This window comes from Bufo gargarizans, chromosome 8 (assembly GCF_014858855.1).
Source record: "Bufo gargarizans isolate SCDJY-AF-19 chromosome 8, ASM1485885v1, whole genome shotgun sequence".
Lineage (NCBI taxonomy): Eukaryota > Metazoa > Chordata > Amphibia > Anura > Bufonidae > Bufo > Bufo gargarizans.
The window spans coordinates 68817310-69970742 of record NC_058087.1 but is presented as its reverse complement, the minus strand read 5'-3'; the positions used below and the strand labels follow the sequence as shown (position 1 = coordinate 69970742).

At 44.0% G+C, this 1153433-nt stretch overlaps 3 protein-coding genes across 5 annotated transcripts; 2 read left to right on the top strand and 1 right to left on the bottom strand.

The window, feature by feature from the left end:
* Window positions 1–232817: 232817 nt before the first annotated feature.
* Window positions 232818–282447, top strand: LOC122945611 (ras-related protein Rab-5B-like). Of its 2 annotated transcripts, none has more exons than XM_044304723.1 (6): window positions 232818–232936; window positions 247229–247487; window positions 262762–262913; window positions 277597–277719; window positions 279487–279580; window positions 281449–282447. In XM_044304723.1, the coding sequence occupies exons 2-6, from the start codon at window positions 247328–247330 to the stop codon at window positions 281559–281561; spliced, it is 642 nt and encodes a 213-aa protein (XP_044160658.1). In that variant the 5' UTR covers window positions 232818–232936; window positions 247229–247327; the 3' UTR covers window positions 281562–282447. The 2 variants fall into 2 exon arrangements, with proteins under 2 accessions (XP_044160658.1, XP_044160659.1); XM_044304724.1 differs by having other exon boundaries at window positions 232918–233055.
* Window positions 282448–310834: 28387 nt separating this feature from the next.
* ARMC8 (armadillo repeat containing 8) lies at window positions 310835–430452 on the top strand. Of its 2 annotated transcripts, XM_044303100.1 has the most exons (23): window positions 310835–310915; window positions 335283–335359; window positions 335531–335602; window positions 337751–337893; window positions 337992–338089; window positions 345695–345787; window positions 345878–345958; window positions 347022–347097; window positions 349652–349742; window positions 350594–350654; window positions 352089–352289; window positions 354595–354744; window positions 357335–357430; window positions 387291–387373; window positions 392059–392140; window positions 392479–392565; window positions 407904–407996; window positions 408069–408218; window positions 409489–409584; window positions 410961–411056; window positions 426286–426358; window positions 427871–427964; window positions 429718–430452. In XM_044303100.1, exons 1-23 carry the CDS (start codon window positions 310862–310864, stop codon window positions 429749–429751), a joined length of 2181 nt encoding a protein of 726 aa, XP_044159035.1. In that variant the 5' UTR covers window positions 310835–310861; the 3' UTR covers window positions 429752–430452. The 2 variants fall into 2 exon arrangements, with proteins under 2 accessions (XP_044159035.1, XP_044159036.1); XM_044303101.1 differs by lacking the exon at window positions 354595–354744.
* A 16973-nt stretch (window positions 430453–447425) lies between these two features.
* Window positions 447426–1135065, bottom strand: LOC122945020 (potassium voltage-gated channel subfamily H member 8-like). The gene is made up of 16 exons (XM_044303816.1): window positions 1134990–1135065; window positions 888828–889061; window positions 735210–735302; window positions 708791–708811; window positions 649070–649206; window positions 553894–554140; window positions 549793–549950; window positions 548852–549044; window positions 534194–534463; window positions 529123–529322; window positions 527571–527820; window positions 522953–523167; window positions 507008–507345; window positions 468594–468700; window positions 453106–453152; window positions 447426–448175 (listed from the first exon to the last, which is right to left on the bottom strand). Exons 1-16 carry the CDS (start codon window positions 1135063–1135065, stop codon window positions 447426–447428), a joined length of 3336 nt encoding a protein of 1111 aa, XP_044159751.1.
* Between the last annotated feature and the right edge of the window lie 18368 nt (window positions 1135066–1153433).

Sequence of the window (1153433 nt, the reverse complement as noted above, 5' to 3'; positions counted from 1 at the left end):
ACTCCACGCTGAACACAGGAGGGAAGGGGAACAGTAACTGGGCCTGGAAACTAGGGAAGAAACAGGTCACCTCCTAACCAACCCTAATCCGGGCCCTAACTATCAAGATGAATAGACCCTCAAGGTAGGAATATTCATATGCAGTATACCTAGGCCTTTATATCCCTATAATGCCCTGTAAAAAGGTTAGGACCAGAGACAACCCATTCCCACCAAGATGGACGAATGGAAGTCTCTGTCTCAGGCCCAGATACAAACAACAGGGAATATAACAAATACAAATAAACGTGACACTTAACTTCTGTAGAGACGGACGAGCAGGAACACCTCAAACAAACAAGACAAACTCACACCAGCTCAGCCAAACCCAAATGTAGCTATCTACCGCATAAACAGAAGGGTGGGGTCAGACAATAAAGGGTAGAAGTGATGACCAGAAGACGAGAAGCCAAAGTACATATTTATGGGTCCGCGCTAGGTTTCCACAGGCAGGATTTCACTCACAGGAAGATTCTATGGAGATTCCACGATGTTAAAGGCACATCTCCAATAACAATCCCGATACCGACCAGAAAAGTTTCTTTCCTCCTCTCCTTCAGGAGAAACAGAACATAGTGCAATACCCAGGGTGTTTAATATTAAGTAAGGTTTATTGTACTTATAAACATGAATAGGTACAAAGCGTGTGTAGATGCCCGACCCGGGTTTCGCCCTTACTTAATATTAAACACCCTGGGTATTGCACTATGTTCTGTTTCTCCTGAAGGAGAGGAGGAAAGAAACTTTGCTGGTCGGTATCGGGATTGTTATTGGAGATGTGCCTGTAACATCATGGAATCTCCATAGAATCTTCCTGTGAGTGAAAGCCTGCCTGTGGAAACCTAGCGCGAACCCATACATATGTACTTTGGCTGATTTTCTGGAGAAGGGACTTACTCCAAATTCTGGGACTGCTGCTTCCACAGAAATTTTCTTTGTGTCTTACAGAAGATGAGAAGAGAAATCAAGGAGGCTGTTAAATTCCTCCACGCTCCGCCAATCTCCTTGATTTCCTGACATCAGTCACCTGAGGTACCGTGACAGCATCTGGGAAGAGCGCAGTTGGCCTTTGCCCTCCCCTATCTTCTTGTCCAGAGCCTGACTCCTCACAGGCTACCCCAGCAGAACCTCTTGCATCCAGGCAGAGCGCCGCTGGCCTCTGCCCCACCTGTCCCTTTGTTACAGGGCAGGATTACGCACCAGTTTGCCCAGTTGAAGCGCTGGCACAAGGGCAGAGTACTGCTGATCTCTGCCCACAAAGCAAGCTCCACTCCCAGCCAGAGAGCAACACAGAGACCGGGAGTACCAGTTACCAACACAACCTTGGTGGACTCACTGGACAAAGACAGGCTACAAAATTCAACAGGTCCAGTATTTGGTTGTGGGTGGGCTGCCAGACTAACTCAGGTATCGACCAGCATGAGGTCAGGTACCTGGTTAGTCTTCCCTGGAAGGGGAGTTGTGTGGCAGAAATAACCTCGCCACTGGGTTTTGGAGAGGTCTGTTTGCCAGCCTTTTGCTTCAGGATTATGGCCCATATACTAAAACTTTGAAGGAGACCCCTGCTCAGATCTTGGTGATTTTTGGATATGTTGTTTGCCCAGATCAGAGCTATCCAGGAATGTATAATTTATGGGGATATGTGGGGCTTTGGTGTGTTTTCTGTGTTTTGGGGGAAAATGTGTGTTTTTGCCTGTGAGTGATTAAGTTAGCCCATTGTGTTTGTTAATTGTATCACAGGCAGAGCCCATTCTGTTTGTTAATTGTATCACAGGCAGAGGGGGGGTTGTGTACAGTTGCTAGGAGTCTTTCCATACTGTAAATGCATGTGATTGGCTAATGTAAAAACTGTCTCAGTCTTCCACAAGGTCCCCACGGAAGTGTCCCTTGCTGGAAGACCTGTATAAAAGGCTGACATGAAGCCCCATTAAAGAGTTCCTGTTTTACCCTCAACATAGAGCCTCGTCTCATGTGTATGGGGAAAAGGCTGCATCTTCACAGGGGAATGCTATACGCTGTATACTCCCCTGGCTATAATCCCTGAGCTCTTTTAAGAGCTTGCTCCTGCATCGCTCTCCGAAGGAAAAGAGGTTCACCCACTGGAACCTGGAAGCCTTGTCGTAGGTCCAGGGTGGGTACAAGACGGCGAGATCCCAACCAAGCTGCGGCGGTTCGTGGTGTCGGCAGTGATTACAGTGTAAAGTGATTACGGTGGAGTGCTTGGAGCCCTCGGGAAGCACTAGGAGTATCCATCAATGGAGGTTCCCAGTCGGGGTGCCAGGAAATCCATTACATGTAGATCCTGCACATTCGTAGGTTGCTGAAACTGGCATCCCAGCCGGTCCCATAAATGCTCGATTGTTCAAGGAAGTGTGCAGCCCTTGGATGTGGGCGAGCATTATCCTGCTGAAAAATGCCAGTTGAAAGCCCTGACGTGGCACTGACATTTTTATCAGGGTGCATAACTTTTTTGTCAGTGAGTGTACCTGGTCCTCAATACTGAACTTCCAGAAAACCCCTTTAAGAGTTTAATATGCAAGACCTTATGAGTGAACTACATTATGTGCACATTCTTAATTCCGAAAGTCAGTCTCTATTACAAATATAGTTAAAAGTGTCCATTCATATGTAACATACTGTACACACTAAGGCTTCTTTCACATCTGCGTTAGTAGTCTTCGGCAGGCAGGAGATTCAGCCAGACAAAAATGTGCAGCAGATTTTTTCCAGTTGAATCCTGCAAGTAGCGTCCGGATCTCCTCTGGATCTCATTGCAGTCAATAGAGGATGGTGGGCACACGGTAATATTCAGCTATACCAGATCTAGAGAGCTCTGGCAGGCTGTTCTTTAAAGGACAGACTGCTGAAGACATCTAAGGCCTCCTGCACACGAACGCAATTTGCGGTCCCCAATGCACGAAGAACATTCGTGCGGCCTCCGGGACGGATCCAGACCCATTCAACTTGAATGGGTCCGTGATCCGCCCGTTCCGCAAAAAGATAGAGCAAGTTCTATATTTTTGTGGAACGGAAGTACGGAACGGAAGCCCCCACAGAAGCACTTCGTAGTGCTTACATAGGGTTCCGTTCCGTGCTTCCGTTCCGCACCGTTCCGCATTTCCGAATTTCAAGTGAATGGGTCTGCATCCATGATGCGGAACACACATGAACGGTGTTCGTTCATTGCGGATCTGCATATGCGGTCCGCAATACAGAGACGGAACACATACGTTCGCATGCAGGAGACCTAACACTAATGTGAAACTAGCCTAAAACAGCTACACAGAGGGCCCTGGCTATTTTACTGCTTGGAGACCAAAAATTTGGTGCCAGGTATATAATTACACAAATATTGTGTCAGAAGTCACTCTGCATCTTTTATGTTTTAATAGAACTATGTTATAATCTAACTCAAAGGTCAATAAATGCAGATCAAAGGAGGGTTATTAACTCTCATTTTTACCTTTTGTATGACTTACAGACAGATGGGTGGTTTAGCAAAGTTTAGGAAGATGAGCTGAGGACTGCGGGAGTCGGGGCTGCTTCAGAGCTGCACTCTTGACTAATGGCATGAGGGCTATTTTCTGGCGTCAGCGGTAATAAACAGAAAAGACTTGTGTTTACACACCTTGATTTGTTGCATGTGATTTGTCCTAATTGACAATGTAAGCCATCATAAAACAAGAAAGAAACATAAAGTCCGGCACAAACAGGCAAGACTTAAAATTGCTAACTGTCTGAAGGTCAAATTATAATAAGTGATTAAAGGGAAAGCAGAATTATAGCAATTGTGTATACAAGAGGCTGGCAGTCTGGAAAAGACATTTAAATTTAAATCTAAAAATATAGTTTGTATCATGTATTGCAATCATTAAATAATATATAATAATATAACTAATATTGGCTGACTCTTTTTATAATAAAAATATATTTTTTTAAATTAAAAATATTCTATACATGTTGATGGGCTTATTTATGATTTTTAATAACATTCAGCCAGGTTTTGGAAATTACATGTAGCTCCTAGTTCTGCTGTTACATATTTGCCAAGCTGACATGCAGACAGATATACCAAGATAAACTGAGAAAACACCCAACACTCATTTCAATCATTACTACAATCTATAAGAACGGGTCCATTCACACATCCCACCGTGTGCTGTCCGCATCCGTAGTTCTGTTCCACAGCCCCACAAAAAAAGATAGAGCATGTCCTATTCTTGTCCACAATCACGGATAGGAATAGACATTTCTATCATTTGCCAGCAATTTGCAGTTCACAAAATACGAAATGGACATGGGGGGTTTTCAGTTTTTTTCCAGATCCGCAATTTGCAGACTGCAAAACACTTACGGACGTGTGAATGGACCCTTATCAGCCATTTGAAAATAGTTACACTGGAAACATCATGTTCGTGTGCAATGTTTAACAACAAGTTCACTTTATAATTGTGTCTTTTACATTTCTGTTGAGGAACTTTACCTCTCTGATCTTTAAATAACTGTTTAATTCAGATACCCTGGTAAGTTTCCTTTCAAGATGGTGTTGTAACGGGGTTCCGAAGGCGCACTCAGTCTCCCATCAGCTGCAGACCTGCTGCTTAGCTTCAGGAGCGAGGATCTGTGTTTGACCTCGTTCCCAGGGCGGCTTTGCTAGCTGGGAGGCTCCCTGCTCCTAGGTCTGCCTTGAGCGCCGAGCTGATCACTTGGTGCTCGACTGGTTGGTCTATCGGTCATGTGACGCTGGCTACGTCATATGACCCTCACTCCCCACTATAAATACAGGCAGCCTGCTGGCCACAGGTTGCCTGTTTATTTAGGTTCCTGGCAGTTGTTGGATACCTGTGTACTTACCTGATCCTGTTCCCTGACGATCCTTTGCCTGCCCTCCTGTACTGCGCATCCTTCCTGGTATATTGACCTCGGCTCCCACCTGACTATTCTTTGCGGACTCCTTTGGTACTTCTCGACTCTCCTGGTATTTATGACCCCAGCTTCTCCTGACCTTTCTTTGCTTATCCCTCTGTACTGTGTTGTCCTCTTGGTTTTGACTCTGTCCGTTCACTATCCGTTATTTGTCTTGTCTGTCCTTCCCGCACGTATCCTAAATTAGGGACTGCCGTCCAGTTGTCCCCTGTCATCAGGACTCGTGAGGCAAGTAGGCAGGGCCAGGGGTGAGGGTGGAGCGCAGTGGTCACTATCCTGCCCCCCTGTGTATGTGTGTACGTGACCGTTACAGGTGTCCTTTGCTACCATAGAAATAAATTATAAAATTATTTCTGGGTGCAGCAGCCACTAGGGGGATCCTTTCTACTAATGATTTATACAGCTAGCATTCAGTTCAATGGGAGCTGTAAAAATCTGTATGTAGTCAGTTACCCCTAGTGATGGCTTGCTTCAAGAGCAGTAGTCATGAGAACAAAATATTAAAGGGAACTTGAAATGGGGTCTGATCTGTTGATGTAGGAAAAGATTCAGTAAATGTATTTTATTAATTTAAATCCATGCCTATTTGATCCGATTCAGGGATTGACAACTGTCTCTTGTATGCACAGTTACGGGTCAGACAGTCACTGAATAGAACCTCCCACTAGACACCTAAACATAAAAAACACAGTTATTAAATGAATAAGGAATAAGTTATACAGAATTTTTGAAACATATTTCAATCTGTTCAGCATCTCCTGCTCTATGATATCACACTTATTCAAAAGCATTTTACAAGTGAAATATTGCACCTTTATTGGTAACTAGGGATTAGGAACCTAAAGGCCAGGCACCCTCCCACTAAAGAATGTGTTTTATATTCCCAGGGACAGCCAGCCATAGGCTGGGGAAGAATTTAGATGTGCATGCCATTTAAGAGGCTGAGAGCAAGTGCCCGCTCACTAGGGACAGACTAGTCAGAGGAGCGTAGGTCTTAGCCTGCAACAGAGAAGAACAGCAGTAGGCACTTGGAGCGCCAGAGGCCAGACCACTACAGATAACAGAAGAGAGTGTGCATGTTTGGGCCACTGGTAAAGCATGCAAGGCTGGTTAGCTCCAATGCCTGCTCGGGAGGGTGGGGTAGTGGCAAGCTCGGGTTGCCATTGCAACACAATGGATACAATTGCACTGTAATTAATTATATGTTCTGCAAAGTGCCTGGCAGTGGTCTCTAGCAATGGTCTCTGGTCATGTGTTGCAGGCAGGAGCATTGTGTCTCACGTTATCAGCTGCTGTATATAGAAGACATTTTGGCATGACTGGTCTTGTATAGTTAGCCACTAGTGTGTGTAGAGTGTTGTACAGGGAGTCTAAGTGCAAGAGCATTGTGCATGGGACTGACAGCACAGCAAAGACCCATAGTAAATCTATGGAGAGAATCTCTGGAGAGAAGTGAAGCCCTGCCAGCCAACATCACTGTCAAAGGTAGTGGCCCCGAGAATTCTGCTGAGTAGTTGCAGATCATGTGCAGTACCTTGAACGTATTATATTGCTGTTACTACTTGGGCATAACAAGGAGAGCATGTGGAGACCATAGGAAAAAGCCCTTCCAGGATGTTCCTTAACAAGATGGGTGGTAGCCATGCTGCCTCAAACTGTGAAAGGGACCAGAGACCAAGGATGCCCTGAATAGGCTTGTACTGAGAGTTGCTCTAACTGTAACCACTAGCCTGTGTACCCGTTACAGCCTGTAACCAACAAGCTTTGTGCCTAAACGAGACTGTAAAAACCAATCTGCTTACCAATACATATAACCAGCAAGTTCTGTGGTCAGTTGTGACTATAACCACCAAGCTCTGTGCCACGGTTTGTAACCATTACGCTTGTTGTCCTAGCAGGATTAAAGTCATTTTTTTCTGTGAACTCTAATGCAGCAGTTTCTGCTCTATCCTTGAGTACAGTACCAAGTCAGGGTCAAAAGTCTCACATATACCCGACCCTCTTTTGGTGCAGAGTGCAGGGGTTGAGGCAGTTGCAGAGAAAGCTGAGCCTCTATGAGTTACAGCAACGCCACCACAGCATCTAGAGGCTGATTTGCATATATTAAAGCATCATCTTTCTCAGCAATGCGGGCACATATGAGCATGAAACCAACACAGATGCCTTCAGCTGCCAAGGGCACATGCAACAGGTCAACCAGGTTCATAGGTACAAATCTGCGGACAGATGCCCTTTAAAGCGGTTTTCCAGGCTCCTGACATTGATGATCTATACTCAGGATAGGTCATTAATATTTGATCGCTGAGGGTCCAACACTTCGCTCCCTCACTCAGCTGTGCCCTGCAGCCAATTAAAGTGAATGCGAGCCTAACTGCAATAACCCAACACAACCATTACACTTTGGACAGAGCTGTCCTTCCTGTTCAATTCACAGTGTTTATTCCAGTGCCGAAGGCTGCAGGAAGCAGCTGATCAGTGGTGGAATCGGGTGCTGGACCCTCACTGATTGGATGTTAATGACATATCCTGAGAATAGGTCATCAATGTCAGGAGCCCTCTAATAGAGATGAACGGTCTGTGACAATTTCCTTAATTCAGTTTAAGACAAGAGAAACTGATATGGAAAATGTCAGCCTCCATTGTTTTAAGTGTTGGTAATATTGCTCTGTTGTAGGAAATTTGCCCGTTGGCAAAATTGCAGTGATGTTGCACAGATTCACTCATTTTAAATATTTAGCTTTCTATGCAGTTTTATTTCTCTTTTCACTAATATATTCTGTTTCTATGTTGCATTTGTTCTTTTCAGATCACAAACTATGCACGGAATTATGAATTTCTGTTAAAACACGTATTTTACTCTTTGATAAATAATAGAAAACTTACCAGCTCTTAGTCCAAAGTAACCTTATCCTCTGAAAAGTTACAGTAACTCATTTTCTGAAATCCAATATTTTAACCCATTTCACGCTTAAACAATCATCCACGTAAAAAATAGTAGCCAACCCTTGCAATTTTTTTTTCTGCAGAGGAGTTAAATACACTTAATTACGCATAACCATAGTGATCTGGCCTGTATTCATGTATGAGGATTACCGACACGTTGCAATGATTAACCCATTTTAAATATGAGTGAGTGTTATTTTTTCCACTTTCCAGAAAATTGCGTAGACTAAAACACCTTAGGTTGAAAATGCTTATGTATTGAATTTCCTTCAAAAATACCATGTTGATTTTTTTTCTTAAATTACCTTTTTAAAGAAAATAGTTAAGAAAAGAAACTCTTAATGCTAAAAACCCTTCTCCTAGAAAACAATTATGCAGAAGCATATGGTTGCATGGTGGTCAAGAAAACAAGTTTCTGCGTATATCTAGTTGCTGTAAGAACCGATTTATCTATCAAGGATGTCTCTTTCCAGCTGCACCCTACATTAAAACACCTTCCTAGATAACTTACATAGGAGATTATTTTATTTACATCTGGTATACACATTTTTGGGACATTTCTTTCTATTAGCTTTTTTTTTTCTTTTCAAAAACAAAGATAGAAATTCATCATTCCCCCTGGCTTTGCAACTTTTTCAATGCTATTGAAACTTTTTTAGTCGCAACTGGAATTTTATGCTGCCCTTACCAGGTTTATAAAATGGGGTATAGTAAGGGTGGGATGTGGGCAGTGCCATCGGCCCAGAATATGACATAAATAATGATTGAAAACTAAGGAGATTTCATTCTGGAGCATGGACTGCCATGTGTCTCGTCATAAATGACATGCCTCCTCCGGCAGCACGGGCCTCCGGTCTTGATGAATCGCAGTGCAGTAGACTCTGATATTGATTAATCAGGGCATTAGTGTTCTGTTTAAAAGGTTATCTTGGTCAGAGGAAAGCGATGGTTGCCATGCTCACTGAGTACAAACTACCACCCATGACCCTAAAATACATTGCATATGATTTTATCTAAGTTCATATCTCCTATTTTTCTTAGGTTTAAAACATCTTCAGCAAGAATGTTCATCGATTTCCTGTCCTGCTAGGGCTGACTCTGACTGACTCAACTGTAAATGCTCTTAAGATGCCCACACACCTTCAATAGGTGTCAGCCAAATGCTCCCCCAGACAACAGCTATGTATCTCTCCTGATTCTCTCACACACATCCATAATCAGTTTGACTAAGAGTCTATGTGTTCTCAGAGGGGAGAGAGAAGAAGGCCAGACAGCTCTAGCAGCCACATGTCTCTTTGGAGAACAAAATAATAGGGTGTTGAAATTCAATGCACCTGATCCTTTTCTTTTCCAACATCATTTGTTGTAGGAGAGTCAGGAGCTCCCCATACACTAATCCTTTAGATTGATGGCCAGTCTCAACAAGAATTTTGGGTTTGGCCAAAATTAGTCTAATGTGTATGGGGGTATTTACTGTAGCTTAGAGAATGGGACTGGTAAGTGAGCATGCCTTTGTAATACCCCAGAGTAGTATTACCATTCCTTCACCTCTAATGGGCTAACCATAATGTAATCTGTGTATTTATTTCAGGTCCTCTTACACTGTGCATTCATAATGTTGTTATGAAACGGTTATGTTCATGTAATGTGCCTGGTTCACCAGCAGGTGGCAGCATATATATGGCAGAGAGATCTTAAAATAGAATGGAACTTACCATTCCATTCTCTCCCTTTTGGGCAGAAGTGGGCTAATCCTATTTCCTACCAAGGGAGGGGCAGCAGGAAGTGTCTAGTCAGTCTTAGATAAGCTACTGTTGGAGGTAGATGTGTCAAAGATGTAGCAGCGAGGGGAGGCCCCCCTCCTCCAATGGGAGTCCCTCCAGAGGGAAGCAGCTCACAGAGCATCGAGACTCCTTTTCGATTTACAGAAAGAATATTGTGAGGGGTGTGAGGGGTCAACAGCCAAAGGCACCCCACTCTAGAGGTACCAGAATACTCCTAAAGTCCAGCTGCCAGACTAAAGCTGAGTTTAGCACAGCAGAGACAGAGATAAAGCAGAGTACTCAAGTCTGCCTGTCAGTTTATGCCAAAGCCTGCTGCAACGAAGAGAAAGACTGAATATTGTCTGGATACAAGTTGATGCAAGTAAAGCTGTGAACTTTATAAAAGCCTGAATTTGACTTATTCTCCACCTCCACCATTACTCCCTCCTTTATTGCTTCGGAGCCAAACCCTGGGAATCAATGGTATCCAGGTAGGAGCACCATGACACACACAGAGACTATTAGACCGCACCACACCACCCGGCATTCCTAAAGACCTGGGACACAATTGGCCTTGGGGGGTGGCACGTTGCACCTTCTCTGTGCAGTTAAAATGTGTTTGCTTAAGTGTTAAATCTATACCAAATAGCTTATGAATCTGGAGAAAAATGCACATGGGCGCCATTTACCAGGTGTTGGGCCCTGCAATAAGACTCCTACCCCCACCTTGGACACGTCAACTTCAACAATGAAAGGATGTGATACATCCGGCTGCACCAATATAGGGGCAGAAGCGAAGCACTCCTTAACCACAGAAAAGGCTCGCAATGCGGAATCAGACCTCACTGAAACATCCGACTCTTTCTTAGTCATGTCAGTTAACGGTTTCACCACTGTCGAATAGTTCTGAATACTGTTTCTGTAATAGTTGGTGAACCCCAAAAACCACATAAGAGCCTTCAGATTTAGGGTCAATCCCAGTCCAATACAGCACAGACTTTCTCTGGATCCTTTCAAAAACCCGAGGATGACAGCAGGTAGCCCAAGAATTGCACCTCATGTACAGCAAAAACACACTTCTCTAAATTGCGTACAATCTATTATCTCTTAGGATCTGTAACACCTGTCTAATGTGATTCTAATGAGTCTCCATGTCTGGAGAATAAATTAGTATGTCATCCAAATACATGACAACAAACCTTCCCACAAGGTGATGAAAAATGTCATTCACAAAATGCTGGAAAACCGCAGGAGCATTAGTCAACCCAAAAGGCATGACCAGGTTCTCAAAGTGACCCTCTGGGGTATTAAAAGCTGTCTTCCATTTATCCCCTTCCTTGATCCTGACCAGATTATATGCCCCCCTTAAGTCCAACTTGGTGAACACCTTGGCATCAACAATCTTGTCAAACAAATCAGGAATCAAAGGAAGGGGGTAAGGATCACGGACAGTAATGCGATTGAGCTCACGGAAATCCAGACATGGCCTGAGTTCCGTCCCTTTTTTTAACAAAGAAAAACCCTGCTGCCACTGGAGATTTGGAAGGTTTTATGTGTCCTTTAGCCAAATTCTTGGAAATATACTTTCTCATTGCCATTATTTCGGGTCCAGAAAGGTTATACAACCTAGATTTGGGCAATTAAGCTCCGGGAATAAGGTTGATAGGACAATCATAGTCCCGATGCGAAGGTAAATCCTGTAAAGTTGAGGGAACCCGAACTGTAGGTCACCGCAGGTTCTTTTGCAGGTCCTGAAGAAAAGATGATACCGGCTGCCCAATAAAGTGGATGAGGTGAGTATATTTTATTTTTTTAACCTTTCAGTAGACATTTTATTTAGCATTCTGTTTTAATAATGCTATTATTTTCTGTTATAACCCCATTGACTTAAATAGGGGCCGGGTTCGGGGTGAAGTTCGGGTCAAGTTCTGGTCCCGAACCCGAACTTTGACCTGAAGTTTGGCCGAACCCGGCTCAACCCTAAAATCCTGGCATCCATTTTTAGAAAATATATCGGCAAAGTCAGATATAAAAGAGGGTAATGTTTTAGTGGTTAAAGCAGAAAAATATGTATTCAGACAATTGTCAATAATCACCCCAATCCAGAATCTGTCTAACTTGCCAATCGATGGTTGGATTGTGCTTGCTTAACAATGGTAAACCCAGAACCAATGGTGCAGGGAGACCCTCCAACACAAAACACAAGATGAATTCCTGATGAAAGTGACCCACTCTTAATCGGATGTCATGCACCATCTGAGATAAACACTTCTGAGTTAGAGGTGCAGAATCAATAGCAAAAATTGAATTTTTTTTTTCTAATGCACTTGGAGACAACCCGTGCATACGGATAAACTGAGCATCAATCAAGTTCACCCCTGCCCCACTGTCGATAAACACCTCAATCCCCACAGTCTTTGACTCTGGCACCACCTCGGCAGTCAGGAGAAATCGGGTACTACCAGTCAAAGACAAATGGACGTTTTCTGATTCTCCTCTCACCCCTCCAAGAGTCAGATGGGAATTAGACTTCCTCTTTTTTTTTCTTTTTGACGTTGAATGCATGGACATACATCGATAAAATGTTTCTTTTGTCCACAGAAAAAACACACTCCCTTCCTATGACTAATACGCTTAAAAGCAGATCCAGGAGTAGCTCCCCCTAATTGCATGGGTTCATCTCCAGACATAAACCCAGAAGTATCTTCACCCAAAGTGTCAGAGGAAGACGATACATGTGATAATGCGTTCTGAGAGTGGGGGCCCCTAGATCTCTCTCTCAGGCATCTATCAATGCGTACTGCAAAAGATATAGAGACTCAGGATTCTCGTGAAATGCCAAAGCGCCCTTTAGCCTCTCTGATAATCCCTGACAAAACTGACTACAGAGAGCCGGATCATTCCACTCAGTATCCATAGCCCACCTCCTAAACTCAGAGCAATAGATCTCAGCAGAACGCTCTCCCTGACGAAGGCCACATAGATTGGTCTCAGCCAGGGACATCCGATCCAGGTCATCATAGATGAGACCCAGAGCTTTGAAAAATTCATCCACCGCAGAGGAAAAAGCCCATGACTGAGCATCCCATTTAGGCAACTAAATAACCACATCAACTCTCTGATTCTCATCCTCAGATGAGTGCGGACGTAGTCTAAAATACAATTTGCACGCCTCCCTAAACAAAATTTAATTATCACTTCCCCCAGAGAATCTGTCCAGGAGGGCAACTTTAGTGTCGAGACAGGTCTGGTAACCACCACCACCACTAGGACCAGCAGCCTGTGGTCCCTGGATCTGCGAGACGGTCTTGCTACCTGCAAAGTCAGCCCCTGCAGCTGTCTGGCCAGTGCAGCAATAGGATCCATGGCTTTACCGAAATAAGCTAAAAAAAAAAAAAAAGAGACGGTTTTGTCGGGTTATAATGTCACGTTCGGGTGTGGGAGTGAAACACCACACCAAACATAGGACGGAAAGGGGTGAGGGAATAAGGCCTGGAAACTAGGGAAAGGAGATGGACACCTCCTAGTAAAACCCTAATCAAAGTCCTGACTAACTACCAGTATGAACAGACCCCAGAGGTAGGTGATTTCATACACAGGAATACCTAGTGTCCTAACTCACCCTATAGGACCCTGGTACTAATGTCAGGACTGAGACAACCTGTTCCTCCAAAAGGAAAGACAAGCAGGAGTCTTCCACAGGCCTTAACTCCTTAAGGACACAGCCTTATTTCACCTTAAGGACAAGGCCATTTTTTGCAAATCTGACCAGTGTCACTTTAAGTGGTGATAACTTTAAAACTCTTTGACTTATCCAGGATATTCTGAGATTGTTTTTTTCGTCACATATTGTACTTCATGACACTGGTAAAATGGAGTAAAAAAAAATGACATTTTTATTTATAAAAAATACAAAATTTGCAAAAAATTTAGAACAATTAGCAAATTTCCAAGTTTAAATTTCTCTACTTCTATAATACATAGTAATACCTACAAAAATAGTTATTACTTTACATTCCCCATATGTCTACCTCATGTTAGGACCATTTTGGGAATGACATTTTATTTTTGGGGGATGTTACAAGGCTTAGAAGTTTAGAAGTAAATCTTGAAATTTCTCAGAAATTTTCAAAAACCAACTTTTTAAGGACCAGTTCAGGTCTGAAGTCACTTTGTGAGGCTTACATAATAGAAACCACCCAAAAATGACCCCATCCTAGAAACTACATCCCTCAATGTATTCAAAACAGATTTTAAAAACGTTGTTAACCCTTCAGGTGTTCCACAAGAATTAATGGAAAATAGAGATACAGCCAAACAAAACTCAATATCTATGGTCCTGGTTCTATAGTTTACAGAAACACCCCATATGTGGTTGTAAACCGCTCTACGGGCACACGGCAGGGCGCAGAACGAAAGGAATGCCATACAGTTTTTGGAAGGCAGATTTAGCTGGACTGTTTTTTTTTGACACCATGTACCATTTGACGCCTCCCTGATGCACCCCTAGAGTAAAAACTCCATAAAAGTGACCCCATCTAAGAATCTACACTCCTTAAGGTATTCAAAACTGATTTTACAAACGTTGTTAACCCTTTAGGTGTTCCACAAGAATAAATGGAAAATATAGATACAATTTCAAAATTTCACTTTTTTGGCAGATTTTTTTATTTTATTATTTTTTTTCCAGTTACAAAGCAAGGGTTAACAGCCAAACAAAACTTAATAATTTATGGCTCTGATTATGTAGTTTACAGAAACACCCCATATGTGGTCATAAACTGCTGTATGGGCACACGGCAGGGCGCAGAAGGAAAGGAATGCCATACGGTTTTTGGAAGGCAGATTTTGCTGGACTGGTTTTTTGACACCATGTCCCATTTAAAGACCCCCTAATGCACCCCTAGAGTAGAAACTCCCAAAAAGTGACCCCATTTTAGAAACTACGGGATAGGGTGGAAGTTTTGTTGGTACTAGTTTAGGGTACATATGATTTTTGATTGCTCTATATTACACTTTTTGTGAGGCAAGGTAACAAGAAATAGCTGTTTTGGCAGCGTTCTTCTGACAGGTTAGATCATGTGGTATTTTTATAGAGCAGGTTGTCACAGACGCGACAATACCTAATATGTATACAATTTTTTTATTTATTTAAGTTTTACGCAATGATTTCATTTTTGAAACAAAAAAAATCATGTTTTAGTGTCTCCATAGTTTGAGAGCCACAGTTTCTTCAGTTTTGGGGCGATTATCTTAAGTAGGGTCTAATTTTTTTGTGGGATGAGATGTCGGTTTGATTGGCACTATTTTGGGGTGCATATGACTTTTTGATCGCTTGCTATTACACTTTTTGTGATGTAAGGTGACAAAAAATGATTTAGCACAGTTTTTATTTTTTACGGTGTTCATCTGAGGGGTTAGCTCATGATATATTATTATAGAGCCGGTCGATACGGACGTGGTGATACCTAATATGTATACTATTTTTATTTATGTAAGTTTTACACAATAATATCATTTTTGAAACAAAAAAAAAATCATGTTTTAGTGTTTCCATATTCTGAGAGCCATAGTTTTTTCAGTTTTTGGGCCATTATCTTGGCTAGGGTATGATTTTTGCGGGATGAGATGACGGTTTGATTGGCACTATTTTGGGGTGCATATGACTTTTTGATCGCTTGCTATTACACTTTTTGTGATGTAAGGTGACAAAAAATGGTTTATTTAGCAGTTTTTTTTTTTTTTTTTTACAGTGTTCCTCTGAGGGGTTAGGTCATGTGATATTTTTATAGAGACGGTCGATACAGACACGGCGATACCTAATATGTATACTTTTTATTTATTTATGTAAGATTTACACAAAAACAGCTTTTTTGGGCGATTGTCTCAGCTAGGGGCTCATTTTTTGCGGGAGGAGGTGACGGTTAGATTGGTACTATTTTGGGGTGCATATGACTTTTTGATCGCTTGCTATTACACTTTTTGTGATGTAAGGTGACAAAAAAATGGTTTATTTAGCACAGTTTTTTTTTTTTACAGTGTTCATCTGAGGGTCATGTGATATGTTTATAGAGGCGGTCGATAAGCAAGCGGCGATACCTAATATGTCTTTTTTTATTTTTTATTTTACTTTATTTGGAGAAAATGACGTTTTTGTTTATTTTTACTTGAAACTTTTGCGGGGGGAAACTTTATTTTTTCAACTTTTTTTTTCACTTTTTTTTTTTTTGTCCCACTTTGAGACTTCAACTTTGGGGGGTCTGATCCTTTACAATGCATTCCAATACTTCTGTACTGGAATGCATTGGCTGCATGATTGATACTGTGTGTATTACACATACAGCTTCCGGCCTGTGAGATCCAGGGGGCTGGATCTCACAGGCTCGTCACCGGAAGGCAGCGCGATGCCTTCCTTAGGCATTGCGCTACCTTCCATGCCATCGGGTCGCCCCTACAGCCGCATGGGGACCCGATGGCACCGCTACCCGCCGCCACCGCAATAGGTAAAAGCCGCAAACCGCAGGTCTGAATTGACCTGCGGTTTGCAGTGATTTCTGACATGGGGGATTCACGGGACCCCCCGCGCATTTAGACGAGGTGCCTGCTCAATGATTTGAGTAGGCACCGTCTTCCGATCACCGCCCGCCGCGCGGCGGTGATCAGAAATACACAGGGCGTACAGGTACGCCCTGTGTCCTTAAGTATCAGGGCGTACCTGTACACCCTGTGTCCTGAAGAGGTTAATACAAATCACAGGGAAATGCAACACACAAAATAACCCAAACAAAATACAAAAGGGAAAGAAAAAAGTGGCTATGGCAGCACCACGAACTCAGCCGAGATCCACATACCAGCTATCCACAACTCCAACAGAAGCTAGAAACCGCATAGCATAGTGGGAGAAACAACAATAAATAGAGAAGGTTAAATGACCATAATAGCCACACCTGGGGAAAGAAGGTATGGCAAGCACCAGAAACAACACAGATGTCATTTGATCCAAATGGAAAACATGTCAAATCAAACCACGTGTGGCCAGTCTTACTGATCTTCTGCCACCTGTCGTGGGAATGTCTGTGACACTGGATGCCAAAAGACACATTTCTGTCTCAATGTATGGGACCAATTGTAAACTTTGCTGATGAAGCAATGATGATGGTGGGTTGTTTTTCAGTATTTTGGCTGAACCCCTTGAGTCCAGTGAAGGGAAATGATATGGCAACACAGGGATACATGCAGCTCTCATCCATCCCTGGCTGAATATGACATGTGGCCCTTTGGTGAAATTGGGGGCTGTATTTGCGGCCATCACTATGTCAGATTGACCACCACTGTCTTGAAGAAGAATGGATAGCAGCTAGGTAAATAAAATAAAAATTCTCTATGGGATTGCTAGGGATTGTACTCATCAATTTCCAGCAGTTACCTAAAGAATGAATGGAGTTGCAGCAGACCCCTATAATTGTGATCCAACCACTGGGATCACAACAGATGTGTGTGTAACCTGTAGTGAAAGTAAACTTAATTCTAAGTCATACAAGTTACTGATAAGCACAGTGATGGATTCAGCACTGCTAGGACTGTAAATTCTTGAGATCCCAAAACGGAGACTTAGATTCTGAGCCCATCTGCCTATTTAAAGGATAATTCTGAGCCCATCTGCCTATTTAAAGGACAATGCCAGAAGATGCCAGTACCACAAAGGTTAAGAAATGACAAGCTCAGATTCTTGTCTACAAATGCTCGCAGTTTAGGGAATAAGATCAATGAACTTGTAGCTATAATGGCATCAGAGAATATAGATGTAGTGGCTGTTACTGAGACGTGGTTCAATGGGAGTAATGACTGGGATATAACTATACCAGGGTTCCCTCTATACAGGAAAGACAGAGAAGGCAAGAAGGGGGAGGGGTGGCCCTGTATGTGAAAGATAGCATAAATCTAATTTGATACAAGTAAGCGAGAACAATTTAGAGTCAGTTTGGGTTACCCTGCAGCTTTATAATCATAAGGTAACTTGTGTAGGTGAGATATATAGACCACCTAGCTAAGTCAAAGAATTAGATGATCTACTAGTTGAGGAAATAGCTAAAATGACATTGAAGGGGGAAGTTAGCATTATGGGAGACTTCCTGATGTAAACTGGAAAACCAAAATAGCTAGTTCTGCCAGGAGTACAGATATTCTAAATTCCCTACTGGGATTATCTCTACAACAAGCAGTTGAAGAGCCAACCCAGAAGGAAGCCATTTTAGATTTAGTATTCACAAATGGAAATTTGATATCTGATATTACTGTAGAGAAAAGCTTGGGATCTAGTGATCACTAGTCAGTGTGGTTTACTATAAGTACAGTGACTGAGTCACACCACACAAAAACAAAAGTTTTACATTTTAGAAAACTGACTTTTCTAAAATTAGATTAGTGGTATACGAGTCCCTATCAGATTGGAACAGTTTCATTGGAGTCCAGGAGAAATGGGACTACTTAAAAGTGGCACTATTGAAGGCAACAGAAAATTGCATTAGGCTTGTCAGTAAAAGCAAAAAAAAGGGAAGAGACCACTGTGGTACTCAGCAGAAGTGGCCAAAATCATTAAAAACGAAAAGATAGCATTTAGGAATTATAAAATAAAACAAAACGAGGATGACAGGCAAATTTATAAGATTAGGCAGAGAGAAGCCAAACAAGTTATAAGAGCTTCTAAAGCACAGGCAAAAGAGAAATTAGCTCAGTCAGTGAAAAAAGGCGATAAGTAGGGATGAGCGAACTCGAACTGTATAGTTCGGGTTCGTACCGAATTTTGGGGTGTCCGTGACACGGACCCGAACCCGGACATTTTCGTAAAAGTCCGGGTTCGGGTTCGGTGTTCGTCGCTTTCTTGGCGCTTTTGTGACGCTTTCTTGGCGCTTTTTGAAAGGCTGCAAAGCAGCCAATCAACAAGCGTCATACTACTTGCCCCAAGAGGCCATCACAGCCATGCCTACTATTGGCATGGCTGTGATTGGCCAGAGCACCATGTGACCCAGCCTCTATTTAAGCTGGAGTCACATAGCGCCGCCCGTCACTCTGCTCTGATTAGCGTAGGGAGAGGTTGCGGCTGCGACAGTAGGGCGAGATTAGGCAGATTAACTCCTCCAAAGGACTTGATTAACTGATCGATCTGCAGCTGTGGATCATTGAGCTGCTGATCCTCAATTGCTCACTGTTTTTAGGCTGCCCAGACCGTTTGTCAGTCACATTTTTCTGGGGTGATCGGCGGCCATTTTGTGTCTTGTGGTGCGCCAGCACAAGCTGCGACCAAGTGCATTTAACCCTCAATGGTGTGGTTGTTTTTTGGCTAAAGCCTACATCAGGGTGAAGCTGTCACACCAAGTGCATTTAACCAGCAATAGTCTGTTCATTTTTTGGCCATATACAAAATCAGGGGCAAGCTGCGCCTGTCACCAAGTGCATTTAACCCTCAATGGTGTGGTTGTTTTTTGGCTAAAGCCTACATCAGGGTGAAGCTGTCACACCAAGTGCATTTAACCAGCAATAGTCTGTTCATTTTTTGGCCATATACAAAATCAGGGGCAAGCTGCGCCTGTCACCAAGTGCATTTAACCCTCAATGGTGTGGTTGTTTTTTGGCTAAAGCCTACATCAGGGTGAAGCTGTCACACCAAGTGCATTTAACCAGCAATAGTCTGTTCATTTTTTGGCCATATACAAAATCAGGGGCAAGCTGCGCCTGTCACCAAGTGCATTTAACCCTCAATGGTGTGGTTGTTTTTTGGCTAAAGCCTACATCAGGGTGAAGCTGTCACACCAAGTGCATTTAACCAGCAATAGTCTGTTCATTTTTTGGCCATATACAAAATCAGGGGCAAGCTGCGCCTGTCACCAAGTGCATTTAACCCTCAATGGTGTGGTTGTTTTCTGGCTAAAGCCTACATCAGGGTGAAGCTGTCACACCAAGTGCATTTAACCAGCAATAGTCTGTTTATTTTTTGGCCATATACTACATCAGGGGCAAGCTGCGCCCGTCACCAAGTGCATTTAACCCTCAGTAGTGTGGTTGGTCAAGCTGTGACACCAAGTGCATTTAACCAGCAATAGTCTGTTCATTTTTTGGCCATATACTACATCAGGGGCAAGCTGCGCCCGTCACCAAGTGCATTTAACCAGCAATAGTGTGGTTATTTTTTGGCCATATCCCAGTCTAATTCTGTCACTAAATCCATACCGGTCACCCAGCGCCTAAATACTAGGCCTCAAATTTATATCCCGCTAAATCTCTCATTACCGCTGTCCTGTTGTAGCTGGGAAAGTTATTTAGTGTCCGTCAAAGCACATTTTTTGTTCTGGGTTGAAGTACAATTCCCAATTTAGCAATTTCATAATTTAGTGGTTTCTGCTATATCAGAGCTATTTGAAATCTATCCCTAAAAGGGTATATAATATTCAAGGTGCACATTGGGTCATTCAGAATAACTTCACACACACCCGCTACTGTGTATTTTCAAGTCTAATTCTGTCACTAAACCCATACCTGTCACCCAGCGCCTAAATACTAGGCCTCAAATTTATATCCTGCTAAATCTCTCGTTACCGCTGTCCTGTTGTAGCTGGGAAAGTTATTTAGTGTCCGTCAAAGCACATTTTTTGTTCTGGGTTGAAGTACAATTCCCAATTTAGCAATTTCATAATTTAGTGGTTTCTGCTATATCAGAGCTATTTGAAATCTATCCCTAAAAGGGTATATAATATTCAAGGTGCACATTGGGTCATTCAGAATAACTTCACACACACCCGCTACTGTGTATTTTCAAGTCTAATTCTGTCACTAAACCCATACCTGTCACCCAGCGCCTAAATACTAGGCCTCAAATTTATATCCTGCTAAATCTCTCGTTACCGCTGTCCTGTTGTAGCTGGGAAAGTTATTTAGTGTCCGTCAAAGCACATTTTTTGTTCTGGGTTGAAATACAATTCCCAATTTAGCAATTTCATAATTTAGTGGTTTCTGCTATATCAGAGCTATTTGAAATCTATCCCTAAAAGGGTAGATCATATTGAAGGTGCACATAGGGTCATTCAGAATAACTTCACACACACCCGCTACTGTGTATTTCCAAGTCTAATTCTGTCACTAAACCCATACCTGTCACCCAGCGCCTAAATACTAGGCCTCAAATTTATATCCCGCTAAATCTCTCGTTACCGCTGTCCTGTTGTAGCTGGGAAAGTTATTTAGTGTCCGTCAAAGCACATTTTTTGTTCTGGGTTGAAGTACAATTCCCAATTTAGCAATTTCATAATTTAGTGGTTTCTGCTATATCAGAGCTATTTGAAATCTATCCCTAAAAGGGTATATAATATTCAAGGTGCACATTGGGTCATTCAGAATAACTTCACACACACCCGCTACTGTGTATTTCCAAGTCTAATTCTGTCACTAAACCCATACCTGTCACCCAGCGCCTAAATACTAGGCCTCAAATTTATATCCTGCTAAATCTCTCGTTACCGCTGTACTGTTGTTGCTTGGAAAGATATTTAGTGTCCGTCAAAGCACATTTTTTGTTCTGGGTTGAAGTACAATTCCCAATTTAGCAATTTCATAATTTAGTGGTTTCTGCTATATCAGAGCTATTTGAAATCTATCCCTAAAAGGGTATATAATATTCAAGGTGCACATTGGGTCATTCAGAATAACTTCACACACACCCGCTACTGTGTATTTTCAAGTCTAATTCTGTCACTAAACCCATACCTGTCACCCAGCGCCTAAATACTAGGCCTCAAATTTATATCCTGCTAAATCTCTCGTTACCGCTGTCCTGTTGTAGCTGGGAAAGTTATTTAGTGTCCGTCAAAGCACATTTTTTCTTCTGGGTTGAAATACAATTCCCAATTTAGCAATTTCATAATTTAGTGGTTTCTGCTATATCAGAGCTATTTGAAATCTATCCCTAAAAGGGTAGATCATATTGAAGGTGCACATAGGGTCATTCAGAATAACTTCACACACACCCGCTACTGTGTATTTCCAAGTCTAATTCTGTCACTAAACCCATACCTGTCACCCAGCGCCTAAATACTAGGCCTCAAATTTATATCCCGCTAAATCTCTCGTTACCGCTGTCCTGTTGTAGCTGGGAAAGTTATTTAGTGTCCGTCAAAGCACATTTTTTGTTCTGGGTTGAAGTACAATTCCCAATTTAGCAATTTCATAATTTAGTGGTTTCTGCTATATCAGAGCTATTTGAAATCTATCCCTAAAAGGGTATATAATATTCAAGGTGCACATTGGGTCATTCAGAATAACTTCACACACACCCGCTACTGTGTATTTCCAAGTCTAATTCTGTCACTAAACCCATACCTGTCACCCAGCGCCTAAATACTAGGCCTCAAATTTATATCCTGCTAAATCTCTCGTTACCGCTGTACTGTTGTTGCTTGGAAAGATATTTAGTGTCCGTCAAAGCACATTTTTTGTTCTGGGTTGAAGTACAATTCCCAATTTAGCAATTTCATAATTTAGTGGTTTCTGCTATATCAGAGCTATTTGAAATCTATCCCTAAAAGGGTATATAATATTCAAGGTGCACATTGGGTCATTCAGAATAACTTCACACACACCCGCTACTGTGTATTTTCAAGTCTAATTCTGTCACTAAACCCATACCTGTCACCCAGCGCCTAAATACTAGGCCTCAAATTTATATCCTGCTAAATCTCTCGTTACCGCTGTACTGTTGTTGCTGGGCAAGATATTTAGTGTCCGTCAAAGCACATTTTTTGTTCTGGGTTGAAATACAATTCCCAATTTAGCAATTTCATAATTTAGTGGTTTCTGCTATATCAGAGCTATTTGAAATCTATCCCTAAAAGGGTATATAATATTCAAGGTGCACATTGGGTCATTCAGAATAACTTCACACACACCCGCTACTGTGTATTTTCAAGTCTAATTCTGTCACTAAACCCATACCTGTCACCCAGCGCCTAAATACTAGGCCTCAAATTTATATCCTGCTAAATCTCTCGTTACCGCTGTACTGTTGTTGCTGGGCAAGATATTTAGTGTCCGTCAAAGCACATTTTTTGTTCTGGGTTGAAATACAATTCCCAATTTAGCAATTTCATAATTTAGTGGTTTCTGCTATATCAGAGCTATTTGAAATCTATCCCTAAAAGGGTATATAATATTCAAGGTGCACATTGGGTCATTCAGAATAACTTCACACACACCCGCTACTGTGTATTTCCAAGTCTAATTCTGTCACTAAACCCATACCTGTCACCCAGCGCCTAAATACTAGGCCTCAAATTTATATCCCGCTAAATCTGTCCCTAGTGCTGTAGCTGGGCGAGTTATTTAGTGTCCGTTCAAGCACATTTCTTGTTCTGGGTTGAAATACAATTCCCAATTTAGCAATTTCATAATTTAGTGGTTTCTGCTATATCAGAGCTATTTGAAATCTATCCCTAAAAGGGTATATAATATTCAAGGTGCACATAGGGTCATTCAGAATAACTTCACACACCCGCTACTGTGCATTTCCAAATCTAATTCTGTCACTAAACCCATACCTGTCACCCAGCGCCTAAATACTAGGCCTCAAATTTATATCCCGCTAAATCTCTCGTTACCGCTGTCCTGTTGTGGCTGGGAAAGTTATTTAGTGTCCGTCAAAGCACATTTTTTGTTCTGGGTTGAAATACAATTCCCAATTTAGCAATTTCATAATTTAGTCGTTTCTGCTATATCAGAGCTATTTGAAATCTATCCCTAAAAGGGTAGATCATATTGAAGGTGCACATAGGGTCATTCAGAATAACTTCACACACACGCTTCTGTGCATTTCCAAGTCTAATTCTGTCACTAAATCCATACCGGTCACCCAGCGCCTAAATACTAGGCCTCAAATTTATATCCCGCTGAATTTGAATACAATACATTGGGCCAAATAATATATTTGTTGTTGTGGTGAACCATAACAATGAGAAAAACATCTAGTAAGGGACGCGGACGTGGACATGGTCGTGGTGGTGTTAGTGGACCCTCTGGTGCTGGGAGAGGACGTGGCCGTTCTGCCACATCCACACGTCCTAGTGTACCAACTACCTCAGGTCCCAGTAGCCGCCAGAATTTACAGCGATATATGGTGGGGCCCAATGCCGTTCTAAGGATGGTAAGGCCTGAGCAGGTACAGGCATTAGTCAATTGGGTGGCCGACAGTGGATCCAGCACGTTCACATTATCTCCCACCCAGTCTTCTGCAGAAAGCGCACAGATGGCGCCTGAAAACCAACCCCATCAGTCTGTCACATCACCCCCATGCATACCAGGGAAACTGTCTCAGCCTCAAGTTATGCAGCAGTCTCTTATGCTGTTTGAAGACTCCGCTGGCAGGGTTTCCCAAGGGCATCCACCTAGCCCTTCCCCAGCGGTGAAAGACATAGAATGCACTGACGCACAACCACTTATGTTTCCTGATGATGAGGACATGGGAATACCACCTCAGCATGTCTCTGATGATGACGAAACACAGGTGCCAACTGCTGCGTCTTTCTGCAGTGTGCAGACTGAACAGGAGGTCAGGGATCAAGACTGGGTGGAAGACGATGCAGGGGACGATGAGGTCCTAGACCCCACATGGAATGAAGGTCGTGCCACTGACTTTCACAGTTCGGAGGAAGAGGCAGTGGTGAGACCGAGCCAACAGCGTAGCAAAAGAGGGAGCAGTGGGCAAAAGCAGAACACCCGCCGCCAAGAGACTCCGCCTGCTACTGACCGCCGCCATCTGGGACCGAGCACCCCAAAGGCAGCTTCAAGGAGTTCCCTGGCATGGCACTTCTTCAAACAATGTGCTGACGACAAGACCCGAGTGGTTTGCACGCTGTGCCATCAGAGCCTGAAGCGAGGCATTAACGTTCTGAACCTGAGCACAACCTGCATGACCAGGCACCTGCATGCAAAGCATGAACTGCAGTGGAGTAAACACCTTAAAACCAAGGAAGTCACTCAGGCTCCCCCTGCTACCTCTTCTGCTGCTGCCGCCTCGGCCTATTCTGCTGCTGCCGCCTCGGCCTCTTCCTCCGCCTCTGGAGGAACGTTGGCACCTGCCGCCCAGCAAACAGGGGATGTACCACCAACACCACCACCACCACCTCCGTCACCAAGCGTCTCAACCATGTCACACGCCAGCGTTCAGCTCTCCATCTCACAAACATTTGATAGAAAGCGTAAATTCCCACCTAGCCACCCTCGATCCCTGGCCCTGAATGCCAGCATTTCTAAACTACTGGCCTATGAAATGCTGTCATTTAGGCTGGTGGACACAGACAGCTTCAAACAGCTCATGTCGCTTGCTGTCCCACAGTATGTTGTTCCCAGCCGGCACTACTTCTCCAAGAGAGCCGTGCCTTCCCTGCACAACCAAGTATCCGATAAAATCAAGTGTGCACTGCGCAACGCCATCTGTGGCAAGGTCCACCTAACCACAGATACGTGGACCAGTAAGCACGGCCAGGGACGCTATATCTCCCTAACTGCACACTGGGTAAATGTAGTGGCAGCTGGGCCCCAGGCGGAGAGCTGTTTGGCGCACGTCCTTCCGCCGCCAAGGATCGCAGGGCAACATTCTTTGCCTCCTGTTGCCACCTCCTCCTTCTCGGCTTCCTCCTCCTCTTCTTCCACCTGCTCATCCAGTCAGCCACACACCTTCACCACCAACTTCAGCACAGCCCGGGGTAAACGTCAGCAGGCCATTCTGAAACTCATATGTTTGGGGGACAGGCCCCACACCGCACAGGAGTTGTGGCGGGGTATAGAACAACAGACCGACGAGTGGTTGCTGCCGGTGAGCCTCAAGCCCGGCCTGGTGGTGTGTGATAATGGGCGAAATCTCGTTGCAGCTCTGGGACTAGCCAATTTGACGCACATCCCTTGCTTGGCGCATGTGCTGAATTTGGTGGTGCAGAAGTTCATTCACAACTACCCCGACATGTCAGAGCTGCTGCATAAAGTGCGGGCCGTCTGTTCGCGCTTCCGGCGTTCACATCCTGCTGCTGCTCGCCTGTCTGCGCTACAGCGTAACTTCGGCCTTCCCGCTCACCGCCTCATATGCGACGTGCCCACCAGGTGGAACTCCACCTTGCACATGCTGGACAGACTGTGCGAGCAGCAGCAGGCCATAGTGGAGTTTCAGCTGCAGCACGCACGGGTCAGTCGCACTACAGAACAGCACCACTTCACCACCAATGACTGGGCCTCCATGCGAGACCTGTGTGCCCTGTTGCGCTGTTTCGAGTACTCCACCAACATGGCCAGTGGCGATGACACCGTTATCAGCGTTACAATACCACTTCTATGTCTCCTTGAGAAAACACTTAGGGCGATGATGGAAGAGGAGGTGGCCCAGGAGGAGGAGGAGGAGGAGGAGGAAGAGGGGTCATTTTTAGCACTTTCAGGCCAGTCTCTTCGAAGTGACTCAGAGGGAGGTTTTTGGCAACAGCAGAGGCCAGGTACAAATGTGGCCAGCCAGGGCCCACTACTGGAGGACGAGGAGGACGAGGATGAGGAGGAGGTGGAGGAGGATGAGGATGAAGCATGGTCACAGCGGGGTGGCACCCAACGCAGCTCGGGTCCATCACTGGTGCGTGGCTGGGGGGAAAGGCAGGACGATGACGATACGCCTCCCACAGAGGACAGCTTGTCCTTATCCCTGGGCAGCTTATCCCTGGGCAGCCTGGCACACATGAGCGACTACATGCTGCAGTGCCTGCGCAACGACAGCAGAGTTGCCCACATTTTAACCTGTGCGGACTACTGGGTTGCCACCCTGCTGGATCCACGCTACAAAGACAATGTGCCCACCTTACTTCCTGCACTGGAGCGTGATAGGAAGATGCGCGAGTACAAGCGCACATTGGTAGACGCGCTACTGAGAGCATTCCCAAATGTCACAGGGGAACAAGTGGAAGCCCAAGGCCAAGGCAGAGGAGGAGCAAGAGGTCGCCAAGGCAGCTGTGTCACGGCCAGCTCCTCTGAGGGCAGGGTTAGCATGGCAGAGATGTGGAAAACTTTTGTCAACACGCCACAGCTAACTGCACCACCACCTGATACGCAACGTGTTAGCAGGAGGCAACATTTCACTAACATGGTGGAACAGTACGTGTGCACACCCCTCCACGTACTGACTGATGGTTCGGCCCCATTCAACTTCTGGGTCTCTAAATTGTCCACGTGGCCAGAGCTAGCCTTTTATGCCTTGGAGGTGCTGGCCTGCCCGGCAGCCAGCGTTTTGTCTGAACGTGTATTCAGCACGGCAGGGGGCGTCATTACAGACAAACGCAGCCGCCTGTCTACAGCCAATGTGGACAAGCTGACGTTCATAAAAATGAACCAGGCATGGATCCCACAGGACCTGTCCGTCCCTTGTCCAGATTAGACATTAACTACCTCCCCATAACCATATATTATTGGACTCCAGGGCACTTCCTCATTCAATCCTATTTTTATTTTCATTTTACCATTATATTGCAAGGCTACCCAAAGTTGAATGAACCTCTCCTCTGCCTGTGTGCTAGGCCTAAATATATGCCAATGGATTGTTGCAGTGGTGGCTGACGTGAAGCCTCATTCTCTGCTATGACATGCAGACTGATTCTCTGGTGACATGAAGCCAGATTGTCTGTTACGGGACCTCTCTCCTCTGCCTGGGTGCTGGGCCTGAATTTATGACAATGGACTGTTGCAGTGGTGGGTGACGTGAAGCCTGATTCTCTGCTATGACATGCAGACTGATTCTCTGGTGACATGAAGCCAGATCCTCTGTTACGGGACCTCTCTCCTCTGCCTGGGTGCTGGGCCTAAATTTATGAAAATGGACTGTTGCAGTGGTGGGTGACGTGAAGCCTCATTCTCTGCTATGACATGCAGACTGATTCTCTGCTGACATGAAGCCAGATCGTCTGTTACGGGACCTCTCTCCTCTGCCTGGGTGCTGGGCCTAAATTTATGAAAATGGACTCTTACAGTGGTGGGTGACGTGAAGCCTGATTCTCTGCTATGACATGAAGACTGATTCTCTGCTGACATGAAGCCAGATCCTCTGTTACGGGACCTCTCTCCTCTGCCTGGGTGCTGGGCCTAAATATCTGACAATGGACTGTTGCATTGGTGGCTGACGTGAAGCCTGATTCTCTGCTATGATATGAAGACTGATTCTCTGCTGACATGAAGCCAGATTGTCTGTTACGGGACCTCTCTCCTCTGCCTGTGTGCTAGGCCTAAATATATGCCAATGGATTGTTGCAGTGGTGGCTGACGTGAAGCCTGATTCTCTGCTATGACATGCAGACTGATTCTCTGGTGACATGAAGCCAGATCCTCTGTTACGGGACCTCTCTCCTCTGCCTGGGTGCTGGGCCTAAATTTATGAAAATGGACTGTTGCAGTGGTGGGTGACGTGAAGCCTGATTCTCTGCTATGACATGAAGACTGATTCTCTGCTGACATGAAGCCAGATCCTCTGTTACGGGACCTCTCTCCTCTGCCTGGGTGCTGGGCCTAAATATCTGACAATGGACTGTTGCATTGGTGGCTGACGTGAAGCCTGATTCTCTGCTATGATATGAAGACTGATTCTCTGCTGACATGAAGCCAGATTGTCTGTTACGGGACCTCTCTCCTCTGCCTGTGTGCTAGGCCTAAATATATGCCAATGGATTGTTGCAGTGGTGGCTGACGTGAAGCCTGATTCTCTGCTATGACATGCAGACTGATTCTCTGGTGACATGAAGCCAGATCCTCTGTTACGGGACCTCTCTCCTCTGCCTGGGTGCTGGGCCTAAATATATGAAAATGGACTGTTGCAGTGGTGGGTGACGTGAAGCCTGATTCTCTGCTATGACATGCAGACTGATTCTCTGGTGACATGAAGCCAGATCCTCTGTTACGGGACCTCTCTCCTCTGCCTGGGTGCTGGGCCTAAATTTATGAAAATGGACTGTTGCAGTGGTGGGTGACGTGAAGCCTCATTCTCTGCTATGACATGCAGACTGATTCTCTGCTGACATGAAGCCAGATTGTCTGTTACGGGACCTCTCTCCTCTGCCTGTGTGCTAGGCCTAAATATATGCCAATGGATTGTTGCAGTGGTGGCTGACGTGAAGCCTGATTCTCTGCTATGACATGCAGACTGATTCTCTGGTGACATGAAGCCAGATCCTCTGTTACGGGACCTCTCTCCTCTGCCTGGGTGCTGGGCCTAAATATCTGACAATGGACTGTTGCATTGGTGGCTGACGTGAAGCCTGATTCTCTGCTATGATATGAAGACTGATTCTCTGCTGACATGAAGCCAGATTGTCTGTTACGGGACCTCTCTCCTCTGCCTGTGTGCTAGGCCTAAATATATGCCAATGGATTGTTGCAGTGGTGGCTGACGTGAAGCCTGATTCTCTGCTATGACATGCAGACTGATTCTCTGGTGACATGAAGCCAGATCCTCTGTTACGGGACCTCTCTCCTCTGCCTGGGTGCTGGGCCTAAATTTATGAAAATGGACTGTTGCAGTGGTGGGTGACGTGAAGCCTGATTCTCTGCTATGACATGAAGACTGATTCTCTGCTGACATGAAGCCAGATCCTCTGTTACGGGACCTCTCTCCTCTGCCTGGGTGCTGGGCCTAAATATCTGACAATGGACTGTTGCATTGGTGGCTGACGTGAAGCCTGATTCTCTGCTATGATATGAAGACTGATTCTCTGCTGACATGAAGCCAGATTGTCTGTTACGGGACCTCTCTCCTCTGCCTGTGTGCTAGGCCTAAATATATGCCAATGGATTGTTGCAGTGGTGGCTGACGTGAAGCCTGATTCTCTGCTATGACATGCAGACTGATTCTCTGGTGACATGAAGCCAGATCCTCTGTTACGGGACCTCTCTCCTCTGCCTGGGTGCTGGGCCTAAATATATGAAAATGGACTGTTGCAGTGGTGGGTGACGTGAAGCCTGATTCTCTGCTATGACATGCAGACTGATTCTCTGGTGACATGAAGCCAGATCCTCTGTTACGGGACCTCTCTCCTCTGCCTGGGTGCTGGGCCTAAATATATGAAAATGGACTGTTGCAGTGGTGGGTGACGTGAAGCCTGATTCTCTGCTATGACATGCAGACTGATTCTCTGGTGACATGAAGCCAGATCCTCTGTTACGGGACCTCTCTCCTCTGCCTGGGTGCTGGGCCTAAATTTATGAAAATGGACTGTTGCAGTGGTGGGTGACGTGAAGCCTCATTCTCTGCTATGACATGCAGACTGATTCTCTGCTGACATGAAGCCAGATTGTCTGTTACGGGACCTCTCTCCTCTGCCTGTGTGCTAGGCCTAAATATATGCCAATGGATTGTTGCAGTGGTGGCTGACGTGAAGCCTGATTCTCTGCTATGACATGCAGACTGATTCTCTGGTGACATGAAGCCAGATCCTCTGTTACGGGACCTCTCTCCTCTGCCTGGGTGCTGGGCCTAAATTTATGAAAATGGACTGTTGCAGTGGTGGGTGACGTGAAGCCTGATTCTCTGCTATGACATGAAGACTGATTCTCTGCTGACATGAAGCCAGATTGTCTGTTACGGGACCTCTCTCCTCTGCCTGGGTGCTGGGCCTAAATTTATGAAAATGGACTATTACAGTGGTGGGTGACGTGAAGCCTGATTCTCTGCTATGACATGAAGACTGATTCTCTGCTGACATGAAGCCAGATTGTCTGTTACGGGACCTCTCTCCTCTGCCTGGGTGCCGGGGCCTAAATATCTGAGAATGGACTGTTCCAGTGGTGGGTGACGGGAAGCCAGATTCTCTGCTATGGAACCTCTCTCCAATTGATTTTGGTTAATTTTTATTTATTTAATTTTTATTTTAATTAATTTCCCTATCCACATTTGTTTGCAGGGGATTTACCTACATGTTGCTGCCTTTTGCAGCCCTCTAGCCCTTTCCTGGGCTGTTTTACAGCCGTTTTAGTGCCGAAAAGTTCGGGTCCCCATTGACTTCAATGGGGTTCGGGTTCGGGACGAAGTTCGGATCGGGTTCGGATCCCGAACCCGAACATTTCCGGGATGTTCGGCCGAACTTCTCGAACCCGAACATCCAGGTGTTCGCTCAACTCTAGCGATAAGGCATTCTTCAGATACATAAATGAAAAATGGAAACTAAATAAAGGAATTGCAAAATTGAAAACAAAAGAAGGAAGGTATATGGAGAAAGATATAGAACTAATTGACTGCTTCAATGAATGCTTCTGTTCAGTTTTTACAAAGGAAAATGAAGGAAATGGACCTCAGTTAGGAAAGAAGACTAATGAATATTTTGATGCATGTGTCTTTACAGAGGAAGAGGCTCTAAGTCAGCTATCTAAAATTAATACAAACAAGTCACAGGGGCCTGATGGGATACACCAAAGCTATTAAAAGAGCTCAGTGGTGAACTAGCAAAACCATTAACAGGTTTAGGCGAACTAATCACTGGCAACAGGAGTCGTCCTAGAAGATTGGAAATTAGCAAATGTTGTGCCCATTCACAAGAAAGGTAGTAGGGAGGAATCGGGCAACTATAGGCCAGTAAGCCTGACATCAATAGTGGGGAAATTAATGGAAACCATACTTAAGGAGAGGATTGTGGAACATCTAAAATTCCATGGATTGAAAGATGAAAAACAGCATGGGTTTACTTCAGGGAGATCATATCAAACTAATCTTATAAATTTTTTTGATTGGGTGACTAAAATAATAGATGGAGGAGGTGCAGTAGACATTGCTTATCTTCACTTTAGTAAGGCTTTTGATACTGTCCCACATAGAAGGCTTATCAATAAATTGCAGCCTTTGGGCTTGAACTCCCATATTGTTGAATGGATTAGGCAGTGGCTGAGGGACAGACAACAGAGGGTTGTAGTCAATGGAGTATATTCAGACCATGGTCTTGTTACCAGTGGGGTGCCTCAGGGATCTGTTCTGGGACCCATATTGTTTAATATCTTTATCAGCGAAATTGCAGAAGGCCTCGATGGTAAGGTGTGTCTTTTTACTGATGACACAAAGATTTGTAACAGGAGGGTTGATGTTCCTGGAGGGATCCACCAAATGGAAAAGGATTTAGGAAAACTCGAGGAATGGTCAAAAATCTGGCAACTAAAATTTAATGTTGATAAGTGCAAGATAATGCACCTGGGGCGTAAAAACCCAAGAGCAGAATATAAAATCAGTGATACAGTCCTAACCTCAGTATCTGAGGAAAGGTATTTAGGGGTCATTTTTCAGAAGACTTAAAGGTAGGCAGACAATGTCATAGAGCCAGTGGTGTAGGGATCGCCATAGCAACCATAGCAGTGGCTATGGGGCCCTACGCCACTGGGGGCCCGTCCTGACCGCATTCATTTTTTATTTTTTTTTATTAACACAGACAGGCAGCCAGGCCCGACTGCCCGCCCAGTGTAGTGGGTGGGGCTTGGGCGGTCTGCGGCTTGGGCCTAGCTGGGGGGAAGCCAAGGAAGGAGTAGTCACTGTCAGGTCAGGACTGGAGCAGGCGGGGGCCCGGGGCGCACTGCCACACAAGCAGAAGATGAGGTAGGCGGTGGAGAGGGGGCCAGAACGGGGGCGTACCTGTGGGTTGGCCACTCTGTGAGCTGGTCTGCTGTAGACTAGTGTGAAGGACCTGTGAGGATGTCACAGTCATGTGATCAATTACAAGAGGGGCGGAGTTTTGTGTGGAGGCGGAGCCCTGTGGGGATACTAAAGACTGTGAGTGGAGGACCTGTGGTGATGTCACCCGGAGGCGGAACCAGGCACCAGCACTGCAGGGCAGGAAAGATTATTTCCAATTCCTCCTATGCCTCCTCACACAGCCAGAAAAAGAGCTCGGGAGCCTCAGCCTTGAGTGAGACTTGCAGAAGGAGGGGCCGGGTCCCAGGAAAATAGCCCGATCATTGCCTCCTCCTTCTGCAGTCCTCCGTGCTCCTAACATGCCCCACGTTCTTCTGTGATCACCAGAGGGTGACCACTCAGTATGGCTACTCCTGCCTTTCTACCATCACTGCAGAGTTGCTTCCTGTCCTGCTTGCTGCTGGCCTGTCTTCAAACTAGTAAGCTAGTTAAGGTCCTTTTTTTTTTTTTTCCTTCTTTTGTCCAGTTGTTCAATTTGAACCCCTTGAGACTCATCCATGTCACAGTGACTGAGCTTTTTCCATTAGCCAAATAGTGAGTCTCAGCCAGCACCACTCCCCTCCCATGATGTCTCATTTACTTATAATTAGGACACGCTGTAAGATTTAGCATGGAGAAGTAGTACTTGTCATGCTAAATCTTTAGAGCGTGTCCTTAGTAGGTGTTGTCAGTAGTTGCTGTCACTCAGCGCTGCTGTCACCACCAAGTATCTCTGATGACCCACCTTTAGGGTCCAGTCACACGACCGTAATTCTGGGTCTGCCTCCGTGCGACAATTTTGTGTGCGGACCCATTCATTTCAATCGGGCTGCAAAAGATGCAGACCGCAACAGTTGTCAGTGTTCCCTGTACAGAGAGAGAAGGGGGCCCATATAGAAAGGATCAATATGAGGCTTCTTTCACATCACCGTTCAGCCATTCTGTTCTCCTGCTCAGTTTAGGAGCAGGAGAATGGAAAGGACAGATTCGGAACATAACGGAGCCAAACGGAGCCTACGGACCCCATAGACTATAATAAAGTCTGTTAGGTTTCTACTCAGAAGATGATTTTGGAGCAGAAACAAAAGTAGTGCATGCAAGACTTTTGTCTCCGCTTCAAAAATCTTCTTCTGAGCGAACACCTAGCAGACCCCATTATAGTCTATGGGGTCCTTAGGATCGGTTCGGCTCAGTTATGTGCCAAATCCGTCCTTTCCGTTCTCCTGCTCCTAAATGGAGCAGGAGAACGGAAAGGCTGAACGGTGATGTGAAAGAAGCCTGAGCTGTCACTGGGTTTTCACCGCTGTCTCAGGCGGCTGCCTGCATGGCCCAGCTTATGATAAGCCGGGCCATGCAGGCAGTGTTGTGCTCCACTCACTATGCGGTGCTGAGACAATGTATGGAGCCGACTGCGGCGGTGAGCCTGCCCCATACACAGCAGGTGCTGTGGCGATCTCACCATCGTATAAGTGTCTGTCCATATGTATGTGTCTGTCCCTGTGCGTGTCCCTGTGTGTGTGTCTGTCACCTGTGTGTGTGTGTCTGTGTGTCTCTCCCTGTGTGTGTGTGTGTGTCTGTGTGTCTCTCCCTGTGTGTGTCACCATCACCATGCCCACAGTGTTCCTATGTCTTGACGCAGCTGCATCAGACGTTCTGTGCGGGGCAAGAAGAAGATGGAAGCATGGAGTCCCATGGGAGAGGCACAGGGAGGCACATTAAGGACGTAGGTAGCACTACCACACGATCTACACTAGTGTTATCTGTGGTTTTACATAGGACTGCAGGTAACACTACCACATTATCAGCTCTAGCGTTATCTGTGGTTTTTACATAGGACTGCAGGTAACACTACCACATTATCAGCTCTAGTGTTATCTGTAGTTTTACATAGGACTGCAGGTAACACTACTAAAATTTCTGTACTCAGATAGCCAGTACTGTGTTATCTGTTTTGTTACATAGGGCTGCAGGTGATATCTACTACATTATCTATACTCAGAGAGTTATCACTATGTAAGGGGACCCACTGAGACTTTATCACCCAAGGGCCCACAAGGACGGATCCGGCATTTTTCCCCATAGGAATGTATTGGTGTCGGATCTGTCCTTCCGGCCTGCGCATGCGCAGGCCGGTAAAAATGTGAAAATAAATACAAGACGGATCCGTTCTTGCAATGCATTTGGAAGACGGATCCGCATCTGGATCTGTCTCACAAATGCTTTCAGTCACATCAAAATCAGCGGATCCGGCAGGCAGTTCTGATGACGGAACTGCCTGCCGGATCACACTGCCGCAAGTGTGAAAGTAGCCTAGGTGGCTGTTTCTTTGCCAAAATGCCATTAACCATTACCACACCACACTATTAAATAATGCAGCTGCGCCTGCCAGGCTTGAGCAGGTATATGTGTGAATAGGGAAGATGCTGAGATCCGGCTGTACCTCACAGTGACGTACAGCCAGATCTCAGTATCTTCCCTAATCCATATTCACACATATACCTGCTCAAGCCTGGCAGGCGCAGCTGCATTATTTAAAGGCATTTTTTTTGCTATGGGGCCCAGTCATTTCTAGCTACGCCCCTGCATAGAGCAGCAGGAAATGCTAGCAGAATGCTTGGGTGTATAGGGAGAGGCATTACCAGTAGAAAGAGGGAGGTGCTCATGCCGCTCTACAGAGCACTAGTAAGACCTCATTTGGAGTATTGTGCTCAGTACTGGAGACCATATCTCCAGAAGGATAGTGATACTTTGGAGAGAGTTCAGAGAAGAGCTACTAAACTGGTACATGGATTGCAGGATAAAACTTACCAGGAAAGATTAAAGGACCTTAACATGTATAGCTTGGAAGAAAGACGAGACAGAGGGAATATGATAGAAACATTTAAATACTTAAAGGGAATCAACAAGGTAAACGAGGAGAGAATATTTAAAAGAAGAAAAACTGCTACAAGAGGACATAGTTTTAATGAGAGGGGCAAAGGTTTAAAAGTAATATCAGAAGTATTACTTTACTGAGAGAGTAGTGGATGCATGGAATAGCCTTCCTGCAGAAGTGGTAGCTGCAAATACAGTGAAGGAGTTTAAGCATGCATGGTATAGGCATAAGGCCATCCTTCATATAAGATAGGGCCAGGGGCCATTCATAGTATTCAGTATATTGGGCAGACTAGATGGGCCAAATGGTTCTTATCTGCCGACACATTCTATGTTTCTATGTTTTTATATAATACATATTGATGATTGTGATTTTTTTATGCAAAATGTTGGAATGAATTATACTTGTTCTGTCTTCATACACGTTCACACAGTGCGCAGTCTGACATTCAGCATAAACCATTCCTGTCTTCCAAATAAGAGGACTGTTATTTGGAGTCTAACTTGTTTATTGGTAAAACAGGATGGGCTCAGAATCTGAGTCTCTGCTTTGGGATCTGAAGTATGGTGCTGTGCTGGAAGGCTGAGAGCCGCATGAGGGCTGCACGCTAGAAAGCAGGCCCCCTAAAGCCTGCTGTGATTTGCCGGGGATAAAATGGCTAGAAAGGTGACGTGTCTGTTCTATGGACTTTTCATTGTGTGAATTAACAGCAAGACTGCAATAAGTAATTCATAGTATTCAGTATATTGGGCAGACTAGATGGGCCAAATGGTTCTTATCTGCCGACACATTATATGTTTCTATGTTTTTATATAATACATATTGATGATTGTGATTTTTTTAATGCAAAATGTTGGAATGAATTATACTTGTTCTGTCTTCATACACGTTCACACAGTGCGCAGTCTGACATTCAGCATAAACCATTCCTGTCTACCAAATAAGAGGACTGTTATTTGGAGTCTAACTTGTTTATTGGTAAAACAGGATTATTTGATTGGTAAAACTACAAGAATACAAATAGCATGTATAAGTATAAAGCATAGTATAGCATGTACTATAGATATGAAGAAAAAAAGGATTGGTTGGTCCAGCTTGTATTCGTGGTAATCCAAAGCTTTATTCAATATTCAGTAAAATCCAGGTACAGGAATGCAGGTCTACATGTTTCAGGCACAATAAAATCCTAGCCCTTACTCATGACATTTTCCAGTACACTGCAGGAAGTTTTTATAGAGAGGAGGGAGGGACTGACTTTCTCACCTGAGGTGATCAGGCTGAGGTTCAACCACTCCCATCCCATCCACAACTCAACACTCAATTAAAAGCATACCATAAATTTATGTGATTTATAAAAACATAAAAAGAAATAGCAATGACATATTCAGAAAAAAATATATAGTAATGGTGACGGAACTAGGTGAGGAAAATGAGAAAGGAGGAATACTATATGATCAATAATTTGAAGATCAATATTGTAGGATGAGGTCAAGTTTTTTATTCAGACCATGGGGTTGGCGACTTTCTAACTGGAAAATCCAGTAGGATTCTCTATTCAGAAGTTTGCTTTTTCTGTCACCACCTCTTAAAGGTTTTTTGACTTTTTCGATACCTTGTGCTGACATATATGAGACATCCCCACCATGCACTGTGGCAAAGTGGAGACTTGCCGCAGATACATTGCGGTTTGCATGGTGCGGTATGTCTGATATATGTTTTCTAATGCGCGTTTTTATGGCATTTGTTGTACATCCTATATATTGCAGCTTGCATTTGGTACATGTTATGCAGTAAATGGCAAAGGTAGGCTTTTATTGTGCCTGAAACATGTAGACCTGCATTCCTGTACCTGGATTTTACTGAATATTGAATAAAGCTTTGGATTACCATGAATACAAGCTGGACCAACCAATCCTTTTTTTCTTCATATCTATATTTCTCCTACTTCGGGTGAAGGAGCCGATCCGCGCTATATCAGTGGAATCCTTGGCATGTGAGAGCTGCTCAAACCCCTGATTTTTACAGCATGTACTATAACATTTGCATTAACACTGAAGCACATGGTAAAATGGCTGCCTGTACATAAGATAGCATGGCTAGCTAACAGTGATAATAACTCCCTGAGTAACAATTACAACTAGCTAAACAGCTCTGCATAACATATTGTCCCTGAAACAAAGGTAGATCTCTCACCAGATTTGCTTTTGCAAGGATGGTAGAGTTTGAGAAGGAGACAAGCACAGCTCTGCTGATGAATCCTGGTGACTGAAGACTTCTCTGTCCCAGGATGCTTTTCCCTCTGTGACATAGCAAGTTTTTTTTGGAGGGGGGGAAGGCAGGTATTTTCCTCCCAACATGGGCGGCTGGGCTGATCTCCAGCCAGGTGAGGTCAAATACTAAACCGGAGTTTAAGTGCCGGTCCGGGTTTTGGCAGCACCTGGCTGTCCTTTAAATAGGCAGATGGGCTCATAATCTGAGCCTCTGTTTTGGGATCTAAAGTATGGTGCTGTGCTGGAAGGCTGAGAGCCGCATGAGGGCTGCATGCTAGAAAGCAAGCCCCCTAAAGCCTGCTGTGATTTGCCGGGGATAAAATGGCTAGAAAGGTGACGTGTCTGTTCTATGAACTTTTCATTGTGTGAATTAACAACAAGACTGCAATAAGTAATTTTTCTTTTGCCTTTTATGTGAATAAACACTGACATTTTGATTTACGAACTTGTTTTGCCTCTGTACTGCGTCCGCTTACCCTGCCTACCAGAGAAAATCCTCCCACCTCCCACAATGCAGTAGTATTGTAACAGGAAAAACAAAGTGTAATACAACTAAAAAAAAATCTAGATGGTGCTATAACCACACTAAACATTTCAGAATTACCATGACCCTGTCAGAATGAAGTAGAATCATTTTGTAATCCTGCTGAGCAGAACACTCCCTGTCTGGCATCACCAGATGCCACTACTAGGTCCTTCATTCTTAGCAATCCATTTTGGTCAATGGTGGGATGAAGCGCTATCCTTGGAGACTGTTTGGCCTTTGCTGAGGTAGTCTAATTCTTTAGCATAACATTCATGTTGTATAGGGCAAATTATTATACTCTTGGACCTTTCCATATTGGCAGCAGTAAAGGCGTGTTTGCAGTGATGCCAACATTTGCAGGGTTTCTGGCTCACAGGTAATGTCGACATGTAAGACTGAGCTATATAAACTACACAGGAGTTGGTGGTCAGAAGTCACTGTACGTAGAACAGATACTTCAGGTCGGACTTCTTTATCGGCATCTGGGTCTTCCGATTCAAACGTGTCAGATCAGATACTGCAAGTAGAGATGTCCCGAACTATTCGCCGAATATTGTTCGCGTTCACCGCGGCGGGCGAACATATGCGATGTTCGATCCGCCCCCTATTCGTCATCATTGTGTAAACTTTGACCTTGTACCTCACAGTCAGCAGACACATTCCAGCCAATCAGCAGCAGACCCTCCCTCCCAGACCCTCCCACCTCCAGGACAGCATCCATTTTAGATTCATTCGGGAGCTGCAGTGTCACAAATTTGACAGAGTTGTAATCGCAATGCGATTAATACAGGTTATATTAATTGCATTGCGAATTCAACTTTGAGCTGGGTTCCTAATGGTTGTTGTATTGCAAGAATATAACGAAGATTGAGAATATAGTGCTATATTCGTTATATTCGTCAATTCTAACAATAAGACCATTAAGAACTCAGATCTAAGTTGTAATCGCAATGTGATTAATACAGGTTAGATTAATTGCATTGTGAATTCAACTTAGAGCTGGGTTCCTAATGACCCTGTACCTCACAGTCAGCAGACACATTCCAGCCAATCAGCAGCAGACCCTCCCTCCCAGACCCTCCCACCTCCAGGACAGCATCCATTTTAGATTCATTCGGAAGCTGCATTCTTAGTGAGAGGAGGGACAGTGTAGCTGCTGCTGATTTAATAGGGAAATCGATAGCTAGGCAAGTATATTTAGTGTCCACTACAGTCCTGAAGGACTCATCTGATCTCTTAGGGCTAGAACATCAGTCTGCTTTTTTTTTTTTTTTTTTTTCCTGTGTAATCAAATTGCAGTTGCCTGCCTGCCAGCGTGTGTCAGGCTCACAGCGTATACTGTGCCCACTTACCCAGTACCACCACAATAGCAGTCAGTTGCACACACGTGTTTGTGTGTTAAAGGTCCAGTGCAGTGCATAGTGTCACTGCAGCGCAACTCATATCTGGTGTCACATTCGATTCTATTTAAAGAAAAACAACAATTTTGACTGAATAAATAGCAGTCAGTTGCACACACGTGTTTGTGTGTTAAAGACATAGCCGGCGCCACCACCCGGCAAACCTGGGCAAGTGCCGGGGCCCCCTGCTCCTGGGGGGGGCCCACTGTGCCTGCTCACTACTGCAGCTGTGTCCTGCCTGTTCTGAATTCTAGGGCAGCTTACCCCAGCAATGCAGACAATTTTCGCCATGTGCACTGCTGGGGTAAGCGGCCCCAGAACTCAGAACAGGGTAGATGGAGTTGTTTCGGTAGATGATCGATCCTATGCTATAATGTGGTTGTTAGAAGGAGGTCTGTGACATCACTGGTCACATGCTCCTTCATAGTCACATGACAAACCCTGATGGCAGCAGCAGCTTGTGGAAGGAGGAGGGGCTGTGCTGTGTGTCCCTGCAAGATGCAGAGTGAGGTAGGATGTGCTGCTGGAGAACATAGAACTAAATAGCAGATGGAGCTCAGCTATGAGGGGCAGGTGGAGCACTCAGGGGCAGTGGGGTTCAAGTGGAGTGGAATCTGGTACAATTAAGGGGGTTTATCATACAGATCCAGGTGTATTCTGAGGGCCATGATGTGTGTCTGTCTGTCCCTGTGTGTGTCAGTCAGTCTGTCCCTGTGTGTGTGTGTGTGTGTCCCTGTGTGTGTGTGTGTGTCAGTCTGTCTGTCCCTGTGTGTGTGTGTCAGTCAGTCTATGCCTGTGTGTCTGTCAGTCTGTCCCTGTGTGTGTGTGTCAGTCAGTCTGTCCCTGTGTGTCAGTCAGTCTGTCCCTGTGTGTGTGTCTGTCCCTGTGTGTGTGTGTGTGTGTGTGTCAGTCTGTCTGTCCCTGTGTGTGTGTGTGTGTGTGTGTGTGTGTCAGTCTCTCTGTCCCTGTGTGTGTGTGTCAGTCTGTCCCTGTGTGTGTGTGTCAGTCTGTCCCTGTGTGTGTCTGTCCCTGTGTGTGTGCCCCTTTCTGTGTCTATGGCCTCATGCACACCGGCCGTTGGCATCACGGATGCAAACCTATTCACTTGAATAGTGCTTCCATGGTGTTTCCGTCCATGCCTCCGCACCACAAAAAAATTGAACATGTTCTATTTTTTTGTGCGGACGGATCATGGACCCATTCAGGTTGAAAGGGTCTCAATCTGTCCCGGCCACCGCACGGACATTGCCAGTGCATTGGGGATTGGGGACAAATTGTGGTCCCCAATGCACGGAACGGACGCATAACGGCAGTGTGCATGAGGCCTGAGGCATTGCTTAGACTCCATCCCACAGTCTAGCCAGTGCCTAATGGGTTACGGTTTAGACCACCTTCTGGTACATGTTGATAATTCCCTTTTAAACCTCAGTCCATGTCCCCTCAGTCCTGGGAATCAGTGGGAGTCATATTAGAAGGTAACAAAAGGTTGGAGCATAACTAAAGGTGGAATTCCCTTTTAATGTCCCCTAAAGGTGGCCACACATTAGATAGAAGTTGGTTGATGATCGCACAGGTGTCTGTCCCCGTGTGTGTGTGTGTCTGTCCCCATGTGTGTGTGTGTCTGTCCCCGTATGTGTCTGTCTCCGTGTGTGTCTGTCTGTCCCCGTGTGTGTGTCTGTCTGTCCCCGTGTGTGTGTGTCTGTCTGTCCCCGTGTGTGTGTGTCTGTCTGTCCCCGTGTGTGTCTGTCTGTCCCCGTGTGTGTCTGTCTGTCCCCGTGTGTGTGTGTCTGTCTGTCCCCGTGTGTGTGTGTCTGTCTGTCCCCGTGTGTGTGTGTCTGTCTATCCCCGTGTGTGTCTGTCTGTCTATCCCCGTGTGTGTGTGTCTGTCTGTCCCCGTATGTGTCTGTGTGTGTCTGTCTGTCCCCGTGTGTGTCTGTCTGTCCCCGTGTGTGTGTCTGTCTGTCCCCGTGTGTGTGTCTGTCTGTCCCCGTGTGTGTGTCTGTCTGTCCCCGTGTGTGTGTGTGTGTCTGTCCCCGTGTGTGTGTGTGTGTCTGTCCCCGTGTGTGTGTGTGTGTGTGTGTCTGTCCCCGTGTGTGTGTGTGTGTCTGTCCCCGTGTGTGTGTGTGTGTCTGTCCCCGTGTGTGTGTGTGTCTGTCCCCGTGTGTGTGTCTGTCCCCGTGTGTGTGTCTGTCCCCGTGTGTGTGTGTCTGTCCCTGTGTGTGTGTCTGTCCCCGTGTGTGTGTGTGTGTCTGTCCCCGTGTGTGTGTCTGTCCCCGTGTGTCTGTCCCCGTGTGTGTGTGTGTGTCTGTCCCCGTGTGTGTGTGTCTGTCCCCGTGTGTGTGTGTGTGTCTGTCCCCGTGTGTGTCTGTCCCCGTGTGTGTGTCTGTCCCAGTGTGTGTGTCACCATCACCATGCCCACAGTGTTCCCCTTGTCTTGACGCAGCTGCATCAGGACATTCTGCGCGGGCAAGATGAAGATAGAAGAGGAGGCAGCACCGCCAGCATGGAGTCCGTGGTAGAGGCACAGGGAGGCGCACTAAGGACGCAGGTTACACTACCACATGATCTACACTAGTGTTATCTGTGGTTTTACATAGGACTGCAGGTAACACTACTACATTTTCTGTACTCAGATAGCCATGACTGTGTTATCTATGCTGTTACATAGGACTGCAGGTGATATCTACTGTATTATCTGTACTCAGACAGTTATCACTGTGTAAGGGGGCCCACTGAGACTTTATCGCCCAAGGGCCCACATGATCCTGGAGCCGGCCCTGGTTAAAGGTCCAGTGCAGTGCATAGTGTCACTGCAGCGCAACTCATATCTGGTGTCACATTCGATTCCATTTAACTAGCAGTCAGTTGCACAAACGTGTTTGTGCGTCTAAGGCCCAGTGCCAGTGCATAGTGTCACTTCAGCGCCATTCATATCTGGTGTCACATTAGCTTGCACGCATAGTACAACTTAACTAATCTAAAAAAAAATGACAGGCTGAGGCAGGCCACCCCGCAGGGGCCGTCGTGGTGCTGTGATTCCCTTTGGCCCTAGAATAATGCCCAGTGTTCAGACGCCACGTACCCTGAACTCGAAAAGTTCTGAGGACATAGTTGATTGGCTAACACAGGACACCCAATCTTCTACAGCTTCCGTTCGGAACCTTGACGCACCATCCTCCTCCAGCTCAGCTTTGGGCAAGTTACCACTCGCCCGCTTGCCGCCAACACTAGCACCACAGCCGCTTCACTTGATCTGTCAGAGGAATTATTTACACATCAGTTGGAAGAAATGAGTGATGCGCAACCATTATTGCAAGAGGATGTAGATAACAGGGATATGTCTCAGTCAGGCAGCATTACACAAATGGACGTAGGGTGTGATGATGATGATGTTGTACCCGCTGCTGCTTCCTTTGCTGAGTTGTCAGATACAAGTGAAGCTGTGAATGATGACGATGTGTCCATGGATGTCACGTGGGTGCCCGCTCGAATAGAAGAAGAACAGGGGGAAAGTTCAGATGGGGAGATGGAGAGGAGGAGGAGACGAGTTGGAGGCAGGGGGAGGTCGTCGCAAGGAGCTAGTGGCACAGTCAGACAGTATGTATCGGCACCCGGGGTCAGCCAAACAGCACGCCAATCAACGCATGCTGTTGCCACCACCAGAATGCTGTCATTGCAAAGCTCAGCAGTGTGGCATTTTTTTTTGTGTGTCTGCCTCTGATAACAGCGATGCCATTTGCAACCTGTGCCAAAAGAAACTGAGTCGTGGGAAGTCCAACACCCACCTAGGTACAACTGCTTTGCGAAGGCACATGATCTTACATCACAAACGCCTATGGGATCAACACATGAGTAAAAGCAGCACACAAACTCGAAGCCACCATCCTCATCCTGGTCCAGCATCTTCAGCCACCTCAACCACTGCTGTCCTCCTTGCCCCCCCTCAACCACCCGCCACTCCGCCTCTCGCCTTGAGCAGTTCCTGCTCATCTGCCCACAGTCAGGTGTCTGTCAAGGACATGTTTGAGCGTAAGAAGCCAATGTCACAAAGTCACCCCCTTGCCCGGCGTCTGACAGCTGGCTTGTCTGAACTCTTAGCCCACCAGCTTTTACCATACAAGCTGGTGGAGTCTGAGGCCTTCAAAAAAAATTTAGCTATTGGGACAACGCAGTGGAAGGTACCTGGCCGAAATTTCTTTGCACAAAAGGCAATCCCCAACCTGTACTCGATTGTGCAAAAGGAAGTCATGGCATGTCTGGCACACAGTGTTGGGGCAAGGGTCCATCTGACCACTGATACCTGGTCTGCAAAGCACGGTCAGGGCAGGTATATCACCTACACTATGCATTGGGTAAACCTGCTGACGGCTGCCAAGCATGGGATGCGTGGCTCTGCAGAGGAGTTTGTGACACCGCCACGACTTGCAGGCAGGCCTGCTGCCACCTCCTCTACTCCTCCTACTCCATCCTCTTCCATAACCTCCTTGGCTGAGTCCTCTTCTGCTGCTGCGTCTTGCTCCACATCAACGGCAGCTCCCCAGGAGCTATTCCACATCCCGGATACGACAGTGTCACGCCGTCTTGGGGTTGACTTGCCTAAAAGCAGAGAGTCACACCTGGCCAGCACTCCTGTCCGCCCTGAACGCACAGGTGGATCAGTGGCTGACTCCGCACCAACTGGAGATCGGCAAAGTGGTGTGTGACAACGGAAGCAAATTGTTGGCAGCATTGAATTTGGGAAAGTTGACACATGTGCCGTGCATGGCACATGTGTGTAATCTGATCGTACAACACTTTGTGCATAAGTACCCTGGCTTACAGGACGTCCTCAAGCAGGCCAGGAAGGTGTGTGGCCATTTCAGGCATTCCTACACGGCCATGGCGCACTTTTCAGACATTCAGCTCAGAAACAACATGCCAGTGAGGCGCTTGATTTGCGACAGCCTGACACGTTGGAATTCAACACTCCTAATGTTCAACCACCTGCTACAGCAAGAAAAAGCCGTCAACAAGTATTTGTATGACTGGGGTGCTAGGACAGCCTCTACGGAGCTGGGAATTTTTTTGCCACGTTACTGGACGCTCATGCGCAATGCCTGTAGGCTCATGCGTCCTTTTGAGGAGATGACAAACCTAGTCAGTCGCACCGAAGGCACCATCAGCAACATCATCCCATTTGTTTCTTCCTGGAGCGTGCCCTGAAGAAGGAGGACCAACCAAGCATCTTTTTTCATCTCCCAATTCCCAAAATCAATGCCATATACACGTCCCCTGATAAGGGACGTAACAGGGATTAAACTGATAAGAAAAGTACTACTTAACACACCGCTCCTATCTGGTGGCACAGTAGATTGCACGCGCAGTGCCCCAAATTGGAAGTAGGAGGACCAACCAAGCATCTTTTTCCATCTCCCGGTTCCTAAAATCGCTGCCATATACATGTCCCCTGATAGGGGACGTAACAGGGATTAAACTGATAGGAAGAGTACTACTTAACACACCTTATAATAACGCAGAGAGAGGCAACGCAGAGAGAGGAGTCTGAAGAAGACGAGTCAGAGGAGGAACGTGGCTTTGAGGAGGTAGAAGACCAACCACAGCAGGCGTCCCAGGGGGCTTGTTGTCACCTTTCGGGGACCCTTGGTGTTGTACGTGGCTGGGTGGAGGAAGAGACCTTCAATGACATCAGTGAGGACAAGGAACGGGACATGGCTAGCTTGGTATCCAACCTTGTGCAAATGGGGAGTTTGCGGTTGTGCAAATGGAATGTTTGTGGTTGTTTGCGGTGCGTTAAACGGGGAGTTTGGTCTGTCAGTGTTTGGTCTGTCACTGTGAAGTTGACATATGAGTATATATTCAGATATATAGACATATTCGTCAATTCTAGCAATACAACCATTAGGAACTCAGATCTAAGTTGTAATCGCAATGCGATTAATACAGGTTATATTAATCGCATTTCGAATTCAACTTAGAGCTGGGTTCCTAATGGTTGTATTGCTAGAATATAACGAAAATTGAGAATATAGTGCTATATTTGTCAATTCTAGCAATACAACCATTAAGAACTCAGATCTAAGTTGTAATCGCAATGCGATTAATGCAGGTTATATTAATCGCATTGCGAATTCAACTTACCACACTCTGCGTCAACTACATAATTTTCCATGGGAGTTTTGCCATGGATCCCCCTCCGGCATACCACAGTCCAGGTGTTAGTCCCCTTGAAACAACTTTTCCATCACTATTGTGGCCAGAAAGAGTCCCTGTGGGTTTTAAAATTCGCCTGTCTATTGAAGTCTATGGCGGTTCCCCCGGTTCGCACGTACGCAAACATTTGCGGAAATTCGGAAAATGTTATGTTCGCGACATCTCTAACTGCAAGACGTTGAACAGTACAGGAATGCAGAACCATATTGTATCCTTAACCACTTCCCATCTGGGCCATTTGCCCCCTTCCTGACCAGGCCTAATTTTGCAAAACTGACATATCTCACTTTATGTGGTAATAACTTTGGAACGCCTTTATTTATTAGAGTCATTCAGAGATTGTTTTCTCGTGACACATTGTACTTCATGATAGTCATAAATTTGAGTCAAAATATTTCACCTTTATTTATGAAAAAATCCCAAATTTACCCAAAAATTTGAAAAATTAGCAATTTTCTAAATTTCAATTTCTCTGCTTTTAAAACAGAAAGTGATACCTCATAACATATTTATTACTTAACATTCCCCATATGTCTACTTTATGTTGGCATCATTTTGGAAATGTCATTTTATTTTTTTATGACGTTAGAAGGCTTAGAAGTTTAGAAGCAATTCTTCCAATTTTTTAGAAAATTGCCAAAACCCACTTTATAAGGACCAGTTCAGGTCTGAAGTCACTTTGTGGGGCCTACATAGTGGATACCCCCATAAATGACCCTATTGTAGAAACTACACCCCTCAAGGTATTCAAAACCGATTTTACAAACTTTGTTAACCCTTTATGCGTTCCACAAGAATTAAAGGAAAATGGAGATCAAATTTTTAAATTTCACTTTTTTGGCAGATTTTCCATTTTAATCCAATTTTTTCTTTAACACATCGATGGTTAACAGCCAAACAAAACTCAATATTTATTACCCAGATTCTGCGGTTTACAGAAACACCCCACATGTGGTCATAAACTGCTGTATGGGCACACGGCAGGGCGCAGAAGAAAAGGAACTCCACATGGTTTTTAGATGCCATGTCCCATTTGAAGCCCCCTGATGCACCCTTACAGTAGAAACTCCCAAGAAGTGACCCCATTTTGTAAACTAGGGGATAAGGTGCCAGTTTTATTAGTACTATTTTTGGGTACATATGATTTTTTGATCATTCATTATAACACTTTATGGGGCAAGGTGGCCAAAAAATTGGTTGTTTTAGCACAGTTTCTATTTATTTATTTTGACAGCGTTCACCAGAGGGGTTCAGTCAATTTTTATAGAGCAGATTGTTACGGACGCGGCGATACCTAATATGTATACTTTTTCTCATTTATGAAAGTTTTACACAATAATAGCATTTTTGAAACAAAAAAATTATGTTTTAATGTGTCCATGTTCTGAGAGCTATAGTTTTTTTATTTTTTGAGAGATTTTCTTATGTAGGGGCTCATTTTTTGCAGGATGAGGTGACGGTTTTATTGGTACCACTTTGTGGGACATACGCATTTTTGATCACTTGGTGTTGCACCTTTTGTGATGCAAGGTGACAAAAATTGCTTGTTTTGACACATTATTTTATTTTTTTTTTTTTACGGTGTTCATCTGAGGGGTTAGCTCATGTGATATTTTTATAGAGCTGGTTTTTACGGACGCGGCAATACCTAATATGTATACTTTTTTATTTGTTTCACTTTAACATAATAATAGCATTTTTGAAACAAAAAAAATGATGTTTTAGTGTCTCCATGTTCTAAGAGCTATAGTTTTGACAATTTTTTTTTTTTTACAGTGTTCACCCGAGGGGTTAGGTCATGTGATATTTTTATAGAGCTGGTTTTAACGGACGTGGCAATACCAAATATGTCTATTTTATTTTTTCTATTTTTAATTTTATTTTTTTATTCCTTACTTGGGGACTTTTTTTTTTTTTTACATGTGAAACTTTTTTTTATTTTATTTTTTCAACCCTTTATTTTTTTTTTTTTTTACACTTTTTGTCCTTAATTAGGTCATACAAGACCTCTGGGGGACATTTGCTTAACTTTTTCTTTTTTTTTTCACTATTGATTTCTCCTGTAACTGGGGCTGACATAGTAGCCCCAGTTACAGAAGAAATGCACCCCCCAGAGAGGCTGTACAGCATGATTCTGCGCTGTACAGCCTCAGAGCAGGGCTGATCGAGGTCTCTGAAAGACCTCACACAGCTCCTGCACTATCCGGTCCCAGCGGTCACATGACCGCCGGGCCGGAACAGGAAGCGCACAGCGCTTGCTGCTCTGCATACACAGCGCTCGGTGAGCGCTGTGTCTGCAGCGATCCGGAAGGCAGGGACACCTGGGAACTGTCCCTGCCTTATCTCTGGGTTGCCCTGCTGTCACTGACAGCGGGCGACCCGATCAGCAGCTGCACGATTAGCGTGCAGCTGCTGTTTCTGAAAGGACGTTTTAAAACGTGCTTTCAGAAATAGAGGTCCACCCATAGGATGTTTATATCCTATGGGCGGACGGAAAGAGGTTAAGGTGGCTCGGTGCGAAAGATCTAGTTGCGTGGTCCGCAGGATTATGGTGTGTGGGAACATAGTGTCACTGTTTAGGACAAGTGGATCTCCTGATCCTTAGCACCCGAGTGCTTACGTAGACGTAAAAGCGTCTGGTTTCATTGCAAAAAAATCTTATGACTACCTTGCTGTCCATATAAAACTTAACTTCTTCGATTTCCAGGTTCATTCCTGATGTGATAAGTTCAACCAACTCCACTGCAAGCACAGCAGCGCAGAGCTCCAATCTTCGAATCATGTGTTCACGTAGTGGTGCCAGTTTGGTCCAGCCCATGACAAATCCTATATGGTATTGTTCTTTGATGTATATGGTCTTTAGGTATGCTACGGCTGTAATCGCCTTGACTGAAGCATCACAGAAGATATATAGTCTTTGCATCTGGACTTCAGTTAATGGCACAGAAGCATAGGGTAGTGCCATGTGAAGGCTGGTCAAAGCTTCAAGAGACTTCTTCCAACCTGTCCACAGGTCCTTTTTCTCCATGGAAAGTGCCTCATCCCAATCAGACGTTTCGGTGGTGAAGTCTCTTAACATCATTTTACATTGGATGGTAACTAGGCAATAAGAATCCCAGAGGATCATATAAGCTGTTTATGGTGGACAGGACTCCTCTGCGTGTGAAAGGCTTTTCTTCCTGGCTGATTTGGAAGGTGAATGTGTCTGCCTTTAAATCCCAGAGCAAACCGAGGCTCCGCTTCATGGGAAGGGCGTCGGTGCTAAGACCCAAGTCCTTTAGATCATTTGAATGGTCTTGGGGTGAGAATGCCTCCATTAACTCACGGCTATTGGAGGCGATTTTGTGCAACCTCAGATTAGATAGGGCAAGTATCTCTTGAGCCCTTTTCAGGAGACTGATTGCGGTCTCATTTGTGGGTGTGGATTTCAAGTAGTCGTCCACATAAAAATCTTTTTCGACAAAGGATCTGACATCTGACCCATACTTTGCTTCACCCTCTCGGGCTGAATGCCTGAGACCATAGATAGCAAATGCAGGGGAAGGACTGTTTCCAAAGATGTGCACTCTCATTCGGTACTCTACAATGTCTTCATTGGGGTCGTTGTTGCGGTACCAGAAGAACCTCAAGTAGTTTCTATGTTCTTCCTTGAAGAGGAAGAAGTGGAACATCTGTTGTATGTCGCCCATAAATGCTACAGAATCTCTACAAAAGCGGAGACGTACCTCTAGAAGTCTGTTGTTGAGGCCTGGACCAGACAGTAAGACATTGTTTAGCGAGAAACCTTCGCACCTGGCGCTTGAGTCGAATACTACTCTTATCTGTCCTGTTTTTTAGGATGATACACGCCGAATATGGGTAAGTACCAACACTCCTCGGAGTCTTGTAGCGCGGGGGCCATTTCTGCATGGTTGTTCTGGAATATTCTTTCCATGAAAGTAAAGAAATGTTCTCTTGTCTCTGGTGTCCTCTGAAGTTTGTGCTTGAGGAAGATAAATCGGCTGTAGACAAGTTCTTTGTTGTTAGGTAAGCGATGTCTCCGGGGTTTAAACGGTGAAGGTGCAAGCCAACTTTTTGACTTGTATTTTACTATTCATTGATCCATGATCTCCAATAACAGCCTGTCTTCTATGGACATTGCGACCCTGTTGTCTTCTCTTGTCCTGTGGAAGACTGTGCAGCCTAAGTGATCTTGCTCACCATCGCAGGCGTGGTCTTCACAGGAGGGATCTGTGAAAAGACAAGGCACAGGAGCGCTGTGTGGCAATTCTTTTATCAGGAAACTGCTCTGACATGGCTGGAATAGGGAAGGACGTCCATTTTCAAGTGTGTTGGTGAGCATACTGTTGACTGAGGTCGGCTTGTGTGCTCCTCCTAGACAGACGTCTCGTATGATGACCCATTCTATGTCAAGTCTCTGGGTGTATGGAGTGTTTTGGGGACTGTTAATCTGTCCTCTAGCCTTGTAAACTCGTAGTATGTCTCTTCCAAGGAGTAAGACTATCGGGGCTTTTGGGTGTAGTTCCGGTATCAGATGAGCTATAAGCCTCAGGTGGGTGGGTATTCTGCTACCTCTGGTGTTAGTATCTCACACCGGTTGTCAGGAATGTGATTGCACTCCAGTATTTTTTGCAGGGACAAGCAGGTCTGGCCATCCATGGACTCTACCTTGTACCCAGTTGCTTTCCTCCCAGTTGTCTCAATAGTACAAGCACATCTCCTTAAGGGCTCATGCACACGACTGTATGCTCTCTGAGACATACGGTCTGTGAGCGGGCCATATGTCCCGGAGCGGCATACATCGTGCACACGAAGCGCACAGCATTATAGGTTACTATGATACTGTGCGCATATGGCCACCCGCGGGACTATTGTCCTGCACTCATATGAGTGAAGGACAATAGCCCCGCGGGTGGCCTGATGCGCACAGTATCATAGTAACCTATGATGCGGTGCGCTCCCGATGCTGTGCACACGATGTATGCCGCTTCGAGACATATGGCCCACTCACGGACCATATGTCTTGGAGGGCATACGGTCATGTGCATGAGCCCTAAGGAGTAGGGAGAACCGTGCCCTACGATGTTGAAAGTGTTGAAGAAGGTGGATTTAGCTAAAGACCTGTTGCTTTGATCATATAAGATTGCATATACTTTGATTGCCTTATCTCGGTGGCCGACCGGATAAACTCTAACAAGGCAGATTTTTTAGCAGGACTTCCCTTCTGCAAGTCCTTTACAGATCTCTGTACAGTGAGTGGCTACTGTGGTGTCTATGTGTCACAGCGTGGTGTGGGTAGTAAACTCCACACCGAACATAAGAGGTAATGGAAAAGGTACTAGGCCTGGAAACTAAGTAAGGGGAAAGGTCACCACCTAGTGAATCTCTAAACCGAACCCTGACTACTATCAGTATGAACAGACCTCGATGGTAGGAATGTTCATATGCAGGAACCTACAGCCCTATCTGACCCTAAAGGGCCCTGTAAATAGTGACAGGACAAAAGATGACCTGTTCCTTCCCAGCTGAAGGAACAGGAGACTCCCTCAGGCCTAATACCAAACGATAGGTGAATACAACAAACAAGAAATAGGGAAAAAACACTTAACTCCGAAGTACGCAGACGAGAAGGAACTCAGAGGAAAACCAAACACCAGCACTTCCACAAACAGAAAGGGGCTATCAACTGCATAGCATGATGGGTGAGACCAGACTAAATAGAAGAGTTGGAATGACCACTTAAGATACACCTGAGAGGTGTGGTCATAACCAGCAACAACACAGAAACAAGTGAAACCAAAGAGGCTGTCAGCTCACATCACGTGCAGCCAGTCTCTTAGATCTTCTGACCCCTGTCACGGGAGAGACTGTGACACTATGTCAGGGTCTATCTGCTTCCCGTAATGCTCCTCTGCTTGGGATGATACCAGAGAAGGTGGTCCAGAGTGTAAAGCCGTGTTGTGTTCTTTGCTACCGCATTCTGTGCATGTCACATTGACCTTACAGTTCCTGGTGGAGAGCGATGTTGTAGGGCAGCACCTGAAGCAGATGTTGTTTTCTTTGAGTAATTCTTTGCGGTCCTCTAAAGACTTTTCCCTGGAGGCTCTGCATTTTAATAGAGGATGTGGTTTCTTGTGCAGGGGGCATTGGTAAGATCTTTGGGTATGTTCTCTTCTTGAGAAGACTTAAACGGCCTGAAAGGAGAACCTGTGGAGGCAACGTTAGTTTTGTGGACTGCCACTAGATTTTTATGAGAAGAAACAAGAAAACGGAGCTCATGGTACCAAAAAGTAAAAATGTATTTTTATTAAATTATTACATATTAAAAGAACATACATATAAAGAAAGAAGTAAATGATATGCCATTAAAAAGTGAATAGGAGCAGAAGAAAAGCGCCACCCTGGGATAGCACACGTATCAATAGTAAGGATTAATATATTGATCAATGGAATATGCATGGTAAAATGACTGACCAATGACCAAGAAAAAGTGTGGTGGATACATTGCACAGGTTAGTCGGCAGTCAAAAAGGAAGCCACATGGCAAGGTTTGTGTTGCAAGTGCAAAAAAAGGTAAGCAACAAACTACCATAAGAACCAGGTATAGTAAAACCTGTACTGAATGCCGTATGGGTAAAAAGAAGACGGAGAGTCACCTGAAAGAGACTGTGTGCTATATCACCCAGGATGGCGCTACCCCAACGCGCGTTTATAGAGCATGCTGTGATTTTTTACGCAACGCACAAGTGATGCGTGAAAATCACCGCTCATGTGAACAGCCTCATAGAAATGAATGGGTCGGGATTCAGTGCGGGTGCATCGCAACTTACGCATCGCATCCGTGCGGAATACTCGCCCGTTTGAAAGGGGCCTAAGTCTCTTATGGTGTTTTGGAATGAGGCTCACCATGCCCTGTATTTCTCAGGGTGATCAGTGAACTTTATAAGTCCTTTGGTAACCGCTCCCGTTTAGCGAATAACTTTGCGAAGTCCATGGTGGCCTAGTTAGCGCCATTTACTACCCGGTGTGTTGTTGTTATGATGCGTGTGTGGTGTATCACCATACCCTTTAGGGGTTTCTGGCTTAGGGAAGTCTGTATAGTACTGTTCTGACGCAAAGGTTGTCCCTTTAAGTCGAAGCAAAGTGTGTAGCTTTCGTTCTGTAGGGCAGTAGTTGTGGTCAGCATCGTTTTGTTGCATACCGTCCTGCTCAAGGTACTGTGGTTCAATGAAGGATCTTTGACACTGTACAGGCTGGCTGATATTCTAGATCATAGTCATCATCTGTCTTGGGATGCTGATGGACGTATTCTGAGACACACTGTGTTGGATCCTGTTCATCTAGGTCTGACCCAAGTACTTGGCTGTGTTTCTCGGATTTGGGGAACTCCAAGGCTTCTAGGAACTCTGCTTTGGCCACTGCGGCTGCCGCTTCTTTCTCTGTGGTGAGTTTTACCAGTGACACTTGCAGTCATGCTGTCACAACCAGACATCTGAGAAGCTCTGACAGATGCCTTTCAGAACCTCCTCCTTGAGCTATCTTTGTTTTGGTTTTCAGTTCCTCATCTCGTTAGCCTCTCTCAGCTGTCATGTAGTTGGACTGATTGCATCCCTTTAAATTCCTCCCCATAATGCATTAGTGTGCGGTTTATACAACTTCCTGGAGTGTGTGTGCATGCTGATCCTATTTTCCAGTCTTCTACAAGATAAGTGTTGTACATTCATTTGTGATTTTCTGTTTGCTGGATCCCAGGTGACCCTGACTCCCTCCGTGTCTAGTGTAGGGAGCCGGTGGTCGTGTCCCCTCACTATTGTAGGGTGTTCAGGTGTTATACAGTCGAGGTACGAGGATATGCGATCATCTACCATTGGGATGTTCGCATAGGCTGAGCAGTCAGGGAGAGTGCCAGGTCTTATGCAGGGGTCTCCCTTTTTTTTCCTTAGTTTTGGATCCAGTGAGTCATATATTCATTTTGTATTGTCTTGTTTCCTGTACACCTTCCGTGACATTAAAAGGCATCTGTCAGAGCTTCTCAGATGTCTGGTTGTGACACATGCAGTCTCTTCTTCCGGTGACGCTCTCTCTTTTTCCTTTGATGCTTGCAGACATGCGCGCTCTTTTTCCTTTGATGCTTGCAGGCATGCTGTCTCTTTTTCCAGTGACACTTGCAGGCGTGCTCTCTCTTTTTCCCATGATGCTCTCCCTTGTGCAGCAAAGGAAGACCTTACTTTTGTAGCCTCAGCTTCTGCATGGGCAAGAGCAGCCTTTTCTTTTATTGAGGATATACTAGAGCACCTTGCTCACGACCTGGTCCTGTATAATGATGCCTGGCTATCAAACATTGTGTGCCTTTTGCTGACTGTTTGACTCCATGTAGAAACTGACTTAAGCGTGGTCTGGATTGTGCTAAACTTGCTGGGGGCTGCACTCTCACTTCTTGTGACTGTATGGCAGCCACTGCAATCTTGAACGCAGGACCGCGTGTGTGTTGGCAGCTCCGTATAGTCAGATCCATTATCGCTGGTGACTAGCTTCTGTTTTACTGTTCTGTCTTCATATACGTTCACACAGTGTGCAGTCGGACATTCAGCATAAATCATTCCTGTTTTCCAAATAAGAGGACTGTTCTTTGTAGTCTAACTTATTTATTGGTAAAACAGGATTGCTTGATTGGTAAAACTACAATACAAATAGCATGAATAAGTATAAAGCATAGGATAGCATGTACTATAACATTTGCATTAACTCTGAAGCACATGGTAAAATGGCTGCCTGTACATAAGATAGTATGGCTAGCTAACAGAGATAACAACTCCCTGAGTAACAATTACAACTAGCTGAACAGCTCTGCATAACATGATTAGTGATGAGCGGCAGGGGCTATATTCCAATTCGCGATATTTCCCGAATATTTAGGCAAGTATTTGTCATATATTTGCAAATTCAGGATTATTTTCTTGATTGCGAAAAATTGGCAATGTAATATTTGCGTGATGCGCGCAAAATACAGGCATGGGTCATTTTTGATACATTTTCAAAGCTACTAGAAGTTTCCTGAGACTGGAGAAAATGGTTGGCGCGGTAGAACATTAACCCCTTAGGCCCCTTTCACACGGGCGAGTTTTCCGTGCGGGTGCAATGCGTGCGGTGAACGTATTGCACCCGCACTGAATCCGGCACCATTCATTTCTATGGGGCTGTGCACATGAGCGGTGATTTTCACGCATCACTTGTGCGTTGAGTGAAAATCGCAGCATGCTCTATATTGTCCGATTTTCACGCGACGCAGGCCCCATAGAAGTGAATAGTAAGCGTGAAAATCGCATAGCATCCGCAAGCAAGTACGGATGCGGTGCGATTTTCACGCACGGTTGCTAGGAGACGATTGGGATGGAGACTCGACATGGTACATGGTTATAAGGGAAAATAATAGCATTCTGAATACAGAATGCATAGTAAAACAGCGCTGGAGGGGTTAAAAAAAATAAAAAATAATTTAACTCACCTTAGTCCACTTGATCGCGAAGCCCGGCATCTCCTTGTGTCTCCTTTGCTGAACAGGACCTGGGGTGAGCATTAAATACAGGTAAAGGACCTTTGATGACGTCACTCCGGTCATCACATGGTCTTTTACCATGGTGAATCACCATGGTAAAAGATCATGTGACGTACCATGTGATGACCGGAGTGACGTCATCAAAGGTCCTTTACCTGTATTTAATGCTCACCCCAGGTCCTGTTCAGCAAAGGAGACACAAGGAGATGCCGGGCTTCGCGATCAAGTGGACTAAGGTGAGTTAAATTATTATTATTTTTTTTAACCCCTCTAGTGCTGTTTTACTATGCATTCTGTATTCAGAATGCTATTATTTTCCCTTATAACCATGTTATAAGGGAAATAATACAATCTTCAGAACATCAATCCCAAACATGCGCGATTTTTCTCACGCGAGTGCAACGCATGACAATGTTTTGCACTCGCGCCGAAAAATCACGCATTTTCCCGCAACGCACCCGCCTCTTATCCGGGCAAAAAAACTGACGCCCGTGTGAAAGAGGCCTTAAGGACCCATGACGTCATTTCTTTGCGGGACTTAAAGACCTGTGACGTACATGTACTTCATGGGGATCGGACGGGAGCAGGAGCTGCGCCCCCGCCCGATCCGCAGCAGGGGCCCAGCAGTCACTGATAGCTGGACCCCTGCTGCATGCGCCAGCATCGGTGAAATGACTGATGCCGGAGTATTAACCCTTCATGTGCCGCGGTCAGCGCTGAACGCGGCACGTGCTATGTCTGGCGGGGATCGGCGCTGCCATCGGGTCCCCGAGCAGCTGTGACGGGGACCCGATGGCATGGAAGGCAGCCCAATCCCTTCCTTAGGCATCGGGGCTGCCTTCCGGTAGAGAGCCTGTGAGATCCAGCCCCCTGGATCTCACAGCCAGGAAGCTGTATGAGTAATACACACTGTATTACTCATACAGCCAATGCATTCCAATACAGAAGTATTGGAATGCATTGTAAAGGGGATCAGACCCCCAAAAGTTGAAGTCCCAAAGTGGGACAAAAAAATAAAGTGAAAAAAAAAAAAAAAGAAAGTGTTCCCCCCCCCCCCCCCAAAATTAAAGTTTAAAGTAAAAAATAAAAAACGTAATTTTCCCCAAATAAAGTTAAAACAAATTTGAAAATAAAATTGGGAAAAAAAGAAAAATAGACATATTAGGTATCGCTGCGTCCATATCGACCGGCTCTATAAACATATTACATGAATTAACCCCTCAGATGAACACAATAAAAATATAAAAACTGTGCTAAATAAACCAATTTTTTGTCACCTTACATCACTAAAGTACAACACCAAGCGATCAAAAAGGTGTATGCCCGCCAAAATAGTACCAATCTAACCATCACCTCATCCTGCAGAAAATGAGCCCCTACCTAAGACAATCGCCCCCCAAAAAAATAATATGGCTCAGAATATGGAGACACTAAAACATCATTTTTTTGTTTTAAAAATGCTGTTATGTGTAAAAATTAAGTAAATATAAAAAGTATACAAATTAGGTATCGCCGCATCCGTAATAACCTGCTCTATAAATATAACACATGACCTAACCCCTCAGATGAACACCGTAAAAAAAATATGGTGTGAAAAAAGCCATTTTTTGTCACCTTACATCACAAAAAGTGTAATAGCAAGCGATCAAAAAGTCATATGCACCCCAAAATAGTGCCAATCAAACGGTCATCTCATCCCGCAAAAAAGGTACCCTACCTAAGATAATTGCCCAAAAACTGAAAAACTATGGCTCTCAGACTATGAAGACACTAAAGCATGATTTTTTTTTTTTTCCAAAATTAAATCATTGTGTAAAACTTACATAAATTAAAAAAGTGGACATATTAGGTATCGCCGCTCCATAATAACCTGCTCTACAAAAATATCACATAACCTAACCCCTCAGATGAACACCGTAAAAAAATAAAAACTGTGCTAAATAAACCATTTTTTTGTCAATTTACATCGCTAAAAGAACAAAACACCAAGCGATCAATGTGTATACTTTTTATATTTACTTAAGTTTTACAGTATAACAGCATTTTTAAAATAAAAAAATGATGTTTTAGTGTATCCATATTCTGAGCCATAGTTTATTTTTATTTTTGGGGCAATTGTCTTAGGTAGGGGGTCATTTTTTGCGGGATGAGGTGATCGTTAGATTGGTACTATTTTGGGGGGCATATGCCTTGTATGCCCACCAAAATAGTACCAATCTAACCGTCACCTCATCCCGCAAAAAATTAGCCCCTACCTAAGATAATTGCCCCAAAAATAAAAAAAACTATGGCTCAGAATATGGAGCCACTAAAACATCATTTTTTTTGTTTTAAAAATGCTGTTATTCTGTAAAACTTAAGTAAATATAAAAAGTATACATATTAGGTATCGCCGCGTCCGTGACAACCTGCTCTATAAAAATATCACATGAACTAACCCCTCAGGTTAACACCATAAAAATAAAAAATTTAACCGTGTAAAATAAAGCAATTTTTTGTCACCTTACATCACAAAAAGTGTAATAACAAGTGATCAGAAAGTCATACACACACCAAAATAGTGCCAATCAAACCATCATCTCATCCCGCAAAAATCATAATCTAACTAAGATAATCGCCCAAAAACTGAAAAAAACTATGGCTCTCAAACTATGGAGACACTAAAGCATGATTTTATTTGTTTCAAAAATGAAATCATTGTGTAAAACTTACATAAATAAAAAAGTTGGCATATTAGGTATCACCGCGTCTGTAAGAATCTGCTCTATAAAAATATCACATGACCTAACCCCTCAGGTAAAGACCGTAAAAATATCTAAATATAAAAAAGGTGTAAAAAAAAATTTTGGTCATCCTACATCACAGAAATTGTAATAGCAAGCGATCAGAAAGTCATGCACACCCCAAAATAGTGCCAATCAAACAGTCATCTCATCCCGCAAAAATCATAACCTAACTATGATAATCGCCCAAGAACTGAAAAAACTATGGCTCTCAAACCATGGAGACACTAAAACATTATTTTTTTTTGTTTCAAAAATGAAATTATTGTGTAAAACTTACATAAATAATTAAAAAGTAGACATATTAGGTATCGCCACGTCCGTGACAACATGCTCTAGAAAAGTACCACATGACCTAACCCCTCAGATGAACACCGTAAAAAAAAAAAAAGTGTCAAAAAAGCCATTTTTGTCACCTTACATCACAAAAAGTGTAATAGCAAGCAATTTAAAAAGTCATATGCACCCTATAATAGTACCAATCAAACCATCATCTCATCCCGAAAAAAATGAGCCCCTACACAAAACAGTTGCCCAAAAAATAAATAAAACTACGGCTTTCAGAATGTGGAGACACTAAAAAATATTTTTTTTTCAAAAATGCTTTGTTATGTAAAATTGTCATATTTGGTATTATTGCGTCCGTGACAACCTGCTCCATAAAAATACCACATGATCTAACCTGCCAGATGAATGTTGTAAATAACAAAAAATAAAAACAGTGCCAAACAGCTACTTCTTGTTACCTTGCCTCACAAAAGTGTAATATAGAGCAACAGAAAAAATCATATGTACCCTCAAATAGTATCAACAAAACTGCCACCTTATCCCGTAGTTTCCAAAATGGGGTCACTTTTTTGGAGTTTCTACTCTAGGGGTGCATCAGGGGGCTTCAAATGGGACATGGTGTCAAAAAACTAGTCCAGCTAAAATCTGCCTTCCCAAAACCGTATGGCATTCCTTTCCTTCTGCGCAATGCCGTGTGCCCATACAGCAGTTTATGACAACATATGGGGTGTTTCTGTCAGCTACAGAATCAAGGCCATAAATATTGAGTTTTGTTTAGCTGTTAACCCTTGCTTTGTAACTGAAAAAAATTGATTAAAATGGAAAATCTGCCAAAAAAAGTGACATTCTGAAATCTCAATTTTCTATAAATTCTTGTGGAACACCTAACGGGTTAACAAAGTTTGCAAAATCAGTTTTGAATACCTTGGAAAAAAAGACCCCATTTTGGAAAATACAGGATAAGGTGGCAGTTTTGTTGGTACTATTTTATGGTACATATGATTTTTGGTTTCTCTATATTACACTTTTTGTGAGGCAAGGTAACATCTGACAGGTTAGACTACTTTGTTTTGTTATTTGTTTCAGTTTTACATAATAAAGCATTTTTGGAGAAATTTTTTTTTTAGTTTCTCCACATTCTGAAAGCCGTAGTTTTTTTGGGGGGCGTCTTATTTAGGGGCTAATTTTTTCGGTATAAGATGATGATTTGATTGGTACTATTTTGGGGTGCGTATGGCTTTTTGATCGCTTGGTATTACACTTTATCTAATACCTAATATGTCTACTTTTTTTTATTTACTTAAGTTTTACATAATAACAGCATTTTTTTTGTTTTTGGCGATTGTCTTAGCTCATTTTTTGAGGGATGAGGTGACGGTTAGTATGGAACTATTTTGGGGTGCATACAGCTTTTTGATCGCTTGGTATTTGCACTTTTAGTAATGTAAGGTGACAAAAAAAAAGTTTTTTTAGCAGTTTTTATAAAAAAAATGTTGATGCTGTTCACCTGAAAGGATAGGTCATGTGATACTTTTATAGAGCCAGTCATTACGGTGGCATTAACTAATCTGTTAACTTTTTTTTATTTATTCAAGTTTTACACAATAATATAATTTTCAAAACAAAAAAAAATCATGTTTTAGTGTCTCCATATTCTGAGAGCCATAGTTTTTTTATGTTTTGGGTCATTGTCATTAGGTCATGTGTTATTTTTATACAGCCAGTCGTTACGGACGTGGCAATAGTTAAATATGTATACTTTTTTATTTATTTAAGTTTTACACAAAACTATAATTTTTTTAACAAAAAAAGTTTTATTTTTCTCCATATTCCGTGAGCTGTAGTTTTTTTATGTTTTGGGTGATTGTCTCAGGTAGGGTATAATTTTTGCGGGATGAGTTTACGGATAGATTGGCACTATTTTGGGGTGTATATGACTTTTTGATTGCTTGCTATTACACCTTTTGTGATGTAAGGTGACAGTAAATGGCTTTTTTGACACCTTTTTTTTTTTTTACGGTGTTCACCTGAGGGGTTAGGTCATTTTTATAGATCATGTTGTCACTGACGTGGCAATACCTAATATTTATCCTTTTTTATTTACTTAAGTTTTACACAATAACAGCATTTTTTAAACAAAAAAATAATGTTTTAGTGTCTCCATAGTCTGAGAGCCATAGTTTTCTAATGTTTTGGGCGATTGTCTTAGGTAGGGTATCATTTTTTGCAGGATGAGGTGACGGTTAGATTGGTACTATATTGGGGGGCATACGCCTTTTTCATCGCTTGGTGTTGCACTTTTAGCGATGTAAGGTGACAAAAAAAAAGTTTTTTAGCAGTTTTTATTTTATTTTTTTGACGGTGTTCATTTGAGGGGTTGGGTCATGTAATATTTTTATAAAGCCAGTCGGTACGGATGCGGCAATACCTCTACTTTTTTTTTCTATTTTTGACACTTTTATTACTTTATTTTGGGAAAAGGACGCTTTTTTTTTTTTTTTTACTTGAAAGTTTTAATTTTTTTTGTAAAACTTTCTTTTTTTCCCACTTTATTTATTTTTCCTACTCTGGGACTGGGGTCTGATCCCTTTTACAATGCATCACAATACTTATGTATTGTGATGCATTGGCTGCAAGTGTATTACTGAATGTAATACACTTCAGCCTGTTTGCCTGTGAGATCCAGGGGGCTGGATCTCACAGGCTATCAGGGAAGGCAGCCACGATGCCTAAGGAAGGTCCCCATCACAGCAGCACAGGGATCAAATAGTTGCTCTCTACCTCCCTCGCACGTGCCGCTGTCAGCACTGACCATGGCACATCAAGAGTTAATGCGCCGGCATCTGTCATTTTACCGATGTCGGCGCATGCAGCAGGGGTTCAGCTATCAGTGACTGCCGGACCCCGCTGCTGATCAGGCGTGCGCAGATCCTGCACCCGCCCGATCACAGCGCCATACATGTATGGCGCTGGCCCTTAAGTCAGATATATCTGTGCCGTACATGTACGGTGCAGGTCCTTAAGGGGTTAATGCACAATGCTGTATCACTTAGCAGTATAAATCACCATCCTGTAAAATAATAATTTTTGAAGGTAACTGTAATTTTTTTGTAATATATTTATTTTACCTTTATTATACCTTTCTTCTATTCTAAGCAGTGGTCACATGACCATGTCCATGCAGCTCTTTCTTATTTCCTGTCATGTTATGTCCATGGGCATGTCAAAGCAGCAACAGGGCCAGTGATAGGGGAGTGTCTATGTAACTTCCTGGGGGGGAGGAGCTATACACTAGTTGGGCATTGTTATGGGCAGTGATAGGAGGGTGTCTATGTAATTAGCTGGGTGGGAGGAGCTATAAACTAGCTGTGCATTGTTAGGGGCAGTGATAGGGGAGTGTCCATGTAACTATCTGGGTGGGAGGAGCTATAAACTAGCTGGGTGTTGTTAAGGGCAGTGATAGGGGAGTGCCCATGTAACTATCTGGGTAGGAGGAGCTATAAACTAGCTGGGTGTTGTTAGGGCAGTGATAGGGGAGTGTCCATATAACGATCTGGGTGGGAGGAGCTATAAACTAGCTGGGCATTGTTAGGGGCAGTGATAGGGGAGTGTCTATGTAACTAGCTGGATGGGAGAACCTATAAACTAGCTGGGCATCATTAGGACAGTGATAGGGGAGTGTCTATGTAGCTATCTTGGTGGGAGAGGAGCTAAAAACTAGCTGGGTGTTAGGTGCAGTGATATGGGAGTGTCGATGTAACTAGCTGGGTGGGAGGAGTTATAAACTAGCTGAGCATTGTTAGGGGCAGTGATAGGGGAGTGTCTATGTAACTAGCTAGGTGGGAGGAGCTATAAACTAGCTGAGCATTGTTAGGGGCAGTGATAGGGGAGTGTCTATGTAACTAGCTAGGTGGGAGGAGCTATAAACTAGCTGAGCATTGTTAGGGGCTGTGCTGGAGCTGTGGCAGAGAAAGGAGAAGTGTATTATGGGTTTGGGTGTATAAAGCAACTGGAAGTGCTATATACCGGATAAAAACATGTTTCAGATGGATCAGGAGAATCCAAGTTGAAAAAATAGCAACGGGAAATGTATATGAGATAAGCAGCTACATGAACATGCCTTTTAAAAGCCAAAGTAATCCCAGAAAAATCTATTTAAATTCAGTAAATCAAGTTCTGTATTCACTTTGTTTTATCCCACAAAATGAATGGTGATTGTTTTCCCGTATGACTCTTTTTTTAGGGGAGAAGTCCTGCACATGTGACTTTTAAATGGCCAAAAGCTAGCATTTATGCCAGAAGGTGGTTAGATATCCATTGGACCCCATAGCAGTCAAAGGGAATCTGTCAGTACACTGCCTTATCCGGCTATGCGAGATGTGAACATAGCCTATTTAATAGCACTTTTATAGCAACCTATCATATCACTCACACCAGTTTTGTACGCATACAGTAGCTTGTAAGAAAGAAGTAAGAGATAAATAAAAATACGAATATAGCATAAGGATTTATTTGTCCATGGATAAGGAGTCGCATCAGTCTGCATAGGGGCTGTATACACAAAAAGGTAAAATAGTTTTAATCATGACTATTTACAAATTGTTGTCATTTTTATTTCAGATGTATTAATAAAAACTGAACTGCCAGCAGGCATGCCCTCCATGCTTCTCAAGACCTTGTATTTCTCCATTGAATTGCTCCCTTCTGCATGATTCCTGGAAATTGGCTACAGATTCTCCACAGACCTTATTTATCCACAGGATCCCCACAGGATAGGAGATAACTATAAGAACAGTGGAGGTCCTACCTCTGGGACTCCCATCGATCACAAGAACGGGGGACCCTTACCCGATGGAATCCCTGTGAAATAGATGAAGAGTCTGATCAGAAAAGCATGCCACCACTCCATTCATTTCTATGGGAGTGTCAGAAATAGCCAAGTATAGCTCTCAGCTATCTCTAGGGTGGCTTGCTTTTCTAACCAGCCACTCTGCCGATTTCATGGGAGCTGCATGGGGTCTGTTCTTGTGTGGGGGTCCCAGTGGTAGGGATCTAGACAGAATAGGGATTTATGAGTCCGATATTTTAAGTGCAGTGTTCCCTGGGGGGACATGTATCACAATCTATTGGATTGCCCAGTGATTCAGGTTTTATGGATGAGGGTCATAACATTTTAAAATACTCACCTGATTTCCTTTATCCCTCGGGATCCTCTGTAGGTAATGTTTGGGTATGTTGGCCCTGATAAATTTAATTGTACCCCTGGCTGCCCCAGGCTCTTGCATTTTGCAGCTGCTGCAGGGACAAAAGTGATCCGGCAGACTTGGTTGCACACCTTGGCCCCTCCACTAAAACTTTTATTATGCGTATGGAATGGGTGTAGACCTCCCTCTACAAAGCGCAGAGAGTTAAAAAGTTTTTTGAAATGTGGAATAGTTAAATTGCTATTTTGTATGGGTAGGCATTAAAGGGGTTTAGTGTTGAGCGAGCACCAAAGTGCTCGTGTAGAACACTTTGCGATGCTCACGTGTTTTACCGAGCACCCGAGCATAATAGAAGTAAATGGGAGAAACCCAGGCACCCCCTGCTCTGAAGAGGGGAGGGTGTCGGAACTCTAGTTCAGCTTAGGAGTTCCTGCTCTGACTCCATATATATAGCTATGTCCATATATGGAGTCTGTGCTTGGAGACACCCCAGTGTATTTAAATCTAATTTAGCCTGTATTTCAGAAAACTTTCTGCCAGGATTTGAGCTCACAACCTTCTGTATTAGAGGCAAGGCACTTAACCACTCAGCTATAATAGCTGCATAGCCAGTTACTTAAAAAAAAAAATATATATATATAATACAAATTAAAAAAATTATATATATATATGTTATATGTGTATATATATATATATATATATATATATATAGTTAAGGCTGCGTGCAGCCTGGAATTGTGGGTGGAGCGACCTCCCCTACTTAAACCCCCTGGTCCAAGCAGGAGGGCGCCCGTTTTCTTTGCCTAGCGTCACCTGCGCCTGACGTCACTTCCGGTCGCATCTTCAGACGTGTCCTCATCGCCTCCCGCCGCATAGCCTCCCGCCGGTTCGCCTCCCACGAGTTTCACCGCTCTGCGGCCGGGCAGACGCGCCTGCCATGGGCACCTCGTGTTCCCCCGGTTCACAGCCCGGCCGGAAGCTCCACACTGGCTCCCGGCCTCACGACTGCTACCGGAGCATGCACCACCCAGACGCCTCCCCCCTCCAGCTTCCGGTCCCTCCGGCGCACGCGCCGCAAGTTGGTGCGGCGCAGCTCGGGAGAGAGGGGGGCAGGCGGGGACGGCGCCGCAGGTATGACTGACGGGGTTGTGGTCCGAGGCGCTGTCCGGCGGCACCTTGCAGACGCCGGCCAGCAAACTAAGTGCCTCGAGTGCACCACAATTCAGAGGCATTGGTTGGCCAGTTCTGGGTGGTGGCTGCAAGGGAAGGTCAACACCGTGATGTTCAGGCCATCTTCCTGCATGTGTTGCTCAGTGCGGGGGGCCGGGCGGCAGGACCAGCAGCACAGCCGCCCTGTTTGCAGGGGGCTCCGCTTCTCCGTGCGGGCAAGTCACTGGCTGGCTGCCTGGCTGTTGGCCTGCTGCCTCGTTTAACCCCCGCACTGCTGTAAGGAAGAAAAAAATATATATATATAAATACAAATAAATGTTGTGCATTAATACCAGTTGCAGGCCCCGGTCAGCCCGGGCTCCTAGGCCAAAGCATGCGGTTACGTTGTCATATACTCATCCCCTGGGGGTCTGTGGTATTCCGTGAGGTCAGGGGTCAGGTTCCTGAACCTCTCAGGCGTCACGGCTGCCTTCAAATCGCCCAGGGTCCCGTCTTCACTGAATCGCTCAGGTTACGTCATTCCTGATACCGCCCAGGTGTCAGTTGTTCCCCGATCCGCTCAGATGTTAGGTCGTCCCTGTAACCACCTGGCGTCATATGTTCCCTAAAGCGCTCAGGTGTAATGTCTTCCCAAAATCACGCAGGTGTAATGTCTTCCCTGAATTGCTCAGCATAAGGTCTCCCTGAATCGCTCGGGTGTAATGTCTTCCCTGTATCGCTCAGGTGTAATGTCTTCCCTGAATCGCTCAGGTGTAATGTCTTCCCTGAATCGCTCAGGTGTAATGTCTTCCCTGAATCGCTCAGGTGTAATGTCTTCCCTGAATCGCTCAGGTGTAATGTCTTCCCTGAATCACTCTAGTGTAATGTCTTCCCTGAATCGCTCAGGTGTAATGTCTTCCCTTAATCACTCTAGTGTAATGTCTTCCCTTAATCGCTCAGGTGTAACGTCTTCCCTGAATCACTCTAGTGTAATGTTTCCCTGAATCGCTCAGGTATAATGTCTTCCCTGAATCGCTCAGGTGTAATGTATTCCCCGAATCGCTCTAGTGTAATGTCTTCCCCGAATCACTCTAGTGTAATGTCTTTCCTGAATCGCTCTAGTGTAATGTCTTCCCGGAATCACTTTAGTGCAATATCTTCCCTGAATCGCTCAGGTATAATGTCTTCCCTGAATCGCTCAGGTGCAATGTCTTCCCTGAATCACTCTAGTGTAATGTCTTCCCTGAATCGCTCTAGTGTAATGTCTTCCCTGAATCGCTCTAGTGTAATGTCTTCCCTGAATCGCTCAGATGTAATGTCTTCCCTGAATCGCTCAGGTGTAATGTCTTCCCTGAATCACTCAGGTATAATGTCTTCCCTGAATCGCTCAGGTGTAATGTCTTCCCTGAATCGCTCAGGTGTAATGTCTTCCCTGAATCGCTCAGGTGTAATGTCTTCCCTGAATCGCTCAGGTATAATGTCTTCCCTGAATCGCTCAGGTGTAATGTCTTCCCTGAATCGCTCAGGTGCAATGTCTTCCCTGAATCGCTCAGGTGTAATGTCTTCCCTGAATCGCTCAGGCGTAATGTCTTCCCTGAATCGCTCAGGCGTAATGTCTTCCCTGCATCGCTCTAGCGTAATGTCTTCCCTGCATCGCTCTAGTGTAATGTCTTCCCTGCATCGCTCTAGTGTAATGTCTTCCCTGCATCGCTCTAGTGTAATGTCTTCCCTGCATCGTTCAGGTGTAATGTCTTCCCTGCATCGCTCAGGTGTAATGTCTTCCCTGCATCGCTCTAGTGTAATGTCTTCCCTGCATCGCTCAGGTGTAATATCTTCCCTGAATCACCCAAGTGTCAGGTTTCCCTGAATCGCTCAGGTAGTATGTCTTCCCGGATCCCTGAATCACTCAGTGGTCATGTTTTCCTCAGGTCGCAGGGGTCATGTTCCCGGAATCACAGGTGTCATGTCTTCCCTGAATCATTCAGGTTGTCTTCCCTGTTTCGCTCAGGCGTCAAGTTTTCTCCAGATTGCAGGTGTCATTTTACCCAAGAACTGCATGTGTCATGTCTTCCCTAAATCACTCAGGGTTATGTTTTCTCCAATTCAGGTGCCGTATTCCCAAAATCGCATGTGTCGTTCTTCCCTGACTGACTCAGGGGTCGGGTCCCTGATTCGCTCGGGTGTCATGCCTCCCTTAGTCACTTAGGGGTAAGGTCCCCTGAATCACTCAGGTGTGGTGTGTTCCCTGAATCGCTCAGGTTAGAGTGTTCCCTGAATCACTCGGGGGTGGTGTGCTCCCTGATTCGCTCGGATTTCATGTATCCCCTGATTCGCTCAGGTATCATGTTTTTCCCTGAAATCACTCAGGTGCCATGTTCTCCCTGATTTAGGTTTTGTTTTCCTTCCTCTTCCAGGTCGATTGTTCCCAGGGTGCATATTTTCCTGAACAGTCTGGTTATGTATTCCCCTGATTCACGCAGGTCAGGTTGGCCTGATTCGCTCAGGCTTCTGTTTTCCCGGCACTCCCAGGGAGTAGGCAGTGGCCAGGTCCAACCAGATTCAAGGTACTGCCCGACCCTTCTAGATGTCTGTCATCTTCATGAAGGTGCATATAATTGCCTGCGTTGCTTAGGATTCCATGTCGCCTGAACCGCTCAGGAGTCAGGGCATCGCCCGATTTACGCGGGTTCCATGAATCAGCCTGTAACGCTCAGGGATTTGTTCAGCAACGTCCGGCTGATTCCTGGTTACCCGATTCGTGTCCTGTGTCTGGATTTTGTCTCCGCAGGTTTGTGGCGTGCGGCGCAACTTCGGGCTCTGATGCCGGCTGTCCAGGATCACCCAGCAGTTGGCCATGACGCCCAGGCTGCATACCGGTTCTCCATCGCCCCTTTCCAGTGCCACCAGAGCGCACCTCTCTCCGGGTCTCGTACCGACGCAAGCTTATTTTTCTTGTAAGCAGGGCCTCAGGCCACCGGAATGTCGATCCATCCTCAGTTATATCGCAGGGCTCCTCCATGCCCGGTCACTCCACGGTGCCGGGTTTCAGGTAAGTTCCAGCCGAGTGGCGGCATAACGTTTCTCCGCAGCTCGGAGCCTTCCTTCATTTATCACGAGCCACCATTCCTAGGTCTTCATTATCGCCGGAGAGTTGGCGGCGCTGTCCGTCGATTCGGTTAGGTGGCGATCCTTTCTATACCATGTTCATTTCTGTTCCTTCGGATTCTCAGGTTCCACGTATTTCCCGGTTAGCTCGTAATGCCCATTTTTTGCCCATTTTCCCAGGTCTAATTCCCGGAGTTGCGCGGGTCACGTGTTTCCTGGATCGCTCGGGTCCATGCATTCCCCTGGGTCGCTCGGGTTCATGTATTTACCTGAGTTCCTTGGGTTATGTTTCCAGAATCGCCCGGGTTCATGTTCCTGGGTCGTTCGGGTCATGTGGGTGCCCAAGTCACTCAGGTTCTACAATCCCTTGAATCGCTCAGGCAGGTATTTCCTGAATCAATCAGGTTTAGGTATTTCCCTGAATCGCTCAGGTTGTGTATGTTTCCTGTCTTTCAGGTTGCCGGTATCTCCAGGTGGTATGTTTTCCTGATTCACCCAGGTTACGTATTTTCCGGGATCACTCAGGTTTTGTCTCCTGTCTTCAGGTTGGCGGTATTTCCAGGTTGTGTTTTCCTTGATTCACTCAGGTTGCATATTCCCTGAATCGCTCAGGTCTTTTCCCCACAGGTGGTTCGCGTTTGTCTGAATCGCTCAGGTCTTTTCTCCCACAGGTTATACGCAGTTGCCTGAATCGCTCAGGGTCCGAGGTATTTGCCTGGCGCACTCAGGATTTCCAGCAGTATCCAGTGGCTTTCATGGCCTGCTGCCACACGCACCGCCACCTGTTATTCAACACCATCAAGCTGTATTGGCCGGCATTCAACACCAGTGGATGCTCGGCGACCCCTCTGCCAAATCCATTTTCATATCAGGCCATCAAGCCACCCTCAGGGTTAGCACGGCGGTCCAGATGCGTAGACAACCAGTGCCAGGCAAGCTTCCGCAGGTTGGCAGGTAGCCCCAGACAGTCTCCCCTTGGGCAACCAGCAAGCATCATCACCAAGCAGCCATGTACCTAGGGTTCTATGGGCTCTAAGACCCGGGGAGGTTACCTGCAGCGCGGTCAACCGAGCGACCCTCGGTCCACTTCATTCGGTCCATCCCAGCCACCGAGTCCAATCAGGCTGATCCTCCCACCGAGGTAGAGTTCTTCCCTACGGCCAACTGTTGGTGTCCCGCCAAGGCGCTCCAAGAGCTCCTGGCCTCACTCCAGTCTCCCGCGTTAGACGACCCGTCACTCCCAATTAACGGTAGGCCCCCCTTCTTCGGCCCAGTTGTCTCCAATGTCCGCACTTTGACGGCAGGGTTGGGGTCCAACCCTAGCACAGCATCCGGGCGCTCCTCTCACGTAGGGGCCGCTTCCACGGCATCCAATCATCAGGTGCCGGCACGCGTCGCCCGCGGGTGGTCGTTGGCGGTCGTCCTGCTGCGCAGGGTACATTCACCATCCGCGAGTTGAGATTGTCAGAGCCTTTTGTTCTTTGGGCTTTATGGGTCCCATGATGCTCCATAAATACATTGCACCCTACTCCAGGCCGGTTTCTCTTTGCCCACTTATCTAGGCCTTACCTCGTCGCTGGCACCGGGCACACTCCAGCCAGTTGGTTCAGGGCAGTACATAGGCATGCCTACTCTGTTCCTCGATTAGCTCCTCCCACAAATAGTTAAGGCTGCGTGCAGCCTGGAATTGTGGGTGGAGCGACCTCCCCTACTTAAACCCCCTGGTCCAAGCAGGAGGGCGCCCGTTTTCTTTGCCCCTCCCTCCCATCCCCTTTTTCATTCACTCCTCCTGGGTGGCCCACTTATCTAGGCCTTACCTCGTCGCTGGCACCGGGTACACTCCAGCCAGTTGGTTCAGGGCAGTACATAGGCATGCCTACTCTGTTCCTCGATTAGCTCCTCCCACAAATATATATATATATATATATATATATTTAAGTGACGCAGCTATATAGTGTAGTGGTTAAAACACAAGCTGTGAGTTCAAATCCTATCACAAACTTTTTCAGAAATAGAGACTAAACTTAATTTAAACATATATTTATATAAGTTTTTTGCCATAATATATTTACACATATTATTATATATTATATTATAATATATGTAAATATATTATGGCTAAAACATCAGTAGTAGTTTCCCACAGTATGATTATATATATATATATATATATATATATATATATATATATTAATTACACATTTGTTTTGTGCCATTCATTTTTTACAATTACAAAAAAAATATATAAAATATATAAATTTTGAATCTAGAAGAGTTGTAGTTTAAAGACCATGAAGCAACGCTTCCGCCTCCTCGTCAGACAGCTGATTGGCAGGGGTGCCAGGTGTTGGAACCTGCAGTTCAGATACTGATGACCTATTCTGACAATAGGTCATCAATATTAATGGCTGGACAACCTCTTTAACATATTGCAGAATTATATACATTTTGTAATATAGATAGTAATATGGAAAAACATGACACATTCCCTTTAAACTTTACTGACTTTATCATGAGCTTGACTTTGATATTTTGTTTTTTAGTTTGCTTTTTGCTTTTTTCTATAGTCAATAAAAACAATTAGAAAAAAAATCATTTGCTTCAAAGTCATACCTACCTTTAAATACCTTTTAATACATAGCCCCACTTGGTGAACATTTGTTCCGTTTCATTGCGTTCCCATGACACACACAAAAGCGCAGAAAGCTTTTCAATGGTTTTAGAGACGGATCCGTCTTGGCTACAGTATGTTAAAGATAATACAACCGGATCCGATCATAACGGATGCAGATGGCTGTATTATTATGACAGAAGCGTTTTGGCTGATCCTTGGCAGATCCAGCAAAAACGCTGGTGTGAAAGTAGCCTAAATGAAAACCTATAATACTGTGCTGTACAGTAGCTGGTTTATTCCAAAGAATCCAACTTCCCGTGTTTCAGGGATGCAGACTAGGTGGGCTAAGCTCTGGTATCTGATATTCCAGTTGTAGCATCTAAGGAGTTAATGTTAAAACGAGCAGCAAACAGAACTGCTTTTAATGCCTTCAAAGTATAGTATATGTTGTATACTTTTTTTTCTCTGCAAAATCATTCTCAATTTTCATCATCTGTACATGCCGCAATCATACAGTAAGGTGGTCAGCATTACACGGAAAGCTTAACCAGCATTGAAAAATGCCAAATATTACGAAATGCTTAGTTTGAAAGGAAAAACAGACAAAGTTCCGTTTTTCAGACTGCTGACCTTGGTGAAATCCAGATCTGTAGTCTCTTGCAGGAATTAAAAAAATATATATACCAGTCCTGTCAATTTCACTTAAAATTTGTATTGTTTTTCAAATTTCACTTGAAATTTTCAATTAGTTGTTTTTCATTTCCACCTAAGATGAAAACAGTTAAGATTGGATAGGCTGGAATAAGAAGTCAAGCAATTCATTCCATTTTTTCTTAGAAGCCAGAAGCACATAATGTTTATTAATAAAGGGACAAGGTTTACAGAGATTTTATTATTATTGAACATAAAACGGTTTATAGTACAAGCAAGGGTGAAATTACCAGCTAATTAGGCTGCGAGGATCAGGTTTAATGGAATATAAATCTAGATTCTTCACAAACCTTTAGGGCCTCATTCATTAAACATTTATATATACAACGTTTATGGTAAAGTTGGGTAGAGGGGGGGGGGGGTGTTGCACGTACAGATGGTAGATCCAAGGTCAAACAACTCATTTCAAAATGCAAATCAGTCACTGAGATATTAAAGATTCTCTTAGCAGGAAAAAGATGAATCTTTTGAAAGGAAGAAATGCTGACTACCGATGACTCGTCTCAATAGCATTGTTTTTTTCACATTAAATGTTTGCATTTTTATTATATTGTGATGTACCTGTTAAAGGGGCTGCTCGCATTTTGGTGAAATAAAGCCAAATTGCCAAATTAACAAAAGTGCTCTAATATATATATATATATATATATATATATTATATAAAGCTGAGTGTATGTGTGTATGTCTGCTAAAGGAATCCGCACCATTGCATTTACAATCACGATATATTCCAAAAAAATGCATTAGCCAATAGAAGCTTGGTCACAAGTGATAAGCTTATCACCCTATAGAAGCTCGCAGGCCGTTAGCCTCCACATACATAGTTTTACTCCAGGTTTCCATAACAACCCAGCCATTTTTCTTCACTGCTGTAGGAGAGCTTTAAAGGAATTCTGTCACTAGGATAATCACTATTGAAGTAAAGCCATGGCCTAATAGCACTTAGTACCTTATTTCAAGATGTGCCTTTGGTCCAGCAATAGATGTTTTTATTCTCTGAAAATCCAGTTTATTTGGTATGCAAATGAGCCAGTAAGGTGCCCAGAGGGGCGTCACTCTTGCAGGAAGGAGCCCAGACACGCCGCCTGCCACAATGTGTCCACCCTCAAAAGACAAACTTAAAACCCCACCCCAGGTCCCGCTAAGCCACGCCACTGTTTTGATTAGGCCAGGCCTCCTACCACTCCTAAGCCGACAGGGATTCAAAAAATGAAGTTAAAAATCAACTTCTGTCAGCTGCAGAGGTGAGAGGGACAGTGACTTTCTCCATGCAGCTCACACTCAGACAGCACAGTGATGCTGTCTTAGAGTGAGCTGTTCAAAAGGACACACCCCAGGTCTGATTAGGCCACACCTCCTCCCACTCAGCCGACAGTGATTTAAAAAAATAAAGTAAAAAAATCAACTTCTAGGTCCCACTAAGCCACCCCCCAGATCTGGTTAGGCCACGCCCCCTTCCACTGCTCAGCTGACAGGGATTGAAAAAATGAAGTTAAAAATCAACTTCTGTCAGCTGCAGAGGTGGGAGGGAGGGTGACTTTCTCTCTGCAGCTCACACTCAGAGAGCACAGTGCTGCTGTCTTAGAGTGAGCTGTTCAAAAGGACATGCCCCCGATCTGGTAAGGCCATGCCCCTTCCACTGCTCAGCTGACAGGGATTGAAAAAATAAAGTTAAAAATCAACTTCTGTTAGCTGTAGGGGTGGGAATGAGGGTAACTTTCTCCCTGCAGCTCACGCTCAGAGAGCACAGTGTTGCTGTCTTAGAGTGAGCTGTTCAAAAGGACATGCCCCCGATCTGGTTAGGCCATGCCCCTACCACTCCTTAGCTGACAGGGATTTAAAAATTTTTAGTTAAAAGTCAACTTCTAGGTCCCGCTAAACCACGCCCCCGATCTAGTTAGACCACACACCCTCCCACTCCTCAGCCAACAGGGATTGAAAAAATGAAGTTAAAAATCAACTTCTGTTAGCTGTAGGGGTGGGAGTGAGGGTAACTTTCTCCCTGCAGCTCACGCTCAGACAGCACAGTGCTGCTTTCTGAGAGTGAGCTGTTCAATAGGACATCCTTGTGTCCGTCCAGGTCCTGTGCCAGACGGAGGACAGACAGTCTGAAAGCCAGACTCTCTGGCCTAAAACCGGACCTCTGGCCATCCTAGGGGCAGGCTGCTGTGGAGGTCACAGTTAAGGGGAGGGTCCCCTATGGAGGTCAGTGTTAAGGGGAAGATTTCTGTAAAGGCCACTGTTAAGGGGGCAGCCCCTGTGGAGGTCATTGTCAACGGGGTGGTGTGCTGTGAAACTCACTGTTAAAGGGGCAGGCTGCTGTGAAGGTCAAAGTGAAGGGGGTGGACTTCTGTGGAGGTACTATTTTAAGGAGATAAGGTCACTGTGGGTTGTCAGTGTTAAGGCATGGGGGGCTGTGGATGTCAATGTTATAGTGGATACTGTTTATATCTTTTAACGACACACACAAACATTAACATAAATAGATGAAATATACCTGTGCGAAGCTGGGTCCTTCAGCTAGTGTGTATATATATATATATATATATATATATACAGTTGTGTTCAAAATAATAGCAGTCAGACATCACTAACCTGATCAATCACTGTTTTTGGTAGAAATTATATTTCTACATGGCAAATAATTTACTAGCAGGCGCAGTAGAGTAATAGAAATCCAACAGACCCAACAGTCATGACATGCATGCTGATGATTCTGTGTAATTGAATCACTAATTGAAAGGGGCATGTTCAAAATAATAGCAGCGTGGAGTTCAATTAGTGAAGTCATTCATTCTTTGAAAAACAGGTGGCAATTATTGACCTTATTTAAGAAAGGAAGGCAGCAAATGTTGTACATGCTGGTTACAGCGCATTTCTCTCGGAAATTCTGGGGAAATTGGGTCGTTCCAGACATTGTTCAGAAGAACAGCGTACCTTGATTAAAAAGTTGATTGGAGAGGGGAAAACATATAATGAAGTGCAGAAAATGATAGGCTGCTCAGCTAAAATGATCGCAAATGCTTTAAAATGTCAACTAAAACCAGAAAGACGTGGAAGAAAGCGAAAAACTACCATTCGATTGGATGGAAGAATAGCCAAAATGGCAAGGACTCAGCCAACAATCAGCTCCAGGAAGATCAAAGAAGGTCTAAAGTTACCTGTGAGTACTGTTACAATTAGAAGACGCCTATGTGAAGCCAATCTATCTGCAAGAAGCCCCCTGCAAAGTCCCACTGTTGAAACAAATGTGCTAAAGAGGTTACATGTGCTGAAGAGGTTACAATTTGTCAAAGAGCACATTAACTGGCCTAAAGAGATATTTTGTGGACTGATGAAAGTAAGATTGTTCTTTTTGGGTCTAGTGGCCGGAGACAGTTTGTCAGATGACCCCCAAACACTGATTTCAAGCCACAGTACATCAAGCATCATGATATGGGGATGTTTCTCATACTAAGGTGTTGGGCCTATTTATCACATACCAGGGATCATGGATCAGTTTGAATACATCAGAATACTTGAAGAGGTTATGCTGCCTTATGCTGAAGAGGAAATGCCCTTGAAATTGGTGTTCCAACAAGACAACGACCCCAAATACTCCAGTAAACGTGCAACATCTTGGTTCCAGACCAACAAGATTGACGTTATGAAGTGGTCAGCCCAGTCCCTGGATCTTAATCCAATAGAAAACTTGCTGTTTCTGAGGCAAAACCAAGAAATAGAGAAGAACTGTGGAATGTAGTCCAATCATCCTGGGCTGGAATACCTGTTCACAGGTGCCAGAAGTTGGTTGACTCCATGCAACACAGATGTACAGCAGTTCTCAGAAACAGCGGTTATACAACTAAATATTAGTAAAGTGATTCAAAGGAAAGCAAAATCTTCAAACATTTTTCAGTTTATATAGTGAATGTTTGAGCTTGTAAAGAAGAATACAAACACTGCTATTTTTTGAACAGTCTAATATTCACATTTCTTAAAAAAAAAAAATTAAGGAACAACACAAACTTGATATCTTTTTCTTCATGTTTTGATTTAGAATAGAATGTGTTGTGTTCCCAATGCACTTGTGTGTATGGAAATAAAAGCTATTACAAGGATTTTGAGCTTTATTCACTTTTTTAAACACACTGCTATTATTTTGAACACAACTGTAGATATATATATATATATATATATATATATATATATAATTTAGAACTACAGTATTTTCAGTGATGATATGGTCCCCACAGAGCCATGATCTCAACATCATCGAGTCTCTCTAGAATAACATGAAGAGAGAGAAGGATTTGAGCAAGCCTATATCCAGAGATCTCTAGTTAGTTCTCCTAGATGTTTGGAAAAACCTCCCTTCCAAGTTCCTTCAAAAACTGTGTGCAAGTGTACCTAGAAGAAGTGATGCTGTTTTGAAGGCAAAGGGAAGTCCCACCAAATATTGATTTGATTTAGATTTCTCTTTTGTTCATTCAATTAGCATTTTGTTAATTGATAAAAATAAACTATTAACTATATATTCAGCCAAGAACACTGGTTTTGGGGTTATGGCTACGGACCCCATACACAGTCGAGTCCCATTATTATGACCAGCAGCTAATATCCAGAGTAACTGCTGTGTGTAGCACAGACAGCAGCTAGATGGTCTGGGAGCGACTCAATAAGGTCCTGGTAGCTTGTCGCAGGTATCTGGAGCCATACTGACTGCAGTGCATCCCACAGCTGCTGGAAGGGGCATGGAGAAGAATCCATAGACAGAACACGATGATCGAGGTGGTCCAACAGATGCTCAATTGGGTTCAAATCTAGGGAATTTAAGAGACTGGGTAGTAATTTAAAGTCTTGGTCATGCCAGAAATTTCTAGCCATATGACATGTCGCATTATCCCATCTTTCCCTGGGAAAACAATCAGAATGTAAAGGTGTTTGTGATGTGCAAGGATGGATTCATACCCAACTCGGTTGAGAGTGCCTTCTACATGGATGAGTGAGCCCAGAGAATGCCACCAAAATATTCCCCATACCATAACACTGCCACCACCAGCTTGTGTTCTTCCAGCAATGCGTTGCAGGGTGTTTCTTCTCTGAAGAATACATAAAGCGACACTCACTGGTCCTTTTTTAATAGCTTTATTCAATCCATGCCAAATTATAGATAAAAGGGAGGACAAAAAATTCTTGGCCTACAGTCGTTTCATGTGATGTTTAAATAGATTTTTATATACCAGTAATTGTTTATGTACTTTTTAATGGGTAAACACTATTAATAGGAAGGGGAGGGGATATGCCATGAGGCCAAAAGGAAGCGTGACATGACATGAAGCGGTCGTAGGTCAAGGATTTTTATCCTCCCTTGTTTATCTGTAATTTGGCATAGATTGAATAAAGCCATTGAAAAAGGACCAGTTAGCGCTGTTATATGTATTTTATGGAAGATGATTGTTTGCAACTGATTTTGTAAGAGAGCACCATGGAAAGGCTGTTTGACTACCCAGGCAAATGTGGATTGCTATTAAGGGTTAATGCTGTTGCAAAGGAGTGGTGCTGGTGCATTGATGGTTTCGTGAGGTGAAATGTTTCTTGCCCGACACACCAACGTCCATTCATTTGATGAAGCAGAAAACGGGACTCATCAGAGTAAGCAACTCTATGCCAATCAGCAGAGGTCCATTTCCAAGAGTAACACAAAAATTGAAGCCTTTTCTGCCGAAGCAACTTTAATAGCAGAGGTGCAGAGACCCATACCCATAACTGTTGTTTTACACACACGTCTGGTAGCCCCGTGGATAATTTTGGAGATGAGCTGCCCCACTGTTGTAAGTCGGTTCACCTACGCCCATCTGCATAGCCGATGTTCACCTCTCACATCAATTATTTCACCTGGGACAAGATAGGTTCAACGCCTGCATAGGCATCTCTAAATACCCTCTCACATCAATGGCACGCTGTGCTCTGCAGTTTCCATGTCGCTTTTCACAATGGTGCCATTTGTCCACCCACGATACACTTTCACCACAGCAGCAAGAGAGCAGTTCACAAACTGTGCAGTTTCAGAAATACTGCTGAAGTGCCCTGGAGCAGGAATACTTTGAAGTCTGAATATTTGTGGACATTGGCCTGTTTTCCCTATGCAAAGTCATCAACTCTTTACTTTATTTCACTTCAAAGGGTTAAGTTGTCTTGACTTATACTGTTTAATATTGTGTAACTGCATTTTATATATGTTGTCATATATCCTGCTCATTTGCACAGCAATGTGGAAAGGATTAATGAGCACTGAGAGACTTTTGGGACTTTCTAGCTAATAATAAGACGGTGGTAATTTTCCACAACAACCATAGGGTTTAAAGAAGAGCATGTTTTGAAGGGAAAAAGCCAGACTTGTTTATCACCAAACCAGGCAGACTGACCTTTTGAATGCCAGGTACTGCTATGTTATTATGTCTGAAAGCCTGCATTTGTCTAGAAAAACTGCTGTTATTGCCATTGAGTATCATTGAAGCTCTAATGCAATGAGAAACGGAAAGTGTTACATTGTATTTTTTGTGCTGTGCTTCTTCACTCCACCTCTTCCGCTAAAATCTTCTGCTTCAGCCAGAAAAGGTTTATAAGTAGAGCAGTCAGAGCCCCTAGTGTTCTGCAGTTAGGGATCGGTGCTTAGAAGAAGAGACTCCGCCATACTATTTGAGTGACCAGAAGAAGACACTGTGATGAGGATACTCTGCCACTGACCCTGGTTTACCAGCCTTTGTCCAGGGTAACAGCCTTTTGAGAGAGAGGTGGAGAATGAACTCAGGTATTTTCTCAGCATCAAACCCTTCTTCTGCCAGGGAGGACACTGGAGATGTCAGCCCAATGCCTCACCTGTATTGTTTTGAATTCCTCCAGTAAAGAAGCACATTGGTTTACTGCAGACCATGACTCTCTGGACTTATTTCCTGGGTGCGCCATGCCTGACCATCCCCTCCAGAAAATAGCTGGGTGATAATTTCAGGCAGCATAAGCAGAATCATACCCTTGGCAGGGGTGCAGCTACAGTGGAAGCTGCTGCTGCGGGGCCCAAACTCAGAACGGCTTGCCCAGGAGGAGAAATAAAAGATTTTATTGTCAGATTCCCCTCAACAGCACAGTACATAGGTCAATACACTGGCTCAGTGGTTAGCACTAGTCCTAGATTCCAATTCAACCAAGCTCACTATCTGCATGGAGTTTGCATGTTCTCCCTGTGTTTGCGTGGGTTTCCTCTGGGTTCGCTGGTTTCCTCTCACACACCAAAGACATACTGATAGGGAATGTAAATTGCGAGCCCCAGTTGGGACTGCAAAATATGTCAGCGCTGTAAAAGTGAGTAAAATAAAATGAAAATAAAGTATTATGCAGCGACAGTGTATTAGGGCTGGTTACAGCCTGTATTTGTGGGCGGGGCTGCTGGCTATATCTTTCCACGCGACCTCCCCCTGAGGACGGTCGCTTCATGCAGGCTTTCTCCGTTCCGCCCCGTCACTTCCGGTTCGCGGTCGCGTCACTTCCGGTTCGCGGTCGCGTCACTTCCGGGTGAGTCTCGGCTCCCTGGGCTGCCTCGGCTGGGGGCAGCGTTCGTCCATCGCCCGGCCGGGCTCGGCCGGTCTCTCTCTTCCCTCCAGCTCCGAGGGAGCCTCCTCTTGTCAGGTCTGTTTTGGTCCTCAGCAGGGTTCGGCGGGTCCGGCGCCTGCAGCGCTTCAGGTGGGGGCGCACTGTTCCGCTCGGCTCCCCCTGCGCCTCAGGTCTTCAGCGGTGTAGCAGAGCTGGAGTATGTTAAAAAAAAAAAAATAGAGCACACACTGCTCTGCTGCCCGTGTTCTATTTTCTTATGCTTTTGTTTTATCCAGCAGGTTCCTCAAATGTTATGTGGTTCCCTATATGCCATAGGCATGTTCCCAATGCCATCCCCATCTGACTCTCTTTGCCATGTCCATGACACCTGTCGTGCCGCCGCGTGCACCTCCGCATCCCTTGCGTATAGCTCTTAGTCAGGGTCGGCAGGACGGGTGGGGTCCGGCCTGCGGGTCTCCCCCGGGTCCCTCATCCCAGAAGCATCCTGTCCGGGCCCCCATGTTCCGGGCTTCTTGTGGTCGGATCGGCGTGCGTTCCAGCGTGGAACGCACGCCGATACCTGCTCCTACATCTGGGTCTCCTGCTCTCCCTGCGACTTGGGACGGGGGGCCCTGTTCCCCAGTCCACCCGTCCACATGGTCAACCCCCCACCACAACTACAATCGTGGGTACAACAGGTTAGCCTCTGTAATTGATGGATATAAATGGCCGGAGGTAACTGACATGGAAGAGTGTGAACGCCCCTTCTCGGTCCATTAGTCACAAGAAGGCTAAATCGGCCTATAAAGCAAGCCATATTGGGATAAAACATTTCCTGTACTGATAATAACGTTGCATTTTTATTTATTTTTTTCATCCCGTCAGTACAGTAAGTAATTGAGTATTGAATAATACATTCATATTCTAGAAAAGGGTTTCTGATTCGGAGTCAAGAGTTTATTTCCTTAAAGATTTCCTTCTAAATGTTTTCTTTTAAATTCAACTGCTCTTGCGAATTCTACCTTTGTTCCGTGCTTGTGCATCACTCCATATGTTTTCCGCCCCGGGGCATTGGTTTATGGCACGGCAGCGTGGTGCCGCCCTCCTGTGCACACAGGTCTGGCGGCTGTGTCTGCCGCCCTCCTAGGCGCATGCGTCTGGCACCATTGCAGTGCCGTCCTCGCATGCTCAGGTTTGGCACAAGCTGCCCCGCCGCCCTCCTGTGCACATGCGTGTGGCACCGCCGTGTTACACCTGGGTGCTGATTATTGCTTGTTGTCTATACTTGGGTCTGTTTTCCTTGCTTCTTATCTCGCTCGCCCAGGCTTATTCTGCCTCCGTCATCCTGGATCACCCAGGCCCGTTCTGCCTCTGTCATCCTGGATCACCCAGGCCCGTTCTGCCTCTGTCATCCTGGATCACCCAGGCCCGTTCTGCCTCTGTCATCCTGGATCACCCAGGCCCGTTCTGCCTCTGTCATCCTGGATCACCCAGACCCGTTCTGCCTCTGTCATCCTGGATCACCCAGGCTCGTTCTGCCTCTGTCATCCTGGATCACCCAGGCTCGTTCTGCCTCCGTCATCCTGGATCACCCAGGCCCTCGCTGCCTCTGTCATCCTTCCTCGCTCCCCGCCCGGTCCTCCGGTCCCGCATCTTTTTTCTCTTCCCTGCTCTCCTAAAGCAATGTTTAAGAATAATGACATATTAAAGCTAATTGGTACAAGTTCTTCTTTAGTTCACCGGACCTGGGGGTATCTACAACTGTAATCAGGTATAATTGTTTTCTTGTATTGTTTCTATTTTTCATTTATTTTGCAGTACATTCCAGCCGAGAAGCCATGGTTAGCAGGCACGGGGCTGGCCGGCCTGTTTCTCCATTCCACCCTCCTGAGCACTTGGTTATAGCTCAGTGGTGTGATGCCACGCTCCTGTGCACACGTGTGCGGCACCCCTATCTTATGCCACCCTCCTGGGCGCATTACACGGCTTAGCGGTGTTGTGCCACCCTCCATGCTCCGGTACCTGGCACAGCTGTCTCGTGCCGCCCTCCTGTGCACATGCGTGTGGCTCTGCCATGTTTTTCCGCCCTGCCACATGTATGGGGGAGGGCGCGATAACCCTTAAACGGGCCCTTCCTTTCTCAGGTGCAGCGGCTGTTCCGGTTGTCTTATGTGCCATTTCGGGCTCGGGGCTGTCTTCATGAGCTTGTTGTCTTCATCTAGGTGCTGATAAATTTTTCCAAAATGAATAGGGCTGCAGTACCGTCTGATATCCAGTCTTCCGGTTCGGCCAAGTTGCTGCTCAGCTTCCCGAATTTCTTCAGGTATCACGCACACGTCATTTTGTCAGTTTTCCATGCTTCTTGTCTCACTCTCACACTTCATCTGTAGTCTCCCTGGATCACCCAGGCTCGTTCCGTCTCTGTCATCCTGGATCTCCCAGGTACACGCTGTCTCTGGCCCACGCTGCCTCTGTCATCCTGGATCGCCCAGGCCCACGCTGCCTCTGTCATCCTGGATCGCCCAGGCCCACGCTGCCTCTGTCATCCTGGATCGCCCAGGCCCACGCTGCCTCTGTCATCCTGGATCGCCCAGGCCCACGCTGCCTCTGTCATCCTGGATCGCCCAGGCCCACGCTGCCTCTGTCATCCTGGATCGCCCAGGCCCACGCTGCTTCTGTCATCCTTCCTTGCTCCCTGTCCACGGCCCTCCGTTCCCCCATCTTCCTTCTCTTCCTGTCTCTCCTAAAGCGGTGTCTATTAAAATAATAAGAATAAAATCTAATTGGTACAAGTACTTCCTCAGTACACCGGACCTGGGGGCATCTCCAACTGAAATCAGGTAGAATTGCATGTATTGTTTTCTATTTTTCATTTATTTCACAGTGCATTTCAGCCGAGGAGCCATGGTTGGCATCAGTTGGCAGGCACGGGGCTTGCCGGCCTGTTTTTCCATTCCGGTGGGAGTGGGCTGGTCCTGCTTCTGCTGGGGGGAGAGTTCAAGTATGAAGACAGAGAGGGGAGGGAGCGTATGCCAGAGCTTCTATTCCTGGGAACAGAACGAAAAAAAAAAAAAAAAAGTGTAGCTTACCCCATGAAGGTTGTCTTAGTAGTGGGGTTCAGTTGCCGTGCTATTTTCCGGTTTCCTAATGTACCATTTTGGGCACTATTTTCTTAAATCAAACACGGCTGCGGTTCTGTCTGATACTCAGTCCTCCCGATCAGCCAAGTAGCTGCTCATCAGCTTCCCGAACTCTTCAGGTATCATGCATACCTCTTCTGTCTGTCTTCCCTGCTTCTTGACACACTCTCACGTCATCCGAAGTCCCCTGGCGGGTCCGCCCAGGCTCGCTCTACCCCTGTCATCCAGGATCGCCCTGGCCCGTTCTGTCGTCCTGGGTCGCCCAGGCTCGCTCTGTCTCTGCCATCCTGGATCGCCCAGGCTCGCTCTGTCTCTGCCATCCTGGATCGCCCAGGCTCGCTCTGCTTCTGTCATCGTGGTTCGCCCAGGCTCGCTCAGCTCCTGTCATCCTGGATCGCCCAGGCTCGCTCAGCTCTTGTCATCCTGGATCGCCCAGGCTCGCTCCGCCCCTGTTATTCTGGATCACCCAGGCTCGCTCTGTCTCTGCCATCCTGGATCGCCCAGGCTCGCTCTGCTCCTGTCATTCTGGTTCGCCCAGACTCGCTCCGCCCCTGTCATCCTGGATCGCCCAGGCTCGCTCCGCCCCTGTCATCCTGGATCGCCCAGGCTCGCTCCGCCCCTGTCATCCTGGATCGTCCAGGCTCGCTCCGCCCCTGTCATCCTGGATCGCCCAGGCTCGCTCCGCCCCTGTCATCCTGGATCGCCCAGGCTCGCCCTGCTCCCGTCATCTTGGTTCGCCCAGACTCGCCCTGCTCCTGTCACCCTGGATCGCCCAGGCTCGCTCTGCCCCTGTCATCCTGGATCGCCCAGGCTCGCTCTGCTCCTGTCATCCTGGATCGCCCAGGCTCGCTCTGCTCCTGTCATCCTGGCTCGCCCAGGCTCACGCTGCTCCTGTCATCCTGGCTCGCCCAGGCTCGATCTGCTCCTGTCATCCTGGATCGCCCAGGCTCGCTCTGCTCCTGTCATCCTGGCTCGCCCAGGCTCGCGCTGCTCCTGTCATCCTGGCTCGCCCAGGCTCGCGCTGCTCCTGTCATCCTGGCTCGCCCAGGCTCGCGCTGCTCCTGTCATCCTGGCTCGCCCAGGCTCCCTCTGCTCCTGTCATCCTGGATCGCCCAGGCTCGCCCTGTCTGTCATTCGGCATCGCCCAAGCTCTGCCCTTGTCATCCTGGATCGCCCAGGCTCGCTCTGCTCCTGTCATCCTGGATCGCCCAGGCTCGCTCTGCTCCTGTCATCCTGGCTCGCCCAGGCTCACGCTGCTCCTGTCATCCTGGCTCGCCCAGGCTCGATCTGCTCCTGTCATCCTGGATCGCCCAGGCTCGCTCTGCTCCTGTCATCCTGGCTCGCCCAGGCTCGCGCTGCTCCTGTCATCCTGGATCGCCCAGGCTCGCTCTGCTCCTGTCATCCTGGCTCGCCCAGGCTCACGCTGCTCCTGTCATCCTGGCTCGCCCAGGCTCGATCTGCTCCTGTCATCCTGGATCGCCCAGGCTCGCTCTGCTCCTGTCATCCTGGCTCGCCCAGGCTCGCGCTGCTCCTGTCATCCTGGCTCGCCCAGGCTCGCGCTGCTCCTGTCATCCTGGCTCGCCCAGGCTCGCGCTGCTCCTGTCATCCTGGCTCGCCCAGGCTCCCTCTGCTCCTGTCATCCTGGATCGCCCAGGCTCGCCCTGTCTGTCATTCGGCATCGCCCAAGCTCACTCTGCCTCTCTCATCCTGGATCGCCCAGGCCCACGTTGCCTCTCTCATCCTGGATCGCCCAGGCCCACGTTGCCTCTCTCATCCTGGATCGCCCAGGCCCACGTTGCCTCTCTCATCCTGGATCGCCCAAGCTTGCCCTTCCGCTGTCATCCTGGACCGTCACTTTACCAACTACCCAGTGCCTTCCCGGCTCGCTCAGGTCATTTAACAGCCCAGCTCCTGCCTGAATCACTCTGGCCCTTGTTACTTCCCGTGTCAGTCGGTCCAATTAACTATTTCCCTCCTACAGCGTGGGTAGTCTTTTTGCCCACTTATTCAGGCCTACCCCGCACTGGCTCCGGGCACAGTTCAGCCAGATGGATCATGGAGGGTGATAGGCATCCCTCCCGACTCCACGCCAATGTACACCTCAGCCCCTGCCACAAGTATTAAGGCTGGTTACAGCCTGTATTTGTGGGCGGGGCTGCTGGCTATATCTTTCCACGCGACCTCCCCCTGAGGACGGTCGCTTCATGCCCCACCCTCCCGACCCTTCTTTCTTTCATTTCACTCTCTTGGGTGGCCCACTTATTCAGGCCTACCCCGCACTGGCTCCGGGCACAGTTCAGCCAGATGGATCATGGAGAGTGATAGGCATCCCTCCCGACTCCACGCCAATGTACACCTCAGCCCCTGCCACAAATATGTAATGACATACAGTATATATGTGTAGGAAACACACGGAGGAGCTGCCTGGCTTGGTCTGAGAGAGCTATCTTGACCAGGAGTGAGTGTTGCATGGGAAGAGAGGTTGCTGAAAATGGCATAGAAAAGCCCCACATTTTAGTGCAAATTTGTGCAAAAATTTGTAACTTTTTTGGAGGTTTGCGCCACCCTTGACATTTTTTTTAAAAAGTGGGTGGTTCCTAGGCAGCCTGGAACATTTATAATAATTTACACCAGAAATCAGGTGTAAATTATATCTGAAATCTACACCAGCTCTTAGCCGACATAGACTTCAGGTCTTGCACATGGATAGCCTGCAACCCATCACAATTCAGATTCCAGCAGACCATAGATTAAGGCCTTATTCACACAGTCAGTGTTTGGTCAGCGATTTCCATCAGTGCCTGTGAGCCAAAACCAGGTGGGGGTCAAAAACACAGAACAGGGGCAAATCTTTCCATTATGATTAGGCTCCACTCCTTGTTTTGGCTGCTAATGACTAATATCAGAATAAATCACTAAAGTGTGAATTAAGCCTTACACTGACTATCATACAAAATATATAAATCACCAGTCTTAGTAACCCCCCTAACGAGTCACTACAGGTCCATATAAGGCCTCATGTACATGACCGTATAGATTCTGCGGTCTGCAAACTGCAGATCCACAAAATACGGATACTGGTCGTGCGCATCCTGCAATATCCGTGGGCCCCATTTGTCAAAATGCCTATTGTTGTTTGCAAAACAAACAAGAATAGGACATGTTCAATTTTTTTAGGGAACGGACATGCAAGCATACTGATGTGGACAGCACACGGTGCGCTGTCTGCATTTTTTGCCCATTGAAATGAATGGGTCTGCAAAAGATGTGGATCAGATGTGGAAAAAAATATGGTAGTATGCATGAGGCCTTACAGGGATGAAGACAATGTTTTTTTTTAAGATCTACAGAGAAACATTTCAGTTTCTAAAATTTACTTGAGGCCTGTGTAAGTAACTCCAACACAATTAGGACACAGGAAAAGCATTCCAGAGCATGAGTGCAGCTCAGGAGATGTCTTTGAGAGGTTGAGATTAGGAAGTTATTATACCATTGTTCATGTAGAGAGAACTAGGAAGATAGAGAGAGGGCATGTAGGAAGGTGATAAAAGAGGAAGTGAAGTTATAAAAAATTCAATTCAGTTGCTTTTCATAAAGAAATTTGATTCCTGACAAATTACTTTGTCACGAAGCACATTCCTTTGTATGTAGCAGTTGCAATGACGGGGAACAGTGATCATGTCGCCCCCATCATTGAACCCCTCAGATGCCATGTTCATTGCTGATTTCAGCGTCTGAGATTAAAATTCGGGAGTCATTTACGATCAGAAATATGCCTATATTAGGTGTATTTCTGGTGCAGATTGCAACGCAAAGGTTATTTGCACAGTAATCTGCAACTTTTCCTCACTCACAACAGGTTTAAAAAAAAGTGGGTGGGGAGGGGAAGGAAGCGGGCTGTCAGGCCCATCTCATTCATCATTTTCTACGCCTGTTTTAGGCATAGAAAATGGTCTAAATGTAAGACAGCAAGGAAGCGGCAGTGGATACACCGAAGTTATGCAGGGGGTGGCGCCTCTACATAACTTCGACGGATTCACCACTAGCGCAGGGGCTTATTAAATTAGCGTCTAAAACGCTGGTCTTAATAAATGACCCCCTTAATTCAGTTAAAGATCAATAAATAAATACTCACCTTATCCATTTGATCGTGGAGAGGTCATCACGGCCATATAAAGTGTAATTGTTATCAGGGACAATAGGATACAATCATCTGGGTTTTATATGAATTGAAGTAGACTCAGTTAGTCATTCAAATATTTGAAGTTAAAGGTTAGCAAAACTGAGCATACTGTATATACCATTGGCAAACGCTACAGCTGTTTATTAAAGGGTTTTTCCAAGACGAGTGGGCCCCACAAACCTACTTTAATAACTATAACTTGCCTGTGGAAGAATGTTTCTAATATACTTACTGTCTGGAAGGTGCATGGATTGGTAACTCAGGAACCGGGTCACCTGACGCCCCTCATCTTGAAAATCCTACTTCCGCTGAAGTCACATATTTTACTGAGTTTCCAATCTGGTAGATGGAGACGTCACTTCAGTAACCCAGGATAAGGGAGGTGCTGTGGATAGGGCCAGAAATGTTCCTCTCACTGGGGCATGAGCAGATGAAATAGGTTCGGGAGTTCACACATGCGACATGGAGAGGAATTCTGGCCCTGTCCATAGTGGAAATAATGTTCCGTCCGTCGACCAGACCCAAAATTTAAGAAAGGACGTGATGTTGCTGAAAGCAGGATTTTCAGAAGAGAAGCATCATGTGACTGGGTTTCAGAGCAGCCAATCCACTCAACTATTAGATGATGAATACATCTACTTGAATAATCCCTGAATTCTTTTTACTAATATTCTCAGATCCATACTGCATTATACCCACAAGGAATTTACCTGAGAGCAAATTCTAACAAGATCTGTGGTTAGCAGTCTTTACCTAAAATGTCCTTACCTAAAATATTTTTGGCAACAGTTTTTAATATCAGTACTCCTCTCTGAAATAAAGCATGTTTAACACTTTTTCCCATTTTAGTTCTGACATGTAGTTGACGGTGGTGCTGAAAGACCATGTTCAGACAACCCTTCTTTTGTCTATAGTAGTTTTATTCAGTGTGTTTCAGACAAAACCAAATTCACAAAGGAATATAGGAGGGTAGGAGGGAAACTAAATTAAAAATGAGTGAGAAAAAACAGCCGAAAAATTTTCAGGCTTTATATACTGTAACTTACTAAAAAATCTTGTGGAATTGTGGTAGAGATTACAGGGGACCATCTTCAGAGCTGAATCAGCTGATGGATAGGGCTTTGCTAAAGGAAGCAAATTAGCTTGTTAGATTTCTGATAATAAAAAGTGTGTGTGGGGGGCAGTCTAAGTCTATGTGCACTTTAGAGCTCAGGGGGATCTTATCTTACTTCCATAATCAGTTACCAAGAAATAGGATAGGACATTGGGATATGGAAGAAGGGAAGCACTACCAAAAACAAATTTCCAGTCCATTGTGCATGCAGCTTTAGGTGTCATACACATGTGTAACAATCAGGGGGTGTCAACTATCTGGTTTGACTTTGGGCTAATCTCCCTTTAACCACTATATAGGGATCTGGACTTTGCTGCAGGGGAGCCACCAGGCTTCTACCTCCTGGATTAGTCCCAGTGTGGTTGAAAGCTCACCCAGGGGGGTCAAAGACACCGATGTTGGGTATTGAGGTATAAGGCTATACTTATAGTCAGAAACAGGCCAAGGTCATACCAGGCAGCAAAGGGTCAATATGGTAGCCAGCGACTGGACAGGTCAGGCAGCAAATGGTGAGAGCCAGAAATCATGCAGAGGATGGTGCACAGGCAGAGAAACTGAACATCCCATCTTATACAAGGACTAGCAAGCTAGATACACTTATTGCTCAAGCACCTTCCAACAGGGGAAGGTGCCTAAATACCCTGGAGTAGCCAGCCAACAAACGCTGGGGAAGAATTAGGGTGCGCACACTGGTCTTTAAGATTTGGGAAGCATGCATGTGACCTATGGGCAGAATAAATATATTGGTGGAGGGTACCCCAAGAACATACTGTTAGCCTTTATAACAGTATGTGCTGTTTGCAAGTATAACTTCCATAACTCCATAGTGTAAAGTGTATACTGTGTATACTGTGCGGTGGAAGAAGATCCCTGCTAGTGCCATGATTATCATGGATTTGGAATTCAATTTCTAAATTCCAACCGCTTGATTTAATACAGACTATGGATTTCAGGACCAAAAAAGTACCTTCTGCAGATCAGATCATCCTGTTGATTTGACCTGAAGAAGGGATCAGTAGTCTGTATTAAAACAACTAATAAAGCTGTTATAACAATCGTGCCGCTAGCAAGGATCTGCTTCTTCCACTGCATAGTATTCATCCCAGAACTGGACCAAAAGACGATGGCTCCATAAAAAAAATATCCAAAGCTGCAATCTGATAGCAAATGCAACCAAAATAAGCTCTGCAAGGTGTTCTGCCAACCGTACAACTGCCAAAAGTAAGTAAAAAGTTGACACGCCTCTATATTCACCTTATAGTAAGCTCCTGCACATGAAGAGCTCCTCTGGCTTTCCTTTTTTTTATATTGAACTCACCTTATGCAATGTAAAAAAAATTGCACACCAATTTCCACAAAAGAGGGTTTATGTAAATATATATTTTTTCGTCACAGTGGCTTTAACATAAATACCGGTACTTGCCATAATATGATATGACCAGGACTAATGAGTGAACTTAAATTTCACACTGTTTTGCCACTCACTTTAAACGTCTGGTCACTTAAGTGTTAACCAAAGCAATGAAAAGCAGCCTGGTTTATTAAAACATCATTCATATGAAGGGTAACATTACAAGACACAGCGCTGCCCCTGTAATTCTAGATCCTGCTTGGCCAGGTTTTGAAGTTTATATTTTAACATTTATTCTGGATATGACATACTGAAAGGCCACGTTCTCGCTCAGGAATTGAGTGCTTTGTACCAAAAATCTGCTATGTATCAAGGAAGGAGACGTCATTAATTCAATAAAGCTAGTCAATTATTAATCAATTATGTTCCGAATGGAGGTTTCTTGTTTTTTTTTACTTTGACGACAAGTCAGCTTGTTTAGTTCTGAATGAAAATGATTAATGACTGTTAGTATGATATAAAGAAATTGATAATAATCAGCAGGCTGTAATAAAACCTTTCGTAAACTGACAAAACTTGTGATAATAAGATTGTGTATAATTAGTTCATATACAGAACATTATCCAGAATATTTGGGGTATGAGCTTTTCCAGATCAGATTTATATTTTTTGGAACTTGGACCTCCAGGTGTAACATCAACAAATAACAAACATTTAAAACTGACCCCTGTTTATTTTGGCAAATTGTCTGATATATTCCATATTATACTTAAGCAGGTTGGGAGGTTGGGTTTGGCTTACATCTCCTAGGGTGCTCCTTCCCCATTGAAGAGACCTTTAGAAATAACCAATTTGCTATTGACCCCTTCTCTGCACAGGACTACCAGAACATTTACAATAACCCTTTCCATGCCCAAGAACACTAGAGATTTTGAGACATCTATCATCATCATCATCATTGCCCAAAAAAGGCAAACAAAAGATCTTCTCTATTTCCTGCCAATGGCTCAATTTTGTAAATCGCCCTGAGCAGGGCTCTTACAATGCAGTTCTTGGGTCAGCTTTTTAATTTTAATTTTTGTTTTTTGTTTAAGGCAAAACCCACAGCAGATCTTAAAGGACCAAAAATGGTAAAAAAAAGAACGTTATACTTCTTCTTCCTTTTGTATCCACATAACCAAAGTATCCGCTAAAAGCCAAATACAATACCTGTACTATAGCTCTATTGAGTGAATTCGGGCTTAAAGGGAACCTGTCATTTGTTTCATGCTGCCCGACCCACAGCAGCATGAAATCCAGACAGGGTCCCTCATTATAGATAGCTGTGTTTTACTCTGGAATATTGCAGCATTTCAGATAGCATATTTTTGACAATGGGCTGGACATGGTATAATAATAAGCTACGGATATGAAGATCATAACTTGCCTAGGATCTTGTGGTCAGTGAGTGGTGTATGTGGGCTCCCCATTCAAGGTTGTAAGAAAGAATTAGGTAGACACAATTGTAACTTAGAACAGTATTTTTACTGAACTCACATGGGGCAACAAGTTAGGTGGTTATATGAGCCTCACAAGAGGCTATTGGCTTAATGGTTGCAATAATTTCACAGCAACTGGCTTGCAGTTACTATAGGCTTACTTTCCTAAAATTGCACTAAACGTAATGGGTGATGACAACTCTGTCCAGAAGTTTCCCTCTAGAGGCAGTAATAAACACGACTGACTCATTGCTGCTTGGTGTTCTGCAAGGTGTGTCTACTTTTCACATGGCACACAGTGTACTGGTATTGACAAGAGGCCATGACTCCTCTCCACATGGCTCACACACACATGCTCACAGTCCTCTAGAGGTATGACTCCCTACCAGTCACATCTACCTGCCTCTTTTAAAACACTTCTGTACGTCACTCTTTTCACAGTATGTTCCTTCTGACCAGCTTATAATTGGTCCGCTGAACACTCATGGGTATAAGGGCTAAGGAACACTGCTGACAGTGCTCAAATGCTCAGTGCTCCCTTCATTCACAAGTCTCCATGCTCCAACTTCTAACATACAAGTGACAGAAAAAAAAAAACTTCTGATGTATACAGCAACCTCACTATTGAAGTCCAATTAGTACTGAATTTATGAATTACTCTGTCTGAGTTGAAGCACTCCATCACTCACAGATCAACAATCACCTATAGTCCTACTTCTTGTTCTTGCTACAATCTTTCTGAGAACTCCTCCATGTTTTTAAATAGACCATCCAAAGACAAATCTCATAAATGGAGAGCAAGCAAGACAAAGCGTTTCAAATAATCTCTATGATGAGAGGATAATGAGGATTTTATACTGTTTGCAGTTTTGGCAGTATGAAACTGATGACAAATTCTCTTTAAAAGGGTCTACACTATGATGAAATGGCATGGAGCCCACATACTGGAGTACGTGGACCTTTCTAAAACACACCATGTTATGAGTCTATGTTTCTGCCTTGATGGCATCGCTTGTGTGGGAGGAAGTGGCAGGTAGGTAAGAACACATCTTGGATATCTCCTCCCAAACGTGTTCTACTGTGCATGCATAGGAATATATTAGTTACAAAAGAGACCTCCCAGCTCGTGTATGACGTTTCTAATATTAGTCATTTATTACACTTAGTCATCTGACTATAGAACATCTTTTTACATGTGCTCCAATAGTTAAATGTGAAGATATGCGTATTGTGTGGCCTGTAATTGTACCATGTAATTTGTCTATGGGGTAATTTTCGTGGGTTTATTGTCTGGAGATGTACTATTGGTTGGTTCTTGCCTCCCCCGGGGAAGCCCCCCCCCCCCAGGGGGTACAGTATAAATACAAGTTCGGGTCAATAAAAACAGAGTCTTCTTACACCCTTCATCACGTTTCGGCTGTTGTTTGGGTACCTGTGATGTGTGTGGGAGTGATACCGCTGGCAGTTACACCTTGGGAATCTACCGAACCAGCACCGAACGGAGGGCTATACTCACTGCGTGCTTCTCTGTTCGGGTAAACCAGACGAACCAGACGCTATTACTAACGGGGTTCGTTACATTAAAATATAACTTTTATTCCTAAATCATATTTGAAACATCCAGGTAAACATAAACTGTGAGACTTATAAAAAATCTCAGTAGTAGGAGTTATGTCCTATATTCCATTTAGTGTATGAAGGGTGAGCTTAGTCACTGTTTATTTCTCTACAGCAACACCATGCTTAACCACTTCATGACCACCCATAGACTATAAACGTCCTATGGGTGGTTGTTTATCTCTGAATGGACGTTTTAGAACGTCCATTTAGAGATCGCAGCTGCACACTAATGGTGCAACTGCCAAGCAGGGGGCCTCGGTCAGTGACAGCAGGGCACCCCAGGAAGAAGGCAAGGCCAGTTCCCAGGTGTCCCTGCCTTCTAGATCGCTGTATACACAGCGCTCTGCGCTTCCTGTCCTGGCCCGGTGGTCATGTGACCGCCGGGGCCGGGAGAGTGCAGGAGCTGTCGGGTCTTTCACAGACCTCGATCAGCCGCGCACTGAGGCTGTACAGCACTGTATTGCACTGTACAGCCTCTCTGGGGGGTGTATTTTCCCTGTAACTGGGGCTACCATGTCAGCCCCAGTTACAAGAGAAAACAATTGTGAAAAAAAATAGTTACATTAAATGTTCCCCAGAGGTCTAATATGACCTTATGGGGGATGCAAAGTGTAAATCACTGCAAAAAATGCACCAAAATGATACACAACTGACAATACTAGCTAATTCCTCAGGCCGATGTTAAAAGCGGAGAACTTTGCCAATATCTTCTAGTCAGGAACATATCAGAGTCCCTCATGCACCACGTCACGGTGTCTCAGCACGCATGGGGTCCTACCACTCAACTGCCCGTGGTGTGTGAACAGGGTCTGAACAGTGCTAGAAACCAACTCACAGCCAGACTCTCACATGCCTCCATAGTGGTATCACCAATGCACTGTGAGGTAGGATAAAGCCGTGAGCCGCACCCACAACAGGCCATGTGACACAGAAGCCGCACCCACAACAGACCATGTGACACAGAAGCTACCAGCTGCAAAAGAACGTTACCACCAAGATGAAGTGGCACATTCCATACACATAAAGACAAAAACTCACAGAAAAAAGTGGCCTAAATGGGTGAAAATGCTCCAAACCCAGACACTGTAGCGTGCAAAGTAGTAAAATAAAAAACAAAAAAATTAAGTGTTTTACAAAAAAATTTAAAATAAGGTTTCACATGTAAGTGATGAAAAAAATGTTAAAAAAATAAATAAAATAAAGATATTTGGTATTGCTGTGTCCGTGACAGCCGACTCTATAAATATATCACATGATCCACCCCGCCCAACAAAAAAACATAAAAAAATTCAAATAAAAACTATCAAAAAAAGCCATTTTTGTCACCTTACATCACAAAAGTGCAACACCAAGTGATCAAAAAGGCATGTCCCACAAAATGGTACCAATAAAACCGTCACCTCATCCTGCAAAAAATGAGCCCCTACATAAGAAAATCGCTCAAAAAAATAAATAAATATAGCTCTCACAACATGGAGACATTAAAATATCATTTTTGTGTTTAAAAAATGCTATTATTGTGTTAAAGTGAAATAAATAAAAAAAAGTATACATATTAGGTATTGCTGCGTCCGTAACAACCAGCTTTATAAAAATATCACATGATCTAACCCCTCAGGTGAACACCGGAAAAAAATAAAAAATAAAAACAGTGCCAAAAAAGCCTTTTTTTTTGTCACCTAACATCACATAAAATGCAACACCAGGCGATCAAAAAGGTGTATGCCCCAAAAATAGTACCAATCAAACTGTCACCTCATCCCTCAAAAAATGAGACCCTAACTAAGACAATCGGTCAAAAAATAAAAAAGCTATGGCTCTCAGACTATGGAGACACTAAAACATCATTTTTTTGGTTTTAAAAATGCTATTATTGTGTAAAACTTCAATAAATAAGAAAAAGCATACATATTAGATATTGCCACGTCCATAACTATCTGCTCTATAAAAATATAACATGACCTAACCCTTCAGGTGAACGCTATAAAAATAAATAAATAAAAACTGTGCTAAAACAACACATTTTTTGTCACCTTGGCCCATAAAGCTTAATAATGAATCAACAAAAAATTATATGTACCCAAAAATAGTACCAATAAAAATTTCAACTCTTCCTGCAAAAAACGAGCCCTTGCGCAAGATGATCGGCAAAAAAATAAAAAAAAATATGGCATTCAGAAAATGGAGACACAAAAACATAATTTCTTTATAAAAATGCTTTATTATGTAAAACTGAAACAAACAAACAAAGAAAGTAGGCATATTTGATATCATTGCGTCTGTAAAAAACAGCTCTATAAAAATAGCACATAATCTTCCCTGTCAGATGAATGTTGTAAAAATTTAAAATAAAAACTGTGCCTAAAAAATTATATGTACCCCAAAATAGTACCAATAAAAATGGCATCTTATCCCTAGTTTGCAAAATTGGGCCACTTTTTGGGAGTTTTAACTGTAAGGGTGCATCAGGGGGGCTTCAAATGGGATATGGCATCCCTATAAACAATTCAGCAAAATCTACCTTCTAAAAACCATACGGTGCTCCTTTTCTTCTGCACCCTGCCGTGTGCCCTTACATCAGTTTACGACCACATGTGGGGTGTTTCTGTAAACCGCAGAATCAGGGTTCAGGGTAATAAATATTGAGTTTTGTTTGGCTGTTAATCCTTGATGTGTTAATGGGACACTGACAGGCCCAAAAGCATATTTAGGGGTATATATGACAGTATAGGTCTTATAAAGGGTATTAGAATCATCTAAGTATCCCCCCTGTCCGCCTCATAAATACAGTAATCTGAAGTTTTATAACCTGCTTTCCTGGTGTTCAATCTGCCCAAGGGGCGGTGCTTCATATCAACTTGCGCTGTGCCCGGCGCATGCGCATAAAGCAGACGCGCGATGCGATCCCGGCCAGTGAGGGTGCCGGGCGCATGCGCTGAAGATGGCCGGGGACACAAGTACAGCGCTTCAGAGTAGCCGCCCAGCTCAGTGAATATTGATGAGCTGGGCGGCGCTTCAAACGGCAGTTGTGGCAAGGCTGGCTGGGCGCAAGTTGATATGAAGCACCGCCCCTTGGGCAGATTGAACACCAGGAAAGCAGGTTATAAAACTTCAGATTACTGTATTTATGAGGTGGACAGGGGGGATACTTAGATGATTCTAATACCCTTTATAAGACCTATACTGTCATATATACCCCTAAATATGCTTTTTGGGCCTGTCAGTGTCCCTTTAAAGAAAAATCTTTATTAAAATGGAAAATCTGCCCAAAAATGAAATTTAGAAATTTGATCTCCATTTTCCTTTAATGGGGTCGTTTATGGGGTTTCCACTATGTAAGCCCCACAAAGTGACCAGAAGTGAACTGGTCCGTAAAAAGTGGGTTTTGGAAATTTTCGTAAAAATATTTAAGAATTGCTTCTAAAATTCTAAGCCTTCTAACGTCCTAAAAACTAAAATGACAGTTAGAAAATGATGCCAACATAAAGTAGACATTTGGGAAATGGTCATTTATAAATATTTTATGAGGTATTACTTTCTGTTTTAAAAGCAGAGTAATAGAAATTTGGAAAACTGTGAATTTTTCTAAATTTTTGGCCTGAGGCAGCAGAGCGTTTAATGCGCATGCGCCGGCCCGTACACCCCGATCTTGCGGCAGTTTACTTCCGCCGGCTAGATTGGGAGGTACGGGACGGTGCATGCGCATTAAACGCTCTGATGCCTCTGCCCAAGTGGGTAATGGAGTGCGCAGGCGCGAGGATTATGTTGAATGGCGCAGGCGCCGGATTTATCAATGACGGGGGGATGGAAACTGAAGAACCTAGGGCGGGCCAGAGGGGTGAAAGGGGAGGGATTTGATTTGAACAGCGCCATGGGGCATGGGCACCGGCCACATGAACGCTGCCCCTGGGCACCTTCAGAACCTAATTAGCATATGGAATAAAAGTTTTTAAGAGAAAAAAGGCGATGGACAGCAATATGAAAGGTAAGATTATAATATGGGGAATGTAATGGATATCATGATGTTTGTGGTGTATAATGGTCATTTTAGGTGAAAGACTCCCTTTAAGAAAGGCATAGTAAAGGTTAGGAGGATAATCTGACTCATACATGAAACCAGGGCATCTTTTCTGGCGGAATGCACTGGAACAGCTCCAGCATCGCAGGCTGCGATGCATCAGCGGGGAGGGACTGGGAGGAGGAGCTGGGGGCCGGTGCGTTCACTGTGCTCCGGCCCCCAGCTCCAGTACAGTTATAAAATGTGTAAAATGAATAATGATTCTATTTATGCTGCCCCCTCTGTAGTAGTAGTACTGTACAATATTCAATATATCCATCCTACTCACAGGGCTAGTACTGGTATCGTAATGCAGGCCGGCCGGGCAGACGAGCGGCAGCATCACTGACTGACGTCACGTGCCTGCCCGGCCTACTTTATGAATGAAGCAGGCGGTGCAGGCACGTAACGTCAGTCAGTGACGCTGCCGCTCGTCTGCCCGGCCGGCCTGCATTACGATACCAGTACTAGCCCTGTGAGTAGGATGGATATATTGAATGTTATACAGTACTACTACTACAGAGGGGGCAGCATAAATAGAATCATTATTCATTTTACACATTTTATAACTGTACTGGAGCGGCAATGGGGGGGTCTGTGGATGGCACTGTTATGGGGTGGGGGGGTCTGTGGATGGCACTGTTAAGGGGGGGGTCTGTGGATGGCACTGTTATGGGGTGGGGGGGTCTGTGGATGGCACTGTTAAGGGGGGTCCTGTGGATGGCACTGTTATGGGGTGGGGGGGTCTGTGGATGGCACTGTTAAGGGGGGTCTGTGGATGGCACTGTTAAGGGGTGGGCGGTCTGTGGATGGCACTGTTATGGGGTGGGGGGTCTGTGGATGGCACTGTTATGGGGTGGGGGGGTCTGTGGATGGCACTGTTAAGGGGTGGGGGTCTGTGGATGGCACTGTTAAGGGGGGTATCTGGATGGCACTGTTATGGGGTGGGGGGGGTCTGTGGATGGCACTGTTAAGGGGGGTCTGTGGATGGCACTGTTATGGGGTGGGGGGGTCTGTGGATGGCACTGTTAAGGGGGGGTCTGTGGATGGCACTGTTAAGGGGGGTCTGTGGATGGCACTGTTAAGGGGGGTCTGTGGATGGCATTGTTATGGGGTGGGGGGGTCTGTGGATGGCACTGTTATAGGATGGGGGGTCTGTGGATGGCACTGTTATAGGATGGGGGGTCTGTGGATGGCACTGTTATAGGATGGGGGGGTCTGTGGATGGCACTGTTGTGGGGTGGGGGGGGTCTGTGGATGGCACTGTTATAGGATGGGGGGGTCTGTGGATGGCACTGTTATAGGATGGGGGATCTGTGGATGCACAGATCCCCCATAACAGTGCCATCCACAGATCCCCCATTAACAGTGCCATCCCCATCTGGGGGGTTTCTTTGCTGGGCTGGACTTTTATAGCCCCCCCAAATTATACTTGCATCCCTGTTCTCTAAAGGGGCAGTTTTAGGGGGTCCTAGGGGTGGGTAGGGGCGTGGCCAGCGGAGGGGGGGTGAGTTCCACTACCTTTTCTGTGAGAAAAAAAGCCCTGCATGAAACTATACTTTGCTAAATTGTAAAGATTTTCTCATGTAGAAGTCTAGTAGAATTTATCATTTTGTTTCTGCATTGACCCAAATATAACAATTCTAAGCTGAAAATATGCTTGAATGATGTAATGACAGAAAGCAATCAAATTTTCCCAAACACTCTTACAAAAATAAGCAGAATTAGGCCTCATGCACATGACTGTATTTTAAGTCCGTGTCCGATCCGCATTTTTTTTTGTAGATCTTACACAGACCCTTTCCTTTCTATGGGTCAGCAAAAAAAAAAAAACGGACAACACAAGGATGTCATCCCTATGCTATCCGCATGTGTCCAGCTGCAAATTATAGAACCTGTCCTATTCTACACTTTTTTACAGTAGGCCCTGCAGAAATTGCAGGATGCACAAGGACCGCTTCTGTATTTCACGGATCCGTGATTTGCAAACCACAAAACAGATACGGTCGTGTGCAAGAGGCCTTATCCTTAATGTCTATGATCAGATCTGTTGGCCTATGTAGGCTGTTTCTGCTTGGAGTATAGCAGCAATGAGAATAATGAGGTCTGAAAATGATCAATTAAATTATAATTAATAAAACTGATTTTGATTCATCCAATGCAACTGAGTCTTGAGCAGAATTATTGTACCATAAATGATCTGACTTTATATATGTTAAAAACCTGTGAGATTATACGACGAATTGTCATACGTCATCATATCAAACGCTCTATACATTTTCCTAGACTCTTAGTCATAGGGCCCTGTACCCATGATTTTAATGGTCTTTTTTCCAAGGCCAACCTGTTAATCTAGCACTTTTGACTTTACATATACATGACTAGAGTACACGCTGAATTCCTTAATCATAATGTATATAAATGTTTATGTCTCCACCCACTTATTTCCTGCTAACTGGGCATGTTAAATGTCTTCTGATATATCCAGCTATATTTCGTGACACACACCATGCTCCCATTAAACTGTGATTAATGTCTGTGCCACATAACTAATATTCTTTTACTAAAGTTGCCATAGTGTGCAGCTTTCCATGTGATTAGTGGAAGAATAGCTCCATCTACTGGTCAGAAAGCCTTCCTGAAACTTTACCTAACATCTTGCACACTATTTGAATTTCTCGCTAAAACCTAGAAATAAGTTAACAGTAGAGATGACACAACAGCATATACACAGCTAGTAAATGGATGAATAGAATTTTTTATCTTTTATGTACATAATTGTACGTATAGTGCATTTCTGTCCGTAAATCCACATGGGACTGATACCTACAGAGGTACCAATGTGAATTTTACTCACGGAAAACCTGCAACAGTATCAGCAAAGGGAATGAAATTTTAATAAATCTCATCTACATGCTATGAAAAAAGAAATCTGAAATGTACATTTCTCTTCAGCGTGGATTTTAAATCTGCAGCATGTCTGTCTATGCTGCAGATTTCCCTATGCAATCAATGCATAGGGTGAAATCTGTGCAAATCCACAGCGAAACTTGCAACAAATCCACATACAGCACAGCAGAAACTCTGACCCTGGTGCCCGTACCCTTGGACTTCATTCATGCATGGGCCAACAGGAGTGATTTGAGAACGGCACCACTATCGTATCAAGAAATGGCAAAAAGTTTGTTCTTGGCATTCAGGTTTTTTAAAGGGTCACTGAGTTTTCCAAAAACTTTTGTTATGTTATAGAGACATATCAAAAGTTTTGATCTGTGGGGGTCTGAGTGCCAAGACCCCCGACCGATTGCTTGAAGGAGGAGAGAGAAGTGCTCACATACCGCGCTCTCTCTCTCCTCACTGCAGGAGACATATTCAGTAGAAGTCTATAAGCCTGTCCCGATTCCGTCCTCTCACTTCTCTCTCCTCGTTCTAGTGATCAGCGGGGCTCTCAGCACTCAGACCCCCACTGATTAAAAGTTTTGATATGTCTCTATGACATATCAAAAGTTTTTTTTAAACTCAGTGACTCTTCTACTGAAAACACATGTGCAAGAACTGCCCATATATCTTCCCCCATTACATTCAATGGAAAAAGGCAGCAAAATACTGCATGCTCTAAAATGAGGTGGTCAATCCCACATTACATAGGCCTCAAATGCAGCCCTTGACCTCCACCTGCGTTAGCTGTCCCGCTACCTGCATGTGACATGGAAGGAAGGCTCTTCTTCATTTTTTTTCCTAACCAAACAAATTGCAGCTCTATAAAGTGTCTGGTCATAGACCCAATGGTGACCACAGTGTTTCCCCCCTCAAGGCTGAGAAGACTAAAGTGACTGCCAGTGAGGGACCCCAAAAATTTCTCCTCCTGGGCCAGTTTATTTGTGACAAGGTGGGTGCTGTTGCCTCAGGATAACTTGCATTTTTACATCTGAGTACATTTACATTTTAGAGGACCCGTCAGCAGGATCAATCCTATTAACCTAGACAGAGCCTGGTAGGATTGATCCTGCTAATTAAAATGATGCCTGAATGGCAAAAATCTGTTGCGCCAAGTTTAATTCCATATGGAAATAAAGGCATTAACGCAGCAAGAGGCAGGACCAAGCTTCTCATGGGCTGCTCTGCCGCCTTGTGTTTGTCACGCCCTTCTCCCCGTGCACTGAAGCCCTAATTTGCAAATGGAATTAAGGCTTAGTTCACACGAAAGTGTGTGATCTGTGGCCGTGTGCATTCATTTCAATGGGTCCGCAAATCCGGAATCGCGGAACGGCCAGCACGGGACGGGACCCCTCGGAAGCACTACGGAGTGCTTCCGTGGGGTTACGTCCCGTACCTCCGTTCCGCAAAAAGATAGAACATGTCCTATCTTTTAGCGGAACGGGCGGATCGCGGCCCCATTAAAGTGAATGGGTCCTCGATCCGATGCGGCTGACCTACGGCTGGCGATCGTGCATTGCGGCCTGCTATTTGCGGGCTGCAGCACGAGCGCGGGTCACACACATTCGTGTGAACTCGGCCTAAACTGTTTTCTCTGGACCTGTGCAATGGATATTCGCCTTCCAGGTCTCCTTTTATGCAATATATCTGGTTTCATAGGGTCCTCTTTAAATGCTGAGTGCACTTTAGCAATCATTTTTAACTGGACTTATATATTATAATACAATATAAAGCAAATGTCCAAAATGTCTTTGTCTAGAAAATATGCTACTGTTTTGTGCATGCAGTTCCCATACAGATCTATGCGTCCCTACGGCGACATGTGAAGCTCTCATGTATAAAACATCTCTCACACATGAGAATATAACGGAGCGTATAAACCACTTCACCACACTTGAGAAATATCTCAGACTACTCTGCTTCATATTTAAAGAACGAGGTACATTTCCCGTTAATGGTGCTTTTAGATGCGTGCATGGGATATTTTTTGGGGTAGCCACCAATGCTGTGATAAGCAGACATTGCAAGAGAAGGGTTAAATGGCATCAGGACTCGTCTTGTGTATAAGGCAGACCTTTCCACTTGTACTAAATTACAGACCACACAAAATGTCCTAATAGAAGCCAGCTGCTATCGGCACTGTCACCATCAGCATCAAGGCTCTGAGATCTGGATATTTCTATTTCAAGTCCTACGTCTCAAAGCCACAAGTCGTTCACTGCCCATGACAGCGTTCCCTCTTAATATGTCTGAATTTACAGAGCTATTCCTCCTAATATAGCCATCTTCTCCCTGGCTTACATTCTCCTGTATATAGCTGGATGCGGGGGCACCAATGAATAGTGTTTCAGTAGTTAAAATCTTGGCATATTTTAAAGGGGTTAAATAAATACTCGGAAAGCCCTTGCAAATGTGGTAAAATAAAATAAAAAATTAATACTCACCCCATTTCTTCTTTCTTCCAACGCTGAACTCCGGCCACTGACTTCATCTACCTGGCTGCACCAGTGACGTTCCATGCAGACAGGTCACTGCTGCAGCCAATCACTGGCCTCAGCAATACATGGGGCGTCACCACTAAAGCTAGTGATTGGCTGCAGTGGAGAACTTTGTACATAGAACGTCCCCTCTGCAGCCAGGAAAACAAACAGCAGTGGGAAGGATTGGAGATCAGCGCTGGAAGAAGCAGAGGAGAAATGGGGTGGGTACTGACTCTTTAGTTGGTTTCTATTCAATTTAGACAACCCCCTTAAGCCTTGGTCAAGCATTTTTTTAAAAATTGGGGTTGAAGTGGATGGAACCTTCAAGCATTTCTTCTAAGAGACATTGCCTTCAAAAAACAGTGGTGTACCGAAGAACCATACGGCAAACATAGGGGGAGATATATCAAGACTAGCGTTTTTATTGATATCCCCTGAACCACCAGAGGATGTGGCTAATTTATGAAGAGGCTCACGTCTATTCATAAGTTAGGCGCATCCTTCAGAAGTCCATGTGCCTAGATTAAACTGTACACCAATTCTTGGCTGGTGTACATTGCAGTCAGCATTTAGACCAGGAAACGGAGATGAATGGCAGCGCTAAAACCATGCCCCTGCCAACCTGTTTTTTGGAAAATGGATCTGCAAGAAAAAAAGACCACACATGGACACCATTAGAGTACAGTCCATTTTAAAATTTGGTCCTGTTTAGGGTGCATTCACACGACCGTAAGTGTTTTGTGGTCCGAAGTTTGCGGATCCGCAAAACACGGATACCGGCCGTGTCCATTCCGCAATTTGCGGACCGCACATGGCCAGCGCTATATAGAGAATGCCTAAGGTTGTCCGGTTGCGGACAAGAATAGGACATGCTCTATCTTTTTTGCGGGGCCACGGAACGGAACAACGGATGCGGACAGCATGCGGTGTGCCATCCGCATCTTTTGCGGCCCCATTGAAATGAATGGGGAACGGAACGGATGCGGATCCATTTATACGGTCATGTAAATGCACCCTTACCAGATGGAAAATGGACCAGTTTGAGATCACCTGTGTGAATGAGCCCTTAATGAGTAACGTTCTGGCTGCTCGTGAGTCACAGGTGACAACACAAGCCTCACACTGCATTTCTCCAGAAACTAATACATTGAAGGGAAAAAAAAAACGGAACTCTCTCTTAACATATAAAAGATTTTTTGAAATAATGTGTATGATAATGTGCCTGAGAATGGCAGTGTTTAGGGATGCTTCTGAAATTAGCAATGAAAATGATGATATCAATGAGGGTTAATGGAGCTGGTAGACCATAACTGACTTCCTGAAGTGGAAAATAATAAGGCATATATTGTATTTCGTGCGACGCGATAGAATGACAGGTCTGCAATTCCTAATGCAATCCCATTAAGTCTCCGAATTGGCTCTAGGGTGAACTAAATGTTAAAAATAAAAGAAAGAAACATGCTAATATCATGAATAATTAAGCATCACAACAGCCGCTACAACAAAACAGCATTAACAGAAACGAGTTTTCTTGCTTACGAAGTGCAGCAGGTCATTTCTAATTAAGTGCCCCATGCGTCCATAAAAACAATTACATTTTTAACACAGTCTTATTAGCTTTTTTCTGGAGTGAAATTTTCAGCACCAAATGAGGACATTTCTGCTGGTGAATAAACAGAGTAAATAGAATTATTTAAATGCCACAGGGTCTTAATTAAATAAGTAAACAATGAGATATACGGGAGGGATTATACCTCGCTGCTATTTAGATAGAAGAAGATTTATATTAAAGGGGTTATCCAAGTTTAAAATTTGCCTGCTGCCAGATTAGACCCACTTACAATATGGGGCCACTTTTAGATTTTTTTCTATGGCTACTTTAAGTTCCTAGTCCACCCCTTAATAGGTTCATACCATAGCCTTCAAATGTCAAATATAAAACTGTGTGGAGGATAAAGGGGTTGTCTAAGTTTAAACTTTTTTTTTTAACAGACCCTTTCAGAGTGGCAGACCCACAATGGATTTCATACTGACCTGGTCCCCGCTGCTGGGTTTCTGCTCTATCCCCTCATGGCTGTCTTTATGTGTCCTGTTAATGGGGGCCATGTGACTGCTGCAGCCAATCACTGGCCCCAGCAGTGACCTGTCACCTGTGCAGCATGTGACCCAGTGATGAAAAGCATAGGTGGCATGTCAGCGATTGGTTGCAGAGGTCACATGAACACCCCCCACCTATAGAGATCCGAGATCTCCGGAGGTGGCCGTGGAAGGATAGAGCCAAAACCCAGCATCGTGGACCAGGTAAGTGTGAACCCCACCACAGGTCCACCACTCTGAAGGATTCTGTTAAAAAAAAATGTTTAAACTTGGATAAGACCTTCAACTTCCACATTGTTTTATATTATGACATCAATTATTTGGAGGTTATGGTATGAATGAACCTATGAAGGGGTGGACTGGGGACCTTAAAGAGGCCCTGGAAAAAAAAAAAAAAAAAAGTAACCTCATATTGTAAGTGGATCGAAACAGGCAGCAGTTAGGACCAATGCAAATAAGTAGGTTCAGTAAACCGTGAACCATAGCCACATTGGTGGTGGGTGGAGCTAAGGAAAAAATACATTGGGATACCCATTTAAGATATTAGGGCAGAGCTACGTGACCCTTATATGCAGATTTGTACTCAAATATGGAGCACCATCATTTTATATACAGCTCCATTGTGATATCTGGAGTCCAGTCATTATATACAGTCATGTGAAAAAATTAGGACACCCTTTGAAAGCATGTGGTTTTTTGTAACATTTTTAATAAAAGGTTATTTCATCTCCGTTTCAACAATACAGAGAGATTAAAGTAATCCAACTAAACAAAGAAAACTGAAGAAAAGTCTTTTCAAGATCTTCTGTAAATGTCATTCTACAAAAATGCCTATTCTAACTGAGGAAAAAGATAGGACACCCTCACATGTATTCCCTCTTAAATTGGCTCAGATCTCACACAGGTATATCACACCAGGTGCACATAATTAGTAGATCGTTACTCTGCATGTTGAATGAGGCTTGCCCTATTTAAACCTCAGACATTTAGTTTGGTGTGCTCCTGACTGTTGAAGTGAGAGTGAACACCATGGTGAGAGCAAAAGAGCTGTCAGAGGACTTCAGAAAAAAGATTGTAGCAGCCTATGAGTCTGGGAAGGGATTTAAAAAGATCTCAAAAGATTTTGAAATCAGCCATTCCACTGTCCGGAAGATAGTCTACAAGTGGAGGGCTTTCAAAACAACTGCCAACATGCCCAGGACTGGTCGCCCCAGCAAGTTCACCCCAAGAGCAGACCGCAAGATGCTAAAAGAGGTCTCCAAAAACCCTAAAGTGTCATCTCGAGAACTACAGCAGGCTCTGGCTACTGTTGATGTAGAAGTACATGCCTCTACAATCAGAAAGAGACTGTACAAGTTTAACTTGCATGGGAGGTGTGCAAGGAGGAAACCTTTGCTTTCCAAGAGAAACATCGAGGCCAGACTGACATTTGCCAGAGATAAAGTTGACAAAGACCAGGACTTCTGGAATAATGTTCTTTGGACAGATGAGTCCAAAATTGAATTATTTGGACACAACAGCAGAGGACATGTTTGGCGTAAACCAAACACAGCATTCCAAGAAAAGAACCTCATACCAACTGTGAAGCATGGAGGTGGAAGTGTCATGGTTTGGGGCTGCTTTGCTGCAGCAGGACCTGGTCAGCTCACCATCATAGAATCCACGATGAATTCTACTGTGTATCAGAAGGTGCTTGAAGAACATGTGAGACCATCAGTTAGAAAATTAAAGCTGAAGCGGAACTGGACCATGCAACATGACAATGACCCAAAACATACTAGTAAATCAACCAAAGATTGGCTGAAAAAGAAGAAATGGAGAGTCCTGGAATGGCCAAGTCAAAGTCCAGATTTGAATCCCATTGAGATGCTGTGGGGTGACTTGAAAAGGGCTGTACGTGCAAGAAACCCCTCAAACATCTCACAGCTGAAAAAGTTCTGCATTGAGGAGTGGGGTAAAATTTCCTCAGACCGATGTCAAAGACTGGTAGATGGCTACAAGAACCGTCTCACTGCAGTTATTTCAGCCAAAGGAGGTAACACTCGCTATTAGGGGCAAGGGTGTCCTATCTTTTTCCTCAGTTAGAATAGGCATTTTTGTAGAATGACATTTACAGAAGATCTTGAAAAGACTTTTCTTCAGTTTTCTTTGTTTAGTCGGATTACTTTAATCTCTCTGTATTGTTGAAACGGAGATGAAATAACCTTTTATTAAAAATGTTACAAAAAACCACATGCTTTCAAAGGGTGTCCTAATTTTTTCACATGACTGTATAGTCTTATAGTGAGAAAAGGAGCCCCATTATTCTGTAACCGATGTACATGAGCGAAGTCTATGATGAGTAAGTGGCAATCTCTTGTACAAGCAATAGAATATAGTGAACTCGCTATAATCATTCCCCTAGTGATACTAGTTGCATGTCGAATTCCAGTGAGTGAGATGCAATGGATATGCCTTTAGGTAATTTATTGAATTTAACTTGAGAAATGATGATAGAGGTCAAAGGAAAATCCTCTCTACATCTCTGTGATACGTGTCTGACAAACAGGAAAAGACTGCAAGACACAGGATATGAGCTTGCAGAAGAGGAGGAGTTACAAGATGAATGACATAATGGATTACAACCATAGATAACCTACATAAACTAGATATAACAAGGGCCACTAGATGGTAGCAAAGTACAGTAAGTAAGTGGATAACAAATATAACATAGAATACAATTAAGTGAATTGTGTGACAGCACACCTACAACTATACATAGAGTCCTATAGTGAGATATGGCACACAAGAACTATATATGCAACCCTATAGTGATATATACAACACTATTATTACACATACAACCCTATAGTTAAACATAGCACCCTATATACAAACCTATCAACCAATAGGAGTAGAACTATTATGTTAATTGTTGTTGTCCCTGCTCTGGGGTACTGCTCCACCAAGTCTACTAGTGTTTGCATCTCCAATGACATTCAGGCCTGGAATGTAGAGCTACTCAATAGTTTTTGGAGGCAGCTGGCCTCATGACATAATACCCTAAATGGTCCACTGTGATTTTTCCCTGTAGAGTCAATGGCCAATCCACGCCTAAGCTGTATGATCCGAGTGTGTTTTTTAAGTCTTAACCTTTAACCTGGACACATACAGTAGACTAAGTAGTCATTTTACAAGGAATTACTTACCTAATAATGAGATGCCCCTTAGTTAGTAAAAGCCATCTTGATTTAAATAGTTATTAAAAGAGCAGAATAGCATTTTCATGATCATCTGATCTTACTATTATTGCAAATAGCTGGTGGCTTACGTGACCCTTTTTAGCAGTACTTTACATAAAATTTCAGGCATGTGCATAAGTATGGAAAAAAATGGTGGCAGCAGGCTCAGAATGAGTTTTAAAAAAAGTGATACTCACCTAACCCATTCTGATGCTTTCAGGGTCCCAATCTCTATTTTGTGGCCCTGTCTTGACACACAGCGTTGGCTGAGGCAGGTCACCACGACAGCAAGTGATTGGCAGAGCGGGCAGTTCCAGGTATTTACTGTGTGTCAAGGCAGGGCCAGAAAGTAGAGAACAGTGGGCACCTGTGCAGGATCAAAACAATAGGGAATCAGTGAAGTAACTAATAACTATTAATTATTTCATTTTTTAACCCACTCTGATCCCACTGCCACCAATCTTTTTTCCTGCTAGAAACCGCTTTTATTAAGGATGAGTCATGAATTTTAGCTTGTAGAAGAGAAAATAGTGTACTTGTTTAATGTAGCTGTATGTATTCATTTTTAAAAGCTTCCCTGAGGGCAGCCATATTGGAGGCACACACTTTCTTACTACTATCTGAATAGACAGGGCAGTGTGATATCTGCAGTTTCTGATAACTACAATGAATGGAAGTGTGAGAGAATGGTTAGAAAAATGTTAATAGACTAACACAGTATCCAGTCAGACCATGGAGTGTCAGAAGAGATGCATAAAGGGCCTTACCTTTGTGTAAAGTGTTACTATCCTGTTTTAAGCAGTAAATAAGAGCTGACATCTATCCTTAAATCTCTTGTCCTCTAATAATGAGATGACTCTGTTGGCCTAACTCCAGCCTACACAGAAAAGCTGACAAGTGAGCTGCAGAAATCAGGAAATATCAGCCTCCTGTGTGTGTGTTCCAGTGGTTGGTGTGAAAACTATAATTTCAGGATTTGTTGGATAGTCACACAAAAAAAAACACTACCAACTTAAAAAAAAACTATATACTTAATACAAAAATCTGATTTAAATAATATTTTCTGACATATTTCCTTTAATGTAATTAGTATTAGAAAACAGATACAAATTCCTGGAGTGATTTTAAATCTCCAGAATTATTTACAGTAATATCAATTAGCAAACTACTGTATAAAGCACTACTTCTCACCCAGGCTGGCGGCTTACTAATGTAGGGGGTTCCCATATTTTACATTGCATTGTGGTATTTGTTTGGCACCGCTGGGGGGGTACTTCACCCTGCATTGTGCTATCTGTTTGGCACCTTTAGCGTGGTGTTTTGTGCCGTACTGTTGTATTTACCAAGGCTTCGGAGGTGTTTTGAGCTGCACTGCGCCACTTTGGAGGTCTTTTGTGCAGTGCTACTGCAGAAGAATCACAGCCCTATAATATTTGCCGTTGAGGTGCTTTTACAAATAGATACATTTTGAAAAGCCCTCCAACCAAGTACAATTTAAAAGTGTCTATGAACTGCAGGTACGATGCTGGACTACCTGTATTTTGCTGTATTTGCTAAGTCATCAGCTGTAAGTATAGCATTCCCTGGCAGACCGGCTATACTTTCAGATCACATATGTACCACAATTCATATGAAGTTTTATTCTGTCGGACTCTGTATGAAAATAAATTGTGGCATGTTCCATTACACGCCATATGGAAGTACTCTTTTCTAGAAGAGATACAGTATGACAACTGAGGGAAGATCATGAGGTGACACAGTAGTCTCCATATGTGGCCATATAGGATCGTGACCATGGCTGTGTCTCAGACATGAAAACAATTCAACAGCCCATGGCCTGTGATACGGTTGCACTCGCTCATAAGATAGCAGCATTTCCATCCCATCATCTTGGTAGTGCTTGATTTTATCATGTTAATTATTTCGATGCTTTTTAAATAAATGTGGTTCAAGCAGTACCAGTTGTAATCATGTTTGTTCATCCAAAGGTTGATAAAATTTTGCCCACAAGAGCTGACCCTCTGGAACTAGGAGCATTCAAATGGACAACATTATCAGGCACAAGATCTCCACTGCAGAACAATGTGATTCCACGGTATTGAAAGATTTCTATGCTTTAGCTACAGATCAGCCAAAATTAAGAAAAATTCAATGGGTACTTCAAAGGATGCTATACTTTATTTCTGAAAACAGCAGAACCTAAAGCAAAGTTCACATTAGCATTAAGAAATCCGGCAGCCTGTTATGGTAGGCTGTTCCGACATAATGCTGGATGTATGCAGTTTGCTGGAAACTCGCCTGATCCCAATATAGTCAATGGGGATCCAATGGTCAGAACAGCCTGCCGGATTTCATAATCCTACTGTGAATGTAGCCTTAGGGCTCATGCACACGAACGCATTTTCTTTCTGTGTCCGTTCCATTTTTTTTGCGGACTGTATGCGGAGCCATTCATTTCAACGGGTCCGCCCCCAAAAAAAGAAAGTTACTGCGTTTGCATTCCATATGTCTGTATTTCTGTTCCGCAAAAAATAGAATATGCCCTATTAAGGATAGGACCGTTCTATTAGGGGCGAGCCGTTCTGTTCCAAAAACACGTTTCGGGGTTTTAAAAGAATGACCCCGTCTGGTATTAATCCCCCAACTTGGAAAAAGGATATTGCCAGACTGAGGAGGCCTGGACACCATCGTATGAATAGCAAATTGCCAAAGTAAGAAATTACCATTACACGAAAGATATCAAGACCACGTGTATCCAACAACTTCTTTGGCGCCAAATTTGAATCTGAACAAACAGCCCTTGAGACCAGAATCCTAAACTTCTAAAGAAAGCAGAACGAGTCGAGGGCTTACAGTCCAGTGAAAAGACCTCCCGGTAAGACTGTGCATATCCCATCTGAAATTAAGCGATCGCTTTCCAGACAAATACAGCGGGACGCCGCTCTGCGTATGAGCAGGTGAAACATTGTTTTACAAACTATCGAATGCTACATACGCTTTGAACTTTGGCTATTACAATGAATGTGTGTTAAGGACTGGCCACGAGTCGATATTTATCTTGATTATTCGGCAGAAAGCGATTATTCGTATCATTGAATATTTTCTATTGGAAAAACGCATCAAATTATTGCCATCGAATATTATTGCCGAATCTCTATGACCACCTTCTCTCGATTATTCTAATCGAATATTTTACCTTATTGTTTTTAAAGTCATCTGTATATTGGGATCTATGTCGATTTTATCGTTTTAGATTTTAAATATACTATTTGAGCTCAATATCATTACCATTTAATATCACCATCATTGACTACCTATTTCTGCTGATTTTTACATTATTGCTGATTTTTACTATTACTGTGATATTCTACTGTTAATCCTGTTATTTTCAATAAAGATCCCTTTACTTATAGAGAGTGCCCCACTTCCATTTTCTATTACATTTATCCTTATCAGACTGGGTGTTGTCTGTTAGCGGGAGCACCTCTGCTGGATCCCCCCCCCCCCCCCCACTCTAGTGCGACATTACCTCATATTTAATATATAGTATATGCAAGTGCCAGAACCTAGTGTATAGAGAGGCCTCATCCCCCTGAGACAGCTCTGCAAGTGGAGGCAACCAGTTCTGCTCACATTCTAGGACAGGTTGCTCGCAGCTATTTTAAATCATTCCCGGAGAACCCCTTTAATGAACAATCAGACACTATAAAACTTATCAGAATTATTAATGGCACATGGTAGATGGTGGCCTTGGTACACATTTTTTATTGGGGTCCAAGAGCTAATAGTTACGTCACTGAATTTGATACATGACATAAAAAAGATATGGCTGGTAGCTCTATAATTTATAGTCAAACAGCTCTTAAATGGATATAATAGCATTAGTTTACTGGAGCCTGTACTATATATTATTCTCATTAGATATCTGACGTTTGAAACATACACCATACTCAGGTTTATTCCCCAGTGTAGAAATGTTTTCCACTTTAACGAAACCAGCACCCAACTTCTACACTCATTTGCCTGTCAAGTTAAATAGAGAAATAATTATTTGGGTGAATAAGGGATGGAGAATAACAAGCCTCTCGCCGCTGATTTATTGGGCATGATTTATTAGATTACACATCAGTACACAACCAAGGGAGTGAGGGTAATTGGACACGGCGCACTCTGACTCGTGGTTTCTTAGGATATGTATACAACGCTGTTAATACATCCTCATCAAGGATCCAGATTACAGCTTTGGGGATGATGTGATGTCAGAAAAAGGAACAGGACTGCTATAGACATTGCATGAAAACCACAAAGAGCAAGACATGAAAGCTACGGCTACCAACATAGAAACAATCTTAAAAGCTATGTGGATTTTAAAAGTTATTCTAAAAAAATAAAAAGATAAATAGCTAATCAAAATATATAACTAGGTCCTTCTATAATTCTGGAACCGCCATGAAAATGTAATTTTTATTTTTTTTAAATAGCTTTCTACTGTCATATCCCTTTATACAGTGAAGGAGTTTAAGCATGCATGGGATAGGCATAAGGGCATCCTTCATATAAGATAGGGCCAGGGGCTATCCATAGTATTCAGTATATTGGGCAGACTAGATGGGCCAAATGGTTCTTATCTGCCGACACATTCTATGTTTCTATGTTTCTATAAACAGGTATTCCTTTAAAAAACATAAATGTTTGCTCATGGGGGTCTGATTGCTGGCACCCCCATCAATCATGACACTCGAAATCACACAGGGCAAAGAGAAGTTCTGTTCTATCACTCTCCATAATATCCTAGTGTCACTAGAACTTCACTTTCCCACCAGTCTTACATATTGGGTGGTATGCATGGTGAGTAGGGGATGTGCAATGAGCAGGACCGTGGTACGGTGGCCAACTATGCAGTGGGTCAGGATAGATGTATATAAGTCTATGGTTTGTTTGTGACGCCAATTTCAATGTGCGCAGGGTACTGTTCCAGGGCCCTTTAAGATGTTATAGCTCACGTACAAGGTGAGGAATGCCAGAGTGGTGATAGTGTCTCTGTGTAATGTCAACGGTGTCTCCTACCTGGGTACGGCTGGACTACTGGATCCTGGCTCACTTGCAATAAATTGAGTGTTGCTAGTAGGAGTAATTGAGGAACTTGGTAGCAGTAAATGAGATCCAGACTTGTGATATAATTCAGCTTGTCTTTACTGAATGGCAGCATAAATCCATACGAGTTACAGCAATAGTCCTTTAGGTCCCAGCAGGTATTGGCAATATGTGGCAGGGATCAATATCTCTTCTGCTTCTTATCATATGCCTGGAGAATATGGCAGGTATCCATCTTTTGCTCTGTCTATCTTCTGCTTGGCATGGGCCTGACTAGCTGAGGAGGAATTTGGCTTCTCCTGGTCTCTGGATATGTACTCACAGCTATGCTCACAGGGAATGGCTCTTCCTGGAGGACTGTAGGTGCTGCTTGCTTGTCAACCAGCTGAGGCTGATGGCTCAGGCTGGGAATGTTCTCTGGTCTCAGCCGAGACAGGGTCCTGGTTTGGGGTGGTTGGTACACTAACTAGAACTTCCTCTCCTCCCCATGAGACAGGACATTGGACCGGCCCACTTCTGCTCACAGAGGGGGGACTAAACTGGAATGTACTATTCCAGTTTAGATATACTAAACTGTCTAAGTTCCTGGTCACACATTGCTGCCACCTGCTGGTGTACATGGAAATTACAGCAAATGTATATAACAAGCTTAGAAAATGCATATAATAACAATAATGACAATATAATTACACTTAACATGTGGTAGCAGGGGAAAAGAGTTTGGTAACATACTCCGGGATGTTACAGATGCTAATGCCTCCCTGCACCCAAGTGTGTTTCATGACATTACATAGATTCATTGAGAAGTGTCATACACATGTGCAGCAAGCTTTCCAAACTCATCTTTCCCTCTGTCACTAGGTTGTATTAGGTGCAGCGAGCCTCAGTTTAAGAGCAGAGAGGATGGGAGTGGTGGTTGTGGCCATGAGGGATAGCAGTACTCACGGTGGCAATGCTCCCTTTGGCACTCCCTGGGGCCGTGCAGTGGTTGAAGGACGCATCCTTAATCCTTCTGGGCACATCCTGGTATTGGAGTTCCTGCCTGGTGATAGCTGGGTGCCCTTGATGAAGGATGTTTGGCTGGGTGCAAGGCAGGAGAATGGATGCAGGGCCAGCAGATGGATGGTGGAGTCAATACCTAGATCCAGTTTCGTAATAACAAGGAACAATCTCTTTTTTGAGGATGATGAGCATTGCAATATAAACAACAGCCACACCTCCAAGGTATCTCACAGTATAGTCTTCTCCTCATAGCTGTGTATAGGCAGTAGTGATGGTAGGAGTGTACCTTAAGCCTCACTCTAAACACTTTGAAACTTTCCAAGATGATCATAAGTAACTGTCACAATCAATACTGCAGTTCCCTCGGGCTAAGGGGTGCAGATCATCAAACAGGCAGCCAATCCATTATATAATGTAAGTGTGGCAATGTTCGCGAACCGTGTGTTCGCAGCGAGCCCCATAGACTTGAATGGCAGGTGAACCTAAAAAACCTTCCGGTCATATTTGCAGCCACCAAATAATTACTAGACGTGCACAAATAGTCCATGGGCAGTGACATACCAGATGTATTATTCGAATTTGCTCTCCATTCATTATTGTTTTCAATTCGAAATATCAGCAATGTAAATTTCGCGTATGTGCATGCGCAAAATAGGCACTGCCTACTACAGCAACTGGTTTCCACCAGACCGAAGTTGAATGCGATCAGAAAAGATGGTTGGCAACAATTTTCGCAATGTTGAGGAAGAACGTCTCACTGTAAGGCCTCATGCACACGGCAGTTGTTTGGGTCCGCATTCGAGCCGCTGTTTGGCGGCTCGGATGCGGACCCATTCATTTCAATGGAGCCGCAAAAGATGCTGACAGCACTCCGTGTGCTGTCCGCATCCGTGGCTCCGTTCCGCGGCCCCGCAAAAAAAAAGTAACATGTCCTATTCTTGTCCGCGATTTGCGGACAAGAATAGGCATTTATAATGCCGGCAGAAGGCAACACAGGCGCCTTCCATTTTTTGCGGACCGCAAAAAAAAACGGCACGGTCGTGTGCATGAGGCCTAAGTAATTTGACATTAAAGCAGTGTATTTGATTACATTTCACATGCATGTTAGAACAATCGCTGTATATGCAGATTTAGTGTTTAAAAAAAAGTGCCATTGCGAAAATCCCTAATAATGCGATTTTTTTTTTCCGCAGTACACACAACTTCACATTTATATGGTCTCATGAGATATTAGTGATTGGTGCAATAAGTATTGTTGTGAGAACTTGCCAGTACAGGCCCCAAAAATTAGCCAATAGGCATTCACCTGACAGCACTCAACTTTGTAGGGTTCTGTGGCTGGAGGGACATTAGGCAGTCAGTTTTTTTTTTTTTGGGGGGGGGGGGGCAACTGGTAAATCACACCAGTAGAAATTATAGTGTTTTTCACTCTGTGTAGATGCGGTAATGCAGCAAAACCGCAAACAAATGCTGCACTACCTAAATGCACTATATAGAAAGTATATTATTGGTATATAACACCTCTGCCTCAATCAGTTTTTTGGGGGGCAACTGGTATATCACACCATTAGAAATTATTTATTCCAATAGAGTTTGGTACTATAAGTATATTACACTCCTCAGTATGTCACACCTATCGATAGCACACCTATACCATTCCTTAAAAGGACTTTTGTGGCCCTATTAGCTAGCGTTTGCTGTCCCTAACAGCCTGTCCCTGCTCCACACAGCAACCTCTCCCTACACTGGCAAAACACTGAATATAAAATGGCGACCAGATTAGGTTTATTTATAAGGTAGGGGGTATATCCATGTGCTGAAACGTCTCAATTGGCTGTCCTGTACCACCTGATGGATGTGTCATGGGTCAAAGTTCTTCACAATGTAAAAGAATATGGCGGGCGCGAATATCACCATATGTTTGCATGCTCGGCGAATCGCGAACGCGCAAAGTTTGCCGCAAACCGACCCCCAGGCGAACCGCAAGGCCATCTCTACTCTTTTTCTCAGGTCTACCCTCCTGGCACAATTGCTGTTCTTTTGCAGCTTCTCACTCCAATGATGTCTTTTTCCTGGAAAAAACTGCCATTTTCTGACTTTAGCTTCAAACAGGCCCAAATACATCTGCCTCTCTCAGAGGTAGAGCCAGATTGACTTGGCTGATGTAATCCAACCAAACAAAGGGATGCAAATGAGTTTTTAACAAGCTCTGCCGCTAATCCCACCGAATGTAAGGCACCTATCCTATAAGTCAATGTTCGACCCTTTACATAGGCCTTGAGACATGATTTGGATATTAAATAAGCCAGCACCTCATCTGCAGACAGCTATTTCGGTGTGATTGTCCCTCATCAATTCAGAGCAGAGAGTACTGGCTTAACTGGGTGAGAGGCCTAAATCAGGATTTGGGGAGTTCTATCTCTCCTTGGGGAGAGAGTGCCTTAATCAGAGTGAGGAGACTAAGGCGCTCTCTCCCCAAGGAGAGATGGAACCTGTGATGAGACCTGTTCAATCTGCTGATCAAATCCTCAAACTGATTTATCTAGTTAGTTTTGTTTACCCAGTGCTGGAAGGAGGGAGGGACCTCTGGTCTCCAGTGTAGAGGAATCTGATATTTTGCCAAAGCTAGTAGGTGCACCAGTAAATTTGTTTTAGAGGGATTAAAGGCTGTGCAAAAACTATTATACCCATTGATATAGTTATATCAGAGGCTCAGATTTGTCTAATAGTAGATTAAACTTGTTGCCAATAGGGGTGAATTTGGGGGCACAAAATTAACACTTTTTAGAAGTGGTCTGGGTTAGAGTTGAGCGAACACCTGGATGTTCGGGTTCGAGAAGTTCGGCCGAACATCCCGGAAATGTTCGGGTTCGGGATCCGAACCCGATCCGAACTTCGTCCCGAACCCGAACCCCATTGAAGTCAATGGGGACCCGAACTTTTCGGCACTAAAAAGGCTGTAAAACAGCCCAGGAAAGAGCTAGAGGGCTGCAAAAGGCAGCAACATGTAGGTAAATCCCCTGCAAACAAATGTGGATAGGGAAATTAATTAAAATAAAAATTAAATAAATAAAAATTAACCAAAATCAATTGGAGAGAGGTTCCATAGCAGAGAATCTGGCTTCCCGTCACCCACCACTGGAACAGTCCATTCTCAGATATTTAGGCCCCGGCACCCAGGCAGAGGAGAGAGGTCCCGTAACAGAGAATCTGTCTTCATGTCAGCAGAGAATTAGTCTGCATGTCATAGCAGAGAATGAGGCTTCACGTCAGCCACCACTGCAACAGTCCATTGGCATATATTTAGGCCCAGCACCCAGGCAGAGGAGGGAGGTCCCGTAACAGAGAATCTGTCTTCATGTCAGCAGAGAATTAGTCTGCATGTCATAGCAGAGAATGAGGCTTCACGTCAGCCACCACTGCAACAGTCCATTGGCATATATTTAGGCCCAGCACACACACAGGCAGAGGAGAGAGGTCCCGTAACAGAGAATCTGGCTTCATGTCAGCAGAGAATCAGTCTGCATGTCATAGCAGAGAATGAGGCTTCACGTCAGCCACCACTGCAACAGTCCATTGGCATATATTTAGGCCCAGCACACACACAGGCAGAGGAGAGAGGTCCCGTAACAGAGAATCTGGCTTCATGTCAGCAGAGAATCAGTCTGCATGTCATAGCAGAGAATGAGGCTTCACGTCAGCCACCACTGCAACAGTCCATTGGCATATATTTAGGCCCAGCACCCAGGCAGAGGAGGGAGGTCCCGTAACAGAGAATCTGTCTTCATGTCAGCAGAGAATTAGTCTGCATGTCATAGCAGAGAATGAGGCTTCACGTCAGCCACCACTGCAACAGTCCATTGGCATATATTTAGGCCCAGCACACACACAGGCAGAGGAGAGAGGTCCCGTAACAGAGAATCTGGCTTCATGTCAGCAGAGAATCAGTCTGCATGTCATAGCAGAGAATGAGGCTTCACGTCAGCCACCACTGCAACAGTCCATTGGCATATATTTAGGCCCAGCACACACACAGGCAGAGGAGAGAGGTCCCGTAACAGAGAATCTGGCTTCATGTCAGCAGAGAATCAGTCTGCATGTCATAGCAGAGAATGAGGCTTCACGTCAGCCACCACTGCAACAGTCCATTGGCATATATTTAGGCCCAGCACCCAGGCAGAGGAGGGAGGTCCCGTAACAGAGAATCTGTCTTCATGTCAGCAGAGAATTAGTCTGCATGTCATAGCAGAGAATGAGGCTTCACGTCAGCCACCACTGCAACAGTCCATTGGCATATATTTAGGCCCAGCACACACACAGGCAGAGGAGAGAGGTCCCGTAACAGAGAATCTGGCTTCATGTCAGCAGAGAATCAGTCTGCATGTCATAGCAGAGAATGAGGCTTCACGTCACCCACCACTGCAACAGTCCATTGGCATATATTTAGGCCTAGCACACAGGCAGAGCAGAGAGGTCCCGTAACAGACAATCTGGCTTCATGTCAGCAGAGAATCAGTCTGCATGTCATAGCAGAGAATGAGGCTTCACGTCACCCACCACTGCAACAGTCCATTGGCATATATTTAGGCCTAGCACACAGGCAGAGCAGAGAGGTCCCGTAACAGACAATCTGGCTTCATGACAGCAGAGAATTAGTCTGCATGTCATAGCAGAGAATGAGGCTTCACGTCAGCCACCACTGCAACAGTCCATTGGCATATATTTAGGCCCAGCACCCAGGCAGAGGAGAGAGGTCCCGTAACAGACAATCTGGCTTCATGTCAGCAGAGAATTAGTCTGCATGTCATAGCAGAGAATCAGGCTTCACGTCAGCCACCACTGCAACAGTCCATTGTCATAAATTTAGGCCCAGCACCCAGGCAGAGGAGAGAGGTCCCGTAACAGACAATCTGGCTTCATGTCAGCAGAGAATTAGTCTGCATGTCATAGCAGAGAATGAGGCTTCACGTCAGCCACCACTGCAACAGTCCATTGGCATATATTTAGGCCTAGCACACAGGCAGAGCAGAGAGGTCCCGTAACAGACAATCTGGCTTCATGACAGCAGAGAATCAGTCTGCATGTCATAGCAGAGAATCAGGCTTCACGTCAGCCACCACTGCAACAGTCCATTGTCATAAATTTAGGCCCAGCACCCAGGCAGAGGAGAGAGGTCCCGTAACAGAGAATCTGGCTTCATGTCAGCAGAGAATCAGTCTTCATATCATAGCAGAGAATCAGGCTTCACGTCACCCACCACTGTAAGAGTCAATTTTCATAAATTTAGGCCCAGAACCCAGGCAGAGGAGAAAGGTCCCGTAACAGACAATCTGGCTTCATGTCAGCAGAGAATCAGTCTTCATATCATAGCCTAGAATCAGGCTTCACGTCACCCACCACTGTAAGAGTCAATTTTCATAAATTTAGGCCCAGAACCCAGGCAGAGGAGAAAGGTCCCGTAACAGACAATCTGGCTTCATGTCAGCAGAGAATCAGTCTTCATATCATAGCAGAGAATCAGGCTTCACGTCACCCACCACTGCAACAGTCAATTGTCATAAATTTAGGCCCAGCACCCAGGCAGAGGAGAGAGCTCCCGTAACAGAGGATCTGGCTTCATGTCAGCAGAGAATCAGTCTGCATGTCATAGCAGAGAATGAGGCTTCACGTCACCCACCACTGCAACAGTCCATTGGCATATATTTAGGCCTAGCACACAGGCAGAGCAGAGAGGTCCCGTAACAGACAATCTGGCTTCATGTCAGCAGAGAATCAGTCTGCATGTCATAGCAGAGAATGAGGCTTCACGTCACCCACCACTGCAACAGTCCATTGGCATATATTTAGGCCTAGCACACAGGCAGAGCAGAGAGGTCCCGTAACAGACAATCTGGCTTCATGACAGCAGAGAATCAGTCTGCATGTCATAGCAGAGAATGAGGCTTCACGTCACCCACCACTGCAACAGTCCATTGGCATATATTTAGGCCTAGCACACAGGCAGAGCAGAGAGGTCCCGTAACAGACAATCTGGCTTCATGTCAGCAGAGAATCAGTCTGCATGTCATAGCAGAGAATGAGGCTTCACGTCACCCACCACTGCAACAGTCCATTGGCATATATTTAGGCCTAGCACACAGGCAGAGCAGAGAGGTCCCGTAACAGACAATCTGGCTTCATGACAGCAGAGAATCAGTCTGCATGTCATAGCAGAGAATGAGGCTTCACGTCACCCACCACTGCAACAGTCCATTGGCATATATTTAGGCCTAGCACACAGGCAGAGCAGAGAGGTCCCGTAACAGACAATCTGGCTTCATGTCAGCAGAGAATCAGTCTGCATGTCATAGCAGAGAATGAGGCTTCACGTCACCCACCACTGCAACAGTCCATTGGCATATATTTAGGCCTAGCACACAGGCAGAGCAGAGAGGTCCCGTAACAGACGATCTGGCTTCATGTCAGCAGAGAATCAGTCTGCATGTCATAGCAGAGAATCAGGCTTCACGTCAGCCACCACTGCAACAGTCCATGGTCATAAATTTAGGCCCAGCACCCAGGCAGAGGAGAGAGGTCCCGTAACAGACAATCTGGCTTCATGTCAGCAGAGAATTAGTCTGCATGTCATAGCAGAGAATCAGGCTTCATGTCAGCCACCACTGCAACAGTCCATTGGCATATATTTAGGCCTAGCACACAGGCAGAGGAGAGGTTCATTCAACTTTGGGTAGCATCGCAATATAATGGTAAAATGAAAATAAAAATAGGATTGAATGAGGAAGTGCCCTGGAGTCCAATAATATATGGTTATGGGGAGGTAGTTAATGTCTAATCTGGACAAGGGACGGACAGGTCCTGTGGGATCCATGCCTGGTTCATTTTTATGAACGTCAGCTTGTCCACATTGGCTGTAGACAGGCGGCTGCGTTTGTCTGTAATGACGCCCCCTGCCGTGCTGAATACACGTTCAGACAAAACGCTGGCTGCCGGGCAGGCCAGCACCTCCAAGGCATAAAAGGCTAGCTCTGGCCACGTGGACAATTTAGAGACCCAGAAGTTGAATGGGGCCGAACCATCAGTCAGTACGTGGAGGGGTGTGCACACGTACTGTTCCACCATGTTAGTGAAATGTTGCCTCCTGCTAACACGTTGCGTATCAGGTGGTGGTGCAGTTAGCTGTGGCGTGTTGACAAAAGTTTTCCACATCTCTGCCATGCTAACCCTGCCCTCAGAGGAGCTGGCCGTGACACAGCTGCCTTGGCGACCTCTTGCTCCTCCTCTGCCTTGGCCTTGGGCTTCCACTTGTTCCCCTGTGACATTTGGGAATGCTCTCAGTAGCGCGTCTACCAACGTGCGCTTGTACTCGCGCATCTTCCTATCACGCTCCAGTGCAGGAAGTAAGGTGGGCACATTGTCTTTGTAGCGTGGATCCAGCAGGGTGGCAACCCAGTAGTCCGCACAGGTTAAAATGTGGGCAACTCTGCTGTCGTTGCGCAGGCACTGCAGCATGTAGTCGCTCATGTGTGCCAGGCTGCCCAGGGGTAAGGACAAGCTGTCCTCTGTGGGAGGCGTATCGTCATCGTCCTGCCTTTCCCCCCAGCCACGCACCAGTGATGGACCCGAGCTGCGTTGGGTGCCACCCCGCTGTGACCATGCTTCATCCTCATCCTCCTCCACCTCCTCCTCATCCTCGTCCTCCTCGTCCTCCAGTAGTGGGCCCTGGCTGGCCACATTTGTACCTGGCCTCTGCTGTTGCAAAAAACCTCCCTCTGAGTCACTTCGAAGAGACTGGCCTGAAAGTGCTAAAAATGACCCCTCTTCCTCATCCTCCTCCTCCTCCTCCTGGGCCACCTCCTGTTCCATCATCGCCCTAAGTGTTTTCTCAAGGAGACATAGAAGTGGTATTGTAACGCTGATAACGGTGTCATCGCCACTGGCCATGTTGGTGGAGTACTCGAAACAGCGCAACAGGGCACACAGGTCTCGCATGGAGGCCCAGTCATTGGTGGTGAAGTGGTGCTGTTCTGTAGTGCGACTGACCCGTGCGTGCTGCAGCTGAAACTCCACTATGGCCTGCTGCTGCTCGCACAGTCTGTCCAGCATGTGCAAGGTGGAGTTCCACCTGGTGGGCACGTCGCATATGAGGCGGTGAGCGGGAAGGCCGAAGTTACGCTGTAGCGCAGACAGGCGAGCAGCGGCAGGATGTGAACGCCGGAAGCGCGAACAGACGGCCCGCACTTTATGCAGCAGCTCTGACATGTCGGGGTAGTTGTGAATGAACTTCTGCACCACCAAATTCAGCACATGCGCCAAGCAAGGGATGTGCGTCAAATTGGCTAGTCCCAGAGCTGCAACGAGATTTCGCCCATTATCACACACCACCAGGCCGGGCTTGAGGCTCACCGGCAGCAACCACTCGTCGGTCTGTTGTTCAATACCCCGCCACAACTCCTGTGCGGTGTGGGGCCTGTCCCCCAAACATATGAGTTTCAGAATGGCCTGCTGACGTTTACCCCGGGCTGTGCTGAAGTTGGTGGTGAAGGTGTGTGGCTGACTGGATGAGCAGGTGGAAGAAGAGGAGGAGGAAGCCGAGAAGGAGGAGGTGGCAACAGGAGGCAAAGAATGTTGCCCTGCGATCCTTGGCGGCGGCAGGACGTGCGCCAAACAGCTCTCCGCCTGGGGCCCAGCTGCCACTACATTTACCCAGTGTGCAGTTAGGGAGATATAGCGTCCCTGGCCGTGCTTACTGGTCCACGTATCTGTGGTTAGGTGGACCTTGCTACAGATGGCGTTGCGCAGTGCACACTTGATTTTATGGGATACTTGGTTGTGCAGGGAAGGCACGGCTCTCTTGGAGAAGTAGTGCCGGCTGGGAACAACATACTGTGGGACAGCAAGCGACATGAGCTGTTTGAAGCTGTCTGTGTCCACCAGCCTAAATGACAGCATTTCATAGGCCAGTAGTTTAGAAATGCTGGCATTCAGGGCCAGGGATCGAGGGTGGCTAGGTGGGAATTTACGCTTTCTATCAAATGTTTGTGAGATGGAGAGCTGAACGCTGGCGTGTGACATGGTTGAGACGCTTGGTGACGGAGGTGGTGGTGGTGGTGTTGGTGGTACATCCCCTGTTTGCTGGGCGGCAGGTGCCAACGTTCCTCCAGAGGCGGAGGAAGAGGCCGAGGCGGCAGCAGCAGAATAGGCCGAGGCGGCAGCAGCAGAAGAGGTAGCAGGGGGAGCCTGAGTGACTTCCTTGGTTTTAAGGTGTTTACTCCACTGCAGTTCATGCTTTGCATGCAGGTGCCTGGTCATGCAGGTTGTGCTCAGGTTCAGAACGTTAATGCCTCGCTTCAGGCTCTGATGGCACAGCGTGCAAACCACTCGGGTCTTGTCGTCAGCACATTGTTTGAAGAAGTGCCATGCCAGGGAACTCCTTGAAGCTGCCTTTGGGGTGCTCGGTCCCAGATGGCGGCGGTCAGTAGCAGGCGGAGTCTCTTGGCGGCGGGTGTTCTGCTTTTGCCCACTGCTCCCTCTTTTGCTACGCTGTTGGCTCGGTCTCACCACTGCCTCTTCCTCCGAACTGTGAAAGTCAGTGGCACGACCTTCATTCCATGTGGGGTCTAGGACCTCATCGTCCCCTGCATCGTCTTCCACCCAGTCTTGATCCCTGACCTCCTGTTCAGTCTGCACACTGCAGAAAGACGCAGCAGTTGGCACCTGTGTTTCGTCATCATCAGAGACATGCTGAGGTGGTATTCCCATGTCCTCATCATCAGGAAACATAAGTGGTTGTGCGTCAGTGCATTCTATGTCTTTCACCGCTGGGGAAGGGCTAGGTGGATGCCCTTGGGAAACCCTGCCAGCGGAGTCTTCAAACAGCATAAGAGACTGCTGCATAACTTGAGGCTGAGACAGTTTCCCTGGTATGCATGGGGGTGATGTGACAGACTGATGGGGTTGGTTTTCAGGCGCCATCTGTGCGCTTTCTGCAGAAGACTGGGTGGGAGATAATGTGAACGTGCTGGATCCACTGTCGGCCACCCAATTGACTAATGCCTGTACCTGCTCAGGCCTTACCATCCTTAGAACGGCATTGGGCCCCACCATATATCGCTGTAAATTCTGGCGGCTACTGGGACCTGAGGTAGTTGGTACACTAGGACGTGTGGATGTGGCAGAACGGCCACGTCCTCTCCCAGCACCAGAGGGTCCACTAACACCACCACGACCATGTCCACGTCCGCGTCCCTTACTAGATGTTTTTCTCATTGTTATGGTTCACCACAACAACAAATATATTATTTGGCCCAATGTATTGTATTCAAATTCAGCGGGATATAAATTTGAGGCCTAGTATTTAGGCGCTGGGTGACCGGTATGGATTTAGTGACAGAATTAGACTTGGAAATACACAGTAGCGGGTGTGTGTGAAGTTATTCTGAATGACCCTATGTGCACCTTCAATATTATATACCCTTTTAGGGATAGATTTCAAATAGCTCTGATATAGCAGAAACCACTAAATTATGAAATTGCTAAATTGGGAATTGTACTTCAACCCAGAACAAAAAATGTGCTTTGACGGACACTAAATATCTTGCCCAGCAACAACAGTACAGCGGTGGGTAACGAGAGATTTAGAGGGAATTAAATTTGAGGCCTAGTATTTAGGCGCTGGGTCACCGGTATGGATTTAGTGACAGAATTAGACTTGGAAATGCACAGAAGCGTGTGTGTGAAGTTATTCTGAATGACCCTATGTGCACCTTCAATATTATATACCCTTTTTGGGATAGATTTCAAATAGCTCTGATATAGCAGGAACCACTAAATTATGAAATTGCTAAATTGGGAATTGTACTTCAACCCAGAACAAAAAATGTGCTTTGACGGGCACTAAATAACTTTCCCAGCTACAACAGGACAACGGTAACGAGAGATTTAGAGGGATTTAAATTTGAGGCCTAGTATTTAGGCGCTGGGTGACAGGTATGGGTTTAGTGACAGAATTAGACTTGGAAATACACAGTAGCGGGTGTGTGTGAAGTTATTCTGAATGACCCTATGTGCACCTTCAATATTATATACCCTTTTAGGGATAGATTTCAAATAGCTCTGATATAGCAGAAACCACTAAATTATGAAATTGCTAAATTTGGAATTGTACTTCAACCCAGAACAAAAAATGTGCTTTGACGGACACTAAATATCTTGCCCAGCAACAACAGTACACCGGTGGGTAACGAGAGATTTAGAGGGAATTAAATTTGAGGCCTAGTATTTAGGCGCTGGGTCACCGGTATGGATTTAGTGACAGAATTAGACTTGGAAATACACAGTAGCGGGTGTGTGTGAAGTTATTCTGAATGACCCTATGTGCACCTTCAATATTATATACCCTTTTAGGGATAGATTTCAAATAGCTCTGATATAGCAGAAACCACTAAATTATGAAATTGCTAAATTGGGAATTGTACTTCAACCCAGAACAAAAAATGTGCTTTGACGGACACTAAATATCTTGCCCAGCAACAACAGTACAGCGGTGGGTAACGAGAGATTTAGAGGGAATTAAATTTGAGGCCTAGTATTTAGGCGCTGGGTCACCGGTATGGATTTAGTGACAGAATTAGACTTGGAAATGCACAGAAGCGTGTGTGTGAAGTTATTCTGAATGACCCTATGTGCACCTTCAATATTATATACCCTTTTTGGGATAGATTTCAAATAGCTCTGATATAGCAGGAACCACTAAATTATGAAATTGCTAAATTGGGAATTGTACTTCAACCCAGAACAAAAAATGTGCTTTGACGGGCACTAAATAACTTTCCCAGCTACAACAGGACAACGGTAACGAGAGATTTAGAGGGATTTAAATTTGAGGCCTAGTATTTAGGCGCTGGGTGACAGGTATGGGTTTAGTGACAGAATTAGACTTGGAAATACACAGTAGCGGGTGTGTGTGAAGTTATTCTGAATGACCCTATGTGCACCTTCAATATTATATACCCTTTTAGGGATAGATTTCAAATAGCTCTGATATAGCAGAAACCACTAAATTATGAAATTGCTAAATTGGGAATTGTACTTCAACCCAGAACAAAAAATGTGCTTTGACGGACACTAAATATCTTGCCCAGCAACAACAGTACAGCGGTGGGTAACGAGAGATTTAGAGGGAATTAAATTTGAGGCCTAGTATTTAGGCGCTGGGTCACCGGTATGGATTTAGTGACAGAATTAGACTTGGAAATACACAGTAGCGGGTGTGTGTGAAGTTATTCTGAATGACCCTATGTGCACCTTCAATATTATATACCCTTTTTGGGATAGATTTCAAATAGCTCTGATATAGCAGGAACCACTAAATTATGAAATTGCTAAATTGGGAATTGTACTTCAACCCAGAACAAAAAATGTGCTTTGACGGGCACTAAATAACTTTCCCAGCTACAACAGGACAACGGTAACGAGAGATTTAGAGGGATTTAAATTTGAGGCCTAGTATTTAGGCGCTGGGTGACAGGTATGGGTTTAGTGACAGAATTAGACTTGGAAATACACAGTAGCGGGTGTGTGTGAAGTTATTCTGAATGACCCTATGTGCACCTTCAATATTATATACCCTTTTTGGGATAGATTTCAAATAGCTCTGATATAGCAGAAACCACTAAATTATGAAATTGCTAAATTGGGAATTGTACTTCAACCCAGAACAAAAAATGTGCTTTGACGGACACTAAATATCTTGCCCAGCAACAACAGTACAGCGGTGGGTAACGAGAGATTTAGAGGGAATTAAATTTGAGGCCTAGTATTTAGGCGCTGGGTCACCGGTATGGATTTAGTGACAGAATTAGACTTGGAAATACACAGTAGCGGGTGTGTGTGAAGTTACTCTGAATGACCCTATGTGCACCTTCAATATTATATACCCTTTTTGGGATAGATTTCAAAGAGCTCTGATATAGCAGGAACCACTAAATTATGAAATTGCTAAATTGGGAATTGTATTTCAACCCAGAACAAGAAATGTGCTTGAACGGACACTAAATAACTCGCCCAGCTACAGCACTAGGGACAGATTTAGCTGGATATAAATTTGAGGCCTAGTATTTAGGCGCTGGGTGACCGGTATGGATTTAGTGACAGAATTAGACTGGGATATGGCCAAAAAATGAACAGACTATTGCTGGTTAAATGCACTTGGTGTGACAGCTTCACCCTGATGTAGGCTTTAGCCAAAAAACAACCACACCATTGAGGGTTAAATGCACTTGGTGACAGGCGCAGCTTGCCCCTGATTTTGTATATGGCCAAAAAATGAACAGACTATTGCTGGTTAAATGCACTTGGTGTGACAGCTTCACCCTGATGTAGGCTTTAGCCAAAAAACAACCACACCATTGAGGGTTAAATGCACTTGGTGACAGGCGCAGCTTGCCCCTGATTTTGTATATGGCCAAAAAATGAACAGACTATTGCTGGTTAAATGCACTTGGTGTGACAGCTTCACCCTGATGTAGGCTTTAGCCAAAAAACAACCACACCATTGAGGGTTAAATGCACTTGGTGACAGGCGCAGCTTGCCCCTGATTTTGTATATGGGCAAAAAATGAACAGACTATTGCTGGTTAAATGCACTTGGTGTGACAGCTTCACCCTGATGTAGGCTTTAGCCAAAAAACAACCACACCATTGAGGGTTAAATGCACTTGGTCGCAGCTTGTGCTGGCGCACCACAAGACACAAAATGGCCGCCGATCACCCCAGAAAAATGAGACTGACAAACGGTCTGTGCAGCCTAAAAACAGTGAGCAATTGAGGATCAGCAGCTCAATGATCCACAGCTGCAGATCGATCAGTTAATCAAGTCCTTTGGAGGAGTTAATCTGCCTAATCTCGCCCTACTGTCGCAGCCGCAACCTCTCCCTACGCTAATCAGAGCAGAGTGACGGGCGGCGCTATGTGACTCCAGCTTAAATAGAGGCTGGGTCACATGGTGCTCTGGCCAATCACAGCCATGCCAATAGTAGGCATGGCTGTGATGGCCTCTTGGGGCAAGTAGTATGACGCTTGTTGATTGGCTGCTTTGCAGCCTTTCAAAAAGCGCCAAGAAAGCGTCACAAAAGCGCGAAGAAAGCGACGAACACCGAACCCGAACCCGGACTTTTACGAAAATGTCCGGGTTCGGGTCCGTGTCACGGACACCCCAAAATTCGGTACGAACCCGAACTATACAGTTCGAGTTCGCTCATCCCTAGTCTGGGTCACTGCATAAGCAATATGGGACAGAAATATTTTTGTCATACAGCCTCTTTTAAAAATATACCACGCTTGCTGGAGTTGCCAAAAGAGACAAGCAGGCTGTATTTGGTGCTTTCAATAGCCCTCATAGACTTAGAGAGGTGTTCCCACAAGTCACATTTATCATCTATCCTATGGATAAGTGATAAACATCTGTTCACTGGGGGACCCACCGTAGGCTTCCTCACATACCTCACTAGTACATTTATTTTCAGTTCACAACTGCAGTTAGGACGGGTTTGAATGGAGTGGTGGTCGAGCATTTCTATGGGACTTATGGAAACAGGGGATCCCGGTACTTTGTCGCTCTGCCAGCTCCATAGGCAATGAATGAAGCAGCAGAGTGCATGCTTGACGACCGTTCCATTCAAGCTCATTATGAGGAAGGGGTGCTCAGACTCCTATTCTAATGACAAGTGGGGTTCCTAGAGGCACACTCAAGCTTAGCCATCTATCAACGGAAGCCAATACAGCTAGTGGCCACTGTGCCTCAGCAAATGAGGTTCTAGGGACCCTTTCTGTGGCAAATACCACTTCTGAATCTGAAATAACAGATTCCATTTATGTGGAAGTTTCCTTTAAACCTGGTAGTGTGTCGTAACAGCATTAGTTTTCATGGTTTTTCAAGTTATATGTTGGGCTTAATTACGATCTCCACATAGACCGTTTAAAAGTTATGAAAACTTTCTGGGCATTTTTATTTTTTCGCTTTCACTGTATCTGAAGGCTGTTGTTTTTACATTGAGTCTGTCAGGGAGCAGCTCTGGTGACTTGATGTGTAGCACTTATCTCTGAACTCCTGACAGCTCATTAACAATCATTATAGCTAAACTATCAAATTATTATCAAACTAATAAGAGTATTGTTTACAAGCCATCAGGAGTTCAGAGATAAGAACTACACATCGTGCCGTCATAGCAGTTCCCTAGCGGATTAACTGTAAAGAAGAAAAAATGGTCTGCAGATATAATGAAAGTGAAAGCTGTAGAACAAAAACTGTTGAAGTATTTAAATTCCAACTGAAAAAATGATTTTTAGCCCAAAATGAGTAAAATAAAATGATACAAATGCCCCCAAAGGTATCCATAGGCTTTAATCCTGAGACTTAAGAATCGCAGTCCATCAGCTAGTACAGCTGAATATAAATTATTTAGGAGCTCAGTGAATCTAGGGATAAGCTCCTCGTATATAAAGATCTTCAAGATTAATTTTTTTCATGTCTCCAACCACTCCTACATTCCTGAGATCTTCTTTAAACTTCTTTCCAAATCTTTGACACTTAAGCTATGGGATTCATTACTATGTCTAGCACAGTGAGCTGTCCAATTTCCTTCTGGTTTAGTAGCATGTGGTTATGGAGCGCGGAGGACTATTGTTGTGCTGTGATGTGTTCAAGATGGTAGCACTTACAGAAGCCTGTCTATAACTTAATGTATACCCTAGGGGCACAATTCATAAGATAATAGGGGTGTCTCAGTCTGTGGTTCTGGCACTAACCCTGAAAGCATTACCAGAATATTATTAGCACACACATTGTACAGAATAATGTATCATTATGTGTTTTATCTCATGTCAATATCAATCTAAATTGTTATTTCAATAGCACCAAGTTACTGCCAGGTCCGTCTTAGTTAGTTTTACTAAGTGCTATATACAGAACAAAGCTAAGTAAATCGTAGTACATGCACAGTAAATGGAGATCTTATAAATGCTGTAGTGGAAACCTGCCACAGCTCTCACCACCCTTTAAAGCCACTCACTTAATAGAGTATTTCAAAAATGTGCCTAGAAAGAAGTCAACTTCTGTCACTCCCTTTCAGATCTCCTTCATTTCTAACTTTTACTGCTTGTATGAAAGCAAACTATACTCATACACATAGCTACTGTATATGCATTACATGGCGAAAAGCAGTGTATGTGGGCACCAGAATATCAACTCCACATGTGTTTACTGAACATCTCATTCCAAAATCTAAGGTAGTAATAAGGAGCTGATCTCCTTAACATGGATCTGATCCTCCACTGCCTCCATTTCAATGGGATGGGACCCCTCAAAATTTTGCTAAATGGCTGTGAGGAGGCATCTATTTCATCACACAAGACAGGGCCCTTTCCCAACTGTTGCCAAAAAATTCTAAGTACACAATATTCTAGAATGTATTTCTCTATATACTGTAAGAAGGTACCTGAAATCATTGTGGATGGAAGGTATATGTCACTGAGGTTCCTGGCCTCAGTGAAGTAAGAGCCGGTATTTTATGGTCAGCAGCAGCTATTGCTAATTGACACCGCGAGATTTAGCATGGCTGTCATAGCTGATCCGGGACGGCTCTTACTGGGAGTAGTCAAAGTGCTGGGTGGGTGACTACTCCCCATGTTCCAGGCTGGGTTTTGCCAGGCATAAAAACCAGCCATCACTGCCAGGTGTGTGGATTTACCTCCCTCTGACAGTGGAGCGCAGGAGTCTGTGTGCTGTGAACTGAGGGCTGTGCTGGGATTTGAGGTTTACGCTGGGCTGGAGGACTCAGGCCCCTCTAAAGGCAAACAGGCCACCTATGGACTTGATGAGGCTGAACTGCTAACAGAGTTTGAATTAACACCCAGGAGAAAAGTTGACTTTTATTGTTTATGGACCTGCATTTTGTGATACACCTTATCTGCATTTTGTTATACACCAATGTGTGAATAAACACCGCTGTTTGATTCAAGAACGTGCAGATACCAGACAGATCCGCACCTAAACGGAGGTGTGAAAGAAGCCTAAGTTGTATTTTCTAATGGTACCATTTAATGTACCATGTCTTGTATTGGAAAATGGGAAAAAAATTATTTGTGGGGTGAAATTAAAAAAAGACACAATTCCGACAAGGTTTTTTTGGTTTTAATATTACAGCGTTCACTGAACGCTAACAATAACATGACGTCCTTATTCTGCAACTCAATATGATTAAGGCGATACCAAATTTGCATTTTTTTTTGGTTTAATATAAAAACTTTTTTTTTGCATCGCCATTTTCTGACAGCCATACATTTTTTATTCTTCAGAGTTGTATGAGAGCTTGTCTTTCGCGGTACGAACTGTAGTTTTTATTGGTACCATTTTGGGGTCTATACAACTATCACTGATATTAAATTTTATTGGAGGGATAAGGTGACCAAAAAATTGGGAAAATTTGAGTGTTTTTATTTATTTTTTCTGTTACAGCGTACACCACGCAGGTAAAATATTTTTACATTTTAATAGTTCAGACTTTTTTGTATGTTTATTTTTATATGTAAAATTTGGAATTGAATTTAATGTTTTTTATTTAACATAATAACCTTTAGTCCCCTTAAGGGGATAGAACTTTTGATCCCTTGCCCCAAACATCATAATAAAGAACTATTATGGTGAATGGGATTCTGCCACTCTGCCTGCTGAGCTGTGCCTCATGCACAGCTTCACAGGCAGATTGCCATGACAAGCTTGGGAAGCTTAAGAAGGCCCCAGACTGTCATGGTAACCAATTTCACTGTGAGTACTCCAATCCGAAGGCAGAGGTGGCTGAACGTGTTAAATGGAGCTATGGTCACACATGGGCACTGCAACTCTATAAAACAGCTAAAGAAAGCTGAGTACAAGCATTCAGATATCTCTGGCAGTCCACATAGAGATGAATGGACCTCCTCTAATTGGTGGGGGCTCCAGTGGTTGGAGAACAAACGGTCAAACTAATGATCATTAATTTCCTATACAGTTTGTGTCTGCCTATGTAAACAAGCACTGATCAACTTACATGGGTTAATGCAAACTGAAAGAGGGCAACAATCATCTTGAGTGCTACAGCCCCTTCAAAGAGCTGATTAACAGAGTATTAGTCAGACTCCCACCAACCAAAATTGATGACCTATCCTATTGTTAGGTCATCAATATCTAAATGGGGTTATCCTACAAATTAAAAACTCCCTTTTACACACTTTTCTGCCTATCTGGGTGACTTTCTTCTCTTTCTGTGGGTGGGCAGAAGATCATCAAACACCTGCACCTCCCAGGATGCATTGTAACTAGCTCTTGTTAAACCCTTTCCCCCTGTATATAAAATAGTCCTTCACATAAAGCCCTATAGATACATATGGAATGTTATGCCCCAAAAATTTCCTTCTCCACTGTCTAGAGAGAAATATAGCTATGTACACCTATAATTTTCGAAGTAGAGATGAATGAAAGTTGTCAGTGCTGCTTCCAAAGAAGAAAATGTGCATTCAAAATATTTTTATTGCATGTACAGTATATTGCAATAATACTTACCGTAATTTAAAATGTTCTATTGATTATATAGTCATGTTTTGGGGCGGAATTGGGGAAGTGATAACTCCTTTAAGTCCCGGAAAACCACTTTAAATTCCATTTTGCCCTCTGATTTCCAGTCAGCTATATAGTCACTGGTTGCTACAGGCAATACCGTAGACACTGGTGTCATATTTCAACTGCCCATTTACTGTACATACAGTACTGTTGAAACGTTTTAGGATACTTTCATACCTGTGGTGTGAAACTCTGGCATGGCTGTTTCGGCAGACAGAGAATCGGCTGGACACAAACTACAGCATACATCGGTTTGTGTCCGGTCGGTACAGATCTCCATCAGACCACATTATACTTAATTGGGCTGGTGGACATTCCATCCACTTCTGGCAGGCTGTTCCGGAAAAGAACAGCCTGCCGGAATTCAAATCGGATGTGTGAAAGTAGCCTTAGGCAATGTCATTAAGAAAAAATGTTGCAAAATAAGAATGCTTTGAAAAATAGAAGTGCTAATAACTTATTTTTATCAAATAAATTGCAAAGTGAATAAACAAAAGGGAAATCTAAATTAAATCTATATTCAGTGAAAGCGTGCTATGCCTTAAAAAAGCATCAATTCTGCTCAGAGTTTTTGAAGGAACTCGTCAGGGAGGTTGTTTCAAATATCTTTGAAAACTAGTCACAGATCTTTTGTGGATGTGGGCTTGCTCAAATGCTAGCTTCTTCTTTTTTTGTAGCCAGACAGACTTGACGATGTTGAGATCGGGTGAGATCAGATAGTTTGATTCAAGGTTCCATGTAAATCTGGGACTGTTTTTCAGCAAACAGTGTTGGAGATTTGGTCAGGATTAATGGTGACCTCTATACTGAGAAATACAGGCAGATACTTTTCCATCCTGCAATACCATCAGGGAGGCATCTGATCCAAACCCACTCATACAACCAATGTCATTAAGAACTATCTCCAGCGTAAAGAAGAAAAATGAGTCCTGGAGGTGATGATATGGCCCCCATAGAGCTGATCTCAACATCATAGTGTCTGGGATTACATAAAAAGACAGAAGGATCTGAGAAAGCCTACATGCACAGAAGATATGTGATTAGTTCTCCAAAATGTCTTGAACAACCTCCCTGCTGAGTTGCTTCAAACTAAAAATGTGGGCAAATGTACCTAGAAGAATTGGTGCTGTTTTGAAGGCAAAGGGTGGTCACACCAAATATTGATTTGATTTAGATTTAGATTTTGTTCATTCACTTTGAATTTTGTTAAATGTTTACTTTGCCACTAGAGTTGAGCGAACACCTGGATGTTCGGGTTCGAGAAGTTCGGCCGAACATCCCGGAAATGTTCGGGTTCGGGATCCGAACCCGATCCGAACTTCGTCCCGAACCCGAACCCCATTGAAGTCAATGGGGACCCGAACTTTTCGGCACTAAAAAGGCTGTAAAACAGCCCAGGAAAGAGCTAGAGGGCTGCAAAAGGCAGCAACATGTAGGTAAATCCCCTGCAAACAAATGTGGATAGGGAAATGAATTAAAATAAAAATTAAATAAATAAAAATTAACCAAAATCAATTGGAGAGAGGTTCCATAGCAGAGAATCTGGCTTCCCGTCACCCACCACTGGAACAGTCCATTCTCAGATATTTAGGCCCCGGCACCCAGGCAGAGGAGAGAGGTCCCGTAACAGAGAATCTGTCTTCATGTCAGCAGAGAATTAGTCTGCATGTCATAGCAGAGAATGAGGCTTCACGTCAGCCACCACTGCAACAGTCCATTGGCATATATTTAGGCCCAGCACCCAGGCAGAGGAGGGAGGTCCCGTAACAGAGAATCTGTCTTCATGTCAGCAGAGAATTAGTCTGCATGTCATAGCAGAGAATGAGGCTTCACGTCAGCCACCACTGCAACAGTCCATTGGCATATATTTAGGCCCAGCACACACACAGGCAGAGGAGAGAGGTCCCGTAACAGAGAATCTGGCTTCATGTCAGCAGAGAATCAGTCTGCATGTCATAGCAGAGAATGAGGCTTCACGTCACCCACCACTGCAACAGTCCATTGGCATATATTTAGGCCCAGCACACACACAGGCAGAGGAGAGAGGTCCCGTAACAGAGAATCTGGCTTCATGTCAGCAGAGAATCAGTCTGCATGTCATAGCAGAGAATGAGGCTTCACGTCACCCACCACTGCAACAGTCCATTGGCATATATTTAGGCCTAGCACACAGGCAGAGCAGAGAGGTCCCGTAACAGACAATCTGGCTTCATGTCAGCAGAGAATCAGTCTGCATGTCATAGCAGAGAATGAGGCTTCACGTCACCCACCACTGCAACAGTCCATTGGCATATATTTAGGCCTAGCACACAGGCAGAGCAGAGAGGTCCCGTAACAGACAATCTGGCTTCATGACAGCAGAGAATTAGTCTGCATGTCATAGCAGAGAATGAGGCTTCACGTCAGCCACCACTGCAACAGTCCATTGGCATATATTTAGGCCCAGCACCCAGGCAGAGGAGAGAGGTCCCGTAACAGACAATCTGGCTTCATGTCAGCAGAGAATTAGTCTGCATGTCATAGCAGAGAATCAGGCTTCACGTCAGCCACCACTGCAACAGTCCATTGTCATAAATTTAGGCCCAGCACCCAGGCAGAGGAGAGAGGTCCCGTAACAGACAATCTGGCTTCATGTCAGCAGAGAATTAGTCTGCATGTCATAGCAGAGAATGAGGCTTCACGTCAGCCACCACTGCAACAGTCCATTGGCATATATTTAGGCCTAGCACACAGGCAGAGCAGAGAGGTCCCGTAACAGACAATCTGGCTTCATGACAGCAGAGAATTAGTCTGCATGTCATAGCAGAGAATGAGGCTTCACGTCAGCCACCACTGCAACAGTCCATTGGCATATATTTAGGCCCAGCACCCAGGCAGAGGAGAGAGGTCCCGTAACAGACAATCTGGCTTCATGTCAGCAGAGAATTAGTCTGCATGTCATAGCAGAGAATCAGGCTTCACGTCAGCCACCACTGCAACAGTCCATTGTCATAAATTTAGGCCCAGCACCCAGGCAGAGGAGAGAGGTCCCGTAACAGACAATCTGGCTTTATGTCAGCAGAGAATTAGTCTGCATGTCATAGCAGAGAATGAGGCTTCACGTCAGCCACCACTGCAACAGTCCATTGGCATATATTTAGGCCTAGCACACAGGCAGAGCAGAGAGGTCCCGTAACAGACAATCTGGCTTCATGACAGCAGAGAATCAGTCTGCATGTCATAGCAGAGAATCAGGCTTCACGTCAGCCACCACTGCAACAGTCCATTGTCATAAATTTAGGCCCAGCACCCAGGCAGAGGAGAGAGGTCCCGTAACAGAGAATCTGGCTTCATGTCAGCAGAGAATCAGTCTTCATATCATAGCAGAGAATCAGGCTTCACGTCACCCACCACTGTAAGAGTCAATTTTCATAAATTTAGGCCCAGAACCCAGGCAGAGGAGAAAGGTCCCGTAACAGACAATCTGGCTTCATGTCAGCAGAGAATCAGTCTTCATATCATAGCCTAGAATCAGGCTTCACGTCACCCACCACTGTAAGAGTCAATTTTCATAAATTTAGGCCCAGAACCCAGGCAGAGGAGAAAGGTCCCGTAACAGACAATCTGGCTTCATGTCAGCAGAGAATCAGTCTTCATATCATAGCAGAGAATCAGGCTTCACGTCACCCACCACTGCAACAGTCAATTGTCATAAATTTAGGCCCAGCACCCAGGCAGAGGAGAGAGCTCCCGTAACAGAGGATCTGGCTTCATGTCAGCAGAGAATCAGTCTGCATGTCATAGCAGAGAATGAGGCTTCACGTCACCCACCACTGCAACAGTCCATTGGCATATATTTAGGCCTAGCACACAGGCAGAGCAGAGAGGTCCCGTAACAGACAATCTGGCTTCATGTCAGCAGAGAATCAGTCTGCATGTCATAGCAGAGAATGAGGCTTCACGTCACCCACCACTGCAACAGTCCATTGGCATATATTTAGGCCTAGCACACAGGCAGAGCAGAGAGGTCCCGTAACAGACAATCTGGCTTCATGACAGCAGAGAATCAGTCTGCATGTCATAGCAGAGAATGAGGCTTCACGTCACCCACCACTGCAACAGTCCATTGGCATATATTTAGGCCTAGCACACAGGCAGAGCAGAGAGGTCCCGTAACAGACAATCTGGCTTCATGTCAGCAGAGAATCAGTCTGCATGTCATAGCAGAGAATGAGGCTTCACGTCACCCACCACTGCAACAGTCCATTGGCATATATTTAGGCCTAGCACACAGGCAGAGCAGAGAGGTCCCGTAACAGACGATCTGGCTTCATGTCAGCAGAGAATCAGTCTGCATGTCATAGCAGAGAATCAGGCTTCACGTCAGCCACCACTGCAACAGTCCATGGTCATAAATTTAGGCCCAGCACCCAGGCAGAGGAGAGAGGTCCCGTAACAGACAATCTGGCTTCATGTCAGCAGAGAATTAGTCTGCATGTCATAGCAGAGAATCAGGCTTCATGTCAGCCACCACTGCAACAGTCCATTGGCATATATTTAGGCCTAGCACACAGGCAGAGGAGAGGTTCATTCAACTTTGGGTAGCATCGCAATATAATGGTAAAATGAAAATAAAAATAGGATTGAATGAGGAAGTGCCCTGGAGTCCAATAATATATGGTTATGGGGAGGTAGTTAATGTCTAATCTGGACAAGGGACGGACAGGTCCTGTGGGATCCATGCCTGGTTCATTTTTATGAACGTCAGCTTGTCCACATTGGCTGTAGACAGGCGGCTGCGTTTGTCTGTAATGACGCCCCCTGCCGTGCTGAATACACGTTCAGACAAAACGCTGGCTGCCGGGCAGGCCAGCACCTCCAAGGCATAAAAGGCTAGCTCTGGCCACGTGGACAATTTAGAGACCCAGAAGTTGAATGGGGCCGAACCATCAGTCAGTACGTGGAGGGGTGTGCACACGTACTGTTCCACCATGTTAGTGAAATGTTGCCTCCTGCTAACACGTTGCGTATCAGGTGGTGGTGCAGTTAGCTGTGGCGTGTTGACAAAAGTTTTCCACATCTCTGCCATGCTAACCCTGCCCTCAGAGGAGCTGGCCGTGACACAGCTGCCTTGGCGACCTCTTGCTCCTCCTCTGCCTTGGCCTTGGGCTTCCACTTGTTCCCCTGTGACATTTGGGAATGCTCTCAGTAGCGCGTCTACCAACGTGCGCTTGTACTCGCGCATCTTCCTATCACGCTCCAGTGCAGGAAGTAAGGTGGGCACATTGTCTTTGTAGCGTGGATCCAGCAGGGTGGCAACCCAGTAGTCCGCACAGGTTAAAATGTGGGCAACTCTGCTGTCGTTGCGCAGGCACTGCAGCATGTAGTCGCTCATGTGTGCCAGGCTGCCCAGGGGTAAGGACAAGCTGTCCTCTGTGGGAGGCGTATCGTCATCGTCCTGCCTTTCCCCCCAGCCACGCACCAGTGATGGACCCGAGCTGCGTTGGGTGCCACCCCGCTGTGACCATGCTTCATCCTCATCCTCCTCCACCTCCTCCTCATCCTCGTCCTCCTCGTCCTCCAGTAGTGGGCCCTGGCTGGCCACATTTGTACCTGGCCTCTGCTGTTGCAAAAAACCTCCCTCTGAGTCACTTCGAAGAGACTGGCCTGAAAGTGCTAAAAATGACCCCTCTTCCTCATCCTCCTCCTCCTCCTCCTGGGCCACCTCCTGTTCCATCATCGCCCTAAGTGTTTTCTCAAGGAGACATAGAAGTGGTATTGTAACGCTGATAACGGTGTCATCGCCACTGGCCATGTTGGTGGAGTACTCGAAACAGCGCAACAGGGCACACAGGTCTCGCATGGAGGCCCAGTCATTGGTGGTGAAGTGGTGCTGTTCTGTAGTGCGACTGACCCGTGCGTGCTGCAGCTGAAACTCCACTATGGCCTGCTGCTGCTCGCACAGTCTGTCCAGCATGTGCAAGGTGGAGTTCCACCTGGTGGGCACGTCGCATATGAGGCGGTGAGCGGGAAGGCCGAAGTTACGCTGTAGCGCAGACAGGCGAGCAGCAGCAGGATGTGAACGCCGGAAGCGCGAACAGACGGCCCGCACTTTATGCAGCAGCTCTGACATGTCGGGGTAGTTGTGAATGAACTTCTGCACCACCAAATTCAGCACATGCGCCAAGCAAGGGATGTGCGTCAAATTGGCTAGTCCCAGAGCTGCAACGAGATTTCGCCCATTATCACACACCACCAGGCCGGGCTTGAGGCTCACCGGCAGCAACCACTCGTCGGTCTGTTGTTCTATACCCCGCCACAACTCCTGTGCGGTGTGGGGCCTGTCCCCCAAACATATGAGTTTCAGAATGGCCTGCTGACGTTTACCCCGGGCTGTGCTGAAGTTGGTGGTGAAGGTGTGTGGCTGACTGGATGAGCAGGTGGAAGAAGAGGAGGAGGAAGCCGAGAAGGAGGAGGTGGCAACAGGAGGCAAAGAATGTTGCCCTGCGATCCTTGGCGGCGGAAGGACGTGCGCCAAACAGCTCTCCGCCTGGGGCCCAGCTGCCACTACATTTACCCAGTGTGCAGTTAGGGAGATATAGCGTCCCTGGCCGTGCTTACTGGTCCACGTATCTGTGGTTAGGTGGACCTTGCTACAGATGGCGTTGCGCAGTGCACACTTGATTTTATCGGATACTTGGTTGTGCAGGGAAGGCACGGCTCTCTTGGAGAAGTAGTGCCGGCTGGGAACAACATACTGTGGGACAGCAAGCGACATGAGCTGTTTGAAGCTGTCTGTGTCCACCAGCCTAAATGACAGCATTTCATAGGCCAGTAGTTTAGAAATGCTGGCATTCAGGGCCAGGGATCGAGGGTGGCTAGGTGGGAATTTACGCTTTCTATCAAATGTTTGTGAGATGGAGAGCTGAACGCTGGCGTGTGACATGGTTGAGACGCTTGGTGACGGAGGTGGTGGTGGTGGTGTTGGTGGTACATCCCCTGTTTGCTGGGCGGCAGGTGCCAACGTTCCTCCAGAGGCGGAGGAAGAGGCCGAGGCGGCAGCAGCAGAATAGGCCGAGGCGGCAGCAGCAGAAGAGGTAGCAGGGGGAGCCTGAGTGACTTCCTTGGTTTTAAGGTGTTTACTCCACTGCAGTTCATGCTTTGCATGCAGGTGCCTGGTCATGCAGGTTGTGCTCAGGTTCAGAACGTTAATGCCTCGCTTCAGGCTCTGATGGCACAGCGTGCAAACCACTCGGGTCTTGTCGTCAGCACATTGTTTGAAGAAGTGCCATGCCAGGGAACTCCTTGAAGCTGCCTTTGGGGTGCTCGGTCCCAGATGGCGGCGGTCAGTAGCAGGCGGAGTCTCTTGGCGGCGGGTGTTCTGCTTTTGCCCACTGCTCCCTCTTTTGCTACGCTGTTGGCTCGGTCTCACCACTGCCTCTTCCTCCGAACTGTGAAAGTCAGTGGCACGACCTTCATTCCATGTGGGGTCTAGGACCTCATCGTCCCCTGCATCGTCTTCCACCCAGTCTTGATCCCTGACCTCCTGTTCAGTCTGCACACTGCAGAAAGACGCAGCAGTTGGCACCTGTGTTTCGTCATCATCAGAGACATGCTGAGGTGGTATTCCCATGTCCTCATCATCAGGAAACATAAGTGGTTGTGCGTCAGTGCATTCTATGTCTTTCACCGCTGGGGAAGGGCTAGGTGGATGCCCTTGGGAAACCCTGCCAGCGGAGTCTTCAAACAGCATAAGAGACTGCTGCATAACTTGAGGCTGAGACAGTTTCCCTGGTATGCATGGGGGTGATGTGACAGACTGATGGGGTTGGTTTTCAGGCGCCATCTGTGCGCTTTCTGCAGAAGACTGGGTGGGAGATAATGTGAACGTGCTGGATCCACTGTCGGCCACCCAATTGACTAATGCCTGTACCTGCTCAGGCCTTACCATCCTTAGAACGGCATTGGGCCCCACCATATATCGCTGTAAATTCTGGCGGCTACTGGGACCTGAAGTAGTTGGTACACTAGGACGTGTGGATGTGGCAGAACGGCCACGTCCTCTCCCAGCACCAGAGGGTCCACTAACACCACCACGACCATGTCCACGTCCGCGTCCCTTACTAGATGTTTTTCTCATTGTTATGGTTCACCACAACAACAAATATATTATTTGGCCCAATGTATTGTATTCAAATTCAGCGGGATATAAATTTGAGGCCTAGTATTTAGGCGCTGGGTGACCGGTATGGATTTAGTGACAGAATTAGACTTGGAAATGCACAGAAGCGTGTGTGTGTGAAGTTATTCTGAATGACCCAATGTGCACCTTGAATATTATATACCCTTTTAGGGATAGATTTCAAATAGCTCTGATATAGCAGAAACCACTAAATTATGAAATTGCTAAATTGGGAATTGTACTTCAACCCAGAACAAAAAATGTGCTTTGACGGACACTAAATATCTTGCCCAGCAACAACAGTACAACGGTGGGTAACGAGAGATTTAGAGGGAATTAAATTTGAGGCCTAGTATTTAGGCGCTGGGTCACCGGTATGGATTTAGTGACAGAATTAGACTTGGAAATGCACAGAAGCGTGTGTGTGAAGTTATTCTGAATGACCCTATGTGCACCTTCAATATTATATACCCTTTTAGGGATAGATTTCAAATAGCTCTGATATAGCAGAAACCACTAAATTATGAAATTGCTAAATTGGGAATTGTACTTCAACCCAGAACAAAAAATGTGCTTTGACGGACACTAAATATCTTGCCCAGCAACAACAGTACAGCGGTGGGTAACGAGAGATTTAGAGGGATTTAAATTTGAGGCCTAGTATTTAGGCGCTGGGTCACCGGTATGGATTTAGTGACAGAATTAGACTTGGAAATGCACAGAAGCGTGTGTGTGAAGTTATTCTGAATGACCCTATGTGCACCTTCAATATTATATACCCTTTTAGGGATAGATTTCAAATAGCTCTGATATAGCAGAAACCACTAAATTATGAAATTGCTAAATTGGGAATTGTACTTCAACCCAGAACAAAAAATGTGCTTTGACGGACACTAAATATCTTGCCCAGCAACAACAGTACACCGGTGGGTAACGAGAGATTTAGAGGGAATTAAATTTGAGGCCTAGTATTTAGGCGCTGGGTCACCGGTATGGATTTAGTGACAGAATTAGACTTGGAAATACACAGTAGCGGGTGTGTGTGAAGTTATTCTGAATGACCCTATGTGCACCTTCAATATTATATACCCTTTTAGGGATAGATTTCAAATAGCTCTGATATAGCAGAAACCACTAAATTATGAAATTGCTAAATTGGGAATTGTACTTCAACCCAGAACAAAAAATGTGCTTTGACGGACACTAAATATCTTGCCCAGCAACAACAGTACAGCGGTGGGTAACGAGAGATTTAGAGGGATTTAAATTTGAGGCCTAGTATTTAGGCGCTGGGTCACCGGTATGGATTTAGTGACAGAATTAGACTTGGAAATGCACAGAAGCGTGTGTGTGAAGTTATTCTGAATGACCCTATGTGCACCTTCAATATTATATACCCTTTTAGGGATAGATTTCAAATAGCTCTGATATAGCAGAAACCACTAAATTATGAAATTGCTAAATTGGGAATTGTACTTCAACCCAGAACAAAAAATGTGCTTTGACGGACACTAAATATCTTGCCCAGCAACAACAGTACACCGGTGGGTAACGAGAGATTTAGAGGGAATTAAATTTGAGGCCTAGTATTTAGGCGCTGGGTCACCGGTATGGATTTAGTGACAGAATTAGACTTGGAAATACACAGTAGCGGGTGTGTGTGAAGTTACTCTGAATGACCCTATGTGCACCTTCAATATTATATACCCTTTTTGGGATAGATTTCAAAGAGCTCTGATATAGCAGGAACCACTAAATTATGAAATTGCTAAATTGAGAATTGTATTTCAACCCAGAACAAGAAATGTGCTTGAACGGACACTAAATAACTCGCCCAGCTACAGCACTAGGGACAGATTTAGCTGGATATAAATTTGAGGCCTAGTATTTAGGCGCTGGGTGACAGGTATGGGTTTAGTGACAGAATTAGACTTGGAAATACACAGTAGCGGGTGTGTGTGAAGTTATTCTGAATGACCCTATGTGCACCTTCAATATTATATACCCTTTTAGGGATAGATTTCAAATAGCTCTGATATAGCAGAAACCACTAAATTATGAAATTGCTAAATTGGGAATTGTACTTCAACCCAGAACAAAAAATGTGCTTTGACGGACACTAAATATCTTGCCCAGCAACAACAGTACAGCGGTGGGTAACGAGAGATTTAGAGGGATTTAAATTTGAGGCCTAGTATTTAGGCGCTGGGTCACCGGTATGGATTTAGTGACAGAATTAGACTTGGAAATACACAGTAGCGGGTGTGTGTGAAGTTATTCTGAATGACCCTATGTGCACCTTCAATATTATATACCCTTTTTGGGATAGATTTCAAATAGCTCTGATATAGCAGGAACCACTAAATTATGAAATTGCTAAATTGGGAATTGTACTTCAACCCAGAACAAAAAATGTGCTTTGACGGGCACTAAATAACTTTCCCAGCTACAACAGGACAACGGTAACGAGAGATTTAGAGGGATTTAAATTTGAGGCCTAGTATTTAGGCGCTGGGTGACAGGTATGGGTTTAGTGACAGAATTAGACTTGGAAATACACAGTAGCGGGTGTGTGTGAAGTTATTCTGAATGACCCTATGTGCACCTTCAATATTATATACCCTTTTTGGGATAGATTTCAAATAGCTCTGATATAGCAGAAACCACTAAATTATGAAATTGCTAAATTGGGAATTGTACTTCAACCCAGAACAAAAAATGTGCTTTGACGGACACTAAATATCTTGCCCAGCAACAACAGTACAGCGGTGGGTAACGAGAGATTTAGAGGGAATTAAATTTGAGGCCTAGTATTTAGGCGCTGGGTCACCGGTATGGATTTAGTGACAGAATTAGACTTGGAAATACACAGTAGCGGGTGTGTGTGAAGTTACTCTGAATGACCCTATGTGCACCTTCAATATTATATACCCTTTTTGGGATAGATTTCAAAGAGCTCTGATATAGCAGGAACCACTAAATTATGAAATTGCTAAATTGGGAATTGTATTTCAACCCAGAACAAGAAATGTGCTTGAACGGACACTAAATAACTCGCCCAGCTACAGCACTAGGGACAGATTTAGCTGGATATAAATTTGAGGCCTAGTATTTAGGCGCTGGGTGACCGGTATGGATTTAGTGACAGAATTAGACTGGGATATGGCCAAAAAATGAACAGACTATTGCTGGTTAAATGCACTTGGTGTGACAGCTTCACCCTGATGTAGGCTTTAGCCAAAAAACAACCACACCATTGAGGGTTAAATGCACTTGGTGACAGGCGCAGCTTGCCCCTGATTTTGTATATGGCCAAAAAATGAACAGACTATTGCTGGTTAAATGCACTTGGTGTGACAGCTTCACCCTGATGTAGGCTTTAGCCAAAAAACAACCACACCATTGAGGGTTAAATGCACTTGGTGACAGGCGCAGCTTGCCCCTGATTTTGTATATGGCCAAAAAATGAACAGACTATTGCTGGTTAAATGCACTTGGTGTGACAGCTTCACCCTGATGTAGGCTTTAGCCAAAAAACAACCACACCATTGAGGGTTAAATGCACTTGGTGACAGGCGCAGCTTGCCCCTGATTTTGTATATGGCCAAAAAATGAACAGACTATTGCTGGTTAAATGCACTTGGTGTGACAGCTTCACCCTGATGTAGGCTTTAGCCAAAAAACAACCACACCATTGAGGGTTAAATGCACTTGGTGACAGGCGCAGCTTGCCCCTGATTTTGTATATGGCCAAAAAATGAACAGACTATTGCTGGTTAAATGCACTTGGTGTGACAGCTTCACCCTGATGTAGGCTTTAGCCAAAAAACAACCACACCATTGAGGGTTAAATGCACTTGGTCGCAGCTTGTGCTGGCGCACCACAAGACACAAAATGGCCGCCGATCACCCCAGAAAAATGAGACTGACAAACGGTCTGTGCAGCCTAAAAACAGTGAGCAATTGAGGATCAGCAGCTCAATGATCCACAGCTGCAGATCGATCAGTTAATCAAGTCCTTTGGAGGAGTTAATCTGCCTAATCTCGCCCTACTGTCGCAGCCGCAACCTCTCCCTACGCTAATCAGAGCAGAGTGACGGGCGGCGCTATGTGACTCCAGCTTAAATAGAGGCTGGGTCACATGGTGCTCTGGCCAATCACAGCCATGCCAATAGTAGGCATGGCTGTGATGGCCTCTTGGGGCAAGTAGTATGACGCTTGTTGATTGGCTGCTTTGCAGCCTTTCAAAAAGCGCCAAGAAAGCGTCACAAAAGCGCGAAGAAAGCGACGAACACCGAACCCGAACCCGGACTTTTACGAAAATGTCCGGGTTCGGGTCCGTGTCACGGACACCCCAAAATTCGGTACGAACCCGAACTATACAGTTCGAGTTCGCTCATCCCTATTTGCCACACCTGCCTAAAACCTCTTCACAGTACGGTGTGTCTCCTTCAGACTTGTCTGTTCGCCTTGTACTTGATGAAATTTAATGGCTGAGCAAAAAATTTACAAATGATGAAAGGGCCCAATAGCTGATGCTGAATATACTTAAAATGATCTGCATTTCTACTATCAAAGAAAAAAAGCTGTCCTCCTAGTTGAGTTCAACTGACTTATTTCACTTTGAAAGGCTGCGAGAACGTCTGATCTAGAAATAATGCAATTACACACATGACTGCTGAGCCTGCGGCAACAGTGATATATATACTTGCATACTCACACACAGCACCAATGGTGAAATGGGCGCCAGTTTTTTATTTATTTTTTTCAAATTATTAAGGGCTGCGAAACTGGCACAACTGAGTTGTTTTTCAAGAGAAGACGGAGTTAATATATATAGAAAAACATGTCAGGTCAGGGGTTTCCATTATACCGATAGTAAGGCTGATTTACACTACCCGACACTGACTGCTTTGGCTTCGGACAATGTGTGATGTGGTGTGGAGACACAAAGAGAAAGACAGCTATACATATGCAACTCATTTACAGACATGGGAACCGCGTGTTCCTGTCTTTGACTGTTGTGTCATATGTTGTTCTTGTCCATATTTCAGAAAAGCAATGCTTGGAATGGTGGAAACACTGGAGGGGTTGCTGGCAGTAGAAAAGAGAGATAGTAGACTTCATGTTTACTACAGTGATTTTATAGTTGGTAAGGATTTAGACTATGAATGCTCTTCAACTATTCAAAGTAGGACCTTACTTTACCGCTTCTTATGGTGGGATGGAAGTGAGAGTGAACAGAGTGGTGCTGTAGTAACCAGACATGGCCACTACACATTGTACACTGCGTTGTGTAGTTTCACTGCTGCATCTCCTGCATTGATCTGATATTGATGAATTATCTAAGGATAGGTCATCAATAGTCAAAGGGTTTATTCGAGATTTTGTAACAGATGACCTATCTGTCTGCAAGACATATCTAACCATATGTGGTCCAATGGAAACTCATAGATGCTTGCTAGTGGCTCCCGTCAGCTGTTGACAATCCTTCATCTGCACATTTTCCCTCCCCATCATTTTTAACCTTTATTTTTCTGCATATTACTTGTTCCACTATGGTATATATTTCTATATACTTTCTTTGATAACTGACCTACTTTGTCCTTCTATATTTCTTCTTCTAGTTTGCTGTTTTCTGCAGAGATATCATACCCATCTGTTGTATGCACTGTTTGTTCTAAACATAAAGGGGATGCATCACCTATAATTTTTTTCTGACAGTTAAAACCAGATAGTAACACAAAGCCTTTTTTCTAATTTGTTTTTGCATTCTGAATTTCGATTTTTTTCATCTTGTCTGAGCTGTTAACAGCATTTAGTGATATGTTTTGCAGCAGCCACCCTGGGTCATAGACACAAAGGACAGGAGCTGAACTCATTGACTTCTGTTGGAAAGATGTGCAAGCATGCTCTGTACCCTGTGTCAGGAGGGAGTAGATAAGCTGTGATATCACCTACTGTGAATGGGGAATCCTGTGTTTAGTGCCCAGGGCAAAAACTGCAAGACTTTAGGATTTTTTTTAAATATTGATAGCGACATGGAAATTTTTTTAATGAAAATTTCTTTAAACAGGACCTAAATCTTTGATGAACCCAGTGGCACTTCTCAGAATGCTGTCGGGTTTCATTGGTTCTGTTCTGCGTTTCCAGCATGCTGAGATTGGCACCACAGAAAGTATATGAGGTCCATACTCCACACTTTAGAATGGAGAAGGTGAGCAAAGCAGATAAAATCTAACAATGCAGAATGCCCTGAGAAGAGCTGCTGCATGACTGTGCTTTCCCCAAAGGTTTATGTCCCCTTTAAAAATATTTTTAACCCATTAAGGACCTCCACCGTATATGGATGGCGGAATTCCGGTCCCCAAACATGACGCCCACTCGCACGTGCTGCGGGCGCCATAGCCGTGGTGTTTTTGCTATTTTAAATAGCAGAGACCCGTGGCACATGTATGAGATCAGACAAAAAGCTGATCGGATACATTTTACGCTTCAGATGCCGTGGTCAAATGTGACCATAGCATCTGATTAGTCCGGAAGCGGAAGTCGGACGCTTCCACTCCCGTAGCAGCTTTCCCCGACTGAGATCGGGGAACCTGTTACATCACTGAAATACACCGAAGCTTCAAGCAGGCTTCGGTGTCTATTTCAGGAATATACCAATACAGGCCACTAGGTGGCAGCATTGCATTGGTATAGTGCAAATGAAGTGTTCAATGATGGCTATTTAGCACAATGGGCAATCTAATGATTGCCAGTTATTGTCACCCAAGGTGACTTTAAAAAAAAGTTTAAAAAAAAGTTTTTACAAATGAAAAAAAATAAAAAAGTTCAAATCACCCTCCTTTCCTTAAAATAAAAATACTTAACCAGTAAAAAAAATAAACATCATGGTCATCGCCAAGTGCGAACATGCCCATACAATTAAAATATAACAATATTAATGGCATGCAGCAAATGGCGTAACAGGCAAAAAATAAAAACAGCCAATTTGCCATTTTTTGTCACTTCAACCACCCAATATTTTTTTTTTTTAAAGTGATCAAAAAGTCGCGTACACTTCTAATTGGTATCACTGTAAAGAACAGATTGTCCCGCAAACAATTAGCCCCCACACAGCCCCGTACACATTACTACAAAAAAGTTATAGGGGTCAGAATATGGTTATAAAAAAAAATATTCCACAAAGGTTTTAATTTTTTTTCAGTATTAAAACGCAAGAAAAATTATACAAGTGTGGTATCGTTGTAACCGTACTGACCTGGAGAATGAAGATAACAGGTCAATTTTACTGTATAGTGTACAGTGTAAAAATAAAAAGTTATCAGAATTGCGTTTTTCCCCAATTCTACCCCATTTGGATTTTTTTTTCCGCATCTTACTAGATGGTATGCAACCGTAAATTGTGTCATTAGAAAATACAACTTGTCCCGCAAAAAATAAGCCCTCATAAGGCTATGTGAATGGAAAAATAAAAAGTTATGACTATGGGAAGGCGGGGAGTGAAAAATGAAAATGCAAAAATTGAAAATCTCAGGGTCCTGAAGGTGTTAAAGAGGACCTTTCATGGGTTTGTAGTAAGTGAGATAAATATCTGTACCTGCAGGGTACCCCCCGCTGATGCTGCCACCCTGCCTGTTTTTTTACAATAGCGCTCCTGCGCCCTGTTATGGCCCCCCGTAAATTTCACTATTGACCTATTGTTTAAATCAAGTTCTTATGCTAAAGAGGACCTCTCATGGGTTTGTAGTAAGTGAGATAAATTTCACGCTCAGTATGCTAATACTGAGCATCAGAGCAATGGGGAGGAGACGCAGTCTTTCTCTGTGGGCGTCTCCTTCTCCCTGGCTGTAGTGCTGTCCAATCGCAGCGCAGAGCATCACTGCCAGGGAGGTTTTTTTCTGGCTGTGATGCTCTGCACTGCGATTGGACAGTGCTACAGCCAGGGAGAAGGAGACGCCCACAGAGAAAGACTGCATCTCCTCCCCATTGCTCCGATGCTCAGTATTAGCATACTGAGCGTGAAATTTATCTCACTTACTACAAACCCATGAGAGGTCCTCTTTAGCATAAGAACTTGATTTAAACAATAGGTCATTTTCTGATGACACATTCTCTTTGAAGAGGATCTGTCACCTCCCCTGACATGTCTGTTTTAGTAACTACTTGCATTCCGAAGTAATAAAAATTCTGGCACACTGCTTCTTCTGACTCCATGTTGCTCTTTGGCTCTGTTATAGCTTGTAGAAGTTTATGAATGAATTGCCGAAAGATCCAGCTGGGTTTCACTGTTTAGGGCTGTGTCCCTGCACAATCGGACATTAACCAATCAGTGCTGCCAGTGTCTGACAAACCCATAACTGGTAACACCCAGATGGAGCTTTATTGCACACTGTTGGAAATTCACTAATGAACTTCTAGAAAGAATAACAGAAGAGAGGCATATAGTTATGTGAAAAGAAGCTTTAGAATAGTTATTACATGAGGAAAAGCATGTAGTTACTAAAACAGTCATGTCAGAAGAGGTGACAGGTCCTCTTTAAAGAACTCTAAGCACAGAAAATGTAACATAAATTTAAAAATATCCCAGTACTTCCAACTGAAATCTCCTCCTTTCCCTTAATCATATTTTGTCTCATATTATAGTTAAAACTGAGAAATACATAAAAGAAATCTCTTTGTGTCCCAGGAGATTGTCCATGTCTTCCCTCCTCCTCACAGTCCTGTGACAAGCAGAAGCCTCTCTGATGTGTCTTGTCTGAATTAGACAAAAAGATTGCTAAGAACTGCCCCACACATTAAAGCAGCTCCGTCACCAGGATCAACCCTACTAAACCAGACATACTGGCTGGTAGGGCTCCTCATGCAGATTAAAACTATACCTTTCTTTTGTCTGTATGATATACAGCTGCAGAGAAATCTGTGTATTTATGCATATGCAAATGAGAAGTTAAAGCACCAGGAGGAGGGGCCGAATCCTTTGAGCACTGCTTTGTAACACCCTTGGTGCTCTGCCTTATTTTAATTTCCACCGAGGCAATAACATCTAGCACAATTAACCCCTTCAAACCCTGTGATGTACTGGTACATCACGGTGGTTGAGGGAATGTATGGAGCGGGCTGCTGAATGTATCATACAGAAGGCACCTGGCAGCACTGACGAGGAACGGTGATCATGATGAACCCCGTCATTTAACTTCTCTGATGCCATGATCAACACCGATCACGGCATCTGAGAGATAAAGCAGAGGGATGCGGCTACCTCTGCCTTCCAATCGGAGCCTCTGTGGTGAAATTGCGGGGTTCCACTCGGTTATCGTGGCAGCCTGGATGTTTCTGAAGCTTACCAGGCTGCCATGAAAGTGCAGCTCAGCATGGAGTGTATCAAAATCCAAAGACCTCTATTAGGATAAATAGGATAAGGGATCAAAAGATCCCAGGTTCTAGCCCCCTAAGGGGCTTAAAGTTATTATTGTAAAAACATTAAAAGTTCAAATAAACAATATAAAAATAAACATAGACACATAGAAACATAGAATGTGTCGGCAGATAAGAACCATTTGGCCCATCTAGTCTGCCCAATATATCTGAATCCTATGAATAGTCCCTGGCCCTATCTTATATGAAGGATAGCTTTATGCCTATACCATGCATGCTTAAACTCTTTCACTGTATTTGCCGCTACCACTTCTGCAGGAAGGCTATTCCATGCATCCACTACTCTCTCAGTAAAGTAATACTTCCTTATATTACTTTTAAACCTTTGCCCCTCTAATTTAAAACTGTTCTTTTAAATATGCTCTCCTCCTTTACCGAGTTGATTCCCTTTATGTATTTAAAAGTTTCTATCATATCCCCTCTGTCTCTTCTTTCTTCCAAGCTATACATATTAAGGTCCTTTAACCTTTCCTGGTAAGTTTTATCCTGCAATCCATGGACCAGTTTAGTAGCTCTTCTCTGAACTCTCTCTAGAGTATCTATATCCTTCTGGAGATATGGCCTCCAGTACTGCGCACAATACTCCAAGTGAGGTCTCACCAGTGATCTGTACAGCGGCATAAGCACTTCACTCTTTCTACTGCTTATACCTCTCCCTATACATCCAAGCATTCTGCTGGATAAGAGGTATCGCACTGTCCAAAAATGTCTGAACTATGAAAAAATATTATTTTTTTAATTCCTGTGTAGTGAATTCCATAACGGAAAAAAATTACTTTGCCCCGAAGCACATTTTTTTGTAAGTACCGGGTGCAATAACAGGGAACTGAGATTGCGCCGCCCCCGCCATTGAACCCCTCATTTGCCGTGTTCATAGCTGATGGTGGCATCTGAGTACAATATTAAAGCTTTTTAGTTGCTGTTCATAAAAAATTTATATATAAATAAATTTAATTGTACTTCCCTCATCCATTTGATCACAAAGAGGCCGCCGTGGCCCTCTTGCTTGAAGATCTAGTGCAAAATCTCACGGATGACATCCATGTTGCATCCATGGCTTTCACGGACCCATTGACTATAATCATAGACTATAATGGGCGCAATGGATCCGTGAAAACGGACAAAATAGAGCTTGCATCTGTGCTAAATACACAAACCCATGGACCGTGCTAAAACACTGATGTCTGATGTCCTAACGATATGCCACCAATGTCTCAAATGAGACAATCTCTTTAATAGGACCACCTCCTTCACACAATGGATTTTATAGTGGTATTTTGGTGTGGACAACCATGCTGAAATTCTGCCCAAAAAACACCGGCAACCACATCCTTTCTGTCTCCCTAGCATCTCAATGGGAGGCAGCACTGAGGATCACGATCCACTCCTCAATCCTCAGCACTACCTCCGGGCACTACCTACCTCAGCGCAGAATGAGCAGTAATCTAAATGGATAAAATGCAAGTTTTACTGAATCTTTTCTCACAGAACTGTATATCCCTCTGCTCAGCTCCATAACATGTGTAGTACCCCAGAGCAGGCACTACCATTCCTACACCCCGCTACTGTCTCTAATGGCTAACAATGTCATCGGTGTAATTCCAGGTCCTTTGATATTGTGCCTTAATAACATGGCTATGTAACTTATGTATTGTATTACAGGTGATGTGCCTGGTTATCCAGCAGGTGGCAGTGTATCTGGCAGAGGGAAAGATCTATAGATTTAGAATGGAACTTACCACTCCATTCTCCCCCTTTTGAGCAGAAGTGGGCTAGTCCTGCTTCCTACCAAGGGAAAAGTTGCAGGAAGCTACAGGGGGAATTGAGAGTAAGAAGGAGACAATACAACATGGAGCAGTGAGGTTAACACCCTGCAGCGGGAGCCCAGGGAAGTAGCTTGGAAAGCAACCTGACTCCTTGCAGTACATGGACTGAGTATTGTGAAGCACCCCACTCAAAGGCACCAGACCTGTTATAAAGTCCAGTAACCAGACTGAAGCCAGAGATTAGCATAGCAGACGGATAAAGTCTGCCCCAAAACTTGCTGGAGCAAGAGACAGGCTAAATATTTTCTGGATGCAAGTTTATTCAAGTAAAACTGTTAACCTTTATCAAGTATGGACTTTACTTATTTTCCACCAACTGCAACTCTCTTCTTTGAGTGCTACAGAGCCTAACCCTGGGAAGCGACGGTATCCAGGTAGGAGCACTGTGACACACAACCTATTTAGGCCACATCACTGCTCGGCATTCCTAACATTGGTACCCGATTGGCCCTGGTGGTGGCACATTGCACATGCTGCCTGCAGATCAGACACCTTGTTCATTGTGGCAGGTTCCCTTTAATACTGGGTCAGTCCACCCTATTGAGGTCCCCAAAATATGGGATTACACTTACCGGTAATCGTTTTTCCTTGAGCCTATGACAGCACCCATGGATAGCATCCGCCCCCTTCCTCAGGACAGGAAACAGGAAGCACAGCCTCTTCAAAAGGGAGGTACAACCCCCATCATGCCAGTCCTATTCCAAGAACTAAGGAGACAAAAACACTACACCACAAATCCACAACAGAACAAATGCTCATCTCGTGTGCAAACACACGTATATATCTCTCTATATATTCTAAAATTCTCTCTTTTTTTTTTTTTTTTATTGTAGGGGAGGGAATTAGGCGGGTGCTGTCATAGGCTCAAGGAAAAACGATTACCTTATTTCCCCCCTCGCCTATGACAGCACCCATGGATATCTAGGCGAGATCAACCTAGGGTGGGACAACTGCTTGGAGGACTTTACGCCCAAATCCCAAACCCTCCTGTGAAGGAAGCTGCAGCCTATAGTGCTTAAAGAAGGTATGAGCAGAACTCCAAGTAGCTGCTCTGCAAATCTGGTCAATAGAAGCGGAAGCTCTTTCTGCCCAGGATGTAGACACTGCTCTTGTTGAGTGTGCTCCAAACCCGGCAGGAGGAGGAACCCCCTTAGAGGAATATGCCAGATAGATGGCTTGTTTTATATACCTGGCTATGGACTGAGAGGAAGCAGGGGAGCCCTTCTTCTGTCCCTGAAAGGAAACCACCAGCTTAGAGGACAACCTCCAGTCCTGAGTGGCCAAAAGGTATTGGATTAGACACCTTCTAACATCGAGGCAATGAAATTCCCTTTCCCTCTGATTCCTGGGTGAGGAACAGAAGGAAGGTAAAACTATATCCTGAGACCGATGAAAGGATGATGAAACCTTTGGAAGAAAGGCATGGTCAGGAGATAAAATAACCCTATCTTCTAAGATATTGAGATACGGTTTTTCGATAGAGAGGGCCGAAATCTCACTCACTCTTCTAGCGGAAGTAATAGCTAGCAAGAAAACTAATTTAAAGGTCAAGATTTTAATAGAGATGTCCTCAATGGGCTCAAAGGGATCTCCGGTTAAGGCAGACAGGACTAGGTTCAAATCCCAGGGGGGAACTCTGGATTTCTGGACGGGAGCGAGTCTAGAAATTGCAACTACAAATCTCTTAATCCAGGGGTGGTCTGCTAACTTATACTCAAAGAGAGCACTTAAGGCAGAGATATGGACCTTTAAAGTACTGGGCCTCAGCTTTTTATTCCAGCCTTCCTGGAGGAAGCTCAGGACTAGAGGCAACTCCGGGGGTTCCAAGACATTAACTGGCTTGTTTGCAAATCGAAGGAAGGCCCTCCAAACCCTCAAATAGATTTTAGAGGTAACAGGTTTTCTGCTGGATAAAAGGGTGTCTATCACCTCCCCGGAAAGACCCTTCATCTCTAGGATCTGCCTCTCAACAGCCAGGCTGTCAAGTGCAGGCTCTCCAACTGTGGATGAAGTAATGGCCCCTGAACTAGTAGCCCCGGGAAGACGGGAAGTACCCAGGGGTCTGCTACCGACATCCTCCTTAGCCAGGAAAACCAGACCCTCCTGGGCCAAAAGGGGGCTATAGTAATTACTAGGGCCTTCTCCTCCCGAATCTTCTTCAGGACTCTCGGGAGTAGCTTTATAGGAGGGAAGGCGTACAGGAGGCCTACTCTCCATGACTGCGCCAAAGCGTCCACTGCCGTGGGCCGTTCTAGTGGGGATAGAGAGAAGAACCTTTTCACTTTTCTGTTTCCCCTTGTGGCAAAGAGATCCACCACCAGGAGACCCCAGAGAGCCACGATGTCACTGAAGACCTGTTGATCTAGGGACCATTCCCCCTGCCGAACACAATGCCTGCTCAGAAAGTCTGCCTTCACATTCCCCCTTCCCTTTAAGTGTACCGCCCTGATTGATGGAAGGAAATCCTCTGCTATCTCGAAAATCTCTCTGGTGAGAGACATTAGATCTGGAGATCTCGTCCCCCCTTGACGATTGATATAGGCTACTGCCGTCATGTTGTCGGAGTAGATTAAGACGTTTCTGCCTTTTAAAAGGTGGAGGCACTTCTTCAAGGCCATGAGGATCGCCAGGAGTTCCTTGAAGTTGTGAGTTCTGGGAACTATCTCCTGATCCCACTGTCCCTGCAGAAGTAGAGATTCTGTGTGAGCTCCCCACCCCCAAGGACTTGCGTCTGTAGTCAGAGAGAGGGGATCCTGCCTTGACCAAGGGACTCCTCTATGAAGGTTGGAAGGTACTGTCCACCACTCTAAATCTTTTATTGTACGAGTTGAAAGGGAGAAGAGGGAATCCAAGGATAGGGGATCTTTGTCCCAAACTCCCAGGATCTGCAGCTGAAGTGACCTTGAGTGGAAGTGGGCCCATTCTACCCCCGGGATTGCGGCCGTCATTAGGCCCAGAACTGACATAGCCTCTCTTAGAGAGATGGAACGGCGAGTCACAATGTCCTGAACCCTGGAGACTAGCAGAGAAACCTTTTGTGTCGGGAGAAAACACATCTGCTTCTGGGAGTCCAGGAGCAGCCCCAGAAAGGTGCATATCTGGCTTGGTACGAGATTGGATTTCTGGAGATTTAGCTCCCAACCCAACTTTACCAGCACCTCCCTGACCCAGGCAATCCCTTCGGATAATTGTCCCGGTGTCTGAGAGAGAAGGAGGAAATCTTCTAGATAGGGAATGACAATCAGATCCTTCTCCCTCAGATGAGCCATCATCTCTGCTACAATCTTCATGAAAAGCCTGGGTGCCTGAGACAACCCAAACGGCAGGGCCCGAAACTGTACGTGTAGGAGTCTGTCCGGGAACTGAACTGCTACTCTCAGGTACTTCTGGTGACTGGGATGGATTGGGACGTGGTAATAAGCGTCCCTGAGGTCCAGGGTCGCCATGTAACAGCCCAGGAATAAATTCGGAATTATGGAACTGATAGTCTCCATACGAAACCTCTCGTACACCAGGTATTTGTTGAGCAGCTTCAGATTTATTATGGTTCGGAAGGTGCCATTCGGCTTCTTTACAAGAAAAAGTGTCGAATAATAGCCCCTATCCCTCTCTTGAGCTGGAACCTCCTGCAGGACCCTCTTCTTTAGTAAATCTGCCACTTCCAGACGCAATGCTTCTAGCTTCTCTGGGCTGGAGCGATAGTCCGTCAAAACGAACCTTTCTGGAGGAGTTCTCAGGAAGTTCAGGCAATAGCCCTGTGAAATGATTGAGAGGATCCAGGGGCTGTTTGAGATCTTCCGCCATTGATCTGCGAAGAGGGAGAGACGACCTCCAACCGGGCATCTGGCGTCATTGCGGAGGCTTCTTAGAGGCCTCTCCACCTGAAAAAAGAAACCCTTTGCTCCTTCTGGGCGCATTACCAGACTGCCTGGGAGTTTCTCTTCTCTTAAAGTTAAATCTGGCCGACTGAGAACGAAAGGGCTTCTTAGGAGGCTGCTGATGAATAGAAGGGAAACCCTTTTTTCTGTCAGAGGCCTTTTCCAGCAGATCATCCAACGTGGGCCCGAAGAGAAATTCACCCTGACAGGGAATAGCACACAATTTTGCCTTCGACCCTGCATCTCCCTTCCAGTCTTTTAGCCAAATCGCTCGACAGGCGGAATTTGAAAGAGCTGCGGCTCTTGCTGACAGTTTCAGGGAGTCCACTGAGGCATCCGCTAAAAAGTCAATGGCACTGTACAGAGTTGGGAATGACGAGAGGAGTTGTTCCATGGGCGCTCCTTTCTTCATCTGCTCCTCCATCTCCTTCATCCAGACCTTTAAGGACCTGGCCACAGAAGTGGCGGCTATAGCGGGCCTAAAAGAACCAGCCGTCGCCTCCCAGTTCTTCTTTAAATAGACCTCTGCTCTTCTTTCCATAGCATCTTTAAGAGTTCCCGCATCTTCAAACGGGAGGGCTGCTCTCTTAGAGATTTTTGCTACCGGAGCATCCAACTTTGGGGCTCTATCCCAATCAGCAGAGGCTTTGTCCTCAAAGGGATACTTCCTTTTTAAGGCAGAAGGCACGAAAAATTTTCTGTCCGGCCTGCTCCATTCATTCTTAATAACCGAAGTTATGTTCTCGTGCACATCAAAACATTTCAATCTTCTGGGACCTAGGCCCTCGAACATGGAATCCCTCATAGAGTGGGGTTCTGCTTGATCATCAAGCCCCATAGTTGCCCTGACAATCCCGACTAGAGAATTAATGTTCTCTGGGAGGAACAAGGGTCTCCCCGCCAGCTGCTCGTCCTGCGAATGATCCGAGGATGGAAGTTCTCCCTCCTCCTCTAACCCAGATAACAGCTCCTGATCGCTTGAAGCGGGAATAGAGACCGCGGCGGAAGTACTGGGGCGATCTTCAAGCAGATTACTCAAGGATTCTTTAACTGTTTCTTTGACTTCATCCTTGATAATGCAGGTTTGCCCCAACTGGACGGTAACTTCCTCTTGCAAATAGCACAGCCCCGCTCCTTGGATCTTGACCCCCTTCTCTCTTCAGAAGTCTAAACACATAAGCAAAGACAACCATCAGGTACTGAGATAAATGGAAAATGCAGGGCATTCGCCCCTCTTACCCCCACCGGTACCGAGGATTCGTTGGTGGTTTCAGTGGGTTCTGCGCGCTGTGTGGGCTCCATTTTCTGCCACTGGCTCTCATCCATGGAGATCACTGCAGGCCAAAACACCAGCCTGCAGTGAGAGCTGGCTGGTTTTTGAACTTACCGGGCGCGCACCGGCACCCTCCGCTTCCGGTCCAAGGCCCTCCTCCTCCCACTGCCAAAAGCCGGAGGCCAAGATCCGGCGCCGACTGATGACGTCAGCGCCGGCCTGACCTACCCGGAAGTAACCGCGCCGCGCCCGCGCGAACGCCAGCGGCAGCCGAACATACGGCACGGCCGCAGAGGTTCGCCAAGCCGGGGACACCGAAGCAGCCCCGACGGGGGAGTGACCGGACTAGAGGGAGTCCAAAGGGGCTAGACTTCAGCAGCGGCTTCCGAGGAAGACTTACGCCGCTCGGGTAGGCCCTCCTCCCACGGGTATCAACCAAGGGGCTCCCGCAGCTCTGCTCTTTAACCGCTGTGCATCCACCCTGTCCCTTAGGACAGGAAACAGAACTGGCATGATGGGGGTTGTACCTCCCTTTTGAAGAGGCTGTGCTTCCTGTTTCCTGTCCTGAGGAAGGGGGCGGATGCTATCCATGGGTGCTGTCATAGGCGAGGGGGGAAAAGCTATGCTCAGTTAGCCTCATTTATAAAAGCTACCTAACAGGAGATGTTGCCCATAGCAATCAATCGCTGTGCAGCTTTAATTTTCTAAACCGCTCAGGAAAGCAAAAGCTGCGCTGTGATTGGTTGCTATAGAAAACAGTGTCAGTTTTTTTTCTAATCAGATAGTTTTAATAAATATTTGCCAAGTCCAAAAACAGGATTTTAGTTTTTTTTTTAATGTAATTTGCTTGTTGCTAAAAAAGAACAATAGACACCTTGGAACCTTTCAAAATCTGACTCTTGAAGATGAATTGACCATGGCATGTCCTAATCGTGTTCCCCATGGCTAGTCAGAAACAACATGTCCCCCATCCTACTATAAATAAACTCACATCCTTCCTGTGTGGTGGAACAGAGGACGCACAAGCATGTGGAGCTAATCTCATCATCTTCCATGGATAAAACGTTGCTTATTCTTTTAATTATTTAGCCCTGATGTACAATTGATTTTGATAGTGGGAGATTTTGTTATGAGGGGACAATAAAAACAGCATATTTCGATGTCTCCAGGCCCGACCTTCAGCCTTCTGTTTCTGGTTGTGTTCTTCATCTTTGTTTTGTCTTCCTCTGATTCTGTGTATATGACTCCAATAATAATCTGCACCGCAAACATCCTCAACATAGATGTTAATAGCATAACGGCCCATACTGGGGTCCTTTCTGGAGAAGCACTTGTAAACAAAATCCAGATCTAATCATTATATGTCTAAGTGTTTAACCCATTACCAACCAGAAGGCCCCACTACTCCACAGATTTGCATTCTGGTAACCTCTAAAACCTATACCAGCTTTGGGTATCTTATCTTTTAATTGCATGTATTTTTGACTAAGAAGCATTTTTGGAATTATTTAAAAAAAAGTTGCACTGTTCAGCTTCTGCGGTTTCTATGTATCACAATACATAGCAGGCTACAGAATGCTGTTCTCAGTCAAATCCATCAGGAGAGCTTGTCTGATGGCTTACTAACACATCCTCTTTCTGGAGAAGATCAGGTGGCACGGTTCAACCAACAGGTATTGTAGAGTTGGAAAAGCGACCAGGGCTACAGGAACTACAGGTGCCGCTCAGCAAAGAAAATGAAGATCCAAAACTACATATATAGTAGGAAGGCAGGGACAAATATAGTGACACTCATCAAATTCATATGGTCTATTTATTTCAATAGTCCATAAAATAGGAAAGCGGGTAATGCTCAGTTCTTGAGATGACAGCTGTATCTTTTAATCCAGTAGGGATCTTTCAGAAGGACTAATGGTCAAGGGCTAACGGCGTGCATCAATATGCCCCAGCAACAATATACAGTAGTGAGAGGGATAGACCTCCACTAGTTCCCAGGACTAGAGTGTGCACATCTCCGCACTTCCCTAAGGCCTTGTGCACGCTGTGCAGTATGTGGCAGTACATTGACTGTAATATAAGTTTGCAGTATGCACTTGTATTGCTGTGCCTGTGTGTAGGTCCTCCATGCACTTCCCTGGGGCACTGTATTCTCCCTCTCATCGATATGATATACATTGAAACATGAGGGGGAAAAAAGTCTTTGTATCCGCGTAGGGGTTTTACCTAACCAACCCAGAGATGGCCTTCTATCTGCTTTCCTTCTCATCTCAGGTATGTCTGCAGATATCCTGGAAAGTGTGTGACCAGCTCTTCAGCAGTGCCTTCACCCAGAATCATTATTAGTGACCCTTGGCTGTGTAATTCGTACATATACTCCTACAACCACATGTAAAGTTATAGTGAAGGAGCAGTAAAGTGGTTCTGTGAGATACAGGCAGAGCTAACAGTTTGTAGTATAAATGGGCTTCATGTATATGCTCAAAGCATCATAATGATATTTGACATTTTTCTATTGCAGGTTAAGTAAGGCTAGGTTCCTATGTCCGTTTGGTAAATCCGGTAATTGCCTGTTCCAGCAGAGGAGCAGACTACCACAATTACCGTATTAGACATAGATGGACACTGCCGGATTCCCATTCACCATAATAGGATCTGGCGGCTTTTGATGCAGCAGCATTTCTACGGCAGAAGGCCAGCAATTATGCCCGAAACCTGCCGGGTCCCATTATAGTAAATAGGTGCCCGCCAATGTCCAGCTATGCCGCATACGGTAACTCCGGTAATCTGCTTCTCTGTCGGAACAGACTAATGGATTTACCAATTTCTCGGCATCACATACAGTTAGAGCTCATGGAACACATATGTCCAATGACACAGCATCCCGGCATCACATACAGGTAGAGCTCATGGAGGGCTGCCCTGTGCAGGAGATTTGCCAGCTGTTCAAGAAGCCTTGGAGGTCTCTCCTTTTCTGGGATTACAGACAAATAATCTGCAGCATTTACAGTAGCAGCAAAATGGATAACATTTTAACAAATCTCACAAACCCAACTCTGAAAAAAATCAACTTGGAGTCCATGTGGAAATCCACAGTATGTCAATTGCCAATTTTACCACATGTAATACATAGTTTGAGACCCACGGCAAATACACTGATTTTTCTGTTGCTTTTTACGCCACTTACGTGTAAACGTGCCCATCGTAAGACCTCACAAAAACATTGCTGGCTTCAGGATCCAAGCTCACAACTTTGCTGCATGCATCATTGAGCCTGAGCAAAGTAGCATCAAAATCAAACTACGATATCATTATTTTTATTTTCCGGAGGTAAATTAATAGTTTTATTTTGCTATACCTCAGTTATTTCAGTATACGATAATTTTATTTTAATTATTTTGGTTTACTATAGAGCAGCAAACAATTATTTGACTAGCAGAGCTTCGGCTTGATGGTAGCTTTTACAGCTAGTAAGTACTAACTACTAGTGCTCATTAGAGCACTTGGCCTTGTGTTATGTCTGGATTAATTCTGTAGGTAATTGCCTCTCTGCTAGACATTCAAAGCTATCTGTATACAAAGTGGATACTAGCAGAGATACAACACTGACATCTAGTGGCTAAAGGCTGCATGCAGCGAAAAATACCACAGATTTATTATACAAATAGCTAGTTTTGGAGAACACACTGTAGCTCTTGCAATTTTACCACCTTCCTCCTGTGCCACAGCTGATAAGGGATAGGTGGTGTGGGGATTCGCTCTGGTAAACAGGATAAGCGGGCACAGTACAGAGGCACCAACCAGTTTGTAAACCAAAAGTTCAGTGTTTATTCACAGAAAGTTCACAGAACAAAAAAAACACTTTCAAGCAAAAAAAGTCACCTTGCAGTATTGGTGTCAGTTCACACCATGCGGCCTGTTCTGCCAACAAGAGTCCATCAGCAGTGTTCAGTCGGCCTGTTTCCCCTCACATGGGTCTCAGCCCTCCACCCCGGCCACAAGCCTCAGATCCCAATACAGAGATCCCCTCTGCATGAACCCAGCTGTCTTTTAAAGGCAGATAGGTGTTAACAAAAACCCGGACCGGCACCTGCGATCCAGTCCGGTGTTTGACCTTACCTGACAGCTAATTAGTCCAGCAGCACACACTGGGAGGAAAATACCTGCCTCCACATACAATTCCCTTTACTGTGTCACAACCCCCCACCCCCCTTTATTCAACTCTGAGGGGGTGAACACATGCATAAACAGTGTACTCGGGACAGTGCCTCCGCATTTCCCTGCAACCGGCCTGCTCTGTGCTCTACCGTGAACTCAAAGTTCTGCAGTGACCAGATCCATCTGGTGACCTGGGACTTCCTCTCTTTGTCCAGGTGGTGGCAGGCCGCGGCCGACCCCGTATCACTCCTTCAAAGATGGCTTGCCGCCGAGCCACGGGCACCCGGTACAGCTTTAACCAGACTTTTGCCTGGGGCTCAGTGACAATATCACGGTGGGTTATGGAAGGGCATTCAGAGAGGTCAGAGAACACATCTGTGTTCCAACTAACAAACTCTGTGGCCCCCTGAGTCTGTTTAGCGGAAAAGGCTGTCTTTTCTGTGGCAGCCGCTTCCCCTGTAGCAGAGGGACCGGAATCTCTTGCCCTAGGTAAATCGGCTGTGGGCTGTTCTCAGTACAGGTCTCCCTAACCTTCCAAGGTTTTAGTAAATTGACATGGTAGACCTGCCTCGGCTTTTGCCGACCTAGCTGGCGTACCTTGCAATTTGTGTCTCCAACTTTCTCTGATGTTTTGTAGGGCCCCTGCCACCTAGCGAGGAACTTACTGTCGACAGGAGGCCCAAAAACCAAAAACGGATCTCCCCGGCTACAGTTACGGACCCCAGATGCTGGGCTCGCTAAACTATCTACCTATGCTCCCTACCTATCCTATTCAGTGGGATTGTCTCCCCCTCACCCACCGGACCTACCGTGGGCCCCTCCGCCTTGGGTTTCTGGTGTTCTAACACCTCAACTGGGCCAGGCCTTGCTACTGGAGCTTTTCCTATCTCCCGGGGATCAGTATGTATAACGGCCAGCCACAGGGCTGGGAACAACGGAAAGTCTCTTCCTAGTATCACTTTATAGTGCATGCTGGTGGTTACGGCCACCTCATGAATCCGCCTGCCAGCACACGTGCTTGGGACACCAGAGCAGTGGAGTACTCTTTTAAATTTCCATGTATACTGAGCACCCCGTCTTTCCGGCCCGTAAACTCGGTGGGTTGCACCAGTGAAGCCCTCACAAGGGTCAACCGACTCCCTGAGTCAAGCAGAGCCACCACGGGAGACTCCCACCTCCACCTGACACATAGGTTCGTTATTGAGAGTTTCTGTAGTGTCTGAAGCACCGACCCTTCTGGCATACCATGACTGTCGATACCCAAAGTTTACGTCCATGGGCTCGACCAGGTGGGGACAGTACATGGCCGAGCTCATGACACCACCAGCAGATTACATAAATCTCAAATAGGCCAGCACTACTCACTGTTGTTGCAGTAACTCCAATATGTGGTGGTGCCCGTAGCGTTGAATCCTGGTCCAAGGATTCCCATAATAGCCAAAAAATAAGTAGAATAAGCCACGGCACTCCAAATGGATCCCATTAACTTCTTTATTACACCTTGTGCAGCCTGATCTCCAAAGGGCACATCCCGTGCGGTCTTTCTCAGCTTAGGCCACCGGGTCTGGGGTGGGGATTTTCTGGATTTTGTTACACCCTTCCCCAGAGATCCCCCCTGGAGTTGCTCAGTAGCCCCATACTGTTCGACCAGGTCCGCCATCTCCAGGGCACTAGTAGGAGACGTCTGGTCAACCTAGCGCTGGAGGGGTGGTGGCAATGCCCTTCAGAATTTGTCAGCTACAATACGGTCCAGCATAGCAGTGTGTCACGAGGGTGTCAAGAGCCACGCCTGACTCCGTTATACCCGGGGTCAGGAAGTCGCAGCGGGTGGCTGCGCGCTCTATGTCTAAAGATCACGGTGTTTCTTAGTGTTTGTTTTCTGTGTTTGCCTTGCTATCCTTTTTGTCTCACTCAGGGATCCGTAGCTTCTCCTCCTCAGCTGTTTCTTGTCTGCCACTCCCAAACTCCTTATATTCTCCTCTCACACTTCTCTTGTTGCCAGTTATAGAGCTTCCTGCCTGGACATCTATGCTGACCCACTGGAGCTGAGAATCTGGTTGTTGTTCCAGAGTGCTACCCTCCGGATCCCTGTTGGGCTTTTGTTGTCTCCTGTTGTTGCCCACCTGGGATTATATGTTTAGTTTGTATTGTCTGTCCTCCCCTTGGTGTTTTCCTCTAGAGCTAGTGGTGCGGACTAGTGTTCCCACCGCCCTGTTCACTATCTAGGGCTCATCCTAGGGAAAGCCAGGGTTTTAGGCACGTGATCGGCGTACGGGTGAGGAACCCGTCTAGGGACGACAGGGCAGCCAGGTGCCAGACGCAAGGTGAGTCAGGGGTCACCACCTTCCCTCTCACTAGGGCAGGGCCTCCCTCTTTTCCTCCCTCCGTGTCACGTATGTGACAGTTACGCCGATCGTGATATTATAACTGGCCCTTATTTTTTGAGAAAAAAAAATAAATATATATATATTTAATTTTTTTTTCTCTACTTAGAATCCAATATGGATCCTATTGCTGCTTTGGCAAAACAGCTTCAAGGCCTGTCTTTGGAGGTGGCAGGATTGAAGGCGTCTGTCCTCCAACAGCAGCAGCAAATGCAGCAGACCATAAGCCCAGCGGTTGCTCTGGGTAACCAGGTTTTTACAGAACCCAAGGTTGTTCTTCCTGACAGATTCTCTGGGGGAAGGGACAAATTTGTGTTGTTCCGTGAGGCCTGCAAATTATATTTTAAGCTGCGCCCTTATTCCTCAGGTAATGAAGAACAGCGGGTGGGGATTGTTATTTCCCTGCTTCAGGGGGACCCGCAATCCTGGGCATTCTCGTTACCCCCTGGTTCCCAGGCTCTCCGGTCAGTGGAGGGATTTTTTGGGGCTTTGGGTCTCATATATGATGACCCTGACCGAGTCGCCCTGGCTGAGTCGAAGTTACGGAGACTCCTACAGGGAGATCGGCCAGCAGAGGAATATTGCTCAGAGTTCCGCAGGTGGGCTACGGATACTCAGTGGAACGACCCGGCTCTCAGGAGTCAGTTCTGCTCTGGGTTATCTGAAAGGGTTAAGGATGCGCTGGCGCTGTATGAGACCCCCCTTTCCCTTGATGCTGTTATGTCCCTCTCTATCAGGATAGATAGACGTCTTAGGGAGAGATCGAAAATTCCTGAGCAATCGGTAACCTCTCCCAAGCAGCAGTTAGTCTGTACGGACTTGGATGAGCCTATGCAGCTAGGAGGAACTTCTCGTCAGGTCCGTCCTCCTGAGGTTCGCCGTAGGTGGGGGGCTTGTTTTTTCTGTGGGGGGAAGGGTCATTTCATTAATGTCTGTCCCTCCTTTCCCAAAAACAAAAGACCGTCGGAAAACTACTAACCCCAGGCTGTGCGGAGGATGTCAGCCGGGGGGTATACGTTTCCTCCATACGAACATCTCAATTTGTGTTGCCAGCGGTTATTGTTTTTGGTGTTAAGACGGAGTCTATTTCTTTTTTCCTAGACAGTGGTGCAGGGGTAAATTTGATAGATGCCCATTTTGCCCGCACTATGGGTTTGTCTCTCTGTACGCTGCAGAGACCCATTCCCATATTCGCTATTGACTCTGCTCCTCTGTCTCAGAGAAACCTCACTCACGTTGTCCATAACTTACATCTTCGGGTAGGGGACCACCATAAGGAGCGTCTTTCATGTTACGTTCTGGAGGGCCTTCCCTCTCCTGTGGTATTGGGTCTTCCCTGGTTGGTAGCGCACAATCCAGTGGTGGATTGGTAGGCCAGGGAGATATTGGAGTGGAGTGAGCATTGCAGAGAGAATTGCTTGAATAACAATTGCTTAATCGCCTCCATAGCTTCCCTACCTACATTTATTTCGGACTTTGAGGACGTTTTTTCTGAAAAGGGTTGTCAGAAGCTACCACCTCATCGTCCTTATGATTGCCCGGTTAACCTGATTCCCGGTGCAAAATTACCCAAGTCCAGGTTGTATAATCTTTCGGGTCCCGAGAGACAAGCCATGAAAGATTATATCTCCGAGAGTCTGGCCAAGGGACACATCAGACCCTCTTCTTCACCCGTGGCTGCAGGGTTTTTCTTTGTTAAAAAGAAAGATGGGGGCCTGCGTCCTTGCCTAGATTTCCGTGAGCTAAACCGAATAACCGTCCGAGACCCATACCCTCTTCCTCTCATTCCTGACCTTTTTAATCAGATTGCGGGTGCTAGGTGGTTCTCCAAACTTGATCTTAGGGGGGCCTACAATCTGATTCGTATCAAGGAAGGGGATGAGTGGAAGACAGCTTTTAACACCCCTGAGGGGCATTACGAAAATTTAGTCATGCCTTTCGGTCTGACCAATGCCCCTGCTGTCTTCCAACATTTCGTTAATGATATTTTTAGTCATCTCATCGGCAGGTTTGTAGTCATATACCTAGATGATATCTTAATTTATTCGGCTGATCTGAAAACACATGAAGTACATGTCAGGCAAGTACTGCAGGTCCTACGGACGAATAAATTATATGCGAAAATTGAAAAATGTGTCTTCGCCGTTCAGGAAATACAATTCCTGGGATATCTATTATCTGCTTCAGGTTTCCGTATGGATCCTGGGAAGGTCCAGGCAATTTTAGATTGGGATCTTCCTGAGAACCTTAAAGCTCTACAACGGTTTTTGGGTTTCGCAAATTTCTACAGAAAGTTTATTAAAAATTATTCAGTGATCGTTAAACCCCTTACTGACATGACTAGGAAGGGGACTGATTTTTCTAAATGGTCTGACGCCGCTAAAATTGCATTTTCCTCTCTAAAAGAGAGATTTACCTCGGCACCTGTTCTAATTCAACCTGATGTCTCCCAGCCTTTTATTGTTGAAGTTGATGCGTCGGAGGTGGGAGTGGGGGCTGTATTGTCTCAGGGTCCGTCTCCTGGCAAATGGCGTCCTTGCGCTTTCTTTTCCAAAAAATTATCTGCAGCGGAAAAGAACTATGATATTGGAAATAGGGAACTGTTGGCGATTAAACTGGCGTTTGAAGAGTGGCGTCACTTCTTAGAGGGAGCAATCCACCCCGTCACGGTAATTACGGATCACAAAAACCTTCTGTACCTAGAATCGGCTAAGCGTCTCACCCCTAGACAAGCTAGGTGGTCGCTATTCTTTACCAGATTTAACTTTGTAATCACCTATCGTCCTGGGGCAAAAAATACCAAGGCAGACGCATTGTCTCGTAGTTTCCCTGGAGGGGGTAATGTTAGTGATCCGGTACCTATTTTACAAAGAGGAGTGGTTGTCTCTGCTGTACACTCTGTTCTAGAGGGAAAGGTGTTAGAGGCCCAGGGGGACGCCCCGGCCTCTTGCCCCTCAGAGAAATTGTTTGTACCGTTGAACCTGCGTCTTGAGTTATTGAAGGAACATCATAATTCGGCACTTGCTGGGCACCCAGGTAGTAAAGCAACCTTGGAGCTATTGTCTCGTCGTTTTTGGTGGCCAAGGTTGCGTCAGGATGTAATAGATTTCGTGTCTACTTGTTCTACTTGTGCACGCGCGAAAGTCTCTCATACACGTCCAGCAGGGTCTTTATTGCCACTTTTCATCCCCAATAGACCATGGACACATCTATCAATGGATTTCATCACTGACTTACCTTTGTCTGCGGGTAAAACAGTTATCTTGGTAGTAGTAGACAGGTTTAGCAAAATGGTACACTTTATTGCGCTACCCGCACTTCCTAATGCTAAGACTCTTGCTCAGGTGTTTATCAGTGAAATCGTGAAGCTTCACGGGGTCCCTTCCGATGTGGTTTCGGATCGGGGAACCCAGTTTATTTCTAAGTTTTGGAAAGCTTTTTGTACCCGTTTAGGGGTACACTTATCCTTTTCCTCAGCTTTCCATCCTCAGTCGAATGGACAGACTGAGCGTACCAACCAAAACTTAGAAACATACCTAAGGTGTTTTGTGTCTGAAAACCAAGAGGTGTGGTCATCATATTTACCGTTAGCCGAGTTTGCCATAAATAACCGCCGTCAGGAATCCACTGGCAAGTCACCATTTCTTGGTGCATACGGTTTTCATCCCCAATTTTGTACTTTCAAAGAGGGGGGGTCTTCTGGGGTTCCCGAAGAGGAACGGTTTTCTTCATCTCTTTCATCGGTATGGCAGAAGGTGCAAGCTAACTTGAAAAATATGAGTGGTAAATACAAATGCATGGCCGATAAGAAACGGTCGCCAGGTCCGGACCTAGGAGTGAATGACTATGTGTGGTTGTCTACTAGGAATATTAAGTTGAAGGTTCCCTCTTGGAAACTGGGTCCTAGGTTCATTGGTCCTTATAAAATTGTAGCCGTCATTAACCCTGTGGCTTTTCGCCTGGAGCTACCTCAGACTTTTAAGATCCATAACGTCTTCCATAAGTCGTTGCTCAAGAAGTATGTTCCACCTCTAGAACCATCACCGCTGCCACCTCCTCCTGTTGTTGTGGATGGTAATCTGGAGTTTCAAATATCCAGAATTGTTGATTCTCGTCGGGTCCGCCGCTCTCTTCAGTATCTGGTGCATTGGAGGGGTTACGGTCCCGAGGAAAGAATGTGGGTTCCAGCGTCAGAGGTAAACGCCAACAGGTTGATTCAGGCTTTCCATGTCTCTCATCCGGAGAGACCTGGTCCTGAGTGTCCGGAGGCCCCTCGTGAAAGGGGGGGTACTGTCACGAGGGTGTCAAGAGCCACGCCTGACTCCGTTATACCCGGGGTCAGGAAGTCGCAGCGGGTGGCTGCGCGCTCTATGTCTAAAGATCACGGTGTTTCTTAGTGTTTGTTTTCTGTGTTTGCCTTGCTATCCTTTTTGTCTCACTCAGGGATCCGTAGCTTCTCCTCCTCAGCTGTTTCTTGTCTGCCACTCCCAAACTCCTTATATTCTCCTCTCACACTTCTCTTGTTGCCAGTTATAGAGCTTCCTGCCTGGACATCTATGCTGACCCACTGGAGCTGAGAATCTGGTTGTTGTTCCAGAGTGCTACCCTCCGGATCCCTGTTGGGCTTTTGTTGTCTCCTGTTGTTGCCCACCTGGGATTATATGTTTAGTTTGTATTGTCTGTCCTCCCCTTGGTGTTTTCCTCTAGAGCTAGTGGTGCGGACTAGTGTTCCCACCGCCCTGTTCACTATCTAGGGCTCATCCTAGGGAAAGCCAGGGTTTTAGGCACGTGATCGGCGTACGGGTGAGGAACCCGTCTAGGGACGACAGGGCAGCCAGGTGCCAGACGCAAGGTGAGTCAGGGGTCACCACCTTCCCTCTCACTAGGGCAGGGCCTCCCTCTTTTCCTCCCTCCGTGTCACGTATGTGACAGTTACGCCGATCGTGATACAGTGGGACTCAAGGAGTAGCCATTTTTGCAAGAGATGCAGCAAATTATAATACTGGGGTCTCGCTGGCATAGCCGGGTTAAACTCCCCTGATGCACCCACTGGACCCGGACCAACACATTCACCCCCAGTCTCACCAGGATCTCACCCTTGATCTTATAGTAGTCTGCCACTTGCTCGTCTGGTAAATCAACGTAAACATGTTGGGGTCCTGATGCCAGAAACGGAGCAATGACCTCAGCCCACTGGTCTCAGGGTAGACTCTCCCTCACGGCCACCTTCTCGAACACCGCCAGGTAGATTTTGACGTCATCCATCTGTGCCATCTTGGGGATCGCCGTGCGAACCGCTTTTCAGGCATCGTGGACTCCCTGAGATACTCCTGTCTTCTCTAAGGCCATCACGTGTTGCAGCAGCCGCTGGTTCATTTCTTGCTGTCACTAATTAGCCTCTAGCAGTTATCTGTTAGTCTCCTGCTGCTGCTCCATGGCCTGTTGTTGCCTTACGTTGACCTGCACCATCTGCTTCGTCATGATGCTAGTTGCAACTTAGCAGGCTTAATCCAGGACATACAACAGAGCCCGAAAAAAATGCAACAAAAATAAGTCACCTTGCAGTATGGTGCGGCCTGTTCTGCCAACAAGAGTCCATCAGCAGGCTTTAGTCGGCCTGTTTCCCCTCACATGGGTCTCAGCCCTCCACCCCGGCACAAGTCTCAGATCCCAATACAGAGATCCCCTCTGCATGAACCCAGCTGTTTTTTAATTGCAGCTAGGTGTTAACAAAAACTCAAACCGGCACCTGTGATCCAGTCCGGTGTTTGACCTTACCTGACTGCTAATTAGTCCAGCAGCACACACTGGGAGGAAGATACCTGCCTCCACATACAATTCCCTTTACTGTGTCACAATGGGTACAAGATTGATGGCACCAAGACAGGGATGTCCGTCGTCATATCGCGAATACAGGAAAACACAATAGACTAAGGCCTCAAATCTCCGTCAATCACATCTGGCAGGCTGTTACGGCAGAGAATTCTTATTTTATGGGATTTTCTAGTTCTTTGCTGGATCCTAATTGACTGTAATGGGGTCTGGCGGTGATCCGCCCGCTTTCTGGCATAAATGCCAGGTTTCGGCATGACTTTGCATGCCAGTTTTTTTGTCTGGCTGACAGCCAGCATTTGTGCCGTATCAGGCAGCCAGATCTGCTTGACAGAGATGTGAATGAAGACTTATCTATATAACTGGTAACTAACATACTTTCCTGCTAATAAAAGAATTGCTTTACGGCAGTCCCGTGGGCCATAGACACAATGGTCAGGAGGGGACCTCGTTGACTTCTATGGGAAAGTCCTCTAGGCTGCTCTGTGATCTGTGCAGAGGTCATTGTACAAGGAAAGAATAGAGAAGATCTGACAATCACCTATTGTGAATGGTGGACACTGCCTTATCTATATACAGAGGTGATATCATTACAGGCAGGATTAGAATGAGTTAACTGCAGTAAAGTAATCTGTACAAACCTAAAGGTTGCACCAATTATTAGACTTATTGGCCATTGCAAAAACTGCATCATTATTGGTTTTAGTTTCAATATAAAAAGCAACATGGAAAATAAACATCATCCAAAAAAATTCAAATATGTTAAACATAAAAAAGTGATTTAAACAGCAGGTCATTTTCTGTTGACACATTCCCTTTCATCTAAATTCTTATTAGTTTGAGATTTTTTTTTTTACATCTTTTGTGCATTTTTTTTATTTGTTATACTCTTTTAAGTGATACTGTATATTTGACCATATACATAGATTTTTCACAAAACTCAATGTCAGGTGACATGAAAGGCCAATTAGTTGTAAATTCATTTTCACAGAAATAAGTAGAAGGTGAAGTCAATTACACTATCTTATTATATATAACGTATAAAATATCTTATCAAATATAATGATCTGACTTTGAAAAGAGCCAAATTGTGATGGCTAGATGACTGAGTGAGAGAATCTCCAAAACAGCAAGTCTTGTGGGTTGTTCCCAGTATGCAGTGGCTAGTACATACCAGTGGCTAGTACAGTACATACAGAAAGTGGTCGATGGAAGGACAACTAGTAAACCTGTGACAGGTTCATGGATGCCCAAGCCTCACTGATGTGCATGGGGAGCAAAGGCTAGCCTGTTTGGTCCAATCCCACAGAAGAGCTACAGTAACACAAATTGTGGAAAAAGTTAATGCTAGCTGTGATTAATGGTGTCAGATATAGCCAGGTGTCAGATGGCTATATCACCACAGGAGAAGTTGCTGACAACTGTTGATCACCGAAAGTGCCTACAATGAACATGTGAGCATCAGCACTGAAGCAAGGAGCAATGTAAGAAGATTGCCTAGTCCAAAGAGTCATTTTTTTTTACATCATGTGGATGGCCGGTTGTTATGTACATTATTTACCTAGACATCAGGTTGCACTATGGGAAGAAGGAAAGCTGGTGGAGGCAGTTTGATGCTTTGGGCAATGTTCTGCTGGGTAACCTTGGGTCCTGGCAGTCATATGAAATAGTTTAACCAGTTGTGGGCCACCCATAGACTTTATACATCCAGGTTGTTCGCATGTATCTCTCCAAGGACATTCCTCAGTGTCCAAGAAGAGTTAGCATCTGCACAGACTGAGCAACTGTTGGAGCCAGTGGCAGAGAGCTCTTCATAGAGAAGCAGAGACATCTTTTACTTTCCCTGCCTTCCCCATTGCTGTATACACAGCGCTCAATGAAGATACATATACTTAAAAAAATGGAAAATGTTTCTGGTCAGGAAGGGGGGTCTTGAACTAGTTAATGAACAAGACAAAGAGTTCAAGGAGTTGAGTTGTTCTCCAAATCTTCAAATTTGGTCTCCCTAAATCTCAATCTGTCCAAGCATCTGTGGAGTGTACTGATCCATGAAGGCCACAACTACACAATGTAAGAACTTAAAGGAGTCCAGCGGGAAATACATTCTAGAAAAGGGCTCAGAGTTAGAGACCCCACCTAAGCCAGTGATGAGGTGAGTAGGCATCTGTGCCAACTAGTCCAGGAGGATTAGAGATAAAGATGAGAGTGGTAGTGGCTGTGGCTTCAATACTTATTTACAGTGGCAATCCTCGCACCAATGCTTCCAAGGGCAAGGGCAGTGATAGGAGGGAACACCCTTACTTCTCTTGGGGCACACCTTGATGTTAGGGCTACTGCCTGATGGTAATTGGGGTTAACATTTTGTATGGGTGCAACGCAGGGTGTGTATGTGCAGGGGCTGGTGAATGCTGCTGGAGTCAGTAACCAGGCCAGTTGTAGAAAATAAATACAGTCCTGATCAAAAGTTTAAGACCACTTGAAAAATGGCAAAAAATCATATTTAGCATGGCTGGATCTTAACAAGGTTCCAAGTAGAGCTTCAACATGCTACAAGAAGAAATGGGAGTGAGACAAAACATTTTTTGAGCATTCAATTTAATGAAAACAACGAATAAACTGAAACAGGCTGTTTTTCAGCTGATCAAAAGTTTAGGACCACACCTCAAAAAAAAAACTAAACCCCTCCAAAACAGAAATCCAACTTCCAAACATGAACTCAGTAATGAGTAGCTCCGGCGTTATTGTTTATCACTTCCAAAATTCGTTTCGGCATGCTTGATGCAAGCGTTTCCATGAGGTGAGTGGGAACATTTCTCCAAGTGGTGAAGACAGCCGCACGAAGGCCATCTACTGTCTGGAACTGTTGTCCATTTTTGTAAACTTCCCTTGCCATCCATCCCCAAAGGTTCTCAATTGGATTTAGATCAGGGAAACACGAAGGATGGGCCAAAAGAGTGATGTTATTCTCCTGGAAGAAGTGCCTTGTCCTGCGGGCATTGTGTACTGTAGCGTTGTCTTGTTGAAAAACCCAGTCGTTACCACACAGACGAGGGCCCTCAGTCATGAGGAATGCTCTCTGCAACATCTGGACATAGCCAGAGGCCGTTTGGCGCCCCTGCACTTCTGAAGCTCCATTGTTCAACTGAAGGAAAAAGCACCCCAGACCATTATGGCGCCCCCTCTACTGTGGCGCGTAGAAAACATCTCAGGTGGGATTTGCTTGTCATGCCAGTAACGTTGGAAACCATCAGGACCATCAAGGTTACATTTTTTCTCATCAGAGAATAAAACTTTCTTCCACCTTTGAATGTCCCAAGTTTGGTGCTCTCTTTCAAAGTCCAAACGAGCAGTTCTGTGGCGTTCAAGGAGACGAGGTCTTTGAAGATGTTTTTTGTTTTTGAAGCCCTTCAGTCTCAGATGCCGTCTGATGGTTATGGGGCGGCAGTCAGCACCAGTAAGGGCCTTAATTTGGGCCGAGGATCATCCAGTGTCTTGACGGACAGCCAATTGGATCCTCCGGCTCAGTGCTGATGAAATTTTTTGGGGTCTTTCACTTGACTTTTTTGTTCCATAAGCCTCAGGATCATTTAAGAAATTCCAAATTACTGTCTTACCGCGTCCCACCTCAGCAGCGATGGCGCGCTGTGCAGTTCAACAACCCGACCATGTTCAAAAAGGGAGAGTTTTTTTGCCTTTTGCCATGCACAGATTTGGCCTTTTAAAGGCATGTGGTCCTGGAATTTTGATCAGCTAAAAAACAGCCTGTTTCAGTTTAATCGTTATTTTCAATTAATTGAATGCTCAAAAAATGTTTTGTCTCACTCTCATTTCTTCTTGTTGCATGTTGAAGCTCTACTTGGAACCTTGTTAAGATCCAACAATGTAAAATATGATTTTTTTGCAATTTTTCAAGTGGTCTTAAACTTTTGATCAGGACTGTATCTGTCTTTATTAAGTGCAGAATGGAACTTGTAGTACATCCAAATATACCAAAACACAGTTCTAAACGATTAACAGTGCAAATCTTCCCAGATGGCAATGTATAGATTTGAGCAGAATCTAAGTCTGGCAATTTCACTCTTTCAATGGTGACTTTAATTCCCACCAGAGGGGTACAAGACTGAGATACTGTATGACTGGACAGATTGTTTCCAAGTGTAAAGGGTGTTTTAACAATGTCCCTCTGACTGCAGTAAAGTCTTTATCAGCCTTAAACAGTAAATACCTTACTGACTGACTTCAGTGCTCGGCCATGCAATTCTGGACCTTCTTGGTTCTTTTTCTCTCTTTTCCTGGAGTACTGTAAATGTAGTGAGGTCTTTCTTTCAGTAGATAACCCTTAGGCCTCTTTTACATGGGCGTCACGGATTTGGGCCAGATAGGATGCAGGTGCGTCGCGGGAAAATACTTTGATTTCCGCGCGAGTGCAAAGCATTTTAATGCGTTTTGCACGTGTGTGAGAAAAATCATAATTTTTTGGGGTACCCAAACCCGAACCCGGACTTCTTCACAGAAGTTCGGGTTTGGGTTAGGTGTTGTGTAGATTTTATTATTTTCCCTTATTACATGGTTAGGAAGGGGATAAGTGAGGTTTGTATGGCGTCTTTTATTTTTAACTTACTCTGAGTCCAAAAACCATATTCTGGGCTACTTCACAACTCTTCGTGTGTCAATACGGGACAAGGAAGCAGAGACCATTCTGCTAGGAAGGTTGCTAGGGGATAGGGGATAAGTCAGGTTTGTATGGCGTCTTTTATTTTTAACTTACTCTGAGTCCTTTACAAAAAATTATTCCTTGATGGACAACCCCTTTAAAGGTCCTGCTGTTAACATCTACTATACAACAGGATACACTCCTCAGAGGTCCATGCCTCAATGGGTCTGTGCTGTTTTGGGGGCATGAGACTTACACAATATTAGGCGAGAGATTTTGTTATTTAATGTTATGTGTCTGTCTAACAGTGACACATACAGTTACAGTAAGTCATGCTACATCTACACATCTTATGGAAGTAAAACACCTATGCACACATAAATCATGTGTACATGACAATACAATTCTGTATCCTTGTCAATATTAGGGTTAACGCAAAAATGTAAAATAAAAAAAATACATGAAGAAATTCATGTGTCCAGACAAAGCGTTAAACATTTTATAGGCTGTTCATTTCCCTCGCAAATGAAGTAATTTAATTAACAGCTTTTTTAAATTCCCTTGGGATCTCTTTTTCACTTGCTCAGCTAAAATAATGTTCACAAATGATGTTGAAATCTTAAAGCAACAGCGAGCATATTTATTAAATCATGGGATGTCATGAGGCCTTTTATGGCCTATTCATTATATCTTGAGGCTTTTGGTTTGCTCAGTAAGCAAAAGCCATTATTCTACAAAAGTGTAAGGTGCCCTTGTTGTATCATGCAAGATGTTGCTTATGTTTACAGATCTGAGTGGAAATGTTATATATAGATTATATATATATATATATATTTATATATATATATATATATATATATATATATATAACATTTTTATTTCTTTTGTGTACTGGCAAAATCCTGTGATGATCTATTGTTCTGGGGTCTTGGACTTTCCAGTACAGGTTTTATGAACAGTATGCGGTATGATGGGTATGATGACCATGATATGACCATATAGAAATATATATATAAACGTTCGGTGACATATCACCATTTTCATTTATTTAACGACAGATACCGACTGTGTTATGTTAACCCTTTCAGCCTCGGAAGATTTTCTAATTTTGCATTTCCTTTATTACTCCCTGCCTTCCCGGATCCTTAACTTCTTTGTTTTTCAGTTTACATAGCTGTGGGAGAGCTTGTTTTTTGCGAACAAGTTGTACTTTCTAATGACACCGTTTAATATTGCATAGAATGTAGTAGGAAACTGGAAAAAAATTGCAAATAGGGTGAAATGGAAACAAAAAAATGCAATTCCACCAGTTTTATAGGTTTTGTTTTTATGACGTTCCCTGTGCAGTAAATCTGACCTGCAACTTTCATTCTCCAGGTTAGTACGATAATGGCAATATCACAGTCCTATAGTTTTTCCTGTGTTTTAATAAAAAAAAAATATATATTTGCCATATTCTGACCCCCATAACTTTTTACATGTATGTCTATAGAGCTGTGTTAGGGCTCATTTTTTGCGGTGTGATCTCTAGTGTTCAGTGATACCATTTTGGGGTGTGTCTGACTTTTTGATCACATTTTATTTAATTTTTGGGAGGAGGTGAAATGATTATAAACTATCGAATCGACCATTTAGATATTTTTTTTTTCTGTTACGGAGTTCACCATACGGGACAAAAGTTAATAATTCAGGCATTTTTGGATGGGATGAAGCCTATGATGTTTATTTTTAATAGTTTATTTATGTTTATATTAATTATGGGGAAAGGGGATTAATTAGAATATTTTTTATTTTTACCTTTTTATGTCACCCTAGAAGTAAATATTAGATTGGTTCTCCTTTACATTGCAATGAATCTGCCAAATTCACTATGTTCATTGCAGATTCACTATGCAGGTGGCAGGGCTCCATAGAAACTACAACTGCAATAGCATGGGTTACCTCAGAGAGACGCAGGCTATCGCAGAAAATTTCCATTTTTTTTGAAAAGAAGGGAATGTCTTTAAAAAATATCCATTTAATACCCTGCCGCCGGTTTAGTGGTCCCCACTGGTTTCAGTTTACTTGTCTGCAGCTGATCACATGCCGACTAACCACATTACCACTGCAGCCAATCTCAGGATTTAGTGGTTCTGCGTTTATGTACATCAAGACAGCTGAGACCAAAGATTGACTGCAGTGGTCATGTAGTATTCAGAAAATCTCTGCACTTCTTCTCTTTTGGGTGCTCAGCAGTCCTTGACATTCCGTTGCCCTATTGTTCGGGCAACCAGCTGCAGCCCACCATAAATATGCTATGTCACAGGCTTTGGAAAACTGGAGTGAGCAGTTTAGATATACAACAGGTGTTACTTAACTTGTTAATTAGGTCTCCTTTAAAACAATAGAAACAGAATAAAAGATGTGCTAAGTCGGGTACACAGCAGAATGAGGGAGGAGTGTTCGGAGGCTGCAGGGTGGGTAGGCTAGCACAGTTATAAATGCTCTAATTTTATGGAATCTAACATGTTAAACCAGTGGCTGTACAGCACTTTTATTTCATGTAAATCGGCTAGACTTTTATTAGTTTCTAGTTATTATATCAACTAAGACAGATGAGAAAACAGTTAAAAGGGTTTACCTAGAATCAACATTTATCGCCTATCCATGATGATCATTTTGGATTCCACCACAAGGACCTTCAATGATAATGAGAACCTAGGTTCCGGCTCATGGGCCCTGGTGCAAGAGTTCAGCCTGGGACCCCCTTCCCTCAAACTTCACCCCCCCCCCCCCTCCTCCATACCAAATTCTTAACCTAACCCCTTCTGTCCAGCCAGAGGTGTAACTTGCATACACTTTCTATAATACCAGTGTCTTCTTATGTGGCACAAGGGTCTTTGGGCCCCTCAGGCTCCTGGGCCCGGTAGCGACTGCTACCTCTGCAGCCCCTATAGCTACGCCCCTTTTACTGCTCCTCTTCAATGCATGACAACAATGAGGAGGAGTGTGACTAGAGGGGAATATAAATATGAGCACTGAATGGAGACAACCGAGCAATACACTTATCATATCTTTGTCAGTCCTGTAGAATTTGAAAAGACTGGCAGTGGACATTCTGGACCACAGCTCCAATCAAGCGCCTTCTCACTGTGGTTGTTCACAGAAGAAGATTGGAGCACATGGAACCCCTTTTCTCGTGAACAGGCAGAGTCCCAGAAGTGCGGTCCCCACTGGATAGGTGATAATGAACATTTCACTTACTTATCTGAGCACTGGAAGAGATGAGGCTAAGAACCGACCTGTTGTAGTCATAGTTGGAAAACACATTTGGCACAGATGTGTCTGGGTGTTTCTGACCTGTCATAACAAAATAAATGACTTTTCTCCGGGTACAATTTTCAAATAATGATAGTTAATCATGTAAATCGTGTGTGCAATCATTAGCCAGTTAATTAGCGTACAGTGCTCAGATCTGGGAAGCAGATTTCCAGAGCACAGGCATTGTAGACATGGAGCAGAACGAAAGTTTTGAATTATATAAACTAGTAAAAGACAAAAGCAATTCAGAGCCCGCTATTATTACAGAACTTGTCCAATACAGTTCTGACATACTTCTCCTAATCTGACCACTTCCTTATGGCCAAAGCATATTGAGCTCATGGAGGTGCATAGAATTCCCAAAGCCAAAATATTACAGGTCTTTCTAGTAATAAATGTTATTGATATTTGGATGGCCGACCTGATTGTGTATATTTATGTAGAAGTTAGGAAATCTAATATGTATGGAATGGACAGCTTTAGGCTTCGTGCACATGGCCATATTACGGCTACATGTATAGCACCATAATAAGGCACCCTAAGGCTTCTATGGGACCCTACTGGACCTCTTTGCCTCCAATACAGAGCATTTCATATGAATTGATGTCTATTAAAACCTCCAGTCTCGTTTTTCATCTGTCTCTCAATTAAGCATACCTCTAGATTCACTGGCAAAATATCATTATGTTTACTGAAGCTTTTCACAATTTTTTTGATCATTACAAGCAGGGTCGCACCGCCAATTAGGCGAGTTGAGGCAATTGACTCAAGCGGGGTGGCCCTGGTGACAAGTGGGAGGCGGCAGGGGAGCAGGAGTGGTTATATTGCAGTACAGATTTCCTGTGGTCTATGCTGCAAAGTGCTGAAACTGAGACAGAATGCACTTTATCAAGCATGTACTTTTGTTCCTTTTAAGGGTACGACCACATGGCATGGTTGTGATACAGTCACAATGCGGTCAAGTACTGTGCGGCCTTATGAGCTGCAGTGGGCTCAAATTAACTAATTTGGACTGCATTGTTTAGTCGGTCTGCATTGTTAATGGTTGTGCAGCATCCACAATCCCGAGTGGCTATTAACAATACAGACTGACTAAACAGTGTGGTCCTATCTAGTTCACTGGAGCCCACTGTGGCTTGTAAGGTCACCTAGTAATCGACCACAATGACACTGCATTGCAACCGCAGCCCGACCACACCATGTGGTCCTACCCTAACATGTTCAATGCAGCAAGGCTACCATTCAGAATAATGAAGCAACATTGCTGTCTACATTTCTGTAGTGTTGACTGCATGTACAGCCTAAAACATATGAAGCCTACATATCTGAGCCTGTGCCTACTTGGACTAGTGCACAGGAAAAAATAATACTCTTACCTAAATGACAACTTTAAACGTAAAGCCCTCTTCTTCAGGTTCATTTAGTCTAAGTTTTCAATATAAATATATACATACATATACAGAGAGCCCCTGAGGAGCCGGTGCAGAGGATGGGAGTGGTAGTGGCCCTGATTGTATGTTATGTCATGGTGTACTCCCTGAGGCATTTCTCCCTGAGGATCAGTGCAGTGGAAAGCTAGTTTGAAGAATCAGTCCACAAGTAAACGTATACAATTCTTTCTTAGTGCTCAGTGCTTAGTGCAAAATATACAGCAACCTATGGCACATCCAGCATGAGGAGGTATGGTGGCTGGTTGTGTGCACTTGCAGATATAGGTATCTGCTGGGGGATACAGGCTTGATGTTTTAATAGCCTAGTGGTTTTTTGAGATGATGGGTGTCTGGCCTGTTTTCCCTCACCTGCAGCAGGGTCTGTAAAGGTGTGGTCTCATTGATCACTCTGCTGTCTAGGTACACCAAAGATTCTTGAAAGCAGTGTTCTTGATTCTGATTTTCTCTCTGGAGTGTTGGTCTCACAGAAGAATGGAGTAACAAGCTCTAGGAGTAATAGCTGTGGCATGTGCTTCCTTCTTTCACTCTGTCTACTCTGGGACTCCCCCTCCTGGCAGGAAGTAGGACCAGCTCACTCCTACCAAGAGGGGCTGAAAAGGGTGGTTAGCTCTGTTACTGCCAACCATAGCTCTTCTGCTGGAACACATTGCCCAACAATGCAAAACATTTGCAGATACCTCCAGGTCTGGGGTACTGCGCATACATATTTCAGCCTATAAGGGTCTATAAGGGTCTATGGACACATTCAGCATATGTGTCCATAGACTTCTATAGACCTGAAGGACAGCAAGAGAGTGTCCTTTTGGCATCTGCCAGACTGGTATACAATTGTACACTTTTTGTTTAGCTGGATAAAAAAAGCACAATTTGCTGTGCTCCTCTTTGCAGCCATGCAATGCAATAAAGAAAAAAATAAATAAAAAAAACACCTAAATATTACATATAACCATAGTAAACATCCAATATATAATAGAACACCTTTATATTTATTAGGTTATCAATAACAGAAATTACCACCAAAAATAATCTTTATTGACAAAATAAATTACACAATTACCCAAAACTCATAAAATCTCATTTAAAATAATTCTGGAATGACCAATACATAGCCATAGCATTGATATAAAATATGTATCAATTGTGTTTTACACTATAAGAAAATAGATATATTATATTATGCCCCACTGAATAATCTAAACTCTCTTAAATCACAAGAATAAAGTGTAAGTGCATTACAAAGGTCACATCGATATCAACCGGTCTAAATCATACAGCAGCCCTAACACCCTATATAACACTGACCAGTGTATTTAAAGTATTATTCACATATAAAGTGCAATTACTACATTATAAAAAACATACCGTAATTCAGATCAGCCTGGGGAATAGAATAATGAAAATATCATCCATTGATCTCACCATATAAATTGAAACGGCTAAATAATGGTTATAAATACCAAACAGACTTTCTAAAGCCCTACGCGTTTTGCCCACAAGACAGCTTCCTCGGGAGGTATACAATATTAACTTAGAGGGAGCTTTATATAGGCGTCCTATTAATATTAATAGATAGCAGATGTTACTTACTAATACGGCATTTGAGCACTGTATCAACGCCACAGCACCCACAAGGCAGAGAGAGGTGTGAAACCTAGAGCCATGGTGCCTGATGACGTTGGCACTCTGCCTAAGCACGCCCATCATCCATCCATCTTAGGAAAAGCAAAATGCCATTCTCATTTTTAAAAAAAATTGATATATTAAAGGATAACTGTCACACTTAGACCCTAATTTTAATTTTCATATATGTAGTTACTAATAACATGATATTCCAGAATCAGTTACTATTAGACTGACTTACCCCATATTTAATAAGATTCAACCCTTAGCAACCAGTCTGCATAAAACTGCAATCTCACTATTCAGTTAAGATGGCCGCCACTACCCTCACCCTGAGGCTAATCCCGCCTGCCCTCACTAGCCAGTAACAATAGCCCCCCAAAAGTGTCAGTAACCAGAGCCCTCCCCCTAAAGGGTTAATCTCCTGCAGCACAAAGGGGTCCTCTTACCACATGTTGCTTTCATTTATACACTGAGCAGACGGCAGATCTCCCTTCCCTGGTCTGCGCTGCTTCCACTCTGCATTCTCCAGCTCTGCTGAGTGAGGAAGCGTCTGCCAAGCGCAGGGACAGGGAGAAGTGCACACAGCCCAGGCACTGTTATCAGCTGCTGGGGAGGACCTGGCTCTAATCATTTACTTATTAATCATCACAATCCAATACTCCAAAAAAAATATATATGACAGTTATACTTTAAATAATTTTCTATATCAATAATTAATAATGTACCACTAGTGAAATCTGTGCCAGTGTGATGATAATATATTAATACACATATTATTAATATTTAATTGCGTGATATGTAAATCATAATCAAATATATAAATTAATACTGTGTAAAACTGTAATACTGTGTAAAAACACAAAGTGAAAATAAACCAAAAATGAAAAAAATAAATAAAATATAACAATATAAGAACAAGTATTAAATAGTTAGGGAAAGTGCATTAAGTGAATCAAATATATGCATTAAATGAAAGTTAATTATTAATTAAAAGTTTAACTAATGTGATGTATCTGATACCATACAATATAAACATGAATAAAAAAAAAATACAATTAAATAAATAAAAGCTATATAATTCATATAATAGAATAACAAATAATTAAATCATAATAATAAAATATAATAACACCAATACATAAATAAATAATTAAGATATATATTTTATAATGTCAAATGATTCCCAATCTTCAACCATATGGTCGATAATGGACCAGATAACACTCAGTTCAAGCAAGAATGTAAAAAAGTATACAATGTTTTTTTTTTTTTTTTTAAATTAGTCTTTATTTAATTTTCACACAAGGAACAAATCCACAAAAATCAGGTAAACAGAGATCCACCAGTCCTAATTAATAAGTACAGTTCCTCTTTTTTTTTTTTCTTTCCCTATCTTCTCCCGTTTCCCATCCTACACCCCCCCCCCTCCGCGTAGGGACGTGAAAAAAAAAAAAAAAAAAAAAATATATATATATATAAACACTAAAGTAACCACTTTTCCCACACTTGGTCGAGATTTATTGACCTTTTTATATAGTTCTCCATCACTCGTTCTTCTTTAATTAAATTGTCTACCATTTTTCTCCATTGTCCCACTGTCGGTAGATCTACTTTTATCCATTGCCTAAGTATGAGCAGTCTGGCCTGAAACAGTACTTTATTCAAGACCAGTCGAGTTTTTTTATTTAGTTTCAAATGTTCAGTTGCCCCTAGAATACCAATTATTGGGTCATTGGGCAGCCGGACTTTCAGGAGCAAGAATATGGTTTCCATTATTTCTGTCCAATATCTATGGAGCTTGGGACATCTCCAAAAACAGTGTATTAAATCTGCTCTCTCCTCCCCACATTTTGGACACTTATCTGTTGCTTTCACACCCATTCTTTTCAACATCCATGGAGATCGATGTAATCTATGCACTATAAAAAATTGTGAGATCTTATGAGAGCCCCTATCGGAGATTGTAGCATAGTTTCTAAGGGCATCTTTCCAATTTTCTTCTGTAAGGGATCCAAGATCTTTTTCCCATTTTCCTAGAGCTAGCATTGTGATCTTTTTTCTCTTCCCACCCATCAAAAGCCTATATCTCCTTGCTGTTGTTCCTACTCCTTCCCCTACTGTAATGAATTTATCCAACCTATCTGATTTTTCCCTTCTATACCTATCCTCCTGTACCACTGTCCGCAATGCATTCCTAAGTTGGAGATATTTATACGTGTCAGTATGGGGGATCCCAAATTCCAACACCATTGTGTTGAAATCTTTCAACTTGTCTTCCTCAAAGATCTGGTCTAGATATTTCATTCCTTTTTTCTGCCAATCTATATAGTCCCTTATTGTTTCTAATTCTTTTAAATTAACATTTTTCCATATCGGTGTGTATTTCAAAAACCCTTTAATCTCCAATATCTTCTTAATTTCCCCCCATACGTATTCTATTAAGTTTAATATTCTATTCTCTGAATTTTTTTTACCCAGAAAACCTGACTCCAACACCTCTAAGTGATTCCCTCCCTCTTTCCAACCCCATCTATTTAATTCTTGCCTACCCACTTGAGTGTCTAAGCTACCCTTTATATTCCCGTATTGAATTATTAAATAATAAAGAAACAAATTAGGAACCGCTAGACCTCCATCCTGCACTGGGAGCTGGAGGACTTCCTTCTTTATCCGAGGAATCGCGCCTTTCCAGATGAGGTCCCCCATTAGTCTTTCTAATAATTTAAAGGTAGTCTGCGATATTCTCACTGGAGCATTTTGCAATATATAGAGTATCTTTGGGAGAAAGACCATTTTTATTAAATTTACCCTACCTTGAATTGACATTGGCAGTTTTTTCCATATATGTATTTTAGTTCTTAATTCTTTAATTAGGGGGAGGACATTTAATTTTTCATATTCTTCTATATTTCCGGAGATTTGTACACCGAGATATTTAAAATTTTCGTGTTTTTTTAAAACCTGCACCCGTGTGTCTCCTAGTAATTGTCTATCTCCCAATAATAACATATGTGATTTCCCCCAGTTTATCTTCAAACCAGAAAAAAACCCAAACTTATCTATTATCTCTATCGCTCTATTAAACTGCTCCCTAGTGTTTTGCAAAAAAAGTAAAATATCGTCCGCATACATCAACAACTTTTCTTCTCCGCCCGCATATTGAAAACCTTTAAACTCCCTATCACTTCTTATTATATTTGCCAAAGGTTCAATTGCCATAGCAAATAGCAGTGGGGAGAGAGGGCATCCCTGCCTTGTGCCACGAAATAGGGCAAAAGGCAGGGACAAGCTCCCATCCACCGCCACTCTAGCCCTGGGATTTAGATATATTAGCTTAATCCACCCTATGAATCCCTCCCCTATACCGAATCTCCTTAACACTGCCCATAGATAGTCCCATTCAATGCAATCAAATGCCTTTTGGGCATCCAGTGAGAGTATCGCCTTCTCCCCTGTATCCAATCTATTAGCCTCCATATTGAGAAATGTCCTTCTTATATTAGAGTATATTGTTCTTCCCGGTATAAATCCTGTCTGATCTTTGTTTATTATCCCTTTGATAACCTTTGAAAGCCTATTAGCTAAAACTTTTGCCAGAATTTTAACATCCGTATTCAACAGAGATATTGGTCTGTATGAACCGGGATCTGTTTGTTCTTTTCCCTTTTTTGGGATTAGCGTAATACATGCTTCTTTCATAGAGTTCGGTAGGTCACCTAATTTTCGGGCCTCGTCCAGTGTTATCTTTAGTTCTGGTACTAACACCTGGGAGAAGTTTTTATATATTTCAAAGGGAAGCCCATCCCCACCTGGTGCCTTCCCGGCTTTAACCTTCCCCAAAACTAGATTTATTTCTACTACCGTTATTTCTTTTTCCAGGTATTCTTTTTGGGGCTTAGATATCCTATTAAAGGCGATATTGTCCAGGTATGAATCTAGCTCTTGTTTTGAGTATTGTACCCTGGACTTATAAAGCTCTATGAAGTATTCCCAAAACACTTTTTTAATGCCTTCGGGTGTAGTAATTAATTTGCCCGTTTTATCTTTAATTGCCCCTATCCATGATTTCTCTTTTTGATTTCGCACTATATTTGCTAATATTTTACCAACCTTTTCACCCTCCGAGGCTAGTTGGATACCTTGAAAGAGCAATTCTTTCCTACCTTTCTCTAGTTGATAAATCTTAATCTTTTCCTGTTCTTCCTCCCAAGCTCTCTTATTAAGTGCGGTAGGGTACCTCATACTTGCCATACCTGCCTCTTGCAGTTTTTTCTCCAATACCTTCCCGTTCTCTCTAGTTCTTTTTTTCCACTGATTTACCTTTTTGAACAATACTCCCCTCAAAAATGCCTTGAAAGTGTCCCAGACCACTAATCTACTGGCGGACCCATTATTTTCCCTAAAGAAGTGTTTTAATTCCTCGATTATGCTCTCTTTATCTGAAATCAATGACAGCCAATGAGAGTTGAACTTAAACATTGGCAGAGCATTGTTCTTATTTAAATCCAATTCGACTGTCATTGCATTATGGTCTGACAAGGCCATGGGTATATATTTTGTCTTAATCCTATTTAGGGACATTAAATTTTTATTTCCAAAAGTCATATCTATTCTCGACCAAGTTTGGTGTGTTTTTGAGTAACAGGAATATCTAATTTCATCCGGGTGTTGAGCCCTCCAGACGTCTATCCAGTTAAATTCGTGAGCCACCTTACATAAGTCTACATTTTGTGCTCCTCCCCCTCTGCTAGATGTCCTGTCCCTGAGTGGATCCATAACCGCGTTATAGTCCCCCACCGCAATCAATATACATTCCTGCTTATTCAACATAAATCTATACAGTTGGTACAGAACATCTGGTTTATATGGTGGTGGAATATATATATTTGCGATTACAGTTTTAACCCCATCCACAAAACAATGTAAAAAGAGGTATCTGCCGTGGTCATCGGCCTCACATGCCAAAGATTCAAATTTAATCTTATTATGTACCAAAATTGAAACCCCTCTAGAGTAAGTGGTATATACCGAATGATATCGCGCCACCACCCATCCCCTCTCCAACCATCTTACTGATTCTTTGTCCAAATGTGTCTCCTGGAGGCAGATGATGGCTGGCAGAAACCTCTTCATCCACTCAAGGATAGCATATCTTTTAACCCTGTCTCGGAGCCCCCTCACGTTCAATGAAAGGATCCTAGCCATCTAGCAGAGGGGGAGGGAAAAAAAAAAAAAAAAAAAAATATATAAAGTTTCTCCACGTCCCGGTCCCCACCCCCCCCCTATATAACCCCCCCTCTATATAGTCCCCCCTTCTGCTATCCAGCAGTCCGGGCGACTCCATAACTTAGCGTGACTCCTTTCACCCCCCCCCCATCCCCCGCCAGCCTCAAAAACCCTCTCCATCCGCCCAGTCACTGACTTCCTCCGGAGTCTGGAAAAAGGAGATCTTGCCGTTATATTCCACCCTTAATTTCGCCGGAAAAAGTAAACTATACTTTATGCCGGCCTCTCTTAATCTTTTTTTAACGGATATAAATTCTCTTCTTTGTGCGTTAGTACTAAATGAGTAGTCTGGGAAGAGTTTGATCTTTACACCCTGTATATAATATTTTTCTGAAGTTCTTGCATCAGCTAGTATTCCGTCTCGATCCTTAGATAGTAAGCATTTCACCAGTATAGGTCTGGGGTAATCCCCTGGTGCTCTATTTTTTGTGGGGACCCTATGTGCTCTTTCTATAGTAAATAGGGGGGAAAGAGTACCTACTTTGCTATTTTCCCTCAACCATTTTTCCATAAATTCCGTACAATTTCCTCCCTCCGCTCTCTCTGGGACCCCCACACATCTTACGTTAGCCCTTCTTGATCTATCCTCTTGGTCTACCAGTTTTTGTTCTATTTTAACATTTGTTTGTTTTAGGTGGGCCACCTCCTTCTCTAGTTTCTGCACAGATTTCTCTAGGGAGGGAATCCTTTTTTCCATCTCTTGTAAACGCTGTCTTACTTTTTCCATCTCGGCTCTAATAACCATAACGTCCGTCTGCACTGCCCCAAGCTGGGTTACTAAATTACCCATTAAATTTTCCATCCTTGAGACAGTGCAGAGTATATCCTGCACCATTTTTACGTCCGTTTCTGTATATAACGCTGGTGCTCCCCTATCACCCTCACCCCCCTCCACTGGGGTCTCATGTGTCGGCTCCTGTACTCTGGCCTCCGCTATTTTTTCTTTTTGTGGGGATCTGGGCCCAGGGGAATTCGGTACCAGGTACTTATTTAGACCCACTTGTTTAGGCCCGCTTTCAGGCCCTCCTGCTGATCGCCTTGTGGTACTCCCCATGGGGGCACGCTGTTCTTCCCTTTTTTTTGGTGACATTTTAATATCTCTTCCCTCTTATCTTAATCCCCTTTCGCCTGTAATATATAAAGTATATTCCCTTTTTTTTTTTTTTTTCCCCTTTTTTTTTCCCCTTTTTTTTTTTCTCTTTTTCTCTCTTCTTTTTTTTTTCATTTTTTTCTTCCCCCTCCCCCACTTTTCCCCCCTTTTTTTTTTTTTTTTTAGTTTAGTTAGTCACATAAAACTCAATACAGCCAATGGGTTACATCCATAGTCAAATACAAAAGTTAATACAAAGAGGGAAAAGAAAAGGTCCGTAATAACAGCGGAATCTCGCCGAGGAAAGAGAGGGTTCTTATAGGGTTAAGGGACGGAATCCAGACGTATAAAGGATATAGTCAGTTAGTTGATAAATTCAGAAAGATATAAACCAGTTAAGTAGCTTGAGGGGGGGGAGATAAGGCTTTCAGTCGGGGTTATTAAAATTAATAAGCGTTATGCTCCACATCCCAAAACACTCTCCCCCGCTCTCTCTTTTTTTTTTTTTCTTTTTTTCCTCCGTTTCCCCCTTCCCTTTTTTTTTTTTTTCCCTTTTCTTCCTTTCTTCCTCTTTAACTTCGCTACCGTTCGCACTGGTTCATTCCACCCTTTATATCCTTTATTCTACGGCAGCTTAAGTCTGCACCCCCATCGTCATAGCCACATTCGCGCTAGTGGACTAATCCGGTATCCGCTGCATACTCAGGGGTACTTAGCAGGGGTATGCCGCACCACCACAAGAACCTGTGAACAGTCCTCCTTAAATTTTTCGCGTCCCAGTAACTGAAATGTCCGCCCTTCAAGATGTTACAGGCGGACTCCGGCATTTAAGAATCAGTAAGTATCGGTAGAAATCGATAAAGCAGGACTTCAGAGACTGAGAAGGTACCCCCCAGATATCCACTCTGTGAGTGCCATAGTTTTAAATTTTATAAACAAATGTCAACCAGGGCTCTCCTTTAACCTTTATGGTTAGTGCACCTGTACTCTGGGCCCACCGACCTTCATCACACCAGCATTTTTTCTTTGTCAGCCAGATGCGCAGATTAATACTGTGATAGCTCACCCTCCGGCTGCTCCAATCTTCCAGGGAACCACAAAAGGTCCAGATCCAGGTCCGATTTCCAGACTCGAGCTCTGAGGTAGACCAAGCGACGATCGGATCAGGCGCAACTTCGGCACATGGGCACAAGGGCTGCGATGGATGGCGCAGTATCACGGGCAACGGCGGGCAGGCATTCGGTGGCAGCGGCAGTCAGGCATTCCGGGCGGTGGTGTTACGATCAGCCAGCGGCCGACATGCAGGAGAGGCGGCGTGCAGGAGAGGCGGGGGGGCGGAGCCCTAGCGTCCCACGTCAGACGCTCTCACGCATCCTGGGTGTTTGTCAGACTGCCAAAGTATACAATGTAGTATATGTTTTTTTACAAAATAGCTATAATTCTCATTAGTAATAGTGCCCCATACAGTGCCCTCAATAACGGTTCTGCTCCCCAAGAGTGCCCCTGTTAATAGTAGTGCCCATCATAATCATGCCCACCCAGTAGTGATAAGGCTTTCTATAGTGCCCCTAGTATTTAAAAGGCCCCCTGTAGTGTCCCAGTAGTAAGGCCCTCTTATAGTGCCCCCAGTAGTTATAATGCCCCCTATAGTACCCCAGTAGCTACTGTATAATGTACCCTTAGTGCCCCAGTAGCTATAATGTCCCCTGTAGTGCCACTGGTAATTTAATGCCCCCTATAGTGGTCTTGTAGTTAAACTGCCCCTACAGTGCCCCAGTAGGTATAATGTTCCCTAAAGTGCTCCGAGCAGGTATAATGTCCCCTGTCTTGCTCTCAGTAGTTATAATGTACTAGTAACTATAATGTTCCCTACAGTGCCTCCAGTAAGTATAATGCCCCCTATGGTGCACGAGTAGTTCTCTGTGTGCAAATTAGAACCCATAAATTCTTAAAGGGTGCAGTGGTTGGGCTTGTGGTGACATCAACGTTATACTGGCCTCTGGTGAAAGAAGGTTCTGTGCTGTGCTAGCTGTCCCTTTCTCTCTTAGAAAGTTTGAGCCCTGGACAAAAAGCTGGTAGTGCAGGGTCTGTGGCTCAGTCGTCCGGGGGCTCCTTCGTCAAAGGTCTGGTGACCCAGGGTTTGTGGCAGAGTGTCCTCGTGTCAGCATTTTCTTCTGGTCACTCAGGCAGTCTAGCAGAGTCTCTCCTACTTAACACTGGTCCCTATGTGCAGACAATGAGAGGCTCTGATTGTTCTCCTTCTATACAGTTTCTAACTGAACTAGAACCTTTTAATGGGAGGGACAGAATGGAGAAGCACAGCCTAACAGAAACAATGTTGCAATTTCAGTCTGCCTTGTATTGAGCTTTAATACAATTCACTGGGGATGACTAAGCTGTTTCCAGACATAAACAACACTCTAGGCAGAGCTTAACCAGACTCTGCATATACTCTGCATATACTCTGCATATTTTCTTATGGTAGCTGTGGAAACTTACTAGCTTCTCAGTGCATCGGTAGAATGTCTCAAAGTCTCTTAGCATTAGCTATCAGCTGGCTGTGCATTAACCCTTTCCACAGTGCAGTGCCTACAATAACAGTGCAGATTAACAGGATATATTACAATAAACATACAGGGAGTGCAGAATTAATAGGCAAATGAGTATTTTGACCACATCATCCTCTTTATGCATGTTGTCTTACTCCAAGCTGTATAGGCTCGAAAGCCTACTACCAATTAAGCATATTAGGTGATGTACATCTCTGTAATGAGAAGGGGTGTGGTCTAATGACATCAACACCCTATATCAGGTGTGCATACAGTGGAGGAAATAATTATTTGACCCCTCACTGATTTTGTAAGTTTGTCCAATGACAAAGAAATGAAAAGTCTCAGAACAGTATCATTTCAATGGTAGGTTTATTGTAACAGTGGCAGATAGCACATCAAAAGGAAAATCGAAAAAATAACTTTAAATAAAAGATAGCAACTGATTTGCATTTCATTGAGTGAAATAAGTATTTGAACCCTCTAACAAAAAAAGACTTAATACTTGGTGGAAAAACCCTTGTTTGCAAGCACAGAGGTCAAACGTTTCTTGTAATTGATGACCAAGTTTGCGCACATTTTAGGAGGAATGTTGGTCCACTCCTCTTTGCAGATCATCTCTAAATCCCTAAGGTTTCGAGGCTGTCTCTGTGCAACTCTGAGCTTGAGCTCCCTCCATAGGTTTTCGATTGGATTAAGGTCCGGAGACTGACTAGGCCACTCCATGACCTTAATGTGCTTCTTCTTGAGCCACTCCTTTGTTGCCTTTGCTGTATGTTTTGGGTCATTGTCGTGCTGGAACACCCATCCACGACCCATTTTCAGTTTCCTGGCAGAGGGAAGGAGGTTGTCGCTCAGGATTTCACGATACATGGCTCCGTCCATTTTCCCGTTTATGCGAATAAGTTGTCCTGTGCCCTTAGCAGAAAAACACCCCCAAAGCAAAATGTTTCCACCCCCATGCTTGACGGTGGGGACGGTGTTTTGGGGGTCATAGGCAGCATTTTTCTTCCTCCAAACACAGCGAGATGAGTTAATGCCAAAGAGCTCTATTTTGGTCTCATCAGACCACAGCACCTTCTCCCAGTCACTCTCTGAATCATTCAGGTGTTCATTGGCAAACTTCAGACGGGCCTGCACATGTGCCTTCCTGAGCAGGGGGACCTTGCGAGCCCTGCAGGATTTTAATCCATTGCGGTGTAATGTGTTTCCAATGGTTTTCTTGGTGACTGTGGTCCCTGCTAATTTGAGGTCATTAACTAACTCCTCCCGTGTAGTTCTAGGATGCTTTTTCACCTTTCTCAGAACCATTGACACCCCACGAGGTGAGATCTTGCGTGGAGCCCCAGAGCGAGGTCGATTGATGGTCATTTTGTGCTCCTTCCATTTTCGAACAATCGCACCAACAGTTGTCACCTTCTCTCCCAGCTTCTTGCTAATGGTTTTGTAGCCCATTCCAGCCTTGTGCAGGTCTACAATTTTGTCTCTGACATCCTTGGACAGCTCTTTGGTCTTTCCCATGTTGGAGAGTTTGGAGTCTGCTTGATTGATTGATTCTGTGGACAGGTGTCTTTTATACAGGTGACTAGTTAAGACAAGTGTCCTTAATGAGGGTGACTAATTGAGTAGAAGTGTCTAACCACTCTGTGGGAGCCAGAACTCTTAATGGTTGGTAGGGGTTCAAATACTTATTTCACTCAATGAAATGCAAATCAGTTGCTATCTTTTATTTAAAGTTATTTTTTCGATTTTCCTTTTGATGTGCTATCTGCCACTGTTACAATAAACCTACCATTGAAATGATACTGTTCTGAGACTTTTCATTTCTTTGTCATTGGACAAACTTACAAAATCAGTGAGGGGTCAAATAATTATTTCCTCCACTGTAATTATTAGGCAACTTCCTTTCCTTTGGCAAAATAGGTCAAAAGAAGGACTTGACAGGCTCAGAAAAGTCAAAAATAGTGAGATATCTTGCAGAGGGATGAAGCACTCTTAAAATTGCAAAGCTTCTGAAGCGTGATCATCGAACAATCAAGCGTTTCATTCAAAATAGTCAACAGGGTCGCAAGAAGCGTGTGGAAAAACCAAGGAGCAAAATAACTGCCCATGAACTGAGAAAAGTCAAGCGTGCAGCTGCCAAGATGCCACTTGCCACCAGTTTGGCCATATTTCAGAGCTGCAACATCACTGGAGTGCCCAAAAGCACAAGGTGTGCAATACTCAGAGACATGGCCAAGGTAAGAAAGGCTGAAAGACGACCACCACTGAACAAGAAGCTGAAACGTCAAGACTGGGCCAAGAAATATCTCAAGACTGATTTCTCTAAGGTTTTATGGACTGATGAAATGAGAGTGAGTCTTGATGGGCCAGATGGATGGGCCCGTGGCTGGATTGGTAAAGGGCAGAGAGCTCCAGTCCGACTCAGACGCCAGCAAGGTGGAGGTGGAGTACTGGTTTGGGCTGGTATCATCAAAGATGAGCTTGTGGGGCCTTTTCGGGTTGAGGATGGAGTCAAGCTCAACTCCCAGTCCTACTGCCAGTTTCTGGAAGACACCTTCTTCAAGCAGTGGAACAGGAAGAAGTCTGCATCCTTCAAGAAAAACATGATTTTCATGCAGGACAATGCTCCATCACACGCGTCCAAGTACTCCACAGCGTGGCTGACAAGAAAGGGTATAAAAGAAGAAAAACTAATGACATGGCCTCCTTGTTTACCTGATCTGAACCCCATTGAGAACCTGTGGTCCATCATCAAATGTGAGATTTACAAGGAGGGAAAACAGTACACCTCTCTGAACAGTGTCTGGGAGGATGTGGTTGCTGCTGCACGCAATGTTGATGGTGAACAGATCAAAACACTGACAGAATCCATGGATGGCAGGCTTTTGAGTGTCCTTGCAAAGAAAGGTGGCTATATTGGTCACTGATTTGTTTTTGTTTTGTTTTTGAATGTCAGAAATGTATATTTGTGAATGTTGAGATGTTATATTGGGTTCACTGGTAAAAATAAATAATTGAAATGGGTATATATTTGTTTTTTGTTAAGTTGCCTAATAATTATGCACAGTAATAGTCACCTGCACACACAGATATCCCCCTAAAATAGCTAAAACTAAAAACAAACTAAAAACTACTTCCAAAAATATTCAGCTTTGATATTAATGAGTTTTTTGGGTTCATTGAGAACATGGTTGTTGTTCAATAATAAAATTAATCCTCAAAAATACAACTTGCCTAATAATTCTGCACTCCCTGCATATAAAAGAGTGTAAGTGTAAACAACGACATAAATAAGAGTGCAAGCTAACCTTTCATAGTGTAACAAGGTTACGTAAACCGTCATGCAAAACACAGAAGGTGCAGCAGCTCTTGTCAGAACAATCTGCACCTGCTGCTTGCATTGGCTCTGCCCTTCTCCTGCTGCATGTAGTGTACAGATTATATGTACTTTCTATAGGTCCATACTCTGCATGCTGCAAATGCAGAGTCAACACAAGTGGACGGTGCAGCTGGCCCTCAGAAGAACTGCTACATTCTCCATGTTTGGCATGAAGGTTTAGGTACCCTTTAAAAAAATCTAGAATATAGTCAAAAACCTAACGTTACCGCAAAGTGTGTGCTGAAATTGAGTCTGTGGCATCAGTGACGGAATGTACCCTTGTGATCACTATACAATGCTATCCACTTCTAGCAACCTGCTTTGGATATATTTTACTTAAAATCATGAACAAGGTATCCTGACCACTAAGGACCACTAGACATATTCATAAACTGCACGACTTCAGTTTATGATGTGCTCAGAGCAGTTTCCGAGAAAAGAAAACACATTTTCTGACAATTTCTTCAGGTTCCACCCAGGAAAAAGAAGAAGAATGAATAGAATAACTGCAGGCGGAATTTGCTGTCAGCGTGATCCTCTGCAGAAGTAAATTGTTTTGTCTGCGTAATGGAGTATAATAGCTGTAATTTCACTTGAACCAAAGCCACTAATAAGACTGCAAAGCGTTTATCTAAGGCCCAGGGTATCCCACCAGCACACGGCTGGCAGATTGCTGGGTGCAATCGCTTAATCACTAGGCTGATAAACTAATCCCATTAAACCACTAAGGAGCCAAGGAAATAAAAGATTGGCCTCCACTTATTCGCCAGGCAGTGAAGTTGTGTTAAGTAAACTACAAAATGTAATGAATAATATGGCATGTTGTCGAATGCCCGAGGTGTATTCAGCTGCCAGCCAGACACACTTGAAAAGTTGTCCAGCGCTATTATTCCTTGGGTAAGATTTTTTATACTGCTCACTAGTGTAATCTAAGCATACTTCTATAAATCCAAATCCACATGGTGTGAATGATGAAAACATCTGCGCGCCTTGTCCAACTTTTAATAATTCAGCTTTGATATGCTTTCAGATACCAATGCCAGGACAGTCCTACTGATTCCAGCAATCATATAGCTCATGATTTTCAGAAAAAGATAATCATAAGCACCCACTGTCTGGCAAGATATTTGTATGTGCATATTAAACACAGGTGAGGATAACCAAGAGGCAATGAGGCAAATGTACCGTGTCCTAAGGCTGAGTTTCCATGTTTAGATTTCTGATGCATTTTTTGGAGCCAAAACCAGGAGTGGCAGGGGTAGACTGGGATCTTAACCACTTCACATCTGGGCCATTTGCCCCCTTCCAGACCAGGCCTAATTTTGCAAATCTGACATATCTCACTTTATGTGGTAATAACTTTAGAACGCTTTTACTTATCCAAGCCATTCAGAGATTGTTTTCTCGTGACACATTGTACTTCATGCTAGTTATAAATTTGAGTCAATATATTTCACCTTTATTTATGAAAAAATCCCAAATTTACCCAAAATTTTTAAAAATTAGCAATTTTCTAAATTTTTATTTCTCTGCTTTTAAAACAGAAAGTGATACCTCATAAAAATATTTATTACTTAACATTCCCCGTATGTCTACTTTATGTTGGCATAATTTTGGAAATGTAATTTTTTTAGGACGTTCGAAGGCCTTGAAAGTTTAGAAGCAATTCCTAAAATTTTTAAGAAAATTGCCATAACCCACTTTTTAAAGGACCAGTTCAGGTCTGAAGTCACTTTGTGGGGCCTACATAGTGGATGCCTCCATAAATGACCCCATTGTACAAACTACACCCCTCAAGTTACTTAAAACCAATTTTACAAACTTTGTTAACCCTTTAGGCATTCCACAAGAATTAAAGGAAAATGGAGATCAAATGTTTCAATTTAACTTTTTGGCCAGATTTTCCATTTTAATCCATTTTTTTCTTTAACACATCGATGGTTAACATCCAAACAAAACTCAATATTTATTACCCAGAGTCTTCGGTTTACAGAAACACCCCACATGTGGGGTCATAAACTGCTGTATGGGCACATGGCAGGGCGTTGAAGACAAGGAGAGACCCATGGTTTTTAGATGCCATGTACCATTTGAAGCCCCCCTGATGCATCCTTACAGTAGAAACTCCCAAGAAGTGACCCCATTTTGGAAACTAGGGGATAAAGTGTCAGTTTTATTGGTACTATTTTTGGGTATATATGATTTTTTGATCACTCATTATAACACTTTATGGGGCAAGGTGACCAAAAAATTGTCTGTTTTAGCACAGTTTTTATTTATTTTTACAGCGTTCACCTGAGGGGTTTGGTCAAGTGACATTTTTATAGAGCAGATTGTTACGGACGTGGCGATACCTAATATGTATACTTTTTCTTATATAATTAAGTTTTACACAATAATAGCATTAATAGCATTTTTAAAACAAAAAAAAATATGTTTTAATGTGTCCATGTTCTAAGAGTGAGAGCTATAGTTTTTTATTTTTTTAGCGATCATCATCAGACTTTGCATCTATCATCATCAACTGTGCATAACATCATCCGAAGATTCAGAGAATCTGGAACAATCTCTGTGCGTAAGGGTCAAGGCCGTAAAACCATACTGGATGCCCGTGATCTCCGGGCCCTTAAGCGACACTGCACCACAAACAGGAATGCTACTGTATAGGAAATCACAGAATGGGCTCAGGAATACTTCCAGAAACCATTGTCAGTGAACACAATCCACCGTGCCATCCGCCGTTGCCAGCTGAAACTCTACAGTGCAAAGAAGAAGCCATTTCTAAGCAAGATCCACAAGCTCAGGCGTTTTCACTGGGCCAGGGATCATTTAAAATGGAGTGTGGCAAAATGGAAGACTGTTCTGTGGTCAGACGAGTCACGATTCGAAGTTCTTTTTGGAAATCTGGGACGCCATGTCATCCGGACCAAAGAGGACAAGGACAACCCAAGTTGTTATCAACGCTCAGTTCAGAAGCCTGCATCTCAGATGGTATGGGGTTGCATGAGTGCGTGTGGCATGGGCAGCTTGCATGTCTGGAAAGGCACCATCAATGCAGAAAAATGTATTCAGGTTCTAGAACAACATATGCTCCCATCCAGACGTCATCTCTTTCAGGGAAGACCCTGCATTTTTCAACAAGATAATGCCAGACACCATTCTGCATCAATCACAACATCATGGCTGCGTAGGAGAAGGATCCGGGTACTGAAATGGCCAGTCTGCAGTCCAGATCTTTCACCTATAGAGAACATTTGGCGCATCATAAAGAGGAAGGTGCAACAAAGAAGGCCCAAGACGATTGAACAGTTAGAGGCCTGTATTAGACAAGAATGGGAGAGCATTCCTATTTCTAAACTTGAGAAACTGGTCTCCTCGGTCCCCAGACGTCTGTTGAGTGTTGTAAGAAGAAGGGGAGATGCCACGCGGTGGTGAAAATGGCCTTGTCACAACTTTTGGGGGATTTGTTGACACCATGAAATTCTGATTCAACATATTTTTCCCTTAAAATGTTACATTTTCTCAGTTTAAACTTTTGTTCCGTGATTTATGTTCTATTCTGGATAAAATATTAGAAGTTGGCACCTCCACATCATTGCATTCAGTTTTTATTCACGATTTGTATAGTGTCCCAACTTTTTTGGAATCCGGTTTGTAATAACAGCAGGGCCCTTGCTGTGATGAGTCAATTGATACAATGTAATAAAATAAGTAAAATATGTCACCTTTGGACATGTATTTAATGTTTCTGTTAGTCCATTAGAGAGAGAGAGAGAGAGAGAGAGTGTAGTGTCTCCTATTAAAAGTTCATATTCTCACCATGTGATAGCTTCTCGATAGATAGTTATTTGGTAGAAAATTGTAGCAGCTAATGCCATACAATGTTGCAACACGAATCGGACTTCATTGGAAAAATGGCTGCATATGATGCGTATTCTTACCACCCTGGGCAGCAGCACAGTCGATACAGCTGTGATGCTAAGTGATGCCGATCAGGTCTGCTTGGAGCTTTGCACGGTAAATATTTAGCGCTTGCTCCTTATTATCAATATGGTGGTGGAGGAGGATATGTATCTCCGGTGACAGCCGCTTCAGAGTGCAGGAGGCTCGTGTCTCTTCTCTACACCTTGCGGACCTTCCGGTCCAGGTGGCAAATCCACAGCGTTTTAAACCAAGCTGAAAGAAATCTGCAGTGTAAATTGACCTGCGATGAGGATTTTATGTCCACAGCATGCAAATTTCTGCTGTCGATTTCCACCACGGATTGCAATGCATAGGGTGAAATCTGGAGCAAATCTGCCCCATAATTTGCAACAAATCTGCAGCGGAAATTCTGCTGGGAAAAAACACTATTTGTGGCCGTCCCTTAGAATAAAAAGTCGGTCCTCTAAGTTTTCTGGGAATCATATGCTACAAGACTTTCCATGTTATAATTGCGACAATGTGATAAAAAAAATTATGCTCCACAGGCTCCCCTGGCTGAGATCAGAGAAGCTGATATATTACAGTGATAGGGCTCATGCACATGACCGTATGGCTTTTTCAGTTTTTTACGGTTGGCTGGGCATAACATTTTCAATAGATGGTTCCGCAAAAAGGGAACGGATACGGAAGACATATGGATGCATTTCCGTATGTGTTCCATTTTTTTTTTGCAGACCCATTGACTTGAATGGAGCCAAGCACAGTGGTTTGAGGACAAGAATAGGACATGTTCTATCTTTTCACGGTACGGAAATACGGAAATACTGAAACGGATTGCACACGGAGACACTTCCGTTTTCTTTGCTGAACCATTGAAATGAATGGTTCAGTATATGTACCGCCGTATACTGAACGCAAAATACTGTCGTGTGCATGAGCCCATAGGCCGGAGTCTGCTTGAGGCTCTGATACCTATCAATGGTATATTCCAATACAGGCCTGCTGGTGATGGCACTGCATTGGAATACTGAAGGCTGTATTCTGTAATGGATAAATATTCATTGCAGAATGCAAGTAGCAATCTAATGATTGTAAAAAAGTAAAAAAAAAGTTTAACAAATTAAAGAAATACAAAATTTGAAATCATCTCCCTAAAATCAAAATAAATAAACAAAAAAAAAGCATCATAAGCATCACTGTGTCCAAAAACACCCATACTATTAAAATATTTATCCCATACAGCAACTGTGTAATGGAAAAAAAGTCTAAATGGCCAATTTTCACTTCACCTCCCCTCAAAAAATTCAATAAAAAAGCGATCAAAAAGTCATGCACACCATAACAGTATCAATGAAAAGTACAGATCGCCCCGCAAAAGATGAGCCCTCACACAGCTCTGTAGACATAAAAATATTCTTTGAAACAGTTTTTATTTTATCAGTATTAAAACACAAGAAATACTATACAACTGTGGTACCAATGTAATCGTACTGACCCAGAGAAAGAAGGGCACAGGTCAATTTACTGCAAAAAGAGGGACCGCACTGCTCTTTTCCTTTCCACAAACAAACCGAGTCGGCACAGAATTCTTGTTAAAAAGACAAAAGGCAGAGGCCCCCACAGGTCACCAGGAAGGGGTTGTACCGCTGCACAGGATGACGACTTTCTATGCAATGAAAAGTCGTCTTTTCCGTGCAAAGAAGCTTTTTGTTGGCAGATAAAAGGAAGTGACTGCCGCAAAAAAATGCAGACGCCCCTGATGAAGCGGTGGTGAAACCTAGGTTGGGCGAACCATTGGCAACTGGATTTTTAAAACATTGATGTGTTTTTCCTTTTTTAATCACCCTTGTGAGTATGATAAATCTATCGTCTTGTACGAGTATCTGCGGTTTCACGATTCTGAGCCCGATTTCTGATTACAATAAAAGAACTGAGGAAGCAAAAAAGTATGAAGGTTATACCGCGAGCGACACAAGGGGCAGTGATTGGCTACATGAAAGGGAGAAAAAAGAGAGAGGTTTAGATTCCTGCCAACTCTGTATGTTTGTGAAAAGTAAAGGAGCAGCGTGGTCCGTCATTTTGCATTTTATGTCTGGTGTGAATTGAACCACTTGACTAAGGATCCTGCAGAGATCAAAGTAGGAGATGCAACTTAAGGCTGGGTTCACACGGGCATTGCAGGTGCATTGCAGGAAAAGATGCGGATGCGTTGCGGGAACATGCACGATTTTTCCCCGTGAGTGCAAAGCATTTTAATGCGTTTTGCAGGTGCGTAAAAAAAAATTGCAATGTTTGGTACCCAGACCCGAACCCGGACTTCTTCACAGAAGTTCGGGTTTGGGTTCAGTATTCTGTAAATTGTATTATTTTCCCTTATAACATGGTTATAAGGGAAAATAATAGCATTTTTTAATACAGAATGCTTAGTAGAAGGTCAATGTTACATGTTATAAGGGAAAATAATAATGATCGGGTCCCCATCCCGATTGTCACCTAGCAACCATGCGCAAAAATCGCACCGCATCCGCACTTGATTGCAGATGCTTGTGATTTTCACGCAACCCCATTCACTTCTATGGGGCCTGCGTTGCGTAAAAAAAGCACAATATAGAGCATGCTGCTATTTTCACGCAACGCAAAAGTGATGCGTGAAAATCGCCGCTCATCTGCACAGCCCCATAGAAATTAATGGGTCCGGCTTCAGTGCGGGTGCAATGCGTTTACCTCACGCATTGCACCCGCGCGGAAAACTCGCCCGTGTGAAAGGGCCCTAAGACTCTTTTTCATTAATTTACAGGTCAGTTTACTGTATAGGGAACTCCATAAAAACAAAGGGGGAGATTTATCAAACTGGTGTAAAGTAGAACTGGCTTAGTTGACTATAGCAACCAATCAGATTCCACCTTTCATTTTCCAAAGGAGGTGTCAAAAATGAAAAGGTGGAATCTGATTGGTTGCTATGGACAACTAAGCAAGTTCTACTTTACACCAGTTTGATAAATCTCCCCCAAAATCTTTAAACTGTGGCAAAATGTTTTTTTTTTTTTCAATTACACCCAATTTGGAATTTTTCTTTTCAAAGCTTCCCAACTTGTCCCAGATAAAAACAAGCCCTAGCTATGTAAGTGGAAAAATAAAAAAATTATGGCTCTAGAAAGATAAAAAACAAAATGAAAAAAATGGACAATAGCCTGGTCCAATGCAATTCTTTCTCTGCACTGGGGTAAAATCCAAGGTTAATCTGTTCAAAAGATGAATTTGCAGCAAAATCTGTATCAGATATGTTCTGGATCATATGAACATACCAAAAAGTGATATTTAAGATGATTTTAAACTATCCTTTCATTCCCCCATAGACATTGTATTGGAGCAGGATTGACTGAATAGATAGATGGCCAGACCTTGGGATTTTAGCATGTCACACAACCTATATTAGCACCTTAGTTCTTTGTAGTTCCCAGCTCAGGGAAACAGAAGCCTGTTACCAGTGAGCAGGAATTTGCACCATTAAGAAAAAAATTGTTAAAATCTAAAAATTAAGAGCCTCAGGCATTTTCCAGCAAATATTCTTTATGATGTTTCTTTATGTTCTAAATGAGAGGATCTAATTTGTGAGTGATGAGGCAATGATTCTGTCAATCTGGCTCCCATAAAAACTTATGGGCAATACAAAAGTTCAACACAATAGCAATAAGAAATCGCTTAGTGAGGAAGGAAGTCATTATTCCCGGTTCACACTACAGGAAAAGAGGGAACAAATATCATATAGCTTTTTTTTTTTTGTAAATAAATTACTCAGGACTAGTACATTGTAGAAATAAAAATTGCTTTTCAAAAAAAAGGTATTTGAACAAAATATTGGTCATATCTGAACTGGAAATGTGACACAATAAGGGAGAGCTCACATCACTGTTATTTTTCAGTTCTTCTGATCCATCAGAACAACAGAAAAATAAAGAAAACAAATAGTCTGTAAAAAAAACAATACACATTTGGCATCCGTTATTTTAGACAGAAAAAAGTCATGCATACAGAAAAATAACTGATCTCTGGCGGAACTGACACACACTGACCATAACTGATGCGCAAAATACCTTTTTTTTTTTCTGTTCTTCTGACAGATCAGAAGAACGGAAAGCTAAATGGTGATGTGAACTCTGCCTAACCGTAAATGGGTTTTCGGGTTTCTAAATATTAAGGACCTATCCTCAGGATCAGATTGGTGGGGGTCCGACACACCTTCGTTCAGCTGTTTCTGAAACACATGGGCGGAACCGGAAAGCACTGTCTACTCTGCAGTGGTTATGCCTGCTTACTGCAGCTCAGACCCTATTTTGTGGCTGCTGAAAACACCTGATCGGTGGGTCGCGAGTAGTGTCACCAAAGTGCTTGGCTCCTCTGGTGCTCGAGTAGAACACTTTGCGATGCCAGGGGGCTCTACAGCAGTGTTTCCCAACCAGTGTGCCTCCAGCTGTTGCAAAACTACAACTCCCAGCATGCCCGCACAACCAAAGACTGTCCAGGCATGCTGGGAGTTATAGTTTTGCAACAGCTGGAGGCACACTGGTTGGGAAACACTGCTCTACAAAGCACCTGAGCACAATGGAAGTCAATTAGATAAACCGAGCATTAAACCAGGCACCCCCTGCTCTGAAGAGCGGAGGGTGCCGGGTCCACTGAGGTCTATGCAGATCGCTGTACAGTGAGGGAATCCACCAATGTGAGTCCGCAGCTTAGGAATCTCTGCTCTGACTCCATATACAGTCAGGTTCATAAATATTAGGACATCGACACAATTCTAAAAAAAAATTCTCTATACACCACCACAATGGATTTGAAATGAAATGAACAAGATGTGCTTTAACTGCAGACTGTCAGCTTTAATTTGAGGGTATTTACTTCCAAATTAGGTGAACGGTGTAGGAATTACAACAGTTGGCATATGTGCGTCCCTTTAAGGGACCAAAAGTAATGGGACAGAATAATAATCATAAATCAAACTTTCACTTTTTAATACTTGGTTGCAAATCCTTTGCAGTCAATTACAGCCTGAAGTCTGGAACGCATAGACATCACCAGACACTGGGTTTCATCCCTGGTGATGCTCTGCCAGGCCTCTACTGCAACTGTCTTCAGTTCATGCTTGTTCTTGGGGCATTTTCCCTTCAGTTTTGTCTTCAGCAAGTGAAATGCATGCTCAATCGGATTCAGGTCAGGTGATTGACTTGTCCATTGCATAACATTCCACTTCTTTACCTTAAAAAAACTCTTTGGTTGCTTTTGCAGTATGCTTTGGGTCATTGTCCATCTGCACTGTGAAGCGCCGTCCAATGAGTTCTGAAGCATTTGGCTGAATATGAGCAGATAATATTGCCCGAAACACTTCAGAATTCATCCTGCTGCTTTTGTCAGCAGTCACATCATCAATAAATACAAGAGAACCAGTTCCATTGGCAGCCATACATGCCCACGCCATGACACTACCACCACCATGCTTCACTGATTAGGTGGTATGCTTAGGATCATGAGCAGTTCCTTTCCTTCTCCATACTCTTCTCTTCCCATCACTCTGGTACTAGTTGATCTTGGTCTTATCTGTCCATAGGATGTTGTTCCAGAACTGTGAAGGCTTTTTTAGATGTCGTTTGGCAACCTCTAATCTTGTCTTCCTGTTTTTGAGGCTCACCAATCGTTTACATCTTGTAGTAAACTCTCTGTATTCACTCTGGTGAAGTCTTCTCTTGATTGTTGATTTTGACACACATACACCTACCTCCTGGAGAATGTTCTTGATCTGGCCAACTGTTGTGAAGGGTGTTTTCTTCACCACGGAAAGAATTGTTCGGTCATCCACCACAGTTGTTTTCCGTGGTCTTCCGGGTCTTTTGGGGTTGCTGAGCTCACCGATGCGTTCCTTCTTTTTAAGAATGTTCCAAACAGTTGTTTTGGCCAGGCCTAATGTTTTTGCCATCTCTCTGATGGGTTTGTTTTGTTTTTTCAGCCTAATGATGGGGGTGGGCGGGGGTTAGGGGGTGCTAGTCGGCGCTGACTGATTCACGTGCATAACACAAGGTGCATATTCAAATATATTACACTATATAACGACTATATAAACTGACTAGGGTCTCTGCTGCACTTTACCATATTTTTCGCCCTATAAGATGCACCTAGGTTTTAGAGTAGAACAATAATAAAAAAATATTTTTCATTACACCTCAGGTCAGACCAGCAATCAGACCCCCAATGTTAATCAGGCCTCAGATCAGACCCCCAATGCCTCAGATCAACCCCCCCAACCTTTATCCATCTATCAGCCCCCATGTCAGCCATCAGCCCTCTATGTCAGCCATAAGCCCTCTATGTCAGCCCCCTGCCTCCCACGTCAGCCCCCAGCATCCCACGTCAGCCCCCAGCCCCCCACGTCAGCCCCCAGCCCCCCACGTCAGCCCCCAGCCCCCTACGTCAGCCCCCAGCCCCCCACGTCAGCCCCCAGCCCCCTACGTCAGCCAACAGCCCCCCACGTCAGCCAACAGCCCCCCACATCAGCCAACAGCCCCCCACATCAGCCAACAGCCCCCCATGTCAGTCTCCAGCGCAAATAAAAAACAAAACAAAACAAAAACACTTACCTCTCCTGCTCCTGGTCACCATCGCAATCCTCTTCATCCTGCTGTCAGCTGTGTATCACAGCGCACAGTGTGAGGTCACAGAGCGACCTCACGCTGTGCGCAGCCCTGCACAGCCGATAGCCGAGCCGAGGACCAGGAAGCAGTGAGTACAGATCCTTCACCACTTCCTGGTCCTTCTGTACTAATGAAGCGCTTCCATAATGAAAGCTCTTCATTAGTACCGCGTTAAAGACGGCCCTGATCACCGCGGCCCGGAAAACAATCTTCCAGGGCCCGGTCCTGGGCTGCGGCCCAGCAATTAGGGACCGCTGCTTTAGATAGATCATCAGCATCCCAGGTGTCGGACCCCCGCCGATCAGCTGTTTCAGAAGGCAGCGGCACTGGCAGTAGTTGCACGGCCTTTTTTGCTGTTTACCGCAAGCCCAGTGATGTCACGGCTAGTATCAATGGCCTGTGCGGGGCTAAGCTCCATTCAAATGAACTGAGCTTAGCCCCGCCCAGGCAATTGATACTAGTCGTGACATCACTGGGCCTGCGGTTAACAGCGAGAAGGCCGCGGCGCTACTGCCAACGCCGTTGCTTTCTCAAACAGCTGATCGGCGGGGGTCCCTGGTGTCGGACCCCCGCCGATCAGATGCTGATGATCTATCCAGAGGATAGATCATCAGTTTACAAAAACTGCAGAAACCCATTAAATTAAAATTTAGCCTCTATTTCTGAAAAGTTTCTGCCAGGATTTGAACTCACCACCCTTCTACATTAGAGCCAAGAACCTTAACCATTACGCTATACAGCTCTATGTTAACCTGCAGTGAAATATGAAATGATACTTCTGCTGTATAGGAATACTTACTACATGACAAACTACTATGAGGTTTTTCTGACACAGTTTATCATTCAGATTTATAGCTGAGTGGTTAAAGTCCTTGCCTCTAATGTAGACGGTTGTGAGTTCAAATCCCGGCAGAAAGTTTTTAGAAATATTGGCTAAATTTGATTTAAATACACTGACTCGAGCATCGCACACAAGGTATTTGTCACGGTGGGAAGTGGGGGAAACTCCCCAACATATAGTGGGAACTGTTACTAGGCCAGACTACAGTAAAGGGAGCAGGCCACAACCTACAGCCGCCCTAATCCTGACCCTGATCTCCTGACTGCATGAGCGAAACCTGAAGGTGGGAGGGCTCATGCACTGGAACCTGGATCCTGCTGACCCTGACGGTCCCTGGCATAGGGATCAGGAATAGAAGACAACTGGTTCCTCAGGGAATCAGATGAAACAGAGTCTTCAGCTGCCAAGAAACAGGTGGAGGGAAAAGACGATTTGCAGCAACTGAACGGCAGATAAGTACACAGTGTAACAACAGAACACTAGCAACAACCAACACTTACCTGCTGCAGCAGAGATGGAAAGACGACACCAAACATCTACCCGGACCTCAATGCGAACGCCAGATGCACGGAAGCTCCAAGCATCGCTGCATACAGGCTTATGATACAACAACAGACTGGGTTAAATGTCAATCATCCATGCAGATCACAACACCAAACAGACCTGACATGGAACACCAGACATGACATAAACAACTAAACCCCAACATGAACCACACCAAGCAAAATAACAAAAATGTCCAACTAGGATACCCTCACACAGGTAAGATAGACATCCAAAAAGGAGCAGAGCTCCTACACATATGCAGACAAACAACAAACTGACCTTCAGGCTCACAACACAGTATAAAAGAGCCAGAGGCCACAGCCAGCTCCACCAAGCACACATCTTAACCCTGAACACACCAGGATAGGAAGGGACACACAACTTAAAGGAGAAGTGTCAAAACATGCAAAGCAACATGTTGCCACCAGCAACAAGCATGCACGGCAAAAGTGTCATGGTCCACTACACCAGACCACGACACAGCCGTGACAGTATTCGGCCGAACACTGTGATGTGCCTAGCATCGCGATGCTCGAGCCGAACTGGTGTTTGGCCAAGCATGCTCGCTCAACACTAGTCGCGAGGTGTCAGACCCTCAGTGATCTGATATTGATGACCTTATCCCAAACTGGCATACCTCTGAGTGATACACTACTATGGAATTTTAGTATAAGTGACCATTTTACTGTATTAACTTGGCTCACTGTAATTGGAGAATACTATCATTTTACTGAGAAAACTGGTGAAAATCTATAATAAGTCATTTGCAGTATAACATCTTCCTAGCAGTTAATGAAATTTTTTTATGTTTCAGAGGGGTTTTGAAATATAGCACATTGCTTTAGAGTCCAGTTATGTAAAAAAAAACTGATACCATTGCATTAATACATTTCATGAAATACATTGATGCCCTAGAGCGATTACATAGTTACATAGATTGAAAAGACCTAAGTCCATCAGGTTCAACCTTTCTCCATCACTTCTATGACATTATTGTTAGATTATAATTATATCCCTAAATGCCATTCTCTATTAGATAAGATAAGAATCTAGCTCTTTTGCGAATGCTGACATAGTACTGTATCTGCCATTACTACCTCTGGATATCCCATAGTCTGACTACTCTTAGGCCCCTTTCAAACGAGCAAATTTTCCACGGGGGTGCAATGCGTGAACGCATAGCACCCACACTGAATCCTGACCCATTAATTTCAAAGTTCTATATTCTGCTTTTTTCACACAGCCCTGGCCCCATAAAAGTGATTGGGGCTTCAGTGAAAAATGCATTGCATCCGGAAGCAAGTGCAGATACAATGCATTGTTGCTAAGAAATCCTTTAGTTCTTTATCACTCGCGTGAAAAATGCATCAAAACGCATTGCACCCGCGTGGAAACTAAACAACTGAACGCAATCACAGACAAAACTGACTGAACTTGCTTGCAAAATGGTGCGAGTTTCACTGAACGCATCCGGAGCCAATCCGTATTGTTCGTGTGAAAGAGGCCTTACTGTAAAGAATCATTTCCTGTAATGATATCTAAATAGATTTTTCTCCACACATAATGAATGACCTTGGTCCTAAGTAATTATATGACCTAAGTGCTATCCCCATCTAGTGGTGGGATGTATAAATTACACCAGACCAGCCAGGTGTTGTAGTACAAAATGACATGCAATATGATAATGCAGTTTCACAGTAATTTTGCAGTTCCTACGTGTCCTGAGTGGGACGGTGCTAAATGACCTGTGATGCTAGCTTCTCTCCCTGCTTTGATGATGCTTTGTGCACAAGCCTGGGGGGCAGGTCTGTGTCTGTGCACTTACTGTGCTGGCCACTCCCCCCTGCACTGCAGTCTGTTGCTGCCTGCCCTGTGTTCCCCTCCCATTGGATTCTTCAGGAAAGATTAACCCCATCTGCAGCATACACTCAGGGCTGGAGGCTTTGTTGAGTAGCTGCAGGCATCCTCATCCTGCAGACACAGAGCTAATAGACTGAAGAAGTTCTGCAGAGCATTGCACAAGAGCAGGTAGGGGGAAGATCCTGTGTGAATCAGCAGTGTCACTGTACAGCTGGGACTTGTAGTCCTACACATACAACAAGCTGCTAAGTCTCCCAGCAGGCAGACATGTCACTCAGGGCAGCACTTTTTTATTCACTCCCTTTGCAGAGCAGGGGGAAGGGCACAAATATTCATGAGGAAAACCTCAGATATTGTTGTTAATGCAGGTAAACATTGGGCCAGAAGAGAACCAGGGAAATTAGGAAATTGCCTAAAACTTGCTTAGCTTATGTATATATTGCTGACCATCAAATTTACAGTGCTATATTTATTTGTATATAACTCGGACAACCCCTTTAAAATAAGTTTTCAACATACTAGATTATTTTACATACAAGATTTCTATAGCCATTTTTTAGTTGTCATATGTGGTGAGAAATTCCCTATTACGGGATTATAATGGTTTCCTCTCGCAAACAGGTCCAATAGAAGTAATTGTCCAACTGGACCAATTCCTTTACGAGCTTATTTACACGTTCGTATTCAGAATCATCCTTGTTGTGGCTGCAACACAGAAATTATTTTTATTACAGCATGTGAAATCCATATGTTCACGTAGGACACAGACCTGGTGACCATGGAAGGTCTGTGTCTTAATATTGATGATTTTGGCATACAGCTAATGAAAACCCAAAATTCCTATCTAAAAAAATTAGCATTCTTCATCCGACCAATAAAAGAAAAGTGTTTTTAATACAAAAAAAGTCAACCTTCAAATAATTATGTTCAGTTATGCACTCAATACTTGGTCGGGAATCCTTTTGCAGAAATGACGGCTTCAATGCGGCGTGGCATGGAGGCAATCAGCCTGTGGCACTGCTGAGGTGTTATGGAGGCCCAGGATGCTTCGATAGCGGCCTTAAGCTCATCCAGAGTGTTGGGTCTTGCGTCTCTCAACTTTCTCTTCCCAATATCCCACAGATTCTCTATGGGGTTCAGGTCAGGAGAGTTGGCAGGCCAATTGAGCACAGTAATACCATGGTCAGTAAACCATTTACCAGTGGTTTTGGCACTGTGAGCAGGTGCCAGGTCGTGCTGAAAATGAAATCTTCATCTCCATAAAGCTTTTCAGCAGATGGAAGCATGAAGTGCTCCTAAATCTCCTGATAGCTAGCTGCATTGACCCTGCCCTTGATAAAACACAGTGGACCAACACCAGCAGCTGACATGGCACCCCAGACCATCACTGACTGTGGGTACTTGACACTGGACTTCAGGCATTTTGGCATTTCCCTCTCCCCAGTCTTCCTCCAGACTCTGGCACCTTGATTTCCGAATGACATGCAACAGTCCAGTGCTGCTTCTCTGTAGCCCAGGTCAGGCGCTTCTGCCGCTGTTTCTGGTTCAAAAGTGGCTTGACCTGGGGAATGCGGCACCTGTAGCCCATTTCCTGCACACGCCTGTACACGGTGGCTCTGGATGTTTCTACTCCAGACTCAGTCCACTGCTTCCGCAGGTCCCCCAAGGTCTGGAATCGGTCCTTCTCCACAATCTTCCTCAGGGTCCGGTCACCTCTTCTCGTTGTGCAGCGTTTTCTGCCACACTTTTTCCTTCCCACAGACTTCCCACTGAGGTGCCTTGATACAGCACTCTGGGAACAGCCTATTCCTTCAGAAATTTCTTTCTGTGTCTTACCCTCTTGCTTGAGGGTGTCAATGATGGCCTTCTGGACAGCAGTCAGGTCGGCAGTCTTACCCATGATTGCGGTTTTGAGTAATGAACCAGGCTGGGAGTTTTTAAAAGCCTCAGGAATCTTTTGCAGGTGTTTAGAGTTAATTAGTTGATTCAGATGATTAGGTTAATAGCTCGTTTAGAGAACCTTTTCATGATATGCAAATTTTTTGAGATAGGAATTTTGGGTTTTCATGAGCTGTATGCCAAAATCATCAATATTAAAACAATAAAAGGCTTGAACTACTTCAGTTGGTGTGTAATGAATGTAAAATATATGAAAGTCTAATGTTTATCAGTACATTACAGAAAATAATGAACTTTATCACAATATGCAATTTTTTTTAGAAGGACCTGTAGGTGAATTAGGTTAAGTAAATACGCATTCTCATTGGTCAGTCTGTGCCATTGCCTGCAATTGGATAATCTGGATGGGGGCGCCACACTTGTTTTTACAAAAAATTTATGTATGTAACACAATGTGAGTAGGCTTGACAAAGGCTGTGTATCAGCCGAAAAGTTGCCATTTGTATTATTGCTAAACCTGACAGGGCACACCTGTGAAGTGAAAACCATTTCAGGTGACTACCTCTTGAAGCTCATCAAGAGAATGCCAAGAGTGTGCAAAGCAGTAATCAAAGCAAAAGGTGGCTACTTTGAAGAACCTAGAATATGACATATTTTCAGTTGTTTCACACTTTTTTGTTATGTATATAATTCCACATGTGTTAATTCATAGTTTTGATGCCTTCAGTTTGAATCTACAATTTTCATAGTCATGAAAATAAAGAAAACTCTTTGAATGAGAAGGTGTGTCCAAACTTTTGGTCTATACTGTATATATAATCTTTTTTTTTTACACAATAAAAGCACTGAGAGCTACGGGGAATGTATATTGCGTATATGTCTGCAGCTCTATAGGCACAATCTAGGTGACAGAATCCCCTTAAGGCCGCAATGCACGAACACCAACCGCGGGGCAGCCGCAGCGGAACGCGGACCCGATCGGCCCGTTCTGCAAAAAGATAGGACATGTTCTATCTTTTAGCGGAACGGAAGTACGGGACGAAACCCCACGGAAGCATCTCCGGAATACCCACGGAACGGCGCCCGTGTATTGCGGGTCCGCAAAAGCGGTCCGCAATACGGCCACGGAGCGCACACATTTGTGTGAAAGAGGCCTAACTGACATGTTAGGTTTATTGGGCAGGACAGTGTAAGTATGGAGATAGCAAATTTACATCATTTTATTATTAGTGTTGAGCGAATTGAAATTTATGAAGTGGACTTGGATCCAAATTTCTGAAAAATTAGATCAAGCAAGATGGCTCCGGTGGCCTCCTCGCGATCAAATGAGGTAAGTACAATGTTTTTTTTTTTCATTTGCAAACACTAAAATGCTTTAATATGGATCTCAGATGTCGCGATCAGCGATGAACACAGCATCTGAGGGGTTAAATGATGGGGGGGGGGGTTAGGGGTAGCGCTATCGCCCTTCCCTGTCATTTTATTGCACTAGCTATTTACAAAGAAATGCTCTTCGTGGCAAAGTAATTTGCCACAAAGCGTTTTTTTTTGTAACATTCGGAGAAGCAGCGGAATAATTTTATAACAAGACACGGAGGCGAGTATTGCATCAACTCTCTTTACTGTCCACCATAGCAGCAAAGAATGAACAGTACAATCATGAAGAAAAAACCATAGCAACCAGCTCCACCCCTACATTCCAGTATATATGGGCTCAACCCCCTGGAATCCTCCTCTTTCTTTGCTGCTACCATAGCAGATAAGTACCTAGCTTCCTCAGCTGTTGATTGTGATATATGTACAGTTGGGGTTTATTCCAAACATTTCTGTGGTTTCTGTTACTCTAGGGGTTTGCTTCTGATTATTTGAATGGTATTATGTTAACCTCCGGTCGTTCCCTTATTACTTTTGGTGACTGTTCGGGTTTTATCCCCTTCTGGGGTTAGTTTTCTCCTTAGGTTCTTTTCCTCCCTCTTACCGCTCGTCGGCGGTTCTCCCCGGCGCTCTTGCGCTCACTGTGTGTATCTTGTACGCCTCCCCCCCTCCCCTCTCACCTCTGCTACCTCGGCGTTCTTGCGCTTGGCCGCTCGGCCTCTTTTCGCGCTCCGTCCTTGCTGCGCCCGAAGTCTCGCGATAGCGAGATTTCGGGCGCCATCTTCGTTCTGCCCATTACCCACGTTCTTGCGGCTGCGCCTTCCCCCCGATTCGGCGCAATCTCGCAGGATTTGCGGCGCTCGTTATTTTATACCTGACCTGACACCTCGTGGGTTCGGGACGCCATTTCTCTGCCGCTCATCAAATCTTGCCATTCGGCTGCGCTTGAGCTGGTGAGTTTTTTCCTTCACTTGGCTGCACCTAATCTCCTCTTAGCACCTGTACTTAGCCCAGTTTTTTCTCTTTTATTTGCAGGTTTTTGACTTCCTTCTGCTGCTCTTACTGAGGTCTGGGGTGACTTACTCCTGCCGCAGTTCTTATTCTTATTCTATCATGTCTACTTCTGCCCAGGATAACCTCCCAGCCCCCCAGGTGCCCCCAAATTTAGACAGTGGTATGGATGTTACTCATCCTGTAATGCAAAATGCGACCCTGCACCAATCTATATCTGATGCGATTGTCGCAGCGATGGGATCCATGTCCTCGGCCTTAACACAATCTATATCTCAGGCCATCTGTGCGCAGGCTGGCATGTCAGCTCCTAATATGGGAACACTCTCAGCCTCCAGAACACCTCAGACTGATGGTTTAACTCCATCCCAAGGTAACGCGGTTGTCCCGCGGAAAAGAGCCTGTCCACGCCAGGCAGAACACTCTCGTGCGTGGAAGTCGGCCAGGACCCTGCCTGAGCCAGAGTCTGATTCCGAGAGGGAATCCCTTGAGGAGGCATTTGACGAGTCAGCATATGACTCACATGGAGAATTGGCTGATGTGAGGGTAGTTCCGTCCCCTTCAGGCGTACTCTCAGCCGCGGCTACTCCGTTAGAGGAGCAGACTGTTCAGGGGGACCTCCTTATGGACACCTTAGGTGAGCCGCTCTTTAACCCAGAGGAGCTCCATCACCCCCGTTCCGCTGAGTAGCTCCCGGCTACTCATGTGGCACAGTATTTGGAGTCCAAAATACGCGCTCCTTTAACCAAGGAGTCTCGTAATAAGCTGCGTGCGGAATGTCCACGACCGTTGATACCGCACAAGGTGTGTGAGACGCCCACAGTGGATCCCAAAATGGTCCAATTTCTCGCTAAAACAGGGTTTAACCCGAAAAAGGGATTGGATTCTGCCCTTAGGGCCGTCCAAGATAAACTCCTGGACCTTACTGGTCCGCTTACAAAGATCTTTGATATGGCGGAATCCGCCAAGGCCGAAGGCAAGCAGGTAGACCCTGTGGAGTTAGGAGGCTGGATCCAGAGGGCAATTTGTCTGACGGGAAATGTTAACACTTCCCTGGCCATAGAGAGACGCAAGGCCATATTAATGAAAATAGAGCCCAAGCTCTCTAATCTGGCTCTTTCTGAAGCGGGCAAAGAGGCCCAGGGCTTATTATTTGGTGAACCCTTTATCAAGGAATTAGGGAAGTATGTCGGCGCTTTTACAGCGTTTGACAAAGCCCAGACCGCCATGAGGAAGGTATTTACCCATCGTTTTTCTGGAAGGGCCGGCAGTTCCAGGGGCCGTTTGTCCGGCCGATCCAACTTCCATTCCCGCGGCTCGGGAAGAGGCTCCTATACTAACCGGTCCTCCCTTCAAGATCAGCGGTACCAGCCGTCGTTTTTCCCCTCAAGAGGCTTTCCGGGACGGTCTAGAGGATTCCGTGGAGCTCCAAGCTCAAGAAGACCAGTGGGTAAGTCCCTATCTTCTGCCTCTGTTACCTTCTTTGACAAGTTTTGTGGGGGGCAGACTCCGTTTCTTTTTCCAAGCTTGGTTAAAGATCACCTCAGACCCTTGGGTTCTGGACACCGTCAGGGGTTTTGTGATAGAGCTAACGGACGTTCCGTCACACCTTCCCCCTCCCCCTCCAATTCGTTTGTCCAGGCCGACTTTACATCCCCGGTATCTCCGGTTTCCAGAGACCTGCTCCGATTCAAGTGGGGAGAGGAGACGTGGCGGTTTACTTGCCTGCCTTTCGGCCTGTCCTCCGCCCCGTGGTGTTTCACCAAGGTGATGAAGCCGGTGGTGGCCTGGCTCCGCAGCAGAGGAGTCCGCATGATAGTCTATTTAGACGACATTCTCATTATGGCCCAATGTCGCTCTATGCTTCGCAGGCACCTCTCCATGGCTGTCACCCTTCTTTCAGATCTGGGATTCATAGTCAATCAGGAGAAGTCTTGCCTGATCCCCTCCACTTCAATGGAGTTCCTGGGGTTCAGAGTAGATTCGGTTGCCCTTACGCTCAGTTTGCCCCTCACCAAAGTGCGCAGCATCCGCAAGGAGCTTCGCCATGCCTTGCTTCGTCCATTTTTGTCCCTTCGCCATCTGGCTCGGTTGATTGGCCTTCTAGCTTCCTCCATCCAAGCGGTGTTCCCTGCCCCCTTGCATTATCGGGCCCTTCAACAGCTCAAGATCGCCCACCTTCATGCGGGTGCCTCCTATGCCGACACCATTTCCTTGGACAGGGAAACGAAGGACGAGTTGCGATGGTGGATCCAGAATCTCTCGATCTGGAACGGCAAGGCGATCTTTGGGCCTCAGCCCGACCTGATCATAGAATCGGACGCCAGCCTACACGGTTGGGGGGCACACTGCAATGGAGTGTCCACAGGGGGTCCTTGGTCTCCAGAGGAGACCCGCCTCCATATCAATGGCCTGGAGTTGTTAGCGGGTTCGCTAGCGATTCGCAGTTTCGCCAACGGGGTTGTTACTACTTGTATCAGGCTGCGGATGGACAATGTCTCCGCGGTTCGATATGTCAACGGGATGGGCGGGACACGCTCCTCAGTTTTAACCTACCTGGCGAAGGATTTCTGGGAATTTTGCCTCTCCAGGGGCATTATGGTGGTGGCGGAGCACCTTCCGGGTCTCCACAACGTGTTGGCGGACTGGAGTTCGCGTTACATTCGGGATTCCAGCGATTGGAAGTTGGATGGCACGGTGTTCCAGGTTTTGTCATCTCGTTGGGGTCTTCCATCTGTAGATCTGTTTGCCTCCAGGTTGAACGCTCAGGTTCCCAAATTCTTCAGTTGGCGGCCGGACCCTCTTGCAGAGGCAGTGGACGCGTTCCTGCAGTCTTGGGAGGGGGCTCTAATGTATGCTTTCCCTCCATTTGCCCTCATTCCACGAGTGCTGCTTCAAATACGGCGTCAGTCTGCGGAGGTGATCCTGGTACTTCCCCTGTGGAGGTCTCAGTCGTGGTTCCCCCAACTGTTGGACCTGTTGATCGATTTTCCTCTTCTCCTTCCAGATGTTCCGTCTCTACTTCTGGACCCGGCGGGGGACCCTCATCCTCTCTTGCAGTTGGGTACCCTTCGGCTTCTCGCATGCAGGGTCTCGGGATCTCCGGTGAGATGTCAGAGGTTTCAGAGACGACTGTCTTCCTACTGGAGAGCGCGTGGGCCCCGGGAACTCGACGTGCTTATAGAGCCGCTTGGGACTCTTGGGCACGTTGGAGCGGAGCACGCGATGTGGATCCCGTTCGAGCGCCTGTGAGCTCAATTCTATCCTTTTTATCTTCGCTCTATGATGCCGGTAAGGCCTATCGTACTATAAACCTGTACAGGTCGGCTATCTCTTCTCAACACAAGGGTTTTGAGGGTTGTCCTGCGGGTCAACACCCCCTCGTGTGTCGTTTGTTACGGGGGTCTCGCCTTTCCCGTCCCCCCAGGCCTAGATTCTCGGCCACCTAGGATGTGTGTGTGGTTTTAAATTTTCTTTCCGACTGGTCGTCTAATTCCCAGTTGTCCCTCCGCCAGCTATCCGCTAAACTTGGCACATTGTTTTGTTTGATCTCTTGTAAGAGAGTTTCGGACGTGCGAGCTTTAGATGTGGACGCTCGTTCGTTTACCCCAGAGGGCGTACACTTTAATATTTCCAGGCGGACTAAAACTAATATCCGCTCGGTGAGATATCCTTACTTTCCGCACTCGCCTCAGCTTTGTCCAGTGGCCTGCTTGCGGGAATATGAGTCTCGCACTTCTGCGTTATGTTCTCCTGGGTTTCCCCATTTGTTTGTGTCGTTTCGCAGGCCTCATTCCCCGGTTACCAGTGTTACTCTCTCGCGCTGGGTGAAGTGGATTCTCGGCCTGGCTGGGGTTGACACGGGTATTTTTACGGCACATTCGGTTCGCGGTGCGTCGGCTACTTCTATGGCGGTTGCAGGTGCCCGCCTTGAGGATGTCATGCGACTGGCAGACTGGTCTAGAGCCTCCACGTTTCGGGAGTTTTATTTCCGCCCTCAGGCACACGCTTTTGAGACTGTAATTTCTCAACTTTGAACTTGCAATATGAGCCTCCGTGTCTTGTTATAAAATTACATGATTTCCCTATTCTATGACGTAAAGTCATGATTTTATTAAAGACACGGAGGCGAGTATTGCCCTCCCTTTCCCACCCTGGGTTTTGTGGGATGTCTGGATTACTATTGTTTGCATAGTATTGTGTATTACATATGTAATATGTGTTGTGACTATGTCTATTGACTGCGTTTTTTCTAGCATCTAGTTGCTTTTTATTCCATTTGTTTCTGCCCTCAGGTTGAGACGAGCGTACGCTGGGAGGTGTTCATCCCTGTTCCTGTTCAAGTTGGTTGCCGTCACTAGTTCGTGGCCTTTTTTCCTGTTGAGGAGGTCATTCAAGAGTCGTATCCTCGGTCCGGATCCATGTCGGAGTTCCAGTTTCAGTGGGCTTCGTGGTGTTGCAGTCGCGCAAAGAAAGAGGAGGATTCCAGGGGGTTGAGCCCATATATACTGGAATGTAGGGGTGGAGCTGGTTGCTATGGTTTTTTCTTCATGATTGTACTGTTCATTCTTTGCTGCTATGGTGGACAGTAAAGAGAGTTGATGCAATACTCGCCTCCGTGTCTTTAATAAAATCATGACTTTACGTCATAGAATAGGAAAATCATGTAATTTTAGAGAACTTTGCTCATTTATATTTTTTATATTGTATCACTTTTGCATGAAAAAAACATATTCTAAGAATCATAATTGTGTAGGGATGATTTTTGTGGAACTGTAGCTTTTTTTTCTGCATCATTTTGGGGTAAATCCAACTTTCTGATCACTTTTTATTATGTTTTATGAGACATAGGAGGAATTATGGCACTTTTATATTTATTTTTTATACTAATCCCTGAATAGGCCAAATGACATAACATTATAGGTCAGGCCATTACACATGTGGCAATAACAAATTGTGTAAAGTTTTTTTGTTTCATTTTCTCCAAGTAAAACTTTAAAGGGTTTCTGTCACATGAAAAATGGGTATTAAGCTGGCTGACATTAGCGATGTGCTATCAGCTGAACAGAACTATATTAGTGCCATCTCACTGCCTGAAGTCTTTATTGAGAAAAACGAACTGCCGTGTCTACAGTGTAAATCTCGCGCCATTCAGTATTTGGCGCAGGCACAGTGAGTAAGCCAGCAGCCACCGAGCGTCCTTCCCTCACTGCGCCTGTGTAGTTTTAGGCTAGGTCTACACGACAACATTTGTCGCGCGACAAATAGGGCGCAACAGTTGTCGCGCGACATTTTGTTGCACTAATGTTGCAATTTTTATAATGGCAGTCTATGGTGTCGCACTGCAACATGCGACATGTTGTGACTGCGACGCGACAGTCGCAGAAAAATCCATCTTGCGTCGCAGTCGCATGTTGCAGTGCGACACCATAGACTGCCATTATAAAAATTGTCGCGCGACATTAGTGCAACAAAATGTCGCGCGACAAATGTCGTCGTGTAGACCTAGCCTAACACTGCTGGCACGGCCGGCGGGAGGAAAGCAGCGCTGCCTGGCCCTGTCAATCAAGAGAAGAAGGGCGTGAAAAGAGGTGGGCGAACGGAGCCTCTAGGAGCAGGTGCAACGCCCCCCCCCCCGCCGGCTCCTAGAGGTTAATTAGCATATTATAAAAGTTTGTTTCTCTAAATAACGGTGGCAGGCAGTGAGATGGCACTAATATAGTTAGCTACTGAGGAAGGGGTGACCAGATACCCCGAAACGCGTTTAGCCAGGACCCCAGTGACCGTGACTAGCCTGCTGTTGACTGCAATACCGTCTGCTGCGTGAATGGGAAGGTGAATCACACAGCGTAAGACCAACCATATCAGCTGGAGTCTAGCTGCACGTGGCTAACAAACCACCATCGCGGGAGAACGGAGACAAGAGACGCTCGTGTTGTGAGTATTGGCCTGACAAATACAGGACCACCGAGCCGAGCACCTTCGGGACATTCACTTACATGGTAAGATCGTCCTGATTCTTCTGGCAGGCAGTCATAAGGAGCACGAGAAAGTTTCTTTCCCCAGTGGGACACCCCTATCTCTCTGAGTGTATGGATTCATTTCTATGGGGCCTGCGTTACGTGAAAAACGCACAAAATAGAGCATGCTGCGATTTTCACGCAACACATAAGTGATGCGTGAAAATCACCGCTCATGTGCACAGCCCCATAGAAATGAATGGTGCCGGATTCAGTGCGGGTGCAATGCGTTCAACTCACGCATCCGTGCGGAATACTCGCCCGTGTGAAAGGGGCCTTATAGGATCCAGTTTGTAATACCACACCAGGAACATTCATTAATCCTCGCTAGGAGATTTTGTCAATACCGATTATATTTGGGACTATATATCAAGTGCGATTATATATTAAGTGCAACTCATCTACCTCATTGACAGTGCTGTTTTCTATTCTGCAGCGATATTTTGTGACTTGTGGCCACTTGTTTATTTATTTATTTATACTTGTATTTTAGGGTTCCTTGTTGGCATGTATATTCTTATCCTTAGGAGCATTTATTAGCATGTGTATGGATAGCGGAGTTTTATGAATTTGCATTTATCAATCTGTATTTTATTTATTTGTGTAGTAATAAACGTTTTATGGTCTGATTATCTTGAGAGTGCCCAGATGTTCATGTGTTACATGTATCTGACCTTTAGAGGATAGGGTGAGTCCTCTTATCTGAGAGTGAATACTGTGCGCCACATCCATTACTGTTTTACTAATATAGTTCTGTTCAGCTGACAGCACATCGCTCATGTCAGCCAGCTTAGGCTACTTTCACACTTGCGCTTGATCGGATCCGTTCTGAACGGATCCGATCATAATAATGCAGACGGAGGCTCCGTTCAGAACGGATCCGTCTGCATTATATTTGCAAAAAAAAGCTAAGTGTGAAATTAGCCTGAGCGGATCCGTCCAGACTTTTACATTGAAAGTCAATGGGGGACGGATCCGCTTGAAGATTGAGCCATATGGTGTCATCTTCAAACGGATCCGTCCCCATTGACTTACATTGTAAGTCTGGACGGATCCGCACGCCTCCGCACGGCCAGGCGGACACCCAAACGCTGCAAGCAGCGTTCAGGTGTCCGCCTGCTGAGCGGAGCGGAGGCTGATTGCCGCCAGACTGATGCAGTCTGAGCGGATCCGCATCCATTCAGACTGCATCAGGGCTGGACGGAAGCGTTCGGGTCCGCTCGTGAGCCCCTTCAAACGGAGCTCACAAGCGGACAGCCGAACGCTAGTGTGAAACTAGCCTTAATACCCATTTTTCAGGTGACAGAAACCCTTTATGGCTGGGTTCATAAGTGACTGATTCAGCTGTGGTTTTTGCTGGGTTTGTGCTGCAGCAAAAAAAAGCCACAAAACCCCATGTATTCCATTGGAAAGGGTGAAATCTTCAAGCGGAGAAGAGTATAAATTGACATGCCACAGTTTTTCTGTTGATTTTTTTTATTTTACTCCGCATGTGGATGAGAATTCAGAAATCCTCATCCACTTTGCTGGTAATGTACAACGCTGCGGATTTGCCGCACGAAAATATGTGACGGCAAATCTGCAGCTAATCAGTCACGTTATGATGCCTTCACAAATAGGTTGTTATTGGCGGTTTTCTGAACTTTCATGTTTGTTTGTTTTTTGCTAGTGTTTTTCTGAGGAAAAGAACCTTTCTGTATAAGATTCTTTACTGATAAAGATATTTTTTTTACTATATCACAGGGCAGGGTATAATAGGCTTCTTTACTTGGTGGACCCAGAAGCCATAGCCCGCTTCCTCTGTTCTAATCACTTATATGTTGCGGTCGATATTGACTGCGGCATATAAGAGGTTTAAAAAAAAGTTAAAATATAGCCAGGTCTGCTGCCAATGGCGTGGGCTCAACTGTACGTTGAGTTGCAGGAAGTTGGTCTTCATCTTGATGCACAGTTATGTTGTGGTGCGTGAAGGGGTTAAAAAGACAATATTCTTGTGAGGTATAATGGAAATCCATTCTCCATGCACAGACTGAGTGGACAGTGTAGGGACACACCACATTGACACTCAGTTGTCAATTTATTCACACGTTGCCAGGAGGAATAAAAGAGGAACAGCGCAGTGTAACGTTCTAATTAAAGATGCTCCAAAATGGTCACATGGAAAATGTCCTAATACAGACAAGCAATAGACCTGACAGGTCTCTTTAAGGGGAGTCTGTCAGGAGTTTTGGCAGTGCTATGTGGGGGCCAGGAAGCACGTGACAAACATACCATTTGCAGAGCTTTTATCAGGAGTAGTGTGAATATGAACTTTTATTCTGCTAGGCACTGCTCCTTCAAGTGTCATGGAGGTGTTTCACAATGAAGTTCTCTCCTGAGGAGCTGCCACTCAGAACAGAGCGATGCAACAGGGGATGCAAAGAGCACAGCACAGTAAGCTCCGCCTCCTTGACTCTTTCAGGAGCAGTACTTGGCAGAATAAAAGTCATATTCACACTCCTGATTATAAAAGCTCCAGAAAAGATATGTCTGCTCTGCTTTCCCCAGCCTCTACCTAGCGCTGTCCGCAGTTTTGCATTAGTTTCTGAGTCACTGAGCGCTATTCTTGCCAATTTTTTCATATTTTAAGCCCATGAAATAGTCTGTATTTTATCTGGACAAAAGATTTTGGTATAGCAGGTCTAACGCTCTTTAATTCAGCACTATTTCTGGCAGGTTCCTAACCCACTAAAGGGACTACAAGTCTCATCATACCTCACTACCAGGACAAGTGCAGCTGCGGAGTCACCGGTTACATCAGAACACATGATATAAGCAATCATCTCATGCTGAGTGCATTCAGCCAGTACATCGTGACAGTGCACTGGATCAGGAGAAGAAGGCAGCATCCATTAGAAACGTCTTAATCATTCATAAGAAGAGACTTTACCTCTTCCTCTGCCAGCAAAGTCCCTGTACTAGTATGGCAAGTCACACAGTCCAAACCTATGTGCTACCACAGCGCCACCTTGTGTCAGCAAAGCAGATTTTTTTTCACAGCCCATAAACCCAATGTATAAATAACTGAAAATCTCTTCAAAGTAGCTGTTATTCCTAAAAGTTTTGCAAAACTTTTGACATCATTAATTTTGATTGGGTGCTGAGAACTCTACTAGTTACTGTAGGGACAGTCGTGCCATTGGTGCAGGTGCACAGGGGCACTTTAGGCAAAAGGGATCCATACCATTATAAAAAGGGTACCAAGGTTCTCTTTTCTCAAAATGACTAATGGATTCTGATTGATCAGATAGAGGATTGACTGAGAGTACTCTGCACTGCCAGGGTATAACTATAGAGGTAGCAGGCATGGCAACTGCTATGGGGCCAAACAACTAAGGGGGGCTCTCCACTCAGCCATAAGGTGCAGTTACTAGTAAAATGTATATAAGGTGCTGTGGAAATTTGGAATCAAAGTGACAACCCTATTTTATATTTTACTAAGGAGTCTCATAGTTACTTCTGCTGTTTGCATTTCCCCTACTTTTCACCATAACTTTTTGTTGCTGTGACATCACTGTGTGCATTATACTTGCATGTGATGTCACCGTTCCCATCATTGCAGTGTTGTAACATCACTGTGTGCATTATCCCTGTACTGTGGCATCACTGTGTGCATTATCCCTGTACTGTGACATCACTGTGTGTATTATCACTGTAGTGTGACATCACTGTGTGCATTATCCCTGTACTGTGGCATCACTGTGTGCATTATCCCTGTACTGTCACATCACTGTGTGTATTATCACTGTACTGTGACATCACTGTGTGTATTGTCCCTGTACTGTGACATCACTGTGTGCATTATCCCTGTACTGTGACATCACTGTGTGCATTATCCCTGTACTGTCACATCACTGTGTACATTATCCCTGTACTGTCACATCAATGCCTGTCTTAGGCTACTTTCACACTAGCGTTTTTGTTGGATCCGGCAGAGTTCAGCAAAAACGCTTCTGTTACTGATAAGGGTCCATTCACACATCCGTAGTGCATTGCGGATCCGCAATACACCCGGCCGGCACCCCCATAGAAATGCTTATTCTTGCCCGCAATTGTGGACAAGAATAGGACATGCTCTATTTTTTTCCAGCGCTGCGGACCAAAAGATCGGGGCCGTGCTCCGGAAATGCGGATGGGGAGAGCCCATAGTGTGCTCTCCGCATCCATTCAGTCCCCATAAAGAATTAATGGGTCCGCACCCGTTCCGCACAATTGTGGAACGGGTGCAGACAACACTTGCGGACGTGTGAATGGACCCTAATACAACCATCTGCATCTGTTATGAACGGATCCGTTTGTATTATCTTTAACATAGCCAAGACGGATCCATCATGGACTCCATTGAAAGTCAATGGGGGACGGATCAATTTTCTATTGTGGCAGAGAAAACGGATCTGTCCCCATTTACTTGCATTGGGGCTAATGCCGGATCCGTCTTGCTCCGCATCCCAGGACGGAAAGCAAAATACAACATGTTGCAGTTTGCTCTCCAGTCTGGGAACTCAACTAAACAGAACTGCACATAGATCAGCTGCTGTATAGGGGGCCCTCTACTGTCTGAATGCTGAAGTGCAGGGGCAGTCGGCTGAGCGCTGTGCCTCTTTGGCTTTGATTGGTACACCGGCTCCAAACTCTCCATTCTGCTGGGATCCCAGCTGGAAATAGGCCCTGTTCTCAGCATCTATACCCCCCCCCCCCCCCCCCCCCCCCCCCCACACACACATAAGGCTTCGTTCACATCACCGTTCAGCCTTTCCGTTCTGCTCCGTCTAGGAGCAGGAGAACGGAAAGGACGGATAAGCACATAACTGACACCAAACTTAGTCAAACGGAGCCTGAGGACCCCATAGACCATAATGGGGTCCGTTATGTTTCCGCTAAGAAGATGATTTTTAAGCGGAGACAAAAGTTGTGCACGCAGGACTTTTGTCTCCGCTTAAAAATCATCTTCTGAGCGGAAACATAACAGACCCCATTATAGTCTATGGGGTCCTAAGGGCTCCGTTTGGTGTCAGTTATGTGCTTATCCGTCCTTTCCGTTCACCTGCCCCTAAACGGAGCAGAACGGAAAGGCTGAACGGTGATGTGAACGTAGCCTAAGTGTCATGGTATATAACTTTAAAGACTTCTTAGAGGGGTATTCCAGTTATGGGTAGTTATTCCGCATCCACACGATAGGGGATAACTAACAGATCAGTTGGGGGCCTGTCGCTGGGACACCCACCGATCACGAGAACAGGGACCCTGTACAGCTCCAGGGAATGAATGGAGTGGCCAGTCAAGCACATGTGCAGCCACTCCATTAATTTCAGGGGGCTCCACAGAGTATGGCATCCCCCTTCTCAGTTGAAGTCCCAGTAGTAGGACTCCCCACCTTCCCCGATCTAATAATAAATCAATACTCAGCATTTCACCCCCTGCTGTTTCGGTCCTCACCTCTGGTCTCTGTTCACAGGCTGCAGTAAATGGCACAGGGCCACTGCAGCCTGGAAACAGGAATCAGGACCAGCGCTGGAGACGGTGGGCGAATCAGTGGTAATTATACATTCTTATATTATCACCTTTGGGGGCACAGTGGGAATTTTCTTTTTATAACTCAGGCAACCCCTTTGACAGGCAGCACGGTGGCTCGGTGCTCAGCACTCGTGCCTGGCAGCGCTGGGGGTCCTAGTTTCAAATCCAACCAAGAACAACAACTGCATGGAGTTTGTATGTTCTCCTCGTGTTGGGGACATACTGATGGGGAACATAGATTGTGAGCTCCGCGGCAGACAAGCAATGAGAATGTCTGTAAAGCGCTGCGGAATATGTCAGCGCTATATAAGTGAGTAGCATAAATACATATTACTAGAGATGGGACGGGGGATTCGTCGAATCCACGAATCTTGTGGGATTCGTGGACTCAGATCCCGATGTAATTTACCGGATACGAATCCGACTAATCCAGGTGGGGCCCAGACTGGTGGTGGCGGCGGCAGGGCACAGCATGAGATGAGCGTTTCGCTGCTGCAACAGGGGAGGGAGAGGCGTTTCCTTTCCCTGTTCCTCTGATAGGCTGCCGGCACAAGGCTTGATGGAAAAGTAGTAAACTAAGATTTTTTATTTTTTTCGTCAAACTGCAGAGACGAAAAATGGCTGAAAAATGGTGGTCTGGTCTGAAGGGAGAAGATGAGGAAAGAGAACATCTACATCAAAGGAGACGTCACTGGATGTAAGAGGTATGTGTGCTGTATTACCATGTATTTCTGTAGAGATAGGAGCAGGGGCGTGACGATCGCGGTCATAGAGGGTGCAACCGTGACGGGGTGGAGGCGGAGGTTCAGACAAACTGATGCGGTCTGACTGTTTCTTACACCGTTCACACAATTATGTACAGGATTCGAGATTCGAAAGATTCCATATATTCGAGAACCTTTTCGGATTCGGATTTGAAAAAAATTGGATTCGTCCCACCTCTACATATTACCATATGGCGGTGCACTGAGTGTGTGCGTGTGTAAGAGGCCTCACAGTAGTAGTACAGCAGGCCGCCAAACCGTTCACCTGTACCATGGATTCAGGATCACAGGAGCAGATTTCCATAAGGATGTTGTACTCTCCCCTTCAGTACATGGCGGTATGTCTAATTTTGAAACAGACTTTGGAGGTGACAGACTTCAATTAAGGGGAACCCGTCACAATGAATATGGGGTCTGGTCTGCAGGCAGTAGATGAGCTGATTGATATATGGTTTTGTAGAACAAAAGATGTAATTTTATACTGATTGAAATCTGAGCTCATTCTGGGCTCAGGAGTCCAGGGGGGGTCTTACATACAGAGACAGGTGTCAATGACTAACCAGGCCCACCCAATAGACTCCTAAGCCCAGGACGCCCTTATCCATGTCTGATGTTGCAGCTCATGCTCAGCAGCAAGACCCTGAGAGGTAACAAACTGGAGCCCTATGACTGATGAGATGGACGCCTTATGTCCACCATCATCTATGAGGGGGTAGATGAAGCTTAGAGAAGAGGCGGCACATGTTCTGGGTGGACATGGATACAGCAGAGTGCTCCACTGCAGACCTGAACCCACACGTCCGGCCGCCCCTCTGCACTTCTTTTTATTACAGTTTGTATAAACTACAGAAAAACAAAACTGGACAATGAAGTTTAGTGAAAAATCTCTTTTAATTATTTTGCATGTAAATCAGAAGAAAACATTATAACACAAACCGGCCGGACAGAATAAATACGGGCCGGACAAAGACTGCTGTATGCATCAGTATTTGTCCGAAACTTGCTATTTATGCCGCAATAGGCTACCAGACAGATTCAAAGCGCAACTATGAACGGTATTCACTGACCCTTAGCAGGAGTACAGCTGGTACATCCGGACGTAGTTTAAGGAGGTTAAAGTAAGTCCAGATTGTACAGCACCAGGTTCTTCTATTCTAAGAGCCGACAGCCCCTGACTTCATACCCTTTGACTTGGGCCCCACAGTGACCGCACCACGCTCCTTGGCGTTTCTTTCTATGTGCCTGGACAGCCCACTGGTTAGCCAGCACCTGCGGTCCTGTTTGTAGGATTTTTTGTGGTCCGGTCCCACTGGCCTGGCCACTGTACCCGGAGTTTGAATAGGCCCCACTGGACCATTCTGCAGTATTCTTCAGCCATCCTCCTGGTTTACTGACTTAGCTCCCATATCTGTGGCTAGTCTCTGTAGCAGGTCTAGCCACCAGCATTGTTCGTTTTTCAGGCATTAATTTGCCTGCCACCCTGTATTTTTGACGTCCCCTGATGAGTTTTTCTAAACGGAAACGTGACACGTCGGGACACTGTTAGGGCTTATTAGGGACACCGGCCCGCACCAGGGTTAGGTATCCGGACGGGGTCGCTCCTTGCGGAGCAAGCACTCCGTATAGGTAGGTAGGGTCGACTAGCCCCCTCCCCCCTCCACCAGGGACTTAATAGGGACTAATTATTCCCGACCTTACCTACCGTCCAGCATCTTCTGGTACCATCCTTAATGCACGCGCTCCAGTGACCAGCACCCTTCATGAACCGGACTCCTTGCCTGTGGCATCACCACTCAGGTTCCATCCACACCAATCGGTCCGTCCATCAACCATCCGGGTGAGAACGTTCTATTACTCACATTGGTGCCATTTGGGCTTGTCTATATAATTTCTGTGTATCCTTTTTTGTGCCATTTATTCTAATTTATTACCATTAAATGTTAAGTTTTAATCCCTTTGATCCCCAATAAGGGATCAGGTCATTTAATTTAATTTATTCTAAGAGCCACCCAAAAAAATAACAACACATGTTTTATGACTTTCAAAAAAGGCACCATCCCATGTAACAACTATGGAACAGGCCCTCACACATGACCCCACCACCTTGCCACAACAACACAGACTGCCATCCCTATCATCTCCCCCGACTGCTCCCCATGTCCCCAAATCTCATACGTTGCTCCATGTGAGGAACAGCAGTGGATACCAAAGACGTCCTCTATAGTCCCCTTTCTCCAACAGCCTTCTCAAATCTCAAAAGACCGCTCTCCATACATCCCCCCCCCTGCACAGACCGCTCTCCATACATCCCCCCCCCTCTGCACAGACCGCTCTCCATACATCCCCCCCCTCTGCACAGACCACTCTCCATACATACCCCCCCTGCACAGACCGCTCTCCATACATCCCCCCCTGCACAGACTGCTCTCCATACATCCCCCCCTCTGCACAGACCGCTCTCCATACATCCCCCCCTCTGCACAGACCGCTCTCCATACATCCCCCCTCTGCACAGACCGCTCTCCATACATCCCCCCCCCCTCTGCACAGACCGCTCTCCATACATCCCCCCCCCTCTGCACAGACCGCTCTCCATACATCCCCCCCCTCTGCACAGACCGCTCTCCATACATCCCCCCTCTCTGCACAGACCACTCTCCATACATCCCCCCCTCTGCACAGACCGCTCTCCATACATCCCCCCCCTCTGCACAGACCGCTCTCCATACATCCCCCCCCCCTCTGCACAGACCGCTCTCCATACATCTGTAATACCCCAGAGTTGTGTTACTACACTCCTCTCCCCCGCTATTATCTTCTAAGAGCCTTTATACGGTTATCTGATATAATTTATATTATGTCTTTACAGATGTGCATATAAAATCATGTTAAATGTCATTGTTCCTGTAATTTTCCTGGTTACCAGTAGGTAGCAGCAACAAGTTGGCAAGGTACAAGTCCCAGTTTAGTGAATCTAAGGGCTCTTTCACACTTGCGTTCTTTTCTTCCGGCATAGAGTTCCGTCGTCGGGGCTCTATGCCGGAAGAATCCTGATCAGTTTTATCCTAATGCATTCTGAAAGGAGAGAAATCCGTTCAGGATGCATCAGGATGTCTTCAGTTCCGGAACGGAGCGTTTTTTGGCCAGAGAAAATACCGCAGCATGCTGCGCTTTTTGCTCCGGCCAAAAATCCTGAAGACTTGCCGCAAGGCCGGATCCGGAATGAATGCCCATTGAAAGGCATTGATCTGGATCCGGATCCGGCCTTAAGTTAAACGTCGTTTCGGTGCATTGGCGGATGCGACGTTTAGCTTTTTCTCAATGGTTACCATGGCTGCCGGGACGCTAAAGTCCTGGCAGCCATGGTAAAGTGTAGCGGGGAGCAGTATACTTACCATACGTGCGGCTCCCGGGGCGCTCCAGAGTGACGTCAGGGCGCCCCAAGCGCATGGATCACGTGATCGCATGGCACGTCATCAATGCGCATGGGGCGCTCTGGCGTCACTCTGGAGCGCCCCGGGAGCCGCGCGGACTGTAAGTATACCGCTCCCACTATGGCAACCAGGACTTTAATAGCGTCCTGGGTGCCATAGTAACACTGAAAGCATTTTGAAGACGGATCCGTCTTCAAATGTTTTCAGTACACTTGCGTTTTTTCCGGATCCGGCGTGTAATTCCGGCAAGTGGAGTACACGCCGGATCCGGACAACGCAAGTGTGAAAGAGGCCTAAGCTGGAATGATTTATTCCAGCTTGGCTCCCCCTCTGTGAGAGAGTGGGCAGTTCCCACATCCTGCAGCATGGGTGGAGAAGGAAGTTAGAGTCAGTCTGCTAGGGGAAGGCTGTGTGACAGCGTTCAGTTTACCCCTGTATACGGAAGACAGCAAGGACCTGGTCATATCCCCAGTCTGAGCACTTTCAGCCTCAGCTGGATGAAGAAGCAGAAACCACAGACAACCTCCAGAGTTCCAGGAAGAAAGCATCCCCTGAGAATCCATCTGTGAGATAAGGCCAGAGTCCTAAGGAGAAGCCAATTCCTCCTCAGCTAGTCTGTCCCCATACAGCAGAAGTTACAGAAAAGTGCAGAAGATTAAACCCTGCCACAATTACAGAGCTACCAAGCAGACAACTTATCCTACAAGCTTAAAATTTAAAGCAGATGTATTTATTCCTGCCAACCATTGCTAAAACCTGCTGGGACCAAGAGCTGTATACTATTTGGATGCAAATTTCTTCAAGTTAAGCAACGTTTGAACTTCATCTTAAAAGGTCTGGACATCATTTACTCTGCAAAATCCCTCTATTACTCCTATCACTACACTCAAATTTATTGCAAGTGAACCAGAAGTCCAGCCGTACCCAGGTAGGAGACACCGTGACACAATTACCACTACCCTACAGAGACATTATAGGCCATTACACCACTCTGGCATTCCTAATCTGGGCCGCACGTTATAACACCTTGGAAGGGCACTCGGATAGTACATGACAAATACAGACTATTATACACCTGACCTGGCCACTGTATTAAAGTTGGGTCAGCGTACCCCGTTCCTGGCCATTGTATAAAGTGGCATCACGAACAGAATCGGATTGTGTGCCTATCACTGCTACAACAGGATCGGATTGTATATCTAACACTACTGCAAGGCAAGAATTGTGTCAAAAACCCTCAAAATGGACTTTATTACTTTTGTTGCGGGACCAAAAAACGCTGCCCTGTGCGCGTCAGCACTTCAAGGGTTAATCCGCAACTTTGAAGATGACTACACCCTCCTAGACGCGGGAAAACTAAAGCCTGCCCACCAAGAACTTTGCAATGTGAGCCAAGGGAGTGAAGACTCCTCCCCATGGGCTCCACCCTCACTTCCTGCATTGATCCTGACTGAGGAGCAGATGAAGATGGAGCTCCCAAAGCCCAAGTGGGATCAAATGTCTGTGCGACTCACCCATGGGAGATTCGGGTCTCTCAGCTCTTAAAGAGAGCTAACCCTAGTACCTTCGGATTGCCCCCGGAGGCCGTGGATTCCTTGTCCGCGACCGCCCACAAGCCTGAACGCGCTCCCGCGGAAGATTACGTCCATACTGCAGTCCAGACCCCGGAGGCTGTGTATTCATCCACGACAGCTGAACAACTAGACCAGACGTCCTCCAAGATGGCCACCACGCTCAAGCCTGCTCCTGCGGAAGTCGTTGAGAAGGCTGCACAAGTCCCAAAGACATCACCGTCAAGCGCTCTGTCATCATCACCAGCGACCGACATCCCGGCCCAGGAACCAGCTGCATCCTCAGAGAGTTGACCAACATTCCGAAGACAGCCGCGACCGCCCACAATGACCAGCAGGAGGCACCGGAACAAGCCGCAACATCAGGTAGTAGCAGTCCCGCTCCCTGAGTACCAGGTCCAACCCGTAGCTGCCCCTGCACCACGCCCAGTGGTACCCGACTTACCTACTAGGCCCAGAGAGGCCCCACTCCGCATGCCTGCTGGAGTTTCCACTCCGTCACCCAGCAGGACTGAACCCAAACCGAGTCATCTGAACCCCGAAGTCTCCCTCGAAAATCACTAGCCATGCCCAAAGTCAGTGGGAATATAAAATGGTAGTGGAGAAATCGGTGAAGTAAGTCTTGGACAACTCCCAGCCCGGCGATCCTAAACTCGCCCGGCGCACCGGAACGGTGCTATGGTTTTCTGTAGAGAGAGGAGTGGGCTTCCTGCAGGACAATTATTCGGGAGCTGAGTTATTTGTGGGCTGCCGCTCTGTTAAGCGGAACTATCTGACCCAGGCCTGCCACAATCTCTATGTCGGGGATCAGGTAGAATATACCCCGATGCGGTCCGTACAAGGCCCCTTTGTCGCAGGAGTGACCCTTTTGGCCAAACCATTAACCCCTGCTTCTATCCCAGAGACCTGGCAGGAAGACCCAGGCTTTGCTGGGAGAGTACAGTGCTTACAAGAAACCCCGGATGGACAAATGTGTGTTAGGGAACGGATACAACCTGAGCCAAAGCCCCTCATCCCTGACCTGGCCCACCCGTAGTGTTGGGAGTGCAGCCAGATCAATAACTCTGTCCTAACTTTTAATCCCAGGGTGCAACCCTATGTTTTACCATGGAAGCTCCCACAGGCACCCCCAGTTTGCCTTCCAGAACCCCTTCAGCCAGAGGTTTTGCCCGCCTCTAAACCGGCTAGGGGTTCCGGCTTGCAGCATGTTGCAGCTGCATTCTCTAAACTAACTGCTCAGCCAGTACCAAAAAAAACCACAAGAGGGCAGTGGCGCACAACAGCTGCAACATTGAATTATCAGAAGCAGGAGCGCCCTCGAATGAGCTTCAGCAGCTCAAGCAGTGAGGAGGACGTGCAAGTCCTTCTCTAAATTTCTCCTTGTCCTTAAAAATAAAGACTACTGGGAGCCACAACATGGACTGCACTTGGGTGAAGATCTGTTGGCCATTTGTTCTGTGTGTTGCTATTGTTTGTTGTTCATCAGGAAGGACATGGTTTGTAAGGACTCCCCCTCCCCCCCCCCCCAATCTTCTAGACCTGTTTACACCCCAGGTTGTGTATTGTTTTACCCCCTTTCTCAGGTTACTTGAGAGCCTCATGGAACGTTGGTTCTCATTTTTGCTATTTTATGTGCTTTTATCTACTGTTTTATACTGTTCCTTGGATTACAAATATACCTTCTATTGGATTCCAATTAACTCGATTGTCTCCCGTGGATTACAAGTGACGTTTGTTTCCAGAGGATTCCAACTTTAAAGCACTTCTAGTAAAAGGACTCAAGTCATATTTGAGCGTATTATTGAATATTGATTGCACTAATAAATGCCTAATGTTTTTGTACCATTTTCCCAACAAGTTTACAGGTTAAAGCAACATTCAAGTACTCATGCCCATTGCATGGACTCTTTTACAGATGCCGCAAAGTGAATTTGTGCACTTAACTTTTGCCTGTAGTCAGATCAGTAGCGCCTTGCTTTTGTGTCACTTTGCTTTACAGCTCTGTTCTCTTTATACGGACTGCCTCTGCGGACACTAATGGCCTACTCTTGGTGCACGGGTAGGACAAGTGGTAAGTCCCAGGCAGGTCCAGAAACTACAAGGGTAACCCCGCCGCTTCGGGAATGGCTAGGGGAGTAATAGACCCCTCCTTCCTGTTTGTTATATGTCCCAGGATTGGTAATGGGACTACTAAACCCCCATCCTGGGTTGTCTTCCAGGAGTTCCATGGGATTATTATACCCTCCTCCTGTGACTGCCAGAAGCGTATACCTCCCCCTAAGGTATGGCGCCTCCACCTTAGAGCCATTTTAGCTACCCTTAGTCACCATAGTCATTGTGCTATAACCCTTAATTTTGACTTTGGTCCAGAGAAGGGAATACAGGATAAAGCCACCCTTCTATTTGCGGGCATTTTATTACACAATGTGGGATTACAGAGTAAAGACACCCCCCATGCTTCAAAGTTAGTCAGTAGTGATTGCTTAATGCAGATCGTTGGTTCACTGGGTATACCGAGAGGGAAACTGTCAATAAGACGCCCTACTCATGAGGGCAGGAACCTTAGGGTAGCCGTTATGCGTTTGTCTTTGTATGTACTTCATGCAGCACTTTGTATTTAATTGGGTACCCAGAGCCAATTCCTCTCCTCATAAGCACAAACCGAGGGTGGTTTAACTCAAAGTAAGGGGGAATGTAACACCCCAGAGTTGTGTTACTACACGCTTCTACCCCACTACTATCTTTTAAGAGCCTTTATACCATCATCTGATATAATTTATATTATGTCTTCACAAATGTGCATATAAAACCATGTTAAATTTCATTGTTCCTATAATTTTCCTGGTTTCCAGTAGGTGATAGCAACACATTGGCAAGGTACAAGTCCCAGTTTCGTGAATCTAAGCGGGAATGGATTATTCCAGCTTGGCTCCCCCTCTGTGAGAGAGTGGGCAGTTCCCACATCCTGCAGCATGGGTGGAGAAGGAAGTTAAGAGTCAGTCGGCTAGGGGGAAGGCTGTGTGATAGCGTTCAGGATTTTACCCCTGTATAGGGAAGACAGCAAGGACCTGGTCATATCCCCAGTCTTAGCACTTTCAGCCTCCGCTGGATGAAGAAGCAGAAACTGCAGACAACCTCCAGAGTTCCAGGAAGAAAGCATCCCCTGAGAATCCATCTGTGAGATAAGGCCAGAGTCCTAGGAGAAGCCAATTCCTCCTCAGCTAGTCTGTCCCCATACAGCAGAAGTTACAGAAAAGTGCAGAAGATTAAACCCTGACACAATTACAGAGCTACCAAGCAGACTTATCCTGCAAGCTCCAAATTTAACCACCTCCGGACCGCCTAATGCAGATGTGCGGTCCAGGAGGCGGCAGCCCTGCACAGAGTCACGCATATATACGTCATCTCGCGAGGGCGGTAAGCGAGTGGATCTCCAGCCTGCCAGCGGCGATCGCTCGCTGGCGATCCGAATTTTTTAACCCCTAACAGGTATATTAGACGCTGTTTTGATAACAGCGTCTAATATACCTCCTACGTGGTCCCTTTTGTTAGGATCGACCACCAGAGGACACAGGTCGGTCAGTAAAGTCGCACCAAAAAATCAATATCCACTAACTTATGCAAAAAAAAAAAAAATTCTAGGAACTCGCCATGCCCCTCATTGAATACCTTGGGGTGTCTTCTTTCCAAAGTGGGGTCACATGTGGGGTATTTATACTGCCCTGGCTTTTTAGGGGCCCGAAAGTGTGAGAAGTCTGGGATCCAAATGTCTAAAAATGCCCTCCTAAAAGGAATTTGGGCCCCTTTGCGCATCTAGGCTGCAAAAAAGTGTCACACATCTGGTATCGCCGTACTCAGGAGAAGTTGGGCAATGTGTTTTGGGGTGTCATTTTACATATACCCATGCTGGGTGAGAGAAATATCTTGGCAAAAGACAACTTTTCCAATTTCTTTTATACAAAGTTGGCATTTGACCAAGATATTTCTCTCACCCAGCATGGTTATATGTAAAATGACACCCCAAAACACATTCCCCAACTTCTCCTGAGTACGGCGATACCAGATATGTGACACTTTTTTGCAGCCAAGGTGGGCAAAGGGGCACATATTCCAAAGTGCACCTCTCGGATTTCGCAGGCCATTTTTTACACATTTTGATTGCAAGGTACTTCTTACACATTTGGGCCCCTAAATTGCCAGGGCAGTATAACTACGCCACAAGTGACCCCATTTTGGAAAGAAGACACCCCAAGGTATTCCGTGAGGGGTATGGCGAGTTCCTAGAATTTTTTATTTTTTGTCGCAAGTTAGTGGAATATGAGACTTTGTAAGAAAAAAATAAAAATAAAAAAATCATCATCATTTTCCGCTAACTTGTGACAAAAAATAAAAAGTTCTATGAACTCACTATGCCCATCAGCGAATACCTTAGGGTGTCTACTTTCCGAAATGGGGTCATTTGTGGGGGTTTTCTACTGTCTATTAGTGAGAAGAAAAGGAGGTAAAATTCATTTGGGTGGTAAGTTGCATGACCGAGCGATAAACGGTGAAAGTAGTGTAGTGCCGAAGTGTAAAAAGTGCTCTGGTCATGAAGGGGGTTTCAGCTAGCGGGGCTGAAGTGGTTAAAACAGAAGTATTTATTCCTGCCAACCATTGCTAAAACCTGCTGGGACAGACCAAAGCTGTATACTGTATAGATGCAAGTTATTTCAAGTAAAGCAACGTTTGAACTTCATCTAAAAAGGTCTGGACATCATTTACTCTGCAAAATCCCTCTATTACTCCTACTATCACTACACCAATTTATTACAAGTGAGCCAGGAGTCCAGCCGTACCCAGGTAGGAGACACGTGAATAAACAAAGAACGGAGCTCCCAGTACCGTTTATAAAAATATAACTTTTATTATAACACTGCACACATCAGAAAAATAAGACGTAGCGAAATGTAATATAATTACCAAATGTTTAAGTATATAGTAAGTTGTACATATAGAGGATGAGTCTCAATCATAATGGCCACACGGCTAAAGGATTAGGGACCACATGCGCTAAGCTGTATAGACTAGAAAGAATTCACAGTGATGACCAAGTATAGGAAAACACCTATATCCAATGCCAATAAAGCCAAAAGACAGGGACTCACCTAATAGTGATAGTGTGCTATACCAACCAGGATGGCGCTACCCCGACGCACGTTTCGGCGTGCCTTCGTCCTGGACATCATTTACTCTGCAAAATTCCTCTATTACTCCTACTATCACTACACACAATTTATTGCAAGTGAGCCAGGAGTCCAGCCGTACCCAGGTAGGAGACACCGTGACACAATTACCACTACCCTACAGAGACATTACACCACGCTGGCATTCCTAAACTGGGACGTGCGTTATAACACTTTGGAAGGGCCCTGGGATAGTACCCTGCGCACGCTGCAATTGGCATCACGACAAATACAGACTATATGACCCTGCCACTGCATTAAAGTGGCATCAGCGTACCCGTTCCTGGTGACTGCACATACCCCTCTACACAGACCGCTCTCCGTACACAGACCGCTCTCCGTACACAGACCGCTCTCCGTACACAGACCGCTCTCTGTACATCCCCCCCTCTCTCTACACAGACCGCTCTCCGTACACAGACCGCTCTCTGTACATCCCCCGCTCTCCGTACACAGACCGCTCTCCGTACACAGACCGCTCTCCGTACACAGACCGCTCTCCGTACACAGACCGCTCTCCGTACACAGACCGCTCTCCGTACACAGACCGCTCTCCGTACACAGACCGCTCTCCGTACACAGACCGCTCTCCGTACACAGACCGCTCTCCGTACACAGACCGCTCTCCGTACATCCCCCCTCACAATATGCTTCCTCTCCGGTGCACGGGATTTATACACCACCAGACCTGCAGCCGCAGATTTCTCCTTCCCCATTGGGCCACATCAGGAGTAGGCCCCTCCCAGGCCGGTCACGTGGCCTCTGCACTCTCTCCGACCATTTCCTGTGTCCGGAGGATGTTCTTCCCCCAGCAGAGGCAGACGTCCTGACAGCAGTAGGAGGAGCCCCGGCCATAGCGGGACCGAGCAGAGCCCAGCGCCTGGGGACCGGTAACTATCCGCCATGCCTGTCAGTGACCGGGGCGCCGGGTCTTTACGTTCTGGGAGAGGGCTGCCCTGTGCCCGGTAATGGTGCTAACACTGGCCTGGGGAGAAGATGCCAGGTGCTGGTATGTTTACTGCTGTCAGTGGAGGAGCTGTGGGGCCACTGGGCGAGGTACCCACCGCTGCCACTTACTCAGGGAGTGGGTGCCCCTGTGCCCAGTCAGCACCCCCACTGGGCAGGGTGTAGGTGCCCACTGCTGAATGCCAGGCTGCCAGGTATGGACTCCAGAGCTGATGCCAGGGAGTAGAGTAGGGCATGGTGCTCTCTGGGTGGCTGGTTGTTTTCTTGGTGACGGGCGGTGTAAATGGTGCGCCCAGTATTATATACCGCTGACAGCTTGGTACATATGGCGGTTTGTTGCTCCGTCAGTATCGGTGACCGTCTGGAGGACTCCAGTGCGGACCAACACCCGTACACAAAGCCCCTGATCACTCCTGTGACACCTCCACCTCCGGTTGTCAGAGATCTCTGCATTCTCTGACCTTTAGTACGTGGCTCCTGTATCTTCAGTAATACGGCGACACGTCGTGTGAATCCAAGTTGCAGAAAAGTCGTCGTGCGACGTAAAAGTATGTGCGATTCTTTTTCTGTGATCTTGCTGCTGTCCCGCGAATATTTTAGGTCTGCAAAAACACAACCAAGTCGCAGGCGAGTCGGTGTCGCGCACAATTTACATTAAAGTCAGTGGAGTAAAAGTTGCAGACGACAGTCTACCTGCTATAGGAAATCTGACATGGCGATCCCTGGCGCTCCCATAGAAATGGATGGAGCAGCGGCGTGCATTTCGGACCAGCCACTTCATCCACAGGGTACGGGGCCCTCATAATCCGTGGGGTCCCGACAGAAGAACTCCCAGCAATCTTATAGTTAATCCCGATAGCTGTGATGGCTAACCTCCGGCTGTCCAGCTGTCCAGCTGTGGTAAAACTACGACTCCCAAGATGTACACTTGCTTGGCTGTTCCCAAAACTCAATTGAAATGAATGGAGCATGGTGAGAGTCGTAGTCTCGCCACAGCTGGAGTGCCGGAGGTCAGCCTTAACTGCATAACATTCTCGAAGCAGAATAGCCCTTTAATGTTATGTACTATGGCCTCCTGCAAGTCCTAAAATCTCACTTTTGTGTACACTCGTCATAACTGGAGTAAAGGAGAATTCTATTCAGTGACTGGTTGCTGGCACTGACGATAAAGTACGGATATACAGATACCCACCTGTTTCTTGTGATGGGGAAGATTGGGGTCATTGTGTAATACTATGGCCGCCATACACTTCCTTAGCTGTCTCAGCCGATCAGCTATCCCAATACACTTGCATGCTGTGCTTGGCCGAGTGTGCATGTCTTCTAAGTGGTGAGAATTGAGGTACCTGCTGTCAAACACCTCTATCAGCAGGTAATCTCTACTGAGAACAAGTAGATTGGCCATGTTCCAATCCAACAGCCCAGTACTCCAGACCCCCCCCCCCCCCCCCCCCCCAGACATCTGCCGCAGAGTCAAGATACCCCCCCATACACATTCATTTATCGGCCAACATTCTGGGGGTCATTTATCAAAGTAGAACTGGCTCAGTTGCCCATTGTAACCAATCAGATTTCACCGTTCCTTTTCCAAAGGAGTTCTAAACAATGAAAGGAGAAATCTGATTGGTTGCTATGGGCAACTGAGCCAGTTCTACTTTACACCAGTTTAATAAATGACCCCCTTAATGTATTGTGCATGGCCAGCTCAAGACATCTGTTGTCGGAGGTCTGTGGAAATGAGGTTTAAGCACAGTGTCAGCTAACATTCTGCAACTGTATAATCTCCGCTGTGGTTAAAGTACTCCCCGATCTCTAGATATTTGCTTGCTGTCATTGAATGGAATACATTTTTTGCCCTATTTATGCAGAATTTTTAACAATGTATCAGTGCTTTGATTTAAAGGGAATGTGTCATTGGAAAATGACATATTGTTTAAAACACATTTTTATGTCAGGGTACCTTCACACTAGTGTTTATCTTTTGCGTCATGGAGTTCCCTCCTAAGTTATCAGCCATTTCAGGCTAAGGAGAGGGTAGAGCTTTGCCCCTCCTCCCCTTCCTTCCCATGATCACTCCTTTATCTCGCATTTCTTCAGTTTTGAAAACTTGCTAAAACATTCACAGACACACGTGTGAATAATATTAACTTCTTCCTGCAAAATGCTGTATGTACGCGTATTCCTGATCGTGCGGGATCAAAACAAAAGTAATAAAAGATAAAAGTAATCATGCTGCAATGCAGAAAAATAAAACAACACATTTTCTTATATAAAGAAATCAATTTTATTTAATCAAAGTTAGAAAAACATAAAGTATGCTTTTTATATAACTCAGCAAAACAGATGTAGCATCCAACCACTTCACAGTAAATCTCCATCTCCCAATATGCTTGCAGGGACAGAACCTGGCAGAATAAAACTTCATATTCTCACTACTCCTGATGAGGAAAAACTCCACAAAAGGTCAAAACTGCTGAAGACTCTGTATACATGAGAAAAAAGTTATAGCTGACAAAATGCAAGAGGAAAAAAAAAAAAAATTCTGTTGACCCTGAGGCCACCTGCACACGTTGCGGAATATGTGTGGATTTTCAGCGCGCGTTCCCGTGTGAAAAAACTGCAGTGTACCACAGTACCAGCAAAGTGTATCGCATTACACAAATCTCGTGTACACTTTGTGGATTGTTTCTGTGCAGAAATTGACCTCCTGTGCGGATTTCCAAATCTGCAGCATGTCAATTATTTTTCTGGTTTTAGCTGCAGATTTTACCCTTTTTCAATGAAGAGCAAGATCTGCGGCAGAACCACATAAAATCTGCGCTGTCAGAATTGCGGATTAAAGGGATTTCCCAGAATCAAAGTGTATCCACTGGATATCGGATACATGTCTGAACTCTGGGGGGCGTCTTACCTCTGGGACCCCCACCGATCACGTGAACAGGGTTCCGGTCTCCCTTGTTTGAACGGATTAGTGGTTGATTAGAGACACTGCTGCTCCATTCAAAGTCTGTAGGACTGATGGAGGTAACTGATTACAGCGCTGTCTATCCTGCAGGTAAGGAAAAGGGTTTAATTTGGGGAAGATCCCTTTAAGGGTCCATTCACACGTCCGTTGTTTCTTTCCTGATCTGTTCCGTTTTTTGCGGAACAGATCTGGACCAGTTCTGTACCCATTCATTTTCAATGGGTCCTGAAAAAAAATCGGACAGCACAATGTCAGATTTTTTTTGAGGACCCATTGAAAATGAATAGGTACAGAACTGGTCCAGATCTGTTCCACAAAAAACGGAACAGATCAGGAAAGAAACAACGGACGTGTAAATGGACCCTAAAGGGGTTGTCTGGTTTCAGAAGCAAACAAGACAACATATGTGATCCACCTCTATTAAATAGGTTGCCTGCGGCTCCCATGTGTTGCCCGGTTCCTTCCTGAATCTGGACAACCCCTTTAAAGTCAAAATGGCTCAATACCTTGACACTTGTAGCTACACAAAGTACAGATATTATAATCATTCATTTTGGAGCACCCCTTTAACGAGAGCATACACTAAATCCAGAGATTAGATGGCGGTATCTGTACCAGCCACTTGTGTCCACTTCACGGGCTGATACGCTGTAGAGGCTTTATGTTAACACATGGATGTGCCAAGATGTCACACCGCAGCTATGACCGGTATGTACTGTACTGCTGAGATATACACTCCCAATCACAAAATGACTAAAGCCCTGGGCAAACAGAGACCCTACACCATAGGCACTATATGTGCCACTGTGACGTGTGAGGTGTGACCCACTCCAGTGAGGCAACACTTAGGCCCCTTTCACACGAGCGAGTTTTCCGCGCGGGTGCAATGTGTGACGTGAACGCATTGCACCCGCACTGAATCCGGACCCATCCATTTCTAAGGGGCTGTGCACACGAGCAGTGATTTTTTACGCATCACTTGTGCGTTGCGTGAACATCGCAGCATTTTCTATATTCTGCGTTTTTCACGCAACGCAGGCCCCCAAATGCGGATGCGGTGCGATTTTTCACGCACGGTTGCTAGGAGACGATCGGGATGGGGACCCGATCAGTATAATTTTCCCTTATAACATGGTTATAAGGGAAAATAATAGCATTCTTAATACAGAATGCATAGAACAATAGCGCTGGAGGGGTTAAAAAATTAATAAAAAATAATATAACTCGCCTTAATCCAGTAGATCGCAAAGCCCGGCTTCTTTTCTGTCTTAATTTTTTGCTTTGCACAGGAAAAGGACCTTTGATTATGTCACTGAGCTCATCACATGATCTTTTACCATGTGATGAGTGCGGTGACGTCGTCAAAGGTCCTTTTCCTGTGCACAGCAAAAATGAAGACCTTTGACGTCACTGCGCTCATCACATGGTCCATCACATGACCCATCACATGGTAAAAAGATAATGTGATGGACCATGTGATGAGCTCAGTGACGTCATCAAAGGTCCTATTCCTGTGCACAGCAAAGAAGACAGAAGAGAAGCCAGGCTGCGCGATCAAGTGGATTAAGGTGAGTTATATTATTTTTTATTTTTTTAACCCCTCCAGCTCTATTGTATAACCATGTTATAAGGGAAAAATAATACAATCTACAGAACACCTAACCCAAACCCGTTCGGGTCTGGGTACCAAACATGCCGATTTTTCTCACGCGTGTGCAAAACGCATTACAATGTTTTGCAACCGTGTGGAGAAAACGCAAACATGGAACACAATCACATGGTTACATAATATATGCAGTTTTTCTGCGTGAATTTTTGTGCAAATTGTGATACTTGCAGATTTTGTCACTGATTTTGAAATGAATTTGCAAAGGGTGACTACTGCTCTCAAAATACACACAAACAGTTGACATGCTATGGATGTCCTAATCCGCACCACAGGTCCGTTTCCGCACAATGTACATAAGATTTTTGAAAATCTCACTTAACTGGTACTGTATTATGGTGTCTTTTATTTTTATTTTATTTTTTTCTGCACGAAAATCTACACGCAATACCCAGCATGTGCAGAACCCAGCCCCCCAGTGGGGTTTCCACTATTTTTGATGCAAAGAACACTGCTGTGCTGAGCTATTCTTGAAATCACCAATACTGCACGCTTCAACTGCAGATGTGATTGGTCCCTTATCTTGCATGTCTCTGTGCTCCCTAATTCCATATCTTTTGTACAGCTAGATGGAGGATGAGTGCAGTCAGAAACAGGTGATCAGACGGGTAAATAAAAAAACGGAACCTAGAGACGTTCAATGTGAAACAAGTATTTCCCTGGACAAATGGTATGGTTGTGGTGCAGCTGGCTGCGGGAGACAATGGGCGCACGAAAAATCTGTGGGTGTGGCCAACCACAGTGCAACAGGACTGTCCTCACCCTAAGGCCTCTTTCACACCTCCGTAATGATATCCATGACAAGATGGTCAGTGGTTCATTCATGAAGATGTCCACGATACAGTCTTGTTTGATGGGGGGTTCTGTGATTTTTTTCAGTCCGTATTTCAGGGACACTGCTAGACTGAAAATTAATTTGCAGAGCATATTCCAGCAACAATCCGTGAAAACCACAGACCAGATATGGATGACATCTTTGTTACATCTGTGGTTTTCCAGGTCCTGTAAACTATATTGTACATGAGGGATACGTCGTCACGGACTAAAATAGGGTTTGCTTTTGTGGAAAACCACTGATGTGGGAATACACACATTAAAGGCTATGTACACCTTCGGGGGGCAATTTTTATTTTATAATTGCATTTTACTTATTTTGGGTTGAATTTTTTTTTTTTTTTTTTTTTAATTGGTCCCAAAGGGTTAAAGGGGTATTCCCATCTGAGACAATTGGGGCATATCTCTAGTCAGCGCTCAGCTATTTTTGGTGACCTCATAGAAATGAATGGAGTGCTGCTGCGCATGCTCAGTGTATCCTCCACCACTTTCAGGGATCCGTTCTCAGTATTGTCTGGGACCCGCACCTATCAAACAATGGTGGCATATCCTAGTGATATGCCCCCATTGTCTGAGATGGGGAAAAACCCCTTTACCTGTCTAGCTGTGTGAATAGTACTTCAGTCATCTGATGAACACTTATTTAAGCCACATTTTTATCAGTAAGAGAAGACTTGAGCTTTAATGAGTGTTTAGGAGGTCAGAGATGAGGAGCCATCAGCTGAGCTGCCTGATGGAACAGAGTGAAAATTCTGAGCCTGCTACTAGAGAAACTCAAGGCTAGACAGAGACAAGGGTTCAACATTTTTTATAAAGACAATTGAAAAAATGTTTTTTTTATTTTTAGCTCAAAATGAGTACAATGCACAAATAAAAAATAAATGCCCCCAAAGGTGTACATAGCTTTTAAAGTCAATAGGTACGTGTCCCTGATTCGCTGATGTGTGAAAGAGGCCTTAGGGTAGGCCATACACGTAGGGGTTTCACCTCAGATTGCCATGGCGTGGTAAGCACTGATAACGCACATGGGGGGAAATTTATCAAAACTGGCTTAGTTGCCCATAGCAACTAATCAGATTCCACCATAAATTTTCCAAAGGAACTCTGAAAAATGAAAGGTGGAATCTGAACTAAGGGGGAAGGAACTAAGCCAGTTTTTCTTTACACCAATTTTAATAAATCTCCACCATGTTTTTTTTTTTTTTTTTTTTTTGTGTGCTTCCTTTGTATTCTGGTCCAATCATTTTCAATAACTATGGGTGGGAGAGGTTAAAAATAAAATAACGTGTGCACTCATACAATAGCAAACTATTTACACTGAGTATGGGTGTAAAACAGTACTGGAGCAGAAGGTAATAAAGGTCAGAGTGACACTTTCCAGTACGCAACTTACGGTAGTTAAATATTACCGCTCAAAACTAGTGTACAAACAATAAAAACAACAAATCACCTGTTTTCCAAACGCTTTTGAACAAGTTACTTAAAGGGAACCTGTCACCGGGATTTTGTGTATAGAGCTGAGGACGTGGGTTGCTAGATGGCCGCTAGCACATCTGCAATATCCAGTCCCCATAGCTCTGTGTGCTTTTATTGTGTAAAAATAATAATAATAATAATTTGCTACATATGCAAATTAACCTGAGATGAGTCCTGTATGTGAGATGCGTCAGGGACAGGACTTGTCTCTGGTTAATTTACATATGTATTAAATCGTTTTTTTACACAATAAAAGCACACAGAGCTATGGGGACTGGGTATTGCAGATGTGCTAGCGGCCATCTAGCAACCCACGTCCTCAGCTCTATATCCAAAATCCCAGTAACAGGTTCCCTTTAAAGGGGTTTTCCAGGATTTTAATATTGAGGACCTATCCTCAGTGGCGGATGGCTCTTTCCTATTCAAGTGTATAGGAATAAGCCGTCCCATTATAGTGAAAGGGGGGCTTGTAATTACAATGAAGGGAAGGCTGCGCTGGCACAGAGCGTGGCCTTCTCTTCAACCAGCTGATCGGTGGGGGTGCCAGGAGTCAGCCCCTGCTGATCTGATAGATAGGATAGATCACCAATATTAAAATCCTGGATAACCCCTTTAGGACTGGGCCATTTTCTGTTTTTTACTCCCAGCTTTCCCAGAGCCATAACCCTTTTTTTTTTTTTTTTTTTTTTTTTTTTTTTTTTTTTTTTTACCCTAATTAGGGCTTGTTTTTTGCGAGACAAGTTGTACGTTCTAATGGCACCATTTACAGTTACATACAATGGGTAACATTTGGGAAAACATTTCTAATGGGGTGGAATTACACAATTCCGCCACAGTTTTATGGGTTTTGTTTTTACAGAGTTTCCTGTGCAGTAAAACTGACCTGTTACCTTCATTCTCCAGGTCAGTTTCCACATTGATATAGTTTTTCATGCGTTTTAATACTGTAAAAAAAAAAATATATATATTCCCCAAAAAAAATAAAAAAAAATATATATATATTTATTTAATTTTTTTGCATTGCCATATTAAGACCCCCATTCATTTTTTATATTTATATCTACAGAGTTATGTATTATATATTTTTTTCATTATGCCATTCTCTGTATGGGCTAAATACTTTTAGATTTTAGTAGTATGGGCAGGATCTCCATAGAAACCTATCTGCCGCAGCCTTGAAACATTCAGGACGACCAAGGCTGCCATACACACTATCCGACTCCCCCGGTCCCCGCTAGGGGGAGCCATAGCGCGCCCGGGAGCATGCGCTCCCAGGTTTTTGAGTTCCCAGATGCTGAGGTCACATTTGAGGAATGCTGAGCCACATCCAGGAATCTAGATAATGTCACAGGTTTCCAAGGTTATGGTTAGGGATGAGCGAATTGACTTCGGATGAAAGATCCGAAGTCAATTCACATAAAACTTTGTTAGAGTACTGTACGGAGCAAGCGCTCCGTACAGTATTAGAATGTATTGGCTCAGATGAGCTGAAGTTATTACTTCGCGAAATCTTGCAAGACTTCGGGTAATTTCCCCAAAAAATTTTAAACATTTTATACTGTTAAAAACGTTGTACCGAACTCTGGTTCGGTTCCAAGGAACCACTTGGAACCGAACCAGAGTTCGGTAAAAGGTTTTAAATGGTAGACATTAATTTCTGAAGTTATTACCCAAAGTCTCGCAAGACTTCGTAAAGTGATTACTTTGGCTCATCTGAGCCAATACATTCTAATACTTTACGGAGCACTTGTTTCATACAGTGTTCTAACAAAGTTTTATGCAAATCGATTTCATCCGAAGTCGATTCGCTCATTGCTAGTTGTGGTATGTCACACCAGAATTGGGGATTGTATTGTAAGCTCATAAACATGATGCTTGTGCAAGGAAGCATAACAAAAGCGGAGCGACCGGTAAACTTTTCCACATCTGAACCGTTTATTTTTCTTTATTTTACCCTCTTCCATCCCATTTTATTTTAAATGATTGTACCAGAATATCCCTTTAAATTTAGACAGTGTAAAAGCAGAGATAGAACAGGCACCAAATTGATCTTAGTGGTGCAGGCTGTGTGATAGGCTTGACTATAAGTTAGACTTTTCTCAGGTGACGGAGGGGTCTCATTATGTGCCAGTGCAGGGTAATGGCTGAGGTGTATAGGCGCTGTACAGGTGGATAGGGTGCACTTTAGTGAGTAGGCAGAGAAGAATCACAGTCTGATGCGAAGACTCACTTGTCCTTCGAGACTTTAAATGAGCGGCAGGCTATGAGTCTGGAGAACTTGGTGGCATACATTTTAGTCAGTTCTGTCAGTGATCCATAATTTTTGACTGGGGAAAAAAGTCCTTTCGTTTTCTGTTCTGATAGATCAGAAGAAAAAAAATAAAAAAAATGGTGATGTGAACCTATCCTTACTCGCATGGTGCTGTTCTATGCCCCTACAAACTTCTTTGTACCTTCTCTTGGTTGCCTTACTTTAGACTAGGCATGCTCAACCTGCGGCCCTCCAGCTGTTCTAAAACTACAACTCCCACCATGCCCTGCTGTAGGCTGACAGCTGTAAGCTGTTCGGGCATGCTGGGAGTTGTAGTTTTGCAACAGCTGGAGGGCGGCAGGTTGAGCATGCCTGCTTTAGACCCTTATTTTGCGCCCCAAAAAAATGTCCCGTGTATGGCCTATTTTCAAAACGGCCTTGTGAGGTGCAAAAGTGTTTAAAGCATACTGTATAGAAATTTGGTGAATTTGTGCAATTTTCTTGAGATTGTTGGACAAGTGCTCATTCAATGAACATGTATCCCTCCCGATCCCCTCATCAGCTGAGCAAGCATTGTGTTCTCAGTAGGAAGAGGAAGCTGCTGCCAGATGACTCTGGCAGAGGCTTATCACCTCCAGGACAGAAGAGTCAGGCAGCTATAATCCAACTTGTCCGATCCTTGTTTCCCCTGACTGCATTGGAGGTGATTCAGGAGGACTTTCTACACAGTTGGTGGTCAGCAGCTTTGGATGACATACAGTGGAGTGCCGGTGCCTTCTCAAACAGCTGATCGGTGGAGGTCCCGAGTGTTGGACTCTCACCGATCAGATACTGATGACCTATCCAGAGGAATAAAATCTCGGAAAATCACTTTAACTTTCTGCCTTTTGGAGTAACTCCACAGTAACAGTAATTTTTACCAGGGGTGCCCAAACTTTTGCACACCACTGTGTAAAGTGAGTTTTTCTGAGACTATACCTACAAGTTATCTGCATATATTTACCTGTGCTACATTTTACCAGTGCCATTAGATTTTTTACTGTGGAGAATAGGAAACGTCTGCTTTATAAATGAGCAAACAAATCAATCAGTAATTGTTCTTACAGCATAAATCTGGATTTCTTATCACATGATGGATTTTTTTTTTCCGTGACGTCAGCCTGTTTATTCTTGATAGCAGACCTGATTATGGAAAGCCGTTCCTAGAAAAGTAACTTTCATGGTTCTCTGGGGTAGATTCTGCTAGAACAGCTAGAGAGACGGACCGTCTGCTGCAGGAGCTGCAGGAGATGGGCCCCGTATAGAGTCTGTGAGCCCATCTTGAATCTATTGCTTGCATCAAAGAGAGAGCTTTCGTCGTGAGCGCTTCTCGTTCTAGCCTTTGGCGGGATCTCGGCACTCAGACCCTCACTGATTAAAAACAATTCATATATTCACAGGTCAACTTCCTACTGTGCTGAGCTGCTTTTTCTCCCTATCCTTTACTAAGTCGAAAGAGGTTAGATAATTGATGGACTCTTCTTTTTGTACACATGGCTAAGTCTGGTGTGTGTCATGAATGAGAAAAATATATTAATGTTTTTTTATTGTACTTGTCAAAAAATTTCCATAAAAGTGTGTCTCGGCAAGACTGACTGCCGAGAAGATGTGAGAAATGTAGGGAAAAGACTGTGTGGGTGACCGGGTGACTTTCTGTACAATTGGCCACATAAGAGCCAATATGCCTGACAGTCATAGGTGTCCTATTTCATTCCTTAACTTGGGGATGCCCGGTGGTGCACTCCCCTGCCTTGGGGCCTCCATGTATGAGGTCCTCCTCCTTGATGCTGCTCTTCTGGGTTCTCTGCTGCCTCCGACCTGCATGTGCCTGCTTACTCTTGTTTCTTAAAGGGCCAAGTGCTTTGATGCACCTTCTTTCTAGCCAATGCCCAGTTATTGCCAGCTTCATAAAGACCATCCCCACTCTGGAGTAACATCTTTTTGGTACCTATAAGCTACACATATCTTGGTTTTGACCTGGTTCATTCACTTCCCTCGTCTACCTGTTTGCTGCCAATCTAGACGTTCTGCCTGTCTACCGTATTGCCTGAACTCTGCCATTCCTGGCCTTGGTGTGTGTACTGTTATGAACTTACTATTCCCTGCCCTGACTATTGCTCATCTGGCTACAACTTTTTACCTGCTGTCTTGATACCACAAATCTGCCTTCTGTCCATCCTCACATCAGCCATTGCTAAATGAAACTACTCCGTGATTGGAGATCTTAAGATCCCATGTATGAAGGTAAATACCTCCTTTTGCAGGCTTAAGGGTGAAGAACTCACAATCCCTTAGGCTACTTTCACACTCACGTTTGGTGCGGATCCGTCATGGATCTGCACAGACGGATCAGCACCGATAATACAACATGCATCCGTTCAGAACGCATCCGTTTGTATTATCTTTAACATTGTCAAACTGTTTTCTATTGTGTCAGTGAAAACTGATCCGTCCCCATTGACTTCAGATAATTGACAGCAGTGTAAAAGTCAAGACAAGTCTTGAGTTGGGGGTTTTGATACGGAAAACAGTAAAGATCAAGATTCAGCAAGGGTTGCAGAGTACGTGTTGATCTAGCGATCACCATTCTAGGTAGTGGAAGCAGATCACATTGGTGGAGACTGAGCTCCGGTCTCTTATTTCCAATACTTGAGAGCACCTCTTGGTAACACTTGGAAATGTTCTAGCACATTAGATGCCACATTCATCACACTGCCGTTCAGGTCAGTGGAGCTCTGGCACTGTGAGTAGGGGGAGTGATTTCTATTCATGCAGAATTAGATTTCTTAGGCCCCTTTCACACGAACGAGTTTTCCACGTGGGTGCAACGTGTGACGTGAACGCATAGCACCCACACTGAATCCTGACCTATTTTTTTTTTCACACATCACTTCTGCGTTGCGTGAAAAACGCAGCATGTTCTATATTCTGCTTTTTTCACACAGCTCTGGCTCCATAGAAGCAAGTACGGGTGCGATGCGTTTTTCACTGATGGTTGCTAAAAGATGTTGTTTGTAAACCTTCAGTTTTTTTTATCATGCGTGTGAAAAACGCATCATAACGGATTGCACTCGCGCGGAAAAAACTAAACGCAATTGTGAACTTGCTTGCAAAATGGTGCGAGTTTCCCTAAACGCATCCGGACCTATTCCATATTGCTTGTGTGAAAGAGGCCTTACTCAGTAACACCTACATCTGTTTCCTCCGTGGAAGACTCTTCGGACAGGTCTTTAGTAGATATGTTAGATAAACGTGTGAATTTGTGTTCAGTAAACCTGCGTGGGAGGTCTAACATCTGACTGTAGGACATCTGTGGTCAGCCATGTCTGTCTTCAACCAGCCACGTGTTATTACAGTAAGTAAAATGTCTTTAGGTGGTGTTCCCAGATCTTGTATATCTGACGAGATAAACCTAAGAGATGCAACAGTAAAAAAGATGGAATAGAGGTGGTGTTAACCCCTTACATACAAGCCCTCCTTATGAACAGTCATAAACATACAAGTATTTATTATGTCTGTGTGAGCGTTTTTTTTCTTCTGTCTCTTTAGCTTCAGCTCATTCTTTTAGTTACCGGTATGTCTCTTTCTAAATGAGCTGGATGACCACGTCTGTGACCACCAGTATGGATCTCATGGGGGTTGTCAGACGCCTTTTCTAGACTCCTGACTGTCAGATCTGTTTAGGTATGCATTGGTATATCAGGTTGTATCACTTTCATAAAGGGCTGGGCAATTCTGTAAAAAAAAAAAAAGACAAAAATTTGACCACAGTGTCAAAGGGTTTAAAGCGTCAAGATTGGACTTACTGTATTTCTGATCCAGATGTTACTGCGTTAGCCTGGCTTTAGTCAGTGGTGGGCTCCCGGCATGTTTGTGCCGCCCAATATTAGCTCCACCTGTACGGGAAGACCTAATAACAGTGTGACGATTTTGATAAAATCAAAAATGATATTCACTCAAAGGGTGATTAATTGGCTCAATTCAATTATTTGCCCAGGCCTACTTTCATATGGCGGCTTGACTGTAATGGCGGGCCATGTGGGTTGTCACACAGCTTTCATGATAGCTGGGTACAACGATGAATAGGGTAGGATATGCGGTCTCTTTATGCTGGGCCCCCTTCTGAGTTTTCCCTGCGCAGCGGCACCCACCATCCATCGGCACAGGGAACTGCAGCAGGCCCACTTGAGTCGATTGGGGACATGCTACAATTTCCTGCACAGTGGGGGGCTGAATCAACAACGTGTAGGTAATACAGTGAAAAGGGCACCACCCTAGATCAGTGCCCTTCATTCACAGGATCAATGGAGGTCCCTGAGGTCAGATCCCCCCCACATGATCATACACTGATGGCATATCCTAGCGATATTCCAATACTTTACAATATGGGAAAACCCATTTTATGACTTTATAAATTACTACCATTTAAAGACTCATGACAAAAATCTGTTCCATGCATGCCGGCGCATTATGTGGGGCTTTGCCTGGTTCTACAGCTCGGCCGTACTAATCTGGATGGGACTGATCTGCGATACCAGGCACAGCTGCATGAATGGGAGCACCATTGTGTTTAGAAGAACATTGAAGGAGCCACAGCCATCCAGCATGAACCCACCCGTCACACATTGGTGGCTTAATGATAGACCACCAGTGGAAATTCCTCTGCACTGGGTCACCATTGTGGAAATGTACTTTTCTGGTTTAAAGGTCAGGACAGTAATTGCCATGAGTTGTTACCAGTCTAGATTAAACTATGTCTGAATGTCTGGATTTCAGGTCTGTAGATTGTGCCTGGCTGAATGCCTTTCGTTTGTGTTGGCCCCCGTCCACTGTAACATTAAGAAATTCTGTTCATATTTATTTGTTAACCAAACATAGTTGTCAGAAGCACGGGGCCCGGGCGCTCGGAGGTGCTTGCATAGTTGGATAATCTAATTGGTAAGGTGATCAGAAAACTCAAGCTTGTTTCTTTTTCTTTCTGGCAGAGTGTTTCCTGAAGGTTACTTTGGATTTCACCTAACTGAGAAGCAAATATTAGCCATCAGAGGACTGGGGAGGACACATTACTGGAGACTGAGGACACCATGGCTAGCAGGGGAAGTACAAGGGCTAATGGAGTCAGCCAGACAAAAATCTGCCAGTTCAAACTAGTGTTGCTTGGAGACATGGCTGTAGGAAAATCCAGTCTTGTGCTGAGGTTTGTCAAGGGTCAGTTCGATGAGTTTCAGGAAACCACCATTGGAGGTAAGTAGAAACGATGAAACCTATCATTTGGTAGGTTAAAGGGGTATTCCGGTTGTTTGAAGTTATCCCCTATCCACAGGGTAGGGGATAACTATTAGATCAGTTGGGAGTCCTACTGCCGACCCCACAAATCACGAGACCAGGGGCCCCATACCCCTGCAGCCCCTCTGAAATGAATGGAGTAGCTGGTCGCACATTCGCGTGGCTGCTCCATCGATTTCTATGGGAGTTCCAGAGATGGCATGAATGTAGTGGCCGCACGCATGACCGACCGAGGATAGCATAAAACGAAACCTAGAACGCTCTTTACACACACACACATTTGTACTGCCATTTTTTGGGCTGTAAAACTTCCATATTAGCCGTATGTGGTTTTTGGACTTTTTTGGCAACATGTCTTATGACTAGCGATTTCTTATTGGTGTTTTTCCCTATAGCGAAGGTGGCATAAAAACGCACGCTCCTGCATGCTGCATTTTGAAAAGAATCCGGGAAAACAAAAAAATGCCCCTTAAATAACAAAACCGTCAGGAACAAAAATAAAAACCTTGTGTGCTGCGTTTCACATTTCCTGTACACCTTCTCCTAACATCTGGAGCTGGCGTTTCTACTAAAAACACCACTAAAAATGCAAGTGCAGGAAAGCGTCACTCTTATAGGTGTGCCCAGGCTTGTGGACCTTTGACTTCAAGAATGATGGGTGGTGTCATGCTATAAAGTCTAGCATCTGTGTTCAGTGACTGACAATTGTTGTCTCGACTGGGGTGTCCCTCTCCAATTAATAACTGGTTTGGCTATAGAAGTAGGTGGCGTGTAGAGGCGTTCAGCACCACTGCTGGAAGCACACTGACACGCCTATGGGGTATTTGATAGGCATTTGTATCTGTTAGTTCTACATGATTTTCAATCAGCGCTTCCCTGCAGACTCCAAGAGCCCTTCAGTTATAGATGAGTACAGTACTGAGGATGTGCCTTTACAGCTTCCTTTACAGCTGCATTGCCCTCTCTATCCCTTCCGTGCACTAGGACCAAACAGTCAACTAGATATGAGGTATGAATTCTGAACATGGACCTTGCCTGTAGCCCCTTCCCAGTCCTAGACCACAAGAGATATGTGCATAAACCTTTTGACTGCCCTAGAATAGCGTGGATGCTGCCGTTGACCTCATCATTGTCCTTAGTAACCATGGAAGTTACCCACTCGCTCTTCTAAACTATTATGGATATTGACAGTTACCCCCTCTATGCCCTAGATCAACAGGAATGCTGCCATTTACCCATTCTTTGCCCTAGACCACCAGAGATTGTAACTTTTATAATATATAAAATAAGAAAAAAGTAATGCCTCACTTTTCCCTTGCTCCTCCTGTTCCAACACTTCCTGAACAAAGACAATACTTTCTGTTCCTGGCCTTGACCCTTTGAAACAACTGCAAATGACGTAAATAGGTAAAAAAAAAATCCAAGGAAGAATGGGAGCTAGAGTAATTGGTAGAAATACACATTGAGAGTGAAAAGTAGTTTATGGCACAACCCATTTAAAGGGGTTAATTGGTTATTTAATACTATAAACTGCCGGGCCCCTCACAGGGAATATAATATACTTACCCTACTCCCTGCGTCGATCCTGGTCCCCGCACCACCGCTGCTGCTTCTCCCCGTGCACCGATAAAAGCAGCCAGTGGCAGGCGGGGGTGGGGATGAGCTTCCCTAGCGTCACCTGCGATGCTAGGGAGGCTCGTTCCCGTCCCTGCCTGCCCTTGGCTGCTCCCCCGACACAGGATGTTTTCATGGGCGCACAGGGAGAACCAGCAGCGGCGATGCGGGGTAAGTATTCCCTGTGAGGGGCCCGGCATATGGGGGGACAGTTTACCCTTTTAAAGATTATCCTTTATACATATTAGCACATATCAGCCAAACCAGAGACCGCACAGTTTTGGGGTTCTTACCCTCATCAGTACAGAACAGGATGTTAGTTGGCTGAATTATATGCCCTAGGGCTCATGCCCACAAACTTGCCCATATTGCGGACCACAAACGACTGGTCTGTAATATACAGAGGCATGGATCGGAAGCACTATAAAGCGCTATGTGTGCTTTTGGGTCCGTGCCTCCGCACCGAAATAGATAAGACATGTCCTATCTTTTACTGTATTTTGTGGATCGCAGACACATTCAAATCAGTGGGTCCACCTCCGCACCATGGAGTGCACACGCCCAGTTCCGTGCATTTCTTAGACTTTTCCTGCCGTTCATCAGCGCAGTGAGCACTGTGAATGGCACAGGCAGCGCAGCAATGCTACTGCTGCCTGAAACAACCAATAACAAAGCTCCTTACAGGCACTGCTTCTCCTCACTGCTGAGCGCGATGCTGCAGGTGGCCTCAATAGAAAGTCTATGGGACCGTCTTCAGTACTGCACTCGGTCGGCAGTGAGGAGAAGCGGCTGAACGCTTCAGACTCCCGGTTATAGAGGGAGGGGGGCCCATGCTGTGGCAGCAGAGCACCAAAAATAATAATACAAATACAGTCAGGTCCATAAATATTGGGACATCGACACAACTCTAACTTTTTTGGCTTTATACACCACCACAATGGATTTGAAATGAACAAGATGTGCTTTAACTGCAGACTGTCAGCTTTAATTTGAGGGTATTTACATCCAAATCAGGTGAACGGTGTAGGAATTACAACAGTTTGCATATGTGCCTCCCACTTGTTAAGGAACCAAAAGTAATAGGACAGAGTAATAATAAATCAAATTTTCACTTTTTAATACTTGGTTGCAAATCCTTTACAGTCAATTACAGCCTGAAGTCTGGAACGCATAGACATCACCAGACGCTGGGTTTCATCCCTGGTGATGCTCTGCCAGGCCTCTACTGCAACTGTCTTCAGTTGCTGCTTGTTCTTGGGGCATTTTCCCTTCAGTTTTGTCTTCAGCAAGTGAAATGCATGCTCAATCGGATTCAGGTCAGGTGATTGACGGCCATTGCATAACATTCCACTTCTTTCCCTTAAAAAAAACTCTTTGGTTGCTTTTGCAGTATACTTTGGGTCATTGTCCATCTGCACTGTGAAGCGCCGTCCGATAAGTTCTGAAGCATTTGGCTGAATATGAGCAGATATTGCCTGAAAAACTTAAGAATTCATCCTGCTGCTTTTGTCAGCAGTCACATCATCAATAAATACAAGAGAAGCAGTTCTATTGGCAGCCATACATGCCCCACGCCATGACACTACCACCACCATGCTTCACTGATGCGGTGGTATGCTTAGGATCATGAGCAGTTCCTTTCCTTCTCCAGACTCTTCTCTTCCCATCACTCTGGTAGAAGTTGATCTTGGTCTCATCTGTCCATAGGATGTTGTTCCAGAACTGTGAAGGCTTTTTTAGATGTAGTTTGGCAAACTCTAATCTGGCCTTCCTGTTTTTGAGGCTCGCCAATAATTTACATCTTGTGGTGAGCCCTCTGCATTTACTCTGGTGAAGTCTTGTTGACTTTGACACACATACACCTACCTCCTGGAGAATGTTCTTGATCTGGACAACTGTTGTGAAGGGTGTTTTCTTCACCAGGAAAATAATTTTTCAGTCATCCACCACAGTTGTTTTCCGTGGCCTTCCGGGTCTTTTGGTGTTGCTGAGGTCACCGGTGCATTCCTTCTTTTTAAGAATGTTCCAAACAGTTGTTTTGGCCATGCCTAATGTTTTTGCCATCTCTCTGATGGGTTTGTTGTGTTTTTTCAGCCTAATGATGGCTTGCTTCACTGATAGTGACGGCTCTTTGGATCTCATCTTGGGAGTTGACAGCAACAGATTCCAAATGCAAATAGCACACTTGAAAAGAACTCTGGACCTTTTATCTGCTCACTGTAATTGGGATAATAAGGAAATAACACACACCTGGCCATGGAACAGCTGAGAAGCCAATTGACCCATTACTTTTGGTTCCTTAACAAGTGGGAGGCACATATGCAAACTGTTGTAATTCCTACACCGTTCACCTGATTTGGATGTAAATACCCTCAAATTAAAGCTGACAGTCTGCAGTTAAAGCGCATATTGTTCGTTTCATTTCAGATCCATTGTGGTGGTGTATAGAACCAAAAATGTTACAATTGTGTCGATGTCCCAATATTTATGGACCTGACTGTATATAGGTGGCTTATTACAGCACCATGCAACCCTCCAGGTGTACAGAGTGGTATGAGGGTACGACCACATGGAGCGGCCATGATACGGTTGGGCTGCGGCTTTGCTGTTGTCAAATACTGCCTTTAACAATGAAGACCGCCTATGCAGTGAGGTCTTCATTAGTTAACTGTAACGAAGCTGGGGGCTTATTGACCGCAGCCCAACCTTATCACGGCTGCCCCGTGTGGCCGTACACTTAGGGCACCCACAAACTTTCAATAAGTCCTTCAGCATGAGGCCACATGCTGCCAGCTAAACTTCCTGATGGGTAGCCAATCGGGAGTCCGTCTGATGGCCCGTTTCCATCTCATGTCTGTGGCCAGCTGTACATATAACAATTCACATAATGAGATTTCTTGCGCTGCACTTTTTAATCCCTGCGTTTGTTTTGTGACTCCACCCCCCCCCCCCCAACTAAATTTTATATATATATATATATATATATATATATATTACAGTACAGACCAAAAGTTTGGACACACCTTCTCATTCAAAGAGTTTTCTTTATTTTCATGACTATGAAAATTGTAGATTCACACTGAAGACATCAAAACTATGAATAACACATGTGGAATTATATACATAAAAAAAAAAGTGTGAAACAACTGAAAATATGTCATATTCTAGGTTCTTCAAAGTAGCCACCTTTTTGCTTTGATTACTGCTTTGCACACTCTTGGCATTCTCTTGACAAGCTTCAAGAGGCAGTCACCTGAAATGGTCTTCCAACAGTCTTGAAGGAGTTCCCAGAGATGCTTAGCACTTGTTGGCTCTTTTGCCTTCACTCTGCGGTCCAGCTCATCCCAAACCATCTCGATTGGGTTCAGGTCCTGTGACTGTGGAGGCCAGGTCATCTAGCGCAGCACCCCATCACTCTCCTTCATGGTAAAATAGCCCTTACACAGCCTGGAGGTGTGTTTGGGGTCATTGTCCTGTTGAAAAATAAATGATGGTCCAACTAAACGCAAACCGGATGGAATAGCATGCCGCTGCAAGATGCTGTGGTAGCCATGCTGGTTCAGTATGCCTTCAATTTTGACTAAATCCCCAACAGTGTCACCAGCAAAGCACCCCCACACCATCACACCTCCTCCTCCATGCTTCACGGTGGGAACCAGGCATGTAGAGTCCATCCGTTCACCTTTTCTGCGTCTCACAAAGACACGGTGGTTGGAACCAAAAATCTCAAATTTGGACTCATCAGACCAAAGCACAGATTTCCACTGGTTTAATGTCCATTCCTTGTGTTCTTTAGCCCAAACAAGTCTCTTCTGCTTGTTGCCTGTCCTTAGCAGTGGTTTCCTAGCAGATATTCTACCAGATATTCTAAATGGTCCCACCCCCATTTATAAGGCAAGAAATCCCACTTATTAAACCTGACAGGGCACACCTGTGAAGTGAAAACCATTTCAGGTGACTACCTCTTGAAGCTCATCAAGAGAATGCCAAGAGTGTGCAAAGCAGTAATCAAAGCAAAAGGTGGCTACTTTGAAGAACCTAGAATATGACATATTTTCAGTTGTTTCACACTTTTTTGTTATGTATATAATTCCACTTGTGTTAATTCATAGTTTTGATGCCTTCAGTGTGACTCTACAATTTTCATAGTTATGAAAATAAAGAAAACTCTTTGAATGAGAAGGTGTGTCCAAACTTTTGGTTTGATCTCTCTCTCTTTCTCTCTCTCTTTCTCTCTCTCTCTATCTATATATCTATATCTATATATCTATATCTATATATATATATATATATATATATATATATATATATATATATATATATATATATATATATATATATATATATACCCCGACCGTATTTTTCGCCCTATAAGACGCACCTAGGTTTTTGAGGAGGAAAATCAGAAAAAAAATATTTTGAACCAAAATGTGTGCTTTTGGTGGGTTTTGAACTAATTGTGGACAGTGGGTGACACTTTTATGGGGGATCTGTGGGTGACACATATATAGCATCTTATGCTATGTGTCATCCACAGATCCCCCTCCATAAGTGTCCCTGTAATGAATGACCCTCAATACAGGGGGTGGGGGTCGCAGTAACTGTGACTGCGCAGTGACTGTATTCTACTACACGGGCCCCGCTCACTGTATAATCATATCTCTAATAGTTAATTGTTATGTATATACCGTAATCGCATAATCAGCGCCTGTATACTTACTTACAAGCGCTCGGTAGGTAGCAGAGAGGAGGGAGGAGGCAGGCCGGGAGGACAGGCGCTGGCAGCGTGAGTCACTACGTCATGCGCTCACACCGCCTGCTTCATTTATAAAGTGGGCGGCGCAGGCGCGTGACGTAGTGTCTTATAGGACGAAAAATATGGTATATATATATAGTTATATATTTATATTTTTTTCTTACCAACACTTCAGCACAGTCGCCTTACTAAACTCAACACACAATCTTCCAGCGTAGTACAATAACTGGAATATTACTAAAGTGTGCGTCCCGCCTAGAGACTGGAGTGATAAAGTACAGTCTGATATACTGGATCTTCCCCATACTTTATCGCTTAGCAATAGTATCCTGCTGTGCATTCGCTTTCCCCACAGGAGCTTACTGACGGGAGGGCGCGTTGACACACCGCCACTACTTATTTCTGTCGTTGTGCTCTGTTAGATGAGCAGAAGAAAATAACGGACGTGCTGGTTCGGGCACCTGTCAGGAACGGAGCTGAGCAGACTCCATTGGCTGTAATGAACTCCGTTCAGGATCTTGACTTTTTAACAGGCAAACGTATTATGTATTTGTATTACTGCAACTTTCGTACTACTCCTCCTCGGGTAAAAAATACTTTTCAAAAATGGTAAGAGGAGTATTTTTACTCTTCCGGAAAAAAATTGTTCAACCTCTGTTTACATGCAGTGCTTCATGGGGAATAAAGTATGCATATTGCCTCATACTCTTCTGTTGATTGCACTACCTCATCAGTAGCTTATGTGAGTTTGGAAGCTTTTGTTTTTGTCACTCCTGTGCCTGGAGCTGCCCTTCTAAAGCCCATTTCACCTTCTCATCAGCAAAGGATCGTGGGAAACTTTAGCTGAGATGTCACCTCTGTTGCAAAACATCACATGCTCACAGTCAGGAATAAGCTTGGCAGATATCCCGATTGCAGACAAGGGCGGCTGTGTTCACCGCCCCATTGAAGCTTTGTACTTTGCAGTTCACAAGTGCAGTCCTCGCTCTCCTTCTACAGAGTATGTGATTTGCCAATCTCTTGCAATATGACTGAAAAGTACTGCAACATCTCAGACGATACATGGTGTGGCTTCTGTTTTATTATAACTAAAATGACTAAAAATGCACAACCGATAGACTCTGGGAGACATGCAGCTAGTGTAGTGACCATATGGGCTGTCACATCAGCTTTTCAGGACCCTAAAAGTCACTTAAAGCTACATTGTTCTACAAGGTGACAAGTCTGTAATGTATGCTGTTGCCCTGCCTGTGTGTAGGACTGCCAGTTCTTTGGTTCTGGACTAGGAAGCTCAGGATGAACAAACTCTGATAAGACTAATGCTGGTGTACTTGGCAGATGATGAATTTATGACATGGGGAGTTCCTTTAGGTGTACTTAAACACAGGACAGTATTTGTGCGGCAGAGAGACGATTGTGGTCCGTGGCTAATCCACTTGTAAATGTGTAGGAGCTTAGATTTATCTTAAAGGGCTTCTACCACCAGAAATACTGTTATGTAGCTGACTGACATGAGCGATGTGCTAATGTGAGCACTACATAACAGTATGTTTGTTACCTTTCTCCCTGCAGCTGTTTTGGTAAAAAAAAAAACTTTTATAATATACTAATGAGCCTCTAGTTGCTATGTGGGCGTAAAATCAGCACCTAGAGGCTCCGTCTACTCACCCTTTATCCTGCCCAGGTCCCCTGTTCTGCCCGCCCCTCTCCTCTTGATTGATGTGACGGTTCGCAGCAGTGTTGACTAAATCCTGCACCTGCGCCGTTCACTTCTGTCTTCTGTGACGTAGTCGGCGCAGGCGCAGTGAGGAATCCGTTGAATACAGAAGCGAACAGCGCAGGCGTGGGATTTCGTCAACGCTGCTGCTAACCGTCACATCAATTAAGAGGAGCGGGGGGCGGGCAGAACAGGGGACCTGGGCGGGATAAAGGGTGAGTAGACTGAGCCTCTAGGTGCTGGTTTTACGCCCACATAGCACCTAGAGGCTCATTAGCATATTATAAAAGTTCTTTTTTTGCCAAAACGGCTGCAGGGAGAAAGGTAAAAAACATACTATTATGTAGTGCTGACATTAGTGCATCACTCGTGTCAGTCAGCTACAGAACAGTATTTCTGGTGGTAGAAACCCTTTAAAGGCTATGTACACCTTTTTGGAGGTAATGTATTTTTCCTATTGCAATTTTGTTTAATTGGCCTTTATAACAAATATGGAGCCTTTTTTTCTGTACAGCGCTGAGATTCTCTAACAGAGGAATCTGAATTATCTCTGGTCTGTCACCCAGCTAATCTGATGGCTCCTTATCTCTGCTCTCTGACATTATAAACACTTATTATAGTTCAGTGCTTATCTTACGAATGTGGCTTAAATAAGTATTTATGACCTTTTAGTAATTTCAGAGGTGAGGTTTATTAGATGATTTAAAAAGAATATGGAAGCGAGCACTCAATTCTATGGCACCACTCAGATTTTATTGTTTAAAAATCACTAATTAAAATGACATTAATAAAATGACATGAAATCAATAATGGTTAAAACAGTTGTAAAATATAAGACAATTACAATGGTCGACCGTATAGACACTGAAAGAATAATAGCTCCTACAGCAGAGATTAGGGATTCCAATAGTAGTGGGTGAATAATATTGGTGAATAAAAGAATAAATAAATACAATGAATTAGTTATCTAGTGTTGAGATATGATAATACATAAACGTGAACGTGATGAATCCGTGAAAAAATGGTGAAAAAAATGAGTGAACACTACTTGGAGTCCACCGCGGTATAGCGCAGTATGCTGAGTTGGTTCCTGTGGGGAAAATAAATGGGTCCGAGTCTATGGTGTTATACACCGCAACACAGAAAGCTTGGCTGTTTGGTAATGTAGTCCCATAGCACGATGGTTGTCTCGGCTATAATCTTACCTCTATCTGGAAGGAGCCGTCCAGGGTCTGGTCTCCTATGAGGTAGAGTTTCTTTAGGACGCTGAACAAGCTGCTGTGAACGCCGCTCCGTCTCCGCGGCTCACAAACTCTAACGATCTCGCCCAAATCTCGTGATAATTCAAGCGGGACTTTCGTCCAGTGACAGCGCTTACTCAGATCTCCCGGGCAATAGAGTCGACACGAAGCAGCAGCAGTTCGAAAATTAATCTTTAAAGCATGGCCATGCTAAATGTCCTTGTTACGGAGGTAAGTGCGGAGTATCTGTTACCCAGACGCGTTTCGGGATATTCCAATCCCTTCACTCGCTTCCATATTCTTTTTAAGTACTCTTTCAATTGAGGTGTGGCGTCCTCAACCTATAGTTTGTAGCACCATACCGTCCATTGTCAGCAGTGAGCCACTTCATTTAATTAACCAAGTTTATTAGATGATCTCACACAAAGTGAAAGTGAAAAGTACACACAGCTAGACAAATGGTTCACTCTTTGTGACAGAACTGGTCAATATTTTTAATAAAGACCAATTGGAAAACTATTTTTAGCCCAAAATGAGTGAAATGCAATGATAAAAATTTTTTTCCTCCGAAGGTATGCCTAGCCTTTAAAACCAGTCTTGTTACAGGTGCCATTAAAAACAGGCAGTGGGGGGAATTTATCAGAGACCAAATTTCAGAATTCAAATAGAAATAATTGGACTTTGTGACTTTTTTTGGATTTATTGGTGCAAAAGTTTAGCTTTTTTTTACAGCACTCCATTTTTGAAAAGTAGATTGGGGAAGTGGGTGTGGTTAGCCTGTCACACTGATTTAAAGGGGCATTCCATTTATTTCAAGTTATCCCCTAACCACAGGATAGAGAAAAACCATTAGATCGCTAAGGTCTGGCCACTGGGACCCCCACCAATCATGAAAGCAGAGACATGTATGCACACTGCCACTCTGTGGGACCACCAGACATAGTCGAGCACGGGGGCGTTGCCATTACACCTAGAGGCTCAGATGTCTCTGCAACTATTGCACCCTCTCCACTTTGACAGGACCAGGCAATGAAAACGTGATTACACCTGACCCTGTCAAAGTGCAGGGGTTACAGCAGTTGCAGAGAGAGCAGAACCTCTAGGTGTAACGGCAACGCCCCCGTTGCTCCTAAAGTCTCATTTGCATATATTAAAACACAATTGTTCTTAGTAATGTGGGCACATATGAACATGGGACCAACACAGATGTCTTCAGCTGCCAAAAGCACTTTTTTATTTTTTTTATTTTTTTAACCAGATAAACTGGTGTGCAAGCTTAGTACCACATTTAATATGTGTAAGACACTTTTTGGTTCACACTCGTGAATAGGACATAGCTTACAATGTTCCAGTATGTACCAAAATTGTGCAAAAATTTTTGGCATAAAGTAAGCCGACCTATAGATGATGTAAAGTAAGACAAGTGTTTCAAATTTAAATAGGAACTTTTAAATACGAAAACTAAAGTCTGTATTAGACAGTTCGTAGTAACACTCATTAGCGGTGATCTGGCAGTGTAATACTGCCGCCGATTACCCGATGAACGAGCATCGTGCAATCCCAATCTTTCAACAGGTTTAAAAATCATTGTTTGCCAGAGGCAGATGGTGGTGTCTTCCTTCCCGACTATCGCCTGCATAATCTGGAGGTCTTATACAGCCTTAAAGGGTTTCTGTCACCTGATTTAACCCTATTAAACTAGCTGACATTAGCAATGTGCTAATGTCAGCTAAATCTAACTAGCATATTCCTACTTTTATCTATGCCCCCGTTGTGCCAGAAATCTAACTTTTTCCCCTCCCCCCACGACAGCACCACAGAGAGAGGGATCCACCCCCAGGGACAGGAAACCTACAGAATAAAAAGGTGGAGCCTCTCTACCCTACAGTGGTTCCCTGTCCCTGGAGTGGGAGACCTACAGTTTTTCCCTTTTAGGTTTCTCTTACCGTCGGTCTATGATTCCTAGGGGAAATAACGCGGGTAAAAGACCAGTCAGAGATAAAGACCAGAGATTCAGATCCAAGAATTTGGGAGGGAGAGGATTCGTATTTGGAAACTCTTCCTCTACAAATAAGGAACAACCTCAACAATGACGCCAGGCCAAAAATGGGAGGAAGGCTAAAATTCTTCCTGTCAGCCTGGGAAAAAATTGAGGGCTTTGAGTCTTAGATGTCATTCGTTCAGGTCTAAAACCAGAATTCCTTTCCTTGCCGCCTCAAAGATTCGTTACTACAAAAAACATTTGTGTAAAAGGCTGTTTTCCCATAATAAAGGAAGTATTAGACCTTATAGAGAAAGATGTCCTGATTCCTGTTCCCCTAGAAGAGCAATTCGAAGGCTATTTCTCCCATCTTTTTTTAGTTCCAAAGCCAGACAGTTCTCAAAGGACAATCATCAATCTGAGGGATTTGAACAAATTTCTGGTGTACAAAAAGTTCAAAATGGAGACAATGAGGAATACTGTCCAGCTTCTTTTCCCTCCATTGATTCATGGCAGTAATAGATTTAAAAGACTCCTATTTTCATATTCCTATGCACCAGGAATTTCAGAAATACCTCAGGGTGGCAATTCCGATGGAGGGTCATATTCAACAATATCAGTTCCAGGCATTGCCCTTTGGCCTGTCCATAGCCTCAAGGATATTCACAAAGGTGGTAGCAGAGATGGTTTCATTCATAAGGATCAAGAACGTGTTGATAGTTCGATACCTGGACGATTTTTTGATCATAGCGAATTCCTGGCTCAACTGCAAGAGGGACATTCAGATGGTCGTGCAGACCAAATCCAAATTAAAACTGGTAAAAAAAAACTGAGGTTTCTGGGTCTGGTTTTGAATTCAGAAACACAGAAGGTATATCTTCCAGAAAAGAAAATTTCTAAAATTTGGAGTCAAATTAAGTGACTTTCCTCCACCTCTCTGACTCTTCGGAATGCAATGTCTGTTCTGGGATCTCTAGTTTCTTGCATCCCTGTGGTGGAGAGGGCACAACTTCACTCCCGCCAGTTGCAGATTTTAACAGCCTTCCAAAAATACAAGGGGGCATTGGATGTCAGAATAAAAATTTCAAATACAACAGTTAAGAGTCTATCCTGGTCACTGGACAAGGACAATCAAATTCAGGGAATCCCTTGGTCCTATACAGATCCTATTGCCCTGACCACGGATGCAAGCCTGGGTCTATGGTCCCCAAGTCAGAGATTGTTCTCTTCCAATCGGAAAGAATTAGTGGCGGTAAGACTGTCCGTGAAAGCTTCTCAGTCCCTTTTAGGCTCAGGTCACGTGAGGATTCTCTCAGACAATCAGGTGACCGTGGCATATTTGAATCATCAGGGGGGAACAAGATCGATAACCCTGGGGTGTGAAGCGAGAAGATTGCTAGGAATATTAGAAAAACAAGTCAGTCATGTATCAGCTCTAGATATAAAAGGGAAGGAGAATGTTCACGCAGACTTCCTAAGCAGGTACCCCTTGAAGCAAGGGGAGTAGTCCCTGAACAGTTCAATATTTACCATGATCACAAAGTCTTGGGGCATGCCGGTGATAGATCTGTTTGGTTCATGCCAGAACAAGAAAGTAGACCTATTTTGCTCGCTAAATCCCAGGGAGTTCTCCTATGGTGTGGACGCCATTCTTCTGAAGTGGAACTTCCCCCTAGACTATGCCTTTCCCCCACCCCCATCCAGTTGCTCCCAGCAGTCCTGAAAAAGATCAGGAAGGACAAAGTAAGGGTTATCCGTATCAGACCCCTGGATTCTACCAGACATCCCGGATCTGCTGTCCCAGGGTCCGGTTTTTCATCCAGCAGTAAGTGGTCTCCATCTGACTGCTTGGAATTTGAGCGGAACTTGAGTGGAACTTATTGATCAGGAAGGGGTTCTCTCAGGAACTCATTGAGACTTTGCTTAAAAGCAGAAAGCCTGTGACTATTCCAATCTATGCTAGAACCTGGAAGAAGTTTATAGATTTTGGTAATCTTAACCCAAAAAATTAACCTTTTTTATCTGTCCTGATTTCCCAGGTCCTGGAATTTTTAAGAAACGGTCTTTCATTGGGACTGGCAAAAAGTACTCTTAAAGTACAGATCTCTGCCCTGTGGGTACTATTTGAGCAAAACTTTGCCTCAAATCCATGGATGATTAGATTTTTTTAAAGCAGTTGATAGGATGACGCCAGTTTCGTCCCCCCGTGGGATCTTAATTTTGTGCTTAATTCCTTTGAACCCATTGATTCTTCTAGCATAAAACATCTTACTTATAAATTAGTTTTATTGGTAGCCCTCACCACTGCTAGAAGAATAAGCGAGTTGCAGGCTATTTCCATTAATCCTCCCTTCACTAGGGTTCTGGATGACAGTCGTCGTTCAACTTTTCACCCAAAGTGTCCTCTAAATTTCATAGGTCCCAAGAAATAATTATTCCTTCCTTTTTTTGTGACCATCCTAAAAATTCTAGGGAAATGGAATTTCATACTCTAGATGTCCGGAGATGCTTGTTACAGTATCTCAAAGTTACGGAAGGATGGAGAAAGTCTTCTGCTTTGTTTTGTTCTCTTTTTGGGATCAAATAAAGGGAAGAAGGCTACCAAGAGTACCTTGTCTAGGTGGCTTAGACTGGGTATTATACAATCCTACTTGGAGGAGGGTCTGTCTCCTCCAGTCTCGGTGAAGGCTCACTCTACTCGCTCTGTTTCCACTTCTTGGGATGAAAGGTCAGGGGCTTCAATTGAGCAAATTTGTAAAGCGGCCACGTGGTCTTCACCTTGTACCTTTTTCAGTCACTACCGTTTGGATCTGCACTCTTCCTCTGATCTATACTTCCGTAGAAAAGTTTTACAAGCGGTGGTCCCTCCCTAGGAAGGGTTCTATTACTCTGTAATTCTCTCTGTGGTGCTGTCGTGGGGGAGGGGGAAAATGATGATTACACTTACCGGTAATCTGATTTTACAGACCCCACGACAGCACCCTTCCTAATTCCCTCCCTTGGTGATGGGTTGTGTGTTTTCACATGGAGTAGCAAAAAAAGAAATAAAACAATATCTGTAGGTTTCCTGTCCCTGGGGGTGGGTCCCTCTCTCTGTGGTGCTGTCGTGGGGTCTGGAAATTCCAATTACCAGTAAGTGTAATCATGATTTTTTTAAATATGCTAATTAGTCTCTAGGAGCAGGGGCGGCGTTGTTCCTGCCTCTAGAGGCTCCGTTCTCCTACCTTTTGTCGCCTTCCTTCAAGTCCTGATTGACAGGGCCAGGCAGCGCTCGCATCTGTCTGCCAACCCTGTGCTCTGGTGAGTCTCACGCCGTTCAGCGCGGTGAGGAAGCTGGCAGCCTGCGAACATCTTTCCCTCACCGCGCCTGCGCGGAATGCTGAACGGCGCAAGATTTCGCCAGAGCACAGGGCTCCTAGAGGCTAATTAGCATATTATAAAAGTTACATTTCTGGCGTAACGGGGGCATAGATAAAAGTAGGAATAGGCTAGTTAGGTTTAACTGACATTAGCACATCGCTAATGTCAGCTAGCTTAATAGGGTTAAATCTGGTGACTAAAACCCTTTTAAGGGTCCTCACATTGCCGGCACTATGATAGAAATGGTTGCTGCCAAGAATAGGACATGCTCTATCTTTTTTGCAGGGCTGCAGAGCGGAAGTGCGGATGCGTACAGCACATGGTGTGCTGTCCGTATCTTTTGCGGCCCTATTGAAATGAATGGGTCCGCACCCGTTCCACAAAATTGCGGAACGGTTGCGAAACCCCTTCATGTGGACGTGTGAATGGACTCTTTAGTCTGTGTTCAGACAAGGTATCAATTTATGTGCAAAGTGTTCTTTGTTGCTTATAATTTTAGTAAATTCTGTGATGTATGTCTCCTGCCATGGAACTAACCCAGTTCCCTTCTCCCATGTCACCAGCTGCTTTCTTGGCTCAGTCTGTATGTCTCGATGACACAACGGTGAAATTTGAAATCTGGGACACTGCTGGACAGGAAAGATACCACAGTCTCGCCCCCATGTACTACAGAGGAGCACAGGCAGCCATTGTGGTGTTTGATATCACTAAACCGGTAAGGATCTGCCGCTTTCTAGGCTAGTGATTTGCATCTAATTTGCCTCCTCGGTTTTCTTCTTCTCAGATCGTCTGTATTGATTTTGGACACCATTCCATGGTTAATATGTATTAATATACTTCATAAAAAGTTGGGTATTTTTTTTATTTATTTTTTTATAAATAAATTACATTACTTAGTGTAGATTTTACAGATCTCAAATTATATTCCAGAGCTGCATTCCCAATTCTGCTGGCTGTTATTGGAAATGGTTAACAACCTTAGGGTCCATTCACACGTCCGCAATTCTGTTCCGCATTTTGCGGAACGGAATTGCGGACCCATTTATTTCTATGGGGCCGCACGATGTGCTGCCCGGATCCGGAAATGCAGACCCGCACTTCCGGGTCTGCAATTCCGTTCCCGAAAAAAAAATGAATATGTGCGGAGCGCACATTGCTGGTGTCCGTATTTTGTGGATCCGCAAAACACACACGAACGTGTAAATTAACCTTTATTGTCATGCCACCACCCTGGCTTCCCAGCTGAGGTTCTGTAATATGGCGAGGTTCTGTTATATGGCGAGGTTTAAGTTTCCCACAGATTAATTACAGTACCTGGCATAAAGAGTGTGTGAATTTTTGCCAAGATAACTGGTGTCAAGGAGAAGTGGCTAAGGCTACTTTCACACTTGCGCTTGATCGGATCCGTTCTGAACGGATCCGATCATATTAATGCAGACGGAGGCTCCGTTCAGTACGGATCCGTCTGCATTAATACGGATCCGTCTGCATCAGTAAGTAGCCTGAGCGGATCAGTTCAGACTTTCAATGTAAAGTCAATGGGGGACGGATCCGCTTGAAGATTGAGCCATATGGTGTCATCTTCAAGTGGATCCGTTCCCATTGACTTACATTGTAAGTCTGAACGGATCCGCACGGCCAGGCGGACAGCTGAACGCTGCAAGCAGCGTTCAGCTGTCCGCCTGGCCGTGCGGAGCGGAGGCTGAACGCCGCCAGACTGATGCAGTCTGAGCGGATCCGCTCATTTCAGACTGCATCAGGGCTGGACGGAGGCGTTCGGCCCAAACGGAGCTCACGAGCGGACCGACGAACGCGAGTGTGAAAGTAGCCTTAGTTAGCCCATAGCAACCAATCAAATTCCACCTTTTTATTTTTCAAAGGAGCTGTCAAAAATGAAGAGTGGAATCTGATTGGTGGCTATGGTCAACTAAGCCAATTCTGCTTTACCCCAGTTTGATAAATCTCTCTTCCCCCCCCCCTCCCCTTTGAGTTACAAGGAATACTTACAGATTTCAGATCATATGCAGTTCTGGATTATAATACAGGCTGGCACTTAGGACCAGTACAAAGTATAGCCTGAGAGGAAAAAAAAGCCTCTCGGGCTATGAGCTGAGTGCTGCGATTGGCCAGCGCTACAGCATGGGAGAACGAGATGCCAGCCGGTTCCCCTGGGTGGAGCCTAACTATGAAGATACCGGAGGCTATACCGGGAGAACGGAGCGGCGCCCGGGGATAACAGTAAGGGCGCCGCTCTCCATGTCTGTATAGTGAGTTTAGATGTTTTATTCTAGTGACAGGTCCTCTTTAATTCAGACCCCAGATGTGCAATCACTAATCAGTGTGACAATGACCTGATGCAGCAACGCCATCCAGTGTCAGGATATTGCATTTGCACCACCACATACTACGCCTTCTTGATGGCGGACCCAGTACAAAGGCAGGCTGCTATGGATTGGATCCAGTAGATGGTGGCTGTTTTTTGGAGGGGTGTTTTTCTATATCTCCTCCTCCGGAACTGGGTGAAAAGTATCACCAGGTAAAGAAGGCAAAAATTAGAGCGACACTTAGTAAAACCAGGTTAGGCTACTTTCACACTAGCGTTCGATCGGATCCGTTCTGAACGGATCCGATCATAATAATGCAGACGGAGGCTCCGTTCAGAACGGAACCGTCTGCATTATTTTTAGCATATAACAGCTAAGTGTGAAAATAGCCTCAGACGGATCCGTCCAGACTTTCAATGTAAAGTCAATGGGGGACGGATCCGCCTGAAGATTGAGCCATATTGTGGCATCTTCAAACGGATCCGTCCCCATTGACTTACATTGTAAGTCTGGGCGGATCCGCACGGCCAGGCGGACACCCGAACGCTGCAAGCAGCGTTCAGCTGTCCGCCTGTCCGTGCGGAGGCGAGCGGAGCGGAGGCTGAACGCCGCCAGACTGATGCAGTCTGAGCGGATCCGCTCCATTCAGACTGCATCAGGGCTGGACGGCTGCGTTCGGGTCCGCTCGTGAGCTCCTTCAAACGGAGCTCACGAGCGGACCGACGAACGCTAGTGTGAAAGTAGCCTTAGTTGACATGTCTGGATTTGCTATGGGCAACAAGTTGATTTCCTACCCAATCACTCTACCCATGGCAGGGCAACAATTCCCAGCAAGCATCTGCATAGAATAATTATACAGATATCAAACATATCGGGGGGGGATTTATTAAAGACCTGTATTTTACGCCAGTCTTTTAAAATCTCCTGTGCTGCCAGAGGATGTGGCTAATTTATGATGAGTGCCTTCTCGTCGGCACGGTCACTTGCACTCTCCTTACTTCGCAGCTCATTCTCCACTAGGTATTTACATGTTGCCATCAACCAATCCAAGAAGTGATGACTTTGGTCTTCATCATCACCTTCAATGTCCTTCTGCTTGTTTACAGCAGGATGTTTACCTGGTTTATGCTGCATCATTGAATACAATGGGCTCATCACCTTTTTGCCCTGTAGGAACATCATCTTGACTTGTAGATATCCAGGATAGAATTTACCACTAGCAGTAAAAGAAAAGGAAATTAAAGGGACACTGACACAATAATCATATTTAGGTGTGTGTGTGTGTATATATATATATATATATATATTATATGACAGTACAGGTCTTCTAAAGTGTATTAAAATCATATAAGTATCCCCCCTGTCCACCTTATAAATACAGTAAGCTGAAGTTTTGTAACCTGGTAGAAGCATCTTCTTTCTGCCCAAGGGGCGGCGTTTCATCTCCACTTGCGCCCAGCCAGCCGCCCCCAACTGCCGTTTTGAAGCGCCGCCCAGCTCATCAATATTCACTTCGCTGGGCGGCTACTACTGTCCCCATCTGAGGTGTAAGAGGGCAGCGCTCTGAAGTGCTGCTCTGAACAGTGCCCGGCGCATGCGCATACCGCAGAGGCTGAAGTGGCCTCTAAGATGCAAACTAAACGCAGGCGCGATGTGATCCCGGCCAGTGAGGGTGCCGGGCGCATGCGCTGAAGATGAGACGGAGGCCGATGCCCATAGGATTGTATTGGGCATGCGCCGGATCTTGTGAAGTCGGGGACAGTAGTAGCCACCCAGCGAAGTGAATATTGATGAGCTGGGCGGTGCTTCAAAACGGCAGTTGGGGGCGGCTGGCTGGGCGCAAGTGGAGATGAAATGCCGCCCCTTGGGCAGAAAGAAGATGCTTCTACCAGGTTACAAAACTTCAGTTTACTGTATTTATAAGGTGGACAGGGGAGATACTTATGATTTTAATACACTTTAGAAGACCTGTACTGTCATATATACCTAAATATGCTTATTGGGCCTGTCAGTGTCCCTTTAAGTAATGCTCGATTAATGACAAGATGTGGGACATGGGAGTCCATTTAAGAGTTCTGAACTTTTATATAAAGTAACATCCTCATATTCCTGTGATCCTCTAACCCCATCCCTTAGCTTTAATATCGTCCTGCTTACCTTATGAATCTGAACCCGTACTCGCTAATGATAGTGTCGAGCGCCACAAATCCGAATTCGTAATGTAATACATTAATGCATGCGCCACTGCTTACAGTAACGGCACATGCACAAGACTACAGAAGCCTCGTGTTAACCGTTACGATCTTGAAAGAGCCTCATCGGAGGCAATATATTTTAAGGCATGTACGGAGCTAGGGATCGGGATGAACTAACTGGGTCCGTCCAAAGCAGGGCAAATTGTTTCACACATCACTGGTTCAGAGCATGTTATAGTGATGGTTGGTACACCACAATGCATATCATCAGTATAGTATAGTTCTCCCGATAAGTCTCCCAAATATATAATTGTGTAAACTTGACAATAAATGATGTGTCAGCCACGACCAGTACTGGCCTTCCTGGAATCACTGCGGTAAAAGAATAAATTAAATTAAATAAATTATTTCATTTTACAAAACGTTTAACTTAACAAAAAGTGGAAAAATTCCATAACCTGATTTCCAGATGTATCGGTAAGTCCTGATCTTGCAAAGGAAAAAAAAGGTATAAAATGAGAAGTAATCGTATATAGATTGAACTGCAAATTGGGGGTAGGGTATCTGGCAGAAAAAAGTGACACATTTTGGCACTCTAAATCATTGTGCAAAGTTTTGTGAATTTGCACATAACCTGAACTGATGTGCTTAAAAGTTATGTGCACATGGGCTAAAATATATGTTGGAAAAATCAGCCTATAGTCGTCGTGGAATCTGTGGCAGACCCGTGGATTTTTGCTGCAGTTTTGCAGTTTGTGTTAAATGGTGCTACACTTTTGCCTACGGACACTTGTAGCGGTTACCGAGCAGAAACTCCGCCAATAATGGACGTGGCCATTCTTTATTTTTTTAACTGCAATGTGGATTTCAAATCGGCATGAGAAAAAATATGCACCGTATAAATGATATGGTGCATTCCTATTGAAAACAACGTGAGTGCTGTCAGAATGTTTATACTGGTCTGATGAACCGTTTTCTATTTATGAAAACAAGCAAGGATCTGTAATGGAGGAGATTCCAACTTATTTCCACAAATCAAAATTTAACAAGAATTTGTTATCTGAGCTGAGTTGAAGACAAGAGGGAAACAATTGTATACAATATATATATATATTTATAAGCAATCAGTGCAAAATAATAATATATATAATTGGTGACAAGCAAAGAATAAATTAAATCAATTTGAGAACATAGGTAATATACAGTATAAGGTATAAAGGCAACCAATAAAATAACTTTTCATATGCAGTGGGTGGCTTATCCGTGTGGTTCACAGAATAAGGAAAGAAAAGGCTCAGAATTGACATGTGACTTCTCCCAGTCAACAGATCTGATTCATATTAAAGATAAACTTCCATCAATCTCAATCAATATATATATTAGACAGACCATTAACTAAAACTGAAATCCGTTTTTTGGAGAATATACAAATGTATATATTTATCTCCCAAGATTGACCGACATAATTTATACTGCAGTAGAAATTATCTCAAATCAATCAGGGGGGTGGAAATAAAAAAATAAAAAAAACTACTTGTCGAAGGACTAAAGCGGGGACTCGATCTACTTGTCCCTCATGACAATCTACTTGTCCTGATACAAAAAAATATTTTAAATCAAAACCATATTTCAATGCACCGCCACGCTTCCTTATGCAGGGAGGTGGCTGGCTTGCGTTCCAGTCTTTGTGGTGTGAAAGGACTCTAAGTTTAGTCCTTGTTCACACCAGATGATTGTGTCCAGAATGCACTACATTGCGGCCGGCTCACCATGTTGTGGGGCAGGAGGGGGTCGTGACGATCAATTGAAGTGAATGGCACCGTAGCCACAGCCGCAGGCGATCGGATGCATGGGATTGCAAGGCACAATTATGCCTGAGGTCCGATCAAAATGCTGCTTGCAGCATGTTGTTTGGACTGGACCGCAGGCATAATGTGCCTTGCGATCCTGTGCAGCCGATCGCATTGCAGCCGTTGGGCATGATTATGGTGCCAATCACTTCAACAGACCACTACGCCCCCTCTACAATATAGTTAGCTGGCCCCAATGTGGTGCAGTGCATTCTGGACAGAATCAGTCCGGAACGCACTGCCTGGTGTGAACGAGGTCTTAATGTGGTCACAGCAATTAGTTTAGTGCACACTCTTGCTCTTAGCACATTAATACCCGTACCTCTAGGTGGTTTAGGCAAATTAGCTGCTGATGTGGCATGGAAAGGACCCCCCTCACCTTCCCAGTTTAACACCTGCAGAAAGGGGGTTTTCTGAGGGCCGCTGGCAGAGTGGAGAGTTCTATCAATGCCGATGGCTCTGTAACTGCTCTGTCACTGCTCCTCCCCTCGAGCCGAAGACGTGACGGAACCTTTCATTGCTCCACCCCTCCAGCTCTGTCATTTCTTCTCCCCCCCCCTGCTCTGTCACCGCGGCTGCGTCACTGTTCTACGCCCACTGCTCGGTCACCGCTCTATGCCCCCAGTCGATACATATATATATAATTTGCCTAATATAAACATATAAATTTATACTTTACCAGAAATTTTACATTTAGTTGTCTGAAAGAAGTCTGCTGTCACAGTTCAGAAGCAAAGGATGGTCAAGTTCTCTTTAGTTCAATCTTCTTCCTGCCTTGTTGATGGATTGAACCCCCCTTGCTGGCTCCTGCTATCTTATATCCCCCCCCCCCCCCCCCCACCCTGCAATGTGGTCTTGGTTTGGTCTTCCATGTGACTAACGACATCAGAGTGCATCAATTTGCTACGTATCTCATCCTGACCATACTCCCCACCACCACAAAGGGACACTAGTGTTCTATATAAAAGTTTGGGTAATTACATTTATTTATAATATTTTCAAAGATTTATTAGAAAGATTGCCTTTGACATGAGCTCTGGACAAAGCTCTAAATATGGGGAAAAGGGACATTAATGGATACCAACTGTTAGACATATAGTCTGCTTATAGATATACTACTTTAAGGCTGGTTTCACACGGACATTGAGGGCGTGTTGTGAGAACATGCGTGAATTTTCCGCGCGAGTGCAAAACATTGTAATGTGTTTTGCACGCGCGTGAGAAAAATCTGCATGTTTGGTACCCAAACCCAAACTTCTTCACAGAAGTTCGGGCTTGGGATCGTTGTTCTGTAGATTGTATTATTTTCCCTTATAACATGGTTATAAGGGAAAATAATTGCATTCTGAATACAGAATGCATAGTACAATAGCGCTGGAGGGGTTAAAAATAAAAAAAATAATATTTTTTTTTTTTAACTCCACTTAATCCACTTGCTCGCGCAGCCGGCATCTCTTCTGTCTCTTTCTTTGCTGATTGCAGTCAAAGGACCTGTGGTGACGTCACTCCGGTCATCACATGGTCCATCACCATGGTAAAAGATCATGTGATGGACCATGTGATGACCAGAGTGACGTCACCACAGGTCCTTTGACTGCAATCAGCAAAGAAAGAGACAGAAGAGATGCCGGCTGCGCGAGCAAGTGGATTAAGGCGAGTTAAAAAATAAATAAATTAACCCCTTCAGCACTATTGTACTATGCATTCTGTATTCACAATGCTATTATTTTCCCTTATAACCATGTTATAAGGGAAAATAATAGAATGATCAGGTTTCCATCCCGATCGTCTCCTAGCAACCGAGCGTGAAAATCGCACCACATCCGCACTTGCTTGCGGATGCTTGCGATTTTCAAGCAGCACCATTCACTTCTATGGGGCCTGCGTTGCGTGGAAAACGCACAATATAGAACATGCTGCGATTTACACGCAACACACAAGTGATGCGTGAAAATCACCGCTCATGTGCACAGCCCCATAGAAATGAATGGGTCCGGATTCAGTGCGGGTGCAATGCGTTCACATCACGCATTGCACCCGCGTGGAATACTAGCCCGTGTGAAAGGGGCCTAAGACTATCTACCAAAGTACTTAATCTTCTTATTCCACATACTTTAAAAATGAGGTAATTAGTTCACACACTAGCTTTTTACACTTAACAAATAAATACATTGTATACACCACCTGATTCTATGTATTTCAAAAATATAAAACCATTGTGGTAAAATACATACTAATGTTTCCTTGGGTACACTCAATATATAATGAATATAGTTTGGATATGATAAAAGTACGGATTTATATTTGACTTCCAATTAGTCAATAAAATAAGCATATACTCATAATAAAATTGCCTTATTGCCATTATGATCACTACAATGAATATTAAAGTCACATCAGGCAACCTTTAAATAAACCCTTTTTCTATTCATTGGGGGGGGGGGGGGATCTTTAGAACACTGTCTTTTGTCCATTGTCTTTTTAGAGGCCTGAAGGATCTTTATGGTACCTGTCTGAGACCCCCCCACAATTTACGACATGAGAATATTTATCTTAAGATTCTTGACTATTCTTCGTAAGTCTTTGTCCAAAAAGAATAAACTCGCATTGAGCTTCTCTCAAGCAGACAATATGGTTATCACCATGCCTGTATAGCAATCTGTAAAGCAAGATGTATAAGCCTTTAAAAACTTGATTCCTTTCGGCCCAATATTTCTGACAGTGCCTTTCTAAAGATACCAGTAGTAAAAATGGCAAGTGGGAGGGGGGGGGGGGGGGCGGGGCTATTACAGATATTGCACTGGGGCCCAGTAATTTCACATTGTGGCTCTAGTGACCACAGTATTAAGGAATATTGGCATCCCTGGGGTTCTTGAGCCATAAGGGCTTGCTCACATGGCTGTTTTTCTGTGCAGATTTCTCTACTGTAAACTATGTGGAATCTGCCTCCCATTGTTGAGGATTCAATCAATCATTTAAAGAAAAAAAAAAAGCTTTTGAAAAATAATAGCTGGAATCTGACTGCTTTCTGAGGTACATTGCTCCACTTTCCCTTTGCAGCTGTTTTGATAAATTCCCCTAGGATTACAGTGACACAGCAGGTAAGTCCCTGTAGAGTCCCACATTACATGTCTATACTATGTGAGTGCTGGATCTCCAGTGTATTCCTACAAGCTGCTACTTCACACCCTACTTTGTCTGTGGAGCAATCATCAGGAGAAATAAAATGGCCGCCGTCCTATTGGCACAAACAAAAACCTGTCCTAATCACACAATAGGACAAGTTGCTTTACAACACTGAAGTAAAGAGCTGCCTCATCCTCCTTTCTGCTCTATGTCATGGAGTGTGATTCTGAATACAGCTGATAAGATCTTTAGCTGAATCTCTGTGGGAATGGAGTTCATGAGGAGACATGAAGAAAAAAGAGGACAGACTGTGGTAATGGGGACTGCATACAAGTGCTGCTGCTCATCGGCCTCACCCCACCTCCTCTATGTACTTCATGTCTCCTCATGAACTCCATTCCCAAAGAGATTCTGCTGAAGATCATATTAAACTGTATTCGGGATTATAATCCCTGAAGTAGGAGAGGAGGATGAGGCAGCTCTGAAGTAACTTGTCCTGCTGTGTAATTAGGACAGGTTTGTGTGTACTAGAAGGATGGCAACCATTTTGTTTCCCCCAATGATTGCTCCACAGACAAAACAAGCCAATATTGTAACAAAATATATTTGGCAATATACTTATAATGAAGTAATATTTAAGTGTGTTCATTTCCTTAATTCTCGGAGAACCCCTTTATGGGGCTGAACATGAGAACATTCTGCTCTTCTGTGTGTATGTCATCAACGCTGTATTAAAGGGATTCTGTCATGAGATTTTACCCCTTTAACCTAAACATATGCTCATCTCCGGAGTAATAATAAGAATCCTAAGCTGGCATTATTAAACTTCACTGTGGCTCTGTTTGCACAAAAAACAGGTTTTTATAACCTGTCAATCACTCACCGCACCCCTCGCCGTCCGGTGCTCAGCGCCGCCTCTGCAATCCTACCCGTCCCTCTGCCAGATCCCGTGCCTGGGCACTAGGCTCAGCCTGATGCACCGCGGACTCCTGGCAGCGGCTTTGTTCCTGATGCGCATGCGCACTGCTCAACTAAGCCGCTGCCAGGAGTCCGCGGCACGTCAGGCTGAGCCTAGTGCGCAGGCGCAGGATCTGGCAGAAGGACGGGTAGGATTGCGGAGGCGGTGCTGAGCCATGAAGGCGGCGCTGGGCATCAGATGGTGAGGGGTGCGGCCGGGCACCCTGTATTAACGGACCTCCCCTTGGGCACCTTAAGTGAGTGATTGACAGGTTATAAAAACCTGTATTTTGTGCAAACAGAGCTACAGTGAAGTTTAATAAGGCCAGCTTAGGATTATTCTTACTCCGGACATGAGCATATGTTTAGGTTATAGGGGTAAAATCTCATGACAGAATCCCTTTAATAGTGAATGTTATTATTAGAGATGAGCAACGTTCTAAAAAATTTGATTCTGCTGCTTCGCCGAATTTCACAAAGAAATAAATGTAATTTGTGACGAAGCGCATTTATTTGTATGTAGCGGGCTTAATGACTGGGAACAGCGATCGCGCCACCCAGTCATGGAACCCTTCAGATGCCACATTCATCGCTGATCTCGGCATCTGAGGCTATCAATTTGCTCACATAGAGGCCGTCCAGGCCATCTTAATTGAAGACACCATGCGAAATCTCGTCATACGTCAGTCACCCCGCTCAAGATTTCGTGCGGTATCTTTAACCACTTCAGCCCCGCTAGGTGAAACCCCCTTCATGACCAGAGCACTTTTTACACTTCTGCACTACACTACTTTCACCGTTTATCGCTCGGTCATGCAACTTACCACCCAAATGAATTTTACCTCCTTTTCTTCTCACTAATGGAGCTTTCATTTGGTGGTATTTCATTGCTGCTGGCATTTTTACTTTTTTTGTTATTAATCAAAATGTAACGATTTTTTTGCAAAAAAATGACATTTTTCACTTTCAGCTGTAAAATTTTGCAAAAAAAACGACATCCATATATAAATTTTTCGCCAAATTTATTGTTCTACATGTCTTTGATAAAAAAAAAATGTTTGGGCAAAAAAAAAAAGGGTTTGGGTAAAAGTTATAGCATTTACAAACTATGGTACAAAAATGTGAATTTCCGCTTTTTGAAACAGCTCTGACTTTCTGAGCACCTGTCATGTTTCCTGAGGTTCTACAATGCCCAAACAGTAGAAAAACCCCACAAATGACCCCATTTCGGAAAGTAGACACCCTAAGGTATTCGCTGATGGGCATAGTGAGTTCATAGAACTTTTTATTTTTTGTCACAAGTTAGCGGAAAATGATGATGATTTTTTATTTTTTCTTACAAAGTCTCATATTCCACTAACTTGCGACAAAAAATAAAAAATTCTAGGAACTCGCCATGCCCCTCACAGAATACCTTGAGGTGTCTTCTTTCCAAAATGGGGTCACTTGTGGGGTAGTTATACTGCCCTGGCAATTTAGGGGCCCAAATGTGTGAGAAGAACTTTGCAATCAAAATGTGTAAAAAATGACCGGTGAAATCCAAAAGGTGCACTTTGGAATATGCGCCCCTTTGCCCACCTTGGCAGCAAAAAAGTGTGACACATCTGGTATCGCCGTACTCAGGAGAAGTTGGGGAATGTGTTTTGGGGTGTCATTTTACATATACCCATGCTGGGTGAGAAAAATATCTTGGTCAAATGCCAACTTTGTATAAAAAAATGGGAAAAGTTGTCTTTTGCCAAGATATTTCTCTCATCCAGCATGGGTATATGTAAAATGACACCCCAAAACACATTCCCCAACTTCTCCTGAGTACGGCGATACCAGATGTGTCACACTTTTTTGCAGCCAAGGTGGGCAAAGGGGCACATATTCCAAAGTGCCCCTTTCAGATTTTGCAGGCCATTTTTTACACATTTTGATTGCAAAGTACTTCTCACACATTTGGGCCCCTAAATTGCCAGGGCAGTATAACTACGCCACAAGTGACCCCATTTTGGAAAGAAGACACCCCAAGGTATTCCGTGAGGGGCATGGCGAGTTCCTAGAATTTTTTATTTTTTGTCACAAGTTAGCGGAAAATGATGATTTTTTTTTTTTTTCTCTTTTTTTCCTTACAAAGTCTCATATTCCACTAACTTGCGACAAAAAATAAAAAATTCTAGGAACTCGCCGTGCCCCCCACGGAATACCTTGGGGTGTCTTCTTTCCAAAATGGGGTCACTTGTGGCGTAGTTATACTGCCCTGGCAATTTAGGGGCCCAAATGTGTAAGAAGTACTTTGCAATCAAAATGTGTAAAAAATGGCCTGCAAAATCCGAAAGGTGCCCCTTTGCCCACCTTGGCTGCAAAAAAGTGTCACACATGTGGTATCGCCGTACTCAGGAGAAGTTGGGCAATGTGTTTTGGGGGGTCATTTTACATATACCCATGCTGGGTGAGAGAAATATCTTGGCAAAAGACAACTTTTCCCATTTTTTTTATACAAAGTTGGCATTTGACCAAGATATTTTTCTCACCCAGCATGGGTATATGTAAAATGACACCCCAAAACACATTCCCCAACTTCTCCTGAGTACGGCGATACCAGATGTGTGACACTTTTTTGCAGCCTAGATGCGCAAAGGGGCCCAAATTCCTTTTAGGAGGGCATTTTTCGACATTTGGATCCCAGACTTCTTCTCACACTTTCGGGCCCCTAAAAAGCCAGGGCAGTATAAATACCCCACATGTGACCCCACTTTGGAAAGAAGACACCCCAAGGTATTCAATGAGGGGCATGGCGAGTTCCTAGAATTTTTATTTTTTTGCATAAGTCGGATATTGATTTTTTTTTTGTTTTTTTTCTCACAAAGTCTCACTTTCAGCTAACTTAGGACAAAAATTTCAATCTTTCATGGACTCAATATGCCCCTCACGGAATACCTTGGGGTGTCTTCTTTCCGAAATGGGGTCACATGTGGGGTATTTATACTGCCCTGGCTTTTTAGGGGCCCTAAAGCGTGAGAAGAAGTCTGGAATATAAATGTCTAAAAATGTTTACGCATTTGGATTCCGTGAGGGGTATGGTGCGTCCATGTGAGATTTTATTTTTTGACACAAGTTAGTGGAATATGAGACTTTGTAAGAAAAAACAAACAAAAAATTTCCGCTAACTTGTGCCAAAAAAAATGTCTGAATGGAGCCTTACCAGGGGGGGGGGGGGTGATCAATGACAGGGGGGTGATCACCCATATAGACTCCCTGATCACCCCCCTGTCATTGATCACCCCCCCTGTAAGGCTCCATTCAGACATCCGCATGATTTTTTACGGATCCATGGATACATGGATCGGATCCACAGAACGCATGCGGACGTCTGAATGGAGCCTTACAGGGGGGTTATCAATGACAGGGGGTGATCAGGGTGATCACCCCCCCTGTCACTGATCACCCCCCCTGTAAGGCTCCATTCAGACATCCGCATGATTTTTTACGGATCCATGGATACATGGATCGGATCCACAAAACGCATGCGGACGTCTGAATGGAGCCTTACAGGGGGGTTATCAATGACAGGGGGTGATCAGGGTGATCACCCCCCTGTCACTGATCACCCCCCCCTGTAAGGCTCCATTCAGACGTCCGCATGATTTTTACGGATCCATGGATACATGGATCGGATCCGTAAAAATCATGCGGACGTCTGAATGGAGCCTTACAGGGGGGTTATCAATGACGGGGGATGATCAGGGTAATCAGGGTGATCACCCCCCCTGTAAGGCTCCATTCAGACATCCGCATGATTTTTTACGGATCCATGGATACATGGATCGGATCCACAGAACGCATGCGGACGTCTGAATGGAGCCTTACAGGGGGGTTATCAATGACAGGGGGTGATCAGGGTGATCACCCCCCCTGTCACTGATCACCCCCCCTGTAAGGCTCCATTCAGACATCCGCATGATTTTTACGGATCCATGGATACATGGATCGGATCCGTAAAAATCATGCGGACGTCTGAATGGAGCCTTACAGGGGGGTGATCAATGACAGGGGGTGATCAGGGAGTGTATATGGGTGATCACCCGCCTGTCATTGATCACCCCCCTGTAAGGCTCCATTCAGACGTCCGTATGCTTTTTGCGGATCCGATCCATGTATCCGTGGATCCGTAAAAATCATACGGACGTCTGAACGGAGCCTGACGGGGGTGATCAATGACAGGGGGGTGATCAGGGAGTTTATATGGGGTGATCATGGGTGATCAGGGGTTTATAAGGGGTTAATAAGTGACGGGGGGGGGGGTGTAGTGTAGTGGAGTGTGGTGTTTGGTGGGACTGTACTGACCTACCTGAGTCCTCTGGTGGTCGATCCTAACAAAAGGGACCACCAGAGGACCAGGTAGGAGGTATATTAGACGCTGTTATGAAAACAGCGTCTAATATACCTGTTAGGGGTTAAAAAATTCGGATCTCCAGCCTGCCAGCGAGCGATCGCCGCTGGCAGGCTGGAGATCCACTCGCTTACCTTCCGTTCCTGTGCGCGCGCGTTCACAGGAAATCTCGCGTCTCGCGAGAAGACGCGTATATGCGTCCAGGAGGAATAAAGCAACCACCTCCCGGACGCATATACGCGTACAGCGGTCGGGAGGTGGTTAATTAAGATGGGCCGCGGCGGCCTGTTCGCATGCAAATGGATGAGGCGAGTATGTTGGGTTTTTTACCGCTATTTCAGGTAAAATTGGTTAGTTACCACAAAGCACAAGGAAATTCGGCTTTGTGGCAAATTGAATTTTTTCAGATATTTGGATGGAAGTCAATTCATTTGACTTTAATTCTCTCAACACTAGTTTATGTGTGTGTATATATTTATTATAGCAGAGTAAATAAGGGGTGAAATGTGCTACCAAATATCTAATATCTTTCATCTCTTCTAAAATCTGTCTTTATTTCCTGGTGTAGGAAACATTTGACCGGGCAAAGGCATGGGTTAAAGAATTACAGCGGCAAGCCAGTCCGAACATTGTGATTGCCTTGGCTGGTAATAAGTCAGACTTATCAGAGAAGAGGATGGTGGAATTTGAGGTAGGTGGCTTTGCTAGTTGTTTCTGTAAATAACCGAGAAGCCGGTGCAGGCATTTTAAAGGGACACGTCATATATAGATGATGCCCTCTTGTTATGCATAGTGCAGGTCACCCCCTCAGGCTCTGCCCTTGACTAAGCAGGTCTTAGTTCGCCATGAATGTTCCTTTAACAAAAGTTTAAACAAGTCCATAGCTGGGTCCTTATTCATGAATAAGGACCCAGCTATGGAGGTCCAAAACGCGTAGACGCTTCATGGAGAGTATGGATTTATTTGCACATTTTGTTATTCAATAAAATCACTTTTGGATAAGCTGGAAAGGTTTATACCAAAATGAACCCAGATAAAAGCCTTAGGGCATAATCTGTCTAGGTAATTTGACCTTTCCTAGCTGTGGATTTCACCTTCACAGTGCACAAGATAGGGGATAAGTATCTGATCAGCGGGGGTCTGATCACTAGAGTGATCGCAAGAATGGGAGCGTGTGCTCCCTGTTTGAATGGAACGGCAGACACGCGCTCTTGTCTGACACTCTATGGCAGTGCTGGAGATAGGAGTACAAGTGCTCTGCTATCTCTGGCAGTCCCATAGAGCTGATTGGAGCAGCAGCACGCATGTGTGACAACTGCTCCAATCAAATGGCACACTGCCGCTCCATGGAACTGACAGATAGTTAAAGGGGTTCTCCGGGTTCAGGACTGAATCTTGATATAAGCTCTTCTTTATTCATTGACTACATATGATTAGAGCATTTCCTTGCTCCGATCCCCCGTCTTGTCATGCTGCAACGTGCAACACAAGGCTCTGTTTATGGTTGGTGACGTACCGAGCTTCGCGTCACCGTGCTAAGTGGAGACTTTTGCCTAGCAGTGCGCCGGCACAAATGAGTGGTCTATAGCGCTGCTGGGTGCTGTTTTGGAGGTGGGTACTATGCTACTTTGCATAGTATAAAGAAGAGCTTATATCCATGTTCAGCCCTGAACCCGGAGAACCTCTTTAAGTAAAAGCGCTCGGCTACCTTCAGCATCCTGAAGAGTGAATCGAGTGGTACTACATGCTTCACCTGCCACTCCATTCATATGGTGGGCGTCCCAGCAGTCAGACCACCCATCCTATGGATGGGGGATATGTTTAAGGCTACTTTCACACTAGCGTTCATGGGTCCGTTCGTGAGCTCCGTTTGAAGGAGCTCACGAGCGGACCCAAACGCCTCCGTCCAGCCCTGATGCAGTCTGAATGGAGCGGATCCGCTCAGACTGCATCAGTCTGGCGGCGTTCAGCCTCCGCTCCGCACGGACAGGCGGACAGCTGAACGCTGCTTGCAGTGTTCAGCTGTCCGCCTGGCCGTGCGGAGGCGAGCGGATCCGTTCAGACTTACAATGTAAGTCAATGGGAACGGATCCGCTTGAAGATGAGCCCATATGGCTCAATCTTCAAGCGGATCCGTCCCCCATTGACTTTACATTGAAAGTCTGAACGGATCCGCTCAGGCTACTTGCGCACTTGCGAAATTTTTCTAAGTTATTAATGCAGATGGATCCGTACTGAACGGAGCCTCCGTCTGCATTAATATGATCGGATCCGTTCAGAACGTATCCGATCAAGCGCAAGTGTGAAAGTAGCCTTAGTTGTGGGGATATTATTTCAGTAATATAATGATATTTAATCAGTTATTCTAATACTAGAATGTAATGCTGAATTGTCGCTGTACCTCCGTACCCCGCAGTGTCCCCCACAGTAAAAACTCCTGCCATTTATTTTCCCGCAGGAAGCTCAGGCGTATGCCGAAGACACTGGACTATTATTCATGGAAACCTCAGCAAAAACTGCAATGAATGTAAACGAGTTGTTTCTAGCAATTGGTATGTCTTGTGTGTTCATATAGAAAGTGAAAGGTCACCACATAATTTTACATTTTTTATTCCATATTTAAATGGCAAACTAAGAAATTCAATTTGCTCTGTGTTATATTTAATAAGACAATGACCTTCATCCTACAAGGCTATGGAAATCCGTGAAATACTACATTGCACTCTGACCATTTCTGAAGTACAGTACTTTACATCTAATTCCTGGCTGCTGGTATGAGTTAAAGTGGCTGTACACAATAGACAAGTATTGGGCGAACCTGCAGATTTTGGCAGGACCGAACAACCATATAATGTGTATAGGGATACCCTGACTCTCTTCGAATGAACAAGGGTTTTTGGGGGCAGGACGGGTTGGACATGTTGAACTGTGACATACCCAATCCCTTTGTTTTCAGGGGAGATAAGCCACCAACGTTTTGAGGCTTAAAGGGGTTATCCAATCCCTATAATGACCCCCAGAATGCCGGGGCCCCTCCTCTAGAGCATACGTACCTGCTCCCCGACACCTGCGATGCTAGGGAGGTTGGTCACCGTTGCAGCCTGTATCTAGACCATCCCCCCAATAAACAATGGCAGCATTGCTTTTTTTTTTTTTTTTAGTTTCTCTTACAAAGAATTCTTATTCCTGTTTTTAGAATAAAGATATTGTAAATTTAAATGATGCAATTAAAAATACAACTCGTCCTGCAAAAAACACTAGCCCAAAAGATATGGTTCTTAGATGGATGGGAAGAGAAAAATAAAAACTCAAAAATGAAAGTTGGATGAGTCCTAGGGAGTTAAAGTAGTTATTTAGGCTATACTCACTGTTCAGCCAATCGCTGGTCTCAGCTGTTCAGAGGATGACAAATCTGAGGCCAGGGATTGGCTGCAGCAGAGATGTGATTGCAAGAAACGCCACCACTGCAGCCAGGAAAGCAAACAGTGGCAGGGAGAACCTGGAGCTCATTGTTGGAAGCGGCAGAGGAAAAAAAAGGGCGGCAAGTATCGCGTTTTTATTATTTTAAAACATTTTACAGCAGCTGGCCACATTTTTATTCCACTTTGACAGCCATTTGAAAGGATCTGCTGTGAGTGTCTTGGTGCCAGATACCACAGCAAACGTTCTGAAGACTCGAAGATGCCTCAACGGGCCAAAGTTGTGTTTGGTGCCACTAGGTGGTTTCAATGTTATGTTTGATGGGGGGATATATATATTACCTTAGTAAATGAAGGCAGCACTCCAGTTCAAAGCTTGGAGCCTTTGTCTAGCTAAAGTGACATGTGCATGGTGCAGCAACTTATACAAGTCGCGATCAAAGTGACATAATTACATCATTGATCAAATAGTTACCAAAATTCATAAAAAGTCAATAAAAAACATGATAGTGCTTGATTTGCTAGTGTCCATAATACTGTGATTCCTTCATTAAGTGACATGATGATCAATAAGTCCGTCCAGTAAAAAACATCCGTATAGTCCATGATTATTATATAATTAATAGTGCATAACATAATTATATCCAATGAAGAAATCAGGTGAAGTGGAATAAAATCAGAATACATGATTGAACAATCTCACTTGTAGCCGGGGACATGCAGGGGCAAATCAGCGCCCGGAAGTGCGCACTGCTGTCACATGGGCCAATAAACCTGTTTGTTCACTTTGAACTGGAGTGCTGCCTTCGTTTACTAAGGTTGTATTAAGTTCTTGGAAGGGATTGCACCTGTTTATAGTGTGCCGCTTTTTTGATTTGTGTGTGTATATAAATATATATATATATATATATATATATATATATATATATATATATATATATATATATATATAAACAAAGAGTAAAATATTAACTTATCTTCTTTGTGTTCTTCCCATACAGCAAAGAAAATGCCCAAATCGGATGCCCAAAACCCAAGTCATGCTGCCCGCAACAGAGGTGTGAATCTCCAGGGATCAGACCAGCAGCCTAGGAGTGGGTGCTGCAGCAATTGATCCCCAGAAAAGCCAGAACAAGCCTCTTCAGTATGCATTTTCTACGCAGATTATTGTGAACGCAGTCTAGGAAGCCGCCTCTGTATCTTTACAGCTGGTGGGAATTTGTTTGGCTTATGTTATATTTTTTTTCTTTTTATCATAGTGTTTAAAAGTTTAAAAAAAAACAACACAAAACAGTAAAAATAGAAATCTACTCCATTGTCGAAACACACAACTCTACAAGGAAACTGTTGTAGTCCCTTCCCTTGCTGGACGGTTGACAGTATGATGTGTTCTATGCTTTTCTCTAAGCATGTCCAGTTGACTGTTAATAACCTGCTGTCACCATAGTAAGTCTTTAGAATACACGGACCTCTGTTGTCTGCATCAAGAATACATCTGAAGCAATATTATACAAGCACTTAAGGAAATCCTCTGCGATCTGCATGTAGCTGAACCTGGACAGTTGTGAAGCTGATAGACTATTCAGCGCTAATAACCTGTAAAATGAAATGTACAGTTTTACAAAGAAAAATTCCTTGAAGCTGTGTGTATGATTGGCCTCTGCCGATTAGAAGACTTACTGTATTTCGGCATTCCCCCCCCCCCCCCCCCCCCCCCCCTTAATATGGCTGTTCTGTTACTTTGTGTGATTGGCCTCCCCTCCTCGGCGGAAGAACAAAACACTGTGGACCCCTTGCACTTTACCTTCCATCCATTTATATTTATCCTGAAAAAACAACACAGATTTTTCAGCCCCCCGCAAAACCCGTGTATATTATTCTCCACAAAGTGATAGAACATGCTCTGAACATAACTTTTGTATTTGCACCTTCAGATAATGTTTTACTTGAATCCTAAAATATTGATTTTTAATGTAACATTAAAGCAAAGTAAATCTGAAGTGTGGTCTGTGACTCTTGGCACTACTACCGCCATGTTTTAAAGAAGATTTAAAGGGGTTGTCGCATCTGAGACACTAGTGGCATATCACTAGGATATTCCTACCTCTGATACCCACAGCTATCTGCAGAACCGACCCCCGAAGTGAGCATGCTCTGCTGCCCTCCATTCGTTTCTATGGGACTGCTGGAAATAGCCAAGTGCTACCTGGGCTTTCTCTAGCAATCCCATGGAAGTGAATGAAGCAAAGGCTGCGCTTGCATGGTGCTCTCTCCATAAATTTTCTGTGGGACCTCCGAAAATAGCTGGGCATGCTCCTTCACTTTTGGGGGCCCGTTCTGCAGATAGCTGTGGGTCCCACTTCTGGGACCCACACCTATCTGACATCGGTGGCTTTTCCTAGCAATATACCACCAATGTCTTAAATGATACAACCCCTTTAACCAAAGAAATTTGTGAAAGGTGCTCTGAAAACCATTTGTTATTACCCTGGTTGTAGCTTGGATATGATTACTTGAAATTACTAGAGCATCAAGCTTTGGCCCTGTAGCAGATCTTTTACACAGTGGCACATGTCCACCCGTTGCACATCATATTATTTTTTTGTTGGGGGGGGGGGGGGTCTGCACAGTGTGAAAATGTCAGCACTGATTGGATAGAGTGCGACTGTGCATGTACACCTCCCCCAAATAGTAACCACCCCTCTGTACCCCTACTGCAGACTGCTAGCAATCCAGTCATAAGACGGCAGTTTTTTTTGCGGATTAGATGCTGTCCCATTCACTTCTATAGGGCCCTTTTCTTCCATTGCACGGCTCAGCAAAAAAATGCAACATGTCCTATTGAAGTCTATGAATCAGCAAAAAAATTGAATGCAATCCATTTTTTTGCGGACATGCTGAACTGTCCGCAAAAAAAAACGGATCCGCATTTTTGCGGACAGTATACGGCTGTCTGAATGAGCCCTAACTTCTAGTAGAAATAATACAGGAATGGCACAACATACAGACATAAGAATAGAGGCTCCAGAATTGTTACTACATGGGGAATGCAGGAGCGGTGAACTCAGATCGCTAATTTCCTTATTTTCCTACTGCTCCCCGTTCCCCCATTATCGGCGCTCAAAGCTATGCTGAAATACAATCAGGACTTGCACACTATAAAGAAAAGTGCTGGCCTATATGCGCTCCCACAATCCCGACCACCTGGTACTTTTTCCTATAGAGTGCAAGCACGACCACTGCTGCTGGATTGCAGGGTGGTCGTAACCATGGAAACGAGCAGTGTATAATGAGATGAAAAAGGAATCGAGCCAGCAAAGGAGGCAATACATTAGTAAGTGCCTTGTATTAACTTTCTCTTCATGATAAATGCCACTTGCGGAAGTGAGAGAACCCCTTTACCACCGACCATTTACCTGTAATTACTGCCTGTACCGATAACAAGAGCTGAGACACTGAGTGCAGCACGTAGAGCAGGAGTGAACGTCGGCGGCCCAGGTGGTTAATAGAAGTATATGTCATATCTCATGCTGTAATACAGAATTACACGTTAACGGCAGTCCTATTCACTGAGTATTTAGTAACGTGTGCATCAGTCATGTAGGAAGATAGCTGGGAATGTGAGAGCACAAGCTCCATGTGTCCTAAGGACTGAGGATTTACAATAATGGCCCTCATGTAGACAACTAAGTGTCTATGTAGCAACTAGTCACAGCACAGATTTTTTTTATTAATGTATTTTTTCCTTTTGATCTCGCCTATCTGGAGAATGACGGTCCGGTGACCCATGTTTCATGATGCTGATCCACTGCATTCACCATTATACTATGATATGTTTGGCAGACTTTAAAGCAGAGTAAGGCCCCTTTTACACGGGTGAGTTTTTCGCGCGGATGCGATGCGCGAGTTGAACGCACTGAATCCTGACCCATTCATTTCTATGGGGCTGTTCACATGAGCGGTGATTTTCACGCATCACTTGTGCGTTGTGTGAAAATCGCAGCATGCTCTATTTTGTGCGTTTTTCATGTAATGCAGGCCCCATAGAAGTGAATGGGGTTGTGTAAAAATCGCAAGCATCTGCAAGCAAGTGCGGATGCGGTGCGATTTTCACGCACGGTTGCTAGGAGACGATCGGGATGGAGACCCGATCATTATTATTTTCCCTTATAACATGGTTATAAGGGAAAATAATAGCATTCTGAACACAGAATGCATAGTAAAATAGCGCTGGAGGGGTTAAATTTTTTTTATTTAACTCGCCTTAATCCACTTGATCGCACAGTCGGCATCTCTTCTGTCTTTCTTTGCTGTGTGCAGGAACAGGACCTGTGGTGACGTCACTCCACTCATCACATGATCTTTTACCATGGTGATGGACCATGTGACGACCGGCTGCGCGATCAAGTGGATTAAGGTGAGTTAAATATTTTTTTTTTTTACCCCTCCAGCGCTATTGTACTATGCATTCTGTATTCAGAATGCTATTATTATAAGGGAAAATAATACAATCTACAGAACACCGATCCCAAGCCTGAACTTCTGTGAAGAAGTTCGGGTTTGAGTACCAAACATGCCGATTTTTCTCACGCGAGTGCAAAACGCATTACCATGTTTTGCACTCGCGCGGAAAAATCGTGCATGTTCCCACAACGCACCCGCACGTTTTCCCTCAACGCCTGTGTGAAAGAGGCCTTAGTGTGACCACCTCTCCATTGAATTCTGTGGAGTCTGATGAGGGTAGTCATTGGGAGTGAGGGTCCTCTGTTCCAATAAATGAGGGTCCCAGAGGGCAGATCAAGTATTTACGATGCATCGTGTGACTATACTATTAATAGTTAAATGGGTTTTTCAACTTCTAGATGTAGATGACCTCGTCTCAGGATAGGTCATCAGTATCAGATCGATAGGGGGTCTGACTCCCAGCCCTTGACTGGGAGCTGAGCTGCAGCACCCTGGCACAGCTGGTACACAGTGGACGGAGCCTTCTGCATCTCGCTCTGTCAGCGCTCTGAAAGAGGCGATTGGTGGGGGTGCCGATCCAATACTGGTGACTTAGCCTGGGGATAGGGAAAAAAAGAGACATTCTGGTGCGAATGCTACGCTTATTTTGCTAATTTGAGATTCTTGGCAATTACATTTTGTACATCTCTGTACGATGGGAACCTAACACTAAATCCTACCTGTTATGTGTCATAATGGCTACCATAAAATTCAGGGAGTGTAGGTTCCACATGCATTCTGGGTCTACTCTGCTTTTTACAATTTTTGGTGCCATAACGGCCTCCCAGGCTGCAGCTTTATACTGTAATTCAAATCAACCTATGGGGCAGACAGGCTAATCGGGGGTGCAAGACCAACAGGAATCAGCCACACCTCCAACTCCAGTACAACTGCAAAAAGGTGTGGCTGACTCCAGTAAGTCTTGCACTAACTGTTTTATTAGGCTACATGCACACGAACATTGTGTGTCCGTTCAGTTTTTTTTTGCGTATAGGATGTGGACCCATTCATTTCAATGGGTCCGCAAAAAATGCGGACAGCACACTGTGTGCTGTCTGCATCAGTATGTCTGTTCGGTAGCCCCTCAAAAAAAATAGAACATGTCTTATTCTAGTCCGTTTTAGGCATTGTTACAATGGATCTGCAAAAAAAAAAAAAAAACGGATGGCATACAGATGTTATCAATTTTCTTTTTTGCGATCCTCAATTTGCGGACCGCAAAACACATATGGTCGTGTGCATGTAACCTTAGCCTGGGAATAGGTCATCAGTAGGTAGAGTGGTAAAAACCGGGGGGCATGGCCTGATCGGGCATGTAAGTGGACGCGTGGTGTGGAGCACCTGGCTAAGGCTACTTTCACACTAGCGTTTTGGGTTTCCATTTGTGAGATCCGTCATGAGAAGGGAGTCACTTAGTTATTGACGTTAGTCTGTCAACCCCTTCACACAGATGGCACCGACCCTTCGGCCACTCAAGAAACTCTCTCCACAGGAGAACACAAGCCGGAAGTGGAGCTGCCAGGATCGGGGCTTACAGCAGGAGATCGGGGCAGTTCTACTAATTCAAGTTCAGTACTAAGTGGTAATATCCATTCTTTTATAGACATATTTACACCTATTTTTTCCAGGCTGACAACCCCTTTAAATGTACCCTAGGTATACAAATCCAACACTATAATATTGTTCCATAAGCATTACCTTTTTTTTATCCAACGTATTCCATCTTGATAAACGGCGGAAAAAAAAAAAATCTTATACCTGCTCCAGAAGCAATCCATGTCTCCTTTGTACAGAATTTTTTGTAATATATGCATATTATCTGTTCCCTGCACTGAGGGTGTTCCTGCTGCTTGACAGATCCCCTCCTTCACCCTCCTCGCTGCTCCCACTGGAGTCTGATTGAATGGAAGCGAAAGAGAGGTGCTCATAGGGCAAGTATGTTTGACCTTTCCCCAAGCTGGGTATATAGTGCACTCAATGATGTTAAGATTTTGTTCATTCAGTATGGGATGGTCGGTGCCGTTCTGATCCTTCGGATGATAGCCACCACCGAGCTGGGGGAGTATCACATGAACAGGAGAAGATGATTAGAGAAGGACCCGTGATGGTCCTATCACATTTAGTTTGACTCGGAGGCGCAAAGACACGATCAATAGGAACAGATGAGTACTTTATTAGACAGCGCGTTTTTGGGTTCCAGGACCTCTTTCTCAAGTTGTTGAGAGTGGAAGGTGTGGGACACCTGGGCTTTCTGCCAGCATGACTACCAGCTATGGTACAGTTAATAAATACCAGCTATTTACTGAGTAAATTGGAGTTGAGCTGCAAAGCCTGTCTCACATGTCTGCTAAGCCATTTTTGTTCAGGGGAATCAAGAATGACGAGTGCAGTGCCCATTTTTTCCTCTGAGCTGTGCTGCGGAGAATCTAATTTAAGCTACCTCATCAAATAAGGTACTTCACTTTTCCTGTTGGTTGTGGCCTTGCGCCTCTGAGCTCGGGTCCATTTCTTCTCTTCTTCTGTTCAGCTAAAGGCTGATTGACAGGGCCAGACATTAGCTACACAATCTTGCCATGTGATTAGACACATGACTTATTCTTGTCCCAGCACAGACTTTGGGCTCTACTGTGCATGCGCCGATTGCTAATCACATGGTGCTTGCCCAAGAAGACAGGGGCAGCCAAGATTGTGTTGTGTAGCTAATGCCCAGCCCTGTCAATCAAATTTGGAAGGGAGTGGCTAGGGGGTGAAGGAGGAGATTTTTCAAGCACTGAGTGCAGCAGGAACCCCCTCCGAAAAGGGAACAGCTAATATGCATATTTTAAAATGTGAAAATGCAGCACAACAGAGGAATGGGATTTTAAAACATATAAAGGGTTGGATTCGGGTGAGCAAAGACTATTTGAACATGTCCTTGGTTTATTACAGCTGCTGCTGCTTTAAGACTCCCTTTAAGGGCTCATGCACACAACCGTATGTATTTTGTGGTCCGCAAAAAATAGGGATGACTCCTGTGTGCATTCTGAATTTTGTGGAACAGAACAGCTGGCCCCTAATAGATCAGTCTTATCCTTGTCTATAATGCAGACAATTATATGACATGTTCTATTTTTTTGTGGAATGGACATATAGAAACAGAATGCACACAGAATAACTTCCGTCAGCTACGTACTCCTTCACCATCTTCCAAAATGTTTCCCTCCTTGTGACACTAGGCCGCGCATCAGGTTAAGGGTGCTGGCGGAGTGTCAAAAAACTGTCCCAGGCCTTCGAGAGTGTTGCCCTGCCTCTGTTGGAACTGCTGTGTGTTCCCCTCGTCTCCCTTCCTCGGTTGGCCAAGGAACTACTTACTCTGGAGCCAGCGTTGTCAGCTGGAAATTTTTGGAGCATTTTTTCCCACAAGGTCCTTCTGGTATTGCACCATTTTGCTTGTCCTCTCCACCACAGGAATGAGAGATGAGAAGTTCTTTGTAGCGGGGGTTGAGAACGGTGAACAACCAGTAATCGGTGTTGGCCGAAATGCGTACAATGCAAGGGTCACGGGAAAGGCAGCATAACATAATGTCAGCCATGTGTGACGGAGTCCCAACAGACAAGACTTCGCTGTCCTCATCAAGAGGATGACTCTCAATCTCCTTGTCCTCTTCCTCCTCTTCTACCCATCTACGATGAACAGGTGGAATAAAACTTCCATGGGTACTACCCTCTGTAGCGGAGATAAGAACAAAGAGAAAATGGAGCTCAAAACGCCAGAAATAGAAATTATTATAAATATTTATTTATGTCGTAAAAAAACACATCAGGGTTACATATAACAGAATGCAGTGATACAGGGACAAGAAGAAAACAGGGAGAAATGGCTAACAGCACCACCCTGGATGGGAGGCTCTGGTCATAAATGTAGAAAAACACAATCAGCGGAATAGATACACAATGGTACTAGTGCATAGTAATGGCATAATAGCGCCGCAGATGTCAATAAATACAATAATAGGGGTGAGTCCACAGGTATAAATAGAAGAAATGGGTCAAGATAGAAAAACCCATACCCCAAAGGGCAAGAGCATCCAGTTTACAAATCAATGCCAGACGGCACAATAGAAATCCATGTGAGACAAATGGGGTGGCGCCATCCTGGCTGGTTCTCTCTTGGTCTATTACTGTGGTGAGTCCCTTCTTATTATGTGCATTCCGGTTTGTCTCACATGGATTTCTATTGTGCCGTCTGGCATTGATTTGTAAACTGGATGCTCTTGCCCTTTGGGGTATGGGTTTTTCTATCTTGATCCATTTCTTCTATTTATACCTGTGGACTCACCCCTATTATTGTATTTATTGACATCTGCGGCGCTATTATGCCATTACTATGCACTAGTACCATTGTGTATCTATTCCGCTGATTGTGTTTTTCTACATTTATGACCAGAGCCTCCCATCCAGGGTGGTGCTGTTAGCCATTTCTCCCTGTTTTCTTCTTGTCCCTGTATCACTGCATTCTGTTATATGTAACCCTGATGTGTTTTTTTACGACATAAATAAATATTTATAATAATTTCTATTTCTGGCGTTTTGAGCTCCATTTTCTCTTTGTTCTTATTTATGCTCGGGAGCTTTGCCGAGTCATTCTCATTAGGGGTGTCATTTTGGGTATATTGGGGGAGCACCGGCCCCCCTGGACCCTTCTGTCCCCATTTGGACGCCCCTAGGGTCACCCCCCCCCCCCTTTTTCTGGCCTCTGTAGCGGAGGCAACAGTCTCCTGCTCCTCCTCATCATCATCCAATTTGCGCTGAGAAGACGAACTGAGGGTGGTCTGGCTATCACCCTGTGTACTGTCTTCCCCCATTTCCACCTCTTCCACATGCAAAGCGTCCGCCTAAATTGTGAACAACGAGCGTTTGAGTAGACATAGAAGTGGGATGGTACGCTGATAATAGCGTTATCGCGTTGATTCCTCAAAGTTGCGTAAAACCTCACCTAGTGAAGAGCAGAAGCTGAATGGAAAGGCGACGACCATGTTGCCGCTGGTATTCCACTACTGCCCTCTGCTGCTTACAAAGTCTGGCCAACATGTGGAACGTCGAGCTCATGTCGCACAACAGTCGGTGAGCTGGCAATTGGAAGCGCTGCTGCAGTGTTGCCAGACCAGCGGAAGCTGTCGATGATTTGCGGAAATGGGCACACACACGGCGCACGTTCACCAGTAGCTCAGGCAAATTGGGGTAGGTTTTGAGAAACCGCTGAATCACTAGGTTGAACACGTGGGCTAGGCATTGTATGTGTGTGAGCTTGACGAGCTCCAAAGCCACGACCAAGTTACGGACATTATCATACACAACCATGCCTAATTCTAGGTTGAGTGGCGAGAGCCACAGCTCAGTCTGGTCCCTTATCCCCTACCACAGCTCTGCGGCGGTGTGCTGTTTGTCACCTATGCAAGTAATTTTCAGCACAGCCTGTTGCCGCTTTCCCACTGCAGTGCTACATTGCTTCCAGCTACTGACTGATGGCTGACTGGTGCTGCAAGATGACAATTCAGAGGTGGAGTTGCAGCCACTAACGTAGGTGGCGGCGGAAACCCTGATGGAAGTAGGGCCCACAATCCTTGGCGTCGGTAGCACCTGTGCCATCCCAGGGTACGACTCGCTCCCAGCCTCCACAATCTTCACCCAGTGTGCCGCCAGTGGCCAAAAGCACTTGTCCATGTGTCAGTCGTTAAGTGGACCTTCCCAATAACTGCATTTGTCAGGGCACGGGTGATGTTACGGGACACATGCTAGTGTAAGGCTGGAACTGCACACCGTGAAAAATATTGGCGGCTGGGGACAGAGTACCGTGGGACAGCCTCAGGTTGTGGAAAGCCTCAGTGTCCACAAGCCTAAATGGCAATATTTCCAGGGCCAGCAATTTGGAAAGGTGCGCATTTAGAGCTATGGTCTATGGGTGGGTGGCTGGGTATTTGAGCTTTCGTTCAAAGGCCTGGTGTATAGACATCTGTAGACAGGTGCTGGGACACAGAAGTGGATGTGCTAGCTGATGGTGCTTGCGAAGGTCCAGGTGCATGGTGGGAGGCATCTGGGCCTGCGTTTTGGACAGGGGGTTGGCCAGCACGTAACAGGGAAAGAGGAGGCAGTGGTGTGACCCGCAGACATTGGTTGTGGACCCAGGCGTTCGGCCCACTATTAGGGTGCTTTTAAGGCATGTGGTGGATCATGCTGGTGGTGGTGAGGTTGCTAGTGTTCACGCCCCTGCTCATTTTGGTACGGCACAGGTTGCAAATCACAATTCTTTTATTGTCCGCGCTTTCCTCAAAAAAGATGGCGGAACACCTACCCCTTGGCAAGGGAGATGGCGCAAGGGGGAACAGTTGCGGGCCTGTATGGTGTGGCCCGCACTCTCCCTTTTTCCACCCCACTGCCTCTTCCAGCCTGTTGCGGTGTTGCGGATCCCTCCCCCTCTGTACTGCTGTCCTCACTCGGCTTGCCACCTTCCCAGGTTGGGTCAGTGAATTCATCGTCCAGCACCTCCTCTTCCACTTCCTCACTCTGGTCATCCTCCTGACTTGTTGACCTAACAACAACCTCAGTTATTGGCAACTGTGTCTCATCCTCATCATGAACCTCTTGAGACACTATTTGCGGTTGACTTATTGGCAACTGTGTGTCAACATCATCATCCACCTCTTGAAACACTAATTGCCATTCCCCACTGTGGCGGAACCCGCCTCGCCACTGGGCATTGGAGAGGACTGGCTGGCCGCCTCCTACCTACTGACTATGGCCCCTGGTGATTTGGTACGTTTGAATGCAATATTTGGGCATGTGCTATTTTATATTGCTGCTACTGGCCCTTTAATGGCCATCCGTGGACATGTCTGACTTTTAGGAGCAATGCCCCTTTAAGACTGTGTAGCAGATTGCATTCAGGCTGTCTTAAATACTATGCATGTTATTATGTGTTCAGTTGAATTGTATATGTGTATTCCAGGGTTCAAGTTAGTCCATTACGTTTGATAATTGTATTTTGTGGATTGCGTCTGAGACAATGCTATTGTGTTGGTAATTACGTCTCAGACAATGCTCATTGTGTTTTGTTTATTGCGTTACAGACAGAGGGAAGGGGATTTTGTGTACAATTGCTGGGAAGGTTTAAATACTGTAGATACATATGATTGGCTGTGGGTGGTACCTTGCTGGAAGATGTGTATAAATCAATGCTTGTGTTAAAATAAAGTCAGTTCCTGTTTTAAACCTCAAGGTGAAGTGTCGTCTCATCCTTGGGGGAGGATTAATTGCATGCTGTCCCAGTTTGACTGCTAGGAGTGAAAACCTATTTGTATGGTTCCTATTCAACTGCCTACAGCATTCATTGCTGGGAGAGGATTTATATGCTGGTTCGGTGATTGTGGTGTCTGCCAGAGTGCTTGGAAGCCTCAGGAAAACGCTAGGCGCATCCGTAAACGGAGGTACTCGGTCGGGGTGCCAGGAGATCCGTTACATTGGTGGCAAGCAGTGGGATGGCGTCCTAGTGCGAGGAGAAGCAGCTCAGAGACACCGGTAACGTGTGGAGTTACAAATTGAGGGCAAACGCTAGCACTCGTGCAGCGCCCCTGGGAGCAGAGGTATCCAGCGACTTGGAGCAGACAAGTATGGAAGGCTCTGAAGATGACTGGCTGGCCGAGGTGAGGCAGCGAGTGGAACAGTATGGAGATAATGTGTCCATGGATATATGCCAGGCCATCTGGAACCAGGTCACAGCCAAGCGACACGCAAGGATGGAACGAGAATTCCGACTGGCGAAAGAGAGAGAAATTGCCCAGCAGAAGGAGTGTTACAGCAGCCGAGCAGAGGCTGCATCCGAGGAGGTAAGCCGTTTCCCCTTGAGGTGGCCAGAGGAACCCGAAGTAGGGGTCCTCATAGACTGGTCCTGTGAGGAACCACAACAGGCAGGTGGAGACGGGACCGAGGTCTCTCCACCGGGATGCTGGGCAGCTGGCCCAGACCCTCAGCAGCAGCCGAAGTTGCCAGGTGTGGACGCAGGTGGTCCTTACTCGCAAATGTTGAGGGACCTCACAGACTGGTCCTGGGAAGACCCACAGATGGCAGGTGGAGATGGGACCGAGATCTCTCTACCGGCCCTACAGGGATACTGGGCAGCCGGCCCAGATCTCCAACTCCAGCAGCAGTACCAGGAGGAGGAGGTAAGCAACCCCTCCCCTCCACAGCCAACTCCAAACCAGGTACTGGGGTCAGTAGAGGAGTCGTTAGCCCCCTCTGGCCCCCTCCCAGTAGAAGAGCTGGCATCTGGGCAGAGCGCCGCTGGACCTCTGCCCTACTTGTCCCCTTACTACCCAGCAGGACTGTACTCCAGTCCCTCCAGCAGAAGAGCTGGCATCAGGGCAGAGAGCCGCTAGCCTCTGCTCCACCGACCCCCTTGTTACAGGGCTGGCTTGTACCCCCCTCGCCCCAGCAGAAGTGCTGGCATCAGTGCAGAACACCGCTGGCCGCTGTTCCCCAAGTAGCCCCAGCGGTTTGCCTAGCACACCAAGGGGAGACAGCAAGCCCCACAACAGTGCAGATGGGACCGTAGTCTCTGTACCTGCACCACTGGAGATATGGACAGTCTGTCCTGGTCCACAACAACAGGACAATGTATTGGAAGGAGAGGCAGTCTGTTTTCCCCTACAACAAGGGAGGGTGTCGCAGAGAGAGGAGCCTGTTACCCCTTCCCCCCAGCAACAGCTTTGTTCAACCAGGGGAGAGGGCACCCTGGTTACCTTCCCCCCAAGTCATGGATCTACAACTGGGCACAAGTGGCAGGGGGCCATAGGGACAACTACACCCTTGGAGAAAGGCCGGCTGACTATCAGAGCCCCAGACCGCCTGGAGGTCTGGAGTCTGGATAGTCTCAATGGGAAAGGGGAGAAATGTGGCGGAACCCGCCTCGCCACTGGGCATTGGAGAGGACTGGCTAGCCGCCTCCTACCTACTGACTATGGCCCCTGGTGATTTGGTACGTTTGAATGCAATATTTGGGCATGTGCTATTTTATATTGCTGCTACTGGCCCTTTAATGGCCATCCGTGGACATGTCTGACTTTTAGGAGCAATGCCCCTTTAAGACTGTGTAGCAGATTGCATTCAGGCTGTCTTAAATACTATGCATGTTATTATGTGTTCAGTTGAATTGTATATGTGTATTCCAGGGTTCAAGTTAGTCCATTACGTTTGATAATTGTATTTTGTGGATTGCGTCTGAGACAATGCTATTGTGTTGGTAATTACATCTCAGACAATGCTCATTGTGTTTTGTTTATTGCGTTACAGACAGAGGGAAGGGGATTTTGTGTACAATTGCTGGGAAGGTTTAAATACTGTAGATACATATGATTGGCTGTGGGTGGTACCTTGCTGGAAGATGTGTATAAATCAATGCTTGTGTTAAAATAAAGGCAGTTCCTGTTTTAAACCTCAAGGTGAAGTGTCGTCTCATCCTTGGGGGAGGATTAATTGCATGCTGTCCCAGTTTGACTGCTAGGAGTGAAAACCTATTTGTATGGTTCCTATTCAACTGCCTACAGCATTCATTGCTGGGAGAGGATTTATATGCTGGTTCGGTGATTGTGGTGTCTGCCAGAGTGCTTGGAAGCCTCAGGAAAACGCTAGGCGCATCCGTAAACGGAGGTACTCAGTCGGGGTGCCAGGAGATCCGTTACATTGGTGGCAAGCAGTGGGATGGCGTCCTAGTGCGAGGAGAAGCAGCTCAGAGACACCGGTAACGTGTGGAGTTACAAATTGAGGGCAAACGCTAGCACTCGTGCAGCGCCCCTGGGAGCAGAGGTATCCAGCGACTTGGAGCAGACAAGTATGGAAGGCTCTGAAGATGACTGGCTGGCCGAGGTGAGGCAGCGATTGGAACAGTATGGAGATAATGTGTTCATGGATATATGCCAGGCCATCTGGAACCAGGTCACAGCCAAGCGACACGCAAGGATGGAACGAGAATTCCGACTGGCGAAAGAGAGAGAAATTGCCCAGCAGAAGGAGTGTTACAGCAGCCGAGCAGAGGCTGCATCCGAGGAGGTAAGCCGTTTCCCCTTGAGGTGGCCAGAGGAACCCGAAGTAGGGGTCCTCATAGACTGGTCCTGTGAGGAACCACAACAGGCAGGTGGAGACGGGACCGAGGTCTCTCCACCGGGATGCTGGGCAGCTGGCCCAGACCCTCAGCAGCAGCCGAAGTTGCCAGGTGTGGACGCAGGTGGTCCTTACTCGCAAATGTTGAGGGACCTCACAGACTGGTCCTGGGAAGACCCACAGATGGCAGGTGGAGATGGGACCGAGATCTCTCTACCGGCCCTACAGGGATACTGGGCAGCCGGCCCAGATCTCCAACTCCAGCAGCAGTACCAGGAGGAGGAGGTAAGCAACCCCTCCCCTCCACAGCCAACTCCAAACCAGGTACTGGGGTCAGTAGAGGAGTCGTTAGCCCCCTCTGGCCCCCTCCCAGTAGAAGAGCTGGCATCTGGGCAGAGCGCCGCTGACCTCTGCCCTACTTGTCCCCTTACTACCCAGCAGGACTGTACTCCAGTCCCTCCAGCAGAAGAGCTGGCATCAGGGCAGAGAGCCGCTAGCCTCTGCTCCACCGACCCCCTTGTTACAGGGCTGGCTTGTACCCCCCTCGCCCCAGCAGAAGTGCTGGCATCAGTGCAGAACACCGCTGGCCGCTGTTCCCCAAGTAGCCCCAGCGGTTTGCCTAGCACACCAAGGGGAGACAGCAAGCCCCACAACAGTGCAGATGGGACCGTAGTCTCTGTACCTGCACCACTGGAGATATGGACAGTCTGTCCTGGTCCACAACAACAGGACAATGTATTGGAAGGAGAGGCAGTCTGTTTTCCCCTACAACAAGGGAGGGTGTCGCAGAGAGAGGAGCCTGTTACCCCTTCCCCCCAGCAACAGCTTTGTTCAACCAGGGGAGAGGGCACCCTGGTTACCTTCCCCCCAAGTCATGGATCTACAACTGGGCACAAGTGGCAGGGGGCCATAGGGACAACTACACCCTTGGAGAAAGGCCGGCTGACTATCAGAGCCCCAGACCGCCTGGAGGTCTGGAGTCTGGATAGTCTCAATGGGAAAGGGGAGAAATGTGGCGGAACCCGCCTCGCCACTGGGCATTGGAGAGGACTGGCTGGCCGCCTCCTACCTACTGACTATGGCCCCTGGTGATTTGGTACGTTTGAATGCAATATTTGGGCATGTGCTATTTTATATTGCTGCTACTGGCCCTTTAATGGCCATCCGTGGACATGTCTGACTTTTAGGAGCAATGCCCCTTTAAGACTGTGTAGCAGATTGCATTCAGGCTGTCTTAAATACTATGCATGTTATTATGTGTTCAGTTGACATTGTATATGTGTATTCCAGGGTTCAAGTTAGTCCATTACGTTTGATAATTGTATTTTGTGGATTGCGTCTGAGACAATGCTATTGTGTTGGTAATTACGTCTCAGACAATGCTCATTGTGTTTTGTTTATTGCGTTACAGACAGAGGGAAGGGGATTTTGTGTACAATTGCTGGGAAGGTTTAAATACTGTAGATACATATGATTGGCTGTGGGTGGTACCTTGCTGGAAGATGTGTATAAATCAATGCTTGTGTTAAAATAAAGTCAGTTCCTGTTTTAAACCTCAAGGTGAAGTGTCGTCTCATCCTTGGGGGAGGATTAATTGCATGCTGTCCCAGTTTGACTGCTAGGAGTGAAAACCTATTTGTATGGTTCCTATTCAACTGCCTACAGCATTCATTGCTGGGAGAGGATTTATATGCTGGTTCGGTGATTGTGGTGTCTGCCAGAGTGCTTGGAAGCCTCAGGAAAACGCTAGGCGCATCCGTAAACGGAGGTACTCTGTCGGGGTGCCAGGAGATCCGTTACACCCACCATCATCTTCTTCTGACTGAGGATGCTCTAGAGTTTGGGAATCAGGGCACAAGATCGCCACATGTCCCTCTTCAAGCGGGCTTGGCGAGAAGCCCAAAATAAGGAATGGCGATGAAAACAGCTCCTCGGAATATCCTAGTGTGGGCTCACTTGTTTGCCAAGACTCTCCATGGTGGGTGGAAGGAGTATCAGGGTAAGGATTCTGTTGACCAGACTCTTGGCTACTGAGACTGGACTTTGTGGAAGACAGGGTGGTGCTTAACCGACTGGAAGCATTATCTGCTGCAATCCAACCAACCACCTGGTCGCACTGGTCTGACTTCGAGAGTGGTGTCCTGCGCCGCCCTGCAAACTAGGACATGTCCTTAAAAGGACTTTTGGGTCTATAACAAGTATGAAAACTTAAATATTCCTATTTCACTCCCTACACTATCTCTCCCTTCTGCTCTCCAGCTCTCCCTGACTAAGACTGAGCCGAACACGTCATCGGGTGCTATATAGCACCCGATGACGCGTTCCGGCCAGCCAATCACTGTAATGCTAGTAGCCAACATGGCTACGGCATTACAGTGAATGGCAGTACACACCTGCATGTTTATTGGCTGCGTAGCAGCCAACAAACGTGCAGGGAGGAAACTTGAGCATCGCACTTGATCACACGCGGTATGTGCCAAGCATCGCGATGCTCGAGTAAAATTAGTGTTCGGCCGAGCATGCTCGCCCAACACTAATCTACACCTGTTCTGTGTTTAAAGCCGCACCTGGTTTTGGCTCAAAATCACTGATGGAAATCACTGATCAAATAACTGACATGCGAATGAGGCATAAGCTCTCATGCACATGACCGTATTTTCCATCCACTTCCACATTTTTCTGCAGATAGCGCTCAGATCTTTAAAACATGTCCTATCAAAAAGCCATTTCTACGGATGAGAAAAATGCAGTGTTTTGCACATAAGGTGTCTGTGTTTTGCGGACCGAAATCATGCCTCCAAAACCGTCCTGAATCCGGTTGGACAGTGCCAGATTTCAGTGCCTGTCCCGCGGTCCTAGAACAACTGAGTTATGTTCCGCTCCATGGCAGCTCCCTGCTTCATCATTTCTCCTACGCTGCCGGAGCTCCACACTGCTGGTCTGTGCGAGGGGCAGGGCCAGCAGTCAGCTGTGCTCCTCCTACACAGCCTAGAGCAGCGCAATATGTATCCTGGCTGCTGCTGGAAAGCGTAGATCATCGGAGGAACCAGGTGAGTATGTACTGTATTTTTTTTCACTTCCTGTGAGGGGGCACATACCTGGGCATAACTACTGTGAGGGGGCACATATCAGGGCATAACTACTGTGAGGGGGCACATATCACAGCATAACTACTGTGAGGGGGCACATATCTGGCATAACTACTCTGAGGGGGCACATATCTGTTCATAACTTCTATAAGTGGGCACATATCTAGGCATAAGTACCATGAAGGGAGCACACCTGGGCATAGGTACTGTAAAAGAGGCACATCTAGACACAATTACTGTGACGGGGGCACATATTGGCATGACTGGTGAAGTTGTCACAATGTGGGCATAAGTACTGTGAGGGGGAACATATCTGGGAATAACCTGTGAAGGAGGCACAATGTTGGAATAATATTGTGTGGTGGCATAAAGGGGAAATACTTACTATGTGGAAGCATTTACGTGACTGGGTGGGAATAGGTGTGTGCAGTTATGTTTTGAGTTAGAGGCATGGCCTATTATACAAATGTGCATAGTGTCCCTCTTCCTTCGTTTCAAAAGTTGGGAGGTATGTGAAATATAGATGAGGTTGCATGACTGAGGGCTAAGACAAATCTCTGGCAGTTGGCTTCCTCATGAGCCCCCACCATTGCTCTGATTGCAGATAAGCTAAGCCCTGAGGGAATATTCCCTGTGATCGTTGCTCCCTCTGTGTTTTCTAGCATAATATGCCTTCAAAGTGAACTTTTTGTTTAAAGCAGTTGGCCCAAGATTTAAACGTATCCCCAATCCACAGAATAATAAGTGTCTGACCAGTGGGGTTCCAAACACTGGCATCAGGAAAATGGTGGACCTGTGTCTTCTCATAAGAATCAAGTGGTCATTCCATTCAGCTATATGGGATTGCCAAAGATGCTTAACCCCTTTAGTGCATGTAGTGTTTGAACAGCCCACACTTTATTTTTTGGGCTACCAAAATCATTTTTACAGAAATTTTTGTGACCGCTAGAGCTGTTTATTAATACCTAATATGCCCCCCAAGACATCATAAAAGATCTTTATGTAACATTTCCTTTTTTTATTTTGCTGTTTCCCACTGTAACTGGCGCGACCCCAGTCACTTTCATTAGCAGCTTTTCCATATTGAAAGAATTTTTGTTCCTGATTGTGAAGCACTGCAGAATATGTTGGCGCTATACAGTATGTGGTTCTTCAGAAAAGATTTTTGTGCTGAAAAACCTTAGCATAAGGCCTCTTACACACGAACGTATTTTCATTCCGGTTTTTTTTGGCGGACCGTATACGGAACCATTCATTTCAATGTGTATGCAAAAAAAACAGAAGGTACTCCGTGTGCATTCCGTTTCCGTATTTCCTTTCCGCCAAAAAAAAAACCATGTCCTATTATTGTCAAGGATAGTACTGTTCTATTTGGGGACAGCTGTTCCGTTCCGAAAAATACGTAATGCACATGGATGTCAACAGTATTTTTTGCGGACCGCAAAATACATACGGTCGTGTGCAAGAGGCCTAATACAGTGTCAGCTAAGTGAATGAGATTTAACAAATCTCATGCAAACTTTGCTTTTTTTTCTTCTGTGCGAAAAATTCGCCTACTGTGTGGATTTTGAAATCCGCAGCCTGACAATTGTTTGTGAGATTCTGCACCCTATGTACAGCTGAGCTGTTTTCACCATAGATTACTATGGGGTTGTTAACATAAACAGAAAATCTGATTAAAAAGGGCACAAAAATTGCACCAAAACCACAATAAATAGTGCCGGTTTTCTGCATAAAAATCGGAGCTATGTGCAGGTACCCTTACTGCGTATTGTGGTGAAACAGACAGACGGACCCACAGAACTTCATATTAGGAAAAACATTTGTATCAATATAGATACTTTACAGTGGAATCAAATGTGCATATTTTCATTTCATCCACTAGGAGGTGCACTACGCCTATGTATATTTTTGGAAACTAGGCAGGAAACAGGTCTTCGAATAACTTTATTGTATTACACCCAGACAACAGCGTCAACCCGAAAAAATGAAGACGACCCTCTTGCTTGACAATATAATATGATATTAAGGGCAGTCAGTGTTTTCTCATTGATATAAAAAGGACTTAATGGAGGTCATTTAAGGCCCCTTTCACATGAGCGAGTATTCAGCGCGGGTGCAATGCGTGATGCGTACGCATTGCACCCGCACGGAATCCAGACCCATTCATTTCAATGGGTCTGTGTACATGAGCGTTGGTTTTTACGCACCACTTGTGCGTTGTGTGAAAATCGCAGCATGTTCTATATTCTGCGATCTTCACTCCAAGCTGGCCCCATAGAAGTGAATGTGGCTGCGTGAAAATCGCATCCGATGCGTTTTTCACTGATGGTTGCTAAGAGATGTTGTTTGTAAACATTTAGTTTTTTATCGCGCGTGCAAAACATATTAAAACGCATTGCACCCGCGCGATAAAAGTGAACGTGATCGCAGACAAAACTGAATGAACTTGCTGGCGAAATTGCGCATTTTTCACTGAACGCATCCGGATCTAATCCGCTCACGCTCGTCTGCAAGGGGCCTAAGGGACTTATGACTATTTTAGTCAGAAAAATAGCCGCAAGTTGCCGTTTTAACTGGCCGTGCGACAATATTAAGTGTAGAAACTTTTTTGACAGTTCAGCAGGACATTGGCCCTGGCAAATTTACTAACATGCATACCTGGAAACAGGTGTATATGTCGGGAAAAACAATGCCAGCCTGGGGTTGGCATAGTTTTTCTGCTCGGCGCACAACTGCCTAAGTTTAGCCAAATTTATCACGAAGAGCATGCCTCAACATAAGGCCTCTTTCACACAGGAGTGTGTGCCCCACAATGCATGAGCACAGTCCGCGGGGCAGTCCGTAGTGCTTCTGTAGGGTTCCGTTCCGTGCCACCGTTCCGCATCTCCGGATTTGCGGACCCACTAAAGTTAATGGGTCCGCATCCGTGATGCGGAATGCCCACGGAACGGCACCCGTATATTGCGGATCCGCAAATGCGGTCCGCAATACGGCAAAGGTAGCACACGCGCCCGTGTGAAAGAGGCCTAAGTTAGTCTAATCCTCCAGCTGTGCAAGGGGAAACAAAGATCGTTGTGAAAACGCGGGTCTTTGTAAATGTGCCCCATTCTCTTTAGGGCTCATACACAAGGATGCAGCCTGCACAGTATATGCAGAAGGAATGCTTTTAGGGGGGGAATACATCTGTACACATGGAATGGACTTGGATTTTTTTTTCTACTCTCATTTGTTAAATAATCAGAGAAAATCTCTAGATAAGGGTTAGAAGTGTCAAGTTCGGCTACTTTCATACTAGTGTTTTTGCTGGATCCGGCAGGGTTCAGTAAAAACGTATCCGTTACTGATAATACAACCATCTGCATCCATTATGAACCGATCCGGTTGTATTATCTGTAACATAGCCAAGACAGATCAATGTCAATGGGGGACGGATCCGTTTTGTATTGTGTCAAAAAACAGATTCGTCCCCATTGACTTGCATTGTAGGTAATGACGGATCCGTCTTGTTCCGCATCCCTTGAGGGATAGAAAACCGCAGCATGCAGTTTGTGCAACTTTTTTATGAAAAATTATTTGGGTAGTTGAAGTGACAAAAAATGGCAGTTTGGCTGTTTTTATTTTTTTTTCCACTACGCCATTTCCCCTATGCCATTAATTTTGTTATATTTTATTAGTATGGGCATTGTCGCACGCGGCAATGCCCATGATGTTTATTTATTTTTTATTGGTTAAGTATTTTTATTTTAAGGAAAGGGGGGTTGACTTTTTTTTTTTTTTTTTTATATATTTGTAAAAACTTTTTTTTTTAAGTCACCTTGGGTGACAATAACTGGCAATCATTCGATTGCCCATAGAATTCAGTGATGGCTAAATAGCCATCACTGAAGACTTCAATTGCACTATATCAATACAAGGCTGCCACCTAGTGGCCTGTATTGATATATACATCTAATTGACTCGGAAGCCGGCTTGGGGCTTCGGTCAATTAGATTGAGGTAACAGTTCCCCCCATCTCAGCCGGGGAACGCTGTTACCGGACTATTTCTTTCAGTGATATGGATCCTGACACATTCCATATCACTGAAAGAAATAGTAATCGAAAACAGAGCATCACTTTATCTACAAAGCTTCCTACAACTTAGACTGGCCAGGGCGAAACATTTTATCTGCAAAGTGACTGGGAGGACTGGTATGTACCGTATTTTTCGCTTTTAAAGACACATCCTGGTTTTAGAGGAGAAAATTAAGAAAACATTTTTTTTTCATCAGACCCCGAAACTACACCCTCAATCTTCATCTGACTTCAGGTCAGACCTCAGATGAGACCCTCATATCAAACTTCAGATGAGACCCTCTATATTACATCTTACCCCCCCATGTCAGACCTCAGATCAGACCCTTATGCAAGATCAGACCCCCATATTAGATCAGAACCCCATGGCAGACCCCAGATCAGATGCCCATCAGAGATAAAATAAATAAATTTACTTACCTCTCCTGCTCTGCCGTCAATTATCAGGTCTGGCGGTCTCTGCTGCAGTCACGCTCCTTTAGCTAACCTGGGCCTGCGCTGCACTGTCACCTGGCTGCGTGCAGCGTAAGGTCATAGTGCACCACAATGCAGTGCGGCACCGGGAGAGGGGAGGGCCAACAGCGCTTTGCTCCCTGCAACTCCTGCATACTAGTCATCCCTTCCACACTGCCATTTTCCCCCAACTTTTAGGGGAAAGCGTAAAATACGGTAAATATGTATCTATTATATCAGTATAAAATGTATAAAATGTCAGAGACAGAATGCTGCAAATCATCAACTGAATAGTTTTAATTGCAGCTTTACAGGTACAGGAAATGTACCGATGACACTGGCTGACCTGTTACATGTGCCCTTGGCAGCTGAAGGCGTCTGTGTTGGTCCCATGTTCATATGTGCCTTCATTGCTGAGAAATATGATGTTTTAATATATGCAAATGAGCCTCTAGGAGCAACGGGGGCGTTACCGTTACACCTAGATCTCTCTGGATCTGCTGCACCCTCTGCACTTTGATTGACAGGGCCAGGCAGTGAAAACATCCTCAAGCCTTGTCCTGTCAATCAAAGTGCAGGGCGTGCAGCAGATACAGAGAGATCAGAGCCTCTAGGTCAAGGATGGACAACCTGAAGCCCTCCAGCTGTTGCAAAACTACAATTCCCAACATTCCCAGACTGCCTACAGCTATCAGCCTACAGCAGGGCATGGTGAGAGTTGTAGTTTTACAACAGATGGAGAGCTGCAGGTTGGCCAACCCTGCTCTAGGTCTAACGACTCCTAGAGGATCATTTGCATTTATTAAAACATTGTTTTTCTCAGCACCGCAGAAACATATGACCATGGGACCCACACAGATGCCCTTTAACCACTTCACATCTGGGCCATTTCCCCCTTCCAGACCAGGCCTAATTTTGCAAATCTGACATATCTCACTTTATGTGGTAATAACTTTGGAATACTTTTACTTGTCCAAGTCATTCAGAGATTGTTTTCTCGTGACACATTGTACTTCATGACAGTCATAAATTTGAGTCAATATATTTCACCTTTATTTATGAAAAAATCCCAAATTTACCAAAAATTTTCAAAAATTCACAATTTTCAAAATTTCTATTTCTCTGCCTTTAAAACAGAAAGTGATACCTCATAAAATATTTATTACTTAACATTCCCCTTATGTCTACTTTATGTTGGCATCATTTTGGAAATGTCATTTTTTTTATTTTTAGGACGTTACAAGGCTTAGAATTTTAGAAGCAATTCTTAAAATTTTTAAGAAAATTGCCAAAACCCACTTTTTAAGGACCAGTTCAGGTCTGAAGTCACTTTGTGGGGCTTACATAGTGGATACCCCCATAAATGACCCCATTGTAGAAACTACACCCCTCAAGTTACTTAAAACTGATTTTACAAACTTTGTTAACCCTTTAGGCGTTCCACAAGAATTAAAGTAAAATGGAGATCAATTTAAATTTCACTTTTTTGGCAAATTTTTCATTTGAATCCATTTTTTTCTTTAAAGGGCTTCTGTCACCCCACTAAAGTCATATTTTTTTTTTGGGCTAGTTACATTCCTTATACTGCGATATATGAAAAAAGAATCGGCTGAATGAAAGTAAGTGACACCATTATATTTTCATATATCGCACTATAAGGAATGTAACTAGCCCAAAAAAAAAAAAAAAGACTTTAGTGGGGTGACAGAAGCCCTTTAACACATCGAGGGTTAACAGCCAAACAAAACTCAATATTTATTACCCTGATTCTGTGGTTTACAGAAACACCCCACATGTGGTCATAAACTGCTGTATGGGCACACGGCAGGGCGGAGAAGAAAAGGAGCGCCTCATGGTTTTTAGATGCCATGTCCCATTTGAAGCCCCCCTGATGCACCTGTACAGTAGAAACTCCCAAAAAGTTACCCCATTTTGGAAACTATGAGATAAGATGCCAGTTTTATTGGTACAATTTTTGGGTACATATGATTTTTTAATCATTCATTATAATACTTTATGGGGCAAGGTGACCAAAAAATTGGTTGTTTTAGCACAGTTTTTAATTATTTTTACAGCGTTCATCTGAGGGGTTAGGTCATGTGAAGTTTTTATAGAGCAGTTACAGACGTGGCGATACCTAATATGTATACTTTTTCTTATTTATTAAAGTTTTACACAATAATAGCATTTTTTAAACAAAAAAATTATGTTTTAATGTGTCCATGTTCTGAGAACTATAGTTTTTTATTTTTTAATGATTTTCTTATGTAGGGGCTCATTTTTTGCGGGTTTTATTGGTACCATTTTGTGGGACATACGCCTTTTTGATCACTTGGTGTTGCACTTTTTGTGATGCAAGGGGACAAAAATTGCTTCTTTTTTTTTTTTACACATTTTTTTTTACTGTGTTCACCCGAGGGGTTAGGTCATGTGATATTTTTATAGAGCTGGTTGTTATAGACGCGGCAATACCTAATATGTATACTTTATTTTTATTTTTTCACTTTAATAAAATAATTGCATTTTTTAAACAAAAAAATGATGTTTTAATGTGTCCATGTTCTGAGAGCTATAGTTTTTTTTTAGCGATTTTCTCATATAGGGGCTCATTTTTTGCGGAATGAGGTGACGGTTTTATTGGTACCATTTCGTGGGACATACGCCTTTTTGATCACTTGGTGTTGCACTTTTTGTGATGTAAGGTGGCAAAAATGGCTTTTTTGACACAGTTTTTATTTTTTATGGTGTTTATCGGACTGGGTGGATTTTTTTATTACTTTACTTGGGGAATTTTTTTTTTTTTACATTTACATGTGAATCTTTATTTTTATGGGGGTCCAGGCGAGGGGGGTTAGTTTTGTGGGTGTCTTGAGCTTTATCCCACAAAACACCCCCTTGGTGAAGTGAGTTCATTTTTGGGTCTATCTCTTTTTTTCCCACCACTATGTCTTTATAGTCGTCCTCCCACTGATGGATGTTATGATGATCTTATAAGTATTTGATTATGACTACTTTGATCATTTTATTTTGATTATATGATTTTATGTTACAGTTTAACCTTTATAAAAAACTCTTACCGCTTGTGAATATTTAGACGGGCCAGTATGAATTTAAACAACTAGCACCCACCGTCCCAGCCCTACCTACCTCTTCCATCACCACAAACTACCCTATAGAACGACAAGGAGACTGGCGCCCTGTGGCGCCCTGCGAGTTTTACCTTGGTCCCCTGGGAGATTACCCAGGGGTTCCTTTGATTAACACTCTTGCTTGGATACAGCACTTTGAACAGCCAGCTTCTTTAGCAATGACCTTTTGCGGCTTACCCTCCTTGTGGAGGATGTTATTGACTGTCTTCTGGACAACTGTGAAGCCAGCAGTCTTCCCCCTGATTATGTAGCCTACTGAACCAGACTCAGGGACCATTTATGGGTGCCTTCACTGCTTCACATGCAGCAGATTTTGTGGCAGAAAATTCCCTGAAAATCGATTCCATTCATTTGAGTGGGATGGCAAGCACATAGAAGGTGAGTGGAACTGATTTTCAGTCGCAGAATTTTTCTGCCACGTGTGAAGGCACCCTAAAGGCTTAGGAGACCTTTACAGCTGTTTTGTGCTGATCAGAGTGTGACACCATGAGTCTACAATATTGAACTTTTTCGCAATATTCAAATTTTTGGCTTTTCATTAGCTGTAAGCCATAATCGTCAGCTTTAAAAGAAATAAAGCCTTGAAATACATCTGTGTGTAATGAAGCTATGTAATATACGAGTTTCACTTTTTTCAGTTCAATTATTGAAATAAATTGCCTTTTCACTGATATTCTAATTATTGAGATGCACTAGCATGCCCATTTAATTTTTTATAATCCAGGTTTTATTTCTACGTCAGAAGCACGAAAATCGTGATCCTGTGAGTAGTGTTCAGGGAAGCGAGCTTTCGATGCTTCATTCGAAGTCGCTTCGTTCAAAGTTTCAGAATAATACTGTACGGAGATCCATCTCCGTACAGTATTAGAATGTATGGGCTCCGATGAGCCGAAGTTAGTTATTCACGAAGTCACGCGTAACTTTGTTGAATAACTTTGGTAATTGATTTTTAAAGTGTAAAACCACTTTAACCACCTCCGGACCGCCTAACGCAGATTCGCGTTCCGGAGGTGGCTGCTCTGTGCAGAGTCACGCATATATGCGTCATCTCGCGAGAGCCATGATTTCCTGTGAACGCGCGCACACAGGCGCGCGCGTTCACAGGAACGGAAGGTAAGCGAGTGGATCTCCAGCCTGCCAGCGGCGATCGTTCGCTGGCAGGCTGGAGATGTGATTTTTTTAACCCCTAACAGGTATATTAGACGCTGTTTTGATAACAGCGTCTAATATACCTGCTACCTGGTCCTCTGGTGGTCCGTTTTGTTTGGATCGACCACCAGAGGACACAGGTAGCTCAGTAAAGTAGCACCAAGCACCACTACACTACACCCCCCCCTGTCACTTATTAACCCCTTATGAACCCCTGATCACCCAATATAGACTCCCTGATCACCCCCCTGTCATTGATCACCCCCCTGTAAGGCTCCATTCAGACGTCCGTATGATTTTTACGGATCCACGGATTCATGGACCGGATCCGCAAAACACATACGGACGTCTGAATGGAGCCTTACAGGGGGGCGATCAATGACAAGGGGGTGATCACGCATATAGACTTCCTGATCACTTCCCTGTCATTGATCACCCCCCCTGTAAGGCTCCATTCAGACGTCCGTATGATTTTTACGGATCCACGGATACATGGATCGGATCCGCAAAACACATACGGACGTCTGAATGGAGCCTTACAGGTGGGTGATCAATGACAAGGGGGTGATCACCCATATAGACTTCCTGATCACCCCCCTGTCATTGATCACCCCCCTGTAAGGCTCCATTCAGACGTCCGTATGATTTTTACGGATCCACGGATACATGGATCGGATCCGCAAAACACATACGGACGTCTGAATGGAGCCTTACAGGTAGGTGATCACCCATATAGACTTCCTGATCACCCCCCTGTCATTGATCACCCCCTGTAAAGCTCCATTCAGACATTTTTTTTTTGGCCCAAGTTAGCGGAAATTGTTTTTTGTTTTTTTTCCTTACAAAGTCTCATATTCCACTAACTTGTGTCAAAAAATAAAATCTCACATGAACTAGTCACCATACCCCTCACGGAATCCAAATGCGTAATTTTTTTTAGACATTTTTATTTCAGACTTCTTCTCACGCTTTAGGGCCCCTAAAATGCCAGGGCAGTATAAATACCCCACATGTGACCCCATTTCAGAAAGAAGACACCCCAAGGTATTCCGTGAGGGGCATATTGAGTCCATGAAAAATTGAAATTTTTGTCCCAAGTTAGCGGAAAGGGAGACTTTGTGAGAAAATACAAAAAAAAAATCTATTTCCGCTAACTTGTGCCAAAAAAAAAAAATATTCTAGGAACTCGCCATGCCCCTCACGGAATACCTTGGGGTGTCTTTTTTCCAAAATGGGGTCACCTGTGGGGTATTTATACTGCCCTGGCATTTTAGGGGCCCGAAAGCGTGAGAAGAAGTCTGGGATCCAAATGTCTAAAAATGCCCTCCTAAAAGGAATTTGGGCCGCTTTGCGCATCTAGGTTGCAAAAAAGTGTCACACATGTGGTATCGCCGTACTCAGGAGAAGTTGGGGAATGTGTTTTGGGGTGTCATTTTACATATACCCATGCTGGGTGAGAAAAATATCTTGGTCAAATGCCAACTTTGTATAGAAAAATGGGAAAAGTTGTCTTTTGCCAAGATATTTCTCTCACACAGCATGGGTATATGTAAAATGACACCCTAAAATACATTCCCCAACTTCTCCTGAGTACGGCGATACCACATGTGTGACACTTTTTTGCCGCCTAGGTGGGCAAAGGGGCACACATTCCAAAGAGCACCTTTAGGATTTCACAGGTCATTTTTTACACATTTTGATTTCAAACTACTTTGCACACATTAGGGCCCCTAGAATGCCAGGGCAGTATAACTACGCCACAAGTGACCCCATTTTGGAAAGAAGACACCCCAAGGTATTTCGTGAGGGGCATGGCGAGTTCCTAGAATTATTTTTTTTTGTCACAAGTTAGCGGAAAATGATGATTTTATTTTTTTACTTTTTTTTCTAACAAAGTCTCATATTCCACTAACTTGTGACAAAAAATAAAAAATTCTAGGAACTCGCCATGCCCCTCACGGAATACCTTGGGGTGTCTTCTTTCCAAAATGGGGTCACTTGTGGGGTAGTTATACTGCCCTGGCATTCTAGGGGCCCTAATGTGTGCAAAGTAGTTTGAAATCAAAATCTGTAAAAAATGGCCGGTGAAATCCTAAAGGTGCTCTTTGAAATGTGTGCCACTTTGCCCACCTAGGCGGCAAAAAAGTGTCACACATGTGGTATCGCCGTACACAGGAGAAGTTGGGGAATGTATTTTAGGGTGTCATTTTACATATACCCATGCTGGGTGAGAAAAATATCTTGGTCAAATGCCAACTTTGTATAAAAAAATGGGAAAAGTTGTCTTTTGCCAAGATATTTCTCTCACCCAGCATGGGTATATGTAAAATGACACCCCAAAACACATTCCCCAACGTCTCCTGAGTACCAACGCTATAACTTTTACCCAAACCATTTTTTTTTGACCCATTTTTTTATCAAAGACATGTAGAACAATAAATTTAGCGAAAAATTTATATATGGATGTTGTTGTTTTTTTGCAAAATTTTACAACTGAAAGTGAAAAATGTCATTTTTTTGCAAAAGAATCGTTAAATTTAAATTAATAACAAAAAAAGTAAAAATGTCAGCAGCAATGAAATACCACCAAATGAAAGCTCTATTAGTGAGAAGAAAAGGAGGTAAAATTCATTTGGGTGGTAAGTTGCATGACCGAGCAATAAACGGTGAAAGTAGTGTAGTGCAGAAGTGTAAAAAGTGGCCTGGTCATTAAGGGGTTTCAGCTAGGGGGGTTGAAGTGATTAAAACTGAACTCTGCTTCAGTTCCAACTATTACCTCATAAACAGAAGCCGAGTTCGGTTTCAAGTTTTAGGCCTCATGCACACGACCGTTTTTTCGGGTCCTCATCCGAGCCACAGTTTTTGCGGCTCGGGTGCGGACCATTCACTTCAATGGGGCCGCAAAAGATGCGGACAGCACTTAGTGTGCTGTCCGCATCTGTTGCTCCGTTCTGTGGCCCCGCAAAAAAAAATAATATAGCATGTCCTATTCTTGTCCGTTTTGCGGACAAGAATAGACATGTCTACAATGGGCCCGTTCCGTAAATTGCGGAAGGCACACAGACGGCTTCCGTTTTTTTGTGGATCCACGGACCACAAAAAACGGCACGGTTGTGTGCATGTAGCCTAAAAGTGGTTTTCCCCTTTACAAATCAACTACCGAAGTCACACAAGACTTTGCAAATAACTTTGGCTCATCAGAGCCCATACATTCTAATACTGTACGGAGACGGATCTCCGTACAGTATTGTTTGGAACGGAATGACTTTGGATGAAGCAGCTGACGCTCCCTTTGCTCAACACTAACTGAGAGCGGGACAGCCACTGAAATCTAGGACTGTCCTGCCGGATCCGGGACGGTTGGGAGGTGGTAATAGGGCTGGCACCCCCATTGTTGGTGAATCCACAGCAGACAATATGAAGCATCATGCCTATGTGGAAGCTGCAGACAATCCGCACCTGTAACTTCTGCAGAAGCCGGTATTGCATTATGTTCTATTCCTATCCTGTGCACATCCTCCCTGATCTCACACCCTGTAGTCAGTGCACAGCATGAGGTCACCCCGTATATTTATCCCTCCCGCCCTGTCAGCCCTGGTTATGGTGCCAGGTAAATAATCCCCCGTCCGGGGCGCGCGCGGCGCTGTACACAGCAGCTGTCACTTCAGGTAAACCTGCGCTTGTTTTCAGCCCGCACTTTCCACACGGCTGAGGAGTCCCCTCCTTTATAAAATAAAGCGAGTATATCATTAAAAAAAATCCTTTCATTTTCTAAGCCAGCCAGTAATACGCTTACACCGCCATGTGTGCACAGAGGGCTCGTGGGTATACAAGTATCCGTCTGGAAAGTGCGACTGTGGGCGGGATGACCAAGATGGCGTGTGTGCTGGAGCCTCCGCTCCGGATGAGCGTGCTGTCTGTGAGTATGTCAACGGGGTCAGGCCGCACCCAGGTCGGGCAGAGTGGGCACCGACATGCTGCAGTGTGTGGGTACAGGGCGCCGGCCTGGCGGGGTGGGGTGCACAGTATTTGGGGCAATGGCCTTTGTGCACCTGGGGAGTTGTGACAGGCACCCTGCTCCTGTCGCCCAGTTACCCTGGCATTTAGTAAGAAGCCCCTTCATATTAGACAGCTGCCAGTACTACAACTCTCAGCGAGTTATTTGCACATTGGGTGACATGATTCATTGCCCTTCTGTGTGTGGCTGGGGTGCCACCTACTTACAGTGCCCGAGTGTGCAAAACTTTTTTATTCTGCACTTTGGGGCACTGTTGCGGGTTAAGGCTGCGCCATATTGTTTCCCTGTCTTCCCTATGTATCTGTAGGTGTGAGGCGATGCGAGCTGTGTGTGTGGTCCTTTATCCATGTGGTAGATATCGCTTTTTTAATGGCGCACACGTCTGTCAGCGCCATTGTGTTTTATGTGATTGCGGTTTGGCGGTACAAAGATTGTACGTTTTATGGTGCGTCCACCTGTGGCAGTCGTGCTGCAGATTTTTTGGGGGAAACAGTATTGCATGTGGACAGTCTGCAGCGTATTCAGGAGAATCTCGCCCGGGGGCGGCGTAAAATCTGCGCATCGGAATCGGCACATAGCTACAGATGCATTTTGGATTTTAAAGGGGTATTCCGGTTGTTAGAAGTGATAGTATATAACTAGTATATGGCACAGCGCTTGGCTATCTCCGGAATTCCCATAGAGATGAATGGAGAGGCTGCACGCATGTGTGACCGGCTGCTCCACTCATTTCAGGGGGTGTGGGACCCCTGTTCTTGTGATCGGTAGGGGTCCCAGTGGTAGGACCCCCATCAATCTGATAGTTATCCCCTATCTTGTTGATCTGTTGCAACTTGATTGTACTGCAGATTTGTTTCAGATTTTGCAGTTGGTCTGATGCATATAGTTATAGTATGGTGAAAAAAAAACAGGAGTCCATCAAATTAAACCGGAGCAAAATCCATGGAGGACTTTCTATGTGCATGTACCTTAAAGGGATAGTTCACCCCTGGGGTCTCTACGGCAGACCCCCTTCCCAGTGTGGCCCAACCTGTGGTGGGAATCATACATGGCTGATCTCCGCCGCTGGGTTCCGGCTCCTCTGCTTTGCAGCTCTCCCCAACTCTCCTCACTTCAACATCTGGTTTGTGGCTGCTGCAGCCAATGACTGGCTGCAGCAGTGAGGTGTCTCCCACGTGTCATGTGACACATAGGAGCAGCGTGACCCACTTCAGGCTGGATCTTGGCTCAGGGGGACCTGAGAGCTATAACAGCCTGGGGGTGGGGGGAGTGAAGGAGCTGGAACCTAGTGGTGGGCATCAGGTAAGTATGATTCTCTCAACAGTTTGCCCGGGAGGAGAGGGGGGGACACAACTGCTTTAACAGGGTTCACTACTTTTATATTGATGGCCGATCCATGGATGTAACCGGGCTCAGCAACCCTCACCCGCACCGATCAGCTATTAGGCCTTGTTCACACTTCAGTGTTTGGTCAGTGATTTCCATCAGTGATTTGTGAGCCAAAACCAGAAGTGGAGCCTCCACAGACATGAGGTAGAAGGGAAAGATCTGCTCCTGTTCTGTGTTTAGAGCAGCACCTAGTTTTGGCTCACAAATCACTGATGGAAATCACTGACCAAACACTGAAGTGTGAACGAGGCCTTACAGTCTAGCTCCGGCCCCAGAACTACACAGCCCTGTCCTGGAGCGCTGCCCCCATTCACTTCAGTGGGAGCCGCGCTGCAGTGACCACACAGTATACGGCGCTGTATGCGGAGTGTCACCAATCACATGTTGACAATCTATTCTGTAGCTAGGTCGTCAATAAAAAATAAAAGTGGAAAATCCCTTTAAGGCGGTATATCATTAAAATAAGGATAGGTAACCTATTTATTTATTTTTCTTTTGACTGACAAACCAGTGGAACCAGTCCAGTACTGGAATATCAGGCGGTTAAAAGAATGATACATAACACACTTGTCAGGGCAGGGAGCGCTATAAATCTGTTACTGGGACTTTCAGAGTAGACATTTCCATCTTGTTTTATTTCTGTGCTGGTAACAATCGCCAGGTTCAGGCTTTCTGGATTATTGGATGCCCAGAATAAAGGAATTTTACAGCCAATATGGTCATGGGCCACAAGGATATAGCGGGGCTCTCCTTGTTGCCCATGGCAACCATAGTTTTACAGCAGTTTCCAATCCTGCATTGAAAGTCATGGGGGTGAGAGGTAGTTATGACTGTGGCAGGTACAGATTATAAGAATACATTTCTATGTCTCGGGTGAGAAGATTCTGTGACTTCAGGAGATCGTGCGGACCCTCCAGGAGGCAGCTGTGAGTCACTAAAAATGTAAGGCTACACTTGTGGCAGAGTGATCCGGCAAGCAGTTCCGTCTCCGGATCCGGCAAAATGTACGCCAACTGATGGCATTTGTAAGGCCTCTTTCACACTTGCGTTGTCCGGATCCGTCGTGTACTCCACTTGCCGGAATTACACGCCGGATCCTGAAAAACGCAAGTGAACTGAAAGCATTTAAAGACGGATCCGTCTTCAAAATGCTTTCATTGTTACTATGGCACCCAGGACGCTATTAAAGTCCTGGTTGCCATAGTAGGAGCGGGGGAGCGGTATACTTACAGTCCGCGCGGCTCCCGGGCGCTCCAGAGTGACGTCAGAGCGCGCCATGCGATCACGTCATCCATGCGCGTGGGGCGCCCTGACGTCACTCTGGAGCGCCCCGGGAGCCGCATGGATGGTAAGTATGCTGCTCCCCACTACACTTTACCATGGCTGCCAGGACTTTAGCGTCCCGGCAGCCATGGTAACCATTCAGAAAAAGCTAAACGTCGGATCCGGCAATGCGCCGAAACGACGTTTAGCTTAAGGCCGGATCCGGATTAATGCCTTTCAATGGGCATTAATTCCGGATCCGGCCTTGCGGCAAGTGTTCAGGATTTTTGGCCGGAGCAAAAAGCGCAGCATGCTGCGGTATTTTCTCCGGCCAAAAAACATTCCGGTCCTGAACTGAAGACATTCTGATGCATCCTGAACGGATTTCTCTCCATTCAGAATGCATTAGGATAAGGCCTCATGCACACGACAGTTTTTTTTCACGGTCCGAAAAAACGGGGTCCGTGATCCGTGACCGTTTTTTCGTCCGTGGGTCTTCCTTGATTTTTGGAGGATCCACGGACATGAAAAAAAAAGTCGTTTTGGCGTCCGCCTGGCCGTGCGGAGCCAAACGGATCCGTCCTGAATTACAATGCAAGTCAATGGGGACGGATCCGTTTGAAAATTGAGCCACAGTGTGTCATCTTCAAACGGATCCGTCCCCATTGACTTACATTATAAGTCTGGACGGATCCGCTTGCCTCCGCACGGCCAGGCGGACACCCGAACATAACTTGAAGCGTCCCCATCACCATGGGAACGCCTCTACGTTAGAATATACTGTCGGATATGAGCTACTTCGTGAAACTCATTTCCGACAGTATATTCTAACACAGAGGCGTTCCCATGGTGATGGGGACGCTTCAGGTTAGAATACACTGCAAACTTGGTACAAGACTGCCCCCTGCTGCCTGGCAGCACCCGATCTCTTACAGGGGGATATGATAGCACAATTAACCTCTTCAGGTGCGGCACCTAAAGGGGTTAATTGTACTATCATATTCTCCTGTAAGAGATCAGGGCTGCCAGGCAGCAGGGGGCAGACCCCCCCCCCCCTCCCCAGTTTGAATATCGTTGGTGGCACAGTGTGTGCCCATCGCCCCCCCCTTCCTCCCTCTATAGTTAAAAATCGTTGGTGGCACAGTGTGTGCCCATCGCCCCCCCCCCTTCCTCCCTCTATAGTTAAAAATCGTTGGTGGCACAGTGTGTGCCCATCGCCCCCCTCCAACTCTCCCCCCCCCCCCCCATCATTGGTGGCAGCGGAGTTCCGATCGGAGTCCCAGTTTAATCGCTGGGGCTCCGATCGGTAACCATGGCAACCAGGAAGCTACTGCATCCCTGGTTGCCATGGTTACTTAGCAATAGTACAATTGTAGAAGATTCATACTTACCTGCCTGCTGCTGCGATGTCTGTGACCGGCCGGGAGCTCCACCTACTGGTAAGTGAAAGGTCTGTGCGGTGCATTGCTAAAGAACTGTCACTTACCAGTAGGAGGAGCTCCCGGCCGGTCACAGACATCGCAGCAGCAAGCAGGTAAGTATGAATCTTCTACTATTGTACTATTGCTAAGTAACCATGGCAACCAGGGCTGCAGTAGCTTCCTGGTTGCCATGGTTACCGATCGGAGCCCCAGCGAGTAAACTGGGACTCCGATCGGAACTCCGCTGCCACCAATGATGGGGGGGGGGGAGATGGAGGGGGGCGATGGGCACACACTGTGCCACCAACGATTTTTAACTATAGAGGGAGGACGGGGAGGGGGCGATGGGCACACACTGTGCCACCAACGATTTTTAACTATAGAGGGAGGAAGGGGGAGGGGGCGATGGGCACACACTGTGCCACCAACGATATTCAAACTGGGGAGGGGGGGGTCTGCCCCCTGCTGCCTGGCAGCCCTGATCTCTTACAGGAGAATATGATAGTACAATTAACCTCTTTAGGTGCCGCACCTGAAGAGGTTAATTGTGCTATCATATCCCCCTGTAAGAGATCGGGTGGTGCCAGGCAGCAGGGGGCAGTCTTGTACCAAGTTTGCAGTGTATTCTAACTAGAAGCGTCCCCATCACCATGGGAACGCTTCTGTGTTAGAATATACTGTCGGAAATGAGTTTTCACGAAGTGAAAACTTAGATCAGAAAAAGCTTTTATGCAGACGGATCTTCGGATCCGTCTGTATGAAAGCAACCTACGGCCACGGATCACGGACACGGATGCCAATCTTGTGTGCATCCGTGTTCTTTCATGGACCCATTGACTTGAATGGGCCCGTGAACCGTTGGCCGTGAAAAAAATAGGACAGGTTATATTTTTTTCACGGCCTCGAAACACGGGTCACGGGCGCGGTGTAAAAACGGTGCACAAGCCGAGTTTTCTACGGCCCCATTGAAAGTCAATGGAGCCGCAGAAAAAAACGGAAAACGGCACAACGGCCACGGGTGCACACAACGGTCGTGTGCATGAGGCCTTAAACTGATCAGGATTCTTCCGGCATAGAGCCCCGACGACGGAACTCTATGCCGGAAGACAAGAACGCAAGTGTGAAAGAGCCCTTAGACTGTTCAGGAACCTGATCAGTCAGAAAAAATGCATTGAAATGCCAGATCCGTCATCCGGCATTTATTTTTTTCGGTCTGTGCAGGATCCAGTATTTTGAATACACTAATACATTGCTATGGAAAAAAATGACGGATCTGGCATTCAGGCAAGTCTTCAGTTTTTTTGGCCGGAGATAAAACCGTAGCATGCTGCAGTTTTATCTTTTGCCTGATCAGTCAAAATAACTGAACTGAAGACATCCTGATGCATCCTGAACGGATTGTTCTCCATTCAGAATGCATGGGGATAAAACTGATCAGTTCTTTTCCGGTACTGAGCCCCTAGGACTGAACTCTTTGCCGGAAAAGAAAAATGCAAGTGTGAAAGTACCCTAAGGCTATTTTCACACCTGCGGCAGTGTGATTCGGCGGGCAGTTCCGTCGTCGGAACTGCCCGCCGGATCCGCCGATCTGGATGTGACTGAAAGCACTTGTGAGATGCATCCGGATGCGGGTCCGTCTCACAAATGCATTGCAAGAACGGATCCGTCTCTCCGCTTGTCATAAGGACAGACGGATCCATCTTGTATGTCTTTTCAAATTTTTACTGGTCTGCCGGACAGATCCGGTATTTTGAATGCAGGATCTGGCACTAATACAGTTCTATGGAAAAAAATTCTGGCAAGTCTTCTATTTTTTTTGCCAGAGATAAAACCGTAGCATGCTGCGGTTTTATCTTTTGCCTGATCAGTCAAAAAGACTGAACTGAAGACATCCTGATGCGTCCTGAATAGAATTCTCTCCATTCAGAATGCATGGGGATAAAACTGATCAGTTCTTTTCCGGTATTGAGCCCCTAGGACGGAACTTTATGCCGGAAAAGAAAAAACACTAAGGCGCCAATAGGAGATTTCTTCATTGTTGGCCAATCCCACCAAATTGATGTGATGTTTCTGGTCAGTTTAAAGGGGTTTTCCAGAATTTAACAGTTGGTGACCTATCACCGATCAGCTGTTTGGGAGTGGCACTTGGACTGTGACGTGGACGCAGCTGGTTACCACAGTGCTGCACCCATAGAAGTGAATGGGGTGACTCACCGCTGCGATGGCGAGCAGGTAAACAGTGAAGGGGAGGCTGCGCTGATTGACGGGGGTGTCGGACCTATCCTGAGGGTGGGTCATCCATATTAAAATCCCTTTAAGGCCTCATGCACACAACCATATCTGTTTTGTAAATTGCAAGTATGCAAAAGATGGATGCGGACCCACTGACTTCAATGCTATATGTATTTGGTAGTGGTTTTTATTGTACCGATGATTCTGGAAAAAAAGATACGGTATTCGTCAAGGGTGAATGAATTAGATTAATGGGCCAGCCCTAGTTGCCAGTATTCTCCATCGGATGCTGTGTATTGTACCATCTACTCCTGATAGAGGAGAGTACAGTGCGGTATAGTGGAATAGATAACTACAGCTCCCCCTCGAATTACGTTGACGCCTTTTCATCACGTTTCTTTGTCACTATTCAGACAGAGGATTAGTTCGCTAGAATAAAGAATATACTAGAAAGCACCGCTCTGGACTCGGCATTATCTAATGGGAGTGCATGTGACATTGCATAGACCAAGGATCAGCAACCTCTGGCACGCCAGCTGTGATGAGACTACAACTCCTAGCATGCACACTTGGCTGTTTTTGAAACTCCCATAGATGTGAATGAAGCATGCTGGGAGTTTTAGTTTCACAACAGCTAGAGTACTGGCAGTTGGATATTTTTACATCAGAATTTGGGTACTCTAGGGGCAAAACAAAGCCTCAGCGGCAGTGTGTCACCTAGCTGTGATGTGCAGAGTCTAGTCATTTGCTGCAGCGGCACACTTGGCTCTGGCCTAAAGTACACAGGCCGGGGACGAGACTATTTCCTAATCGAGCCCAGTGAGGAGCAGGTGGGTATGATTTTTTTTTATTTTTTTTTTTTCATTTGGTATCGTATCTTCTGAGGTCTAGTTAACCCTTTAATGCCCGGAGTGTTTTTTATTTTATTTTGTTTTTTGCGTTTTTGTTTTGTGCCCCCTGTCTTCCCAGAGCAATAACTTTTTTATTTTTTGTCTGTTCACATAGCCATATGAGGGCTTGATTTCTGCGGGACAAGTTGTACTTTGCTATCGTTTTGATAGCGATACAAAAATTAAAAAGTGGGAAAAATATAGTTTTATTTTTTTTGTTGCCATATTTTGACCCCTATAACTTTTTTTTTTTTGGTAGAAAATGAAGCGACCAAAAACGGCGGATCCGCCATTTGGACGATATATTTTTATACTATGGGCGTTTTCGCACATCGCAACACACCTTTGTGTATTTAATTTTTTTTTTTGAGTTCTCTTACTTATTTTTTTTATTTATAAAAACTTTTTGCATTGGAATCTATGATGAGTTTACTACTTTCCTATGGAGCCCTATTACAGGCAAGGGCTCCATAGAAAATACTATGCAGCAGCCTCCTGTCATTCACAAAGATCGCTGCACGAGGGAGCCGGAGCATCACGTGTTTTCACATGCTCCGATGCAGTGGTCATCTCTGCCAGCGCCGTAAGGGGTTAAAAAGGGTCATAATCCTGGAAAACCACTTTGAGAATTGAGAGCTTGGCCTACTTCCCTGTTTTTTTTTGTTTTGTTTTTTCTTCCCATTTCCGAATTTTCAAAAGCCATGCTTCCCCCCCCCCATTATTTTTGTTTTTCTCTTGTTTATCATAAAAAAAATAAAATAAATTGCCAGTGTCAAAAAAGAGCAATTCCATATTTTTTTTTTTTTTATGGCATTCACCGTGAAATAAGGCCAATATCAGACGATTGTGTGGAAGCGCAATTTCCCATTGTGGACACTTCTTACACCTACCTGAACCAGAAAATTAGGGCTCTTCACATGAGTTTTCTGTCCGGATGCGATGTGTGCAGTGAACGCATGGCTTGCTGATGGACTCCTGACCCATTCATTGTAGTGGGTCTGTGCACATGAGCATCATTCTACACCCATCATCTTTGCATTCAGAAAAAAATCGCAGCATGTTCTGTATTGTACGTTCGTACACGTAGCTCTGGCTCCATATAAGTGAATGGGGCGCCTGGATACAAAGATGGTTGCTGGAAGATGTAGATTTTTTTTTTTTTTTTTGTCATGCGTGTGAAAAACGCATACGATCCAGACGGAAAAACACACACACTAAATGCGATAGCAGAAAAAAATTATTGAACTTGCAGGCAAAACCACCAGTTTTTTTCCTGAACAGATCTTCACACAGTCCATATCGCTCATGTAAGACCTTAGGCTACTTTCACACTGGCGTTTTGGCTTTCCGTTTTTGGGATCCGTTCATGGCTCTCTCACAAGTGGTCCAAAACGGATCAGTTTGCATTCTAATGCATTATGAATGGACAAGGATCCCCTCGGATTGCATCAGTTTGCCTCCGTTCAGTCTCCATTCCACTCCGGAGGCGGACGTTTTGGTGTCCGTCTGATTAAACTGAGCCAAACGGATCCGTCCTGGCACACAATGTAAGTCAATGGGGACGGATCCGTTTTCTATGACACAATCTGGCACAATAGGAAACTGATCTGTCCTCTATTGACTTTCAGTGGTGTTCAAGACGAATCCATTTTGGCTATGTTACAGATAATACAAACGGATCCATTCTGAGCAGATGCATGTGGTTGTATTATCTGAACAGATCCATCTGTGCAGATCTATGACTGATCCGCACCAAACGCGATTGTGTGAAAGTAGCCTAAGGACTGTTTCACACAAGCGGATGCCGTGCGTGACATCCGCTCCGTGAATGACAGCCAAGACCCGCTGCGGACAGCAGAAGCACGGAGCAGTAACATGACTGATAATGCTCCGTGCCTCTCTGTGATCTCTTTACTTCTAAATCACAGTGACAACTTTATCTCACTGTGATTTCGTAGTAAAGAGGTCACAGAGAGGCACGGAGCATTATCAATTATATTAATGCTCCGTGCCTCTGCAGTCTGCATTGGGTCTTGGCTGTCATTCATGGAGCGGATGTCACGCACTGCATCCGCTCGTGTGAAACAGCCCTAAAGGTGCGGAAAATTTTGCCAGAAAATCTGCAACTTTAAGACTTTCCCTGGAGTGTATCTGTGCATGGATGGGGGTTTTACAAACAAAATTTCTGCGCTTATGATTCTATGATTCTTTGCAGATTTGCCCCGATCTTACACTTTGCTTTCCAGAGGGTGAAATCCGCACTAAAAATCCATAGAAACAATTGACAAGCTGCCGATTGCAAAATCTGCATGGCGAGAGAATTGGCGCACAGAGAATATACGCAAAGTGTGCGTGAGATTTGTCAAATCTCATTCTCTTAGCTGCCCCTGCATTAGGCTACATGCACACAAATGTTTTTTGTGTCCGTTCCGTTATTTTGGATGAGGACCCATTCATTTCAATGGGTCCGCAAAAAAATGCAGACAGCACACTATTTATATCTGCATCATGGATTCGGACCCATTCCCTTGGTGCACGGGTCCGCAATACGGAGCTGCCTCCACACCACGTAAAAACATGCTCAATTTTTTTTGCGGTGTGGACGGATCACGGACCCATTCAAGTTGAATGGGTCTCGATCCGTCCCGGCCACCGCACAGACATTGCCCGTGCATTGAGGATCGCAAATTGCGGTCCCCAATGCACGGAACGGCCGCATAACGGCTGTGTGCATGAGGCCTAAGGGGAAGATTTATCAAACTGGTGTAAAGTAGCACTGGCTTAGTTACCCATAGCAACCAATCAGATTGCACCTTTCATTTTTGACACCTCCTTTTGAAAATGAAAGGTGGAACCTGATTGGTTGCTATGGGCAACTAAGCCAGTTCTTCTTTACACCAGTTTGATAAATGACCCCCTAAGCATATTGTGCTAGAATTATGATGTAAAATGCCCCAAAAAGAATGGTGTTTTGATTTGTGCTAAACATATCAACTGTTTTCTCCAGAATTTTTACCATAAAGAATGCACCACAAATGAGTAATACATTTCATGGTGGGCGGGCCTATAAAATTGGGGCATATTTCGCCTCACTTATAATCCTCTCATCGGCAGAAATGGCTTAAATTGTTGTGAACAATTAAGCTAGCTTATGTGGTGGTGTTTTGTGTTGTATTTATGGCAGAAAGATGTGAAAAAGTCACATTTATGAAAAGAATAACCAGCTCGTCGTGGGAACAAGTGATAGGTAAGTATTAAAACAGGACGCAATTATTTTTATCTAATAGAAATTGGCTAAAATGCAGGGTTTTGTCAGTGAATTGACATTCGACAAAACAAGGTGACAATCTCAGAGTCTTGTCTACAAATGCTCGCAGTCTAGGGAATAAGATCAATGAACTTGAGGCTATAATGGCATCTGAGAATATAGATGTAGTGGCTGTTACTGAGACGTGGTTCAAGGGGAGTAATGACTGGGAAATATCAATACCAGGGTTCTCTTTATACAGGAAAGGCAGAAAAGGCAAGAAGGGGGGAGGGGTGGCCCTGTACAGGTCATTCTCAAAAAATTAGCATATTGTGATAAAGTTCATTATTTTCTGTAATGTACTGATAAACATTAGACTTTCATATATTTTAGATTCATTACACACCAACTGAAGTAGTTCAAGCCTTTTATTGTTTTAATATTGATGATTTTGGCATACAGCTCATGAAAACCCAAAATTCCTATCTCAAAAAATTAGCATATCATGAAAAGGTTCTCTAAACGAGCTATTAACCTAATAATCTGAATCAACTAATTAACTCTCAACACCTGCAAAAGATTCCTGAGGCTTTTAAAAACTCCCAGCCTGGTTCATTACTCAAAACCGCAATCATGGGTAAGACTGCCGACCTGACTGCTGTCCAGAAGGCCATCATTGACACCCTCAAGCAAGAGGGTAAGACACAGAAAGAAATTTCTGAACGAATAGGCTGTTCCCAGAGTGCTGTATCAAGGCACCTCAGTGGGAAGTCTGTGGGAAGGAAAAAGTGGGGCAGAAAACGCTGCACAACGAGAAGAGGTGACCGGACCCTGAGGAAGATTGTGGAGAAGGACCGATTCCAGACCTTGGGGGACCTGCGGAAGCAGTGGACTGAGTCTGGAGTAGAAACATCCAGAGCCACCGTGTACAGGCGTGTGCAGGAAATGGGCTACAGGTCCTGCATTCCCCAGGTCAAGCCACTTTTGAACCAGAAACAGCGGCAGAAGCGCCTGACCTGGGCTACAGAGAAGCAGCACTGGACTGTTGCATATCATTCGGAAATCAAGGTGCCAGAGTCTGGAGGAAGACTGGGGAGAGGGAAATGCCAAAATGCCTGAAGTCCAGTGTCAAGTACCCACAGTCAGTGATGGTCTGGGGTGCCATGTCAGCTGCTGGTGTTGGTCCACTGTGTTTTATCAAGGGCAGGGTCAATGCAGCTAGCTAGCAGGAGATTTTGGAGCACTTCATGCTTTCATCTGCTGAAAAGCTTTATGGAGATGAAGATTTCATTTTTCAGCACGACCTGGCACCTGCTCACAGTGCCCAAACCACTGGTAAATGGTTTACTGACCATGGTATTACTGTGCTCAATTGGCCTGCCAACTCTCCTAACCTGAACCCCATAGAGAATCTGTGGGATATTGGGAAGAGAAAGTTGAGAGACGCAAGACCCAACACTCTGGATGAGCTTAAGGCCGCTATCGAAGCATCCTGGGCCTCCATAACACCTCAGCAGTGCCACAGGCTGATTGCCCTCATGCCACGCCGCATTGAAGCAGTCATTTCTGCAAAAGGATTCCCGACCAAGTATTGAGTGCATAACTGAACATTTTATTTAAAGGTTGACTTTTTTTGTATTAAAAACACTTCTTTTATTGGTCGGATGAAATATGCTAATTTTTTGAGATAGGAAATTTGGGTTTTCATGAGCTGTATGCCAAAATCATCAATATTAAAACAATAAAAGGCTTGAACTACTTCAGTTGGTGTGTAATGAATCTAAAATATATGAAAGTCTAATGTTTATCAGTACATTACAGAAAATAATGAACTTTATCACAATATGCTAATTTTTTGAGAAGGACCTGTATGTGAAAGATAGCATAAAATCTAATTTGATACAAGTAGGGCTGCAGCTAACGATTATTTGAATAATCAATTAGTTGCCGATTCATTTCTACGATTAATCGTAAAAACGACAAAAACTCAAAATAATGGGATTATGTCATTTTACTTGAAAAAATATGTATAAAAGCCATATTAAAACAATTTTAAGAGTTACATAATTATAAAAATTTGGCATTACAATGTAAAAAAGACAACATATCCACATGGTCAGGGCTGAGGCTAGCTCTCTTCTTACACGCTATGTTGCCCGTTGCTGAGAAGAGGCCTTCCGATGGTGTGGATGTACTTGGGATACACAAGTATGATTTTGCAAGTTTAACCAATGTAGGATACCTGTCTTTGTTAGACTTCCACCAGCTCAAAGGGTTGCCATCATTGTGGAGAGGCTTCAAAGCAAGATTGGACTGTACTTCATTTCGGATGACTGTGTTAATATCCTCCTCCTTGATGGTGAAGGTCCTGGCTCAGCATCAGCTGTCGCAGTAGACATGCTAGTTTCCTGCTGCTTTTCCAGGAGCTCGGTTCTTCTTAGCGCAAGCAGCTCTGTCTGCACTTTTGCCTGCACATTTATAATTTGTTCAGGTGTCAGAAACTTCAGCTTCCTAAATCTTGGGTCCAGTGCAGCGGAAAATATGACAGGATTTAGAACCTGTTCTGATAGGATATCATGCCATCTGCTGTGAAGCTGGTCCTTTACTGTAGCTTGGAAGCTCCTCATGGCCGCAGTTTCAAAGGAAGCACGCTCAGTGGACCTCAACAACCCCTTGACAATTGCAGGAAGTGAAGATAGAGATGGATACTCTTGCCCACTCGTGAACACAGTGGCACACTCAAAAGGCTTAAGTGCCGTACAAAGCTCCTCAAGAACAGTCCACTGTTCTGGCTTTAGATCACGATAATGTTTGGCCTTTATAGTAACTGATGGGTCTGACAGGGTTGCAGTAACTGGCCACCTTTGCTCAAGGAGTCTGTCAGCCATATAGTAAGTGCTGTTCCATCTGGTGCTGACATCTTGCACAAGCTTATGATCTGCTGTACCCATCTGCTTCTGCTTCTCTTTCAACTTGGTGCTGGCTAATTCACTTTTTTTTTTAAGTGTTCAACCAGTCCTCTGGCAGCATTGACAGCTCTATCAATAACTGCATTTTTCATTGCACCATTAATAGCAAGCTGCAAAGTGTGGCCAGTGCATCGGATACTGGACCATCCATGCTTCTCCTCCAGGATGTTCGCAGCAGCCACCATGTTTGCAGCATTGTCATGGACAAGGGCAATAATTTTTTTAGGTGGAATTTGAAATCTCTCCAAAACCTCCTCTAACCAACCTGCAATGTGTGCAGCTGTGTCTCTCTCCTCCAGGGGCATGGTTGTCAGACAGATGGAATTCATCTTCCAATCATCCCCTATGTAGTGGCATGTTATGCCAAGGTAAGCCTCAGTTGCTACGCTGGTCCATATGTCTGCAGTCAATGCTATTCTGCTCTCATTATGGTTAATGGTATCTGTCACATGCTGAAAGGTCTCCCTGTACTTCCTCTCCATTAGTGTGGTGAAATGGGTTCTTGATGGGAGCTTGTATGAAGGATTTAGTGCACTGACCATGCTCTGGAATCCTTTGTCTTCAACCATGGACAGTGGTCGCATGTCAGTGACTAACATTTTTAATACAGCATCTGTGAGAACAGAAGCTTGTGCTGGTGTACATGGGGGATTTACATGCAGAAATTAACTTATGGAGCGCTGCTTCTTACTGAAAATGATTGAAAAAGAAATATATTAGTAAAAATCTATTTCTGTCTAACTTACTCACATAAATGAGTAGGTTTGACAGAAAGAGCTTTTTACCTGCATAAATTAATACAGATCATATTATTACTTACGGGGTTATTTCTTCCTCTGTGACGCCAACGTGTTTCCTTCTCAGGTGCTCGTTCATCGCGGTTGTGCTTGTTAGATGGATGTTGAGTGAAGTGCTCCCATGCCTTGCATGACTTTGCCTGCGCGATGATAAGACGACTGAGGGCAACAGCTTCAACAGCGTCACTGGGCTGTTGCCCTCAGTCATCTTATCATCGCACAGGCAATTGCCGGCACTGCGCCTGCGCGGGATTTCGGATGCGGGCGAGAGGATGATCGGGGGTGTTTGCCCCAGAGCGCGGCGCTGGGGGGGGGGGAGCACTTAGCCTCGCCTCTGAGAGGCGATTTAGGCGATCTTGGAGGAGTTCTTAGTTTTCAAATTTAGGCGGGCACGGCACTTCAGAGGGGCGTTCCTGGGCACCGTGGACAAAGAATAACGCTCCTCTGGGCTCCTTACAGCTTCATTAGAATATCATAAAAAGCGTTTTTTTGAAGAAATGACAAGACACAGAATAAAAAGAACAAGACATATGAAAATAAGGTACTTTATTACACATGGATTCATTAAAAAATTTTTTTTGCTAATATGCTAGTGACAGATTCCCTTTAATTAAATAGATGAAATATACTCGTGCAAAGCCGGATCCTTCAGCTAGTCTATATAAAGCTGAGTGTATGTGTATGTATCTCCGCTAAAGGAATCCGCACCGTCTCATTTACAATCACGAAATTTGGCACACAGGTATATCAGGTGTCCGGGAAGGTTTTAGACCGGGTCTCGGCTATCTAGGACATACCGTTCCTGAGAGAATCCCAAAAAATGCATTAGCCAATAGAAGCTTGGTTACATGACCCTTATCAGCCAATAGAAGCTCGCAGGTCCTCCAGCCTCCACATACAGTTTTACTCCAGGTTTCCATAACAACATAGCCATTTATCTTTACTGCTGTAGGAGAGCTTTTAAAGGAAATCTGTCACCCGGATAATCGCTATTGAAGTAAAGCCATGGCCTAATAGCACTTAGTACCTTATTTCAAGATGTGCCTTTGTTCCAGCAATAGATGTTTTTATCCTTTGAAAATCAAGTTTATTTGGTATGCAAATGAGCCAGTAAGGTGCCCAGAGGGGCATCACTCTTGCAGGAAGGAGCCCAGACACGCCCCCGCCACAATATATCCACAATATAAAACCCTCCCACCAGCTCCCGCTAAGCCACGCCCCTCCCACTACTCAGCCGACAGGGATTGAAAAAAATGAAGGTAAAAATCAACTTCTGTCAGCTGCAGGGGTGGGAGGGAGGGTGACTTTCTCCCTGCAGCTCACACTCAGCACAATGCTGCTGTCTAAGGCTGGGTTCAGACCTGAGCGTTCTGAAACGAGCGCTCTGTATGCGCGATTGTACGGGCGTTTACAATCGCGCATACAGAGACAGGCGTGCACACATTGTCGCTCGTTCCCGAATATCTATGTGCGGGAACGCGCGACAAACGCCCAAAAAAAAGCTCAAGCACTTGTTTGAGCGTCGGGCGTTTTACAGCGCGATCGTACGCGCTGTAAAACGCCCAGGTGAGAACCATTCCCATAGGGAATCATTGGTTCTTGCCTGTTGTGCGTTTTACAGCGTGTAGGAACGCGCTGTAAAACGCTCAGGTGTGAACCCAGCCTAAGAGTAAGCTGTTCAATAGGACATCCTTGTGTCCGTCCAGGCCCTGCGCCAGAAGAACAGGGAGTCTGAAGGGGTGGGGTGCTGTGGATGTCACTGTTATAGTGGATAGTGTTGATATCTTTTAAGGACACACACAAACATTAAATGAAATAGATTAACCCCTTAAGGATTCAGCCCCATTTCACCTTAAGGACCAGGCCATTTTTTTGCAAATCTGACCAGTGTCACTGGTGCTGATAACTTTATAACTGACAAGTGGTGATAACTTTAAAACGCTTTGACTTATCCAGGCCATTCTGAGATAGTTATTTTTTTTTTTTTTGTCACATATTGTACTTCATGACACTGGTAAAATGAAGTTAAAAAAATAAATTTTTAAAAAATTTAAAAAATAAAAAATTAGCAAAAATTTGTAAAAAAAAAAATTGCAAATTTCCAAGTTTCAATTTCTCTACTTCTATAATACATAGTAATACCTCCAAAAATAGTTATTACTTTACATTCCCCATATGTCTACTTCATGTTTGGATCATTTTGGGAATGATATTTTATTTTTTGGGGATGTTACAAGGCTTAGAAGTTTAGAAGCAAATCTTGACATTTTTCAGACATTTTCAAAATCCCAATTTTTAGGGACCAGTTCAGGTCTGAAGTCACTTTGCGAGGCTTACATACTAGAAACCACCCAAAAATAAACTACACCCCTCAAGGTATTCAAAACTGATTTTACAAACTTTGTTAATTCTTTAGGTGTTCCACAAGAATTAATGGAAATTAGAGATACAATTTCAAAATTTCCCTTTTTGGGCAGATTTTCCATTTTAATAATTTTTTTTCCAGTTACAAAGCAAGGGTTAACAACCAAACTCAATATTTATGGCCCTGATTCTGTAGTTTACAGAAACACCCCATATGTGATCATAAACTGCTGTACGGGCACACGGCAGGGCGCAGAAGGAAAGGAATGCCATACGGTTTTTGGAAGGCAGGTTTTGCTGGACTGGTTTTGACACCATGTCCCATTTGAAGCCCCCCTGACGCACCCCGAGAGTAGAAACTCCAAAAAAGTGACCCCATTTTAGAAACTACGGGATAGGGTGGCAGTATTGTTGGTACTAGTTTAGGATACATGATTTTTGGTTGCTCTATATTACACTTTTTGTGAGGCAAGATAACAAGAAATAGCTGTTTTGGCACCGTTTTTATTTTTTGTTATTTACAACATTCATGTGATATTTTTATAGTTGTCATGGATGCGGCGATACCTAATATGTATACTTTTTTTTAAAATTTATGTAAGTTTTACACAATGATTTCATTTTTGAAGCAAAAAAAAAAACATGTTTTTAGTGTTTCCATTGTCTGAGAGCCCTAATATTTTAACTTTTTGGGCGATTATCTTGGGTAGGGTATGATTTTTCCGGGATGAGATGACTGTTTTATTGGCACTATTTTGGGGTGTGCGTGTGACTTTTTGATCGCTTGCTATTACACTTTTTGTGATGTAAGGTGACAAAAAATGGTTTATTTAGCACAGTTTTTATTTAATAATTTTAACGGTCTTCATCTGAGGGGTTAGGTCATGTGATATTTTTATAGAGCCGGTCGATACGGATGCGGCGATAACTTATATGTATACTTTTTTTATTTTATTTATGTAAGTTTTACACTAACAGCTTTTTTAAAACAAAAAATAATGTTTTAGTGTCTCCATATTCTGAGCCATAGTTTTTTATTTTATTTTTTGGGCGATTGTCTCAGGTAGGGGCTCATTTGTTGCGGGATGAGGTGATGGTTAGATTGGTACTATTTTGGTGGGCAAACACCTTTTTGATCGCTTGCTTTTTGTGATGGAAGGTCAGTGCTCCAGACAAAAAAAAATTACCAGGAGCCATTGGCTCCTAAACTAAAAAAGTTAGGAGCCAAATTACATTTTTTAGTCGCCAAATTTAAAATGCATATAATTAAAAAAAAAGGACTTTGAGAAGATGAGACGCAGGTCACAGTAGTGAGCCAGCACTACATATAGGAGAAAACAGCACCACATACCTCTCACATCCAGTGACATCTTCTGGGGGACAAGGTGACTTAAAAATGGCGAATTGCGTGGTTTAGATTTTTTTTTTTCTGTTACGGCCTTCACCGAGCGGAAATATTTTTTTATATTTTAATAGCTCACACTTTTTGGGACGTGGCGATATGTAATATGTTAATTCTTTATTGTTTGTAAATTTTATATGTAAAACTGGGAAGGGGGCCATTTAAACTTTTAGTATTTTGGTGTTTTTTTTGTTTAACTTTTTACTTAATAACCATTTCTTCCCTTAGGACTAGAACCTGGATCTTTTCATCCCTTGTGCTATTCACCCTGATAGAGATCTATCAGGGTGAATAGGATCTCACACATCTCCCTGCTGCCCTGTGCTCTGTGCACACAGCAACAGGGAGCTGAACATGGCAGCCTGGGCTCCAGTATCGTCCTGGCTGCCATGGTAACGATCTGAGCCCCAGCAGTGTAATCTGCCACTGCCACCAATGGAGGGGATGGGACCCTGTGGCCACCATATAACAATGGGGGGGGGGGGGGGGACTTGTGGCCAGTGATAATGGGGGGGGGGGGGGGACTTGTGGCCAGTGATAATGGGGGGGGATGAGGCTTTGGGAGGGCGACACTGCATCACCAATGAATGTACGGTAATTAAAGAGGACCTTTTGTGGGTCCAAAGAATATTAACTTATTAGTAGCAGGCTGCATAGAGCGGCGCCCAGGGATCTAAGTGCACTTACTATTAGTCCTGGGCGCCGCTCAGTTCACCCGCTGTGGCCCCCGGTAATTTCAACATTCAGAGCAAGGAGGAGGAGACGCCAGTGTCTGTCCTTCCCCCTGACAGCAGCGCTGACCAATCACAGCGCAGAGAGAGGAAGAAAAAAACAACTCCCTCTCTCTGCGCTGTGATTGGTCAGCGCTGCTGTCAGGGGGAAGGACAGACACTGGCGTCTCCTCCTCCTTGCTCTGAATGTTGAAATTACCGGGGGCCACAGCGGGTGAACTGAGCGGCACCCAGGACTAATAGTAAGTGCACTTAGATCCCTGGGCGCTGCTCTATGTAGCCTGCTACTAATAAGTTCATATTCTTTGTACCTATGAAAGGTCCTCTTTAACTCCTGTCGGCAGCGGTATAACAGACCCGGCACCCGGCCTCAATAACAGGGCATGCGATCTGTGGCACCTGAGGGGTTAATTACCGCAGATCGCATGCCCTGTTATTGAGGCCGGGTGCCGGGTCTGTGATACCGCTTCCTACACTTATGTTTTACATTCATTGGTAGCGCAGTGGCGACAGCTCCTCCCCGCTATCTGCCCATTGGTGGTAGTGGCGGCCGCGTCACAGTGGAGAGGGAGGGACTCCTTCCTTCTCCACTGACTGTGCTACGAGAACATAGGCTGCACAGGATCGCGGCGGTACAGTCGCAAATGGCGACAAGACTAAAAAGTCTTGTCACCATCTGCAAATTTTAAGGCGCATTGGCGACCGTTTTGGTCGCCATCTGGAGCCCTGAAGGTGACAAAAAATTGTTTAATTAGCACAGTTTTTATTTTTTATGGTGGTCATCTGAGGGGTTAGGTCATGTGATGTGTTTATAGAGCTGGTTGATAGGGACGTGGCGATACCTAATATGTATACTCTTCCCCCCCCTACTTTTTACCAAGTTTTTTTTTAACTTTATTTGGGGAAAATTATATATTTGTTTATTTTTACTTGAACATTTTTGGGGGGGAAAACTTTATTTTTTTTTCACTTTATTTTTTGTCTCACTTTGGGGGTATATTCTTTTACAATGCATTCTAATACTTCTTCTGTATTGGAATGCATTGGCTGTATGAGTAATACTGTGTGCATTACTCATACAGCTTCCGGGGTCTGTGAGATCCAAGGGGCTGGATCTCACAGGCTCTTCACCGGAAGGCAGAGCGATGCCTTCCTTCTCCTACAGCCATCGCAACCGCAGGTAAAGCCGCAAACCACAGGTCTGAATTGACCTGCGGTTTGCGCCGATCGCCGATACGGGGGCGTCACATGACCAAAATTTTGCACAGCCGCCTCCTGTGACTTGGGAAACCCTGTGCTTTCCAATTATTTGTCAAAAAATACGCTTAGTAACCTAACCCCCAAACTACAGGAGCTGTTGGCTGTTGTGGCGGTTAGGCCTCTTTCACACGGGCGTCATATTTTGGGCCCGGATAAGAGGCGGGTGCGTTGCGGGAACACCCGCAATTTTTTGGGTGCGAGTGCAAAACATTGTATTGCGTTTTGCACTCGCGTGAAAAAAATCGCGCATGTTTGGTACCCGAACTTCTTCACAGAAGTTCGGGTTTGGGATCAGTGTTCTGTAGATTGTATTATTTTCCCTTATAACATGGTTATAAGGGAAAATAATAGCATTCTGAATACAGAATGTATAGTAAAATAGCGCTGGAGGGGTTAAAAAATAATTTAACTCGCCTTAGTCCACTTGATAGCAAAGCCCGGCATCTCCTTTGGTAAAAGATCATGTGACGTACCATGTGATGACCGGAGTGACGTCATCAAAGGTCCTGTTCCTGTAATTAATGCTCACCACAGGTCCTATTCAACAAAGGAGACAGAAGGAGATGCCGTGCTTCGCGATCAAGTGGACTAAGGTGAGTTAAATTATTTTTTATTTTTTTCAACCCCTCCAGCGCTGTTTTACTATGCATTCTGTATTCAGAATGCTATTATTTTCCCTTATAACCATGTTATAAGGGAAAATAATAATGATCGGGTCTCCATCCCGATCGTCTCCTAGCAACCGTGTGTGAAAATCGCACCGCATCCGCACTTGCTTGCGGATGCTATGCGATTTTCACGCTCCCCATTCACTTCTATGGGGCCTAAGTCGCGTGAAAATCGCACAATATAGAGCTTGCTGCGATTTTCACTCAACGCACAAGTGATGCGTGAAAATCACCGCTCATGTGCACAGCCCCATAGAAATGAATAGGTCAGGATTCAGTGCGGGTGCAATACATTCAACTCGCGCATCGCACCCGCACGGAATACTCGTCCGAGTGAAAGGGGCCTTAGCCTGGATATTCGTCACAATCACAGCTCAGCTTCTGTTTTGCTACAGGTCCATAATATAAGTTCTGATTGTCCTTTGTTGCCTATAGCAACCATTCTTAGTATAGGACAGCTTATGTGTGAGTCAACGCGATTTTGTTGTTGTAGAGGCTGATGTAACTCACAGGACCTTAAGGCCCCTTTCACACGGGCAAGTTTTCTGTGCGGATGCGATGCGCGAGTTGAACGCATTGCACCTGCACTGAATCCTGGCCCATTCATTTCTATGGGGCTGTGCACATGAGCGGTGATTTTCACGCATCACTTGTGCGTTGCGTAAAAATCGCAGCATGCTCTATAGTGTGTGTTTTTCACGCAACGCAAGCCCCATAGAAGTGAATGGGGCTGCGTGAAAATCGCAAGCATCCGCAAGCAAGTGCGGACGCGGCGCGGTTTTCACTCACAGTTGCTAGGAGACAATCGGGATGGGGACCCGATCTTTATTATTTTCTCTTATAACATGGTTATAAGGTAAAATAGCATTCTGAATACAGAATGCACAGTACAATAGCGCTGGAGGGGTAAAAAAAATAATAATAATTTAACTCTCCTTAATCCACTTTTTCGCTCAGCCAGCATCTCCTTCTGTCTTGTTCTGTGAGGAATAGGATCTTTGATGACGTCACTATGCTCATCACATGGTCTGTCACATGATCCATCACCGCTGCGCGAACAAGTGGATTAAGGTGAGTTAAATTTTTTTTTATTTTTTTTTTAACCCCTCCAGCCCTATTGTACTGTGCATTCTGTATTCACAATGCTATTATTTTCCCTTATCATGTTATAAGGGAAAATAATACAATCTACACAACCTTGAACCCAAACATGAACTTCTGTGAAGAAGTTCGGGTCTGGGTACCACATTCAGTTTATCACGCGCGTGCAAAACGCATTGCACCCGCGCGATAAAAACGGAACGCAATCGCAGTCAAAACTGACTGCAATTGCGTACCTACTCGCGCAGGTTTGCCGCAACGCATCTGGACTTTATCCAGACACGCTCGTGTGAAAGAGGCCTAAGTGTATACTAAGGCCCCTTTCACACGAGGGAGTTCTGCGTTGGGTGAAAAACGCAGCACATTCTATATTCAGCGTTTTTCACACAGCCCTGGCCCCATAGAAGTGAATGGGGCTTCAGTGAAAAACGCATTGCATCTGCAAGAAAGTGTGGATGCAATGCGTTTTTCACTGATGGTTGCTAAGATATGTTGTTTGTAAACCTTCTGTTTTTTATCACCCGCGTGAAAAACACATTGCACCCGCGCGGAAAAAAATGAACGCAATCGCAGACAAAACTGGTTGAACTTGCTTGCAAAATGGTGCGAGTTTTACTGAACGCATCCAGAGCCAAGCCGTCATGCTCGTGTGAAAAGGGCCTAATTCTGTGGGGTTTTATATACTATCAATTAAAGACCACAATGCCCCGTAAGAAAAAGAATTTGATTGGACGATTATCGGGCCACTGTGGAGGTCACTGCTGTGGAGGTCACTGTTAAGGCAGCGGGGTACTGTGGCAGTCACTGTTAAAGGGGCAGGCGCTGTGGAGGTCTCTGTTAAGGGGGCAGGGAATGATAGAAGTCACGGTTATGGGGACTGTCTCCCATGGAGGTCACTGTTAAGGGGTAGGGAGGTGTAAAGGTTACTGTTAAAGGGGCAGGCTGCTGTGAAGGTCAAAGTTAAGGGGGTGGGCTGATGTGGAGGTCCCATTTTAAAGAAGGTGGGACACTGTGGGGGATGGCTCAGTGTTAAGTGGCGGGGGGCTGTGGAGGTGACGTTATGAGGGAATACTGTTGATATCTTTTAACTACACAAACATTAAATGAAATACACCTGTGTGAAGCCAGATATATATTTTTGTTTCTTTGTGGACTTTGATAGTGGTTACTAACATGGAATAAAGCGGTGACCCTGGATTGCTTGTTAATGTGTTAGTTACGTGGAAATCCTTTAAAAAAAAACTTGAATTTCTTAAATGTTTTTTTGTTTTTTTTATTATTATTTTTAGTAGTTATACTAGTTAAAGATGAGCGAATTTCATATTATGAAATTCGTTTGCGCTTTATTTGGTGGTAAAAGCTGAATTGCATTATGGATTCTGCTACCACGGATCATAACGCAATTCTATGACGGAATGCATAACGGAATGCCTTTAAAGGCATTTCATTATTTATTCCGTCATAATAGAAGTCTATGGACTGCAAAACGGATCCGTCCAGTTTCCATTATGCAGGGGAGTCCTCTCCTGCATAACGGAAAAGGGACAGATCCATTATGCAGTCCATAGACTTCTATTATGACGGAATAAATAACGGAATGCCTCTAAAGGTGTTCCGTCATAGACTTGCGCTATGGTCTGTGGTAACAGAATCCATAACGCAGTTCACCTTTAACTAACAAACTAAGCTCATCTCTAGTACTGGTATTGTGTTTTTTTATTAGTATTATTATGATAATTAGTGTTGTTGTTATTTTTTTGGGGTATTATTGTTTGTAGTTGCACTAGTATTTTTTTATTATTATTATTTTTATTTATTATTATTTCCTATGACAATTGAAGAAGATGCAAAGTCCAAAGCAATATGTCAGTTTCGGGACACTATCATTTTAGTATTTGTACAGACTTATTTCAGTATACAGTCTCCATTATATGGAAAGAAGGAAATGGATTTGTGGTTTCCTATAAAGTTGCCATATTATCTGCTCTGCCCCATTAGGAAGTTTAGTAAATGTAATTTGTTTTAGTTTCTCATTGATTTGGTCCTGTCTTTGTTTAATTTCCTTTGCAGAGGAAAAATGTCTGTAATCGGCGTTAGTTGTCCGGGGTTATCATCGAGACCTCTGTGTGTGGCTCCTTCTGATGGTTCATTTCCATGTATGATTCCATATTTTGTAACCACAAGGCTGCAGCGCTTCCTATATGTACTGCGTCCTCTGCTGTGCTCCCCTTGTTAAAGGGCTTGTCCAGGAGTTTACTATTGATGCCCTATCCTCAGGATAGGCCAGCAATATCTGATAAGTGGGGGTCCGACACCCCTCACTGAGAGCAGCGCTACACTAGCCAGAGTAGTGGAACAGCTGATCAGCAGGGGTGCAGGATAACAAACCACCGCGCATCAGATATTGATGGTAGACCATTGGCCGTATAATCCTGGACAACCCCTCTAACATGCAGTAGACGCTGAATGCTGCGGATGTGTGATACCCGTTTGGTCTTTGTGCTGTGACTGACTGTATCCGTTCTTACTTTTAGGAGGTTACAGCCAGCAGTCGCCATTATGTGGACAGACTGTTTGATCCTGATCCACAGAAGGTTCTGCAGGGAGTTATGTAAGTATCTCTTTTGTATTCAGGTCGTTGCTATTACTTGTTTTTCTTGAGATCTCATGAGACTGACGTGCGGTATGGTGCTATATATTTGACTCTTACCTGTTTTCGGAAAACATTTGGTCGCTTTTTGGCCCATTTTGTGAGCTCACAATTGTCTGTTTTATTTTACAGAGATATGAAAAATGCAGTTATCGGGAACAACAAGCAAAAAGCCAACTTGATAGTTTTGGGTGCCGTGCCAAGGTATTAACAGAGTTTGATTTCTTTTCTTTTTTTCTTTTTGTTTGTGCCTACACCACCGGGCAGTCTACCCGTGCAGTTAGAACTGACTGGCAGTTTTGTACAGGGATTTTTAAGCTGTGAGATGTGCTAGCTTTGACAACTTCTTGGATAAGGCCATCTTGGTGTCAATGCCACTGGATGTTTCCTTATGAGGAAATAGGATTCTAGTTCACATTGTTTGTGCAGGTTGCTTGCATCTTTTTTTCCATAGGGAAATATTGAGGTGGGCCGCTAACTGCTGTGATACCCTGGCCATACATTAATGTCTGACACATTTTGGCAGTCCCAGATGGCGTCTAATTTGCACGAGGCTGTTTGACTGTTCTCGACAGCAGAGGTTGGGCAACGAAGGATCGGGCTGTTGGATTTCAACATGCCTAATCCTTTATTCCCTGGGGAGCGGCTTAGGCAGAGTTCTGAATCTCCCTAATGAGACCAGTCCTGTATGGAGACTTAATGGAAGCACTCCATGGTATGGAGACTTTTTGGCAATGCTCCATGGGAAATGAATAGGCAAAGGGGTATCTCCTAAGAACGAGAACCTATTGGAAACGGCTCCCAATGAGTCAAATCCCGGGGCTTGTTGGAAAGTCGGATCTTGATGTAGCCAGGCCAGATATCTATCCATAGATGGCTGTTTTGGGTTCTTGCCCCTCAACAGTATGGAGTAGGATTCCGGCTGGCTGAGTGCGATGCCTTGGAACTTGTTTAGGCAGGGTGCTGGGTCTCCTTATGGAGACTTACTAGAGCGACTAAATGGTATGGAAACTTATTAGCAATGCTCCATGGGAAACTAATATGCAGAGAGGTATCTCACAAGAATGAGTGCCAGCTATTGGAAGTGGCTCCCTATGAGTCAAGATCTGACTTTCCAACAACTTTGAGATTTGATTCATGGGGAGCCGCTTCGAATTGGCAGTGGTGAGATGGGTCCCCTCTATATATGTCCAGCATGAAGTAGAAAATGCTGTAGGGGACCTGAAGCTAGAACTGATCCTATAGTTTTCTATGGGATTGTTCTCATACATCAGTTGTGATGCCGGATGCTAGATGGCACCGGACAGAAACTCTACATAGTCAGTTTTTCTGTCTGGCGCTATCAATAGATAGATGGCTGATCTGTTCACTGAATTACTGTGCACATATACCAGGCCAGACACAACTGATATATGTTAAGCGGGCCTATCTAGTGTGTTTGGCCAGCTTAAAGAGGACCTTTCACCTTTCACCATTTTTTTGTTAAACTAAGTACTTTTACAAGCATGGTATGCTATAACTTTTCTTTTTTTCAAAGCTCCGCCGTGCCCCCATTCTGTTTTGGCGCCCTGTATGCTAATAGATGGCATCTGTACAGGAAGGAGGAGCCGTCAGCGCTTCTCGGTGGACATCTCCTTCTCCATGGCTGTTACTTGGACCGCGCCACAGCCAGGGAGAAGGAGATACCTTGTGAGAAGCAGCATCAGCAGAGTGTACCCCGCTTGTAAAGGTTAGTTAAACAAAAAAAACGGTGAAAGGTCTTCTTTAAAGAGGACCTGTCACCATGACCTGCAATGCAGTCTGCAGACAGTGTGTTATAGAGCAGGAGGAGCTGAGCAGGTTGATACATAGCCTTGTGGGAAAAGATTCTGTAAAAGGATACCATGCGTTTAATGTGCAGATGGTGTTCCCATGGACATGGATTCTGCGAATAATCCTACAAGCTATAATTTCAGTATGCTAGTTCATGTCTTAAATTCAGAGGCTAATTTTAATTCCATCATTAAAGGCTTTGTCCTGAGTTGAAATAAAACATAAGAAAAAGGCAGTAATGGTATTAAAACAATCGAAGAATTGTATACTCGGCCATTCAGTATCCTCTGCTCCAGCGATGCCACGCCGAATGGCTGCAGTGGTCACATAGCATGTAGCACGTCGTCGCTCTAATCAGGTCAATAAGGGGAGAGGGGGTTTGAAGCGGTGGTTATACGTTCCTTTTATTGTTTTAATACCTTCTTGCCTTTTTTCAGCTTTAAGTCAATACACAGATCACTTGGGAAATTGGAATATTGCATACGTTATTTGCCAATCACAGTACTTTTTGTAATCTATTATTATGATCTCCTTTGACAGATTATTATATTTACTCCAGCAAGAGACTTCCAGCGTAGAATTGAAGACAGAATGTGCTGTGGTCCTAGGCAGCTTGTCCATGGGCACAGAAAACAACGTGAAATCCCTTCTAGACTGTCACATAATCCCAGCCCTGCTGCAAGGTAGTGGTGACCTTACTCTGCGCCTCTCCGGCCTCATGTGCCTCACTGACCTGCCAGGCATTGCTCATTCTGACTGACACATTACTCTGCATTTTCAGGTTTACTGTCTGCAGACATCCGGTTCATTGAAGCTTGTTTGCGATGCCTCCGTACAGTTTTCACCAGCCCTGTCACTCCAGTGGAACTTTTGTATACAGTAAGAGCTTCCCTTTTCACTGATACACTATGAGCAAGGCTGAAGAGAGAAATCTGATGTAAGATGTCAGAATAAGGCCTCACGCACACAAGCGTTGTTTTGGTCCGCATCCGATCCGCAGTTTTTGCGGCTTGAATGCGGACCCATTCACTTCAATGGGGCTGCAAAAGATACGGACAGCACTCCGCGTGCTCTCCGCATCCATTGCTCTGTTCCGTGGTCCGCAAAAAAGATATAACAGTTTTGCGATCAAGAATAGGCAGTTATATTAATGGCTGTCCATGCTGTTCCGCAAATTGCGGAACGCACATGGACACCATCCGTGTTTTGGGGATCCGCAATTTGCGGACTGCAAAACGCACAACGGTCGCGTGCCTGTAGCCTAAGGCATGTGAACTTCCCAAATTCTTTATTTTCATGGAAATATCTTCGAGAAGAGGCAGAAATGTGTTGAACTTGGTTCCTATTTTAAGGGGGTAGTGTAAAGATGCCCATAACCTTCAATACCTATCAGTCAAATGCTTGTCTGGCCAACAACTATCTCCCAGCCATCTCCCTTGTCTGGCCATCTACCATCGCCTCCTTTTTTATTTATTTTTTAAGATGCCCCGATACCCCCATGATCTTATTTTTCCATCCAGTGGTTAAAGCAGTACACACACTTTATAATTGGGTGTAAATCTTTTCGAATTCTTCATTAGGCTACATGTACACGGGCACCGGCCTTGTGCATTACAGATCGCGGACCCATTCACTTAAATGGGTCCGCAATCGCGGAGATGCGGAACAGAGGCCCGAATCGGAACCCCACGAAAGCACTACGGAGTGCTTCTGTGGTGTTTCTGGCCGTGCCTCCGCACCACAAAAAAGTTGCGCATGTACTACTTTTTTGCGGTGCAGACCATCGGATGCAGATTGCGGACCCCATTCAAGTGAATGGGTCTGCGATCCGCATGCGGCTGCCCCACGGTCTGTTCCTCTGTTTTCCCTCCTGGAAGTGTATGAATTAATTGACAACTTGGTGTTACCAGTTGACACTATCAGGCCTGGTTCAAACGTCAGGTGCAGTCCAAAAACACAGAACAGGTGCAGATCTTTCCCTTATACCCAGGGGTGTAACTATAGGCGGAGCAGAGGTAGCAGTCGCTACCGGGCCCAGGAGCCTGAGGGGGCCCAAAGACCTTTGTGCCAAATAAGAAGACACCGGTATTAAAGAAAGTGTATGCTGCTTAAGTTACACCTTTGACTGGAGGGAAGGGAGTAAGTCGAGAATTTGGCATGGGAGGATGGCGTTTAAATTTTAGCCTCAGGCAGCACGAAGGCTATGAGCTGCCCTGGCCCTGGCCATAGAGCACTGAGGGAAGGGGGGCCCAAGCTGAACTCTTGCACCAGGGCCCATGAGTATTTAGCTACGCCCCTGCTTATACCTTATCTCTGAGTAGGATCCACTCCTGGTTTTGGCTTACAATCACTGATGGAAATCGCTGACCAAAATGCTGACATGTGAACTAGGCCTCTGTAGGGACAGATATTGTTGGTTAAGGAATGGTAAGGGTACTTTCACACTAGCGTTTTTCTTTTCCGGCATAGAGTTCCGTCCTAGGGGCTCTATACCGGAAAATAACTGATCAGGCATATCCCCATGCATTCTGAATGGAGAGTAATCCGTTCAGTTTGCATCAGGATGTCTTCAGTTCAGTCGTTTTGACTGATCAGGCAAAAGAGAAAACCGCAGCATGCTACGGTTTTCTCTCCGGCCAAAAAAACTGAAGACATGCCTGAACGCCGGATCCGGCATTTTTTCCCATAGGAATGTATTAGCGCCGGATCCGGCATTCAGAATACCGGAATGCCGGATCCGTCGTTCCGGCATGCGCATGCGCAGATCGGTAAAAATGAGAAAAATGTACAAGACGGATCCGTCGGTCCACATGACAAGCGGAGAGACGGATCCGTCCTTGCAATGCATTTGTGAGACGGATTCGCATCCGGATCCGTCTCACAAATGCTTTCAGGCAGCAGCAGATCGGCGGATCCGGCGGCCAGTTCCGACGACGGAACTGCCTGCCGGATCACACTGCCGCAAGTATGAAAGTAGCCTAAAACTGCATTGTCCGTTTATTCATAAATGTTCAGGAGGAATAACCGAGAACGACAACACAGAGTAATGAGAAAAGGTCAACCAGATTAGTTTTTTTTTTGTGTAAAATGCAAGTATTTACGAAGCCTACTTTTACATATGCGTTTCTGAGATCTAGCAGAGGATCTCAAAACCAGGCCAAAACTGTTCCATTGACTCCCTATGCATTCTGAATGGAAAGAGATCCGTTTTGCATTCCGTTTTGCGACTGTCATTGAAATAGGACAAACTGGATCCGTCACTAAAAACAATGGTGAATGGGAACGGGTTTTTTTGGGTCCTAAAAAGACTGATCCGGTTTGTTCCGTTTAGATTTCGCACAACTGCATCCTAACGAAACGGATGCATCCTGATGTGTAATCAAAACTGAACAGTTTTTGTCAGGTTTTGAGATTCTCTGCAAGATCTCAAAACCTGAAACCAAAAGGTATATGTGAAAGCAGCTTAAACTAGACATGCCAGGCGTGGAGATGGGTCTGACCTTTGTCTGTTAACCCTTTCGCTACAGCGCTGGAGCGATGTGTAGCGTGTTTCATACAGCAGAGACCTCTGGCTAATTATCATGATTGGCAATAAAGCCGATCACGGTTATTAAAGGCTTTAGATACCGTGATCAAGTGAGATCACGGCATCTATATGCGCAAAAACCTGGAAGGTCGCGCTTCCTACCGATGCCCCCTATGGCCAATGGGGGCATCGGTAGTTGCTCTAAACACTGTGTAAGCCTCGTTGACAAGGCTTAGGCCCCTTGCAGACGAGCGTGTCCGGATTAAGTCTGGATGTGTTGCGTCTGCGATCAGGGAAAATCATGCAAGTAGGTACGCAATTGCAGTCAGTTTTGACTGCGATTGCAATCTGATAAAAAGCTAACTGTGGTACCCAGACCGAACCTGAACTTCTTCACTGAAGTTCGGGTTTGGGTTAGGTGTTCTGTATATTTTATTATTTTCCCTTATAACATGGTGATGAGGGAAAATAATAGCATTCTATTAAAGGGGTTGTCCAGGTTCAGAGCTGAACCTGGACATCCCTCCATTTTCACCCCGGCAGCCCCCCTGACATGAGCATCGGAGCAGTTCATGCTCCGATGCTCTCCTTTGCCCTGCGCTAAATCGCGCAGGGCAAAGGCATTTTTCTGAGTTCCGGTGACGTACCGGGGCTCTCTATGGGGCTGACAGGAACCCCGGTGACGTCACCGGCACTGATGGGCGGGATTTGGCTCTGCCCTAGCCAGTAAAACGGCTAGGGCAGAGCTAAAGCCCGCCCCTCAGAGCCGGTGACGTCACCGAACACACTGCTGGGCGGAAAGTACCGCCCGGCAGTGTGTTATTGTAAACACAAGAGCCTGTGCCCTGCGCGATCTAGCGCAGGGCACGGGAGCGCATCGGAGCATGAGATGCTCCGATGCCAGGCTCAGGAGGGCTGCCGGAGTGAAAATAAGGGTATGTCCGGGTTCAGCTCTGAACCCGGACAACCCCTTTAACTCACCTCATCCTGTTGTTCGCGCAGCTGGCATCATCTTCTTTCTTCTTCTTTCAGGACCTGCCAAAGAACCTTTGACGTGGTGAGCGTGATTACGTCATCAAAGGTCCTTTGGCAGATATATACTTTTATATATTTTTTTAACCCCTAAAGCCACATTTTAGTAACCATTCTGTATTAAATAATACAGTAAATTGACTTTTATCAATTTACTTACATCATCTCCTAGCAACCATGCGTGAAAATCGCACCACATCCGCACTTGTTGCAAGTGATGCGTGAAAATTGCTGCTCATCTGAACAGATGGATTCAGTGCGGGTGCAATGCGTTCACCTCACGCAATGCACCCGCACGGAATTCTCGCCTTCTCGGGCCTTATAGTGTTCATGTCGCAATTCTTATTTTGGCCACCAGGTGGCAGGCCAGGATAAGAAATTAATAATCTGCAGTACAAAACTCATTTTAAAAATCCCTGATGAAAAATAAAAAAACAGATTTTATAGACTCATGCATTAGCTTCAAAATCAACACAAAAAGTTTTTTTTTTATGTTAAAAAGTATGTATAAAAAAACATAAATTTAAATATCCCCCTTTTCCATGTAATAGAAAAAAAATAAACTAAAAAACAATAAATATAAACATCATGGGTATCACCGCAACTGAAAACGCCTGTACTATTAAAATATTTAAAAAAAAATTCCAATGCGGCAAATGGCGTAATGGAAAAAAGGGTCAAAATGCCCGATTTTGCCTTTTTTTTTTCATTGCTTCTCTTACCCCAAAAAATTTAATGGAGTGTGATCAAAAAGTTACACACACTCCAAAATAGTATCAATAAAAACTACGGATTGTCCCGCAACAAATGAACCCCTATATAGGTCAGTAGACAGAAGTATAAAAAAGTTATGGAGTCAGAATATGGTAATGTAAAAAAAAAACTATTTTTTGTTTAAAGTTTTATTTTTAACACAATTTAGACTTAAAAAACCTATATATATGGGGTATCGTTGTAATAGGACTGACCCAGAGAATGAAGGGCATGGGTCAGTGTTGCCACAAACTAAATGCCATGAGAACAAAAGAATTGCTTTTTTTTTTCCAATTCCAACCCGTTTGGAATTTTATTTGTTACTGCTTCCCACTACATTTTATGCCATAATTAATGGTGGCATTAGAAAGAACAACTTGTCCCGCAAAAAATAAGCCTTCATACAGCTATGTGAATGGAAATATAAAAAAGTTATGGCTCAAGGAAGATGGGGAACAAAAATGACCTCCGGTAGTGAAAGGGTTGAGGGGTTTCATGTTAGGCCTTGGCTACACGGTGAGTTTTTGTAGTGCGGCTGATTGGTTTAAACTATTGAGTAACAGCTGCATTTGTTTTGACTGCACCTGTAGTTTAATAGTTGAAATGAATCCGTCCTGCTACAAAAAGTCACAGTGTAGTGGAGTTGGGACTTCCTGACAACCAGGCTAGAAGGCAGAGAGAACTGCATGCGCAAACCTGAAAAAAAGCCGTGCTCTTACCTCTGTTAGTTAGGACTCCTGATGTCTGTGTCATCGCCGGGACAAGTAATAAAAAAAGAACTTGGTAAATATTTGGTGGCCAGGAGGACTAGGTCCTAGGTCTGATGCAATTCCTCTAACTAGGCCATGTTATCTATCAAAGTAAGCAGCACATAGTAGTGGATCCAAATATAAATTCTATTTTAGGGTTTCAGGCAGGTGTCTTCTCTGATCATGAGACATCTGTTTCCTAATAGCTGCCTTTTATAACCCCCTCATAGCTTTGAAATCACGGTTAGGCCAACTGAACACGTGTATGGCCAGATTCCGGTGTGTAGTACAGCACCAGCAAAGTGTATGACCTTACACAAATCTCATGTACTCTGCTTTTCAGTGTGGAAATTTGCCTGCCTTGCTGATTACCAAATTCTCAGCATGTCAATTATGTTTGCGGTTTTAGCTGCGGATTTTACAGTGAGATCTGTGGCAAAATCAAATCTAGTCCGCACCACTGTCCGCAATTACAAATTGGGGAATTTGGTGCGAATATGCTACAGAAATGCACACAGATCCACATGGAAGTTCATGGAGATCTTGTGTGTTCACCCGCACCCTTGTGCAGGCTGCCTTAAAGGGAATCTGTCACCGGGATTTTGTGTACAGAGCTGAGGACATGAATTGCTAGATGGCCGCTAGCACATCCGCAATACCCAGTCCACATAGCTCTGTGTGCTTTTATTGTGTAAAAAGAAAAAACGATTTGATACATATGCAAATTAACCTGAGATGAGTCCTGTTCCTAACTTCTCACATACAGGACTCATCTCAGGTTAATTTGCATATGTATCAAATCGTTTTTTCTTTTTACACAATAAAAGCACACAGAGCTATGGGGACTGGGTATTGCGGATGTGCTAGCGGCCATCTAGCAACCCATGACCTCAGCTCTTTACCCAAAATCCAGGCGACAGGTTCCCTTTAAAGCTTTTTTTTTTCCTTTTACATTGACCTGCCTTCTAGTTACATGAATTAGCAGCTTCTTGGATGGCTTTAAGTTTATTTTCTGACTTAAAGAAGTTGTGCAAGACTTTTCATTAATTGCCTATCCTCAGGTGAGAACAAAAGAATACAGGTGTAAACATATGAGTTTGTGTCAGGTTAACTTTTTTCACGCTGCATGTCTGGTGTCCGGGTACCATATTTACTGGGAAAGCTTCTTCTGCGCACATTAAAGTTGTTGTGCGGTCAGTATGTACTGATGATCTAGGTCATCAATATATGATCATCCAGGGTCTGACACCCAGCACCCCTGACGAAGAAGAGGCAGTGCTCCTTGCCAGCGCTACTTCCTCTTCATTACACTGCCCGTCATCTCAGAAGTGAGTGTAATTACAAGTACTCGCTCCATTCACTTGAATGGCGCAAGTACTTGTAATTATACTACACCACTGCTACAGAGGAGACGACGAGCAGTGTAATGAAGAAGAAGCAGCGTGAGCGCTGCCTCCTTTTCAAACAGCTGATCGGCAGGGTTGCCTGGTTTCGAACCCCTGATGTTAATGACCTATTCTGAGGTCATCAATATAAAACCGCTGCACAATCCCTTTAAAGGGCATCTGTCGATTTGTACCGATGACACTGGCTGATCTGTTACATGTGCGCTTGGCAGCTGAAGACATCTGTGTCGGTCTCATGTTCATTTGCGTCCAACATTGCTGAGAAAAATGAAGCTTTAGAATATGCAAATTACCCACTAGGAGCAACAGGGGGCATTGCCGTTACTCCTAGAGGCTCTCAGCCGCCCCCTGCACTTTGACAGGGCCAGTCAGTGTAAATGTCATCATGCCTGGCCTTGACTTATACTAAAGTCAATCAAAGTGCAGGGGGCACGGCAGCTGCAGAGAGAGCAGAGCCTCTGGATGTAACTGCAACGCCCCCGTTGCTTCAAGAGGCTCATTTGCTTATAATAAAACTTCATTTTTCTCAGCACTCCGGACACATATGAACATGGGACCAACACGTGTAACAGGTCAGCCAGAGACCAAAAGAGTGTTCATCTGTTCACCAGTATCTTCTGTTTGCCCTGCAGACTGCTCTATTCTATACAGCAGAATCTGTTAAAAAAAAAAAAGTGTGCCACAACACAAAGGGTGCCTATAGGGTGATAAATGCCACTCGGTGGTATCTGTTAAAATTCCCTGGTGGAAGCCTCAGAATTGCCCTGCAGTGTGACATGAGCCGTTCGGCAAACCACTTGGATGGACAGGTGTGATATGCAGCAGCAGGCACGGCTACGCTCGTATGCACAATGCATAACTGTTCCGATCAGGTCAGCCAGGGTAATACATTGATGACCAGTCCTTAGTACAGGCCAATAAGTAAAAAAACTTCCATGAGCAACTCCAATTTTTGCAGCCCTGTATATCAGTTGGCCATGACTTTATTTTTCTTTGCCTTTTTTCCTTCCTCTCCTAGGATGCTACTGTGATCCCGCACCTTATGCTGTTGCTCGGCAGATCTCTGCACTCACAGGAATGCATCTGCCAGATCTTCGCTCACTGCTGCAAAGTAATTATCGCTTTCATTCTTTATTTTATTTCGGTGAATTGCTCTGGCGTTGTGCTGGTGCTGGTTGAATGCCTTTTTTGTTTGTTCCAGGCTCCAGATCATCAGACAATTTTGTTTAATCACGGTGTGGTCCAGAATATTGCACATTTGCTTACATCTGTGTCATATAAAGTAAGTTAATGGGTTTCTAATGCTGACTGTAGACACTTCTTTTCCTAGTGCTGAACATGTAACTCGTAATGATGGACTGTATTTCACATGAAGAAATGTGTTCATAGCGTCGACTGTAATGGAGCTGCATAGTTTTTCTTTTTGGTGGGCAAGGTTACATTTGAGTCTATGTCGCAACTTCCAGTTCACTTCCGGACTGGTAAAATGAAGCAGAAAGAAGATTAAACCATCCTCTCTTCCTTAATGTTTAAATACTGGATTAGTAACTTGAATTATGCACGTCAGAATTTGTTACATGTATGAATGTATAGTCCATGAGACATGGGATTTTCATGTTAATGGTGTTTTCTTGAACTGAACTATTGATGATATCCTTAGGATAGGTCCTCCAATATCAGATTGGGAAGGGGCCAACTCTCGGCCCCCTTTTCGTTCAGCTGTTTTGTAGTCGCTGCGGCAGCAGAACTACAGAGCCCCATCCTTTGAAGTGAATGAGCGCATCGCTGCAGGAACCAGCCACAATGCAGTAGATGGAACGATGTGGTTCCATGACCTGTTTCTGGCGTTGGAGCTACTGCAAAACGTCTCATTAGTGGCGATGGGAGCTCAAGATCTGATCTGATATTGATGACCTATAGGTCATCAATAGTTCAGTCCTGGAGAACCCCTTTAGATACAGATCCGAATTGGCTTCGGTCAAAACATTTTGTTTTAATGCTGTAAGGAGATCCGAAGTCTGCTTCAATACCGAGTTACCAGCCGGTACCAAAGCCAACTTTAGATCGAGGTTTTAACATTTTTTTTAAGTTTTAAAAATTGAGGGTCGCAGTTATTTACCGAAATCCTGCGAGACTTCGTGATGAGTTTCACCTCTCCGGAGCCCATACATTGTAATAAGGTACGGAGACGGGTCTCCGTACAGCATTTAAACGATTAACTTGGATCAATCAACAGATCCTGCATCAGAAGCTAGATTCGCTGAACACTAAATGTAATTCACTTCTGTGTGAAGGCCATCACCCTTTGCTGTTCACTTTTAAATTAATTGTTTGTTTCATCCTAGGTACGCATGCAAGCATTAAAGTGCTTTTCGGTTTTAGCGTTTGACAATCCCCAGGTATCAATGACCCTTGTAAATGGTAAGCCTTCATATTGTTCACGTGGCTTGCCCTCTGTTCATTTTCGTTAGCTCTTTAATTTTTTCTAACTACGCGAGTTCTGTTCTTACTGTACATTATTGGATGTGGACATACTTTTCACAAACATGCATTTTGATACAAAAAATAGTTTTTCCATAAATTAAAAAGAGATTATTAAAATGACCAGTAAATATACTAAATTGCCTTTGACAACCAATTGGGCAGCATTTTAAACCCTCACAGGGGTTGTTGCGTTGGTTTCTCAGACTCCTTAATCTATTGTGTCATGCAGCATTTACAGTAGAGAAAAGGTCACTGAATGGTTATATCCCCAATTAGTTAAGGGGTTGTCGCCTGTCCACGGTACCACCGTTGCATTGTTCCCGTTCACTGCTTTGACGTAGCGCAGTGTTTCCCAACCAGTGTGCCTCCAGCTGTTGCAAAACTACAACTCCCAGCATGCCCAGACAGCATTTGGCTGTGCGGGCATGCTGGGAGTTGTAGTTTTGTAACAGCTGGAGGCACACTGGTTGGGAAACACTGACGTAGCGTATAAGCCAGTGATTAGCCACAGAGGTCATGGGATGGGAAGCATCCGGGAGCAAAGCAGCAAAAGTGGTTTTTTGTTTGTTTTTTATAATGTTTTCAGGGTCAGGGGAGGACCCTAGGCTCTAAGACTGGACAACCCCTTTTAATGAAAATATAACTTTTATCTATCCAGTTAAGGGTATGGACCAGTAGCTCGGACGGTTGCATGTAGCCAAGCGGTCATTGACTACCATAGATGGATATGTGCTCAGCCACACAGTGTCCTGTACTCTAAAATTTCTACTTGATTTGCCTTTTAATCAAACCCCTGGATTCCGTGGCTTTTACTAGGCCATTTTGGTTAGAATGCTCATGTGAAAAAATTAAAGGGGTTTTCTGGGTTCAGAACTGAACCCGGACATATCCCGATTTTCACCCAGGCAGCCCCCCTGACATGAGCATTGGAGCAGTTCATGCTCCGATGCTCTCCCTTGCACTGTGCAGGATCGCAGAGGGCAAAGCCTCTTTTATTTACCATAGCACACTGCCGGGCAGAGGCTTCTGCCGAGCATTGTGTTCGGTGACGTCACCGGCTCTGATGGGCAGGCTTTAGCACTGCCCTAAAGCCCGCCTATCAGTGCCAGTGACGTCATGGGGCTCACTGCTGAGCGGGAGCCTCTGCCTGGCAGCGCCATGGAGAGCCCGGTTTGTCACCGGGACTCCAGAAAATGCCTTTTGCCTTGCACGATTCAGAATCAATATAAAAAATATATAAAGTTTATTAGACACACCAACAGACACATTAAAAATTGTATACAATTAGAACAAAGTGCAGTATGCAATAGATAATATGTAGCCAACACATACAGGTCCACTGAGTTGCCAAACCATAGGCATATATATTATAAACCAGCATACCGCACTTTGTTATAATTGTATACAATTTTTTAATGTGTCTGTTGGTGTGTCTAATAAACGTTATATATTTTTGATATTGATTCATTGTCGGATGTGCATTTATGGGGTGGTTCTGGTGACTCTCTCTTGGGTCAGGTGATATTGTTTCATGCTCCTTTCACCGCCCCTTGCACTCCGTATATTATTTGGTGTGCCCCCTGATTCTGTTACTTCAATATATTTTGATCGGAACACATCTGTGCCCGCCTACCAAGCACCAAGGTGTTTCAGGTCAGGAGGGTCCTACACTAAACCTACCTAAGCCGTTGGGTTTTTATGTTCAGTGACTAAGTGTCTCAGATTTTATCATATCAGAGTGAGGACTTTGTCCATATATAATGCTTGCATCTACTTTATGAAGTGCATAATTACCTTATTTCTGTGATTTCCTTCAATAATATGGCCAGGGACATCCGCACATTTACATATCATACCGTGCAGGATGTTTTTATCTTAGTTTTTTCTGTGATTTTCTTGTTTTCAGGGTAGTCACACATAATGTTCATGAATAAAAGGAGGAACAATTTTTATTTATTTTTTGAATCTTGTATTTACATTAAGTGGAACTCTCAATGGTGCATAATAATGGCTACACAGCAACATGAAGGTCATGAGGTCTCATTGCTACATTTCATTAGCTGATTTTTAGTTATTACTTTTGTCAGTTTCACGTTATTTCAGTGACCATTGTGGGGTTTTCTTTCTTTTAGGGTCCATTCACACATCCGCAATTCCGTTCCGCATTTTGTGGAACGGAATTGCGGACCCGTTTATTTCCGCACTTCCGGGTCCGCAATTCCGATCCCCCAAATAAAACCCGTCCCATTCTTGTCCGTAATAGTAGACAAGAATAGGCATATTTAATTAGTGCTGGCAGTGTGCGGATCCTCAAAACACACACAGATGTGTGAATGGACCCTAACGGAAGGGTACCGACAATTTTGTCCATGTATGATTTTAACCGAGAGAAAAAAAATATAGGTGACACATTCCCATTAAGGGGCTGTTTACATTAAACAATTGTCTTCATAAATAACAGATGACCCTTGTCTTTTTTTTTTGTGTGTAGTATTGGTTGATGGGGAACTGCTGCCACAGATTTTTGTGAAGATGTTACAGCGTGACAAACCTATCGAGATGCAACTAACAGCTGCAAAATGGTAATAATTGTAGACAAGAATAATTATGGGAAAAGGGCAAAAGCTTAGAAACTAAAGAAAATGATGCTTTGCACATGAAGGTGGAAGACTAGTGGTCACTGAAATACCTCATTTTAGTTTCATATTTAGCTTCACTTAGGTCTTCTGTCATGGACACTAGATCTGTCACAAATCTACAATGTGTGATCACGCCCTAATGGTGCAATTTTGTAGGTCTGTGGAGCAGGTTTTCTACTAATAATCCACAGTACAGTGAAATGCAAATATAAACTCAATTCACATGCTATGTAAAAAAATCACACAATTTGGAGTGCATTCTGCAAACATTCTAAAAGGGTTTTTCCAGGATTTTCATATAGATGGGCTGTCCTCAGGATAGGTCATCATTATCACATCAGCCAGGTCCAACTCCTGGAACCCCCATAACCAGCTGTTTGAGAAGGCCACAGCCAAGCCACATTTACTAAGCACGTGCCGTCCATTTGATAGTGTCTGTGCTTGGTATCGCAGCTGAGCCCCATTCAATTAAATGGGACTCAACTGCGCCTAGATCATGTGATTGTGCCGTCACATTACCTAGGCAGAGGCCTAAGCGCTGCCAGAGTGCAGCAACCTCTTCAAACAGCTGATTGGCAGGAATGTCGGGAGTTGTATATTTACCGATCTCCTTGAGGACCTATTCTGAGGATAGGCCCTAAATTAAACATTACAGTCTTTGGGTTCATCGGTCCCTAAGTCTTGGATCAATTCAATTTTCATCCTGCCATGCTCACCCCTCTGTTGGTTGCATTGCATGATTGTAACAAGTGCTACATTTTCTAAACATTTCAATAATGACCTTGTTCTTTCAGCTTAACCTACATGTGTAGAGCAGGCTCTATAAGGACAGATGACAACTGCATTGTGTTAAAAGTAAGTAATATGCAGAATCTTTTACATGATTGTGGCTTGACTCAATGGTTCAAGAAGAATTGATAGAATAAACTTTCTTTGCTTTTAAAAATGAGCATTCCTGTATTATTCCCACTAGAAGTTATGAATGAATTGCTAGCAGTCTGCAGTAAAGGTACAGAGGGGAGGTAACCAGTTGGGGGCGTGTCCCTGCACAGAATAAAAATGGCAGCACTGATTAAATATAGTGAGTCTGTGCAGGTACACCCCACAATTGGTTACCTCCCCTCTGCACCCTTACTGCAGACTGCTAGCAATTCATTTATAACTTCTAATAGAAATAATAAAGGAATGGCACAACATAGAGCCATAAAAATAGATGCTCCAGAATTGTTATTACATGGGAAATGCATGAAGCTATTAAAACGGGCATGTCCGGAGCGGTGACCGGTCCTCTTTAAAGGGTTTCTACCACTTGCATATCACATATTTGGTGATCAGACACTAGCGATCCGCTAGTGTCTGATGTAGCTTACAAGCTAATTATTACCTTAATCCGTTCGGCCCATACCTCAAAAAAAGCACTTATATATTTATGCAAATGAGCCTCTAGGTGCTATGCAGGCGTTTTTCCAGCACCTAGAGGCTCCGTCTACCTTGCAGTTTGCCGCCCAGCGCCTCGCTCCAGCACGCCCATCTTCAACTCTATTCGATCCTCCCCCTGCTTCTGCCTTCCGAAATCTCGCGCCTGTGCCGTTCGTCGCGGCATTCGGCGCAGGCGCAGTCAATGTCTGACCGCTCCGTGCTCAGACATTTCCACTGCGCCTGCGCCGATGACATCGGCGCAGGCGCAGTGGAAATGTCTGAGCACGGAGCGGTCAGACATTGACTGCGCCTGCGCCGAATGCCTCCGAATGCCGCGACGAACGGCGCAGGCGCGGGATTTCTGAAGGCTGAAGCAGGGGGAGGATCGAATACGGTAAGAGATGGGCGTGCTGGAGCGAGGCGATGGGCGGCAAACTGCAAGGTAGACGGAGCCTCTAGGTGCTGGAAAAACGCCTGCATAGCACCTAGAGGCTCATTTGCATAAAGATATAAGTGCTTTTTTTGAGGTATGGGCCGAACGGATTAAGGTAATAATTAGCTTGTAAGCTACATCAGACACTAGCGGATCGCTAGTGTCTGATCACCAAATATGTGATATGCAAGTGGTAGAAACCCTTTAAAGTGAATGTACTTCTGTGCCTTGCACATGGAAGGTTAATACTAAAGCACAAAAGACCATGTGAAGCAACGTTACTTGGAGTTTTTTAAAAAGTCCATACAAAGTCAATGCTACATCTACAGGAGTGTTAAAAGCATCTTCAAGGTACCTGATGTTGGCAGTACTAGGCTGATGTATATAAACTGGATTCTTATAAAAGCAACTGAGTGAACTCTTACTAAATCTTTCAGACTCTTCCATGTTTGGTACGAATGTGCAGCAAAGAACGTCTTCTGGAGGAGAGAGTGGAAGGGGCAGAAACCCTAGCTTATCTTATTGAGCCTGATGTGGATCTGCAGCGGATTGCAAGCATTACAGACCACCTAATCTCCATGCTGGCTGACTACTTTAAGTACCCCAGCTCAGTTAGTGCCATCACTGATATTAAGAGGGTGTGTATAGTCCTAGTTCTCACCTGATCTGTCTACACCATATAAGAACGTATATTATATTTTCTATTGTTTACAGCATTCTGTAGGATTCATATACAGCACAGGACTAGGATAACCCCTCTTAGAGATGGTCCCCATAATGCAAACAGTGTCTCCCACTCTGGAAGACTCGGCTTGGCAATCCTTCAGTGTAGTATAATGCAGCTGCTGCAGGCCTGTAGCTGTTCACATCTTCCCTAGTGATAACCAGAGGTTTGATCTGCAGGACTCACAGCCATTATGTGATCACTGAGGTGGCCCCAGTTAGAGACATGCTTGTCTATTTCGTGCCTATGGCCATATTTGCACTCAACTTATTTTTTTTATTGTATTGTTCCAGTGCTTCTAACATAAAGATGAACCGCCTTTGCAAGCAGGCATTGACTAAGGCCTCATGCACACGACCGTTGTTTGGGTCCGCAAAACGGCGGCTCGGATGTGGACCCATCCACTTCAATGGGGCCGCAAAAGATGCTGACAGCACTACACTGAGTCCGCATCCGTGGCTCCGTTAAAAAAAATATAACATGTCCTATTCTTGTCCGTGCTTTGCGGACAAAAATAGGCATTTATATTGCCGGCGCCCGTTCCGTTCTGCAAATTGTGGAAGGCAACACAGACCTTTTGCGGACCGCAAAAAACTGCACGACCGTGTGCATGAGGCCTAAGAGTGGTATTTTATGCTCCAGTGTTTAAACCTACATTATGCTGAAGTATGATGTGCCAGAAATCAAATCTACACCTGCTGTTAGCAGGTAGATTTGTGCCATAATGTATACCATGTTCCTGGTGTGAGTTATGGTACATCTGTCAATCCCCCTGCTGTTAAACCCCATTCACTTTTCCCTTTTAAACCGTGGCAGGGATTTGCAAATCGCAAAATTACAAATGTCACAAAATGTTTAACGCAGAAAACTGTCGTAAATTCTCCCTATATCTCATTTTGTGTGGTGTAATCCTGCAGTGATGGATTGCTTGCTCCCCCAGGGGTCTGCAGACTTACACACGGGATATTTGTAGCCTGTGTAACCATAGAAGTACGTAGTTCTGCATGAAAGCGGTAGACCCAAAACAGTACAATTTTATTTATTTTTTTAGTTGCTATTTATTTTATTTTTTTAAATATGTACTGGAGTAATACAATAAAAAAGATGATTTAGATGTTTAGAATTACTTCTGTTGGGGGACAGCTCCACAGTTCAGCCATGTTTTGGTTGGAACTTGGTTAGCTTGCAGCTGAGTACCGCACAACCGTGCACGCCGCGGCAGAATCGAATGAAATAATCAGAACTGAATTGTCAATTCGGTGTTCATTGTTACTACCTGCGTGGCATACCACAAAGCTGCGTGGCCACTAACCTTGGAAACTGAATAAACAATTTGGCTCTAATTTCTTAAGATGATGGGGCTGGTATGGCTGCGCGGTTAGTGGCTGCGTGCCTGTACTCTTATAGAAATGACTCCTTTTCACAAGCAGTACTAACTCGTAAGTTACAGCAGTCATGGAGAAACCAAATTCCCCACAGTTGCTCTCCCTGAGCGGGCAGCAGAATTTTATTTTTTTTGTTCTGTCAAAGTAATAGAGCAGAGGGACTTTCACGCTGTGCTGATGCCCCTCTACTCCAGTGGGCCATTAGTGGAACTATATAAATTTGATTTCCCTACCACTTTACTCCCCTTTTACCATACTTAGATATTGCTTACTACAGCCTTTCCAGAGGACATTCTAAGGCCTTATTCACACTAACATAATTTACGCTGTGTGCTGTCCATGTGTACAACGGATTGCACATGGGGCCGTGGAAATAAACAGTTTGAAATCATACCTCTAACTCAGGGCATGGACAATTCAGGCCCGTGTGCCACGGATCACCGTTCTGTTGTCACCAGATCTGTGTCCTGCCTGGACATGCGGTATTTACTCCGTATTAGAAATTGTGCTTGTGTTGCCAGCGCAACATGGAAGATTTTTAATTCAGATGTCTGAATAAAGCTTTAGAATTCTTGCCTGAGAATTATCGGACCATGGGCCGCACAGACTTGTATGTATACCCGCCTTCAGTAGCAGAGCAGTCCGCCAAAAATGACCTGTAGAGCACTAGATTTATTTATTCTATATATACCGTTTGCAGAGGTTTTCATTTATTTGTGCTTGTATGTTTAGACTGCAGTGCATAGAGGGTACACTTTAGTCCCCTGGGTTTCTGCTCTGTAGTCAGCACAAACCTGTCCTGTTTCCCCCTCTTCTTTCCCTGGTGTTTTCCAGCACCATGAAACAGAGCAATCTGACACGGAGGACGCAAACTCCAGAGGGGCTATAGATGAGTCCCAGTGCACTGCAGCCTTTCTAACCTTTCCACTGTCACAAATGACCCAGCAAACACAGCTTGTCTCAACACCGACTTCAGAGGAAAAGGTGCGTATATATTACTTGTACGGTTTGATAGGTAGGTGCTTGAGTGTATGTGGCATCTCTGCTGTGTAAGCTACGCACACAAAAGAACCCATTTCCCAGCGTCCAATGCCGTGCACGGTGAAGTGAGTTGAGCAGGGCACGTTGGAATTTGTTGATTTTGACTGATTTAATGTCAGTAGAAAGGTAAGTCAAAGTGGTTTTAGACCACGGCCCATGATTTTGCCATTGGAAGCTTCGACCAGCCCAAGCACTTCCCTCACATGGTGATTGCAATGAATGAAATGGATCCCTGTAGTACAATCGCAGCTCAAGCTGCTCTCAGTTTTAAAGGGGGTCCGAAGCCAGGAACCCTTCTCTGTCGTCCATGTGCCCTAATAGGATGTACGGACACGAGTTGTCTTCGTGGCATCAACTATTCAGCTTTTCCCTCCACTGTTGTTTGTTACACAAATAATGAAACAGCAACCTTCACTTTAAACTTTAATCGTATCATAGTTTGTATGCTACCAAAGACCTATGGTTAGCTCAACCTATTGTCCTGCAAAGTTAATCTAGAGAAAGTAAAAAAAAAAGCACCAGGTACAAGCCAATTTTTATCATCATTGGGGGGGAAAAAATTCCTTCTGGACCGTACTTTGAGCAATCCAAATAATGTCCTGGATCTACTGCCCATCTGCAGAAGTCTAGTATCTATAACCTGTAATATTGTTACTCTCTTGGAAAGCACCCAGGCCCCGCTTAAACTCATTTTTTTTTTTTTTTCCCCCATGAGTTCACCATCACAACTTCCTCTGGTAAAAAGCTCTGTAGTCTCACTGCTTTTACAGTAAAGAATCACTTAAATGAGTTTATATGGTCGCTAACTTCTCACACAACTGTGCATTAATCAATAGTATAGGTATTATATCTTTTTAACTATTTTCCACTTATCAGTGGTTTTACTCCTTCTTCCTGAACTAACATTCTTTGAAATGTGGCATAGCGTGGGTTGCCAGCACCCGGGGCAAGCCAAAAAGTGCGCCCCTACCCCAGGCACGCCCCTTTTAACAGATACTGTAGTAGATCACTAGCAGTCCTATGTAACACCACAGATAACACAGTGATAACTCTGAGTACAGATAATGTAATAGATGTTCCCTGCAGTCCTATGTAACACCCCAGATAACACAGGGATAACTCTCTGAGTACAGATAATGTAGTAGATCAATTGCAGTCCTATGTAACACCCCAGATAACACAGGGATAACTCTCTGAGTACAGATAATGTAGTAGATGGGTGTGAGGCCCCAGGATTCAGAACACCAACAGTGTGACCTGAAGTCTGGGGCCAGGATGCCAGGGCCATATTCTCAATCTCCTCCCCCAACCCTACCGTGAAACAGATATGTGCATAGATATTATTATTACAGTAGAATACAGCACCATACCTGTTACATCCAGTGATGTCTCTTGTGATGTAGACTTTCCTCAACGTCTTCATCCAGAGATCAGACCGCCATGATACTTTCTTTCAGCCGCTTCTCGTCTCTGCAGAGTTTCACAGAAAAAAATTTAGGTTCCTCACTTTACTATCATCCTCTCCTTCCTGGTGTCTCAACAACTCATCCTGCTGCCCCCCAATATTGTGCTAGAGCATGGTTATAACGGAATCCATAAGACAGAAGGACGGATCTGTTTTTCTGCCCATAGACTTGTATTGTGACGGAATGCAAAACGGAAGCCTTAAAAAGGCATTCCGTTTGCTCTCCTTCCTAATAGAAGTCTATGGGGATCAGAATGGATCCGTCTGGGTCCTGTTATGCAAGACGGAAAACCAAGTCCTGTCGACAGAACTTTGTTTTCTGTCTTGCATAACGGGACCCAGACGGATCCGTTATGTTTTCCCATAGACTTCTATTAGGACGGAAAGCAAATGGAATGCCTTTTAAAGGCTTCCGTTTTGCATTCTGTCTGGGTATTCCGTTATTTTCTGTTATAACTATGTTATAACGGAAAGCCGTAACGGAATCCCTAATGCTAGTGTGAACCCACCCTTACCTTGTTAAAGCCAGGCAAGGGACTCTCTTCTGCACTTTAGATTCACTGCCTCTGTTTAGCAGTGTATTACTGTTCCTCCAGGGTGGCAATATCTTCAATAAAATGTATATTTGAGAAAAACTAAGCTTTCTCGTTTCATCTACTTCTGAAAGATTTGCATTCTCTTATAGTCCAGATATGCTTATACTTGTGTGTGTGTATCTTTTTAGTGCAAGTGTGTTATTTGCTTTAGCTGATGTCCAGGCAACCCATTTTCTGCTGTGATGGTGTTTTAGTAGAAAAGCTCAATGTGTATTGTAAGCTTGACTTTATTTCACTAAAAATACTTTTTAGAAAGTAATCTCTGGAAATGTAAAAGGGCATTGAGAATTTAAAGTCTTTTTGTAATCTTGAGCTGGAACGGGAAGGAAAGCCCCCGGCAGACGCAGAACGCATGCCCTGTTAGAATAAACTGGCTTGTGTGGATGTCTTTTTGTGAGTTACTGGTTAGAATGGAGTTTAGCAGTACGTCTGACAATATTCTTCGTTATCCTTCTTTCTTTTCCAATATCAGCTTGACCATGATTTAAAACACGCCCACGAGCTGCGCCAGGCGGCCTTCAAGCTTTATGCATCCCTGGGAGCCAATGATGAAGACATCCGGAAGAAGGTGAGTCTGGGAGAGGGACGGCCTCCCGTTGTGTCTGCCAGCAGACAGGCTGTGACACCCACCTGAAAGTCTCCAGCAAGAGAGATCTAAGTGACTGTCATGTGTAAAGCCAAAGGCAGAGACTGTAAGGGTTAATGGAAGAATGAACTAACGAGGCCTTTGTTGTTTTTTTTTGCCGGTAGAAATGTAGGGTAGTGGGACGGTAAGAGGACAAGTAACAACTTGCGTTCTTTCCCAGTGTTAAGCTTTAACCCTGGACATGCCGCATGATCTAGTTCAACTGCGCCCTTCTGTAGAGGGTACAGTCTCCAATAACCCTAAGTAATAATTCTACAGTGTCGTAACTGTCCAAAGCTGCTGCCAGGAAAACCCAGCAGATGAGCCAGCTTAGTTATTATTTGTAGGCCATACCAATACCTGTTAGATGCGGTGAGATGATTGTGACATCCACACCTCTGTGTCTTGACGCAGATTTATAGTAAATAAGGCTTGAAGACTATGGGCACCTTTGATAGGGGAGATGGTGGTGGTTACCTTGAGTAAAAATGGTCACTCAAAGTTTTTCTGCAATCTTTATTCCTTCATTCCTTTTCATACCCCTGCAATGTCCAATCTGTTCCTAGTATGACTGTTCTCACCTGGACAAGTCTCTCCCAGTTAGGGTTGTCACGATGCCAAAATTTTTATTCGATTTCGATACCATATAAAAGCATTGCGATACTCGATACCACACGGAATAATAAAACGCAGAAAAAGCCGCGTGCATTCCGCATTTTATGGAACTTCCGGCCCGTTATAGAACAGTCCTATCCTATTTTTGGAGGGAACAAGGTTACTAAAAAATGATAAATCGTATTTTATTTTAGATTTTTTTTTTTTTTATATATATATTTTTTTTCTGTTACTTCGTTCACTGCATATGAGATATTTTTGAACCGTTCAGACTTTTTTTTTCCCCCGGATGTTTATTTCTTATTGTTTAGATATTTTTATATGTAAAATTGGGAAAGGGGCCTTTTTTTTCTTTTCTTTTTTTTTTTTCTTTTTCTCCACTTTGTATTTAATAACTATTAAAGGGCCAGAACATGGGATCTTTTAATCACTTGTCCTATTCACCGAGGGCGGGGCGCACCATGTCCTCTAAAAGATACCAGGCTGAGCAGCCTAGTATCTGAAAATAGCAAATTCCGGTATTTGATCGATTCGGGTGCAAAAGTATTGTTTGGGTTTGATGCAAGTATGCTCCCAGTATGGGTGCATTCACACAAGCGTATGTATTTTGCAGTCCTCAAAAAAAATATGGATGACTTCTATGTTGCATCCTTTTTTTTTTTTTTTTTTTTTTTTTTTTTTTTGCTGTAACAATGCCTATTCTTGTCTGCAAAACCGGCAAGAATAGGACATGTTCTATCCTTTTTGCGGGACTGCGGAGCAGCCATACAGATGCGGACAATACAGACTGCTGTCTGCATTTTTTGTGGACCTATTGAAATGAATGGGTCTCCATCCAATCTCCAAAAAATGTGTGTCAGAAGCAGACAAAAAATACGGTCGTGTGAATGGGGCCTAATACTTGCTGGAACGAAGTGTCCAGGAAACTGCCTTGTGTATTTTTTTTTTATTTTTTTTCTCCCTATCCACAGCTTGTGTGAGCTGCCCTTGGATGCCATAGGCTACTTTCACACCTGCGTTCGATCGGATCCGTTCTGAACGGATCCGCTCATATTAATGCAGACGGTGGCTCCGTTCAGAACGGATCCGTCTGCATTATAACTTCGAAAGATGTTCTAAGTGTGAAAGTAGCCTGAGCGGATCCGTTCAGACTTTACATTGAAAGTCAATGGGGGACGGATCCGCTTGAAGATTGAGCCATATGGTGTCATCTTCAAGCGGATCCGTCCCCATTGACTTACATTGTAAGTCGGAACGGATCCGCTCGCCTCCACACGGCTTGCAGCGTTCAGGTGTCCGCTCACTGAGCGGAGCGGAGGCTGAGCGCTGGCAGACGGATGCATTCTAAGTGGATCCGCCTCCACTGAGAATGCATTAGGGCCAGACGGCTGCGTTCAGGGCCGCTTGTGAGCCCCTTCAAACGGAGCTCACGAGCGGACACCTGAACGCAGGTGTGAAAGTAGCCTTACCTGCTGTCCACTTTTTGATTAATCATAAACAACCTCCTCCCTATCTCTGCTGATATCTCTAAGGGTCCATTCACACGACCGTATCCGTTTTTTTCGGTCCTGCAGAGCCTGGATATTGCCTGAGTCCCTTCCACATATTGTGAATCAGCATGCCGCGCCCTTTGTAAGAAATGCCTATTCTTGTCCGCAAAATGGAGAAAAATAGCACATGATCGATATTTTTTGCAATGCCGCAGAATGGAAATACGGATGTCGACAGCATACGGTGGCCCCATTGAAGTGAATAGGTCCGCATCCAAGCCACAAAAAAAAATGCGGATCAGATGTGAACCGAAAATACGGTCATGTGAATGGACTCTAAGGCCACTTTCACATGAGCTAGTTTTCCGCGCAGGTGCAATGCGTGATGTGAACACATTGCACCCGCACTGAATCCGGACCTATTCATTTCAATGGGTCTGTGTACATGAGCATTTTTTTTTTTCACGCATCAGTTCTACGTTGCGTGAAAAACGCAGCATGTTCTATATTCTGCGTTTTTTTTCACACAGCCCTGGCCTCAAATAAGTGAATGGGGCTTCAGTGAAAAACGCATTGCATCCGGAAGCAGGTGCGGATGCAATGCGTTTTTCACTGATAGTTGCTAAGAGATGTTGTTTGTAAACTTTCAGCTTTTTATCACGTGCATGAAAAACGCATCAAAACGCATTGCACCCGCGCGGAAAAAAACTGAACACAGTCGCACAAAAACCTGACTGAACTTACTTGCAAAATGGTGCGAGTTTCACTGAACGCATCTGAACCTATTCCGTATTGCTCGTGTGAAAGAGGTCTAACACAAAGAAATAAGAGAGGGGGAGGTCGTAGACAGGAGGAGGGACATATTTATGTCAAATTCAGCAGCAGCAGTAGGTAGGTGAGCGACTCGCACTATACAAATGCAAAATGGTAGGACATTTTTAGGGTCCATTCACACGTCCGTTTTGGTGTTCCGCATCCGTTCCGATTAAAAACGGAACGTTATGCGGATCCATTAATTTTCAATGGAATCCGCAAATAATCGGACAGCACTCGTGGTGCTCTCCGATTCCGTTCCGTGGATTAAGTTTATTCGGATTCAGGAAAAAAATATACCCTGTCCTACTATTTGTCCGATTTTGCGTTCCGTCATGCCATTCTAGTCAATGGATCCGTCAAAAATGCGGAAGACATGCTAAAAGCATCCTCATGTCATCCAGATTTTCAGATCCGCAAAAAACAGGGACGTTTATCTGGAAAGGTAAGAATACTGATGTGTGAATGGACCCTTAATCGGGTGAAGTTGTCCATGGCCTTTAAAGGCTCCAGTAAATTCACAATTTTTGTGTTTTTAAATGCTTGTAAAAAAAAAAAAAACGCTAGATTTAAGCATTGTTTGTACAACTGTATTGGGTTTAAAAAAAAAAAAAAACATGCAATTTTGATATTTCATAGAGAAGCCTATGAGAAAAAAAAAAAAATCACACCACAAAATACACAAGTAGACATTTCAATAATTTACTGTAGACTTTAAAGGTGTTGTGCGAAGATTTATACACCTCTTCTATCACAAGAATATAGGATAGCCAAACACGAGCGAGTACGGTCCAGCTTTCTCAGTCCCATAGAGATGAGTGGAGTGGCAGCGCGCATGCTTGACTTTAGCTCCATTTGTACGGGAGGGGTGAGCAACTCTGGACCCCTGTTCTTGTGATTGGTGGCAGCCCCAGTGGTAGGGGATACATTTAAATCTGGGCACAACCCTTTTAATGTAACTTCTGGCAATCAAACGAAAACTTTGGAAAAAATCGCCGCAAACCACTGTGTGTGAATTGAGCCTAATGTTGCTTCCATGTCATATTTTGCACAGTAAACGTCTGCAGAAATAGCAAATCTGTAATTGGCAATATACCTGAAACCTGAACTGGTGCATCACATGCTGAGTGATTCTGGCCTATTGGCTTTAAATGTAGATCAGATAGGGCTAGGCGCTCCATACTGACTGTCTTCCTACTGTTAACATATAAACGATTATAATGTCTGTTCTAGGTTAATATTATTAGTGGGAATGTTTTTTCTTTGTAGAGGAGTTTAATAATGAGGCTTCATGGCTTCACTCCTATTATGGTGAAGTGCAGACCGCCATTCACGTATTTAACATTTAACATGGGGGGGCTCCTTTTGCTGTGTTCTTTTTAAACCTGTGAAGTTGAACATGGTGTCTAAGCTACAGGCAGCATGTTATAGAGCAGGAGGAGCTGAGCAGATTGTTATATAGTTTTATAGGAAAAGATTCAGTAAAAAACGTAATTTATTCATTTAAACTTCTACACTTTTTATACATAGATGCGGTGCCCACATGACTCCAATGTAATGTATAAATTACAACTTACACTGATTCTTTTTCCATAAAACAATATATCGCTCTGCTCTGCTCCTCCTGCTCTATAACATGCTGCCCGCAAATTGCACTGCATTTTGTGGTGACAGGTTCCCTTTAAAACTACAAATCATTTTCCTCAGGATGAGGCTTCTTGCACATGAACGTGTATTTGCAGATCCGCAATACACCGGCGCAGTTCCGTGGGTATTCCACATCATGGATGTGAACCCATTCACTTGAATGGGTCAGCAAATCCAGATATGCGAAACGGGAGCACTACAGAGTGCTTCCGTGGAGTTTCGGCCTGTACTTCCGTTCCGCAAAAAGATAGAACATGTCCTATCTTTTTGTGGAACGGCCGGATCGCGGACCCATTAAAGTGAATAGGTCCGTGATCCGCTGCGGCTGCCCCACGGACGGTGTTCGTGCATTGTGGCCTGCATTTTGCAGGCCGCAGCACGACCACGGGGCGCACATGTTCGTGTGCAACTGGCCTGAATGATTATGATATCCATATCCTTCCAGAGATATTGTACAGCGAACTGTTGCACTGAGCCAGACTTTCTTGATTGCTATTACTAAAAGTACAGTACAATGCATGTGATTAGGATTTCCAAAATTCCATTCACACGTAATGGATTCCTACGCTCCAGATTTAAAAGCCTGCTGCGGAATTTCAAAACTGTGCCAAAATCCATGTATAACAGGTGGATTTTTCTGCAGCTTTGTTCTGAACCTTGATGAGATGGCCCATTTAATACTCCAAAGTGTATTACCCAGATTGCGCTTTTTGTAATTATGAAGGGATGTTGTGATGCAGTAATATTCCTGTGGCAAAAGTATTGGGACCACTGCACATTACATCTACAGGAGCTTTTATGACAGCCCTTCCTGAAGCCATAGGTATTAATTTGTAGGTGTCCTCATCCCCTTCCCTCCCTTTGCAGCCAATACAGTTTGGTAGGCTTTCTGCAAGTAATTTCCTGTAACACTGTGTATAATTGATTAGATTGGTGATACTGAAGGGGAATTTAACATCTGGAGTTTTCTGTATCAAGAGAAGAAAACATTTAAAGAGGTTGTGCCATAAACTACTTTTCAATCTAAAGTATATTTTTATCAATTACTCTAGCTCCCATTCCTTAGGTTTTTTTATGTCAAATTCTCATTTTCTCTTATCTCCCATGCTTGAATCCTACTTCGTGGTTTGTCATGTGTTGCTGCCCCATCATGCCTTAGGGCGGTGAGCTGTGTCCTGACATCAGCAGATCATGTGACCCTAACCACGCTCCTTGCTCTTACCAGTGAGGTTTCCTACATTCTGCATTACAAGGCTCCAATCCAGGACGTAACCTACAGCAACTGAATATCAAACCTGATTGGCCACATGGTGCACTGGTAGGCTAATAACTTTAGATTAAGGCAGCTTTGATAAATGATTGTATTTGGGAGAAGTGATATAACAGTGATAAATTTTAGGTGGGATATATTTATATTAGTGGCACAACCCCTTTAACTCCTTAATGACCACCAATATGTCTTTTTACGACGATCACTATGAGGCCTTAGACTGTGCCGCTTCAAAAAGGTGGCGGTCCAGTCTAAGTGCTGCACAGGGCTCCCATGCAGAGGCGAGCAGGGGCACAGCAATAGTGCCCACGGCATGTAAGCGGTTACAGAGGTAGCAGACTTTATTTCTCTCCTATTGCTGCTGATGTCGGTGCGAGCAGGCTGGGGCCTGGTGAAGGACCCAGGTTTGCCTCTAGTATATACCACTGGTAAATGTCAGTATGGCACTGATATTAAAATGCTTTGCTCTACAGGAGTAGTGCAAAGTATTTTAGAAGCGATTAAACGACCGCCTGTTATAGTCTAACAGGGGGTATTAAATGGTTTAAAAAAAAGTAAAAATAAATAAATTAATTACATAAGAAGATTCAAGTTAAAAAATACTCCTTTTTTTTTTTCCTTTGAAAAAATGCTTTTCAATGGAAAAAAAAATAGCAAAAATAAAATCTCCACATATTTGGTATATTTTGGCAACGACCTGCACTATGCAGTTACCATGTAATGTATCCCTTATGGTGAACTCTAAAAAATTATTTACCCCAAAATGATACCAATGAAAACTACAAGTCCTCCTGCAAATATCAAGCCCTCACACAGCTCTGTAGACAGAAAAATTTAAATGTTATGACCCATGATGCGGCGATGCAAAAACTTTTTTTTTTTTACGTTTTTATTGTGCAAAAGTAGTAAAACGTAAAAAAGTGTGTATTTGGTATCGCTGTAATTGTACTGCCCCAGAGAGTAAAATAATTGTCTTATTTATGCTAAAAATGAACTCTGCTAAATGTATAATTTAAAAACTCTGTGGCAGAAACGGTTAATAAAAGTTAATCAGTAAGTTATGTGTACCCCAAAATGGAGCCATTAAAAACTACAACTTGTCCTGCAAAAAAAAATAGCCCTCTTACGGCTATGTAGATGGAAAAATAAAAATGTTATAGCTTTTGGAAGGTGACAGTGGGAAAAAAAAATTAAAAATCTCCTGGTCTTTAAGACCCAAACCAGGCTGGTCACTAGGGGTTAAGCTTTCTTTAATCTTTGCCTCCACATAGATTCCCTAGCTTTTTTTAGGGGGGGAAAAAACAGCCCTGCATGCAGCATTATCTTTCATGTCAAATGCAGCTGTGAACAGAGAGTAATTGTTCCTGCAGTTACCTGGTCATGTTGTATTACTGGAGTTGCTCTACATGTGGTTCTTTAATATTTTTCTAATAGCAATACATCAGAGCGATGAGCTGCTAAACTGATGTCCTGTCCTGTTACAGTTGTTTTCTCCTAAAGACAACCACTATCCAAATGCTCTGTTAGGCCATAAGGATCAAGGTTGACCCCCCCCCCCCCCCCATTCCATTCTATGAGCAAGAAACGGAATTGATTACCTGAATTGATGTGATTCAATACTGCATCTCCCCTGCAGGGGCTGCTGCAGTGAAAATGAGTGGCCAGAATGCCTTTCCTCTGGTGATAACATCTCATCTGCAGGCTTTTGAAAAGTTGAACTGTATTTGAAAAAAGGATATCTTGGTTAGCCGGCCCCTTGACGATCGAAGCATAATCTGTACTAGTTGCCAGCATAATTTAACCAGGACATTTAGGCTCCACTGTGGGGATGGCCAAAGTAGCCACAAATCACCAATTTTGGGGGTTAATCTGCCTTTGCAGATCCTGCCCCCTTTATGGCATTTTCCGGGACTGTTGGCAACTACTTTAAAAGGAAACTGAAATAATCACTTCCCCATCACTAAAAAGCCTATGAACAGGGTAAATATGAGCACTGAGACATATTACAATGTACATGGATAAAGAAATATAGCACACAAATAATCACACAAATAAAATCAGAAGAAAAATACCATCACAGAAAAAGCCTCCCTGTTCTCACATGCAGCGGTATTAGACATTTATTAATTTTTTGCAGTGAAATCACCAACTCCAGATGTTAGTCTATGGGAAATATGAAATGCAGGACACACATGCGCTTTTTTGGTACTGCCATTTTTCATAAAGTGGTATTCCGTTTTCATGATACTGATGACCGTTCCTCCGTATCAGATCGGTGGAGGTCTGACTCTCGGCACCCCTGACCTTCAGCTATTTGAAGGGGCTGCGCCGATTTGTACGAGCGCTGCTTTCTTTCATTATTAACCCTCATGCTGTCTACAATGTAGTGGCGGTGAAGGATAATTATAACTTCCTCTCTTATTTACTTGAATGGGACGAACAGCTGTAATTACATTGCACCGCTGCTGCTAAAATGTAGAGGGACAGAAAATAATGCACTATAGCAATAGATGCAAACGCAACATATGGACTAAGCCCTCACTCTCTCCAATGATAAGATCTGAGACTCTTAGCCAATATATTTTGATCAAAACACATCTGTGCCCACCTACCCGCGCCAAGGTGGTCTCAGGTTCAGGCAGGTCCTACTCTATACCTACCTATGCAGTTGTGCATTTATGTTCAGGAGCGCAGACCCCGCACATATAGTGTGTTGCTCCTAGTTGCCTCCATGTGCAGCAGCAGCCGGTGGGAGGAGGAGCGCACACCTATAGGTACCACCATAATCAAGGTCGCCTATTAGTTAGGTGGGGCAAAAGTGCACATGAATGCTACTCCCAGGATAGAAGCGCATTCACACCTGAAGGTGCCAGTCCTTCAAGAGACATAAAAAAAATCACGGTAAAAAGATACAAAACATCCTGCACGATATGATAGTAAATATGCCGATGTGCATGGCTACATTTATAAAGTCACAGAAAAGAATGCACTATAGCAATAGATTCTATAGTGCATTATTTTCAGTGACTTTATAAATGTAGCCATGCACATCGGCATATTTACTATCGTATCGTGCAGGATGTTTTGTATCTTTTTTTTTATTTTTATTTTTTATATAATGTAGAGGGCGTGCAGGAAAATAATGCAGCTCTCGCACTGGCACTGCAGCAATCCCACAGTTGATTGGCTGGAGTGCTGAGATTCAGACATCAATGAGTCCGAAACTGATGACCTATCCTGAAGATAGGTCATCCATTTCATGCAACTGGAATACCTATTTAATTAAAGGGTGTTTTTTGTCTCTTAAAAACCAAGCGTGCTGTAGCTCTGGCATTTTTCAGGTGTCTTCTTTAAAGACCTATTTGCAACAAAAAAAAAGCCTGAAAAAAACCTCCACACAGAATGCAGCAGAGACCACAGGTGGCCAAAAGAAATGCAGGCTGTTATTCTGCTGTGTGTTTTTTTTTTTGTTAGTTTTTTTTGTAATTTGATGAAAAGGTTAAATGGGTTGGTATATTTAGAAATATGTGCTGTTAGGTCAGCAGCTTACACTGAGCCTCTATTAGGGACAGTGGAGAGCCTGGAAAAATCAGACCATTGGCTTGTGTAGATTTCAGCGTGATCAATCTAATATTGAGTTTTGTGAAGCGGATGACATATAATTCCTGCCTCCTGTACAAATGCTTCAAGTTAGAGAGCAGCCTATCTCTTGTATGCAGAGCGCCCATAGTTATCTTTTTATTATCGCATAGATATGTTTTTTTAGTTCTTTAATTCCAGCAGCCTTGGACAGTTGCGACCGTAGCGTTATTAAAGTTTTAGAAACTTTTTGTTAACTGGTGATCTGGATTGCTGACACATGGAGTATGGCTTCCATTTTCTGTACTAGGTGATGTGATAGGGCCATATCATGAGTTCTTTCCAGCACCGGCATACTGTCCGACCAGTGCTGCAAGAAGAGAGGTACTTTCTAATAATGCTGTTAGAGCTGTTTCACACGAGCGGATGCCGTGCGTGACATCCGCTGCGTGAATGACAGCCAAGACCCGCTGCGGACAGCAGAAGCACGGAGCAGTAACATGATTGATAATGCTCCGTGCCTCTCTGTGATCTCTTTACTACGAAATCACAGTGACAACTTTATCTCACTGTGAGATCACAGAGAGGCACGGAGCATTATCAGTCATGTTACGCTGGGTTCACACCTGAGCGTTCGCGATGGAGCGCTCTGTATGCGCGATTGTACAGGCGTTTGCAATCGCGCATACAGAGACAAGCAAACGCCCATTGTCGCGCGTTCCCGCTGAAGTCTATGTACGGGAACGCGCGACAAGACGCCCCAAAGAAGCTCATGTACTTCTTGGGGTGTCGGGCGTTTTACAGCGCGTAGGAACGCGCTGTAAAACGCTCAGGTGTGAACCCAGCCTTAATGCTCCGTGCTCCTGCTGTCCGGAGCGGGGCTTGGCTGTCATTCACGCAGCGGATGTCATGCACGGCATCCGCTCGTGTGAAACAGCCCTTACTGTGATATGTCATGACAAAAGAATCATTTCACTGTAAACTGTGCAGAAATGTGTTGCTTCTGGTCTGGCCAAATCTCTGCTGTTTGTGCAGTGTTAGATTTTTCTTTTGATATTTTTCATGTGCCAATAAAGCTCTTTATGATCCTGTAATGGAAATGGTTGTATGGGGGTTTGTAACACACCAAATGTGCATGATTAATTCACTTTTGTCATTTGCAAATCAGTTATACTTTTATGCAGAGTTAATGTTGCCACTTATACTTTCAATTAACATAAAGTGCTCTACCAACCGCCATCAGCTGTCTCAATAGGGATTTCTACAGACTAAGGCCTCATGTACACGGCCGGGACGTGGGTCTTTGATCCATCTGCACCGCAAAAAAATAGAGCATGTTCTATTTTTTTGCGGTGCGGAGGCATGGCCAGAAACACCACGGAAGCACTCTGAAGTGCTTCCGTGGGGTTCTGCGCCTCCGTTCCGCACCACAGTTACAGATTGAGGACCCATGCATCAAGTGAATGGGTCCGCATCCGTGATGCAGGGAGCACACAGCCAGCGCCCGCATATTGCGAACCCACTGTTTGCGGCCTAAAACCATGGCTCGGTGGTGACGTTTCTAAATGCCTTTTTTTATGTATGCCAGGCTGCAAGGGTAGTAGGGCATTGATTTTTTTTTTTTTTTTTTAAAGATTACTGTACATCCATATAACATTCTGCAGTGCTATTCTATACAGAGGCATCCAGCCTTTTCTTTTCAAAACTCTCTTTATTAGTTTTATATATAATACAATACAGTATATCGGCTTTACATCTGGGCACGGCACAAAAAACAATATAGGCACAAAGTTATATAATGATGAGAGCAGATGATCTTAAATTAGCATAAAGATATGGATTTCGAGTATTATTAGATCAGTTCATATAGAGATATAGCGCACATGCCTAATCAAATAAACAAGAAATATAGTCAAATATAGCACATGTGGCCCTGCTAAAAGGAAAAAAAAGGGGGTCCAATATAAGAGACATTTGCAGAGAAGAGGTCCATATATAGTCGATAGGTTGACATCAGAGATGTCAACACATGTAAGAAGCAGTACCAGGTGAAGTTAGGATAGAAATGTTATGTTATAGAAGTTAAGGCATGCGAGAGTGTGAGGATTGTAGTTACTGGGGGGATTCGTATTAAGTGGAAAAGTGTCTATGTCGAGCCCAAGGGTTCCAGATGGACTTAAATAGAGAGTGGGATCTAATTTCCCAGCTAGCTAGTTCCTCTAAGCGGTATAAGGAGTCTATCTTTCCCGTCCATTGAGGTGAACGTGATTTCCATAGCGTGGGGATTAAAATTCTAGCAGCGGCAAGAAGCTGTTTTTATTAAGACGAGTGTGGTTTGGGGAATTCTGTCTGGAAATAGGTGCAATATGCAGATTTCTGGAAGGAGAGGGAGGTTTAGTCCGGTGAGTCGGTTGACTTGTGTCAATAGAGAGGACCAATATGGCTTTATAAGCGGGCAAGTCCAGAGCAAGTGAAAGTACGTTCCTTTATGTAGACCACACCTCCAGCAACAGGGATCGTAATTGGGACTGTATTTAATAACACTGGCGTGAGGTGCCTTCTAGTTAGTATCTTATAACCACTTTCCTGCATTCTCACACATTTAGAGGACTGTTTAGGTGCAAGAAAGAGCCTCTATAGTTCTTCAGGTGGGAATTTCTGAGCTAGGTCGGATTCCCATGCCTTAATGAAGGTATGTGCCGTATCCACAGGTGGGGATAGTAGCAATTTACTGAGGGTTGATATCACCTTCTTGGGCGATTTCTGCTGACCGAGAAGAGATTCAAACTTTGTCATCGACCTATTTAGGTTTTCTGTATGTAACAGCTGTTTAAAAGATAGCTTAAGTATATTATATAGTAACAGTGACAAAGAAGGGCATTGTAGGTGCCTAGCCAATGCCTTATAAGAAGGAAATGTGCCTTGAGATAGTAAAGAGTCAACATTGGTGTTGTCTAGTTTAATCTCCTTCTGTAAAGTGCTATTATAGGTGTTATCTCTAACTTGCAATAGTTGAGATGGGAAGGGGGAGCATTTTGAGAGAATCTCTCCCGAATTCCAGTTTCTCCCGGTTTCTGAAGTAAATAGATTACAGGATCTGGGGACAGGTGGGCTCTTTAGCCCTGAAAAGACTATCTGCCTCAGTTGGAATTGTAGAACGTCTGTCTTCTTCTATAGATACCCACAGTTTTTGAGGGGGTCTCCTGATCCAATCAACTATTCTATTAAGGTGAACTGCTTGGGGCAGGTAGGTCAATGCCTCCGAATTGTCAAGGGAGTTGAAGCGTTGAATATTTATTTAATTCACGGTTTCTTGGAATTTCAGACATATTTGGAGAGAATCCTGTTGACCATTTATGTAGAAGGAGTTTGGGATATGTATAGGTAGTGCCTGTAGTAAGTACGTGATTTTTGGCCTTATGAGACACTTTGCTATGTTTTTGCAACCAAAACATGACCTTTACAGGGTTGGCCAGGATGATAGTGTTTTAGAAATCTCACGCAGTAAAGATGCCAAGTTATTTTTGTATAACTGGGTAGGGTCAGGAGTTATCTTTATACCTAAGAATTTAATGTTGGGTTGTGACCAAAGTGGGATATGCCAGAAAGCAAGGAAGATTGATAGCTAGGAAGAGAAATATTCAGAACTTGGGATTTTCTCATATTAATCTTAAAGTTCGATATCTTGCCAAAATCTTGGAATAAGTGTTCTATAATAGGGAGTGATTCTGATGGGTTAGACAGTAGCAACAACAGGTCATCTGCGTATGCTGTGGCCTTGTGTTCTCTACCTCCACAGCCAATGCCGTGTATACGGGTATCCTGTCTGATTTTGTTTGTAGCAAGCTCTCCATCATCAGTACAAAAAGCAGAGGAGACAATGGGCAGCCTTGTCTGGTGCTGTTGGAGATACAGAGCACAGGTTATAGAGTCGTTCACCATCACTCTAGCTGTGGGACCCTTGTACATTGAAAATGAATGCCCCGATAAGCAGAATGCCAAAGGCAGACAGTGAGGACTGGAAATAATACCAGTCAACATGGTCGAATGCCTTTTCTGCGTCTGTGCTGAGCAGTATCAAAGGTTTGGCTAAGAGTTTGGCATATTGAATCAATTGCAGAACCCTGTGTATATTGTCCTTTCCTTTTCTATTGAGCACAAATACAACTTGATCGGGGGCAATGAGAGAGGGGAGAATATTCTGCAGCCCGTTTGCTATTATTTTTGCAAAGAGTTTAAGGTCCGCGTTAAGAAGGGAGCTAGGCGGGTAGTTATTGCATAGGGCTGGGTCTTTCCGGTCAATGGGCCTGATTTATCATCAAGTCAGAATAATAGAGTGAAAAAGTCGCAGATTTTTGCGCAATCGCTTAAACTGCGCAAAAATTGGCGACTTTTATTGGCTCTGCACTATGCTCGCCAGTTTTCTGAAAGTGCGTGTGTTTTCTTATGTAAATTAATCTCTAGACAGGTTTACTATTGTGACAATTTAAAAAGTCGGCAAAAAAATGCGCAAAATCACTCCAGTGTGGACCATGCTTATCATATGCGACTTTTTAAAAGAACATGCAACTTTTTTGTAAAGAAGTGCGACTTTTTTAAAGCCGCTTACTGACGAATAAACTGCTATCGTCAAACCACATTTATTACAGTCTTAAAGGGCCGATCATAAAATCTGACTTGGCTAAAACTGACTAGCCATATGTGAAAGTGGAGTGAGCCGTCAGAGTCATGATAAATCTGTCCCTTTGTGTATTAGAGATTTGCACCATTAGTGTTTGTGTGTGGAAGGGGATTCCATTCAATGCTTCGTTGAACAATTTGCTAAGGTATGAGAGTAGGGAGTCCTGATATGTGGAATAATAGGAGGATAGGCCATCCGGGCCAGGGGCATTTTTTTTTAGGAGTATTCGCAATGGTGTCTCTGATTTCCTGGTGGGTGATAGGAGAGCAGAGACTTTGAGACTGGTCTGCTGTTATTTGTGGTAAGGTTAAAGAGGATAAGAAGTGGGTTGTCAGTTCTTTTTTGGTGTGTTGTAAGTCACCTGAGACTTGTGGTGACCAAGTTATATAGTTGGGTGTAGAAATTGCTAAATTCTCGTGCTATTTCTTCTGTTTTGTACAGAGTATTGCCGGAGGAATCTTTAAGGTTAGTGATGTATGATTTAACTTTCCTGCTCTTAATCTGGGCTAGAATAAATCTAGTTGGTTTGTCACCATGAGGATAATGTTTGTATTTTGCGTGGAGGTAAGCTTTTGCTCAGCGCAATTTAAGAGCATTTTTCAGTTCAACACGGAGAGAGGTCCAGTCGGCTAAGTGTGTTGCTAGTAGACATCTCTTAGGCAGACACTCCACTTTCGAAATCTTTTGCTGCAGTTCAGATACTTTCTTTGCCTTTTCTTTATTGGTATAAGTAGAAAGAGATATGAACTCGCCCCTAATGTGTGATTTGTGAGCTCCCCAAAGTGTCTGCAGAGAGCCCTCATTTTTGTCATTGATCTTGAAAAACTCTTCTAAGTGTCTCTTGATTTTTTTTGGGACATTTTGGGGGGGGGGGTTTAGTAATACGTCATTTAATCTCCAACGGGAGGTAGGAGGAGAGGGAGGGTATTGTGTATAACAATTTGACCAGAGTGTGGTCTGATAGAACTTGGGTCAGAATAGTTGAAGAGTGGCAGTTTTTGGTCTGAGTAACAGGTATGAATATATAGTCGATTCTTTAGTAGGAATTATGTGGCAAGAAATAATGGGAAAAGTCTTTGACCGATCGATTCAGTGTGCGCCAGGAGTCGAATAGGTGTAGTAGTTGTCGTTTGAGTTTCGCTAAGGCTCTGTAGCCAATCACTGATTTGCCGTTGGATGTATAAACTAATGGGTTTAAAGAGACATTAAAGTCACCACCTATGATAAGTGTTCCTTCAGAAAAAACGTGTCAGTATCTTCAGGGTAAAGATGAGCCAAGAAATTTTGTCTTTATTGGGGGTGTATACATTTCCTGTAGTCACTATAAAGTTACCTATCTTCCCCTTAATAAATAGATAACGGCTGCCCGGATCTATACATTTATCCAAAATGGAAAAGGCCATATGTTTACTTATCCCAGTGCTAACCCCTTTCAAGGCCCTACTGTCGGAGCCAGAATGGAACCAGGTAGAAAAACGCTGGCTATTCATCGTGGGAATGTGTGTATCTCTAAAGTGTGTTTCGTGTAGCAGACAGATATCAGCTTTGTGTTTTTTAAGAAAGTAAATCACCTCTTTTGGACGGAGAGTTCAGCCCTCGCACGTTGTAAGTTATTATTAAGTTGTGTCATTGGCACATGAGGAAAGATAGGCTGTACACGTGACCTCTTCCATTATCCAGGACCTATATAGAGGGAGTTATGAGCAAGGATAAGAGGGAAGTTGGGGGTATAAAATATGACAAAAGGTAACAAGTTAGTGCAAAGATAACAGTATCAAAATTTGGGTAAAATACACCCGCCAAATAACTAGAACAGTCAACAAAAGTAATGAACATTTCTTGCTTTATATCTTGTAAATCCCTTGAGAAAGGGTCTAGAGCAGGGATGGCCAACCTGAGGCTCTCCAGCTGTTGCAAAACTACAACTCCCAGCATGACCAGACAGCCTACCCCTATTAGCCTACAGCAGGACATGGTGGGCGTTGTAGTTTTACAACAGCTGGAGAGCCGCAGGTTGGCCATGCCTGGTCTAGAGCTTTGGCCAGTGCTTTATCCAGGGATATTTGAAAAAAGGAGTGGGAAATTGGGAGAGAGTCCTGGTGTGGTGGCATATCTGTATCCCTGTCCAAATCATCTCCAGTAACTACTTGGGACATAGGGAGAGAGACTTTGAACGGTGTGATCATTTTTTGAGTAGAAGAATTGGAGTTTTTTTTCTTTATGTATTTATCCATTTCTCCACATGGAGCATTACGTTTTTGGGAGTCGCTGGTGTCTTTTTATATATATATATATATATATTAGTGCCGCAATCTAGAGACATCTGAATTTATCATTTCCCCCTTACCAGTTTTCTGGTGCAAAAAAGTCGCAAACGTCATTTTCTCCGCTGCCCTCACCACCTTTCTGAGAAGGAGGTGCAGCAAGGGAGGGAGGCAGTTTTCTGACTTAAAAGAAGACTCTAATCTACCCCTGCTCTGAGCTGGTTTAGATTTCAGTTTAGACCCCCGGACTGCTGGAGGATGCGCCTTCTCCTTGTCATAAATGAGGCACAGCCTCCTGCAGCGCAGAGGGTATCATAGACCTGTGTAAAACGCTGGTTTATGATGATCTCCACCCACCAAAGACTACACAAAGTAATACAATCTTGTCTTTCAGAGGTGTCCTGTCTTTAATAACCTACCAGTAATATACAGGTGTCCAAATGACTTTGTTCCCTGTTAAATCAGTTTAAATCTTGTGCTGCTCTATGGAGCTAGCATCACTATAAAAGTATCAGAGGAAGTTGTGCACCTAAAAAGAAACCATATTTTTTTTATGCACAAGAATTAGAATCTGCCGTCTTGAGTAATGACTGTATGCCACATTAACTATTCAATTTTCTAAAACATGAGCAACATCAGCTCTGAAGCGCCGGTGGGACTTCTGGATCGTACGTTTAGTTTTGTGCTGAAACAATTTGTTCTGTAGCACGAAGACTGCATACATAGCCAATGACTGTATCTGGGGCTCATGTTTTTCTGTTCTGAGAGAGGAGAATTAACACAGTGCCAGATCAGTCATATGACAACCACCCAGCAGCACCCGACCATGCCCATTATTAGGCAGTCCGTCAGATTCCACCACCGTGTCTGTCACTTTGACAGGAAGAATAGCGCTGTGCTGCTCTTGCCTACCAATGTGACGGAATCCCCTGATGGAGGCTCCTGGTTCACAGTACATTCTGAATTCAGCATGTTTTTTGGGCTGTAAATAACAATTTCTAGTAAAGTAGACCTGTAGCGTAAAATTGTGTCTTAAACTAAGCCATCTAATAGTTGGGATAAAAGTGTCTAGCAATTCACCAAATGAATCGCCCAGCCTGTGCGCTGTGAGGAATTTGTCCCAGGTCTACACTGTCTAGTTTACGCCATCTATAGGTTTAGTAAATCAGTTGACCGATTTGGGTCAATTATCGGTTAACCTGCGTTCCTAAGAACTGCATCTGGGTGGTCACATCTTTCCTGTGGCACATTAAATCTTCCCCCAGATACCCCCCCCCCCCCCTCTTTTTATGAACTAGTTTTTATTAAGATTTAACCATAAAATGACATTCATACAAAACTGCTCCTGTGAACCCCCATCTCTCTTCCAATAGGAGTTAGAGAGTACCATGCATTACAAAACAAAATATGAAGCAAATAATCTTGCCGTCAGTGTCCATCCAAAGAAAACATAGCACATATACTTACGTTACAGATAAAAATTATTTGTTTCAAAAAGCCCTGTTTAATAAGGGTTTATATAGTGTGTCCTTTTCATTTATCCTATTGCACATGTTGTTTACATGTAGCAGATGGACTCAAACAAAAAGCAACTTCAAATCGCACGCCAAAGAGGATGAATATTCAGATAATTAATGACATAGAAAAGTGCAGCAAGTTTTTGCAGAAAAAAAGATCCAATTTATTTGGGAATACATTGGACAAATCTGTTCCAGTTCCTCACTCTTGTCATAACAAATCCTAAGTGCCCCTGGTAAAACATTTACAGTCAATGTCATTAAATCCTATAAAAAAAAAAAAAAAAAAAAAGGTTCACTTAAGGACTCCTGCACAGCTGCTGGGCCCGTGGGAGATTTAAAGATATTTTCATACGTTTATCAAGATAAGGAAAAAGAGAATGACATAAACATGCTAGATAAAGCCCACACCTATAGCGATACTCTGAGCAAATGCTGAAAGTACAACTATTGCCAAGACTAGTTAGGGGGGTACACAGGTGTTTTCTGGAAGCATGTTCTACTATCCAGATCCTGAACGTACATGCAGGTGCTGGAGTGGACTACTCCGCTTATCTGTGGGGTCCACATGAGTAAGGCTTCATTCACACAGTCAGTGTTTGGTCAGTGATTTCCATCAGTGATTGTGAGCCAAAACCAGGAATGGAGCCTCCACAGACATAAGGTATGAGGGAAAGATCTGCACCTGTTCTGTGTTTTGGACCCGCACTTGGTTTTGGCTCAAAATCACTGATTGAAATCACTGACCAAACACTGACTGTGCGAATAAGACCCTAGGCTACTTTCACACTAGTGTTTAAGTTTACCGGTATTGAGTTCCGCCATAGGGGCTCAATACCAGAAAAAAACGCTTCAGTTTTGTCCCCATTCATTGTCAATGGGGACAAAACTGAAGAGAGCAGAGTGCTCCAAAATGCATTCTGTTCCGTTTAGTTGCGTTCCCAGACTGGTGAGCAAACCGCTAAATGTTGCATTTTGCTTTCCGTCCTGGGAAACTGATCAAGACTGAGCTGTCATGACCCCCAATGCAAGTCAAAAGGGACAGATCTGTTTTCTCTGCCCCCGTCCCCTATTGACTTTCAATGGCATTAATGACGGATCTGTCTTGGCAATGTTAAAGATAATACAACCGGATCGGTTCATAACGGAGGCAGACGGTTGTATTATGAGTAACTGAAGCGTTTTTGCTGGACCCTGCCGGATCCAGCAAAAATGCTTGTGTGAAAATAGCCTAAGATTTTGAGATCTCCCCATTTATTGTTCTGCTAGATTTGTTTCAAGCTTGCAGCTCAGGGGACTTGTCCGTTTTCCCTTTTAAAGGTACAACCATGCGATGTGGTCAAGTACCACACAGCCAGGCGAGCTGCAGTCCACTGTTTAATTGGTCTGCATGTTAATGGATATTGTGGGTGCCGCACAGCCAATAACACTGCAGACCGACTAAGGCTACTTTCACACTAGCGTTTTGGCTTTCCATTTGTGAGATCCGTTCAGGGCTCTTGCAAGCGGTCCAAAACAGATCAGTTTTGCCCTAATGCATTCTGAATGGAAAAGGAACCGCTCATAATGCACCAGTTTGCCTTCGTTCCATCTCCATTCTGCTTTGGAGGTGGACACCAAAACACTGCTTGCAGTGTTTTGGTGTCCGTCTGACGAAACTGAGCCAAACGGTTCTGACACACAATGTAAGTCAATGGGGACGGATCCGTTTTCTATGACACAATCTGGCACAGTAGAAAACTGATCCATACTCCATTGACTTTCAATGGTGTTCAAGACGGATCCGTCTTGACTATGTTAAAGGTAATACAAACGGATCCGTTCTGAACGGATGCATGCGGTTGTATGATCTGAACGAATCAGTCTGTGCAGATCCATGACTGATCGGCACCAAACGTGAGTGTAAAAGTAGCCTAAACTGTGCAATCCTAATTAGTTTAATTAGGTTTAGCTTTTGCTCATACAGCCATGCCATTCTCGACTGCAGCTTAGGCGCTTCACAACCGTGCCATGTGGTCGTATCCTTACTGTCAAGGGTTCTAAAAGAAGATCTGGAACTGAGCATGTGTGTCCACCTCAGCATAGTGGACAGAGAAATAAGGAAAAGCACAAACAGCAGGTGGCAGTATAGAGACATATTTAATTGAATAACTCAGTGGCTATACTACATTTTTAATTACACGCTATGACAAAAATTATCAGATTCTTTTGCTGCTTTGAAAAATGTGGAATATCTGCCTAAAGTAATACCTGTTGATTTTTTTTATTATTATTATTTATTTTTTATTTTTTTGTGAGGGTGGCGTTTGAAATACTAGTGACTGAGTTCATATATCTACCAGATACCCCTACTTGAGACCATGTCAAAAGGTCTAAGCAAGTATTAACTTCATGAAATATTCTTTTTGGCCTGGGAACAAGGTGTACTGTGCCTCTAACATGACGTTGTCATAGAAACATCTTTGTTCTTACTTTTGCTTAATAATGCAATTTGCTAACAAATAACAGCAATAACACAGTTGTCGACTAAAAATGCATAGGTATTAACGCTTATTTTGCACATTGTGATTATTTTTTTCTTTTCATGCATTTTCCCATTTTGTAACTTGCAAAACCTATTTTGTTGTTTGATTAAATTTGTTCAATGTATGTCTGAGGAAAATGAAATAAAGAGTCGTCCCCACTGAATCACTCGCTGGATGTGTTGTGTTTTCTCAGTATTTTCCCCAGACATTTTCTGACTGTAAGGTAAAAATGATGGGTACAGCACACAAGCAGCAGATTGACTGTGAACTGATAAGCATGTAGATGCATAGACCACATACTAATACCAGATGAATAAACAAGATTTACATTTAGGGAGCTCCCTCTTAACTTAAAGGGATTCTGTCATGAGATTTGAGGCCTATAACCTAAACATATGACCAGGTCCCTACTAATACCCTAAATCCGAAACTGACCTTATTAAATGTGCCTGTGGCTCTATTAGCATATAAAACAGGTTTTTATAACCTGTCATTCACCTACCTAATGTGCCCAAGGGGACGTCTCTTCATACAGGGTGCCCGGCTGCAGCCATCTCCGTCAGGTGCCCAACGCCGCCTTCCCACAAGAAATCTCCGCCCTCCCTTTCAATAGAGCCGCCTTCCCCCTCACCTCAGCGCCGCCTCCGAAATTGTCCGCTCTCCTCAGCCAGATCCCGCGCGTGCACACTATGTATAACCTGGTATAAACACGCACGCACATGTTATAACCACGCGCGGGATCTGGCTGAGGAGAGCGGACGATTTCGGAGGCGGCGCTGAGGTGAGGAAGGCGGCTATATGGAAAGGGAGGGCGGAGATTTCTAGTGGGAAGGTGGCGCTGGGCACCAGACGGAGATGGCTGCAGCCGGGCACCCTGTATGAAGCGACGTCCCCTTGGGCACATTAGGTAGGTGAATGACAGGTTATAAAAACCTGTTTTATATGCTAATAGAGCCACAGGCACATTTAATAAGGTCTGTTTCGTATTCAGGGTATTAGTAGGGACCTGGCCATATGTTTAGGTTATAGGCCTCAAATCTCATGACAGAATCCCTTTAATACTTAAAGGTCTAATCAAGCATATGTACAGTCTAAATTCTGTCCTAAAGTAGTGATCTCCAGTAATGAAGCTGGTCATACACGTTAGATAAATGTCAGCAGAACCGGCTGCCAATCTAATGTGTACTGGAGTCCTCTGTCTCCCCCGTCAGATTTCAGCTGCCCATTCCCGACACAAGCACACTGAAATGATCCATTTGTGCATGAGGGGATCGGGAAAGATCAGTCATTAAACTTTTTCATAGTAGAAGTTCACCACTGTCCTTAGCGTTAGCCCAAAGTTTGTGAATGAAATAAGGAGAGCTACAGTATTGTTACGATCTGTGGATGTGGATCCATTTTGCCAGCCACCCTGGAGTGGTAGGCCCTCGCCCACAGGAATTAGGGATATGAGAGGGATCAGGTTAACTCAAGTCAGGAGCAGACTGAGGTCATAGTCCAGGAAGGCAACTGTCAGTATACCGACAGATAAAATGGATTATAGCTTAGATAGCAAGGTAAAGGGAGACTAGCAGGACCTGTGTTGGTCAGGCACAGATCAGAGGATATCTAAGGTCTGGCTGCACAGAGACATGTCACAGAAAAGTTGAGCGACTTTTTGTGTAGTGATAGTTAATGGTGTCGCAAAGCGACATGCAGCAACGACGGTCACAAAAAAATCTTTTCTACGACTGTCGCAGCGCATCTCTTCACAACACCATAGTGTGATTTTCTGCGAAAGGTCGCACGATACATGTCGTATTGTAGCCAGACCCTTATAGGGGAGCTGATGAGCTAGTTAGTAAGCAGCTGGACAGCAACACATTGAGCAAGGAGGGAAAGGGTGTAACCCTTGCAGTGTTGAACTTGAGGTGAGATACACTGAAAGAGGCTCCTGTTCACACCTGACAGACAAATAGCGAGTGACGTTTCAGACACAGGCCGATGGCGTGACTAGTATATACTCAACATATTCCACACCGAGATCAGTCTGTCCCCGTTAAGTTCTTTGGATAGAAAATTACGTACAATGATTAGGAAACATCTGTTATTTGACTCAACATTGTTACTTATGTTGTTTAAAGAGGTTGATTTTATGTATTTTTACATTTCCACACATTTTATAGAAATTAGCTGGACGCAGTTAAAGGGGTTCTCGGGATTTATAAAATAATGGTCTATACTGTAATGGCTACTGCAGAACAATTGATTGGAGCACCAGGAGTCTTACCCCCTCAAATCTGATACTGATGACCTATCCCAAGGATAGACCATCAGTGTAAAAGTCCCAGAGAACAATTTTTGTTTAACAATTACGGAAGAGGTAACGACATCATCCAAATTTCCTCTTTTTTTTTCAATTTCCAATATTACATTATATACGAGTTCAAAAACATACATTTTCAAGTAACAGTGGAAACCTGATTTTAGAGGCTTCACGAAAGTGTGACGATGAAACTGAAATTCGATCTGCAGTATGTTATAGCGCAGGAGGTGCTGAATGGATTGATAAGCAGTTGAGTTTGTTAGAAAAGTCCTAGTATAACTTCTCATTTATTCCTTTTAAATCTCTGCTCATTCTGGGCTTAGGAGTCCAGTGGGTGGTTCTATTAGTACTGAGACCTATGTCTGTATGCACAGCTATAGAGGAAAAGTTGTCAATCACTAAGGGACCGCCTGCTGGACTCCTAAGCATAGAGAGTGCAAATATATAGTTTTTGAGGAAAATATCTATCAGTCCGTTAAGCTCATTCTGCTCTATAACATGCTGCCTGCAGATTGCACTGAATTTTCAGTATGACGGGTTTGCTTTAACTAGAACTCCTGGACCCCTCCCTACCTATACTTTGCCCTTTTATATTAGTGCTGTCATATTTGGCAAGCATCGGTTATCACTGCTACATCTTCACTCCTATAGCTATGCCACTGCGCGTATCCTTTGTCTTTGACAGAGACTGCAAATAATTATAACTGAACACAAGATGTTGTAGATCTTGATTTTACCCTGGAGTACATAAAATGGGTAATTCAACTAATGTTACTGTGTAACATTTACTTATGCTTTTGTTAAAACTTTATAATTTGTGCATAGTGTTAGGATGTTCATGATTCTCATGACTACACAGGGTATACTATATAATAAAAAATATATTGCAAGTTAGTTTAATGTTCCATAAAAGATTAAAAAACAACTGTTTTGGGGGGGGGGGGGGGGGGTCGGAGTCTGGCGCACTGGAAGATGGCTGCATGAGTTAGTGCTCCTCTCCTATATCTTGCTGGCCTAAGCGTTTGGAGTCCTCACCCGCGGACATAATAGGCAAAGTTGGCAGAGACCGTTACAGAGATGCCACTGGCACCCCCAAAAGCTTGCAAAGTCAACCAGACATTGATAAATTTATGAGAGAGCCCCATGCAGCTCCTTCAGATGGACCATCCAAGATGGCCCCGCTTTCCGCTCTATACTTGGAACAAACGGAGGACAATATTGCGGGTGGCGCAGAAGACTCAGAACCGATCTCAAGGGCGTTTATCAAGCAGACCATTCTCCAAGCCATTTCCCTGGTCATGGAGAAGCTTCATGAAATAAAGTCTGACCTTGGTCAGATGGGGCAATGGGTTGACAACATCGAGACGGTGCAGTCTTTCATACTCGCCTTTGATAGAGTGGTCTGCCAAAAGTTCCTAGAGCAACAACACCAGCTGAACACTGCTTTTAATTATATTGTGAACCAGGAAAACTGCAGCCGGCGCCAAAACCTCTGCATCAAGGGAAAGTGCATGCTGGGAAGAAGACGTGGTCTGTCTCCTGTGGACTCCAGGTCAGCGCACTGCCAGGAAAGGTAAGTATAAAGTTCGCACTAGCAGTGGCCCGAATCTGGAGGGGAAGGGGGGGGATGATGTTGGTGATTTGAAGGGGCCACTTGTGATTTGAAGGGGCTGATGGCGCTGCGGGACATGGATGGCAATGGCATGGAGGGGCTGATGACATCTGATGGCACTGGGGGAGTGGGGGACATGGCATGGAGGGGCTGATATCTGATGGCACTGGGGGAGTGGGGGACATGGCATGATCTGATGGCAGTGGGGGACATGGTGGATTGCATGGAGGCACTGGGGAAGGGGGACACAGCAATGGATGGCATGGAGGCACTGAGGGAGGGGGACATGGCAATGGATGGCATGGAGGGGCAGATGGCACTGGGGGAGTGGGGGACATGGCATGACGGGGCTGATCTGGTGGGAGACATGGCAATTGGCAAAGGATGTCATGGAGGGGCTGATGGCACTGGGGGTGTGGGGGACATGGCATGGAGGGGCTGATCTAATGGGAGTGGGGGACATGGTAATTGGCAGTGAATGGCATGGGGGGATTGGGGGGCATGGCAATGGTTGGCATGGAGGGGCTGATACTAGTGGAGTGGGGGACATGGCATGGAGGGGCTCATCTGATGGCATTGGGGGAGTGGGGGACATGGCATGGAGGAGCTGATCTGATTGCAGTGGGGGACATCATATGGCATAAAGGCATTGGGGGAGCGGGGGACATGGTAATGGATTGCATGGAGGGGCTGATGGCACTGAGAGAGTGGAGCTGAAGGTATTGGGGGAACGAAGCTTATGGCACTGGGGGAACTAATGCACTTGGGCTAATCGCACAGGGGTGAACGAAGGGTGTTGGGGACTGATGGCAGGGGGTCTGGTGAGTTTCTATAAAGGAAAACGGTCTATTTTTTTCTTATTAGAGTACTCTATTATTTTGTAAAAATAATTGGTAGAATACTTGATTGCTAAAATAATCGTTTGCTGCAGCCCTACACCATACTGCGGCTGTCATCTTTGGATCCCTTTTGGGACCTGAACGTGCTCAAGGCATTATCGAGCGCATACACAGCGCCTTGAGACATGATCTGCCGGCTCCTTAATTACAACTATACCGCAGATCTCCTACGATCTGCCGGCTCCAAACCTGACCTTCTGCATGAGGGAGCTGCCGTGGCCCTGTACCAAGACATCCCAGCCACCACGTTGGCGAAACGGCACGCGCTGAGGCCTCTGCTACATGGTTGTTTCCCTTTGGAATCACGATACTGAAGGATGGCAAGTCGATCAAGATCCGAACGCCGGAGGACATTCAAGGGGTCTGGGTGAAACTAGGCCTCCAACCCATAGAGGTACCTTCTTGGCTTAACATCCCTATGGAAGATGATATTCCCCCATTGCCTGAAGCTGAGAAGTGGCAGCTGATCTCCAATAAGACCTGCTTCTCCAGGCGTCTGAGACGAGCTTCAGAAAATGAGGCCTTCTGACCTTCTTGAGAAGGTTCCTGCACTATCCGCAACCCGGGTGAGACTTATGCTTTTCTCTTTTTCTCAGATTTGCCCATTATGCCTAGATTGCTGTTACACAGATATCCTAACGAGGACTCTAATCTCCTTATCACTTCAACATTATATCTCTTTCTTTTTATTTTCTTTTATCTTTTTTCTTTCCCCTTTCTCTAATATCATAATGTAGCTGAATTGTTCATCAGCAATTTGAGATATTATGTCTGTCTAGGCTTGTATGTGCTGGAATTTGCACCCCCATGACCACTTCCTCTCTGCGACATGGCACTGGAGATGGCCAGTGGGTCTCCCTCAACAAGTATTGTTTCTGTCCCCAGTTTTGGGACAGGAGGCTTCCGATATATGTGCTGCTATGTACACTTTCACAACTGTTAACTCTGTTCTTGTTTTTGTTCCTATTTTGTCTAGTCAGGGTCGGTCCTCGATGGCAGTTTCTAACACGCATCCTTTCCTTCTTAATTGGTCATAGCTGACTTGGTAGTAAGCTCCTTCAATGTCAAGGGTTTGAATGTGCCTTAGAAATGCTCTTGGGTATTGTCGCTATTATGCAAAGATCAACCCATGATTGCACTTTTATAGGAGACTCATTTTAAGTCTCACCCAGCGCTCTCCCACCGTTATTTTGATAGATGGTACCACAGTTGTTGTGGTCCCCATGGCCCGGGGGGGGGGGGGGGTCAGGTCAGTATTGCCCTAAAGAGAGGGCTTCCTTTTTCTCTCCGCTCTGTCCAAACAAATGGTGATGGACAGTTTATATTCTTAAAGGGCTATGTAGGTAACACACTTCTTCTTTCCGTAGCAAATCTATATGCACACAATTCTTGTCAGGTTAGTTGGCTGGTTGCTACAGTACGCAAATTTCAGGCGTTCGGTGAGGGCGCCCTGATTGTGGGGGGTGACCTCTACCTAACGCTATATCCTCTTCAGGGCTCCTCCACTACGCGCTCAGCGATTTTTACTTTTTTCACCACCTTAGACAGCTGAAATCTCTATTGGCCACAATGCATTTGATAGATGCATGGAGGATAATGCACCCGAGTGACAGGGACTACACATTCTACTCCTGAGTCCACAGTAGCCATCCGAGACTTGAATACTTGCTGATCTCTCAAACCCTCGTACCCTCGATCTCTAGGGCTGATATAGGGAATATCACTGTTTCAGACCACGCATTGGTGACCCTGAGATGTAACTTGCTGGATTTGGGGAGGAGGGGGTATTCTTGGAGACTAAATGAGACCCGGCTGGGCAGCGAGGAGATACTCACAAGCTTTTGTTCCAAACTGATATTCTTCTTCCAAACTAACGATACTGGGGAGGTTCCTTTTCCTACGGTCTGGGAAACCCACAAGGCATATATTCGTTAAGAATTCATAGCTCTGGGGTCCTGAGATTGCTGCCCTGGAGAAAATGGAGAAAAAAATCCATGGCCCTCGGTCATCAAGATGATCTAAGGGATCTTCGCTCTCAATTGAAGTCTTTACTCAATGCCCGTACTGCTAAAAACCTGATGTATGCTAAACAGAAAGTTTGTCCACGGGGATAAAGGGAAGCGGGTACATGGCATTGGCAGCGTTGGTTAAATCTGCTAAATCGTCCACTACCATAGATGCTATACAGTTCAGAACGTTTTACAGTACCATTTACAACCTCACAGCCGAAGAAACAACTTCAGATAGACAAACCTGATTATCGAGTATCCAATCTTTCCTTAACTCACTCTCCCTTTCCTCAAGGGTTTGGGAGGTGCCGGTACTATACAGCCATTCAGATGTGTAGATGGTCAGTTTGTTCAACCAAAAACCCACTTACTCTCAACAGAACTGGAGAAATTCCTTCTAGATACCTCTGTTCATCATTTTGCTGTAGGCTACTACACATCTTCATTGCCTGCAAAATATCTCTAACCCTCTCACTAGAGGAATGCTTTCTGTTTGGCAGAAGCAACGCAGATCCCCAATGCTTGCTCCCTCCCCCTCGCCTCTTACCCCGGCCATGTACTTACCATATCTGCTCCCAGATTTGAAAATGGAATACTTGGCAGAGTTTTGGCGTAAGATGGAGCTACCCATCTCCCCGCTGCTCATTGATGGTATGATTCCCTCTCTCCCAGCCTTAGAAGAGATCTTGGGAGTCTCTTGGTTACAGAGATTGCATTACTACCCCCAGTTCCGATCGATATGTCACAAATTTCTGCTGACTTATTCCCACCCTCGGCTCCTCACCTGGTTCGAGCAAGCTATAGCTGATAAGCCACTTCAAAAATGAATATCCAGGACCTATAAAGCCCTAGTTACCCCAGCACCGTCAGATCCCCTACCTTTCATGCGAGAATGGGAGGAAGAACTAGGCAGAGCTTTCTCACCAGCGGAAGCTAAACAATAACTACTTAGATCACACAGATTTTCTTGCTGCATTCGCACACAAGAGAATTCCTATGAAATACTCACCGGCTGGTATAAGAACCCTGCTTTTCTATACTCCAGAGGATATAGCTCCACTAACAAATGCTGGAGATGTGGAAAGGCCCCTGGGACCATTTCTCTCATTTGGTGGGGGTGCGCTGGGATCCGAACCTTCTGGAAGGAGGTTGGAGACGTTATACGCCAGATTTGCTATAAGCGGATCACTTTATGTGGGAAGACGATTCTCTTATGGCTAGATTCTCCTTCACCTAAGCCTCACAGGAGATCCCTCCCGACTCATCTCATTACAGCAGCTAAATTACAAATTTCAACTAAATAGTGGCGCACAGAACCACCGACAAGGCGTCAATGGATTGGCAAAGTAGACAAGATATTCCGATTGTAAGAGATCACCGCATGGATCGATGACCACTTTGAGCGTCTGTAGCACCCCTGGCTATGCTTAAAAATATCCCTGCGCACACACACACACTCTTAACAATAACGCGCTCCTCTGATCAGGTCTAGAAATAGCGTGTGACCTCCATTCTCCACCTTCATAGGACAGGGCTGCTCATTCAACCAATGTGATCGTTAATACTGGCATTGTTACGCAATCACCTCTCATTATGTATACCCCTCCATCTATATACTGATTGATCTGTATCAAGTTATTATCTACCAAAGACTTTTATTTATCATATGCAAGCTGATGGACTGATTGATTGCCCTGACTATCTCTGTACATATTTACCATTTTCTTGTTTGTAAATGTTTATAATTTTAAACCAATAAACAAATATTTTACTAAAAAAAAAAAAATGTTTTGCAAAATCTGAAAACAATATTTCAATCTATGTTGTTCTCATATTGTGCTTCTGATTCACTATGTAATGCTAATTTCACACAAGCATATTCAATCCAGGAGACACGCTCTGTGTAATGGCCTGATTTCCCGGACCAAGCACTTCTCTTACCTGAACTCACAGCATCATAGTGGTTTATGATGCTGTGAGTTCCTGCCTGACCTTGGACTGCTCTACTGTGTTCGCATAATGCCATGAGTACACCAGAACTCACAGCATCATAAATCATTGGAGCAGTGTTCAGTCCCAGAAATGTAAGCATCACAGGGAGCGTTTCCCAGACCGAACACATTTGTGTGAAACCGACTTTAGTTTGTTTGGTTTTTTTTTTATTTTATTTTTCCCTCTTTCTGACCTTTTTTCAATGGTTTTCAGATTGGTGGGAGTCCAGTAGCTAGAACCTACCACACACAAACACACACGCAAAACACGCACACAGATCTTACTGCAGTGACTTGTGTAATTGAAAGGAAATCCCTTTTAATTATGAAATTACATTAGTGTTTGCGTATTGACTGGTTTATCAAGTATAAGTAGATTGTGTTTATTTTGTTAAACTGGCCAAAAAAAGTGAAAAAAAAAATGCCATAAAGCTGTAGTAGAGATCAGTAAAGGTAATTTTTGTGCGCCTTTGATATGAATTAATATCTTGAAATTTCATGCAATATCATAAGGTGGATAAGAATCTGTTGCAGGCACGCATGACATCCATGATGCTATTTATGCTGCATTAACATCTCTCTCCAGATCATTGAGGCTGAGCATATGATGGACCGGATTGTGAATGGCTTGTCTGAGACAAGTGTCAAGGTGCGATTAGCTGCAGTCAGGTATGAGTATGTACTCTATTGTGTCTCCACCTTTCCCCTTAGAACTTGTGAACTGTGTTTGAAAGTACAGTATATTCATTGATTAGGAAACTTTATTGTTGCATTCCCATAGATTAAGTATTATCAACAAATGCCATTACAAACATTTTTTTTTAGTGTAATAAGAATATATGTAAATCATAGAATAAGCTTTATAGAAAATATAAAACATGAATCTAAAACTATTTGTCTCGTTATTTGTAGAATTTTAGCCTCTTTGGATAATTTCTCAAGCTACTTTAATGTGTTTGCATCAATAACCTTTCAGAATACCTACAGTGGGGAAAATAAGTAGTTGATACACTGGCGGCTTTGCTAGTTTCCCACCCACAAAGAATGGAGAGGTCTGTAATTTTTATTGTAGGTACACTTCAACGGTGAGAGACCAGAATCTAAAAAAATAATAATAATAAATACAGAAAATTACATTGTATGATTTTTAAAGAATTAATTTGCATTTTATTGCATGAAAAACAGAACTTAATATTTGGTACAGAGACCTTTTATTTGCAATTACAGAGGCCAGACGTTTCCTGTAGTTCTTAACTAAGTTTGGACACACTACAGCAGGGATTTTGGCCCACACCCTCCATAAAGATCTTCTCCAGATCTTTCAGGTTTCGGGGTTGTTAATGGACTACATTGAGTTTCAGATCCCTCCAAAGATTTTTTATTGGGTTCAGATCTGGAGACTGACAAGGCCACTTCCAGGACCTTGAAATGATTGTTACGAAGACACTCCTTAGTTGCCCTGGCTGTGTGTTTCGGGTCATTGTCATGCTGGAAGACCCAGCCAAGACCCATCTTCAATACTTTTACTGAGGAAAGGAGTGGCCCTATCCATCCTCCCTTCAATACAGTGCAGTCCTCCGATGTGCAGAAAAGGTCTCGTGAACGCGAACGTGCAGTGTTTTCCGGTCCGCAAATTGCGGATCCGCTAAACACGGATGGCTCCGATGTGTGTTCTGCAATTTACGAAACGGGCGGGCCATTATAGAAATGCCTATTCTTGTCTGCAAAATAGATCATGTCCTATTCTTGTCCATCATTTTTGCGGGGCAACGGACGCGGACAGCATATTTTGTGGGCCAATTGAAGTGAATGGGTCCGCATCCGAGCCGCAAAAAATGCGGCTTGGATGTGGAACCAAACCACGTTCGTGTGAATGCGCCCAAAGTATGATGTTTCCACTCCCAATGCTTCACGGTTGGGACGGTTTTCTGGGGGTTGTTCTTTTCCTTCTTCTTCCTCCAAACACGGTGAGTGGAGTTAATACCCAAAAATTATATTGTGGTCTCATCTGACCACATGATCTTTTCCCATGCCTCCTCTGGATCATCCAGATGGTCAATGGCGAACTTCTAACGGGCCTGGACATGTGCTGGCGTGAGCAGGGGGACCTTGCGTGCCCTGCAGGATTTTAATCCATGATGGCGTAGTGTGTTACTAACGGTCATCTTTGAGACTGTGGTCCCAGCTCTTTTCCGGTCATTGACCTGGTCCTCTTGTGTAGTTCTGAGCTGATTCCTGACCTTTCTCAGAATCATCCTTACCCCATGAGGCGAGATCTTGCATGGAGCCCCAGACCGAGGAAGATTGACAGTCATCTTGTGTTTCTTCCATTTTCTAATAATTGCGCAAACAGTAGTTGCCTTTTCACCAACTTCTTGCCTATTATCCTGTAGCCCATCCCAGTCTTGTGCAGGTCCTCAATTGTGTCCCTGGTTTCCTTAGACAGCTCTTTGGTCTTGGCTGTGATGGAGAGGTTGGAGTGTGATTGAGTGTTTGGACAGGTATCTTTTATACAGGTAACAAATTCAAATAGGTGCAATTAATAGAGGTAATGAGTGCAGAGTAGGAGGGCTTCCTAAAGAAAAACTAACAGGTCTGTGAGAGCCAGAATTCTTGCTGATTGGTAGGCGATCAAATACTTATTTCTCTTGCAATAAAATGCAAATTAATTATTTAAAAATCATGCAGTGTGATTTTCTGGATTTTTTTTTTTTAGATTCTGTCACTCACAGTTGAAGTGTACCTACGAAATTACAGACCTCTCCATGGGAAAACTTGCAAAGTCGCCAGTGTATCAAATACTTATTTTCCACACTGTATGTAGGTGACAGATCTTTTACTATGTGTTCTAATTGCTTAAAATACCAATATGACTACAATGCCAGATGGGTTCTCAAACTGATAGACAAATCTCCATTGGTTTCAATTGGGTCTGTTGGTATTCCTGTATTTTTTATGGGGTGAGTAGTGTTGCAGCCTTTTACCAGAAAGGCCAATAGAAACCACTACTGAACACCAGAAGCTAGTGTTAACAGAGTTTTTTCGGAAATCCCAGTAAAATTCCTTCTGTGTAAAAGTAGGAGCATGGAAAACCTTCTCAGTGTCTTTCAACTTTGTTCTCAGAATGTAGGCTTCTATAAGTACGTAGTGGTTATTTCAAAGTAATGCCACCAAGGGTGCTACTTCGTGGCTAACACAGAGACGTTTTCTCCAGTGGATGTCAATCATCACCCTAGAATAACATGGGGATGAACTTGGTGCAGCAGGAGTCTCTGAATGTTTACTGCCTTGCGATCGCATGCATTCTTCATGCTGATATAGATCAGCAACATATACAGAGGTCTCCAAAACTTTTTATTTCGTATGGTCCCGGTGTAGCAGCCTTGAGGGCTCTACTCTGTGATTCCTATTTTTACATGATCCTTTTGCCTCATATGGTTCCATTGGGTGGATGGACTGGTGCTAGCCCACACTGCTTTTTGTATGTCCTTTATTCTCCAGACATCACATACTCAACAGCCATTTTAAAAGAACTTTACTAAAGCAATTCTTCTTTTAGGAGAGCATTCAAAATTAAAAAAATATTTCAATGATTCAAGTTAAAACATTTTTTAGTGTGATGCTATGTACACTGACGAGCAAAAGGGTAACAAGGTTTTGAACTTTTGACTTTCAGGCTCCACATCTCACCATCCGCTACAGCTTAGAATGACACTACCATCACTTTATAGACAATCATCTTGGCTATCTCATACATAAATTGGACTTGCAACTATTTAACATATTATTAGTTATGCAGATTATTGTCATGTAACTACATTGTAACAGTTTTGCTCCTGGTGGTATAACAATCTTCTTCTTGTATACTACAATTTACAACCTGTTCTTACATTCCCTAATAGCTCAGTGTGTTATTAGGTTAATTCCCAAATGAAAGGTCACTGGTTCGAATCCAGGACCAGAAGAAGATTTCCCAAGAAAAGAGAAATAGCATCATCCAGCTCATCAATAGCAGTATCTCAGCCAAACTGCGTAATGTGAGTGCCAAGACAGTTGGAAGAATACAAAATGAAGTCCGTCCATCGATTCCAAAGCCAAGAGGTGGATGTCCAGGCAAAATATCAACAAGTCGACTCATCACAAGGTCTATCCATTCTGGCGTGACAAATACAGCAGTGGAGGTGGCTCATATGCTTTGTAATAGTGAGATCACAGATATCCATGTAAGCTGCGTGCATTACATGAGTCTGGAATGGTGGCCTGAAAAAAGATGTAGAAGCCTTAACTTCAATATCGTCATAAGAAGTGTTGGCTTGAGTTTGCAAAAAAGTGGGCAGTAGAAGATTAGAAATGGATGATTTGGAGTGATGAGATGAAAGTCAATATACTGGGCTGGGTGTGGAAGAAACAACGGAAAAGGGGGCTAACGGATCGAGAAATTGTAGGAACTGTCAAGTTCAGTGAAGAAAGCCTGATTATATGGGGTTATTTCACAGACAAAGGTGTTGGCTACCTGACAAGGATGATGGTGGTCTCAATGCTGAGCTATGTGTGAGTATTCTACAAGATGAGTTACTTCGTACACTCGAGTACTGTGGGTATGAAAAGAACAACATAGTGTTCCAGCAGGACAACATCCCAAAGCATACTTCGGGATTTGCAAATAAATGATTTAATGACAATGAAGTAGAGGATCTGGATTGAAGAAAAAGCTTTATTCGTGCCCCAGTGAGTCAACCAGTATACACCAATATTGGGAATGTGTAGAAGAGACCCGGGAACAGATTTCAGTCAAGACATGCTTGAATCTGATCGAGAGCATGCCTAGAAGGATTCTGACAGTGTTGAAAGCCAAAGGTGGATTTACAAAATACTAACAAAATAATAAATAAATTTAGAATTTTAGGAGCAAAACGGCAACAATGTAGTTACATGACAAGAATCTGCATAACTGATCATATGCTAAATAGTTGCAAGTCTAATGTATGAGATAGCCAAGAGGATTGTCTATAAAATGATGGTAGTCTCACGTTCCAAGCTGTAGTGGATGGTGAGATATGGAGCCTGAAAGTCAAAAGTTCAAAACATTGTTACCCTTTTGCTCGTCAGTGTATATCCTGCAGGCTGTTGTCTGAACATTATGTGATACAGCGACTAACCCTGAGGTTAGTGCATTGAGAACGGCTCCTTTTGGACTTTGCAGTTCAGTACAAGTGTTATTCAGCTGTACTGAATCAGGTGTCTTATATTACAGCTAGGCGTGCGCTATATGCACCTTTTTATGTTGTGTCATAGGTTGGAAAATGCTTTATGCCTGAACCCGGGATAACCTGTAATTGCTTTTTTTTTTCTAGATGCTTACATAGTTTATCCAGATCAGTCCAACAACTCCGTACAAGTTTTCAGGATCATGCTGTGTGGAAGCCCCTAATGAAGGTAATTCACTAATGAAGTTGTGTTTTCTTTTGCCACTGTGCATCGTGACCCCCTTATACTGCTTTTCAATGAGGTTAGGACATTAATGTAAAATTCAGAAAAAGCTATTTTTGATTTTTATCTATGACCCAATCCTATGAAACATCTAAAGACTTTGCCCTTGGACATCATCGTGATGCCACACTTTTATGCAGAATAATCATTTTCCATAGTCCAGTTTACTGAAAAAAAGATTTTGCAGATGTACAAACATCTTGAATCCATGCATTTAAGCTTCGTTAACACAAAATCTGTTTGATTCTCTTTTAAACCTAGAACATATTAATTCTTTTCTGTAGGTCCTGCAGAATGCTCCTGATGATATTCTGGTGGTGGCGTCATCAACGTTATGCAATCTTCTTCTTGAGTTCTCACCTAGTAAAGAGGTTTGTTACTTTTCCCTCATTGAGAAGCAAAGGGGATTTGTCACATTAGAATTCTGTGCCAATCTATGGCTATCATGTTACAGAGTATAAGAAGCTAAACATTCGATAGATTGATAGATAGAAATACTCATTTGGGCTTAAAGGGGCTGTCTCACTTCAGCAAATGGCATTTATCATGTAGAGAAAGTTACTACAAGGCACTTACTAATGTATTGTGAATATCCATATTGCCTCTTTTGTTGGCTTGATTCATTTTTCCATCACCTTATACACCACCTGCTTCCAGGGAATACGACCACCCTGCAAATCCAGCAGCAATGCCCATGCTTGTACATTATAGGAAAAAGTGCAAGTTTGGCCACTGCTGCTGGATTGCAGGGTGGTCATCAGGAAAACAAGCAGTGTATAATACGATGGAAAAATGAACCTAGCCAGCAAAGGAGGCAACATGGTAAATCACAATACATTAGTAAGTGCCTTTGTCTTTATGATAAATGCCATTTCCTGAAGTGAGACAACCCTTTTAAGAGTCCGGGGGGGGGGGTGTTGATTGTCAATTTTCTGTATTCGTCAAAAAAGCTTCAAGGGCATATGTTAAACAGACCCATAAAAGGGTACCACAGAGCGGTTTCTATCGGACAGTTTAGCAGATGCACTTTGGACCTTTCCCAATGCATTCAGTAAACAGATGATCAAGGCGCAGTGTGAAAAAACCCTTACTAGATGGAAAAGGGGATCCGCATCTGCCCACATCTTTCTCCTTTGAAATCTACTGCAGTTATGTCTATGGGCTGCAAAACGGATCCGTCCCATTTCCGTTATGTAGGGAAGTCCTCTCCTGCATAACGGAAACTGGACGGATCAGTTATGCAGGCCATAGACTTCTTTTATGACGGAAAGAATAACGGAATGCCTCTAAAGGCATACCGTTATACATTCCGTCATAGAATTGCGTTATGGTCCGTGGTAACGGAATCTATAACGCAATTCTCCTTTTACCACCAGACAAAGCGTGAATTAAATTCATAACATGAAATTCGCTCCTCTCTAGTCGAGGCATGTCTTTTGGCACTGCACAATCACTTTGTGGTTGAGGGGATGAAAGAAGTAGCCCCCAAACAGCATTGAGTGAAGCATCTAAGGCAGGGCTTGACAAATTTTCTTGGAATCTAGGAGCCAGCTAAAAAAGTTAGGAGCCTTTTTTGTTTTTTTACCTTTTATAAAGCCTTTTTTTTTTTCAGCGACAAAAATAACACCTCTTAAATTAACATATAAAGAAGTCTAGACCCAAACAACATGGGCATTGTTTATTATAAGTGTGCTATGACGTCACTGTGTGTGTAATCCCTGTGCTGTGACGTCACTGTGTGTGTGTAATCCCTGCGCTGTGACGTCACTGTGTGTGTAATCCCTGCGCTGTGACGTCACTGTGTGTACAATCCCTGCGCTGTGACGTCACTGTGTGTACAATCCCTGCGCTGTGACGTCACTGTGTGTACAATCCCTGCGCTGTGACGTCACTGTGTGTACAATCCCTGCGCTGTGACGTCACTGTGTGTACAATCCCTGCGCTGTGACGTCACTGTGTGTGTAATCCCTGCGCTGTGACGTCACTGTGTGTACAATCCCTGCGCTGTGACGTCACTGTGTGTGTAATCCCTGCGCTGTGACGTCACTGTGTGTGTAATCCCTGCGCTGTGACGTCACTGTGTGTGTAATCCCTGCGCTGCAGCTGACTGAACTGAGATCCCTTCCCCAGGATGTTTGGTCCGGACTCATTCATCTCATAGAACTGCAGCTATGAAATCCACAGCGTATTGCAGCCAATACCAGCAAAATGGATAAAATTTTCCCAAAAATCCTCACACTTCATAAAATCCACACGGAAATGAACCTACTGTGCACAATTCAAATCTGCACTGTGGTAATATAGGATTTTACCACGTGTAACTGAATTCCACAGCAAATCCACACGCTACATGTAGAGTTTGATATAAATGGAGTTTGATATATCAGATGATTTAGCCATTTTGGAGTCTTATGGCAGCTCCTAGGAGACCTGTGTGGTATACAGCCTGTCACCCAGCTTTCCTGGAGACCTGTGTGGTATACAGCCTGTCACCCAGCTTTCCTGAGGAGAACATATCTCAGTATGGGAACATATAGAGAAGTCATCAGATGATTTGGCCATTCAGCATTCTTAGTTCTCATAGGAGCTGCAACCCGGCTTTCCAATACTCCTGAAGGGGTAAATCATATGATAACGTATCTAAATGTTCCTATACGGAGATATATTCTCTTCAGTAGACCAGGAAAGCTGGGTGACAGACAGCCTGTATACCACACAGCTCTCCTAGGAGCTGCCACCCAGCTTTCTGTGTGGTATACAGGCTGTCACCCAGCTTTCCTAGAAAGGGACAGAACTAAGAAGTGGCCGAATGGTAACTGCAGGAATGGCCACCAGTTGTGGCTAGCAGGAGCTCCGGCCTAATGACGGCAGCATGTGTGCAGCTCCCCCCTGGGTTCATGGCCGTAGCAGGCAGACATTACAAACTAAGTGCAGAGCTCCTCGTTTACAGCAGCAGAGCCGGCCGGATTGTCTTACCTCCACTTGTCCGCGTGTGCAGCGCCGCTAACTGTGCTCCCGCTCTGCCTCCCCTGCACTAACTCCTCTCTCCCCGCCGAGGCTCTCTGACCGGCACACGGGCTCTGCCATTTTTAACTGCCCTGGAGATGACGCACGCTGTGACCGATAGATGGCGAGAGAGAGTGGCCAAACCACGATGGAGCCGAAAGCTGAGGGGTCCGGGCAGGGTGGCAGTCCGAACCCGGGCGCACCGTGCAAGTAATAAAAAAAAAAAAAAAAAAGTTTCATTTTGCTAGCGGTCCTAACCCTCCAGTGTCTGCGCCCGGCTGCTGGGCCTATTTTCAAGCAGAGGCAAATAGGCGCCAGGGCAAAATTCCTAGTCGCCATGGCGACCTGGCGCCTGGGATTTGTCGAGCCCTGATCTAAGGTGCTGCACAGCTCCTGTGCCCATGCCAAGAGTGTGCTGTAATAGTATGGTGTTCCTTCCCGTCACAACATGTTATAACAGTGCAAAGGGGTTAGAGGGGTTGTCCAACCATAACTACATTACCTGTCCACAGGATATGTGATCTGATCAATCCCCTGCAGGAACCCCCACTGCTCACGAGTAAAGGGTCATCACAAGTACCCCATTTGAATGTAGTTGCAGCGACTTCTGCTGCATTCATTCTCTGCTGATGAAGATAGCCAAGAGCTGTATTCACCTATCTCCGTCAGATCCAAAGAAAATGATGGAGCACAAGCACAGAAATCTGTTATCCTGGGACAACCCCTTTAAAGGGTTGCTGTCCCCAGAATTAACCCTCTTAAACTGTCTGACATTAGCGATGTGCAAATGTCAGCAGAATCCAACTCTGCAATTTTTATGTTTATTGATGCCCCCCTTGCGGCACAATTCTTACTTTTGTAATATGCAAATTAGCCTTTAGGTGCAGGGGGGGCAGGACATTGCTCCTGCTCCTAGAGGCTCTGTTCTCTCACCTCATTCCATGCCCTGCCGTCCTTGATTGACAGGCCAGCGTTCGTCTTCTCCTGCCGTACCTGTAAGCTGGTTAGGCGGCACTGCGCAGGTGAGAGACTTACCCAGCACACAGGGCCGGCAGGAGAAGTCTCTCACCTGCGCAGTGCCGCCTAACCAGCTTACAGGTACGGCAGGAGAAGACGAACGCTGGCCTGTCAATCAAGGACGGCAGGGCGTGGAATGAAGTGTGCGAACAAAGCCTCTAGGAGTAGGAGCAATGCCCCCCCCCCCTGCTCCTAGAGGCTAATTTGCATATTACTAAAGTAAGAATTGTGCCATAGAGGGACATCAATTAACATGAAAATAGAGATGCATTCTGCTGACATTAGCACATCGTTAATGTCAGACAGTTTTAGAGGGTTAATTCTGGTGACAGCAACCCTTTAATGCATAATTAAATGTGGGAGTCGATATTCTTTGTCTTTTGAACTTCAGTAAAGTCTAGTCAGGCTCTTAACATGCCTTAGCTATTATATCACCCAGTCCTATGTTATTACGTGCTCCCCACACAGTGACTTCTTAAATTTATTTGTCTACATTGCTAAACGAATGACTGTGGGTTGGAGTCTTATGGAAAGATTAACTTTCCTTTCCCTCTATATATTTCCTTGGGAAACCTAATTAGCATTCAGCTGCTTATCTGTTTGAGAAATTAAGACGTAATAATTGCATTGCAAGTAAATGAGCCTGCACTACATCTGATCACTGCCGTCACTGGGATGAGCAGAATAAACGAACTTTTGGCCAAACTTTTAATCCCATAAATTATGTGAGGTTATATACGGTTCTTTCTCATTTTCAACGTCAACCAAGTCCTTCAAGACTGATCGTAGCAGTTTCCCATAGTTTTTTTTTTTACTAAAAGCTGTCACGTACAAATACCCATATTTTGTTACATTTCCCTGCAATCGCATTAAAGAGAAAAGTGGGTGTTGCATATAAAAGGGAGCTCCCACTATTATTTTTTTTGACCCTCTATTAATATTAACATAATTCTTCACTTTAAATCTACTCTATTTGCCTCATCATAAGACTTTGCTGGTTTCATTCTGGATAGAACACAGACTGCACAGTAATGTTGTTGTGAAGAAGACAAAATGTCATCAGAGGCTTTTGGCGAGAACCTATGTGTGAGCGCAAGGTCCCTAAATATAGCGTATGAGGCTAGGAGCAGCAGTGTCCGGGAAGGTTTTAAAGAGAGGGTATCTGCTATATTTTATTTTTACTGTTTAAAACCAGATAGTGAAACAATTTTGCCAAATCTGTTTTTTTTCCTCTTGATTTCTTATTATAGATTTTTTTTATACTTTTTTTTTGTACTTTACTGGAGCCAGCACTTTACTGGAGCCACACGGACAATAGGAACCTGTAAACTGGAGATTACTCATTGGGGGAAATTATCAAGACTGGCATTTTCAAACCACTCTTGATCTAGCTTGTTCTGTTGTGAGATGTGCCAGACTTATTAACCCCTTAATGACCAACAATACCCCTTTTTACAGCGTTCACTAAGGGGCCTTAGGGGCGTGAGGAGGCTTATAGGCCATACTTGCTCCTCACATTGATTAAAGCGCTCTTTCCCCATGGAGAGATTGTATCCCCAAATCATGACTTAGGCCTCTCACCCAGTTAAGCCAGTACTCTCTGCTCTGCACTGATGAGGGGAAATCGCCCCAAAACAGCTGTCTGCAGATGAGATGCTGGCTTATTAATTATCCAAGTTATGTCTCAAGGCCTAGTTAAAGGTTCAAACGTTGACTTACATCTGGTGGCATTAGAGGCAGAGCTTGTTAAGAGCTCATTTTCATCCCTTTCTACTTTTTTGTCTTCCTCTGGATCAACTTGGAGGATTTTTCTAGACTTATAAACTGTTACTATGAATCCTAGAGGAGTATGTATGGCCTATAAGTCTCCTTATGCTGATTAAAGCGCGGTCCCCAAGGAGAGAGAGTACCACCAAAATCCTTTCAATATCCTAAGCATAGTCAACTCCCTGCCAAACATCTGATAAGGAAGGGTCCGTAGGGGTTTTCCAGGATTGTGCAGGGTACTAGGGTACTACCGTCAGAGAAAACCCTTTTTACTACCCTAAATAGGAAGGACCAGAAAGTCTTTAAGACAGTTCAGGTCCACCATATATTAATGTAGGCATCTTGTTTTCGACAACCCCCTCCAAGACTTATCTGAATCTGATGGATTAACTTTACACATTTGCACAGGTGTTAGATGCAATCTAAGTAATATTTAGTGAGATAACTCTCTATGATTAACTTCCCTGGATATTGTTTTAGTCCAGTTAAAAGCTGAGGACCATTCTTCTAGACTCTTAAGTTTTTCCTGATTTTTTTTCCCAATTTTAGAATGCGTTTAACCCCTTCCCGACATATGATGTAATAGAACGTCATGGCAGCTGCATTTTGACATACTATTACGTTATGGTGATCGGGCGGGCACCCGATCACTGCAGGGGCCCGGCAGTCCCTGATAGCTGTAAAAGCCGATGCCGGTGGATTACCCCCTTCTATGCCATGGTCAGCGCTGACCGCGGCATAGAAGGTGCCTGCGGCGGGTGAGGGAGTCCATTGGGTCACTGCGCTTAGATGGCGGGGACCCGATGAGCGACAAGGCAGCCCGATGCCATGCACAGGCTGCCCAGTGCCTTGCACCGCATCGGGACCTGCCTTCTACAGAGGCCGAGGAGATCCAGCCCCAGGTCCATCTCCTAGGCAACCTGTTAGTGTATTACTCAGTACACATCTGTATTGTAATGCATTGCCTGTTAGTGTATTACATTACAATACAGATGTATTGTAATGCATTTCAGAGGGGATCAAACCCTCAAAAGTTGAAGCCTCAGAGTGGGACAGAAATAAAGTTAAAAAAAAAAGCAAAAAAAAAGTGATTTTTTAAAATAAAAAATCCCTCAGTTGAACACTGTAAAATAAAATAAATAAAAACTGTGCCAAAACAACCAATTCTTTGGTCACCTTGCCCCATAAAGTGTTATAATGAATGAACAAAAAATCATATGTACCCAAAAATGGTACCAATAAAAAAAAGTCAACTCTTCCTCCAAAAAATTAGCTCCTGCACAAGACGATCAGCAGAATTTTGTTTTTTTCCATTGGCGTTCAGAAAATGGAAACACAAAAACATAATTTTAAAATAGCACATGATCTACTTAAAAATCACATGTACCCAAAATTGAACCAATAAAACTGGCACCTTATCCCCTAGTTTCCAAAATGGGGTAACTTTTTGGGAGTTTCTACAGTAAGGGTGCATTGGGGGGACTTCAAATGAGATGGCATCTAAAAACAGTCCAGAAAAATCTGCCTTCCAAAAACAATATGGCATTCTTTTTCTTGTGTGCCCTCACATCAGTTTACGACCAGATGTGGGGTGTTTCTGTAAACCGCAGAATCGGGGTAATAAATATTGAGTTTTATTTGGCTGTTAACTCTCGATGTGTTAAAGAAAAAAATTGATTAAAATGGAAAATCTGCCAAATTTATGACCATCATGAAGTACAATGTGTCTCAGAATGGCTTGGCTGAATAAAAGTGTTCCAATGTTGTTACCACATAGTGACACATGTCAGAGTTGCGAAAACTGGCCCGTGTAGAAGGGGTATATTATTTGACCCCCATTTTTTTTAAAGCTCTTGTACAAAACAAAATAGTTTTTTTGTTTTATAAAAAGCCTATGAAGTTCAGAGCTTGTTTACTGAATGTTACAAATGTATCTGAAAGAAAATGGATTTGACAGTATAAAAAATTCACGACCAATGGCGCACCACATATCCCTGCACATTTTGGGCAGGAATGACGTGTGTAGAGACCTCTAATGACTCCCCAATGAGCACTATGACTGCATCACCATTGTTTTCCATTACTACTCGTAGCATTCATCCTGAAACATCCTGTACTTTTGTTTTTAACAGAAATTAAATTAGTGAATTGGGTAGGGAAAATTAATGGAAGCAATCAGCATGAGTCATCCTTTTTAACCCTTTGTATAGGATCTGATCATTTACTATCATCTGTTATTATGCAGAACAAACTACCATACATCTGTGTGACACTTCTTAGGAAACACGTACAGTCAGTGCCGCGGTTCTACCTCTGCTGTTCTTAGAAATGTGTGCTCACTGGTATGTTTTGTAGAAAAAAGATGGATTAAATTAATTATTACATACTGCTGTAGTCTGCTACTGCTAAAAACTACATCTACATGATCTGGTTAAATGCAGAGACTGAACCAGCAAAGAATGCTGGGAGATGTGAGGTCAGGTGCTGTGGATTCTGTGCAATATAAGAAAACCAGTAAGGTGTTGTTCAACATTATTTTAGATGGAAGCTAAATAATTCTCCTTTAGGCTTCATGCACATGGCCATGTCCATATTTCAGTCTGCAAATCACTGATGCCATCCGTGTGCACTCCATTTTTTTCTCACTCCCAGCAATAGAAGGGACCATTCTGGTCCACAGTGTGGACCAGAGATAGACATGTTCTATAATTCATGGAATGGCCAAAACCAACGATAGGTGCATGGCCCCATAGAAATGAATGTGAATATAACATGGATGAAAAATACTGTCGTGTGCATGAGGCCTTACAAGTGAGACAGGTACATATACTGTAATGCTAAGTCACCAGCAGTATTCTCCGCATGTCATTTGTTTTCTCCCAGCTCAGTTGCGTCCATCCTTTTTATTGTGTTCATGTAATGCCCTGTCTGACCACCAGTCCAGAGCATGATCTCCTGTTTATACCCCCTGTGTTTACTCCCCTGTGTTGCTGACTTCCTGTAAACTACAGCATTACATCGCCTATGTAATCCCCCCTGGTAGATCTGGTACCTCCACACCTCACTAAACTCTGTCTTCAAGGTTTCTCTGTATGTCCCCACATGTATAAATAGCTGCTGAAAATATCCTTTCTCGCCCAGTTTCCTTGGGGGACACAGAAGACCTTGGTATAGCTCATCTCCATAGGAGGCGTGACACTAAGTGAAAACTGTTAAGCCCCTCCTCCACAGCTATACCCTCAGCCTGGAGAGAGAGACTGCCAGTTTTTGCTTAGTGTCCAAGGAGGCAAGACACTCCCTGCTACTGCAGGGCTGTTTTCTCCTTTGTTGTTTTAAAATTTTTGATTTTTACTTTTTCTTTTCTTTTTGTTCCAGAATACGGGACAACAGAGACGCACTAGACCTCTCTGTTTCTCCCGGGGTTGAGCTGCGCCAGTGCCGGTCATCCGCACTGCTGCCTCCCCCACAGAAGGCAAGGTGGACCAGGGCAGCCCAGCTCCCCTGCATCCCGCCAGCGCAAGGGTCGCCCGCACGCCAAGCCCCTCTTCCAGCGTCCTGCCACTACGGTGCCAGTAGCTGAAGGGGCGACCCTGCTGGAACGGACCGAGGGTGAAGACATCTGTGGTGAGAGAGTGGCTTCTCCAGCCCTACGTCCCCTCCCTCCCCGGTCTCCTGCGTGACTGACCCCCATACTGGTAGCCTATCCGAGAGCGGAGAGGTGCAAGGTTTAGGCATTACCCATTGCTTTACCAAAGACAGATTTAAAATGTTTGTCTCTTATAGCAGAGTGGCTATAGGGTGGCCCTGCTGGACCTAGGGTGGTCCCTGGGGTGCCGCAAGGCGGCAATCTGCTCCTCTCTTCCCCGCCATAGATCATACCGCTGGTGCAGGACGCGCGCAAAGAGGGGGCGCTTACCGGTGCGCTGCTCAGGACCTGCTGCCGCTCCTGACGGCATGGGTAATCCTGGGCGCCGCCAAAATTTAGTCCAGGCTTCGCGGCCTGCTGGCCCGCACCATCCGGTGCTCCTTCCTCGGGCCCCTGACTCTTCCGGGCCGCGGGGTGGGCACCCGCGGTCTGCATTGCATGTGCGCACTATGCTCTAACTAGGCCGGCCGACCATCCGTCCGGTTGGCCGGACGCCGCAACTTTGGGCCCAGACATCGCGGCCTACTGGGCCGCACCTCCACGCTCCTCTCGGGTCCCTGATTCTCCCGGCTGCCGGGTGGGCTCCCGCAGCCGGCATTGGATAGCGCTGTGTTCCAACAGGTCCCGGCCGGCCGTCGGTGCATTCCGGCCGGCCGGGGCGCTGCATAGTTTGTTCAGGCTTCGCGGCCTGCTGCGCACTTCCGGCGCTCGGGTTGGGCACCCGCGACCGGTACGGGGGCTCCCGCGGCCGGCTTAGGCCCGGCCGATACTTTAAATACTTGCGGCCCCGGTCAGCCGGGCGACGCTAAAATTTAGGCCCCGGCTTCACGGCCTACTAGGCCGCAACATTCTGGCCTCTGGGGGGGGGGCGGGAACTCTCCAGGCGCGGATTCTTCCCGCCTGGAGGTTCCCCCACCCCCAGGGGTTCGCTGCGCCGCCCCCAGGCCAGATGCCTGTTAACCCTTTGGGTACTGGCCGGCTCCTGAGGGCCTGTACGGCCTGTGCCCCTGTATGGTGGCCCCCTTTCTGCCTCAGGGAGGCTGTAATATTAATAAATAAATAATAATGATAATAAAAATAATAATAAAAAAAAAAAATACTATTATTTTGTTTTAAATAACTGGACTTGTGGGCTGCGCAGGACGCGGCAGCCTCATCATTCAGTACTGCTGTCTGTATGCATGCCCCCCTCTCTTAGGCGGTGTGTCGTGTTCCCCGGCCGCGGCGCCTCCCAGGCGTTTTTTCTTGCCCTCTCCCGGGATTCGGCGCTGGCCAAGTGCATGCAGATTTTTTTCTGACCAGACTTCGTCACCCACTCCAGTTCTGGTGGCTGCAGGTGCATGACCCTCCTTCCTAGGCGGAATACTGCGAACTACTCTCCCTGGCTGCGGCCTGGCCTCGTGCATGATCCCCCTTTTCTAGGCGGACTGCTGCACTCTCGCCGGATGCTGTGTTGGCCATATGCACGACCCCCTTCCACAGGCGGGACGCTGCACTCACTGGATTCGCTGCCGGCTATGTGCATGAACCCTTCCATAGGTGGAATATTGCACTCTTACCGGATACGGTGCTGGCCATGTGCATGAACCCCTTCCATGAGAGGTATACTGCACTCTCCCCGGATAAGGAGGTATACTGCACTTTCCCCGGTTACGGTGCCGGCCATGTGCACGTTCCCCTTCCATAGGCGGAACACTGGATTCGCTGCCGGCCATGTGCATGAAACCTTCCTTAGGCGGAATACTGCACTTTCACCGGATACGGTGCCGGCCGTGTGCGTGAACCCCTTTCATAGGTACACTGCACTCTCACTGGATCCGTTGCAGGCCATCTGCATGACCCCCCCCCCCCCCCCTTCCGTGGGCGGTGTGCCGCACTCTCACTGGATTCGCTGCCCGCCATGGACATGTCTCCTTTCCTCAGGCGACATACGTGCACTCTCATCCATGGCGGCGCTCTCACTGGATGCGTGGCTGGCCATGTGCATGACCCCCATTTCTGGGCGGAATACTGCACTCACTGGATGCGTTGCCGGTCATGAGCATGCCCTCTAACTTGGGTGGAATGCTGGCACTTCCATTGGATACGGTGCTGGTCTTGTGCATGACCCCCCATTATTCCATGGGCGGCATTTTGCACGCTCACACGATCCACGGCTGTCCTTGTTTATGCTGTGCTGGACTGGTACACGTCCCCCTTCATTGGCGGAGTGGTGCACTCTCACGACATTCGGTGTTGGGTGGATTTTTGCACAATCACTTAATGATAGAATAACCTGTGCATGCCCCCTTTCACTAAAGTGGACCTTCCTGCGTTCTGCTGGATATGTGCGGCCATGGGCATGGCCCCCTTCTGGGCGGAGTATGGTATGCCCTACCTTTCCGGAGTAGGTACTGGCCTTGGCATCCCCCCCTTTTTTTTGGGCAGGCCTCTGCAGTGGTTGCCAGGTACATTTTCCCCCTTTTCTGGGCGGACTGTTTGCGTTCCATCGCATGCCGTACTAGTCTTGTGCATGACTACCTTTCGGGTTGCACTTTGCACTTCCATTGTTACGGTTGGACTCTGGCTGATTCTTCGCTGAGTGACTATTTTTTGCAGTGGGCGGACTTTCTTGTGCGCTCTATCCGTTGTTTGGGCCGTGTATGCCTTCTCCTCCCATAGGTGGGTTGGCCTTCTCACTGCTTACGGGGCTACTCGTCCGTATGCCCCCCTTTATCCTGAGATGTACTTTTTTCTCTTGGGATATGGTGCTTCCAGCAAGCCTTGCACTATTCTCTAAAGAGCTCATTCGGTCCAACTGTGTGGGCCTGAGGTGGTGTCCAACAAACAGCAGATGAATGCCCAATGTATTCAAGGTATATACCTTTTTTATAAGTAGACGGGCTCTACTTGTTCGCTACTGCACCTAGCTGGGTGGTACTCATTCCTTTCGTGGCCCTTCCGCCCGGGGTGTGTTCGTGGTCCCTAGATACGTACCCATTCGTCCTCCCGCGGCATTGTTCCCCTGCGCTAGTGGTCACATGCTCGAGAGTGCTGTTGTCTGCAGCGCCTCTCGAATTCTTCGTTGGCTCGTGCAGGACTGCGATTCCCTTGCCTGCTGCAATTTCCTCCTCTTCGGATGCAGTGTGGTATGAGTCCTTCCTCTTGGCGCCTCTGCGCTTCTGTCTGATCTGCTGCCAGGTTCGGCTGCTATTCTCTGGAAGGTCACCCAACTTCTCTTGGGTGCTCGATTACCCAGGTCCGGAGGACCTCCGCCTTGGGTTCTCCAAGGTATTCGCCTTCTGCGAGGCGGTGGACCGGGCGTCTCTCAGTGTAGCGGGTTCTGCTTTTCAGCTGGCCTATGGCTTCCCTGTTGCCCACCCCTCCTCCTTTCGGTTGGAGGGTGTTATGCCGGCCTCTGTCTCCACTGCCTTATCTCGCCGGCTTTGTTTGGCTCCCGCTCGGTACGGATCACTCCGATGTGGCTTCCCGCCGGACTTCAGAGGCTGTTCTTTCACTGTCCTCCCCTCTGGGGAGAGCATGGTTGTTCATGTGGATGGTTCCGGTGTTCCTTTTGGCCTCGTGCTGTCTCCCTGGTTCACACTGGCTGTATTAGCTGTGTGCCTATTTACCGAGTCTACCGCGTGCTGTCCTCCCGCTGAGTGCAGATTGCATGGTCCTGCTGTAGACTTGCCTTCTTGATAACTTGGGGGGACTACCTTTTTCGATCCAGATTGTCCTTTGATCTCCCACACCGGGGCTGTACAACGTGGTTACATCAGCATGGACTTTTGCCTGTCTTCTCCTGGTATCTGGCGGATCCTTTGGGTTCTTTCCATCTGTCCTCTGCTCCCCCACTCGGGTGGATACGGGACAACGTTGTTCGAGGGCCGACGGGGCTAGTTTTGTCGACCCTTCTGCCCGTGTTACTGGTCTGCGCCTGATCACATTGGGTTTTCGCCCGCTTGCCAGGCGACTCCAGCGGGTTCGCTACTGTCCACTCCTGGCTGTGTTTCGTCCAGGATCTGTCGTAAGGCTTAGGGTTTTTTGTATGGGGTTCTGTGGGAAGCTGTGCATTCCCCACTCTGAATTTCTCTCCCCATGGTTCTGTCGTTTACTTGGGGTGTCAAGTGTCGGCGCTGTTCTTCCTCTTCCAGCGTTCCCGGCCCTCTGGGCCTGCCAAGACCTTCTTCCTCGGAGTGGCTCTTTGGTTCCTCTGTACTGTCCTTCGGTACCGCCCTGGGACTATATACTGAGCTCTCGGCGCTCCAATCTTGTCCTTGGGGCCGTTACAGAGGTTCTCTCTACCCCTTCTGTCCGGTACGGTTGTGTTCTGTATCAGTCGTGTCTCTGACGGGTGCCGGAATGGCCCTTTTTTTGTTACGAGCCTTCTGTCTTTTCCAGGACAGGGCTGTTCTACATCCCGTTTTTCTTCGTTCCTTCCTTCCTTCCTTCCTTCTGAAGGTGGTGTTTGCCTTTCGCTTCAACACCTCACCTATTTGGACGTTGTTTGGGCCTTGCCGTTTTTTTACTTGGAGATCTCCGACTCTTGTAGATGTTCGGCCTCTTGGGTTTCCAGGAGGTCTGTGCATAGGGTTGACGGACTCCAGGGTGGTTGTCCTCCGCTTGCTCAGATTGGCTATTGCTGAGGTTTCCGCACCTAGGGCAGGATTCTGTCTTGGTGTCACCGTTCATTTCACCAGAGCGGTCGGTGCCTCCTGGGCCGGAGGCATTGGGCTTCGGCCATGCATTTGGGCAAGGCGGCCACAGGTCTACCTTGCACGCCTTGACAAGTTCTACAGGGTGCATACTCTGACTTTGGCAGATGCTGCCTGCCCCGCCTGGGTTTGCGGGCGGCGGTTCATTGATGCCTTTCGGGTGCTTCACCTTGGTGCTGTGGTCCCTCCCCCTTTTGGACTGCTTTTGAACGTCCCAAGGTCTTCTGTGTCCCCCAAGGAAACTGGGCGAGAAAACGAGATTTTTGTATAACTTACCAGTAAAATCTCTTTCTCGCTCTTTCCTTGGGGGACACAGCACCCACCCATTCATTGTTTTTCTCTGTACAGTTTCCGAGTTTTTTGTTACCCGTTGGGTAGTTGGCTTGTTGGTTCCTTGTTGGGCTTTGCCTTTTCTCACTGCTTGGACACGCAACTGGCAGTCTCTCTCTCCAGGCTGAGGGTATAGCTGTGGAGGAGGGGCTTAACAGTTTTCACTTAGTGTCACGCCTCCTATGGAGATGAGCTATACCAAGGTCTTCTGTGTCCCCCAAGGAAAGAGCGAGAAAGAGATTTTACTGGTAAGTTATACAAAAATCTCGTTTTCTTTCCTATCTACGGGACCAGGGGACAGTGATATAGTAGGTGAGACCATATAATGATTAGTTGTGGAGTTAAAACTCCCCTTGATTCACATTGTCTATACCTTCTGTTTCTGCTGTGTGCAGAATCTCAAGTGTACCTGTATTTCTACACAATGCAGCTTCACTACTTTCCCTTTCCTTCTCTCATTAAGAACTGACCGGGAGAAACCTATCACAAGCAGGTGGCAGGAGAGACAGGCTGAAGTTGCATCACATGCAACACACTGAGACTGTGCATTTTACTGGTCTATCACTTGCTGCACATAAATAGGAAGTAAAGTAGTGCGATTATAGTCTTACCCCTCTGTATCTGCAAAGCCAGAGGCATAGATAAATGTAGGTGTCATTTGAGGAACTGTGAGGGGAAGAAAGTATCAAGATTAGACAAACTATATCAACTAAAAGAGGCGTTAACGAGGCATAAAACAGCCTATATGCACTATATAGGAGATATATATATATATAATTTTTATTTATTTTTTGCTGGAATGCTTCTGTAATGTTAAAGGGTTTTTTGAGACTCCTGATATTGATGACTTATCCTTAGCAAAGGACCTGAGTATCTGATTGGTGGGTACCTTCACGATCAACTGTTTCCTGCAGTCTCAGACGCCGGAACTAGCACTTTAAAGCACAGCTCTGTTTAAAGTGTAGGGGCTCTTGGGTTACTGCAGTTCTACTGCCACAGAATTAAATGACAGCGGTGCTGCAGTAATTTGGCACGACCGCTACACCTTGAACTAATTCGGAAGCTCCGCTCCATTCAAAGCACTAGTGCTGGTATTGGTGAATTCAAGGAACAGCTGATGTCAAACCTCACCAGTCGCATATTTATGACCTATCCTAAGGATAGGAAAATAAATCAATATTTGGAGTGTGAAAAATGCCTTTAATGAAACGTTAGAAATCTCACTGTTACATTTTTCTGCTTTCAGCCTATTCTGGAATCTGGAGCTATAGAACTGCTGTGTAGTCTGACTGTTAGTGAGAATCCGGCTCTGCGGGTCAATGGAATCTGGGCTTTAATGGTAATGTTCTTCTCTAGACATAATTTTTTGACGATTCATGGTAAGCTTGTAACAGTCTGTTGTGTCTTCTAGAACATGGCTTTTCAAGCCGATCAGAAGATAAAATCAGACATCTTAAGAGGTTTGAGCACCGAACAGTTGTTTCGGCTACTTTCAGATTCGGATGTTAACGTGCTGATGAAAACGTTGGGACTTCTCAGAAACTTGTTGTCTACGCGTCCAGTAAGTTTTCTACTAAAATCTTTCATGTGTAACTGTCCCTTCATTCTAATCATCTGTGGGGTCTCAGCTCACAGACCTTTGTGGATACTATATTCTGGAATGGCTCAATGGCTTGGTAACCCCTTCAGCAACAATGACATAACTCTACATCATTGTGTCTGAGGGAATGTATGGAGTGGGCTGCGCTCAGCCCACTCCATACATTTTGGGTGCCAGCTATATAATGCAGCCGGCACCTGGTCATTTAATCCTGATGTCACGGTCAGTAGCCGTTGCGGCATCTGTGGGGGAAGCCGGAGGGGTGGGTATAGATGGGGCGAGGAGCAGCCGATTATCAAGAAGGCAGCATTCCTTCCTGGCAATTGCCTGCTTGTTAGTGGAGGTGAAGAGCTTAATTTACATGAAGAGATCACCTCCACGATATGAGAACGAGCGATCTGAATTGCGATCGCTCATCCTCATGCAGCTGCATTGTTTCTGGGCAGCAGATCCCTGTTTAGACCGCACAATCTGCTGCCCAGAAACAATAATTTACTTGCCTACAGGAACGACCGTTTCGCCAGATGAACGCAGCGTTTCCCTCGTTCATTGGGCAATCGGCTGCACCTTTAGATGATCAGATTGTTGGGAACGAGCGTTCACAGGGCTGTTTGTCCCCAATAATGTGCCCGACTATCGGGACGTATAAACCGAGCATCAGTGGCAATACACGGATCTCTGCAGTGTTCCATCGGCTGCTGTGGAATTGACAAGCCGTCCTCTCTTTAGTGTGCTGCATAAGTAGTGCGTAATACACAGTCCAGTTTATATATTGTGTATATCCAGCAATATATGCACTCCAGAGGATATGCATCTTTAACTCAAACGCAGTTGTAAATAATAAAATATTAAACTCCTACCTCATGCAAAATACATTAGTTTAAGTTTAATTTGGGTAATTATTTCTACTTGTTAAGTTAATTAAACATATTGTGTGCTGTCATTTTTACCCTCGATACAGACCCTTATTGTTTTTTTATCTTTAAGCCGATATTGAAATGTCTTGTAGATATTAATGCATGGAAAAAGCATCTGTATTCTACAGCCGGCACTAGAAGTATCTTTAGTTGCTTTGGAGGATATGCTCCCATAATCTGAGGGAAAAGGCTGTTATTCTAATGTTATCATCATGTAAATATAGATATAATGTAACCCTATGTCCTACACCCTTTTTCTTGGTAATATGATTCTTTTCTTTTTTCTTTTTCTTGCTTCCTTTCTGAACTTTCAGCATATAGACCAGATAATGAGCACACATGGGAAGCAGATAATGCAAGCAGTGACCTTCATTCTTGAAGGGGAGCATAATATAGAGGTCAAGGAACAGGTATGTCACCACAGCTTCCTAACAGCAGTACCCGTGCTACACTACATCTGATATTGATGACCTATCTGGAGGATAGGTCATCAATATGTGTAGTTTGGAAAAGCTCTGTGTGGTACAGAAGTTATTCATATTTCTCTATAGCCTTTAATGATGTCTACAATTCCACAGTGCATGTAGTAGCCCCCTTCATGTGTACAGTATTTGGCCTCATCATCGTTCACTGACTCCATTAAGCAAAAATATAAAATTGTTGAATTTAGTCAGAAGAGGTCTTTGATATTAGGCCTCCTGTGTATCATAATAGTATTCTATCTTTTATTTTAATGATATGTACATAATAATCAATCTGTCCGTCTTTCTTTTAATTTAATATGAAGAATCAAATTATTCATTATTAGCCTATTTAAAGGGTTTGTCCAGGGTTAAAATAAAAAAACTAGCCTAACAGCAAGCAGAGTGACAAAGTGAGAAATAGCAATTGCCCCCAAATCCCTGATTCTGCATGGACCCTAACAGTCTTTGTATACTTTTAACATAATAACATAGTTTATAAGGCTGAAAAAAAGACGGCCTGTTATCGAGCAAGTTGATCCAGAGGAAGGCAAAAAAAAAAACTGTGAGGTAGAAGCCAATTTTCCTCACTTTAGGGGGGAAAAATATTCCTTCAAGACTCCAATCAAAATAACTCCCTGGATCAACGACCCCCCTCTAGTAGCTATAGCCTGTAATATTATTATGCTCCAGAAATACGTCCTGGCCCCTCTTGAATTCCTTTATTGTACTCACCATCACCACCTCCTCAGGCAGAGAGTTCCATAGTCTCACTGCTCTTACCGTGAAGAATCCTATAATTCTATGTTTTTGTACAAACCTTCTTTCCTCCAGACGCAGAGGATGTCCTCTCGTCACAGTCCTGGGAATAAATAGATGATGGGAGAGATCTCTGTACTGACCCCTGATATATTTATACATATTAATTAGATCTCCCCTCAGTCGTCTTTTTTCTAAAGTGAATAACCCTAATGTTGATAATCTTTCAGGGTACTGTAGTCCATCCATTCCAGTTATTACTTTAGTTGCCCCCCTCTGGACCTTCTCCAGCTCTGCTATGTCTGCCTTATTCATAGGAGCCCAGAACTGTACACAGTACTCCATGTGTGGTCTGACTAGTGATTTACAGCAATAATGATGTTCTATACATCCACAATCGTCCAGTCATTGGCCTCAAAGTTATGTTTGCATGTATAGCACTAGACCGCTGAGGCCAGTTATTGGATTCAGCAGTCACATGGATGATACTGGCTGTGGTATTGCATTTTAACTCTATTGATGTAAGTGGCAAAAGTGATTCCTCACCCAAATTGTTTGTATTTCAGACACTGTGCATTCTTGCAAATATTGCAGATGGAACAACGGCTAAGGACCTAATTATGACAAATGATGATATCCTGCAGAAAATCAAGTATTATGTGGTGAGTAACAAACTCATACGAGGCATAGGAGGTCACAACATTTATGGTCTCATTATTGTTCTATAATAAATAGCTTATAAACAGAAATCCACCAGGTCTCTTCTCATTTTCTCCCTATGCTCTTCTTACAGTATTACTTTACCATGTGTGCTGCTTTATTATATAACTCTCATTAAATCACCCTGATATTTATAAGCAATTTCTCGCCCATTTTCCTTGGGGGACACAGACCTTGGGTATAGCTCAGCTCCCTAGGAGGCGTGACACTAAGTAAAACTGTTAAGCCCCTCCTCCATCAGCTATACCCTCAGCCTGGAGATAGAGGCTACCAGTTTTAGCTTAGTGTCCAAGGAGGCAAGACACTCCCTGCTACTGCAGGGCTGTTTTCTCCTTGATATTTTATTTTTCTAATTTTGTTATTTTACTTTTTCCTAGGGATACCAGAGACGCATGGACCTCTCTGCTCTCCCGGGGTTGAGCTGCGCCAGTGCCAATTTATCTGCACTGCTGCCTCCCCCACAGAAGCAATAGGAGGATCTGGGCAGCAATGGCTCCCCTACATCCCGCCAGCTAGGGGGTCGCCCGCACGCCAAGCCCCTCTACCAGCTTCCTGCCACTGCGGTGCCAGTGGCTGAAGGGGCGACCCTGCTGGAAGGAACTGAGGGTGAAGACGTCGTTCGGTGAGATGGCTATTCCAGCCCATACCCCGTCCCTATTTGCAGCACCTACCCCTCTGGGTAAGGGGGGCACCCGTGGTCGCTTATTCTGAGCGCTCAAGCAGACCCTCCCCAGCTCCCCTCAGGTTATCCTCAGCAGGGGGGCCGCCTTCCTCCACGCCGTTCCCCCCACGCTGCTTTCTTCAGCCCGGCATTCTCTCTCCCTCTCTCCCTTCCCGCCGCCGCCCGCTCCGTTCCGATCGGGGGGCGGGGCTTATGCCCGACATGGGCAGATCGCGGCGGAGCTTGTTTCTCGGCGAAACAGGGGACTTGGTGGCAGAGGGTCACTCACCTGGGCAAATTGCCGCACTCCAGGGGCCTGCGGGCCCTTATTTTCTGGCATCTGGCTTCTTCTTAGCCCTGAGAGCATTTTCGGCAGCAGGGGGCGTGGCTTACGCGCGCGTCCTGTTGGGGGCGGAGCAAGCGCTGGAGGGGGCGGAGCTTGTTTTCCCCGTGATTCTGCTGAGATTTCCCGCGCTTCCTCACTCCTGACAGGAAGCTGAGACACGGTGGGGGACTCTAAACTCCTGTGTACATCGCTCGGCTTCTGTGGGCGCTATCTGCTGGCTCACTGCTGTTGCTGCTCTCTGCTGCTGCTGATCTGCTCCATCTCTACTCCTGACATTCTTCTGAGGCACTGGTAGGACAGTTAACCCTCTCCTAACCCTCCTGGTCATAGCTGCTATAACCCTTTGTGGTCTCTGTATTAGAGTACAACCACCTTTCAGCATGTCAGATCCCACGGGTGCCCCCAAACCCTGGTACCATGCCTGTACCGCCTGTAAGGAACTTTTTCCGCGTGGACAATCTGAGCCGCATTGCCTTGCATGTCAGGCCCCGATGCAGGGCCCGCTTCCCGCTGCGACCCCCGGTGCCTCTGAACCCCCTGACTGGGCTAGGTCTCTGTCTCAGGCAGTGGAAAGCCTTACACACGTAGTGGGCCGTCTCGTGGATAGACCGCCTCTCCCGCAGGCTGCCACAATCCCTGTCGCACCCGCTGGGACTACCGTTTCTGCCGCCCCCACTGGTTCCCTGCCTCCCAGCGAATCTTCCAGGGCCCGGCATACTCAGAAACGTTCAAGGGTTGAGCGCACATCTTCTCCAGATGCTTCGCTCTCTCCGCCATGCGTGCGAGCTCAGTCGAGTCTATCCTCTCAAAGGGATACGCTTTCTGAGGGAGAACTGGCGGATTCGGACGTGGACATGGACTCAGAGCTTCCGTCCAAATTGGCGTCCGCGGTGGGGCATCTTATCGCTAGCATCCGTGATACCTTTCAGATACACGATGACCCCCCCAGCTCCGAACAGGCCGGCGTGTCCTTTCTCCGCCCCAGACAGGCCTCCAAGGTTTTTCCCATACACGCTGATTTTTCTTCTGTGGTATCCAAGGCTTGGACCCGGCCTAACGTCCGCTTTATTACACCCAAAAAGCTGGACATTTGCTATCCCTTTCCAGCGGATTCTGTGACCACGTGGACATCCCCGCCTAAGGTTGATCCTCCCGTGGCTCGCCTGTCCAAAAGCACTACTATTCCGGTACAGGACGGATCTTCCCTCCAGTCTGTTGAGGACCGTCGTACGGAATCCCTCTCCAAGGCCATATTTACTGCCTCTGGTTCGGCCCTTAGACCGGTCTTTGCCTCCGCCTGGGTTGGTAAAGCGGTCTCTGAATGGGGTTTGCAACTGGAACGGGAGTTAGGGTCGGACGTCCCTGTTCAGGACCTCCGCTCCTTAGCCCAACTAATTGTTCAGGCCGGAAAATTCGTCTGTGAGGCCTCCCTTGATGCGGGTGCCCTCATTGCCCGTTCCTCTGCCCTGGCAGTTTCTGTCAGGAGGGAACTCTGGCTGAAGGTTTGGGCGGCGGACGCCGCTTCCAAACGCTCTTTGGCCGGCCTACCATTTACGGGTTCCCGCCTGTTCGGGACCCGTTTGGACGAACTTATATCAGAGGCCACGGGTGGGAAGAGTACTCTCCTCCCCCAGTCCAGGCCAAAGGGCGCCCCCCGTGGTCGCGCTGGTTCGTCCCGGTTTCGGTCCTTTCGCAAGACCACCGGGTCTAGACCCGCGGCCAGTTCTTCTTCCTCTGGCCCAGCCCAAGATAGGCGCAAGAAGCCGTTTTTTCGGACGCAACCTACCTGGCGCAAGTCCCAGCCTGCACGGGCTCCCACAGGCCAGCAGCCCTCTGCCTGAAGGTGCGCCCCCACCCACCCGGGTGGGGGGCCGCCTTCTCCTGTTCAGGAACGTATGGCGGGCCCACATCTCAGATGCATGGGCGCTCGAGATTGTATCTTGCGGATACAAGATCGAATTTGCGTCCATTCCGCCAGACCGTTTCTTCCGATCCCGTCCTCCGCGGGATCCCGTACGAGCGGCCGCCTTCTTCGCGGCTATTCGCTCTCTAATGGACAAGGGTGTCGTCGCCCCCGTGCCTCCGACGGAAAGGTTCAGGGGGTTCTACTCGAACCTCTTTGTGGTTCCCAAGAAGGAAGGCTCAGTGCGACCGATCTTGGACCTAAAACGCCTGAACCGTTTTCTCCGACTACAGAGATTCCGGATGGAGTCTCTCAGGTCCGCAGTGGCCTCCCTGGAAAGAGGGGATTTCATGGTTTCGATCGACATTCAGGATGCATACCTCCACGTTCCGGTTGCTCCATGTCATCACCGCTTCCTGCGCTTCGCGGTGGGGGACGATCACTTCCAATTCGTCGCCCTTCCCTTTGGTCTGGCGACGGCTCCTCGGGTGTTCACCAAGGTCCTGGCCCCTGTCTTGGCCCCTGTCTTGGCCCTTCTACGTTCAAGAAGTGTTTTTCTTCTCCCATACTTGGACGACATCCTGGTCAAGGCACCCTCCTTCTCTCAGGCATCCGGCAGTGTGGACCTCACCCTGGAGACCCTGACGCGGTTCGGTTGGGTTATCAACCACCCCAAGTCTTCCCTTATCCCCTCCAGACGGCTGATCTTCCTGGGGATGCTCCTGGATACAGAGTTGGCGGAGGTCCGCCTCCCGTCGGACAAGCGTCTGGCCCTTCGCGGGTCGGTTCACAGTCTCCTCCATCTTCGCCGCCCTTCCCTCAGATCCAGCATACGGTTGTTGGGAAAGATGGTTGCCTGTTTCGAAGCGGTGCCGTTCGCACAATTCCGATCCCGCACCTTTCAGAGGGCAATTCTGTCGGCCTGGGACAAATCACCGGGGAGTCTGGACAGGACCTTTCTTCTGCCTCCCCTGGCTCGGGCTTCCCTCAGCTGGTGGTTGCATATCCCTCTAAGGGGGAAGTCCTTCCTCCCACTGAACTGGCTGGTGATTACCACCGATGCCAGCTTACGGGGGTGGGGGGGGGGTTTTCCCTCCCCGGTCCGTCCAGGGCGTTTGGTCTCTATCGGAGTCCAGACTTCCAATCAATATTCTGGAACTGAGGGCGATTTTTCTGTCCCTCAGACACTGGACCCATCTACTGAAGGGCCACCCTGTTCGGATCCAATCGGACAATGCCACGGCTGTGGCATACATAAACCATCAGGGAGGCACTCGCAGCGCTGCAGCGATGCAAGAGGTGACCCTCATTCTCCTCTGGGCGGAGACGCACGTGCCGGCCTTATCTGCGATTTACATCCCGGGGGTGGACAACTGGGCGGCGGATTTCCTCAGCCGGTCCACCATCGACCCGGGAGAATGGTCCCTGCACCCAGAGGTGTTCGAAGCCCTTTGTCTTCGCTGGGGTCGCCCCGACGTGGACCTCATGGCTTCCAAATTCAACCACAAGGTCCCCCTATACCTGGCCAGGGCACGGGACCCGAAGGCATACGGCGCCGACGCGCTCGTCCTTCCGTGGCGCGAATTCTCCCTTCTGTACGTCTTTCCCCCTTTTCCCCTCCTGCCACGGGTTCTTCGGAGGATCGCGGCAGAGGGCGTTCCCGCGATTTTAATCGCCCCGGATTGGCCCCGCCGGTCTTGGTACGCGACCTAATGTTGCTGTTGGCAGACGCACCGTGGCCACTGCCCTCCAGGGAAGACCTTCTCTCTCAGGGACCGATCTTCCACGAGCATTTAGGCTCGCTACGTTTGACGGCGTGGCTATTGAGACCGCCGTCTTAACGCGACGGGGTTTCTCCGCGGACGTAATCCGCACCATGATCCGTGCTCGTAAGCCTGTATCCTCTAGGATCTACTATCGGGTTTGGAGGTCCTATCTGGGGTTCTGTGAGTCCCGGAGCATCCCTCCTCTCCGATTCTCCCTTCCCACACTCCTGTCCTTCCTCCAGTCGGGTCTGGACCTGGGGCTGAGCCTCAGTTCTCTGAAGGGACAGATTTCGGCGCTGTCTATTCTTCTCCAGCGTCCCCTGGCCCCTCTAGGGCCCATTAAGACCTTCTTACAAGGGGTGGCTCACTCTGTTCCGCCGTACCGCCCTCCAGTTCCTTCCTGGGACCTGAATGTGGTGCTCTCGGCGCTCCAATCCGCCCCCTTCGAGCCTTTACGGGAAGTCTCCCTTCGTCTTCTGTCCTGCAAGGTCATCTTTCTTGTGGCCATCACGTCTCTCCGACGGGTGTCGGAGTTAGCGGCTCTTTCTTGCTCCGACCCTTTCCTGGTCTTCCACCAGGATAAGGTTGTGCTTCGGCCTGTCCCGACCTTCCTGCCAAAGGTGGTTTCCGCCTTTCACATCAATGAGGACATCGTCCTTCCGTCGCTCTGTCCCTCTCCTTCCCACCCCAAAGAACGGGAACTGCACCGTCTGGATGTGGTCAGGGCGTTGAGGATTTACTTGGAGGTCACCGGATCCTTTCGGCGCACGGACTCCCTGTTTTTGGTTCCGGAGGGTTCGCGCAAGGGTTTGGCGGTCTCCAAGGTGGCTATTGCCCGTTTCATTAAACTGGCTGTGTCTGAGGCTTATCGAGCCAAGGGCAGAGCTCCGCCTTTCGGCATCACTGCTCATTCCACCAGAGCAGTCGGTGCTTCCTGGGCGCAGAGGCATCGGGCCTCGGCTGAACAGTTGTGCAAGGCAGCCACTTGGTCCTCTCTGCACACTTTCACAAAGTTCTATAGAGTGCATACGCATGCATCAGCGGATGCTGCTTTGGGCCGCCTGGTTTTGCAGGCAGCGGTTTCCTGATGCTCTGGTGGTGTTCCGCCTTGGGTTTGTGGTCCCTCCCTTCTTGGACTGCTCTTGAACGTCCCAAGGTCTGTGTCCCCCAAGGAAAATGGGCGAGAAAAGGAGATTTTTGTATAACTTACCAGTTAAATCTCTTTCTCGCTCTTCCTTGGGGGACACAGCACCCACCCTTCTGTGTTTGGTTACAGGGTTATGGTTTGGCGCCCGTTGGGTTGCTGGTTGGTTGTTCCTGTTATTGGTTGTTTTCCTTTCACTACTTGGACACGCAACTGGTAGCCTCTATCTCCAGGCTGAGGGTATAGCTGATGGAGGAGGGGCTTAACAGTTTTACTTAGTGTCACGCCTCCTAGGGAGCTGAGCTATACCCAAGGTCTGTGTCCCCCAAGGAAGAGCGAGAAAGAGATTTAACTGGTAAGTTATACAAAAATCTCCTTTTTTTATCTTCCATAGTTTTCACCTCAAAAGGGTTCTCTAACCCCAAAAGCAATTTAAATTATGACCTTGAAAGTGATTAGCATAAAGCTATTCATCCATTCAGTAGTGCTTTTTTCCAGTGCTGAGGCTCTCACCCCTATTATTTCCAGTCCCCTGTGGACTGGAAATGTGACATCCTGCCCATTGTACACCACTGCAACCATTCACAGAACCCTCTATTTAAGTGCCAGTGACTAGATGAGTGAATTTTTTCCTTGATGGGTTGTTCAGTGATTTATATTGATGACCTATCCTCAGGATAGGTCATCAATATCTGATTTGGTGAGGGTCCGACACCCAACACCTACGCCGCAGCTGTTTGAAGAGAAGGTGGTGCTCCATGCAAGCGCCGCTTCTTCATTACACTGCACTTCTGACAAAATATTGTCTAGTACTCACTCCATTCACTTGAATGGAGCTTGTATTTGTAATTACACTATGCCGCTGCTCCACAGGAGACGATGGGCAGTGTAATGAAGAGGAAGCGGCGCTCACATGGAGCGCCACCTCCTCTTTAAAAAGCTGATCAGTGGGGTTGCCGGGTGTCTGGCCCCGCAGATCAGATATTGATGACCTATCCTGAGGATAGGTTATAAATATAAATTGCTGCACAACCCCTGTAATGCTAATCAGCCCCATAGTTTAAGGGGTTGTCCTCTGTCTGATATTGATGACCCTTACTCAGGATAGGTCATCAATATCCGATATCCCAGCACCCTCACCAATCAGCATTTTGAAAAGACCACAGTGCTCATGCGAGTGCTGTGTTCTCTTCACCATTTACGTGCTCGCCGTCGGCATTGCAGCGGTGATGCAGTATAATTACAGCGCCTCCATTTCTTTCACTTGAATGGGAAGGAGCAGTTGTAGTTAGGATAGGTCATTAATATTGGAAACCAGACAACTCTTAAAGTTGATTTAGGGGTGGGACCCCTTTACTTGTTAGCCCTTTGTTAAAGATATGTACTGGAATTTATAGACAGACACTTTAACCTTATTTCAACTATAGCTAGAATTCAAGGGGGCTGCCAAAAAGCTGTCACCCGTTTTCCACTATTGTTGGGATTACAGGGTTATTATTTGTACCCTGACAACTACTCCATAGCAAACAATATATTTTTGGTTCCTCGTGATCAGACCCATATTTAGAAAACCCTTAACAATGAATGATCTTCTCACTTTTATTTTCTTACTATATTTACTTGGTACTTAATAATGAAACAATAAATTAGAACAAAGGGTATAAAAAAATAACAATGACAAATTACTACAAATGATTTTGTATGCAGCTGATGCAGTTGGGTTGTTGCTTCCATTTATAACACAAACTTGTACCAGATCTGTAGTAGACTTATAGTCCCAATGACCAATAACTTGTGGTTCCATCATTTTGAGATAACAAATAAGAATGCATGCTTCACTGTCCTTCCTATTAAATCTGTGATGATGGCTCTGAACTTAGTGTCAGTGCAGATATAAGCATAGCCTAACCGTTATTCTACTTTTAATGAGCTTTGCTGCTGGGTAAGCAAATGGGGGAACAAAATAGCAGTGACCATTCTAGAATTTTTTCTGCTTCTTGGTAAAGGGAATTTTTAACCAGCGACTTTCCTATCCAACTGTTTAGTTCACCTGATTAAAATGCCAGTGTTATCCCCTTTACCCTCCACGACAGCAACTGACCATGAGATGATCCTCCTCCCACCAGGCAGGGGAAGGAAGCTTTAAAGAGCCCTTCTACATCTTCTTCCTTAGTATCTTCCTGTCCCTTCAAGGTGGGAAGAGGAGTGTCTGGATGACTGTGTTAGGGTCCTACCTTCGGCAAGTGGGTCTCCCTTTTATATGCCCTCTGTAGGGCTGCACGATAAATCGAAAAAATAATCGAATCGCGATAATCGGCAAATGCGATATGGCGATTTGGCCGACCCGAAAATGCCGCGATTATATATAAAGGGGCCCTGCACACATAACTGCCTTTGCGTGTAAAGTGTTTTACTAGTGTGTGTGTGTGGGTGAAACCATCTCTCTCCTAACAGGTCCGGCCTCTGTACTCACTATGAATGCAATGCGCGGCAGCGAGCTGGCCAGCCGGCGCGTGACTGACGTCACTTAGTAACGCTTCTGCTTCCTGAAGTGGGAGGAGCATTACTAAGTGACGTCAGTCACACCCCGGCCGGCCACCTCGCTGCAGTGCATTGCATTAATAGTGAGTACAGAGGCCGGACCTGTTAGGAGAGAGATTGTTTCACCCACACACACACTAGTAAAACACTTTACACGCAAAAGGCAGTTATGTGCCCAGTTTAGGACACATGAGGGGGACCAGCATAAGATACTATATGTCTTAAGCTGGCCCCCCTCATGGCCCTATGTGTCCTCCACACATCCCCTATAACAGTGCCATCCACAGGTCCCCCATAAGTGTCCTCCACAGATCCCCCATATAACAGCGCCCTCCACAGATCCCCCATATAACAGCGCCCTCCACAGATCCACCATATAACAGCGCCCTCCACAGATCCACCATATAACAGCCCCCTCCACAGATCCCCCATATAACAGCGCCCTCCACAGATCCCCCATATAACAGCGCCCTCCACAGATCCCCCATATAACAGCGCCCTCCACAGATCCCCCATATAACAGCGCCCTCCACAGATCCCCCATATAACAGCGCCCTCCACAGATCCCCCATATAACAGCGTCCTCCACAGATCCCCCATATAACAGCGTCCTCCACAGATCCCCCATATAACAGCGTCCTCCACAGATCCCCCATATAACAGCGTCCTCCACAGATCCCCCATATAACAGCGTCCTCCACTGATCCCCCATATAACAGCGTCCTCCACTGATCCCCCATATAACAGCGTCCTCCACTGATCCCCCATATAACAGCGTCCTCCACTGATCCCCCATATAACAGCGTCCTCCACTGATCCCCCATATAACAGCGTCCTCCACTGATCCCCCATATAACAGCGTCCTCCACTGATCCCCCATATAACAGCGTCCTCCACTGATCCCCCATATAACAGCGTCCTCCACTGATCCCCCATATAACAGCGTCCTCCACTGATCCCCCATATAACAGCGTCCTCCACTGATCCCCCATATAACAGCGTCCTCCACTGATCCCCCATATAACAGCGTCCTCCACTGATCCCCCATATAACAGCGTCCTCCACTGATCCCCCATATAACAGCGTCCTCCACTGATCCCCCATATAACAGCGTCCTCCACTGATCCCCCATATAACAGCGTCCTCCACTGATCCCCCATATAACAGCGTCCTCCACTGATCCCCCATATAACAGCGTCCTCCACTGATCCCCCATATAACAGCGTCCTCCACTGATCCCCCACAACACAGCGTCCTCCACTGATCCCCCACAACACAGCGTCCTCCACTGATCCCCCACAACACAGCGTCCTCCACTGATCCCCCACAACACAGCGTCCTCCACTGATCCCCCATATAACAGCGTCCTCCACTGATCCCCCATATAACAGCGTCCTCCACTGATCCCCCATATAACAGCGTCCTCCACTGATCCCCCATATAACAGCGTCCTCCACTGATCCCCCATATAACAGCGTCCTCCACTGATCCCCCACAACACAGCGTCCTCCACTGATCCCCCACAACACAGCGTCCTCCACTGATCCCCCACAACACAGCGTCCTCCACAGATCCCCCACAACACAGCGTCCTCCACAGATCCCCCACAACACAGCGTCCTCCACAGATCCCCCACAACACAGCGTCCTCCACAGATCCCCCACAACACAGCGTCCTCCACAGATCCCCCACAACACAGCGTCCTCCACAGATCCCCCACAACACAGCGTCCTCCACAGATCCCCCACAACACAGCGTCCTCCACAGATCCCCCACAACACGGCGTCCTCCACAGATCCCCCACAACACAGCGTCCTCCACAGATCCCCCACAACACAGCGTCCTCCACAGATCCCCCACAACACAGCGTCCTCCACAGATCCCCCACAACACAGCGTCCTCCACAGATCCCCCACAACACAGCGTCCTCCACAGATCCCCCACAACACAGCGTCCTCCACAGATCCCCCACAACACAGCGTCCTCCACAGATCCCCCACAACACAGCGTCCTCCACAGATCCCCCACAACTATGTCATACCCAGCTGCGTCAGCGGCTCATATGGGAAAATCCAAGCAAATAGACCTCTAGCACAATTCCTTTAAAATATTGCATCGCATATCGTTATCGCAATTTTTAGGGCCCTAATCGCAATCGCACAAAATTCCCATATTGTGCAGCCCTAGCCCTCTGCCATGTTCCGGGTTCCATAACTTACAAGCACCAGTTGAGGGGGCAACTGGAAACTCTAGAGTCCTTCCAGTATGCAACTTGCATCCCATTGCCTGAGAGTCTCTGCTCTGGAGGGTGACTTCACAGGGGGCCTGATGGCTCGGTCCCTGGGAGTGCCTATTTGTTTGGAGGTTGGTCCTGGTGGCGTTTTTGGCAGTATCATTGCTGTTTGGCTATAATTCTGTCGGATAGCTTAAGGCTGAAGTCGTCCTCTGACCCAGGAACAGGTACTCATTACATTTTAAAGACATGCTCAATGCTTCCTGTGGTCACAATATCTGAAGCTGGAGTTTGTGTGGACCCTGGCATTGATGTAGCAGTGAGTGTATTGTGCAGCATTGGAGTACTGTGGCTAATGATCTATCTCTTGTGTTTGTTAGAGTGGTAAGGATGATCAGTTAGACATAAGCCAGTGCAAATATCCTGTTCTACTACATGGGGAATATGTACTGTTAGATTTCCCCATAAATCCATTAAGAATGTATGTAAAAAATATTGTTAGAGAAGAGGTTCCTTCTTTAAGACATGAATTGAAGGGGCTTGTTTAACAAGAAATTCATTTAGCTATTGCAGAAATTTCTTCCTTTGCATATCAGCCTTCTACTTCCAGAGGAAGAAGAGGTACCCCTACTTCCCCCTCCTCTTCCACTGAGTCAGGTTCTAAAATTGAAATGAATGCTTCAAGATTGGATTTGGATATTTCTTCTGATGAGGATTTTGAATATAAAAGATATTTATTTTCATCTGAAGATACTAATGAATTATTGAAGGCTTGCAGAGTAGCAGTGGAGATAAAAGATGTTAAAGTTTAAAGGACAGTTCATAATCAATTGTTCAGTGGACTGGAGGAATGGAAGAGGTGTGTTTTCCCAGTGCGTAAAAGTTTACATTCCTTAATCAAACTTGAATGGAAAAGTCTAGACAGTTTTTGTACCTAGATTGTACATAGATTACCCTTTGCTGATCAGGATGAGAAAAATTGTATGGATTGTCCTAAAGTGAATGTATCATTATCCAAGTTCGTGCAAAATAACTCCATACCTTTTGAAGACATGCAATTCGTACAGGGCCCTATGGATAACGAGATTGATTTCTGTGTTAAAAAAAACATGGGACGCTGCATCAACTCACTTTAAGTCTAATCTGGCATCTATGTTGGTTACCAGGTCAGTTAAGAGAACATTGATGCATGAATCGATATTTGTGCCCACCGTAAGGTGCGCACATTTCAATATTTGTCCCTTACAGCTTTGGCAGTGGAACAAAAGAACAGATTCACCGGAGATTGTGCCCATTCCAGACCAGGTAAAAATGTCTCTAAATTGGTGGGAGTCGAGAACGAACTTAGAATCTAGTATGCCTTGGGTCAATTGACACCCTCAAATTATAACTACAGATGCCGGTCTCTGGGATTGGGGTGCGTTCAGCAGATGTCTTCCCAGAGAGCCTGGAGCCAAACACAAAGACGGATGTTGTCAAATTACAGAGAATTGAGGGCGGTGTGGGAAGCCTTAAGATTTTTTTACCCCAGACATAAGGAACCAGAATGTTTAGATCATTTAAACAACATAACTGTAGTCTTGAATATAAACTATCAAGTTGGAACCAGGAGAAAAATACTTCAAACCCAGGCAGACAAGATTTTTTGTTGTTGGGCATAGCATAATATAATACTTCAATCTACAATTTGCCTGAAGGAAACAGACAATGCAAAAGCAGATTATTTACGTTGAAAGTGGTTGAAGTAGATCGAGTATCAAGGAAGAAATATTCAACATTTTAGTTCAGAAATGGGGACTTCCACAAGTAGACTTTTTTGAATGTCAAGACAATGCAAAGCTTCACAAATACTTCTCTCTGGATCCAAGAGAGAAGCTCACTGCAGGAATAGATGCGCTGATTATGCCATGGAAAAAGAGAAAGCAAAGGTCATTTTAATAGCCCCAAACTGGCCCAAGAAAACCTGGTATCACCTTTTGGCCTCAATCAAGATATAAAATCCTTGGGTTATATCTTGGAGTCAGGATCTGTTATCCAAGGGACAGATTTGTCATCCTGAAGTACAAAGATTACATCTGCCTGGATCCTGGAAGGGTACTCCTAGAGACAAAGGGCTTGTCAATCCCTCAAGACAGTTAACAAAATTTTGTCATTTTCAGTAAAACAGCCTTTTTTGACTATTAGGGATAAAATTTGGCCATTCATTCCTTCCTAAATTGGTGAAGACTTTCATAGAATGGAAGTTGTTCGTATTTCCTTTTGTAAGAATCATAAAACTGGGTCAGAAAACATATTTCATAAGTTAATGTCAGGAGGTGCGTTCTTTAGTACTTAGCAGACACTGTATCTTGGAGACAATTCAATAGTCTTTTCATCCAGTTTCTATTGAACAGGAAAGGCCTCCAAATCCTCTATTGCTAGATAAATAAAGTTAGCAATATATGAAGGTTAGCAATATACTTTATGAGCCCTATAGAACTATAGGAAAAGAGCCACCAGAAAGATTGAAAGCTCACACAACTACAGCCATCAATAGTGTGGGCAGAGTGAGCATCGGCCTCCATTGAGCTAATTTGTAAGGCTGTGACTTGGATCAGGCCTCATATATTTGTGAAACAACAGAGTAGAGATTGGTTCAAAATAAGATTTTTCCTTTGGAAGAAATGTGATAGTCCCACTATAAAGGTGGATTTAGACGAGCAGATAATCGCTGTGATTCGAATTCAAGCGATGGCAGATGGACTAATCATGGCATGTAAATGTTTATAATGATTGAGCAATTTGACCAAAACCGCTTGTTCAACATCTGTGATATCGTTGATGCGAAGAAGTACAATCATCATTGGTCGTTAATGAATTGCGTTATGTAAATGTGCATCATCTATGTTCTTGACGATAGAGAGCCCTTTTGTAGGCAGGCGTATCAACGAATATACGATCGGGGGAAAAAACTAAATCTTACACAATAATACTTTTATTTAACTGCTAGTTGTCTGCTAGAACGTTCAGTTGGTAGTTGAACGTTCTACATTCACCTTAAATTGTTGTTGACATGGTAGATCTCATGGTCAAGTGCCGTCATGGAGGGCGAAGGCAAAAAAAATAAGTCCATTAATTCCTTTTTCACTAAAAGGAGGAATTTCCCATGGTCAGGTGCCATCATGAAGGTTTCGTGTTTTTTTCTTTTCTTTAGTTGATCCCAGGCTTTGTTCCTTAGTTATGATACTTTTTCTTAATGTGAAAATTAGGCCTTTGGTGCAATGAGGGTGTCATCATTGTTCTTGGTGTACCCAAGCTCCACTCATTTCTGTGGCCAGCATCTCCCTGGCTACTTTGAGTGGCGGGGCAAGGCAGTGTCAAAGCAGCCAGGGAGTGGCTGGCCACGGAAAAAGAGTGGAGCTCGGGTGCACCAAGAGCAATGGTAATGCCGTTATTGCACCAAATACCTAATTTGCATATTATGAGAATCATAACTCAGTAACCGAGCCTCGGATCAACAAAAGAAAAAAGCACTTTATTCAGGCTAACTACACGTATGTGTCTACGTAACAGTTGGATATGGTGACAGATTCCCTTTACTGTACCTTTTATCGTAGTATAGTAACTTGAGTATGTCACACAGATCTCTTATAGAACAGTTTGGGTAAATTATGTTTACGACCGTACCAAATATGCAAAAAATATTTAAAACACCATTTAGAAATCAACAGCTAAAAACACCTTTTTGGGCATTTTCTTATTGTTTTTTACTCATTTTCGGCTAAAAACATGGTCTTTATAAATAATTTCAACAGTTTTTATTCTACAGCATTCACTTTCAGTGTTATCTGCAGACTATTATTTTCTGTTTTACATTGAATATGCAGCAGCTCTGACAGCATTTATCTTTGAATTCCTGACAGCTCATAAACACTCATTTAGGGCTGTATTACACACACAGATCTTTTCTTATACACATCAACTATTGATCTGATTGGACAGATATTGGTGTAATACAACCCTTAACTCATATTCTTATCAAACTGGGCTTTGCTATAATGAGTGTTTATAAGCTGTCAGAAGTTCAGAGATGAGGGCTTCAGGCAGAGCCGACAGAGCAGGTCTCTGATGGGATTTACTGTGAAGGAAGAGCCTGCCAATCTGCAAATAAAAAGCTGTACAGGAAAAGCTGTTTCAAATATTTTATAAAGACCAATTGAAAAAAATATTTAATGCCCAAAATTTGTCAAATGCAATAATTTAAAAAAATTGCCCCAAAGGCGTTTAAAGCCGTTTTAGAGTAAGTTTTCAGATTTTCCCCAAGAGCATAAAATTACAGTTACATAGTTAATACAGTTGAAAAAAGCCATAAGTCCATCAAGTTCAACCAAGGGATATAAGAAATGAAAGACAACGGACGGACATTTGTTTGGGTGGTATTTTTGTTAGATGAGAGTATTTGATTTGTACTTTGTCTTAACCTCTGATTTATGTGCAGTTCTCTGCCGGTTCTTGTGACATTTGCCCACTTTAAGCTCAAAATGAGAGTTTGTCACAGCGTATAGCTGATATCTTGATACTTTGTTCCCTTTTCACAGGGTCATTCCAACCTGAAGCTGCAGCTGGCTGCTATGTTCTGCATAGCAAACCTCACGTGGAATGAAGAGGAAGGTACATATACCATAGCTTCTGACTTAAAGGGGACCTGTCATCAACTTTATGCTGACCTCACTGAGGGCAGCATAAAATAGTGATAGAAATGCTGATCTCAGCGGTGTGTCACCCATCAGCTAAAAGTAAGTGGTTGCTGAGAACCAGCATCATAATCATTGCAAGAGTCAAATCTACCTGATAAGAGTCCTGGTTATTCCTAATCTCCTGCTCTCTCACCCATCTGCTGATGATTAGCAGTGTCTCCTAGAGAGAAAGGGAGAAAACTAGGTTAAAGACTGTCAGTCATCGGCAGGAGAGCAGGAATTCATGAATAACCAGGACTCTTCTCAGGTGGCCGGGACTCTTTTCCAGGCCCAGTCTGCAAAGATTGTGATGTTTGTTCTCGGCAACCAACATAGTTTTAACTTATAAATGACAGACCGCTGAAATCAACTCGCCTATCACTGCTTTATACTGCCGTTAGTATGGGCAGCACTAAAGTTGATGGCAGGTTCCCTTTTAAAGAATCCTTTTGTGAACTAAAATAGCGCTTTTTGAGCTAATGATTTTTTAAATATTTTTTTTAGTGTTTTAGTATTATTTTATCCAACTGTTTTAAAATAGCTAAGTAGTTTTGAAAGAAGACACAGATCCAAAAATATATGGCATTGCGTTTTCGCTGTCATTAGGACTAGAGATGAGCGAATTGATTCTAACTAATCAAATTTGATCATAATTGGTCATTTGGAGCAGCGAGGTGCTGACACCACTGCTCAATAGACTCCCCTTGATTGACATCTCACTTGGCCCTGCCAATGTTGTTGGTGCTCCTGAGCAGCACAGATACCAACTGTACATGTGCCGCTGACAGCTGGGTACACCTGGGAGTGTGCAACAATTTGTCATTGTTCAATTATAGGGACCTACAGTCTGTATGTAGTCCCATGTACAATAACTTGGTGTAAGGGGTCATGCACACAAACTTACCATTTTTTTCCCGTGTCTGTTACGGTTTTTATTTCGGCCCGTATGCAGAACCATTCACTTCAATGGATCGCACAAGAAACAGCAATTTGCGGACCACAAAACATTCAACGGTCATTTGCATGAGCCCTAAGTGTCCGTGCCCTGTAAAAGTTACATATGTAGTAGGAAATTTGTCTTGCGGCACTCATTCTCACAGACAAATTTCCAAACCTGAGTAGTTAGTATCTCTCCAACATAACACAATGCTTGCTGGTAAAAATGCTGATATAATGCAGATAGCATGAAAAGTCTGACAGAATAGCCTGTGGTCCATGTGTATGTCTGAAATGTATAGAGATTTACTAATTGATGGCTGTCCAAGAAGAGACAAAAAAGCTGATGGCAACTGAAAGTTCACCAGGGACCCCATCTATATAAGTCTGATATTGCTTTGACATGTCTGATGTTAATGATTATTTAATTCTGCCTATGATTTGGTTATCAAGACCCCAGAAATGTGCAACAATATCTGCTGATATCTCATTTGTTTTCTTACACTGGAAGGTTCACAAGAGCGACAAGACAAGCTTCGTGAAATCGGAATTGTTGAAATCCTTCACAAGTTGAGTCAGTCAACAGATCCAAACCTCTGTGATAAGTAAGTGGCTCTTGCATAGTCAAGCTGTCCGAGCAGTAATCAGTATGTGTCAGTACACCAGTTTTATCACCTGTATAGTAGAAAGTACAGCACACTGCACTTTCCTGTACAGAGGACCCCCACAAAAAAAGTATATCGTAATGAATGTCATTGTAGGGCATCCATCACACTTATAGGGAATCTGTCACTAAACTAGTAACAGATTGCCTTAGCAAAACGTTTTCTTTAATTAACCCAGTCGTTCTATTAAAATCTAGTATTGAACAGTTCTAGCACTGGAGCTGTTTAGTACTGAGATAGATCCAATGTGTCCTGATATTCATGAAGACCCGGCTCTCCCGGTGCCAGAGCTATTCAATACACAGCTCAATACAATGTGTCCCGATATTCATGAGGACCCAACTCTCCCGGTGCAAGAGCTATTCAATACACAGCTCAATCCAATGTGTCCTGATATTCATGAAGACCCAGCTCTCCCGGTGCCAGAGCTATTCAATACACAGCTCAATCCAATGTGTCCTTATATTCATGAGGACCCAGCTCTCCCGGTGCCAGAGCTATTCAATACACAGCTCAATCCAATGTGTCCTGATAATCATGAAGACCCAGCTCTCCCGGTGCCAGAGCTATTCAATACACAGCTCAATCCAATGTGTCCTGATATTCATGAGGACCCAGCTCTCCCGGTGCCAGAGCTATTCAATACACAGCTCAATCCAATGTGTCCTGATATTCATGAGGACCCGGCTCTCCAGGCTCTGGAGCTCTTGAATACGAGATTTGTGAACCAGAGTTTCTCTAAGGGGAGGTGTTACTAGTTTGTTCTCCCCTTAGTTATGGAAGCAAAAAAAGTCTGACAGATTTGTAGCGCATTACCTCAGCCACGAACATTGCGCAAAGCCTAATATACACTTGATCTAATCATTGCGCCTTCAACATGGTTGCCAGATTTACAGAAATGGCCAACAAAGTGATACACAGTACTCCTCCTTCCTGGAAGCCCTTAAGTTGGTGTTTTTTGTAGGCAAGTTAGGTTGGCAAGCTTAGAAAATGGCACTATATTGCTCTTGCTGCCTTTGAGGCTTTGAACCGACTTTTATACTGATGACCTGATAGGTCATCAGTATCTGATCGGTTGGGGTCTGACACCAAAGACCCGCCCTGATCAGCTGTTCGAGGAGGCCTCGGCACTTGCAGCTTAGCTTAGGCCATGTGACATAACATTTATCTGCCACATGGCCTCCTAGGCGCAGCTCAGCCCCATTGACGTTGAATAGGGCTGAGCTGCTATGCCAAGCTTAGTTGCTGTACAATGTACGACCCTGTGCTTAGTGAGCGGCGAGAATGCTGCAGCACTTCTGTAAGCACCGGTGTCTTCTCAAACAGCTGATCGTCAGGGGTCCCAAGTGTCGGCCCACCACCGATTTAGATACTGATGACCTATTAGTATAAAAGTCTTGGAAAACCCTTTAAAGTGTAGAACCCATAGACAGAGAGGTCCAGTACAATTCCAATAATCTAGCACTCAGTAGGATTATAAAGAATGATCAGAATTCTTTTATTAAAGTCCTGTATCAGGATGCTCAGTATTGTTGATTCCTGTAATAGACTTGAAGATGAGACTTTATCTTATAAGCCTTTATACACATTAATGCAGCTAATCTGTTGAGCACAAATCAGTCAGGAGAAGCTAAGTCTTGTGCCGTTTTGGATGAACTTGATGTAAAATGTAATTTTCCCTTCTCTTTCTTAGGGCAAAAACGGCACTGCAGCAATACTTTGCATGATCTTGGAAAAGAAACTTCTCTGTTTTACGACTTCTTCCATCACCTCCTTTTCACTTCTCCACCTATGAATGTCTCTAGTGCACACAGTCACCTTGGACTGCTCTATGCAGCATGTAAAGCGGAAATGAGCTGCCTCAGAAGAATGGACTACTTTATAAATAACAGCCCTGCCCCAGATGGGTTATTAGTATTAATTTCCTTTTTGTTTTTTATTTCACCTTTTGGGATTTTCTGAGCTACTATGGATTTTTAATGCTGTTGCTGAAATCTCTTTGTGTGCGTGGCTAAATACCTCAACCCTTTAGTTTCCTTCCTCTACTTGCACACCTCTTGAGACTTAAGACACAAGAACGTGGAACCCTCCCATCATTTTTCTTTTTCACGATAATTTACCAGGCCAGAGAATTTGCTGTACAAAAAAAACAAACTTTTAAGTTCGATGCGGTTTGTAAAATGTTATTTAATAAAAATATATGTAAAAATATAAATATATATATATAAATATATACATGCACAGACGTGCAGGACAATAAGTGCCCCTAAAGTTTGTGTTAAATTTTTGAGCGTACAGATATTTGTAAGTAAACTATATGCATTTCTGACGTGAGTCTTTGTATATATTTTTGGTTTTCTACAGATAAATGGGTGACTGTTTGCCTGTTGAATCAAAGCTGAATTCATTAAAAAAAACTTCTTAAGCTCTCTTTTTTTATGATATATTTTTTTTTTCGATCTTGTCAGAATTGATGAATCGGTCTTGTGCTAGTTATAGTTTGTATGTAACAGCGCATAATTATTTACCAATTCACAACGTATCATTATTGACGTGCTTTCTGTGATTTATGCCTTCTTGCAGTAATGTTGAAACGAGCCATTCTAAACTGGCCACGGCCATCACTAGAGGCCAAATTTACCAGTTGGATCTTTGGGCCTCATTCAGACAGCCGTATGAATGAGTCCACATCCGTTCCGTTTTGCAGAAATTGTGTGGAACCATTCTGTTTAATGGGGCCACAAAAGATGCATCTGTGGTTCCGTTCAGCGGCCCCCTCAAAAAAAAGATAGAGCATGTCCTATTCTTGTCCGCAATCACTGACAAGAATAGGCATTTGCTATTATAGGTGCAGTCTGCAAATTGCGGAACGCACATGGCAGGTTATCCATGTTTTACAGATTCGCAAAACACCACAGTCTTGTAAATCCGCCCTTAGTCTCACATTTTAATCTCGTGATGTTTTGTGTCTAGCCGCCATTTCATACATTGCTCACCTTGAGTTTCATGGTTCATGACTATAGCCTAACCACCTGAACTATTTACACAGGCGAGGAGAGAAGATAAAGATGGGCAAAACGTGCAAGTGTGCAAAGTAATGCAGTTGTTTAGGGCCAGGTCCTGGTCTGCGAACTACTGGGTGACATGATAAGGTCAGGTTCGTATTTGGTGGACAGATCTGTAGCAAGTGAATGGGGGGAAACCTGTGCAGATTTCAGGGCATGCTGCAGACTTCCATGCTTTGATAAACATTTTCCCACAGAATTAATAGCAGAAAAGAGCTATTACAAGTGAATGTGGCCCAGAAGGACGATACACTTACAACTAGTATTGCCTAGTTTTGTTGGTTATGCAGTGTTTTATTATCTGTCTGCATCAGACACATTTCTGCACCCGTAATCCTTATATTATCTCACTGTACTATAATGGTCAGGTTGCCTGAAGCAATACATTCTGAGGGGCATTGAATGTGATCATGGAGTCTCAGCATTATTTGGATGAAGCCCTTTAACCCTTTCACTGTCGAGGACATTTGTAATATGTAAAATAAGGGCAGCAGACCCATTGTGTTCAGTATTGTGTCAGTGCTGTGATAGTAGTTAGTACTTTTAGAGGGCAGAACGGCCAAAGCCTGCAGTGAGCCGGCACTGTGGGAGTGACGAGTCCAATACTGCTCGCTGTTAAGGGAACAACCAGCAGCATCTGGCCCATCTCAGTGCTGCGGACCGTCATTACAGCAGAGAAAGACCATTGAACTCAGCGGGTCTGCTGCTACATTACACTGCCCTCAGTGAGGACAGCATCGTGCAGCTGACAGGCTCTCTTTGCTGTATAGACACAACACAGATGGAAAAGAGCACCATATTGTAGGCTCCCCTACAGTACAAACTCCCATAAAATAACCCAATTTTGGGAACTGCAGGATAAGGTGACAGTTTTAGGCTACTTTCACACTAGCGTTCGGCTGTCCGCTTGTGAGCTCCGTTTGAAGGGGCTCACAAGCGGACCCGAACGCTTCCGTCCAGCCCTAATGCATTCTGAGCGGCGTTCAGCCTCCGCTCCGCTCAGCAGGCGGACACCTGAACGCTGCTTGCAGCGTTCGGGTGTCCGCCTGGCCGTGCGGAGGCGTGCGGATCCGTCCAGACTTACAATGTAAGTCAATGGGGACGGATCCATTTGAAGATGACACACTGTGGCTCAATCTTCAAACGGATCCGTCCACCATTGACTTTCAATGTAAAAGTCTGGACGGATCCGCTCAGGCTAATTTCACACTTAGAAAATTTTATACAATATAATGCAGACTGATCCGTTCTGAACGGAGCCACCGTCTGCATTATATGAGCGGATCCGTTCAGAACGGATCTGCTCTGAACGCTAGTGTGAAAGTAGCCTTATTGGTACTATTTTGGGGTACATATAATTTTTTGATCACTCAATATTATGCTTTTTGTGAGGCAAGGTAACCCAAAAATGGCTGTTCTGTCAGTTTTAATTTTTTTACTGTATTTGCCAGGATCAGTTATTTTTATAGAGCAGGTCGTTATGGACGCGATGATACCAAATATGTATATATTTATTTATTTTTTGTTTCATAAAAAAGCATTTTTGGAGAAAAAAAAATCATGTTTTTGTGTCTCAATTTTCTATCTCTTTAATTATGGTTTTCCAATTTGTCCATAAAAAATGTTGGCTATCTGTGATTTTGGGATTAGGCTTTCACGTGTTTTTGTTGTCTGGTTTTGAGATCCGGCATGGGATCTCAAAACCACAGCAAAATGCAGCAGTTTGAATAATACAACTGGCTGCATCCATTCAGAACGGATGCAGTTGTATTATATTGAAAATGAACATGCTGGATCTGGCACCATTGATTTACATGGATTTTGGTCCCGGATCTGGAATGTTCAGTTTCTGTCCTGGTTTGTTCAGTTTTGCCCCATTAACAATGAATGGGGACAAAACTGAAGTGTTTTCCAACAGTTTTGAGATCCTATGACAGATCTCAAAACCGTAAAGGAAAATGCAGATGTGAATGTAGCTTAAGTTATCCATAAAAAAAAGAAAAATTCTGGTTGGCAACCCTAGTCCTGCTGTAAAATGAAGCTGGCATCTCCATAAGGTTTGTCAGCAGAGGGAAGCACGAAGTTCTCTAAAAATTTCCTAGTAGACGTCTGCTCTGACTTTGGACTTGATATAACACAGTGGATAAACACCAGCACATGACATGGCTCCCCAAACCATCACTGACTGTTGAAACTTTACACTGGGCTTCAGCAACTTGGATTCCTTGCCTCTCCCCTCTTCCTCCAGACTCTAGGACCTTGATTTCCAAATAAAAATAGGATTTTGGACCACTGAGCAACAGTCCAGTCTTTTTCCTCCTTAGCCCAGATAAGCCCTGATGTTCTCATGAGTGGCTTGACACAAGGAATGCGAGACTTGTAGCCCATGTCTTGGATATGACTGACTCCAGCTGCAGTCCACTCCTTGTGTGTATCCTCCAAATTCTTAGCCTTTTCTTGACAATTCTTTCAAGACTGTGGGTATCCCTGTTGCTTGTGCACCTTTTTCTACCACACATTTTCCTTCCACTCAACTTTCCATTAATATGTTTGGATATAGCACTCTGTAAATAGCCAGCTTCTTTAGCAATGACTTTTTGTGGCTTACCCTCCATGTGGAGGGTGTCGAAGACTGTCTTCTGGACAACTGTCGAGTCAGCAGTTTTCCCCATGATTGAGTAGTCTTCTGAACTACTGAGGGACCATTTAAAGGCTTAGGAAACCTTTGCAGGTGTTTGTGCTGATTAGTTGATTAGAGTGTGACCCGATGAGTCTACAATATTGAGCAAATTCACAATATTCTAATTGGGTTTTCATTAGCTGTAAGCCATAATCATCAATATTCAAAGAAATAAACGCTTGCAGTAAATCACCCTGTGTGTAATGGATCTATATACGTTTCACTTTTTGAATTGAATTACTGAAATAAACTTTTCGATGATATTCTAATTTATTGAGGTGCACCTGTAAGGACTAGCTTAGGCTACTTTCACACTTGCGTTCGGAGCGGATCCGTCTGGTGTCTGCACAGACGGATCCGCTCCTATAATGCAAACGATGGTATCCGTTCAGAACGGATCCGTCTGCATTATATTTCTGAAAAAAAAAAATCTAAGTCTAATTGTTAGTCAGACGGATCCGTCCTGATTTTGCATTGAAAGTCAATGGGGGGCGGATCCGTTTGAAATTGCACCATATTGTGTCAACGTCAAACGGATCCGTCCCCATTGACTTACATTGTAAGTCTGGACGGATCCGTTTGGCTCCGCACGGCCAGGCGGACACCAAAACACTGCAAGCAGCGTTCAGGTGTCCGCCTGCTGAGCAGAACGGAGGCGAAATGGAGGCATACTGATGCATTCTGAGCGGATCCGCATCCACTCAGAATGCATTGGGGATGTACGGATCTGTTCGGGGCCGCTTGTGAGAGCCTTCAAACGGAACTCACAAGCTGAACCCCGAACGCAAGTGTGAAAGTAGCCTTAGAATCTTAGCTTTCAATTCACACACTATTCTTATCCCAGTCTGTATCAGATTTTTATATAAACCCATGTGACAGCTTCTGTAACCACCTTGAACAATAGTGTTAAACTATTTACACAAAGAAAAAATAAATCTGTGTGAGGGAATTTAACTTATTAGTGACTATAGAGTAGGGTTTGATATGCGACCAGTGTTCCTATATGGGGAATGGGAAATTATATGCATAATGTCTGCTTTCATGAACACATGTGCCAGTAAATGTAGAAGTGTAGTATGTATGAACAGTTTGTATATATTTATTTTTATATAAGTTGGTGTCTCCGTGACCATTCTAGTCACAAACTTAAACTTTTGTCCAATTTGTGGTGAAACGGAAGGTAAGGACGCATTCACACGACCGCGCCCGTGTGCATTCTGCGATTTGCGGAAGGGAACTGGCAGCCCATTGTAGAAATGTAATTGCGGACAAGAATAGGAATTGCTCTATCTTTTTTTTGCAGGGTCGTGGGAAGGGAACAACGGATGCGGACTACACATGATGTGCTCTCTGCATCTTTTGCAGCCCCATTGAAATATTGCAGAATGGATGCGGACCTATTCATATGGTCGTGTGAATGAGCCCTATGGGTAAGGCCTCATATGGATTTGGCTTCAGATATCATCCTCTGCATTGCACAGGGTGAAATCCGCAGCATGAATTGACATGCGGCAGATTTAAAATCTAGACCAGTGGTCCCCAACCCAGGACCGGGCCCTGGATGATTGTTAGCCGAGCCGCGGCAATACAGACAAGGAGAAATGCAGGAGCTGGCATTCTACATACCAGTATGACAATCCGTCAGGCAGGTGCTCCCAGCCAATCCCAGTGCTTCTTTCATGTACACCTGATACGAGCAGCTATAACGGGCCCGCTGATTGGTTAGTGGTAAGACAAATGCTGATTGGCTATAAATGCATAGCATGAGACCACAGAGTGGTGAGGTGGCAGCAGCTTGAGGAGACCATAGAGTGGCCCAGTGACATAGTGGTGAGGTGGCAGCAGCATGAGGAGACCACAGAGTGGTGAGGTGGCAGCAGCATGAGGAGACCACAGAGTGGCCCAGTGACATAGTGGGGGGGGCAATACCAGTACCAGCTGAAGATGGTGGGTGGCAATAGGTGCACCTGACACCCTGTAAATAGCTGTAGTACAATGTAACTACACTGCAGAACGACAATTAAGACGTATTCTTTTTCCTATTAATACACCCCCCCAAAAAAATGTAACAATCAAAATTCACGGCCTAAAGTCCACACCCTCTATTAGGCCAATTGTAGCCGGAATCGGCTCATATTCAGAGAGGCTTTCTGAATGGGTGGATTCTCTCCTTCAGGCTCTGGTCCCCTTAATCCCTGGCTATTTCAAGGACACCAGATTGGTCTTGCAATCCTTTGCTGATTTCAAGTGGTGTAGCAATTATACATGGATTGCGGCTGACGTGGTGTCTATGTATACAAACATACCATACAATCTTGCGCTGGTGGCTTTACAGTGGTTTAGTAAAACCTATAGTGACTGCACTTTTGTACTTTAGGAATTCATTACGTTGGTGGTAGATTTCCTGCTTAAACATAATTTTTTCATGTTAAATGATAATTTTTACTTGCAGATTTCAGGTGTGTCGATGGGGGCTAGGTTGTCTCCCTCCATAGCAAATATTTTTATGGCATGGTGGGAGAGATACTTTCTTTTCATCGATTCACACCCTTTTATTCAGGATATTCGGTGGTATGGACGCTACATCGACAACCTGCTGTTTGTTTGGTCAGGGCGATGTGGCGGACATACCATCATTTTCCCTGTATCTGAATCAGTGCATTTAGTCTTTGTCATTTGGCTTCCAACATAAATCGTCTTCTGTTAACGTCTTGGGTTTGAGTCTGAAGGGTCTAGAGTCTGTACATCCACCTTCAGGAAAGAAACAGCAGGTAATACCATTCTCCTGGCTACTTCTTGCCACCCCCCCACATGTAATTCGGAATATACCCAAAGGGGAAATGATAAGAGCTAGACATTTGCTCTAGTAAAAAAAAAACTTTTCTACAGCAGGCAGAAGACATTGATGGCAGACTGAGTAAGAGATCATATGGTACACAAAAAATGCAGGGAGCAAAAAATTGGGCATTATCCTTGGACCGGAAAACTGTTTTCCCACAAAACAAAATCCATATAAAAGGAAAGATCGTGTGAATATGTCCAAGCTAAATGCAGTGACTTTCACCACCAAATATAGTAAGAAATATAGGGAAATATGTAAGATAGTGAAACAACATCTCCCGGTATTAAGTTACGATAAAGAATGGACTGGATTGGTGACAGGAGGTATTAGATGTGCGGCTCACAAAGCTCCCACTTTGGGGCAGATGATCAGCCCCAGCATGTTTCGGGATCGTCCTGATCTTAAACCCATGTGGCTCACATGTAAAGGTAGTTATAAATGTGGCCATGCGAGATGTATCTGCTGTGACCACATGAGTGTGAACAAGACCTTTAAATCTATGGCCAATGGCAAATGCCATGAGGTTAAATCTTACATAAATTGCAATACAAAATTTGCTATTTATGTAATTATATGCACAATTTGCTCACTACAATATTTGGGCCGCACAACTAATCAGATAAAAACTCTAGTGCATAAACATATTTCACATGTGCCGCACTACAAGACCTGTAATGTCTCTGCAGCCAGTTAACATTTTGCAACAGTTCATGAGGGTGATACGGCGGCGCTAATAGTCCAAGGTAGCGGAAAGAGTTACCCAACCTGCAAGAGATGGAGATCACAGAAGAAAGCTTCTAAATAGAGAAGCTTTCTGGATGTTTGAACTAGGAACCTGCTTTCCCACTGGTTTAAATAAAAAACTTGATCTGATCCTGCAATATTACTGACAAATTGCTTTGCAGCAAGTAAGTTTTTATGATGATGGATATGTCTTTGGTTTTTTAATGGGAATCTTCTGTTCATTTTGTACTTTGGAGATCACTTGATGTTGCAATCCCTAGGGATTTGTGTCATGGGGTATATACAGGTCCTTCTCAAAAAATTAGCATATTGTGATAAAGTTCATTATTTTCTGTAATGTACTGATAAACATTAGACTTTCATATATTTTAGATTCATTACACACCAACTGAAGTAGTTCAAGCCTTTTATTGTTTTAATATTGATGATTTTGGCATACCGCTCATGAAAACCCCAAATTCCTATCTCAAAAAATTAGCATATCATGAAAAGGTTCTCTAAACGAGCTATTAACCTAATCATCTGAATCAACTAATTAACTCTAAACACCTGCAAAAGATTCCTGATGCTTTTAAAAACTTCCAGCCTGGTTCATTACTCAAAACCGCAATCATGGGTAAGACTGCCGACCTGACTGCTGTCCAGAAGGCCATCATTGACACCCTGAAGCAAGAGGGTAAGACACAGAAAGAAATTTCTGAACGAATAGGCTGTTCCCAGAGTGCTGTATCAAGGCACCTCAGTGGGAAGTCTGTGGGAAGGAAAAAGTGTGGCAGAAAACGCTGCACAACGAGAAGAGGTGACCGGACCCTGAGGAAGATTGTGGAGAAGGACCGATTCCAGACCTTGGGGGAGCTGCGGAAGCAGTGGACTGAGTTAGGAGTAGAAACATCCAGAGCCACCGTGTACAGGCGTGTGCAGGAAATGGGCTACAGGTGCCGCATTCCCCAGGTCAAGCCACTTTTGAACCAGAAACAGCGGCAGAAGCGCCTGACCTGGGCTACAGAGAAGCAGCACTGGACCGTTGCATGTCATTCTGAAATCAAGGTGCCAGAGTCTGGAGGAAGACTGGGGAGAGGGAAATGCCAAAATGCCTGAAGTCCAGTGTCAAGTACCCACAGTCAGTGATGGTCTGGAGTGCCATGTCAGCTGCTGGTGTTGGTCCACTGTGTTTTATCAAGGGCAGGGTCAATGCAGCTAGCTATCAGGAGATTTTGGAGCACTTCATGCTTCCATCTGCTGAAAAGCTTTATGGAGATGAAGATTTCATTTTTCAGCACGACCTGGCACCTGCTCACAGTGCCAAAACCACTGGTAAATGGTTTACTGGCCATGGTATTACTGTGCTCAATTGGCCTGCCAACTCTCCTGACCTGAACCCCATAGAGAATCTGTGGGATATTGGGAAGAGAAAGTTGAGAGCCGCAAGACCCAACACTCTGGATGAGCTTAAGGCCGCTATCGAAGCATCCTGGGCCTCCATAACACCTCAGCAGTGCCACAGGCTGATTGCCTCCATGCCACGCCGCATTGAAGCAGTCATTTCTGCAAAAGGATTCCCGACCAAGTATTGAGTGCATAACTGAACATAATTATTTGAAGGTTGACTTTTTTTTGTATTAAAAACACTTTTCTTTTATTGGTCGGATGAAATATGCTAATTTTTTTACATAGGAATTTGGGGTTTTCATGAGCTGTATGCCAAAATCATCAATATTAAAACAATAAAAGGCTTGAACTACTTCAGTTGTGTGTAATGAATCTAAAATATATGAAAGTCTAATGTTTATTAGTACATTACAGAAAATAATGAACTTTATCACAATCTGCTAATTTTTTGAGAAGGACCTGTAGGAAGCTTTTGTAATGTTTGTCATGAGTAAGGACTGGTATAGCGTGGTCCGAAACGTGTAGACCGTTTACTTTGCATCTGTTTGGATTTTTATACCCCATAAAATAAAGGATTACTTGTTATATGGAGCTGGACCTTGCACCTTTTTCTTCAGTTCATCTACGGCTGTCTCCATGCTCCTAACAAGTGAAGCAGGTGAGAGCTGCCTTTTCTCAAAGCTTTTGATTACCCCGTAAATGGCTGTAGTACATTGTAACGTCACCAAAGAACAGCATTTAAGACTTGCACCCCAATGACAAGCAATGTTTGCTGGAATTACTGAACTATCATTTAGTGCAATTTGGATCCCGAATTAGTGCAGCAAGGTGTAATAGAATTGCTCCTATTACCCAGGCTATATAGTCCCCTATTGAACCCTGTTCTCCTTTTATAGTGTAGATAATGCCTCCCTATTATTTCCCTACACTAAGAATAATCTTTCCCTAAACTTCAAAATCCGTTTTTTCAGCACAGTAAAGTCTTTCCTAGCACTGTCCCTAGCGCCTGCTGACGTCTCTCTCTGCACTAAGTACACTGGAAAACGGCAGAATCCAAGAAGGCTGAGGCTATTTATAGAGCTGTGACATCACAGGCTGGCTGGCTGCTGATTGGCTGCATGCACGGCATTGTGGGTGATCCCTCGTTCCCAGAGTTCCTTGCTCCATGTCCTAACACGTGCAGCAGCCATTTTAGGAAAATAAGCGATTCATTACCTCGAAGCGTGAGGAAGTTCGGCTTCGATGCGAATAGAAATTTTCCTGAAATTCCACTTCGTCAACTTCGAATCGCTCATCTCTGTTTGTGCGAATGTAAACTATGGAAATCTGTGAGTGTAATGTTAAAGGGGTTCTGTCACCAAGTTTTAGGCTATAGAGCTGCGGACATGCACGGCTAGATCGCCGCTAACATGTCCGCAATATATCTGTCCTATAGGGCTGTGTGCTTTTATTTTCTTTAAAAAAGGATTTTATAGATATGTAAATGAGTCTTGTAAGGTGCCCAAGGGGCTATACGAACCTTCCTGGTGCCCAGCCGTGCCCACCTGTGAAGGAGCCCAGCACCGCCTATGTCCTCCGAATCTCCTCCTTTCATCAACTATAGATTGCTGTAATCTCGCTATGCGTGAGCTCGCGCATGAGCAGTGCCGGTATAGTGTTCCTTCCCTGTGCTGGCATCAGCCTCAGGGAAAGAACTGCGCATGCACAAGCTCGTGCATCGCGGGATTACGGCAATCTATAGTTGATGAAAGGAGGAGATTCGGAGGACATAGGCGGTGCTGGGCTCCTTCACAGGCGGGAGTGGCTGGGCTCCAGGAAGGTTAGTATAGCCCCTTGGACACATACAAGACTCATTTACATATCTACAGTATAAAATCCTTTTTTAAAGAAATTAAAAGCACACAGCCCTATAGGACCGGTATATTGCAGACATGCTAGCGGCGATCTAGCCGTGCATGTCCGCATCTCTATAGCCCAAAACTTGGTGACAGAAGACCCAAAGCACTTTATAGGACAGGTTGCCCAAGGAAATACATTTGGTTAGTGATTCAGGATGTGGGTGCTTACCTGGAGGACTTACACTTCATGAGAGCTAAACCATTTTAGGCATGTACAGGTGAAACTCGAAAAATTAGAATATCATGCAAAGTTCATTTATTTCAGTAATGCAACTTAAAAGGTGAAACTAACATATGAGACTCATTACAGGCAAAGCGAGGTATTCAAGCCTTTATTTGTTATAATTTGGATGATTATGGCTTACAGCTTATGAAACCCCAAAGTCACAATTTTGCTCAGGGGGTATGGATTAATTACTGACTAGAGTGTGTCACTTTGAGACTAGAATATTGAACCTTTTCACAAAATTCTAATTTTAAGCTGCATTAATGCAATTCCTTTAAAGTTGCATTACTGAAATAAATGGACCTTTGCACGATGTTCTAATTTTTCGAGTTTCACCTGTATATCAAGCTGCTGCTGCTGATGGTGATCCAACCAGAATTCTCAAGTGAATCTTGATTTTGGTGCTGCTCCTCAAAGACCACGTGTTTCAGAGCAGAACCCGCTCCTTCATTAGGCACAGCACTTCCAGTATCTCTGTTGGATACTTTTTTTCTTTAACAAATAGTTGGATTTGTTGCAAAATGGCATGAAGGTGCCCATTAGTGTAACGTGGCAGTGGATGTTTCACAATGTTCCAGATGTCTACCTTTAGAAAATAGGCATGACAGTATAATTGTTATTTTTATTTCAGAAGTTGGGTTTTATTGTTGCATGTCAGATGTGTGAAAATTGGCCACTTAGCAGGGAAAGGGTTAAAGTCTCAAATGTGTGTTTGATGCGTGTTGGACTTTCAGCTGTCTTGTAAATAGATAGTAACAACCGTTTCATGTTTGCGATTGTTAATTCTGTGCAATAGCTTAAGCAGCATGCAGCAAAATGTTTCATTAGGCGTTTGCTGAGATGTTTGGGCACACAGCGCCATCATAGACAGTAGCCATCCCAACCCAAAGCTGTGCAAATAATATGCAAAGCGCAGAGGAAGCGTGCTTTACTGACGTGTAAGGCGGAGGTGATTGTGTTCTGCGTTGAAAGAACAGGTGATCTGATCAGCCACCAGGTACTGCAATGCTAATTCATAATACTGTCAGAACTGTGCGCAGTATTGTATTTGCCCTGCAGGTGGAGTTGTCGAGCCAGTGCAAAACCCCTGGACAAGAAGTCTATTCATTATACCAATATATGTGGCTTTTAGTTCAGAGTAACTGAACAGCACTAGATTATTGAAGTGGATGAGGTAAGAGGTGGACAATCTACAGTTCTGTTTCCTAGTAATACTAAACAACTGCAGTACAAATGAATTCCAGCATGTATGCACCATGCATCATTTACACATGTCTGGTCATATTATGTGCGGTCTTGTGTCATTTTATTATTATTATCTTGGGGTCAGGGCTGGTTATGGGGAATGTGTTATTATTTGAATACTGAGTAGGTGGTATCTGGGAGCATAACAAATAAAATATTTGTGTTTAAAAGACATTTTTGCTGTTGACCTATCCTCCAAACAGGTCATCAGTATCTGATCAGTGAAGGTCCAACACTCGAGTTCCCTGCCAATCATCTGTTTGAGACGGCTCCGGTGATTCCTTGGTCAGATGGCTCAGGCGCAGTGATACCAAGCACATCTGCTATCAAATGGATGGCGCTTTGTGAGCAGAGAGGAGTAACCGCTGGTGCCTTCTCAAACAGCTGATCGGCAGGCGTCCCGGGTGTTGGACCACCATCGCTCATCAATAGACCATCAATAAAAATGTCAGAAAACCTCATACAGCTGATCGGGAAGGGGGGGGGGGGCATACCGATCTGATATTGATGACCTATCCTGAAGATAGCTCATCAATATCAAAGCCTGGACAATCCCTTTAAAACCGCCACTTTGTAATAATGTTTTTCTAACACGGGAGCTATATGCAGGTCTTCATAGAAAGGCAATAGAATAGGACAGCCGCCATGGTGCACTGACCTAACTACTCCTGCTTCTTGTCTGTCTCCTGCTGTGATCCTACGCGTTTAAGCATGGCAATATTTCATCAGTGGTCATTGTTATCAGCATCAAGCACAACCAAATGCATAGCCATAGGGCAATGGTTTTAGTCTAGCTTTTAAGAGAGGCCAACTCCTCTTCTGGTTGTGACCTGCCACCCCTCACCATCGGAATCAATCATTCGAATATAAAGGCATCCTATTGGAGGACCATCCAAGAGGTGGGGGGCAGGGAACCTCATTCAGTCACATTTAATATCACCATAGAAACCAGCATCCTGGATCCTTGCTTATGTCAAGTTCTCTGTGGACCTCAGCAGACATAATTATTATTTATACTTTTATTCATGTTAATAAAAAAATACTGTAAACTAATCCCTTTTAAGTACATGAATGTTTATGCACATTATTCCTTATAGTTAAAGGCTATGTACACCTTTGGGGTCATTTTTTTTACTATTGCATTGTCTCAATATATTTTTTAATAGTTTTTTTTATTAAAAATGTTGAACTACTGTCTATCTGCAGCCTGGAGTTTCTCTAGTAGCAGAATCTGAATTTTCACTCTGTTCCGTCAGACAGCTCAGCTGACCAGCTCCTTATCTCTAGAAAAAGAGTTAACTCTTTGTGATAGAACTCAATATTTTTAATAAAGACCAATTAAAAAAAAAATATTTATTAGCCCAAAATAAATAAAATGCAATCTGCAAAAGTGTACATAAGCCTTCAAATACAGAATATGTGCTACTATGTTTTTCTTACATACTTAGTACATAAAGTATCTAAAATTTTTATCTATTGAGAGCACAGATTGAGATTCAAGGAGCTATCCACCTTGTGAATGGACAAGTCCAAATGCTCATGGAATTACCATGAGCAAAGACTGAATGGGAGCACAGGCTGAGATTTAATAATGCGTCTGTGCCATTAATCTGTCTAATATGTGGAACAATTCGTTGCAGCTAGGGTTTCTACACTTTTTTCCTGACATTCAATAAGGGGGGTGCTTAGTGGGAAGAAGGCAGAGCTTTGTAGGAAAGGAAGCATGGCATAAATGCACATTTTGTTTTAAAATTGTGCCACAATTCTAGTATAAAAACCTGTCTTAAAGTGACCAACCCACAGCTGGTATAGAGTCAGAGAAAAGAGCCTATACTTGCACCAGAGTTATCATCCAGCTTGAGCCACCGTGATAAATCTGGTGCAGGTCTAAACGCCGTCTTTAGGATGAGTAAATCTGCAGCAAAGTCTTTATGGATCTTCATTACAGACCCATTCAGACTGTGTGTGCTGCCTTATTTTTCCAAGGAGCATTCCTATATCACTCAAGTATAGTGACCATCAAGCACACGTTTACAAAACGCATTAGAAAAAGCTATAAAAGGTTTATGCTTTACTCAAGATCCTCGGAGAGCTAGAGTAATTAAAATCTAAATGAGTAACTGTCTCTCAGCCACTCAGCACAGACCTGTCTGACACCTTCAAAGTGGATATTGGTTAAATAAGGCTAATTTCTTCACATCACATTGTATCCTGTCAATCTCCAGCTCTCTGGGAGATTCGTATTAAAATAAATAGAGGAGAAAAAGCAGCCAAGCATTTTGCCCCGAGGGAATTTTCAGAGTCTTCTCAAATCAGTTTGTTGTAATGACTGCATTTAGCTCAATGCTATAGCTTGAGACCGAGAGAACAGGAGCTCAGCGGCAACTTGTTACTTCTACGTCTGAAATAACTTCTGTTTGTACAACTTAACATCATTTAATAGTAGCAAGAAACTTAAAGAAACAATCCAACAGGAGCACAATGGGTGACAATACAGTGAAACCTCTCCAGAACACCACCTCTTCAGAAGACTGTGTCTAATCTACTCTTTTTTTACACCAAAAAACAGGCATAAGGAGAAGATAAATCTCCCCCTAAGTACCTAAATATTCTATCAGCCCTCAACTCTGATGATAATGACGGCTGATATCCAGCCTACAACGGCTGGCCCCTTGGTGCTCCAACTAGCTTATTAGTGTATTAATAAGAATGCAGTTCTCAGTCATCATACAGACATAAATAAGGTATCATTTTAGTCAGCGTGGCCAACCCAACTAGGCAGTATTCCTGGTTTAATAGGGCTGATCATGCTAACATATGCTCTGTAACCTTTTTTGGAAGGACCATCTCAGTTTTGAATGCATCTTTTTTAATGGTGTCATGTTTGGATTAATTTTTTGGGCACAAAAAAATTGCATGACGACAGCAAACCTAATGGGATTTTCCAGGATTAATACGTTTTCTTTTAGCAGATATGCTCATGTAGTTGCTTACCTCATTTACCATATTTTTCGCACTGTAAGACACACTTTTTTCCCCCAAAGTGAGGGGAAAATGTCAGTGTATCTTATGGGACGAATACTATTGAGCTGAGGTCTGAATAATGGTCCTATGTACATTGGGGTCTGAATAGGGGTCTTATGCACATAGGGGTCTGATCTGAGGTATGAATAGCTGTCTTATGCACAGTGGGGTCTGATCTGAGATCTGGTTGGGGGTCAATCACATTGGGGTTCTGATCTGAGATCTGATTGGGGGTTATTCACATTGAAGGTCTGAGCTGAGGTCTGATTGGTAGTCGTTTTAACACTGGGGGTCTGATCTGAGGTCTGAGTAACATTGGGAGTCTGATTGGGGCTCTGAGCTGAGGTCTGATGAAAAATATGTTTTTCTTATTTTCCTCCTCTAAAACCTAGGTGTGTTTTATGGTGCGTCTTATAGGGTGAAAAATACTGTACATTTTCTACTTTGGTTTGTTTCCATCCTGTATGTAACCCTTCCTGTTGCTGTACAAAACCAAACACATGATGCACTTCTCCTTGCTCCACCACAGTTCCAGCACTGCCCCTAATAATGCCCAGCTAGTTTCAAGCTTCTTTTACCAAGCTAGTTATATAGACACATCACTATCCTGCCCATGGACATAACATCACAAGAAATAAGTAACTGCTGCAGGGACATGGTCATGTGATGACCGCCTAGAATGGAACATAGGGGCAATAAAGGTAAAAAAAAGACATTACAAAATTAGAGCTATCTTCATAAGTGATTTTTTTTAAAGGATGATACAAAACGGAAAACTCATTTAAGATGCCCAAATTCTGTGGTAAATAGCAGTCCGCCTGCTGGAAGTGATGAAACATAAAGAAGCATGGCTGCTGATGACCGCTGAGCTTAGCACATTTATTTCATACTTAAAAATTGCTGTTGAATGTCAACAAGAAACACAAGATTTTTTTTTAATACATTATCTTTATTAAAGCAAAATAAATAGATTCTTCCAGTTGCTCAGGTATACCTCTTCCCAGAAAATGCTCCATGCGTTGCACAGCATGCACCTTAAATTTGATTCCTTTTATTTTGTATGTGTTTCCCTGCCAGAGGGTCCAGTCTCGTAGCAAATCAGTGTGCTTCATAAGCCCCCTCTAGCAATGAAAGGGTTGAATAAATCTCTCTGCTTTGGAATGACAAAGAAAAACTAAACAAAAAAGTTCAGTATAAACCTTCAAGTAGCAAATATAGAAAAATAAGCTTCTTTTTTTTTTTTTTTACTCAAAAAAGAAAAAAAGCAAAAGAAATTAAAACCATCCAGAAATGTTCCCTTTTAAAATATTTGGCTCAAATTTGTACTCTGTTGTCTGATAAGGGTACTTTTACACTTGCGTTGTTTGAACTGCCTGCTGGATCTGGCAATCTGTATGCAAACGGATACCATTTGTAGACGGATCTGGATGCATTGCAATACCGGATCCGTCTCTCCGGTTTTCATCCAGAAAAAAACGGATCCAGTATTTATCTTTTTCACATTTTTTCAAAGGTCTGCGCATGCACAGGCCGCAAAACCGGATCAGTTTTTCTGGAATACTTGGGGCCGGATCCGGCATTAATGCATTTCAATGGAAAATAATGCAAGCATTCAGGAATTTTCTCCATTCAAAAAACGTACAGGGACTGAACCAAAGACATCCTGATGCATACTGAACGGATTGCTCTCCATTCCGAATGCATTAGGGTAATATTGATCAGTTTTTTTCCGGTATTGAGCCCCTAGGACGGAACTCAATACCATAAAAGTTTAACGCAAGTGTGAAATTACCCTAAGTGTTAATATTAACAATGTTAAAATCATGCTATAAGAAACTTTTTTTTAATTCTTAAGTTCCAGGCGCATAGACAGCTTTGTTCCCCTTAACCATTTGTGTACTGGGTCTAGCCCCTTTTGATAGTGCTCAAGTAGCAATTATCTATAGTAGTTAAAAGTATCTTGTAAAATGTGTTAAACAGTAAGTCCATGTGCACAAAGTGCTAAAATGATGCTGCTAGTGTAACTATCAGCCAAAAGAACCAACTTTAGAATAGAAAGTGTTTTGTTTCACTATAAATTGCAAGGTTTGTAAAAATAAAATTGATGGGTTGTTTTTCTCGTTGCCTCATTAACAGTGTTGTGGCATTGAGAATGAACTCTGGCAGTAGTTAGACATTCTCTGTCAACAGGATAACAGTATCCTACAGTAACTTGGTCCAGCCTTGGAGAACTCCACTTTGGTTCACATCCCTGTGGTCAGTGCTTTGGTTTCCAAATCTTTCCACCATTACACATTAGTGCCCTCGTCATCTATGAACCTGATGATGTCCCCTTGTGAGTCTCCAGAAGAACTGCGGACCAGTTCCAGAGCTGCAGGAGATGTCTCTCTATAGTCTCGTGACATCAATCCCAAGAGGTCGGCCACTCTGTCTTTTATTGGGTCGGCATCTTTAGGGCTACAGAATGATCTGCTGGTTGTAAAACTAGGGCTGGACTTCTGCACTTCATTTTGCTTGTTAGATGGTTGAAGAGAAGCCATCACTGGGGATGAATTACTGTGCATTACCTGGCTTACATTGTTCATTTGTGTTTGGGGCGAATGGCTATGGCAAGGAGACAGTGTTTGGTTCACAGTCATGGGGCTGCAACTCTTGTGCTGTCTGTGATGAGTACATGAATGTCTAAGGAATGAATCCAGAGAAAGGGCAGGGTGAACATTTTTCCTGCATGAATTTTCTGTCTTGGCAGCCTTGATAGGCTGATTTAAGGCTTCCATCCAAGCTGTGTCGGGTTGTGCTACATCTGCCCTTGTCTGACCAGGACAGGATGTTCCAACAAGGCTAGGAATGGTAATTTGGGACTGCTGTCCACTGCAAAACCCACTGCTGTTGCTGTAAGTGTTATTCAGGGTAGGTGTAAGGAGACCTACAGAGGGGGACTGCATGTAGCTCTGGTTTAGGAGTACAGGCCTCATAAGCTGAAGCATCTCATTCAGGTCCTTACTTAACTGTGTGACTTGTTGAGAAAGGACGGTCATCTAAAAAAATCACAGACAACAATATGTTAAGAATAAATATGGAACATATTGTATTAACCATGTTCAACTATGCACTGGTCTATCAGCCAAGAACTTTCTATGGTTTCTGTATTGTTTCTTAAAGGGGTATTGCCATCTTACACATACATGGATTATCCACTGGACACAATATAAGTAAATATCTGATAGTAATGGGACCCTCAACTATCGTAAGCACAGGCTTCTGGTGAGCCCTTTTCTATGATTTTTTGACACCGCATTTTTCATATACTTAAACATACTCCATTGAAATCTATAGGAGTCTTGCGGAGCACTGAATAAGATGGAAATGCCAATTTAATTAAGACGAAAAACATACTTCATATTTTATTCTGCATATAGAATATTTAATCAACTTTCAAATTCTTAAAAGCTGTAGAACCCAGATATTTGGCATGACTGATGATACATTTCCTTAAAGATTAATGCATATTCAAAGCTGAGCCTGACAGCAGGGGTGTTGTTGGACTGCCGGGTCTCGCCGCCTGCAGGTGTTGTATTGCTGCGGAGGTGGTTGTCATGTAGCAGTGCGCCAATTGTGAGTATGGACCAACTTATTAGAGGCCACCTTGACATGGTGAGTGGACCTATGCATTTTGATCAAAACGTAGGATAAGAGCCTCATGCGCAGTTTATAAATGACTCTGAGAAGCAAAAGAGCAATGCACGGCATTTGGATGTACGAGCCATATCTTTTTCTCCACAGACTAATATAAAAAACTTATGCTAAGGCATATGTTAAATACAAAAATTAATGACAGAATTTCATTTTTTTCCATCACGTCCAGAAAGAGTTAATAAAATGTAATCAATTTGGATCCCAAAATGGCAACGGAAAGATAAAAAGGTGATGCCTTGTTGAATGCAGCAATGCAAAAAAAAAATAAAAAATGACTGTGGACCTTAAAAGGGGGTTGTGTCACTTCAGCAAGAGCCATTTATCATGTAGAGAAAGTTAACACAAGGCACTTACTAATGTATTGTGATTGTCCATATTGCCTCCTTTGCTGCCTGGATTCATTTTTCCATCACATTATACACTGCTTGTTTCCATGGTAATGACCACCTTGCAATCCATCAGTGGTGGCCTGATGGGTTGCAGGGTGGTCATAACCATGGAAATGAGCGGTGTATAATAAGATGGAAAAATGAATCCAGGCAGCAAAGGAGGCAATATGGACTATCACAATACATTAGTAAGTGCCTTGTGTTAACTTTCTCTACATGATAAATGCTCCCTAGCATCCCCGTCCCCGCCTGCCATTGGTTGCTCCCCCCGACACCGGATGTTTTTATGCATGTACAGGGAGAAGCAGCATCGGTGGTGCGGGGACCAGGGGCTGAGCAGGGAGCAGGGTAAGTATATTACCTGTGAGGGGCCCGGCACATGGGGGGGCAGTTTGAGAACTTGGATAACCACTTTAATGTCTAAATATACTTAATACTTAGGGGGACAAAGTGGTATTCTGGTGCAAAATTTTAAACAAAAATGGAGTCGGAGAGGGCAAAAATAACAAATGGGGAGTACTCAGCTTACTGATCCCTGCTCCTCCGATCTCCGCACCTCTTCATTTCCTTTTCTCTAGCTTTAAACATCAAAAACAAGTTGTTTTCATACTGAGCCAGTCACTGGCTGCACTGCTCACCCACCTCAGGCAGTAACTGGCTAAATGGGCCGTCCAAGCCATGGCCAGCATGTCGGACCAGAGAAGAGAAGGTGGTAAAGAGCAGGGGCCCGAGCAGCAGCATCAGGTGATTGATAAGGTTGTGACACGGGAATTCCCCTTTAAATTAGTTGTATGACATGAGAAAACCAGGGCTGCTTTCTTCCATAAACAGCACCACTTTTGTCCATAGTATTGGTGCTGAGTGGTGCTGAGGTACAATGCCAGACACAGACAATGAACATGAGTGGTACTGTTTCTATATATTTTTGTGAACCCTTCAGATTTGTTTATATTTCTACATAAATTTGACCTACGTTACCTTACAAATGCAAATGCTAGAAGTAGATAAAGATAACCAAATCAAACAAATGTGTCAAAAATATTAGATTTGGTCATTAAAAAAAAAAAAAAAAAAATGAAAATGATTCAATATCACATGTCCATGGGTGGCAAAAGTATACTGTATGAAGCCTTGCTTTCAGTATCTGGTGTGACCCCCCCCTTGTGCAGCAATAACTACAACTAAAAGTTTCTGGTAATTCTTGATTAGTCAAGAATTGGCTTGGGGGATTTTTAGCCCATTCTTCATACAAAACAGCTTCAAGACATGTTAACACAGTTAAAATGTACAGCAGAAATATAGGTAGCTCACGGACAGATGCCATGACATTTTAACTTTGGATCTGCTGGTATATTCCAAAATTAATTTTCCCTTCAATAATGCAGAGTTTTTATTTCCCCAAACATAACGGTTCTAATAGCTTTCTGGTTTGTCCAGGTGATCTTTAGCAAACTGCACATGGGCATCAATGTTCTTTTTGGAGAGAAGCAGATGATTTTTTCTTGAAATCCTGCCATGTGACCCCATTGTTGTTCAGTGTCCTCCTGATGATGGACCCATGAACATTAACATTAGCTAATGTGAGAAAGGCCTTTAGCTGCTTAGAGGTTACCTTGGATTCGTTTGTCACTACAGGTACAGTCCTGATCAAAAGTTTAAGACCACTTGAAAAATGGCATAAAATCATATTTTACATTGTTGGATCTTAACAAGGTTCCAAGTAGAGCTTCAACATGCAACAAGAAGAAATGAGAGTGAGAATTTTTTTTTTGAGCATTCAATTAATTGAAAATAATGATTAAACTGAAACAGGCTGTTTTTTATCTGATCCAAAGTTTAGGACCACATGCCTTAAAAAGGCCAAATCTGTGCAAAGATGTGGATTCATTGTCATTTTCTGTCAGGTAGTCACACGTTGTGATGGCAAAGGCAAAAAAACTCTCCCTTTTTGAACGTGGTCGGGTTGTTGAAGTGCATAAGCAGGGTCTCTCACAGTGCGCCATCGCTGCTGAGGTGTGACGCAGTAAGACAGTCATTTGGAATTTCTTAAATGATCCTGGGGGTTATGGAACAAAAAAGTCAAGTGGAAGACCCCAAAATATTTCATCAGCACTGAGCCAGAGGATCCAATTGGCTGTCCGTCAAGACACTGGACGATCCTCGACCCAAATTAAGGCCCTTACTGGTGCAGACTGCAGCCCCATAACAATCAGACGGCATCTGAGACTGAAAGGCTTCAAAAACAAAAAACGTCTTCAAAGACCTCGTCTCCTTGAACGCCACAGAACTGCTCGTTTGGACTTTGCAAGAGAGCACCAAACATAGGACATTCAAAGGTGGAAGAAAGTTTTATTCTCTGATGAGAAAAAATGTAACCTTGATGGTCCTGATGGTTTCCAACATTATTGGCATGACAAGCAGATCCCACCTGAGATGTCTAGATGTTGCAGAGAGCATTCCTCATGACTGAGGGCCCTCGTCTGTGTGGTAGCGACTGGGTTTTTCAACAGGTCAACACTACAGTACACAATGCCCGCAGGACTTCTTCCAGGAGAATAACAACACTCTTTTGGCCCATCCTGCGTGTTCCCCTGATCTAAATCCAATTGAGAACCTTTGGGGATGGGTGGCAAGGGAAGTTTACAAAAATGGACAACAGTTCCAGACAGTAGATGGCCTTCGGGCGGCCGTCTTCACTACTTGGAGAAATGTTCCCACTCACCTCATGGAAACGCTTGCATCAAGCATGCCGAAATGAATTTTGGAAGTGATAAACAATAACGGCGGAGCTACTCATTACGGAGTTCATGTTTGGAAGTTGGATTTCTGTTTTGGGGGGTTTAGTTTTTTTTGTAGGTGTGGTCCTAAACTTTTGATCAGCTGAAAAACAGCCTGTTTCAGTTTATTCGTTGTTTTTATTAAATTGAATGCTCAAAAAATGTTTTGTCTCACTCCCATTTCTTCTTGTTGCATGTTGAAGCTCTACTTGGAACTTTGTTAAGATCCAGCCACGCTAAATATGATGTTTTGCCATTTTTCAAGTGGTCTTAAACTTTTGATCAGGACTGTACTATTATATGTCTTTCTCTTGGCATGATCTTTGTTGGTCGACCAATTAGGAAGCATAATTATGTTCTTGATTTTCCTCCATTTGTACACAATCTCCCTGACTGTGGATTGTTGAGTCCAATCTCTTTAGAGATGGTTTTCCAGTCTGATGAGCATAAACAACTCTTCCTCTGAGGTCTTCAGAAATCTCCTATGCCCGTGCCTTAAAACATTTCCACAAACTTGTTTAAGTGAAGACCAGACTTTAATAGCTCTCTGTTCATTAAATAAAACAGGTCATTTCATTGATCGAAAACACCTGACACCTGAAAATCACCTTCAAAATATCTGCTAATCCCAAAGTTTGCATACTTTTGCTATTTACAGATAGATTGGATCATTTTCCTCAATACATAAATGACAGTGGTTAATATTTTTGACCCATTTGTTTAATTTGGTTATATTTATCTACTTTTTGGAATTGCATGAAAATCAGATGTAGTTTTAGGTCAAATATATGCAGAAATATAGAAAATTCTAAAGAGTTCACAGACTTTCAAACCTTTATATCTTGTGGTTTTTATTATACATACATACATTTACTTGTAACTTTGCAAGCCAGTCTATAGTAGGTTAATAAATGGTTCAGATCTTGGTTTAGATTTTTAATAAGTGGACAAGGTATCAAGGGCTATGAATAAAGACATTGTTAATATATCATTTAATTTTTAAATAAAGCAGAGCGCCATGCTAGAATGTGCGCAGAACTGGGTTTTAGTACGAGAGGACAAAAGGTTCAGCACAGATATTTCACTTAATATTTCAATGAACTCACCTCCTGATTCAATTTCACAATGCTTTTCCTGGTCTCTGCGTTTTCTGCTTTAGGAAAATTAAGAGGTAAGTTATCTTTAGTCAAAGAATCACATCATATTAGTGCAACCTCAGGATGTATCACTGTGGTCTAGAAATCTGCTATATGCATATCAACTTAGCTATCGGAATCTGTCATCAGAACAGACCCTTACATGTGGATATCTATTACATAACTTGTGGATACAATGCTACCCTCTAAAAGTATAGGTCTCTTGTAAGAAAACCAGTGGTGGTTGCTAGTCACATCAGTGGCCTAGATTTACTAATGTGTCATATGTTTAAAAAATGTTGCACACTGGTACAACATTGGCACAACTACAATTTTACTTGACTAGAATTAGATCTATCATAGTTGGTTTGGTCTTGGACACGAAAAAAATACAACATGTCAAATTGAGTTTCCCCAAAATGTCCTTATAGAAAATAATTCCATGTATAAAGTGTCAAAAAGAAAGAAAATAAAGTTTTACATTGTTAACCTGGAGTCATCTCATTGGGCCCCATAGCAAAGCTTAGTATGGTCTCCACCAATGGAGGAATTTATTAAATAAAAAAGTGTGCCACTTTACACGACTTCTATGTAAAAAAAAAAGGCAAACAGGTGCTTCATATAAAACTTAATACTCATTCTGAAAACAAAATTTCTCAGTGTATTTATTCCAGACAGGAGCATAGCTATAGGCAAAGTAGGGGAACCGGCTGCTTTGGGGCCTCAGGAGGAAGACTAAAAGATTTTGTCAGGGCCGCCTCAACAGTATTAGGCCAAAATGCACACAGCCGTGTTTCACGGCTGTGAGCGGTCCATGGAACCACGGGCTGGATTCCTGCTGAGAGCAGGAGCGCACGGAGTCATTGGTTGCTATGGCACCGTGCTCTTCCTGCTGCTGCCGTCGCAATACAGTAATGCACTGGTATGATCTATACCAGTGCATTATCGTACTGCGGCGGCAGCAGGAAGCACACTGCATGATAGCAACGAATGATGCCGTGCGCTCCTGCTCTCAGCAGTAGAGTTGAGCGGACACATGGATGTTCGGGTTCGAGAAGTTCGGCCGAACTTCCCGGAAATGTTCGGGTTCGGGATCTGAACCCGATCCGAACTTCGTCCCGAACCCCATTGAAGTCAATGGGGAACCGAACTTTTCGGCACTAAAAAGGCTGTAAAACAGCCCAGGAAAGGGCTAGAGGGCTGCAAAAGGCAGCAACATGTAGGTAAATCCCCTGCAAACAAATGTGGATAGGGAAATGAATTAAAATTAAAATAAAATAAATAAAAATTAACCAATATCAATTGGAGAGAGGTCCCATAGCAGAGAATCAGGCTTCACGTCAGCCACCACTGCAACAGTCCATTGTCAGATATTTAGGCCCCGGCACCCAGGCAGAGGAGAGAGGTCCCGTAACAGAGAATCTGGCTTCATGTCAGCAGAGAATCAGTCTGCATGTCATAGCAGAGAATCAGGCTTCACGTCAGCCACCAGTGCAACAGTCCATTGTCATATATTTAGGCCCAGCACCCAGGCAGAGGAGAGAGGTCCCGTAACAGAGGATCTGGCTTCATGTCAGCAGAGAATCAGTCTGCATGTCATAGCAGAGAATCAGGCTTCACGTCAGCCACCACTGCAACAGTCCATTGGCATATATTTAGGCCCAGCACCCAGGCAGAGGAGAGAGGTCCCGTAACAGAGGATCTGGCTTCATGTCAGCAGAGAATCAGTCTGCATGTCATAGCAGAGAATCAGGCTTCACGTTACCCAACATTGGAACAGTCCATTGGCATATATTTAGTCTCCGGCACCCAGACAGAGGAGAGGTTCATTCAACTTTGGGTAGCCTCGCAATATAATGGTAAAATGAAAATAAAAATAGGATTGAATGAGGAAGTGCCCTGGAGTACAATAATATATGGTTAAGGGGAGGTAGTTAATGTCTAATCTGGACAAGGGACGGACAGGTCCTGTGGGATCCATGCCTGGTTCATTTTTATGAACGTCAGCTTGTCCACATTGGCTGTAGACAGGCGGCTGCATTTGTCTGTAATGACGCCCCCTGCCGTGCTGAATACACGTTCAGACAAAACGCTGGCCGCCGGGCAGGCCAGCACCTCCAAGGCATAAAAGGCTAGCTCTGGCCACGTGGACAATTTAGAGACCCAGAAGTTGAATGGGGCCGAACCATCAGTCAGTACGTGGAGGGGTGTGCACACGTACTGTTCCACCATGTTAGTAAAATGTTGCCTCCTGCTAACACGTTGCGTATCAGGTGGTGGTGCAGTTAGCTGTGGCGTGTTGACAAAAGTTTTCCACATCTCTGCCATGCTAACCCTGCCCTCAGAGGAGCTGGCCGTGACACAGCTGCCTTGGCGACCTCTTGCTCCTCCTCTGCCTTGGCCTTGGGCTTCCACTTGTTCCCCTGTGACATTTGGGAATGCTCTCAGTAGCGCGTCTACCAACGTGCGCTTGTACTCGCGCATCTTCCTATCACGCTCCAGTGCAGGAATTAAGGTGGGCACATTGTCTTTGTAGCGTGGATCCAGCAGGGTGGCAACCCAGTAGTCCGCACACGTTAAAATGTGGGCAACTCTGCTGTCGTTGCGCAGGCACTGCAGCATGTAGTTGCTCATGTGTGCCAGGCTGCCCAGGGGTAAGGACAAGCTGTCCTCTGTGGGAGGCGTATCGTCATCGTCCTGCCTTTCCCCCCAGCCACGCACCAGTGATGGGCCCGAGCTGCGTTGGGTGCCACCCCGCTGTGACCATGCTTCATCCTCATCCTCCTCCACATCCTCGTCCTCCTCGTCCTCCAGTAGTGGGCCCTGGCTGGCCACATTTGTACCTGGCCTCTGCTGTTGCAAAAAACCTCCCTCTGAGTCACTTCGAAGAGACTGGCCTGAAAGTGCTAAAAATGACCCCTCTTCCTCCTCCTCCTCCTCCTCCTGGGCCACCTCCTCTTCCATCATCGCCCTAAGTGTTTTCTAAAGGAGACATAGAAGTGGTATTGTAACGCTGATAACGGCGTCATCGCCACTGGCCATGTTGGTGGAGTACTCGAAACAGCGCAACAGGGCACACAGGTCTCGCATGGAGGCCCAGTCATTGGCGGTGAAGTGGTGCTGTTCCGCAGTGCGACTGACCCGTGCGTGCTGCAGCTGAAACTTCACTATGGCCTGCTGCTGCTCGCACAGTCTGTCCAGCATGTGCAAGGTGGAGTTCCACCTGGTGGGCACGTCGCATATGAGGCGGTGAGCGGGAAGGCCGAAGTTACGCTGTAGCTTAGACAGGCGAGCAGCGGCAGGATGTGAACGCCGGAAGCGCGAACAGACGGCCCGCACTTTATGCAGCAGCTCTGACATGTCGGGGTAGTTGTGAATGAATTTCTGCACCACCAAATTCAGCACATGCGCCAGGCAAGGGATGTGCGTCAAACCGGCTAGTCCCAGAGCTGCAACGAGATTTCGCCCATTATCGCACACCACCAGGCCGGGCTTGAGGCTCACCGGCAGCAACCACTCATCGGTCTGTTGTTCTATACCACGCTACAACTCCTGTGCGGTGTGGGGCCTGTCCCCCAAACATATGAGTTTCAAAATGGCCTGCTGACGTTTACCCCGGGCTGTGCTGAAGTTGGTGGTGAAGGTGTGTGGCTGACTGGATGAGCAGGTGGAAGAAGAGGAGGAGGAAGCCGAGAAGGAGGAGGTGGCAACAGGAGGCAAAGAATGTTGCCCTGCGATCCTTGGCGGCGGAAGGACGTGCGCCAAACAGCTCTCCGCCTGGGGCCCAGCTGCCACTACATTATCCCAGTGTGCAGTTAGGGAGATATAGCGTCCCTGGCTGTGCTTACTGGTCCACGTATCTGTGGTTAGGTGGACCTTGCTACAGATGGCGTTGCGCAGTGCACACTTGATTTTATCGGATACTTGGTTGTGCAGGGAAGGCACGGCTCTCTTGGAGAAGTAGTGGCGGCTGGGAACAACATACTGTGGGACAGCAAGCGACATGAGCTGTTTGAAGCTGTCTGTGTCCACCAGCCTAAATGACAGCATTTCATAGGCCAGTAGTTTAGAAATGCTGGCATTCAGGGCCAGGGATCGAGGGTGGCTAGGTGGTAATTTACGCTTTCTCTCAAATGTTTGTGAGATGGAGAGCTGAACGCTGCCGTGTGACATGGTTGAGATGCTTGGTGACGGAGGTGGTGGTGGTGTTGGTGGTACATCCCCTGTTTTCTGGGCGGCAGGTGCCAACGTTCCTCCAGAGGCGGAGGAAGAGGCCGAGGCGGCAGCAGCAGAAGAGGCCGAGGCGGCAGCAGCAGAAGAGGCCGAGGCGGCAGCAGCAGAAGAGGTAGCAGGGGGAGCCTGAGTGACTTCCTTGTTTTTAAGGTGTTTACTTCACTGCAGTTCATGCTTTGCATGCAGGTGCCTGGTCATGCAGGTTGTGCTAAGGTTCAGAACGTTAATGCCTCGCTTCAGGCTCTGATGGCACAGCGTGCAAACCACTCGGGTCTTGTTGTCAGCACATTGTTTAAAGAAGTGCCATGCCAGGGAACTCCTTGAAGCTGCCTTTGGGGTACTCGGTCCCAGATGGCGGCGGTCAGTAGCAGGCGGAGTCTCTTGGCTGCGGGTGTTCTGCTTTTGCCCACTGCTCCCTCTTTTGCTACGTTGTTGGCTCGGTCTCACCACTGCCTCTTCCTCCGAACTGTGAAAGTCAGTGGCACGACCTTCATTTCATGTGGGGTCTAGGACCTCATCGTCCCCTGCATCGTCTTCCACCCAGTCTTGATCCCTGACCTCCTGTTCAGTCTGCACAGTGCAGAAAGACGCAGCAGTTGGCACCTGTGTTTCGTCATCATCAGAGACTTGCTGAGGTGGTATTCCCATGTCCTCATCATCAGGAAACATAAGTGGTTGTGCGTCAGTGCATTCTATGTCTTCCACCGCTGGGGAAGGGCTAGGTGGATGCCCTTGGGAAACCCTGCCAGCAGAGTCTTCAAACAGCATAAGAGACTGCTGCATAACTTGAGGCTCAGACAGTCTCCCTGATATGCATGGGGGTGATGTGACAGACTGATGGGGTTGGTTTTCAGGCGCCATCTGTGCGCTTTCTGCAGAAGACTGGGTGGGAGATAATGTGAACGTGCTGGATCCACTGTCGGCCACCCAATTGACTAATGCCTGTACCTGCTCAGGCCTTACCATCCTTAGAACGGCATTGGGCCCCACCAAATATCGCTGTAAATTCTGGCGGCTACTAGGACCTGAGGTAGTTGGTACACTAGGACGTGTGGATGTGGCAGAACGGCCACGTCCTCTCCCAGCACCAGAGGGTCCACTAACACCACCACGACCATGTCCACGTCCGCGTCCCTTACGAGATGTTTTCCTCATTGTTATCGTTCACCACAACAACAAAAATATTATTTGGCCCAATGTATTGTATTCAAATTCAGCTGAATATAAATTTGAGGCCTAGTATTTAGGCGCTGGGTGACAGGTATAGGTTTACTGACAGAATTAGACTGGGATATGCACAGTAGCGTGTGTGTGATGTTATTCAGAAGTACCCTATCAGCACCTTGATTCTGATATACCCTTTTAGGGATGTATTTAAAGTAGGCCTGATACAGCAGAAACCACTAAATTATGAAATTGCTAAATTGGGAATTGTATTTCAACCCAGAACAAAATATGTGCTTTGACGGACACTAAATAACTTGCCCAGCCACAACAGTACAGCAGTAACGACAGATTTAGCTGGATATAAATTTAAGGCCTAGTATTTAGGCGCTGGGTGACAGGTATAGGTTTACTGACAGAATTAGACTTGGAAATGCACAGTAGCATGTGTGTGAAGTTATTCTGAATGACCCTATGTGCACCTTGAATCTGATATACCCTTTTAGGGATAGATTTCAAATAGCTCTGATACAGCAGAAACCAATAAATTAGGAAATTGCTAAATTGGGAATTGTATTTCAACCCAGAACAAAAAATGTGCTTTGACGGACACTAAATAACTTGCCCAGCCACAACAGTACAGCAGTAACAACAAATTTAGCAGGATATAAATTTGAGGCCTAGTATTTAGGCGCTGGGTGACAGGTATACGTTTTACGGACAGAATTAGACTGGGATATGCACAGTAGCGTGTGTGTGAAGTTATTCAGAATGACCCTATGTGCACCTTGAATCTGATATACCCTTTTAGGGATAAATTTAAAGTAGGCCTGATACAGCAGAAACCACTAAATTAGGAAATTGCTAAATTGGGAATTGTATTTCAACCCAGAACAAAAAATGTGCTTTGACGGACACTAAATAACTTGCCCAGCCACAACAGTACAGCAGTAACGACAGATTTAGCTGGATATAAATTTGAGGCCTAGTATTTAGGCGCTGGGTGACAGGTATAGGTTTACTGACAGAATTAGACTTGGAAATGCACAGTAGCGGGTGTGTGAAGTTATTCTGAATGACCCTATGTGCACCTTGAATATGATATACCCTTTTAGGGATAGATTTCAAATAGCTCTGATACAGCAGAAACCACTAAATTATGAAATTGCTAAATTGGGAATTGTATTTCAACCCAGAACAAAAACTGTGCTTGGACGGACACTAAATAACTTGCCCAGCCACAGCAATAACCACAGATTTAGCTGGATATAAATTTGAGGCCTAGTATTTAGGCGCTGGGTGACAGGTATAGGTTTACTGACAGAATTAGACTTGGAAATGCACAGTAGTGGGTGTGTGAAGTTATTCTGAATGACCCTATGTGCACCTTGAATATGATATACCCTTTTAGGGATAGATTTCAAATAGCTCTGATACAGCAGAAACCACTAAATTATGAAATTGCTAAATTGGGAATTGTATATCAGCCCAGAACAAAAAATGTGCTTTGACGGACACTAAATAACTTGACCAGCCACACCAGTAACGACAGATTTAACTGGATATAAACTTGAGGCCTAGTATTTAGGCGCTGGGTGACAGGTATACGTTTACTGACAGAATTAGACTGGGATATGGCCAAAAAATAACCACACTATTGATGGTTAAATGCACTTGGTGTGACAGCTTGACCAACCACACTACTGAGGGTTAAATGCACTTGGTGACAGGCGCAGCTTGCCCCTGATGTAGTATATGGCCAAAAAATAAACAGACTATTGCTGGTTAAATGCACTTGGTGTGACAGCTTCACCCTGATGTAGGCTTTAGCCAAAAAACAACCACACCATTGAGGGTTAAATGCACTTGGTGACGGGCGCAGCTTGCCCCTGATGTAGTATATGGCCAAAAAAATAAACAGACTATTGCTGGTTAAATGCACTTGGTGTGACAGCTTCACCCTGATGTAGGCTTTAGCCAAAAAACAACCACACCATTGAGGGTTAAATGCACTTGGTCGCAGCTTGTGCTGGCGCACCACAAGACACAAGATGGCCGCCGATCACCCCAGAAAAAAGTGACTGACAAACGGTCTGGGCAGCCTAAAAACAGTGAGCAATTGAGTATCAGCAGCTCAATGATCCACAGCTGCAGATCGATCAATTAATCAAGTCCTTTGGAGGAGTTAATCTGCCTAATCTCGCCCTACTGTCGCAGCCGCAACCTCTCCCTATGCTAATCAGAGCAGAGTGACGGGCGGCGCTATGTGACTTCAGCTTAAATAGAGGCTGGGTCACATGGTGCTCTGGCCAATCACAGCCATGCCAATAGTAGGCATGGCTGTGATGGCCTCTTGGGGCAAGTAGTATGACGCTTGTTGATTGGCTGCTTTGCAGCCTTTCAAAAAGCGCCAAGAAAGCGACGAACACCGAACCCCAACCCGGACTTTTACGAAAATGTCCGGGTTCGGGTCCGTGTCACGGACACCCCAAAATTCGGTACGAACCCGAACTATACAGTTCGGGTTCGCTCATCCCTACTCAGCAGGAATTCAGCCCGTGTTACCACGGCCATGTGCATTTGGCCTTATACAAAGACATTATACACAGTGGAACTGTAGGAAATGGATGGAGTGGCTGCTGGGCCTAGTCTGAGAGTGTGATCTTGAAAAGCCACAGGTGTGGGGGTTGCAAAGAAGTTGCTGGGAAGGGGGGGGGGGGATTAAAAAAATTGCTGTGGGGCCCAGTCAATTGTAGTAATGTCACTGGTTGCGCAACTCATGTCGCCGTGTAGTTCTTCCCTTATACTATCTGAACAAATCTGTAAATACTGTATTTATGGTGTCCAAAATTTGCAAAGTTTGGGGAAATCAGCGCATTTGGCAATTCCCTGAAGTTATTTTACAAAGTAATCAGCTTCATGGAAGAAGTGTTAAATCATTATCTGTAGTCTGTATCTTATTAAAATTCAATATGGCCGCTCTCATGTTGAGACATGTTATCATTAGAATCCTGGCAGATGACTCACCTACTTGTGATGTCATAATGGGGTATAAAGTGAGGTGACGCACTGACCCAAGCCTCAGTCTCCCGGGCTGGCTCTCACCATTAGACGTCCTCTGACGAGAAGAACAGGACCAGATCAGGTAAGTTTGGCCACTTTTGTCCTTGTGTTTGGGAATAGTTTTGGCGATCTTTATTTTCTTTCTCTTCCATACAATGTAGGAAGAGCCCAGCCCCTGCCTGAGGTGGAACACTCAACCCCCTCCAATGGAAGAATTCCAGAAGAAAGTGAAGAAGGAGCCTCCACCTCACTGCAAGGGCCAGAGCCACAGAAATCCAAGACCATTTTATAATAAATAAAGATTTTTTGTGTGTGTTTCTTTAAAAAATATGATTGTTGTGTTTTTTCCTCTGAAATACTAAATTCTGACATTTCTCCTGTGCCCCTATATTCTATAGGTATCCTAGGGGTGTATTTATTTATTAATTTATTAAAGTGATATAGGGACATTTATGGCATACTGCTAGGTCAGTGCTGGCGAACCTATAGCACGGGTGCCAGAGGCGGTACTCAGAGCCAGTGTCGGACTGGGGTGCCTAGGGCCTACCCTACAGCTACCAAAAATAAATATTACTTGTTCATTTTTCAGGCTCATGCACATGAATATTTGCAGTTTAGCACATAATACAGGGTCCAAAACAGAACGGTATTGTGCACTGCTATAGATCAGATTGTTTCTCATTAAGCAGCTCATTGTAGTTGATAACCTAATCTGTTAAGGTCGCTTTACACAGGGCAACAGAGCAGGAGATTGTTCGGAAGGAAGCGTTCCTTCCTGACAATTGCCTGCTCTTTAACGGAGGAGAACACTGTTAGGGCTGCAGTAAACGATTATTCTAATAATCGAGTATTCTACCAATGATTTTTACGATTAATCAAGTACTCTAATAAGAAAAAATGAATTAATAGACTGTTTTCCTTTATAAAAACTCATCAAACCCCCTGCTATCATCCCCAACAGCCTTCGTTCCCCCTGTGTGATCAGCCCAAGTGCATCAGTTCCCCCCAGTGCCATCAGCTCCACTATCCCCCAGTGCCATCAGCTCCACAATCCCCCAGTTTCATCAGCTCCACTATCCCCCAGTGCCTTCAGCTCCACTATCCCCCAGTGCCTTCAGCTCCACTATCCCCCAGTGCCATCAGCTCCACTATCCCCCAGTGCCTTCAGCTCCACTATCCCCCAGTGCCTTCAGCTCCACTATCCCCCAGTGCCATCAGCTCCACTATCCCCCAGTACCTTTAGCTCCACTATCCCCCAGTGCCTTCAGCTCAACTATCCCCCAGTTTCATCAGCACCACTATCCCCCAGTTTCATCAGCTCCACTATCCCCAGTGCCTTCAGCTCCACTAACCCCCAGTTTCATCAGCACCACTATCCCCCAGTTTCATCAGCTCCACTATCCCCCAGTTTCATCAGCTCCACTATCCCCCAGTTTCATCAGCACCACTATCCCCCAGTGCCATCAGCTTCGTTCCCCTTGTGCCTTCAGCTCTCCCCCACCCCAGTGCCATCAGCTTGCCCCCCCTAAGAGCCAGTCCAAGTGATGAATGAGGCGACAGCGATCCAGAGTGCCCTGGACAGCAGGAGGTAAGTCATCCAGCCATAGAGCATGACTCGGTGACATATATTACAGAGAAGAAGCGGTGACCCCCCAACATGTCAGTCTTTACTGTAGTCCAGGCATTCTGTTCATGAAGGCACTCTCTCTCAGGTTCAGTCACAATCCGCCTGTGATGAGGACTTCACACCTGAGCACTGATTTATGGGGAGCTCTCTATAGTAGTTTCCATTCCTAATATTGCTGAGCCTGCAGCTCACACCCCTGTGTTTATTACATACACCCCTCCATGCTGACTGTGCCCTTCTGCAGACTCTTCAGCTTCTTGCTAATCGTCCCATTGACTGCAGAGTGCTAGTGCTGCTCGCTCGCGATCCCGCCGCCCAGTCAGGATGCTTTTCATAGATTGTCTGTCCAGGCTCTGGAAGCCCTGAGCTCAGCAGTAATGAAGCTCACAAGTGCGCATCACCTGCAGCTCCCGGCCAACCGGATCCTCCTTTCCCGCACCATGTCACCCCAGATCTCTGCAGTGTGCTCATGGCAGCGTCCTAATTCCTACTATGCTGTTTCTTGCAGTGAGGTTGTGGACATGGAGTGGCTAATACTTACCTGTCCTGTAGGGGGGCCGCTCCACAGCTCCTCCGTCTTCTTCTCCGTCTTCTTCTCCGCTCCTTGCACTGCTGTCCTGACGTCACACAGCGTCGGGTCATAGTGCGCACATACATGCACTATATGCTGACGATGTGTCAGGATACAGTGCAGCGCGCGGGCTGATGGGTGACCACGGAGCGGTGAGTAATAGCAAGCGCTTCACTCCCGCTCCGTGGTCACATGACACAAATGAATTTTCGATGCAAATCGAGTAATCGTTTCAGCCCTAAACACTGTATTTACATGCAGTGATCTCCATTGTATGGGGAGCAGTGATCACTACTGCCAATGTTCTTCCCCATACTGACTAGTTGTTTGCCGGCAGCAGATCGTGATTACACAGCACAATCTACTTCCAGTAAATAATCATTTTGATGTGCGCACAAACGATCGAATTACGGTACCCGATAAATGAGCATTTCATTCGTTCATCAGGTAATCAGCCTACACGGCATCCACTGCAGCCATTACACCCAAGAGCTACTAAAGCGAGCAACACAGTAACCTGTGAGCTACACTACACTGTCTATTTTTTTTTTTACATAATAAAACCTTTTTTTTTTTATCATGTTTCTTTTTCTGAAAGCCATATATATTTTTTTTTTCCTGCCAATGATCTTGTGTAGGGGCTCCTTTTTTGTAGGAAGAGTTGCATTTTTTGGGTGCATATGATATATTTTTTTTTGAGGGGATAGGTCATGTAATTTTTATAGAGCAGGTCGTTACAGACGCAGCAATGTCTAATGTGTCTATTTGTTTTTATTTCCATTAAAGGGATTGTCTCATCTCAGACAATGGGGGCATATTGCTAGGATATGCACCCATTGTCTTATAGGTGCGGGTCAAACCTATGCTGGGATCCACACCAAAATTAAGAACGGAGCCCTGAAGGTGGTGGAGGGTGCGCTGCGCATACGCAGCCGCATTCCATTTATTTTCGATGAGGCCGCCACAAATAGCCGTGCGCTGGCTTGGCTATTTCCGTCGGGCCCATAAAAGTGAATGGGAGCGGTGGCTGGTCATGAGCAGTGCGCTCACGTTTACTTCTATGGGGAGACCGATTGGTGGTGGCGGGACCGGAGTCCTCCAGCCACCACCTTGCGGGGCTCCGTTACTGATATAGGTGGGACCCACATCTATAAGAGAAGCCATATGCACCCATTGTCTGAGATAAGACAATCCCTTTAAGTTTTACACAGTGAAAAATAACTTTTTGTGTTACCATTTTCTGAAAGCCATATTTTTTAAATTTTTTGGGGCATTTGTCTTATGTAGTAGCTTGTAGGATGAGGTGACAGTTTGATTGGTACCATTTCGGAGTACATTCGATTTTTTTTTATTGCTCGGCATTAGACTTTTGTGGCACTGTTTCTATATTATATTTTTTTGGCATTCACCTAAGGGGATAGTTTGTGTGATATTTTTCTAGAGCAGGTCGTTACAGACGCAGCGATACCCAATATATGGGTATTGTTTTTTTCTGTTATTTATAATTTTATATGACTTTATTATGGGAAAGTTGAGTTTTTTTTGCTTGAAACCTAGGTATCCTACAGGTTAATAAAAAAAAACACAAAAAAAAAAAACAAAAGCACAAAATGAAACAAAAAATACTGTATTATTTACATTTATGTCGTCTACGGAGCTGTGCGAGGACTCATTTTTTCAGGGGCCGATCTGTGTATGACTTTTTTTTTAGCAATGTTTATTCAAATTTTTGTAACATGCAGTCATAATTGTGATATAAAACTACAGCATGTTGCAGGAGAACTACAACTCCCAGCAGGTCCTGAAGGTTTGCATCTCACAGGGCATGCTAGGAGCTGTAATTTCCAGAGGGGAATGCGGTAAAATGTGAAATTATATTTTTATTAAACTATAGATTTACCTATATTGTATATTTTCTTGGGGGACTAGCTGAAGCCTGTGATGTCCACCACTGAGTCACAGGCAGCTTCTGGTTCATGGGGGACACAGCAGCACCACCAGCACGTCTGCACACTCAGGAGCACAGTAAAAGCCCGCCGCCGCGATCTGCAGACTCTAGAATATGGGCGGGCGGCAGGGCTCTGCGAGGAAGCAGCGTGCGTGCAGCGCAGGGAGTAAGAAGGAAGCGCAGCCACCGCACCACATGTATCACTGAGAGATGGCAGTGTCAGCCACCAGCATCACTGCAGGGCAAGTAAAGTGGCGAGATGATCAAAATCATCTCGCCACCTTTTGTATGTCTGTGTAGCTCTGCTCTTCCTATTGAAGCGGCAGGCAGCGGCACTTGCCAGAAGGCCTGCCACTGCTGATTAATATTTAGACTAAAGGTCGCCCTACACTTTTTCCAGAAGAGTAAAAATACTCCTCCTAAATATTTGGAGGAGTATTTTTAGCTGAGGAGGAGTACAAATTTTGCGGTAATTCGTATATATAATGCATAGGCCCACATAATGTTATAAGGCTGATATTTCTGCAGGGAAACCATTGCTAGTCTCCTGTGCATAAGTAAATGTAGACAATTTCACATTTATCCAACATCATACACTAAACATAAGACTACTGCTGCCATACACAGCGCCCACCTGACGCTGCCATACACAGCGCCCACCTGACGATGCCATACACAGCGCCCACCTGACGCTGCCATACACCGCGCCTACCTGACGCTGCCATACACCGCATCCAACCTGACGCTGCCATACACCGTGCCCACCTGACGCTGCCATACACTGCGCCCACCTGACACTACCATACAGAGCACCCACCTGACGCTGTCATACACTGCGCCGACCGACGCTGCCATGCACAGGGCCCACCTGACGCTGTCATACACTGCTCCAACCGACGCTGCCATACACAGGGCTCACCTGATGCTGCCATACACAGCGCCTACCTGATGCTGTCATACACAGCGCCCACCCGACACTACTATATACACATTGCATACACAGCTCTGCTACATGTCCATTACACAGATAGAACTACTGTGTGCACATTACACACAGAAAACTGTACAATAGACTGGTTACACTGACATAGCCCTGCTTTATACACACCTTCCATACATGAAGTACCTCTGCATTCTACATCAGCACAGCCTGTTTTCCCTAATTCCTCCCATACACATGGCTGGCTGATCACATGACTGTGACATCACCACAGGTCCTGTAACCACAAAGTAGTGTTTAGTTCAGTCTCTGGAGCTGCTGGTGGGAGAGATGTCCGTGAGGGGTGGGGCTTCAACAAGGCAGGGGCCCACCAAGAATTTCCCCGGCTCCCTGGTGGGCCAGTCCATGCCTGCTCAGAGGCCTCTCTATGGGCACCCGCACCCTGGAAAAAGTCTATGGTGTACCAATATGTCTTAGACTTTTCCTGCCATTCATCAGCGCAGGGCTGACTATGGACGGCACAGGCAGCGCACTGAGTGTAGGCAGGCTATTATAGATAAATGATAAAGTACATGGAAGATATGCTATATTGGACTGCAGTATTCAGGTTAAATTGCCATTTTGGCACGTTGCGATAACTAAGTGGGTTTTGGGTTGCCGTTTGTGCACTTGGTCTCCAAAAAGTTCGCCATCACTATGGCAGAATATGGATCCATGGATTTCTGTGCGACTGTCGCGTCCCGGTCTCAACATGTTTCATGTGACAGTGTGACACCATTACCTACCATTGCAAAAAATGTTGTGCAACATTATTTTTGCAGTGTCTGATGTAACTTGGGAATTGACACATTGACATTGAAATCTTTACTCAGGGTATGTCGAGATTGGATATATGTAAAAAATTTAAATCAGACATAATATTATACATCACAATGGGGATAATTTACAATCAGAAATAAGCCTATATTAGGCATATTTTTGGCACAAAGGTTATTTGTGCCACAATCTGCGACTTTTTTCTGCTCACACCAGATCTAAAAACATGTGTGTGGTGCAGGCGGGGAAGGGGACAGGCCTGCAAGATCGTCTCATTTATGATTTTCTATACCTGATTTAGGTATAGAACATGGTCCAAATGTAAGCCAGGTTCAAATGTAGACTGGTGCTGGATGCGCCGAAGTTATGTAGAGGCCAGCGCCTCTACATAACTTTGGCGGATCCACTGCCAGCACAGGCGCTTATTAAGACCGGTGTCTAAAACGATGGTCTTAATAAATGACCCCCAATTTTTTTTTTTATAAAGCTAGAACAAGTCCTGTACCGGAAATGGATCCAGTGATCTTCCAATTCATTGCCTAGATTTTCCTCAGGCTGGTAGCTCAGGGGGGCATGCCCTTTCTCAGGGGAGTGTTCTTTCTGCTACAGCGCCCTCCCTATGACTTTGACACTTTCTACCAGTACATATGGTTGGTGGCAGCTAAAGGATGGAACTGAGCATGTGCGACCTAGCTCATTCAGCCTGGTAGTTGAACGTGCACATTGCAATACACCAGGGGGAATATCTCCCAATTGAAGCATTTTTGTAGCATAAAGTAAATTACAAAAATAACTATAACTAATTATATCAAATAAATAATGTTAGCACAACCCGTTTAAGGCTGCCAACAACTAACGTTTATCATATCGTATGCAAGTCAATTCGCTGTTGACTTCCACAGCTCACCACCACTGGACCATTATTAGAGAATTTTATGGGGAGGAGGATGCTTTATGATGAGCAATGAACAGCAGCTATCCTTGCACGGGGGCTCTTTGCACCCACACTTGGATTGGAAGAAGTGTTACATTACTTATGCACTTTATGTTCTTTCTTTGGAGAAATGCATGATTACATTTATGCATTTTACCTTACCTGAGTTGGAACATCTTGGTGAATTTTCCTGGCTTAGCTGTTTGGTGTTGAAGTCAAACGTCTGCATTGTGGGAGAGCTGCAGTCAGTCTCAATGCCATCCACAAACCTGTCAAAAGAAGACATTCATTACCCTTTAATGGTTTATTTTTTTCTATTTTGCTTATGTAAAGTGATAACCCCCATCACAGAAAGTAATGACCTATCCCGAGTTTGAAGGGGCCACAGTGTTGCCGTGGTCCTTTACACTGTTTCAATGTATGCCATTATGCCGTCACTAGAGAATACCGCTTTAACCTTCATCATTGTATAACAAAAACGGTTGTTGTCAGTGAAGGAAAACCGGGACACTGTCTTATTTACATCCAGATCCTGAAATCCTCTACTTACCTAATAGTGTTAGCAAATTAGAATACTCTATAACTAAAGATGAGCAAATGGATTTTAAAATTCTGAAATTTGACCCAAATAATTCTGTACCAGGCCCAAAGTTTGTGTGAGCGGTAGGGAGAGGGATGGAGAGAGGGGAGAGATCTTTTCTATGCAATCAAGAGTGCTTTTGAATCGGGTCAGATTTATCCCGACCTGATTGAGTCATACGGTTTATCAGCCAATTTGAATTTTAAGAAATTCGCTCATCTCTACCTATAACTGTATGCAATCTAGGCAATCATAAAGTGACCCTCTCGTTCAAGAAAAAAAATTAACATTAACCGGAGCCAAACAGAACACTTATATGGAGATCCACTTACTCTCGGGTTCTCTTCTGGCATCCAAGATGGCGGCACCTCTTCTCTCACTATCTGATGCACACTATGAATGGGCAGTCCAAGACACTTTCTACTTGTCCAGCTCTGCTCTGGGATTGGCCAGCACTGTCACATGAGCAGAGCTGGCCAATCCAAGGGCAGCAGAAAGTGTCTTGGGCCACCAAATGCACTGTATGCATCCGGCAGTGTGAGAATTGGTGTGGCCATCTTGGATGGCAGAAGGGTAGCCCAGGAATTGGTGGATCTGCATATAAAAAGGTGAAAAAGAGGGCATCATGTAAGTGTTCTGTTTAGGGATGAGCAAATTTAATATTTTGAAGTTCGTGTGCGGGTTCGTGTTGTGGTATTTACTGAATTGCATTATGGATTCTGTTACCAAAGACCATAAAGCAATTCCATGACGGAATGCGTTTAGAGGCATTCCGTTACTTATTCTGTCATAATAGAAGTCTATTCCCTGCATAACGGATCTGTCCAGTTTACGTTATGCAGGTTTACGTTATGACTCTAAAGGCATACCATCATGGAATTGCGTTATGGTCCGTGGTAAAGGAATCCATAACGCAATTCAATAAATACCACCACACTAACCCGTACACGAACTTCAAAATGGGAAATTCGCTCATCCCCAGTTCTGTTTATTCCACAGCTGAAGTGATTTTTTTTTTCTCATGAACCATATGGGCACTTTAAAGAAACTACAGGATCTTGGTACTATTTAATAAGAGGGCACAAGTTGGAGTCCACACTCTTGAGAATAATTCTGAGAAGGTCTCCGGTACGTCAGTAGACCTAAAACCTACAGCCAGTGCAAACTGTATAGCACTGGTATTTAGACACACTATATTGGTATTATTTAGGCTGTGTATAGCACAGACATGTCATCTGTAATCTTCTAGTACAATTTCCATCTTTACTTGTAACATAAGAGATCTCAGTTATTTTCTATTTCTCTACTTCACAATATACCTCCACAGGCCTTGATCCAGCCCTGACAACCACTTATAACTTGTACTGATATAGAAGCTCGATAAAGTGCATACTATAATAATAAAATGCTATATAATTGGATAAGAACTAATATTCCAGGCACAATTTCTGGTTTATGCCATACTTTGACAAAACCATATAAGACTATTATAAAGCTAAGCCAGGCTCTTTATACTAGTGCAGACACCCGTACTGTTTGAAAGGTGGCACACCTCTTTTGTTACTTTGTTACAAAAGAAAGTGAAAGTGTGTATTTATGTTGCGGTGCATTCATATCATCCTGCAACAAAGAAAAATGATTGTGATATTATCTGTAGAACATAAATAGTAAACTTTCCAATGGATAAAGCAATTCATGGAAAATTACTGCAATTCAAAAAAGAAATTGAAGGAGCTTGTCGAACTGAAGGGTATTGTATGCGGTAACATTATTATGTCTTGAAAATAGAATTCAGAGTAGTCAACCTACATTTCTGCTCCTTTAAGAAGACGCATCTATTAGATGATCTATATATTTTAGCTCTCCAGCTGTTGGAAAACTACAGTTGCAAGAAAAAGTATGTGAACCCTTTGGAATGATATGGATTTCTGCACAAATTGGTCATAAAATGTGATCTGATCTTCATCTAAGTCACAACAATAGACAATCACAGTCTGGGCAGGGCCCTCTCTCCTTCTGTACCAGTTTGTAACTCATTTTGTTTATGATTAGTGCAATTGTCTGTATTATGTATGTGCACCCCTTATCATATGTACAGCGCTATGGAATGAATGGCGCTTAAATAATAAATAATAATAATAATAATAATAATAATAACTAATAACACACAAAGAATTAAATGTTACTATGTTTTTATTGAACACACCATGTAAATATTCACAGTGCAGATGGAAAAGTATGTGAACCCTTGGATTTAATAATTGGTTGAACCTCCTTTGGCAGCAATAACTTCAACTAAACGTTTCCTGTAGTTGCAAATCAGACGTGCACAACGATCAGGAGTAATTCGTGACCATTCCTCTTTACAGAACTGTTTCAGTTCAGCAATATTCTTGTGATGTCTGGTGTGAATCACTTTTTCACGTTATGTTAGCATATGTCAGAGACTTTTGTAAGTCTTTAGCTGACACTCTAGGATTCTTCTTCACCTCATTGAGCAGTCCTGTGCTGTGCTCTTGCAGTCATCTTTACAGGACGGCCACTCCTAGGGAGAGCAGCAGCAGTGCTGAACTTTCTCCATTTATAGACAATTTGTCTTACCGTGGACTGATGAACAGCAAGGCTTTTGGAGATACTTTTATAACCTTTTCCAGCTTTATGCAAGTCAACAATTCTTAATAGTAGGTCTTCTGAGAGCTCTTTTGTGCGAGGCATCATTCACATCAGGCAATGCTTCTTGTGAAAAGCAAACCCAGAACTGGTGTGTGTTTTTTATAGGGCAGGGCAGCTGTAACCAACACCTCCAATCTCATCTCATTGATTGGACTCCAGTTGGCTGACACCTCACTCCAATTAGCTCTTGGAGATGTCATTAGTCTAGGGGTTCACATACTTTTTCCACCTGCACTGTGAATGTTTACATGGTGTGTTCAATAAAAACATGGTAACATTTAATTCTTTGTGTGTTATTAGTTTAAGCAGACTGTGATTGTCTATTGTTGTGACTTAGATGAAGATCAGATCACATTTTATGACCAATTTGTGCAGAAATCCATATCATTCCAAAGGGTTCACATACTTTTTCTTGCAACTGTATAACTCCCAGTATACCCTGAAAACTACGGACCCCAATAACATTCACTCTGTGTAAATAATGGTGCCTTTCAGTCAATCACCACGTCACTGCATCTTCAGCTAAACGGGGACAAAAGAGCTGTGAATTCAGTTATGTAATGTGATGGACCCTGAAAGACGATCTGGTAATAACCAAAAGGAGAATGGCATCCAAATAAAGAATGGTATGTCCTTCCAATATATCCCCTCCTTAGAATGCATCCTTAATTTTAGCAAAATAAACACTTTACCAAAGGGCATACTGTGAAAATATATTGCCTTAAGATAAAATTATTAAGGTTGATAAAGCCTTTGCTGCCATAGTCCAAAAGTCTCCTCTAAATCAAAATGTAGTGGAAAACAGTGGATTCTTCTGCAAATCCACTGCACATAGCATTGCACAGTAAAATCCACAACATCATATTGGCACCTGGTACCCGTCCTCTATAAATAGTTTATTATTCTTACCAATGAGAAAGCACTACTCTGCAGCTATATTCTCTGAGATGGTAAGGACTGTGAAAGGAAATCTAACCTCAGAAAATTACCTACTGTATTGTTTAAATCATTCTAATGTTTTTAGTTGTAGTTTTGCAGTTTTTAAATTGCCTGCTTTTCTCTTTCAATAGGTTAACACTGTCTGTCACTTTTACTGCCTTTGTATACTGGAAGAGGATTAGCAGTTCTCATTCACTGAGGACAGACCTGTAGCTGAGGAGACCTTGTATTATCATACATGTTGGGAACAGCTCACCTCCTCCTCCTCCCTGCACAGTGATATTTACAGTACGTCGCAGAGCATGCTCACACCTATATAGCATATGTCAATAGGTTGTTTTCTGACTTATATTCAGTAAAGTAATCCCCTGTAAGCATGAAAATATGGATTATTATAATTTAACCCCTTTAGGACCCATTTTTCACCTTATGGACCAGGCAATTTTTTTACAAATCTGACATGTGTCACTTTATGTGGTGATACCTTTAAAACGCGTTTATCCAACCCATTTTGAGATTGTTTTCTTGTCACATATTGTACTTCTTGACAATGGTACATTTGAGTCAAAATACTTCATTTTTATTTATAAAAAAAAATACCAAATTTACCCAAAAATTTTAATTTTCAAAATTTCAATTTCTCTGCTTTTAAAACAGATAGTGATACCTCCTAAAATAGTCATTATTTTACATTTCCCATATGTCTACTTCATGTTTGGATAATTTAGCAAATTACATTTTCTTTTTTTGGGGGACTTTAGAAGGCTTAGAAGTTTTGAAGCAAATCTTGAAATGTTCAGAAAATTTCCAAAATCCACTTTTTAAGGACCAGTTCAGGTCTGAGGTCACTTTGTGAGGCTTACATAATATACCGTAAACCACCCATAAATGGCCCCATTTTAGAAAGTACACCCCTCAAGGTATTCAAAACTTTTACCCGACCCGTTTGTTCTGTCGAATGGCACTAGACAGGGATGCCCCTTATCACCTTTAATATTTATCTTATCTCTAGAACCACTGGCACAAGCAATTCGCCAGACACCGAAGGTGTCGGGAGTACAGATTGGAGACAGATGCCACTGCATATCATTGTATGCGGATGACATGATCTTGTCCCTGACGAACCCCCAAGTATCTTTAATAGCAGTAATGGATATTATTCGATCTTATGGGGCCCTCTCTTACTATAAAGTTAATGAGAATAAATCGCAGGCTCTTTCCCTGGGAATTCCGGAATTAGCTTTAGCCCACTTGAAAAAGGAATTTCCGCTAGACTGGCAAGACTCCTCAATTCAATTCCTAGGTTTTAAAGTGACATCCACCCCACAAGAACTCTATGCAAACAACTTCCCCCCTTTTTTACGAGCACTCCAACCAGAGTTCACTAGCATAGCAAAAATTGAATTATCCTGGATAGGACGTATTGCAGCTTTTCAGCAGCACATACTCCCAAAGTTCCTATATCTGTTTCGCACCATACCTATCCCAGTCCCGAATTCCTTTTTTAATTTAGCAAACCGGATGTTAAATGCATTAACTTGGAACAAAACTAGACCAGGAATTGCCAGAAGCATTATGTGCAGACACAAAAGGCATGGTGGTTTAGGCTTACCGAACCTGTACGACTATTATCTTGCTTCCAGAATTAACCAATTCAAGGAGTGGTGGAAGGGAGATGTTGAAAAACATTGGGTTCACATTGAACAATCACAAGTCTCTGGACACAATTTGCGTGCCCTCCTTATGGCAGCACTACATGACTCCTATTCTGGCCTCCAGTCTGCTTTTTGTGTCTCCACATCTGTAGCTCAATGGAAAACATACCATGTGAGTGGACGGTCGGTTCCTACTTCGGTGGCCCACCTCACCCCACTGGAATCTCTCCAACATTTGATTCCGGATCTGAACATCAATGTTTGGAAAGATTGCAGTATTAACACTTTGACTGACCTTTTAACAAACTCAGAATTAAAGTCCTTCGAAGAGGTTAAGCGCTCCTTCAACATCCCCCAACAGGAGGCCTTCTCATACCTTAAGATAAGGCATGCGTTGTCTAATAATCCCTCCTTCAAGGTAAACAACAACTTCCAACTGTTATCACACTGGTCGATTGCGGGTTCAGTCTCAAAGAGGCTTAGGCCAGTATATATGTTTCTAGGGGAAAAAGACTGATTTCTCAAAACTGCCCCTTTATTGGCATGGGAGGCTGAGCTCCAAAAATCCTTTACCCTGACCCAATGGGCTACCGCAAATAAATTAGCTATCTCTACCCTAAAATGTGTCTCTCACCTAGAGTCACATCTGAAAATGACTCTTAGGTGGTATTACACTCCAGTTAGGCTACATGCTATTTTCCCAAATTCGAAATCAGACTGCTGGAGGGATTGCGGACACAGGGGAACAATGTTACATATATTTTGGGCCTGTCCGAAAATCACCTCTCTATGGTCCCAAATATTCAATAAGATATCGAGGGTGGTCGGTCATAATGTCCCTCCTGATCCAGCCCTGGCGTTATTGCTGGTAGGCCTAGACAAGTTTCCAACCAAATTCAGGACCAGCGTTTTACATATTTTAATTTCTACCAGACTGGCAATCGCGAGGAACTGGAAAAGCATTAGGGATGTGACAAAATTAAGGTAGGGTATGAATGTCGGAAGCTAGCTACCCTCAGCTATTAGGTAGCAGTGTTAGTCTCAATTGCAATCAGCACACTTGCTCTATGTTGTATTAATGACACAGCTCGGAGTGTTGTTTATTTCTCGTTAATTTATGTTTATAAATTTATGTTTATACATACTGTCTACATCAGACACTTATCATTCAGGTATCTTTGTACCTTTTTCTGTACTATGCTGTAAAACAGGAAAATCGGAGTATTGTGTGTATGATATATGCGAACCAATCCAACTTGTACCTTGTACTTTGTGTATTTTGCACATTTACTCTGACAATAAAAACTTATTGAAAGTAAAACAGATTTTTACAAACTTTTTTTTAACCCTTTAGGTGTTCCACAAGAATAAAAATTTCTGAATTTCACTTTTTTGGCAGATTTGCCATTTTAATCAATTTTTTTCCAGTAACAAAGCAAGGATTAACAGCCAAACAAAACTCAATATTTATTGCCCTAATTCTGTAGTTTACAGAAACACCCCATATGTAGCCGTGAAACTGCTGTACAGGCACACGGCAGGGCGGAGAAGGAAAGGAACACCATATGGTTTTTGGAAGGCAGATTCCACTGGGATAATTTTAAGTTGCCATGTCACATTTGAAAACCCCCTGATGCACCTCTAGAGTAGAAACTCCAAAAAAGACCCCATTTTTGAAACTATGAAATAAGGTGGCAGTTTTGTTGGTACTATTTAAGGGTATATATGATTTTTGGTTGCTCTATATTACACTTTTTGTGAGGCAAGGTAACAAAAAATAGCTGTTTTGGCACAGTTTTTATTTCTTGTTATTTACAATGTTTATCTGACAGGTTAGATCATGTGGTATTTTTATAGAGCAGGTTGTTACGGATGCGACAATACCAAATATGACAACTTTTTTGGTTGTTTGTTTCAGTTTTACATAATAAAGCATTTTTGAGTGTCTCCATTTTCTGAAAGCCATAGTTTTTTAAATTTTTTGGGCTATTGTCATTTTTTGTGGGATGAGATGAAGGTTTTATTAGTATGATTTTGGGGTGCGTATGACTTTTTGATCGCTTGGTATTACACTTTTTGTGATGTAAGGTGACAAAAAAATGGCTTTTTTGACACCTTTTCATTTATTTATTCTTTTACGGTGTTCACCTGAGGTGTTATATCATGTGATATTTTTATAGAGCAGGTCGTTATGGACGTGGAAATACCTAATATATATACTTTTTTATTTAAGTTTTACACAATAATATCATTTTTAAAACAAAAAAAAATCATGTTTTAGTGTCTCCGTAGTCCGAGAGCCATATTTTTTTTATTTTTTGGGTGATTGTCTTAGGTAGGGTATCATTTTTGCGGGATGAGATTACGGTTTCATTGGCACTATTTTGGGGTGCATATGACTTTTTGATCGCTTGTTATTACACTTTTTGTGATGTAAGGTAACAAAAAATAGCTTTTTTGACACCTTTTTTTTTGACAGTGTTTACCTGAATGGTTAGGTCATGTGGTATTTTTATAGAGCAGGTTGTTACGGACGCGGTGATACCAAATATGTAAACTTTTCTTTTTTTTTTTTTACATTTAACACAATAAAGCATTTTAAAAACAAAAATCATGTTTTAGTGTCTCCATAGTCTGAGAGCCATAGTTTTTTATTTTTTGGGCAACTGTCTTAGGTAGGGGATCATTTTTTGTGGGATGAGGTGACTGTTATAATGGTACAATTTTGGGGAGCATATGCCTTTTTGATCGCTTGGTGTTGCACTTTTAGTGATGTAAGGTGAAAAAAAATGTTTTTAGTTTTATTTTTTTTATGATGTTCACCTGAGGGGTTAGGTCATGTGATATTTTTATAGAGCCGTTCGTTACAGACATGGGGATACCAAACTTGTCTGTTTTCCTATTTTTTTTTCCCTTTACTCAGGACTTCTCAGCGCTTAGAGCCATCAGTCTTCTGGGGTAAGATCCCACAAGTAGTGTTCAGCGAATCGAAATATCCGAAATGGATGTCGATCCGAATTTCAGGGAAAATTCAATTTGCCCTCTGCTTCGTGTTAATGAATCAATTTTTTCCTGATGACGGTAAGAAAAAAAAAAATCATTCTCACCTTATCCATTTGAGCGCGAAGAGGCTGACGTGGCCATATTGGTTGAAGAGCCTGAGCAAAATCTTGTGCACTGTGACGTATGACATCACCATTCTGTCCAGCGTGATCACATCATCATGCACAGTGCAAGATTTTGTGCAGGATCTTCAATCAAGATGGCCGTGGCGGATTCTTTGCGCTCAAAAGGATAAGGTGAGTGTTATTTTTTTAACCAATTATTTTTTATCTCAGATGCTACGATTAGCGATGAACGCTGCACCTGAGGGGGTTTAATTATGGGGCAGTGTCCGTTCCCCATCATTGCGCCCACTGCTTACAAAGAAATGCGCTTTGTGACAAAGCAATTAGTCACAAAGAAAATTTCTTTGTGAAATTCGGCGAAGCAGCCAAATCGAGGTTTTGCTAACTTCGCTCATCTCTAGCCACAAGTTTTGTACACATGTATTTGGGGATTTTCTAACATTCTTCTCTGCAGATAATCTCAAGTCCTGTCAATTTGATGCGGATAGTCCAGTATCAAGTCTTTCCAGAGATGTTCAATTGAGCCCAGTCAATTGGGCCCAGTCTTAGGTCCACAGCATTCTGGATCAGGTTTTCATTAAGAATATTTCTGTACTGTTTCTGATGATATTGGGCAGGTCATGAACAGTTTCTCAATATCTTCTTATGATGCTTAGAACTGAGTCCAAAAAGTTCAATCTTGGCTTCATCAGGTGCTTTTTTTCCCCAAACTCCAAGCATACTTTCATGTCTCTTTTACTGAGAAGAGGCTTCTTTCTGGCCACTGCCATAAAGCCCCGATTGGTGGTGTGCTACAGTGATGGTTGACATTGTGGAAGTTTCTCCCATCTGCACACAGGATCTTTGGAGCTTATCCCGAGTGACTATTGGGTTCTTGGTCACCTCTCTTACCAAGGCCCTTCTCCCCCAATTACGGTACTTAGTTTGATGGGACAGCCAGCTCTAGGAAGAGACCTGGTTGTTCCAAAATTCTTTATGCTATCCTGTCTCTGAACTCTACAGGCTCTTTATGGCTCTGATTTGCTCAGCTGGGATATCTAGATATAGACAGGGCTGTGTCTTTCCAAATCATGTCCGGTCAAATTAATTTAGTGCTGGTGGACTCCAATCAAGGTATAGAAATACCTCAAAGATGATCAAATAGGAGGCCCCAGAGTTAAATTTCAAGTGTTATACTAAAGGGTCTGAAATGGACTCTGTTTTCCGTCTTGCATAACAGGAACCAGACAGATCCGTTATGATTCCCATAGACTTCTATCACAACTGATAGCAAAACAGAATGCCTCTTAAAGGCTTCCGTTTTGACTTCTGTCTTATTGATTCCGTTATTTTCCGTTATAACGAAAAACAAAAACGGAATCTATAACAGTGATGTGAACCTGCCCTAAGAGTGACTATTTTAATTTTATTATAAAACTAGCTGAAGGATCCGGCTTTGCTCGGGCATATTTAATCTATTTCATTTAATGTTTGTATGTGTCGTTAAAAGATATCAACACTATCCACTATAACAGTGACATCTACAGCACCCCGCTTCCAAAACAGTGACCCACCCCCTTAACTTTGACCTTTACAGCAGTCTTCTCCTTTAACAGTGACTTTCACAGCATACCAACCCCTTGACAGTGACCTCCACAGTGGCCCGCCCCCTTAACAGTGGCCATTACTGGATCGGGGGCATGTCCTTTTAAACAGCTCACTCTAAGACAGCAGCACTGTACCGTCTGAGTGTGAGCTGCAGGGAGAAAGTCACCCTCCCACCCCTGCAGCTGACAGAAGTTGATTTTTACCTTCATTTTTTCAATCACTGTCAGCTGAGGAGTGGAGGGGGCATGGCATAGCCATATCAGGGGCATGGCTTAGTGGGACCTAGAAGTTGATTTTTAAGTTCATTTTTTCAATCTCAGTTGGCTGAGTGGGAGGGGGCGTGGCCTAACAGGTTTAGGGGCATGTCCTTTTGAACAGCTCACTCTAAGACAGCAGCACTGTACCGTCTGAGTGTGAGCTACAGGGAGAAAGTCACCCTCCCTCCCAACCCTGCAGCTGACAGAAGTTGATTTTTACCTTCATTTTTTCAATCTCCGTCAGCTCGGGAGTGTGAGGGGCATGGCCTAACTAGATCTGGGCGTGGCTTAGCAGGACCTAGAAGTTGATTTTTAACTTCATTTTTTCAATCTCAGTTAGCTGAGGAGTGGGAGGGGGTGTGGCCTAACCATTTTGGGGGCATTTTGTCCCTTTGAACAGCTCACTCCAAGACAGCAGGACTGTGCTGTCTGAGTGTAAGCTGCAGGGAGAGTCACCCTCCCCCCCCTGCAGCTGATTTTTTCAATCCCCGTTGGGTCAGGAGAGGAGTGGGCATGGCCTAACCAGATCAAGGGCATGGCTTATATGGACCTGGCGGCGGGGTTTTATGTCTTTTGAGGGTGGACACATTGTGGCAGGGGACGTGTCTGGGCTCCTTCCTGCAAGAGTGAGGCCCCTCTGGGCACCTTACTGGCTCATTTGCATACCAAATAAACAGGATTTTCAGAGAATAAAAACATCTATTGCTGGACCAAAGGCACATCTTGAAATAAGGCACTAAGTGCTATTAGGCCATGGCTTTACTTCATTAGCAATTATCCTGGTGACAGATTTCCTTTAAAGCTCTTCTACAGCAGTAAAGATAAATGGCTATGTTGTTATGAAAACCTGGAGTAAAACGGTGTATGTGGAGACTGGAGGACCTGTGAGCTTCTATTGGCTGATAAGGGTTATGTGGCCAAGCTTCTATTGGCTAATGCATTTTTTGGAAATCTCAGGAACGGTATCTCAGGAGAGCTGAGACCTGGTCTATAACCTTCCTAGACACCTGTTATACCTGTGTGCCAAATTTCGTGATCTTAAATGCGATGGTGCGGATTCCTTTAGCGGATATACATACACATACACTCAGCTTTATATATTAGATAATTTATACCCCAGTTTATTGGGATTAGGATTGGTAGAGAGGCCACCTGAACCTACTAAACTAAGTAATCCTTTTTCAGGTTTTTCAGGGTTGCAAAAGCGACAAGCCTTAAAGGGGTTGTCTCATCTCTCCGTTACTAAGGCTAGATGAGACACAGTCCCGACCACCTCCCGGCCAGGAAATAGCAGAACGCTACGGCGCTCTGCTGGTTCTGTAGCCCTCATTGCAGTGCAATCAGTGCAGCACAACAAACTATGCTATTTCCCTAACTCAGAAACAGCATTGCTTGAGAAAGAATAAGATATAGTCGAAACGTTGCACTATCTTTGGCACTTTTCTTACATTCTTATGGACCCAATTTGAATAAAGAATCCTTGGAGGACATGCTGCTGTCTCCTCTGCTTGGTATTGTATATGGAGAGACTGCCGGGGGATCTATGGTTACTGACAGAATGCTGCATTTGTGCATGCCTAGACCAGCAGAGGGCAGCAAACCAGGGGCAATATCAGACCGGCCAGATGAAGTTTTATTTGGCTGGAGTGCAGATTAGCAGCAGTGATGGCCAGTTCGCATTGTTTGCCCCCGTACATATGTGGGCTGCCATCTTTTTTCACAAGTCTGGCGAGGCACAGGTAAGCCCTTACCTATGCCAGTGCACAAGCCAGTCTGAAAACAAGTGCGTTCAGCGGGAGCAGGCAGTTCCGAGAACAGCCACCGGGGGCCTTCATCGGGCTGTTCTCGGAACTGCCTGCTCCCGGTGACCGCATTTGTTTTCAGACCGGCTCGCGGCACAGGCAAGGGCTTACCTGTGCCTCGCCGGACTTGTGAAAAAAGATGGCAGCCCGCATATGTTCGCGGGCGAACAATGAGAACTGGCCATTACTGATTAGCAGTGCCTGCATAAGGTGAGAAGGACAGGGGTTTCCAGGCGGCAAGCCAAGCGCAGTGAATTGCTGGACTGTCTAAAACTCTCCGGGATGTACAATCCATACATCATATGCATGGTTGAACTGGCACATATCCCAAATGTGAACTGTAGCCAAGTGACGGAAAGTAAAAGTCCCCGGCAGTCCTTGTCTCCGTCCTGTCTGCAGAGCACGGTCATCCATTTACAAGCTTTATTTAGATGCCACCATTAAACAGTGCGTTGGTCATATGCAGGCAGCTTGCCCTCTGATAATGCCGCTCAGGATTGTTTCTATACTGGAAGTGCTCAGTCTGTTTGCTGACAATTTTCAGGATGGTCGTTATGGTAACCATCCACACGGAGTTCTGCCTTACTCTGCTGCTTCAGTAATTAGAGTTTATGGGTTTGTATTGAGTAATTAGACATTCATGAAATATTATATATTCCAGAGTCAAGCTGAAAGGCTTAGCATAATTAGCCCTGAAAACCTGTCCGCAGCTCTTTAAAGGGATTCTGTCACCAGCACCCTCCATATCCAGCTGTATGCATAGACACATAGCTATGGTTCACCTGATTAATATGCAAATAAGGCCTTTGGTGCAATGAGAGTGTCGGCGTTGCTCTTGGTGCTCTGAAGCCACACTCTCTTCTGTGGCCAGCTCCTCCCTGGTTCCTTTGATTTTCAGGGTCAGCACAGGGCTAAGACAACTGATGTAATGATATCTTTTTACTTAGTGATCTATCGCTTTAGTATGGAGAAAAAGTACTTTGAATTCATATGAAAATAAGCAGTTAAGTGCACCAAGGGTGGGCCCAAGCAACTCTGTGCACCCTTGCTCCTCCTGCTTTTTCTGCCAGTCTCTTCCTCTCCTTATTGATTGACGGGGTCAGTTACCTGCATAGTCATCCACTTTTAATCTAGGACTCTGATGAGTGATTACGCAGTGAGGTACTTCGATTTATACGTTCATTGGAAATTTAATAGGCGCATCCTCTGCAGTACCCTAGAACGGCCACTACATAGTGTATGGAGCTGTGGCTCCATACTGTACACTGTTTACTTCTGGGACCTGTGGTTGCTGCAGACTGATGAAGGTGTTGGATCTCCACACCTGTGGTACTTTGGAACTGAACCCGAGTTCGGGAAATTTATTTTTAAAGTACAAATTAATTTCTGAAGTTATTGCACGAAGTCGCGCGAGCCTTCGCAAAGCAATAACTTTGGCTCATCGAAGCCAATACATTCTAATACTGTACAGAGCTCCTGCTCCGTACAGTATTAGACCAAAGTTTTATGCGAATCAACTTCGGATGTTTCTTCCTAAGTCGATTCGCTCATCCCTAGTCGTAACTATGGAAATGAGAAGTGTATAATGAGATCGCAGGAGCAATATTTTAAAAAATCAGGCAGAGTGGCAGAATTTACCCCGCAAGTAAAGGTATTTATCTCAATTATTACAAAACCATGAAAGGTCCTTTTTAACCACCTTAGCCCCGCTAGCTGAAACCCCCTTCATGACCAGAGCACTTTTTACACTTCGGCACTACACTCCTTTCACCGTTTATCGCTCGGTCATGCAACTTACCACCCAAATGAATTTTACCTCCTTTTCTTCTCACTAATAGAGATTTCATTTGGTGGTATTTTATTGCTGCTGACATTTTTACTTTTTTTGTTATTAATCAAAATGTAACGATTTTTTTGCAAAAAAATGACATTTTTCACTTTCAGCTGTAAAATTTTGCAAAAGAAACGACATCCATGTATAAATTTTTCGCCAAATTTATTGTTCTACATGTCTTAGATTAAAAAAAAATGTTTGGGCAAAAAAAAAAAATGGTTTGGGTAAAAGTTATAGTGTTTACACACTATGGTACAAAAATGTGAATTTCCGCTTTTTGAAACAGCTCTGACTTTCTGAGCACCTGTCATGATTCCTGAGGTTCTACAATGCCCAAACAGTAGAAAAACCCCACAAATGACCCCATTTCGGAAAGTAGACACCCTAAGGTATTCGCTGATGGGCATAGTCAGTTCATAGAACTTTTTATTTTTTGTCACAAGTTAGCGGAAAATGATGATGATTTTTTATTTTTATTTTTTTCTTACAAAGTCTCATATTCCACTAACTTGCGACAAAAAATAAAAAATTCTAGGAACTCACCGTGCCCCTCACAGAATACCTTGGGGTGTCTTCTTTCCAAAATGGGGTCACTTGTGGCGTAGTTATACTGCCCTGGCAATTAAGGGGCCCATATGTGTGAGAAGTACTTTGCAATCAAAATGTGTAAAAAATGACCGGTGAAATCCGAAAGGTGCACTTTGGAATGTGCGCCCCTTTGCCCACCTAGGCTGCAAAAAAGTGTCACACATCTGGTATCGCCGTACTCAGGAGAAGTTGAGGAATGTGTTTTGGGGTGTCATTTTACATATACCCATGCTGGGTGAGAGAAATATCTTGGCAAAAGACAACTTTTCCCATTTTTTTATACAAAGTTGGCATTTGACCAAGATATTTTTCTCACCCAGCATGGGTATATGTAAAATGACACCCCAAAACACATTCCCCAACTTCTCCTGAGTACGGCGATACCAGATGTGTCACACTTTTTTGCAGCCTAGATGCGCAAAGGTGCCCAAATTCCTTTTAGGAGGGCATTTTTAGACATTTGGATCCCAGACTTCTTCTCACGCTTTAGGGCCCCTAAAAAGCCAGGGCAGTATAAATACCCCATATGTGACCCTACTTTGGAAAGAAGACACCCCAAGGTATTCAATGAGGGGCCTGGCGAGTTTATAGAAAAAAAAATTTTGGGCATAAGTTAGCGGAAATTGATTTATTTTTATTTTTTTCTCACAAAGTCTCACTTTCCGCTAACTTAGGACAAAAATGTAAATCTTTCATGGACTCAATATGCCCCTCAGCAAATACCTTGGGGTGTCTTCTTTCCAAAATGGGGTCATTTGTGGGGTGTTTGTACTGCCCTGGCATTTGAGGGTCTCCGCAATCATTACATGTATGGCCAGCATTAGGAGTTTCTGCTATTCTCCTTATATTGAGCATACAGGTAATGAGATTTTTTTTTCCGTTCAGCCTCTGGGCTGAAAGAAAAAAATGAACGGCACAGATTTCTTCATTCGCATCGATCAATGTGGATGAAAAAATCTCTACCAAAAAAAAAAAAAGGAGGGGAAAGGCGTCTGCCAGGACATAGGAGCTCCGCCCAACATCCATACCCACTTAGCTCGTATGCCCTGGCAAACCAGATTTCTCCATTCACATCAATCGATGTGGATGAATAAATCATTGCCGGGATTTTTGTTTTTTTTACATACAAAGTGTTTGCCAAAGCATAGGAACACCGCCACCTCCATAGGAACACCGCCACCTTCCTCAGCTCATATGCCTCGGCAAACGTATCTGTTACTGCAGAGAAGAAATCTCGTCTTGCATCGCCGCATACACCGACTTGCGTGTAATCTGACAGCAGCGCAATGCTTCTGTCAGAATGCACATCAGTGCTGCAGCTGGTCGATCGGTTGGTCCACCTGGAAGGTAAAAAAAAAAAAAAAAGAAAAAAACAGGCCGCAACGCAATAATTTTATTAACTTTGCAACAGAACATATAAACGTTAACTTTTTTAACTGAACATTAACCTTTTTGCTTACTGGTGTTTTTTTTTACCTTTATAGAACAAACCTCTCCTTCCCCATGGGTCAATGTGCAAAGCGCAAATCGCCCAAAGATGTGGCGAAGTGCGTTATGCACTTTGTCCCAGGTGAAAGGAGAGGTTTGAAGCAGCTGTGTGAGTGAATGGGCCCTAATAGCCCTGTGTGCCTGTCCTGGTGAGATGATCCCTATGCTAATAGTGTACCTGTGAGTGGTACTTCCGGAAACACTCTCCAAAGCATAGGGCAGGGTGGTCAGGACAGTCAGGACAGAAATAGCGGGTGTCACGCCTTATTCCACTCCTGCTACAGACACGACATCTTTTTCGGGGTGACGGTTGGGTTGAGGTACCAGGAACGACATTGGGGAAATGTCGCTCGTGTAGACGGCTAACTACACTGGTGGATGGGGCCACGGAACCTCCTGGATACAGGAGGTTCTCGATGATCTCTTCCTGAAATTTGAGGAAGGATCCAGTTCTCCCAGCCTTACTGTAGAGAACAAAACTATTATACAGAGCCAATTGAATTAAATATACAGACACCTTCTTATACCAGCATCTGGTTCTGCGTGAAACTAAATACGGAGACAACATCTGGTCATTGAAGTCCACCCCTCCCATGTGAAGGTTATAGTCGTGGACTGAGAGGGGCTTTTCAATGACACGGGTTGCTCGCTCAATTTGTATTGTCGTGTCTGCGTGAATGGAGGAGAGCATGTAAACGTCACGCTTGTCTCTCCATTTCACCGCGAGCAGTTCTTCGTTACACAGTGCGGCCCTCTGCCCCCTTGCAAGACGGGTGCTAACGAGCCGTTGGGGGAAGCCCACGCAACTAGTTCGCGCGGTACCACAGACGCCAATCCGTTCTAAAAACAAATGCCTAAAGAGGGCCACACTTGTGTAAAAATTGTCCACATAAAGATGGTACCCCTTGCCGAATAAGGGTGACACCAAGTCCCAAACTGTCTTCCCACTGCTCCCCAGGTAGTCAGGGCAACCGACCGGCTCCAGGGTCTGATCTTTTCCCTCATAGATCCGAAATTTGTGGGTATAGCCTGTGGCCCTTTCACAGAGCTTATACAATTTGACCCCATACCGGGCGCGCTTGCTTGGGATGTATTGTTTGAAGCCAAGGCGCCCGGTAAAATGTATCGGGGACTCGTCTATGCAGATGTTTTGCTCTGGGGTATACAAATCTGCAAATTTCAGGTTGAAGTGGTCTATGAGGGGCCGAATTTTGTGGAGCCGGTCAAAAGCAGGGTGGCCAATTGGGACGGGAGGTGCTGTTATCACTAAAGTGCAGGAAACGCAGGATGGCCTCAAAACGTGCCCTGGACATAGCAGCAGAGAACAAGGGCATGTGATGAATTGGGTTCGTGGACCAATATGACCGCAATTCATGCTTTTTAGTTAGACCCATGTTGAGGAGGAGGCCCAGAAAAGTTTTAATTTCGGAAACTTGGACTGGTTTCCCCCGGAAAGGCTGGGCATAATAGCTTCCCGGGTTAGCGGTTATAAATTGTGTGGCATATCTGTTTGTTTCGGCCACAACTATGTCTAAGAGCTCCGCAGTCAAGAACAGCTAAAAAAATCCCAGGGCCGAACCGATCTGAGCTGTCTCAACCCGAACTCCAGACTGGGCAGTGAAAGGGAAAACTACAGGTGCGGCTGAAGTTGGGGACTGCCAATCAGGGTTTGCCAGCACCTCAGGGATTCTAGGGGGTCTACGGGCATGTCTTTGCGGTAGCTGCTACGGGGTCACTACTGCACGTGCCACCGTACCAGCTTCAACTGCCCTTCTGGTGCTCGCTACTTCACCAGGTTGTACGGCAGTGCTGGTACTAGGTCCAGGGAGGGCTGGGCTGCTGGTGTATGCCTCACCACGTAATCTGACAGCACCAGCCCCACTCTGCTGCTCTTGAAGCGGATCCTGCGCAACCTGCGGTCTAGCGACACGGGGCCGGGTACGCCTGGTGCTATCAGGGACCTCCTCGTCCGAACTTTGGGTCAGAGAGCCACTGCTTTCTACAGGTTCGTATTCTGACCCGCTGGATTCATCAGATGAGGGTTCCCATTCCTCATCCGACTGGGTCAGAAGCCTGTAGGCCTCTTCAGAAGAATACCCCCTGTTTGACATGTGGGCAACTAAATTTAGGGGTATTGCCTGAGACTACCCAAGAAAAAAAGCAAGCCTGTCTTACAAAGGGGAGGCTAGCGAAGTACCGGAGGCCGCTGCGGTTGATAAAAAATATCAAAACTCACGCAGTGCGTGTAAAGTGAATGTGCAGCGATCAAAAAAAAAATTTTTTTTGTCACTGCGGTGGGGCGGGTGTGGGCGAACGCACGTGTGGGCGACCGATCAGGCCTGATCGGGCAAACACTGCGTTTTGGGTGGAGGGAGAACTAAAGTGACACTAATACAATTATAGATCTGACCGTGATCAGTTTTGATCACTTCCAGATACTATAAAAGTACAAATGCTGATTAGCGATACGCTAATCAGCGAATAACGGACTGCGGTGCGGTGGGCTGGGCGCTAACCGATCCCTAAACTACCTAACCAAGGGGCCTAAACTATACCTAAAACCTAACGGTCAATACCAGTGAAAAAAAAAAGTGACAGTTTGCGCTGATCACTTTTTTCCTTTCATTAGTGATTGACAGGGGCGATCAAAGGGGTGATCAAAGGGTTAATTGGGGTTCAGGGGGGTGATCTGGGGCTAAGTGTGTAGTGTTGGTGTACTCACTGTAAAGCCTGCTCCTCTGCTGGATCCAACCGACGAAAAGAACCAGCAGAGGAGCAGGCAGCCATATAACAGATCATATTTACTAATATGATCTGCTATCTGGCGCTCTGATTGGATTTTTTTAAAAACATCAGCTTGCCAGCCGCGATCATTGGCTGGCAAGCTGATGACGATTTACTCCCTGACGAAATGCCGGCCCGAACTGCGTATGCGCGGGCCGGCATAGCGCGTCATCTCGCGTCTCGCGAGATGACGCGTATATGCGTCAGTCTGCGCAGCGATGCCGCCTCCGGACCGCACATCTGCGTTAGGCGGTCCGGAGGCGGTTAAAGGGTTTTCCGAAATCATTAAAAATCTCGGACAACCCTACAATGTCTTAAAAAAACAAACATTATATACTCACCCCCATCCTCCAGCGACGTTCTCTGCGGCACTGGTTTGGTACTCCAACAGCAGCGGCGACATGCCTGGGTACAGCACATGACTGCTGCAGCCAATCACTGTCTTGGCAGTCTATAGCTGAGGACAGTGATTGGGTACAGTGGTCACGTACCGTATGGAGCACATCACCACTACTGTTTGAAAACAAACAGTATCTGGAGTACAAGACCCGTGCCACAGAGAATGGCACTGGATAATTGTGTGAGTATATAATGTATTTTTTTAAATATTGTAGGGGTTGTCCAAGATTTTTATTATCTTAGAGAACCCTTTATATTTGCTTTCGAAGTAATGGTAGTCGATCATCAGAAATATAAGGATACTTGGGTAAGGAAAACTCAATTGTATTTTACCTGAATAGGTATATAAAACATTATAATATCATTATATAATTTCCTAAGACAAGATATTTATACGCAGTCATCAGTAATAACTTTTGACAAACACAAAGGGGTTGTCTCACTTCAGCAAATGGTATTTTCCATGTAGAGATAGTTAATACAAGGCACTTACTAATGTACTAATGTATTCTGATTGTCCATATTGCTTCCTTTGCTGGCTTGATCCATTTTTCCATTTCGTTCTTTACGTCTTGTTTCCATGGTTATGACCACCCTGCAATCCAGCAGTGGTGGTCATGCTTACACATTATATAAAAAAGCACTGGCCTCTCTGGAGGCTGGGACCATAAGAGCGCACAAGGGCTGGCACTTTTTCCTATAGTGTGCAAACACTGCCACCAATAATGGATTGCAGGGTGGTCGTAACCATGGAAACGAGAAGTGTTTAATGTGATAGAAAAATAAATCCAGGCAGCAAAGGAAGCAATATGGATAACAATATATTAGTAAGTTGCTTGTAGTAACTTCCTCTACATAATCAATGCCATTTGCTGAAGTGAGACAACCCCTTTAAGGGTGGCGGTACATAGTGCATCCAGCTATGGGCTCCGAATGCAAATTACCACTAATAGCCAGGTCACACCTCCACTTGAATTTTGTAAACAATAGCAAGTACGAGTGCATCCTGGCAAGTATGGTCCAGTACGGTAATCCGCATGCAGATCCTGTGGCAAGGCCTACCTTGTATGGGCAATCTAATCGTCATTAATGGTGGGACAAGCTCTCTTGGTTCCAAAGGCAGAGGTTTCCAGAATGTGACAGATGTCAGACAACCATTTATTTACTTGCCCTCTGCCTCCCATTCCACACCCATCCCTAGTGTCCTTATTAACTATTAATACCCTAGCACATTCTGCATTATCCACAGCGGGGACAAAACACCCAACTGGTTAGACATTGGAAATTCTAAGGCACCTTTATCTTTTTATCCACAACTAAAGGAGTTACGCCATGATTGATGAAAGAATAAACATCAGACATCATATGGACATGAAAATCTTTTTCTAACAAAGCTAGAACCAGCCCAGTACCTCACAGGAATCAAGAAATTCCCACTTTCATTGCTCCAATTTCACTGCTAGGTTCTCTTCTGGCTGGAAGCTCAGGTGGTGTGTCCTTTCTACTGCAGATCTCTCCCTGTAACTTTCACAGCTTCTAACAGTAGATATGACTGGTGGCAATTAAAGAATGTATCTAAGCATGTGCACAAAAAAATAAATGCAATCACCTCACCGCCTTTGCCAGTCCTTGGTCACAGATCATTAGGAGAAGAAAATCCACATTGTAGAAACAAAGTTGCGGGTCAAGCACTCGGGTCTTGGAAACCATACATTTTTTATTTAAAATATCTTTTTTTTTAAAAGTCCAAAATGGCACGCAGCAGGACATCTCCCCACACCAGTCAACACGTTTCGGACTGTACTCAGTCCTTATGTATGACTGATCTGAGCATGTGCAACCATTTCAGTAGGTGGACATGCACATTATAATTAAACACCAGATTAAACACCAGGGACGTACCATAATAATGATGAAAAGAGTGCATCTCCCAAATGGAGCATTTTTGTAACAGTAAATTACAAAAGTAATAATGAATTACAATAAATTTACATTTTATGGTGGCACAAGCCCTTTAATGGTGCCATAGGTGGACACCTACTGTGCCTATACCTCGACCGGGCCCGGATATCAGTATACATTTTACTAAGATGAGACTATCACATGTTCAGTTGATGAGGGTAAAGCATGTCTACTATTATTTAAGTGTTTTCCATTCACATATGGATATATCAAAACTAATGTAAAGGAAAAGTGGCTTAGTTGCCAGTAGCAACCAATCAGATTCCACCATGCATTTTCCAATGGCAATTTGAAAAATGAATGCTGCAGTCTGATTGGTTGCTACAAGCAACTAAGCCAGTTTTCCTTTACATTAGTTTTGATAAATCTCCGTCATAATTTTAAATGTACATTTGCATCATTATTGGCCATGCCTCATGAAGTAGGAACATAAGTCCATCATCTCCTTTCTATATGGTGCACTCATGAAGATCCAGTTGGAAGGAAAGAATACTCATATAGATGCCAAACCCCCTAGGTATAACTTGTAGAGGGTATTAGAAATAGAAGTTCCAAGGTTGTTAATTAAATTAATCTAGATACGAATACAAATGAATGTGTGAGGTTAAAGTGCCTATTTAAAGTCTCTAATTAATGACTACATCTTGGATGGCAGATAACCGTGTGTCATTACATTGTGAAGAACACTTCAAGTGTCAAGTACTTTGCTGGTAATGAAGTAGTGACACAAGATCAGAAGTAAGTTACGGCTTCAGTTTCGGCTTTCCTACACCCAGTACAACCTGACATTTCTAGGAAGGATTTTTGTGAAGGACTTCTTGACTACTGTCAAACAGTTCAAGGTTGAAATGTTCCTAACACAAGTACTGTATCCATGATCCATTGTCCTTTATGTCTTTTTTGTACATTATCATGATCTGTTTTCTACATTTTCTCAGCTCTCCTCTTCAAAAGGGTGGTCCACTTTGACCAATTAAATTTTTTAGGAAAGTTCTGATGGTAAGCTCACCATAGAGTGTTCTGCTGCTGGAGAACCAATCAGGACCACCACCACAGGGAAAATGAAGCATTACACAATTCTCAATGGGATTAATAGACAAGAAAGGTCCCCCTGAGCTACTCTTTGTAGCCACTACTTGTTTTGGTTAATAGATTAAAGGAGTCATTTATCAGGCGCAGGTTGCAGCGCAACAGCTAGTTGTGTAATACCCCAGAGTGATATTACCATTCCCACAGACAGTGGAGCTGAAAAGACGTGACAAGATGTAGCAGCGAAGGGAAAGGCCTCCCTTCTGCACCAGGAGTCTCTCCAGAAAGAAGGAGCTCATAGAGCAGCATGACTCTTTGCAGATTTTCAGACAGAATATTGAGATGGGGTCACCAGCCAAAGGCACTCACTCCAGAGGTACCAGAACAGCCCTAAAGTCCAGCGACCAGACTAAAGCCGAGTTTAGCACAGCAGAGAGAGAAATAAAGCAGAGTACTCAAGTTTGCCTGCCAGTTTATGCCAAAGCCTGCTGGAACCAAGAGAAAGCCTGCATATTGTCTGGATGCAAGTTTACTCAAGTAAAGCTGTTCAACTTTACAAAAAAGTCTGGACTCGATTTAGTTTCCACCTCCACCATTACTCATCCCCTTTATTGCGTCGGAGCCAAGCCCTGGGGAGCAACGCTATCCAGGTAGGAGCACCGAGACACACAGAGACTATTCAGGCCACACCATACCACTCAGCATTCCTATAAACCTGGGACACGATCAGCCCTGGGGGGCGGCTCGTTGCAGTTGCACTGGAATCTGTGACTTCTCACCGCTCATGCCAGGTCTAAAAAAGTGGGCATGGTGTGGGCGGGAAAGGGGGTGGGCTGGCAGGCCCATTTCACTTAAAATTTTTCAGGCATAGAAAAAGGCCTAAGTGTAAGACAGCTTCCTGAGGCTCCTTCTAAAATTCCTTGTTCATTTTACCCTAGATTTATAATAAAGAAATATGCTCAAAGTCTTTCTGGTTTAGCTAATTCATATGTTTAATCTTTCAAATATAATATTATTTAGATAATGATGGTATGTGTCCCTCACTCTGTTTTCTTTGTGTTGTATGAAAAACACGACTTCATATCTAAGGTGGAACTAGTGGCGTACATAGAGAAGGAAGGGTCCCATAGCAAGGATCAACCCAGGCCTCCCACACAGGACAGAAGGATTTCTGCCTAACCCCTTTTCAATGGCTCTTGGGCCATTGTTCCACTGCTTCATTTGCTAAAAGTTGTTCCTTTAGAGGGTAGAGTCCTGCCCAAGTTTTCACCTCCAATAGAAGAGGGGATAATCCCAACTAAAACTGGGCCCCCTATTGCCCTGGGCCCCATAGCAGTCGCCTGGTCTGCCACTATGGTAGTTACGCCCCTGGGTGGAACATGTATTACAGTATGCTCAATGACAGGTGGCTGCTTCTATACAGAGCAAAAAGCTGCATGCAATGGAGAGCAATTTATTTGCATATATATTTCTTGATTTAGGTTATCAATTCTGGTCATCCATAGAATGACTTTTTGATAAAGATAATAAAATAGAAAGCTTTTTTAAATGTTATATATGTTTAAAAATATTATAATACCTAATTGCTTAATCAATGGTAGAACATGATAGCACATATTTTATTCACCAGTTACCATAGAGGCCCTGAAACAAGGCCCATAGCCACCGTGTTTCTGCTAGCAGAGACCAGGGGCTAATGTCTGCAATAGACGATACTGCTGAATGCAGACATTTAACCCCTCAGATGCCGTGGTCAGAGGAAAGATAGGGGAAGTTGTTCATTCAAATCTTTTATCCTGTGTGTCATGGCCACATTTCCCTGACCTACAGTGGCTCACCTCTGCCAAACTCACTAAATCATGGTAATCTATGTTCCTATAAAGAGTCACAGTGCTTTCACATAATTTCATTTCATTTAATAGAGAATGGTGTAACTAACAAATTTTAAAATCACTTCAGTTATAAAATCTGCCTGCATCCACCTGAAAAAAGCTGTCATGGCCACTAAGGATCTCACTTCCACCTATCTTGGAGTCCACCACCTGTTGTGAGGCAAGATCCATCCCTAATAACAGAGACTAAGAAAATGGCTTACAGGAAAATGGGGTGTGTCAGAGCTAGAAGAGATCCTGAGCCTGATAAAATAATTGCCTCTACCCAGCTTTTCAAGATCATAGGAGTGTTCAATGTGTCTGTAAATGTATTTCCCCCTCCTTATCTGTCTGTGCGCTCCGGAGATTAAAACAAACATAGTGGAAAGTAAGGGAAAGGACGTCACAGCAGAATAGTGCATGTAGGTTTCACAGAAGGTAGATGCCCCCTGCTTCTGAGCGAAATGCATCTTGCTGTGCAGCTGAAACAAGGAATAACATGGCTTAAAAAGACTTTAGGGAAGCCCAAAAACACCATCCCTTCGCAGTTATGATTGTACAAAGAAGTACAGCCTTTATGCAAACTTGTTTTTTGAAAACTCAGGTACACTTTAAGTTCTACCCCAACCATGGGTAAACTGTATATGTATCATGAACTATACACAGCAGTGTGAAAGCAGCTCATGGCTTCCTTTACTTATAAATGTCCTCGAATACCAAATTGAGTCAAGGGTAATTTAACATTATCAGCGTATGTAGAGAACCCTCTCATAAAATATAACTTTTACTAATAAAATAAACCTAAATCCCCCAAATAAAAAAGGCATAGGTAAAAACCCATACTCCTGATCACATATCAGTCTAAATACCTTTGTAGATACTGCAAGTGTATCACTAATTTCTCACAGACGGGACCAAAGTGTCACTACATCCTTGGTCCATCTTACTAAGGCTAGATTCTCACTAGAGTTTCGAGATCCGGCAGAATTTTTCACCCAGCCAAATCTCGGCATATTTGCTAGGTTGCTGCCGGATTTCCGCCAGTTATAGTTTAATGGGGCCAGCCGGAAATGCCGGATCTAGAGAGACCAGCCAACAGCCTGCCGGTTCTCACAACACTAGTGTGAAGCTACCCTTACAGTTTGTTAAACCGGTGGGGTCAGATGATGATGTAAAAGATTATACCTTGGTTGTGGCTGATGATGATGATATCATGTAGCCAGGAACACCAGCCCCTGTCCCTCCAGTGTCCCTGCACTGCCCCTGCCTATAGGCACAGCATTCACCCCAAAAAGAGTGGCCCCACCTCTAGGTGGTTAAACCCTCACCCTGCAATGTCCCTTCCTTAAGAGCTGGCCCTGGGTGTCCTTCACATAGGTTTTTATTTGTATACTTTACAGCAGGTAAATTAACACCATGAAATTCATTTTTTTGTGGCTTCTTTTGGTCACACATTTTTGCCATGCATTTTTGCAGGAGTTTTTTTTCACTATAGAGTAGGAAAAAAGCAGCATACTGACCACTGATTTAGAAAAGTGACATATACCCCAAAAATGCAACAAAAGTAAGGAAAACCACCCATAATAACACACCGGTCTTAGTGCATTTCGTAATCTTCGATTGACTTACAGCTAACATCTGGCCACTGCATTTTTCTGCTTAAAAAATGCTGCATTTCTCTAAAAAGCCTATGGGGGAAACCATCCTAAAACGACACCACTGCTGTATATAGTGATGGCACACTGAAGCAGTACACATGATTGGCTTGGGTCCCACTAAAAAATGCTGGCAGCTATGACTTGTATGTTTCTGCTTTGTAGTCTTGATAAATGAAATGATATTAGCTGCATCATGTAGATGCAGGGTGCTTTATGTTAGCAGACCTTCAGATCTGGCCTCATAGGCAAACAGTCTTATGAAATATAAAATATATGTACTTCAGTTGTAAAGTACAGCACAGGCATGTTGCTTAATACCCTGAAGTTATACATTCAAACTCAATTTAAATCCTAATTAACCAGGCCTTCTGATTTCATGTCACAGTGTGCACTTTTCAAGGTCCTTCTGCAATGTCTGAGCACTTTATAGGTCAGAGGCCATGGAAATTGGAAGGAACATACAAAAACAACCATAAATATTCATGTTTGCTTAGTCGCGCAGCTTCCTCCTTATGGACGATGCCGGACTGCACAGAGTGCATGCTGATCCTGGCAGCTGCCGGTAGGATCCAAGGCTATCTGGTTGCTGTAGGCCTTTTCTCTATTATTTCCTCAATTATTCAGAACCTTCTGTCAGGCCCTGCTTAGATGAACTATATCCATAACTCTCCTCTATTCTAATTCTTATGGGCCTCTGTCTTCCGCAATCAGTAATTATGCATAATAATGACATTTCTTGATTCTGATTTATTAAAAAAATAAAGAAGAATCTCTTAAGACCATTGCCTACTCATCTATATTGCTGGCAGCGCCTAGAAGTTAGTTTCACCTTTTTTCTTCACATTATATACAAAACGATCCTGACACTCGTCCATCCGAGCCAGGAAGGAACCAGGGCAGCAGCACAGCATCACTCTCCACTGGTAAGGGTCAAAGACCAGCGAAGCCTTCATAGCTGTTGTGACTGCTCTCAACAGTATCCGGTAAGCGCATATATTTGACTATATCTGAACACCTTTCCACTATACCGCACATTAGGCGCTGTATGTTTTTTTCTATATATTTGATTCTGATCCGTAGACATACAGTATTTAGAATTGGGAATTCCTTTTTTTTTAAATAGAACAAAACTGAATTTTTGTAAGGTTAGCAAACACCATAAAACATTAAGAGTATAGCTGCTGTCCTATTCTGCAGAGGATCAATAAGCGAGCGAGAAGATTTCAGTGCTTCAGCATTGCCAGAGGTGTGAGTGAGGACCTATGCTTCCCCTGTTCAATCTAAGCTTTCTTGTTTATGTTCTCAGGGCCGTGAGTAGCATCCAAGTGGAGTAATTAAGAAGAGAACAAGGCGCAAGGTCCAAGGGCTCGGGATGGATAAGTGACTTATCCGGGTAAGCTTGTATCAATAGCTGCAGCTTGTTTGTATGCGGAGTGACGGTTTTATGTATGTGATTTTACTGCCCCAGAGATGAAACGCTCATGATGCATATTTTGTGTCTGAGAGTGTACAACTTGAGCCTCTTCGTAGATGTCCACTATTTATGTCATCTCACAGGAGATTTTTATGAATGGAGTGGCAGGAGCGGCAGCGTGCATGTTCGACCTGTCAGGACTTTCATTTCAGTGGACCCTGTCGGGTAAGGGGTCCCAATTTTCATGATTGAGGGTTGGGAGGGGTCCCAGTGATAGGAGCCCCACCAATATAAGCATCCGATCCTGTAGATAGGGGATAACCTGCTACAACAGGAATGCCCCTTTAAGGCCTGTTTCAGATGGCGCTATGTCAATACAAATCATTACAGTTGAGGTTAGGCAGAGACACACAGCATTATAAATCATTATAACGCTGTGCAGTCCAGTCATAGGAGCAGAGTCCACTACAGAAATTCAGGCTCCCACACAGAGCGTGTTTCACTCACTGAACACACTCGTCTGAAACTGGTCTAACTCATAAAATTATGCTTTACTATTCAGAGCTTTCCAGTCACCATTAACAAGTACACTTTGAAGCCAGTTTATCATTTACCCCACACCAGTTTTTTGGCATTAAAAAGTTGCAAAACCCATTTTTTTGGTCACGTGGAATTTTTGTTTCTGATAAGATGGCATGGGGATAGCAGGATGCTGGCCGGCGCAATCAGCCCTGACACATTTATCGTTATGTACTCCAAAAACTGGCGTAAATAATGACTGATATCTGCATAAGCTCTGCGCTGCCTTAGATTTAAGTCTGAATCGCAGACTGCAGGAGGAGGCGTTTAAAGGCTATGTACACCTTTGGGGAATTTTTTATTTTATTATTGTACTTATTTTGAGCATTTTTGAAATTGGTCTTTATTAAAAATATGGAGCCCTTTTCTCTGCATGTGGCTGAGATGCTCTAGTAGCAGGATCTGAATTTTCTCTTTGCCCTGACAGCCAGCTCACCTGACGGCTTCTTATTTCTGATCTCTGACCTTATAAACACTCATTATAGCTCAGTTCTTACCCTACTGATAAGAATGTGGCTTAAATAAGTGTTTATGATATTTTGGCAAATTAGAGATAAAAGAAGTCATCTATGATGTCGAAATATGCCCATATTAGGCCCAATTTCAGACGCAGATTGCGGCACAGGGGTTAGATGTGCTGCAATCTGCAACTTCTCCCTGCTCATGCCTGGTATTAAAAAAGTGGGTGTGTCCGGGAAGGGAAAGGGGGTGGGCTGGCAGGCCCGTCTGACTTAATATTTTCTTGCCTGTTTCAGGAGTAGAACTGGCATAGGATCCTCTGAAGTTATGGAGAGGCCGGCGGCTCCTCGTAACTTTGGCGGAACCACTGCCAGCTTAGGGGTTTATTAAGACTGGCGTCTAAAATGCCGGTCTTAATAATTGTACCCCAAGGTTTATTAGCTGTCTGGCACAAAAGTAAAGTAAAAAGTACAATTCACACAATTAGACAAAAAGTTAACCCTTTTGTGACAGAACAGCTCAATATTTTTTAAAAAGACTAATTGAATAAATAATTTTTGGCCCAAAATGTGAAAAATGCAATCATAAAAAAAAACACAAATCAAAACACAAACTAAAGCCTCTTACACACGATTGTAGGTGTCCCATTGCCGTATTGCGGACCGCATTTGCGGATCCGCAATACACGGTCACCGTTCCGTGTGCATTTAGCATCACGGATGTGGACCCATTTACTTCAATGGGTCCGCAAATACGGAGATGCGGAATGGTGCAGAACTGAAGCACGGAACGGAACCTTACAGAAGCACTACGGAGTGCTTCTGTGGGGTTTCATCCCGTACTTCCGTTCCGCAAAAAGATAGAACAAGTCCTGGATTGCGGACCCATTAAAGTAAATGGTTTCGTGATCCGCTGTGGCTGCTCCACGGACGGCTCGCAGCACGACCACGGGGCGCACATGTTCGTGTGCAGGAGGCCTAAAGCCTTAAATACTAGGACTAAAATACTTTTTTTAGTTTTGTTTTTTTCACACACATAAGATGCTGACACTAATCACAAAAAAATAAAGCCTAAAACACTAGGACTAAAAGGCATTTTTTTTGTTTGTTTTTTTCACTGACAAAAGACGCAAATCGCTACACAAACTAAAGCCTAAAACACTAGGACTAAAAGACTTTTTTTTTTGTTTTTTTCCCCACACACAAAAGTTACAGACAGTAATCACAAAAAAAGAAAGCCTAAAACACTAGGACTAAAATACTGTACATTTTATTTTTTTTATTTAATTTTTTTTACTGACAAAAGACGCAAACACAAATCACTACACAAACTAAAGCCTAAAACACAACGACTAAAAGACTGTATTTTGTTTTTTTCACACAAAAGATGCAAACACTAATCACAAAAAAATAAAGGCTAAAACACTAGGACTAAAAAAAATATATATTTTATTTTTATTTTTTCACTGACAAAAGATGCAAACACAAATCAAAACACTAACTAAAGCCTAAAACACTAGGACTAAAATCCAATTTTTTTTCCCTAACTAACCTACACTATCTAGCACTAACTATATGCATTATATATTTAAGCTAACTAACTCTATAACCTACACTACACCCTGCACTGGACCCTATGTGCTACTATATGCCCTAACTAACCTACACTAAGGGTCCATTCACATGTCCGCAGAATGGGTCCGCATTCGTTCCGCAAATTGCGGAACGGGTGCGGACCCATTAATTCTCTATGGGGCAGGAAAGGATGTGGACAGCACACAGTGTGCTGTCCACATACGCATTTCCAGAGCGCGCCTCTGATCTTCTGGTTCGCGGCTCTGAAAAAACATGTCCTATTCTTGTCCGCAATTGCGGACAAAAATAGGCAGTTCTATGGGGGTGCCGGCCGGGTGTATTGCGGATCCACAATACTATCTGGATTATATATTTCAGCTAACTATCTCTATAACCTACACTACACCCTGCACTGGACCCTATCAGCTATTCAGCTACACAATTGCCTATTACTATCTAACACTAACTAGTAGGATTCTTTATATGCGATTTGGAATGTAATTTGAAAAAGCACAGCACAGTATTCAAGCTCCTCTCTCTCTCACATGAAATTCCACAAAATGGCTGCTGGGGAGTGTCTTCATTTATATAGTGAAGGGTTAGGCAACTTTTCTATTGGTTGCTAGGGATGTTGCTAAGCTGTGACAAAGCCTTCTCATTGGCCCACAAGTTAGAAGAAGGGAGGGATGATCACCTGATGTGTACTGTGTTAAAAAAAAAAAAATAATAATAATATTTGTCATTACGAATATATAGCACTGTATTCAAAATATTTGTGAATTATCAAAGTGCTGATATTCGCAATAAAAATTTGTATTACGAATATTCGTGCTCAACACTACTGAACAGGAAGACATTTTGGAAGAAGTAGAGATGCCTGCTTTCTACAAACATTTTGCCCAACAAGATGTTATCACCATCAAAGACAAAGGGAAAGAAGTCCTCAACTTCCAACAGCAGAGAAATTTCAGAACCCCAAGTTGAGAAAGAAAGGTGGATCAAGTTGCATGCAGAGAGCAGAGTATTAGGTGAGCTACAAGATTTCTTCACTAGTGGAAGAACACCAGAAAGAATCTGCAGAAAAAATGCAGATCCAGAGTTGCTCAAGCTATGGAGACACAGAAAGCAACTGTTTATGCAAAAAGAACTAATAATGAGATGAACCTTAGATCCCGTCACCAATGATCGGCTGCATCAAATTATAGTACCACGCCGAGATGCCAGAATTGTCCTCGAAATGTACCAAGACAGGTCAGAACACTTTGGTGTACAAAAAACAGAAGCTACCAACACAGTCTATTGGAAAATTACTATTAGACTCAGATCCCCTTCAGTGGTTCCTTACACCATGGCTTAACTTTGTTGTCCCCGCCAAGACTAATACAGCCCCCTTTTCAGCCAGAAGAACTACCTTGTGAAGGATCCTCAGAAGCTCAAGATGTACCAAGTTACCTTGAACCAAGGCCTATAGAGTCACAGCCACTTCGGAGATCCGACCGGACCACTAAAGATCAGCCGCCTCCCTGTTATAGGGAGTTCCAGCAGCAGCAGCAGCCGAGGAGGAGACTTCCAGCCCTTCCAGTTCAACTATGATTGCATTCTTGCTTCATTTACAGCTACAGAGCCTGAGTAAGAGACTCATTGCCTTGATTATTTGCCTTGCTCTAAGGACTCTCTAAAGACTCCTTTGCCCTTATTTTGCAAAGTTCAAGTCATGTGCCCATAAATGGACTTTGACGCACTAAATCCCTCCGTGATGTTCTGTAACCATCATACTTCATGCCCAGGGAAAATACTCATACCCTGTGAGCCTCCTGAGAAGTTTTCCTTTTTTTTTTTCACATTATGGACTATCCTAGTCTTTACTGTTCGCTGTGCCAAGTCAGTGCCCCAGATCCCCAGTTACAAGTGAAACTACTGCCCTTGTCACTCATTTTATATTGTGATGATCCTGATATATATATATGCCTAACCCAATTCTCTTATAGCCAAAGAAGAGAAACCACAAGAATGGGGTAATGGTATTGTGTATATGCATGCTCTTTTTATATTTTTCAGGTGATGCATCATCGTGGCAAGAGTGCGTCGAGGACGACTTACATTAAAGCAGGGGGGGGGGGGGGTGCAGTGTCCTGAAACACAATGCTTAATACTGTGATTGTGTTTCATGCAAATTGTGCTGGTATAGGAGTTCCAATAAAGTTTGCATAGGGAGGGGGAGTTTCTAACAAGCCTCCCAGGACTGACTCCGCCCTGCACATAGTACAGAGGAGAAAGAGAAGAAGGTCAGTGTGTGTGTGATGTCTGACCTCAGCAGCCATTTTGGAGAGTGTGACACAGTGAGAGGTTTGATCTGGGAAAACAGGTATTTTCCTCCCAGCATTTGCTGCTGGTCTGATGTACAGCCAGGTGAGGTCAAATACCGGACCGGATTTTAAATGCCGGTCTGGGTTTTGGCAGCACCTGGCTGTCCTTAAATAGGCAGCTGGGCTCAGAAGCCAGGTCTCTGTGTTGGGATCTGGGAGCCTTGTGGATGAGGGCTTGCTACCTGTTTGGCGTGAAAACAGGTTGGTGCTGCTATCAGCAAGGGCTCTTTGAGGCAGAATTGCCGCATTGTGTGAATTACCACCAACACTGCAAGGTGAATTTTTGTTTGAATATGACTGCTTGTTTTGTCACTTGCCTAAAGTGTGAATAAAACACTGAACTGTTTGGGCCAAAGAACTTGTTGTAATCCTGTCTACCAGAGCGAGTCTCCACAAGAGTTATCCAAACTCCATAGTTAGTTCCATGTACCAGCTTATAGAAGGAAAAGATTACAGAGGAACCAGGCAACTCAGAGAGGGAGTGAGGAAGGTAACTGTCGTTTATCAGGCTTTAGTCTCCTTTGCATTAGGTGGAGAGATTAAGCTACAAGCTACCCACCATAACCAAGGACAGAAAGGCCATCTGTCAGAACATAGTACTCCTAGAGAGGATACAGAAGTATATGATTATAAAGTACAGCAGAGATAGTACATCCCTCCAGCCTGGATAAACAAGGGAGAAAGATTGATTGTCATAGAAAACTTCTGGGAGCTAATCTGAATCACTGTAAAAGCTGCCTTGCTGTAAATGACTTTTGCATACATTGATGACCTTTGGATCAGCTTTAGTAAAGTACTGTGAGTTTTGTCAAGAGACTTGGTCTCCTTATTCCACATCATCTCCTAATTGCACCTAACAGTGCTGGTGTCACGGCCTATGGTGTACGCTGTGACACTGTTGCCACACTTGCGGTTGCCTGCGGCAACGTGTTGCTGGGAGAGCATGCGGTGGCAGTGTCTCGGCCTTCTGGGTGATTGCCGTGACATGGTTGCCACGCATGCTGTTGTCCAGTGGTTACGTGTTTGGTATGCTTGTGTGTGCACTTCCCCTTTATGTTGTAGCCTCCCTCTGTTCTGTCTGGTGCTGTAAGGGTTAACTCCATGACTGGGTGTGGTCACTAGGGTTTTATCCCCTGTGGCTCCCTGGCTGGAGTCAGTTGTACTTCAGCTGTCGTTGGTGCTGGAGCTCTGCTCCAGTCCAGGGCGTTGCATCTGTCCAGTGAGGGCCACCCTTGTGGTCATAAATGTTATCCTGGTGTCTCCTTCCCTTCCTGTCCCTATTTGTATGGAGTGGGTTATGCTCAGGGTGTTTGTATGTCTAGCTTGGTGTTACATGTCTGGTGGTGTTTGGTGTCCAACATGTTTACTAGACATTCCCCTGTCTCATGTTTATTGCAGCTATGGTTGTTCTGGGTTCCTGTGTGGGTTTGTGGTGTGTGCTGTGTCCTTTAATGTTGGTGTGGACAGCAGCACTAGTGCACGGGTTCCAGTCAGTGTGTCTGTGGCAGGTAAGTGCGTTATTGGTTTTGCTTACCTGCCATCTCCTTATGCTGTATGTATTCCCCTCTCCTTGCAGCCTGGCCTCAGATAGAGACTCCTGTTCCTCCATGACTGGGATGAACAGGTCGTCTCTTTCTGGATCCTTGGTGAGGGATTACCAGGGCGACTTAGGGTCTCTAGGAATCCAGAGTATGAGTCGTCCTACCATCGGGGTCCTCTCATACGGTGAGGAGTCAGGGAGAGGATTAGGGATGCTGTATGAGGTGACCTGCTCCCTTATTACTCCTTTTGGCCAGGCTGATCTCCTTTTACCCTTTGACACCGCACGGTGGGGGGTTTCCCCCACTCCCCACTGTGACAGCTGCCGTCACGAACACAGGGGCCCAGCCACCAAAGCACCCTAAGCATACCCACTACCATCAAGGGCACTTCAACTTCCATTTGGCTGGTGTTCCCTGCAATAGAGAGTGTCCCGGAGGATTTAGTGCTCTCTTCCTCATCACTGCACGCCGACCCAGGGAGCTGCAAAACTGTTAGTACGACTACTACCCCCATCAGCCCACTGTGCACTCACATACTGCCCCTGCGGTCCAGTTTGCTGCAAATGGCACCACTTTAGGAAGGCTAGACTCCCTGCCAGAGCATGGTATATGACACATGACTCTTGACATGTAGCGTGTGCTACTTCACAACGTCATATCTTCTTTTATTTTGCATGAGATTTTTCCGACATTGACTTCTTTAGAATCCTATTACCATTGTATATGATGTTGTAGGGTGGTTTAGGTTGTTGAAATGTAATGAAAGCTTCCCTTTAATGTACCCTTTCAGTGTCTGCCTAACAATGCCAATCACAGTAAAGTGCCTTTACAACAGCGCCACACTAGTCCCACAGCAAAGCCAGTCACACTGCTTCCACATTTACTATAAGTATTACAGGTATAAGCGACAACCAGTTTATTCACAGGTATCTATTCTACCATTTCATACGGAGTGACTGGGAGTTGTAACCAGAGTTTCCTGAGCTCGTCACTCTGCTCTAATGGAATCTGATGCTCAGTTTCAGGAACACATTTAGGGCGGGTTCGCATTAGTGCTAGAAATTCCGTTATGGTGTTCCGTTATTACTTGGGGCCCATATATTTTAGCAATTTATGTATGTGCTATTCAGGCACTATGTGTATACTGTACTTTGTGCCTGCATTATTTGGGGACAATATGCAATACATTTTTGGGACACATTAGCATAAGAAATTCCGTCATAGTTTTCTGTTATAACAGAATTCCGTTCTAAAATTCTGTTATATTCCGTTATAACTCTGTTATAACAGAAAACTATGACGGAATTTCTTACGCTAACGCGAACCCGCCCTACCAGTTGTATGGGTCCCAAAATGCATTGCATATTGTGCCCAAATAATGCTGCCACAAGTACTGTATAGATGTAGTGCCTGAATAGCACATACATAAAGTGCCAAAATATATAGAACCCAAATAATAATTACACAGTACAATACGAAGAACAATATTAAAATAACCTGGCCCATAGTAGCTCTCACAAGATATGGTGCAAACAGCGAAGCAGCAGATCTCCTGGCATGTAGCTACTAGTACGAGAGAGTACAGGTATGTCACATAGGCTGCAGCATGAATGGAAAGTAATAGCTCTCCGTGGAGTTATTCCAAGACAGTAAAGAGAGTTATTAAGAAATGATTATTTAAACTAGGGGGTATGTGTCTTGTAAAATGATGTTCCTTCTGGTTACAAATGAATGTATACTGACAGCACAGTAACTTTGTATATTAATGTGCACGTTCTTCCAATGTAATGTCTGTGGAGAATGTTGCGTGTACAGTACTTGCATACCCTGTAGCACATAAAAGCGGGAAACGACCTTGTTATGGTATCGTACCAAGCTGTGAGGATAATACACTCATTTCCTTTATTCCTTACACAGATTAATGTACCAGTGGCTTTGTCTTTCTGATTTGTATTCAGCCAGTCTTGTAGGAAACAGCGGCGTGCATGTTTCTTTCATCGCTGATTTTCCGGCTTTGTCTTAGATAACAATAAAACGCTCCTCGACCTGGCAGTATCCTCTAGGTAATGCACTTCAATTCATATCATAACTTGTGACTGAACACATTTCAAAAGGAATTAAATATACTGTAGTGGCTCTTAATGCAGTCTTCAAGAACTGGTATCCATAAGACTTAAGATAAATTAACCAAATGGAGTCAAGAAGACTAGATAAAATGAATTCAGGAAAGATTGATCAGAACTTCTGTATTCTTTTACCTGTAGGTGTCTCAATGACTTGTGATATCGCGCTTCCATTTTCCTACATTTTTTATGTCGTAAAATGTACAAGTGGGCAGTGGTGTCAATAAGGCTCTGCTCACATCAACTTTATGTCTCTGGCATACACACTGGGAAAAGCTCCTAACATATACATTTGATCAAGGCCTGTGTTGGATGTGGAATAGTGTAGTGCCTTTTTTCTCTGTATAATAATGCATTCTGTGTATAGTACACTCTTTTGGCCTCTATTGGTCAAAAGGAGCCCAAGAGATCTGCTTAGCCTGTACACCACACAGCGGGAGCTCTTCCTAGAGTATGTACTAGGTCAACATCACAAACATGATGTGAACATAACCTCCTTGAGACTCAGAGGTGTACTCAGCAGCAGCAGCGGATTGGCCATAGACCTTACAGGACAATTTACCGGTGGGCTGATGCCCGGGGGGCCACCTAAGCCCTCCTCACGGCGGCCAGTGGAAGTTTTTGGGGATGTATTTTGTGCTGATGGCAGTATTTTGTGATGGACTGTGGTATTTGGCTTTGTTGGTATAATAAAGACAATAGAAAAGCGGGCGGCACTACTAGACCACTCCTATGTGGTTACTCAGTCCTACAAACCCTGTAACACTCAGTGTGCGTTGTGCACTGCCTTGAATAGCAGTAGTGATACTCGATGAACAAATTGCAGAAATACAGGCGGCACTCACCGTAGGGCACAATCACACATACACAAGAAGAATTACTGCACCGCGATGGTAAAAAAAAGTCGCGATGTAGAAAATGAAGGTAGATTTGTGTTAACATTCAAATTCAGCCCTATGTCGGACCGGATTAAAAAGGTCATTCTAAATAATTGGGACATACTTAGAAATGAACAGAGTTTGGCAAAATTTGTGGAAAAGAGGCCAGTGGTCACATTTAAAAGGAGTCACACAGTAAGGATATGCTGGTTAGTAGCCTCTTTAAGGAAAAAAGAACAAAGAATTGGTTAACAGGTAGGAAACCATGTGGCAACTTTAAATGTGGTGACTGCTCTTTTTGTAGTTATAATTATCAAAAGAAAGCGCTCATCATTGGAGGTGTGAACCATAGGATAACCCAGTTTATTACGTGTAAAACTATCTTTGTGGTGTATGTTGTTAATTGCCGATGCGGGGCATTGTATGTGGGCAAAACCATTAGGCCTATGTACGAGAGGTTTAGAAAGCACCTAAACTCGGTAAAGTCAGGAAAAGGTTGCCCCCGCCTCATAGACCATGTACGCAGGGTCCATGGAGGCGATATTAAATGCTGGAGTTGAAGCCATCCCTCCAATGACGCAGGGTGGTGATAGACATCGCCTCCTGCTTCAGAAAGAGGCGTGGTGGATTATCCGCACAGACGCTACAGGAGCATTAGGATTAAATGAACGAAATGACCTTAACGTATTTATCTAAACTGTCTGTTATATTGCTCAGTGTTTGTAGGGGTCATGTTTTGGGTTATTAATTTTAATTGTAGTGAGACATGGGTCCGCCTATCTGTTTGAGCTTCAGCGTTATTGGTTGCTATGTCCACCTTACTTGACAAAGCATAAGAGCACATCCATGTCATCACTTTGGTAGCCGGAGGAAGCACAGGCGTCCGAAACAGCTGTCGCTATCTAGCGTGGTGTCGGTGGAAGGCCATCCGCCCCAGCCCTATTTTACCTGTATTGATGTAATCAAATCAAGAAGATTCTCCTTCAGTGGTGAGTGCCGCCTGTATTTCTGCAATTTGTTTATCTGTTGGTATAATGTGCCACAATATGGTATTGCTGGCCCTACCTTCCATCAATTAGGACCCGATTACAAAACGGGGCCACTTTTAATATTTTTCCAAGGGTCATTTTAAGTTCCAAGTCCACCCCTGGGTGTACCGGAAGCTTGAAACGCATTTGTCTTTATGCAAAATCTGAAACAAGGACTTTTCATGTCCTTTCCAGTCTTTACTGTTCTCTAATTGCTTTACACTGAGACTGTTCACTTAATTCGTACTACCATATTTAGCATTAAACCTACCAAGAGATTTGGCATTATAAAACATTACATTTTAATGGTATTCCATTTGTTTTATTGGGTCAAACCCACGCCTTGTCATCTTGCAGTACAGCATATAAAGTTCACTTACCTGGGACTCAGCACAGGAGGAACATTGAGATTAAAAGCAGGGAGCTGAAGTTTACAAGGTCTTCCCCCATCACCAACTGGGAATTTGCCCTTTTCACTTGATCCAAGGATGTCTCCGAAACTCTTGTCTACTCGCTTAGTGGGTGTTTTAAAAGAACGTGGCGTCAGAGGAGATAGCATTGGAGAATTATAAGCTTTAGGCACCTTTAGCGAGGATTCAACTAGGCTCACTTCTCGTGGGCTAACCGACAATGGACATTTCTCATCATCTTCAAATTCATCATCTTCCAGAATGGATGGAAGCTTCTGAATCAGACCTCCATTGCTCTCAAGATCAGGCTGATAAAAAGATATTGGACAGTATAAGAAAGTGTATTACATTTGGGTGCAACTTTCATTATTACATTAATATTTTTACACGAAAGGATCATTCATTATTTCTCTTGCATCCTGATTTCAATGTTTTCCGGTTCCAGCTTGGACAGTCAGCTGGAGGGAGCAGCAGCCTGGTTACCTCTGGAGAGGTCTCTTTACCATAACCCAGCATTGGCCCTGGCATTGCACAACCACTACTGAAAAGTCGGTCACTTATTGTGCGAGGTATTACTGTTTGTGGTAATGCACTAGGGCAGTGCCCCTATATTCTATTCCTTTCAGTCAGGTAAGGACCTGTGATGTCAGTCAGGAAAGTTGCTGTGACATCACAACTGTTTCAGTTTAACTGCTGTGAGATCACATCTGTTTCTGTCAGGTAAGAGGTTGTGACATCATAAATGGGTTTCAGTTAGGCAAGCTGCTGTGACATCACAAGTGGGTTTCAGTCAGGTAATCGGCTTTGACATCATAAGTAGGTTTCAGTTAGGCAAGCTGCTGTGACATCACAAGTGGGTTTCTGTCAGGTGATCCTCTGTGACATCACAAATGGGCTTCAGTCAGGTAAGCTGCTGTGATATCACAACTGTTTCAGTCAAGTAAGCTGTTGTGACATCACAAGTGGGTTTTAGTCAGGTAAGCATCTATGAAATCATAAATGGGTTTCAGTCAGGTAAGCAGCTGTGACATCACAAGTGGGTATCGTTAGGCAAGCAGCTGTGACATCACAAGTGGGTATCGTTAGGTAAGCAGCTGTGACATCACAAGTGGGTATCGTTAGACAAGCAGCTGTGACATCACAAGTGGGTATCGTTAGGCAAGCTGCTGTGACATCACAAGTGGGTATCGTTAGGCAAGCTGCTGCGAGATCAGAACTGTTTCAGTCAGGTAAGCTGCTCTGACATCACAAGGGGATTTCTGCAAGTAACTGCAGTGACATTACAACCATTTTACTCAGGTAACTACTGTGACATCACAAGTGGCTTTCTATCAGTTTTTTTTTACTTTTGACCTATCCTCAGGATAGGTCATCAGTATCTGATCGGAGGGGGTCCGAGGATAGATCCTCAGCATAAAGATCTCAGAAAAACACTTTAAGCTTTTATGACATTAAAACAGTTTCACATAGGTAAGCGATTGTGATCACGCAACTGTGCTTCTGTCAAGTGTCACTCAGGCCACTTACTCTGACATCACAACTGGTGTTAGTCAGGTAAACTACTGTATCATCTCATCTGTTAGTGTTCACCGCTGTCTGGTGCACTTTCCATTATTCAAAGAGTAACATTTCTATTACTGAAATCAAATACTTGTTTAGCAAAAAATTAAAATAGTAAGTAGATCTGGAGTCATTGCAATGGGATAGGGGTACTACATATATTTAGTAAAGCTATGAATCTCATAAGCCTATTTTTCTCCCGAATTGTGGGATGAATATGTTTCCAGATAACTTTTCTTTCTGGAGAGAATTCATCTTTACATTGAGATGAAGAAGTTTCATAGACTGATGGATGCCAGCTAAGCTTTGTGAGGAATATTGAGTAATGCATAACCAATCATGGTGGTACACATCCAGCACCATATGTGACAATAATCAGTGGAGCCAATCTATGTGCTGTACCACCAGGAAGCAAAAGGAGAATGCCTTGGGCCTTTATAACCCCTCTGCATTGATTAGTGCTTATTTAGTGGATCGGTTGACTCGTCTCTAAATAGTAACTAATCGTATCTGTACAATTACCTTCCTAACATAGCTCCCCGTTGGCTCTGCTCTAATAATTTTCTGTGCAGAGTCATTGTATATCAAGCAATTACATCCCTGCCAGCCCTTTGTGCTTCATTCTGGCAGTGGATCCATATCTTTGTTTAAGGAGCTAACTCTGAGAACACGGCAGCTTGATTGGGAAAGGGAAGTAACTGGTGAGGCCACGGCTGCTGATTGCGCTCTCCCAGCAGACTCCTGCTCAGGCCCAGCAGGGCTCCAGGAAACTTGCAATGCCAAATAACAGTCTCATGATTACTTCCTTGCAAGCCAATATATTATTACAAGCAGTTCATTCTCATACTTTGAAATGCACAAGTTCTTTGAAGCAACCATCAGACCTTTCCAAATAGCCAGCGCATGAACAGTAATACATAACGAATATAGCAAAAAATCACCATAAAACCAGATTTAACCTCTATATAGCCACCATGAAGAAATTATATCACAAGTAAGACTTCAATAAATTAGTGGAACTTTCAGATGCCCTGCATTGTAAGGTATTTTTAAGTACTGATTGGTTCTGTCCCCTTTAATTCTGTCTCTTTTATATTACTTTTAGTATTCTGTGTAAGATATTCCTTGTTATGTAGTGGGTTAGGCATAACCCCCCATTCTGTTGATAAGGCCACATTCCAGTAGTAATCTCAGAGACACATCTCAGGACATGCGTGATGCACACCAGGGAGGGGCCAAGGTGTATAACTCTGGTTACACAGACACATTAGTAGGGACTCCACTTGGAACTTCATCCTAGGTAGGATGTAAGTATTGATTTTCCATAGCTCTTGTGCACCTTGGGTGTCAGTCATGTGTTATAATGTGTTATAGCTATGAGTTATAGCATGGTGGACCGGAGCCATACCCCATATTTCATATTTAGGCTAGTGACTTTTATTTGCTTTTTATTATTCAGTATGTGATTTGTATCTTATATTTAATCACACTTAGTAGATATATTTATTTACTTAACCTGTGTAAGCTTATTCATTCTCAAATCTTTTGAATTCATGTTACATGCCCTAATAACAGTACCTATTGAATGTCACCTTTATAACGGGTTGTAAAATACAGATGTAGCAATCCGTAACTTGATTCTTAACAAGTAAACAATAGCAAGAAAGTTTTGAGTTCTTTTCACTGGCTTTTGTGATATGCTATAACACTGTGATGTAATATCACTCTAAATTTCAGAACTGCAACATCTCACAGTGACTAATTCGGAACACCTCACCAGCTCCATCATAACTTCTTCAGGAGTTGTCAGTTTATTTGCAAGCATCAGCTCCTACATGGGAAAACCCGAGTAACCGTACACAAGAATGAACATAGAAATTTATCAAAACGTATCTATATTGAATATTAAGACCAGAATATAAAATACATATATAAGTTGGCAAAGACAGACACATACACAAGTAGTGTGCCAGCAAAAGAAGAGGTAAAAAGTAATAGTACACGATAAGGTAATAAATACAAACTGGAAGGTAAAAAATAAGACCAAGTTGTCAACCCTCCTAATGAAAAAGTTATCAAATCCCAAAAATAAAATACAGACCCGATTGATGGCACTTCGAAAACCCTGACATGTAAACCCCAAAAGTAATAGTACATGATAAGGTAATAAATACAAACTGGAAGGTAAAAAATAAGACCAAGTGGTTAACCCTCCTAATGAAAAGGTTATCAAATCCCAAAAATAAAATACAGACCTGATTAATGGCACCTTCAAGGGATTTGATAACTTTTTTGGGTCCTCATTTGAGGCTCCTGTTTAGTTTAGGTCTGATTGGTTTTCAGTTTATTTGTAAGGCCTTGTGCCTTACAAATTTGGTCTGTGCAACTTTTCTGATGTAGTCACAAGATATGGCAGACACTATATTGGCTCTAAAATCTGCAACCTTCCTTGCCTATTGCAACTTTTTAAAAACAGGCAAAGTAGCCACGTTTAACTGGCCAGGGGGACTTATTTCTAAAAGATTTATTATGACTTTACCCAACAAAATACACAAATTATAGCACACATAGACATAACACCTGCTTATGTCTAGATTTCTCAAATTTATTCAGAGCCACATTCCCCTTTATGAATTTGATGCATTTTATTCTTAAAAAATCTGCCTTCCAGTGTTTTAACCTTATGCATGGCATTTTTTCATGTTGTAAATCTGATGTATTTTTTGGGGAATATTTTTTGATTTTAGCTTAAAACACAAGGACCCTTGACAAGGCTTGTGAGCTTGCGTATTTTGGCCTAAACATCAACTAATACATTGTGTTTAGCATTTTTACAGTATGCAGCCTGGCCTTGTCCCCTGTGATGTTAGGGGAGAATTTTAAGGAAGTGCTTGGAATCCCGCCTGATCTAATAGTATGGGTGTGAAAAGTATGATGTCAAGCCAGCATGGTGTACTACATCTCACTAGGGTAACAGCCTTAAGGTGGATTTACCAGGACCAATATCCGGGCAGACTATTGGGAATGGATGTTCCTGCAAATGCTTGTTTGTCCACAAAAATATGCAGTTACTCAAACCAAGCAAACACTCCAAAAAAGGCTATAAACTCACATATTGTTACATTACCCCCATAATCTTGTACCACATGAATCCTGAATACATAATGCCTATAGAATTCTATAGAAAAAACATCATGCCATGCTGCAATGTATGCCATATTAGGTTGGTTTCACCACGATGGAACTTTTTGAGCTAAAGCCTGAAGTGGGTATTAAAGGAGACGTATAAGCTTTTCTTCATTTATATTTCTCATCCTCTTTCAACTCACTTCTGCTCAAAAAAACAGCATCAAAGACTGCCACAAAAAGCTGTGTGTAATGCCACCCTAAGGGTATATGCAAATGGTGCGGAAAATCTTCAGTGTAATACAGTAACAGCTGAATAGATTAGATTTTCAAACTCCCAAGTACACAATGTGGCACAGAATTTGCAGTGCGCCAGCCCACCAGTGAGTCATGGTGGCAGTAGTTGTAAACAATGGGAGATTTGGCTGTGGCAATGAGGGTAGTCATAGTCCTCATGGTGGCTTAACCCTCTCCCTCTTGTGTTCCCTGGGCCGTGCATGCAGTGTGTGAAGGGCACACCCTTTCTTCACTTGGGACCTTTGGATGCTCCTGACTGGTGGTGGCTGGGGTGCCCTTGATGTTAGGTGTATGAGTAGCAGGGTGCAATGCAGGAAGGCAGGCATAGGGGCCAGTATATGTTGAAGGCATAATAAATAAAGTCTCTCTTTTTATTGAGCAGATGATGGAAGTTGTAGTACATACACAAGCAATAGGCTCAGTTCTGAGGTATATAACACAGCAGGATTCTAATAGTAGTCTTCCCTTAGTCTTCCTCAAAGTACACTTTGCAATCTTCCCAAATTAACCACAGGTGTGCAGTTCTGTTCTAAATAACACTTTTTGCAATGCCCAGTCTGGAGGATGTAGGTGCAGTCCTTAGAGTCAGATGACCAATCCATCTCAAAAGTGTTGTGGGTGCTGGGGGCAATTAACACTTTCCCCAAGCAGTAAAGTCTATTGCAATAAACGTGCGTTTACCTTTCTGTTTCAGTCCAGCACAGCCTTTCTAGTGGTTCTCAACCATCTGTAAATGTTCTCTTTCATTCAGAGGTCTCTCAGTTTAGTTGTTCTTCTGGCAGGTTTTCGGTATCAGGGATGAAGGTTCCCTGAACTAGGCTTAGTGGTAAGCAGCTAACATATACACCTCCTTTCTCTAGGCCTGCTCAGCAAAGACTCCTAACCATGGAAGTGGGGTGAGTCCATCACCCTGGCAACTGCACTAAGGAGCTGCCATTTAACTATTTTCTACCTATACCCAAGAAAAATAATGTTTTAACCTTCTAAGTGCTTTGGCAATAAATCACAATATGCAAAATTAACCTGGGGTGCAGATTTTGAGATCTGCATAATGTCAATTGTTTGTGCATATTTTCAGTGCAGATTTCAACCTTTGTAGTCTAAGGGAGATCTGGGACACATCCACATTAAAATCCACAAGTAACATAAATGCTGATTCTGGGTATTTGATGTGGAAATTCTGTAAAAAATGCATGAAATTTCATGTGGAAGATCCACATAAACTGCCGTGCACATGTACCCTACTGGAATTATCCTCCCATAGGCTAGGTTCATACATGACTGGCTAGCTGCAGATTTGCCGTCACAGATTTTCATGCGGCAAATCCACAGCATGGTACAGTACCAGCAAAGTGGATGAGATTTTCAGTAACTTGACCTTCAATGCTGATTTGCCATCTGCAGCATATCACCCTTTGCAATGGAGAAGGAGAAAGTCACTGGCATGTAGTTTTTGTCTTGCTTTTTTGATGAAACTGCTGCAAAAACCACCGCAGACCTGTATGTGTGGCCGTACCCTTTGAAGCAGTGCTTTCCAGGGATGAATGACGTGCCTGCAATAACACATTCTGGTGTCTATGCAAAGACTGCTGTGCTTTACAAAGGAGCGAATATGTGATCAGAATGAAATAACTGCCAATCTGTTATTCACGTCCATTACCTGGGCAAACACCTATTTATTTCTAGCTATAGTCAGCTGGACTAAGGGACACCTGCAAAGCTTCATTTTAAGTGCTCATGCACACGACCGTAAGTTTTTGCAGTCCGCAAATCGCATATCTGCAGAACACGGATACCGGGTGGGTGTATGCTGTCATTTTTTTTTTTTGTACTCCTGCAGAAATGTCCTACCCTTGTCCACAAAATGGACAATAATAAGACATGTTCTATTTTTTTGCGGGGCTGTGGGACAGACTTAAGATGCATATTTTGCGACTTCATTGAAATGAATGGGTCCGCATCTGATCCGCAAAAACGCTGATCGAATGGGCACCAAAACTATGGCCATGTGCATGAGCCCTAACTCTAATGTCTATGCAAAGAGCTTCATGCTGTCTTAAGTCAATTACTTGGGTAGTTCAAGAGGAAATCCAGCACATCAAGTTTTATTTATAGCATCTTCTCCCGGAGGGATTACACCAAAAGAGGCTGCCGCTCCGTGCCGCTATGAATAGATTCGAGAGCTATTTTTAGGATTAGAAGACATCTCTCTGAGACTCCGACCCCCCCCCCCCCCTCTGAGGAATAGTTAATTCAGCTTTATGCTCCGTGTACCGTGCTATTTACAGGTGAAAAGCGAAAAAAATAGAACATTGTGCAAAAGTCCATTTATTTCAGTAATGCAAATTAAAAGGAATTGCATTAATGCAGCTTAAAATTAGAATTTTGTGAAAAGGTTTAATATTCTAGGCTCAAAGTGTCACACTCCAGTCAGCTAATTAATCCATACCCCCTGAGCAAAGGGGACCTCAAAATTGTGACTTTGGGGTTTCATAAGCTATAAGCCATAATCATCCAAATTATAACAAATAAAGGCTTAAATATCTCGCTTTGCATGTAATGTCTATCTCATATATTAGTTTCACCTTTTAAGTTGCATTACTGAAATAAATTAACTTTGCACGATATTCTAACTTTTTAGGTTTCACCTGTATATACTGCACATATATAGACACTGGGATTCAATCTGAGGTATAGAACCGATGGGAAATGCTAAACCTACGAAGACTCCAGGCTGTCACCAAGGTAAAAGAGACTGTGCTTTGTGAGTTTCTTTTTGCTGATGATTGTGCCCTTAATGCGAAATCAGAGCAGGAAATGCAAGACAGTACGGACAAATTCGCGGCAGCATGTGACAACTTTGGCCTTATCATCAACACGAAGAAAACCAAAGTGATGTACCAGCCAGCTCCGATAGCCCAGTATCAAGAACCTACCATCACGGTGAAAGGTCAAAAACTGCATGCAGTGGTACAATATACAGGTGAAACGCGAAGAATATGAATATCATGCAAAGTTCATTTATTTCAGTAATGCAACTTAAAAGGTGAAACTAATGAGACTCATTACATGCAAAGCGAGGTATTCAGGCCTTTATTTGTTATAATTTGGATGATTATGGCTTACAGCTTATAAACCCCCAAAGTCACAATCTCAGGTACCCTTTGCTCAGGGGGTATGGATTACTGACTAGAGTGTGACACTTTGAGCCTAGAATATTGAACCTTTTCACAATATTCTAATTTTAAGTTGCATTACTGAAATAAATGAACTTTGGCACGATATTCTAATTTTTCAAGTTTCACCTGTACGTGTCTTGGCAGTACCCTCTCCCGTGCAGTGACAATTGACATCGAGGTCAACTGCAGAATTGCAAAGGCAAGTTCAGTATTCGGCAGACTGCGAACCATTGCGTGGGACCGCCGTGGAATAAGTCTTGCTACAAAGCTTAAAGTCTACCAGGCAGTAGTGTTAACCACCCTGATGTATGCTAGTGAGACCTGGACAGTATACAGAAGACATGCTCGACAGCTGAACCACGTTCACATGACTTGCCTCTGTAGAATCCTGAGAATCCAGTGGCAGGATAAGTTGCCAGATACAGAAGTCCTCTCCAGAGCAAGCTTACCATCAGTTTACATCTTACTGATGAAAGCCCAGATACGCTGGGCAGGCCACGTCGTAAGGATGCCAGACCATCGCATCCCTAGACAGATCTTCTATAGTGAGCTGTCCCAGGGTAAGCGATCACATGGGGGGCAAAAGAAGTGATACAAAGATACACTGAAAGCCTCTCTCAAGTCCCTGGGTATCAACATCACCTCGTGGGAATCTCTGACGCATGATCCTTATACATGGCGTTCCCTGATCTGTCAGGGTTGCCAGACATACGAATCCAGAAGGACAATCCTAGCACAGGAGAAGCGTACACTTCATAAACACAGAGCTGCAAATGCTGAAACAAAAACACCTATATTTGTCTGCTCAGTATGTAACAAGACATTTAATGCTAACATAGGCCTTATTAGCCATCTAAGGATACATCGCTAATGGCCGAAGATCTATCTATCAGATGTCAAGGTCCTCATTGAAAATGATGGACAAACATCAACTTGGGTAGTTCAAGAGGAAATCCAGCACAGCAAGTTTTATTTATAACGTCTTCTCCTGGAGGGATTACACCAAAAGAGGCTGCCGCTCCGTGCCGCTATGAATAGATTCGAAAGCTATTTTTAGGATTAGAAGACATCTCTCTGAGACTCTGACCCCCCAGAGGGATAGTTAATTCAGCTTTATGCTCCATGTACCGTGCTATCTATATACTGCACACAGCGTCATCTGGAATAAACAGCACAACAGTGAGACATGTGAGACTGCAGTGCAATGTAGTGCGGGAACTCCCATTAGATTTAATGTTAATGTAAATGAATGCAAAATACATTTTGCAATTCTTCTTGCGTTAAAGGTTGATGACTATGGGAGTTGTATTATTCCATATGTAAATGGGTTGTGCATCTGTCATACAGTGGTAAATGTTGTTTCTACTGCTATTGCATTTACATTTTCCTCATTGTAGAAAAAAAGAATTGCTGGCGTATTGCTGCCAATGAGCTGGGAACAGCACAATAGAGGGAACCTGTCACCTGGTTTGCACCCACTAAACCATCACTATGCAGCTGGGGTTTTGGGGTCCATGCTTGCCATGGCAAACCCATCCGTCCCAGCAAAAAAAAAGTAAATGCGACAATGGATGCTTCTTCAGCAGCATCAGACGCATGTGTACTGCACTGATGAAGCTGAGGATGGTACACCTAGCTTCACTGCACATGTGCTGCACATCATGTGTACCATCCTCAGCTTCATCAGTGCAGTACACATGCGTGTGATGCTGCTGAAGAAGAGTCCAAACTCTTCAACTGGTAGGTGTGAACTTCGTTTCTTTGTCACAGACTGATGTGTTTGCTATGGGTAGGTTTGGGATCCTAACCTCTGACTAGTAATAGACTGTTTATTGTGAATTACTGTAATAGACTGTGAATTACCATGAGCTGCTATTATGTTAGTGTCCTCAAAATGTGTTGTGGGAATAGATGGTTGACGAATGAAGGGCTGATCCACGCAAAGTATAAAGCTGATCACAGAGAGTCAGATGTTTATACCACAACTGATGCTGCTTGAGGCATCTTCCAGTTCTCAAAGCCTCTTAGTGCCACCATCAACATAGTCTGGACTTGGGCCTTACCTGTACTAGGAGAAAGTCGAAGGATTGCTCAGTCAAACACGTTGGATAATCCCTTTCTGTGATATTTGGTCTACGGAAGCTAGAAGCAATTTATATCCTGCATTAATTGCCCAATATTTATTGTGGTCACTGTGCATTCCTCTATTACACAAATGAACCATGTACAGTCAGAAATCATACAGCTCATTATCCAGAGATTTCCTTTATCATTGCTCTAATTACTCTTCTAGATTTAGTTCAGGCTTACAGGGGGTATGTCCTTTCTCAGAGGTTGTGTTCTTTCTCAGGGGGCATGTCCTTTCTCAGAGGTTGTGTTCTTTCTCAGGGGGCATGTCCTTTCTCAGAGGTTGTGTTCTTTCTCAGCGGGCATGTCCTTTCTCAGAGGTTGTGTTCTTTCTCAGGGGGCATGTCCTTTCTCAGAGGTTGTGTTCTTTCTCAGGGGGCATGTCCTTTCTCAGAGGTTGTGTTCTTTCTCAGGGGGCATGTCCTTTCTCAGAGGTTGTGTTCTTTCTCAGGGGGCATGTCCTTTCTCAGAGGTTGTGTTCTTTCTCAGGGGGCATGTCCTTTCTCAGAGGTTGTGTTCTTTCTCAGGGGGCATGTCCTTTCTCAGAGGTTGTGTTCTTTCTCAGGGGACATGTTCTTTCTGCAGAAGCTCTCTCCCTACACATTTCACAGCTTCTAACAGTAAACATAAACACTGCTGGAAGCAGCTGAAGGATGGAAATGAGCGTGTGCGACCACCCCAGTAGGTGGTCATGCACATCCATATACAGATTACAACACCAGGGGCGCCAAAATTATGATGAGAATATCAGCATTGGAAATGGAGCATTTTTGTAACAGAAAGTAAATAACAAAAGTAACTAGTTTTTCATGCTGAGCCCCTTTAATAGAGTTTTCCAATTTAATGTAAAAATAGATTACTGTATAATTAAAAGACATGTAATTTTTTAATATACTTTTTTAAATTTAAAATATATTTTCAAAATTGATGTTTTCTGTCAGTAAACAGAAGTATCTATGGTCTATAACCCCTTCCCGCAATATCATGTACATGTACGTGGGGGAATGTGGTGCCGATCCACAGCCCGGGCCCCTGCTGCATACACCGGCATTGCTGTATGCGGTGATGTCGGTGGATTAACCCTTTCACATGCGGCAGTCAGCGATGACCGCGGCACGGGACCGATGGTTGCCATGGAAGCCCCGATGCCTTACACAGGCATCGGAGCCTGCCAGCTATGGAAGCCTAGGAGACCCTGCCAGCAGGCTGGGTCTCCTAGGCAACATAATGTATTGTACTGAATTGAAACAGGGATCAAACCCTGAAAATGGCAAGTCGCACAGTGGGAGAAATATAAAAAGTTAAAAAAGTGTTTTTCTATAATAAAAAAATTAAAGTTCAAGTCAAAATAAAAAGCGTCCTTTTCCAAAATAAAGTAAAAAAACACCGTCAAAAAAATTACTTTTTTTTTCAACTTACATCACTAAAAATGCAACACCAAGCGATCAAAAAGGCATATGCCACCCAAAATAGTACCAATCTAACTGTCACCTTATCCCACAAAAAATTAGCCCCTACCTAAGACAGTTGCCCAAAAAATGTAAAAACTATGGCTCTCAGACTATGGAGACACTAAATGCTTTTATTGTGTTAAATGTAAAAAAAAAAAAAAAAAAAGACATACTAGGTATCGCCGCATCCATAACAACCTGCTCTATAAAAATGTCACATGACCTAACCCCTCAGATGAACACTGTAAAAAAAAAAATATTACATCACAAAAAGTGTAATACCAAGCGATCAAAAAAGTCATATGCACCGTAAAATTGTACCAATCAAATCGTCATCTCATACCACAAAGTGGCAAGGTGACTTAGTGTGGAGATGGCGGCAGTAGCATCAGGATACCACAGAGTGGCAAGGTGACGTAGTGTGGATATGGCGGCAGTAGCATCAGGATACCACAGAGTGGCAAGGTGACATAGTGTGGAGATGGCAGCAGCAGCAGCAGGATGATACCACAGAGTGGCAAGGTGACATAGTGTGGAGATGTCAGTAGCAGCAGCAGCATCAGGAGACCAAAGAGTGACAAGGTGACATAGTGTGGAGATAGCAGCAGCATCAGGAGACCACAGAGTGGTAAGGTGACATAGTGTGGATATGGCAGCAGTAGCATCAGGAGACTACAGTGTGTCAATGTGATATAGTGTGGAGATGGCAGTAGCAGCAGCAGCAGCTTCAGGATACCACAGAGTGGCAAGGTGACATAGTGTGGAGATGGCAGCAGCAGCTGCATCAGGAGACCACAAAGTGACCCTGTACTGTCCTCCTTATGTGTGAAGGTACATAGCTTGACAGACAGCTAAACCTTATCACGGCAATGAATTGATAATGGAGTAACATCCAGGTGAGGGCACAGGGCCTGCTCCCGGGCCATTCCAACTAAGGGTTGTGTCTGACGAACCCACCGACTGTTGGCTGGGGTGTCTGATGTCACTTAGGATGAAGTGGATGACTGAGTTAACCAATCAAGAACCGCTGGGTTGCTGGTCAAGACATGCCCGCTAGATGACACCGGGAGCTCAGGCCTCTCACTGTGACTCCTGCTGCCACACCCCCTTACTCTGCTGCGACCTCTGCCTGCGCCATAAACATTTATGCCTCTGCCACTCCTCTGTGCATAGCCTGGCACTTCTCTGTCTAACATACTTTCAGCTGAACTAAATACATTAAAAGCAAATTAAAACACAGCTAAAAACAACAAAGTATTTTTCTTTTTGTACTGAAATAGGCCAGTTAACGTTTTTAGCAGAAATAAATGCACCAGTGAAGTAGCGCATATGTTTTTCTTTCTCTACTGAAATAGGCCAGTAAACAATTTCAACACATATAACTGCAGCAGTGAACTGCGAATATATTTTTTCCTTTTAGTACTGAAATAGGACACTGAACGCTTTCACCACATATAACTGCAGAAGTGAAATGCGTATATATTTTTCCTTTTTTGTACTAAAATAGGCTACTAAACTCTTTCTACACAAATAATGCAGAAGTGGAATGCGTATATATTTTTCTTTTTCCACAGATATAAACCACAGAAGGGTTTTCAACATAGCACTTGCACCCCAATAACAAGAACAAATTGCAGAGCTTTATAATGGCTATTTGGATCCCCAAATAATGTTTCCCTGCACTTGTAAATCGCTTTTTTTTTTCACAATGAGGTTTTTCTAGCACTGTCCCAAGCGACTTCAGACGTCTCTCACTGCACTAAGATGCTGTGAAATGATTCCTCCCTATCCTTTCCCTGCACTTAGAAATATATATATTTTTTTTCACAATGAGGTTTTTCCAATTGCTGTCCCTTGCGCCTTCTCACATCTGTCCCTGCACTCAGAATGCTGGAAAATGTCTGACTCTAAGATGGCTGCCGTATTTATAGGCTGTAACATCACAGGGCTGGCTGGCTGTTGACTGGCTGCATGCATGGCATTATGGGTCAGCCCGCCTTCCCAGAGTTCCTTGCCGCATGTCCTCACACGTGTAGCTCTCATTTAGGAAAAATTTTGATTCGTTACCACGAAGCGCAAGGAAATTCGGTTCAAATTCCACTTCATCTGATTCGATTCGCTCATCTCTAGTTATTAACTACATAAAGTGATACATGTCAGATTTGCAAAATTAGGCTGCGTCCTGAAGGTGAAAAATGGCTGTGTCCTGAAGGGGATAATCAAAGTCTTAAAAGCAACTTGTCACCAAGAAAATGCTAATCTAATCTACTAGCCGGGGTGGATTGGCCATTGACTCTATGGGAAAAAATACCAGAAGGCCAATCGGGTTATGATGTCATGAGGCTGGTTGCCCCCAAAAACTATTTACTAGCTTAGGATTCCGGGCCTCTGTGTATGGTGCACAGGGGTACAGGTGAATCCCCCCAGTGGGCTCCTGAGCAAGGTAGGCCCTTAGTATACCACCCCCTGCACAAGTGACACATAGCACAGTAGACTTACTGCACTACATACATATATTCAATGTGCAGCACCTCAACCAGCCTATGTTCATATAAAAAACCTTAGCTGAGATGACTTCTAGGTATAAAGGAAAGCTGCCAATGTTCTCTTTTCCCCAGGACCTACCTTCTCAAAGTTACTGCATGGATCCCCATAGTCAATCATCTGGTAGCATCTTGCTGCTGTGTGAGCAGGTAATATTTGAATGTATCCATACGGTCGGCCCCCAAAATACATTTTACTGGTTGGCCCTAAGCACCCCAGTCCGACACTGTCCACATATCACTATAGGGTTGTATATAAAATGATGGTACGACTATAAATCTGCTTATAAAGTTTGCGGAGCTCTGTCCCATTATAGGAGTATTCCATTATATTCTTGCATTGGCCTCACCTACTACTAATGTGTCTATGGCTATGGTTTGCTGACCCCTACAATAACATGATTAACATTTCATATTGAAGGAATATTCCTAAATTGTGTGCAATATATTGTGTGCAACCTACCAGAATTGCTTATTGTGAATATTATATTAGAATGAATTAGCTAGAAATATAATTGTCTTACTTTTAGTGCATCCCCTGAATAAACTTATTGTGTACATAGAGAAGAGAGTAATCAGCAAAAAACAGAAGCAGTCCTACTCTTGATCCTAATTTTTGGCAGCACATCGTCCACCTCTGTTTCCAGTTCTTTGTTGTTGATGGAGCCAGTGTTTCTCACTGACCCTTCGAGGAAAAAATTGTGACATGCTGAAATTATTCTGTATTACTCTGCTTTCACATCAGTTATACCATTATAGGAGCAGAAGAATGAAATTGATAGAATTGCCGGATTTGGCACATAATTGACACCTACGGAACCTAACGGATCCCATTAATTATAATGGGATCCATTCGTTTTCTGTTTGGGAGAACATTTTTTTAGCAGACAAAAAGTCCTGCATGCAGAGCTTTTATCCCGGCTATTTTTAACTCTGTGATGGAATCCCCGAGCTGAGCCTTCCCTAGGTAAGCTAAATAATATTGCATGCATCACATCAAGGCACTATATGATGGCACATGTGCTTCATGTCATGATGTTCTGTGTGTATGAGGCCATATTACAGTTTCACGTAACTTGAATTGCCTTAAAATCGCTAAATTCTAACTTCCAGAAAACAAACAAGGACTATAGGATAAGAAATGAGATGGGCAGGGGAACAACATTCAACTACTGTACATAATAGATGTCTTTGTTATCAACAATACCCTTCCCATGGATTGTCACATTATTACGTAATTCTAAACTAGTCTCATTTTCTTTCTGTGAAAGAACCAACTTTCATTGATTTCTCTTGTTTCGCAATCTAGAATTGCTGTCTTTGTAAAGTAAGAGTTCAAGCATGAAACAGAATGTTCAAATTTGCAAAATGTACTTCAGATGTGACCCGATACCAAAATCACAACCATAAATCAATGTTTTGTGTATCCGTACATTTTTTGTTAACTTTCATTAACAAGTCAACTTTGCTCAAAACTGATATGGAAATCCGGCTGTGCAGAATTTGGCTTTTTTAGTCCATTTCCCTATAATTTGTAGTATATATTTTCATACATAATTATAATAACTGATGTAATGATTTATGGAACAGAAAATGATAGTAATAATGCCACCGCTTGACATGCAAACTTACATCTGCTTCACTGCCTTGCCGAAGATTGTAGGTGAGGTCATGCTGGATTTCAGTGATAAATTTATGAGAGTATTCTGGATAAAGCTCCAAGACCTCCCGAAGTCCCTTCAGACTGATGTACTGCAGGTCACAGTAAGTTAAGGCTTTCACATTGGCATTGGTCTTAATTACCCAGTTTTTGTTCAGATTGTCTGAACCAATCAGATCTCCTTTCCCTGGGAAGATCAGAGAGTTGGCGTTATACTTTCTCTATAAATATACTCACCAATGGTAAAATACATAACATTAGTGTACAAAACATTAGTTTTTATTGAGATGCTGATACATTTACAACACATTTTTACAATGCCCTATTCAATTTCAGACGTTTGCTACAGCTTGAACTAGAGAGGACCCTGCATGCTATATCTATACTATTGCCCTTAAAAACTGCTCCATATTACATGTCCATGTAATAAAGGTTGCTGTGCCTTGACAGAACCATTTTTTAAAAGGAGTCTGTTAGCAGATTTGACCATGCTAAACTGGTGACACCACTAGGTAGTGCCTGGGGATAGCAGTACAAACACAGCTTTTGCAGAGCTTGTATTATCAGGAGTGGTGTGAATATGACATTTTATTTTGCAAGGATCTGCTTTTGCAAGTGCAGTGGAAATGCAGCTTCACTGTGAAGTCATCTCTGCATTGAGTGGCTTCACAGCCCCTTCCCCCTACTCTTCAGTGACAGCTCCAGCATCCAACCAGGAGATCACTACAGCTGTCACTCAGAGCAGATGGCAGGGGCTGTGAATTAGTTTACTACAGAAAGCATTGAGAACTTCACAGTGATGCTCTCTCTCCTAGCACTTGCAGGAGCAGAATCTTGCAGAATAAAACTTCACATTCACACTACTCCAGATGATAAAAGCTCCACAAACTATATATTTGGACTGCTTTCCCCTGCCACCCCCACCCCCCCTGCCTAGTGCACCTAGCGCTGGAAGCAGTTTAGCAGACTTTCATTAAATGCATGTATAATTCATTTTAATGCACTATTTAATCAGTGAGTTTTTAATGTTATGATAGTTTTTAGTTAATTTACTGAGAATATAATCATAATGGCTGAACAACAATATTCTATATTGGTTAAACGTAAGGGAAAAATACAAACTCCACAGCTTACTCTCCTTATTTGGCTTCATGCACAGGACCATATTTTGTATCCGTGTCTGATCTGCATTTTTTTGCGGATTGCACACAGATCCATTAATTTCTATGGGTTCGCAAAGAAAACAGTGAAGGAGTTTAAGCATGCATGGGATAGGCATAAGGCCATCCTTCATATGAGATAGGGCCAGGGGCTATCCATAGTATTCAGTATATTGGGCAGACTAGATGGGCCAAATGGTTCTTATCTGCTGACACATTCTATGTCTCTATGTTTAAACCGGACAGTGCACAGTTTTCTTCTGTATGCTGTCCATATCTGTGTGTCCATTCTGCAAACTATAGACCATGTCCTATTCTTGTCCATATTGTGGATATGAATAGTCATTTCTAGTGATGGGAGTAAGAAAAGTGTGTATTGCACATGGAAGGTGTTCATAATTTGCTGATCCGTAGTTTGTGGACCACAATACAGACAGAGGTATGTGCATGAAATTTTTTGTTTTTCATTGCTAGCCATGCCCTTATTAGCGGCTTTCAAGCCCTGTGTGTCATATCCATGACATAATTATTCCCTTGGCTCTTTTTCTGGTATACTTGGACTCCCCCTCGTATCCCAAGCATTGCACAGCCTCCTCCCTTCTCCCTTGTCACTCACATTGCACTAGTCAATCATAATGAAGCATGTTATTCAACCTTCAGGCACTTTTCCCTACTTTCCAAATGTCGATCTTTATTCATCCCTTCCTTGTCAAACTTAGTATCAAAGTGGAAACACAGTCACAGTTGCAGTCTATGTTTCCATAAGAGCTGGTACAGCTTTTTCTGGGGAACACTAAGGTTAGAAATAGGCAGACAAGCAAACTAGCCCTTCTTCAGGCTAAGAAAAGCAGCTGTTGCTTCCATCCTGAACAGTGTGAAAATGGTAAATGAACACACTTTCTTTTCCTCATCTGGGAAATTTACGGTATATTGATAGGTTATGCCCTATATGTGAGTTAGGTTTAGGTCCAGAATGGGTCCCAAAGTGAACAGATGGTACTCTCCCATTCACTGCTATGGGGCTTCTATAAATAGCCAAGCAAATTCACTTGGTTATTTTTCGAAGTCCCAGAGCAGTGAATGGTGAGGAAGCCACGCTATTGCGACCACACCTCCACTGACCACTATGGGACTTTCAAAAATAGCCAAGCCAGTGCTATAGGAACCGGAAGCCTAATAGTGGAATGAAGGGTAATTGACCGTGCAAGGTTGGCTCTTTGCTCACTTAGGGACCCGTTCTGGAGATAGGAGTGGGTCCCAAAGGTAGAACCTGTTCCTATTGGGTATTCATGGCATATCCTATTGATATACTATAAATGTCCCAGATGAGAATACCCCTTTAATTTAAATACTCTCATTTACAACAGGAGGGATCCAAATAATTCCAGAAAGCTGTCAAAATGTCAGATTCCTCAAAGGTACCCATTAGCAAGCTATAACCTGCAACTTGCTACTACAGTTTTTAAATGGCATGCAGTCATATAACAACCTATTGCCTCTTATTTACTTTAATGGGAATGTGTCATCAAAAAATAACCTATTGTTTAAGTCACATTTTTTAGAATTTTTGGTGAGTTTTTATTTAAAAAAAATAACCTATTGTTTAAGTCACATTTTTTAGAATTTTTGGTGAGTTTACATTTTTTAGTTTTTTTATGTCGCTATATTTAAAAAAGATTATATATTCCTGCAATTTTCACACTGGCCACTAAGCCTAAAATATGGCGACTTCCCTATCAGCCACATGGGCCATATACACAATGGAGATGGAGGGGCCCCTTTGACTTCTATAAGAGAATTTTCTAGGCATGCTGTGTGTACGGCATACATATTAGGACATCCTCCGACATCATCCACAACTCCCTCCTCCATCTGGACAAAACTCCCTTCTCTGTCAGGCAAAACTCCATCAGTCCTCCTACCTCAACCCAAACTCTCTCCTCCGTCAGACTAAACTCCCTCCTCTGTCAGCCCAAACTCCATGAGTCCTCCTCCCTTAGACTAAACTCCCTCAGTCAGACTAAACTCCCTCCTCCATCAGTCCTCCTCCCTCAGACCAAACTCTCTCCTCCGTCATACTAAACTCCCTCCTCCGTCAGCCCAAACTCCATCAGTCCTCCTCCCTCATCCAAAACTCCCTCCTACCTCAGATGTCATCAAAACTCTCTCCTCCGTCAAGCAAACTTCCATTAGTCCTCCTCCCTCAGACCAAACTCACTCCTCCGTCAGCCCAAACTCCATCAGTCCTCCTCCCTCAGACCAAACTCACTCCTCCGTCAGACTAAACTGCCTCCTCCGTCAGCCAAAACTCCCTCCTCCCTCATCTAAAACTCCCTCCTACCTCAGAAGTCAGCCAAAACTCCCTCCTCCATCAGGCAAAACTCCATCAGTCCTCCTCCCTCAGACCAAACTCCCTCCTCCATCAGCCAAAAATGCTTCCCCCCTAACTCAAAACTCCCTCGTCCCTCAGACATAAAAAATACCTCCTCCATCAGCCCTCAGCCCAAACTACATCAGCCATCATGGGTCAGACATCAGATGTCAGCCCTCAGCCTAAACTTCATCAGCCGTCAGGGGTCAGACATCAGGTGTCAGCCCTCAGCCTAAACTCCATCAGCCGTATTAATGACCCCTGACGGCTGAGAGCTGACACCTGACAGCTTATGGAGTTTGGGCTTAGGGATGATGGAGGAGGTATTTTTTGACTGACATCAGAGGGACGAGGGAGTTTTGGATGAGGGAGGAGGGAGTTTAGCCTGACGGAGGAGGGAGTTTGGTCTGAGGGAGGAGGACTGATGGAGTTTTTCCTGATGGAGGAGGGAGTTTTGGATGAGGGAGTTTTGGCTGATGTCTGAGGTAGGAGGGAGTTTGGGCTGACGGAGGATGGAGTTTGGCCTGACGGAGGAGGGAGTTGTGGATGATGTCTGAGGATGTCCTAATATGTATGCCGTAGGTGTGACCTTTGTAGAGGTCAGGAGGGAGTAGATAAGCTGTGATATCCCCTATCGTGAATGGTGGATCCTATGTTATCTATAGATAGGTGTTACTTGTCATTGTAATTCTGCCTGTGGTGATAATGATAATGGCTTCTGAAAAGTTACCTGTGTAGAACTCATGACCTATTAGGCCTAGTGGCCAGTATGAAAATCGCAGGACTATATACATTTTTAAATATAGTAGACCCACAAAAAATTCAAAAAAATATGTTCAACATAAAAATTTGATCTAAACAATACGTTATTTTCTGATAATGCATTCCCATTACAGGTCAATACTATCAAATTGCTATTATTGCAATTCCCTAATATTTCCTGTCCAAACCCAATGCAGTCTTTTTGGATATTGCTGTAATTGATTAATCCCTGTCTAGTGGATGACCAATAGTTGGTCTCAGTAAAGAAGAATGCCTTATGGTCTTAAGAAAACCCACCTAAGATGGCAAGAACGGTATTGTCTTTCAGCACCTCCATGGATCCAGAACAAACAAAATATATGGCTTGTAAAGCGTCCCCTTGCCTAATCAGATATTCTCCTGGGGCGCAAAAAGAAGTTTTAATGCTGAGCGACAAAGAACGTAGACAGCCTCGACTGGCAGACTCGAATATTGGCAGCTGGAGGATCTCCTTGTTAAGATGCATGGCTATGTCAGCTCTTAGTTCATCGGGAAAATCCCTAAGAAGCTAAATAGGAAAAACAGACAGGGGTGGTTCAGACGTGAGGTAGATGTACAATGAATGCACTGACGATAATACAAACAATATACTCAGAAAACAAAGAGAATTCTACAAGTCAAATGTATATATAGCACAGTGTCAAGGGGACCATGAACTGAACATTACCAAAGCTATAATGTGTTTTATATTTTATGCCAAAACATGATGAGACTCATATACAACATGGCAGGAAACGAGTTTAAGTAGAAATTTAAGAAACAAGAGAAATGTGACAGGTGGATAAGTCTCTCAGGGACAATTACATCTATAATACAAAGGTGATTGCTGGTGTAGACTGCTCTGCATCAACGTGTTTCGAGAGAATGATAATGGTTGTTTCTATTGTACTGGGATTTTCACAGATACATCCAGCCTCCGGCAATTGAAGAAGCTATTGTGTCATCTTGAATACACACGGCGGAATTACATGGTCTCAGTGTGCTAAGCTTTTCTTCTTATCTGACAATAGGAGTCTTCTGTTAACAAGAAAAGGATTCATCTCGGGTAAAACCAAGTCTACTGTGATCTGATGTGACCTCATCCAGTCCAGGAGAGACCAGAAATGACCTGGCTAGTGGGACGCATTTTGAAATGTGCTTGTAGCTGGAATTGTGAAGCCACATAAAGGTCTTTGCGAAGATCATTCAAGTATTGTTATTCTTTTACTAATGTAATAAATTCTTTTTTTTTTTAACCAAGATCATGTGAAAGAACAAGGTGTCAATGCTGAGAGGGCTACCATTTTGTCAGCAAAATTTTGGAACTAAAAATGTTTTCGGTGGCTTCTTTTAATGTATCATTTCTTTTATGTTGCAATGATGACAATGCCTTCTGCTTAATAACTCCGATCTAGAATGAGGAACACATTTGGTTTCCTGCCTTGGTAATAATGTACAGTTTGTTTTATCTGTAGCTTTATTTTACTATCAGTGCTGGCACAGCTTGTAGTCCAAATATTCATCATGCCTTTCTGCAGTTTTAATAGAGTTACAATGGTTCATTTATTTTAGTACACCTATTACTACTTAGATTTACGATTTGTCTGTGATTTTTTACAAAGTCAGCTTTAGTTTGAGCTATAGTGATGTCCTTTATGCAATACATCCCATAGTGGAGTACTATTATATAACTCTTTTTTTTTATCACAGCTGGTCTATAAATGACCTAAAGAAGAAATGGACAACCACTAACATTCCATTGCCAAAAACCTACTGTGGCATTACCCATTTTGTGCTAATAAATGTCTTGTGCCACATTTATCACACATACCTCATTGGCATCAATGCCATTGTTGACCGACCATGTAGTCTGGAAACACTCCAGCATCCTCTGCTTTAGCGGCTTGGGCATACGATGCACTCGTATAAAGTCCTTCAGGTCCTTGGTACGGGTATGGTAGAGGGATCGTCGAGAGTACATCCTCTGAATGATGGCAGTCACATTACCAAATACAACTGCATGCATGAGGGCTGAACAAAAGACCAAGGCAAAAACGATTTAATGTAAAAATGAGCAGTCAGTAACATTAAGCAGCCTAACCTGCTGGAGACTCTCTGAAAATAAAAAGAAAATTAGGGCTATCATTTCACATGCCATTTTAGTCTTTTGATAGATTTTTGTTTTATGATTGCATTAATATATGAACTAATCTACATTATGTGACCATATTTTATATCCACTACTGGACTCGAAAGCTCTGTCAGTATGAAATTAGGACTTGTGGAATAAAATGTCTTAATCACTTAATTCCATTTTAATTTCCATCCGCACCAATCAGCTGTTCGAAGAGGCCGCTCCGCTCTGGTTTAATACCAAGCACAATGTCATACGTTGTATAGGGTTTAGTATTGCACCCCAGGCCCATTCACTTGAATAGGACTGATCTTCACATAAGCCATGTGACTGAGGAACGTGACATTACTGGCCTAGGAAGATGTAATAGCTGCAGCCTCTTCAAACAGCTGATCAGTGGATGTCCCATAAGTCGGACCCCCATCAATCAGATATGGATAGGAAAGGATAGGAAAACAGCTCCTTTGACAATAGGCAGATAGCCCAAAGTTTGTCCAAGCGGCGTCCCGCTATGTTGGGTTCTCAGCGGCGTCCCGCTCAAATACTTTAATGTGTATTTCCAACACACAAACGTTATTGAAAACTTCGAACAGTCTTACTATTCGATGTACCAGATGCCCATGCAATGCTCTAGATGTTGGTCTTTCAATGTATTCGACCGTAGTCTTGCGAGTTGTGCGAATTACTTCCGTCTGAATTCCCCACGCCGGCGGCTTGTTTGCACGTGGACTTTGATATTTGTGCACGATCTTTACTTCATCAAGCCTTAAATCGCCTCTTGCGTTAGCAGACAGTATTTAACGGGCAATTCCTTATGTCAATATTCCATTGCACTTAGTAAGTGATCCTTTGGGGGGGGGGGGGGGGGGGTTTGAACCAGACACGTTTCGGGGTATTGGATAACCCCTTCCTCAGTGGTACCACTGAGGAAGGGGTTATTCAATACCCCGAAACGGGTTCGAATATTTCAATAACGTATGTGTGTTGGAAATACACATTAAAGTATTTCAGTGGGACGCCGCTGAGAACCCAACATAGCGGGACGCCGCTTGGACAATTTTTGGGCAATTAATTCACCACAAGTTATATTCAGTTCTAAGAGACACTTTTGTTCAATCAAAGTTATTCATATGGGACTGAGATTTTTGTCTTCCTATATTTAGTTTGGATCAAAGATTCGAATGTCATATATTCACACCCTTGAATGTTGCTAGTGAATGCAAACATTTATATAGGCAATACAACTAGCGATTTTTATCATATATCGAATATTTATTGATTTTATTGTTATGATTTTATTGTCACGATTTTATCATGATTGTGTATGGTTGATTTTTTATCGTGCCTAGCACCCATTATTATATGGTAGTACGTAACATTTAATAAACTCAATATTGGTCGCAATATCAGAGAGTGCCCAGTGCATTTGTTGTTTATATTGTAATTCTATTGAATAGATTGGGTGAATCTACTCTACTGAGAGCACCTCACTTGATCCTAGGTTTATCCAGTGCGTCCCATTATTTTATATTTATTTTATATTGACTTATTGATATTACTTTTAAACCTTTGCCCCTCTAATTTAAAACTATGTCCTCTTGTAGCAGTTTTTCTTCTTTTAAATATTCTCTCCCCTTTTACCTTGTTGATTCCCTTTATGTATTTAAAATAAGGTTCCGACACAATTCTGAAAGTGCAACCTGTTGACATTGTATACTAACAGGGTTATCCTCAGGATAGGTCATCAATATCAGATCATTGAGGGTCCAACTCCTGGTATCCCTGTCGATCAGCTGTTAGAAGACGTTCTGGGACTCACGGAGTGCTGCGGCCTCTTCAAAGGCCAGTGACATCACCGTACATCGGTCTTATGGCCTATTTGCAGCTCAGTCCCATTCAAGGCAATGGGGTTCCGCTGAGAAACCAAGCACAGCTGCTGTACAATGCATGGTGCTCTGCCGCAGCTTCCTATGACAGCTGATCAGCGGAGGTGCTGGGAGTCAGTAGCAAGTTTATATTCTGTCACCATGCTATTAAAGGGAACCTGTCACCTTGGACCAGCCCTAATAACTACAGTAATGCATGAGTAGTACACCCAAAACTGGGTTCACATCACTTACTTTAATCTCCACACTCTCTCCGCTTCTTCCGCCTTACAATGCATAGACAGGAGTGGTCCGGTAGTCCTCTCCATTCTGTTCACTATATATTGCATGCAGGCTGATGGAGCACAGCAGAGCTGGACCTGGACATACTCATAATTTCACCCAAGAAGCCCCGCTGGATCTTGCAGGGCAAAGGCTCTTTTATTAACTATAACACCCTTCCGCCCATGAGTGTGTTCGGTGATGTCGTCGGCTCAGATAGGTGGGCTTTAGAGCTGCCCTAGTCGTTTTACAGGCTAGGGCAGCGCTAAATCCCGCCCATAAGTGCTGGTGACGTCACCGTGCTCACTGCTGGGCAGAAGCCTCCGCCTGGCAGCCCTATGGAGAGCCAGGTTCATCACCGGAACTCCAGAAAATGCCTTTGCCCTGCGTGATTTAGCGCAGGGCAAAGGAGAGCATCGGAGCAAGAACTGCTCCGATGCTCAAGTTAGGGGGGCTGCCTGGGTGAAAATGGAGGTATGTCCGGGTTCAGAGCTGAACCCCTGTAAGTGAATTACAGGTGTGTATACATGTATACTATTCATGCACTACTGTAGTTAATAGGTCTGGCTCAAGGTGACAGAGTCCAGTTGTAGTAGGGAGATACCTGCAAGATTTAACAAGACAATGTTTGCTCTGATCTCCACCAACATGCTGATGGAGCAATTATCTATGTCCTACCAAAACAACCAGGAATCCCCTCTGAGAAGAATAGCAGCAGAAACCTGAGAAGTTTCTTACTTGCTGCCTACAAGCTCTTTCGGCGAGCACAATGTAAGCGCATCCACTGTTTCAAAACATTGGCATCCAAATAGCGGGAGCTCAAATCGCTGCAGGCGCTGAAGGAACAATTTCTGCCTTTACTCTATATACATTAGGATTTGAAGCCCTTTATATTGCAAATTGGAAATCGTAGTCAGGCTCCGAACTGTTATTCACTGTGAAACATGGAACATTAAAATGTAATACATTCCATGAAGTGGAAGCTTATAGTCAAAAGTGGAGAAACTTTATGTCCCTGATAAATTGTTCTGAAATACAAACACCAAAAATATAGTAGTTCCTGGATATTTCTTTGCACTTGTTTGAACTGGAGAGCATCATTTTATTGCTGAAAGTCAAAGTTACCGTATATTATTTTGCAGTCTATAGAGAAAGAAAACTTGAACTTTAAACCTTCTATGGGAAAGAGAGAAGTGATTTTAGTTGGCTAGGTGGATGGATTAATATCGCCATTTAAAGTCCAGCTGTTTTTGGTCACAGTTAATTTTTGTTTTTATTCATTTTTAGGGTATAAGTATTTACTTTAAGTGACAATATATTTCACAGTTCTGCACACAGAGGGCCAGATTTATTGATAGTGTTTAAGGAACAGTTCTAGTGCTACTAGAAGTAGGGTGCCCCCATAAAGAAAGGCAGCCAGAGAGTGCCTCCATAAACTACCTGCGAACATATGCCAATAAAATGAAAATAAAATAGTAACATCAACCATACCATCAGGAAGTAAAAGAAGATTGTCTGGTGCAGATGTAGCAACCTTATCTTGACACGTAACGAGTTAAATAACAAATACCATTGGATGTCAAGTTTAAGTTTTCTGCAACAGTTTTTAATGCATTAAAGGGGTATTCTGATTACATTAAGTTATCCACAGAATAGGGGATAACTATTAGATCAGTCAAAGCAGCTGGTCGGATCTTGTGATTGGTGGGGGTATCAGCGGTAGAACCTCATCGACCTAATAGTTATCCCCTATCCTGTGCATAAGGGATAACTTAATGTAATCGGAATAACCCTTTTAAAAGGCAAGTTAACGTCAACTTTGCTACATCTGTAACTGCCTCACATATTTTGTGGAACGTGTGCCATAATAAGTTAAGAATCTGAAGGAAGACTGACCTACATCTTCGCTCCTATGTGACATGTGACACACAGGATTTTGTTAAAGGGGTTGTCCTATAACAGACATTTATCACCACAGGCAAGATAGGTGAATAATGCCTGATGACTGGGGACCCCACCACTGGGACTCCCACAGATCACTAGAAGCGGGATACCAAGCTCACTTATTTCCATCTACAATGTAGCAATTCAAACTCACTGTGGTTTTGCAGTAAGAAGTAGCAGGGGACTCAAGACTCCTATTCTAGTGATTATTAGGGGTCCTACTTGGGGGTCCCCAGTGATCAGACATTATCTCCTACCCTGTGAATAGTTTAGAACTGTCCTTTGTGTGAAAACTCCTGTAATGCTACAAACTTTCTTTTACAATCTCCTTTTTGACACCAGTTGTATTGTCAAACGCGCCAGCAAATTCTTTGTGAAATGCGTTCACAGAATAATTCATTTAAAAATCAGTGCATCCATATCACATGTATACCATAGATATCTAGTACAATTGGAATGATTTCTAAGAACCGTAGGGTGAGGCACATCTTCTACTTTGGATTCCTGCAATTTATTGTTAATTGGAGGCTGTCACCTGTTATTATGATAGTTCCTAAAAGAAATCTTGTAGAAGTCCCAACGCTCCACAAATTTTCAGTTCAGATCAGCATCTAAAATGTCAGTAACTGGTTTATATATTCTGATTTCCAAACCCTATTAACATGATCTCATCTTACCTCCAATCAGCATGGTGCAGATGGAAAAGATCTTTTCAGCATCTGTGTTGGCTGACACATTCCCAAATCCTACACTAGTAAGGCTGCTGAGAGCAAAATATAAAGACGTGATATAAGAACTCCGGAGAGAAGGTCCACCAGCTATTTCCAAAATTGAGTGGTTTAGCCCATGACTACTATTGGAGTGTGCGCTACCATTGAAGGATGGATCAAATCTTGTCACTTGGTGATATGGCAGTCCAAGACGTTTAGAAAACTCATATAACCATCCTGAGGAAAGAAAAGAAAATAATTGAAATATTCAGTCAAATATCCAGATTGTCATGTACTAATTAAAAATAAATTCAAGTCATTTCTCAATCTAAATGGTTTATACACACTTCTTCACAGTATCGACCAGAGATTGTCCCATACACAAAGCCTACCAGCAAATACCCCTGATAAACAGAGCCAACCAACAAGTACCTCCATACACAGAGCCAATCAGCAAGTACCCCCGTACACAGTGCCAACCAGACAATGCCCCATACGCAGAGCCAACCAGTGAGTAAACCTGAAACACAGGGCAAACCAGAAAGTACCCCCATACCCAGAGCCAATGAGCAAGTACTCCCATACACATAGCTATCCAACAAGAACCCCCATATGCAGCCAACCAGCAAGTACCCCAATACACAGAGCAAACCAGCCAGTACCCCCATACACAGAGCCATCCAACAAGTACTCCCATACACAGAGCCAACCAGCAAGTACCCCCATACAAAAAGCCAACCAGCCAGTACCCCCATACACAGAGCCATCCAACAAGTACTCCCATACACAGAGCCAACCAGCAAGTACCCCCATACAAAAAGCCAACCAGCAAGTAACCCCATACACAGAGCCATCCAACAAGTACCCCCATACACACAGCCAACCAGCAAGTACCCCCATACAAAGAGCCAACCAGCAAGTAACCCCATACACAGAGCCAAACAGCAAGTGCCACCATACACAGAGCCAACCAGAAAGTACCCCCATACACAGAGCCGACCAGCATATGCCCCCATACACATAGCCAACGAGCAGGTACCCCCATACACAGAGGCAACCAGCAAGTAACCCCATACACAGATCCAACCTAGCAAGTACCCCCATACACAGAGGCAACCAGCAAGTGCCCCCATACACAGAGCCAACCAGAAAGTACCCCCATACGCAGAGCCAACCAGCAAGTGCTCTTATACACAGAGCCAACTAGCAAGTACCCCCATACACAGAGCCAAGCAGCAAGTGCCACCATACACAGACCCAACTACAATGTACCCCAATACACAGTGCAGCTCAGAGAGTGCCCCATACATAGAGCCAACCAGCAAGTACCCCCATATATGGAACCAACCTGTAATGCACAGTATTGACCAGAGAGTGTCCTATACACAGAGCCATCCAGCAAGTACCCCTATACACAGCGCTGACCAGAGAGTGTCCCATACATAGAGCCATCCAGCAAGTACCTGCATACACAGTGCTGACCAACAAGTACCCCCATACACAGACCCATTCTGCAAGTTCTGCAATACACAGTGCAGACCAGAGAGTGCCCCATAGACAGAGCCAACCACAGAGTACCCACTATACACAGAGCCAACCAGCAAGTACCCCCATACACGGAGCCAGCCAGCAAGTACCCCCATACACAGAGCAAACCAGCAAGTGCTCCCATACACAGAGCCAACCAGCAAGTGCCCCCTTGCACATAGCCAACCAGCAATCACCCTCATACATGGAGCCAACCAGAGAGTACCCCATATACTGAGACAACCAGAGAGTGCTCCATACACAGAGCCATCCAGTGAATGCTCCCATACACAGAGCCAATCAGCAAGTACTCTTATGCACAGTGCAACCAGAGAGGGCCCCCTACACAGAGACCACCAGAGAATGCCCCACATACACAGTGCCAACCAGAAAGTGCCCTATACACAGAGCCAACCAAAGGGTACCCTACATACACAGTGCCAACCAGAGAAGCCATAAACTTCCAGCACATACTATCATCTCTTCAATAAATTACTGAGATAATTACAAAGAAAACTTTCCAGTATATATGTGCACTGTATATGGAGGCAGATTGTCTTTCTTTTCTCTTCCCAATAGACTGCTATTATACAGATGATGCAATACATACTGCATGCTAGCTATTGTGCAATATAAAATTCTAAGAAAATTACAGTATACCATATAATAGAAATGAAATCTGCCATGATTAAGGAAGGCCACAAATACTGTACTTCATAAGGTTATTCGCAGTTTGTTGTAGTATTTTATGTCGGTGGCTAGACTATTATATTTGTATAACAAACACCACAGCACTTTACAGGCATCACTTCTGCTTTCATGTTACACAGATCTGTCATCTATCCGCATGATGTGACTATTGTACAATTTGAATCTTGGACCTTTTCAATGTGTAACAATGAATTGGAAAAGTTATGATAAAGTTGCATCACAATCCAACTACTTCATGTCTCTAAATCACTGATGCATCGAGGCATAGGCATTATAGTCAAGATGTCGGCTTTCTGGAACAGACTGGAATTCATGAAGAACACCATATTTATCAAGCATACCCCCAGACATATCTATGAAAGACTTGTAATGGTTGAAAATTGTTGTAGCTTTCCAATTTACCCCGTATGTGAATGATTCTAAAATTTTCTGACCCTTTTCAGAACAGTGTTGGTGAACTACTCAATGGAGGCAGTAGTTTAGTCTAAAACATATGCAAAGTTATGACAATTTTATTTTTTTAAATCATATAAAATATATTTTTTTTAATTGTTTTTTCATTGTATTATTTTCTAAAGGCTGCTGCTACCAAAGGGATTCACTTGCTGTGCTTTCCCATCCTCTTTGTTGAAAAGACAACAGCTTTATGAGCATGTCATTAATATATTAATACATATTCAATGCTGAAGTGCTCGACATGAGCAGAACATGCAGACAGTCATTTAAAATTTGTAATAACACGGCAGGAATCCATATCATCCATTTAATTACTAGAGATACGAGGAAAGCAGTCACAGTCGTTTATATTTAGATTACATGCATAGAGGTGGCATTTTGATTTATAGATTTTCCTAATTTCCTATAAAGGATAATGCACTTTTACTTTACTGCACATCTATCAATGCGATTTGATGCACTATGGAATGGGTTCTGTGATATTGCACTGAATGCCAATGCTTAAATGCTCAAATGGGATGGGTTAGATTAGCTAGAAAAAAAACGAATAGACAGAATGAAGAGTTGATAGATAGACGGATGTAGATAGATATATAGATAGACAGGCAGACAGACAGATAAATAGATATATACTGCAGATAGATACATAGATACATTGATGAAATGCTATGAATGAGTGTGTGAGAGATTAGTATTTAGTAATAAATAGCAGCAATGCTTACTTGTTACATGAAATTGGTTAGATGGATGCATGGATACATGGATAGATAGATAGATACTAGAGCAACAAATGAGGCATCAGTATATATCAGCTTAGAACCTACAGTACAGTCTGGAGGAATTGCACCAAGTTTGACAATCTCTTTGACTAGCACTGTTGTTTTTTTGTTTCTATAGATAGATAGATACAATATAGTTAGAAAGATGGACAGATAGATAGATAGATAAATGATACATAGATATGAGATAGGTAGACGATAGATACATATATAAGAGGTGACAGAGAAATATTAATAATTTATTAATTGAATGGATTTTGAGTCTAGATATTGCTGTTAGATATTTGTTATGGAGCCCCCTGGTGTTATTTTGATTCCCTCTCTGAACATTGACCTATTGTGTCCAGTGCTGGTGGTCACACATGCTCAGTAGCTCAATCCCACCAACTGGATGAAACGGCAGTGGAGTGACTCCTCCTGCAGCCCAAAAAAAAATTACAAAGCATGAATCGCTGGTTTTGATATAGACGGCTTTGGGGGGCTAAATCCCAGCTAAATAAGGACATGCTGGTGGTTTATTTGCCACAAATCTACTGACAGGTTACCAAGTTATTTTAATTTGGAAGTTTCATAATTATTTCCTAACAATTTCCAAATGATGCCAGACTATAATATCTCCAGATTTCTGAAATTGGTAAGAGGCTTAGAGCATCTGTTTCTGCAGTAGCTAGCTGAACACCCGTTGCAGGCTCCCTTGGTGAAATAATACACTTGATTTGCAATGATGCACACTCTTTACAACCTTCCTGGGCTTCCCTCCAACACCACGCTGAGAATCTCTGCACTTAATTAGACAGTGATCTTCTGCCCATAGAGCCCCATGAGGTTTAACTTTGAAGTCTATCTTTCCTCTCACTTTTCAAATGACAGGAATAGTTTACAGCCCCTCAGGATAGGTCATCAGTATCTGATCGGTGGGGGTCCGACATCCGTGACCCCCCACCAATTAGTTGTTTTAGAAGGCACTCCTTCTAAGCGCTACGGCCTTCTGGCAGTTTGTATAGCGGCTGTGCTTGGTGTCGTGCTCTGCCCTATTGAGGTGAATGGGGCTAAGCGCGTTACAAAGTACGACGCTGTGCTTGGTAAGCATGGAGAAGGCAGCACCACTCAAAGGACTGCCAATGCCTTCTCAAACAGCTGACCGGCAGGGGTCTTTGGTGTCAGACCCCAACTGATCAGATACTATTGAGTAGCAAAATCTCGGAAAACCCCTTTAATATTTTCTGATGGTAGTCAACACTGAGGTATGAATCCATTTGCTCCAGCTACCTTCAAGACGCAGAAGACTTGTGTTACATCTTCTATTATTGTCTCCTTTTTATTTCCATGTGCATGTCATTTTTATTTTGTCTTTTTTTTAATAATTTGCAGACACTGTACCATTTTGTATTAAAGCTTCAAAACTTTAATATTTAGTCCTTGTGTACTCTATAGCTTTTCAAAGAGTGGCACCTGAAAGTGGCACAAGATTTAGCACCCCCCCCCCCCCCCCGAATTCAAAAACATAAGTTTAGCAAAACTACGATTTAAACAATAGGTCATTTTCTGATGGATTGCTTTTAAAAATGGTCGTGACACAGCATGATTTGGTGGGAAAAGGTCTCCTGCGGCATGGTAGATTTTCTATAACATTGTGTACACCAGATACAGTACTAGCGTAAAGTACAGCTTAAATCGATTCTAGCTCATAGATTTATAATTAGAGATGAGCAAACTTTTCAAAAATTTGATTCTGCATCTTCGTCAAGAAGTTCGATTTGTTATTAATTACTTTGTCACAAATGGATTTTCATTGTATGGAGTGGGCGCCATGATGGGGAACAGCGATCGGGCTGCTCTCGTCATTTCACGCTGATTACAGCATCTGAGACTCACATTCAAGTGCTCAGGGGGTTCATCCAAGGTTAAAAAAATATATAAAATTATACTCACCTTATCAACTTGATCGCAGAGAGGCTGTCCGCTGCAGTCTTGGTTGAAGAAAACCCGTCAAAGCACCTGCAGCAAGCACTGCTGGCCGCATGCAGTGACGTCATCACTGATGACGTTACCACGTGCACCAAGTGTGATCACATGGTGAGGTCTTCACTCTCACCATAGGTGAGGTTTTCTTCAATCAAGACGGGAACGGGCGGCTTCTCCATGATCAAGTGGATGCTTTGGATGCTTATTTTTGCTCAACACTACTTACAATCTTTAAGATTCCTGAGCATACTTTCAACAAAGGTGCTCATGCAAGAAGAAGTCAAGTTGGGGATATGACGAATTAAAAAAGAAAATGACCTGAGAGATTGTGTAGTAGAATTATTTTGGTAGAGAGAGAAGCTAAGCGTAAGCAATTCTGGGACTTGTTATTTCTTATTGTTGTTAGTTGCATGAAGTAAATGAAAGCATGTTCTTGAAACAAACTGTAATATCAAAAGGGGTTAAAAACGGAATAGTTGTGTCTTTAGCACCGGTAGTTTTGGTGTAAACATTTGTCGACAATGTAAGCTGGGGATCCTTAGTTATGGCATCCCTTATACTCCACAGCCCAGTCTAGTGGTCATGTATGTTCTGCTGGTACAACAAAGGACCAGATTCTTAGGATCTGAATTATATAAACAAAAAGTGGATTGTGTCTTAGAAGGACTCACTTATTGCACAAGGATTTCCTGATGCTCATTGACCGTTGCTATCTACCCATACACTGCCAGTTTCTTTCCTGGATTTACATCTGTGGTCATAATTAGAGATGAGCTAATCGAATCCAACAAAGTGGAATTCAATCTGAATTTCAGGATAAATTTGATTCACCACAAAGCCGAATTTCCTTGTGCTTTGTGGTAGCAAATCGATTTAACCTGAAATAGTGTAAAAAGATCACACTTACCTCCTCCATTTGCTTGCAAAGGGCTAGCTGCGGCCATCTTGATTGAAGATCTCGGCCGTGCGTGACGTCATCTCGGGCCACGTGAGATTTCGCGCCTGATCTTCAAGCAAATGTTTTTTTTCAGTTATTTTTACTGTGTTTTTACTCTCAGATGCCACGATCATGTATGAATGCAGCATTTGAGGGGTACAGTGATGGAGGGCGGCGCTATAGATGCTGCCTGTCATTGCACATGCTACTTACAAAAAAAATGCTGTTTGTGACCAACTAGTTCGTCACAAAGCACATTTTTTTGTTAAATTCGGGGGAAAAAACTCACTGAAAAAAAGTGGCCTAAACGGGTGGAAATGCTCCAAACCCAGACACTGTAGCGTGTCTATAACCGGGGGAGACACCGTGACGTGGTGCATGAGGGGCTCCGATATGTTTCTGACTGGAAGATATTGGCAAAGTTCTCAGCTTTTAACATCGGCCTGAGGAATTAGCTAGTATTGTCAGTTGCGGATCATTTTGGTGCATTTTCTGCAGTGATTTGTGTATGTAGATATTTTTTCATCAGCACAATGCATCATTTTGTGTAAGATGTCCTTGTGGTGCATGCGGTCCGCCCCGGCATCCTTCACTGTGGAGCATTTTTTGCTGGGGATTGCCGTTATCTGCGGACCGCATGCGGAGGAATTGGCTAGTATTGTCAGTTGCGTGTCATTTTGGCGCATTTTTTGCAGTGATTTGTAAATTCGGGGAAGCAGCCAAATCGAATTTTCCTAAACTTTGCTTATTTCTAATCATAATGTATGTCAGTGATGCAACTGAAGTAAGCAAATCTGTGAAACTCAACATGCCAGCTGTATGCCAACAGATAAATCTCCTATTACAGACTTGAATTTCCCACTTTTGAACAAAATATGGATCATTTTTTCAGGCACCTTTGTCTTTTATGTGAGAAGTGACATATGTGGCTCCATAATAGTAAATGTGCCTGTAGTTTTAAAGGGAACCTGTCATCAACTTGATGCTGATCTCACTGAGGGCAGTACAAAGTAGTGACAGAAATGCTGATCTCAGCGGTGTGTCACTCATGAGCTAAAAGTAAGTGGTTGCTGAGAACCAGCATAATAATCATTGCAGCACAGGCCTGGAAAAGAGTCAAATCTACTTGAGAAGAGTCATGGTTCTTTCTAATCTCCTGCTTTCCCACCCGATCTGATGATTGGCAGTTCTCTCCTACAGAGAAAGGGAGAAAACTAGGTAGAAGCCTGTCAGTCATCAGCAGGTGGGCAGGAGAGCAGGAATTCATGAATAACCAGGACTCTTCTCAGGTGGCCAGGACTCTTTCCCAGGCCCAGTCTGCAATGATTGTGAGGTTGGTTTTCGGCAACCACTTACTTTTAACTTATAAATGACAGACCGCTGAAATCAACTCACCCGTCTCTACTTTATGCTGCTGTTAGTATGGGCAGCATAAAATTGACGACAGGTTCCCTTTAAAGTGTATCTAAACTTACAACTGAGCTTTTTTTTACTGTTTTTACAAACCGGATTCCAAAAAAGTTGGGACACTATACAAATCGTCAATAAATACTGAATGCAATGAGGTGGAGGTGCCAACTTCTAATATTTTATTCCGAATAGAACATAAATCACAGAACAAAAGTTTAAACTGAGAAAATGTACCATTTTAAGGGAAAAATATGTTGAATCAGAATTTCATGGTGTCAACAAATCCCCAAAAAGTTGGGACAAGGCCATTTTCACCACTGTGTGGCATCTCCCCTTCTTCTTACAACACTCAACAGACGTCTGGGGACCGAGGAGACCAGTTTCTCAAGTTTAGAAATAGGAATGCTCTCCCATTCTTGTCTAATACAGGCCTCTAACTGTTCAATCGTCTTGGGCCTTCTTTGTTGCACCTTCCTCTTTATGATGCGCCAAATGTTCTCTATAGGTGAAAGATCTGGACTGCAGACTGGCCATTTCAGTACCCGGATCCTTCTCCGACGCAGTCATGATGTTGTGATTGATGCAGAATGTGGTCTGGCATTATCTTGTTGAAAAATGCAGGGTCTTCCCTGAAAGAGATGACGTCTGGATGGGAGCATATGTTGTTCTAGAACCTGAATATATTTTTCTGCATTGATGGTGCCTTTCCAGACATGCAAGCTGCCCATGCCACACGCACTCATGCAACCCCATACCATCAGAGATGCAGGCTTCTGAACTGAGCGTTGATAACAACTTGGGTTGTCCTTGTCCTCTTTGGCCCGGATGACATGGCGTCCCAGATTTCCAAAAAGAACTTCGAATAGTGACTCATCTGACCACAGAACAGTCTTCCATTTTGCCACACTCCATTTTAAATGATCCCTGGCCCAGTGAAAACGCCTGAGCTTGTGGATCTTGCTTAGAAATGGCTTCTTCTTTGCACTGTGGAGTTTCAGCTGGCAACGGCGGATGGCACGGTGGATTGTGTTCACTGACAATGGTTTCTGGAAGTATTCCTGAGCCCATTCTGTGATTTCCTTTACAGTAGCATTCCTGTTTGTGGTGCAGTGTCGTTTAGGGCCCGGAGATCAGGGCATCCAGTATGGTTTTACGGCCTTGACCCTTACGCACAGAGATTGTTCCAGATTCTCTGAATCTTCAGATGATGTTATGCACAGTTGATGATGATAGATGCAAAGTCTTTGCAATTTTTCGCTGGGTAACACCTTTCTCATATTGCTCCACTATCTTTCTGCGCAACATTGTGGGAATTGGTGATCCTCTACCCCTCTTGGCTTCTGAGAGACACTGCCACTCTGAGAAGCTCTTTTTATACCCAATCATGTTGCCAATTGACCTAATTAGTGTTAATTGGTCTTCCAGCTCTTCGTTATGCTCAAATTTACTTTTTCCAGCCTCTTATTGCTACTTGTCCCAACTTTTTGGGGATTTGTTGACACCGTGAAATTTTGAATCAACGTATTTTTCCTTTAAAATGATACATTTACTCGGATTAAACGTTTGATCTGTCATCTACGTTCTATAACTTTTTTTTTTTATATAGTTTTCCTAACAAAATAGCCACCTGAAGTACAAACCGGATTCCCAAAAAGTTTGGACACTATACAAATTGTGAATAAAAACTGAATGAGATGATGTGGAGATGGCAAATGTCAATATTTTATTTGACATTTGCCATCTCCACATCATTGCATTCAGTTTTTATTCACAATTTGTATAGTGTCCAAACTTTTTGGGAATCCGGTTTGTACATCAGGTGGCTATTTTGTTAGGAAAACTATAAAAAGAAAAAAAAAAGTATATAACAAATATTCTTATCAGCGCATATACAATAGGTTTTAATACAGATTAGTTGTAAGTTTAGATACACGGAAGCAACAGTTCGCTCTTTTCTAGAATTATGGTTATGGCTTCCCAACCTTGGAATCATCATGTTACTGAAAGTAAAAAGAATGTAGAGTTCTCTACCAGCTGTAATAGACATTTACATGAAAACATCATTATCATTAAGAACATGCAGCTGGCCTTTAAAGCCCAACAATACACTAAACTATGCCAGTGCCAGATCCACCGCTGCGGACACCACTACCGGGCAGAGCCCAGCATCCAGCTAGTGACAATATGGAAATTCGAATGTTTGCATTCTGTTAGCCTCTGATGTGCCCTCCCCGAGAACCTTCAAAGATAACAGGCTCAGCTTTTTCAGCTGTTTGAAGCTGATTTTGGCGTAATTGCAAACACTGTGCAGCTGTGTGTGCGGCAGTGATAGCCGTTCTGCTATTAGGGAGCAGGATTATCTTAGTCATTAAAATATATCTCTGGCCTTTTTTCCTAGTCCTTTCTAATTTGTGACTTTGTTCTACTTTCTGAAGTCAATGCAAAACTGGGCCATAAAACTCGAACTGGTATTGACTTCATACTGGGCAGCAGGATATCTCTTAGGATGTTTTATCCAGACGTCATGCATCAGTGCCACAGCTGGGCTTTATGTGTTAAGAAAATACTGCATAAATATATTATGACTGTAATATAAGATATGTCGTGAGAAATCATTAAAGTAAAATAATTGGTTGCCCTTAGAACAGTATGATCAAAACCTACAGTGATTTGATTACCTGTGATAGTATACATTGCCTGCTGCAGGAACGTAAAGCTATTTGACTTATTATTGCCAGGGAGTTAGACTATCTCTGCCATTATAGTTGGTTTTTATGTGGATATATTACAAAGTGCAAAAAGTTCCAGCCATTTTGCCTCTGACAACAATTTTCACTTACTAATATTTGCTCTTTCAGATTCATTGAGTTTATGTCCCTCCATCATGCATGGTCAACTTTGTGCAAAGCCATTTGACCAGCCATGAAGTAACCGAGAAAACCTGTATGAGCCGCTAGAGAATTGCATTAGTCTATGGCCCCATCATACAGTGTACATTTTGGCTTCTTAATAGTTTGTATGGGTGGCAAGAAACAAAGATTAAAACAGACAAATCATCGGGCACTGTGGATGTCACTGTTATTGGAGCACTATAGATGTCACTGTTATGGGGCACTGTGGTTGTAACTGTTACAGGGGCAGTGTGGATGTCATTGTTATGGGGGCTGATGTGGATGTCACTGCTATGGGGACACTGTTTATGACTCTGTTATGAGGGCACTGTAGATATCACTGTTATGGTGGCACTGTGGATGTCACTGTTATAGGGGCATTGTGGATATCAATGCTATGGGGGCCGCTTTGGATGTCACTGTTATGGGTGCACTGTGGATGTCACTGTTATGGGGGGCACTGTAGATATCACTGTTATGGTGGCACTGTGGATGTCACTGTTATAGGGGCATTGTGGATATCAATGCTATGGGGGCCGCTTTGGAGGTCACTGTTATGGGTGCACTGTGGATGTTACTGTTATGGTGGCACTGTGGATGTCACTGTTATGGAGCACTGTAGATATCACTTTTATGGGGGCACTGTGGATGTCACTTTTATGGGGGCACTGTGGATGTCACTTTTATGGGGGCACTGTGGATGTCACTGTTATGGGGGCACTGTGGATGTCACTGTTATGGGGGCACTGTGGATGTCACTTTTATGGGAGCACTGTGGATGTGACTTTTATGGGAGCACTGTGGATGTCACTGTTATGGGGCACTGTGGATGTCACTGTTATGGGGGCACTGTGGATGTCACTGTTATGGGGGCACTGTGGATGTCACTTTTATGGGAGCACTGTGGATGTCACTGTTATGGAGCACTGTGGATGTCACTGCTATGGGGGCCCTGTGAGGTCATTGTTATATGGGCAATGTGGAGGTAACTTTTATGGGGGCTTGGTATGAGTTATAGGGCTCATACAAATTATCGCAATTGGCCCAGGAATCACGGCTTGCTGATTCAAGCTGTTTATGGCACCGTGGAGATGGTGAGGGAAGAGCCCGTGGACTGTCAATGATGGGATTTAGATACTGAGTGAGAACTAGACTAGCATGAATCATGTATGTGCAGCGTCCCACTAGCTTATGTGGGAACTGCAAAAGCTTTTTGTCGTCTTCTGTAATATCATGCTGCATTGTACTACCATGTGAAATCTCTTTTTACCAGGCTGTCAGGTGCACTACATCCATCCATCGCTAGATGGGGTAGCACCACAGTATATATAAGGCAGTTCAGGCCTAGCTAGGGAGTCCTCTCAGTTTAGGGTTGGGAGTCGTTGAAAGAAGATGGAGTGAGGAGCTAAGGGGGGAGGAGAGGTCCCCTCTCCTCTTAGCTTTCTCTCTGGGGCTCCACGGCCCAGAGGAACCAGCTTAAGTCACTTTAGTAACAAAGTGTGGGAAGACAGGCAGAGGAAGATCTACATTCTGCTATTCACTCTTCAGGGGTAACAAGTGAATTTCTGTTCAAGGTTATTATCGGATCAAGACAAAGGAAGGACAAGGCCATTATTATAGGCTCTAGGCACCTTTGTATCTAGGTGAAGGACTTATCAGCTTCCGGCAGCCTCACCGTTATTCTAAGGACAGAAAAGGGTTTTGTTGTATCACTTGTGTAGAAGATCAAGACTGGAACTACCTCAGCTAAGACTGAAGCAAGGCAAAGAGCTGTTTATCAGTGAGTGCATAACTAACTCCCCTAGCCTGACACATTACTACCAGCACAGCCTGTTACTGGGACTCATCACATCCAACTTGCATGTGTGTCAGAGACAGTTTTATTACTGGATGTAAACTGTTATCAAAAACCTGGTTATAGTAAAGTTTACAGTTGGATTTAAACCTGCCTCATTCTTCTAACTTCATACCACCACCACTCTTAACATTTTGCACCATCAAGGTGCTGGTGTCACGACAATACCTAAGTCAGGGGCCCAGCCGCACAAGCACTCAGCAACCATTCACCATCAAGGGCACCTCAATCACCACCTGGCAGGTGTCTCCTGTAACCGAGTGTGCCCCGGAGAATCCAGTGCTGTTCTCCCCTTCACTGCACTGCTGGCCCAGGGAGGCGACTGCTAAACCGTGAGTAACCGATGAACTGTATGTACATTCCGGCCCACTGTGAACCTCACGTGTTCTACCCCTGTGGACTGGCATGCTGCATCTGGCTGTAGTAACACGGCCAAAGGAATCTTAGTATGTGTAGCTCCTGCAGACTGAGCAGTGGGCATGGCCACCCTGTGACTCACCACTGCAGTGCAGCCAGGCTTTATAAAAAAAAAGTTAAGCATTCAACAAAACAGGAAACTAGGAAAGTAAAGATCTGCTAGGATAGTCTGATGCTCAGACAAGGGGAAAGAAAGCTCAGACATGAAAAACTGGTATTGGGGGTGTATCTATGCATGGTGAGGGGTGTTAGGAGCACAATATTTTTTTTTTATCATGACTTCTCTAAATCATTTGATATTGTGCCCACATAATAGGTTGGTACATAACATGAAAATGCTTGGACTGGGAGAAAGTGTGTATGTGTGGGTAAGTAATTCTACTTGCATTGTTAATTAAACGGGTCTGTTTTGATTTTGCACATCAGGATACATCCGTTCCGTTGCGGTTGTGTGAAATCAAAACAAAAAAAAATTGATCTGTCACTAAACACATTGAAAGTCAATGAGTGACAAATCTGTTTTTTTTTATGACTGGACACAAAACTGCAACTTGCAGACACTAAGCTGTGTAAAGTAATTAACACGAAAGAAGACAGTTTACTGCTACAGAGGGATCTGGATAGATTGGAGGTTTGGGCAGATAAGTGGCAGATGAGGTTTAACACTTACAGATGTAAGGTTATGCAGATGGGCAGGAATAATACAAGTCACCAGTAAATACTAAATGGTAAAAAGATAATGGGTTTCATCAAAAGGGGCATAGATTCCCGTGAGGAGAACATAGTCCTACCACTTTACAAATCACTAGTCGGACCACACATGGAATGGAATACTGTGCACAGTTCTGGGCTCCTGTAAACAAGGCAGACATAGCAGAGCTGGAGAGGGTTCAGAGGAAGGCAATTAAAGTAATAGCTGGTATGGATGGACTACAGTACCCTGAAAGATTATCAAAATTAGGGTTATTCACTTTAGAAAAAAGACGACTAAGGGGAGATCTAATAACTAGCGCACGGCGAATGCAGGAGAAGAGCGCGGTCCCAGCATCATGGCAAGATGTCCATCACAATGTAGAGAGGAGGGGTAAGGGGCGGGCTTATTGTGCCTTGTAGCAAGGAGGCCGCTGCCCCCTTGACTTCAAGCCTGACTTGGAGAAGGCGCCAACAGACATTAAAACTGCGATTTTAACAAATATGAGGAGACAGAATGAGGAAAGAAAATCATGATTAGCAACACAACAAAATGTGTTTTCCAGGTGACAGGTTCCCTTTAAAGAGTAATTTCAGAGGTTTTGATGTGTGGAAGTGTGGGTGGTAAGATCCCCTCAAATAGCTTTACCATAAGGCCAGAAGCAATCATATGAGTGCTCTGACCCCTTGGTACTATGATGGACTCATAGATTTCAGTCTACCCTAGGAAAGCCGAGCAAAGCCAATCACTCTCAAGCATTTCTGCCCTTGTTTCAGCTGTCAGTGGGAGCAATTTCTGATTAAAAATACAAATTGCACATTGTTTTACATACAATACAGCCATTTCTGTCCAGAAAATAATGCAAAATTGTTCTTCTGTAAATATATCTCTATGATGTCATTGAGTACCTGACTTCTATACATTATGAACTGCTCTGCTTAAAGGTATAGTGCTCATTGCTTGTGCTTATTGGTACCACTTACCACCAATCTCATGAGCTTCAATTTCCTTCTGGCCAATAAAGTACCATATACAGGCCATCCAATGAGCAAGCAATGCAAACATAGACATAAGAAGTGTCAATACAACTGCACTGTACTGGGAGTAACGATCCAACTTCTGCAGCAAGCGAAGAAGTCGGAGTAGACGCACTGTCTTCAGGAGATGAACTCCAAAATACTAAAATACAAAAATAAATGAAATTATATCAATGTAATAAATGCATGAAATAGCTATTTACAACCTATACATATTACACTGTCATACCAATTATTTGAGATCAATTAGAAGAAAATCTGTTTTATAAATATTTAGGTAAAATTGGAAAATGAAATATAGACTATTCAATCTGCTTAGTGAATGGAAATTGAAGTATTCGAGCAGAATATGAAACAACGGTCTACTGTTTTTCAAGAAACAGCACAACTTTTCTCAAAGACTATCTCTAGTATTGTACCTCATGCCCTTTTAGATGAAGTGGCTGAGCTCAGGTTTAGGTAGGTCCACCAGAGTAACAGAGGATCCTCCAGTGAGCCCAGACTCTGATACCATAGTACCAAATGTCCAGAAGAAAAAAAATTCATTTGGCTGCCTTTGGAGTCAACAACTTGCCACTAGGGTAGTTTTCTCTGGTGGACCCAAGGATCCCCAGTCCAACACTGGCTGAGTTACATCCCAGAAGTAGCCTGAGGACAAGAGCGGTGCTGTTTCTAGAAAAAATAAAGGAAGACCTTTTTATAATCCTGGACAACCCTTACCACCCCATCAATGGACTGATGATATGTCATTAGATGGTGAACTAACATTTTTCTCTCTTAGTTCAGTAGCTGGCTCATTCTGATAATAAATAACCTTCTACAAAAGAATAAGGAATCAGTACATTTTGAATTTGTTTAATAAGTTAGCAAAAATGAACATATCCACTTACCACATTAACACTAAATGCATAGAGCAGGTCAAAGGGAAGGGCAGCAATGAGGTCCACAAAGAACCATGTGGTTGCATAGTGCACACAAATAGAGCGAGGGTCATACACAACCTGACCAGATTTGCTGACATATGTTGTTCGGAAATTTAAAAGAATGTCTGCAAATAAAGAAAGAATCAGTGTGATGATCTACAGGCGTATATTGTTCAATAAATATCATTTTTGCATTCTAATGGCTTCATTTCACATCACAGTATCAAACTCAGATCAGACCTCTGCATTCTACAGGGATAGCTCATTCATTTCCTATTTTTGTCAAAATCTGAAGCTCTACCTCGCTCTGAAGCACGCATAGGCCAGCACTTTTTCGTATAGTGTGCAAGCACGACCACCATTGATGGATTTCAGGATGGTCTGTAACCATGGAAACGAACAGTGTATAATGTGATGGAAAAATGAATCCAGCCAGCAAAGGAAGCAATATGGACAATCACAATACATTAGTAAGTTCCTTGTATTAACTTTGTCTACATGATAAATGCCATTTGCTGAAGTGAGACAACCCATTTAAGGGCTTTTCCTGGTTCACAATATTGATGACCTATCCTTAGGATCAACCATCAATATGAGATCGGTGGAGGTCTGACTCTTTGGACCCCTGCAGATCAGCAGTCTGACAGGAGCATGGTGCTGTGGCCTCTTCATTGTTCACACACTGTATGCCGTCTGCTTAGTTTGAGCTGTGCAGGGTATTGCAGCTTTGTCCTATTCATGCCACAACCCCTTCAAACAGCTTATTGGTGGTGGTCCCATGAGCCTAACGCCTTAGGGTCAATAGGAATTGCTAGCGAATGTTACTAGGTAGGGGCATAACATGAATTTGACTCCTAATGTAATATTTGTAACAGGAAACCAAATCACATGTAATTTCTGCTTTCTCTTTTCGAACTGAAGGTCTTTTAGGACCCTTATAGGGGTTGTCCAGGTTCAGAGCTGAACCCGGACATATCCCTTTTTTCACTCAGACAGCCCCTCTTACATGGGAGAATTTTTAATGCTTTAAAGCTCTGGGCAAAGGCTATTTTTGGATATCCGGTGATGTCCTGGGCTCTCCAATGATATAACCGGGACTAATGGGCGGGCTTTAGTGCTGCCATAACTTGATGGCGCTAAAGCCCGCCCATCAGTGCTGTGACATCACCGACAGCACTGCTAGGTGGAAGCCTCTGTACCTAGCAGTGTTAAAAATATAAACAAAAAGCCCTTGCCCTGCGCGATACAGTGCAGGGCAAAGGAGAGCATCGGAGCATGAAATGTTCAGATTCTCATGTCATACGGGCTGCCTGGGTGAAAACAGGGGTAAGTCTGGGTCCAGCTCTGAACCCGGACAACCCTTTGAAGCCAAAAACAAAGGAGGCAACTTAACATCTATACCCTTTCAAGTAGGAGTCCAGATATCAAATATAAGAAAGTATAACGGAGACTTCTCTTTTTGAATTCACTCCAGGTTTTGGCTTCCAAAACTGCATCAGGAAACCTGACCATGTGGCTGTACCCTAAAAAAGAAAAACTCTGATACTATTGCCCTAACAGAACAATATACATAGTATACTAGTACTAGCATACTGATCAATATGTCCCTGTTATATACACCTGAAGACATTTCTAGATGACACTCCCTCAGTTTTCCTCCACAAGCATATCCTTATATTTTTCATACATATGTCATTACATATGTGACACTTTTTGGAACCCAAAGTCAGTTTCTTCCTCCCACTGCTTTCTAAAAATGTAATTCGCCCTAGTAAATAATTAACAAGATGATTGGAAATGAATTCCAGACTCTGTGAAAAATAACTAGAAAATCTTCAATACATTTGCCTCCCCAGGACACTGGTTCCACAGCTCACAGACACATCGTCTTTTGTGAATGAATGTCTACCCGCTCCTCAACCCGGCTCTTAAACTGACAAGCTACAAGGACATCTCAGCAGGGTTCCAGGATGCCAGTGGAACAGATATTTAACACATGATAATGGTGTTTGTTTTTACAAAATAGAGTGAAATGAGCAGGCCTGCACTTCTATCTATCATTAGGAAAGATGCCCGGGAACCGATAAACATACAAGGAATCAGTTGGATGTGATATAGTAAGATAGTTGTTGGAAGAATATGCAAAACCTGTAGATGTATTTTCAAGGACTGCCAAAAGCATGGTTTCCAGTATCAGCACCACCTATCATCCTACACAGTAAAACGAAAGACACCATGGCGGCAAAGTGTCCCTTCCATTGCAGTGTGAATTTATGGAGAAGAATTACGGTAGATCTTGCACACTCAAACTGGATGTTTTTGTAATATAGCATCCATAAAAATCTAAGGGGACCTACAGTACCTTTCTATGCTTCCAGTTTCATACATTAACACATGGTGGCATGAAGTCCCAAAGAAAAATGTTGCACCATGGTCCACTGGACATGGTTGTATTCTCTGCTAGAAACATTGCTTCAAGGGGAGACTATTCCCATAACAGCCTGCTATGACTTGGCACTATATGCCACCACACAGAGTGTCTACAGTTCTGAGAGCTGCAAAGTGCCAATTAGCCAGATTTGCAGTTTACTCAGTTCAGTTTGCTGATTTTGGATGGGTTTCCACGTTCACGTTTTTTATGCAGTTTTTGAAGCCAAAGCTAGGAGTGGAGTTAAAAGGAGTAGAAGACCCGGGATTTCCTTAATATGTATCCTCCTTTATAGTTTCTGGCTTTGGCTTCAAAAACTGCATCAAAAAACCTAAATGTGAAAATCCAGTCTACAAGCCATAGTGAAATCCCCATAATGGAGTGTTTAAAAGAGAAAGATAACAATTCTTTAGAGAGAAATATATGATAGGGAGTTTTCTGTTAATAAAGCTTATTTTCTATATTTTCCACTTAATGACAAGTCACAGAGATTTTGAATTTTTTTGTTTTACAGTCAACAGGATTTAGTGACATGAAGCAAAAAATAATAATAATCTAACAGTCACTATATCATGCTGCTTTCTCACATACTATGGTTTACTTCCTTAACAGTTTACACAAAAAAAGTTGCACGTTATGGTGTGTACCAAATTTGCCTCCAAACTTGTGACTTTTCTTGATACTTCAGAACGTGCCTGTGGTCTCCAAGGTTTAGACAGAGTTATTGTGGACAGAATTAGCACATATTTTGGAGCAAATTTACCGCTGCTCATGACATGCAGAGTTTTTATTTCCTGACCTTATAGGTAGTCACAGATGTCAAATTTGGAGCGTGCATTTTAAGTTTGGTGAGACTCTAACTTCCTTTTTTGGGGGGGGGGGGACTAACTAAAGAAATTTGTAATAATCGATGGCCGAAGGTCAAGATCTCTGTTTGATCTCTGTTGACAGTGAATTGAAACATTTTTGTTTATATTCAGAGGCTCTTAATATAATATTCAGTATCATTGTCTTGAAGATGGTGATACAGTTGCATTCAGGAAGGCACCTGCGGCCTCTGACCAGGTGCATAAGTCCCTGATGCTCCTACATTAATTAATGCTTAGAGCATCAGATCATTATGTACCCAGCCATCAGCCATGAGTATGGCCCCATGGGCATCAGCCCACTGGGAAATTTCCCTGTAGGGTCTATGGCCAGTCCTCCCCTGGTTGTAACCATGTATCAGTCTAGTCTATTAAGTAGAAACATTAATAACCTTATTGTCTTTCTCCTGCCCAGACCTCCCACTGATAGCCCTTACCTACTGTACTTCAATACATTGTAAGAACACGCTGCTCTGGGTCAGGATGGGTTTGCTCTGAATATTAACAATGTTTCTATTCACTGACAGCAAAACAAAGTGTTGAAAAATTGAGAATGAGTAAGTTCTGCTAAATTTATAGAATTGAATATGTAATTTAAAACAGTGACTCATATCAGCAGCCTCCATCCTGCTTGCCATGACCTGTTGTCCATGACATATTTCCATATTTTGCAGATATTGACCAGGCCTAACGTAAGTGCTGGAATAAGGTCAAGAGCAGTTTGATCATTTAGCAGCTAGGGAAGAATACAAATAAAAGTTTGCTTTCTCATACCAAGCATGAAAAGGATCTCAACAAAGATGTCGCTAACACTCGGCGGGCTACGTGATGAATTGTAGTCATCTCGAGTGATGGCGAAGCACACATTGTAAGGAACCGTCACAGCGACATAGAAGGTGGCCAAAAGGATGAGCCAGTCCCAGCCTGCTTTAAAAGTGCCATAGTGCAGTAAAATGAAGCGTGACTTCTGAATTGCAGCAACCTTGTATTCTGGAATTGTGGGCTTCTCGCCAAACACGTTCTATGGATGAGAAAAAAAAGAAAAGGTCATATTTTTTAAAGTTTCTTTAAAAAAAATGAAATAAAAAAAATAAGCTGTTCAAATAACTGGGCAGAAAATGCATTGCCATATTTCTTAAAATCCATTTTCTCAAACACAGCAAAACCGCCGTTAGACATGAACTATGAGACACAAATGGGAATAAGTCTAGAGTCTGTCATGGCCAACCTTGAAATTAAAGGGTTTCGGTCATCAGAAAAATCGTTATGTAGCTGGCTGACATTAACGATGTGCTAATGTCAGCAGTACATAACTGTATAATGACTTATATCTCCTAGCCTGCCGCCATCCACGCTAAATAATGACTTTTATAATATGCTAATAAGCCTCTAGGCGCTAGTGGGGCGTTGCTGCAGCACCTAGAGGCTCCGTCCTCTCACCGCTTAGCACGCCCTTGTAAAGGTGATTGACATCCTCGTCTGCGTCGTCCAGTGAGTGAAGGACAGCAGCAGGCAAGCGTCCTTCACTCACTGCGCCTAATACTAAAATGGACGGCACAGGGCACGGAGGAGACGAGGATGTCAATCACCTTTACAGGGGCGTGCCAAACGGTGAGAGGACGAAGCCTCTAGGTGCTGCAGCAACGCCCCACTAGCGCCTAGAGGCTCATTAGCATATTATAAAAGTCATTATTTAGCGCAAACGGCGGCCAGCAGGGAGATAAGTCATACGCTTATGTTCCGCTGAGATTAGCACATCACTAATGTCAGTCAGCTACTGATGGCAGAAACCCTTTAAGTCTTGATCATCGCTGACCCATTACTAAATTAAACAGTTTACATTTCTAAGTTCCATAGACAGATCCTTGCAGACAGGTTTGAAGAAAGATTCCTAACTTTCAATACATTTCTGAGACACATCCTTCAGTTTTTATTCATTGCTTCTGATGGTAAAAATATAAAACAAATACATTAGGTAATCAGACAGAAGAAGAGAGTTAATGAACTCCATAGTCGTCACATAATGAGATGCAGATAGGTAATACATTCCATAAAGGTAACTTGTAAATGTCATTGTCGATTCCAATCACAGCAACGTTTTATATCTGAATCTGTAGAACGCTGACTGGTTACAATTTCTCTGCTAATCATGTTGAATCATAAATACCGTTACACAGGAAGAAGGCAATCATCTTGTTGACGATGTCATTTACGTCTTTTAAGCAACTCAAGTGCTGTATTCATTATGATAATGGCACTTCAGTAGCTTCCTTTTCTACTTCTGGATCCACCAGGTTCATATCACATTTGGGCTCTACCTTCAGGGGGTCTATGGAGAAATTCTCCTGATGCATACATCTAAACCTGCCCATGGCCTATGACTAATCAGACATATATGCATTGCATAGGGACTGGGAACGATGGGAACCAATTTTTATTGAAGATTTCTTACGCAGCATGTGGATGAGATTTATTTAAATCTCGTCCACTTTGGTACTACTGTAAAATGCTGCAGACAATTCCACAGTTTTTATGCCCCATGTGGCTGTACCCATATAATGTCAACTACAGCGGGGGAGATGTAGTCGTCTGGACATCTAATGTAGCCATAAATCCAATCATATGCTTGTAGCAAAAATTCTGTAGAAAAATGAAGTGTATAGGGGGGAATTCATACAACGTATTTTTTTTTTAAACACAGCTTTTTTCACCTTTTGTTGGTGCAAAAAAATCATCAACCAGATGCTACATATGGGCAAATAGAAAATTATTAAATGCGCTACATGTAGTGGCATTCAGTGATGGTCAGTTCGCAGTGTTCGCCAGCGAACACATACTGGCCGCCATCTTTAGTAAGGTAGACTCACCCGTCTGGCTATGCACAGGTAAGCCCTTACCTGTGCCTGTGCCAAGAGCTGGTCTGAAACCAAATGCAGTCACCGGGAGCAGGCAGTTCCGATAACAGCCGCCGGGGGCCTTCACCGGGCTGTTCTCAGAACTGCCTGCTCCCAGTGACTGCATTTGATTTCAGGCCGTCTCCCGGTACAGGCACAGGTAAGGGCTTACCTGTGCATCGCCGGACGGGTGAGTCTACCTTACTAAAGATGGCAGCCCGCATGTGTTCGCTGGCGAACACTGCGAACTGACCATCACCGGTGGCATTATTGGACAGTCTCCTGCTATTTATTGCTTTTTGCTTTTTGGATTTTTATCTTTAAATCGCAGCATGGCTTGGGTGTGGCATTTTTGAGACTTTTTCTCATAGACTTCTCTATAAGTCCATGCACCTAGATTTCAGTTGTCATTTACGCTAGTAAACTGACATAAATGATAGTCAATGTGCCAGGGCTGATTGCCCCATCCATACCCTGCCCCCACCATGCCTCAGTTTCAGGAACTGGTCAAGGCGGTGTAGAAATGCCACCTGTGCTTACATTTAGGTGCACAGGGGATATCAAAGGCCGGTGTTTTGGATAATTGGTCCCTATAATTGGTTTTTTTCTTGTTTTTCTGGTATGTGAAAAACACAATGAAATTCTGGCGTTTTTTCAAGCCTTTTTTTGGGGTAGTGTTTTTAGTCATACAATGTCCCACATTTACTAATGTTATAAATGGTGGAGGCTTAGATAGGCTGTCTAGACCTGCACCAGATTTATCACCGTGGCTCAGACTGGATGATAAATTTGACGCAGGGACATCTTTGTCTAGCTCTGGTTGGCTTATGCCTCGTCCACATTTCCATGTCTTTTTCAAGTCCATGAAAAAAAGCATCTGTGTTTCATCCGTGAAGATATCCATGAAGGATACTTTTTTTGTCCGTGTGTCCATTTTTACCCTCCGTGTGTCATCCTTGTTCCACGGACACAGCTCATCTGAAAATTCTCCTATCAGTCTACAGTGAGATTGTCCATGATTTTCATGAACCCATAGACTTCAATGGGCATGTTTGATCCGCATCATGAACCAAAGTAGTGCTTGTCTCCATGATTTTTTTTACTGACCCATGAACAGTAAAAAAAAATCTGAAGTGTGAACAGACACGTTCAAATCAATGGGTACATGCAAATGCAATGTGGCCGACGCCTTACTTACAGTTTCAGGCATAGGGGTTCATAGTAAATGACCCCTGCAGTGCTGCAGCAACCTAATAAAAGCATTTTTTGACAATCATAATTTTAATTCTAGCTAATTGACTGCAATACCTAGGCACCAGACTGTACATATCATCAGGCTATTATATCAGGAGAGCATTACATTTGCCACAGACCATTAATACCTATAATTACTACTTGTTAGAAGTGCCTGTGGACTTGTATTCCTTTAGAGGAGACATAAACTTCATATTGCTTAAATCTCAAGCCGCCAAACAACTTCTGGCCGTAATAACCATTTAAGCCTCCGCAAAGTTCTGAGAGGGCATACCCTAGTGAGGATAGAAAACCCTTCTTGGCAGGGATAGGGTTGAATTCATGCACACCGCTTGATAATTAAGCCCAGCGTGTTGTGTGCTTCTTACCAGCATGAAATGATTCTGTTTGGAAGAACAATTTGCAGAGTCTGATAACTGTTTCTGGTCCTCACCTTATGTCATCCCATAACACTAATGTACTTACCTTATTCCGACTTTTCTACCAGACCGCTGCTATTAAGAGAACTTCCTACCTGCTAAAATATGACACTATTATAATTCTACCTGTGCGGCACTTCTGTAGCGCCAACGTATTCTGTGGTGCATTGTGGACCCGGTATACATATAAGAAATGGCACACAATGCGAATACATTTAATACCTGAAACAAAGAATGAAACAGATTGAAAGGCAATTATGTTTATCTGATTTAGAATTTTTTTTCTATATAATTTTTTTTTTTTTACTGTTTTCAAGATCTACGGTTGCTGTTATTTAATGGGAAAATTCATTGCTTACTTCCAGAGGATAAAAATCTATCTTGAACATTTGATGATCACACAGGACAAGACATGGCACTGATACCTGAGGGTCCACCACACCACCTGGATAGGTGTTTATTCCCTGGAAGCAGGGGCGTAGCTATAGGGGGTGCAGAGGTAGCAGTCGCTACCGGGCCCAGGAGCCTGAGGGGCCCCAAAGACCCTTGTACCACATGAGAAGACACCTATTTTATAGAAGGTGCATGCTGGTCAAGTTACACCTCTGGCTGGAGGGAAGATGTTAGGTCAAGAAATTTTTGCCTCAGGCAGCAGGAAGGCAATGTGCTTCCCTTCCCCTGGCCACAAAGCACTGAGGGAAGGGGGGCCCAAACTAAACTCTTTCATCAGGGCCCATGAGCCTTTAGCTACGCCACTGCCTGGAAGGAAGCGATAAAGATCACCACTGAATGACTGCAAGCAGAGAACTTGAAAACCTTAAGGGCTCTTTAACACGAGCGTATGGCGTGCGTGGAATCCGTTGCGTGAAAGAGAGCCAAGCCAGCTCCGGACAGCAGAGACACGGAGCATTAACATGATTGATAATGCTCCGTGCCTCTCTGTGATCTTTCTACTACAAAATCACAGTGACAACTTTATCTCACCGTGATTTTGTAGTAAAAAGGTCACAGAGAGGCTTGGAGCGTTATCAATCATGTTAATGCTCCGTGTCTCTGCTGTCCGGAGCTGGCTTGGCTGTCTTTCACGCAGCGGATTCCACGCACGGCATTCACTCATGTATTCGGGAATTTGAGATTATTTTCTTGATCGCAAAAAATCGGCAATGTAATATTCGCATAATGCGTGCAAAATACAGTTGTGGGTCACTATAGCTACATTTTTCAAGCTGCTAGAAGTTGCCTGAGACTGGAGAAAATGGTTGGCATGGCAGAACCATACAATAGCTTTATAGGCGGATAGAGTGCTCCAATATATTCACGATTACGAAATCGGCAGTAATGATGCGCATATTTTTGCGCAATACGTGCAACTTCACATTTTAACAGGTCTGACTACTTATTAGTGATTGGTGCACTAAGTATTGTTGTGAACTTGTGACATCACAGCACTATGTCTGTAGCATGTATGTATGGATCAGCTACACTATATCACTATCTAACCTACACGGACTATCTCCCACTAACTATCTGTATTATATAAAAGCTAACTATCTAATGTAATGACAGGAAAGCAGAGAGCACGGCAATGACACTGCTGTCTCTCTTAGATCTGCAAAATACTGCATTCAAGGGCTGCTGGAGAGGTTCTTATATAGTAAGGGGTAGGCAGCTTTCCTATTGGTTGCTAGGGATGTTGCTAAGCTCAGACAAAGACATTGCAGCCTTTTCATTGGCCCACAAGTAAGAAGGGAGGTTACTGATGAAAAAAAAAATCTAGAATAATCGAAATTACAAATATATATCACTATATTCTAAATATTCGCGAATTCTCGCTATTTGAATATTCGCGCCCAACACTACTAAGGAGTTCTCTCTTCTACTGCAGTCCAATATAGTAAATGAGGCCTATAAAGCAGTAACATGTTATCCTGGTAGTTGAAAGCTATCAGTTATGATTCAATGAAGTGTCCAATGAGGACTATAAACATGATCTGCATTTTCTATGTCCTTGTTTTAGATTCATCTTCTTTAGAACATGTTCACACAGCTGATTTATCATGCACAAATATCAGCATTGGTATCCATGCCAGAAACTCAAGACTGACCCTTGGATTTTGGCCATGGGTTAGCAGTCTGAACTGTCACAGATCTGCACATGGATTAGCCCCATTCAAATGGAGATAATCCATATCTGACTACAAACCCTGGATTCCAAGTAGAATTCGCCCCAAAGAGGACCTGTTTCCTCACCTGACATGCCTATTTTAGTAACTACTTGTGTAGTAATCCAGACCCGGGGATACTACTATGGTATCTGCAATTGTTTACTGTTTTATATGCAATGTTAATGTAATGACATGTAATACACTTTGTACACGAGCAGAAGGGGTATGGTTGGCAATGTTTGGTAACAGTAATGGAACTTACCATTTCATTCCTCCCCTCTTGGTAGAAGTGGGTTGGTCCGACTTCCTGCCAAGGATGGGGGTGATCTAGGGAGAGTCAGTCTAAGAATGTAGAGAAGAGAGTGAGGAGTGAGGGAGCATGCAATCCATCTCCCACTCCTCCAAGCTAGGTGGACCAAAGAGGTGACTTACTTAGGAGGACATAATTGCCCTAGGGAGACTGCAGGGTCCTAAATCACAGAGGAATTGCAAACTACGATGTATTTATGTCAGCAGAGTGATCAAGAAATCAAGCTATCAAGACTCTGCAAGGTGGTGGGAAACACATCAAGACACTATCACCACAGTTACATACGTAGTTACATAGTTAATGCGGTTGAAAAAAGACATAAGTCCATCAAGCTCAACCAAGGGATAGGGATAGGTGGGGATTCGAATCCCAGAAGGAATTGAGACTCAGATTTCTACACGTTTTCATAAGCATTAATGTTGTTTACGTTTAAGAATTCATCTAAACCCTTTATAAAACTGTCCACTGTTCCTTCTGTGACCACGTCCGGAGGAAGTCTATTCCACAGATTCACAGTTCTTACAGTAAAGAAGCTTTGACGCTTCCGGAGACTGAACTTTTTCCTCTCCAATTGGAGGCAGTGCCCCCTTGTCTTTTGAGCGCATTTTACATGGAACAGTTTTTCACCATATTTTTATTTGTATAGGTTAATCATGTCCCACCTTAGACGTTTCTTATCAAGACTAAAAAAATTCAATTCTTTTAATATTTCTTCATAACTAAGACCCTCCATGCCTCTTATCATTTTAGTCGCTCTCCTCTGTACTTTTTCCAGCTGCAGAGCGTCCTTTCTATGGACTGGTGCCCAGAACTGGACTGCATATTCCAGATGAGGCCGCACCAACGCTTTGTAAAGTGGTAATATTACATCCCTGCCCCACGAGTCCATGCCTCGTCTAATGCATGACAATATCCTGGTGGCCTTAGAAGCAGCTGATTGACATTGTGTGCTGTAATTTAATCTACCATCCACAAGGACACTCAAATCTTTCTCTATGAGTGACTTTCCCAGTCAGAGACAGGGAATCAGAGACAGCATCAGGTGGCACACTTCTGAGTGTCATCTTCTGCCACATTGCCAGCCACTATATGTCATTATCTAAGAGGAGAAATTGCACTTTGTACAAACGGCTGCTGGATGTGCTGTTATCTGTTTTTTCACTCAGTAAAGAAAGGAGTTCTTTGTTCTAATATTTCTTCCTGGTTCCTCCATCATCACCTTTTTACTGCACTGAACCCCAGGGAGTGTGGCCTGAAGTATCACTTCATGACACAACAACATCTTATCAGGAGCCACTACCACTCCCATCCTCAGCACTGACTCCATGGAGGCTCACTGCACTTGTATTCCCCGTAATATAATAATTCTGGAGCATCTTTTCATATAAGTCTATGTACCTCAGTTACTGCTACTAAAAGTTTATTAATAAATCTGCAACTGGGTGTCACCAGTGTAGGAGGCATCCTTGAACAGTCTGATCCAGTCTAATCAGTGTTGCCAGTGTAGGACTGTGTTGGGTCACCCCTCCTGCACTAGTACCACCTAGTTGCAAATTTAGTGGTACTGCAATACCCTTTTTTCTGCATGAGAATCCATATAGAAAAAAGCATGTGTAATCCACAACGTGTGCAGGAAACCCTAAGACGAAACTGGTGAGATATATATGCGATATATAATACATAAAACCTTTAATTTGTACTTATTTCATAGTTTGTTCTTAAGTCCGTTCAGAACTTCTGTCAACTATTTAGTAATGTCTTTCTACTACCACATTTACCTCTTGGATCCCGTTAGTAAAAGGCCTCATGCACACGACCGTGCCGTTTTTTGCGGTCCGCAAACCGCGGTTCCGCAAAAAACAGAAGCCATCCGTGTTGCCTTCCGCAATTTGCAGAACGGAACGGGCGCCGGCAATATAAATGCCTATTTTTGTCAGCGGGGCCGCGGAACGGAGCCACGGATGCGGACAGCACACAGAGTGCTGTCCGCATCTTTTGCGGCCCTATTGAAGTGAATGGGTCCGCATCTGAGCCGCCAAAACGGCGGCCTCGGATGCGGACCCAAACTACGGTCGCGTGCATGAGGCCAAACTGTCCACATTTTCAAAATTTGGCAAAGGTAGGACATTGCTTAACTAGGCAAACAAGACCTTGTAGCCAAAATCTACCTTTAAAGGGAACCTGTCGCTTTGGAATTGGTGTTTGAGTTGAAGACAACTTATTATAGAGCAGGAGGAGCTAAGTAGAGTGATATATACAGTAACGGTACTGTGCTAAAGTTGGTGTGGAAAAAAATGCTGCAAAGTAAGAATGCTTTTAAATTTAGAAGTGCTAATAGCTTATTTTTATTAATTGACAGCATGCAAAGTGAATGAATAAAAAATAAATTAAATCAGTATTTAGTTTGACCACCCTTCACGTTCAAAACAGCACCAGTTCTTCTAGGTACACTAGCCCACAATTCTTGAAGGAACCTGGCAGGGAGGTTGTTCCAAACATCTTGGAGAACTAACGAAACGTTGGACAGAGTCTTGCTCAGATCCTTCTTTCTCTTAATTTCATCCTAAACAGACTGATGTTGAGATCAGGTCTTTATGGGGCCATATCATGACATCCAGGACTCCTTGTTCTTCTTTATGTTGAAGATAATTCATAATTACATTGGCTGTATGTTTGGGGTCGTTGTGCTTCTGCAGAATAAATTTGGAGCCAATCAGAAACCTCCCTGATGATATTGCATGTATTTCTCAGCATCGAGGTCACCATTTATCCTGACCAAATCTCCAACTCCATTTTCTGAAATGCAGCTCCAAACATGCACCGTGCTTCACTCACTATTGTACCTAGAAGAACTGATGCTGTTTTGAAGGCAAAGAGTGGTCATACCAAATATTGACTGGATTTAGATTTCTCTTCTTCATTAATTTCATTCTTAAAAATTCTATAAATATATATTTATTTACAGTTGCAAGAAAAAGTATGTGAACCCTTTAGAATTATATGGATTTCTGCAAAAATTAGTCATAAAATGTGATCTGATCTTTATCTAAGTCACAGCAATAGACAATCACAGTCTGCTTAAACTAATAACACACAAAAAAATGTATGTTACCATGTTTTTATTGAACACACCATGTAAACATTCACAGTGCAGGTGGAAAAAGTATGTGAACCGCTAGACTAATGACATCTCTAAGAGCTAATTGGAGTGAGGTGTAAGCCAAATTAAGTCCAATCAATGAGATGAGATTGGAGGTGTTGGTTACAGCTGCCCTGCCCTATAAAAAACACACACCAGTTCTGGGTTTGCTTTTCACAAGAAGCATTGCCTGATGTGAATGATTCCTCGCACATAAGAGCTCTCAGAAGACCTACGATTAAGAATTGTTGACTTGCATAAAGCTGGAAAGGGTTATAAAAGTATCTCCAAAAGCCTTGCTGTTCATCAGTCCACGGTAAGACAAATTATCTATAAATGGAGAAAGTTAAGCACTGCTGCTACTCTCCCTAGGAGTGGGCATCCTGTAAAGATGACTGCAAGAGCACAGCGCAGACTGCTCAATTAGATGAAGAAGAATCCTAGAGTGTTAGCTAAAGACTTACAAAAGTCTCTGGCATATGCTAACATCCCTGTTAGCGAATCTACGATACGTAAAACACTAAACAAGAATGGATTTCATGGGAGGATACCACAGAGGAAGCCACTGCTGTCCAAAAAAAAAATATTTCTGCACGTTTACAGTTTGCACAAGAGCACCTGGATGTTCCACAGCAGTACTGGCAAAATATTCTGTGGACAGATGAAACCAAAGTTGAGTTGTTTGGAAGAAACACACAACACTATGGACAGATGAAACCAAAGTTGAGTTGTTTGGAAGAAACACACAACACTATGTGTGGAGAAAAAGAGGCACAGCACACCAACATCAAAACCTCATCCCAACTGTGAAGTATGGTGGTGGGGGCATCATGGTTTGGGGCTGCTTTGCTGCGTCAGGGCCTGGACGGATTGCTATCATCAAAGGAAAAATGAATTCCCAAGTTTATCAAGACATTTTGCAGGAGAACTTAAGGCCATCTGTCCACCAGCTGAAGCTCAACAGAAGATGGGTGTTGCAACAGGACAACGACCCAAAGCATAGAAGTAAATCAACAACAGAATGGCTTAAACAGAAGAAAATACGCCTTCTGGAGTGGCCCAGTCAGAGTCCTGACCTCAACCCGATTGAGATGCTGTGGCATGACCTCAAGAAAGCGATTCACATCAGACATCCCAAGATAATTGCTGAACTGAAACAGTCCTGTAAAGAGGAATGGTCAAGAATTACTCCTGACCGTTGTGCACGTCTGATCTGCAACTACAGGAAACGTTTGGTTGAAGTTATTGCTGCCAAAAGAGGTTCAACCAGTTATTAAATCCAAGGGTTCACATACTTTTTCCACCTGCACTGTGAATGTTTACATGGTGTGTTCAATAAAAACATGGTAACATTTAATTCTATGTGTGTTATTAGTTCAAGCAGACTGTGATTGTCTATTGTTGTGACGAAGATAAGATCACATTTTATGACCAATTTGTGCAGATATCCATATAATTCCAAAGGGTTCACATACTTTTTCTTGCAACTGTATTTATTTTTTCCACACATGCTTGAAACTTTTGCATAATACTGGAGTTATTTGGGAAAGAAATTCAGCATAACATGTATTTCATTCTTTAAATTCCTGCTCAATAGGAGCTGGAGTTGGACCTATCGGTGACATGACTGTGCATACTGAAATAGCTATCAATTACTGCCGGACGGAGGACTTTTTTTTTCTTTCTAAAATAACGGATCTCAGGCAGAAATGGCTAAAATAGATGTAAAGTGGGCATAACCGGGCATAACGATCAGAAGAAAGGAAAACTTAATGGTGATATGAACCCGGCCTTATAATGAATCTTTTTTCCACAACACCATATATCTGCTTAGCTCCTCCTGCTCTATAACATGATGCCTGCAGATTGCAATGCATTTTCAACAAAACAGGTTTTGTTCTGGAAAACAAATGGGGTCATTTATCAAACTGGTGTAAAGTAGAACCGGCTTTTGCCTATAGCAACTAATCAGATTCCACCTTTCATTTTTGACTGCTCCTTATAAAAATGAAAGGTGGAATCTGATTGCTCTGTGCAACCTAAGCCAGATCTTATTCACAGCAGTTAAATAAATGACACATGGCCACCAGTAGATCAGACGTTAGATCAGCGACTAAATTCTGATAATTTCAGTATGTTTCTATGACTTAAAGATCTATTGCTATTCGGTTATTTAGTTGGGGCAGCCATTTTTACAAATATAACAGGAGCAGCCATATTGATTATCACTATTAGCAAACTTAACAAAATGGACAACTAATATGGCCACACTTCCTGTGGTTACTTGGTTGTTTCAGCAAAGATCAAACTGCCAGAATTTCACGCAGCAGCAGAAAAGATTCAGGGTTAGCACTGAGAAATTGAATAAGACATCATGTTTTCTAATACAGACTGGTTCAGTGCCACATAGGTCACACTAGATTGTTGGTCAATATAAGAAACAGTATTAAACAGCCATGCTCATTATATACTGCTATATTTTCCCAGCAGGCTTGTCTGACTATGTGTTCCCTCGGAATTCTCTGCCTTCAGAGATCGAAATGAAGACAAAGGGAGGTGAATTTAAAATATGATTGAGATACGGAGAAGGACGGAGAAACTAGACTTAGATACTAATTTCGGCATCAACAAACTATAACCTGCTGAGGATCCTACTGGAACGAAAAATATTGGACAAGTCTAGCACCGCAGGATATCAAAAAACCCAAACCTGAAATTAGTGTGAAGTTGGAAAGGGTGAAGGTAAATTGAGGTGGAGATGAAGTGGTAATCGGAAAATGTTTATTGGTACTTGGTTGACCAATGACTGCAATTTAATACATGGAAATTCTATGGTTATACATACAGGGCGGCAAAAGTGAAAGAGGGGCACAGCGCCCCAACGGAGCAACCTACATGAAAAAAAAATATTAGTGCACAAACATCTACTGATCTTGCCCTACACTGCCAAGTAGTTATATTGTAATGTCAGAACCAGTGAAAAGTCCTCTTAAGCAATTTAATTATGTGTATGTGGCTTATATTATGCGCAAATACGCTAGTTTTTTTTTTTACAAGTTTTCTTTTTCTCTTGAAATTACATAAAAAGTTAACACAATTCCTGTTACTTACACTGAACAAAAATATAAACACAAAACTTTCAGTTTTGCTCCCATTTTGCATGAGCTGAACTCAAAGATCTGAAACATTTTCTACATTCACTAAAAACCCATTACTTTCAAATATTGTTCACAAATCTGTCTAAATCTGTGTTAGTGAGCACTTCTCCTTTGCCGAGATAATCCATCCCACCTCACAGGTGTGGCATATCAAGGTGCTGATTAGACAGTATGAATATTGCACAGGTGTGCCTTAGACTGCCCACAATAAAAGACCACACTGAAATGTGCACAGTTTTGCCTTACTAGGGGAGGGGAGGGGGGGGGGGGGGTGTCAGAAAACCAGTCAGTATCTGGTGTGGCCACCATTTGCCTCACACAGTGCAACACATCTCCGTCGCATAGAGTTGATCAGGTTGTTGATTGTGGCCTGTGGAATGTTGTTCCACTCCTCTTCAATAGCTGTGCGAAGTTGCAGAATATTGGCAGGAACTGGAACACGCTGTCGTATACGCCGATCCAAAGCATTTCAAACATGCTTAATGGGTGACATGTCCGGTGAGTATGCTGGTGAGTATGCTGGCAAGAACTGGGACGTTTTCAGCTTCCAGGAATTGTGTACAGATCCTTGAAATATGGGGCCATGCATTATCATGCTGCAACATGAGGTGATGGTCTTGATAAATGGCACAACAATGGGCCTCAGTATCTTGTCACGATATCTCTGTACATTCAAAATGCCATCAATAAAATGCACCTGTTTTCGTTGTCCATAACATATGCCTGCCCATACCATAACGCCACTGCCACCACGGGCCATTTGATCCACAACATTGACGTCAGCAAACCGCTCACCCACACGATGCCACACATGCTGTCTGCCATCTGCCCTGAACAGTGAAAACCGGGACTCATCCGTGAACAGAACGCCTCTACAACGTGCCAGACTCCATAGAATGTGAGCATTTGCCAACTCAAGTCTGTTACGACGACAAACTGCAGTCAGGTCCAGACCCCAATGATGATGACGAGCATGCAGATGAGCTTCCCATAGTTTGGATGTGGCGGTAGCATCAGGAGGCCACAGAGTTGCAAGGTGACATAGTGTGGATATGGCAGCAGCAGGAGCAGGATACCACAGAGTGGCAAGGTAACATAGTGTGGATATGGCAGCAGCATCAGGAGACCACAGACTGGAAAGGTGACAAAGTGTGGAGATGGCTGTAGCAGCAGCAGCATCAGGAGGATACCACACAATGGTAAGGTGACATAGTTTGGAGATGGCAGCAGCAGCTACATCAGGAGACCACAAAGTGACCCAGTAACAGAGTGGAGTGAAGGGTGGCAATACCAGTACCCGCTGATGAAGGTGGGTGAAATAAGGAGCACTTGGCATCAGATGTGTGGCATCAGGGGTTTGCAGCATCAAAGTAGTAGCTTAGGCAGGTAGTCAGAAGAAACCAGTCTCTTGTTTCAAAGTGTTGGTGTGGCACCATGGATGATCTAGTCTGATGCATCAGGAATTGGTGGTTGGAAATCCTGGCTGATCCATGCCTAATTCATCTTGACAAAGATCAATCTTTCCACATTTTGGGTGGATAGGCGAGTTCTCCTTGGGATAACTATGGCCCCCGCCGCAGTAAACAGCCGCTCTGATGCCACACTGCTGGCCAGGCAGGACAGCTTTTCCAGGGCAAACTCTGCTAGTTGCGGCCACAAATCCAGTCTGACTACCCAGTAGTCCAATGGATCTTCAATGTGGGGTGGTAGGGTGCTGTCCAAGTATGCCACCACCTGCTGGTTCAGGTTCTGCTCAAGTTCTACCTGCTGTTGCTGGTGAGTAGCTTCTTCACTATGCGGGTGAAGAAAGCTACTCATCAGCGACTGTAGACCCAGGCTGCTGCGGATGGAGCTGGTACTGCTCCTGCCACCCCACCCCTCCCTAGCAGCCATGGCAGTGGAACGTGAGCACAGAGGGATCCCCCGGTCAGACCTGCGAGAGGATGGACGATGGCGCAGATAGGCAGCGGCCAACTGACTACATAGGATGCCTCTGTGATAGTTCAGTTTGTCCTCCTTCTTGGTGGGTGTAAAAAAGGCCCAAATTCTGGACCGGTAGCGAGGGTCCAAGAAGGTGGAGAGCCAGAAGTCATCCTTCTGCGAATGGTGACAATTCAGCTGTCACTATGCAAGCAAGTGATCATGCATCGTGCCATTTGTGCAAGTGACTTGGAAGGACTCCTTGCCTCCATCTCCACTGCATACTGCCACAGTGTGTTTGGGTCCTTTGTCTTCCTCATCACCCTGTAGCTCCTCTGGCTGCTCCTCCTGTCCTGTCAGCTGAGTAGAAAAACCACCCATTTGGCTACACATTGCCTGTGCTCCAATGTCCTCTTCCCCCTCTTCCTTCTCTTCCAGGGGCTCATGTCTCCGTGAGATCTAGGCGCCACGTCTCCAGTCCCCTAACTAGCCAGATTTACCAGCATCTGTTCCAGGACATAAAGCAGTGGAATTATATTCTTCATCCTGTAGTTACACAGTGGAGTACTCCTATCTTCTTGCATCATCAAGAAATCGTTGATGGCATTTCTTTGTTCGTATGGTTGGAATTCCAACGGGCGGAAATGTCGCATATCAGCCTATTTTGGGGGATGCCGTTCTGCCACTGCAGCTCAAAGAGGGTGTGTTTTGCGGTGTACGAGTGGCTCAAGTGCATGGAAAGTTTCCTGGCCAATTTTAGGATGTCTTGCAGATGGGTGGAAGACTTCAGGAACCGCTTGACTGAAGCACCAGCAACTTGGACAGGAGCACGTTCAGCTTCTGCGCCGTTGGATGCATGCACGCATACTGTTGTCTCTTGGCAATCGCTTCGGTAATCGATTGCTGACGAAATGACAGATGAAGAGTAGGAGCAGGCAGGAGCATCTGGACCAGCAGAAGAAGGGATTGACAGACAGCTCTCTTCAGCTGAGGTGGTGGAGCTTTGACTGGATGAAACTGGATGCGTGCCACTGGGTGATGTAGCGGTAGCTGCGGAAGACTGGACCACCACATCGGAGCCACGGTTCTCCCGGCCACTTTATGGTGATGCTGCATATGTTGACGCAGGGCTGTGGTGCCAACATTGGCACCCTGCCCACGCTTCACCTTCTGCCCACATATTCTACATATGTTGAAGTGAGAAATAATTCGGAGATCCGCTCACCCCTGCTCTTTCAGGGCAGGTGCACCAACCAAAATCTGAGACACCCCTCATAATTGGATTTAAATGTAGAAAAGTATGGATGGGCACTCATATACGGAAATATAGGACAAATGTATTATTGAGACATATAAATCTTTCGAGGCTTGTTTTATATTGTAATTTTATTATATGTCTCAATAATAAATTTGTCCTATATTTCCGTATATGAGTGCCCATCCATTCTTTTCTACATATTCTACATATGTCTATGTTGACCTCCTCCGGCAGCTTCACAAAAAACTGCCACACTGCCGAGTACCAGATTTTTCCCCCAAACACTATTCACTGGCTGGCTGCTACCGCCGCTGCTTCCGTGAACTTATGCACCACTCCTTTCCAGGCAGTTAGGTTGCTGCAAAGCGGGTGGGCTACCCCGTGCCCGTTTGACTCCCGACCTCCCACTACTGCCACCTTGCTGACTCCCGACCATGCTAGCGACTTGCTGGCTCAGCCGCTGTGACGCTGACACCCTCTTCTCCTGATGATGATGAAGCCCCTTCTTCAATTGGCTCCCAAGTGCGATCGGCTTCACCATCATCGAGTAGTGTCTAGACATCACTAATGTCCTCCTCAACGGTCTCTGGGTCAGGAGCCTGACCGCTCGCAACACAAGCTCCCGCGGCACTCTCCTCATCACTACTTGCCCACCTAGCGGAGGAAGCGGCGGATGTCTCCTCCAGATCTTGGCCGGGCAGTAGCTGCCGACTGTCCTCTAGTAGCTTTTACTCGCTGAAAAGTAGATTTGAGCACACAGCATATAGTACTTCTCGCGATGAGGGAACAGAAAAGGACAGAGGCAGGTTGAAGACAGGTGAGGGCACAGGGCCTGCTCCCGGGCCATGCCAACTAAAGGTTTTGTCTGACGAACCCATCGACTCAAGAACCGCTGGGTTGCTGGTCAAGACACCACCGCTAGAAGACACCAAGAGCTCAGGCCTTTCGCTGCGACTCCTGCTGCCATGTCCCCTTCCTCTGCTGCGATCTCTGCCTGTGCCATAAACATTTAGGCCTCTGCCACTCCTCTGTGCATGGCCTGGCACTTCTCTGCCTGACATACTTGTAGCTGAACGGAAATTCAAACACCCCTAAAAGCGACGAATATATTTCTCTTTTTGTACTGAAATAGTCCACTAAATGCTTTCACTATAATTAACTGCAGAAATGCACTGAGAGTATATTTTTATTGTTGTACTGAAATACGACCCTATATGCTTCGACCAGAACATAGGCGTGCACACGGGGTGTGCCGGGTGTGCCTGGGCACACCCTAATAGCCACCTTCGTGCTCACTGCCCGCCGCTGATTCCCCTGTCTGTTATGCTGGCTGCCGCCGCCCGCCGCACTGTAAATTAATTTACAATACCTGGCTGTGGGCGGGAGGCGGCTAGTATTCACATAGGGGGTGGAGTCCTGGACCCAGCGGAGGCAGAGAGGGAGCCGTACGGTGCGTGCTGTGCGGCGCAGGAGTTGACGTCATGTCACGTCACGTCACACTGCGTCTGTGTGCACCTAGCGCGCCTGCAAGTTGGTGAGGTGAGGTGGGGGTGAGGGCTGAGGGCACATAAAAAAAGAAGTATGTACCTTTGTAACCCCCTGTCCCACAGTGCTACGCCTCCTCTGTTGTCCCCTGTTTTACCCTGATACCCCTCAGTTATATAATATATCTGAGGGGTATCAGGGTATATTATACAGGGGGTAATATAACTAGGGGTATCCGGGTACATGAGGGGTAATATAACTGAGGAGGGCTAGGCTACTATCAGACATTATGCAGGGGTAATATAACTTATATTACCCCTCACCCCTGTATTATGTCCCTGATAGCCCTCCTCAGTTATATTACCCCTGTATAATGTACCCTGATACCCCTCAGTTATATAATATAACTGAGGGGTATCAGGTTAAATTATACAGGGGTAATATAACTGAGGAGGGCTATCAGGGACATAATACAGGGGTGAGGAGTAAGATAAGTTATATTACCCCTGTATAATGTACCCTGATACCCCTCAGTTATATAATATAACTGAGGGGTATCAGGTTAAATTATACAGGGCAGGGTAATATGACTAAGGGGTATCAGTGGACATTATTATACAGGGGTAACATAACTGAGGAGGGCTATCAGGGGACATTATACAGGGGTAATATAACTTATATTACCCCTGTATAATGTCATTGATAGCCCTCCTCAGTTATATTACCCCATGTATAATTTACCCTGATACTCCCTGGTTATATTACCCCATGTATAATTTACCCTGATACCCCTCAGTTATATTACCCCCTGTATAATATCCACTGATAGCCCTCCTAAGTCATATGTAATCCACAGGTCCCACATAACAGTGTGTCATCCACAGATGCCCCCATAACAGTGTGTCATCCACAGATCCCCCATAACAGTGTGTCATCCACAGATGCCCCCATAACAGTGTGTCATCCACAGATCCCCCATAACAGTGTGTCATCCACAGATGCCCCCATAACAGTGTGTCATCCACAGATCCCCCATAACAGTGTGTCATCCACAGATGCCCCCATAACAGTGTGTCATCCACAGATCCCCCATAACAGTGTGTCATCCACAGATCCCCCATAACAGTGTGTCATCCACAGATCCCCCATAACAGTGTGTCTTTCACAGATGCCCCCATAACAGTGTGTCATCCACAGATCCCCCATAACAGTGTGTCATCCACAGATGCCCCCATAACAGTGTGTCATCCACAGATCCCCCATAACAGTGTGTCATCCACAGATGCCCCCATAACAGTGTGTCATCCACAGATCCCCCATAACAGTGTGTCATCCACAGATCCCCCATAACAGTGTGTCATCCACAGATCCCCCATAACAGTGTGTCATCCACAGATCCCCCATAACAGTGTGTCTTTCACAGATGCCCCCATAACGGTGTGTCCTCCACAGATCCCCCATAACAGTGTGTCATCCACAGATCCCCCATAACAGTGTGTCATCCACAGATCCCCCATAACAGTGTGTCATCCACAGATCCCCCATAACAGTGTGTCCTCCACAGATCCCCCATAATAGTGTGTCATCCACAGATCCCCATAACAGTGTGTCATCCACAGATCCCCCATAACAGTGTGTCATCCACAGATCCCCCATAACAGTGTGTCATCCACAGATCCCCATAACAGTGTGTCATCCACAGATCCCCCATAACAGTGTGTCATCCACAGATCCCCCATAACAGTGTGTCATCCACAGATCCCCCATAAGTGTGTCATCCACAAATCCCCCATAACAGTGTGTCATCCACAGATCCCCCATAACAGTGTGTCATTCCCAGATTCCCCCATAACAGTGTGTCATTCCCAGATGCCCCCATAACGGTGTGTCCTCCACAGATCCCCCATAACGGTGTGTCCTCCACAGATCCCCCATAACGGTGTGTCATCCACAGATCCCCCATAACGGTGTGTCATCCACAGATCCCCCATAACAGTGTGTCATCCACAGATCCCCCATAACAGTGTGTCATCCACAGATCCCCCATAACAGTGTGTCATCCACAGATGCCCCCATAACAGTGTGTCATTCACAGATGCCCCATAACAGTGTGTCATCCACAGATCCCCCATAACAGTGTGTCATCCACAGATGCCCCCATAACAGTGTGTCATTCACAGATGCCCCATAACAGTGCACCTGCGCACTGAGGAGAGACTGAAAGCAGGGGAAGATCCGCGGAAGCAAGCAGAGGAAGGCACAGCAGACGACTGAACAGCTTCTTTTGTAAGTAAATTATTTTATTATAGTGATGAAACGCTTTAAACTCTAAAGAAAAGTTTTGGAGAGTGTTTCTCTCTTTCTCAGGTCTGAAGCAAAACCGCGGAAGAAAGGAAAACTCTTGAAAGCTTGTCTTTTAAGTATTAGGATAGTACAATAAAAAGGTATCCCTGCGTACCGCAATACTCTCGTATTTTGTAATCTTATTTATATATACTTATTTAGTTTTTTTCAGTAGTATGATTAAGTGGTAAAAATTATTAGTGACCCCCCCATTTTTGACTGTGGTATCTTATGTGCCCCCCCTATATATTGTTCCTAGGCGCAGAGGCGGAGTCACGACAACACTAGGGTGAGGCCCGGCCTGTGTGTGTATGTATATAATATATATACAGACGTGGACAAAATTGTTGGTACCCTTTGGTCAATGAAAGAAAAAGTCACAATGGTCACAGAAATAACTTTAATCTGACAAAAGTAATAATAAATTAAAATTCTATAAATGTTAACCAATGAAAGTCAGACATTGTTTTTCAACCATGCTTCAACAGAATTATGTAAAAAAATAAACTCATGAAACAGGCATGGACAAAAATGATGGTACCCCTAACTTAATATTTTGTTGCGCAACCTTTTGAGGCAATCACTGCAATCAAACGCTTCCTGTAACTGTCAATGAGACATCTGCACCTCTCAGCAGGTATTTTGGCCCACTCCTCATGAGCAAACTGCTCCAGTTGTGTCCGGTTTGAAGGGTGCCTTTTCCAGACTGCATGTTTCAGCTCCTTCCAAAGATGCTCAATAGGATTGAGGTCAGGGCTCATAGAAGGCCACTTTAGAATAGTCCAATTTTTTCCTCTTAGCCATTCTTGGGTGTTTTTAGCGGTGTGTTTTGGGTCATTGTCCTGTTGCAAGACCCATGACCTGCGACTGAGACCAAGCTTTCTGACACTGGCTAGTACATTTCTCTCTAGAATTCCTTGATAGTCTTGAGATTTCATTGTACCCTGCACAGATTCAAGACACCCTGTGCCAGACGCAGCAAAGCAGCCCCAGAACATAACAGAGCCTCCTCCATGTTTCACAGTAGGGACAGTGTTCTTTTCTTGATATGCTTCATTTTTTCGTCTGTGAACATACAGCTGATGTGCCTTGGCAAAAACTTCGATTTTTGTCTCATCTGTCCACAGGACATTCTCCCAGAAGCTTTGTGGCTTGTCAACATGTAGTTTGGCATATTCCAGTCTTGCTTTTTTATGATTCGTTTTCAACAATGGTGTCCTCCTTGGTCGTCTCCCATGTAGTCCACTTTGGCTCAAACAACGACGGATGGTGCGATCTGACACTGATGTTCCTTGAGCATGAAGTTCACCTTGAATCTCTTTAGAAGTCTTTCTAGGCTCTTTTGTTACCATTCGGATTATCCGTCTCTTAGATTTGTCATCAATTTTCCTCCTGCGGCCACGTCCAGGGAGGTTGGCTACAGTCCCATGGATCTTAAACTTATGAATAATATGTGCAACTGTACTCACAGGAACATCTAGTTGCTTGGAGATGGTCTTATAGCCTTTACCTTTAACATGCTTGTCTATAATTTTCTTTCTGATCTCTTGAGACAGCTCTTTCCTTTGCTTCCTCTGGTCCATGTCGAGTGTGGTACACACCATATCACCAAACAACACAGTGATTACCTGGAGCCATATATATAGGCCCAATGGCTGATTACAAGGTTGTAGACACCTGTGATGCTAATTAGTGGACACACCTTGAATTAACATGTCCCTTTGGTCACATTATGTTCTGTGTTTTCTAGGGGTACCATCATTTTTGTCCATGCCTGTTTCATGAGTTTATTTTTTTACATAATTCTGTTGAAGCATGGTTGAAAAACAATGTCTGACTTTCATTGGTTAACATTTATAGAATTTTAATTTATTATTACTTTTGTCAGATTAAAGTTATTTCTGTGACCATTGTGACTTTTTCTTTCATTGACCAAAGGGTACCAACAATTTTGTCCACGTCTGTATATATATATATATATATACACACACGTGCGCGGGGCGTGTGTGTTTGTGCTTTAGGGTGCACACCCTAATGCAGTAGGCTGCGCACGCCTATGGACCAGAAAAAACTGCAACAGTGCAGTGCGTATATATTTTTCTAGTAGTACTGAAATACGCCCCTATATGCTTTCAACAGAAATAACTGCAACAGTACAGTGCGTATATATTTTTATTTTTTTACTGTAATACGTCCCCATACACTTTAACAGAAATAACTGCAACAGTGCAGTGCGTATATATTTTTCTTTTTTTTATGAAATATGCCCCTATACGCTTTCACCAGAAATAACTGCAGAAGTGACCTGGGAATATATATTTCTTGTTGGAATGAAATAGTCCATTATACGCTTTAACCAGAAAACAATTAAATAGTGAAGTGCGCATATATTTTTCTGCTACTAATAAAAAACGCCCCTATATGCTTTTACCAGAAATAACTGAAACACTGCAAAGCGTATATATATTTGTCTTTTTTTACTGAAATACGCCCCTATACGCTTTCACCAGAAATAACTGCAACAGTGCAGTGCGTATATATTTTTCTTTGTTACTGAAATACGCCCCATACGCTTTCACACGAAATAACTGCAGAAGTGACCTGGGAATATATTTTTCTTGATGTACTGAACTACACCCCTATATGGTTTCAACAGAAATAACTGCAACAGTGCAGTGCGTATTATATTTTTATTTTTTACTGTAATACGTCCCTATACACTTTCCACAAAAATAACTGCAACAGTGCAGTGCGTATATATTTTTCTTTTTTTAATGAATTACGCCCCTATACGCTTTCACCAGAAATAACTGCAGAAGTGACCTGAGTATATATATTTCTTGTTGGAATGAAATAGGCCACTATACGGTTTAACCAGAAAACAATTAAATAGTGAAATGCGTATATATTTTTCTGGTAGTACTGAAATACGCCCCTATACGCTTTCACCAGAAATAACTGCAACAGTGCAGTGCGTAATGTACGAAGTCGCAAGGGTCTGTCGTTGATGGAAGGTATGTGTCACCGAGGTTCCTGGCCTCGGTGGAGTAAGAGCCAGTTTTCATATGTCAGCAGCAGTTGCTGTTTGACACCTAGCTATTTTCTATAGCTGTATAGCTGATCTGGGACGGTTCATACTGGGAGTAGTCAAAGTGGTGGGTGGGTGACTACTCCTCACGTTCCAGGCCAGGTCTTGGCAGGCTTATAAAAAACAGCCAGCACTGTCAAGTGGTGTGGATTGCCTCCCTCTGACAGTGAGCTCTGGAGATCTCTGTGCTGATGTCTGAAGACCGTTTGTCAGGCGGGCAGGCCGCCTTAAAGCCTGCATGTGGACTTTCTGAGGCTGAGCATTCCGCCGGTTGTGCAAACTGACAACCAGGATACCAGTTGAACTTTATTAAGTTTTTCTGTGTGTGAACAAGCACCAAGCCTGAAAAGTAACTGGTATGTTATAAGTGTGAATAATCACTGAAGAGTGATTTACAACCTGGTCCTTTGCCTCTATACTGTGTCCGCTAACTTGCCTACCAGAGTTAATCTCCACAGTATATATTTATCTTTTTTTTACTGAAATACGCCCCTATATGCTTTCACCAGAAATAACTGCAGAAGTGAAATTCGTACTGTATATTTTTCTTGTAGTACTGAATGAGATACAGACTTAAGCCTCTAAAGGCTTTTCAACATGAGACTTACAGCCCAATAACAAAAAGCTTGAATGACAGAGCTTTCTAATGACTATTTGGGTCCCCAAATAATCATTCCCTGCACTTGTAAATCACTTTCCTATCAATGTCCCTAGCGCTTTCTGACGTCTCTCCCTGCACTAAGATGCTGTAAAATGATTCCTCCCAATCCTTTCCCTGCACTTATAAATAGTTTGTTACGTCTTTTTTTTCCACAATCGTTTTTCCAATAACTGTCCCTAATGCCTTCACACGTCTGTCCCTCCGCTCTGAACGATGGAAAATCTCTGACTGTAAGATGGCCGATGTATTTATAGGGCTGTGACATCTCAGGGCTCGCTGGCTGCTGATTGGCTGCATGCAGGCATGTCAATCTGGGTGATCCCAACTTCCCCGAGTTCCTTGCCCCATGTCCTCAGTCCTCACACGTGTAGCCTCCATTTTAGGAAAAATGCGATTCGTTACCACAAATCGCGAGGAAATTCGCATTCGTTGCAAATCAAATTTTTACAGAAATTCTAAACAAATTCCACTTCATCAGCTTCGATTCGCTCATCTCTAGCTGTGGTTGTACTGCATACTAGTCTGGAAAATGAGGAAAACACTCCTCAACACATATGGATACCCATCCTGGAGAACATACAGATCACTACATAGCTACATATCTGCTCACTAACAAGAAGAAAAATGAAAGACCATGCCTCCTCTTAAAAGGTAAAATAAAAACACAAATGCTGCTCAGAGCTCTCTGCCCCTATGGCATTCTTCCATTCTGTTTGGCTTTTTGTGTGTGTGGTGTATGGATCCATTAGTAAGTATATGGGATCCTTGCTCCACATGCCCCTTCATGTTTTTTTTTTGTTTTGATTTTACAAAGAACTAGTTATCCTTGTGTTGGTAAAAATAGTGAAGGACCTTTATAAATAATAAGCGCCATTTTTTAATGCACTGATGCCACATAACTGGAGATATAGTGCTGCCCATAATTATTCATACCACTGGCAAATTTTGACTTAAAGTTACTTTTATTCAACCAGCAAGTAATTTTTTGACGGGAAATGACATAGGCGGCTCCCAAAAGATAACAAGACGATGTACAAGAGGCATTATTGTGGAAAAAAAAATGTCTCAGCTTTTATTTAGATTTGAGCAAAAAGTGTCCAGTCCAAAATTATCCTTTATTGGCTATTACAGCAATCAAATGCTTCCTATAATTGCAGACCAGCTTTTTGCATGTCTCCACAGGTATTTTTGCCCATTCATCTTTAGCAATGAGCTCCGAACCTTTCAGGTTGGAGGGTCTTCTTGCCATCACCCTGATCTTTAGCTCCCTCCACAGATTCTCAATTGGATTCAAGTCTGGACTCTGGCTGAGCCACTCCAAAACGTTAATGTTGTTGTCTGCTAACCATTTCTTCTCCACTTTTGCTGTGTGTTTTGGGTCATTGTCATGCTGAAATGTCCACTGGTGTCCAAGGCCAAGTTTCTCTGCAGACTGCCTGATGTTGTCGTTGAGAATCCTCATGTATTGCTCTTTTTTCATGGTGCCATTTACTGTGATTAGGTTCCCTGGTCCATTGGCTGAAAAACACCCCCAAAGCATTAGGTTCCCACCACCATGCTTGACAGTGGGGATGGTGTTCTTTGGGTTGAAGGCTTCTCCTTTTTTATGCCAAATGAAGGAAACATCATTGTGACCAAACAATAAATTTTTGTTTCATCTGACCATAACACAGAAGACCAGAAGTCTTCTTCTTTGTCCAGATGAGCTTTTGCAAAGGCCAAGTGAGCTTTTGTGTGCTTTAGGCCTCATGCACACGACCGTTGTTTCATTCCGGGTCCGTTGTTCCATTTTTCGTGATTTTCTGCGGACCCATTGACGTACCAGGCTCTCCATAAGAACTTCTAGGCGGAGGCTTCCATCCAGCAGTGAGCCTGGTGAAGTCACCGGCTCTGATGGGCAGGCTTTAGCGCTGTCTTAGCCTGTAAAACGGGAACATTGCTGGGCGGAATGGGAGCTACTGTATGCAAACAGCTTAGCACAGCAAGCTACGCTATGTCATGCAATTTGGGTGTCACATAAATATAGTACAGTAGCTTACTGTGATATACTGTTTGTGCAGCTCCCATCTACTGCTTTAGGATTTACTGAAACAGCAGAGTACCACCTCGTCTGGCCGACACTTATTATGGTTATTCCCATCTCGGCCATGAAAGGTCAAGATTAGAGTTGAGCGAACACCCGGATGTTCGGGTTCGAGAAGTTCGGCCGAACTTCCCGGAAATGTTCGGGTTCGGGATCCGAACCCGATCCGAACTTCGTCCCGAACCCGAACCCCATTGAAGTCAATGGGGACCCGAACTTTTCGGTACTAAAAAGGCTGTAAAACAGCCCAGGAAAGGGCTAGAGGGCTGCAAAAGGCAGCAACATGTAGGTAAATCCCCTGCAAACAAATGTGGATAGGGAAATGAATTAAAATTAAAATTAAATAAATAAAAATTAACCAAAATCAATTGGAGAGAGGTCCCATAGCAGAGAATCTGGCTTCACGTCACCCACCACTGGAACAGTCCATTCTCAGATATTTAGGCCCCGGCACCCAGGCAGAGGAGAGAGGTCCCGTAACAGAGAATCTGGCTTCATGTCAGCAGAGAATCAGTCTTCATATCATAGCAGAGAATCAGGCTTCACGTCACCCACCACTGTAAGAGTCCATTTTCATAAATTTAGGCCCAGCACCCAGGCAGAGGAGAGAGGTCCCGTAACAGACAATCAGGCTTCACGTCAGCCACCAGTGCAACAGTCCATTGGCATATATTTAGGCCCAGCACCCAGGCAGAGGAGAGAGGTCCCGTAACAGACAATCTGGCTTCATGTCAGCAGAGAATCAGTCTGCATGTCATAGCAGAGAATCAGGCTTCACGTCAGCCACCACTGCAACAGTCCATTGTCATAAATTTAGGCCCAGCACCCAGGCAGAGGAGAGAGGTCCCTTAACAGACAATCTGGCTTCATGTCAGCAGAGAATCAGTCTTCATGTCATAGCAGAGAATCAGGCTTCACGTCACCCACCACTGTAACAGTCCATTTTCATAAATTTAGGCCCAGCACCCAGGCAGAGGAGAGAGGTCCCGTAACAGACAATCTGGCTTCATGTCAGCAGAGAATCAGTCTTCATATCATAGCAGAGAATCAGGCTTCACGTCACCCACCACTGTAAGAGTCCATTTTCATAAATTTAGGCCCAGCACCCAGGCAGAGGAGAGAGGTCCCGTAACAGACAATCTGGCTTCATGTCAGCAGAGAATCAGTCTGCATGTCATAGCAGAGAATCAGGCTTCACGTCAGCCACCACTGCAACAGTCCATTGTCAGATATTTAGGCCCAGCACCCAGGCAGAGGAGAGAGGTCCCGTAACAGACAATCAGGCTTCACGTCAGCCACCAGTGCAACAGTCCATTGGCATATATTTAGGCCCAGCACCCAGGCAGAGGAGAGAGGTCCCGTAACAGAGAATCTGGCTTCATGTCAGCAGAGAATTAGTCTGCATGTCATAGCAGAGAATCAGGCTTCACGTCACCCAACATTGGAACAGTCCATTGGCATATATTTAGGCCCCGGCACCCAGACAGAGGAGAGGTTCATTCAAATTTAGGTAGCCTCGCAATATAATGGTAAAATGAAAATAAAAATAGGATTGAATGAGGAAGTGCCCTGGAGTACAATAATATATGGTTAAGGGGAGGTAGTTAATGTCTAATCTGGACAAGGGACGGACAGGCCCTGTGGGATCCATGCCTGGTTCATTTTTATGAACGTCAGCTTGTCCACATTGGCTGTAGACAGGCGGCTGCGTTTGTCTGTAATGACACCCCCTGCCGTGCTGAATACACGTTCAGACAAAACGTGTCTGAACCTCCAAGGCATAAAAGGCTAGCTCTGGCCACGTGGACAATTTAGAGACCCAGTAGTTGAATGGGGCCGAACCATCAGTCAGTACGTGGAGGGGTGTGCACACGTACTGTTCCACCATGTTAGTGAAATGTTGCCTCCTGCTAACACGTTGCGTATCAGGTGGTGGTGCAGTTAGCTGTGGCGTGTTGACAAAACTTTTCCACATCTCTGCCATGCTAACCCTGCCCTCAGAGGAGCTGGCCGTGACACAGCTGCCTTGGCGACCTCTTGCTCCTCCTCTGCCTTGGCCTTGGGCTTCCACTTGTTCCCCTGTGACATTTGGGAATTCTCTCAGTAGCGCGTCTACCAACGTGCGCTTGTACTCGCGCATCTTCCTATCACGCTCCAGTGCAGGAAGTAAGGTGGGCACATTGTCTTTGTAGCGTGGATCCAGCAGGGTGGCAACCCAGTAGTCCGCACACGTTATAATGTGGGCAACTCTGCTGTCGTTGCGCAGGCACTGCAGCATGTAGTCGCTCATGTGTGCCAGGCTGCCCAGGGGTAAGGACAAGCTGTCCTCTGTGGGAGGCGTATCGTCATCGTCCTGCCTTTCCCCCCAGCCACGCACCAGTGATGGACCCAAGCTGCGTTGGGTGCCACCCCGCTGTGACCATGCGTCATCCTCATCCTCCTCCACCTCCTCCTCATCCTCCAGTAGTGGGCCCTGGCTGGCCACATTTGTACCTGGCCTCTGCTTTTGCAAAAAACCTCCCTCTGAGTCACTTCGAAGAGACTGGCCTGAAAGTGCTAAAAATGACCCCTCTTCCTCCTCCTCCTCCTCCTGGGCCACCTCCTCTTCCATCATCGCCCTAAGTGTTTTCTCAAGGAGACATAGAAGTGGTATTGTAACGCTGATAATGGCGTCATCGCCACTGGCCATGTTGGTGGAGTACTCGAAACAGCGCAACAGGGCACACAGGTCTCGCATGGAGGCCCAGTCATTGGTGGTGAAGTGGTGCTGTTCTGTAGTGCGACTGACCCGTGTGTGCTGCAGCTGAAACTCCACTATGGCCTGCTGCTGCTCGCACAGTCTGTCCAGCATGTGCAAGGTGGAGTTCCACCTGGTGGGCACGTCGCATATGAGGCGGTGAGCGGGAAGGCCGAAGTTACGCTGTAGCGCAGACAGGCGAGCAGCAGCAGGATGTGAACGCCGGAAGCGCGAACAGACGGCCCGCACTTTATGCAGCAGCTCTGACATGTCGGGGTAGTTGTGAATGAACTTCTGCACCACCAAATTCAGCACATGCGCCAAGCAAGGGATGTGCGTCAAACTGGCTAGTCCCAGAGCTGCAACGAGATTTCGCCCATTATCACACACCACCATGCAGGGCTTGAGGCTCACCGGCAGCAACCACTCATCGGTCTGTTGTTCTATACCCTGCCACAACTCCTGTGCGGTGTGGGGCCTGTCCCCCAAACATATGAGTTTCAGAATGGCCTGCTGACGTTTACCCCGGGCTGTGCTGAAGTTGGTGGTGAAGGTGTGTGGCTGACTAGATGAGCAGGTGGAAGAAGAGGAGGAGGAAGTCGAGTAGGAGGAGGTGGCAACAGGAGGCAAAGAATGTTGCCCTGCGATCCTTGGCGGCGGAAGGACGTGCGCCAAACAGCTCTCCGCCTGGGGCCCAGCTGCCACTACATTTACCCAGTGTGCAGTTAGGGAGATATAGCGTCCCTGGCCGTGCTTACTGGTCCACGTATCTGTGGTTAGGTGGACCTTGCCACAGATGGCGTTGCGCAGTGCACACTTGATTTTATCGGATACTTGGTTGTGCAGGGAAGGCACGGCTCTCTTGGAGAAGTAGTGCCGGCTGGGAACAACATACTGTGGGACAGCAAGCGACATGAGCTGTTTGAAGCTGTCTGTGTCCACCAGCCTAAATGACAGCATTTCATAGGCCAGTAGTTTAGAAATGCTGGCATTCAGGGCCAGGGATCGAGGGTGGCTAGGTGGGAATTTACGCTTTCTCTCAAATGTTTGTGAGATGGAGCGCTGAACGCTGCCGTGTGACATGGTTGAGATGCTTGGTGACGGAGGTGGTGGTGGTGTTGGTGGTACATCCCCTGTTTGCTGGGCGGCAGGTGCCAACGTTCCTCCAGAGGCGGAGGAAGAGGCGGAGGTGGCAGCAGCAGAAGAGGCCGAGGCGGCAGCAGCAGAAGAGGTAGCAGGGGGAGCCTGAGTGACTTCCTTGGTTTTAAGGTGTTTACTCCACTGCAGTTCATGCTTTGCATGCAGGTGCCTGGTCATACAGGTTGTGCTCAGGTTCAGAACGTTAATGCCTCGCTTCAGGCTCTGATGGCACAGCGTGCAAACCACTCTGGTCTTGTCGTCAGCACATAGTTTGAAGAAGTGCCATGCCAGGGAACTCCTTGAAGCTGCCTTTGGGGTGCTCGGTCCCAGATGGTGGCGGTCAGTAGCAGGCGGAGTCTCTTGGCGGCGGGTGTTCTGCTTTTGCCCACTGCTCCCTCTTTTGCTACGCTGTTGGCTCGGTCTCACCACTGCCTCTTCCTCCGAACTGTGAAAGTCAGTGGCACGACCTTCATTCCATGTGGGGTCTAGGACCTAATCGTCCCCTGCATCGTCTTCCACCCAGTCTTGATCCCTGACCTCCTGTTCAGTCTGCACACTGCAGAAAGACGCAGCAGTTGGCACCTGTGTTTCGTCATCATCAGAGACATGCTGAGGTGGTATTCCCATGTCCTCATCATCAGGAAACATAAGTGGTTGTGCGTCAGTGCATTCTATGTCTTTCACCGCTGGGGAAGGGCTAGGTGGATGCCCTTGGGAAACCCTGCCAGCGGAGTCTTCAAACAGCATAAGAGACTGCTGCATAACTTGAGGCTCAGACAGTTTCCCTGGTATGCATGGGGGTGATGTGACAGACTGATGGGGTTGGTTTTCAGGCGCCATCTGTGCGCTTTCTGCAGAAGACTGGGTGGGAGATAATGTGAACGTGCTGGATCCACTGTCGGCCACCCAATTGACTAATGCCTGTACCTGCTCAGGCCTTACCATCCTTAGAACGGCATTGGGCCCCACCGTATATCGCTGTAAATTCTGGCGGCTACTGGGACCTGAGGTAGTTGGTACACTAGGACGTGTGGAATTGGCAGAACGGCCACGTCCTCTCCCACCACCAGAGGGTCCACTAACACCACCACGACCATGTCCACGTCCGCGTCCCTTACTAGATGTTTTCCTCATTGTTATCGTTCACCACAACAACAAAAATATTATTTGGCCCAATGTATTGTATTCAAATTCAGCTGAATATAAATTTGAGGCCTAGTATTTAGGCGCTGGGTGACCGGTATAGATTTACTGACAGAATTAGACTTGGAAATGCACAGTAGCGTGTGTGTGAAGTTATTCTGAATGACCCTATGTGCACCTTGAATATTATATACCCTTTTAGGGATAGATTTCAAATAGCTCTGATACAGCAGAAACCACTAAATTAGGAAATTGCTAAATTGGGAATTGTATTTCAACCCAGAACAAAAAATGTGCTTTGACGGACACTAAATAACTTGCCCAGCCAGAACAGTACAGCGGTAAAGACAGATTTAGCGGGATATAAATTTGAGGCCTAGTATTTAGGCGCTGGGTGACCGGTATGGATTTACTGACAGAATTAGACTTGGAAATGCACAGTAGCGTGTGTGTGAAGTTATTCTGAATGACCCTATGTGCACCTTGAATATTATATACCCTTTTAGAGATAGATTTCAAATAGCTCTGATACAGCAGAAACCACTAAATTAGGAAATTGCTAAATTGGGAATTGTTTTTCAACCCAGAACAAAAAATGTGCTTTGACGGACACTAAATAACTTGCCCAGCCAGAACAGTACAGCGGTAAAGACAGATTTAGCGGGATATAAATTTGAGGCCTAGTATTTAGGCGCTGGGTGACCGGTATGGATTTACTGACAGAATTAGACTTGGAAATGCACAGTAGCGTGTGTGTGAAGTTATTCTGAATGACCCTATGTGCACCTTGAATATTATATACTCTTTTAGGGATAGATTTCAAATAGCTCTGATACAGCAGAAACCACTAAATTAGGAAATTGCTAAATTGGGAATTGTTTTTCAACCCAGAACAAAAAATGTGCTTTGACGGACACTAAATAACTTGCCCAGCCAGAACAGTACAGCGGTAACGACAGATTTAGCGGGATATAAATTTGAGGCCTAGTATTTAGGCGCTGGGTGACCGGTATGGATTTACTGACAGAATTAGACTGGGATATGGCCAAAAAATAACCACACTATTGCTGGTTAAATGCACTTGGTGTGACAGCTTGACCAACCACACTACTGAGGGTTAAATGCACTTGGTGACAGGCGCAGCTTGCCCCTGATGTAGTATATGGCCAAAAAATGAACAGACTATTGCTGGTTAAATGCACTTGGTGTGACAGCTTGACCAACCACACTACTGAGGGTTAAATGCACTTGGTGACGGGCGCAGCTTGCCCCTGATGTAGTATATGGCCAAAAAATGAACAGACTATTGCCGGTTAAATGCAGTTGGTGTGACAGCTTGACCAACCACACTACTGAGGGTTAAATGCACTTGGTGACGGGCGCAGCTTGCCCCTGATGTAGTATATGGCCAAAAAATAAACAGACTATTGCTGGTTAAATGCACTTGGTGTGACAGCTTGACCAACCACACTACTGAGGGTTAAATGCACTTGGTGACGGGCGCAGCTTGCCCCTGATGTAGTATATGGCCAAAAAATGAACAGACTATTGCCGGTTAAATGCAGTTGGTGTGACAGCTTGACCAACCACACTACTGAGGGTTAAATGCACTTGGTGACGGGCGCAGCTTGCCCCTGATGTAGTATATGGCCAAAAAATAAACAGACTATTGCTGGTTAAATGCACTTGGTGTGACAGCTTCACCCTGATGTAGGCTTTAGCCAAAAAACAACCACACCATTGAGGGTTAAATGCACTTGGTGACGGGCGCAGCTTGCCCCTGATGTAGTATATGGCCAAAAAATGAACAGACTATTGCTGGTTAAATGCACTTGGTGTGACAGCTTGACCAGCCACACTACTGAGGGTTAAATGCACTTGGTGACGGGCGCAGCTTGCCCCTGATGTAGTATATGGCCAAAAAATGAACAGACTATTGCCGGTTAAATGCACTTGGTGTGACAGCTTGACCAACCACACTACTGAGGGTTAAATGCACTTGGTGACGGGCGCAGCTTGCCCCTGATGTAGTATATGGCCAAAAAATAAACAGACTATTGCTGGTTAAATGCACTTGGTGTGACAGCTTCACCCTGATGTAGGCTTTAGCCAAAAAACAACCACACCATTGAGGGTTAAATGCACTTGGTGACGGGCGCAGCTTGCCCCTGATGTAGTATATGGCCAAAAAATGAACAGACTATTGCTGGTTAAATGCACTTGGTGTGACAGCTTGACCAACCACACTACTGAGGGTTAAATGCACTTGGTGACGGGCGCAGCTTGCCCCTGATGTAGTATATGGCCAAAAAATAAACAGACTATTGCTGGTTAAATGCACTTGGTGTGACAGCTTCACCCTGATGTAGGCTTTAGCCAAAAAACAACCACACCATTGAGGGTTAAATGCACTTGGTGACAGGCGCAGCTTGCCCCTGATGTAGTATATGGCCACAAAATAAACAGACTATTGCTGGTTAAATGCACTTGGTGTGACAGCTTCACCCTGATGTAGGCTTTAGCCCAAAAACAACCACACCATTGAGGGTTAAATGCACTTGGTGACAGGCGCAGCTTGCCCCTGATGTAGTATATGGCCAAAAAATAAACAGACTATTGCTTGTTAAATGCACTTGGTGTGACAGCTTCACCCTGATGTAGGCTTTAGCCAAAAAACAACCACACCATTGAGGGTTAAATGCACTTGGTGACAGGCGCAGCTTGCCCCTGATTTTGTATATGGCCAAAAAATGAACAGACTATTGCTGGTTAAATGCACTTGGTGTGACAGCTTCACCCTGATGTAGGCTTTAGCCAAAAAACAACCACACCATTGAGGGTTAAATGCACTTGGTCGCAGCTTGTGCTGGCGCACCACAAGACACAAAATGGCCGCCGATCACCCCAGAAAAATGTGACTGACAAACGGTCTGGGCAGCCTAAAAACAGTGAGCAATTGAGGATCAGCAGCTCAATGATCCACAGCTGCAGATCGATCAGTTAATCAAGTCCTTTGGAGGAGTTAATCTGCCTAATCTCGCCCTACTGTCGCAGCCGCAACCTCTCCCTATGCTGATCAGAGCAGAGTGACGGGCGGCGCTATGTGACTCCAGCTTAAATAGAGGCTGGGTCACATGGTGCTCTGGCCATTCACAGCCATGCCAATAGTAGGCATGGCTGTGACGGCCTCTTGGGGCAAGTAGTATGACGCTTGTTGATTGGCTGCTTTGCAGCCTTTCGAAAAGCGCCAAGAAAGCGTCACAAAAGCGCCAAGAAAGCGACGAACACCGAACCCGAACCTGGACTTTTACGAAAATGTCCGGGTTCGGGTCCGTGTCACGGACACCCCAAAATTCGGTACGAACCCGAACTATACAGTTCGAGTTCGCTCATCCCTAGTCAAGATGGGAATGACCCTTTAAGCAGTTGGCTTCTCCTTTCATTTTTATGCAGTTATCTATGTGAAACTTGGTGAGCCTACAATAATTGCCATGCAGTAAGTGGACGTATAGCATCATAGAAAGCATGTAGAATAGTTCAGATTTCTGGGTCTTTGTAATCACATTGGGAAAAGTAGAGAAGTGTTGAGTCAGGTGATGAGATCAGGAGTATAAAAATGCTTCCTCATAAATTTTGAAGTAATCAGCACACTTGTCAGGATGTTTCTGAATTAACAAAGAGGAAATGTATGCGCTTGAAAGAGGAAAGCTCCCTTGATGTTAATGAGTTCCCTAGAATAGCACAGCACAAATACAACATAAATATCTTACTTACATTCAGCCTTGCCTATTAAGGCAAAATGGTGCTACTCGCTATGGGAAACAGCAAAGAATAACTGCAGAATAGCAATATTTAAAGTAAATCACAGTATGTACAGTATATAACTATATATAAATCTATACTTGACCAATATATACAATATACTATACTGTGTATTTATAAAAAATATATATAAAAAACTGTAGATGCGTAAAGGGTTGTTCAAGATATTTTGCATTAAGGGGAATTGCAACCCCTTTAAAAGTACTGTTCAGTTTTTTTCTGTTTAAAATGTCCCCAAGAGGCACGTGACCCAGTCGTGACTTTCCTCTTGGGGCCAGTCATTATCTGCAGTGGTGCAGGTGATCCTTTCCATGCAGAAGTTGACAAATTGGGACTGGAAGAACAAAGAAGAGAGCCAGGAAGCCAGAATGGAGTGGCAGGAAAAAGGTGAGTATGGGTTTCTACACAAGTAAAGCTGGCTGAGGGGTAAATTAAAAAGAAATAAAGCTGGACAACCCCCGAGGAGAGACTGTGTACACAGATTATGGCTATAAGGGCCTTAGTGCCAGAAACACATATGTGGGCTCATGTTTGTTGGCTCCACATGGAGGCTGTTAGTAGTGGGAACTGCCATGCCCTCCCCACTCCAGTACAACACTTTCCCCTAGCCCAAGGCAAACCCAGTTGTAGCTATTGGAATAATTACTGGGGAAATAAATGTAGGTGTGAGAGCCTTAATTAGGGTCAGAGCCTGGAAGCTGCATGACCCTCTGAGTGAGGAGAGCCTGATTGTGTGTTTACCCAGTGTCTAGGAGAGGAAAAAACTGTTTACTTAGCGCCCAGACAGGCAAGGACTTTATGTTGTTTTTGATGGTTATTTCTGCCATGGAACTATACAAATGACAGTTAAACTAGGATGCCACTGTATTGTTTGATGAAAAATAAAAACAGTTTTGGACTTTTAAATTGCGGAAGCCTGTGAAATCTGTCATCGAACCTACCCCATGCCCAGATCATGACTATATATATATATATACACAGTACAGACCAAAAGTTTGGACACACCTTCTCATTCAAAGAGTTTTCTTTATTTTCATGACTATGAAAATTGTAGATTCACACTGAAGGCATCAATCAAAACTATGAATTAACACATGTGGAATTATATACATAACAAAAAAGTGTGAAACAACTGAAAATATGTCATATTCTAGGTTCTTCAAAGTAGCCACCTTTTGCTTTGATTACTTCTTTGCACACTCTTGGCATTCTCTTGCTGAGCTTCAAGAGGTAGTGACCTGAAATGGTTTTCACTTCACAGGTGTGCCCCGTCAGGTTTAATAAGTGGGATTTCTTGCCTTATAAATGGGGTTGGGACCATCAGTTGCGTTGAGGAGAAGTCAGGTGGATACACAGCTGATAGTCCCACTGAATAGACTGTTAGAATTTGTATTATGGCAAGAAAAAGCAGCAAAGTAAAGAAAAACGAGTGGCCATCATTACTTTAAGAAATGAAGGTCAGTCAATCAGCCAAAAAATTGGAAAAACTTTGAAAGTAAGGGCTATTTGACCATGAAGGAGAGTGATGGGGTGCTGCGCCAGATGACCTGGCCTCCACAGTCACCGGACCTGAACCCAATCGAGATGGTTTGGGGTGAGCTGGACCACAGAGTGAAGGCAAAAGGGCCATCAAGTGCTAAGCATCTCTGGGAACTCCTTCAAGACTGTTGGAAGATCATTTCAGGTGACTACCTCTTGAAGCTCATCAAGAGAATGCCAAGAGTGTGCAAAGCAGTAATCAAAGCAAAAGGTGGCTACTTTGAAGAACCTAGAATTTTGACATATTTTCAGTTGTTTCACACTTGTTTGTTATGTATATAATTCCACATGTGTTAATTCATAGTTTTGATGCCTTCATAGTCATGAAAATAAAGAAAACTCTTTGAATGAGAAGGTGTGTCCAAACTTTTGGTCTGTACTGTATATATATATATATATATATATATATAAAAATATATATATACTCTGTATACAGTCCTCTGATAATGGCTTAAAACAGAGAACAACAGTGAGTGAGTGCTGTATTACATACTGTATATATATTCCTCTATATACAATCCTCTAGTGACTGATAACAGCAATGTGATTTAGAAAATTGTCCAATAAAATTTAGTCTGACTCTGAGTGACAGATTACTAATGAGGAGTAAACTGTCAGCTATCATGAAGGTGAGACATATGGCTGATTCAATATGGTTGCCTGTAAGAAGATATTAGAAGAAAGATTGTAATTGTGCTGGAAATAGTGCCCTTGTGACGCTCCTACTACCGGTGACGTCTGGCAAGATTGGGACCTTTATGAAAACCTTCCCAAACACACGATTTACCTATGTGCTAAATTTGGCTTCAGGTGTTTGGATGCCTATAGAGGACAGACAAACAGATTTTAATTTTTATAGTATAGATAATGAGTTCCAAATTTTTACCATTTTATACATCATATCTGCTACATTTCTTGTCTATCTTAGTACCCAAATCATTCATTAAAAATACATTTTATGAGTGCTTCATTGCTCCTATTTTATAGGTTGTATACCATTTGTTATGTGAATTAATACTCAGTGGGTGCAAGAAAATGGATCTCATATTCAGTTCCATTAGCTCACAACAGTATTTCTTCTTGACCTTTTAAGATAAGTAAGTAATTTGCAAGTGACCCCGAAAGCAGACTGAAAACAGCTAGGTAATAGCTGTGGTATAATTACACATCTATCTAATAGCCTGAAAATGTATGTGTGGAAATGAAACTATAGAAAGCATAAGAGCAATTGAATTGTATGGGGTTAGAAACGTGTAGAAAGGTATGGCGTATTAAGCCTGAAGTAATTAGCCGCTGCTTACTGGGTAAAATACTTTCTCTGTAGAGGTCTACGTTAATGCCTAATAATGGATCCTAATGTAGGATCGTGTTCATTAAACTTCCTACAAGCCCCAGCAATAATAAATAAAATCCTGGGTCAGGGAAGGGTTGAAATGCGTGGGTGGCTGAGTATTTTTCTGCAGGAAACCTAATGTAGGAGAACATTTCAAGTCAGAAAGCAAGAGGTGAGATGAGTGGATGACTTTTAAGTTTATGAGCAGTTGTGATGGCTTCAAGAGCCTTTCAAGATGATTTGATGATCAATATCACAGCATTACGGATGATCTGAGTGTTATCATCTAGAACCGCTGCATGTAAATGGCACGTTTGCGTGAAGCTGTAAATTTTGCTCTGAAAGTTATAATCCTTGGTCTTATAGATACTAATACTGTATGTAATTGATATTTGAATCAAGATAGAAGAGATACAACTCAATGATTCACTTAAACACAGGTCGTCTCTGGTCAGTGTTATGGCATGATAGTTACATGATGTATTATGCATGATGTGAGAAGATACTGGACATGGGATTAACGCAGAATTAGCAAATTAGCCTGACAATATGAATCATTAAGTGTAGGTATTGTACCGTTACGTTACTTGCAATGAATTAGTAATTGGAATTTGTAACTCTTGTGATCCTCTTTTAATTATTCTATGCATTATCATATGTATATTGGCAAATTATCATAAAGTCAAATTAACTACACAACAATCATTAAAATACTTAATGAAACAATAAAAAAATAAAATAAACTATCTGTACAATCCTTACATCGGGATATATAATATAAAAATTAGGCCCAAGTAATCGCTTGGGTAAGGCAGGGTTGCCAACCAGAATTTCTCTTTTTTCTGGACATCTAATCCCAAAATCACAGACAGTCAACATTTTTTACAGACATATTTGAATGATTTGAATAATGAGTGATAAAAATTATAACTAATACATGTCTGTAGCTCAATATACTGATAAGAACTCATTGCCACCAGCCTCAAATAAAATTATAGACACTTATATTTTTTTCACGGACAGGGAAAAAAAGTCACCTATTTTTATGGACTGTCCGTAAAATTCTGCATGCTTGGCAACCCTGGAGTACAAATGTTCTCTCATCCCAATTTTCAATATTCAAGTACATATTTACTTCCTTCTTTGCTATTATTATAGCACATAGAGGCTCTATACACCTATTAAAGGGGTTCCACGAAAAATATTCTACATTTTTCAAACCAGCATCTGGATCTGAATACCTTTGTAATTGCATGTAGTTATAAATTTAGTATAGCTGCTGAGTTATTCACTGAAATCTATCTGTATGGCGCCACCTGCTGTTTGCCCTTTTCCTAATTTCTCTGTCCTGCTCACTGAGATGGAAGCACGTGCCCAGTTCCATCCTTCACCTGCCATCAGTTGCAGAAGAAAGGACATGCCTCCTGAGAAAATGCATGCCCCCTAAGCTGCCAACTTGAAATAAATCTAGCAGAGCAATTAGAGCAATGAATGGGGAGGTCTCTACATCTATATCTCTGGTTCTAAGTCTGTAAGAGGCTGTCATGTACTGTACTATATGATATCAGATTTGCACTTTTACATTGATTATAGAAGAAGCCCTTTAATAGTGTACTTGTCCTACCTAGAATTGACCAGCTCTCTCCAGAGGTTCAATGGCAGCCATATGGACTGTGTCTATCTAATCCATGTATTTTTTTCCTATAGTATCATTCTTGTACTTTCTCTGTACTACTACTCTCCTCCTCCTCCTCTTCTCCTTGACAACTCTTAGGCTCCGTTCATATTTGTAATGTGGTGTTAGTTTAGAACACAATACATGATGCATAGCTGTATGCATCAGCTCCTCTTCGCATGACAAATTCCACCAGCACCTGAAAGACCCCAATGACTTGTGGTGAGGTCCATTCAGTTTTGATAAGGTTTCTGTTGTTTGGATGGGGAAAAAAAGCACTGAACGAAGCATAATTCCTCCAATCAAATCTAACAGTACTTAATTCATAGACTCTGAATGGACCCAGTGATTGCAGTGTGATCAGAGCCTTGCTCATATTGTTCCTTCTTCCCCTACCACAGTGAAATTTTATGAAAAATAGTAATTTACATTATAGTGGTTGTCTAATTTAATATTTTTTTTTTAATAAGCACCCCATACTCAGCTGCTTCCTACTGCTCTGTTCTTGCTCCCTGGCTCCCCTTCTTTCTTCACTGGTCTTCAGGTCCACACCTGTCAACTCCCATACAGACAGGGTCATGTGTGCTGCTGCAGCCAATCAGCATTCTCAGCAATGACATAATTCCAAATGACACGTGACCCAGCAGTGACGTCATATCTGAGGCCAGTGACTGACTGCAGTGGCGGATGTTACCCTGTCCGTATGGAAGTTTACAAATTGGTACTGGAAGACCAGTGAAGAAAGGCAAGGAGCCACAACAGAGTGGCGAGGAGCAGGTGATTATGGATTTCTCCACAGGTATTCCAGAAATAAAATTAAAAAATAAAATGAATAACCCCTTTATGCTCCTATAATGTCCCCCAAAACAACTTTGTGGCTGAAGAAGCACTATAACATAAGAAAGTCTAGCTTTATGGGAATATATTATAATGCATTCATTTACTGTATTTTTCGCCCTATAAGACAAAGGTTTTAGAGGAGGACAATAAGAAAAAATATTTTTCATTAGATCTCAGATCAGGCCAGCAATCAGACCCCAATGTTAATCAGACCTCATCTGACAGCCCCAATCAGACCCCCAATGTTAATAAGCCCCTTAATCAGACCTCAGATCAGTCCCCCAATGTTAATATGACCCCAGTAAAACCTCAGATCAGACCCCCATGCCATTTATGATCTCCCATGCCACTTATGAGCCCCCATGCCATTTATGAGCCCCCATTATTAGCCCACATGCCATTTATGAGCCCCCATTATTAGCCCCATGCCAGTTATAAGCCCCAGTGACATTTATGACCTCCCATGCCATTTATGAGCCCCCATTATGAGCCCCCATGCCAGTTATGAACACCCATTAGCCCCCATGCCAGTTATGAGCCCTCAGTGCCATTTATTATGCCCCCAGTGTCATTTATTATGCCTCCAGTGCCATTTATTATGCCCCCAGTATAAGCCCCAGTGCCACAGAGCAAATAAAAAAAACAAAAAACACTTACCTCCCCTGCTCCTGGTCACTGCCGCTCCTCACCTCCAACGCTCTGTTTTCTTCCTGCTGTCGGCTGTGCTGTGACCCGGCGCGAGGTCACAGTGCGACCTCACAGTGCGACCTCACATTGTGCGCAGCCTTCACAGCCGACAGCCGAGGGCCAGGATGTGGTGAGTACAGAGCCTTCACCGCTTCCTGGTCCTCCGGTACTAATGAGTTATTCCAAAATGGGGGGGGGGGGGGGGAATGAGTCTTATGGGGCGAAAAATACGGTACTCATCTTATTCTGTGATCTCTATAAAACTACTTAACCTGTAATCATTTTTATGGCCATAACCCTACTCCAAATTGTGACTTATTCTTTTACAGTAGAAATACAAATACCATATAATGTGCTGAATATTGTAGACTGGAATCCAACATATATGAATGTATGTACGGATTTATTTTATGCACTTATATAACGCTGACATATTCCACAGCGCTTTCCAGACATTATCTTTACTCACTGTCCCCAATGGAGCTCACAATCTAAGGTCCCTATCACTATGTCTTTTGAGCGTGGGAGGAAACCCACACAGACACAGGGAGAACATACAAACTCCATGCAGATGTTGTCCTTGGTCGGATTTGCAAGGCACCGGTGCTAACCATCCTTGTTAGAGTATGTTTAAATATTGCATTCTTCACATCCCCCTGTGAGTCAATGCTGGAGCAGGATATACAGAGCAGCGGGGAACCAGGCAGTGTTGAAATGGGAGCAGCAGGGATCCTTGAGGTATGTTATTTCTTATTTTTTTATATCATGATCTACGTTTAACATATATTTTTCCCTGGAAAACCCCTTTAAAAGTAAATTTTCAAAGATCAGTCCAACAAAATTAGTAGGTTAACCTTATCCACATGGTATAGTCTTTTTGTATAATTTAAAAATATCCACATTGCTATAGTTGATTTATAAGAAACATTATCTACCCATCTAGTAAAAACTGTATTTTTTCTCTTCTGTCTTGAGGGATCATGGTTTTTGTGGTTGTTATAATGTAGCTTCGAGAATATGAATACTTCCTTCTGTAGACTGAATAATTTAGTGAATTGTTATTGCACATCTCCTAAAGCACCTCAGTATTGTCCTGGTAGCTGAACTTTTGGGTACTCTCCATATCATGCTCTGCACTGATTAATGTTCTGTATCTTGCACTGATGAGGTTTTAAGAGACTGAATCAGACTGTCCACACTGTCTACTTTTCAAAATGTATCTATGCTGTATAAATACTTGCCAAAGGCAAATTCTAATACTGTTTATAAAACACCTTAGGGTACTTTCACACTTGCGTTTTTCTTTTCCGGCATAGAGTTCCGTCACAGGGGCTCTATACCGGAAAAGAACTGATCAGTTTTATCCCCATGCATTCTGAATGGAGAGTAATCCGTTCAGTTTACATCAGGTCGTCTTTAGTTCAGTCGTTTTGACTGATCAGGCAAAAGAGAAAACCGCAGCATGCTACGGTTTTATCTCCGGCCCAAAAAACTGAACACTTGCCTGAACGCCGGATCCGGCATTTTTTCCCATAGGGATGTATTAGTGCCGGATCCGGCATTCAGAATACCGAAATGCCGGATCCGTTGTTCCGTTATGCGCATGCGCAGACTGAAAAAAAGGTGAAAAAAATAAATGCCGGATCCGTTTTGCCGGATGACACCGGAAAGACGGATCCGGCATTTCAATGCATTTTTTCGACTGATCAGGCATTTTTAAGACTGATCAGGATCCTGATCAGTCTTACTAATGCCATCAGTTAGGCCTCTTTCACACTTGCGTTGTCCAGATCCGGCGTGTACTCCACTTGCCGGAATTACACGCCGGATCCGGAAAAACGCAAGTGAACTGAAAGCATTTGAAGACGGATCCGTCTTCAAAATGCTTTCAGTGTTACTATGGCACCCAGGACGCTATTAAAGTCCTGGTTGCCATAGTAGTAGTGGGGAGTGGGGGAGCGGTATACTTACAGTCCGTGCGGCTCCCGGGGCGCTCCAGAATGACGTCAGAGCGCCCCATGCGCATGGATGACGTGCCATGCGATTACGTCATACATGCGCGTGGGGCGCCCTGACGTCACTCTGGAGCGCCCCTGGAGCCGCACGGACGGTAAGTATGCTGCTCCCCCGCTCCCCACTACACTTTACCATGGCTGCCAGGACTTTAGCGTCTCGGCAGCCATGGTAACCATACAGAAAAAGCTAAACGTCGGATCCGGCAATGCGCCGAAACGACGTTTAGCTTAAGGCCGGATCCAGATCAATGCCTTTCAATGGGCATTAATTCCGGATCCGGCCTTGCGGCAAGTGTTCAGGATTTTTGGCCGGAGCAAAAAGCGCAGCATGCTGCGGTATTTTCTCCAGCCAAAAAACTTTCCGGTCCGGAACTGAAGACATCCTGATGAATCCTGAACAGATTTCTCTCCATTCAGAATGCATTAGGATAAAACTGATCAGGATTCTTCCGGCATAGAGCCCCGGCGACGGAACTCTATGCCGGAAGAAAAGAACGCAGGTGTGAAAGATCCCTTAGCATACATTTTGCCTGATCCGGCAGGCAGTTCCGGCGACGGAACTGCTTGCCGGATCTCTCTGCCGCAAGTGTGAAAGTAGCCTAAAGAGCCATGTAAAATAGGACCCCACATTTCATTTATGTGATTTCTAGTGTATGTAAGCCCAATTTCCAAAGGTCATAATACAGGCCCATTTAAGTGTTTCTGTATTACAGCCACAATTCCCAGACTTCCCATGGTTCTACTGAACTAGACTTAGGTCACCATAGAATCCTTACCATAGACTTGTTGCAGGTTGTGGCAAAACCAACGTCGCCACGGTGTTTTGGAGGGGGCTGTTTGAAGGCCTCTTGCCTCAGGATTATGGCCCATGCTAACTTTTGAACCCCTGAACCTATTCAAGTGAATTTTGGATAGGTTTGTCCCCCAAGTTATACTGTTTAAATTGATGTAAGTTATATGTATGGACAATGTAACCTCACGAAGTTGTAACAATTTATAATAAGTGTAACTTGTCAGCTTGGGAGGAATATGCTGGGTGTGGTTCTATTGTACCATCGTCTCATTGTGTGTTTAAATGGTGATGTCTGTCCTGTTGTCTCCACATGTGTATTGGTGACCTCCCTTTGTCCTGAGAGATAATTGGATTGCCCTCGGTTGTCTCCCAGGCAGAGAGGAGGAAACCATGATGCATTGTGGGGATATGTTGTATCTGTCCTGTGTCGCAGTCTCCCTTCTGGTCCTCTGGGGGCGTGAACGATTGGTTGCTGTATTTACATTGTGTGTGTTGTGAATTACTGATTGGTTGGATTTCAAAACCCTGCGGGCGTACTATGTTTGTTTTTTATGAATAAAAGAGGCTGTCTCTGAAGTACAGTCAGAGCACTGTTTGACCCTCAACACGGAGCCTTGTCTCGTTAGTGGGGGGATTCCCTGTATGCTGTTGGAGACTGATTGCCAGGAGTGTAAGCCGATTGTATGCTTTTCCTGTTCGTCTGCCGGCAGCTATTCGCGAGGTTCCAGTTTGGAGGGCTATTTTGTATCCAGTTCGGGAGGTTGGTGTTCTGCAGTAGCTGTGCCTGTCTCTCAGAAAGGGGCATATCGCCTAAACGGATTTTAACCCCTTGTCTGCTGAAACGGTCCGTTACATTGGTGGCAAGCAGCGGGATTGTTCCTACAGCCAGAAGGACAGCTACAGGAGACACCATTTCTGTGGATTCTACAATTTAAGGGCAACGCATGTCTCAGTACAGCGACCCTAAAAGCACCAGGATGGAACCAGCAGTGGAGTACAGATACTCTGTTGAGGAATTTGACCGTATGATGTGGTTGCGGCTGAACTTCTTCGGACCCAATCCAGCTGAGAAATACGTGAAGTTCGTGAGGAGTCTAGTGTTCAAGACCCTACTATACCGGGCAGAAGGTGACGGTCAGCTGCCACGTTGGGTGGACCACCATCGGAAGTTACAGTTGCGGGACAGAGGGAGCCCAGTCTCCATTCCCCAGCGGCAGTGTGAAGTGCAGGGAGGGGAGAGCAGCGGCCTCCCTCCCCAACGGCAGGCTGAGTTACAGGGGGCAGAGGTAGTTGTTCCTGCCCCCCAGCAGCAGAGTGATATGCCGGGAAGGCAGTGTGAAATGCAGGGAGAGGAGAGCAACGTCCTCCCTCCCCAGTGGCAGGCTGAGTTACAGGGGGCAGAGGTAGTTGTTCCTGCCCCCCAGCAGCAGCATGATTTTTTGGGAATTGGGAGCCCAGTCTCCATTCCCCAGCAGCAGGTGGAGTTACAGGGGGCAGAGACAGTCGGTCCTGTCCCCCAGCGGCAGAGTGTCCTACAGGGAATAGAGAGCCCAGTCTCCTTTCCCCAGCAGCAGGACACTGTATTGGGAGCGGAGGCGATCGGTCGCCCTCCCCAGCGGCTGGAAGTATGTATGGGAGAGGAACTCGTTACCCCCTCTCCCCAGCGGCAGCTTAACGCACCAGGGGGAGACAGTAAGCCCCACAACAGTGCAGATGGGACAGTGGTCTCTGCACTTACAGCACAGGGGGTAGGGACAGTTGTTCCTGTCCCCCAGCAACAGGGCTGTTTAGCCAAAGGGGAGACAGTCGGTTTCCCCCTCCAACAACCAGACTCCAACCAGGCTTCTTCCATGGTAGCGCTGGTACCAGGGCAGAGTCCCGCTGATCCCTGCCAACAAAGCAACCTCCACTCCAAGCCAGGGAGCAACTCAGAGACCGGGAGTACCAGTTACCAATATAACCTTGGTGGATTCACTGGACAGAGACAGGCTACTAAATTCAACAGGTCCAGTATTTGGTTGTGGGTGGGCTGCCAGACTAACTCAGGTACCAACCGGCGTGAGGTCAGGTATCTGGTTAGTCTTCCCTGGTGGGAAGGGGGGGGGAGATGTGTGGCGAAACCAACCTCGCCACTGTGTTTTGGAGGGGGCTGTTTGAAGGCCTCTTGCCTCAGGATTATGGCCCATGCTAACTTTTGAACCCCTGAACCTATTCAAGTGAATTTTGGATAGGTTTGTCCCCCAAGTTATACTGTTTAAATTGATGTAAGTTATATGTATGGACAATGTAACCTCACAAAGTAGTAACAATTTATAATAAGTGTAACTTGTCAGCTTGGGAGGAATATGCTGGGTGTGGTTCTATTGTCCCATTGTCCCATTGTGTGTTTAAATGGTGATGTCTGTCCTGTTGTCTCCACATGTGTATTGGTGACCTCCCTTTGTCCTGAGAGATAATTGGATTGCCCTCGGTTGTCTCCCAGGCAGAGAGGAGGAAACCATGATGCATTGTGGGGATATGTTGTATCTGTCCTGTGTCGCAGTCTCCCTTCTGGTCCTCTGGGGGCGTGAACGATTGGTTGCTGTATTTACATTGTGTGTGTTGTGAATTACTGATTGGTTGGATTTCAAAACCCTGGGGGCGTACTATGTTTGTTTTTTATGAATAAAAGAGGCTGTCTCTGAAGTACAGTCAGAGCACTGTTTGACCCTCAACACGGAGCCTTGTCTTGTTAGTGGGGGGATTCCCTGTATGCTGTTGGAGACTGATTGCCAGGAGTGTAAGCCGATTGTATGCTTTTCCTGTTCGTCTGCCGGCAGCTATTCGCGAGGTTCCAGTTTGGAGTGCTATTTTGTATCCAGTTCGGGAGGTTGGTGTTCTGCAGTAGCTGTGCCTGTCTCTCAGAAAGGGGCATATCGCCTAAAAGGATTTTAACCCCTTGTCTGCTGAAACGGTCCGTTACACAGGTCCTGCAGAAAAACATTTCTGATACGTGAAGATGATCTAACAGAATCAGTTTTTTAAGTGCCTAGAGATGCCCACGGAGCCAGTCACTGGCTGAGCTGGGTTACCACTGTAGCCAGTAACTGGCTGATTGGGCATCTCCAGGCATTTCCTGTGTGTCAAGACAGGACCAAGAAGAAGAGAACAGCGAGGACTCTGTAAGCACTGGAATGGGGGCGGTGAGGTAATGGTGAGGGTGAAAAACCTGGTGATGGGCTATTGGGAGAATTGAGCCATTTATAGCGATAAAAATCCGTTCTCTGATAATCTTTACTGGTATGGCAGGTACATCCACGACCTGCTGTTCATATGGCGGGGCGATGTATCTGCAATACCAGAATTTGTGGATCATTTAAATAGAAATGACTACAATTTGAGGATCGCTTACCATCAAGATCCGCACACTGTTTCTTTTTTGGATTTAACACTGTGTGGCATGGAGGAGGAATTAATTAGTACATTCACTCACAGAAAGTCCACGGCAGGAAACACAATCTTGCATGCTACCAGCTCACACCCAAAACACAACCATTAAAGCAATCCCCATCGGTGAATTGATACACTGCGTATCAGAGAAGGAGGCAGACATACTGTCTCAGAGGTTAAAAATGCGTGGCTATACAAATTCATCCCTACGTTATGCCAGACAGTTAGTCTCTAAAAATAAAACGTATCAGTCTTGTCAATAAAAATACCAACAAAAAGGCGAAAAAGTCAGAAACAGCACGATATAAAAGTAAACTAATGCTTATACTGCAGTACAGCAATCAGCTTAATCAAATTAAAGATATAGGGACAGATTTATCATGACTCTGACGGCTCACTCCACCTTCACATATGGCTAAAGTCAGTTTTAGCCAAGTCAGATTTATGATCGGCCATTTAACTCCTTAAGGACACAGCCTTATTTCACCTTAAGGACCAGTACATAAGGGCGTACCTGTATGCCCTGTGTCCTGAAGAGGTTAAGAATGTAATAAATGTGGTTTGACGGTAGCAGTTTATCCGTCAGTAAGCAGCTTTACAAAAGTCACACATCTTTACAAAAAAGTTGCATGTTTTATTAAAAAGTCATAAGATAAGCATTTTTTGCAACTTTTTTGTTACTTTTTAAATAGTCGCAATAGTAAATCTGTCTAGAGATTCATTTACATGCCCACTTTCATAAAACTGGCGAGCATAGTGCAGAGCAGAAAAAAGTCGCGAATTTTTGCGCAGTTTTAGCGATTGCGCAAAAATTCGCGACTTTTTCACTCCATTATTCTGACTTGAGCTAATGATAAATCTGGCCCATTGTATACAAGTACTTGCCTATATTGGAAGACAATGCCATGGTAAAGGGACTGATATGACAGGGATGTGATGTCATTTATAGGAGACCCCTATCGATAGGACAGATTTTATCACCGAGTTCATTCCAGTCCATAACAACACATAAGACTACTGTACTTGGCTACAAAGTATTGGCTTTTACAGATGTGGCTCACATCCTTGCCACACGTGAGTCGTAATGTAGTATTAAGTAAACAGTTTTCAAATGCAGATGATACTGTATTCTTTACAATCAGGAATTACATCAATTGTAATACTACATATGTCATTTACATGATCCTGTGGTCTCTTTGCAATAAAAAATATATAGGTTGCACGTCACGAAAACTAAAAATCCATATTTTAGAACATCTTAATGATATCTCTAATCCAAAAACAAATAGGAATATATCAAGTGTATCCAAACATGTTTACAGGCACATAAAGGATCACTAATGGGGCTGAAAGTGATTGGGATGAAAAAAAAAAAAAACTTTAGGCGAGGCAATGTCAAAGACCTGTTGCATATCAGGGAGGTATATTGGATATTCCAATGTAATACAATAGCTCCAAGCGGTTTAAATACGAAGCGTGAAATAAAGTATCACTACTAGTCCACTTAGCCTTTACAAATATAATATTTATAACATTCGTGGTCATATCATATGACATACATTGTGTCGATCAAGCACCCCCCCCTGACATCTCATCCCTAACTAAGCATAGACACCCTAACATCTGTAGTATATATAAGAGTGAAATGTGCTGCGGCAGCGGTTCGGTGCCGCAGACCAATCCTCGAGCTTGGCGTCAGCAGTTTGAACACAATATTGCAATGTACGCATGGGGTATAGTTGAATCGCTATAGTTGAATTAACAAAATATCATGATAAGACTTTTATTCATCTCAGTGCTGGACATCTCTCATTGTTTTCCTGAATTAGTTATGGACTGGACCAGGTCCTTGCACGAGAGGTAATATGGGGAGTGCTGGCTCCCCCTTTTGACTTTTAACCGTGAGGGTGAACATTGCGTATTTTTATTCCACTTTGAGCCCATTCGAAAGAATTTAAGAATTTTACCTTACTTGACAATTCTTTTAACCTCTTACAGACACAGGGCGTACATGTACGCCCTGATGTCCCAATACTTAAGGAAATCAATCAGCAGGCACCCTGGGTCAATTCTGAGGGGGGTCCTGTGACCCCCCTCGTATCGGCGATTGCTGCGGATTAACCCCTTCTATGCCACTACCGCAGCATAGAAGGGGTTTGTGTTTGAGGGAGCGCATCGAGTCCCCGCCCTGCAGTGGCGGGGACTCGATGTCTCAGAAGGCAGCCCGATGCCGTGCAGAGGCTGCCCAATGCCTTGCACAGTATCGGGACCTGCCTTCTACGGGTGCCGAGGAGATCCAGCCTCAGGCTTGGTCTTCTAGGCAACCTGTTAGTGTATGAGTGTAATACACTAACAGGCAATGCATTACAATACAGGTGTAATATAATGCATTGCAGAGGGGATCAGACCCCCAAAAGTGAACGTCAGAAATAAAGTAAAGGGAAAAAAAGTTTCAAAAAAGTGTTTTTAATAAAACGAATAAAGTAATAAAATTAATAAAGTAAAAAATAAAAAAATAAATTTATCATAAAAAACTGAAAAAAACCCCACACATATTAGGTATCACCGCGTCCATAATGATTGGCTCTATAAATATATCACATGATCCACACTGTCTGATAAATACCATAAAATAAAAACAGTATAAAAAAAACCCATTTTTGTCACCTTACACCAAGTGATCAAAAAGGCGTATGCCCCCCAAAATAGTACCAATCTAACCGTCACCTCATACCGCAAAAAATAAGGCCCTACCTAAGCCAATCGCCCAAAAATATGGAGACACTAAAACATCATTTTTTTTTGTTTAAAAAATGCTGGTATTGTGTAAAACTTACATAAATAAAAAAAGTAGACATATTAGGTATCGTCGCGTCCGTAAGAACCTGCTCTACAAAAATATCACATGACCTAACCCCTCAGGTAAATACCGTAAAAATAAAAGTGTAAAAAAAAAAACATTTTTTGTCATCTTACATTACAAAAAGGGTAATAGCAAGCGATCAAAAAGTCATACGCACCCCAAAATCAGCTTTTCCACCACTGCAGCCCATCTCTGATCTACTTCCCTTGCATCAGGTCAACTGGTCACGTGATGCAAGGGGAGCAGCGACATCAAAAGAGGATATAGACAGCAAAGGACCCGAGTGAGGCAGCCGAGAAAGGGAATCAAAGGAGCTGGGACCTAGCAGTGTAGGTAAGTATGGTAAGTATGCTTTCCTTTTGCAGGTCTGGCCAGGAGGGGGAATTGCCAAAAAAAGACTAAAGATGATCAACCCCTTTAAGACTCTTGGTAACATCATACGTTACCATTAGCATAGAGCTAATTTCTATAATTCCATAGGCAAGGATACAAAGGATTTTTCTTTCACATTTCACGTGAATCCAACATCAAACACTTTACAGTATTATGACATTCTCTGCTCCTACGTGAGAATATCATACCATATGGTGGCACACAGATCAACAACTTTTTCATATTGCTGTGCTAGACACTTTAATATGGATATATATGCATATGTGATATATCACACAATGGCTGGAAACTATAAGACAAGTAATAATACTTTCACCATGGCTCTCTATATGGTTTAAATGGGTTACCCCATGATTAATGTAAAAAATGAAAATCAGACATCATATAGTACATGACTATCTCTTTCTAACAAAGCCAGAACCAGCTCTGTACCTCACATGGAACCAAAGATCTCCCCATTGATTGCTCCAATTGTTCTGCTAGATTTATTTGTGACTGGCATCTCAGAGCGCATGTCCTTCATCAGGAGCTGTACCCTTTCTTCTGCAGCTTTCTCTTTGTAACTGCCAGGACTTCTAACAGTAGATATGGTTGGTCGGAGTTGATACAACTGAGCATGTGCGTCCACCTCAGTGAGGTACACAGAAAAATAAGAAAAAGAACAAACAGCAGGTGGCGCTATACAGATACATTTTATTGAATAACTCAGTGGGTATACTACCTTTTTAATTACATGCAATTGCAAATATATTCAGATCCAGGTGCTGCCAGTGTTGAATATTTTTGTGATACAACCCTTTTAAGAGGTTTTACCAGTTCAGAAAATCAGAAATATAAGATATTTAAGTAGTACGGTAATATTTTACTGTGACATTTATAACAGCTCCAGCACAGTGCAGGAGAACCTTTGGATACTACACTCAGAGCGTATAAAGAATAATCAGTGTTATTCTTTGCATCAGTCAAGCACAAGGTGGTGACATTAGATTTTGTGAGAGCAAAAAGGTATAATGTCAGTGCTTGAGCGGCATCAGGTTTATAATGCATCTGGAGGCCAGATCCTGACATTATAACACCTGCCTTTCACCACTACATTCACGTAGTCTTTATTACTCACTAATGGGGAACGGGTAGGATTTTCCAGGCTGTTTTTTCCCTTCACAGAAAACGATTGTTCTTTCCCATGCCTCACCAGACGCTTCTAAAGCAAATCCAAGAGGTAGCAGAGTGATAAAGAAAGACATAAAACTGGAAATTGAATAGTGCAATTGAAACGTACCCTTGTGTTTTCAGATTAATTGTTTTCCTGGAAACAGTTCAATTTATTTTTTTTTTTTTACAGAAAGTAGAAATGAATTTTAGAGACGATTTATTTTTCTTGTCTGTGTTCTGTATCTGTAGCTCAGCTCCATTTATTTTAGTAAGGGCTCATGCACACTAACGTATTTTCTTTCTGTGTCCGTTCCGTATTTTTCGCAGACCGTATGTGGAAACATTCATTTTAATGGATCCGCAAAAAAACTGAAGTTTCTCTGTGTGCATTCCATTTCCGTATGTCCGTATATCAGTTCCACCAAAAAATATAGAACAAGTCCTATTATTGTTCGCATTACGGACAAGGATAGGACTGTTCTGTTAGGGGCCTGCTGTTCCGTTCCGCAAAACACGGAATGCACACAGACGTCATTCGTATATTTTGCGGTTATGTGTTTTGTGTACCGTAAAATACATACAGCCTTGTGCATGAGCCCTAAGGCTGAGCTGCAATACTATAAGAGCGGGTTCGCATTTGCGTTATGAAACTCCATGATAGGTTCCGTTATAACTATTAACGGTTCTATTTGGTTCCATTATATATGGGGGAATTATTTTTCCTGTCGACAGGACTATTTTTTTCTGTCATTTATAACGGAACCAAACGGAACCGTTATTTGTCCCCATACTCATGTATGAGGACGGACCAAAACAGAATGCCTTTTAAAGGGTTCCGTTTTGCATTCCATCCTAAAATTCCGTTACATTCCATTACACAATGCGAACAGCCCTAAACAGTCCATGAAGAAGTGCGGCACCATTTCTGAAAAAGATAAGATGCTTATTTTTTCTCATTGAGAATCAGCACCAAACCCAATGGGATTTTTTGTTGTTTACAAGTAGTGGAAAGCTAACTTTTTATACCCCTATGGTTTTGTGGGAGATTGTCTGTGTTTCTCTGCCCGACTAAAAATCATTACAGTTGAGGTTGAGCAGAGACACACATACATTATTATAACGCCGCTGCGGTCATGTCAAAGGAGCCGAGTTCGCTATGGAAATTCACACTCCCACATGGAGCGTGTTTCATGCAGTAAACATGCTCATCTGAAACTGGTCTATGAAAAAATATACTCCAGAATTGTGCAAAAAATTTTTTTTAAACGAATGCCCCCTGTGTCTGTTTTGCAGTCCGCAAATCATGGATCCACATTTTTTTGCATAACGGACATACAGATGCGGAAAGAATAGGCATCATCTGTGTGTTTTCCACATCCGCGTGTCCGTTCTGGAAAAAGATAGACTATGTTCGCAAAACGTGGGCCATGGACCTATTGAAAACAATGGGTCCGCAAAGGCAGACGGCACACAGACCACATCCGTATTTTGCAGAACCGTGATTTACGAACAGCAATACTGATACAGTCGTGTGCATGGGGCCTAAGACAGACATATCAGGTGAGCAAACAGATCACTTTTAATTGATGATTTACTGAGGGTAATGTTTTTTAAATGAAATCCTCAATGTGTAAACATAGGCTTGTCCGACGGTTCGTCTAAATTCTACCCCACTCAGGCGTTTTTTCAGAAGCTGCATGGTCATCCACTGACTATAAAGAGCAAGTTTCTCAATATATGGTATATATACAGTACAGACCAAAAGTTTGGACACACCTTCTCATTCAAAGAGTTTTCTTTATTTTCATGACTATGAAAATTGTAGATTCACACTGAAGGCATCAAAACTATGAATTAACACATGTGGAATTATATACTTAACAAAAAAGTGTGAAACAACTGAAAATATGTCATTCTAGGTTCTTCAAAGTAGCCACCTTTTGCTTTGATTACTGCTTTGCACACTCTTGGCATTCTCTTGATGAGCTTCAAGAGGTAGTCACCTAAAATGGTTTTCACTTCACAGGTGTGCCCTGTCAGGTTTAATAAGTGGGATTTCTTACCTTATAAATGGGGTTGGGACCATCAGTTGCGTTGTGGAGAAGTCAGGTGGATACACAGCTGATAGTCCTACTGAATAGACTGTTAGAATTTGTATTATGGCAAGAAAAAAGCAGCTAAGTAAAGAAAAACAAGTGGCCATCATTACTTTAAGAAATGAAGGTCAGTCAGTCTGAAAAATTGGGAAAACTTTGAAAGTGTCCCAAAGTGCAGTTACAAAAACCATCAAGCGCTACAAAGAAACTGGCTCACATGCGGACCGCCCCAGGAAAGGAAGACCAAGAGTCACCTCTGCTGCGGAGGATAAGTTTATCCGAGTCACCAGCCTCAGAAATCGCAGGTTAACAGCAACTCAGATTAGAGACCAGGTCAATGCCACACAGAGTTCTAGCAGCAGACACATCTCTAGAACAACTGTTAAGAGGAGACTGTGTGAATCAGGCCTTCATGGTAGAATATCTGCTAGGAAACCACTGCTAAGGACAGGCAACAAGCAGAAGAGACTTGTTTGGGCTAAAGAACACAAGGAATGGACATTAGACCAGTGGAAATCTGTGCTTTGGTCTGATGAGTCCAAATTTGAGATCTTTGTTTCCAACCACCGTGTCTTTGGCGGCGCAGAAAAGGTGAACGGATGGACTCTACATGCCTGGTTCCCACCGTGAAGCATGGAGGAGGAGGTGTGATGGTGTGGGGGTGCTTTACTGGTGACACTGTAGGGGATTTATTCAAAATTCAAGGCATACTGAACCATCATGGCTACCACAGCATCTTGCAGCGGCATGCTATTCCATCTGGTTTGCGTTTAGTTGTATCATCATTTATTTTTCAACAGGACAATGACCACAAACACACCTCCAGACTGTGTAAGGGCTATTTGACCATGAAGGAGAGTGATGGGGTGCTGCGCCAGATGACCTGGCCTCCACAGTCACCGGACCTGAACCCAATCGAGATGGTTTGGGGTGAGCTGGATCGCAGAGTGAAGGCAAAAGGGCCAACAAGTGCTAAGCATCTCTGGGAACTCCTTCAAGACTGTTGGAAGACTATTTCAGGTGACTACCTCTTGAAGCTCATCAAGAGAATGCCAAGAGTGTGCAAAGCAGTAATAAAAGCAAAAGGTGGCTACTTTGAAGAATCTAGAATATGACATATTTTCAGTTGTTTCACACTTTTTTGTTATGTATATAATTCCACATGTGTTAATTCATAGTTTTGATGCCTTCAGTGTAAATCTACAATTTTCATAGTCATGAAAATAAAGAAAACTTTTTGAATGAGAAGGTGTGTCCAAACTTTTGGTCTGTACTGTATATATTTTTTATTTAGTTTTTTGGGTGAAGGACAATGGAAGCTGAAATTCTTTAAAGGGAACCTGTCACCATGATAATGCAGTGCAATCTCCAGGCAGCATATTATAGAGCATAAGGAGCTGAGCAGATTGATACAGTATATAGTTTAATGAAAATACAAGTTATACTGAATCTTTTCCATAAATTTAAATCTCTGCTCATTCTGGACTTTGAAGTCCAGGAGGCGGTTCTATCAGTGATTGACAGCCTTCCCTCTATGACTGTGTATACAGAGATAGCTGTCAATCACTGATGGGACTGTCTCCTTGACTTCAATGTGCACAATGAGCAGGAATTTAAATGATTAAAACACAAATTTTACTGAATATTTTCCTATAAAACTATAAATCAATCTGCTCAGCTCCTCCTGCTCTATAACATGCTGCCTGCAGCTCAAACACCATGTTCAACATGACAGGTTCCCTTTAATAAAGACCCTTCTTGCAGCCTCCTTTGTCTAAGATGTGGCTCCATAATGGGGAATGCTCCCATCACTAAGTGTTAGAGCTCATGCACACAGCCGTTGTTCAGCCGTGCCTGTATTACGGCCCGCAAACAGCGGGTCTGCAATATGCGGGCACTGGCCATGTGCACCCCACATCACGGATGTGGACCCATTCACTTCAATGGGTCCACAATCCTAAAGGTCATTGCGGAAAAGAGGCTTCCGTGGGGTTTCTCTCCGTGCCTCCGCACCACCAAAAAATAGAACATGTTCTATTTATTTTTGCGGTGCGGATGGATCACAAGCCTATTCAAGTTGAATGGGTCTGTATCTGTCTGCAGAATTACCCGTGCATTGGGGACTGTAAATTGCGGTCCTCAATGCACGGAACAGCCGAACACATGCCGTGTGCATGAGCCCTTAATAGAAGGAAAACCTCTTTAGAAGCAGCGGTGTTTGTTGTCACTGCTGCAGTACTCTCTGCATCACTGATCGCTGGCATATTTCTCTGTTGTGTTCATCCTTTCTATATGCAACAGATACAATAATAACTTGGTGAGAACATGATTAATGATAACATTCTATCATGATGCACCATGTTATTAAATAAATCAACCCCCTGCATTAATAAGCAGAGTTTGCCTGCAGTTTTCGACTGTTGGAAACATACCAGAAATTTCCCTTCATCTAATATTCAAACGTGAGGTCAGCTTACATTTTAATTTCCAGAGCATTAGTCTGGCCTTTCAGCAGTGTTTTTAAGTGGCACATTGGTACCCATAGAGTTGAGAGAGGGGCGAGCTGTCAATTTCACACAGCTGAACAACAGATAACAGTTTATATCTCAGACTGAGCAGTGCACAGAGATCGGCAGAGTTGTGTTAATGCCAAAGTATAATAGGCAGGTGAAAGGGGCAGACACACTGGTGAAGCTTCCCTTCACACTTATTTGCATTGCTCTAGTGTGTTAAGTATTTCACAGTGAAAAAGTTGAGCCTACAACTGCCCAGAAAGCAGCCATACTACCAGAGATTAGAAGGTCCAGAATCCACTAGGCCATACAATGGACCCAGACACAGGGGCGTAGCTATAGGGGGTGCAGAGGTAGCAGTCGCTACCGGGCCCAGGAGCCTGAGGGGCCCAAAGACCCTTGTGCCACATAAGAAGACACTGGTATTATAGAAAGTGCATGCAAGTTACACCTCTGGCTGGACAGAAGGGGTTAGGTTAAGAATTTGGTATGGAGGGGGGGGTGCAGTTTAAATTTTTGCCTCATGCAGCACGAAGCCCCAAGCTGAACTCTTGCACCAGGGCCCATAAGCTTTTTCCTACGCCCCTGCCCAGACAGGAAGGTATTGTGCTCGTTTATGGCTGAAAGGCTTTGCTGCTGTGGAAGAAAATATTGTTAATGAATTCCCCACACCCTGAGATGGATTGGCCACTAGTGATGAGCGGCAGGTGCCATATTCGATTTCGACTAAATTCGCGAATATTCAATAGAATATTCGCTTTATATTCGTCGAAATCGAATATTCGTCATTATTCTAGTTATCGCGATTAATATGCGATTTAAATAATCGCGTATTGCGATTTTTACTTAAAGGCTACTCTCCTTTTGAAAAAGGAATGCGATTAATTCAAGTTATAATAATCGACTTTCGATTTCAACTTAGCACTGCTATATTCCATATTCGTTAATTCCAGCCTAATATGGAATATAGCAGGTCCAAGCTGAAATCGCAATTCGATTAATTCAAGTTATAATAATCGAATTGCGATTTCAACTTGGACCTGGTTTACTATGGTCGGCTTGGTAGAATTAGCGAATATGACGAATGTATTCGTCATATTCCACAAAACGAATATAACAAAGTATTCGTCATATTCCTCAAAACGAAGATAACGAAGTATTCTGCATCTTCGTTTTAACTACCTATTCGTCAACTTCGCTAATTCTAGCAATCATATAGGAAAGTTTACTATAGAGACAGCTAAGTTTAATTCGCTATGCGATTATATTACTTTGCTTTTTTTATTTTTATAAATAGAATAATTATAATACCTGATAATTATTATAATTATTCTATTTATAAAAAAAAAGCTAAGTAATATAATCGCATAGCGAATTAAACTTAGCTGTCTCTATAGTAAACTTTCCTATACGATTGCTAGAATTAGCAAAGTGTTGGGATTCGAACCCGTGACCAGCCACATCCCAGGCAGTAGCCCTGCTTACTAGGCTACCATCCTCTCTGGACATTACTCCCTGAAACCTATTAGTTAACCTCAGTCTTGCCAAGCCTTGCTCATCACCCTTGATTCCCCACACCTGGTACTTCCCTATATAAGTCCAGCCCCTTGCACTCTAGCTTGCTGATTATTGAGCTCCTGAGCCTTGATCAAGCTTCTCCTCATTTGCTACTTGCTACTACTGCTACTACCACTGCTGACCAGGAATTGCCTACCGACTACTCTTCTGCTTTGCCCCTACCTGCTGAACTGCTACCACCGTTGCCATCCGGATTGTCTGACCACGCTTACTGCCGCCTGCCCTGACCTACTGCCTGCCTACCGACTACTCTTCTGCTTTGCCCCTACCTGCTGAACTGCTACCACCGTTGCCATCCGGATTGTCTGACCACGCTTACTGCCGCCTGCCCTGACCTACCGCCTGCCTACCGACTACTCTTCTGCTTTGCCCCTACCTGCTGAACTGCTACCACCGTTGCCATCCGGATTGTCTGACCACGCTTACTACCTGCCTGCGGTCCTTGCCACTGGGCTCCACTCCTACCTCCAGCCAGCTGTCCTCTGACTCAGGTGAGCCTGTAGGACTGTTACAGAATAATCAGCCACACTATGGAGTCCGCAATGGCCACTCTGCGTAAGCAGGTCTCTGAACTTCAAGAATTTGGTATTACATATCAGGAGAAATTTGCCCAGCTCCAAGTCGTAGTCCAAAGCCAACAGAGCGAGATTATTGAACTACAGAGGCAACTCCTGGACGTCCGCGGCACGGCTGCAGACACCCGCATGCCACTCCCATCAAGATTCGGCGGTGACAGACGCCAGTATCGGGGGTTTCTAAACCAATGCCGCATCTATTTTCAGATGTACCCGGCCCCCTTCACCACCGAGAAAAAGAAGGTGCTATTCATGGTCAATCTCCTGACGGATGAAGCATTAGCATGGGCATCACCATACGTGGAGACTAACAGTCAGCTCCTGAACAACCTAAACAACTTCATCACCGCAATGAGCCAAGTCTTCGACGACCCCAACCGCTGTGCGACAGCCGAGGCGCGACTACATAGTCTGCGGCAAGGGAGACGCTCCGTCGCCGAATACACAGCTGAGTTTCGCCGTTGGGTCACGGACACCACCTGGAACCCAGCGGCACAGAGGAGCCAATTCCGGCGAGGCCTGTCCGAATTAATAAAGGACGAACTCGCCAGAGTTGAGGCCCCGGACGATCTGGACGACTTCATTCAGTTATGCATCCGGATAGATCAAAGACTCTCCGAGAGGAAGAAAGAAAGACTCTGGTCCTTGGACCACAGACCCACTTATTCCTTCTCTTCCACCGCCCAGCGCGACCCCCGGTCAGCAACTGAACCTATGCAGGTCGACGCTCTACGTAGGTCTCTATCCACAGCTGAGAAGGAGAGACGGCTGGCCGAAAACCTCTGCCTCTACTGTGGGGAGCCGGGTCATTTTGCCATCAAATGTCCTCATAAGATCCGAAAGACTATTGCCATCACGGAACTAAAGGAGCAACCACAGACTCCAACCCCACCAGCAGCCCCTGAAAATAACAACACGGCGGCTCATGGATCCCACTTCATCGTCCCCATCCTCATCGAGATTGAGGGGCGACAACTCCCCTGTTCAGCGATGTTAGACTCCGGGGCGGGAGGCAACTTCATGGGTCTTTCTTGTGCCAAAATGGCCGGCCACCTTGGAGTCATGGTTGAGTTTGAGCACTTCGAGCCGTGCGATTTCTGGTACATATAGTTGTAGGTCCTGATGAAACCAATGACCGTTCTTAAACGTAAGGCTGACATTGCCTGTGGGGTGGGAGAGGAAGGGGTCATTTTCATATCCTTCTTTGATTGTGCCCAGGAGTTCTTTAGAGTAGGTGGCCCCTACAACCCTTCTCTCGGGCAAGATGTTATTTTGGCCCTTGTTACTCTGTGAGGGCTCGGAAAACATTCTGGAAAGGGCGTCAGCCTTGCCGTTTTTTGATCCAGGGCGATAGGTGATGAGATAGTTGAAGCGGGAAAAGAATAGGCTCCATCTGGCCTGTCTGGCTGAGAGTCTCTTAGCGCTGCGGATGAACTCGAGGTCAGTTAGTACGATTATGGGGTTGGTGGCTCCCTCCAGCAGGTGTCTCCACTCGGAGAAGGCATCCTTGATCGCCAGTAGTTCTTTGTTCCCGATGTCATAGTTCTTCTCAGAGGGGGACATCTGGAGGGAGAAATATGCGCACGGGTGTAATAGCATCCTCTCCCCTGTCCGTTGTGACAAAACTGCCCCCACCGCAGAGTCTGATGCATCCACTTCGACTGTAAATGGGAGCTCGGGGTTCGGGTGGATTAGGATTGGGGCAGAAGTGAAGAGGAGTTTCAACTTGGTGAAGGCCTCCTGGGCCTCGGGTGTCCAGGAGAAGGGGACTGCCTTCTTGGTGAGTTGGGTGATTGGTGCTATGACCTTGGAAAAGTTCCGGACAAACTTCCGATAGAAGTTGGCGAAGCCAATGAATCTTTGTATCTCCTTCTCGTTTTTCGGAACGGGCCAGTTCATCACAGCTTGGACCTTCCCCGGGTCCATACTTAGGCCCTCTGGGGAGATGATGTATCCGAGGAACTGAGTGGTGGTTCGCTCAAACTCGCATTTCTCTAGCTTGATATAGAGAGAGTTCTGTCTGAGCCTCTGCAGTACCCTGCGGACGTGTTCGCGGTGCTGCTCGAGGTCTTCAGAGAAGATCAAGATGTCGTCCAGGTAAACGACTACAAACAGATCCAGCATGTCCCTGAGGACGTCGTTAATGAAGTGCTGGAAGGTGGCGGGAGCATTGCAGAGTCCGAAAGGCATGACCAGGTACTCGAAATGACCATAACGTGTCCGGAAGGCGGTCTTCCATTCGTCCCCAGGGCGGATTCGGACGAGGTTGTAGGCCCCTCGAAGGTCGAGTTTGGTGAAGATCTTCGCTTCCCGGAGTCTCTCAAGGAGTTCGGAAATCAGTGGGAGCGGGTACCGGTTTTTTACGGTTATGTCATTAAGCTTTCTGTAGTCTATGCAGGGACGCAGGGAGGAGTCTTTTTTCTCTACGAAGAAAAAGGGGGCTCCCGCGGGAGAGGTGGAGGGCCGGATGAACCCCTTCCTCAGGTCCTCGTCCAGGTACTCTTTCAGAGCCTTGAGTTCAGGCTCTGAGAGGGAGTAGATACTGCCAAAGGGTATTTCGGCCCCGGGCAACAGTTCTATAGGGCAGTCGTAGGGTCGGTGTGGTGGCAGCTTGTCTGCGTTTTTCTTGTCGCAGACATCCTGGAACTCGCTGTATTGAGGGGGTAGCAGATCCTTGACAGATAGTTTTGAGATGGTGGTGTCTTCGGGTGGAAGGACGGGTTTGTGGGAGCAATTTAGCATGCAGAACTCGGGACGGGAATCGTATGCAGCGGGTTTCCCAGTCCACCGAGGGGTTGTGGGTGGCCAACCATGGGATGCCCAAGATCACTGGGAACTTCGGGGAGGCGATCAGAGAGAAGTGGATCTTTTCACGGTGATCTGGTTCTATGAGGAGTTGTAGTTCGGTGGTCTCGTGAGTGGCCGGCCCCGAGGAGAGTGGGGATCCGTCAACGGTTTCCAGGTCAACGGGGGCTGCCTTGATTGTCAGTGGAATATTCTTTTCGCGGGCGAAGGTTAGGTCCAGGAGCTTCTCTCCCGCTCCTTCTGGTGGCCAACATACAAGGAGGACATCAAGAGGTACATCTCCTCGTGCACGGTCTGTGCCCGCAATAAGACTCCTCGTTCCTCTCCCGTGGGTCTGTTACAACCTCTCCCGATTCCCTCCCGCCCCTGGGGCTCGATCTCCATGGACTTTGTGGTAGACCTTCCTCCTTCAAAAGGGATGAACACCATCCTGGTCGTGGTCGACCGTCTCACCAAGATGGCCCATTTCATCCCCTACAAAGGCCTACCCACAGCCAAACAGACGGCCGATCTTATTCTCAGAGAGGTCTTCAGGCTGCATGGGATCCCGGACGACGTGGTCTCCGACCGAGGTGTACAATTTGCCTCAAAGTTCTGGAAGAACTTCTGCCTGGCGCTCGGGGTTAAAGTGAACCTGTCCTCTGCTTTCCACCCTCAGTCAAACGGGCAGACGGAGAGAACTAATCAGACCCTAGAGCAATACCTACGCTGTTTCAGCTCCCACCTGCAGGATGACTGGCTTGATCATCTCCCCACGGCCGAGTTCGCCTACAACAATGCTGAGCACAGCTCAACCAAGCACAGCCCCTTCTTTGCTAACACAGGCTCGCACCCGGTGTTCATTCCCCACCTACCCGTTGCCTCCACCCTCCCAGCAGTGGCCGAACGCCTAACAACCCTACAGGAGGCACAAGAGAACATTATAGACAACCTCCAGCTTGCCCAGAGGCGCTTTAAACAGGGAGCAGACAGACGTCGCAAACCCACCCCGGGCTTCCATGTGGGAGACAAGGTATGGCTGTCCACCAGGAACCTCAGATTGAAGGTCCCCTCCAAAAAATTTGCCCAAAGATACATGGGTCCGTTCCGGATCACCGCACAAATCAACGAGGTCACGTTCCGGCTCGACCTTCCGGACTCCATTAGGGTGCACCCTGTCTTCCATTGCTCTCTCCTCAAGCCTTACGTGGAGAACACCTTCACAGGCCGCCACTCGCCCCCACCACCACCCGTGAGGGTACAGGGTGAAGAAGAATACGTTGTCGCAAAGATCCTCGACTCCAGGATTCACCGGGGAAGACTACAATACCTAATTGGGTGGGAGGGTTACCCTCCCGAGGATAACTCCTGGGAGCCAGAAGAGAATGTCCACGCCCCCAGACTGGTAAAAGAGTTCCACCAACGGCACCCCGGTAAGCCTGCCCCTGCGGTGCCCGGAGGTCACCTTGGAAGGGGGGAGTACTGTCGGGATTTGAACCCGTGACCAGCCACATCCCAGGCAGTAGCCCTGCTTACTAGGCTACCATCCTCTCTGGACATTCCTCCCTGAAACCTATTAGTTAACCTCAGTCTTGCCAAGCCTTGCTCATCACCCTTGATTCCCCACACCTGGTACTTCCCTATATAAGTCCAGCCCCTTGCACTCTAGCTTGCTGATTATTGAGCTCCTGAGCCTTGATCAAGCTTCTCCTCATTTGCTACTTGCTACTACCGCTACTACCACTGCTGACCAGGAATTGCCTACCGACTACTCTTCTGCTTTGCCCCTACCTGCTGAACTGCTACCACCGTTGCCATCCGGATTGTCTGACCACGCTTACTGCCGCCTGCCCTGACCTACCGCCTGCCTACCGACTACTCTTCTGCTTTGCCCCTACCTGCTGAACTGCTACCACCGTTGCCATCCGGATTGTCTGACCACGCTTACTACCTGCCTGCGGTCCTTGCCACTGGGCTCCACTCCTACCTCCAGCCAGCTGTCCTCTGACTCAGGTGAGCCTGTAGGACTGTTACACGAAGTTGATGAATAGGTAGCTAAAACGAAGAGGCAGAATACTTCGTTATCTTCGTTTTGTGGAATATGACGAATACATTCGTCATATTCGCTAATTCTACCAAGCCAACCATAGTAAACCAGGTCCAAGTTGAAATTGCAATTCGTTTATTATAACTTGAATTAATTGAATTGCGATTTCAGCTTAGCACTGCTATATTCCATCTTAGGCTAGAATTAACGAATATGGAATATAGCAGTGTTAAGTTGAAATCGCAATTCGATTATAACTTGAAAAAATCGAATTGCGATTTTAACGTAATTCTCAAATCCGACAGTACATTCTAGTATATGGAGATGTTCCCATGGTGATGGGGACGCTCCATGAGCATGGAAGTCGGCAGAAGCGGCAACGGGCACTGACTGGAGCAGCCAGGAATCCAAAGGACAGGTAAGCACTACTTTAGGGAAGTGGGAAAGAAAAAAATATAACAATAAAATAAATTAAAAAAAATTGAAATATCGAATTTATAGCACTATATTTGAAATATTCGCGAATTAGCGAAGTGCCAATATTCGCTAAAAAAATTTGATATTCGAATATTTGCGCTCAACACTATTGGCCACCTGTATCTCAGTTCTGAACCCTTCAGTTCAGGAACTGCAGAAGGACAAGAACTCTATTACAAGCCTGTAGTCCAACTAAGAGACCGCAAAGTACGTTTAAAGAGAGGGAGTTCAGCTATTGGGAGAATGTTGCACTGTGATATACACTGTGGAGCTCTGTCTTGCTGTGCTTTGTACTACAAGCTCTATCATCAGTCTAGTAACGAGAGACTATTACAACTAGAGATGAGCAAATTTTTCAGAATAAAGTTGTGACGAATTATGTTAAAAAGCGGCTATTTCCTGGCTGCAGAGAGCCTTTATAGTGGTGTAGAACATTATGCCTTGCAGTAACACGCATAGGGAGTCTGCTTTGGGAGTGAAATAATACTGTGAGTCCATATGACATGCAGATGACAGGCGTCACACTTAGAATCACTGCACACTTTATTTATTTGGGCAGTCACGGGGCCAAAACTGACCAAATAAATCAAGCATGACCTTAGCCTTACAAGTCGATGTTAGCACCAAAAAGAAGCGCATTCCTTTTACACCGTCGTCAGCTGATTCCACATAGATGTCTACAGAACATATTCTATTAAATGCTTATGCAAGTAGAGCCCCCTGACAGAGTGGAGAGGGTGTGAGCAGTAAGTATGTTTTGACGTTGCTGATTATTTTGCCCTTCCTCTGATCCATCAAAACAATAACCCACAAAAAACGGATCCTGTCTTTGGAGCATCCGCTTTCACTCGGTCAGCATTTGGTCGGTAATCCATCACATAAGTATTGCTAATGCCCAAAAAAACAGGAGTAGATCCAAAACAGAGATGACACTGTGAACGGAATAGTTACATGTCTTCTGTGTTTTGTACCCACTCCGGCTCTTCAATTGATACAATAACCCGTCCTGAAGGTCCTGAGCTATTGGTCTGCTGGCAAAGTTTTTCAGTATCTGCCTTTTCAATATCTTGCAGCCAGAGCTACACAGACAGGATCCGTTATGCGTCTAATTTTTCCTTCCTTCTGACAGATTAGAAGACGGGTTAAATAAATGATGATGCCAGCCAAGCCAAAAAGGCTAAATAGTGGCCCAGTCATGAAGTGGGGAGGGTGGGAACAGCATGAGCAGTCCACAGAGTGGTCCTATGACATAGTGGTGAGGTGGAAGCAACATGAGGAGACCACAGAGTGGCCCAATGACAAAGTCTGTAGGTGGCGGCAGTATCAGGAGGCTAAGAGTGGCTCCATGACAGAGTGTGGAGGTGGCAGCAGCAAGAAGGGACCACAGAGTGGTCCAATGACAGAGTCTGAAGGTGGAAGCAGCATGAGGAGGCCACAGAGGGGCTCCATGACAGAGTGTGGAGGTTGCAGCAGCATGAGGAGGCTACAGAGTAGCACAATGACAGTGTGTGTAGGTGACAGCAGCATGAGGAGGTCACAGAGTGGCACAATGACAGTCTGGAGGTGGCTGCAGCATCAGGAGGCTACAGAGTGGCAAGGTGACGTAGTGTGGAGGTGGGTGGCAATAACAGTACCCGATGAAGATGGTGGGTGAAAGAAGGAGCACTTGGCATCAGATGTGTGGCATCAGATGTATGGCAGCATCAGAATAGTAGCTGAGGCATATAGCCAGAAGAAATAAGTCTCTTTTGTCAAAGTGTTGGTGTGGCACCATGGATGATCTAGTCTGATGCATCAGATATTGGTGGGTGGAAATCCTGGCTGATCCACGCCTGGTTCATCTTGACAAAGGTCAGTCTCTCCACATTTTGGGTGGACAGGCGAGTTCTTCTTGGGGTAACTATGGCCCCTGCCACACTAAACACCCACTCTGATGCCACACTACTGGCTGGGTAGGACAGCTTTTCCAGTGAAAACTCACTAAAACTCACTGCTAGTTGTGGCCACAAATCCAGTTTGGCTGCCCAGTAGTCCAGCGAAACTTCAATGTGGGTTGGCAGGGTGCTGTTGTACTGCTCCTGCCACCCCACCCTCCCTAGCAGCCATAGCAGTGGAACGTGAGTGCAGAGAGCCCCCCCGTTTCAGACCTACGAGAGGATAGACGATGGCGCAGATAGACAGCGGCCAACTGACCACAAAGGATGTCTCTATAGTAGTTCAGTTTGTCCTCCCTCGGCGGGTGTAAAAAAGGCCCCCATTTTGGACCGGTAGTGAGAGTCAAACAAGGTGGAGAGCCAGAAGTCATCCCTCTGCTGAATGGTGACAATTCAGCTGTCACTACCCATGCAACTGAGCATGCAGCAGGCTATTTGCACAAGTGACTTGGAGGGACTCCCTACCTTCATCTCCACTGCATACTGCCATGGTGTGCCTGGGTCATCTGCTCCTGCTCCTCCTCTCCTGTTTCCTGTGTTCAAAATCCACCCATTTCGCTACACATTGCTTGTGCTCCAATGTCCTCCTCCTCCTTGTCCAGTTCAGCCCCCACAGGGCTCCTGTGTCCGTTAGATCTAGGCACCACGTCTCCAGTCCCCTGACCAGCCAGATTTACCAGCATCTGTTCCAGGACATGAAGCAGTGGAATGACATTGTTCATCCTGTAGTCCTGGCGACTGACAAATAACGTGGCCACCTCAAAGGGCCTGAGCAAATGGCAGGTGTCACGCATGAGCTGCCACTGGCTGACATCAAAGTTACACAGGGGAGTACTCTTGTCCACTTGGATCATCAGGAAATCGTTAATGGCCTTTCTCTGTTCGTACAGTTGGTCCAACATATGGATGGTGGAATTTCAATGGGTGGAAACGTTGCATATCAACCTATGTTGGGAGATGCTGGTCTGCCGCTGCATCTCAAGGAGAATGTGCTTCTCGGTGTACGAGTGGCTCGAATGCATGCAAAGTTTCCTGGCCATTTATATGATGTCTTGCAGATGGGTGGAAGACTTCAAGAAAAGCTTGACAATTAGATTGAACATGTGTGCCATGCAGGGCTCATGGCTCAGCCCATGGACACAATGTTCTTCCCATTGTCGGTCACCATGGTTCCGATTTTGAGATTTTGGGGAGAAAGCCAGGATTCGATTTCTTGCTAAAAGACACGGAGCAGTTCCTCCCCTGTGTGACACCGTTCGCCAAGGCAAACAAGTTCAAGAACAGCTTGACACCACCGTGTCCTGCATATGTGGTATGCTGGCGGGGCACTGTGAATTGTCCCTGCAGTGGAGGCTGAGGGCACGGTGGAGGATGAGGAGGCAGAGGCAGACATTGTCGCTGGACCAATAGTGTGGCAACTTGGGGGCAGACGCAGCGTCACCTGGCCAAGTTGCTGGTGTTGCGGTGCAGGAACCACATTCAGCCAGTGTGCTGTAAATGACATGTACTGTCCCTGACCGTAGTCACAGCTCCACATGTCAGCGCTGTCGTGCACTTTGGCAGACACCGACAGGATCAAGAACTCGCCCACCTTCTGTTCTACATATTTGTGCAGGGCTGGTACTGCCTTTTTAGCAAAGAAATTAAGGCTTAGGACTCTCCACCTTGGATCAGCACAAGCCATCAGTTCTCTGAAAGGTGCAGAGTCCACCACTTGGAAAAAGAGGGATTAAAGATGAGCGAATCAAAGCTGACAAAGTGGAATATGTTTAGAATTTCAGGAAAAATTAGATTAGCAACGAATACGAATTTCCTCGCACATCGTGGTAACAAATCACAATTTTCCTAAAATGGTGGCTACACATGTGAGGACAGAGGACATGGGGCATGGAACTCTGAGAAGACGGGATCAACCAGATTGACATGCCTGCATGCAGCCAATCAGCAGCCAGCCAAACCTGTGATGTCACAACCCTATAAATACGTCAGCCATTTTAGATTTTGCCATTTTCCGGTGTTCATAGTGCTGAGACAGGCGTGTGAAGGCACTAGGGACACCAATTGGAAAAACCTCATTGTGGAAAAAAAAAGACAGAAACAATTATTTATAAGTGCAGGGAAAGGATAGGGAGGAATAATTTCAAAGCATCTTAGTGCAGGGAGAGACAACAGAAGGGGCTAGGGACATTGATAGGAAAGTGATTTACAAGTGCAGGGAACGATTATTGGGGACCCAAATAGTCATTAGACAGCTCTGTGATTGCAGCTTTTTGTTATTGGGCTGCAAGTTTTATGTTGAAAAGCCCTTAGAGGCTTATATCTTAGTATCTTATTCAGTACTACAAGAAAAATATATACACATTTCACTTCTGCAGTTATTTATGGTGAAAGCATATAGGGGCGTATTTCAGTAACAAAGAAAAATATATACGCACTGCACTGTTGCAGTTATTTCTGGTGAAAGCGTATAGGGGCGTATTTCAGTAAAAAAAGGAAAAATATATATGCAGTGCACTGTTGCAGTTATTTCTGGTGAAAGAGTATAGGGGTGTATTTCAGTAAAATAAAAGATAAATATATATGCAGTGCACTGTTGCAGTTATTTCAGGTGAAAGCGTATAGGGGCGTATTTCCGTACAACAAAAAAAATATATACGCACTTCACTCTTCATTTTTTTTCTGGTCAAAGCGTATAGTGGCCTATTTCAGTCCAACAAGAGATATATATTCTCAGGTCACTTCTGCAGTTTTTCTGGTGAAAGCGTATAGAGTCGTATTTCATAAAAAAAATAAAAATATATATGCACTGCACTGTTGCAGTTATTTTTAGTGAAAGCGCATAGGGGTGTATTTCAGTACTGCAAGAAATATATATGTACACTTCACTCTAATTTTTTTCTGGTCAAAGCGTATAGTGGCCTATTTCAGTCCAACAAGAGATATATATTCTCAGGTCACTTCTGCAGTTATTTCTGGTGAAAGTGTATAGGGACGTATTTCAGTACTACAATAAAAAATATATTCTCACGTCACTGTTGCAGTTATAACTGGTAAAGCCTTTACTGGTGTCTTGCAGTAGAAAAAGAAATATACATTCGCCATTCGCTGGTGCACTTACATGTAAAAAAAACTTTATTGACATATATACTTAGAAAAAGAAATATACATTCGCCATTTGTTCCTGCACTCATATCTTGAAAAAACTTTAGTCATGTATATCAGTAGAAAAATAAATATACATTTGCCATTCGCTACTGCACTTATATCTTGACAAACCTTTATTGACTTATATCAGTAGAAAAATGAAAATATATTCAGCACTCACTGTTGCAGTTATATGTGGTAAAGCCTTTAGTTGCGCAATATATTCAGCATTCAGCACTGCAGTTATATGTGGGAAAGTCTTTTTGCGGTATGGACCGAATTACGTCGTGGTGAAATTTTGTATTTACGTTTCACACACTGCGCGCTTACGTGACAACGTCAATAAGAGCGGAACACCAATCCAGGTGAATACACTACTCTCTAACCCTGCATAAAAATGCTAACTAATTCACAACAGCCTGCATCTATCTGCGGCATTGCTTACTGGACACTACTGGGACTTCTCTGCAGCACAGAAACCGCATGAGGACTGCGTCTAGCTCTTCCAGCACGGACCAACTTCCTCCGCTACGTCCCGTTCACTTCAGATCACTCCGCCTCAGGCGCCGTTGTTTTTTTTAAACTGACAGCCTATAACACTCTGTTGAAAAGCCTTTAGTAGGGTATATCAGTAGAAAAAGATAAATATATTCGGCGTTCAGCGTGGCAGTTATATGCAGTAAAATCTTTTTTGAATTATTTCAGTGGACAAAATATCTTGTATTCAGCACTGCACTAGTGTTGATCTGGTGCTCAAGTAGAACACTTTGGGATGCTACAGAGCACCCAAGCACAATGAAAGTCAATGGGAGAACCTGATTTAACGACGGGGAGTGGGGGAACCCCCCCATCACACAATGCCCTTGGCTACCAGGCCGCAATGCAGGGAAAAGGGAGCTGGTCATCTCCTAACACTTCCCTCAACAGGCCCTAGTCTCCTAGCTGTATGAGCCCCCTTCAAAGGTAAGAGGACTCATACCCACGTGCTTAGAGATCTAGGAATCCCTGCATTGCCCTACAGATCATGACAGGGCAGAGAATACCTGTGCATCCACGACACGGATGACAGGCGTCTCCAGAGGCCCAGTAGCTGACAGGAAGCAAGACTATGGGTAAAACAGTACGGCAGGTAAGTTACACAGCAACACAACAAATGCTATCCACACTTACCTGCCTCAGCCGAGATGGAAGAACGGCTCCAGGCTGGGAAGCCCACAGTCTTGCAATAGCTTAAACCCCTCTGGGAAAGCAAGCCCCATTCAGAGGAGGCACAACACAACACAAACCTCCAACCAAGAACCACACCAACAAAACATACACCAGGTTGCAAAGCTCCAACACAGGCTGACTCTGACCTCAGGCAGCAACACACCAACATATAAAGAGGCCAGAGGTCACATCCACCACAAAACATTAACCCTATGCAAACCAAAAATGGGGAAACACCACAACCCAGGGAAAATGCCTCACATGCAAACACCGTTGCCAACGGCAACCGCACGTGTAGACACAGTCATGACTTAACCAAGGGTCGTGACACCCGAGCATTAAACCAGGCATCCCTGCTCTGAAGAAGGGAGAGTGCCGGGTCCCACTGAGGTTTATGCAGAAGATCACTGTACAGTGGGGGAATCCCCCAGTGTGAGTCCACGCTTAGGAGTCCCTGCTATGACCCCATATATAGCTATGTCCATATATAGCTATGTCCATATATAGCTATGTGCTTGGGGACAACCAGTGTATTTAAATCTAATTTAGCCTATATTTCAGAAAAATTTATGTCGGGATTTGAACTCACAACCTTCTACATTAGAGGCAAGAACCTTAACCACTCAGCTATAATAATATAATATATTATAATATATGTAAATATATTATGGCTAAAAACATCAGTAGTAGTCTCCCACATATTATGCATTCATATACACTCACCTAAATAATTATTAGGAACACCTGTTCTATTTCTCATTAATGCGGTTATCTAGTCAACCAATCACATGGCAGTTGCTTCAATGCATGTAGGGTTGTGGTCCTGGTCAAGACAATCTCCTGAACTCCAAACTGAATGTCAGAATGGGAAAGCAAAGTAATTGAAGCAATTTTGAGCGTGGCATGGTTGTTGGTGCCAGACGGGCCGGTCTGAGTATTTCACAATCTGCTCAGTTACTGGGATTTTCACGCACAACCATTTCTAGGGTTTACAAAGAATGGTGTGAAAAGGGAAAAACATCCCGTATGCAGCAGTCCTGCAGGCGAAAATGCCTTGTTGATGCTAGAGGTCAGAGAAGAATGGGCCGATTGATTCAAGCTGATAGAAGAGCAACGTTGACTGAAATAACCTCGTTACAACCGAAAGCATTTGTGAAGCCACAACACGCACAACCTTGAAGTGGATGGGCTACAACAGCAGAAGACCCCACCGGGTACCACTCGTCTCCACTACAAATAGGAAAAAGAGGCTGCAATTTGCATGAAATCACCAAAATTGGACTGTTGAAGACTGGAAAAATGTTGCCTGGTCTGATGAGTCTCAGTTTCTGTTGAGACATTCAAATGGTAGAGTCCGAATTTGGCGTAAACAGAATGAGAACATGTATCCATCATGCCTTGTTACCACTGTGCAGGCTGGTGATGTAATGGTGTGGGGGATGTTTTCTGGGCACACTTTAGGCCCCTTAGTGCCAATTGGCCATCGTTTAAATGCCACAGGCTACCTGAGCATTGTTTCTGACCATGTCCATCCCTTCATGACCACCATGTACTCATCCTCTGATGGCTACTTCCAGCAGGATAATGCACCATGTCACAAAGCTTGAATCATTTCAAATTGGTTTCTTGAACATGACAATGAGTTCACTGTACTAAAATGGCCCCCACAGTCACCAGATCTCAACCCAATAGAACATCTTTGGGATGTGGTGGAACGGGAGCTTCGTGCCCTGTATTTCCATCCCTGAAAAATCTCCATCAACTGCAAGATGCTATCCTATCAATATGGGCCAACATTTCTAAGGACTGCTATCAGCACCTTGTTGAATCAATGCCACGTAGAATTAAGACAGTTCTGAAGGAAAAAGGGGGTCCAACACCGTATTAGTATGGTGTTCCTAATAATTCTTTAGGTGAGTGTATATCAGAAGTATGATTATTTATATATATATATATATATATATATATATATATATTTTTTTTTTTTTTCTTTTTAGTAATTATACATTTATTTTGTGCCATACAATTTTTACAATTACAAAAAAAAAATAAGATATATAAATTTAATTTAGCCTCTATTTCTGAAATGTTTCTGTCGGGGGATTTGAACTCACAACCTTCTACATTAGAACCAAGAACCTTAACTCGAGCATCGCGCTCGAGCACATGCGGTGTTCGGCCGAACATGCTCGATCAACACTACGCTGCACTTATATGCGGTAAAATCTTTTTAAAATTATTTCGGTGGACAAAAAAATCTTGTATTCAGCATTAAGCGCTGCCCTTATATGCTTTAAAATCTTTTTTTTATTATTTGGGTGGACAAAAAATCTTGAATTCTGCATTAAGCGCTGCAATTATATGCATTAAAATCTTTTTTTTATTATTTGGGTGGACAAAAAATCTTGTATTCAGCATTAAGCGCTGCCCTTATATGCTTTAAAATCTTTTTTTTATTATTTGGGTGGACAAAAAATCTTGAATTCTGCATTAAGCGCTGCAATTATATGCATTAAAATCTTTTTTGAATTTGTGGAAATACAAATTTACACCTTCTTCATTAACTTCCTCATCTCTTCATTAGCATCAGACACACTAACTTTACACCCCCCCAGATATATATATAAGTGGTGCAAGCACCACCTAGGGGCGAATAAAGGTAAATTATATTGCCAGCCTGTTAAAGGGAATTACAGCATGATACCACAATACATTTGATATGACATTTAGCAAGAGTTTAAAGTGCCCACAAATAGCACATAGTGGGACACTGCATCAAGATGAATCAGGTGTGGATCAGCCAGGATTTCCACACCAATGCCTGATGCATCAGACTAGATCATCCATGGTGCCACACCAACAATTTGACCATTTTTGTTTGGGCTATCTGCCTCAGCTATTATTCTGATGCTGTTATCCACCTGATGCCACACATCTGATGCCAAGTGCTCCGTCTTTCACCCACCATCTTCAGCGGGTACTGTTATTGCCACCCACCTCCACAGTATGTCACCTTGCCACTCTGTGGCCTCCTGATGCTGCCACCACCTCTAGACTTTGTCATTGTGCCGCTCTTTGGTCCCCTCATGCTGCTGCCTCCTCCAGATTCTGTCATTGTATCGCTCTGTTGTCTCTTCATGCTGCCATGACCCTCAGAGCCTTGACTACCACTTCCATCCTCCACACACTCCTCCTGGCCTGCTGCACATGTAACATTAGTAATAATCACTGTAATTTTATAATTGCCAAACTAAGCACTCTCAACCCACAATTCTATATAAGATATGGAAGTGAAAGGATCTCATGGACAGATGCAAGTAATGAAAAAATAAGCTAATTCCCCACAAAATCAGCTCATTAGCTGAATATTTGAAAGCTTATGAAGTGCACTACATAGTTGTGTTTGCTGTTCAAATTATTTTTTTTAAATTAACTTTGTTAATTTACAGTGTAATAGCTCTGATAATTAAGCCTACCTAGTTGATATGACTAAATTTGAGATGAGAGAACGAGAGAGAGAAAGAGAGAGAGAGAGAGAGAGAAGAGAGAGAGAGAGAGAGAGAGAGAGAGTGAGCCTATTCACACCCACAAGGTAAGTCAACAAAGTAAGACAAGTCTCTCTTGATATATTCTGGTTCTCTTGTCCTTCTAGAAAGAGAAAACCTTGCATGTTTTATTGAGAGATGAATACATTTTGTGGGATGTTGTGATTCTCTTGCCTCACTTTCAGTTGAATATTACTTTGGAGGTCTCTGTGGTTCATATGATATGATGTTGAATCAAAATGGTGGAATAAAATTGTTAAAGGTGTGTTGTCTGTTTTTGCTATACAGGTGATGCATGCTTAGGTGGACAGTAGAGCGCTATAATATACCTACTTGCTACTGCACAGCAAGTAGGTAAACAGTGAGAATAACACAGCAGCGATATGAGTGCTGCATTATTTTCACACAGCAAACTGACAGAGATCCTTTGCTGCCTTTCAAACAAGCTTATGTAGCAAAACAAGAAAAATAGCTAAGTCAACCTTACATCTGCAAGTAGTTCTTTCACGACAAAAGCCCTTAATCAGAAAAAAGAAAATGAGAACAACATATCTAGGTGCAGAGGAGGAACCTCTGGATGGGTACTATTTCTATTATAGAGACCAATTCATACACATGACAACTATTGTAGGCTTAACAATGCTCTTCTGTATTTCTGGGTAAAATATATGCAAATGATCATGTCTAACATCCGCCAGTGTCGAACAGGTTTAGGAAAGCTAATGTGAAAGGTCAGCAACCCAGAGGGGCATCGCCTGGTCTACAATACAGTGTATGTATACTTGGATACTTGGTGTGCCATGGGCTCTCCATAATGATTTAGGGCTCTTTCTCACTTGCGTTCTTTTCTTCCGGCATAGAGTTCCGTCGTCGGGGCTCTATGCCGGAAGAATCCTGATCAGTTTTATCCTAATGCATTCTGAATGGAGTGAAAACCGTTCAGGATGCATCAGGATGTCTTCAGTTCCGGAACGGAACGTTTTTTGGCCGGAGAAAATACCGCAGCATGCTGCGCTTTTTGCTCCGACCACCGATGCGTCCGGGAGGTGGTTGATTTACTCCTCCTGGACGCATCGGCGCGTCATCTCGCGATACCTGAGATTTCCTGTGAACGCACGCAGGCGCGCGCGCTCACAGGAACAGAAGGTAAGCGAGTGGATCTCCAGCCTGCCAGCGGCGATCGCTCGCTGGCAGGCTGGAGATGTGATTTTTTTTTTAACCCCTAAAGGTAGTTTTGATAACAGCGTCTAATATACCTGCTACCTGGTCCTCTGGTGGTCCCTTTTGTTTGGATCGACCACCAGAGGACACAGGTAGCTCAGTAAAGTCGCACCAAACACCACACTACACTACACCCCCCCTGTCACTTATTAACCCCTTATGAACCCCTGATAACCCATGATCACCCAATATAAACTCCCTGATCACCCCCCTGTCATTGATCACCCCCCTGTCATTGATCACCCCCCTGTAAGGCTCCATTCAGACGTCCGCATGTGTTTTGCGGATCCGATCCATGTATCCATGGATCCGTAAAAATCATACGGATGTCTGAATGGAGCCTTACCAGGGGGGTGATCAATGACAGGGGGGTGATCAGGGAGTCTATATGGGTGATCACCCCCTGTCATTGATCACCCCCCCTGTCATTGATCACCCCCCCCCTGTAAGGCTCCATTCAGACATTTTTTTTGGCCCAAGTTAGCGGGAATATATATATTTTTTTGTTTGTTTTTTCTTGCAAAGTCTCATATTCCACTAACTTGTGTCAAAAAATAAAATCTCACATGAACTTACCATACCCCTCACGGAATCCAAATGCGTAAACATTTTTAGACATTTATATTCCAGATTTCTTCTCACGCTTTAGGGCCCCTAAAAAGCCAGGGCAGTATAAATACCCCACATGTGACCCCATTTCGGAAAGAAGACACCCCAAGGTATTCTGTGAGGGGCATATTGAGTCTATGAAAGATTGAAATTTTTGTCCTAAGTTAGCGGAAAGTGAGACTTTGTGAGAAAAAAAAATAAAAAATCAATTTCCGCTAACTTATGCAAAAAAATAATTCTATGAACTCGCCAGGCCCCTCATTGAATACCTTGGGGTGTCTTCTTTCCAAAGTGGGGTCACATGTGGGGTATTTATACTGCCCTGGCTTTTTAGGGGCCCGAAAGTGTGAGAAGAAGTCTGGGATCCAAATGTCGAAAAATACCCTCCTAAAAGGAATTTGGGCACCTTTGCGCATCTAGGCTGCAAAAAAGTGTCACACATCTGGTATCGCCGTACTCAGGAGAAGTTGGGGAATGTGTTTTGGGGTGTCATTTTACATATACCCATGCTGGGTGAGAAAAATATCTTGGTCAAATGCCAACTTTGTATAAAAAAATTGGAAAAGTTGTCTTTTGCCAAGATATTTCTCTCACCCAGCATGGGTATATGTAAAATGACACCCCAAAACACATTCCCCAACTTCTGAGTACGGAGTTACCAGATGTGTGACACTTTTTTGCAGCCAAGGTGGGCAAAGGGGCACATATTCCAAAGTGCACCTTTTGGATTTCGCAGGCCATTTTTTACACATTTTGATTGCAAAGTACTTCTCACACATATGGGCCCCTAAATTGCCAGGGCAGTATAACTAAGGCATGGCGAGTTCCTAGAATTTTTTATTTTTTGTCGCAAGTTAGTGGAATATGAGACTTTGTAAGAAAAAATAAAATAAAAATAAAAATCATCATTTTCCGCTAACTTGTGACAAAAAATAAAAAGTTCTATGAACTCACTATGTCCATCAGCGAATACCTTAGGGTGTCTACTTTCCGAAATGGGGTCATTTGTGGGGTTTTTCTACTGTCTGGGCATTGTAGAACCTCAGGAAACATGACAGGTGCTCAGAAAGTTGCATGACCGAGCGATAAACGGTGAAAGTAGTGTAGTGCAGAAGTGTAAAAAATGGCCTGGTCATGAAGGGGGTTTTAGCTAGCGGGGCTGAAGTGGTTAAAGGCATTGATCCAGATCCGGCCTTAAGTTAAACGTTGTTTCGGCGCATTGCCGGATCCGACGTTTAGCTTTTTCTGAATGGTTACCATGGCTGCCGGGACACTAAAGTCATGGTAAAGTGTAGCGGGGAGCGGGGGAGCAGCATACTTACCGTTCGTGCGGCTCCCGGTGCGCTCCAGAGTGACGTCAGGGCACCCCAAGAGCATGGATCACGTGATCACATGGCACGTCATCCATGCGCATGGGGCGCTCTGACGTCACTCTGGAGCGCCCCGGGAGCCGCACGGACGGTAAGTATACTGCTCCCCCGCTCCCCACTACTACTTTGGCAACCAGGACTTTAATAGCGTCCTGGCTGCCATAGTAACAATGAAAGCATTATGAAGACGGATCCGTCTTCAAATGCTTTCAGTAAACTTGCGTTTTTCCGGATCCGGCGTGTAATTCCGGCAAGTGGAGTACACGCCGGATCCGGACAACGCAAGTGTGAAAGAGGCCTTAGAGTACCACTTACACAACACATACATATTGTTCAAAAACACACATGTATACTAGGTGTGCTCTCTCTGATTCTAATGAAGTTCTGATTCAAATTTTTTTGAAATGGGAGGAAGGAAAAGATGGATAAATCATTTATTGTTGTGGATATTTTGTTAAGAAAATAGGCAAAAATACATATTAGGACATTGTAAATAATTAAAAGTAAACAAAAAACATGGTGATACATTCTCTTTAGCATAAAGAATGAGATATAAAAGTGCAATCAAATGTATAAAGTAGGTTCCTTACAGCTCAGAATAGACACCCCCTTCCTCCCCTGTTACTAAAATATCTCTCACAAAAATGTGCCCTTCCATTATTTAACACAGCTGAACTAGATAATTTATTGGTGAATAATTCAGTTGCCAGTTAGACACGAGCAACTTTTAACCCTCTAAATCAGGGATGCTCAACCTGCGGCCCTCCAGCTGTTGTAAAACTACAACTATGAACCACTATGCCCTGCTGTAGGCTGATAGCTAGCATGCTGGGAGTTGTAGTTTTGCAACAGCTGGAGGGCCGCAGGCTGGGCATCCCTGCTCTAAATTGTGATCCTACTGGCAATGCGAGATCAGTATATTGTAACAAAATGTCTGACAATGAAAAGCGGGTGTACCCTGCACTGTTTAATATTATTTGTAATATCCACCATGAAGCCATCATATTATCTGACTAAGGCCCCATTCACACGAGCATGACGGATTAGGTCCGGATGCATTAAGGGATGCGTTCAGTGAAACTCTCATCATTTTGCAAGCAAGTTCAGTCAGTTTTGTCTTCAATTGAGTTTCAGTTGTTCAGCATGAGAAGTCCACAGAGTGGGCCTATGACTTAGTGGTGATGTGGAATCAGCATGAGAAGACCACAGAGTGGCCCAATGACAGAGTCTGGAGGTGGTGGCAGCTTCAATAGGAGGCCACAGAGTGGCACAATGACAGTGTGGAGGTGGTGGCAGCATGAGGAGGCCACAGAGTGGCAAGGTGACATAGTATGGAGGTTGCAGCAGCATCAGTAGGCCATAGAGTGGCAAGGTGACATAGTGTGTAGGTGGCAGCAGCATGAGGAGACCACAGAATGGCAAGGTGACATAGTGTGGAGGTGGTAGATGCATCAGGAGGCCAAAAAGTGGCAAGGTGACATAGTGTGGAGGTGTCAGCAGCATCAGGAGGCCACAGAGCGGCAAAGTAACATAGTGTGGAGGTGGCATTAGCATCAGGAGGCCACAGAGTGTGGCAGCATCAGAATAGTAGCTGAGGCAGGTAGCCAGAAGAAACCAGTCTCTTTTGTCAAAGTGTTGGCGTGGCACTATGGATGATCTAGTCTAACGCATCAGGCATTGGTGGCTGAAAAACCTGGCTAATCCACGTCTGATTCAGCTTGACAAAGGTCAGACTCTCCACATTTTGGGTGGACAGGCGAGTTCTTCTTGGGGTAACTACGGCCCCCCCTCGCACTAAACACCTGCTCTGATGCCACACTTCTGGCCCTGCAGGACAGCTTTTCCAGGGAAAACTCTGCTAGTTGTGGCCACAAATCCAGTTTGGCCGCCCAGTAGTCCAGCGGATCTTCAATGTGGGGTGGCAGGGAGCTATCAAAGTATGCCACCAGCTGATGGTTCAGGTCCTGCTCTAGGTCTAGCTGCTGGTGAGTAGTTTCTTCACTAGGTGGGTGAAGGAAGCTGCTCATCAGCGACTCTAGACTAGGCTGCTGCTGATGAAGCTGGTACTGCTCCTGCCACCCCACCCCTCCCCAGCAGCCATGGAACGTGAGCGCAAAGGGCCCCCTAGGTCAGACCTACGAGAGGATGGACGATTTCCTAATGAAGTTCCTCCCCTGTGTGACTCTGTTCGCCAGGGCAAATGAGGTGCAGAACAGCGTGACACCACCGTGCCCTGCACATGTGGTATGCTGGAGGGGCACTGTGAATTGTCCCTGCAGTGGAGGCTGAGGACATGGTGGAGGATGAGGAGGCAGAGGCAGACATTGTCGCAGGACCAACAACGTGAGAACGTGGAGGCGGAAGCAGCATCACCTGGCCAAGTTGCTGGTGTGGCTGTCCAGGAACCACATTTACCCAGTGGGCCTTAAAAGACTTATATTGTCATTGACCGTAGTTACAGCTACCGACTAATTTTTCCAAAAAAGACTGTTTCACAAAAAAAATTCACCACTGAATGGCTATTCGACATAATTTGGTCCATACAGCAAAAGGAAGTCTACAATCACTCATTAATTTTCACAAAAAAGGCTGTTTCACAAAAAATTTCCCCACTACATGACAATGTAAATTCACTGCAGAACGGCTAATAACACATTTATTTTTGCTATTAATACAGCGCAACAATGTCTGTATGACAATGTAAATTCACTGCAGAATGGCTAATAACCCGTACTTATTTTTCCCATTAATATACCCTAACAATGACAGTATAACAATGTCGGTTCACTGCAGACCGGCTAATAAGACATATTCTTTTTCCTATTAATACACCCCAAAAAATAATAATATAATAATCACAATTCACCGTAGAACGGCTGATAGGACGTACGTATCTATCCTATTAATACACCCTGTAAATAGCTTTAGTACAATGGAACCGCTAGAGAAGGCCTTGCGGTTCGCGTGACAGTCGTTTCGCGGGGAACTTTGCGCGTTCGTGATTCACCGAACATGCGAACATATGGCGATATTCACGACCACCATATTCTTTTACATTGTGAAGAACTTTGACCCATTACACATCCATCAGGTGGTACAGGACAGTCAATTGAGATGGTTCAGCACATGGACCTACCCCCTACCTTATAAATAAATCTGATCTGGCCGCCATATTACATTCAGTCTTTTGCCAGTGTAGGGAGAGGTTGCTGTGTGGAGCAGGGACAGACTGTTAGGGACACTAAACGCTAGCTAGTAGGGCCACAAAATTCCTTTTAAGGACTGGTATAGGTGTGCTATCGATAGGTGTGACATACTGAGGGGTGTAATATACTTATAATATACTTTCTAACATAGTGCATTTAGGTAGTGCAGCATTCGTTTGTGGTTTTGCTGCGTTACCGCATCTACACAGAGTGCCAAACGCTATTGGAACAAATAATTTCTACTGGTGTGATTTACCAGTTGTCCCCCCCAAAAAAATTATTGAAGCAGGGGAGTTATATACCAATAATTTACTTTCAATATAGTGCATTTGGGTAGTGCAGCATTTGTTTGCGGTTTTGCTGAGTTTACCGCATCTACATAAAGTGACAAACTCTATTGGAACCAATAATTTCTACTGGTCTGAAAGAACGTTCAGCGCAGCAGGGGGGATCGTGACCGATAAGCACACTCGCATAGCTCACGGCAGTGTGGACTACCTCACATTTCTAAAAATGAATGATGCATGGATCTCGGAGGAATTCAACACGTGACGAGTCCACCACGTTTGATTGAATTTTCTCATGACAGCCCACACATATCCGCCACCACCCAGAACAAATCATGGTCCCTGTCTTAGGTAAATACAGCGGCATAAAAGGCCTTTTATGTCCGTTGAATGCCTAATTTTTGTGGCCTGTACTGGCCGACAGTTACATTTTTATCCTGTGACTGCCTAATGTACCTCCAGCCACAGAATCCTACAAAGTTGTGTCCTGTCAGGTAAATACCTATTGGGTAATTTTTGGGGCCTATATTGGCAAGTTCTAACAACAATACTTAGTGCACCAATCACTAATATCTCATGAGACCTTATAAAATGTGAAGTTGTGTGTACCGCGAAAAAAAAAAATAGCATCATTAGGGATTTTCGCAATGGCGCATTTTTTTAAAATACTCAATCTGCATATACAGTGATTGTTCTAACATGCATGTGAAATGTAATCAAATACACTGCTTTAATATCAAATTACTTACTTTGAGAAGTTCTTTTTCAACGTTGCCAAAATTGTTGCCAACCATCTTTTCTGATCTGGTGGAAACCAGTTGCTGTAGTAGACCGCACCTATTTTACGCATGCGCATATGTGCAAATTCCATTGCCGATATTTCGCATTGAAAAAAAATAATAAATGGAGATTCCAAATTCGAATAATACATCTGGTATGTCACTGTCCATGTTGTGGGACTATTTGTACACTTCTAGTAATCATTTGGTGGCTGCAAATATGACCTGAAGGTTTTTCAGGTTCGTCTGCCATTCAAGTCTATGGGGCCCGCTGCGAACACACGGTTTGCATACATTTGATTGCGAACGTGCATTTGCGATCACGAACTGTCCCGGCCAATGTTCGTCCATCACTATTCACCGCTGAACGGCAAATATTTTTTTTACCACTGATGCACACCAAAAAGGGCTTCAATTTTCTCACTTCACCACACAACGGCTAATAAGCCCTTTTTCTTTTTCCCCACTAACACATGCCAAAAATGGCTTTAGATCATATAACTGCACTACTGAACAGCAAATATATTTTACTTTTGCCACTAATACACGCCACAAAAGACTTTAGAACATATAACTGCAATGCTGAACGGCAAATATTTATTTTGCCACTATTACACGATAAAAAGGGCTTTAGAACATATAACTGGACCGCTGAACAACAAATATATTTTTCTTTTTCCACTAATACACGCCACAAAAGGCTTAAGAACATATAACTGCACCGCTGAATGGCAAATATATTTTACTTTTGCTACTATTACATGACAAAAAGGGCTGTAATTTTAGCACTTTACCACACAACGGCTAATAAGCCCTTTTTTCCCACTAATACAAGCCAAAAATGCTTTAGAACATATAACTGCACCGCACAAGGGCAAATAAGACGTAGATATATTTCCTTGTAATAAACCTTGTTAATACTTGTATCAAATAGCACTTGCACCCTAATAAGAACAGTTTGCTGGAATTACAGAGCTGTATAATGGAAATTTGGATCCCCAGTCAGTGCAGCAAGGTGTAATAGGATTGTTCCTATTACCCAGGCTGTAACCTCCCCTACTGAATCCTGTAGGGGAGGAATGATTCCTCCCTATCCTTTCCCTAAACCTTGAATAATCTTTCTCTGCTCTTGTAAATAATTTTTTTAGCACAATAAAGTTTTTTCTAGCACTGTCCCTAGTGCCTGTTGACGTCTCTCCCTGCACTAAGTACACTGGAAAATGGCAGAATCCAAGATGGCTGAGGCAATTTATAGGGCTGTGACATCACAGGGCTGGCTGCTGATTGGCTGTACGGATGGCATAATGGGTGATCCCGCCTTCCCAGAGTTCCTTGCTCCATGTCCTCACACGTGCAGCAGCTATTTCAGTAAAAAATGTGATTCGTTACCACGAATCGCGTGGAAATTCGGATTAGGTGCGAATCTAATAAAACCTGAAATTCGTATCGAATTCCACTTTGTCAACTTCGATTCGCTAATCTCTAATCACTTTATTCTGACCCCTAAAACTTTTTTGTAGTTATGCTTACCGAGCTGTATGAGGCCGTTTATTTTTGCAGGACGATCTGTACTTTTCAGTGATACTATTTTGAAGTGTGTGTGACTTTTTGATCACTTTTTATAAAAAAAAATTGAGGCGTTGAAGTGACAAAAAATGGCAGATTGGCCTTTTTTTCATTTTTTCACGCCATTCACCGTATGGGATTGATATTGTTATATTTACATAATACGGGCGCTTTTGTACACCGTGATGGGCATGATGTGTCTTTTTTATTGGTTTAGTATTTTTAGTTTTATTTTAGGGAAGGGGGTGTGATTTAAACTTTTATATTTTTAATTTGCTTTGTTATATTTTTTAAAACTTTTTTTCTTTTTTTTAAGTCACCCTGGTTGACTATAACTGGCAATCATTAGTTTTCCAATTTTGTTCATTGATGGCTATATAGCCATCATTGAACACTGTAGGGACTTTGACATGAGATCCTCTGATCGCTTCTCCAACAGACTGCAGCGAATTACCATTGCAGTCTATGGGATATTCCTTATATTACTATATAGCCCTGCCACAGATAGGGCTCGATAGGAACATTGTTATGGCAGACCTTCAGAGAACCCGAGGCTGCAATCGAACAGATACCTCAACCTCGGCACATTGCTCCAGGGGTTTCACTTCTCAGATGCCATGGTCACAATTTACCATGCATCTGAAGGGTTAAATGTCCATGATCAGTGTTACCGCCGATCACGGACATTGCATACAGGTGTCTACTGTGTAAAATAGCAGGTATCTGGCAGCTATGGCACTTGCTCAGTTCCTAGCTTAAAGGGTGTATTACATTGGCAGATTCTCTGCCCAATTATAGCTAACGTGCATTTGTATGAATGTTTGTTAGCGATCAGCTTGCAGTGTAATACTGCCGCTGATTGCCCGATGAACGAGCAAACGCTCATTCATCGGGCAGTTGTTATTTTTTAAGCATGCTTAAAAATGTTTGTTTGCAGGTGGCAGAGCGTGCTGTCTAATTACAATCTGCTGCCAGCAAACCATTAGACAGCACTAGATGGCATAGCAATCGCTCCTCCCCATACTGCAGAGGAGATCGCTGCATGTAATAGCAGTGGTCTCCTCTGATTGTGAGCAGACGATTGCCTGGAAGGAACGCTTCCCTCCTGACAATCGTCTGCCTGATCTGGGTGTCTAATACACCCTTAATCTCCGGACTTCTGACATACATGTATGGTGGTCGTCCTTAAGGGGTTAAGTATGTGTGCTTGTTCTTTAAACCCATTTACTAGCCAAAATAAAACCCTGCGTTAACCCTCTGTAATGCCTCATTCACACTTCAGTGTTTTGCTCAGTGTTTTCCATCAGTGAAATTGAGCCAAAACCAGGTGCTGCTCTAAACACAGAACAGGTGACTATCTTTCCCTCATACCTTATGTCTGTGGAGGCTCCAGTCCTGGTTTTGGCTCACAATTACTGATGGAAATCACTAGAGATGAGCGAATCAAATCCTACGAAGTGGAATTCGATCCGAATTTTAGGATAAATTCGATTCGCCTACAAACCGAATTTCCTCGTGCTTCGTGTCAGCGAATCGTTTTAACCTGAAATTATAAAAAAAACTAAAAAATTCTGACTTCCCTCCTCCATTTGCTCACGATGGGCCAGAAGCCTCTATCTTGCTTGAAGATCTCAGCCGAAATCCTGTGCGGTGTGATGACGTAATCTCGCGCCGCACAGGATTTCGTCCGAGATCTTCAAGCAAGATGGAGGCTGGCGGACTGTTGTGAGCAAATGGAGGCGGTAAGTTTGATTAAAAAAAAAAATGTATTGTTAATTTTACACTCAGATGCCGTGATCATGTATGAATGCGGCATCTGAGGGGTACAATGATGGGGGCGGCGCTATCGCAGCTCCCTGTCATTGCACCCACTACTTGTGCTTCGTCACGGAGCATAATTTTGGGGTGAAATTCGGCGAATCAGCTGAATCAAACTTTTAAGAAATTAGCTCATCTCTAGAAATCACTATGGGCTCATGCACGTGACCATATGTCTTTTGTGGTCTTCAAAACAATACAGATGACGTCTATGTGCATTCTGTATTTTGTGGAACGGAACAGCTGGCCCCTAATGCGGATAATAATAGGACATGTCCTATTTTTTTTGCGGAACAGGTATACGGACATACGGAAACGGAATGCACAAGGAGTAACTTCCACCATTTTCTTTGCGGACCCATGGAAATAAATGGTTCCACATACGGTCCACAAAAAAATGGAATGGACACGGAGAGAAAATACATTTGTGTGCATGAGCCCTAACCAAAACACAGATGTGTGAATGAGGCTTAAGTCACTAACATGGATGCATCCTTTAGTGTTAGTGGCTGCAGACACAGACACTTTCCCAGAATGTCTGGTGGGCTCCCAGAAAAAAATTTAGATCTCTTGTAAGTTCTGGAAAATCACCTGGTTGCTCCATGGAAAGAAAGCAGCCCTTGTGAACTTTAACTGTATGCAGTGCTGGCATGCTCCGTCATCAGACTCACCCCCAGCGGCCCAAACGTAAATTGAGGGGGTGTAGTGTGCCACCAAAGGGATCTAAGATAACGTATGTGTGGTCTAAGGTTGTGTCAATGCCCCACTCCCCTGCCTCCCAGACCCTATTTGTGAAAAGCTTGAAAATAAAGCAGTTTAAGGACACATCGTTTAGGGTCAGGTCCTTTTTATTGGTCCAAATGTTCTGCAATTTGGTTAATAGAACCAGAATACAGAAGACTTATTATTCTAGTGCTCATAGTGCAGTATTCATGACAGAAGCCTCTCCATCAGTGCCTTATGGCGGTTGTGTATCAGCATGTAGCGCGGCAGCCGTCACTGATTATATATCAGGGGAGTCAAGGATAGGTGGATGGAGTATTCTCCTCTTTAATTTATTATTCATTATTCCTTGAATTATGCTGTGGATTCACCGAAGATTTCATCCTATACTGTATGTTGAATATGTAAAATTTGTGGTGAAAATATCCATCTTTTTTGCAAGATAATAGGTAGGCTCCAGCATGCTCATTTTTCTGCACAGAATTTTTCAGGTATGGGTGGATAGGATTTTGAAACCCCATCCTCATATCTTGCACTGTAAATTGCTATGGATTACGCCATATCTGAACATAACCGTAGGGTCTGTTACCTGAATAATTTTATTTACTTTTTTTTAGCATTTTTAATGCATTTTAATAGTGCAGCATTAAACAGGGCAGCATTCAGCTGACAGATTTACAAAAAAAGGCCTCATGCACACGACCGTTGTTGTGGTCCGCATCCAAGCCGCATTTTTTGCGGCTCGGGTGCGGAATCATTCACTTCAATGGGGCCGCAAAAGATGCGGACAGCACTCTGTGTGCTGTCCGCATCCTTTGCCCTGTTCCGTGGCCCCGCAAAAAAATATAGCATGTCCTATTATTGTCCATTTTGCGGACAAGAATAGGCATTTTTACAATGAGCCGCCTGTTCCGCAAATTATGAGCTGCCCGTTCTGTTTTTTGTGGATCCGCGATTTTATGGACCGCAAAAAACAGAACGGTCGTGTGCATGAGGCCAAAATCATACAAAACGTATATATGTATCTGCCAACCATGACAAAAAAATCTCTAAGTGGTGACTTGTCATTAAGCGCTAAAATATGTTCTCATTGCGTAACGGATTTTATTGCAGAAAATTTATTTGAGCTTCAGTTGTTGTTGCTTCCCAAATAACCCCATTCAGATAAAGGAACAGATTTTCAGCCGCAGAAATTTCCTGCAACAAAATCCGCTGCATGTGAAGACGCCCTAATTGTCAAAAGCATGAAGCCCTTTCAGATCATAATTAGAGTTGAGCGAACACCTGGATGTTCGGGTTCGAGAAGTTCGGCCGAACATCCCGGAAATGTTCGGGTTCGGGATCCGAACCCGATCCGAACTTCGTCCCGAACCCGAACCCCATTGAAGTCAATGGGGACCCGAACTTTTCGGCACTAAAAAGGCTGTAAAACAGCCCAGGAAAGAGCTAGAGGGCTGCAAAAGGCAGCAACATGTAGGTAAATCCCCTGCAAACAAATGTGGATAGGGAAATGAATTAAAATAAAAATTAAATAAATAAAAATTAACCAAAATCAATTGGAGAGAGGTTCCATAGCAGAGAATCTGGCTTCCCGTCACCCACCACTGGAACAGTCCATTCTCAGATATTTAGGCCCCGGCACCCAGGCAGAGGAGAGAGGTCCCGTAACAGAGAATCTGTCTTCATGTCAGCAGAGAATTAGTCTGCATGTCATAGCAGAGAATGAGGCTTCACGTCAGCCACCACTGCAACAGTCCATTGGCATATATTTAGGCCCAGCACCCAGGCAGAGGAGGGAGGTCCCGTAACAGAGAATCTGTCTTCATGTCAGCAGAGAATTAGTCTGCATGTCATAGCAGAGAATGAGGCTTCACGTCAGCCACCACTGCAACAGTCCATTGGCATATATTTAGGCCCAGCACACACACAGGCAGAGGAGAGAGGTCCCGTAACAGAGAATCTGGCTTCATGTCAGCAGAGAATCAGTCTGCATGTCATAGCAGAGAATGAGGCTTCACGTCAGCCACCACTGCAACAGTCCATTGGCATATATTTAGGCCCAGCACACACACAGGCAGAGGAGAGAGGTCCCGTAACAGAGGATCTGGCTTCATGTCAGCAGAGAATCAGTCTGCATGTCATAGCAGAGAATCAGGCTTCACGTCAGCCACCACTGCAACAGTCCATTGTCATAAATTTAGGCCCAGCACCCAGGCAGAGGAGAGAGGTCCCGTAACAGACAATCTGGCTTCATGTCAGCAGAGAATTAGTCTGCATGTCATAGCAGAGAATGAGGCTTCACGTCAGCCACCACTGCAACAGTCCATTGGCATATATTTAGGCCTAGCACACAGGCAGAGGAGAGAGGTCCCGTAACAGACAATCTGGCTTCATGTCAGCAGAGAATCAGTCTGCATGTCATAGCAGAGAATGAGGCTTCACGTCACCCACCACTGCAACAGTCCATTGGCATATATTTAGGCCTAGCACACAGGCAGAGCAGAGAGGTCCCGTAACAGACAATCTGGCTTCATGACAGCAGAGAATCAGTCTGCATGTCATAGCAGAGAATGAGGCTTCACGTCACCCACCACTGCAACAGTCCATTGGCATATATTTAGGCCCAGCACACACACAGGCAGAGGAGAGAGGTCCCGTAACAGAGAATCTGTCTTCATGTCAGCAGAGAATTAGTCTGCATGTCATAGCAGAGAATGAGGCTTCACGTCAGCCACCACTGCAACAGTCCATTGGCATATATTTAGGCCCAGCACCCAGGCAGAGGAGGGAGGTCCCGTAACAGAGAATCTGTCTTCATGTCAGCAGAGAATTAGTCTGCATGTCATAGCAGAGAATGAGGCTTCACGTCAGCCACCACTGCAACAGTCCATTGGCATATATTTAGGCCCAGCACACACACAGGCAGAGGAGAGAGGTCCCGTAACAGAGAATCTGGCTTCATGTCAGCAGAGAATCAGTCTGCATGTCATAGCAGAGAATGAGGCTTCACGTCAGCCACCACTGCAACAGTCCATTGGCATATATTTAGGCCCAGCACACACACAGGCAGAGGAGAGAGGTCCCGTAACAGAGAATCTGGCTTCATGTCAGCAGAGAATTAGTCTGCATGTCATAGCAGAGAATGAGGCTTCACGTCAGCCACCACTGCAACAGTCCATTGGCATATATTTAGGCCCAGCACACACACAGGCAGAGGAGAGAGGTCCCGTAACAGAGAATCTGGCTTCATGTCAGCAGAGAATCAGTCTGCATGTCATAGCAGAGAATGAGGCTTCACGTCAGCCACCACTGCAACAGTCCATTGGCATATATTTAGGCCCAGCACACACACAGGCAGAGGAGAGAGGTCCCGTAACAGAGGATCTGGCTTCATGTCAGCAGAGAATCAGTCTGCATGTCATAGCAGAGAATCAGGCTTCACGTCAGCCACCACTGCAACAGTCCATTGGCATATATTTAGGCCTAGCACACAGGCAGAGGAGAGGTTCATTCAACTTTGGGTAGCCTCGCAATATAATGGTAAAATGAAAATAAAAATAGGATTGAATGAGGAAGTGCCCTGGAGTCCAATAATATATGGTTATGGGGAGGTAGTTAATGTCTAATCTGGACAAGGGACGGACAGGTCCTGTGGGATCCATGCCTGGTTCATTTTTATGAACGTCAGCTTGTCCACATTGGCTGTAGACAGGCGGCTGCGTTTGTCTGTAATGACGCCCCCTGCCGTGCTGAATACACGCTCAGACAAAACGCTGGCTGCCGGGCAGGCCAGCACCTCCAAGGCATAAAAGGCTAGCTCTGGCCACGTGGACAATTTAGAGACCCAGAAGTTGAATGGGGCCGAACCATCAGTCAGTACGTGGATTGGTGTGCACACGTACTGTTCCACCATGTTAGTGAAATGTTGCCTCCTGCTAACACGTTGCGTATCAGGTGGTGGTGCAGTTAGCTGTGGCGTGTTGACAAAAGTTTTCCACATCTCTGCCATGCTAACCCTGCCCTCAGAGGAGCTGGCCGTGACACAGCTGCCTTGGCGACCTCTTGCTCCTCCTCTGCCTTGGCCTTGGGCTTCCACTTGTTCCCCTGTGACATTTGGGAATGCTCTCAGTAGCGCGTCTACCAACGTGCGCTTGTACTCGCGCATCTTCCTATCACGCTCCAGTGCAGGAAGTAAGGTGGGCACATTGTCTTTGTAGCGTGGATCCAGCAGGGTGGCAACCCAGTAGTCCGCACAGGTTAAAATGTGGGCAACTCTGCTGTCGTTGCGCAGGCACTGCAGCATGTAGTCGCTCATGTGTGCCAGGCTGCCCAGGGGTAAGGACAAGCTGTCCTCTGTGGGAGGCGTATCGTCATCGTCCTGCCTTTCCCCCCAGCCACGCACCAGTGATGGACCCGAGCTGCGTTGGGTGCCACCCCGCTGTGACCATGCTTCATCCTCATCCTCCTCCACCTCCTCCTCATCCTCGTCCTCCTCGTCCTCCAGTAGTGGGCCCTGGCTGGCCACATTTGTACCTGGCCTCTGCTGTTGCCAAAAACCTCCCTCTGAGTCACTTCGAAGAGACTGGCCTGAAAGTGCTAAAAATGACCCCTCTTCCTCCTCCTCCTCCTCCTCCTGGGCCACCTCCTCTTCCATCATCGCCCTAAGTGTTTTCTCAAGGAGACATAGAAGTGGTATTGTAACGCTGATAACGGTGTCATCGCCACTGGCCATGTTGGTGGAGTACTCGAAACAGCGCAACAGGGCACACAGGTCTCGCATGGAGGCCCAGTCATTGGTGGTGAAGTGGTGCTGTTCTGTAGTGCGACTGACCCGTGCGTGCTGCAGCTGAAACTCCACTATGGCCTGCTGCTGCTCGCACAGTCTGTCCAGCATGTGCAAGGTGGAGTTCCACCTGGTGGGCACGTCGCATATGAGGCGGTGAGCGGGAAGGCCGAAGTTACGCTGTAGCGCAGACAGGCGAGCAGCAGCAGGATGTGAACGCCGGAAGCGCGAACAGACGGCCCGCACTTTATGCAGCAGCTCTGACATGTCGGGGTAGTTGTGAATGAACTTCTGCACCACCAAATTCAGCACATGCGCCAAGCAAGGGATGTGCGTCAAATTGGCTAGTCCCAGAGCTGCAACGAGATTTCGCCCATTATCACACACCACCAGGCCGGGCTTGAGGCTCACCGGCAGCAACCACTCGTCGGTCTGTTGTTCAATACCCCGCCACAACTCCTGTGCGGTGTGGGGCCTGTCCCCCAAACATATGAGTTTCAGAATGGCCTGCTGACGTTTACCCCGGGCTGTGCTGAAGTTGGTGGTGAAGGTGTGTGGCTGACTGGATGAGCAGGTGGAAGAAGAGGAGGAGGAAGCCGAGAAGGAGGAGGTGGCAACAGGAGGCAAAGAATGTTGCCCTGCGATCCTTGGCGGCGGAAGGACGTGCGCCAAACAGCTCTCCGCCTGGGGCCCAGCTGCCACTACATTTACCCAGTGTGCAGTTAGGGAGATATAGCGTCCCTGGCCGTGCTTACTGGTCCACGTATCTGTGGTTAGGTGGACCTTGCTACAGATGGCGTTGCGCAGTGCACACTTGATTTTATCGGATACTTGGTTGTGCAGGGAAGGCACGGCTCTCTTGGAGAAGTAGTGCCGGCTGGGAACAACATACTGTGGGACAGCAAGCGACATGAGCTGTTTGAAGCTGTCTGTGTCCACCAGCCTAAATGACAGCATTTCATAGGCCAGTAGTTTAGAAATGCTGGCATTCAGGGCCAGGGATCGAGGGTGGCTAGGTGGGAATTTACGCTTTCTATCAAATGTTTGTGAGATGGAGAGCTGAACGCTGGCGTGTGACATGGTTGAGACGCTTGGTGACGGAGGTGGTGGTGGTGGTGTTGGTGGTACATCCCCTGTTTGCTGGGCGGCAGGTGCCAACGTTCCTCCAGAGGCGGAGGAAGAGGCCGAGGCGGCAGCAGCAGAATAGGCCGAGGCGGCAGCAGCAGAAGAGGTAGCAGGGGGAGCCTGAGTGACTTCCTTGGTTTTAAGGTGTTTACTCCACTGCAGTTCATGCTTTGCATGCAGGTGCCTGGTCATGCAGGTTGTGCTCAGGTTCAGAACGTTAATGCCTCGCTTCAGGCTCTGATGGCACAGCGTGCAAACCACTCGGGTCTTGTCGTCAGCACATTGTTTGAAGAAGTGCCATGCCAGGGAACTCCTTGAAGCTGCCTTTGGGGTGCTCGGTCCCAGATGGCTGCGGTCAGTAGCAGGCGGAGTCTCTTGGCGGCGGGTGTTCTGCTTTTGCCCACTGCTCCCTCTTTTGCTACGCTGTTGGCTCGGTCTCACCACTGCCTCTTCCTCCGAACTGTGAAAGTCAGTGGCACGACCTTCATTCCATGTGGGGTCTAGGACCTCATCGTCCCCTGCATCGTCTTCCACCCAGTCTTGATCCCTGACCTCCTGTTCAGTCTGCACACTGCAGAAAGACGCAGCAGTTGGCACCTGTGTTTCGTCATCATCAGAGACATGCTGAGGTGGTATTCCCATGTCCTCATCATCAGGAAACATAAGTGGTTGTGCGTCAGTGCATTCTATGTCTTTCACCGCTGGGGAAGGGCTAGGTGGATGCCCTTGGGAAACCCTGCCAGCGGAGTCTTCAAACAGCATAAGAGACTGCTGCATAACTTGAGGCTGAGACAGTTTCCCTGGTATGCATGGGGGTGATGTGACAGACTGATGGGGTTGGTTTTCAGGCGCCATCTGTGCGCTTTCTGCATAAGACTGGGTGGGAGATAATGTGAACGTGCTGGATCCACTGTCGGCCACCCAATTGACTAATGCCTGTACCTGCTCAGGCCTTACCATCCTTAGAACGGCATTGGGCCCCACCATATATCGCTGTAAATTCTGGCGGCTACTGGGACCTGAGGTAGTTGGTACACTAGGACGTGTGGATGTGGCAGAACGGCCACGTCCTCTCCCAGCACCAGAGGGTCCACTAACACCACCACGACCATGTCCACGTCCGCGTCCCTTACTAGATGTTTTTCTCATTGTTATGGTTCACCACAACAACAAATATATTATTTGGCCCAATGTATTGTATTCAAATTCAGCGGGATATAAATTTGAGGCCTAGTATTTAGGCGCTGGGTGACCGGTATGGATTTAGTGACAGAATTAGACTTGGAAATGCACAGAAGCGTGTGTGTGTGAAGTTATTCTGAATGACCCAATGTGCACCTTGAATATTATATACCCTTTTAGGGATAGATTTCAAATAGCTCTGATATAGCAGAAACCACAAAATTATGAAATTGCTAAATTGGGAATTGTATTTCAACCCAGAACAAGAAATGTGCTTGAACGGACACTAAATAACTCGCCCAGCTACAGCACTAACGAGAGATTTAGCAGGATATAAATTTGAGGCCTAGTATTTAGGCGCTGGGTGACAGGTATGGGTTTAGTGACAGAATTAGACTTGGAAATACACAGTAGCGGGTGTGTGTGAAGTTATTCTGAATGACCCAATGTGCACCTTGAATATTATATACCCTTTTAGGGATAGATTTCAAATAGCTCTGATATAGCAGAAACCACTAAATTATGAAATTGCTAAATTGGGAATTGTATTTCAACCCAGAACAAGAAATGTGCTTGAACGGACACTAAATAACTCGCCCAGCTACAGCACTAACGAGAGATTTAGCAGGATATAAATTTGAGGCCTAGTATTTAGGCGCTGGGTGACAGGTATGGGTTTAGTGACAGAATTAGACTTGGAAATACACAGTAGCGGGTGTGTGTGAAGTTATTCTGAATGACCCAATGTGCACCTTGAATATTATATACCCTTTTAGGGATAGATTTCAAATAGCTCTGATATAGCAGAAACCACTAAATTATGAAATTGCTAAATTGGGAATTGTATTTCAACCCAGAACAAGAAATGTGCTTGAACGGACACTAAATAACTCGCCCAGCTACAGCACTAACGAGAGATTTAGCAGGATATAAATTTGAGGCCTAGTATTTAGGCGCTGGGTGACAGGTATGGGTTTAGTGACAGAATTAGACTTGGAAATACACAGTAGCGGGTGTGTGTGAAGTTATTCTGAATGACCCAATGTGCACCTTGAATATTATATACCCTTTTAGGGATAGATTTCAAATAGCTCTGATATAGCAGAAACCACTAAATTATGAAATTGCTAAATTGGGAATTGTATTTCAACCCAGAACAAGAAATGTGCTTGAACGGACACTAAATAACTCGCCCAGCTACAGCACTAACGAGAGATTTAGCAGGATATAAATTTGAGGCCTAGTATTTAGGCGCTGGGTGACAGGTATGGGTTTAGTGACAGAATTAGACTTGGAAATACACAGTAGCGGGTGTGTGTGAAGTTATTCTGAATGACCCAATGTGCACCTTGAATATTATATACCCTTTTAGGGATAGATTTCAAATAGCTCTGATATAGCAGAAACCACTAAATTATGAAATTGCTAAATTGGGAATTGTATTTCAACCCAGAACAAGAAATGTGCTTGAACGGACACTAAATAACTCGCCCAGCTACAGCACTAACGAGAGATTTAGCAGGATATTAATTTGAGGCCTAGTATTTAGGCGCTGGGTGACAGGTATGGGTTTAGTGACAGAATTAGACTTGGAAATACACAGTAGCGGGTGTGTGTGAAGTTATTCTGAATGACCCAATGTGCACCTTGAATATTATATACCCTTTTAGGGATAGATTTCAAATAGCTCTGATATAGCAGAAACCACTAAATTATGAAATTGCTAAATTGGGAATTGTATTTCAACCCAGAACAAGAAATGTGCTTGAACGGACACTAAATAACTCGCCCAGCTACAGCACTAAGGACAGATTTAGCTGGATATAAATTTGAGGCCTAGTATTTAGGCGCTGGGTGACAGGTATGGGTTTAGTGACAGAATTAGACTTGGAAATGCACAGTAGCGGGTGTGTGAAGTTATTCTGAATGACCCTATGTGCACCTTGAATATTATATACCCTTTTAGGGATAGATTTCAAATAGCTCTGATACAGCAGAAACCACTAAATTTTTAAATTGCTAAATTGGGAATTGTATTTCAACCCAGAACAAAAAATGTGCTTTGACGGACACTAAATAACTTTCCCAGCCACAACAGGACAGCGGTAACGAGAGATTTAGCGGGATATAAATTTGAGGCCTAGTATTTAGGCGCTGGGTGACCGGTATGGATTTAGTGACAGAATTAGACTGGGATATGGCCAAAAAATAACCACACTATTGCTGGTTAAATGCACTTGGTGATGGGCGCAGCTTGCCCCTGATGTAGTATATGGCCAAAAAATGAACAGACTATTGCTGGTTAAATGCACTTGGTGTCACAGCTTGACCAACCACACTACTGAGGGTTAAATGCACTTGGTGACGGGCGCAGCTTGCCCCTGATTTAGTATATGGCCAAAAAATGAACAGACTATTGCTGGTTAAATGCACTTGGTGTGATAGCTTGACCAACCACACTACTGAGGGTTAAATGCACTTGGTGTGACAGCTTCACCCTGATGTAGGCTTTAGCCAAAAAACAACCACACCATTGAGGGTTAAATGCACTTGGTCGCAGCTTGTGCTGGCGCACCACAAGACACAAAATGGCCGCCGATCACCCCAGAAAAATGTGACTGACAAACGGTCTGGGCAGCCTAAAAACAGTGAGCAATTGAGGATCAGCAGCTCAATGATCCACAGCTGCAGATCGATCAGTTAATCAAGTCCTTTGGAGGAGTTAATCTGCCTAATCTCGCCCTACTGTCGCAGCCGCAACCTCTCCCTACGCTAATCAGAGCAGAGTGACGGGCGGCGCTATGTGACTCCAGCTTAAATAGAGGCTGGGTCACATGGTGCTCTGGCCAATCACAGCCATGCCAATAGTAGGCATGGCTGTGATGGCCTCTTGGGGCAAGTAGTATGACGCTTGTTGATTGGCTGCTTTGCAGCCTTTCAAAAAGCGCCAAGAAAGCGTCACAAAAGCGCGAAGAAAGCGACGAACACCGAACCCGAACCCGGACTTTTACGAAAATGTCCGGGTTCGGGTCCGTGTCACGGACACCCCAAAATTCGGTACGAACCCGAACTATACAGTTCGAGTTCGCTCATCTCTAATCATAATGCAATGTAAAATATATCCATAATGAATGTAAAACATATATCTCTAATTAAGATTAGAGATGAGCAAATCGAATCCCACGAAGTAGAATTCGATCCGAATTTCAGGATAAATTAAATTTGCCTAGAAGCCGAATTTCCTCGTGCTTCGTGTCAGCAAATCGATTTAACCTGAAATAGCTGGTGGTGTGATGACGTCATCGTAATCTCGCGCCACACATTATTTCGGCCGAGATCTTCAAGCAAGATAACGGCAGCCGGCCCGTCAAGAGCAAATGGAGGAGGTAAGTTTGATAAAAAAAAGGAAAATTTATTGTTAATTTTACACTCCGATGCCGTGATCATGTATGAGCGCGGCATCTGAGGGGTACAATGACGCGGGCGGCTACTTACAAAAAAATACGCTTCGTGGCGAAGTTATTTGTCACGAAGCAAATTTTTGGGTGAAATACGATAAATCAGCTGAATCAAACTTTTAAGAAATTCGCTCATCTCTAGTTAAAGATAGATCAGATGAGAAGCTCCCGCTGCACACTTACATTATTCAGCTTGAGCTTGCTCTTATCCTGCTTTTGCAAATGTCCGGAGAGGTGATACAGTACGGCTCTGCTTCTCCTGCGGTTGGCGTTGAATCCAGGTGGCCTGGTGTCAGTGTAAACCTCTAAATCATCATCATCTGTAAAAAGAGAGGCATACAAGCAGACATTTTATTAACTTAGCAGATATGGAGATATGGTGTAACAGACAGCAAGTGCAGTGTAGGGCCACGTTCACATGGCACAGATTTCCCTATTTTTTTTTTCCGTATGCTGAAAACAGATTTCTGATGTGGATCCTGATGTGGATTGGTGCCTATCTGCACCTTTGTAATTCAGTGCAGGCAGAGGTGCACCACCAATGAGGCCAGGTGAGGTGCTCACCTCAGGCAGAACCAGGTAGGGACAAGAGGGGGCAGCCGAAGGGCCATGAGCTGAAGGGAAGGGGTTATGTTAAGAAATTGGCATTGGGGAGGGGGGGGGGGGGGGGGCGCTGTTTCAGTTTTCGCCTCAGGCAGCAGGAAGGCTAGGTGCACCCCTGAGTGCAGGTGATCCATGGCTTTTCAGCACGGATTTTGCAGCAATGACGAGCATGCTGTGAATTTTAAAATCTGCAGAATGTTCATTATTCAAGACATTCCCTGATGGCAAGAAATAATAGATATCAGAGTATTCATGTAGAAAGGGAGTGTTAGAGGGCAGTCAAATTGGGAAGTGATGTAGGGACAGGAGAAAAGGTAAAGGAGAAAAGTGGCAGATGGAGAATAAGGCATAGTGCAGGGGTAATTTGTTCCACAGGCTCCTACACTGGACAGTCAAACATATTATGGAGTCTGTTCAATGGGGTGAACATATGTTATCCAGGGTGCCTAATGTAAGATAGGTTTATCACATGGGGGTAGCTAGCTATAGGGGGTGCAGAGATAGTAGTCGCTATCGGCCCAGGAGCCTGAGGGGGCCCAAAGACCCTTGTACCACATAAGAAGACACTGGTATTATACAAAGTACATGCTGGGAGGGCTCTGTCATAGATTTTGCACTAGGCCCAGAATCTTCAAGTTACACTTCTGGCTGGAGGGAAGGTGTTAGGTCAAGAATTTGGCATGGGGGGGGGGGGGGGGGGCTGTGTCAATATTTACCTCAGACAGCATGAAGGATATGCCCCTGCCCCTGGTCACAAAGCTCTTAAGGAAAGGGAGGCCCAAGCTGGACTCTTGCACCACATGAGCCTTTAGCTACGGCCCTGGTTTATCATAACGGTCCATCAGTAGAGACATACAGTATGTCTTGACATAATGTAAGTCTACAGACACCTGTTCCCAGGCTAAGGTGAAGATTTAAAAGTGATTCAGAAGAAGGAAGAGATCAGTTGGCGGGTTGTATGGTGGAATTTTTTCTTTCTCCAGAGAGCCCTGCAGTTTATAGTACATCCTTCAACTGAACCATTTCAAGCTCTCTTACAAAGGGCAGTTTGGGGGATAACCCTCAAGTGTACATCCCATCAGAGATGGAGGTACAGTTGCTAAAACATGTGGTTGGATAAGGTAATATGGGGTGTATGATTCTGGTAGTCAAGTAACTCAACATCTCAGTTTCACATTTGGATATGTATATGTAAGAAAAAAGAAAGATTGTGCTTAGGATATAGTGATGATTCCAGTAAGTTCTTGAGTTCAGAGGTATTTTGCAGAGAGATTGTTGTTAGAAAGTTGGATATAGCAAAAATGCAATACCCTGTTAAGGCCTCTTTCATACGTGGCGTTGCGGGAAAATGCGCGATTTTTCCGCGCAAGTGCTAAGCATTTTAATGCGTTTTGCACACGCGTGAGAAAAATCTGCATGTTTGGTACCAAGACCCGAACCCGGACTTCACAGAAGTTTGGGTTTGGGATCGGTGTTGTGTAGATTTTATTATTTTCCCTTATAACATGGTTATAAGGGAAAATAATAGCATTCTTAATACAGAATGCTAAGTAAATTAGAGATGGAGGGGTTAAAAAAAATAATAAAAAAATTAAACTCACCTCATCCACTTGTTTGCGCAGCCCAGCTTGTCTTCTGTCTTCTTCTTTGAGGGCCTGGGAGGAAAAGGACATTTGGTGATGGACCATGTGATGAACCATGGGATGAGCTCCGTGACGTCTCCAAAGGTCCTTTTCCTTCCAGGTCCTCAAAGAAGAAGAAAGAAGACGAGCTGGGCTGCGCAAACAAGTGGATGAGGTGAGTTTAATATAAAAACATAATTTTTAACCCCTCCATCCCTAATTTTCTTAGCATTCTGCATTAAGAATGCTATTATTTTCCCTTATAACCATGATATAAGGTAAAATAATAAAGATCGGGTCCCCATCCTGATCGTCACATAGCAACCATGCGTGAAAATCGCACTGCATCCGCACTTGCTTGCGGATGCTTGTGATTTTCACGTAGCCCCATTCATTTCTATGGGGACTGCGTTGCATGAAAATCACACAATATAGAGCATGCTGCGATTTTCACGCAACGCACAAGTGATGCGTGAAAATTGCCGCTCATCTGAACAGCCCCATTGAAGTGAATGGGTCCGGAATTAGTGCGGGTGCAATGCGTTCACCTAACGCATTGCACCCGCACGGAATTCTCGCCTGTGTGAAAGGGGCCTAAAAGTAAAGTAAAAAAAAGGCCTTTTAATTTAATTTCATGAAATTCATCCTTTGAATTTTGTTGAGATCACCTGTCCCAGGTAGAGCATGTGCTTACAACAGAGGGTTGAAGCAATTGGGGAGACCGTTTCTCTGTATTACTGGTGCAAGAATATTTCATAGTATAGCTGAGGGCCTTGGTGTCACACTAGTAGGGGTCCACAATACAGTACACAGTCAAGGCTGATAGGTGCACAGTCTGCTGGCTCCAGGCTCAGCCAGAGAGGAAATTCTGATGGTACAAGGTGCTAACTGCACAGCTTAATAATATTGGAGACTTTTAGGACTCAGGTTCAGAAAAGAGCAATTAGTAGAAATTCTCAGGAATACTTGGGAAAATCACAGACATGTTTATATTTTTCGCAAGATAACAATAATGAATATTACATACAAAACAGTACACAGTGCTAACATGGTGAAGCCTGTAATTACCATAAGTATCACAGTCCACACTGATCAAGTTCAAGAGGAAGATTCTAAGAGTAGAATATTGAGGACTTATCCTAAGGACAGGTCACCATTATCAGATCGGTGGGGGACCAACTCCTGGCTTTCCAATCAATCAGCTCTTCAAAGAGGCCACCGAGCACTGGAGAGCGCAGTGACCTGTTCTCAGGCCAGTGACGTCACATTCATCGGTCACATAGCCTACATGCAGCTCAGTCCAATTCAAGAGAATGGGCCTGGGCTGTAGTACCAAGCACAGCCACTATGCCATGTGCAGCACTGTGCTTGGTATGTTGTAAGTAGGCCACAGAGCTCACTGCATCCTCTTCAAACACCTGATTGGCAGGGATTCTGGGAGTCGGACCCCCACCGTTCCGATATTGATGATCTATCTAATCCCAGAAAACCCCATTTAAAGGATGTATTTGATGTATTCTTTACAGATACACAAGTCTTCAGTGTTTGTTTTTTTATTGTACAAATAAGATGTGTTTCGGAACCGGACCTGTTCCTTGTTCAGTTACAACATAAGGTTTCATTCAAACGATCATATGAATGAGTCTGTATCTGTTCCACACAAAAGATGTGGACAGCTTACCATGTGCTGTCCTCATCCGTTGCTCCGTGCCGCGGCCCCGCAAAAAAAAAAATATAACGTCCTATTCTTGTCCGCAACTGCGGAATGCACATGTGCCGGGGTCCGTGTTTTTGTGGATCCGCAATTTGCGGATCTGCAAAACACCACGTTCGTATGAATGTAGCCTAATGCACACAAAACCAAGGAAACATCCTCAAACTTCGCAGCAAGTGGGAGGGGAAGCAAAAGGTAAGGGATACAAGCTAGCAAATGGGTCTAGAGACTAGGGTGAAAGAATCTATCAATACAAACCACACAGCACCAACCTAGCATATCACCAGATAAAGCACCGGAAGGCGGAGGGACGCTGTGTGGCACCGTGCTCACCTTTTGTTGTTGTGCAAATCAAGCGCAATGCTGTTAGGGCATAGTAGTAGTCCTTGACTGCAGCACAGCACAATGCGGGGGATAAAAGATCATTTCTGATGTTCAAATGCACGAACAAAAAAAACATACAATGGCCGACACTGTTCCTGCATTTTAGCGGATGTTAGGGTGACAAGGCCAGTAAAAAAATAATACAGGACTTAAATTTACTAAAGAAAAGAAAAAGAGGTTGTTTCATACACAAATTACTATGTGTAAATTTTTTATAAATCAACACTTAAAGGCGTACTCTCTTTCTCTCTCCTTGCAACAGTAGGACAATGGGAGATTTACCAGGTAATGGGTCTTTTGTTTTTTGTCGTTTAGTAGGGCCCCCCCTCTAGATTTTATCTGATTTCAGGCAATACCTTTGACACCTATTCTTCCTAAAATTATGACACTTTCTGCCACTATAATCTCAGTTTCGGGAGCATGTTATTTGTTCTATGTCACTGGGTAATGATGTTCTGTATGAAGAGAAAACTATTTGCACAATAAACATCCCTACAATATCTGATCTTTTTATCATGTGTCCATACTATTTTGTATAATGAAATATAAAAACATTGAATAATATAAATACAAGACATTACTTATCTTGTATGTTTTGCTCCAGAGCTGCATTCACCATTCTGTTGGGTGTTATTATAATCTGTGCATGAGCACGTTATTAGAAATACTGTCATGCAAAGTATTCTGCAGGCCCTGAACAAGCAGGGAATGCTGATATATTTCAGCTCTGATGCCTGTAGAATTGTGAATGCAGTTGTGAACTAGAATACAGAATACAATACAAGAAAGTAAATTCTACTGGAGGAATTTATTGTCACTTTTCTTGCATACAAAAGTCACAAACTTTTGTGCAAGCCACATTTTGTACAATAAATCTTTAGTGACAAGGAAATTGGATGGGATATAAAGGGAGGGGACGTGGCCTCTGCTGCCTGACAAATTTATCACAAATGAAGTAGAAATTGATGTAAATTATGGTGCAAATCTATAGCTGCTCATAAGCAGCCATTGATTTGCTTTTATAGTGCACTGCCAACCAACAGATGCACCTAATTTATGTACTCTTCGAGACTAGATAAACAGGATTACATTACTGATCATAGACAGTACACAGGCAGATTTGGCTCTGATTTAAAGTCCTATTGGACTGTGCGATTTCAAACCAATTATCAGGAATAGGGATGCTCATTCCAGATGATTGGCCCGAATAATTGAGCAGCCGATGGACAAGCAAATGCTTGTTCATTAGCTGATGGGCATCTTTTATCAGGATGAAAGATGCCCGATTATCGGCATCATACTGTGTGATCAGGGATGTGCTGCCAAACACTTATAGAAGAAAATGAGGCAGGAACAATTGCGGTAAGCAATCATTCCCCCCACATTCAAAGCTTGCATTGTCCTGTGTAATCACGCCGGTACAAATGTGCGGCGATGGAGGATTATCATCTGCACTCGCACTGCCTGAGGATCAGGCAATGCAATACCACCCTTACAGTGAAACAGAGAAACACTGCTGTATCCAACTCCCATAGCTCTTCCTAGTCTTGGCAGAAGAACAATACTCTTGCTATTGCTCATTACTTAACTTAGTCTTCATTCATTAAAGCTGATATACGGCAAAAAACATCCTGCTGTAACATTTGGCAGGACTCTTCCCCAAGTTTTTATTTCAATAAAATAGTTAGGGGCCATACACACAACTGTTCGGGTCTGTATCTGAGCAGCATTTTTTGCAGCTTTGATGCAGACCCTTTTACTTCAATGGGGCCGAAAAAGATGTGGACAGCACTCCGTGTGCTGTCCGCATCAGTTGCTCCATTCCGTGGCCCCACAAAAAAAAATAGAACATGTCCTATTCTTATCCATTTTGCAGACAAGAATAGGCATTTCTATCATGGGCGCCCGTTTCATTCTACAAATTGCGAAACACACACTGCCAGCATTTGCATTTTGTGGATCCGCAATTTGTGCATGAGCCCTTAACAGAAGTAATTCCAAATAAGCAAGAAAGCTGCCAATGTCTGAATGAGTTTTCTTGAGCCCACCAGAGGAAATTATTGTGGGGGTCCATACTCTGTGTATAGAGGACATATGCACATTCACTTTTAAGTACTGGTAATTTTTGTTGTCATTGCACATTCAAGAGAGTTATCATCGATAGGTTTAATAGGATATCTGCTGGTTATTGGTTCCACGTTCAGCTCCAAATTATATTCTGCTAGGCTTGTTTTGAAAGGGTCCCATTATTGTATCAGAGACAGGGCCCACCAGAACATCCTCTGGTACACTGATGTCCCAGTTTCAGCCTGAAAGCCACAACACTCACCCAGAAATGTCCTTTATTGCATATAAACATGTAAAACAGGCTGTCCATTGAGCGATGAATTATGCATTCCTAAAGGGGAAGCAGGGGAAGTATCTGCTTTGGGACCCAGACCCACAAGCCCCCCCCCCCCCCCCCCCCAGGAAGAAGACTAAAAGATTTTATTGTCAAGGCCCCCACAGTATTATACAGTGAGTTTATATACAGTGACACTGTAGAAAATGGACAGAGCGGATAACGGGTCTCATCTGAGAGCTCAATCTTGACTAGCCGAAGGGGTGTTGCATGTGAGTTGGGGGTTGCGAAGAAGTTGCTGTGGGGAGGGGCCAGTTCCAAAATTTGCTGTGGGGGGCCCAGTCAATTGTAGTTACGCCACTGCTCCACGTATTAAAGGACAATGCGCCCATTGGCATCTCATAAATAGCACTTACATAAAACAATTACACAACAAGTACAACATAGCCAATATACAGTATGATACTCTTTACAAGTCCATGGCAACAAGACGACAACATAACATAATAGTTATATAAAAAGTACTCAGATCGTTGCTATCATTGACGCCAGATGGACATAATGCATCACTGCGCTGGAAAGTTTAGAAATAATGCACATTTTACTTTTCTTCCACTTACTGTAGTTTAAACTAAAATTGGATTCATGATTTGCTGTTTTACACAGAAAAAAAAAAAGGATTTAAGGAAACTTCAATAAGTCCTTCCTTGTCTGTTTTTGCTAACTATTCTGCTGCTTAGAATTGCGCTTAGAAAAGTACAAGGAGAGAGAGGGAGAGAGCGCACTTCCTTTTCTGCCTGGTACTTTTTCCTCTCATCTTGAGAACAAAGCCCTCCTGTAATTAATCTACAGCGCACTTCTTTCATCTTGTCATGTACTTCTTAATACGATACATGCCCTTATTCTGTTTTGTAGACAAATTAGATAGAAGTTATATACATCCCTGCTGTGTAGTTGGCCCCCCCGGGGATATTTCTTTTTTAATTCTGCCATTTGGACTCGAACAGGCACTTGAATCTTTACACAATACACTTTGTTGCTTGAAACGTTATCATGGATACTTTACTGCTTTCTTTCATTCTATACATTCTGGGACCAGAGACTAATCATTTGTTTCTGGCTATCATTATTATAGAATTTACATTCGAACAATTGCAATCCATGTTTGCACTGTTATGAGAACTGACCATGACTGCAAGAAACATAAAGAAAGAATTTATCACTTAAAATGCACGATTGATATTGTAAGTCAATGTACAGTACATTGAGAAATCATCTATGCAATGGCTCTAGACAAGAGACACTATAACAATACATATAGAAATAAATAATAAAGGACCTAACAATTCATCTAATTATTTAAAAGTCTAGTTGCTGACAGATAAAAAGTATTTATATACTAAATCTGAGTTTACTATTACATAACACGCTTTCTACCATATCTCGATAAAAAGTTCAGATGGACTAAAAGAACCTTTTTTTAATTGTTGCAGAAAAAACAGGCCGTTGAGTCGCCTTTTTAACCGATGCTGAGGTATGCAAAGACTATGTCAGATTCTCTGAAACATGCACCCCAAGAAACTGTCGGGATTCGAACCCGTGACCAGCCACATCCCAGGCAGTAGCCCTGCTTACTAGGCTACCATCCTCTCTGGACATTCCTCCCTGAAACCTATTAGTTAACCTCAGTCTTGCCAAGCCTTGCTCATCACCCTTGATTCCCCACACCTGGTACTTCCCTATATAAGTCCAGCCCCTTGCACTCTAGCTTGCTGATTATTGAGCTCCTGAGCCTTGATCAAGCTTATCCTCATCTGATGCTCTTGCTACTGCTGGAAGTCCACTGCTGACCAGGAATTGCCTACCGACTACTCTTCTGCCTTATCCCTACCTACTGAACTGCTACCACCGTTGCCATCCGGATTGTCTGACCACGCTTACTGCCGCCTGCCCTGACCCACCGCCTGCCTACCGACTACTCTTCTGCCTTATCCCTACCTACTGAACTGCTACCACCGTTGCCATCCGGATTGTCTGACCACGCTTACTACCTGCCTGCGGTCCTTGCCACTGGGCTCCACTCCTACCTCCAGCCAGCGGTCCTCTGACACAGGTGAGCCTGTAGGACTGTTACAGAATAATCAGCCGCACTATGGAGTCCGCAATGGCCACTCTGCGTAAGCAGGTCTCTGAACTTCAAGAATTTGGTACTACATATCAGGAGAAATTTGCCCAGCTCCAAGTCGTAGTCCAAAGCCAACAGAGCGAGATTATTGAACTACAGAGGCAACTCCTGGACGTCCGCGGCACGGCTGCAGACACCCGCATGCCACTCCCACCAAGATTCGGCGGTGATAGACGTCAGTATCGGGGGTTTCTAAACCAATGCCGCATCTATTTTCAGATGTACCCGGCCCCCTTCACCACCGAGAAGAAGAAGGTGCTATTCATGGTCAATCTCCTGATGGATGAAGCATTAGCATGGGCATCACCATACGTGGAGACTAACAGTCAGCTCCTGAACAACCTAAACAACTTCATCACCGCAATGAGCCAAGTCTTCGACGACCCCAACCGCTGTGCGACAGCCGAGGCGCGACTACATAGTCTGCGGCAAGGGAGACGCTCCGTCGCCGAATACACCGCTGAGTTTCGCCGTTGGGTCACGGACACCACCTGGAACCCAGCGGCACAGAGGAGCCAATTCCGGCGAGGCCTGTCCGAATTAATAAAGGACGAACTCGCCAGAGTTGAGGCCCCGGACGATCTGGATGACTTCATTCAGTTATGCATCCGGATAGATCAAAGACTCTCCGAGAGGAAGAAAGAAAGACTCTGGTCCTTGGACCACAGACCCACTTATTCCTTCTCTTCCACCGCCCAGCGCGACCCCCGGTCAGCAACTGAACCTATGCAGGTCGACGCTCTACGTAGGTCTCTATCCACAGCTGAGAAGGAGAGACGGCTGGCCGAAAACCTCTGCCTCTACTGTGGGGAGCCGGGTCATTTTGCCATCAAATGTCCTCATAAGATCCGAAAGACTATTGCCGTCACGGAACTAAAGGAGCAACCACAGACTCCAACCCCACCAGCAGCCCCTGAAAATAACAACACGGCGGCTCATGGATCCCACTTCATCGTCCCCATCCTCATCGAGATTGAGGGGCGACAACTCCCCTGTTCAGTGATGTTAGACTCCGGGGCGGGAGGCAACTTCATGGACCTAACCTTCGCCCGCGAAAATAATATTCCACTGACAATCAAGGCAGCCCCCGTTGACCTGGAAACCGTCGACGGATCCCCACTCTCCTCGGGGCCGGCCACTCACGAGACCACCGAACTACAACTCCTCATAGAACCAGATCACCGTGAAAAGATCCACTTCTCTCTGATCGCCTCCCCGAAGTTCCCAGTGATCTTGGGCATCCCATGGTTGGCCACCCACAACCCCTCGGTGGACTGGGAAACCCGCTGCATACGATTCCCGTCCGAGTTCTGCACGCTAAATTGCTCCCACAAACCCGTCCTTCCACCCGAAGACACCACCATCTCAAAACTATCTGTCAAGGATCTGCTACCCCCTCAATACAGCGAGTTCCAGGATGTCTGCGACAAGAAAAACGCAGACAAGCTGCCACCACACCGACCCTACGACTGCCCTATAGAACTGTTGCCCGGGGCCGAAATACCCTTTGGCAGTATCTACTCCCTCTCAGAGCCTGAACTCAAGGCTCTGAAAGAGTACCTGGACGAGGACCTGAGGAAGGGGTTCATCCGGCCCTCCACCTCTCCCGCGGGAGCCCCCTTTTTCTTCGTAGAGAAAAAAGACTCCTCCCTGCGTCCCTGCATAGACTACAGAAAGCTTAATGACATAACCGTAAAAAACCGGTACCCGCTCCCACTGATTTCCGAACTCCTTGAGAGACTCCGGGAAGCGAAGATCTTCACCAAACTCGACCTTCGAGGGGCCTACAACCTCGTCCGAATCCGCCCTGGGGACGAATGGAAGACCGCCTTCCGGACACGTTATGGTCATTTCGAGTACCTGGTCATGCCTTTCGGACTCTGCAATGCTCCCGCCACCTTCCAGCACTTCATTAACGACGTCCTCAGGGACATGCTGGATCTGTTTGTAGTCGTTTACCTGGACGACATCTTGATCTTCTCTGAAGACCTCGAGCAGCACCGCGAACACGTCCGCAGGGTACTGCAGAGGCTCAGACAGAACTCTCTCTATATCAAGCTAGAGAAATGCGAGTTTGAGCGAACCACCACTCAGTTCCTCGGATACATCATCTCCCCAGAGGGCCTAAGTATGGACCCGGGGAAGGTCCAAGCTGTGATGAACTGGCCCGTTCCGAAAAACGAGAAGGAGATACAAAGATTCATTGGCTTCGCCAACTTCTATCGGAAGTTTATCCGGAACTTCTCCAAGGTCATAGCACCAATCACCCAACTCACCAAGAAGGCAGTCCCCTTCTCCTGGACACCCGAGGCCCAGGAGGCCTTCACCAAGTTGAAACTCCTCTTCACTTCTGCCCCAATCCTAATCCACCCGAACCCCGAGCTCCCATTTACAGTCGAAGTGGATGCATCAGACTCTGCGGTGGGGGCAGTTTTGTCACAACGGACAGGGGAGAGGATGCTATTACACCCGTGCGCATATTTCTCCCGCCAGATGTCCCCCTCTGAGAAGAACTATGACATCGGGAACAAAGAACTACTGGCGATCAAGGATGCCTTCTCCGAGTGGAGACACCTGCTGGAGGGAGCCACCAACCCCATAATCGTACTAACTGACCACAAGAACCTCGAGTTCATCCGCAGCGCTAAGAGACTCTCAGCCAGACAGGCCAGATGGAGCCTATTCTTTTCCCGCTTCAACTATCTCATCACCTATCGTCCTGGATCAAAAAACGGCAAGGCTGACGCCCTCTCCAGAATGTTTTCCGAGCCCTCACAGAGTAACAAGGGCCAAAATAACATCTTGCCCGAGAGAAGGGTCGTAGGGGCCACCTACTCTAAAGAACTCCTGGGCACAATCAAAGAAGGATATGAAAATGACCCCTTCCTCTCCCACCCCACAGGCAATGTCAGCCTTACGTTTAAGAACGGTCATTGGTTTCATCAGGACCTACAACTATATGTACCAGAAATCGCACGGCTCGAAGTGCTCAAACTCAACCATGACTCCAAGGTGGCCGGCCATTTTGGCACAAGAAAGACCCAGGAGATTCTCTCCCGCTCCTTCTGGTGGCCAACATACAGGGAGGACATCAAGAGGTACATCTCCTCGTGCACGGTCTGTGCCCGCAATAAGACTCCTCGTTCCTCTCCCGTGGGTCTGTTACAACCTCTCCCGATTCCCTCCCGCCCCTGGGGCTCGATCTCCATGGACTTTGTGGTAGACCTTCCTCCTTCAAAAGGGATGAACACCATCCTGGTCGTGGTCGACCGTCTCACCAAGATGGCCCATTTCATCCCCTACAAAGGCCTACCCACAGCCAAACAGACGGCCGATCTTATTCTCAGAGAGGTCTTCAGGCTGCATGGGATCCCGGACGACGTGGTCTCCGACCGAGGTGTACAATTTGCCTCAAAGTTCTGGAAGAACTTCTGCCTGGCGCTCGGGGTTAAAGTGAACCTGTCCTCTGCTTTCCACCCTCAGTCAAACGGGCAGACGGAGAGAACTAATCAGTCCCTAGAGCAATACCTACGCTGTTTCAGCTCCCACCTGCAGGATGACTGGCTTGATCATCTCCCCACGGCCGAGTTCGCCTACAACAATGCTGAGCACAGCTCAACCAAGCACAGCCCCTTCTTTGCTAACACAGGCTCACACCCGGTGTTCATTCCCCATCTACCCGTTGCCTCCACCCTCCCAGCAGTGGCCGAACGCCTAACAACCCTACAGGAGGCACAAGAGAACATTATAGACAACCTCCAGCTTGCCCAGAGGCGCTTTAAACAGGGAGCAGACAGACGTCGCAAACCCACCCCGGGTTTCCATGTGGGAGACAAGGTATGGCTGTCCACCAGGAACCTCAGATTGAAGGTCCCCTCCAAAAAATTTGCCCAAAGATACATGGGTCCGTTCCGGATCACCGCACAAATCAACGAGGTCACGTTCCGGCTCGACCTTCCGGACTCCATTAGGGTGCACCCTGTCTTCCATTGCTCTCTCCTCAAGCCATACGTGGAGAACACCTTCACAGGCCGCCACTCGCCCCCACCACCACCCGTGAGGGTAAAGGGTGAAGAAGAATACGTTGTCGCAAAGATCCTCGACTCCAGGATCCACCGGGGAAGACTACAATACCTAATTGGGTGGGAGGGTTACCCTCCCGAGGATAACTCCTGGGAGCCAGAAGAGAATGTCCACGCCCCCAGACTGGTAAAAGAGTTCCACCAACGGCACCCCGGTAAGCCTGCCCCTGCGGTGCCCAGAGGTCACCTTGGAAGGGGGGGAGTACTGTCGGGATTCGAACCCGTGACCAGCCACATCCCAGGCAGTAGCCCTGCTTACTAGGCTACCATCCTCTCTGGACATTCCTCCCTGAAACCTATTAGTTAACCTCAGTCTTGCCAAGCCTTGCTCATCACCCTTGATTCCCCACACCTGGTACTTCCCTATATAAGTCCAGCCCCTTGCACTCTAGCTTGCTGATTATTGAGCTCCTGAGCCTTGATCAAGCTTCTCCTCATCTGTTGCTCTTGCTACTGCTGGAAGTCCACTGCTGACCAGGAATTGCCTACCGACTACTCTTCTGCCTTATCCCTACCTACTGAACTGCTACCACCGTTGCCATCCGGATTGTCTGACCACGCTTACTGCCGCCTGCCCTGACCCACCGCCTGCCTACCGACTACTCTTCTGCCTTATCCCTACCTACTGAACTGCTACCACCGTTGCCATCCGGATTGTCTGACCACGCTTACTACCTGCCTGCGGTCCTTGCCACTGGGCTCCACTCCTACCTCCAGCCAGCGGTCCTCTGACACAGGTGAGCCTGTAGGACTGTTACAGAAACTTTGTACTCTGAACATTCTTGACCAAGGTACTGTTGATATCAATAGGCTCAAACCCAGGGCATTTCCTTCTAAAACTTCAATCACTAACTTGGGCAGCACGGTGGCTCAGTGGTTAGCAATCTTGACCAAGGACAACATTGCATGGAGTTTGTATGTTCTCCCCATGTTTGGTGGGTTTCCTCCGGGTTCTCCGGTTTCCTCCCACACTCCAAAGACATACTGATAGAGAACTTAGATTGTGAGCCCCATTGGGGACAGTTTGATGCTAATGTCTGTAAAGCGCTGAGGAATATACAGGGAGTGCAGAATTATTAGGCAAATGAGTATTTTGACCACATCATCCTCTTTATGCATGTTGTCTTACTCCAAGCTGTATAGGCTCGAAAGCCTACTACCAATTAAGCATATTAGGTGATGTGCATCTCTGTAATGAGAAGGGGTGTGGTCTAATGACACCCTATATCAGGTGTGCATAATTATTAGGCAACTTCCTTTCCTTTGGCAAAATGGGTCAAAAGAAGGACTTGACAGGCTCAGAAAAGTCAAAAATAGTGAGATATCTTGCAGAGGGATGCAGCACTCTTAAAATTGCAAAGCTTCTGAAGCGTGATCATCGAACAATCAAGCGTTTCATTCAAAATAGTCAACAGGGTCGCAAGAAGCGTGTGGAAAAACCAAGGCGCAAAATAACTGCCCATGAACTGAGAAAAGTCAAGCGTGCAGCTGCCAAGATGCCACTTGCCACCAGTTTGGCCATATTTCAGAGCTGCAACATCACTGGAGTGCCCAAAAGCACAAGGTGTGCAATACTCAGAGACATGGCCAAGGTAAGAAAGGCTGAAAGACGACCACCACTGAACAAGACACACAAGCTGAAACGTCAAGACTGGGCCAAGAAATATCTCAAGACTGATTTTTCTAAGGTTTTATGGACTGATGAAATGAGAGTGAGTCTTGATGGGCCAGATGGATGGGCCCGTGGCTGGATTGGTAAAGGGCAGAGAGCTCCAGTCCGACTCAGACGCCAGCAAGGTGGAGGTGGAGTACTGGTTTGGGCTGGTATCATCAAAGATAAGCTTGTGGGGCCTTTTCGGGTTGAGGATGGAGTCAAGCTCAACTCCCAGTCCTACTGCCAGTTTCTGGAAGACACCTTCTTCAAGCAGTGGTACAGGAAGAAGTCTGCATCCTTCAAGAAAAACATGATTTTCATGCAGGACAATGCTCCATCACACGCGTCCAAGTACTCCACAGCGTGGCTGGCAAGAAAGGGTATAAAAGAAGAAAATCTAATGACATGGCCTCCTTGTTCACCTGATCTGAACCCCATTGAGAACCTGTGGTCCATCATCAAATGTGAGATTTACAAGGAGGGAAAACAGTACACCTCTCTGAACAGTGTCTGGGAGGCTGTGGTTGCTGCTGCACGCAATGTTGATGGTGAACAGATCAAAACACTGACAGAATCCATGGATGGCAGGCTTTTGAGTGTCCTTGCAAAGAAACGTGGCTATATTGGTCACTGATTTGTTTTTGTTTTGTTTTTGAATGTCAGAAATGTATATTTGTGAATGTTGAGATGTTATATTGGTTTCACTGGTAAAAATAAATAATTGAAATGGGTATATATTTGTTTTTTGTTAAGTTGCCTAATAATTATGCACAGTAATAGTCACCTGCACACACAGATATCCCCCTAAAATAGCTAAAACTAAAAACAAACTAAAAACTACTTCCAAAAATATTCAGCTTTGATATTAATGAGTTTTGTGGGTTCATTGAGAACATGGTTGTTGTTCAATAATAAAATTAATCCTCAAAAATACAACTTGCCTAATAATTCTGCACTCCCTGTAGTAGTGCTATGTACGTGTGTAAAAGAAATATATAACTCCATTGTCTACATTACGTTTCTCCTTTAGGATACTTTCACACCAGCGTTTTTGCTGGATCCGGCAGGGTTCCGAAAAAACGCTTCCGTTACTGATAATACAAGCTTCTGCATCTATTATGAACGGATCTAGCCAAGACGGATCCGTCATGAACTCCATTGAAAGTCAATGGGGGATGGATCAATTTTCTGTGTCAGATAGTGTCAGACGGATCCGTCTTGCTCAGCATTCCATGGTGGAAAGAAAACCGCAGCATGCAGCAACCAAGCATTTTGTAGCATTCCATTCTGTTCAGTTATGTTATCATTCTGATTCATTGATTGACAATGATTCATTGTCAATGGGGACAAAACGGAAGCGTTTTTATCCATCATAGGATCTCAATACCGTAAAATAGAAATGCTAGTGTGAAAGTAGCCTTACTTGGTAAAGCAGGGTTTTCACTTTAATTTTAATGGGGTTACCCCATGATTAATGTAAAAAATAATATAAAAATCAGATATCATATACAGGGAGATTCACTTGAAAGAGGCCCTGAAAATTCTGTTGTAACTCCCGATAGGCTAAACACCTTGACATATTTGTAATCGATTGCATTACATGCAATGTTGAAAGTGATCCCCATTTTCTGTCAGACACATTTTGATGCAGCGCTCCATGCTCCTTACTATATCGGCAATCATATCAGGGGGAATATCAGCAATTTTACGCTGGATGTTTTACTTCTAATCTACCACAGTGCCAGACTTGTGCATACCCCAAAGGAAGAAGTGTGGTGGTGATAGATCCGGTGACCGTGGTGCCAAAACCTCTTTGCAATTACCCTGTGTAACGGGCAGTTGTTGAGGGCCCACTGTGCCAACTAAACAGTTTAACTTTAGGCTAAACCTAAGAGCATTGTTCTGGCGATTTCCTGATGTTTATTTAACCCCTGTACAAGGATCTGGACTTCTCTGCAGGGAACCAACCAGGCCACTACACCTCCTGAAGTAGTCCTGGTGTAGATGGCAGCTAACCCACTGGTTTCAGAGACATAGGTTAAAAGCACCAAGGGATCAGGCAAAAAGCGTAGTGTGAATACAGTCCAAGATCAGGGCAGTCTGAGGCCATGTGTATTCCAGATAGCAATTCCAAGGTCGGGGGAGTTGGAAAGGAGCAGAATCAATATAGTCAGGCAAGGTACAGTAAATGGGTAGTCAGACAAGAGATCACATTGTTGCTGGTTACTAGACACTATAAAACCCAATGCTCAGACCAGGAGGTTAATCCACAGCCCAGCAAAACAGGGAGGCTGATCAGTACTTTGGGCTCATGCCTGCGACTGTGTTTTGTTGTCTGCAATCGCAGAACCGCAAAACATCGATCCTGTCCATGCACCAATTTTTTTCCACTTCAATAGAAATATCCTATCATTGTTCGCAAAATGGACAAGAATAGGACATGTTCTATTTTTTTTATTTTTTTGGGGGGGGGGGGGGGGGCGGCATGGAACGGACATGCAGATGTGGTGGGGTCTTTTGCGGCCTCATTTAAATGAATGGGTCTACATTCAATCTGCAAAAAACGTGGATCGGATGCAGACCAAACATACAATTATTTGCATGAGTCCTTAGCAGCTAGACAGGGAGAAAAAAGGGAATAATTAACTCTATTAGTGCTGTAAGGAAGTTCACTGAGCACTAGTCCCCAATTACCCAGGGTGAGTGGAGCAAAGCCTGACTTGGAAAGTGAGATAGTGGCAGATACGTGCTGCTAGTGTAACACCTAGTTCCCAAAAAAGGACTCAATTTCTGCCATGCTCCTTTCTGATGTGTGACACGTTATTGTATCTTGCTGGAGGTAACCTTCTGTTAACTCACGATCATCCTGTCCATTCGCAAACTGTTAAAAATGGTCAGGTACGCATCACACTATGAAGATGCTCTGCTTAATATGGTACACCACCATCCTCCTGAGAAGTCCAGTGACTGAGTTAAGAGGAAGTCGCAAATGTCGCTCTGATGTGGAGGCATCCCAGCTTGTTTGAAGCTCAATATACTGAAGAGCACATTGTTTAGTTCAGATTGTTTCATACTAGCATCTTAACGTTATTACAGAATATTCAGGACCTCTTTCTAGTGAATCTTCTTGTAGTACACGACAATCTCTTGTTAAAAAAAATTCTGCTGCAGCTCGCTCCCTGCAACTGTCAAAGCTTCTACCAGTAGAAGTGCTGGTGGCAGTTGAGGTATGGAACTGAGCATTTGTGACCACCACAGTGGTATTACTGAGGTGGACAGAGAAATAAAGAAAAAAACAAGATTTAGGTGGTGCTATACAGACAGAATTTATTGAATAACTCACTATAAATTTTCATTAAGCACAATTAGAAAAGAATTTACATTTAGATGATGACTTGAAAAATTTAGAATATTTTTCCTTAGACAACCCCTTTAAGTGACTGTGTTATGAAAGCAAACATTAATGTAGCTTGTTGCCAGTGTAAAATTGTGCCAAATGCAATAATATCTATTAAAGGGGTTCTCTAGGAATTAAGAGAATGAAAAGACTTAAATATTACTTTATTATAAATAAATTTCCTAATACCGTTCATTAGTTATAATAGATTGTTTTATCTATAGAGCAATCATCAGGGGAAATAAAATGGCCACTATCGTATTAGTACACACAAAACCTATCCTAATCACACAGGAGGATGAGTTACTTCACATCATCCTTCTCTCTGCTCTACGTGTCAGGGATTATGATTCTAAATCTCTATAGGGATGGAGTTCATGAGGAGACATGAAGTACAGAGAGGACAGACAGGTCATACTTTGGTAATGTGGGGTTGTGGTAATGGAAACTGCATGTAAGTAAATTCCTACAGAGATTCAGCTGAAGATCATATTAAACTGTATTCAAGATCAGAATGCCTGACAAGCAGGGCAGAGAGGAGGATGAGGCAGTTCTTTAAGCTCAGTGCTCTTAAGTAACTTGTCCTGCTGTGTGATTAGGACAGGTCTTGTGTATACTTATCTATCAAAAGAAAAAAAATCGCAATACGCGATTAATTAAATCGCATATTATTCGCGATAATTGGAATAATTACGAATATTCGATTTAGACGAATATAACACGAAATCGAATATGGCACCTCCCGCTCATCACTAGCCACAGCCTCAACCCTGCTGCACTCCTTCCTCTTCCAAGCAGGGCCGGTTCTAGGTGAAATGGGGCCCTGGGGCGAAAAACAAGAAGGCCCCCCCCATGACACTTGATGACTTTTACAGAAGAAACTGTATATTGTGGGGCACAGTGTATGCTATATGTGTATAACAAACATATTTCATATGAAAACTTACAATTACTGGGCTTGACCCTTGGGGATCTCGGACACAACTTATCCTAATGAGAAACATTTCATAATAAGGATTTGGAGAAGGGACAGAGGGATAGCAGAGCAAGGAGAGGCTGGTGCTGCTACTAGGGGGCTCATACCATGGGAGAGTAATAAGGCCCACCATAATGCCCCCCCCCAGTAGTAGTAATAATATAATGCCCCCCAGTAGTAATAATTCTCCTTATAATGTGACAGTGCAAAAAATACCCCCTTATAATGCCCCCAGTTGAGCTAATGTCCCCATAGTGCACCCATAATGTGCCAGTATAAAATACCCCTATATAGTTCCCCCAGTAAATGCCCCAATAGTGCTCCTCTCCCCCCTCCTAGTGCCCCCCATAATGTACCAGTATAAAATGCCCCATATATAGTGCCCCAGTAGAGGCCCTCAGTGTCCCCCATAATTTGTAAGTATAAAATACCCCTTCTTAGTGCCCCCCATAGATGACCCCATAGTGCTCCTCTCCCCCTTCCCCATAGTACCCACCATAATGTGTCCAAGTATAAAATGCCCCTATACAGAGCCCCTATATAAAATAACCGTTCTTTGTGGCCTCAGTAGATGCCCCTATAGTGCCCACCAATAATGTGCCAGTAAGAAGTGACCCCATAGATGTCCCCCAATAATTTGCCAGTAGCCGGAGCCCCCCTATATCATGTGCCAGTAGCCAGAGCCCCCCTATATCATGTGCCAGCAGCCAGACCCCCCATATCATGTGCCAGTAGCCAGATCCCCCCTATATCATGTGCCAGTAGCCAGAGCCCCCCTATATCATGTGCCAGTAGCCAGAGCCTCCTATACCATGTGCCAGTAGCCAGAGCCCCCCCTATATCATGTGCCAGTAGCCAGAGACCCCCCTATCATGTGCCAGTAGCCAGAGCCCCCCCTATTATGTGCCAGTAGCCTGAGCCCCCCCTCAACATGTGCCAGTAGCCATAGGCCCCCCTATCATGTGCCAGTAGCCTGAGCCCCCCCCATCATGTGCCAGTAGCCATAGGCCCCCATATCATGTGCCAGTAGCTTGAGCCCCCATCAACATGTGCCAGTAGCCACAGGCCCCTCCTATAATGTGGCAGTAGCTATAGGCCCCCCTATAATGTGCCTGTAGCCAGAGCCCCCCTATCGTGTGCCAGTAGCCAGAGCCCCCCTTATGATGTGCCAGTAGCCATAGGGCCCCCCCATAATGTGTCAGTAGCCAGAGCCCCCCCTATAATGTGTCAGTAGCCAGAGCCCCCCCTATCATGTGCCAATAGCCAGAGCCCCCCTTATTATGTGCCAGTAGCCATAGCCCCCACCTATCATGTGCCAGTAGCCTGAGCCCTCCTCAACATGTGCCAGTAGCCATAGGCCCCCCTATTTTGTGCCAGTAGCCTGAGCCCCCATCATGTGCCAGTAGCCACGGGCCCCCTTATCATGTGCCAGTAGCTTGAGCCCCCCATCAACATGTGCCAGTAGCCATAGGCCCCTCCTAGAATGTGCCAGTAGCTATAGGCCCCCCTATAATGTGCCTGTAGCCAGAGCCCCCTATAGTGTGCCAGTAGCCAGAGACCCCCTTATGATGTGCCAGTAGCCATAGGGCCCCAATAATGTGCCAGTAGCCAGAGCCCCCCCTATCATGTGCCAATAGCCAGAGCCCCTTATTATGTGCCAGTAGCCATAGCCCCCCCCTATCATGTGCCAGTAGCCATAGGCCCCCCTATAATGTGCCAGTAGCCATAGCCCTCCCTATAATGTGCCAGTAGCCATAGCCCTCCCTATAATGTGCCAGTAGCCATAGGCCCCCTTCCTATCATGTGCCAGTAGCCAGAGCCCCCCATCATGTGCCAGTAGCCACCAGTATGGACCAAAAAAAAACAAAAAAAACACTAATACTTACCTCCTTTGCAACGATGTGATGCAGGCCTCTTCCGGCCTGTGTCCCGCGCTGTACGGCTCAGGGCTCAAGCGGCTCGATGACGTCATCGTGCCGCCTGCGCCGGCCTCTGATAGGCTGCCGGCCTAGTGCCTGCAGCCTATCAGAGGAAGGGGAAGGGACACACCTCTCCATGCCTTGCCCTGCTGCACAGCCATCTGTATCGCTGTCCTGAGGACGGCGATACAGATGACTGGAGATGAGAGCTTCCACAATGAAAGCCCTCATCTCCATGTGACTGTCACTGACTGTTCTGCCTATCGTTAGTTGCGGGCGCGGGGGGCCCCTAAGGACTCGGGGGCCATTGCCCCCCTTGCCTCTATGGAAGCGCCGGCCCTGCTTCCAAGGGAGGAGTATACTGGAGATTGTGAAGATTTTATCGATCTACATGCTGAAGAGGATCTTCAGGAAGAAGAACTATGGACCTCAACTGACTCTTTACAAGGAAAAAGATCAGGATTGCATCACAATGATAGAAGCTGAAGTAGGGACACCACCATCAGTCAAAGACACTCGTTTGACAAACCCACATTGGACTCTCTTTGTAGATGGCTCAAGGTATGCCTATGACAAAGGGAAGTTCCATACAGGCATGGCAGTAGTAATATGGAAAGCCCTGGATTACATCACAGCTGCAGGAACCCCAATCAAGAATGCTTCAGCAGTAGCGGGTCTAATGGCAGCAGTACTCCTGCCCACCCAAGTGGCAGTGATCAAGGTAAAGGCCCATACTTGAGCTGACACCTCTGAGGCCAGAGGAAACACCCTATCTGACCAAGCAGCCAAGAAAGCAGCAGTGGAAGAGAAAAGAGTCCAGTCAGACCAGATTATGGTAGCACAGGAATACCTGGAACAGAAAGAAGTCACATGGGACCTACTGAAACAAAAGCAAAAACAGGTCACTCCCATGGAAAAGGAAACCTGGTTGAAAGAGTCAGCCCTCGAAGAAGAATCTGGACTCTGGACACACGTAAAGAGAGTGTGCCTACCCAGAGCCCTCTATCCCTTAATAGCCAAAGTGGCCCATGGGCCCACTCTGGAGAGTGTGTGGTAGTCAAGAAACAAGTCAGAAGCACCCTCGGACCGCAATGCGTGGGACCCTACCAAGTGCTGTTGAATACCCCAACTTCCGTGAAACTCGAAGGGAGACCCACCTGGATCAACGACTCATGTTGTAAAAGGAACAATAAGCCATGAGGATCCACCTACTTATCATGACTTTGACCGTAGGCATATCCGCAATTTTCACTCCACTGGGTGATGATGAATGGGACAATTCACTGATATGGCACCATCAAATTCTAGTTCAGAGGGGGAATGAGACTGAAACTCTGAGAGATTGTTGGATCTGTACCCACAGTCCCGTGAGCTCAGCCGGTATGTCTTATTTTGAAATACCCCTGGACCTTTCTGAACTGATTGACCTGTCTACCTCTACTATCTTTCTCACTAACATATATCAGGTTAAATCCAGGAAAGCCAAGGACAGGGAAGTGTCCTTGCTTGTCGCAGGGTGGGCAGATGCACCATGGCTCATGATAAGCAGATCAGGACTCTTGATAGATAATAGTTCTACCCCCTGGCAAGAGGGATACTGGGCTAATGTCACATGTTCTCCTAGCTGGATACACTGTTATTGTCTCCAAGTACAAACCAAAAGCATAACATTTAGTCCACACATACACTCAGGATGCAATGACTCCAAAACAGACAGCCACATGCAGTGTATTGATGTAGATGCCGAGAACGGAAAAGACCTACCCTGTAACCACCGTACTGTACAGGATCTCCTGACAGGCACATTAGCTAACGACACCGAAGGTCAGTTAAAAGGATATGAGCTGGCGAAAGGGATAAAATTAGCCAAATTTATTACCCAATTATTTAATAGCACAGCAGTGGCAGTCCCAGAGGACATATACTTTGTTTGTGTACACAAAGCGTACAAATGGTTATCCGTGAATGTCACAGGACTGTGCACCATTGCCAGGCTTACTCCTGCCACCTTTATAATACCACACTCTAAAATATATGACATAAATGCCATTCCTAAACACACCTTGTACCGTAGGGCCAAAGATAACACACCCAGACCAAACAGTAAGCCACATGTTGTAAAAATTAGCATTCCCAATAAAGTTCACAGTACTCTTTTCATATATCCCATGGTAATGCAGATGTGGGGTCATTTGGTGGTATCAACTGATTATCTAGATGATCAAATATGGGAAGTGATGAGACTTATGAATACCTCGAACATCGTGCAGAACCAGTTGATCAATGTCATCAACCAACACACATTAGTTCTAGACTATGTTACAGCTAAAGATGGAGGTATGTGCCAAGTTGTGGGACCCGCTTGTTGTCATTACATAGACCCGCAGGGTAATTTGCAAGTTAAGGTGGATCTAAAGAAAATGGCGGATCTAAGGGATAAATATACATGGTGGTACGATACCTTCTCCGTCCTTAACCCCACCAACTAGTTTAAAGGTATTAGGGGTTGGCTCATGGGAATTGTCCAATAAATATTCCGGGTAGCCCTACTACTATTGGTGATATATATGGTAATTAAGCTTGTTCTTACTTGTGTGATGCGCCTTTCAAAAGGAATGAAGAAAACTGATGAACAACCTATCATGCTTCTCTATGATGAGGAAGAACAAAAGAAAGAACAAGAGGAAGAACACAGTTCCCCCTCCCAGCTATGATGCCGTGCAGAGATAGGGTAAGATGAATCCCGGGGTACTATCATAAACCCTGAAATCGGGAGCTTATCTATTAGAGATAAGTTGTCGCCAATGCAGGTGAAGAGGATAAGAAGGGTATTCCCAGTGGATTTGTTAGACTTTAGGGATAGCCTACAATCAAGTTTCCAAGGGGGGGGACTGTTATGGACTATTGAAACCGTATGGATACTTGCTTGTTTTATACACTTGCGTCACACTGCTCATACACTGCTTAGCAGAAACATCCTGCTTCCTGGATGTACCACCAGGCACGCACACAGCTTTCCCACTATCTTGAAGATGGGAGGGGGGAAGAAGCGCATTTCAAATCCCTAGGTTCATGTCAGTGAGAGGGGGCTGCGGAGCTGCGCTGTTAGCTGATTTCTTAAGTCAGCCTGATGGAAGGGAAGTGTAAGATGAACCCATTAAATGCTTGCTATTGTTTCCCAGTAACCAATAAAATGCACCACATTTAGTCACCTCTCACCAGGAGGGTATATTCTGTGTGAACACTTACAATAAACTAGAGATTTTTACTTTGACTCCAACTGGGTGGGTCAGAGTTTGATTTCTCTGTGCACGTTAAGACAATTGTCTACTAATTTGGAGCAGTACATCAACCTACCTGGTATCTTGACCAGATCCAAAACATATGAGTGAACAAATCTATGAAATTGTGATGCTTGAAATCCCTTGTTGTCAATGAAATAGCAATTGTGATAAGTTCATAGGAGCCAACAAAGATATGTGTAATCCTGTATATGTGAATGAGCGGTTTCATAATGTTCAATGTCCCTAGAGAATCTTTTATGTAAAGTCTGAGGTTACATGCCAACTCCTCAGGTGCATTTTATTTTACTGTCTAGGATTACCTGTGTTTTGTCACTGAGGCCAACAGATCTTCTCTTCATCTAATAGTGACAGGCAATGCCAAAGCAAGCCTTGTGTCTTATTAAGGAAGCAAATACTAGGTGAACAGTATCTTGTAGTCTGTGGGGAATCGATGGCTGTCTGTAAGAGCACATTAGTATCAAGCTACAGGACTGAGCTCTCTGCTGTTTGAATAAGCGAGCGGAGGGCAGGGCCCAGTGGGGAAATTCTTCTAGAGATACCAGTCACACTGAGCTTTAAATGAGGAGGATGTGTTTTCAGACATGTCTGAGCAGTGATCTACAGAGAGATTTACAAAAGAGTTGGGAAAGTATGTAACTCATTTTCAAGTGGTTATATATTTAATTGTATATCATTAATTACAATCAGGTTTAAAGGCACAAATTATATAATAGGTACCATTAACACCTTGACATCTCCACGTAACACCATAAAAATATCATACTGTTTAGGAAAACAGACTTATGACATCATCGCAGAAAAACAGTCTAACAATAAAAACAATCATCACTGTCACGCCACTACAAAAGGACATGGTCTAGTAATGACAACACAGAGGCATCACAATAAAACATAGTTTAGTAATAACGATGATCACTACTGTGTAGTGTTGATCGAGCACCAAAGCGCTCGGGTGCTCTGGCCGAACACATCAGGATGCTCGGGTGCTCGGTAGTCAATGGGAATATAATGGAAGTCAATGGGAGAAACCTAAACATTAAACCAGGCACCCCCTGCTCTCAAGAGGGGAGGGTGCCTGATTCATAGGAAAAGGTCATAAAGTGATGGAAACACCACCTAAATGGTTCGATAACAGCCTGGGGAGGATGCCTGGATGCATCTTGGACTCCCAGGTCGCTGCTGGGAACAATGTTGTCCAAGTAGTACACCACTTTTACAGACTGACAATAATACGAACCAAACCGAAGATAAATCGATTTTAGAGGAAAAATTGTTAGGAAACATTCTTTCCTGTATACTTACTTGTATATAAAGCTGGTGAGCTGACCCTGTAAAACATCATATGCGAAGGGCATATATGCGAGGGCATTATATGTGACGAATATTATATGTGACGAATAAGCATCTGTTGATATGATGGAAGAGGAGAAGGAGGATGAGAAAAGGAAGATTCAACCATATACACTTGTTTGTGCTGGAAGGGGTGCATGGGAATACAGTGTATTCAGTACATTATAAAACAACACATTTAAAGTGCCTTTATGTTCATCCGCTTTCCTCTGGTGGAGTCGAGAAGTCATGGTCAATCCAGGCCTTGTTCATTTTTATAAAAGTCAACCTGTCAGCATTTTTAGTTGACAGGCGAATATGCTTATCTGTTATAATGCCAACAGCAGCACTAAATACCCGCTCAGAAAAAAAGCTGGCAGCAGGGGAGGCCAGCACCTCCAAGGCGTAGAGCGCCAGTTCGTGCCATGTATCCAGCTTGGACATCCAGTAGTTGTAAGACACTGAGGGATTATTGAGGACACTGACAAGTTCTGCTATGTACTCCTTCTCCATTCTCCCGTGCATCAGGGTGAGGGTGCTGGCTGGGTGTCATGAAACTGTCCCAGGCTTTGGAAAGTGTTGCCCTGCCTCTGTTGGAACTGCTGTGTGTTCCCTTTGTCTCCCCTCCTCGGTTGGCCAAGGAACTACGGACTCTGCCACCAGCGTTGTCAGATGGATTTTTTCAACAAGGATCTTCTGGTATTGCACCGTTTTACTTGTTCTCTCCACCAGAGGAATGAGAGATGAGAAGTTCTCTTTGTAGCGGGGGTCGAGAAGGGTGAACAACCAGTAATCCGTGTTGTCTAAAATGCGTATAATGCGCGGGTCGCGGGAAAGGCAGCCTAACATGAAGTCAGCCATATGTGCCAGAGTACCAACAGGCAAGACTTCGCTGTCGTCATCAGGAGGATCACTCTCAATCTCCTCATCCTCTTCCTCCTCTTTTGCCCACCGGGGTCGGCGCAACCCATAAGCAGAGTAGGCCACCACATAGAGCGCTACTCTTGCTAGGGGCGCCAGCGCTCTGGAGTCTGGCCGCCAGTGGCGTTGCGAGGTGGGTGCGGCGGGTGCGGGCCGCACTGGGTGATACCAGTATGATGGACCCAAGTTCCCAACACCACTAGCACCCACCCCCTTGTACTTGTGTCGCTGATCTGATCCTGTACTTGCCAGCTGCGCGGGTATGAGTTCAGTGACTTTGGCGCGCAATCCCGCGAGACCCGTGACCTCCCGAGGTGGGTCTTGCAGGATCATGCGCCGCAGGACGGGATTGCGCGCTGAAGACACTGAACTTAACTGAACTCACTCATGCTCACGCAGCCGGCAAGTACAGACTGTACAGGATCAGCGACAAGTATGGGGGGGGGGGGGGAGCAGGGTAAAGTACATAATTGAGGGCAGTCTGGGGGCAAAATTAACTTTGGTGGGGCAAAATTACTTAGTGGGGGAAAATTACATAATGGAGGGCAGTGGGGGGGCAAAATTACTTAGTGGGGGGGCAAAATTACTTAATGGGGGGGCAAATTACATAATGGAGGGCAGTGTGGGGGAAAACAACATAATGTGGGGCAGTGTGGGGGCAAATTAATGTGAGGCAGTGTGGGGGGAAAATGACATAATGTGGGGCAGTTTGGGGGGCAAATTACTTATTGTGGGGCAGTGTGGGGCAAATCACATAATGTGGGGCAGTGTGGAGGCAAGTTACATAATGTGAGGCAGTGTGGGGGACAAATTACATAATGTGAGGCAGTGTGGGGGGCAAATTACATAATGTGAGGCAGTGTGGGGGAAAATTACATAATGTGGGGCAGTGTGGGGGGGGCAAAATACATAATGTGAGGCAGTGTGGGGGCAAATTACTTAATGTGGGGCAGTGTGGGGGGAAAATTACTTAATGTGGGGCAGTGTGGGGGGCAAATTACATAATGTGAGGCAGTGTGGGGGGCATATTACTTAATGTTGGGCAGTATTACTAAGTAGGGCATTCTAGAAGGGAATTACTATTGGTGGGGCTATGAGGAGCACTATTACTATGGGGGCACTTTTATTTCTTCAGGATAGTATTTGTAGTATTGGGGCCAGGACACGACGAGCAGCAGGATAACACTGTGAGGACTCCAGGTTAGGGGATGATTATAGAAAAGTGAGGACACTAAAATGTCTGTGTGTCACACTCTGCAGAGATGGGGCGGCTGAGAGAAGTGTCTGGACCGAATAGAGGCCCTGGATGTGAGAGGTATGTGCTGCTGTATATGTGCAATGCTGCTATTTTATGCTTTGCATATGAAATGTTTACAATTAATATGTTTTAAATAAATGTTCTATTTTACAATTTTTATTATTTGGTCAAAAGGCTGATTGGAGGGAGGGGGGATCGTAACGGGACTGCTGTAGAATAAAATTAGCGGGTCAAATAAAATGTTGCATGCAACAATCATAAATTAGGTGTCCAACAAAAAAGGGGCGGATCAAAGGACATGGTTAATGGGTGGAGTCATTGGGGTGACAAAATTAGCTTTTGCCTAGGGTGGCAAAAATCCTTGCACCAGTCTTGCTGCCCACCCACATTGAACAGATGGAATTAAACTTCCATGGGTATTACACTCTGCATCTGTCACGGCTGTTTAAGGGTAACAAGAGCATACACAGTAAAAAGAGCTACTGACCGGACCCAAACTAGGGAAGAGAAAGGGTGACCCCTGTCAGACCCTCAACACTCTCCCTATGCTGCTAAAGCACATGCCCGGATCCATGTGGTGGAACGAGGCATGCCTGTGTGCCTAAGACTGATGAGCCCTGTAACGCCTACAATAGTGGAAGGGGCACGGCCACCGATGCCCTGCTCAGAATATGGAGGGAACCGTGGCCACCTCAGATCCAGTCAGAAAATCACCAGGTACACAACAATGTCTGCACACTTAGCTGATGGAGCTGCAGCCGCAGAGAAGACGGATCCAAGGGCCGCTGGCAATATCCGGAGTGCTTGCAGCAACAGAACACAGGTCCAGAGAACTAATAGCTTAACAAGTGAAGATACTCAAGGCAGAGCTACAACTGAAAAGAGAAATATAATCCACGCCCTGCAATAGGAGGAGGGGTGATTTAAAGGCAGGGAAATCAAACGCAGGAGGAACAGCTGGGAGTAAAGACCTCATCACAGGGGCGGAGAAACAGAACAGTGAGAACACCTCCAAACTCTAAGTGACATCATCACAGGGGTGGTGACACAGAGCTGTGAGAACGTCTCAAAGCTCTGGTAGTGACAGTACCCCCCCTCTACGGGTGGACTCCGGACACCCAGGACCCACCTTCCCAGGATGAGCCCTATGAAATGCCCTGATAAGGCGAGTGGCTTTAATGTCCAACATTGGAACCCACATCCTCTCCTCAGGACCATAACCCTTCCAATGAACGAGGTACTGAAGAGAACCGCGGACAATGCGAGAGTCCACAATTCTGGAAACCTCAAACTCCAGATTGCCATCAACCAAAATCGGAGGAGGAGGCAAAGAGGAGGGTACCGTGGGCTGGACATATGGTTTTAAGAGAGATCTGTGAAATACATTATGTATCTTCCAAACCCGTGGAAGATGAAGGCGGAAGGCAACAGGATTGATGACTGACAAAATTTTATAAGGCCCAATAAACTTGGGACCCAATTTCCAGGAGGGAACCTTCAGTTTAATATTTCTTGTAGACAACCACACCAGATCACCCACATTCAGGTCCGGACCAGGCACACGTCTCTTATCAGCCACACGCTTATACTTCTCACTCATCTTTCTGAGATTACTCTGAATCTTTTGCCAAATGGTAGACAAAGACGAGGAAAATCTCTCCTCCTCAGGTAAACCAGAAAGAGCCCCTCCCGAGAATGTCCCAAACTGCGCATGGAACCCATATGCACCAAAAAATGGTGACTTATCAGAACATTCCTGACGACGGTTGTTCAAAGCAAACTCAGCAAGAGGGAGAAATGAACACCAATCCTCCTGGTTCTCTGCCACAAAACAGCGCAAATATGTCTCCAGATTCTGATTGAGGCACTCAGTCTGACCATTCGACTGCGGGTGAAAAGCAGAAGAGAAGGACAGCCGAACCCCCAGGCGAGAACAGACAGCCTTCCAGAACCTGGACACAAACTGCGTGCCTCTATCGGAAACAATATCAGAGGGAATGCCGTGCAATTTAACAATATGGTCGACAAAAGCTTGCGCCAACATTTTAGCATTGGGTAAACCAGGGAAAGGAATGAAATGAGCCATCTTGCTAAAACGGTCCACGACCACCAGGATCACCGACTTCCCCGAGGAACGAGGAAGATCCGTGATAAAGTCCATGGACAGACGGGAAGGTATGGGTAACGGGAGAAGGGAACCTGAAGGTCGTGAACGAGGGACCTTAGCGCGAGCGCACGTCTCACAGGCCGCCACAAAACCCTCCACAGACTTACGAAGAGCCGGCCACCAAAATCTCCGAGCAATGAGATCTACCGTGGCTCTACTCCCGGAGTGACCAGCAAGAACCGTATCATGATGTTCCTTAAAGAGTTTGTGACGTAGCTCAGGAGGCACGAACAACTTCCCGGAGGGACAACGGGCAGGTGCCTCAGACTGGGCAGCCTGGACCTCGGCCTCCAAATCGGAATATAGAGCAGAAACAACTACCCCCTCCGCCAAAATGGGACCCGGGTCCTCGGAGTTTCCTCCTCCCGGAAAACAGCGAGAGAGAGCATCAGCCTTCACATTCTTGATCCCAGGGCGGAAAGTAACAACAAAATTGAATCTGGAGAAGAACAGAGACCATCTGGCCTGTCTCGGATTCATACGCCTGGCCGACTCCAAGTACGCCAGATTCTTATGGTCGGTAAAAACGGTGATAGGGTGCCTGGCCCCCTCCAACCAATGGCGCCATTCCTCGAAAGCCAACTTGATGGCCAACAACTTCCTATCTCCCACATCATAGTTTCTCTCTGCCGGGGAGAGTTTTCTAGAGAAAAAGGCACGAGGTCGCCATTTGGCAGGAGAGGGGCCCTGGGACAAAACTGCACCCACACCCACCTCGGAAGCATCCACCTCAACAATAAAAGGTAAGGAAACATCGGGATGCACCAAGATGGGAGCAGACGCAAAACTCTCTTTAATCTTAGAAAAGGCTGCAAGCGCCTCCTCCGACCAAGAGGAAAAATCCGTCCCCTTTTTTGTCATGTCAGTAAGGGGTTTGACAATAGAGGAATAATTCAAAATGAACTTTCTGTAGTAGTTAGCAAAACCCAGAAAGCGCATCAATGCCTTCTGATTTTCAGGAAGCTCCCACTCCAGCACAGCACGGACCTTCTCCGGATCCATGCGAAAACCAGAAGCAGAGAGGAGAAAACCCAGAAATTGAATCTCCGATACCATAAAAAGACATTTCTCCAGCTTGGCATACAGTTTATTTTCCCGCAGTATCTGCAGGACCTGAAAAAGATGATCCTGATGGGTCTGAACATCAGGGGAAAAAATCAAAATATCATCAAGATACACCAATACAAATTTCCCCATTAAATGATAGAAAATACTATTAACAAAATGCTGAAAGACGGCCGGAGCATTCATCAGGCCGAAAGGCATAACGAGATTCTCGAAATGCCCGTTAGGGGTATTAAAGGCCGTTTTCCATTCATCCCCCTCTCTGACCCTGACCAGGTTGTACGCGCCTCTCAGATCCAATTTGGAAAACACCTTGGCCCCAACAATTTGGTTGAAGAGGTCCGGGATCAGAGGAAGGGGATAGGGATCGCGAATCGTGATACGGTTCAGCTCCCTAAAATCTAAGCAAGGTCTCAGAGAGCCATCTTTTTTTTTTAACCCAAAAAAAAAACCCGCGGCAACAGGTGACTTTGAGGGACGAATATGCCCCATCTCGAGACTCTCGGAGATATAGGTTCGCATTGCGAGTCTTTCCGGTTGTGAGAGATTGTAGAGGCGTGCTTTTGGCAGCTTGGCGTCGGGAATGAGGTTAATGGGACAGTCAAACTCCCGGTGAGGAGGTAGCTCCTGAACACCGCTCTCGGAAAACACATCCGAGAAATCAGAGAGAAATGATGGCACAGTTTTAGTAGACACCTCTGCAAAAGTCGCTGTGAGACAATTCTCTCTGCAAAAGTCACTCCACTCATTTATTTGCCTTCCTTGCCAATCAATAGTGGGGTTATGTCTAGTGAGCCAGGGTAGCCCCAAAACTAGAGGAGAAGGCAATCCGTTAAGGACAAAACAAGATATCTCCTCCACATACAATGCCTTTCAGAGATCTCTGCGAGAGTGGGGCAGAGTCAATAGCAAAAACAGGTATATCCTTTTCTAATGTACAAACCTGAAAACCATGCAAGGCTACAAATTGAGTGTCAATAAGATTGACGGCCGCTCCACTATCGACAAAAATCTCACAAGGAATGACTTTGCTCTCTAGCGCCACCCTGGCAGACAGGAGAAAACGGGAACTGCAGGTCAGAGGAATAGCATCAATTCCCACATCAACTTTGCCCAAAGTAGCAGATGAAGCAGAACTTGATGATCTACCTCTTGAGGTTTTTCCCTTTTTATCGCTCCTAGTACAGTTCAGGAATCTCCTAGACGGACAAACATTTGCCAAATGACCTATGCCCCCACAACAAAAACACACCATATTCTGAGGACTAAATCCTCTTTTATGAGGGGCAAGTCGGCCTAGCTGCATGGGCTCCTCCTCAGAGGGGAGCGAGACAGGATGAGACCCCTGCATACTGAATGAGTCTGCACCATTGCCCCTAGACTGACAATGGCTGGACGGAGAGGTCTTGTTTCTTTCCCTTAGACGCCTGTCAAGGCGTACCGCCAATGACATGCCAGACTCTAAGGACGTTGGTCTCTCATGGAAAGCAAAGGCATCTTTCAAACCCTCTGAGAGACCATGACAGAAGTGACTTCGGAGTGCAGCATCATTCCAGCCTGAATCAGCTGCCCATCTCCGAAATTCAGAACAATAAAGCTCCGCAGACAGTTTGTTCTGGCATAAAACACGTAAGTTCGATTCTGCCAGAGCAACACGATCCGGGTCATCATATATCTGCCCCAGGGCCACAAAAAATCTTTCCACGGATCGAAGGGAAGGATCCCCTGATGGCAGCGAAAAAGCCCAAGTCTGAGCATTACCCCTGAGCAGGGAGATGACAATCCTCACCCTCTGTTCCTCATTACCAGAGGAGTGGGGACACAAACAAAAATGGAGTTTACATGCCTCTCTGAAGCGAACAAAATTCTCACTGCCCCCGGAGAACGTTTCCGGAAGTGAGACCTTTGGCTCGCAACAGACTCCATGAGCCGGAGCAGAGCCCAATGCTTGTAGCTGAGTCACAGATTGACGGAGATCCGCTACTTCCAAAGAAAGACCCTGTATGCGGTCAACCAAGCCAGAAAGCGGATCCATTTCAACAAGGATGGTTTTGGTGGATTATAATGTCACGGCTGTTTAAGGGTAACAAGAGCATACACAGTAAAAAGAGCTACTGACCGGACCCGAACTAGGGAAGAGAAAGGGTGACCCCTGTCAGACCCTCAACACTCTCCCTATGCTGCTAAAGCACATGCCCGGATCCATGTGGTGGAACGAGGCATGCCCGCGTGCCTAAGACAGATGAGCCCTGTAACCCCTACAATAGTGGAAGGGGCACGGCCACCGATGCCCTGCTCAGAATATGGAGGGAACCGTGGCCACCTCAGATCCAGTCAGAAAATCACCAGGTACACAACAATGTCTGCACACTTAGCTGATGGAGCTGCAGCCGCAGAGAAGACGGATCCAAGGGCCGCTGGCAATATCTGGAGTGCTTGCAGCAACAGAACACAGGTCAAGAGAACTAATAGCTTAACAAGTGAAGATACTCAAGGCAGAGCTACAACTGAAAAGAGAAATATAATCCACGCCCTGCAATAGGAGGAGGGGGGATTTAAAGGCAGGGAAATCAAACGCAGGAGGAACAGCTGGGAGTAAAGACCTCATCACAGGGGCAGAGAAACAGAACAGTGAGAACACCTCCAAACTCTAAGTGACATCATCACAGGGTTGGAGACACAGAGCTGTGAGAACGTCTCAAAGCTCTGGTAGTGACAGCAGCGGAGGCAACCGTATCCTGCTCCTCCTCTTCATTGTCCAATTGGCACTGAGAAGATGAACTGAGGGTGGTCTGGCTATCACCCTGTGTACTGTCTTCCCCCATTTCCACCTCCTCCATATGCAAAGCGTCGTCCTTAATTGTGAGCAGAGAGCGTTTGAGTAGACACAGAAGTGGAATGGTAACGCTGATAATAGCGTTATCGCCACTCACCATCTGTGTTGATTCCTCAAAGTTTCTTAAAACCTCACAGAGGTCAGACATCCCACTCCTCGCTTGTGAATAGCGGAAGCTGACTGGAAAGGCGGCAACCATGTTGCAGCTGGTATTCCACTACTGCCCTCTGCTGCTCACAAAGCCTGGCAAACATGTAGAACATGGAGTTCCAGCGCAAGCTCACGTCGCACAACAGCTGTTGATGACTTGCGGAAATGTGCACACATGCGGCGCACCTTCACCAGTAGCTCAGGCAAATTGGGGTAGGTTTTGAGAAACCACTGAACCACTACGTTTAAGACGTGGGCTAGGCATTGGATGTGTGTGAGCTTGCAGAGCTCCGAAGCCGCCACCAAGTTACGGCCATTATCACACACACAACTATGCCTGGTTGTAGGTTGAGTGGCGAAAGCCACAGCTCAGTCTGGTCTCTTATCCCCTGCCACAGCTCTGCGGTGGTGTGCTGTCTGTCACCTAAGAATATCAGCTTCAGCACGGCCTGTTGACCCTTCCTCACTGCAGTGCTACACTACTTCCAGCTACCGGCTGATGGCTGACTGGTACTGCACACGGATAATTTGGAGGTGGAAATGGAGGAGGCGGAGGAGGAGAAGTGGGGGTTGGAGCCATTAACGTAGGTTCTGGCAGAAACCCTGATCAACGTAGGGCCCGCAATCCTTGGCGTTGGTAGCACCTGTGCCATCCCACTGTACGACTTGCTCCCGGCCTCCACAACATTCACCCAGTGTGCCATCAGGGAAATGTGTCCCTGGCCGAATGCACTTGTCCATCTGTCCGTGGTTAAGTGGACCTTCTCAGTAACTGCTTTGGTCAGGGCACATGTGATGTTACGGGACACATGTTGGTGTAAGGCAAACACAGCACACCTTGAAAAATAGTAGGGACTGCATAACGCGGGACGGCCTCCAAAATAAGGCTGCGGAAGACCTCAGTCTCCACAAGCCTAAATGGCAACATTTCCAGGGCCAGTAATTTGGAAAGCTGCGCATTTAGTGCTATGGCCTGTGGGTGGGTGGCTAGGTATTTTCGCTTGCGTTCAAAGGCCTGGGGTAAGGACATTTGGACACTGCGCTGGGACACGGAAGTGGATGTGGTCGCTGATGGTGCTTGCGAAGGTCCAGGTGCAGGGCGGGAGGCATCCATGCCTGCGCCTTCAACAGTGGATTGGCCAGCACGTAACATAGGGGAAGAGGAGGTAGTGGTGTGACCAGTAGACACAGATTGTGTACCCAGGTGTTCGTCCCACTTATTACGGTGCTTGGATGCCACGTGGCGGATCATGCTGGTGGTGGTCAGGTTTCTAGTGTTCACGCTCCGGCTCATTTTCGTATGGCACAGGTTGCAAACTACTAGTCTTTTGTCATCCGCACTTTCCTCAAAAAAGCTCCATACTGCGGAACATTTACCCCTTGGCAAGGAAGATTTCCGCAAGGGGGTGCTCCGTGGAACAGTTGTGGGCCTGTTTGATGTGGCCCACCTTCTCCCTTTTTCCACACCACTGCCTCTTCCAGCCTGTTGTGGTGCTGCAGAATTCTCTCCCCTCTGTACTGCTGTCCTCGTTTGACTTTCCATGTTCCCAGGTTGGGTCAGTGACCTCATCGTCCACCACCTCCTCTTCCACTACCTCACTCTGATCCTCCTCCTGATTTTTTGACCTAACAAGAACCTCAGTGATTGACATTTGTGTCTCATCCTCTTCATCCACCTCATTAAACACTAATTTCCGTTCCCCACGTTCGTGTTCTTCTGACTGTGGATGCTCAAGAGGTTGGAAATCAGGCACAAGATCTCATGTTCCTCTTCAAGCGTGCTTGGCGAGAGGGCCAAATCATGTAATGGCGATGAAACTGGGACTGGACTTGGTGGAAGACAGGGTGGTGCTTAACTGACTGGAAGCATTATCTGCTGCAATCCAACCGAACACCTGCTCGCTCTGGGCTGACTTTGTGAGCATTGCCCTGTGCCTCCCTGCAAACTGGGACATGAAGCTAGGTATCGTGGATGATTGTTTTTCTTGTACTCTGGCAGGAGGCACAGTTTCTCCGCGCCCAGGCCAACGGCCTCTGCGTGCACATCAGCATCACGGCCACTTCCTCGTCCCTTACTGCTCGCCTTCCTCATTTTAAATATGATATATGCTTGAAAGTATGTCACACGTACAGTAGCGTAGGATTTGGAAGTGTATGTGCCAAAAAATTTACAAAGGTATTTGTGATGAGGAACCGCTATACAGGACAGGTACCACAGTTTGCAGTGTCTACGGAAAAAGTACACTGGATGTCACAGATATTTTTTGCATGCACACACTTTGCATAGCAGCCAAGAAACGTGCAGGGAGGAGACTCCAGCATGACGCTCGAGCACATGCGGTACTCGGCCGAGCATGCTCGATCAACACTACTACTGTGCTATCATGACATCATGAAAATGAAACAGTCTTTAAATAAAGACAAACAATTGTGTGACATTTTCAGAACAGAACATAATTTTGGAATAGATTACTGTAAACTCATCTATATAGAACACAGCCTATAAATAAATATGAACACTATGGTAGCATTATCAATATAGTATATAGTGTAGGAATAAATACAAACACAATTTGTGAGATCATCAACATAGCATATGTATTAACACTATAGTGACATATTCACAATAAAGCACAATCAGTGAATAGAAGCATTGTTGTGACATAATTCATCACAGTCAAATACAGTCTAGACACTATTTTGACATACTTCTCAATAGAACACAGCACGGATTATCATTTCTTTCTGTCAACAGCTCAGAAGGGCATAAAAAGTTATACTCACCTTCACCGATTTTCCTCTACTTTTGCTCTGATGCTTTTTGGATTGGCCTCTGCTTCATGTTTCCTCTCGATACTCAGGAAATGCCAATCACTAGTGGGCATTATCTGTGTGTAGCGATGGGAACAGGAAGTAGAGACAGGTGGCAACCCATTGGAACAGGGACAGCAGGGGATCGATGAGTACTGTTCTCTTTATTTCCTTAAGGGTTGTATTACACTGCCTGATCTTAGGGCAAACTGAATGCTGAAGGAATGATTTGTTCCCTCATTCAGTTCTGTAGAATCAGAGATGTGCTGCCGATAATTGGGCATCATCCATCCTGGTGAAAGATACCCAGCAGCCGATAAACATTATATTATATTTATATTATATGAGCCAATTATCGGGAATGAGCATTCCTATGAATGCTTGTCCCTGATTATTTGCCCAATTATTGTGCAGTCTAATAGGGTTTTAAGTCCCTCTGAGGCCTCTGCCAACACTTTTTCCACATTGAACAACCCCATCCGCACAATAAAAATGAGGAATACTGGGCACTCTCACTTCTATGAGACCACAAGGAAGGGGTATTAACACCCCGAAACGCGTTTGGTGCAAAAGACCCCCTGACGAATGTCAGTTATACTTGCGGTGATACCTCTAGTGCCCACCTAAATCCCGAGACGCGCACTTACACAGGACTTGGACATAGAAGCACGAGTTTCCAACCATATGTGTAAACAAAGTCCAGCGCAGAGTGCCGGCTCTTACACCTACGGAGCGGCAGTCGGAAGGGATCGGGAGGAATAAGAGAAGCACGAATGAGGTCCGGACACTGTTATCCATTGTACCGGAACACCAGCAATACAAAGCAGCCATGGAAAAAGTCAACCAAGTTTGAGTAAAACAGTGAGTACAGCGGGACGCCGCATATACACCACTACAACCAAACCACAAACTGATACCCTCTGATTGTAAGAGGTTTGAACTGGGAGATCGTATATCTGAAGGAGATTGCATTTGGTGCACTTTATCCACAGATTTTGCCAATACCATAAGACTTCTTTAACGCTAACTATCTTCGTGGCATCATATTGATTTTAGAGTTAAAATATCCAGATTTTATATTGCATGTTATATGTGTTATTTTAGATATTGTATCCATTGTATGTAATATATGTGAAGGGTCACCTTTAATAAACCTTAATAAACTTCACTAAATGAGTACAACAAATCCCATTGAATTTTAAAAATTATATATAATCTTTATTGAACAATCATAATTGTAAACATGATTACACCATTATAACATTGAATTATACCAATAATAATAAGCCATTGTAATAAAGGAATCTAATAGCTAATACACCTATTAATTATATCAGACTGTTCTTATGGAAGGGACCATCAATGGTATATGTCAGCAGGAAGGTGGACTCTGTTAAACTATGAAGCTGGGGTGCACTAGCGGTATCATTCTAAATGCAATCACCCATATTAAAGTGTATAGAGACTATCACCATTCCTAAACAAAAGGACATATGCTGCTAGGTGAAAGAACTAGTATTAAAGACAGCTAACCATGGACAAAATGTAAACCTACCAATGAGGGTCAAAATAGGCGCTGGATCTCCCCGACGTACGTTTCGCCGTGCTGCGTCCTCAGGACGGTCTCATAGAAGTGAGAGTGGTCTCATAGAAGTGAGAGTGCCCAGTATTCCTCATTTTTATTTTCATGTTTTTTAGAGGAAGGGTGATTCCTCTATTACTGTGAGCACCTCCACCAGAGATTTTGTCAGCCCTGTGCGCCACATATTATTTATATCCTGTTGCGGAGCTTGAAGATATACCCTCAATATCTTCACTTAAATCCCCTTGTAGCTGAAGAAACAGGTCAATATTCAAGAGACAATTTCCCCAGTGACTGGACGACACACAGTTTGGGAGTCAACTGACTTTACTAGGCATGTGCACCTGCTTTCAAACCTCCAACAGCCTCATTTACATACAATACATAGATTACTATGGTACAAGGAGAGGTGGGGTCAGACAATAGCAAGGGCTGATGGGAGGTTGAGGGGGGAGGGGAAGAGGTACAGACAAGAAAGACATTCGATAAGTGGCGATGTTTGCCACAATGCTCTCCCAGAACCAAGCCGGCATACACAGTCTGATCCCAACGGATCGGCTTGGGGATGTCCGGAGGAGCGCTCACAGATCACTTTTCAAGTTCAGTTTGTCTGGATAACCCGTCGGCGTTGCAAAAGGCTGCAGCGCCAAACTCCGGCGCAGCAGACGGGCATTGTCTCCTGACACCCTGTTCAGCCACACCAGCGGGTTGTGATCTGTGAATAAGGAAAAGGGTTGTCCATACAAATAGGGCTGCAGCTTTTTAAGGGCCCACACCACGGCCAGGCATTCTTTTTCTATGGCGGCGTAGCTTACTTCCCGGGGTAAAAGTTTTCTGCTTAAGTAAGCCACTGGATGCTCGCCGCCATCTTCTCCGACTTGGCTCAGTACTGCCCCCAATCCAAACATAGAAGCGTCTGTGTGGACAAGAAAGCGTTTAGTTGGATCAGGGGCGGCAAGTACAGGTGCATTCACAAGAGCCGTTTTTAGTTGCTGGAATGCCTGCTCACACTCTGGGGTCCAGACTACTATCTTAGGAAGATTCTTGCGGGTCAAATCGGTGAGGGGTTTGGCCAGGGTACTGTAGTTGGGTACAAATTTACGGTAGTATCCTGCGGTACCTAGGAATGCCAGTACTTGAGTTTTGGTCCGAGGGGTTGGCCATTTGGCTACAGCCTCTACCTTAGCCGGTTCAGGTTTTTGTTGGCCACTCCCTACCCGGTGTCCTAGGTATTGGACTTCTGCCATCCCTATATGGCACTTACTGGGTTTCAGAGTTAATCCTGCCTCCCTAATACGGTCTAGTACAGCTCCTATGTGGGTCAGGTGTTCAGTCCAGGACTGGCTGAAGATCGCTATATCATCTAGATTGGTGGCAAGCGGCGGGATTCAAACCGCACAGCAAAGCAGCAGTTCGTTGAAACAGCCATTCGGATATACCGGAGTTCAAGAATATGTGCAGTCATTCGAACGAACGGTGAATGGAGACGAATTATGCAACATTGAAACGAACTACGTTAAAGGAATTATTGGAAGCAAGGGGAAGAAAAGCCAGCAACAAAACCAAAGCTACTCTTGTGGCCGAACTCATGGAGGGGGACAGAGCGACCACTGCGGCAACTCCACAGGAGACAGAGCCAACGGAATTTGCAAGAGAGCTCAATAGCAGGTTAGCTTTTTACCCAAACACCCCCTCCGTGGAGACACTAGAAAGACTGATAGCAGATGTACACGAGTACATTGTAGCTAAGCAAAACGCTATTCAGCGAGTTGGGGAAAGAGCCCCAGCGCCCACCAGCACTACCCAGGGAAAAGCTAAGATTCCCTACCAAGCTTTTAAAAATTACACAGAAGGAGAAAGTGATATTGACGAATACCTACAGGATTTCGAAAGGTTGTGCCAGCTACACGACATCAGCCCAGCCGACCAAGTACCCCTGCTGGCAGGTAGATTGTCAGGCCGCATCGCAGAGGCATACCGAACCGTCCCAGACGAAGACATCAGGAATTATCACAAAGTCAAACAAGCCATCCTAGCACGGTATGCCATTACCTCTGAGGCATACCGACTCAAATTCCGGGACATCAAGAAACAAACAAAAGACTCACACACTGAATGGGCACACCAACTACAACGAGCCGCCAAGGGGTGGATGGAAGCGACACGGGTCACCACTATGGAAGAGATGTTCCAGTTAATAGTAATGGAGCAGTTTTTTAATGGACTAACCACAGAACTGCAAAATTGGGTACGAGATCGCAAACCCCGTACCCTACCAGAGGCAGCCAAGCTAGCTGACGAGTAGCCGTAGACATAATAGGACCCCTAGCGAAACCCAGTCCCTCCGGTAAGAAATACATCTTGACCGTGGTGGACTACGCCACTAGATACCCAGAGGCAGTGGCGTTTACCAATGTACATGCAGAGACTATAGCCGATGCCCTTATGCAAATATTCTCCCGTATGGGATTTCCCTGGGAGATTATATCGGATAGGGGCACCCAGTTCACTGCAGAGGTCACCCACCAACTCTGGAAAGTGTGTGGGGTGAAACCGATCTTAAACTCCGCCTACCACCCCCAGTCCAACGGGCTCTGTGAACGGTTTAACGGAACACTTAAACAGATGATCCGCACGTTCATAGACACTCAAAAAGACTGGGAACGGTTTTTGCCCCACTTGCTCTTTGTCTATAGGGAAGTACCCCAAGAATCCACGGGATTCTCCCCTTTTGAATTATTGTTCGGGAGGAGAGTGAGGGGTCCCTTAGACCTTATCAGAGAACACTGGGAGGGAGGGGTAACTACGAATGGTACCCCTATTGTTCCATACGTGCTGGAGTTTAGGGAACGCTTGGAGGCTCTGACCCAGGCGGTATGTACTAACCTCCAAGCGGCCCAACAACGACAGCGCAGATGGTATGATAAGGGGCCAGGGACCGCAGCTTTCAGGTCGGGCAGAAGGTGTTAATCCTACGGCCAGTCCCTAATGACAAGCTGCAGGCCTCCTGGCAGGGCCCATACAAGGTGGTGGAGCAAATCTGTGATACCACCTATGTGATCGGCCCGTGCGCTGGAGCAGGGGGCAGACGCATGCTCCATGTGAACATGCTGAAGCCCTACTACGAACGCATAGAAGAGGTGACTGCTATTTGCGCCTCTGCCGCAGAGGACTTTGACAATTTACCTCTCCCAGACCTCCTAGAGAAAGAGGGCCAGAAAGAGGACCTGGAAGAGGTTCAGTTAGGTGAACGGCTGAGTCCCCAGGAAAGGGCACAGGTTCATAGTCTAATAAGGGAAAAAGGAACCACTTTTTCTAATATCCCTGGGTACACCCCGTTAGCCACCCACAGAGTAGAAACACCAGGGCAGACCCCTCTCCGCCAACCTCCTTACCGCATACCTGAATCTGTAAAGGATAATATGTGCAAGGAAATTGAAGAAATGCTAAAACTAGGAGTCATAGAGCACTCTGAAAGCCCTTGGGCCTCCCCAGTAGTTCTGGTGCCGAAGCGGGATGGGACTACCCGCTTCTGCGTAGACTACCGGAGGCTTAATGATAAGACCATATCCGATGCCTACCCTATGCCCCGGATAGACGAGCTCCTGGACAAAATGGCCAGGGGCCAATACCTCACCACAATAGATCTTTGTAAGGGGTATTGGCAGATTCCCCTAGCCGAAGACGCCATCCCTAAGTCGGCGTTTGTCACCCCGTTTGGCCTGTACCAGTTTAAGGTCATGCCATTCGGGATGAAAAACGCTCCGGCTACTTTTCAGAGGATGGTGGATCGGCTATTGGATGGGTTCCAGGAGTACGCTTGCGCCTATCTAGATGATATAGCGATCTTCAGCCAGTCCTGGACTGAACACCTGACCCACATAGGAGCCGTACTAGACCGTATTAGGGAGGCAGGATTAACTCTGAAACCCAGTAAGTGCCATATAGGGATGGCAGAAGTCCAATACCTAGGACACCGGGTAGGGAGTGGCCAACAAAAACCTGAACCGGCTAAGGTAGAGGCTGTAGCCAAATGGCCAACCCCTCGGACCAAAACTCAAGTACTGGCATTCCTAGGTACCGCAGGATACTACCGTAAATTTGTACCCAACTACAGTACCCTGGCCAAACCCCTCACCGATTTGACCCGCAAGAATCTTCCTAAGATAGTAGTCTGGACCCCAGAGTGTGAGCAGGCATTCCAGCAACTAAAAACGGCTCTTGTGAATGCACCTGTACTTGCCGCCCCTGATCCAACTAAACGCTTTCTTGTCCACACAGACGCTTCTATGTTTGGATTGGGGGCAGTACTGAGCCAATCGGAGAAGATGGCGGCGAGCATCCAGTGGCTTACTTGCTTTGAGCATGGAGTATATTCGCTCCCTCACCGACCTGCAGGAGCTGGAGGAGGCCTATGCGCGGCTGTGCGCCGAGGAGATAGAGGTGGAGACGGAGCTGGAGGAGCTGTTGGGACAGCAGGGGTCGGTAGAGAAAAAGATGTTGGCCTTACAGCGGATGGGGCCGAACCTGCAGCTGATAGAAGGAGACGCTCAGCAGTTGTCGGGGATGATAACCTTCACCTGTAACCTGGCCGAGAACGTCAGCAGTAAGGTCCGACAACTGGACCTCGCCAAGAGCCGGCTCTATCAAGCAATACAGCGAGCGGATGACATACTGGATCTGAAGTTCTGTATGGACGGTGTGCAGGGTGCGCTGAAGAACGAGTAGTACGAGCAGGCAGCAGCGCACATACACCGCTACCTGTGCCTGGACAAATCCGTCATCGAGCTCAGCCGGCAGGGACAAGAAGGCAGCATGATTGATGCCAACCTACAGCACCTGCAGGAGGCCGAGAAGCAGCTGAAGGTCCTTGTAAGTGAGAAGTTTGATCCAGCAACTACCTCCGGAGACTTGCCGCAGGTGGAGCGATTCTTCAAGATCTTCCCACTGCTGGGGCTGCATGAAGAGGTACAGACAAGAAAGACATTCGATAAGTGGCGATGTTTGCCACATATCCCATCCGCACAATGTATTTTATTTTATGTATCAAAACAGTATTCTTAAATGTTAATTCACCGTTATACTCTCAATTTATTTTATCAGCTATCATCTTAATATAGTTCAGCCTTGAGATGCTGAAGAGAATTAGTTTTAAATGTACTGGCTCCTTCCTTCTTGCCTGTCTATGCAATGATTTCATTAGGAACTATCTCCCACAAGCTGAAAGATTCAGCAGAGTAATAATGCAGCATTTAAGTGTAACAGATGTCTATATAAGAGCTGTTTATTTAGTACTGAAAATGCCATTGGATTTTGTTACGAAAAAGCATGGAACCTTTCCCCATGAAGCCATCCATGTGAATCTTCTGTGATATAAGGCTGTAGAAAACCCTCTTTATTTGTTTCCAAAAGCCTAGAGCATGCCCAATGTTTAAAACCTTTATCAACTAACTTCAGGACATTATCTATGTGGCCTTCCTGGTCTTCATCTTTTAACCCCAGTACAGGGATCTGGAAACAGCTGCAAGAAAACCACCAGGTCACTACCTCTTGACGTAGTCTCTGTTCAGTGACAGCTGACCCAGACAGGTCAAGAGATACCAGTGCATGGCATCAAGTTGAAAAGGCAAAATCGCAATTGTGGTAGATGAGCCAAAGTCATGGCATCCAGAGTACGTTCAATCTGGTTAATAGTCCAAAGATTTTGGGAGCACAAGGACAATTTGGGAGGCAGGCATAAGTCAGGATAGACAGCAGAGGGTTAAATCAGGTAACAGGCTAAGGTCCTGCATCGGAAATTAAAACAGAACAGCAGCGCATCTTTGCAGGGACTAGCAAGCTAGAAAACCTATTGTTCAGGCACCATAGGTGAAGAAGCCTTATAACACTCAGGAATAGCAGCCATTGGCTGAGGACAGAATGTGATGCATGCGCTTCCCTTTATGAGTCAGGGAGAGTGTGCATACCCTAGAATAAGCAGAGGAGAAGAGACCCAACAGTGCCTGTGGAGTAGAGAAAGGACAGAAGGCACGGACTTCCCTTATACCCAAATTACTCCATGGGTAAGTGTTCTGAAGGCCATAGCTAATGGGGGAGAGATGAGACACCAGCAAGTACAGACCACCAGTAAAACAATGGGTGATTAATGTATCATTCTGGAGGGACCGACCACTGGGACCCCTATGATTAGGGGTCCTAACAGATGTCCCTAATCTCCATGATTGCGGTGAGAATGAATTTGAATGGTGCATTAAAGAATGCATGCGGCTGCCTCATACAAAGTCTACATTTGGCTGTATGCATCATTCCTACTGACTCTGAAAAGGAATTCTCAAAATCATTGGAAGAGAGGGCTCCCTTTGATTTACTGCTTCATCATTTAATTTATTTGAATGATATTAACAACCTACAACCTACAACAACCTAAAATTCATATTTTAATATTCTATGGTGGATGAATGGCATATATTAGGAAGCAACTGAACACATTTTAATGTTCTATGGTGGGTGAATGGGAAACATGGGCAAATGTAAGATCTGAGTGACTTTGACAAGGGCCAAATTGTGATGGCTAGACACTCTGTAAGAGCATCTCCAAAATGGCAGGTTTTATGGGGGTTTTCCAGTATACTGTATAGTAGTAGTTACTACTTCTCAAAAATGGTCCAAGGAAGGGCAGCCAATGAACTGGCGACAGGATCATAGGTGTTCATGGCTCACTGATATGTGTATGGAGTGAAGGCAAGACCTTTTGGTTTGTTCAAATAGAAGAGTTACTCGAGTGCAAATTGTTGAAAACATTAATGCTGGTTATAAATTATAGTAGAAGAAACGGGCGGTACAGCTACATACTCCACTAAATATCCCTATATGCCGATAGTAAAATGCAGACGTCAAGTGCACCGTTTCGACTGGGTATTCTGCAGTCCTGTGGTGCCACGCCAATCAAAGGCAAACAAACATAATTTCCAAAGTAGAAAAGGTAATAAGGCAGCACTCACCCAGCAGTCACTTGCATTAATGCTGGTTATATTACAGCGTTACTCTGCCCAATTACTAATAGATTTTTGATACTCTGAGACCTTACCAATTGCCCCCTTTTTGTTTGGCGTTTCATTACATATGTTATTGGAATTTCAAGCAGAAAAGTTCTACAGAATTGTGTACTGACAAGAAAGTGAGCCTCCATAGTACCTTAGTCAATATCAATACAGTCATTTAGGCAAATTTAGGAAGAATCAATACAATACAGATTGGAACCATCAATCAGCTAAACCCAGTGTATGAAAGATATGTAATAGTATGAGCACAGCAGGCTCTATTTATTACTCTAACCAACATTGAAATTATACGCTATACATTCAGTCATTTCTCTGCTGATTTATGCTAAGCTGTGACCATAAATTATAATTTTATCCACAGTAGTTTGCTATAGAATGATCTGCAATGATCTGATTACTTAGTACATTGTTTTAATGAAACAGTGACCTCTGCCTCAGTGGCACGTAAGACGAATCATACAACAGTTTTACAAATAAATGAAGATTTTGTCTTTCATTTTGGAAAAGATTGTCCACACTGTTATTAACAGTCTAAGAGGAAGCTGTATATTAAGAGCACCATCAAATACCACACATATCCTATGACGAACATCACGAGGACATTAATGTTAAGATGGTTGCTGTATCAGAACGGAATTTAAATGTGCCAAATAGAAATCCACAGGCTCATAATTTCATATGAGGAAGCTACAGATGGATGTCTCCTACATTATTGCTGGTATCTTCATAAACCCCTACAAGTCTTAGAATTTGTTTCCAAGGAATGAGCCAAACTGCAGCATTTATTGTCCCTTAAGGATGAAGTAACACCCACATGCAACAACTAAAGGTTGCATGATTTTACCGCAAAATCGTCTGCTTATTAGCTGCTACAAGTGTGTGCGGCTTGGCCCCATGCAGCCAGTCACACAGTGGGGTCGTACACTAATATAGCTACCCAAGCTTTTGTTATACTGCTTAATAGTGTGCAATAACAAAGGCAAAGCACATAACAGTGAAGTTAAATTGAGCAACCTGTGCCCCACCCTCATTGTCCTATAGGGGGGCACAAATTACTAATATTTGTATGTTGTAGCTCTACTAGCAACGTTGATTGAATCACTACAATGTGGGTGTTTGAGTGTGTTGTATGTATTATACTTTAATAAGACAGGGGGAGGAGCATAGAATGGGGTTAACATAGTCAATAATCCCTCAGATACATCTGCCGGCAATTTCCCGTCATGGTCTTAGTGCAAAGCGCTATGTGGCGGAGCTGCACAAGCTCAGGCTTTGAATCTGTGCAATCTGCTCCAGATGTCAGCTGTAACATACAGCTAGGTGTACTGCTGAAGTGGCTCTGATCCAGCCATCTAAACCCTTAGATGCCACAGTCAATAGTGACTACAGCCTCTAAGTGCTCTATAGACAGAAGGGGCTCCCTCTGTATCCCATCAGGCCCCATGTAAGATGATTACAGGTTCCCAATGGTGGCTATGACAACTGATGGCCTAACAATGCCTTTGCGGTTGTCATGTTCATCAGCCTATTAAGTTCTTCCAGAGGTAGGGTCTCTCAGTGTAATATTGATGAGTAAAACACATTACAATACATAAGTACTGTAATATATTTTACCAGAGTACTGGAAGTTTAGGTTATCTAGTGTCCTACCTTCTGTCGATTTGGATCTGCTTATAATATAGGGCCACTTTTAGTTTTATTTCCAGGGCCACTGTTAGTTTCCAGTACGCCCCAGGCTGCCTTACTTTGTTTTATATTTTTGCAACTGGGATTTTGGTACAAAAAGTTTATTTTAGGCCACATCTTCTGCTTTTCTGCTAAGTAACACCCACTTATAGATGATAGTGAAAAAACTGTTTATAACATGAAATTCAACACTGTGTGATAAAATGTGTCAAATAGTGAATCTGAGCTGCTATGTTTGCATTTTCCCAATTCATTGAGCTTCCTGACTCAGTTCCAATAAACAGGTTGAATTTCTTAAAATACGATTCCCCTAGCAATCACCGTCATTAAACAGCAGAACCAAAAATGCAGAATATGTTCTTTTCAGGAAACTGTCAATCACATCCAACAAAGTGAATGGAGAGATGACTCACTTACTGGTTGAAGGCTCATACATAATGTCCCTGGCAAGGGTATGACCTTCATAGTCCTAAACTGGCCATACACATTAGACAGGAGTTGGCTGAACAGCAGCTGAACAATCAGTGACTTCTGTCTCCCAGATGCTCTCTAGGGAGCATTTCATATAAACAGCACTCTAATGTATTAGTGTTACTTATACTTACCATAACTCCTTCACTGCTTAGATATTCAGCGAGAAATGAGTGAAATGTAACCTACAGGCTGATGGCTGAAGATGTCCTGAATGATGCTGTTACATAATCTAATATCTACAGTAGTATAGGAATTTTAGTGAACAGCAAACTAAACTGTAGAAACCAGTGTCAGGCAGCTGCTGCCAAGGCCAATAAGATAATGGGTTGCATCAAAAGGGGTATAGATGCCCTTGATGAGAACATAGTCCTACCACTTTACAAATCACTAGTCAGACCACACATGGAGTACTGTGTACAGTTCTGGGCTCCTGTAAACAAGGCAGACAGAGCAGAGCTGGAGAGGGTCCAGAAGAGGGCAATTAAAGTAATAACTGGAATGTGTGGACTACAGTACCCTGAAAGATCATCAAAATTAGGGTTATTTATTCCCAGGAATGTAACGAGGGGAGATCCTCTGCGTCTAGATGATTCTTTACAGTACGAGCAGTTAGACTATGGAACGCTGCCTGATTAGGTGGTAATAGGTGAATTCACTAAAAGAGTTTAAGAGGGGCCTGGATATATTTCTGGAGCGTAGTAATATTACAGGCTATAGCTACTAGAGAGGGGTCGTTGATCCAGGGAGTTATTCTGATTGTCTAATTGGAGTCGGGAAGGAATATTTTTCCCCTAAAGTGTGGAAAATTGGCTTCTACCTCTGTTTTTTCTGGATCAACTTGCAGGATAACAGGCTCAACAGGATGGACAGATGTCTTTTATTCTGCCTTATAAACTATGTAACTTTATTTATTGTATGCATGCTCATTTTTATTTATTTAGATCAACATTACAGAGAATCCCAGGAAAGAAAAGCCAACACCGAAAAGGTAAAGTCAATCGCATTAATAAAACATGAGATTGTATCAGATGTATAAAGTATGAACATGTGTCTCAAAGGTCATTCAGCCAAAAAGTCAACAATGAAGAATTTGTATTCAGTGCAGTATGCAACTGTTGGCATTCCTTTTACAACTCTGTAGTGCAGTTTAATTATGGCACCTGCTGTTGTGCAAAACTAATAGTGACATGTCAGAAGGTGTTTTGATCAGTAGGGCACCTGATGCTCAGATGGTGGGGGTATCAGCTCTCAGACAGCCAAGGATTAAATGACAGAAGTCAGAAGTTTAGTGAAGTGACAACAAAATAGTGAGGGTACTTTCATATGGAAATTTTTTGTGGCATTTTTTCAGCACTTTTGATAGATTCGGCCTCCAGATGTTAGCTGTATGGCTTCTTTTCGAAAATGCTGTGCGCTGTAGCTTTTGGCGTTTTCCAGGCATTTGACACCTTCCCTAAAAGTGCTGAAAATGCCTTGAAGAAAACATAAACTTAGACAGACTGTCTAGACCTGCATAAGATTTATGACAGGGGGTTAGGTTGGAAGATAAATCTGGTGCAGGGAAAGACACTTTTCCCTAACTCTTTATCAGCTTTTGGCTGGCTTACCTTGAAACTAATTTTTAATTGCAGAAATGAACAGAAATTTGGGAGCAAAATACTGCATTATAGACCATGCCCCTTTCAAGTGAAGCTCTACCCAATGTATGCCAAACCTTGCTCTATTGTTGAGCATGTCAGAAAGTGTAGAAACCCTAGAGGCTCCAAACTGCCCCAATTTGTCCTACTTATTTAGACAGACACATTAGTAAATCTGGGCCACGGTTTGCAAAGAAAATGCATAAAATGCCGCAAAAAAATGCACATGCCAAAACAAACAAAAAACCACTTGGAAGTCTGATGATTAGGGTGGGTTCACATCATGTTTTATGCCTCCGTTTGATGTACAAGCTAGAAATAAAAGGATACAAAAATACAGCACACCACATTCTTGCATCCTGCACAGTCCGGTAAAACAATTCTATGCTTTTTTTTTTTAAAGGAACTCTATGGTGAACAGATGCCACTGTATGGCACCAGGCTGAGGCATCTATTTAACGTATATGTGTTTGTAAACGTGAAAACGGATGGGAAAAAAGTTATGTGAACCCAGCCTTAGTCTGGAATGCCAGAGCCAAATTTATGCTTGTAAGGAGTCAGGACCCTTTTTAATATACACACATTTTAGGCTAGGTTCACACAACATTGCATATGGTGGAAAATACATATTCATAGTACATATCCAAAACTGGACTCTACACATTGCCCAAAAAAGTCCATTGGTAAAGGATCAGCTGGTGCATAAGTCAGCATACATCTTTTTCAACTGCATAAACATTCATATGGAGGAGTTACACAGGATAGTTGTCAGCCAAAACATTCAAGCCTATTGCCAAAATTACCTATTGCCAGGGGCGTAGCTAAAGGCTCATGGGCCCTGGTGCAAGAGTTCAGCTTGGGCCCCCCTTCCCTCAGTGCTTTGTGGCCAGGGACAGGGAAGCACATAGCCGTTGTGCTGCCTGAGACAAAATTGAAACGGCACCCCCCCACCCCCACCTCATGCAACTTAACAAGCATGGACTTTCCATAATACTGGTATCTTATGCGGCTCTTTGGGCCCCCTTAGGCTCCTGCGCCCGGTAGCGACTGCTACCTCTACACCCCCTATAGCTACGCCCCTGCCTATTGCCCATATACAGAAACAATGCAGAGCAATAGCAGATATAGGCAGTAAAAACCCTGTCCATCAACCATCAATGACATATTCTTAGGTTATTATGGGGTGGTCAATGGGAGCATGATTTTGAAGGGAAGACCATCAAAATAATACAGTGTAAACCTGGCCAAGTTACATGTCTCAGCACATAGCTGCAATATAACAAAGTATCTTAAGAATTTTTTTCTGTAAATGAATGGCTTACGTCTTGGTGTAGGGCAGAAGAGTTTGGGTTCCTAGAGTACTGGTTCCAGGGACGGGGTCTGCTAGAAGAGAGAATTCTGGAAGGAGTGGAAGAGTATTTAAACTAGAAATGAGGGGGGAGTCTAAGGAAGAGTGTAAAGTGGTAGATAGGTCATAGAATGGTTGGTGAATGAACAAATGGATGATGGGGAGGGGGAGGGGTGTTTATTAGGGCAGTGGATAGAGAGATCCACATATTACAAACCAACTATAAAAAACAAGGTGCCCACAAAATCTCAAGTATTCACATTCTGAGAATTGAATGTGAAAAATTAAATATTAACTTAAAATGCATATTCGCAAATACCAGAAGCCTAGTAAGCAAAATGGGGAACTGGAATCTATTGTAAAGGAGGAACACATAGATGTAGTTGGTGTGGCATGGACTCACGTGACTGGGTTTTACATTCTTTAGACAGGACAGGGCCAATTGACAAGGAGGTGAATGTGTCTGTATGTTAGGAGTGATATGAAAGCAAGTGTGAATGAAGCAATTGTGGGTGAAGATGGTAAGGATGTTGAAACCGTATGGGTGGAATTACATAGGGGAACACAGAGGAGACATTCATCTGTACAACCAAAAATAGTGGGCAACACAGACTGGTACAGTGGTCATAAATATGGGGTCATGATTCTGCCTTAACTGCAAAGGGAAGAAAATTCCTCAACTTGCTGCTGTACCAATTTGTGACCAGTTTGTAGAAGATCCCACTAGGGATGATGCACTGTTAGATTTGGTAATTTCTAACAATACAGAGTTTGTCGGAAATGTAATTGTTCATAAAAACAGTTGGTAACAGTGTCCATAAAATAATTATATTTCGCCTGAGCTGTGAAAAGAAAATTCTGCCTGGGAGGACAAAAACACAATTTAAAAAAAAGTTAATTTCCCCGGACCGAGGTCAGCACTTTAGGACATAGACCATCATCACAGAATAATGCAGAGGATAAATGGGAGACCTTTAAATCTACAGTACTTTGGGTAATTTTACCACAAAAGTTATCCCTACAGATATTTAATATTAATGGCTAAATTTAAACCCAAAAGGGTGATTCAAAAAAGAGGGGTTAAAATAACCTTCTTAAAACCTGGATGCACATCCAGGCTATAAAAGAGATATAAAGATTTTGGCGCCAGTGGGGTGGCTCACATAAAAAGATAAAAGGTACCGTTACCAGGTGGGTGGAGGGGAGGGAGTGTGGTTGGGAGTGGAGGGTAAGGGGGGGGGGGGGGAATAAATTGGAACGTATCCAGGTAGGCTGCTCAGTGGTTACGTGTGTAGGGAACACGTTTTGGACAGTCATAGAACAATCGTAGCAAAAAACACTGGAGAGCGCCAATCATAGACACAGATCCGGGGGGGATGGGGAATTTGAATAATTAAACCATAAGCTAAATGGACAGATAGCGGTGTATCAATTTATGATATACCAAATTGTTATAAATCAAAGATGTTGTATCGTGAATAAAATGTGAATTAAAATATAAAATATAGAAGAACAATAAGTCTCCACTCACTTCACTGGGGGGGGCGGGGACGGACCACTAGGATAAGCTCAAGACATTCCCCCCCAGCCGGGATCGCCTGTAGTATTGTAGAAGTAGAGGTCAGCCTCACAGTCGTGCAAAAGATGTGGAACACAGCACTCGGATAAAACGGCTTCTTCTCACTTCCTTTATTTTATATATAAAGGGACATTAAGAACTCATGCACATGAATGTATCTTTTGGTCCGCATATGGTCTGCAATTTGTGAGGGTCGGATGCGAACTAATTCACTTCAGTGGGGCCACAAAAGATGTTGACAGCACACTGTGTGCTGTCCGCATCCGTATGTCCATTCCCCGGCCCTGCAAAAATATAGAACATGTCCTATTCTTTTCCATTTTACAGACAAGGATATGACTATTCCATTAGGGGCCAGACCTTCCATTCTGCAAAATTCGGAAAGCACATGGCTAGTATCCGTGTTTTGCGGATCCGTAATTTGCAGACTGCAAAACAGCCAATGGGCGTATGCATGAACCCTAACTTGATAACTGTCTCATACAAACAGTAGGGTGAACATTAGTGTTGAGCGAATTGAAGTGAAACTAATGGACTTAGTTAAATAGTTACATAGTTGTTAAGGTTGGAAAAAGACAAAAATCCATCAAGTTTAACCTGTAATCCTGCTATATCAATCCACGAAACAAATCTCTGGATCAATGTCCTTCTTTTTTCTAAAAAGGAGTTGGGCTAAAGGTAAAGGGTGTGTAGAACAATACTTCTATACATTGTCATAAGCCTCAATGTTATTTTGAATTAAAAAGTCATCTAAACCTTTTTTGAAGCCATCTACTGTATTTCCTGTGACCAGTTCCTGCTGCTATTCCAGAGATTCACAGACCTTACTGTTAAAAATGCTTGTTTCCTCTTATGACTGAATCTTTTTTTTCTCCAGGCATAGGGAGTGGCCCCTTGTTTTTTGAGGGGTTTTAACACAGAATAGCTTCCCTTGATATTTTTGTATGGTCCGCTTATATATTTGTATAGGTTAATCATGTCCCCCATTAGACGTCTTTTTTCAAGGCTAAACAAATTCAGTCCATTTAATCTTTGCTCATAACTAAGATCTTTCAGGCCGATTATGAGTTTAGTTGCTCTCCTCTGTACTTTTTTTTAACTCCAAGGCATCCTTTTTATGGACTGGTACCCAGAACTGAACTGCATATTCCAGATGAGGTCGCACCAGTGCTTTGTAAAGTGGTAATATTACATCCCTGTCCCACGAGTCCATACCACTTTTAATACAAGACAAAATTCTGTTGGCCTTAGAGGCAGCTGACTGGCATTGCATGCTGTTATTTAGCCTATGATCTACTAATACACCCAGATCCTTCTCAACAAGTGACTCTCCCAGTTTTACGCCCCCTAGGACATATGCTACATGCAGATTATTAGCCCCCAAGTGCATAACTTTACATTTGTCTATATTGAACCTCATTAGACAAGTGGAGGCCCAAACAGTAAGTTGGTCCAAGTCAGTTTGTAACTTATTAACATCTTCCATAGACTGGACTGTACTACAAAGTTTGGTGTCATCTACAAAAATGGACTATTAATCCCATCCTCTATGTCATTATTGAATAAGTTAAATAATAGCGGACCGATCACTGAACCTTGGGGTACACCACTTATAACCGGGGACCATTCAGAGTAGGAATCATTGACCACAACTCTACGATTGTGAGGCCAATTTTCAATCCAATTGCAAATTATATTTTCTAAACCAATAGACCTCAATTTACCCATTAGTCATCCATGTGGGACAGTATAAAACACCTGTGCAAAGTCCAAAAACACAATAATCGACAGCCTTCCCTTTGTCCAGGCTTCTACTCACCTCCTCATAAAAACAAATCAGTCTGACAACTTCTGTTCTTAGTAAAACTATGTTGGCTATCATTTATTATATTATTGACAGTTACATAATCCTATATGCGGTCCTGTAGAAGGCCCTCAAACATTTTGCCCAGTATGGATGTTAAGATTACTAGTCTATAATTTCTTTGTGAAGACCTGGCACCTTTTTTGAAAATGGGCACCACATTTGCCTCGTACCAGTCTCTTGGTACAATGCCTGTCATTAAAGAATCTGTAAATATTGTGAACCAAGGCAAAGCAATAACTGAACTGAGCTCCTTTAGAACTCTAGGATGTAATCCATCTGGACCTGGGGCCTTGTTCGCTTTTAATTTTTTAGTATATTAAGGACCATATGTACAGTCATCCAGGTTGTATATACAGAGCTAAAAAAAAACATTTAGGAGCTCTGCCTTCTCTTGATCCCCAGTGACCAGCACCCAGTTACCATAATTTGGGGGCCCTATTTGTTCTAACCTTGTTTTTTTTTTTTGCATTTATGTATTTGAAGAATGTTTTGATCTGATTTTCAGGAAAAATTTCAGTTGCCCCAAAGCCGAATTTTCTCACGCTTCATAACAAATCAATTTTTCCTGAAATGCAGGTAAATAAACTGATTTCATCCCTTTGCTTACGGAGAGGCCATTGCGGCCACCTTGATTGAAGAAATGGTGCAAAATCTCGAGTGTGTGATGACGTGTGACGTCACTATTTCAGCACGCTAGCTGGGCGACATCATCAGTGATTACATCATCTCGCCCTGCCAGTGTGATGACTACATCACCACGCAGGATTTTACGTGGTTTCTTCAATCAAGATGGCTTCAATGGCCTCTCCATGACAAATGGATAAGGTGAGTATGTACTGTATATTTTTTTTTACCCTGATTAACCCCTGAAAGGTCTCAATTTTAATGTCAGATGCCTTGATCAGTGATGAATGCGGCTTCTGAGGGGTTCAATGACGGGAGGCGGCGTGATCGTCCTTCTCCATCATTGCGTCTGCTACATAAAATGCAATACAATTCGTGATGAAGTAATTCGGAACAAATCAAATTTCTTTGTGAAATTTGGTGAAGCAGCCAAATCGAATTTTTCATAACTCTGCTCATCTCTATTTATGACTCTTGACTTTTCTTACCATTTACAAATGCTCCAAGTATCCTAATATCTGACAGCCGCATTGAACACATTCAGCTCACGTCTTTCTATCACAAACGGACACATAAAAATCTTGGCCCTATAAAACATGATAAACTAGCTAGAAAACCAGACTTTGTTTTGAGTGTATTTTATTGAAGGACCTCTGTGGATTTTACTTGGAGCTGAGATGGAAGTTTGGAAACCCTGTGTAGCTACTTCAGATCAAATGTACCTCTATTCAATCAACTGCAAAAGCAGAAAGGCAGACACTTAAAAATGGTACATGCAAAGAAGAGAGGAATAAAAACTGCTGAATAGAGAACACATGACAAAAGCTAACCCAGAATCTTTATAATATATAAGTGATCTCATGCTGGCTACTTGTGGTGCACAATGCTGAAATATAAAAACCAACTATTGATTTTATGTCTGGATTTGCTTTTGCAGGTGGTAAACTTGTAAGAGGGTTGAAAATAGCTTTACCTCTCCAGGCAGAAACCATAACTTTTGCTAACTTTAGTTGCTCTTGGCTACCGTTGACCAATAAATTGTTAAGTGACTGCTACCTAGATCATGCTATCACGATCGGCGTAACTGTCACATACGTGACACAGAGGGAGGGAAAGAGGGAGGCCCTGCCCTAGTGAGAGGGAAGGTGGTGACCCCTGACTCACCTTGCGACTGGCGCCTGGCTGCCCTGTCGTCCCTAGACGCGTTCCTCACCCGTACGCCGATCACGTGCCTAAAACCCTGGCTTTCCCTAGGATGAGCCCTAGATGGTGAACAGGGCGGTGGGAACACTAGTCCGCACCACTAGCTCTAAAGGAAAACACCAAGGGGAGGACAGACAATACAAACTAAACATATAATCCCAGGAGGGCAACAACAGGAGACAACAAAAGCTCAACAGGGATCCGGAGGGAAGCACTCTGGAACAACAACCAGATTCTCAGCTCCAGTGGGTCAGCATAGATGTCCAGGCAGGAAGCTCTATAACTGGCAACAAGAGAAGTGTGAGAGGAGAATATAAGGAGTTTGGGAGTGGCAGACAAGAAACAGCTGAGGAGGAGAAGCTACGGATCCCTGAGTGAGACAAAAAGGATAGCAAGGCAAACACAGAAAACAAACACTAAGAAACACCGTGATCTTTAGACATAGAGCGCGCAGCCACCCGCTGCGACTTCCTGACCCCGGGTATAACGGAGTCAGACGTGGCTCTTGACACCCTCGTGACAGTACCCCCCCTTTCACGAGGGGCCTCCGGACACTCAGGACCAGGTCTCTCCGGATGAGAGACATGGAAAGCCTGAATCAACCTGTTGGCGTTTACCTCTGACGCTGGAACCCACATTCTTTCCTCGGGACCGTAACCCCTCCAATGCACCAGATACTGAAGAGAGAGGCGGACCCGACGAGAATCAACAATTCTGGATATTTGAAACTCCAGATTACCATCCACAACAACAGGAGGAGGTGGCAGCGGTGATGGTTCTAGAGGTGGAACATACTTCTTGAGCAGCGACTTATGGAAGACGTTATGGATCTTAAAAGTCTGAGGTAGCTCCAGGCGAAAAGCCACAGGGTTAATGACGGCTACAATTTTATAAGGACCAATGAACCTAGGACCCAGTTTCCAAGAGGGAACCTTCAACTTAATATTCCTAGTAGACAACCACACATAGTCATTCACTCCTAGGTCCGGACCTGGTGACCGTTTCTTATCGGCCATGCATTTGTATTTACCACTCATATTTTTCAAGTTAGCTTGCACCTTCTGCCATACCGATGAAAGAGATGAAGAAAACCGTTCCTCTTCGGGAACCCCAGAAGACCCCCCCTCTTTGAAAGTACAAAATTGGGGATGAAAACCGTATGCACCAAGAAATGGTGACTTGCCAGTGGATTCCTGACGGCGATTATTTATGGCAAACTCGGCTAACGGTAAATATGATGACCACACCTCTTGGTTTTCAGACGCAAAACACCTTAAATATGTTTCTAGGTTTTGGTTGGTACGCTCAGTCTGTCCATTCGACTGAGGATGGAAAGCTGAGGAAAAGGATAAGTGTACCCCTAAACGGGTACAAAAAGCTTTCCAAAACTTAGAAATAAACTGGGTTCCCCGATCCGAAACCACATCGGAAGGGACCCCGTGAAGCTTCACGATTTCACTGATAAACACCTGAGCAAGAGTCTTAGCATTAGGAAGTGCGGGTAGCGCAATAAAGTGTACCATTTTGCTAAACCTGTCTACTACTACCAAGATAACTGTTTTACCCGCAGACAAAGGTAAGTCAGTGATGAAATCCATTGATAGATGTGTCCATGGTCTATTGGGGATGAAAAGTGGCAATAAAGACCCTGCTGGACGTGTATGAGAGACTTTCGCGCGTGCACAAGTAGAACAAGTAGACACGAAATCTATTACATCCTGACGCAACCTTGGCCACCAAAAACGACGAGACAATAGCTCCAAGGTTGCTTTACTACCCGGGTGCCCAGCAAGTGCCGAATTATGATGTTCCTTCAATAACTCAAGACGCAGGTTTAACGGTACAAACAATTTCTCTGAGGGGCAAGAGGCCGGGGCGTCCCCCTGGGCCTCTAACACCTTTCCCTCTAGAACAGAGTGTACAGCAGAGACAACCACTCCTCTTTGTAAAATAGGTACCGGATCACTAACATTACCTCCTCCAGGGAAACTACGAGACAATGCGTCTGCCTTGGTATTTTTTGCCCCAGGACGATAGGTGATTACAAAGTTAAATCTGGTAAAGAATAGCGACCACCTAGCTTGTCTAGGGGTGAGACGCTTAGCCGATTCTAGGTACAGAAGGTTTTTGTGATCCGTAATTACCGTGACGGGGTGGATTGCTCCCTCTAAGAAGTGACGCCACTCTTCAAACGCCAGTTTAATCGCCAACAGTTCCCTATTTCCAATATCATAGTTCTTTTCTGCTGCAGATAATTTTTTGGAAAAGAAAGCGCAAGGACGCCATTTGCCAGGAGACGGACCCTGAGACAATACAGCCCCCACTCCCACCTCCGACGCATCAACTTCAACAATAAAAGGCTGGGAGACATCAGGTTGAATTAGGACAGGTGCCGAGGTAAATCTCTCTTTTAGAGAGGAAAATGCAATTTTAGCGGCGTCAGACCATTTAGAAAAATCAGTCCCCTTCCTAGTCATGTCAGTAAGGGGTTTAACGATCACTGAATAATTTTTAATAAACTTTCTGTAGAAATTTGCGAAACCCAAAAACCGTTGTAGAGCTTTATGGTTCTCAGGAAGATCCCAATCTAAAATTGCCTGGACCTTCCCAGGATCCATACGGAAACCTGAAGCAGATAATAGATATCCCAGGAATTGTATTTCCTGAACGGCGAAGACACATTTTTCAATTTTCGCATATAATTTATTCGTCCGTAGGACCTGCAGTACTTGCCTGACATGTACTTCATGTGTTTTCAGATCAGCCGAATAAATTAAGATATCATCTAGGTATATGACTACAAACCTGCCGATGAGATGACTAAAAATATCATTAACGAAATGTTGGAAGACAGCAGGGGCATTGGTCAGACCGAAAGGCATGACTAAATTTTCGTAATGCCCCTCAGGGGTGTTAAAAGCTGTCTTCCACTCATCCCCTTCCTTGATACGAATCAGATTGTAGGCCCCCCTAAGATCAAGTTTGGAGAACCACCTAGCACCCGCAATCTGATTAAAAAGGTCAGGAATGAGAGGAAGAGGGTATGGGTCTCGGACGGTTATCCGGTTTAACTCACGGAAATCTAGGCAAGGACGCAGGCCCCCATCTTTCTTTTTAACAAAGAAAAACCCTGCAGCCACGGGTGAAGAAGAGGGTCTGATGTGTCCCTTGGCCAGACTCTCGGAGATATAATCTTTCATGGCTTGTCTCTCGGGACCCGAAAGATTATACAACCTGGACTTGGGTAATTTTGCACCGGGAATCAGGTTAACCGGGCAATCATAAGGACGATGAGGTGGTAGCTTCTGACAACCCTTTTCAGAAAAAACGTCCTCAAAGTCCGAAATAAATGTAGGTAGGGAAGCTATGGAGGCGATTAAGCAATTGTTATTTAAGCAATTCTCTCTGCAATGCTCACTCCACTCCAATATCTCCCTGGCCTGCCAATCCACCACTGGATTGTGCGCTACCAACCAGGGAAGACCCAATACCACAGGAGAGGGAAGGCCCTCCAGAACGTAACATGAAAGACGCTCCTTATGGTGGTCCCCTACCCGAAGATGTAAGTTATGGACAACGTGAGTGAGGTTTCTCTGAGACAGAGGAGCAGAGTCAATAGCGAATATGGGAATGGGTCTCTGCAGCGTACAGAGAGACAAACCCATAGTGCGGGCAAAATGGGCATCTATCAAATTTACCCCTGCACCACTGTCTAGAAAAAAAGAAATAGACTCCGTCTTAACACCAAAAACAATAACCGCTGGCAACACAAATTGAGATGTTCGTATGGAGGAAACGTATACCCCCCGGCTGACATCCTCCGCACAGCCTGGGGTTAGTAGTTTTCCGACGGTCTTTTGTTTTTGGGAAAGGAGGGACAGACATTAATGAAATGACCCTTCCCCCCACAGAAAAAACAAGCCCCCCACCTACGGCGAACCTCAGGAGGACGGACCTGACGAGAAGTTCCTCCTAGCTGCATAGGCTCATCCAAGTCAGTGCAGACTAACTGCTGCTTGGGAGAGGTTACCGATTGCTCAGGAATTTTCGATCTCTCCCTAAGACGTCTATCTATCCTGATAGAGAGGGACATAACAGCATCAAGGGAAAGGGGGGTCTCATACAGCGCCAGCGCATCCTTAACCCTTTCAGATAACCCAGAGCAGAACTGACTCCTGAGAGCCGGGTCGTTCCACTGAGTATCCGTAGCCCACCTGCGGAACTCTGAGCAATATTCCTCTGCTGGCCGATCTCCCTGTAGGAGTCTCCGTAACTTCGACTCAGCCAGGGCGACACGGTCAGGGTCATCATATATGAGACCCAAAGCCCCAAAAAATCCCTCCACTGACCGGAGAGCCTGGGAACCAGGGGGTAACGAGAACGCCCAGGATTGCGGGTCCCCCTGAAGCAGGGAAATAACAATCCCCACCCGCTGTTCTTCATTACCTGAGGAGTAAGGGCGCAGCTTAAAATATAATTTGCAGGCCTCACGGAACAACACAAATTTGTCCCTTCCCCCAGAGAATCTGTCAGGAAGAACAACCTTGGGTTCTGTAACAACCTGGTTACCCATAGCAACCGCTGGGCTTGCGGTCTGCTGCATTTGCTGCTGTTGTTGGAGGACAGACGCCTTCAATCCTGCCACCTCCAAAGACAGGCCTTGTAGCTGTTTTGCCAAAGCAGCAATAGGATCCATATTGGATTCTAAGTAGAGAAAAAAAAAAATTATATATATATATATTTTTTTTTCCTCAAAAAAAATAAGGGCCAGTTATAATATCACGATCGGCGTAACTGTCACATACGTGACACAGAGGGAGGGAAAGAGGGAGGCCCTGCCCTAGTGAGAGGGAAGGTGGTGACCCCTGACTCACCTTGCGACTGGCGCCTGGCTGCCCTGTCGTCCCTAGACGGGTTCCTCACCCGTACGCCGATCACGTGCCTAAAACCCTGGCTTTCCCTAGGATGAGCCCTAGATGGTGAACAGGGCGGTGGGAACACTAGTCCGCACCACTAGCTCTAAAGGAAAACACCAAGGGGAGGACAGACAATACAAACTAAACATATAATCCCAGGAGGGCAACAACAGGAGACAACAAAAGCTCAACAGGGATCCGGAGGGAAGCACTCTGGAACAACAACCAGATTCTCAGCTCCAGTGGGTCAGCATAGATGTCCATGCAGGAAGCTCTATAACTGGCAACAAGAGAAGTGTGAGAGGAGAATATAAGGAGTTTGGGAGTGGCAGACAAGAAACAGCTGAGGAGGAGAAGCTACGGATCCCTGAGTGAGACAAAAAGGATAGCAAGGCAAACACAGAAAACAAACACTAAGAAACACCGTGATCTTTAGACATAGAGCGCGCAGCCACCCGCTGCGACTTCCTGACCCCGGGTATAACGGAGTCAGACGTGGCTCTTGACACCCTCGTGACACATGCCAGCATTGCAAATATTATGTACAGTATAAGCTGTATACTCCATGTGTGACGTTCTATGTGACATGTAGCGTGCCTTTAACCTGAAGCGAGATACCAGATAATATGGACTAATGTGGTTGGGAGGCATACACTTTGTCGCTAAAACCCCCCCGTTTGATCCAAATTTCAGTGAGCATTTTAACAGATTAACCCTTGACAGCCCTCAATTGTTATCTCAGATGCCACGATCAGAGATGAACACGGCATCTGAGGGGTTCAATGATGAGGGGCGGGCGCAATCACCGGGAAGAGGGGGGGGGGGTTAATAGGGGATAGGGGGGGGGCACGTTACCTTTCAATAGAGGTGAGTGCAGTGCCTCAGAGGATCACTGCAAAGGGTGAATTACTGCTAAAAGGGTTTATATACTGCTAAAAGGGTTAATATATTGTTGCTGGGTTAAATGTTGTGATTTGTTATTAAACTATTTATGCACTATGTATACCTAATAGCAATGTATGGCTAATATATGGTTAATACTGGCAGACTGGTTAGGTTACTAGGGTGATGGGCTGGGTCCACCCTCTGGTTAGTGAGTAGAGTCTTCACAGAGCAGATCTACAGACAGGACCTACATTTGCAAGCTCCTCCAGGCTGGGCCGAAGGCCAGAGAACCTTTCTCTCCGAGACCACAGATGCCAAAAAAGCAACTTTATTATTAGAGCACTTCTGAAGGAAAGAGACCAGCCATCTCAGAAGGTCCAGAGCCTTAAAGGTTGTGCTAAAGGTAGCAAGATACTTTTTCATTTGTGACAGAAAGTCTTTGCTGCCCCCAGTAACCACCACAGTTTTGGGCCACTGGCCACCCAGATCTCATTCTGCACACCACAGTGGGAAATGCAGTCCTTATTGTGAGAGTTTTACATGCTGTGCTTCTTTGGAGAGACTGCAAAGTATCCTTAGAAAGAGAGTCAGGGATTACTATTGCCATCATTGCCACTGCCCATACTCAGATATTGGGATTAGGGATGAGCAAATTTCATATTTTAAAATTCAAGTTTAGGTTCAGGTTGTGGTATAATCTGAATTGTGTTATGGATTCCGTTGCCACTGACCATAATGCAATTCAATGACAGAAAATGCCTTTAGCTGCATTCCGTTATTCATTCCATCATAGTAGAAGTCTATGGCCTGCATAACGGATCAGTCTGGTTTCCGTAATGCTGGAGTCCTTCGCTCATCCCTAATTGGGAGGAGACTATATTGTGATATGCTTTGGAGCTGTGCCGTTTTCTGCTATTTGTACTGCTACTCCCATCATCAATTCAGTGATGAAAACTTTATTTATTGCAACCTCTGGATCTGGTCATGATTCCATCATCCACCCACTGGACGAGCATCTATACTCCTGCTTTGCACCCTGCCAACTATCTAACTTCAAGGGCAACCAAACTACCATCAGACAGGAGCGTGAGAAAGTCAGGGAAGAAATTCACTGTGTACAACCCGGGGAGCACCAGAGTGAGGACTGCGATGAACTGTTAGGGCTGATATCTATCTCCCATCCTCGCCTCCTCTCGGGGTTGTTGCTTATGCTATGTGATAGCAACTGTAGATCCTCTTTTTCTGCACAGATTGCTTGTTTTATATCAGTTTATAGTCGTAGGCTTTTTACATACCGTATATGTCTGTACTGCAGTGCATTATGTCAGTTACAATAAATCTGACATATTGTAGATGCCTATTCAGTTTATTAACAGGCCCTGGTTTCAGTCATCAAGCAGTAAGCAGTCATTGCATAAGAAAGTGATAGACCCTTGATTTATAATCAGACACCATCCAAAATATAATGGAGGAACAGATAAGGAAATATTACATTATTGTTTGAGGATAACATGCAAATATGCTACCATAATATACCTGCCATATAGTGATAGAATCATCTGCAGCTATAAGTGATTTCCAAACCTATTACTAGTGTTAAGTTAATCGAAGTGAAATGAATTGACTTTGATCTCAAAAAGTTTCCTCTCGCTTCGTGGTAACAAATACATTTTCCCTGAAATGCCGGTAAAAAAAAAAATACAAAAAAAACCGGACAAGAATAGGACATGTTATATTTTTTTTGCGGGGCCACGGAACGGAGCAACGGATGCGGACAGCACACGGAGTGCTGTCCGCATCTTTTGCGGCCCCATTGAAGTGAATGAGTCCGCATCCGAGCCGCAGAAACTGTGGCTCGGATGCGTACCCGAAAAACGGTCGTGTGCATGAGGCCTTACTTGCAGAGAGGCCGTTGTGGCCATCTTGATTAAAGAAACCACATGAAATCTCGTGGGTGATCAGCAATGAACGCGGCATCTGAGGGGTTTAATGGCGGGGGCGGCGCAATCGCATTTCCCTGCAATTACACCGGTTAAATACAATGGAATGCGATTTGTGACAAAGTAATTCGTAACGATTCGAATTTCTTATCAAATCAAATTTTTGATAACTTCGCTCATCTCTACTTATTGCCAAAGGGGGACCCATGAAATACAGGTCAGGTTCCGCATTTTTTGTTAGGGTCCATTCAGACCGAGATTATCCTTCTGTGGAACCTCGTTGTTTGGTATCACCTAAAAGCTGTCGTATCGTATCCTGATCAAGTCCTTTGAATCACAGCCAAGTGAGGCAGCGAGACACTTTCCTTTGAACTTAAAAGAAAATGCCTATTCTTGTCCGCAATTGTGGACAAGATTAGGACATGTTCTATTTTTTTTCGGGAACGGAATTGCAGACCCGGAAGTGCGGATCCGCAATTCCAGATCCGGGCAGCACATCGTGCTTCCCAGTAGAAATGAATGGGTCCGCAATTCCGTTCCGCAAAATGCCGAACGAAATTGCGGACGTGTAAATGGACACTTATACTGTTGCCAAGGATGAAATCAAATTGAAATTGCTTTATTATCTTTACTGTAAAAGCTACAAGCCTTGCTGCCATGTTCTTGGGTGACCCCTGAGGAACCTTTTGTAGGAATAGAATCGATTCTGATGTCTCTCTAACCTCAGAACTAGAGTTGAGCGAACACCTGGATGTTCGGGTTCGAGAAGTTCGGCCGAACATCCCGGAAATGTTCGGGTTCGGGATCCGAACCCGATCCGAACTTCGTCCCGAACCCGAACCCCATTGAAGTCAATGGGGACCCGAACTTTTCGGCACTAAAAAGGCTGTAAAACAGCCCAGGAAAGAGCTAGAGGGCTGCAAAAGGCAGCAACATGTAGGTAAATCCCCTGCAAACAAATGTGGATAGGGAAATGAATTAAAATAAAAATTAAATAAATAAAAATTAACCAAAATCAATTGGAGAGAGGTTCCATAGCAGAGAATCTGGCTTCCCGTCACCCACCACTGGAACAGTCCATTCTCAGATATTTAGGCCCCGGCACCCAGGCAGAGGAGAGAGGTCCCGTAACAGACAATCTGGCTTCATGTCAGCAGAGAATCAGTCTTCATATCATAGCAGAGAATCAGGCTTCACGTCACCCACCACTGTAAGAGTCAATTTTCATAAATTTAGGCCCAGAACCCAGGCAGAGGAGAAAGGTCCCGTAACAGACAATCTGGCTTCATGTCAGCAGAGAATCAGTCTTCATATCATAGCAGAGAATCAGGCTTCACGTCACCCACCACTGTAAGAGTCAATTTTCATAAATTTAGGCCCAGAACCCAGGCAGAGGAGAAAGGTCCCGTAACAGACAATCTGGCTTCATGTCAGCAGAGAATCAGTCTTCATATCATAGCAGAGAATCAGGCTTCACGTCACCCACCACTGTAAGAGTCAATTTTCATAAATTTAGGCCCAGAACCCAGGCAGAGGAGAAAGGTCCCGTAACAGACAATCTGGCTTCATGTCAGCAGAGAATCAGTCTTCATATCATAGCAGAGAATCAGGCTTCACGTCACCCACCACTGTAAGAGTCAATTTTCATAAATTTAGGCCCAGAACCCAGGCAGAGGAGAAAGGTCCCGTAACAGACAATCTGGCTTCATGTCAGCAGAGAATCAGTCTTCATATCATAGCAGAGAATCAGGCTTCACGTCACCCACCACTGTAAGAGTCAATTTTCATAAATTTAGGCCCAGAACCCAGGCAGAGGAGAAAGGTCCCGTAACAGACAATCTGGCTTCATGTCAGCAGAGAATCAGTCTTCATATCATAGCAGAGAATCAGGCTTCACGTCACCCACCACTGTAAGAGTCAATTTTCATAAATTTAGGCCCAGAACCCAGGTAGAGGAGAAAGGTCCCGTAACAGACAATCTGGCTTCATGACAGCAGAGAATCAGTCTGCATGTCATAGCAGAGAATCAGGCTTCACGTCAGCCACCACTGCAACAGTCCATTGTCATAAATTTAGGCCCAGCACCCAGGCAGAGGAGAGAGGTCCCGTAACAGACAATCTGGCTTCATGTCAGCAGAGAATTAGTCTGCATGTCATAGCAGAGAATCAGGCTTCATGTCAGCCACCACTGCAACAGTCCATTGGCATATATTTAGGCCTAGCACACAGGCAGAGGAGAGGTTCATTCAACTTTGGGTAGCATCGCAATATAATGGTAAAATGAAAATAAAAATAGGATTGAATGAGGAAGTGCCCTGGAGTCCAATAATATATGGTTATGGGGAGGTAGTTAATGTCTAATCTGGACAAGGGACGGACAGGTCCTGTGGGATCCATGCCTGGTTCATTTTTATGAACGTCAGCTTGTCCACATTGGCTGTAGACAGGCGGCTGCGTTTGTCTGTAATGACGCCCCCTGCCGTGCTGAATACACGTTCAGACAAAACGCTGGCTGCCGGGCAGGCCAGCACCTCCAAGGCATAAAAGGCTAGCTCTGGCCACGTGGACAATTTAGAGACCCAGAAGTTGAATGGGGCCGAACCATCAGTCAGTACGTGGAGGGGTGTGCACACGTACTGTTCCACCATGTTAGTAAAATGTTGCCTCCTGCTAACACGTTGCGTATCAGGTGGTGGTGCAGTTAGCTGTGGCGTGTTGACAAAAGTTTTCCACATCTCTGCCATGCTAACCCTGCCCTCAGAGGAGCTGGCCGTGACACAGCTGCCTTGGCGACCTCTTGCTCCTCCTCTGCCTTGGCCTTGGGCTTCCACTTGTTCCCCTGTGACATTTGGGAATGCTCTCAGTAGCGCGTCTACCAACGTGCGCTTGTACTCGCGCATCTTCCTATCACGCTCCAGTGCAGGAAGTAAGGTGGGCACATTGTCTTTGTAGCGTGGATCCAGCAGGGTGGCAACCCAGTAGTCCGCACAGGTTAAAATGTGGGCAACTCTGCTGTCGTTGCGCAGGCACTGCAGCATGTAGTCGCTCATGTGTGCCAGGCTGCCCAGGGGTAAGGACAAGCTGTCCTCTGTGGGAGGCGTATCGTCATCGTCCTGCCTTTCCCCCCAGCCACGCACCAGTGATGGACCCGAGCTGCGTTGGGTGCCACCCCGCTGTGACCATGCTTCATCCTCATCCTCCTCCACCTCCTCCTCATCCTCGTCCTCCTCGTCCTCCAGTAGTGGGCCCTGGCTGGCCACATTTGTACCTGGCCTCTGCTGTTGCAAAAAACCTCCCTCTGAGTCACTTCGAAGAGACTGGCCTGAAAGTGCTAAAAATGACCCCTCTTCCTCATCCTCCTCCTCCTCCTCCTGGGCCACCTCCTGTTCCATCATCGCCCTAAGTGTTTTCTCAAGGAGACATAGAAGTGGTATTGTAACGCTGATAACGGTGTCATCGCCACTGGCCATGTTGGTGGAGTACTCGAAACAGCGCAACAGGGCACACAGGTCTCGCATGGAGGCCCAGTCATTGGTGGTGAAGTGGTGCTGTTCTGTAGTGCGACTGACCCGTGCGTGCTGCAGCTGAAACTCCACTATGGCCTGCTGCTGCTCGCACAGTCTGTCCAGCATGTGCAAGGTGGAGTTCCACCTGGTGGGCACGTCGCATATGAGGCGGTGAGCGGGAAGGCCGAAGTTACGCTGTAGCGCAGACAGGCGAGCAGCAGCAGGATGTGAACGCCGGAAGCGCGAACAGACGGCCCGCACTTTATGCAGCAGCTCTGACATGTCGGGGTAGTTGTGAATGAACTTCTGCACCACCAAATTCAGCACATGCGCCAAGCAAGGGATGTGCGTCAAATTGGCTAGTCCCAGAGCTGCAACGAGATTTCGCCCATTATCACACACCACCAGGCCGGGCTTGAGGCTCACCGGCAGCAACCACTCGTCGGTCTGTTGTTCTATACCCCGCCACAACTCCTGTGCGGTGTGGGGCCTGTCCCCCAAACATATGAGTTTCAGAATGGCCTGCTGACGTTTACCCCGGGCTGTGCTGAAGTTGGTGGTGAAGGTGTGTGGCTGACTGGATGAGCAGGTGGAAGAAGAGGAGGAGGAAGCCGAGAAGGAGGAGGTGGCAACAGGAGGCAAAGAATGTTGCCCTGCGATCCTTGGCGGCGGAAGGACGTGCGCCAAACAGCTCTCCGCCTGGGGCCCAGCTGCCACTACATTTACCCAGTGTGCAGTTAGGGAGATATAGCGTCCCTGGCCGTGCTTACTGGTCCACGTATCTGTGGTTAGGTGGACCTTGCTACAGATGGCGTTGCGCAGTGCACACTTGATTTTATCGGATACTTGGTTGTGCAGGGAAGGCACGGCTCTCTTGGAGAAGTAGTGCCGGCTGGGAACAACATACTGTGGGACAGCAAGCGACATGAGCTGTTTGAAGCTGTCTGTGTCCACCAGCCTAAATGACAGCATTTCATAGGCCAGTAGTTTAGAAATGCTGGCATTCAGGGCCAGGGATCGAGGGTGGCTAGGTGGGAATTTACGCTTTCTATCAAATGTTTGTGAGATGGAGAGCTGAACGCTGGCGTGTGACATGGTTGAGACGCTTGGTGACGGAGGTGGTGGTGGTGGTGTTGGTGGTACATCCCCTGTTTGCTGGGCGGCAGGTGCCAACGTTCCTCCAGAGGCGGAGGAAGAGGCCGAGGCGGCAGCAGCAGAATAGGCCGAGGCGGCAGCAGCAGAAGAGGTAGCAGGGGGAGCCTGAGTGACTTCCTTGGTTTTAAGGTGTTTACTCCACTGCAGTTCATGCTTTGCATGCAGGTGCCTGGTCATGCAGGTTGTGCTCAGGTTCAGAACGTTAATGCCTCGCTTCAGGCTCTGATGGCACAGCGTGCAAACCACTCGGGTCTTGTCGTCAGCACATTGTTTGAAGAAGTGCCATGCCAGGGAACTCCTTGAAGCTGCCTTTGGGGTGCTCGGTCCCAGATGGCGGCGGTCAGTAGCAGGCGGAGTCTCTTGGCGGCGGGTGTTCTGCTTTTGCCCACTGCTCCCTCTTTTGCTACGCTGTTGGCTCGGTCTCACCACTGCCTCTTCCTCCGAACTGTGAAAGTCAGTGGCACGACCTTCATTCCATGTGGGGTCTAGGACCTCATCGTCCCCTGCATCGTCTTCCACCCAGTCTTGATCCCTGACCTCCTGTTCAGTCTGCACACTGCAGAAAGACGCAGCAGTTGGCACCTGTGTTTCGTCATCATCAGAGACATGCTGAGGTGGTATTCCCATGTCCTCATCATCAGGAAACATAAGTGGTTGTGCGTCAGTGCATTCTATGTCTTTCACCGCTGGGGAAGGGCTAGGTGGATGCCCTTGGGAAACCCTGCCAGCGGAGTCTTCAAACAGCATAAGAGACTGCTGCATAACTTGAGGCTGAGACAGTTTCCCTGGTATGCATGGGGGTGATGTGACAGACTGATGGGGTTGGTTTTCAGGCGCCATCTGTGCGCTTTCTGCAGAAGACTGGGTGGGAGATAATGTGAACGTGCTGGATCCACTGTCGGCCACCCAATTGACTAATGCCTGTACCTGCTCAGGCCTTACCATCCTTAGAACGGCATTGGGCCCCACCATATATCGCTGTAAATTCTGGCGGCTACTGGGACCTGAAGTAGTTGGTACACTAGGACGTGTGGATGTGGCAGAACGGCCACGTCCTCTCCCAGCACCAGAGGGTCCACTAACACCACCACGACCATGTCCACGTCCGCGTCCCTTACTAGATGTTTTTCTCATTGTTATGGTTCACCACAACAACAAATATATTATTTGGCCCAATGTATTGTATTCAAATTCAGCGGGATATAAATTTGAGGCCTAGTATTTAGGCGCTGGGTGACCGGTATGGATTTAGTGACAGAATTAGACTTGGAAATGCACAGAAGCGTGTGTGTGTGAAGTTATTCTGAATGACCCAATGTGCACCTTGAATATTATATACCCTTTTAGGGATAGATTTCAAATAGCTCTGATATAGCAGAAACCACTAAATTATGAAATTGCTAAATTGGGAATTGTACTTCAACCCAGAACAAAAAATGTGCTTTGACGGACACTAAATATCTTGCCCAGCAACAACAGTACAACGGTGGGTAACGAGAGATTTAGAGGGAATTAAATTTGAGGCCTAGTATTTAGGCGCTGGGTCACCGGTATGGATTTAGTGACAGAATTAGACTTGGAAATACACAGTAGCGGGTGTGTGTGAAGTTATTCTGAATGACCCTATGTGCACCTTCAATATTATATACCCTTTTAGGGATAGATTTCAAATAGCTCTGATATAGCAGAAACCACTAAATTATGAAATTGCTAAATTGGGAATTGTACTTCAACCCAGAACAAAAAATGTGCTTTGACGGACACTAAATATCTTGCCCAGCAACAACAGTACAGCGGTGGGTAACGAGAGATTTAGAGGGAATTAAATTTGAGGCCTAGTATTTAGGCGCTGGGTCACCGGTATGGATTTAGTGACAGAATTAGACTTGGAAATGCACAGAAGCGTGTGTGTGAAGTTATTCTGAATGACCCAATGTGCACCTTCAATATTATATACCCTTTTTGGGATAGATTTCAAATAGCTCTGATATAGCAGGAACCACTAAATTATGAAATTGCTAAATTGGGAATTGTACTTCAACCCAGAACAAAAAATGTGCTTTGACGGACACTAAATATCTTGCCCAGCAACAACAGTACAACGGTGGGTAACGAGAGATTTAGAGGGAATTAAATTTGAGGCCTAGTATTTAGGCGCTGGGTCACCGGTATGGATTTAGTGACAGAATTAGACTTGGAAATACACAGTAGCGGGTGTGTGTGAAGTTATTCTGAATGACCCTATGTGCACCTTCAATATTATATACCCTTTTAGGGATAGATTTCAAATAGCTCTGATATAGCAGAAACCACTAAATTATGAAATTGCTAAATTGGGAATTGTACTTCAACCCAGAACAAAAAATGTGCTTTGACGGACACTAAATATCTTGCCCAGCAACAACAGTACAGCGGTGGGTAACGAGAGATTTAGAGGGAATTAAATTTGAGGCCTAGTATTTAGGCGCTGGGTCACCGGTATGGATTTAGTGACAGAATTAGACTTGGAAATACACAGTAGCGGGTGTGTGTGAAGTTACTCTGAATGACCCTATGTGCACCTTCAATATTATATACCCTTTTTGGGATAGATTTCAAAGAGCTCTGATATAGCAGGAACCACTAAATTATGAAATTGCTAAATTGGGAATTGTATTTCAACCCAGAACAAGAAATGTGCTTGAACGGACACTAAATAACTCGCCCAGCTACAGCACTAGGGACAGATTTAGCTGGATATAAATTTGAGGCCTAGTATTTAGGCGCTGGGTGACAGGTATGGGTTTAGTGACAGAATTAGACTTGGAAATACACAGTAGCGGGTGTGTGTGAAGTTATTCTGAATGACCCTATGTGCACCTTCAATATTATATACCCTTTTAGGGATAGATTTCAAATAGCTCTGATATAGCAGAAACCACTAAATTATGAAATTGCTAAATTGGGAATTGTACTTCAACCCAGAACAAAAAATGTGCTTTGACGGACACTAAATATCTTGCCCAGCAACAACAGTACAGCGGTGGGTAACGAGAGATTTAGAGGGAATTAAATTTGAGGCCTAGTATTTAGGCGCTGGGTCACCGGTATGGATTTAGTGACAGAATTAGACTTGGAAATACACAGTAGCGGGTGTGTGTGAAGTTATTCTGAATGACCCTATGTGCACCTTCAATATTATATACCCTTTTTGGGATAGATTTCAAATAGCTCTGATATAGCAGGAACCACTAAATTATGAAATTGCTAAATTGGGAATTGTACTTCAACCCAGAACAAAAAATGTGCTTTGACGGGCACTAAATAACTTTCCCAGCTACAACAGGACAACGGTAACGAGAGATTTAGAGGGATTTAAATTTGAGGCCTAGTATTTAGGCGCTGGGTGACAGGTATGGGTTTAGTGACAGAATTAGACTTGGAAATACACAGTAGCGGGTGTGTGTGAAGTTATTCTGAATGACCCTATGTGCACCTTCAATATTATATACCCTTTTTGGGATAGATTTCAAATAGCTCTGATATAGCAGAAACCACTAAATTATGAAATTGCTAAATTGGGAATTGTACTTCAACCCAGAACAAAAAATGTGCTTTGACGGACACTAAATATCTTGCCCAGCAACAACAGTACAGCGGTGGGTAACGAGAGATTTAGAGGGAATTAAATTTGAGGCCTAGTATTTAGGCGCTGGGTCACCGGTATGGATTTAGTGACAGAATTAGACTTGGAAATACACAGTAGCGGGTGTGTGTGAAGTTATTCTGAATGACCCTATGTGCACCTTCAATATTATATACCCTTTTTGGGATAGATTTCAAATAGCTCTGATATAGCAGGAACCACTAAATTATGAAATTGCTAAATTGGGAATTGTACTTCAACCCAGAACAAAAAATGTGCTTTGACGGGCACTAAATAACTTTCCCAGCTACAACAGGACAACGGTAACGAGAGATTTAGAGGGATTTAAATTTGAGGCCTAGTATTTAGGCGCTGGGTGACAGGTATGGGTTTAGTGACAGAATTAGACTTGGAAATACACAGTAGCGGGTGTGTGTGAAGTTATTCTGAATGACCCTATGTGCACCTTCAATATTATATACCCTTTTTGGGATAGATTTCAAATAGCTCTGATATAGCAGAAACCACTAAATTATGAAATTGCTAAATTGGGAATTGTACTTCAACCCAGAACAAAAAATGTGCTTTGACGGACACTAAATATCTTGCCCAGCAACAACAGTACAGCGGTGGGTAACGAGAGATTTAGAGGGAATTAAATTTGAGGCCTAGTATTTAGGCGCTGGGTCACCGGTATGGATTTAGTGACAGAATTAGACTTGGAAATACACAGTAGCGGGTGTGTGTGAAGTTACTCTGAATGACCCTATGTGCACCTTCAATATTATATACCCTTTTTGGGATAGATTTCAAAGAGCTCTGATATAGCAGGAACCACTAAATTATGAAATTGCTAAATTGGGAATTGTATTTCAACCCAGAACAAGAAATGTGCTTGAACGGACACTAAATAACTCGCCCAGCTACAGCACTAGGGACAGATTTAGCTGGATATAAATTTGAGGCCTAGTATTTAGGCGCTGGGTGACCGGTATGGATTTAGTGACAGAATTAGACTGGGATATGGCCAAAAAATGAACAGACTATTGCTGGTTAAATGCACTTGGTGTGACAGCTTCACCCTGATGTAGGCTTTAGCCAAAAAACAACCACACCATTGAGGGTTAAATGCACTTGGTCGCAGCTTGTGCTGGCGCACCACAAGACACAAAATGGCCGCCGATCACCCCAGAAAAATGAGACTGACAAACGGTCTGTGCAGCCTAAAAACAGTGAGCAATTGAGGATCAGCAGCTCAATGATCCACAGCTGCAGATCGATCAGTTAATCAAGTCCTTTGGAGGAGTTAATCTGCCTAATCTCGCCCTACTGTCGCAGCCGCAACCTCTCCCTACGCTAATCAGAGCAGAGTGACGGGCGGCGCTATGTGACTCCAGCTTAAATAGAGGCTGGGTCACATGGTGCTCTGGCCAATCACAGCCATGCCAATAGTAGGCATGGCTGTGATGGCCTCTTGGGGCAAGTAGTATGACGCTTGTTGATTGGCTGCTTTGCAGCCTTTCAAAAAGCGCCAAGAAAGCGTCACAAAAGCGCGAAGAAAGCGACGAACACCGAACCCGAACCCGGACTTTTACGAAAATGTCCGGGTTCGGGTCCGTGTCACGGACACCCCAAAATTCGGTACGAACCCGAACTATACAGTTCGAGTTCGCTCATCCCTACTCAGAACCCTTTGCACATTTATCACATGTCAACTGTTACACCGTCACGTCCACTAGAGCACAATCTTTGCAACAAATTGATTTACACATGTGTCACAAACATGATGGACTCAATGTAACACCTCTGTTACCAGTTTGGTAAAAAATAAATAAAAATGAATGTCCTTCTATGACACATGGAATTGGGCCATACTGTGACAGCAACAGTCTCTGACATTTACAAGATTGCTTTATAAAAGATAGAAATATGTGCCAAGAGGATTTCAGACAGTCACATCTATGTGCATTGTCAAACTCTAAAGCCTGCGTTCATTTTCCTCTATGTGTTCACCATGGAAATGATTTATCTACAGCCAGTACAGAATACAATATATGGGCATCAGAAAAGGCGCACTGGGGAAAAACAAGCAAGCTGCTAATCTGATTACAGAATATACTGGGCATAGACACACTTTCCATTGCACTTCTATTTTTAATGGTACTGTTGTATTATTCCCAGGACTTTTGTTGAACTCATCATTAATGTATTCATAGCATTAGATTGGGAAGTTTTGCCACAGAATCTCCATTTTACAGGTGAAACTCGAAAAATTAGAATATCGTGCAAAGTTCATTAAATTTCAGTAATGCAACTTAAAAGTTGAAACTAACATATGAGACTCATTACATGCAAAGCGAGATATTCAAGCCTTTATTTGTTATAATTTGGATGATTATGGCTTACAGCTTATAAAACCCCAAAGTTGCAATTTTGAGGTCCCCTTTTTTCAGGGGGTATGAATTAATTAGCTGACTAGAGTGTGACACTTTGAGCCTAAAATTTTGAACCTTTTCACAAAATTCTAATTTTAAGCTGCATTAATGCAATTCCTTTTAAGTTGCATTACTGAAATAAATGGACTTTTGCACGATATTCAAATTTTTCGAGTTTCACCTGTATGTACCTCACTTTAAAGAGTTGAACCAACACTCTTGTGACAAATAGAGACGAGCGAATTTCATATTTAAAAATTCCTCACGCTTCGTTTAGTGGTAAAAGGTGAATTGCGTTAAGGATTCCGTTACCACGGACCATAACGCACTTCTATGACGGAATGCATAACGGAATGCTTTTAGAGGCATTCCGTTATTTATTCCGTCATAATAGAAGCCTGTGGTCTGCAAAACGGATCCGTCCCCCGTTGTGCAGAGGAGTCCTCTCCTGCATAACGGAAACCGAATGGATCCGCTTTGCAGCCCATAGACTTCTATTATGACGGAATGAATAACGGAATGCCTCTAAAGTAATTCCATTATCCATTCCTTCATAGAAGTGTGTTATGGTCCGTGGTAACGAAATCCAGAACGCAATTCACCTTTTACCAGTTAACAAAGCGTGAACAAATTTCATAACCTGAAATTCGCTCATCTATAGTGTCAAAGTTCTACAGTAAATTCTGCACTGTATTTCTTCAGCGGCATTTAGTGTATTCATAAGAAAAAGGTACATTTAGTACACAAAATGAATGATCTGTTCTAGTGAGAGCTGCAATAAACAGATAATTAATTACATAGCTTGCTGTTCACTGCTAATCACTCACAAATTTCAACCTTTTGACTGCACTTAAATGATTTCAAACAGTTTTATTAATATCGTGTGAAGAGCGGAAACATTTCCTAAAATATTACTCTAATCATACAACAGTAAGATACCATGGAGAGCTAATTCACGTAGTAGAAAACAAGCTGCTGGTGTTATAAATTATCTGACAACATAATTTAAACCTGATTCGTATGTAAAAAAAATTGAAAAATGCTTTAATTGCCTGTTTGGTAAATCTCAGGATGAACAAAGCTGTTAGAGAAGAATTGCTGTGAAGGCAATGTACAAGCAAAAATGGTAAGATGAATAATACACTTGTTTCAGTGATAACATTATGTCTGCCTGCAGGCACCACTAGAGGGAGCACAGGTGATTTCTGCATACTGTTTTATTACTGAGATCAAGGGGGGATGGGGGATTTATTATGGTCTTTTGGTGTCAAAAATTGCCAAATCCTTGCATGAACCACATTTGCAAAACAAAAAAGTTTATGATTTTTTGGGGATTTGTTTGCTGCTCACATAATTTTTTTAAATAGAAGTAGACAGGGCTTGGTGAGAGGGCATGGCCCCCATGGCCCAACAGTTTTACTATAGTGTAGGCCAGAAACTGATTTAAGTTGTAGTGTAAATCTACACCAGCTTAGGCTACTTTCACACTAGCGTTCGATCGGATCCGTTCTGAACGGATCCGATCATAATAATGCAGACGGAGGCTCCGTTCAGAACGGATCCGTCTGCATTATATTGTAAAAAAAATTCTAACTGTGAAAGTAGCCTGAACGGATCCGTCCAGACTTTTACATTGAAAGTCAATGGGGGAAGGATCCGCTTGAAGATTGAGCCATATTGTGGCATCTTCAAACGGATCCGTCCCCATTGACTTACATTGTAAGTCTGGACGGATCCGCACGCCTCCGCACGGCCAGGCGGACACCCGAACGCTGCAAGCAGCGTTCAGGTGTCCGCCTGCTGAGCGGAGCGGAGGCTGAATGCCGCCAGACTGATGCAGTCTGAGCGGATCCACATCCATTCAGACTGCATCAGGGCTGGACGGAAGCGTTCGGGTCCACTCGTGAGCCCCTTCAAACGGAGCTCACGAGCGGACAGCCGAACGCTAGTGTGAAACTAGCCTTATAGCTGCTAGAAGATGCACCAAATTTATTAGGAGGCCAGCGCCTATTAAAAAGGTTGTCCCACAAATAATAATCTACAGTTTTTAAACCAGCACCTGGATGAGAATCCTTTTGTAACTGCATGCAATTAAAAATTTAACATAGCCACTGAGCTATTCAATAAAATCTATCTGTATAATGTAATGACCCGGAGTGCCATTACTACTTCTTTTGATGGTTTGCTACCATTTCCATGTGCCAATACATAATATCTGCTGTATTTTGTGTCATAGCCTGATAACGTGCATTGGCAGAATTAGCTTTCCTGGAGAGGAACCTTCTAGTTCCTCCCAGCCCTCTGTAGCTAGATGGAGGAGTTTTAGTTAGAGGAGTCTAGCTTAGCCCCTGCAAGGGCAAGGCAGCAGGCCTGGTCCTGTCTGGACAGGTTCTGATAGGCCTAAGTCAACTTTATCACTGGAGGTTGTGCACATCCAAGCTGAGCCGAAGGTTGAGGTACTCTGAAGCCAGGACAAGAAGTTCCTAGGATAATAAGACAGACTACAAACCACAGCTAACTTAACTTTCAGCAGAAGAGGAAGAGTTTCCTATTTATTCAGCTACCGCATAGCAGAGCTGAGATAGTATTTGTCTGCCAAAGTGAATGCCTATACCTGCTGATGACACTGTTTGAAAGCTGTTTGGATTACCAATTTATGCCAAGTAAAAGCAACTGTTCAACGTTACTCCAAAGTCTAGACTCCATTTATTCCACTCGTCCATCATCCAAGTTCACCTACCCCTTTTGCACTACTTCGGACCACATCACGTCTGGGATCCATGGAAATCCAGGCAGGAACACCGTGAAATGTGTACATAACATCTACAGAGACTGTAGGCCACCCTGCACCACTCTGGCAATCCTTCCACTGGGTACCAACATTAACATCTACAAAGGGAGTCTTGTGCCTCCGCTGCTTAACCGCAGCTGGCGTCACATTTACTTGCTCTATAAGAGGGACATATTTCGTAGAAACCTCCTAAGGGGCAAGGGATACCCCAGGCGTGGCCCTTAGTGGGACGTTGCTATAGTGCCACCTGCTATTTGTTCTTTTTCTTATTTCTTTGTCCTGCTCACTGAGATAGCTGTACATGCTCAGTTTCATCCTTCAACTGCCTCCAAAGTTGTGATCAGGAGAGCATGGCCACGTCACCTTAGCTGAAGCAGAGTAGACACTCCTCTTGAGCTGTCGACTTGATATAAATCTAGCAGAGCGATAAATGGGAAGATCTCTGGGTCCATGTGAGGTACAGGGCTGGTTCTAGCTTTGTTAGGAAGAGAATGTCATATACTATATGACCTCCATTTTTTTTACATTAGCCATGGGATAACTCCTTTAAATTTGGTGCATCTTACGCCAGAACTTTTTAATTTTATTTTTATTAATGCCAGTCTTACTAAATTCCCCCATGTATAGATGTTGTTCAAGGGTTGACTGATTCATCTACGGTAACTACTAAATGGTATACATTTACTACATATGACACTAAATGGTATACATTTAGAATAATGGTAGTCCCTTTTTCTAGCTTTCTGTAATGCTTTCATCAAACTCAAATATTCCACTGGAGAGAAAGTGAGAATTTTATCTGTGCTACCACTAGTGTTAAGCAAAGCGAAGTATCCGAAGTAGAATTTTATCGGAAGTTTAGGAAAATATTGATTTGCAATAAATGTGAATTTCCACCCGCTTTGTAGTAATGAATCATTTTTTCCCCCTAAAATGGCGGCTACACGTGTTACAAAGTGAAAGTAAGGAGACCTGCAATAGGAGATCACCCATAATACTGTGCAGATCAGTGCGACCAGGTGGTTGGTTGGATTGCAGCAGATAATGCTTCCAGTCGGTTGAGCACCACCCTGTCTTCCACCAAGGCCAGTCTCAGTAGCCAAGAGTCTGGTCAACAGAATCCTCTCCCTGATCCTCCTTCCTCCCAGCATTGAGAGTCTGGCCAAACAAGTGATCCCACACTCGAAAATTCAGAGGAGCTCTTTTCATCTCCATTACTTGATTTGGCACTCTCGCCAAGCACACTTGAAGAGGGACATGAAATCTTGTGCCCTGATTCCCAAGCTCTTGAACATCCACAGTCACAAGAACATGACGGTGGGGAATGGCAATTAGTGTTTAATGAGGTGGATGATGATGAGACACAGTTGCCAATGAGTCAACCGCAGTTACTGTCTGAAGAGGTTGATGAAGAGGATGAGACATAGTTGTAAATCACTGAGGTTGTGGTTAGGTCAACAGTCGCTGATGAGTAGCTTTCTTCACCCGCATAGTGAAGAAACTACTTACCAGCAGCAGCTAGAGCTGGAGCAGGACTTGAACCAGCAGGTGATGGCATACTTGGACAGCACCCTGACAACCCACATTGAAGATCCGCTGGACTACTGGGCAGCCAAACTGGATTTGTGGCCGCAACTAGCAGAGTTTGCCCTGGAAAAGCTGTCCTGCCCGGCCAGTAGCGTGGCATCAGAGCAGGTGTTTAGTGCGGCGGGGGCCATAGTTACCCCAAGGAGAACTTGCCTGTCCACCCAAAATGTGGAGAGACTGACCTTTGTCAAGATGAATCAGGCGTGGATCAGCCAGGAATTCCAACCACCAATTCCTGATGCATCAGACTAGATCATCAATGGTGCCACACCAACGCTTTGATAAAAGAGACCGGTTTCTTCTGACTACCTGCTTCAGCTACTACTCTGATGGGGCAACCCGCCTAAAGCCACACATCTGATGTCAAGTGCTCCTTCTTTCACTCACCTTCGTCAGCGGGTACTGATATTGCCACCCTCCGCCCCACTCTGTTACCGGGTCACTTTGTGGTCTCCTGATGCAGCTGCTGCTGCCATCTCCACACTATGTCACCTTGCCCCTCTGTGGTATACTCCTGCTGCTGCCATCTCCACACTATATCACCTTGCCACTCCGTGTTATCCTGATGCTGCTACTCCCATCTCCACACTATGTCACATTGCCACTCTGTAGTCTCCTGATGCTGCTGCCGGCATCTTCACACTATGTTACCTTGCCACTCTGTGGTTAGTGATGAGTGGCAGGGGTCATATTCGAATTCGTGATATTTCGCAAATATTTAGTAGAATATTCATTGAAAATTTGCAAATTAGAATATTCGTTATATTCTACATTCTTTTTTTACTCGAAAATCGGCAATGTAATGATCGCGTAATATGCGAATATTACGCGATCAATACAGGCGTGGGTCAAAAACGAATATATAGCACTATAGAATATAGTGCTATATATATTTGTTTTTTAGAATATTCTTCATTTTTTTCCATCAGAAGTCATGATTCCTCCCTGCTTAAGTTACTTGACAAGCAACTTAAGCAGGAAGGAATCATAACTTGAGATGGAAAAAAATGACGAATATTAAAAAAATAATAATATATAGCACTATTGCTATATATTCGTTTTTTTTGAATATTCTTCAACGACGAATATTCTAAAAAACTAATATATAGCAATACTGCTATATATTAGTTTTTTAGAATGTTCGTCATTTTTTTCAATCTGAAGTCATAATTCCTACCTGCTGAATTGCTTGTGGGTCAATGACTCATTGGCCCACAAGCAAGAAGCAGGGAGGAATCATTTGTTCAGATGTAAAAAATGACGAATATTCAAAAAACAAATATATAGCACTATATTCTAAATATTTGCGAATTCTCGAAGTGCTGATATTTGCGATTAAAATTCATAATTTGAATATTCGCGCTCAACACTATCTGTGGTCTCCTGATGCTGCTGCTGTTGCTATCTCCACACTATGTTATCATGTCACTCTGTGGTATCCTCCTGCTGCTGCCATATCCACATTATGTCACCTTGCCACTCTGTGGTATCCTGCTGCTGCTGCTGCCATCTCCGCCCTATGTCACCTTGCCACTTTGTGGTATCCTCCTGTTGTTGCTGCCATCTCAACACTATGTCACCTTGCCACTTTGTGGTATCCTCCTGCTGCTGCTGCCATCTCCACACTATGTCACCTTGCCACTTTGTGGTATCCTCCTGCTGCTGTTATCTCCAAATTATGTCACCTTCACACTCTATGGTCTCCTGATGCTGCTGTGGCCTTCTCCACACTGTCACCTTGCCATTCTGTGGTATCCTCCTGCTGCTGCTGCTACTGCCATCTCCACACTATGTCCCCTTGCCACTCTGTGGTATCCTCCTGCTGCTGCCATATCCACACTATGTCACCTTGCCAATCTGTTGTATCCCGATGATGCTGCTGCCATCTCTACACTATGTCACCTTGCCACTCTGTGGTATCCTCCAGATGCTGCTGCCATCTCCACACTATGTCACCTTACCCCTTTGTGGTATCCTCCTGCTGCTGCTGCTGCTGCTACTGCCATCTTCACACTATTTCACCTTGCTACTATGTGGTACCCTGATGCTGCTTCCGTATTCACACTATGTCACCTTGTCACTCTGTGGTATCCTGATGCTGCTGCTACTGACATCTCCACACTATGTCACCTTGCCACTTTGTGGTATCCTTCCTGATGCTTCTGTTGCTACTGCCATCTTCCCACTATGTCACCTTTCCACTCTGTGGTATTATCCCGCTGCTGTTGCCATCTCCACACTATGTCATTGTGCCACTCTGTGGTATCTTGATGCTGCTTCCCCCTCATCAATATTTCAAAGGTCCACTCTGTGGACTTCTCATGCTGTTCCCACCCTCCCCACTTCATGACTGGGCCACTATTTTGCCTTTCAGGCTGGCTGACATCATGATTTATTTGACCTTTCTTCTGCAATTTCAGAAGGAAGGAAAAATGAAACACACAATGGATCCTGTCTGTGTAGCAGATATAAGGCCTGTATGGTCCCATCAGAATTGGCTAATGATTTAGTAGCCAAAAGCAGTAGGTAGAAAACACAGACGACATGCAAATATTCCATTCACATGTCATCTCTGTTTTACATCCACTCCTGTTTTTTTTTTTTTTTTTTGGGCATTAGCAAAACTGATGTATTATTGAGCAAATGCTAACCGAGTGAAGGTCGGATGCTCCACAGACAGGATCCATTTTTTTGTGGGTTATTGTTCTGACAGATTAAAGGAAGGGCAAATAAATCAGTGATGTCAACATAAACTTACTGCTGACACCCTCTCCACTCTGTCCGGGGGGCTCTACTTGTATACACGTTTAATAGAACAGGTTCTGTGGCAGGGGCATACATAAAAATGATTGGGCCCCATAGCAGAAATCTGAATTAGGCCCCCTAACTCTGCCCGCTACCCACGCCTAGCCCACAACACTACCTGCCCTGGCCGCCCCCCCCCCCCCCCCCCCCGCTTGCAAATAAATAAAGAAATAAAATTTATAAATAACCTAATGCAACAGTTAGGGGTAAATTATATTTTTACTTAGCAAGGAATGTAGATAATAGACACGTGGCACTCACCAGGGTCAATGCTTCATGGATGCTTTATTTGCTGGTAAGCGAGATAGCATGGGGTGCACAGGCTGGGGAGCGGACAGTCCCAGGCTGGGGAGCGGACAGGCCTAACCACACCTGGGCCTGTCCGCTCCCCAGCCTGTGCACCCCACGCTATCTTGCTTACCAGCAAATAAAGCATCCATGAAGCATCGACCCTGGTGAGTGCTGTGTCCATATTATCTACATTCCTTACTTTGTACTACTTTCATCAAGCTGCGCACCACAGCATCTGGGTCCCCCGATACAGCCGCAAGTCCAGGAGTTCCGGATCGCAGGAGGTGGGAGTGTCTTCTATACAGGAGCAGTGCCGCTGTATTTCCTTACTTACCTCCTCACCATATATTTTTACTTAACCAACTTTGTTGCAGTAACTAAAAAAAAATAAGTATTTTTCAGTATTTATTGAAAAGTACAGTTGGCCTTGCAAAAAATGTGCCCTAACTTAGAGCAATACACCTAACTACAAAAAAGTTAGAGGGTTCAGAATATTGCTATAAAAAGAAAAAATATATTTTCAAATTATTATTTTTTTCAGTATTAAAACTCTAGAAAAACTATACATATGTGGTATCGCTATAATCATAGTGAACTGGAATATAAAAGTAACAGGTCACTTTTACCGCATAGGAAATGGGGTAAAAAAAAACAAAAAAAAAACATAAAACTGTGGTGGAATGTTATTTTTTTTCTAATTCCATCCCATTTGGAATTCTTTCTCTGCTTCCCACCACACTTTATACAACCGTATATTAGAAAGTGCATCTTGTCCTAGAAAAAACAAGCCCTCATATGGCTATGTGAATAGAAAAATTTAAAAGTTATGGCTTTGGGAGGGCGATTACATTTTCTAAGGCCCCTTTCACACGGGCGAGAATTCCGTGTGGGTGCAATGCGTGAGGTGAACGCATTGCTCCCGCACTAAATCCGGACCCATTCACTCTAAGGGGGCTGTGCACATGAGCGGTGATTTTCACGCATCACTTGTGCGTTGCGTGAAAATCGCAGCATGCTCTATATTGTGGGTTTTTCATACAACGCAGGCCCCATAGAAGTGAATGAGGCTGCGTGAAAATTGCAAGCATCCGCAAGCAAGTGCAGATGCGGTGCGATTTTCACGCATGGTTGCTAGGTGACGATCGGGATGGGGGCCCGATCTTTATTATTTTCCTTTATAAAATTGTTATAAGGGAAAATAATACCATTCTTAATACAGAATGCTAAGTAAATTAGGGATAGAGGGGTTAAAAAAATAACAGTGGGGGAGGGGGGCCTAAGAAGAGGGGAAACAGGGCCCGTCGGAGCGGTATAATACATAAATAACTGCAGAAATTATAGGGGGCAGGGCCTTACATGTACTCTAGGCCCCCCTCTGCCACGGGCCCCATAGCAGTTGCGTGGTATGCTGCTATTGGCGGTGCGCCACTGTTCTGTAATGAAGGAAATTGTGGAGTCCGCACACCTTATATGTAATGGATGCTCGCGGAGGACTTCAGTCACGTAATAGGTAGATAATCCACGGCACAATGTCTTTTGTTTGCAAATTTATTTTGGACACAGAAATTCAAATGATTTCAATATATGACTGATCGCGCCATTATTAGAACATGCACATCATATAATTTTAGGCCACAGCCGGCTGCACTTATGCAGCCCCAAACCATGACACTTCCACCATCCATGCTAGACTGTAGGCAAGAGAAACTTGCCTTTCCACTCCTCATAAAGATAAAGAAGGAACGATAAAAGGATAAAAAATTGAAAGAGATCCAAGTCTCAGAATTTTAGCACTAATGTAGAGAAATTGGAAGGTAGGTAAAGTAAGGAGGACAAAAGACTGGTTAGAAGGCACCAAGGTCATAAAAAAGAACATAGCAGTCAGCCCATAGCAGTCAGCCCCCAGAATAAAAGGACCATATGCCATGGTCCTTTTATTCTGACTGCTATGTTCTTTTTTATGACCTTGGTGCCTTCTAACCACTCTTTTGTCCTCCTTACTTTACCTACCTTCCACTTTCTCTACATTAGTGCTAAAATTCTGAGACTTGGATCTCTTTCCATTTTTTATCCTTTCATCGTTCCTTCTTTATCTTTATGATCTGTCAATGATATGCAATGCTCATCGCCTTGAAAAGATAGTAAAACAGAATATCTCATGTTTATACTTTTCACAGATCCCTTGAGAAAGGTCTTGATAGGACCGAAACGTTTGGATACATTATGGCCTAAAATTATATGATGTGCATGTTCTAATAATGGCGCGATCAGTCATATATTCACATCATTAGAATTTTTGTGTTCAAAATAAATTTGCAAACAAAAGACATTGGTGCGCCACTGTTCTGTGGACATCTATGTGGAATCAGCTGGCGACAGTGTAAAAGTAGTGCGCTTCTTCTTGACGCTAACATCGACCTGTAAAGCTGAGTTCTTACTTTAGTATTTTGGTCAGTTTTGGACCCGTGACTGCCCTAATAAGTGAAGAGTGCAGTGATTCTAAGAACGACGCCTGCGTGTTACATACGGACTCAAAAGTATTATTTCACTACCAAAGCAGATTCCCAATGCATGTTACTACAAGGCATAGTGTTCTACACCACTAAAAAGGCTCTCAGCAGCCAGGAAATAGCAGTTTTTAATGTAATTCGGCGCGAATATATTCGGATCGAACCTAATTTTTCCAAAAAATTCTGCGAACCGGTGAATCGAAGTTCTCTCATCCATAGTTACAAGTTCTCAGGTGTGAATGGGGATCATGTATGTTAAATTTGGTGTTATCGCTCTCACACTCTCTCATACTGGTGACTGTAAGTTCAACATGGCACCTCATGGCAAAGAACTCTCTGAGGATCTGAAAAAAAGAATTGTTTCTCTACAATAATATGGCCTTGGACTTTAAGAAGATTGCCAACACCCTGGAACTGAGCTTCAGCACGGTGGCCAGGACCATACAGTGGTTTAACAAGACAGGTTCCATTCAGAACAGGCCTCATCATGGTTGACCAAAGAAGTTGAGTGCAGATGCTCAGCACCATATCCAGAGGTTGTCTTTTCAAAATAGATGTATGAGTGCTGCCAGCATTGCTGCAGAAGTTAAAGGGGTGGGGGGGTCAGCCTGAAAGTGCTCAGACCATATGCCGCACACTGCATCAAATTGTTCGGCATGGCTGTCATCCCAGAAGGAAGCCTCTTCTAAAAATGATGCACAAGAAAGCCTGCTTGCTGAAGACAAGCAGCCTAAGGACATGGATTTCTGAAACTATGTCCTGTGGTCTGATGAGACCAAGATAAACTTATTTGGTTCAGATGGTATCAAGCGTTGTGGCGGCAGCCAGGTGAGGAGTGGAAAGGCAAGTTTCTCTTGCCTACAGTCTAGCATGGTGGTGGAAGTGTCATGGTTTGGGGCTGCATAAGTGCAGCCAGCTGTGGGGAGCTACAGTTCATTGAGGGAACCATGAATGCCAACATGTACTGTGACATACTGAAACAGAGCATGATTTCATCCCTTCGGAAACGACTCCAAACACACCTTCAAAACAACCACTGCCTTGCTTAAGAAACTAAGGGTAAAGGTGCTGGACTGGCCAAGCATGTCTCCAGACCTAAACCCTATTGATCATCTGTGGGGCATCCTCAATCGGAAGGTGGAAGATCGTAAGGTCTCTAACATCCACCAGCTCCGGGATGTCATCATGGAGGAGTGGAAGAGGATTCCAGTGGCAATCTGTGAAGCTCTAGTGAACTCCATGCCCAAGATAGTTAAGGCAGTGCTGGCAAATAATGGTAGCCACAGAAAATATTAACACTTTGGACACTAATTTGGGCATTTTCACATAGGGGTGTACTCACTTTTCTTACCAGCAGTTTAGATATTAATGGCTGTGTGTTGAGTTATTTTGAGGGCACACCAAATTTACACTGTTATACAAGCTGTGCACAGACTACTTTACATTTTATCAAAGTGTCATATCTTCAGTGTTGTATCATGAAAAGTTATAATAAAACTTATGTGAGATACTGTAAGTAGTTCTAAAATGGAGGAGACATTTATTAGGGCTGCCACCATTTGACAACCTAAATTCAGTTTAGTTTTTCAAACAGTTGGCAATGGAGTTGATAGAATTTAATGTAATCTAGAGCAGAGAATATTTATGATTATCAGGCTCCTAAAAAAACGAGAAGTTATTATTTGCGGTATTTTGGTGTCAAATTTACATTACTCTTTGGTTTGTGTTGCTAAGCCAAATTTATAAAGGTGAGCTAGCTTTTATTAAATGTGGTGCTTGTGAGAAGTGGTTTTACAACTGTCGACCACAGGGATTTAAAAATTTGCCCGTTTTAAATAACAAAACAATATTCTAATCTCTAATCTTGACCAACTTTACATTCCAGTTCTGAAAGTGGCGAGGCGCACCAAATGTCGCACAAAATGTAGCACTCAACATCTCTTGTGACATTTTTACACCACAAAACAGGAATAGCAGATTTGATAACTGACCCCATCAGTACTTTTTATAGTCACAAGGTAAACACATGAGTTTATTTCATCTTCTTTCCTCACCTGTGGGATTGTTGCCATCTGAGGAGAATGCAGTTCTTAGTGCCTGAGATGTCTTTATGAGAAGCCAGGAAAAGAACCACTTCACTTTTCTCATTTTTAATAGGAACAATATCAAGGAGACACCAGAATGATCCACCTGCAAAAGAAATGAAAGACATCAGCACTCTTTTACATTTAGAAAATGACACAAACAATTTAGACAGATTTTCTAGAAGAAAGGACCCTTACATACACAGGGGTTTAAAGATGTAATGTTGCAACTTTTTGCATTTTTACAACTTACGGTATATATTGTAATAACGTTATGTTGTTTTCTGTTGATTTGCAGACTATGGACACCTCAGTTATTTTTTTTAACTTAAATGCATGCAGTTTTCAGCTGAAAAGCATTTTTGAAATTTGGTTTTATTCAAAAAATAATTCATGAATGGTTTTCCACGTAATACACGGACAGATTTGGTCCACCAAAGTAGAAGCCACTGATACTTGGCTGTCCACTTTTTAACCATAGAGGGGGTCAAAAGCATGGAATTCCCCTTAATGATGTGTATATGCACTGTTATTGGCACATGGACAGGGGTTGCCCTAGTAGGACATCCGCTAAAATAGCTTAGCCATTCCAGAGTGCCTATTGGTCCATATTTTCAATAGTGGACATACCATTCACTTAGTATTTGTGTAGTTATTATTACTATAAGTTCAAAACATTCTGCCCTCAGTTTGACTTGTCAGCTTTATTGCCATCATTGTTTGTATGTCTTTATTTTTATTTCAGACTCGGACGGGCAATCTTCCCTACTGATCTGCCTGGCCCACCTAGTTTTCTGTACAGTAAAATAGCTTTTGAAGCAAAGTTGCACAAATCACAGCAAAACCATAGTGATTTTGCTGTGATTAAAGGATACCCGTAGTAGAGATAACATAGTTGTGCACGAATTGCTGTAGAAGTTTTGCCAGAATTTGAGCAAAATTGCAGCAAAAATGCAACTAAAGTGGTTGTGGGAAATTCAGTCACATGGAAAAGGTTCTGCACCAGCACCACAGAGGTGGAGGAGGGCTCAACCTGGAAGTAGTTGGTGGAGAAGGAGCGCACAGCTCATAAGAAGATGGCACAGACAAGAAAAAGGTGGAGGAGGTCACCAGAACAATAGGGTCTATTCTGTGAAATTAGGAGAAGGGGTGACCATGGTGAGCAGTATGTCAGAGGGTCACAATGCAGACTACTGTATGAAAAGGGGGGCATGGAGAGCAGTGTGTGAAGAAGGAAGTGGGGACTATGAGGATCAGCATGTGAGAAAGAGGGAGGACAGTGGGGAGCAGTATGTGACAAGAGAAAACCTGAAAGTAGTAAGTGTGAGAATGAAGGGGACGTGGTGAGGGGTCTTGTTAGTGATGTGGGGGTGCATGTTTGAATGGTAAGCTGAGAATGCTTAGTGGTGTTTATGTAGTGTACATATGTGTAATGTAGTGTTTATAGTGTCTGTATGTGAGCTCTGTGAGTGGTAAATAGAGGAGTCTGAGATCTCATTTTCTTTATTTGGTCTGATCGAAGGTCTGAATAAGGAAAATATGCCATAGTGTGTTGTGCTCTGCTATTTTTCAGTGATGGTAGAGGTTGATATTGTACATAGGCTGGCAGGGTTTTTCTAATATAAAAGTATCTAATATGATATTATTGGAATTGCTCTTTTTACCTTTTCAATGTACTCCAAGAATAACCCTGTGGAAGGTCATGGACCTGACAGAGGCTGAAGTCTGTCAGCACAACATCACTACAGCCTTTGTCAAAATGCATTGACTAAATAGAGGCTGCTATAAATTACATTTGCATTCTGCTGGTGATACTTACCGATCAAGTACATTTGTTTGCAGCCTTGTACATTATTTGTGGATGTTGTAAAGTTAGCAATTCTAATAACAGTATTCTATTATGTAATTCCTTAATATAATTTTAATTCAAAACTGAAGTTCAACGTCCTTAAGGGGAAAATTTACTGAAAAAAAAAAAAAAAGATTCACAAACTGCTGAGCTGTGTGAATTGCTGATATTCAAACCTGTACCTAAAGAGATGTATTTTTGGCTAATAAACATTTTTTTTAAAAAAAATGTAAATTGATTTAATTGAAGTTTTTTTTTTAACAGTTTGGCATCTGCAGCTTTTATGTATCACAAAACATAGCAAGCTACAGAATGACGTTCACAGTTATATCCTATCAGAGAGCTTATCTGAATACTCAATCTCTAGAAACTCCTGCTTCCTCCTAAGCAGTCATCCTGTGTGGAAGGCTCGGTTAGAGGCCTCTGTCACAGAATCTGCAAAATTAAGGACAAAATAGAGCAGCATGCTACTCCATTTAGTCAGATGAAATGCCAGACTCCAGAACAGAAACCTGACGGGCACCATTATAGTCTATGGCGTACATCCAGCGCCGTTTATGGCAGTTATGTGTAGGACCTAGCAACTCCGTTAGGACCTTTATTGTTCTGCTTCTATAATGAAGAACAATGCTGACATGAACAACTATGATTACGTTCTTCAGATTTGGTTGGTAAACCCAATTCTGAAAATGATTTGTAGAAAAAAATAAAACATTTCAGTAAAAATAAATGCCTAAAGGTATCCACGTACTGTCCCATTTACTTTGTGCAATGACTCAAATTCTACATCAGATGGCTGCATATGTTCATCTGATATAAACCCATTATAGATGGTTTGGATTTGAAGTAAAGAATGAGAAGAAAGCAGCCAACAGGTGCTATGCATATATGGAAACTCTATTAAGACCTGGAAATGCATCCAAGATGGCTGCCTCATTTGTTTGAGAAAATGCAAAAATTTGGAAAATTCCTTCTCTATGTAGATGTGACCTGTACAGTATTCTTTTATTCTGGTAAATGTACTTCAGTATACATGGATATTTCTATCATGTGCAGTATCGTCAAAAGTAAGGGGCTCATTTAATAACCTGTTTACACCATTTTTGGTGTCGAAAATGGCTTATATCTACGCTAGCAAGCTGGTGTAGATTTAAGTCTGTCTTACAGCCTGCTGGAGGAAGCGCCAAAGTTTTGCAGAGGCCCGTACCTCCATATAACTTAGCTTTTTTCTCCAGCAGTACAGAGAGACTTAAGATCGGTGTGGAAAACGCCAGTCTTAATAAATGAGCCCCTAAGTCTCTGTTCAAAATGGAAGCCACAACGCTTTGCCAGATCTGTTGCACGATGGATCCCAAAGGTACCTGACTGTACCCTATCGACTTATAATGGGATCCATTGAGATTGTGTTGTAGCTTATGTCAACTTCAACAGCATGAATAGTGCTGCATGTTGCACTATTCATGTCATCAAATCAATGGAGACCCTAAAGACAACATACCCTGGCACTGAGCTGTGTTGGTTTTCTATGTGAAGATGTAACATTGATAGACATTTCTATGCATTGTAAATACAAAATCAGCCGACAAATAGTTATATAGTACATTATTTTCAATTCCAGCACTTCACAACGAAGAACCAGAAAATATAACTGGAGGGAGACACAATGTATGTGGATTCAATCATTAGTCATAAGCATTTCAATTTAATCAAACTTCTAGAACTCTGGCTATTTCATAGCACCCCAATCAATCTCACTAATGTATTTTGGCCAGAGCAAAACCAGTTTCTATAATTTAGTGTTCTTTTAGCTATGAAATTAGGGAGGTTTTTAGAAAATCATTACATTTCATGCTCTCTCTTGACAGTTACAGCTGTTGGATATATTTGTAAAATTGATACAACGATTGTCACATTCCATTACTTTTTCAGGCAAATTTCATAACTGCACCAACGTCTGAAATACAATTATGTACTACTGTAATTTGTCAGCTAGAAAAGCATAAAAACCCTAATTTATAGGAAATGTATAAGGGTATTTTCACACTAGCGTTATTCTTTTCCGGCATTGAGTTCCGTCCTAAGGGCTCAATCCTTATGCATTCTGAATGGAAAGCATTCCGTTCAGTATGCATCAGTTGTTTTCTCCGTCCAAAATTCCGGAATGCAGGATCCGGCATTAATTTCCATTGAAATGTATTAGTGCCGGATGCTGCATTAAAGTTGCCGCATTGACGGATCCGGTCTTCCAGTCTGCGCATGCGCAGACCTTTAAAAGTGTGAAAATAATAAATACCGGATCCGTTTTTTCCAGATGACACTGGAGAGACGGATCCGGTATTCCAATGCATTTGTCATACTGATCCGCATCCAGATCCGTCTACAAATGATATCCGCTTGCATACGGATTTCCAGATCTGGCAGGCAGTTCCGCCAACGGAACTGCCTGCCGGATCCTCACAACGCAAGTGTGAAAGTACCCTTAGTTATAAACAGTTAATACAATTTCAAGATGTATCATCCATTATTTAATTTATTAATGGTCCTGTGAAAGGAATGAAAAAGAAAGTAATAGTTATTTTAGATGTCATTACATTTTAGACGAAAATCCCCACAAAAAGGAAAAAATAAGGATTAATCATCATGTATCTACCTCGCTCTTTCCTATTGTATGTTCTTCATCTAGTTGTGTGCATTACATTACATTAACATTTATGTCAATATTAATATAGGCTTTCACCGTTGCATTTAAAGGGGTTCTACAGTTATTTTAAACTGAAGATCTATCCTCTACATAGATCATCATAGATCATCAGCATATGATTGGCGGGGGTCCGAAACCTGGGACCCCCGCCGATCAGCTGTTTAACCCCTTAGGGACCCATGACGTATCGGTACGGCATGTTTCCCGAATCCTTAAGGACCCATGACGTACCGGTACGTCATGGCTTTAATTCGTGATTCCGGCGCTGCGGGGGTTAATCGGAACGGGATGCCGGCTGAAATCATTCAGCCGGCATCCCGTAACAACGCAGGGGGGGGTCATTTGACCCCCCCGTATAGACGATCGCAGAAAACCGCAGGTCCATTCAGACCTGCGGTTTTCTGCGTTTCAGGTCCATTCGGGTGTGCTGTGACCCGATGAACCGGAAAAAGACTGCGATCGGTGGCGTAATTTTACACCACCAATCGCAGTCCGAGGATTTGAGGAGGCGGTGCTGGCCCTGGTGCTGAACACTGCTGTCCAGGGTGCTGATTGGTGCAGGGGAGAGAGGCGCGAGATTCAAACTTCCTGCGCTCCTCTCTCCCCTCCTCTTCCTGTCCAGCACCCTGACCGTGCAGCATCGTCCAGCACCAGCTCCTGTGTCCCCCTAATCGGCATCCATCACCCTCCTGCACCCATCGCCACTCAGGTAGGTTAGGGTCAGTGATGGAGAGGCACCATTAGGAAGGGAAAGAAGGGAAAAGTTAGTTAGGAAAAAAAAAAGAACTTTTACACAAAACTTTTTTGATCCATCTATCAGACCCCAGAGCCCCCCCTGCCACTTGCCCCCCCCCTACCAGCCCCCCACCACCACCAGCCCCCCCCTTCCCCCCCACCCATCCCCCCACCAGCCCTCCCCCAGCCCCCCCCCTCACCACTAGCCCCCTTACCACCACTTTTTTTTTATTTTTCTGCGTTCGCTGACTGGTCGGCACTTTAGCGTCCGTCCACTGTTAGCGCATCGCCCGCCCCACCGCTGATCAGCGTTGTACCGCTGATCAGCAACTTTGAACTTTTTTTTTTTTTTTTTTCTAACACTTGCCCCTTTATTTTCCTTTTTTTAGTACGCGAACACCCGTTGCCCCCACACACACGCACATATAATAAAGGTTTCCACACACGCACACCTACACGCACACACACACACCCATGGCCCGCCACTGGTGAATTTGATGGTGGAGCAGACGAATCTGTACGCCCAACAGTTCGTCGCTCAAAACCCAGGCTCATTTTTGGCTAGACCCGGTGGCTGGACGCCGGTCAGTGCAGCCGAAATGAGGACATTTTGGGGCCTCGTGCTGCATATGGGTCTAGTCCAAAAACCCAGTGTCAGGCAATACTGGAGTGGGGACGTCCTATACCAGACCCCACTGTACAGTATGGTCATGACACGTCCCCGGTTTGAGGCCATCCGGAAATGTCTGCATTATTCCGATAATGCAGCATGTCCACCCCGAGGTGATCCTGCCTATGACCGGCTGTATAAGATACGGCCGGTCATCGATCACTTTGGGGCCACATTTCAGCAGGCCTACGTACCTGGAAGGGAGGTCGCGGTTGATGAGTCTCTCGTTGCGTTCAAGGGGAGACTCAGTTTCCGCCAATACATTCCCACAAAGCGGGCGAGGTATGGCGTGAAGCTATACAAAATTTGTGAGAGTACCTCAGGGTACACTTACAAATTTCGTGTGTACGAGGGGCGAGATTCCCGTATTCAACCCCCAGAATGTCCCCCCACTCTGGGTGTTAGCGGGAAACTCGTGTGGGACCTTATGCACCCACTGCTGGATAAGGGTTACCACTTGTACGTGGATAACTTTTATACCAGCATTCCCTTGTTCAGGTCCCTTGCCGCCAGATCCACGTTCGCTTGTGGGACCGTGCGGAAAAATCAGCGCGGCCTCCCTGCCCACCCCCTCCAGGTACCTATCCCCAGGGGTGAGACCCGTGCACTTACCAGTGGAAACCTGTTGCTGGTCAGGTATAAGGACAAGAGGGATGTCCTTATGCTGTCCACAATCCACGGTAACAGCACCACCCCAGTCTCTGTGCGAGGTACCACGGCAACGGTCCTCAAGCCCGATTGTATCGTCGACTACAATCGGTATATGGGAGGAGTTGATCTCTCTGATCAAGTCCTCACGCCATATAATGCCATGCGCAAAACCCGGGCATGGTACAAAAAAGTTACGGTCTACATGGTGCAGGTTGCCATGTACAACTCTTTTGTACTATCCCGAAGCGCTGGCAGCACAGGGACATTCCTCCAATTCTATGAGGCAGTCCTCAAAGACCTGATCTTTTCGGACCGGGAAAGAGCAGGCCGGAGTACCTCGGGAACTGGAGGCGCCCGGATCGTCCCTGGCCAACACTTTCCAGGTGTGGTCCCCCATACTGGAAAGAAGGGACGAACCCAAAAAAGATGCAGAGTGTGTCACAAGAGGGGGATACGGAAGGACACCACCACTCAATGTGACACTTGCCCCGATCATCCGGGCCTCTGCGTTATCGATTGCTTCAGGGAGTATCACACTTCCATGGAGTACTAAATTTTTATAATCACCAACAGTCCACTAGAGAACATAAAACACTATGGCTCTTAGACTTTGGAGACACAGAAACAATTTTTTTTCCCCAAAAAAATATTAGTTTTAGAGCAGGCATCCTCAAACTGCGGCCCTCCAGATGTTGTAAAACTATAACTCCCAGCATGCCCAGACAACCTACAGCCATCAGCAGTGCATGGTGGGAATTGTAGTTTTACAACATCTGGAGGGCCGCAGTTTTTAGGATGCCTGCTTAGTGTCTCCAAAGTCTGAGAGCCATACATATTGGGCATCGTCGCGTGCGTAAAAGTCGTCGCTATAAAAATAACATTTGACCAAACGCCTCGAATGAACGGTGTTAAAAATATAAAACAAAAACGGTGCCAAAACACCCATTTTTGGGCAAAATTTCAATTTGAATCCCTTTTGCCGGTAATAAAGCAAGGGTTAACAGCCAAACAAAACTCAATATTTATGGCCCTGATTCTGTAGTTTGCAGAAACACCCCATATGTGGTCGTAAATGGCTATATAGCCGCACGGCAGGGCATAGAAGGAAGGGAACTCCATACGGTTTCTGGAAGGCAGATTTTGATGGACAGTTTTTTTTTTGACACCATGTCCCATTAGAAGCCCCCCTGATGTAGCCTAGACTAGAAACTCCAAAAAAGTGACCCCATCTAAGAAACTACACCCCTCAAGGTATTCAAAAGTTACTTTACAAACTATGTTAACCCTTTAGGTGTTCCACAAAACTAAATAGCGAATATAGAAACATTTTTAGAATTTAATTTTTTTGTTACATTGCCTCAAAAAAGAGTAATATAGAGCAACCAAAAATCATATTTACCCCTAAAATAGTCCCAAAACAACAACCACCTTATCCTGTAGTTTCCTAGATGGGGTCACTTTTATGGAGTTTCTACTCTAGGGGTGCATCAGGGGGCTTGAAAGGGTACATGGTGTAAATAAACCAGTCCAGCAAAATCTGCCTTCCAAAAACCATATGACGTTCCCCTCCTTCTATGTCCTGCCGTTTGGCCAAACAGTAGTTTACGACCACATATGGGGTGTTTCTGCAAACTACAGAATCAGGGCAACCCATTTTGAGTTTTGTTTGGCAGTTAACCCTTGTTTTACTCCTGGAAAAAATTTATTATATTGGAAAATTTTCCAAAAAATAGAAATTTCTAAATTGTTTCTCCATCTGCCATTAACTCTTGTGGAAGACCTAAAGAGTTAACAAAGTTTGTAAACCCAGTTTTGAATACCTTGAGGGGTGTACTTTCTTAGATGGAGTCACTTTTTTGAAATTTCTATTCTAGGGGTGCAACAGGGGGCTTCAAATGGGACATGGTATAAACAAAACCAGTCCTGCAAAATCTGCCTTCCAAAACCCATATGGTGTTCCCCTCCTTCTATGTCCTCCCGTTTGGCCAAACAGTAGTTTACGACCACATATGGGGTGTTTCTGCAAACTACAGAATCAGGGCAACCCATTTTGAGTTTTGTTTGGCAGTTAACCCTTGTTTTACTCCTGGAAAAAATTTATTATATTGGAAAATTTTCCAAAAAATAGAAATTTCTAAATTGTTTCTCCATTTGCCATTAACTCTTGTGGAACACCTATAGGGTTAACAAAGTTTGTAAACCCAGTTTTGAATACCTTGAGGGGTGTACTTTCTTAGATGGAGTCACTTTTTTGAAATTTCTATTCTAGGGGTGCAACAGGGGGCTTCAAATGGGACATGGTATAAACAAAACCAGTCCTGCAAAATCTGCCTTCCAAAACCCATATGGTGTTCCCCTCCTTCTATGTCCTCCCGTTTGGCCAAACAGTAGTTTACGACCACATATGGGGTGTTTCTGCAAACTACAGAATCAGGGCAACCCATTTTGAGTTTTGTTTGGCAGTTAACCCTTGTTTTACTCCTGGAAAAAATTGATTATATTGGAAAATTTTCAAAAAAATAGAAATTTCTAAATTGTTTCTCCATTTGCCATTAACTCTTGTGGAACACCTAAAGGGTTAACAAAGTTTGTAAACCCAGTTTTGAATACCTTGAGGGGTGTAGTTTCTAGAATGGGGTCATTTTTGGGAGGTTTCTATTATCTAAGCCTCACAATATGACTTCAAACCTGAACTGGTCCATAAAAAGTGGGATTTTGAAGATTTCTGAAAAATTTCAAAATTTGCTTCTAAACTTCTAAGCCTTGTAACATCCCCAAAAAATAAAATATCATTCCCAAAATGCTACACACATGAAGTAGACATATGGGGAATGTAAAGCCATCACAATTTTTGGGGGTATTACTATGTATTACAGAAGTAGAGAAACTGAAACTTTGAAATTTGCTAATTTTTCAAAAAAATTGGTAAAAATTTTATTTTTTTGTGCAAAAAAATTAACTTTTTTTGACCCAATTTTAGCAGTGTCATGAAGTACAATATGTGACGAAAAAACAATCTCAGAACGGCCTGGGTAAGTCAAAGTGTTTTAAAGTTATGAGCACTTAAAGGGACACTGGTCAGATTTGCAAAAAATGGCCAAGTCCTTAAGGTGAAATAGGGCTGAGTCCTTAAGGGGTTAAAGGGCTTCTGTCAGCCCACTAAACCGTTTTTTTTTTGGTTAATAATAATCCCTACACTGCGAGCTCCCTATACATAAGCTAAATATTCATTTTTGTTCAGTAGATTTTGTTAAAAAGCTATTTTTATAATATGTAAATTACCTTGCTACCAGCAAGTAGGGCGGCTACTTGCTGGTAGCAGCCGCATCCTCAGAACCTAATGACGCCCCCTCCGCAGTGTGATTGACAGGGCCAGGGAACGGAATCGTTCTCTGCTGGCCCTGCATGTTTGCATTCAAAATCCTGCGCCTGCGCCGCGGCCGTACCTATCTTCAATGTGCGCAGACGCACTGAGAGGCGACCGCTCGCTCAGCCGCTCCATCCTCAATGCGCCTGCGCCAGGTGTAGATGTGACATCAGGATTCCTAATGTGGGCTTCTAAATGTGATCCGTAGCCTTATTTTGCTAAAAAACTGGTTTTACTAACCTGTCACTCAAAGAAATAAGGTGCCCAAGGGGATGTCAAGGGATGCAAGCTGCCAGCCGCACCCGCCGCCGTTCGTGCCCAGCGCCGCCTTTCCAGACTTCTGCACCGCCTCCTAATCCTCTGTGCCGCCTCTCGCTCTCCCTTCCCCCTCCTCCTGCTGCTGTAAGATCTCGCGCGTGCGCACAGGGCTCTGCCTGATGCGCCTGTGCAGACTTCTCGATTTGGCTTCTTAAAGCGAAGTGCGCATGCGCCGGCACTTCGCTCAACCCAGGTATGACCTGCACTCTGGCGCCAGCCTCTCAGAGCCCTGTGCGCAAGCGTGAGATCTTACAGCAGGAGGAAGGGGGAGGGAGGGAGAGCGAGAGGCGGTACAGAGGATTAGGAGGCGGTGCAGAAGTCTGGAAAGGCAGCGCTGGGCATGAACGGCGGTGGGTGCGGCCAGCACCTTGCATCCCTTGACATCCCCTTGGGCACCTTATTTCTTTGAGCGACAGGTTAGTAAAACCATTTTTTTTAGCAAAATAAGGCTACGGATCACATTTAGAAGCCCACATTAGGAATCCTCATAAGGCCCTGAACATCAGCATATGTTTAGCTGACACGGGTGAAACCTGGTGACAGAATCCCTTTAAGTATGACACTCTGGGGTCTCCTAAGACTGTCATCAAACCATTTCAAGCCCTTTAACACCAAGTCAGCATAGTAATGTCAATGTGACAGTGACATATCTGTCAATGGGTAAACGGATGGTAGCTGGTTTCACCACGCCCAGCGAGCGTGATGACACGGTGACTTCACATGTCAGCGTGTGCGAGATTTGGCACATTTTCTTCAATCAAGATGGCGACGATGGCCTCTCCACGAGCAAATGGATGAGGCAAGTATGTATTTTTTTATTTTTACCGCCAATTCAGGAAAAATGTATTCATTACCATGAAGCACGGGGAAATTCGGCTTAGTGACTAATAGTCACTGCAATGAAAAATGATGGTCCCAGCAGCATGTCCAGCGCATCATTTATTGGAAGCCTTGAGTGCACACAAACAAAGTACGACGTTTCGGCTACGCAGTAGCCTTTGTCAAGTACTTTGTCGTACTTTGTGTGTGCATTTAAGGCTTCCAATAAATGATGCACTGGACATGATGCTGTGACCATCGTTTTTCATCACTGTTCCTGGACTGCTGTGGATCTGCAGTCCCATCGCGGCTGTTGCATTCCGGTTCTTTGGTCTAACGGTCTGGTCATGCTGCTCTACTACCTACTATTTTTTTAATAGTCACTGCCAGTCCAAGTAAAATCCAGCCCAGAAAATGTATACAAAACTGTCTCAGCAAACTATGCTTTTTTTGAGACCACTGCCACTCTCTGGATTTTATCAGTCTCACCCATCTGAGGTACCCGAGTGGGACAACACGCCTTCCAGCACTGTACACCTTACCACATATGCACCCCTCTTTGTTTACACCTGTGGGGGTGAACACTTGTAATACCCGGATGCTTGTAAGAGGGCATCCGCCTCACACCTTTCCCTTTATTTTTCCATACTCCTGCCAGCAGAGCTTGGTTTATTACCAAAACTGACTTTCTGCCTAATAGATATTGTCTAAGAGACTCCAGTGTCCATGTGATAGGCAGACTCTCTCTTTCTATTCTTTGTCCTCGCTCTCCCTTTGTTTTACACTGCTGCTTCAGCAGAACATGTTTCTTATGACTCGCTCCTTTTCCACTCATCAGGACCACTTTTCCATTATTCTCAGCGGGTTTGGGGGCAGCTTCAGAGTCTTCTGAGTCTTCAGTGTCTTTTCCCACTTTGGCAGTCGCTCCTTCCGCCTTAACTTTGGTCTTTGGAACATCCAAGGATTTCTCCCATTTCAAGACCTCTGCCTTAGCTTCTTCAGCCTCTGTTTCTTTGGAGTCTCCATTCACTTTATTAGCCTTTTCATCCTTCACGGACATAGGACTATATCCTTGCCTTCTTAACTCCTTCTCCTCTTTCTTATCAAGGTTGGAGGCACTGGGGACATCGGGATCTTCAGCAGACTCATCGCCTTTTGGCAAACCCTCCAGAGGTTTACTCAGTATATTGTTCCCCAATCGTTTAGGCTCTAAGAGAGCCATCTCACAGTGGTAGACACCATCTGCATGCTGTTCGTCTGTCTCATGGTATTTCTTCTCCAGCAGACCGCTGACTTTTTGTAAGGCACTGACGGCAGAGGGAACATATTTCATGACCAGGTCCTGGCTACTCATTGCCACGAGTCTCTTGGCCTCTGCATTCACATCAGCCCCATCAGCGGGCTCAGCAAAGATCTTCCGCCTTCTCCACCTTAGTCGGCACCGCAGCGCCACCATCTCCAGATCCATTCTTAACAGCCTCTGGCTTAGGCTTCTCCAACTCATCTTGTTCCTCTTGCGCTTCTTCAAGGGCTCTAGCCAAGGAGAGGGCCTTGATCTCTCTTTCCCGAGCAGCCACCTTTGCTTGGTCATGTTCTTCGGCATATCGGGCCAAGATGTATTTCTCTTCAGTCCGGGGCCGGTCAAATTTTTTCATTTTTTTCTTACTTTTTCACACCAGTTTGTTTGAAGCTCCCCGCTCTTGGGCTTTCTGGTCCAACTGCTCCTCGCTGGGTTCTGCGGCAGCAGATATAGGAGTATCACTATTCTTTTCCAGAGACCTGTGAAGACAGCTAGTCTCTTCTTTATCAGATGTAGGAACCGCATAGAGAGGGAGGAATCATCTTCTTACTTGCAGCTGTACCGACATGTCAGGTCATTTACCACGGTCTGGGTATGGGTCTCCCCACTTAACTCTTGTCAAGTCAGATAGAACTGTCAACTGGGTTGCTACACCTCAATTTTTGCAAAACTTCGTCCCGGTAGCTTCTCTCTCGGAGTTGCTAATGGTCACAGCACATACATCACCTATGTTACTCATGTCATTATTAACGCTGAACTCTAGGGCCACTGTCGAGTTAATCCCTACCTGGGACATTACTTTATTGCCCATAAAACACTGTGGAGACTGCATGTCCACTTCTGGTACGTGTGATACACCATCTAGGACTGCTACCGTTTCTTGCACGTTCACCAGAGTAGGATTGCTCCACTCGGTGCTCACAACATTTATCTGCACTTATGCATCATTCACACGTTTCTTATCAGCACCATTGTTTTCAATGGGCAATATTCTTTCCCCATGGCGGTCAATGTGCAGCTCCCTTAGACCTTCTTTTAAACGGGCAAATACAGTTTCATCACTATCTGCAGAAGTGTCTACCTTACCCCACAACAACGAAACGATATCACAGCCCAACATCACATCATATATGAACATATTTGTAACATCAGGTGCACAAGACCCAGTTCTCATTAGAGACTCCTCCTCAGTGAGAACCACCTGCACTTGGTCAGGCTCTCTTTCAGGTGCCTGGTTCACATTATAGGTCACACCACTTCATCTATCTTGCACCAGAGTTTACTAACCATAGAACACTGGGGAGACTGCTTATTTGCACCTAGTACATGTGGTACACCTTCTAGCATTGCCTCACTTTCCTGTAAGTTTATCACAGGGGGTTCCTTCAGCTGTGTGCTCTCACCATCAATGCACACATATACAATTAAGCCAGCAGGGGTATCTTTTTTTCTGATCACAGACTGTAAAGGAAAAGGTGTCATCATTATCACATAGTTTACATAACTTCACATTATTATTAGGCAATGTAGATAACTTGGCACCATTGGTTCTAGTTGTCATTTCAATCCCAGCTGTCACCATAGTCTCACGTCTGGTGGGAACTATCTGACAGTCCTTTTTAATCGCAGGTCTGTCCAGCATATTTATCACTATACCAGTATCGTGCTACCCCTTACCCGGGCTAGCATAGGGTCTCTAGCCTAGCCTTGGTCACGGGCATTTTGGGCAACACAATATGCTTCTCTTCTGCAGATTCCCGTTTCCCGCAGGCTTACCCACCTGTTGAGAAACCGCGGTTTCCACATAGACACATCCCCTTGCGACAGTTCCTTGCCTCTGGCACTTACCAACTGCCAGCCCAGCAGGTAGCAACTGTCGTTGGCGTACTGTCCCGGGTCTGCCAACCCAATAAATACAGGAATGTTCTTGCCGCCCGACGTCGTGGATTCTGCAGTCTCTGGAGATTAAGATATCCCAAGATCATCTCTCTCGAGATCTCCAGCCTTCTCTGGGTTCCTGGTACTACGACCACCGGCAGACTCCTTACTGCAATCGTTGCCACCAGAAACCACATGGCCTGGAGTCCGGACCTCTCCCGGACAGTCACTCCAGGCTACCCTTTAGGACCTTGTGCACAATCACAGGAAACACAGGCACTCCTGAGAGCTGCACCACTCTCCACCTCTTTTTCTTCCAGATGGTTGCCCTTGGCAATGGCATAGGTCCGCTTTGGACACCTTGGACGCTTAGAGAGGGGCCACTCAGCGATGGGGAATTTGTCTCGCGGGCCCACTGCAACTGTGCCCTCAACGCCTCTCACTTTATATGCTGCCACCGTCTGGTATATTCCATCATAAAAGTTACCTTAACAGACATTTTCGGCAACCAAGTCCGCTTAGCCAGTTTTTTTCCAGATGGTCTCTCTCACCAGGCTTCTGGCCCTTTAAACTCTGCACAACGACTCCTTTGCAAGCCAGCAAAAAGTGTCCAGAACAGCACGAGCAGCACCTGCTCCTTTCAGTGATGTCGTTGCCCCTAGCAACCACTTTGCCTTATTTCCGCAGGAACGCCTGCACGCATCTTCCACCAATTGTAAGAGATTAGCTCTTTTTCGGGGGTCATGCTCACAATTATCTCCACAATAGCCAGGTTGTAGGTCCAAAACACAAAACAACAAAACAAACTCTTAGCCCGTCTGGCTCTAACTTAACAGGAGTATCCCTACCTCACTTATAACGCCGTTCACACACGGTACGACCATGCTGCTTTTCCACCCTGTGCTCCAGCACTTCCTAGGCTGTAACAAAGTCCAGTCCTTTTGGGGGATTGTGGCCCAAAAGTCCACCTGTCTCTGGCCTTGCGACAGTCACTTCCCGGACCTCACGGAGTCCCCCAATGTTCCGGCTAGACCACTCTCCCAGAGACTCCAGCAGGCCTCTGTTGCATAATGAATCTCTGATAACACACTCCTCTGACTGACACACTGGGAGGTCCTTTATCGCAGCCTGATTAGAGCAGGCCTCATCTGCGATCACCTCAGATGAAAGGGAATACCCGTGCCGGAAGAGTGTGGACTGGCAGCTCCCTCTACCAAGCCTAATTGCCAGTCCAAGTAAAATCCTGCTCAGAAAATGTATACAAAACTGTCTCAGCAAACTATGCTTTTGCTGAGACCACTGCCAGATTTCATCTGTCTTACCCATCTGAGGTACCCGAGTGGGACAACACGTCTTCCTGCACTGTACACCTTACCACAACTGTAAAAAAAATCCCACAACATAATGTTAAATTTGCTGTTTTATTTTATCTTCACCCCTAAAAATAAAATAATGATATCTGATGTGATATCTTTTGTTTTGTACTTAAACACTTTGAATTGTAAAGTGCTGCACAATATGGTGGCACCATATAAATAAACATGATTATTATTTATATTAAAAGTGTTTTAATACACTATTTGTGCCGTAAAAGGATTAAAACAACTACAACTCCTCAAAAATGTAAGGTATCATATAGCTAAATTGAAGAGAAAGATGTCTCCTAGAGCTTAAAGCTCTTTTTTCCATCACTTGTTATCACCCATGTTGTCGTGGCAGAAGAGGAGCTTGCCCATTAACTACAGGTTAGGTGATGTATTTACTATGTATGTGATGTGTCTGTATATTATTTTCTTTTTATTCACTTAGCCTATTTTAAGCCTATTTTATAATCCATTGTAAAACAACTCCATCGTGTTCTGTTGTGTGCAAGCAGTGCTAATATTTTCCATTAAATATGGCAGACTCTGGAATGGAAGCTCCAAACTGAGCCTCCAAAAATGATGTGAACAGAGCCTTATAATTTAAAAGTCGTTAGTGGGGGGGATCTACTGCACCGATGGGTTAGGAAGATGTTTGGCTTCTTTCAACCTATAAAACTGTAGTTTAAATGATTGGTCGAAATTAGAAAAGGATCTGGAGAGAACTCCTGTGAGACTGTGACATCATTTCACGTAAGTGAGACTTTGAGACCGGCCCACGCAGTTTTGTGTGAGCACACTAGAACGTGGGAGATATGGGCAAGGTAAACATCACTCTTTTCCATAGGCAATATGTAGTTCTTCGGCTCAGCCTCATTCATTTGAATAAATACCAATGTCTATGCTCTTTGTTTCCCATAATGCAATGTTCCTAAAGATGTCTATGCTAGCACAGGTTCCCCTACACTAGCAGTCTTCTTTCTAAAAGCATAGACTAGTTATTTGGTGGTGTTAATATAACGTCACAAAAACAGATTGTTAATTTACTTTTTCTGTCTTTAATTAAAAAAATGGTCCCACTTCAATCAGCACCAGGGGATGGATTATCGCTAGCAATTTTGCATGTTACTACAAATGTTAAGCAAATGAAATGCTAATTTAATCCATTGGAGAATCAGTCTCATGGAAATGTGAGTTTTGTATCTCCTGGGTGTCAGAATTACATATTTAGCAGACTCTTCATATTTCCCCCTGTCAGTTTTATTTAATATATGCTGTTGCAGGCTAAGTCTTTTTCTAACACTCAAATGACTTCAAAGCATAGAAATAGGTTAAAAAAAATTGATTTGCTAGATTATATTATATACTGTAAAAAAAAGTTCACTTCAAACAAGTCTAGCCTGGGCTTAGATTTTGGCCTTCACCAGGTTGGTGTCTTAGTAATGAATTATCTGGTTGTCAGTCTATTTTGGAGAGAAGGAAGCTGGCGCTCCTACATAGAGTCATGTAGTAACAATAACTGCTATTGGATTGGATGAAAATCATGTCTGACAGAGGATTCCGAAAAATGCTGAAAAGATGATTAATTGGAAAATGTGGAAAATGTGCCACATAAGCCCTGTATTTCCATGCCCTGTATTTCCGCTGTAGAATAACATTTTGTAGTGTACATTATGCAGTGTTGCATCTTTTGTAAAGCAGAATATGCATTTCAATGGAGAACTGTAAGATCCTCACCTGTCTCGCACTCCGGTGTGACCAAAAAGGATCCTCATGGAGCTGCGGGACAGGTTACGCGTGTCTCCATTGATACACCAGCTCCGACCCCTTTGCAAACCGACGCGGGGATGTGTTCGCATGTGTGCCGGAGGGAAAGACCGCATGGCTTTCGGGGACAGCCTGGCCGGGCTAGTGGCAGTACGCTGCGGCCGAGCTTGTCTCCGGTGCCTATTGCGGATTTCATTCCGGTGTCCATGTCGAGGCACTAGCGCACTCTCGCAGAGCCTGTCTTGCATCCGCATTTACGTTAGAAAAGGGGTTCGCAATGGGATAGGCGGTCGTGTGTACACGCTTCTTATGCGCTTCGCCGACCAGCAAAGGGAATAGCACCTGGCCGCAAGTTCAAAGCAGATTAGGGGGCCGGCATTGGTCTAATTGACTAATGACCGACCAAAGCCTTGGATGACCTATGGGGAGTGGACACTTGGCACCCTGGGATTTGTTAGCAGGCACATAAAAGGTGGCCTCCCAGGTCGGTCAGTGCCCACTGTTATCCTTCCTTATCCAGGTGCAGGTCAGTACTGGTAGCTACTGACTAAAGTTTGCTGGGACTCTGTCCGTTCCAGTGGGACCCATGACCCGGGATTTTCCGTGACGCATCCGTTTACCTAGCAAGTTGCACAGAGACTTATGCACGGATTGGGACTACTCCTGGCTTTTCGTTAGTTTTTTGTTTGCCTGATGTTTGCCCAGTGAGGTTTACCTGGACTTTGTTTATTTTGTTAATTAACCCCTTTGGCCTCTTTCAGACAGTCGAGATTTCCGTGCAGATGCGATGTGTAAGGTGAACGCATTGCACCCGCACTGAATCCGGACCCAATCATTTCTATGGTTAACATGGTTATAAGGGAAAATAATAGCATTCTTAATATAGAATGCATAGTACGGTAGGGCTGGAGGGGTTAAAAAAATAATAATATTAATTTAACTCCCCTTAATCCACTTGTCCGCGCAGCCCGGCTTCTCTTCTGTCTTCATCTTTGCTGTGCAGTAGGAAAAGGACCTGTGCTGATGTCACTGCGCTCATCACATGGTCCGTCACATAATCAATCACCATGGTAAACGATCATGTGATGGACCATGTGATGAGTGCAGTGACGTCATCAAAGGTCCTATTCCTCAAAGAAGAAGACAGAAGAGAAGCCGAATTAAGGCGAGTTAAATTCTTTTTTATTCTTTTTAACCCCTCCAGCCCTATTGTACTATGCATTCTGTATTAAGAATGCTATTATTTTCCCTTATAACCATGTTATAAGGTAAAATAATACAATCTACACAACACCTAACCCAAACCTGAACTTCTTTGAAGAAGTTCGGGTTTGGGTACCAAACATGCCGATTTTTCTCACGCTCGTGCAAAACGCATTATAATGTTTTGCACTCGCGAGGAAAAATTGCGCATTTTCCCACGACGCACCCGGATCTTATCCGGGCTAAAAACATGACGCCCGTGTGAAAGAGGCCTTTTACTTCACCCTCACTGGTCTGTTTCGTTGGTGCCTTGCATTACAAGAATATAATTCAAAGAAAAATATGATCTGGAAAAATCTGCATGAAAATACATGCATAAAGATCTAAAAAAACCCTCAAAGACTCTAAAACAAAATCTGAATCTTAACACGTATCTGCATATTTTCTGCCCAAATTTTCCATTTCGTGTGAAGGCAACCTTAAGGGGAGCTTCACCTAAAATTTTATCTGCCAGCTAAAACCGGATGACATATATCATTTTTTTCTAATCTGTTTTTATTTTCTGATTGTAGATTTCTTTATTCTATTTCCTGAACATAATTATGGGGCGTTCATCTTGCCCAAGCTGTTCTAAACATCATTTATAAAGCATTAAGAACATTGCTTTACGGCAGCCACATGGGTCACTGACACAATGGACAGAAGGTGACCTCATTGACTTCTATGGGAGAGTTTTCTGGGCATGTTCTATGACCTATGCAGAGATTATTGTACAAGGATAGAATAGATAAGCTTTGACAATCACCTATTGTGAATGGTGGATACTGTCTTATCTATACACAGAGGTGATATCATTACAGGCAGACTTAGAATAACAAATAACTGGAGTAAGGTGGTCTGTACAGACACCTATTATTAGGCTTAGTGGAGAATAAGAAAACTGCAGGATGTTATGATTTTTGTTTAAATGTAGATATTGACATGGAAAATGAAAGACAAAATCATCAAAAATTCCTTAAAACTATATTAAACATAAAAACGTGATTTTAACAATAGCTCATCTGAAGACATATTCCCTTTAAAGTCAGGTTGATCATCACTTTCCTAGGCTCTATCACCAGGGGTAATATTCCCATTCAGAAATGTTGGGTCAAATCATGTTACCATGATTGCTTGCTACCCTCTGTTTTATTTGACTCATACTAAGTGCTACCACCACCCCAGAAGAAGCCAGATTGACTGGCGAAATGGCGTTGGTTCAGGAGGTGGCTGAGAGATCGACACACCACTCAGGGTATGCTTATCCTTTTTTTTTCTCAATCACCAAGTCTGTTTATCCTGTTTGTCTCCATTTGCCATTGCTTGGGGCTTATTGTCTTGAGGTGTCTTGGTGACCAGCATCTGATTATCTTAATATATTTTACCCTGATTCCTGGTGTGCTGACCTCCCAGCCCCTACTTGGGTCCTATTCTTCTCCCTTGTGTTCCACCTTTGTGCTGCCTTTTTTTTATCTTTATGTATGTATTTTTACATTGTCAACAAAGTTTATTTATATTTACTATGTGAAGATTTTTGTGCAATATCTTTGGTGATAAGTGCTACCACGCAATAATCTGAATTCATATAAGGCCTCATGCACATGATCGTTTTTCGGGTCCGCATCCGAGCAGCAGTTTTTGCGGCTCGGGTGCAGCCCCATTCACTTCAATGGGGCCGCAAAAGATGCGGACAGTACTCCGTGTGCTGTCCGCATCCGTTGCTCCATTCCGAGGCCCCGCAAAAAATATATACCATGTCCTATTCTTGTCCGTCTTGCGGACAAGAATAGGCATGTCTACAATGGGCGGCTTCCGTTATTTTGCGGATTCGGGAATTGTGGACCGCAAAAAACGGAACGGTCGTGTGCATGAGGCCTATAGCAGTCATCCCCAGACAGGAGGTGATGCTTCATGAGACTTACGACCCCTACTTGTGCATCTTTTGAAAGGAGCCCTGAGTCATAACCATATTCACTGAGATAAATTCTATGGCACACCAAGTTGACTGATATTACAGTGTAGTTTTATTCATTTTTATTTGAACACTTTTGTGGACAACTGTACACAATCGCATACTATGCCTTGAAATAAAAATGGATGTAATGTGACACAAAGTGTTCAAGTAAGAATGAATAAAACTACACTGTAATATCAGTAAACTTGGTGTGCCATAGAATTTCTCTTAGATATCTACCTATCCCTCTGTGAGCACCCACCATTAAGAAGGTGTGCAGATCTCAATAACCAAATAACCATATTCACTGGCTGCAATTCGTCCACAAAATATTGCAGGCATTATAGTGCAAATCTGGCGTGTATAATACCTGTTTCCTTTGGTGTGTACCAATGCAGATACAGCGTAGGATACCAATTGTAGTACTTTCCCTTCAACCCCTGGCTGTACAGATAATGACTAAAAGTGTGAAGCTTCTTGGGCTTACCAACACTCTAATTGCAAATATTTGCAGATAAATATGTTAAAGTGGACCAGTCACTTCTCCTGACGTGTCTATTTTAGTAAATAAATGTATTCCACAATGAATACTGCTGGAGCATTTTTTCTTATCATTCTATGTTTTTCCATTATCATTCCTAGTAAAGGTTTATGAATACATAGAAAACTGGAAGTTACCAGTTTGGGGTGTGTTAAGATGCTGCTCTTTTGGCTAGCCCTCATGTATCAGCAGCAAAGCCTCATTCTTGCACAACTTTCCCCATCTACAGCTCCTAGGCAATCTCACCTTCCTTATTTTGGCAGCCACTAATGCTGAGGTATGTGTAATTTACCCCTCCCTCATTGCAATCTGCCCTATGTGTGCAGGGTAGAGGAGAGAGATCCCACACAGCCAGTAGAAGTGATCTGTGTCAAAAGCGGCAGTACAGCCAGCTACTTGAAGGAGTTACATGGACACATACTCTATAGCAGCAATAATAAACACTATTTAGAAAGTTGATTTATTTTAGATTTAAGAAGCAAATGAACAATCCAAATAAATGTAAAGCTATGGTGTCTAAAGCCTATAAAAATAATCTGTCCTCACTCACAAATTTGTCCAATTTTTTTTATTTGATTTGTGTTCAAATTGATTTTACACAAATCAAATATGCTCGAACTGGCTTTCAAATTTGTATATGACACTCTGAGGTCTGCTAGGATTTTTTAAATGTATTTCTTAGTTGTTTTTTTTACCGTTTAAGTTCTTTAACACAATGACAGTAATAGTAATGTCAGACTGATACTGATATATAGCTATGGGTAAACGCATGGTTGATGGTATTAACAAACAGCCTGTTTAAAAACACACTGCACTGTCACATTTTCTATGCTGTTAGTATTAGAAACATTCCAAATATTGGCCCTTATTTGGGAGTAGAAAAAAAACAGTAGCTTGTTGGGAACAAGCATCAAAACATTATACCTTAACAGGGGCAGGTTACATGTCAATGTGAACAGTGGCTTGTTCGGAAATTGAACAAGACTGGAAAAAAGTTCCCTTTTATTTGGGCACAACAGCAGTATAATATGGATGTGGAAAGGGTAGGTTGTGTGGGAGTAATAGTGACAGCAATAGTAGTGCCAGCAATAGCAGCACAGCCTGGAACAGACAAAGCAGCAAGTACATTTGTAATAGAGTAATAGTCATAGATGTGGCGGCTGACTTGTGGTAATGGTAGTGGCAGAAGGAGGATTAGCAGTGTGGAGTAGCAGCAGCAGCCATATGATAGGAATATGATGGTAGGTAGGCAGACAGCAGAAGTGGCATCATGGGGCTGGCAATTAATAGTCACCATCAACAATGGCAGATCTATTCATGGACTTCAACCAAAGGTATATTAAAATCCACATGGATCCATGCCTGATGTGATGTTTTATACACTGGTGGAATACAACTTTGTCCATTTGGGTGTGATGACATCACCTGCCACACTAAAAACCTTCTCTGAATTGACACTGGAGGTTAGACAACACAGTACAGCAAGAGCAAACAGGACTAGTTGCGGCCACTGTTCCAGTTTGCTAGCCCAGAATCTATGGGATCAGGGAACACAGTATGTGCCAGGGAAAGGCCACAGACATTTAGAAAACGAGACAATTTTAAATAACTACTTCACCACTACAAACACCTGGCCAAACGTCAAAAACTGCGGTCGATGGTGTACAGAAGAATTCTGTTTTTGAAAATAGTTAAATGTTGGGGAAGGTGCAGAACTGCACCACTATGGACACCTGTCCAAAAATGCAATAGGTGGGATATGGCAAAAACTGCATCTGATGGCATACAGAAGAATTCTATTTATGAAAAGAATTACATTTTTGAAGGCATAGAACTGCCTATGGAAATTTTGGGAAAGGCGTGGATTTGCGCTACTATAGACAACTGGCCAAAAGTCAGACAGATGGGATATGGCAAAAACTGGGGCTGATGGCATAAAGAAGTTTACATTTTTGAAAGGAATCAAATTTTGGGGAAGACACGGAATGGTATGGACACTTGGCCAAAAGTCCTGACCATGGGATATGGCAAAAACAGCGGCTGATGGATAGAGAAGAATTACATTTTAGAGAAGATAAATGTGTTGGTGTGGCAGTGCACACCCACTTTTGTCTTGTGCATATTGACCGCAGATACTTGTGGGCTTGCCACTGTATGAAGTATAGGTTGGTTGCTGTGTTGTGCATAATGGCCGCAGATACTTATGATGTGTAGTGATGAGCGGCAGAGGCTATATTCGAATTAACGATATTTCACTAATATTTGGGCGAATATTCGTCATATATTCACGAATAAGTGAATTTGAGATTATTTCTTGATTGTGAAAAACCAGCAATGTAATATTCGCGTAATGCGCAAAATACATGCGTGGGTCACTGTTGCTACATTTTCCAAGCTAGAAGTTTCCTGAGACTGAAGAAAATCGTTGGCATGGCAGAACATTAAAAATGGCTTTATATGCAGTTAGAGTGCTCCAATATATTTGCGATTGCGCTAATCGGCACTAATGATCCAAATATGTTGGCGCAATATATGAAACTTCACATTTTAGCAGGTCTGCATGTATGTATGGACAGCAGAACCTATAAAACTACCTAACATCCTGTACTGCAACAGCTACAATATCAGGACATAACCTACATTGACTATTTCCCACTAACTATCTGTATTATATATTGTGGGGATTCGCTCTGGTAGTTAGGATATGCGGGCGCAGTACAGAGGCAAAATACAAATTCGTAATTCAAACTTAAAAAAAAAAATACGTCACTTTTGCAGCATTGGTGTTACTTCACACCCAATGGCAAGTAAATATAACAAAAAGTCACCTTGGTGACAGTTCTGCCTCAGAAAGTCCAAATACAGACTTTAGGCAGCCTGTTCCCCTGACACACGGGTCTCAGCACTCCAGCCCAGCACAGGCCTATTCAAGGACAGCCAAGTGCTGCCAAAACCCAGACCGGCGCTTAAATCCGGTCTGGTATTTGACCTCACTTGGCTGTAAATCAGCCCAGCAGCACATGCTGGGAGGAAAATACCTGTTTTCCCACACCAAACCTCTCACTGTGTCACAATATATAAGCTATCTAGCTATCTATCTAATGTGGTGTGGAAAGCACAGAGCACAGCAATGACACTGCTGTCTCTCTCAGAACTTTAAAAAAATTGTAGAAGATGGCTTCTAGGGAGGTTCTTATATAGTAAGGGGTAGGCAACTTTCCTATTGGTTGCTAGGGATGTTGCTAAGCTCAGACAAAGACATTGTAGCCTTTTCATTGGCCCACAATCAAAAAGGGAGGTTACTGATGAAAAAAAATCTAGAAAATTCAAAATTCCGAATATATATCACTATAGTCTAAATATTTGCAAATTCTCAAAGTGCCGATATTCCCGATTAATTTTCACGATTCGAATATTCGCACCCAACACTAATGATGTAAACATGACCACTGTGTTTGTATCTCCTCTATGTTCAGCAAGGTAGCGCTTAAAGAGGTTGTCCGGGCTTTTAATATTGATGATCTATCCTTAGGAGTTCCTGCCATACTCTGTCTGTGTTACCCTGCTTGTTTGGTCTCATTTTAGTTCTGCTCATGTCTGGTCATCCAAGCTGGTGTTCCTATAACCTGCTGTTCAGACTGTGTTTTGTTATTCCTGATTCTTGCACCAGAGTTCCTGAGTCCTAGGGTAAGCTGTCAAGTATACTGGGACCATGCCAGGAGATAGCAGTCGGATCACTAACCCGCAGCAAAGTCCACATCCCTGTATAGGAAATTAAAGGGTGAATATTGGGTAGGCGCCAGAATAACGCCCTTAGGGTTTGGCCCAATGTCAAACCGGTTACTTAACACAATGGTTCCAAATTACCACTGATCCATCTTGATCCATAATCAGTGGATCCCTAACAAAAATTCTATTTTGATTAAGGTGCTGAACTGCATCACAATTACCAGAAATAACTGGTACAGTAGCAACAGCATCATCAGCAACTAGGCCAGGGAGGAGTTGAGTTTCATCACAACTGGATTGTTGAGTACTTAAAGTTGCTTTCTGGCCACACATTCCATTATTGATGACTGATGACAGAGAGATGGAGTAGGAGCCTGAGCAAAAGAAAATTATGAGTACAATGATAAATATATTGTACTGGCTGTGGATGGTGCCTGGCAGCCATAAAGAAGACTGGAAAAAGGAGGACAGGCTTGTTCCGATTGTTGGCCAGTTCTATTGCCCCACTGGATCTGGTGATGCCACCTTATGTGCACGGAATTCTGTAACATTTAAAAAATTTGACAATTTTTACAGACAGCTGGCCAGAAGTAGTTATATTATAGAACAGAATTAAATTTGGGTGAGGATGGGGAACTGACCCACATTTACAACAACTAAATGATATGGCACCAACTGCCTCACCAGCAATTTGACCAGGTGGGAGTTTAGCTTACACACAAGCTAATTAATTGTTGGTCGCAAATAGTTTTCTCATGGCCACACATTCAATTATGGATGTCTGACAATGGAGCAAAGAACTAAGAGGAGAAATCTGATCAGGAGAGGAAGTAGCTGACAATGACGACAAGAACACTGTACTGCTTGGAGATGTGGCCTGGCTGCCACAAAGAAGATCAGGAGAATAACAGACTTGCTCAGATTAGAAATGCTGGTCAATTCTATTTTCCCACAGAATCCAGTGATACCCCCTTATGTGCGGCAGTAGATCCCTGGTACTTATGTTTGTGTTTAAACACTCACAGCTTATTTTACTCCTGCAGATCTTGCACACAGCTGTGGCTTTGTGTGTCAGCTTTGTGGAGGAAAACTGCCATAAAGGAGATACTTGAATATAGCAAGTCGTTGCAGAGCGTAGCCTAGGTCTGGCACGATTTGCGTTTGCGCCCACAGTAACAGCAGCATCACCAGTTCCCAAGCTGACCACAATAGAAGCAGATCTGGCCTTGCCAAATCTTTTAGAGGTTTTTGCCATATGTTACCCCTGCTCTTTATTACCGCCATGGCCACCAACCTTCTGCTCTTATGTCTTCTCATCCACAGCAACCTGATCAGACTCCCAGGTCCTGTCCGACACACAATTATAAGACTGTGATATGTTATCTTGGGCTCATTGGCTCCCCATCCAATTCCCTGCTCTGTATTTGCCCTGAGTGCCACTGTCATTACCATTGCCCCTACCGCCACCTCCTTGGCTACAATTGCCATTACTACTACTACCAACAACAACAACACAGCTATGCACATAGTCCCCTGTCTCCGCCTCAACCTCCTTCTCATGGCTGTCCAAACGCTGATGCTTTTTTCACACAAGTCATCATCATGAAGATTCTCTTGAGTATCTTCCATAATGCATAGGGTTTTGTTGCCTCTTCTTAGGGAAAGTGAAAGTGAGCCACTAGGAAAGACAAAAAAATAATGCAACTGAAAGGCTTATCTAGAGTTGCAAAGAGGAGGAGAAAGAGGAAAGCTGTGATACCTGGTTCCAAGGCACAGTGTCAGTCTCAGAGGTGACATCCACATCATCCTGCTGTGACAGATTTGTCTTCAAAAATAATAATGTACCGCTGATCGGAAGCCAGGGAGAACTGTGGCCCACTTTGGTTTGGTAGACACAGATTACACCACGCAACAACAAAAAAATTACTTCTGCTACTGGGCAAAAACCACTTGTCCTATACTATATCGAGTGTGGGAATTACAAATACGAAGTCAGAATTGTTGTAATACGTCTAGGGATGAGCGAACTCGAACTGTATAGTTCGGGTTCGTACCGAATTTTGGGGTGTCCGTGACACGGACCCGAACCCGGACATTTTCGTAAAAGTCCGGGTTCGGGTTCGGTGTTCGTCGCTTTCTTCGCGCTTTTGTGACGCTTTCTTGGCGCTTTTTGAAAGGCTGCAAAGCAGCCAATCAACAAGCGTCATACTACTTGCCCCAAGAGGCCATCACAGCCATGCCTACTATTGGCATGGCTGTGATTGGCCAGAGCACCATGTGACCCAGCCTCTATTTAAGCTGGAGTCACATAGCGCCGCCCGTCACTCTGCTCTGATTAGCGTAGGGAGAGGTTGCGGCTGCGACAGTAGGGCGAGATTAGGCAGATTAACTCCTCCAAAGGACTTGATTAACTGATCGATCTGCAGCTGTGGATCATTGAGCTGCTGATCCTCAATTGCTCACTGTTTTTAGGCTGCACAGACCGTTTGTCAGTCTCATTTTTCTGGGGTGATCGGCGGCCATTTTGTGTCTTGTGGTGCGCCAGCACAAGCTGCGACCAAGTGCATTTAACCCTCAATGGTGTGGTTGTTTTTTGGCTAAAGCCTACATCAGGGTGAAGCTGTCACACCAAGTGCATTTAACCAGCAATAGTCTGTTCATTTTTTGGCCATATACAAAATCAGGGGCAAGCTGCGCCTGTCACCAAGTGCATTTAACCCTCAATGGTGTGGTTGTTTTTTGGCTAAAGCCTACATCAGGGTGAAGCTGTCACACCAAGTGCATTTAACCAGCAATAGTCTGTTCATTTTTTGGCCATATACAAAATCAGGGGCAAGCTGCGCCTGTCACCAAGTGCATTTAACCCTCAATGGTGTGGTTGTTTTTTGGCTAAAGCCTACATCAGGGTGAAGCTGTCACACCAAGTGCATTTAACCAGCAATAGTCTGTTCATTTTTTGGCCATATACAAAATCAGGGGCAAGCTGCGCCTGTCACCAAGTGCATTTAACCCTCAATGGTGTGGTTGTTTTTTGGCTAAAGCCTACATCAGGGTGAAGCTGTCACACCAAGTGCATTTAACCAGCAATAGTCTGTTCATTTTTTGGCCATATCCCAGTCTAATTCTGTCACTAAATCCATACCGGTCACCCAGCGCCTAAATACTAGGCCTCAAATTTATATCCAGCTAAATCTGTCCCTAGTGCTGTAGCTGGGCGAGTTATTTAGTGTCCGTTCAAGCACATTTCTTGTTCTGGGTTGAAATACAATTCCCAATTTAGCAATTTCATAATTTAGTGGTTCCTGCTATATCAGAGCTCTTTGAAATCTATCCCAAAAAGGGTATATAATATTGAAGGTGCACATAGGGTCATTCAGAGTAACTTCACACACACCCGCTACTGTGTATTTCCAAGTCTAATTCTGTCACTAAATCCATACCGGTGACCCAGCGCCTAAATACTAGGCCTCAAATTTAATTCCCTCTAAATCTCTCGTTACCCACCGCTGTACTGTTGTTGCTGGGCAAGATATTTAGTGTCCGTCAAAGCACATTTTTTGTTCTGGGTTGAAGTACAATTCCCAATTTAGCAATTTCATAATTTAGTGGTTTCTGCTATATCAGAGCTATTTGAAATCTATCCCAAAAAGGGTATATAATATTGAAGGTGCACATAGGGTCATTCAGAATAACTTCACACACACCCGCTACTGTGTATTTCCAAGTCTAATTCTGTCACTAAACCCATACCTGTCACCCAGCGCCTAAATACTAGGCCTCAAATTTAAATCCCTCTAAATCTCTCGTTACCGTTGTCCTGTTGTAGCTGGGAAAGTTATTTAGTGCCCGTCAAAGCACATTTTTTGTTCTGGGTTGAAGTACAATTCCCAATTTAGCAATTTCATAATTTAGTGGTTCCTGCTATATCAGAGCTATTTGAAATCTATCCCAAAAAGGGTATATAATATTGAAGGTGCACATAGGGTCATTCAGAATAACTTCACACACACCCGCTACTGTGTATTTCCAAGTCTAATTCTGTCACTAAATCCATACCGGTGACCCAGCGCCTAAATACTAGGCCTCAAATTTAATTCCCTCTAAATCTCTCGTTACCCACCGCTGTACTGTTGTTGCTGGGCAAGATATTTAGTGTCCGTCAAAGCACATTTTTTGTTCTGGGTTGAAGTACAATTCCCAATTTAGCAATTTCATAATTTAGTGGTTTCTGCTATATCAGAGCTATTTGAAATCTATCCCTAAAAGGGTATATAATATTGAAGGTGCACATAGGGTCATTCAGAATAACTTCACACACACCCGCTACTGTGTATTTCCAAGTCTAATTCTGTCACTAAACCCATACCTGTCACCCAGCGCCTAAATACTAGGCCTCAAATTTATATCCAGCTAAATCTGTCCCTAGTGCTGTAGCTGGGCGAGTTATTTAGTGTCCGTTCAAGCACATTTCTTGTTCTGGGTTGAAATACAATTCCCAATTTAGCAATTTCATAATTTAGTGGTTCCTGCTATATCAGAGCTCTTTGAAATCTATCCCAAAAAGGGTATATAATATTGAAGGTGCACATAGGGTCATTCAGAGTAACTTCACACACACCCGCTACTGTGTATTTCCAAGTCTAATTCTGTCACTAAATCCATACCGGTGACCCAGCGCCTAAATACTAGGCCTCAAATTTAATTCCCTCTAAATCTCTCGTTACCCACCGCTGTACTGTTGTTGCTGGGCAAGATATTTAGTGTCCGTCAAAGCACATTTTTTGTTCTGGGTTGAAGTACAATTCCCAATTTAGCAATTTCATAATTTAGTGGTTTCTGCTATATCAGAGCTATTTGAAATCTATCCCAAAAAGGGTATATAATATTGAAGGTGCACATAGGGTCATTCAGAATAACTTCACACACACCCGCTACTGTGTATTTCCAAGTCTAATTCTGTCACTAAACCCATACCTGTCACCCAGCGCCTAAATACTAGGCCTCAAATTTAAATCCCTCTAAATCTCTCGTTACCGTTGTCCTGTTGTAGCTGGGAAAGTTATTTAGTGCCCGTCAAAGCACATTTTTTGTTCTGGGTTGAAGTACAATTCCCAATTTAGCAATTTCATAATTTAGTGGTTCCTGCTATATCAGAGCTATTTGAAATCTATCCCAAAAAGGGTATATAATATTGAAGGTGCACATAGGGTCATTCAGAATAACTTCACACACACCCGCTACTGTGTATTTCCAAGTCTAATTCTGTCACTAAATCCATACCGGTGACCCAGCGCCTAAATACTAGGCCTCAAATTTAATTCCCTCTAAATCTCTCGTTACCCACCGCTGTACTGTTGTTGCTGGGCAAGATATTTAGTGTCCGTCAAAGCACATTTTTTGTTCTGGGTTGAAGTACAATTCCCAATTTAGCAATTTCATAATTTAGTGGTTTCTGCTATATCAGAGCTATTTGAAATCTATCCCTAAAAGGGTATATAATATTGAAGGTGCACATAGGGTCATTCAGAATAACTTCACACACACCCGCTACTGTGTATTTCCAAGTCTAATTCTGTCACTAAACCCATACCTGTCACCCAGCGCCTAAATACTAGGCCTCAAATTTATATCCAGCTAAATCTGTCCCTAGTGCTGTAGCTGGGCGAGTTATTTAGTGTCCGTTCAAGCACATTTCTTGTTCTGGGTTGAAATACAATTCCCAATTTAGCAATTTCATAATTTAGTGGTTCCTGCTATATCAGAGCTCTTTGAAATCTATCCCAAAAAGGGTATATAATATTGAAGGTGCACATAGGGTCATTCAGAGTAACTTCACACACACCCGCTACTGTGTATTTCCAAGTCTAATTCTGTCACTAAATCCATACCGGTGACCCAGCGCCTAAATACTAGGCCTCAAATTTAATTCCCTCTAAATCTCTCGTTACCCACCGCTGTACTGTTGTTGCTGGGCAAGATATTTAGTGTCCGTCAAAGCACATTTTTTGTTCTGGGTTGAAGTACAATTCCCAATTTAGCAATTTCATAATTTAGTGGTTTCTGCTATATCAGAGCTATTTGAAATCTATCCCTAAAAGGGTATATAATATTGAAGGTGCACATAGGGTCATTCAGAATAACTTCACACACACCCGCTACTGTGTATTTCCAAGTCTAATTCTGTCACTAAATCCATACCGGTGACCCAGCGCCTAAATACTAGGCCTCAAATTTAATTCCCTCTAAATCTCTCGTTACCCACCGCTGTACTGTTGTTGCTGGGCAAGATATTTAGTGTCCGTCAAAGCACATTTTTTGTTCTGGGTTGAAGTACAATTCCCAATTTAGCAATTTCATAATTTAGTGGTTTCTGCTATATCAGAGCTATTTGAAATCTATCCCTAAAAGGGTATATAATATTCAAGGTGCACATTGGGTCATTCAGAATAACTTCACACACACACGCTTCTGTGCATTTCCAAGTCTAATTCTGTCACTAAATCCATACCGGTCACCCAGCGCCTAAATACTAGGCCTCAAATTTATATCCCGCTGAATTTGAATACAATACATTGGGCCAAATAATATATTTGTTGTTGTGGTGAACCATAACAATGAGAAAAACATCTAGTAAGGGACGCGGACGTGGACATGGTCGTGGTGGTGTTAGTGGACCCTCTGGTGCTGGGAGAGGACGTGGCCGTTCTGCCACATCCACACGTCCTAGTGTACCAACTACCTCAGGTCCCAGTAGCCGCCAGAATTTACAGCGATATATGGTGGGGCCCAATGCCGTTCTAAGGATGGTAAGGCCTGAGCAGGTACAGGCATTAGTCAATTGGGTGGCCGACAGTGGATCCAGCACGTTCACATTATCTCCCACCCAGTCTTCTGCAGAAAGCGCACAGATGGCGCCTGAAAACCAACCCCATCAGTCTGTCACATCACCCCCATGCATACCAGGGAAACTGTCTCAGCCTCAAGTTATGCAGCAGTCTCTTATGCTGTTTGAAGACTCCGCTGGCAGGGTTTCCCAAGGGCATCCACCTAGCCCTTCCCCAGCGGTGAAAGACATAGAATGCACTGACGCACAACCACTTATGTTTCCTGATGATGAGGACATGGGAATACCACCTCAGCATGTCTCTGATGATGACGAAACACAGGTGCCAACTGCTGCGTCTTTCTGCAGTGTGCAGACTGAACAGGAGGTCAGGGATCAAGACTGGGTGGAAGACGATGCAGGGGACGATGAGGTCCTAGACCCCACATGGAATGAAGGTCGTGCCACTGACTTTCACAGTTCGGAGGAAGAGGCAGTGGTGAGACCGAGCCAACAGCGTAGCAAAAGAGGGAGCAGTGGGCAAAAGCAGAACACCCGCCGCCAAGAGACTCCGCCTGCTACTGACCGCCGCCATCTGGGACCGAGCACCCCAAAGGCAGCTTCAAGGAGTTCCCTGGCATGGCACTTCTTCAAACAATGTGCTGACGACAAGACCCGAGTGGTTTGCACGCTGTGCCATCAGAGCCTGAAGCGAGGCATTAACGTTCTGAACCTGAGCACAACCTGCATGACCAGGCACCTGCATGCAAAGCATGAACTGCAGTGGAGTAAACACCTTAAAACCAAGGAAGTCACTCAGGCTCCCCCTGCTACCTCTTCTGCTGCTGCCGCCTCGGCCTATTCTGCTGCTGCCGCCTCGGCCTCTTCCTCCGCCTCTGGAGGAACGTTGGCACCTGCCGCCCAGCAAACAGGGGATGTACCACCAACACCACCACCACCACCACCTCCGTCACCAAGCGTCTCAACCATGTCACACGCCAGCGTTCAGCTCTCCATCTCACAAACATTTGATAGAAAGCGTAAATTCCCACCTAGCCACCCTCGATCCCTGGCCCTGAATGCCAGCATTTCTAAACTACTGGCCTATGAAATGCTGTCATTTAGGCTGGTGGACACAGACAGCTTCAAACAGCTCATGTCGCTTGCTGTCCCACAGTATGTTGTTCCCAGCCGGCACTACTTCTCCAAGAGAGCCGTGCCTTCCCTGCACAACCAAGTATCCCATAAAATCAAGTGTGCACTGCGCAACGCCATCTGTAGCAAGGTCCACCTAACCACAGATACGTGGACCAGTAAGCACGGCCAGGGAAGCTATATCTCCCTAACTGCACACTGGGTAAATGTAGTGGCAGCTGGGCCCCAGGCGGAGAGCTGTTTGGCGCACGTCCTTCCGCCGCCAAGGATCGCAGGGCAACATTCTTTGCCTCCTGTTGCCACCTCCTCCTTCTCGGCTTCCTCCTCCTCTTCTTCCACCTGCTCATCCAGTCAGCCACACACCTTCACCACCAACTTCAGCACAGCCCGGGGTAAACGTCAGCAGGCCATTCTGAAACTCATATGTTTGGGGGACAGGCCCCACACCGCACAGGAGTTGTGGCGGGGTATAGAACAACAGACCGACGAGTGGTTGCTGCCGGTGAGCCTCAAGCCCGGCCTGGTGGTGTGTGATAATGGGCGAAATCTCGTTGCAGCTCTGGGACTAGCCAATTTGACGCACATCCCTTGCTTGGCGCATGTGCTGAATTTGGTGGTGCAGAAGTTCATTCACAACTACCCCGACATGTCAGAGCTGCTGCATAAAGTGCGGGCCGTCTGTTCGCGCTTCCGGCGTTCACATCCTGCTGCTGCTCGCCTGTCTGCGCTACAGCGTAACTTCGGCCTTCCCGCTCACCGCCTCATATGCGACGTGCCCACCAGGTGGAACTCCACCTTGCACATGCTGGACAGACTGTGCGAGCAGCAGCAGGCCATAGTGGAGTTTCAGCTGCAGCACGCACGGGTCAGTCGCACTACAGAACAGCACCACTTCACCACCAATGACTGGGCCTCCATGCGAGACCTGTGTGCCCTGTTGCGCTGTTTCGAGTACTCCACCAACATGGCCAGTGGCGATGACACCGTTATCAGCGTTACAATACCACTTCTATGTCTCCTTGAGAAAACACTTAGGGCGATGATGGAAGAGGAGGTGGCCCAGGAGGAGGAGGAGGAGGAGGAGGAAGAGGGGTCATTTTTAGCACTTTCAGGCCAGTCTCTTCGAAGTGACTCAGAGGGAGGTTTTTGGCAACAGCAGAGGCCAGGTACAAATGTGGCCAGCCAGGGCCCACTACTGGAGGACGAGGAGGACGAGGATGAGGAGGAGGTGGAGGAGGATGAGGATGAAGCATGGTCACAGCGGGGTGGCACCCAACGCAGCTCGGGTCCATCACTGGTGCGTGGCTGGGGGGAAAGGCAGGACGATGACGATACGCCTCCCACAGAGGACAGCTTGTCCTTATCCCTGGGCAGCCTGGCACACATGAGCGACTACATGCTGCAGTGCCTGCGCAACGACAGCAGAGTTGCCCACATTTTAACCTGTGCGGACTACTGGGTTGCCACCCTGCTGGATCCACGCTACAAAGACAATGTGCCCACCTTACTTCCTGCACTGGAGCGTGATAGGAAGATGCGCGAGTACAAGCGCACGTTGGTAGACACGCTACTGAGAGCATTCCCAAATGTCACAGGGGAACAAGTGGAAGCCCAAGGCCAAGGCAGAGGAGGAGCAAGAGGTCGCCAAGGCAGCTGTGTCACGGCCAGCTCCTCTGAGGGCAGGGTTAGCATGGCAGAGATGTGGAAAACTTTTGTCAACACGCCACAGCTAACTGCACCACCACCTGATACGCAACGTGTTAGCAGGAGGCAACATTTCACTAACATGGTGGAACAGTACGTGTGCACACCCCTCCACGTACTGACTGATGGTTCGGCCCCATTCAACTTCTGGGTCTCTAAATTGTCCACGTGGCCAGAGCTAGCCTTTTATGCCTTGGAGGTGCTGGCCTGCCCGGCAGCCAGCGTTTTGTCTGAACGTGTATTCAGCACGGCAGGGGGCGTCATTACAGACAAACGCAGCCGCCTGTCTACAGCCAATGTGGACAAGCTGACGTTCATAAAAATGAACCAGGCATGGATCCCACAGGACCTGTCCGTCCCTTGTCCAGATTAGACATTAACTACCTCCCCATAACCATATATTATTGGACTCCAGGGCACTTCCTCATTCAATCCTATTTTTATTTTCATTTTACCATTATATTGCGAGGCTACCCAAAGTTGAATGAACCTCTCCTCTGCCTGTGTGCTAGGCCTAAATATATGCCAATGGACTGTTGCAGTGGTGGGTGACGTGAAGCCTCATTCTCTGCTATGACATGCAGACTGATTCTCTGCTGACATGAAGCCAGATCCTCTGTTACGGGAGCTCTCTCCTCTGCCTGGGTGCTGGGCCTAAATTTATGACAATTGACTGTTGCAGTGGTGGGTGACGTGAAGCCTGATTCTCTGCTATGATATGAAGACTGATTCTCTGCTGACATGAAGCCAGATTGTCTGTTACGGGACCTTTCTCCTCTGCCTGGGTTCTGGGCCTAAATTTATGAAAATTGACTGTTGCAGTGGTGGGTGACGTGAAGCCTGATTCTCTGCTATGATATGAAGACTGATTCTCTGCTGACATGAAGCCAGATTGTCTGTTACGGGACCTTTCTCCTCTGCCTGGGTTCTGGGCCTAAATTTATGACAATGGACTGTTGCAGTGGTGGCTGACGTGAAGCCTGATTCTCTGCTATGACATGCAGACTGATTCTCTGCTGTCATGAAGCCAGATTGTCTGTTACGGGACCTCTCTGCTCTGCCTGTGTGCTAGGCCTAAATATATGCCAATGGACTGTTGCAGTGGTGGCTGACGTGAAGCCTCATTCTCTGCTATGACATGCAGACTAATTCTCTGCTGTCATGAAGCCAGATTGTCTGTTACGGGACCTCTCTGCTCTGCCTGTGTGCTAGGCCTAAATATATGCCAATGGACTGTTGCAGTGGTGGGTGACGTGAAGCCTCATTCTCTGCTATGACATGCAGACTGATTCTCTGCTGACATGAAGCCAGATTGTCTGTTACGGGACCTCTCTGCTCTGCCTGTGTGCTAGGCCTAAATATATGCCAATGGACTGTTGCAGTGGTGGGTGACGTGAAGCCTCATTCTCTGCTATGACATGCAGACTGATTCTCTGCTGACATGAAGCCAGATTGTCTGTTACGGGACCTCTCTGCTCTGCCTGTGTGCTAGGCCTAAATATATGCCAATGGACTGTTGCAGTGGTGGGTGACGTGAAGCCTCATTCTCTGCTATGACATGCAGACTGATTCTCTGCTGACATGAAGCCAGATCCTCTGTTACGGGAGCTCTCTCCTCTGCCTGGGTGCTGGGCCTAAATTTATGACAATTGACTGTTGCAGTGGTGGGTGACGTGAAGCCTGATTCTCTGCTATGATATGAAGACTGATTCTCTGCTGACATGAAGCCAGATTGTCTGTTACGGGACCTTTCTCCTCTGCCTGGGTTCTGGGCCTAAATTTATGAAAATTGACTCTTACAGTGGTGGGTGACGTGAAGCCTGATTCTCTGCTATGATATGAAGACTGATTCTCTGCTGACATGAAGCCAGATTCTCTGTTACGGGACCTCTCTCCTCTGCCTGGGTGCTGGGTAGTGTTGAGCGCGAATATTCGAAAAGCAAATTTTTTTCGCGAATATCGCAACTTCGCGATTTCGCGAATATTTCGAATATAGTGCTATATATTCGTAAAAACGAATATTCGTTTTTTGTTTCCCCCCCCCCCCCACAAAATTACAGTACACATATAATTGATTGTTTCCCAAAGGTCCAACAGCTCAGATCTTACTCACATTGCCTAGAAAGTGATTGAGGCGCGAATCTTCGTAAGGCGATTTTATTAGCGCACATGCGAATATCGGCACGTCCCAGAACAGAGGCAAAGGGCTTTGCATTCATACATTAGTGAATTGAGTTGCGAATCTTCGTAAGGCGATTTTATTAGCGCACATGCGAATATCTACACTTGTCCCAGAACAGAGGCAAAGGGCTTTGCATTCATACATTAGTGATTGAATTGAGCTGCGAATCTTCGTAAGGCGATTTTATTAGCGCACATGCGAATATCGGCACGTCCCAGAACAGAGGCAAAGGGCTTTGCATTCATACATTAGTGAATTGAGTTGCGAATCTTCGTAAGGCGATTTTATTAGCGCACATGCGAATATCTACACTTGTCCCAGAACAGAGGCAAAGGGCTTTGCATTCATACATTAGTGATTGAATTGAGCTGCGAATCTTCGTAAGGCGATTTTATTAACGCAAATGCAAATATCTACACTTGTCCCCAGAACAGAGAGGCAAAGGCCTGTGCATTCATATAGTATAGCACCATATTCGCGAATACGTAGAACTTCGTAAAATTCGATTTACGAATATTCGTATTTTTTATTTTACTTTCCACCTTACAGATTACATTGATCTGTACTCTGTCAACTACTGTCATCACCCCCCACTGTATCTCGATTGATTCCCAAAAGTCTCACATTCCCTAGAAAGTGATTGAGGTGCGAATCTTCGTAAGGCGATTTTATTAGCGCACATGCGAATATCTACACTTGTCCCAGAACAGAGGCAAAGGGCATTGCATTCATACATTAGTGATTGAATTGAGTTGCGAATCTTCGTAAGGCGATTTCATTAGCGCACATGTGAATTTTGCATAGCATATGTATTATGCGATAATTCGAATTATCGCATATGCGAAATAATAACGAATTTGAATAATCGCGAATATTTTACGAATATTCTTTCGAATATTCACAAAATTTCGCGAATTCGAATATGGGACATGCCGCTCAACACTAGTGCTGGGCCTAAATTTATGACAATGGACTGTTGCAGTGGTGGGTGACGTGAAGCCTGATTCTCTGCTATGACATGCAGACTGATTCTCTGCTGACATGAAGCCAGATTGTCTGTTACGGGACCTCTCTCCTCTGCCTGGGTGCTGGGCCTAAATATATGCCAATGGACTGTTGCAGTGGTGGCTGACGTGAAGCCTCATTCTCTGCTATGACATGCAGACTAATTCTCTGCTGACATGAAGACAGATTCTCTGTTACGGGACCTCTCTCCTCTGCCTGGGTGCCGGGGCCTAAATATCTGAGAATGGACTGTTCCAGTGGTGGGTGACGGGAAGCCAGATTCTCTGCTATGGAACCTCTCTCCAATTGATTTTGGTTAATTTTTATTTATTTAATTTTTATTTTAATTCATTTCCCTATCCACATTTGTTTGCAGGGGATTTACCTACATGTTGCTGCCTTTTGCAGCCCTGTAGCTCTTTCCTGGGCTGTTTTACAGCCTTTTTAGTGCCGAAAAGTTCGGGTCCCCATTGACTTCAATGGGGTTCGGGTTCGGGACGAAGTTCGGATCGGGTTCGGATCCCGAACCCGAACATTTCCGGGATGTTCGGCCGAACTTCTCGAACCCGAACATCCAGGTGTTCGCTCAACTCTAAATACGTCACAAAATTTAGCTATGCATAAGTATGCCTAAATGAATTAATCACTTGGAAAGCATTGAATAATTTTGAACAGAACGAGTTTTACTCCAACAATTACCTGATCTACATCAAAGTTTATGTAGTAAACTGTGTATGAAAATGTAACGGAATAAAAAAAATTCAAAAAGTCTTGTTTTTCAGTTTAAAAGTCTTACTTGAGCAAAGCCAAGTACTGTTAAAAGTTCTTCAGGCATCTGCTTTTGCGTTTTTTAACGGTCATATTTTCCCATTGCAAAAAACAGCAGTAGTCCTCCATCATGTTTGGATTCCAGCGGCCTTGATACCTGTTCTCCATTGTAAAAATATCTTTATGGAACCGTTCTCCATGTTCGTCACTTTCGTGTCCCAAATTGGGTGGGAAAAAGTCAAGAAGGGAATGCAAGAAATGTACTTTCAATGACATTCGGCAGCCAAGTTGTTCATATGCTGTAAGCATGTTGTCTACTAATTCAGCATAGTTTGCAGCTCGTCTGTTCCCAAGGAAGTTCTGCACTACTAGCACAAATGCATCCCAAGCTGCAAGTTCCAGAGGGTTGAGTTTTGTTCTGAATGTGTCATCATGCATTAGTTTGTTGATTTCGGGGCCAAGAAAAATTCTGGCCTTTATTTTAGCATCAGTTCTCAGTGTGCTAGACTTCTCCGTCAAACACTGGAAAACATTTCCATCACGATCAAGTGCAATTACAAAATTGTTCACTAAACCAAGTTTAATGTTAAGTGGGGGAAGATAAACTTGAAGTGGATCGACCAGTGATTTGTACATTGTACTGACCAACTGTGTGCCCGACTCTGAGAGGCCACTGTCTCATTTTGTAATGATTATTGTCATCACGACTGTTCCATAGGCACAAAAAACACATATGCTTTGTGTACCCTAACTGTAGGCCAAGCAGCAGTGCTACCACTTTGAGGTCAGCACAAATTTTCCATTTATGTGATGAGTATTTGATCATTTTCAAAATTAACTCCATAGAAGCATGGGTCTCTTTCATTCCAACCGCATGAGCCAATTGAACAGATGTTTTTTCGTTACCATTGTGCAACAAGACAGCGTTCAAACTTGTTTTGCTAGAGTCTATGAATAGCCTCCATTCATCGGGAACATGTGTACCATCTAACTTTATCATAAGACTATTTACATCAGTACAGAAACAGACATTGCTTTCCATTGCATAGTATGCAGCTAACTTGGTGTGTCGGTGACGAAAGTGTGAAGTTGTGGTGCCTCATTGCAGCAAATTCCATTCCTGAAGTCTTGAAGCTAGCAGTTCAGATTTTTCTTTAGATAATGACAGATCGGTTACCAGATCATCTAAATCTAATTGGCTCAGCAAGTGTGGCTGACCCTCCGGTTGTTCTGGATCAGGAAATACATTGTGACAATCAACATCTTCTACTTCATCAGGATCAGAACCGTCTGTTTCAATTGCCGTTCCTGCTGTAGGCGTGGCAGGCACTGGATTCTCTACATCATGTGGTACTGGTTTAAGAGCAGACTCATAGTCAGGATACACAATTTGTGACTTGTTTTTCTTTGAATATCCTGTGATTTTAGTCATGCAAAAGTAACAGTCTGAATGCAGATTTTTCTGCTCACGCCAAACCATGGGCCCAGCAAAAGCCATTCCTTTCCTTTTACCATTCAACCACTGCTTTAGCCCAGAGTAGCACACAGTGCAACAAACATGAGGTGCCCATCTTTTATCTTGATCTCCAGGTTTACAGTCAAAGTAATAGTTGTAAGTAAGACGCATTTGCTTTGTCATATTCTTGCACTGATCATAAGTACCATAGTGTATTTGCCACATACACTCACCTAAAGAATTATTAGGAACACCATACTAATACGGTGTTGGACACCCTTTTGCCTTCAGAACTGCCTTAATTCTACGTGGCATTGATTCAACAAGGTGCTGATAGCATTCTTTAGAAATGTTGGCCCATATTGATAGGATAGCATCTTGCAGTTGATGGAGATTTGAGGGATGCACATCCAGGGTACAAAGCTCCCATTCCACCACATCCCAAAGATGCTCTGTTGGGTTGAGATCTGGTGACTGTGTGGGCCATTTTAGTACAGTGAACTCATTGTCGTGTTCAAGAAACCATTTTTCCAGTCTTCAACAGTCCAATTTTGGTGAGCTCATGCAAATTGTAGCCTCTTTTTCCTATTTGTAGTGGAGATGAGTGGTACCCGGTGGGGTCTTCTGCTGTTGTAGCCCATCCGCCTCAAGGTTGTGCGTGTTGTGGCTTCAAAAAAGCTTTGCTGCATACCTCGGTTGTAACGAGTGGTTATTTCAGTCAACGTTGCTCTTCTATCAGCTTGAATCAGTCGGCCCATTCTCCTCTGACCTCTAGCATCCCCAAGGCATTTTTGCCCACAGGACTGCCGCATACTGGATGTTTTTCCCTTTTCACACCATTCTTTGTAAACCCTTGAAATGGATGTGCGTGAAAATCCCAGTAACTGAGCAGATTGTGAAATACTCAGACAGGCTTGTCTGGCACCAACAACCATGCCACGCTCAAAATTGCTTAAATCACCTTTCCTTCCCATTCTGATTCTCATTCAGTTTGGAGTTCAGGAGATTGTCTTGACCAGGACCACAACCCTACATGCATTGAAGCAACTGCAATGTGATTGGTTGACTAGATAATCGCATTAATGAGAAATAGAACAAGTGTTCCTAATAATTCTTTAGGTAAGTGTATGTAGCAGAAATGATCTGGATCGTTAACATATTTGCGTTTATCCATCTTAAGTTTCAAAACTGATAGCACTATAACAGATCACTTTATCAAAATCTGTCCAGCTTGCCTTATATACTTACTGCTGACATCAACCTGAGTGCGTTCGAAGAGGTCTGGACTAGAGATGTCGCGAACATAAAATTTTCCGTTCGCAAACAGCAAACGCAAATTTCTACAAATGTTCACAAACAGGCAAACCGCCATAGACTTCTATAGGCAGGCGAATTTTAAAACCCACAGGGACTCTTTCTGGCCACAATAGTGATGGAAAAGTTGTTTCAAGGGGACTAACACCTGGACTGTGGCATGCCGGAGGGAGATCCATGGCAAAACTCCCACCAACATGGCCAGTGCCGAATACGCCGTCCTCAGCGTTACTATCTCACTTCTATGTCTCCTTGAAAAAACACTTTGGGCGATGATGGAAGAGGATGTGGCACAGGAGGAAGAGGGATAATTTCCACGGTTATCAGGCCAGTGATTCACAAGTGGTTCGGAGGGTGGGTTCCTGCACCAGCAGAGGCCAGGTACACAACTGTCCAGCCAGGGCACAGTTCTGGAGGATGAGGAGGATAATGAGGAAGAGAAACCATGTTCACAGCAGGGTGACACCCAAAGCAGGTCATGGGCATCACTGGAGCATGGCTGGGGGGATACAGAGGGCACAGACGATACACCTCCCACAGAGAACAGCTTGTCTTTAACTCTGGGCAGCCTGGCACACATGAGCAACTACATGCTGCAGTGCCTGCGCAACGACCACCAAGTTGCACACATTCTAACCAGTGCTGATTACGGGGTGGCCACCCTGCTGGATCCCCGCTACAAGGACAACGTGCCATCCTTAATTTTGTCACTGGAGCATGATCGGAAGATGTGCAAGTACAAGCGCACGCTGGTAGACGCTATGCTGATGGCATTCCCACCTGACAGCGGGGGCTCAGTGGAAGCACAAGGTGAAGGCAGAGGAGGAGGAAGAAGTCGCCAATGCAGATGGGACACCGCCAGCACCTCAGAAGGAAGGGTTAGCATGGCCGAAATGTGGAAGAGCTTTGTCAGCACACCACAACAACCAGCACCACCAGCTGATATGGAACGTCTTAGCAGGAGGCAGCATTTCAGCAACATGGTGGAACAGTACATGTGCACATGCCTACACGTACTGACTGATGGGTTTGCCCCATTCAACTTCTGGGTCTCCAAATTGGGCACATGGCCTAATCTTGCCCTTTGCGCCTTGGAGGTGCTGGCCTGCCCTGTGGCCAGTGTATTGTCTGAAGATGTGTTTAACATGGCAAGGGGGGTGATCACAGACAAGCGCAGCTGCCTGTCCACAGCCAATGTTGACAAGCTCACGTTCATTTAAATAAACCAGGCATGGATCCCACAGGACTTGTCAGTACCTTGTGCTGAATAGACAAGTATACTGTCCGCACCCAGCCATTGTTATACTACAGCGCACTTTCTCTTTGCATTCTCTTTTCTATTTCCCAATGTTTTGGGGTCTTCCTAAATTGATAGGAAAAAAAACTGTAAACACTAAAACAGTGTTGGCTACCTCCTCCACCACGCTTCTACCTACACCGCCAGGTCCACCACCTCCTCAACCTCCTATTCCACTTTGACCTCCTCATCCTAGTTAAAGATTATTATTATTATTATTATTTCTATTCTATGTGATTTTATGTAATTTCCTTATCCACATTTGTTTGCAGGGCAATTGTCCTTCTCTTACCCCCATTTTGCTTTCTTTTGCAGCCTTCTAGCCCTTACTATGATTATTTTACAGGCATTTTAGTTCCTCAAAGTTCGGGTCCCCATTGACTTTAATGGGGTTCGGGGTCAAGTTCGGGTCCTGAACCTGAACTTTGAGCCGAAGTTCGGCTGAACCCGGCAATCCCGATCTTCCAGGTGTTCGCTCATCCCTTCATCTTAGACTGATTCCCTATTAGACTGGAAGCTGATATGGGCAGGACTTGTACCTAATTTTAATTGAAACAAAGGTACAGTGTGTAGTTTCTGGCACTGGCGTATTGCAGCATGAATGGGAGATGAGTTTAAGTACCCCAGCACAGCCACTACACATGGAACTGAACCTTCTGCTTCCAACTCCATCCACTGTATAGTCTCCGGCAGCTACCCGAAACAGCCATGAATATATATTGTGGCCGCGGCCACGGTCAGTGGGGTGACAGGAGGGGGTCCTAACGGTGGCTGGAGTGTGCCTGGAGCCACGGGACGTGGGCCTGCCTAAAAGAGGGCCAACCCTAGGGAGAGTAGAAGAAAGGGGTGGGAACAAGGGGGGGAAACACACGGAGGAGCGAACGCGGCAACGGGGTAAGAGAGCAGGGGGTTTAAGAAGGGGACCTGGCCCCTCCCACAATTACAGGCTGCATGCAGCCTTAACTATTTGTGGCCGCGGCCACGGTCAGTGGGGTGACAGGAGGGGGTCCTAACGGTGGCTGGAGTGTGCCTGGAGCCACGGGACGTGGGCCTGCCTAAAAGAGGGCCAAAAGACACAGGGTAGGGAAGGTGCTGTTTAATGCGTGAAAAACAGATTACAAAACCAAGGAACGGAATACCTGGCGGGTTTCAGTCAGCGGATCCGGAATGTACCGGGAAAAACAGGCAGATCTCCACCTACCCATGTGGCGAATGACGTGCGGAGGTGTCCCGTGCTTGGAGGCTGCGGAGGCCGCCCCAATGCGGAAGGAATGACCTGATATGGTTTTGGGGTCCACCCCTAACCCAGCGACCAGGGACCGGATGTATGAGACAAACTGTGGCGTGGATAGGGGTTTCCCTTGGCACGGGAGCAACGGAGCTTCTGGATTCGGAGAAGGCGTGGAATCAAGGAGACCTTGGAGTACCACCACAGGGCACCAGGCGTTTTCGGATTTGAAGAAGCGGATCCGTATGGGAGGACCGGTTTGCGACGTCTTGGTGGATGGAAGACTTAACACCAGATGGTCCTGATTCCAGGACAGCTGTTTTCTCTTCAGGAAGGTCGACTTCTGGGAAGAGACTGAGAATTCACCTGGGCGCAGGAATCCGTAGAAGCTCAGGTACATCGCGGCCTTGATGACCAGGCTAACGGAAGGGCCAAAAGGGTTGCCATCTAGGGATGCGGAAAGTTGCCTGAAAAGTTCGCCTGAGACCGGTCGACGGGAAGGACCTGACTCCTTACTGCTTTTTTCGATACCCCTGAGAGTGGCCTTGACGGCTTGGGACGTGAAAGCTGTGCGAACTTCGGGATTCTGTAGAACTAAGAAATGTTGAGCCCCGGCCAGATACAAATGGATGGTGCTGGGTGCCAGCTTGAGATTGACATGGCAATGGGCCATGAAAGCCATGATATATGACACGAAGGCTGTATCTTGCTGAGGATGATCTTTTGAAAATTTTTGGAACAGGTTCCAACCCGTGTTGTAATTCCGGGCCGTGTTGACCGAGAGGGACCGGTGCATGAGGTCCTTGGCGGTAGCCAGCAGGGACCTCAATCCAACATCAGGTCGTAGAAACCGGGAATCCGGGCCCCGGCCTGGTCTGCTTCGGGACACACCTGAAAGAAGGTTTGAAAGTTGAACCTGGACAAGGCATCGGCCGCCGTGTTGCTGACACCTGGGATATGGGCACAAGTAAAATGGAAATTATTGACCATGGCCAGCCAGACTAGTTTACGCAGCAAGGACATGACCCTGGCGGATTTGGCTCGGCCTTTGGAAATGATGTCCACCAGGTCCTGACTGTCGGTGATGAACATTACGCTGGTATTAGCCCAGAGATGACCCCAAACAGATGCGGCTGCCACGATGGGGTAACATTCCAGGAACGGGGATGACCTGAGGGACTGCGGGTCAGCACTGACCTGAGGAGGCCATGGCCCAGCCAACCACCGGGATCCGCAGATGGCCGCGAAACCCTGAGACGCCGCGGCATCAGAGAACACCCTGGTGGACGACTGGGACCATGGGGACACGAACAGGCTGACCCCGTTCCAGGTGGAGAGAAAGCTGTCCCACATGCGCAAATCAGCCATGGCAGCTCTGTCCAGGTGGATGATGCTGCTGGGTTCGGAGGCCGTCGGAAGAAGTGAGAGCAGGCGGGAGATGAAGGCCCTGCCCTGGGGCATCACCCTTAAGGCAAAGTTCAGCCGGCCCAGGATGGACTGGAGCTCGACCTTGGTTACCTGGGACGAGGTGATGGCCCCTGCCACGACTTCCCGGATCTGGGACAGCTTTGCCTCTGGCAGCCTGGCCTCCATCCGGTCGGAGTCCAGGACGATGCCCAGGAAGGTGATGGACGTGACAGGCCCCGCGGTTTTCCCCTGCGAGATGGGAATGCAAAGGCCGGAAAACAGGTCCAGGAGGGAGCGCAGCCCGGCTGGCTGACATAGCGGAGGTTCTATAAGGAGGAAGTCGTCCAGGTAGTGGATGACCGCCGGGGTGCTGCCGTGGTGAAGCAGGATCCAATGTAAGGCCTGCGCCAACCGGTCGAACAACCACGGGCTGCTTTTGGAGCCAAAGGTCAACCGGTTGGCGAAGTAGAACCTGCCCTCCCACTGGATACCATAAAACTGCCATAGGTGTGGGGCGATGAGGCAGCAGTTTAAAAGCGTCCGCTATGTCAGCTTTGGACAGCCAGGCGCCCTTCCCAGCGCTGAGGATGAGGGCGATGGCCTCGTCGATGGAGGCATAAGACATGGAAAACTCCTCAGAAGGAATCAGCGAGTTGATGCTGGGGATGACAGAACCATGGGGGGCGGAGAGGTCGTAAATCAAACGTTTTTTATTTGAGTCCTTTTTGGACACAATGCCTATGGGGCTGATCCGCCAGCGAGAGAAGGGAATTTGGCTGAAAGGGCCCAGGAGGAACCCCTTCTCTACCTCCGAGTTCAGGAGTTCCTGAACCGCGGCAGGATCTGCTCTGGCCGACTGCAGATTGTCGCACTCCCAGTTGGAATGGGGGAGCGCCACCAACCCTGTGTCGAAGCCAAAGCAGAGGCCCGTGATCAGGAAATCCGCAAAACCCGGCACCGGATGCTCCCGTAACAGGAGGGCCAGGAGGTCGATGTTGCAGTCGGCCAGTCATAGGCGCTTTGATGCCTTCTTGGGACATGTGGACCTGGGGTGAGCCCTGAAGCAAATGGAGCAGATGTGCAGGGCCCTGCACCCGCTGAACAGACATGACCCGAAATTGAAATTATTGCACACTTGACTGTTGCCAAGGTACACGATGGGTCTGCCCAGTTTATCGGTGGAGGAGGGGCTGCGGGAAGCCCCGGAGGGGCCTGGGATGGCCCTGTCTGGCTGGGTCGTGGCCGTTTGGGGACACCACTCGGTGGCATGGAATATTGACTGACATGTTGAGCATGCGGGGGCCCGGAGACCGGCGAAGTGCCGGCAGAACAATTCCATGTCCAAGGTGGCCCAGCTGACAGTGAACTGAAACTGGGTCAGCGCGGCGGCGGCTTTGGCTGAGAAGGAGCGATGATAGTCGTAAAAAGCCGTGCCGCCGTACTTGTGCCCCAGATCAGTGACCCTGTATAGGTATGTGTCCAGCTCCTCCCGGCGAGCTGGGTAGGCGGAGCAGATCACATCCCTATACAGGCTGAAGGCCAAGACAAACTCCGGCACCGTGAGTTTGCGATTGAGGCGGCCATCTTTGGCCCGAAGGACCACCGAGATCTCCCCGCAGTCGAAGGTCTTGTTATCCGCCGCATCGTGGGACGCGATCAGGATGGACGCGAGATTCACGTCCTTGCCCGCCAAGATGTCCTTCCTGATGTTGTCCGGCACGAAGTGTGCCGGAGCCACCACAGGAGCGGCAGGGGTCGTACCTGGAGCTGGTAGCTGATACAGCGGGGGATCGCTGAGAGGGACCACCGCCTGAGATGGAGCCGGCGCCCTGGCCTCCAAGTCCACCACCCTGGACCTGATGTCGGCCACGGACGAGACCAGAGAATCCATTGAGGCCTGCAATTGTACCAAGGACTGCTGGATGGACGGGGTCGGATCTTCTCTCTCAGGAGGACCGGATTCCGTCATCAATAGCCTGTACAGCTCCGCCTTTCTGGCTGAGGCTGGGTGCCTGATGCCCCTTCTGCTCAACTCTGCCACCAGCCTCGGTACGGTCCATCTTCGGAGGGACTCGGGCCCACCTTGGCCAGAGACCGAAGTACCCGGGAGGGACAACGCGTCGTCCACATCTGAGACTTGAGACATGGTTTCGCCGCCGGTCGAGACTTAAGCGAGACCTGGAATTAGAGACAACAATATGGCCGCTGGAACGGACATGGGGACCGTGTACCGTGGCTGCTGCGGACGTGGGTGAACGTATGGATGACGTACCTGAAAGCTTGGGATTCGAGACCCTTGCCTTACCGTCTAAGGAACAACGAGAACGACCCGGTTGACCCTGAGGACTGGAAAAGTTAGCGGAGTGGACTCGAAAACAATGCAGATGCGGACGGACCCGCCACTGTGCTAGCTCAAGGATGGACACAGTGGGGTGAGGAAGAACACTGAAGGAAACGGAGGAATATCGGGTGAGCCCGGAGACGGAGTTGAAGACAGCGGAAAGGAGGCGGCCTGAAGGTACCGGGGTTGGTGGCGAGGAGTGACCTGGATATTCCGGGATGGGAGCGCAAGCAGGGTTGCCTGGGTGCCGCCAGGAACGTGGACCTGGAGGGTACCTGACGTCTTGGTTGCGACCGTTGCAGAAGCAACCAAGACGAGACCCTGATGCTGTTGACAACGGGGGACGGAGGGGACCCTTGGGCCCCGGGGTACCTGGCCAGAGAAGACCCCTGAACGTTTCAGGGTAGATGGACAGAGAAGACACCTGCATGCTGCCGGAACCTGGACAAAGAAGACACCTGAACGCCTCAGGCTAAAGGACAGAAAAGACACCTGAACGCTTCAGGCTGAGGTGGACAGAGAAGACACCTGAACGTTTCAGGGTACCTGGACAGAGAAGACGCCTGAACGCCACAGGCTAATGGACAGAGAAGACACCTGAACGCCTCAGGCTAAGGTGGACAGAGAAGACACCTGAACGTTTCAGGCTAAGGTGGACAGGGAAGACACCTGAACGCTTCAGGCTACGGTGGCCAGAGCAGACCCTGAACGTTTCAGGCTAAGGTGGACAGAGAAGACACCTGAACGCTTCAGGCTAAGGTGGACAGAGAAGACACCTGAACGCTTCAGGCTAAGGTGGACAGAGAAGACACCTGAACGCTTCAGGCTAAGGTGGACCGAGAAGACACCTGAACGTTTCAGGCTAAGGTGGACAGAGAAGACACCTGAACGTTTCAGGCTAAGGTGGACAGAGAAGACACCTGAACGCTTCAGGCTAAGGTGGACAGAGAAGACACCTGAACGCTTCAGGCTAGGGTGGACGGTACTGCCGTATTAACTTACCGGAACCTTTGAACTAACGAAATCCCGCGAGTGGTTGGTAGCAACCTTCTGCAACCTGTAGGAAGATAAACACCTTTTTTTTTTTGGTGTGACCGTAATACCCCCGCCTAATACCTAAACCTGATGTCAGATTGCTGCGACAAGACACGGCGGGGACCACGCACGCTACTGGCACCTAAAAAAGAAATGAAGATGTGAGGATGGGGGCGGCGATGACCGGGGGTCCCGTGAGGCCCGGCCGTAAGGTCGTGGGGTGCAGGGAAGGAGCGAGGCTGGCTGGGGCGTGGAAGGCCTGGGAGGCCATGGCCGGACCCGGGAGGCGTTGCGGTGGGTGTGTGCCGCTTGCCTGGCAGGTGCAGGGGGCACGGATGAGTGGACGATGGAGCAGAGGCACGTGGAGAGTGCCGTCCTGCCTCCATCAATTACCCTGAGCGTCCGCAATCAGCAGCATAGCTGGTCGCAGGCTTGCAGGGACCAGCCGAGGACCGCTGGCTATGCTGCCCACCGTGCGTGCGGGCAAGTGCCATGATGGAGACTCGGCCAGCGCTGTGCATGGACGGTGCTGGGAACCAAGGGTTGAGGATGCTCGGACATGGGGGACGAATGGGCCCATGCAACTGGCACGTATTTTGATGTGATGAGTCTCACCCATGGGAGAATGAGATGGCATGCACGGGGTGGCCTACGAGAGAGATGTGGAACTGGCCCCCAACATACCACCACGACGGCATGTGGCATGGCGCCTGCTCGCAGGACGCCCTCGTCTGAATGGCATGTCGGGTGATGACAAGGAACAGGACAATGTGGTGAAGTGGTGGGAGTGCAGTTTATTAGACGTACGTTTCAGCATGAGAGTTGAATTGTGTTCCTACAAGGAGTAGTTGAGTGAGCTGTGTCGGTACAACATGTGGGATGGTGGCATGATGCAAGGCTGCACGCTGTCTCTGGGGAGGCGTGGGCGGCTGTCGTGCCGCCCGCTGTGTGTGGGAGTCATGGGAGTCATGGCAGCGGTCGGGGCTCCTCCTCCGCTCTCCCCCCCCCCCCTCTCCACCTCCCAGCAGCCGGCGCAGGGAACGGCGCCGGCCGCTGCGATCGGGACCCGACGGTGTGCGTGGCTGGGCGCCGACGAGACCCGACGGCGAGCCTGAGAAGGGGGGGGAGCGGAATGACCAGGGACACGCGGTGCGAGGCGGCCGGGTACTTACCTGACGGCGATACCTACCGGAAGTGACGTAAGTCACAAAACACACGGAGGAGCGAACGCGGCAACGGGGTAAGAGAGCAGGGGGTTTAAGAAGGGGACCTGGCCCCTCCCACAATTACAGGCTGCATGCAGCCTTAACTATAAACCCCATTAACAATATATATTTTTTTATTGTACAAGAGTGGTTTACTGTTTTCAAAATAATTTGGAGAATTGAATCCAGCACAGTCCTATTTATTATGCACCTGAACTGAATTAGGATATTAAAGAGATATCAGCTCGCCTTACATGTCTATTTTAGTAAGTACTTATTGAATCCATGAAATTACAATTCTGAAGCAACTTTTCTTGGAACTCTCTGTTGTGTTATTCCTCTATCATTCCTGCTACAAATGAATGCATAAATTGACAATTAGATGTTCCCAGTTGGGGGGTTGTCCCTGCACATGCTACCACTGTCCAATTAGTGTTGCCAATGACAGATTGTGCAGGAAGACAGCTTTTTAACAGTTGTCAATTTATTTTTATCTTTCTAAGGGTCCATTCACACGTACGTAGTGCGGATCTGCAAATTACTGGCACTCCATAGAACTGACTATTCTTGTCCGCAATTGCGGACAAAAATAGAGCATGTTTTATTTTTTTCGGAAGCCGTGGACCGGAGGATTGTGCCGTGCTCCGGAAATGCGGAAGCGGACAGCACACAGTGTGCTGTCGGCATCTCTTCCAGACCCTACAGAGAATGAATGGGTCCGGATTCGTTCCCCAATGTTGCGGAACGGATCCGGACCCATTCTACGGATGTGTGAATGGACCCTAAGAGAGATAACCAGAGGAATGGCACAACTCCGAGTTATTAGTACAGATGCTCCAGGACAGTTTTTTCTTGGAGATATGCTCTCTTTAAAGGCAATCTGCTCGGAAAATCAAGACACAAAGCATTTTATTTTTGTTTAATTAATTTTTATTTGCTGGCACATTATGTTTTTTTCTAGTATGCATGAGTATCTAGTAAATGCATTTTGTGTAGTTAAGATTTAATTCAGGGATCATCTATTTTTTGTATTTTATCTCAGTGAAATAATGTTGTATGACCTTTGTTAATCAGGGAAAGATAAAATCAGCAATACATAACTATTATATGTTCTCTCATTATTCCTAAGTTTTAAGCTACAATCCAAAGTACAAATGTGACATTATTCCAAATGTTGAAGAATCAATCAGAAGATAAAAATATCTAATAAACACGGTCACATTATGGATCCTTCTGCCATAATAGAGTTTCTATGCAGGTCTCTCTAATGTATGTCTTCAATTTTATACAAAGAAATGCAAATCTGTCAAGCACCATCATATTCTTTATGTACTAAGACCACTGACCATCTGATCTCTTGTGGGACCTTACTAAGAGCAGGGATTGACATGAGATATCGGCAAATCGAACAAAAGTTTCATCACCAAGCCGGTGGTATGAGGTCACTAGTCTCATATTGGGGCCAAGAGTGTATTTCTGCTGAGTCCTATAGATTAATGGGAGTCTGTCAGCAACAAACCCGCCCGGGAACACCCAATTAGGGGTAGTTTTTTTTAGTGATGCCCATTTTTAGTCCAGGACAGTCCCTGCAAATTTGGGACAGTTGGTAGCTATGATAATAGAGTTTAATGTGATATGCAAATGACTTGGCAAGTACCTAGTGGGCAGTCCGGATCATGACTTAACTATTGTGTACGTCTAGGGAGTATATGCAATCCTGATCATGTGCCAACACTATTTCCAGTACAAGGAATGATGCAGATACCCACAGAAGGGAATGGCCTGCACATGCACCTGGGGTTTTCATGCATGCACAAGATTTCAGTGCAGGGTTATGTGATGTAGTAAAGTGATGAAGATGTCAATCCTAATCCATGTAGAAGAGCAGGGCTACATTTCATAAAGAGTGCCTGAGCACTTATCACACTTATTGGGCACTTGGGTCCTTTAAGTTTACATTACAGTAGTATATAATCTATGCATTCTTCAGTAATATTTCCAGAGGATCAATGGGTAAGACTTAATTTTCCAGTGATAGAATTAGAAGTACAAAATTTTTCTCCCTTAAACGCAAAAATGTTGAATGTTGAATGTTATACTTGCATGTCCCTCAAAGGGCTGTATCACATGGCTCAGGTCTCACATTGAGTGGTGTAGTGATTTCCCATATGTAATTCCAGTAGATTTCCACATATCAGGTAAAATACATTGACAGTGTTGCTGTAGTGTAGAGGAACATCTCAGATGGCATTGTGGTGGGACCACTGGTGAGATACTAGGGTTATCAGCGATTACTCTAGATAATGCCATGCTCTAAGCAGTCTGACTGGCAGTTCATACTCAACAATTTGTCTCTCCCAGCCCTGAGCTGACTGCTTTTCCCCTAGCTTGAAGTTTGAACAGAAAAAAATCCACATTTCAGATGTTACATTTGACAAAGAGCTTCACTCTTGGGAGTGCTTGATTGATCCAAGACAATTTGTACTGTTGCTCTGTTTTTACTATTGAAGATTTCTCCACTATGTGCTTCCCAATCCTTGTTATAACCCCAATGTTTAGAAAAGATAACTAGCTCATTCATTGTGCACTTTTGAAACATGAAATTCCCTCAAGTTTTTATTCATACAGAACATTATTATTTATTAATTTCCTTGCCAGACGGCAGGCAGAAGAAATCAAAGTTTCAAGATCTCATAGAGAATTTTACAGTTTTATATTTCATTTGTAGTCGATCTGAGTAACAGTTTGTCATGTAATATATATTAGTAAGAGCAGATAATCTGACCATTTTATAGTACCATAGTTTATAAGGCTGAATAAAGACATCTGTCCATCCAGTTCAACCTGTTATCCTGCAAGTTGATTCAGAAGAAGGCAAAAAAAAAAGTGAGGTAGAAGCCAATTTTCCCTACTTTAGGGAAAAAAAAATTCCTTCCCGTCTCCAATCAGGCAATCAGAATAACTACCTTTATCAATGACCCCTTTCTAGTAACTATAACCTGTAATATTATTACCCTACAGAAATACATCCAGGCCCCTCTTGAACTCTTTTATTGTACTCACCATCACCACCTCCTCAGGCAGAGAGTTCCATAGTCTCACTGCTCTTACCGTAAAGAATCCACTTCTATGTTTGTGTACAAACCTTCTTTCCTTCAGATTCAGAGAATGTCCCCTCATCACAGTCACAGTCCTGGAGATAAATAGATGATGGGAGAGATCTCTGTACTGACCCCTGATATATTTATACATAGTTATTAGATCTCCTCTCAGTCGTCTTTTTTCTAAAGTGAATAGGCCTAATTTTGATAATCTTTCAGGGTACTGTAGTTCACCCATTCTAGTTATTACTTTATTTGCCCTTCTCTGAACCCTCTCCAGCTCTGCTATGTCTGCCTTGTTCACAGGAGCCCAGAACTGTACACAGTACTCCATGAGATATGTAAGGCTATGTTCTCATTACGGGCATTTATGGCCCTTTTGATGCAACCCATTATCTTATTGGCCTTGGCAGCAGCTGCCTGACATTGGTTCATACAGCTTAGTTTGCTGTTCACTAAAATTCCTAGGTCCTTTTCCATGTCAGTGTTACACAGTTTTTTACCATTTAGTATGTATGGGTGACTTGCATTATTCCTTCCCATGTGCAAAACCTTACATTTGTCAGTGTTAAACCTCATCTGCCACTTATCTGCCCAAACCTCCAATCTATTCAGATCCCTTTGTAGCAGTATACTGTCCTCTTCCATGTTAACTACTTTACACAGTTTAGTGTCATCTGCAAAAAATGATATTTTACTGTGCAAGTCTTCTACAAGATCATTAATAAATATTTTGAAGAGAATAGGGTCTAATACTGATCCCTGAGGTACCCCACTAGTGACAGTGACCCAATCTGAGTGTGTAACATTGATAACCACCCTCTGTTTTCCATCACTGAGCCAGTTACTTACCCACATACAGACATTTTCCCCCAGTCCGAGCCTTCTCATTTTATAAACTAACCTTTTATGCGGTACACTGTCAAATGCTTTGGAGAAATCCAGATATACGACATTCATTGATTTGCCGCTGTCAAGTCTAGACCTTATCTCCTCATAGAAACTGATTAAATTAGTTTAATATGACCAATCCCTCATGAAACCATGCTGATATGGCGTTATTTGCTTATTTTCATTAAAGTACTCCAATATAGTATCTCTTAGAAAACCTTTGAATAGTTTACCCACGACAGATGTTAAATTTACCTCGCTATACTTTCCTGGCTCTGTTTTTAGACCCTTTTTGAATATTGACACCACATTGGCTATGCGCCAATCCTGTGGATTACTACCTGTCGGTATAGAGTCCTTAAATATCAGAAATAAGGGTTTGGCTATGACATTACTTAATTATCTTAGGATACCGGGTGTATGCCATCAGGATCCGGTGATTTGTCTATTTATTTTTATTAAGACGCCGCTGTACTTCTTCCTGGGTCAGACAGGGCACTTTTAATGGGGAATTTACTTTTATATTCTGCATTTTATCTGACAGTATATTTTCTTCAGTGAATACAATGGAGCAAAAAATATTTAATAGCTTTGCTTTGTCCTCATTGCTCTCTGCAACTCCCCCCTCATTACTCTGTAAAGGGCCGATACCTTCAGATTTATACTTTTTACCATTTATATAATTGAAGAACATTTTAGGGTTAGTTTTACTCTCTTTGGCAATTAATCTCCTGGTCTCTAGTCTGCCAGCTTTTATTTGTCTTTTCCATATTCTATTTCTTTCCTTATAGTTTTTCAATGTATCCTCGCACTTCCCTCCTGTTTTAGTGATTCAAATGCTTTCTTTTTGTCATTTATTTATTTCTTTATATTTCCATTTATCCCCCCCAAAAATGTATTGTTCCTTAACCTTTTATTCCCATAGGGTATGTACCTCTCACAATTAGATTTTAGGATGCTTTTAAAAATATCCAATTTTGGGGCTGAATTTTTATTTTAAGTAGTCTTGCTGCTCATAAAAATACTTCATAAAGGTTCACAAGTTTACATCAGACAAGTTATTGTAGGTATAAACCAGGTAAGACAAAGTTCACATCCACTCTCCACTGTTATATTGTTTACATGTAGACACAGGACCTTATGCACATAAATTGCATTACATCTCCATCCGAGATAAATTGCCTATCCATGTAGTTGAAACCTTGTATCTGCTGATTAAAAGAGCAATTGCTTTTGCAGAGCCGAATCAGCAAAGGATTTCAATATAAGACCAAATGGCTTTTCCAATTTTCACAGAGACATGGTTATTACTAGGAGAACTTTCTGACTCCATGTTCACCGCTCACTACACAAAGGAATATATAACAAGAGCAAAGATCTTTAGAAATGGCAGACATATTAATTTAATGCTGCATTCTTTTCAATTCAGTTATAGTTATTATTTCTGTCTGTTTCTGTGTATATGGCCACACACCTGTGACGTATTTGACTTGGAGTTTTGTGGATGGACTAATTAGAAAAGTGGAAGTAAAGGGGCGGAGCTAACTGCCATTCAGACACACTGTGCCTGAGGTCCTGTAAGCATCGACTTTTTACCACCTGTTAAGCTGATTCCACTGACGTTTTGTGAGTAAAACATACATCGGAGGAATAAGGAGACCTTAAGCTATCAGTCCATCCCTTTTTGGGACTTTCTCAGGCAAATTTTACATCACGGCCTAGGCCGCTGCAGAAGCCGGGGACTAAAGTGCCAGGCAGGGGGCACGATCATCCCGGGAAGAGCCCGCTCTGCATAGCTGCCTCAGGAGCTTAAGAACTATGACTGAGGACTTTCTGCTTCTCCCGATTAAGAGTCGGACATAATTTTCTGTGTTTAGGCTTATTTTTAGCGTTTTAAAGCGCTTTAAAAAACGGGGCCTACATCCGGGAGAAGCCGGGGGATAAATTTATAGCGGCACCCCCGGAACTTAACAGCATGTGCTGACTATCTTTACAGTTAATATCCTCGTTTCAGGATTACTGCTATACGCCAAGGTATAGAAAAAGCATATATTTTTTTAATAAGGATCTACTTCCTTTACATCTTATTTGCCGTGGTGATAAGGCGCTAATGTAAATAGTGCGCATATTACCCGATATTTAAAGCAACAGTAACCACAGATTTTAAAGTAACCAGCTGACAACCTATTGCTTTATCCATGTGAACATTGGCCATCATAAACTACCTCTGGCCTTGATGTAATTTTAGCCTTTCATGTAGCGTATTTTTTATCTTTTGTGGACTGCCTTCTTCCCTTCACTCCTTCAACTTTTCTCAGATTTTAAGGACACATCCTACATACCTGTTTGAATCTTCCCAACAAGACCAGCTGTTTACAACATGGAAAACCGAAAATAATTCCAGAAGAAGGCCTACAAAAACGCCAAAAAAGCAGTCTGAATGGAACAAATCACAAAAGAACACCACCGCTGCAGCAGAACACTCTGCTAATATCAAAAGCTCAAGTAAGTTTTTTGCTGCCCAAGGGTCAGGTTCTGACTCAGATAATGACTCTGTCCAAGAGTATGATGATATAAGAACATACATTAAGGATTTACCCACCTCAGAGAGCATTAAAAATATGAGCTTTCAGAAATAAAATCTGATATCAGACAGGCGTTTACCATATTGAACTCCATAGAAGAGGCTTCTGAGAAAGTTGTTCAGCATGCTTGTCATTTGGAGGATAAACTCAAAACACAACAAAAAGAACTCTATAACTTTCACTTTCATATTGATGACCTAGAAAATAGTTCCAGAAGAAACAATCTAAGAATAAAAGGTCTTGTAGAACAAGTGGAGGACAAGGATATCCCAGAGGTTCTGACCCAGATCTTCTTAGAACTATTAGGTAAAGAAGAACCCCAAGATCTGGTGATTGAAAGAGCTCATAGAGTTTTCTGACCCAGACACATAGCTAATGATAACCCAAGGGATGCACTATGCTAACTGTTAAGCTTTAGATTGAAGGAATAAATCCTCAAAAAGGCTCATATGGCTCAAAAGATTGAGTATGAGGGAAGGGAACTAACTATTTTCCAGGACATTTTGAAGTTTACATTAGATTTGAGAAGGCAGTTCACCCCATTAACAAAAGATCTGAGGGACCGAAATATAAAGTACAGCTGTCTCTATCCTTTTGGTCTGCTGGTGACATACAACAACAGGCCTTTATCCATCAGATCACCAGAGGATATGTCTGCTGTTCTTCCAAAGCTCAATCTTGCTCAGATTGAAATTCCAGATTGGACAGTGAACAATTTAATGGATATCTTCCCTGATCTCCCTCAAGCAGAAAGATGTGAAAAGATCACCACTCCCAATCAAAAGAAAAACAATTCTCAAGAGTCATCAGCCCCAAGGGCACCTCAAAAGAACCAGCTTGATGAACCTGCTCCATATCATTTTTTTTCCCTGTCTTTAATTAGTAAATTGTGTTAATTGAGATGGAGCCAGTGTAGTCCATGTGGATTCAACTGAATCTGTTACTTTATTAGGATAGGTCAGAGGTCACTACAAATAGTTCTAAGAGACTTTACCTACCTACCTATTTTTCTAAATGATGTTATTTTTGTTGTATATTCATACATATTGTTCAATTTTAAATACATTGGCCCACACCTGTGTATTCTAGGTTATAAGTTTAAAATACTTATTTGTCAACCGGCATCCCCCCCTTCCCCCAGGAGTGCACTACCCCCAGCACTTAAACTCTGACTCATGGAGAGCCCTGTCTTTGTCTCTTCTCCTGTGAATCAGACGCTATTGTTTTTCCCTTCAGTACTATACTCTTTGTTAGGTGTTTCCCTATTTTAGGTTATACATGTCAAATCAGTCATTCTGTGTTAATGGACCTATCTCTTCATACTATCTAACATGACAAACTTCAACTGTGCAACTTATAATGCAAACCGTCTGAACATCCCTTCTAAAAGAGGGCAGATACTACAATTGTATAAAAAGAGAAACATTTATATTTTGTTTATACAAGAAACGCATTTTAAAAAGACATATACACCTATTACGAAAAATAGTTATTACACTCAATGGTTTAATTAATGCTTGTTCCCCAACCAGGAAAAGAAAAGGAGTCTCTATAGCATTTGGTAAACACATGAACTTCACTGAAACTGATTGTTGTATAGACCCGGAAGGAAGATTTATCTTTCTGAAGGGAAGAATAAATGACCAATTATTTATTTATTGTTTGTACTTATTCCAAACCCTCCCTATTGAGATTCCACAAGATTTTTTCAAAGCTATCAAAAAAAATGTTGTTTAAATTTGTGTGGCAAAAGAAAAAAACGGAATTTCCTACCAGAGTATGATTAGAGGTAAAAGAAGAGGTGGAGTAGGACTACCGGATATTGAAGGTTATTACAATGCTTACATTATGACTAGGCTGTTGGAATGGGGAGTATCTCATGCTAAGAAATTATGGGTTGATGTAGAATGGGATTGTTCCAGATTTCAATTTATTTTCTATGCTTTGGAAAACCTCCCCATATCCAGATAATGTAAAAAAGATTAAGAATCCCATTACTAACAACTCTCTTTAAAAAAAGGCATGCCATTAATAAATAAATCTAGGACTTTCTTCCTAATATAAGCCCAGATACCCCTCTAATTAGCATTATCCCCAATAAATATTGCACATTGAAGAAAATGCTAAAGCTCAATAGGCAATCAAGTGAGACACCTTTAAAGATTATTTACAAAAATGGGGCTCTTATACCCCATAGTGAGCTTGTAAATCTTCAGGGTCTGGTGAATATCCCTAGAAAACAATATGAACACCTAGGAACCTTGTTAGCTGTTAACTATCAAGAGATGCTATAAAAATTCACCTCTGGATGGTATAAAACACTAGCCCTGTTACATAGGGTGAACCCAGAAATATCTGACCAGTGCTGGAGGTGCGGAGGAGAGATGGGCACATATACACACATTTGGTATACTTGTCAACTTATTACACCTTTTTGGGAAGCAATTAATAAAGTGAGTAATAAAGTTTTTCAGTGTAATGTTAAGTTTTCGATAAAATTAGCATTATTCCATATGTTTGATGTTCAACATGCACCTATAAAATCAGAATTATGCCTGTATTACCTCAATGCTGCTAAGATATTGATACCTAGAAAATGGTTGCAAAAAGAACCTCCCACGCAGAAGGAATGGTATTTGGAAATGAAGAGTATCCAAAACTTTGAGAAAATGAGATGGACTTTGTACTTCTATATACCAAAATATAACGCAATTTGGAACAGATGGACAGTATCTGACACCTGACAAAATAACACAGTTGATGTTGTAAATCTCATGAGTGTTTCGTCTGATCTGTTTTCTCGATTATAGAATTATGGCCCACACACAGGGCCAGATTTATCACGACTCTGACAGCTCACTCCACTTTAACATATGGCTAAAGTCAGTTTTAGCCAGGTCAGATTTATGATCGGCCCTTTAAGACTGTAATAAATGTGGTTTGACAGTAGCAGTTTATCCGTCAGTAAGCGGCTTTACAAAAGTCGCACATCTTTACGAAAAAGTCGCACGTTTTTATGAAAAAGTCACATGTTCTATTAAAAAGTCTCATAAGATAAGCATGGTCCTCACTGGAGTGAAATTGCAACTTTTTTGCGATTTTTTAAATAGTCCCAATAGTAAATCTGTCTAGAGATTCATTTACATAAGAAAACACGCCCACTTTCAGAAAACTGGCGAGCATAGTGCAGAGCAGAAAAAAGTTGCACATTTTTGCGCAGTTTAAGCGATTGACTTTTTCACTCCATTATTCTGACTTGAGCTAATGATAAATCTGGCCCACAGTGTTTAACTCAAATTTGTTGATTTGACAGATTTTTAATTTGTTTTCCTTCCTCTCTCACCTTTACCCCTTTCCTTTTATCATTCTGGGGTTGTCTACCTGTTTATGTTCTTGTATCATAAGAATATATGCAACTGTTTTTGTAAAGTCATACACTGGATTTTTTCTTGCTTTATATCACTTACTATTATTATTTCAATTTAATTAGAGTGAGTTAACTCTATTATGACATGATTTATTTTGATTTCTCTATTTGAATGTATTACTATAAATAAAATTTGCAAGAAAAGTGGAATAAAAAAATGAAATGAATGCCTTATGAGGTGATGAAGTGAATGCTTAAAGGGGTTGTGCAAGAATGGGAAGTTTTGGCACCCCCCAACCCCTTCACCATTCTGCTGGTCCTGCAAAGAAAAGATGACCCGTTTCCCGGTTTTACTGTACATATATGCAGCCAATCAGAGGCCACAGCAGTGTCCAGCTCCCCTTGCATTATGTGATCATTTGTCTTGACACAAGGGTAGCTGGATACTGCAGCAGCCTTAGATTGGTTGTGGCGATGTGAAACTGGATGTTGACATCAATGGAGCCCAGTGGCGTAGGCCTGCAGGAGAAGGAGCAGGGAGCTGGCTCCAGGAAACAGGCAAGTCATCTTCCCTTAGCAGGTCCAGCAGAAAGGGGAGAGGTTTGCTACCCCCCAGTCTTCCACAACCCCCTTAATGAGGCCCTGTCACTTGGTAAAATTTTTTATATCTGGCCCCCCATGAAATCGCATCCTTGGCTAAAACACACCTTCCTTTGCTTATCAGACCTTATCAGCCCTTTACAATTTGGGAATAGAGTGGGGGACAGGAGGAAAAAAACACTGGATGGAAGAGTTGTTGACTGATGGAGGTAAGCATATTTAAAATTCTACCAGGCAACAGTACAGAGTCCTACTCCAGAGTTATAGTACACTGCAAAGTGCAAATGAATGGGTTAACAAAAAATTTGAACAAGGTATTATCCACAATAGCCACAGCCACCACCAGATCCAGAGAGAGAGAGAGAGAGAGAGAGAGAGAGAAAGAGAGGAAAGAACATTCCAGTGAGTTCAAGTCCTTCAATAAAGTGAGTTCAATGCTAGTTTCTATACAGCAAAGACAACTGATGCAAAGATGTAATGCTGACAAGCTCACCTGTCCTGGAGCAGGTACCAATGAGGACAGTGCCAGAACAACTACAAAAAGCAAGCCTGATGAAGAGAGAGGTGTAGAAGAAGTCCAGTAGAAATAACTTGTGTGAAAAGGACTTGTAGGCTCCATGACATATCTATCCAGGAGTGAGCCTCCGGTGCCTGGATATGCATTAAAGCACATTGATCACCTGCATAAGAATTTCCACATCCCAATGTGGATTTTATGAACATAGACTGTAAGATTAAGTTTAAAAAATGTACAGAAGACTTTGCCTGCCATGAGGGGACTGCCCTTTGGTTGCATTATATTGTCTAAAATATTAACCCGCAATTCTGGTTGCTTATATCAGTGTCAGTTAGTGATGTGCAGAGTGAGGATGATTGGCTTGTATTTTATGAACATCTACCAGTCCATGCATGCTAAGAACTGCTGATCTGTTTACATTTGAATTCTTCATTGCTCCCTGCATTACTACACTGCAAAGGTCACGAACCGGGACCCTGCCTTGCACCTCAAAACCTTCAACACCGAGGACACCTCAACCATCACCAGGCAGGAGTGCCTCAGAGCCAAAGAGTTCCCTAAGGGAAGAAAGGTGCATCTTACTTATCACTGCATGCCAGCCCAGGGAGCATCACAACCATGAGTTCCACAACTACTACAGTCACCCACTCAAACACATGCCCTGTTACCCGGTCACTGTAACAGGTCCTATTAAAGTGCAACTCACAATCTTCAATGGGGAATGCAGAGGTAGACTTTAAACATGCACGCTAAGCATATGCCCAAAAACTGATGTTTCACACAATGAGTAAATGTTGGTAATTTCTACAGCCTCTGAATCCCATTCTTGGCCATGTCTATTTGCCATGGCAAATGATGTGGAACGATGATATCCTCACACAGATAATTAAATGTTACTTGCCTCCAAGTAGCACGCCATTGCTGGGTCATGTACCTCTTGAAGACATGTCACTGTCGAGGTCAGTCATTGGATGCAGTGGCACAAGTGACTAAATCTGTGCAGAAGTTGACAGATGGAGACGGGAAGCCTAGTGAAGAAGTATGAATGGAGTGGCAAGGAGCAGGTAGGTATACATTTCAGGTATACGTGGAGCTCAAAATAGGGGCTTTGTGACTGGGTGTGGTCAGCTTTGGTAATTAGTTTCACTCAATATTTATTACTCCAACTTTTTAAAAAGTTAGAAAAAGGTCACAAACTCACTAGAGTAGGAAAACTGGAATATCATTTCTTTACAAAAGTTTTAGATTTAAATGAGTTGTCTCATCTCAGACAACAGGGGCATATTGCTAGGATATGCCCCCATTGTCTTATAGGTGTGGGTCCCACTGCTGGGACCCACACCTATATCGGGAATAGAGCCCCGCAAAGTGGTGGCTGCAGGACTCTGGTCCGGCCACCACCAAGTCGGCGCCACATAGAAGTGAATGGGAGGGCATGGCGCATGACCGGCCACTGCTTCCATTCACTTTTATGGGCCCAACAGAAATAGCCAAGCCAACGCACGGCTATTTTTGACGGTCCCATAGAAAATGAATAGAGGGAGGTTGAGCATGCGCAGTGCACCCTTCACCACTTTCATGGCTCCATTCTCTCTAGGACCTGCACCTATAAGACAACGGGGGAATATCTTAGCAATATGCCCCGATTATCAGGGATGAGAATACCCCTTTAAAGATTTAACAAACATTGTGCAACAAGTGATACATTTGGTGCAAAGAATGCCAACGCAGACTCAAGCAAAACTAACTTCAAATTTTATCCTCATGATAAATTCCTCCCACAGTGTCACAAACTGCCAAAAAGAGGTTTTCCAGGATTTTTCCAGAACAGCGCAACAAGTGTTTACGGATTGTACCATGTATTGCAGCTACCAGACATAGCCTATGGACAAATGTGGATGCATTTCTGAAAAAATCAGATCCCTTTTCTAATACTAGACAACTCCTTTAAATTTGTCTTATGTTTTTAAAAAGGCAGATCATGACATCATTTATAGCATCACCATATCTCTTTTTTAGGTCGCAGCTCGGTGAATCAGTCTTACTCTCATTCCATTGTTCTGTGTTCAATAATCTGCTTGCTGAGCACTGTTTTAGCAGACATGCCAGGGATTACTGGCAGTGATTATACTGCACAAGATGCCAGCTATAAATCCCTTGTAAATTAGATCATGCATTCTGAGATCACAGAGGAAGTTCCAGCTTTAGATAGATGTGTGAACATGTGGCATCAAAATGGGAGAAAGAAAGGGATGAGCACTATAGATCAAAACCGGGAGTGTCGGTACTGAAGACATGATTGTCACATCTATAAGCTATCCTTCACAGCAAAGTTAAAGCAACCCTCCAGTTAAAGAAAAAAAATTCTTGCCAGCTGCAGATCCGCCAATTCCCAGGCTTCTCTTCCGCCAGCTGCTTCTCAGACTACCTGGTGCATGCTGTTCATGTCGTAGTCTAAGACACTTCCTGTGGCCCTCAGAGTGGCCAGTACTGTTCATGTGAACAGTCCTAGCCAATCCAAGAGCAGGAAGTATCTTGGACTACTGATGCACAGTTTGCAGGTAGGGTCCCATCTTGGATGACAGAAGGAGAGACTGGGAATAGGTGGATCTGTAGCTGAAAAGATGAAAATGAGGGCACCATGTAAGTGTTCTGTTCATTCCCCAGTTAATGTGAAATGTTTTCTTGAACCGGAGTGTCCTTTTTAAAGTCTGGGTACAAATAACAAACTTTTAGGTAGGACATATGATCTGGAATAACAGCATGGCACAATATTTTAGGCTATTACTTAAATGTTATCTACTTCCAGACCGGGCCATTTACCCTCTTCCTGACCAGGCCTAATTTTGCAAGTCTGACATGTGTCACTTTATATGGTAATAACTTTGGAACACTTTCACTTATCCAAGCCATTCTGAGATTGTTTTCTCGTGACACATTGTACTTCATGTTAATGGTAAATTTTAGTCAATATGTTTTACCTTTATTTATAAAAAAATCCAAAAGTTAACGAAAATTTGAAAAAAATTCACTGTTTTCTAAATATCATTCTCTCTGCTTTTAAGACAGATAGTGATGCCTCATAAAATATTAATTAATATTCCCTATATGTCTACTTTATGTTGGCATCATTTTGGTAATGTAATTTTATTATTTTAGGACGTTAGAAGGTTTAGAATTTTAGAAGCACTTTTTAAAATTTTTAGGAAAATTTCCAAAGTCAACTTCAGTTCAGTTCTGAAGTCACTTTGTGGGGCATAAACGACCCCATTTTAGAAATGACACCCTTCAAACTATTATTAATTGGTTTTAGAAATGTTGTTAACCCTTTAGGTATTCCATAGGAATTGAAGCAAAATAGAGATGAAATTTTAAAATGTCACTTTTTTGCAGATTTTCCATTTTAATCAATATTCTTGGAACACAGAAAGGGTTAACAACAAAACAAACCTCAATATTTATTACCCTGATTCTGCATATGTGGTCGTATTCCACTGTTTGGGCACACGACAGGGCACAGAAGGCAATGAGCGCCATATGGTCTTTGGAGGGCAGATTTTGCTGGAATGATCAAAAAGTGACCACATTTTGTAAACTACACCACCCAAAGAATTTTTAAGGAGTGTAGCAAGCACTTCATTTAACAGGTGTTTCATAGAATTTTTAATACTTGGGTGTGAAAATGAAAAATAATTTTTTTTTATATTACAAGAAAAAAGTGCTTTAGGCCCAAACTTTCTTTTCCACAAAGGATAACAGGAGAATATCCCCCACAATTTGCTACCCACTTTCTCCTGAATACAGTTACACCCCAATTGTGGTCGTAAACTGTTATTTGGGGATATGCCAGGGCTCAGAAGGGAGGGAGCGTCATCTGGATTTTCTAACATGGAAATTTCTGTCAGGGTTTTTAAGAGCGATAACTTTTATTAATTTTTTGTTGAATGAGCTGCGTGAGGGCTTATTTTGTTTGGGACAAGCTGTAGTTTATTGTTGCAGTTATTTTTATTGTCACCATTTTGGGGTAAATTTAGCTTTCTGGTTGTTTTTATCTCATTTTTTGGGAGATGAAGTCACAAAAAAACTTCTGTCATTTTTATATATTTTTTTATACCGTTTACTTGATGGGGTAGATCATGGGATATTTTTATAGATCCAGTCATTATGGAAGCAACAATACCAGATATGTCTAGATTTATTTTTATTTTTATGTTTCACACAATAAAAACATTTTTAGAAAAAAAAATCATGTTTTTGTATTGGCATATTCTTAGAGCCATATTTTTTTCAATTTTCTGGTTATAGTCTTATGTGAGGGTTTGTTTTTTGCGGGACAAGGTGACATAATTATTGCTACCATTTTGGGGTACATACTACTTTTCGATTAATTGATATTATGTATTTTGTGAGGTGACTAAAAAAAACAGTTTTGGCATAATTTGTATTTGTTTTCTTTTACACCGTTCACTTGAAGGGGTACATCATGTAAAATTTGTCTGGTGTCTAGTTTTTTATTCTTTTTACATTTTACACAATAAGAGCATTTTTTGAAATAGAAATCATGTTTTTGTGTTGCAATTTTCTTAGAGCCATATTGTTTTATTTTTCTGGCTATGGTCTTGTGTGGGGGCTAATTTTTTGTGGGATGAGGTGATGTTTTTATTGCTACCATTTTGGGGTACATATGACTTTTTGACTGATTAACATTTTGGGAGGTGAGCTAACTAAAAAAATCTGTTTTGGTGTAATTTTTTTTATTATTTTTTTTACAGTGTTCACCTGATGGGTTAGATCATATGATATTATAGAGCTGGTCGTGGCGGACGCGGTGATACCAAATATGTCTATTTTATTTTTTTTCCTCTATTTTTAACATTTTTCAATTTGTGGGGAAATTTGGGGGAAATTATTTTTTATATGAAACTTTTTTTTTCAAAACCCTTTTTTTTATTTATTTTTTTATATATTTTTTTTATTTTACACTTTGTGTTCACCATAAGGTCGCCTTAAAGCATTTAACAGAATTTTTCCTGTAACTCCTGATTTCTCCTGTAACTGGGGATGACTTAGTAGCCCCAGTTACAGTGGAAATACACCCCACAGAGAGGCTGTACAGCATAATACTGCACTGTAAAGCCTCAGTGCAGGGCTGATCGTGGTCTATGGACGACCAGTCAGCTCTTGCACTCCCCCGGCCCTGGCGGTCACATGGCCATCGGGCCGGGACAGGAAGCGGAATTGCGCTTCCTGATCTTTATACACAGCGCTCAGTCCTGCCTTCTCTCTGGGGTGTCCTGCTGTCACGATTAGCGCGCAGCTGCCATCTCTGAAAGGACATTCCAGAATATCCATTCAGAGATAAACCGCCTGCCCGAGTACATTTATAGTCAATGGGTGGTCGGGAAGTGTTTTATACTGATGGTCTTTATACTGATAAGTAATAAAATATTGAGGCACTCAGTTAGGGGTTTTATTTAATTTTTCTGCATCATCCATTTGCCCGTGGTATATATAGAAATGACAGACTATTTCTGACCGGACGTTTCGGTCACGGTGGACCAGCCTGCATCCAGCGCCCAGGAATACCTCCACCCATTTTACAGATAACATGACCACTGATGAAGGTCCACCGTCACCGAAACATCCGGTCAGAAATAGTCTGTCATTTCTATATATACCACGGGCAAATGGATGATGCAGAAAAATGAAATAAAACTATACTTGAATTGCAAAACTTCCTAACTGAGTGCCTCAATATTTTATTACTTGGATAACGGCCTAACAGCCCTTGATTGGCACCGGTGATACTCCTTGAACAGAATGCGGTATCTGATCGGTGAGGGCGTTTGACTCCAGGGAAACCCTGTCCATCAGCTGTTTGAGGAGGCCAGTGGCAGCTTACCCTATGTTTGTGATGTCATGCTCAGGGTTCATTCACACTAGCGTTTTTCTTTTCCGGCATAGAGTTCTGTCCTAGGGGCTCTATACCGGAAAATAACTGATCAGTTTTATCCTAATGCATTCTGAATGGAGAGCAATCCATTCTAGATGAATCAGGATGTCTTGAGTTCAGTCTTTTTGACTTTTCAGGACGGAGACAATACCGAAGGATGCTGCGGTTTTATCTCCGGACAAAAAAACTGAACACTTGCCTGAATGCCGAATCTGGCATTTTATTCTATAGGAATGTATTAGTGCCGGATTCGGCATTCAAATTGCTGCATTGATGGATCCGGTATTCCGGTCTGCGCATGCACAGACCTTTAAAAATGTGAAAAAAATAAATACCGGATCCATTTTGCCGTATGACACCGGAAAAACGGATCCGGTATTGCAATGCATTTTTCAGACTGATCAGGATCCTGGTCAGTCTGAAAAATGCCTGATCAGTCAGAAAAAATGACAGGTTTACAAAAATTTGATTCAGCTGCTTTACTTCGTGACAAATTAATTCCTCAGGGGTTAATCTGTTAAAAAAAGACTCACCTTATCCATTTGAGCGTGAAGAGGCTGCTGCCACTTCTTGATTGAAGATCCCATGCAAAATCTTGCGCATTGCATGATGACGTTAACTCGCTGGCCAGCGTGGTGAAGTCATACATCACCGCACACAAGATTTTGCGTGGGATCTTAAATCAAGATGGCCACAGTGGTCTCTTTGCGCTCAAATGTAAGTATGATTATTTTTACAATTTCAGTGAAAATTGATTCATTACCATGAAGAATAAGGAAAATGGGCTTCGCGGCGAATTCAATTTTCCCTGAAATTCGGATCGAAGTCCACGTTGAATACTTTGATTCACTCAACACTAGTCATGGTCATTGGTCACGTGGATTAGCTGCAGCTCAGTACCATTCAAATGAATGTACAGGGCTGTGGTTTAGGTTCGGTAAGAATGTTTTCTATGGGTTACAATGACGTTCATTAAATAAATCCAGTAATAGTTTAAACTTGTTGCTATGTTTGCATTTTTCCCATGTTACATTTTGCATCCAATTGTGTAGATTGTGAGCCCAATGTCATCATGAATAGAAGTGAATGTATACATTCTCTGTATAGTACTTTAGAATATGTTGGAAATAAGCAATGAGAAGTTATCAAATAAATACATTATATGGCATACTCTTAGTTGCCTTGCTATAGAGGTTACAGTGGTCACAGTTGCCTGGGCCTGTGTAGATTCCATTACTACGGTAACTCCGCCATATATTTACTGTCCTCATTCCTGGGTCCTCTTCAGCATCACAAGGAAGTAGATGCAGGGTTCTGGTATTAAGTTTGAACAGATCTTGAGATCTTGGCTTGATTAATTTAAAGGACTAGTTTGGAGTCTGAATAAATTTTGAGGTCTGATCTGGGGTATGAATACATTTTAGGGTCTGGTTTGAGGTTTAAATACATTTTAGGGTCTAGTCTGGGGTCTGAATACTTTTAGGGGCTTGAATGAATGTTGGGATCTCTGGGGCCTGAATTTTAGGGTTTATCTGTGTTCTAAATTAAGGTCTGAATTAATTTTGTGCTCTGGTGTCTGAATTAACTTTGGCGTCTGGTCTGGGGTCTGAATTTAGGGATTTAAATTAATATTGGGATCTGATCTGGGTCTTGAGTTGCAGGGCCTGTCTGGATCTGGATTAATTTGGGTCTGAATTAATTTAGGTGCCTGAATAGGGTCTGATTTTATTTTGGCACCTGGAATTCAGTAAAAATCACAAGCCAAAAAAGGCACATTAGAGTGACAGAACTGCCAAATAAACCTTCTAATAATTGCTTTGTAATTTAGGCATCATGTACACGATATCCATGTCCGATCCACATTTTTTGGAGATTGTATACAGACCTATTCATTTCTATGGGCCCACAAAAAAAATGGACTCATACGGATGTTATTTATGTATCTGTTCCATAAAAAGTTAGAACATGTCCTACTCATTTTTTGGGGGGGATCTGTGTTTTGTGGATCACAAAATGGATATGGTTGTGTGCATGAGACTTATCCGTAGAATGCCACTTAATATAGCAGGTGATGGATCAGCCACAACTTTTTTGACTGACGGATCCATATACAATCCAACAGAAAAAAATATTCTGTATGTTGCCCTATGGAATCACACAAAGGTACAAAGAGTCTTGCAGGAGTCATTTACAGCTTTCTACTACTTGAAGTTGTCTGAGTGCTGGCTCCCAGTCCGTTTACTCCTGTTATGATGTTCGGTGCTGGGAAAAGTTATAAAGAGAGGGCTAAGCTCTTCAGACTAGGCTTTGGAATAAACAAATGAAATCGTCATGAGGATACCAAGGTAAGAAAAAACAAAGAAGGGCTGTATGCTATTTTTGTTTGAAACACTACATTTTTGAGTAAAAATTTGTAACATTTTATGATGCTCTTGCTGCTTTCGAAAAGTGGGTGGAAATGTGGGAGTTAGCAGATTTATCAAATGCGACAAAAAGTGGTACAATCTCACTCCAGTTTCAAAATTTTTGAAAATTTATAAAAATGTGCTACATTTGATTCCTTCATGATAACTCTTCTTCTGTGTTTGTGTTGATGTGCTGGGCAGTAGACCTGCATCTGGACAGCTAGGGTCACTGTGTGTGTTTAGTTAGTTGCTAGATGGCCTTTGGTTTATTTTAAACAGTTTTGCCCAGTACTGTTGATGGTTTTGCCATGTATTAATGATTGAAGGATAAAGTGGGTCCAGGTCAGTTTTAAATGAAAATTCCTGGTGTTGAACTGACAAGCATCTTGAGCCAAAATATGGTAATCCCTTAAGCTAATGGATCCTCAAATTGTCACAATAAGCTGTAGTCAACACGGGCAAAAGTTCAAACTCATGACTTCACCTTTGTAGTACTGTTTGTGTTCTGTTAACATTTGATATCTCCAGAATTGTTTTCTATTGTGTCACACAGTCCCAAACCATATGTCACCAAGCGAGTCATGTGAATGTAATTGTAAATACAATGGGACATTGATATTACTTGGCAGCACAAAATGAGAGGCCTGGTATAGCAAAAAACAGCATATGTTAGCTACAGTTAATAAAATCAATCCGCCACAGTATATATTGAACTGTACATTTGGGAAATATTTGCATCCATGAGTGTGAATGGAGAAAATACATTATAGATGGCATTCCACTGCATGAGAAATAAGAGGTGCATGGAATATTAAGACACAATATTAAGACATGCTAATACACTTGAACCATAATGATCTAATTTCAGATTATGTCTGGTGACCTTGTTAAGGACTCCAAATGTATCTGTATTAAGGTTGTGCTGAACTGACATTTAAAAGACTAATACTCCTGCATTACAGGATGGATTGGGTCTAGAATTATCAGGTGCCTCCAAATTTTAAGGCAGGTGCTAAATGAACTCTGTCGCCTTGTTTTTGCTTATTGAACTAAGCATAGTGTCAGGTAGTGCTAGCAGAGAGACTTAACTTGAATCTGATGGTAAACTCTTCCTTCAATTAGCAAAAAATTTGTTTAAACACATACGCAAATTAGTTTTTCACAGTACTGAGGGGGCCCTTTCCCACTTGCATTTGTTTCACATTTGTTCCTCATTTGTGTTCACTGAGCCCCTGCTGTCCCCTGATGATTGACAGGGTCAGGATTCTGAGAAATGCTCTCGCCTGGCCCTGTAAGCTCACATGTGTATTCTACTGAACGCTGAAGATGACGGAAATGCTTCTCAGCCTGTCTCTGGTCTCCCTGCACCAGCCTTTGTCTCCTTACTCCAGCCCTGACTCCAATGTTAGGCACTGATGGAAAATTTACAGGAACACAGTATACTTACTTACTAAATACACACCGAGGCAGTAGAGGTGAGGACTGGTAGCAGATAAACTGGAGAGAAGAATGTCTCATCATTTTCAGTACCTCTATTGCACATTTAGAGTGACAGGGCTGGGAAAGGACGACCAGAGACAGGCTGAGAAGCTTCTGTGTCATACAGTTATTTGTTTTATTAAAGTTATCTGTTTTATTACAGTTTTGTATATAGAAAGAGGAGGTAGCGTATTATAAGACTTAACGTTTAATAAGTATTCAAATAAAATATACGGACATAACACATAATATCAAAAAGAGTGTGCACACCAAAAACGTGTCACAAACAACAAACACATAGTCACAATAGGAGACCACAATGATATGGTTAAACCCATGTGAAAAGGGTAACACTGTACCCCAACGCAGGTATAAATTCCGCAGAGAAATAAATATATATAAACGGGAACAGTCTTACCAGTGGGTGACGGTCATCTGGGTATAGTAGCGCAGTCCCAGAAGTCAGTGTTACCTGTGGAACAGGGTCTAAGTGAGACTCACTGTCCCTAAAAAACCCTACCAGGCCTATAGAGCCCTATGACCCGGCTAAGGGCCGCACGTCCGGGAGCTGACCCTACAGTGTTGGACTCCCTAGACCACCCTAACTAAGGGTGCACAGTGAATGAATTCACTGCAGTGCGCAGTACCCCTACGCGTTTCGTCACTAGATTAAAGCCCCAGACTCATCAGGGGATCAGGGGACAGCATGCGAGGGAGTGTATCCTCATTGACTGGTGTCACATACAGACAGTCCCCATGCTAATAAATAAAGTGTTGCAGCAATGGCCTAAGACCCAGCGGGGACCTAGTGAGGGCTACTGAACAGCGTGTCGCTAGTAGGAAACAGGCCCTATTCCCAGGTGATGGGGGTCCCTTGGTCCTGGTGACTGCAAAGAGGGGCAACGTATGTTGCTTCCCTGTACACGTGTGGCGGCAGTCGGCTTGTATCGCCGTCCACAATTTAAATGTGCGTCCTGATGCGCGCGAGCCCCGCCCTCCGGGGGCGTGGATTAAGGTGACATCACTGTCACATTACCGGCCTAACCAGGGAGGGCGTGTGTGGGGGCGCGTCTAATGCTGACGTGCTGATGATGCCGTGTTAGAGGCGGCTAGATGGCACGTCCTTAAAAAGGGCGGTTACTCCAGCAGGAGTGTGCGCATCCCATCGGGCATTAGAAGAGACTTATAAGGCCGGGCAATACTTACAAGCGGCGGCAAGTCTTCAATAGACAGAGGCTGGAGACATGTTATACAAAGAATGCACATAAATAGACAGAAGCTGATGATGCCGCCGAATTACCAGCAGCAGATCAGTACATCAAATACAGGAGAGCATAGAGGAAGCTTTGGATCACCAGCTCCTGAGCATGGGAAGCGGTGAATACGAATAATGCAACATACACAGTTTTCGAATACAAATTAACATACTTCTTTAATAAAGCGTATTACGCTTTCACTGTCACAATCACTGCCCCTATACATAAAAAACACATCAAATGACTTGTACCCGTTAACAATATTTCATGGTGTTTTTATTATCTGTGTGTGTAATCATAAATCTTTTGCTGGGATTCCGGAGCTTTGTGGTACTTCACCATTAAAGGCTATTGTTTTGTTCAGAGTGCAGACATACATGTGTAAGATTATAGCCATTGGGCGCTAGATGGATTGTGTTAAGATCAGAATTAGTGTTGAGCGAAGTATTAAAAAATTCAATTTGGCTGCTTTGCTGAATTTAACAAAAAATCTGCTTTGTGGCAAAAACTTTGTCATAAAGCGCATTTCTTTGTAAGTAGTGGGTGCAATGACAGGGACTGGCGATTGCCGTCATACATGATCGCGGCATCTGATATTTATAACAGAGTGTAAAATAAAAAAAATACTTACCTGATCCATTTGCTCACAATGGGCCGACTGCCATCATCTTGCTTGAAGGTCTGGCGCAAAAACATTGCGCATCCCGAGATGACGTCATCACGCCGGCCAGCACCACACACGGGATTTTGGCTGAGATCTTGAAGCAAAATGGAGGTTGCTGGCCCGTTGTGAGCAAATTAATCAGTTTTTTTTATTTTTTTTATTTCAGGTTAAATCAATTTGCTGCCGCGAAGCACGAGGAAATTCGGCTTCGCTGCGAATCGAATTTTCCCTGAAATTCGCTCATCTTTAATCATAATTACTGTCAGTAATACAATCAGCCATTGTATTACTGATGTGGAGCTACATGGATCACTTTATCATAAGTTGATATTAAGTCATTACTATGGTGTTTGATTGTATAGTGGGTATTTTACATAGAAGGTATGCTTGCAGTTAGGATAGGTTGGTTGTGTTGGCATATTGAGTATATCCTAATATTAACTTGCAAATCTGCTTAAAACTAAAAACTCTTAACACCTCCATGTCCTGAGCTTCTGTAATTAAACCTTTATTATCAGTACATTGTATTTTTGGGAATTTGGGATATGACTCACAAGTGATAGTAATCATTCAGGTCATGAGTTTTAATCTAGGAGTACGGCTAATTGTGTTCCGCTCAACAAATAAAAAACAATGATAACCATCTTTTCACTTTGTTTTACATTTGTATCTGAAGTTCCAGTTGTAAGGACAAATACAGACATCATTTTGAGATTACAAATCAATATCGCTCTCTTTTCTCATGAACCTGTATGGCATGACAATATTTTCTTTAACCAATGAGTAAACTCACTATAGGGTTGTTAGAAGACACAAGTTCATCAAGTTCAACTAGACATGAGCAAATTATGCTAAAATTTGTTTTTGGTCAGATTTGATCAAATTGGCCTTCAGATTCGATCTGAATAAATTCACTCTAGATTGAAAGGGCCCCAATATCCCTTCATCACCTACTGGCAATTGAACAGATTAGCATTACTACAGTACTTCTGTACACTGTATTTCTCAAAGAAGTTGTCTTTCTTGAAGAGGGCCTGTCATCTCTCCTAATGCCATATCACAACATGATTCGCTCAGTTATTCCTCCTGGAAATCAAAACATTGAAAATTGGGTGTTTCCATTTCCCTTGTTAATAATAGGGTATGGCCCACACATCCTCATATCAGTGCTGACATTAGCATCATATCAACACCTGGCCTTTTCTTACAAAATAAATTCAGCTGTAAACATTTCTTCATAACTTGAGTTCCTCTTATACATCTTGTTTTCATTGAGCCATCGCCTACAAATACCAAAGAGACATTTAGAATTAGTCAATCATATGGGATCTGTGCAAGCACAGCTATAATGTGCACTGAGGGATACAGGATAGAATTCAAGGGGAGAAGCAGCAAAGTTTACTCATTAAGGCCACTTTCACACTTGCGGCAGTGTGATCCGGCAAGCAGTTCCGTCGACGGATCTGTCCGCCGGATCCGCCGATCTGGATGTGACTGAAAGCATTTGTGAGACCGATCCGGATGCGGATCCGTCTCACAAATGCATTGCAAGAACAAATCCGTCTCTCCGCTTGTCATGCGGACAGACGATCCGTCTTGTATCTTTTTTTCACATTTTTACCGGTCTGCGCATGCGCAGGCCGGAAGGACGGATCCGGCACTAATACATTCCTATGGGGAAAAATGCCGGCATTCAGGCAAGTCTTCAGTTCTTTTTCGCCGGAGATAAAACCGTACGGTTTTCTCCTTTGCCTGATCAGTCAAAATGACTGAACTGAAGACATCCTGATGCATCCTGAACGGAATTCTCTCCATTCAGAATGCATGGGGATATGCCTGACCAGTTCTTTTCCGGTATAGAGCCCCTGTGACGGAACTCTATGTCGGAAAAGAAAAATGCTAGTGTGAAAGTACCCTAAGTTATTAAAAAATGGGCTGTGAAAATCAAAGATTACAATGGTTTAGTTAGTAATACTAAAATATATAGCTTCAGGATACATATAATAGATTGAATATTAGATGATTTTATATTGGAAGGAATTCCAGGGTCTAACGTGAGAAATCTTGGAGGGTTTGGATTTTATAAGGGATGTCTTAAAGGGAGGCTGTCCCCAGGTGAGATTACTATGGCTCTGTCAATCAAAAAGTAAAGGGAGGAGCTTTCAGAAGAAAAAGGAAGAGCTAGTATGCACAGAGTAAATTAGGTCCTCCCTTGATGCACTTAACTGCTCATTTGCATATGACTAGGGATGAGCGAACTCGAACTGTATAGTTCGGGTTCGTACCGAATTTTGGGGTGTCCGTGACACGGACCCGAACCCGGACATTTTCGTAAAAGTCCGGGTTCGGGTTCGGTGTTCGTCGCTTTCTTCGCGCTTTTGTGACGCTTTCTTGGCGCTTTTTGAAAGGCTGCAAAGCAGCCAATCAACAAGCGTCATACTACTTGCCCCAAGAGGCCATCACAGCCATGCCTACTATTGGCATGGCTGTGATTGGCCAGAGCACCATGTGACCCAGCCTCTATTTAAGCTGGAGTCACATAGCGCCGCCCATCACTCTGCTCTGATTAGCGTAGGGAGAGGTTGCGGCTGCGACAGTAGGGCGAGATTAGGCAGATTAACTCCTCCAAAGGACTTGATTAACTGATCGATCTGCAGCTGTGGATCATTGAGCTGCTGATCCTCAATTGCTCACTGTTTTTAGGCTGCCCAGACCGTTTGTCAGTCACATTTTTCTGGGGTGATCGGCGGCCATTTTGTGTCTTGTGGTGCGCCAGCACAAGCTGCGACCAAGTGCATTTAACCCTCAATGGTGTGGTTGTTTTTTGGCTAAAGCCTACATCAGGGTGAAGCTGTCACACCAAGTGCATTTAACCAGCAATAGTCTGTTTATTTTTTGGCCATATACTACATCAGGGGCAAGCTGCGCCTGTCACCAAGTGCATTTAACCCTCAATGGTGCGTTTGTTTTTTGGCTAAAGCCTACATCAGGGTGAAGCTGTCACACCAAGTGCATTTAACCAGCAATAGTCTGTTTATTTTTTGGCCATATACTACATCAGGGGCAAGCTGCGCCCGTCACCAAGTGCATTTAACCCTCAGTAGTGTGGTTGGTCAAGCTATCACACCAAGTGCATTTAACCAGCAATAGTCTGTTCATTTTTTGGCCATATACTAAATCAGGGGCAAGCTGCGCCCGTCACCAAGTGCATTTAACCAGCAATAGTCTGTTCATTTTTTGGCCATATACTACATCAGGGGCAAGCTGCGCCCGTCACCAAGTGCATTTAACCCTCAGTAGTGTGGTTGGTCAAGCTGTGACACCAAGTGCATTTAACCAGCAATAGTCTGTTCATTTTTTGGCCATATACTACATCAGGGGCAAGCTGCGCCCATCACCAAGTGCATTTAACCAGCAATAGTGTGGTTATTTTTTGGCCATATCCCAGTCTAATTCTGTCACTAAATCCATACCGGTCACCCAGCGCCTAAATACTAGGCCTCAAATTTATATCCCGCTAAATCTCTCGTTACCGCTGTCCTGTTGTGGCTGGGAAAGTTATTTAGTGTCCGTCAAAGCAAATTTTTTGTTCTGGGTTGAAATACAATTCCCAATTTAGCAATTTAAAAATTTAGTGGTTTCTGCTGTATCAGAGCTATTTGAAATCTATCCCTAAAAGGGTATATAATATTCAAGGTGCACATAGGGTCATTCAGAATAACTTCACACACCCGCTACTGTGCATTTCCAAGTCTAATTCTGTCACTAAACCCATACCTGTCACCCAGCGCCTAAATACTAGGCCTCAAATTCATATCCAGCTAAATCTGTCGTTAGTGCTGTAGCTGGGCGAGTTATTTAGTGTCCGTTCAAGCACATTTCTTGTTCTGGGTTGAAATACAATTCCCAATTTAGCAATTTCATAATTTAGTGGTTTCTGCTATATCAGAGCTATTTGAAATCTATCCCTAAAAGGGTATATAATATTCAAGGTGCACATTGGGTCATTCAGAATAACTTCACACACACCCGCTACTGTGTATTTCCAAGTCTAATTCTGTCACTAAACCCATACCTGTCACCCAGCGCCTAAATACTAGGCCTCAAATTCATATCCAGCTAAATCTGTCGTTAGTGCTGTAGCTGGGCGAGTTATTTAGTGTCCGTTCAAGCACATTTCTTGTTCTGGGTTGAAATACAATTCCCAATTTAGCAATTTCATAATTTAGTGGTTTCTGCTATATCAGAGCTATTTGAAATCTATCCCTAAAAGGGTAGATCATATTGAAGGTGCACATAGGGACATTCAGAATAACTTCACACACCCGCTACTGTGCATTTCCAAGTCTAATTCTGTCACTAAACCCATACCTGTCACCCAGCGCCTAAATACTAGGCCTCAAATTTATATCCAGCTAAATCTGTCCTTAGTGCTGTAGCTGGGCGAGTTATTTAGTGTCCGTTCAAGCACATTTCTTGTTCTGGGTTGAAATACAATTCCCAATTTAGCAATTTCATAATTTAGTGGTTTCTGCTATATCAGAGCTATTTGAAATCTATCCCTAAAAGGGTATATAATATTCAAGGTGCACATTGGGTCATTCAGAATAACTTCACACACACCCGCTACTGTGTATTTCCAAGTCTAATTCTGTCACTAAACCCATACCTGTCACCCAGCGCCTAAATACTAGGCCTCAAATTTATATCCTGCTAAATCTCTCGTTAACGCTGTCCTGTTGTGGCTGGGAAAGTTATTTAGTGTCCGTCAAAGCACATTTTTTGTTCTGGGTTGAAATACAATTCCCAATTTAGCAATTTCATAATTTAGTGGTTTCTGCTATATCAGAGCTATTTGAAATCTATCCCTAAAAGGGTATATAATATTCAAGGTGCACATTGGGTCATTCAGAATAACTTCACACACACACGCTTCTGTGCATTTCCAAGTCTAATTCTGTCACTAAACCCATACCTGTCACCCAGCGCCTAAATACTAGGCCTCAAATTTATATCCCGCTGAATTTGAATACAATACATTGGGCCAAATAATATATTTGTTGTTGTGGTGAACCATAACAATGAGAAAAACATCTAGTAAGGGACGCGGACGTGGACATGGTCGTGGTGGTGTTAGTGGACCCTCTGGTGCTGGGAGAGGACGTGGCCGTTCTGCCACATCCACACGTCCTAGTGTACCAACTACCTCAGGTCCCAGTAGCCGCCAGAATTTACAGCGATATATGGTGGGGCCCAATGCCGTTCACAGGCATTAGTCAATTGGGTGGCCGACAGTGGATCCAGCACGTTCACATTATCTCCCACCCAGTCTTCTGCAGAAAGCGCACAGATGGCGCCTGAAAACCAACCCCATCAGTCTGTCACATCACCCCCATGCATACCAGGGAAACTGTCTCAGCCTCAAGTTATGCAGCAGTCTCTTATGCTGTTTGAAGACTCCGCTGGCAGGGTTTCCCAAGGGCATCCACCTAGCCCTTCCCCAGCGGTGAAAGACATAGAATGCACTGACGCACAACCACTTATGTTTCCTGATGATGAGGACATGGGAATACCACCTCAGCATGTCTCTGATGATGACGAAACACAGGTGCCAACTGCTGCGTCTTTCTGCAGTGTGCAGACTGAACAGGAGGTCAGGGATCAAGACTGGGTGGAAGACGATGCAGGGGACGATGAGGTCCTAGACCCCACATGGAATGAAGGTCGTGCCACTGACTTTCACAGTTCGGAGGAAGAGGCAGTGGTGAGACCGAGCCAACAGCGTAGCAAAAGAGGGAGCAGTGGGCAAAAGCAGAACACCCGCCGCCAAGAGACTCCGCCTGCTACTGACCGCCGCCATCTGGGACCGAGCACCCCAAAGGCAGCTTCAAGGAGTTCCCTGGCATGGCACTTCTTCAAACAATGTGCTGACGACAAGACCCGAGTGGTTTGCACGCTGTGCCATCAGAGCCTGAAGCGAGGCATTAACGTTCTGAACCTGAGCACAACCTGCATGACCAGGCACCTGCATGCAAAGCATGAACTGCAGTGGAGTAAACACCTTAAAACCAAGGAAGTCACTCAGGCTCCCCCTGCTACCTCTTCTGCTGCTGCCGCCTCGGCCTATTCTGCTGCTGCCGCCTCGGCCTCTTCCTCCGCCTCTGGAGGAACGTTGGCACCTGCCGCCCAGCAAACAGGGGATGTACCACCAACACCACCACCACCACCTCCGTCACCAAGCGTCTCAACCATGTCACACGCCAGCGTTCAGCTCTCCATCTCACAAACATTTGATAGAAAGCGTAAATTCCCACCTAGCCACCCTCGATCCCTGGCCCTGAATGCCAGCATTTCTAAACTACTGGCCTATGAAATGCTGTCATTTAGGCTGGTGGACACAGACAGCTTCAAACAGCTCATGTCGCTTGCTGTCCCACAGTATGTTGTTCCCAGCCGGCACTACTTCTCCAAGAGAGCCGTGCCTTCCCTGCACAACCAAGTATCCGATAAAATCAAGTGTGCACTGCGCAACGCCATCTGTGGCAAGGTCCACCTAACCACAGATACGTGGACCAGTAAGCACGGCCAGGGACGCTATATCTCCCTAACTGCACACTGGGTAAATGTAGTGGCAGCTGGGCCCCAGGCGGAGAGCTGTTTGGCGCACGTCCTTCCGCCGCCAAGGATCGCAGGGCAACATTCTTTGCCTCCTGTTGCCACCTCCTCCTTCTCGGCTTCCTCCTCCTCTTCTTCCACCTGCTCATCCAGTCAGCCACACACCTTCACCACCAACTTCAGCACAGCCCGGGGTAAACGTCAGCAGGCCATTCTGAAACTCATATGTTTGGGGGACAGGCCCCACACCGCACAGGAGTTGTGGCGGGGTATTGAACAACAGACCGACGAGTGGTTGCTGCCGGTGAGCCTCAAGCCCGGCCTGGTGGTGTGTGATAATGGGCGAAATCTCGTTGCAGCTCTGGGACTAGCCAATTTGACGCACATCCCTTGCTTGGCGCATGTGCTGAATTTGGTGGTGCAGAAGTTCATTCACAACTACCCCGACATGTCAGAGCTGCTGCATAAAGTGCGGGCCGTCTGTTCGCGCTTCCGGCGTTCACATCCTGCTGCTGCTCGCCTGTCTGCGCTACAGCGTAACTTCGGCCTTCCCGCTCACCGCCTCATATGCGACGTGCCCACCAGGTGGAACTCCACCTTGCACATGCTGGACAGACTGTGCGAGCAGCAGCAGGCCATAGTGGAGTTTCAGCTGCAGCACGCACGGGTCAGTCGCACTACAGAACAGCACCACTTCACCACCAATGACTGGGCCTCCATGCGAGACCTGTGTGCCCTGTTGCGCTGTTTCGAGTACTCCACCAACATGGCCAGTGGCGATGACACCGTTATCAGCGTTACAATACCACTTCTATGTCTCCTTGAGAAAACACTTAGGGCGATGATGGAAGAGGAGGTGGCCCAGGAGGAGGAGGAGGAGGAGGAGGAAGAGGGGTCATTTTTAGCACTTTCAGGCCAGTCTCTTCGAAGTGACTCAGAGGGAGGTTTTTGGCAACAGCAGAGGCCAGGTACAAATGTGGCCAGCCAGGGCCCACTACTGGAGGACGAGGAGGACGAGGATGAGGAGGAGGTGGAGGAGGATGAGGATGAAGCATGGTCACAGCGGGGTGGCACCCAACGCAGCTCGGGTCCATCACTGGTGCGTGGCTGGGGGGAAAGGCAGGACGATGACGATACGCCTCCCACAGAGGACAGCTTGTCCTTACCCCTGGGCAGCCTGGCACACATGAGCGACTACATGCTGCAGTGCCTGCGCAACGACAGCAGAGTTGCCCACATTTTAACCTGTGCGGACTACTGGGTTGCCACCCTGCTGGATCCACGCTACAAAGACAATGTGCCCACCTTACTTCCTGCACTGGAGCGTGATAGGAAGATGCGCGAGTACAAGCGCACGTTGGTAGACGCGCTACTGAGAGCATTCCCAAATGTCACAGGGGAACAAGTGGAAGCCCAAGGCCAAGGCAGAGGAGGAGCAAGAGGTCGCCAAGGCAGCTGTGTCACGGCCAGCTCCTCTGAGGGCAGGGTTAGCATGGCAGAGATGTGGAAAACTTTTGTCAACACGCCACAGCTAACTGCACCACCACCTGATACGCAACGTGTTAGCAGGAGGCAACATTTCACTAACATGGTGGAACAGTACGTGTGCACACCAATCCACGTACTGACTGATGGTTCGGCCCCATTCAACTTCTGGGTCTCTAAATTGTCCACGTGGCCAGAGCTAGCCTTTTATGCCTTGGAGGTGCTGGCCTGCCCGGCAGCCAGCGTTTTGTCTGGACGTGTATTCAGCACGGCAGGGGGCGTCATTACAGACAAACGCAGCCGCCTGTCTACAGCCAATGTGGACAAGCTGACGTTCATAAAAATGAACCAGGCATGGATCCCACAGGACCTGTCCGTCCCTTGTCCAGATTAGACATTAACTACCTCCCCATAACCATATATTATTGGACTCCAGGGCACTTCCTCATTCAATCCTATTTTTATTTTCATTTTACCATTATATTGCGAGGCTACCCAAAGTTGAATGAACCTCTCCTCTGCCTGTGTGCTAGGCCTAAATATATGCCAATGGACTGTTGCAGTGGTGGCTGACATGAAGCCTGATTCTCTGCTATGACATGCAGACTAATTCTCTGCTGACATGAAGCCAGATTGTCTGTTACGGGACCTCTCTCCTCTGCCTGGGTGCTGGGCCTAAATTTATGACAATGGACTGTTGCAGTGGTGGCTGACGTGAAGCCTGATTCTCTGCTATGACATGCAGACTGATTCTCTGCTGACATGAAGCCAGATCCTCTGTTACGGGACCTCTCTCCTCTGCCTGTGTGTGTGCTGGGCCTAAATATATGCCAATGGACTGTTGCAGTGGTGGCTGACGTGAAGCCTCATTCTCTGCTATGACATGCAGACTGATTCTCTGCTGACATGAAGCCAGATTCTCTGTTACGGGACCTCTCTCCTCTGCCTGTGTGTGTGCTGGGCCTAAATATATGCCAATGGACTGTTGCAGTGGTGGCTGACGTGAAGCCTCATTCTCTGCTATGACATGCAGACTGATTCTCTGCTGACATGAAGCCAGATTCTCTGTTACGGGACCTCTCTCCTCTGCCTGTGTGTGTGCTGGGCCTAAATATATGCCAATGGACTGTTGCAGTGGTGGCTGACGTGAAGCCTCATTCTCTGCTATGACATGCAGACTAATTCTCTGCTGACATGAAGACAGATTCTCTGTTACGGGACCTCCCTCCTCTGCCTGGGTGCTGGGCCTAAATATATGCCAATGGACTGTTGCAGTGGTGGCTGACGTGAAGCCTCATTCTCTGCTATGACATGCAGACTAATTCTCTGCTGACATGAAGACAGATTCTATGTTACGGGACCTCTCTCCTCTGCCTGGGTGCCGGGGCCTAAATATCTGAGAATGGACTGTTCCAGTGGTGGGTGACGGGAAGCCAGATTCTCTGCTATGGAACCTCTCTCCAATTGATTTTGGTTAATTTTTATTTATTTAATTTTTATTTTAATTCATTTCCCTATCCACATTTGTTTGCAGGGGATTTACCTACATGTTGCTGCCTTTTGCAGCCCTCTAGCTCTTTCCTGGGCTGTTTTACAGCCTTTTTAGTGCCGAAAAGTTCGGGTCCCCATTGACTTCAATGGGGTTCGGGTTCGGGACGAAGTTCGGATCGGGTTCGGATCCCGAACCCGAACATTTCCGGGATGTTCGGCCGAACTTCTCGAACCCGAACATCCAGGTGTTCGCTCAACTCTACATATGACTAAAAGTACTTTTTCTCCAGAAGGAAGCAACAAATCACCATGTGAAATGTATCCTTGCATTCAACTAAGATAAACCTACAAAGCATCCCATGAATAATGTAAAAAATGCAAATCAGATGACATGACAATCTCTTTCTAACAAAGCTGGAACCAGCCCTGTACCTCACATGGATCCAGAGATCTCTCCATTAATTGCTCTGCTAGATTTATATCAAACTGGCATCTCAAGGGGAGTGTCTTTTCTTCTGCAGCTAAGGGGGCGTGTCTCAGCTCTCCCTATCACAGCTTAGGGGGCAGTTGAATGATAAAACTGAGCATGTGCGGCCATCTCAGTGAGCAGGACAAAGAAATAAGAAAGAGAACAAACAGCAGGTAGCGCTACACACATACATTATATTGAATAATTCAGCAGCTATACAACATTTTTAACTACTTGCAATTAAAAAAGTAATCAGATCCAGGAGCTGGTTTGAAAATTATAGAATATTTTTTGTGGGACAACCCCTTTAACAGTAAATTTCCTGATGACATGTTCTCCTTAATTATTAAAAAATATAGGAAGCAAGTAGGATGTTATACAGTGACTAGACATTAAGCCCGTCACAATAACGGGCGCTAATACAGTAGTGCATAAACATTAGTAGGTAGTGTTGTCTTCCTGGCGCACGAGTTTGACACATTGCGAATCGGGTTGACAGATTACTGGGAGGGGTCGGAGAAGATCCAGCGGTCATGGTCCATATCGTAACCAATGACAAAGTTAGAGTCAGGTGATGCGTCCTTAAAAATTATTTTAGGGATTTAGGTCAAAAGCTTAGTGAAATGACCTCAAAGGTAGTATTTTCCGAAATACTACCGATACCACGGGCCACACAAGAAAGGCAGCGGCAGATTAGGGAGGTTAACAAGTGGCTTAAATACTGGTGTAGGAAGGAGGGGTTTTGGTTCCTGGAGAACTGGTCCTACTTCTCTCTTGGCTACAGGCTCTATCATAGGGATGGGCTGCACCTCAATGGGGAAAGGGCAGCTGTGTTGGGGGAGAAGATGGCTATAATTTTCGAGGAGTGTTTAAACTAGGGACTAGGGAGGGTAATTATGTTATAGGATGGGAAGATAGTGCAGATAGAGACTGGGGCAAGGTAATGGGACTGGGGGAGGAATGTAAGGAGGGACTAGAACAGTTCAGAAGGAAAGGTGTAGGGTAAAAAATATACATAAACCTTTTAAATGTACAGTATGTATACTAATGCCAGAAGCCTGACTAAAAAATCTGGGGAGCTGGAATTAGTGATGTGTGAGGAGGACTATGACATAGTGGGAATTACTGAGACATGGCTGGATGATAGCTTAGGGTTGTTTCGGGTATCAAACTTTCGATACCCAATCAATACTTTTAGCCCGGAATCGATACGATACCGGGATTTTTCTTTTATCGATACTAGGCTGTGCTACTAAACAGCCTAGTATCAGAATATGTATTGTACTGCTCTCAGCAGCACAGGGAAGAAGGAAGCAGTCTCTCCCTCCCCCTGTGCTGCTGCCGCTGCCTCCAATCAGAGCGCAGAGGAGGGCTGTGGCCACTGCACCAACAATGATAACTAACATTTAATATACAACTACAGCCTGCAGCAGAAACACATTGCCGACACCCTGCCTTTGACTGGGTGCTGCGATCCGCGGCAATTAATCCCTCAGGTGCGTCAGAGGTAGGGTGCCAGCAATGTGTTTCTGCTGTCAGCTGTAGTTGTATATTAAACGTTAATTATCAATGGTGGCGCAGTGCGCCCTGACCCCCTCCCCCAGTATTCAAAACATTGGTGGCGCAGTGCGCCCGCCCGCCCCCCTCCACAGTATTAAAAACATTGGAGGCGCAGTGCGCCTTCCCCAGTATTAAAATCATTGGTGGCAGTGGCCACAGAGTCCACTCACCTCCTCTCATTGTGGCAGTGGCAGCTTCTGATCGGAGCCCCAGCAGTGTAATCCTGGGGCTCCGATCAGTTAACATGATAGCCAGGATGCTACTGAAGCCCTGGCTGCCATAGTCAGCTCCTTGCTGCTGTGTGTACTATGCTGTGTGTAAAATCCGGAATGCACGCAGATTTTTTTTGTCGTGGTATCGAATGGTATAGAGTATCGCAATACTTTTTTGTGGTATCGAAACCGAATCAAAATTTTGGTATCGAAACAACCCTATGATAGCTATGACTGGGCAGTTAATGTACAGGGTTACAGTCTGTTTAGAAAAGATTGCCAAAACCAGAGAGGTGGAGGGGTTTGCCTTTATGTAAAGTCTTGTCTAAAGCAAACAGTCCGAGAAGATATGAGGGACATGAACATGTGGAGTCACTGTGGGTAGAAATACATGGAGGCAAAAACAATAATAAAATACTAATAGGAGTTTATTATAAACCACCTAATATAGCAGAGTCCACAGAAAATCTGCTACTAAATGAGATAGATGAGGTGGCAAATCATAATGAGGTGGTTATTATGGGGACTTTAACTACCCAGATATAGACTGTGAAACTGAAACTTGTATATCTCATAAAGAACACAGGTTCTTGGCAATAACCAAAGACAATTACCTTTCCCAACTGGTTCAGGACCCGACTAGAGGGACGGCCATACTGGACTTAGTATTAACCAATAGGCCTGACAGAATAACAGATGTGCAAGTTAAGGGATACCTGGGAAATAGTGACCATGAAAGTAATAATCTTCCAATTATCATTCAAAAGAGTGTTTCTTCAGGGAGGAACAAAAATACCAAACTTCAAAAAAAGCTAAATTTAGTCCTCAAAAATAAAAATACAGCCACAAAATGGGATATTTTTAAAAGCATCCTAAAATCTAATTGTGAGAGGTACATACCTTATGGGAATAAAAGGTTAAGGAACTAGAAAAAAAACTGAGGGTAAATAGGTAAAGAAAGCAATAAATGACAAAAAAAAAAAGCATTTAAATCACTAAAACAGGAGGGTGGCGAGGAAGCACTGAAAAGCTATAAGGAAAAAAATAGAATATGTAAAAAGCAAATAAAAGCAGCCAAACTAGAGACCGAGAGATTAATTGCCAAAGAGAGCAAAGCTAACCCTAAAATGTTCTTTAATTATATAAATGGTAAAAAGTAGAAATCTGAAGGTGTCGGCCCTTTAAAGACTAATGAGGGGGGAGTTGCAGAGAGCGATGAGGAGAAAGCAAAGCTATTAATTATTTTTTTCTCCACTGCATTCAATGAGGAAAATAAACTGTCAGATAAAATGAGGAATGTAAACGTTAATTCCCCATTAAAAGTGCCCTGTCTGACTCAGGATAAAGTGCAGCGGCATCTTAAAAAGATGAAAATAGACAAATTGCCAGGACCGGATGGCATACACCCCCGTATCCTAAGAGAATTAAGTAATGTCATAGCCAGAACCTTATTTATGATATTTAAGGACTCTATACTGACAGGGAGTGTCCCACAGGACACTCCCTGGCGCATAGCAAATGTGGTGCCAATATTCAAAAAGGGTCCAAAAACAGAGCCTGGAAACTATAGGCCGGTAAGTTTAACATCTGTTGTGGGTAAACTGTTTGAAGGTTTTCTAAGAGATGCTATCTTGGAGTAGCTCAATGAAAATAAGCAAATAACAGCATACACATCAGCATGCCTTCATGACAGATTGGTCATGTCAAACTAATTTAATCAGTTTCTATGAGGAGGTAAGTTCTAGACTTGACAGCAGCGAATCAATGGATGTCGTATATCTGGACTTCTCCAAAGCATTTGACACTAACACATAAAAGGTTAGTATATAAAATGAGAATGCTCGGACTGGGAGAAAATGTCTGTATGTGGGTAAGTTACTGGCTGAGTGATAGAAAACAGAGGGTGGTTATTAATGGTACATACTCAGATTGGGTCACTGTCACTAGTGGGGTACCTCAGGGGTCAGTATTGGGCCCTATTCTCTTTTATATATTTATTAATGATCTTGTAGAAGGTTTGCATAGTAAAGTATCAATATTTGCAGATGACACTAAACTGTGTAAAGTAATTGACACGGAAGAGGACAGTATACTACTACAGAGGGATCCGGATAGATTGGAGGCTTGGGCAGATAAGTGGCAGATGAGGTTTAACACTGTCAAATGTAAGGTTATGGACATGGGAAGGAATAATGCAAATCACCCGTACATACTAAATGGTAAAACACTGGGTAACACTGGCAAGGAAAAGAACCTAGCAATTTTAGTGAACAGCAAACTAAGCTGTAGCAACCAGTGTCGAGAGGCTGCTGCCAAGGCCAATAGGATTATGGAGTGCATCAAAAGGGGCATAGATGCCCGTGATGAGAACATAGTCCTACCACTTTACAAATCGTTATTCAGACCACACATGGAGTACTGTGTACAGTTCTGGGCTCCTGTGAACAAGGCAGACATAGCAGAGCTGGAGAGGGTACAGAGGAGGGCAACTAAAGTAATAACTGGAATGTATGGACTACAGTACCCTGAAAGATTATCAAAATTAGGGTTATTCACTTTAGAAAAAAGACGACTGAGGGGAGATCTAATAACTATGTATAAATATTAGGGGTGCACCGAAATGAAAATTCTGGTCCGAAACCGAAACCAAAAATTCAGGATACCCCTTGACCGAAACCGAAACTGCCTTTTTGCCCAAATACTTTTAAAAGACCCCCCACCCCATAACAGTGCCATCCACAGACCCCCCACCTCATAACAGTGCCATCCACAGACCCCCCCACCTCATAACAGTGCCATCCACAGACCCCCACCCACCCCATAACAGTGCCATCCACAGACCCCCACCCACCCCATAACAGTGCCATCCACAGACCCCCACCCACCCCATAACAGTGCCATCCACAGACCCCCCACCTCATAACAGTGCCATCCACAGACCCCCACCCACCCCATAACAGTGCCATCCACAGACCCCCACCCACCCCATAACAGTGCCATCCACAGACCCCCACCCACCCCATAACAGTGCCATCCACAGACCCCCACCCCATAACAGTGCCATCCACAGACCCCCACCCCATAACAGTGCCATCCACAGATCCCCCCCCCCCCATTGTACAATTAATAGAAAATAGCGGGGAGGGACTGGGAGGAGGAGCTGGGGGCCGGTGCGTTCACTGTGCTCCGGCCCCCAGCTCCAGTAGTTATAAAATGTTGTACAATTAATAAGCATTCTATTCACGAGGCCCCCTCTGCAGTATTACATTCAATACAGCCACTTCCTACTCACAGGGCTGTGCTGGCCGGCCGGGCAGAGGAGCGGCAGCGTCACGACTGACATCATGTGCCCGGCCTACTTTCTGAATGAAGGAGGCGGCGCAGGCATGTGACGTCAGTCGTGACGCTGCCGCTCCTCTGCCCGGCCGGCCAGCACAGCCCTGTGAGTAGGAAGTGGCTGTATTGAATGTAATACTGCAGAGGGGGGCCTCGTGAATAGAATGCTTATTAATTGTACAACATTTTATAACTACTGGAGCTGGGGGCCGGAGCACAGTGAACGCACCGGCCCCCAGCTCCTCCTCCCAGTTCCTCCCCGCTATTTCCGGCCGATATGTAAAAATATCGGCAGAAACAGATTAGGTGCATTTTCGGCCGAAATTTCGGTGCACCCCTAATAAATATATCAGGGGTCAGTACAGAGATCTCTCCCATCATCTATTTATCCCCAGGACTGTGACTGTGACAAGGGGACATCCTCTGCATCTATGGAACTCTCTGCCTGAGTAGGTGGTGATGGTGAGTACAATAAAAGGGTTCAAGAGGGGCCTGGATGTATTTCTGGAGCGTAATAATATTACAGGCTATAGCCACTAGAGATGGGTCGTTGATCCAGGGAGTTATTCTGATTGCCTGGTTGGAGTCGGGAAGGATTTTTTTCCCTTAAGGCCCCATGCACTCAGTGCCAGCAGTCAGCCAGCAGTCTCCACCACAGCCACCAGTCAGTGCCAGCAGTCTCAGCCGCAGCCAGCAGTCTGTGACAGCTACCAGTCAGTGCCACCAGTCTCAGCCACCAGCCGCAGTCAGCAGTCTCAGCCACAGCCAGCACTCAGTGCCAGCTCTCTCGGCCACCAGCCACAGCCACCAGTCTCAGCCACCAGTCAGGGCCAGCAGTCTCAGCCAAAGCCACCAGTCAGTCCCAGCAGTCTGAGCCACAGCCGCCAGTCTCGGCCACCAGCCACAGCCACAGCCACCAGTCTCAGCCATCAGTCAGTGTGATCAAGTTACCATGCCATCTAATATAGACATAGAACCATAGTATATAAGGCCGAAAAAAGACATTTGTCCATCCAGTTCGGCCTGTTATCCTGCAAGTTGATCCAGAGGAAGGCAACATTTTCCCCACTTAGGCCCCATGCACACGGCCGTGTTTCACGGCCGTGTGCGGGCCGTGGAACCGCGGCCTGGATCCCTCCTGAGAGCAGGAGCGCACGGCGTCACTGGTTGCTATGACGCCGTGCGCTCCCTGCTGCCGACACAGTACAGTAATACACTGGTATAGATCATACCAGTGTATTACTGTACTGTGCCGGCAGCAGGGAGCGCACGGCGTCATAGCAACCAGTGACGCCGTGCGCTCCTGCTCTCAGGAGGGATCCAGGCCGCGGTTCCACGGCCCGCACACGGCCGTGAAACACGGCCGTGTGCATGGGGCCTAAGTGGGGAAAATTTTGCCTTCCTCTGGATCAACTTGCAGGATAACAGGCCGAACTGGATGGACAAATGTTTTTTTTCGGCCTTATATACTATGGTTCTATGTCTATATTAGATGGCATGGTAACTTGATCACACTGACTGATGGCTGAGACTGGTGGCTGTGGCTGTGGCTGGTGGCCGAGACTGGCGGCTGTGGCTCAGACTGCTGGGACTGACTGGTGGCTTTGGCTGAGACTGCTGGCCCTGACTGGTGGCTGAGACTGGTGGCTGTGGCTGGTGGCCGAGAGAGCTGGCACTGAGTGCTGGCTGTGGCTGAGACTGCTGACTGCGGCTGGTGGCTGAGACTGGTGGCACTGACTGGTAGCTGTCACAGACTGCTGGCTGCGGCTGAGACTGCTGGCACTGACTGGTGGCTGTGGTGGAGACTGCTGGCTGACTGCTGGCACTGAGTGCTGGCTGTAGCTGAGAATGCTGGCACTGACTGGGGGCTGAGACTGGCGGCTGTGGCTGAGACTGCTGGCACTGAATGGTGGCTGTGACTTCTGGCACTGACTGGTGGCTGAGATTGCTGGCTGTGGTTTGTGGCTGAGACTGCTGCCACTGAGTGCTGGCTGTGGGAGACTGCTGACCGTGACTGGTGGCTTAGACTGCTGGCACTGGTTGGTGACTGTGGCTGAGACTGCTGGCACTGAATGCTGGCTGTGGCTGAGACTGCTGGCACTGAATGCTGGCTGTGGCTGAGACTGCTGGCACTGAGTGCTGGCTGTGGCGGAGACTGCTGGCACTGAGTGCTGGCTGCTGGCACTGACTGGTGGCTGAGACTGGTGGCTGTGGCTGGTGGCACTGACTGGTGGTTGAGATAGCTGGCACTGACTGGTGGCAAACACTACTTGCACTGTGACTGTATGACTGGCACTGACTGCTGGTGCTTAGACTGCTGGTAGCAACTAGTAGGTCAGACTGCTGATAGGGGCTCCTCTCTATATGGCTGGCGGTGCAGGCGGCATGTGGAGCGCCATGTCCTGATTGGTCGGCGCGCTGGTGTGAGTGGTGCGGGGGGCGTGTTATTATTAGGGTTATTCCTGCAGTTTAGAAATCTTTTGCTAGAGGTAGTTGTGCATTGTGTGTGTGTGTATATATATATATATATATATATATATATACTGTATATATATATATCACTCTTTCTATGAGGCAAAAAATGGTTGTTTTAGAACAGTTTTTATTATTTGTTTTTTTACAATGTTCACCTGTCACCTGATATTTTTATAGAGCAGGTCGTAACGATGTGGCGATACCTAATAAGTCTATTTTTTTATTTTATTTTGGATTTACACAATAAAATTATTATTTTTTTAAATCATATTTTTGTGTTCCCATTTTATGAAAGTAATTTTTTCTTTTTTTGGGCGATTGTCTTAGGTAGGTAGGTCACATTTTTTGCTAGAAAAGATGATGGTTTGATTGGTACCATTTTGCATCACATATTAATTTTTGATCGCTTATTTAATTTTTTAACGGAGTTCACTAGACGGGTTGGATCATATACTATTTTTATAGAGCTGGTTGTTACGGACACAGCAATGCCTAATATGTGCATTTTTTATTTTATTTTACACAAAAAAAAGCATTTAAAAAAAATCATGTTTTTGTGTTTCCATTTTCTGAAAGCCATATTTATTTATTTTTTTGGGTGATTGTCTTAGGTAGGGTCTCATTTTTTGCGGGATGATATGACTTTTTGATTGGTACCATTATGGGGCACATATGACTTTTTGATTCCTTGGTATTACACTTTTTGTGATGTAAGATAATTAAAAAATATATATTTTTTGCACCATTTTTATTTTTATGATGTTCACCAGATGGGTTTGATCACATGCTATTTTTATAGAGCAGGTTGTTACGGACATGACGATATCTAATATGTGCATTTTTTTTACTTTATTTTATTCAATAAAACCATGTTTGAAAAAAATAAATCATGTTTTTGTGTCTCCATTTTCTGAAAGACATATTCTTTGGATGATGGCTTATGTAGGGGCTCATTTTTTGTGGGATGAGGTTACGGTTTGATTGGTGCTAATTTTTTATCACAAAATTTCAATTCCATTATAGTTTTTATTTTTTTATGGTGTTCACCTTGCGGGAAAAGTAACATGATCCTTTTATAGATCATGTCCTTACGGATGCGGTGATACCAAACATGTTCAGTGTTTTTTATTTTTTACATTTTTAACCAATTATGTGTATATATAGAATTTTTTTTTTTTTTTTTTTAAACTTTCTTTTTTATTTTTTTACATTTTTTGGACCCAAACCCACTTGGTTCTTGAAGATCCAGTGGGTCTGATGGCTTACAATACACTGTAGTACACTATATAGTGTACTGCAGTGCATTGAACTCGCTTTAGCAGGAGCCTGATCAGGCTTAGATATACCACAGCAAGCAAGATGCCTGTGAAGGCGTCTGGTTGCCATGGTAACCATCGGGACGCGGCCACAGCACAGCACCCCGATGGGGGAAGGAGGCAGCTCCCTAACTCAGTTTACCCTTCAATGCATCGGCCACTGCCACAGCAGAGCAGCGGCCCGATGGTTAGCCCTTCCATACAGCGGTCCCTAAGGACCACGGTATGGAAGGGGTTAAACGGCCAGCACCATTGTCGGACATTCCAAGCAGAGTGTTAGCTGCCGCTCTGCCATCCTGAAGGGGGCAGGGGTGCTGCACGCTCTGTCATCTTGAAAGGGGGTGCTGCGCGATCTGCATCTTGAAAGGGGGGGCAGGGGTGTTGTGTGCAGGGGGGCATTAACCCTTCAAGCATCGGGCCGATGGTTAGCCCCTTCCAGGCAGCGGTCCCTAAGGACCGCGGCATGGAAGGGATTAAACAGTTATTTGAAGCAGAGTGTTAGCGCCGTGTCCTGATTGGTCAGCACGATGCTTTGGGCGGTGCGGCCACGCGTGGAGCGCTGTGTCCTGATTGGTTGCCCAGCCGTGCATGCCCAGCCCAAAACTGGTGACACACACGGACACACTGCGCTTTTATTATATAGGATACAATAGGATAAGTTCAGGAATGCAGGATGTACAGTGTGGCTAGATTTACTGGTGAGTACCAGAACTGTGTGGACAATATCATGCACTGAATAGGCACCTGTTGCAGGTAATAGCATGAAGCAGTTGAGTTTTGTATATGTGGTTTATGTCTCTGAAACCATGAAAACCATGGCTCAAGATGCCCAATGGAGTGTTTTTTTTTTTCCAAAGCTGGTCACCTTTCATCACTTAGGATATCTCGAGCCAAGAGGAAAGGCAAGGAAGAATGCCAATTATTAAAGCATGTACGGTCTTCAGTGCAAGAAGTAGAAAGAAGCCAAAGAACCACAGCTCAGTTGTGTAGCAGTTAGGAAGTAATTTACATCTTCTATAGTGAGGCTAGGCTCAGAGTGCTCGGCTTGAAAATAGACTGCAAAGGATCCATAACGGAATTACAGTAGCTGGGATTACCATAGTTATGCAAGTATACCAGATGTTCCAGAACTTTGGAAGACAGGAGATGGTTATAGAGAGGGCAGTAGTCAGAGTAGAAAAACTCAAGAGCTGAATTAATTTCATAATATATCTTTACAGAGGGTCAGAGTCTTAACGTTGCATTGCATACACATACACAAAACTCAGTAATAAAACTGTTGCAGTCTGGCTCTGCAGTGGATCTGCTCTCCTTAAAGATCTCTGTCCCCTACAAATATATTTCAAAATTTTGGTCCGAAAACAAAATGTTCAGAGTTGGGGTTATAATACATTATTCCTTAGTTCCCTGCTGTAAAACCAGTTTTTTTTAATAAGAATTTGGAGCTACCGGTCAACTACTGACTAAAACAAAACATGAACATGAATTCTTAAAAATAAGGGTAAGGAACAAGATGAGCTTGCCTCCTTACACCAGCCACAGTGTGCTATCCTTACAGAGCTAGTCCTGTGTCTTCTAAATAAAGCAGGCCATCATGTGTCCCTCCAGAATGCACTTGCCACATTGCCCTCCTTATTGTCAGACACAAGTTAAGCACTTTTAAATCAGCCACAACTCTTCATTTCCAGCCACAATGCTCTCTGCTGCCATGAAAATTGGTCCATCCAGTGCAATAAGCTGTCTAATTTTATTGGTGTGTCCACCTTGTTTAATAGATAAGCGATTCTATTAGGCCTTGATTCTCAAATTAGGGTTAATAAGCTGTCTAGTTATACTGCAATGCATAGTGATGTACGCCGAGATACACTCTCCTTGCAGGCCGGGATATAGCTGATTTAATGGGGGGAAAAAAATAAATAAAAATTCTGCGAAGCGTCCAAATCGAATTTTTTAAAACTTCATCTCCAGTAGCCACCATTATTTTGACAGGCTTATCCCAACAAAAACAAAAGTACAGAAGAAGGAAAAGGAAAGGATAGAAAAGATAGGGGAGGAACTGAAACTGGAAAACTAGTAACTCTAGTGAATAAAAAAAGAAATAAGGAAGGTTGAAAAGCAAACAAGTGATGATGTGTCTTCTTTACAGAGTATAAATGCTGGCGGAGCTTTGAAGCAGACAAGTGGTGAGTATGAAAGATTTCTCGTGGGAGGTTTGTTTTCTTCAAGTTGTTTTGGAGCTGAGAGCCCAAGCAATGAGCAAAACATGATTTTTTTCCTCCAAACTGCTTCCTTGAAGACAGCAGCAACTAGGAAACCTAAGTCAGTAGTAGTGGCAGCATTAGAGATATCAACCTGCTTGGTTAGGGCTGTTGCAGGATGCAAGTATTGAAGGGTAGACCCTGTAAAACATGGTAGACATCAGCGCCTCTGTCTCATCAGGATACAGTGACTTCAACTGTTTTATGTCTTGTTGATTGTTTTGTCAGTGTGCATTTTTATAAAGTGGATGAGAGGTAGGTAGATACCCATGGTTCTCTGGCTGTTGTTAAACTACATCTCCCGCCATGGTCTGTGATGAAGCAAAATAATAAATGAAGAAGTCTGAGAGAGCTTGCTGAGAGTTGTACTTTAACAACAGCTGGAAATCTACAGGAATAAAAGAGTGTAATGGATGAAAACTCAGGGAAATAATTTGTGCTTATCATAGAGAAAATATTTCAGGAGTAGACAAAACACCAAAATTATTTTCATGAAAAAGTAAAATAGTTGACCATCATGTGAAAATTGTCTAAGACCCAACACATGACATTGACCAGGGCCTGATCAATGGGTAGGCAATCACACACGTATACATTTTTTATGCAACTGCATTTGCCGCCAATTTGTTTTAAAAATATTTTATTTAGTAAAAAATAGAATTCGACTTAATGGCTCTTTCAAACTGAATCTGTTTTTGGTTAAATTTTAGTAGCTCTTATGTTCTGAAAAGTTCAGCAGAGTATTGACTGTACAGGAGGCACACAGCAGATCATCCTCCTGGGAAAGAGATCTGTACCATATGATTTTATCCTGACCTGGGGGCTGCACATCAGGCACGTAAGGGTACGGCTACATGCCGTGGTCGTGATGCGGTTAGGAGTTGCAACATCTCATTTACCAATAAAAGTCAAATTAAAATAGGTTTCTGAGATAGGCCTGGCACTTTCAAAGTTGTGATGACTGTACCTGATTGACCTCACATAAGACATGTCCAGCTGAATGTGGATGCTGACTGCATGCGATGTACAGATGAGTAGCTGCTTGCGGAATATGTTTTACCACAGACATTTCTATTTGAAGTTAATCAAAATGCTAAAGAACCAGGCAGAACAGTGGCAGACCCAACACCCAAAACGCATCATTATACATGCGTTCCCTAACCGCACTATAACCGCATCACAACCTTGTTGTCATACCCTATGGATGGCACGCAACCTCCTCGCTGATATTTGAGCATCACTTATCTAGGATCTTGCTCTGCTACTTTCTGGATCCTTATAAATTGTAAATGTCAAATTTCAGGATTTTATGACCACCACATTTATCAGTGATTTACCTTAGTAGTAATAAGGGGAAAGGGGCTTTTTTTTTTCCATTTATTAATTTTATGACTTTATAAATTTTTATTAAAAACACTTTTTAAAACTTTTTTTCTTTCATTTATTTCTGATGTTCACTTTTGGCGGTCTGATCCCCTCCTTAATGCATTACAATATATCTGTATTGTAATGCATTGCCTGTTCGGGTATGCAGTGAGTAGTACACAAACAGGTTGCCTAGGAGACCCAGCCTGAGGCTTGATCTCCTCGGCACCCATAGAAGGCAGGTCCCGATGCCGTGCACGGCATTGGGCTGCCTTCTGACACATCGAGTCCCCGCCACAGCAGCGAGGGGACTCGATGCGCTTCCTCACCCGACGCAAACCCTTTCTATGTCGCAGTTAGCGTGGACCATGTCATAGAAGGGGTTAATCTGCTGGCATCAGCTTTTACAGCGATGCCGGTGGATACAGCAGGGGCCCGGTTACCAGGGACTGCCGGGCCCCTGCAGTTATCGCACGCACCGCTCCAGTGCCCGCCCAATCACAATCAAATTGCGGGAACGCAGTGGCTTCCATGACGTTACAGCACATTATGTGTCGGGAAGGGGTTAAAGGCTACGTACACCTTTGGGGGCAATTTTTTTTATTATTGCATTGTACTAATTTTAAGCAAATATGAAGTCTTTTTTTCTGTACATAGCTGGGATGCTCTAGTAACAGCCTTTGGATTTTCTCTCTTTTCCATCATTTGGGGAGTGGACAGGCTCCTTATCTCAGCTCTCTGTACTTATAAACATTAATTATAGCTCAGTTCTCATCCTACTGATAACAATGTGTCTTACATAGGTGTTTAGGAACTCTTAGTAGTTTAGAAATAAGTTTGACAGGTTGAAAGTGAAAGTAGGATTCACACAGCTTGAAAAACAGTTAACCCTTTCTGACAGAACGGCTCAATATTTAAAAAAAAGACCAATTGAAAAAATTATTTTAACCAAAAATTAGTAAAATGTAATCATAAACCAAAATAGCCTCTGAAGGTGTGCATAGCCTTTAAGGTCTCCCTCTCTTATCTTTTTTTTTACTTTTGCAGGGCACCATTACTGGGAGAAGGAGTGTGGGTTAGTGGAGTCGGGGTGTAGCTTAGAGGGGTTAGTGTATGGCCTAAAATGTCCACCTTTTTAAAGTGAAGCAAGTGGCCACCCTAGGTGTTAAAAGGGAACTGCTGGTAACAGTTACTACCCTATCTGCACTCTGGTCATGAATCTACATGAAAGATGTGTCCTGTTGCTTAATAAACAAAGTGCACATAATGTGTACCTGCAGCCCTATGTAACACAACAGATAATACAGCGATCGCTCTCTGTACAAATAATGTAGTTGATGTTACCTGCAGTCCTATGTAAGACCGTATTTACATGAGCGTGAAAAAGGGCCATGTGACTGCTGTTTAAGTAAAAGTCTTCATGCAGCAATTTTTCGAACCATTAGAAGTGTATGGGGCTATTCACATGGCCGTTTTTTTAATATCAGGACATCAGGGTAGATTTGATTGCATCATTTTAATAGTAAGTAATTTTTTTGTGCTGTTTTTGAAAACAGCACTAAACTCCTTTAATATTCAAAGCATTGTTGACTATCAAAATAGCAATAATGTATTGTATATTATCCACAATATGATGTTAATTTACAGCTATAGGTCTTTGTTTAGACTTTGTAGTCTTCTACGTGCTCCACCTACGTACATGTAAATAAAGCTGCAAACACATGTAAAAAATATCTAGGACTATTGCAGGTTTTTGTTTGCTCTCCACACTTAGTGTAACAAACCAAAGAAAAAACATTCTAAGAAAACTGATCACAGATTGGAGAAGGGAATTTGGAGAGAAAGCTCACTGTAAAACAATAAATCGGACAATTTCCCAATATAACATTGCTTATAAAACTCTAAAGTCAACCTTATCCTCCTTATCACAAATATAATGACTACAGAAAGGTGAACTGTCAGGAACCTCTGGATACCGTAAACTGAACATGAACCTTTTACACTGCATGGTTCATGTGATCAGGTTAGAAAGTGCAAACAGAAATGAATCCAGAAAAGACATATGGTATTCCAAAACAAAAATACTGTATTACTCGTTTACTTGGCTTCTGGTTTCCAGATGGCAATGAATTTGAAGGATCCTTATTCCATGAACCTCTCACATGCATAATACATGGGGGAGCTCTAAAGATCAGAGTGGCATTCCCGCCGCTTCCAGAGATTTGAGAACATATATCCAGTGATAGCAGATACAGCACTTGCAGAAAGTGTTTCAGGGAAAGCAAAGGAAATGGCATCTGGGAGGCTGGAAAAAGGTGTTGGCCTGGAGAGGCCTATGTCACCACCTGCCACCTGATCATGTTCTCAGACATCGATACACTGAATCATCCAATAAGAAATGCATGATTTGGCCTTTTGTTATACTGGGCACATTCAGTAATTTTTTTCTACAAAATGCAGTTGCCCAAGTAAGCTTTAGCGTTTTGTATTTAAGGAGTCATTGTAATTTCACACAATTTCATTTTGTTTAATAGAGAATGGTGTAACTAGCAAATTTCTAATCTACTTAATTTAAAAATATTCCTGCATCCACCTGAAGAAAGCTGTAAAGTCACGGCCACTAGAGGTCTCATTTCCACCTAAATTGCAGTCCACTGCCTGTTAGGCAAGATCCATCCCTATTAACAGATGCTCAGAAGATGGTTTACAGGAAATGGGGGCATGTCAGAGCTAGCTGAGATCATGAGCCTGATAAAAACTGGTTCTACACAGTTTTAGAAGATTATATGAGTGTTTGTGCTTGTAAGTGTGATTTCTCCCTCCTTATCTGTTGTGTGAGCGCCGGACCTGAAACCAAACATAGTGGGAAGTAAGTGATAGGAAAGTACTGGCAGATTTAAAGGAAAGTACTGGCAGATTTAACAGAAAGGATGCACTCCCTGCTTCTAAGAGAATTGCATCTAGCTGTGCAGCTGAAACAAGGAATAATATGGCTGAAAAAGACTTTAGGGAAGTTTCTTCACAGTTATGATTGTACAAAGAAGCACATTATGCATGCGTTTTTTTGAAAATTCACTTTAAGGTTGTGTTAGGTGATAGGTTTTGTTTTACTATTAAGAGAATTAATAAAAAAAAATTATCTAAGGAATATATTGGCATCTGTTGAAAAGACAAGAAACTGTGAAAATAGAAAAGTGATTACTGTCTATATATATATATATATATATATATATATATATATATATAGTTCAGATGCCTTCTTTTGGTCTACAAAAGGCAAAGTCTCAGTCAAAGTGTTCAAAGTCTTATAGTTCATACTCAACTTCTAATAATCTTCTCACCCAATAGGATTGGAAGCATTACCACAGTGAATATAAACAACTATTCGCACTCTTCAGCATGTCTTGTTAATTTTCCAGAACACTGCCTTACACATGACTAGTCCCTGGTTGCAGTTTGTTCTAATCCCATCTACTTGAACAAAGCACATGATGATGGGGATTAATTAAATATCATTCACCAAATCCTTCAGCTATATCCCAATCTAAAAGTACAAGGATGGAAACCCACATGAATTTTTTGTGCCAGTTTTTGATTCAGCGTTTTGAGCTAGATTAAGGAGTGGATGCAGCAGGAAGGAGAAGCATAAATCCTTTCTTTATAATTTCAATCCTTTGAATTGACTTCTGTCTTTTTCTCAACAAAACTGCACCAGGTCAGAATTACACAGCTCCATCCATTGTGTGGTTGATGGAGCTATTTCTGCAGTACTGCTCCCATTGGAGTGAATAGAAGCAGCACTGCAGTTACCACCTCCATCAACTGCAAAATGGAGGGACCGGTGAACTTTCAGCACCTACCTCTGGTGCCAGAGTTACTAGGTAAGAGCTGATCAGTAGGGGCTGAGGCATACAAAGTCAGATTTTGTACCGATTAGTACCTCAGTACCAAAGCCGAAATGGTTTTCAAGTTTAAAATCAAATCCCAAAGCTATTCGACACACATACATTTTAATGGTGTATGGAGATGGATCTCTGTACAGCATTAAAACAAATTTTATAGGAAAGTGACTTTGGATCTTGGATCCAAAGCTTGCTTCGCTCATCCCTAATTAAGACCAGGTGTCGAAACACGAATACCTCGCAGTGGCTCTGATTCCTGTCCTTTTATTATTTGAAATAAAATATAGATTTTAACAGTAGATGTCAGTGCTGGAAAGTTTGTTCACACTTTGGTTTGCTTGCTACTTAATTCCATGTGTGTTCCTTTATATTTTTCATATCTCCAATATAAATCTACAATGTCGAAATAAAAAGACAGAAGAGAGGGGGATATGTAGACTCTGCTATGGGTTTCCTTATTTTGAGCTCACCTTAATGAAGCGCAATGGTGCATACAAATCTTTTTTACCTCCAGGTTATTGTGTGGTTGAAGATCTTAATTTTCTTTTATGTGCAGTGAACCGAACAACATACAATACACATACTGGCTTTTATGAATCACAGCTTTAGAGCATGGTTAACCACCTGCTCCTCAGTAGCATGCTATATATTATTTTCTTGCACTGCTCTATGAGAATATAAGTAGCACAACAATATTAAAAAGACTAGCTGAAGGACTCGGCTTCACACAGGTATATTTCATCAATTTCATTTAATGTTTGTGTGTGTCATAAAAAAATATTGACAGTATCTACTATAACAGTGACTTCTACAGTACCCCGCCTCCTTAACAGTGACCTCCACAGCAGCCTGCCCCTTTAACAGTGAGTTCCACAGCATCCTGCCCCTTTAACAGTGACCTCCACAGCAGCCGCCCCTTTATTAGTGACTTCCACAGTACCCAGTCTCGTTAACAATGATTCACACAACACACCGCCCCCTTAAGAGTGGCCTCTACAGCAATCTGCCCACAGTTTTAATGGTTTTCTACACCAGACACAAAAATATTGAAAAGCCCAAAAAGCTATTGAAAAGCCCCCAAAATAAATATTGAAAAGCTGAATATCAGATTGTTTTATTTCCAATTCATCAATCCTTATAAATTCTCTCTCCTAAAAATGCTACTTTTATTCATAATTCCTAAACTAACATGAACTCTCACTATATATAGTGAATTATACACAATATTTCTATCAGCAGTATATATTCCAGATACACGAGGTGTCTAAGCAAGGACTGACATACCACTTATAGCAAACTGCAACCGCAGAAGACCATGACCTTTTGTTAAAGCTGACCCCCACCCTTGAATTTAATTACTGTCACATCCACTATACTGTATTGGAGATACTAAAAAGACAAACTTAACCTGCTTCTCCAACATGTTACACCTTATACAGGCTTCCTCAAGGGCTAAATGTGGCGTGCAGAATTCCTGGGGTCTCTTATTTTCTACATGTAGATGATAAAACCATGGCCAACTATATTTCTCCTCTTAGATGGTAACGATCAGTACACCATAGAATTATTTCAAGGGTGCCTCCATTTCACTGCCTCCTGGTGGTATTCATAACGATATAAAGGAGAAAGAGCGAGAGTGGGACACCCCTGAAATACAGTATTTCTATTTGATATTAAAAATAATTATTTCATAGGGCAAAATAGGAAAACATTTAAAATCCCTTCCACTCAAATACTATACCTCTTCAACAGTGATTTGCCATTATACACACAATTAGTCATATTTAGGTTCAGGGTTATTTTGTAAATTGTTGGACCCAGTGCAAAAATTTCATGAGAGGATACCCCTATAGAAGATGGTTTGGCTCGTCTGTACAGTCTCCTCAGCTGTATTTAACTGTGAGAAAGATCCTGCATGGCTTTTGGCAGTAACCCAGGTCTTCAAAGGGATGATATTCTTTTTCGAATTGCCTATCCATTGCTCTTGCTTCCCTCCTTTGGTCTTCCTTAGCTCAGCCCTCTCACTCTTGTTCTTCTTAGTGATCAGTACCCCATCTCCACTCCCAGTCTATAAACAGGGGTACTGTCAGATTTCCTGCAGTGTGTACTCACATTGGGAGTTGCCTCGGCCCATTCAATTGCCCTGCTCCTCTCCCAGCAGTTTAGGGGTCCACATGATATCCATAGTTTACCTGTTGACCTGAGCTGTTAGCATGAAACCTCAATGGTTCTGTAACAGCAACACAACACTTCAGCAATAGGTAGTAAGTAACACCAAATTTGTAGGTCAAGTAATGTGCCACGGGAGAGGGATGGGACAGTGCAGTGACAAAATTTGCTCTGCAGTTAAAGTGGCCCAAAATTAATCAGTACAGTCATTTTTAACTATTTTTAGCACCATATTGTTACATACTTTTCCACTAATGGTTGTAAGCCTACATGCTTCAGCAAGCCTGCAAATCTGACCATGGATTAACCTCCTAACAGTCACATTAAAATTGTAAAAACCTTCCCACAAATGTCACTTTTTATTGTAGCTTTTTAATTTGTGTCTGCAGTAAATCTTGTTGGCGCAAGGACCAATAATAGTTTCCCCCTTTGTGTGTTAGCATTCAATACTTTTAAATTGTTTCTTCCCCAAAAATTTTTGCAGGATTAGTTGTAGGTTTTTAGATACCATTTCGGGGTATATATAGTGTAGTAAATAACTTTTATTATTTTATTTTTAGGGGGAAAGACAAAAAAAACCTAAATTTTTACATTATTTTGTGGAAGCTATCTACGGAGTTCACTGTGTGGTAAAAATAACATAGTTTTATTATGTGTGTCAGTACGCTGATGATAATGCCACATTTCTATAAATTGTTTTACTATTTTTCCTTTCCTTCTGCAGGGTGTCAGCTCTGCACCTGCTCCCTCTCCTCCTCCAGACTGACAGGCAGGGAAGAGGATGGCTGCTTAGCTGCTTGTATCTCTGATTTGGTACCAGCTAGCTATATGGCATTGTACTGCTTAAAAGCTAGCAATGACAGCAATATCTTCAGTACATGGGAAGATAACACTTTTAGAAATCGGGATGAAGTGAATGCATCTAAAAAGCGAAAGTAAAAGCAGGTTTTACCCACAATTATTTCCGACTCGATTTCAAACAGTGGTATCTCCTGTTTAGCCTTGCTTTAAAACAAGACTAGTTCCATGCTTCTAGCTGCTACCAATCAGGCGATATCAGCAGCTAAAACAGCCTTTCCCCCCCCCTCTCCACTTCTATCTGAGCTCAGCTCCGACCAAACAGTTAAGTACTTTTCCTACAGCCAAGCTGAGCTCTGGCCGAACAGTTAGGTGGTTACAGGTATTCATCAGGTATTGCACTGGTATGTTCACCAAGACATCATAGCCATTCTTTTTAATTAATGCAGCAATGCTATAGAACATTTTACAACCTCTACATTCATGGTAACATGAGGGTGTTAGAAGTCAGGCTTATAATGCCCGCCAATGATTTTTTTTTTTCCTCTTGTTTCAGTGTCCTTTGGCACCCTCTTTTGAATGATTGCCTTCTTCTAGCCTGATAATATAACCTATGTGACAAGGGCAAAATACATAGGAGTATTCCAACATGCAGTGGTACGGTTAGAGGAATGCCATCTCACATTAAAAATAGCCATGAGCACAAATGACCATAGGGAGAAAAGGGATTAATCTTTTAGGAACTGATAATGTTCTCATTAGGTCGGTACATCTCAGTTTAACAGTAATATAAGACAAAAGATTTCTGCTCAGAAATTATTAAATGTATGATTAATTTTTTAAAAGTTTAATGTTGTAGATCGCTTCGTATTGCTCTGTGATGGAACAAACCTCACTTCAAACAGAATTGGATACAGCAACTGTGAGGCATTTCCTAGCACGGCAATTATGTTGAATTTGTCAGAGAAGAGGACCTACAGGTACTTACACCTGTACAGTTGTAGTTTATTATCTTATACTGGTTTACAACGTGTGCCATGGCATACTGGCAAATAGGAATTAAGACTTTTGTGACCATGGTCGGGCCTCTTATTTCCTAGCCACCAAACTTAGGCTGTACTGTGGACTAGCCAGGGAAATAGTGAAAGAAATATTTCCTAGGCTGTATATACTGCATTTGCATATTTGTATCATTATAGTATGGATACATGCTTGATTCTGTGCACATATGATATGCGTAATCAATAGGATATTGAAGAGATTGTGAATCAATAGAACATTGAAGAAAAAAGTTTGATGAGGAGGAGCAATGCTAGGAACACTGAAGGACACGCCCCCTCCTACAAACATTTGCACTCTGTGTGTATGTAATTACTGTAATGTTCTCTTACAAAAAGAGATTGGTACAAACAAAAAGTGGGTCAACTATGGAAACCAATCAGATTCTCAGATGTCCTTTCAAAAATATAGAAAGCAATCTAATTATTATGGTAAACTCCTCCAATTTTCGATTGCTTTAGTCTAGGTGCACAGACTGCAATAGGATATGCCTAATTTATAACAAGGCCTGCACCTAATCTGCAGTACCCCAGAGCAGGGAGTATCTGGAAATGGTTTGTTATGTAATGTATTGTTACGTACTGCTTCCAGCAATATTTAACCCATTAACGCACATAAATTTTTATAATATTTGTTAAAAATTGAAATTACGGACAACACCAACTGAGAGTAAGCTCAGATAGACTGTCACCCACTGCACCAAGACAAAGGAGAGAAAAAAAGAGACTCTAGGGGATGAGTGAATAATTTCCCTATTATCTCACCCTGGCACCTATAGAATTTATTAATCCCTTATATATTTAATATCAGCTGTTGAGGGTCAGGCCAGGGTTAGTCCAGCCTAGGTTCGAGGACAGGGAGTCCCCACCATCAGGGGGTGTCCCTGGGCTGAGTGAGACCAGAGTGAGATAATAGGGACATTATTCCCTCATCCACTAGAGTCTCTTTTTTCTTTCTTTTGTCTCGGTGCGGTGAGTGACAGTCTGAGCTTACTCTCAGTTGGTGTTGTCCGTAATTTCAATTTTTAACAAATATTATTAAAATTAATGTGCGTCAATGGGTTAAATATTGCTGGAAGGCGTTGATTATATATAAAAACCCTTGAGGACTTTGTCATATTGTTTTGCTGGTTTCTTATATATTACGTACTGCCATGTTATGTATTGTACCCAGCATAGCTGTGTATGAGTGGCACAGCAGGAGGTTGGGTGGGGATCCAGGATCTGCCCCCCCAGCTCAGTTAGACTAGTGTTGACTGTAGTTGTAGGGGAGAGGGGACTTTTCCCTTTTGCTCCTCCTTAGGCCTCAAGTTCCAGAGTCTAATTAATCTCTGTGTGATTTACTGCAATATCTATGGATCTATGGCCAAGCATAGGAGCCAGCAAGGTAACCTGCTTCTTCAGCTATTCAGAGTTTGCTGCAGTGAAGGACACTGTTAAGACATGACTTGTCCTGCCATATTACTAAAACAGTTTATTCTGCAGTGGGCACTGCAGCCATTATTGCCAAGGTATATTTGTAATGAGTTGATTAACATGCACTCTGAGGATTCAGAGCCACATTAAAAGACTAAATATTTTAATCAAATATAAATTTATATAAAAACTTGGATCCAATTAAGAATAAAACTTACCAAGAAAATGGATACCAACAATAGATCACTCCCAATAATTCATCAAGGTAACATCACTGTCAATACATACATGATTTCATATAAAACTTGTATAAAAACTCATATGAAAAGAAAAAAAAATTAAATAAAGTATGGCAATTCTTTATTGTCCCATAATTTTATCTGAAGCAAAAGGTCATATGTCACATGATTAGTCCATTAATATTTATCAAAATGCCCAAAACTTGCGAAAAGCGAATCAGCAACACGTGGAACACCAAGTCCGGGAATAACATCAGCAGCTACATCGCTTGATACAAACTGCTCCCACTACAATCAACAGGGTGGTAATGTAGCAACATAGTAGCAATACAAACCTTTTTAATTCTGAAGCTAAAGTGATTATTTGATAAATAAGAGGTGAAAGCACTAAAGGACCCAGGACACATTATTTGTTTAAGGGCACGTTTTATTAATAGAAATCAAACAGTCGAGGACACTATATGAAGCTATATGAAACAGATATGTAACATCCCAGAGTATGTCACTAAACTACTGTCACCCGGCTGCATAATGTTAAATGTATATTTATTATTATCCTATGTAATCTTGCTTTGCATTGTCCCTTATATGTATTTTCTATGTCTGTTTTATACTATTGCTGTGATTTTCCATGTACACCAGCAGGTGGCAGCAGCATGTAGCAGACTTTAGTTAGTATCTCTAGCCTGGAATAGTCCATTCCAGGTTAGCTTTCCCCCTTTCTGAGGAGGAGTGGAATGTTCCCATTTCCTACTTTATGGGGAGGAAGGAAAGTTCTAGGCAGTGTACCAGCCACCCCCTGCCGGGGTAGGTTGTGTTTGTTGGAGCTCCTGTAGTGTCCCACTAGGTAAAGGTGGGCACTACACAGGTTAATGTGTTTCATTGCATTGAATGTCATGTGCATGTTTTTCCCTGTGTTATCTGGGTGTCAGGCCTGTCAGGGTGTAATTTAGCCTCCCAGACGTTAGAGTGAGCTAGAGAGCCCTAGATACATATAGGAAGGCCCAGACAGGGGAGGGTTAGTTCATTCCAGGGGACTAGAGGAGTTACCTCGTCAGCCTGAAGCTCCTGAGGCTAAGCTTGGCTCAGTTGAGATACCCTAGTAGCAGGACAGAACCTCCTGGGAGAAACCCACAGCCCTTCACCAGACAAGTCAGGATATCACAAGTAAAGATAAGTAACACTGATGGGCAGATGCTTTAGAAAGTAAAGCAAGGATCTAATACCAGAGGAAAATATAGTGTTACCAAGGATTTAACCCACCATTTAGGCATCCGGGCCTTGGGATAGAAAGCCAGACAGGAGTTCTAGAAAGAACAGTGTATGCTATTTCTGAGGAAAGGTACAACCTGATTCTGAGTGCATTGTGGATTTACCCTCTGAGTATCTTGGATAATCAATACCTGCCATCTTGTGAAGTAAGCCTGCTTGTAAAGCTGTGAACTAAGAGACTGTATTACCATCTGTATGTACAAAGTTGGACTGTTAAGTAAAGCAACGTTTGGTTCACTATACCACCTGTGTACCTCACTTATTCCAACTATCAACCGGTGTGCCACCGTCAAAGGCACTGGCGTCACGAACCTTAAAGGGACCTTGCCCCAGGCACTCAAAATACCCGTAACATCCAGGGCACCTCATCCACCATCAGGCCTGGTCCCTACATACAGAGTGTGCCCCAGAGGAACCGTGTCTACCTCTCCTTCACTGCCACATGCCTGCCCAGGGTTCTCCAATACAGTGAGCAACCCTCGTTTGCCCATAACCGTGACCTCACTTCGCTATATCCTGCAGGTCTGGCGTGTTGCACTCCCAGAATCAGTGATCCCAACCCTGGATTCTGCCTCAGCTGAGGCAGGGATCCATCTTCCCAGCCTGAGCTATCAGCCTCAGCTGGTCGACCAGAGAAGCAGCCATCCACAGAAATATAGATCTCCAGGAAGAAGACATCATACCCTGCGAGCAGTCTTGTGAGTACAGATCCCAAGACCAGGAGAAGCTAAAGACCTCCTCAGCTAGTCAGGCCCAAACTAAGCAGACTAAAGACAGAGCAGAAGATAGATACCTGCTAGATTCTACTAGGCGTATGTACAAGAAGCTGAATAGATAAATTCCTGCCACATATTGCCAAAACCTGCTGGGACCCAAGACTTATGCTGTACCTTCTATGGATCAAAGCTGCCATTAAGTAAACTCAAGTTGGACTTTATTACCCATTTGGATCTCAATTATTCCTCAATTACTCCTGCTAACCACACTCAATTTTATTGCAAGCGAGCCAGGACTCAGGAGTCCAGCCGTACCAAGGTAGGAGACACTGTTGACACTGCACAGAGACATTATCCCCCTCTGGTATTCCTCACCTGGTATATGAGCTATAACATCTTAAAGGGCCCTGCTATAGTACCTGCGCAAGCTGCAATTGGCGTCACGAACTATTCCACATATATACTGACCCACTGCATAGCAACCCCACTGACCCAGTGTCCTGCTCATTGCAGATACAAATTGATGAAATACACAAATTATTATTCACCAAGGATTAATTGTAATCACTATCTATTAAGTCATGTTTTAAATTTACTTATCATTTTTTTCAACACCATATAATCTTATATATTATTTTCTTCTGAACCAGTTTGGGACTAATATATATATATATATATATATATATATATATATATATAAATATATATTTCTTTTGGATCACTTATATTTTTTCTGGACTATTTTGTGACTTTTTGGGGCTTTTTGATAAAAATTAATGGACTAATCATGTGACATATGAACTTTTGCTTCAGATAAAAGCATGGGACAATAGAAACAAACGTCAATCAGAGAACCTAATTGCCATACTTTATAAAAAAAAAATATTTTCATATTTTAGAGTTTTTATACAAGTTTTATATAAACTCATGTATGTATTGACAGTGATGTTACCTTGATAAATTATTGGGAGTCATCTATTGTTGGTATCCATTTTCTTGTTTAGTTTTATTCTTAATTGGATCCAAGTTTTTATATTCATATTTGATTAAAATATTTATTATTTTACTGCGGCTCTGAATGCTTAGAGTGCATGTTAATTAACTAATTACAAATATACACAGTCAAAGCTTTTGGGTGAAGCTTTTATATAATATAGCACCTTAAATCCAGACATCAAGACAGGTAAGCCACCACATATACTATATTATTGCCAAGGTACTGTTGCCAGCCATAGATTCTACTAAGATAGACTTAAGCAGAATAGTGTACAAAGAGTGTCATAACTCCCAGCTTTGCCAACCTCCATACCTCCCTGTCTGGCGAAATTATTTTCAATGTGTTCAGACAGAACTGTGCTTCATTGTTGTTGGATGTACAACTACTACTCATTTTGCATGTAAGTAAGAGACATTTCTTCTGCCACATCTAGCCCAGTTTTCTGATTCCTACACCATATGCTGGCCTTGCACCCATAGAAACACTGAACATCATGGACACCCAAACTATCATTAGGCAGGAGCCCTAACATCACAGTGTGCCCCAGGGGAAGAAAGGGGGCATCTTCCTGTCACTGCAGGGAGAAACAGTGTGAGGAAAACCACTGTGATTAACTGTGACAGCCAGAGTCACTACCACTCCTAGCCTCCGCTCCAGCTCCTCCCAGGCCGCTGCACATCCTCTGGTGGAATGGGGGATATCAAAGACTGCTGTAAAGTGCCGTTCTTTGATAAACGATCCTGAGTGTGTCTTACCACTAGCATTTCTTAATGGCTTTTTTTCCTCAATAAGGAAAGTGAACTACAGCATACAAAGTTTTTGAAAAGAAGCCAGAAAGACAAAAAAGCCACCTACTTAACAAAAACTCCATTAGTCTTAAAATGTTTGTATGTCTTGTGTTTCATATTTCTGACAGACCTTCAGTTAACATCTGGAACAGGCATTTTTATCCAAGAAAAACACACGAAACGCTGATGCAAAAAATGCACTAAAATGCGAAGGTACAAAAAAACTCCATAGATAAAAAAATACATGTAAACCCACCCTTATAAAGCATAAACTTGTCAGGGATTTGTACCCCAAGCCCCCTTCCCAATTGCAAATTAATAGAGATATACAGTTATACATTAAGCAAAATGAAGTCCTTGAATGTGAGAGATACATCCAGTTAATGAGGTAGCCTCATATAAGTAGAAAATGTAAGTGGAACATTTCAGTACTAGTGATGGGAAGCATGGGCAATATTCGCAAATCTTTAGCCTAATATTCGCGATTAATTCGCAAATTATAGAATTCGTGATCTCCAGTCATTATTTTCTTCATTGCGAAGATCAGCAATGTAATAGGCGTGTATTGCGCACGCAGACAGACGTGGCTCACTGTTGCTACATTTTTCAAGCTGCTAGAAGTATCCTGAGACTGGAGAAAAAGCACAGTACAGTAATTCCTATCACACTACCTAACACCCTGCACTGGAACCTGCTAAACTACATAACTATCTAACTTACACTGACTATCTCCCACTAACTATCTGTATTATATAAATGAGCTAACTATCTAATGTAATTGGATAAGGAATAGGATACAGATGAATGCACAGAGCACAGCAATGTCACTGCTCTCTCTCTCTCAGAACTACAAAAAAACTGCAGAAAATGGCTGCTGGGGAGGTGCTTATATAGTAAGGGGGAGGCAACCTTCCTATTGGTTGCTAGGGATGTTGCTAAGCTCTGACAAAGAGTGCAGCTTTCTCATTGGCCCACAAGTGAGAAGGGAGGTTACTGATGGAAAAAAAAAAAATCTAGAATATTCTTGATTACGAATATATAGCACTATATTCTACATCTTCGCAATTTGAATATTCGCGATTAACACTATTCAGTACTTGTGAATACAAATAACAGAAAAGTGTATTTCCATTATGGCAAGTATTAAAGGTTTTTGCTTTATGTAGGAAATACATAACTCCAGCAAGTATCAGTAAAACAGCAATTCCATCTAGAATGCATGGCATGTGGAACTTTTTCATTTTATTAAAGATTTCATCAACAATGTTAACAATGGGCAGAATGGATTGTATGAAGACCACATCAACCTTTGTCTAAAACCAAAATCCCGAAATTCAGTATCTCAATTCATATGACCATAGTATAATATTAACATAAGAAAACCTCTCATCCTTTTTCCATCTAAAAGTAAGCAGCAAAAGTAAGCAGGGTTATTGTTTGGAGCCTTCATTTTAAATATCTGACATGACAACAGGCCAGTTTGTTCCTAAAGGAGATTTCTACCTCATAAAGTGATGGTATATCAGAAGGATATGCCACCCACTTTATGATTTCCTGGGATAATAACTGCGAATGCAGATAAACAGAGGTACAGGTCCAGTAAATTGGGCTTGCTGTACTTCTGCCAGGTGGCCATGAGCTCCACTGTGTAGGGAAAATAGTCTCAGAGATCAGACCCCCACCAATCATAAACTGATGATTTGACAGTACATTTGGTACAATCTCCAACTACAATAGTAGACATCTATTAAGTGAAATGCATCCAAACAATGGTGTAATATGCCTTCCTGATATTTTGGTGTAAATTACTGGCGTTTGTAGTCATGGCCAGGTATAAGTGTGTACAGCGATCCAGCACGCTAGCATCTTAATAAAATCGATAGACTTTATTGAAAAGATAACATGACACTATGTAGCACAACACCGTATTCCTTGTCTACGCATTTCGAACCCTGTGGGCCATGATGAAGAACAACAGGGTTCGAAACGCATAGCAAAGGCATGCAGTGTTGTGTCATTTTATCTTTTGAATAAAGCCTGTGGATTTTATTAAGAAGCTAGAGTTCTGGATCACTTTATCTTGCATGTTCCGCTGATCCGCTGCGGGTTTCTCGTGCCCCTAGCAATCTGGGTGAAGCAACAGAGGTGAGCTGAACTTTTCTTTGGAGATAATAAAAGCAACTTATATCAACTTCAAAGATTGCTTTCAACAACCAAATGTGGTCATATTTTATGCATAATATCTAACTTAGAAATGTACTTAAAGCAAATCTGTCACTATGAAAATGCAGTGCAATATAAAAAAGGTTACACTGTACATCTCAGATTCACCACCTCTCAAATCCCATTATTTACTGCGTCCCTCACTGGTCCAAAGCCAATCACTCTACGTCTGGATCCTTCTCATGGTCATGGAATGTGACCACTCAGCAAGTGACTGTTTGTAGTCACTGCTGCAGTCATTCCACTCAAATTATTAACCAGAATTGAGACTACTTTTCATTTGTGGTATATAGTGTCCCTAATATGCCATTATACAGACCTCCCAAGTAAAGTGAACTGACAAATCTAGTCCTATGATTGACATGCAGTAAATTATTAAGCTTTGTTGGCAGATCGAGTCACACTTCTAAATATTTCAGCCAGTGATGAACATTATACAACACAAGCCAACGTTGAGGAGTGTGTACTGAAGAGGTGAAGGCTTTCTGGAGTGGCACATAAAAGAACACGTAGAGCCCTCAACACCGTGATAGGGATTATTTTCTGTCTTCACTCCTGGTGGCCTGCACTTTCATCTGTTACTGAGTTGAGTCCTGTTGGGTGAAGTTTTAATAGTCTCAATCCTGTCTATAAGCTTTGTGAGCGTTGATTAAAGCCTTCACAGAAAAGAGAACTGTAGGGACTGATCATGAGAAGTGTTAAAAAGTGAAGCACATTGTATTTTATAGAGAATATAGAGACTAGAACTGGGAATGTGTCAGATGGATCATTGTGACCTTATCTATTCTTTGCTACTGTGCTTTCTATATAGCCTACTACAGGCTTTGTATATAGCCTGAGCAGCATTAGGAGTCACAACCATATTTAGTCAAATCTGCTACATCATCTAGCAGTATAGCCTCCTACTCACCCAATACTGACCTGCAGTGTCCATACTTTAGATCAATGAATGGTTCTGGAATTACATCATATGAGCCTTTAACTGTCCCCTGTAGTGTGTTGTACCAGTTGAAAAAGAAATAATGCTCACCTGCTTCTTGCCACTCCGTTCTGGCTCCTTGGCTCCATTCAGGGATCCTCCGCAACCTGTAAACTTCCAGATGGATAGGGTCATGTGTACTGCTGCAGCCAAGGACTGGCCTCAGTGGTGATGAGTCCCAAAGCAGCACATCACTGCTGGGTCGTGTGCAGCCTGGGGACACGTTACCACTGAGGTCAGTCATTGGATGTCATGGTGCATCTGACCCTGTTCATCCAGAAGTTTACAGGCCGGGGACTGGAAGATCCCTGAACAGAGCCAAGGAGCCAGAATGAAGTGGTAGGGTGCAGGTGAACACTCTACTGGGAACAGTAAAAGAAAAAGTCTCAAAGGCTGGACAACCGCTATAAGAATGGGCAGTTTAGTCATTTGATCAAGCTATTCCTATTGATCCATAGTCGAAGCAAGCAAGATAAAGCGATCCAGCATGCTAGCATCTTAATAAAATCTATAGACTTTATTGAAAAGATAACATGGCACTATGTAGCACAACACCGTATTCCTTGCCTACGCATTTCGAACCCTGTGGGCCATGATTAAGAACAACAGGGTTCGAAACGCATAGCAAAGGCATGCAGTGTTGTGTCATTTTCTCTTTTGAATAAAGCCTGTGGATTTTATCCAGAAGCTAGAGTTCTGGATCACTTTATCTTGCATGTTCCGCTGATCCGCTGCGGGTTTCTCGTGCCCCTAGCAATCTGGGTGAAGCAACAGAGGTGAGCTGAACTTTTCTTTGGAGATAATAAAAGCAACTTATATCAACTTCAAAGATTGCTTTCAACAACCAAATGTGGTCATATTTTATGCATAATATCTAACTTAGAAATGTACTTAAAGCAAATATGTCACTATGAAAATGCAGTGCAATATAAAAAATGTTACACTGTACATCTCAGATTCGCCACCTCTCAAATTGCATTATTTCCTGCGTCCCTAACTGGTCCAAAGCCAATCACTCTACGTCCGGATCCTTCTCATGGTCATGGAATGTGACCACTCAGCAAGTGACTGTTTGTAGTCACTGCTGCAGTCATTCCACTCAAATTATTAACCAGAATTATGACTACTTTTCATTTGTGGTATATAGTGTCCCTAATATGCCATTATACAGACCTCCCAAGTGTAACTCTTTTGGAGGAACAGTCCCTCTTTTTGACCCAAGTCCCTCTTTGCTCCTTATATGTCATTCTTTTTGATTTTAGATATAGATTTGCATTATTACATTCACAATCTTGACCCAAAAATTGTTTCTCTGGTTCCTCTCTGTATATTTGAACCCGTTTTGTGAATTATTTAATTATTTGATGCAGTTAGGAGTTTAGAAATATCTATATTCAGATTATTTTTGCGCTATTTAGTAAGAGAAAATGATTGAAGTGTATAGATATGCAGGAAAAATAGATATTTTTCACAATGAACCATAAGTATCCCTCTTTGACCACTGAAAAAGTTGGGAGGTATGCATTATATAAATCGACAATTGTCCTCTACCAGTAAACTTTCTGCACAGATAGGATGAACCAAGCTGTCTTAAGTAGAGTTGAGCGAACACCTGGATGTTCGGGTTCGAGAAGTTCGGCCGAACATCCCGGAAATGTTCGGGTTCGGGATCCGAACCCGATCCGAACTTCGTCCCGAACCCGAACCCCATTGAAGTCAATGGGGACCCGAACTTTTCGGCACTAAAACGGCTGTAAAACAGCCCAGGAAAGGGCTAGAGGGCTGCAAAAGGCAGCAACATGTAGGTAAATCCCCTGCAAACAAATGTGGATAGGGAAATTAATTAAAATAAAAATTAAATAAATAAAAATTAACCAAAATCAATTGGAGAGAGGTTCCATAGCAGAGAATCTGGCTTCCCGTCACCCACCACTGGAACAGTCCATTCTCAGATATTTAGGCCCCGGCACCCAGGCAGAGGAGAGAGGTCCCGTAACAGACAATCTGGCTTCATGTCAGCAGAGAATCAGTCTTCATGTCATAGCAGAGAATCAGGCTTCACGTCACCCACCACTGTAAGAGTCCATTTTCATAAATTTAGGCCCAGCACCCAGGCAGAGGAGAGAGGTCCCGTAACAGAGGATCTGGCTTCATGTCAGCAGAGAATCAGTCTGCATGTCATAGCAGAGAATCAGGCTTCACGTCAGCCACCACTGCAACAGTCCATTGTCATAAATTTAGGCCCAGCACCCAGGCAGAGGAGAGAGGTCCCGTAACAGAGGATCTGGCTTCATGTCAGCAGAGAATCAGTCTGCATGTCATAGCAGAGAATCAGGCTTCACGTCAGCCACCACTGCAACAGTCCATTGTCATAAATTTAGGCCCAGCACCCAGGCAGAGGAGAGAGGTCCCGTAACAGACAATCTGGCTTCATGTCAGCAGAGAATTAGTCTGCATGTCATAGCAGAGAATGAGGCTTCACGTCAGCCACCACTGCAACAGTCCATTGGCATATATTTAGGCCTAGCACACAGGCAGAGGAGAGAGGTCCCGTAACAGACAATCTGGCTTCATGTCAGCAGAGAATCAGTCTGCATGTCATAGCAGAGAATGAGGCTTCACGTCACCCACCACTGCAACAGTCCATTGGCATATATTTAGGCCTAGCACACAGGCAGAGCAGAGAGGTCCCGTAACAGACAATCTGGCTTCATGACAGCAGAGAATCAGTCTGCATGTCATAGCAGAGAATGAGGCTTCACGTCACCCACCACTGCAACAGTCCATTGGCATATATTTAGGCCTAGCACACAGGCAGAGCAGAGAGGTCCCGTAACAGACGATCTGGCTTCATGTCAGCAGAGAATCAGTCTGCATGTCATAGCAGAGAATGAGGCTTCACGTCACCCACCACTGCAACAGTCCATTGGCATATATTTAGGCCTAGCACACAGGCAGAGCAGAGAGGTCCCGTAACAGACAATCTGGCTTCATGTCAGCAGAGAATCAGTCTGCATGTCATAGCAGAGAATCAGGCTTCACGTCAGCCACCACTGCAACAGTCCATTGTCATAAATTTAGGCCCAGCACCCAGGCAGAGGAGAGAGGTCCCGTAACAGACAATCTGGCTTCATGTCAGCAGAGAATTAGTCTGCATGTCATAGCAGAGAATCAGGCTTCATGTCAGCCACCACTGCAACAGTCCATTGGCATATATTTAGGCCTAGCACACAGGCAGAGGAGAGGTTCATTCAACTTTGGGTAGCCTCGCAATATAATGGTAAAATGAAAATAAAAATAGGATTGAATGAGGAAGTGCCCTGGAGTCCAATAATATATGGTTATGGGGAGGTAGTTAATGTCTAATCTGGACAAGGGACGGACAGGTCCTGTGGGATCCATGCCTGGTTCATTTTTATGAACGTCAGCTTGTCCACATTGGCTGTAGACAGGCGGCTGCGTTTGTCTGTAATGACGCCCCCTGCCGTGCTGAATACACGTTCAGACAAAACGCTGGCTGCCGGGCAGGCCAGCACCTCCAAGGCATAAAAGGCTAGCTCTGGCCACGTGGACAATTTAGAGACCCAGAAGTTGAATGGGGCCGAACCATCAGTCAGTACGTGGAGGGGTGTGCACACGTACTGTTCCACCATGTTAGTGAAATGTTGCCTCCTGCTAACACGTTGCGTATCAGGTGGTGGTGCAGTTAGCTGTGGCGTGTTGACAAAAGTTTTCCACATCTCTGCCATGCTAACCCTGCCCTCAGAGGAGCTGGCCGTGACACAGCTGCCTTGGCGACCTCTTGCTCCTCCTCTGCCTTGGCCTTGGGCTTCCACTTGTTCCCCTGTGACATTTGGGAATGCTCTCAGTAGCGCGTCTACCAACGTGCGCTTGTACTCGCGCATCTTCCTATCACGCTCCAGTGCAGGAAGTAAGGTGGGCACATTGTCTTTGTAGCGTGGATCCAGCAGGGTGGCAACCCAGTAGTCCGCACAGGTTAAAATGTGGGCAACTCTGCTGTCGTTGCGCAGGCACTGCAGCATGTAGTCGCTCATGTGTGCCAGGCTGCCCAGGGGTAAGGACAAGCTGTCCTCTGTGGGAGGCGTATCGTCATCGTCCTGCCTTTCCCCCCAGCCACGCACCAGTGATGGACCCGAGCTGCGTTGGGTGCCACCCCGCTGTGACCATGCTTCATCCTCATCCTCCTCCACCTCCTCCTCATCCTCGTCCTCCTCGTCCTCCAGTAGTGGGCCCTGGCTGGCCACATTTGTACCTGGCCTCTGCTGTTGCCAAAAACCTCCCTCTGAGTCACTTCGAAGAGACTGGCCTGAAAGTGCTAAAAATGACCCCTCTTCCTCCTCCTCCTCCTCCTCCTGGGCCACCTCCTCTTGCATCATCGCCCTAAGTGTTTTCTCAAGGAGACATAGAAGTGGTATTGTAACGCTGATAACGGCGTCATCGCCACTGGCCATGTTGGTGGAGTACTCGAAACAGCGCAACAGGGCACACAGGTCTCGCATGGAGGCCCAGTCATTGGTGGTGAAGTGGTGCTGTTCTGTAGTGCGACTGACCCGTGCGTGCTGCAGCTGAAACTCCACTATGGCCTGCTGCTGCTCGCACAGTCTGTCCAGCATGTGCAAGGTGGAGTTCCACCTGGTGGGCACGTCGCATATGAGGCGGTGAGCGGGAAGGCCGAAGTTACGCTGTAGCGCAGACAGGCGAGCAGCAGCAGGATGTGAACGCCGGAAGCGCGAACAGACGGCCCGCACTTTATGCAGCAGCTCTGACATGTCGGGGTAGTTGTGAATGAACTTCTGCACCACCAAATTCAGCACATGCGCCAAGCAAGGGATGTGCGTCAAATTGGCTAGTCCCAGAGCTGCAACGAGATTTCGCCCATTATCACACACCACCAGGCCGGGCTTGAGGCTCACCGGCAGCAACCACTCGTCGGTCTGTTGTTCAATACCCCGCCACAACTCCTGTGCGGTGTGGGGCCTGTCCCCCAAACATATGAGTTTCAGAATGGCCTGCTGACGTTTACCCCGGGCTGTGCTGAAGTTGGTGGTGAAGGTGTGTGGCTGACTGGATGAGCAGGTGGAAGAAGAGGAGGAGGAAGCCGAGAAGGAGGAGGTGGCAACAGGAGGCAAAGAATGTTGCCCTGCGATCCTTGGCGGCGGAAGGACGTGCGCCAAACAGCTCTCCGCCTGGGGCCCAGCTGCCACTACATTTACCCAGTGTGCAGTTAGGGAGATATAGCGTCCCTGGCCGTGCTTACTGGTCCACGTATCTGTGGTTAGGTGGACCTTGCTACAGATGGCGTTGCGCAGTGCACACTTGATTTTATCGGATACTTGGTTGTGCAGGGAAGGCACGGCTCTCTTGGAGAAGTAGTGCCGGCTGGGAACAACATACTGTGGGACAGCAAGCGACATGAGCTGTTTGAAGCTGTCTGTGTCCACCAGCCTAAATGACAGCATTTCATAGGCCAGTAGTTTAGAAATGCTGGCATTCAGGGCCAGGGATCGAGGGTGGCTAGGTGGGAATTTACGCTTTCTATCAAATGTTTGTGAGATGGAGAGCTGAACGCTGGCGTGTGACATGGTTGAGACGCTTGGTGACGGAGGTGGTGGTGGTGGTGTTGGTGGTACATCCCCTGTTTGCTGGGCGGCAGGTGCCAACGTTCCTCCAGAGGCGGAGGAAGAGGCCGAGGCGGCAGCAGCAGAATAGGCCGAGGCGGCAGCAGCAGCAGAAGAGGTAGCAGGGGGAGCCTGAGTGACTTCCTTGGTTTTAAGGTGTTTACTCCACTGCAGTTCATGCTTTGCATGCAGGTGCCTGGTCATGCAGGTTGTGCTCAGGTTCAGAACGTTAATGCCTCGCTTCAGGCTCTGATGGCACAGCGTGCAAACCACTCGGGTCTTGTCGTCAGCACATTGTTTGAAGAAGTGCCATGCCAGGGAACTCCTTGAAGCTGCCTTTGGGGTGCTCGGTCCCAGATGGCGGCGGTCAGTAGCAGGCGGAGTCTCTTGGCGGCGGGTGTTCTGCTTTTGCCCACTGCTCCCTCTTTTGCTACGCTGTTGGCTCGGTCTCACCACTGCCTCTTCCTCCGAACTGTGAAAGTCAGTGGCACGACCTTCATTCCATGTGGGGTCTAGGACCTCATCGTCCCCTGCATCGTCTTCCACCCAGTCTTGATCCCTGACCTCCTGTTCAGTCTGCACACTGCAGAAAGACGCAGCAGTTGGCACCTGTGTTTCGTCATCATCAGAGACATGCTGAGGTGGTATTCCCATGTCCTCATCATCAGGAAACATAAGTGGTTGTGCGTCAGTGCATTCTATGTCTTTCACCGCTGGGGAAGGGCTAGGTGGATGCCCTTGGGAAACCCTGCCAGCAGAGTCTTCAAACAGCATAAGAGACTGCTGCATAACTTGAGGCTGAGACAGTTTCCCTGGTATGCATGGGGGTGATGTGACAGACTGATGGGGTTGGTTTTCAGGCGCCATCTGTGCGCTTTCTGCAGAAGACTGGGTGGGAGATAATGTGAACGTGCTGGATCCACTGTCGGCCACCCAATTGACTAATGCCTGTACCTGCTCAGGCCTTACCATCCTTAGAACGGCATTGGGCCCCACCATATATCGCTGTAAATTCTGGCGGCTACTGGGACCTGAGGTAGTTGGTACACTAGGACGTGTGGATGTGGCAGAACGGCCACGTCCTCTCCCAGCACCAGAGGGTCCACTAACACCACCACGACCATGTCCACGTCCGCGTCCCTTACTAGATGTTTTTCTCATTGTTATGGTTCACCACAACAACAAATATATTATTTGGCCCAATGTATTGTATTCAAATTCAGCGGGATATAAATTTGAGGCCTAGTATTTAGGCGCTGGGTGACCGGTATGGATTTAGTGACAGAATTAGACTTGGAAATGCACAGAAGCGTGTGTGTGTGAAGTTATTCTGAATGACCCAATGTGCACCTTGAATATTATATACCCTTTTAGGGATAGATTTCAAATAGCTCTGATATAGCAGAAACCACTAAATTATGAAATTGCTAAATTGGGAATTGTATTTAAACCCAGAACAAAAAATGTGCTTTGACGGACACTAAATAACTTTCCCAGCCACAACAGGACAGCGTTAACGAGAGATTTAGCAGGATATAAATTTGAGGCCTAGTATTTAGGCGCTGGGTGACAGGTATGGGTTTAGTGACAGAATTAGACTTAGAAATACACAGTAGCGGGTGTGTGTGAAGTTATTCTGAATGACCCAATGTGCACCTTGAATATTATATACCCTTTTAGGGATAGATTTCAAATAGCTCTGATATAGCAGAAACCACTAAATTATGAAATTGCTAAATTGGGAATTGTATTTCAACCCAGAACAAAAAATGTGCTTTGACGGACACTAAATAACTTTCCCAGCCACAACAGGACAGCGTTAACGAGAGATTTAGCAGGATATAAATTTGAGGCCTAGTATTTAGGCGCTGGGTGACAGGTATGGGTTTAGTGACAGAATTAGACTTAGAAATACACAGTAGCGGGTGTGTGTGAAGTTATTCTGAATGACCCAATGTGCACCTTGAATATTATATACCCTTTTAGGGATAGATTTCAAATAGCTCTGATATAGCAGAAACCACTAAATTATGAAATTGCTAAATTGGGAATTGTATTTCAACCCAGAACAAAAAATGTGCTTTGACGGACACTAAATAACTTTCCCAGCCACAACAGGACAGCGTTAACGAGAGATTTAGCAGGATATAAATTTGAGGCCTAGTATTTAGGCGCTGGGTGACAGGTATGGGTTTAGTGACAGAATTAGACTTGGAAATACACAGTAGCGGGTGTGTGTGAAGTTATTCTGAATGACCCAATGTGCACCTTGAATATTATATACCCTTTTAGGGATAGATTTCAAATAGCTCTGATATAGCAGAAACCACTAAATTATGAAATTGCTAAATTGGGAATTGTATTTCAACCCAGAACAAAAAATGTGCTTTGACGGACACTAAATAACTTTCCCAGCCACAACAGGACAGCGGTAACGAGAGATTTAGCAGGATATAAATTTGAGGCCTAGTATTTAGGCGCTGGGTGACAGGTATGGGTTTAGTGACAGAATTAGACTTGGAAATACACAGTAGCGGGTGTGTGTGAAGTTATTCTGAATGACCCAATGTGCACCTTGAATATTATATACCCTTTTAGGGATAGATTTCAAATAGCTCTGATATAGCAGAAACCACTAAATTATGAAATTGCTAAATTGGGAATTGTATTTCAACCCAGAACAAAAAATGTGCTTTGACGGACACTAAATAACTTTCCCAGCCACAACAGGACAGCGTTAACGAGAGATTTAGCAGGATATAAATTTGAGGCCTAGTATTTAGGCGCTGGGTGACAGGTATGGGTTTAGTGACAGAATTAGACTTGGAAATACACAGTAGCGGGTGTGTGTGAAGTTATTCTGAATGACCCAATGTGCACCTTGAATATTATATACCCTTTTAGGGATAGATTTCAAATAGCTCTGATATAGCAGAAACCACTAAATTATGAAATTGTTAAATTGGGAATTGTATTTAAACCCAGAACAAAAAATGTGCTTTGACGGACACTAAATAACTTTCCCAGCCACAACAGGACAGCGTTAACGAGAGATTTAGCAGGATATAAATTTGAGGCCTAGTATTTAGGCGCTGGGTGACAGGTATGGGTTTAGTGACAGAATTAGACTTAGAAATACACAGTAGCGGGTGTGTGTGAAGTTATTCTGAATGACCCAATGTGCACCTTGAATATTATATACCCTTTTAGGGATAGATTTCAAATAGCTCTGATATAGCAGAAACCACTAAATTATGAAATTGTTAAATTGGGAATTGTATTTAAACCCAGAACAAAAAATGTGCTTTGACGGACACTAAATAACTTTCCCAGCCACAACAGGACAGCGTTAACGAGAGATTTAGCAGGATATAAATTTGAGGCCTAGTATTTAGGCGCTGGGTGACAGGTATGGGTTTAGTGACAGAATTAGACTTAGAAATACACAGTAGCGGGTGTGTGTGAAGTTATTCTGAATGACCCAATGTGCACCTTGAATATTATATACCCTTTTAGGGATAGATTTCAAATAGCTCTGATATAGCAGAAACCACTGAATTATGAAATTGTTAAATTGGGAATTGTATTTAAACCCAGAACAAAAAATGTGCTTTGACGGACACTAAATAACTTTCCCAGCCACAACAGGACAGCGTTAACGAGAGATTTAGCAGGATATAAATTTGAGGCCTAGTATTTAGGCGCTGGGTGACAGGTATGGGTTTAGTGACAGAATTAGACTTAGAAATACACAGTAGCGGGTGTGTGTGAAGTTATTCTGAATGACCCAATGTGCACCTTGAATATTATATACCCTTTTAGGGATAGATTTCAAATAGCTCTGATATAGCAGAAACCACTAAATTATGAAATTGCTAAATTGGGAATTGTATTTCAACCCAGAACAAAAAATGTGCTTTGACGGACACTAAATAACTTTCCCAGCCACAACAGGACAGCGGTAACGAGAGATTTAGCAGGATATAAATTTGAGGCCTAGTATTTAGGCGCTGGGTGACAGGTATGGGTTTAGTGACAGAATTAGACTTGGAAATACACAGTAGCGGGTGTGTGTGAAGTTATTCTGAATGACCCAATGTGCACCTTGAATATTATATACCCTTTTAGGGATAGATTTCAAATAGCTCTGATATAGCAGGAACCACTAAATTATGAAATTGCTAAATTGGGAATTGTATTTCAACCCAGAACAAAAAATGTGCTTTGACGGACACTAAATAACTTTCCCAGCCACAACAGGACAGCGGTAACGAGAGATTTAGCAGGATATAAATTTGAGGCCTAGTATTTAGGCGCTGGGTGACAGGTATGGGTTTAGTGACAGAATTAGACTTGGAAATACACAGTAGCGGGTGTGTGTGAAGTTATTCTGAATGACCCAATGTGCACCTTGAATATTATATACCCTTTTAGGGATAGATTTCAAATAGCTCTGATATAGCAGGAACCACTAAATTATGAAATTGCTAAATTGGGAATTGTACTTCAACCCAGAACAAAAAATGTGCTTTGACGGACACTAAATAACTTTCCCAGCCACAACAGGACAGCGGTAACGAGAGATTTAGCGGGATATAAATTTGAGGCCTAGTATTTAGGCGCTGGGTGACCGGTATGGATTTAGTGACAGAATTAGACTGGGATATGGCCAAAAAATAACCACACTATTGCTGGTTAAATGCACTTGGTGACGGGCGCAGCTTGCCCCTGATTTAGTATATGGCCAAAAAATGAACAGACTATTGCTGGTTAAATGCACTTGGTGTCACAGCTTGACGCACCACACTACTGAGGGTTAAATGCACTTGGTGACGGGCGCAGCTTGCCCCTGATGTAGTATATGGCCAAAAAATGAACAGACTATTGCTGGTTAAATGCACTTGGTGTGACAGCTTCACCCTGATGTAGGCTTTAGCCAAAAAACAACCACACCATTGAGGGTTAAATGCACTTGGTGACAGGCGCAGCTTGCCCCTGATTTAGTATATGGCCAAAAAAATGAACAGACTATTGCTGGTTAAATGCACTTGGTGTGACAGCTTCACCCTGATGTAGGCTTTAGCCAAAAAACAACCACACCATTGAGGGTTAAATGCACTTGGTCGCAGCTTGGATGCACTTGGTCGCAGCACCGCACAAGACACAAAATGGCCGCCGATCACCCCAGAAAAAAGTGACTGACAAACGGTCTGGGCAGCCTAAAAACAGTGAGTGAGCATTTGAATTTCAGCAGCTCAATGATGCACAGCTGCAGATCGATCGATTAATCAAGTGAAGTCCTTTGGAGGAGTTAATCTGCCTAATCTCGCCCTACTGTCGCATCCGCAACCTCTCCCTACGCTAATCAGAGCAGAGTGACGGGCGGCGCTATGTGACTCCAGCTTAAATAGAGGCTGGGTCACATGGTGCTCTGGCCAATCACAGCCATGCCAATAGTAGGCATGGCTGTGACGGCCTCTTGGGGCAAGTAGTATGACGCTTGTTGATTGGCTGCTTTGCAGCCTTTCAAAAAGCGCCAAGAAAGCGTCACAAAAGCGCCAAGAAAGCGACGAACACCGAACCCGAACCCGGACTTTTACGAAAATGTCCGGGTTCGGGTCCGTGTCACGGACACCCCAAAATTCGGTACGAACCCGAACTATACAGTTCGAGTTCGCTCATCCCTAGTCTTAAGTCATATAATCCTAGAACAAAAGGAAAATCACAAAACCATGCTGACATAAATAGGTTAAACAAAGCTTTCACAACTTTTCTTTGGCATGGCAAGCGCCCGAGAATTAGTTTGCGCAAGCTAACGCCTTCTAAGGAATTGTGTGGTATAGCTTTTCTAGATGTGAGAGGTTATAATTTGGCTTGTATGGCAAAGCACATTGCTGATTGGATAAATGGCACTGGTTTTTATTCAGCCCTGCCCTTCAAAACTGGTTTCTGTGCTCCCTGGTCCCTAGTGGCTCTATCACACGCGAGATTGATTAGCATTCCCGCTTGGATTAAAAACTCTGTCCTCATTAAGGATACCATTGCAACTTGGAGAATTCTGAGGAGAACGTTTTGGTTATCATACAGGATATCTAAACACCTTCCATTATGGAATAACCCAGAGTTTTCACAAGGTCATATGAATAGTCTATTCAAAGAATAGAAATTAAAGGGACTCTCACAGGTCAAACATTTGCTGCATCCCGTGGAGATGGCTTCGGGAGTCGGAAGTGATTGAAAAATTCTCTCTGACTCCTTTTCAAACTATACAATTTGCTCAAGTAAAGGCAGCCATACATTCAAATTTACTACTAGTCCATAAGGAAATAAAGCAAAATATATTGGATAAAATATTGGAGCTGGGGGGGACCTCAGTCTCCCATATATACTACAGATTGCGTACTGAAGAACTAGTAAATTACAGAGGAGGAGGTTTTCAGAAGTGGGTAGAGCAGTTGGGATTAGTAAATATTACCTAAATGATGCATAAGGGTTGGTTACGAGTTAGGAAGCATATTGTAAACGAGGTATGGAGGGACACTCAGTTGAGAATTATTAATCAGCCATCTCTGGTTTTAATATACCTTCTTACCCGCTCAGACCCAACTGTATAACACACTGTCCTAAATGTCTTATGGGTCATACAGATCTTTTACATGGACTTTGGACGTGTCCCAGAAGTAGACAGTTCTGGTCTGAGGTGGGAGATATGGTAGAGGAACTATGGGGGAGAAAGTTAAGATTGACCCCAATATTGTTCTTATTTCACTTTGAAGGGGAAGAAATTGATGGAGGAGGTCTTCCTGATCTTTTCCACTCAATCTGCATGCTTGTCAAACGCTGTATCTTACAGCAATGGCTGCAATCTGTTATAACTCAACCAAAGCAGTTGTTTCATCTAGAACGATTGGCGATCTTTTAGTCAAAGGAACGATCCACTCACAAATTGTGCAAAAAATAGAAACATTTTATTCTCAAATACATGTCTGACAATGAGATTCAATTCATAATGAAACCATTTTCCTTAACAGAATGGTATTTATTAGAACAACTGAAAGGAAGATTGGGAAGATTACAGATTCGGGACACGAACACGGTGGGCTAGTTGGGATGCTGAACACGAACCTCTTTGGATTTTAGTTTACCTCTACCCATAAAATATATAAAAATTGGCCAGGCAGATTGTCAACTGTACTATTGCAATTTCACACATGACGTATGATATTTCTCTCACTTGTTGATCCTTTGCTATTGCGAGTGATGTTCTAAGGATGTTGTTTTTATTATTTTTCACAATGTGATTTTCTTAGAGATTTGTTTTAGATCTCTCTGTTCTCTATATATTGTGTAATTGGGTCTGCATACCCATATTGTATTTGCTATATAATTCATTATCTCTATATGACTGCTATTGCATCCATTGGGCGGCATGCCCTACTTAAATGTTTTGAAAAAGATGAAAATAAAAAAAAATAAAAAAAAAGTTAAGCATGTTACCTTATACACGTCCGCACTAGACATGAGTGAATCAATTCTAACTTAATTGTACTCATTAAGAATTTCACAAAAATTCATTTGCCAAACAAATCCGAAGGTTTGGCAATTCCCTTAAGATGAATCATGCAAAAAAAGGGCCCAGTGTCATTTTACTGTGGAAATTGGTGGCTGAAATGACAAAAAGGAAGAAGCTGCAAGATCACATGACCCTAGGGGGTAGGCTTGCCCTGATTGGCTGACAGTCCATTCATTGGGCAGTATTTAGCCAGGGCCTTCTGCTCAGAATGTTCTCAGCCGTGGATGTGATAGGATGTGTTGTAGTTGTGTCTGACAAAAAACTATTGCAGAGACAAGGCAGTTACTAGGGACACTATAGGGAGAGAATATGGAGATATAATTAGGTAGATTTTAGTTTTATCAAAGAAAGCATAGAGAGTGAGGGAGGGACTGGACTGACGGTGTATTATGTCATGATCCCATGCATTATTACTTAATATGTGGAGCTGCAAAACGGCATTTATATACTAGTTAACTGTTAATGAATTGTACTGTGTCAAGATTGCCGTGCATTATTATTGAACACGTACTGCACTAACAGCATTTGTATACCAGTTAACCATTAACATGTTGTATTGCGTCATGTTTACCGTGTATTATTACTGAACGCGTGCTGCAATAAAAAATGTATATACCATTTAACGGTTAACACATGGTATTGCATCAAGATTACCATTAATAATTTCCAATTCCTAGTATTCTAGGAATTCTAATTTTCTAAAATCGGTTGGTTCGCCGATTTTTTTTTATTGTGTTAAAAAACGTCTATTTCCTGGCTGCAGAGAGCCTTTATAGTGGTGTAGAACACTGTGCCTTGCAGTAACACGCATAGGGAGTCTGCTTTGGTAGTGAAACAATACTGAGAGTCAGTATGACATGTAGATGACAGGCGTCGCTCTTAGAATCACTGCACACGTCACTTATTAGGGCAGTCACGGGGCCAAAACTGACCAAATAACTCAAGTATGAACTGAGCCTTACAGGTCGATATTAGCGCCAAGAAGAAGCGCACTCCTTTTACACCATCAGCAGCAGATTCCACATAGATGTCTACAGAACCGGTTCTATTAAACGCTTTTACAAGTAGAGCCCCCCCGACAGAGTGGAGAGGGTGTCAGCAGTAAGTTTGTGTTGACGTCACTGATTATTTTGCCCTTCCTCTGATCCGTCAGAACAATAACCCCTAAAAAAATGGATCCTGTCTGTGGAGCATACGCCTTCACTCGGTCAGAATTTGGTCAGTAATCCATCAGTATTGCTAATGCCCAAAAAAAAAAAAAAAAAATAAGGAAATTAAAACACCCCAAAACGGCAGCAAATACTTTTTTTGTGCCACTAATACACAGAAAAAAGGGCTTTAGAACACATAACTGCATCGCTGAATGGGAAATATATTTTTCTTTTGCACCTAATACACGACAAAAAGGGCTGTAATTTTTGCACTTCACCACACAACGGCTAATAAGCCATTTTATCCCTCTAATACAAGCCAACAAATGCTTTAGAACAGGCATGCTCAATCTGTGGCCCTCCAGCTGTTGCAAAACTACAACTCCCAGCATGCCCGAACAGCTTACAGCTATCAGCCTACAGCAGGGCATTTTGGGAGTTGTAGTTTTACAACAGCTGCAGGGCCGCAGGTTGAGCATGCCTGCTTTAGAACATATAACTGCACCGCACAAGGGCAAATAAGATGCAGAAATATTTCCTTGTAATAAACCCTGTTAATAGCTGTATCAAACAGCACTTGCACCCCAATAACAAGAACGGTTTCCTGGAATTACAGAGCTGTATAATGGCAATTTGGATCCTCAGTCAGTGCAGCAAGGTGTAATAGGATTGTTCCTATTACCCAGGCTGTAACCTCCCCTACTAAACCCTGTTCTACATAAATGCTGTGGAATGATTCCTCCGATCCTTTCCCTACACCGTGAATAATCTTTCCTTGCACTTGCAAATAGTTTTTTTTTTTTTAGCACAATGAAGTTTTTTCTAGCACTGTCGCTAGCGCCTGCTGATGTCTCTCCCTGCACTAAGTACAGTGGAAAATGGCAGAATCTAAGATGGCTGAGGCTATTTATAGGGCTGTGACATCACAGGGCTGGCTGTCTGTATGGCATTGTGGGTGATCCTGCCTTCCCAGAGTTCCTTGCTCCATGTCCTCACACATGCAACAGCCATTTTAGGAAAAAATGCGAGTGTGAAAGTAGTCTAACCTACACTGACTATCTCCCACTAACTATCTGTATTATATATATGAGCTAACTGTCTAATGTAATTGAATAAGGATCTAGATGACTCCACAAAGCACAGAGCAATGCAATAAGGCTGGTTTCACATGGGCATTGCAGAAAAAGATGCGGGTGCGTTGCGGGAACATGCATTATTTTTCCGCACGAGTGTAAAACATTGTAATGCGTTTTGCATGCGCGTGAGAAAAATCGGCATGTTTGGTACACAAACCCGAATGGACTGACAAAGAATGGACTGACATAGTTGCAGATGGGGTTCAATGTGCAGCTAGAAGAGCGCCCACCATCGCAAACTATGTCGGCCCCAGTCTGTACCAGGAAGAGAAAAAAATCGCAACCAGTCTGGCTTAAGACCAAAGGGAGCTATAGGTGTGGACACCACAGGTGTATTTGCTGTACACATATGTTGATCTCTAAGACGTTTGTTTCAACATCAAGCGATAGAGTATTTCAAGTAAAATCGTACCTCAATTGTAATACAACCCATGCAGTTTTTTTAATTACATGTAAAAGGTGTAATCTGCAATATGTGGGGTGCACAATCAATGCTATCAAAGCTAGAATACGCAAACACATCTCTGATGTGCCCCACCATGGCAATCGCAATGTATCTGCAGCTAGTCTGCATTTTGCTGTTTGCCATGGTGGGGACACATCAGACATGGTGGTACAGGGCATAGAAAAAGTTTTTTTGCCCAAACGTGGAGGAGACCACAGAACAAAATTCTTAGAGAGTCCTTCTGGATTTTCGCACGGAATACGCGTCAACCAGATGGTTTAAATAAACGTCTAGATTTAATCCTGCAGCAATAATAGACATCTCATAATTCACGTAGCTTTCATTCATTTTTAGGAACACATGTAGGGGATCTTTTCCTTTCTCCTTTAATTTTATTATATCTTGTTATATTTCAGTAACTTTTTATCCAGCGTATACCTTATGTGTGTTTTTTGGCATAGTTTTTTTTACTATGTTATATGTGTTTTTTTGTGGGGTTTTTTTTTTTTTCAATGAGAAGAGTTGTTTAAAGGTGTGGCACCTTTCCAGGGGCGGTTGCAGTCATGTGAACACAATCAGTGAAAACAGGTGCACCATCCCCTTTAAAAGGTTCCACTTTTAATGTCTTACTGTGTCACAAGGAAGGACTGGAATTGTCTCTGGTAGCCCGAAACGCGAGATTTTACCGCACGCAAAATAAAAGATTCCTTTATCTAAGTGGAGCTGGATTCCTTGAAACCCTTTTTCTGCATTGTGCCGCCAGGGCCTGACTCGGGTTATCCGTGCTCACAGGTGAAGGAGGGGCAGATGAGAGCTGCTGAACTTTCCGTTTTTTTCATTATAATCATACACAAACAAACGTAAATCATACCCCGACGCATTTCCCCCACCCTAAAAGTCACAATATGTGATTGTCAGATCTTCTCTCTTCTTTCCTTGTACAATGACCTCTGCACAGATCACAGAGCATGCCTAGAGGACTCTCCCATAGAAGTCAATGAGGTCCCCTCCTGACCATTGTGTCTATAGACCGTTGTGGCTGTAAAGCAATTTTCTTAATGTAGAAGAATAGTTTAAGGTGGCTCTCCTGTTGATCGATATGGATAAGGTGCACTATACAAATAGACCCACCCTATCTAGAATTTGGATATTAATTGGCAATATAGTAATGATGTAAGACTCTCACTCATCTGAGCTCATGTGGATACAAATGTATTATAATCACGGTGCGAAATCAAACTGCTACAAACAACAATAAATGCTAAAATTGATTCTAATAAACCAGCTGGATATCACTCTCTAGCTGTAATCGGTCCAATATTATCCTGATTGGAATAAAATCAAAATATGCGCACCATATAAAAATGATTGCTAAAAAGAAAAATTACACCCACATGTAGCTTCTAAGAGGTATGTATAAAATATACTCAGAACTTGCTGAAGGATTATATTCACGCATCTTAAGATTCCTATGCATAGGGGTCCCCACTTAGATGCGGTTAGTTGTACAAGTCAGCGTGCATAATCTGTGGTATCAAAGATCTCCTTGATGAAATCACTGTTACTTATATAGGCATCAATAACTCACAGTTATGGTATATCCAGCGGTGTACTGTGCCTCAGCGTGGCGTCCCACGTGGTCTCCGGCACTTTATGTCGCTTACCTCTGCTGCTACTGGGAGCGCCGCAATCTTTACGCCCTCTGCCTCTATCTCGCGATTTCAAGGCTAGACGTCTTGTGTGGGTCGAGCAATCTTACTGCTATTCTTAGACCTGGCTTCTCACGTGGTCATAGGACACAGGTCAGTTCTAGCTTTAGTTGGCTGCGTCAGGTGGGCGTTGATTTACAAAGCAATCCAGAATGGCTTTATGGAGCGCTCCAAATTGTTGATAGTGTAGATCCTATTACTGCATACATTGTCCTTTAGAGTTCCCTACTGTTACAGATGCGTTTCGAAACCTTAACTGGTTCCTTCTTCAGTGGTGTGGACCTCCATTCTGTTTAGATCTTTAAATAGTCAACTTCAAATTGATCAGAGTTTGGGATTGGGTCATCAATTAGCATTGGAAGTCTTATATAAAAACCGGGCTGGAATAGTGTTTCTATTTCCTACATCTTTTCATTAGGAAGCCATCTTTCAAAGTCCATATCATACAAGATTAGTCTCCATTCATATATTATACGTAGTCTAAAATATAAATAGTATAAAAGTGTGCACACATATTATACCAGTTAAAATATCCATTGAATATCTAAAAACGCATATGCGATAGTGATGCGTTTTCCATGAGGTATGTAAAACCGCCCGTAAACAGGTTGCATTGTACAGGGAGTGCAGAATTATTAGGCAAATGAGTATTTTGACCACATCATCCTCTTTATGCATGTTGTCTTACTCCAAGCTGTATAGGCTCGAAAGCCTACTACCAATTAAGCATATTAGGTGATGTGCATCTCTGTAATGAGAAGGGGTGTGGTCTAATGACATCAACACCCTATATGAGGTATGCATAATTATTAGGCAACTTCCTTTCCTTTGGCAAAATGGGTCAAAAGAAGAACTTGACAGGCTCAGAAAAGTCAAAAATAGTGAGATATCTTGTAGAGGGATGCAGCACTCTTAAAATTGCAAAGCTTCTGAAGCGTGATCATCGAACAATCAAGCGTTTCATTCAAAATAGTCAACAGGGTCGCAAGAAGCTTGTGGAAAAACCAAGGCGCAAAATAACTGCCCATGAACTGAGAAAAGTCAAGCGTGCAGCTGCCAAGATGCCACTTGCCACCAGTTTGGCCATATTTCAGAGCTGCAACATCACTGGAGTGCCCAAAAGCACAAGGTGTGCAATACTCAGAGACATGGCCAAGGTAAGAAAGGCTGAAAGACGACCACCACTGAACAAGACACACAAGCTGAAACGTCAAGACTGGGCCAAGAAATATCTCAAGACTGAATTTTTCTAAGGTTTTATGGACTGATGAAATGAGAGTGAGTTTTGATGGGCCAGATGGATGGGCCCGTGGCTGGATTGGTAAAGGGCAGAGAGCTCCAGTCCGACTCAGACGCCAGCAAGGTGGAGGTGGAGTACTGGTTTGGGCTGGTATCATCAAAGATGAGCTTGTGGGGCCTTTTCGGGTTGAGGATGGAGTCAAGCTCAACTCCCAGTCCTACTGCCAGTTTCTGGAAGACACCTTCTTCAAGCAGTGGTACAGGAAGAAGTCTGCATCCTTCAAGAAAAACATGATTTTCATGCAGGACAATGCTCCATCACACGCGTCCAAGTACTCCACAGCGTGGCTGGCAAGAAAGGGTATAAAAGAAGAAAAACTAATGACATGGCCTCCTTGTTCACCTCATTGAGAACCTGTGGTCCATCATCAAATGTGAGATTTACAAGGAGGGAAAACAGTACACCTCTCTGAACAGTGTCTGGGAGGCTGTGGTTGCTGCACGCAATGTTGATGGTGAACAGATCAAAACACTGACAGAATCCATGGATGGCAGGCTTTTGAGTGTCCTTGCAAAGAAAGGTGGCTATATTGGTCACTGATTTGTTTTTGTTTTGTTTTTGAATGTCAGAAATGTATATTTGTGAATGTTGAGATGTTATATTGGTTTCACTGGTAAAAATAAATAATTGAAATGGGTATATATTTGTTTTTTGTTAAGTTGCCTAATAATTATGCACAGTAATAGTCACCTGCACACACAGATATCCCCCTAAAATAGCTAAAACTAAAAACAAACTAAAAACTACTTCCAAAAATATTCAGCTTTGATATTAATGAGTTTTTTGGGTTCATTGAGAACATGGTTGTTGTTCAATAATAAAATTAATCCTCAAAAATACAACTTGCCTAATAATTCTGCACTCCCTGTATAGTATAGCTACAATGCGATGTAATATGGTGTAGCGACTCCTTGTGATTGGTAATTATCTAGTTTGTATTACCTAACATTATTGTAGTTAATATATGTAGTCAAGTTTATACACAAATATACTCGTAATCCCTCAATCCGTGTATCCCCCAAATTTTTTTTAATCGACATCAATATAATAGATACATATACTAGAATGTATATAGATGTATATGTCTATTCTATCGGTTCGAATACTTAAAAAAAACATGAAAACGCATGTGCGGTATTGGTGCATCTTCCATGCGTTTTCATGTCAGATGGATGTATAATGCTATATCTCTAGTGTAGAACTGTTTCACATCCTTCTAATTGTGTCGTATATCGTTGAATCTTGTATTTGCACAGTAGTATTTATGGGTAGAGGCCCTTCACCAAGGGAAAACCAGAGTGTACTGCTGTGTAAACCACTCGGTCTATCATCGGCAGAGGGCATCCACCCATATGTCTATAAGAAGCCAAAAATATCCAATTCTTCATTCAAACCCACCAGGCTTAACGTATTGAATTCAAATATTCGTTTTGATTCCAGTCTTGACATTCTACTGATGCGGTCTCCTCCCCTCCAGTGTCTCTCTACCTTCTCCAATGCTACATAGCTCATACCTGTAGGGTCTTGGTTGTGTGTTTGTTTAAAATGATTAGATACTGAATGTTTAGTGAAACTGTTCTTAATATTTCCAATGTGTTCAGAGATGCGTTTTTTTTTTGTGTCCTCTTAGTCCTAACGATGTACTGCTTGTTGCAGGGACACTGTAATAAATATATGACGTCAGTTGAGTCACACGTCAAAATATTTCTTATTGTTAGAGTATATGAATTGGTAATAGATTTCACTTGTGTGGTCTTACATGTGAACTTAGTGATTCTACAACTGGAGCATTTCCCATATCTATGGAAACCCGACATGTTGGTCCATTTCTGGATGGATAATGTCTTCTTTTGGTCCATCTTTATGGTTGGCGCTATTTTCAAGCCCAGATTGGGGGCTTTTGTAAAGGTTATTTGGGGGGGTAATGGGGATCAAAGGGCCTACCGTTTTATCTTTTAGTAGATAATGCCAATGTTTTTTTTTTTTTTTTATATTTTATTTTCGTATTTGAAAAAATACAATGTAAACATAAACACCACCAAAGGTGTAAAGCGGTACCAGACACATAAAGAGGCAAATGCATTTAGTACATGAAGGATAAGGGACAGCAGTCACTAGAGCTATACAAGCCACAGGATGAAAATCACAGCGTGAATTGCAAGACATGTTAAAACTGGTGAGCCACAGTTAAGTTACTACCTAACAAGACATTAATGCCCCATTTATAAGAGCAAACTAGAGTAAAGTCAGTGGATTTATGGACTCATACATTGACTGTAGTCTGCAAAAAGTGTACATGTAAGCATAAGACAGTTTGGTTCTCCCGTCCGACCCAGGTTAAGGGGGCAGAAGGAGGGGGATAGACATACTACCCAATAAGCCGTGCTCTGTCCTACTATGAGACTTAACAACAAACCCTACAGAACTAAGGAGATGGGGCTGGAAAATTCAGTTCTGAAGAAATCTATATTTAGTCCAGGGGGCCCATCTTTTTAGGAACGTCGGGTGTGTTCGTGTTTCCCAGGAAGCTAGTTCCTCGAAGCGATAAATTTGGTCAACCTTAAGTCTCCAATGCTCTATCGAGGGTATACTAGATTGTAGCCAAAATTTGGGAATCAAGAGGCGAGCTGCCAATAAGAGCTGTTTGAAAAGAAAGGAAGGGGATGGTGAAGGATTGTCATCGAAGAAGGAAAGTAGAGCCCCATATAGTGAAATAGCCACCTCTGAAGAACAGATTTGATTAGAAATCTGATATATCTCTTTCCACCATTTGTTGATAGGGGGACACAGCCACCAAATGTGGAGGAAAGTGCCTATGTCATCCTGACATCTCCAGCATTCATTAGAGGTAGGTCTATTAAAGCGTGCTGAAATAATCGGTGTGATGTACCATTGTGTCAAGATTTTATAGCCATTTTCCTGGGCCCGAACACACCTAGACGACTTATGTGGGATTTCGAATAGAGAAGGGAGAATTTGAAGAGGGAGATCTAATCCGGTTTCCCTTACCCAGGAACAGATGAAGGCCGATTTAGTAATTAGGGGTGGAGATCTCAACTTGCTGTAGATAAGGGAGATGGGCTTTCTGTGGGGTTTCAGACTTGCTATTAAAGCTTCAAACCATGTAAGGGGACGAAGAAGATCACCATTTAGGCTGTTTCTGCGAATGAAGGACTTAATGAGTGGAACGAGGGTGATATCGCAGGGCAGCGGTTTCAGGAGTGTCGTGATGGTATCAGTCAAGGGCGCTAGGCCTTGGGGCTCTAAAAATTGGGAAATTGGCACAGAGGATAGTCTGACAGATGAAGAGAAGGTATTACGAGGTCCAGTGGAGGCAGCACCAAGGATGTCACTGACTGTGATAAGAGGAGATGGGAAGGGTACTGAGCAATGGGAACTGTTCCACCACTTCCACGCGTCCAAAGTTGCTTTAATTATTGGATAGGGTTGGAGGTTAATAGGAGGAGGGGTATGATGACCTAGGCACAAAGCGCGAGCTGGCATACCAATGATGCTTTGTTCTAATGTTACCCAAGATTTGTCGCTTGGGTTTCTCATCCAATCAATGGCCCTGGACATTAGAATGGCTTTCCCATAGAGTTTGGGATCTGGGAGGCCAATCCCGCCTGATGCACGTGAACGGGACAGTAAGGAATAGGAGAGTCTGGCCTTCTTACCATTCCATATGAATGACCTAAATCTTTGTTTTAGAGAAGCATAATAAGATTTTGGGATAGGGATTGGGAGGACTTGTTGGAGGTAAGTAAGACGGGGGATGACAAGAGAAGAAAGGATGTTCTTCCTACCAAACCAAGAAAGGGTCGGTGCTGATTTGTTAATTTTGTCAAGAGCGGCAAAAAGTGAGGATTTCAATGGGACAAAATTTTGTGAGAAGAGATTTGAAATGGTTGGGCTAAGTACTACTCCTAGATAAGTTATGGTTGGGGAGGACCAATTAAATGGGGAATTTTTCATTAAGGAAAGTTTAAGTTGTGGGGATAAGCCAGTGCTAATTATGATAGATTTACTCTCGTTGATTTTAAAATCAGAGACGGCACTGTAATTCTTTAAATGCTCCTGGATTAGAGGAAGGGATATTTTGGGATTGGATGTCATAATCATAACATCATCCGCAAATGCGGCTAGTTTATGGCTTCGACCTCCTAGGGATAAACCTTTAATCCCTGTGTCTGCCCTGAGCTTAGATAAAAGGGGTTCCATTGCTAAAATGAATAAGAGGGGAGACAGGGGGCATCCCTGTTGGGTACCGTTGTGAATTTGAAAGGGAGAAGATAAATCGCCATTGACCATTACGCGGGCTGTAGCCTGGCCGTACATTGCAAATATAGCTTTAATATATGGATCAGGCAGGCCGAAGAACTCCAACACATGACTTAAATAGTTCCAATTTATGCGGTCAAACGCTTTTTCAGCGTCGGTGCTAAGAAGTACCAGGGGGGAAGAAGTGTGTCTGGCATAGCAAAGCGCATTGATGACTCTGGCTGTATTGTCCCTACCTTCCCTGTTGCGGACAAAGCCTACCTGATCCATATGCACCAGAAGAGGAAGAAGGACTGCCAAGCGGTTAGCCAATAGCTTAAGGTCTATATTAAGAAGAGAGATAGGTCTGTAGTTAGCACACAGTTTGGAGTCCTTCCCCTCTTTAGGAATCAAAGCTATATGGGCAGTCGTCATATCTCTGGATAAGGAGGCGCCTTTCAGAGTTTGATTACATACAATGAGTAATTGTGGAAGGAGTTGTTTCTTAAAGACTTTATAGTAGGAGGCAGGAAGCCCATCTGGGCCCGGACTTTTCCCTTGGGGCATTTGGGCTAAGGCTGCGGACAGCTCATAAATAGTAAATGGAGCTTCCAGCGACTGTTTTTGAGTTGCAGATAGTGTCGGGCAGGATGCGGAGTCTAAGAATGTGTCTATTAATGAGGAGTGGTCAGTTGGAGAAAGGGAGGGAGGGAGGTTATATAAGGCTTCATAGAAGTCTCTAAATTGAGCAGCAATTTTAGATGAGGTAAAGACTGGGTCACCCTTTGGGGAAGAAAGTTGGTGTATAAAATTTGCCGCTTTTCTGGTTTTTATTCTATTAATAATAAATTTGGTGGCTTTGTCCCCATGTGCAAAAAATTTGTATTGGGAGTTAAGGTAGTATTTTGCTGAGTTACTTTGAAGAAGGGATTTTAATTCGGCTCTAGCCTTAGAGAGTTCTTGGAGTTGGAGGTTATTAATGTTGCTTTCCCTAAGTTTTTCCAAATGCGAGCCTAAGCTGATGAACTCACCCCTGATGAAGGGTTTGTGTGCGTCCCAAACTGTTTGGGGCTTTAGTTCGGGTAGAGAGTTAAGGCTAAAGTATTCGTCCAAGAGAGTGGCAATTTTTTTAATGGATTCAGGATTACCTAGAATGGACTCGTTTAGTCTCCAATTAAAACTTTTAGGTTTCCTTGCTGGGGAGGTGACCATGAGATATATAGGAGCGTGGTCTGAGAGATGAATAGATCCAATACTGGCCTTCGGGCATAATTGGAGGTATTCCTTAGAGATGAAGAGGTAATCTATACGATGGTATGATGAATGGACATGCGAGTAAAATGTGTAATCTAGGGTATTGGGATACAATGTACGCCATACGTCCACTAGGTGGAGGTCCCAAAAAAATGTTTTTGATGAATTTTAGAGAACGCCTTGAGTGGGGAGTCTTATGCGAGGAAGAGTCTAGCTGAGGGTCGAGGGCTAAGTTAAGATCTCCCCCCAAGATAACCATGCCTTCCTTAAAGGAGGTGATTTCTTGAGCAACGGACGAGAGCCATTTTGCCTGATTAGTATTAGGAGCATATAGATTTATAATGCCAATGTTTTTTAATGATGTTTTTGATCTCTCTATATTGTGTATTATAAGGTAAGACAATTCTCATTGTCTCGTCACTCAGATTTTTCTGTTTGGTCTTATCCTGGATAAAAAATGATTGTCTATCCATATTGTGTATTCTGTTTAGAGATGTGTCAATTAATGAAGGTGGATATTTCTTCGCTAGGAAACACTGTCTCATTTTTTCAGCCTCCTTTTCAAATTCATGTTCCTGAGTGCAATTTCTTTTGATCCTATGAAATAGGCACAGTACCCCGCTGGATATACCGCCACTCCAAAACTGTGAGTTATTGACGCCTATATAAGTGACAGTGATTGAAGCACACAGGCAGTGATTTTATCAAGGAGATCTTTGATACCAGAGATTATGCATGCTGGATTGTACGACTAACCGCATCTAAGTGGGGACTCCCTATGCATAGGAATCTTAAGATACGTGAATATAATCCTTCAGCAAGTTCTGAGTATATTTTATACATACCTCTTAGAAGCTACATGTGGGTGTAATTTTACTTCCAACCTTTTTAGCAATCATTTTTATATGGTGCGCAAATTTTGATTTTATTCCAATCAGGATAACATTGGACCGATTACAGCTAAAGAGTGATATCCAGCTGGTTTATTAGAATCCATTTTAGCATTTATTGCTTTCTAAATGCTGTTAAGAAAAGCAAAGGGAAGGTGGCTGCCCGCATAATAAATAAATACAGATTAGAAAAAATATCAATAGCAACCGCAGCATCTTTGGGGTTATACAAAGGAATGGGGCTCCCAAAATTTAGTGGTGAAATTGGTTGCTATGACAGCCTGGGCCTTGTTAAAGCTCCCAGGTCTGTCATAACGAGATGCTTGCGATGCTGAGCCTGAGGCATGGCTTCACAGGAATCCAGTGAAGCTCCGACATGTACATGTTCCCTAAGGAAACTGAAAAGTACAGTAAAATTGAAAATATTTTTAAATGTAAAAAAACCGAAATATTGAAAATTCTCTTAATTTTTTTGTTTCTATGTCACATTGCCCAACCCAAAAAAGTGATCAAAAAGTCATACAGTATATACCCCAAAATGGTGCCAAAACTACAGCTTGTCCTGCAGAAAAATGAGCCCTCACACAACCATGTAGACAAAAAAAATAAAAGAACTTACTGCTGTCCGAATATGGCAATGCAAACAAATAAGAATATTGTTTTAACATAGTGAAACATAATAGAAATTTCATAAATTTGGTATTGCTATAATTGCACTTACCCCCAGAATAAGGCTATCATGACATTTTTGGAATACAGTGAATACTGTAAACAAAAAATCCAAATCCAAAAAATCCAATTTAAAGTTCACCTCACATAGAATTTTTTTTACCATTTTCCTATACAAGCTACGGTACATTAAATGGTGCCATTAAAAAAGTACAATTTGTCCTGCAAAAAATAAGCACTTACCATATTTTTTACACCATAAGACGCATTTTCCCCAAAAAAAAGTGGGGGGGAAATTCCCCTGCGTCTTATGGGGTGAATATTAAATGAGTGCTTCCATTATGGAACTGCTTATTGGTACCGGAGGACCTGGAAATGGTGAAGGCTCTGTACCCACCGCTTTCTGGTCCTTGGCTGTTGGCTGTGCTGTGGCTGCACAGCTGGCGGCAGGAGGAGCGCTGGAGGAGAGGAGCGACAGCGTCCGGAGCAGGAGAGGCAAGCTATTTACTTTATTTTATGTGCTCTGTGGCATGGGGGCTGCAAACATGAGGCTGGGGGCTGAATACATAAGGCAGGGGGCTGCATACCTGAGGCTGGGGCTGATATGGGGCAGTGGAGGTTGATGAGAGGCATAGGGGCTGATAATGGGGCTGATGAGAAACATGGGGGCTGATGAGAGGCATATGGGCTGATGAGAGGAATAGGGGCTAATGAGCGGCATGGGGCTCTTATCTGAGGTCTGATTAGGGGTCATTCACATTGGGATCTGAGCTGAGGTCTGATGGGGGTCAGATTGAGGCTGTCTGCTGAGGTCTGATTAACATTGAGGTCTGATTGGTGGTCTAACCTGAGGTCTAATGAAAAATATTTTTTTCTTATTGTCCTCTAGTACCTAGGTACGTCTTATGGGCTGGTGCGTCTTATAGGATGAAAAATACGGTATATGCATGTCTAAGTCAATAGAAATTTAATAATATTTTTGGCCATAGCAACTAAACCAAGTACAGCTTTCATTTTACTGCAGGGCTTCTACCTGAGGTCTTTAAGTTGTTTCAAAGCTACAACTTCCATCATGCTCTGATGGCTGCAGACAGTTAGAAGTGCTGCAGTAAAATGAAAGATGTGCTGGTATTGGTTGCTATGGGCAAACATTTGAGATATGTTTGTCTTGTAGACAGCATATCCAGGGAGATGAAAGGCAGACAGAACATGTAGGTATATTTAATGGGTGGAGAGGAGACTGCCAGTGCCGGAGACTTCTGGCAATGTCTTATATTCCGGGAAAATAAAAGGATCAGCAGAAAATATTTATTTCACCCAACTCTTCTCTCTCCCGACATACTCTCCATACATTTTAAACTGTCGGACAAACCTGCTGTTCTTGACGGGTTTGGCTAACAATACACACATAAATAAATGATTTGTGAATGCTTTCTTTACTTCTCTAATTGGGACAAAGATAACAATGAATATATATTTATACAGACAGATGTATGTCCAGCCAACACTGGATATATATGCTAGGGTTAAAGGGGTTGCAAAAGAATGGGGGGGGGGGCAGTTTGGCAGGACCGGTAAAGGAAAGATGACTTACTCGCTTTCCGCCTCTGGCTCCCTCCTCCTTCTCCTCCAGGCCTGCGATGCCCCTCTGGGCTCCCTCAATGTCAAAATCTGGTTTGACATCAATGCAGCCAATCACTGGCCGCAATGGGGACCGGCTCCCCTTACTGTATGATGACTAACTGCCCATGATGCAAGGGGATCCGGTCTCTGTCATGGCCAGTGGTTTGCTGTGGTGATGTCAAACTGGATATTGACATTGAGGGAACCCAACATAGCATTTCAGGCCTGAAAAAGGGGGGGGGGGGGGAGTTTGCCAACACCATCTTCCCCATCATTCTTGCACAACCCCTTTAAATTTAAATAAAATCATGATAGTGCCTATCAAAAATCTGAAATGAAACCCAAATGCATTATGTATTACATTTATCTGATCGCATAACAGTGCAAGGACACAATTAGCATGAGAAAACAGCACAAAAATAATTCATGGCGAGTGTGACAACTTGGGGTCACTTAGCTCTCCAGGATCGCCGTCTTCTCAGCTTAGACGGTTGGCACACCTCAAGAAGCTACTCCAACACTGCAGATTTGGGCGCAAACTGGCCACAACCACCTTTATTGTCACTTTTACAGGCATCAAAACATAAATCATAAACATAAATCTTCAGCCGTCTGGCCATTGACCTACACAGTATTTTCCCTCTCTATCGGGATCTGGGTCTATCACCCAGCTCCCCAAAACACAACTCAGTGCTTATTACACACAGGGTTAGAGGGTCCCAGATCCTATAGGCCTTGGCGCAGCCTACTCCTTCCCCAGACGGGGAGCCCTGATTGAGGAGCCCTGATTGAGGAGCCCAGCCCACCTTTACCTGAGCTCCTCAGCTGGCTGTTATTTGCCTTCATTATCAGCCTGGGTGATACACACAGAGGAAAAACACTATTTTCCCAGCCTTTCTTCTTCTCTGGGTGAGATGCTGTACACCATTTTAATGGCACTCATATGGCCCTCTGGCAGCTCCACTGCCACAGTAAGACACAGAAATGATCTCTTAATGAGCACTCTTATATTGCCTTAACAAGCTTTGGAACAGGAGTTTAAGTAATGCAAATTAATGTAATAACTAGTTGCCCTATCATGTATCTCACTGATTTGGATCATTGTTTAACCTTTGAACAATTTTTTATTCTGCAAAAAAGGGTCATAAAAGAATGTTGAAATAGAATCAGTTATATTGCCATGTCATCAGTACAACCAATAGAAAAAAATGAAGGCCAACAGTTGTTCTTTCTTGCAGTATAATTACAAAGTAGAAAATTTTAGTGAATTCAGCTAGGAATTCTAGGTAATATAATGGCATGCAAATGAGCGCTCAAAACACACATAATAGTGTCCCAACAGAGGAAGAAAACATTGTAATATGATAAGCACTGCACAATTAAAAATCTCCACAGAGACACAGCAAGAGGTAATCAAGGAGATAAATGAATACCATATACAAACACTGAAAACAGTACAAGAACCCTGGTCTAATAGGTGCCGTGCCAGATGAGCTTCAAGCAGCCTTCCATGTTTTCTCACGTCTCTCATTATTTTAATCCACTTGATCAACAGCACTTATTGGTAGGCATTAACAAATGAATGAGGAAGTGGAACAATAGTTTTTTGTTATGATTTATAATTAAAATTGCATAAGAAAATAAAATGAAAAAATAAAAATATGTTAAAATGATAGATGAAATTTATTAAAATGCGTTATGAGGAAATCAGGCCAAAATGGCTTTTTAATTACTTTGATTTTGTGTCCGGCATGGGCACACAACAAACAGGAACAGAATGTGTTCTGATGCACACCGTTCCTGTTTCTTCAGTTTTGTCCCGACAATGAATGGGGACAAAACTGAAGAGTTGTACTGCTGCAGATTTAAGAGCACAATGCTGATGTGAACGTAGCCTTATAGTTAAAATTGCATTAGAAAAAATAAATAAAAGCATGTTAAAATGTTAAAAAATGCTAAATATAAAAAATATAAATTATTGATATATAGCTATAATCAATCTCTAAGAATATCCAGTAAAGGTCAGTACAGCAATGTCCACAGTTGTGTATTCAAATATGATCCCATAAAAAAACAGAATACATACATAAGATATCTCTAAAGGAGTGTAGAAAAGCAACAACCAAAATATCCTCCCTTATTAAAATATAACTTTTATTTCTATATCTAAAATTTTGATAAATACCATTTTACTGTACTTGATAGGTCACCACAATTAGAGTTAGTATTCGTACAGGTTATCATGAGGTGGGACTATATTGTCCTTCTTACTCACGGTTTGGTGACATGTATATCTTATCAGTTGTGATCTCTCGTGCAGGGTTGTGGGAACAACATTTCTGTCCCTATAATGTCCCTGGAACTCATCCTGCCAACAGGCAGAGCACCTGCGACCCCACCTCTCAGTGGCTAAATCCTTGCTGACACCTGCCCCAGCCCTATTTGGTGAAATGTTGTCCCAATAAACAATGATAAAGGTTGTAGAGCCCCGACGCTGCGTTTCCCTAGTAAAGCAACTGGTTCCTCAGGGGACAAAAATTCAAGATATGAGGGAACAGGACCGTCAATTGTCCTATAGTTTTGAAAAGTCAATACCCTATGATAAGGGATATAAACAGAGAACAAGAACACAGGTATGGGCTACTGGATGCAAGGCGTCTGTGTTGTGTTCAAAATAAAGCACCTTAAATAGGTTGAGTCCCCTAAACTCTTCCCCCCAACTTCCTGTCATACTGACAGCATCAGAAAAATATTTGTATGTAGTGGGCTCCCTCTTAGTGTCAAATACTCATGCTTGTATGTTCGGGAAGAAATAGCTGCAGCATTTGATATATCTGTTACCTCAATCATTTGACAATTGTAGACAAAATACGCTGCTGTGGAACAACATATGGCCCGCCTTCATCTTTCTTGGATCAAAGGGCACATGAACTTCCACCAATGAGAACTTTTAACATTTCTTTATGAGAAGTCAGTAAATGCTCTGCGGATCAAATGCGGACAAAAAATATGTTTGTGTGCATGAGCCCTTATTGACATTGCTGTAAGGTGAGGGGCTACAGCTCAGACACCCATCACCTGAGACTACTACTAGGCCAGTTAAAGCTAAAGTCTAGACGGTATAATGGACACCTACACCCACAAGAGCTAAGTTGCAGCCATCCAACCTACCTCTATACATTCTTACTGGTGCCAGAAATTGCACTTTGAATCCGCTGATATTGAATGTACCAAAAGTTATATGCTGCATTCTTCAAACTACATTTCTGATCTGCAGAGAGAAACAGCCCGAGGGAGTACACCGTGACACAACACTTCATCAGGGTCACTCCCACGCCCCCATCCTCTGCACTGGCTCCTTAGGGGCTCTCTGCACAATGCCATGAATAACCCTGCCAACCATAATACAGTTAAAAATTTGTGACTAACTTTCCGACATACTCAGCCACACTACACTGAACACTAGAGCCCTTCTCCTTCCTGGCTCTGCATCTAAACACACTCATACACTTTCTATAGCTCTTGTATCTCTCTTAACAACCTCATAAACGAAGAGAGGAGGAGGGGAAAAGCTGTAGCTACAAATGTCTGGCAGCGACTATCTGTTGACAGAATGACAGGATTGGGCATGGAAATCCTTTTCTCCCTCGACATCATCCATTGGGGGAGAGTGGAGAGCTCCCAAAATGCATTATATTGCCCCACCCAAAAGGCTGACAAGATTTTTGTATTAATGGCTGATATGTGATAATATTTTTGCAAAGGCTGATTATCAGCGAGTTCGTACTACAAATATTGCTCATATCAATTCCCCCTATCAGCCTCTGAACTTCATAGGCACTGGTGACTATTTTATCGAAGTACTTTGTTTGTAAGCTTGGTACTGTTACTGTATCTATTCTGTTACTATCTTTATATGCAATACCTGGTTCTAGTACTGTAGTAAACTTATGCATTTAGGGTACATAGCAAAAGGTTTAGAGGTGAGTGTTTATCTGTCCTTGACCATGTGATTAGGTGTTTCTAAGTTCCACTTTTATTTTCTTTTATGTTTTGATGTTGTGGTTAAAATATTTAAGAGAACACTGGGGAGCATTATCATGTAAATCAAAATTTGACCCTGCATTCATTGCACATTGCTAGCAGCTGCAAAATCTTAGAGTAAATATTCCCTGCAACTAAGATGGGTGAGCAAAAATCCTATGTTAAAGGAGTTGTCCAGTGGTCATAAAAATTCTCTGATGCTCCCCTTTGCCCTGCACTGCATAGTGCAGGACAAGGGCTGTTTGTTTACTGACTCTTTCTCAATATGCTAGGTGGAGGCTTCCACCTAGCAGAAATCTTGGTAATGTCGCTGGGACTAATGGGCTGTCTTTAGCGCTGCCCTAGGCTGTTTTACAGGCTAGGGCAGCGCTAAAAACCGCCCATTTGTGCCGGTGACGTCATGAGGCTCACTGCTAGGCGAAAGTCTCCGCCTAGCATACCCATGTGAAGCCCAGTATGTCACCGGTAGTAAATAAAAAGCCCTTGCCCTGCGCAATGCTGGGCAAGGGGATGCATCGGAGCGCCACTCATCCAGGCTAAATGAGTGAAGGGGAGCTTATGCCCGGGTTCAGCTCTGGATCCGGACAACCCCTTTAAGTATCTCATGATGAATAGTGATGAGCGGGAGGTGCCATATTCGATGTGGAGATATTTAACAAATATTCGATTGAATATTCGTCCTATATTCATCGAAATCGAATATTCGTCATTATTCAATTTAGCGCAAATACTATGCGATTAAATTATTTGCGTATTACGATTTTTTTTTTAACTGTATAAGGAAACTTTCCTATTGGTTGGCTATGGCTATTGGCTAATATGTGTATTTTACGAATATTCGCTATATTGCTATATATTCTTGTTTTAGAATATGACAAATATTAAAAAAAATGAAGTTTTAGCAATATAACGAATATTCGTAAAATACACAAATAGACTGTAATTTAGCTAATATAGTGCTATAATCTTTTTTTATAGTCAAATTTTTTTGTCTCTTCTGAACTTCAGATTTGGAAAAAATTGACACTATTAAAAAAATATGTAATAGCACTATATTAACTAAATTGCAGTCTATACGAATATTCGCTATATTGCTATAACTTTGTTTTTTAGAATATGACGAATATGATGACTAGTCTAAAAAACTAAGTTATAGCAATATAGCGAATATATTCGTTATTTAGAATTTTCGTCTTTTTTTTAAAATCTGTACTGCTATTCCACTGTGGCATACTGCTCCCCGACAAGCGTCCCCATCAGGGAACGCCTGTGGGTTAGAATATACCATCGGATCTGAGTTTTCACGATCTCAGGGAAAACTCAGATCCGATGGTATTTTCTAACCCCATTTTCTTCATTTTAACATCACCCACAAGCAGTCGTAAAATATTGAGTTACTTTGTGGATGTCCCAAGATGGTGTAGGTTCAGAGGAAAATGTTTCTTTTGCCCTTCCTATAAGTGTTTTTATGTGTTTTAAAATACATAAAAACACAATTTCATGGAAACCAGTCATCTTTTATATTCTAGTAATTATTGCTTGATATCACCTGTCATGGCCTTGATTTATCCACTTCAACACAAAACTACATGTAAATCACAAATCATATATATGGAGGCAACTTTTTTAAGACTTGTGTGATTAGATACAGCCTACTGTAAATTCTCTAAGACATACAATAGCAGTGAAAATTCCCTCATAGATATTTAAAATAAAATTCAAAACTGAAGCTGGAAAAAAATCTACATTACGTCTTGGGTATTTGCCTTGAAAGTGTTCAGAGTTTTCAATTCTTCACTGTTCATTTTCAATTAAAATGGAGCTGTTTTATAAGCTATCAACTTTGTCTTGAAAGATATCACAAGCTGCTTGAAGGGGCCTTGCCAAATATTCTCTAGAGGTTTCAAAGACAGTGAGGAGGTGTCTCCTTGGTAGCTGCCATTGCTGACAGATGGAGTCTTAGGAAAAGGAAGGTATGCTGAGTTAGAATTGACAATTTCACTTTAGCTTGTCAATAACTCATTGTCCAAGGTGGAGACCACCAAAGTCGCAAATTGTCTCTTTCAGTAAAGCAGGGCAAGGAACCAAGGCAATTTATCACAGAATGAAAGTGTTGAGAGTACATCAGAACAAAAACATGTGAGGATGACCTTAGGTGGTACATATTCAAGATAACACCTGCATTTGCTATGATAAAGTTGTTTACTAAAGAAAAAAAATTTCATCCAAACTATGCCTTCTGGTACTTCTAGACATTTCGTGATTTTATTGGGTTATACAATGGTATATATCAAAAATGTTACTTTTTATACCTTAGCTGCTGTGTTAATTTATAAAAAATGTAAGCTACAAACTAATATACAGCTATTGATGTTATAAACGTCCAGTAAATGTGCTGCATTCAAAAAGTTGGGAAAAGGGAGGCACTTAAATGATTAAAAGATGGAAGGGAAATAACGTATGGTGATGTATAGAGGTAGTAGGACTAAACAGATAAAGTTTTTTTTTTAGCATCTCAGATATACAGTAGCATAAGAATCCATTGGTTTCCAGATGCAGGGATGCCACTAATTCTAAGAAAAAGACTGCTCAGTTGCCATCCCGGGCAGGGAAGTGTGCTTGCATGTGTGGCAACTCTTCGTAAAGTCAAGGAAAATACAGGATCAGTCAAGTGCACTAGCGTAGCTGAGACTTTTCAGTATCTTTCCTTAAATTCAATAGATACTGCTCATCAATGGCCACATCTTGAACCAGAAAGATAATTCAGGGGTCCAAGTTCTCAAAAATGGTGGGGATCCCACCAGTTGAACATTTACAGATTGGACTTGAGTGGCATATTTAGTGAAAAAACATAAAAGTCTATTGTGGGAATTAACAGAGTTTACCCCAAATAGACATGTGTTGCATTTTAAAAGACAATCTCTGAACAATGAAATACAGTTGCAAGAAAAAGTATGTGAACCCTTTGGAATGATATGGATTTCTGCACAAATTGGTCATAAAATGTGATCTGATCTTCATCTAAGTCACAACAATAGACAATCACAGTCTCCTTAAACTAATAACAGACAAAGAATTAAATGTTACTATGTTTTTATTGAACACCATGTAAACATTCATAGTGCAGGTGGAAAAAGTATGTGAACCCTTGGATTTAATAACTGGCTGAATCTCCTTTGGCAGCAATAACTTCAACCAAACGCTTCCTGTAGTTGCAGATCAGATGTGCACAACGGTCAGGACTAGTTCTTGACCATTCCTCCTTACAGAACTGTTTCAGTTCAGCAATATTCTTGGGATGTCTGGTGTGAATCGCTTTCTTGAGGTCATGCCACAGCATCTCAATTGGGTTGAGGTCAGGACTCTGACTGGGCCACTCCAGAAGGCGTATTTTCTTCTGTTTAAGCCATTCTGTTGTGGATTTACTTCTATGCTTTGGGTCGTTGTCCTGTTGCAACATCCATCTTCTGTTGAGCTTCAGCTGGTGGACAGATGGCCTTAAGTTCTCCTGCAAAATGTCTTGATAAACTTGGGAATTCATTTTTCCTTCAATGATAGCAATCCGTCAAGGCCCTGACGCAGAAAAGCAGCCCCAAACCATGATGCCCCCACCACCATACTTTAAAGTTGGGATGAGGTTTTGATGTTGGTGTGGAACATCCAGGTGCTCTTGTGCAAACTGTAAACGCGCAGCAATGTTTTTTTTTTTGACAGCAGTGGCTTCCTCTGTGGTATCCTCCCATGAAATCCATTCTTGTTTAGTGTTTTACGTATCGTAGATTCACTAACAGGGATGTTAGCATATGCCAGAGACTTTTGTAAGTCTTTAGCTGACACGCTAGGATTCTTCTTCACCTCATTGAGCAGTCTGCGCTGTGCTCTTGCAGTCATCTTTACAGGACGCCACTCCTAGGGAGAGTAGCAGCAGTGCTGAACTTTCTCCATTTATAGACAATTTGTCTTACTGTGGACTGATGAACAGTAAGGCTTTTGGAGATACTTTTATAACCTTTCCGGCTTTATGCAAGTCAACAATTCTTAATCGTAGGTTTTCTGAGAGCTCTTTTGTGCGAGGCATCATTCACATCAGGCAATGCTTCTTGTGAAAAGCAAACCCAGAACTGGTGTGTGTTTTTTATAGGGCAGGGCAGCTGTAACCAACACCTCCAATCTCATCTCATTGATTGGACTCCAGTTTGCTGACACCTCACTCCAATTAGCTCTTGGAGATGTCATTAGTCTAGGGGTTCACATACTTTTTCCACTTGCACTGTGAATGTTTACATGGTGTGTTCAATAAAAACATGGTAACATTTAATTCTTTGTGTGTTATTAGTTTAAGCAGACTGTGATTGTCTATTGTTGCGACTTTTATGATATTTTATGACCAATTTGTGCAGAAATCCATATCATTCCAAAGGGTTCACATACTTTTTCTTGCAACTGTATGTGGCCACTAAAAAAGTGAAGATGTAAGCTTTCCTACTCTTTGGAAAACTCTCAAAGCTCTGTAACATTGTGTGTGGACCAAGAACGAGGAGCTATTTTTAAGTCCAGCCAGGTCTGCAGTTTGAATGGCATATTCAAAGATGTCCCCTGTGCTACAATATAATGTTTGCATGTTAATATCCAGGATTGCAACTCTACGCCATTGTGTAAAATTATCATGCGTGGCTGTGAGCTCATAAAAAGTCGCCCAACAAAAAATTCTCGTATGATTTCAATTGAGTAAATAGGAGGCTGTCACCATTAACCACAAACTAAAGTCGGGAAATAAAAATAAAATAATAGAGGCAATTCTGTGACATTAAATGGGTTTTCTGTTATTTTTTATTTTTAACTGATGACCTATCCTTTGGATAGTTTATCACTATCTGATTGATGGGGTCTGACACCGAGACCCCATGTGACCAAAGAACGTGACTTCATATGGCCTAGGCAAAGCTGCGAGCACTGGTGCCTTCTCAAACAGCTGATCAGCAGGGGTCCCAGGTGTTGGACCCCCACTGATCAGATACTAGATAGGTCATTATTAAAAAAAATCTCAGAAAGCCTTTTTAACTTTTTATTTTATATATGTTTTAATATGATAGGCCAAAACTCTTTTTTTTGGGGGCGCTTGGTAACCCACTGTAAAACCTCATTTAGGCTCTATTCTACCTGTGTCTGCAGTGTCTAGTTATAGTATGTAGTGTTGAGCGCGAATATTCGAAAAGCGAATTTTTTTCGCGAATATCGCAACTTCGCGATTTCGCGAATATTTCGAATATAGTGCTATATATTCGTAAAAACGAATATTCGTTTTTTTTTTTGTTTTTTTTTCACAAAATTACAGTACACATATAATTGATTGTTTCCCAAAGGTCCAACAGCTCAGATCTTACTCACATTGCCTAGAAAGTGATTGAGGCGCGAATCTTCGTAAGGCGATTTTATTAGCGCACATGCGAATATCGGCACGTCCCAGAACAGAGGCAAAGGGCTTTGCATTCTTACATTAGTGATTGAATTGAGTTGCGAATCTTCGTAAGGCGATTTCATTAGCGCACATGCGAATTTTGCATCTCATAATATGTATTATGCGATGCGAAAATTCGAATTATCGCATATGCGAAATAATAACGAATTCGAATATTCGCGAATATTTTACGAATATTCTTTCGAATATTCGCGAAATTTCGCGAATTCGAATATGGGACATGCCGCTCAACACTAATAGTATGTACAATGAAACCTCCTAGTGCATATGTGCAATATAATTTTTTCTTTACAAAATGTCTCTGCATGGAATAGAACAGTCTTCTTCGCTATTCCATTCAGCGCCAAAAATGGAAACCCTGGCGTATATATACCACCTTCGTTGGTATAACTGATCTCTAAGGGTCTTTTCACATTGCATCTGCAGTGTATGCTTACCATATGAACCAAGAAAGCTACCTGTGCATACTGTAAACTGTAGGTGCAATGTGAAAAGACCCTTAGGCTAAAGCGGCAAGATGTCATGAGTAGTTTCAGCTTCACTGGTGCTGCCTATGGCTATAACCAAACCTTGTGTAGTCCAATCCTGAAGTCATGTTCCCTTCCACCTGTCTCCTACTCCTTTTAGTCTTTTAGATGAAAGAAGCAAGAAATAGAGGACAGGCGGAAGGGAGCACAACTGCAAGACAAAACAATGGAGATTTGCTTTACATGATACATGAAAACACATAGGTTTGCAGTGGAGCAGTATACATTTTAGATGCATAGTGTACTTTTTTATTGTCATGACATACAGAAATAGTTACTTTTTGAGTCACTGCAGTTTGAAATAAAAATGAATGAATATTAATATATTTAAAAAAAATACTACATGCTTCTGCAATCGTGATTTGAGGCAGAGTTAGAAACAGAGGCAAGGCAGAGACAAAAACAAACAGGCGAGGCCGAGACAGAAACAGAGGCAAAGCCCAGACAGAAACGGAGGCAAAGCCCAGACAGAAACAGACGAGGCCGAGACAGAAACAGAGGCAAAGCCGAGACAGAAACAGAGACGAGGTCGAGACAGAAACAGAGACGAGGTCGAGACAGAAACAGAGACGAGGTCGAGACAGAAACAGAGACGAGGTCGAGACAGAAACAGAGGCGAGGTCGAGACAGAAACAGGTGAGGCCGAGACAGAAACAGGTGAGGCCGAGACAGAAACAGAAGCGAGGCCGAGACAGAAACAGAAGCGAGGCCGAGACAGAAACAGAAGCGAGGCCGAGACAGAAACAGAAGCGAGGCCGAGACAGAAACAGAAGCGAGGCCGAGACAGGAACAGAAGCGAGGCCGAGACAGGAACAGAGGTGAGGCCGAGACAGAAACAGAAGTGACATCTAAGCACTTACAAAAAATAAATACATTGAATATATAGAAAACCAGGAGGGTGAGCATGATATATAACGCCATAGGGCTTCATGTGTACATACTGTTACTTCTGCACATGATGATAACGCCATAGACAACAGGCAATCCAGTGTATACACAATCGTTCTCTATCTGACATGACAAATATAAACACAAATCTCAAATATTGGGAAACTGAAAAAGATATTTGACCCTAAAGCACATCCCATCTGTGTATAATGACTAATATGTACAAACAGCCAAGCCTGAAACCGCTGAGGGAACGATTCACTGAACTGCAGACACTGGAAGAGGAATTGGAAGCTTTGCTAATGCTTGCTGCCAGTTTGTGTGATATCGAGCATCAAAGCACAGCGTGAACTAAATCCAGCTAGAAGCAGCGCAGTCAGTAACTATGCATACAGTATTACATCTGCTAGACCTGAAGAAACACTTATTATGGAGCTCAGGTTGGTTGCTTGATCTTGTTGGCTTGTCACAAGGCCATTCATTAAATTGATGTTCTAGGTAGACTGACCCAATTGCCCCCCACTCTACACTTTGCCACGGACATTCAGTAAAGGTGCTTTAGTGTCCAAATTTGCATTTAGTTAGACCTCAAGCAGAGCTGCGTACAATATAGACAATGTGCATGGAGGCACAAAGGCTGTGGTAGGTGCCGCCTCTGTATCCTACTCGGGAAGAATACCTCAATAATACAGCAGCTGATGGAGACTTTTTTATATAAAATATTACACAAAAAGCCTATGGGTGCAGGAACAGAGATAAGCAAATTGACTGTAAAATAATCAAGTTTGTCCTGAATTTCAGAGAAAGGAGGGAGGATATTGGCCGGTCTATCAGGCTGCATGCTAGCGCTGAAGCACAGAGCCATTGTAAGCTCGACCACTGATGTGACAGACAAAGCGATCTCACACATAAGCCAGTCATTTTAGGGTTTGGCAGGAACAGTTTAGAGATTGTGAAAAATATATAATTAGTTAGGTAGATTGAATTACTAGGTAGAAAATCAGGTTTTATCATTAGGGACAGGATAGGACCAGTTAGTGTGCTGAGAAAGAGAGACAAGAGAGAACAAATGCCAGTCCTGGAAGACCTGTGAGTGTCAAGCGCCAATTTTTAGGCCAATTGGAGCACTTTTGATTCCGGTAGATTCAATTTAGATCCCCATATAATTTTCTGACAACATTATATTTATTAGAATTGGACCCAAATGAATTTTAAGAAATTTGCTCATCTTTAGTGCTGTATCATGGCCAATATTTAAAACTCATAGGTTGTAAATATCTATAAAATTGGAGATTAAAAGTGATACACTATGGTTCCATAGAAGCCTCTGGTGTCATACTAAATAGGTATGTTATGTATTAGAAGCCGTTTCTAGCCATACTATACACAATTACACATAGTTTTCAAATGACACATGTTCTACATGTACGTTAATCGTGTATTCTTGAAGAGTGCAGACATCATGTATATAGAAGATACTTCTATGTACCAGACTTGAAATAACTGGGTCAAAACTTTAAGGCTACTTTCACGCTAGCGTTTTTCTTTTCCGGCATAGAGTTCCGTCCTAGGGGCTCTATACCGGAAAAGAACTGATCAGTTTTATCCCCATGCATTCTGAATGGAGAGTAATACGTTCAGGATGCATCAGGATGTCTTCAGTTCAGTCATTTTGACTGATCAGGCAAAAGATAAAACCGTAGCATGCTACGGTTTTATCTCCGGCGAAAAAGACTGAAGACTTGCCTGAATGCCGGATCTGGCATTTTTCCCCATAGGAATCTATTAGTGCCGGATCTGGCATTCAAAATACCGAAATGCCGGATGCCAGTAAAAATGTGAAAAAAGATATAAGACGGATCTGTCTGTCCGCATGACAAGCGGAGAGACGGATCTGTTCTTGCAATGCATTTGTGAGACGCATCCGCATCCGGATGCGTCTCACAAATGCTTTCAGTCACATCCAGATTGTCGGATCCGGCGGGCAGTTCCGACTACAGAACTGCCTGCCGGATTACATTGCCGCAAGTGTGAATATAGCCTAAGTAACAGAAAGGGGGTAAATTTTACAAATTTGTTGGAATTAGTACTATGATCAATTTACTAATGTAATATTATAATGGCATCTACTGTATATTGCTGTTTTCCACTGAGCAGTGCTAGTCCCTTCTGTTGTACAGTCCTGTGCATACATAGTAATCCATTGCCGACATGATCACTGATGGAAGGGCCCGTGACCAGATATGTTTATCAGTGCCTCAGTAGGGCAACATTATACAGGCTCTGCACATACACTAGTTGTCCATGCCATATGCATGCCATGCCGTAAAGCTGCCCATACACATTGAATAACTGTTGGCCAAATCATCGTTTGGCAGACACCTATCTCTCCTGACTCCCTCCCGGCTTCCCTATGCACATTTACCTTTGGCTCGGCTGAACATGTATGTGTATTCTATGGGGGAAATGGAGACAGGAGGACAAAAAAGTGGCTTATCTTCCAAGAGAACAAAAGGATGGGGTGAAAATATTAATTTCATCCGATTTTTTGTCTCCTCCGACAGGGTTGGGAGCTCCCAACACACATTAATGTGTCGGCTGAACCCACCATTTTCAGTGGGTTCAGCCAACAAAAGACTAATGTGTATGGCCAGCTTAACTCGGGATAGCTATATTTACATGGGCTGTATGACACAGGGGTTGGCGCTGAACAGCAGAGGACAATGAAAAGTCCTAATAACACTAAATTAGTAAGTACAACTGTTTGCATACATTAGAATAAAGTGCCTAACCCCTGTAAGTGGAAGGTTGCATGAAGGTATCTCATTTCTACATGATAGAAACTCTAAGACAGCAACCAGAATGGACAACTATGGAGTTCAGGTACTATGCTAGGTAATGAATATCTGAGATGGAAAAATATGAAGACGTAAGTTGGGTTTGGGTTATTATTTATTAATTCATTCATTTATTTTTAGTGTTGTTCCATGGACATACTGGAATATATATTTTGATATACTGGAATATTTTCCCGCATCTAGTACATCTCAGAGAAGTACAGCATAGTTTTTTTTCCTACTGTATCATGAAGCAGTCTAATATTAGACATCTGATATAGTTTTTCTGACCAAAAATTCATGTTTTCATTATAAAATAATGTAGACAAGTAAAAGACTGCATTCCTGTGAAATACACATTCACAATCCATTGGTCAAAGGAAGGATGCCTACAGGCAAAGCAGTGCATATCTTCCAGAGGGGATATGGTAAGCATATGGATACTTACCAGTCTTCCTATAGAGAAGGATTTCTGTCTTAAACTCCCTTTTCTCGTCCAGAGCTTTCTGAATCTGCACCTTGAGTTGCTCGCTGGTTTCCTGGCCATAGAGAAACTTACAGGCACAACTCTTCTGCATTACTTCAGCCCGGGCAAATCCAGTCAAGTCACAGAATCCATCTGAGCAATAAACTATAGGGAACAAGTTCTGCACCTGAGCGTTTCCCAAGACAAAATTGCTGTCTGAAAAAAAAATAAAAAGAAAACATGAAAATCTGTTAGCAAGGGTTTTCAGAGGTCACTTCTATATTCAATTACAAACTTTTCAAAAATTGTTTAGATAGCAAACTTCTCTATCACTATCAGAATAGTAACCATTAGAACATATATTTATCAATTTTCAACCTACAAGCAATGCAAGACAATGACATCTGTGTATAAAACTTTTTATAATATTTCATCAGGAAGATGAATCACTGAACAATCCTCCAATTTTTTTAATGGGGGTTAGCCCATGACTAATGTAAAAAATGAAAATCAGACATCATATAGTACATGACAATCTCTTTCTAGCAAAGCTAGAACCAGCCCTGTACCTCACATGGATCCAGAGATCTCCCCATTCATTGCTCTGCTAGATTAATATCAAACTGGCAGCTCAAGGGGAGAGTACTTTCTGTTGCAGTCTGTGGTCACCCTACCACAGCTCAGGAGGCAGCTGAAGGATGTAAGTGGCCATGTGCGGCCTTCTCAGTGAGCAGGTCAAAGAAATAAAAAAGGTGGCGCTATACAGACACATTTTATTGAGTAACTTGCTGGATATGCAAAAAATTTTATTACATATAAATACAAAAGTATGCAGTTGCTGGTTTGAAAACTGCAGAACATTTTTTGTGGGACAACCCCTTTAAGATCTATACACAGTATTACAGATGCTATTAATGTTGTATTATTCGTGTTTTTGTGTAATTTAACACTACTGTTTTAGTTTTATCTGTTACTCTTAAACGGGTTGTGCAGTGTCAAGATATTGATGCTAATTTCCTGCACCGCCAACAATGAGCTGGTTGAGGATACTGAGGCAGTCATGTGAGCTCTGGATTTTGTAAAAAATTTACCTGCACATGGTCTTCCCTTGTAGTTGTAATTACACCTTCTTCTCAATCGAAAGGGAGAGGACGGTGTAATTACACTGCACCCAGGGGCAGACTGGGAACTTAAAGTGGCCCTGAAAAAAAATGGCGCCATGTTGTAGGTGGGTCCAAATTGACAGAAGGTGGGACAACAAAAGTAGATGTGGCTAGCAATACCATAGTGCAGAACATAATACCACTCCAGAAGAACCAAATACCACATTGCATCTCAAAGTACTTCCTCAGCAGAACCAAATACCTCAGTGCAGCACAAAATACTGCCGCTTGCACCACAGTATGAAACTGTATCATCGTCCTGAGGATAGCGACCTAATAATCACCACGTAACAAAAAAAAAACTTTTCGTCTGCTACTGGGCAAAAAACATTTGTCCTATACTAAACGAGTGTGCGGATTACAAATCCGAAGTCAGAATTGTTGTAGCACGTCATAAATTTTGCTATGCATAAGTATGCCTAAATAAATTAAGCACTAGGAAAGCATTGAATAATTTTGAACAGAACGAGTTTTACTCCAACAATTACCTGATCTACATCAAAGTTTGTGTAGTAAACAGTGTATGAAAATGTAATGGAATAACACAATTTTTAAAAGTCTAATTTTTCTGTTTAAAAGTCTTACTTGAGCAAGACCCAGTACTGTTAAGTGCTTCAGGCATCTGCTTTTGCGTTTGTGAACGGTCATATTTTCCCGTTGAAAAAAACAGCAGTAGTCCCCCATCTTGTTGGGATTCCAGTGGCCCTGATACCTGTTCTTTATTATAGAAATATCTTTATGGAACCACTCTCCGTGTTCGTCACTTACGTGTCCCAAATTGGGTGGGAAAAAGTCAAGATGGGAATGTAAGAAATGTACTTTCAATGACATTCGGCAGCCAAGTTGTTCATATGCTGTAAGCATGTTGTCTACTAATTCAGCATAGTTTGCAGCTCGTCTGTTCCCAAGGAAGTTCTGCACTACGAGCACAAATGCATCCCAAGCTGCAAGTTCCAGAGGGGTGAGTTTTGTTCTGAATGTGTCATCATATATTAGTTTGTAGATTTCGGGGCCAACAAAAATTCCGGCCTTTATTTTAGCATCGGTTCTCAGTGTGCTAAACTTCTCCTTCAAATACTGGAAACCATTTCCATCACGATCAAGTGCAATTACAACATTTTTCATTTAACCAAGTTTAATGTGAAGTTGTGGAAGATAAACTTGAAGTGGATCGACCTGTGATTTGTACATTGTACTGACCAACTGTGTGCTCGAATCTGAGAGGCCACTGTCATTTTGTAATGATTGTTGTCATCACGACTGTTCCATAGGCACAAGAAACACATATGCTTTCTGTACCCTAACTGTGCCTCGTTGTAGCAAATTCCATTCCTGAAGTCTAAAAGCTTGCAGTTCTGACTTTTCTTTAGATAATGACAGATCTCTTACCAGATCATCTAAATCTTATTGGCTCAGAAGTTGTTCTGGATCAGGAAATACATTGTGACAATCAACATCTTCTTCTTTATCAGGACCAGAACCGTCTGTTTCAATTGCCGTTCCTGCTGTGGGAGTGGCAGGCACTGGATTCTCTACATCGTGTGGTACTGGTTTAAGAGCAGACTCACAATCAGGATACACAATTTGTGACTTGTTTCTCTTTGAATATCCGGAGATTTTAGTCATGCAAAACTAACAGTCTGAATCGCGATTTTTCTGCTCACGCAAAAGCATAGGCACTGCAAAAGCCATTCCTTTCCTTTTACCATTCAACCACTGCTTTAGCCCAGAGTAACACACAGTGCAACAAACTTTTATCTTGATCTCCAATTTTACAGTCAAAGTAATACTTGTAATCAAGAAGCACCCGCTTTGTCAGATTCTTTCGCTGATCATAAGTAGTGTATTTGCCACATATTTAGCAGAAATTGTCTGGATCATTAACACATTTGCGTTTATCCATCTTAAGTTTAAAAACTGATAGCACTATAACAGATCACTTTATCAAAATCTGTCCAGCTTTCCTTATATACTTACTGCTGACATCAGCCTGAGTGCGTCCGAACAGGTCTGGACATGTCCATTGGAATATTTCCAATATAATGCATTAATATTATAACTGAATAGGCTTTGCATATACTTAAAATCTAGATGTGTCAGGCAAATTCCGAGTTCATATTTGGATTTAGTGTGCTCATTTTAGCATATATCACATGTTTTTCTCTCAGTAGCAAAATCATTGTTGCGCGGTGATTAATGCTGAGAGCATCGGATCTTTATGTATCTGGCTGGTGGCCAAGAGGAGAGATCGGGTGGCCCCTTGGGCATCGACCTACCCAAAAATTTCCCTGTAAGGTCTTGGTCAGTCTACCCATGACTGCACCATCACAACTAGTAAGACAGCATGCAGATAAACCTTGAAGAGGACTCACGTGAACGCCACAGTCTTATCGACTATGGGGGAGCTTTATCATCTCCTTGCACCACTTTTTTTGCATAATTTTTTTGTCACAATTGGTGTTTCTGTGCCGCCCTCTCCAATTTCTGAAAAGGGGTGTGGAAAGTAAGTTTACCACATTTCTATTCATTTGCACCAGTTTTCATGTACAAATTAAGATAGTTGTTGTAGATTTCATTCTGGCACACAGCAGCAGGATGCGCCTAATTTATAATGAGGCATGGGTCTTCCATAGACCACGATCAGCCCTGCACTGAAGCTGTACAGCGCAGTATTATGCTTTACAGACTCTCGGGGGGGGGGGGGGGGGGGGTTCTTTCCCCTGTATCTGGGACTAATATGTCAGCCCCAGTTACAGGAGAAATAGTAAAAAAAAATAAGTTAAATGTCCACCAGAGGTCTTGTATAACCTTATGAGGGACACAAAGTGTAAAAAAAAAAAAGTTTCACATGTAAAAAAAATGAATTCCTAATGAAGCCATTTAAAAAATGTTAAAAATACAAAAAATTAAAATAAAACAGACACTCAATCAGGTGCATGCTGTAAAAAATAAATGCACTTTACATCAAAATTGATTTTTTTTGTAACCCCACCTCTCAAAAAACATAATGTTAATCGATCAAAAAGTCGCATGTACCCCAAAATGATAGAAATAGACATAGACCATAGCCAGAAAAATAAAATACAAATATGGCTGTAAGAAAATTGCAACACAAAAACATGATAATTTTTTCAAAAAAATATCCTTATTGTGTAAAACATAAAAATAAAACAACATTTACATATTGGGTATTGTTGTGTCTGTAACGAACGGATCTATAAAAATATCACAGGATCTACCCCATCAAGTGAAGGGTATAAAAAAATTGAGATAAAAAGCGACCAGAAAGCCAAATGTACCCCAAAATTGTGCCAATAAAAATGACAGCTTGTCCCGTACAAAATAAGCCCTCGCGCAGCTCAGTCAACACAAAAATATAAAAGTTATCACTTTTAAAAACCATGACAGAAAATTTCATGTTAGAAAATCCAGATGCCGCTCCTTGGTGTATCCCAAAATAACAGTTTACAACCACAATTAGGGTGTTACTGTATTCAGGAGAAAGTGGGTAGCAAATTGTGGGGGATATTCTCCTGTTATATTTTGTGAAAAAGGAAGTTTGGGCCTAAAGCACTATTTTCTTGTAAAAAAAAAAAATTACATTTTTCATTTTTACGGCCAACTATTATAAATTCTAGGAAATGCCTGTTGGGTCAAGTGCTCACTACACCCCTTAAAAATTCCTTTGGTAGTGCAGTTTACAAAATATAGTAACTTTTTGGGGGTTTTTACTGTGGGGATACCTCAGGGTCTCTTCAAATGCAACATGGCGCCCTAAGACCATTCCAGCAAAATCTGCCCTCCAAAAACCATATGGTGCTCCTTTACTTCTGTGTCCTACCGTGTGCCCATACAGAGGTATACGACCACATATTGGGTATTTATGCAAACTGCAGAATCAGGGTAATAAATAGTAAGGTTTGTTTTGTTGTTAACCCTTGATATGTTACAGGAAAAAAAATATTAAAATGGAAAATCTGCAAAAAAAGGGAAATTTTAAAATTTCTTATGTATTTTGCTTTAATTCCTGTGGAATACTTAAAGGGTTAACAACATTTCTACAACCATTTTGAATAGTTTCAGGGGTGTAGTTTCTAAAATTGGGTCATTTATGGGTGGTTTCTGTTATGTAAACACCTCATAATTACTTCAGAACTGAACTGGTCCTTAAATAAGTTGATTTTGGAAATTTTCTTTAAAATTTCAAAAATTGCTTCTAAAATTCTAAACCTTCTAACATCCTAAAAAAATCTAAAAAAAATATAACATTACCAAAATGATGCCAACATAAAGTAGACATATGGTGAATGTTAATTAATGAGTATTTTATGAGGTATCACTAACTAAACTGTCTTAAAAGCAGAAAGTTTAGAAAACTGAATTTTTTCAAATTTTTGTTTACGTTTGAATTTTTTTATAAATAAAGGTAAAACATATTGACTCAAATTTACCATTATCATGATGTACAATGGAAATGCCCTGGATAAGTAAAAGCGGTCCAAAGTTATTACCACATAAGGTGACATGTCAGATTTTCAAAATTAGGCTTCGTCAGGAAGGGGGCAAATGACCCTGTCTGCAAGTGGTTAAACTCATGCACGCGACATATTTTTCATCTGCATGCTATCCACATTTTTGATGGATAGCGCAGTGACCCATTCATTTCTATGAGGCTATGCACATATTTTTTGTGGATCAATGTGACTGTTCTGCAAATGATGGAACATATCCTATTCTTTTCTATATTGTAGAAGACAATAGCAATTTTTATTGATGGGAGTGGGAAAAATGTGGAAAGCACATGGAATGTACAGTATTCGTATTTTAAAAATCTGTGGTTTTTAGACAGAAATGTGGACACAGTCACGTGCATGAAGCCTTACACTCAGGCCTCATCCACGTTTCCGTGTCAGAGGCACGTCAGTGAAAAAAGCGTACGCGTTTCATCCGTAAAGATGTCCGTAAAGGATCCGTGGTTGGTCTGTGTGTCCGTTTTTACCATCAGCATGTCATCCGTAATTCACTGACATTACTCCGCTGAAATTTTTTTTCCAAAGAATCTCCCATCAGTCTTCAGTGAAAAACGGACACACTGCAAATGCAATCCTTGAGGCGTGTCTGTGATTTTCACGGACCCATAGACTTCTATGGGCGTGCTTGGTCCGCATCACGGAACAAAGTAGTGCATGTCTCGGTAATTTTTTTACTGACCCAGTCAGTAAAAAATAGGCTACTTTCACACTAGAGTTTTGGCTTTCCATTTGTGAGATCCGTTCAGGGCTCTCAAAAGCGGTCCAAAATGGATCAGTTTTGCCCTAATGCATTCTGAATGGAAAAGGATCCACTCAGAATGCATCAGTTTGCCCCTGTTCAGTCACCATTCCGCTCTGGAGGTGGACACCAAAACGCTGCCTGCAGCGTTTTGCTGTCCGCCTGATGAAGCGGAGCCAAATGGATCCGTCCTTGCACACAATGTAAATCAATGGGGGCTGATCCGTTTTCTCTGACAAAATCTGGCACAATAGAAAACGGATCCATTCCCTATTGACTTTCAATGGTGTTCAAGATGGATCCGTCATGGCTATACATAATACAACCAGATCCGTTCATGTCGGATGCATGCGGTTGTATTATTGTAACAGAATCATTTTTGCAGATCAATGATGGATCCGCAATAACGCTAGTGTGAATGTAGCCATACTGAAATGTGAACAGACACATTTAAATCAACGGGTACATTTGCTGTCCGTGGAAAATGCAGACAGCACACGTCAGTGAAAAACGGAAATGTCAACGAAGCCTGTCTTTGAATTATTTGCTAAATCTGTTTTGAGAGACCAAGACAAACTGTCAGCTCAGGGAATGATCAGATTATAGCCGTCCATAGAAGTCTATAGAGAGGAATGAGCTACAGTAAGAGAGAGATACATGCACAGACAATGCAGCTAATAGTGTAATATCTCACCCTAAGTGCTTTATTCACATCACTACTGCTCAGTACATCTCTATAATGCACTATATGGTGTTTCTGAATAAATCTGAGTGAGAGAGGGTTTAGTACCAGAATCTCTTTTTTGCTCTGTGTGCTTTTCATAGCTAGTCTCCACCCATGAGCTCAGGGAGAACTAAGATTCTCAAATAATTATGTTGTACCTATTTAAATTATCATGATTTGACACTTTCCTCCATTTAATTGAAGTTACATTTGCTTGTCAACCATTTATGATGTATTTCGCAACTATTACTACACTGACTATTTTGAAAAAATGGAAAATGTTATAAAATTGTTGAAAAATAAAATCTAATTGTCTCTTTAGATGTATTCCAAAAATATTTAGCCTGTGCACAGTAGTCGTAAAATCATTATTATAAATTTAAAATGTTCCCACTTGAAATACAGTCCATCCTCTCTACCGATGTATAGTGTCATATGTAAATTGTAAATTATGCACGATTGGACCTGTACATGTAAAATTGATGTATTTAATTTATAAATACTGGAGCTTTAAATGTAAAATCATACAGTAGTTCTTTATTGTTTCATGTAAGTGTGCCTATTGACAAGAGATACTGTACCATACAGTGCATTGACGACAAAAGTTCATAACATATTTATTTTTTCTACTACTGGTTCACTCTGTAGTTCCAGGTACAAAAATTTCCAGTGTTTATTAACTCCGCTCATTTCCATCCCTTTGCAGGTTTTTTGTGTCTTGAAATTGTTCTTAAAGTGTTTACCAGGAACCTTCCAATCAGTGAACTGGGTGGCCATTGTCCCTTCACTATGAAATGTAAACATATTTGGGGTCATTTACCAATCTGGTGTAAAGTAGAACTGGCTTAGTTGCCCATAGCAACTAATCAGATTCCATTTTTGTAATTTTTTTACAGCTCCTTTGGAAGATCAAAGGTGGAATCTGATTGGTTGCTGTGGGAAACTAAGCCAGTTCTACTTTACACCAGTTTGATAAATCTCCCCCATTATCTATCAATGAATACAGGGAAAATAGAAGACCACAATTTTCTGGGTAATATTATCTATATTATATGTGCGCCTCCCAATTAGAGATAAGTAAGTCTTTTAAAAATATGGTTCGGCCGGTTCGCAGAATTTTTGGGAAAAATTTGCTTTGATCCGAAATTATTCACAGCAAATCGCGTTAAAAAACGTCTATTTCCTGGCTGCTGAGAGCCTTTATAGTGGTGTAGAACACTGTGCTTTGCAGTAACACGCATAGGGAGTCTGCTTTGGTAGTGAAATAATACTGTGAGTCCATATGACATGCAGATGACAGTTTTCGCTCTTAGAATCACTGCACACTTCACTTATTAGGGCAGTCACGGGGCCAAAACTGACCAAATAACTCAAGTATGAACTCAGTCTTACAGGTCGATATTAGCGCCAAAAATAAGCGCACTCCTTTTACACCGTCGCCAGCTGATTCCACATAGAAGTTATCAGAACCTGTTCTATTAAACACGTATACAAGTAGAGCCCCCCGGACAGAGTCACTGATTAGTTTGCCCTTCCTCTGCTCCGTCAGAACAATAACCCACAAAAAAGAGATCCTGTCTGTGGAGCATACGCCTTCACTCGGTCAGCATTTAGTCAATAATCCATCAGTATTGCTAATGACAAAAACAGGAGTGGATATAAAACAGAGATGACACGTGAATAGAATATTTGCATGTCTTCTGTGTTTTATACCCACTCCTGCTTTTGGCTACCAAATCATAAGCCAATTCTGATGGGACCATACAGGCCTTACAGCTGCTACACAGACAGGATCCGTTGTGTGTCTCATTTTTACTTCCTTCTGACAGATCAGAAGAAAGGTCAAATAAATGATGATGTCAGCCAGGCCGAAAAGCAAAATAGTGGACCAATCATGAAGTGGGGAGGGTGGGAACAGCATGAGAAGTCCACAGAGTTGACCTATGACATAATGGTGAGATGAAAGAAGCATAAGGAGACTACAGAATGGCCCAATGACAGGGTCTGGATTTGGCAGCAGTATGAGGAGGCCATCCAGTGGCACAATGACAGAGTCTGGAGGTGGCGGCAGTATGAGGAGGCCACCGAGTGGCCCAATGACAAGTCTGGAGGTGGCGGCATCAGGAGAAAGCCACAGAGTGGCACAATGACAGAGTCTGGAGGTGGAGGATGCAGCAGCAGCATCAGGAGAAGGGTACAGAGTGGCAAAATGACAGAGTCTGTAAATGGCAGCAGTATGATGAGGCCACCAAGTGGCACAATGACAGAGTCTGGAGGTGGTGGCAGCATCAGGAGGTTATCATTGTTTTCATGTACTTTTTGTATAATTGTTTCATAATATATATTTTCCTCACACTTTCAGATGCCACATGACCACACACAACGTCATTCGGTCCATACAGCAACAGGATCTTTTCAATCACCCATAATTTTTACCGAAAAAACAAACTTGAAAGAAAAAATTTCACCAAAACGTCATTCGGATCATACAGCAAAAGGAGTTTTGCAGTCATCCATCAACATTACCGAATAAAAACACTTTGAAAGAATGGCACAATGACAGAGTCTGAAGGTGGCAGATGCAGCAGCAGCATCATGAGAAGGCCACAGAGTGGCACAATGACAGAGTCTGTAGATGGCAGCAGTATGATGAGTACACCGAGTGGCACAATAACAGAGTCTGGAGGTGGCGGCAGCATCAGCAGGTTGTCATTGTTTTCATGTACTTTTTGTATAAATTTTGACTTTGAGACATCACACGTCGTCATTTGGTCGATAGAGCAAAATGAGTTTTTCAGTCACCCATCATTTTTACAAAAAAAAACACTTTGAAAGAGTGACACAATGACAGAGTCTGTAGATGGCAGCAGTATGATGAGCCCACCGAGTGGCAAGGTGACATAGATTGGAGGTGGCGGCAGCATCCAGAGACCACAGAGTGGCAAGGTGACATAATGTGGAGATGGCAGCAGCAGGATACGACAGAGTGGCAAGGCGACATAATGTGGAGATGGCAGCAGCAGGATACCACAGAGTGGCAAGGTGACATAGTGTGGAGATGGCAGCAGCATGAGGAGACCACAGAGTGGTAAGGTGACATAATGTGGAGACGACAGCAGCAGGATACCACAGAGTTGCAAGGTGACATAGTGTGGCGATAGTAGCAGCATGAGGAGACCACAGAGTGTCAAGATGACATAGTGTGGAGATGGCAGCAGCATGAGGAGACCACAGAGTGGCAAGGTGACATAGTTTGGAGGTGGCGGCAGCATCAGGAGGCCACAGAGTGGCAAGGTGACATAGTGTGGATGGCAGCGGCAGCAGCAGCAGGATACCACAGAGTGGCAAGGTGACATAGTGTGGAGATGGCAGCAGCATGAGGAGACCACAGAGTGGAAAAATGACATAATGAGGAGATGGCAGCAGCAGCAGGAGACTACAGAGTGGCAAGGTGACATAGTGTGGAGATGGCAGCAGCATGAGAAGACCACAGAGTGGCAAGGTGACAGTTTGGAGGTGGCGGCAGCAACATGAGGTCACAGAGTAGCAAGGTGACATAGTATGGCTATGGCAGCAGCAGCAGGATACCACAGAGTGGCAAGGTGACATAGTGTGGAGATGGCAGAAGCAGCAGCATCAGGAGAACACAGAGTGGCAAGGTGACATAGTTTGGGTATGGCAGCAGCATGAGGAGGCCACAGAGTGGCAAGGGGACATAGTTTGGAGATGGCAGGATCAGCTGCATCAGGAGACCACAAAGTGACCCCATAACAGAGTGGGGCGGCGGGTGGCAATACCAGTACCCACTGACGAAGGTGGGTGCAAGAAGGAGCACTTGGCATCAGATGTGTGGCATCAGGCGGGTTGCAGCATCAGGAAAGTAGCTGAGGCAGGTAGCCAGAAGAAACCGGTCTCTTTTGTCAAATTGTTGGTGTGGCACCATGGATGATCTAATCTGATGCATCAGGCATTGGCGTGTGGAAATCCTGACTGATCCACGTCTGATTCATCTTGATGCAGTGTTTCACTATGTGCTATATGAGGGCACTTTATACTGTTGCTAAATGTCATATCAACTGTATTGTGGTATGTTGTAATTCCCTTTAACAGGCTGGCAGTGTCATTTATCTTTATTCGCCCCTAGGTGGTGCTGGCACCACTTACATATAAATAGCTGGTCAAGTCAGTGTGTGTGTTGAGGATGAGAATGAAGAGAGGAGGAAGTTAATTCACAAAAGATTTTACCACATATAACTGTAGAGCTGAACACTGCATGAAATTAGTTTTTCCACCAAAATAAGTCAAAAAAGATTTTACCGCATATCAGTGCAGCGCTTAACGCTGAGTAAATATTTTTTTTCAACCAAAATAAGTCACAAAAGATTTTACCACATTTATTAAGCAATGTAGTGCTGCATTTGTGGGAGGGAAGGCTGATTACAAGGCTTAATTTACGCACCTGTGGGCCAGGCTGGCTGATTCAGCTGATTTCACCCACCCACCCACACCTTCTACAGTCACTTCTCATTAGGGTGTCCCCCTTTAGGCTGAGTTCACACGAGCGTGACAGATTAGGTCCGGATGCGTTCAGGGTGCGTTTAGTTAAACTCGCACCATTTTGCAAGCAAGTTCAGTCAGTTTTGTCTGCAATTGCGTTTAGTTGTTCAGTTTTTTCCGCGCGGGTGCAATGCGTTTTGATGCGTTTTTCACGCGCGTGATAAAAAACTGAAGGTTTACAAACAACATCTCCTAGCAACCATCAGTGAAAAACGCATTGCATCCGCACTTGCTTGCAGATGCAATGCGTTATTAACGCAGCCCCATTCACTTCTATGGAGCCAGGGCTGCGTGAAAAACGCAGAATATAGAACATGCTGCGATTTTAAAGCATTGCAGAAGTGATGCATGAAAAAAAACGCTCATGTACACAGCCCCATTGAACTGAATGGGTCAGGATTCAGTGCAGGTGCAATGCGTTCACCTACTGCATTGCACCCGCGCGGAAATCTCGCCCGTGTGAACGCAGCCTTAGGCTGCCCTACTGAAATAGGCCACTAAACGCTTTCAGCACATATAACCGCCGCCAACGTGAACTGAGAATGTAATTTTCTGTTGGTACTGAAATAGGCCATTAAACGCTTTCAACAAATATAACCGCCACTGACGTGAACTGAGAATGCATTTTTCTGTTCATACTGAAATAGGCCACTGAACGCTTTCAACACATATAACCGCCTCCGACGTGAACTGAGAATTTATTTTTCTTTTTGTACTGAAATACAAAATAACACATATAACCGCCGCACTGACTGACTGCCACTACTTCCGTGAACCCCTGCACCACTACTTCCCGGGCAGGTAGGCTGCTGCGAAGCAGGTGCTCTACCCTGGGCACGTTTGGCTCCCGATCTCCCACTGCTGCCATCCTGCTGACTCCCAGCCATGCTTTCAACACATATAACCTCCGACGTGAACTGATAATATATTTTTCTTTTTGTACTGAAATAGGCCAGTAAACGCTTTCAGCAGAAATAAATGCACCAGTGAAGTGCGTATATATTTTTCTTTCTGTACTGAAATAGGCCACTGAACTCTTTGGCCACAAATAAGTGCACCAGTGAAATGCGTATATATATTTTTTTACTGTAATACACCCCTATACGCTTTCACCAGATTTAACTGCAGAAATGCACTGAGAATATTTTTTTCTTAATTAACTGTAATACACCACTACACGCTTTCACCAGAAATAACTGCAACAGTGCAGTGCGTATATATTTTTCTTATTTTACTGAAATACGCCCCATACGCTTTCAACAGAATTAACTGCAGAAATGCACTGAGAATATATTTTTCTTATTTTACTGAAATACGCCCTTATATGTTTTCACCAGAAATAACTGCAACAGTGCAGTGCGCATTTTTATATATATATATATTTTTTTTTTTTACTGTAATACACCCCTATACACTTTTAACAGAAATAACTTCAACAGTGCAGTGTGTATATATTTTTCTTTTTTTAATGAAATACACCCCTATACGCTTTGTGACCTGAGAATATATATTTCTTGTTAGAATGAAATAAGCCACTATACGCTTTAACCAGAAAACAATTAAATAGTGAAGTGCGTATATATTTTTCTGGTAGTACTGAAATACACCCCTATACGCTTTCAACAGAAATAACTGTGTGTATATATTTTTCTTTTTTTACTGTAATATGCCCCTATATGCTTTAAACAGAAATAACTGCAACAGTGCAGTGCATATATATTTTATTTTTTTGCTGTAATACGCCCCTATACACTTTCACCAGAAATAACTGCAACAATGCAGTGTGCATATATTTTTCTTGTTGGACTGAAATACGCCCCTATACGCTTTCACCAGAAATAACTGCAACAGTGCAGTGCATATATATTTTTCTTTGTTACTAAACTACACCCCTATACGCTTTAAACAGAAATAACTGCAGAAGTGAAATGCACATATATTGTTCTTGTAGTACTGAATATCATATTAAGACATAAGCCTCTAAAGGCTTTTCAACATAAGACTTGCAGCCCAATAACAAATAGCTTGAATGACAGAGCTGTCTAATGACTATTTGGATCCCCAAATAATCGTTCCCTGCACTTGTAAATCACTTTCCTATCAATGTCCCTAGCACCTTCTGACGTCCGCTATGCACCTCATCAGTTTAGTTGTGTTTCTTTTACAAAAAAAGAGCAAGGATATTTACAAGGTATACCTCGACACGTGTTTCGCCACGTAGGTTTAAGCAGTGGGGGAATTGTGTCACCTTTCCACAGCAGCAACATGGGTAGGTAACTTGGTAGCTGGATCAGGGTGGGACGAGAGGCTTGCAGTTATATGCCATCTTTATTAGTAGTATTGCACCGTCCATTGACACCTTAAAGCAGGGATGTCAAACTCGTGGCCCTCCAGCTGTTGCAAAACTACAACTCCCATCATGCCTGGGCATACTACAGCTATCAGGGAATGATGGGAGTTGTAGTTTTGCAACATCTGGAGGGCCATGAGTTTGACATCCATGCCTTACAGCATCCTATGGTCAGATGCTGTGAACATGAGTCAGGTAGTTGTTCAATACTAGGGATCAGCACTTGCACCCGCAACCACACCTTTGTTCACGGCCTCTGTTTAATTGTTGTTCCCTGCTGTTTATGGTCACATCATCCCCCATTGTGATTCTCCAATTTGTATAGCCCTTTGTGGCCCAGTCTCCATGTCCTGTCCCTTTTGAGCATTACCTGTAATTACCTATATTGAATAAAATGTGATTTTTTTACCTTGTATAAATCCTTGTTCTTTTTTTGTACAAGTTGCAGTAGGTTGGGGAGTGAGGTTCTGTTTTTGGGTTATTGTAGGCTCTAGTTGTGTTTCTTATTTTTTTTATATTACAGATTAGAGGGCAAGCTCTCTATGAAGTGGGGTCCAGACCTGAACTGCATATTTGAAATAGAGCCACACTAGTTTTTTGTAATGATTTAATATTATGTCCATGCCCCTTTTAATACACAACAGTATTCTTCTGGCCTCAGGAGCAACTGATTGACATTGCATAATGTTATTCATTTCATGATCTACAAGTACACCCAAATCCTTCTCCACAAGTGACTCTCCTAGTGTTATTCCCCTAGGAGCACTCAGATGCATAACTGTATCCTTATTGAATCTCGTACCAAGAGAATGCTTAAAGAGAGTTTTCATGTTGGTCTGTACTTTCTGCACATCTTTCATAGTGCTACATATCACACTAAACCAAAAAACACCCCCAATATTCCAATAAATATTCCATATACCAATTAAGAATATATGTTACAACACTACAAAAACAATTAAAAATAAAACACACATTTGAGGTTGTGGTCATAAGGCAGGAAAAAGTCAAGTGACATAATCATTGCACTAATAGAATATAAAAAGGGTCCTACCAAATAAAGCATATAGGTGGTAAATGTTAAGTTCTCAATACGAACCAATAAGAGTGTACTAAAATATTGCCCTAGACCACCACCTCACCACTATATGAGCATTTCGTGGATAGCTTACTTAAGAGTGGAAAGGGACAGTTTAAACATGAACATTTTTTATGTCTTTGTGCATGGGACATATTTGGTGCAGATTATTTGATGTCGTGATCTGGATACTGGTAAAGGTCTGGTATCAATGATTAGGCACATGGGGGTGATTAGATGAACAAGCACTCATCTTTTCACTCCTTTTCTGTAAAGAAATGTGTGTCACAGTCAGAGAGAAAATATGCACTCTGATTGATTTCTAGGATTGATAACATGCACAGAAGTCCATGTTACCCTCTCTGTGGGGTCTCCTCTTCTCCCTGCAGACTGTCAGAAGGTCCCTCACTGGCACCTCTCTCCTCCTCCACTTGACTGAGATGATAGCTGACTGAAGGAGGCTGCTTTAAACTGGAATATCTCAAGCTATATCTGGGATACAGCTGTGATCTTGATTTTCTTTGAAAGATGATAATATAAGCGTTAAAACAAGACCATTGCCAAGTGGTAGAGATACAGCTTTAAGAGCTAGTATTACCATTACTTCAAAATAGTGTTGTCCTCCTCTGCATAAACCAGCAGTGTTTGGTCTGATCAGTGGGGGTGAATTAGACATACTACTGTGAAAGTCAGAGGGGAAACAAACAAGTATGTACATGGGACAGGCTGCAGATGGAAGTTGTTAGAAGTGCACAACAATATTCTACATTTTGTAAGGGCAAACACAATTTAAAACCATGCATGACTTTAAGCTGTGGCCTTCTTGGTAGGTGGAGTCTACTCCACCAGACAACCTGTGTTCACATTCTGTTTAGATGTAAATCCTATATACCAAAAAAGAAAGTTAAACACCTTTTGATCTCGATGAAAGTATTGTAACTTCAGAACATGACCCCAACTCTGACTTTCTGATCTACTACATCACACAGTATACTGCAATTAAAATGCATATATAAAAATGAAAGAAACTAAAGATAAAAGCAGTCAAAAAAAATTCCTTTCTGTGCATTCTATATATGCATAAAAATAGGTTACACTAAATTAACATTTTATAAATGTCTCAAAATCTTTATTTTTTAGCATTTGTAGTGCATGCAAATAATAAGACCCTTTTAATATCAGCAGCAAATTGAGTTCATGTAACAAAATGAAAGCTGTTTCATGTTGCTGTAGCTGTGGAAAGTCAGAAGCCCAAGATTTTAATGCAATTTGAAGTGCAGCATATTTTAAGAAACAATATTAGAATAAGGCTCTTAGAATGAATTGTATCTGAAAATTGCTTTGGCGGTGTATAATCCTTTTTGTTCATGGATAAAAGTGTATGAATGAATTATTGCACACCCTATTATTTGGTATTTGATTACCGTATTTTCAATGAAGAGCACAGCATATAGAAATGCTGTTGTAAATACGTTCTATGCACGCAGTACAAAGAGCTAAATCCTCTCCTTAAAACTGATCTTGTCTGTTCTTATCTTTTCTTAACCCCATGTAGCTAATTAAATTTCATTTTAAAATCCTGAAGCGCTTCACCTGTTATAAAGGTTTAAAGTGGTTTTCCAGGCTCCTGATAATGGTGACCTATCGTAAAGGATAAGTCATCAATATCCGATCAGTGAGGGTCCGACACTCCGCTCACCTATTTATCAGCTGTTCCCTGCAGCCTTTGGGGCCAGAACTAACACATTGACAGAAGCCATAAACACAGCTCCGTTCAAAGTTTGGCGGCTGGGCCAGGTTTCTGAAGTTCAGCTCCCATTCACTTGAATTGGATCTGAACTGCAGTAACTCGACACAGTTTCTAGGCTTTGACTGTATCCCCAATGATGGGATATCCATGACCTATCCTATAGGTCATCAATATCATTAACATGGAAATCCCTTTAAGGTTAAATAAAGATCTTTCATTCATAGACTCTTGAGTGTAAAACCAATGTGTTCAACAACCACTTCAGAACCAATGAGATTTTGATCATTCATGACACTTTTAGATGATGCGTTTGGCTTCGAAGTGGTTAACACGCTATTTCCTGTTTCTTCAGGTTACATGATTGTCCCTACTGAACAGAACATTACAGCTATAACGCTGTCTGGGGGGAGGAGAGGTTACGTCATGTCTCCCCAGATCACATCTGGATAGCCAGCCTTACACGTTTTCTCAGACAGGGATTGGCAGGAGCATTGCAAAGGGTACATACAACACTTTCTTGGATTAATGGCAATATTACACTGCCCAATGTTCCGGCAGTACAAGTACCAACGGATGATAAACACATCTACTTGATTACACAAGACAATACAAACTGAATGACGAAGGTACTATTGCTACCGAAGTTATTCCTCCCTCATTCTTTTCTATTATTATCACCAGCACATCCATAATTACACAGGGAGATGTGCTGCCAATAACTGGGCATCTTTCATCCTGATGAAATATGCCCATCAGCCGACAAACAAGTGTTCGCTCACTCATTGGTTCATCAGCTACTCTATTATATAGACCCATTATCATTCCGATGAATGCATTTTCCTAATAACTGGCCCAAAAATTGTGCAGGCTGATAGGGACCTATGATAAAAGCAGTCCAAAAAACATCATTTCTGTTTATATTTTCAGGCAGCTCTCTTAAGCAGCTGTATGGAAGGTGAACAAAACGTAGGGGGTAATTTATTAAAAAAAAGTGGGAGTGGCGTGGGCGGGGAAGGGCCTGCAGGACCATCTTATTTACTGTTTTCTACAGCTGTTTCAAGCGTAGAAAATTGTCAAACTGTAAGACAGCTAGGAAACTGTCCTGTATTTAGAAGCGGCGGTGGATCCGCCGAGGGTATGTAAAGGTTGGCGCCTCTGCATAACTTCGGCAGATCCCCCACCAGTGCAGGGCTTTATTAAGATGCAGGTCTTAATTAATGAGCCCCTTAATTTCTAAAAGTCAGCATATGTTTTAGAAATAAGCCACTGAAAAACTGGAGGAACTTCCCTAGCCCTACTAGAACTGTAATGTCTTTAAAAAAAAAAAAACTATTTAAGCCGACACATTTTTTTAACTGTCAAAAGATAAATAAGACAAACACCTTTATTCTACCTGCATAAAAAAAAAAAAGAAGAAAACATACCCTATGGTGTATATTGTGTACCTCGATGAATAGGTTTATTCACATTTAAGTGTGGTTATTTTTTCCGGAGTTAATATTTTTCCATCATTCTGCAGTCGTTGAAATTGCAATATTCTTGTAAATCATGGTGTGTAATTTTAGAGGAGGTTTATAAACTCTGTGTTTTATATCCAGTCTGCTAAATATATATATTTATGAGAAATGTTTTGAAAGTAAACTATCTTCTACAAGGCATTCCTTGAGTGTTATCCATTTTATTGATGTCCTTGCTGAGATGGGACACAGTGACCTGCTGTGGAACAGACATTTAGCATAGAATCTCTAATCTCTGAGCACTAATACGATGATATGGTTGGGAGCAATTTCCAGATGTCACCATGACCAAAGGACACTCCTACCATAATATGCGATCAAGCTGGAACTGTGGTGATTCTAGACTTCAATGTACACTTTGTGTGACTTTGCTAGCAAAAAAAAAAAATATTAACTGTGCAATTGAGTTACTTTTCTATTGTTATTATAGGGGAGCTTTGAGAAACATTATAGTCATTAAAGGGATTTTCTGGGAGTGGAATATTAATGACCTATTCTCAGGATAGGACATCAGTAGATGATCGGTGGGGTGTCTGACACCTGGCAACACCACCGATTAGCAATGTGAAGAGGCTAGGGTGCTCCGGTGAGAGCTGAAGCCTTCCTTCAGGTTACCAAGCACATTGCTGTACAGTGCTTGAATGGGACTGAGCTGCACATAGGCTATATGACTGATTAACCTTACGTTGCTGACCTTGGAAGATGCCACAGTGCTCCCCAGAGTGCCACAGACACTTGCAATGGCTGATTGTCAGGGAGCCCTGGAGTCAGACCCTCACCAATAAGATACTGATTATCTATCCTGAAGATAGATTATCAGTAGTGTTGGGCGCGAATATTCGAATAGCGAATATTAATTGCGCATATCGGCACTTAGATAATTTGCGAATATTTAGAATATAATGATATATTTGTAATTTTAAATATTCTAGATTTTTTTTTCATCAGTAACCTCCCTTCTTGCTTGTGGGCCAATGAAAAGGCTGCAATGTCTTTGTCTGAGCTTAGCAACATCCCTAGCAACCAATAGGAAAGCTGCCTACCCTTTACTATATAAGAACCTCCCCAGCAGCCCTTGTGTGCAGTATTTTGCAGATCTGAGATAGAGAGAGAGAGAGAGAGAGAGCAGTGTTATTGCCGTGCTCTCTGCTTTCCTGTCATTACATTAGATAGTTAGTTAGTTAGCTTATATATATATAATACAGATACTTAGTGGGAGATAGTCAGTGTAGGTTAGATAGTGATATCGTGTAGCTGTCCATACATACATACATGCTACATACAGTACAGACCAAAAGTGTGGACACACCTTCTCATTCAAAGTGTTTTCTTTATTTTCATGACTATGAAAATTGTAGATTCACACTGAAGGCATCAAAACTATGAATTAACACATGTGGAATTATATACATAACAAAAAAGTGTGAAACAACTGAAAATATGTAATATTCTAGGTTCTTCCAAGTAACCACCTTTTGCTTTGATTACTGCTTTGCACACTCTTGGCATTCTCTTGATGAGCTTTAAGAGGTAGTCACCTAAAAATGGTCTTCCAACAGTCTTGAAGGAGTTCCCAGAGGTGCTTAGCACTTGTTGGCCCTTTTGCCTTCACTCTGCGGTTCAGCTCACCCCAAACCATCTCGATTGGGTTCAGGTCCGGTGACTGTGGAGGCCAGGTCATCTGGCGCAGCACCCTATCACTCTCCTTCATGGTCAAATAGCCCTTACACAGCCTGGAGGTGTGTTTGGGGTCATTGTCCTGTTGAAAAACAAAAGATGGTCCAACTAAACGCAAACCGAATAGAATAGCATGCCGCTGCAAGATGCTGTGGTAGCCATGCTGGTTCAGTATGCCTTGAATTTTGAATAAATCCCCAACAGTGTCACCAGCAAAGCACCCCCACACCATCACACCTCCTCCTCCAAGCTTCACGGTGGGAACCAGGCATGTAGAGTCTATCCGTTCACCTTTTCTGCGTCTCACAAAGACACGGTGGTTGGAACCAAAGATCTCAAATTTGGACTCATCAGACCAAATCACAGATTTCCACTGGTCTAATGTCTATTTCTTGTGTTCTTTAGCCCAAACAAGTCTCCTCTGCTTGTTGCCTGTCCTTAGCAATGGTTTCCTAGCAGATATTCTACCATGAAGGCCTGATTCACACAGTCTCCTCTTAACAGTTGTTCTAGAGATGTGTCTGCTGCTAGAACTCTGTGTGGCATTGACCTGGTCTCTAATCTGAGCTGCTGTTAACCTGCGATTTCTGAGGCTGGTGACTCAGATGAACTTATCCTCCGCAGCAGAGGTGACTCTTGCTCTTCCTTTCCTGGGGCGGTCCGCATGTGAGCCAGTTTCTTTGTAGCGCTTAATGGTTTTTGTGACTGCACTTGGGGACACTTTCAAAGTTTTCCCAATTTTTTGGACTGACTGACCTTCATTTCTTAAAGTAATGATGGCCACTCGTTTTTCTTTACTTAGCTGTTTTTTTCTTGCCATAATACAAATTCTAACAGTCTATTCAGTAGGACTATCAGCTGTGTATCCACCTGACTTCTCCACAATGCAACTGATGGTCCCAACCCCATTTATAAGGCAAGAAATCCCACTTATTAAACCTGACAGGGCACACCTGTGAAGTGAAAACCATTTCAGGTGACTACCTCTTGAAGTTCAAGCACATCAAGAGAATGCCAAGAGTGTGCAAAGCAGTAATCAAAGCAAAAGGTGGCTACTTTGAAGAACCTAGAATATGACATATTTTCAGTTGTTTCACACTTTTTTGTTATGTATATAATTTCACATGTGTTAATTCATAGTTTTGATGCCTTCAGTGTGAATCTACAATTTTCATAGTCATGAAAATAAAGAAAACTCTTTGAATGAGAAGGCGTGTCCAAACTTTTGGTCTGTACTGTACATAGTGCTGTGATGTCACAAGTTCACAACAATACTTAGTGCACCAATCACTAATAAGTAGTCAGACCTGTTAAAATGTGAAGTTGCACGTATTGCGCCAAAATATTTGCATCATTGCAATCGCAAATATATTGGAGCACTCTATCTGCATATAAAGCTATTGTATGGTTCTGCCGTGCCAACCATTTTCTCCAGTCTCAGGAAACTTCTAGCAGCTTGAAAAATGTAGCTATAATGACACACACCTGTAGTTTGCGCATATTGCGCGAATATTACATTGACGATTTTTCACGATTAAGAAAATAATCTTGAATTCGCGAATATGCGAATATATGACGAATATTCTACCAAATATTCATGAAATATCGCAAATTTGTATATTGCCCCTGCTGCTCATCACTAATTATCAGTATTCTACTCCTGGAAAACCCCTTTAAGGTCTGTGCATTCATTGCTTCAGTATCCAAAGTATCTATAAAATGCATGGACTAGGGATGAGTGAATCAATTAGTTAATCTGAACAGATTTTACATCTGTGAGGCAGTGTCCCTCCACAGACGATTCTGTGTGCATAGCCATGATAATCTTGCACATGTTACTGCGAGTATCGTCCTGGTAAGCCAAATCAACGATTGAGCATGCACCAATAAAATTTGTTTAGAGCTGCTGAGTCATCACTAGTGTTGGTCGAAAACCAAAATGCTCAGGTGCTCGAGTAGAATACCTAGGGGTGCTCGGCTGCTCTACTGCTCTACAATGGTAGTCAATGGGAGAACCCGAGCATTAAACCAGGCACCCCCTGCTCTGAGGAGGGGAGGATGTCTGGTTCACATGAAAAGGTCAGAAATTCATGGAAACACCACTGAATTGGTTCAGGAACAGCCAGTGGCGTACACACAATCCATGGGGCCCCGGTGCAAAACTGAACCATGGGGCCCCCCCTCCCCGTCGCTGCCCCCCCCCCCCACCTCCCTCCACCAGCAGCAGAGTTAGGCTACTTTCACACCTGCGTTAGGTGCGGGTCCGTCTGGTATCTGCACAGACGGATTCGCACCTATAATGCAAACGCTTGTATCCGTTATGAACGGATCCGTTTGCATTACCACGAACAAAAAAAAAAGAAGATAATGCAAATGGATCCGTTTTGACTTACACTAAAAGTCAATGGGAGGCGGATCCGTTTTCAATTGCACCATATTGTGGCAGTGAAAACGGATCCGTCCCCATTGACTTACATTGTAAGTCAAGACGGATCCGTTTGGCTCCGCATTGCCAGACGGACACCAAAACAAATCTGCACAGACGGATCCGCACCTATAATGCAAATGCTTGTATCCGTTCAGAACGGATCCGTTTGGCTGCAAGCAGCGTTTTGGTGTCGGCCTCCAGAGCGGAATAGAGGCTGAACAGAGGCAAACTGATGCATTCTGAACGGATCCTTAGCCATTCAGAATGCATTGGGGCTAAACTGATCCATTTTGCACTGTTTGTGAGAGTCCTGAAACAGATCTCACAAGCGGACCCAGAAACGCCAGTGTAAAAAAATTGTCACTTCAATACACCATTCATTACAAATAAAGGAGGGCATCATACACACCCTTGAAAAATTATGATTGATGGCCTGCTGGTGACCCTCAAAAATTAATGGAGCAAGGGCCTGCTGGTGATCTGACCATCTAAAACATTAGGGGCGAGGGTATACTGCTAATCTGACTATCTAAAACATTAGGATGAGGGCCTGTTGCTAAGTTGACCATCTAAAACATTAGGGGTGAGTGCCTGCTGCTGATCTGACCTTCTAAAACATTAGGGGCGAGTCCCTGATGCTGATCTGACCTTCTTAAAGATTAGGGGCGAAGGCCTGCTGCTGAGCTGACCCTCTAAAACATTAGGGGCAAGGGCCTGCTGCTGCTGATCTGACCATCTAAAACATTAGGGGTGAGGGCCTGCTGGTGACCCTCTAAAACATTAGGTGTGAGGGCCTGCTGGTGACCCTCTAAAACATTAGGTGTGAGGGTCTGCTGCTGAGCTGACCCTCTAAAACATTAGGGGCAAAGGCCTGCTGCTGATCTGACCATCTAAAACATTAGGGGTGAGGGCCTGCTGGTGACCTTCTAAAACATTAGGTGTGAGGGTCTGCTGCTGAGCTGACCCTCTAAAACATTGGGGACGAGTGCCTGCTGCTGATATGACCATCTAAAACATTAGGGGCCAGGGCCTGCTGATGATCTGACCATCTAAAACATTAGGGTTGGGTGCTGCTGCTGATCTGACCTTCCAAAACATTAGGGGCGAGGGCCTGCTGCTGAGCTGACCCTCTAAAACATTAGGGGCGAGTGCCTGCTGCTGATCTGGCCATCTAAAACAATAAAGGCGAGTGCCTGCTCCTGATATGAACTTCTAAAATATTAGGGGTGAGGGTCTGCTGCTGAGCTGACCCTCTAAAACATTAGGGACGAGTGCCTGTTGCTGATCTGACCATCTAAAACATTAGGGGCGAGGGCTTGCTGGTGACCCTCTAAAACATTATGAGCAAGGGCCTGCTGGTGACCCTGAAAAACATTTAGGGGCGAGGGCCTGCTGGTGACCCTCTAAAACATTATGGGTGAGGGTCTTCTGGTGACCCTCAAAAACATTATGGGCAAGGGCAGCCTAATAAGCATGTTGACATGATGGAGGAGGAGGAGGAGGACGAGAAAAGGGAGATTGAACCATATATCCTTTTAAGTGGTGGAAGGGGTGCATGGAAAAGCAGTGTATTCAATACACCATAAAAGCCACATTTAGAATGCCTTTATGTTCAGCCACTTTGGTGGAGTAGAGAAGTCAGGGGCAATCCAAGCCTTATTGATTTTTATAAGAGTCAACCTGTCAGCATTTTCAGTTGACAGGAGGATGCGCATATCAGTTATTATGCCCCCAGCAGCACTAAATACCCGCTCTGACAAAACTCCGGCGGTGGGGCAGACCAGCACCTCCAAGGCGTAGAGTGCCAGACCACTACAGCCACTACAAAAGGTACACTTACATTGCTCTCCCCAGTCCCTACAGGTACACCCTTGACAAAGCGAAGGTGAAACCCGGGTCTAAATATTCTGATACTCCTGTGTCCTTTTTGATCTTTTGAGAATAATAAAAGCAGATTTTAATATATCTACTGCGGTGCTTCACTATCCTTTGCTCTTTTGGTTTTGACCAATTATAGGAGAGACGAATAAGTGTGTGGCGTGGAGTACTATGGAAACAGTGATTGGTGCATTTCTGAATATCTACATATGCTGTGGTCGGAGTGGCACCTGTTGGGGAGCAACGAGGTTTTACATTTTAAGAAATGCTCCTGGAAATCCTCCTGGAAATGCATGAGTAAACCTATAACTGATGTTACCATTTCCCTTGTCAATTGGATGTGTCCCCACACAGTCAGTGGCAGCCATGTCAGTGTACAGAAGGAGAATGGTGACACCCAGTTATCAATTTATTCACACATATATCCACATGGAATAACAGTAATGGCAAGGGAATGACAGCGTGCAGAGTCATAGAAAGCTTGCTTTATTTTTTTACGTTTATAGTGGCATTAGATGTATGCATTATGAAACATTAATACGGATTATGCAATTTTCTATATATCTCAAGGTGTCCACACATTTTTCTTTTCTCCACAAATTTACCATTTCTACCATAATAAAGATATTCTCTCTTCACACCTGTTTGTATATTGTGTGCTAACATGGGACCTCAAATAATACAGAAATAAAGAATTATTTTAGTGCATATATATCCAGAAAGACCACAAGTATACACAAACAGCTTAAAAATGAATACATTCATGAGCAAGGTTGTCATCTAACTATTGCTTACCAATATAGAAACTGTGATAACTATACAATCACCACCCTAGGCTAAATTACCATACTTGCCCAAATATTAAAAACATATATAAATATAACTTTTATTATTTAGTCTAAAATGATATAAATCGTACTGTGAGTAAGTACAGCCTTACTAGCTAGCACTATTGCTAAAGATTCAAGATTATGCTAATTATAAATACATCGGCATCCCACATCCTTGAATGGTATGGATTCTACTAGAAATGTAAGAATTGAAATCATGTTTAATGCCTTATTGTTTGCATTGTTTTAATTATTTCTTACTTCAGTATGACTGTAACTGGACTCACAGAATTTGGGAATAAAAAAACAATGGATTATTTAAATGCAATTAAGTCAAGTAAATTTCTTGGTCTAGTCTGTCATTAATTACTCGTAGCAAGCGGATTGTTTCCGTGTAAGACTAAGAAATCTTGTGATTATAATAATACTTTGTGGATGATAATTAGTGCCATTATCTCCATTGGAGCATATTATATTTGCTGAGCATATATGTAAAAAGAAAACGAATCTTAAGAGGCGGACCTAAAAAAACTTCAATCAAGCAAACAAGTCCAATATTGTTCCTTCATGTATTTTGCTAACTATGATGCTCAATTTTTAGCTGAACAAACGTACAAAATGTATGTCTAATAGTCTGAATTAAAAATAATTACTGTATTTTTGGACTATAGGATGCACCTGACCATAGGGTGCATACAGGTTTTAGACAACAATGAAGTGGGAAAAAATAATTCAAACTAGTTCAACATCAGTAACATGTTACCTGTATTCTATGGGTTAGTACAAGTATGCTGATACCAAATATGTATATTTTTTATGTTCGACTATTTTTGCACAATAACAACTCCAAAAAAATTGTGTTGTTACAATTGAGGTTCCCGAATGAACTGGCGCCAGCTTCCTGTGTGAATTAGGGCCATTGTTTATTGTATCTTACCTTAGTTGTAGTACTGCAAAGGTTAAACTTCTCTTACTCTGTGTGCCCAGCCGTTTACTAATGAGCTCATCAGCCCTCCTATATAAAATGTGTTCTTTGTTCACATCCCTGGCTTGAGCAACAGGTTCTGTCTGGTCTTTTTAGGCTGCTGAATACTGTGAAGGAGCTATAATCTGTCTATATGTGAGTTGTGTCTTGCCTGACTCCCAAGTCTGTATGTCTTCCGTCTGACCTGACCTCTGCCTGTTTCCCTGATCTGTTTGTCTGCCTGTGCTCCGTCTTCTGCCTGTTGCTGGAATTCTGACCCTGTGCTTCCTGTCCTGACTCTGGGACTGTTTTTCATATTCACATGATCTTTGCCTGCCTGACCTCAGCCTTGTTCTGACTATGAGTATTGCTTGATCCTTTTAGTGCTTTGCACTGATGTTTCTGGCTTCTGTCATGGCTCAGCTACCAACAACCCCGGGATTATTCCAAGAGGTAGTGGCCTGGTTGCTCCTCTGCAGCAATGACTAGATCCCTATATTGAGGTTAAAGGGTGAAAACCAGGGGACCATCCGGACAATGACCTCAGGAATAGTCCAAAGTCAAGCCAGTTAGTTAGCAGAGTAATTCCACAACCATTGTGAAAGACATAACTTTTTAGATTTTGTAATCAGTGTAGCTAAATGTGGGCTTATTTTTTTGCTTGAAAAGTTGATATTTTCATTGGATTCTGTTTGGAGGACTTTTTAACAGTTTTTAGTTCTGCTTTTGGGTGGGCAGGATGAACAAAAAAGCAATACTGGGATTTATTTTAATTTTTTATTCACCCAGCAGGTTAAACAATATGATAATGTTGTTTTTGGGGTTGTTATTGATGCAGCAATACCAATTATGTGTACTTTTTAATTTTTTTCACATAATAAAGCATTTAAAAAAAAAAATCAGATTTATTTATTTGTGTTTTATACAAAAACTAAAATAATAGTATACACCATAGTCATAACATGTGTAGAAGTACACATCTCACACAGAATAAAGATATAATTTATCACAATTGCATACGGTCATTCTTTAATTAATAAAATAAATTAATCCAATTACCCTTCCAGCCCCCCAACTTTCCTCTATCCTTCCTCCTTCCCCTCCCCCTCTCCCTGTGGCCACACTCCCTAAAAAGGAAGTTATCACTCCAGTATACTGTATTAGTCACCTGACATTACGTTTAAGTGTTATAAAAACCTGTTACGCTAATAGCTTCATATACCATTTGAACCACTGTGTTCATCACCTCAACCCTCCAAATTCCCTGAGAACCATACCATTCCAGATATGCACTAATCTCCGAGACAACATACCAGGGCCAGCCAACCACATCTTCCACTGCTTCTCAATTTTTTTTACAGTTCGCCCTTTTAGTATGAATGCCACTTTCCATAGATATCATATGATTAGCCATATGAACCCACTCCGACTCAGTTGGAGGAGTTGACTGTATCAAATGCTTAGCTATAAAGCATTTTCAATGGGGACATTGATTTTTATGTTTTTCATTTTTCTTTTTTTATTATTTCCAAGTATTTGTTTACCTTTTTTTTTTTTACTCTTTATTTTAATATGAGATTGATAACATGTACAGAAGTCCATGTTACTCCTTCCTTCCTGAGATCATATAGGTCATGTACTGTTACACAAGGAGAGGAGGATTTATGCATCCCCTTCTGCCTTACTTAAATATACTAAGGAGCTTCACGCATCCTTTTATGATGTTATATATAACATTAGTGTGAATGTTCTCATGATTAACATGAAGACTTACAGGCATTTAAAATGTTAAACTGTTTCTCTCTAAATATTGTAGCTGGCATCATGCAGCATGATACAACCTAGTGGGGGAATAAAATTATAAAATGTTCCAGAATTCTGTCTAGAATTTAGTAAAAATGACTTGCATACATGACATGTACAGTACAGACCAAAAGTTTGGACACACCTTCTCATTCAAAGAGTTTTCTTTATTTTCATGAATATGAAAATTGTAGATTCACACTGAAGGCATCAAAACTATGAATTAACACATGTGGAATTATATACATAACAAAAAAGTGTGAAACAACTGAAAATATGTCATATTCTAGGTTCTTCAAAGTAGCCACCTTTTGCTTTGATTACTGCTTTGCACACTCTTTGCATTCTCTTGATGAGCTTCAAGAGGTAGTCACCTGAAATGGTCCTCCAACAGTCTTGAAGGAGTTCCCAGAGATGCTTAGCATTTGTTGGCCCTTTTGCCTTCACTCTGCAGTCCAGCTCACCCCAAACCATCTCGATTGGGTTCAGCTCCGGTGACTGTGGAGGCCAGGTCATCTTGCGCAGCACCCCATCACTCTCCTTCATGGTCAAATAGCCCTTACACAGCCTGGAGGTGTGTTTGGGGTCATTCTCCTGTTGAAAAAGAAATGATGGTCCAACTAAACGCAAACTGGATGGAATAGCATGCTGCTGCAAGATGCTGTGGTAGCCATGCTGGTTCAGTATGCCTTCAATTTTGAATAAATCCCCAACAGTGTCACCAGCAAAGCACCCCCACACCATCACACCTTCTCCTCCAAGCTTCACGGTGGGAACCAGGCATGTAGAGTCCATCCGTTCACCTTTTCTGCGTCGCACAAAGACACAGTGGTTGGAACCAAAGATCTCAAATTTGGACTCATCAGACCAAAGCACATATTTCCACTGGTCTAATGTCCATTCCTTGTGTTCTTTAGCCCAAACAAGTCTCTTCTGCTTGTTGCCTGTCCTTAGCAGTGGTTTCCTAGCAGATATTCTACCATGAAGGCCTGATTCACACAGTCTCCTCTTAACAGTTGTTCTAGAGATGTGTCTGCTGCTAGAACTCTGTGTGGCATTGACCTGGTCTCTAATCTGAGCTGCTGTTAACCTGCGATTTCTGAGGCTGGTGACTCAGATGAACTTATCCTCCGCAGCAGAGGTGACTCTTGGTCTTCCTTTCCTGGGGCGGTCCGCATGTGAACCAGTTTCTTTGCAGCGCTTGATGGTTTTTGTGACTGCACTTGGGGACACTTTCAAAGTTTTCCCAATTTTTCGGACTGACTGACCTTCATTTCTTAAAGTAATGATGGCCACTCGTTTTTCTTCACTTAGCTGTTTTTTTCTTGCCATAATACGAATTCTAACAGTCTATTCAGTAGGACTTTCAGCTGTGTATCCACCTGACTTCTCCACAACGCAACTGATGTTCCCAACCCCATTTATAAGGCAAGAAATCCCACTTAATAAACCTGACAGGGCACACCTGTGAAGTGAAAACCATTTCAGGTGACTACCTCTTGAAGCTCATCAAGATAATGCAAAGAGTGTGCAAAGCAGTAATCAAAGCAAAAGGTGGCTACATTGAAGAACCTAGAATATGACATATTTTCGGTTGTTTCACACTTTTTTGTTATGTATATAATTCCACATGTGTTAATTCATAGTTTTGATGCCTTCAGTGTGAATCTACAATTTTCATAGTCATGAAAATAAAGAAAACTCTTTGAATGAGAAGGTGTGTCCAAACTTTTGGTCTGTACTGTATCTTATTTGTTACGTTTGCTGTGAGACAGTGAGGGGAATGATTTGGGAAAACAGGTATTTTCCTCCCAGCGTGTGCTGCTGGGCTGATTTGCAGCCAGGTAGGGTCAAATACCGGACTGGATTTTAATTACCGGTCCAGATTTTTGGCAGCACCTGGCTGTCCTTAAATAGACAGCTGGGCTCAGCAGCAGGATCTCTGTGTTGGGATCTGAGGCTTGGTGCGAGGTTGGAGGGATGAGACCCATGGACCGAGGATACAGGCCCCTTAAAGCCTGCCATGGACTAATGGGGGCAGAACTGACATCAAGGTGACTTGTCTTATATGAACTTTCCAATTTGTGTGAAGTAACACCTAGATGTACTTTCCATTAAGTGTGAAGTAAACACCAAGACTGCAAAGTAATGCATTGTTTTGCGCATTTGCCTCAAGTGTGAATAAAACACTGAAGTTTTGCGTTAAGAACTTGTCTTTTGCCTCTGTACTGCATCCGCCTACCCTATCTACCAGAGCGAAACCCCACAGTGTTTAGATGCTTTTCACAGCTCACTAGACTGTCTATTATGTGCCGGCTTATTAAAAACGTGCACCATTACTTTGGTGCAAAATATTGTTGTAAAGTAAGCCAAGGATTGAGATAAGGAATAGTATACCTGTACTTTTAAATTACTTTTGTTATCTCATAGTGACATATCAAAGGTTTTGATGAGCAGAGGTCAAAGTGCTGAGACACCTATCAATCACTAACTGGAGCATTCTGCATTCTCTCCTTGCTGCTGGAAAAGGACTTGAAACAGGCTTCTAGACTTTCTACTGAGTCTTCTATCTTCTCATTTAGCAAACTGTGGAGGTTTAGTACTCACTCCTTCACCACTGAAAACCTTTGAAATATCACTGTGGCATAAAAAAGTATTTTTTTTAAGTATTACCGATTATTACACTGTGAACTAAGAATACAGACATGTAGAGCGGCCCCTCGGGGATCTCACTGCACTTACTACTATCCCTGGGCGCCGCTCCGTTCTCCCGCTATGCCCTCCGGTATCTTCGCTCACTAAGTTATGGTAGGCAGAGATTTCAGTCACTAAGTTATGGTAGGCGGAGTCTGCTCACAGCCTGGGAGGTTATTTTCTCCCAGGCTGTGAGCTCTGCGATGCGATTGGCCAGCGCTACAGCAGAACAAGGGCAGACTCCGCCTACAATAACTTAGTGACCGAAGATACCGGAGGGCATAGCAGGAGAACGGAGCAGCGCCCAGGGATAATAGTAAGTGCAGTGAGATCCCCGGGCGCCGCTCTCCATGTCTGTATACTTAGTTCACGATGTTAGGTTCGCTGAAAGGTCCTCTTTAAGCATGATGTGCCAAATTTATCACACAGAGAGGAACATTTATTAAAGCTTTTACTCTAGTACTCTGGTGTAAAAAAAAAGTGGCATATTATGGTGCAAGACATATTTGCACCATAATATACAACTTTTTCAGCTTCTCAACACTTTTCTCGTGGGGGGAAGGCCAAGGTTTAGTGGGAGGGGTGGGACTTCTGCACCCCCTCCACCACCACCACCAGATTGACTTTAACTTGCACCAGAAACTGGCGTGAGTTATAGCTCAAATCTATGCCAGCTCCAGGTGCATGGAGGGCTAGAAATGGAACTAATTTATTAAAGAGAACCTGTCACCATGAAAATAGAATATATTCTGCAGGCAGCATGTTATAGAGCAGGAGGAGCGGAACAGATTGATATATAATTTTGTGGGAAAAGATTCGGTAAAACTTGTAGTTTGCTAATTTATATCTATGCTCACTCAGGGCTTTGAGGTCCAGGAGGCGGTCCTCTCAGTGATTGAAAGCAATCCCCCTATGACTGTGTATACAGATAGAGCTGTCAATCACTGATAGGACCGCCTCCTTGATTCAAAGCCCAGAATGAGCATTGATATAAATTAGTACAATACAAGTTTTACAGAATTTTTTCCCCACAACCTGCTCAGCTCCTCCTGCAGCTCAAACATCACATACAACGTGACAGACTCCCTTTAAGAGGTATTCCAGAGCAGGGGGATCAAGACTGGTGTATGGGAACATCGGTCTTGATAAACCTCCCCCAAAGTGCGCAATCTAAATTTAATGCAGCATTAAAAAAAACTTGCCCCACTGTCTGTAAATGGCATCCAGGCTACAAGCTGTCATATAATCCTATAGTACACTGATGGGCTGAATGGGAAATCAAAGTTAATTGAACATCTGGTTATTCTACTACATGGTCTGAGCTCTGGAGATTTATGCTTCTAATGACAGCTATTCTTAGGCTAAGAATATATAATATGTTAGGGAATTATTATTTATATAATCCCTTAATTTACGTTATTTATGGAAAGGATCACTGCAACTGAAGCAACATTTTCCCTAAGGGCATACATGCCATGAAGACTACCCATGAGGCTGCCACTCAGCCCTAGGAGAGAAAGAGCCCATTCTAAATTGGACTGGTCCCCATTTTTATGGGTGGTCATAACCAGTACAGGGATGTAGTCTCTACAGGTGCTGCAATATTAGCAAACAAGGATATGGAAAATGTAGTTGCCCATCTTGTAAGTTCATCATTACTCAATGTGTCTAAAAAAACTGTCTAAAAATACGGTTGAGACCAAGCCACGTCCTGGTCCTACCGGGAACAGAAGTAGCCAGAAATTGAACAGCAACAATGGCAAAGTGGGACCATGGACAGGTGAGTGTGATTTCTTTTTTTTATAAGCCACACATTGGGACCATAGAGGTTGGCAGCTCCTAGGCCAACAACTCTTTAAAAAAAAATCACTAAGTTAAATAACAATACATAAAGGAGTGAACTTAAAGTAAGTTTTGCTGGCAGAAAGAAATATTAAAGTGCCGTCTGCTTACAGAAAACCATTGCTATATACTCTATTAGGGAATATGTGATGGGTTCCCAATGCAGTACTTTATTAGCTACACCTGAGAACTACCTGAAGTGAGCCTTATGGCTCTTGAATGTGCAGTACCCCAGACCTGGGAGTACCTGCAATGTCTGGTTTATAATGCAATGTTATGTAATGTTTGTAATATTAGTGCTATGTACTGTACACACAGGTGTTCCAGGATGAGCCAGGCATGGTCAAAATTAACAATCCTGTCCCAGCCCTGTTTAGAGCTTAGGGTGTGGGCCAGCTCCACCCACTAGCTCCAGAAGGGAGTAGCTGTAGAGAAAAAGTAGGAAGGAGCAGTCTCCATGTGCTGCTCTCCCATATACTCCAGCTCCAATGCCTGGATCCTTGGTCACCTCCATGAGCTCCAGGAGATGTAAGCAAGCAAGAATTAAATGTGGAGGATTTGCATGGTTACAGAGAGAGAGAGAGGCAACAATGTAACCCAGTTTAAGGTAACCCTGACCCTGCTGTTGCATAGGGAAAACAAGTTAAGACACCCTATGCACCCTAGAGTAGTGGATACTACAGCCACGGTTGTCAGAGCACAGCTGTTAGCAAGAGATGCCTATAGCAGATATTTTTGCCAGAGTAATCTGAGGGCCAATGAGGTAATCATCTGCTTAGCTTATGCAGGAATATCTGTAAGGATTTTTTAATGTATACAAGCTATTTGACGTACTGAGACATGCTGGAAACACGTGGTTGGTTTGACATGTTTACCTTGTGGTTTACCTTGTGTCTGTGTTGCTTCTGGTACTGGCCACACCCTTAACCACCAGGTGTTGCTATTGTGGTCATTTAACTTTCCCTAATTATAGTTGTCTCTCCCACAATGCTGTGTGGTTTATAGCTTCAATTGGACCTGTGGATAGCTGGTGTTTGGATCTTGAATGAGTTCCTGGTGCTGCCATAGCTTCTTGGAAGTTAAGTGTTGACAAAAATAATAGACGGTGGAGGTGCAGTAGACATCGCATATCTAGATTTTAGTAAGGCTTTTGACACTGTCCCACATAGAAGACTTATCAATAAACTGCAGTCATTGAGCATGGACTCCCATATTGTTGAGTGGATTAGGCAGTGGCTGAGGGACAGACAACAGAGGGTTGTAGTCAAAGGAGAACATTCAAAACAAGGTCATGTTACCAGTGGGGTTCCACAGGGATCTGTACTGGGACCAATTTTGTTTAATATCTTCATAAGTGATATTGCAAAAGGCCTCGATGGTAAGGTTTGTCTTTTTGCTGATGACACAAAGATATGTAACAGGGTTGATGTTCCTGGAGGGAAACGCCAAATGGAAAAGGATTTAGGAAAACTAGAAGAATGGTCAGAACTCTGGCAACTGAAATTTAATGTGGATAAGTGCAAGATAATGCACCTGGGGCGTAAAAACCCAAGGGCAGAATATAGAATATTTGACACAGTCCTGACCTCAGTATCTGAGGAAAGGGATTTAGGAGTAATTATTTCAGAAGACTTGAAGGTGGGCAGACAATGTAATAGAGCAGCAGGAAATGCCAGCAGAATGCTTGGATGTATAGGGAGAGGTATAAGCAGTAGAAAGAGTGAAGTGCTTATGCCGCTGTACAGATCACTGGTGAGACCTCATTTGGAGTATTGTGCGCAGTACTGGAGGCCATATCTCCAGAAGGATATAGATACTCTAGAGAGAGTTCAGAGAAGAGCTACTAAACTAGTACATGGATTGCAGGATAAAACTTACCAGGAAAGGTTAAAAGACCTTAATATGTATAGCTTGGAAGAAAGAAGAGACAGAGGGGATATGATAGAAACTTTTAAATACATAAAGGGAATCAACTCGGTAACGGAGGAGAGCATATTTAAAAGAAGAAAAACTACCACAAGAGGACACCGTTTTAAATTAGAGGGGCAAAGGTTTAAAAGTAATATAAGGAAGTATTACTTTACTGAGAGAGTAGTGGATGCATGGAATAACCTTCCTGCAGAAGTGGTAGCTGCAAATACAGTGAAGGAGTTTAAGCATGCATGGGATAGGCATAAGGCTATCCTTCATATAAGATAGGGCCAGGGACTATTCATAGGATTCAGATATATTGGGCAGACTAGATGGGCCAAATGGTTCTTATCTGCCGACACACACATTCTATGTTTCTATGTTTCTATGTTGCCTTTTTCATTTGTATTTTGGCTTTTCTGTGTGTTGCATTTCTTTGTTGTTTTGTATTAGGCCTTAGGGAGACTCCCATTCATCATTCCTTTTGGAGGAACAGGATGTCTCATTCCAGTCATTAGTACCAGGGTCCTTTAGGGTTAGATAGGACTAAGTATCCCTGTGTATGAACTCACCTACCTCTGGCGTCTATTCATACTGGTAGTCAGTCAGGGCTTTGATTAGGGTTTTCACAAAGAGGTGTCCATCTTCCTTCCCTAGTTTCCAAGCCTTATTTCCTTTTCTGTTTCCCTTCTATGTTCAGTGTGGGGGTTTCCCTCCCACACTAGAGCATGACACTATAGCTGCATGTACTACAACTTTTATCCTGTACACAGTAAAGAGAAACTTTTGTTAAGTTTAATGTGGCCTGGTCTTGGACTCTCTTAACACCACATGCTGACCATTGAATTTCCACCACGTGTCCTGCATAGCACCCACATGGACATTAACACAATGAGCAAACTAGAACTACCATTGGGCAGGGAACCCACAGATACAGGGAGTGTCCAGAGGGAACACAAGGTGTCCCTTCTTCACTGCACTGACCCCGGTGAGCGATGGCCTGAGAGAGTACACCTTGACACATCATCATCAAGACCATTATCACTCCCATCCTCTGCTCTAGCTCCTCAGGGGCACACTGCAAATGTATGGGTCACAAAAAATCCAAAAAGTTATTGCAGAAACCAGAGAACCCCTTGAAATATGCAATCTACTTTTTTCTGTAGATATATAAAATCTCTCCTATAAATCGCTTCACAATGGGCATAAACAAGTAAAGTTTCTTCTTCAGTATGCAGGTTATAATGGCCGCACTGTCTGTTAAAATGTAAAAATGTAATCAAATCGGTTTAGTTCCCTGGATAAAGTTTGCCGAAAAACTATAAACTCCTGTCCCTAGAAAACCAGGACAGATGGAAGCTATATTTTATAGGACACATATGGTGCAGAATTTCCTCTGAAATAAATCCCTTGTGTGGTGAAGTGGTTTAGATCAGTTATTACCAGGAGTTCCCCAGCCAGGCTCACATACACAGAGAAAGAAGCTAGCGATACTGGAGAGAACACAACAGCAAGTGATTCTTATGTCCTGTCGACGGTGATATACACTTTCATTAGTCACATATGGAAAATGATTATGAGCCCTTAATAAGGGAAACAACAGCAAGATTTATTTTTCATTCCCTTCTTGCAGGTTTAACAGCTGCAATTTCTAGAAGCTTTTCATATTGACTGGAAACCATTTTAAATTAACAGACTTTTTGTACTATAATTATTAATACAAAGCTGAAAATGGTGGCCTTGGTAGGACTGGAGTGTTCATAAAAGCATGCGGATGAAAGCATCCAAGTCTTCAGCTATCTATTCATTACAGCAGATGAGAGAAGCGGTTCACAAAAGTCTGATTGTCTATGAATTTCAGTGTTTAAATAGTCGTAATATAACCCCTTCCTGCCACAGTAATTTTTCAGTTTTTCATTATGCCGGAGCCATAAAGTTTTTAATTTTTTTGTTCACATAGCCAACTCAGGCCTTTTTTTTTCTTTTGAACAAGCTGTACTTTCTAATGGCCCCATTTAATATTGCATACAATGTAGTTGGGAACTACAACATAAATTCTACAATGGGGTGGAATTGTAAAAAACACAACCTAGTTTTCTGGGCTTACTTTTTACGGCATTCCCTATGAGAAAAAACTGCCCTGCTAACTTCTTAACAATCTGCTGGTCAGTACAATTACAGAGATACCAGGGTTGCCAACCATCCAGAAATACTGTCTGTGAGAAGAATATAGCTGTCTTTGCGATTTTTTTTAGGTTGGGGTACCTGAGTAGGTTTACTTTGACTGTAATTCTCAGCATTGTAGAAGCTCATATTACATGCTGTTAATGTGTTCAGGATTAGTGTTTGACCTATAGACATGCAGCGGCGTTGCTAGGGTCTGAAAACATCCGGGGCACAAGCCCACTAAATCACACCCCATAACACCACGCCCCCATCACCTGGGGGGGGCCTTCACAGTAGTTATTAACCCCTTTCAGCAGTCCCCCCCTTCACAGTAGTTATTAACCCCTTTCAGCAGTCCTTCCTTCACAGTAGTTATTAACCCCTTTCAGCAGTCCTCCCTTCACAGTAGTTATTAACCCCTTTCAGCAGTCCCCCCCTTCACAGTAGTTATTAACCCCTTTCAGCAGTCCCGCCTTCACAGAAGTTATTAACCCCTTTCAGCAGTCCTCCCTTCAGTGAATGGAGGACTGCTGAAAGGAGTTAATAACTACTGTGAAGGGCCTAGCCGTCTGGGAAACCCCACAGATCATCCCCTCAGTAATCCGTATCCTGCAGTGACTGAACTTTAAATCAGCGCTCATATCATTACTATCTTACACACTCAGCTCCAGTAACAGGCAGTGCGGGTGGCGCTCACTCACTGACGTTGCGCGCCTGCGCCGCCTAGTGGGAGGAGCAGGCGTGTGACGTCAAAGAGCGAGCGCCACCCGTACTGCATGTTTCCGGAGCTGAGTGTGTAAGATAGTAATGAGATGAGCGCTGATTTAAAGTTCAGTTACTGCAGGATACGGATTAGGATTACAGTTTATAAATGTAAACTCCTGTGAGCGGCGGGGCCGGTGTAGAGTAGCGCACGGGAGTCAGAGCGGCCGGCCCTCCCAGCATAACATTCGGGGCACTGGTCAAAACATCCGGGGCTCAAGCCCCAAATATTTTGACCTAACGACGTCCCTGTAGATATGCATTACTTATAATTAGAGATCAGCAAAGTTTTTTAAAAATTAGATTCACCGAACTTCGTCAAGAAATTATAGATTAATTCGTCATGAATCGCGATTATTCAGGTATACCCAGACTTATATTTATATTCATCTCACTCGGTGGCCCAATCTCAGTTTGAAGGCTTCTAACTTAAACTGCAGGGAGATTGCAGGAAGAGTGTATCGCCGTGTGCATTACATTCTAGTTCGCCCACATTCATAGCTAATCTGTTCTGTAGGTGTAATTTATCGACATCTACATCACTGTGCATTAATAACTATGAACGTCGCAGCAAACAAAATGCACACAGCAATATATTAGACCAACCTTTAATACTGAGTCTAACACACAGTAAGTCTATGTGTAAAATAACAGATTAACTACGTATGAATATGTCAGCGGTTTAACAAGATAAACATGGTGATATACGGATGTAGCAGGGTTAACACACATGCTTTATGAGATGTTATCTGACTAAATGCAACTAAATGCGTTAACCAATTGCTTTTCAACGGCTTTTGTTTCAAGATAACGCAATGAGTTAAGAAATTTGAGTTAAGAGTGTGTGTGTTACCCCTGCTACATCAGTATTAGACCACCCTTTAATACTGAGTCTGACACACAGTAAGTCTATGTGTAAAATAACAGATTAACTAAGAACATGGCAGCAGTTGAACAAGATAAATGTGGCAATTACAATCAACCAGCAGTGTCCATACAGTCTACCTATGCTCTCCTTATAGTCTCAAAAACTCTCCCTAAGATCTCCGTGCACTGTCCCTGCATTCTCCCTATCCAATATTCTATTTTTTTAATCTTTTCTGCAACACTGTCCCTAGCAAGTAAGTTTTTGTCACATCTCCTCCTAAGCTCAGCTCACAAATGAACTGGCAGAGACAGCACAAGATGAGACCTTAATAAGGCTGTGACCTCAAAGGCTGATGATTTGCTGGCTGCACGGCATTATGGGTCATCCTGCATCCCCGAGCTTCTTACTTTCACTTTGTAACACATTTGTTACCACAAAGTGTATGGAAATTCAGATTCGTGGCTAATCAAATTTTTCCTAAACTTCGGATCGAATTCCACTTTGGATGCTTCAATTCACTCAACACTACTTATAATCTTTAAAATCTTTATAGTTTTCCAATTTGTCTATAAAAAAAATGATTTTTGGATACATTGTGCAGAAAAAAAATATACAATTTAGGCTGGCAATCCTGAGTGGTACCACATTTTTATAGTTTTTCTTGTGCTTTAATACTTAAAAATGTATTTCTTTTGTTTTTGCACTGCCATATTCTGACCCCCATTATGCCTATGATCTTTGTTATTGTTTTTTTGTGGAGGTCATTTTTTATTTTTAAAATGGGGACTTTTTTGTTAAACTTTTTTTTTTACATTTATTTTAGTCCCCCTGGGGAAAAATGTATATGTTCCTATCAAGTTCTGTCAAAGACCAGGCTGGACTTACACAGTTAGAGTGTCTGGAACCTAAACAAGAACAAATTAAAGCTCTAGAGAACTATCATTGCAACTTCATTACTACATACAATCAAAGACACAATGCGATCAGATCTATCCTGGCCAAACATTGACACATTCTAACAAGAGAGATGGGACATCCTATCCCATTCTTGGAAAACTGGATTGCAACTTAACTCATGTCATCTATGTACTTGAACGCAATCAGATATACGCTGGAAGAACAATACAAATGCTAAGAAATAGTTTGAATAAACATCAATACAATATAAAGAAAAGATATTCGAAACATAACGTCTCAAGACACGCTGCGAACTATCATGATGGGAGCTCAATAGGTTTCAGAATAACCCCAATTGAGCAAATACCTATATGCCAGAGGGATGATATCCAATATATAAGAAGACGAGAAATGTACTGGATTTTTAAATTGAATAGTCTAAATCCACATGGACTCAATGAGGCGTTCAAAATCAATTTATAAGCTTTAATGCTCATTCACTGCACATATATACAACAATACAGTTACCCTCTATTGCTACAAAAAATTCCTTCATATTTTATTATTTACATTATTATATTTTTTTTATATATCATCAGAATTTTTTACCTTATATATACAGTACAGACCAAAAGTTTGGACACACCTTCTCATTCAAAGAGTTTTCTTTATTTTCATGACTATGAAAATTGTAGATTCACACTGAAGGCATCAAAACTATGAATTAACACATGTGGAATTATATACATAACAAAAAAGTGTGAAACAACTGAAAATAGGTCATATTCTAGGTTCTTCGAAGTAAGCCACCTTTTGCTTTGATTACTGCTTTGCACACTCTTGGCATTCTCTTGATGAGCTTCAAGAGGTAGTCACCTGAAATGGTCTTCCAACAGTCTTGAAGGAGTTCCCAGAGATGCTTAGAACTTGTTGGCCCTTTTGCCTTCACTCTGCGGACCAGCTCACCCCAAACCATCTCATTGGGTTCAGGTCCGGTGACTGTGGAGGCCAGGTCATCTTGCGCAGCACCCCATCACTCTCCTTCATGGTCAAATAGCCCTTACACAGCCTGGAGGTGTGTTTGGGGTCATTGTCCTATTGAAAAATAAATGATGGTCCAACTAAACACAAACCGGATGGAATAGCATGCCGCTGCAAGATGCTGTGGTAGCCATGCTGGTTCAGTATGCCTTCAATTTTGAATAAATCCCCAACAGTGTCACCAGCAAAGCACCCCCACACCATCACACCTCCTCCTCCTCCCAGACACGGTGGTTGGAACCAAAGATCTCAAATTTGGACTCGTCAGACCAAAGCACAGATTTCCACTGGTCTAATGTCCATTCCTTGTGTTCTTTAGCCTAAACAAGTCTCTTCTGCTTGTTGCCTGTCCTTAGCAGTGGTTTTCTAGCAGATATTCTACCATGAAGGCCTGATTCACACAGTCTCCTCTTAATAGTTGTTCTAGAGATGTGTCTGCTGCTAGAACTCTGTGTGGCATTGACCTGGTCTCTAATCTGAGCTGCTGTTAACCTGCGATTTCTGAGGCTGGTGACTCGGATGAACTTATCCTCTGCAGCAGAGGTGACTCTTGGTCTTCCTTTCCTGGGACGGTCCGCATGTGAGCCAGTTTCTTTGTAGCGCTTGATGGTTTTTGTGACTGCACTTGGGGACACTTTCAAAGTTTTCCCAATTTTTTGACTGACTGACCTTCATTTCTTAAAGTAATGATGGCCACTCGTTTTCTTTACTTAGCTGCTTTTTTCTTGCCATAATACAAATTCTAACAGTCTATTCAGTAGGACTATCAGCTGTGTATCCACCTGACTTCTCCACAACGCAACTGATGGTCCCAACCCCATTTATAAGGCAAGAAATCCCACTTATTAAACCTGACAGGGCACACCTGTGAAGTGAAGACCATTTCAGGTGACTACCTCTTGAAGCTCATCAAGAGAATGCCAAGAGTGTGCAAAGCAGTAATCAAAGCAAAAGGTGTCTACTTTGAAGAACCTAGAATATTACATATTTTCAGTTGTTTCACACTTTTTTGTTATGTATATAATTCCACATGTGTTAATTCATAGTTTCGATGCCTTCAGTGTGACTCTACAATTCTCATAGTCATGAAAATAAATAAAACTCTTTGAATGAGAAGGTGTGTCCAAACTTTTGGTCTGTACCGTATATAGATATATATATATCTATCGTATTTTATAAGTCATTTTGATCATATATACGTGTTCAAATATACCCTTTTACTCACAATGCACAACTGATACGTGAAAATCACCGCTCATCTGCACAGCCCCATTGAAGTGAATGGGTCTGGATTCAGTGCGGGTGCAATGCGGAAAACTCACCCAAGTGAAAGGGGCCATACTGGTAGGTTGAGTTAATGGGACAAAGCAGGCATATCCAGCACAGCTGCTACTAAATGATATAGTACAGAACATTGTAAACAATGAAGATGCCACAGCACTGGTTCATGTACCACGGCCGCTCCAAAAAGATGACCAACAGGTCCACCAATCTGATACTGAACTCCTATCCTAAGGAGAAGTCAACAATTAAAAACAACTGCTTTAGGCCTCATGCACACGTCCGTTTTTGTGGTCCGCATCCTAACCGCATTTTTTGCGGCTCGGGTGCGGACCCATTCACTTCAATGGGGCCGCAAAAGATGCGGACAGCACTCGGTGTGCTGTCCGCATCCGTTGCACTATTCCGTGTACCTGCAAAAAAAATATAGCACGTCCTATTTTTGTCCATTTTACGAACAAGAATAGGCATTTCTCCAATGGGCCGCCCGTTCCGTTCCGCAAATTGCGGAAGGCACACGAACGGCTTCCGTTTTTTGCAGATCCGCGGTTCTCGGACCGCAAAAAACGTCAAGGTTGTGCGCATGACGCCTTACATTTAGAACTGGTGGAGGATCCACTGAAGTTATGAAGAGGCACCAGCTATGATCCACCGCCAGTTTAGGGGTTTATTAAGACTGGTATCTAAAACGCCGGCCTTATTAAATGTGGTCTATTACAGGTTGTAATACTCTAGGATATCTAGCAGCCATTTGATGTCTTACTTGCATGAACACCATTTGCCTGTATGTAGTAGATAAACATATACAGCATGTACATTTATGGTTTCATGCAGTGATTTTGATGTGTTGTAGTTATTTTACTGTGAATGCTTAAATCAGCTGTTGTGAGAGCAAAGAAAACCTTTTACAATATTTTAATTGTACTTTGGAGCTAAGCAATAAGAGACATAATCACTGGGTACTGTGACTCCTGCCTAATAGTAGTAGAGTAGCATTTAAGTTATAGAAGGTAGATGGCTGGCAGACTTGTAATGTTAGTGACATAAAACTGCCTGCACACTCCACAGTACCGTAGCAGAATAAAAAATAGCAACAAAATCAATAGGAATCGGCCTTTATCAAGTTAAGACCTAGACCTAGGAACTGGAAAATGTCCAGGGGCGGATTGGGAACTGAAAGTGGCCCTGGAAAAAATATAAAACCGGCCTAAATGTTGTAGGTAGGTCAAAATTGACAGAGGGCAGGATCAACACAAGCAAATAGGGCTAATACAAGTTAGGAGGGTTGGCAATACCATAGTGCAGCACAGAATACCTCCGCAGAAGCTGAGGCTCTGTGGTGGTCATCAACAGTTGTCATGTACTGACTTCCTCTTCCTCCAGTTGTCTGTAATTAGGATATGGAGCAGGGGGCTTAGGAGGTGAGATATAGGCCACAGCACCAAGCCAGTCCTACCTTTAGCATGCTGTCGGAACCTCCTCTTATAATTGCCCCTATATAGGGCCCACAGTACTATGTACCCAGCCAGCGACAGTGAGTAGGGCTCAGGAGGCCCTGTGGGTATCGGCCAACTGGGAAAATTCCTTGTATAGTCTATGGCCAGTCCGTCTCTGGCAATGCCTATGGAAGGCTTTAAAACATTAACTTGAAGATAGATGATGCATGGAAAGGGTGATGAAGGGGGAGGGGGAGTATACCTAATTAGTCAAAGAGAGTGGGGAACAGGAGCACCTGCAGTGTAGGTATCATTGATGGAAGGAAGAGGAACATCCCACTTACCAACCATTTGTTCTAACTTGAAGTAGGGGTTGGGTAATATTCACTGTGAGGGGGTGGAATAATTGTAGTGGAAAGAGCTCCAGTTTCCATATTGGCGTCATATAATTATAATAATGTGATCAATAACAATTTATGGTGGGCAGTACTATACAGGGAGAAGGTGTTAAAGGGTGGAATCAGCTAAAAGGTTAACCTTGAGTTAGAATAATTCATTCAGCTAAGTGAATGAGATAGGGGAGGGGTTGATGGTGGAAAAGTAAATGCTGGGTGAAAGATAGCTTGTTACCAATGACATTCACTGACTTGTCATGATTGAAAAGCAGTGTTTTATGAAATTTGTCTATATGTTTATTCAAAGTGTGACTACATGTATTCATTTATAATTTATACAAGTATAGTATTAAGAAGTCGCAGTGCAGCAGAAATTATACAGGTGCATCTCAATAAATTATAATATCATCGAACAGTTAATTTATTTCAGTAATTCAATTCAAAAAGTGAAACTCATATATAGATTTATTACACACAGAGTGATATATTTCAAGCATTTATTTATTTTAATGTTGATGATTGTGGCTTTCAGCTAATGAATACCCAAAAGTCAGTAGCTAAAAAAAAAATGGAATATTGTGAAAAAGTTCAATATTTTAGACTCATGGTGTCCCACTCTAATCAAGACAATACACCTGCAAAGGTTTCTTACCCCTTTAAAGGGAGTCTTTCACCTAAAATGACCATTATACACCACAAACATGATGATATCCATTACATTCCCCATATTATAATCTTACCTTTGATATTGCTGTCCGTCGCCTATTCGCTCTTAAAAACACTTTTATTCCATATGCTAATCAGGTTCTGAAGGTGCCCAGGGGCGGCGTTTATGCGGCCGGTGCCCAGGCTCCACGGCGCTGTTCAAATCAAACCCCTCCCCTTTCACCCCTCTGGCCCGCCCTCGGTTCTTCAGATACCATCCTCCAAGTCAATGACAAATCCGGCGCCTGCGCACTCCATTACTCACTAGGGCAGAGGCAGCAGAGCGTTTAATGCGCATGCGCCGGCCCGTACATCCCGATATTTTGGCAGTTTACTTCCGCCGGCTAGATCGGGATGTACGGGCCGGCGCATGCGCATTAAATTAAACGCTCTGCTGCCTCTGCCCTAGTGAGTAATGGAGTGCGTAGGCGCAGGCGCCGGATTTGTCATTGACTGGAGGATGGTATCTGAAGAACCGAGGGCGGGCCAGAGGGGTGAAAGGGGAGGGGTTTGATTTGAACAGCGCCGTGGAGCCTGGGCACCGGCCGCATAAACGCCGCCCCTGGGCACCTTCAGAACCTGATTAGCATATGGAATAAAAGTGTTTTTAAGAGCGAATAGGCGACGGACAGCAATATCAAAGGTAAGATTATAATATGGGGAATGTAATGGATATCATCATGTTTGTGGTGTATAATGGTCATTTTAGGTGAAAGACTCCCTTTAAATAATCCCTCAGGCTGGTTCTGTAGGCTACACAGGCATGGGGAAGACTGCTGACTTGACAGTTGTACAGATGATTGAGATCCTCTACAATGAGGGTAAGCGACAAAAGGTAATTGCCAAAGAAGCTGGCTGTTCAGAGTGCTATATCCAAACATATTAATGGGAAGTTGCGTGGAAGAAAAATGTGGCAGAGAGGAGGGCTTGGGCAGCTCCCCTGGGCAGTGGCAGAGAGGAGGGCTCGGGCAGCTCCCCTGGGCAGTGGCAGAGAGGAGGGTTTGGGCAGCTCCCCTGGGCTGCGGCAGAGAGGAGGGCTTGGGCAGCTCCCCTGGGCTGCGGCAGAGAGGAGGGCTTGGGCAGCTCCCCTGGGCAGCGGCCCACTGGGAAATGTCCCTGTAAGGTCTATGGCCAATCCGCCCCCGCACAAGCAACAGAGAAAGGATTGTCAAGAAAGTGCCATTGAAGAATTTGGGGGAGATTCACAAGGAGTGGACTGCAGCTGGTCAGTTCACACAGAAGTATGTGTTTCACTTTTTGAATTGAATTACTGAAATAAACTTTTCATGATATTCAAATTTATTGAGATGCACCTGTAGGTATAGAGAACTGTATGTATGGAAAGGGAAAATGTACTGTCTGCACTAAATGACCCTTCTTATGTTTAGTGCACCGGGTGGCATAGTTACCCCAAAGAGAACTCACCTTTCAACACAAAATGTTGAAAGACTAACCTTTATAAAGATGAATCAGGCATGGATCAACAAGGATTTCCAGTCACCGGTGTCTGATGCAACAGACTAGGTCATTCTAAAGGTAGCAGTATTGACCTGACTCACCTGTATTGATGATCTATCCTGTGGATGCTCCATCAATGAAAAAAGTCCCAGGAAACCACTTAAAAGGTGTTGTCTCATGTCAGCGAATGGCAATTATCAAGTACAGAAAGTTGATACAGGGCACTTACTAATGTATTGTGATTGTCCATATTGCTTTCTTTGCTGGTTTGATTCATTTTTTCATCACTTTATACACTGCTTGTTTCCAGGGGTTATGTCCACCCTGCAATCCAGCAGCGGTGGCCGTGCTTGCACACTAAAGGAAAAAGCACTGGCTTATGCACACACCGACGTTCCTGGCCTCCAGAGAGGCTGACGGTTTTTCCTACCGTGTGAAAGGGTGACCGACGCTGCTGGGTTGCAGGGTTGTCTAAACCCCTGGAAACGAGCAGTGTATAATGCGGTGGAAAATCAAATCAAACCAGCAAAGGAGGCAATATTGACACAATACATTAGTAAGTGCCTTGTAATTCTCTACATAACAAATACAATTTGCTGAACTGAAATAACCCCTTTAATGAATTCATAGAAAGTCTTTTTGCTAAACTAAAAAACTTGTTTCGGCAAAACTTTTAGGGCACAACATTTAAAATATTCCCTTTAATTATTTTAATGATTGCAAGAATGGAAAAAAATCAAATGTGTGTTATATGTGCTATGCTCAATAGCTAGGTGGTGGCTGAGTGATGTCGGTGCACACTTCTGGGTGTAACCTGAAAAGCAGTATAAATGGAGCTATGAGGATGAAACATTCACCTTGTAAATGCTAATGTGTTTTGTTCCAGACATAGAAGATGTGTTAAATGTGTTCTCCAGGAAAAAGGAAAAAAATATTATGGTATACTATAGTTAAAAGGATATAAAGATAAAAAAGATATTTAAAAAATCTACTGTACCAACCACTGATATATATATTGCCCCTGGTGTCTGCCTAGCAGTTTAATATAAGTAGCGTAGTAGCTAAGACAGTAAAATTGGCATCTTAAAGGGGTATTCCGGTAAAGTAACTTAATTTTTGAAAAACTGCATTAAGGCTGCAAGCTGTGACCCAACCAGAACCCATAACTATACATATAACCAGAGATTCAATTTAGGCTACTTTCACACTAGCGTTCGGGCGGATCCGTTCTGAACGGATCCGCTCATATTAATGCAGACGGAGGCTCCGTTCAGTACGGATCCGTCTGCATTAATAACTTTAAAAAAATTCGCAAGTGCGCAAGTGCGCAAGAAGCCTGCGCGGATCCTTTCAGACTTTCAATGTAAAGTCAATGGGGGACGGATCCGCTTGAAGATTGAGTCAATTGGTGAAATCTTCAAGCGGATCCGTTCCCATTGACTTACATTGTAAGTCTGAACGGATCCGCACGCCTCCGCACGGCCAGGCGGACACCCAAACGCTGCAAGCAGCGTTCAGCTGTCCGCCTGTTCGTGCGGAGGCGAGCGGAGCGGAGGCTGAACGCCGCCAGACTGATGCAGTCTGAGCGGATCCGCTCCATTCAGACTGCATCAGGGCTGGACGGCTGCGTTCGGGTCCGCTCGTGAGCCCCTTCAAACGGAGCTCACGAGCGGACCGACAAACGCTAGTGTGAAAGTAGCCTTACCTTGCAATCCATTTGTCCAGCTCCTGTGTGAGCCTGCAACAGACAGAGTGTCATGGCGCCTGAACTTCCCTCACAAAACTACAATCCCCACAATCCCTAGCTTTCCTGCTGTGAGTGTTGATGTTTACTGATTGGCTGCCTGATATACAGTCCGGTCACGCCCCCTCTTCTCAGTAATCGCCAGCACACTAACACGCCCTTTGTTTCACAACACATTTAGCTAGAGAATTGATAGCAACACACTGAGCATGCTCGACCTGACAAAGGCTCAGAACTACAGGTCGCTGCCATGGTAACTTATGAGGAAACACAGTGGGTAGCAGAGGAAGAAAACTACTTTTATAACTACCAAACAGTAAATATGTGAAATTTACATAATATTAGGTAATTATTGATGATGAATTAGTCTAAAACATAAGTTATATTTATGGTAACCGGAATACCCCTTTAAATTGGATCAATTGTAATTACACGGCACCGCCACTGCAGAGAAGCCTTGAAGAGAAGGCAGCTCTTACAGGAGTGCTGCTACCCTTTCAAACAGCTGATCGGAGGGGGTGCAGGGAGTTGGACATCTGCTAATCTGCTATTGATAATCCTGAGTATAGATTATAAATATTTACCCGCTGCACAATCCCTTTAAAGCCTCATGCACATGTCTGTGGAACACAGACCGTGTGATACCGGCCTGGATTTCTTCTGAGTGCAGGAGCGCACTGCGACATTGGTTGCTATGACGCCATGCGCTTCCTGCTGCCGCCGCAGTACAGTGGTAAACTGGTATAGATCATACCAGTGTACTACCGTACTGCGGCGGCAGCAGGAAGCGCACGGCGTCATAGCAACCAATGTCGACGTGCGTTTCTGCACTCAGGAGAAATCCACGCTCATTAACCGATGAACAATCAAATACTTCATTGTTTCTGGGCAGCAGATCATGCTGTCTATGCAGTGATCTGCTGCCCATAAGCAATGAATGTGTAAGGCTGGTTTCACACGGGCGTTGCGGAAAAATGTGCGGGTGCGTTGCGGAAACACCCGCGATTTTTCCGCGCGAGTGCAAAACATTGTAATGCGTTTTGTACTCGCGTGAGAAAAATCGCGCATGTTTGGTACCCAAACCCGAACTTCTTCACAGAAGTTCGGGCTTGGGATTGATGTTCTGAAGATTCTATTATTTTCCCTTATAACATGGTTATAAGGGAAAATAATAGCATTCTGAATACAGAATGCTTAGTATAATAGCGCTGGAAGGGTTAAAAAAAAATAAAAACGTTAACTCACCTTATCCCCATGATCGTGTAGTTCCCGGTCGGTCTCTTCTTTAGCTGTGGGCTTGGGCTGAATGACCTTTGGTGATGTCAGATCACATGCTCCAATCACATGGTCCATCACCATGGTGATGGAGCATGTGATCTGACATCACCACAGGTCCTTTAGTCACAGCTAAAGAAGAGACCGACCGGGAACTAGGCGATCATGGGGATAAGGTGAGTTAACTTTTTTTTTTTTTTTTAACCCTCCCAGCACTATTATACTAAGCATTCTGTAGTCAGAATGCTATTATTTTCCCTTATAACCATGTTATAAGGGAAAATAATACAGTGAATAGACTGTCACCTAGAACCCATGCGTGAAAATCGCACCGCATCCGCACTTGCTTGCGGATGCTTGCGATTTTCACGCAACCCCATTCATTTCTATGGGACCTGCGTTACGTGAAAAACGCAGAATATAGAACATGCTGCGATTTTCACGCAACGCATAAGTGTTGCGTGAAAATCACCGCTCATGTGAACAGCCCCATAGAAATGAATGGGTCAGGATTCAGTGCGGGTGCAATGCGTTCAACTCACGCATCGCACCCGCACGGAAATCTCGCCCGTGTGAAAGGGGCCTAAGGGGTCGAGCGGTCGCTGTACTAATCGCTTGAGCCCATACAGTGGAGGTGATCGCTGCATGTAATTTCCAGCTCTCAATTTTCATGACAAGCAGGCAATTATTGGGAATAAATGTTTCACTCCTGATAATTGCCTGTTGTGTCCACCTATATAAAAGGGCCATTACAGTCCTGGGAAAACAGATACATACAGCTAGCAGAAGATAAAAAGTTAGAAGGAGAGAGATAAGTTTTCTTTGAATGGCAGCAGAGGAAAGAAACTGTGCAGATCTGGAACACAATGTGTATTAGTAACTCAGGAATGTCTGCCATGGAGGCAGACCAGCTACTATGGAGCTCTTGGAGAGGAGGTAGAGCCTTGTGCCATAATCTTCGTTACTGGGTGTCAAGAACCAGTGCAGGACTCCCCTTATCAGAGGAACTGCAAAGGTCATGGAAAGAGATTGCAAAATGAACACTTTTCTGGGGGTGCGGGACAACCTGTTAACATAATGCAATAGTTCATTTTGATCTTCTGATGCTATGCGGCCTCCTTATCTGGCTGGTAAGGCAACCATTATAACCTGACTGCCTTGTGATAGGCACAGAAGCATTAATATGCACATGGTTTACCTTCTCTCCAGGAAGTGAATGAAAATGTTCATTGCATGTCAAATGTGTCTTGGCTGCAGGCAAACATAATTCATTCAGAGATGAAAGTCCATTTGCACATTCACTTGGCATTGACGTATTTTAAGATTTACGCATGAAGTGCAGTGTATTAAACCCAAGTCATCCCTCTGTTATTCCAGACTGTGCCCATTAACACTTATTATAGACATAGCTCACAAGATAGAAGGCTTCGTATAGACAACTGTCGGATTACTTCACAGAATTATATCAGCTTTTTCAGATCACATCACATATCTTGATTGATTTAATACTCTGTATGCGTCAAACTTTTTCCTTTCCCAGACCAACCTTATTAACATCTCTTGTCTCTAGAACAGAAACTATCCAGCCAAAGCTGACAGTGCCGAGTATTTACTAAAATAGACGTAAGGAGAGATGACAGCTTCTCTTTTAGGATAAAACTAGGCAGCGCTATTAACCAGGGGCGGGCTGGGAACCTGGAAAAATATTAAAAGTGGCCCCGTTTTGTGGTTGGGTCCAAATCGATGGAAGGCAGGGCCAGCAATATCATATTGTGGCACATTATACCACCCCAACAGAGCCAAATACCACAGTCCATCACAAAATACTGCCAGCAGCACAAAATACATCCCCCAAAACTTCCTCTAACAGACGGAAGGCGGGCACTGGTGGCCACCTGGGCATCCGCCCACTGGTAAATTTCCCTGTAAGGTCTATGTCCAATCCATCATCTGCCATACATATACAGTGCTGCAGGCAAGGAGTTCCCGCCACATATATAGAGCAGGGTGATCACTGCAGTAATGGCTGGGATTGAAGACCAATGCTGACCGCAGAATCTAAGTGGTTTAGAGAGGGAAGAGGCTCCCCCTGTACCTCCCCATTCCCCCTTATTGGGTGTGCCATGTGCAGAAGCCTAATAGGCCCTGCCAGAGGCAGGATCTAATAGGAGAGCTGTCAGTGTAAGACAATCGGTGCCAACTGGACACTTAGTACCTAGGGCAAAAGCTTCAGTTGCCCCACCCAAGCTATCACAATGAGTATTATACAGTACAATACCGACTATCCAGCAATCACAAGTTCAAGTGGTACTAACACCAAACATGATGTTTCAGAAATATAAGAAAGAAGAATGTTCAGATAAAAAATCTGCCTTTTTTTCTAATCAAGCCCTTGATTACTGAAACAAAAAAAAATCAGTGATCAGATAGTCACACATACCCCTGAATTAAAAACCTTAAATACCAGTTAAACATGACTAATAGTTCTTATCATACCCCTAAATGAATACTCTAAGGCAGGCGTCCTCAAACTGCAGCCCTCCAGCTGTTGCAAAACTACAACTCCCAGCATGCCTGAACAGCCTACAGGTATCAGCCTACAGCAGGGCATTGCGGGAGTTGTAGTTTTACAACAGCTGGAGGGCCGCAGTTTGAGGATGCCTGCTCTAAGGGGTACAGTTTCCACAATTTGGTCACATCTTACCACATTGGGCCCTAATGTTCATGGTGATGTTTGTACCTCTGAGCCTTGTTGTATGTCCAGGCAAATAGGGGCTATGTAACGGTTGTGGATCAATAGTGTTTGCCTACTCACCACCGCGGTCCCAGTCTTCATGCTTGGGCGAGCACTGCCCTTCCTGGCTGCCTCCATCATTGCCCATATTCAGCTGCATTACAGGGCAGGGCTGCTGACGGTGTCTATCCATGCACTGCTCCCTTTTCTTGGCATATTTGTTTTCCATGGAGCATTGCCAATAAGTCTCCATTTCATGGAGAACTTCCAGTAGGTCTCCATACAGGACTGGTATGTTTAAAGGGCATCTGTCAGCAGATTTGTACCTATGACACTGGCTGGCCTGTTACATGTGCTCCTGGCAGCTGAAGGCATCTGTGTTGGTCCCGTGTTCATATGTGCCCAGATTTCTGACAAAAATATATGCAATTTAACATATGCAAATGAGCCTCTATAATGGGGATGTTGCTATTACACCTAGAGGCTCTGCTCTCTCTGCAACTACCACACTTTCTCCACTTTGATTGACTGGGGCAGGCAGTGAAAAGGTTATCATGCCGGTCCTATCAATCAAAGTGCAGGAGACGCGGAATTGGTAGAGAAAGTGGAGCCTCTAGGTGTAATGGCAATGCCCCATTACATATATTAAAACATCATTTTTCTCAGCAATGCAGGCACATAGGAACGTGGGACCAACACAGATGCCTTCAGCTGCCAAACGCACATGGAACCGGTCAGCCAGTGTCATAGGTACAAATCTGCTGACAGATGCCCTTTAGGAGTTTTAGCACCCTGCCTAAGGCCTCATCTACAATGGGGAGCCCCATAAATAATAAAAAATATCCTTCTGGCAAGAGGATGGAAAAGTAGAAAAATATCAAAATAGCTAAAATGATGTCTATATTTCAGGTATTAGGAGGAGATTGCTGGGTTAATGGACAGAAAACTGACCTCAGAAAACAATTCTGATTTATGACATATCAGGGGAATGTGATGGGTCACCATAATGGCTCATCTAATAACATTAGTCTGACCTGTAATATAACACTGCACGTTTAAAGCATATTTTATATAACTGATATTACAGTATGAGCTCTTTTACTGTAGGCTACAGAGAAAAATGAATTCAGTCTAATTGAATTAGACTCTATTGCTCATGTTTTACAAGCATAGTGTATCTGTTAGCAGTCTAGGTGTCATGCAGAAGGCTATTGTATCTTGCTTTAATGCTTATCAAACCCCCATTCAAGTGTTAGATAACATATGATCTCCAACTGGCAGTAACATGACTCCCAGCAAGTCACTGAGTCGGGTAATATAATAATGTAATTGTGGAAATGGAAATAATTAAATTCAGTATACTCAGTAAATCCACCACTGTCTTCCTTCCCTGCTGGTTATATTAGCCTCTATTGTATCTTCTTAACCCCTTCACTATCAGGAAGACTCGAAAAGCAGTCACTCTTTTGTTGCAAAGTAATAATAAATCAAACTAAACGTGGACAGGTATTCAGGTACATCAACCATTATGTTCTGGACACTGGAAAGTATGAAAAATGTCAACAACTGTACGGCGAGCACAACTGAGGACAAGAACAATGCCTTTTGAAATTCTGCAGTTTTCTTTGTACGGATCGGTTTTCTCCAGCTGTGCGGTTTTCATACCAAATTAGCAGAACAAGCTGCTGAGACACACAGCAAACACTGGCTATTGTACACAGCACAGAGACTACCGGTGAATGTAATAGAACTGTTTTATAGTCACGTCTGGTGGCCAAATAATGTTGTTAGATGTTTCATTCTATAGCTGTTGGAACGTTGATAGCAGACATGACACACTGGGTATGTACGGAAATCTGTGTAATACAACTTTAGGCCTCTTTCACACGACAGTATGTCCATTTCAGTGTTTTGCGGTCCGTTTTTCACGGATCCGTTGTTCCGTTTTTTGCTTCCGTTGTGGTTCCGTTTCCGTTCCGTTGTTCCGTTCCGTTTTTCCATATGGCATATACAGTATACAGTAATTTCATATAAAAAATTGGGCTGGGCATAACATTTTCAATAGATGGTTCCGCAAAAAACGGAACGGATACGGAAGACATATGGATGCATTTCCGTATGCATTGCGTTTTTTGCGGACCCATAGACTTTAATGGAGCCACGGAACGTGATTTGCGGCCAAATATAGGACATGTTCTATCTTTCAACGGAACGGAAAAACGGAAATACGGAAACGGAATGCATACGGAACACATTCCGTTTTTTTTGCGGAACCATTGAAATGAATGGTTCCGTATACGGACCGTATACGGCCCGCAAAAAACGGCCCGCAAAACGGAAAAAAAAAACGGTCATGTGAAAGAGGCCTTATTGGGTGTGTCCATGCTTGCTCAAGTCTTTAAAGTAAAGTTAAATGAGTTTGCCGAAATGTATTTTTTGGGCTAGAAGTAGCACTAAGGCTACTTTCACACTTGCGGCAGGGCGGATCCGACAGGCTGTTCACCATGTCGGATCAGTCCTTCCGCTATTTCGCCGTGCCGCCGCTCTGTCCCCATTGACTATAATGCAGGACTTTTTAGTCCGGCGGCTTTCGCCGTGCACCGTTGTGCTGCGCCGGAGCTCCGCCCCGTCCCTATTATAGTCAATGGGGACGGAGCGGCGGCACGGCGAAATAGCGGAAGGAAGGATCAGACACGGTGAACAGCCTGTCGGATCCGTCCTGCCGCAAGTGTGAAAGTAGCCTTAAAAAGTGAATCTCTTCCTTGGGAAATACCTCTTTGCATTTTCAATTAGTGAAACAAGAAATCATAGTTAAAGGGGTTGTGCAATTTGTTTGTATTGATGACTTAACCTCAGGATAGGCCAACAAAATCTGATCTGTGAGGGTCCAACATCTGAGACCCTCACCGATCAGCTGTTTGAAGAGGAGTCAGCGCTCCATGCAAGAGCTTCTTTATTACACTGCCCGTCGTCTCAGAAGTGCAGTGTAATTACAAGTACTCACTCCATTCACTTGTGCCACTGCTACAGAGGAGATGACGAGCAGCGTAATGACGAGGAAGCAGCGCTCGCATGTAGTGCAGCCTCCTCTTCAAACAGCTGATTAGCAGGGGGTGCCAGGTTTATGTGTTAAAGCAAGGATCCATGACATCTAGAGCTGACCGAGTCTCATTGGTCAAAATGGTGATTCTACCTCAATTCCTCTATGTTCTTAGGAATGCACCTACTTGTATAGAGGATAAATATTTTAAACTTATGGAAAGAATAATTAATGACCTAGTTTGGGGAAGAAAACAAATGAGACTCAAACTGGAATATCTATACAAACCAGCGGAGCATGGGGGTTTAAATCTCCCCTACTTCAAAGGCCTTTTCATTGCTGCTCAGTTATGGATGTGTTGTGAATGGCAAAATAGCACACTTTTAAGCAGCCTAGTAAGAAGTTCCCCATATAACAATATATTTACGCTCCTAGAATCCGGCCTATTGACTAACAGAGACCGGGATTACAAACAGACCACAAAATCACTTTTGAAAAATGTGGGCTACCACTAGAACATGGTTGGGGGTAAAGGGATCACTTATATTTACGCCTCTTTGGCACAATATTCACCTATAGACCTTAGAAGGTATAGTAATGGATCAATTTTGGCAAAAGCACGGGATTCTTTATATCACATAGGTTGTTAAGAATAGAGAGATTAAGTCGTTTTTGGACCTATCACGCAATGTAAAGAACCTTTCTTGGTTTAGATACTTTCAGCTTCAGTCAGCACTTTTTAGCTTGGATGATAAATCACTGTTAGAAATAGATATTTCTTCTCCGTTAAATGGTGTCATGCCCTGCTCAGGCTATGTGCGGAGGTCTACCAGGTTAGCAGCTCGTGTGTAGCCTTTTTGTTTTGTTTTGGAATTGAGCTATATCCGCCTCCCTTCAGGTGCACTGGGTGTGGTCGTTGGTTTGAGTTTAAATTACGCCCACTCCCAGTGTCCGGTGCGGGTTATAGCTTCTGTCTGGCTCAGAGGAAGGAAGGATTATCTGTTCCTGCTCAGTAAAGATAAGTTAGTTTTTGTTTTCTTGTGGTTGTCTGTCTAGGCTGTTAGAGAGACGCCTGCCCCCTCCAAGTTCTGAGGGAGCAGGCTGCCTCTTTCACCCTTTCACCATCTTAGGGATTTTAGGGTAATTTCAGCCTAGGCACGAGGACACGTTATTCCCACTCTCAGGGTCTAAATGAGGGCATAGAAGTCTAGGGAAAGCTGGTAGGGATTTGTCAGGAGGTGACCTTTATCCCCAGCTTCTTGCCTAGACACTTGTTTGTTTATTTTCTGTGTATCTTGTATCCTGTCCGCCATGACAAGTGGATAGGGAGGATATCACTAAGAATGAAGATTTCAAATATATATAAACTATTACTTAAGTCACGATTTTCTTAGACACAATCGCCCGGACAAAGGGCCTGGGAGATGGATTGTCCAAATATACAATTGGTAGGGTGGGGGAGTATTTTTACTAATCTAGGTGTACTATCTCACAACTTCAATCATGTTCTAATACAGTTTAATATTTATCACAGACTATATGTTACCCCCATCTGGTTAAACAAATGTGGATTAAGAGATACCTCCGAGTGCCCTCGATGTGATACTGTAGGTGCGGATTATCTTCACATGATCTGGGCATGTCCAGAACTTAGAGAATATTGGAACGGTATTAATAATTTCCTTATTCATAAAATAAAAATACGGATTCCTCTTGACCCACAATTGTTTCTATTGAATGATCTTTCCACAATAAGTAGCCATAAACATAAAAAATGGTATTGGGTAGAATACTATTGTTGGCCAGACTTTTGATCAGCCAGAGCTGGTTTGCACGCCATACTCCAGAGGTAAACAACTGGATAAATCTGGTTAATAAGGTTAAAAACTATGAATGGATTCTTTATAGGTAGAGAGATGTATTTGAGAAATGGATTAAGATTTGGGACGGTTGGAAGATCTGATTTGATTGTATTTGGAATTTAAAGCTTTTTTTTTTTGTTCCTTCCTTTTCCCCTCTTTTTTTTTTTTTTCCTTTTATTTTCTCCCTTCTCCTTATCTCCTTCTGAGGGATGGATGGGGGGGAGGAGGAAGGGGTGGAGACATCGCGGAGTTGGGGTGGGGGAGGGGGGAAATGGGGTGTGAGTTAGGGGAAAAAAATGGTACTAACTATATTGAGTTTGTACTCTAATGTTTTTGTATATCTGTTTTTTATACCAATAAAGATGTTAAATAAAAAAAAAGGATCCATGAAATCAAGCAGGGTCTGAAGATGACCATATTCAATGGCTTGGCATGTCATGGCAATGTGTTTAGTAGTGTTGAGCACGAATATTTGTATCCCGAATTTTAATTGTGAATATCGCCTCTTCGATATCGCCACTTTAGAATATAGTGCTATATATTCGTATTCACGAATAGTATTGATTGTGAATATTCTATTCGCAAATTTATCGGAAATTTATAGTGAATATCGGCACTTAGCAACATCCCTAGCAACCAATAGGAAAGTTGCCTACCCCTTAGTGTTGATCACGAATATTCTAATCGCAATTTTTATTGCGAATATATTACATTGCCGATTTTTGCAATCAAGTAAATAATGACTGGAGATCACGAACTTGAGAATTTATGGCGAATATTCACCCAAAAATTAGCAAAATATCGCAAATTGGAATATTGCCTATGCCGCTCATCACTATTGTTTAGTAAAGTTTTGTTACATTTGTATATACGAGGGGTGTTCAATAGGTAAAAGGGCTTATCCAAGACTATAGAATGCCCCCCCCCCCATATTCCTGACCCCTCACAATGAATATACTTCTATCCAATGAATATACTTACCTGGCTCCCTATTTCCTGTGCCGCTCCTGGTCCCCGCACCCCCGCTGCTGCTTCTCATCCAGCATCAGGAGGAGCAGACAATGGCAGGTGGTGACGGGGATGAGCCTCCCTAGTGTCACCCGTGATGCTAGGGAGGCTCGTCCCCGCAAGTCATTGGCTGCTTCCCTTCCCCCCCCAACACCGGACGTTTTCATCTGCGCACGGGGAGAAGATACAGCAGCGGTGTGGGGACCAGGAGCGGTGCAGGGAGCCAGGTAAGTATATTTATTGTGAGGGGCCCGGCATATGGGGGTGCATTTTATACTCTTGGATAACCCCTTTAACTACCCCAGCATATTCTGTCAGTCAGGGGTCGAGTGGAGGGGGAACGCGTGGGAACGGCGTTCCTGCACTTTTTTCATGGCAGGAACGCCGTTCCCTTTCAAGCCTCAAGCCAGGAGAAATCAGGGGGTGAAGCGCACTGTGCAGGGCAGGCTAAGCGGCTTCACAGCTGTCTGTGCGGTGCTGCTGCTGTCTGTGACTCCTCTCATGGCGCCCCGCCCCCTACTGACCTCATCTCCTTCACTTCTTCTGTCGGCCTAATACGCTGCGAGTATGTTCAGTCACTTCGCAGCTGACACATAGGAGATCATTTAGAAGTTCATCATTAAGAAAAGTTTGTCCCTGGGATTCGAACTCACGACCTCTACACATCAGAGGCAAGGCATTCACCCTCACAGCCATGAATGCTGTCTAGGTAGTTGGTTAAAAAAAAAAATATAAGACTTCTACTTATATCTAGTGTACTGATACCTAGTGTACAACCATACACATGACAGCTGCCCACTGTGTATGGATGTAGCAGAGCTGGGTGTGTTGGGGCAGCTGTCATGTGTATGGTTGTACACTAGGTATCAGTACACTAGGTATAAGTAGAAGTCTTATTTTTTTTTTTTTAAGTAACTACCTAGACAGCTTTCATGGCTGTGGGGGTAAATGCCTTGCCTCTGATGTGTAGAGGTCATGAGTTCGAATCCCAGGATAAACTTTTCTAAAAGTGTTTTTTTTTTTTTAAGACTCCTACTGATACCTAGTGTACTGATACCTAGTGTACAACCATACACATGACAGCTGCCCCAACACACCCAGCTCTGCTACATCCACACACAGTGGGCAAAGTTACCTACAGTAGAAGTCTTATATATTTTTTTTTAAGCAACTACCTAGACAGCATTCATGGCTGTGAGGGTAAATGCCTTGCCTCTGATGTTTAGGGGTCATGAGTTCGAATCCCATGACAAACTTTTCTAAAAGTGTTTTTTTTTTTTTTTTTTTAATACCGGACTGTTACTTTACTGCCACGGGGGAGGCGGGCTATTGGCGCCATGATACTGGCACATGAAGGGGGTAGGAGAGAGGAACTTGATACTGGCACATTAGGGGACAGGGGGAGAGGATGGCACTGTGATATTGTGTTTTGATCACAATGTGTACATTTGGCTCAGTCCGCAGCTACACAAATTACAGCGTGCTAGATTTTCTGTGCTTTTTTTTTTTTTTTTTGGAGGGGGGGGGGGGGGGTTGCAGTGGATCTTGGGTGAGTTCCCACACTTTTTTTCCCAGGACTTGACCCCTGCTGTCAGTGTTAGAGAGCTGAGCTTGTCTGTGCAGGTTGAGACATGTCTGGACATACAACACACACAGTAGCAGTTCAGTCTGATGAAAGCACTGGAAGTAAAAAGATGGCAACTGCAGTATATCGCAGGTCTACAAAGAAAGTGTTGGATTTGGAGCTTCTTTCTATGATTAAATTCCTAACAAAGGAAGAAAAGAAGTCTAAAGAAATCTATGAAAGGGTGATTGCTGTATATGGTGATGATGCACCTTCCTACAACCAAGTAAAGTTTTGTGCCAAGCAGTTTAAATGGAGTAGGGAATCAATTAAAGACGAGCCCCGTTCAGGGCGATCTGTCGAAGCATCTTTAGAAGAAGTGTGCCGTAAAGTGGAGGCTATGATTTTGGACAATCGTTGGGTCAAAGTCAGTGTTATAGCTCATGAATTAGGCTTTTCAGTTGGCACAGTTTCCAGTGTCTATGATGTTTTGATGATGTCAAAGATTAGTCCCCAGTGAGTACCACGGATGTTGACGCCTTAGCAAAAAACTTGTCGCCAGCAATTTAGCTCAGAGAATTTAGACGTGCTTGTAGAAAATCCAAGAGACTTTTATTCTCATATTATTACAGTGATGAAACATAGGTTGAGCACCATGATCATGAGACCAAAGAATTCATGCAATGGAAGCACAAGGGGTCACCAACTCCAAAGAAATTTAATTTGCAGCAGTCAGCTGGAAAGATCACGGCAACAATTTTTGAGATACAGAAGGCATTTTATTACTAGAATTCATGCCACAATACAACAATAACTGGAGACACCTATGGTTAAACAATTAAAGCATTACGTGAGGCAATCAAAGAGAAACACAGTGGGAAGTTGTCGGCAGGTGTATTGCTGCTTCATGACAATGCGCCAGCTCACATCTCTTGCAAATCACAAGCTGCTATCAGGGAATATGCCTTTATGGAGCTTAACCATCTACACTACAGTCCAGACCTGGCTCCCAGTGATTACTTTCTGTTTTGGAACCTGAAGAAATTTCTTTGTGTGGCACTGATTTCCTGATATTAATGCAGTCAAAGAAGCGGTAACAGGGTTCCTGCAACAGCAAGAATTCTCCTTTTATTCTGAGGGCATCTGATCACTAGTGGTGAAGTGGAATAAGTGTATTAAAGTCAAGAGGGGGTTACACCGAACAGTAGTAAGTTAAATTTTCTCGCAAAATTTTATTTTCATATTCAGGTAGATAAATTATTACACCCCCATCGTATCTTATTGTTTTTTCTATATTACAGAGGTATTGTCCCCTAAGAATCAATGCTTTCAAGGATATCGGAGTAAAGATCTCATAAACCAATAGGAACCATAAGTGCTGTATTTTGGCTCTTTACAACACACATCTTGCCCCAAGAGCTCACCCTACTACTGAATTTCAAATAAAATAACATGGAAATGTATAAAACATATATAAAATTTCACACTGGAAATTATGGTCCTCTGGAAACACAGGCAGATTCACTAATCTTGTCTAAAATGCAGATATCATAAGTTTAGACAAGCAGTCTAAAGATCTGCCAAATTTGGTGCATCTTAAGCTACGTCCCTTTCCACGAAGCAAAGTCTGCTTTTCAAGCTGGAAAATGATAATTTTCTTGTGGTGCATTTGCTTTATAGTTAGGTCTAAAACGTGATGTGACATTATGCACCACATATGCTGCAAATTTTTACACATTACGTTTAGCAAATTTGCTAAATCTTTATTAAAAATTGCATTCGTAATAAAAGTACCATTTTAATTGTCTCTCCTTTAAAAGTCAGTTTGTCTCTTCACTTTATGGCAGAGTAGATGCAGTCCTGATTTTGTTTTTTTCCATCTTGCTATTTGTAAGTGAAGGAAAAGTGCATCTCTTTATGGGTTGAATAGTGGTGAAGGTCAGCCTGATCTGAAATCTCAAGCCTTGCTTTTTTTCTTTTTTTCTTTGCTAATTCAAAGCAAGGATCCCAACTTTCAAATCCAGCTCTTAAGCTTAATGAAAGCTAATGGTATCCCCTCGGGTGTGTGAAATGAACATAAAAAACAGGCAGCTGTTAAATCAGCCATTTACCTTATAAGCTCAATTAGCCTTTATGGTCAAAATGTTACCTTTTCGCAATACAGTAAAAGTGTTCACAATACATATCCAGTGTGTGGAGAACTACTGAAGAATAATTACTGAGAAGATATGGGGAAGCAATACTGGAAACAGAAAAAAATGATGTGTTTAAAGGGGTTGTGCAGCCAGTACATATTGATGACCTGTCCTCAGATCCTTGGGGGTTGGATTTAGCAGTGAATGGAACAAGCACTTGTGATAACACTGCATCATCACTGCAAGTGAGACCATGCGCAGTGTAATCTTGAAGAAGAAGTAGCTCTCGTATGATGTCCGCCTTCTCTTCAAACAGTTGATTGGTGGGTCGGTGTGAGTAGTCAGACCCCCACTGATCAGATATTAATGATCTATCCTGAGGATAGGTCATCAACATTAATGACTGTGCAACCCCTTTAAGTCTCAGACAGACACATTCAGGCAGTTGTATCAATAAAGGTAAAGGGACAGTTTTTTGCATGTTAAAATGGGACAATGGGATATATTTTTTAAAGGTCTCAAATACTATTATACAGATGCCTCTAGATCTACAACGACTGTAATAAAACAGATACAAGCTTTAGAACTATCCTAACCTCTGGTATTGGCACCTCAACACGTGTTTCGCCTCATCAGGCTTTGTCAGGAGGTGATTAGACAGATAAAAGAAGGGGGTATATGTAGGGAAAGGGGGTGTATAATATATGTATTTTGATTAATTTGATAATATTACTCCCACTGATCCATTCTTAGTGGTAGAGTTTATAATCTAGGATATTTGGGTGTTGGTTGTGAAATATGAGGTTGTTGTAGGTGTTGATTTTTCTTTACTTGGGAAAAAAATTAAGCATGTTCTACCAATGTGCACAGACACTTAGAGCTAAACCAGATGTGTTCACATAATAAGGCCTCATGCACACGACCGTTGTGTGCATCTGTGTCCGTTGTTCGGTTTTCCGTGATTTTCTGCGGACCCATTGACTTTCAACGGCTTAGTTGAAAACTCGGAAAATGCACCGTTTGTCATCCACGTTCGTCGACCTGTCCTATTTTTTTGACGGACAACGGTTCACGGACCCATTCAAGTCAATGGGTCCGTGAAAAAACAGGGAGGCACACAAGATTTCCATCCGCGTCCGTGATCCGTGTGCGTAGGCTACTTTAGCACAGACGGATCCGCAAATCAGAGCTGAAAACTCAGATCCGACAGTATATTCTAACACAGAGGTGTTCCCATAGTGATGGGGACGCTTCAAGTTAGAATATACTAAGAACTGTGTACATGACTGCCCCCTGCTGCCTGGCAGCATCCGATCTCTTACAGGCGGCTGTGATCCGCACAATTAACCCCTCAGGTGCCGCACCTGAGGGGTTAATTGTGCGTATCATAGCCCCCTGTAAGAGATCAGGTGCTGCCAGGCAGCAGGGGGCAGACCCCCCTCCCTCCCAGTTTTAAATTCATTGGTGGCCAGTGCGGCCCCCCTCCCTCCCTTCCCTGTATTAAATTCATTGGTGGCCAGTGCGGCCCCCCCTCCCTTCCTTCCCTGTATTTAATTCATTGGTGGCCAGTGCGGTTCCCCCTCCCTCCCCTCCACTGTATTAAATTCATTGGTGGCCAGTGCGGTTCCCCCTCCCTCCCTCCCCTGTATTAAATTCATTGGTGGCCAGTGCGGCCCCGCCCCCCCTTCCCTGTATTAAAGTCATTGGTGGCCAGTGCGGCCTCCCCTCTCCCCCCCTAACTAAATTCCCCCCCCCCATCATTGGTGGCAGCGGAGAGTTCCGATCGGAGTCCCATTTTAATCGCTGGTGCTCCGATCGGTAACCATGGCAACCAGGACGCTACTGCAGTTCTGGCTGCCATGGTTACTTAGCAATTTTAGAAGCATTATACTTACCTGCGCTGTCTGTGACCATCCGGGCACTCCTCCTAATGATAAGTGACAGGTCTGTGCTATAAGCAATGCACCGCACAGACCTTTCACTTACCAGTAGGAGGAGCGCCCGGCCGGTCACAGACAGCGCAGGTAAGTATAATGCTTCTAAAATTGCTAAGTAACCATGGCAGCCAGGACTGCAGTAGCGTCCTGGTTGCCATGGTAACCGATCGGAGCCCCAGCGATTAAACTGGGACTCCGATCGGAACTCTCCACTGCCACCAATGATGGGGGGGATTTTAATTAGGGGGGGGGGGAGAGTGGAGGCCGCACTGGCCACCAATGAATTTAATACAGGGGAGGGAGGGGGGGCCGCACTGGCCACCAATGAATTTAATACAGGGAAGGGAGGGAGGGGGGGGCCGCACTGGCCACCAATGAATTTAATACAGGGAAGGGAGGGAGGGGGGGCCGAATTGGCACCAATGAATTTAAATCCAGGGAGAGAGGGAGGGGGGCCCGCACTGGCCACCAATGAATTTAAAACTGGGGAGGGAGGGGGGTCTTCCCCCTGCTGCCTGGCAGCACCTGATCTCTGACAGGGGGCTATGATATGCACCTGAGGGGTTAATTTTGCGGATTACGGCCCTCTGTAAGAGATCGGATGCTGCCAGGCAGCAGGGGGCAGTTATGTCCACAGTTCTTAGTATATTCTAACTTGAAGCGTCCCCATCACCATGGGAACGCCTCTGTGTTAGAATATACTGTCGGATCTGAGTTTTCACGATGTGAAAACTCAGATCTAAAAAGGCTGTATGCATACGGATTTGCGGAGGTGATGGGGACGCTTCAAGTTAAAATATACCATCGGATTGGAGAAAACTCTGATAAGGACTACTGACTTTACATTGAAAGTCAATGGGGGACGGATCCGTTTGCAATTGCACCATATTGTGTCAACATCAAACAGATCCGTCCCCATTGACTTGCATTGTAAGTCAGGACGGATCAGTTTGGCTCCGCACGGCAAGGCGGACACCAAAAAGACTTTTTTTTTTTACTTTCCTTCATGTCTGGTGATCCTCCAAAAATCACAGAAGAAAAAACGGACACGGATCACGGAACAACGGAACCCCGTTTTGCGGACCTAAATGGCACAATACCACACATATAAATAATACTACTATACTGCACACAGGTATACATTAATACACTTCACACACACTAAAACACATTACCCCTCCCCATTTCTTCAGATTGTAGCCTCTGTTTTTACATTAGTCTGTAATTCTGTGATGTCTATTCTGGTTTGTACATGCACCCTCTGAATTGTAAAGCGCTGGGGAACATGGTGGTGTTGTATAAAGATTATTAATATTTTTATTACAAACACATGCTGGGATTCATTTAAAAAGACCAATGTTTTCATGCAGGTATTTCTTTTCCCTTGCACAGCTGGAGGATTACATTAATTTATGACAAGGCATGCACCTCATAAAACATTTGTCTAATCTAAGGCAGCCGTGAGCTTAGCGGAAAAACAGGTGTATCAGTTAGTAAATTTGCCAGGGCTGGGGTCCTGGCATGGTTCCCAACATGTCCCTGCTCTGCTCTCGTCCAACTCTTGAAAACATTTTAAAACCAGCCATGCGACTTAATATTGTCACATGGCTGGTCAAAAAGGAGACTTGTGACTATTTTTACACCAAAAGTTGGTATAAAAATATTCAAAAATAACCCCACCGTGTAGACTTTACACAAAAATACATGCATACTACACACATACACATTACACACACTCTTACCAGCTGAAGATAGCTGTCTCAGTCCTCCCAGTAGATAGAGAGTCACAACTTTGATGCAGTGAGCAGAAGACAGTTCGCTGCACCCTCTCTCCCTCCCAGTCCTGGTTGTCCTAACCAGCTGATTGTATCTAGTTACAGCAGCAGGAAAAAGCTCTAGAGCTTGGGTATCACAAACAAACCACTTAGTAATGGGATTGGAAAATTTGGTTAATACAGTGGTGGATTTGGTATAGATCAAATAACAAAGAAAAAGAATGTAGAAAGATATGGGGTAGGTAGTGTATTTAACCAGTATACCCCCCTTCCTTCCTTCCTTCCTTCCTTCCTACCAGACACATTTTCTGTTTTTAAAAAAGCACATTTGACTTTGAGAGACATAACTTTTTTCCAGTTCAATTATGTAAACATTATGTACATTTTTCAGTGATATAGGCTTTATTTTTGTCATTTTTATCTTACCATTTTTTATACTGTAAAAGGGGAAAATTTTGTAGTCTTTGCAAATTTTTCTCTTATATTATTATTATTATTATTTTTTTAATAGCACAAAGTGCAACTAAGATACTTTTTAAAAATGTGTCCCCTTTCTGGGTAGAAGCAGTGGTTTGACATGTGGTGGTATTTATTTTTATTTTTTATCTTTTATGTTGTCTTTCTTTTTACATTCCCCAGAAACATAGTACAAGGCCATTGATCCTTACTACAAAGCTGGTCTGGGTCTACTAGGACCCAGCAGCTCATGCAGATACCTAACCCCCACTGATTATATCATTGCTAGGATTGGAGCAGGGCATGTTTTTTTTATCATGCTAAAAATGCTGAAAACTAAGTTATACTGTGCTCGGGTATCTTTGGTAAAAATTTGACCCTGTTTCTGTTGAATTCATATTGAAGTTTTTTTTTTATTCTACAATCTCCTAATATGAAAATACATTACTGGCTCTCAGTTATCTGTATATCAAAATTAGGCTACATGCACACGGCAGTGGTTTTTTGCGCCCTCCGTTCCATTTTTTTATTTGCGGATCGGATGGTTTCTCATTAATTTCTATGGATCCGTTAAAAATGCTGTGGACTCATCCATTTCTTCGTCCACTGTCCGTGTTTCCCGTCTGCAAAAAGTATTGCATGTCCTATTATTGTCCGCAATAAACGCTTTGCGGACCCATTGAAGTCAATAGGTCCGCACAAAAATGGGGATGACCAACGGAAGCCATCTGTATGTCATAAGCATCCGGGTTTTTTTTTGCGGATGGTTGCTGGGAAACCTGTATATATTACATTATAAGAATTGCAGGCTTCAGGGTTTTTTTTTGCGGACCGCAAAAAAAAAACCTGAAGACACACAGAAACACAACCTACAAAATTTGCGGACAAACGTAACGGATGTGGATGTAAAAAAAACAGGAACAGGGATCTGCTATTTGCGGACCGCAAAAAACAACTGTCGTGTGCATGTATCCTTATGGATATCATTTAGATATTATGCACCATGCCCTTATATATGATGTTTTTATAAAACATTAAAAAAAAATAACGTTCATTTGCTGTTACATGGTATGTAACTAATACCCAAGACACACCAGCTCCGTGGCACAATGTTAGAATGAGCCAGCTGATAAAAACGACTAAAATCTCAGGAAAGATTAATTCAGATCCTTGTGGCTTTTCTCTCTCTGATCGTGATGTGTACTCAGGAAGGAGGGGGATTTCACTCTGTTCAGCTCATCATCTAAGTCACAGTCTCTGATCGAGCAAGTCTTTTGTGAGGGCACAGCACAGGTCACAAAATGTAATGAATTGAAGTCTTATACAGGATACTGCTACACTCCTTGAACACCTTCTCCTACCCTTTACAGTCAGCAGTAAATGTTATGCAGCTCATTTTTCAAAGCCCCACGTCTGCTACATCACTTGTGGAATTATTAAATCCTTATCCTATTGCATAATACTTGAGTTTGCCCCTCATGTGAGATTTTAATCCCTCATTGTGTTTAGAAAATATTAATTGCTTTGTTGCCACTAGTTTAGCTTTTACCAATTCTAATGAATAAGGATTATTTTATAACGACAAATATCACATAAGCCTACTCCTACACAGCAGTTCCCACTGGCATGGTAAATATACAACGCTTGTCTTTTAGCCACAGATAGCAGGAAACAAGATCTGAATTTTTTTTTTTTTCACTTCTAGAATTTGAAATTTGCATTTATACAAACAGCAGATAGATATGGGTCAATAGTTAGAATGATGCAGTTAGGTTGTCAGGCTCTGTCCAGTCATATTAGTTGGTACATCTCAAGCATGGTAACTCTATGTTCTCATGTACATCCAGAGTTTTTTCTTCTACTTGGGCATCAAGCGTATGGATGCGTCAGAACTTCAGAATTGGTCCCTGAATCTCATGTCCATGATTTGCCATATCACTAGGGCATTTTGAATTGGGGGTATATTAGAATGATGATTATAGTTGCCTTGGGCTACACTAATGAAAGGTTAATCCAGGAAAACCTTTTTAAAATGCACTTATTATTAGAATGATACCTTAGAGGGAATCTGTCAGTTCTTTCAAGAATATCTGACAAATAGAAACTGTAAGGTGTGTATGGGATCATGGAAAATGGGTGGTGGCCGGACGTGTGTACAGATTCCAAGACTGGGATTCAGCTTGCATGCTGTGCTGTGCTTCAAGCTTATTGGGAGGCAGTGCCTGGCGTCCGCATGTGTGTAATTTTTAAGAAAGACATTTGTGCTCCAAGTCCCATTGTAGTGGATATTTGAGTGCAACTCTTGATTTGTAAAGAATTTTGGGAACTTGTAAAGCTATTTCTATGCTAGAGCACGACATCAGAAATTCTATGCTATTCTGTTTTTAAATACTATATCTAACAAATGGCGCTGCATATCAGGTTAATTTAACATCATAACTATACCTTTGTCATGGCTGTCACAGTTTCCGATGGTCAAAAAATAAAGTTTGTTTGATATGCTAATTAGCCTTCCAAGTGCCCAATGGGGTGTGATTAAAGGTTGCTGGAGCCCAGCCCCACCTCTTGAGAGTGGCCAAGCTCACCTCCATGAAGAGCCCAGGTCCACCTCTACACTAGTTCCCAGTGCCACCGAAGGGTCTGTGCAGTAACCGTGCCAATAATTGACCTGTACATACCCAAAATATATTTTAAGAGAAGAATTAACACATTTTTCTCAGTGTTTCACCCTTGTGCAGAACACACAGATTAACATACATGTGAATATTAAGTGAATCTGTTCTTCTATTTTTTTTCTGACACCAATATGTTAATTGGGCTCAAGGAGACAAATTGAAACAAATGCTTGTAATCAATGGCAGCGCTCCACTGAGACTCTACCCCGGCGCACATAAAGCTCACATTCAAGCATATTATTTCCTAGCTGTTAAGTATTTGTTCTCTCTCCAGCAAGAACTTGGGGTGTTGCCTGTTTCATTACAGAGTGTTATGATCTGCAGCTTGAGCCTCCATCTGTTTTAAAGTCCCAAGAGTTCTACTAATATTGTTCATGTTGCAAATTTGTGTATGTGCTTAAAACTCTGAAAAGAATGTTAGGTTGGAGTAATTAATGTGTGCTGTGAGCTCAGTGCTACCAATGCAACATGCATAATGGGATAATAGGGGCATCCTTTACCACAGTAGTTGTACCAGTAAAAAGTAACTTTCAAAATAAAAAATTCTTGGATTGTAAAAAGAGTGATATAAAAATATAGTTAGCCACACTCATAACTGACAGAGAATTATAAGGCTGGGTTCACATGGCATTGCGGGTGCGTTGCGGGAAAAGATGCGCGTGCGTTGTGGGAACATGCGCGATTTTCCCCGCGAGTGCAAAGCGTTTTAATGCGTTTTGCACACACGTGAGAAAAATCTGCATGTTTGGTACCCAGACCCGAACCTGGACTTCTTCACAGAAGTTTGGGTTTGGCTTCAGTATTCAGTAAATTTTATTATTTTCCCTTATAACATGGTTATAAGGGAAAATATTAGCATTCTTTAATACAGAATGCTTAGTAGAAGGTCAATTGAGGGTTAAAAAAAATAAAAATGAATTTACTCACCTCCTCCAATTGATCGCGTAGCTGCCGGTCTCCTATTCTTTCTTCAGGACCTGACAAAGGACCTGTGGTGATGTCACTGAGCTCATCACATGGTCCATCACCATGGTGGTGGATCATGTGATGAGCGCAGTGATGTCACCACAGGTCCTTTGACAGGTCCTGAAAAAAGAACAGGAGACCGGCAGCTACGCGATCAATTGGAGGAGGTGAGTAAATTTTTTTAATTTTTTTTTTTTAACCCTCAATTGACCTTCTACTAAGCATTCTGTATTAAAGAATGCTATTATTTTCCCTTATAACCATGTTATAAGGGAAAATAATACAGTGAATAGACTGTCTCCTAGCAACTATGCGTGAAAATCGCACCGCATCAGCACTTGCTTGTGGATGCTTGCGATTTTCACGCAGTCCCTTTCACTTCTATGTGGCCTGCGTTGCGTGAAAAAGCACAATATAGAACATGCTGCGATTTTCACACAACGCACAAGTGATGCATGAAAATTACTGCTCATGTGCACAGCCCATAGAAATGAATGGGTCCGGATTCAGTGCAGGTGTGTTCACCTCACGCATTGCACCCGCGCGGAAAACTCGCCCTTGTGAAAGGGGACTAACTCATGTATTTAATAAGATTACAAAAGGTTGACTTGATTAAAAACTGTTTTGTGTGTGCAGCTCCTATGCAAACCTATTTTTCCCCATGGTTACAAGACTACAATCAACACTGTGTGTAGGCTTTCGCTCTGGGGTGTAGATTGCAGGAGGCACAATATATACGCCTCTGGACTCCTGTATGTTTGCAGGACTGAAGTGGTCTTGCTTTCCCCTTCTTTTATCCTGCTTTCTGCCGATGCTGCACTAAGTTACAACTTCTTAAAATTGGCAGTCTCACCAAAAACAGAGCTGCACATTTATTAAGACAGGCGTTTTAAACACCGGTCTTAATAACAGCCCTGTACTGGAGATAGATCCGCCGAAGTTATGAAGCTTCCGAGCTGTCTTACATTTAGACCATTTTCTACTAAAACAGACATAGAAAATTATGAGTTAAAAAAGCACTCCCGCAAAAAAATCTTATTCTCTGACCTGTTAGACAGGTACATGAAATAATCGGTAGTAAAGGTAATCTTGTTACTGGTGACTGTATTTGTGAGTTATAACCTCCCTTCTGATTGTCAGCTGTGTCATGTGACCAGCACTCTTATCTCCAACTGACACAGAGCAGGAAGTCACTTACTTCTCCATTCATTCCTATGAGACTGACATTGAGGCTCCCATGGAAATACACAGAACTGGCCTCCTGTCCACACATAAGATGCTGTGTTATTTGGAAAGTCTGAGTGCTGATCATATGACACAGCTGAGAAGCAGAAGGGAGGGGATGACTCACAAATACAGACATTGGTAAGAAGATTATCATCACTACAGTTTACATCTAGTACCTTTCCAATAAGTCAGAGAATACAAAGTTTTGTGGGCGTGATACTTTAAGGGAGTTGGCCACTTTCTGGCTACCTGTGACCAATGTGTATATAAGGTCACTATATAACACTTATAAGTATAGATTTTCTTAGTTTTCTGTGCCGTTAGCTATAGTTCATAAGTCATGTCCCCTTGTTGGGCAAATCATCCTGCTGTCCACACAGGAGACCTGTCCATAAGACAGTTGCCGATGGAGGGTCAGGTGACCAGGTAAAAATAACTCCAGATAGATCACTTAGCCTTCTCCACTCAAATACACCACATCTGCCATCTGCACTTACAATGTTGAGAGTTTCGTGCAGGAGTAGTATATTTTAATGGAAGAGACTATGTGATTTGCCTGGTCACATGACCCTCCATCAGCGGCCATTTTATGGACAAGACCTCTGTGTGCACAGCACAAAAGACTTGACCAACAAGGAAGAATACCTAATGAAATATAGAAAATGGTGGCAGAATATCAACATAAATTATGGGGGGCGATTTATGAAAACAGATATAAAGGAAAACTGGCTTAGTTGCCCATAACAACCAATCAGATTCCACCTTTAATTTTTCAAAGGAGCTCTGAAAAATGAAAGCTGGAATCTGATTGGTTGCTGTATATGTAGCAAGGGCAGGGCAATACGAGGTGCAGAGACAACAGTTGCTCCCCATACTAGGGAAAGTTAGGCTAAATATATTATGTATTTGATAAATCTGAACCGATTTCCATCAAATGAAAAGTCTTATTCTCACCGATTATATTCTAATGTTGTTTTTTTTGTATAAGATCCATAGATCCTATGAACAGAATAGTCTGTAAGTAACCTATGAAATGTAACATTGAAAAATGAGAATCGTACAGCTTTAAAGGGGTTGTCCAGGGGTAGAAAATGATGGCAGCATTCTTTCATAAACAGTGCCGCACGTGTCCACAGGTTGTGTGTGGAATTGCAGCTCAGTCCCATTTACTGAAGTAGAGCGGAGCTGTAATACCAGACACAACCCATAGACAGGTGTAGTGCTTTCTGGAAGAAAAGCACCCATGTTTTCCTATCCTTAAAAAACCCTTTAACATAAGAAAGCCATTCAAACTAAGAAAGTAAATCAATAAAAAAGTTAATCAATAAAACAAAAGCTATTATCATGTACTGAGCTGTTCTTCCATGAGGAAGATTTATTTATATGAACAGGACTGGGGAGAAATTTGACAGAGACGTATTCAGAAGTCTCCTCATCATGTTTGATCAAACCGTTTAAGAAGTCACTTTACCCGAACAGAATGTCTTCTAGTTACGGGATTGATAGGCTACCTCTCTTCATGAAAAGCTCCCTCCTCAATGGCTGTCACCAGCGGCAAAGCACATAGAAATACTTCAGAGAATACGCATTGTGGACACAAGAAGAAACATAAAAGGTGTCACTTTCAGAATGACAGCAAATTGACAAAAGGGTTCAGGTCAGCCTATGATCTATGGAACCAACAAAGATGATCCCATGATAGATTTAATGTATGACTAGGTATTTATGACATTAAATATCTATTTGGTTTTCTAATCATTTTCAAGGTTGGGCATAAAGTGAAAGAAACCAAGATCCATTCTTAGGCTTCACAATACAATCACAGCATATCATCAAGAAGAGAATCCATCAGGATGAAAAAAAAATATATATATATCAAGCTCTGCTATCTTTCATGTAAGATTCCATCACCCATGCGTGTATGTACAGTGGATATAAAAAGTCTACACACCCCTGTTAAAATGTCAGGTTTCTGTGCCAAAAAAAAAATGAGACAAAGATAAATCATTTCACCTTTAATGTGACAGATAAACTGTACCATTCGATTGAAAAACTTTTAGGTAGAGGGAAGAAAAAATATAAAAATAAAATAATATGTTGGCACACCCTTAAACTAATACTTTGTTGAAGCACCTTTTGATTTTATTACAGCACTCAGTCTTTTTGGGTATGAGTCTATCAGCATGGCACATTTTGACTTGCCCACTCTTCTTTGCAAAAACACTCCAAATCTGTCAGATTGCGAGGGCATCTCCTGTGCACCGCCCTCTTCAGATCACCCCACAGATTTTCAATCGGATTCAGGTCTGGGCACTGGCTGGGCCATTCCAAAACTTTAATCTTCTTCTGGTGAAGCCATTCCTTTGTTGATTTGGATGTATGCTTTGGGTCGTTGTCATGCTGAAAGATGAAGGTTTTGTGCCAATATTGACTGGTATGTGGAACTGTTCATAATTCCCTCTAGCTTAACTAAGGTCCCAGTTCCAGCTGAAGAAAAACAGCCCCTTGGCATGATGCTGCCACCACCATGCTTCACTGTGGGTATGGTGTTCTTTTGGTGATGTGCAGTGTTGTTTTTGCTCCAAACATATCTTTTGGAATTATGGCCAAAAAGTTAAACATTGGTTTCATCAGACCAAAACACCTTTTCCCACATGCTTTTAGGAGACTTCAGATGTGTTTTTGCAAAATGTAGCCTGGCTTGGAAGTTTTTCTTCGTAAGAAAAGGCGTCCGTCTTGCCACTCTACCCCATAGCCCAGACATATGAAGAATACGGGAGATTGTTGTCACATGTACCACATAGCCAGTACTTGCCAGATATTCCTGCAGCTCCTTTAATGTTGCTGTAGTCCTCTTGGTAGCCTCCCAGACCAATTTTCTTCACATCTTTTCATCACTTGATGATGACTGTCTTCACTGTGTTCCATGGTATATCTAATGCCTTGGAAATTCTTTTGTACCCTTCCCCTGACTGATACCTTTTAACAATGAGATCCCTCTGATACTTTGGAAGCTCTCTGGACCATGGCTTTTGCTGTGGGATGCGACTAAGAAAATTTCAGGAAAGACCAACTAGAGCAGCTGAACTTTATTTGGGGTTAATCAGAGGCACTTTAAATGATAGCAGGTGTATGCTGACTCCTATTTAACATGATTTTGAATGTGATTGCTTAATTCTGAACACAGCTACATCCCCAGTTATAAGAGGGTGTGCACATTTATGCAACCGCATTATTTTAGTTTTTTTTTCTTCCCTCCACCTAAAAGATTTCAGTTTGTTTTTCAATTGGGTAGTACAGTTTATAGGTGACATTAAACGTGGAAAAAGTTCTGAAATGATTTATCATTGTCTCATTTTTTTACAGCACAGAAACCTGACATTTTAACAGGGGTGTGCAGCGGGTGGCTGCACGCTCTATGTCTAAAGATCGCGTTGTTTCTTAATGGTAGCTTTCTGGGTTTGCCTTGCAATCCTTTTTGTCTCACTCAGGGATCCGTAGCTCCTTCTCCTCAGCCGTTTCTTGTCCAGCACTCCCAACCTCCTTATATTCTACTCTCCCACTTCTCTGGTTGCCAGATATAGAGCTTCCTGCCTGGACTTCTATATTGACCTACTGGAGCTGTGTAGCTGTGATTCCTGGTTATCGTTCCAGAGCGTTACCCTCCGGATCCCTGTTGGGCATTTGTTGTCCGCTGTTGTCGCCCACCTGGGATTATATGTTTTGTCTGTATTGTCTGTCCTCTCCTTGGTGTTTTTCTTTAGTGCTAGTGGTGCGGACTAGTGTTCCCACCGCCCTATTCACTACTTAGGGCTCATCTTAGGGAAAGCCAGGGTTTAGGCACGTGATCGGCGTATGGGCGAGAAACCAGTCTAGCCCCATAGGGACACAGCCTTATTTCACCTTAAGGACCAGGCCATTTTTTGCAAATCTGACCAGTGTCACTTTAAGTGCACATAACTTTAAAACGCTTTGACTTATCCAGGCCGTTCTGAGATTGTTTTTTCGTCACATATTGTACTTCATGACAGTGGTAAAATGAAGTCAAAAAAATTATTTTTTTTGCACAAAATAATACCTAATTTACCCCAAAATTGCAAAAATTAGCAAATTTCAAAGTTTCAGTTTCTCTACTTCTGTAATACATAGTAATACCCCCAAAAATTGTGATGACTTTACATTCCCCATATGTCTACTTCATGTTTGTAGCATTTTGGGAATGATATTTTATTTTTTGGGGATGTTACAAGGCTTAGAAGTTTAGAAGCAAATTTTGAAATTTTTCAGAAATCTTCAAAATCCCACTTTTTATGGACCAGTTCAGGTTTGAAGTCATATTGTGAGGCTTAGATAATAGAAACCTCCCAAAAATGACCCCATCTAAGAAACTACACCCCTCAAGGTATTCAAAACTGATTTTACATACGTCGTTAACCCTTTAGGTGTTGCACAAGAGTTATTGGCAAATGGGGAAGAAATTTGAGAATTTCATTTTTTTGTCTAATTTTCCATTTTAACCCATTTTTTCCACTAACAAAGCAAGGGTTAACAGCCAAACAAGACTGTATCTTTATTGCCCTGACTCTGCCGTTTACAGAAACACCCAATATGTGGCCGTAAACTACTGTACGGCCACACAGCGGGGCGTAGAGTGAAAGGTGCGTCGTATGGTTTTTGGAAGGCTGATTTTTATGGACTGGTTTATTTACACCATGTCCCATTTGAAGCCCCCTGATGCACCCCTGGAGTAGAAACTCCCTAAAAGTGACCCCATCTAAGAAAGTACACCCCTCAAGGTATTCAAAACTGATTTTATATACGTCGTTAACCCTTTAGGTGTTGCGCAAGAGTTATTGACAAATGGGGATGAAATTTGAGAATTAGATTTTTTTGTCTAATTTTCCATTTTAACCCATTTTCTGTATCTTTATTGCCCTGACTCTGCCGTTTACAGAAACACCCAATATGTGGCCGTAAACTACTGTACGGCCACACAGCGGGGCGTAGAGGGAAAGGTGCGCCGTTTGGTTTTTGGAGGGCTGATTTTTATGGACCGGTTTATTTACACCGTGTCCTGTTTCAACCCCCCTGATGCACCCCTGGAGTAGAAACTCCCTAAAAGTGACCCCATTTTGGAAACTATGGGATAAGGTGGCATTATTTGGGGGACTATTTTTAGGGTACATATGATTTTTGGTTGCTCTATATTACATTTTTGTGAGGCAAGGTTACCAAAAATTGAGATTCTGAAATTTCATCTCCATTTGCCATTAACTGTTGAGGAACACCTAAAGGGTTAATAAAGTTTGTATAATCAGTTTTGAATACCTTGAGGGGTGTAGTTTCTTAGATGGGGTCACTTTTAGGGAGTTTTTACTCTAGGGGGGCATCAGGGGGGCTTCAAAAGGGACATGGTGTCAATAAAAAAGGCCATCAAAATCGGCCTTCCAGAAACCATGTCGGTCCTTTCCTTTTGCGGCCTCCCTTTTACTGATACAGCAGTTTACGACCACAAATATGGCATTTCTGTAAACTGCAGTATCAGGGTAATAAATATTAACTTTTGTTTGGTTGTTAACCCTTGTTTTGTTACCGAAAAAAACGGATTGAAATGAAAAAGTGCCAAAAATTGAGTTTTTGGCACCGTTTTCATTATTTTTTTTAACCGTGTTATTCTGGGGGGTTGGGTCATGGGATATTTTTATAGAGGAGATTCTTACGGACGCGGCGATACCTAATAAGTCTACTTTTTTTATAATTATTTAGGTTTTTGACTATATTATCCTTTTTGATACCCAAACATTTTTTTGGTATCTCTAAAGTCTAGGTGTCATTTTATTTATTTATTTTTTATCTGATTATCTTATGTGGGGGCTCATTTTTTGCGGGACGAGCGGACGGTTTTTCTGGCACTATTTTGGGGGCTATATGACTTTTTGATCGCTTGCTATTAAATTTTTTGTTATGTTTGGTGACAAAAAAAAATCTTTTTTTGCACTTTTTTTTTTTTTTTTGGACCGTGTTAATCTGGGGGGGTTGGATCATGGGGTATTTTTATAGAGGAGATTATTACCGACGCGGCGATACCTAATATGTCTACTTTTAATAAATTATAGTTTTTTTGGGTGTCTCAAGTCTGAGAACCCTTTTTTTTTTTATCCCATGTCAGTCCTAAATTGGGATATAAATTTAGTACTCCATGGAAGTGTGATACTCCCTGAAGCAACCAATAATGCAGAGGCCCGGATGATCGGGGCACGTGTCACATTGAGTTGTGGTGTCCTTCCGTATCCCCCTCCTGTGACACACTCTGCACCTTTTTTGGGTTCGTCCCTTCTTTCCAGTATGGGGGACCACACCTGGAAAGTGTTGGCCAGGGACGATCCGGGCGCCTCCAGTTCCCGAGGTACTCCGGCCTGCTCTTTCCCGGTCCGAAAAGATCAGGTCTTTGAGGACTGCCTCATAGAATTGGAGGAATGTCCCTGTGCTGCCAGCACTTCGGGATAGTACAAAAGAGTTGTACATGGCAACCTGCACCAAGTAGACCGCAACTTTTTTGTACCATGCCCGGGTTTTGCGCATGGCGTTATATGGCTTGAGGACTTGATCAGAGAGATCAACTCCTCCCATATACCGATTGTAGGCGACGATACAATCGGGCTTGAGGACCGTTGCCGCGGTACCTCGCACAGGGACAGGGGTGATGCCGTTACCATGAATTGTGGACAGCATAAGGACATCCCTCTTGTCCTTATACCTGACCAGCAACAGGTTTCCAGTGGTAAGGGCACGGGTCTCACCCCTGGGGATAGGTACCTGGAGGGGGAGGGCAGGGAGGCCGCGTTGATTTTTCCGCACGGTCCCACAAGCGAACGTGGATCTGGCGGCAAGGGACTGGAACAAGGGGATACTGGTATAAAAGTTATCCACGTAAAGGTGGTAACCCTTATCCAGCAGTGGGAACATAAGGTCCCACACAAGTTTCCCGGTAACACCCAGAGTGGGGGGACATTCTGGGGGTTGAATCCGGGAATCTCGCCCCTCGTATATACGAAATTTGTAAGTGTACCCTGAGGTACTCTCACAAATTTTGTATAGCTTCACGCCATACCTCGCTCGCTTAGTGGGCACATACTGGCGGAAAATGAGTCTCCCCTTGAACGCAATGAGAGACTCATCAACCGCGACCTCTCTTCCAGGTACATAGGCCTCCATGAATTTGGCCCCAAAGTGATCGATGACCGGCCGTATCTTGTACAGACGGTCATGGGCAGGATCACCTCGGGGGGGACATGCTGCATTATCGGAATAATGCAGACATTTCCGAATGGCCTCAAACCGGGAGCGTGTCATGGCTGTACTGTAAAGTGGGGTCTGGTATAGGACGTCCCCACTCCAGTACAGCCTGACACTGGGTTTCTTGACCAGGCCCATATGCAGCACGAGGCCCCAAAATGTCCTCATTTCGGCTGCACTGACCGGCGTCCAGCCACCGGGCCTGGCCAAAAAGGAGCCCGGGTGTTGAGCGACGAACTGTTGGGCGTACAGATTCGTCTGCTCCACCATCAGATTTACCAGTGGGTCACTGAAAAAATGACGAAAAAAGTCATATTCAGTGTAGCCCACTGTGGAAATCTGGATTCCTGATTGGCCTACAAAATCAGGAATCACAGGCTCGTATCGCTCTGGGCTACACCAGACAAATTCACCGGCAGGGTGCTCCGGTGGATTTAACTGGTGGGCCGGGAAACCAGTACGAGCCCCAGAGCTGCTCGTACTAGGCTGGGCCACAGGGTCCCTAACATGGCGGTCCCCTTGCTCCGCCTGGCGGCGTCTCCGCCGCCTTGGGGGCTCATCATCATCGCTAGATGATGAGGAGGATGTGGATGACAACAGGAATGTGGGGTCATCCTCATCCTCACTGGGACTCTCGGATTCGGAGGCAAGCTGGGCGTATGCCTCCTCGGCCGAGAACGTCCGGCGGGCCATAGGGGAGTGTGTGTCTGCGTGTATATGTGCGTGTGTGTAACTCTTTATTTTGTGTGCGTGTGTGTGGGGGCACGGGTGTTCACGAACTCACCCTAAAACTAAAAAAATAAAAAAATAAACTGACTAAAAAAAAGGCCAAAAAATGTGGAAAAAAAAATATAAAACCGCTGATCAACCGTCCGAAGTTGATCAGCGGTGGGGTGTGCGATGCGCTAACAGTGGCCGGACACTAAGAGTGCCGGCCACAGTCAGCGTACACAAAAAAAAAAAAATAAATCCTGCACCCCAAAAAAGTGGGGAGGGGGGGGGCAAGTGGCAGCACCCCTGGGGGGTCTAGGGTCACACAGCTGTGCTGTGGACCCCAGACACCCTAACTAGGGTGATGCAATGAAAAGTGAAAAAAACTAACTTTCCCTTTTTTTCCCTGCCTAACCCAAACTTTCCCTAGCTGTCCCTATGTACCTGATGGGGGGTGCTGGTGGCAGAGATCGGGTCCTGAGGGCACAGATCGGGTGCAGGCAGCGGCAGCAGACACGTGCAGGCAGCTCCTCTCTCCTCCGGCTCCGGAACACAAAAGGAGGAGGAGAGGAGCGCCTGCCTCTTTTGAATCTGCCGCCGGACCGCCCACTGACCAATCAGAAAGCGATCCTGAGTGGTGATGTCACCATCACCACTCAGGATCGCTGGATGGTGATTGGTGGAGTGAAATCACACCACCATCACCATCCTGTTCCGGGTTATCGGGTCTTCAGAGACCCGAATAACCCGGAAACGCAGAAAACCGCAGGTCTGAATTGACCTGCGGTTTTCTGCGATCGCCGACATGGGGGGGTCACAGGACCCCCCGGCGCATTTGCCCCAGGTGCCTGCTCAATGATTTGAGCAGGCACCGGGTTCCGATCACCGCCCGCCGAGCGGCGGTGATCGGAACCATTCATGACGTACCGGTACGTCATGTGTCCTTAAGTACCAGGACATCATGACGTACCGGTACGTCATGTGTCCTTAAGAGGTTAAGGACGTCAGGGCAGTCAGGTGCCAGCCTCAAGGTGATTTAGGGGTCACCACCTTTCCCTCTCCCTTGGACAGGGCCTTCCCTTTTCCCTCCCTTTGCGTCACGTATGTGATCGGCACGCCGGTCGTGATAGCTACGATCTTATTGTGCAACAAATACATGTATATATGTAAAATAAAAATAAAAAAACTCCATCAAGGGGACTTTTTCACCAGGAAATTCACTGTAAAGTCTTATTCACACTTCTGTGTCCGTGCTCAAATCTGGGAAAATGTGGACAGTGATGCCTCCGTGAAGATGTCAGTGAAGGATCCTTGTGTGGTCTGTGTGTCCGTTTTTTGCTGTCCGTATGTCATCTGTGTTTTACGGATACTGTGCAGCTAAATAATAATTTTCAAAACATCTCTTTCTAATGATCCATGAAACACGGATGAAACATGGATGGCATCTGTGTTGCATCTGGTTTTGACGGACCCATAGACTATGATGGGAGTGATGGATACATGAATATGGACTAAATAGAGCATGCTTCCATGCTACAATCACAGACCCACGGACCGTGGCAAAAAATTGATGTGTGAATACACCCATTAAAATGAATGGTGCTGTCCGTGGAGAATACGTACAGCACACGTACGTGGAACACTGACGTGTGAATGAGGCTTTCAACCAGGCACAATGCTTTGTAAAGCTGGTGCAGCTGAATATAATGCTATTCGTTTCTTCAATGCATTCTGCCTGATTTAATAGTAAATTTCCCCGTGACAGACTCCCTTTAAATGACACTATAAGGTTGTGCTCATATGACAGAAATAAACATTGAATCGGAAATTCAGAACTGTATTAGCTGTGAAATCAGTGGCAGATTTCTAAGGCTAACCCTCGGACTTCTGCCACGATTTTACAGTCTGCCAGTGGATTTAGCCCCACTTCATTCTACATGAAACCACACCAAGAATGAACATGCTTCTTCTTTTTAAGTTCCTCCATGGAGCAGATTCCAATTTAAATCAATGGGCAGTTATATTAGGCATTTTGCCACAGTTGTTGTCAAAGGAAAGGTACCAAACCCATGACAAAAAAAGTGTGAACATACCCTAATATATTCTGCATTGGAATAGAGAGGCTCATTACTAGAGATGTGTTGAGTTATAAAAGCTTCAATTCAGCTTCTTCACTGAATTTCACAAATAAATTTGCTTTGTGACTAATTAGTTCATCACAAAGTGCATTTCTTTGTAAGTAGCATGCACAATAAAGGTGAACGGCGATTGCACCCCCTGTCAATTGAACCCCTCAGATGCCGCAATCATCGCTGATCACAGCATCTGAGATGAAAAATAAGGTCCGTTTGATCTTGAAGAGGCCGCCGTGGGCTTCTTGATTGAAGATCTCATGCAAAATCCTGCACGGTGCGTGATTGGCCAGTGTGGTGACTTCATAGGTCACCGCACACGAGATTTCACATGGGATCTTCAATCAAGATGGCCAGGGCGGGCTCTTCGTGCTCAAACATCATCCGTGAGTATGTTTTAGGTTTTTACGGCATTTCAGGAAAAATTTATTTGTTACCACTAAGCACAAGGTAACTCGGCTTCCCGGCATGAAAGCCAAATAATGGCATGAATAAAAATGAAAAAAAATGGAACAAAAACCCCCACCAAAAGTGAGATTGTATCTTCTATTGCCTTTGAGCTAACATCGTTGTAGCATTAAAAAAAAAAAGAAAAACATAAAAAAATGCCAGGAAAGGCAATTTGCCACAAATCACTATTCACATTTGGGTTTATATTTACACAACTGAGTGCAAGGGTGGGTGTCTTTTAGCGTGAAAAATGTTGGTTGTAGAGGCCTCAGAGTGGCTTAAAGACATCAAAGAACTAATTGTCTGATACATAAATGCATGCAGCTTCCGATTCTACCTGGGTCCCATCTCAACACCCAGAAAAACTTCGCTCAGCCAATCATTGACTAGTCATAACTGTGGTCCATGATTGGCTAAGAGGGAATTTCCAGGTATAACTTGTTCGTTGAGTTAGTAGAAAAAATAGAAATCAGCGGGGACACAGGCGGCAACAGAACAGCTGGCAATCACTGATGTAAGTGATGATAAAGCTTGAGGTTTATCTTTTTTTCTTAATAAACCTTTTTGGTGACATTAAAAGTCTGGGAAAATGCAAGAACAAATGTCATACCCAGAGCCTTGCCACAAACCCCCAAAACACCACAAAAGTGGCAAAAAACATAATGTAGGCATTGATTTTTCATCAGAGGAGTTTTTAAAGTCAGCTTTCCAGGTGTCTGTATAGCCAACATTTTGTGCCAAAATTATCAACTGTTGAATTATGTTTAATAAATTGATGCATCCTTAAGTCTAACATGTCTGTCTTGAGATGTTAGTCCATTTTGCACACCACCCCTTTACTGGCATAAGAGTCTGACATTTTATTTGTTTATTTTTTGGGGGGGAAGGGGGGGCTGGGTTATCATCGCCTTTGTGCCAGAAAACTGGTGCCAAAAAGGTCAATCTGTGTTGTGCACTCTGTAGTTGCACAAATCTTTGCAACTTTTTGGGGATTTTGGCACTGCTTGCCCCTTTTTAAAGTAATGAGTGGTGTGGAGCTGCCACAGGCAACCTATCACATATATTATAATCTATGCCAGAACACTGTCTGTTTTGGTGCACAGACCTGCACAGATATGCCACAAGCAGTGTGCAACTCTATAATAATTGACATGATAACTCCATACCTTCCCCTTATTTGATAAATCTGGCTTAAAGGAGTTCTCCGGGAGTTATAAATATATTATAAATATATTCCTAAATAACTCATCAGTTATAATGGATTCTTTTGTCTGGGGAGCAATCATTAGGAGAAATACAATGGCCGTCGTCCTATTAGTACACACAAAACCTGTACTAATTAGTGTTGATCGAGCACCAAAGTGCTCGTGTGCTTGAGTAGAAAATTTTGCGATGCTCAGGTGCTCTATCGAGCACCTGAGCACAATGGAAGTCAATGGGAGAACTTGAGCATTAAACCGGGCACCCCCTGCTCTGAAGAGGGGAGGGTGTCGGGACTCTAGTTCGGCTTAGCAGTCCCTGCTCTGACTCCATATATAACTATGTCCATATATGGAGTCAGTGCTTGGGACACCCGAGTGAATTTAAATTTAATTTAGCCTGTATTTCAGAAAAGTTTCTGCAGGGATTCAAACTCACGACCTTCTGTATTAGAGGCAAGGCACTTAACCACTCAGGTATAATAGCTGCATAGCCAGATACTTACAAAAAAATATATACATGAGAGCTTTACTGTACTTCTACTGAGAGATATAAAATATATAAATCTAATTTAACCTCTATTTCTGAAAAAGTTTGCGACGGGATTTTAACAGCTTTTGCATCACAGCCCAGAACTTTAACCACTACACTATATAGCTGCATAGCCAGTCACTATAAAAAAAAAAGACACTTCTACTGTATAGGTCTCAGTAAAAGTAGAGTAGCACTGACTCCATATATGGACATAGCTATAAATGGCGTCAGAGAAGGTACTCCTAAGCCGCAGACTCACACTGAGGGATTCCTTCACTGTACAGCGATCTTCTGCATAGAGGCTAACTTAGATTTAAATACACTGACTCGAGCATGCTCGCTCAACACTAGTACTAATCACACAGGAAGACAAGTTACTTCAGAACACTAAATTGATGCATCCTGACAAGCAGAGCAGAGAGGAGAATAAGGCAGCTCTTTAGCTCAGTGTTGTGAAGTAACTTGTCCTGCTGTCCGCATAGCCTAATAAAACCCCAATAAAGTGCACATCCACTGAATATAGGAAGCCGGACATTACCGGCGATATGTGTGGGGCGTCTTACCTCCATCCAGACCCACCAGGATAGTCCATAGTTCATATCGCACATGTTATTCAGGTATTAGGTGCTCTGATGCTACATTATCATTTACTATTTACTTATTGTATATCTTAGGCTGCATCTTTGCCGCATTGCACATTTTATTGTTACTCTGGATTATGTATATTGTGCCCATATTTGTGGCTTTTGGTGGGAGCTGTGTAGGTGTCTGGTCTTATTGTGTCAGCACATGATATATTGTATACCATTTTTAACTTTGTGTGTCCTTATAGTGTAATAAAATTTAAGTATTGGTTTTATATTCAGTGGATGTGCACTTTATTGGGGTTTTCTTGGGACATGAGGTCTTCTTTCTTGGACATGTATGTGTTGAACCGCCAGTGCACTCCCTTTGTATTATAGTGTGCCCCCTTATCCATTGCTTATATAACTTGTTCTGCTGTGTGATTAGGACAGGTTTTGTGTCGAATATTTGCAACGAATATTCAGCAGGAAACAAGCTAAGAATATTTGCATGCCAGATTGCCAAGCTGGGAAATTCTTCATGTGACAGATTTAGCATATTTTGAACATTTTGAGTGAACATTCACTACACTAACTTTTTTTAGGTGGAAACTTAATTTTATTGTTAATATATCTCTACACTAGAGATGAGCAAATTTCCCAAAATTCGAATCGGACATCAGATTCAATTTTGTCCGAACAAATTCAACCAAAATTTAATGTGCCCCAGTTTCCCTGAAAAGTTGTGAATGACACTGTGAGGTCTCCAAGGACAGTATACAACCCCTTTTTTACCGCCAAGACAGCATTTGTAATGACAAAGTGACAGTGACATACTGTATATGGCTATGGGTAAACAGATGGTAGCCGGTGGTAACAAAAAGATAGTTCTGCAGAGGTTTGGGTTGCCGTAATTTACGACAAATTTATCAAATGTCTTGTGATGTTTGATACATTTAGTGCATCTTTAAATCCATGGGAACAACCACATGGCACGGTTGTATCATGATTGTCATGAGGCAGTGCTACGTTGGAGTACTGCGTGGCTGAAAGGGCCGCAGCGGGCTCTCATTAAACGAATGAAGACTGCACTGTTTAGTGGGTCTGTATTGTTAATGGGCGTGTGACACCTTCTATACCACACGACCATTAACAATACAGACCCACTGAACAGTGCGGACTTCATTAGTTTAATTAAAACCCGCTCTGTCTCTTTCGGCCATATAGTACTCAAACACAACATGGCCTCGACTGCGCTGTGTGGTTGTACCCTAACACGTCTGTCTTGAGATGCTCCTCCACGTTACTGGAGTAAGATTGCGACAATTTATGAGACTTTTAAAAAAAATCTAAGGGTGTCATTTATGAAATTAGATGTGTCAGGTTTGTGGCGTAAAAATGTCGCAAGGTATGGCAACATTTTTGCGACATTCGTTATAGAGCACTGTGAAAAGTGGCGAGGATGTTTAAGAGCTAAAAGTGAGTTTAGTGTGACTTTTGCAAAAGTCACAAAAAAAGTCACAACCCACTCTGTGCTAGTGTTGATCACAAATATTCTAATTGCAAATTTTTATTGTGAATATCGGCACTTCGAGAATTCGCTAATATTTAAAATATAATGATATATATTCGTAATTTCAAATATTTTAGATTTTTTTTTTATCAGTACACATGATCCCTCCCTGCTTCTGACTTGTGGGCCAATGAGAAGGCTGCAATATCTTTGACTTTAGGAGTAGTGTTGATTGCGAGTTTTCATAATGCAAATTTTCGTAATGTGAATTTTATTGAAAATTTTTCAATTGCCGATTTCCGCAATCAAGAAAATAATGACTGGAGATAACGAATTCGCCAAAATTTAAATATCACGAATTTGAATATTGCCCCTGCCGCTCATAACTACAGTACTCTGAGCAACTTCCTGGTCTACTTTTACACCTAAAGGTGTAAACCACATTACACTCACGCTACATAAATTATTAAGGTGCACAAGTTCATAAATTTGGTGCAGGCACGCAAAGCAAAGCCAGACTTAAAACTGACATAAAACAACCTTAAATCACCCCTCCGTTGATAAAGCTGGCTTAAATCAGCTCGACAGGCTTACCAGGCCCGCTTTCTCAACCCTTTTTTTACAATTGAAGTGAGTGGTGTAAAAATGCTAAATTTAGCAAACTTTTTGCATAAATATATTCAAAAAAGTCACAAAGCCCTATTTTATTAACCATTATTTAACGGCAGATTTCTGGAGGGCGGACTGGGAAATTAAAGTGACCCATTTTGTAGTTGGTTCCAAATTGATTGAAGGCAGAGCCAGCAATACCATATTGTGGCACATTATACCGCCCCAACAGAGCCAAATACCACAGTCCATCACAAAATACTACCTCCATCAGCACAAAATACATCCCTAAAAACGTCCACTGGCCGGCCGTGAGGAGGGCTCAGGTGGTCCTTAGGGCATCAGCCCACCAGGAAATTTCCCGTTATGTCTGTGGCCAATCCGCCCCTGTATTCCACCTTATGTGTCCATCAGTTTGAAAAATTAATGTCATTCCAATAAATATTAAAGTTTTGTTTATCACGAAAAACAATCACAAAATATTATTATTTTATAATATTTTGAGCTGTTTCGAATTGAAGAAAGGATTTATGGAAATTAAGTAATCCTTTTTTCTGCCAACTGACATACTGTCCCGATAGCTGCAGCACAAAATGGTATGTTTTTCTAAAGAAGAGAAAATGTAGCCATCCAAGTTTCTCATTTACATGCACCACATGATACTATCGAGACATCATTTTCACTAAGTAACATGATGTTAGAACAAGAATTAGGACACCATTAGCAGCTGAATTACAGACATCCTTCCATTAAAAGTGCTGGATGTGACAAAAACTTGTCTGACAACAGAACAACAAGCAAAGGCCACCACAAAGCAAAGTGTTATTATCGTATTATCTCTGAGCACTACTCTGCCTTCATTCCCATCTTTCCCTGTGCCTCATTTTGAGGCCTCATGCACACAAACATATTTTCATTCCGTGTCCATTCTGGGTTTTTTGCGGACCGTATACGGAACCAATCATTTCAATGGGTCCGCAAACCAAATGGAAGTTACTCCGTGTGCATTTCATTTCCGTATGTCCGTATTTCCGTTTTGCAAAAAAAAAAATAGAACATGTCCTATTATTGTCCGCTTTACGGAAAAGGATAGTCCTGTTCTATTAGGGTTCTGTTCCATTTCGCGAAATACGGAATGCACACGGATGTCATCCGTATTTTTTGCGGATCTTTTGTTTTGTCGGCCGCAACAAACATACAGTCGTGTGCATCAGGCCTTAGAGACACATTTTTGGAAGACTGACTTTAAAGGGGTTGTCCTTATTTTCACCCCGGCAGCCCCCTTGATGTTAGCATCGGAGCATCTCATGCTCCAATGCGCTCCCTTGTCCTGTGCTATATCGCACGGGCTCTTTTGTTTACAATAACACACTTCCGTGGCGGAAGCTTCCGCCCGGCAGTGTGTTTGGTGATGTTACTGGCTCTGATGGGTGTGCTTTAGCGCTACCCTAGCTGTTTTACTGGCTAGGGCAGCGCTTAAGCCCGCCCATCAGTGCCGGTGACGTCCCCGGACTTCCTGGCAGCCCCATGGAGAGCCCGGTACGTCACCGGAACTCTTGAAAATGCCCTTGCAAAGGAGAGCATCGGAGCATGAACTTCTCCGATGCTCAAGTCAGGGGTGCTGCCTAGGTGAAAATGGAGGTATGTCGAACCCGGACATCCCCTTTAAGAACACTTCGTTCCATTATACCTTATCTCTGTGTAGCCTCCACTCCTGGTTTTGGCCCACAATCACTGACAGAAATCATTGATCAAACACTGACTGTTTGAAATAGGCATAATGGTATAGACACGTTTTTTAAGTGTTTTTTTGTTTGTTTTGCTTTTTAAAGAAACAATAGCCTATACAGGTGTGTCCCAATAAGTTAGAACATTATCAAAAAGTTAGTTTATTTCAGTTATTCAGTTTAAAAAGTGAAACACTCATATATTGTATAGATTCATTACACGCATATCTATTTCAAGCATTTATTTATTTTAATATTGATGATTATGGCTTACAGCTAATGAAAACCCAAAAGTCAAGTGTCTCAGAAAATTTGATTATATAAGACCAATTAAAAAATATTTTAATACAGAAATATTGGCTTACTGAAAAGTATGTGCAGTATATGCACTCAATACTTGGTCTGGGCTCCTTTTGCATGAATTACTGCATCAGTGCAGCGTGGCAAGGAGGCGATCAGCCTGTGGCGCTGCTGAGGTATTATGGAAGCCCAGGTGCTTTCATAGTGGCCTTTATGAAGTCTGCATTGTTGGGTCTGGTGTCTCATCTTCCTCTTGACAATACCCCAGACATATGGATGTGGACAGCACACTGATGCGGACCAAAAATGTGGTCATGTAAATGGGGCCTTATAAAGCAAACTCTCCACTCTGCTGGTGATTAGCCATCACCCCAAGTATCTGGAGTGGCTAACTGGAGTAGGGACACACCCAGCTTTCCTATTACCTGGCTGCCCTTAGCATGAATTTTACACCTTCAAACGCTTTTCCCCTGGTCCTGTCACAATACATAAAGCTCTATAGTACGAGGCTGCATGGCCTCCAGACTCTTGCACAAGAGCGTGTTTTTTCTCGAGATGTCATGTGTGTGGTAAATCCTGACCCATTCATTTCAATAGGTCTGTGCACATGAGCATTGTTTATCCCTTAGCCTACTTTCACACCAGTGATGTAGTGTCCCATTAGGTAAATGTGGGCACTACACAAGGGTCAATATGGTCATTGTATTTTATATGATGTTTTATGTGATTTTCCTGTGTATTTCCTGTATCAGGCCTGTTAGGGTGTAGTTCCTCCTCCTAGACAGTAGAGGGAGCTAGGGAACCCCTAATATATATAGTGAGGTCCAGACAGGAAAAGGCAGGGCAGTGTAATCCAGGAGGCTAGTGAGTGCAGACTAGCCAGCCTGAGGTTCCTGAGTAAAGCAAGCTCAGAAGTTGCCCCACCAGGAGAAGGGTTTGCCTCCTGAGGAACAAGTTCCCATAGCAGAGCAGAGCCAGTATTCAAGCCAGACAAGAGAGCTGAAGGGCAGAAGGATCCTACCTAAAGCAAGGATATATATACCTGAGGAAGTTTTCTACCAAGGATAAAGCCAGCATTAGGGCATACGGGCCTTGGGATAAAGACAGACAGGAGTTCTGAGGAAAGTTGCGGCCTGATCTGTAAGTGTATTAACCATCTGAGTATCTTGCAAGACCATTGTTGCTTGCCATTTGAATGAGCCTGCTTGTGACTGCTGCCAATGTATGGAACTTTACAAAAGATTGTAAATAGTTGATGTTTCCAGTAAAAGGAAGTTTTGGTTCACCACAACAACGTGTTCCTCAATTATTCCTATCTTCAATCGGTGTGCCACCGTTACAGGCACTGTCGTCACGAATCTTAAAGGGACCTTGCCCCTGGCACATTAAACACCTGCAACATCCAGGGCACCTCACCCACCATCAGGCCTGGTCCCTTTACACTGAGAGTGCTGTACGCCTGCCCAGGGTCCTCCAAGAAACTGTGAGTAACCCAGAGCAACCCTCGTTTGCCTAAGTAACCGTGACCTCACCATCGCAATACCCTGCAGGGCTGCGTACTGCAGTGGCACTACGATCCGTCCCCGTGATCCAGCAGACAATGCCAGGAATCTTCAAGACACAAATAGCAAGATGCATTGGTTTGTGTCTGGCCGATTATTGACATTTTTGCCGGAGTGAGGCGGAGTCTTCGCTGGACCCCATTATACATAATGGGGCCGGCGAGCATTCCGGATGCATCCGACAGTGCCGGACCGGGGGGACTCTAGAAGGCTGTTCTCTGAATGGAACAGCCTGCCAGAATTCACGCCACAGGTGGGAAAGTAGCCTTATGATCTATATTGTGCGTTTTTCACACATAACTGGCTCCATAGTAATTAATGGAAAGAATCCGGATGCAATGTGTTTTTTTTACTGACAGTTGCTAAGAGATATTGAGTGTTATATGAAACAGGGGGCAAATAGAAATACAGAATGGACATAGGAGACTTGTGCTAATCTCATATTGTATGCCCACCATGGATGTTTGCCAGTCACGACAGTATTATATGGAGAGAATAACTTTTCAATTATGGAAAGTTTCATAATGCTCAAAGTTCGGGGTTACAAAACTCCAAATGGGGTCATAAGGATGTTTATAGTGTAAGTTCACATCTGATAGTCCTCCACATATATACAGTGCAAGAAAATTTACTTAAACATAGTTATTGGCAGTGATCCCCCAAAAATAATGTGAGCCAATAATATATAGGAAAGTAGGTTGTTTTATGACAACCTGCTCCATAGGCAGAATATCCACCACCAATTCATCTATAGCTGCCATCAATACACCTATATAAATAAATAGATCCACATCTTTATTGCATTGTGTTATACAGATGAGGATGCCTTTTTAGTTTTAGTTACGGTATTATATTAAGCTATCAGTTATGTTACTATTATGCTTCCTGTGAGACCAATGTTTTCAACTAAAGAACATGGTCACAGTGAATCATTCTGAAGTGTGAGTGCTTGGGTCATTGGTGGTGCAGTATAGGCAATTTGTAGGCATGTGACAGATGTGCAGCTCAAGCCTTGTCTATCAAAAACAATTAAGGTTATGTAGGAGCGATGCACCAATTTACAGTCAGAATTCATTACCCAAAGGAAGCTAATTAGCTCAGTGCTTATCTTGATTGTGTGCCATCAAGTAGCATAAAGACTGCTTAAATTTAGCACAGTGAACAGCCAAATTGCAGGGGGTGAAAGAGTAAATGAGAACCAAAGAGGGGTTTCCAAAATGTAATTCATGTGCTAAGACTAAGGCTGGTTTCACACGGGCGTTTCTGGAAAAGATGCGGGCGCATTGCCGAAACATGCGCGATTTTTCCGCGCGAGTGCAAAACATTGTAATGCATTTTGCAGGCGCGTGAAAAAAAGCTGCATGTTTGGTACCCAAACCCGAACTTCTTCACAGAAGTTCAAGTTTGGGATTGGTGTTCTGTAGATTGTATTATTTTCCGTTACAACATGGTTATAAGGGAAAATAATAGCATTCTTAATACAGAATGCATAGTAAAATAGCGCTGGAGAGGTTAAGAAAAATAAAAAATAATTTAACTCACCTTAATCCACTTGTTCGCGCAGCTGGCATCTCTTCTGTCTTCTTTCTTCAGGACCTGGGTAAAGGACCTTCGATGACATCACTGTGCTCATCACATGGTCCATCACATGATCCATCACCATGGTGCTGGATCATGTGATGGACCATGTGATGAGCGCAGTGACGTCACCACAGGTCCTTTTCCTGTGCACAGCAAAGATGAAGACAGGAGAGAAGCCGGGCTGCGCGAACAAGTGGATTAAGGTGAGTTAAATTATTTTTTATTTTTCTTAACCTCTTCAGCCCTATTGTACTATATATTCTGTATTAAGAATGCTATTATTTTCCCTTATAACCAAGCTATAAGGGAAAATAATAATGATCGGGTCTCCATCCCGATCATCTCCTAGCAACCGTGCGTGAAAATCGCACCGCATCCGCATTTGCTTGTGGATGCTTGCGTTTTTCACGCAGCCCCATTCACTTCTATGGGGCCTGCGTTGCATGAAAAACGCACAATATAGAACATGCTGCGATTTTCACGCAACGCACAAGTGATGCGTGAAAACCACAGCTCATGTACACAGCCCCATAGAAATGAATGGGTCCGGATTCAGTGCGGGTGCAATGCGTTCACATCAAGCATTGCACCCGCACGGAAATCTCGCCCGTGTGAAAGGGACCTAAGACTTAAAAATACTTATAATACTTTTTAAAAAGCATCTGCTCTGCTTGGAAAACAGAAACAGATACACTGTGCATGTGCTGAAAGCGTGGAGTACGGTGCAGGCGCAAGATACTTGGCCCTGTGAATTAGGGCTTATTCACACGAATGTATTTTGCGTTCTGTATACAGGCAGTTTTCTGCGTTCCGCATGTGGTCCGTATACGGAACCATTCATTTCAATGGGTCCGCAAAAGATGCGGACAACACTCTGTGTGCTGTCCGCATCCGTTGCTCTGTTCCATTGGGTCCCACAAAAATTATGAGTCCTGTCCTGTTCATGTCCATTTTGCGGATCCGGATAAGATGCGGGTGCATTGCGGGAAAATGCACGATTTTTCTGCGCGAGTGCAAAGCGTTTTAATGCGTTTTTTCACGTGCGTGAGAAAAATCTGCATGTTTGGTACCCAGACCCGAACCCGGACTTCTTCACAGAAGTTCGAGTTTGGGATTGGTGTTGTGTAAATTTTATTATTTTCCCTTATAACATGGATATAAGGGAAACTAATAGCATTCTTAATACAGAATGTTAAGTGAATTAGGGGTGGAGGGGTTAAAAAATGTAATCAAATTCAACTCACCTAATCCACTTGTTCGCGCAGCCAGGCTTATCTTCTTTCTTCTTCTTTGAGGACCTGGGAGAAAAGGACCTTTGGTGACGTCACTGCGCTCATCACATGGTCCATCACCAGATCATGTGATGGACCATGTGATGATCGCAGTGACGTCACCAAAGGGCCCTTTCTCCAAGGTCCTCAAAGAAGAAGAAAGAAGACAAGCCGGGCTGCGTGAACAAGTGGATGAGGTGAACTTAATTTTTATTTTTTTATTTTAACCCCTCCATCACTATTTTACTAAGCATTCTGTATTAAGAATGCTATTATAACGATTGGGTCCCAATCATCACCTTTGAGTTCTATGGATTTGAGGTCCTCATTTTAAAGACCATAATAGGACATGTTCTGTCTTTACTGGAACTGACATACGGATGTAAAAAACACACTGATGACATCCATGTGCTTTCCACATCCGTATGTCAGTTCTGCGAAAGATAGATGATGTCCTTTTCTGGTCCTCATAATGCAGATCTAAAACCCATAGAACTCAATGGGACTGCAAAAAAATGTGAATCGCACACGGACAGTAACATTATTTAGTGGATCCACGACTTGCAGACCGCAAAACAGATACAGTTCTGTGCACGAGCCTTATAACTTATATTCAGCGACAGTGACATCCACAGTGCCCTCATTACAGTGCCATCCACAGTGCCCCCATAACAGTGACATCCACAGTGCCCCCATAACAGTGACACCCACAGTGCCCCCATAACAGTGACACCCACAGTGCATCCATAACAGTGACATCCACATTGCTCCCATAAAAGTGACATCCACAGTGCACCCATAACAGTGACATCCACATTGCTCCCATAACAGTGACATCCACAGTGCCCCCATAACAGTGACACCCACAGAGCCCCCATAACAGTGACATCCACAGTGCCATCCACAGTGCCCCCCATGACAGTGACATCCACAGTGTCCCCCATAACAGTGACATTTTCCACATTGCTCCCATAACAGTGACATCCACAGTGCGTCCATAACAGTAACATCCACAGTGCGTCCATAACAGTAACATCCACAGTGCCCCCCATAACAGTGACATCCACATTGCTCTCATAAAAGTGATATCCACAGTTCCCCCCATAACAGTGATATCCACATTGCTCCCATAACAGTGACATCCCCAGTGCCCCATAACAGTGACATACACAGTGCCCCCCATAACAGCGACATCCACAGTGCATCCATAACAGTGACATCCACAGTGCCCCCATAACAGTGACATCCACAGTGCCCCCATAACAGTGACATCCACAATGACATCCACAGTGCATTCATAACAGTGACATCCACAGTGCATTCATAACAGTGACATCCACAGTGCCCCCCATAACAGTGACATCCATAGTGCCCACCCATAACAGTGACATCCACAGTGGACCCCATAACAGTGACATCCACAGTGACCCCCATAACAGTGACGTCCACAGTGCCCCCCATAACAGTGACATCCACATTGCTCCCATAAAAGTGACATCCACAGTGCCCCCATAACAGTGACATCCACAGTGCCCCCATTACAGTGTCATCCACAGTGCCCCCATAACAGTGACGTCCACAGTGCCCCCATAACAGTGATGTCCACAGTGCCCCCATAACAGTGACATCCACAGTGCATCCATAACAGTGACATCCACAGTGCATCCATAACAGTGACATCCATAGTGCGTCCATAACAGTGACATCCACAGTGCATCTATAGCAGTGACATCCATAGTGCCCACCCATAACAGTGACATCCACAGTGGACCCCATAACAGTGACATCCACAGTGACCCCCATAACAGTGACGTCCACAGTGCCCCCCATAACAGTGACATCCACATTGCTCCCATAAAAGTGACATCCACAGTGCCCCCATAACAGTGACATCCACAGTGCCCCCATTACAGTGTCATCCACAGTGCTCCCATAAGTGACATCCACAGTGCTCCCATAACAGTGACATCCACAGTGCTCCCATAACAGTGATGTCCACAGTGCCTCCATAACAGTTACATCCACAGTGCCCCCATAACAGTGACATCCACAGTGCATCCCTAACAGTGACATCCACAGTGCATCCATAACAGTGACATCCATAGTGCGTCCATAACAGTGACATCCACAGTGCATCCATAACAGTGACATCCACAGTGCCCCCCATAACAGTGACATCCACAGTGCCCCCATAACAGTGAGATCCACAGTGCCTCCATAACAGTGACATCCACAGTGCCCCCCATAACAGTGACATTTTCCACATTGCTCCCATAACAGTGACATCCACAGTGCATCCATAACAGGTACATCTACAGTGCCCCCCACAACAGTGACATCCACTGTGCCCTCCATAACAGTGACATCCACATTGCTCCCATAAAAGTAACATCCACAGTGCCCCCCATAACAGTGACATCCACATTGCTCCCATAACGGTGACATCCACAGTGCCCCCCATAACAGTGACATCCACAGTGCCCCCATAACAGTGACATTCACAGTGCGTCCATAACAGTGACATCCACAGTGCCCCCATTACAGTGTCATCCACAGTGCCCCCATAAGTGACATCCACAGTGCTCCCATAACAGTGACGTCCACAGTGCCCCCATAACAGTGATGTCCACAGTGCCTCCATAACAGTTACATCCACAGTGCCCCCATAACAGTGACATCCACAGTGCATCCATAACAGTGACATCCACAGTGCCCCATAACAGTGCCATCCAGTGCCCCTAGTTCCATCCAGTGCCCCCGTTGTGCCATCCATTGCCCCCATGTGCCATTCATTACCCCCTTGGGCCATCCAGTGCCCCCTTGTGCCATCCAGTGCCCCACTTGTGCCATCAATTGACCACTTTGTGCCACCCAGTTCCCCTTTTGTGCCAACCATTGCCCCTTGTGCCATCCAGTACCCCCTTGTGCCATCCAGTGCCACCTTGTGCCATCAATTGACCCCTTTGTGCCACCCAGTGCCCCCTTGTGCCATCAATTGACCCCCTTGTGCCATACAGTTCCCCTATTGTGCCAACCATTGCCCCCTTGTGCCATCCATTGCCCCCATTGTGCCATTCATTACCCCCTTGTGCCATCCAGTTCACCTAGTGTGCCAACCATTGCCTCCTTGTGCCATCCAGTGCCCCCTGTGACATGCACAGCATAACGATAAGCCTCTGTGTTAAAAATAAAAAAAATTAACTCACCTCATCCACTTGTCCAGCATCGTCTTCTTTCTTCTTCTTTCAGGACCTGCAAAAGGACCTTTGATGACGTAATCGTGCTCACCACGTGTTGACGTCAGCGCAGGTCCTGCTGAATAAAGATAGAAGGATCTCGCCCTGTGATGATGTAGCCCTGTACATATTCATAAAGATAAGCTGTCTGATTTAGAAAGCTTGACCTTCCAATGTTTTGTACTCACCTTGAAATCACATATTGCCTCTCTTGGTCTCCAGGAGACATCGCAGTTAGAAGAATCGAAGCCTTTATCAACCACAACTTAAACCAGTCCCTGTGGGATTTATTAATCTCACTGCAATCTCCTGGGCCTATCCGTAATTACATTGTCAGAAAACGAATCAATCAGGAATCACCCACAGATATAGATTTTGGGTTCAGTACTTGTGAAATCAACAAATATCGTTTACAGTAATATTAGTAAAATGTTATATTAAGTATTAGTCAAGAGCGAATTTCCCAAAATTCGTTTTGGTCTGATTTGTCTGAATCAGCTAAGGGTGCGTTCACATCATGTTTCATGCCTCCGTTTGACGTATACATTACAAAAAAAAAAGAATGCAAAAACGCAGCACACCACATTCTTGTGTCCTGTGCAGTCCAGTAAAAAAAAAGTATACATGTTTTTACAATGGTAAAAAAAAGTAAAGGTTTACTTTTTTAAATGAACATCTATGGTGAATGGATGCGACTGTAATGGCATCAATCTGAGGCATCCACTTAATGTATACGTTTTTTGTATACGTTAAAAGGATGGGAAAAACGTGATGTGAACCCAACATAAGAAATTTAATTCGGGTGCCCTAAGGCCCCTTTCACATGAGAAATTTTCTGCTCTGGTGCAATGTGTGAAGTGAACCCATAGCACCCGCACTGAATCCTGACCCATTCATTTCAGTGGGTCTGCGTACATGAGCACTTTTTTCACGCATTAGTTCTGCGTCGTGTGAGAATCGGAGCATGTTCTATATTCTGCATTTTTCACGCAGTTCTGGCCCCAAGCAAGCAAGTGCGGATGCAATGCGTTTTTCACTGATGGTTGCTAAGAGATGTTGTTTGTAAACCTTCAGTTTTTTATCACGCGCATGAAAACGCATCAAAACGCATTGCACCCGCGTGGAAAAACTGAAACTCTGAACACAATCGCAGACAAAACTGACTCAAGTTGCTTGCGAAATGGTGCTTCTTTACCTCTGTCTACACTCTAAAACTTTAAGTATTAAATTTGAAAGGCCCCCCACTATAAGGCCTCCCACTATAAGTCCGCAGTTTTGCCGGCTCGGATGCGGACTCATTCACTTCAATGGGGCCGCAAAAGATGCGGACAAATATACCATGTCCTATTCTTGTCCGCGCTTTGTGGAAAAGAATAGGCAATTATATTAAAGGCTGTCCGTGCTGTTCCGCAAATTGCGGAACGTGCACGGACGCCATCCTTTTTTTGCGGATCCGCGATTTGCAGACCACAAAACACACAACAGTCGTGTGCATGTAGCTTAAGACACAGAGCTATCCATTCCATCAGAATTAGAATCCATTCACACATCCGTGTGTGTTTTGCGGACCGCACATTGCCGGCACTAATAGAATATGCCTATTCTTGTCCGCAATTGCGGACAAGAATAGGACATGTTCTATTTTTTTCGGGAATGGAATTGCAGACCCAGAAGTGCGTGTCCGGGCAGCACATCGTGAAATGAAATGAATGGGTCTACAATTCAGTTTCGCAAAATGTGGAACGAAATTGCGGACGTGTGAATGGACCCTTAAGCATGTATTACATAGTTGCACATTCATTAGACCAATGATACATTTCACCTGCTATTTTCTACTCTTCTTTTCCTTTCTACCATGTAGCTGTTAGGGGATGCCTCCTGCCGAACATTACTCTATAACCCATATCACTTCCTATTTGCTGCTTCTCTATGCTTCTTTCTTCTCTTTAGGTCTAGATTCCTTTTCAGGCCATTTGATACAACAGCTGCAAAAATGCTGGCAAGAATGCTCAAATCAAGAGATTGTATGTATCATTTTCTTCTAGCAGCACCAATTAGAGATTATACATTTGACACACACTTTGTTAGATTAGTGCACCCAAGTATATTATGGCTATGTACAAGATCTGAGTTGTACTGAGCCTGAATATGGCATGGTTCCAATTTCATATAAAGGCGTGCAGGTTTTTTTTATGTCAGATTTTTATGAAAAATGATTGTTGCCTGCACTATCAAGTTATGCATTTCAGAGATATGCTGCTCAAATTACAGTTGTGGCCAAAAGTTTTGAGAATTATATAAATATTGGAAATTGGAAAAGTTGCTGCTTAAGTTTTTATAATAGCAATTTGCATATACTCCAGAATGTTATGAAGAGTGATCAGATGAATTGCATAGTCCTTCTTTGCCATGAAAATTAACTTAATCCCCAAAAAAACTTTCCACTGCATTTCATTGCTGTCATTAAAGGACCTGCTGAGATAATTTCAGTAATTGTCTTGTTAACTCAGGTGAGAATGTTAACGAGCACAAGACTGGAGATCATTATGTCAGGTTGATTGGGTTAAAATGGCAGACTTGACCTGTTAAAAGGAGGGTGATGCTTGAAATCATTGTTCTTCCATTGTTTACCATGGTGACCTGCAAAGAAACGCGTGCAGCCATCATTGCGTTGCATAAAAATGGCTTCACAGGCAAGGATATTGTGGCTACTAAGATTGCACCTCAATCAACAATTTATAGGATCATCAAGAACTTCAAGGAAAGAGGTTCAATTCTTTTTAAGAAGGCTTCAGGGCATCCAAGAAAGTCCAGCAAGCGCCAGGATCGTCTCCTAAAGAGGATTCAGCTGCGGGATCGGAGTGCCACCAGTGCAGAGCTTGCTCAGGAATGGCAGCAGGCTGGTGTGAGCGCATCTGCACACAGAGTGAGGCGAAGACTTTTGGAAGATGGTCTGGTGTCAAGAAGGGCAGCAAAGAAGCCACTTCTCTCCAAAAAAAACATCAGGGACAGATTGATCTTCTGCAGAAAATATGGTGAATGGACTGCTGAGGACTGGGGCAAAGTCATATTCTCCGATGAAGCCTCTTTCCGATAATTTGGGGCATCAGGAAAAAGGCTTGTCCGGAGAAGAAAAGGTGAGCGCTACCATCAGTCCTGTGTCATTTCAACAGTAAAGCATCCTAAGACCATTCATGTGTGGGGTTGCTTCTCATCCAAGGGAGTGGGCTCACTCACAATTTTGCCCAAAAACACAGCCATGAATAAAAAAAAATGGTACCAAAACACCCTCCAACAGCAACTTCTTCCAACAATCCAACAACAGTTTGGTGAAGAACAATGCATTTTCCAGCACGATGGAGCATCGTGCCATAAGGCAAAAGTGATAACTTAGTGGCTCGGGGACCATGGCCTGGAAACTCCCCAGATCTTAATCCCATTGAGAACTGGTCAATCCTCAAAAGGCGGGTGGACAAACAAAAACCCACTAATTCTGACAAACCCCAAGAAGTGATTATGAAAGAATGGGTTGCTATCAGTCAGGAATTGGCCCAGAAGTTGATTGAGAGCATGCCCAGTCGAATTGCAGAGGTCCCTAAAAAGAAGGGCCAACACTGCAAATACTGAAGTGCGTGTAATTATATTTTACTACATCACAGAAACAACTGAAACAAAGATCTAAAAGCAGTTTAGCAGCAAACTTTGTGAAAACTAATATTTGTGTCATTCTCAAAACTTTTGGCCACAACTGTACAGAGTTGCACTAAGCATCATATGATGGCAAATGGACTGTCTGCAGACTATTAGTACAGAGCAACAGGGAAGCTATGTATCTTAGTACAGCCCCCTGTAGAGCTATGTGCACCAAGCCTTAAATGAAGCAAATGTATTGTATAGTACACCTATTAAACCCTGACAGCAGTAGAGTACCTTCAATGGAGGGGTCCAGAGGGACGATAGGCTCCGCACTGAACCTCCTCTTTTCCCAACATCAATGCACTGCATTTTCATGCAGCTGCAACTGGGAGGAACTCAGTGCATATATATTTTTACAGTAACTGTATACATTCCAATGCACTGAGCTCCCCCTAGTGGTGGATGCAGGCAGCCAGTTTTCTAATATATTTTGTAAAGGAAAGCAGTGATTTAGAGCTGTGTATTTATCAGTGTATTTATGGCCGTTGTCTGATGTAAATAAATACATTAATGTGCAGTTGAGGATGAGCACCATATTTTTTTTTAAGCACCTGTTCCACTTTTTCCAAACTCGAAGTCAGATAAAGTGGGTGAAGCCAAGGGTGACTTCTTTTCATTACAATTTTTCCTTCCACCCAATTATAAAAATGTTAAATTCAGCAGAAATATGGGATGGTGGGCTTTGAAAGAGTGTTTGAAAAACACATGCTGGCAGACTGGGTACAACAGGGGACCCATACTGAATTTGGCAATGGGGCTCTATGCTGTACAACCCTGCCTCATCAGGCCTGGTCAAGTCTCCTAGTGAGATTTTAAAAAAAAATAAAAAATTGGTTGACGTTTTTATAAAAATTTATACATAAAGCAAAAACCTTTTTGCCCAATTAAAATGGTTTATTATGCAAAGAAATATAAAGAAGAAAGAAAAAGTTCACCTATAAAATGTTCATGTTTGATGGTGTACGCCATAAAAAAAGATGTAAAACAATGCCAGAGGTGCCATTTTTGTTTATGCTACCTCCCTGAATAAACAGCAAGCAAAAGGTTATCTGTACCAATAAAACAATACGAATGCAAAACTTATGGCTCTCAGAATATGGCAACACAAAAACAAATAATTGCATTTTCTTCAAAAACAGGTCATAAAACTATATACATTTGATAAATCTTATTTTTACTGACCCACAATATAAAGTTAGCATGTTATTTATAGTGTTGAGTATGAATATTCGAAAAGCTAATTGTTATCGCGAATATCGGCACTTCGAGAATTTGCAAATATTTAGAATATAGTGCTATATATTCGTAATGATGAATATTTTATTTTTATTTTTTTGTACCTGAGTACACATCAGGTGAATAATAACACATTTTCGCAATCAAGAATATAATCTAGAATTCACAAATATATGACGAATATTCTACCAAATATTAGCAAAATATTGTGAATTATTATTATTGTGAACTACACAGTGACATAAAAGCAAAACTCAACAGATAAATGCCTAAAATTGCAGGATTGCTGTTCTTGCAGCTTCCCCCATATTTTTTTATGCATTATATATACCCTACAACAGTGCATTAAAATAAATCCTTCATACAGCTCATGTTGACAGAAATATAACATAAGTATGGGTTTTAGAAAGCGTGGTTCAAAATATGAAAAATATATATTGCTGCGGCACTGTGGGGTTTATTAAACACACCTCATGGATACAAGATTTGCTTTTATATACTTATTTTTAACTTTGCCAATCAAGCTCTAGAAACGACAAGAGGTAATTAACTGATTATTGATCTCTAGGGTCATTTTCTTGATCCACAGGCTATGTATAGACACTTAATTATAGTACTCAAGGGCCACTACTGTTATTTTTTTCCATATAGTAGCTTTAGAGGACTAATAATGCCTGAAACTAAATGCATTTTAGCAAAGAAGACAAATAAGTGTTTAATGACAGGCACAAGGTGCTAATATGCAGTGGCTATCCCATGCATTTAACCATTGTACTATATGTACTAAACATCGGCAATGCGATAAGTAAATGCTGAAGTTCATTATTATGTTTACATACACTGTACATGAGGACCTGTTTGACTGCCTATTCATTGCAATACAAAATAGCAATAAATATACCGTCAATTACTTTTTTATTTTTTAAAGATACATCTGCAAGATTCTCAAAGCATCCGTGAGAAAAGTCCTGCTAGTTACTGTATACATGCTGATTTTGTTGCAGACTTTGCTACAAATTGCAGATTAGCCATTAGCATTTCCGGTATGTATGCATACAGTCCTTTGGTAATGTCATACCCAGGTTTCTGTGGCCGTTTTTCATGCAAGTTTTTGACATAAAACCAAAAAGTGGGTTGAGAGAGATTGAGAAATATAAAGTAAAGTCTCATACTTCTCCTTCCTGCTCGATCCACTTCTGGCTTTGGGTCAAAATCCTGTATCAAAGACTTCCACGAAAAGTTGTTCACAAGGAACACGATCACACCCCTGGAAACAGCCATGAAGTTAAGCTGGCCATACACATTAGGGCAGGTTCACATCATCCTTTAGGCCCCTTTCACACGAGCGAGTTTTCCGCGCGGGTGCAATGCGTGACTTAAACGCATAGCACCCACACTGAATCCTGACCCATTTATTTCAATGGGGCTGTGTACATGAGCGTTGTTTTTCACGCATCAGTTCTGCGTTGCGTTAAAATCGCAGCATGTTCTATATTCTGCGTTTTTCACGCAGCCCTGGCCCAATAGAAGTGAATGGGGCTGCGTGAAAAACGCATTGCATCCGCAAGCAAGTGCGGGTGCGATGCATTTTTCACTGATGGTTGCTAAGAGATGTTGTTTGTAAACATTCAGTTTTTTATCACGCGCGTGAAAAACGCATCAAAACACATTGCACCCGTGCAGAAAAAACTGAACAACTGAACGCAATCGCAGACAAAACTGACTGAACTTGCTTGCAAAATAGTGCGAGTTTCACTGAACGCACCCTGAACGCATCCGGACCTAATCCGTCACGCTCGTGTAAAAGAGGCCTTAGGCCCCTTTCACACGGGCGAGTTTTATGTGCGGATGCGATGCGTGCGGTGAACGCATTGCACCCGCACTGAATCCTGACCCATTCATTTCTATGGGGCTGTGCACACGAGCTGTGATTTTCACGCATCACTTGTGCGTTGCGTGAAAATCGCAGCATGCTCCTCTTTGTGCGTTTTTCATGCAACGCAAGCCCCATAGAAATGAATGGGGTTGCGTGAAAATCGCATGCATCCGCAAGCAAGTGCAGATGCGGTGCAATTTTCACACATGGGTTTTAGGTGACAGTCTATTCACTGTATTATTTTCCCTTATAACATGGTTATAAGGGAAAATAATAGCATTCTGAATACAGAATGCTTAGTATAATAGTGCTGGAAGGGTTAAAAAAATAAAAAAGTTAACTCACCTTCTCCTCTTGATCGCATAGTTCCCAGTCGGTCTCTTCTTTAGCTGTGGGCTAAAGGACCTGTGGTGATGTCAGATCACCTGCTCCATCACCATGGTGATGGACCATGTGATTGGAGCATGTGATCTGACATCACCACAGGTCATTCAGCCCACAGCTAAAGAAGAGACCGACCGGGAACTACGCGATCAAGAGGAGAAGGTAAGTTAACTTTTTTATTTTTTTTATCCCTTCCAGCACTATTATACTAAGCATTCTGTATTCAGAATGCTATTATTTTCCCTTATAACCATGTTATAAGGGAAAATAATACAATCTTCAGAACATCAATCCCAAGCCCGAACTTCTGTGAAGAAGTTCGGGTTTGGGTACCAAACATGCGCGATTTTTCTCACGCGAGTGCAAAACGCATGACAATGTTTTGCACTCGCGCGGAAAAATCGTGCATTTTCCCGCAACGCACCCGCCTCTTATCCGGGCAAAAAACATGACGCCCGTGTGAAAGAGGCCTTAGGCTTCGTTCATAGCTCTGTTTTGGAGATCCGCCCTCCTGATCAATCACAAATGTTGGCCGTCGACCAGACAAAAAACCATTGCAACGTTATTTGTCCATCTTAATCCTGACATTTATGCCAGAAATCAGCTGGATCATCGCCAGACCTCATTGCAGTCAATGTGGATGCGGTGGTGAAGTACAGGACCAGCCTACTGTGCCAGAACAGCCTACTGGATCTCCTAATGGAGATGTGACTTACAGTAAGCTGCAAGTTTCACATCTGTAGCAGGGGCTCCAGCAGGCAGTTCCGGTAGAGAACGGTCTGCCAGAGTATTCCAGATCCGGCATTGCCGGATACTGCCGCCTGTCTGCCGGACCCCAGTGATTATATTTGGGTCTAGCAGAGATGCGGCAGCTACCCGACAAATATGTCGGGAATCAGCCGGACAGAAACTGCTGCACACTATGGTTTGTGTCTGGCCAATTCCTGCCATTCTCTGCTGGAACTGGCGGTCAGATCACCCTGCCACAGAAACTAGCCTAAGATGTATGTCAGACAAACCTGATTATTTCAACTGGATCAGCCAACCATAATGTGTATGGAGGATGCTCAACTCTCCCCTGATGGCGGATATTGGTGGGATATAAGGATCAACCATGTTGGATTTCAACACAGAAGTCTTGCATTGGCTACTCCCTCTATCTACTGAGAATACATGATTGCTTTACCGAGCTGAGCAGGCATGTATATGAGGGGATAGGGAGTGATAGCTATCATATGTGTATGGCCAGGCATAGCCCATGCAAAAGATCAGATCATAGACCCCTTATTGCAGTGGTGCAATAGCACAAGATTTGTGTCAACTGTAAGGCTAGGTCTACACGACGACAATTGTCGCGCGACAGATAGGGCACAACTACACTGCAACATTTGTCTCACAACATTTTGTTGCACCAATGCCGCGCGACAATTTTTATAATGGCAGTCTATGGTGTCGCACTGCAACATGCCGCATGCTGCAACTGCCACAGTCTCAGAAAAATCCATCTTGAATGGATTTTCTGCGACTGTTGCGTCGCAGTTGCAGCATGTCGCAGTGCGACACCATAGACTGCCATTATGAAAATTGTTGCACGACATTGCTGCGACAAATGTCGTTGTGTAGACCGAGCCTTAGTGAGAAATCTCCAACAAGATCTGTAGGGGGTTTGACAATTTTACATAGCATTTGGGCCTCTTCAGTTTGGGAACTACAATGGGGGACATTGACTAAGCATTTTGCGCCAGAATTATGGTGTAAAATGCGCCAAAAAGAATGGAATTTTGATTTGCTCCAAATATATCAACAGTTTTCTCCAGAATTTTTACCATAAAGAATGCATCACGCCAGAAATTAGTTATAAATGTCAAAGTGGGAGGGGCTGTCATACTGGTGCATATTTCGCTTCATTTATCATCCTCTCATCGGCAGAAATGGCTCTAATTGTTGAGGACAATTAAGCCAGCTTATGTGGTGGTGTTTTTTGCAAAAAGTCGCATTTATGGCAGAAAGATTCAACTATTTGTCAAAAAGTTGCATTTATGTAAATAAAACTAACTCGTGTGAACAAGTGATAGGTAAGTATTAAAACAGGACGCAATCATTTTTTTCTAATAGAAATGAGCTAAACTGCAGGGTTTTGTCAGTAAATTGACATTCAACAAAAATGTCCCGAGTCTGAGATAAAAGTCGCAATTTACCACTGTAAATGTCGCAACTATGTTTTAAATGTCTCAAGTGTAGTCTGGAAAGGGGGTGCCTGAAATGGCGCATTTTAGTTTAAAAAAAATCACATTTTAGTGCCATTGTGTTAAAATATCACAAATAGAGAGAAATAGGTGGATAATGTATAATATTCAACCCCTTTAAGAAACTGACTGCAGTATATTAGGAATGGGAAGTCCCCTCTAGTGTTGGGCGAGCTCGAGTCTCCTCCCTGCACGTTTGTTGGCTGGTACGTTGCCAATAAATGTGCAGGTAAGTACTACCATTCACTGTAAAGTGATTGGCTGGCCGGAATGTGTCATCAGGTGCGATATAGCACCCGATGACACGTGTTCTGCTCAGTCTTAGTCAGGGAGAGCTGGAGAGCAGAAGGGAGAGATAGTGTAGGGAGTGAAATAGGAATATTTTAGTTTTTATACTTGTTATAGTCCTTTTAAGGACTATTGTGCGTGGCAGCAATATATATTTTTAGAGCAACCTGCGCTAAATAGCTTGTAATTGTTTGGCCACTGCAGACAGCGACATTATCTGCGCTACATCTCCTGTCTAACGTGTGCGCAGCCTAAAAATATCTGTGACATCCAGTGTACTTTTTCCATAGACGGTGTCCGCTGCGGACAGTTACATTACCTGTACTACATCTCCAGTATAACTTTTGCCTATTCAAAATATCTGTGACATTCAGTCAAATTTTTTTGCTGCTGGTGGCAGCGACATTACCTGCGCTACATCTCCAGTATAACATTTGCACATCCGAAATATCAGTGACATTCATTTAGTGTAATTTTTTATTAGGCGGAGGTGACAGCGACATTACTTGCGCTATACCTCCTGCTTAACGTGTGCGTATCCTAAAAATATCTGTGACTTAATTAGCGTCTCAAGAGGTTGATGATGAGTATGAGAAACAGTTGTCAATAACTGAGGTTGTTGTTAGGTCAACAAGTCAGGAGGGTGACCAGAGTGAGGAAGTGGAAGAGGAGGTGCTGGACGATGAAGTCACTGACCCAACCTGGGAAGGTGGCAAACCGAGCGAGGACAGCTGTACAGAGGGGGAGGGATCCACAGCACCGCAACAGGCTGGAAAAGGCAGTAGGGTGGCAAAAGGGAGAAGGCGGGCCACACCAAACAGGCCCGCAACTGTTTCCTGAAGCACCCACTTGCGGCAATCTCCCTTGTGAAGGGGTAGGTGTTCCACAGTCTGGCGGTTTTTTGAGGAAAGTGCGGACAATAAAAGAATTTGCAACCTGTGCCGTACTAAAATGAGCAGGGGCGTGAACACTAGCAACCTCACCACCACAGCATGATCGGCCACATGTCATTAAAACACCCTAATAGGTGGGCTGAACGCCTGGGTCCACAACCAGTGTCTGCGGGTAACACCACCTCCTCCACTTCACCTGTGTTACCAGCTGGCCCCTCCCCTGTCCAAGACACAGGCTCGGATGCCTCCTGCCATGCACCTGGACCTTCGCAAGCACCATCAGCTACCACATCCACTTCTGTGTCCCATTGCAGTGTACAGATGTCTATACCCTAGGCCTTTAAACTAAAGCGCAAATACCCAGTCACCCACCCACAGGCCATAGCACTAAATGCGCACCTTTCCAAATTGCTGGCCCTGGAAATGTTGCCATTTAGGCTTGTGGACACTGAGGCTTTCCGCTGCCTGATGGCGGCAGCCGTCCCGCGGTACTATGTCCCCAGCCACCAATATTTTTCACTGTGTGCAGTAGTAGCCATACACCAGCATGTGTCCCGTACCATCACCTGTGCAGTTATTGGGAAGATCCACTTAACGACTGACACATGGACAAGTGCTTTTGGCTAGGGACGCTACATTTCCTCGACCTCACACTGGGTGAATGTTGTGGAGGCCAGGAGCGAGTCATACCTTGGGATGGCACAGGTGCTACCGAAGCCAAGGATTGCGGGCCCTACTTCCATCAGGGTTTACACCGCCACCTACATTAGTGGCTGCAACCCCCCCTTCTTCTCCTCCGCCTCCTCCTCCACTTCCACCTCTGAATTCTCATATTGTAGCACCAATCAGACATCATTCAGTAGCTGGAAGCAGTGTAGCACTGCAGTGGGGAAGCGACAACAGGCCGTGCTGAAATTAATTTGCTTAGGTGACAAACAGCACACCGCCGCAGAGCTGTGGCAGGGTATAAGGGACCAGACTGAGCTGTGGCTCTCGCCACTCAACCTACAACTAGGCATGGTTGTGTATGATAATGTCCATAACTCGGTGGCAGCTTTGGAGCTTGGCAAGCTCAAACAAATACCATGCCTAGCCCACGTGTTAAACCTTGTGGTTCAGAGGTTTCTCAAAACCTACCCCAATTTGCCTGAGCTACTGGTGAAAATGCGCTGCGTGTGTGCCCATTTCTGCAAATAATCGACAGATTCAGCCGCTCTGGCAACTCTGCAGCAGCGCTTGCAATTGCCAGCTCACTGACTGTTGTGCAACGTGAGCATGCGCTGGAACTCCAAGTTTCACATGTTGGCCAGGCTTTGTGAGCAGCAGAGGGCAGTAGTGGAATACCAGCTGCAACATGGTCGTCACCCTTCCAGTCAGCTTCCGCTCTTCACAAGTGACGAGTGGGCATTGATGTCTGACCTCTGTAAGGTTTTACGAAACTTTGAGGAATCAACACAGATGAGCAGCGATAACGCTATTATCAGCATAACCATCCCACTTCTGTGTCTACTCAAACACTTGCTGCTCACAATTAAGGCAGACGCTTTGCATGTGGAAGAGGTGGAAATGTGGGAAGACAGTACACAGGATGATAGCCAGACCACCATCAGTTTGTCTTCTCAGCGCAAATTGGATGATGAGGAGGAGGAGGAGCAGGAGACTGTTGCTTCCGCTACAGAGGGTAGTACTCATGGAAGTTTTATTCCATATGTTCAGCATGGATGGGTAGAAAAGGAGGAAGAGGATGAGGAGATTAAGAGTGATCCTCCTGATGAGGACAGCGAAGTCTTTTCTGTTGGGACACTGGCACACAAGATTGACTTTATGTTAGGATGCATTTCCCGTGACCCTCACGTTGTAAGCATTTTGGCCAACACCGATTACTGGTTGTTCACCCTTCTCGACCCCCGCTACAAAGAGAACTTCTCATCTCTTATTGGAAAGGACGAGCAAAATGGTGCAATACCAGAAGGTCCTTGTGGAAAAATTGCTCCAAAAATTTCCAGCTGACAATGCTGGCAGCAGAGTATGTAGTTCCTTGGCCAACCGAGGAGGAAAGACGAGGGGAACACACAGCAGTTCCAACAGAGGTAGGGCGACACTCTCCAAGGCTTTGGACAGTTTTATGACACCCCGCCAGCACCCTCAACCTGATGCACGACCTAGTGTCACAAGGAGGGAAACATTTTGAAAGATGGTGAAGGAGTACATAGCAGACCGTGTCAGCGTTCTCAGTGATCCCTCTGTGCCTTACAACTATTGGGTGTCCAAGCTGGACACATGGCACAAACTGGCGCTCTACGCCTTGGAAGTGCTGTCCTGCCCTGCCGCCAGCTTTTTGTCAGAGCGGGTATTTAGTGCTGCTGGGGGCATAATAATTGATAAGCGCATCCTCCTGTCAACCTAAAATGCTGACCGGTTGACTCTTATCAAAATGAAAAAGTCCTGGATTGCCCCTGACTTCTCTACTCCACCAGAGGAAAGCGGCTGAACATAAAGGCACTCTAAATGTGGCTTTTACGGTGTATTGAATACACTGTATTCCCATGCACACCTTCCAGCATTAAAAAGGGTATATGGTTCAATCTTTCTTTTCTCGTCCTCCTCCATCATATCAACATGCTTATTAGGCTGCCCTCGCTCCTAATGTTTTAGAGGGTAAGCTCAGCAGCGGGCCCTCAACCATAATGTTTTAGAGGGTCCCCAGCAGGCCCTCAACTATAATGTTTTAGAGGCTCAGCTCAGCAGCAGACCCACCCCTAAATTTTTAGATGGTCAGCTCGGGAGCAGGCCCTCGCCCACAACATTTTTAGATGGTCAGCTTGGCAGCAGGCCCTTGCCCACAAAATTGTTTAGAGGGTCAGCTCGGCAGCAGGCCCTCACCCCTAATGTTTTAGTTGGTCAGATCAGCAGGAGTGCCGGTTCCTTGTAATTTTTGGCAGCCCTTTCCCTTAGTGCATAGGCTTTATGAGTGTAGGAGTCCCACTACCTGAACAATTGTACCACAATGTGAATGAGGCCCTCCTTTATGTGATATACAGGTTGTATCGGAGTGCCTCTTCCTTGCAATTTTTGGCAGCATTTGCACTTTATATACAAATAAATATACAGGAAAGAATGTTTCCTAACAATTTTTCCTCTAAAGTCAATTTTATCTTTGGTTTGGTGTGTATTATTGTCAGTCTGTAAAAGTGGCGTATTGCTCAGACAACATCGTTCCCAGCAACGACCTGGGAGTCCAAGATGCATCCAGACATCCTTCCCATGCTGTTCCCGAACCATTTCAGTGGTGTTTCCATCAATTTCTGACCTTTTCATGTGAACAAGACACCCTCCCTTCTTCAGAGCAGGTGGTGCCTGGTTTAATGCTCGGGTTCTCCCATTGACTTCCATTGTGCTCTTGTGCCCAGTAGAGCACCCGAGCATCCCAAGGTGTTTTTGTGCTCGACCAACACTAGTCCCCTCCCTTCAATAATCCCTGGCTATCAAACATTTGTCACTTGAAAGGAAGCAATTAATATCCATGTCCTCTTCCAGATTTCTGCAAGACTGTTTGTTGCATGCAAAAAATCCCGCAGACTGGTAAACACAGTGTTAAAGTTTTTGTTCTCTACTTTTATCATTTATTTCTAAGTTTAGTGTTCCTTTAATAGCACTTGGCAGGTTGTGGTTACATAACATGCAATCTTGTGGGCATACTATTGTCAGTACTGAACCAACTGGGAAGACAGGCGACAACACTTTTAAGAGGAGCTTGTGTGTTTCCCGATACTTAATTGATATTATAGCTCATTACTAGAAAGCTTTGGTGTTACTGTAAATTGGCTTAAAGTGAAACACCCAAAAAATGTAACAGTAAGTAGAATGAACCTACCAGATTAATTTAACATGTCGTTCTTTTAGTCTGGTCCCTCTAATACAAGGTGCAATTTACAACATAAAGGTTTACAGGCAATGACAAGACGGTTGCATGTAATATGGTATAAAACTAGATACATGATATCCAATTTTTTAAGATATACACATAATATAGCCACTTAAAGTGGTTGTTCCACCCAAAAATATTTAATTTTTTTAAAAGCAACATCTGAATTTGAACACTTGTGCAATTGCAATTGTAATTCAATTAAATGTATTTATGGTCAGGGCTAGGAAACGTCAGCGTACGCAGAGACTCCTGCCCTGAGCAAGGTGGCTGAATTATGCCGGGAGCCACGACGAGGGTACACCAAGAAAAGGGGGCATACCCAGTGAAACCTTGAAAAAAGGGGCGGGGGGGAGGGGCGTGAAGCTCGGGCGCCTGGCTGGACGGGAGCGAGCAGAATATAAGGCCAGACGCCCCTCCCACAAATGCAGGCTGGAACCAGCCTTACCTATTTATGGTCAGGGCTAGGAAACGTCAGCGTACGCAGAGACTCCTGCCCTGAGCAAGGTGGCTGAATTATGCCGGGAGCCACGACGAGGGTACACCAAGAAAAGGGGGCAAAAACAACCATTAGTAACAACATTTTATTACATGATTTACAAAGCCAAAGAACAAAAGGCACGAGAGATCTCAAATTGAGGATCAGGAATATATCTAGTGTAGCAAGAGGACCGCCATCGCCCCATGCTTCGAATGACGTGAGCTGGCACCTGATGTCGTGATGCGGCTGAAGCTGCCCCTATGCGGAAAGAATGCCCTGATATAATTTTGGGGTCGTATCCTAAACCTTGGGCAAGAGCACGGATGCAGGTAATGAACCGTGTGGCGGTAAGGGGTTTGCCGGCGTGCGGCAGGAGAGGACTGTCTGGAGGACCGACCCGAATGAGTAATAATAATTGGTGCAGCACCTGAACTGGGCACCATATGTTGGAGGACGGATAAAATTTGATTGCAGTAGGGGGACCCGTCTGACTGGTCTTGGTAGAGGGTAGGAGGAGAGTGTAGCAACCTCGGCCCCAAGACAGATGCTGTTTCAACGGGTGACCCTGACGGTTCGGTCCGGCTAAAACTTCCCCAGGCCTAAGAAACCCATAAAAAATGAGGTACATGGCTGCTTTCAAGACCAAGCTAGTGGAGGGCCCAAAAGGATAACCGTCCAAAGACGAGGAGAGAGCCCTAAACAACTCGCTAGACACGGGTTGCCTACGGCTCTGGGACCCCTTACCCTCTTTCTGAATACCCCGAAGGGTGGCCTTAATGGCCTGAACAGAGAAAAAGGACCCGCGGTGTGGATCATCCAGCATGAAGTGGTGTTGAAGCCCAGCTAAATAGAGTTTGATGGTATTGTGTGACAGCCCCAGTTGGTAGTGACAATGGGCTAAAAAGGCCATGATGTGAGCCGTTTCGGAATGATGACCCCTTGGGTTAGTTCTGGAGAATTTATCAAACGCCCTCAAGCCGGCCTGGTAATTCCTCGCCGGATTATGCGAAAGAGACTTTCTGACCAGACCCTTGGCTTCGTCTATGAGGACATCTAGGGTGCTGAAATGAGGCACGGGCGCTCCTGACCGATCCGCGTCGGGCACTTCCTGGAAAAAAACCGGAAAATTAAAGCGGGAAAGAGCGTCCGCGGCCCTATTCTGCTCGCCTGATATATGTATGCATCGGAAATGAAAATTGTGGCGGAGGGACAGCCAGACTAGCTTGCGCAAAAATGCCATGATCTTGAAAGACTGGGCCCTGCCTTTGTTAACGATGTCCACCAAGGTCTGACTATCCGTGACAAAGGACACGGAAGAATTAGACCAAAGGTGGCCCCAAACCTGGGCTGCCGCCACTACGGGATATAGTTCCAGGAGGGGAGAGGATTTAAGAGCAGCTGGATCAGAGGCCAATTCTGGCGGCCATCCGGCGGCCAACCAATGGGACCTGAAAATGGCAGCGAACCCGAATGACCCCGCGGCATCCGAAAAGACGAGAGGAGAAGCTGAACCCCACTGTGGCACGAACAGCGAAATGCCATTCCAATTGGACAGAAAACTGTCCCACATGCACAGGTCCGCGATGGCATGACCGTCGAGATGGACAACAGAATCCTGCTCTGGAGCGGAGGGCAACAGACATAATAACCTGGCGAGAAAGGTCCTACCTTGAGGCATGATTCTGGTGGCGAAATTAAGCATCCCCAGCAAGGATTGCAACTCGACCTTGGTCAAAGAGTGGGACCGGACCGCTTGAGAGATGGCTGATCGGATCCGGTGCAATTTCTCGCTGGGGAGGCTGGCCTCCATCTTAACTGTATCCAGAATTATGCCCAAGAAGGTGACCCTGGTGGCCGGACCCTCCGTCTTGGCGGCAGCGACAGGGACCTGAAGACGGGCAAAAATATCCAAAAGAGTGTGAGGAATGGATGGGACCTGACTAGGACTTTCTACCATAAGGAAGTCATCCAGGTAGTCCCTTGTCGACCTCCAGTTGGATGAGAGAGGTGACAGCCTCAGGATCGCTGGCCGCAGATAACAGGTTAGGGCCCGTCCAACAGCCCTGCGGGAGAGTAATGAGGCCCGTATGGAAACCCTCTCGGAACCCATCCAACAAGAAGGAGACAAAAAGCCGATCAGGGTGGTCCCGCAGAAGAGCAGCCAGTAACCCCAAATTAATGTCGGCTAGTCAGGAATCCTTGGCTGCCCTCCTGGGACAGGAGGAGCGGGGATGGGCCCGAAAACAAAGGGAACAAATATGGAGCGCCCGGCAGGAATTGAAGGCACATCCCTTGGCGTTAAAGTTATTGCAAACCTGGTTGCCCCCGAGAAACACGATGGGTCTGCCCAGCTTATCTAACGACGGGGAAGACCTAGATGACCCAGAAGGACCTGCCGAGGGGGCTGACTGTGGGGCTTGCACCGGATTGGGACACCAGTCGGTAGAATGAAAAATGGACTGGCAGGTAGCACAGAGGGGGGCCTTGAGACCCGCAAAATGCCGGCAAAACAATTCCATATCCAGCTCCGCCCAGCTAGACACAAACTGGAACTGACTCAAAGCGGCCGCGGCTTTAGCCGAAAAAGAACGATGATAATCGTAAAATGCCGTGCCACCGTATTTGTGCCCCAAGTCCGTAATCCGGTACAAGTAAGTGTCCAGCTCTTCCCTGCGATCTGGTTGAGCAGAACACACCACGTCCCTGTAAAGGCTGAAAGCCAGGACAAACTCGGACATAGATAGTTTTCTATTAAGCCGAGCATCCTTAGCTCTCAACACCACAGAAACCTCTCTGCAGTTGACGACCCGATTCTCTGAAATATCCTGGGAGGCAATAAGGATGGATGCGAGGTTCACGTCCTTGCCCGCCAGGATATCCTTTTTAATATGCTCGGGAACAAAGTGGGAAGGGGCGATCTGAGGGGTGACCGAAGGCCTACCTGCAACGTCCAGCGGAATGGCAGGGGTGACTGCCGACCCTGGAAATTGCGGTGGAACCGTGGGCCTGGATTCCAAGACCGCTACCCTAGCCTGAATGTCCGAAACTGAGTCCGCCAGCCCAGTGATAGACGACTGAATCTGAGCTAGGGCCAGCTGTATAGCATCCAGGTTGGAAGGGCCCGCCATCGGGGCCGGGGCCGTCATCAGCAGGCGATACAATTCGGCCTTGCGTGCAGACGCCGGATGCCGTATCCCCCTGCGGTTGAGTTTGGCGACCAATCTAGGCACCGTCCAGCTTCTTAATGATGCACCGCTGTCGCGCCCAGAGACGGGAGTTCCAGGCATGGAGACGTTATCGTCCATATCGGAGGAGACGTGGGACATATCTGACCTGAGAAAAAAGACGAGTAAAGAACACCTAGAAAAAGCAACGATACAGACGTATGCGAAGAGGCCGGACGGAAGAAATGTGAGAAACAATAAAGTGAAAAATGCCCATCGGACGAACCACCTACCTGGTAGGACACGAATGGATTTGGAAGCACGGCTCCAAAACCCCCAAATGCTAAAGATGGAGCTAATGAAAGGAAAATGACCCTGAGTAGAACCGAAATTTTAACCCTGCCTTGAGAACCCTCTATGAACTGACTTACCAGAGAGCGCTCCGGAATTGCCTGGCCGAAAACGTAGAACGCGTACAACTAAAGTCCGAACTAAAGGGAGGAACAATACAACGATAGAATTAAAGAACATATACAAACCCTATGAATAAACCGGAGACACAGACAGCCTGGGCGATCCAGGGACATTGACAACCTGGGCGATCCAGGGACACTGACAACCTGGGCGATCCAGGGACATTGACAACCTGGGCGATCCAGGGACATTGACAACCTGGGCGATCCAGGGACATTGACAACCTGGGCGATCCAGGGACATTGACAACCTGGGCGATCCAGGGACATTGATGACCTGGGCGATCCAGGGACATTGACAACCTGGGCGATCCAGGGACATTGACAACCTGGGCGATCCAGGGACATTGACAACCTGGGCGATCCAGGGACATTGATGACCTGGGCGATCCAGGGACACAGACAACCTGGGCGATCCAGGGACACTGACAACCTTGGCGATCCAGGGACACTGACAACCTGGGCGATCCAGGGACACTGACAACCTGGGCGATCCAGGGACACTGACAACCTGGGCGATCCAGGGACACTGACAACCTGGGCGATCCAGGGACACTGACAACCTGGGCGATCCAGGGACATTGACAACCTGGGCGATCCAGTGACATTGACAACCTGGGCGATCCAGGGACACAGACAACCTGGGCGATCCAGGGACACTGACAACCTGGGCGATCCAGGGACACTGACAACCTGGGCGATCCAGGGACATTGACAACCTGGGCGATCCAGTGACATTGACAACCTGGGCGATCCAGGGACACAGACAACCTGGGCGATCCAGGGACACTGACAACCTGGGCGATCCAGGGACATTGACAACCTGGGCGATCCAGGGACATTGACAACCTGGGTGATCCCAGGACCCCGCAAAAAGGGGGAACCGGGAGCCAGAAGCCAAATGCAACAAAAACGCTGACTTAAAACAGTAACGTGAAAAATCCCCTCGCAAATTCTGGCACCATGATGCTGGAGGATTTTGAACCCTGAAATAAGCGTGAATTTATATATTGTTTTTTTTTTTTTTTTTATATAACGCCCCCCTTTTTTTTTTTTTTTTTTATCAACCAGCATTGCTGCTCATAAACCCGCTGGTGACCTTCTGGAGGGGTTTAGGAGGCATGAATGTAGCGAAGCCCCCCTGGACACAGGAGTACCCCTGCACCAAACCTCAGAATCCGTGCATGCCTTCAGAGCTGACAGCGCAGCTTCAAAGGCATAAAACACAGACTCGCCCTGACACAGGAGTACCCCTGCACCATAACATCAGAATTTGCGAGTACCTCTAGAGCAGACAGCGCTGTTATAAAAGCATACAAACAAAACCCCGCCGTGACACAGGAGTACCCCTGCACCAAAACAACAGAATTAGTGAGTACTTTTAGAGCATGCAAACAAAGCCTCGCTGCGGCTCTGCCGCTGGCCCTTTAACCCTTTAATGAACCTTATGCAGAGCGGCATAAAACGGAAGCGTGCTGAGTTAGGACACCGCTCCCCCGACCCAGCCGCCTGTGCCTGCGTGGGCGGAACATGCTGGGGGAGAGCGGCATCCCACCGGGCAACCCCCCAAAGCCAGGAACCAGGGCGAACGTGAAACTAGAGCGGGGACGCAACACCCCGATTACCTGGCAGGCTGGCGGCGGAACTGGCGACGGAGGCACGTGACCGCGATACCCGGAAGTGACGATACTGAAGGAGGGAGCGTAAGCCGCAGTGATGCGTGAAGCTCGGGCGCCTGGCTGGACGGGAGCGAGCAGAATATAAGGCCAGACGCCCCTCCCACAAATGCAGGCTGGAACCAGCCTTACCTATTTGTATATCTGTATATCGCCATCTGCTGTTTGTTCTTTTTGTTATTTCTCTGTCCACCTCCCTAAGGTGGACACACATGCTCAGTCCCATCCTTCACCTGCCACCAGCTGGATCTACTAGTTGTGACAATTAGGCTAGGTCTACACGATGACACAGAAAGGGCACAACTACACTGCAACATTTGTTGTGTAACATTTTGTCACATCAATGTCGCGCAACAATTTTTATAAAGGAAGTCTATGGTGTCGCACTGCAACATCCGACATGTTGCGACTGAGACGCGACAGTCGCAGAAAAATCCATTTAGAATGAATAGACAAATGTCGTTGTGTAGACCTAGCCTTACCCCCTGAAGTGTGAGAGGGAGAGAGCTGCAGCAAAAAGGACATGTCCCCTGAGAAAGGACACAGACCCTAAGCTGCAAGCCAGAAGAGAATTTAGCAGAGTAATTGGAGCAATGAATGGGGAGATCTCTGGATCCATGTGAGGTACAGGGCTGGTTCTAGCTTTGTTAGGGTTTGTGTGAAGCCCGTGCTGTGGATCACAAATTGCGGGACGCAATGCACAGGCAACGTCCGTGGGGCAGGCGCATGGGGATCGCAGACCCATTCACTTGAAAGTTCTATCTTTTTGAAGTGCGGAAGCATGGAACGGAACCCCAGAAAGCACTTAGTAGTGCTTCCGTAGTGTTCCGTTCCGTTCTTCCGTTCCGCATCTCTGGATTTGTGGACCTATTGAAATGAATGTGTCCGCATCCGTGATGCGGAATGGCCATGGAACCGTGCCCGTGTATTGCGGATCTGTAAATGCGGTCTGCAATACGGCAACGTGCATCACACATTCATATGAACGAGCCCTTACAAAGAGATTGTCATGTGCTATATGATGTCTGACATTAATTTTAGGATAATCCCTTTAACTAGCTACACATGTCCTAAATGGTCACGTTCTAGGTCCTAGGACTAAGTAGAACTCCATAATGACCTATAGAACTACATAATAGTCCAAGACTATCCTACCTAATAAAAGCCCTGTGTGACAATTTTTACACTGGGCATGTGCAGCGCGGGGACCTATCAGCACACAGTGCTCCACGCGCCCCCTGCACCGCCCACACCAGCGCGCGCTCCTCTTGCCTGCTATCTGTGAATGGGAGCGCACGGCATCTCTGTAGACACTAATGCTCTGCGATCCATGAAACCAGCTGTAAGATAACCTGCACTTCACCCAGCGGCAGACAATACCCACCCTCCTCCCCCTATAGGGAGATTCTCTTGCCTGCTATCTGTGAATGGGAGCGCACGGCATCAGTGTGTACAGAGAACGGGTGCCCTCCCATTCACAGTAAGCAGGCAAGAGGAGCTCCCTGTAGGGGGGAGGAGGAGGGCGGGTATTGTCTGCCACTGGGTAAAGTGCAGGTTATCTTATTGCTGGCCACCATTTCACCGCCTGTACCCTTCAGAGCACAGCATCCCTCTAACACTGTGATGTCCTGCGCTCCAGTAAACAGATGCATCATTCCTGTACCCTGGAGCGCACGGCATGGGAGTGTACAGAGATAGGGTGCGCTCCCGTTCACAGAGCTGTGCCGGTAGCAAGCAAGAGGAGCTCATTGTCCCATGAAACAATAAGGGACTGTGTGCAGGGCGCTGTGCAGGGCGCTGTTCAGGGCGCTGTCTCAATGCTGTGATGGCATGGGGCACTGGGGGAGGGGACATGGCAATGGATGGCATGGAGGCACTTGGGCTGATCACACAGGGGGGAACGAAGGCTGTTGGGGACTGATGGCAGGGGGTCTGATGAGTTTTTCTAAAGGAAAACAGTCTATTAATTAATTTTTTCTTATTAGAGTACTCGATTACAAAAATACTAAAAATAATCGTTTGCTGCAGCCCTAGTGCCGAACAATGATCAAACGGCGCTACACACACCCCCCCGCACCGCCCACACCAGAGAGCCTGCAAGCAGTAATTCACAGCAGTATCAGCCACAGCAGGCCGGCAAGCATGTCGGAGCGCCGCCATTTCAGTCAGTCACATCACTATAAGCTATATAGAGAGGGAGAGTGCCGCCATTTTAGTCAGTGACAAACACTATTAGACATATATAGAGGAGCCCCTGTCAGCAGTCTGACCTAGCAGCCGCCATTTCTGTTCGTCAGTCACAGCACTATCAGTCATATAGAGAGGAGCCCCTTTCAACAGTCTGACCTACCAGCCGCTACCAGCAGTCGCAGCACCAGCAGTCAGTGCCAGTTGTACAGCCACAGCCACCAGTCACAGTGCCAGTAGTGTCAGCCATCAGTCAGTGCTAGCAGTCTCAGCTACAGCCACCAGTCAGTTCCAACAGTCTCAGCCGCAGCCAGCAGTCTCAGCCACAGCCACCAGTCAGTTCCAACAGTCTCAGCTGCAGCCAGCAGTCAGTTCCAGCAATATCAGCCACCAGCTGCAGTCAGCAGTCTCAGCCACCAGTCTCAGCCATCAGTCAGTGCCAGCAGTCTCAGCCACAGCCAGCACTCACTGCCAGCAATCTCAGCCACAGGTCAGTTCCAACAGTCTCAGCCGCAGCCACCAGTCAGTTCAAGCAATATCAGCCACCAGCTGCAGTCAGCAGTCTCAGCCACAGCCACCAGTCTCAGCCATCAGTCAGTGCCAGCAGTCTCAGCCACCAGTCAGTGCCAGCACCTGTTGCCAGATTCAGACAGAATATTTTAAAAAAAAAAGTCTATAAAGAAATAGGCTAGATGTACGGGCCGGCACATGCTCATTAAACGCTCTTTTGCCTAAGCCCATAATGGGGAATGAAGTGCGCTGGCGTGGTGAATCTTGCGAACGGCGCTGGCGCTGCATTTCTGAAGAACTTATGGAGTGCCAGAGAGGTGAAAGGGGAGGGGGTTCATATGAAAAGAGACGAGGGGCCTGGGCACCGTCTGCTTGAACGCCGCCCCATGGCACCTTCAGAACCGAATTAACATATTGAATAAAAGTGTTTTTTTAGCGAAAATAAGCGATGGACAGCTATACGGTAAGTAGCATTCCAATATGGGGACTATAATGCAGATCATGGTGTTAGTGTTCTATAATGGTCAGTTTAGGTGAAAGACGCCCTTTAATGGCTAGTAGTTATATGAACAGGCTCCATATTTCTCTAAACCACTCTTGTAACCATCTAGCCTTGCTTCATTCAGCTGCACATAGAAAAACTCCAATGATGACATTTGAAAATGAGAAAATAAAAGAGAAAAATCACAGCGTTAGCTTTGGGAACACACCATTGAAAAACACAAAGGTGAGCGAGACGGAATCCGTGGAACATCAAACATCCAGCTTCGTCCCTGCAGGCACTTGGCCATAGGGATGCATACTCATACATACATCAAAAGGCTGGCAGTAGAAAAGAGCAGAGTCTTTTCTGAATCCTCCTCAGGTTTCCTCTCGTGAACACATGGCTTATCAACAACATGATAACTGGACAGTCTACAGTGGAAGCTGTAACATTTTAGGTAATTATCTTTTTGCCAGCAGATGTATTACAATATACTATGTTCATTGTACAAAGTAAAAAAAAATCAGATTCAGCTGCTTTGCCGAAATTCACAAATAAATTTAATCTGTGAAAAATTACTTTGTCACGAAGTGCATTTATTTGCATGTAGCGGGCAGGGAACGGCGATCGTGGTGCCCCGGTCATTGATTCCCTCAGATGCCACGTTCAAATCTCGTGTGGTGACTAGTAAATGGTAAATGGGAGCCACGGAACATGATTTGCGGGCAATAATAGGACATGTTCTATCTTTCCAACGAACGGAACAACGGAAATATGAATGCGGAATACATACAGAGTACATTCCGTGTTTTTTTTTGCGGAATCATTGAAATGAATGGTTCCGCATATGGAACGCAAAAGGCGGCCCGTGAACGGAAAAAAAAAAAACTGTCGTGTAAAACAGGCCTTAAAGGGAATCTGTCAGCAGTTTTCTGCTGCCCTCACCTATTCATGAGCTCACGGCTGTCCCCGCCCACTTGCCTCTGATTGACAGTTTTTTTTCCATATGAATCAGCAGCAGGTGGGCTGGGAAAGCCAGGAGCTCATGAAAATGGGGACTCATTGGTATGGCTGGAGCTGTTCAGTACAAGATTCTGGCAACATGGCTACGACAATTAAAGAAAGTGCCCCAGCATTTTGCTAAGGAGACCTGTCACTACTTTATGTTGCCCTTAGTTAGAAAACTGGTGACAGATTCCCTTTAAATAATAGAAACCATTCACAAACATATCAATGGTGTTTATATTACACTTGCAGAAAGATCCGGCTTCGCACGGGTATATTTCCCCTATTTAATGTTTGTGTGTGTCGTTAAAAGATATTGACAGTATCCACTATAACAGGGACATCTACAGCACTCTGCCCCTTTAACAGTGACCTCCACAGCGACCTGCCACCTAACAGTAATATCAACAGTGCCCTTCCCTTTAACAGTGACCTCCACAGGGGTCGCCCTTTCATTAGTGAGCTCCACAGTCTCCGTCTGGTTAAGGCCTCATGCATACGACCGTTGTGTGCATCCGTGTTCCGTTTTCCATGATTTTCTGCGTACCCATTGACTTTCAATGGGTCCGTTGAAAACTCGGAAAATGCACCGTTGTTCATCCGTGTCCGTGATCCGTGTTTCCTGTCCGTCAAAATCCTGTCCTATTTTTTTGACGGACAATGGTTCACGGACCCATTCAAGTCAATGGGTCCGTGAAAAAACACGGATGCACACAAGATTGTCATCCGCGTCAGTGATCCGTGTCTGTAGGCTACTTTCATACAGACGGATCCGCAGATCCGTCTGCATAAAAGCTTTTTCAGAGCTGAGTTTTCAGATCCAACAGTATATTCTAACACAGAGGCGTTCCCATAGTGATGGGGACGCTTCAGGTTAGAATATACTACGAACTGTGTACATGACTGCCCCCTGCTGCCTGCCAGTGCGGCCCCCCCCCCCCTCCCTCCCTCTACTGTATTAATTTCATTCGTGGCCAGTGCGGCCCCCACTCCCTCCCTCTACTGTATTAATTTCATTGGTGGCCATTACCGCCCCCCCCCCCCCTCCCTCCCTCTACTGTATTAATTTCTTTGGTGGCCAGTGCGGCCTTAGCAATATTAGAAGCATTATACTTACCTGCTGCGCTGTCTGTGACCGGCCGGGCGCTCCTCCTACTGGTAAGTGACAGATCTGTGCTATAAGCAATGCGCCACACAGACCTGTCACTTACCAGTAGGAGGAGCGCCCGACCGGTCACAGACAGCTCAGCAGGTAAGTATAGTGCTTCCAATATTGCTAAGTAACCATGGCAGCCAGAACTGCAGTAGCGTCCTGGTTGCCATGGTTACCGATCGGAGCCCCAGCGATTAAACTGGGTCTCGATCGGAACTCTCCGCTGCCACCAATGATGGAGGGGGGGGGAGAGAGGAGGCGGCACTGGCCACTAATGAAATTAATACAGTAGAGGGAGGGAGGGGGGTCCGGGGGGGGCCGCACTGGCCACCAATGAAATTAATACAGTAGAGGGAGGGGGGCCGGGAGGCCGCACTGGCCACCAATTAAATTAATACAGTAGAGGGAGGGAGGGGGGGGGCCGCACTGGCCACCAATGAATTTAAAACTGGGGAGGGAGGGGGGTCTGCTGCCTGGCAGCCCCTGATCTCTTACAGGGGGCTATTATACACACAATTAACCCCTCAGGTGCGGCACCTGAGGGGTTAATTGTGCGGATCACAGCCCCCTGTAAGAGATCGGATGCTGCCAGGTAGCATGGGGCAGTCATGTACACAGTTCTTAGTATATTCTAACTTGAAGCGTCCCCATCACTATGGGAACGCCTCTGTGTTAGAATACAGGTCCTTCTCAAAAAATTAGCATATTGTGATAAAGTTCATTATTTTCTGTAATGTACTGATAAACATTAGACTTTCATATATTTTAGATTCATTACACACCAACTGAAGTAGTTCAAGCCTTTTATTGTTTTAATATTGATGATTTTGGCATACAGCTCATGAAAACCCAAATTTCCTATTTCAAAAAATTAGCATATTTCATCTGACCAATAAAAGAAAAGTGTTTTTAATACAAAAAAGGTCAACCTTCAAATAATTATGTTCAGTTCTGCACTCAATACTTGGTCGGGAATCCTTTTGCAGAAATGACTGCTTCAATGCGGCGTGGCATGGAGGCAATCAGCCTGTGGCACTGCTGAGGTGTTATGGAGGCCCAGGATGCTTTGATAGCGGCCTTAAGCTCATCCAGAGTGTTGGGTCTTGCGTCTCTCAACTTTCTCTTCCCAATATCCCACAGATTCTCTATGGGGTTCAGGTCAGGAGAGTTGGCAGGCCAGTTGAGCACAGTAATACCATGGTCAGTAAACCATTTACCAGTGGTTTTGGCACTGTGAGCAGGTGCCAGGTCGTGCTGAAAAATGAAATCTTCATCTCCATAAAGCTTTTCAGCAGATGGAAGCATGAAGTGCTCCAAAATCTCCTGATAGCTAGCTGCATTGACCCTGCCCTTGATAAAACACAGCGGACCAACACCAGCAGCTGACATGGCACCCCAGACCATCACTGACTGTGGGTACTTGACACTGGACTTCAGGCATTTTGGCATTTCCCTCTCCCCAGTCTTCCTCCAGACTCTGGCACCTTGATTTCCAAATGCAAAATTTGCTTTCATCCGAAAAAAGTACTTTGGACCACTGAGCAACAGTCCAGTGCTGCTTCTCTGTAGCCCAGGTCAGGTGCTTCTGCCGCTGTTTCTGGGGAATGCGGCACCTGTAGCCCATTTCCTGCACACGCCTGTACACGGTGGCTCTGGATGTTTCTACTCCAGACTCAGTCCACTGCTTCCGCAGGTCCCCCAAGGTCTGGAATCGGTCCTTCTCCACAATCTTCCTCAGGGTCCGGTCACCTCTTCTCGTTGTGCAGCGTTTTCTGCCACACTTTTTCCTTCCCACAGACTTCCCACTGAGGTGCCTTGATACAGCACTCTGGGAACAGCCTATTCGTTCAGAAATTTCTTTCTGTGTCTTACCCTCTTGCTTGAGGGTGTCAATGATGGCCTTCTGGACAGCAATCAGGTCGGCAGTCTTACCCATGATTGCGGTTTTGAGTAATGAACCAGGCTGGGAGTTTTTAAAAGCCTCAGGAATCTTTTGCAGGTGTTTAGAGTTAATTAGTTGATTCAGATGATTAGGTTAATAGCTCGTTTAGAGAACCTTTTCATGATATGCTAATTTTTTGAGATAGGAATTTGGGGTTTTCATGAGCTGTATGCCAAAATCATCAATATTAAAACAATAAAAGGCTTGAACTACTTCAGTTGGTGTGTAATGAATCTAAAATATATGAAAGTCTAATGTTTATCAGTACATTACCGAAAATAATGAACTTTATCACAATATGCTAATTTTTTGAGAAGGACCTGTATACTGTCGGATCTGAGTTTTCACAATGTAACTCAAATCCAATGGTATATTCTAACATAGAGGCGTTCCTATGGTGATGGGGACGCTTCAAGTTAAAATATACCATCGGATTGGAGAAAACTCTGATAGGGACTCCTGACTTTACAATGAAAGTCAATGGGGGCGGATCTGTTTGCAATTGCACCATATTGTGTCAACGCCAAAAACGGATCCGTCCCCATTGACTTGCATTGTAACTCAGGACGGATCCGTTTGGCTCCGCACGGCCAGGCGGACACCAAAACGACTTTTTTTTTAACTTTCCTTCATGTTTGGTGATCCTCCAAAAATCACGGAAGACACACGGAAGAAAAAACTGACACGGATCACGGAACAACGGAACCCCGTTTTGCGGACCGTGAAAAAATACTGTCGTGTGCATGAGGCCTAACAGTGATTTCCACAACACCCTGCCCCTTAACAGAGACCTCTACAGCATCCTGCCCCCTTAACAGTGACCTCCACAGCGGCCGCCCTTTTATTAGTGACCTCCACTGTACCCCATCTCCTTAACAGTGATTTTTACAACACCCCATCCCATTAACAGTGGCCTCTACAGCAATCTGCCCTTTAACACTGACCTCCATAGCGGACCATCCCCTTAACTGTGACCTCCACAGCAGCCTGCCCATAGGGTGGCCAGAGGTCCAGTTTTAGGCTGGACAGTCCGGCTTTTAGACTCTCTGTCTTCCGTCCGGCACAGCTCACTCTCACATAGCAGCACTGTGCTGCATCAGCGTGAGCTGCAGGGAGAAAGTCACCCTCCCTTCCCACCCCTGCAGCTGACAGAAGTTAATTTGTACCTTCATTTTTTCAATCCCCCGACGACTGCGGACCGGGAGGGAGCGTGGCCTAACCAGGTCGGGGCAGGTTTAGCGGGACCTGGGGACGGGGTATGTCTTTTGAGGGTGGCCTTATAGGGGATGTCTGAGTTATTTTTTTGTTCTTTCTATGTTCCTAACTAAGCAAATGTAACAGCTTTCCAATTAACTCACTTTATCTCCAGTGGCTGGTTTCTCAGATTTCACTGAGGGTCACATGACCTGTGATGTCAGCTTCTCTCCCTGCTCTGATAAAGGTCACTGTGCTGGCCACGCCCCCCTTTACTGCCGTCTGCTCTCACTCTTAAGATTCTTAACCCCTTCAGCTGCACAGACTGCAGGCAGTGACAATTCTGGGCAGTGACAATTATGGGCATGCTGAGTCTCCCAGCAGGCAGACATGTCACTCAGGGCAGCACTTGTATTCACTCCCTTAGCAGAGCAGGGGGAGGGGCAGAGATTGTTTTTATTGCATGTAAACAAAGGGCCAGAAGAGAACCAGGGAAATGAGGAAATATTTTATTTTTTTTGCCTGAAACTTGCTTAGTGACCTCCACAGCACTCTGCTCCCTTAACAGTGTCATCCACAGCGCCCTGCCCCTTTAAAGCTGACCTACAGCAGTAAAGAAAAATGGCTCAGTTGTTATGGAAACTCGGTTTAAAACTGTGTGTATGTGGAGACTAAGGGCCTGTGAGCTTCTATTGGCTGATAATAGTCATGTGACCAGGCTTCTATTGGCTAATGCATTTTTGGGGAATATCTTAGAAACGGTACGTGCTAGAGAGCTGAGACATGGTCTAAAACCTCCCCAGACACCTGAGGTACCTGTGTGCCAAAAGATTGTAAATGTGACTGTGCGGATTCTTTTAGCGGACATACATAAACACACATACATACACTCAGCTTTATATATTAGATGGAATACTGCATACCTATAACTGACAAAAATATAAACGGAATGAGTACCATGTCTATGTTACAGAAACCACGTGTCATCAGCTGTAAAATAACAATTAGCACCTTCTGCTTATCTGATGGGTTCAGGGGTGAGGGGTAAGCAGATTAGTTGGCTGCCAATTGGGATAAGAGTCATCGCCTTTAAATTTTTTGGTACAACCAATCTGATGTGGTGTCCAGGCTGCAGACAATGTTGTAGGTGCACAGATACAATAGGGGTCAATTTTCAAACAGCGACAGTCTATGCCATTCTTTGCTACCGCCTATACTGCCAGAGGTTGGGCCTTATTTATGACGTGGCACAGGTCTAATTATGAATAAAAGGCATCCTCTGCCTGTCCATGCGCCTAGATTGAAATCTACAGCAGCCACTGACTTATCTCTACCTTCTGGTTAATAAATCATGCTTGGCAAACATTACAATGGGGCTCCTTCAATGGGTTCTCAAAAAGCAAAACTTATAGAAATAAGAACATATTGTAATGCTTCCAGTTTTCCATGTTGTGATTCTGTTTCAGACCAGAAACCAAGACCCCTCAAGTCCATAATATAAAAATATGCATAAAGCCTGGTAACATCCAAAAACAGTACTCGTCCCAGAGAATGTCCTTAATCGATTCACCTATACCAGGGATGCCGAACATGCGGCTCTCCAGCTGTAGCAAAACTATAACTCCCAAAATGCCTGGACAGCCTACAGCATACAGCAGTGCATGGTGGGAGTTGTAGTTTTACAACAGCTGGGGGGCCGCAGGTGGGGCACCTATACCATGGGGTAATATTTACTACAGTGTTCTCCATATTAATAAGAAAAGCAAATTAGTATGGCTGCTCACCTTTTTATAATTTAACATTTATTCTTGAGCTGTACTACAAAGAATGGACTTTTTTGGCAGAAAAATATGAAGCCCATAGGTCTTTTTTTCACACATGGCTCTCCACTAAATGTAATCAAATCGTATAACCAGCACATTGACTCATGCATACAAATGGAGTTCAGTGGTCCTAAGCTGCTTGATATTTAGATAGCATTCTGCTGCCTATGGGAAGTATCACATTGATATAGATTATAGAGAGGACTTTTGAATTGCTAGCATACAGTATTCACTGCTGTGATAAATACATAATCTCCCATCAGAAACCATACTGAACAGAATTTCAATGAGAACAGCCAGGCGAAACCAGATATACCACCTTGGTAGCATTGTAAAAGAAGGGGCTATTCAAACATTCTCTAGTGCATAAGGCAGGATATCACTGCAATTATGTCACTATAATAAACCTTTGGCGCACTGCCAGCTATGTCTCATACAAGACTAAGCCCGATTCACAATGTTGGATACGGAGCATCATATTGTAACTTACAATGATAAACCTGTGGAAGGATGACACATTTATGTCCTACTGGAAAAAGGAATTGAAATCTTTACTGAAATACATTATTTTGTTCTAATCTGCTTTAATTTTTTCCTGATTGTATATTGTTTTACAGAATTATGAGTTAGCCATCTTCCCTGTGCAGCTGCTTTGAGATTTAAAGAGGTATTCTGTTAGGTACAAGTTATTCCCTATCCACAAGTTAGGGGATAACTATCAAATCGGCAGGGGTCCTACCGCTGGGAACCCCACCGGTCATGACAATGGTACCCCCTGCTGCTCCTCTGACATGACCAGAGCGCCAGTCGCATAAACACACAGCCGCTCCACTCATTTCTATGGGAGTTCCAGAGATAGTGGAGCGTTTTACTCTGCAATCTTCCATAGAAATGAATAGAGCGGCCTGCAGGGCGTACGAGGCCCCTGTCCTCATGATCGGTGGGGGTCCCAGCGGTAGGACACCCACCGATCTGATAGCTATCCTCTATATGCAGAATACCCCTTTAAATGTCAATTCCAGAGATTTCATTTATAGCAGACACCTCAAAATACAGTATGAGTCTCAAGCCTAAAAAGATTTGTTAAATTATATGGGAAAATGTGGCCATCTTCTATCTATTTGTCTATTTAACAGTGATGCCCAACCTACGGCCCGCAGGCCAAAGCCGTGTCATGCGGCCCGCGCAGTAACAGGAATTTATCAGCGCAGGGCGAGCTGCGAACGGCACAGGCAGCAAAGCGATGCTGCCTGTTCCTGCAATCTCCCCGCCCAGCAACGCCTCCTAGCTAATTTATTCACTGCACTGGCCTCTGTGAAATTGAAGAGAAGGCATGACCTGGCAGAGGCATTGAAGTGCGCATGCACCGTCTTCCTGGCCTCTGCCAGTGCGCCTCTATGAGATTACGGCGCTTCTCTTCAATTATACAGAGGCAAGTGCAGTGAATAAATTAGCTAGGAAGCGGCTCTGGGTGGGGATGAGATCTGTGAATGACACTGAGGGGGGATATGTTGATGACACTTACGGGGGGATCTGTAGATGACACTTAAGGGGATCTAGGGAGGGGTGTGAGGATGTTGGGGTGGGAGGTCCTGGAGGGGCGTTTGGGTGGGAGCTCTGGAAGGGGTGGGAGGTCTGATAGGTATGTGGGGTGGGAGATCCGGGAGGGGGGGTGGCCATAATTTTGTTTGCTATGGGGCCCAGTCATTTCTAGCTACGCCCCTGATTGGTAAGATTGGGCGGGCACTGGAGCGATAGAAAGCCCTGCTGTAGGAGAAGCCGACGGGAAATGAAAGGAGGAGGGGCCAGCTCCTGGTGGTGTCGGGCACACGGCGCAAGCATGGCAGTGGAGGATCTGACTGAAGCCTAAAGACCAGACATCAAGGTAGACCTGCAAAAGAAGGTGACAGCGCAGTATGGGATCTTCACATACTGCACTACATACATTACACACATGTATACATCACATGTCCCCTCACAGTAATAATGCCAAGATATGTGCCCTCTTCACAGTAGTAATGCTCACACATGCCCCCTCACAGTAGTTATGCCCAGATATGTGCCCTCTTCACAGACATAATGCTCACACATGCCCCCTCACAGTAGTTATGCCCAGATGTGTGCCCCCTCACAGTAGTTATGCCCAGATATGTGCCCCTCACAGTAGTTATGCCCTGATATGTGCCCTCCTCACAGTAGTTATACCCTGATATGTGCCCCCTCACAGTAGTTATGCCCAGATATGTGCCCCCTTACAGTAGTTATGCCAGATATGTGCCCTCTTCACAGTAGTAATGCTCACACTTGCCCCCTCACAGCGTTTGCATTTCTTTCTGGCAAAGCTACCTGGTTCCAGCCCGCAAAATTTTGTCTAGTGCGGCCCTCAGACGAAAAATGGTTGGGCACCACTGGTCTATTATATCAGCATATGTATTTTATATCTCTATAAGAACTAATAATCTATCTATCTCTTTATCTCATATTTATTTGCCTATTATCTTTTATATATATATCTATGTATTGTTTATTATCTCTCCATATTTTCTTTTTTTTTTTTATATAAACTGCAATGCATAACACAACCACTGGATGGCCACACCTAGAAACATATAGGATAGGCATCTTGTGGCACAATATTGCAAAATTATGTTTCTTTGAAAAGCTGGTCATCTCGTGACAAACGTCTAGTCAAGAATAAGGTCAAGATGGACAATGTTTATCTATCTATTGTGGGGATTCGCAGTATAGAGGCAACAACAAAATATTTGAATTAAACAGTTCAGTGTTTATTCACACATTAAGTAAATGACAAAACAAAAAGTCTACAGACACCTTGTGATTCTGGTGTTCGTTCACACCATGCGGCAAAGAAGAAGTCCTTGGACAAAGCCGAATGCACCTGCTTTCCCACCAACAAGGTAGCAGGCCTTAATCCAGGCCCAAAGTCCCAGGCCCCAACACAGAGACTGTCAGAGCTCCACTGTCAGAGAGGAGTAATCCACTCACAGCTGACACTACTGGCTGTTTTTTTTTTATAGGCAAGTCAAGACCCGGCCTGGAACATGGGGAGTAGTCACCCACCTGTCACTTTGGCTACTCCCAGTAAGAGCCGTCCCCGATCAGCTATACAGCCATACTAAAATAGCAAAGTGTCAATCAGCATTAGCTGCCGCTGACACCTAAAAATACTGGCTTACTTCACCGAAGCCAGAAACTTCGGTGACACATATCTTCTATCAACGGAGGACTCTTGCGCCTTCCTACACTATCTATCTATCTATCTATCTATCTATTTATCTACATATAGTCATGTATTACATAAACTCTATAAACTTCCCTATATCCACACATTGAAGAATGAGACTAAATGTAAACCATCCGGCAAACCAAACAGGAACCAAGATTTGCATAAGTCTTAAAGTATACAGACAAAATCTGCACAGACTTTTCCATAGGTATGTTACATGTATTTTTATTAATGTCCCTTCCAAATAGCAACAAGATTGTGGAGACAATATAGGTCAGCAACTCAGCAAATCTATTCATTAGTGACATGTTTTGCTGTGATATTGTGAACGAGAACATTACAGAATTAGATGTTCTGTGATTTTTAGGACATATTGCTCTTCATCGCTTATTTCTCGGCTACGTACAAATTACACACATTATGTCAAAAATTATACAGTATTTTTCCACGTATCTTGCTTTTCTTGTGTCATTCCTCTTTTCAATTACTTTTAATGTGTTTATTTTCATGATTGTCAAACCTCTTCATTGAAGCAATTGTAGCAACAAACAGAAAACCTCACATTTTTATTCACGTCGCATGAGCTGATCTGGAGAAGTGAGATCATCTGCTTTTTCACAAAATTATTTATTTGGTGAGATGAAACCAATCCACTATGTAAACCTATACTGGCCACTACAGATGAAACTGAAAATCCACCTCACTGGCAAATCTCATATAAAAAGCCAGATGTGTAAATGTATTCATCCCGGTGGGTTTGTATTACTGATTCCTATATTAAGTTGTCATACTGTATATAGACAGAATACAGCTTTATTAGCAACCATGAAATATGCAGCATGAATAAGCAACACAAGTTTCCACTTCATTTACTGATCGACAGTCTGTGGCAAGCTAACATCTTGGTTGAATAGCTGAAATAGGCAATATAAGTAACTTAAAAAGGTTATATGAAATAAAAAAAGTCATGTTTTTCAGCAATTTCTTTGCATCGCCATATTCTGGCACCAATAACTTTGTTATATTTCAATCTATGGAGTGTTGTAAGGATCTATTTTTTTGAGGAGCCATCTGTATTTTTTCTTGATACCACTGTGGATTTGTAATTACATTTTTTTGGGAGGTGAAGTGATAAAAAATTGGCCATTTCATTATTTTGTTATGCTATTTACAGTATAGGATAATAGATTAAGCATTTTTGGAGTCAGCAATAACCAATTATAATGTTTATATTTGAATATGTACATGGGCAAAGGGGGGTGAATTAAATTTGAAAGTAAATACTGAATATTAAGCAGCTCTGGCATACCCACTTCTCCAACCCCAGCGCTTTCCTGCCCTAAAGGTGGGAGCTCTACTTCTGCCATCTGCTTTTCCTCCTTTTCCACATCATCTACTTTCGATGAGAATATGTCATCACTCAGGAACATCCAGCGCCTCCTCACCCCCTTAGCGGGTGCTGACTGGATGGTATTGGTTGGCATGCTAGCACCAGAATCATAAAGGGTTTAATCTTTTTGGTATTAAATTACATTAACAGCTGATGTAGAAATAGGTAAATGTAGGAATAATAAAAAAATATAAAAACTGAAGCAGAATAAGTCCTGTGCTCTCCCTCTCCAATATTCATCTATTAATCATTTTCAGCAACACTGTCCCTAGTGCATGAGCACTTGTCACGTCTCTTCCTATGCTCAGCTCACAGGACAATGCTGAAGACCATGTGGGATGAGGGTGTTACAGCGCTGTCACATTACAGGGGATGGCTATCTGCAGTTTGCCTGGCTGATTATGCGTTCCCAGGATTCTTACTTTCATTTGGTATCACATGCAGCCACCATTTTAGGAAAAACGTATTCATTACTACAAAGCACGATACCATGAAGCATGAGGAAATTCAGATTTGTTGTGAATTAAAGTTTTCCTGAACGTTGGACCGAATGCCGCTTCGAATGCCTTGCTCAAAACTAGTCACAACATAAAACGTAGAAAAAGTGAAAAAGTCTGAAGACTTTCCAAAGGTGTTGTCTACATATACATGGTAACGTATTTCTACCCCTTACTTATGACCTCTGACCTTCTGAATGTTTTTACTGCCACTTTTTTCCTTTTAGAATATCCTTTTTATCCCTTTGTTTGCATATTATCATTGTGTTTGTACCTGATAAAGGAATCAGTTCAATTCCCAAACATACTGCAGGGATCCTTGTTTTGCACCTGCTTCCATTAGTTTATGCGTCAGCGACAACCCACAGGACAACACAGAGTGCACAAATCAAGGCCAGGTTTGATTAATCTATTGTTTAGCAGAGACCATCAAATAGACAGATTAAATATATGCTATGAAGGCAAATCTCAAGTAGGGAATAGAAATAAGTGAATTTCTCAAAAATTTGATTCGGTCGGTTCGCCGAATTTTCCAAAAAGATTTGATTCAATCCGAATTTATTTGTGGCAAATCATGATAAAAAAATTTCCTGGCTGCAGAGAGCCTGTATAATGATGTAGAATGCTGTGCCTTGCAGAAACATGCATAGGGAGTCTGCTGTGGTAGAGAAACAATACTGAGAGTCAGTATGACATGCAGATGACAGGCGTCGCTCTTAGAATCACTGAACACTTCACTTATTTGGGCAGTTATGAGGCCAAACTGACCAAATAACTCAAGTGTGAACTGAGCCTTACAGGTTAATGTTAGCTCCAGGTATAAAGAACCATGCAGAGGCCCAAAATCCTACTATAGCGTAAAAGAGCGCACTCCCTTTACACCGTTGTCAGCTGATTCTGCATAGATTTCTACAGTACCTGTTCTATACAACGCTTATACAAGTAGAGCCACCCAGAGTTGAGAGGGTGTCAGCAGTAAGTTTGTTTAGACTGACTATTTTTTTCACTGATTATTTTGCCCTTCCTCTGATCTGTCAGAACAATAACCCCAAAAAACAGATCCTGTTTGTAGAGCATCCGCCTTCGGTCAGAATTTGGTCAGTAATCCATCAGTATTGCTAAAGTCCCCCCCAAAAAAGGAGTGGATCCAAAATAGAAATGAATGGAATATTTGCATGTCTTCTGTGTTTTGTACCCACTCCTGATTTTGGCTAGCAAATCATAAGCCAATTCTGATGCAATCCGTTGTGCGTCTCATTTTCCCTTCCTTCTGACAGATCAGAAGAAGGGTCAAATAAATGATGATGTCAACCAGGCCAAAAAATCAAAACAGTGGCCCAGTCATTGAGTGGGGAGGGTGGGAACAGCATGAGAAGTCCACAGAGTGGCCACAGAGTGTTGAGGTAGCAACAGCATGAGGAGACCAGAGAGTGGTGATGTGGTAGCAGCATGAGGAGACCACAAAGTGGCCCAGTGACAGAGTGGGGAGGTGGCAGCAGCATGAGTTTACCACAGAGTGGCCCAGTGACAGAGTGTTGAAGTAGCAGCAGCATGAGGAGACAACAGAGTGGCCCAGTGACAGAGTGGGGAGGTGGGGGGCAATACCAGTACCAGCTAAAGATGGTGGGTGGCAGTAGGAGCACCTGGCAGCAGGTGTGGCATCTGGTGGGTGGCAGCATCAGAATAGTAGCTGAAGCAGGTAGCCAGAAGAAACAGATCTCTTTTGAAAAATTTTAGGTGTGACACCATGGATGATCTAGTCTGATGTATCAGGCACTGGTGTTTGAAAATCCTGGCTGATCCATCTTCACAAAGGTCAGTTTCTCGACATTTTGTGTGGACAGGCGAGTAGCAGGAAAGCTTGTCCAGGGCAAACTCGGCAAGATGCGGCCACAAATCAAGTTTGGCTGCCCAGTAGTCCAGGGGATCTTCGATGTGGGGTTGCAGGGTGCACTCCAAGTATGCCACAAACTGCTGGTTCAGGTTCTGCTCTATGTCTATCTGCTGCTGATGAGTAGTTTCTTCAGTAGGCGGGTGAAGAAAACTGATCATTACCGACTTTAGACTTAAGTTGCTGCTGATGGAGCTGGTACAGCTCCTGCCCCCCCCCCCCCCGGAATGTGAGCGCAGAGGGCCTCCCTCTCAGACCTGCGTGAGGATGGGTGATGGCGCACATAGGCAACGACCAACTGACTACATAGGATGTCTCGATAGTAGTTCAGTTTGTCCTCCCTCTCAGCAGGTGTAAAAAAGGCCCCCATTTTGGACCGGTAGCAAGGGTCTAACATGGTGGAGAGCCAGTAGTCATCCCCCTTGCCGAATAATGACAATTCAGCTGTCACTACGCAAGCAAACGAGCATGCATCGAGCCATTTGCGCAAGTGACTTGGAGGGACTCCCTGCCTCCATCTCCACTGCATATTGCCATGGTGTGTCTGGGTCATTTGCCTTGTCTTCCTCATCGCTTTGTAGCAACTCCAGCTGGTCCTGCACCTCCTCTCCTTTCACCTGTATAGAAAAACTATCCATTTCTTTATGCATTGCTCGTGCTTGAATATCCTCCTCCTCCTCCTCTAGTTCAGCCCCCTAGGGCTTATGTGACCGAGAGATGTAGTCGCCACGTCTCCTGTCCCATGGCCAGACAGATTTAGCAGCATCTGTTCCAGGATATGAAGCAATGGAATTGTCACGGCTGAGGATGGGGAAAACCCTCAGCCGTGCGATGCCAGAAGATGTTAATGGCTGCTCGGCCAGGACGACAGAATTAGGGAGCAGGTCACCTCCTAATACATCCCTAATCCATCCCTAACTCCTAACTGCATGGGCCGACCTTGAAGGTAGTAGGGCCCATGCTCAGGAACCTCGGATCCCTACTCACCCTCCGACCGGTCCCTGAACTAGGAGTAGGGTAAGACGACCTGTTCCTTCTAGACACGGAGGAACAGGAGTCTCACTGGCCAAGCTGCAGGAAAAAGGGGAACAGAAACAGGCCTATGGATATGGCAGGTGCTGCACTAGTTCCAGCCACCTGCCACAGCCTTGCTGACTGCATCCGTGTGCAGGCAAGCTGAAGTCCACAACAATACAAATAGAAATCAGCACACACACATCCACACACAGGAACCCAGATCCATAGCTGCACAGAATAATAAAGGAAAACATAAACTGAACATCACACAAACATAAACTTAAACCTATGACCACAAAGGTGGCCCCCACTGGCAGGTGATATAAGACAGGAGGCTACTCCAGCTAGCCATGGCTGAAGTACCCCCCAGACTGAAGATAACACTGAGGCTTTATAGGCCCAAGTAGTCACACCCACACAGACACACCCAGTGATCACACACACAGAAGGGAATTAACCCTTCCAACACCAGGGAGTGTAGTGAGACCACATAAAGGGAAATACACACAGATACTCACTGCAGCTGTTACCAATGACAATGACATGTGTGGCAAACGTGTCCTGGGGGCCGGCCAAAAGGCAGAGACACTGCCACCACATGTACATACACCAAACGTTGCCACGGGCAGCTACAGTGAATGGAAAATGTCACAGTGCACACCAAACATAACACAGAGTGCACAGCAGATATTCAAAGTGCATACATACACACACACAACTCAAAGGCAACCGCACACATACCTGTTGTCCGCGGCAACCGCACCTGAGGCAGACAGCAAACTGCCCCCAGCTGCGGTTGACACAACAAACCAAACCGCAGGCAACTGTATGCGGCTCTCAAGGAGTCACGGCCATAAACATGGTCGTGACAGGAATGATGTTGTTCATCCCGTAGTCCTGGTGAATGACAAATAAAGTGGCCTCCTCAAAGGGCCCGAGCAAACGGCAGGTGTCACGCATGAGCTGCCACTAGCTAACATCGAAGTTACACAGGGAAGTAGCTCTGTCCGCCTGTATAATCAAGAAATCGTTTATGGCCTTTCTCTGTTCATATAATTAGTCCAACATGTGGAGGATGGAGTTCCAACAGGCGGAAACATTGCATATTAGCCTATGTTGGGGGATGCTGTTCTGCTGCTGCAGCTCAAAGAAGGTGTGCTTGGCGGTGTATGAGTGGCTGAAGTGCATGCAAAGTTTCCTAGCCATTTTTCGGATGCTTGACAACTAGATTGTACACGTATGCCATACAGGGCGCATGGCTCAGCCCTCCTTGACACAGTGCCGACACCATGTTTTTCCCATTGTCAGTCACCATGGATCTGATTTGAGTTGTCGAGGATTCGATCTCTTGATGAAGGACGCGGAGCAGTTCCTCCCCTGTTTTACACCGTTCGCCCAGGCAAACTAGGTGCAGTCAGAACAGCATGACAACAATGTGCCCTGCACATGTGGTATGCTGGAAGATCACAGTGAATTGTCCCTGCAGTGTAGGCTGAGGACACGATGAAGGATGAGGAGGAAGAGGCGTACATTGTTGCAAGACCTACGTCATGAGACTGTGGAGGCAGAAATGGTGTCACCTAGCCAAGTTGCTGGTGTGGCTTGTCAGGAACCACATTTACCCAGTGGGCCATAAAGGACATATATTACCCTTGATCGTAGTTGCAGCCCCAGACGTCGGCGCTGCCGTGCACTTTGGCAGACACCGACAGGCTCAAGGACTGGCCCACCTTCTGTTCTACATATGTGTTTTTTGCAAAGAAATGATGGCTTGGGACTCTCCATCTCAGCTCGGCACAAGCCATGAGTTCTCTGAAAGGGGCAGAGTCCACCACTTGGAAAGGGAGGGACTGCGGGAGCACATTCAGCTTCTGTGCCATTGGATGAGTGCACGCATACTGTTGTCTCTTGGCAATTATTTCAGTGATCGATTGCTGACGGAATGACTGATGAGGAGTAGGAGGATGAGGAGCAGGAGCATCAGGACTAGCAGATGATGGGAAGGACAGACAGCCCCCTTCAGCTGAGGTGGTGGAGTCTTGACTGCATTAAATTGGGTGAGTGCCTCTGGGTGATGTAGCGGTTGCTGTGGCATGCTGGACCACCACATTGGAGCCAGAGTTCTCCCAGGCCACTTTATGGTTATGTTGCATGTGTTGACGCAGGGACGTGGTGCCAATATTGGCACCCTGGCCACGCTTCACCTTCTGACCACAAATTTGGCAAATGGCCATGTTTACCTCCTCTGGTGGCTTAACAATTAATTGCCAGCCAAGTATGGCATTTTCCCAACACTCCAAGCTGTCTGCCTGCTACCGCTGCTTTCGTCAACTCGTGCACCGCTACTTTCCGGGCAGGTAGGCTCCTGCGAAATGGGTGATCTACCCTGGGCACGTTTGGCCCCCAATTTCCCACTGCTGCCACCCTGCTGACTCACAGCCACACTACTACCTTGCTGCCTCACGTGCAAGCTGCCACCCTCTTCTCCTAATGATAATGATGAAGCCCCTTCTTCACGTGGCTCCAAGTGCGATCGGCTACATCATCATCATCCGCTACTGTCTGCACATCACTAATGTCCTCCTCAACAGTCTTAGGGCCAGGAGCCCAACTACTTGCAACACTAGCTCCCACGTGACTCTCATCATTACTACTTGCCCGCCTACCGGAGGAAGTGGCGGATGTCTCCTCCAGATCTTGGCTGGGCAGTAGCTGCTGACTGTCCTCCAGCTGGAGACGAGCCTACGGCATATAATACTTCTCGGACTGAGGGAACAGCAAATGACAGAGGCAGATTCAGGACAGGTTGGGGCACAGGGCCTGATCCAGGGCCATGCCAACTAAGCGTTGTGTTAGAGGAAACCACCGACTCTTGGCTGGGGGTGTTTGATGTCACGAAGTCAAAGACTGAGTCAACCATTCAAACAGCGCTGGGTTGCTGGTCAAGACATGACCGCTAGATGACACTGAGAGCTCAGGCCTCTCGCTGCGACTCCTGCTGCCACCCTCCCTTCTTCTGCTGCTACTTCTGCCTGCGACAGAAACATTTTGGCCACTGCCCGTTCCTGTTGAAGGGCCTGTCACCTGTCTGTCTGACATACTGTATAATGAAAGAATGAAATTAAAAATAAAATAATAAACCCCAAAAAAGGAAGGTACAATGTATCTTCACCACAGAATGGCAATTAAAAAGTACTATTTTTCCTATTACTACACCCCCCAAAAAAATATAACAATCACAATTCACCGCAAAACAGCTAATAGGACGTATGTATATTTCCTATTAATACACCCCATAAATGGCTGTATCACACAGCACTTGCACCCTAATAACAAGCAAGGTTTGCTGGAATCACTGATGTATCATATAGTTCAAACAACCTAAAAGCAGCAGTATAACACCAATCTGGATCCCCAATTAGTGAAGCAAGGTGTAATAGAATCGCTCCTATTACCCAGGCTGTACACTCTCCTATTGCACCCTGTTCTCCTTTTATAGTGTGGATGATGCCTCCCTATCCTTTCCTTACACCTTAAATAATCTAACCCTGAACTTGTAAATCGATTTTTCTGCACAATAAAGTCTTTCTTAGCACTTTCCCTAGCACCTGCTGACGTCTCTCCCTGCACTAAGTACACTGGAAAATGGCAGAATCCAAGATGGCTGAGGCTATTTATAGAGCTATGACATCACAGGGCTGGCTGCTGATTGGCTGAATGCATGGCATTATGGGTGATCCCTCATTCTCAGAGTTCTTTGCTCCATGTCCTAACACGTGCAGCAGCCATTTTAGGAAAAAATGCGATTTGTTACCAGAAGCGTGAGGAAATTCGGCTTCAGTGTGAATCTAATTTTTCCTGAAATTTTGAACGAATTCCACTTCGTCAATTCCGATTCGCTCATCTCTAGTAGGGAGGTTAGCGTCAGTAAAACTTGTAGATTTTTTAACAATTATAAGTATTCAGGAAGGACAGCCATCTTGTTCAATTGGCCTGTCATGCCACTATTAATGTAGTAATACAGTACTAAAATTTTCCCAAAATATGTCCATTGTATCTTTCAACGTAGAATAAATGCAAGCATCTATGTCTAAGACCTCACTGCATTCACTTTCTACTGCCAAAGTAGACTTGTTCAAAATAACATGACACTCTCATTAAAAAGCTGCCAGCATGTGCAATACACCCCAAAAAAGGAATACACCTATTAATCCTTTGTATGCTCAACTTGTTCTTTCAGCATGTATTTCTGCCCCCACCTCCCAAAGACATGCATTATATGTTGCATAAGGGTGCCTGTACACGGTGCAGATTTGTGGTTTTGGTGCGTTTTTTTTTTTAATGCAGATTTTCCTGCTGTTTTTCTGTTTATGTAAACAACACCATTGAAGTCTATGAGGAAAACCACTCCACGGAAGGTGTAGAATCACACAAACAATTGACATGCTGTGGATTTTAAACAATAGGTCAATTTCTGCAGCTAAGAAAAAAAGCAAAGTGTACATGAGCTTTTTCATATCTCATTCCTCCTGCTGGCACTGTATTACGCTGTGGTTTTTTCTGCACTAAATCCACTAATAGTTCGCACTGAATACTGGGAATCTAACACTTACCTTTTGTGATGAAATTCCCATTTCAGTTGTTAACTTTTTTGATTAGCTCAGTTTGTTTGTGAAATTGGCAAGACTGGTAGCACCTTTTGGCTACATGCACACGACGTGGTGTGTTTTGCGGTCCGCAAATTGCAGATCCGCAAAACACGGATGGCGTCCTTGCGCGTTCCGCAATTTTCAGAACGGCACGATAAGCCTTTAATATAACTGCGTATTTTTGTCCGCAAAGCGCAGACAAGGATAGGACATGTTATATTTTTTTTGCGGGGCCACGGAACGGAGCAACGGAAGCGGACTGCACACGGAGTGCTGTTCGCATCTTTTGCGGCCCCATTGTTGTGAATGGGTCTGCATCCGAGCTGCCAAAACGGATGCGGACCAAAACAACGGCCGTGTGCATGAGGCCTTACACTGGGCGCTCTGGAAAATATTATGTTAAATATTCCAGACAGCGCAGACAGCTATAGAATCCATTAGAATATTGTATTTTGCTATTTTCTCCCCAGAGAACATAATTTAAAGAGCAAATGTCATCAGAAATGAATCTATTATTTATGTTCAGGCCTCTTGCACACAAATATTGTGCATCCGTTCTGTGTATTGGGGACCGCAATTTGCGGTCCCCAATGCACGGGTAATGTCCATGTGGCGGCCGGGACGGATCGAGACCCATTCAACTTGAATGGGTCCATGATCCGTCCGCACCGCAAAAAATAGAACAAGTTCTATTTCTTTGTGGTGCGGAGGCATGGACAGAAACACCCCGGAAGCACTCCGTAGGGCTTCCGTGGGATTCCGATCCGTGCTTCCATTACACATCTCCATGCCAAGGGCACACAACGGCCATGTGCATGTGGCTTAATTGTCATGTTTTTATGTTAAACATGTTTTTTAAGAAGTTTGATGATTTTTATTTTTATTTTTCATGTCAAAAAGTCCTGGAATCTTCCAGTTTCACACTAGCTGCTGTGCCTCAAAATAGGCTGATACTTCTTGTTCTGCAGAAATCACTTTTCAGCAGTCATCTCGTTATCGTCACAGGCAGGATTACAATGAAGGGTAACACCTAAATAAAGATAGCGCAGGAGAATAAGTTATGCATGTCAATGCATGTCTAGAAAACTCTCCTATAGAAGACAATGAAAGTTTCCAATCTAAAAGGTCCACGTGGCTGCTGTAAAGCATATCAACGAATATTCAAAAAAGATGACCCCCCTCATAATCATGTACAAAAAAAATAATAAAAACTACAGTCATAAAATAATAAATATTGACTATAAAAATATATCAGTACCTGGTTTTAAGTAGTATAACAAACAGAGGTGATACACTTCCTTTAAAGAACACCATGAAGGAATAACCAGACCTGCCAACTGGAAGATCTGGAAGGCTCCTGGAAAAAGGAACAATCACATTGACTCCTGCAAGAGTTTCCAGCTGCCAGAAAGTAGTGCCCAATGCAGGTTTACTGTGCAAGGGATGCTGCATCATCAGGCTTGCATATTCAGACTCAGTGGGCCAAGTAAAGCGGCATGGGCTGCCCAAAAAATTAAGAGGCATGCTACTCGCATCACCACCACTGTTTCTCCTGTTATCCACTTTTGGAAAGTTGCCAGGCATGAATTTTACCCAGAAAACAGTAACAATCCTTACTATAGAGCACCTACAACAGCTGCATTATCGCTATCAAGATAAAATTAACGTATGTTAGGTACAGTAGGAGGGGACACTAGGAGTAGGAGTATGTATTTTTGGAACAGTAGGAGGGGACAGTAGTAGTAGAAGTGTGTATAGTTGGGACAGTAGTAGTATGTATGTTTGGGACAGTAGTAGGGGACAGTAGGAGTATGTATGTTTGGGACAGTAGGAGGGGACAGTAGGAGTAGGAGTATGTGTGTTTGGTACAGAAGGAGGGGACAGTAGGAGTATGTATGTTTGATACAGTAGGAGGGGACAGTAGGAGTATGTGTGTTTGGTACAGTAGGAGGGGACAGTAGGAGTAGGAGTATGTATGTTTGGTACAGTAGGAGGGGACAGTAGGAGTATGTGTGATTGGTACAGTAGGAGGGGACAGTAGGAGTATGTGTGTTTGGTACAGTAGGAGGGGACAGTAGGAGTATGTATGTTTGGTACAGTAGGAGGGGACAGTAGGAGTATGTATGTTTGGTACAGTAGGAGGGGACAGTAGGAGTAGGAGTATGTGTGTTTGGTACAGTAGAAGGGGACAGTAGGAGTAGGAGTATGTATGTTTGGAACAGTAGGAGAGGACAGTAGGAGTAGGAGTATGTATGTTTGGAACAGTAGGAGAGGACAGTAGGAGTAGGAGTATGTATGTTTGGTACAGTAGGAGGGGACAGTAGGAGTATGTATGTTTGGTACAGTAGGAGGGGACAGTAGGAGTATGTGTGTTTGGTACAGTAGGAGGGGACAGTGTAGTGTCCCACTAGGTAGGGGTGGGCACTACACAAGGGTCAATTGGTGTGCACGTTACTCCTACTCACAAGGAACAGGAATGTTATATTTAATTGTGCATTTAATATATGTTCTAATGTGTTTTATATGCAATGTCCCCCTGTATGATGCAATAGCAGGCCTAGTTGGGTGTAGTTAGACATCCCAGACACTAGAGGGAGATAGGGAGCCCCTAGTATAAATGTCCAGGCCCACAGGGAGAGTTAGTGCAGTGCAGAGTCAGGAGTCTGAGAAGACAGAGGTTAGAGAGCCTCCTCCTGACATGCAGCTGGATAGCCCTGGCTGCTAGCTATGACCAGGAGGCTAGTGAGGAGACCTAGCCTGCCTGAAGCCAAGAGAGCCTCAGTTAGCTCTGAAGTCACCCCAGTAGCAGGACAGAACCTCCTGGGAGAAACCCACAGTCATTCACCAAACAAGTAAGGAAATCCCAGGGAAAGATAAGTAACCCTGATGGGCAGATGCATTAGAAAGTAAAGCAAGAATCTAATACCTGAGGAAGATATAATTACCAAGGATTTAAGACACCCTTTAGGCATCCGGGCCTTGGGATAGAAAGCCAGACAGGAGTTCTAGAAAGAACAGTGTACACTATTTCTGAGGAAAGGTACAACCTGCTTCTGAGTGCATTGTGAATTTACCCTCTGCGTATCTTGCATAATTAATACCTGTCATTTTGTGGAGAAAGCCTACTTGTGAAACTGTGATTTGAAGGACTGTGTTACCACCTGCTTGTACAAAGTTGGACTGTTCAGTAAAGTAACGTTTGGTTCACTATACTACCCGTGTACCTCAATTATTCCAACTACCAACCGGTGTGCCACCGTCAAAGGCACTGGTGTCACGAATCCAAAAGGGACCTTGCCCCAGGCACTCAAAATACCTGTAACATCCAGGGCACCTCATCCACCATCAGGCCTGGTCCCTACATACAGAGTGTGCCCCAGAGGAACCGTGTCTACCTCTCCTGTCACTGCCACGTGCCTGCCCAGGGTTCTCCAATACAGTGAGCAACCCTCGATTGCCCATAACCGTGACCTCACCTCGCTATACCCTGCAGGTCTGGCGTGTTGCAACAGTAGGAGTACTAGTATGTATGTTTGGAACAGTAGGAGGGGACAGTAGGAGTAGGAGTATGTATGTTTGGAACAGTAGGAGAGGACAGTAGAAGTGGGAGTATGTATGTTTGGAACAGTAGGAGGGGACAGTAGGAGTAGGAGTATGTATGTTTGGTACAGTAGGAGGGGACAGTAGGAGTATGTGTGTTTGGTACAGTAGGAGGGGACAGTAGGAGTATGTATGTTTGGTACAGTAGGAGGGGACAGTAGGAGTATGTATGTTTGGTACAGTAGGAGGGGACAGTAGGAGTATGTGTGTTTGGTACAGTAGGAGGGGACAGTAGGAGTATGTGTGTTTGGTACAGTAGGAGGGGACAGTAGGAGTATGTATGTTTGGGACAGTAGGAGTATGTATGTTTGGTACAGTAGGAGGGGACAGTAGGAGTATGTGTGTTTGGTACAGTAGGAGGGGACAGTGTAGTGTCCCTCTAGGTAGGGGTGGGCACTACACAAGGGTCAATTGGTGTGCACGTTACTCCTACTCACAAGGAACAGGAATGTTATATTTAATTGTGCATTTAATGTATGTTCTAATGTGTTTTATATGCAATGTCCCCCTGTATGATGCAATAGCAGGCCTAGTTGGGTGTAGTTAGACATCCCAGACACTAGAGGGAGATAGGGAGCCCCTAGTATAAATGTCCAGGCCCACAGGGAGAGTTAGTGCAGTGCAGAGTCAGGAGTCTGAGAAGACAGAGGTTAGAGAGCCTCCTCCTGACATGCAGCTGGATAGCCCTGGCTGCTAGCTATGACCAGGAGGCTAGTGAGGATACCTAGCCTGCCTGAAGCCAAGAGAGCCTCAGTTAGCTCTGAAGTCACCCCAGTAGCAGGACAGAACCTCCTGGGAGAAACCCACAGTCATTCACCAAACAAGTAAGGAAATCCCAGGGAAAGATAAGTAACCCTGATGGGCAGATGCATTAGAAAGTAAAGAAAGAATCTAATACCTGAGGAAGATATAATTACCAAGGATTTAAGCCACCCTTTAGGCATCCGGGCCTTGGGATAGAAAGCCAGACAGGAGTTCTAGAAAGAACAGTGTACACTATTTCTGAGGAAAGGTACAACCTGCTTCTGAGTGCATTGTGAATTTACCCTCTGCGTATCTTGCATAATTAATACCTGTCATTTTGTGGAGAAAGCCTACTTGTGAAACTGTGATTTGAAGGACTGTGTTACCACCTGCTTGTACAAAGTTGGACTGTTCAGTAAAGTAACGTTTGGTTCACTATACTACCCGTGTACCTCAATTATTCCAACTACCAACCGGTGTGCCACCGTCAAAGGCACTGGCGTCACGAATCCAAAAGGGACCTTGCCCCAGGCACTCAAAATACCTGTAACATCCAGGGCACCTCATCCACCATCAGGCCTGGTCCCTACATACAGAGTGTGCCCCAGAGGAACCGTGTCTACCTCTCCTGTCACTGCCACGTGCCTGCCCAGGGTTCTCCAATACAGTGAGCAACCCTCGATTGCCCATAACCGTGACCTCACCTCGCTATACCCTGCAGGTCTGGCGTGTTGCAACAGTAGGAGTACTAGTATGTATGTTTGGAACAGTAGGAGGGGACAGTAGGAGTAGGAGTATGTATGTTTGGAACAGTAGGAGAGGACAGTAGAAGTGGGAGTATGTATGTTTGGAACCGTAGGAGGGGACAGTAGGAGTAGGAGTATGTATGTTTGGTACATTAGGAGGGGACAGTAGGAGTATGTGTGTTTGGTACAGTAGGAGGGGACAGTAGGAGTATGTATGTTTGGTACAGTAGGAGGGGACAGTAGGAGTATGTATGTTTGGTACAGTAAGAGGGGACAGTAGGAGTATGTGTGTTTGGTACAGTAGGAGGGGACAGTAGGAGTATGTGTGTTTGGTACAGTAGGAGGGGACAGTAGGAGTATGTATGTTTGGGACAGTAGGAGTATGTATGTTTGGTACAGTAGGAGGGGACAGTAGGAGTATGTGTGTTTGGTACAGTAGGAGGGGACAGTAGGAGTATGTGTGTTTGGTACAGTAGGAGGGGACAGTAGGAGTATGTATGTTTGGTACAGTAGGAGTATGTGTGTTTGGTACAGTAGGAGGGGACAGTAGGAGTATGTGTGTTTGGTACAGTAGGAGGGGACAGTAGGAGTATGTGTGTTTGGTACAGTAGGAGGGGACAGTAGGAGTATGTATGTTTGGGACAGTAGGAGTATGTATGTTTGGTACAGTAGGAGGGGACAGTAGGAGTATGTGTGTTTGGTACAGTAGGAGGGGACAGTAGGAGTATGTATGTTTGGTACAGTAGGAGTATGTGTGTTTGGTACAGTAGGAGGGGACAGTAGGAGTATGTGTGTTTGGTACAGTAGGAGGGGACAGTAGGAGTATGTGTGTTTGGTACAGTAGGAGGGGACAGTAGGAGTATGTATGTTTGGGACAGTAGGAGTATGTATGTTTGGTACAGTAGGAGGGGACAGTAGGAGTATGTGTGTTTGGTACAGTAGGAGGGGACAGTAGGAGTATGTATGTTTGGTACAGTAGGAGGGGACAGTAGGAGTATGTGTGTTTGGTACAGTAGGAGGGGACAGTAGGAGTATGTGTGTTTGGTACAGTAGGAGGGGACAGTAGGAGTATGTGTGTTTGGTACAGTAGGAGGGGACAGTAGGAGTATGTATGTTTGGGACAGTAGGAGTATGTATGTTTGGTACAGTAGGAGGGGACAGTAGGAGTATGTGTGTTTGGTACAGTAGGAGGGGACAGTAGGAGTATGTATGTTTGGTACAGTAGGAGTATGTGTGTTTGGTACAGTAGGAGGGGACAGTAGGAGTATGTGTGTTTGGTACAGTAGGAGGGGACAGTAGGAGTATGTGTGTTTGGTACAGTAGGAGGGGACAGTAGGAGTATGTATGTTTGGGACAGTAGGAGTATGTGTGTTTGGTACAGTAGGAGGGGACAGTAGGAGTATGTATGTTTGGTACAGTAGGAGGGGACAGTAGGAGTATGTATGTTTGGTACAGTAGGAGGGGACAGTAGGAGTATGTGTGTTTTGTACAGTAGGAGGGGACAGTAGGAGTAGGAGTATGTATGTTTGGTACAGTAGGAGGGGATTTTTGCCAGCAGGTCTAGCCCTATTATCATTGCCAAAATCAGTCTCCCTTTTTGTTAAGCGGAAAGGAACTGTTCACTGCTGGTGGTGGCAGTGAACAATACCTGAGCTAGAGGGTCAGTGCTCTTATTTTTTACTAGACTGACCTATTATAGCCATCATATAGATGCTCCAGTTCTAATACGTGCAACTACAAATGATCTACACCTCATTGTAGATTCCAAATATATTCATACATGATTCACTGTAAGCAATAAACAGTGACTCCAGTACAGACTGGGATAGCTTTCACATTCAGCAGGCAACTGAGAACGTACGTTCTCAGTCCCAGCACAGCTGGCACAAGGCAAGATCATCTGCTTTCAGTTTGGAAACAGTACGGGTAAATCAATAATTGTACTTTTATGAGTGTGCAATATTTACATCATTGAACATGGTCAACACTGCAGCACTTCCAAGAGAAAGAACATTCAGCTCAATATAAAATATTATCATATCCATAAAATGTCTGAAACAGAAAACTGAAGTGGCAAGTAAATAGATTCCTGAATTCTCCATTTAGACGGACTCGCCGAAATGTTTGCACCAAATCTTCTGTTTAGGCCTCTTGCACACAACCGTATGGCTTTTTCAGTATTTTGCGGTCTGCAAAGAACGGAACCGCAAAAAATACGGATGACGTCTATGTGCATTCTGTTTTTTGCGGAACGAAACAGCTGGCCCCTGATTCAACAGTACTATCCTTGTTCGTTATGCAGACAACCGCACATCTGCAATACCCAGTCCCCATAGCTCTGTGTGCTTTTATTGTGTAAAAAAAAACACGATTTGATACATATGCAAATTTACCTGAGATGAGTCCTGTCCCTGACTCATCTCACATACAGGACTCATCTCAGGTAAATTTGCATATGTATCAAATAGTTTTTTTTACACAATAAAAGCACACAGAGCTATGGGGACTGGGTATTGCAGATGTGCTAGCGGCCATCTAGCAGCCCATGTCCCCAGCTCTATACACAAAATCCTGGGTACAGGTTCCCTTTAATGGGGTCCGGGTTGCTCATCCGTATCATCTCCTAGCAACCGTGCGTGAAAATCACACCGCATCCGCACTTGCTTGTGGATGCTTGCGATTTTCGCGCATCCCGATTCACTTCTATGGGGCCTGCGTTGCATGAAAAACGCAGATTATAGAACATGCTGTGATGCGTGAAAATCAACGCTCATCTGAACAGCTTCATTGAAGTGAACGGGTCCGGATTCAGTGTGGGTGCAATGCGTTCACCTCACGCATTGCACCCACATGGAATTCTCGCCCGTGTGATAGGGGCCTAATAGTATGCTCCACGTACATCTATAGTGGTGAGCAAATCGAAGTTCACAAAGTGGAATTTGATCTGAATTTCAGGGAAAATTAAATTCACCGCAAAGCCAAATCTTCTCCTGCTTCGTGGTAACGAATCGATTTTCCCCAAATGGCGGTAAAAAAAAAAAAAAGTCAAACTTACCACCATCTTAATTGAAGATCCCACGTGAAATCCAGTGCCTGGTGACGAATGGCGGCACCTCGCCGGGCGACGTGATGACGTCAGCACGGGCCGCACAAGATTTCTCGCTGGATCTACAGTCAAGATGGTGGCGGTTCTCTCTTCTTTTATTTTTTTTATTTTACACTGTAATACACTGTCATTTTACCCACTACTTACAAAGAAATCCACTTTTTGTAAATGCACGATTTTTTTAAATTAGGCGAAGAAGTCGAATCGAATTTTCCAATACTTCGCTCATCACTAGACAGGATCAGCCAAAGTTCATGGAAAGATTTACTTTTTTCTATTATTAACATAAACACTTCTTACCTTTCACATTCTAGTAAAATAGTAAAGGGAAGCAAATTCCCCGACTAGCTAACCTCTCCAGATCCACTTTGCAATGCAAAAGATGTTTTCAATACAAGGTGAGCACACAGCACAAAAACTGCACAGCGCACACACGTTCAGAACCATGATACGCGGCAGGTGCACAGAAATGGCAGCCACCGGGTAGGAAGGTATGCTACATTACAAGACAAACGCCAGCATGTAGAGCCTCTTATGCAAAGTGGTCAGCCAAACTGATCACACAGAACCCTTTATACAGCTGTGCACAACCTGCAGCCTGGGGGGTCTTGATGCCATTATGTACAGCCCCCACCATCTTATCACATATATACTTGCCTAAGTCTGGTGGCTGCTCACATGTATTGTCAGAGAGATCAGCAGTGGCATTTTGGTTTTGGAGCTGGGATAATATAGTAACAGGCCTCAAATCTTTTGAAAAGAAGGAAGAGGGACCCTATGTGCGGCACACAATTTTTTCTGCATTAAGCCACGCCTCTAACTCTACCTAAACATAACTAAAAACCTAATCCTTCCCAGTCCCCTAAATTCCCCCACATAGTAATTATTTCCCCCTTTATGCCACCACACAGTAGCTATGCCCACATTGTGCTTCTTCACAAATTATGCCTAGATATGTGCCCCCTCACAGTAGCTATGCCCACATTGAGCCCATTCACAAATGATGCCTAGATATGTGCCCCTCACAGTAGCTATGCCCAGATATGTGCCCCTTTAACAGTATTATGCCCATATATGTGCCCCCTTCACAGTAGTTAGGGCCAGATATGTGCCCCTTTAACCACTTCCAGACCAGGCAATTTACCCCCTTCCTGACCAGACCTAAATTTAGCAAGTCTGACATGTGTCACTTTATGTGGTAATAACTTTGGAAAGCTTTTACTTATTCAAGCCATTCAGAGATTGTTTTCTCGTGACTCACTGTACTTCATGTTAATAGTAAGTTTAAGTCAATATGTTTTACCTTTATTTATAAAAAAATCCAAAAGTTAACGAAAATTTTAAAAAATTCACTGTTTTATAAATTTGAATCTCTCTGCTTTTAAAACAGATAGTGATGCAATTGGTAATGTAATTTTTTTTTTTAGGACGCTAGAAGGTTTAGAATTTTAGAAGCAATTTTTGAAAGTCAACTTTTTTAAGGACCAGTTCAGTTCTGAAGTCACTTTGTGGGGCTTTTATACTAGAACCAATCCATAAATTACCCCATTTTAGAAACGAAACCCCTCAAACTATTTTAACGCATGGTTTCTAGGTGACGATCAGGATGGGGACCCGATCATTATTATTTTCCCCTACATTTTTTGCACAATAAAAACATTTTTAGAAAAAAATCATGTTTTTGTGTTGCCATTTTCTTAGAGCCATATGTTTTTCATTTTTCTGGCTATAGTCTTGTGTGAGGGCTTGTTTTTTACGGGACAAGGTGACGTTTTAATTGCTACCAATTTGAGGTACACACGACTTTTTGATTGATTGTTTATTTTTACACCGTTCACTTGACGGGGAAGATCATGTGATATTTTTGTAGAGCCAATTGTTATGGATGCAGTGATACCAAATTTATTAATTTTTTTATCAGGCTAAGCGTAACAGCATGACGTAGTGGCGTGGACGTGCTGCGATCCCCCTGCGATCCCCCTCCTTCTTCCTCCTTCTCCTCTCCCTGCCAATGCTCGCCCTCGTGTTTTTGCCACCTTGCTTGATGGCGCTTGGGGGAAAGAGAGGCTACGCTCAGTTTGGAGAGGTAGATCAGCTTCTTCCCTCAGCCCTGCTTGGCGTTTTCGTCCTGGCATGAAGGTTTCTTCACTCGCATTGATGCATTGAGCGGAGGTGGGCCCTGGCTCCTCCACCACATCCCAGCTTTAACTCTTGAGTTGGCGCACATATGACCGGAACGATTGACAACTAACGGCTGCACAATCACCTCAGACAGAACCTACCCGGCTGCCCCATCGATTCTTCTTGCTGACATCGGCGGTGCTGTGGCGAGGCAAAGCCCTGGACTGAATGTCATAATTCAGAATGTGATGTTGAGGAAACTCTTTCTGTGTTTGGGCGACTTGGTACCTCATAGTGTGCTGGCACTCTCTGTGAGCTTTTTACTCTGTTGCCCACTGATTACTCTGTTACTTTGTTGCCCACTGACCAGATTGTTTTCTGAGGGGTGGCGGATTGAGAGGTGGACTATCCTATTGCCTCTGGGAGGTTATTTTCAATAATTGCCGGTAAAGCCCAGATTGTTGATTAAAAGCCTCCCCTGCTCCCTGTACGCACCACTCCTGGACTATCTGCCTTATGAGGGTTTTCAGACTATTGCTTGGGCCACTTAAATTTGTGGATCTCTATGTTTTATATAGGGCTTTGTCTTATTGTTAACTGCCACCGGCCTACGACATCTTGTCCATTGAGCTCCCTGCCCCTCAGTTGGGGCATATGAGGAGTTTCTGCACCTTTTGGATGGAACAGCTCGTTTAAAATTCCAATGCCTACCAGATAATCATTTCCCATACAGAACCACGTGGTACCCCTGGAACAATGTACTGGGTCTGATAAAACAGGCAGATATTCTAGCTGTAGTGAATCACTCTACCTTATCTTTAGGAGATCTCCTGTTAAAAGTAGCTACTGCTCAATCTGATATCTCTATACTACCATAGTAACATAGTATATAAGGCTGAAAAAAGACATTTGTCAATCCAGTTTGGCCTGTTATCCTGCAAGTTGATCCAAAAAAAAAACAACTGCGAGGTAGAAGTAAATTCCTTCCAGACTCCAATTAGGTAATCAGAATAACTCCCTGGATCAACGACCCATCTCTAGCAGCTATAGCCTGTAATATTATTACACTCCAGAAATACATCCAGGCCCCTCTTGAACTGTTTTAGTTAACTCACCATCACCACCTCCTCAGGCAGAGAGTTCCATAGTCTCACTGCTCTTACCGTAAAGAATCCTCTTCTATGTTTGTGTCCAAACCTTCTTTCCTCCAGACGCAGAGGATGTCCCCTCGTCACAGTCCTGAGGATAAATAGATGATGGGAGAGATCTCTGTACTGACCCCTGATATATTTATACATAGTTATCAGATCTCCCTTCAGTTGTCTTTTTTTCTAAAGTGAATGACCCTAATGTTGATAATCTTTCAGGGTACTGTAGTCCCCCCATTCCAGTTATTAATGCTGTTGCCCTCCTCTGTACCTTATCCAGCTCGGCTATGTCTGACTTGTTCACAGGAGCCCAGAACTGTACAAAGTATTCCATTCCATGTGTGGTCTGACTAGTTATTTGTAAAGTGGTAGGACTATGTTCTCATCACGGGCATCTATGCCCCTTTTTATGCAACCCATTCAGTGGCGTCTCTAGCTTTCAAATTTTGGGGGGCACACTGGGGGCCAGGACAAAAGTAGGGGGGGCAGCTATAACAACGATACATTTACACAAGTACGCTTAGAAATGCTCCAATACTTTATCCAATACCAAAAACCGCAACAGGGAAGAAAAGTCCTGCTGTCTGTGGATGACACTTTTATAGAGAGGGGGATCTGTGGATAACACTTTTATAGAGAGGGGGATCTGTGGATGACACTGCTATGGGGGGGGGGGGGGAATCTGTGGATGCCACATACCGTATATAGCATCTTATGCTATATGTGTCATCCACAGATCCACCCCATGACAGTGTCATCCCCATTTCCCCCTCCATAACAGTGTCATCCACAGATCTCCCTCTCTATAACAGTGTCATCCACAGATCTCCCTCCCTATAACAGTGTCATCCACAGCTCTCCCTCCCCGCCTCTCACAGGAGTGTACATTTGACATTTCTAAACCGTATTCCATATCCTGCAGTAACTTTAACTTTAAATCAGGATTAAGCGGCTGCTCATCTCTACTAGTACCTTAACCTTACACCACTCGGCTAGCTTCGGTAACAGGGCCAGGCTACAGCCTACAGGTACTGCCTGTTAGTTGTTATCGAGCGAGCGCTGATTTCTGCAGGTCAGAGGATACGGATTACAGTTTAGAAGAAATGTACACTCCTGGGAGAGGTCCAGACCATTGGCGGATACAGAGCCTGGTCTCGGGAGGGGCACTTTCAGATTATTTTCTGTCCGCCACCACAGAACAAGGGTGCTTATAGAACAGACTCCACAGTGTAGAGGTATACTGTATATTGTGTGGCACAGTGTAGAGGTATACTGTATATTGTGTGGCACAGTAGCGGTATACTGTATATTGTGTGGCACAGTGTAGCGGTATACTGTATATTGTGTGGCACAGTGTAGGCTATATGTGTATAACATAAACATATTTCACATGAACACTTACAGTTACTTGGTTCTCCACTGCAGTGCTACACTGCTTTTAGCTACTGACTGATGGCTGACTGGTGCTGCAAGATGACAAATCAGAGTGGAGGAGAAGGTGGAGGAGGAGAAGTGGGAGTTGCAGCCACTAGGGTATGGTACACCGGGCAAAATAGTGGCAACTGGGGACTGAGTAGCGAGGGACGGCTGCCGCCATCAGGTTGTGGAAAGCCTCATGTCCACAAACCTAAATGGCAACATTTTCAGGGCCAGCAATCTGGAAAGGTACGCATTTAGTGCTATGGCCTGTGGGTGGGTGGCTGGATATTTGCACTTTCGTTCAAAGGCCTGGGGTATGGACATCTGTACGCTGCGCTGGGACACAGAAGTGGATGCGCTAGCTGATGGTGCTTGCAAAAGTCCAGGTGCAGGGTGAGAGGCATCCGGGCCTGCGTCTTGGACAGGTGATTGGCCAGCACGTAACACAGGGGAAGAGGAGGCAGTGGTATAGCCCGCAGACACTGATTGTGGACCCAGTCGTTCGGCCCACCTATTAGGATGCTTTTATGCCATGTGGCAGATCATGCTGGTGGTGCTGAGGTTGCTAGTGTTCACACCCCTGCTCATTTGGTGCAGCAGAAGTTGCAAAAGACAATTCTTTTATCGTCCGCACTTTCTTCAAAAAAGCACCAGACTGCGAAAAACCTACCCCTTGGCAAGGGAGATTGCTGCAAGGGGGTGCTCTGGGGAACAGTTGCAGGCCTGTTTGGTGTGGCCCGCCTTCTCCCTTTTGCAACCCCACTGCCTCTTCTAGCCTATTGCTGTGCTGCGGATCACTCCCCCTCTGTACTGCTGTCCTCACTCGGCTTGCCACCTTCCCAGGTTGGGTTAGTGACTTCATCGTCCACCACCTAATCTTCCACTTCCTCACTCTGGTCATCCTCCTGACTTGTTGACCTAACAACAACCTCACTTATTGAGAACTGTGTCTCATCCTCATCATCAACCTGTTGAGACACTAATTGCCGTTGCCTTATTGGCAACTGTGTCTCATCATCATCATCCACCTTGTGAAACACTAATTGCCGTTCCCCACCGCCATCTTCTTCGGACTGTGGATGCTCAAGAGTTTGGAATCTGGGCACAGTATCTCTTCATGTCCCTCTTCAAGCGGGCTTTGCAAGATTCCCAAATTAAGGAATGGCGATGAAAAGAGCTCTTTGGAATATCCGAGTGTGGGACCACTTGTTTGCAAAGACTCTTCATGGTGGGGGGGAGGACGATAAGTGCAAGGATTCTGTTGACCAGACTCTTGGCTACTGAGACTGGACTTTGTGGAAGTTAGGGTGGTGCTTAACCAACTGGAAGCTTTATCTGCTGCAATCCAACCGACCACCTGCTCGCACTGATCTGACTTTGAGAGTGGTGTCCTGCGCCGCCCTGCAAACTGGGACATGAAACTAGGTATCGTGGATGAGTGTGTTTTTTGTGCTCTGCCAGCAGGCACAATTTTACCGCGCCCAGAGCCACGGCCTCTGTGTGCTCCATCAGCAGCACGGCCACGTCATCGTCCCTTACTGCTCACCTTCATCATATTAAATGGTATATATGCTTGCAAGTATGTCACACGTACAGTAGCGCAGTTTTTTTAAGTGTATGCGCAAATAAATTACAGTCAATGTCACAGATATTTGTGATGCAAAAATGTTATATTGGAGAGGTACCACAGGTAATGGCGCTGCTGTCAACAGCGGCTAAGAAAAAATGACAGTCAATGTCACAGATATTTGGGATGCGGAAACGTTATACAGGAGAGGTACCACAGGTAATGGCACTTCTATCAACAGCGGCTAAGAAAAAATTACAGTCAATGTCACAGATATTTGGGATGCGGAAACGTTATACAGGAGAGGTACCACAGGTAATGGCACTTCTATCAACAGCGGCTAAGAAAACATTTCAGTCAATGTCACAGATATTTGGGATGCGGAAATGTTATACAGGAGATGTAGTGCAGATAATGTCATGTCCGCAACGTCTACGGAAAAAGTACACTGGATGTCACAGATATTTTTAGGATGTGCAAACGTTGTACAGGAGATGTAGCACAGGTAAGGTAACTGTCCGCAGTAGAAACCGTCTACAGAAAAAGTACACTGGATGTCACAGATATTTTTAGTATGCACACACGTTAAACAGGAGATGTAGCGCAGATAATGTCGCTGTATGCAAAGTCTACGGAAAAAGTACACTGGATGTCACAGATATTTTTAGGATGCAGGAGATGTAGCACAGGTAATGTGACTGTCCGCAGCAGACACCGTCTATGGAAAAAGTACACTGGATGTCACAGATATTTTTAGGATGCGCAAACGTTATACAGGAGATGTAGCGCAGGTAATGTAACTGTCCGCAGCATCTACGGAAAAAGTACATTGGATGTCACAGATATTTTTAGGATGCGCAAACGTTGTACAGGAGATGTAGTACAGGTAATGTAACTGTCCGCAGTGGAAACCGTCTACGGAAAAAGTACACTGGATGTCACAGATATTTTTAGTATGCACACACATTATACAGGAGATGTAGCACAGGTAATGTAACTGTCCGCAGCGGACACCGTCTATGGAAAAAGTACACTGGAGTGGATGTCACAGATATTTTTAGGATGTACAAACGTTATACAGGAGATGTAGCACAGGTAATGTGTCATGGAACCATGAACCAGACGTACAACAGAGATGAGTGGAAATAAGAAGGCTTTATTGGAAATCAAGCCGTAGCAAAAGTCCAAACGGATGGCTAAACCGAAGCAGGGTCTTGCGTAGACAGAGGTCAGGAACCAGGAGGGTGGTCAGACGAAGCCAGGATCAGGAACCAACGGGGTAGTCAGACGAAGCCAGGATCAGGAACCAACGGGGTAGTCAGACGAAGCCAGGATCAGGAACCAACGGGGTAGTCAGACGAGGCCAGGATCAGGAACCAGAAGCAGCAGCAGTCTTAGAAGCATGTGAACACAGGAGGACCAAGCAAGGAACTGAAGCCACAGACCTTCTATATATATGAGCTAGGCATCCAGCTCCTCCCAGTGGGAAGGAGAAGCCGCAGGGTGGGAGGCTACAAGAAACCCAGAAACCAAGATGGCCGCCAGCACATGTCAAACGAAGGTAAGACCATGACAGTACCTCCCCCTCAAGGGCCCCTCCTCCGCGGAGTAAGGAACGGTTTCTGAGGGAAGCGTGCGTGGAAGGCTCGGAGCAAAGCAGGAGCATGGACATCTGCGGAGGGAACCCAGGAACGCTCCTCTGGACCATAACCACGCCAATGGACCAAAAACTGCAACCGACCGCGGACCAGGCGTGAGTCCAGGATATTGCTCACCTCATATTCCTCATGATTGCCCACTTGGACCGGACGGGGCCGAGGAACCGAGGAAGTGAAACGATTACACACCAACGGCTTCAACAGGGAGACATGAAACACGTTGGAGATCCGCATGCCAGGAGGAAGCGCAAGGGCATAGGCTACCGGGTTTACCCTGCGAAGCACTCGGAAGGGACCAACAAAGCGAGGCGCCAGCTTGGGAGTGGGCACTCGAAGGTTGAGGTTGCGGGTGGACAACCATACACGGTCTCCGACCTGGTAGGAAGGAGCGGGCGCTCGTCTGCGATCAGCCTGGAGTCTCTGGCGCTGCGCAGAGACCTCAAGGGACCTCTGGATCTGTACCCAAGAAGCACGTAGGACGGAAAGGTGATCCTCCACAGCCGGAGTATCCTGGGGAGAGAATACCTCCGGTAACACGGCAGGTTGGAACCCATAATTGGCCATGAAGGGAGACGTCCCAGAGGAAGAGTTCACCGCCGTGTTCCTGGCAAACTCAGCCCAAGGCAGGAGGTCAACCCAATTGTCTTGGTGATCGGAGACATAGCAACGAAGGAATTGCTCCAAGGCCTGATTAGATCGTTCTGCGGCCCCATTGGACTGAGGGTGGTAGGCCGAGGAGAAAGAGAGATGAATCCCCAACTGGGAGCAAAAGGCGCGCCAGAACCTGGACACAAACTGACTCCCCCGATCCGACACAATCTCCTTGGGCAAACCGTGCAACCGGAAGACCTCCCTGGCGAAAATCGTGGCCAACTCTTGTGCAGAGGGTAACTTCTTGAGAGGAACACAGTGGCACATTTTGGAAAACCGGTCCACAATCATGAGAATGACCGTATGGCCTCGGGATGCAGGGAGGTCCACAATGAAATCTATCCCCAGGTGTGACCATGGGCGCTCCCCGGTGGCTATGGGTTGCAAAAGGCCCAACGGAAGGTGCCGAGGGGACTTACTCTGGGCACAAACGGAGCATGCCGCTACATATGCGGCGATGTCGGAACGTAGAGAAGGCCACCAGAACAGACGTGAAACAGCCCAGGACAGCTGGTTCTTTCCAGGATGCCCCGCGGCCTTGGAGTTATGGTAGGTTCGCAACAACCGAGTGCGCAACTCCTCAGGCACAAAACACCTGCCGTTGGGTCTCCCAGAGGGAGCACCAGATTGAGCCGCCAAAATCTGCTCACCCAGGGGAGAGGTCAGGCTGGTGCGAATGGCGGCCAGGATCTGATTCGGAGGTATGACCGAAGTCGGAATCGACTCCTCCCCGGACAGCTCGGAGTACTGCCGTGATAAGGCATCCGCTCTGATGTTCTTGGAGCCGGGTAGGTAGGAGACCACGTAATTAAAACGTGACAAGAACAGAGCCCATCTGGCCTGACGTGGTGTCAATCTCTTGGCCTCAGAGAGGTAGGTCAGATTCTTGTGGTCCGTCAGGATGAGAACCGGAACCACCGAGCCCTCGAGCAAGTGCCTCCATTCTTTAAGGGCCTGCACGATGGCCAATAACTCCCTGTCACCAATCTGATAGTTGCACTCCGCGGAAGACAGTTTCCGGGAGTAAAATCCACAGGGAAGCAGAGGACCCTCTGGTGTTCTACGCTGAGACAGAAGGGCGCCTACTCCCGTCTCAGACGCGTCCACCTCGAGGACAAAGGGCAACCCAGGGTTGGGATGCGACAGAATCGGAGCCGACACAAAGGCGGACTTTAGAGCCTCAAAAGCTCGGATGGCCTCGAGCGGCCAGACCTGGAAATTACTGCCCTTCCTGGTCAGATCCGTGAGAGGCTTGGCTAGCATGGAAAAGTCCCTGATGAACTTCCGATAATAATTGGCGAAGCCCAAAAAGCGCTGCAGGGCACGGAGACCACTGGGCTGGGGCCACTGTAAGACAGCCGAAACCTTCTCAGGATCCATGGAGAACCCCTCAGCGGAAATGATGTAACCTAAGAAGGTTACCTGGGATCGGTGAAATTCGCATTTCTCAAGCTTACCGAACAGCCTGTTCTCTCGTAACCGTTGCAACACTCGTCTGACATCCATAATGTGGGCCTCCATGGATTCAGAATATACCAAGATGTCATCCAAATAGACCACCACACACTGCTGCAACAGGTCACGGAAAACATCGTTGATGAATTCCTGGAAGACTGCGGGCGCATTGCACAACCCAAAGGGCATAACCAAGGATTCATAATGACCGGTCCTGGTGTTAAACGCGGTCTTCCACTCATCGCCCGCCTTGATCCTTACCAGGTTATATGCCGCCCTCAGGTCGAGTTTGGTAAAGACCGTGGCCCCTTTGAGGCGATCGAACAGCTCGGAAATCAAGGGTATCGGGTAAGCGTTCTTGATCGTGATGCGATTGAGACCCCTGTAATCGATGCAAGGCCTCAACTCACCGCCCTTCTTTTTCACAAAGAAAAATCCAGCCCCTGCCGGGGACGAGGATTTGCGAATGTGTCCGCGTGAAAGCGCCTCCCTCACGTACTCATCCATGGCCTCATTCTCCGCTACCGACAGTGGATAGACTTTGCCACGAGGAGGAACGGCACCGGATTGTAACTCTATGGCACAATCGTATGGGCGGTGCGGAGGTAGGGCAACCGCGCGCACCTTATCGAATACATCCCGGTACTCTTCGTATTCAGGAGGCAACAGAGAGTCCGAGGAAGTACACAGCAACTTGACAGGCCCATGGATGCAACTAACCCCACACTGCGGTGACCACGAGAGGATCTCGACCGATCTCCAATCGAAAGTCGGATTATGCTTCTGGAGCCAGGGGTACCCCAAGACCACCGAGTAGTGTGGAGACGAAATAACCTGGAGACAGACCGACTCTCTGTGAACGGCACCAATGGCTATCCCCACTGGAAGGGTCTCATGAGTCACGTGTGGCGGCAGAAGGGGTCTGCCGTCTATCGCCTCAAGAGCCAGTGGGGAACCTCGAGGCTGCAGAGGAATGGAATTGGCGGCAACGAACACTCTATCAATGAACAAACCACCAGCACCAGAGTCCACCAACGCCTGGGTCGTCACCGAGCCCCCGACCCAGGAGAGGACAACCGTGATCAGTGGTTTGTCAACACGGGAAACCGGGGACGAGGAGACTCCACCCAAGATCTGCCCCCGACAGGACCTCAGGTGCGAGCGTTCTCCCGGACGGTTCGGACATGCCAACCGAAAATGCCCACCGAGACCACAGTACATGCATCGGCCCTCGCGTCTCCGGAGTGCCCTCTCCCCCTCGGACAGGCGAGCAAACCCCCGCTGCATGGGTTCACCCCCAGACAAGTCATCCCCAGGAGGCGTGGGAGGAGAGGGAGGCACGGGTGGGACAGCAAACGTAGGCGCCAATCTGTTAGGAGACCTCTGCAGGCTCTCCTTAAAGGAAGGTCTCTCCCTGAGTCTGGTGTCAATCAAAATCAGGAAATAAATAAGAGACTCGAGCTCCACTGGTAGGTCCTTAGCTGCAACCTCATCCTTCAAGGCATCCGAGAGACCATGAGAGAAAGCAGCGACCAGAGCCTCATTATTCCAGCCCACCTCTGCTGCCAGGGTACGAAACTCAATGGCGTATTCAGCTACGGATCGTGAACCCTGTCTGATGGACATAAGGAGCTTCGCAGCAGAGGCAGCACGAGCCGGCACATCGAATACCTTCCGAAGAGAAGCAACAAAACCGGAAAACTCGGCAACCACCGGATTGTTGTTCTCCCATAAAGGGCTGGCCCAGGCCAAGGCCTTGTCCGAAAGCAGCGAGATCAAGAAGCCCACCTTTGATCTCTCAGTAGGAAAGGCATGTGGCAGCAACTCAAAATAAATGCCCACCTGGTTAAGGAAACCTCGGCACTGAGTTGGCTCTCCCCCAAAGCGCTGTGGAAGGGGGGCAGAACCGGTCATACCCCGAGACACCGCAGGCGCATCAACAGGTGTAGGGGTAGACTCTGGCGCAACAACCGGGGCGGCAGTAGGAGCGGGCCCAGGAGCGACAACCGACCCATCGGCAACGGAAGCGAAATGAGCCGTGCGTTCAAGCAGGGTTTGCAACGCCACAGCGAACCGACCCAACAGGTGATCCTGCTGATCAAGTCTGGCAACCAGCGTAGGTAGCGAGGATGGCCCTGTACCGTCAGAATTCATGGCTTGGTCCTAATGTCATGGAACCATGAACCAGACGTACAACAGAGATGAGTGGAAATAAGAAGGCTTTATTGGAAATCAAGCCGTAGCAAAAGTCCAAACGGATGGCTAAACCGAAGCAGGGTCTTGCGTAGACAGAGGTCAGGAACCAGGAGGGTGGTCAGACGAAGCCAGGATCAGGAACCAACGGGGTAGTCAGACGAAGCCAGGATCAGGAACCAACGGGGTAGTCAGACGAAGCCAGGATCAGGAACCAACGGGGTAGTCAGACGAGGCCAGGATCAGGAACCAGAAGCAGCAGCAGTCTTAGAAGCATGTGAACACAGGAGGACCAAGCAAGGAACTGAAGCCACAGACTTCTATATATATGAGCTAGGCATCCAGCTCCTCCCAGTGGGAAGGAGAAGCCGCAGGATGGGAGGCTACAAGAAACCCAGAAACCAAGATGGCCGCCAGCACATGTCAAACGAAGGTAAGACCATGACATAATGTAACTGTCCGCAGTGGAAACCGTCTACAGAAAAAGTACACTGGATGTCACAGATATTTTTAGAATGCACACACGTTAAACAGGAGATGTAGCGCAGATAATGTCGCTGTCCGCAGAGTCTATGGAAAAAGTACACTGGATGTCACAGATATTTTTAGGATGCGCAAACGTTATACAGGAGATGTAGCACAGGTAATGTAACTGTCTGCAGCGGACACCGTCTATGGAAAAAGTACACTGGATGTCACAGATATTTTTAGGATGCGCAAACGTTATACAGGAGATGTAGCGCAGGTAATGTAACTGTCCGCAGCGTCTACGGAAAAAGTACACTGGATGTCACAGATATTTTTAGTATGCGCACACGTTAAACAGGAGATGTAGCGCAGATAATGGCGCTGTCCGCAGCATCTATGGAAAAAGTACACTGGATGTCACAGATATTTTTAGTATGCACACATGTTAAACAGGAGATATAGCGCAGATAATGTCGCTGTCCGCAGCGTCTACGGGAAAAAGTACACTGGATGTCACAGTTATTTTTAGGATGGGCAAACGTTATACAGGAGATGTAATGCAGGTAATGTAACTGTCTGCAGCGGACACCGTCTAGGGAAATAGTGCACTGGATGTCACAGATATTTTTAGGCTGCGCACACGTTACACAGGAGATGTAGTGCAGATAATGTCGCTGTCTGCAGCGGCCAAACAATTGCAAGCTACTCAGCGCAGGTTGCGCTTAAAATATATATTGCTGCCAGATACAACAATAGTCCTTAAAAGGACTTTTGGGTCTCTAACAATTGCACGCAATTTAGCGCAGGTTGTGCTAATAATATATATTGCTGCCAGATACAACAATAGTTCTTAAAAGGACTTTTGGGTCTCTACAATTGCACGCAATTCAGCTCACGTTGGGCTAATAATATATATTACTGCCAGACACAACAATAGATCTTAAAAGGACTTTTGGGTCTCTAACACCAACCCTTCCTAACAAAAAAATAAAATTCAATTCCCTACACTATCTGTCCCTTCTACAACACAGTTCACCCTGACTATGACTGAGCTGAACCACGTGTCATCGGGTGCTTTATAGCACCCAATGATGCGTTCCGGACAGCCAATCACTGTAATGGCAGTACCCAACATGGCTTCAGCATTACAGTGAGTGGCAGTACTTACCTGCACGTTTATTGGCTGTGTAGCAGCCAACAAACGTGCAGGGAGGAGACTCGAGCATCGCGCTTGAGCACACGCGGTAATCGGCTGAACACAGCGATGTGCCGAGCATCGCGATGCTTGAGCCGAACTAGTGTTCGGCCGAGCTTGATCGCTCAACACTAATAGTTACCTGACAGCAAGAATTAGTATTGATGAGACATGGTCGGAACCTTTTAGATTATCTCAGGGGTACTAGGCAGGGATGCCCTCTTTCCCCCTTATTGTTTGCAATCTTTCTTGAACCTCTAGCTTGTATAATTAGATCGGATGAGAGGATAGAGGGATTCGGGGGAAACAGGACCCATGATAAAATAAGCCTGTACGCAGACAATGTCCTTGTCTTTTTGAAGTCTGGAAGCACAATCCTACCATATGTTATGAAGGTGATTGATGACTTTGGGCTGTTATATGGTTTTGAGGTCAACTGGGCCAAGTTGGTATTATTCCCTTTGAACCGCCCGGTAACTAACTTGGTCGCAAATGTTAATATATTTCACCCCACAGACCATTTTGAATATTAAGATTAGTTCCATGCTTCCGGACTTTAAAAAGTTAAATTTGTCCCCCCTGGCTGATGGGATTAGGGACAAAATTTGAGTCTGGCAGAAATTACAGTTGGGTCAAGCTGTGAGAGAATCGCCTTGGTAAAAATGATCATACTCCCTCAAACCCTATATATTCTAGCAGCATGCCCAATATGGATTACAGATCCCTTTTCTAATTTGCTGAAACGGTTGATTAATGATTTAATATGGGAAAGAAAACGCATTTGGATAAAACAAAGATTCCTTTGGCTTGAGGTCGAGAAGGGTGGTCTTTCTCTTCCTTACTTCCAAGGCTATTTTATGGCCTCCCAACTTCAATGATGTATGAGTAAGGGATCTGCACAGCATATTATAGGGGAGGTTAAAGGTCCTCGGCAAGATATTTTTACTTTATTGGAAAGTGGGTATTTTGGTACACGTGGCAAACATTGCCATATTAGTAGGATGCTACATTTGGTTTGGAATAAAGTTAGAATAGTTTTCGGATTGACTCATGCTTTTCATTTCTCCTCTTTATAGAGGAATGTCAATTTGGAAGAGTTTTTCTCACTTGTAGATTATAAATACTGGGAAAAGAGGGGATTAACATGGGTGTCACAATTGGTTTTATCAGGACGTATGAGGATTTTGGAGGAACTATGCACTACTCTAGAGATTGACACATTAGTTAAGTTTAGATATACACAATTAAAACACACTTTTGATTAAACAAAGAATAAGAGCTATTTCTTGATTGAGGATCACAAATTGACAGATTTTTTGCTATATTTTGGAAGTTTCAATAGCACAAATATATAAAATAATTAGGACAGGGTTGGCTAAGGTCACTAAATTGAAGAGTGAGAGTAATGGTCACAGGATCTTGGGAGCAATTGTACTCTTACTTGGTAATCTGTTTACAAGAATGTGAAAAGAGTCTCAAGCTCTGGAAATCATAAATTGATCCAATTTAATATAGTTTACCGTTTCTATTACACTCCCCACCTTCTATCTAGAATATACGAAGATTCAGACCATAAGTGTTTAAAATGTCAAGACGAATAGGCTAATCTGTTATGTCCATCTGTTATAGAGTTGCCTGACTATACAGATATATTGGAATAAAATTTAGCGAAAATTTGTAGGGTGTCTGCGGTTAGGTTTGCATTTGGGATCGAAGCAGCAATTTATGGCCTTCTTCCTTCAGATAACATCAGCAAGAAGGATGAAATAATATGGCTCAAAGGAGTAATGCTTGCTAGAGTTATTATTGTTAGAAAATGGGGATCGAAAAACCAACCTGAATTTGAGAAGTGGAAGAGTATGATGACCAAGATAAAGAACCATGAAAGGGTCCATGCTTGGGAAAATCAACAGCTAAAATATTGGCACCAGATATGGGCTAAATGGATTTAGCCGCCTGAGAGTGGACATTGTTTTGGCCCAGTGGAGAACTGCCTGACGTTTTATAGAGTTCTCACAATTGGGTGAAGTGGCTCCCGAGATAATGGGGACGGGTGGGTAGGGATAGTGTATCAAGGAAATGTTTATACTATTTTTGCTTTTTCTTACTCGGGGTACTTTCACACTAGCGGTTTTCCGTCCTAGGGGCTCAATACCGGAAAAAAAAAAAAACTGATCAGTTTTATCCTAATGCATTCGTAATGGAGAGTATTCCGTTTAGTATGCATCAGTTCAGTCCCTCTTACATTTTTTGGCCAGAGAAAATACCGCATGCTGCGTTTTTCTCTCCGGCCAAAAATCCTGAACACTTGCCGAATGCCGGATCTGGCATTAACTTCCATTGAAATGTATTAAAGCCGGATCCAGTACTGTGTTCTGGAAAAACGGGTCCGGTCAAACTGATCTGCGCTTGCGCAGACCTTTAAAAATGAAAAAAAAAAAATACCGGATCGATTTTTCCGGATGACAACCGGAAATACAGGTTGGGTATTGCAATGCATTTGTCCGACGGATCCGCAACCGGATCCGTCTCACAATGCATCCGTTTGCGTCTGGATTGCCGGATCCAGCAGGCTTTTCCGGCGACGGAACAGCCTGCTGGAATCCTCTGCCGCAAGTGTGAAAGTAGCCTAACATGGAACTTATGTAACTAATTTCTACTGGCTTTGAAGTTAATTGGATGGATTTTATATGTATTTCATTTTTGTTTAAAAAAAAAGAAAAAAAATTATATTTTTATAACTTTTTTTACGTTTTACACAATAAGGGCATGTTTCTGTGTTGCAATTTTTTTAGAGGCATATTTTTTTTATTTTTCTGGCTATGGTCTTGTCATTGTTTGCAGGATGAGGTTACATTTTTATTGCTACCATTTTAGGGGAAAAAATACTTTTTGATTGATTAACATTATGTTTTTTGGGAGGTGAGCTAACTAAAAAAATCTGTTTTGGCGCAATGTCTATTATATTTTTTATGGCATTCACCTGATGGGGTAGATCATATGATATTATTATAGAGACAGTCGTTGCGGCTACATACTCACCTGGTTCCTCCGATGATCTACCCAGCAGCAGCAGGAGACACACAGAGCTGCTGGTCTGTGTAGGAGGAGGACAGCTGACCCCTAGCCGGCCCCGTTCCCTGCACAGACTAGCAGTGTGGAGCACCGACGGGGAGGACTGATGAAGCTGGCAGTGGACGGCTCTTTGCTTCATCATTACAGGTAACTTTCTCTGCCTCCCATGGAAGCAGAGACAGCTGCCTCAGAACGGGACATAACTCCCCCGTTCCAGTACTGCAGGACAGCCACTGAAATCCGGGACTGTCACGCTGGATCTGGGATGGTTGGAAGGTATGTACTAAATTGGATCTAATCGATTCTAATGAATAAAATTCCTTCAAAATTAGCCTTTTAGAGCAGTGAGGGGCTAGTCCCTCTGCTAAAGGGACTCTTCACTCCCTCTTTCAGGTGTAACCAGATGCATCCATTTACAGGTGTATCCAGATGTCAGCTGCCCATGCGTAGTCAGTATTTGATCTGCTCAGGTAGCAGCAGCAGACCCTCTGTGGTTGCGCCGATACTCACAGCAATGGCACAGGTGTGAGACTGATAAGGCCGGGCAAGATGTCTTCCCCTGTCAGTCAAGGGAAGGAGTCTTTTGAGCAGTGGGGCCAGCCCGTTGCTGCCCCAGAAGGCTGATTTCGAAATAACTTGCTTCTCTAATTAGTAGTAATGGTACAATGTGTTGCCATACCTGGGACCCCATAAATAGGCATAAGAAGGTCCTCCAGATCCAAGTGTGACACTCCAGAACTGAACTAGATGAGGTGGAGAGGTGGCCATATATGACTGTGGTTATCTTCACTGTAATTTATGAGGAGCACAAACCACAATGGAAAGAGCCTAATGCATGCAAGGCCTCCATCTTTCTAGCATATGAGCAGATAAAAAGAGGGCTCCTACTCTTCCAATTGTTGGGTGTCCTGTAAGTGGGACTGGCACCTATCACACATTTATTGCATATATTTAGATATGTCATACGTGTTTCTGTTGGTAATAACTAGGGGTGAGAAAATCGACTTTGGATAAAACATCCAAAGTCGATTCGCATAATACTTTGTTTGAATACTGTACGGAGCGAGCACTCCATAAAGTATTAGAATGTAACTACACCAAATAAACTCTAAAGACACACATATAAAATAATCGCATATTTAATTGAGTAATTAACATTACAACATACATAATACATAGAATAATAATAAATGCAGCAGCAATGCAGGCTAGCATTGAAAAAGCGGAGCGAAACCCCCCGTCGGGGTGCGCTCCTTGCTGGTCCAGGGTCCGATCCTTCTCTTGGTGCTACTTTTCTAAGGTATTATGTTTTAGTCATCCCTACTATACCTGCCCATAGGTGTCCATATCAGGGTGCCTTGTATTTGGCCCTTACATCGGCAAATGTCGTAGTGTTTTTAGTACCGTGTATACCTTGGAGTAGGCTTATGTAATGCATCTGGGGTTGCTCCTAATTGTCTGCTTTGTGTAGATTTATTGAGCTTTCCGTTGAGCTTTCCCTCATTAGGATTGGGTTACCCTGTGATCTAGCAGGTGAGCGCTAGCCTGCATTGCTGCTGCATTTATTATTATTATTATTATTATTCTATGTATTATGTATGTTGTAATGTTAATTATTCAATAAAATATGCAATTATTTTATATGTGTGTCCTTAGAGTTTATTTGGTGTAGTTAGAATGTATTGTCACACATTGCCTAATCTAATTGATGATTTAGTAGGTTGTACTAGTATTGGCTCCTATGAGCCAAAGTTATTACTTCACGATTCACGAAGTCTCGTGAGACTTCACATAATAACTTCATAAATCAATTTCTACAGTAAAAAAACATTTGCCGAATTCGGGTTCGGTTCCAAGGTACCACCTAATAACTTTGGCTCATAGGAGCCAATACAGCCAATACATTCTAATACTGTACGGACAGCTCGCTCTGTACAGTATTCAAACTAAGTATTATGCAAACTGACTTCGGATGTTTCATCCTAAGTCGATTCGCTACTCCCTAGCAATAACCTTTTAAGTTTTGATATGGCCCTTGGGATTGGTTTAGTTTGACAATGTGGCTTTAAAGGGAATCTCTCACCAAGTTGGTGCTGTCCTATGTGATAAACTTGTGATATACTGTACACCCTGGATTCAGCGTTGTGTCACTTACTTGTCAATATTGTGTCGTTTTCATTAAATCACAGTTTATTAGGTGCAGTGTGAGTTTGAGAATTCTCCCGAATACTAAGCATAGGGAGCAGGGTTGCCAACTGTTCAGAAATTCCTGGACAATCAATTAAAAGGGGTCTGTTTTTCAAGTGCCTGTCAAGTAGATATGTCTGTAATTTTTGGGGAAGATGGTGGCACTTTAGCAGGTCATTGTGACTGTAATTATCATTTTATACAGTAGCTCACACTAAATGCTGGTAATGGGTTTATATCAGTATATTGAGCAATGTTAGACTTCTAATCTTTATGATTTATTATGGTTTTCCAATTTGTCTGAAAATGTTAATAAATTAGATTTCTTGAGAAATTGTTCTTAAAAAAAAAAAGAAAAATTCAGGTTGGCAGCACTGATGGGGACAACACTGTCAATCAGTGGCAGGTTAGCAGCTCCTGATCTTGTGCATATCATTGAGAGGACTCCTGACTCCCAAGGTAATCTGCTTGCACTCCACCTGTTAAACTGTGATTTTATGAAAACCATACCTTAGTGACTAGTAAGTGAAATACTACTGAAATCAAGGTAAATTATAGAGCAGCTCAGAACTGATGGCAGGTTCCTTTATGGAAAAACCAGCTGGTAGTGGTCAGGAGGAGCAAGGTATGCGATAAGGTAAGGTAACTGATACTGACACAAATAGTACTGCTTCCCCGTCTCTTCCAGTCAGCTCTAAGCACTGCACTGTACTATCAAATGAAAATTCAGCTACAATTTTCTGAAAATTTCTGATTCTGATGAACCTTAATTTTGTGTGATGAGAGAGAGAGAGAGAGAGAGAGAGAGAGAGAGAGATGAAGACAAAGAGAGAGGGAGAGAAACTTTTTTAGGCAATCTGAGCACTTTTGATTTGGGTTAAATTTATTCAAACACCAATCAAGTCAACTTGCCGATTAGTGATGAGCGACAGGGATCATATTCTAATTCGCTATATTACGCAAATATTTTTTCAGAATATTCGTTGAATATTCGAAAATTCACAATTTTTTTTACTTGAAAAATCGGCAAGGTAATGACTGTGTAATATGCTAATTTTTGTAATTCGAATTCTCGGATTCGAATTTTTGTAGCAAATTTTTCAACTTACAAATATTAAAAAAAGAATTATAGCACTATATTAGCTAAATTGCTCTATATTCGATTTTTTTCGAATATTTGCTATAAAGCTATAACTTCATTTTTTCAAATATTCGTAATATTCTAAAACAAGAATATATTGCAATATAGCGAATATTGGAAAAAACTAATATAGAGCAAAATTCACAAACACTACTACTCCTAAAGTCAAGTATATTGCAGCCTTTGTATTGGCCCGCAAGCTAGAAGCAGGGAGGGATCATGTGTACTGATTATTTTAGCTAGAAGCAGGGAGGGATCATGTGTACTGATTATTTTATAAAAATAAAAAAAATAAAAAAATTGAATATTCGAAATTACGAATATATATATAACTATATTCGAAATATTCGCGAATTTTCGAAGTACCTATATTCGCAATAAAAATTTGAAATTCAAATATTCGTGATCAACACTATTGCCGATCAGTGTAATCGGACCTCAACCTAATTTTAAGAATTTCACTCATCTCTAATGGCTATTCAGCTCAGAATGAGACACATTCATATGCATTAGAGGTGGGACCCGCACCTATCAGACAATGGGAGCATATTCTAGAAATATGCCCCCATTGTCTCAGATGATACAACCCCTTTAAGAACATGGGCTGAATCAAGTAATTTCATCTTGTAGCAGTTGGGGCTCATGCAAGTAAGTTTACTGCGATGATGTATAACCTCTCAACTGTAAAGAGTGAGAGTGATAATGCTCAATCCCTAGACTTGGGCCCTACTGTACCTGTGTGTGCCTATAATTTCATACTCCCAGTTGCACAAAACTGAAAAATGGCTCCCATAAATTTCTAGAGGACCCTACTATACAGAGGCATACACAGATTTTTGGGGATAGACCATTATTGTGGTACGCTCCATCTGATACCATATTATGGAACCATTCTCCCCTACAAGCTATGCTTGCAGGAAATAGTTGAAAAATTCTGTAACACAGCATTGTAATGAGCAATACACAGTGGTAAGCAGAGTGCCTATGTCACTTTAGCGCAGAAGAACAAGGACGTCATGTGTCTCTGTATAGCCTCCATGCACATGGCTTTTGGGTGAATTTCCCTTTAAAGCTGGCCACAAGAGGATAATGTTTGCACTTTTTGTCCATATTAGTTTCTTTTTGGGAAATGGACTGTTTGTTTTGAATATATATATTATATTGATGTCTAATGTATGTCATGCAAAACAGATTGGGTGCATTAATAACATGTGTCTCAAATTACCATCTGCTGCAATGATCTCCCTGCATCTTGGAAAATATTTCCATAGATATCTGTACTTTCTGTCATGTGTGCATGGTCACCTGTGGTTTACTGGGCAAAGCACGCAGCGAAATACATATTCAGATAGGAGTCACTCATGCTGCAACATTATGATGATTCTTTCTATATGCAACATATTCATTATTCTAATTAGAGTTTTAATTACAAGGAAACTATCATATGAGATTTTTTATTTACACGATGCCCCCATAGCAATAGTGTACTGTGAAAGCACTAGGGAGGGAGCACTGTCATCTGAATAGGGATGCAGTCACACTAGACTAGAATTACATATCTCCTCATGGGACTACACAGCTGCAGAATTCTATTGCAGATTAATGATCTTTATTTGGAGTAATATTTATATCCTATTATCTTTAAAAAATTAGATTTCCATATTATCTGACTTTTAATAGATTCTAGTAAATGAGTCATACAGACATTACCAGATGCTCAGACTGTCCTGATGGTGTCGCTTTTTTGACATGCAACTCCTGAAATGATATCACACGTGGGCAAACGGGTTGAAACCTACAACTATAAAGTAAGGGGTGCCAACTAGTGTTGAGCGCGAATATTCGAATTTCGAATTTTTATCTTGAATATCGCAACTTCGAGATTTCGCGAATATTTTGAATATAGTTCCATATATTCACGAAATAGAATATTTTTTATTTATTTTTTGTTTTTTTTTCATCTGAAAATATATGATTCCTCCCTGCTTCTTGCTTGTGGGTCAATGAGCCATTGGCCCACGAGGAACTGAACTGAAGCAGGAAGGAATCACGTTTTCAGATGGACCAAATATGACGAATATTCAAAATAAAGAATATATTGCTGTATATTCAATTTTAGAATATTAGTCCTATTCTAATCTAAACCAATAATCTCGGTTATAATATTCGAGTTCACGAATATTACAACAGAAAAATCATAATGGTTAATACGTGTGCCCGAGCGCATGACAAAATCGTTATTTAATCAACTTCAGCATACAACACCCCGACAAGCGTCCCCGTCACCATGGGAACGCCTGTGTTTTAGAAAATACCATCGGATCTGAGTTTTCCCTGAGATCGTAAAACCTCAGGCGTTCCCATGGTGACAGGGACGCTTGTCGAGGAGCAGTATGCCAAAGTGGAATATTATTGCTCTAACTTCGTCTTTTAGAATATTAGTAATATTGCTCTAACTTCGTCTTTTAGAATATCAGTAATCTTGCTCTAACTTTGTCTTTTAGAATATTACGAATATTCTAAAAGACGAAGTTAGAGCAATATTAAGAATATTCGTAAAATACACATAGATTGTAATTTAGCTAATATAGTGCTATAATCCTTTATTTTTTTGTCTAATTTTTTTTGCCTCTTCTGAACTTCAGTTTTGGAAAATATGTACACTATTAAAAAAATTACTTTAGCAGTATATTAGCTAAATTACAATCTATATGTGTATTTTGCAAATATTCTTAATATTGCTCTAACTTCGTCTTTTAGAATATTCGTAATATTCTGAAAGACGAAGTTAGAGCAATATTACGTATATTTTAAAAGACGAAGTTAGAGCAATATTAAGAATATTCGTAAAATACACATATAGATTGTAATTTAGCTAATATACTGCTAAAGTAATTTTTTTAATAGTGTACATATTTTCCAAAACTGAAGTTCAGAAGAGGCAAAAAAAAATTGAGAAAAAAAAGGATTATAGCACTATATTAGCTAAATTACAATCTATATGTGTATTTTACGAAAATTCGTAATATTGCTCTAACTTCGTCTTTTAGAATATTACGAATATTCTGAAAGACGAAGTTAGAGCAATATTACGAATATTCGGAAAATACACATATTAGCCTAGCCATAGTTAATTAGTCATAGAAACGTTGCCTTATACTATCAAAAGAAAAATCGCAATACGCGATTAATTAAATCGCATATTATTCGCGATAAATGGAATAATTACGAATATTCGATTTCGAAGAATATAACACGAATATTCAATCGAATATTCACAAAATATCGCGAAATCGAATATGGCACCTCCCGCTCATCACTAGTGCCAACTGCAGTGCACTGATTAGATATGTGGGGCAGAAAGTATTACGGTGCACTGACCACTGTTTGTCATTATCAGTGTAATGTAAGGTGCTAGATCGGCAATTTGTAGATCCTTATGAGTGGAACTTGATGCACCTGTATCTTTTTTTCTGAGTCAGATACTTTATGGTCACAGTATATTGTTGTTTATCTAAGTTGTTCTTAACAACATATGGGGAAATGTATGTTTTAGATTTTGCAAACAGCATGGCAGTATCTGTCCACTGTAGCTATTCACCTGATCCCTTTATAACAGTCTCTGAGCATGCTATACTTTACTCTCTCATAATCAGAAAGTGTATAACATTTTTTGGACGATGTATGATGCTGTTATAAATCATATTCTATAATCACTACTAATTATCTCGAAATAAATATATGTATCTATTTTGCTCGCTTATATTGTGCTGACATATTCCGCAGAGCTTTAGTCATTATCATCACTTGCAGTCCCCAGTGGAGCTCCCATCTAAGTTCCCTATCAGGGTGGGTTCACACTAGCATTAGGGATTCCGTTATGGCTTTCCGTTATAACAGGGTTATAACGGAAAAACATAACGGAATCCATAAGACGGAAGGAAGATCTGTTTTGCTGCCCATAGACTTGCATTATGACGGAATGCAAAACGGACACCTTTAAAAGGCATTCCGTTTTGCTCCGTCCTAATAGAAGTCTATGGGAAAACATAACGCATTCGTCTGGTTCCCGTTATGCAAGACGGAAAACAAAGTCCTGTCGACAGGACTTTGTTTTCCGTCTTCCATAACGGGACCCAGACGGATCCGTAATGTTTTCCCATAGACTTCTATTAGGAGGGAGCAAAACAGAATGCCTCTTAAAGGCCTCTTTCACATGGGTGTCATGTTTTTTGCCCGGATAAGAGGCGGGTGCGTTGCGGGAAAATGCGTGATTTTTCCGCGTGAGTGCAAAACATTGCAATGCGTTTTGCACGCTCGTGAGAAAAATCGACATGTTTGGTACCCAAACCCGAACTTCTGTGAAGAAGTTCGGGTTTGGGATCGGGGTTGTGTAGATTGTATTATTTTCCCTTATAACATGGTTATAAGGGAAAATAATAATTCTGAATACAGAATGCATAGTACAATAGCGCTGGAGGGGTTAAAAAAAATAAAATTAATTTAACTCACCTTAATCCACTTGCTCGCACAGCCGGCATCTCTTCTGTAGGTCTTCTGTGCTGTGTGCAGGAAAAGGACCTGTGGTGACGTCACTCCGGTCATCACATGGTCCATCACATGGTCCATCACTTCACGCATTGCACCCGCGCGGAAATCTCGCCCGTGTGAAAGGGGCCAAAGGCTTCCATTTTGCATTCCATCCTATGGATTCCGTTATGTTCCGTTATAACCCTGCTATAACGGAAATCCATAACGGAATTCCTAACGCTAGTGTGAACCCTCCCTCAGTGTTTCTTTGGAGGGTGGGAAGAAACCAGAGTACCCAGAGTAAGCCCATACAAACACAGGGAGAACATACAAACTCCATGCAGATGTAGTCCTTGAGTTGAATTCGTACCTAGGACCCACTGCTTCAAGGCACCAGTCTGTCGACAGGGCTTTTTTTCCGCGTCATACATAACAGAACAAAACAGAACCGTTATTTGTGCCTATAAAAACTAGTACGGAGCAAAATGGAATGCCTCTAAAGGGTTCTGTTTTGCATTCCATCCTTAAATTCCATTATATTCAGTTATAACGGAAAAGTATAACGGAATTATAAATGCTGATGTGAACCCACCCTAACTGATCTGTCTTTTCTTGAGCATCAGTTGTGATCAGTTTGCATCAGTTTGTGTCAAATCCATCAAAAATAACTGATTTCTAACGGAAGTGACACAAGCTAATGTAAACTGATCATAAATGATTCTCAAAATAACGGATCTGTTTGTTTTCTTTTCGTCCTTCTGACAGATCTAATCTGACAAGGTAAACGGTGATGTGATATGTGACAACAAATAGCAAGAAAAATGATAAAGTGCATCTGTAGGAAAACAGCCAATAACACCAAAAAGCATGCTGAGATAATAATGGAATAATAAAATACTAATGAAATAAGCAGAGTTGGGGAGTCTCACATAGGAGGTGTTGTGGGAGCAAAGCCCCACGCATCACTGCTGCCGCAGGCTTCCTGATTTTCTACAAATGCACTTTATCCTTTTTCAGGCTATTCGTTGTCAGATTAGACATGTTTTTGGTCAAAACACGCACATTGCACTTTAAGCATTGGGCACTTTGACTTTGGAGTACTTTCATAGTGTTTTGGGGGTTGGAAATCTTATGTTTAAATTTTGGGCTTGGTGTTATAGGAGTTAGTGTTTCATACATACTACCTATGTAAAAAATGGATTTGTTTTTAATTTTTTTTAATTGAGTGTGATCATGTGATTGTGGATACTAATAAAAATCATGCAATTGTGTTGTTACGACTGTAGGTAGGCACAGACAAGGTCAATGAGCCCTAAGGCTAGAACCCAGCCCGCTTTCCCTACCTACTTGCAGTACAAGCCCTAGATAGCTAGACCACAACTGGTCGACAATCCCTACGTTATTTAAGTGCAGAAATGCAGAGACAGACTGAGGGCTCATACACACAAACATATTTTCTTTCCGCTTCCGTTCCATTTTTTTGCGGAACGTATGCGGAACCATTCACTTCAATGGGTCCGCAAAAACAACGGAAGGTACTCCTTGTGCATTCCGTTTCCGTTCCACAAAAAAGTAGTGCATGTCCTATTATTGTCCGCAAATCACGGTCCGAGGCCCCATTCAAGTCAATGGGTCCGCAAAAAATACGGAATGCACACGGAACACATCCGTATGTCATCCATATTTCATCCGTATTTTGCGGATCCATACTGTAGAAATGCTATGCCCAGCCCATATTGATCATGTGTTTGGTGATTAATAATTTACTGTTTCCGTTTCCGATCCGCAAAAAATGGATCACATACGGAAACCATACGGATATGTTTTGTGGAAAAACGGAACGGAAGAGGACTTAAATCAGAGGAAAAACCCCTCAGATACTGAACAACGGATCCATGAAAAACAGACCGCAAAACAACAATGGTCTGGTACTGGCACTGGTGTATGGCCAGGAAGGGGTTTAAATAGAACACTGAGTCCCTGGATCACAACCTGATCAATAACTTGGCACTCCATTAGTCAGAAACAATAGCACACAGTAATAGAGCAGTGTAACAATCAGCCCACTGCCTCATCCCACGCCCACTACGCGGAGAAACAGAGCATTGAACCCTGTTGCTAAAGATGTTGTTGCGTCACCAGGGGGCGTGCCTCAGCAAAGCGCCTCTCCCGGGATGGCCGTGCCAATGCCGAGGATCGTGCTGCTGGAGCCCGGACAGGTAAGTATCTTACATGTGTTATGTAGGTGTGCTCTATTCTTTGTACATGTGTAATTTGGTCCTTGGTTTAAACTCAAGAGACATAACCAGCAGCTTGTCTTCCCTCACAAAATGTCCTCAGAAATTATTCTTAGGCCGCTGTCTGATGAAGGTGACAGGTTCTTTGAAGTCTAGATTAGCTGGGTTCAACAGTCCGTACATGATGCCAGTGCCTAGGTTTATCACAAAGTGTCTTCTTCTTCTCTTTCCAATCCTCTTGGGAAAGCAGAGATTTTTCTACAACAAACAGTCACTATATATTCATGAGCCCTTTTCGGTGGAAATTGTTAATGACTGATCTTAAGACACATTTTCCATGGCCCGATGACCCGAATTCACTGCTTGCTTGAATGCATCTTAATGCATAGAAGGAGCTTCAAGCTTAGATAAACGACCTGTAAAGATGCACAGTCTTTTAAATGAAAGCTGAAATTACCAAACCAATATACACTGTATAGAGATGTGTAGCCTTTGCTTGAATTTGGCAGAGAACCCCCAATTCCTCATTAAATATATTCAGTATAATACATGCTAGCAAAACCCTTAAAGAGCTGCAAGCCACATCTCAACCACTGGGTTGCCACACAAAGACACATAAAGCATAGGCATCTAGTGACAAAATGCTATGAAAAAACCCCACACATCTTTAGATGTTGAGCCAAGAGGAAAGGTGACAAAGGATATACTTCGTCTTCATGTTCTTTAGATTGTTTTGCAACAAGGTCATAATGAAGTGGTAAGTAACTATACTTAATATAGCATATTGATGGTTTCTTCAAACAGCTGATTGTTGAGGGTGCCAAAAGAGTCAGACCCTACCATTCTGATACTCATGGTCAATCCTAGGAATAGGTGAATTGCCACCATCAGACCACTATATTTTCTTCAAGTTTGATGGCCATCTACCCGCAGAGAAGACACAACAGCTGCCAGAAGCAACATGCATAAGCAGGCACACATAGCGGTATAGCTGGCAGCAGAAAAATTGGAGCTGGGTGGTGGAAGCTACGGTTTGCTTGGTACAGACAAGTGGTAAACCTATAGGAAAATTATTTGTCTGAATAATTAGAAAATTTGGCATATTTTGAATTACAAGGATATTTTGTTCTCCCGGATGAACTGGAACAACATTCCTATGCAGGGGTGGACTGGGAACTTATACTAAACAAATACTAAAAGTGGCCCTGTTTTGTAGTTTGGTCCAAATTGATGGAAGGCAGGGACAGTAATGCCATATTGTGGCACATTATACCACCCCAACAGAGCCAAATACCAGAGTACATTACAAAATACTGCCAGAAGCACAAAATACTCCTCAAAAACTTCCACTGGCCGGTCGTGAGGAGGAACCAGGTGGCCCCACTGGGCATTGGCCCACCGGGAAAATTCACTCTAAGGTCTATGGCCCTGTTCCCATGGGGTTCAACTACTCAAAATATGTTCCTTGGACAACTACCATAGTACATAGTCCCATGCGCTGCTAAGCACAGATAATGCTATAGGCTGCTTTTACTATTTATTTCAAGGACCCAAAATGAAGCAAATGCAATAACGCTTTGGATATTTTTATAATGCATAGCGTCTATTATCCAAATGAATTAGGAAACCCTGATGAAAGTCTTAACATGATTAACTAGAATAATACAGAAGAGGATGTATTAATCAAACATTATATTATTGCACTCTTTGTAGGACTGCCTCTTGCTGTGCTATTCTATAGAGCTGATTAATCATAATGTCTATAACACTCTCCGTTGGATGGATTATTCTCAGCGGTATTTCTCTTCAGCATGATCACCTGCGTGCACCTCTGTGATTTTAGAGCGGCTGATGAAGTATCCATGATCTATAGCACTCTTCCATTTTCAGAACTTTACCAACCTGTAGCTTTTGAAGTTAGACTTTCATTCTGAACATCCTAAGTATCATGGGCGAACATTTGCAGTCACTTAATTTCTATTAAATGAATCCCATTTCCAAGATCTAATGGCTAGCTGCTTAAAAGAAAAGTATTCATGGCAATATTAGCTAGGTGGGACCAACAACCCGCTCATCACAATGGAAAGAAAGCAGCATTGGCACAGAAAGACTATGATCAAAGGCGAAATAGAACAATAACCCTAAGAATGGACTTCTTCAGCCAGCGACAGTAGGAACTGCAATTTGATATATCATCCCATATTAATAAATGAAAACAGATTATGTAAATGCATTTATTAAGAAGATTAATCTCAAGAATCTTACAGATATACCTTAGAGGATATCAGCAGAAAACATACGATTGATTTATCTCTAGCCAAGTGCTTTTCCCAAACTGCTGATACATACATTGTGCAATCGAACAGGGGATATAAGATATGCCTCTGTAATGCCCCAGAGTGGCATTACGACTTTTTGCACACACCCACTATCTCCTATGGTTGATCCGGTGTCATCTTATGCATATATTGCATAATGTAAATTCTTATTTCCTTGCAAATGACTGCTAAAGTGTAGTGTGCCTGGCAGAGCTAGTTTCTCTGGAGTGGAGTCTTCTATCCATTCCAGCCCTCTCTAAACAGGGAGGTGTTAGTTAGAAGTTAGACTAGAGCAGCCCCTGCATGGGGGAAGGCTGTGTGTCAGCCAGCAGAGCACTGTCTGCTCTGCTGGGCCCAGAGGCCTAAACTGAGTGCCTCCCAAGCCAGGAAGAAAGGTGCCCTGGATAAAGACAGAAGATACAGTTAAAGGGAAAGAGAAATAAAGATAAAGACAGAGTCAAACTACAGAAAGCTAAGTTGCAGCCTACAGCAGAGAAATAAAGTTCCTATTTGGTTTAGCCAGCATAGCAGAGCTGAATAGTACAGATGTTGCAGAGATGATTGTGTTTGCCTGCCAGAATTAATGCCAAGATCTGCTGATAACTAAGATAAAGTTGGAAGATTGTTCCCTGATGAAACTTTATGCCAAGTAAAGCTGTTAACTACTTCAATACCAGTCTGGAATCAATTTACTCTGCAAATCCCTCAACTGTTAACCCTATTTGCACTGCTTCGGAAGACTATGCCAGGAGTTCCAGGATATCCACGTAGGAGCACCGTGACAAGTGCAAAAACCGCACCTAAAGGGACACCATAGGCTACCTTTACACCACTCTGGAATTCCTACACATGGATTCCACCATCACCCTCTACATAGGGTGACCTAGTCCCTCGTTTCTGGCGTTACGAAAAACCCCTTTTACTTTAAAGGACCCCTGGTAGTGCCCAGTCCGTTGCGTCCTTTGAAGGGGTTGTCCCATCTAGGATATATCATAAATATCCAATAGGTGCAGGTTCAATACATTTTGATCTGTCTATTTACTGCCATGGGACTTCCAAAAATAGCAGGGCCAACTATAAGCTATTTTTTGAAGTCCCATAGGTGAGAGCTGGGCAAGTGTGCTATGCTCTTCAATTACGGTGAGGCCCCTTTTTTTTAGATAGAATTAAATACCAAGGGAAAATCTGCATTTATAGCATATTCTATCACTATGGTATTTTGTACTGCACTATGGTATTGCTGACCCTGACAACTTGAATTGGCCCCATCTACTTGAGTTGCCCTGCCCCACCTACAACATTAGCCACTTTTATATTTTTTTCCATGGCTACTTTAAGTTCCCAGTCTGCCCCTGCGCAGAACACAAAAGCCTGTTGTTACTTCCAGGGGCGTAGCTAAAGGTTCATGGGCCCTGGTCCAAGGGTTCAGCTTGGCCCCCCCCCCCCTTGTTTTGTTGCTAGGGAAGCACATAGCCTTCATGCTGCCTGCGTCAAAAAATTGAAACAGTAGACCACCCCCCCAACCCCCCCATGCCAAATTCTTGACCTAGTGTCATGGAACCATGAACCAGACGTACAACAAGAGATAAGTGGAAAATAAGAAGGTTTTATTGAAGAGCAAGCCGTAAGCAAAGTCCGAACGGATGGCTAAACCGAAGCAGGGTCTTGCGGAGACAGAGGTCAGGAACCAGAAGGGTAGTCAGACGAAGCCAGGAACAGGAACCAACGGGGTAGTCAGACGAAGCCGGAATCAGGAACCAACGGGGTAGTCAGACGAAGCCGGAATCAGGAACCAACGGGGTAGTCAGACGAGGCCAGGATCAGGAACCAGAAGCAGCAGCAGTCTTGGAAGCATGTGAACACAGGAGGACCAAGCAAGGAACTGAAGCCACAGACCTCCTATATATATGAGCTGGGCATCCAGCTCCTCCCAGTGGGAAGGAGGAGCCGCAGGGTGGGAGGCTACAAAAAACCCAGAAACCAAGATGGCCGCCAGCACATGTCAAACGAAGGGAACAGCAAGGAGGTAAGACCATGACAGTACCTCCCCCTCAAGGGCCCCTCCTCCGCGGAGTAAGGAACGGTTTCTGAGGGAAGCGTGCGTGGAAGGCTCGGAGCAAGACAGGAGCATGGACATCTGCGGAGGGAACCCAGGAACGCTCCTCTGGACCATAACCACGCCAATGGACCAAAAACTGCACCCGACCGCGGACCAGGCGTGAGTCCAGGATATTGCTCACCTCATACTCCTCACGATTGCCCACTTGGACCGGACGAGGCCGAGGAATCGAGGAAGTGAAACGATTACACACCAGTGGCTTCAACAGGGAGACATGAAACACGTTGGAGATCCGCATGCCAGGAGGAAGCGCAAGGGCATAGGCTACCGGGTTTACCCTGCGAAGCACTCGGAAGGGACCAACAAAGCGAGGCGCCAGCTTGGGAGTGGGCACTCGAAGGTTGAGGTTGCGGGTGGACAACCATACGCGGTCTCCGACCTGGTAGGAAGGAGCGGGCGCTCGTCTGCGATCAGCCTGGAGTTTCTGGCGCTGCGCAGAGACCTCAAGGGACCTCTGGATCTGTACCCAAGAAGCACGTAGGACGGAAAGGTGATCCTCCACAGCCGGAATATCCTGGGGAGAGAATACCTCCGGTAACACGGCAGGTTGGAACCCATAATTGGCCATGAAGGGAGACGTCCCAGAGGAAGAGTTCACCGCCGTGTTCCTGGCAAACTCAGCCCAAGGCAGGAGGTCAACCCAATTGTCTTGGTGATCGGAGACATAGCAACGAAGGAATTGCTCCAAGGCCTGATTGGATCGTTCTGCGGCCCCATTGGACTGAGGGTGGTAGGCCGAGGAGAAAGAGAGATGAATCCCCAACTGGGAGCAAAAGGCGCGCCAGAACCTGGACACAAACTGACTCCCCCGATCCGACACAATCTCCTTGGGCAAACCGTGCAACCGGAAGACCTCCCTGGCAAAAATCGAGGCCAACTCTTGTGCAGAGGGTAACTTCTTGAGAGGAACACAGTGGCACATTTTGGAAAACCGATCCACAATCATGAGAATGACCGTATGGCCTCGGGATGCAGGGAGGTCCACAATGAAATCCATCCCCAGGTGTGACCATGGACGCTCCCCGGTGGCTATGGGTTGCAAAAGGCCCAACGGAAGGTGCCGAGGGGACTTACTCTGGGCACAAACGGAGCATGCCGCTACATATGCGGCGATGTCGGAACGTAGAGAAGGCCACCAGAACAGACGTGAAACCGCCCAGGACAGCTGATTCTTTCCAGGGTGCCCCGCGGCCTTGGAGTTATGGTAGGTTCGCAACAACCGAGTGCGCAACTCCTCAGGCACAAAACATCTGCCGTTGGGTCTCCCAGAGGGAGCACCAGATTGAGCCGCCAAAATCTGCTCACCCAGAGGAGAAGTCAGGCTGGTGCGAATAGCGGCCAGGATCTGATTCGGGGGTATGACCGTAGTCGGAATCGGCTCCTCCCCGGACAGCTCGGAGTACTGCCGTGATAAGGCATCCGCTCTGATGTTCTTGGAGCCGGGTAGGTAGGAGACCACGTAATTAAAACGTGACAAGAACAGAGCCCATCTGGCCTGACGTGGTGTCAATCTCTTGGCCTCAGAGAGGTAGGTCAGATTCTTGTGGTCCGTCAGGATGAGAACCGGAACCACCGAGCCCTCGAGCAAGTGCCTCCATTCTTTAAGGGCCTGCACGATGGCCAATAACTCCCTGTCACCAATCTGATAGTTGCACTCCGCGGAAGACAGTTTCCGGGAGTAAAACCCACAAGGAAGCAGAGGACCCTCTGGTGTTCTACGCTGAGACAGGAGGGCGCCTACTCCCGTCTCAGACGCGTCCACCTCGAGGACAAAAGGCAACCCAGGGTTTGGATGCGACAGAATCGGAGCCGACACAAAGGCGGACTTTAGAGCCTCAAAAGCTCGGATGGCCTCGAGCGGCCAGACCTGAGGATTACTGCCCTTCCTGGTCAGATCCGTGAGAGGCTTGGCTAGCATGGAAAAGTCCCTGATGAACTTCCGATAATAATTGGCGAAGCCCAAAAAGCGCTGCAGGGCACGAAGCCCACTGGGCTGGGGCCACTGTAAGACAGCCGAAACCTTCTCAGGATCCATGGAGAACCCCTCAGCGGAAATGATGTAACCTAAGAAGGTTACCTGGGATCGGTGAAATTCGCATTTCTCAAGCTTACCGAACAGCTTGTTCTCTCGTAAGCGTTGCAACACTCGTCTGACATCCAGAATGTGGGCCTCCATGGATGCAGAATATACCAAGATGTCATCCAAATAGACCACCACACACTGCTGCAACAGGTCACGGAAAACATCGTTGATGAATTCCTGGAAGACTGCGGGCGCATTGCACAACCCAAAGGGCATAACCAAGGATTCATAATGACCGGTCCTGGTGTTAAACGCGGTCTTCCACTCATCGCCCGCCTTGATCCTTACCAGGTTATATGCCGCCCTCAGGTCGAGTTTGGTAAAGACCGTGGCCCCTTTGAGGCGATCGAACAGCTCGGAAATCAAGGGTATCGGGTAAGCGTTCTTGATCGTGATGCGATTGAGACCCCTGTAATCGATGCAAGGCCTCAACTCGCCGCCCTTCTTTTTCACAAAGAAAAATCCAGCCCCTGCCGGGGACGAGGATTTGCGAATGTGTCCGCGTGAAAGCGCCTCCCTCACGTACTCCTCCATGGCCTCATTCTCCGCTACCGACAGTGGATAGACTTTGCCACGAGGAGGAACGGCACCGGATTGTAACTCTATGGCACAATCGTATGGGCGGTGCGGAGGTAGGGCAACCGCGCGCACCTTATCGAATACATCCCGGTACTCTTCGTATTCAGGAGGCAACAGAGAGTCCGAGGAAGTACACAGCAACTTGACAGGCCCATGGATGCAACTAGCCCCACACTGCGGTGACCACGAGAGGATCTCGACCGATCTCCAATCGAAAGTCGGATTATGCTTCTGGAGCCAGGGGTACCCCAAGACCACCGAGTAGTGTGGAGACGAAATAACCTGGAGACAGACCGACTCTCTGTGAACGGCACCAATGGCTATCCCCACTGGAAGGGTCTCATGAGTCACGTGTGGCGGCAGAAGGGGTCTGCCGTCTATCGCCTCAAGAGCCAGTGGGGAACCTCGAGGCTGCAGAGGAATGGAATTGGCGGCAACGAACACTCTATCAATGAACAAACCACCAGCACCAGAGTCCACCAACGCCTGGGTCGTCACCGAGCCCCCGACCCAGGAGAGGACAACCGTGATCAGTGGTTTGTCAACACGGGAAACCGGGGACGAGGAGACTCCACCCAAGATCTGCCCCCGACAGGACCTCAGGTGCGAGCGTTCTCCCGGACGGTTCGGACATGCCAACCGAAAATGCCCACCGAGACCACAGTACATGCATCGGCCCTCGCGTCTCCGGAGTACCCTCTCCCCCTCAGACAGGCGAGCAAACCCCCGCTGCATGGGTTCACCCCCAGACAAGTCATCCCCAGGAGGCGTGGGAGGAGAGGGAGGCACGGGTGGGACAGCAAACGTAGGCGCCAATCTGTTAGGAGACCTCCGCAGGCTCTCCTTAAAGGAAGGTCTCTCCCTGAGTCTGGTGTCAATCAAAATCAGGAAAGAAATAAGAGACTCGAGCTCCACTGGTAGGTCCTTAGCTGCAACCTCATCCTTCAAGGCATCCGAGAGACCATGAGAGAAAGCAGCGACCAGAGCCTCATTATTCCAGCCCACCTCTGCTGCCAGGGTACGAAACTCAATGGCGTATTCAGCTACGGATCGTGAACCCTGTCTGATGGACATAAGGAGCTTCGCAGCAGAGGCAGCACGAGCCGGCACATCGAATACCTTCCGAAGAGAAGCAACAAAACCGGAAAACTCGGCAACCACCGGATTGTTGTTCTCCCATAAAGGGCTGGCCCAGGCCAAGGCCTTGTCCGAGAGCAGCGAGATCAAGAAGCCCACCCTTGATCTCTCAGTAGGAAAGGCATGTGGCAGCAACTCGAAGTAAATGCCCACCTGGTTAAGGAAACCTCGGCACTGAGTTGGCTCTCCCCCAAAGCGCTGTGGAAGGGGGGCAGAACCGGTCATACCCTGAAACACCACAGGCGCAGCAACAGGTGTCAGGGTAGACTCTGGCGCAACAACCGGAGCGGCAGTAGGAGCGGGCCCAGGAGCGACAACCGACCCATCGGCAACGGAAGCTAATTGAGCCGTGCGTTCAAGCAGGGTTTGCAACGCCACAGCGAACCGACCCAACAGGTGATCCTGCTGATCAAGTCTGGCAACCAGCGTAGGTAGCGAGGGTGGCCCTGTACCGTCAGAATTCATGGCTTGGTCCTAATGTCATGGAACCATGAACCAGACGTACAACAAGAGATAAGTGGAAAATAAGAAGGTTTTATTGAAGAGCAAGCCGTAAGCAAAGTCCAAACGGATGGCTAAACCGAAGCAGGGTCTTGCGGAGACAGAGGTCAGGAACCAGAAGGGTAGTCAGACGAAGCCAGGAACAGGAACCAACGGGGTAGTCAGACGAAGCCGGAATCAGGAACCAACGGGGTAGTCAGACGAAGCCGGAATCAGGAACCAACGGGGTAGTCAGACGAGGCCAGGATCAGGAACCAGAAGCAGCAGCAGTCTTGGAAGCATGTGAACACAGGAGGACCAAGCAAGGAACTGAAGCCACAGACCTCCTATATATATGAGCTGGGCATCCAGCTCCTCCCAGTGGGAAGGAGGAGCCGCAGGGTGGGAGGCTACAGAAAACCCAGAAACCAAGATGGCCGCCAGCACATGTCAAACGAAGGGAACAGCAAGGAGGTAAGACCATGACACCTAGCCCCTTCCCTCCAGCCAGAGCTATAACTTGACCAGCATGCACTTTCTATAATACTGGTATATTTCTATAATACTGGTCTTCTTATGTGGCACAAGGGTCTTTGGGCCCCCTCAGGCTCCTGGGCCCGGTAGCGACTGCTACCTCTGCACCCCCTATAGCTACGCCCCTGCTTACTTCAATATATCCTGCTTTATTTAGATTTTGGGGATTCACTTCAACAGATGTGCTGAAGAGTATAATGTTTTCCATGGAGTTCAGGCTCCCATACACACGAGTGTATTGTTGGCCAAACCCTCCAAAAATGGTTTCTTCAGCAGACAGTCCGATGTCTATGGGAAGCTGATGACCCCTCTCCCAACAGATGATGTAGAGGGAGAGAAGGATAGGGCAAACTCATTTTTTCCATCCATTTCTTTTGTTCTCCCGGGCAGTCACTAGAGGTGTGTGGCAGCGGCTTACTCCTCTCTCCCCATTGGCATCATCTATGCACTCAGCCAATCTGAACATGCATTTTTATGGTGGAGACAATGAGAGATAATTATTGATCAAGCAAATGTTCAGAGAATAGCTATTGCTTGTGAACAACAAGTACCCCAGTTTCTATTTTATTTGACTTCCCGACTACATAATCCATACTGATTATTAATTGGTCCAGCTGGAGATTACCTCTTCATGGAGCAGCTCTGGCCCATTCTATGAATCCAGGCTTAGTGAATCCATGTATTGCTTCTTGTAAATTGTATCTTGTACAAATTGCATTTTAAGCAATTAAATTTTATAACCTGAATAGCGCACTCTAGAACAGAAGTGAATAGTGTAATAGGGAAGAGCAAGCACAAGGAAATTAAGATATCCCTATTGCTGGTCTCCTGGAGCCATTAGCACAATAAACACAGTTCATTTTGCAGTTTTTCTGTGCTGATAACAATCAGAAGAGCCCATCTGCTCTCTACAATAAAAATTAAAAAAAATGAGGAAATTTAAATGGTGTCTCTGTGTTCTGAAGATGGTTCGAGAATCTCTTCTATTACCCAATTTTTGATTTAGGAAATACTATAATATACAGATGTGTCCACCCTTAATTTTCTGCTCTTTTTTTTAAGGACTAGTTTCTAAGGATACAAAGTAATACAATATTGATACATGTAAGTAACATCCTTGAAACACTGCAGATCACATCACAACCAATGGGTGGCCACAGATACACAAGACGCATCTATATCTCTGGACAGAGTACCACAAAATCAGGTGTCCTCATCTGATACATTGAGCCATCTGGAAATGTTATAAAGGACACATGTATTGGGGAAATGCTTGTTGTGCTTTCAAAGGGATGTAAGTTAACTATAGGACTGCAGGGAACTCTCTTGTACTGGGCTCTTTTGTCTCATAAAAGGACACTGGTAGTAATAACAATGCGTGATAGTTGGAGAACCAGTTATAGACCTTCAGGCCAAAAGCTTCAAGTTTTACATCAAGACACGGAGGCTCATATTGCTATCTCCTTCTTTACTTTCCACCAATAGCAGCAAAGAAGAAATTTACATAATCATAACAATAAAGGACCCTCCCCTGATAGATCCTATAATAAGCAGTGTCCTCTTCATCAACTTCCTCTTTCTTTGCTGCTCCACCAAGATAAGTAACCTCTATTTTGCTATATGCTTATTGCTTGTTTGCTGTGGTTATAAGATTGATTTTTCTGAGCTTTAGTTCGCTCAGGATTCCATATTGTATGCGCTTTTGCTTATTGGGATTCTTATCCCCTGGTCCTTATTTTATTGTCTTGGGGCCTTTGTATCCTTCTGGTTCTTCTGGGCCCTCTTTACCTCCTTGGGGGGTCCCCCCCCCCTCTTTTTTACCCATCTTTTGTTTCTCCCCTATCGTTGGGTGCCGGTTCCTCCAGCTGTGATTTTGTGACTGGCGGTTCCCCCATTTGTTGTTCCGCTTTGCCTGTGGCCGGGTCCTGCGTCCGGAAGTGTTCCCCAGGCCCTGGTATTACCCCTCTCACCTTTCGCTGCGCTCCACGGCATCGCGTCGCTCCGGCGCAAGTCCCGATTTGTTTTCCCGCGGCTGCGAGATCTCGGCGGCCATTTTGGGGGTGCTCCGTGCGTACTCTCGCGGGATTTCGGCTCTGCATCGGCACCGGACGGCAGCGCTTCCTTCTCTCTGCGGCTCCTGGGGTGACTAACCCCTCGTCGATTAGTTTGGGTTGGTTAAGCTTCCCCCTGCCCTAATTAGGTTCCCCTTAGGTTCACAGGGTGCCTTATTATTATTATCACCTTAGACGACTAATATGTCTTCTGACCGATCCCCATCCGGGCCTACCCCACCACCATCTGGGGAACCTGGGAGGGCTGATATGAATATGCAGGCCCTAGAATTGCAGCGCTCTGTTTCCAGCGCAATCATTGAGGCCATGGGATCCATGTCATCCATGATATCCCAAACTATAGCCCAGGCCTTATCTGCCCATGCTCCTGGCCCCTCTAGTCTGTCGCCTATAACCCATCCGCAGCCTGCCGCTGGCGAGACTCCTAATGTACAGGAGAAACAGACCGGTGTGATCTCAGCCACCATTGATAGCGCGCATAGATCGCGCAAAAGAGCCTTGCCGCGCCAGGCAGAAAGGGCGCGTACATGGAAATGTGCTAGAGCACAAAACAGTGATATAGAATCAGAGTTGGATTCTGATGCGGAGGCTAACGCGGAGGCGAGCGGCCATTCTGGGGAGGAGATGGATTATGACATCCCTGGCACTACTGACCCTGTGCCTTCCACCTCTGGGTCTGTGGGTCCTGCCACCACCGCCCCTAGTGCGGCTCCTTCCCTGGTGGATCCCTCTGGCAACCCCTTGTTTGACCCTGATGCCCTTCACCACCCTAGGTCATCAGAATGGCTGCCAACGGCCCACGTGAGCACCTATCTGGAGCACTGGGTGCGCCGTCCTCTAAGTAAAGAGGCGCGCAGTAAGCTTAGATCCGAATGTCCCAGACCGTTAGTGCCAAGCAAGGTCTGTGAGACGCCTTCGGTGGATCCGAAGATGACCCAGTTCCTGGCCAAAACTGGCTGGAATCCCCGTAAGGGGTTAGACTCGGCACTGAGGAGTTGCCAGGACAAGCTCCTAGACATCTTTGGTCCTCTGGCCAAAATTTTTGAGATGGCCGAATCGGCCAGAATTGACTGCTCTCCAATTGACCCGGAGGAGCTTTCTGGTTGGATACAGAGAGCCATCTGTATCGCGGGCAGCTCTAACTCATCCCTGGCCATTGAACGGCGTAAAGCCATACTTTTTAAGATTGACCCTAAGCTGGCTAATCTGGCTCTTACCGAGGCAGGTAAAGACGCTAATGGTCTTCTTTTTGGGGACTCCTTTATCAAGGACCTCGGTAGATATGTGGGGGCATTTACGGCGCTAGACAAGGCCCAATCCTCCATGCGTAGGGTGTTCCGGGGTCGGGTCTCCACCAGGGCCGGCAGTGATAGGGGCCGACTGTCCGGCCGTTCCGCATTCCATGCCCGCAGTTCAGGCAGAGGCTCCTACTCACAAGGACGACCCTTCCAGGAGCAGAGAAGCCCTCCTCCATTTTTCCCGGCCAGAGGCGGCCAATGGCGGTCGAGGTCGTTTCGAGGAAACCAGAACCCTCGCAAGTCCTTCGGTAAGTCTATTCCCAGTGGGGACTTCTTTGGATCCTTGTGTCGGGGGCAGACTCCGTCATTTTTCCCATGCTTGGTCCACGGTTACGTCAGACCCATGGGTGCTGACTACGGTGAGGGGGTTTCACATAGAGCTCACGGGATCTCCAGAGCTCATGCTTCCCCCCCCCCGCTACTGGGGCTGGCCCACCCACACAGGGACCTCGTAGACATCGAACTCTGGTCCCTCTTCCAGAAGAGGGCAATAGAAAGGGCTACCCCTACCTCCGGGGGTGTCCTCAGCAGCATTTTTCTAGTCCAGAAAAAGAGCGGCCAGATGCGTCCAGTGATAAATCTCCGTGCCCTGAACTCTTTGGTGCGATATCGCCACTTCAAAATGGAGGGGATCCACCTCCTTCGGGACTTGTTAGTTCCAGGGGACTGGATGGTAAAATTGGACCTCAAGGATGCGTACCTGACGGTCCCGATTGCCGCGGCATCCAGAGATCTTCTGTGTTTCCGTTGGGGGGACGAAGTGTGGCGTTTCACGTGCCTCCCGTTCGGCCTGTCGTCAGCACCTTGGTGCTTTACCAAACTGTTGCGTCCGGTCATGGCCTGGCTGTGGTGTCGGGGTGTGCGGCTAGTCATCTATCTGGACGACATCCTCGTTATGCATCAGTGTCAGTCGACGCTGCTGCAACACCTTCAGTGGACCTCACAACTCTTGACGGACCTCGGTTTCCTGCTGAACCCCGAGAAGTCGGTCCTCACGCCATCTCGTCAGATGGAGTTCCTGGGCTTTACAGTGGACTCTGTTTCGGAGTCCCTCAGCCTCCCGATGGAGAAATTGCGGGCGATCCGCAAGGAGTTGAGACACGCTCTCGCGGCTACCTCCCTGTCGCTGCGCCATCTGGCCTGCATCATTGGCTTGTTGGCGTCTTCGATTCAAGCGGTATTCCCGGCGCCTCTCTACTATCGGGCCCTACAACGACTGAAGATCGCCCATCTTCGAGCCGGTGCCACCTTTGCGGATCTGGTGGTTATGGATCAGGAGGCTCGGGAGGAGCTCCGTTGGTGGATAGACAACTTGAAGGCGTGGAACGGCAGAGCGATATTCGTTTTCTAACCGGATTTCGTGGTGGAATCGGACGCGAGTCTCAAGGGCTGGGGTGCCCACTGCCGAGGCGTTTCCACGGGTGGTCGATGGTCAGAGGAAGAGAGCCGTCTTCACATCAACGCGTTAGAACTTCTGGCGGGTTCGTTCGCAATCCGGAGTTTCTCCAATGGCATGGCCCATGCGTGTATCCGTTTGCGCATGGACAATGTGTCGGCGGTCCGCTATGTCAATCACCTGGGCGGCACTCAGTCGGCTACTTTGGCTCGCCTCGCGAAGGAATTCTGGTCCTACTGTCTTTCCAGGGACCTCATGGTGCAGGCGGAATATCTCCCGGGTCTTCACAACTACAGAGCGGATTGGAACTCCCGGTACTTCACGGACGGCAGCGACTGGAGGCTCGCTCCGGAGACGTTCTGCTCGATTTCGGCCATCTGGGGCCCTTGCACCATAGACCTCTTTGCGTCGCGGCTCAATACCCACCTTCCCAGGTTCTTCAGCTGGCGCCCGGATCCGGAAGCGGAGGCGGTGGATGCGTTTCTCCAGGACTGGACTTCGACTCTACACTATGCGTTTCCGCCCTTTGCCATGATCCCGAGGATGCTGCTTCAGACTCGTCGTCAGATGGCGGAGTTGGTGGTGGTGGTCCCCTTCTGGGGGACTCAGGCCTGGTACCCGATGCTCCTGGAACTCCTGGTGGATGTACCTCTCCTCCTCCCGGTTCGGACGGATCTCCTCCAGGGCCCTCTGGGCGTGCCCCACCCCCTACTGGTCGACGGATCCCTTCAGCTTCTGGCGTGCTGGATCTCGGGACTCCCGGAGAGGTCGAGGGAGTTTCAGAGGCAACTAGACGCCTCCTGGATAACGCTTGGGCTCCCGGCACCCGAAGATCTTACCGGGCAGCTTGGAGATCTTGGGTTAACTGGTGCGTGGAACGGAACCTTGATCCCGTTTCGGGGGCTGTGACCCATTTATTGCAGTTCCTTACGTCTCTTTTTGAGGCGGGAAAGGCGTATCGGACCATTAATTTGTTCCGTTCGGCGATTTCTTCAACCCACCAGGGTTTTGATGGTGTTCCGGCGGGTCAGCACCCTTTGGTGTCGCGCTTGCTGCGTGGGTCTCGTTTGGCTCGGCCTCCTCGTCCGCGCTTCACTACCACTTGGGACGTTTCTCTGGTCCTCTCTTTCCTCACTGCGTGGCCTGAGAACGCGTCTCTTTCCCTCCGTCAGCTTTCGGCCAAGTTGTTGACCCTCTTTTGCCTTATTTCCTGTAAGCGGGTTTCTGACGTCAGGGCTTTGGACCATGATGCTCGGTCCTTTTCTCCTGAGGGCGTCACCTTTAACATTACGCGGCGCACCAAGACCAATATTCGGTCTGTCTCTTTTCCCTGTTTCCCGTCTTCCCCGGCGCTATGTCCTGTGGCTTGCTTGCGGGAATATGAGTTGCGCACTCGAGCTCACCGCTCTGTGGTCGTTCCACAGTTGTTCCTCTCTATTCGCCATCCTTTTGGCCCTGTGTCTAGCCCCACTTTGGCGCGCTGGATGAAGTGGGTCATGTCCCTTGCTGGGATTGATACAACGGTCTTTACCGCTCATTCGGCCAGGGGCGCGGCTGCCACTGCCCTGGCGGTTTCGGGGGCTCGTTTGGAGGACATTTTGCGTTTGGCGGATTGGTCTAGGGCCTCCACATTTCGGGAATTTTATTTCCGACCGCCTCCTCATGTGTTCTCCTCCATTATTGGTCAACTTTGAACTTGCAATATGAGCCTCCGTGTCTTGATGTAAAACTAAATGATTTTCCTATTTCATGACGTAAAGTCATAGTTTTATTAAAGACACGGAGGCGAGTATTGCCCGCCCTGGATTTTCTCCTGCCCGCCCTTTTTTGTGGGGTGTTATTGTTGGACTGTTTACATTGTCTTTAGTTGATATTTATGTATATTTGATGTATATCATGTCTTATTTATTGTCCTATGTTTTTCACCGACCTGGCTGTGTGCTACTGTTTCCAGGGTCGCTTTTTCGTTCATTACCTGACCCGTTTCTTACACTGGCTATATTGTTTGCTCTGTTTCAGGCTGAATTCTCCACGGTGTTTGGTCTGTTCCATGGTTCCAGGTTTCCTGAGGTGTTAGCCAGGTTGGCTTGATTCTGCTGTTCGTGGGTCCCGTTGGTTGCAGTTCTCGGGTCCAGTTCCGGTTCCTGTTACAGTTGCAGTTGGTGTCGCGGTTGTCAAGAAAGAGGAAGTTGATGAAGAGGACACTGCTTATTATAGGATCTATCAGGGGAGGGTCCTTTATTGTTATGATTATGTAAATTTCTTCTTTGCTGCTATTGGTGGAAAGTAAAGAAGGAGATAGCAATACTCGCCTCCGTGTCTTTAATAAAACTATGACTTTACGTCATGAAATAGGAAAATCATTTAGTTACACCAACCAGAGATTCATCTGAGTAAATCATATCTACCACATGCTGCTCTAATACGATGTTATTTGTGCACCAACTTCTTTAAAAAAGATACATTTTTTAATTATTTGTAGTAAGTATATGTACAGTAGTAAAATGCAGATATATACAACATATGACTAAGAATAAATTAACAACTTTTATCCGCACCCATTGCAAAGAGGTGAAAAAGGCACCAGCCATGCGATCTGTACAGGAAAACATTGATGGCAGTGTGGGAGCTCCATGACTTTCATACAATGCATTGCCACCTATGCCGACAGTCAATATGTGACATTTCTAAGCTGCTAGATCTAGCCTCATTATCTGAAAATCCTGGATGAAAACCTTTGATCAACATATGGTGATTTACATGTAATCTACCAATCTCGGCATCATAATTACTTACAGTTTGTGTTCCATAATCATATCTGATGTATGTGGAGTTCAAAGATCTCATTTTGACTTGATCAGCTTGGCCTTCAGTTTACATAATTTCAATCCAATTGTAAGCTTTTTGTCAAGAGCACATTACTAGGGTTGAGCGAGCGTGGTGAGCGCGGTGACATCACCGCAGGTCCTTTAGCAGGTCCTGAAGAAAAGAAGATACCGGCTGCGCGATCAAGTGGATGAGGTGAGTTTTTTTTTTAACCCCTCAATATAGATTTTATTTAACATTCTAATTTAAGAATGCTATTATTTTCCGTTATAATCATGTTATAATGGAAAATAATAAAATCACCCGAACACCGAATCTGAACCCGAACCTCAGTGAAAAAGTCGGGGCACAGGTCCAGGTACCCGAACTCGCAACGTTTCGTACGTACCCGAACTTTGCAATGAAAACATGACAATGAAAAGTGCTTCATAGTAAAGCACTGAGTAGAGTGGTGAAAGATAAGGGATTGTTGCTGCTAAATTATCAGCTACGGATAATAGCTCCTTTTTTTCTGAGATTTCTGAGTTTGGTTATCTAATCTAAGCAAACACCTTCAATTGCTTTTCAATGGCTTTTGTCTCAAGATAATGAAATTAAGAAAGATTAAGAAATTTGAGTTAACAGCGGGAGTGCTAACCATGGTACATCTGTATTATTGATTTTGCTTTGTGTGCATAACTTCATTAGGGAAAGCGTACTGTAGATCGCCTGCAGTCAGTTGTACAGGATTGTTCAGGTGAGAAGTCTTGATCTTGAGGTGTTCTTTATGTGGAAGGTTGGGTTCATGCATGGAAAAGCCATAGTAGTAAAGTCCAGTCAACTCTCCTTACTTGTTTGTCTACTACTCGCATTCCCCATGCAATAACAATTGTTAAGCATCTATTCGGATGACTCAGTGTTGGGTCATTCCTCATTTATTCTTGCTAGAAGTTTAAAAATTAATTGCAGCAGTTTCAAATGGGTGGTACCAATTGGGGGGCACTATCCAATCAGTACTGTCAATGTCAGGCTGTGCAGGGACACCCCCCAACTGGTAACAGTTGAAACTTTACTACTGACTGCTTGCAATTCATTCCTAAACCTAGTAGGAGAATTGTTCTTGTATGGGGAATACAAGTAGTTACTGAAACAGACATGTCAGGGGAGGTGATAGGGGCTATTTTAAGACCTGTACTACCATCTACAAACAAAAACTGCAGTAAAAACAGATTCTGGGGACATTTATCAATAATGGTGTAATTTGTGCCAAAAAATACTAACATTACAAATTCAAAGTGGTAATTTAGTTCACCTCATATATCAAATGGCACACGTCAAAATTAAATGACTTTTTAAAATAGAAACCTGATCATCCACCTTTTTCTCTTTATTTGCGGCATTTTAACACCAGAGGCACTAAAATGCGAATTTTTGAAACCTAAATGCGCCATTTCAGCCACCCCCCTGCCAGACAACACCTGAGACTTTTGAAACATATTTGTGACGATTTAGGCATATTTGCGACATTTCCACTCATAAATTGCAAATTTTGTCTCATACTCGGGACATTTTTGGTATCTTTTTGTTGAATGACAATAAATGTGTCCTGTTTTAATACCTACCTATCACTTGTTCCCATGACAAGTTGGTTTTCTTTTCATAAATGCAACTTTTTTCTTTCTGCCATAAATACGACATTTTTACACAAAGCACCACCACATAAACAGGATTAATTGTCCTCAACAATTTAAGCCATTTCTACAGTTAAGAGGGTGATAAATGAGGCAAAATATGCGCCAATTAGAAAGCCCTGTCCATAATTCATTTCTGGCGTGATAGTTTCTTTATGGTGAAAATTCTGGAGAAAACTGTTGATATCTTTAGTGTAAATCAAAACACCATTCTTTTTGGTGCATTTTACACCATAATTCTGGTGCCACATGCTTAGTAAATGTCTCCCACTGTCTTTGGATTTTATTTTTATGTTTCTTTTTTCTATATTACAGTTTTCCCTGCTGATAATTTGGCACAAAAACCCACAAATACAGTATAAATTGATTTTAAAAATTGCATCTTGTAAGCTACATTCACTAGAGCTGAACATTGCTGAAAGCTCCAGCAATCTGTGAATCTGGCCTAATGCCTTATGCAGACTCGCATACGAGGAAGCCATGCATATGCCAGGGGACTACAGAAAACCTTTCAGGGAATATGTATAATCATTTGTAATATGATACATTTCTCAGCTTCTGCATTCTACGGAGATATTACATTTATAACTCAACAACCAAGGAAGCATGTTGGTTCCAAAAAGTACCTCAATTGTGAAAAAAAAATCCAATATAGTCACTATTTCAACTTCCCCAATCCCTGCCTGCTTCCACAGCCAGGAATCCATGAAAAGGAATACATTGTAAATGGATTTATTTCTCACATTACTGAAGTATTTAACCCCTTGCTTTTACCAGGCCAATTTTTCAGTTATAGCAATAGGACTAGCAATAGAATTAATTTCTGAGCCAATCTATTTGATAATATTTTTCACAGGACACATTAGACCTTTTTTTTGCAATTAGATGACAAATATAATACTTTTTTTTTTAAAGGAAAAACTGAAAATGATGAAAAAAAATTATATTTTTCCTTTTTTATGAATTTGAAAAAAAAACTAAACTATTTCTAAAACCTAACCCAATGTTTGTACCATGAAAATGAAGGCTATTTGTGTAATTTATCTACTGGCTGGGCTCACAGTGAGACTTGAATAAACTAGAGCGCATTTTGGATTTTGGTGGTGTATTTTCCTGTCGCTGGTTCTATGGCACTGTACTGCCAGTACAGATGTTGTACAGCGCTAAAACTATAGAAGTCCCTTCAAAGTGACTTTTTTATGTTGTCTTCCTAAGGTATTCATCTTGAGGAAATTTGTATATATATAAAAAAAACATGCATGCATTTGTATATTTTCGACAGAAACACTTCCCACCGCTATATTATATATAGCAAAAACTAATACCTATATATACATATATATTAAAAAATTTGTTTATGTATTTGTATGCACGTGTTGCATATTTTACACACACAAAGTAATAAATATATTTTTGATTTTATTTTTTTACTTATTTAGTACTTATTTTAATACTATTGCTAATACTAGTAACTATAGCTATAACTTTTATTTTCTTTATTTCACTTTTAGATTTTTGTATTCAAATTTTTTATACACTAGCTTTTGTATTAACTCCTTCATGCCACAGTCAGAGACTGCAAGTTCAAAATTAATTTTTACAGCCAGCAGGGGTGCCCAGTCTGGCCCTTTCACTTTACCTGCTACAATGATGCCATGCAGCGAGATCGCTTTGGCTGATCTCAGACATAGTTACTGTGACCGCAGCTGTCTAATGACAGTGCAGTCACAATGATCTGCAGCTCCATGATGTGCCGGCAGATTGCAGTGTAAGGCTACATGCACACGACCATTGTGTGTTTTGCGGTATGCAATGTTATATTTTTGCAATGACATGTTATATTTTTTTGCGGGCCACGGAATGGAGAAAGGGATGCGGACCGCACACAGAGTGCTGTCCGCATCTTTTGCGGCCCCATTAAAGTGAATGAGTCCGCATCTGAGCCGCCAAAACTGCGGCTGGGATGCGGACCAAAACAGCCGTGTGCTTGAGGCCTAACCCAGTGCTTTTATACGTGACAGATAACCTACAACCATGATGTATAAAGTCGTGTGGCGTCAAGCAAGGATTAATGTGTAGCTCTCATGCATCAGTGTTTTTACATTAAGCTTAATCTACACTGAATATGTAAAGGGTGGTTTAGGGTGTATTTACTGTTAATTTATTAAATTTACTCATTTCTAGCGCTGACATATTCTGCTGCGCTTTACAGACATCATCACAAGTTGTCCCAAATGGAGCTCAGAATCTATGTTCCCTATCAGTATGTATTTGGAGTGAGTGAGGAAACCGGAGAACCCGGAGGAAACCCACGCAAACACAGGGAGAAAATACAAACTCCACGCAGATCTACTTTGGCCCCTTTCACACGGGTGAATATTCCGCGCAGGTGCAATGCGTGATGTGAATGCATTTCACCCGCACTGAATCCGGACCCATTCATTTCTATGGGGCTGTGTACATGAGCTGTGATTTTCACGCATCACTTGTGCGTTGCATGAAAATCGCAGCATGCTCTATATTCTGTGTTTTTCATGCAACGCAGGCACCACAGAAGTGAATGGGTCCGCGTGGAAATCGCAAGCATCCGCAAGCAAGTGCGGATGCGGTGCGATTTTCACGCATTGTTGCTAGGTGACGATCGGGCTGGGGACCCGATCTGTATTATTTTCCCTTATTACATGGTTATAAGGGAAAATAATAGCATTCTGAATACAGAATGCAAAGTAAAATAGTGATGGAGGGGTTAAAAAAAAAAATATTAACTCGCCGAGTCCACTTGATCGCGTAGTTGCAGATCTCTGTCTTCTTCTGTAATGTTGAGCTGATGAACCATGTGATTGAACCATGTGATGAGCACAGTGACGTCACCACAGGTCTTTTGCCAGGTCCTGAAGATAGAACAGAAACCGGCAGCTTTGGAGCAGGTAAGTTAACTTTTATTTTTATTTTTTAACGCCTCCATCCCTAATTTACTTTCCATTCTGTATTAAGAATGCTATTATTTTACCTTATAACCATGTTATAAGGGAAAATAATAAAATCTACACAACACCTAACCCAAACCTGAACTTCAGTGATGACATCCGGGTTTGGGTCTGTGTACCAAACATGGCGATTTTTCTCGTGAGAAACGCATTAAAACGATTTGCAATCGTGCGGAAAAATCGTGCATTTTACCGCAACACACCTGCATCTTATCGGGCCCTCACACGCCGCGCTCGTGTGAAAGAGGCCTTTTTGGCTGCATGTGCAAAAACCACATCAAGCTGAATAAGGAAGTATTGCAAATTACAGAGAAACATCTAAAGTAAAAATTTTATACTAAAGAGTCAATTGGGCATAAATAAGATTAGACATGATTCACAAATTTTCAAAAAGTTCATGTTCTATCTAAATTTCTGGGCCTATTTTGGAGAGAGATAGAAATTAATAAATAATTTTTTAACAAAGTGAAAGACTAGAGAGAAAAATGAGTCCTAGGAGATCTGAGAGTGTGATGTAAAAATTTGAAGGCCAATTGGTGCACTTTTGATTCGAGTAGAATCGATTCGGCTCATCCCTGTAAAGACTGGCCAAAACCGCATTGCAAAACAACATTAATTTGCGGTAAAACTGCATATGGTTTTGCTGCTGCAGCAAAAGGTAGCTCCATTCAATCCACCCATATTGAACAGCCAAATAAGAGACAACAGCAAGGGTGAATGTTGCCTATGTAGCCGCTATGGGGCCCTAAGTTTCCTCCTATGGTGCTTTCCTCTACGTATATCCCCAGACATCATAGACTGCTTCGTAGTACTTAAGGTATAACATAATTCATAGTAAAATATAATGAATGCATGCATCAATATCATGTTTCATTGCAATAAGATATGAATCGGAAAGCTAATGCTTACTAATATATCATTTGATAACATACTAAAAACTTTTATTGCCTCCTCGTGGATGCATTTTTTTATTTGTGTGACACAGGATTGCTACTTAAAATGAATGCCAGTATTACTATACAAAACTGCTCCAGAATCCAGATACATTAAAGTCTCCGATGTGAATGGATTAAAGTGCAGAGACTGCACAATTGAAACCATTTATTTTGCACTGATAATATTCTCCATCATTTAGCAAGACATCTGCCTTCTTCTCCCTGATAAATTGTCGGTAATTAGAACAAGCTGACGCTCCTGTCCAGATCCACAGCTTCATAGATCGCCAACCCCCGATGAGTGGCATATCTTATTCCTATTTGCCGTGGTAATCCCCACCATGTGCGATTGACAATAAACTGTACCTTTTTCTTGGCGTGCATTTATTCTGGAGACTATTCTGTCTGTTAGGAACATAGAAAGGGTTGTAGCCGTGTAGTGGCTAAAGAAGGAAATACTTGTCATAGAGTAGGATGTGCCATTGGCTGTCTGGCCATATGTTTTTCACAGAACAATTGAGTGAAAAAATGTTCTTGTCTTATTCCTCTCCCATCATGCCTTAGGGCTCATGTATACGGTCATATTATGACTCTGTATAACCCACAAATTGTACTGAACCATAATACTTCTCCATAAAGACCCTTTCTGTGCTTGCTCAAATCAGAGACAAAAGGGTGACATGTGTACCAAAGTATTCTTCCCTAAAAGTAATGTTTCTAGGAAAGAACATCTCTGTGCACCTGACACAGCTTGCTGAGCAGCACATGGAGGTTATATGGCTGCAATGAGTCCATAAAGGTGTTGTCCAGCCTCTTATAAGGGATGAGTCTATCCTCAGGACAGTTTATAGGAGGGGGTCCTGCTCCATCACTGGAAGTCAGCACGGAGCTACAGTGCACAGTCAACATTGTCTTCTCCACTGCAGTACTGCTCCCACTGAAGTCAATGGAGCTGCACCCAACACTTGACCCAGCCGATCAGCCTTAAAAAAGGCTTTAACCCCTTAAAGACTGGGCTCGTTTTCATTTTTGCATTTTTGTTTTTTCCTCCCCACATTCCAAAAGCTAGAACTATTAAAATTGTCCATTTACATTGCCATATGAGGGCTCATTTTTTTGCAGGACAAGTTGTATTTTTTAATGGCACCATTCTGTAGTGTCCCACTAGGTAGGAGTGGGCACTACACAAGGGTCAATTGGGTAACGTGTTACTTCTGCTCACAAGGGACAATGATATTGTATTTATCCATGCATTGAAATGTATTTTCTGTGTGTTTTTACATGTATGGTTTCCCTGTTATATCCTTATCAGGCCCAGTTGGGTGTAATTTAACATTCCAGACACTAGAGAGAGATAGGGAGCCCCTAGTATAAATGTCCAGGCCCAGACAGGGAGGGGTTAGGTCATAGTCAGGAGTCTGCGGAGACAGAAGTGAGAAGGCACCAGCCCAAGATATGCTGAGGGCCTCCTCCTGACATGCAGCTAGATAGTCCTGGTTCCTAGCTGCACCAGGAGGCTAGAAGGAGTACAGCCTGCTTGGAGACCGAGTGTATTCCAGGGGACTAGAGGAGTTACCTCGTCAGCCTGAAGCTCCTGAGGCTAAGCTTAGCTCAGTTGAGATACCCCAGTAGTAGGACAGCACCTCCTGGGAGAAACCTGCAGCCACCTTTCCAATCCAGCAGTGAAGCCAGCTAGGAAAAGAAGGTATTGTAACCTTAAGCAAGTGCCAATACTGGAGGAAGGATTTTATACCAAGGATTTAAGCCAGCACTTAGGCATCCGGGCCTTGGGATCCAGCCAGCTAGCATAGCTGTGGGGATAGAGCAGCATTGTACTGCAAAGCCTTAACTGTTTACCCTCCAAGTATCTTGCAAGATTGAAACCTGCTGTGAAGTAAACCTGCTGTGCATTTTGTACTGTAAAGGACTGCATTATACACCCCTGCAACTGATTGTAAAAAGTTGGACTGTTTCACCAAGTAAAGCAACGTTTGGTTTACCAACTGTGTACTCCATTAATCCTCCTGCAAACCGGTGTGCCACCGTTACAGGCACTGGCGACACGATCCTTAAAGGGACCTTACCTAAGGCACTCAAAACACCTACAACATCCAGGGCACCTCACACACCATCAGGCCTGGTCCCTATTTACAGAGTGTGCCCCAGAGGAACTAGTGTCTACCTCTCCTTCACTGTCGCATGCCTGCCCAGGGTTCTCCTCAGAAAAGTGAGTAACCCTCGATTGCCCATACCGTGACCTCACTGTCGCTAATACCCTGCAGGTCTGGCGTGCTGCAATTCCATTTCCATGTACTGAAAAACGGTAAAAAATAATTTCAGGGTAAAATAAAAAAAAATAAACATTATGCAAATGTTTTTGGGGTTTTGATATTATTACGTTTACTGTGTGCTGAAAATGACATGACGTCCTTATTCTGAGGGTCCCAGAAATGATGGTAATACCAAATTTTTATAGTTTTTATTTTGCTTTATTACTTTTAAAAAAAATTAAATTTTCTTTGCAACGACATTTTCTGACAGCCATAACTTTTATATATTTCTGTCTACAGAGCAGTATGAGGGCTGTGTTTTCGCTGTGGGGGTCCCAATCAGAAACAGCTGTTGACCATGGTGTCTGAGGGGTTTAATGACCAGTTGCATTGTCATCGCGGCTCTGCAAAGCAGCCTGCTCATACAAGCCCTTGAACATAATGCCGTACATATACAGCACTATGTGTTAAGGCAGGGATGGATAACCTGTGGTTTTCCAGTTTTTGTAAAACTCCCATCATGCCCTGCTTTAAGCTGCTAGCTGTAGGAAGTCTTTGCATGCTGGGAGTTGTAGTTTTACAACAGCTGGAGAGCTGCAGGTTGGCCATCCCTGTTTTAAGATGTTAAAGCGCGGATCCATGTTCCCCATTACAAAATGAATTTCCCTCAGTCTATGTGCAGAAATTATATAATGATCAACTTTTTGTCCCTGTTGGTTTAGTAATCTGTACTTTATAACTATTCTGCCCTTGTAATGGAAATCAGCCTGTGATAGACTTGTGCTCCATACAGCAGCCAATCTGAGGAGGCAGAGCTGCAGCTTGGTCCAATGATGAGACACGAGGTGTGTCTCGGACTTCCTGAGACGTCAGAGAGCTAAGTTCTGTCCTAATGGAGCTGAGCTCAACATCAGCCAAACAGCAAGATCTAAGGAAAATAAATAGCAGGTAGTCACCCTAACTACTGGCTTACATATTATGTTTGAGCTCCAGACTGGACCGATGCTTTAATTAGTTGAATAATTTATTTTTCTGACGAGTCCTACTAGCAAAGAGATGAGATATATAGACGTGGATATATAGATGTCTTCGCAACTTCTGGGTCCTTTCAATAAGGCCTCATGCACACAACCATATTTTTTGTCTGCATCCGATCCGCATTTTTTGTGGGTTGACTACAGACCCATTTATTTCAATAGGGCCGCAAAAGATGTGTCCGGTCCACATCCTTATGTCCATTCTGCAGCCCTGCAAAAAAATAAAATAAATAGATCTTGCCCTATTCTTGTCCGTTTTGTGGGACCCGCTGAAAGGGAAAGTGGAATACATACGTGCAGTATCCATGTTTTGCAGATTTGCAGACCGCAAAAATGGATACTGTCGTGTGCATGAGGCCATATTCAGAGAAATAGGCGCACAAGTACTATATTCGAAACAAAGAAACAGAATATACATTGCTGAAATAAATATGAATTCAAATATTCTGGTTGAAAAAAGTAACCGACTGAACAAGTCTGAGCACTGGGAAATATCTAACTGGTCATTTGTGTGAGATTTCCTACCTTCAACGACCTTCATCATACCAAGTGCAATAACAAGTTAGATCTCAGCATGTACAATGTGAAGCCGCAAAGTACAATTAGTAGAAGTGCCCTTTAAATATTTACTTTAACACAAAGCAGTACCATAACTGCTGTCACTGATTGCAGTAAATTGCCAGCTAAGTGACCTTTCAATGAAATACTTTAACAGCCCTAAAATCCTCAGCTGGTCACACCAGTGTACAATGTACCAGGCCAGGCTAATTGTAAAATTGGAAGGACGGCTGCTGTCTACTTAATGGAAACCCCATTTAAAACCTGGAAAGCATTTTACAAATCTCTCAATGTAAATGTAACTAAAGACATTTTTGAATACAGGAGTAAGAACAAAAATAACAAAAAGCAGTTCTTTTATAGATGGTGGATTAAAGAACATGTCCATAATGGAGGTACATTAAGTACTCAATGACACAGTAAAACCTCTTTTACACATCACTAAATCACAGACGTGTGCTGTGGTCTCCACGAACAGCACACGTACCCATTGACTTTAATGTGTGTGTTACGATTGCCACACGTGCAACACGAAGGGCCACAAAGGGCACTCCAGTATTCACTGCACCTGCTGCTTTGGATTTGACTGTAAGAGGGTACTCCATTTCCACCCCCGCTTTCACACCCACCTAATACATTAGGCTAGGTCTACACGACGACATTTGTCGGGCGACAAAAAGTCGCGTGACAGATAGGGCGCAACATTTGTCGCGCGACATTTTGTTGCACTAATGTCGCGCGACAATTTTTATAATGGCAGTCTATGGTGTCGCACTGCAACATGCGACATGCTGCGACTGCGACACAACAGTCGCAGAAAAATCCATCTCGAATGGATTTTCTGCGACTGTTGCGTCGCAGCATATTGCATGTTGCAGTGCGACACCATAGACTACCAAGAAATGAAGCGACTAGGGATGAGCACATACATCTTTGTTCTATTAGAATGTATTAGAATGTATTGGCTCAGATGAGCCGTAGTTATTGCTTCGCGAAGTCTTGTGTGACTTCGCGCAATAACTTCATAAATTAATTTGTACTGTAAAAAAACATTTCCCGAACTCGGGTTCGGTTCCAGGTGGCAAATCGACTTTGGATGTTTCTTCTGAAGTCGATTCGCTCCTCCCTAGAAGCGACCACCAGACATATCTGCACATCCATACACAACGCTGCCACCATCCATCAGTAGGGCCAATGGAATGCACAACAATGCACGGTTACTGATGCACAAGACTCACAGGAACGGGTTGCATTCTAGCATACAACATCTTGCACACTGCCCTTCAATAGTAAAGGTACAGTTGTAAAAGGTTACAAAAAGATGACAAAAAATGACTTGCAGACAAGTAAACAATACAGAAATAAAGGGGATAAATAATAAATCTCAAACCAATTAGATCGGTGATGGAGCCACACTGGGAGAGCAGCTGAAAGTTGACTAGCCCTACACAATGCGAATCTCTGGGATTTACAGTATACAATTTTTTAGAAGGTCTTAGCTGGCCCCCCTTCACCTTCCCCTTAGTCATATGACAAAAGGTTGGATAATTACATCCATACGTGGAAGGTTGTATGGCATAATTCTAATTTGAGCGAAAACATCAAGTAGGTATTTCTGAGAAGGATATTTTGACCTGCAAGTATTACAGGATATTTTTTACTGACTCAGGCATACCAAACGCGAATATGAAATATGAATCCTTTCAACCAATGTGTAATCTGGTAGGTTTCCTAATACTGAAAATCCTGTCTCTTGAGACCAAAAAAGCGCCCAGCTCGCAATCATAAGAAAATAAGACCCTAAGATCATAAGTTATTTATTGCGAAACGATAATTATGACAAGGATCCTTTTGAAGTGTATCTTCTGGTCTAATGATACATAGAGCCCTACACCCAGCGTTCGATGGGCTGACGGCATAATCTGTGGCCTGCATTAATTCTATTAGTACCTCTGTGACAACTAGCAAGTGGTACAGTTTGGGCATTTGTTTGCAAACTTCCCCAGTCTACAACATCCTGTGTCTAATTAGTTCTTGTCTGTCCATGAAAGTTGCATAATAACTAATAAATTATAACTGTGTGTATTCACACATCAGTGATTTTCCATGGATCATGGGCCCAGGTGACAACATGAAAGCATGCCCTATTTTGTTGGTAATTATGGATCCCTCATGTCTATTGTAGTCTTAGGCCCCTTTCACACTGGCGAGTATTCTGCGCGGGTGCAATGCGTGAAGTGAACGCATTGCACCCGCACTGAATCCGGACCCATTCATTTCTATGGGGCTGTGCACACGAGCGGTGATTTACACGCATCACTTGTGCGTTGCGTGAAAATCGCAGCATGTTCTATATTGTGCATTTTTCCACGCAACGCAGGCCCATAGAAGTGAATGGGGCTGCATGAAAATCACAAGCATCTGCAAGCAAGTGCGGATGCGGTGCGATTTTCACGCACGGTTGCTAGGAGACGATCGGGATGGAGACCCGATCATTTTATTATTTTCCCTTATAACATGGTTATAAGGGAAAATAATAGCATTCTGAATACAGAATGCATAGTACAATAGCGCTGGAGGGGTTAAAAAAAATAAAATTAAAATTGAACTCACCTTAATCCACTAATTTACAATTTTTTAACCCCTCCAGCGCTATTGTACTATGCATTCTGTATTCAGAATGCTATTATTTTCCCTTATAACCATGTTATAAGGGAAAATAATACAATCTACAGAACCCCGATCCCAAACCTGAACTTCTGTGAAGAAGTTCGGGTTTGGGTACCAAACATGCCGATTTTTCTCACGCGCGTGCAAAACGCATTACAATGTTTTGCACTCGCGTGGAAAAATTGCGCATGTTCCCGCAACGCACCCGCACCTTTCCCCGCAACGCCCGTGTGAAAGAGGCCTTAAGGTCAGTGAAAACCACAGTCACAACACAGAAATGTCATAGAGACATATCAAAAGTTTTGATTGGTGGGGGTCTGAAGAGCTCACATATTATGCTCTCTGTCCTTACTGTAGGAGATGGAATAGAGTTCAGCACAAAGACTTTCTAGTGAGACTATGTTGCGTCCTCTCCTGCAATGAGGAGACAAAGCATGATCTCCTGACTCTCTCCTCCTTCTAGTGATCGGTGGAGGTCTCAGCGCTCAGACCCCCACAGATCAAAACTTTAGATATGTCTCTAAAAAATACTGATTGTGTGCGAGAATCTGAAGCGTAAGAAGTAATTGTGGTGCCTCATAGCATAGGAAAACCTGGAATGGGGCCCCACTAGCAGTAAGGTAATTAAAGGAGTTGTCCAGAGTACAGATATTGATGACCTGTAGGTCATCAATATCAGATCAGTGAGGACCCACTAATCAGCTGTTTGAAGGGAACTAGTGCCAGTGCTGCATCCTCTTGAAAGTTTATCTGCATGCTTCTTCATTGTAGCAGTGGTGCAGTAGAATTACAGCGGTTTGCTCTATTCAAGTGAATGGGAGAGAAAACTGTAATTACACTGCACTGCCGACACAAGGACGCAGCACTCGCACTAGCACCGTAGCCCCTTCAAACAGCTGATTTGTGGGGATCCTAAGAGTCGGACCTCCGCCTACCTGATATTGATGACTATCCTGCGGATAAGTCATCGATATTTGTAGCCTGGAAATCCCCTTTAAGGGGATTAAAGATGAGTTAAGGGGCCTTCATTGACTATTGGGCCCCATCGCTGCTGCTAAGCCTGCTATCCTGGTAGTTAAGCCCATGGTGAGAATTATAATGTGGATGAGGTTATTAATAATTATACCCAGCTTTTAAAGCAGTCTTTCAGTTGGAAACTTAGACCACAAAATGTTTTAGACTGTTTGCTTCCGCTTTAATTTGCTATAAAGCAAACAGGCCCTGCACTGAGCTCTGTGCGGTAATAGATCCTCTGTAAACGTATTAATTCACTCACTCTTGGATGAGTGGGCTTTTCTGCCTTATTACTCACAGAACAAACAAATGCCTCCGGCTACAAGCCATAGCCCAGAACGGGAAATCCTTGTGATGCTTTTGTGGGATAACAGAGCAAACATCACTATTGTCCTCAGCAGAAAACAAAATGGAACAATTATGAGGAACAGAGGGATCATGTTATTGACTTCTAATGAGCTTCTGAATTTGTTTAATGACATCTGGAGTTTAGCTTCCTGGACGATTGAAATTTTTCTGTTAAAGGATAAGTCATCAATATCTGACTGGTGGGAGTCCAACCCTAGCCACTGATAAGCTGTTAGAAGAGGTCATAGATCTCTGGTGAGAGCTACAGCCTCCTCATGGCATGCCAAGCACAGTGCAGTACACCGTGCTTGGTATTGCAGCCCAGGCCCATTCATTTGAATGGGTATGAGCTGCACATAGGCCATGTGACCGAAAAACATGATGTCACTGGCCTAGGTAGAGAACTTAGCGCTCACTACAAGCTCTTCAACCATCTGATCTGTGGGGGTGCTACATGTGGGGTCTCCAGAATCAGATATTTATCCATCAAATAACATGTATGCCAGAAAGCAGTGTGAAAGGATAAAATATTCAAAAGTCCACCATGGGGTCTGCATTCAATAGCTGCGTCTAATGAAAATATAAATCAGCAACTGGTACCTGTAAGTATTACTATCCTTTTACACGGAACAGTATTCATGCCAACTATCAGGGACAAGGGTTTGTAAAATAAATGAGTATCAGGGAAGCTTTCAGTACTGCAAACAGAAGTATTACTGTATTTTTCACCCTATAAGACGCACCTTCCACCCCCCCCCAAAAGTGGGGGGAAAATAGCTGTGCGTCTTATGGGACGAATGCTGCATTTTGCCAAATTTTCAATGACACACCACGCCGCAATGCCGCATGGCGGGTGTATCAGCTGAGAGGGAGGAGGGGCTGGGAGCCGGCATATGCTTTTATAATGGCAGCGGGGCCCGTGCAGTGACTGTATTCTACTACACGGGCCCCGCTCACTGTATATAATTGTATCTGTAATTGTAGGCATTGTTAATGTATACAAATTCTGGGTAATCAGCGCCTGTATTACGGTACTTACAAGCGCTTGGTAGCAGAGAGGAGGGAGGAGGCAGGCCGGGAGGATGGGCGCTGGCAGTGTGAGTCACTACGTCACGCGCCTGCGCCGCCCACTTTATGAATGAAGCAGGCGGCGTGGGCGCATGACGTAGTGACTCACACTGCCAGCACCCGTCCTCCTGGCCTGCCTCCTCCCTCCTCTCTGCTACTGTAAATGTGTTAAAGTGGTGATTGTTCTTAGGTAAAAATACATGCTGCAACCTACGTACTGTATGACTTCTTTTTGCATATACGGTATTGTATAAGTGTTGATGTGTAAGTGTTGTGCTGCTTCTAGCAACACATTTTTTTCTTTGTACACTGCCTGGAACACCTTCTATCTAGTAACTATACCTAAGATGCGAAATAGAGCATTTTTGTCTTTGGTTCCAAATTAAATCTGAAGCATTTGTATCCAGGGCTACAAAGTGGGAGAGTGTGTTTTGGTGGAACTAGCTGACTAACTTTTGTGTATGGTGGTGTTTCAACTCTCCCCTGGCAGCAGATATGTTGGAGAAAAAAGGGTATGTTAAAATTACATAAATGTTGACTGAACCCACTGACTGGGAGTCATCTAATGTACATGAGAGCAGGGGCGTAGCTATAGGGGGTGCAGAGGTAGCAGCCGCTACCGGGCCCAGGAGCCTGAGGGGGCCCAAAGACCCTTGTGCCACATAAGAAGACACTGGTATTATAGAAAGTGTATGCAAGTTACACCTCTGGCTGGAGAGAAGGTTAAGAATTTGGTATGGAGGAGGGGGGGTGCAGTTTCAATTTTTGCCTCATGCAGCACGAAGGTTTGAGGGAAGGGGGGCCCAAGCTGCACTCTTGCACCAGGGCCCATGAGCCTTTAGCTACGCCCCTGCATGAGAGCCTCCTAACTCTCCACCAATGGAAGATCAGACAGATTTTTTCAAAATGTCCAGAACTTCTTTTCTTACTAAGATAAGTATTGTTATTCAGGGGTAACTTGCGTTCGACCTATGCCTAGGCACAGCTTAGCCCCATAGAAGTGAATGGGGTTGAGCATGATACCAAGTACAGCCACTATGCTATGTATGACGCTGTGCTCGGTAAGCTGCGAGAAGGCCGCTTCACTCAAAGGAGCGCCTCTGCCTTCTCAAATAGCTGATCGGCGGGAGTTCGATGATCATCACTTTTAAAATCTTGGAACACCCCTAATCAGTATTTATCAGTCAGTTTGGCTTTCTGTACATCTGAAACATCAGAGTCTTGTAGAGCTCCTGCAGAAAACATAGGGGTTAGTTATAAGTTGAGGTTAACTACCACAAGGATCATAGCTTGAAAACTTTTAGAAAAAAAAAAAAAACATGCAAAGGTGTAAAATAATCAAACGGAGGAACACTTACCGTACCACTTCCCTGCTCCAGCAATAACGTGTCAACATAACATGTCACTACTGAAACAGAGAAAACATGGGGCTGGCGGAGAAGCAGGGAAGTGTCAGCTTTGGAGTAGTGGTGTACCAAAGTTAATTTTATTTCTTCTATTATTTTGAGCCATAGTAAGTAACATTCATGTGTCCTACTGTAGACAGAGCAGTTAGACGGGTACTTTCTCCAGGAACTACTAAAAGGCATGATGATAATTTACCCCAACACAAAATGATTGTCTCTGATTCTTATCCTACCACTATATTAACACTACTTTTTCATGAGACTGCAACCTTAGCATTGGTAGGATCCTGTTATATTCTTGTGGTTTTTTGTTTTGCTTTTCTTTGTACTCTTTTCATGGCACTAAAACTTTAAAGTGTGCTTACACTATAGGTGACCATTAAATGACTTCTATGTGTCATTTTAGTACAGTTTCCCCTCTGCCTTCTGCATCTCAAGTCTCAGTTATCCCTTCACTGGTGAGTGAAGACTAGTTGCTCATCATGTCTTCCCTTAGAATACAGAAACAGCATACTATGCTCCCTAGCTCTCTTTATTTACTGAGCAGTATTGATGTGAGAAAAGCACTTGAAGTCAGATACAATATCAACTATTAGGCCTCATGCACACGGCCGTTGTTTGGGTCCGCATCCGAGCCGCCAAAATGCGGACCCATTCATTTCAATGGAGCCACAAAAGATGCGGGCAGCACTCCGTGTGCTGTCCGCATCAGTGGCTCCGTTCCGCGGCTCCGCCAAAAAAATATAACATGTCCTATTCTTGTCCCCGATTTGCGGACAAGAATAGGCATTTATATTGCCGGCGCCCGTTTCATTCCGCAAATTGCGGAAGGCAACACTGGCGCCTACCGTTTTTTGTGGATCCGCGGTTTGCGGACCGCAAAAAAAACTGCACGGTTGTGTGCATGAGGTCTTACCTTCTGCAGCCTCTCTATGTGTCTTCCGTTCTTATTACAGCTTACTCCTCTTCCCCCTTCCCTCCTAGAAAATTCAGCGTAAATGTTAATTTAGGAGGGGGGCATGAAAAAAGCTGGAGAAAGAGATATTTTCTCTGCTAAGATATATTACAATTCTTCTTATATTGATTTATGCAAAGTTGTGTGAAATGGTAATGACCAAGCCAATTATTATTATTTTTTTAACAAATCCTATGGTCTTTACCAATTATTTCATGGTCATGAGTGAAGTTCTGTATGTTTTTCCTGGAAAGTAGTAGGCATGACCAATAGTAATACAACCCATTTAATGGCAAAATGTTCATTGAAATGATTTATGGATTGGCAGAATGATGAAGCTGTTTTATGTTTTTATACCCTGCCATATTCTGCACATCTGAAGTTTTAACCCAATTTCCTCTTGTGCCAAGAACTTTTGTTCTACCCCTATGTTGTTTTACCTTACTTACTTTGTATATTCCTGTATATATAAGATATACAAGAAATATGATATATGATAATAAGGTTTACCAAAATGAAACAAAGCCTATCTACAGGACAGCTCGTTAAAGTGCACAGTGAAAACAAAAACCAATCCAGTTCACTGGTCCACTGATTTACTTTGCAAACCATACATGAAGGACGGTGCTCAGGAATGAAACTGCTTTGGCTGCAGGTCAAACAGGTTAACGCCAATGAAGTCTCCAGCAACACGTCCAAAAATGTTCAAGCCTTTATTTTTGGCACAAAAAAGGAAATATATCCAACAAGGTGCAGAGTTACACCCAACGCGTTTCAGACAGACACATATTGTCCTTAATCATGGCATACAGAGACTGACTAAAAATAGCACCGTATTTAAAATGCTTCGAGTACAACCCCCATAGCAAAAAAAACACACCACCACAGGATTTAACCCTTTAAGTACTTGATTAGATCCTGTACACATATTCAACTATTATATTAACAATTATATTACTTGCATATGTGAAACCGCAAAACTCTGATCAGTTATCATAAGTCATAGTCATGAGTCAAGTTATCATTGATTCATGACAGCCTGGGGCATGTTTAGGATTCCCAGGGCTGTCAAAGTAAACTGCCTGCTGAGTTATGCACTGCATTTTGCGCCAGATCTTCAAGCAAGATGGTTACGGCCAGCCCGTCGCAAGCAAATGGATGCGGTAAGTTTGATTAAATTTTATTTTAATGTTAATTTCCCACAGTTTTTACACTCAGATGCCGTGATAATGTATGAAAGCGGCATCAGAGAGGCACAATTACGGGGGCGGCGCTATCGCAGCTCCTTGTCATTGCACCCACTACTTACAAAAAAATTCACTTTGTGATGAAGTAATTCGTCATGAAGCAAATTTTTTTTATAAAATTTGGCGAATCAGCAGAAACAAACTTTTGAAAAATTTGCTCATCTCTGTGTTGTCCAGTCAAAATTCAGTCGTGCTCTACTCTTTGCGACCCCATGGACCACAGCACGCCAGGCCCCTCTATCTTCCACTGTCTCTCAAAGCTTGTCTAAGCTTATGTTTGTTGTTTCCATGATACTGTCCAGCCATCTCATTCTTTGCCGTCCCCTTCTCCTTTTGCCTTCAATCTTTTCCAGCATCAGGGTCTTTTCCAATGAATCATGCCTTCTCATTATATGTTCAAAGTATTTCAGCTTCAGCTTCAGTATTGCTCCTTCCAATGAACAATCAGGGTTAATTTCTTCAAGGATTGACTGATTGGATCTTCTTGCAGTCCATGGAACTGTCAGAAGTCTACTCCAGGACAACAGTTCAAAGGCGTCGATTCTTCTACGCTCAGCCTTCCTTATGGTCCAGCTCTCACAACCATACATTACTACAGGAAAAAAGATGGCTTTGACCATGCAAACTTTTGTTGGCAAGGTGACATCTCTGCTTTTAATTACACTGTACATTGTCATCTCTACTCAAAACTAAAAATCTTAACGTGCTTTGTTGGGTACATTCATGTTCTGACCTGTAAGGTTAACATGATTTTTGGGTGGATTAGCTCTTCATTTACATTGATGGATTATTTGCCACCTTTCTTACACATAAAACTGGCGTCATTCACTTTTGACTTAAATACAGTCTGTCATCGCCCCAGGGGTTTAATACTTTAACCTTTTTTCTAGGACATATCCTTTCTTAGCGATTGGTCGATTTTCTTAGAGCAATCGCATTCTCCCATAGCCATCACTTCATGTCCCAGCAGATCGACACAGAGTTCTAATCAGAGATGACAGGCTAAGCCCCAGATCTGAACCACACTGTTATAATTAAAGGGAATGAGGTGTAATATCTTCTGCCATTCATCAGTAAGCTGCATGAAAAACACAAATTATCGAACACTGATGACTGAGATTGTCTGACTCCCTAAGGAATGCAACGTTTCACATTGGGACTACAGTAATACTTATATATCAGATTGAGACTACAGTAATACTTAGAACAATGGTCCTTGGTGAGTGACCTTCTTCATATTGTACCCGCTGGGTACCTTTGTGGAGATAGTACTGCACAGATACAAGATTTAATAACTAATGCTTTAGTAAAGAAATGAAAAGTGGCATTTATAGAATGTGGGTTAAGCAAAGATCATACAATGATATTAAGGCTTCAGTGTGCTTTAAGGTGCTGGATCCATTAAAAATTTGTACTGAAGTCTCTCATGACCTCAGATCCGGGGGATGCATTCATGCTGCTTTTTCCTTCACATTACGGGAGTATCTGGATTATGCAAATTCAGGGTGAGCTGTGCAAAACTTTTAAGTTTTTTTCTTGTTAATGATAATAAGGGCCTAATACCTCATAAGTCATTTTAAGGGTTTGATAATTTAGCATGGCGTACCAACAGTGCAGCTGTTTGGTGCTTTTTTCAGCATTGAACCCCAGGTGCCTTGGACAACCAGAAGAAACTCAATCTTCAGCTGGCCATATTCATGAAATTAATGTCAGTTGAACCTGATGACTTTGGTAGTACTGGATCGCCATCAAACTTTTGCTCGTCAGAACATGTCCACTTTTAATTGCATTGTCACCCTCTCTGTTGTCTTTCCACTCATCAAGGATGAATCATTTTTGCGTTGCCCCAAAACTGATAGGCTTTGATAGCAAGTGACCCACACCAGTTTCTGATAGAGTTGTCTTCAATTGGAACTCACAAACCATGTTAGTCTGCACCCTATTATCCTGTCAGAACCTGAGCTCAATGGAGAGTCCTCTTGTACTTTAGTGGACCCATCCATCCCTGCACATGATTTTTTGTCTACTAGGTTAGGTGATCTTTACAGTGATGTGGGTTTTTGTAACAGCATATGACATCAAATATAATAAAAGATACAATTATAATCCTAATAGCTATAATCAGATCAGATGCACAAGCTGGTCATTAGTCTAACAGCTATAGTAGATGAGATGAACGTGATATAATCAAATGTGTTAGGCCTCTTTCATGTGTCTGTGTCCGTGATAATGTCTGTGGCAAGACAGTCAGTCTTTGTTTGTGGGTCCGCTGTTGGTCTATGTGTCCATGTTTTGCCATCTGTGTGTCATCTGTATTCCATGTGCTTTGATAGGCTGAAGAGTTTCTAGAGCATCTCTTTCCAGTGGTCAGCAAAAACTACTGACAGAACATGTGTTGTGTCAGTGTTTTTTACAGACCCATAGACTTTACTAGGCGTGTTGGTTTTGCATCACGCACCTGTCATGTACTTACCTGCCTCTCTGCCACAGAGCCTCACTCAAGATCACTCAGCTGTTGCTGCACCCAGCACCGCTGTCATGTGATCTGATCGGCCTAACAGGGAGCAGGGACGATGGGCCAATCAGGTTATTAACCGCAGTTGCCTGTGATTAGTCTTCGTAGCCTCACTACTATGTATTGTACTATTGGTTGGATCCCTGTTTATTTTTTACTTTTGGCTTGTCCCTGAACTTGCTCCTCACTGTCGATTTATTCATCTGACATTATCTCATGGCACTGAACCCATCTGGGGTTTGACTCTGTGTATCTTATGTTGGTTCTGATGTATCCCTCTGGTTTGGACTTTGACTTGGCTCTGACCTTAGCTTTTGGATTCTGATGCTGGTTTTGCCTGTCTAGTTCTGACCTTTTTATGTTTGACTACTCTTTACCCCCACTAGGGTGAGGCCCCCATTCTTAGTCAAGTTAGCGATGGTGTCACCGCCAGCTCTGTGAGAAGATCTGACAGATGTTCTTCTCTACCTGTTGTATGATGTTCTTTGTTTTGGTTTCACTTTCTATCTCCTTTCCTTCTCACAGCTGTTACCTATTTGCACTGATTGTCTACCTTTATATTCCCTCCCATACTGCCTCACTTTGCGGTTTATACTTCTTCCTGGATTGTCTTCACTGTTGGAGGCTGCTTCTCCTGATTTCTCAGATAAGTCTGTTTCCTTTATTTGTGTTTTCTTGCTAGCTCGATTGTAGGTGACCCTGAGTCCGTCCGTATTAAGTGCAGGGAGCCGGTGGTCGTGTCCCCTCACTATTGTAGGGTTTTCAGGTGTCACATAGTATAAGGTACGAGGGCATGCAATTGTCTACCATAAAGATCTTTGCATGGGCATAGCAGTCAGGGAGAGCTCTAGGGGTTTTATAGGGCTCACCCATATGCTTCTTAGTTTGGGATCAAGCCAGTCGGATGTTTATTTATAAGTTCCAGCTTTCTGAAACACCATCCGTGACATATGGTCACCAAGCTGGGGGACATTATGGGCTTATCGTCCAAGTACAATATATAGGGACAGTGATGTGGGTAAAGTACAGGCCTGCACTGATCCATACCCTATGTGACAGCCAAAAAATAGTACATGTGTAACACCCTAGAGTTGTGTTACTACACTCCTCTACCTTTATATTGTCATCTGATGTGATTTTGCTCATGTCTTCACAAATGTACATCTATATGTTAAATGTAAATAACCTTGTAATTTACCATGTTTGCCAGCAGTTGGCAGCAATGGATTGGTAAGGAATTAGTTATAGTTTAGTACATCTAAGATGGAATGGTTCATTCCAGCTTAGCTCCCCCTCTGTGAAGGTGTGGACTGTTCCCACATCCTGCACTATGGGAGGAGAAGGAAGTTAGGGGCAGTGTGCCAGCCACCCCTGTTGGGGAAGGCTGTGTGATAGCCTTCAGGAGTCTCCCTTCATAGGGAAGAAAGTCAGGATCTTGTCTCAGCTGAGACATTGACAAAATACCCAGACTGAACCCTGAAGTCTCAGCTGGATGACAAGAAAGCAGATAACCTCCAGAGTTCCAGGACGAAAGCATTCCCTGAGAGACTATTTGTGAGTCAAGTCCAGAGACCTAGGAGAAGCCATTCCTCCTCAGTTAGTCAGTCCCCACAAAGCAGAAGATAAAGAGAAGTGCAGATGACAAATTCCTGCCTCAGTTACAGAGCTACTAAGCAGAGCTACTTATCATGCAAGCTCCATATTTATAGTGCAGAAGACTTATTCCTGCCAACCATTGCCTAAACCTGCTGGGACCAAAGATTGTTTTAACTTCATCTAAAGGTTTGGACATCAATTTCTGCTGCAAAATTCCTCTATTACTCCTACTATCACTACACTCAATTTATTGCAAATGAGCCAGGAATCTAGCCGTACCCAGGTAGGAGACTTCATTGACACTACTACCACTATCCTACAGAGACATTATAGGACATTACACCACTCTGGCATTCCTAACCGGAGACGTGCGTTATAACACCTTGGGAGGGCCATGTGATAGCATCCTGCGCACGCTGCAATTGGCATCACAAAAAAACTATAGACTATTATCTATACCTGACCCAGCCATTGCATAATTTGGCGTCAGTGTATCCCCCGTATCCTGCTCACTGCGCATGTTTCCATCGTTTTTTTTCACTGACCCACAGTCAGTGGGAAAACAAGGATATGTGAGTAAACACATTACAATTAATGATCTCCATGGACAGCACACGTTCGTAATTTACTGACATTTGGAAGAGTTTTTTTTTTTGTCCTCTGGATCAACTTGCAGGATAACAGGCCAAACTGGATGGACAAATGTATTTTTTCGGCCTTATGTACTATGTTACTATGTTACAGTGATTTTGATGATCTCTCTGCATACCAAGAAGCCAAGGGTCTAGCTAAAGGCTTATGGGCCCTGGTGAAAAAGTTTAGCTTGGACCCCCCTTCCCTCAGTGCTTTGTGGCCAGGGTCAAGTTACACCTCTGGCTGGAGGGAAGGGGTTAGGTCAAGAATTTGGCATCGGGGAAAGGGGGGGAGGTGCCGTTTCAATTTTTTATTTAGGCAGCACAAAGGCTATGTGCTGCCTAAATAACAAAATGTAAACAGCACCCCCCCCCCCTTTCCCCGATGCCAAATTCTTGACCTTCCCTCCAGCCAGAGGTGTAACTTAATCAGCATGCACTTTCTATATTATCAGTGTTTTCTTATGCAGCACAAGGGTCTTTGGGCCCCTTTAGGCTCCTGGGCCAGGTAGCGACTGCTACCTCTGCACCCCCTATAGCTACGCCTCTGCAAGAAGGCACAAGCTTCCGAACCTTGTTACTCAGTGCAATCCAAGAGAGTAATGCATACACACACGTCTGATGGGATTTTTCTCAAATAAGAATTTTTTATGTATACTTCTCTTTCATAGTTAAATTATGAATTTTCATTAAAGTAATGAAAATATATCAAAAGATACTTTCTTAAGTTCATCACTCATCAGTGAAAATGACTTATGCATGGAATTAACTGTATTCAGCAAAATCTGTATCTAGTATATTTTCAACAACATGCAATGCTACACCACGTACCAACCACAGCATGGAACATACGTACAGTACGTTTATATAAAAGGATGGTTTTTCTACTTGCTTTCCTTTCGATTGCTGCTAGGGATGACATACTGTGGCTAAACATGAAAAATGAGCCATGTTTAGGAACAAGTCATCGGTAAATGACAAAGAACTTTCTGTTAGCACGGGTATGATTCTTTCCACTCCATTTACCAAAGCATATTATTACAGCATAAAGCAGGAGTCTGTGTTCCAGTGATGAGGAACGTGTATTTGAATACTGTCATCAACATCTGACTAGAGTCTCACGCAAACTTGACACCTTACAGTTTACACATTAATATGATGTCTTTTTTAGCTAGGCATTGTATATGTGTGGGATTATATGCATGCTTTATTATTAACATATAGGAAGAATATGCAACCATATAAGCACAGGGTCTGGAGATAATCCTTGTAAGGTCATGTGTGTAAATGAGGAAATTGTGAACACATGAACATGCAAGAGGGCAATCATACACAGTGAAGGATGTATCAAATACAGTACTGCCTGCTATTGTGTTCTTTAATAATGTTACAATGATAAAGAATTGCAGTGTGACGTACTACATCTTTACTAATGCTAAATGATTATTATTCACAAATGATTCTACATATACCATTTTATCTATTATGTAACAGACTTATTAAACATGATTTAATTTGTACAAAGTGCATACTCTATTACGCTCAACATTATAAAATGTGACATGTCGATGGTCTATATACAGTTCATATACAAATGGATTTTATCAAATTTAGTCATGGAACCCAAAAGGCAACCTTCAGACCCGGATCTTCGGACTTTTGGATAATGTCACATAATAGCATAGTTAATAAGGCCTATTACTGTATTTTTTACCCTTTAAGACACACCTGACCATAAGACGCACCAAGGTTTTAGAGGAGGAAAATAGGAAAAAAGTATATTTTTCAACAGACCTCAGCTCAGACCCCCAATGTTAATCATACTTCAGCTCAGAGCCTCAAATAGACCCCAAGGTTATCAGACCTGAGAACAGCCCCCCAATGTTAATAAGACCCCCAATCAGACCTCAGATCAGACCCCCAATGTTAATAAGACCTCAGATCAGACCCCCAATATTTCTAAGACCGCTAATCAGCCCTCAGATCAGACTCCTAATGTTTCTAAGACTCCCAATCATCCCTAAGATCAGACTCCTAATGTATCTAAGACCCCCCAAAAAAGACATCAGATCTTTCTGGGTATTGTAGTCTACCTATTCCATTTATTATTTTAGCTACCGATTTCTAAGACCGCTAATCAGCCCTCAGATCAGACTCCTAATGTTTCTAAGACTCCCAATCATCCCTAAGATCAGACTCCTAATGTATCTAAGACCCCCCAAAAAAGACATCAGATCTTTCTGGGTATTGTAGTCTACCTATTCCATTTATTATTTTAGCTACCGATTTAAACTTGCTCAAGCTCCACTGTGTCTTTCTTGTGCACAAGTGTCCAAAACTGTACACAATTCTCTGTGTGCGGCCTGACTAATAATTTGTAAATGATCAAACTATGTTTTAACACGTGCATCTATGCCCATTTAGATACACCCTTTCTGGAGTATAGACTGGAAGGTAAAGTGAGGTCAATATCAAGTTTTGTGACCCCTGGAACAACACTAGACTTTTACAACTCTGCAAAGAAGTAGTTAAGGACACTGTAATGTTAATGTCAGAGACCAGCCCCAGCACAAGCTCGTGTGTTGCATTATCCTTAAAGAACCTATTCTCCATCTTTTCAATTAAAATTGAAATCTGTTTCCTTTGGGCACCATCCACAGCACTGTTATATTTTTGCTCCCTCTTCTTGACTGCACAAACATCACTGAAAATCTATTCCTATTTTCAATTATTTTCAGTTAACACTGCCTGAAAATCCAGAAGGAATCCACAATATAAAGGTCATGTGTCTAATCTGAGTATGCCCTCATACCCAGGATGATTTTTCCTGCTATATGTGAATGGGGGTTAGTAAATCTGAAATCAATATGACATCGGTTAGAACTGTGTCTCAAATGTTTCTATATTTCATACATGTAAAGTGCCTGCCATTTTCATCTTCTATTTTCACAGTAGAAGAATAGAAAAGTCAAACATTTATTTTTGGAATTTCATTTGTACGGTTAGTACAAATATTGAAATCAGCGTCCTTCAAAAAATGTTTAACGTTCCTTAAGAACGCTCTCTGTTTATCACAGTTACTTGAAACGTGTCCTCTTCTAATATTTGATTTAAAAGCTGATGGGAATTGAACACAATTCACAGTTTGCAATATTGTCAGAAACAAGGAAGCTGCTTGGATAGCTAATTAGTACATATACGTTATTCACTGAGTGTTCAATGTTATTGCTGTACTCGGAAATTCTTTAAAATGACACATCTCTCTGGTGTCTGCAGAGGCTCAGTGTCATCTCTAATCGCTTCTAAGTTTGTAGTTTAATATTCCTAAAAGAGGCGTGACAGCTATGACAAACTTGTTTTCATATGGATCCAATGGCGGATTATAAAATGAGCAACTCTGGCTTCCCAAACCCTTTATGCAAATAACAGTTTAATTGTGTCTTTTGATGAAAATTGTGGCAAAAACCATGACAAAACAGTTTTATGCAATGATTTCTAGCTCCAAAAGTTAAAGTGATCTGAGGTTTAGTGTGTTTTTTGCAACAACTAGTGGCTTTCTGCAGGACCTGCAGCTGAAGGACCTATAGATGGTCATATGACCTCTGAAGGTCTTCAAACTACAGGAGAGAGCAGCAGAGGAGGTACTGCTATGTTAATGTATAGGGTTTAGTGCTTGTTATTAGGGGATCTGGGGGTCTGCATTTATTGAGGAGGTCTGCACTGGGTCAGTATTTAGGGGTGCAGTAGTCTAAAATTATTGAGGAGGTCTGCACTGGGTCAGTATTTAAGGGGTCTGAATTAATTTGGGGGTTTCTCCTCGGCTCAAATTTAGGGGTACTGGTTTGGAGGTCTGGGCAGCTGTCTGTTCTTGGATCTGTATTTATTAAAAGGGGTCTGATCTGTTGACTGTATATTCACATGGAATTTAGCAGACCGCAACAGGGACGAGCCTCCTTAGCGCCACCCATGAGCAGGGTAAGTATAATCAATATGAGGTGCCCGGACATTGGGGGGGGGGGGGTATTATAGGCGTTGGATAACCCCTTTAAAGACTTATATTTTATTAATTACTCAATGGAGATCCCTTGACAGCAAACAATTTTGCCAATTTGCTACATAAAGTAATATGGAGCTATAATACAACATCCATCCAAGAGATGCATGAAGTCATAATATAGCACCTATCCAAGTACATGAGCTCTCACTTTACCTTCATGTGGCTTCAGCTACACATGTGGTATGACATAGAGACGCGCCATCTGAAGCAGAGCAGACCAGACCTCTACACCTGACAGAGCCTTGTATGGCAGCACATGAAGTCGTAAGGGTTATTTATCAAACTGGTGTAAAGTAGAACTGGCTTAGTTGCCCAATAGCAACCAATCTAATTCCGCCTTTCCTTTACCAAAGGAGCAGTCAAAAATGAGAGTTGGAATCTGATTGGTTGCTATAGGTAACTAAGCCAGTTCTATTTTACACCAGTTGATAAATTACCCCATTAGATTCTATTAGGACACAGTCACATGTGCAGGTTTTTTAATGCAGTTTTTATATTAAAAACCAGGAGTGAATAAAAAGAAAATTGGAGCAGTACATAAGCATGCTCTGTCTCCTTTTTAACATCTACCCCTGATTTTGGCTTAAAAAACTGCATAAAAAACCTTCCCATGTATCCTCAGAACACAAACAATCTCTTTAATGAGACACTGATGGTCGGTGACAATGTCTGGTCTGTAGACCATGCTTCTATTTGAATGTTAGCCTGGAACATGGTGCTTAGCTATGAAAACCCAATCCATTAAAGGAGTTGTCCCATCTCAACATTCATGGGTCCTCCTCCTATCTCCAGAACAGGGCCCTCAAAGAGAAGGGGAGTGCACCACATGCTATGGGACATCCAAAAATAGCCAAGCGTGCAAATGGAGAGCAGGACATTTAAGCACGACTACCTGTCAGTTCACTGCTATGGGATTGCAGAGAATAACCTGGCCAGTGCTTGGTTGTTTTCAGACCTGGGTGGTAGTATGACTTCGAGAGCCCCGTTCAGGAGATAGGAGCGAATCTCAGTTGTGGGACCTATCTGAACTGTATGGGATATCCTAATGATATGCCACAAATGTTAAAAAGGGGAATTTAAACCCCTTCTTGTGCTGATGCTGCTTTCCAATGCAGTTCAAACTACATGCATTATATAGATTGATAGATCATGAATTTACAGGAAAAAAAAATCACATTTAGGCATGTTTCACGTGAGTTGAATGCAGGTATATTATGTGACCAGGGATCTAATGAACTGACAGCCTCATAGGGAGCTATCAGGGAAATTCATTAAGACTGGCATTTCATATGTCAATCTGAATCAGAAGTGCGCTGGAGTAAGATGCACAATTTTATTAAGAAGTGCACCCCTATGACTTGGCAGTTTCTGCCATAAATGACTGTAAATCAGTCCAGATGCCATACCCTCCACTAAGACTGACACTGAAAAATGGCAAGATTGGTGTAAAAGTCATGATATTTAACCATATTTCTAAAGCACCTCTTCTATTTCTTTTGACCTACGGTAAACTGGTAAAAAGTTTTAAAAATTCCTCAAACAAATTGTCAATTTGTCATAAATCTCCCAGGGAGTCCTTACTAAGTTTTGCCTTAGGGACCTATGTACATCCCTGATTAATCACTAACACTTTCTCCCATAAGGCCAGCGGCAGATTTAGGGATGGGGTGATGGTGGTAATGTAATGACCCAGAGTACCATTACCCCTCTACTCTAGAGACAAACTACAGGGAGAAGTTGCAGCATAAAGAAAAAAGCAAAGTTATACAGTAAGCTTGTCAGCACAGCAGAGCCAGAGAGCAACAGATGTAGCAGTTGAGTTTGTTTGCCTGCCAGAGTTAATGCTAACGCCTGCTGGGAACCAAGACAAAGCCTGAAACTGTTGGAGAAACATTTATTCAAGTAAAGCTGTTATTGAACTTCAAGGTCTGGACTCAATTTATTTCTTCAAATGCTTCGATTATTCCCCCTATTTGCTCTGCTTCAGACGACAATGCCTGGGTTCCGGCGTATCCAGGTAGGAGCACCTTGACACGTGCACAAACATTAAGGGACATTTAGGCCACCTTACACCACTCTTACATTTCTACACCTGGGTACCATCTACTACATCACTAAAAGGGGCCCTGTGCCCTTGTTGCTTCACTACAACTGGCGTCACGAAAAATATTTTCTCTAAGGGACCCATGGCCGTTGTCATGTCGCATTTGGTATCATGAACAGAATCCGAACAGGATAAATCTGTGTGCCCATGGATTATACTGCCTATAGAGTTGACGAAAAAACCCTTAAAAATTACTTTGTTGAATTTACTGCAGAGCAGCAGGCGCAAAACTGTGCATGTCAGCGTCCGAAGGGTTAATCAGCCTTCTTTGACTTTAATAGTGCAGCTTCATCTTGCACAGGCAGCACGGGAAAGTAGAGGAACACCCCTGTCTGAAGCGGGAAGCTCCAACCCTGAAGCCCCTCCTATGTCACCAGCATGTGCTAGCGGGAGGAAGGACAAGATGGCGCTCACAAAGCCAAACTGGGGAGAAATGTGTTGTGGTGATGAGCTACCTGCCCTGTTCAATGACCTGAAGGAGATCCGGGTGTTGTGAGAGGATCAGGAAAGGAGCTTCCGCATTCCTTGTGCCGGCTGGAACGGCGGAGTCGGCAGGAGTTCCCACTCCGCCGGCCCGAAAAAGCGTTGCCTACGATAGCCCTAATCCCATCGTGCCCTTCAAAGTTATGGCCCATGCGACCGATACCTGGGACTATTGCAAAGCCATTGAAAACTGGTTAGGCCGACTGCTGGACTGAACTCTGCCCCACAATCCAGTTCTGGTTTGCCGTGAAAAGAGGAACGAGGTTTATCCAGGACGATGAGACTGGACTAAGTATTATGTCAACGTGCGTCGCAGTAACAGATGCACTTAAAAAATCCAATATATAATGCCAGGTAACACTTATTCTCAGGACTGCTCTTCAGTCCTAGAGTGCTCTTCCTGGGTCCTAGGGGCTGGGGCAAAGTGTTCCCAGCAGTGGGGTCTTCTGAGATTTAAATACTGATGACCAATCCTCTGGATAGGTCATCAGTACCTGATAAGTCAGGGTCTGAAACCCAGGATCCCTGCCGATCAGCTGTTTAATAAGGCAGTGGGGGTCCTGCAAGTGCCGTGGCCTTCACGTGGCTTAGGAGCAACTCAGCCCTATTCAAGTGAATGGGGCTGAGTGCAATACCAAGCACAGCCGCTATACAATGTGCTTGGTAAGCAGAGAGAAGAGAGAAGCGGGGGTCTGATCAGCGGGGGTCCTGGGTGTTGGACCCCACTGATCAGATACTGATGATCTATCCTTAGGATAGGTCATCAGTATAAAAATCTTAGAAAACCCTTTTAAATTATCCCTGGAAATGCTGAGAATTACGATACATACATGCCTGCAATAGAAGATCAGGAACACGTTGTCCACCTTGTATGAATGCCTACAAGCATTATTATAGCCAGTAGACTAAAATCGATGCTATGCTGCATTAATTACTGTTACCGGCCAGTGAACAAGATCTAACGTCTGAGATGATAATGTTCAGTTTGTAGGACATTTGCTGTTAAATCCCCAGACATATGAGTGTAGTTCATTTACTCTTGTTAATAGTGTACCAGGCAGCATCCCCTTTCAGAAGACACATGTCTTATCTCCACTTAGATCACAAAATAAAATTTAAACAGTTTCACGTCTCATTGGATTCAGGCTGCAGTCTCATCAAACTGTATGATGAGATAACATTAATTATAAACCGGGATTCACTTCTATGTTGTGAGATCATTTTAATGATTTCATTACCTTCAGACACATGATGTGCTTGTACTTTGTGTGGGGACTCGCTCTGGTAGACAGGATTAGCGGACGCAGTACAGAGGCAACAACAAGTTCTTTGGATCAAACAGTTCAGTGTTTTATTCACACTTTAGGCAAGTGACAAAACAAGCAGTCATATTCAAACAAAAAGTCACCTTGCGGTGTTGGTGGTAATTCACACCATGCGGCAATTCTGCCTCAGAGTCCTTGCTGATAGCAGCACCAACCTGTTTTCACACCAAACAGGTAGTAAGCCTTCATCCAGACACAAGGCTCCTAGATCCCAACACAGAGACCTCGCTTCTGAGCCCAGCTGCCTATTTAATAACAGCCAGGTGCTGCCAAATAGTGTTGAGCGCGAATATTCGAATTACGAATTTTTTTCTCGAATATCGCAATTTCGAGATTTCGCGAATATTTAGAATATCGTTCTATATATTCGCGAATTCGAATATTCGTATTTTTTTTTTTATTATAATATTTTTTTTCTTTCCCACTTCTCTAAAGTTGTTCTTACCTGTCCTTTGGATTCCTGGCTTCCTGGCTGCTCCAGTCAGTGGCGTTTTCAACTTACTGCTATATTCCATATTAGCTAAATTACAATCTAATCTATATGTGTATTTTACGAAATTTCGCAAGTTGCGATGCGAGTAATATAATACGAAATAATCGCATGAAGATTTCAACTTAGCACTGCTATATTCCATATTCTAGCCTAATATGGAATATAGCTGTGCTAAGTTAGCACTGCTCTATTCCACACTAGGCTAGAATATGGAATATAGCAGTGCTAAGTTGAAATCTTCATGCGATTATTTCGTGTTATATTACTCGCATCGCAACTTGCGAAATTTGCAAATGTTCTTAATATTGCTCTAACTTCGTCTTTTAGAATATTACGAATATTCTAAAAGACGAAGTTAGAGCAATATTACGAAATTTCGTAAAATACACATATAGATTGTAATTTAGCTTATATAGTGCTATAATCCCTTTTTTTTTCCTCTAATTTTTTTTGCCTCTTCTGAACTTAAGTTTTGTAAAATATGTACACTGTTAAAAAATATTACTATAGCAGTATATTAGCTTAAATACAATCTATGTGTATTTTACGAAATTTCGTAATATTGCTCTAACTTCGTCTTTTAGAAATTTCGTAATATTGCTCTAACTTCGTCTTTTAGAAATTTCGTAATATTGCTCTAACTTCGTCTTTTAGAAATTTCGTAATATTGCTCTAACTTCGTCTTTTAGAATATTCGTAATATTCTAAAAGACGAAGTTAGAGCAATATTAAGAACATTTGCAAATTTCGCAAGTTGCGATGCGAGTAATATAACACGAAATAATCGCATGAAGATTTCAACTTAGCACTGCTATATTCCATATTCTAGCCTAGTGTGGAATAGAGCAGTGCTAACTTAGCACAGCTATATTCCATATTAGGCTAGAATATGGAATATAGCAGTGCTAAGTTGAAATCTTCATGCGATTATTTCGTATTATATTACTCGCATCGCAATTTCGGCTTTTGCAAATGTTCTTAATATTGCTCTAACTTCGTCTTTTAGAATATTACGAATATTCTAAAAGACGAAGTTAGAGCAATATTACGAAATTTCGTAAAATACACATAGATTGTATTTAAGCTAATATACTGCTATAGTATTATTTTTTAATAGTGTACATATTTTACAAAACTTAAGTTCAGAAGAGGCAAAAAAAAAATTAGAGGCAAAAAAAGGGATTATAGCAGTATATTAGCTAAATTACAATCTATATGTGTATTTTACGAAATTTCGTAATATTGCTCTAACTTCGTCTTTTAGAATATTCGTAATATTCTAAGAGACGAAGTTAGAGCAAATCACGAAATTTCGTAAAATACACATATTAGCCTAGCCATAGTCAATTAGCATAGGAACGTTGCCTTATACTATCAAGATAAATAATCGCAATACGCGAAAAAAAAAATCGTATATTATTCGCGATAATTGGAATAATTACGAATATTCGATTTCGACGAATATAACACGAATATTCATTCGAATATTCGCGAAATATCGCGAAATCGAATATGGCACCTCCCGCTCATCACTACTGCCAAAACCCAGACCGGCACTTAAAATCCGGTCTGGTATTTGACCTCACCTGGCTGTAAATCAGCCCAGCAGCACATGCTGGGAGGAAAACACCTGTTTTCTCAGACAAAACCTCTAACAGTGTCACATAATTCCCCCCCCCCCCCCTTTGTTCAACTCTGAGGGGGTGAACACATGCCAGACAGTGTACCCGGGACAGGGCATCCGCATTTCCCTGTAACCGGCCTGGCCTGTGTTCCACTGAAAACTTAAAGTTTTGTAGGGAGAGAAACTATCAAGTGACCTAGGTATTTCTGTCCTTGGCCTGGCTCATCCACTTGAGAGGGGAGTGGTCAGTCACCAGGCGGAATTTTCTCCCCAATAAATAATAGCGGAGAGATTCTAGTGCCCACTTGATAGGCACTCTCTCTCCACTATATCGGGTCTCGGCTGGGGTGAGCTTACGGCTGAGGAAGACAACGGGATGCTCCTCCCCATTGACTTCCTGAGACAGTACAGCACCGAGGTCTACCTCGGAGGCATCGGTCTGTACTATAAACTCCCTTTTGAAGACGGGCATCACCAAAACCGGGGACCCACACAGGGCCGACTTCAAAGCGGAGAAAGCCTCTTCCACCCGATCATCCCAGCGAACCATCATTGACTTGTGTCCCTTCAAGAGTCCTGTCAAGGGGGCGGCAAGAGTAGCAAAGTGGGAAGCAAACCTCATGTAATAGCCCACCAGTCCCAGGAATTACTTTATTTGCCTAGTGGTGACAGGTCTAGGCCAATTTCGTATCACCTCTATTTTGTTCAGTTTGGGTTTAATGACTCCGCACCCAATGACATACCCCAGGAACTTAGTATTTTCTAACCCTATCTCACATTTCTTTGGGTTAGTGGTGCCTGCACTTTGGGTAGATGACTTTCCCAGTCGGTACTGTGGATGACAATATCGTCCAGGTAAGCGAAGCGTACCGACGATGTGGACGAAGCACAATGTCCATTAGTTGCTGAAAAGTGCCGGGGGCGCCATGCAGACCAAAGGGTAAGACCTTATATTGATACAGCCCCTCAGGCTTGATGAAGACAGTTTTCTCTTTGGCAGCCTCTGTGAAGGGCACCTGCCAGTACCCTTACATGAGGTCCAAAACAGAAAAATACCTTGTCCTAACCTCTCGATGAGATCATCCACCCAGAGCATGAGATACGTATAATTTGGAAACCTCGTTAAGTTTTCGAAAGTTGTTACAAAACCGCAACGCCCCGTCCAGCTTGGGTATCAATACTATAGTATTGGCCGACTCACTTTTTGACTCCTCTATGACGTCTAGCTGCAACATTAGTTGCACCTCCTCCGATATGGTTTGTCGCCGAGCCTTGGGCACCCAGTATGGTTTTAATCAGACTTTTGCCTGTGGCTCAGTGACAATGTCATGCTGGATTATGGAAGTACGTCCAGTGAGGTCCGAGAACACATCCGTGTTCCGACTAACAAACTCCCTGGCCCCCTGAGTCTGTTTAGAGGAAAGTTTGTCAGCAATTTTTACTGTGGCAGCTGCCTCTCTTGCATCAGACAGAGGGGCCGGTACCTCTTCTCCTAGAAAAACCCGGCCGCGGGCTGTCTTCTGTATAGGTTTCCCTATCTTTCCACGGTTTGAGTAAGTTCACATGGTAAACCTGCTCCGGCTTTCGCCGCCCTAGCTGCTGTACCTTGTAGTTTACATCTCCAATTTTCTCAAGTACCTCGTAGGGCCCTTTCCGCCTAGCCGGGAACTTACTGTCCACGGTCGGCACCAGAACCAAAACCCGATCACCCGGGTTAAAGATCCGGACCCAAGCCTGCCGATTATAGACCCGACTCTGGGCTCGCAGAGCTGCCTCCATATGCTCCCTAACACTGTCTCTATACGACCTTGGATCTGATTAATGTACTCAATGACACTTTTATGTTGAGTGGGTTGTTGTTCCTATGCCTCTTTAGCCATATAGCAGTACGAAGGGCGAGAACCCAGTAGAGGCCTGGGGTACCTCTCGCACTGCAAACATGACATAGGGCAGAGGGACGAACAAGTCCTTCCCATCTTTAGACACTACCTTTTTGAACATATTTTTTTATGTTTGGTTCTACCAGACCGTCCGTTTGCGGATGGTAAATATACGTCCGTAGTTGTTTTATGTGCAGCAACTTACAGAGTTCCCTCATCACCTTGGACATCAGAGGGGTCCCTTGGTTGGTGAGAACCTCTTTAGGTAGTCCTACTCTCCATTAACTCCTTAGCTATGAGTTTGGCCGAGGTATGTCGCAGTTGCACCACCTCGGGGTACCGAGTGGCGTAGTCTAGAATGACTAAGATGTGTTGATGCACCCTGGCCGACTTTGGTACTGGGCCTATGAGGTCCATAGCTATTCAGTCAAATGGTACTTCGATAATCAGGAGAGGTGCTAGGGGACTACGGAAATGTGTCTGGGGGCTAGTTATGCGGCAGGTCGGGCAAGACTAAACTCTTCCACTTCTTTTGAATATGCTGGGCCTGTAAAACCACTGTAGAATATCATCCTGTGGGGGCGTGACCAACTGAGGATGTGAGCAGACGTGTTGTGCAGAGCTCCCGCACAATCTCGGTAGTTTATCCTGAGTAGAACCCATAAATCTGATATTTACCCGGCTAAGTAGAAGCCTCGGTGTTGTTGGCACCTACTTGTCCAAGAATTTGACCTTTTTTGCTGGCCTGTGAGTCGTGATGGCCCCGAAAAGAGACGCTAAAGGATCGAGCAAGGAGCTGCAAGATGGCGCCGGACCCGACACGCCACGGTGCAGTGACCGCGCAAAAGATATTCAGCGAGAGGCGGCTGCCAAGTTGGGGAGATTTGCGCACACGACAGAAACCTCGTGCCCCACTGACCATAGTGGGAAGAGAGGCAGGCCATCTTCCCATGCTGATTCCGATTGTGAGGGAGAGGAAGACAGGGAGAATGCTGGGTCTCCTCATGACTCTAACAGGTATGGCGTACTGCGGCCTAGCACGGATACCGATAGCGCTGACATTATAGAATCGGACATAGAGGACCCTACTCTTAAAGATGTGCTTAAAGCCATCACTAAATGTGGAAGATCACTAATGGCACTGAGGATGCAAGTGGGTTCAATAAAGGAAGACGTGTCCATTGTGCGTCATGACTTAAAGCGCTTGGCAGACCGCACGACTGCCCTGGAAGGCTGGGTGGGAGAAATAATGTTTGCATTGTGGGAGTACCAGAGAAGGTTGAGGGGACCAACCCAACTGAATATTTTGAAACGTGGGCGAGAGACACCTTTGGGAAGGAGACTTTAATGCCTCTGTTTGCAGTTGAAAGGGCCCATAGGGTTCCTACCAGGCCGTTGCCACCAGGCGTTCCTCCCAGACCGGTTCTTATGAAAATTCTCCATTATAAAGATAGAGACATACTCTTGAGAAAAGCCCGCAAACAGCCTGATCTAACCATCGGGGGCCAAAGAGTGTCGCTGTTTCCAGACTACTCTATGGAGGTCCAAAAACGGAGGGCACGGTTCCTAGATATAAAGAAACGTCTGCGTAGCCTGAATGTCCCTTATTCGATGATGTATCCAGCACGGCTACGGATAGTCGCATTGGGAAGAACCAACTTCTTTGAGGATCCTAAGGAGGCTCTACGATGGTTGGACAGCCATGAGAATCGTTTGAGAAATGCTGATCCACAGGCGAATGCTGACTGATTGGCGGTTACTGTGGGTTATTCTGCTTGTCTGAGTATACTGAGCATATGTGATGCTATGTATGTGAGATAAGCCAGTCATGTACACAGGGTTAACTGTTAGATTATGCCAAAATTTACTGTTTTAGTTAGTAATATGCTAGTCTCTCTGTTAACATTGCTTATGTGCTGGGTTCGGTAAGTACTGGGCGAATTATTGAGGAGATAGTGCAGGGAATGGGAAGCAAGTGGATTGTGTACTTTGGTGGGCAGTACATAGTACTGATAGCTAGTTTGAGCCACGCCTCTTCACTACTTTAACTGTGCCGAGGAGCTGGTGGTTCTGATTAGGTTAATATATTGAGCCCCCAGTCCCTCACGGGAGAAAGCGCGGGGACCAGTCGGACACACCAGGGACCTTGTTCTAGATTACTTGGGGGGAGGGGGTTTCTTTTTCTCTTCTCTCGTTTTTGTTTTAATGTTAGGGGATGATGTTTGCTCTGTAGCCAGGCTATGCAGAAATATGCAACGAACTAGTGTACTTTTGAGACAGGAAGAGCAGCAGAAACTTGTTGCTAGGATAGTTCAGACTCAGTTGCACTCCACCCACATAAGACAGGTTTGTCCATTTGGCTAGCAAGGTAACATTTTTTAGCTGGAATGTTAGGGGGATTAAGGAAGCTAATAAGAGATGGGCAGTGCTGGATGGCGTGGGGAAGTACCAGCCCTTGATCTGTTGTCTCCAGGAGACCCACTTACTGCCGGATCAAACTGGCATTCTTACACCGAGATGGGCTGGACACTGCTTTCACGCCACCTGTTCTGCCTATGCTCGAGGGGTGAGCATTTTAGTGCATAGGTCTATTGCATTCTCATGTTTCTCCCAGAGTATTGACAAGGAGGGCAGATACATTTATTTACACGGCTCCCTTTATTTCATTGAATGCGTGATCATTGGTGTTTATATTCCCCCACCGTATTCCTCTCAGGTGATGAAAACAATAATTTTCTTGATAGCGGAATGGCCTAATGTACCTACGATTGTGTTAGGCGATTTGTTTGGCACTGGATAAATTTCATGCTTCTCCGCAGATTGCCAGCAGCTGTCTCACTCCCTTTGGCAGACTACTACAGGAAGCCTCCATATTGGACTTCTGGAGGTTAAGGTACCCTGACACCAAACGGTTCTCCTGTCGCTCCAGTACATACGGTTCCTTGTCCAGAATTGACTTCGTTCTGGGCAATGAAAAAATTGGGTATTTGCTAGATGACATTAGATACCTGCCTAGACAAATCTCTGACCATTCACCGATTGTGTCACCCGTGTCGCGCAGATCCAATCATTGGAAGTTTAACCCATACTGGCTGAATGTCCTGGTTGATCTGTCAGATGTTAGGGACGCTCTTACTGAGTTTTTTGATCGTAACCTTCCATCTGCCTGTAGGACAGTAGTGTGAGATACAATGAAGGCATTCCTGCGGGGGATACTGGCTGCTAAAATTAATGGTCGGGAAAAAGAGAATAGTGCTGTAACTAGGAAGCTGTTTTTGGCAGTAGAGGCAGCCGAGGATAGATATGTAGGAAATCCTTTACCAGAGCATGAATCTCAATGGAGAGAGGCGCAACAGCAGTTGGATGACCGATTGCTCCGTAATGCTCGTAATAAACGCTTTTTCCTAAAGCAAATGTATTATGAGGAAGGGGAAAAGGCGGGCAGATTATTAGCTCTGATTACTAAGGCTCAGCAGCAATCTAATTATCTGGCAGCGCTGCGTGACACAGATGGTATGGTGCAAGTGACCACAGAAAAAATATCCCAGGTATTGTCAGAGTTTTTTATCAAAACCTATATACATCCAAAACTGCAGCCTCGGAAACTGACATAAAAAATGTCCTCTGTCCCCTACGACTGCCCACTCTAGGTCAGGAACAGAGGACACTCCTAGATAGCCCTTTACTCTGAAAGAACTAGAAGCAGCGATGGGAGATATGGCCAACAACAAAGCCCCAGGGAGCGATGGCCTACCTGCCGAAATATATAAACAATTTGCCCCGGTTCTACTGCCTCAATTACTGGAAGTATTCAATGAGGCTTTGCTGGTGGGCAGGCTCCCTGACACAATGAACGAGGCGATAATAGTCGTTATACCGAAGCCAGGGAATCATCCGTTGGAGGCGGAATCATATCGTCCCATTTCGTTGTTACAGGCTGATGTTAAGCTGTTGGCCAAAATATTGGCTAATCGTCTAAACTCAGTCATTGCTTCACTTATAAACACGGACCAGGCAGGATTTATGCCAAACATGTCAACGGCGGTAAATATCAGGAGACTATATTTAAATATCCAGGTGGGCCAGGTCCACGCCTTGAATGCGGCGGTCGCGTCTTTGGACGCGGCCAAAGCATTCGACAGCGTGGAATGGCAGTACTTGTTCCTGGTATTGGAAGAGATGGCGGTGGGACCAGTCTTTATTAACTGGATTAGAATGCTGTATGCCTGTCCCACGGCTAGAATACAGGTACATGGCTACCTTTCTGACTCATTTAAATTGCAGAGGGGCACCCGTCAGGGATGCCCGCTGTCACCGCTGTTGTTTGCGATGGCGATTGATCCCCTGGCGAAGGCCATACGCAAAGCTACGACGGTAAAGGGACTGCGATACGGGACAATTACCGAAAAGGTAGCTCTTTACGCAGATGACCTGCTAATATTTCTAGATGACTGGGCGACTTCTCTTCCAGCTGCAATGGCAATTATTAACAGCTATGGAGATATATCGGGCTTACGAATAAACTGGACAAAATCAGTTCTGATGCCGATTGATGGAGCTAGTTTGGTGGATCCTGTCATGGCAGGGAGGTTACAGATAGTGTCACATTTTAAATACTTGGGGATACAATTTTCCAGAAATAGCAATGACTTTATGGACCTAAATATGATGCCGTTATTGGACAAGTTTAGGAGGAAAATACAGTCTTGGTCGAAGCTACCTCTATCGATTGTTGGCCGCACAAACTTATTAAAAATTATTCTCATGCCCCAGCTTCTTTATGTGCTGCACAACGCCCCCTTATGGAATCCTCTAAATGTGTTTTATACTATTAACGCGATCTTTAGTGATTTAATATGGAAGAAGGGGTTCCCTCGAATAAAACTGGCTACCCTATGCAGGTCTAACACTTAAGGTGGACTGAGTGTCCCTGATCCCTTGGTTTACTACCTGGCAGCCCAAATGCAGAACATAAGTGGATGGGGCGAGGAAGAACAGATTAATAAGGCAGGTAGAATAGTGAAACACTTGCTAAATAGAAAATGCCTCCTATCAGCGTTAGAGGACAGGACTTTTAAAGAAGTAGGACGACGGTATGTGATACTAGGTATGATACATGTGGTGTGGTGGAAAACCAGGAAACTGGCGGGAATCACGGGATACACAAAATTTACTCCAATATGGCCCAATATTGTGTATGCTGAACTGTGCTGGGGCATGGAGGAAATTTGGCCTAGACAGGCTATGTCAGTTGTTCGATGACGCATCCCTTGAAGATTTTTCTAAGCTGCAACAAGAGTTTAGTCTACCTAAATCTCTCTTTTATGTGTATCTGCAAGTGAGGCATGCCATACAAATGCAGGAGCGACAGGAGAGGCTGATGCCTGCCCAGAAACATCTAATTATAGACCTCACGGCCACTGGGGGAGGTTCGGGGGGAGTGATATCGCTGTATTATCTTAGCCTAATGGAAGCTTTGCATAAAAAGAATCCATTGCAATTGCTTGAAAAATGGAAAAAGTATATTCCAGATTTGCGGGGTGACCAATGGGAGAAGGTGCTTGCTGACTTCCCCGATATAGCGGTAAGTGGGGCTCATAGGGTCTCACAATTACTACTGCTGCACAGAGTGTATAGAACCCCGACAATGCTATATAAAATGGGGTATCGTACTAATGACAAATGCCCAAGATGTGGAGCCATGTCTGCTGACCTCATACACTTGATGAATTGTCTGCGATTACGTAGATACTGGAATGGTGTGGCAGACCTTATTACAAAGGTCTACGGGATTACGGTTGATCGTTCTCCTTTACTATGTATACTGGGCTATGTTTGTGAACTGACGGGGACCAGAGAGGTTAAGTTGGCAATTCAGCGTATCCTATATCAGGCTAGGAAGTGCATAGCATCCTGACGAATTGTTCCAGATCCACCAGAGGAACAGGAATTAGTGGGGGCAATACACACCCTGGTGCAACTTGAGGGGTATGTATATAAAAAAAGAGGGAACAACAAAAAATTTAACAAAATCTGGTATGCCTGGATTGATCATTTTCACATCGTAATTTATTGTCTTAGTTTAAGAATAGATTATGGCAGTCACCTGTAACTGGCAGGCTAGGGTACAGCAAAAGGGTAGAGTATGTTTGTTTTGGAGTGCATGCAGGACGAATGGTGGTCGTACTATATCCTCACACCTGCTGTGGACTATTTCCAAGATGGATTGCACCTTGACTTCGGAGCTGGGGAGGGGGAGGGAGGGTTGGGAAGGGTTCTATGTTGTGTTATTTGTGTTGTAATGCACAAAAAATTGATCTCAAATAAAAAGATTTGATTAAAAAAAAGAATATGATCCAGATTTTTTTTTTGCAGCCCCAGGTGACTCCTTAGAACGTGTTGGTGGGCTAGAACTAACACAAGCTTGCAATAAGCCTTGGGGACAACCAACTGTTCAATAGGATCACCCCATAGTTGGTTTACTCAATACAACATATCTTAATGAACCACAAAATGGGGAAACACTGACTCTGCCCAGGTTATTGTGGTTCACCATCTACTATTAACACATTTTTCCAGGCGTGGGCTAGGCTTGAGTCTTGACGTTGGGCGGTACCAAAATTATACACAGAGACATTGAGGTCTGCCAATTCAGGACCCGGCGGCAAGTCCTCCACGTCTTCCACCATCACACTTAGCAGGGATGTCCCCCCATCTTCCACCTACCGCTGGCCCTTCGGTCTCAGGTTCCCAGGGTTCTGGTCTCCCCCTGAGCCGGGCCAATCTGCCAGGGTTACCCCTGTCTCATGTGTTTCAGTCACTCTCATAGCAGGCCACAGTGCTGGGAAGCCCGGGAAGTCTCTCCCTATTATGAGTTAATAATGTAGATTTCTGGTGACAGCCACCTCATGGCTCCATCTACTGGCCACTGTGGTTAGAGACACCAGCGCGGTGAGGTAGTCTTTTAAGTCTCCGTGGATGGACATCACTGGCCAGTATACTCAGTGGACCGCACCAGGGTAGCCCTTACTAGGGTCACCAGACTCCCTGAGTCCAGCAGAGCCTCTGCCGGAGTGTATCCCACTTCCACCTGGCACAAGTGATCTAGAGACTCTAGGGTACCTGTTTCACACAGCCTCCTGGCATATAGCAACGGACGGTAACCATAGTTAGTGTCCATGGGCTCAACCCGATAGGGACAGTCAGCCCTTACATGGCCAGGCTCCTGACACCGCCAGCAGACTATCGGAGCTATGTCCACCGTGGGAACATCCCAGGAAGGTTTTATTGGCTCAAATGTCCGGGCCTGGGGTGGAGATTTCTGGGGTTTGCCGATCCCTCTCCCGACAGAACCCTCCTTTAGATTCCTGGTAGCTTCATAGCTTTCCACCAGGTCCACCATCTTAAGGACATTGCCAGAAGACACTGAACCAGTGCTGGAGAGGATACGGCAAAGCCCTCCAGAATATATCGGCTAATAGTCTATCCAGCACCGCAAGGGGACTCAGCACATCAGGCTGTAGCCACTTTTGCAAGAGATGGAGTAAGTCATAATACTGGGTCCTTGCAGGCTCAGCCGGCTTAAACCCCCGCTGATGTACTCGCTGGGCCCGGACCAACGCATTCACCCCCAGTCTTGCCAAAATCTCACCCTTTACTTTTTGTTAGTCGGCCACTTGATTGTCCGGCAAGTTAAAATACACCCGCTGGGAATCGGACGACCTCAGCCCACTGGTCACGGGGTAGCTTTTCCCTGATAGCCACTTTCTCGTACATCACCAGGTAGGTTTCGATGTCGTGTGCTGGGGTCATCTTAGGAATCGCGGCATGGACTGCTTTCCAGGTATCGTGGACGCTCGGGGTTGCTCCTGCTGTCTGCAAAGCCATCACGTGTTGTAGCAGCAACTGGTTAGTCTCCTGCTGCTTATTAGCCTTGCATTGCTGCAGGTTTGTCTCTCGCTGCTGCAGATTGGACATTTAGTTGTGGGGGACTGGTTGTAATACAGATGGCTTAATGTACGACTTAAAACCTTGCCTGAAAAATGCAGATGCCAAAAATATGGTCTTGCTCGCATCCTCCACCAATTGTGGGGACTCGCTCTGGTAGACAGGATTAGCGGACGTAGTACAGAGGTAACAACAAGTTCTTTAGATCAAACGGTTCAGTGTTTTATTCACACTTTAGGCAAGTGACAAAACAAGCAGTCATAAATAAGCAAAAAGTCACCGGGCGGTGTTGGTGGTAATTCACACCATGCGGCAATTCTGCCTCAGAGTCCTTTCTGATAGCAACAGCAACCTTCATCCAGACACAAGGCTCCCAGGTCCCAACACAGAGACCTCGCTTCTGAGCCCAGCTGCCTATTTAAGGATAGCCAGGTGCTGCCAAAACCTGGACAGGCACTTAAAATCCTGTCTGGTATTTGACCTCACCTGGCTGTAAATCAGCCCAGCAGCACATGCTGGGAGGAAAATACCTGTTTTTCCAGACAAAACCTCTCACTGTGTCACATTTGGTAAACATTATTACTCCTTGTACCTTCAAATATTGTTTGAAGGACATGTACTGTAGCCCAATAGATGACAGCAATTAATACATAATTGTCCAGCTCGCTGGATTCATCTTGTTGCAATACTTAATGTTCAGCATTAGAAGTCAGTGTTATTTCTGCTGGAAAGCAGTGCGTCACGGGCCTGTATATAATTGCTGCAGTCCTCGTCACAATGGTGTCAGCTCAATCTGTCTGTACATCTGTGATGACAGTAGCCTGAGATACTTAACAGGCTCCATAAATCATAGACTAAACAAATGTACAATATGTGTGTAGCAGTGCCACAGGTGCCGGTGACACTCAACAGGTATAGAATAAGCCTACAGAGAACTGTGCCAGGCTGCTATTCAATCTGTGAGGTGAAGATAATTGAGGACTCCAACTTTCTTGGGCTACCTCTAACAGGCTCCTGTTCAGTTTCAAGTCATAGTGACATTCATTAATGAAGATTACTGTACAACCGCCAGCTATTTCTGTTTCATCTGAGATAAGACTTTGTTCAAATACATTACAAGTCTTGTTTGTGGAGACAAATGTTCTGGATATTCCGTTTAAATACCTTGACACCATTTGGTTAAAATGAGTCACTAGAGTATACCAACTATTGACTCATTTCCTTTGGGTGTGTTTGTAGGCTCTTTCATTTAAATATCTTTCCTTTTATGTATTTTTACACACCATTTTACCTTGATCGGATATATTTTTATTCATCTATTTATTGATTTATTCCTTTATATGTATGTATTTTTTTTCTGTGTATTCATATGTTTTTATTACTAGGCATTTATATTTATTCATATATTTTTATACCATATATATATATATATGCTTCATGAATACCCTTTTTTAATATATGAATTTAATAATTTTTTTTATATCTTTTTATGTATAATATATTTGCCGTAATTAATTCCTATATGATTGATAATCCCTTATGATCTCATTACAACTGTACTCCCCAATAGAATTTCATTCCAAAGGATATCTCCCCTTAAAACAAACAGGGTAATACCTTATTTTACTATATTTTGTTTCTTTATATAATTAATACATCTAATCAAACGTATAGAAATGGCATAATATCGCTGCGCTCCACTGTGGAGCGCATGTCTAAATCCATCTTCACTTCCTTAGCCAGGTTCTGTGCGTTCCCCATGCACGTCACCCAGAAGTGACGACGCATAAGACAGGAAGCGGCATCCCGTCCAGTGCCGCTTCCTACACGCACCCTCCCACTGCACCTACATATGAAATTGGACTTTGTCAGTCAGCCAGGACTTTAGATATCCACCCTCCCTCCTGAAATTAATTATATATTTATTTAGTTAGTATAAGCATATGTTCAAAGGTGAAATGCACACAACCGGAAGTGACACCTCGCATGGCGTCCGGTTTTGGATTCCCGCTTTTTTTGCTGCTTTTTTTTTGCTTTTTCTTGAATATATTGAATGGTATAAATGGCTGGTGTTGAATGTACATGTGTAAGCACTTTATTTGTATCACTCCTGAAAAAGGGGGCTTTACCTCGAAACGCGTTAAGTCCTGTGAGTTATTTGAATAAAGGAAAAAAGACCAGACGCTGCCGTCATTTCTACCATTCTACAAGCGAACCCGGCCAGGGGGGCTCTGTCTGAAGATGTCTTGATCTTTGTCCAACAGACACCCCCCAGTGAATTCAGTATTTTTATCCAGAATTGTCCAATGGATGTATGAGAATTGAATACTACCTTATTTCTCCTTACTGTATCTATTCTCTTCTCACTGGATTCATTCAGACACAGGAATGCGCTATTATAGTGGTTTACATTTTTTTTTCGGTTATTTGTGGCGTCCTGGAGTGCCCTCTTATTTGAGCCTCCATTATTCATTCTAAACCGTTTATCCATTGATTCCTGCGCGTTAGCCATGCTATACTCTGACCACTAGGCAGCATTCCCTCAAATATTCCTTATCCTATTTTTATCCACTTGGTGTTCTACCCACCCTCTGGCGTCACATTTCTTTATATTTCAGGCATGTACCCTTAATATATACCTTTACCTCTCTTTTAAAAATGATATATTTTTTTCTCTCCCTTCTTACATTGTGGAGACAGACCCATGGATGTCCCTGATTGCCATATGTCCAAATTTCTTGAAAGCTTTAACTATGACATCTACTTATTTGACATGTGCTTCTAGGTAGCCACCAATCTCAGATTTATACTTTGTGTCTCCAGAGCAAATTTATTGGTGGTCTTCTACACCAGGCATGCTCAACCTGAGTCCCTCCAGCTGTTGCAAAACTACAACTCCCAGCACGCCCGAACAACCTACAGCTATCAGGATACAGCAGGGCATAATGGGAGTTGTAGTTTTACAACAGCTGGAGGGACGCAGGTTGAGCATGCCTGGTCTACACCATGGTCACAAACCAACACAAGACATTATCTTTTCTGCTTTCTCAAACAGCATCAACTTGCTAACTTTAAAGGGCATCTGTCAGCAGATTTGCACCTATGAAACTGGCTGACCTGGCAGCTGATGGCATCTGTGCTTGTCCCATGGGTGATTTCTACTGTAAAAAAAACATTTCCCAATGGAAAGGCAGTAACAACCTCATTACACCGACCTAGCCCTGGCAATCAAAGTGTAAGGAGCGTGGCAGTTGTAGAAAGAGCAGAGCCTCTAGGTGTAATGGTAACGCCCCCGTTGCTCCTAGATGATCAATTGCATATATTAAAACATCATGTTTCTCAGCAATATGGACACATATGAACATGGGACCAACACAGATGCCTTCAGCTGCCAAGTGCACATGGAACCGGTCAGCCAGTGTCATAGATGGTAAACAGTAGTAAAAAAAAAAATGTTTAAAAACACACCGCACTGTCCTATTTATCTTTATCACTTAAAAAAAAAAAAAATTCAAACAATTATCCCTTTTGGAGAGCAGATGCCTGCAGGTGTCTATACACACGCAGTGGTATTGGTAGAAACAATGGCTTTTTAGCAAGCGATTCAAAAGGAGTAGCAACAGGTTTGGTGTTATAAAAAAAAAATATATATATATATATATATATATATATCTTATGTACAGTATGTGTGTATATATTTATATATTCCCACAAAGCAGGCGCATTGGGGTTGTTTTATAGTCATCAGTAGAGATGAGCAGAGTTTTGAAAAATTCTATTCCGCAGCTTCACCAAATTTTGACATGAAATTTAATTTGTTATGACTTAATTCATGATGAATTATAATGTTAAAACCCTATTCAGCCTATCAATCAACGGGCATTTTTAACGGGCACTTAAACAGTAATACGCTATTGCAGGGATCAGCAACCTCCGACACTCTAGATGTTCTGAAACTACAACTCCCAGAATGCTCCATTCACTTATATGGGAGTTGTGAGATCAGCAGAGCATGTTTGAATGCTGGGAGTTGTAGTTTTACAGCAGCTGGCGTGCAAAAGGTTGCTGATCCCTACGCTAGTGCACTCACCTCATCCACTTGCTAGCGCAGAGGTAGTCTCTTGAGTGGAAAAGACCTGCCAAAGGACCTGCGCTGAGTGCAATGACATCACCGCATGATCATGCTGAAACAGCGCAGTGACATCATCACAGTCACGGTCTTTTCAACTTAAGAGAGGAGCGGACTACCTCTACGAGAGCAAGTGGATGAGGTGAGTATTTATTTTCTTTTTGTTTTTTCTTTCTAAGACAACTCTACCGGCCATTTTAGAAAAAAATATTTGTTAGCACAAAGCGTGAGGAAATTCGGCTTCATGGCAAATCAATTTTTTCCTAAACTTTGGATTGAATTCTACTTTGCTTCGATTCACTCAACAGTAGTCATCAGTGACTCACACATATATAACATGTCATGAGTAAGGACCGTAATCGTTAGGTCCAAAACGCATAGACCGCGTACCGTTTTCCCTGTGTATGGAAATGTTACTGCTTAGAATAATAGTTAACATTTTAGGTAACTTTAACACTTGCGTTTTTCCTTTCCGGCATAGAGTTCCGTCCTAGGGGCTCTATACCGGAAAAGAACTGATCAGGCATATCCCTATGCATTCTGAATGGAGAGCAATCCGTTCAGTTTGCATCAGGATGTAATCAGTTCAGTCGTTTTGACTGATCAGGCAAAAGATAAAACCGTAGCATGCTACGGTTTTATCTCCGGCGAAAAAAACTGAAGACTTGCCTGAATGCATTTTGCCGGATCCGGCATTCAGAATACCGGAATGCCGGATCTGTCCTTCCGGTCTGCGCATGTGCAGAATGAAAAAAAGGTGAAAAAAATAAATGCCGGATCCGTTTTGCCGGATGACACCGGAAAGACGGATCCGGCATTTCAATGCATTTTTTCAACTGATCAGGCATTTTTAAGACTGATCAGGATCCTGATCAGTCTTACTAATGCCATCGGTTTACATACGTTTTGCCTGATCCGGCAGGCAGTTCCGGCGACGGAACTACTTGCCGGATCTCTCTGCCGCAAGTTTGAAAGTACCCTCAGAAGCTGGACCATTCATCCATTTTTTCCTTCAAAGCTGTATCAGCCGGGTCCAAGCTGTGTCTGTGCTTCTTGATTGCTGAATGCAGGTGAGCGCTGCTCTTTTTTCTTTAGTTACTATGTTATAATATACTTATGCATTACATATTGAGAACTAAACCCTTCTTAGTGCGTATGTATTGCCGCTATTTTAACTGATTTTATTATTCAATTTTAAGTAAAATGTAATTGTTTTAAACATATTTGGTTGTAGAATAATTTCCTCTTTGATAAGTGTTATTAATCCAATTCATGCCAAATCAATTCGCTCTTTTCTCTCCATGTTAAGTACCCCATTAGATTATCTAATTTGCTGAAAAAAGTAATACAAACTCTTCAGCCAATAAAGTGTTCTTAGCGTTATGTGTCCCCAGGACTCGCGTGGAGCTGATGTGGAGCTGCTGAATACTATTACATAAGCTCGGCAGTCCTGTGCTGGAAAAATCTGCTGAATATGGATGTAAGGGATGCAAGAATCTTTCATGCTATATGACATTTCATAATCCCCTCAAACTAAGTGTGGCCGGTTCTGGGTATTAAAGGCATGGTTGGGCTGCAGAGGTCTCCGTCGCCCTTAGGTGCTGGTGCTTAAGGGGGCCCCAAAGGTGCCTCTGTCCCAAATGAAGACACCAGTATTATAAATGGCACATAGAAAGTGGAGGCCCTGTTACATATTTTGCATCGGGGCCCAGGAGATTTACGGCTTTTATTATATGTGAATAGTTTCTTCTTTTCAACGGGGAAAAGCTTTTCATTGACTCAATCCCCCCCCAAGCCTTCTCGTTCCTTTGCCATGCTGCATTACAATATATGCACTAGTTACTCTAAGAAGGAACATATACAACCAAATAAAAATGTTGGTGCAGATTTATTAACATAGGTATATTTTGCACCAGAATTATGTGCCCTGCACAATTTTAAGTTTGCGCCAAATTTACAATTAGAATTGTTAAATGTGTCTAAATCTGTGGTGAAGAGAATATGCAACATGTTGCAGCACAAAAATTCCTTAAAGTGGTCCTGGAAAAGAAACCTAAAAGTGGCTCCATGTTGTAGGCTGTTCCAAATTGAAGAACCATTGGGCCAATATAAGTAGGCAGGGCCAAAATAAGTGGCTGGGGCCAGCGATAATGTAGTGCAGCACAACATATTGCTCCAGCAGAACCAAATACATAGTGCTGCATTCACTGTCCTGAGAAAGGCAATACAGTTCAATGCAAGAAGGCACGTTCTTCTGTCACCCAGGTGCATATGTAGCAGATGCTACTAGCATGAATTAATTATAGGCACATCAGATCACTATGTACAGGACTGGTGGCCGTGGGAAGGGGCGGGGGGTTCTTAGGTGGCCCCCTGGACTTCGGCCGACCAGAACATTTCCCTGTAAGCTCAATGTCCAGTAGTCCACCCCTGCAATGAACCATAGAGCTTTACATTATCGGAACTGTACACTGCTTTTTAGACCACCTTGGAACTGGTATAGTTTTTGTCCAAAATTGCACCAAAAACGGTGCCAAACCAAAGCACAAAAGAGAGTTAGGTACTTGCATCCCTGGATCCGATGAAAGCTGTAATGGCACCGGACGGGGTTAAAAGCAGAGTGTGCTTGGCGTGCATGCTGTACCTGTGCTCCCTGGACTTTGTGTGGCTGTCATGGCCCATAACAGGTAGGAACTAGTGTTAGGGACCACTCATGAAGGCGACCTTGACGTGGTGAGTGGCTTATTACGCTTTGGCCAAAATGTACACCAATGCCTCATTCAACATCCAGCATAAAGGCAGGGCAGAGTGCTGGTTTGCAGAGTGCCATTGCATTTGTGTTTTTGCGTTTGTATCTGTATTTCGCCATAGCAATCTGCACCTGCATAGGGTTGTGCGGGCTGAACCCCCACATTTTTTTCTTTGTACAAAAGAGAGTTAGCCCAAATTTTGGGAAAATTACTCTATTTAAAAACTAATATTTATCATGTTGGAAATGAAACAAAATTGAGGTGCATACACTTGATATAGTTGGGTATCAAGCGTGTGCGCCAGACATTCTGGTGCAAATCAAGACGCTTTCCAGGCGCAGTGACATTTCTAATTTTCTCTCCGATGTCACTGTGTCTTCTTAAGACATGGCTTTTACTAGTCAAATGCTGCCCGCCTTTAACCATTGTTCTGGCAGCAGCAGCGAGCATTTCTGGCTTTATTAAAGCTCACGATATTGCATAATCCTCAGTAAACTAGGTGGATTTAATTAACATGTCTAATTTTGCCATCTGTCCTCCCCTACTTATTATGGTTGCAAAGACTTAATTTTTCACAATCATATCAGTTAAAGGCTTGCTACCGTGAGGTGCTAAATGAACAGAGCTGCTAGTAGAGGACGCGGTCAAGCTCACGCTACTTGTTGCGCCGCCTAGGAAAGTCATTTTTAATAAATATCTTCTTTCTCATCTCCACTGCGGTGCATGGACACCAACTAAAATCCTGATTTTGATAAATCTATGGAAAATGACACATCCTATTTCCATTCTAGGGACAAACTGAGATGTTATAAAGGAACATGGTTCAATATATCAGATGCCTTCTATCTGACTAAGGTTTAAAGGTCACATTGCAAACTGTCACTCCTTCTTCCTGCAGCCTATGCGGACAAGAAACTTCAGTAGGAATATACAGTGTGATGGCTTATGTAACCCATGCCCTGAAGACCTTACATGGTTTGCTGCCAAGCTAAAATCGCTAAACCTAATTGGCAGTAGCATAGAAGAGCTATTGGTGGGAATACAGTATAATGCCCAAATCTGACTATATGTATTTACTCTGGGCTTAGAGAACAGATTTGTAAACCCCTTCATTTCCTGTACATCTCGGGAGAACCCACTCACTGGAGAATCACAAAAGATAACAGCCTACGGCATATGCAGAATTCTCCAGGAACAAGACTAGAAATGATAAACTGTATACATAATCCCTGTCAGAGATTTAAGCACTGTATGCATGCTAAATACGGACAGGAAAATTAACGTATAATCAACATTGTGGCTGTGAAACAGCATAATATACAGAGAGAGATGTCACATTTGATAGACGCTTAGAAATATATATCATTTTGTAACCAAGATACATAACATCACCATGAAAACAATGGGACGGCTGTACAAAGACGTGGCACGGAGCATCCTTATTACCAAGGCACAGATGGCACCTTGTTATATATGTACGTTAGGTGCAATATACATTGTGTTGTCAGTTCATGCAAAACACATATGTTATTTTTATAAAGGTTTCAATCAAGAAAGCGTATTTACTTTTACGTGAGTTGTCCTTTAACAAGAGCTAAAATTTAGGACGATGATAAGATTTGTGTTTTGTTGATTTAAGAACGCAACATAGAGATGGTAAAGCTCCTTACTATAGAGATACAAAATAACGTATGATATAGTTGAGAAAAAGTTCACATAAAACTGGGAGGGGTGTTCTGTAAGGCAACCCGACTAAAAGTACTGCATGTCCGACTTTTTAGTCTGGCGGCCTCTCACCGTGAACTGCCGTGCTGCGGGGACGGAGCAGCGGTCCAGCAGCACAGCGAAATATCGGAAGGACGGATCCGACAGGGTGAACAGCCTGTCGGATCCGTCCTGCCGCTAGTGTAAAAGTACCCTAATCTGTTCATTAAAGGAAAACCACCACGTCCATCTTGCAAGCACAACTGGATTGCAGGGTGATCATAACTATGGAAACCAGAAGTGTGTAATGTGATGGAGAAATGAATCCAGCCAGCAAAGGAAGCAATATGGAGAATAACAATACATTAGTAAGTGCCTTGTATTAACTTTCTCTACATGATAAATGCAATTTGCTGAATTGAGACAACCTCCTTAAGTTCCTATATACAAAGAAGGTGTGCCCTAGAACCATTTCCTCCGGTGGGCCCAAGGGACTTGAGTCTGAAGGAATACTAAACATAATGAACTATTACAGTTTTTTTTATATTTAGCAATGTAAAAATGAGGAAAACCCTAGCACACAATTTGGGAACCAAAAGCTGGTTTATCTCATTGGGTCCTTTCAACGGGCCTGCTGTAAACTATACTAATCTTTTCATGCCAATGCCATACTGCTTAGCCTCATTTAAACAAGCCAAATGAACACTGATTCTCCTCCAGGGGAATGCACTTTCTGCTTCAATGCCATCCTGTTTGCTAAGAAGGAGTATGGTTTGGAAATGTAAGGGCATATTCACACTGGGCAGATTTGTTGCACAAATTTCATCTGAGGCTTGTAAAATTTCATGTTCCTGCCACAGGAGAAAATAACAATCCAGTTCAGTTCAGAAGAGTTTAGCAGATTTTTCAGCTGCAGAAATCTGCTAATTCAATGTCCCCTACGAGTAAGTGGAGGTGTCCAGTATGCAATGTGCATTTAGTGCAGTGATGTTTGGAAGGTAATTCAAGTGGTTTTACATTATTGACACCCATCCATCTTTATGTTGCTAGAATTTACTAAACACTAAAGAAATCCTCTAGGGACGGCATTTCTGTCCAAAGAGACTGCTACCATCTGCTCTATTCACCTTGGCATCACTAAAGGGCTGCCTTACCTCACCCTCTGATCACAAGGAAGAGCTGTATGCAAACACTTTCCAGAGAATGCCCAGGCAAATCAGACATTGCATAATATGGAAATGGGATAGACATCTAATGCTTAGTAAAATTCAGGATGTACCACCCTTTTTATTAGCTGCTAAAACACAGACATAAGATCTTGTCAATAAATATTCTACTGTCTATAAATACTAAATATAACTATTTCGTCCACTGCAGGGCCGGCGCTTACATATAGGCAAGGGGGGCAATTGCCCCCGGGCCCCCAAGTGCTTCGGGGCCCCCAAGCCCACCACCCGACCGGAGCAGGAGGCACTTGATACTGGCACATGGGGGTGGGGGGGTTTGGCACTTGATACTGGCACATGCATGGGGGGTTGGCACTTGATACTGGCACATGCATGGGGGGTTGGCACTTGATACGGGCACATGGGGGGGTTGGCACTTGATACTGGCACATGGGGGGTTTGGCACTTGATACTGGCACATGGGGGGTTGGCACTTGATACTGGCACACGGGGGGGTTGGCACTTGATACTGGCACATGGGGGGTCTGGCACTTGATACTGGCACATGGGGGGTTGGCACTTGATACTGGCACATGGGGGGTTGGCAATTGTTACTGGCACATGGGAGGCATGGAGAGGCGCTTGTTACTGACACATGGGAGGTGGAAGAGAGGCACTTGATACTGGCACATTATTATGGGGCAGTATGGGGGCTTCTACTGAGGCCACAAAGAAGGGGTATTTTATATGGGGGGCTCTGTGTGGTACTAGTATTATCTGTTTCTGCAGTATAGTATTGGGGAGCACAGTGGCACTGGATGTAAGAGGTATGGGGCGCTGTATTTCTGTAGTGATGGGGGGACGTTAAAGTCAGCAAGTGTCATGGGGGGGGCTTAATGTTTTTCGTCTCAAGGCCCCATTTCTCCTAGAACCGGCCCTGGTCCACTGTTTAGTCCTGTCTTACAAATGAAACTATCAGCTCTGTTTTATGAATGGCAGCGTACGGATGTAGTAGAGTTAACACTCATGATTTATGAGACGTGTTATCTGAACTAAATGCGTTAAGCAAACACCTTCAATTGCTTTTCAATGGCTTTTGTCTCAAGATAACGCAATGAGTTAAGAGATTTGAGTTGAGAGCTTGAGGGCTAACCCTGCTACATCTGTAGCTGTATATGACATATGGCTACTGTCAGTATCTTCCACTGAATGACTAATACAGGTGACTAGGTGAATAAAAAGGGTCCTGCTTTGTAACTTTTCAATTCCAAATGCCATCCAGAAGTCCCTGGTTCTTCACCGAAAATTCAGCTGTTGATGCACTACATCTCCAAGAAGAATACAAACTTCCTTTCAATACTGCCTCCAGCTGTCGAATTGTTCTCCCTGCATCCTTGGCCTGTTACATTTCTTTGGATTAGCAAATATGTGTTTCCTGAGTCTATGAGCCCCATTTCTCAGGCAAAAAAATTAATATATAAGTAACGCAACGTTCCCCCCTCCCCCCAACGTATCCCTCTCTGCACAATTTATAGCTTCTTTTGCATTATAATTTATTTTTTTCCCCCCTCTGGCCCTGTTTCATTTAAAGTTGAGGCTTTACACATGAATACATCACCAAGGTTTGTCATTTCTTTGTTCGACTATTTCTGCAGGCAATCATCTCCCAGTCATTGGGATTAATCGGAGAGGAAACAAACGTCTCCGGCCCAGCACACTGTATAGAATAAAATGTCAAGAAAACCAAATGTGCCATCTACAAGACGTTTAGATTGCAACCTTTTGGGCAGGGGGACTCTTAGTATATGGGTCTGATCTCCATTTTCAGAATGAAGCCCAGGGTGATTTGTTTAAACACAGAACACACAAGAACCTATTTGAAAATCTTTGCTGAATAAACTAAACCAAGTCGGATTTCCATGTAATTTTCATACAGCTCAGCTTCCTGGGGAGTTGTGTGCATTCAGGATATCTCAGGATAAGTTGGTTATTTCCTTATGTAATCTGCTTCATGGACATGAGGGGTGAAGCAGCTCTGCGTTTGTTCTGAAGGCTTGTGGTTACTCATTTGTTGGAATAAATCAGCCTTCCTACCGCCTTGCATAGCCCCATCCAGGCAGGCACTGCTATCAGCACCATGGGAATGAGGTCTGCTCTGTCCATGGTGCTGATTCTGAATTCATCAGCTTAAAAGTAAAACCCAAGAGGGTGAAAAAGGGATTACTTGGAATTGAAATGGAACATAACAGGATACTATCTACAGAATGTGCACTCTCCTTGCTTCACACACATGCAGTATAGGATCACAAACTATCTGGTTCATCTAGCTCCTATTACATTGTCCACAATAATCAGATTTTTAAGCTTTGCTTCTATCATTGCTTCAATAATTGCATTGGAAAACTGCTAAGGGCACGTTCACATCAAAGCTATTTTTTTATTTTTTTCCATTGTCCTTCTCCGTTAGAGAAGCAGAACAACGAAAATAACGGAAGTGCCGGATATGCGCATAACTGACAGGCATGGAGATGAAAAAACCTCAGGCTATAAGGGGGGTCCATTTGGTTTCCGTTTGGGTGTTCGCTTTTTCGGAAGAAAACATTTCCTGCATGCAGGACGTTTTTGTCCGCTCTTTTTTGATGGAATCTGTGACGGAAGCCCTGAACAGAGCCTCCAACGCGGATGGGAAGGTGTCCTAACCAGCTGGATGTTGAGGAGTCTCCAGAGCAGTTTTAGATAGAACTTGAATAGTTTAAAAGGCTGAGTGCACTGATGTACTTTTCAAAGCAGCTAGAAATTGTGGGCATGCTGCCAGCCTTAGGGCAAAAGGAACAGGGCGGGAGGTGAGGCATATTTGATCAAGATTGTGTTCATGCTAAGAACCAACTGTGGTGTTTGCAACATAATACAATAATTATGATACAACATATCAAATAAGGACATAATCAGCTTCATTTCATTTAAAAGCATACATTTCACCCAAGAGATCTGTTATCCATTTCCAGGGATCATTTAATTACAGGGTAATCTACATTGAATACAATGGTTGCAAGTGAAAGAGAGAGAGAGAGAGAGAGAGAGAGAGAGAGAGAGAGAGTAGCTCTTGGGTTAAGTCAATTCTACTGGTAGACATTGCATTCCTTGGTTTGACTGCCATGGCCATACCTTGCATTCAGGCATGCTTCTAGAAACCTCTGCATGTAGGCACCCAAAGGGTTAAACAAGTCATATAACTCATTTTAAATATTGCATGCTCTTGAGGGGATTGAGTTTCTACTAAAGACTCACTACAGTCTGCTAGAATGAGATGTGAGGACATAATACTAGGTAAAGGAAGTTACCATGAGACATACAGTACTCATTCAGTCTAAAGGCAACTGGAAGGTGCAAGCAGGTCACAAGTGAGTAAAAGCATAACCCTGCCTGGTTCACATCCATGGGTATGAACAGGTCTACCTTTGATGCTTCCCTATCTTGTTTAAAATAAGGATCAGGCACCTACAGTTTCCAAGGACCAAAGTGCTCCACAAGCTTCCACCATACATAGCAAGGCACTATGTGAGCCACATGGGGATCCATAGAGGTATGTATTAGGGATGCATGGCATTCTATTACCAGATTTTAAGATCACTTACGGGTTCCGTCGAATCTAGTAGCTATGGTATCCAAGAAAGTGTTCTGGGGGGCCAGCAAACCTTTCATAACAGGCATCTTCCCAGCAACTAATCCATGCACGCCTGCCTGCGCTGTGTGTATGGAAGATGGGTGGACAAAGGAGCAGCAGGAATGAGTTGGGAAGTCAGAAATTGGTCCAGATCAGCCCCCACAGCCTGATCTCCGCTGACAAAAAGACATCCACTTGTCAAGCATAGCTCTTCCTTGACAATGCCATTAACTGCAGGGCTGGATAGGGAGGGGGAACCTGCAAAAGTTGAGTCCAAGTCTGGTCTACTGTGGGCAATGCAGGAGAATACAACAGGTCTCAGGCTGTGAGAGGCTGCTGCACTTGCTGAGGCTCTCCAGGGCTGTGGTGCTGATTCTGGCTGTGGATGAAAGCGCTTCCATTCCGCTGTGTGCTCTCATTCTCCCCTTTTCTTCTTCTCAGGCAGATGTAAGATCACGTGGGTTTCCAGGAGGAGGAGGAGGAGGGGGATGTGAGGATGAAGAGGCAGCTCCCAGGTAACAGCCTGTCTGAGAGCTGGATGGATGGGCAGGGCAGGAGCTGATGCACCTAGCCAACTTGGAATCAGCACAGTCATGTTATGTCAGCATGCATGGGAGAGAATAACACAAGGGGCATCATGATCTGCTGTGAACCTGACCATTCTGGTGTTAAAGAGATGTGATGATGATGCCTTTTAAAATGGATTTTATATTGGCAGAAAACAGGGTTTATGATACCAGATGATTCAAATATGCTAATATGATACATAGAAGATAGATAGATACTGCAGATAAATTATAAAATGTCCTTTTATATATATACATTGTCTATTACTGTAGAGAATTGTATCAGTCTATTGTTTTATCTGGACTTCAATGGGTTATTGCATTGAAGGATCATTTTTATTTTTATTTTTTTTCCATTTCAGCATCCTCCTCCATTCCTACATAGAATATTCGCTCAGAGAATAAATTGCTGTTAATGATTAGCAATGAATTGATTCATTAGAAAGAATTGTAAAGATGTTTTCCAGCTGAAGGCTTATTTAAAAAAAAGATTTTGTGACGCCTCTGTACACCGAATTATGGCAAATGTGCAACTCAGAACTGCTACATCTAAACTGCAAAAAGTAACAACAACAGTGCCACCTGCATAATTGTTACAGGTTACTGCACACACTGCATTTATTAATAGGCTTGGAATTGAGTTATTTGATACTATCTGTAGTGTAGGGGATCAGTCCAGAACTAAAATATAATCCCCATTCATTGGTTGCATTCTGACTTTATTGTAGTCAGACGGGTTCATTTCCCTCCCCCGAGCATTTCCTGCCACCTGTCCTGTCCTACAATAATGTCTAGCCCTAAAGTCAGGAAGGAATAAACTGACTGATGATCAGTGAAGCAGGACTGAATTATTCTAAGCAACGGTGAAGTGCTAATCAATATGAGACTCCACAGCTGTAGGAATTAATGTCACATATATTAGTTTTAAGACGGATACACAGATTCAGGAAACAATAAAAAGAACTGCCTTTCTATAATAGTAGGAATGATCAGAATGTTCACAACATTCTATTGATGTAAATAATACATTAAATCCCTTGCCTGTTTTACAAAAAATATATACACTACGTGCAGAATTATTAGGCAAATGAGTATTTTGACCACATCATCCTCTTTATGCATGTTGTCTTACTCCAAGCTGTATAGGCTCGAAAGCCTACTACCAATTAAGCATATTAGGTGATGTGCATCTCTGTAATGAGAAGGGGTGTGGTCTAATGACATCAACACCCTATATCAGGTGTGCATAATTATTAGGCAACTTCCTTTCCTTTGGCAAAATGGGTCAAAAGAAGGACTTGACAGGCTCAGAAAAGTCAAAAATAGTGAGATATCTTGCAGAGGGATGCAGCACTCTTAAAATTGCAAAGCTTCTGAAGCGTGATCATCGAACAATCAAGCGTTTCATTCAAAGTAGTCAACAGGGTCGCAAGAAGCGTGTGGAAAAACCAAGGCGCAAAATAACTGCCCATGAACTGAGAAAAGTCAAGCGTGCAGCTGCCAAGATGCCACTTGCCACCAGTTTGGCCATATTTCAGAGCTGCAACATCACTGGAGTGCCCAAAAGCACAAGGTGTGCAATACTCAGAGACATGGCCAAGGTAAGAAAGGCTGAAAGACGACCACCACTGAACAAGACAGACAAGCTGAAACGTCAAGACTGGGCCAAGAAATATCTCAAGACTGATTTTTCAAAGGTTTTATGGACTGATGAAATGAGAGTGAGTCTTGATGGGCCAGATGGCTGGATTGGTAAAGGGCAGAGAGCTCCAGTCCGACTCAGACGCCAGCAAGGTGGAGGTGGAGTACTGGTTTGGGCTGGTATCATCAAAGATGAGCTTGTGGGGCCTTTTCGGGTTGAGGATGGAGTCAAGCTCAACTCCCAGTCCTACTGCCAGTTTCTGGAAGACACCTTCTTCAAGCAGTGGTACAGGTAGAAGTCTGCAAGGTAAGAAAAACATGATTTTCATGCAGGACAATGCTCCATCACACGCGTCCAAGTACTCCACAACGTGGCTGGCAAGAAAGGGTATAAAAGAAGAAAATCTAATGACATGGCCTCCTTGTTCACCTGATCTGAACCCCATTGAGAACCTGTGGTCCATCATCAAATGTGAGATTTACAAGGAGGGAAAACAGTAAACCTCTCTGAACAGTGTCTGGGAGGCTGTGGTTGCTGCTGCACGCAATGTTGATGGTGAACAGATCAAAACACTGACAGAATCCATGGATGGCAGGCTTTTGAGTGTCCTTGCAAAGAAAGGTGGCTATATTGGTCACTGATTTGTTTTTGTTTTGTTTTTGAATGTCAGAAATGTATATTTGTGAATGTTGAGATGTTATATTGGTTTCACTGGTAAAAATAAATAATTGAAATGGGTATATATTTGTTTTTTATTAAGTTGCCTAATAATTATGTACAGTAATAGTCACCTGCACACACAGATATCCCCCTAAAATAGCTAAAACTAAAAACAAACTAAAAACTACTTCCAAAAATATTCAGCTTTGATATTAATGAGTTTTTTGGGTTCATTGAGAACATGGTTGTTGTTCAATAATAAAATTAATCCTCAAAAATACAACTTGCCTAATAATTCTGCACTCCCTGTATATATATAAATAATGAAAAATAAATGCTCTGGAGAGCTCATGTGTCTGTGGAGTACATAGAATGACAATGTCAGAAGACACTAACCCAGATTTACTAATGTGTATGTGCCAAAAATCTGCTAAAAAAAGGTGGTGCAAATTGGTGCAATTTGGCGCATGTAAGGTTTCTACACTTTTTTTCAAACATGCTCAACATGGGGACAAGACTTAGTGAAAAATGGGTGGAACACTGTCAGAAAGGGGGCGATCCTAAGTTGAACCATTTTTCACCAACATTTTGGTGTAAAAATCTGTTTTAAGGTAAGCCAACCAATAGTTGGTATAGAGTCAGAGAAAAGTGTTTATCCCTGCACCAGATTTATCATCCAGCCTGAGCCCCTGTGATAAATCTGGTGTAGATCTAGACAGCCTGTTTAAGTGTATACCGTCTTTACAATTAGAAAATCTGGGCAAATGTGTACTGTTTAATTTCCCCTGTGGTGGTGGTGCAAGGGAGTTGAGCACTATCATCTAGATTCCCCATAGATTACAGTTGTAGAATATCCTGTATTTAGCTGATCAGCTTACGGTATTTTGGAGATGTTTTTCAAAGTAGACAATGCCAAAGGGGTTACATAGTTAATATGGTTAAAAAAAGACATAAGTCCATCTAGTTCAACCAAGGGATAGTTGGGGACCCAAATCCCAGAAGGAAGTGAGACTCAGATTTCTACACATTTTCATAAGCATTAATGTAATTTACTTTTAAGAATTCATCTAAACCCTTTTTAAAACTGTCCACTGTTCCTGCTGTAACCACGTCCCGAGGAAGTCTATTCCACAGATTCACAGTTCTTACAGTAAAGAAGATTTGACGCTTCTGGTGAACTTTTTCTTCTCCAGTCGGAGGCAGTGCCACCTTGTCTTTTGAGGGCATTTCACATGGAACAGCTTTTCGACAAATTTTTTGTATGACCCATTTATATACTTGTACAGGTTAATCATGTCCTCCCTTAGACGTCTCTTCTCAAAACTAAATAAATGTAAGTCTTTTAATCTTTCTTCATAACTAAGACTCTCCATGCCCCTTATCAATTTAGTCGCTCTCCTCTGTACTTTTTCCAGCTGCAGAGCGTTCTTTCTATGGATTGGTGCCAAGAACTGGACTGCATATTCCAGATTAGCAGCACCAAAACTTTGTAAAGTGAAAATATTACATCCCTGCCCCGCGAGTCCATGCCTCGTTTAATGCATGACAATATCCTGGTGGCCTTAGAAGCATCTGCTATATGAACTACTATCTACAAGGACACCCAATTCTTCTCTACCAGTGACTCCCCCAGTGTTACATGCCCTACCCTAGGACATATGAAGCACGGAGATTATTACTATCAAGATGCATAACTTTACGTTTATCCACATTGAACCTCATTTGCCAAGTTGATGCCCAATCACTTAGAGTGTTCAAGTTAGCTTGTAGTTTATGGACATCTTCCATAGACTGTACAGTACTACATAGCTTGGTGTCATCTGCAAAAATAGAAATGGTGCTATTAATCCTGTTCTCGATATCATTAATAAATAAATTAAACAATAGAGGGCCCAGCACTGAACCTTGGGGTACACCACTTATAACCTGGGACCATTCTGAATAGGAATCATTGACCACAACTCTCTGGGCCTGGTCCCTCAGCCAGTGTTCAATCCAGTTATAAACTATAATTTCCAAGCCTATAGACCTTACTTAACCTATTAAACGTCTATGAGGGACAGTATCAAAAGCCAGAAACATTACATCCACAGCCGTTTCTTTGTCCAGGCTACTACTCACCTCCTCATAAAAATAAATCAGGTTAGTCTGACAACTTCTGTCCTTGGTAAACCCATGCTGGTTATCACCTATTATTTACAGTCACATACTCCTGTATATAGTCACTTAAGAGCCCTTAAAACATTTTTCCCACACCAGAAGTTAAACTAACTGGACTATTATTACCTGTGGAGGACCTAGATCCTTTTTTAAATATGGGCACCACATTTGCCTTGCGCCAATCATTTGTCACTGTACCAGTACCTAGAGAATCTTTAAAAATTATAAACAGGGGCACAGCACTGACTGAACTGAGCTCTTTAAAAACTCTTGGGTGTAATCCATCTGGACCCGGAGCCTTGTTCACATTTACCTTATTGAACTTAGCTTGGACCATATCTACAGTTAGTCAGGATTTTACTATTGATGGCCTATGCTGAAGATAGGCTATCAATATCTGATCAGCAGGGGACCAACGCCCTGCACCTCCATTGATCAGCTGTTTAGGGGTAGCTTCGGTGCCATTCAGTTCCGAAACTACACAGCTCTGTCCATTGTGTATTGGACGGAACTGGTTACTGCAGCTTTGCTCCCAGGGTTGGACTGTCTGTAGACATTCCTGGGAAGATACTCAGTGAACTGATCACTGCCCCCCTCAAAGCTGCTGGCTGGGTACATAACGACCACTTTGTGTTCCCAGCAGTAATTAACACTGGGAGCATCGGGCACTCATGTATCCATCCAGTGGTCGCAGGTGAGGCCTATTTTTAGCTATTTTTCTAGTGATGCTATGTAAGTCTGTTTTAAAAGGCTAAGCAATGACTGTTAATCCTTTTTGGAAAGAAAGCTGAATTGCACATGCTTTCCAAATATGGGTCTCTCTTGAATTGCAAAATATTTGGGTTTCTTAGAATAGAAAATTCAGGATGAATTCCATATTGATAGAATTGATTTGTTTATCTCTAGTTATGTATATGTATATATATATATATCCTTGTACCCTCCTCAGACAACGCATATATTGTTGAGAAACCCAGAGAAGCATAGTAGCATACTAGGCTCTCCCTCTTCCTCCCTCTCTCTCGTATCACAGGGCTGGTGACCCAGGATCTGTGGTGGACTATCCCCGTCTTCTTTTAGTCAGTCTGGCAGAGTCTCTCTTACTAAACACTGGTCCCTATCTGCAGACAACTAGGGGCTCTGACTGCTCTCCTTATATACAGTTTCTACCTGAACTAGAATCTTCTAGTGGAATGGGTGGAGTGGAGAAGCACAGTATAAACAGAAACATAATTATAAAGTAAAACAGTCGGCACTCTCACTTTCTGCCACAGTTTGTACAAATGACTGTGTATATCTATGTAAATATGACTTGCCTACTAAAAATAATAAGAAATAGAATCTATAAATTAAACAATAACCTATCTGGGAATCTTCCTTTATCTAGAGCATGTGTAAACACTGACAAGAAGTTAACTATAATTATAAGGCGGCTATGGGGCCCTCACAATTAAAATAATAATCAAAAATTAATAGTGATATATTGGAGCAATGTGTACTGTATAGTTGTTTAAATATCACCACATTAGTTGTAGCCACATGTATTTTAAATAGAAGTATAGTTCCATATGTTTGATGCACTATGCGCCTTACCCCCTCCTGTTGTACGGATTTACCTGTTCTGTTTGAGATCCACACCGTAATGGCAGCGGTGTGGTTACACGAGCTGTTGTTTGACTCCTCTGATATGTCTGATCCACGTGTCTTTATGCAGCGTTGGCTACCGAGAATCTAATCTTTACTAGGCTGCAGCGTCGGCCATGAACAGAGCTTTCCTCATCTATGACTGCCCATGTCAACATACAGACTCTGCAGTTCAAAATATGTTAATATGTGGCGCACTGTGGCTATTGAAAAAGTCACTAGCAAGAATATTTTATCAATGTAATGCTATGGTATTGCATAAAATACACCAAACGCATTTCGGAGTTAGCTAAACTCCTTTGTCGGTGGCTACTATTAATTAAACAAGTTTGGTTAATTTTATACATTTTTAAGATGTCTGCTAAGTTATGGAGTTGATTGCCCAAAAAGTATATAGCTAAAATCTGAAGTGGATTGCTAGTAAAAATGTATAATATACGAATAATATATAACAAATATATGGAATCTACAGAAGTATCGTGATGCATTGTAAAGGGGATCAGACCCCCAAAAGTTAAATTCCCAGAGTCGGACAAAAAAATTCTGTGAAAAAAAAGTTTAAAAAATAAAGCTTTACATTTTTTTTAAGTTTCAAGTAAAAAAAAAACTAACGTATTTTCCCCAAAATAAAGTAAAAAACAAAATTGTAAAAAATAGGGAAAAAAACATAGTAGACATATTAGGTATCGCCACCTCCGAATTGACTAGCTCTATAAAAATATCACATGGCCTAACCCCCGTCAAAAAAAAATAAAAACTGTGCTAAAAAAACTTTTTTTGTCACCTTACATCACTAAAAGTGCAACACCAAGAAATCAAAAAGGCATATGCCCCCCAAAATAGTTCCAATATAACCATCACCTCATCCCAAAAAAAATTAGCTCCTACCTAAGACAATCGCCCAAAAAAATAAATAAACTATAGCTCTCAGACTATGGAGACAATAAAACACGATTTTTTTTGTTTCAAAAAAGATTTTATTGTGTTAAATGTAAAAAAAAAAAAAGTAGACATATTAGGTATTGCCGCATTCGTACCAACCTGCTCTATAGAAATACCACATTAACTAACAGCTCAGGTGAACACTGTAAATTTTTTAAAATAAAAATGGGGTCAAGAAAGTCATTTTTTGTCACCTTACATCACAAAAAGTGTAATAGCAAGCGATCAGAAAGTCATATACACCCCAAAATAGTGCCAATCAAACCGTCATCTCATCCAGTAAAAATTAAATGCTACCTAAGACAATCGCCCAAAAACTTAAAAAACTACGGCTCTTAGACTATGGAGACACGAAAACATCATTTTTTTTTTTGCTTCAAAAATGATATAATTGTGTAATACTTACATAAATTAAAAAGTATACATATTAGTTATTGCCATGTCCGTAACTACCTGCTCTATAAAAATATCACATGACCTAACCCCTCAGATGAACACCGTAAAAATAAAGTGTCAAAAAAGCTATTTTTTGTCACCTTACATCACAAAAAAAGTAAAAGCAAGCAATCAAAAAGTCATATGCACCCCAAAATAGTTCCAATCAAACCTTTATTTCATCCCACTAAAAATGATTCCCTACCTAAGACAATCATCTAAAAACTGAAAAAACTATAGCTCTCAGACTATGGAGACACTAAAACATAATTATTTATCATTGTGTAAAACTTACATAAATAAAAAAAAGTATACATATTAGGTATTGCCACGTCTGTAACGACCTGCTCTATAAAAATATCACATGACCTAACCCTTAAGGTGAACACCGTAAAAAAAAAAAAAAAAACGGTGTCAAAATCCTTTTTTGTCACCTTACATCACAAAAAGTGTAATAGCAAGCAATCAAAAAGTCATACACACCCCAAAATAGTACCAATCAAACCATAATTTAATCCCTCAAAAAATGAGACCCTACTTTAGACAATAGCCCAAAAAAATAAACTGGGGCTCTCAGAATATAGAGACACTGAAACATGATTTTTTTTTTTTTAATAAGAAAATGCTGTCATTGTGTAAAACATAAATAAATAAAAAAAAGTACACATATTAGGTATTGACGGATCCATAACAACCTGCTCTATAAAAATACCACATGATCTAACAAAAAATAAAAACGGTGCCAAAACAGCTATTTTTATATCTTGCCTCACAAAAAGTGTAATATAGAGCATCATATGTACCCATAGTACCAACAAAACTTCCACCTTCCACCTATTCCAAAATGTAGTCATTTTTTGGAGTTTCTACTCTAGGGGTGCATCAGGGGGTCTTCAAATGTGACATGGCAGCTTTAAATTATCCCAGTGAAATCTGCTTTCCAAAAACCATATGGCGTTCCTTTCCTTCTGCACAATGCTGTGTGCCCGTACAGCAGTTTACGACCACATATGGGGTGTATCTGTAAACTACAGAGTCAGGGCAATAAACATTGAGCTTTGTTTGCCTGTTAACCCTTACTTTGTTAGTGGAATTTTTTTTACTAAAATGGAAAATCTGCCCAAAAAGTGAAATTCTGAAATTTCATCTCCATTTTCCATTAATTCTTAAAGGGTTAACAAAGTTTGTAAAATCTGTTTTTAATACCTTGTGGGGTGTAGTTTCTAAAATAGGGTCATTTTTGGGTGGTTTCTATTATGTAAGCCTCACAAAGTGACTTCGGACCTGAACTGGTCCTCAAAAAGTGGGTTTTGAAAATTTTCTGAAATGGCATTCACAAAATGATCCAAACATGAAGTAGACATATGGGGAATGTAGTAACTATTTTTGTATTTTTGTTACTATCTATTATAAAAGTAGAGAAATTACAATTTAAAAATTTGCGAATGTTTCAAAATTTTGGGAAAAATTTGTATTTTTTTATAAATAAAAATGAAATTTTTTTTACTCAATTTTACCACTGTCATGAAGTACAATATGTGATGAGAAAACATTCTCAGAATGGCCCGAAAGTAAAAGCGTTTTAAAGTTATTACCACATAAAGTGACACACGTCAGATTTGCTAAAAATGGCCTGGGTAGAAAGGTGAAAAATGGCTTGGTCCTGAAATGGTTAAACCTTTCCACAGTGCAGTGCAACTATAGTGTAATAACAGTGCAAATGAACAGGATATATTATAATAAACATACAGTGGGGCAAAAAAGCATTTAGTCATCCACCAATTGTGCTTCTCCCACTTTAAAAGACGAGAGAGGCCTGTAATTTTCATCATAGGTACACTTCAACTGTGAGAGACAGAATGGGGGGAAATAATACAGGAAATCATGATGTAGGATTTCTAATGAATTAATTGGTAAATTCCTTGGTATAATAAGTATTTGGTGACCTACAAACAAGCAAGATTTCTGGCTCTCACAGACCTGTAACTTCTTCTTCAAGAGGCTCCTCTGTCCTCCACTCTTTACCTTTATTAATGGCACCTGTTTGAACTTGTTATTAGTATAAAAGACACCTGTCCACAACCTCAAACAGTTACACTTCAAACTCCACTATGGCCAAGACCAAAGAGCTGTCGAAGGACACCAGAAACAAAATTGTAGACCTGCACCAGGCTGGGAAGACTGATACTGCAATAGGAAAGCAGCTTGGTGTAATGAACTCAACTGTGGGAGCAATTACAAATGGAAGACATGAACATATACAGTAAATGTGTAATGACCGGCGTCACGCAAAGGGAGGGAAAAGGGAAGGCCCTGCCCAAGGGAGAGGGAAAGGTGGTGACCCCTGACGTCCCTAGACGGGTTCCTCACCCGTACGCCGATCACGTGCCTAAACCCTGGCTTTCCCTAAGATGAGCCCTAGGTAGTGAACGGGGCAGTGGGATCACTAGTCCGCACCACTGACACTAAGAGGAAAACACCAAGGAGAGGACAGACAATACAGACAAACATATAATCCCAGGTGGGCCACCACAGCAGACCACAAAGGCCCAACAGGGATCCGGAGGGTAACGCTCTGGAACAACAACCAGGGAACGCAGCAACACAGCTCCAGTGGGTCAGTATAGAAGGCCAGGCAGGAAGCTCTATATCTGGCAACCAGAGAAGTGGGAGAGGAGAATATAAGGAGGTTGGGAGTTCTGGACAAGGAACAGCTGAGGAGAAGGAGCTACGGATCCCTGAGTGAGCCAAAAAGGGTTGCAAAGCAAACCCAGAAAGCTACTATAAAGAAACAGCCCTATCTTTCTACATAGAGAGCGTAGCCAACCGCTGCGACTTCCTGACCCCGGGTATAACGGAGTCAGGCGTGGTTCTTGACACCCTTGTGACAAAATGCAGTCCAACAATATGAAGCAATATAAGTGGACACATCATAAATCATAGTCCAAGTTAACCCTTCAAAGTACAACAAAGTAATTGGGAGTTGATGGCTTTGCATAGTAGTAATATACAAGGTCTCCCATGTAGTGTAGAGCAGAAGCTTTGCTCTTGCATGGTAGCCAAGAACATACCCTACTGGCCTTTATCTACAGAAGAGCCAAATCAAGTCTTGCAGGCTGGACATGCTTAGTAAGGTTCTCAGTGCTCAAAGCTACTTTTTTTTTTTTTTTTTCAAAAAAAGGAACATTTATTTAAGACAGCAAAGAAAAAAAAAAACAAGGACCATACATTAAATAGAAATCAAATAAATGTGCAGTCACAGGCAGGTGACGCATTGTTAGTGTACAAAAGAGCAGTTCAAGAGTAGGTAGTACACAATTACTGTTGAAGCAATAGTGCAGGGACTCAAGCCAAACAAAGTATAACCGCAAACCTGCAATCATAGAACATTATCACGCAGGGTCCCAGCCAAAAGAACAAAACTTGAAGGAGCATATCATGTTTAAAGAACGCAACCTAAACAACAAACCTAACCAAAAAGAAAAAAACATGACCTACAGACAAGAAGACAAGGGGGACACGGGAAAGGAAAATGAAGGGAAAACAAGAGCAAAGTGACCACTGAGATAAAAGGGAAGAATCAAGGGGGCCGTGGCCGGAGGCCGAGCAGGACGGCTGTGTGAGAATCTTCACCGCCACTAGCCTACTCTAAAAGCAGCTTAAAGCAGAGAGAAAAGATGGCTAACTTAGCTATTTGACTCATACTCATCTAGCTAAACTCATCTAGCTAAACATCCCAGGCCTGCAGAAATGGTGAAAGGGAGGCAGAAAAAGACAGAACCTACAAAGAAGATGTCCTTCTTTCAGCCAGCGAACAATTCCCAAGATGGGGCCGGCGACCACACAGAGAGAGGATAACGCAGCTACTGAAGAAAGTTTGCCACATGCCTCATTGCTTGCAAGTGCAGCAAATCCTGATTACCAGACGCCACAAGGCTCACCTAGATCCTGCACACCATCGGGCTCTCCCTCAACCAGGTCAGTCTCATCCTCTAACACACAGCCACCAACAGGCTCAACAACCGAATGCAGTTAGCAGATATTGGCGCTGCCATTACTGAAACCAGCATGAGGGCTATGTTACAAGAGCTACACAGCTCTATTCAAGCGGACTTTCAAATAACAGTAATAAATATCTATAAAGAAATAAAGGACATAGGGGACAGAACGGCCCATTTAGAGGGTAAAATGGACACATTTTCTAAAGCACATAACTCACTAGTGGACGCGCAGAATGAGTTGTATGATGACATGGGGGCAGTTAAGCTTAAACTGGTGGATCTTGAGGACAGATCCCGCCGAAACATTATTAGATTTTGGGGGATTCCTGAAACAGTACAAACTGAACTTCCTAATCGACTTTTTTGTCATCCTGCTGCCTGACTCTGATCAAAGAGACATGATCATAGATAGGGTACATAGAACCACCAAACTGAAACAATCGCCTCCGTCTGCACCTAGAGATATATTGGCCAAAAAAATATCATGTAGCCAGAAATGCTACTGATTTACCAGAAAAATATGCTGACATTTCTCTGTTTGTAGACCTGTCGGTTGCCACTCTCAACAGAAGGCGAGAATTCTCTGCAGTAACGAAAATTCTGAGAGAAAAAGGTATCCAATACAGATGGGATTACCCAGTCAAACTGATAATATACAGGAATGGATCATCTCATACTCTACACTCCCCTCAAGCAGCTCAATGGTTTGGGATCTATTTCCATATTGTTTTTGTTGTTATTACTGGTCCAGCACACTTTTCACTTTTCAACAGAATGTAAAGGAGATATGTAAATGTATTCCTTAGCTTAGGAGATACACTAATGTCAACCTTTGGTATCATTAAACGTGGTAGTAACGATAGCGTCATTGAATGTTAAGCGCCTGAACAGCCCAATTAAAAGGTCCTTCTTGTGGAAAGAGACCAAATCACCTAATTGTGATGTGATATGTGCACAAGTAACCCATTTGCACCAGAAGGACTCCAATAGGCTCAGGAATAGGGATGAGCGAACTCGAACTGTATAGTTCGGGTTCGTACCGAATTTTGGGGTGTCCGTGACACGGACCCGAACCCGGACATTTTCGTAAAAGTCCGGGTTCGGGTTCGGTGTTCGTCGCTTTCTTGGCGCTTTTGTGACGCTTTCTTGGCGCTTTTTGAAAGGCTGCAAAGCAGCCAATCAACAAGCGTCATACTACTTGCCCCAAGAGGCCGTCACAGCCATGCCTACTATTGGCATGGCTGTGATTGGCCAGAGCACCATGTGACCCAGCCTCTATTTAAGCTGGAGTCACATAGCGCCGCCCGTCACTCTGCTCTGATTAGCGTAGGGAGAGGTTGCGGATGCGACAGTAGGGCGAGATTAGGCAGATTAACTCCTCCAAAGGACTTCACTTGATTAATCGATCGATCTGCAGCTGTGCATCATTGAGCTGCTGAAATTCAAATGCTCACTCACTGTTTTTAGGCTGCCCAGACCGTTTGTCAGTCACTTTTTTCTGGGGTGATCGGCGGCCATTTTGTGTCTTGTGCGGTGCTGCGACCAAGTGCATCCAAGCTGCGACCAAGTGCATTTAACCCTCAATGGTGTGGTTGTTTTTTGGCTAAAGCCTACATCAGGGTGAAGCTGTCACACCAAGTGCATTTAACCAGCAATAGTCTGTTCATTTTTTGGCCATATACTAAATCAGGGGCAAGCTGCGCCTGTCACCAAGTGCATTTAACCCTCAATGGTGTGGTTGTTTTTTGGCTAAAGCCTACATCAGGGTGAAGCTGTCACACCAAGTGCATTTAACCAGCAATAGTCTGTTCATTTTTTGGCCATATACTACATCAGGGGCAAGCTGCGCCCGTCAAAAAGTGCATTTAACCCTGAGTAGTGTGGTTGGTCAAGCTATCACACCAAGTGCATTTAACCAGCAATAGTCTGTTCATTTTTTGGCCATATACTAAATCAGGGGCAAGCTGCGCCCGTCACCAAGTGCATTTAACCAGCAATAGTCTGTTCATTTTTTGGCCATATACTACATCAGGGGCAAGCTGCGCCCGTCACCAAGTGCATTTAACCCTCAGTAGTGTGGTTCGTCAAGCTGTGACACCAAGTGCATTTAACCAGCAATAGTCTGTTCATTTTTTGGCCATATACTACATCAGGGGCAAGCTGCGCCCGTCACCAAGTGCATTTAACCAGCAATAGTGTGGTTATTTTTTGGCCATATCCCAGTCTAATTCTGTCACTAAATCCATACCGGTCACCCAGCGCCTAAATACTAGGCCTCAAATTTATATCCCGCTAAATCTCTCGTTACCGCTGTCCTGTTGTGGCTGGGAAAGTTATTTAGTGTCCGTCAAAGCACATTTTTTGTTCTGGGTTGAAGTACAATTCCCAATTTAGCAATTTCATAATTTAGTGGTTCCTGCTATATCAGAGCTATTTGAAATCTATCCCTAAAAGGGTATATAATATTCAAGGTGCACATTGGGTCATTCAGAATAACTTCACACACACCTGCTACTGTGTATTTCCAAGTCTAATTCTGTCACTAAACCCATACCTGTCACCCAGCGCCTAAATACTAGGCCTCAAATTTATATCCTGCTAAATCTCTCGTTACCGCTGTCCTGTTGTGGCTGGGAAAGTTATTTAGTGTCCGTCAAAGCACATTTTTTGTTCTGGGTTGAAGTACAATTCCCAATTTAGCAATTTCATAATTTAGTGGTTCCTGCTATATCAGAGCTATTTGAAATCTATCCCTAAAAGGGTATATAATATTCAAGGTGCACATTGGGTCATTCAGAATAACTTCACACACACCCGCTACTGTGTATTTCCAAGTCTAATTCTGTCACTAAACCCATACCTGTCACCCAGCGCCTAAATACTAGGCCTCAAATTTATATCCTGCTAAATCTCTCGTTACCGCTGTCCTGTTGTGGCTGGGAAAGTTATTTAGTGTCCGTCAAAGCACATTTTTTGTTCTGGGTTGAAGTACAATTCCCAATTTAGCAATTTCATAATTTAGTGGTTCCTGCTATATCAGAGCTATTTGAAATCTATCCCTAAAAGGGTATATAATATTCAAGGTGCACATTGGGTCATTCAGAATAACTTCACACACACCCGCTACTGTGTATTTCCAAGTCTAATTCTGTCACTAAACCCATACCTGTCACCCAGCGCCTAAATACTAGGCCTCAAATTTATATCCTGCTAAATCTCTCGTTACCGCTGTCCTGTTGTGGCTGGGAAAGTTATTTAGTGTCCGTCAAAGCACATTTTTTGTTCTGGGTTGAAATACAATTCCCAATTTAGCAATTTCATAATTTAGTGGTTTCTGCTATATCAGAGCTATTTGAAATCTATCCCTAAAAGGGTATATAATATTCAAGGTGCACATTGGGTCATTCAGAATAACTTCACACACACCCGCTACTGTGTATTTCCAAGTCTAATTCTGTCACTAAACCCATACCTGTCACCCAGCGCCTAAATACTAGGCCTCAAATTTATATCCTGCTAAATCTCTCGTTACCGCTGTCCTGTTGTGGCTGGGAAAGTTATTTAGTGTCCGTCAAAGCACATTTTTTGTTCTGGGTTGAAATACAATTCCCAATTTAGCAATTTCATAATTTAGTGGTTTCTGCTATATCAGAGCTATTTGAAATCTATCCCTAAAAGGGTATATAATATTCAAGGTGCACATTGGGTCATTCAGAATAACTTCACACACACCCGCTACTGTGTATTTCCAAGTCTAATTCTGTCACTAAACCCATACCTGTCACCCAGCGCCTAAATACTAGGCCTCAAATTTATATCCTGCTAAATCTCTCGTTACCGCTGTCCTGTTGTGGCTGGGAAAGTTATTTAGTGTCCGTCAAAGCACATTTTTTGTTCTGGGTTGAAGTACAATTCCCAATTTAGCAATTTCATAATTTAGTGGTTCCTGCTATATCAGAGCTATTTGAAATCTATCCCTAAAAGGGTATATAATATTCAAGGTGCACATTGGGTCATTCAGAATAACTTCACACACACCCGCTACTGTGTATTTCCAAGTCTAATTCTGTCACTAAACCCATACCTGTCACCCAGCGCCTAAATACTAGGCCTCAAATTTATATCCTGCTAAATCTCTCGTTACCGCTGTCCTGTTGTGGCTGGGAAAGTTATTTAGTGTCCGTCAAAGCACATTTTTTGTTCTGGGTTGAAATACAATTCCCAATTTAGCAATTTCATAATTTAGTGGTTTCTGCTATATCAGAGCTATTTGAAATCTATCCCTAAAAGGGTATATAATATTCAAGGTGCACATTGGGTCATTCAGAATAACTTCACACACACCCGCTACTGTGTATTTCCAAGTCTAATTCTGTCACTAAACCCATACCTGTCACCCAGCGCCTAAATACTAGGCCTCAAATTTATATCCTGCTAAATCTCTCGTTACCGCTGTCCTGTTGTGGCTGAGAAAGTTATTTAGTGTCCGTCAAAGCACATTTTTTGTTCTGGGTTGAAGTACAATTCCCAATTTAGCAATTTCATAATTTAGTGGTTCCTGCTATATCAGAGCTATTTGAAATCTATCCCTAAAAGGGTATATAATATTCAAGGTGCACATTGGGTCATTCAGAATAACTTCACACACACCCGCTACTGTGTATTTCCAAGTCTAATTCTGTCACTAAACCCATACCTGTCACCCAGCGCCTAAATACTAGGCCTCAAATTTATATCCTGCTAAATCTCTCGTTACCGCTGTCCTGTTGTGGCTGGGAAAGTTATTTAGTGTCCGTCAAAGCACATTTTTTGTTCTGGGTTGAAATACAATTCCCAATTTAGCAATTTCATAATTTAGTGGTTTCTGCTATATCAGAGCTATTTGAAATCTATCCCTAAAAGGGTATATAATATTCAAGGTGCACATTGGGTCATTCAGAATAACTTCACACACACCCGCTACTGTGTATTTCCAAGTCTAATTCTGTCACTAAACCCATACCTGTCACCCAGCGCCTAAATACTAGGCCTCAAATTTATATCCTGCTAAATCTCTCGTTACCGCTGTCCTGTTGTGGCTGGGAAAGTTATTTAGTGTCCGTCAAAGCACATTTTTTGTTCTGGGTTGAAATACAATTCCCAATTTAGCAATTTCATAATTTAGTGGTTTCTGCTATATCAGAGCTATTTGAAATCTATCCCTAAAAGGGTATATAATATTCAAGGTGCACATTGGGTCATTCAGAATAACTTCACACACACCCGCTACTGTGTATTTCCAAGTCTAATTCTGTCACTATACCCATACCTGTCACCCAGCGCCTAAATACTAGGCCTCAAATTTATATCCTGCTAAATCTCTCGTTACCGCTGTCCTGTTGTGGCTGGGAAAGTTATTTAGTGTCCGTCAAAGCACATTTTTTGTTCTGGGTTGAAATACAATTCCCAATTTAGCAATTTCATAATTTAGTGGTTTCTGCTATATCAGAGCTATTTGAAATCTATCCCTAAAAGGGTATATAATATTCAAGGTGCACATTGGGTCATTCAGAATAACTTCACACACACCCGCTACTGTGTATTTCCAAGTCTAATTCTGTCACTAAACCCATACCTGTCACCCAGCGCCTAAATACTAGGCCTCAAATTTATATCCTGCTAAATCTCTCGTTACCGCTGTCCTGTTGTGGCTGGGAAAGTTATTTAGTGTCCGTCAAAGCACATTTTTTGTTCTGGGTTGAAGTACAATTCCCAATTTAGCAATTTCATAATTTAGTGGTTCCTGCTATATCAGAGCTATTTGAAATCTATCCCTAAAAGGGTATATAATATTCAAGGTGCACATTGGGTCATTCAGAATAACTTCACACACACCCGCTACTGTGTATTTCCAAGTCTAATTCTGTCACTAAACCCATACCTGTCACCCAGCGCCTAAATACTAGGCCTCAAATTTATATCCTGCTAAATCTCTCGTTACCGCTGTCCTGTTGTGGCTGGGAAAGTTATTTAGTGTCCGTCAAAGCACATTTTTTGTTCTGGGTTGGAGTACAATTCCCAATTTAGCAATTTCATAATTTAGTGGTTCCTGCTATATCAGAGCTATTTGAAATCTATCCCTAACGCTGGGTTCAGACCTGAGCGTTCTGAAACGAGCGCTCTGTACGCGCGATTGTACGGGCGTTTACAATCGCGCATACAGAGACTGGCGTTCAAACATTGTCGCGCGTTCCCGAATTTCTATGTGCGGGAACGCGCGACAAACGCCCAAAAAAAAGCTCAAGCACTTGTTTGAGCGTCGGGCGTTTTACAGCGCGATCGTACACGCTGTAAAACGCCCAGGTGAGAACCATTCCCATAGGGAA

Bases quoted from the DNA above. Each gene is read 5' to 3' on its own strand.
- LOC122945020 (XM_044303816.1), bottom strand. From the start codon at position 1,135,065: ATGCCTGTTATGAAAGGTTTGCTGGCCCCCCAGAACACTTTCTTGGAT. The intron at 735,303-888,827 runs GTAAGTATCCAT...TTTCTTTTGCAG, and splicing joins CCTTCTCTATAGGAAGACTG to GTGGATCATTCTGGTGTCTC. The intron at 507,346-522,952 runs GTAAGTTTGCAT...TCTTTTTATCAG, and splicing joins GGCAAGGCAGTGAAGCAGAT to CCTGATCTTGAGAGCAATGG.
- ARMC8 (XM_044303100.1), top strand. From the start codon at position 310,862: ATGACCAAGATGGCGTGTGTGCTGGAGCCTCCGCTCCGGATGAGCGTG. The intron at 387,374-392,058 runs GTATGAGTATGT...TTTTTTTTCTAG, and splicing joins GTGCGATTAGCTGCAGTCAG to ATGCTTACATAGTTTATCCA. The intron at 426,359-427,870 runs GTACATATACCA...TTACACTGGAAG, and splicing joins CACGTGGAATGAAGAGGAAG to GTTCACAAGAGCGACAAGAC.
- LOC122945611 (XM_044304723.1), top strand. From the start codon at position 247,328: ATGGCTAGCAGGGGAAGTACAAGGGCTAATGGAGTCAGCCAGACAAAA. The intron at 262,914-277,596 runs GTAAGGATCTGC...TTCCTGGTGTAG, and splicing joins TGTTTGATATCACTAAACCG to GAAACATTTGACCGGGCAAA. The intron at 277,720-279,486 runs GTAGGTGGCTTT...ATTTTCCCGCAG, and splicing joins AGAGGATGGTGGAATTTGAG to GAAGCTCAGGCGTATGCCGA.